The following is a 1,051,211-nucleotide window of genomic DNA, read 5'->3' as shown; positions in this document are numbered from 1 at the left end:
CTTTTTTGCAGGGCCAGAGTGAGCTGGTGGCACTGCACCTACAAGATTACCTTGTCAGTGTGCATTGCAGGTGGGCAGGGCTTCTGGTGCCCATGTTGCAGTAACTGCTGCTTAGGGACTTGCACAGGATTTTGCATTCTCCATTATGGTTAGGTATACCCTGGCACTGGGTTTGTGCTTCAGCTGCTTGCTCACCACTGCGAGTGGACATGGCACAAAGGATGATTATCTCTAGCTGGCATTCTGTAGTTATCTACTAGCTGGGATTAGCTCTACTTTGACCTGTGGAGAAGTACTTTCTGGCAGACATTTCTTTCAACACACAATGTCTGCAGGCTTGTGATGAGGGCAGAGTGAGTCTCAGGTTCCAGTTCTGGTAGAAGTTGGTCAGTGCAGCCACTGTGAACTCCCCTCAGTCTCTGTGTGGCATTGAGGGTGGGCGTGTGGTGTTGGAGAAGGCAGGAGCCATCATAACTCCATTCAGCGAGTTCAGGCACAGGGGCAAAGCCTGTCTGTAGTGCTTGTCTTGCTCCCACCAGGCTTCTGCCACAGGAGAGGTCCCGTAGTGTGCCTATCCTTTGGGGAGGGGAAGATCAGACTGCCAGGAGAGCAGCAGGAGCCCTGCAGGAGCTGTGACTCGTGCTGGCTTTCCCTGGGTGCTCTGCAGAGTTGATTGGAGACACAGGTGCTTGCCAGGCCACCTAGAAACAGCAACTTGGTGCAGGCCAGAGGTACAAAGAACTGCCTGCCAGAAGAATGGGCTAGGAAATAGATGTCTGTGACTGCGCCCCTGCTGCCAGCCTGGGGAAGAGGATTCACTCTAGCTCTTGCTCAGTAATTTCTTACTGCAGCACCAGCCAGTGCAGGATGGGCAGAGTGGCATAAGGCTAGGCAGTGAGTATTGCCTCTGTGTGTGTGTGAGGCTCTGCCCACCACTTTCCCACCATCGAGTGAGGGTCAAATACTTTCCATTGCTCCAGCCTTGAAGAGTCTTCTCCCCATTGCAGTCAGAAATAGCCCTGGGCTGGGAGTGAGCTATTTGTGGTAACTGGTTGGGAAGAAGGAATGCTCAGAGCTCCCCAGATCTCCCTTCCCGCAGCCACATGCCCTCCCCAGCTGCTGAGCTAAGGCTTAAAAAATTCAAGTAGCTATACTTGGAGAAATGAGGTTTAAACATAGCAAAGCCCAACATGGCCTTCAGTGAAAGAGCTCAAGAACAGTTCCCTCAAATCCCTCCTGCAGTCAGCCTTGCTGTAGATACACAATGGCTGCTTTTCACACCCCAAAATCAAGGCGTTAAGGGCCCAAACACTGAGTTTGGGGCTTTTAGCAATTCAGGTGTCGGCTGTTGATCATTGGCCACCACCTGCAGCCACCTAATACTGATTTTCTGTTTCGTGCTTTGGGTCCTGGGTACTGAATATCTTTCTGTGGTGGGGGCTGCATCTGGTTTACAGGGGAGGGCTGAGCACAGCAATGTGCTGTCCCCATTGGGCTGGGCACAGAGTGCATGCAGCCTTTAGCTAGGTGAGCTGGTGTCATCACTGTGCCCAGGTACTTTAACCAGGTTTGCAGCTCCCGCTGAGCATGGTGCTGCCACTGCCACCACGTGCCATGAAGAGTGGGGGAAGAGGCTGTGGTAATACCTGTGGGAAACAACCCTTGAAAGGCAAAATGTTGAAGGTAGTAGCAGGATTGTGGCATCAGCCTTCTTGCTGTGGAAAACCTCCTCCTCGGTCTCTTTGAGTCTAGGCCAAAATCTTTCTCTGTTCCCTCCCTGCCTCCCAGCTTCCCTGGGGATAACAAAAGCCTTGTGCCCCACTCCCCCATCTTCGTTTACTGCCCATCTCCTCCCCAAGAACCAGACAAGCTTGGCAATGCTTCACACAACCCCTTCCCAGAGATGCCTTCCCTCTTCTTCAGCCACCTGTCCTGCTGGGACACCACCAAGACCACTCCCGACTTTCCTCCACACAGCCCTCATCATCTCAGCGACATGCCACAAAGCACAAAGGCATTTCTTAGAAACATCATCATTTATTGACTTGAACAGCTGCCACTACAGCAGCAGTGGTTCCTGCTCAGATGTTGGTGGTGTGGTTTTGTTTTTATTTTCTCCTAAGGTACTTTAAAAATGGAAAAAAAAAGAAGATTAAACGAGTTTCTGGTACTGAAACAACAGGTGAATTCGTTACAAGAGGGCCCTTGTTGCAATCCCTTTCACAGCGAATGGCACAGGCTGGAGAAAGGGAGGCTGCACCCATGACAGGGAGGAAAACCACAGGGCACTGCTGCCCAGCTGTGTGTCAGTCCCGTGCCTTCCCCAGCCTGGCTTTCAGGCACATGGACTGCTTGCCCATCCCTGTGGAGCACCCCTGGCTCCTGCAGGGCAGCCTACGGTGTCACCTTCCTTGGCTGGGGAAGCAGCCTTGCCCCTCACAACTTGCAGTAAGACTCTGCTGCTCCGTGCCAGGCCAAAGCCAAGGGCAGCTGCCAGCCGCACTGGAATCCACTGGCTCCCACCCCAGGGCTGTCTCTGTGGCATATGCTGTTTCCTAGTTTAGGGCAGACACGAGTGGCCCGCAGCAGCCTGCACTAACAGGCCCTTTCACTCCAAATGGTGGCTGGGATACTTCAACTTCTTAAAGCTGAGCGGACAGAAAGGTCAGCAACAGGCAGCAGGAAAACAAACCAGCTTAACGTAATGCGAAAGCAGTAGCTTCAAGCTCCTGGGTTAATATTTACTGCTGAAACTACAGAAGTTGGGAACACAGTGTGCAGCTCAGCTGTCTGAGAACTGCGCTGGAAATCATGCATCACATGCTGATGATGAAAGAGCTCTGAAACACTGCGAGAAGAAACAAGAGTCTACAAGCCAAAACGTATACAGCTGCAGCTATGCAAGAGCTGCAATCCCACCACCACCTGTGATGGCTGGAGGAGTCAAACCACTCACGCAGAGAAGCTCACGCCAAGCAGAGGGTAACTGAGTGCTGGCAGTCACAGCAAAACCCTGGCTAACAGGGGGAGGGGAAGAGCTTGTAACCCAGAGGGTTCAGGGCAGCAACCCAAAGGGCAGGCTATGGATCATTTAGTCTCCTGACGTAGGCTTAGCACATCCCTTCCTCCTCCACAGAGAATGTGACAAATGGCAAAAACCGTTCACGGGACTCCATTCAAAGGAAACTCAAATGACTCACAACATGGGAAAGGCAGAAACGTGCAGCACCCCTAAACGTAACGGGAGCAGCGTGACAGCAGAGGCGGGCAGCCCGGTCTGAATGCACCACCCAGGCACAATCCATCAGCTCTTCCAACCGTCTGCAAAACTGAAAACAAGGGACCCCTCCTAATTAGTGTTAATTTGTTAAAAGTTTCCAGACACTTCCAGAATGTGCCTTTGCAAGAATCACACCCCCCCAATCCATCACCCCAAGGGCCCTAAGAAAGGAATCCGCTCCTGATCACTGCTAGAGTCATGGTTTGTCTTCAGAAACACTCTTCTTTTTCCTTCTTATTCCTCTTCCTCCTCTTCTTCTTCCTCTTCCTCTTCCTCATCATCATCTTCGTCGTGGCAATGTGTGATTTCCTGAGGTGCCTGGGGGAAGAGGTTGGGCGGTTTGATCTCACTGATGGAGCGGGTCAGTTGATGCCGCTTGTAGTCAGAATCTTTAAAATCCACTGAGGTGCGATTGCGTGTGGCCATCGGAGACTCCTTCTCGTTGATGTCAACGTGTGTGTGCTCTACTGTGGACTCGTGTGGCATCTGAACATGTAAGAGAGAGAGAAGATGGCAAGGGGTGCTGCAGCCCCAGGGTATCTCCCCAAGATAGATGGGGAACAAACCACAGAATGTGTAACCCTTTGGCCCGCGGTGCAGCAAATACCACCCGACCCTCCAAGGTAGCACTGCTGGTGCCTGTAGCTCACGGAAGTGCTAACAAGTACAACAGTGGGCACCTTTGGGACTCCTGCCCACTTTACCAGGGTATGCAACTCACCAGGACATGGGCGGCTCTGAAGAGGTAGCTGAAGGGGTAGTAGAGGAGATTGATGAAGGAGGCTGCATAGAGATCGGCATAGCGCATCACCTGGCTGGCAAAGAGGGTCTGGCGAGAGCCGCTGCGGAAGAGGCTCCCCATCATCCCATAGCACATGTCCATGTCGTGGGTCACTTTCTACAAACAAAAGGGCAGGTTAGATCCTGTGCCAGGCAGGTAGCAGTGTGGAGCCACACCACCACTGAAGCAGGGTACATGAGATCTTCAAGGATCTACAGCAAGGCTTTCTGTGCTTGCACCTCATGGCATCAGAGCACAGCCACGTCCCAGCTAACCTAGGGGAAGGCAGCAGTGGGCTCAGGGCCATCACCTGCTCCAGGATAGCACCCCAGGAATGGCTGAAGCAGAAACTACAGCCCCTCCAGGTTCGCATGCGCTTCTGCAGCAGTGAGCACTGCCAACCAGCGCTGCTGTGTCCATGAGGAAGGAGACTCTATTCCGGACCAGGCTGCCTTGCAGGAGTGCCAGTGACACCAGTGAGCTGAGAAGCTCTTCTGCTTGAATCCACAAAGACAGAACAGCTTTGTCGAGCCTGCCCTGCCTGTGCAAAGCATTTCAGGGCTGAGCAGTGGGGTGGGGTTGACAAGCCCTTTAGGATCCAAAAGGGCAAAAAGAGATTGTTATGATTGGTACCTTAATGCGTCTCTGGATGGAGCTGATGTCAGGGCGTTCATTGCTGCTGCTGTCCAGATGCCTAGGTACAGACGAGAAGGTAAATACATGATGTGAAAAGCCTGTCAGAATCAGGTGCTGTGGGATGGGGGCTCAGGGGAGGGAGGCTGGTCTGGAGGGGAAGGGTGGTCACAGGATCACAGAATGTCAGGGGCTGGAAGGGACCTCGAAAGCTCATTCAGTCCAGCCCCCCTGCCAGAGCAGGATCACCTAGGGTAGAGCACACAGGAATGCGTCCAAGCAGGTTTTGAACATCCCCAGAGGGAGACTCCACAACTTCCCTGGGCAGCCTGTTCCAGTGTTCTGTCACACTCACAGGGAAAAAAGTCCTCCTGTTTCCAGGAAACTTCCTATGCCTCAATTTCCCCCCATTGCCCCTTGTCCTTTCACTGGGCATCACCCAGCAGAGCCTGGCTCCAGCCTCCTGGCACTCACCCATTACATATTTATAAACATGAATGAGGTCAGCTTTCAGTCTCCTCCAAGCTAAAGAGCCCCAGCTCCCTCAGTCTCTCCTCAAAGAGAGATGTTCTTCATGGGTAAAGACCAGGCCTAGAGTTAAAGCTCTGCCAGAACTGCTGCTAACCCTGCCCCAACGTTTCATCAGAGCCACTCATTAGCTGTTGCTGGGCTGGGAGAGGCAACAGGAAAGTTGTCACCATTTGAACACTCACTTGTATAGCTCAGCCAGGAAAATGTCCAGACTCTGCAGCTCTTCAAAAAGTGCTGGAAAATCCAGAAAAGAAGGGGTGGGGGGGAAATGTAATTTTAAGCTGTTGAAATTAAAAGGGCTGAAAGCAAACCCAGCACCTTGCCCACTCCCTCTGCATGGCAGTGGGGGCACAGCATCAAGGAGCACAACTGTCACAGCCACTATGCAGGCAGAAGGTTCAACCATGCTCTGTGCCACTGGCAGAGCTCTGGGCTTGGTTTCTGGTTGCACCTTTTGTTTCTGAGGCTGCACCTTTGCAGTCCTCACCAAAACCTTCCATCCAGCCATAGGACAACCTGCATAATCCCCAGACCTATTTACACACCAGAGGGCAAACGTGGGAGAAAAGTAGTGTTGAAGGATGGAAAACACAGGGCACTTTGGCAGCAAAGCAGCAGAGGGAGCGGGTAGGTGGATGAAGCAGCTAGTGAGCAGGGACTCCCTGCAGATGGGAGAGCAGTCATGGCTCAGGCATTGCAGGGAGAATAAACCAGAGAAGACAAGGCTCCATACAGGCAGAGGAAGAGGAGATTTTGGGGCAGTGTGTTACGGATGAGGAACAACTCAACCCCACCCAGCTACAGCTTCTATCTCAGCTATATCAGTGCTTGGCTGATCATGCACAAGTGGCCCCGACTCTCGCCAGCAACACCCAGACCCAGGGAAAAAGAGCTGAAAGGAGAAGCAGAAAGCCAGGGTAATCTCTCCCTTGCACCCCTGTACCCTGGAGACCTCAAAGGTGCAGCACTAGGCAAGCAAGAACCAAGCCTGGCCTGAGGTTTGCCTGGCTCCTGACCGCTTTTGTCTGTCCAGACATGCAGCTCCTGTGCCAGCTCAGGGATCACCAGAAAGGTCCTCCAGCCCTGGCGCTTCTTGGATTTCAGGATGTCTCCAAAGATATGGTCTCCAATGTACAAGATATCCTTCCCTTTGGCCCCCAGCAGGTCACAGACTGTGTCTGAAGAGCCTGAGAGAAGAACAGTATGCCTCAGAACAGGGAGCCAAAAGGAATTATGTTGCTGACTTCACAGTGACAGGGAAAATGCACCTCTCAGAAACCTCCACTGCTTGGCCATGGCAGCGTGGGGCACTGCCTACTCACTCGGCAGTTCACATGGGGCATCTTTGCCCAAGCACATCCCCACATGAATGGCAGCAAGAAAGAGGCCATGCTGCCTCTCACCATGTAAGAGCCCTGGGCATCACTAACTGCCCTGTGTATCCAGCTGCTGCCTTTCCCTGTCTCAGAGGACTCTCCAAGGGTGGTCACACTGATGGGCAGCACCAGGAGTACAGCTGGGAATGTTCCATAGGGCCCACTGCAGCTCCCTCTCCACCGCAAGCCCTTCATTAACATTTCCCAGACCCTCACTGGCAAAGAAGAAAAGGACATTTGAGGAGGAATGAGTTCATTTCTTCCCTGTCTTGGGCAGCAGTGACGATGGAGAACTTCTGCTGCAGTATGTGGAGGGCACAGTACAATGTGTTTTGGGAAACACAACCTTGCCCAGAACCTGGCAAGAATCTTCTCACAGTTGGGAGTGGCTTAAGGCCAAGAAGACACATCAGAGCTACTCCATAGAACAAGAAAGGTTCCTGCCTTACCTCCCGAGTACACGATGCCATGCTGCAGCGGGCCAGTGTAGGTACCAATCTTCAGCTTCCCAGTCACCTGAGGAAGAAGACACTGTGTTAGTACAGAACGGCTGATGGTATGGATCTTTTCTGTCCTGCTGATACTTCAGTCTTTGCCTCTCACTTCCAGGCAGTCTGGAGGTGGCTTTCCACATTCTTTTCCTATTGCCACCGGTGGGACATTAGGGAAGCCATTAAAGCCTCAAGCTCTGCTGTACCCCAGATGATGGGGTTGCTTAGGAATCACTAGGAGGGGAAGAAAGCTCATTGCCTCTAGGGCAGGTCCTGTCTAAAGGCCGTGCTGCCCTTTGCCGCTAAGAAAGGTCCTTCCAGCCACAGAGGAACCCGCCACGTGCCACTCACCGTGTCCACCTGCCGCAGCACGGTGCCCTCCCCAAAGAAGAGGGGTTTTCGTGCATCCACCAGGATCAGGTCAAAGTAGGACTGCCACGGCCGATGGGCACTCCCAGGCTGCAAAGGCAAGAGCAAATGCCAGAGTGAGGCGCAAAGCGAACAGCCAGAGGGAGTTCAGCTGGAGCATCACTGTCCATAGCCACAACCTTGCGACACTGCTGGTCCATCAAAATCCCCCAGCTTGTGTCTCTTACGGTATCACAGTATTACAGTATCACCAAGCTTGGAAGAGACCTCATAGATCATCAAGTCCAACCCTTTACCACAGAGATCAAGGCTAGACCATGGCACCAAGTGCCACGTCCAATCCTGCCTTGAACAGCTCCAGGGACGGCGACTCCACCACCTCCCCGGGCAGCCCATTCCACTGTCCAATGACTCTCTCAGTGAAGAACTTTCTCCTCACCTCGAGCCTAAATTTCCCCTGGCGTAGCTTGGGGCACAGTGGGTTCCCGTGCCATCTCCTACAGCACTCCCACTGGGAGATCAAGAGAGCAGTACAAACTCAGCTCGCAAGCCTCTTTACGAAGGCTGCAGGACTGAGTTTTGGCCTCACAGGAACTAGAAAAAGCATGTTTAAAACTTCTGGAGTCACCACAACCTAGGCAAAATCACTCACAAATGTTTCTGCTGTTTTGTAAAACTCCTTCCTTTCTATCAAGGATTTTTTTTTTAAAGAACATCTGAAAACACTGTGCAAGATTTCTAAGAAACTTGGCTGCAAAATGCCACAGTTAAAATGTATTACTGCTAAAATAATGTTATCATTAGCACAGATTACTGTTTGAGGCCAGATGATGCCTCTTTTCTCTTTGTTATATCGTTATTTGCTTTGATCCCATTCAGACAGGACACAAGACAGCAAGTGTATTTTAACCAGATTAAAGCAACTAATCCCACACAGCCCATGAAACAGGATTAAAATGCTTTCCAGCTACACAGATAATTAGGCACATCAGTTTCTGTTGGAACTGCAGACCAGAGATCACATACCTTTGGTCCATGTGGAAAGTCAAACAAGTAAGTCATAATTTTCTGAAAGACAGACAGAAAGCATTGGAACATGTTTTTTAAGCACACATTTGTTTATTTTCTAAGTGCACACTTCTCTGCTTTTATCTTTTTGGGCTGCAGAACCTTGTTTTCGGTATTTACATGAAGTCAGCATAAGGTTTGGAGACAAGAAGTGACAGGAATTAAACCAGAATTTTTATAATTGAAGAACACATTTGCCTCAGAAATCTGCACACTGCTTCAGACTCATCCTGCAGTGCTTTAACATGGCACATGAATCTCTGGGCTAGCAGCGTTGCGACACCCTGACACTTTACCCAGAGTTGAGGCAATCACATTTACTCCTACAGCACAGCAACAGCCTCTTCTGGCTCTTACACCTCTCCAGAGCCATGGCTTTGGTGGCCTGTCTGTGCTGAGGCTATCTCACTTAAAAAGAAGTTCTGCATTTTAAATCATGCTGAAATATAAAATGAGTATCACTTTCTCTTTTGGCTTTTTAGTTGCTGGAGAGCTGAGCGAGGCACAAAGTGACTCAAGCCAGGCCCATGCTGGGCAAATCTCAGAACTCCAGAGATACCAAGGCAGGATCCCCTAGGGTAGTTTGCACAGGAATGCATCCAGGCAGGTTTTGAAAGTCTCCAGAGAAGGAGACTCCACCACCAATTTGGGCAGCCTGTTCCAGTGCTCTGTCACCCTCACTGTAAAGAAGTTCCTCCTCATGTTGAGGTGAAACCTTCTATGTTTCAGTGTGTAACCGTTGCTCCTTGTCTGATTGCTGCTGACCACTGAAAAGAGATTGGCCCCATCCACTTGACACCCACCCCTCAGATATTTGTACACATTGATCAGATCTCCTCTCAGTTTTCTCTTCTCCAGACTAAACAGCTCAGGTCTCTCAGTCTCTCTTCACAAGGCAGGTGCTCAAGTTCCCCAGTCATCCTCATGGCTCTCCGCTGGACTCTTCCCAGCAGGTCTCTGTCTCTCTTGAACTGAGGAGTCCAAAACTGGACACAGTATTCCAGGTGTGGTCTTACCAGGGCAGAGTAGAGGCGGAGAAGAACCTCCCTAGACCTGTTGGACACACTTTTGATGCACCCCAGGATACCATTAGCTCTCTTGGCCACAAAGGCACACTGCTGGCCCATGGAGAACTTGCTGTCCACCAGGACCCCAAGGTCTTTCTCCATATAATAGCAAACCAGGACTAGAAAAGATGGCTCAAGACCTAACGTGCATGTGCTGCTAAAACATCCTATACCTAGCACCAAGACAACAATTCAAGCAGCACTTACGTCTGTGTATTTATAGTCACTGTTGGTGACAAGAAACACCTTCCCGACTTCATTCATGCGGCTGAGCAGCAGCGGCAGCTTCCCCTGAAAGGCAAGGGACACGCAAGTCACACACACAAGTGACACAGGTTCATCATCAGCCAGACACTTTCAGCTATGATCCCACCAGATCAAATGGGGCAAATCAAACCTGCAAGCAAGTAAACTCACGTGTTTTATACTGGTCAGAGCCAGGAAAGCTGCTGGTCCATCCGTGCACAGAGCACAGCCCAGAGGAGGAAGGCAAGGGGGAAGGGCTCAGGAGGACTGTGATACCTTTGCCAACCACAGTGCCAGGCACCCTGTGCTGCTTTCACCGACCTGCTCCGTGCCAGGCACACTGGAGCAGCTCTTCCAGCTCCAAATCTGCTCCCAAAATAGGCCCAGAGGCAGGTGAAATCTGAGCTCGCATGCGCTGCAAGTTGGAGCACATTATCATTCCAACCTCAAATTAGGGAGAATTTATTCCTGGGGTTATTTTTATTGAATCATAAATCTCAGTCCATTGCCAGAGTAGATGATGATTACCTCACAGAGCTGTTGCCTAAGTATTTTGCACACATGTAACTAGAAACAAGGTTAACTGCTTTAAAGTGATACTCTGTCACAACGCTCATCTAAACTAAAAAAGTGGTCCTGGACCCTGTAAGTGGTCCAGAGGGGCCTTGTGCATTGCAGGGAGGGCAAAAGTAAGGGAGTCACTGGAGCTTGCTCAATTAGATGTGCTGAACACAGATTTTGGGGCTATCAAGAGACCTGCATATGGATGAGTCTTTCAAGATCTTTCCTTCAGTCCCTCTTGATTAAATGCATGTGACATTTTTGTTGGATGGCTAAGGAATAGTCCTGTCTAAAGAGATGCTTTTGAAGAAGAAGTCTGCTTGGGCAGAGAACAAGTTGCCAGGCAACACAGTTGCTTTCAGCATCAAAAGAAACACCACAAGTCTTTGCAGTGTATTCCCCCATATCCTCTGTCTTTTATATTTTATGTAATAAAAGGTGCGTGGAAGTACAAAATCACACGGACCACTGGTTCAGAATAAAGGCTGCCTCCAAACTCTCTCTTTTGTCTTTGGTTATTACAGTGGCAATCACAGTGCTGTCTGTCCTGTGATTAGTCAAGTTCATCAGCACATTTATTTGTTGCCTGCTTACTCAGGACAGAACGTCAAGTAGCACAAGTGAAGTAACTTCACACTCACATCTTTCACCACGTATTTCTCCAGATTCTCAAGGGTCTTCTCCTTGAGTGATCCCTGAAATAGAAACAACAGGATCCAGTGAGGTAAGGGAAACTTATGATGTAAGAGACATCAAAGTAATGCCAACTTTCACACTTTAAAATGCTGTGAAAGTACAAACCAGGGCGAATCTGAACCAGTGACTCTAGAGATGAGAGGCTTTGAGTAGCAGGGACCATCACAAACTCTGTGATCCATCGATTCCCTCACCATGGTAAATAATCCACTTCAACAGCATTTTAACCCTTTCAGAAGGGAATACAATAGAAACAAACAAAAAAAATAGATTTGCCATACCAAACAAGACAGTCAATGACCTGTCTCCAACACTGACCATAATGCTTTACTCAAAGGCCAACTCCAACATGTATCACACAACACTGCATAAGGAAAGAAAATAGATTCCTGGCTACTGCATGGCTAAAAGGACCACCACAAATACAACCATGAGCAGATTTCTCATCTGGGCTCTCCATCCCACCCCAACAGACCTCTTGAATGAGGAAAACCAAGAAAATCATGTGTTTAGCCAGATGTTAACACTCACAAAGTTACATTCTAAATTTGCACACAAGTGTGAAAAAGGTGAGCTGCATCTCCTCTCTAAATAGAGAAGAGCTGATGTATATCTCTGCTTAACGCAGGCACTTTTCAGACAACATAACATAGTACCATGGCAAAACATTTGCAGTAAAATGCTGGCTTAATAGTTAGGACAATGCATGAGTTATGGACTGTAGGTGCAAATATCCTTATGGCAACATGTTCTACGCCCCCCCCCCCCGAATTACATTACAGAATTGGAATCTAGGCACATTAGAAAGGAACAGCAAGCTAAGGCAGGTATGTTCCATTACTAGGAGGGCAGTCAAGATCTTGACTTAGATACAACTGCAGTTTATTATTTGCTCACTAGGAGGCAAAGGGTTCTCGCCCAAAAGTGGAATACACATCTTAACTCATGAGTTACAAACTAGTCCCTCCAGCTCAGCTACAACTACAGGCAGCCCAAGGAGTTCTTGCAATCACCTTATAATGAACCCAATCAACAGCATCTCTGACATCCTGGAACATGCTCCTGAAGGACATGAAGAGGTCTCCATCTTTAAACCCTGTTTCACAGCTGCGAAGTAAAAGAAGAATTGATTGTAGCAGCCAACTGCAGCAGGTAAGAAACATGTTAAGGACAGAGACAGTTCCAAATGTTGTCTGTAGCTTGTGCTTTCATCTTACCATAATGGCTTCTTATATACTACTTGACTGCAGCTCAGACTTTGAAGAAGGCTACAATCAGACTTCAACAGGATCTGCATGTTACCCAAGAACATTTGTTTAAAAATTTAGGATGTGATTTCTTAACAGCAGGCCTGTGCCTGCATAGCAGTACTACACCTTTCCATAACTGCAGATTTTATTTCTCCCCCACAGTATCACCAGAAGGAAAAATCCCTGGGACTCTGCAGTTGGCAGCATTTTACAGAAGATGAATGCTACTGAGAAAGCAAGCAGAATATTGCTCTTTCTCCCTCTTTACAAGACAAGAGACAGTGTCATGGAAATCAACCACCTGAAGGGTGGTTGTGGCCAGGGGGAGGTTGCTCTCTTCTCTCAGGTAGCCAGCTCCAGAACGAGAGGACACAGCCTCAGGCTGCGCCAGGGGAAATTTCAGCTCAAGGTGAGGAGAAAGTTCTTCACTGAGAGAGTCATTGGACACTGGAATGGGCTGCCTGGGGAGGTGGTGGAGTCGTCGTCCCTGGGGCAGTTCAAGGCAGGGTTGGATGTGGCACTTGGTGCCATGGTCTAGCCTTGGGCACTGTGGTAAAGGGTTGGACTTGATGATCTGTGAGGTCTCTTCCAACCTTGGTGATACTGTGATACTGTAATACTGCTGAGAGGAGAAACTATTTCTGCGTTGAACCGTTAGGCTTAAGATGAGAAACTTCCTCTACAAGATAGCTTTTGGAGGTATCTTTGAGACACCCATGAGAGGCTGCATCAGAAGAAATCAGGGAGAATTGAACAGAGATGTATTTATTATGACAGCAATTTCCACACCTGTCCTGAGAAAGGATACTTCACCTGATGGGTTGTCAGCAGAAACAGTTCCTCTGCTCCCAGGTAAAATCCCATTAAACCTTTGCCTTCCACTCACAGTATACAAAGATGACCCATCACATGAGTCAGAAGCACAGCAGCAATCACATTTGCCAGTTTAAACTACAGCTTGTTTTTATTCTTACACCTATTTGAAAGCACAAACAGACTTTTAAACCACACTGTGCCTGGGCATTCCACCTATAAGTGAACAAAGTCCTCAATTATGACACGAGGGACTTGTGGTAATCAGCTGAGAAAATTCAGCTCAGTTTTACCAGTTCAAACGTGGCTGTAAGGCATGTGTGTCCAAAACAAGCTGTCTGGTGCCTGCAATCACCCTCTAATAAGTGTGTGGTCCCTAATGTCAGTATAGTGACACTTCTCTCTGCAGAAAACCCTCATAACAAGTCTCTGCTGTACACACAGATCATCTTGGCACCACAAAATTCTCTTAACATCTGAAGAGTAAGAGATCCTGAATTTGCTTTCAATAAAACCACTTGAGGGACCTCCACTGACAGCAGGTCCATTGGTGCTGTATTGCTCTATATAATAACAATCCTGTTGTAGCATCCCCTGCTTCTACCTTGAAGCAGAGGAAATACACACCTAGTGTACCGGTCACAGTTAGTAAAGAAATCCACTAGGCAAGCCAACAGGTAGGTCTCTGCAAAGAAAGAAAGCAGGATTTTAAAACAGGGGTAGTGTAGTACAGCCAGCTAACTTTAGGCCTTGTGCCCACAATAAGAAAGCTGATGCAAAAAAACCCAGAAACAGGTGAAGCAGCAAAGCTTTACTGGCTGCAAAGGCACAGAAAGAGGCCTATGTGGGCTCGTGTTAGACTCACCTGGTAGATTGAACAAGGTGTTCAGAATGTAAAACCTATCTGTGTCGTCCCTCTGGATAAATTTATTTGGATATTGATCCCGTGTTTCAGGCCTGAGAACAGAGAAGATGGAAAAGAATGAAGCCACAGCAACAATGAGGATGAATCGTGCTGACCTGCAGAACGCCGCTGTCGTGGGGTTCATGCGCTAGAGTCCGCCGTGCTTTAGCCAACACCCGGCGCTCTCACATGCACTGCAGGGGCAAAAGCAAAACTGCATCCTCTGCCATTCCCTTCCCTGCGCTGGCTCCACAGAGCCCTCGTTGCTGAGTCAGCAAACTGAGCAGGGTCCTTTAGGGAAACAGTGGTTGGGAGTCCACAGTTCGACCTTAAGGCCCATGCTGCTGGCTATGAGGATACCTTAAATCATCTGCGCTTTCATTGTTTGCTTATCTTAAACTTTCCCCCACTTTCCACGCATTGCTTTACACTCCCCCAAGCAGCTTTCAGCAGGGGAGTGCAGGGCTGGGCTGCAGGAGGCCCTCTGCAATTAATCAGCAGGGTGGCAATGATTGAAGTCATTTAATTATTCTGATTTCCTTCACTTCTGGAGCTTTTGAAGATCATCTGACTCAAACTGGATCTTGAGTGCACATATAAGGGCTTTTTTCTAATTTTTTCCTTCCTGATGCAAGGACTTAGAGGCCTGCAATGACAAGACTTGTCACCCTGGGGACCCTGAGCTGGCCTTCCATCCACCCTTGGAGCAGGGATATGAAGGGATTTGTGTGCTGGTTTGAGGCTAATTGTAATATTTTAATGAGAAAAATTAGGTTATAGGCTGTGAAAAGCAAACAATTGTGATGTCTACTTCACTCATAGGTTTGCTGAGACACATAAAAACAAGGACACAAACACAGATAAGGCAGTCTGTCAGAGTCTGTTGGTGTCTGTGTTTTCTCCCTGGGCTTCTGCCATCCTGTTTGGATCTGTGTAACCCAACTAATCATTTCCTTCTAACCCTCCTTGCTGATCATTCCAACTCACCTTGCACATAAGGCAAATTCAAGAGTAAGGGGGGGGAGGAAAGAAGGTGGAAGGGTGGTTGGGAGCCCTTTCTGGGGACTCTGGTTTCTGGGAGGGGTGTTGTGTTTCTGCATTAAATTGCAGGTTTCTGTATATAGCTGTAAATATTAGTAATATATTGTAAATATCTGCTTGTATATTGTGCTAAGCTGTGAATATAAAGTTCATTCCTTAACTTCCAGCTGGCCCAGTCTAGTCTGGGTGAATTCATTGTGCGTGTGGATGGGTAACTCCCAAACCATCACAATTTGCTAGGACAAAGCAGGCATGCAGCATTGTAGTTCTCTTCTCTTCTCTGCATCTTTTCTGGGGCAAGAGAAATGCAAGCAGCCAGGGAGGGCTGTAGGAAGCAGCCTGCAATGCCTCACATCTGACACCCTCAAACATCAGGCACAGGAGAGGGTAGAACAAGCTTGTTCTTCCCCAAGTCAGCTCAGGTCCTTGAACTTTCTTAGCAACAGCTGTGGAGTTAACAGTGTCACAGGACACAGATCCTGTCTACTCCCAGCAGCCCTCACACTATAGCTTTCTCTTCACTGACATGCTGCTGGTGTTAAACTGTGTCAGGACAGACGAACAGCCCATGGATTATCCCATGAACCTCTCCCCACAGCATGCTTTCTCCTGTTTCCAGCACATTGCAGATGTGCCTGTGCCAGCACAGAGCTCTACTCTATAAACATTCAGGTCTGTTGCTGTATCTGGAACCCTCAGTGCATCCTCAGTCCATTCTGTAGCTGCAAGAACAGCAATGCAGCGTCTGCTGTTAGTGGAGACCCTACAACTCTTCATAAAAATGACAGTCAGTGACACAAAAGAGCATAGTAAGTAAAAAAGAACAGCCAAGAGTCAGCACTCACCCTCTGAGGAAATTAAAGCCATGAGCACACACTAGGAGGTTCCCATAGGCATCAACTTTCAGTAGGTTCCCATAGTGGGTATCAAACACCAGGCCTCTGTTAAGAAAGGGATTTAAGATATGCAGAAGTGAACATATTAATAGGTGACCATTTTAATTGCAGTTCTTTCTAAGTCAGCTCTAGAATAGTTTTCTCACTTGGCATGGGGCATCAGAACAAAGTTGCTCTTTGGCAAATGGGGCCTCTGCTGTCTCTTTTACCCAGCTGCAAGTAAGCAACAAGACTCTGCACTGCCAAGTGAAAGATACAGCTGATCTGCTCTCCATGGACTTGCAAATGGAACCATCTAATCCGGCAGAGGCTTAGCTATGCACGTACCAGGGAAGACAGGGGCCTGTTCCACAGGGTCATGAATGTGACACTTGTGTTTGTGGTTCCCTGACAGCCCTGCTTGGCTGCAAGAAAGACTGAACCGTGATAAAGGAGTTTCTCCCCTCTTTCACTGCTCTGCCACAGAGCCAAATGGGGGATGTAACAGTCGCACAAAATGCTTTGGACGCTGCTGGTTCCAACTCTAGCAAAACTCTGCCTTGCTTATTTTAGTAGTTTGCATCTAGAGAATGTAGCCTTCCCATAGAGACATCCCTCCTGCCCCCTCCTTGGGATGGAGGCAGGTTTGTGAAGGGCTACTGTCTTGTTACGGGCATGGGCACACCCAGCATCTGTCTCAGTGTAAAACGTGCTCACAGGAGGGAAGGAAGGAGGCTACCAGACCGAAAAGCAAAACAAGAAGCCAATGACCCTGTGGTGTGGTCTTCTGTAAAGAAGTTCCAAGGAGTCAAAAAAGCAAAACCCAGCAAAGACACAAGTGGAAACAACTTAAAGGTGCAAAGCTAGATCAGAAGCAATGCCCTTTTTACCTCTGCTACCAAAACCCAAAACGTCTTTAGTAACTTTGCACTATCAACTTTTGCTTTCAGCAGTTGATTTATCCAGACAAGTCACCTGGATCAGTCCCACTTTTACTGCTGTTTGGTGTCATCTTAACTTTAAAGGTGTCTTTTGCACCAGGACACGACTAAAATAAAGAAAAATTCTCTGAGACATTCTAGCAGTCTGATGAGCAGTAAAGGCTCTTCCTCCCCCTGACTTAACTCCCAATCCAGTTGTGATTGCTGTCTTTGCTTTGAAAGGTTAGTTTTGGATGTGTTTTCAGCAGGCCTCTTTTCTTGCTCTCTTTGCTAGCATGGATTCATGTGTGCAAAGGCCCTCAAATACTGGGGCAGTCTGCTCCCTCCCCCATTATCTGCTGTCAGTCACAAGCTTCAGAGGCACAACTGAAAACCTGGCCTTGTGTGTTGCCTATGAACTTTACAGAACAAATATTCAAGGGTTCAAACAGGCTAGGTTGATGTCTGTAAGTCATTTACCTGGTAGGGAATGCAGGATCATAGACAAAATTGAGCAGCTCATGAGGGTATCCAATGGAAACTAATCTTTCTACGGTCAGGTCAAATCCAAGAGATTCGTATTCAGGGGACTTATACACTGTGCCAAGATGAGATTTCAGTTAGAAAACTTGAAAACAGCTAGGGGGTTAAACAAGAAGGTAGTGAAAAGTAATATACCCATTTGCCCTCCTCCCTCCTCCACATCACGCATCTCCTTCTTCACTTCTGCCTTTCACTGCCTCAGGTCCCCCAGCCTGGGGACACGGTGGAAATAGCTCATGCTCCAGCACTGCAGCCGAGCAAAGCCACAGTTCAGGTTTCAGCAGCAGAGTGCCCCAGATGGAATATCCATCAGTCTATCACAGCTCTCTGCATCAGGAAAAACGTCTCGCAAACCGCAGCTCCTCTCCCTGCAGTCCCGCCAGGCACAGGCGCAAATGCCTCACTGCTCCACCTGCTCACACCAGGGCTTGGGCTGCTGAGCTTGCGCTAAACTGGTGAAGAAAGCAGGAACTGTTGGGAACTCGAGTGTTCGTGCTTAGAAAGCCTGAGATCCATTGTTGCTGTGCTACTGTTACAAGCCCAAAGCTTAGTACTGTCTCCAGCTTCCATCTCTGAGGAATTGATGCTTGTTGCAGACTAAGCTAGCTGGCAGGTAGAGCTGTCAAGGTAACATACCACTTGTTTGCTAATAACAGCATATGGTACTGTAAAGATCTGGTAGCTACTACCATTGTGCATCAAAATGCCACTCGCTTAAGTGACCCCACACTTCTTGCATGTCAGAGGAGCTCTCATCTGCCACACACACCCGAGCTGTGTGCAGTGCTGGTTAGGCCACACCTTGAGTACTGTGTCCAGTTCTGGGCCCCTCAATTTAAGAAAGATGTTGAGGTGCTGGAACGTGTCCAGAGAAGGACAATAAGGCTGGTGAGGGGGCTGGAGCACAGTCCTGTGAGGAGTGGCTGAGGGAGCTGGGGTTGTTCAGCCTGAAGAGGAGAAGGTTCAGGGGAGACCTCATTGCTGTCTATAACTATCTGAAAGGAGGTTGTAGCCAGGTGGGGGTTGGTCTCTTCTCCCAGGCACCCACTGACAGAACGAGAGGACACAGTCTCAAGCTGCACCAGGGCACGTTTAGGCTGGATGTTAGGAAGAAGTTCTTCACAGAAAAAGTGATTGCCATTGGAATGGGCTGCCTGGGAAGGTGTTGGAGTCAACATCCCTGGAGGTGTTTAAAAGGAGGCTGGATGAGGCACTTAATGCCATGGTTTAGTTAATTAGAATGATTAAGTGATAGGTTGGACTCGATGACCCTAGAGGTCTTTCCAACCTGGTTAATTCTGTGATTGTGAGCTCAGTGCAAAAGAAGTGGACCTGTTCAACCAAGGCATTCCTACCACCAGGCCTGTCTTCTTCCTGCAAACAATCCTCCCACGCCTTGGAAGTGTTACTGCTTAACCAGATTACTAAATTAACATTTAAGAGGAAATTGCTGTGCTTCTAGGTCAGACAGAAATCACTGTGTTCCTCTGAAGGTGTCCTTACAGTTGCTGCATGTTGCTGTCTAAAGTTAGTCTTAAGATGCAACAAGGTCAAATCCAACCCTTGACCGCGCTAATGGTTACCATGGGTTCAATGAGCTCAACTGCCTCAAACACTTGGAGATTTCAGATTTAGCTCAGTGAAATGTGCATGTTACACAGTAAGCATGTTAAAAGACAGACAGCTTTTCCTGAGAGAGTTGTAGCACACCTGTGGGCCTCCCAGTATGTATTAAATACACATTCTCTATACTACACAGGTAATCACTGCCATATATATATACACTGTGGAATACAGAAGCTCAATCTGAGAGGGGAAGAAGGAAAAATAAACTTCTACAAATGTGCTAGAAATGTAAGGACTAGAGAAGAAATGAGACTGTCAAAAGACTCAGATCATAGTAACTGTGACTAAAGGTTCCTGTATCTCTTAATCTAAAAAGCACCAGAATCCTGGGTCCATTTTCACCATTAAACCAAAGACATTAAAAATGTAATAAGCAAATTTGTAAAGCTCTTAAACAGACAACTAAACCCAATAAAACAGTTACAAAATATTCAAGCATTATTTCACCAATGGCAAACATCAACAATGTGATACAACATTCAACACACGTAGTCTTTTCTGTCCTTTAGGAAAGAAAGGGTTGATTGAGCTATAGGTAGTAACAAGCAATCAAAAACTACAGCTAATGCCAAAAGCAGTGACTGACAAGGCAATTCTGGGGAGTGAGCTAGAGTTGGAGGGAGCAAAAGAACAGTTAGGTGATGAACAACATTGTGACAGTGACACCAGAGCATCATCTAGGAACAGAAATTCCTGATGCACTTCCCTGGGAAAATGGCAATAAATCCACCTGCACATAATCTCAGAAGGTGAAAGCACTGCAAAACTCCCTGCTATGTGAAGCAGGCTCCAGTTCCCTGCTCTGACTATGAATCTGCTGCACTTCTCGTCATTAGCTTCCTGGGAATTTGACCATGTTATCAATTTATCCATAAAATGCCACTCCTAAACAAAGCATTTCTCCAAGAAAACCCTGCTCTTTTTGAACTCACCAACCACAGTGATACTGCCCAGACACAAAGAACCTCAAGAAGCATCATGGAATCTCCTTTGTACAAGCAGAAGTGGTTCATCAACAGCTCCAGCAGAACCCTTTCAGGGAAACTGTAGAGCTTTCTGTTCAAAAACCTGTGCATCTTGGTGACTCCACCAGAGAATGGCCATGGTGGGCGAGACATGCAGCTAGCTGCTCACAAAATGCCCTCACTCAACTTCTTCCTTTCTGTATTTGCCTCTCTGTCTTACATTTAACACTACAGGCCTCCCTCCTTCTAGCTCTTTAAGGAAACAAACTGAAGCATCAGCAGGAAAAAGGTTGAGGAAGAAGTATTATCATCAGCCTCCATCAACCCAAGTCTCTGCTGATGCAGTACTGCAACAGGATTGATCCAAATGTGTTTTTTAGGGAGCCACTATTCCTTTTGCCTCTCAACTCCTAGATTCTGCTTCCTTGACGTCCCTCTGGATAAAAGCAAAATGCCTCAGGTCCTTCCCTATTCTCTACTACTCCACGGTACCTTGGAAATGAAAGCCTTCTCCTTGATACATGAACCAAACAAAGACACAGGAAACTGAACTCCTGGAAACAGGAAAGGGACAACAAACATTGCTCCGTTACCATCACAGCCTTCGAGACACTTTCCTTTAATTAGCCACGCAGCTGGGAACAGACTGAGAACTCAGGGAGCCCACTTGGACAGCATCCTACAGAACAGCACACGCTGCTTCAACCAGTACAAGCCACAACCCACTGACACGTCTCATAAACCGTGGGGATGTCTGTTCCAGTAACAGGAGCTTCAGGGCAAACAAACAATCCACCTCCTTCAGATCAAGCACGAACATGATAACACTGCTGCAACTACAGCAGCACACTCAGGGAAGATGCCCCCGTGATATGCACCACTAGATACAAAAACATGTTTCAATGTTGTATTCAGGGCTGGTTGCTCTCTCTCATGTCTTGTTTACTGCAGGCATCCATGGGGAAAAAGGAGCAGACAAAGACAAATCACATACTTTTTTATTTTCACCAGCTATGCAATGAAAAGGTTTGAAATGTTGCCAGAACGTTGCTGTCCTTCAGACCTGGCTGCTGGGCTCACAACCAGAGGCCATTTGTGTGCCATGGCAACGTGATGAATTCCGCTATTTGCCATGCAATGTCTCCCATGCTCAGCTCTTCCACCCAGAGGAGGGTCCTGTCTTCAAGCGCCCCCAGCTCTGTGACAGGTGAAGAGGCAGAGCCACAAATCCATTTTCAGAGCATCCTTGCCCAGAGGCAGAGCCACAAATCCATTTTCAGGGCATCCTTGCCCAACACAAACATTAAGTCAGCAAAACCAAAGCACGTGCTACAACTTTTTCTGTTGAGGGTTTTTTTTTTTCTCTCTCTCTCTCTTACAATTTCATGTCCATGGCTCTGCCACCATGACAAGTCCCCAGCTTCAGAGGACCACATTATTTTAATAGTCTGTGTTCCAACACAGGCAAACGCTTCAGTGGCCCAGGGCAATTGGCACCCAGCTCGGGGATTATGCAACTGGGGTGGAAAGAAAACAACCAAAGGTTTAAAACAAAAACCAAAAAGCCAAATTTTCCTTAATATCATCACTTGGCTTAGGGTTATGCTACTGAAAGGAAGAAGCAGTACCCTAAGGAGTGGTCTGTGAGGAATGTGGGTGTCCCTGACACAGGGTGTGCTAGGAGGAAAGTCAATCTGGAACGAGTAAGGGTTGTGCAGTAAGGTATGCGATTCTCATGCACTTGTGTGGTTGTTTTTACCTTTGCTGCCAAGACACATACAGTAACAATGTTATAGCCTTCCTGAAAAGGAAAAAAGAAAAAGAAAAAAAAAACACCAAAAAAAAAAACCACCTCTATAGAGGCTCCAGCTTATGCAAAACGCTGCTGCCAGGATTTTAACTCACATGAGGCAGATGCAGATTCAGAGTGTCACTCCAGTCTTGACGGAGTTACACTGGACTCCCCTGTTAAAGAAAAAAATCAGACTGATTTTAAAACTGCAACAGCTCTGTGCCATGTGGGACTGTATCTGCTGGAGCTCTGTCCTCTGGTAAGCTCAGAAGCCAGCCTGGCAGCTATTCCAAACACACTTAAAACTGATTTACAGAGGAGGCACAGTTGGCAATTGTGCATCCTGCAGGCAAAATTCTGTCCTCATATCCACAAAACAGCCTTAGATCATCAGGTAAGTGATAATTACGAGGAAGAGGCTACAAGCACATTGCCCATGTGACACAAACCCTTTGAGTTTCTCTCAGGTGCAGAACAACTGGTTCAAGAAAGGGTCTTGTGCTCTTTTTGGGGCTTTGCCATTATTGTCCACTCCTCAGTCAGTGACAAATGACTCCTTTCAGGGCGCTCACTTTCTTTCACAGCACAAAACGCCTGCACATGTGAGCGCAGCAGACTCAGAAGAGTGAGTCAGGAGCTACTCCAGGAATCTGAGAAGAGAATTTTGCCCTGTATCTGAAGGTGCTCCCAGCAAGAGCCTCACACAGCAGGTCAGGCTGATGTAGCAGATCTAAATTCAGTTTGTATACTTTAACATGCTTATGCTTGGGCTTTGAAGTGCAAAGCACTGCAGGATAAACCAGTACCAAACCTGAACACAGTACTGCAATGTATTGCAGTGCACTGGTTTACAAGCACACACAGTAAGAAGACAAGACTGATTCTGCAACTTTCAGGTATGCACAGAGTAATCAGGAATAACTTTGAGATCCAATCTGCACTAAATACAAAGCTGAATGAATCGTTGGAATGATGTTGCAAAAAGGACCCACGGAAGTATGCAGAACTCTTGGATGGCTTCTCTGTAAATAGGGGTTCAAACCCCACTTTGTTTCAGAATTAACAGCTGGGGAAGGCTGTAGTGCATGTGATGGCTCTGTTTAAGCTGTGGGGAGAAAACCTTCAAGGGCTGCCCATTTATTTCTTTGCTCTTTCTCCTAAACACACCAAGTTTTCAAATTCAGGCAGGGCAGCTTCTTACTGAAGATATGACATGGTTTCTTCCAGACTTTGTCAATGCTTTTTACAAGCTCTTAGTCGTGGATCACAGGAGAGAAGAAGGAGCTGAAGTCAGAATAACCACCCTTTTCTGTGCAGCTTCAGCCACGTCAGTTTTGTGAGATGTATTTGCTGTCATAAACTGCACACCTGCAAACCTGTGTCCTGCCTTGCCATTTTATTTCCAACCACCGCAGATCTGGTGCTGGTAAAAGCCCTGAACTGAGAACAGTGGCAACATGCTGATTTCCCACACCACCAAGGCAGCTCTGAGGATGCAGCTCCTCATTGCCACTCCGGCTTCCCTACTAGGTGGAAGCCAAGAACAGCCCAGGGAAAGGTAATTGCAGTGTCCCCGGGAAAAAACACACACTGGCAGGGGACTTTGCAGGAGCAGCTGCTTTCTGCAGATGATGCATCACCTGCTCTGATCCTTTGGGCATATACAGGCTCAACTCCTTCACCACGAAGGTGCTGAGGACACTCTTCCACACTGTAGGCTTCACCATCCTTGGTCCTGGCCACTGAATGTCCCTTGAGAATTGAAACACCTTCGTCTATCCACATTGTTTTGGTTGGCAGATGAAACTAATTGGCTTTTGATTTTCAGGTGTTCAGATAAGATCAGCATTTCTCACACTGGAGGTGATGACCTCCTCCAAAGGGCTGCAAAAAGCTTCCACAAAGAGTCTTCAGAATTTTTCCCTGCTATCTGTGGTCTCCAGAGGTCACACGAAGACAGGTAAGGCAAAAGGTGGACAGATAATGGAAGGGGTTAACCTTTCCTCTGAAGCACAGGAAATGCAGCCCAATTACTTTGTGCTAAGTCTTGAAGAAACGAAAGTAACACAACTAGAAACAGGCTATTTCAGTTGCTGCTTATTCCCCAGTGAGCAAGACATGCAAATCAGGCAGTTAGGGGCATACAGAGCCAGGTGGGGAACTAGTATCCAGACTTATATACATCTCAGGCACAACATGCAATAACTAAGCTTGTGCAAACACAATCCTGATACTACACAAACCTGACATACAGAGCAGGATCAAAGTGCTGCTCGTTTTATGCTGCTCCATATTCTGAATGGCACCTCAAATAAGTATTGGCAGTATCTATTTGAAATACATTGATATCATTGCTGTGCTGACAATGAGTGCTTAGTTAAAGCCTTGAGGACCCCTTTTACAATGCCACCCCCTGTAAAAGTACAAGTATCCATGCATCCTGCCTCAACAATGTCTGTCAAGAAGATACCAAACTAGAGCTTCAAAGGATAGATCCATCCCCAGAGCTCCTCATCTCCTGTGTACGTAGCCTCAAAGCTGGGCATTTAGTGCCAGTTACAGAGAGGGTGTCTGTGAAAGTCACACCTCCATGACCAGCCAGACCAGACTATTTCATGTAGGCACCAAATACTCATACTCTGGCACTTGTGATCACCCCATCTGCAACTCCGGCTGAGAATCCAGAGGGAAACAGTGAGTGACAGTCCTGGAGGTGTTTGGGACACTGAGATTAATTAAAAAATAAACACCACTGAAGCAACAAAATCTACTGGGAGGTGGTGGAGACACTGTCCCTGGAGGTGTTTAAAAAGAGACTGGATGAGGCACTTATTGCCATGGTTTAGTTAATTAGAAGGTGTTAGGTGGTAGGTTGGACTCAGTGATCTCAAAGGTCTTTTCCAACCGGTTAATTCTGTGATTAAGTACACTAGTTAAGAGCTGGGCAGCCAATTCACACGACACCATAGTAGGAGGAAAGTTTGTCTCAGCTGTAAGGCCAGAGGTCTAAGGGTCTCCAGAGGTCTAAGGGTCTCCAGAAGTAACCAGGTAGTAATGAATGATATCTTACTTCAATATACTGATCCTCCTTTCAGGGTATCTATTACCTTCATAACCTGTTACAGAGCAATGCCAATTTTCATATATAATTAGAAAAGAAGAGGAATTATGTTTCAGAATACTAATGGCTTCAGCTTCTGTGCTATGGGGTCTTTTCTGGCCATGGGAGATGTTGTCAGGCACTGACAACATAACAAAAGGGAAACAGCAACATTTAAAGGCATGCTGCTCTCAATATTAAAACAATTCATTACTTAGAAATCCAAAATGTCATGTTTAAGTTTCACATCTGAGTGTTAGCTTTCCTTTGGTTTTGACAAGGGAGTCAGACTGCTCAGCCCTGACAGGAGTCCAGACTCATTCCTGGCTTGCACAGCCTGGCAGGGTGCTGCCATTTAGTACTGGAAACAAGGCAAAGGATTTTCTTTTCCGTGAGAACTGGAAACCCTGCAGGGCTACCTGTACTGCTGGAGCTTTTGCACAAATAATGCTCAGCTGGTTTGGTAATCCCAGGGGCGTGGGTAAGCACAAACCTCCACCTTTCCTTGCCTTGTATTCCACTTTCCAAAGACCTGCCAAATCTTACCTCAACTTCTGCACAGCCCCTGCAGACATTTCACTGCACAGCACCTAGCCAGACAGAAGCAGGGAAACAGACACTGCTGTTTAAAGCCCTGGTTGCACACAACGCTGGTTCTAGTTCACCTCTGCCCACATGTGCCTGCTGTGTGCCCTCCTGCATGCAGAGCAATGGAGTCCTGCACATTTGGGCTGTGCTGACCTGTAAGCTCAGTGCCTGTAAACAAACTGACAAAGTGGTAAACGTGCCTCATTGTAACTGCAAGAAATCCCAAACAAAACCCATGGGACAACTCATATGTTTTCAGTTAGGAACATGGTGAATCACTGACTTGCCATTTGTTTACAGACTCATCTGAACTGTGACCATAAAGCGTTTGTCTACAGTGAAAACAAGTTGAAAAACAGCCAGGAACAGACCCCAGTCCTGTTGACTCTTGGGTTTTTAATTTAACCACTAGACCATAAACAAAAATGCACTGTACTATGCAAAGCAGAATTGCAGTGTTTCAGCCTATATTTAAAGAGAGTTTTGACAGTACCAAACAAACAAAATGGGTAGCAATAGTGTGTTTTCTTTCTTTGAATGTACAGTTTTTCAATCTGAAATGAGAAGCAACTGCTGACATAATAATTTTCATTTATGCAAAGGAACCTTCTGAAACACAGAAGTGTTCTGTGTGCAGTAAGACAAATTAGTTAAGTTTTAAGCACACTTAATACTTAATGTACCTTTTCTTTTTTCACGAGAAACTATGTATTTGTAGCAGTCAGCAAATAAGACCTTGACAAAACCTCCAGGTGCTTCCCAAGATACTTTTGTATGCTTAACACACAAGCTGCTCTGCTGTGCATCGAGAGCCAGATCTTGCACTAAGACTCTTGCACCCACAGATGTTTTTGACAGTAAGTCTGATAACAGGAAGCAAAGTAAGAGTCACTAATCACCAAAGGCTTGAATCATTTGGATATGAGCTTCAGTGGCTCCCCAGCACTCTCTTCTGCAGAAGAGTTCTGGGCAGAAAGCAGCACACACCTATAGAGAAGCACAGAGGCTCTGCAGTCAGCTGCAGCAGTGCCCATAAAGCAGCTATGCACCCACTCTGCAGCCTAAGAGCAATGGAAAATTCCTTACCTCTAATGTTCCTGCAAACATCCCCAAGAGCACAGAACAGCTTTCAGCTGTAAAACCTCTAACCTGGAACAGTATCAGCTCCTATTCTCCCACTCCGCATACTAAAAGGGTCTGTAAAGACAGGATTTGTTGTTGCTTCAAGGACTGACACAGTGTTGTATTTTCAGCTTGGCTCTTGAATTGCTGCCTCTACGCTCCAGGTTGTTTTTAGTGCTGCATTTCTACTTGCTTAAAATCCAACGTGTTGTCAAGTATCATCAGCTTTAACTCTTCCCAAAGCAGGCTTATTAGTGCTCTCACTGGTAAATTTCAGATATTTTTAGCTTCTTGCTACTGCATTTTCTTTGCCTCCAACATAACAAAGATTTGGGCTGTTTGGAAATGCCTCAGAGGCTGGCAAAACAGAGCTTAGTGTTGGAGAGGCTTCTTCTGCTGAATAAAAATGCATGGCTTGAGGTAACAACACTGAGGTCACATTCTGCATGTCGAGAGAAGCAATTCAGACAGGCTCTGTATGTGAAGGAAACTTCAGTTTGTTTTAATAGTTGGCATAGCATTCCTTGACACTGGAATAATATTTCAAAGATGATGGTACTGTCACCTGTTCTTTTATGGAGATTCTTTACAGTTTCCCTGACACAAGGAATCTTTTCTTTTTGTGCTTCACAATTTGCCTCTCAGATACAGCCCACTGAGAGTCATAATCCCAATCCCATGTTGGATATATCCCTGTATTTTCCTGGAAACAAACTACTGTGCCAAAATAGAGGCTTAGTCCCTCAATGAAGACTTCTAAAGAGGGTAGAAGTAGTTGCCTGGGCTTTACGTTCAAACAAAATTTGCTAGTGCCTAGAAATAAAGATTATTTAAAGGTACAAGAGCTGTTTATACACTATCTAAAGCATTATTTAGGCAGGTATCAGGGTCCAAATGGATTGAGTTTCTTATTTCTCTCCATATTCACTTAAGAGAGCGAGGCTCAAAAGCTGAACATTTGTCTGACAGTGTGTACCTGGGCTTATCTGTAGCTGCACATGCTGGCTATAAGCTGCATACACGAGTTTTCTGTAGTGTACTAAAACGCAGCCTTCACAAAGCAACAGCACATCTCATCTCAGAGTTAAAGCCTCCTGTACTCTCAGCTTTGGCTTCTCCAACAGAGTAAGCTGCTCCTGTCATCACAACGCTATTTGCAACTTAATACTACTTCTGTTATGGTATTAAGATAACTTGATAAGGAGGTCTATCAGAGTAAAAAATAATTCTGTATTTCCATCCACGTGGCAACAAGAATTGACCATTGGTATACTAATAGCCTGCTGAACCAGCTTGGTGTTATTTTCATGTTTTTGAGGGCAAGAAAACAAGATAGCAGCCTTTGAAACTTTACTTACACTGTGAAGATTTATTTCTTTCAGCAGCTTCTGGCTAACACTGTGATTTTTCAAGAATCCACAGACAGCAGATTAGCAGTTTGTCAGTCAGTGATTTACTGGGACAGAGCAAGCAACACATGCTTCCTCCACTCCTCATTCCCACAGCTCCAGACCTCGGGTTTGCTCAGTGCACAGCTTTAAATGGTCAAACGTGGAAGAGCAGCAACACAAAGACAGCAGGGACAACAGCCACTTGAGCACTGCATTGGCATTCAAGAAAGCATCCAACTCAAAACATGCTAGGCACAACTGAGTGTCTCCATCTGCCTTCAGTTTTAAAACACTCAACAGCTAAGCCAGCCTCTGAAATCTGCAAAATCTGCACTTGTTAAAGTGGAAAAATGCAAATGTGAAAATGCAGACAGCAGATGTGCAACAGTGGAGACATCTCTCGCTTTTCGCTAGGACACTTTGAAGGCTATTGTCACAGCAACCAACTCCTTTTCTCTATCCATCAGACTACTTGGGTATGACACAAAGAATTGTGACTGGGAAAGAAGTAAAACTGTTCAGTATTACTCCAAAGGCCCCTCCTCAAAGCCTGTAGTCCTCACATCACGCTGAAACTAAAGACAAGCCTTTTAACCTCAGCAGGAGAGCCTTGTCAGAACATTTGTACTAGAGCCCAGTACCAATAAACAGGCAGTAACCATCTGAACAGAAGAACAAATATTTCTTTGTAGGTGCTTACATTACAAGTTCAGGAGGTTTAAGTACTCAGTTAAACCTTTCACATATAAAACTCCCCTGTTTATATTCTGTTTTTCACCTGTACAATCCAGAAATATTTTATACAAGGTACATCTCATTAGTCCCATTTCTCCACTGTGGAAAGCAAAACACAGGAAACTAATACACCTCATCTACAGTTACCACCTTTTCTCCCAGATCACACACACACAGAAGTCAATCCTACTTTCTGGTTGAGTGGATCTTTATCCAGAGCCAACAAGTAAAGAAAAGCATTTTAAAAATAAAATGTAGATGTGGAAAATCTTTCTTCTCTTCCAAACAGCAAGGATGACTTAGACACAAATGCCTACTTAAGGAAGGGGCAAAACCAGTTTATGCATATTGCACTTTGGAGTAAATTGGAAAAGACTAAAGCTGTCCTTTGTTTTTTCTCATGTGACAAGAAGAGAAATACTACAGTTGAAGTATAAGCAATTTTGCAACAAAATCCTTGCAGTGCACCAAATCTTGGTATTAATTTGGCAGTTTCCAGGATGCAAGCTGTATTCCAATCAGATTATGTTGTATTAATCATATTTGCACACAATAAAGCCAAGTAGTTTTCAAGCCTCACTTCCCCTTCTTTTTTTATTGAAACAGTTTTCAGCAGCCAACAATAATTTTATTATTGATTTCTGGAGAATGTGGAAGCAGCAGTGATTTAAGTACAGGAAAAGCATTCCAAATGAAGACATCCTGCCTACTGATACTACATCTTATTTGCCTCAGAGACAGAAGATAAAGCTTTCAACAAGGCCATAACTTCTGCAGAAGGATGGCAGTCACAGAGGAATCTTTCCAAGCACAACTGAATTTGTAATTCTTACTAATTCCCTCTCTGTCTGCCAATGACCCAATATAAAATTACAGCCGGTTTGAGAACCCCACTGCTTCAGCCCTGCTGCTTTCAAGGGACTTCACTGTGCAACCTGTCCCATTTAAGACCTGGTAATGCCATAAGCCTCCTGCCTTACTTGGATCTAAACCTAATTACAAATGTAGCCCACACTGAGAAGGAAGCAGCCAAATAAAATGCTGTGTGAAACCAATCTCTGCTGCATTTCCAACAGGTCTCACCATAGTATCAGATGCGTGTTGCAGGTGAGACTGTAGTGACATTATCTTTATCCTTCTTCCTGCAATTTGCAGTAAAGACAAAACTGAGAAGGCTGTAAATCTTTTGGACTGCATGCCACATTTTCCATTACCAAAGCACAGGCAGTTTTGACAGTACTAGTAAAACAGGAAGGCAGAGCAGAATCGTTACTGAGTACTGGTTTTCTAGCCAGCCAGGATGAATAAACAGAGATGAATCATTTGGGTAATAAAAGCAACTACTCTTTAGTGAACAAAAAAGTACTACAAAATGACCCTCAAACATCTCTAACTTCAGAATTGTAAAAGAAACTGTAAAAAACAATTCCTGTTTCTGCCTTGACAGCAAATGCAGCCCTGCATGGGTATTTGCAGACTCTGGCTTAATGTTGTTACTTTCCAAGGTGCAAGAGGACCCTGGGGAACCAGCATGGGCTGACAGGCAGCAAGGTCAGCAGCAGGGAACGAAGGGCAGCTGAGGTGACGGCTGTGTAACATCACAGAAACTTGTCTTAACCTCCACTAACAGCAAGGGCTGAAATAGCTGATGACTCTTGCTTGCGTCAAGCCCTCCAAGATTTTAAGCAGCAACTATTTATGCACAGAAACCACAGTCAAGCCTTGCTGTTCTTCCTGCTCCTTTGCCTTTCCTCCCAAGAGCACCCAGCTTAAAAGAAGCATTCTTTAATTTACTGCATGTGATTCACTAACATGAGCAAATCAAAGTGAAGAAGAAGGGATCAGTCAGGGTAATATACAACACATTTCTGAGCCTCTAATATTAGTATATCCAGAACATAAACCTGGAGAGACATAAGAGTTTCCATATATGTAGGAGATCTTATTCACCCCATGAGGATGCAACAGCAATCCTTGAGGAAAAAAAAAAGGAACCTAAACCCTATGAGAGTTATTTTAATTTGCCTTTATTTTATTTTGAGCCCCCAGCAGTTAAATTATTTCTAGCTGTAATTACAGTGGCTACAAAATCAGCATTTTAATGTCCATAATTTCTCAGAAGAGAAGGTTAAAACCTTCAGGCTTTTTTCTTCAAGACAAAAGACTGTTTGCCCAGTCCACCCATTAACAGTATTTCTTAACCTTGTGCAAGGAAAGAGACAAACACAATGAGAGAACACATTAGTTATTAACAAGAACTCAAGATTTAACCTAATTCTGACTTGAAAGCAAACCAAATCACTGTGGCAATGCTGTATGAGACAGCCTCGATTTTTTTAAATTCCAAGTGGCCCTTTGATTTAATAGGGCTAAGTAATATTGGCCTATAAAACAACACATGAAATCGTATTTTATGTGTAATGTAACATGATGAAACTAAGGCTGCTGCCAGTTAGCAAGCTGACATTCTCAGCTATGCTAGGAGCAGCACACATCACTGCAGCGTGTGTGTAGTAGCTGTTACAATACACTTCAAAAAGGAAATGCCATGTCCCTACCAAAATTAGGCTATTCTAACCAGAAAAAGAGTGCTCTTGTAGATTTATGTCCTTAAACTCACAGAGTACAACAACAAAACTGTCCTAAGCTTTTGAACTTTAAAGTCAAGCAACTCTAGTACTGGACTACCTCCCAAGCAAGACTTCTGGAGATATCAGTGGTCACTGCTTTGGCAAAACAAGAGAGAAGAGTGACAGTGTGGGATTTTTACTGACACCACAGCCCCCTCTTCATAATATAGATAATTCAAGGTGTTCCAAAATAATCCTTCTTCTGAAATGTGAAGGTGTATGACTGCCAGCTATGGGATCAATGCAATCAGTTTATTTGTGATGTGGAAGTTCATGGCAGAGGATGGTGAAATCAAGCGGCATATAGCTTTTGGCAGGGTCAAAGGCTCTGACTGCCTTCAGTCACTGCATATGAAGACTGCTTGGGATATTTTTAAACAACAGTGGCTTAGCTAGATCTGAAAGCACAAATGCAGAAAACTGGATGAGGAGCTGATGACACTGAAGATGCTTCTGTTCTTCTTCCTTGGACTATTTACATGCCTTGAATGGTCTCCAAAAGGCTTCTGCTCAGTATTCACCATCTGGTATGCAGATATCATTTCCAGATGTTAAATTACAGACAATCTGGGGTCTTATAATGTTGGGGGGTTTTAAACTTTTTTTTTGTTTTCAATCTAGAATGTAGCAAGTCCATGTGAAAGAGTACACAAGGGAAAACATAACATGCTCAGGCAGAAAACATGACAAGGTCCCATGAATGTACTACAACATGCTAATGTAATACTGCACTTGCCCCACTTCTTAATTTATTTCAAATTAATTAATTATTATAATATTCTAACTCTATCCTCTTCAAATCTTCTGCAATGAATAAGTAGTTTTTCTTATGTGCAGCAGTTATATACAATACACATGGAGAAGAAAGGATGACCTTAACACATAAGAAGACATGTATGTTAAATTACCAGACAAGTGAACAAAAGGGAAATAACACTTTTTATCTGCAAAAGGCTTTTCAACCTAATTACATTCTCACAACTCCTTGTAAAATGATCTGCAGATCCCTGTTGTACCAAAGAAAAAAGACTGCAGCTTAACCCAGTGTCGTCCAGATATCCAGTTTTCTTTTTGGACTACATTCCATTTCTCTTTCTGCACCATACTCAATTCCCCTGAATGCACCAACTTTGCCTGCTTAACTGTAGCACTTTGATCTTCCATCCTCGGAAAATCCAGATTTCCATGTCCCTAAATACTGTTCCAGGACACCTGAAAGATTCACATTTTTTCCTCTCATCAAGCCAAGCATCGTTTTGTTGATAACAACACTTTTGCTCTGTGTTTACAGGAGTATGCAACGCTTCAGTAAAATGAACAGCCAGAGAAGTGAGGATAGTGCTGAAGCTCTCCTTCTGTCAGGATGAAAGTTAGCAACATGCTTCATGATCCACACCAGTCCCACTGGGATCACCCTTGGGAAATGATGCCAGTTTGCCAAAGGCACTGAAGTATTTTTTTCCATTACAGAAGTGAAACCTTGGGAGTTTTCTCCAAGCATTTGTTATTGAACAACTGTTTTGTGCTCCTTAAAAGCACTGCTACAAGGCTGTCACAGCCAGAAAACACAAAAACTGGAAGAACTTGCCTGTAGTCAGATACAGCAGGACTTAAAAAGTGGCAGGAACTTTAAACAGATGTATAAATAAGGTGCTGAACAACCAAACCTTTTATAGAACTACTGCCTCATGGACAACTGCTTAAAAGAACAAAAGCAAGCAATCTAAATATGAACTGCAATTACCTACCACAGTCTCCAAAACTGCTCCTTGCAGCATTGTGTCAAACCACAAGCACACAGAAACCTTCCTGCCCTTTGCTTAACCACTGACCCTGGCTCCTGTGACCCTCAAACTGTCCCTAGCCACATTACTCATCTCACATTCCTTCTCAGTAGACACGGTAACTAGATGACCATAGCTGACATACTGCCTTAACCTATTATTAGGTGACCCTGACACTCTACCTCCCATTTTTTCAGTTTATATTCACAACCATTCTAAACTGAAATATTTTATCCACAGTCTTGGAAGCAGCAATGAAAAAGAAGGTAGAATTGTATGTGACATCCTCAGTTACAGACTGTGTAATCCTCAGACCTAGGAAAGTGGAGTGGGCTTTTTATCTCTTCCTTTTTTAAAATACCTAACTTCATGCAAGTCTGATTATGAAGAAAACGGTAACCCTACCCCCCCACCTTTCATCAAAAGCCTCAGAGATTTTGCCTGTCAAGTATTTGGAAGATGGAAAAGTCACTCAACAAACTGTATGAAACTGAACAGTGTTACGCAACCTCCTACAGCCTACCTGACACCAAGGATGGGCAAAGCTTTCTAAATTAACTGCTTCAGCTGACAGAAGACACTCCCCCTGCATTGCCTCTTCTGAAAATGAGTCACTGATGTGGTCAACCAAGGAATGGGAAAGAGGAAGAGTTATTTTTAAAAAATTACCCTCTCAGGACTCAGGAGAACCTGCTGGATAAAGGTGTAGCTCACCATATGCACCAAGGACAAAAGAAACCACTTCAGTATTCAAAGCCAAGCTTGCACTGAGGGCAATATCAAAATGTAATGCAATCTAAAGAAGCAGATAATCTTATCAATCTTTGGTTTTCTTGACACCCATAATGACTTACAGATTACAAATTTAAGAGAAACATCTAAAATGAAAGTGCAAGGATATTTTTGCTCAGAGAAGCAGCATGTGCTAAATGGAGTCGTCCAGCCAGTCACTGGCTTTTGCTCAATGAGACACAATATTCCAAACTAAGTCAATGACAAATAAAATTAGGCAGACACTCACCAGCAAGTGTGTAATCCATATCGAAACCAAAGCACTTTATCTTTTCCATGGCTAAACTTCTGTTTACAAAGACCCTGCAGAGAGAGAGAAGAAATCAAGCCATAGGTACAAGCATTTTCAAAACAATCATGGTTTATAATCAACCTTCTGGCAGCTGTCAGATGTCTGGCTCTCTTAGATCAAAATTAGAAAATATACCTGAAAATGGAGGCAAGTTTCAGTTTTTGCTGTGGGTTCTCCTGAAGCAAAGCCATGACTTTGCAGGGTTACTCTAATTATTAGTGTGCTGTCTAAAGACATACACGCATGCATGCACACACACACACGGCTTTGCATGTGACCTGCAAAAATTCCTAAGAATAGAAGTGCAAAATCTCCCCAAGCAGAATTCAGAGCCCAAGTGAGAGGGAACTGGAAGCAGAGGGTGGGAAGTAACACAATTTGCTTGATTAAAGCAAATAATTACAAAGTGATAGCAAGGAAAGGAAAGGAAAAGAAAGTAACATGCCTGTGAATAAACTCACGGCATTTAAGCCATCTTTGGAACCATATCTGGAAATTCAAAACAAATCTAAACAGATCTGTTTCTACCTTTACACCAACAGCATTAAAAACGTTTAATAAATGTCTGAAAAACATAAACTGAGATACATTTTCATCCACAAGCATATGCTATTTCTTTTGAGAAAACCTTTTTATTTAGAACTCAAACTCCTCAACAAAACTGCTATTTCTTAAATTTCACTTTTAATGATTACTGCAATGAGAATCTAAGACGAATACTTTCAGGCCCTTTCTGATGACAGTATTTTAATACACCATATTCAATTTAGTTTGTGTAAATAGCATGGTGAAGAAATAGGTCAGGGAATACAAGAAAAGCTTTTCTTGCTTCCTGTTCCAACTACTACAGTAATTGAGCTGCTTTAAACCATACAGCAGGATCTGTAATTCAACAGGACTTCTCTCTACCGTCTGTTTTAGCTGAACTTTAAGAACGAGAGTCAGAACTTGGCTGAGGGATGGAAGCTGAGCTTCTCAGCACCGATCTCAGACCAAAATCCCCCACACTGCTCGAGCTGCGATGCCACGACAAAATTCTCCTGTGTGAGCAATGTCCCAGCGCCTTCGTTTGCACTCAGATTTCGGTATGTGAAAATTCTCCAAACATTTAATACACGAGCTGCCCTCAGCAGAGTCATTATCCTCTGAAAAGCTGGAATCGGCAGCGCTGCTGCGTAGGAGGAGAGGCGCAGGGACAGCAGCGGAGCAATGGAGACAGCAAGTGCAAACCCAAGCACCCGCACGCTCTGAAAAGCTGAAAGAAGCCACTGGGAGCTTCTCCTCCACACACATGTTCTGGGGCAGGTGGCTGGCCGAATGTGCTCATTTGACTGCCCGTGTCAATCTGCCGCTGCTCGGTTTCGAACGGCAAACCGCTAACAGCAAACTATCACACTTCTATGCAAGTCGTCTTACCTCATCTCTCACCGATGTGCTCCTAGCTTAGTTCGCAGCAGCCTGATTCATCTACTTGTCTGAATCACATTACACAATCCCTTTAACGCTTCCCTAGTACCAGTGCAATTTGCCTTGGCTCTGGTTTGACTTCAGAAGATCGCTATGCCTGAACCCAGCCTTAAAGCACTGTATATCTTCCTGGGCAGCGCTGCAAAAAGCACATCTGTGGCTAATTTAGCCAGTCACTGGATATCGTTGTTGTTCCACACAAATCCACTTGGAATACAGTTTCTCTGGCAATAGTATACTTTCCCCCTAACCTTGCACACTCTCTCTGGGAGTCACAGTTTCCTGGCACACTGCCTGCCTTTGACAATGGGGCTTGTCACTAAGGGGCCTCAGAGGTTATAGATGATGGTCTTTTCTGATAGATTTATGTATTACCTAAATAAGACAAAGTGATGGGGGAAAAAAAACCCAACAACTGAAAACTGGTAAAGAAATGCCTTTTGGAAATATGAGATGGGACTGTAAATCACTGTGTTCCACTCCTGAAATAGCTGGCTTTTGAGGAGGTGGAGTAAATTATTAGAAATTGCAGTCTGAATCCATGTTTGTCTTTTGAACACGGAGATAGCTGTGATTTACAAGAGGCCAACATGAAATGCTATCTGTTACTAAACACAGTCTCATACTTTGTATAATGAAGATGATTGCGTTCTGCTGCTGCTAGTGCCAAGAAGCATTATTTATTAGCTAAGTGAAGCACAAACATTCTGACCTTATGTTTGTGCAGTTTCTTTCTGAAGTGGAGTATTTAGGAAGGAATAACATACCTCTGGGAGAACTTAGCAACACTTTTTGTCCAACCTGCAGAGTCCAATTTTGTGCTTGTCTTTTAGGCTTCAGCCTCAGACATAGCTTTACATCCTTCTCAACACAGCAGGAATAGGAAAGGAAATCTAAAGAATTGCAACATTAAGTTGCATTAAGTTTCTCAAATGAGGACCAAAAAGAAGTCAGCAAGATGGAGCTGAACACACTTACAAAAAGGGTAATATGACAGTGTCTGTGAAAAGCAAAAACAAGGGAGCTGTGACTGACTCAAGAGAAGTCTTCCTCAGTCCAGCCTGCCTATGTTTAGATGGTGATGACCAAAAGCCATGGAAAGATCTCTAAGGCTCTGACAATTTTTTATCACTGGCTTTCAGAGTATATACAAACTGAACCCCAAGACTGGAAAAAAAAAAAACCAACAACCCAAACCTGTACACATTATTACTGAAGATCTGGTAAGATTTACAGAAAGTAATGAAATGAACAACATCTCTTAGCATATTTTTCTTCAGAATAAATTTTATGTCTAAGATGTGAAAATGACTATACCAGGCCCTCCCTCAATAACGGCTGGTGAAGATCTCTCTCCATCAACTCGTAAATACTGCCTATGACCTAGAAACCATCCAAGGCAGGGTCTAATCATGTCCCAGCAGCGCACAGGACCTGGCAGATTTCAAGGAATCCTACTGACTGATTTGACGTGGTAATTACTTCACCCAGTGCTGGAGTGAAACAGAGCAAATATTAAAAAAAGCTAAAGAAGGCTATTACACAACATGTCCAGGACAGGAAATGAGAACACTTGAATCAATCTACACTTGAATATGCCTTGGCAGATTAAATGGCAGACTAAAATGTAGCCAAAAAAAAAAAAAAGAACCAATTTAACTTCTACTGTGTCTTGTGAAAGCCCAGAGAGAGATTGGGTTATTGCACTCGAGACCTTAACTTTAAATCCTGATAAAGGAAGAGGTCCCTATTCACAGTGGCCCACTAGACAAAAGGGGCTAGGTAGAGATACATAGAAATGTTTACTCTGATCAACTGATCAAATCAAATCAGGGGGTTTACTCAAAGCAGTAAACATCTGCAGCATGCTAGAAACCAAAGATGAATGTTGAAAATTAATTACCACAACACTTTCTGAGAAGAGCCGTGTGCTTCTCACAAGATTTGGAACAGACTTAGCCTTTCAAAGCTGTGCTTAGATCCTAATCAAAGGTATGGCCAGCCTGATTGCAAGAACAGCAGTTAAATGTGTCTGTTGGCTACAAAAATCTCCACAAAAGACATGGTATACAGAAATGATAAAAGTTGGTTTTAATTGCTATAAAGCAAAATCAACACTAAGACCTTAAGAACTCTAACCAGATCCTCTGGTTTCAAAAGGAAAGGATGAGATGATAATTTTTTTAGAGTTCATCCAGATAAACAAAATCAGAGAAACTTCCAGACTACAAATGGCTGAGATAAAGTCAGAATAAGAGGAAAATTAAAATAACCCAACATTTCTAGGCAAGTGAATTTTATTCTAGAGTAAGTTTTCCACTTGCCAGAGTCAGACAAAATCAGCTCTTCCTGATTTTGTACTTCTCCCATTCAGAATACATACCTAGGATCACTGAAGCTAAAACAAATTAAGCTGATCTAAAAATTTAACAGCACTAGGCAATAAGTCAAAGCAAACTGCAAGCATAGCATGAGAAAATACTCTCCACTCCTTGTGGAGGCAGAGGCAGGTATTACCTAAACCAAATTCTCCAGCTTCACACCTGTCTGCAGCCAGAGTATCTCCTTAAACAGGACATTGCCTATTTCTTGACTCCACCTTCCTTTTATGATGAGAAAAACAAGCTTTATATTTCTGTTTTGAGGAATATCCCTGTGAACACTCACTCCACAGTTTTGCACTGCCTGTGAAGTGTAGCTAAATTAGTCCAAGATGTTGGTGCTTGCAGAGAAGCTGGTTGAGGGACCACATCCAGCCCCAGTGGCTTCCTGAGCCATCGTATGGCACAGCTGGGAGTGGAGAGGCAGCGGTTTGGCCTTGGGATGGCTTAGCCAGGCACAGGTCCATATCTTTTGAAAAGTGGACTTGAAGAGCTGTTTATAGGAAAGCATGAAGCATATTTCTTCCCTGATGAACTCTTCCTCAAAAGTTAAACCTTGCAGCTTGGCCAGAGTAGAAGGCTCTCAACGATGACAGTATTTATTTTCTTTCAGAGCTCTATGAATTGTGCTGGATAAGAGAAAAATGTGTTGTACTGCAAGGAAGAAGGAACTGCTGAGCATGCACAAAGGGAGTCACAGAGCCCTGATATCCTCAACACCACAGTTCACAGGCCTTTATATTTTCACAAGAGAACTGATCTTGGTTTTCTTACTGTTCTTGTCAATCAGTTCCAAGGCAGGAATCTAAATCTTGACTCTTCTCAAGTAACACAAGAAAGAAGCAAACGTAGAAAGGGAGAGAAATGCTTCAACTTTATTTGTGCAAAATCTCAAAAGCACTCTGTGTCCTGAATGAAATCTGCATGCATAATATTCTTCTAATATGACTGACAAAACAAACAAAACACACAGAATTATACAACTAGGCAGGAAATTGGCACATGGCTCTCAAGTCTTCATTGCAAGAAAATGAACAACCTGAGGTGAGGTTTGTGAAACAAAGCACTTCTATAAGGATTTTCCAAATGTGCCTGGAAATACCTTGAAGCAAGAGGCATTTTTTCATCAGGAGAGTATGTCTAATTGGAAATCAGATAGATACAAAGCAACTTGCAACACTGATGAGTAGAACAACAAATACCGAGGGAGCTTGCTAAGCATGACCTACATGTGTGTTTAAAAAAGACGTGTGGGTAGCTGGGCTCAAGCCAGCCAGGGAACAGGGACTAGCAAGCCAGAAGGATCAGAATCCTGCTTCCTTACAATTTAGGCACTTTGGCTAATCTTGACTTTATGGACAACTTCCATAATAATAAGCTAAGTGAGTTAAAAAGAAGTAAGAAGGAACTAAATGGATAAGCTGCGAATAGCTTCCCGTGTCCAAGCTCCCTGTGGCATCTTTTAAATAGGCTAATGAAGGGGGGAAAATCTCACTTATGACAAGTGGATGTTCTTGGTATTACTAGCTAGCCCCCAGATGTTGTGTGCTTGTGGGACATGTCTCACTACATGACATTATAGTTCTGGTTAGAGATGACTTCCACCAACAGCAGTGAACTCCAAGGAATCCCTGACTGAGCTTAGCAATCTGGCACAAGTTGTGTGAGCAGCCATAAGAAGATACTAACATATATCAAACTGTCTTGTCTTTGTGTGCTGGATGCTTTCACATCTATCTTAGAGGAGATAATAAACTGCTTTAAACTACTAAAACCAATGTAATCATTCTTTTGCCTCTTTAACCAGGTAATGATCATTCCGTATATTACTATAAATCATATTTCTTTTTACAGTGTTAAATTTTCAGAGTTCCATATTATTCTGACAGGTCAGGATGTTTGTAATCACATTTAGAATATTGTTTTGGCTCAAGATTACTTTAGGCTGATGAAACAGTATTGAATAGGACAGGCAGAAGAAGGGCATCAAAATTTCATGGCCCCTTCCGGTAACATTCCCAGCCTAGTGCCTGGCAGTTTCACAAGACTTGCCAGCCTTGCACAATTACAGTGACATAAAACTGGAAAATGAGGTTATGACTAGAACTTAAAAGTTTGATGAAATTGTATCCAGAAATACAACTATGAGCACTTCCCTCTGAAATTAAGCAGGAATCAGATGGAAGGAGATAGCCTTGGCCATTTCTGTTTCCATTGTTTGGGTTTTCTTCCCAGGCAACAGCAAAGTGCCAAGAAGTTCACATATGGATTCCATCCCAAAATAACACTTGTCTGGGCTGTGAAACCATTAAAGCTAGGGATCATGGGACATTTTCAGTGTAATTTCTTTATTATTAATTTGGCAAGTGCTCTGCTTTCTCATAAGCTCACTCATTCTGCTGCCTTAATGCTCCCTCTCCCTTCTCCAATGAAGCACTAAGACAAAATAATTGGAGAGGCACACACTGCCCTCCACTACACGCATGCCACCAACACCAGAGTCCAAAGTGGCTGCACAAAGATAAGGACAGACCACAGTCAGCAGTGCCTACAGAGCCACCTCATTTACAGCAACATGAAAGTATCACACACCACCTATCTGAATATGTGTGATGAACAAAGCATTTTCAGACTGCTAAAGATTTCTGTCTTATTTGCCACCTCATCATTTTAAAGAGGCTTTATATATTGCTAGCCAAACAGATGAACAGTTTCAAGCCTCATAGCCTAGTTTATGTAACATTTCCACCTACTTGCAATCATGAGATGATCTAGTATCAATAAAGTGAAGAAACAAGATTAGCAGCAAGTAGCCTTGAGTTTGCAAGTTCAAGCAAACTGAAATACATCCTTAACTCTAAAAATCCAAACAACCGATTGGTAATCCTTTTGCTTTGTCACTGTTAATGTATACACTGTTTTTTAAATCCAGGATGTCAGTGTCTATTAACAGCTTACATTGCTTAACTCCTATTACCACCATAAGATGTTCTAAAAGCAAACTGAAGCACAAAACAATGAAGCAATTTATTCAGCATTTTATGAGCAATCAGCAGAAGAGCTAAGATTCGGAATAACACCACATCCCTTGTACTAGTCAGTAAACAACAGAGCAAGGAAACAAAACTAAAACAATAACAGAAATCCCATGTTCAGGATGAGCAGTCTCAAATTACTCTGATGCGCAACAGTAAAACATCCCAAAGTCTGTCTGTTTAACAAAAAGGCCATCTCAGCCTTGCTGCCCTGTTAAGCCAAATCCAGAGAATAAAAGTAAATGCAAATACCTGTTTCCTGGATCTTGGTAACTGTCAGTAACAAGAGTGGATGGAACACCAACTTTTTCCATTATTTGCTTTAACTAGATGTGGTTGCTATTTAAACCCTAAAGAGCTATGTGAGATAATCCAGAGGGTGCATAGAAGTGAACACTCCAAGTTAAAAAATAGACACTAAGGCAATTTGGTGGCTCAGAGTCAACCTAGTTCTTGCCTAATTACAATCACGTTAAATGACAGTACTCCTCCAGAACAAATGACCTAGTGATTATCCTCTACCCGGAAAAGTCAACAAGTAGTGCACGAGGGAGGTGGCCTCATAACCACACACACACTAAGGAAAAGCCACCTAACAGCTACACATCCATTTTATTTCTGAATTAAAATGTATGGTGCCAATAGCACAGCAAAGCAGTATCCTCTTACCAGTGACCTCTGCTAAAGAATGAATAACATCTAGCTTGTATATTAATTCGTCTCTAGACCTCACCTCTGACAGGCGCCAACAATGTTGTGTAACGAGGTTCAGAGCCGATAGTAACACTAGCTAACTGAAAGCCTTAGTCCAAGCCATCAGAAGCATGCCAAATACACAACCCCACCACTTCTGCCCTACAGATTTTTCTGATTCTTCATGCTGATTTTATGGCCCTTGAACTCTACAGCACAGCACAGGTGTTTATATTCCCGAGCTTTGCATACTTCAGCAATAACCTCAACGCTCTAATTCCTTAAGCGGCTATACAAACTGATCCAAACACCGAGCAGAAGTCTTGGGAGGAAAACAGCTATAAATATTTGATTTTGAGCATTCTTGCCTGTGGCATTCAGACATGATTACGATGTAGTCATCACACATTGAGTCAGTATGCATTACACCAGTTAAACCAGTCTCAACTGGGACATCTGCCAACAATATTATACTTTGAACATCCACCCATCAAGAATGATACAATAAGAAGTGTAACACCTGAAAAAAATCCCAACACATTCCCAGCACGAACGACCACAGCAAAATATTACTATCACAGTGGCATATTCAGGGATAATTTTTTTGCTAAAGTTATTTTACATTTTCACGCCCAAGAGAATGTTACAATTCAAGCATATGAAATCTGAGATGGTCCATGAGAACCAGAAAGTTAAATCTTAAGTTGTCTAAGTATCTCCACTGATTGTTTAAGTAAGCATGAAGTAAACAGGGAAGCAAGTTTTTAGAATTTCACACTTGAGAAAACCAAGCATACCTGGCAGCATTTAGGCAATCACAATGAACTACTTTGAGCCCAGCTGGGCCTCCAAAATTGGTGACAAGCTAGCCCCAGTTCCACTCATATGTAAATGGGGCCCAGCTGCCAAGCCTCTTCATCCTTCCAGATTGGGCCCATAAAATCACTGGGGCAAGTTTTAAAGTAAATAAATGAAATAGCTTTAAATTCAATGTTATTTCCCCCCTCTGTTTCTAAGCTGCTGCAGATTCATCTTACAATGGTTTATTTTTTTCTTTAGCTGCTGGAGTAAGAAGAAAAAGAGGCAGAAAAAAAAGAGACAGATTGAAAGAGAACACAAAAACAAAAGAAAAAGGAAGAGAAATAAAACAATGCTGACAATGAACAGCTTGTGTTCTGTATTTCTTTTATTCATAAAATTGACAGTGCTTCAGCAATACCCAAAAGCCAGAGCATACTTGCTGAAACAAATGTGCATCCTACAACTGATGTGAACACCACACATAATCTGCATCTGAATAATTATTAAACCACTAAAGATCGGACAAAACAACAAGGGGAAATAACTTCAGTGTTACTCTATCATGGTAAGTCTGCACTTATCTTTTGAGTAGCATTACATCTGTTAATATGATGATCACAAAAAATACCAGGAATAGAAATCTGACAGCACTGCCTCTGGAATGAGGTTGTTTCAGATTCTTACAATACTGGATTATCAAAATAACTCCCATGAAACTGGTACACCAAAGCCATTAATAGCACAGATTTATACTACAGTCTTGGCATCAGGTTCTCTCCTGTTACCTCCCTCTCGCTCATTCTTCCCCTCTTTCTTTTAAAAAAGAAGAACACAGAACTTTGCAGGATCACAGAACCTCAGAGGTTGGAAGGGACCTCCAGAGATCATCAAGTCCAACATCCCTACCAAGGCAGATAGTAATTCCAAAACAAAAACGTGCCTTCCCTCAATGTATTTCCAGTGTTGTGCTTTCCACAAAAAGCTGACATGCTAGCAACATTTCTGCTCAACATATTCTAGGCAAGGCATTTCTAAATTCTAAAAGGTGGTACATAAAACTCTAACACAGACCAATTTTGGACCACCAGATCCCAGTTCCTAGTGACAAACCTTCCTTTGTGAGTGCATTCTCATCGTCCATAAGGAAATTCTTTCTCAAAGTAAGGATTTCTTACACAATTTAAGAGTAAACATGATGAGGAGTTGAGTGTGTGAGCTCTTAAGGAAAAATACTGCTTCCCTGGAATCTTACAGAACACTTAGCAGACTCTCAGCACCTAACCATAACAAATGTAGAGGAAATATTTAGGGGAAAAAAAATAGGCCTCCCTCTGACTTAATATCCACCAGTCTAAATCAGGAGTAGCACAACTGAAGTAATAGATTAAACTATGACACAAAGTTAAATCTGTCAATGACTTCAGCAACATGAAGATTTTTTTGCCAGGGAATAATATAGAATCTCTCTCTTTTCACAGGCTATATATAGTTACATTCACTAGATGCTTCCATATCAGACAAACCAGCTGACACAGAGAGACTCCAATAATGGCACCACTTAAGATGTGTGCCCAGATACGTTTTACGGAAATTGGAAAGCTTCAAAGGCCTCACAGGATCCATTACTTAGCCTTAAACACTGCAACTTGCACAACCTGGCCTATTACATGATACAAAGGCATTTTTCTTTAATTAGACTCCATTTGGAGAATCAAAAGATATCTAACACTTCCAAAACACTTCCTCAGAAATACCACTGTATATGACTCACAAATGCAACATGGCATTTAAGCATGAGGTTGGGAAATTTGACTTCTTTTTTCTGCTTCTATATTAGACATATGTCTGCCCAACTCCTGCTGAATATACTCTGATCATCACACTGCATGACTTCTCAGATTAAACAATCTAAACTTTCTAGATACACCTCCCACAAACAGAATACTGACAATTACTCCATGCTGTTGTTTTTAACTCTGTAATGATCCAGACATTTGATAAGGATACAGATTGCATCCACCTTTTATACTCTACACCTGGAACCTTAGGAGCCGTGGGCTACATTCTTGCCTCAACCAAACCTCCAAAGCGATCTTGTGAAAACAATCTGGTGTCTGTACTTTGATCTCCCAAACTACAAAAATAAGAGTGGTAACATTTGTTTTATTTTGCATTCTATCTCATTTATTTAGATTGTAATTGTTTTACAGCAAAGACAGGTTTAGGCACACCTGCAACAGAAAATCAGGCTGAGATCTTCCCTAGTGCTTCTGCATGCTCCTGTGATGCACACAATTACTCATACTAGATACAATTCTCAAACACTTAATTTCTGACCCCATTTGATTTCCCCCTTATTTATTTCTGCATTCCATTCTCTAAGGGTAGGCTAAGTGTGAACTGTAATCATTGCTAAGACACTTTTTCCACTGAGTATTTCTTGACTTTACAGCTTTTATCCCAAAGTCTTTCAACTGCATTATGAGAGCATACCCTCACTCGCTGTAGTACATGTGCCTCCACTTTACTGTTTTCAAATTCCCACATGCCAATACTCTGTTAGATCATCTAAGACCCCATCTATTAACACTTCTACAAGGAGGTGAGAATAACCAGAGATGGGGGTTTGTGCTTAGTTTATTTCCCTCTGTCTCAGCACTTTATTTTTGTGGTTAACATGAACGACTTACCGGTGATAGGCTTCCCGACGGTACTTTTTCAGAGCGTGCCCATCCATGTTTGCAGGGAGATCTGCTGCATTCTGAAGTCGGTCACTCCATGAGGTTGTCATCTTCAAATGCTTACTTATTCCTGAAAGAGGCAGAAGAGAAACAGCTTGCTTAAGCTCAAGGTTTGTTTCACCAGAAAGTCATGTGTTTCCTGGTAAGAAGGGATGCAATGCCACTCAGGAAGTCTTGCAAAGTACCGAGTGGAATGATCTGAGTCTGCAGGTCAAGGAAGGTGCCTTTCTCTGAGGTGTTTGCTGAGATAAGGTGTTAAAACAGAGAGCTGGAAAAGCTTTTCCATGTGGCTGAAACTGTAAAGATATTCACTGTGGTGAAAATGCATTTAGAAGCAGAGACCTTGTTTTCATTGCTGAAAAGGGGTATTTTTTGACACTGGAGCTACTAATATGTGTTTGCTATAGGTGATGGAAAACCTAGCCTCTATATATGAGATAAATCAGGCAGGGCAACTCTACAAACTCTGGTGGCACTGACCTTGCCACATTTACTGCACAGTAAAAATAAAAGAGCCTTGTCCCAGGCCATTTGATCTCTAAGCAAAGATAAAGCTTCAAGCTGATGCTAAATTTGCAGAAACAATTGGAAGGAAGGTAGAAAGATGATCTTTTGTCCTCTGCAGGTCAGTCACACCGAGACAGAACAAGAACACACCGCAAACCTGTAACACCAGCTAAGCAAATATTCACAAGCAGATCTTCAAACCTGCTTGTACGCAGATCTGCAAATGAATGCAGCTTTTCACAAGTCCTGGTTGTCAAAATCAAACTATTGGACAGGCCCTCTTGTCAGAAAGGCCCTGCAGTAAGGAGACAGGGGTATCCCTCCCAGTTGTGCTATTAGCATATTTGGACAATCCTGCTTGCTCCCTCCTCCAGCAAGACGTATGCCCTGCTGTGTGCATGGCACCAGGCAGGATGACATAGCAGCAGCCCCATGCTGGGCCAGTTCAGTTTACTAGTCCAAGTCAAAACTAACAGATTGAAATCTAACAAAAACTAGGTAGTTGGCCACTGGTCAGCAGGCTGAACCCAGCGGAACCTGCCGCGAGGCTATTGTTAGAGCTGGTAAGAACAGGGTGGGAGACGCATCCCACAGTTATACCAAATTAGGTATAACACGAAACCACATTGTGGAACCCACGCAACTGCTGGGCCACAGGGCTTGGCTTGTTTGCTCTCCTTAACAGAAACAAAACCACCCACAAGCTACATGGGTAATGAGGCAGCAACCATTTCTAGACACCTTTACAATATGACTGCTCTCATTTTCCAGGGAGGGGAAGTAGGTGATTTCAGCAAAGCAGAGAGCAAAGCGAGTATCCAAGCAGTGCTGGAAGTCACAGTGCTTTCAGCAGACACACATGTACTCACTCTCCTAGTGGATATCTGTTTAATGTCTTTGTTTTAAATTTGATTAAAGAGCAACAGTTGCAATTGTCATAGTATTTGTTTATTTACCTAGTAGTTGCTGGTCATAAAAATCAAACAGACAGCAAAGAGCTTAGCCTGTTAAAAAGTATGTTCCTCCCTCCTCCAGCATTCTTTGCTTGCCTTCCAGTTACTATAACCAACATTTATTATTAATGCATCTTCTGCCACATCCTAAAGGTCACCAAATTTAGGCCCTGGCAGGCAGCCCAGGGGACCACATGCCAGAGCTGAGAGCTCTCCCCTCCGAATTCCCTGCAACACACCCAGGAGAAGAGGTCACAGCAGAGAGAGGGTGACAAGCCATTCCAGCCAGCCACAACTTCCACAACAGGGCATGCAGGGAGAAGCAGCTTCTAAAATAGCCCAGACCCCAGCTACCAAGGACTTGTAAGTAATAACTCTCTAGTTAAGCCTTGCCCAGAGGCAGATGGAAGGCAGCACAGAACTAAACAGCCCTAAGCATCATCAACCTGTTCCACTTCAAAGGTCTGCAGCAACTCTTCCTTACAAGCAGCAAGAGCTGCAGCAGTGTCTGTGCGAGAGTGATGACTCCAGGTCAGCAGCTAAGAGATATGTAGCAAAGTGAGGGACCCAGAACGACCCTAGGACTACAGATCACAGAAAGGATGGAAAAGCATCTACCCCATGGATGGTCCAGACTGTATCTCCATCTTGGTCTTACCTGAAGCTGTTTTAAAGCTACTAAACCTACAGGTTCAGATCCACGAGACATGTATTGTTAAGGCCTCTAAAAGGCACGTTAGCAGCTTCCAAAACTACTGTCACATGGCTATTCTTACGACTCGTAGGCAGCTCTGGATCTAGATCTTTCAGATTAAATCCAGATCCAAGCTTCCTGCCATTTAGAAGGGCCATGCTATTCAGCTTATCTCACCAAACACATATCAAGATTCAAAGATTTACAGCCACAGCCAAAGCCAGAGACTTTCTATTCTGCCAATCTCTTCTCACTTCATCTGCTTCCAGTCACCATTACACCACATCGGAGGTGCAGACACGGGTACTAGGACAGGACTGCTTCCAGTGGCCATCCATGCCAGACATCTAATAATTCACCAACAGTATCCTACAAAATATTCTGGAATTCAACTGGCAGAAGGCTTTTAGCAGGCTACCTTTAATAACATTCTTTCTAAAATTAGAATTGGTGAAACAGTTTGAGCTGCTGTGTGATGAAACCCTCCTCTACAGTAGGAAAAACCAGATAGCATCATTTTTTCTGTGCTGGGAGTCAAAAAAATGAGACTTGAGGAAACCACAAAAATTTGAGTTTCCATAATTAAGTAAGAAAGGCCTGAATTATTTAATGATCAAGCTGTATTTTTCTGTAGCTGAGATGAATAGAGTTCATAGACAGGACAAGGCTATGGTAGACAGAGGCAATACCTTTTATTAGACCAACAGGTATGGCTTACACAAACTCTTGGGCACACAAGCTTGTCTAAGTTTTCAAACACTGTCATTTGCTCTCATAAAAGATATTACCCTTACTTTCAGGCTTTGCCCTGATTTATTTATTAAATCTTTATCTTATTAATGTTCACAGAGTATAAAATGAAAACATGTTATGGTGAAGTTTTGTAGTATATGAACTCAAAAGCACTCACATAGCTTAGCAGGCTCCATTGGCTGTGGCAAAAGCTTACTGCTCTGAAACTAAACAGTAACAATTGACAAAAGATGTTGTGATGGATGCTCCCTGCCCAAAAGTCTCACACACACAAAAAAATCTGACAGCCATCAATAAAATTGTTCTTATGTTTCAAAGGTGTAAAAATAAGCCTATGTGCTTGGGCAAAGGACATGGGACCTGATCCCTGAATACAAATTCCTTCTTCCAAATAGAGAGAGACAAATGAGGAGGACTAAATCACTCCATATAGTTGTAAGCTATTGGAATAAACATCTAAGAGAGTAAGAGAGCAGGCAGCCAGCCAGGCAGGATTCTCAACCCCGAGCAACTGAAATATGATGCGGCTTTGCTTAGTTATGAATCTATTTTTGAAATCAATAATCTGTAAATAGCTCTGAATTAAAATAGAAATCTTTACATAGATTGAACATGTCAGAACACTTCTCCTTAATTTATTGCAAACATGTTCCTTGGTAATGCAGTCTTAATTAAGCATCTGATAGCATTTATGACACAAGGTTCATTTTGAAGTATTTAAAATCTCAGCTTCAAAGCTTTGATTCAGAGCTACTACCCAACACATATGCTTTCATCCAAAAGAACATGAGACTTTCAGTACATATTTTGAAATGAGCTTATTTGCTTCTTTTGTCAGATTTTGGCTTCTTTCACATATTACCCACAGTGTATTAATTTCTAAGTAGAATAGAATCGAATCAACCAGGTTGGAAGAGACCTCCAAGATCATCCAGTCCAACCTATCCCCCAGCCTTATCCAGTCAACTAGACCATGGCACCGAGTGCCCCATCCAGGCTTTTCTTGAAAGCCTCCAGTGATGGCAACTCCACCACCTTCCTGGGCAGCCCATTCCAATGCCAATCACTCTCTCTGTGAAGAACTTCCTCCTAACATCCAGCCTATACTTCCCCTGGCACAACTTGAGACTGTGTCCCCCTGTTCTATTGCTGGTTGCCTGGCAGAAGAGACCAACCCCCACCTGGCTACAACCTCCCTTCAGGAAGTTGTAGACAGCAATGAGGTCATCCCTGAGCTTCCTCTTTTCCAGGCTAAACAACCCCAACTCCTTCAGCCTCTCCTCACAGGGTTTGTGTTCCAGGCCTTTCACCAGCTTTGTTGTCCTTCTCTGGACACCTTCCAGCACCTCAACATCTCTCTTGAATTCAGGAGCCCAGAACTGGACACAGGACTCAAGGTGTGGCCTGACCAGTGCTGAGTACAGGGGAAGAATAACCTCCCTTGTCCTACTGGCCACACTGTTCCTGATACAGGCCAGGATGCCATTGGCTCTCTTGGCCACCTGGGCACACTGCTGGCTCATGTTCAGCTACTATCTACCAGCACCCCCAGGTCTCTTTCTTCCTGGCTGCTTTCCAGCCACTCTGTCCCCAGCCTGTAGCACTGCTTGGAATTGTTGTGGCCAAAGTGCAGAACCCTGCACTTGGCCTTGTTAAATCTCATCCCATTGACCTCTGCCCACCTATCCAGCCTGTCCAGGTTCCTCTGCAGGGCTCTCCTACCCTCCAACAGATCAACACTTGCTCCTAGCTTGGTGTCATCTGCAAACTTACTGATGCTGGACTCAATCACCTCATCCAGATCATCAATAAAGATACTGAACAGGACTGGGCCCAGCACTGATCCTTGGGGGACACCACTAGTGACTGGCTGCCAACTGCATGTGGCATCATTCACCACCACTCTCTGGGCCCAGCCTTCCAGCCAGTTCTTGACCCATCCCAGAGAGAATCTGTCCAAGCCATGAGCTGCCAGCTATGCCAGGAGCTTGTTGTGGCAGATGGTGTCACAGTCTTTGCTGAAGTCCAGGTAGACTACATCCACAGCCTTCCCCACATTCACCAAGCAGGTAACCTGATCATAACAGGAGATCAGGTTGGTCAGGCAGGACCTGCCCTTCCTAAACCCATGCTGGCTGGGCCTGATCCCTTGGCCATCCTGTAGGTGCTCAGATACTTACGGCACACAAAATAACATGTCCAGAAACATTCCCCTTCAAACTTTGCTACTATTTTTCTTAACTCTTTTGATTAACAAATAGTTAGACTAAATTTCTGCACCTGGTATTACTTGATGTGTTCAGGTAAAGTGCACTCTCTGTATTTTTTTTTCTGAGTTTAACACCTTAAGACTTTGATGATGCAGTGTCAAATCAAGGGACACAAGTGCTAAAACGCAGAGGTGAATGAAATAGCAATGACAACTCTTTTTCCAGGATGTTCTCTGAAAGCTCAGACAGCAGGAAAAAAGCATCACTAGTCAATCCCAAGACTGTAGGATACTCATACTCATCAGTCATGCACTACCTCTGCCTCTTCAAAAATCACTCAGAACTTGTCAGTACTATCCACAGATGTACGTGCACAGCAGAAGGTGAACAGAGAGAAAAATCATCACATCTAACACTAGCTACTTTAAAGTTTTATGTCTAATTGGAGGCTGTGGGTGTACAGAAAAGTCTCATGGTGCTCTTACCAAGCCTAGAGCACTTCCCAGCTTCCCACTGCAATATTGCTTCATCTCAAGGGGCTTTGTAGGGAAGGAAGGAACAAACCATGATAAATATCCTGAGAAAGTGAAAAAGCAGGGAGCAGGATTGGGGTTGGCTTCTTCAAGATCCATATTGAATTTGTGGCCAGGTCATGGCACAACATCACGAACAAGGCAGGGGAGGGGAAAAGCAGTTCATCTTTGGCTAAGAGGGTGGTCAAGAAAAGTGAGTAACTTATCTCTTAGCAGCAACCCCCTTCCTCCACTGAGGGCAGAAGCAGCTTGCACCTTGTTTAGGCCAGACACTCGGGACAGCTAGCATCAGAGGAAGATGAAATTGACTCTAGTTAGCATCATACCCTCCTGGAGCATCTGACATCCTGGGCTGGACTGTAAAAAGTGGCCAGGACTATGTCATCATGCCCTACTGTCACTATATAGTCAGGGGCTAAGCATGCTTCTGGCCTCACTCAGAAGGGCAGTTCTTACACCTGCAACCCCAAAGTACTTCACAACATCTCATAGAGACACTACATTTAGGGGACAGCAAAAGGTGCTGTCCCTATTTTGCTAGCTAAGGCTAGCAGGACACACGGAAGGTAATAACACAGAGCAAGAGGGAATCAAATGCACAAGTCCTTACTCTTCAGACCCTGTGTTAAAAAATAGTCTGAGCTCCTACTGCTGTCAGGATGAATCAGTGACACACTGCATCTTCCTTATACACTGTACTTTAATGCAAATTCAAATTTCAATACTTGGCCTCAACTGGAAGTCACTGAGAGGTCAGCTGTATTTAATACAATTTCATGCTTAACACTGCCAGCTTCATAAACATAAGCAAGCCTTGATATATGTGCCCTGCTTGAAATTGCACAGTAGGAATAATGCTTCAAATCTCTACACATTTCTAGACATGCCTGACTTCTGCTCCCTACTGAGGCTGTGTTGACCTCGGGCCCTCCCATGTTGCAGCTGCATTCCCGGCCTATTTACTAGATTGCCATGCAACTGTTTCAGTCTTCTCTTCAACACCAGCGCTAAGGCACTGTGCTTGATCCCACCTGCCATGCCCACAGCGAAGCTTTCTGTAAAGTTACTGATTTGGATTAGCATATAAACACCAACAGCTACTCCCCTTGCCCTAACATGCTGGCCCTTTCATGGCTACCTCCTTGGAACAGCCCTTTTTCTGCAGGCTTCTGTCTCAGCCAAGCAGTGACAACTGAGCTGGGGACTAGCTGGGCAGCCAGAAGCCTCACTTGCAGTATCTGCAAGGGAAGAGCTCTCAAACGCTCCATGATCCCCAGCTTTGTGAGTCACAAACTCACCCAAGGGAAGTGTTAGACAAGAGACAAAGATAAGATATCTTGGGTTGCTAGAAGGCAAGGTGATGTGCAATTCCTAGAACTAAAAATGCCAACTAATGAGAAAAAAACAAACATCTCTTAAGTGGCATTTCTGAATGGCAGGGGAACTACTATTCACATGAGCTAAACAGCAAAATCTCTGCTCATGGTCTGCCTGGGAAGAGCAATGCAGAGAAAATGAGTAGGGGACTCCTCAGTTCATATTTTAATGTTCCTGATAATTCACAACTACAGGTCCCAGACGTACAGAAGTCACTATGACCACAGAATCCTGGAGAATCATAAAAACATGTTGGAAAATGGGACAAACTTCTACTTAAGATGCTACCAGTACAGCATGAAAAAGACAAAAATGTCTTATGGTAAACCAAATTGCAAAATTGGTGGAGGTGCCACTTTTGGAGAGCTAAGTACAATAAAAAGGAGACTTTCTAAAAAGAAATGTTTGGAAGAAACCAGGGCACTAGTGGGCAGAGATGGAGAACAAGTCAGAAGGAGCAGAATTCTTCAGGAAATGTCTCTACTTTGCATTTATTAAAGACAAAAAGAAAATATGATAGTTACTTAATCTCTTGATGATAACAAAGCATATTCCATTCAATTTGCTACCAAGGAGAACATTAAACAATACAAAGACAGACACATTTATCCAGTCAGTATGATGAAGTATTCCCAGGAACCCTAAAATAATTAGCTGCATATAATTTAGGCTAGGTCAGCTTTACCTGATAGCAATCGTGGGAAAGGCACTTCAAATGACAACAGTGGATTCAGCTGAAGAAGAATCAGAAGACAAAAATATAATCAGTCTTAGTCAAGGTATCAGTTATGCTCGGTATCTAGATCATCACTAGAATTCCTGAAGACTGAGAACTACCTGCATGACAAAAGCACCAAAGCAGTAGGTTTCTGACTTGCTCCAAGCCAAGGGACAGCATGGATGCCAAACAACCCTTTGATTTCATTCTGAACCACAGCCTTGTTCTGTAGCATTATTAGTTCTAGTAGTTACTTCCCTCTCCCCCCACCACCCTGGAATGTGAATGCAAACCACTCTGTATTTTACTGCCAACACTTCTGCTTAAAAGCCAACAGTAAATTGATTCCAAAAGTTGTTTTCAATCAGTGATGCTTTTGGAAAATTAGTATGTCCATGACTTGAGATCTCTGATAACACTGGGAAGCCCAGAATTGCCAAATATAAGCAGTGAGGCTTGTAAATTATCTAATCCAGAAAACTGACATTTTTTTTCCCCTGTGCCTGAAGCTAAGTTCTTTACTTGAAGAACTTCCACTTCTGTGTGGCTGCACCTCTGAAAGCTTAAGGTTCATGATGGCAGGAAGGACAAAATACACTTTTCCTATTCAAATATTAACTACTCTCAAGTGACACTTCAAAGTGTACTCTCAGCTCACGATAATTAACACTTGAGGTTAGCTTTAAGCAGGATAATTCTGTATGCCCATTACAGAGCATTAAAGAGATAGAGATCTGCTTTTAAGAACTTAAGGTTAACCACAGACACATGTATCGAGCTTACAGAGATCACTTGTATACAAAGACCCACTGGATTACATTAAATTGATAGCACTCTTCTTGCTCCACGGATTGTACTAGGTGGGAGCCTCCAGTCTGCAACAACCTGCAATGCTGGTGTTGAGTTCTCCTGCAGGAAGAAGGGGGCAGCTCTTGGGCACCAACAGAGTTCTTATTTTAATGAAGCTGCTTTTACCAAGAGGGTACTTTTAGTGAAATGGGTAAAACATTCCCAGGCACACATTTATCCATTTCCTCAGAATCACCATTTCAGTTGTTTCTAACATAGTGCTTCTTCAACAGTTTCTTAGAGGTAATTCTCTGCTTCTCTAAGTCTAGTATGCCCCACATAGTGCCACAGCTAGAAAAAAAACAGAAAGATGTTGAGGTGCTGGAACATGTCCAGAGAAGGGCAACAAAGCTGGTGAGAAGCCTGGAGCACAAATCCTATGAGGAGAGGTTGAGGGAGCTGGGCCTGTTTAGCCTGGAGAAGAGGAGGCTCAGGAGTGATCTTATTACTGTCTACAACTACCTGAAGGGGCATTGTAGCCAGGTGGGGGGTGGCCTCTTCTCCCAGGCAACCAGCAATAGAACAAGGGGACACAGTCTCAAGTTGTGCCAGGGTAGGTATAGGCTGGATATTAGGAAGAAGTTCTTCACAGAGAAAGTGATTTCCCATTGGAATGGGCTGCCCAGGGAGGTGGTGGAGGCACCGTCCCTGGAGGTCTTCAAGAAAAGACTGGATGAGGCACTTAGTGCCATGGTCTAGTTGATTGGCTAGGGCTGGGTGCTAGGTTGGACTGGATGATCTTGGAGGTCTCTTCCAACCTGGTTGATTCTATGATTCTATGATTCCAGGAGTGCCATAAAGAAGGAATGTGAGACTGGATCCAGAAAAGCAAGAGCTATGTTTTTAGAGGAGAATCAGCAAACATGAGCTCTCAAAGAAATGCTGCAACTGCAGGTCAGCTGGATATACAAGACTACCAAGCAAAACTCCATGTCCCTGCTACAATCTGTCACTGCTATGAACATTGCTGGAAAACTGTCTTCAGTGAGCTGTCCCTATCCAGGAATGACAGTGATTATACACTAAGGAAGGAATAAGGCTGTCAGAGTAAAGCTGGAGTGGAAGGTTGCCAAAAGCGTCTCTGCAGATGATTTGAAAATAGTCTACAAGCATTTATGCACAGGAAAGCAGCATGACTGTGGAGGGCTCTCAGTATAGCATCCACAGAACAAGAGCCTAGAAATCAAATAAATCCACACAAGAAAGATTAACAGAGAGGACAGTTAATTATGAAACAAACAATTTCAGAAGTTCTCAGTGAAGGGGGTGCTGATGTTTAGATCAGCCTGTTTTCAGAATCAAGAATGAATGCAGGAAATTAGAACAGTCTGCACTACAGAGCAGTCAAACTGAGTATCGTCACTCAGGTGACTTTTCCTCACCTTGTAAAAGGATCGCTTTACAAATTAATGTATCAGTGAATATGAAGCTGAGGCACAAGCAATATTGGAGAGGAAACTCCAGAGCTGGAGAGAAGGTGAATGGACAAACAAAGGCTTTTCTGGGCCAACACTAGCTTGAACTGTGCACCCTAACAGCCCTGGGAAACTTACTTCCTTGGGAAAAAGTCTTCAGCAGTCTATAGAAACCTTTGCTGCAGAGGTTCCCAAACTGCTGTCCAACTGAACGTCTGCCAACAGCAAGCATGGACCAGGCTAAAAAGATGTTGTTCTCACTGCTTTTTGTTTCCAGCTGTTAAATTCCAGTAAGAAACATGTAAGACAATTAAAATATTTTACTCATACTGGTTTTCCCCTAAGTAATTGCTCTGGCTGCACAAGGTCATGAAAGATGGAAGGTGAATTTAATCCCTTTTCTCTGATACATCCACCCTAAAGAAAACACTTAAGAGTTTCCACATAATTGCTTTAGCTGAAAACTGGGATGTAAGCTTTGATGCAAATGCCCACCCCAACAGGAATTTGCTGTCTGATTATCTGCAAACACTAACATCACTGCTAAAAAGATGAAGCACGACAGCATGCTAGCCCAGCTGCAGGTTAACATAAACAGCATGACAGACAGAAATGTCAGCATGGAAATGAATACAGTGAATGCTGCAAATAAGCAAGGGAAGTCAAGATTAACTTTTCTATTCCACCTCTGTTGTTTTACATCAGAACAACCTGAAGCATCTTTAACAACAAAAACAAACTTATTGGCAAGAATTTGCAAATACAATCTCTGCTCAGAAGCCGGAGCACTGCTCCACCTTCTCAAAGGAGACTGATGGTTTCTTCCTTCCCCTTCAGCTTGTTACCTCTAAGCAACACTCTTAGTGTTCAAACTTTTGCAAGGATCTATTACCAACTCAGGACAGCTGAACAATTCTGTGTGAGTTGAGTTCCCAAACAGAGAGGACAAGATGAGACGTGCCATCCCCAGAGGACTGGAAAGCCATCCTTCCACCTACCGACTTCAAAACAAAGAACAACTGCCACTCTAACCTGCTATTAGGGATTATACAACAGTAGTGCTTTTGGCAGCAGATCACGGTGTTTCAAAACAATGACTCTCTTCATTAATTCCACTGTGTTTCAGGAAGCAAATACAGACTTAACGGACCTTTCCAGAAGCACAGCGGCAACCGACAAAGTATTTGAGGCGCACAACTCCAATCAGTAGTGCAGCTGTTCTGAAAGCATGCAACTGGGTCAGCTTGGATAACACAAAGAGCCAAAAGTGCTCTTTATCTTCTAAATGCTGAAGGTGAGGGAGGACACTTTAATTGGCTTTCCTTACTGACTGTGCTTACTGGTGAAATATCTTGCCTCTGAAGCTCCCTCCTTCATTAATATTTTATGGAAAAGCAGAGATACTGAAAGCTTATTCTGGCTTCTTTTCCTAATCTTTGAAAGTAAAAGGAAGAGTAAGGATTTTCAAATTTATTTTTACGGAACACTTGAATGCTCTTCCATGATGGATGGGCTCTCTCTACGTGTTTATGGGCGACACAAGCAGATGTGACAGCAGAACCAGCAGATACACCATGTCCACAGGCTGGAAACATGAGTTTGCATCTGTCTCCAGCCTTGGCGGAAAGCAGTCCCTGGTCAGCCTGGGTGTGGAGAGCCAGCTGGCTGGCTAGTCAGCATGAGTCCCAGGGCTCTGGACACAACACCTGCCAAGGGACGTGCTGCTGAGTAAAGAAGTTGGCATACTTGAGCTGGGGAACACTGGCTCCTCCTTCGTGAAAAAAGTTACTGAAAATAAACACTGAGATCAACAGCTGAAGATGATGTGGTAATTCTGAGAGCTGCTCTGTCACAGTGAGATTTTTTTTTTCCTCTGCTAAGACTCTTCTTTTCCAGCACCATTTCCTTCCCCTAACACCTTCTTTAAGAAAAAAGCTTACCAAATGCTCATCTAATAACTTGGCCTCCCTTCCTTTTGACCTCTTACCCACCAACAACAGGCAGATCTTTGACAAATAAACCCTTCTCTCCAAAAGAAGAAAGATGAGCTGAGGGTCAAGGAAATAAGCCAAGAAGGAAAGCCTGAACACCCAGCAAGGCCACACTTCACATGCAAAGCTTGTCTATTTCTCAACTTGCTGTTTGCCCACAAAACACAAACAAGATAAAATAATGATACTCCTTAGCTACAAAGGACACTGTGAAGATACAGAAATCATTTAGTAAAGAAGATCTTGATTCTCAGTTAACCTAATACACAGGGCTCCAGATGCATACCATCCTGCTACAGATTTCCTGGGCTTCCTACTTTTGTATTTTTAAATAAATTCTTCACAGCATGAGTGATTGGCATTGGAATGGGCTGCCCGGGAAGGTGGTGGAGTCACCATCTCTGGAGGTGTTTAAAAGGAGGCACTTAGTGCCATGGTTTAGTTTATTAGAAGGGTTAGGTGATAGGTTGGACTTCCTAGAGGTCTTTTCCAATTTGGTTGATTCTGTAATTGTCCTGAATAACGGTTGCCCAGCTCTCTTCCAAGAAGCCTCACCTTAGACTGATCTAGTCTCTCAGGTGGCAATGGCAAGAGTTTCCTGCATCCAGGCTCATCAAGCTCCTAAGCTGTCTCTCACACTTCCCTTAAATGCCCACAAACACCAGAAGCACAATTCCCCCCTCCTCAGTTTTCCTCCTGTATCAGTAACCATAGGTACCTCCATCTGAGGCACACAGGAATCTTCTGAATGATCTTGGAGGTCTCTTCCAACCTGGTTGATTCTATGATTCTTTCCTCCCAGACCAGAGGTTGGACCTATCACTCATCATGGAGACCAGAAAGGTGCATTCCCAAAGCCTTTCCTATATTCTTCTCTTAGCAGACAGTGCCACACAACAGCTCCACGCCAATGAGAAGTGAGCTACCACACTTAAATAGTTTGCTGAATGATTATTTATATGCAATCAACAAATAGAATGGGAAGTGACTAAGGAATCCTTCCTTACAAAAGAGCCAAACCCAGAGCAATTAATACATTTGATTTTAGCAACCTATTCTAGTGGGAGGTGTCCCTGTCTGTGGTAGGGAGTTGGAACTAGATGATCTGTGAGGTCCCTTCCAACCTAAACCATTCTATGATTCTACAAGTGAGCAAGCACAAAGGTGAAAAAATAGGGCACACAAAGGCTGTGGGTGTTCTGAAGTGCTCTAACAGTGTGAAGTTCCCCTCCACATAAAGAGTATAATCCATTCCTTTCCTGACCTGTTTTTTTAATCAGAGACAAACACAGTAATTATAGTTTCCCTGATTACAACTGAAATTACAGATCTGTCCTCAGGGTACAATAGTGTCCCTACTTAGATGTTATCAGTCCTGAATCTCATTTAATCTTGAGAGATGTGTAGTGCTGCAGCAGCAGTGCAGGAAATTCTACAAGTAAATTAATATCACAAAGACTTTCTCTGCAGTATTCCTGTGCTCTACCAAAAGACTGCTAATTCATACAGCACCTCTTAGGCAACCTATGTAACTTAATGCATCAGTAAAATAACTGAACGCTTGTGATGACTCTGGCTTTTGCTAAGTCTCTGGCTTCTCTTTGATAACCTAACTGCCTCAGCTTTATCAAGTCACACCAAAGGCCTTCATTGTGTCATTTCCCAACTGTATCAACTGCTTTTCTTCAGAAACATTTTACTGCCCTCATCCAAGCAAAACACATCCCATCGAGTTAATCTGTGGAAAACAAAGTTGTCTTTCCATGGTCCCTTCACCTCACAGCTTTTAAATATGTTAAATCAATCCTGCTGACACAGGATACCGTTCCCCAGCAAGAGATGAGGAGGACACACGTAGAGATCTTTCTCTGCATATCTCAGCACAGACAGACAGAACACAGATGAAGCAACAGACCTACTCCATCAGCTGAAACCTGAAAGAAACCTGTCAGCCTGAAGGGTGAGAGAACATTAACAAACAACTAAGGAGGCATTGTCAGCAGACCCCTATTACTCCAAAATCAGAGCCAAGAGTTCCCAATGCCGAATCTTCCCTCAACCCAGGACTTCTCTGGAGTCTCATTAGCACAGACTTGAAGACACATTCAACAGTGTGCTCTCCTGCTCCAGATGAGCGAACAGCTTAAACCCCCTGAGTTCTAAGACACTATTAAAAACATTTGTCCCAAGTAGAGGAGCAAAAAAGCCCTGATTCACTCAGGATTTCTTTTTCAGCATGTTACCTGACCTACTGCAGGCACTGATGAAAAAGCTGACCATGCACCCAGCCAGTACAAAGCCTCATGTTCAGCCACAGAAATGCCTCCTTCTAATTGCTTGCAAAACAGCAGTTGAAAAAAGTCCCAGCCTGGCCCTAAGCATCACAACACGGGAAGACAGTTCTACACATGCCCTAACCTTTCATTATTCATTCTTGAACTCATCAGCGCACATTGATTTATGAGGACTGAAAGTGCTTTTTATTACTGTCTTTCTTAATACCTACTCACTCCATCCCTGTGAACAAAAATGTGTGGTAGATGAGTAAAACATTGTTAGTTTTTCATCATCTGTTCCCTCCTGATTGCTCAAGTTTAGCAAGCAGAGTTTTTTTGTCCTTGGCTCATAAAACTGCCAGTGCAATATTGCAAGAGAAGTTAATATACATGTAAAACAAGAGGTTAAGAACCTACCTAATCTATTAGCATGTGAAAAACAAGATAAACAGGAGCAGTTAGATTACAAATGTATTTTTAACAGACTCTCAGAAAGGCTACAGAGTTTTTTCTCTGGATCAGAAGTGAAAAAGTCTCCAAATTAGTGATGGCTAAAGATCATATCACAGCAAGTAGAGCTCTTCACAATTTGTATGCAATTTGCTCATAAAATATCACACACACCTGCTGATGACTCCAGCAATGACATTTTCCAACATACTCTCCATAAAGCCATTCCACTCCAATACCACTGTACAGAGGGTAACAGAAACACCAGAACATGTTCAAGTCATCAACTGGTTAATGGTACAGGCAAGCTAATGCCTTCTAGAGGCTAAATTCTCATTCTTAACTCAAAAGGATTTAGGAGATCATCTGGTATGCTAGTCACCACTTATCAGCAACACTTCTGGGTAGAGCAAGCATTCTGATGAATAAAGAGGGGTTTTGCACCTACTTACTCAAACCACTTACAGCTTTAGGAAGCAAATGCTTATTTTTACCATATTCCCCCTAAACAGCTTTACCCAGCATTGTTAGCTGCAGCTCTGCTTTTGATTACAGGTGAAAACATCTACTGACCACTTCTTCCTTCAGAAATGCACTTCCCATTAGGTAATATTGTATTTTCCCTTTTTTAACAAAGGGAAGATGCGGAAATGGAGCATCCCAAAACACCAAAAGACTCAGAATAGGCATTGCCTTGCTGGCCTGCCCTTAAACATCACTGATGCACTGAGTGATGCTTGCAACATGAAGCGGAAAATGAAATCTGACTCCTGCCTCAGTTTCCAGACAGCAGAACTAACAGATGATTTACCAGTCTGGCTTGCTTCTGTGTCAAATTCCTCTTTCCAGCTTCACTCAGCCACTTGTATTCAACGATGGGAAAGCTACAGGAACTGAACTGGAAGAGCAGTTTCCAGGGTCAGCCTCAAGCTAACTGTTCTCAGAACACCTGCAATTTATGATCAGCTGATCAGTTTAACATTCACGCACTGAACTCATCCTGACCTAAAAGTACACACAGAGAGCAGCAGTATATAAAACTGGAATTGAGCAAGCAATGAGAAAGAAACAACTGTGCAGCTACTCAGGCTATCTGTTCTTAAAAGGTCTCAGTGAATACTGCATAGGGTATCAGAAAGGATATGATTTAACCAGGACACTTGGGACCAAATCTTGCAGCTACTTCCTGTGGCTTCAAAGACCTTTGCATAGTCTTCAAGAGGAATTACCTTGTAATAGCCAAAAGGTGACTTGAGAAGATCAGAAAGAACCATTTGAAACACCTCTACTAGCATGTTCTACTAGCATCTTCCTTTGAAAAAGGGAGGTGGAAGAGATAGGTGAGATGGAGAAAGTAAAGGAAATCAACATTTAAAAAGACTGCTTTTTAATTGCAACTAGTTTTATTTATTGACTTCCAAAATTACCTAAGCAGCCTGAAGTTTACCACCACTTACTCTTAGATGTTATTACTGGTAATTGCTGTGTTATGATTACAAAGCACTAGTATAAATCTCACTCAGCACCTCTTTGGGTTTCCAAAGGCCAAACATTCACATGCTCTTCTCTGACCCCATGTTCCTACTTACTCACTATGTATGTTTATGTGCAACTCATCACTAACTAAATCAAAAACCAGCTGAATGCAGGTGATCTAGAGATTTCTATATGCTTTATATTAAACCATTGTCTTCAATCTTTCAAATTTACCTTCCTTTCCAGGCTGTTCTAGAAGCCTGGTTATACAGCATAGCTGGATGTATTGTATTTGATGCAAATACCAACAGAAGCACAGTCCAAGCAGGGAAGTATGACTTGATCTCCATTCTCCAGAGATAACCACAGAAGCACAGAATTACAGAACCTTTAAGGTTGGAAGAGACCTCCAGAAATCATAGAGTCCAACCCCCCTACCAAAGCAGGATCCCCTACGGTAGTTTACACAGGAATGCATCCAGGCAGGTTTTGAAAGCCTCCAGAGAAGGACACTCCACAGCCTCTCTGGGTAGCCTTTTCCAGGGCTCTGTCACTCTCACTGAAAAGATGTTTCTCCTCATATTGAGGTGAAACCTTCTATGTTACAGTTTGTAGCCGTTGCTCCATGTCTTATTGCTGCTGATCAGCAAAAAGATATTGGCCCCATCCACTTGACACCCACCCCTCAGATATTTTTACACATTGATCAGATCTCCTCTGAGTCTTCTCTTCTCCAGACTAAACAGCACCAGGTTTCTCAGTCTCTTTTTATAGGGGAGATGCTCAAGTCCTCCAGTCATCTTCATGGCTCTCTAATGGGCTCTTTCCAGCAGCTCTCTGTCTCTCGAACTGAGGAGTCCAAGACTGGACACAGTATTCCAGGTGTGGTCTCACTAGGGCAGAGTAGAAGGGGAGAAGAACCTCTCTAGACCTAGTAAGGAATACTGCTTTCAGGAGCAAACACTGCCTGAACAGCTAAATGCTCCCTCCTGAGCCCAGGAGGCATAGCTGGGATGCAGATATTCCAACCCTAGCAGCGCAGGCAGCAGCTCACACAAGAGAGGGATAACCCACCCAGAAGCTCACATAATCCAGGTCTGTCCACCACAACTACCAAATCTGGACCATCTTGGTTGGAAAGCTTTCTATGGAAGTGTACTTTCTGGATGGTTCAGTGAGAATTTGTTTCCTGTAAATCTACCAAGAATGCATCTCAAAAGTTTCATGTAGTATGCCACTGTTAACAGAGAGCTACAAGACCTGGGTCAAAGCCAGCTAATCCAAAGGCCTGTTCTTAAGTAAACAGTGGAAAACCACAGTACTTCGGAGCCTCCTGCAGAAACCCATACAGGAAATCTCTGTTTTACCCTTTCCTCTGAACCAATTATGCCAAGCAAGGTTAAATGATAATCTCGTAGTAAAGATACATGCAAAACAGTAAGTCTTTGTTTAAAAATATCTGGGAGGCAGCTGGGAGCTGTGAATACACTCCAACTAAACTGAGCTCAGTTTGGGCTGCGTAATGACTTCAAGGAACCTTTATTTTTAAATAAATCACTTGCAGTGCAAAGAGTCATAATGGTAGCTTTGGAGACCGTAACTGTCATATTATTTAAAGGATGGGTACAACATAAGCAGTGCCAGAGTACATTGTTCCCACACAGCTATTTCTACTAACTTCCTTCACGTTGGAGCCACCTTCAAAGCTGAAGAATCACATCTCCACGGACCTCCCCTTCTTCTTCTTCTTCCACCCACTTGTAGAAGCTCCTTTAATTTCAGAAAAGAAACCACCAGGTTGCTCACATCCCAGCAGCATTCCTATAGGCATCTCATTACCGTGACTCCTGCTCTCCACATTTAATGGGCTCACATCTTTGCAGAATTTAAAGCTATTTTAGCTGGTACAATGCACAGGGTAAGAAGTCAGTTGTTTTCTTGCTTATCTGTTACAAGAATGTAGCACGCAGATAATGACAGCAGGGTTTCCAGCCTCTCCAGTTTAGTCAAAACGTCATCTCTAACAAAACTACACAAAAAGGCTGCTGTGCTGGCAAATCCAGCAGCAGGTATTTATGCCCAGAGGATGATAAGCTAAAGGCTGCCCCAAGGAAGAAGTTTAGTCTATACCTTTCTGCACTAGACTTGAAAAAGTGACAGTTCTGAGAGGGCTGGCACACGGCCATTCACTACTCCTACGTTTGGAGGCCCAAGTGTCCGTAAAGTAAGAGTGAAGCTGCTTTTGACCTTAGAGTAAGGTGCAAAAACTGTTCAGGTAGTACTAAAATTTGACATAGACTGCTGTGGGGTTTTTTAGGCTGAATTATTCAGGATCCCTTATTCATCTCATGCAGTCATTAAAAAAACATTTAAAAATATATACACACACATATATGTATATGTATTATTTCTCCTACTGTGGCTTCACACAGGCAGGTCTCCCAGGCACCTTTTTAACTCTGCAAACACATTCATGAGACTTAACAACTAACCTTATGTAAGTGGGTTCAGATTACCAATTGCATACAGCAACTACCTTAAATAGCCACACAGTTATTTCCAGGTGTTGCTTAAGGTCTATTTACTGTACATTAAATTCTATTTATTGTACATGCTGGATTCTCTCTGTGGTTTTGTTCAGAAAGCAGATTCGTTGTTATACAGGCTCTATGCAGAGTACACAGTCCAAGGTTTTGGGAACCATTCCAGCTAAGGAGTCATAATTATTAAAATAAAATGCAGCTCATCATGACACATAATAATAATTTCTTTAGTAGTACAAAGTACACATTTTATAACAGGAAATATTTCTATGAATGTGCACTTTAGAGATGCTCAAGGAATAAGATATGCTTCAGCACAGAACACCCAACTTTTGAAGACTCAGATCATGGCCGTTTCAATTATCCTTTCAAATGGCATTTGTGCTGCTGACACTATAAATACAATGTTAAAAAAGTAGATGCAGTACACACAATTGGTGAAGAATTCCCATGTGCTGACTAACATATCTCGTCCCAAAGAGCAAGACAAAGCTTCCACGCCCAGGCACATTCTGTTCAGCTTTCTACCCCATTATTCTCGCTGCTAAGAAAGCACAGCTGGTTTACATCAGGACACCCAGCGTTCATGAGCCACTCGAGGCATAGACACGGTGCAGAACAGGCACTGTGATCTCAGCCCAAGGTACATCACTCAGGCTGTCCTCTGATGACGTATAGCACTGTCCTCAGTTTCCCTTGGGGCACAGGTCTCCCCGTGGGGTTACAGTGGGTGGCATACTAGTATTTCTTATCTTAAGGTGATAAGTTGGAGAGGTGTTCTTTCAAGGGAGTGAAGACAAGGCACAGCTCTGCCAAACAGTAAGCCAGTTCCTATGACAACTTTCCACTGCAGCCTGGCTGGAGCCCATTAATCTATCTTTTGCCAGGCCAAGCAGCTTCTCTGTGGTAATGTTACTTTGGGTCATCATAGACCTCTGTAGGATTTTCAACAGTGGCTAAGCAACGGCAGGTTGCAAGGTACTGAGCCACCCGGATCTCATGACAAATCCGAATTTCAAATTCCTACAAAAGAACGGGTTCACTGAGTGCAACTACATGACCCTGCTTATGTCTCTTGCCCAAGACTTGCAAGGCAAAGCTGAAGTCAGCCCTTCTTCCTGCACCTCCTCCTGAGTCAGTGTCTAGAATTTCCGTAGAATTCAAAGGTTGCAGATCAGCTCCGTTTGTCCTGGAGCACTGCAAACCTGCTCGGGGGCCATCCCCAGATAACAGCTCACACTGCGAGCCAACCGCTCATCTATTGGTTTTTAACAGAAGCATTATTTTATTGAGGTGAATTGCAAATAGCAGGTATGATGTGAGCAAATAAACCTATCTGCTTTTTCAGTAAGCATCAGTTAAGCATCATATTTGAACATCTTTCTCCCCTTTTGACACAAAAAAAAATACACTTGAATATTTTTCAAGGAAATAAAACATCCTTCAGTGTTTCCCCAAAGAGTATAATACTGCAGTGTTTACCAGCAAACACTACACTGTCTGTTTTTTCAAAAACAAATATTCCCCTGGAGTTTTTTAAAAAAAAGGAAAAAGTCTAGGACCAATATTTCTAGCAATTTTAGGAAGGGTCTATTAACTTTTAATTCAAACATGACAAGGAGTAACAATTTAAAGGGAGGTTTATAATAATAATTATTATTATTTAAAATGGCCTACAAACTAGAAATGTGCCTGGGGAAATTTCAGCCTGCATCTGATCTTTGCTAGCATATATCCTAGAAACAGCATATATCACTAATGCTGCCAATGCAAATATACTAACAAGCTGTTAGTTTCAAAGCTCAGCTGAAAACATTTCTCCCATTCTTACAATTTTTCTCCCCATTTATCTCTGCAATTGTACTTAATTCAATGGAGCGTTTTCAATGTAATTCGGTGGCGCATTTTGCCATACAATTTGTCTGAATGACGCTATACAGAGTAAAGGTTGCATTGTACTATATAATGAAACTACGTCTATGCTTGAACAAACTCCAACTGCTGTTAATCAAACCAGCAAGCTCCTGAATGATCTTTTAGACTCTGGACTAATGGCCATAGATTATTTTAAATAGCGGTTCTACTCTAAAATATGTTTAGGTCGACATGGGCTGACAAAGACTGTGACAGACTTCCAGAGCTAAGTCCATGGGTTCATAAGTAAAACATCAGGGTTTTTCACAGAACTGCAGAATCACAGAACTGTCAAGGTTGGAAGTTACCTCAAGGATCATCTAGTTCCAACCCCCCTGCCACGGGCAGGGACACCTCACACTAGATCAGGTTGCTCAGAGCCACATCCAGCCTGGCCTTAAAATCTTCCAGGGTTGGGGCTTCCACCACCAACCTGGGCAACTTATTACAGTGTCTCAGCACCCTCATGGTGACGAACTTCTTCCTAACATCCAATCTGAATCTACCCACTTCTAGTTTTTCTCCATTCCCCGTAGTCCTATCACTACTCAACATCCTAAAAAGTCCCTCACCAGCTTTTCCTGACTGAGGGAACTACAAATTCAGCACATGAACCAAAGATTAAAACATAGTTTTGAATTTTATTTACGGTTTTCAATAAAACCATCCAACACCTGAAAGGTCCTGAAAACCTGCGTAATTTCAGTTTATTCACTAGTGACAAACAGATAAATGGATCAATCTATTTGAGTCGGCAAGAAGATGTTACTCTAAACTGACACAGGGGATCATTTGGATAGGTAAGAGGGAGGCATTTCTAAGTGACTACTTGGAAAGCATTTTGCAATCTTTGACATTCAAATGATAAAAATTCCAGAGCCAAAAAAAAAAAAAAACACAAAAAAAAACAACCAAACCAGAAAGTCTTTTAAAACATAAGTGAACACGAGAGGAATGTTCTCAAGACCACGTCAGAGAGGATCCTTAGTATCCAGCTTGGCAGCCTTTGGTAAAACTAGCAAGGGAATAAACTTGTGGATTTCATCATCCCAGCAGTTCCAGGAATTTTTAAAACTGCCTATGCCACAAGAAACAGAACTGCCCTATTAAGTCATCTCATCTATCAGAAACCAGCGTAGGCTTATTTCCGCCATGCATTTTTCAACATGATTTCTGGCAAAGAAGGAGATAATAAATTAAAAAAATACAAAGTGTAAGCAAAGTAGGTGGGAGGGTGTTTCAGGGATCTGACTTGGTTGGTTGGGTTTCTGGGGGTTTTGCTTGGTTTTTGGTTTGGGTTTTGGGGTTGGGGTTTTTTTTTGTGGTGGTAGGTTGGGTTATATTAAAGGATTATTTATTATTTGGCACCTCTCTCCTGTCTTTAGGTTATCAGCTCAAGTCTGATACAGTAGGATTGCCACCAGCAACTCGAACGGAACAGATAAGTGACAATGAACCCTCGCCCTGTATCAAGGCTGCCCGGTAAACGTTCTGCCCAGCGCTGCAATCAGACTTTCTATCCTCAGCGAAGAGGATCGCCTCTATCCACCTCCGCAGCCGAAGTGGCGGCTACCCCGGGGGGCTGCAGCGAGCTGTAGGGTGCCATCGGGACCCCTCTGATCCACGCAGGACGGAAGGCGGAAATGAACACAATGGATTAGGGCTCCCAGAAACACCTTCCCAAGGGTTCCTACTCCTCACGCTAACCCTCGGACTGCACTGAGAAGGGAGCTCCCCCCACGTCGGGGCGACAATAAACAGCTACCCTGTCCCAGGAAGGGAGCAGCTCCGGGGCGGCAGCAAACAGCTACCCAGCCTCAGGAAGGGAGCAGCTCCCAGGCGGCAGCAAACAGCTACCCAGCCTCAGGAAGGGAGCAGCTCCGGGGCGGCAGCAAACAGCTACCCAGCCTCAGGAAGGGGGCAGCTCCGTGGCGACAACCAACCACCCAGCCTCTGGAAGGGGGCAGCTCCAGGAAGCCAGCGGCTAGGAGGAGGCAGCTCGTGGCCCTGCGTGGGAGCGCGGTAAGGAGAGGAAGAGCTCGGGGAATCACCCTGCCAGAGACGGTACCCTGGGGGCGCCTTGCATGAAACGAGATGGGGAAGTAACACGGGCTTGTCGGGGCACAGCGGCCAGGCAGGGGCAGGGGTCAGCCGAGTCCCGAGAGAAACGGCGGAGTCGGCAGGCGCTGCCTCTGAAGAGATCCCCCTCATCGGAAGAAAGGGAAGTGCCGGCGGCGGGCACTCGGGTCCACTCACTGCCCCTCCCCTGCTCTCCTCGGCCACGGCGGACAGACCCCCTCCCGCCTCCTCCCGGGATACGCGCCTGAGGGGAGGGGGAGAGGGCGCTCCCCCCCCACCCAACGGTGCCCACCAACGGTCCCCGCCGCGCGCACGCGCGCACTGCCCCGCGCGCCCGGGCCGCTCTCACCTCCCGCCGCGCTCGGAAGAACTACCCCGCACGACTGCCGCAGCGCCCGGGCGGCTCAGTGCGCAGGCGCGGCCCGCGCCCCGCCCCTCCGGGCGGCAGGGACCGGGGAGAGTGTGCCAGCGCGGCCCTCAGCCGCAGAGCGGCGGCGGCAGGGAGCGGCAGCAATGTGCCAACCCGCGGAACAGCCGTACAAACGCCACCCCCGCCTCAAAGTCCCCTCCCGAACCCGCTCCGGCCAGTGTGCCGGCGGCTCTGCACCTCCCCTTAGCCCTGCTCGCCCGGGCTGCCTGCGACCCCGCAGCTCTGTCAGCTGATCTGAGCGTTGCTGCGGGCCGTGAAGGCTGAAATAACGCAGTTAATTACTGACCTGGGGGGAAGTGTGCCTGCAGCGCAGGATGACACGAGAGACAGGCTACTTCGAGAAAGGTGGTGAGGAGATCCTAGAAGCGGGTGCAGGTGGCACTGGGGGTGATGGCCGCGCTTGGGGGACACAAGCTGCAGTGACACAGGAATGGAGTTCTTCCTGCCCACCCTGAGCAAAGGTCCACTGCCATCAGTGAGTGTGAGCCTGTGTCTGTCACACCTGTGAGCATGGAGGTCCAGACTGAAAAGGCTCAGAGAATGGCTGTGCAGAGTGGAAAATATTTATTAGTTCATTCCCTGATGTAGCATGCTGGGCCAGCACCACCTGCACCTTCGTCCAGTCTCCCTTCCCATGTCTCAGGAGCGGCTGGAGGCTGGGTTTACTTCCCGCTGCTCTGGCTTTTCCAGCCCTTCTGCTGCTGTGCTTCAGTTATCTCCCCAAGGATGCTCACTCAGCTTTCTCTATCGCCCTCTGCTCTTCATTCTCAGCTTTCTCTATCACTCCCTACTCTGCTCTGGGTTGATAAGGTACTGCCACCACCCTCCACAGGATGAGGACACCCACTGGGCAGGATTTTGCTGACGTAAGCACGCTTGGCCTGTTGTGGCTCCCTGCATTCTGCAGGCCGTGCTCCATTGCCTTGCCAACAGCAAGCATCTGATGGCACCAGCCTTCAGCACATGCTGTTAGTTCTGGCTTGAGACCAGTTCTGGTGCTGAGCCCATGGTAGGGTGATGTTATCTACCTGGGAAGCTCAGCCCGCACCTCCCAATGCCCTGGGACATCTCACAAGCACCTGCACTGGACACTTGGAGATGCATCCACCTATATTTGGGAGCTTATTTCCATGCATCCTCATGACTTATCCTGGAGTATGTGTGTGTTCATCTGTGTCTGCAGGTCTTTACAACCCATATGCCCAGAAGATGCACTGAGTCTGACAGAGATGAGAAAAAGCAAGAAGGGAAGTTAAATAGATGGAAATCCTTCAGCCAAGGAAAGACACTGAGGTTTGTAAAGTCCTGCAAAGGAGGTGAGCCCCAGCTCTTCCACTGTGTCACACAATTCAGGGAAATTAAACTGTCTGGAAGTGACTCCAAAGCACAAAGAAAGATGATGGATTTTTCATATGGCATATTAGCAAGCTGGATTACAGAGTACGGTGGCATCCAGGACATGAACTTGCACTGATTAGATATGGACCAGCAAACACAGGAATATGACTGCTGCCCAAGGAGCCCCAGAACCAAAAGAGTTATACCAGGGAGGCATAATTTTGCCACTGTCAGAAAAAGATTCCTGAGTTAGAGGGGCCAAATACAGCCAATTTCCTGTTTTTATTAGTGTTTTTGTATGTGCATAATTCAGTGAATATGTTCATATTTGTGGGAAGCTTCCTCCCGCAGCGGAGCATGAAAGGTAAACATCAGACCCTGTGATGAGAAGTGTCCTTGGAGCCTTGAGGCTCCCAGGGGCCTGAGCCTGTGACTATGAGCAACCCACGCACAGCTGTCAGGGGGTGGAATCTGCCCACCTATGGGGTGGGCACGGCCCAGGGGGCTGACTCTGGCCACCCCCCCTGGGTGGGATCCTTAAGGTGTTTACTGTAAGTTAACCTAACTCTGCCTTACACTTAACCTGGAGCCAATCTGTACCCTCCACTTGTACCAATCTTGAACTAAGTCAGTTGTCTACGCCCCCTTTGGGGGCTATAAAGGTCGCTGCATCGCCCTAATAAATTGCACTGCTGCGCAGAAGCCACAGAGTCGACTCTCAGTGCCCCGATCTCTCGCCGCACCGGTCTCCGTCCTCCAACACATATTTATCTATGTGCTTATTACTTATATATATTTTCTCCCTGATTTTGCTACCCTTACCCACAGAGCTCTTCTGCAAGTGGTCAGACCTACCTTTGCTTTGTGAGATCTGACAGCAGACTCCCAGGAGATTCTTGAGTCTGCTTTTTTCCTATCGAGAAGCACTTCCATTTCATTTGGCTGCCATGGCAAAATCAGGCAGCAAAACATCTACCCAGAGAATTGTTTTAAAGGGCTGTGCTAGAAACTGGACAGAAGGTGTGTGTCCTATTGCCGTGAGTGTATAGCTCAGGGGGCATCTTTTTCTCTGAGTTACAAACCCTGGCAGATTGCAGCTTGGAGATAAACTGTTTAATGAGTCACATCAGCAGGCAGCTGCTGTGCAGAGAGGATCACAGAGTTTTAAGGAGTCTTCTTGCTATGTTGCAAACAGTATTTGATTTATGAAGCAACTGTGAGTTATGGAATGATCTTGGACAGCTGAATGCCTGATAGAACCCTTCATGTTTCAGTAGTGCACAATTCTTAACTATGGGACTGTTTCTTCTTCTGACTGCCTTATGAGGTTCCTTCTAATAATGTGTGCTTGTGTCCTGACAGAGATCCATATGTTACATAGACATCAAGGTATCCAGAGGCTGAACACAACCCAAACACTGTTCTGGTTTCAGTTTGTGCCCACATCAATTTTGCCACCTCATTTCAGGTCTAATGCACTAATCTCAGTTCACCTTCAAAATATAATAGATTTTTTTTCTCAAGGACTTCTTTCCAGTTTGCTGGGACATGGCTTCAGTATAGAAAGACTTTGAAACACCTCAATCTATTGGGAGGCAAAGGAATTCAACCCGGGGTCTTTATCCATGGACATCAGCAATCCCTCCCTTGTTGGAGGAAATGGTGGTACTCTTAACTCTGTATTTAGATTATATATGTATGGCAGTGTGTCCCAGGCACCCTTCTTGGTCTGGAGGGGATTGTTCCCCTTCCTGTCATCTCTACAGCCTTGTGTGTTCTCAGCAAACCTTTGCCTGTGGGAAGGCCCAGCCTGCTTGTGAGGACAGGACAAAATGCAAAGCAGCTCTTTCAGTTCCTGGTGGCAACTTGGAGACAAAATTCTCCTTTGTCTGTTCATTGTGGCATTACTGGGCCAGTGATGCATCTCTGTCCTGAGCACCCTTTCCTCCAGGTGCATCCCCACTTCTGCATCACCCCTGCAATCTAAACCGCTCAGGACATCGTCCTGCAGGCCCTCCACATTCTCGTAGGCATCCCAGTCTCCACCAGGAGAAAGGGGACCAACCCCTCGGGACAACTTCACCCCCGGGCACAGGCACACAGTGCAAGTTTCCTTGAGCACGAACAGATGGGAATACCCCAGCAGGGAAGATGTGCATATGTGAGTGTTTGTATCTGCATGTCTGTCTGCCCCTTTGTCTTTCTGTGTGTCTGCTTGCCTGTCTCTCCACCTGCCCATTTCTGCCTTCTCCCTTCGGCGGTTCTGCTTCTCCTTGCCTGTGCAGATGCATGTGCGCCTGCGTGTGTCTCTGCCCGTCTGCTTGTCCCTTTGTTTGTCTGCCTCTAAGCATGTGTTTTGTGTTCGTCTAACTGTGAATGTACTTGTCTCTTTTCGTGTGCCTGTCCGTCTGTCTGCTGGTCTGTGTGACCTTGTCCATATTCTCGCCCACGTTTGTGTGCTCTTTCTGTGTCCGTCCATCCCTATCCACGTCCATCCCTCTGTCCTTCCCCGTGCCTTGCCCGCCGACACAGTTCTTCAGCACCGAGAATCTACGGACAGCTCCCGCTGCCTCCTGCTGCGGCTGCCCCTGGGACGCTCCGAGGACCGCATGTCACGGCATCCCGTACCGCTCCGAACTCTGCACCGCTCCTCACCCCGCACCGCCCCGCAAACTGCATCGCGCACCGCGCACCGACCTGCGCCCCCTCCCCACCGGAGCGTCCCGCCCCACGCCCGTCTCGGCTCCGCGCCCCGCCCCGCCGTACATAAGCGCTGCCGCCGCCGCCGGCGGTCCTGAATCGCCGCCATGAGCTATAGCGCGGAGCCGGCGGCACTGGCCGCCCCCTATCGCCATCTATACGCGGAGGGCCTGTGGCGCCCCGAGGGGTCGACTGGCCTGCGGGCGCGCCCGGGCGCGGAGCCGGGGCTGGGATGGGAACGCAGCTGCGAGCCGCGGCAAACGCGGGCCAGCGAGAAGGAGCAGCTGCAGGGCCTGAACGAGCGCTTCGCCGGCTACATCGACCGGGTGCGGGCGCTGGAGGAACGGAATCGGGCGCTGGCGGCAGAGCTGGCGGCGCTGCGGCAGCGGTCGGCAGAGCCGCGCCGGCTGGGCCAGCTGCTGGGTGGGGAGCTGCGCGCCCTGCGCGCCCGGCTTGAGGAGGCGCACGGGGAGCGGGCGCAGGCTGCCTTGGAGCGGGCGCGCCTGGCCGAGGAGACGCAGCGGCTGCGGGCGCGCTGCGAGGAGGAGGCGCGGGGCCGAGCCGAGGCGGAGCAGGCGCTGCGCTCCCGGCAGCAAGTAGCCGAGGCGGCCGCCCGGGCACGCGCCGACCTGGAGCGGCGAGCGGCGGCTCTGCGGGAGGAGCTGGCGGCGATGCGCAGCGCCCACGCCGAGCAGCTGGCCCAGCTGGGCGCCGAGCTCCGCGCCGCCGCACCCCTGGCGCCGCCAGCCGCCGCGCGGCCCGATTTGGCGGCGGCGCTGCGGGAGCTGAGGGCCCAGTACGAGGATCTGGCGGCTCGCAACCTGCAGGCGGCCGAGGACTGGTACCGCGCCCGCTGCGCCCGTCTCCACGAGCGGGCGGCCCGCAGCCAAGAGGCTGTCCGCGCCAGTCGCCGGGAGGCCGGCGAGTGCCGCCGCCAGCTCCAGGCCCGTCTGGCGGAGATGGAGAGCCTACGCGGTGCCCACCAGTCTCTGGAGAGGCAGCTGCAGGAGCTGGAGGAGCGGCACAACGCCGAGGCCGCCAGCCTGCAGGTGAGCCGGGCGGCGTCGGGAACCGTCACTGTCCCCTTCCCGCTCAGGGTCCGCGGCACCGAGCAGCACCGGACAGCTCCGCCCCAGCGCTCGGTACCGTGCGGCACCGAGCATTCCTCCTCTCGGGTAATGTGCCCGAGTTCTCGGCCCCGCCGTCCCAGCAGCCTCCCTCGGTACCGTGTAGCACCGGGCATCTTCATCCCGTGCAACTCCCGCAGTGCCATGCAGTACCGAGCCGCCGTGCGGCACCAGCACTTCCGAGCCAGCACTCCCCCTCCCCTGTCCTGTCCAGCGCTGAGCATTTCCACTGCATGCAAAATCCTGCAGTGCAACTCCATCCTCTACAACAGCTCCTCCCGCAGCTCTGTGCAGTGCCGGATATCCCGACATATGCAGTGCCCCCCCCCCCCCTACCCTGCACCATGCCGCACCCAGCGCCCTCCGCTATCTCCTGCTTCACTGGTCTGCATGCAACATCACTCTCCCGTCATCAGCCCTATACAGCGCCAACCTTCTTGCTTATGCAGTGCCCACCCAAGCAGGGGACAGAACGGGCTCCTGCAGCCTTCCTCTCGGCCTGGCATAAGGCCTCTCTGCCCTGCATATCGGATCCTGCATCAGCAGGGCGTTGCCTACTGCCTTCAGCCTTTATCCAGAAGTAGAACCTCAGATGGCAGGTTTCAGAACAGGCCAAGACATTCCTTCCATAACCCCTTTTCACAAGGGACATCTCTGGACATGGCATTGTCCCATCTATATCCTGTCCCTCAAGGGTCAGCTCCAAATTACCCACACAGTCCCTGTTTTTGTGAGTAATTCCTCGAAGCTGTCTGCTTGGCTGCTCACCCTGGGGCCTAGCTCTTGGCACCTGCGCTGCAGAAACTGGAGCCTGGCAAACGTTAAGGCTGAATTTGCAGCCAGATCCTAGCATCTCTTATATCTCTGCAAGGACTCATATGGGGCAGACACTAAGCACTCCATATCTCTTACTCCATTACTGCAGTCTCATTACATTTTCTTGCTATGGGAAACATTCATGATTTATTATACATTAAATCCTGACATTGTGCTCTTACATAGCTATTAAATGATCCACAGCTTCTAGATTGGGCTGCTTCCTTCTAAATCCTGGGGTGGGGGTGGAAGAAAAAAAGAAAAGGGGAAAAAAAAAGGCTTACATCATGCTTGAAGGATGTTGCTATTCCACACCCAAGCAATGTCTTGTCATTTTCAAGGCCAAGTGTTGCCAGGCTCTCTAGAATTTGTGACTGCTTGCAATCTTCCTGAGTAATTGAGGTTGTTTTCAACAAATGTTGTGGAAATGGGCAGTATACAGTATTTTCTGTAGTGATGGAAGGGATTACATGCAGTAATCTTCTTAAACAGACTTGATGCCATGTAAAAGGAGGGATTCTGGGGAACAACCTATCAGTTGGGGAAAAAAATAATACATCTGGATTAAACAGCACCATAAATGAAATTGCTTTAGTGACAGCACAGCAGCATTTTCCAACATGACCCTCGGGATCTGCTTTAGGTATGGTAATACTTAGGAGTCTTTCAAGGAATGTGCATGTGTAGCTAAATAATTTCCCTGCCTGCAACCAGCGGAAAAGTCTGGAAGTCCACCATAAAAGAGAACATTCCTATTGTTCAAGCTTTTAAAATGTTCCTATAGACAGCTAAAGCAGCGGCTGTGTCTTTGTATTAGATTATCCAGTCTGAACTGGTATGTGAGAGCTTTCCATCAGGGGACAGGTTTGCAGTGCTGTAGGGAGGGGTTTTGTTCAGCTAGCTCATATAGTCAGGGAGTGGAAGAGAGATACAGATGGAGTAACATAGATAACCCATTTTTAAAGACTGTTTTGTTCATGCAGATTGCAGGCAGAAGGAAGGAGACTGAAGGCACTGAGAGGCAGAGCAGCAGGAGTGAAACTATCCCAGGGGTAGGGTCACCCAAAGTCCCTCCCTCCTGTCATGGCTTAGTGCAGCAGCAATCTGGCTACATCAGAGCAGATTTTAATCTGTACCTCAGTGGCATCCATGCATCTCCTGAAGCTTTTCAGTTGGTGCCTCAGTGGTCTCCTTGAATCCTTTCCCATTGCCCAGTCCCAGAGGCAGCCCTCTATGCATCTTGTCATATTAGAGAATATCATTGGGGCAGCACAAGTCAAGGCAGAGACCTCAGGAATGTCCTTCAAGGTGGGGTATGTCCAGCTTACTTGACTACGAGATGCCCCATGCCACATTCAGGATGAGTTGGCACTGCCTTTCGGAGTGTCTCTGCTTTGACTGGGCTTGCTGCATCAGGCTCAGTGCAACTCACTTCTCCTTCGGCAGCTCCACATCTCATGGCTGTCTCTGCACTGTGCAGAGGAAGGTTACGCAGGATATAAAGGAGGGGATAAGATGGGAATGATGACAGGATGGGGATGATGTGGCAGGATAAAGCTCCTTCAGTGGAACAGAGGAGATGGAAGCAATCGTAAAGGCCCTGCTGCAGAAAGGGGTGCAGGAGAGCAGATGTTGACAGTGGCCATTGGGGGCTTTGCAGGCAGGGCTGCGCTGACACTGGAATGAAACTGCTTACTCATTCCTGCTCCAAATCACACTCCTTGGGTGGCATGACAGGTTGTCTGGACATAGGAAACCATCTGATTGGGAAGATCCCTGTAGGAGTGGGTTTCACTGATTTCATGTTGCTGCACAGGTGCCTGAAGGTATGTGGGAGACAACCAGGCTGCTTGTTCTCTGAAGAAAAAACAGAGAAATACAAGATTAGCTCTCACTGTTAGCAGGAAATATGGCCTTGGACTCCTGTTGTGGAACGCATGCACAATGTGAGACACTGTAACTTACATGACATGGGGACCTTCTAGGGGCTTTGCCACCCTCCATGACAACTCCTCCACAGCTTGGGTAGAATTGGGTCTAGTGGCCATGGCAGGGCAAAGCTGACAAGAAGGATGCCAGGACATCATGCATCTGAGTAGCCTGGCTCTTGCAGGACAGGTCTGAGACTTTGTAATCTGCTAAATCCCTGTCTTTAGAACCCCTCAACCTGAGATATTTTCTGGGGAAGGTGTCATCTTTTCTTTCCTGGAGCAAGCTCTTTCCTTCTGCCCCAGCAGCATCACCTCTCCTTCCACAACCTGGATGCATGTCTGAACTCTTCTTAAGCTCCCAAGACACAGGCTGCAGCCCTTCTACAGCCATGAGCTGCCGCAGTGCTGGTTGCTCTCACTTGCCCCACTGAGTTACCTCTCCAGCTTTGACAGTTTAAGTCCAAAACTTCCCATACCTGCCAAGCAGCTCTTCCTATCCCTCTGTAGCAGCCTATCTCATTTCCTGCAGGACTGGAAGCTCCATCACTATGCATTTTTTGCCTCCTGCCCTGTCTCACAGAACCTGCCACAGATGGGCATCTGTATAAATCCATCAGTGCTGCCTCCCCTCACTGCACACACTCACAAGCCTTGCCCAGCACTCTGCTTGTTCCTTCATCCCTGTCAGCATGAGATTTCATGGTTCCAGGTTTCTGGTAAGATGTATCATCATGGACCAGCTGTGCGTGACAGCTTCCCTGCCTACACAACAATCCCAACAGAAAGCCCATGGGAGAAGTCACTCCTCCAAAGCATGTCTCTGAGCACTCTTGCCTTCGCAGGACACAATTGGGCAGCTGGAGGATGACCTGCGAAACACCAAAACCGAGATGGCTCGGCATTTGCGGGAGTACCAAGACCTGCTTAATGTCAAGATGGCCCTTGATATTGAGATAGCTGCTTACAGGTAAGGCTGCTCTGACCCTGCTCTGTTTGGCCACCTCCCAAACCCAATCCACTGACCCTACCAGGCTGGGGTATTTTCAAGAGCCTGAATATATCTGGCTACACACTCAAGGAGCAACACTACCATGTTACTCATCTCCCTCATCTGGGCCTACTGTGCTTTCCTGCTTGGGGAGCACCCATGGCTCCATGACATGCCTCAATATGGTAGCCATGAACCATGTCCCTCAGCTGTCCCTGAAGCAGTGTTTTCTAATGGGGACAACTGGGGTTGGAAACTTGTCTGTCTTGCAAAGTCAAAGTAGATGCTAAATGCAAAGTCCTTCTGGTTTGGGGTTTCATTTTCCTGGTGTTTCTGGAGGGAGCTGGTCTCATGTACTCTCTATTGCAAGTGCTCCAAGGAAGATTGACCACAGCACGTGATTTTGCACCAGCTTCATGGTGCAGTGTGACCTGAACCAATGTCCACCACAAGCTGGTGTGAGAACCTGGAGTGCTCAGACTTGCTTGCAGGTCACAGCATCCCCTTAGACTTTGAAGGTGTTTCACATGAGATGTGTCCACACTAACCTCTTCTCTTTTGATGTGCTTGCAGGAAGCTTCTGGAGGGAGAGGAGACCCTCTTCAACATGGGAAGCACTAGCCTGTCAGAGCCCAATCTTCTCTCCAACCCCACTTACTCTTTCCAGCCAAGAGGTTTTAGTTCCTCTACCCTGTCCTTCAAGGAGAAGAAGCAAGGAGAGGTTATTACAGTGACCTCTAAAATATCATGCAGCAGGGCTGAGGTGATTGAGGGGACCGTAAGTTCTGCCAAGAAAAGAGGGAGATTAAACATGCATGATGGAATCATTGCAAATGCAAAAATGTAACTGTCAGGATCCTGTCCATTTTGGATTTGATGAGGAACAGTCTCCACTTAGCCTTTAAATCACCCCTCCAGGCACAAAGATATACTGGGCTTGCAGGAGGCTCTTCCTTAGAAACACATAGCTCCCTAGAGACAACAACCTGGGGCAGCTTCCTCATGGGTCCCACCATGTGGAAGCTGAGCTTGGCACATTGCTCCCTTTTAAATGGGGCAGAGGCATGGACAGATAGCTTGATGCATGTTGGTCATTGTTATGGTGGCACAGTGGACTTGTAGCACTCACCACCGCTCCCTTCCCTCCTCCATCAACATGTGAGGAGCTGGCTGAGACTGCTGCTCAGCTGGCTCCTGGGGAGAGCACAGGGGAGTGAGGGAAACGTTTACTGTAACTAGTTTCAAGGATACTATACAAATCCATGTTTATCCAAACTATACCCCACTCCTCAGGCTGTAGCTGACCACTTTTAATTCCAGAAGCACAGAAATAGCCATACTGGACTGTTACCACACCTGGTGTCTGGTCTGTGAGCCACTTACATTTTAAACTGTAAGGGATGTTTGTTTTCTTTTGTCCTGGCAGTTCTCTGGTTTTTGGCAGTGATAATCTGGGCAGGCATGCAGCAGCATGTGCAGAGCAGGGCACTAGTGTATCAGAGGTGAAGACATCACCATGCCAGAAGGCACAGCACCTCACCTGGTGTCACTGGCTTCAAAATGACAGGGTCTGCAGGGCCACTCATTTGGCTGCACAGTAATTGGACAAAACCTCAGTGCTCACATTAGCATTGTGTCCCAGCTGGTGCTGTGAAGCTGCAGGACTCCAAACACCAGCACACAAAGCATTCTTGTCTCCACTCTAACTGTTCCAATGTGTGCCAAATTTGATATAGGATTTACAACCGTAGGTTTCCTTCAATGCCTTAACATTGCCACTGATTGCTTTTGCAAGAGCCAGAGATTCTCTGTGTGTGTGTTGTAGTGTGTCAATGCCCTGGCAAGGTTATCATCAGAGACCTTAATGCCCTCATGGTGGTGCCAGAGTAGTTCCTGGAACCAGCAAATTGTTTGCTCACTCTCTTTCCTCTTCTATTGTAAGGCACAAATTAACAAATAAAGAAAAAGAAATAGTTAAGTGGATCAAAAGGAATTGTTCTTTCTTTTTTGCTGCTACTTTGCTTGGGAACATATCTCAGTGTCTGTCCCACAGCTGGTTTGGTCCCCAGCAGTCTGCAAGCCCCTGCTTGGTGTCGTGTGTGCAGCTGCTAAACTGTGCTGCTGGGGCTTCAAGGCAAGGCTGATCCCAGTGCCAGTGGGGCATGGTTGGGTTCCACTCAGAAGTCTCTGTCACAGTGGCCTTGAGCTGTAGAAGAGTTCATCACTGGCTGGCCAGTGGAACAAGGTCTTCCACGGCCAAGTGCACTTTCATTTGCCCAGAGAATGGACTCTGAGGCTTTGATTTGCATCACTCCCCTGACACCTGAGTCCCAAGATACCTGCCATTTCTTTTCCACCTTGCCTGTATGCTCAGGGGTTAAAAGTAGCCTCTTTGTTTACCTTCACAAAGGAAGATAAAACAGTTTACACAATAACAGATAGAAGAAGCAAGGGTGCACCCCACCTACTGCCCAAGTAGACCTAGCAGCCAAGGATGCCCACATTGCTGGCATGACCAGTGCCGGCATATATTCAGATGATTCTCATATGCTGCCAGAGATGTGCCTGTAGAGGGGCACATGGTAGGCGGCAGGGCATGGAAATAGCACATGCAGGCTCACAGCTGGGTGGTCTTACTGACAGCACACTGTCCTATTGCCTTCCTATTCCTGGCTTCTCTCACCACCACGTCATGGCAATCTGCTCCACAGCCCCAGGGACAGAATGACAGTCACAGGCCTCTCTGCTCGTGCTGCAGGCCAAGAGCAGCACAGCCACTTCCCTTGATCCTGCCACACTGATAACCCTAGGGGCAATGCCTTGGCAAGGCCACTCACAGTGGAGTGATACAGGGTCAGAGAAGGCAGTCCTGTAAGTGAGTGAAGCAGGGGGCACCTTTTGGATACAGGGGAGGGGCTCAGGGCGTGGCTGGGGTAGCACATCCCACTAGCAGCTTCCAGCAAAACGGCACAGGTAACTGGGAGCTCCCAGGGGACTGGAACCTGCACAGTTAAGATCAAGGCACTGGAACATACAGCGAGGGCAACCAACCTCCAAATATCTCCCGGCTCAGCTGTCAGGCTGGCAATGCAAACACACACCATTCCTCCCAAGCCACAGGGGAAATAAAAGGCAGATGTGTCTGTGCAGCTAGCGTAATATATTCTAAACCTCAAATACCCTCTGGCGCTGTTTTCTTTCTGTCTCTTGAGTATAAGCAGCCTGACCTGTCCTTTATTCCCAGCACAAGCCTTTATAAAGCCTCTTGCTTGCTCAGCTGGCTGAATGCTAGCAACAAATCTGGGAATATTACATCTGCAAGGAGATGTAAACAGCATTTCTAAAGGACAGACACCAACCAGAGGTGCTGTGCAGCAAGAGAAGAGCTCCCAAGACACCAGGATGCCCCCAGCTTTGCAGCACCTGTGCCCAGCCTCTGGCAGCAATGCCAACACTGTGAGACCTCAGCAAACCACTGCTGCTTTGACACAAATATGTTGTTGTTATACTAAAATCAACCCCCAGTGAAGATGGTGATACAGTCCCAGCAACAATTTTGCAGATGCAAAGCAGCCAATCAATATTGCATTTCACCTCATAAGGGATTACCATTCAGCTCTCAAAAATAAAACCTGACCCATTCAGTGATCAAACCTGCATCTATGGCAACCTTCTGAAACCTCAGCAAATGTAAATATATGGTGATTCATTCAGCAAGGGTCCCTCTAAAGATGAGTAAAATTCAACATGATCAACTTATTGCTTGCCTGAATGTTTAGGTTCTTCAAAATATACTTGTTCTGCTGTGATAGGTTATTGTTGAGATGGAGATAATACTTTAAATGATCTATTCTCAGTATTTTACTTCCTTTTTTTTGACCTCTTTTTTCTTCTGTAACCATAGCTAGTTCAGTTTTGAAGTATCTAAACATTTTGGCTGGCATCTGGTGCATTCTAGTGAGCATGCAGCACGTTAGAAGGTCCATAAGGGTAACCTGACCATGCTCCCTTAAAAGAAATAATAAAACTCTATGTCTCTGTTAATAGGCTTGCTCTCTGCTGGAGTGAATGCCTCCCCCCACCCTCCATTAGGTTAGTCCACACTGAAGAAAAGTGAAACAGAAATTACAGTCACCAACCTTGAATGATTTTTCAATGAAACTCATTGGTTGTCTCACATCTATGGAAATAAGCATTAAGTGTTCTTCTGGCTCATGGGTGCCACAATCTGGTGGCAGTGAAGGTCAAAGCTGGGTGCAGTATGGGTGTTCTGGAACATAAAGTGGCAGTTACACATTGCTACTGCAGTGCCCCTCCATTCAGAGGGTTCAGCTGCACATTTCACAAGTCTCTTAAATCCCATCTTCTTATTTCACTAAGTCTGTATTAAACACAAAAAAACCCCAGGCAGCACTTAAGCAGCATGACTCAATGTTCATGACCTGATTGTAGTTTGGTTGTGCATTTCTAGGAACTCCTGACACTTGAGCACAAAGTCTCCTCTTGCTGGGAATTAGCAGATCTGTAAAGCAACTCAAGAGTTATGCTGCAATATAGGATCACAAGACGTTAGGGGTTGAAGTGACCTCTGGAGATCTTCAAATTGGCAAGCAACACAATACGAGCAAGCAGCGTGCCCAGGTGGCAAGGAAAGCTAATGGCATCCTGGCTTGTATTAGAAATGCTGTGTCCAGCAGAAGTAGGGAGGTGATTGTCCCCTTGTACTTGACTCTGGTGAGGCCACATCTCAAGTATTATGTTCAGTTTTGGGCACCTCATTACAAGAGGGATGTAGAGGTGCTGGAGAGAGTGCAGAAGAGGACAACAAAGTTGGTGAAGGGCTTGGAGAAAAAAATCTTATGAAGAGTGACTGAAGGAGCTGGGGTTGTTTAGTCTGAAAAAGGGGAGGCTGAGGAGAGACCTCATGGCTGTCTACAACTACCTGAAAGGACATCGTGGAGATGTTGGTGCTGGTCTCTTCTCAGAGGTAATTAGTGATAGAACAAGAGGGAATGGCCTCAAACTGTGACTGGGTAGCTTTAGACTGGACATTAGGATTTTTTTTTTCCCAGCAAGAGCAGTCAGGCAATGGACTGGGCTACCCAGGGAGGTGGTTGAGTCACCAAGCCTGGATGTGTTTAAAAGTCATTTGGAAGTGGTACTTGGGGCTATGGCTTAGGGTGCACCTTGTAGAGTAGGGTTGTTAGTTGGACTTGGTGATCCTGAAGATGTTTTCCATTCTTCAAATAAAGAAACAATAGTGTCTGTGAAATAACAGACAAATCCAAGCACACTCTCCATCAGTTCTAAATTTTGGAAGATGGCTCATCTCCCATGAGGACAAAGATACCATCCCACAGATGGCATGTTGTAACACATCTTCTATCTTCAGGACCAAAAGTGACTGGAGGAAAGCCAAGGTTAAAAGGAGACCAATAGAAATTAAACAACTGCAGGAAAGTTAAAGAAAGGTGGCCCATCTTAAAGCAAGAAGACTGATTATAGGCAGGAAATGCATATGCACACAGCCCACAGATCAGACAAAAGCCACCCCCTCTGCACGCTGATGTGTTCCAGGAGGTACTGCAGGCAGGAGAGCAGACAAAACATCACTGCCTTCAGGGTATGCTTTAAGGTGAAATACAGCAGGATGTTCAGCCAGAAAAACTAGAGTATGTTTTCTGAAGGCAGGTGAGGAAGAAATAAAGAGAAGTGGACAAATGAGAAATAAGAGGTCACTAAACATTCGTACCAAAAATATCATGGGGAATATATCTTCAATCCTCCTCAGTAAGTCACTACAGGAATGAAGTAAGAAGTCTTGCCCATCTGCATGTTAGTTGGCATGTGATTTACCCTACAGACAGCCTCTCCAAAAACATTCAGATGCCCCTTGTGTTGTTTTTTGATACCAGAAACTGACACTTAGATCAGAGTCAGTGGAAGAACTGCTGTCTTGAGGCTATGCAAGTCAGCAGTATCCTAGAGTGCCATTAATTTGAATAAACTATCAGCCTCTACACAGCTGCTAAGCTTTGCAAATAGGCCCTGCTGCAGTTCAAACCTAGAGGAGAACCTGCAGTGTAAAATATGACTATACTAACGTTTTTTGCAAGCATACAGCTATACATAGAAAATAAAATAATGAAACAGGAAGTGTCAGTGTGATACGAGCCAGAAGCCTTACATCCAGCCAGGACAATCAGAACAGCAAAGGAAGATCTGTCTCACAGGGCACTTGGTAACAACAGCCAGAAACACAGACAAAAATAATCTAGAGGTGCCTTGAAAAAACAGATGTATGTATGTATGAGAGAAAACAGGAATCCTGTAATTATACAAAATTATTTCTCCTGGATATGTTGAAAAACCATATTGAGATCTTCATTGAGCTATTTCTAATTGAAATCTTCATTAAAAGGAGAGTCCCAGAAATTCCATGTTACTCCAGATATCTATATAGCAGTTAGCTCCAGTGGAGACCATGCTATTAAACTACACTTCACTATGCAACCTTCTAATTGAAAACTCATTCTAACAACCCCAGAGCACAGGTAGCAATTTCAGTTATCAACTGCTATAATTTTGAGACTGACCTTGGGGGCATGGCATGAAAATATGACAGCTTCATTTCAAATAGGTTAAAATAAAGTTTATTTTACTGTTACAATATATAATCTCTTATCAATACAACTCACAAAGTGTTTACAAAATAGTCTCATTTTCTGCTGCATTTTAGACACTACTTTTATACAAACTTTAAAGGTAAAATAGGAATTTGTAGCTAGAAATGCTTTTGTTACAGTTTTTAAAAAACATTACAAGAATTACTTCAAAGAGGACTTTTTTCTTACGGTGTCATCTTTACAGATGTAAAGACCTGAGGAATGATTCATGAAAGCTTTCTTTAGACAATGTCAGTCCTCTTAGGTTGACAGTGAGCAAGTGCATCTGAGATAATTAGGTGTTCTGAAACACCTTACAGAGGAATCCCTTCCCTTTCTCTACACCGAATCTAAAGAGCAGGGAGGAGCAGAGCATATAACTGTAGGTTTCACAAACCCCCACACCGATGACTCAGTACGCAGCAAGATCATAACACACAAGGTTCTGGTCATTAATGCTGCACAAGAAACCATGGAAACCTCACATACAGAACCAAATTTGAAGTACTTGAAGGTGTCAAGAAACCTACTATTTTAGTATGTTAAAGTTACCTAATGCCCTCTCTGGATTTAGTAGTAAACAGGCAAGTACTCTATGACTTAACCCTGGTTTCCACTACAATGCGCTAATACATGTTAGAAAGAGTGGAAAAAGCTACCATTTTCATGGCTGCTAGAAAGAGATGTGCTAAAGTGAAAGGATTTATGCTCTTGCCAGTCAAGTCAGTTGACAGATTTTACATGTGAGCAGAATTGGGCTGACAGTTATTTCACATAAAGCGAGCAGGTAGAAACAGGTGCTACTTTTTTTTTTCCATGCATAGTTTAACCAGCTTACAGCCAGCTCATCTCCATTAAGACTAGAGATGCACAATCCACCATTTGGTATAAGCCAAACTACCACCAAATAAATTTCCAGTGCACAAAAAAAACCCCATAAAATTGTCTTTCTTCAAGAAAAACAACTAAATTTAATGCTACTCCTCAAAAAAAACCCCAAAAACCCAATGCACATGATGCATCATTTTCTTATTTTGGTCTTAATTTCTAAAGTTCCCTTCCCCAAAGACAGGTGATCACAGTCTACTTTTTTTTTTGGCAGATGACTGTCTCCTCTCCATAATAAATTATACTGCCCCCTGAAGATCATCCCTGAGAGCACTGTTCTAGCTTAGAATGCAAGCAGTATCTCACAACTTGTGAGGAAGAAAAGGCTATTCATTTCATGAGATCTTGTGGTTTTAAAAAGGTAAAAAAAAATGCAGCTACTCCAAGCATTGAAATTCCCTGAGCTGAGTGAAATCTGAAGACAGTAATTCGTAATGGGAAACGTAGTAACATCTATAGCCGTACTTACAGAAGCTGTAATATTTTACAGTGGTAAAACTGGATGTTAAATTACAAGCATGTAGCAGTTACTGGTGGTTCTTCTCACTTGCTTCCTGTCACAGGAAATGTAACGGCCGTCTTTGGTGAAAAACAGCAGTGAAGACGCTCGATGACTTCAGATTCTTTTGCCTTCTGATGTTCTAGCAGTCTTTAAGTTATAGGTAGTGGAGATACTACCAGGTTATAGTGCAGTACAAGTAAACCATCCTATAGAGAAGAGAAAGAAACTGTATCAACACACCACTTCACCATCTTTACTCTGTCCTGGTGAGACCACATCTGGAATACTGTGTCAAATTTTGGGCTTCCCAGTTCAAGAGAGATAGGGAGCTGCTGGGAAGAGTCCAGCGGAGAGCCACAAGGATGACTGAGGGACTTGAGCATCTCCCCTGTGGAGACAAACTGAGAAACTTGGGGCTGTTCACTCTCGAGAAGACTGAGAGGAGATCTGATCAATGTGTACAAATATCTGAGGGGTGGGTGTCAAGTGGATGGGGCCAATATCTTTTCGGTGGTCAGCAGCAATAAGACAAGGAGCAACGGCTACAAACTGGAACATAGAAGGTTTCACCTCAACATGAAGAGAAACTTCTTCACATTGAGGGTGATAGAGCCCTGGAGCAAGCTGCCCAGAGAGGCTGTGGAGTGTCCTTCTCTGGAGACTTTCAAAACCTGCCTGAATGCATTCCTGTGTGAATGACCTTAGGAGATCTTGCCTTGGCAGGGGGGTTGAACTCTATGATCTCTGGAGGTCCCTTCCAACCTTTAATGTTCTGTGATCTCTGAGACATTTCTGTCACCACCTGGTGTGACAGTTGCTGCATAGCAGAACCTCTTCTTAATCTCATTCACCATCTTATACCATATCCTTTCTGTATGGCAAATGCAAGTTTTGAAAAATCAAGGCAAATAATGACATATCCTCTTCTCTTTGAGATGGAGAAAGGTGTTACTAGAAGTAAAATCTAGTACTTTAAAATAAAAGTTATAATGGAATTATCACATCTGCATACAATAGGCTCTCTTTTACAGCTTGTGCTGCTTTCCACATGGTATTATGGGGCAGAAAAAACAGTAATTTGAGTATTTTTTAGAAGATGCTGCCAAAAGCTGTACTGGAAGGGCCTAAATTGCTATTACACACTTACTGAATAACAAATGCAAGGCATAAAAAAACCCAAACAAAACCTTTTAGTTTATTATTAAGCCATGTTTCTCCTCTTCTGAGATTGCTCCACACAGTAAAGTAAAAAACTCCTTTCAGCTGTAAAACAGGACACTTTTTGACTCATTAGTCTCAGCTTATCTAACTCACCATTGGTGAAAGGCCTGGCACTTAGTTTCCACCATTGATCCACTAGAATCAGACTTGTTGCACTACATCTACTAACATGGAGTCTTCAGTAAAAGCTTTCTTGTAAAGAGAGAGCTACATTCATCACAAATGACATGCTACAACTTCTAACAGATTTTGCTTCTGATGTTTTTGTCTATTAATACATGGGACATATGTTCCAGAGAAGTTACACAGTTCTGTTTGAGGGGGCATATCAGCACATTAGAAAATTATAAATCTTTAATTAAGAAAATAGTAACAAGACTGTCAGCAGTTTACAGATTCTGTATTAGTAACACAATAACAACAGAAAGTACTGTGTTAGTCTAAACACAATGTTTTGGAAGAATGTATGTGTTGGGTTTTTTAAAGTCATTTATTATCTATGTAGAAATGCTTTTGCCTGGTCAGTTGGCACAGCCTCACCTACTACTGGAAAACAAGAATATATCTCTCTGATCCATTTTGCATTGAAGAGAATTTAAGATTAAATCCTTTACAATAAGAGTAGTAAAATACTTGAACAGCTTGCCCAGGGATGTGGTTGATGCCCCATACTTGAAGATATTTCAGATCAGACTTGATGTGGTCCTCAGCAGTGAGGTGTTTCTGCTCACTGCAGGGGGGTTTGGACAAGATGACCTTTGAGGGTCCCTTCCAACCTGATGCAGTCTGGGAAATTTAAGTTCACTTGCTGTATGTAAACCTGCTTTTGCAGCAGGGTCGGACTAAATGATCTCCAGAGGTTCCTTCCAATCCCTCACATTCTGTGATTTTCTGATTAAGAAATTGATCTCAAAAAGACTCATGAGGACAGAATGTGCTTTTCCACACCTCTATTTCTTCTCTTGGGACTTCTTTTCAGACACTGGCTATCAAACCCTCTATATTCAATGTGCAAAACAACCTCCTACCAGGAAAGCAGCACGTCTTTCTGACTCTAGTGCCACAAAGATTTTTCAGTGGAAGACCTCTCTAATTGCTGCTGTGTGTAATTATTTTACTCTCGTGTACCATTAACTTCATTAACTTTGGCAGCTAAATGGTGGCACTAGAAACACATTTCTGTATATATGTTCAGCTGCTTTCTCTAGATACTGTTCTTGAAAGGAAATCCAAATAGATGACCTCTCACTACTTACTATGAATCTCAATCAGGCTAACTCAGATATACTCAAAAGGAACACTCCAGTGTTTTTTGCCATACATTTTTGAACCTGACCTAAAAGTAAACAAATAGGAATGATCCCACCTGTTGCACCCAGGTATAAACTTTAGAGCAGAAGTGAGAGACTGAAAGATCACAGTATATACATATTTGATGTTAAAATAACAGCAGCAGGAAGTGTCCTGTTTTCCAAATTCAGCGCCTTCACAACAGAAATATTTCTATAGCAGATGTGTGCTAGAGGGTCACAGTAATTAAATTAGATTGCAGCTCTCACTGCCTAGCCTAGGAAACAAAAAACCCCAAAATAATAGCACTGGGTTGCAAAAAGGCGAGAGTTACAAAGAGATCATTATAACCTGCAACACCTCTGTGCCAAGGACATAAAAGAAGCAACTCTTTTTAGCTTTTCCCAGGTGGAAGCTCATTATAGCCATCAGTGACAGAGTTCTGAGAAGGCCAGTTTCAGACAAGTGAAAATAACTAGCAGCTTGGGTCATGTGGCATTTCTGCAGCAAAGGGAAGGACGGTAATACAGGGAAGAAATTATATTCCTGCAGAGTTATTAATAAGCTTCCTTCTTCAGCCTTGTCATCAAATTCTTGTTTACAGGCAGATCTCAAAGGTCGGTAACAAAACTGAGATCCTTTACAAAATTTCTGTGCCTTTGATCCCTCCTCGCAGTAAATTCCACAAGTTTGCATTGCTTTAAAAACAGAGCAATTTGCTTGCTTTTATATAAATCTCTTTCAGCATTCTGTTTTGCCCTAAGCAGAGCCAAAAATCCTATTTCCAGCTAAGATTCAACCAACCACCTAAATGTTAAAATACCTTCAGATCTACAAGACCTATTCCTGAATTTCTTTTTTGCCTTCTACCAATTGCTCTGAAACTAACATGCTTACCCATTTACACTCAACTGCTGCAATTACTTGCCTATGTACTCTAATTAAAACCACCCAAACAGGTTACTATGGGGCCAGTATCAGGAATGTTTATTTTACCATTAGATCCCAATTCTCTTCCCACATTTCCCGGAAAGCCATATGGTTACACAGATCAGCTAAAATCCTGCTAGCTTACACCTATAAGAGACTTGAATTTATTGAGGCTCCGAGGCATTACTATACTGTGTGACTCAGCAAGAAAAAAGAAAATCAAACCAACCCCCCAAAAAACCCAGAAAACAACATCCAAAATCTTCATAAAACAAACTTGAGCGTTTAAGAACCATTTAGAGGGAGTAAAAATCCCTTAAAAAGTTATAGTGATTATGGCCCAGAAAAATAAATCACACAGAGCATATGTTAGCTGCACTGCACAAAAATTCCAGTGTAAACGCTGTCAAGGAATGCATGCTATAATTAATGCTTTTGCATTAATAAGAAAAACTTATGTGCCTTTTAAAATCACTTTTATCAGCAAAAAGAGTAACTAATGACATGAATGAAAGTGCAAGTGAAAAATGTGATTCAGAAGAGCAGCTGTTTTTCTCTTCTGTACTGTGACTGTACTCATCTAAAAAAATTCCAATGTTTATTCCTTTAAATGACTTTAAAAGGCATATTTTATTAGCATGAAGCATCTACAATGAAGCTGAGAAACTGGCAAATGACAACAGCAATTTTGAAGAGCGGCATCCTAGTGAGAGCTGTCAGGGACATTCCAAGTTCCAGTACGGGTTTGGAAAGGTTGGAATGTTATTATAGCACAAGATGCCCTTGGAGCTTAATTTAAAATCCATCAAATATTCCTCTGTAGTTGTAAGCTCACTGAGACAGGAGAATCATGTCCCTCGTTAAATTTCAGGTCTTGATTAAAAACAAAAACACCCCAACCAATACAAAATCCCAAACCCTTAACATTTTTAGACTTGACCTATCTTTCCCCCCACCCTTCCCCAGATGATTATCTAAAGACATCTTTGCAAGGTTTTTTTAATTGTAGAAACTCATCCTCTTGAATTCTGAAAAAGTATTATAATGTGAAACTATAAAACTTGAAATCATCACAATTATCTCAGTATCAAAAAAGCAGCAAACATGGTTTATTTACAACATTCCTACTGTAATTATCTGGTATCCTAAGAAGTTGTGTAATAAAATGATGACAAATTAAGGATGAACCTGACCTTTCCTATTTTCTGGCAAGAATGGCTATGAAAGAACAAGACTTCACAAAAATATTTTTACTTTTCTGTTTGTTTGCCCAATAGAGCAGGCTTGCAGGAATTCATCACTAGCATAAAGATTTGTAATGAGATGTGAAACATCACTGGAGAATGTATCCTGAGACAATTGTTCTCTTGGTGGAGTTGGTGACTGGTACGTAGCCACTAAACAACATTAATCAGGCAGACCCAATTCTGACAAGAAATGAAAGATACTAAACGTCAACTAGGCTGATCCATATCTGACAAGACATTAAACTGATGCAGTTTTCCTTAAAGCACTCCCCCAAGACCATTCTTCATTACAAAAAGGAGTATTAGGATGGAGGTTTAAAAGCAGGTACATTTGTCTGTACCTCTGGAATGAGAAATAAATCTTCCTCTTGCTAGTTAGTGAAGCGTTTAGTAGAGGGCATTTCCATCACTAGAAGTGGATTGCTGTATTTACTCACAATGAAATCACTACACTACAAGCAAGTTTGTTACCACTGCTGGCTTCCTTCTGTTATGTTTTTTTTTGGTTGTTTTAGGTTGTGTCGAGTTAGGTTATGTTTTTGATTCATACTATATAAGCAGGTAAGACTTCAAGCAGGACATTAAGCCTCACAGATGTTTAACACTAACACAGACTTTTAAAACTTGTATGAGTCATGTGTTATCTGCCCTGACTGTGGAAACCTTTAAACCAGGTACAGGCAATGCAACGTCCCAGATATCTTGAACCACCTTTCCATTTCTTGCCCCAACACAGAAGCCTTCTTATAGAATGAAAGGGCTCAGCAGGAAGTTTAAAAGACTGTGCAGGTGTATGCACAAACGAATCAAGGATACTGAATTTGCTACTATTTTAGTCCTCCTGCCTCCTGCTTAGATTCAGTTCCAAATGTAATATCACTCTAAAACCTGTTTCTTTCCAATGTATTATAACAAACTAGTCTAGTTGATTGGACAGGGCTGGGTGATAAGTTGGACTAGATGATCTTGGAGGTCTCTTCCAACCTGGTTGATTCTATGATTCCTCTGTCTTCCAAGTTTAGAGCAACATACAGTTCACCATATATCATGATTTTACATATGTGTCTTACTATGAACTGGACAGACTACTGATTGCTTTTGTTGCACTTCTAAAATGGTGTGACTCTTCCCATTATAAAGATACTTGAAAAGATTCCCAAAGAAAAAAAATCCTTTCTTGTTTGCAGAGCCAGCAGCACTTAAGACAGTAAATTAACAAGAAATAGTTTGCTATACATTCATGCTGTAACCAGGGTCACTATAATATGCATCAGGTATATTAATTGCATTCAGTACTCTGTATCTTTGAGTTGTATTTTTATGAGCAAGCTTATTCCTCTGCCAGTCCCAAGGCTAGCCTTAACTGAGATGCTTCAGTCCTTTCATTTCTTGCAGAGATACAGTTACCAGTGAGGGAAACAAAGAATGTTAATCGAAAGAAAGTCCAGCATAATTTAGCACTGTCAAGACAGCAACTTGTATTACAGAAGAATGGCCTCAAAGTTCTCATCTTCAAAACACCACCAAACTATCCAGAACACTCTTAGCACATAGTATACTGCTCAATTCTACCTACAATATCACAGTATCACAGTATCACCAAGGTTGGAAGAGACCTCATAGATCATCAAGTCCAACCTGTTACCACAGAGCTCAAGGCTAGACCATGGCACCAAGTACCACGTCCAATCCTGCCTTGGGCAAGTTAGTGCTACCTGCTGTTTTAAGAAAGAAGTATTCTCTTTTAAAATAGAAAACCTGAACAAAGTCCAACTGCCACGCATACCTGTACTGCACTCTCTCCTATGGCTTGACGAATTTCCCTCAGTGTCTGGTAGTGTTCTAGCAGATGATCACCACATATTATGTTCACCTGTGAAAAAAACGCAAACACAGTCAAGTTCAGCCTACCTTTGGACTAGCAAACCAGTATCTAAGTCCTTTAAATTTGATTACAAGATTTCAAATCTAGAATACTGGACACTAAAGCTATCTGTACCTTTGTTGTCCACATGTATTTAGCATGCGCAGCACAACTGCACCACCCTAATGCCTCCTACACCATATGTCTAACCTGAGGCTCACTTCTGGAGCTAAGAGGACAGTTTGTTTTTCCACTTCAAGTTTGGTGAGTTTGCTGGAAAAAAGCTGTTTAGTTATAACTGTGATGAACTTAATGTGACTTCAGATGGTGTACTAAAAGAACTCCACAAAAATCCAGAGTCATTTATCGGTTGCAAAAGACAGCAAGTTGTTCATGACTGCGAGCAAACAAGCCATTGCTATTCTCATTCTTACACTGAGTGAGAAAACACCTGAGTAAGTCTGTTTAATATGACTGTTTGGAAGCATTTTCACAGTATCACAGTATCATCAGGGTTGGAAGAGACCTCATAGATCACCAAGTCCAACCCTTTACCACAGAGCTCAAGGCTAGACCATGGCACCAAGTGCCATGTCCCATCTTGCCTTGAACAGCTCCAGGGATGGCGACTCCACCACCTCCCCGGGCAGCCCATTCCAGTGTCCAATGACTCTCTCAGGGAAGAACTTTCTCCTCACCTCCAGCCTAAATCTCCCTGGCGCAGCCTGAGGCTGTGTCCTCTCGTTCTGGTGCTGGCCACCTGAGAGAAGAGAGCAACCTCCTCCTGGCCACAACCACCCCTCAAGTAGTTGTAGACAGCAATAAGGTCTCCCCTGAGCCTCCTCTTCTCCAGGCTAAACAATCCCAGCTCCCTCAGCCTCTCCTCGTAGGGCTTGTGCTCAAGGCCTCTCACCAGCCTCGTCGCCCTTCTCTGGACACGCTCAAGCATCTCAATGCCCCTCCTAAACTGGGGGGCCCAGAACTGAACACAGTACTCAAGGTGTGGTCTAACCAGTGCAGAGTACAGAGGCAGAATGACCTCCCTGCTCCTGCTGACCACACCATTTTAATAGTAAAGAACTATTCACTGTGTGCAACTGTCAACTACATCACACAGTCCTCCTTCAAAATGCAATTAATACTTCTGTGATTCAAGTGAAGGGCATACTCAGCAATTCTAAGCAATGTCTTCTACTGCAGCCCAGCTACATCAATGATGGCTGCAGTTCCACAGGAGGCACTTTTATTAAGTAACTGTCCACAAGCCCAGTAAGTTGGTGGGGAAAAAAATAATGAAGTATTCTGAATTCCTTGCCTTAACAATTATGAAAGGTAAGCTTCACCATAAAGTTACTATGAATTAACTGTACATAATAAGTAAATCCAGTTTCCAACAGTCCAAATTAGAGCAGCTAACATAGCACCCACTCTGTCAACTAATGCAGCAGATAACACAGCTAACACAGCAGCTGCAGCTTGGTTACATTTTCCTTAACTTTATGAAGTCTGTTGCACATCTTTAAGCGTCACATCTATCACTACATATTCTTTTATATGGTCACTTTCCACTAAAGGGTGCACTAGGTGCATCAGTTGTTGTACTGCCCTGGATTTATGCTCTCTGGCAAGCTGACACCACCATCTCTCACTTGTTCTTCCTTAAAAGACTTAGGAAAATTTATGCTTCGTGTTGGCAGACCACATTGTTATGAGAACTGAGAACACAATTGAGCCTTAGAGGCTCAAAAAGGGCTAATTCACTTCACCATCTATATAGTATGAGAACAATATAGAATGTTCCACTAAAATTAGGTTGAATCACAAAGTGCAGAAAATACAAACCACTTAGTATTACTTCTGCTTTTAGCTTCTAGTGAGAAACTAGAAGGTAAAAAATAACCTAGGCGTAATACTAAATAATAATTAGATATTGATCAGTATATACTCATGTGTATGTATCAACATTTGATGTATTTAATACAGAACCCAAAAGAATTTTTTCTTTGAAAGCTAGTTACAGTTATTTCTGTTTATACTCTGCATTCTACCCTCTGTTGTTATTACTGCGCTAAGACAAACGTGTCCTGCTTTGCTTTCCAGTGATACAAGTTTAATTACTTTTATAAGCTTACTTTTATAATTTTTATGCCAGAAGGCACTTGAAAACTCAAACCCACTCCCATTAAAACACAGACATTTTACATATTACACAGAAATAGAAAACCTAATCTAAATGCCCAATGTAGGATGCAAACTGCTGACGATGTTGCAAAACTGATTTAGAATGGTTGCTTGAAAATGGCCCTCTGCTAATCCTACTGCTCCAGTTTCAAATCACAGTCATGAATGATTCTGTGTCTTCTAATAAATTGAATTTTTTACATTTACAGTGTTAGAGTGCTCTGAATACCAAATGCCTAATCTCCTCATTCCAGCATCAAAGCCTGAGTTCCTGTCTGCAAATTGTTATACTAGGATTCATTCTGTAAGGACAAGATAATAAAACATACAATGAAAAAATAAACCCAGTTTATCACAAAAATCAGTTGCAAAATATATCTCAGAGGGATCTTTGTGCCATTGAGGAATTAATATACTTCATCACAAAAGAGACATTGGCAACACAAGTGCCACAAAACCACTACAATTTCAGTTAAATGTTAAAATTCAAGTCAAGCAGTACTGGTAGCTGGTGAGACAGCAGAAAGGTACTTTGACCTTTTGCTGAAAAGACACATGAAGGCGTAGCTGCTGAATGCTTCTGATCAATTTTCTATTAAAATGAAGTAGCCTTTCCACTATGACATTTATTTTCTTTAGAGAGCATGTTTGCTAGAGCTATTTCTCTAAAAGCCACAGTAACACCCAATTACAAATTAATAATCACCAAGGAAGAGAGATAGAAATGGAAAGTTTGCATCTAAGGGACATGCCACTTAAGACTCATCCCAAGGGGGAATTTGGCCCAGAAAGCATTAGACCTCAATCAATAGTTTCTATGCCACCTGATCCTATCCAGAGAAGGACAATAAAAGCACAAAGTTTTAGAGATTGACAGGAATGTTTGGCATAGTTATTCAAAAAGCTGTTGAAGCTTTCTACCTCCTCTAGCTGCTATTTACTTCTCAAAGCTACCAGATATTTCTATTTCAGAGTCTAAGATTGGAATAAAGAAACTGCAGTAAAACTACACTGTGTGAGCAGAGACTTCCTTCCAACCCTTCCCATGCTGCAGTTTACACACACACACTTCCAGAATGCATGTCTGTTAATGGAGCATTTCTGTTCCATAAGCTACATTCATGCATGCAGATTGGCTGAGCTGCAAGTCTCTTAGGAGTCTCTCTCATCCTTATAGAATGGATGGGAGAAGGGATAATGATGCTGCAAGATGACCTCAAAAGGCAGTAACCCCTTAAAGAAAACTCACTGTCTCCCAGCTATTGAGCAGAACACAAACTGTACAGATGTGCATCAGATGTGTATCAAAGCCAAGTACCTAATGGATTCCAAACATCATAGCCTGTATTTAGCTCAAATGAAATGTTACCTACTTAGCTAATACTAACAATTCCAGTTGCTCAAAATTTTTCACAATCTCTACAAACCAGTTTCAGCAAGAATGTTTAATAGAGACCTCGCAATTAGAAATATAACACAAACAGAAAATTAATTGCTGCCCAAAGCACAGAGGTCAAATCAGAGCACCACAATGTAAACTACAGTCTATTAGCTCAAGTGATGGAGAAAAACAAATGGAGTCTTCACTTTCAGATAATCTGAATCATAATCCATTTGAAAACTCGAATACAGAAGCATGAAAATAATTTGAAGCCTCGGACTACAAAAAAAGAACAAAGGCAGTGGCTTCAAACCTCCTTTTCAGTCTTCTCTATACACTGTCACATGAGTCAGATGCCTTACTCAGATTTTTCATTAACCTCAGTCCAACCCACTTGCACAGGACAATGAAGAAGGGCAAATATCTGACTTAATCTCTTTATGTGGAATATTAGCAAACAGGGCCAACCAATCAAGCATAGCCAGAGGTTCAGACTGGGTAACATGCTTCCTATCATTTGAGCACTAAATCAGCTCTAATAGAAAATGAGTATAATACTCTCAAATAATACTTTTGCAGATTGTTAAACTGATGCAAGGTAGGAACTGACTGCACTGACAAAATAATCACACCCAGTGTCCCTACTAGAAGTTTCAACAATGAAATTAAGAATGCAATTAATATACAGAGAAGAAAAAGATGAAAGACTCTGCACCCTCTGTACAGTCACATCACTTTATGTCTCAGACGAGGTGTAATTAAACACTGCCACTATCTGTACATAACTATGTGGAAAAAAACTGCAAATGCAGTGAATTATAGCTTAATGGTGATGGTGTCTGAAATGTGTATTTCTGAAAGAAATTTCCTACCTTCCCAAGGGAATCCAGCACTTACTGACTCTTGTTCTAACTTGAATGCAAAAAACTCACATTTTCTATGTAAATTGACTATTTTAGGTAATGAAGAACTGGTAAGAGTTAGAAATCAAGGCTAAATAAGTTAATATTAAGAGGAAAAACCTGTTGCCCTAAGTTAATATTTATTTCTTTAATGTACTTTGGGAAAGACTATAGGAAATGAACCATCACAGTCTTCAACTCCCTTCCAAATTTCTACAAACTGCAAAAGCAGCCAAACACCCATTTACATTCTTTGCACATATGGTTTAAACTCTATGTCCCTAAATTCCTTTGCATGTGCTAATTTATCTTCAGATTCTCCCTAATTTTGTTTTAATTTCTATTTTGCTTACTTACTGTGGGAAGCTGGAGTAAGACACAACTCATTAGACTTATTAATCTTCAATGACATATCTGATATGTCATTTTCTGCACGTTTACCAACAAGCCATCAGCTTCTGCATACTGCAATGAGAAAGTGACAGCTCACTACATGCACTCCTTTAACTGCAAGTACCCATGTGACAAACAAAGGATCAGTCGAGATAGGCAAAATACTTCCTGCTTCGCTGCCTTGACGTTTTAAAAATAAGCCTGAATATCTTCCAGAAATCAGTCATTACTTGTGGCAAATCAGTTACAATGGGTAAAGAGTACTCACCAAAAAAGACCTGACTGCAGAAAAGAGCACTTCCAGTTTTGCTCCATTCACCCTGCTTCTATCACTATCCAACAGCCTAAAAAGTCTCTCACCAGCTTTCTTGTAGGCCTCCTTAAGATACTGGAAGGCTACAATAAGGTCTACTCGGAGCCTTCTCTCCAGACTGAAAGCCCCCAGATCTCTCAGTCTAGCAGAGATAAAAGTCAGACACTAGCAGAGATAAAAGTAAATGGATCACAATCAAGCAGTGTCACAAGAAGGAAGTCTATGAAATCATCAGCTTTTGAGACACAGTAACATTTGCTCACAGTGGATCACATCCTCTCTGATGAAGTCCAAGCAGAAAGTAACTAATGGGGGAAAAATTCTCAAGTTATCTCTATTAGACGATCTCAAGATTGTAAAAACTGAAAGACGTGCAACATATGGTCCTAGTTTGATTTTCAATGAAGGGTAACTACAGTTAACATTATGGATGAATATTGTTCCCAAAAATTGAGTTTTTAGTACATCAGACTTTCAAACAAGGAAGATTTCTTCCCCTCAATGAAACAACTCAACTAATAAGATAAATTTCTCTAGCCTAATTTTTGGAATACTTTCATTTGTTCAGAATATCAAGTCACCTCCACCTGAAAGCTAGACACTCTTCCTTGAGAAGAAACCAGCAAACAAAAATATGTTTCTTCCTTAGAATGATAATTTAGGTCTGATTTGCTTTGCCACCACTGAAAAGTGGCATGAATACTCACTATTGAGGCACACAGTAATGCTCTATTGTTTCAGTTACTGCTGTATGAAAACACAGCCCCAACTCCAAAGCCAGGCTTAACGTCCACTGTATGCCTATTCACATCAGTATTGGCTCAATTCACTGATAATTGACGACATTAAGAATCACTTACACATTACAGAACTCATGCTGAATGGCTACTGAAATATACTGAAACCAGGTTTCTCATGCAGTTCCTATCTAAATGGTTAAGAAAGAAATGTCAAGTTAAAATGACTTTGTATAACCCTCTGTTCCTTTGAATTCTTACGTGGAGGTGTGTGCCTACCTTTGCATTCACACTTTTCATTTCAACAGATCCATACACAGCACCAAGTCTTTCTTAGTCCTCCTGTGCTTCTTCAGAACTCAGTTAAATTTTACTGCTATTCAGCTCCTACCTGTCTGCCTTCATACCATTCCACATTCACACTTTCCAGTTTTGTCTTGGAAATTTTTTCGTTTTGAATTTCACCCTCTGAAATCCAACATGCAATTTTAGAAATTGTATACAATAAATCATAATGAAAACTTAAACATGTTGCAAATGAGTTTCAAATCTTTCATTATTTAATCCTTACTTAAGAAAAAACTCTAACGTTACATTTAGATGCTAATAAACAATGGAAATGGTCTGCCTGAGGCACAGGTATTACACTGATCACAGCAGAGTTGTAAGAGTGGCATACCTGACAAGTAGGATCCAGAACCATTTTTCTTCTGAGGAATTTCTCCACATGTCCAATTGTTGCCTCCCCTGAAACACGGACAAACTTCTTTTCCAAAGGCTAAAGAGAGCAAATGGAAGATTTTCAGACAATGTACATTTTAAGCCACCATCTCTTGTAAATGCTGAGTCAATAACAAGAGCTAAATATCAGAAGGACACAGCTTTAAGTTTCGGACCCTCCTTGGATCTACTTCTAAATCATTTCACAGGAAAAGGACTAAAGATATTTTTAGACTCCAGATTCAAACATCCTGCTGCTTAAAATGATGCTTAAAAATAACTGTCTACTGACTTAAACCTTATTATTGAAGCACTAAAGAATATTTGCTATTAATTTCACATAGAATTTAGTATTACTCATAATTTTAAGAACTTCTCCCAGAGGCATTTCCTGAAGAGAAACAAATTATTCTCTAAAATGTCCTTATTTTCCCCAAATCAAGCTTGTGTACCAAATATGATTCAGATAACCAAACCATGTCATTTTATAATGCAAGGAATTTAAGTTCATTAATATTCTACAAGTATTATGACTTTCTCTGGAATCAGCTTAGCTGTCCATGAAATTCCAGAGTCAACTGAAATAAGCTACTATGAAGAACACAAGAGTGAGACTGCTCTGAAATAACTTCTAAATACTTTTGCAGCAAGGACTGCAATGACAAAACATTTGTTATACCAGCCTCAAAAATTTTAATGGGTTTCTCTTCTGCAGATAACATTTTAAACAACTGATTGGCGATATAGACAGTTAAGCAAAGATGCACAAAGGCAGAGCAGATGACTGCATTCAGCGTGACAAATGGATTACCTATTGTGTCCATAATTTGATTTTTATGTTGACTTCTGAGCAGCTGTGACTTGCTATCCAGGTTGATCATATTTTTTCAGTTTGAAAGAAGAGTCAGAAGCTTGTGGACTACCCTTGAACCCAATAATGAATTTAAACTGTGGGTTTGGAATTATAGTTTGATTTATTCACATACAAGAGCTGGAAATGACATTCAAACCTGTACTAGGGGACCATGCTGCTGCACGCTTGGTGATACTAAATATATGCTTGCTGTGTGTATATATCACAGTTTATGGCCACAGACCTTGTAAACTGTTCTCTCTCTTCCATTCCCACTTGAAAACAAAAGGAGCTGGAAACTTATATGTATAAAATTCAACACCCAGTTCCAAAAAATAAGACAGATAAACAAGTAATTAAGGATTATTTGCATCACAGAACTATTCACTGCAAGTGATGGTGGGCTTCCATCTTCAACATGCTCAGAATACTAAATTAAGCAGGAATATTTATGGCTTAAAAGGGGTAAAACAATGTAAAAAAAACCCTAACAAAAAAAAACCCACACAACCCTCAAACCACCAACTCCCCCCTCAAACCACTTACAAAAAACCCAAAATCATCAAAATCCCCTTCCGGAATCACAAACATTCCTTAACAATGGTTGAGACAAGTATCTTTTTAAAAGGCAAAGTGTATTTCTGAACAACCTACAGAAGCTTTCTAGAGAATCTTCTTCAGAAACCAGTATTTTAGACAGTGTCTATAACTTTGTTTAGGATTCCAATAAAAAGCATGGCAGTGCATCTTGTGGAGACAAATGGAAGAATAACAAGCTAGAATCACTTAGGTAAAACTTCATTGTTATCATTCTTCCACAAAAACTTTAATTATGTATCTTCAGAAGCATTTTTTTTCCTATTCTGTGATGCCACACAAAACTAAGTTAATAAGTATGCTGCAACCCAAGGTTGGTTTTTACTATCCTGATGAAAGCTCAGGCTGCACTCAGTGTATGAAAAACAAAACCACATTAAATACATTCAAGTCATACATATTTCTGAATTAGAACATAAGAGAAAAATTAAAACATTCATACTCGTACCTTAAAATTCCCAGCGCCTTCATCAGCTCTGAAACACAAGAGAAACCAGTCAGTATTTTGGAAGTTAATAGTTAGCACCCTCAAGCTCTTTATTGCAGTAGTGTCTTACAGATTTAGTAGCCTAGCACATTGTTTATTTTTCCAAACCACACCTTTCCTTTCATTAAACTCTAACAAATGAAATATTATTAGAGTGAATGTATATATCTTCATCTCATATCCTTTATCTGGTACTCAATTTATTTTGTGAAGTTGGCTATTTATGACTTTAAGGCTCGTTGAAATGTCAAAAAAAACCCAAACATCCTAAAGCCATTTTTCAAGATGACAGTACATTTTTCTTCAGAGGAATAAGTTGTAATATCAATGCTGCTCAAATATCCACACTTCATCATCCTTGATATTTGGAACTTTTAACAGACAGTACCTAAGAAGTTGCTAATGCAACATAGCCAACCACTGCAGTGGTTTTCTAGGCCAGCTTTTGGCCTTCCAGACTATTTGTATCACAGGATGAGCGCTTATGCTGTCTAGAAACAGAGGGAAGCAGCAGGTGTTTCTCTGGAAGGTGAAAAACACACAAAGGTGGCAACTGACCATATTCCCGGCTGGCTTTCACAGAAGTTCATTGATATGCACAGTCTAACCACGTGATCACCCATACTCCACACTTCCATCTTGGAGTGCAACATACAAATTTCTCAATTAAGTCAAATTAATGACTTTTCACTACTCTTGCATTGCATTAGCAAATATGTACATATGAGAGAGGAAAAGATGTAGTATTTCATTGAACTGGAGAGGGCAAAAACCAAACACCATTATAAACTGACTAAACAAATGTATTTGAGATGTTTGCATAGATTACACATTAGCATGGCACTGCAAGTTACTGTCACTCAGTACCTCCACCTCTAAATACGAATGTGTACCAGCTGTGAGAGAGCATTAAGTAAACCTATTACCTAAATCTGCCACTGAAATTTACAGTTACTAAGAAACAAATATCGAAAAGCTTTTCCACTACAGATGTAATTTTCTTTGATACAGCTCCACAGCCACAGGCAACTTGATACTCTAAAGACACAATGTAGACAGACAGGCTTTCAAAAATAACAATTTCTGCTGGCAAATACAATCTATTCCAAGTTTTCTTTATCTAAAATGCTTTCTTAATCTCTCTATAGGTGGTACTTGCATAATATTACCCGCTTTTCCCACAACACTGGAATGGAAGCTCAAAATAAAACTACCAGCAAAACAAATACAACCACACAGATTCAAAAGTCACCTTGTTTCACAGTCTATGTATAGTAGTTTTGAGGTTTAAGCTGCCTGACATTTTCCACTTATTAAAAAAAGAAACAAAACCCAACCAAACAAACAAAAAAACAAACCCAAAACATACCTGCTGAGAATCACAGAAAGGCAGAAGTCATGAGGAGGCTTTCACAATGGAGATCTACACCAAAGTACTTTCACTAAACTGAGTTCAAACAGTATCTAATCCAGCAGTCAAGACAATCTAAGGAAGCCTTCCTGCAGTCACCAAGTCTTCCAACCTGAAAGACTTTCTTTCAGTCCTCTAATACTCTCTTCTCAATCTCTACACACAAATCTACAGATGTCGAAAGCAATAATGTTTTTCCTTCTTGTGTCCTAAAACAACTCAAGCATTTGGGTTGGATTTTCCCCACAGTCCATGGCTAAAGGTGACTGACTCCCCATAAAAAAGCTTCATCATAATTCACTAAAATCCTGGAAACTGTCAGACAAGCTTACATGCAGACTACAACACTACCCCCACCTATAATATTCAGAGAAACACTACTCTTGCTGTCCAAGTTGTGGTTGCACACTCAGGGTTACACGACCAAGTCCTAGTAGAGTCAGCGTTAATGGTACTGCCATCTACAGGGATTAAGGAAGTGCAAGATACAGATATTTTGCCATTTAGTTTACTGAGACTATGCTACTTTCTTAAAATTGAACACATGTAAGCTTTAAAACTACACTTTTAAAGAAACTATTTTCCTACACTTTTAAAGAAACTATTTTCATAGGAAAACATCTTACAGATTTAATTATCTGCATGATCTAACTATGCACAGTTGGCTGTCACTATTGCACTGGAAGTTAAACCAGTTACCCGCTGCTATTGGAGAAGGAGGAAAAGCACGTTCAGTAACAGTCCAACACATACAACCAGCACCCTCGCCACACCCACAACTCACCCAATGAACTCCAGAAGTACGGAGACGTCAAGTTCTGGTGGGATGCGGAACACAGAGCCCAGAACTTTTCGAGGTCTTCCTCTGCTCACTGGAACTGGCTGTGGGACAGCTAAAATATTCAAATAGCCAAAATGCAAACACAACTTGAAATAAAAGCAACATAAAACACTAACATGTGCCAAGCAAAACAAATGAGGTCATAAGGAAAAAAGAGCTCATGCAATTCTAATTTCTTAATTACTAAGTAATTAGTTTATACATTTCATGCTATGTATCTGAACCAGCATTTTATTAGCTTGCAGCATGGCACTTTTCCAATGAGCTGTTTATTTTATGGTAAGACAAGACATAATTAGAATAATCCCTTGTCTGTCCAGACTTTGAAATTCTTTTTTTTAAACTCCTTTTCAACATCTGTTATCCAAAACACATACTTTATATGCATTTCCTGTTTGTAGGCAAAATCTAATGTTTAAAAAACAATCTAATCATGATGCAGTTTTAAGTGCTGCCAGTTTCATATGTTTCTGCAACCTGAGAACTGTGACAAGTTACAATAATCATAACAAGTAAGAATTCCCTATCTCCAAAGGGATGTCTTCTTCAGTTACGAGCTAGTATTTCGAGGAAAGCCCTTAAGAATAAATGGTATAATAAATGTTTCCTTAACAATGTCCTCAAAGTGATTACAGCTTACCTGGTTTAGGGACTTCTAATCCTCTTTCTTTATAGAAGTCATGCATTTGTTTCTTCTCTCCTGGGGAAAAAACACAACAGAAGGGATTGGAATGTTATTTTAGATTGTGAGACTATCCATAAAATTTCCTATGGTCTAAGCAGCAAAAACCTTCCAAGTTCTTACAGCTCTTCATCATTAGTAGTCTACAGGAGAGTACAACAGTTAATACAACCAGAGTAAGAGTTTTTCAGTAAAAACTAGGGGTGAAAAAAATTCTGATAAACTGGCCATAATTCATACTAAAATAGCTGCAAAAACTTCTTCTGACTGTCATGACTCCATTGTTATACCATCTATAGTGAATATATATCCATTAGATGTGTACATTTTATACCATCTACAGTCCATATATAACCACTAGACATGTATATGTTACACAGTCTACCCATGTGGACTGTGCAGAATTGTTGGCTCCTAAAATTCAAAGCAAATAAAATGAGACAATGAACACAACTAAAATCAGAAAAATAAATATGACAGTGAAGAGAAAATAAAAACATTGAGATAAATAATCTTAACAAACTTTTTTCAACTGCACCAAGTGAACTTATTAGATGGAATGGTATTTTCTGTACTTGTACTAAGGTACGAGGCATGGCTAAGAAATGCTATCTAGGTGTTTATCTGGATACAGTGACGCCCGTGTTTCACAAGACAGGGTATATACCACTAGCCATAACAGTATTCAGCCACCAGAAAGATGCTGGTTGCTACAGCTAATTCATTAAGATCTGTTAACAAACATTACAAAACTGTTTTGGACTCCAGAATAGAAATGAGGCGCTGAATTACTCTGTTTTCTGTTGAGAGTTTTTGATCTCTATACAGTAATAAAGAAACAGACTTACTTTCCTCCAAATTGACAACTAATTTATAGACTATATCTTGCAGCTGCCGGTCCAGTCTAATAAAGAAAGAAAAAAAGAAAGTGTCTTTGGTGCAATACAGAATTGTTTTGACTAAACTCTTAAGAGACAACAAATAACACCATGTGTTATATGAGGTGTGACATGTATAGTGCAACAACTCCGTATCTACCTAAATTCATACCCTTACAGCAGAGCTCAAACAGAAGCAGCAATGTAAAGTCAAAAGCACCACTCTTTGAGATTTCATGAAGTTTGAGAAAACAAACCTCAGTATTTAGAGTTAATAAGTATACCATGCCAAAAAGCTTTGTCAAAAAGGAAATCAAAGCAAATAGTCAAGATCTTGTATCATCTGCAACATTGCAAAAATGCTTAAAAATACCCAGAAAGGAGGGTAAAAAAACGCTAGAAAGGTATACAAAGTAGATTAAAAATATACATTGAGTATTCTTATCTTCACTATTGAGATGAAACTTAGCAAAGGACACAAAGTATTTCTTGTAACTGTTCCTTCGTTTGAAATAGGAAAGCACAAGTCTGTAAAACAAAACATTTAACGGCAAGCAGCAAAGTATACCTATTAAAGTGGCATTAACTTATTACCTGATATTATAAAGGGGCTGTGTCTGATGTACAACGATATTGCATTTTGGACATCTGTTGCTATAGTAGAAGTGTCTCACTATGCAGCTTTTACAAACTGTAAAGAAATCACATAAAAGCCAAATACCCATTATACAAAAACATCTGCTTAATTAAGCAAGAGGAGCAACTATGCAAAAACTTCTCAAATGAACAACTGTCAGAGACAGTAGGAAGCAAGTCGTTTAACTTTCAAACTTTAGTAAACGGCAGCTCTCTTCCTGGTACAGGATACAACATTCCCAAACATTCAATTGGAATTACACCTGTGAATATAATTCCTACGAATAATCCTAATCCAACTGCAAAGGTAGGGTTCAATTTTGTAATTATGCTACTTAGAAAAACACTACATCTAAAAATAATGGAACATTGACTGCTGCAGACAAAGGTTTTGCTGAGAAGCACTCTACAGACATTTTCAATAGAAGAATTAAGGCAAGGATTTACAGTTCTGCTATTTGCATTATATTTTACATGTACTCAAAAAAATGGAAGGAAAGCTAATAAGTGGAAGTATCTAGAATAAATAATCTACTAACTACCGAATCAGCTCTGTATCAGCCTGCATGAACAATTTTTCCACAACATTTAGCAGGAAACTTTTAAGAAAGCACCAGAGTTACACTTGCAACATACATTGCCCTTAACAGTTTTGCCTTTTCCTAACTTACAAACTCCACTGAGTATCGCACAATACATAGCAATGAAGTAAGCAGTGCCCCCAAAAAAGTTCTTTAAAAAAAGAGGAAAAAAAGGGAGAGGGAAAGAATGAAGAAAAAAAAAAGGTTTTCCTTCTATGTATTGTTAGCAGCTAGAAAGACTAAAGGACTAGGAAGCTTGGGTTCTTGGATTCAGGCAGGAACATGGATGTGGCTAAAAGTAGCAGGTTCACAGAAAGGGGTTTATCAGCTTTAAGAGAAAACAGTTGTGTTAGCAGTGGAGAAACTGTTAACAAGACACAAAGACTGAGGCAGAAGATAACAAGATAAAGCACTAAAAGTAGCTTTTTAAAAATATCGATCAAGGATCGGGCCTGGTCCTGTTCAGTACCTTTATTAATTATCTGGACCAGGGGACTGAGTCCAGCATCAGTAAGTTTGCAGATGACACCAAGCTAGGAGCAGGTGTCTATCTGTTGGAGGGTAGGTGAGCCCTGCAGAGGAACCTTGCCAGGCTGGATGGATGGGCAGAGGCCAATGGGATGAGACTGAACAAGGCCAAGTGCAGGGTTCTACACTTTGTCCACAACAACCCCAAGCAGCACTATAGGCTGGAGACAGAGGTTATGGATTTCATTATTCACTAGTGCTTAAAATATCCACAAATGTTTTTTTCTTAAGGGACAGAATAAATACAACACAGTCACTTTAAACAAAAAATTATCTTTGTGGAGTCAGAACATCTCAACAACTTATTTCTGTCTGAATTCACACCTAAACTCTTAGAATGGCAATAATGATACTTACAGGTGTGCAGGCACTCTGTAATAGTTGTAGCATCAATAAAGTAACCTTTGCAGATGGAACACAGGATATAAGGTGTCAAGTCTGCGAGGTTTATCATACGCTACAAAGAAAGTTTTAAGAGTTTGAATACACAGAGTAACCCCAAAATTTCCTGATCATAGTTTCCAAAATACCACATTTTTAAATCATGCAAGAAATCTGCATCAATATGCTCCAGAAATGGATTTTCCCAAGATGTCAATCGTTCCTCACATACAGCTATTTCTGTAAAGATTTTCTTGTGATCTTCTCAAATGACATTTTTGTGAATGGCAATTCAATTTGCTTAATAAATCACATCTGAAAAAGCAAACTATAAACAATGATTTTGGAGGATAATTCTTCTAGATAAACCCTTTTACAGAATATTAAACGCATCAGCAAGTTTGATGTGGATACTTGTAGCGAATACACTCATTGCTTGAAAATGCTCAGCAAGCATGTTGGGGTCCCCAAGCAAGATATGTAACTAGTGCTGTTTCTTGCTTCTACAAACAAATACATACTGAAGCAAAGACTAGAATTTCATTGCTCTGAATTCTGCTTATAAAATACACTAATTAGGAATGCACACAAGTAGTTCAACATTTCTCCTGTCAGAAGTCTATCATTTAAAAAAATAACAAATTTCTTCTCTAGCAATGATCTGAGATCTATCTGGAAAAAAAAAAGTAATGCATCAAACTTCTACGTTCTGTTTCCTTTAGTCTCAAGTCAGACTAAGAGGCTTTCTTTCCCTCAGTGGCACGATTCATTTCACACGTTTCACTGATAACCAGCTACGCCAGGAGTTTGTAAGGACACAAGCTAAGTGATACAGATACAGTAAGCTTGGGTAATAATAAAATGCCTATTACCATCCAGCTCAGGTTGCCTAAACAAGATTGGCACCTGAAAGTTTTCAGAAGTGCCCGAAAGCATGGAAGCTGACATCCACTGCTTACAGCACCTGCCTGGCAACTGTGAACTTCGGCAGACGCCAGGCCTCAGCTGCAGGCAGACGCTGCCGTTCACACCCAGCGCCCTCCCCACAGCAGAGCAGGCTGCCCTCTCCACCAGATCTTGCCTTCCTCACCCTCCCGTCCTTCTCTCACGGCTACCCTGCGCGGTGCCCTGCACGGCTCCGGTGGGGGCGCCCCCCCCATTCCGGCTCCGGCCGCCCCTCCATCCCTGCCGCGGGGAGCGCGCGCCCCCACCTCGAGCTGCACGCGCCCCCCGGGCCCGCGGGGCACGCCGGGAGCGGGGCCTGGCGCGCGACGGAGCCCTTGTGCGGCCGGCGCCTCCCCGAACCCCCTGCCTCGCCCTTACCTCGCGGTCGTCTTCCGACTCAACTTCCCCGTCGTCCGTCCCGAACCGTGCCCCAGGATCTCCCTCCAGCTCCTCTTCCTCCATCTCTTCTTCTTCGTCGTCTTCGTCGTCGTCTTCATCGCCGCTGGACTCCAAGCGGCTCCGCTCGAACTGGAAGGGGAGAGAGCGCGACCCTGAACAGCTGGGAGCCCCCTCCATCTCCCGCTCCTCATCGGCCGGGCCCGCGCCTGCTCCATCCCCGCCCGGCAGCCCCGAGACCACAGAGCCAGCGTCCACTTCCATGTCCATGGCTCGGGGTGGGGGGCGGGGACCGAGGCGAACGCGGGACGGCTCGCTGGCCGCCCGCAGGGGCCGACAGGAGCGGCAGTCCGCCTCACGGCCCTGCGAGGGCGCCTGCTCCCGGCCGGCGCGGGGCTTGCTGGGAACTGTAGTGGGAGCAGGCAGAGCCATTGCACGCCCAGCGACTTTTCATAGCTTGCAGCTTGCTTTTTTCACTCTTCGTACACTCGTCGCTTCTCCAGCTAAAAAAGAAGTGACTCACTTCATCAAAGCACAGGCAAACAATTTATTACAAGAGCGCATCAATCACAGGATACCAGTTTCATTCAAAAACTATTCTATAATATCAAGGAATCACAATTTGCTGAACACAAAGACACAATATTAGAAATACCTGGCAAATCAAGTGGACTCACCATAATTAATTAATTATTTAAATGCAATTAATTAATTTAATTCAGAGCAAGGCCTTTAAGGGCAGAGAGCCCTGAGGTGATAAAATGCCAACTTTTTCCATAGGTTGGAAAAGATCATCAAGTCCACCTGTTAACCCAGCACCACCAAGTCACCATCAAACTATGTCCCTCAGCACCCTATCTACACGTCTGTTAAATGCCTCTAGGCATGCTGATTCTTCCCCTTCCCTGGGGAGCCTGATCCAGTGCTTGAGTCTTTCAGTGAATGAAAGTCCAATCTAACCCTCCACCAGCACAACTTGAAGCCTTATGTTTCATCCTATTATTTATTACTTGGGAGAAGACACCCACCTCACTTCAATGTCATTCAGGTACTTGTATGTAACAAGAAGGCTCCTCAGCTTCCTTTTCTCCAAGCTCAGCAATTCCAGTCTCTTCAGGCACTCCTCAAAAGACCAGCTCTCTAGATCCTTCACCAATTTTGTTGCCCTTCTTTGGATGTTCTTCAGTACCTTCAATATCCTACTTGTAAGTGAGGGGACCGCACCTGAACACAGTATTGAAGACACAGCCTACCAGTGCAAAGTAAAGAGGGACAATCCCTTCCCCAGTCCTGATGGCCACACCATTTCTGATATAAGCCAGGATCACAGTGTGTTAGGGGTTGGAAAGGACCCAAAGAGGTCATTGAGTCCAACACCCCTGACAGAGCAGGACCATACAAATCTATCTTAGGTCATAGAGAAACACATCCAGACAGCCCTGAAAGTCTCCAGAGAAGGAGACTCCTCAGCCTCTCTGGGGAACCTGTTCCAGGGCTCCGTGACCCTTACACTATAGAAGTTCCCCCTTGTGTTGAGGTGGAATCTCCTGTGCTGCATCTTACATCAATTGCTCTTTGTCCTATCGCAGGGAGCAAGTGAGCAGAGCCTGTCCTCACTGCTCCTGACACCCAGCCCTCAGATATGTATAAATATTTGTCAAATCCCCACTCAGCCTTCTCTTCTTCAGACTTGAAAGCCCCAGGTCCCTCAGCCTCTCCTCATGAGGCAGTGCTCCAACCCCCTAATCATCCTCGTAGCCTTCCGCTGGACCCTCTCCTGCAGACCCCTTTCCCTCTTAAACTGGGGAACCCAAAACTGAACGCAGCACTCAGGATGCTGTTGGAATTGCTCGGTCACCATTAACTCCAAAAAGGGACCGTGGTTTATTAACACGTAATCAGTTCCCGAGCGAAGTTTCTCGCATTCAGACACTGCAAGCACTGCTGAGCTCTATGATCCCTATTCGCACCGTCACTACCCCCAGTCGCTGTCAGGACTCTCAGAGCTCAGCGGTGGCCTCACAGCTGCTCCGCGAGGCTCCTGTCACCTCCGCCGCCACAAAGCGTTTCTGGCAGTGTCGCAAAGCGTAGCCGCGGGAGCCTGGATAGCGGCGCCAGGACCGACGCTTTGCCCTCACTGTCGCAAAGGCGTCCGCGCTTGGCGGCAGCCGCCCGCTGCCGGCGAATGGAGGGCGGTGCAAGATGGCGGCGCTACCTGAGGAGCCGGCAGAGGTGGTGGCGGTAAAGCCGGACCCTGAGGCAGGGACGCCTCCGCAAGCCCCTGCTGCGCCTCCCACTACTGCCGCCGCCGCTCCCGCTGCTCCTCCGGTTGTGGCGACGGAGGGGGATGCAGCAGGGAGCGGTGCGGATGCGGCGCCCCCTAAGCCTGCAGCCCCGGGCCAGGCCGCCTCCCCGACAGCGCTGGACAGACAGACACTCGTGGCCGTGCTGCAGTTCCTGCGGCGCAGTAACCTCCGCGAGTCCGAGGAGATCCTGCGACGCGAAGCCCGCCTGCTCGGCGAGGATCTCGGTGCCGCTGCCCTCAGCCCCGTCGGCGCCGGGCTTCCAGGGAGCTCGGGCGGCGATGCGGACTCCGCCGGCAGCGAGGCACTGCTCAGCCGGGTCACCGCCGCTGCCGCCATCGCGATAGGAGGCAGCGTCTCCACTGTCGCATCTTCCACCTCCGGGGTGGCGGCAGTCCCTGCCGTGCCGCCGGGGAAAGGTGGGGTCCGCGCGGGGGATGCAGGGTCGCTTCCCGGGGTAAGAGGCCGCCCCCTCCCGGCGCCAACCGTGGTCGTGCCTCTTGGAGTGCTTCTTCCTCGGGAGGGCAGCAAGAGCCAGCTCCGTCCTTCTTGGGGGACTCCTGGGTGTGTGATTCCCCGATACAACTCGAAAGGAGATCGGGATCCCCCGGGCGTGCTCCCCTCGAGCAAAGGACCAAAGACAGGGCATCCATCGTATTTGCAGGGAGCACTGTCAAAGTGCTTCCCCTTGTCTTTGTGTCTCATCTTGACTAACGGTATAGCAGGAGGCTGAGGGTTTCTTTTGTAGTTAGAGGTGATGATCCAGGATGTAGTCGCAGAGATGAGAATGAAGGCCTGATGTACAGGCCGCATTTTGAAGAGTCATAGGATGCTTGTAGAGGAGTCCGTACATTTCTGGAGTGAGTTGCTGGATACTTGAGATCTTTTGGATAATTTGATTTAAGTATTTTTTAATAAAGTTTTTTTTTGGGAGCTGTTGTACAGAATAGCATAATGAAATTTCAGTAATTGGTATGTCTGAGTTCCAGTGAATCACTAGACTATATACTATAGCATAAAGTCAGCTTGTCCCTGATATGCTTTTCATTGGTTTATCTTCTGTATAAAATATTTAAAGACTGCTGTGTGAAGCAGAACTCCAGGGGTGCTAGGAAGTTACAAAAGTCACTGCCCCGTAATGGTTGTGTAGTGGTTCCGTTGTTTAACTTAATTTGGTTGTTTATTGGAAACAAAATAATTCTAGTGGGTATATCATACAGGCTCAGAAAGGTTACACTTCTCATTTGAGAGTTTCCATTGTTAGCAATGAAAATAATCTATTTGGGTGATGTTAGTGATTTGTTCCTTCATGCATACAATCCTAGCTCGGTTAGGCACTCTGTTAAATACATTATAGGAAGGGAAAGCTCAAAAAATGCCTGAGGGTGCTGGGAGGATTTGCTGCCAAACTATAATATGCTACTGTCCTCTCACATCATTTAAGCACAAGACCTGATGTTAGGTTTTGCTACCAGTGGTGTTGTTAGCTACTGTATAAGTGTTAGTTCTTTCAAGCTATCTTACAAGCTCTTCTTATTTACAGTTGGAGGAGGTGTTGTTGTGGAAGATCAGCCAGATGTGAGTGCAGTGTTGTCTGCCTACAATCAACAGGGGGATCCAGCGCTATATGAGGAATACTACAGTGGATTAAAACACTTCATTGAGTGTTCCCTGGACTGTCACCGGGCAGAATTGTCTCAGCTGTTTTATCCTCTCTTTGTGCACATGTACTTGGAATTGGTCTACAACCAACATGAGAGTGAAGCAAAGTCTTTTTTTGAAAGGTAGTTTTCTTTTAATTTGTCTATTTGCATTATTTTATGGTAGCTACTTTGACTGCATCTCTTAAGCTATAATGGCATAGGTTTATATATATACATATTATTTTTCTTCTCTGAAGTTGAAGAGATTTGAAATCTGAAATAATGATGGATTACAGTAACTGTTCTTAAATCCTTTTCCAATTTCCTATGCTATAAAGGTTTACAAGCTACATGCTTCTGAGCTATTTCTGGACAGATTTTGAACTATCTTTATGGTGAGCAGATGAGATTAAAGGAATAAATTTATGACTAATCCGTAATTTTCTGTACTCATGCTATGTTTAATTCTTTGTCACTGAAGAAGAAGATAAAATTTAATCTGTTTTTTTTTTTTAATAAGACTAATTATTAAATATTTTACTCCAAAATAAATCTAATAGGTCAGGAAACACAGTTCTATAAGTAGGTAAAATGTTCTCTGCCACAACCGTTCCATAACATAAAATGGAAAACACTAGACACATGTTAGCTGTCAGATAATGCATATGTGGAAAATGAGAAACATCCACATTGTGAAACGTGCATGTTTTTGTAGTGAACGAGATATAAATAGATCGAAGCAGCCTTGCATAATAAAAAGCATTCTGTGCTTCATGAGGCTACTAATTAGTGTTTCATTTCTGTAATTAAGCATACTCTAACTATTTTATCTGAGGACCCTTTGGGTAAATGAAATTCTGTGAGGTTCCATTTGTGGGTTCTCTTCATTTTGTTCTTTAACTGTTGAATGCTTTTACTATGTACAGCAAGTTATTGGTGTATATTCCCCTGGATGAAATTTATTTCACCAGAAAAATAATCCCATATGTCATCAGTAGCTTCCAAAAGGTCTTCACATAGATGTTTCATGTTAAAGTAATGTAAAAAAGTGTACACTTCAGTGGTAATATGTTTGTAATTTTTTTGGGCCATATCCTCCATTATTTCAATAGATTTCATGGGGATCAGGAGTGCTACTACCAGGATGACCTGCGTGTATTATCAAGCTTAACCAAAAAAGAACATATGAAAGGTAATGAGACCATGCTGGATTTTCGAACAAGCAAGTTTGTGCTGCGCATTTCCCGTGACTCTTACCAACTCTTGAAGAGACATCTGCAGGAAAAGCAGAACAATCAGATCTGGAACATTGTTCAGGAACATCTTTACATTGATATCTTTGATGGAATGCCCCGCAGTAAACAACAGATAGATGCTATGGTTGGAAGCTTGGCTGGGGAGGCAAAACGAGAGGCTAACAAAGCAAAGGTAGGAGGCAAAGATTGTTGCATTTTCAGAAGTGAACAGTTCCCCTTTATTTTGTAGGGAGATGTGGTGATATAGACTGACAATTGTGACTTGACATCTTGAAAAACAGCAGGAACAGAACAAGGGAGGACAGCTGCACAATAGTCTGGTAGAAGAAACTATTGAGCCCCTCTGAGAGACGGTGTTGTAATCAGCCCACTGAACTAAACTTTACCTCAGAAATTACTCTGTGTTTTTTAAATGAACACCTGACTATTGGGCTTCCTCTTTTATACAACAGATGTAATTCTTTCTTACTTTCTGTTACTGCAAGGGCTGTTTGTGTAGATCTTGACAGTGTACTACCACAGTGCTATACATATGCAAGCTGTAGGGATTCTGCTTTAAAAAGTGCTAAGAAATGTTAGAACAGTGATGTATGCAGCAATTTTAAACACAACAGTTTTAAAGAAGCAGCTTTATTGCTTGGAACTGCTACATGAAAAAGATTCCATTAAATTTAATTTTCAGTAAGAATAGCAATTACTGATTTGTGTCCTATGTGTTCTGTTGGTTTGCAGGTTTTCTTTGGCTTGTTGAAAGAACCAGAGTTTGATGTGCCTTTGGATGATGAAGATGAAGAGGGAGAAAATGAGGAAGGAAAGCCAAAGAAGAAAAAACCCAAAAAAGATAGTGTAGGGTCAAAAAGTAAAAAACAAGACCCTAATGCTCCTCCCCAAAACAGGTACCAAAGAAACAATATGTAGAGAAACCTTTTAAATCCAGTCTTGTCATACCAAATCAGCATTGTTCACATGACATTTTCAAGCATTTTGGCCATTTCAGCTGCATGCAGCTTTAGTTATAGGACTTAAAAGGGATGTCATGGAAAGCTTAGCAAATCACAGAATGTTAGGTTTGGAAGATCGTCCAGTCCAACTTCCCTGCCAGGGCAGGATCATCTAGGGTAGGATACACAGGAAAGCATCCAGGTGGGTTTTGAGTGTGTCCAGAGAAGGAGGCTCCACAACCTCTCTGAGCAGCCTGTTCCAGTGTTCTGTCATTTTCACAGTGAAAAAGCTTTTCCTTATGCTTATGTGGAACCTCCAGTTCTCCAGCTTTCACTCATTGTCCCTTGTCCTATCATTGGATATCTCTGAGAAGAGCCTGGGTCTGTCCTGACACTCACGCTTCACATCTCTGTAAACATTAATGAGGTCCCCCCTCAGTCCTCTCTGAGTTACAGATCCCCAAGTCCCTCAGCTTTTCCTCATAGGTGAAGTGTTCCAATCCCTTAACAATCTTTGTGGCTCTGTGCTGGTCTCTTTCAAGCAGTTCCCCATCCTTGTACTGAGTGGCCCAGAACTGGACACAGTGTTCCAGATGTGGCCTCACTGGGGCAAAGTAGAGGGGGAGGAGAACCTCTCTTGACCTACTAACCACAGCCCTTCTAGAAGACCACAGGATGTCACCATCTCTCTTGGCCATGAGGGCACATTGCTGGCTCATGGTCATACTGTTGTACACCAGACCCCCAGGTCCTTTTTGCCAGAGCTTCTCTCCAATGAATCGTCACCCAACCTGTGCTGGTACACTGGGTTGTTCTTTCCCAGACACAAGACTACATTTGGCCTTGTTGATTTTTGTTAAATTTCTCCACACAAATTTGTCTCCAGCCTGTCATGGTCCTGCTGAATGGCAGCAGAGCCTTCAGGTGTGTCAGCCACTCCTCCCAGTTTGGTGTCATCAGCAAACTTGATGATGGTGCACTCTCTTCCCTCATCCAGGTCGTTGATGAAGATATTAAACAGTACTGGTCCCCATACTGACCCACCAGGGTCTCCACTAAGTACAGACCTCCAAAGAAACTGTCCAGTTGACCACAACTCTCTGACATCGTTCCTTCTCTGGTTTTGCCCTTCAGGCCAATCTAGATTTCTGTTGATAAATCTTACGTTCTTGCCTACTGATCTTTCAAGGTCATATTCGATATATGGGATATAAATATATCCCTCCACTTTGTGTCTGAAATTCTTAAAGCTACCACCTCTTTTTCTTACACATCAATATTTTTTCTATAGTATTTCATTTTTTACTAATTCTTGTTTCACAGTTAAATACTGAGGTATTGGTGAGAATGTTTCCCTTTCTTTGTTTCAATTAACAGTGTGGAAGGTGCTTTTACTTTGTAAAAATATGTGCTTCTTGTAGAATTCCTCTGCCTGAACTGAAAGACTCTGACAAGCTGGATAAAGTAATGAATATGAAGGAAGCTGCAAGGCGTGTGCGTCTTGGCCCAGAGTGCTTGCCCTCCATCTGTTTCTACACATTCCTTAATGCTTACCAGGTTGGTTAAAGAAGAGTTTTGATAAGACAGAATGAGGCCTTAACAGCATTGGCAAGGGTTGCTGGAGTATTTGGAATGAATATCACAAATTTTATCTTCTGAAGTGTTCAAAATTCACTTTAAAGACTCCTTAAGCTGTATAATTTCCATGTTCCTTGGTTTTGCTCTGATTTTGCCATAACTTCTTTCACTTTTCCTGTGGGGCCTTAAGTGCGTTCTACAGAATGCAGTAGAATTTGCAGAATACTGGAAACCAGTGTTGGTTTGTGATTGTTGACCATGCCTTGTTCATATAGTTTCATTTTTAGTGCTGTAAGAATTGATGTGGTTTTAAGTCTATCCTAGAATACCTCTTAGGATTTTGTAGTATTGGAAATGCATGACGAAAGATTCAAGCAATATAAATGACTATTTTGTGTTTAGGGTCTGACTGCAGTGGATATTACAGATGATTCTAGCATGATTGTAGGAGGCTTTGCTGACTCTACTGTTAGAGTGTGGTCAGTGACTCCGAAAAAGCTACGCAGTGTGAAAACAGCAGCAGGTAATTAAGACAGTAACACTTAAATGAGCTTTTGTTACTTGTGACACCTTCACTTTACATGAAAAGGGAAACCATGTTTGTCATCTCCAGCAAGTAGGTGCTTTCAGTTTGAAGAAACAAAATGCACAAATGCTTGACTGCATTTTTTTAGGCTGCCATTAGAAGTATTTTTAGGGGAATTAGAAGTCTGGTTATGTACACTGAGGTGGTCAGTGCACAAAGCTTGGAACTAGCCATAATGAGCATGAAACTAGACATCTTACTTCCTTACTGGATAGTAACTACAGGATATAGTAGACAGTTTGCTTCAGGTAATCTAGGGTAGTCTAGAGGTACCCTAGGGAAATTTATAGGAGGCAACTGTGAGAAGGGTGGAGGAGAATGTCCTGAAGCTCAGTACTTAGGAAATTCATGGAAACCAAGTTTTTTTTTAATTCTGCTGTTTATGTAACAATGTTTTATGGTTGAATCTAGATACCATGCAAATATTTCTTAATTTGATATTTCACTGAGAGGTGGTCATGATGTTCTGCAAACAGCAGCCCACAGACTAAAGATTATTTTGTTGGGTGTAGTGTGCAGATGTCAAAACCTGTCTGTAAAGTGTGTGTGCCATATTAACTTCCTGGGCCTGTGAAAAGTTGGCGTCTGTGTCAAAAAGATGTTACTGTATTTGGAGACTGAACAAATACCTGTTTGAAAAACAACACATTTGGATTAATGTATTTTAGCTCAGTGAAGGCTTAAGAATTAATTGCTACTTATGTAAAGAATTGCTTTCACCTTTTAAATGGCAAAAAATATTCTAAATGCTGTTGTATATTGCAAACTTACCAGTTCCCAGGTACTTTGTCATGTTCACATCATGCTTGCCTCTTTTTAGAGAGAATATAATTTGTTTTCCTGTTCATGACATTTATCTTTGAACTTCTAACTGTTATGATGATAAATTAACTTTGAAATATTGCAGACCTCAGTCTCATCGACAAAGAATCAGATGATGTCTTGGAGAGAATCATGGATGAGAAAACAGCAAGTGAGTTGAAGATTTTATATGGTCACAGTGGACCTGTCTATGGCACCAGCTTCAGTCCTGATAGGTAAAATAAGTTCCAAAGCAGACCAGTTTGCTTGAGTTTCAGTTGTATGCTACCGAATGCAGATGTGTTCTTGATGTAACTTGGAAAATGTTAAAGGAATTCTTGTTCACACATCTTAAAAGAAACTATATCCAAATGTAAGTGCTTGTTGTGCTCAGGGTGTAGGGCACTGTCAGCTGTTACTAAAATCAGCTGGAGGTGAGGATCACAGCACCTTTTTGAGGTTCAGGACTTAGATGGCAAAATAGATCATCTCTTTTGCAAACTGGGGTTTTAATGAAGTGTAGAGGAAAAATAATGCAGCATTGATGTACAGTATTGCAAATCATTGAACCATACTGACTAGCGTGTTGCTGCTCTTGAAGTCAAGTTTCTTATATTCTACTGAGACTTTAGTTTGAGAATGTGTGGAGTATCTTTAAAATAAGAGATTTAGAACCATTATGTAATTACAAGAGCCAAGAGTAGAAAGGGTTTAAATGACTGTAGTTTTGCTTTTGCCTGTGTCTAGTAAGGAAACAGCCATCACAGAGGAACAGCTGAGAGGTAAATGTGTGGAACGTGAATGTAGAGTCTATGAAGTGAGAATATGAATGTGATAGGAATTCTCTTTCAGGAAATCTTGACATTTCATGTGGAGTTATATTAGTATTTTTTTTTAAGTAACACAATATATTAGTTTCCAGTTACATGAAAATTTTATTAATAATTCCTGAGTAGAGACCTGCTCTGTGGGGTTGGTTTGTTTGTTTGTTTGTTTATGGTGGGTTTTTTTTGTTTTTTTTTTGAGGGAGGGCTCTTGGGATTTTGTTTGGCTTTTTTCTCCCCTCATTATTGCTGTCAGTGTCATCAGAAATTGGCATAAATATCCAGTTGTCTCTTTTTTGCACAGGGGCGTAGGACTGGATTCTGCTTGGTTATTGTTACTTGCCCTTATTTGTGACAAGCTGAACAGATGCTGTTCAGTGGCCAGTTTTTCTTACAATAGACATCTTATGTTGTTTATGCAATGGTTATACAGTCCATGTGTAAGTTTCTTGTGTAATACGCTATACTTCCTCCTGTGACAGGAACTATCTGTTGTCCTGTTCTGAGGATGGCACTGTCAGATTGTGGAGTCTCCAAACATTCACGTGTTTGGTGGGATATAAAGGACACAACTATCCAGTATGGGATACACAGTTCTCACCTTACGGTTATTACTTTGTGTCAGGGGGACACGACAGAGTGGCTCGGTAAGAAACTAGATGAGTTTTTCACTTCTTAGGGTCAATTTGTGGTGGGTTAACCTTGAAAGTGATTAGCTGATACACTCTAGCCTACCCTATTACTGAAAACAATTTTTATTTCATGTCAATTAAATGGCTGGATAAACATTTTAATGTAGGTTTTCTTGGTTGGTTTGGTTTTCTTTTTTCATTTGTCTGTCAACTTGGCAGCATATTCTTTGGTTTTTCCTTCTGAAAAGTATACTGCTCCAAAATACATCCTGCTAATTCAATAAACTGAAATCACTGCACAATTATTTCCTTTTATTCCTCATTGTTCAACAGGCACTGAATTTCATTAAGGTTCTTTTTTTATTAATAAAACTTTTTATTTCCTTTGTTTCTTTAAGCCTGTGGGCAACAGATCACTACCAGCCTTTACGGATCTTTGCTGGCCACCTTGCTGATGTGACGTGTACTCGATTTCATCCAAACTCCAACTACATTGCCACGGGCTCAGCAGACAGGACTATACGGCTCTGGGATGTTTTGAATGGGAATTGTGTAAGAATATTCACTGGGCATAAGGTAAAGGAGTATCACAGTGTGAAAGTGATGTTGATTCTCTGATGGGAGTCTGAAGAGTAGTGTTCAGAATGAGTACAGCTCCACTGACTGAATGAGAATAGACTTAACTGGCTTGATTTCTTCTCTGAACTATTTTAGGGACCAATTCATTCACTGGCATTTTCTCCTAATGGACGATTCCTGGCTACCGGAGCAACAGATGGAAGAGTTCTGCTGTGGGATATTGGACATGGCTTGATGGTTGGAGAATTGAAAGGGCACACAGACACTATCTACGCGCTCAGATTCAGTAGAGATGGGGAGATTTTAGCATCAGGTAAAACTCACTGGAAACAGTGACACTTACATTGTGTTCTGTAAGCTTGAAGAAGAATGATGTAATTGGTTCCTTAAACAGGAATACAAAGCTTAACAAAAGCAGCAACTGCTGGTTCAAGTACTTCACCTGACTGAGAAGTATGATCCCTCACTCTCCAGGAGCTGAAGGAAAGACGTTAGACAACTAGATGATTGTGAATGTTGGGATCTGTGTACAGTGTTGGGGTGGAATCTAAAGTTAGAAATAACTCTGGGCCAAACAAGAAGTGGCTGGAGTAGAAGGACAGGATACTGGAATGGGAGTGGGACATAGCAGGACTCAAGAGAGAGGAAGGCATAGGAAGGAAGAAGAGTTATCCACACCCATATTATTTCTTCACAGTATATATATTTTTTTATATAGATATATTTTAATAACAAGTCTATAAGCAGCAAAACGTGTGAGGCCTGCTTGTTCCTCCTATCTGTCCACACAGATTGTCTGGTGTCTAATACGTAAGAGCTCCCATGCCAGTTTTCCTTTTGCGGAGGCACAAAGTTCTGGGTTTAGTGAACTGATTTCTTAAAATGTAAAGGAATTTAATGACTCTTAAAACTGTTCTGTCAGATGGCTGAAACTAGCTGTTCAGAAAGTTCAAACTACTCACAGAAGAAATGATGGGCAGATGAAGTAGTTATATCATGGTAATTTCCCATGAAACCAGGCTAGGAGCATCCTGCATTTATTACTACTATGTTCCTAAACACAGTGCAGTGAGGATACTCAATGAACCACTACTGCAGGAGTGTAAGCTAACATACAGGGTATAGGTCTGATCCAATCTGCTTGGTGTATGCTTGGTGTCTGCTTCAGTTTATCTACCAGTTCTCAGCTGAGAGCACAGGCCACTGGATCTGCAAAATTTTACATCTTCCCTGTATCAAAGAAACTGTTACTCTGTGACTTAGAATCATTAACATTTGCTGAAATCGGGAATCTAACCTACAGGAGGGTCCTGCTTTTTCAGTGCTAAGTGTTAAAATACAACCCTAAGTTGTTTACGAGAGTTCTTTGTGCTCATCCCACAGGGCACTCAGGCTAGGCTATGGGAAAGCTGAAATCCTGGCAGCTTTTATGTATGCATTATGTTAGAGGCTTGTTAAAACTCTGTTTCATTGCCAAGATGAAGGTGTAAGACTACAATTCAGAGCAAACCTTTTTGAGCCTCAGTTTTTGTTCACTTGCTCCCTGGTGATGATTTTTTAAAATATAATATACCTATATATTTGATTTTGACCTTAAATTGTTGTTCTTTTTAGGTTCAATGGATAATACAGTTCGTCTGTGGGATGCTGTGAAGGCATTTGAAGACTTAGAAACTGATGACTTTACTACAGCCACTGGACATATAAACTTGCCTGAAAACTCACAGGAGTTGTTATTAGGTACATACATGACCAAATCAACCCCAGTTGTACACCTCCATTTTACACGCAGAAACTTGCTGCTGGCTGCAGGAGCCTACAGTTCGCAGTAAATTGGGAAGGTGTAAGACTGACTGTGCCAAATCACTGCAGTAGTGACCTCAGGACGTGAGACAAAGAGGAATGTGTTGTACAGATGGAATTCCTAATCTGTTGCAGGAAAAACAAAAAGGTATGTAAACTGATGCAAGCAGCATTTTTCATTTCTGCTATTCCATACTTATACACAGTTTGAAAATGCTGGAGATTGCCAGGACATCATAGCTATAAAAGAAGAAATTGTTCACGGTGCTTTTGATAACTATTTCCATGTTTGTTTTTTATGTCCTCTCATAGTATTGAGTTCTGCTGAAACTTGTAGAATGTTAACAGCCTTGGTATGTGTTCTCAAATGATTTTTTTCTAAAGCACTTAATTTATGGTTAGCAAATGTTTAATCAATCTCAAACACAAGATGAAAAGTGTTTAGTTTCAGAAAAGAATGTAGTTTAATTCACTATAGCCTGAGCTGGGCAACAGGTATGGTGAGAATATCACAACAACTAACAGGGCATTGAAAGAGTAGGCCCCACTGGCAGAGGCTTGTGGGGACCTGCTGCAAAGGTACAGGTTTTAATGCATCCATGTACTAAACCTGAAAAGATTTCAAATTCCTGTGCTCTTTTGAGGTTATCAGAAATGCAGATCTTGTTACTGTTTTCACTGCTGGCCAATGCTGTAAATGGGATAAGGAATCAGAAGTGCAATGTGAAATTTACTTACTTTTGTACTGTACTGTAGGGAAAAAAGGGGAGGCACATCTGAAGTCCCTGTTGTTACAGAAGTGGACTTAAACCCATTCACTTTGTGTTACATCTAAAAGACCTTACAAACTTATGCCCTTTCTACAATATAACAAAATGTAGAACTAGCCAAGACATTGAAATGTTACTGCAGAGTAAAAGGATTAATCAGCCTTCAGTGTATTATCAAATGTGCTTTTGAGAGGCCAGCTTGGGTGCTGGTAGCTATTTCCACCCACAAAAACATTGTACTCCAGCAAGTCCTGGACAACTAATAAAGCTCAGTGATCTTTTTCTAGGGAAAACATGCAAAACACTGCTAAGTGTAACTTCTTTCTGGGTATTTGAACAGAAACCACCACCACCAAAGGATAGGCTCATTTTGGTATGATTTTTTGATTGATTTTTGTTTTAGTTTCATCCTTTTTATTTTTTAATCTCTTAAAACTATAAGGAGAAATTTTATGTTCCTCATTACTTTACACTAAGATAATAGGATAATTGCACATTCTGCTGGCTTTCTAGTGAAAATAAAAGCAAGATTGACATTTCTAAGGTAACATAACTAGAGAACCACTTCCTTTTTTCATCTCTTGCCTAACTTGAACTCTGGGAGTAAAGTTTTATTAGAGGCATTATACATCAAAATAAAAGGTGGGAAATATATTAAGAAGCTTATCTGGAAATTCTCTTTAAATAAAAAAAAAGGTTAAAAATAAATTATTATGGATTTTTTTTTTTGTAATGGTACCACAACAAAATGGTACCACAACAAAATTCCCTACCTTTCAACAGGATCAGTTGAATTCAAGTACAATTATGGTGAACCAAATTATCCTAAACCACATGTACAGTTTTGACAGCTTCAAGGAAACACTGCCACGTTCTGCCTTTACATTTTGTACAGTTTTATACTTTTGATATAATAAATACTAAAACCACAATTTGTGTCTGCTACAAGGTATTGTCTTTCCTTTATGTCTGCAATAGAAGCAAGAGCACTGCTTGCAGCTGCAAGCACACTGATGAGAGTAGTTCAGAAAGAGTCAAGTGGATGACCATTTCAAGGGTAAGTGATGGGTTCTAGCAAACTGGAGCTATCATTTTCATCTGGAAAATTCATATACAGCAGAGGCCATGTATGCAAAATTTCACAGGAAAGGAAAAGGACTAGGTTTATTCAGAGGGTCCAGCATGTACAAATAGAATACATGAACTAGAGGGAGCATGAAGACTGGGCTCTTTTTTCTAGCACCCCTTTCTGTCCCCTGATGATCTCAGTTTGGGAAGTGCATTTGCATTCTTTAGTATCATTGTCCCAGGTTCAAACCCTATAGTGAGATCTTTTGAAAAGCACAGTGCTACATAATCACATCCACACACCGGCACTAATGTTTCATCTAAGGAAGGTACTGAGTTTTCATTGAGATACAGAAAGACACTAGAGGATGTGACACACAAGTTTTCGTGCTGGGCAGGGAGGGGGACTGTGGTAGGAATTAAGAAGCTATGTCATGGAAAAAGCAGCACTGAACTACTTAAGTCACTTTAGGAACATACAGAGTTCATAGAATCACAGAATGGTTTGGATTGAAACAGACTTTAAATATCTAGATCCACCCCCTCCACTGCCACAGGCAGGGACACCTTCCACTAGAGCTGGTTGCTCAAGGCACCATCCAACCTGGCCTTCCAGCAAGGAGCCAGTTTCAAGAGCTTAACATCAGCAAAGTAAACTTTTCTTTATGGTGGCTACCCCTGCAAGAGGCCAGAGAAACTGATAAAATTTATGGTATTTGAGCCTTTTCTGTCTGCTTTGGGAGGTTTTCCATCCAAAGCAAACAGATTACACCTGTTCATACAAACAAGCGTAATCTGTGCTACATTATTAGTACTGAAGAACAACTGGGTAACTGGCTCACATAACCATGTAAGCTGTTACCCATTCTGACATGAAAGTGTGGAGATGCTTTGCTCAGTTCTATCTGGTATCACCATGCTGAAGTCTTTCCTAGGTTACTACCAGGTACTCAGAACACTTCATGATGTGTTGTAGCAGCAGGAGTGCAATTAAGATAACTGCAACAGGAATCAGTTACTCCATCGCCTCTACAAATAACTTATTTTTGAGAGAATAAAATGAGAAATGTAACATTTATGGGTTCTTTTCCCACCATTTTGTATTTCCAATAAAACAATTATTTATTTTATTAGCCACCACTGGTCACCATCTTGCATTATGTTAACACAGACTGAAGGTTCAGACATGCCAGCAACCTGCCAAGAGAGAAGAGACCAAACATTATCAACTCTGGCACAGTAGTACTAGCAGCAGCATTCCCTTTCCCCAAGCTCAAACAATTTTAGTTATGAGCAAGCAATTTTTAGCACACCCATGAAGACATAACTGATGTCCCTGTAATAGACAATTACAATGATCAAAATAATTGTTTTCCACCCCATTTTGCAGACTGTGAGCATAGCCTTTATTTTTTTTTCAGCGGAAGTTTTGTATTTGAAAATAACTCTAGAATCTATTAAGGTGGTTGTTGCAATACAAGAACAAATCAAATAATTTCTGCACAGCCCCTGCATAATCAGGAGTGCAATACAGACCATTCTGTTGTGCAGTGCTCCTTAGGTCTGGTCAAAGAAAGATTTTAACAGACTACATTAACCTCTGCTTGGAATTCCCTAAAATAACTCAGTCCTCAAGTACTACAACATTTCAACAACCTACAAGGCAACAGTTACCCCAATTTTACAGCAGAAGGGCAGCCAAAGGCACCCAATAGCTGTAGTCAAAGGTTGGTCTGCTGTATTAGTTTTAGCTGCAACATCCTTCCACTTCTCTTTTGGTTACTCTTCCTCCCTGCATGCTGTCCCTAGTGCCATTCACTGTGCCAGAAGACCAAACAAACACTAGTATCCCATATTCTCTGTGTTTTCCTTCCACAACCTACTTCATTCATAATGTCCCCAAATAAGGTTCACTTCAGTTAATGTTTAAAATGACAAAGTTCATGTGAAGTGTTTCTCTTGTTACATTGTATTAGCGACTTGTGCTTTGTCACTCACTCTTCTTGGGCTGACACTGAAACATTTCGGTCCTGGAAGAACACCAGACACTTACCATTTACTTATCTGCCACAGCAGGAGCTTGCTTTTTAGGTCTAAACTTGAAATACAAGATGAGCATTGCAACACTTGCATATGTTGCTAATACATACTGGAAAACATAAAAATTAAGTTTAGTTTCAGTCTAAATCCCAGGAAACACCACTATAGTAGACTACAGAAGTAATACATACATTCCTCCTGCCTGTGATAGTGTAGGAATTGAAGTACTTCTGAAATCCAGTGAACTGGTGCTCAGAACCTGAGTCATGGCCAGCCATGGCTGCTTGTCCTATTAAGAAATAAAGAACAAATTTAGAGACAACTGTATTGAATCTAAAGAAAAAAGACAATCTTTGCACTGAAGTTAATGATTCTATTGTCAGCTATTAACTTTGTTTTCAGGACATCCAGCAGACAATGGATATGCGCAAGGAGCTGGCAACATTCAGAGAACTCTACATTAGGGTACAATTAGGTAACACAAGAGCAGATAAGCAATTGGGAGGAACAGTTATGATCTTCACAGTTAATTCCATCAAATATGAAAAGAAATTCCTCAAGGTCCTTGCTAATAATAGTCCTGTCTGCACAGCCATTCAACAGAGACAAATTTCTACCAGTTGTTCAGGAATCTGCAATACCCAAGATAAATCTTCACTGCTTCAGCTAAAAAACAGCTTCAGTTATATACTCCTGTTACTCTGTTAATCAAAATGCTGCTTTACAGCACTTACACCATATTAGCATGCAAGTATTGCTAGTAAGCACTGACCTGCTCTTAGCTGCACATCTCTAATGCACCTGACTTGACTACTCTAGTATCCATGAAAGAGGTAAAAATATACTTTTCCCCCTAGTTTTCAGCCAGATCAACAAGTGACTTGAGCAGCTACAAAGTCTCAAAAGGCTTTCACAGAAACAACAAAACCGCTTTAAGTACATTTCTATATTCTGTCAGTGTCTGGAACAACGTTTCGGATCTACTGTAAGAAGTTCAAGGGCGTGGCACGGCTACAGTAGCTAACCTGCAGGGTCACTGAACGGCTGGGATGTGCATTCTGGAGATCACTTATTGTTTGGCTTGTAACTCACTTCAAAAGAGGCTCACACACCATACAGTTACCAGCTACACCAGGCAGATGCTGTACCCTCCTTCTTCAGGACTCCAGAAAAAGAGGGGCACAAGAAACTGCTATATCAGATGTGATGGTCATTAACAGCTCTTATGCCAGCCCAGTACAGTAACCTATCTCTAACGTAGAATCCGGTAAGTGTGCCTGTAACCGGAACGAATATAAAATAGCTAAAAGTCACAATGAAATAACCCTTTTCAGCATCTGTACACGAACTGGAAAGCCACGGCCATCTTCTCGTATGCCCAATCGATGCGAAAGCTGGAGAAGAGCCATCGCGCCCCTTCAGGGGCGACTCGGAGGCCAGATACAAGTTTTCTTTCTAGAGGTAACCCGGTGCCCTTGTCAGGCACGGCCTGCCCCGCCGGCTGCCCTGACGCTGGCTGCCGCGCTCGCCCCAGCCCCGCACAGAACGCGGCTCCACGTCGCCGGCGGAGACAGCCGCGCTCCCGGCGCGCCCCCTCCCCAGCTCGCGTCGCGCCGGGGGAACGGACGCGGCGACACCGCAGGTGAAGGTCGCGGGCGCGCCGCGGAACAGCCGCGGTTCGGGGCCGCAGCCACTCCTCGTTCCCGCCCCGCGGGGCAGCCCCCCCCGGGGAGAATCGCGGGCGAGGGTCTGCGGCCGGGAAGGGCACTCTGCCCCGCGGCCGCCCAGCAGTACCTCCGCCGCCGCCGTCCAGCCGCCGCACTCTGCCCTCGGCCTGCTCCCTCCCACAAAATGGCGGCGCCGAGAGCCGCGCGCAGCCACCGCCGGCCACGCTGATTGGCTGCACGTCCCGGGGCGGGGCCTCTCCCCTTCCCTCTGGTTGGCTGGAGAGAGACTCGCACTTCCGTTCGCCCTTTGCGCCCTGACCCGGTGCTGCTTCCGCTGCGCTCCGCCGCTCCCCGCGTGTGCTCTGCCTGCGGCGGCTGCAGGTTGGGCTGCAGGTTGGGCTGCAGGTTCGGCTGCAGCGAGCGAGGGGCCGCGGGGGCCAGAGCGGCTGCGGCCGGAGCAGGTAAGGCCGCTGCGGGCAGAGTTTCAGCCCGTCCGGGTCGAGCCGAGGCGGGCGGGCGGGCGGCTCAGTTAGCAGCCGTGTGTGCTAGTTTGAAGCAGGGTAGAATGTTTTGGTGAGAAGAACTAGATCATAGGCTGTGAAGGGAAAACAGTGGTGATGTCTACTCCCCTCAGAGTCTCGCTGAAGAAGAAAGGAAAACATTAGATAGCACCCTCGCCATTTTGTCACACACTCTGCCTTGGGCTTCTGACTGAGCTGCAGCTCCCTAACCTCACCTTCCACTCACCTTTGCTTCTTAACCTCTTGGCTGAACCTCCATTCTTCCTTGGGACTGGGGTAAGGTTGAGAGGGGCAGGGGGAAGGTGCAGGGGTGGTTGAGAGCCCCTCCTGGGGACTCAGGTTTCTGGGAGGGGAGTTGTGTTTCTGAATTACCTTTTACCTTGTATATTTCTATATATACTGTAAATATCTGCTTGTATATTGTGTTAGCTATAAACAAATAGCTTCATTTATATTCCCAGAGCCGGCTGAGACTAGTCTGGGTAATTTATAAAGTGTGGGGGGTGGGGAACACCCAAACCGTCACACCGTGGAAGGTGTCTGCGTTGCTTAGCGAGGCCTGTGGTGGAGCGCGATTTGATGAGCTTTGTTTTGTGCTTTCACATTGAAGGGACTTTAATATTGACCACGTAATGTTTCAATGCTAATTTCTCCAGAATTTACTACAGTGATAAATAGTATAGAAGTCGTTGCCTAATAAATAACTTGCTGTTTACTGGCTGAAACTGTGAGAAATATATGTTTGATCCGATCAATTCGTGGCAAGAGGTCACAGACAGGGAGGAAGGGGGATTTTGAATGGAGCTGCACTCCTCCTTGCACCACCATTGCAAAGGTATACAGTAGGCTTAAGATAACAGCAGTAAGTTACTAGAAAGGTTGGTGGAGGAGGGAGGCATGTGGAAGAGACAGCCTTTGTGCATGAGCAAACAGAGGAATACAAAGGACACTACTAGTTTGGAGTTCATGGAAAGGACACTTGAGGAAGACCCCTTACTTCGTCACTGAAGACCACCAGAGGGACCACCGGATAAAAAGGAGGCGTGTGGAAGAGACACCTCCCATTCCTAAAACTGATAAGGAAAACCCAACCTTTTCTTAGAATTAGTAATGAATATGTAATAGAATGGGATATAAAAAGAGAAAACTGAAGGCAAAGGGTGTGCGTTAGGGTAGAGCAGAGTCTCCCCACGCACCCAGGCCTGTACAGTGCTGGATTCCTGCAACTCTATTACAAGCCTTAACTTGCATGAACGCAAGTTTATGCCTGTTATTCATGACAAATGCTAATTTCTCCAGAGTTTGCTACAGTGATAAATAGTATAGAAGTCGTTACCTAATGAATAAATTGCTGTTTACTGATTGAAACATTCTAAAGGCGAACATATCTATTAAATATACAAAGATGTATCAAATTATATTGGTATCTGGAAAGTAAAAACGCTAACTAAGGTTTCTTAGCATTTCATACACACCTTTCCCTTTGATGTCCAAAGCTGGGAAGTAGTTTTAGCTTGTTAATTGTATATACTAAAGATCTGTCCAGGAAACTTATGGTTAAAACACTTTTATGAATATCTATGTTGTGCATGTAAAAGCCTTAAAAAATATTACTTTAATCTAGCAGAATTGGGCAACGGTAAAAAAGTGAGAGGGGTGTACATCTTTATATGGACCACTGAAACTCCAGAATAGTCAAATCTATTTCAGCATGAGTTTCTGTTTTGGCACTGGCTGACTGTAAGTTAGCCATCTGAATTCTTTATTGGTTTGGAGCTAGTTCATTCTTGCACCTGGGGTGATAGGTTGGACTAGATGATCTTGGAGGTCTCTTCCAACCTGGTTGATTCTATGATGCTGTAACTACTACACATTTGATCTGTTTTATCATTTGTCCAACAGAAGTGGAAGCATGGCAGCCATGGAAGAAAACTTTCCTCGAGGGGGTGTTCAGAAAAAACCCACAGAGGGAAAGACACCCAGCCTGAAGTTAGAGCGGGACAATTTGTTTGATGTAGGTTCTTTATGTGTTCTCAATTCACTCTTTCCAGAGCTCTTCCCTTGTCAAAATATGACCTGCAATCTTTTCTGTCCCTTACTTCTGTAGAAGAGAAAAAGAGAACTGCTGGTATTCACATTTTTTCTCTTAAAGATCCTTGGTGTCAGATGCATGTTGAATCTGATGACAGAAAAAGCCTGATGAAAATCAATGATTGGGGTTTAGTTTTTTAAATTTACCACAGACAACATATCCCAAGGTGCTGGTGTAGTGAGGCTAATGTTAGTGGATGTAGACTACATCCTTCTTTTTCTTTTGGTAGAGTGTGGTGCAGACCACTTGGGCTACTTTTTTCTCTTCCTGAGGTTGAAAGTTTTGTAAGCTATCAGCTTTAGCCCTGAAGAAGTATTTTGGGAGAGTTTTATGTAGACATTGAGCAGGTAGTAAGGTTGTTCTCTTTCTTCTCCAGTTGTAATATTTTCTTCTTATTTTGTTCCTGGCAGCAGAGGTCTGCCATAGTGCAAAGTTCACCTCTATCCACTTTTATCTTTTTTATTTCTTGATCTGTGTTAGGTTCACCGTGAAGAGCAATCCCACAAAAGAAAAAGGAGCCAGAGGGATCAAGGAAACCAGAAAAAGTTCAAGACAGACAAAACAGCCACTGCTAAAGACAATGTTTTGAATGTTGAACCACTTACAGTACAGGTTTGTGGATAAATGTTTGATTTAATGTGTATGTTTCTTCTGGCCTACATAAAAGGAGCATGTTGTTCCTCACCAAACCTGTGAAATATATCCATTATTTGGGACAAAAGTGTGTTTACTACCCTGTTACTACTGATTTGCCAAGATACTCACCCTATGCTGTTCTTCCTGCTTTCCCAGGCAATCTGTGAAGGGATGCTGCTCCTGGGTTGTATAAAAGAGGTCAGTGACTATGAGCTAGTCGTCAGCTTACCCAATGGACTATCTGGATTTGTGCCAGTCACACAGATCAGTGATGCCTACAGCAAAATGCTGAGCGAGGAGGTGGCCCAAGGAGAGCTCTTGGAGGTGAGACTTTGCACTATGGCTGTGATTTGTGCATGAGAGCAAGAGAGCATTAATAATACCTCAAAACTCACCCTGAGGTCTTACTGAGAAGCATGGTTTGTGTGTCTCTCCAATGACTTACCTGCAATGCCTTAGCTTTGGCTAAATGATCTTTGTAGATAGTATGTTGAATGTGAGATTTGTGTTGCCTGTCTGCTGCTGAATCTGCATATTGATGCTTGGCTCTGGAAAATGATGTTAGAAATTAAGGAAGTGATAATAAATGATGTGAGGGTGCAAGTGTTTACTGTCTGTGGGGGAGTACCATGGTCCTTCCAGTTTAATTGTGTGTTGATGCATGCAACACGTTGCTGCATAGTGCTGCTGTAGACTGACCTTGGTTTGGTCCTGGCTGTTCCAAGCAAATGATGCAATTTCTTGACAGTGCTGATTGCTAGAAAGAAAGAGGATAAAGGAATCTGGTATCCTGTCTCTCTGGTGTCAGCTCTTCATAATTTTTCTCAAGATGGGGTCTACCTTTTGGTGGTTGTGTTTTTCTCTGCTGAAGAGGGAGATGAGGTTAAGGTTGCTGCTAGCTCTGTAGATGATTCCTCACCTGTAACGTGCTGAACTGTCCCACACAGTACTGGTTTTTAAACAAAGCCTTCTGGTCTTTCTAACATCACATACTGTCATCTCTGCCTCTGTATTGAGATCTTTGTGCTTGTGTCATTTGCTGCATTTATTGTAGGATTTTGGTTTCAAAAGCTACTTCAGTAACAAACTCTGTGTTTTTTTTATGTTACTTAATACTGTGAAATTTGTATGCTTATCTCTTGATCATCTTACTGGGCAGGACTTGAATTCGCTGTCAGACCTGTATTCTCCAGGGATGCTGGTCAGGTGCATTGTGACCAGCGTAGAGAAGAGTGCTGATGGGCGCCGGAGTATTAAATTATCAATCAACCCCAAGATGGTCAATAAGGGTCTGAACACTTCAGCACTAGCACAAGGCATGGTATGTGTCCTGGATCTGTCACAGCTTCTTTAGGCTTTGGGGATGCTTTTTGCACAGTGCATGGCGGGGTGTTTCAGTTTGTCCCTGTGTGGTATCAGAGCAGAACATGGAGCTGCTCCCACCATGGAGGACATCTGAGAGGGCAGTGTTTGGTCTTGGGTGCTGGTTGTCACTCATGAAATCCATTCACCTGATTCTGTTTCAATATGCACAAGTTATTTAATTATTTGTTTCTGAGTGGGTTTCTTTGTTATTTATGCAGAGAATAACGTTTTGCATGCCTTGCAGAGGTGCTTAGTTGTTTGGTTGTGTTTCCAGCTGTAGGGTTGTAGGTGTATGTCTGCAATTAGAGCACCTGTTGTATTTGAGCATTCCTTTTTTTCCCCCTGCTGGTGTGTGAGCTCTATACATGAGCAACTGAGTAGAGACAGCGTTGAGACGTCACTGCCAGATGAGCTGTGCAGTAAGAAATAATGTAATGTTCTTTCTGCTGCTCTAGAAAACTCGATTCTCTGTCCTTATGAAACAAGTGAGTGGGGTGTGGAATCTCTGTATCAGATGTGCAGATGACCCAGATGTTTTGTCACGTTACTGCATTGCACTGCTTCCTTCCCAACAGCTGCTCTCTGGCTTTGTGGCTAGTGTGGAAGACCATGGCTACCTCATCGATATTGGAGTCAGTGGAGCTCATGCTTTCCTGCCTCGTCAGAAAGCCCAAAACTATGTCAAAGCAGTCAAGAAAGGTAAATGCAGGAGGAGGTGCTGGGGATAAACTGGAAGTAAAGAATGACAGGGATTAAAGCTTGTCATATCTCTGGTGTTCATGCACCTCAGTGAGACTGGATCAAGGTGGAGTTTTGAGTTGCTGAAAACAGCAGTTTTGTGGCTGGTCTGCAACAAGCCACTGTTTTTCAGCCTGTTTTCTGACAGACTGTGTTCCAAGCCCATCCATCCTGCTGGCAGTAGACCACTTGAGATCGAGAGGAGTTCTCGCTTCTTAAACCAGAGTGGGCTCTGAAAAAACTTCAGTGGTAGGGAATCACAGTGTGTTCCTGTTGGAGGTTTTATGTTGTGGCTTCTCTTTGTAGGGCCTGACTTGAAAATAGGCCAGAACCTGAACTGTGTAATTGTGGAAGTAAAGAATATGGGAAGGGTGGTGCGTTTGTCCATTGATCGATCTGAGGTTGCTGCATCCCTTGCAACAGAAAGACAAAACTGGACACTCTCTAATTTATTACCAGGGCTGGTGGTGAAAGCTCGAGTGCAGAAGGTAAGCTTTGATTTATGTTCATTTTTTTATTGCTTTGGGGGTTTTTGAGCCTTGCTGAAGGCAGGGACAGGTGAAATACAGATAGAGGTTCATGCTGTGGAAAATTTTGTACTTGGGCTCAATTAATTTACAATAGCAAACACTACTATCTGCTAGGCACTTCCTCCACTTCATTCAGCTAAGAAATAATCTCTGCCTTGGTTGTGATACTGTGAATACAAAGGCATGAAGCTGGTGATAAAGCTCAAAGCAGGATGGAATCCATTTTGTGTTTGTCTGGGCTTTACTTGGGTAAAGTATTTAACCAGCTAGCAGTAGTCTTCAGAGTACACACAGCATTATCAGAAAACTAAAGGAATGCTTTGGGGAAGCAATGTAGAAAGGAGTTTTTAAGTGGTTTCCCTGTCTCTTGTGATGTGCTTGCGATTAGCACTGATGATGCCTTTTGTGAAATGTCTGAATTGCTTTCTGCCTGAGCTGCATGACAGCTGCACCTTTTCCTTCCCCTTCTTAGGTGGCCCCATGTGGGCTCAAAATGACCTTTCTGTCTTCTTTCACCGGCATTGTGGATTTCATGCACATGGATCCAGAGAAATCCATGAACTATTCTCCAGATCAAGTGGTAAGGAGTGTGAAGGGTGACTAGAGTTGGCATGTTACTTACAACATTTCTTCTCCAAAATATTTCTTTGGAATAGTCTCTAAATTCTACTGATAATACCTGTAGGTTTTGCCTTTTATTTGACTTATCATGGCTGCTGTAGAGTGAAGTCATTCCTGGGGTAATGGAAAACTTACTTGAGAAACATGAGAGAGACTTGCAAGTGATATTAAAATAACTTGTGCAGTCATGGTCCCCTCACTGCATTAGTAACAAACTATCTGTAAACAAGAATCTTGTAGCAGTTCTGGAGCCCCCAACACAAGAAGGACATCGAACTGTTGCAGCGAGTCCAGAAGAGGGCACAGAGATGATCAAAGGGCTGGAGCAGGTCTGCTATGAGGACAGGCTATGAGAGTTGGGGCTTTTCAGCCTGGAGAAGTGGCTTTGAGGAGACCTTGTAGTGGCCTTCCAGTATCTGAATGGGACCTACAAGAAGGCTGGGAAGGGACTATTGGCAAGGTCTTACAGTGACAGGACGAGGGGTAATGGGTTTAAACTGGAAGAGGGGAGATTTTAACTAGATATTAGGAAGAAGTTCTTTACAGTGAGAGTGGTGAAAGACTGGAACAGGCTGCCCAGAGAGGTTGTGGATGCTCCCTCCCTCGAGTTGTTCAAGGTCAGGTTGGATGAGGCCTTGAGTGACCTGTTCTAGTGGGAGGTGTCCCTGCCTATGGTGAGGGATTGGAACTAGATAATCTTTGAGGTCACTTCCAACTTAAACCATTCTATGCTTCTGTAAGAAAGAAGAGCATAAATCTCCCTTCTGTGAAGCTGTTAGAACTGAAGTGCTGTCTTAGTAGTAATATTTGAAAGAATCTGTACATGGACAGATAGCTGCGGTGCTAAGCTTACTATGTGAAAACCTGAGCAATGTGTCTTTCTCAGCTTCTGTTTACAAACTTGTGTTTATCAAATACTCTGTCTTCTCCCAGATGAAAGCTTGCATCATCTCTGTCCACCCCACCTCCAAGGTGGTGCACCTTACTCTACGGCAGGCCTTCCTCCACCCTGGGGGATCCCCAAACCAGCTCTCCAGGGATCGCATGGGGGCAGTGGTGGAGGAGTCAACAGTGAAAGCTTTCTACAAGCAGTTTGGTGCCATCTTTGAACTCGATGATGGTACTCTTGCATTTGCACGGGTAAGTACCAGGGTGGTGAGGCAAGTCCTCCATAGCTATCTTAGCCTTTAGGAAAAGGAGGCTAGGAGGTCTTATTTTCTACCTTTGTCTTCTACCTTTATGCTCTTTGTGAGGCAAATATGCCAAAAATAAGATGATGTGGTAGATGTTTGCCAAATAATTCCTCCCCTTTTCAGGGTTGGAATATGAAAGAGTTGTTGTGGAAAGACTGAAACTGCTTCACAGAGAGAGTATGTTAGATGAACAGTAGTGTCAGATGCTACCACTTCAACCTAAGGTCTGTATCAGTGCTTCCATTTTCTGAAAATAAGTTGCCATTTTTTGTCCCAGTTGAAGCATCTTTCAAAAACCAGAAAATCCTTTAAACCTGGAGCATTTAAACCGGGATGCAAGCATAAATGTCGGATCATCGACTACAGCCTGATGGATCAGATGTGTATTGTATCTCTGAAGTAGTAAGTTGCATGGACTCTTCCAAAAAGCTGAAGGAACAGAAGGGTGTGGTTGAGCATTCAAAATACTGTAGGGATTTGCTTTGTGGGACTGGAATTTGCCATTTGAGGGTTTTTTTGGCTTGTGTATCTTGTCTCAGGTCAGGTTGTATGGGCATCTTGCCTATCCTCCCTCACTATAGACCATCAGGACACCATCTATATAGTTGGAGAGTGGAGACACAAAAAGGCTAAATTAGTTTATTTCTGCTGAGATAATGTGGGAATACTCTGACTGAATAGGAAATTGAACTTTGATCTTGCAAGTCTCAACCCGTTTTGTTTCTCCCTCTTAGTATTTATGTCTGTGGCTTTAAGCGAAGCAGACGACAGGTGCCTCTTTCATGAAGCCATGGCCTGTGGCCATAACTGTGTGGCTGTCACCTGAAATAGAGCCTGGTGAACCTCGCAGAACTCTATGTCCAGAGAACTGTTTTATGAAATGGGTCAGTTGGAGTAAAACACAGAACTGTGGGGATGTAGAACACTAGGGTCTACGTGGGTTAATTATACTGGGGACAAGTCAAAAAGGGGACTGTTTCCTCATAGCCTGGATTTCCTTCATGTTGACTGATTGATCATCTCTTGCTGTGTCCCTAGTCAGATTATTGAAGCACGATTTCTCCAATACCAAGATATCCACACAGGGGATGTTGTGCAGGTGAGCTTCTGAAAGACATGTGCAGTGTCTGTGTGATTGTGTGGCTCTCACACGTACAACAATGGTCTGACTAGTGTGCATTTCCTCTGGCCAATAATATGTATGTTCAATTTCTCATCCAGACTAGGGAGGTGAAAATGGGGGGAGAAGTCTTGTAGGATTCAGTTAATGGAATTTGATCCTTTCTTTCTCCATTTTATTCAAGCTTTTAGAGGTATGTTGCCAAAGCTATCAGATTTTAGTCATGGTCAGCCATTTATTTATGGCTATGAATACACTTTTAGAAAAGCTTGATTGAAAGAAACTAAAACTTTCCTTTCACTTCAGGTGAAAGTTTGTGTATGGACCATCACAATGAGCTGATGGGCAGAAAATGACACAGTTATTATTATATCCAACTCATGACTGTATTTTATACATCTCTAGAAACAGTTCTAGTTTGGTAGAGTCAATAGAGGTTTTGCAGAAGTAACCTGTGCTTAAGGCAAAGAGGCTGTTAAACAACATTATGGAATGTGTGAAAGTTGATGTATCAGATTGCTGGAATGGGATGTGGATTGGGCTAAGACTGTGTTTTTTGGAGAGTGGTTAGATTTGGTGATAATAGATGATACATTGTCTTGGCTGAATTTACTGTTCCTTTATTGATGCTTTTCCCTGATTTGTGTTTAGGGCAAAGTGTTTGCTCTGAAACCTGTTGGGATGCAGGTGAAAGTGGCTGAGGGGATTAAAGGGCTCATACCATCCATGCATCTTGCTGATGTGATCCTGAAGCAGCCTGAGAAGAAGTACAGCATAGGAGATGAAGTCAAGTGTCGGGTGAGAGCTGCCAGATGAGGTCTTCAGCTGCTTTGTGTTGTTTTATTCTGAGTATTTAGCAGCTGGATTGGTCAGGCAATGGCAGACATGCTTTTTGAACCCTCTTTTTTATTACATCCTTGTAGGTCCTAGAGTGCAATCCTGCAGGAAAGAAGCTGATCCTTACTCTAAAGAAAAGTCTTGTCCAATCAAACCTTCCAGTTCTCTCCAGCTATGAAGATGCAAAACCAGGTCTGATCACGCACGGCTTTGTGGTGTGTGCAAGGGAATTTGGCTGCATTGTGAAGTTCTACAATGATGTCAAAGGGCTGGTACCCAAGCATGAGCTGAGCTCAGAAACTGCATCTTGTCCAGATAAAGTCTTTCATGAAGGCCAGGTAATTAATGTACCTACATCATGCCTCGTGTTTGAGCGCATAAGAGAAATCTGCAGTTGAGTTGATCCCAACGTGTTTTTTCCCCTGGATGAGCTAGCTACACCAAGTGGTGCTTATGTCCTTTCACTTTAAGAAATAGTTGTGCTCCATTTAAACAGATTAGTCTGTGAAAGGAACAGTTCTTTTTCTGAGTATTTCACAGACCTTTGCTTCTAGGCTCTCCCTGTATAGCATTTGATAGAGTGGCTAGACTTGGGAGAGTTACTGAGATCTTAGTAGAAGTTTGGGGTTCTAGGCTGCACTTTCTGCTAAGGAAGTTAAAATTCTTAGCTACAGGATTAGAAGAATGAGGTTTTCTGATTTTTTTTTTCTGTTTTTCTTGGTTTTTTTTCTAGTCAGGATTTCTGACTGCAAATCCAGAGATCTGAGTTCTGTTCTCAACTCTTCTACAGACCTGCTACATAGTTTTAGCAAGTAATTTAATGGTTATGTACTTCCATTTTCCATCTGTGTGATCAGGACATTTGTTTCTGGTTGAACCTGTTAAGGATAGCAGGCCAGTGACTCTTAACTTAGGTGTGAGAGGAAAGTACTGGATGCATTAACCTGTCTTTTTCTGGGTGGGGCTGGGTGAGGGTCAGATGAATTAAACTTTCTTTTATTTTTTTTCCTGCAGGTTGTTAAAGTAACAGTCTTAAAATGTGAGCCCCAGCAGGAAAGACTCTTGCTGTCCTTCAGGTTATCAGGCAAGCCTGGCTCAGAGGGAAAAAGTGAGAGTACTCCAAAGAACAAACAGGAAGTGAAATACCAAGTAGGAGAGGTATTAAATTCAATGACTGCTCCCATTTTTTTACCTTTTCCACATGATTTGGTATCACTTTGAATCAAGAAAAGTTGTTGGTAGTCAGGAACTAGCATTAAATGTGCTTTTGTTTTATTGTGTGTTTTGCCTCGTGGGTCAAAAACAGAGTTTGATGTCAGAGATCAGGATAAAAGAGTTCTGGGGGCAGCCCTTCTGGAGGTACCAGTTAATGCTTCTGTTCCTAGATGATTCTTCTGGATATTGCTAATGTTCTCAGTACAAAAGCAGTTACTTTTTCTCCCTGGAAAAAGGCACCTTCAGAGATATGCTTTGAAATGTTTACTTGCTGTCTGTGGAATGAACACAGTTTCTAACACCCTGCAAATATTGCTGATACAGGAACAAGGTAGTTCTAAACTTGTTTAAATTTCTTTTTCTTCACCCTTCAAATAAAAAATCACAACTAAGAAAATGTTTCCATCTCTTGATTTCTCTGGGTGCTTTTTATTTTACTATTGATATTGGCACACTTTTTAGGCTTGCCCTGTCAGTGTTAGATTTTCTGTTATATAGCTAGGAGGCAGTGTTAAAGACCCTGCAGCACAGGATTTGGTGCCATGTACATCAACAAGACTGAAATAAAAGACACTTGGAATTGTTTGTTCTCTTTTCAGATGGTTGATGTGAAAGTCTTGAAGAAGAAAGATAATGGGCTGGAGGTTTCTGTCTTAGAAGGCGAAGGCAATGTGGTAGCCTGGATTCCCACAACTCACCTTTCTGACTTTGTTGTTACCTGCAAGCTGCTGTGGCACTGTCTTCAGGAGGGAGATGTCCTGCCCAGAGTTATGTGTTTAAGTGACAACGGAGAGCGTATTGTATCCTTTGCCACCTCAACCAGTCAAAGCAGGGGAAAGGAGATACCTGTCAGAAGACAGGCTAATATGTTGAAGTGAAAGTGCTCCCCATCAAGCTACCAGTGCTTAAACAAATCATTATAACTTGCATGTGTTAAAAGTGAGCTTCATCCGCTGGTAGAATCCCATCAGAACTCAGACTTGGTGGTTATCTTCCCAACCAGCTCCTGAGCTGTTAATCATCTCACAAGCTTAGCCATAATTTTGCTGGCTTTATACCAGAAATCAAACCTGAAGTAGTAGAAATTTGATGTTTTCTCCAGTGTGAAACATATACATCTTTAATTCTGAGCAGCTTAAGAGACACTGGTTGCTATATTTTGATCTAGAGAGGTTAGGACAGAAATTGGAGTTGCAGGATTTGAACTTCTGCACTGTCTAACCCGCAAAAAGTGCTCTAGCCCCAGCAGTTAGTAGTAACAAGAGATTTAATTTTCACCAGGCTCCTTTCATTCATATTTTTTATTTTTCCTAACTGGTTGTTCAGATCTTGAGCAGAAAGGCTGCAGTGATTTCTGCTGTGCAGGACGAGCAAGTTGTGAGAAGTTTCTCTGAAATCGAGCCTGGGATGCTGTTGACTGGTTATGTGAGGAATGTGATGCCCTTTGGAGTGTTTGTGGAGTTCCCTTTTGGTGTGACAGGACTGGCACCCAAAGTGGTAAGCAGTGCATTCACTTCAGTAGGCAGTATGTGTGTAAGGAGGAATGCTTGAAACATGGCTTTTAGCAAAGGTACAGGGCTGAGGATCCTGCATTTGCACAACTTCCTCCAGCAGGGCAAAAGCTACTTCTAGGTTTGTGCTTTAATTCACTTCCAAAATGAAACAAATAACTTTATTCAAGTGATCTTAAGCTTCACCAATGATTTCATGTGACTTCAGCAATTCATTTTAATTGATGGTTTTCCATTTCTTAATTTTCATTTCTTAATTTCTCTTATGCATTTTCATTAACACTTATCTCAAACCCTTCTAAGCAGCACTGCAGATGGTTGATAGCAGTTGTGTTCAGTAACCTTTACTCCTTTGTTTCCTTTAAACAGAGCATGAGTGACAAGTTTGTGACAGACACCAAGGAGCACTTTGTGGTGGGACAGACTGTGATTGCAAAGGTGATGAGCATTGATGAGGAGAAGCAGCGTATGATCCTCAATCTGAAGGTGTCAGAATGCAGCTCAGGCAATGCTGCTGCAGAGAGCTTTGCCCTGCTGAATCAGTATTTCAAGGAGATGAATGAAATCAGAAACTTGCTGAGAAAAAGAGGTAAAAGATTTCACATGTTCTGCTAAAGATGGTAATACCACAAAAAAAAAAAAGCCCTGAGGAGGGAAAACCATTTTCTTTCAGGTGAAAGAAAGGGCAGTTTTAAGCAAAGACTTGGATTCCAAGAGGAGCTCATTTAGAATTAGGATGAATGTGCAGTGTCTAACATCTGACAAGAAGGCTCTTTGGAACTACAACTGGAAAAACTCAGAGAACTGCTTTTATCATTGAAGGCTGCTAGGCCTCTTACACTGATTTGGTGTTGGAGCTTATAGAGTTAATAATAAGGGCATAAGTAAATGTATGCTGAGGTCCATATACCAAAAGGGGAAGGGAGATGCAGTGGTACAGAAGGATGGGTTCCTCAAAAGGCCTGTGAAGGTGAAAATAAGAGAGGCTAGGGTGAGAATAGGCATACTGTAGGCTGAACCCTTTCTTCAGCCTTGGAGATACTGTTTTGGTGTGACTATTTGCAATTGCTTTATGAACCAATCTAAAAGTTCATCAGATAAGATATGGCAGTAGTCTACAAACCTGTTTTCACTGGTCAGGAAACAGATGTTGAACTCTGAAGAGCTCAAGGATATATAGGGGATATTAGGCCAAGCTGTGAAACCTATTTAATGCGTCAACAAGAAAGGTGGGGATATGTTTTTTTGGTAGTTTTCCTAGCTGGAAGGATGACTCAAAGTCCAGGATGAGTTTATTTCTGTGTGCACCAGTGAAACAGAACAGGCTGCCTGATGGCCAGACCTAATTGCCCCAAATGCCTGAAAAGGGACTGGCAATAAGCAATATGGAAGGCCCTCACTGGATGCAAACTCATAGTTTAGAACCATGCACTTAATACCTACCCCTGCTTATTACCTAGTTAAGGTAAAACAGCACTACTGCCTGGACACTAGGATGATAATCACACAAGAATCAGAATGGACATCAGGTCAGCTTTCTGTACTCAGAAGTGGTGGAATAGCAGAAGACAACTGAAGTGGGCCAAGTGCATCAGTCACTGTCTATGGTGTTAGGCTGGAAAAGTCAGTTGCCCAATGGTAAAGCCAAGATATTTTTTCCTGTGGTGCTTTCTGAAGAATAGTGTGTTTGTTTAAAGTGCATGATGCTTTTGGATGGTTAAAATGATAAAGTGGAAGGCTTCGATGTAATAATTTCTTTGCTTGACTCTATACACTGGAATCATCAGGCAGGCTTAGTGTGTTAAAGCAAATAGGACTAGCTTTGTCCATCAAAACAGAGAAATTGGCAGGAGTAATGATACCATAGAATCACAGAATAGTCTGGGTTAGAAGTGACCTCTGAGGGTCATCGAGTCCTACCCCCTCTGCAGACAGCAGGGGCATCCTCAACTACATCAGGTTGCCCAGAGCCTTGTTGAGCCTCTCTTTGAATATCTCCAGGGATGAGGCCTCAACTACCTCCCTGGACGACCTGTTCAAGCATTTCACCACCCTTGTAGTAAAGAATCTATTCCTAATGTCCAATCTAAATCTGCTCTTCTGTCGTTTGAAGCCATTGCCCCTTGTCCTATCACCACAGTATCTCTCTAGCCTTCTTGTAGGCACCCTTCAGGTACTAGACAGCTGCTATTAGGTCTCTCCAGAGCCTCCTCTTTTCCGGGCTGAACCAAGCCCAGCTCTCTTAGCCTGTCAAGTGCTTGTGATAACCCAAATCTAGTGCTCATATGAGAATGAGTTTATACACATAGATCTGCCTACTTGTATTATGGGCTTTACCTTTTTCCATATGCGTACCAGTGTTTCTATAGGATTGGAAAACATGCTCTGCAAAGTTACCAGATCCTTAATGCCATCAAAAGTGTTTCTACTCTGATTAACTCTTAGAATTTACTTGATATTTCTGCAGATTGATGTAACTGTTTATGAACTTTTGAGCAAACATGAAGGCTGTCTTTCTTTTAGAAACAACGTAGGTAGAACTGACTTCACACATTTTCTTGCCTTTATTTAGAGGAGCTCAGCATGGCTGGAGGCCTTTGTGATGAGTTGGTGCCTGGGAAGGAGCTGCAGCTGGTTGTGCAAGATGTGAAGGAGGATGGCTCAGCACTGTTCAGTGGCAGCTGTGTCACAGGCTTGACTGTAACAGCCACTCGCTATCACCTGGGAGGTGAGGGTCTTTGCTTGATTTGATTTTCACTGTCCTGAAATAAATTCTGATGATGAGGAGCTGACATGAGCGGAATCTGATCAGAGTGGGAATGGGCTTGAAGAGTAGTTTAGTTTCCTAATATGCTGACCCCCTTCAATTTGCATGATTCAGAATGTATAATTTAAAGCTACCTATGCCTCTGCTACCAAACCTGTAGATGGGACCTAATCCTGCCTCATCTCTTGGGCGTCTTGTAAGGTCTAGTTTGCTCTGAGGTCCTTAGCTGAAGGATACTGTAGGTAGACAAAGAATTAATACAGAGCTCCAGCTATACCATTTTTTTTTGTCATACTTTAGAAATTTATTCCTTGGAGTATGTTCTGTCTGAAATTGCTGTTAATTTTTGGTTCAAATCAACATGCCTTTAAAACAGGGCTGTGATTTTGGTAGTTTGCAATTAAAAAACTCAAGCAGACAAGTGCCATATTATGCAGAACCGAACAAGTACATGCTGAGATAATGCATCAACCATTGATACCCCAGTATAAACTGCTAACTTTGGCAGGAGTAGTATCCCAGCCTCTCTGTGTTCAGGAGAGTTTCTTTGTCTGCTGAGCAGATAGGCTGATGATGGTTTTATGCAAATGTGTTAGCATAATCTTCTTTTTATTTTCCAAATCTTGAATTTTTGGTTAGTCAGCTTGGTCTGCATTATTTTGGAGATGTATCTTCATAAAGTCAATTCAGCTCTTCCACGAAAACATTAGATGTTTTCCAAATGGAAAAAGCCTAACACTTTTCTTTTTGCTCCTTGCTATTAATATTGGAAGAATGTGTTCCTTACCTTGGTACCAAGTTGACTTTGTTACTTTATTCTTATTTGTAGAGAAAAAAATGGTTCCTGGTGAGAAAGCCAAGGCATTGATTCTTCATGTGGATGCCCTCACATCTAAGGTGTATGTTTCTCTTCGGGAGGAACTGTTAAAGCAAAGAGCCAAGCAAGTATGTCTTCAGTTTGGTTTTATGTGTTTCTGTTCATCCAGCAAACCAGATGATCACTGAATTCTGAAGGGTGTGGGAGGGTGGGTTGGCTCTTTCTGCTCTGAGAACTGTGGGAGGTAGAGTGGAGGGCATGAGAATCTCAGCAGGAGAACTCACTATCTCCATTCCTGTGTAGCGGCTCGCAGAGAACTCTCAGCACTCTGCTGTTGTGCAGCACGTAGCGGAGCAGTTTGCCCTCGTGTCATTGGAAACAGGCCACCTGGCAGCCATCCCCATAGCATCTCACTTCAATGACACCTTCCGCTTTGACTCGGAGAAGCTGAAGGTGGGACAAACAATCTCTGCAACCTTAAAAGTAAGAAAGGCGAATGACCATGGAGTCTTGTTGGCAGTACAAGGCCCAGCAAAGAAGAATGTTTTCGTAAGGGTCCGGAATGAGTCTGAGACAGCAGCAGAAGAGATAATTGCTGTCGTGAAACACTCGCTTTCCCTGGGGGATGTCGTTACTGGTACTGTTAAATCTGTCAAAGCAACCCATGTCACAGTTGCTATTGATGACAAGCTGACAGGTTCGATCCATGCATCCCGGATTCTGGATGAAGTGCCCATAGGCTCTTTTCCAACATATACTCTGAAAGCTGGGCAGAAGGTGACTGCTCGAGTCATTGGAGGCAGAGATGTGAATACTCACAGGTGGGTAAATGTGCTCATAATGCTATTTCTTGGGGAAGCTGTTACTCAGTTCAGATTATCTAGGCTGTTGCATCTGTCAACAGATGCTGCTACAGCTACCCCTTCTGGAGTAGTTAAGGCCTGAGGAAGTTTGCTATTATTTTCTATCCTGGATCCGGGTTTCAATAAATTAGTTCTCTGCCTGTGTCACTCTATTTGTAATGGAGTATACATTACAAGATTAAAAAGACTTCTAAACTCATAAGGTCTAGTGAAAGTCTTGAGTACAGGCAAGATTTGGCCACAGGGACTAAATTTGTGAGATTATTTTGGGTACTTAAATTGTCACTAAAATAGTGCTAGAAAAAAACAGAACCTGAAAAGCTGTGGTGGGTTTAGAGGGCTTAGTCCTCTTCTTTTGCCAGTGAAAAGCAATTAATGTGTGGTTATCTGGGGCATGGGGAGATTATGAGAAACTGATCCTTTTCCTGTCTTTTAGATACCTGCCCATCACCCACCCACACTTCAAACAGTCCATTCCAGAGCTCAGCATTCGACCAAGGTAAGAGCTGACCTCTGTGCTGTTTGCAGATGTTTCACAGACCTTGCATGTTCCCTCCTTTGTTTCTTCTGTTTCAAGGAGCTGGCCATGAGCAAGGACCTGCACATCTATGCAGTGTGCCAAGGCCTCTTTATCTTTCACAGCAACTTGGGGCTGGGACCTATATTAAACCTCACAGTACTCTCTTAGTATGTGATTTCTTTTGAATGTCATTTTGGCTGTACCAGTCTGGATTTTGGTATGTGTGTTCATGTCAAAAGGATTCTCTTAAGCCCAGGGAAGAATTAATCCCCTGCAGAAGAATGCAGCTGGAGAGAGAATTAACTTTGCAAAGGCATTGCCATAGTAGTATTGGCTCATCATAGTCTACTGGGTTTTTGACTCCTATCTTCGTCATTAGGATCAAAGCTGTCTTACTGATCTCCTCTTTCTTTGTTTGGAAACAGTGAAATGGCAGGGAAAGTCACAGCAATGTTGAACCTTAAAGAAGACAATACCCTCAAGAAACTTGGACTGTACAATGTTGGAGAGACAGTCACCTGTTTTGTGAAAAAGGTGAGGTCAGAATCTTCCAAAGAAATGTGCTGGATGGGGCAGCAAGTAGGGATGACCTCAAAGGGTTTAATTCAGACATAAACGCAGACACTACTGTGGTCTTCATTAACTGTGAGAGTGGCTCATATGAAGTTGAGTGTCTTACAGGGAGAATAAGGGAAGGAGATGACGTTTTCTAGACTTGACGGAGCTGAGCTGGTTCTTTGACATGCCTGTTGCCAGCAGATGCTTGTCACCCACCACTCTAGCAAAATGGCCTTGGAGAAGTTGCATATGCCAGCAGCACAAAGTTTGCTCCCTGCTGATCCCCTGCATGCACTTCCAGTGAACCACAGTAGCATTATAGTGTGAGAACCAAGGCCAGAGTAGGTTTTTTCTCTCCTGAAAAATTAGCTAATCCACCAGGGAAGGACTTTTTTTCCTGCCCAAGATCTCATGTTGTCTCTCTGGTTACTTGGTGTCTTCTCAGTATAACACCCTCAAAAATTGGCTGGAGGTAGAAGTCACCCCTGACATTCGAGCAAGAGTTCCCCATCTGCTGCTGTCTCTGAACACCAAGGTAAGAGAGCATTACAGGGAAGTTACACTTTTTTTTTCTGTGCACATGGCTGTGGATAATGACTGCAGACATTGTGAAGTCCTAATCTAGTGCTCTGCCCTTTAGACGTTGCTGTTCCTCAATGGCAACCAAGTACTATGCCTGTAGCTAGTTTGGCTTAGGGTAGCAGAGTAATTGCAGTGGTGCTGAGCTATCAGTGAAGTGTGCACATCAAAGATGTAATGTAAAGCTTCATGGGAGAAACACCAGTGAGATTTCTGCAAATCTCCTTTTCTGGTAATGAATGGAAATCCATCTTTTCTTTCAGGTCTTAAAACATCCAGAAAAGAACTTCAAAAATGGCCAGGCACTATCAGCTACAGTGACTGGAACAGATGTCACTGAAACAAACCTCTGCTTGTCACTCACAGGTATAGTGAAGCCTTAACAGCAGAAGCCTATTGTATATGAAGCTTTAAACAGAGGTGGGATTGCACTGACCCTTCAGGTGAGGTTATTGCATTCAGAGCCAAGTAGTACCCCCCTGACCTAGATGTAGCAGCAGGCAAGGCAAAGAGAGATCAGACATTGAGATTCAAGAGTCATTTTGCTACCGTCTCAGACTGAAGCCCTTCTCTGAGCCCTTGTGAACCTACTGCTTTCTAATCTCAGACATGAGGTGCTGCATTTGTCAATTATTCTGGATCCTGAACTGTGCAACTTAGGGCTCCTTATCTGGGCTACCTGGACATATATAGCTGTGAACCAAAAGAGCAGATAGACTGCACCTTACCAAAAGCTGGTGGTTTGATATCTGACAGGACCACTAAAATCAGCTTGACTCATTACCCCTGTTACTTTCATTGTGTGGGTTTTCTTAGTATTATGAAGCCTTCTCTCTCCTTTACTTTTTGCAGGAATTCAGTCACTGGAGCAGGGCACCATCACTGTAGGCATAGTAACAAAGGTGACTCCACACATCGGTTTGACCATCATGCTGCCAGGTGGGAAAACTGGCAAAGTCAGCATCTTCCACCTGGATGATACTTATAAGGAGAATCCTCTGGGTGACTTTAAAGTTGGCAAGATTGTCAGGTGAGTAATTCTCTTTTCTGTTCCCTCAAGCTGCAAGGCATAGTAATGTCCTGCATGGTAATAGGCTGTAAGATAATTGTAGGGGTGGCTCTGAAGCTAAGAAATAATGCTGACTTATGACCTCATATGCATTTGTGTGAAAGTCTTTTGTTTTCCACGTGTGAAGAAGCCCCTTCTAAGCTGAATTCTGGAACTGTTTTGAGAGTAGCTGCTCTCTTTGGGATTGAAAGAAGCCATTTATCCCACCTCTGCTGTGATTCTGTGGGCTGTCTGGCAAGCCAGTTGTCTTTACATTTGTAAAGCACGAGTAATTGCATTTCCCTGCTTCACAGACTTAGAATCATAGAATGGTTTAGGTTGGAAGGGACCTCAAAGATCACTCAGTTCCAACTCCCTGCCTTAGGCGGGGACATCTCCCGCTAGAACAGGTCACTCAAGGCCTCATCCAGCCTGACCTTGAACATCTCGAGGGAGGGAGCAGCCACAGCCTCCCTGGTCAACCTGTTCCAGTGTTTCACCGCTCTCACTGTAAAGAACTTCTTCCTAACATCTAGTTAAAATCTCCCCTCTTCCAGTTTAAACCCATTACCCCTCGTCCAGTCATTGTAAGACCTTGTCAATAGTCCCTCCCCAGCCTTCTTGTACGTCCCCTTCAGATACTGGAAGGGCACTACAGGGTCTCCTTGAAGCTCCCTTTAGATGATGTCACAAACTCGTGTGACCTGCTGGTTTGCGTTAGACAGCAAGTGCACCCTTCTAGGGATGCACAAAGTGGTTTGTGTCCTCAAGAGCTTCATTCTGCTGGTGAAAATACCTGTCTTCTACTTATAGCTTTTTTTAACAGGTAAAACAAGCTTTCTGCTTTCTCCTCTTGCTCTGTCATGCAGGTGTTACATCCTCTCCAATGAGAACAGCAAAATCCAATTATCTCTCCGTCGGTCCCGGTATGTATCATCTCTTCAGTCTATTCATCTCCTACTATTGAAGAAAAGAATATTGGAATAAAGTAACTTTTAGGTTGGGCATATCAGTGTGAAGTGTTGAAAGGACAAGGACTGGGATTTGTTTGTTTTAAAGAGATGAAAGTTGCTTGTACTTTGGAAATATTTTCCTGTATGAAAACATGGAGGTGTCTTGATCACAAAATCACAGAATGTCAGGGGCTGGAAGGGACCTTGAAAGATTATCCAGTCCAACTCCCCTGCCACAGCAGGATCACCTAGAGCAGCTCACACAGGAATGCTTCCAGGCAGGTTTTGAATATCTCCAGAGAGGGAGACTCCACGACCCCCCTGGGCAGTCTGTTTCAGTGTTCTGTCATCCTCACAGTGAAAAAAATCCTCCTCGTGTTTAAATGAAGTTTCCTGTGCCTCGGCTTTCCTTGTCCATTGCCCCTTGTCCTGTCATTGGGCATCACTGAGAAGAGCCTGGATAATGTAATGCTAATCAATTTGGTTTAGATTTAATTCCTGTTTCTAGACCTGACTGAACTTTGTTTCTTTGGGAAGAAAGGGGAAGTTCCACCATGTAATTTGCAGTGCAGTCACAATACAAACATGTTGCTCTTCAGGGTTAATTTTAGCAGACTTAATCATAAACGTTTCTTAAAACTGAACTCTAGAATCATTCTCTGGAGACTTTCAGGGCCCATCTGGATGCATTCTTCTGTGACATGAGCTAGATTGTATGGTCCTGCTCTTGCAGGGGGTTTGGACTCGATGATCTCTTTGGGTCCCTTCCAATGCCTGACATCCTATGAACCCCTTGCTTTGTTGTCTCTGCAGAACAAAAATGCATAAACTTTGTGGATTGAAGTGTCTTAGAAATAATTGAGTGAAAAAAACCCAAGCCAGCGCCATGCAGAATTTCAGACAGCATTTTGTTCACCTCACTGTCTTAGTGTCACAGGAAACCAGGCAAATCTCTTTTGTTTGGCTTTGTTTACAGCAGTGTGTCTATTCCCTTAATGCTGTGTATAGGTTGGCAGAGATGCAGATAGTCCATTAGTCCATTTGGATAAACCAAAGGGTGTTTGTCATCTGGTACACTTTCAGAAAATACTGGCTGCTGTTAATGCTGATTTACTTATTTTTTTAATATCCTGAGCAGAATGTGGATTATTCAGCTGAGTGCTTTAACTTCTGACCTCTCTTTTCTTTAAGGCTAAACCCAAAGAACAACAGCAAAGTGGAGGATACAGAAATAACATGTATTAAGGATATTAAAAAAGGCCAGCTGGTGAGAGGCTACGTCAAATCCATTGCTCCATCAGGTGTATTCTTTGCGTGAGTAGCATAAGAAAATTATTCTGGGAAATGAGGGGTTTTGGAGAACTTAACTTTAAACATACAAATTTGGACTCTTCTTTGGGGGTGGTTTCTGGTGTAATGTGATGTCACAAAATTACTTCCTTCCTGGGAATCGAGCTGTCATTGCTGCTTTCTTGAGCCTATGAAAGTGAAACAGGGAAGGTTTGTGTGATGTTATATAGAACTAGCTGTGCCACAGACATAGTCACTGCACTTTGTTTTTTTTTATTTTTCCTCCACTACTGAATACTCATTTTTTGTTTTCATCCTCTTCTCAGCTTGTCCACTTCTGTTCTGGGCCGAATCTTGTTCCAGAATGTTTCCCCTTACTTTGTACAGAATCACTCCTTATACGAAAAATACCTGCCTGAAGGGAAGCTGCTCACTGCCAAGGTGCTTGGGTAGGTCTAACATTAATTAAAAGGGGCTGTGAATTAGTAGAATGGAGATCATGGAGGAGGAGAGGATGGAAAGAGAGAGGATAAAAGCCAGGAAGTTTTGAAAGAAGTTCATGTTCTTGCAGTCACTGTAAGTGCTCTGACGTTTTGTTCTCTTCTTTCCTGCTGCTCTTGGCAATGCACCACAGTGTAAATGGAAAGCATGTTGAGCTCTCTCTCCTGCCTGAAGACACTGGGATGCCAAATGTCTTGCCTGAATCTCTGGGCCTACCACAGTATGGTGCAGAGGAAGAGAAAACAGAGACAGATGGTAAGGAGAAGACAGAAGAGCTTAAAGTGACGGCAAAACAGAGAAGAGGAAACTCTGACAGTGAGCAGGTATGGATGTGATTGCAAAGGACATGCTAAAGGTCTTGATCAGCTCAAATACTGAAGGGACTACGAAGATATACTGGAATCAGACTGAGGCATTGTACAGAATTATTGGCTTTATCTCCAATAAATTGTATTGGAGATTAGCAAAGATCAGAAATGATGCCATTTAGGTAGGAGTTATCTGAATTAGCTACCCAGTGGTGTTGTCTGTGTCATCCATCCTGTTGGTCTTCACACCATATGTAGGTGAGTATGAGATTATTCTCTCTTGTTGGTGTTATGTGAGATGATAGTGGAGGATGCTGTATGTACCAGGGCAGCGCCCCTCTCTCTGACTTCATAAACAGAATTGCCTTCAAGATTTGTCTCAGTTGTTGCCCTTCAACATCCACTTCATTTTTCGTTACTGCAGGAGGCAAAGCCAAAAAAAAGGAAGATCTGCCCAGCAGATGAAAATGACAGTGGAATTGAGGTATATTACCGAGAGGAGGATGATGATGAGGAGGAGGAAGAGGCAGCTAAAAAGAAATCCAAGGTGAGAAGTTTGTAGGAGAACTTGAATCTCAAATGACTTTCCAGCCCTATGAAGATGTGTCAGTTTTGACTTGGATGATGACAGTGTCATTGCTGCAGATTGTAGTGACACAAACTCCTCTTTGTGTTATCTGAGAGTGGTTTGAGATGTTTTAAGTTTACAGCACAGGTGAGCAGAGTTTAATGTTTTTGCTGGTGGGCTGTTAGCAAGTGTGGCAAGTCAATAGTACTGACCAGAGAGAAGCCACAGGCAAAAAGCAGTAACCTAATCTCAATGTGAAAACTTCAGATGAAAACCCAGAGCATTCCCTGTTCCCTCTAAACAGATAAGGAAACCTAGTGAAGCTCCCAGGTTGCAAGTTTCCATGGGCTTCAGCTGGGATGAGGATATAAATGCAATGGATGTACCTGTGCTGAATCAGAAGGAACAGAGTTCAGAGAGCGAGGAGGAAGAGGATCCTCAGTCAAAGGTACTGTGTACTAGAGTTGCTTGCACAGGAGACAACCACATGGTGGCTCTAACATGATGTGAGTGTCTGTCTGCCTCATAGCAAAGCCATTTAACCCAGGATCACCTCTGACAGCTAATCCAGAACTTCTGTGAGCACTGGTCTTAGGAGCAGATATCTCTGAAGCAGAGGAGAAAAAGGCTTATTTTAGCATGGCTTCATGAAAATAGGGCTTTTCATGTGATTTAGTTGGGGCAATTAATGAGGCAGGAATTATAAAATATGTAGTTACTTTTATTTCTGGAAAGCCCTGCCTACAACTATATACACATTAATTAATTTGGGGTTCTAAATCATTTGGGAAAATCTTCACAAGGATGCTTATTGCCAATTCATTCATTTAGGAGAATCAGAAAATTGGAAAAGTTTAGCCACAAAATGGCTTTGCTCCACTTACAAATAAAAGGCAGCCTGGAGCCATACAGAGTATCTGTGCTGCTCGCTGTGGAGAAGTAGAAATTTCAAGGTAGTTGCTGGCTCCTTTGCAGCAGTGTTGGAACTCCTCAGCTGTTGAGAGGCTTCTAGATCTTCCCAGGTTCTAGCAGGGTGCTGAGAAAGAGATAGATGATCTCTGGTTCTTCTTGGCACAGAGGTTTGAAGAGGTGCTGGCAGGATCTCTTGAAGATGTGCAGAGAGCATGATGTCAGTGGCACTTCTTGCCATGCTGTGAGGCACTTAATGCCTTCTCCTGGGAAACTTGAGGCACTTAAGTTTCCAGGTAGTTCAAGCCCAAAACATCAGGGCTGAGTTGGTCTGAAGCAGAAAGCAGAGCAGAACACATTGATCAAGAGCAGTGAGGCAGAGTGAGCTCTGTGATGCAGCACAACTACTTGCAACTTTTTTTTTTCTGCCACAGTGATTCACCAATCAAAATGGCATTTGCAAAGCTGACCACATTAGGTGAAACCAGGGCTTGTTTGACTTTGACTTAATCTCTTCTGTGAAAACTGTGTAGCCTTGGACACAGTGAGGTCTCATGGGGCTTTAGCTGAGCCTGTGTGTTCTCACATGACGTGCTAGTTCTTTCCCAATCCTCCTTTTTTGCACTTTCAGCTAAAGAAACAAACAAAGAAGGAGAAGGAGCTAGAGAAGCAGAAGAAGGAAAAGGAGCTCTGCAAATTGGAGGCTGCTCTAATGGACCCCAATCGACAGCCCCAGTCAGCCGACGACTTTGACCGCCTGGTGTTGAGCAGTCCCAACAGCTCTATTCTCTGGCTGCAGTACATGGCTTTCCACCTCCAGGCTACTGAGATTGAGAAGGCCAGAGCTGTGGCAGAGAGAGCACTTAAGACGATCTGCTTTAGGTAATAAGGGAGCTCTGCCTTTCTTTGTTCCGAATCATGAGGGAGTAGTTGTGGTGGGAAAACAGCATTGGTAGCATCATCAGTGTGTGGCAGAGTCTGTTTCAGTGAGCTCAAAAGGCTTAAATGGTAGCAATTGTCAGCTGGCCCTTTGAAGGTCTTACCTGAGTCACCACAGTTGGCCTGCAGCTGACTTCTTGTTGCTCATGAACACATAAACACCCTGAGGTATCACTGAGCATGCAGAGGTACTTTGAGCGAGTAGAAGGGTTTGGAAGATCATAATGCTGTCACTGATGTTGTCCTTGAAACATGAAACAAACAGTGAAGCTTTTGTGGGTTTTCATAGGGCTGTGCCTTTCTCTATTACATCATCTCTATATAATATACAGTGTGATTAAGTATATTGTGCTTTCTTGAATCATCCTTGTGGTTCTTAATTACAAACAGCAGTGTTCAGAAGTTCTAGTGTGAAACAACTGCTGTGCTTTATTGCAAAAGTGGTGTTTTGGTGAGCAGTATACTCCCTTCTTTTGTCCTGGAGGCAGGCTACAAGTCAGTAAGACTTTGTGGAGTGGTTTGCAAAAAGACTGGTAAAAGGCTAAATATTCTCATTCATATCTGCTTCAAGGGAAGAACAGGAGAAGCTGAATGTCTGGGTAGCTCTGCTGAACTTGGAGAACATGTATGGCACCGAGGAGACACTGATGAAAGTCTTTGAGAGAGCTGTTCAGTACAACGAACCTCTGAAAGTCTTCCAGCATCTGTGTGACATCTATGCCAGTTCTGAGAAGAACAAGGTAAGACAGAGCAAGCAGGTCCTAGGCACATATCCCATTCAGTGATGCCATAAACTAGCAGTTCTGGCTGTCAGATGTTAGGATTGTCCTGTTCCTAATGGGAATTAACCATTATGACTGTCAGGGGAGAAGGAGCTATTGATACTTGCTTTTCTAAGTCTTACAGGCTTAGAGATATCTGGGTCAAAAGTAAACCTTTTAAAGCTTTATTATGAATCTCTTTGAGCTAACCCAACTCTGCCCTTCCAGAAAGCAGAAGAGTTGTACCACACAATGCTGAAGCGTTTCCGTCAGGAGAAATCCGTCTGGCTGAAATATGCCTCTTTCCTCCTGAAGCAAGGCCAGACTGAGGCTACACACAGACTTTTGGAGCGTGCTCTCAAGGCTTTGCCCACCAAAGAACGTAAGCACTCTTTTCTCTATCCTTCGTGTGTTAACAGCTCTCCAGTAGATGGTTTGTGACAATATTTGCAGTAACTGAGAAGTGCAATCAGTTGGTGCTGGACTTGCTTCCCTTAAGGGGGAATTTCAGCTTGAATATCAATGCTAAATCCTGCTGTAATAGAATTTGCTGTGATGGGCAAAAGCAAAGCACCCAAAGCAAAAATAACTTTGAGTCTTAAGAGTCCTCTTACAGTCCTAAAAAAGTCAAGTTGGTCTAGTCCTAGGTTTATGGGGCTGCCATTGGATGCTGCAAGATGCATTTTAAATGTAAGAATATTCTGCCTCCTGCAATGAGCTGAAGTGGAAAGTGAACTGTGACCATTCTTTCTCCTACTCTTGATTCCACCTTGGTCCAGGACCACTTTGCAATGGAATGTTTTGTGTCTAGGGGCAGATGGTGCTGTCTCTGTGCCTGCCCCTGTTCTGTGTAATTGTCACTCATGCTTGGTTATAGGGAAGAGAACTGCTGTGATACTCTAACGTGTCATTACTTGTTCCAGATGTGGATGTCATTTCAAGGTTTGCCCAGCTGGAGTTCCGTTTTGGGGACTCAGAACACGCCAAGGCCCTGTTTGAGAGCACCCTCAGCAGCTATCCCAAGCGGACAGACATCTGGTCCATCTACATGGACATCATGATCAAACATGGCAGCCAGAAGGAAATACGGTGAGTTGCACTACAGCCTGCTGGCAAGGGGCAGAGTATTGTGCTAGGAGCACACTGAAGTGGCACCCAGAGGTACCCTGCAGCATAAGCTCATATAGGGCTTCCCAGTGCAGAGCAAAAGAGAATTTTTATCACCTAGCGAAAGAAAATTGGGGGGTGTGGAACTGTTTATCCTTGCTGGGACTAAGAACACTCTAAGGAGATTGATCATAGAATCAACCAGGTTGGAAGAGATCTCCAAGATCATCCAGTCCAACCTGTCACCCAGCCTGTCCAATCAACTAGATAGTGATCGATAGGACTAAGGGGAAATTCTTAGTAAGTAGTGGCCTGACAGAACTAGAGGACTTGCACTGAGACTCCTGTGTCCCTCTGGAAGGATTGCCTTCTGTCTGAAGGGTGAGATCCAGACCTTGTGTATCTCATAACAAAAACAGAGGAACTTTTCTTATTTTCCTTTTCTTTTTTGAGAGTTGACAAAACAAAGTCCAGCTTTGCACACTGTGGACCTAAGCCACATCTACTTTTGAATGCAGGGTCAAATACAGTGTCTGAATCTTAACTTAAGCTGACCAGCAGCCTTAATGTTCTCAAGCAAATAGAAGGCTTCTACTTTGAGATTTTGGCCAGTTGTCAAGAATCTCTTTCTTCGAGCACTTTGCAGCAGGCTGAGTGTCTTCTCCTGAATTTCTACTCTTTGCTCAAAGGCAGGATAGAGGACTTGTACTGAGTGCTGTTACCAACATAGCAGCCTGAATCACTTTGTGTTTTTGCAGGGATATCTTTGAGAGGGTCATACACCTGAGCTTGGCACCGAAGAAGATGAAATTCTTCTTTAAACGCTACCTGGATTATGAGAAGAAATTTGGTACAACAGAAAGTGTCCTGGCTGTTAAAAGAGCAGCACTTGAGTATGTGGAGACCAAGAGCTCCCTTGCGGACACCTAATTATAGCACAAGTAAATGTAGAGAGTCAGCTCTCTGTGCAGTGTGGAAACAGACGTGTGGAGTCCTGCCACAAGTGTCCATGGACAGTCAGCTTCTGGAGAGTATTGGTCTATGACCAAACCAGACTGGAAAGAACAAGCAATCAAATAAAAAGATTTGATAAACATTCGCAGCTTTGCCCAGATGTTACAAGTTATCCTAGTCTGATGGCTTTGAAGACATGTTTTAAAATAGAGACTGTTTTATAATAAATACAAACATGAGCCATACCTGTTCTACTTTCCTGGGGAAATGGTGCAGCTATGATCCATTACTGAGCACAGTCATGCCTTATGAATGGGTTTATCTCTCTGCAGAATGGCAGCTGGAAGAATTTCCCAAGTGCCTTTGTGGTCCTAGAAACTGGCAAAGCAACACAGAACTGTAGCACAGCAGGGGTCAGCTAGACTAGCTTGTTCAGGGTCACATCCAGGTTTGAGTTTGATTTCTCCAAGGACTCTATAACTTCTCTGTGCAACCTGTTCCAGTGTTTGACCACATTTACAGCAGGAAAAAAAAAAAGTCCTTTCTTGCATCTAAATGGAATTTCTTGTATTTCAGTTTGGGTCCATTTGCTCTTGTCCTGTCACTGGGCACCAGTAAGAAAAGTCTGTTTCCAGAGACTTTTCTCTGCTGAAGAAAAGTCATCCCAATCTAACTTTCTGCTTGGAGAAATCCGGTTATTTTGAGTGCTTAGGTAGTTGTTGGTGCCTTGTGCTGCAGTAAGCTGTGGATGTGGTCATCCACATGTTTTACAGATGAAGACCTGAAGGCAAGGGGAGTGATTATCCAGTGCAGACACATGAGTGGCATCTTTCCATCTTTGAAATACTACACTTGAGGCTCACTCATATGGGACTCAAACCCATAGCTCTGCAGAACCCAGCTCTTCTGAATGCCCAGTCAGTTGACAAGCCTGAATGATTCAACATTTAATTCATTCTCAAGTATATTGGATCCAGAAGCAAGTCATTTCACTTCTTGGTCCCAGGGACAGCAGGGCACTGTAACCTGATTTTGCTTAATGCTCTCCTAGAAGGAGATGGCTGCTTGCAACATCCAGTAGCAGCTGCTGATTTTTTGAGAACACAGCTGCAGTGATGGTGGCTTTTTCTCTTGGATGAATTTGTTATATAATATAACACATAGATAAGCATTGCAATAGAAACCAAAATCCCTTTGAGGTAATTTTCTTCTTGATTGGTGGGGGCATCATAGTCTTTACAGTAGTCAACAGGGAAAATGAAAGACCCATAGGTCTTTGTACTGGAGGAGCCTGGTTTGGACCCATGTTGCTGCTGGGAAGTGTGCTTTAATTGGCATAGTGTAGATTGCTCAGTGATGGGGTTGGTTTTGGCCTCTGGAGGAAAAGCAGAGTGAGCTCACAGTCTGCATGATCTGGCATGCCAGGAAGACAGGCAGCTGTTGGTGTTGCCCTCTTGGTATTTCAATGAGAAGCCTAGCCTGGTTGCTTCTGCTGTTTGTAGAGCCATATAGGTTAATGTCCATTACCTCCTCATCACTGGGGGAAAGGCTGAGTGACAGGACAGCAGGGATATTTGTGAGGGTGCTGATAAGCTACAAGGTCCAGAAGCCCAGGGCTGTCAGTGGGGACCAAGTTCAGGGTGGTAGACGAGAGGAAGCCGAAAAATAAAATCCGTACAAACCGCAAACAAGTATTTCTGAGTGCATTGGCTTGTTTCACCTCTCACTGTCAGCTGTCCACTCAAACGTGCCTCCAAAAAGAGAGAAAACAGACAAGCTGGACAAGCCTCTGTCCCACACCAGCACGTGGAAAGTATCACACAGTATCACAGTATCACCAAGGTTGGAAGAGACCTCACAGATCATCAAGTCCAACCCTTCACCACAGTGCCCAAGGCTAGTAGCTAGAGTTAATGGAGAAGTAAACAGAGCAAAAGCTGGTTTGTGCTCATGGTTTATTCTCAGGGTAAATCAATTCATTCCCAAGCCTTGCATATTTTGTCCCTTCAAAGGAGGGAAGGGGAGAACAAAGAACTTGAGATGGTTAAAAGGAACAAGTGTCAAGGAAGAGGGCAAGAGAAGTAAAGGAAGTAGGAGCTACAGTGCTTTGTTTCAGCAAGTTACCTTGCATCTTCTGACCTGCATGCGGGGGTGGCATGCGTTTCTGCAAGTTCACACTGGAGGGACAATGAGAAGAAATGCAAATGAACTGTTTTTCATCTCAACGCAATTTCACTTAACTTGCATCTGATCATTCCTGCAGATGAGTTGATGGTGAGGCTGGGAGCCAAGCCTTCCCACAAATGCAAGGCAAATCTGTAAAGAAGCTGAAAAGGGATTCCATTAAGCAGTGTTCAGCCTCTGTATGCAAGGGAATACCCTCCAGCTCTTTCTTGCAAGGGGACATGTTTGTACTATGTTGCCTATGCCTTGCTGCAATTGTGTGTCCTGGTATACAAGATTTGTACTGTTCACTGCAAGAATAGCTAAAAAGAAGTGTAACTAACTTGAAATATCTGTCAGTAACTTTAAACTTCACATTCTGGGTTTGTTTGAATAGGAGAAGATCTGAACGTTTAATAGCAAGGGGGAAAAAATCAAACTCTCCAATCCTTGAAATCAAAGAGAATGCTAAATTATGCCTTTTGTGCCCCCCCTGAAATAAAAAAATACTCAGAAGGCAATTGAAAAATAACTCTCATTTAATAATGTATTTCAGATCTCCTTGTACGTAAGCCCCTCTGAGATCTGTGGATTTGAGTCACTTAAGGCTTTTTGGTAAGTGGCACAGTGTAGGAGGAAGTTGTACCTATAAAAAGTGGTATAAGCACAGAAAACAAACTTCATTGTTCTGCCAGCTCTTGAAACAATGCTGGGTGCATGGAGCTGACCCTTGGGAGAAAAGGAACTGCAATATCAGGATTGCAGCCTTGACTCCATAGTCAATACAACATTGTGGTGAGGGTGGTAGTTTTACACCTTTTCTGGTTTTGCTTTCTCAGACTGTGGCCAGGTACATAAAAGAGACCACCTGCCACAGGGACTATTTAAGGTAGTGAGTTTAAAGGAAATGCAGTGGTAAAAGGTTAGGGAGGGGACTGTTCTCTCCATCCTGCTTTTGCTTTCCCTCCACTCCAGGGCTGCAGTGCCATTGCAGCAGAGAGATGCATATAAAGTGGGGTTTTGGCTGACAACTTTCTTTTACCCTTTCTCTCCAAGAAAGATGCTCCATTAATAGAGCTGACTACAATCATAATATATACTCTTTCTATACATATATATGCATAGATACATATATGTAAAGCTAATTCTGGTTGAAGTTTTGCTGCAACTTGCAACACAAACATGCAGAACTCTCATCCAGTGGTTGGATGAGAAGTGCAATGAGCTGCAGTCACATAGCTTACTGTGAATACTGCTTCCTTTCAGCCTCCATTGAGCTACCTTGCCCAAAAGTTCTTTTGATGATGGTACCATCTTCTGGGTTTGTAAACTCATGGTTGTGACCATTTGGGCTCATTAGAAATTGCCAGGCACTTTGGTAAGAAAAAAGGGAATTTGGTGTCCTACCCAAATTCCAGCTTGGTAATTACAGGTGTCTTTCTGGAGTACCAGGAGTATTGATGATTCTTCCTGACTTAGTCTCTCAATTATTTGGTGTGCTGCTGTACTACCTACCCATTCCTTCCTAGGTGCTGCTCTGTTTGCCCTGCCACAGGAATTTACCCACTGCTTCCCTCTATTCCCCACACTGTGAGTTCTGTAACATGCTCCGAGAGGTGCCTGCATAATGGGCACCACACAACTGCATAAGAAAATACCAATGTCAGTAAAACAAGCAGGTGTGTTGGATGATTTGGGCTAATACTACCACTGAGGAGACAGGTGGGACTGCAGGAGCCACAGTTAGAAATGTCATGCCCACCTCTTGCTCCCCAAGGCTTCTTCTGGTGCATTAGATGGCAGGATGCACTGGCACCCTGGAGGTAAGGTGTGCATTCCTTTTTTACTCCCCTTGTACCTGTGGGAGCAGCAATGAGTTGTCTGTCTCTGAGGGAGGGGTTCCCCAGGCATTCAGTGTGTTGCTTATCAGTCTCTGCCTTCAGGCTGTTGATCCCTGTTTACCTACTGAGAGAAGTAATCCTGCTGAGAGGAATATTCCCAGTGAATACCTCAACTGTGCACCAATACTGGTAGGCTACCAGGCGGTCTGGGGAACAGCTGCCAGTACCCAACTGTCCTAGGAAGCCAAAAAGAGCATTTCATGAGCTTCTGGGCTTGGCCCATTCCCTTCCACTCCTTTGGCCCATTTGTGCAGCCGGCTGTAGAGGGGGAAGCCCTTGTTCTCCCGGTAGATGTAGACACCTGTAATGGCATTCCACTGAGGGCTCGGCTGGACACCCTCCACTGGGAACTCCTGCACCAGCTCCTTCTCCTCCTTGTCTAGGGCCACAAAACCAAAGAACTGCTTCACGTTATTGGCTGCCAAGATTCTGGAGTGAACCTCAGCTGTGCGTCGGAAGAGCTTATCCTCGTTGGAGCGGTATTGGGCCCAGTAAGCCTCCTGCCGGTAGCTCAGCGGAGAGCAGCAGTGCTTCAGACACTTGGTGAGGAAAACCAGGACTGCCACAATGCCGATGATCAGCCAGCCAAAAAGCTGAGAGAGAAGAGAGAGGCTGTGTTAGGACACGGCAGGGTGTTCTTACACACTCTGTGTGTCTTTCTCCCCAGCCTGCCTACCTGGGACTCGTATCTCAGCCTACGCGTCACCTCATCCCTGAACTTAGTGAGGTTTGCTGGCACATCCTTGCAGGGGAACCTGGCCAACACTTCAGCCCCATACTCAGCTGGGAACTTGTCCAGGGAGGACGGCTTAACAAACTCACTGAGGGCGCAGATGTAAGCCTCCCCACGCAGCAGCGAGATGACCGACCAGGTGACAGGTGCCACGGCTGCCCGGCCCATTATGGAACCGAAGAGGAGGAAGGTGGCAGCAGCAGAGAAGTTCTTGATGCCACGCTTGTGGCACTCGGCCACCAGGTTCCAGGTGTGGTTGTTCCAGATGACGCCAATGAGGAAGAGGGCTAGGGCTGGGACACCAATAGCAGCCAGCCCATAGATGTAGTTGCGAGCAGGGGAGCAGGGGCAGTGGAAGGCAACGACTGAGAAGAGCTCTTCACTCCCCACTGTGCCCAGGGCCACCAAACCATTGAAGATCATTACATCTTTGCTCTTGAAGAACAAGGAGAGGAAGCGGAAGTTCTCAGCGATGAGTGCAGCCATCTCGTCTGGGTGGCAAGAGCAGGTGGTGTACTGCAGCAGGGGTCCACCTCAGGTGGTCCACCTCCAGGCACTGAGGGTCACACCAGTAGAGGGTGAAATGGCTTCGGGCTGGCTGACATGCAAGGGGGACTACTCTAGGAGCAGGACAGGTTCACACTGTTGTCCCAGCCTCTGGAGCTCATTGCTGATGGCAGGGATACTTTAAAAGGAGACAAATTTCAGTCATTTCAGTTTCCAACTAAGCTCTCCAAAAATGTGTCTACAGCCAAGATTACCAACAGGACAGCTGCTTCTGCCCCTGGTATTTGCACGTTTGTTGTCTTTCCTTCTCTTTGGTTTTAGTCACCTCCCGCAGTGGTGATTGATGTCAGCATCACTGCTGCTCGATCTCCCAAACCTACAACGAAGGAGGATGCTGCGTTACTGAGAGAACTCGACCAAAGTACTGGCACTAGGATGTGTCCTCAGGCCTGTCACTGACTCACACTAGCCTAGCCCAGGTGGCACGTGCATGCTGGTGCCACACTGTCTTGAAGGTGCTGTGTGTGAAATTTACCTCTGCATCAGACCTGATGAGTAAATACTTAGTAGTAGGTAAAGGTATGTCAGGGAGGCAGAAAGAAGTGCTGTACATAGGCCCAGCAGGCTTGAGGGCAGAGATGTGACATAGGAGGAACAGGAAGGAGCAGTCTCCACTAACAGGGAAGAGGGGATGCTCAGGGACTGTAGCTACCAGCAAAAGAAGCTACTTTCTGGGAAAGCAGTTTATTTTGATGAACCTGGATACAATCAAGTGCTGATAGAGCTGGGTCAGCAATTTAGTAGTTTTTGCTGGCACTAGGTGTGGCAGGATGAACTCCTCTCCCACAGCTGATTGACATAACTGTACTTCCTGTCCTGGCTTGCAGTCCTGGTTCAGCCTTTAACTACTGGCCTGAAATTGAGCCTTTATCTACTGATCTGCATGCTTCACTGCCCTTCTCCCAGCCCCTGCTCCCAGTACAGCACTGGTTATATTGGGATGCCCACCTCAAAGACAGAGCTGGGCTGTGTGGACTTCAGGCTCTCAAAGGAAAGTGTGTGTCCTGGACTTTCTGAAGGGCAGGGAAATAACTGGGGAGTTTATCTGTTCTCTCGGCAGTGATCTCATTCTCCCATGCCACTTGCACCCCACATTTAGTTAATTTTGTAGCTGGCTTTCTATCCACCCTCCATCCCCATGGACTTTCATATCAGGAAGCTCCAAGCTGGATCCGGGAACCCTCACCTATGTGACAAAACACACTGGCCTTAGGGAAACTGCTGTCACAGGAGTTCAATGCACACAGGAAGGACCTGAGCATGCAGCTAACCATCTGCAGCTTTCACAATGCCGGAAGCATTGCTGAGCATCCAGGGCTCTCAAGGAGCCCTAACCCACAGCAAGACTGCTCCAAAATCTGCCCTGATGCTGGCATCTCACAGCCAGTGTGCACAGTGAGGTTTCTTAGGACTAACCCCAAGAGCAAAGAAAATGCTGTGGGGACATCATACAGGGGAGACAAAGGCAGCTTAATCTTTGTGGTCTCTTGTACAAGGCTTGATAGTGTACTGTGCTGTAAATCACTGATGTGCTTCAGTTCATCTGCTGTCTTGTGAAATCCTATTTTAGCTCCCTCCTCCATGGGGCAATGGAGGGGAGCTGGGCTGGATATTTGGCCTCAGTTCCTTGCTGTTTCTGACCCATGTAAATCCTTTTAAACTCATGCTATGGTATCACTGCACTCTTACCGGATCTTCTCAGCTTTCCATATGCAAAACTCCCTCTGCGAAGGGGACAGACCAGCCGAAAAGCTGCAGCCACGTGATGGGGAGCCAGGCCTCCATCTCTGGCTGCTGTGCTTTGTAGTTCACCATGTTTGCAACCAGATGCTAGGCTGGCAAACGTGATCTACTGCATGGGGCTCAAAACCCTGTTATTAGTTACCAGTAAACAATCCTAATAAATAAGGCCCTGCAATCTTCCTCACTGTTGATAAATAAGGCCCTGCAGCCTTCCTGACTGCCCAGCAACCGACAAAGCAAAAGTAAGAGGTGCTGGCAAAGGGGAATATGTCACCTTAGAGGGGTTGCCTTGCCTCTACTTGGAGGTTACAGAGGGGAAAACTTAGTTGCAGCAGATGTTTTTTTACTATCCGCTGATCAAGTCTTTGAAGCATACATGAAAGTAAGAAAAAAATTAAATCACTTACTTGAAAAGTAGTTAAAACCAGTTCTGGAGCCTTCTTGGCTCCCTGTGTGGTTTCTGCTCAGGATCTGGCTGCGCGGGGCTGTGCAGAAGTGGGGATGCAGCTGAGGCCAGCTTGATGGCGAAGCAAACGGCACTAAGAGTTTGGCAGCTTCCTTTTTCAGTCTGCAGTTTGCTGCTGTCGGCTTTTGGGAGGAGGGACGAGGGAGGAGGTCGTACTCGGCTTCTCTGCTTTTGGGTGGGGCAGAGAGCAGGCGTGTGGCTTCTGCTGGGTGCAAGGCTGAGGTTGTGCCTTTAAAAAAAAAAGAAAAAGAGGAAAGGAAAGCCTGTGAATGAGTCACTGGAAAAAGCACATCGCCTTCTTCAGACCCTCGATGCAGCTGTGCAAAGGCTGGCTGGGACAGCCCGGGGTGTGCCTAGCGCTTGGGAGTGGCTGACAGCTAAGGGGAAATGCTGGAGCCCATCTGCCTGCGGGGTGGACACAGTCCCGTGGACCCTAGGGGATATAGTCGTGCTGATGAGACCCAGATCAACTAAGCTGCTCAGGAGACCAGGCAGGAGCAGCGTGGAGAAGCCCTTCCCCCGTAAAGGGGCAGAAATGACTGCTATTCTACGGTTCTTTTGCGCATGGGAACCGGCTGAGCGCGGAAGAGACCAGGCTGGCTGAGTTTTCGGGAGAGGCAGGAACCCACTGCCAGGAACTCCGCAGGGTTAGCCAGGCTTTGCGTCCTGCCACCCGGGATGGAGCGGCGGCGCTGTGGTGAGGGGCGGAGAGGCCTGGCCACGCGTGTCGGCTGGGCGCAGCCCACAACGTGGCGGGCGCGCTGCATTCCTGCCCAGCTCTGCTTTTCCGCTCGCTGCTTCCTCTGCCGGGCGGCAGCTGCGAGGCGGACGAGGATATCTCACTTTCTCCTTGCCTCACTCCCTCCCCTCTGCCACCTATCCCTTGACAAGTTCCCACCCAGCCTGTTGAAGAGGCCGGAGGCCCCAATCCTCTTTCCCCAGCCTCCTTGTCGCCATGTCCCAAGGATTAAACTCAGCCCTCCCCAGAGGATGTCTTCAGCACAGGCAAATCTTCAGCAACACCCACGTTCCCCTCTGCCCGGAGCAAGGCTAGGCTCAGCCCAGTGCTGGCAGTTCAGCCAGGGCTTTTGCACCAAGTGCTCCTTCGTACTCCCAGATGTGGGTTTCCTGGACGGGTTTTCGCAGCTCCCAAGCACCTGGGTGCAGTGCACCCCTTGGCACTCCCACGCCTCTGTGCCTGCCTGGGGCTGACTTCCCTCCCACCTGGCTTGGCTGGGGGCCCTGGGCGCCCTCTGTGCTTGGGGCACTCCTGCTGAGCAGCCTGCGCACCGTGACTGCAGCCCAGCTGCAATTCTTGGCGCCGCGTCCTCTTGCCTAGCAAAGCTGCTCCCTAAGGCCGTGAAACTGTGTCCCCAGAGAGGAGCCTGCCTGCGCTCTGAGGACTCTGCGCCTGCTGAAACTGAGTGGAGGGAGAGCTCTGATCCTAAAAGCCTGAATTGAAAGCCCCAAAGCTTCTCTTTGCCCGATGTATGCTATTTTTGGTGGTACCTTAAACGTCTCTGCTGCGGAGCCTGCCAGCCCTGCACGCTGCTCGCCGCCGGGAGGACTCCCAAGTGCGCCTCTCTCAAGTGAGCCATTAGCAGCACTGAACGGCGAATAAAAGGAGTGGAAACCGCCTCTATCTTTTCATCGCCTTTGCTTTGTAAATCAGGTTTTGTAGCTATTAATTTCTGGGCAGGTGCCTTAATTAAAGTTCGGGGTGTGAAGACGATGATAAATCTGTGTCACGCTCCTTTGTCCTGGGAGTCAGCCAGATGCAGCCTGCCGCTGACTGCGGGCTTGCTAAGGCACTTTCACAGCAGCCTGGAGAATTTCCTCGTCATTTCGGCCTTTTGTTCTCTCCCCGCGGCCTCTGTGGACTCACACACCGGTAATTAAGGTTTATGCAAACGACAATCACCTCAGTTACCAGTCAGCCATAATGAGTTGGTTTGAACGAGAAGGCAGCAGCAGAAATTGCAAGGGGGTGAGCATTTCAGGAGGGAGTAAAACTCGTCTCTGGGAAGGGATTTCCCTTCTGCGTCTTGGTAATGCAGTCAGGGCTGCCGGGGAACACTCTCCGGGCCTGGCCTGCGATTTCCATAGCCATCTCAAGGGCCTGCCTCCTGTCATCCTCTGTTTCTGTGGAAATGGGCAGCACCTGGGATTGCTTGGGGTCAGCTGCACCTCCCCAGCTTCTCTGAGGGCCAGAAAGCAACCGCAGAATATTGACTCATGTGGCCTCAGAACCTGGGCTTGGCCCAGCGGCCTCTGAGTCCTTTTCATTGCATTCAAATAGAGAAACACCAACAGCTTTTGTAAATAGCTTTTATAAGCCCTTGTGCCTGAGAGCTTGAAGCCTGAATTATTTATTTGACTCCTTAAACAAACACACAGATGGGTTCTTAACACGTGTCAGGGAGGAATCTAGGTAAAACTGCAAGAACAAGCTGTCCTGCAGCAAATTGGTGGCCTACAACACGAGCTGTGCTGTCCCACTCACATGTAATGCAATATGGGATGTCCCTTCGTTAGGCTGATGCTTGAGTCAAATGTACTTTAAAGCTTTTCTAGGTCTGGAAGCTGTGTATGTCTTTGAGGACGTAGTGTGTGAAGGGGTAACGGGGAGACCTTTTGGGTTCACAGCTTGGCATGAGAAAGGGGCACCCCCAGCTTGTTTCCAACCAGGAAATGTTTAATACTGCATAAACTCACTTGCTGCCCAGTGCTGATCATGTAGTAAAAGAAAGCAAATGTTGCAGGTCTGGTGGTGTCTGCCTTGGCAACTGCCACATTACAAACTTGGTGCTCGGTATGTCTGTCCAGCTCCTACATTGTGCCCTTCAGCATCCCTGGGGCTTGTCCTTCATGACCTTGAGTAGCTGTCCAACTCATCACAGATCCTGTTGCTTGAATTACCAGTCCAGTGCTACAAGATTGCACTGGCAGCAGTGAACGCTTTGGGTGCCTGGCCACCCTCTCTGCAGCCCCTCTCCCAGAAGTGCAGCTCTGCTTCTGCATAGCCCTGTGGCCCCTCATACCCGGCTGTAGTAGGCAGCCATCTCCCTTCGGGGCACAGGGGAGTGTGCAGGGGGCTGCTCTTTCCCTGCCCAGCCATTGCTGCTGGGGAGGGCAGGCTGTTGGAGGTGCAGTGGGGGCTTGCATCTGTGCCAACTCTTGAGGGCTGAGTTCATGGTGCTCTGGTCAGTGATGCCCAGCAGCTTTTCGATGGCTTCCCCAGCATCTGCAGGGGTTTTCCTGGGTGGATGGCAGCGAGCTGCCTCCAGGTCAGTGCTCATGCCCTCAAAGAACTGCTGGATGCAGACCCGGGCAAAGCTCCTGGCGTGCTCCGCGCATGTCTCATCAAACAGCTTGCGCTCAATGTCGATGTAGTGGGACCAGTACCTGCTCTTCAGGAAGACAGCTTGAGTGAAGCAGGGCCGGAGTGATCTAACCAAGAAAGCCAATGTGGTCATCAGCAGCACAAAGCACCAGCCCAGAGCCTGTAGGGATGAGGAGGGAACTGGACTCATCACAGGCAGACATAGGATGCATCTGGTATGCCCTGCACTTCCCACCAACTGCCAGGAGCCCCCCATGCTATGAACAAGCCTGGCTCCACTTTGGGCTGTTTGGTATTTGTCTGCATTTACATTGCAAACCTGGACAAGGAGATCCTGAAATCTTGTTCCGTGCATGCACTACTTCTCACCAGGTATGGCATCAACAGGCAGTGACCATAAATAACATCTGACTGAGTCCTGCACCAGCCCTTCCTTGGTCCTGCCTACCACCTGACCACACCTCTGCTCTCTGACTTGCAGCTAATGTTGTTCCAGATACTCCCCGGGTTAATACCGCTATCTAACCTTTTTCTTGGTCTGTTTGAGTTAGTAACATCTATCATGGGTGAGCAGTGTTGACTGGCTCTCCTGTTAATGAGGTCTGACAGGAAAAGTGAGATGAAAGTAAAGCCAAGACTGGTCTGTCTCAGCTCAGGCTGCTACCAGGCTGTGCAGGCAGATCTTGTGAGGGTGAACTACACTGTAAGTGCAGCTCCCTAAAAGAGCACCTGGAAGTATGGTATCTATGTGGCATCTCTTGGACTGCAGCTCCCAGTGCTTCCTAGCAGCTAGTAATTGGGGTCTACCTAGGAAAATCTGCTTTGTGTCTTTGGAAAAGTGCATGGCCCTCCATTTTTATTAAATTTTGTATAATAATTCCTGTCTGCTCTAAGGATGGCAGGGAGAGAAGCTGCTTTTAAACAGGAGTACATGAGTGACTAGAGTGGGTTGGGCCATCCTGTCTCCAATGTGGCCATTGAAAATGATTAAGCACAGGACAAGCCATTAGTGGCAATTATTCATTTGTGGTTCCCTGGGATGGTTAATAAACTCACACTGACTAATTCCACGTAAGTGACAGAGGCAAGTGGCCTAGAAGGTTATCAGCCCATCACTTGCACTTACAATAAGCAGACAGAGCAGCCACAGACAACTGGTGGGTTATGTGGGGCAACAGCCTACCAGTCACCAAATGACATCAATGTCAATCCATTTGAAACTGCTTTAACTAGATCTCCATACAGACGCTTTGCAGCTCCAGGCTGCCCAAAAGAGGGAATGTAATTATCAGGATGACTTATGGCTTCAGTCTTCACACCACACTGGAGGCATAACTCCCCAGAGCTGAGTCTGAACACCTGGTAGCCCTGAAAAATGGCCAGTCTCTCCTCTTGCAACTGGATTTCAACAAAGCAATTCCCTCAAGAAAAGAGCTAGGGCTGTCAATGCCTAACCATAGACCACCACCGAGGGCATGGCCATGATGTCTCTTACCTGTGAGATGCAGCGCAGGTACCTGACGGCCACTTCATTGGCAATGAGCTCCTGTCCATCGTAGATCTCCTTGCAAGGGATGCGGGCGAGGACTCGCTTCATCTCCCCTTGGGAGAAGCCAGGGTGGCTGGCATTGCCCAGGGTCTCAACAGGGACTGAGGTGCAGAAGGCACAAGTGATGCACTTACCATCCAGCAGTGTCACCGAGACCCAGACCACTGGAGCGATCATGGCTCGCTGTGCCATGGAGCAGAACATGTAGCGCAGGACAGCCGGGTCTTTCCCTCTGTGGCCCCGGGGCCGTCTCCACTCCTCTGCCAGCATGGAGACATTGTTGTTCAGCACAAAGCCCAGCAGGAACAAGATGAAGGGGGGCACCAGGAGGATACCCAGCCCGTAGGCCAAGTTGTAGCGTGGCAGGCAGGGGCAGTTGAAATCAAAAGCTGAGTACATCTGGGCACTGGCAAGGGCCATGATTCCACATATGCCATTCATGAAGGACTCTTGGTTGGACTGGAGGAACTGAAAGATCATCCGAAACTTGTCCATCTTGCCTTGAAGCAATTCCTTCCCCCACCAGGGTCTAAGCTGTGGCTTCAGTTTACTTCGTCCTTTCAGTCCCTCTCTTCAACAAGGGGCATCCACAAGTCTCTGTGCAGTTCATTGTTTCAAACATGCACTCTTTCAGCCTCAGTATTTAAAGCAGAAAACTAAACCTCCCCCACTGATTTTGCTGCTTACAAAAGTTCAGAGTTTGCTTCCTCCTGCTCTTTTTTGGATCCATGGGACCTGGATTGTTTCTGATTCGGTAAACCTGGGTTTGTTCTCCTCTTCCATATTTCTGCAGTCTCCCATCCACCAGTCCTCTTGAATGGAAGGTGCAGGAGTTACCATGGCTGTGCTGTTCCCAGAGCGATCTTTGCTCTGGGCAGAGAGAACCTCTGTGAACCTGTTTGCAAATGCAGGAGCTGGGTGCTCCTCCCATGACTGAATTCCCCAGAGCGATCTATAGTCTGGGCAGAGAGAACCTCTGTGAACCTGTTTGCAAATGCAGGAGCTGGGTGCTCCTCCCATGACTGAATGGGATGTCCCATCTCTGCACCAGCACACACCAAAGAGCAGGATGTGAGATCTTCCCTCCTCCTTCCACATCTACATTGCCCCAGTAGGATCTACTGCACCTTGCAGATCTTTCAGCACCTTGCAGATCTTTCAGCCTCCTCTTCTGCACGTGGTCTGTAGCTGTATTAGTCTGTGGAGGACAGCGAAGAGAAAAGGAAAGGCAGAGGAAGGAGGGGTAAAGCTCTCAGTGCTCTGTTACGTTGTATCTGTAATGCTGAGGTCTGTTAGCGTCTCCCCTGCATCCTGCAAACGTCCATGTTTCATCCAGACTTAGAAGATGACACTCATAGATCCCCGATTTTCACAGCTCTGTGCCTGCAAGGTTTGCTAAACCCAGGCTGGCATTGTCTGGCAACATTTAGAGACACACAGGGCTCTGGGGCTGGAGAAAAGTAGGCATAGAAAAGAGAGAAGGCTGCAGGGACAGGTGCATAGACGATACACTCTGCTTCACAGGAGGCTCCTGCTGAGACCATCTGAGCCCTGGGTAGTTCTGCTTTCTCAGGAGGTGCTTCCTGTTCAGCAGAGCTCTGAGATTCAGATTTCTCCCTGATGTTTCTTCTTTAACCCACTTTCATTGATCTTTTCTGAAGGGCATCGGTGCGCTTTGCTCTGAATGGCTGAATGATTTTCTTGCAGATGCCTCTTGTGAGTACAATCCCAGCTCCCTGATAAGTTTAGGATGTGCAGAAACTGGGAGTACAGGGAGGATATGTAAATTCTGCCAGTGACCTCCTTGGCCCAAGGACAGCTGCTGTCACCTGAGGGACCATGTTTCCTGACAGTACCAGATCACCTGCAGGCATGGACTGTACAGAACCCTTCCAGACCATCAGGACAGTAAATACCAGTGACTCCTGGGGCCGAGGGTGCATTGAACCTGCCACTCTTCCAAAGATCACCTGAACCCTGCCTGAAGGGCAGAGCAAGGATTGTCTGAACCAGCAATGTGCATTTGTTCAGTGGAAGAGGCTGTGGCTGGGGTTCAGCTATATGCCTTGACCTGAAACTAAGTTGTCTAAGGGCACATTTTCTATGCAACCATTGCATGGTGCAGAAAGGACCAAGCTAGCTGAGTGCTTGACTGGCTGGTCTATACAGCATGAGACTGCTGACAGTTTAGCCACCTTACTGGGATTATTAATTTACTAGCAACACCAAGTGATCTGGACCCAAGTGGACCCAAATACATGTATTAACCTCCCTGTTCTTTGTGCACCAGAAACAGCTTGGGCAGAGCCAGCTCAGGTATGTAGTGGACCTGGTACAGGGGTTGATACTGAGGTACAAAGCTCCCCAGTCACTTCATGCCTCTCCCCTTTCACAAAAGCATAGCTCAGTTCAGCTTGTTACTGTCAGCTCTGCAGACCCAGGGCTTGTGCAGAATCCTGTGTGCAGTTGCCAGCACAGATCCAACCAGACAGACTTCTTCCCAGCTTTCCAGAGCTGAGACAAATACTAATGGATTGTGATAGCTGTGGCTGCTCCAGGCTTCAGTCCTGCAGTGCAAACCTAAAAGAAGTGGACTGTGTTGGTGCTCTTTTACACCTCTTCCCAGTTCACAAAGCAGCTTTGCCATATGTCCCAGTTTGGGCCATGAGCTTCCCGATACTGGAGGACAGAAATGACTCGTACTCCTTTCCAGGAGTAAGAATGAGGATGCTGCACACTGATTGGAAGTTTAGAGAGAAATTCTATTTACAAGAGTGTATATACACAAGGCAATTGGGTAGAATAAGTATAAAACCCACTAGGCCCAAGCTGGCCCTCTAGAATCCTCCACGTCTTCCACCCTCAGTCAGACTGGGATGAGCAGGTCCATCCCCCTGGGATGGGCATCTGTCCCTTTGGTTTTGTTTAAGTGGGACCTAGGGTCCCTCAAACTACCACAACATGCTAGGTTACTCCTGCAAACTGGCCAAAAGTTTGGGCAATACTGGGACTGCAAGTGGCTGTGAAACAGAAGCACTATTGCCTACCTGCAAGATTTTCAGCCCTTCCAGTCCAGGCACCACCTCTGCTGTCAACAAGACACGTGTAACTGGGTGCCAGCACAGCTGCATTGGTGGCTGGGAGACACATCACCAAAAGAAGCTGAACACAGGTGGGTGGCATGTGGGAGATACTTTTCCCCAAGGTTTTGCAGTGCATCAGTAGGAACCCAAACCATATGCTTTGACCATTAGTCAGCACTTCAGTTTCTGGTGTCTTCCCCCACACTAGACCATGGCTCACAGTTGATAATGCCAAATTCTCCTTGAGATGCCACCACAATCAATACTGATCCCAGCCTGCTTGTGCTTTGGAAACCAGGTCCTGGGAAAGATGGTACATGGCCCAGTCCCTCCCAGCATGGGGTCTTGCACCTGGATGCCAAGACAGACACCAAGTCAGGGAGGGCCTTGCATATGCCCGTCAGTGAGAAGGGGGAAATGCAGATATAGAGGGAAGCAAAATGCGAATGTCTTCAATTCTCAACAGGAAATTTTGGGAAGAGTTTGGGCAAGTTGTCATTGCAGTCAGCCTTGCTGTTTCACAGAATTTTGGCAGGTGAGGCTCCTTGAGTATGTCAGACATATCTGTAGGTCAGGCATCACACCAGCCCTGAGAGACAAATTGCTGCTCAAGTTTGTGAATGACTTTCTTTGCTCCCACTTCCAGAGCAAGGCACAGACTCCTAGCAGGTCTGGTGGGAAGAGACATAGAGATTGTAAGATCCACACCCCCTACCTCTCCAGCCCATCTCAAAGCATGCTCAGGGACACATTTAATATGTTTGCGAATATCTCCATGGATGGAGGTACCACAATCTTTCTGGGCAGCTTGTTCCACTGCCCTCAAAATGAGTAAGTGTTTTCTTTTGTATAAGTGGAATTTTCTGCATTTTGGGTTTGTGCCTATTTTCTCTTGTCCCATCATGGGTGACAGGCACCATTTTCCACAAAGGAGAAGAGTTCTGTGGCTTCAAAGGGGAGCACAGTATGAAAACTGAGGAGGCTGGGAGGAATGAACATCCAGCTGGAACTGCTTCATTCACTGCCCACAGAGATGGAGGAGTCACCATCCCTGGAGGTGGTTAAAGGGAGACTGGATGAGGCACTTAGTGTCATAGTGTAGTTAATTAGAAAAGTTAGGTGATAGAGGTTGGACTTGATGATCTCAAAGGTCTTTTCCAACCTGGTTAATTCTGTGATTCTGTGATTCTCAGCAGTGTGTGAGCTAGCCTTTGTAGATCTGCAAAAGTCTATGATTGCTCCCTTAAATCCTCTGTTTTTCTCCCTCCTGATACAGATAACAAAGCTGTTCCTCTTCCTCTGTTTTACATTTCATATTTTGTGGCCACTTTGGGATGACTTAAAACCTGAGAACATGGAAAGCAGCATGCAAAGGGGAGCTGCAGACCTCTGCTCTGAGTTTATTAAGAAAATAGGTAATTTGACTAGCACTGGAGTGGTGAGTCCAAACTGCATCTCACCTTGAGATTTGTGATGTTTTGACTGATAGAAGTAAACCACAGATGAAATTCAAAATCCAATGCTGATTGCAAAAGAGAGCTCAAAAAGCCCTCTGGCCCCTAAGATCCCCTGGGAAGACCACTGTGTTATTCCCAACATGCACAAGTCACAGCTGGCTTTGTGCCTTCTCTAAGCATGTCCAGAGGACCTCATCAGAGATTCATCCAGAGCTGATTTTGCTATGCAAATGAGGAAAGCTCTGCAGCCCATCCCTTGGTACCTGGCCAGAGGGGTGCAGCTGCCCACGAGTGGGCTATGGAATTATTTTGCCTCCCCTTGTTTTGCTAAGTATCTCCTCCCCTCTCTCCCTGACTCTGTGCATGCAAACATCTTGGGGATTAATACGCATTTCCGATTTGCTCCCTCATTTTGGATTTAGTCACAAGGTGGTGCAAGATTTCTTTGCCCTTTTCCTATCATTTTCTTTCCTCCTGAAGGCCTTGCTTGCCCCATCCACCCATGCATGCATAAGGAGACATTTCTTCTTCACCCCTCCCTCCTCACAGCCCCTCCACCTTGCACCACTCACTCCCAGGGACAAAATGGACATCAGTGTGAACCTCAGCCTAGATGAATATATGTGTCTGTACTGGGTTTGTTTTCAGTAAAGAATTTAATGCATCAAATCAGTAAAGCTGCACAGAAATACTAGTCAAACCAGCATCATGGTTGGCACCATACACAACAGGAACTGGGAAAAAGGCAGGTAAGAAGTGAATTAACATTAGAGGCTCAGAGATAAAGTTACATACAAACAGTTTTGAAACTAAGGATGGAAATGCCCACCTGGGTGCTGTAAGGAAGATGCTCTGGATGGATCAACCTGTACTAAAATCTGCCAGGGGAGTGTTTAAAGTATTCATTCAGAATTCTCAGGCAGACTCAGTGTTTCCTTTCCATGGCCCAATGCCAGTGCTCAGAGCACTTACTTAAGAGTGCTGCTCAGAGCCCTTCCCTAAGAAGTGTCAGTAGCAGGGTCTGCATCTGGGACCTTTGGATCTTCAGAGCTGGTCTATTTTGGAGGTGTTAGTAGGCACACATTGGAGCAGAGCCTTTGAGGTTGAGGTTTTGGAGAAAGATGTGAGGACCACTGTCATCTAAGTGCTGGTCCTTGCTTTGTGCAGAGGCATGGCAGCGCTTTTTCAGTGCCCGCAGGAGAAATCTGCCCTTACACGTTGGTCTGCTGGGAGAATTTGCACTGGGTGCTTGGGCTGTCTGCCCAGGTGTCTTGCCCCAGGGGATGCCTGTGGGTCACTTGACTGACATTCAAGGGAGGTTTCTCATAGTACCACATTTTCAGAAGTTTATTCACCTCGTCCTGATTTGTGATGCCCCAGAGAAGATCTTGCTCTCTTCCACCCCACTCTTCCTCCCTTGGCAGTCTGAAGCTGTGCAGTTTGATCTCTTGCCGCATGCTTTTGAAGAAGTGGAGGATGCATTTGTGAGCAAATTGCCGGCTGTGCTCACAGCAGGTTTCCTCAAAAATCTTTTGCTCGATGTCAATGTAGTTGCTCCAGTGACGTGCCTGCAGGAGGGTGATCTGGTCGAAGCAAGGTCTGAGCCATCGAGCGAGGAAAGCTGCTACAATAAGAATCAACAGAATGCTCCAGCCGAGTGCCTGAGTGATAAGAAATAAGAGGTGGAACAGGAGCAAAACAGGCACAAGGACAGGCATGAGCTACTTGACTGTAAGGCTGAGATGGGAAATTTGTGTGGCTGGAGGTGAGAAAGGGCTTGTTTCCTTGGGCTGTCCCTGAAGTCCAGCACACCCCAAAAGCACTCAGTGGGTCCACGTAATCTCCTCCCAGTGAACATGAGACATTTATCTGTGCATCGGTAGCTCATTAGGATAACTGTTCGCAAAGACAGCCTGGAGCAGCCAGGCTCTTGCTTTGAGCACCAGAACGCTCCAGGGGAAGGGCACTTAAAGTGTTCTTCTTTGGCTCAGTTATTGTCAGTGAGATCTTCATTTGCTACCTGCACTGGCTCCAGGGCCAGGGAGTCCCTGCAGCAGGGTGAAGATGGCCCAGACTACCTGCAGCTCTCTTTGGTAAAAAGGAAAGGCTTGTTTTGTGTGCCCTCACACAGGTTCTCCTGACCTGGAACTCTATACCATGAGCAGAGGCCAAACAGTGCTCCACTCCCCATCCTGTCCTATTGCTTCTGAGCAAGCTGCTTTGGTCTGTCTCCACTTGCACTAAATTTAAAACAGTGGGTCCTACCTGCAAGGTTAGCAGTTAGAACTTCTGGTGCTGGATGGAGGCTTAGCAGACACCTATATTCCTTGCAACCCACTTTGTATTATCTGAATTTAGAAGTTATGGGTTCTTCTAGAAACAAAGTTCTGTCAATTAAACCATCCTTTATTTCCTCCCTTTTCCTCATCTGAATGACTATGGAGGTATCACTGAGGATGGCAACATTTAGGGCCATAAAGAAGCAAAGAATGGTCGTGCTCCTAGTCTGATTTTAGTGAAGCTATGACGTATCAAAGAAGAGCAGGAGCAGAAGGCACATGCCCTGGGCACTCATGCAGGAGGCTCTGCTGGCAGTGACCTACCTGGGACCAGCAGCGCAGGTACCTGGACACTGCCTTGCGGGATGTGTTATTTCTCATGAGCTCATCGTCCTTGCAGGGCACTTTGGCTAGCAGTTGCTGCACCTGCGCTGGGCTTGTGTTAGCAAAGCCCACAAACTTCTCAGGATCCACAGAGACACTGAAAGCGCAGATCAGGCACTTGCCATCCAGGAGGGTGACTATGATCCAGACGATAGGGGCAACCATGGCTCGCTGCATGATAGAGGAACACATGTACCTGGGGAGGAGAGAAAGAATGGGTAACTGCTGGGAGCTTTCTCATCCAGATCCTTGATGGATGCAGGCTGCCCTGTGCCCTCCTGGAGCCAGGGAGCTGCCTTGCAGGACTGTCACCAGCATTGCTGCAGCTAACACCTCTTCTGTTCTGGGATGGTGCTGCCTCCCAGTGAAATCTGTGCCAGTGTGGTGCGGTGCTTTATGTGCTGCCTGTGGTCAACACCGTGCACAGTCCTCTTATTAAGTGCTTGCTCTGAGTGTGTACTTATATATCCCATGGACAAACCCTTGTCGTCTTTCACTTGTCTTCTACATTCACTCTTCCTTTTCTCATCAGCTTAGTTTCTACACTTCTTAAGTAACAGATCCTACCAGTATAAGTCAGTAAAAAATCAACTGAAGAAAGGGAAACCACAAGGCTATTGATAAAGAGTGACTGTGATGGAAATGCTGCTCTTTCTACACGTTTAAGTGGAAATGCCTCATCTTTTTACATATATAAGACCCAGAAGGACCCCCTTCTTGTGCAGGACAGGGCAGGCAGCAAAGCAATGTGCCAGGGTAACAGCACAAATCCAGCTGTGGTGTCAAGGAGCTCCTGGCACTCTTTGCTGGGATGGGATGAGGCTCTGATATATTTTCTCTTGTAAATGCATTTACCACACCCCTGCCTTTCTAGGAACATAGAAAAAGGTCTCTCTAGCTGAGCTTAGAAGGAAAATAATTACTATCAGGATCAAAGTTATGGAGAGGAGACAATGAAGCAGGAGGTGAAAGGAGGGATGCCATTCCTGGTGCAAACCCCACCTGATGACAGCTAGGTCCTTCTTTCTGCTCCCCTGTGGTCGACTCCACTCCTCCAGCATCACCAAGGACTGTCTGTTGAGGATGAGGCCGCAGAAGAAGAAGGTGACAGGAGGTATGAACATGATCCCCAGTCCATATGCCATGTTGTACCGGGGCAGACAGGGGCAACTGAAGTCAAAGCAGGTGTAGATCTTCACACTAGCCAGGGCTAACAGCCCACAGATCCCATTCATGACAGACTCTGAGTTGGACTGGAAGTACTGGAAGATCATCCGGAAACGGTCCATCTTGCTCTTGTGGCCAGAGGTGCTTCTCCTGGGAAATCCCTGTGCTGCCCAGCACAGTCTGTCTCCCTTCACCCCTCTTCTGCTGCCAAAGAGCAGGGGACGCAGCCCAGCCTGCAGTTAGCTGGGGCAGAGGGATGGGGTTGAGAAAGAGCTGCTGTGGCAGGGAGAAACCCTGTGCTGGGGATTCTCCACTGGCTCACAGCTTTCTCAGATCTGTCTCTTACGCTGTGTTATCTTCTGGGGCAGTTGGTGGTTTTCTAGGTGAGCAGGTGGATGCAGCCTCTGGCACTTGCTTTTTATGCCCTGTTTTTCTGGGCTGTCCACTTGCCAAGCAGCAACAGCCACTGGTAGTGCTGGGTCCCTCCCTCCTGGAGATGCTAACTCTCAATGGAAAGCCATTGGCAGACGCCTGTGGGCTGCCTTCTCTGCTGATTGAGGACTACTGAATGGTTCACTGGTAGAGGGAAACTGGGCCAGTCAAATAAGCTCATCTGTGTTGCTGCTGCCACCTTGTTTCTTTTTGGCAAAACAGGTCCTCAGACCTGAGAGGGCAGTGGGGAGGAAGGAAGTACCTGGCTCTGAATGTGACACATCCCTGCAAGCTCAGATTTCCCTATGAAAATGGGTTGAGAGGACCAACCCTTCAGTCAGGAGGCTGTGATAGCTTTCAAAGCCAGGGCAAAGGCTGCTCTGAGTAGCACATCACATTTGTACTGTGACATTTGTACCATAACTACACCTATGCCTGAGGCCCTTGCACTGGGACTCCTTCTTGCTGCCTGTCAGAGGGCATGGTGGTTCATTTGCCCCATGGGACTGGGTTATCATCCTCTGTGGCTTTTAAATATCCCAGAAGCAATTCTTCTTTTCCTATAGAAAGTTTATTTTACAGGTAAATACAGCTCATTGCACACAAGGAAGCTCATTCTTTTTCTCACATATCCAACTTCATTTTCCTCTCGCCAGCTTTCATCTGTAAACTTTTTTTTTCCCCTCCTCAGCTCAGGTTTTGACACTCATTCAAGAAAGAAGACCAAATTAGGGTTTTAGATTTAGCTATTTTGTTAAAAAAGTGAAGAACCAGCTCCACTGAAGTACTCTTGCTGCCAGCAGTGAGGTTTGTGCCCACACCGGCTTCCGTTGCAGGGCTGGTTGCCTTGATGGGGTTGTGCCAAAAGGGAGCAGTGGTGAGGGGTACCCACAGCTGCTCACAGGCACAAAGAGTAGGTGTGTGACATGTGGAATCACAAGGCCACATTGTCATCTCACTGAATCACAGAATCAGTCAGGTTGGTAAAGACCTTTGAGATCATCAAGTCCAACCTATCACCCAACATCATCTAATCAACTAAATCATGGCACTAAATGCCACATCCAGTCTCTTTTTAAATGTTTCCAGGGATGGTGACTCCACCACCTCCCTGGGCAGCACATTCCAATGGCAAATCAGTCTTTCTGTGAAGAACTTCTTCATGACATCCAGCTTAAATCTCCTCTGGCACAGTTTGAGACTGTGTCCTCTTGTTCTGTCTCTGGTTGTGTGGGAGAAGAGACTAACCCCTACCTGGCCACAACCTCCTTTCAGGTAATTGTAGACACTGAGCCTTCTCTTCTCCAAGCTAAACAACTCCAGTTCCCTCAGTTACTCCTCATAGGGCTGCGCTTCAGACCCCTCATCAGCCTTGTTGACCTTCTCTGGACATGTTCAAGCATCTCAACATCTTAAATTGAGGGGCTCAGAATATAAACAGCAACTTGCACAATTACTTTAATGAAATGCAGTGGCACCACATGTAATATTGGTGTTCTCCTTTATCTGCAATAAAAACTCCTGGTTGATCAGTTAAGGCTTCCATTTTGCTTCCTCAGGACATCAGCATCCCTCTATTTTGCTGTTACAGGCCATCAGAACCCCTAACTGAACACTGCAGGTGATTTTTATCCAGGGTGCAGCCTGTCTTTGTTTCCAGCTGCTTTAATGCTTGTTGGCTTTCTCATTTAACAGCTTCATTTATGTGCTGACTCAGGTTCAGAAAGTGTTGTGCACTCCCTGTAAAACAATTACTTTGGAGAAATCACTTTGCCTTTCCAGCTTTCCTGGGGAAAAAATAGGAAAGGCTAAATAGATCCTCACAGCTGAGGAAAATAAGATGTAAAAAGACTGGGGACAGCACAAGCTACATGGGAGTTTTGCTTCTCCCAGATGGAACTGCCTGGCCTGTATGTTAGAGGTCTGTGAAGGATGCCTCAGGGTAATTACTGCACTCTGTTGTGATATGGAGTACTGCTACTAACTCAGAGCTGACACATGGAGCTGTAGAATCATAGAAGAAGGGAAACATTCCTTAATTTGCAGTAAAAGGCATTGGGAGCCTCCTGGAGAGAAAGGACCCTTGAGGCAAGTCAATTGCTAAGCATGGGCAGATGTTCAGAATTGTTCTCAAAACTAAGCATATCTGATTACTCAGTTCTTAGGGTGAAGCAAAGAGGAAACAAGAGATTTTATGGCCTCTCCTCCTGCAAGGAGACCTGCTTCCTGTCCTCTGCAGTGTAGTTCTGCTTCTGAGTGTGCCACAAGGCTGCCTGCAGCTCTCTCTGGGGCTGTCAGCTATGGGCCCCATCTTCAGAGGAAAGCAGCTGCTCCTTGGCAACAAATGCCTCCAGACCAGTATCTTGTTCCTCTATAGTTCAGTTGGGCCTGCTGTTGACCCTTGGAAACCCAGACAGATATATCTGTGAGCCTGATTACACCTGACCAGCAGGCTGCATCTGACCTTCATTTCCTGACAGTTTGGACAGTCTGGAGACACTTCTCCCACTGGTTTCTGAGAACAGAGGAGCAGCATCATTGTCTTATTTCTCTGCAGAGCTGACAGAGGATTTTTTTACCCCTCACTGTCTGGAAAATTTCCAACATCTTCAATTTCTCACAGTAGAAGTCACCTTCCATTTCAGCTATCCATGAAGGAGGACAAAGGCAGCATCTCCTCCCTCCAAACACTACATAAACTCCTGATGGTGATTGGCAGCAGAAACAAATGAAAGCAGTGTTGGTTCCATGGGGCTGAGACTATCTGAACCTGAGTATTTTTGCACAGTTGTAGCTAAGCAAATAATGAGTAATGACCACTACATGATTAATGAGATGCTTGCAAAAATAATAGCAGCATTGTGAAATGTAGTTTGTCTTCACGAATAAAATTCCCTGGAGATTAGATACTCCTGTGTTCTGCCTTGTAACATCATTAAAGCTTCAACATGCAGCTGACTGCCAGTGAGAAAATATATGGCTTAGTTATGTGTTGTTTTTCTTAGGAGCTCATTATAAATTGCTCTCCTGGCTATTAGCATTTAGCTTTTCAACTTCTGTGGAAGCCCTGTTTCCTGATCTCTGCTTTATCCCAGCCTTGCCCTAATTCACACCATTTCTGAGTGAGATTGCTTTTTACAAGGCCATTTATCTGTCTGCCTTGCAGCTGATGCTGTGGAGAGATCATTTAAAATGGAGTCTCCTCTCATCTTGAGAGTGAGCTAGGGAATAAGGTGGCGAATTAGGGAATCAGGCTGATCTCTTAATATCTCAGCTCACTGATTTTCAGACCTCTTCTGAGTTGCTAACACTCACATATCTCCCAGCAGAGGTGCAGACCCCAGATAGCAGACTTAAAGCTGCTGACATTTAACTAGCTTTCCCTGTTATTTTTCTCATCTTCTTAAAATTAAGCTCCAGCCCTGGGGAGTCAAGAGTTTACAGATTGAAAACCGCTGATAACAAAGTTTTCTTGAGAGATCAATTTGTCTTCAGTCTGCAGAGATGATGTTTAGGTGTTTAAAAGGAAATGGAGATTGAGTGATGAAACACATCTCAGTGCCCTGACCCTGGCCTTCTGCAGCTGCTAGGTTTGAGTGTGGCACAGTCCTTGTCCAGTGTGACTACACCAGGAAGCAGAACAAAGCCTTTGAGGGCTGGATTCATGGCTTCTCACGGCTGTTAAGCCTAAAGTTGGGTCTTCACTGTGCCGTTAATTCACCAAAGACCCTCACATAAGTCTTGGCTCAAAGCTGATTCTGCTACCTGTTTTTTGCCACCATCCAGAGATGCTCTTGCTTAGCAGGTGAATGAGGGAACCACTTGAAAGAGTCCAGTGCAGAGCCACAAAGATGATTAAGGGAGTGGAACATCTCTGTTATGAGGAAAGGCTGAGGGAGTTTGGCCTCTTTAGCTTGGGGGAAACAGAGGGGTGACCTCATGAATGTTTATGAAGACATAAAGGGTGAGTGTTGGGATGACAGAGGCAGGCTCTTCTCAGTGATGTCCAATGATAGGACAAGGGGTAATGGGTGCAAGCTGGAGTGTAGGAGGCTCCATGTAAACATAGGGGAAAACTTTTTCACTGTGAGGGTGACAGAACACTGGAGCAGGCTGCCTGGAAAGGTTATGGAATCTCAGAGACATTCAAAACATGCCTGGATTAATTCCTGTGTGACCTACTCTAGGTGATAATGCTCTGGCAGGGGGGTTGGACTAGATGATCTTTCAAGGTTCCTTGCAACCCCTAACATTCTGTGATTCTGTGACTTGCAGACATTGGCTGCCAGTGCTTACATCCCATGCACAGATTGGTTTACTGTCACTCTTCTGACTGTTATGTTAAAGCAACTGTAAGATAACAAAATTTTGTGTGACATAACCATAGGGATTGTGGCTTTCTAAAATAACCTCCTGATTATGCTTCCATAACTTGTTGTAAGTGCTTGCACATTGACAGTCAAACCCAAATGTCATATATGAAGTCAACCTTCTACTGACTCTCACCAGAAATGAAGGCAGTAATGTTTTGGGCTCCTAGGTAAGGATGCTTAGGTTTTCAAGACATAATCCATAGCACAGAATTCTCAAAACACTTCTGTGGCTATAGTGGTTGTTATAACACGAATCTGTGCCATGGTCTAGCCTTGAGCTCTGTGGTAAAGGGTTGGACTTGATGATCTATGAGGTCTCTTCCAACCTTGGTGATACTGTGGTACTGTGATACTGTGCTACCTGTACTGCTGTGATTATGGTTGAATTCTACTGCTTCTGGGATGCACAATAATGATCTATTGGCTTCCTAGAGGCAAACCAATTAATGTCACAGATATTTTGTAAGGACTGATGCAGTGTTTCTCTAATTGACATGTCCAAAATTAAAGAAGTTTGTAAAGACAGGAGAAATTTATTAGGAAATGTCACATTTTTTCCCTCCAAGAATGTAAAAAACAAAACAAAACAAAACAAAACAAAAACAAAAACAAAAAAAACAAAAACCAAACAAAAAAGTTATTTATTATCCAAAACTTTGAGCAAACCTGACTGGATGAATAATCTACTCAGTGATACTGCAGTACACTCTTGTGCAGAGTAGAGCAGTGGCTTTATGAGCAGCTAGGTTTAGGTTTATGATTTAGGTTGAACCTTGTAGAGTAGAGATCTTGGTTGGACTTGGTGACCCCGAGGGTCTTTCCCAGCCACAATGTTCCTGTCATTCTGTGTGATTCTGTGACTGTACCTAGAAGAACCAGAGATGAGAAGGGAGTAGAGCAATGCCTCTGGTGTGGGAACGCCTTTTCTTGGTGCAGCACGAAGTGGTGCACTGCTCTCGAATCCTGCATTTCAGTAGAGCAAGCCTGCGCCCTTGCGCACCGCTTGCAGAGGGACTCGTCACCACGGAGCGGCGCTGCGGCTCCTGCCTGCTCGCAGCTGCTTGTCCCCGCACTGCCGCACGCTGGGGAAGCCGTCTGTTCTTCCAGCAGGCCGGCCGGAGGGCTGTCCCAGCAGACTCGGAGATCTTTCAGGAGTGCTGATCATCCCTGGAAGTGGTGCCGAGCAGATCAACACTGCCCCACTTCCGCGGCGTTGCCCATTTGTCAGAGCCTGTGCAGCCATCGGTATAATGCTGGAGGTTGAAGCGTCGCTGTCATTCAGGATGCATCTATCTCAGCTACAAATCTTCATTAAGTTTTAAGTGACATCAAGCATTTTCTGGGCTAAAAGCGTAGTAGAGCACTGTCATTTCTTTCTTAGGCACTGCAAATAAATTGCAGGGGCTGCACTGGTAACTGAGAGTGAAGCAATCCCACAGGTAGGGCTGGGTGGTGGTAAGAGTCTGCTCCTCTCTGCTGCAAACAGTGAAGCAGACATGAAGAACAGTTTCCCAAGCACAGTGAGATGTGCATCAAGACATCATAACCACAATACTGCAGATGCTTTCTTGTCACAAGAAAACCCAGCCTCTCTCTACAGGGGTTAAGCTCCTTGTTGCCAGGTTCCCTGGTACTGCAAGGTAGGAGATTTACTTTTCCAGTGTCTTGTCAGTTATTGACTCTCATATACAATGTTGGTTAAAACGCCTTGCCTCTGTGAGAGGAGAATGTGCATGCAGTGAGGCATAATGTGTTCTTTGCAGAGGTGTAAACCATCACATACAGCAGTCTTTGATCTGACTGGGGTCTGAGTTTAGGTTGTCTCTGTGTCTTCAGCTATCCTTCAGGAACCAGGGCTGACTCCAAACTTGCCTTAGAGTGAGCCACAGACAGAAAATTCAGCTTATTACAACATTTCTCCACATAAACCAAAACAAAACAGTGGCTCCTTCTCATCAGGAGCCTTTAGTCACATCCTTTGACAGCCTCCTTTGCCAACCACCCTGGCCTTCGGCGGTGCAGTCACAGGGATGAAGCCTCAGCCTCTCCTCATCAGAGTAAACACAGCCCCGCATGGGCAGCAGCTGCAGATGCCTCAGCCACTGTCAACTGGGATGGAGTCTGCGCAGGAAGGGCTGAGTAGCTCTGACATCTTTCTAGTCCTAGCTGCTGCTGCTTTTCTAAAAGCCTTTTTGTTCCAGATAAAAATCTGTCTTGTTTTATAGTCTCCTCTGTTTCAGAGTAGCTCAGCTGGAGAACAATGATCTTTTTCAGTGGTTTGTTCGAGAGTAGTGATAAAAAGATCATTTTAAAACTCTGAAGAAGATACCTTCATCATCTAGGCAAATATCCAGAATCTCTCTCCTACCTCTTCTCCTTATATGCTGCAATGAAGGAGCTTTTCCAAATACCTGGGGATCAGGCAACAATTTAAATATTATGAGAGTCATGAGAGCTTGTTACCTAGCATATTGTATACACTCACATTGCTGTTTGGTCACCTCTGCAGAGTGATCCTAAGTAAAATCCATGTCCTGATATGAAAATACCTTTTTGTTCTCTTACTGATTCTAGGGCCACCTTAGCTAAAACATGCATTCAAATTCATGCTTCACATGCTTGAAGCATCTAAATCCACAATAGCTGCAATTCATCTTCCAGCAAAATTAGGAGTCCTGTTTGAAAAGGTTGTTTAGCTCTTGACTTTATCTGTGTGTATAATCCATTTTCTCATATCATTGATCTTCTTCTATACATATATTTATGATATTTACACGATGTTGGGTGTCTCCAGAATGCTGTGAACACAAAACCAGTTATCTGACTGTGGAAGTTCTATCTTTCTGTCAGGAAGATACCAGCCTGCCTTAAACTTCTTAGGGAATACTCTTTCTTTTACCAGTGGCAGATACTGTCTGTGATGAAAAGTGACTTGTGAGTGATCCCTGTGGCAGACTTTTGTCTATGCTTGGCTAAGATAAGTGGAAAACAAACAAATCCAAAGAATCTCAGGATGTGCAGATTCTAAGCTACAGTTTTCCTCTCTTTGTCCAACTGGTTTCTTCTCACATGTTCTGACTTTGGAGCTTGTCTCTGAGCTTAAAAGTTACAGAGCTTGAGTTCTAACACCTTACTGAAGAGAAGACAGAGGGAGAGATGGATGCAGGTTGCTGTGGATTTACTGCAGCATGCATCATGATCTTGACCATGCTCCTACTTGCTGTCCCCAGGTACATAATCACAAGGAGTAATTTATGAACAGTTTCAGAAGAAGCAATCCTGAGAAAGAAATAAACTTTATCCAAAGCATCAGGTAATCTTATGGAAACTGCATGGTAAAAACAGCCAACCACTCCAACCCACCACAAGCTCCTGAAGACTGTTAAGGAAAATAATATGCCAACATCTGAGACATAAGGTTCTTCACAAACAAATTCTGTCCTCTCAGTCCTGGTTCTCAGTGCAGAGCACAAAATACCTTTGGGAGACAAGATTAAGGACTGCAGTTTTTAACTTTACATAGCACTAACAATTATAGACTCAGCATAAATTGTCTTTCAAGGCACATTGCAATTTTCCACATTCTCTGTCCCAAGCTAAATCCTTGTGGTCCCACAAACAGTAATTACCTGCTGTTAGTTGTGTCCTGCATGAGATAATCATCTTCTCACTCTCTCCTTACTAGCATTCCATCTCTGTCCAGCCACTCACGCCTTTCTAAAGCAAATAGCCAGAACCTCATCGTGTGGGATGATAGGATCCTGTTGCATTCTAACAGCCACTGCTCTATTCTTTTAGGTTTTATCTTAAGTAACAGGACTTTGATATCAGCCTTTTCCAAGAGCTCTGAATGCCCTGAGTGCGGTAGACCTCCTGGGGAACTCAGTGTTTTGACTTTGGTGCCACATGTATCATTAAAAGTTCTGTTGTAAATGAATTCCTGTCCCTTCATCAAGACCTTCCATGGACAGACCCCTTTGTGTCCCTTCACCTCTTCCGTTCCCTTCTCTGTAATGGGAACATGTTCCTTTGAGCTATTTGCTGTCTTCAAGCTTCATTAATTTTCCTATTTTCTTTAGCTGATGGCAGTCCATCTCTGCAGAATAACAAGCTGTAGCGACTCAGAGTGGCACTACAGGAAATATTTGAGGTCTACATCATGACCAGTGATGGAGCAACAGCATAGGTGAGTGAGGAGGGCAAGGAGAACTGACCCCTCCCCATACTGGTCTAAGCCAGGGTTCTATACAATTGATGTATTTCTTGCAGCTAGTTTCCCAGCCATGAAGCAGCACCTTCAACTCAGCTCAGTGTGTGGGCACTGCTTCTAATACTCACTTTCACAGCTTTCTTCTTTACATTTGGCCTTCCCAAACTCATTATAAAGAACAACTCTTGCTTACTAGAAGTAAATCATCTCTGTGATGGAAGCCGATTTTGGGGGGACACCGAGCCAGTAAACAGTGGCCACAAACCAACCACAAAGTCGCTTTGCTGTTGCTGGTTACAAGCAGTGCCTGAAGCGGACTTCACTGGGCTGTTTGCTGGCTTCCAGCCACAGCTTCCCAACCTGAGCAGCAGAGCAGAACGATTAAGCCATATAAGTGCAAGGCAGGGATTGTATTTTGAGTTGTTTCAGATTATCGAATTTTCAATCTCTGCATCTGGCATAATCATTGTTTCATTGCCTGTGTCCTCTTCTAGCTGGAAGTGCACTCTGGCAGTAGACAGGAGCACTGCAAACCCAGCTCTTTCTATTGAATTCCTTCTCAAAATGAGGGTGAACTCTACCCTGTAGGGTTTTGACTGCTGCAAAGCTGGAGGGGGTGAAGCTAAGAACTGCAAGCAAAAAACCCTGCCTTGGCAATTGACTTAGTAAGGCTGTAACTATGGCCTTGACCTGCCCCATTTGTGGAAGAGAAGGTTGAACGATGGAACCATAACTCATAAGTATCTATTTTGCCTGTTGTATCAAACAGAAAAACATCCAACAAGCTCTACTGACATGGAGCTTGCGACTCAGCAAATTCAGACTGAGAGGGATGTGCAAGTTTTTAACAGTCATTTAAACACTGCAAAAATTACTCTAATAGTGTAGTAGCTTCTCCTTTGCTTGCAATTTTAAAATTAAAGGGGAATTTGTTTTCTAAATGTCCTAGAGACACTGAAAATCTTGTCATTAATTCATAGGCAGAGAAGCAACATTGCCTTTTGAATCCAATAGGCATAACTCATGCAGAGGCTTTTAGAAGAGGTAATAATGTCAGGAATGTGTTTGTCAGTAAATGAAAGCTGCAAATCTATATCTGTTCATGAAGTGAGTAATGGTGGATGATGCTCAGTTCCTAGGCTCTAGTGGTGCCTGCAGGATTTTAGTGACAGCATGAACAATTCCAGTAGTGCAGTTCGAACTGGAGTATTTATTCATAGGGGCAGAGAGTGTTTAGTCCTTATGTTTGCATTCATCAGAGCCCAGTGACAGTATCTAATTTCATATTGAGATCTGGTGTGCAGACTGGAAATTTTTAGAGAAGAACAGATCTGTCAGCAAGATTATTCAAATTAGCCCTGTTGGGGACTTGTGCTGTCCTCTGTTCCTCGCTGGTTATTTGTGCATTTCAGGATTACGGTTTTGAAATGCATGCTAACTGTTCCTGGCTTCAAAGCTAAAATTGCAGCTGATATTTTCCTGTGTGGCTAGTCCTCACTAGTGGGACAGGACTATACCCTTGGATAAAAAAACAGTTGGACTTGTTTTGTTGGATTCACCAGTCCCTGATATTTTCTTGGGGAGAATCAAGTGCTTCCCATCATGAATGCACTACAAATCATCTTTCAGTGGGGCTTTATGACACTAAAACTGGCAATTCTGTTTCTGGCTGGTGCCCACCACTTGACTGACAGAACAAAGAGTACTAATGGTGTCTTCAGATGCTATTGGCATATAACTAGTGGAGCACCTGGGTAAAATGACTCTTTGTTCACCAATATGGTTAGATGGTCATAATCCACTTTATTTCTGTGATACAGTGACTTATATGCATTCTAGCAAGAGGCATGCTCCACCAAGATTGGTTACAATCAGAGGGCACAGGGTTACTTGTAAGGCATGGATAGGTCAGTATACCATAACAATCGGAGGGTCAGCCTCTGGGGCTGGCTAAAGTCTGCCCACCTGCAGCTGCCACTCCACCCCCTGCAGCTGCATGTGGGGGGAAGCCACCCCGTGCCTGGTATCTAACTCCCAAGATGAACTCAAGGTCACTCCCAGCACGGGTTGCTCATGTTTATAATTTCTGTGCCCTCTGCTAGCAAGAATTTCTCCAACAAGATGCTACCATCAGACTGCACACCCAGTGCCACCAGAAGGTCTCTGTAGACTGGGAAGAGAAAATTATTGCTGCTCTTTCCAGGTAATTTTTTTGAGACTTGGCCAACTTTAGTGCAGTCTGCTTGGGACTCTTCACAGGAACCAGCAGGAAATTAATCAGCAGCTTGGTTAGCTTGTCTGGGGATCTCTGAAGGTGCTGTCCAGCTTCAGGAGCTACAGAGAGGGTGGCCAACTTGGTTGGGAGCTTGTCAGGAGAACAAGTACTGGACAGATCTTGTTACTACAACCAGTCCAATGTGACTGAATTCAGTGTGAGAGGACTGTCTTGGTTGGCTGGCTGTTTGGTACTAGTTTTGGTATTTACCACGGTGGTGTTGGGTCTGTTGCCTGGGTCTCTGCAGACTGTGGAAGACTGGGAAAAGAAATCTTCCAGATTTTTCTTATTTCTTTAAGTTTATTCAGAGCTTGTAAACCTTGGAGGCTGTGAAGCTGTCCTGGAACTAGATGGGGAAAGGTTGACAGGTCTGGATAGGAATAGGATTAAGTCAGTCTGTTGGCGTTCTTGCAGTGAGGCCAGGGGCTGTTGTCTACACTTTGTTGTGGTAGGTCTAAATAGGCTAAAATAGGCCTGAACATGTCCTGGCTTGCCCAGGCATGTATTTCTGCTAAGGGGAGAAGCAACTGTGGAAAAGAGGACAAAGAACCTAGAGCCATTGAGGCTAAGGACCCTGGCTTGCTCAGACTCGTTTTACTCTTGTAGTAAACAAGGTACACACACTTGGTTTGTGCCTGCCTCATGCAAGGCCTATGTTTTCCCAAATTTGAGTGAAGTAAGCCTATGGTTTCACCTAATATGGTCAAGCTTGGCTAACTGCCATTCTGATTGGCTATTCTCTGTCCAAAGGCCCATTAGTCTCAGGCTTCATTGATAAAAAGAGATGAGCTCTGCCCTTGTATTTGTGTTTGCTTGCCTGCTGCTGTCTGCTGCCATTGCTCTCTACCTCTGGCAGTGATTCTGCCATTGCCTTCTGTAGCATTATACTTTGCTAAGCTGTAAGTTAGCTCTGATGAACTGCCTGGAAACTGTCTGCTTTGAGTTTACTAGAACAGGCTCCAAGTACCTCCATGCGATAGGCTTGCATAGCCAGCATGACATCCGTGTTAAGACTGCACATTGCAAGACATCCTTCCTACACCTGCCAAGAAGAGGAGCCCTGGAAAGGACACACAGATCATCCAGAGAAATCAGGATAAGGTCAGAGATCATCTGCCTCCTTTTCCCTAGCATCCTGTAAAGCATAGGAAGAATCAGAAGCCTCAGCGGCTGACAAGACAGACCCCTGAAAGTGTTTGGGTGCTGTCTTAAGTTGTAGCTAGCCCTGTGAGTCAGGAGATCATTTTTGTGAGTAAATACTTAAAGCCTGTTGCAATTCACAAATTGTCTTCTGCCATAAGCAGAAAGGAGCAAAGGAGCTCCTTGTGTCCATGCGGTATATTGACCACAAGAACCTCTTCCAGTTCAATTAATGTTTACATTTTTGCTAGTTATTTCTTAAATGTCCTAGAGCCTATGCTATCATCTGTATAATTTTTCCATGACCATGTGAAGAACCAATTATTATTAAAAAATAGTGGTCAGGGTAGTGAGAGTTGTGAATCCCTGTAGGTAAAACAATATGTAGAATCAAGACATGCTTAATACCTTGACAGTTAATTTCTGACTAGTATACTAAAGCTGTAGAGTGCTTTCCCATTGATATTCTAACCCACCATTTTAGGTATTGAGGATGTCAAACACATTTAGAAGGTACAAACTAATAACCCTGAACACACTTCTCCTTTCTCTGACTGACCACATTTAAAGTTGTTTAGTCTGTTTTTTTTTCCCCCAATATTCCTTGAGGATGTTTGCTTCTCAGCATGATGTAAAGTTGGCTTGTAGTGACCCAATTAGAAATCTGGGGAGCTCCACCATTAATTTGGGCAGCACATTTAATTAAAAGCTAATATTTGATTGCAGAAATAGGATATAAGATTGGCACTGGGACCTGTCATCAGAGTCTTGATTTGTCTCTGCTTTATCAGAAAGCTATTTAGATCTTCATAGAAGGTAGGATCTTCTTTAGAAGCCAAAAATCCCTCAGACTCTTGCTGTTCTCTCACACTGGTCTGCCTGCCACCTCAGTAGAAATAACCATCACCTTGACTGAGGGTGACAGTGAGACTGAAGGGAAGGTCCATCGTCCAAGAAACAAATTTCAAGGGGTGTATTACCCAAAAGTGAAGTGAATGGGAGTAAAAATAACATACAACAGTGGCCAATCTATGGAGCTGGTGAATTTACTGCAATATGCTAAGAAGAAATCTCTGGCTTGTATTCCTGGAAGTAGGGGTTCAGGCTGGCTGACAGACAGTGAAACTCCAAAGGGAAGATCAAAGGCTTGACTATTAGCTATGCTAAATTCCTGTTAGATTTCTCTTGTAGATCAAAGGGTCCTTTAAATAGGGAGGAGCTGATTTCCCCAGAAATATTCTTTGCTCAGTATTGGCCTTTCATGTTAGCTCCAGCTTAGCAATGAGATCTGGCCCTCTGGGATAGGGCAGAAATGTGCTCCATGAAGCTTTCTGCTGTGGAAGGAAGCAGCCTTGGGCTTTCTCTAACATACTCGTGGGGCTCAGCAGCTCCTACCAAGTTACCCAGTGTGGGGAGCACAATAGTCTTGAATTAAAATGGGTTTCAACCCTCTTCACTTAAGTATTGCAATAGTATAACCGATATTCACATGCCAGTACTCAACAAATGTGACCAGTATGTGTGGGAGAAATTCATGTTGTTTAACCAGCCTATTTATTGTCCCCTGTTAATGGTTGTCTTCCTATTATTGGCTTAGAGCATAGTTCATAATGGGTACATAAGTAGTACTTTGCAAAATTGCTGCTAAAAAATGTGAAAGCTCTCCTGCTTCTGCTTGTCAGTACAGGAGCCAGACCCTTGCTATGACCTCTGTTGCAGACAGGCTGACTTTGTTCGTTAAAAGAGACCTGCCCAAAGGAACTGATTACCCCCAAGAAGTGATTCTCTTACTTTTGCTCTTTTTCTTGCTCTTTCATGTAGTGCAGTTACTGGCTTTGCATGCATTTTGTACAAGCAGCTTCAGAGGGAATGGAGCAACCTAAGTGAAAGAAATGGAGACTCAAAAGGTGGTAAGAAAAAGATATGTCTACAGCTAGATCTGGTTCTGGAAAACTTGTAAGAGGACAACCTTTGTTCATCTGTCAGGTGAAGATACTACATGATGCAAAGATTGGAAGTCTGAGTTAGCAAACTTACAGCAGGACAGTATGTACACATTGTAAATTGAGATCAGTTGTTGTTGCATTAAGTTCTCTTGAGCCTGAGATCTCTGCTACTGCATAGTGCTTTCAAGTTGGGGTGTATGTCTTCCTGAAAACACTGCTATGGATGAGTCTCAAATAGTTCCTGTGGTGGCAGCAATCATGGGTGGAATTTTGTCCCCTGATGTATCAGAGCAAGGTGTTATTGGGATGTTGGATATTATGGTCAGCAGTGGTCTCTGTGCTGCCACACTAACTGGTGATAGCTTACAGGGCACTGCAGCAGAGGAGGCTGCTAGGTTTTAAGGCAGATAAATGAAATGACTTTGCTTTCTCTTCAAGAAAATGTCTTTTAGTCAGGAAGGGCAGCATGGAACAGCTGTCCTCCATGAAACTGCTTGATGTAAAATGTAGTAAGTGGTTAACAGGAACAGAGATTGCAGCCTAACAGTTGCAGAGTGTGAGAGGACCGGAGGAATAAGAAAAGCCCATGAAGGCTCTCTGTGCCTTTCTTCCTCTTCCAAAAGTTTTCACTTTCTGGAAAATCATAGAATTATTTTGGTTGGAAAAGACCTCTAGGATCATTTAGTCCAACTGCTGACCTAACACCACCATGGCCATTAAACCATGTCCCAAAGTACCATGTGTACGTGTTTTTTGAACACGTCCAGGGATGGTGACTTCACCTGCCCCAGGCAACCCATTCCAATGCCTGACTACTCTTTTGAGTAAAGAGATTTTTTCCTAATATCCAATCTAAAACTTCTTGGTGCAGTTCGAGGCCATTTCCTCTCATTTTATCACTTGATACTAGAGAGAAAAGACCAACACCTCACTACAACCTCTTTCAGGCAGTTGTAGAGAGCAGTAAGGTCTCCCCTCAGCCTCATCTTCTTGAGACTAACCAAATTCAGTTCCCTCTGTCACTCCTCAGAAGACTTGTTCTGAAGACCAGAAATAAAATGCTGAATTTGAACAGCTGATGGGGATGAGAGACAGGCAGGGCTAGGACAGGCTTTGCCAGAGCTTGTGGGGCAAAAAAGAACATAAATTGCACAGCATAGGATGCAGGGTGGAAAATAGGCCAGAGGTTCAGAGTATATGAGTGAGGTACGATGGAGCATGTATGTGAGTATGGGCTGATTTCTACAGAAAAGGAGAGAGCACAATGACAAGTTGATGGATGCTGGCAGTCAGGGTTAACTAAAGACAGGAGTCAACCCTGCTGTGCTGCAGGACAGAGCTTGGACTCTGAGAAGCTTAGAAAAGCAAATCAAATAACCTGATGCCATCAGGAAGAGGGACAAGTTGGTCTGTACAAGCGTGAGTCTGGGAGAATGAATTTTTCAGCAGCCTCCAGAATGGATGTCTGTGTATACCTGAGGCATCAAAGTGTTGTTTAATTGCTTCTGTGGTTCTGCCTTGAAACTCAGACAACAGCTTCTGCTCTTGTGCAGATCCTGTGCTGAGGAATGGGAGAATGGCTGATGTAAAGGTCAGAAAACAAACAGAATTAATCCAAAGCATCGAGCTGGCTGTACAAAGTATGTTTTCCCAGTCTGCACACTGTAAAGCCCGGGTATCATGAAAGATGGGACACTTCTATTCCACTTACAGAAGCAGGTATCTACATTTCCTACAAAAGATGTGGCCTACTATTGAGGCTGTGAGGGAGGGAACACTGGGCTGGATGATGGCTTGTCATGATGACTTTTTGTTGACTGTTGTCTGAAACTAAACATTTTGTAACTGTTGATGCAGCTTTACATCTACAGATCTGTTTCCCCTCTCCAAGCTGGTATTTCTAGAATCCTTTGCAGACTGTCTTGGCTGCTGCTGTGAAATCCCTTGTCCTCTTAGATACAGACAACCATGCACAAGCAGTTGTTAAACTATGACTGAGAGCAGACTCTTGTCATCGTGCCTTATTTTAATTGATAAAGCTGAACTCGTTTCTGTCCCATCTGAATTTTACATTCAGCTTTACACTAGTTTCAGAGGTGACAGCAATGAGGGCAAACCTGCCTGATCTAGAAGCTGTGGGACTTTTTGGTTTAGGGTGACCGTGTCACATCAGAAGTGCCACTGGCCAACTGTCATTCAGATAATTAAAAATGTATAAATCAGGTCACTCCAACAGTTGGTGAAGTGAGTACCTCCAAAATGATTTCTTCTTGCATCATGCAGATCGTTAGGTATCATGGAGAGGTGTGGCTGTTTCTTCCACATCGGCTGAAGTTCTTATGCCAGGCATTTAATTACAGCATATTAAGCAACGGTGCATTTCTTTTGATCCTTCTTCAATACATAAGGGAAATAATTAGATTAACAGGGGTATGAAATCAGCAGGGCCCAGCGAATCAAACCTTGCTCTAGAAGGCATGTATCCCCATCCTCAGCCCTTCTGCTGCTGGTATATATGCCACATATACCAAATCAGATACTAACCTCAGTTTCTCCATCTGGAGATGGAGGAGGACAGGAAGAATGAGGAAAACATGCACTTCTTTGGATTATTGTTGAGATTAATGTTTCCAATATGCAAAAAAAAAAAAAAAAAAAAAAAATAGTCAAGCCACTGTAATGCCCAATTTGCTAGCACCACCAGTCACATGCATGCCAGTGAGCCAAAGGACCTGGGCAGCATCCACTCATTGCTCTGTTTTATTCTGTGACACTTGTTCCTTATGTGTCATGCCTCCTACTCTGAGCATCCTCTCAGGTTGTAAATTCTGACATGTGTTTGCCCAGGTCTCTGGCAGTGGTGGCACAAACTTCATGAACTCTTGTTCTTGTGATTCTTCATAATTATACCTTGTTCATGGTTGCCTGGTCACTTCCATAACCACTTGAGGGGTGGTGAGCCTATGTCCTGATTTTGCTGGGCCAGAATCTTAGGCCAGCCATGAGCTTCAGGCCATTGGCAGTTTTGAGTTAGCCAGGACAGCTGACTGGAGTTGGCTCACAGGTGTATCCCAGACCATGAAAGCCACACAATACAAAGGGGGAACTTTGTTGATGAGAAGCAAGTCTCAGTCTCTTGCCTGGACTCTTCTCCTTTTGTTCTTGAGGACTGCTTTCTTCTTCATTGTGACTGCTGGACCTTTGCTGGCTGAGTATAACTTTCTATGCTTTATATTTGCATTGGTATTGGTTTTGTTGTTTTATTAAATCATTTTTCATTTCAACCCATGGCTCCTTTTCCTGGTTCCTCTTCTCTGCCAGGGAGGGGTCATCAGGTGGTAGAGCAACTGCTATAGTATAGCTTCAGATACAGGCTAAACGTAGGCAGCCTAGAAGGCACAAATGCAGGCTTTGTGGAGGGATTATTTAACAGCATTTTCTTCATTGCTGTGTAGTGCTTCAGAATGAGATATCTTTGCAAAGTATCCTGAGTCCCTAGATGCAAATGTGCTCATCTGATCTTGCTCCCTTCACTGTGTGAAAGTATCCCTGTGTACCAAGTATAGTGGTCCTTCTGGCCATCCTTCTCCAGCGAGAAGCATATATAGATGCTACCTTCCAGCCATCTCACAAATACTCCTCCACTTCTCTCTCCTCTTTCACATATGCCTGAGCTGACCAGCTGGAACCTCCTCCTTTCACCCAGCTTTTGGGGAGAGAATTCATGGCTGGTGTTGTGACTTAAGGCAGTAGATGTTGTTCCATGAGCAGACATGACAGAATCACAGAATACATCTGGTTGGAAGATACCTCAAAGATCATCCAGTCCAACCCTCAACCCAGCACTGAAGGGTCAACACTAAACCATGTCCCTAAACAGCAAACCAGGTCCACAGGTTGCTTAAGCACCTTCAGGGATGGTAACTCTACAACTGCCCTGGACAGACTATTCCAATGCTCAGAAGCTCTTTTTGTGAAGAAATATTTCCTAACATACAGCCTGAACCTCCCCTGGTGCGGCTTGAAACCGTTTCCTCTAGTCCTATCACTTGACACCAGGAAGAAGAGGCTGGCCCCCTTCTTGCTCCAACCTTCCTTGAGGTAGTTGTAGAGAGAACTGCCTAAGACTGTGCTATGCCTTTCTCCTTGTGTTTGTTCTTAACGGTGTTAGCACCTTCCCCAAAGCTGATGCTCATTTCAGATGAAGTTTGTGGATTGACAGCAGGATCAGATTCTAAGCACAGATTAGAAATTGGTGGTCAGCTGCCTACACACAAATACAGAAGGTGAAGAGGAACTATAATTCAGTGTAAACTCATCCTGCTCTATCACACAGTGTGCCCTCTACACCACACCCTGTTGCAGAGGGGGGTTCTCAATACCTACACCTATTTGACAGAGGAGAGAAATTAATTGGGGCAAGATAATTTTATATAAAAATATAGATTTATTAAGTTCAATATTCTGAACTCTCACCACCCCCAACCACTGTATATTAATATTAAAGTTTGGTACACCGTTATGGAAACAATTTAGGATAAACTATGTACAGGAGATTGTTATTTAAGTAGCAAACATTCAAACTGTAAACAGAGAGAGGAATTTTCCCTGCTTGGGATGACACTTGGGATCTTTATGCTATTTGCCCAGCAGAGTGGGCTGAAACTCTTTCTGCTCTATGGCAGAAGCAACTTATATTTACAGAGGTATTGAAGCTTTACTCACAATTCTTATTAATTATTAATCACCCTCGGGGGCTGCGTCACAGCCTGTGTCTAATGTCCAATTCTCCAGGGTCTCTGCCTGTGGACTCTGAGGCTGGAATCCTCCTGGCTTGAGGGGAAAGGATAAATCTTCCCTGTCTGTGGGGAAATAGGTTTTCTCTAACCGTTGTTCTCCTGGTGAGGGACAGTATCTGCCTTTGGTGCTGCTGGCTTCTTCTGGAAGCTGTGTCCAGGACTTATCAGCTTGGCAGGATTTCAGGAGCAGGAGAAGAATATCGTGCTGTCTCTGGCATGGTTGTTCATGGCTAGCAGGCCGTGTGTGTGTGCAGACAATCCAGAGTCTGCTTCCTGGCCATCTCAGCGGCAGTGGCTTTTACCAGGCAATGGTAGGCAGCGGGCATGCAAAGTGTGCACGGCTGCTGGGAGTCTGAGCTCTGTACGTAAAGGCAATGCAGGATCTGGCCCTGATAGCAATAGCGTGCAGATGTGCACAGCTGGCTGGAGACTATAGGCTCCTTATATATATATATATGTGCAGGCTTAAATGAGCTCTGCAAGAAAGGTACGCAGCCAGGTGAGCTGCAAGTGAGTCAGAGCATGAGGGTCTGAGCCTCTGAGCATCGGAGCTATGCAATGGTGTCCGAGCGTGGGAGTCTGAGCGGCAGTGCTGCAATGGGGGCCAGAGCATGTGTCTGAGCTGTGCAGGTGAGTCAGAGCTGAGCTGAGCTCTGCAATGGGGTCCAAGCTGAGCACGTTGTTTACCTGTGCACTCCTATTTATTGAATGTGGGCTGAGATTAATGGCTCCTTTGGCCGCTAGAGTGACCAATCAGGTTGGCAATCAGCCAAACCTTACCATAATAGGCAGAAGGCTCTTGCCTGGACTTTCCCAAATATGGGGATCACATGGATTTGCCTCAGGGAGACATGAGCTGGGTGTGTGTGGCTTACACAACATGTTTACAACCAGGGGTCCTGGCATAAAAACATGCCCAGGCAAGGCAAGGCATAAGCAAGCCTCTTTTTGTGCCTACGGACCCTCCACGACAGACCCCCACCAGATACCAAGAAACTGAATGTCCCTAATTATCCATTTCAACTGATACCACTAATAAACAAGGAATGCCTTGACTTGCTGGTATGAAAGCTCTGCAGTTTCGGCAAACGTTTTCAGTGCTTCCTGTTGCTGCAGCACAGGAAAAAAGGCAAAACCCCAGAGTCAGTGTGATCCTGTTTTGTCTATCAAGAGCCCCTGTGATCACAGAGCATATTTCTCACCCTGCTCAACATTTTCTGCAGGAAGAACTGACATAAGTTGGCAAGGACAGCAAACAGCCCCTCCTTCTCACTCCTTCTCCAACCACTGTCAGGAGCAAATTCAAAGACTCTTTGGTAAAGCGAACCAAGTGAACCAAGATATGATCACAGCAAAACTGATGCTGTTTTGCATTCTTCCCCATGGTGTTAACTGCAGGCTGCAGAGACAGGCAAAGCAAAGCCCATCCTTTGCAGAAGCTGAACATGTTGCTAAGGCAGATCTATGCAGCTTTCTCCTCTCATTGATGTAACTATGCTTTACTTCAGTTCTCCAAAACAAAATGGAGCTGGGTAAGCACATCCGTAGTCTATCAGCCACGTGGGGTATAGTTTAATATTCACACCATGGTACCAAGATTAAATTTGTTCCCCGTGTCCAAAACTCAGAGCAGATTTGGTGGAAGCAGAAAGCACTTGATCCTTCTGGGAGTGGGTCTACCACATAGTGAGCTATAACACAAGGCATAGTTAGCAGCACGCATGATGCACGTGTGAGTGCCTGCAATTTAATGGATGACTGCACAGAAATGTTCCCCGTGCTGTTGTTAATATGGATGCTCCCCGTGCCTCCAGTCCAGAACTCAGGTACTTTTCTTTTTTTTTTCAATATCTCCTTTATATAATAGAAAAAAAAAAGTCTTTTTCCATTTTAAATTTGTCTTATGCTGCCACCTCTTTTCTGCCACATTAAACACAAAGCTTCCCAGAAAAATGACAGTCCTTACTCAAAATCTCTGAGCATTCAAGGAGAGGCACGGAAAGAGATTACAGAAAAGAAACTGAGAAATAAACCCATGGATTGTTGTTGTTGCTTGCAGACCATTTGGTTCAGCATGATGGAAGGAACTGTATGATGAAGAGCTGGAGTTGCCTGTCTAAGGGCCATTCCAGTCCTGCATTTTTCACTGGAATGACTTGGATGGAAACACAACATTCACAAAGGATATAAATAAAAGTGTGGCTGGTGGATTTATCATGAGGGCAGAGCAGGACTGAAAATTGAGAGGAGTTCAAGACCAGTACTACCATGGCAGCACTCTAACCAGGACACTCATTGCTTTCTGCTTCTGAGAGAATGAGAAAGGATGCAAAAACACGGTGTGCATCTCACTCTTCTGCCACCTAAGGCTGAGCAGGATGGTAATGATTCTTCAGCCCAGCCTTCTGTATGACGTGAACCGAAAGAAATATTTGTTCTGATTTCAGCATCAGATTTTGGTCAAGATTTTTTTTATGTTCTTTTATCAAGTCTTATTATTTAATCCTAGAAGGCTTCCACTTCTCCTCTTAAAGCTATGTATTTGAGTGTTTTCAGAGGACAGCGGAGCTTTTGGTTCTCTGGGTAGAGGCATCATGACAATAACTGTTTTCAAGCTGAAAATGTTCATGTGTGGTCCATGACCAGGAACAGGTTTTTTTTTTGACATTTACCAGGAGGATGGATAGATGGACAAAATCACCTTTTGGAAGGATGCAGAACATTACAAAATTGTACAACAGAAGGAAGGACAAAGTCATTCTGCAGCCTTGACATGGTTGTACCAAAGCTGCCCTTGGTATTCTGCATTGGCTGAAACTCCATATGAAGCTTACAAACACATTTCCAGAACCTGCAGTCTTATTTAAAGAAGATTCAGCTGTCAAATTATTTTAATGTGGTATCAGCTGAGTTCCTCCTGGTCCTGGGTTGTGTTCCTCACAGCAGAAATCACTGTATGGCCAAGATGCTGCTGGGGTGAGGACAAGGGGAACCTCAGCATGCTATATAGTCCTGGCTGTTTTCATGGAGCAACTCAACGGCCCGAGTGGCTCCAGAGTGAGCAAGGCAGAGAGGACTCCCATGTCTGGTTATGGACAAGAGTGGTATTAACAGTGGAGCTTCTCTCTCATGGCAAGAGGAAGAGCCATGTGGACATGGCTTGTGCAGGTATAAGTGAGTTTGTGTCTGCAGTACAAATGGTCATGAATATGCAGCTGTGCAGAGGTTCAACTCTGCATAGAGGGCTCCGACCACACAGGACAGTCCCAGTTCATGTGGGATGTGTTTATGTTGCAGCAGTGTTCACAAACAGGCAATGTTCCATCCTAGTGCTTCATCAGTAAGAGCTCCTGACCCTTCATAGAAGACCTGCCATAGAATTGTTTCCCTTCATCCTGTCTGCCTTACCTCCCTTTCCTGAGATTGGCTGCTTCCTGAGCTTCCCACTACGTGCCACCGTGGCAAATAAAGTGATGGGTGAGGTTATTTAATCACCTTCATGGGTAAGTTTGGGACCAGTAAGGGACCTGCTTTCCCCTCTGACTATCTGCCTTCTTGTCCACCTGCCCCAAGGCTGGAGAAGGAGCCGTTTACTCACCTGTTTTGCTTCCCTTTGCGTGTTGGTTTGACATATTTGCTGCTGTGAGAATCTTAACTAGTTTAGGACAGTTGCATTTCAGCACAGCACATCTACTTGGGTGGATGCTTCTGCACAGTGTAGCTTTTTTGAAGGGCCTGGTTTCTGGGGTCAGCCACAAATAGCCTCGCTGGGAGTGACTGCGCAGGTGGTGGGAAAGCAAGTTTAGGGCCAGCAAGTGCGAGGGAAGTCCAGCCTAGCACAGTCTTGGCAGGTGCAGGTGCAGGTCTGTGTGCCAGGCACCGATCTGGGGAGTGGGGGTGTCGGGAGAGGGTCCCGCGTGTCCTTACCTGTCGCTGCGGCGCTGGCGCATCGGGCGGGAGAGCGGCACCCCCGCCCCCGGGGCAGAACAACTGTCTCCATGGCGACGAGTCGCGGCGGGGGGGCCGCAGTGCCGCCGCTCCGCTCCGCCCCGCCGTACCGAGCCGCGGCCGAGCCCAGCGGAGCCGGCGCGGCCCCGCGGAGGGCGGCGGCACCGCGGGGCATGGGGCCCGGCGGGCGGCAGGGAGGAGCGGGGCTTTGGGCGCCGGAGTGAGCTCAGGAGCCGGCAGCAGAGCGTGCCCTCCCCGCGCCCCACCGCCCCGCCGCTGCCGCCACAGCCCCTCGGGTGAGACCTTGCGCGGTGCCTCCTGGCCGGCTCGGATGCCGTCATGGGGAGCCACTTCTCCAGCATCCCCGCGCTGCCCCGCGGAGGGCAGGGCCGCCTGCACCGCGCCCGCCACCACCACCTCAAAGGTACGGCTCGGCCGGCACCCCCGGCAGGACAGGCACCCTTGGCAGGACGATCATGCGCGGCACCCCGGGGCAACCGAAGCATCCTTTGGGCACCCTGAGGTGGGATGGGCACCTCCGGGACCCCAGACTGGGAGGATATCCCTAGGTGCTCATAGCGCCCTTGGCACCCCATGCTGCACAGGCATCCCGGGCACCTATGGACAAGCAGGGCTCTCTGGACACCCAGGGGTGGGCTGACTCCATGCCTGGCATCCCAGGCCCTCTGGCGTTGCTTCCCCGGCGGCGCCCCGTGGGCGGCTGATCCGTGCACAGGTGTCCCCGGGCTGCGGCACCCTGGGAGAGCAGGGACAACATGTCAGAGGAACTCCACCACTGGAGCGTCCCCAGGTGGTTCTCTTTTTGCTTTGGCGTCTTTTTCAGTGCTCCAGGAATGTGCCTGCGTGCATGCGATTGTCAGTCCTGTTCGGAGAAGGGCAGGGCGTATGTGGGGCTCCTTGCCCAGCTTAGGTGGTTATTCTGTTTCTCATAAGGATAAATTCCCTTTTCAGAAATCCTGGGATAGTGTCGGGACCGAATTGGATGGGGATGGCTCTGTAAGATGAGCAGGAATGACTGCCCAAGGTCTCCTCTGTCCTTGACCTTTCCCCCCCACCTTTTACTGTAAGTCCGGTGGGTGGTAGCAGAAAATAACCTCTCACTCTCGAAAGACATTTGCTAAGGCAGCAGTACACACCATAAATGTCCAACACTACCTGGGTACCTCTTCACTAGACACATTTTCACAGCCGAAGGCAGTGAGTGATGGCGTTAGAGTATGTCAGGCAGCTCTCTAGCAGGGAATGAGGGAAAGTGCTGCTCCCACAGCCATTTCAGATGATCAAAACTTGTTGCAGCTTTCCCAGTGTGTTGCAGAATTTGCGGCCACCAGTGTAGAAAATGGGGATGTCAGTGTCCACCCTCATTTTTACTGAGCCTTTGGATACTTCTGTGGCATGGTCTAGGGGAGTAGAAGTGGTTAGTGATGCACTGGGCAACTGGTTGTTACACTGAAGGATTTTCTGATACTTATCCTTCCATTGCACCTCTTTTGTACTTGGATGATTTTGAAAAGTTGCATGAAATGAAGGTGGTGATATCATGCCTTTTTTGATGTCTGTGCAATGAAATGTTACAAATGCTAACTCTGTCGTGGACAAAGTCAGTCAGAAACTCAGCCCAGACAATGACTGTGCTTAAAATTGGATTTGCAAGGAGGAGGAGGAGGATGCTGAACCCTAAATGACGAACCATCATTCTCTATCAGTGCAAAAAAATGCAGGCACATGTGATTCTGTAGTAGTTGGTATGCAATTGTAAACTGCCAGGAAGGATTTGTCTCTTAAGAATCATGCTGTCAGCTGGAAGTCTTTCTGGAGCAGCCTTAAGCAGATAAGAATTTATAAACTTGAGCCAGAAGGGACACTGCCACTTAATCCATTATCAGTGGCCTACATGAGATTTTGAAGATGCTCTGTATGAATCACCTGATTTTGGGAGGGGAGTGGGGCGTGTGTGTTAATGGCAATTTGTTTCTTTCTTATTTCCTTTGATTTCAATTTCAATTAACTTTCCACCTGTACTGAGGCAGCAAACATAAATCCTCTGAAGGCTGTAACGTAGCATAGCACTGATAAAATTTTGGTTTGGTGTAAAGAGTTAACAAGACATAGGCCTTGTAAAAACCAAGCAACTGCCAGGGACAATATGTGCCTTTTCTGTCTCTTTTTTTTTTTTTGAAACCAGACTGCTTCGGGTCCTACATTTGAATGCAGAATAAACAAGTCTGATTGCATCTGACAGGTTCCTGTAAAACAGTCTGGAGGCACAGCAGTGAAAGTATGAATGTCACACAGGTTTGTTGTGTATATGCCATTTAACATTTTGTAAAGTGTATTATAATCGAAGGTCCTCAGTTGTTCTTCCCTCAGTGTCTGGCTCTGTGTAAAGGGTACTGAACTTTGATAATTTGGCCACTACTTTGTACTTTCTGTCTGTGATGACCTCTTCCTAACCTGCTGCTAGAGGTGATTCAGGCTCATTCTGGCTAAAAAAGAAGCTGTGATTGCATTAATTTTTTCAAGGTGGTCTGCTGACTCTGAGGTCAGTATCTGAGCCATGAAAGTTCATCTCTGCGTTCAATAGCTCCAAGTGCCGGGTGCTGCACTTTGGCCACAACAACCCCATGCAGAGATACAGGCTGGGGTTGGAGTGGCTGGAGAGCAGCCAGACAGAGAGGGATCTGGGGGTACTGATTGATACCCGCCTGAACATGAGCCTGCAGTGTGCCCAGGTGGCCAAGAGAGCCAGTGGCATCCTGGCCTGCATCAGGAATGGTGTGGTCAGCAGGAGCAGGGAGGTCATTCTGCCCCTGTACTCTGCACTGGTTAGACCACACCTTGAGTACTGTGTTCAGTTCTGGGCCCCCCAGTTTAGGAGGGACACTGAGATGCTTGAGCGTGTCCAGAGAAGGGCGTCGAGGCTGGTGAGAGGCCTTGAGCACAGCCCTACGAGGAGAGGCTGAGGGAGCTGGGATTGGTTAGCCTGGAGAAGAGGAGGCTCAGGGGAGACCTTATTGCTGTCTACAACTACCTGAGGGGTGGTTGTGGCCAGGAGGAGGTTGCTCTCTTCTCTCAGGTGGCCAGCGCCAGAACGAGAGGACACAGCCTCAGGCTGTGCCAGGGGAAATTTAGGCTGGAGGTGAGGAGAAAGTTCTTCACTGAGAGAGTCATTGGACACTGGAATGGGCTGCCCGGGGAGGTGGTGGAATCGCTGTCCCTGGAGCTGTTCAAGGCAGGATTGGACGTGGCACTTGGTGCCATGGTCTGGCCTTGAGCTCTGTGGTAAAGGGTTGGACTTGATGATCTGTGAGGTTTCTTCCAACCTTGGTGATACTGTGATAAGAAATAAGACCCCCCATATATAGTAGAGCTGTTGTCCACGTTAAAATGTTGATACCTTTCTGCTCATCTGGCTAAAAAAGTCACCTTTAGTTAAGCAAGTCTTCTGAAGACTGTGTCATACTTTTGGTGGCATTGAAGGCATAGCACAGAAATATCTCTGAAGACTGGCACAGCTGGCAGAATACTTTGCTTTTGGTGTCACTACCTAAGAAGGAAAGCACCCAACTTGATCATCAGACTTCAACTGCAGTTTTAAAACTAGGTAGCTGAAATGAGCAGGTTTTTACTGAAGATGCCTGCACCAACAAACCTGGAAGCCTGGGCTGGTGACTTTAGAGGACAGCATTTTAAAACCTGGTGTTTCTAGCCCTTTGGAAGGATCTCAGATTGCTGTTCACTAGGAGCCACTAGACACAAGTACTTTGGTATTATTCGAAGCAGTATGTCATGTCTGGATCATTAATCCAGATTTTGGTGTCATAGTTGTGTCTGCAGGCTTTGACCAGTTCTCTAGGACTGCAGGTGACCAGATCACAGAATCACAGAATTGTCAGGGTTGGAAGGGACCTCAAAGATGTTCTAGTTCCAACCCCTCTGCCATGGGCAGGGACACTTCACACTAGATCACTAGATGCCATGGTCCTGATGTGACTGTTAATCTTAAAGTCATGGCCAGTGGTTGGAAGGAGGTTGTCACTTGGTGATGAGGAGATGGTTGAGGTGAGATTATTTTCAGTATTCTGGTGTGTATTCACCTTCTCATAACCCAGACATGGTTGTTCCTCTGGGGTGATGGAAAGTGATCCATTTTGTACTTTCCTAACGCTGACAAAAAGGCTCTGATTAGCTGGTAACAGTCTCCTTGATGTAGCCAGATAGACATCAGGAAAGTTTTGCTGTCCACTCCCTCTGAACTGTGGTTTGGAGTAACTGTCCAACCAGGTGGCGTGGCTGTTTGGAGTGGAACCAAGTGGGAAACTCCAACTCCAGTCATATCTAATGTTCTGGATTCTGTGATGAAAAAGATCAACCTTTGTTTCAGTGTCTCTGAGTGCTGTTTATTTACTAGTGCCAGGACAGACTGGTTTAAACTATTTCAACTGCAGAGATTTCTAATGTTTCTCAACATACATCCTCAGCTCAGTCCACCCCCCTGCTCCAGAGCACTCCCAAAATAGCCTCTTTTAGTTCTCCTTTTTAATCCTAGTGTAGCTTTGTAAGTTACCCTCTTCACCTTGTGTTGCATCTTCCAAATCTCCATGGCTGTTGCATTGCTTCCTTAGCTACTGCTCAGCTTTGCTGGATGTGTTTGACTCCTGCTGTGATGTGTGGGCTATGTATTCTGTTAGGGATGTTGTGTAGTTATCAGAGTTGCTGGTCCAGGATGCTAGAAATGGAGTTTTTGCTAGTCCTTGGGTGAGAGGCGAGGCATAGGACCTTAATGCCATCTCCAGTGCTCTGAGGGCAAGCAGCTCTTTATCCTCACTTGTCTCCAGTTTCAAGAAGGCTTAGCCATTTCTGTGGGCAGCAGATCAATATTACATTGTAAAACTTAAGAAGTATTACTGTCTCTCTTCTAAATCCTTTCCTCCAGCCTCCTCCTCAGGTTTGCTGCTCTTTCTCAAGCCCACTCTTGCTGTGGAAGGTAGATTTCCTCAGTGAGTGACAGAAAGCAGGTTTTGTCCTGTCGGTTTTCTCATGGGTTAATGCACCTATGATATCTATGAGAAAGAATGTATGTGCTATATGACAAAGGCAGCCTGAGCTGGTCAGAGATCCTCTTTTCAGCAGTGGCTGGTTACTCATTCTTTATTATTCATATGCCAGTGGCATCTGGAGGCTCCCGTTGAGATTTGAGTCATGTTGTGCTGGGTGCTTCCATCGTCCCCTTCATTTACTGCTCATTCATACTGATAGCTCTTGCTCACGTGGCTGGTAATCTCTGTAGGATAATTTGGGGTTTATATCTCCAAAATATCACATGAAACAGGCTGGAACCTCGACAGGAAAGTTCTTAGTCTCTTCTTTAGTAGGAAACCTGAAGCAGAGTCAGCAGGGGTTTGCCGAAGGGGTGTCTGCCTTTCTGGCTGCAAGCCAGAGAAAAACACAGCCTGTTGTGCAGCCCTTCACCAAGGAGGCAGGGGCTTTGCTGCTTTTCCTGGCCCGAAGGGGCGACCAGTCATCATTATACAGTTTTTTGCCTGCATTTCTGCAGTTGCTATTCCAAGCATTAAATCCCACCAATACACAAATACGTTGGATTTCCCCCCCTCTCACTGGTGTTTTGTGAGCTTCTGCACTACATGCAGAAGACAGTAATCTGGCTGGTGGAGCCATTTCAGTAATTGTGTCTTGTTGGTAGGAGACTATCCTGTTGCCAGCTCCATTTTGTGCACTCACTAGATAAAGATAATTGGGGAGTAAAAGGATATCAGCAGCTGATGATCTTGAGGATTCAAAGTTGGGGTGAAGCAGTGCACCAGGCAGGATGCCAGCAGTGATGCTATGGGATAACCTCAGCTCCCATTGCTGTCATAATTGTTTCTTCTTTGAAGTACTATTTCATTTTCTCCCAGCCTTAGAGAGTCAGAAGTTTCATCATTCAAGGCTTATGAAGAGTGCCTCCTGCATCCTACCCTTGTGCTTCCAGTCTGTCCTGGGTCATGCTTATTTCCCTCTGACCTGTCAGTGTGTCTGGGTTGTAGGTATAAAGTTTTCCCAGTCTGAGGTTCTCAGGTTTATATGCCCTTCTCCCAAGTGCTAGATTTTGTCCCATGATAGTGAACTTAGATTTATTACATTTTAACTGCCTAAAATTGCCCAGTGCTCCAAAGGCAGCAATTTATCAATCTTACTTTCTCCAGTTGTCCTTTTCATAAGGCACTGAAGCCTCTTGATGGAGCAGATAATGCTGCAGCTTGCAGAAATTACCCAGGAAATCGTGTGGTGCTTTGTCAACATGTGATGCTCTGTGTTTCTTGAGGGCAAGAATGGCTGCTTTTGAAAACCACCAGGAATCAAAACATCAGTAGAGTGACTGAGCTGAAAATGTTAGAGGCTTAGAAGGCATTTAAAAAATGCAAATGAAATACTGGAAATTATAGAGAAGGCCCAGCAGAAGAAATTAGATGCCATCACTAGATTGTTGTATACATCTGAATATTGTGTGTAGTTCTGTCTCTTTCTCTTCCACCATCTTATACAAGGTGCAGGAGAACTAGAAAAGGTTCAGAGGAGGGCAACAGGAATAGCCAAAATTTCATATAAGGAATGATTCAATAAATTAGGACTCCTACCTCTGGAAAAAAAAGACAACTGGGACAGGAACTGACTGGCTTGTAAAGTAGGGGCAGACCTTGTCTCTTCACAAGAGTTAGGAGGACATGAAATGAAGCTGATAGATTCCAGCTCCTTCTGAACAAGATGAGGTTGTAGCCATCTGCAGTGGCCAGTAGTTCTGTCAAGCTCATTAATACTGGATACTTTTGATGCCAAAATAGGCCTAGTTTTATGGGAGATTGGAGTAGGTTATGATCAGGAATCCTTTGAATTTACCTGCCCTTGTTCTTTAACCTGCCAGACATCTGCTGGGACTTTAATACTGCAGAGAAGAGGCAGTCTAGGAGGTTCCTAGAGAGTGTGGAGGACAACTTCTTATCTCAGCTGTTACATGAGCCTACCAGGGGTACAGCCCTGCTTGACCTGCTGCTCACAAATAGAGAGGGGCTGGTGGGGGATGTGGTGGTCGAAGGCTGCCTGGGGTCCTGTGACCATGAAATTAGAGAGTTTTCAATATATGCTGAAACCAGGAGAGGCATCAACAGAACCTCCACACTGGACTTCCAAAGGGTGGACTTTAGCTTATTTAAGGAACTGACTTGGAAAGTTCCTTGGGAAACAACCCTTTAGAAACAAAGGGGTCCAGGAAGGTTGGACCTACTTCAAGAAAGAACTCCTGAAGGCACAGGAGCAGCTGTGCCATTGAGCTGGAAGATGAGCCGACGAGGGAGGCAGCCAGACTGGATGGGCAGGGAGCTGCTGAAGGAACGAAAGGAAAAAAAGAGGGTGGATCTTCTTTGGAAAAAAAGGGGAGGTGTCCCAGGAAGAGTTCAAGGGTGTTGCTAGGTCTTGTAGAAAAAAAAATGAGAGGCAAAAGCCCATTTAGAAGTTAGGCTGGCCACTGCTGTGAAGGAGAATAAAAAATGTTTCTTTAAATATATTAATGGCAAAAGAAGGGGCAAGGACAACCTCCAGTCCCTATTAGATAGAGAGTGGAATGTAGTGACAAAGGATGAGGAAAAGGCAGAGGTGCTCAACACCTTCTTTCCCTCAATCTTCAACAGTGGGACAGGTTGTCTCCAGGACAACTGGACTCCTGAAGTGGCAGATGGAGTCAGGGACCAGTATAGTCCCCCTCTAATCATGAGGAAGAAGTAAGGGGCCTGCTGAGCCACTTGGATCCTCACAAGTCCATGGGACCGGATGGGATCCATCCTAGGGTGCTGAGAGATCTGGCAGCTGAGCTGGCCAAGCCACTCTCCATCATTTGTCAACACTCCTGGCTCACTGGAGAGGTCTCCAAAGACTGGAAGCTGCCAATGTGATACCCATCCACAAGAAGGGACAGAAGGAGGAACTGGAAAACTACAGACCTGTCAGCCTGACCTCAGTGCCAGGCAAGGTCATGGAACAGGTGATCTTGACCATGCCCAGCCAGCACAAGTTTAGGAAGGGCAGATCCTGTCTGACCGACCTGATCTCCTGTTATGATCAAGTTACCTGCCTGGTGAATGTAGGGAAGGCTGTGGGTGTAGTCTACCTGGACTTCAGCAAAGCCTTTGACACTGTCTGCCACAACAAGCTCCTAGCCAAGCTGGCAGCTCATGGCTTGGACAGATTCACTCTGAAATGGGTCAAGAACTGGCTGGAAGGCCAGGCCCAGAGAGTGGTGGTGAATGGTGCCACATCCAGCTGGCAGCCAGTCACTAGTGCTGTTCCCCAAGGATCATGCTGGGCCCAGTACTCTTCTACATCTTTATTGATGTACTGGATGAGGAGATTGAGTCCAGCATTTGCAGATGACATCAAGCTAGGAGCAGGTGTGGATCTGTTGGAAGGTAGGAGAGCCCTGCAGAGGGACCTAGACTGTATGGGTGGGCAGAGGCCAATAGGATGAGATTCAACAAGGACAAATGCAGCGTTGTGCACTTTGGCTACAACAACCCCAAGCAGCACTACAGACTAGGGACAGAGTGGCTGGAGAGCAGCCAGGAGAAAGGGACCTGGAGATACTGGTAGATAGTAGGCTGAAGATGAGCCAGCAGTGTGCCCAGGTGGCCAAGAAAGCCAGTGGCATCCTGGCCTGCATCAGGAACAGTGTGGCCGGTAGGACAAGGGAGGTTATTCTTCCCCTGTGCTCAGCACTGGTCAGGCCACACCTTGAGTGCTGTGTCCAGTTCTGGGCCTCTCAGTTCAAGAAAGATGTTGAGGTGCTGGAACATGTCCAGAGTAAAGCAACAAAGCTGGTGAGGGGCCTGGAACACCTCCAGGGACAGTGACTCCACCACCTCCCTGGGTAACCCATTCCAATGCCAATCACACTCTCTGGGAAGAACTTCCTCCTAACATCCAGCCTAGAGCTCCACCAGCACAACTTGAGACTGTGTCCCCTTGTTCTGTTGCTGGTTGCCTGGCAGAAGAGACCAACCCCCACCTGGCTACAACCTCCCTTCAGGTAGTTGTAGACAGCAATGAGCTCCCCCCTCAGCCTCCACTTCTCCAGGCTAAACAACCCCAGCTCCCTCAGTCTCTCCTCCCAGGGCTTGTGCTGCAGGCCTCTCACCAGCTTTGTTGCCCTTCTCTGGACACGTTCCGGTACCTCAACATCTCTCTTGAACTGAGTGGCACAGAACTGGACACAGTATTCAAGGTATGGCCTGACCGGTGCTGAACACTCATGTATCTGGGGAGGTTTCTACTACGGAGGCTTGGAAGATTTCAGATCTGGCAGCTGTTCTTACCTACTGCTGCTAGGATAATTGCAGGAAGCAGCTATTTCTGCGTCGGTGCAACCGTTGCCCGTGGCAAGTACATAAGTACACGGTGTTTTACTTACGGTGCTTGCCTTCATGGTGGCTACGCATTTCAAGCTGGGGATCCACGTGTGCTCTGATTTGACCGCCTCGAAATTTTAGGGCATCCAAGCAATCCAGTTCTGAGCTGTCCTGAGATGCTGGGTCTGCAATGCCTGTGTTTCCGTGTTGTCTTTATCCAGGAATGGCTGATCCAAGATTAACCTTAATCACAGCACCATGCAGGTGCCTATTTCTGTGCCACAAATTGACGAATCCCAAAGTAATTTGGGGGAAGAGCTGAATTTTAACTGAAGGTTAGGGTCTGGCAGCATTTAAAGTTTCTGCTGTGACTGCAATGTGTATATAAGATCCCAAGCTACCTTTTCACCTAGCTAAACTAGGTTGTTGCTAGATGTGTACCTGGAGAGCAGGGCAAACAGTTGGATACTTAAGCATACTAAGTTCCAGGTTGATACAACTATGCAGTTAAAATTGAATTGTGATAAGGTTTGATTTCTATTCATTCTTGGGGAAGTCTAGCTGATAAAAGCATGTTGTGTATAAGACTGTAGTTCATGTTTACACTACTGGTTATTTAGCATTCCAGTTACAGGATTAAAATGGGGTTGTGTTTTAAAATTATAGGGTGGAGGATGCCATGGTGGTATTATGCTTGTACAATTCTCCATTAGCCCACTCGTGCTCAGCTCTTTGCTGAAGGAGGCTTTCTCAGCTCTTACGTAATTGTCAGGTTAAACCTCAGGGCTATTTTATGCAAAACTCTGAAAAGTAAATGTTAATAGTTGTCAGCCATCCTCAGAGATAAAATACCATGCAGGTGTATTAGTTTTGTTTTTTTTTTAAAGCACTTAACATAAACTTCCCCCCCCACCCCCCAAACCAGCAATAAAATTTTAGACAGAATGAATTCTAAAGTACTGTCATCGGTTGCATAGCCTCCTTCCTATCTTATTTCCTGCCAGTGGGGTAGCTTCTGCAGAAACAAAGGACCATGGAATGCTAAGCAGAGCTGGAAGTCTGGGATCTTTTGTCCCGGTGGAATTAATTAGAGGCACTTCTGGGGTAATGTTTTTATACCTGGGGAGCTGGATGGAAACATGAAAGTCTGTACGAGCAGCCCCAGTCTGGACATCCCTCTGGCTTCACCCTGCTCGAAATCTGTAGCTCAAAGCCTTACCCAGTCAGAAGAAACATAATCATGTTATGCTTGATTCATTCCAATTTGCATTGTCTTCCCATATGTCAACATATGATTAAAAAACCCCACCGATCATCTTTTATCCTCTGTTAGGCATAAGCTCTGCTTGATTTCCCTTTCACTGCTACTTGGATGGAGACGTGACTGTGATTTGTGCTCTGCTGCTCAGCAACACCATCTTAATGTAAGGCTAAGTGTTGGAGTCTTGACTTGCTACTAGACAGGCTTTTGCCAGATAAGCTAAGCAGCCAGAGATACAGAGCTTATTTATCACCCAGATTCTAGCTCTTCATCAGAGGCTTGATTCAGATCTTCTCTCTAAGGGATACCTATTTATTGTAGCATCTATTTGTGTTGGAATAGCTCTGGATTTCTTTGATTTGAGCAACTAATGCTGCTGTGTTTTAAAATGTCTATCTGTCTTGCCAGACCAGCTTTTGTCCATGATGAATGACTGGGGTGTTTTTTTTGTACTTAACAAGTATTTAACAGGTAGGCAGGGAAGGGTTGGTTTCCCATAGAAATATTGAGTCACTGTAGAGGATGGAATACAAATAACTGGAAATGCTGCAAATGGAACCTGTGTATTATGTGAGTCACTTGAAGAGATGTGATGGAAAATAGAAAATGTGCCTCACTAATTGATTATGTTGTAGCATTTCAGCAAATACAGAAAGGAGAGTAGTTGTAACCATAGAATGGTTTAGGTTGGAGGGGACCTCAAAGATCATCCAGTTCCAACCCCCCGCCATAGATAGGGACACCTCCCACTAGAACAGGTCACTCAAGGTCTCATCCAACCTGGCCTTGAACACCTCCAGGGAGGGAGCAGTCACAGCTTCCCTGGGCAACCTGTTCCAGTCTTTCAGCACCCTCACTGTAAAGAACTTCTTCCTAACATCTAGTGTAGATCTCCCCTCTGCCAGTTTAAACCCATTGCTCCTAGCAATGTCATTAAAAGACATTGTAAACAGATCCTCCCTAGCCTTCTTGCAGTCCCCTTCAGATACTGGAAGGCCACTACAAGGTCTCCTTGAAGCATTCTCTTCTCCAGGCTGAAGAGCCCCAACCATCTACTTGTGGTGGGATAGCTCACATGATTGGTGTGCTGTAATCAATGGCTACAGACTCTTCAGGAGAGACAGGCAAGGGAGAAAGGGCGGGGGAGTGGCTCTGTACATTAGGGATGCTCTGGATGTCGTGGAGGTAGAAATCAAAGATGATCAAGTTGAGTCATTATGGGTGAGACTTAAGGCGAAGGCCAACAAGGCTGATATCCTGGTTGGAGTCTGTTACAGACCACCCAACCAGGAAGAAGAGGTTGATTTATTACTCTTTAAGCAACTGGAGGCTGCCTCAAGATCACCTGCCCTTGTTCTGGTGGGCGACTTTAACCTACCAGACATCTGCTGGGACTTAAACACTGCAGAGAAGAGGCAGTCTAGAAGGTTTCTGCAATGTGTGGAAGACAACTTCCTATCCCAGCTGTTACGTGAGCCTACCAGGGGGGCAGCCCTGCTTGACCTGCTGCTCACAAATAGAGAGGGGCTGGTAGGGGATGTGGTGGTTAGAGGCTGCCTGGGGTCCAGTGACCATGAAATTATAGAGTTTTCAGTACGTGGAGAAACCAGGAGGGGCATCAACAGAACCTCCACACTGGACTTCCGAAGGGCAGACTTCAGCCTATTTAAGGAACTAATTCAGAAAGTTCCTTGGGAAATAGCCCTTAGAAACAAAGGGGTCCAGGAAGGTTGGACCTGCTTCAAGAAAGAACTCCTGAAGGCACAGGAGCAGGCAGTGCCACTGAGCCGGAAGATGAGCCGACGAGGGAGGCAGCCAGGCTGGATGGGCAGGGAGCTGCTGAAGGAATTAAAGATTAAAAAGAGAGTGTATCACCTTTGGAAAAGAGGGGAGGTGTCCCAGGAGAAGTTCAAGGAGGTTGCTAGGTCTTGTAGAGGAAAAATTAGAGAGGCAAAAGCCCACTTGGAGCTCAGGCTGGCCACGGCTGCCAAGGAAAATAAAAAGTGTTTCTTTAAATATATGAATGGCAAGAGAAGGGCCAAGGACAACCTCCAGTCCTTACTAGATAGAGATGGGAACATAGTGACAAAGGATGAGGAAAAGGCAGAGGTGCTTAACACCTTCTTTGCCTCTATCTTCACTAGTGGGACAGGTTGTCTCCAGGACAGCTGGACTCCTGAAGTGGTGGATGGAGTCAAGGACCAGTACAGTCCCCCTCTAATCCATGAGGAAGCAGTAAGGGATCTGCTAAGTCACTTGGATCCTCACAAGTCCATGGGACCGGATGGGATCCACCCTAGGGTGCTGAGAGAGCTGGCAGCTGAGCTGGCCAAGCCACTCTCCATCATTTATCAGCAGTCCTGGCTCACTGGAGAGGTCCCTGAAGACTGGAAGCTGGCCAATGTGATTCCCATACACAAGAAGGGTCGTAAGGAGGAGCCAGAAAACTACAGACCTGTGAGCCTGACCTCAGTGCCAGGCAAGGTGATGGAACAGGTCATCTTGGGTGCCATCACAAAGCACCTACAGGATAGCCAAGGGATCAGGCCCAGCCAGCATGGGTTTAGGAAGGGCAGGTCCTGCCTCACCAACCTGATCTCCTTTTATGATCAGGTTACCCGCCTGGTGAATGTGGGGAAGGCTGTGGATGTAGTCTACTTGGACTTCAGCAAAGCCTTTGACACTGTCTGCCACAAGAAGCTCCTAGCCAAGCTGGCAGCTCATGGTTTGGACAGATTCACTCTGTGCTGGATCAAGAACTGGCTGGATGGCAGAGCTCAGAGAGTGGTGGTGAATGGTGCCACGTCCAGTTGGCAGCCAGTCACAAGTGGTGTTCCCCAAGGATCAGTGCTGGGCCCAGTCCTGTTCAATATCTTTATTGATGATCTGGACGAGGGCATTGAGTCCAGCATCAGTAAGTTTGCAGATGACACCAAGCTAGGAGCAGGTGTTGATCTGTTGGAAGGTAGGAGAGCCCTGTAGAGGGACCTGGACAGGCTGGATGGGTGGGCAGAGGCCAATGGGATGAGATTTAACAAGGCCAAGTGCAGGGTTCTGCACTTCGGCTACAATAACCCCAAGCAGCGCTATAGGCTGGGGACTGAGTGGCTGGAGAGCAGCCAGGAGGAAAGGGACCTGGGGGTACTGATAGATAGTAAGCTGAAGATGAGCCAGCAGTGTGCCCAGGTGGCCAAGAGAGCCAATGGCATCCTGGCCTGCATCAGGAACAGTGTGGCCAGTAGGACAAGGGAGGTTATTCTTCCCCTGTACTCAGCACTGGTCAGGCCACACCTTGAGTACTGTGTCCAGTTCTGGGCCCCTCAATTCAAGAAAGATGTTGAGGTGCTGGAACATGTCCAGAGAAGGGCAACAAAGCTGGTGAGGGGCCTGGAACACAAATCCTATGAGGAGAGGTTGAGGGAACTGGGCCTGTTTAGCCTGGAGAAGAGGAGGCTCAGGGGTGATCTTATTACTGTCTACAACTACCTGAAGGGGCATTGTAGCCAGGTGGGGGTTGGCCTCTTCTCCCAGGTAACCAGCAATAGAACAAGGGGACACAGTCTCAAGTTGTGCCAGGGTAGGTATAGGCTGGATGTTAGGAAGAAGTTTTTCACAGAGAGAGTGATTTCCCATTGGAATGGGCTGCCCAGGGAGGTGGTGGAGGCACCGTCCCTGGGGGTCTTCAAGAAAAGACTGGATGAGGCACTCAGTGCCATGGTCTAGTTGACTGGCTAGGGCTGGGTGATAGGTTGGACTCGATGATCTTGGAGGTCTCTTCCAACCTGGTTGATTCTATGATTCTATGATTCCTTTATTAAAAAACTGACAGTGAGCATATTATAAAGCACCTGGGCAACCTCTAATGTTAGAAGGGGATTTCTACCTTCCCACTCCCATTTAGTGCACTGTTCTGAAGATATGACCCTTCAACAGTTATGTTCCTTACCAGGGACAAAACAAAATAAGGCAGCAAAAACTTCTCCCAGTTTAAATCCATTAACACCTTTTGTTTTTCAGAGGTTTAGAGTTGAAATGCAAACAGATGAGAGTTTGCTCCTCCACTTAAAATCTGCCCTATGTTAGTTGTGGCAGAAAGTTCTTAACATCTGCTGGACACCTCATGGCCTTGGGAGATCATCTGGTGCTCAGTGCATTGCCTTTGGGCAGTTGTTCTCAGACCCTACTGACACGCACTGGAACACTTAACAGGGAGATTAAAAAGCAACTTGAGTTTTCAACCAGAGAAGTGCTGCAGGTGAGACCTGTAGCAGTGAGCTCCAAGTGCTGTTTTCCGCTCAGTGTGTGTTGAGTGGCTAAGCAGATATTGTCAGTCTCTGGTTGTTAGTCCAAAACAAAGACCAGGAGGTGAAATTATAGAGCAAGGGGTGGTACACTCCCAATTTGGGACTTGTAACACTACATCCATTATTAATAACCTTCCTGCAAAAGAAAAATATGCTTTGCTGCAAATGAAGCTGTGACACAGGCAAGTGGCAGGCACAATGAAAATTTCATACTTGCCGTGGTCTTACAACAAAGGTTTTCTGTTATACCCCCAGCAATGCTACTATAAATAGTCTTGTTATCTAATCTTCCAGCTCAGAAAACGACAGAAGGTTACAAGTAGGAAAACACCTCAGTGTAGATTTTAGCCTTTCCCCCCCACTGCTTCCCTTGCTGCTGCTGGAGCGCTACTGATATGCCCCCTGTATTTCATATGGAGACAACGTTATTCAGAAGTACAGAATGTCACTAAGAGGAGGAGAGTTCAGATAAAACCCAGAAGATTTATGACATAATTTAGATAAGGTCTTGTAGGAGCTGAGGTGAGGGAAGAACTGGTAATCCTCAGTCCAGCTTTCTTTCTTAGAGTGCAGTGAGAACTTTTTATGTCAACTCCATTGGGTCAGATATGAAGTGGGGTACGTTTTAATAAGATGCTCCACATGTTTTATTGCAGAGGGAGCTTTTTTTTGCCAATAAATAATCCAGATGCACCATACAGTATGGGTTCTGTCCACACAGGTCTAGGGCCTGATCCAAAACCAGCTGAAAAATTTCACAGAGGCATAGCTAACACAGAGAAATCCTCGTTTCCCTTTTTATCTTATTTACCCTGTAAAAGGAAGAATTGTCCTGTGATAAGCATAATACATCCACTCCTCCCCTCTTTCTGTCTTGCTGATGATGCAGATCCTTATTTCTGACCCTTCCTTGGAGCCCTTCCCAGTCCATTTGACATGGGGCACATAAAGTCGGTGAGGAGGGCTGAGTCCCGGAAAGCTCCCCTTGAGCAGGGGCAGCCAAAAAGCACCTTCTGCAGTCTTTGTCCATGGATGTGAAGGAACCTTTCCCACAGAAATCTCAAACTGCTGAACTTTTATTAAATTTTCATGTGGCAGCCACAGAAGGAGGTTTGAAGGAGTATGGCTATTGTAGATCGAAGCCTCACATGACTTGAATCATCCTCTTTTTTGCTATGTGAGAGGAGTTAGGAAGACTTTGAGTCTAACCCCAGCACTGCTCACCTGCTGCAGGGTGGCTTCCCCATCCATGTGATTTGGAAGAAGCTCTCCACCGAGCACTGTTTCAGCATAAGCTCAGATAGCTCAGCAGAGGGGTATACATGTTCTCCAACCAGATCAACTACAGAAATCCTTCTGTGCTTTTGCCACACCTTCTCATGGAAGAGCTAAAGCAAAGAGAAAACTCACTGCAGACATTGGAGGGAGGCAGGAAAAAGCTTGTGCCATCCTTATGCTAAAATAAGCTGATGTCTAGGGAGATAAAACTATTTGCTTATACTGTGTTCAGCAGGAGGAAGACTTGTTTCATCTGTTGAACACAGTAGCCCTACATCCATCAAATCCCAGAGAGTTCATGTGATCCAGATTAGAGATCCAGTTTTGCCTCCTAAGGAAATACATGGTCTTGAGGGCTTCCCCCGGTATTCCCAGTCCATAGATACAGCAGAGAAGGCATTCACCTCCATCTGCCCGTGTCATCCTCTCCCTGCTTGGCAATGCATCAGCAGTATACATTTGAGAGAAGGCAATAGCATACAGCTACCACTGGCTTGGTCGCTTCTGTCTCTTGCAGCCCTCTGAAATGTATCCTTAAAGACTGTGAAAATCACAAGGGCTGAAGGACATACCTGCCTGGCTTAGCTGCACCTGATGCTGCTAACAAATTCTTTACCAGCCCAGACTGTGGTATTTCAGCTCAAATTCTCAGGCACAGGCAATTCTAAGCCCTGGCAGGTGAAATACTTTTTTTGATAATGGGCTTTTTGGTGGTGTTCAGCAGGAAGGAGAGTTACCTTCTCAAGATTAGATTCTGCAGAAAGATCAAATTTGCTGTTGGAACAGAAATTTTATATATATACTAAAAGCACACCTGGGAGCATTTTACTAGCACTTCTTGGCTAAAGCAAGGATTTATTAATAAGAAGCACCGAAACCATATTATGCACTGAAGCTGAGCTGGAACAGGCTGCTTTTGTTCTGAATCAGGGACATTATTGAATTTGGTGACAGATGCCAAGTATTTATGTTCTTACCTGGGTTTATCTGTTATATTTGAAAGTGTTAAAAAGCAGGACCTATTTTTTTTTTTGAGTAAACATATTAAATAATGACAGAGAGCTCCAGATGGGTATTGGTAGGATGATATTTTATTGTTAGGTGTAGTTGGACAAATTGTACTGCTCAGAGCATGAGAAAAGGGAAGTTCGTCACAGAGAGAGTGATTTGCCATTGGAATGGGCTGCCCAGGGAGGTGGTGGAGGCACCGTCCCTGGGGGTCTTCAAGCAAAGACTGGATGAGGCACTTAGTGCCATGGTCTAGTTGATTGGTTAGGGCTGGGTGATAGGTTGGACTGGATGATCTTGGAGGTCTCTTCCAACCTGGTTCATTCTATGATTCTATGATTCTATGAAAAGAAAGCTGTGGAGGTAATACATTGCTCATTTGCGCTAGAACACTTGAGTTCAGAGAGCCTGATGCCTTTGCTTGTAACATTTCTTAGTATCAAGAAGAATGCAATCAAGTTATATTTATTGTGTATGTACATCTGCATATAATATATTATTACACGAGTATAGGCTGGATGTTAGGAGGAAGTTCTTCCCAGAGAGAGTGATTTGCCATTGGAATGGGCTGCCCAGGGAGGTGGTGGAGTTGCCGTCCCTGGGGGTGTCCAAGAAGAGACTGGATCAGGCACTTAGTACCATGGTCTAGATGACTGGATAGGACTGGGGGATAGGTTGGACTGGATGACCTTGGAGGTCTCTTCCAACCTGGTTGATTCCACGATTCTGTTCTATGATTGCTGTAGAGTTGCTGACAGGTGTCCATATGTCTACATTAATACAGTTTTTAGCACGTTGACCAAAGTGCAAACCCTAGAGAAGCTGTCACTTGTCTTGGAAACTGCTGCCCGTGCACTGCTTGATTCCTTTTGCTCACTCTCCCTGCTACCAGTAGTCTTTTCTGCTCCTTTGGTTATTCTGCAACTTACCTAAAATAGCTCCTGGCCTTTATTTTTGTTTACTTCTTGTTTATAGCTCTCAGCAGTTTAAAATTATTTCAATTTTATTATCACCTTCTTAATGAGTATTTTATCCAATTACTCATTAATTAGCCTTTTAATCTATCTATGGGCCATTTTTAAGCCCTTGATCAGTGACTCTTCACAGCTGAACCAGGACTCAGGATGAGGATGAGCAGCTGACCCATAAACTTCAGGCAAGTTGTCGCATTTCCAGTGCCTCTGAGCCATCTTGTGCCTCAAAAATTAATGCTACTTACAAATTGCCTTATGCCATGCTCCAGCAGATACTAAGATGCTGTAATTATTTATGACAGTTTAAATCTCCTGATGTCTTGAAATAAGAGCCAAACATGTAGGGAAAACACATTCTAGGGAGGAAGGTTATAGTATGAAAAAAAAGTGGGCTTGCTTTGTCTGCAGGTCACACAGACAGCTAGAAATACATGCAGGAGATGGAGATGTGCTAGATTTAAGGAGGAACTCCGTAGCAGATGCCACTGAACTATTTTCAGGTGTTTGAATGAGTAAATCACTCAAATATAGTTTTAGCCTGTGACTATTTCATTTTAATGGCAATGCAAATACAGTTAAGTGAAGGCTAAGAGCGCTGCATCTAATTTAGCAGTGTTGCTTTAGCAACATCATGCAGGATGCAAACAGTCTCCTTGGTAACACTTCCTAAGTGTCATTAGGTAAGCGATGGTTATAAACATGGAAGCAGATCTGAATGAGAGACATGCTCTTGTGCTGCTCCTTTTTATAGCCCCAGACATCATCATTATCGGGATGGCAAAAGGGGAGGGGGAAAGCTGTTTTGAGGATCACAATGCTTTTAGTGTTTTATTTATTACGCTTTGGAAAACAATGTCAGTGGTGATGGGGCTTTATGACTTGGTTTATGTAAGGTTTTAAATAAAGGGAGTGAGTTGTCCTTGCCCACTGATGGCACTTGTCAGAGATGTGCACTGTGTCCTCCTGCCTCTCTGGGGGATGCAGATTGCATGTCAGCCCTTCTGCTCTCTAATAGCATACTTAAGCCTTAGTAAGTTTGGAATCTAGAGGTTAGAAAGGAGTGAGTGAGGAAAGGAGATCCCAGAGCTGAGCATGTATGTGACCTAGCCTGAGGAAGATGAGGAGGTTGAGGTGATGGTGGAAGATCTACTATTGGGCTGGAATCAAGCACAGGATCTGCACTCCTTCTGTTGAGCTTCTCCTGTCCCAGAATCACTGTGAGTGATATGAATTTCTTTGTTGAATTTTGAAGGTGAGAACATGGGTTAGCACTAGACTTGGTAGAGTTAAGCAGTGGTTAGACTCGATGGTCTTTAAGGTCTTTTTGGCTGAAATGATTCTGTGATTCTAAATGGGGGTTACTTAGTGCTCATAAACAAGACAATTGTTTCTGCTGCTGGCATTGTCCTATAGAATATAGTAATGACTTGAGACAGCTTTTCTAATGCTGTTGGTAACTGATTTTTTCCCTGAAGACCTATCTGCCAGACTGAAGGAATTGCATGAGAATCCTTTCTTTTGTTTAACACCTGCCCCCCCCCTTCAGTTTTACATACTTCTCTGTCACAAATAAAAACAAGTTACAAAAACAATACAATCAATAAGACCAAAAAGCAGAAAGTATACAAAAGAACCATGAATGCTTTTGTTTTCAATCAATGCTTTATTTCAGTCCCCCTTGTTGCTGCTTGAGAATCTCGTGCAAGGAATCTGAACATGAAAAACAATGGAAGGAGCTAAGTCCACAAGAGCATCAAAATAGGCTTACTCTGGTTTGTGATGAAAGTCTGGAGAGGCGATGGTTTTATTTTATCGTGGGCTTGACCCTGCTTCCTTAGAGACAGACAGTTGGTAGACTTTCAGATGTTCTTGGGAAGTCCTCTGAATCAAAGCTAAGACAGACATTTTCAACAAAACACCTTTTGATCTGTGACCTTCAGCTCCACAGTCAAGTTCAATGACTGGAGACTGGCCAGTCCAAGGGTCCCTTTTTCATTTCAACAGTGTGCAGCACCTTGCAATTTAGTTGCATGGTGAATGCCAGACTGTATTTTTTCCTGTTCTAATGCAAAATGGAGTTTGAATGTCAGCAGTCCCTCTTCACAAACAAAACTCAGAACCATAAAAACAAACTCCAGCCATCCTCCACAGCCCCTTTTCTGCTCCCAAATCCTCTGGAATTGATCCATCTTGGTATCTCTCATATCTCGTGGCCTCTGTTGTAAATGTCAGTGCTATTTAATGAGACCTTGGCCCTCCGTATATTAAGATGAGTAACAATGCAATGTCTGTTTGTGAGATGAATGCCCTTATATTTCCCCCTCTCTGGGGCTGTTAGACTTGCACATGACAAGCTGCAAGAGGCAAAGTCCAAAACATTGATCTACTGCTCTACTAACAAAACCATGCAGATGAAACTTTCCTGAGCTGGGTGAGAGAAGTGTTGCCTTTTAGAGATTAAAATCAAAGGTCTGGAGTCTCCTTACCATTACTCTTCTTGCCCCCATCCCACTCCTATGCTGGGCTCCTGGGAGCCCACTTGAAGGCACTGATAAGTTTTCTGCTTTGTAAAGGAGACACTGGGATTAGTGGACCATGGGATGCCACTCCAGCCCCAGGACAAAATATTTCTGCTTTCCTTGTGCAGCATCATGACCTTCATGCAGTGGGTCTTGGAACTGATTTCAAGATGACGTTTGTCTCTGGATATAAATTGTCCTGCAGTAGAGGAACCAAGCAGCTGCTTCTCACCACCATGGCTTGTGGCTTAGTAGGACACAGGAATTTGAGCAAATGACTGCTGAATGGGAGCTCCACCCTCCACCTGCCCTTGCTTCAGCTGTGTGCAGAATATAGGATGCTTCCTCCCAGCACAGCCAAGGTGCTCTGGTTTTGAACTGTCAACTGGATACTGAGTTCTTAAACATTTGTTGGCATCATTTTTTAAACCCTTATGGAATAGGGAAATGATCTTTCTCCCCAGTATTTCTGCTGTAGAGACATGGGCTGCTTCTTGGGGAGAATCAAAAAGCAGGAGGGGTTAAGTGAGGTTTTTTTGCATGACCTCTCATGGCACTTTGGGGTCTCCAAGTAAAAATGTATGGGTGCAAGAACAAACCTAAATCCTTTCAATGTCATTGCTTAACACACTCGTTTCTGTGGCTCTTCAATGAACTCTGATTTTGCAAAACCAAACATGGGTCTGTCTAGAATGATTCAGATATGATTCTGACTTGGTCTAGCTGAAGAGCTCTCTGGCTTTTTGTTCCCACAAACTGTTTCTATGACAGGCAGGGCCACACCAGTTCATCCAAATGTGTGCTGTGGGTTTCTCAGGAGGGTATACTTGCCCCTCCATCTACCACCTGCTGCTGAGGTGGTAGATGCAGCTGAACTGCAGCCTTGACCTGAGCCAACTCAGGCATTTCTGCTCTTGCATCGCAGTCTCCTCCCAAACAGCACCTTTGCATGATGCCACTTCATTGCTTGCTCGCTAGAAAGAGCAATGCTTTTGTACTCACAGCATTGCTCTCTATGGCACCTGGGTTTCCCTTGGAGATTTCCCACTGGCATATGGAGCCAGTCCTGCTTCTTCGGGCTGATGAGAGCACAGGGCCTCACAGTGAGGCTGTGCCCAACCTCAGCTTGCTCACCTGAGACCAGACGGCCCTTGCTGTACAATTGCAAACCCCCTTAAACCACTGCTTCAACACGAGCAGGGCAGCTCTGTCTTTTCTGAGACCAAGTGTTGGGTTTGTGTTTTTTTTTGGTCTGTAGTGGGAATCAAGAGTTTGTGGCTTTCTAACCCTCAAGGAAATACCCTTGTCTCTCTTGATCAGTTGATTTTACAGTTTTGTAGTGCAGCTTCAGTTAGAAGGAGGAGATCAGTGTGGGATCTGATGAGGGATACTCCATCCTGTGACAGACTTCACTCTCCAACTCTTGATCTGCCCCACTTCTGTGCACTGGCTGCTCCCTATCTACCAGCCAGACTCCCTTTTTAACCCACCCAGGGACAGACACTGTCCCTCACACCCACATTTTGCTAGTCAAGGTGGTCTGTAGATGCGGACTGAGGTGAGTCCTTGCAGTAGGAGGGCATCCCAGTGCCTGGTCCAGCAAATGAGACTCTTGTTTCTAACCCCCCTGCCTTGTCTTGACTTCTAATGCTCCCTTTGCTGCCTGTTTCTGTGAGAATACTCTTTTCTGCTTTTCTTCACAGAAACCCAGAAAAGATTGCATCCCAAAAACATTTCCAGGCAGCTGGGGCAGCCACAGGGTTACTCACCCTTTGACACTGAAATTCCTCATTTAGTATTCACCTCTGACAACAGATGGCTTTTGGCTACTTTCTTCTTGCTTGGATGCAGGTGTTTTCCATTGCTGGCTGGTTGCTTTCTTTGTGGCTGGGAGATGCTTTTGCACCATACAATCTTCTGTCCTGTCTTGGTCTGGCACCTCTCTCTCTCTGTTATTTATGTGTTTTTAGTGGTCTTCCTTATGCAGTAACATAAATAATGTTTTTTATTAGCACCTTAGCAAAATATTAAGGTATGTAATTAAGACAGTATTTTGTGCATCCCCAAACTGGCTTATGTACACAGCTACTCCTCTAGAATGAAGCTCTGTTTGTTTGAAAGTTTAAACATGGTGAGAGGGGCAAATTGTTTTCCTCCAAGGAGAAAAGCTCCATTTTGGATTTCTAGCTATGTGGTAAATAGCTTTGGAAGAACTCAAGGGAATGGTTTTAATCCTATATGCAGAGACAGAGCCACAAATCTCCTTCAGTTAGTTTGTTTGGATTTCCCCCTCCCCTTCATTATTAAAGGCAGAAAGCTAGAGGATCTTTCATTCCTTGGGCTGACTCACATGCAGTTTCTCTGGTTTACCTCCCTGGTGTCGTGAAACTCAGGCATCTTTGACAGCCAGACAAAATCTGTTGGGTAAGGCACTCACTTTTCACCAGCTTCCAGTCTGGGAACCATAAAACTAGCTTTAATATCAGTCTTAACCTCTCAGTGTTACAACAACATGGAATAAAAATGCCTCCAAACAAGTCTGCAGGATTACTTCAGCTTTCTGCAAGGCAGCTGAGAAGTTATGTTCAATTTGACTGTCAATTCCTCTGCTTTAAACATTGCTGCTGTAAACTATTGGCCCTTCCTGCAAGTGTGTTTGTGTTGGAGGCTATACAGTAAATCAGGTTATGGCTGCCCTTTATTAGCTCTCCTGCACAAGATTTTGGCAGTAGCTCTTTAATTCAAAGAAAATGAATGAAGATAGTTAAAGCTAAATGTAAATAGAGCTCATTAAAAAACAAACAAACTAGTCTCTGTTTCATTATGTGACTCTTAACTGCACCACGAGATTAGAAGTAGCTCATTAAAGTCCCCAGCAGCCTAGTTCTCATCATCTGCAAACTCGCTCACGAGCTCCAAGGAGCTCTTGGGGACATGAACCCAGTCTGCACCTTGGAAAAAGGAAGAGAGAGCAAAAAGAAGAAACCTGCATGCATGTGCACACTATAAAATGAGCATAGCCCTGCCAGCACATCTGCGTTGCACTGGAGCTTCTGATTGTGTCTGTACAGAGTAGCACCACTCCCCTGCAACTGAGACCCCTCTCCTATGCTCTCAGCAGCACGCTGGCCTTGCCTGGATGGACTAAATCAGAGGAGCCCCCTGATTTCTCCCTGTTTGCCCAGAGCCTAATTTGGGGTTCTTGCTGTGGGTACTGGTACTGCTGTGGAGCCAGCGCTGCAGTTTCCTCTCTGCACACAGCTGCAGCCAACCTGGGGATCCTCCAGCCTGGGGATGGGCTGTGTGGTTGGGGTCAGAATCGCTCCCCAGCTAGAGCGAAGGCCATCCCTTCTGTACCTCCCTTCTGTGCGTCCCTGACCATCATAGCAAAGCCCAGCATTATCTGCAAAATGACAATAAGCTGCTTATTCCTGAGTGCAGTCTGTGGGAAGGCTCTGCTCTTTAATCACCACAGCCACAAGAAGAGCTCAGAGTCCGATTTACACACTCACCATTGCCGTGTAGGTGGGTTTGTACATTTCTGGTGTGGTTTGAAGTACATATGTTTTGGGGGAAGGGAGAAAGTAAAAAAGCAGTGCTGTAGTCAGAGCATGGAAAAATTCCAGCTACAGTAACAAAATTTAGTGTATAACAGCCTGTGCTGAAGAAGGAAAGGTTGCAGAATAGAGCCAAAGCCTCCAATTCACTAATGCACAATCAGCTGTTAACATTAATGAGGATTCAGCTCTTGCCTTAATGAATAGGATGCACTTAACCTCCAGGAGATCCTGAGCGTGCAAGTACAATGAATGGGAAAATGGTCCTGGAAAGGATATTGGGCAGTGTTTGAAAGGACAACCTGTAGCTCTGGAAAAGGAAGCTGCCTCTAAGCCAATAAAACTGCAATATCTCTTAAGCAAATCGATTCTCACACGAATGAGAGAGCTCAAAAGCAAATAGCGGGTTTATGCTGCTTACAATTGTGCTCCTGGAGCACTGGAGCCTGCAAGGTACCTGTATCAAGTGCACTTCTCTCATGGTTTCATCCTGTTGCAAGCAGCAGTTGAATCCCACTGTTGTCACCAGTTCAATCCTAGCTTTAGTAGCAGTGGGAATATGAGGTTACAAAGCCTTTGGCGTTTTAAAGCAACGCATCGTCTACTACTTCTCTCTGGAAGCTCAGCTGGCATGATGCCTGAGTGCCTGCCACAAGGGCTCTCAGCACTCCAACTTTATGTGGAAAACCATTCTAAAGTTTTAATTAATTTTAATTCATGGTTGCAGAGCAATTTGGTGTGCGCAGATGGAAATTGGGTTAGTTTGTCGTACTTAAGTATTTTTTAATGTACACATATGTTTTAGAAACAGAGTTGTGGCTCACTCAGAACCTGGACTGGACTGTGCCTGATTGTTTAATTAGTATTCACACAGAAGCAATTTGCAAAGTGTTAATTTCCAAAATCAAGGCACTCCAGTCCAATAAATATTTAATGCCTCCATCTGCCATTTTTAGGTTAGTCACCACTGCTGCTAGATGAAGTCTATGAAACAGTTGTCTGCTGTTGCCATAAAGAAGAGGTCTGAGATCCAGCTTACATGGGAACCTAGAAAAAATGCTGATTGCCTGGGCCCAATTGTGCTCTCTTTTCTACATTAAATATGGATAGGGAGAACTTTGCATATGGAGACAGCCTTATAGGAGGCAGACCCATGTAAAACTACATCTTTTATTTCTTAAGAGGAAGCACATCAAGTCTTCTCTTGTGAAACTATGACTGCAGACCTTTGATCTGAGTCTTGGGTGGAATCTAGCTGGAGCATGTGGCACTTTGGGGAAAACCCTAATGAAGTGAAAGGTACAGTAACCATTTCAAAGAGCAAAGAGGAGGTGGAGAAGACCCAGGCTGGGAGAGCAGCCAGGCAGAAAGGGACCTGGGGGTACTGGTAGATAGTAGGCTGAGGATGTTTGTGCCCAGGTGTGCCCAGGTGGCCAAGAGAGCCAGTGGCATCGTGGCCTGCATCAGGAACAGTGTGGCCAGTAGGACATGGGAGGTTATTCTTCCCCTGTACTCAACACTGGTCAGGCCACACCTTGAGTGCTGTGTCCAGTTCTGGGCTCCTCAATTCAAGAGAGATGTTGAGGTGCTGGAACGTGTCTGGAGAAGGAAGGCAAAGCTGGTAAGAGGCCTGGAACACAAACCCTATGAGGAGAGGCTGAGGGAGCTGGGGGTGTTTAGTCTGGAGAAGAGGAGGCTCAGGGGTGACCTCATTGCTGTCTACAACTACCTGAAGGGAGGCTGTAGCCAGGTGGGGGTTGGTCTCTTCTCCCAGGCAACCACCAACAGAACAAGGGGACACAGTCTCAAGTTCCGCCTGGGGAAGTACAGGCTGGATGTTCGTTTCCCAGAGAGAGTGATTGGCATTGGAATGGGCTGTCCTGGGAGGGTGGAGTCACCATCCCTGGAGGTGTTCAAGAAGAGTCTGGATGAGGCACTTATTAATGCCATGGTGTAGTTGACTGGATAGGGCTGGATGATCTTGGAGGTCTCTTCCAGCCTGGTTGATTCTGTGATTCTCAGACCCCTGCCCATGCAGGCCATGCAGATAGCTGGAGCTCCTGCAGGCCATGACAGGATGTCAACCTCACTTTCTGCAAACCTGGGGACAGCAAAACATACCTCCCTTGGCTGCATGGCAGACTATTTAATTACATCTATATCTATATCTATATCTATATCTATATCTATATCTATCTATCTGGAGGATTTGGAGCTGTCCAGATAGAAATGCCCTGTGCCAATGCAAATGTCACTGCTTGCAGTACAATATAGGGGCTTTGATTATTAGTTTTGTTTTCCTGTTTTTCTGATATAGTTGTGTTTAATTCATATGTTGTTTCATCAAAGTGTCTGTCACTCAGGGCTTGGCCTCGTCTTAAATAGTTGGGTATAAAATTACACTGTGTTCCTCCAGGGAGACCATGTTTCTAGAACATCATGATAGCTTTATTATGACAGGGGATTTCAGTTTAGCTGAATGGATACACTTAATTATCCTTTCAAAAAATCAAACTCTTTTGTGCAATATTCCATACAGAGTTATCCTAAATCAACGTAATAAGGATCTTGTGCAGTGGCCTTTTTGTTGCTGGGTCAGGGTGGGCCAGTAGTCATGCAGGAGGCAAACTGCAAAGCACCAAGCAAAACAGGGCTGATTTTCCAGCAGAAGATCATAGAATCATAGAATGAACCAGGTTGGAAGAGACCTCCAAGATCATCCAGTCCAACCTATCCCCCAGCCCTAGCCAGTCAACTAGACCATGGCACTAAGTGCCTCATCCAGTCTTTTCCTGAACACCTCCAGGGACAGTGCCTCCACCACCTCCCTGGGCAGCCCATTCCAATGCCAATCACTCTGTCTGGGAAGGACTTCCTCCTAACATCCAGCCTATACTTCCCCCAGCACAACTTGAGATGGAAAATTCCTTCCCAGCCTAGTGACATCTTCCTAATGAGGAGAGGCTGAGGGAGCTGAGTTTCTTTAGTTTGGAGAGGAGGAGGCTGAGGGGTGACCTCATTAGTGTTTATAAATATGTAAAGGGTGAGTGCCAGAAGGATGGAACCAGGCTCTGCTCATTGATGACAGGACAAGGGGCAATAGGTGGAAGTTGAGGCATAGAAAGTTTCACATAAACATGAGAAGGAATTTTTACACTGTGAGGGTGACAGAACACTGGAACAGGCTGCCTAGGGGGGTTGTGGTGTCTCCCTCTCTGAAGATACTCGAGACCTCCGTGGATGTGCTCCTGTGCTCTATGTGCTCCTGCTGTGGCAGGCAGGTTGGACCAGATGATCTTTTGAGTGCCCTACCAGCCCCAGACATTCTGTGATTCTTTGATTCTGTGATTTTCAGAAAGTAGTGAACTAATGGCAACCACCCTGCGTCCACATGGTGCCTAAAAGCTATAGGAACCTGGGGGCACATTGTTGCCCATGCAACCACACCATAAGCACCAAGCCCCAAACAGCCAATATGGGCTGCTGCAAGGTGGGTGGAAGCCTGTGAGGCTGTAATTTAGATAATGGTTTTAGCAATGCAGTGAAGTCACCACCCAAAGCTATTCACCGCTATCCTCATGCATGTAAAAAGACCAACTTGTCTAAGCCTAATGGGACCCTGATGAAATAATTTCCCATAGCTTTATGCTGTGCTGAGGGCTGTAATGACCTCAGGTAATGCACCAAAGACAGGCAACAGCAAAGTTTTCAGTGCACTTGATGAGCCAGCAGTGTGCACTTGCTGTGTCCTGGGCTGCATTAAGAGAAGTGTGGCCAGCAGGGCAAGGGAGCAGATTCTCCCTCTTTACTCTGCTCTTGTCAGACCCCACTTGGAGTACTGTGTGCAGTTCTGGAGCCCCCAGTGCAAGAAGGACATGGAACTGTTGGAGGGAGTCCAGAGAAGGGCCACGAAGATGATCAGAGGGCTGCAGCAGCTCTGCTATGAGCACAGGCTACGAGAGTTGGGGCTCTTCAGCCTGGAGCAGAGAAGGCTTCAAGGAGACCTTATAGTGGCCTTCCAGTATCTGAAGGGGACCTACAGGAAGTCTGGGGAGGGACTATTTACAAGGTCTTGTAATGATAGGACAAGGAGCAATGGGTTTAAACTGGCAGAGGGGAGATCTACAGTAGATGTTGGGAAGTTCTTTACAGTGAGGGTGCTGAAAGACTGGCACAGGTTGCCCAGGGAGGTTATGGCTGCTCCCTCCCTGGAGGTGTTCAAGGCCAGGCTGGCTGAGGCTTTGAGTGACCTGTTCTAGTGGGAGGTGTCCATGCCTATGGCAGGGGGTTGGAACTAGATGATCCTTGAGGTCCCTTCCAACTTAAACCATTCTCTGATTCTATGTTTCTAGGTTGCTGCTGTAGTGAATGGAGGGCTTTTGGGATGGGAACTGATGCCAAACAATCTATAATGAGACTTCTGTATTAAAAAGTGTTGCAGGTTTGTGGAGGAAGCCTTTGAATTGCTACTGGGTTGGTTTACCCTTGTGTAATCAGGTACTACAGTCTCTTTTTGGCTTTCATGTGGGTGGTGATCTGCCAGGAAGGGAGAAACAAAGGAGAAGCATGGGGAAACGTGCTGGAAGCATAATTTGCAGTATTTCTTTGGTACAAATGACTTCCCCCCCCCCCCCTTTTTTTTTTTTTAAGATGGCTTTTAAACTTTGTGAGGCAGGCACTGAATAACTGTTCTGTGACTTGATTAATCAGCATCTAACCTCAGAAAATCCTTAGTGTCTGGAAACAAATATTAAATTAAGCAGTCATTTTGGCTAATACTTGTACCTCTATGGCCAGCAAAGTGGTGCCCTGTACAGTTTTCTTTCTGCTTTTGTCTGATTTCCTGAAGGAGCCAGGACTGTTGCAGTCAGGTGAAGTGCAGGGGTGCAGGAACAGTCTCACTGTTTCTTACTTTTGGTTTGGACATGTGCATGGTGGTGGTGCAGTCCTAAAGAGTGTGAGGCACTTTCTATGCCTATCATCTCTTTTCCAGCAGTCTCTTCAGGAGAGTGGAATTTGAACACTGCAGAAATCTGCTTGTTAATGTGAGACAGCATGGTGTACTAGTCACTGCAGGGCTTAGTGGAGATAAATACCTCTACTTGATGTTCCCAGCTCTCCCACACAGACACCAAGGCACTTCACTTCTCTGTGTCTCACAATGCATACGAGTAGGGATGAAGGAAGGGGAGATGTAGAGTCACGTTGTTGTTATGGTCTAATTCTAACCAGAACTGAGTGTCAAGAAAGAGCTGGCAGTTCCTGGTTCCTGCTGTGGTCATTTAGACCCAAATTAGTGACTCAGTGTGAGTTCAGAGGAGGTTTGAGCTGATCAGTGTTGGGTCCATTGCATTTCCTCCCCTACCGCTGGTGGCCACATGAGAGAATCCAGCACCCTTTTGGACAAAGAGCAATTCCTCTTCTCCCCACCTCTTATTTCAAGTGGTTAAGTTTTCCTTAGGCCAGCTCCCCATATGGGTTTGCTGTGCCTTGTAATGTGCCCTGAGGTGAGGCATGGAATGGGATGCAATGGCCAGGGAGAGAAGTCATCTCTGTGGAAGGATTGTCTCATGGCTTTGCTGAAAATTAAACTTCACTGGAGAGCTTGTACTGAAGACTAGAAGGCATGTTTGAACTCAGGGCATGGGCTGTCATTTGACTAGCTTGTTGGCATGATTTGATGATATTTTTGGTGCAGTTTAGGGGACATTCTCTTCCTGGTGACACCTCTTCTGCTCCTTGGCAGCCCTGTGCAAGCAGTATTGTCATGGTTTCAGGCCCAGACACAGCTCAGCTTCACACAGCCCTTCACACAACTTCCTCCCCAACCTCTCCTCATTGGCTGAGATATAAAGAGTTCAGTAGAAAAATGCAAGGAAGGAATGAACAAAAGTGATAACAGCAACAAAAACAATATATAAAGAAGTAATAAAGAATTAATATATAAACCAAGTAACATTAAATGTGACACCTCGCCCAAAGCTGCTGATGCTTGCCACCTGTGCCAAAACCTGCTGTGCCAGACAATCACTGTGACTGCTCAGATCAGTGATGGGAGTGATGTTGGGTGCTATGGAATACTTCACTTAGGTGGTTCAGCAGGCTGTCCTGGGTATGGCCTTTCCCAGCTTCTGGTGAAGTGACTGAACCCTATCCTAGCCCAACCCAGGAAAAGAATCTCCCTGGAGATGACTATGTGCACTGCTTTGCAAGGCTGCCCCTCACAACCTCCTGAAGGTGATTTTCCCAAGGCTGTGTTTTGCACGTTTTTGTGAACCAGCTGTGCATCATGAATTCAACAGATGAAGCCATCAAAGCAGCCTTGTCATACTGCTTCCATCCATGTATCTCCACCACAGGAACCAATCTGTCTTGCACAGAGGCCAGGCAAGACCACTCCTTTTGTGGAAGAGCAGACCTCTTGCAAGACACAGTACTTTGGCCTCTTCATCATCTCAGCAGTGAGGCCTGATTATGCTTCTATGTTAGCTTCAATCAAGCAACTTGCTTCCAAAGACCATATTAGTATTCTGCAAAGATAACAGGAGTGCTTTTTTCATTGAGCCAGCTCAAAGGACTAGTGTGTGTCAGCTGCTGCAGGAAACAAAATGACTGCTGGAAAATAAAAGCATTTAAAAAACCCCAAACAAACATGTTCTGCACTGACTTATCCAGGTTCAAAAAATAAGTTGATGCAAAAGGATGGGGACTGGTTCTGGTGAGCAGTGCTATGTGAGCCAGCAGCACCCCAAGCATGCAGGGTGTGAGCCCCAGGTACAATGTGACTTCTGTAGTGCCCTGCAGGGCAGCCAGTACAGTAAAAGAGATATGCAAATGCAAGCTGAGGAATACTGGCACTTCCACAATATTGCATTTCCTGGGTATTAAGGTAATTCTGTGATACAGGAATCTAATAGTACAAATCTGTCTGATAACTCCCTTGGTTAATAATAGAAGAGCTATGACAGTTCAGCTCTAGCATGACTAATGTAGCGATGGTATCTATCTTGAAGAGAAAAATGCAATAGCATAGAAAGTTCCTTTCTGCCCTTTGTCAGGTGTGTGGGTGTCATTGGGGGACATTCATGCCTGTGCAAAGGACCAGCACATGCTTACACAAATCTAGGCCTCTTTTAAGCCTTCTTTAAAAACCCTAGTTCTATATTATGAACATTTATGCTCGATGCATTTCACCCATAGCATAAAAGCAGCAGCCTCCTTCCCACGTTTCATGAGAAGACTGCTTCTCTCTTATGGGCAGGAGAGACTGAGATAGCAGCCCAGGCAATCTGGTTCTCCTTTACTACATAAATAACATTTGCTAGAGTTAGGAGGCCTCTGCAGCTCTGGGCAGCAGTATGGGTGATGTGTTTTTCTTAAGAGGAGCCAGAGATAGGTGATAAACTTGGCTAAGAATCAAGTGCTGATTGAAAGGGCTTGCATCTGACCAAGTGGGAAAGGGCAGGTTCCTTGCTGTGCTTTCCTGTACTTCCCCAGGCATACATCATGGCATTAAAAGCTTAGCACTATTTTGCTTTGGGCAGAGTTAATTGCAATTAGTTGGAATAGGCTGGTGTTGTTTTTTAAAGCAAAGCTAGATTAATTAAAATGGCCACTTAGGCAAGGTAATGTTATTTCCAGCTTTCTAAGAAAATGTTGGAATGGCAAAGTGCAAACCTTTGCTAGATTTGGCAGCTTCCTTGGAAACTCAATCCCTGTGCAAGAGTGCATTAAAAATAATGCTCTCTGGCAGCTCTCTTGGAGGCTGGAAGTTAAAAGGTTGAAACCAACTCTGTATCACACACTTTGTTAAGTCAGATTTACTCCCTGAACTCATGGAGAGGAAAGCAGCAGGTCAGTATTTTAATGACATTTCAATAGTTCATTGTTCTTTCTCTTCACCCAAGTCCTGTGATGAGGTTGTGCTTTCATACAGTAACAGGAGACGAATCTCACTAAGTTTCTTTGATGGCTGTATATAAGCTTTCTTGCTGATGTTTGCTGATGCTTCTGCCTGCTGATACATTGTCTCTTCAGCTGGGACTTCATCTAAGTTTGTAAGCAGAGGCAAGGCTCAGCCTCTGTGTTTAGCTCTTGAATTTTCCTGGAATGCCAGCCAACTGAGTGTTGGGTACCAACTGTACCAACTCTGCTACCATCATGGCGTCTTGGGTGATAAAAATCAGTTTCTAACTCTAGGGTTCTAAAGAAAGTGGTATCTGTTATTCAGATTTGTCCCCCTTCTACCCAGAGTTGTTGCAAATTGAAGATGTGTGTTGCTGGAAACATCTTTAGCTTTTGTATGTCTCCTCCCTTAGCTGCATAACACTCGCCACAGTGTGAGAGTATTACTAACTATAAGCTTGTTGATATTTGGCATTCTGATGTGTGATCTGCAACTTACAAAAGGGTTGGAACAATAAAACCTCAAGTGTAACCTATGCTTGGGAAATCACAATGGTTTGTGCTAGCCTCGGGGGTGTTGGGTTTTTCACTTTGTGAGATGAGCTCCTTGAATGAGAACTGTGTCATTGTGCTGGAGCTTTGTGTCTGTTGTTGTGTGGCTCCTGGTTGTCTTTTGTGTGTTGTATGACATGAAGAATTGCTTTGCTAAGGTGGCGATTTTATAGCGGTCTTTAGCTGCAAGGTGTGTCTCTGAATGTCCTAGCTGTAAGAATGGGTGTCTTTACCTCTCTGCTGCAGGCAGGGCAATTTGTCTTATTTTTAACTCTTTGTTAGCTAACAATCACACGTGTTCAACAGAAGCATTCTGTTGGAAGGTAGGAGAGCTCTGTAGAGGGAGCTGGACGGGCTGGATGGGTGGGCACAGGCCAATGGGATGAGATTTAACAAGGCCAAGTGCAGGGCTCTGCACTTTGGCCACAACAACCCCAAGCAGCACTACAGGCTAGGGGCACAGTGGCTGGAGAGCAGCCAGGCAGAAAGGGACCTGGGGGTGCTGGTAGATAGTAGCTGAACATGAGCCAGCAGTGTGCCCAGGTGGCCAAGAGAGCCAATGGCATCCTGGCCTGCATCAGGAACAGTGTGGCCAGTAGGACGAGAGAGGTTATTCTTCCCCTGTACTCAGCACTGGTCAGGCCACACCTTGAGTACTGTGTCCAGTTCTGGGCTCCTCAATTCAAGAGAGATGTTGAGGTGCTGGAAAGTGTCCAGAGAAGGACAACAAAGCTGGTGAGGGGCCTGGAGCACAAACCCTATGAGGAGAGGCTGAGGGAGCTGGGGTTGTTTAGCCTGGAGAAGAGGAGGCTCAGGGGTGACCTCATTGCTGTCTACAACTACCTGAAGGGAGGTTGTAGCCAGGTGGGGGTTGGTCTCTTCTCCCAGGCAACCAGCAACAGAACAAGGGGACACAGTCTCAAGTTGTGCCGGGGGAATTATAGGCTGGATGTTAGGAGGAAGTTCTTGGCAGAGAGAGTGATTGGCATTGGAATGGGCTGCCCAGGGAGGTGGTGGAGTCACCATCCCTGGAGGTGTTCAAGAGAAGACTGGATGAGGCACTTATTAATGCCACGGTCTAGTTGACTGGATAGGGCTGGGTGCTAGGTTGGACTGGATGCTCTTGGAGGTCTCTTCCACCCTGGTTGATTCTATGAAACCAGTTTTCTGTTCTATTGAGGGCATGCTCAAAATAGGGATCCTTTTCCCACTTTGCACAAATGTTTGCTGTTAAGGAGAGTGGCACGTGTGACTCTGGAGGGGAGCATGAGGGCACAAAGACTGGTTTGACAAAGTTGTGCAGGCAGAGCTTTGGTGACATATCATTACCCAACAGCTGTTCCAGCTCTCTGGCTCGTGGCTCATCCTCAGCACATTCTTTATTTCTAGCACAATGATTTCATGCTTTTTGTTTTGCAACTGACCATATTAAGTCCTCTGTATCGATTTTTGGGCACCTTGTTACTGGAAAGACTAATGTGAAATTTAGGAAAAAATAAGTATATAGTTATAGTTATCAGTTGGACTGAAAAGAATGGTTTTAAGAGCAGAGATTAAAAGAGCTGGATATGCCTGGCTTTGCAGAATAAAGACTAAACAAGTCTATATGTTTTTACTGTACTTGATGGGCACAAATGTGAAGAGGATTCATTTAAAATGCTTCCTGGATACAGCAAGATGAGAGGAGAAGTTTTGTTGTGATCAGTAGGTAAATTTTGAGACATCACTGTGCCATAGAAGCCACAGGCCTTGTAACATCAGGTTCACTGATTCAGTTCTTGGGTGATAAATTCAATCCAGTAACAATCTTAAGACTGTGATAGATGAAGTTATTAGATTTGGGGATGTAAGAGTTATTTCAATGCTGATCAGATTCTGATCTGGTCCTTGCTACAGCAGGTCTTCTTCACCCCAAGTGCTCAGTGATGCTCTGCAGCCAGGGGACCAATGCTGGCCTTGCGGGGACCTGGGATTTCCTGAGTAATGGGGTGAAAAGCTCTGAGATGTGTGGCTGAAAAGCACTGTGTAATCATCCAAGGAGGTTAATGTGTGCTGCCCTACCTTCCCGTGTCCCCTGTTACTCTGTTACAAACAGCTTTCTTGGTGTGGAAGGTGGTGTGGCACCTCTTGTGATGCTCTTGTGTCTTCCCAGCCTCAACAGAGATTGTTGGGAAGACTGATACTGATGCTACTTTGATTTCAGCTTTAACCCCTTTCTTCACCCTTTTTGTGAAGGGTGAACGGTGAAATGAAAGTGCTTTGAGCAGCAGAAACCATCCCAACCTCCTGATGGGCGGCATAGTTGTCTTTTCCCTCTCTCCTCCCACACAACTGTCTGTGTGCAAGGGTGTCAGTGCCCTCTTCTCCTTCTCTCTGTCACCCAGCTGTCTGGTTGGGCTACAGTCCCTGTGAATGCATGACTCACTGCAGAGCCTCCAAACTCATAAAAAAACAACCCCAAACCCAAAGCCAACCCCAAAATCAATCTGCAAAATAATCTTTCTTTTCCAAATGTTATGTCTAGGGCTCTGGCTTTAATCACAGGTTGTGAAGTCCAGAGCCACCTTGCATGGAGCAAAGCTGTCATGTTGCTTTTGCTTCATCAGCCTCCAGTGGGGAGAGTAATAAGGTTAAAGCCGGAGCAGGAATCCACCTGCGATGTCACTCTGCTGACTTCATAAGCCAGTCAGAGGAGTGAATTAATGTCTGGAGCCTGAGATGGACTCTCTTTTAGTCTGTGTTGAAAGCAAAGTTTGAGGAGTAGAAGAAAGGCTATTTTTTCCCCCCAAGAGTTCAATGTGAGGTTTGTTTTGGCTTTTTTTCTCCCCCCCTCTTTAATTTCAAATGTGGGGGAAACAAAACTATCTGGAGGTGAATGAGTCACTTTCATGAGTCACCAATACTGGGAAAAGAGGATTTAATATTTGTGAGGCAAAAGCAGAAGTACAGTCTGTTCCCTGCTTGGTGTGTGAGAGAAAATAATGGACAATTTCAGAAAGCTGTTTTCTTCCCAGAAGAAGAGTAAGAATCAGGTTTTAGACTCTTCAGCATCTTGGAGTGAATGGCTGCCACTGCTGCTGGCACTGCTGCCCTCTGATCCCTGGGCCAGCTGCACCAAAGGCGCTTATTGCCTTCTGGGGTTTTCCAAACCTTGGGACTTCTGTCTCACACTAGTGGTGATGTTCTTGGTGTGCTCTGGCATGTCTCCTCGCCACTCGCTATCTCCTTTATAATTTAGAATCATAGAATCATAGAATCAACCAGGTTGGAAGAGACCTCCAAGATCATCCAGTCCAACCTATCCCCCAGCCCTATCCAGTCATCTAGACCATGACACCGAGTGCCTCATCCAGTCTTTTCTTGAAGACCTCCAGAGAAAGGGACTCCACCACCTCCCTGGGCAGCCCATTCCAATGCCAATCACTCTCTCTGTGAAGAACTTCCTCCTAACATCCAGCCTAGACCTACCCCGGCACAACTTGAGGCTGTGTCCCCTATGAGGCCATTGCCAGTAACTTTAAATCTATGAAGCACCAGACTTTGTGCCTTCATCAGTCTCTTTTCTTCCACCCCAGGAAGAAGGTGGTGCATAAATGCAGGTGAGCGTGGCATGCACTGGGAGGAGGCATTGAGCAAACTGCAAGGCAGTAAATTGTGGCCTAGGTATGCTGGCAACTCTTTCACAGGTGCCTGTGTAACCCAGAGCCACCCAAACTCTTGTTAGAGGAAAGGTCTACAGCCCTGGTGGTGAAAGCACCAGGTGAGAGGGCTGCCTGCACCAGCTGCGAGTGCTCAGTGCCGGGTGCTCCCTGCTCAAAGGGCACGGTGCAGGCAGTGCTCCTCCCTCCAAGGCTTGTGGGTTGTGATTCATCCTGAGCAGAAAAGGAGGAGTGGGACTTTCCCCCCATGTCCGCCAGCTGTCACTGTTGCTGCACACACCCGGGGCAAGCTGTGCATTTTTGCCTGGCTGTGACTTACAGCCCAGCTTTTCTACACTGACATCCTCCAGGCTGGACCCCTCGGGATGGTCACCACGAAATGCCCAAGGTGATGTTTGGCTCAACCTCGGTGTAAGTGAGAGTATTTTGCTTCACCTTAACCTGTTCCAGAAGCTGCAGCTTTATTAAAATGCTCTGTAAGAGCTCCAGAAATTATTTCAGAGCATGCCCATTTTCTCTCTTTTTAGAGGAATTGGTTTTGTTTGTTTGTTAGGATTTTACTGGTATATTGTAATTTTAGGCATTTTAGGTGTTACAGCACTAAAACTTCCTCCAAGTGCTTCTCTGATTCAACAATGGTTAGTAAAACCGAGGAGGGGAGAAGTAAATCAGGAGTGGTGGTCACAGCAGGATCTGGCAGGTTTTGCAGCATGCATATACACAGAGATAGCCATGTCCCTACCTCTGTGTGCATCAACCATCTTCTCCCACCTTGTCTTTTGAGTGAATTTCCCTGGCTGAATGGAATGAATGAAAACTGCTTGTGCTTGTGAAGCGGGGCTGGAGTTTTGCCTCCCCAGTAGGAAATAGCTCCAAGATGGTGGTGTTCCTATGTGTGCTTGCTGAAGGCTACTCAACAGCTACTTGTAGAAGCAGGCAACGTCTCTTCAAATGGTTGCATTTTTACAGTCTGAGCTGTCAAACACAACATGCAGTTGGTATTCATCAGCCTGAGACAAGAGTAATCTAAAATCAGCCTGACATTCACCCTGTGGTTTTGGAGACCTTATACCTACCTATATTATTATTAGGTTTTGATTGAATTCAGTTAATGTCCAGGGTTGATACTTGAGAGGACCAAATCAGTACAGTGTCACTTGAGTTAACTCTTGATGCACTTTGTGGAAATTATGCAGCAGCAAAGATTCTTACCACACCATGTTTTACATGAAATCTGCTTTTGGGTTTGGGTCCTGATACTTGCTGAACCAGATTCTGCTGTGAGATACACATGTAATCACAGAACTTCAGAGGTTGGCAGGGACCTCAAGAAATCATTGAGTCCAACCTCCCTGCCAAGGCAGGATCCCCTAGAGTAGTTCACACAGGAATGCATCCAGGCAGGTTTTGGGAGTCTCCAGAGAAGGAGACTCTACAACCTCCCTGGGCAGCCTGTTCCACTGCTCCATCACCTTCACTGTAAAGGAGTTCCTCCTCATGTTGAGGTGAAACCTTCTATGTTCCAGTTTGTAGCTGTTGCTCCTTGTCTGATTGCTGCTGACCACTGAAAATAGATTGGTCCCATCCACTTGACACCCACCCCTCAGATATTGGTATGCATTATTCAGATCCCCTCTCGGTTTTCTCCAGACTAAACAGCCCCAGGTCTCTCACAGTTTCTTTGTAGGAGAGATTGGTTGATTCTATGGTTCTATGCTCAAGTCCCCCAGTCATCCTTATGGCTCTCTTCTGGACTCTTCCCAGCAGATTTTTGTCTTTCTTGAACTGGGAAGCCCAAACTGGACACAGTATTCCAGGTGTGGTCCTGCTAAGGTAGAGTAGAGGGGCAGAAGAACCTCCCTAGACCTGCTATAAACTGGAAGTCATGCCACCCCTCAATGGTGCTGCTCTGGATTTGCAGCATCTGATCTTTAAAATTCAGTTCTGGTAGAAGCAAGCACTAATCTACAGAAAAATCTCAATTTAGAGTAGAATCTGCCTTATACAAACATAATTTAGGGGTGAGAGTGAGCTCCTGGCAGGCATAGATAATCTCATCTCCTGCCTTGTGCTCATTCACTTGCTACAGTCACCTCTCAAACATGTGTTTTCTTGTTCATTGTTTCTCTTGAAGCTAAGCATTAAGAATAGAACATTGATGTTTTCCAACAGTTTTCTCAATGCCTGACTGGATTGGAAGTGCTGACTACAAAGGGGAAGAATTTGTGGGAACATGAGGCAGTGCACAGCCAGGGCTGTATGAGGATTCTCTTGGGAAGAGCTGGGTTGAGTTAAAAATGGGTTTCTCCTTTCGCATTTGTGCTACTACATCAGTGGTATCCTTTCTGTACTAGGTGGATTGCAGCTTGGGAGGATGAGGCATCTTTCTTATCTGCTTTTCTGTCTTTAATTTGGGAGTACAGAGGCCTGGTTTGGAGCCAGGTGAGTAGCTGTGCTTGCAGCCATGCCTCTGCTGTCCACATCTCTGTGTGCTTGTACCACAGGCTTAGGAATGCAGTTATCATCAAAGCAGCATGCTCTGATCAAAAAGGCCATTTGTTTCTCTTCATGAGCTATGTACATGTGCAGTTCAATTGAACACAACCAGAAATGAGATGTCCTGGTGCCTGCTTTGAAAACACTGCTAGACATGGGGATGTGGATGGTGACTGATAAGGAGTTTGGTCCTTTTGAACTCTCTTGCTGCCTCTCCTGCCTGCAGCTGGGTGTTGTTGCTCAGTGCTCCCCCAGATTATTTATTATTCCTTTCTACTGGTGTGGTGGCTTCTCTCTGGATTTCCATGGAACCATCAGTGTCACAGGGTGGTGGTCATGCTTCCTGCAGAGAAGTAACAGTTGAGTTGGTCCTTAGCTGGGATGCTTCCTTTTTGCGTGACAGTTCCCTGCCTATTGTAGTTCCAGTGTCTCACATGTGGGGTTTGGGAAGAGCAAGGGTTCTCAATAACTTAATTATGGAGCAGTAATTTATTCATGGAATTTATGGGATATAAGTCTTGATCTATGCAAGAGAACCTGGGACAGATTTTCTCTATGAGTTGGTGAATGATGGGGATTTTTGCCCTGGGCTGACTTGTAGGACCTTCCTTTGTTTATCTTCTCTCTCTCCCTTGTGATGCAATCACAAAAGAAAAATCTATCTCTTCTCTCCCTTGCTCTTTAACCTCCAGCATTGTATTAAAATTCTATTTCTGAATAAATGTCACTTCCTGCACAGTACTTGTCTTTGTTCTCCATATTTCTTTGCCACATTGAGGCTTATCTTGTTTATCAACTTCCAGTAAACAGCCTGTGGCTATGCAGAGATGGGGAAAAGGAGAAGAGGGGTTAATCGGGTGTTATCCAGATGCTGCCAGCTGGGATGTAAGCATATGTCCGTTTGTCAGGCAGAGGCAAATTCAGTTTGCCTAGGCTGAACCTGAGTGAATAATCTTTGCTGAGAGGTAGTAATATGGGGTCAAGCTCAGTACCGCACAAGAAACGGTCACACAGCTTCCATACATCTATGGGGACAGTAGAGTAATACTGCATCTGCTCAAGAAGTGCAGCCTAAAGATATCTAATTCAAGCCTTGCTGCGCTAAATAGCAGTCCTGATAGTTAGAAAGACAACTGGCACCGTTTAAATGACAAGAGGGAAGTGAAGTGGCCTTTTCCTCTTTCCGTTCATGGCAGCAGTGAAAAGATACAGGCTATGTGGTGTAAGTTTGCTGCAAGGCAGTGGAACTTCCCCTCGTGTGACATTTGAATAGATAAGCTTAAAAATAAAAATTAACCTGACTTCTGCACTGGCAAATATAATGTGGAAATACCACAGAGGATCTGCCATGGGGTCACACTTTAAGCCTGGTCCACGTCAGGAGAAACTGGAGGGAGATGATGCAGTTGCACCAAAGTATGACTTAGGGTTCACGAGTGTTTACTCCTCACTGAATCCATCCCAAAGACTCTTAAGAGAAAGGAGATAACCTGGTGCTGGGCTTGCTGTGGTGTGGTTTCCAAAAGAGGCCACTGGCTGTAGGACTCTCCTTCATCTGCACTCTGGAAACAAACAACCGATTTTTCATTTTTAGTGGTTAATTCTGAAAATATGAAGGTCTGTTTAGTCTTCTCTCCCTAACATAAACCAGCCAGAACAAGGCAGCTTGAGGGGAGTTTGCAACAAGTTCCCTTATTTGGAATAAGAGTCCCTGTTGTAATATGACAGCCCTGGGACTCTCCCACTCCAGTCGGGCTTGAGGGGTCAGACTGGTCCTGTGGTGCATCACAGGGCCATGGTAGGGGGAACTGCAGCAGTGATGGATGTGTTTGCATGTTCAGTTTGTAGGAACAAACATGTGAATGTGTCCTAGGTAAAGGAAAAGAAAATAAATTTGTGTGGACCTAAACTTTTAATTAAACTTCCACAACTGTGCTTTTTTCTTTCCTTCTGGACAGCAAGTTCTCTGTGGGCCAGTAATATGCCCTTGTGGCCAAGAGAGCTAATGGCATCCTGGGATGCATCAAGAAAACTGTATCTAGCTGATCTAGGGAGGTTCTTCTTCCCCTCTCCTCTACCTTAGTAGGGCCACATCTGGAATACCATGTTCAGTTTTGGACTATCCAGTTCAAGACAGACAGAGACCTGATGGGAAGAGTCCAGTGGAGGACCATGAGGATGATTTGGGGACTTGAGCACCTCCCCTATGGAGAGAGACTGAGAGATCTGAGCTGTTTAGTCTGGAGAAAACTGAGAGGAGATCTGATCAATGTGTACAAATATCTGAGGGGTGGGTGTCAAGTGGATGGGGCCAATCTCTTTTCAGTGGTCAGCAGCAATCAGACAAGGAGCAACAGCTACAAACTGGAACACAGAAGGTTTCACCTCAACATGAGGAGGCACTTCTTCGCAATGAAGGTGATGGAGCAGTGGAACAGGCTGCCCAGGGAGGTTGTAGAGTCTCCTTCTCTGGAGACTTTCAAAACCTGCCTGGATCCATTCCTGTGTTTATTACTCTAGGGGATCCTGCTTTGACAGGGAGGTTGGACTTGATCTCTTGAGGTCCCTTCCAATGTGTTCCATGGTTGTATAGGCGATAATGCCATCCTACAGGTTCTTCTGGGAAGAGCTATTGTCTCTTGCAGTCAGGTCCTTGTTGGCAGGTGCTGCCTTTGCAGGACCCTTGTGTGATGGCTGTGAGCAGGCTGGTGCAGTGGCTGCACAGCTGTGGACCTGCCCAGTACTTCCCTGTTGCTGCTCACCTTTCTCCTTCTCTCTGTACCTTGCTGCCCACAGTGATTTTGATCCTGCAGGAGCGATCACAGGACGGTCCTTTCACTACTTGTGTTGTCCTTAACCTGCTCTCTCTTTCTCTACAAGCATCAGTTTCCCTATAACTTGCTAATGGTGCAGACTTGTAAGCTTTGTGAATTTATAACGTTCTGTGGTCTGAAATTACACCCTTTTATCCTTGGCTGAAGGAGGAAGGAGTTCTCTGAGCTCCTGAGGAAGGTGTGTGTGCTGGGAATTGGAGTTTGGCAACTTCACCTCCTCTCTAACTCTGGCAAGTTCTCTGTGTTTGAGCTCTGGTTACTATTTACCTTTGACAAAAGCAGGGGAAAATTAAATGTGCATTTCATTTAATTTCTACATATGGCTTTAAAGTAAATTATTATACCTCACGTCAAACTAATTATTTACACTCTTCTCTAGTACTTTCTCCCTTTGCTTGTAGTTTTAAGTGCCTACTTTTGCCCAGCTACTACTGGTGAGAGTCCTCTTCCTTTCAGGTCTTCCACTATTGAAATACCTTTATTTGTTCTCCTTGATGGAGCTGCATTGCATGCTAATATTGTATGGCAGTTGCTAAGCACACTTAAAACATGGTGATACTGTATGAGTCTGTTAAAAAATATTAGTGAAGTACTAATGACAAGTTCAGATCCCAGGCAAATTCTGTGCCATCCTAAGAGATTTTGCAGTGTCAATAAACTTGATTTCAATCTAGCAGTCTTTATTAAGTTTGCTAACAAATTTGGAAGGTAATTTTGCTTTATAGTTAGAATATTTATAGTTTCACACTCTTCTAACCAAATTCCCATAAATGGAGTTTTAGGCACTGTCTAAATTATTTCCATGCCATCTCAAATGGTTCACAGACCATTTTCACATCCTAATAATGATTCTAAGGCAATGGAAATCCATGAAGAAATGTTTCCTTTCTCACATATATATATAGATAGATAGATATTGATGTAATGACTTCTGTTCCTACTCAAGGTATCTAGTTTAGCAGTCCTCCACTGTGTCACAAAGCATCTAAGTGTGTGAATTATTCCTGCTACAAGAGAATGAGTCCAAGTTCACATGTCAGAAACAGGAGGAGACCTAGAAACAGCTAATCCCTGGTCCTTGAACTAACTAGGGGATCTCAAGGCATTACTGCAAGTGCTGCAGCTGCCTGTCTAGGGTTTCAATCACATTGCCACTCCAAGACTTCCTCTTGAATGAATTAAGATGAGTCAGAGCTCATCTGAGACACTGTCCAGAACTTGTTAAATCAGTGAGGTTTTGTCAGTATGGCTGCAATTACCTCATGTTCTGTGCTTGGAGGATGGAGCGATGCTGAGCTGTCTTGGCGCTGGGTGTGGGGCAGCAGGGTGCTTCTAGGAGCTCCCTGGTCCGGTTCAGACTGCATAGTCCCACACCATTTTGGACCAGCCAAACGCTTTACTTCTGCCTGCTTACTCAGATGGGTGGGATGAGCTTTTGTAAGTGGGCTACTTTTTTAATCTTTCCATTACTAACACTTACTCTTAACTGACAGAACCACAGGAGTTTATTCCCCTCTCCACCCACCTTTGCCCTTACTACTCCCACTTTCAGAACAAGCAATAATTAGAGATGCCCTTCAGATTGCTTTGCTGCCTCTGTAAACACAGAGCCTGACATCTGGCATATTTTGAAGTTACTTTATTGAATCTTGATTGTTCTTGTAAATAGGCTGTGCATGTGTCATACCTCCCTGGCAGTAAACAGATATATTCTTTTCCTGCACAAACTGAATGGGAGATACTCTTCTGTGAAATCCTATGGTAGCCACAGACTGGAGAGCTGATACCTCCAGGGCTGAACTTGTGAAGTAGGATCCGTTTCCACATGAGTGGGAGAGTATACACATGCTTATGACTTCACTGATGTTAGGATGCTGGTAGGAATGCATCATAAGATGGAAGAGACTGAATGTTGTCAGACTTTAGGATTGATCCAGTTTGGGGGGAAACCTTAGTTTGATAGTGCTAGATATAGAGGCACATGAAGCTCAAAACATCTTTTCCAGACTTAAAGATCTTTCTTTATTTTTTTCCCTGTCTGTAAACAGAAGTTCCTTGGTAGTGTAGTATGAAAATCCACATTTTCAGCATGAGCCAGATGTTAAAGTAGGTTTTATTTTTTTCAGATGGGGAGATTCTCTGCAGAGCTCCCCACATTGCTGAATGATTGAAAAAAGCCCAAGAGCATCTGGCATGATGGTACAGAAAGCATGAAATTCAAAGACAACCAGTGGTACAGGAACCAGGAAAACAAACCTAAGATTTATGCAAAGTTGAAGTCAACTTCTTGCTCCACATCACAATCTGCCTAATTGATGCTGTTTGGTTTAAGATAGCATTTCCTGTCTTCCTATAGCTAAATGTGGCCTTAAAAATCATTAGCAGAGGCTGTTTTCACAGCCTTTTGCTGAGGTGAAATTGTTGTTCCTAGCTTACTGGCCAGGGAAGAGGCAGTGGGAGGTGAAATGACTTGTCAGAGAACATCAGGAAGGTCACCAGGATCAGGAATTGATCCTAGGTATCTTAAAATCTTTGCTAACTTTTTTGTCTCTGTTGGGGGAAGCAAAAATTCAAAGCTTAGAATCTTAGAATCATAGAATCATAGAATCAACCAGGTTGGAAGAGACCTCCAAGATCATCCAGTCCAACCTATCACCCTGCCTTATCCAATCAACTAGACCATGGCACTAAGTGCCTCATCCAGGCTTTTCTTGAAGACCCCCAGGGACGGTGCCTCCACCACCTCCCTGGGCAGCCCATTCCAATGGGAAATCACTCTCTCTGTGAAGAACTTCTTCCTAATATCCAGCCTATACCTACCCCAGAACAACTTGAGACTGTGTCCCCTTGTTCTATTGCTGGTTGCCTGGGAGAAGAGGCCACCCCCCACCTGGCTACAATGCCCCTTCAGGTAGTTGTAGAGAGTAATAAGATGACCCCTGAGCCTCCTCTTCTCCAGGCTAAACAGGCCCAGCTCCCTCAACCTCTCCTCATAGGATTTGTGCTCCAGGCCCCTCACCAGCTTTGTTGCCCTTCTCTGGACATGTTCCAGCACCTCAACATCTTTCTTGAATTGAGGGGCCCAGAACTGGACACAGTACTCAAGGTGTGGCCTGACCAGTGCTGAGTACAGGGGAAGAATAACCTCCCTTGTCCTACTGGCCACACTGTTCCTGATGCAGGCCAGGATGCCATTGGCTCTCTTGGCCACCTGGGCACATTGCTGGCTCATCTTCAGCTTACTATCTATCAGTACCCCCAGGTACTGATAGATAGTAAGCTGAAGCTTGCTACAGTCAAAGGCAGAGGGGAAAAAATGTCTTTTTAAATCACATTTTGTGTTGTAAGCACAATTAATTTTCAATACTTTGTGCTTGCACATGTCATGTGACAAAGAAAGACTGAGCTTTGTTATGAAGTGCTGTAGTTCTTGCACATCAGAGGGGGAGGAACGAAATATTTCACTTAATCTCTATAGCGTATTCCATATTTTCCTAGCTTTGGTTACATTTTTGCAAGGCAAACTACAAATTCCCTTGCCTATTATTAATTTATTGTTACTGGAACATAATAATGCAGAATGCAGTTCGGCCAGGAAAAAATCTTCAGCAGGGAGTGAGTCATTGAATGGTAATAAACTTCCGTCCCTCTCCGTAGACCGTAGGACCATTTAGAAGAATGTTTCTTGCTGCGATTCCTGAGTTGCTTGTACAGCAGCTGGTAGAGATAAAACTGAGCAACGCTGGGCAGACACCCTGTCTCCCCTCTATTACTATAGCATGTTTCTGAATCATACACAAAACAATGTTTTTGGTACGTAAGAAAAGCAACTGTGACTCAGAAACAGCCAGCGCTGCAGAGAGGATGCCTTTTTGGAGCGTGATATGGAGTGTGATAGCTACCATGTATTTAGTGCTCAGGGAGTTAGCAACGCATCCCTGTGCAGAGTTGAGCTCTCTAGTGTTACTCCTCTATGAGCTCTGCTATCTCCTAGGACCCCTGGGGCCTTCAGGAGGTGAATCTGAAGTGGATCAGATAGTGTTTTGCAGCTGCTGGGATTAGGATGCAGCCTTACATGTTACTGTCTGGAAGCTGCATCTTGTTTGGTGTGCAAGATCTCAGCTGCAAAAGGCTGCTCTCCTGTGTGATGGAGCTGCCGTACATGTCACATCCAGGAACCCAGAAGCAAGTTACCGTGTTTGAATAAAATGTATTTGTAGCCGTGGTCTTTGGCTCTCCAGCTGATGAGACAACATGGATAGTGACTCTGCCCTGGTTAGACCTCACCTGGAATATTTGGTTCAGTTTTGGGCTCCTCAGTTCAGCAGGGACAGGGATCTGCTTGAAAGAGTCCAAGGGAGGAATATGAAGATGATTAAGGGGCTGGAGCACTGCCCTGTGAGGAGAGACTAAGGGACCCTGGGGCTTTCTGGTCTGCTGAAGAGAAGACCGAAGGGGGATCTAATCAATGTTTATAAATATCTGAGGGCTGTGTCAAGAGGGAGGGGATAAACTCTTCTCAGTTGCACTCTGTGGTAGGACAAGGGGCAATGGGTATAAACTACAGCACAGGATGTTCCACCTCAACATAAGAACTTTTCTGTAAGGGTCATGGAGCACTGGAACATGCTCCCTAGAGTGGCTGTTGAGTCTCCTTCTCTGGAGACTTTCAAGATCTATCTGGATGCATTCCTGTGCGACCTGAGCTAGATTCTATGGTCCTGCTCTGGCAGGGGGGTTGGCTTAGATGATATCTGGAGGTCCTTTCCAACCCCTAATATCCTGTGAACTTGTAAACACCTTTTGGATCTATTAAAAATCTCAGTGCATAAACATTCCTCAACCAGAGACAGTTTTCATGACATGGATCTTCACGAAAGGGTTAAATGCTTTTAATAACTTGTTCAGCCTTCTCCCAGCAATCCTTTTGAGGCTCCTGATCCTCCAAGATACTACTGTATACAGGGGAGGGTGTGTTGTGATGTTGCTTTCTAAAGTATTCTGGGAGCTGTATCACAATGAGTAGCTGAGCATATAATCTTGAGGGCCAGATTCTGTGCAGCTCACTAAGTGGTGTGTTCTGTATCTGTGCAGCAAACTGCTCCCATCATGTTAATGGACTGAGTCATGTAAACACCACGATCGAAGGTTTTGCAATCCAGCCCTAAGTGAATGGGAAGGTGTCAGGGTAGCTGTTGTGGAAACCGTAGAGCTGAGGCTGGACAGCCTCGTCTAAAGCAGCCCAGTGCAAATGGGAAGCTGCATTGTATGAACAGTAAATTAACTCAGCATTGCCTGAATACTGCTTTTATTTCTACTTTATTATATGATGACTTTAGCTGATTTTGGACTCTAGCAAGCACAATTGCTGTTAGCCTTCAGGGTATGTTTTCATGGTAAAGCTTGCAACTGAGTGATTTCTCTTGAGTGCTTTGGTGTTATCTGTAACACTGCCTACTGGAGTGCTAATGCAAGCTTTTTTCAAGCTTCCCCTCCCTCCCCTTCCTCCTCTCTCTCCCTTCGGTATTATGAACTATTAATAATTGCTAGCAGTGTTTAAGAGACTTCCGAATTTTCCTTCATTAGAAGCCTTGGCAGATGTCATATATTTGCAAAACTATTTTGCTTTGTGTTCTTCTTAACTGTAGGAGCTCTGCTGGAGTAGTGCAGAGCAGTGATGGGTAGGAGTATTCCCAGGTGAATGATGCACAGAGAAAGGCTGTGCAGGTTCCCAGGCTGTCATCATCTCTCCTGCAACAAAGCTGGAGGATCTGGCCTGTTCAAGTATCTTTGGGTTTGTATCTTCTCTGTCAAAAGAAAGGAGATTTCTTTTTTTAAAGCACTATGATACTATCCTGAGATTCTTGAAGCTGAACTGCTTCCTTCTCACCTTCAACAAATGAAGGATTTTCAGTATTATCTATAGTTGCTGGTCTGCTGTTAAGACTTTGAATATCCTGCAGATAACCATTGTACCTGGCTTCCTGTTATCTACTAGAAGACATGGTCTGTATATTGACATCTCATGCTGGTCAAGACTGCAGACAGCCTTCTTGTCTCTCTACCCAGAAGGTATCCTCCTAAATATTTGATAGTGCTCACTTGCTAGGGTTTCAGGTTCACTCCTCCCTGCAGTGCTCTTCATCCATAATCTCTGTTAGCATGTGCAGGAAAGCAATTTGCAAAGAGGTATTTGCTTTTGCACGCTGGATGTTTGTGTGCACCACTGCTTGTACTCTCAGATGCTCCCTCAGTAGTAGAAATACTTGACATGTCTCCACAAAACTTGCCATGGATGTACCCCTATCTGTTCCTCAGAGATATGCAAATTTCACCTGTAGTGCAGAGTTGGGCATCCTGGCATTTTCTTTGTGCAAACTTGTCCTGGAGTCTCTGTACCCCTAAATTCCTCTCCCTCTGTGGTTTGAATGGGAGAGGAAAGTCGGGAAAAGACCTGTTTCCCCCTCCCTGCTCTGCAGGTGTGAAAGGGGGGAGCAAGGGGCCCTTCTGGCACCAGGGGTGCCCGTGCAGTGCCCGCGCTGGGATCGGGCTGGGATTGGCTGTGCCCTTCGCGCCTAGGCAGTGGTAACTGCTCTTTGTCTAGGGAGGGTATAAATATTGGGGGACTTCTCGCCTTGGGGTTCCCTCCTGCCTTAGAGTTTGTGCCTGCCTTAGAGTTCTCCCCCACCTGGATAGATTCTGCAGCAGGAGCCCCTGGCACTCTGCTCCGAAGGAGGCTTCGCACCATTAGCACCCCTTATGCAGGCTCAATAGGCCTTAACGACCCTTGGACAGCCTCTGAAAGAGAACCCGAGGGGACAAGCAGCTGGACCACCCTTCTTTCAGCCAGCCTGGCTCACCTGTGAGTAGCTCTGGCTCAGCTTTATTATTAATAGGGAATGCTATCATTTCATAGCTCAGCCTTTTCCAACCTCTGACTTCAAAAACAGTCAAATTACCTATGGTATCCTTGTAGATCTTCTCAGCCTAACTCAATCTGCTAATTAAAACTAAATTAATTTCTGTATATAGTTTTGGGAAAATAAAATAACTCTATTTTTGTATAAAATTCCTGACTCGGCCACATTAATTCCCTGCCTCCACAACAAAACTTCAACAGCTGAAGACTTGGGAGTTTTGTGCTTTACTACTGTAAGTGACTTTTTCAATTCATTGGAGCAGAAGGGGCTGATGAGGAGGTTGCAGACAGCAGAGCAGAGCTAAAGCAGAGTGGTCCCAAAGCACCTGGCATCAGCCCAGTGCAGTGCTGCCCACTGTTAGGGAAGTGAAGTTTCTTGCTGCTGCTCACTGAAATAGGTGAGCTGCTCTGCACCTTGCTTGCATATGGCCCATCATGCTGCCTTGCTTTTTCTCTCTTGCTGTGACCTGAATCATCACTTGTGTGATGCTGTCTTGTCTAAGCCAAGCAGTAAGGCAAGTGACGTCCTCCAGGCTGTCTCTGTTTCTTGAAACCTCTTTCCTCTATCGGTGACTCTTAATGTCTGCCTAAAATGCCATTGACTTCTCTGGAGTCCTGATTTGAGTTTGCATAAACCAGACTGAAACTGCTCTGCAGAACACAGATTGTTGAGCTCACAAGTGAAATGCATTGTTCACTCTGCCTGGAAATCTTGGATGTTTTAGGTACTTAAGTTGGACAGTCAAAGGGATGACTGGAGACATGACTGTCAGGAGACATGACTGTCAGGGGCTCTGAGCTCTTGGTCCTCTGATGGAAAAGAATGGCAACTGCACAGTCACAGCATATTTAGCCATGTGTTTTAGGTGCACAAATACTGTGCTTTTGACCAGCACCCAGAGAGTATTTATTCCCTGACGAGGAGTGGCTTAATTTGTTTTATCATTAATTGTTTAATTTCTGTGCTGGGGTAGACCAGCATAGAAGAATAATCTGAGTCACTGCAATTCTATTTAAAGTGTTTGAGTTCATAAAGCAGAAGAAAAAATATTCTCTCTACTTCTGTTTTACCTATTGAGCTCATTGAGTGGCAGGAGAGGAGCACACAGTGAGATGCTCCGTGGTGGCGCCGATTGAGAGTTGTGTGGTTCTTGAGGTATTCTTCAGTGCTCATATTTCATAGAATCACAGAAGGTTAGGGGCTGGAAGTGACCTCAAAAGATTATCCAGTCCAACTCTCCTGCTGGAGCAGGATCACCTATAGCAGATTACACAGGAATGCATCCAGGTGTGTCTTGAATATCTCCGGAGAGGGAGACTCCACAGCCTCCCTGGGGCAGCCTGTTCCAGTGTTCTGTCATTTAACCATGAGATAACCATACTGATGACAAGGGAAGGAAAGGGCACGACAGAATATGCTTTTTTTTTTTTTGAGACTTGGTTAGCTGCTGCATTGGTATGCATGAAGCATTGTGCAGTGGGCACAGGGCACACAGTGTGAATTGCAAGTGCAGGGGTACCCTCTTTCCCCTTGGTACATGCTGTATCTGCAGGCAGTCTCCATGCAGAGGCTATCACAGACTCCTGACCAGCTGCAACAGGTTTTCAGGAAATTCAGTGTCTGTTTTGGATAGGCTAATGAATCTGGAAAGCTGTGTGGGGAATCTCTAAAGGAGATAGATGTGGAGTACTGCTGGAAAGGATGGCTGGATGCTGGCTGCCTGCTGTCCCCAGGTCTTGCTGGCTGCTACATGCAGCTGCCCTTGTAAGCCATCAATCATCTGTTCCTGTGAGATATTCTCCTTTCCTGAGCCCTGCTGACTACGCTTGCAGGTTTCTCTCTTTTCCCAGTCTGTGCAAGCTCTGGTGACCTCCTCTTGGTCACTCAATTTCAGCACACAACACTGCTGCCGTGGTAATAGTAAAACCTAGCAGTGCCAAATGTAACAGCTATTGCATTGCTTGAGAGATACAAAAGTCCAAGGTCCTTCTAGAAATGCAGTTCAAGGATGTGGGTGTACCAGGGAGCTTTTGCTCAAATTGTGTTGCGTTGCTCATGCTGTGTTGAAAGAGGAGTCTGTGCTCTGGCTGGGCTCCTCTGCTGCAGACCCACAGCATAGGAAGAGCCATTCCCAGTCTTGTATAAACCAGTGAAAATCTCGTCAGTGAATTCAGGCAGGACAGGGCTGTAAGGTTGCTCTTTGTAGGGAAGAAGAGATTTGCTAAGTAGACATCCCTGGTTTGTGTTTGTTTGTTTGTTATTTTTAATGAGATCAAAATATTTCATTTCTGCATTCCACTAAATTTAAGGAAAAAACAGTTCTGTCCTAATGAATTCAGGCTATGTGATGCCTGGCTTTATTTTTTTGTCACCATAATTACTTGCTATCTGGGCCATAAGCTGCACTGAACATCTTTCTTAACCAAAAAATTAGTGGGGAAGAAACTTTCTCCTTAATTTCTCATGTTGCTAATTTAAGTCCGATTGTTTCCATCCCTATCTTTGTGATACAGGAATTACTTCTGTTGATTCTTATCTAATACAGATATTTTGCAGCAATTTTCTCAGTGTCTATGAGCCTTTTATACTGATTTCCTCCTTTTATGATTATCTGCAAGCTGCAGCAGGCAGTATCTGCAGTTGGTTCCCAATCTTGTGTGTATTTTTATCCTTTTGAGCAGTTGCTGTCATTTTCACTGAAGATTAAGCATACAAGTAGCCATCATCACTTGGTCTCATTTGCTGCCTATTCTTCAGAATAATGACAGATGCTTGAGATATAGGCAGTGCTTAACACTGAACTCCATTGGGACCCAGTGAAGAATGCTCACAGCCTGTGATAGGAGTTTGTGTTCCCAACAGCTTTCCAGTGAATGTGCCTCTGGAGTTTACTCAGATGATTTCAAGATGTGTTGTAGGGTCAATATCACAGAATCACAGAAACATTCTGTTTGGAAAAGACCCCTGGGATCACCAAATCCAACCATTATCTCTACTCTACAAGCCTCACCCTTAAACCATATCCTCAAGCACCACATCCAAACAACTTTGAAACACATGCAGGGTTGTTGACTCAGCCACCTCCCTGGGCAGTCCATGCCAGTGCCTGACCACTCTTGCTGGGAAAAAAATGCTTCCTAAAGTCACATAGAATTAACCAGGTTGGAAAAGACCTTTAAGATCATTGCGTTCAACCTACCACCTAGCCCTTATAATTAACTAAACCATGGCACTAAGTGCCTCATCCAGCCTCCTCTTAAACACCTCTGGAGACAGTGATTCCACCACCTCCCCAGACAGCCCATTCCAAAGGGCAATCACTCTTTCTGTGAAGAACTTCTTCCTAACATTCAGCCTGAACCTGCCCTGGTGCAGTTTGAGACTGTGTCCTCTTGTTCTGTCACTGGATGCCTGGGAGAAGAGACCAACCCCCACCTGGCTATAACCTCATTTCAGATAGTTGTAGACAGTGATAAGGTCTCCCCTGAATCTCTTCTTTTCCAGGCTGAACAACCCCAGCACCCTCAGCCGCTCCTCATAAGCTCCCTCACCAGCTGTTGCCCTTCTCTGAACATGTTCAAGCACCTCAACATCTTTCTTAAATTGCGTGGCCCAGAATGATGACTCCACCACCTCCCTGGCCAGCCTATTCCAATGCTTGACCACCTTTCAGTAAAGGAATTCTCCCTAATGTCCAATCTAAACCTCCACTGGCACAATTTCAGGATGTTTTCTCTTGTTGCATCACCTGATGCTAGGGAGACCAACTACCACCTCACTACAACCTCCTTTCAGATAATTGTAGAGAGCAACAAGGACTCCAGACCAAATGATCCCACTTTCCTTAGCCTCTCCTCATAAGACTTATTCTCTAGACCCCTTGTCAGCTTTGTTGTCCTTCTCCGGACAGTGTCCAGCAACTGCAGCAATGGAGGATTCTAGAATGGGTGAATAGAGGGAAGTTTGTATAGATACTGTGGGAAGAGCTTCTATTGGCTATCTCAGTTTATCTGCATTCAAGATAAAGGTATTTTGAGCAGATCTGTAAATAATAGGTGTTGATTCATTAACATGTGTGCTAGTTTGAGCCTAGCTACAATGTTTTGGTGAGAAGGACTAGATTACAGGCTGTGGAAGGAAAACAAGGCTGATGCCTACCTCACTCATAGGCTTGCTGAGATGTATAAACCCAAAAATCCAAACATAGATAAGGGAGTCTCCACTTCTGCTGGGGAACTGGCTGAGCTGCATTTCTCTCCACTCCACTTTGCTTCCTAACCCCCTGGCCAAACCTCCATTCTTCTTTGGGACTGGGGTAAGGTTGAGAGGGGTAGGGTGAAGGTGAAGTGGTGGTTGAGAGCCCCTCCTGGGGACTCAGGTTTCTGGGAGGGGAGTTGTGCTTCTGTATTACCTTTTACCTGTGTATACCTGTATAACTGTGTATACCTGCTTGTATTATTGAGCTGAGCTGTAAATACAAAAGCTTCATTCAAATTTCCAGAGCCAGCTGAGTCTAGTCTGGGTGATTTCCAAAGTGTGTGTGTGTGTGGGGCAGGTAAACACCCAAACCATCACAACATGTCATGTTTGGTTGGCATTGTGTTCATGATATTTTGTTTTGAAGAGGAGGTAAAGCAAAGTTACTACCTGCCAGCAGAAAACAGGTTTCCCCCTATGGCAGGCACCTCTCTCTGAATTTTGTCTGTCAGTATTGTAGACTACACTTTGTAATCATTGCTTGCTGGTAAATATTTCACTGTTTGCATCCACTTCAAAATGTTATTAATATTTAAATCTGCACCATGAAATGTTTTCTGCATGGCAATTAGAGTGCAGTTAGAGAACTTCAGTTTAATGGCTTGTGAGTTCAGTTGTAGCAGTGCTCATTTTAACAGGTTTCTCTAATTTTCAAGAGCAGAGAGCAGTGAAAAGCTAAAATATTTATCACTTTGGAAAATGTCTGTCTTTAATCCTGGGACTGTGTAATCTGAAATACGATGTGTGACCCAACAGGACTTTATCTTGGCCGGGGGAAGGTTGTTAGTTGGATGATGCAGATGAAGCCTGCTTCAGCTGACTTCAGAAATAATTCTACTTCTTAAATATTCTTACCTATCTTCCACTTGTAATAATGGGCTGGACTAGAAATGACTGAATTGAACATGCAGTGTTTGAGATGTAATCATCATGTCTTGTACATGATGACAAAAACTGTAATAGTCTAAATTATCATATAATCACCCCAGTCCTCTGCAATGACTCAGGTTTTCACCAGGGCCTCTTTCACATCTATATAAACCTTACTTTTCATTAATGCTTGTTGATATTGTTGAAATGTTCAGGCTTCTTTTCCTCATTGCATTTATTTGTTAGGGGATGTTTTCTTCAGGAGGCATCAAGTTTGTATCCTTGGAGCCTGCTATCCCTCTGCTGTCTTCTGCCAGCTTTCCCCACACCTCTTGCTCATTTATTAATTCTTCCTAGAGATTACATTTCCAAGTTAGTGTGCTCTTGAGTTTCACTTAATGCACTGTGGCCCTCTTCCTGTGATGTGACTGGATATGCACCTGCCCATCAAGTAATCCTATGGGTACCTCAGCTCACTTCCTCCCAAATACAGAGGCACCTGTTCTGTAGTGTCATTACTGGAAAACATCCTCAGTATCCTCATGGCTGCTGGTTTCTTCCTGTTAGCTCAGCTACTTAAATCTGTTAATGGGCTTGACTGATGGAATGAATGTGCTCAATCAGCTTTTGAAACAATTCCTATTACATTATTTATATATAATTTTTTAAAAGTAGATATATAATTATTTACATATAGAAAATTATTTATGTTTATACAACATAAATGTAATAATTCTATCAAATTTCTTTCCCTCTTTCATAATTTTTGATTTTTAATTTGATTTATTTTATGAAATGGATTTTTTCCCTCAGAGCAGACTTTTTTTCCCCATAATTGTCAGTTTTCTGTCACCTGATAGAATATGTCTATCATTAGTCATATTTTTCCATTAATTCTCATTCCCAGCTAATTTTGCTTATAATTGCTTCCATTTTTGTGAGTTGGGTCTTTTATCATATGCATTATTCTGTAATTACTGTTTTGAACTTACTGTATTTCACATGCCATATGCAATCAAGTTGAGGAACTGGAGCACCTGGCTGCTACTATTTTTATTCTTCAGCTCCTCTTTCTGTGTGAAGATGAGATCTGATGTGGCATTTCTCCCCTTAATGGAGATCTCAGAAGGTGAACGTTCAAATTACAGCTTAGCTTCAATTAAACATTTGGGTCTTATGAGATGTGGATAGGAGCTCATTGCTGATGGCATTGCTGGATCAGGCACTCACTGATATGGTTCTGCATTCCCAAAGCAGCTGTTAGCCAGGCACCCATCCCCAGTGGGACCCTCCTCATTGTCCTTACTTGAACCTTGCCTGTATTTGCTCTGTCTTCTCCCCAAATGACTTCCCAAGCTGACAGCATCCAAGATCCTTGCTGCAGATTTGAGGAGATGAGCACTCAGCTTGTGCTTTCCCTGCTGCTGCACCAGGAGTGCAGAAAATACAGTGCTGCATTTAACAGCATTGGGGCAGCTCTGAAACAGCTGATAAGAAGGAATAGCCAGTAAGCTCCTTTTCTCTTTTGCCTCTTCTCTTGGAGAGTGTTAAAATACTAGTTATTTGGTGGAGTAGTCTACTTATTACCATCTCTCTATATTGATTGCCCCGAGTGGCACAAAGGATAGGCTTTTGATGCAGTGATGCTTCTGAAATTAATATTGCTAGCAAACCCTCCCTCAGGAATAGATTCTTCTTCATGATGAGGGAATCTGTAGCGTTGTACTGCACCTTTCAGCAGGCTGAGAGCTTGGACATCTCCAATTAGTGTGGCTTGCTTGCTGGGGAGTAATTAGTTAAGCAACTGGTTATGTGCCCATGTCTTTAATCCTTTAACTGGATCAGTGACTTAACCCAGCACAGCAGTTCTTATTTTCTTCATGAAACTTTCCTGAGCTCCTGGGCTCCCACCAGTCCAAGAGGCTGCTGCTTTTTCATTAGTGGTTATCTAGGAAAGCAGCTAAAAGCAGCCTTTAGAATTGGTGTCAAGAGTGATGTTAAAGGAATATTTGTTCTTGTTCGAGGTGCAATAAATCATTTTAAAAGCAATGAGTGGCCTGAGGAAAATCTCACAATCGATCAAGTGCCTGCAGCACCCCTCTGCCTATGCTATTGATCTCACCCTGGACAGCTAAGCTCTAAATCAAAAACATGAGGTATGATTGATGGAGATTTCAATGAGATCATTCTTGGAAACTGTTGTTTTTGTTTTTTTTTTAAAGTAACCTTAAAACCTGGTAATTGACTATATTTGGAAAGAAGATTACCTGAAAAATGCCTGCCTATGTGTTTTAGTGACTTAATGTGTGAGGCAGATTAAAGTTTCTGCATTTGTTTGAAAGGAGTCCTTTCATTTGAGTGTAAGTTGCAGTATCTGGTGTACCAGTGGACCAGACCCAGGAACACCTCACTTGAAGGGAGTCCTTTCATTTGAGTGTAAGTTGCAGTATCTGGTGTACCAGTGGACCAGACCCAGGAACACCTCACTTGAAGGGAGTCCTTTCATTTGAGTGTAAGTTGCAGTATTTGGTGTACCAGTGGACCAGACCCAGGAACACCTCACTTGAAGGGAGTCCTTTCATTTGAGTGTAAGTTGCAGTATCTGGTGTACCAGTGGACCAGACCCAGGAACACCTCACTTGAAGGGAGTCCTTTCATTTGAGTGTAAGTTGCAGTATCTGGTGTACCAGTGGACCAGACCCAGGAACACCTCACTTGAAGGGAATCCTTTCATTTGAGTGTAAGTTGCAGTATCTGGTGTACCAGTGGACCAGACCCAGGAACACCTCACTTGAAGGGAGTCCTTTCATTTGAGTGTAAGTTGTAGTATCTGGTGTACCAGTGGACCAGACCCAGGAACACCTCACTTGAAGGGAGTCCTTTCATTTGAGTGTAAGTTGCAGTATCTGGTGTACCAGTGGACCAGACCCAGGAACACCTCACTTGAAGGGAGTCCTTTCATTTGAGTGTAAGTTGCAGTATTTGGTGTACCAGTGGACCAGACCCAGGAACACCTCACTTGAAGGGAGTCCTTTCATTTGAGTGTAAGTTGCAGTATTTGGTGTACCAGTGGACCAGACCCAGGAACACCTCACTTGAAGGGAGTCCTTTCATTTGAGTGTAAGTTGTAGTATCTGGTGTACCAGTGGACCAGACCCAGGAACACCTCACTTGCTAGAAATTCAAAACCATCTTGATGGTTTGAGAAGTAATTTGGAATTGACAGGCATGACTCCATAGGGACAACCATACAATGCTCTTCTTGGAGAGAAGAATTCATGGGTGCAGGTAAATATTAGCGCAGTGGAGATTTGGGAGGCAAACTCAGCAACAAGTGGTATGAGTCTGCTGCACAAGAGCAAAATACTGTTCTCAGGGGAATTGGCAGCAGTCCCAGAGCTGGGATGGGGCAGTTGTTCCTCTGAGTGATGAAGGCTGAGCTGGGATAACATGTCCAGTTTTGGGCAGTATGCCTTGAAAAAGATGTGGTAACATTTAATAGAGCCCAGAGGAGATGAACAAGAGTAATGAAGCAGAGTGAGCTCTTTTCAGTGAGAAAACTAGGAAGAAGTGGATTAATTTCCTTTGAGGGTGGGAAGGGAAGTGAAGTCTTTCTTGGAGAAGGCTATGAGAAAGTGAAGAGCAATCTGTCCTTCGGCAGCAGGGAAGAGACATGTAACTTTGTTGGAGTATCACAGTATCACAGTATCACAGTATCACCAAGGTTGGAAGAGACCTCACAGATCATCAAGTCCAACCCTTTACCACAGTGCCCAAGGCTAGACCATGGCACCAAGTGCCACATCCAACCTTGCCTTGAACTGCCCCAGGGACGATGACTCCACCACCTCCCCAGGCAGCCCATTCCAGTGCCCAATGACTCTCTCAGTGAAGAACTTTCTCCTCACCTCGAGCCGAAATTTCCCCTGGTGCAGCCTGAGGCTGTGTCCCCTTGTTCTGGTGCTGGCCACCTGAGAGAAGAGAGCAACCTCCTCCTGGCCACAACCACCCTTCAGGTAGTTGTAGACAGCAATAAGGTCACCCCTGAGCCTCCTCTTCTCCAGGCTAAACAACCCCAGCTCCCTAAGCCTCTCCTCGTAGGGCTTGTGCTCGAGGTCTCTCACCAGCCTCGTCGCCCTTCTCTGGACACGCTCAAGCATTTCGATGTCCCTCCTAAACTGGGGGGCCCAGAACTGAACGCAGTACTCGAGGTGTGGTCTGACCAGTGCAGAGTACAGGGGCAGAATGACCTCCCTGCTCCTGCTGACCACACCATTCCTGATGCAGGCCAGGATGCCACTGGCCCTCTTGGCCACCTGGGCACACTGCTGGCTCATGTTCAGGCGGGTATCAATCAGCACCCCCAGATCCCTCTCTGTTTGGCTGCTCTCCAGCCACTCCGACCCCAGCCTGTATCTCTGCATGGGGTTGTTGTGGCCAAAGTGCAGCACCCTGCACTTTGAGCTATTGAACCCCATCCCATTGGCCTCTGCCCATCTGTCCAGGCGGTCAAGGTCCCGCTGCAGAGCCCTTCTGCCCTCCAGCTCAGTCACTTCTGCCCCCAGCTTAGTGTCATCTGCAAACTTGCTGATGACTGACTCGATGCCCTCATCCAGATCATCTATGAAGATGTTAAAGAGGATGGGGCCCAGCACTGATCCCTGAGGGACACCACTAGTGAGTGGCCGCCAGCTGGATGTGGCACCATTCACCACCACTCTCTGGGTCCGGCCCTCCAGCCAGTTCCTAACCCAGCACAGAGTGTTACCATCCAAGCCGCGGGCTGACAGCTTAGCCAGCAGTTTGCTGTGGGGGACAGTGTCAAAGGCCTTGCTGAAGTCCAGATAGACTACATCCACAGGCCTCCCCACATCCACCAAGCGGGTCACCTGATCATAGAAGGAGATCAGGTTAGAAAGGCAGGATCTGCCCTTCCTAAACCCATGCTGGCTGGACCTGAGATCTTTGCCATCCCTCAGGTGCGCAGTTATTGGCCCCAAGAGAACCTGCTCCATCAGTTTCCCTGGCACTGAGGTCAGGCTGACGGGTCTGTAGTTCCCAGGTTCCTCCATCCGACCCTTTTTGTGGATGGGGACCACGTTGGCCATTTTCCAGTCTCCTGGGACCTCTCCGGTGAGCCAGGACTGCTGGAAAATGATGGAGAGTGGTTTGGCCAGCTCAGCTGCCAGCTCTCTCAGCACCCTGGGATGGATCCCATCTGGTCCCATGGACTTGTGGGTGTCCAGATGGCTCAGCAGGTCCTGAACTAATTCCTCATGAATTTCCAGGGGAACACACCGCTCCCCGACCCCATCCCCCAGTTTAAGAGGCCATTTGCCTCCTCCTCCTCTCTCCTTACTGTTGAAAACTGAGGCGAAGAAGGCATTCAGGACCTCTGCCTTTGCTTCATCATCAGTTATAGTGTTCCCCTCCTGGTCCAGTAAGGAGTGGAGGCTCTTCTTGCCCTTCCTTTTAGCATTGATAAATTTATAAAAGTGTTTTTTGTTAACTTTCACGGAAGTGGCCAGCCTAAGTTCTAGCTGAGCCTTAGCCTCTCTAATTTTTCTCCTACATAGTCTGGCTACCTCCTTAAACACATCAGGAGAAGCCTTCCCCTCCTTCCAGAGGCGATACACCCTCTTTTTCTCCCCCACTTCCTTCAGGAGCTCTTTGCTCATCCAGGCTGGTCGCCTCCCCCTGCGGCTCATCTTTCGGCACGTGGGAACTGCCAGTTCCTGTGCCTTCAAGAGCTCCTGTTTAAAGTAAGTCCAACCATCCTGGACCCCTTTGTTCTCAAGAACTGCTGCCCAGGGGACATTGGAAATAAGTTCCTTGAGCAAATTGAAGTTTGCCCTCCTAAAGTCCAAGGTGTAGGTTTTGTTGAAGTGCCTCCCTACCTCCCTGTATATTGAAAACTCCACTAACTCGTGGTCGCTACACCCCAGGCAGCCTCCCACTATCACATCTCCTACCAGCCCTTCTCTGTTGGAGAGCAGCAGGTCAAGCTGAGCTTGACCCCTAGTAGGCTCGTTTAACAGTTGGGTCATGAAGCTGTCCTCCATGCACTCCAGAAATCTCCTGGACTGCCTCCTCTCTGCTGAATTAAGTTCCCAGCAGATATCTGGCAGGTTAAAGTCACCCACAAGGACAAGATCTGAAGATCTTGAGACAGCCTCCAACTGTTTGTAAAATATCTCATCTGTTCCCTCATCCTGGTTGGGTGGTCTGTAACAGACTCCAACCAGGATGTCAGATTTATTAGTCTTCCCTCTGATTTTAATCCACAAGGTCTCTACCCCTTCATCCCTCACTTCTAGCTCAATGGCATGGAGTGACTCTCTAATATACAGGGCCACCCCTCCTCCTCTTCTCCCTTGCCTATCTCTCCTGAAAAGGTTATATCCCTCCAGTATAACAGCCCAGTCATGCCTGTCGTCCCACCAAGTTTCTGAAATGGCAACTACATCGTAGTCCCCCTGGTGGACCAGGACTTCCAATTCCTCCTGTTTGTTACCCAAGCTGCATGCATTGGTGTAGATACACTTCAGCTGGGCTCTCGATTCAATTGTCCTTAGTTTCCTTCCATCTCTCTCCTTCTCAGAGAGAGTAATTTCCTCACCCACCCCCTTCAGACCTAGTTTAATGAGTAATGAGTACAAGTTGCTGTTGGGGAGATTCTGACTGGGTGCCAGAAAAAATATTTTACCATTGGAACTATTACACATTGGAATAAGCTCCCAAGGAAGGTGGTGGATTCCCCTACATTAGATCATTTCAAGGCCCACTTGGGCCATCTCATTTAAACTCTATATTCTTACTCTGAAAGGTTGGACTAGATGATCCCTTCCAACCTGGTATTGTATGAATTCTAAGAATGAGTACTTCAGTCAAATGCTTGAGAAAAAACTTCCAGAGGTAAGGGTAGATAAGCAATAGGACTAGTTTTCTGCAGGAGAAACCTGGTTCATGTGAGCTTTTTGTAACAAGTCAGATGATATCCACCAGGCCAATCTCCTCACTGTGCCGTGCTGGGGCTGTTAAGTTTGAAAAAGAGGAGGCTAAGGGGAGACTTCTTGTCTACAGCTACCTGAAAGGATGTTGCATAGAGGTTGCTGCTGGTCTCTTCTCACAGGTAATTAGTGATAGAACAAGAACGAATGGCCTCAAGCTGTGACTGAGTAGGTTTAGATTAGATACTAGGAAAAAATCTTTCCTAGCAAGAGTGGTCAGGCATTGGAATGGGCTGCCTGGGGAGGTGGTTGAGTCACCAAGCCTGTATGTATTTAAAAGTCATTTGGATGTGGTGCCTGAGGATATGTTTTAGGGTGAACGTTGTAGGGTAGGGTTATAGATTGGACTTGGTGATCCTGGGGGTCTTTTCCAACCAGAATGTTTCTGTGATTCTGTAATATATGCTGCAACTCATTTTGTCCCTGCATACTTGCATCCATCCTCACATGCGCTGTACATCCAGGCCAATCCTACCAACGATCAAAAGATGAGTCCTGGCAGAGAAAGTTAATTGCTAATCCATGCATCAGGTATACTGCAGTGAGACAAGCAAGAGTATGGTGTTTAATCCTGAACTGGTTGGGCCACCTCAGAGACGAAAGGGTGCTCAATCCTGTGGAAGAACATTATATTATGGGATTAGGATTTGTTTGCTTAGGGGTCAAATGGGAAATCCTGGATGTGTTTATCTATTTATTTTAAAATAAAGCCATAGCTTTAAATCTGAATTGCAGCTCTAAACAGCTCCACACTATTTGTAAAATCTATAAGAGCAATTTCTAGATGTATTGATGATCTTACCAGTGGAAAGGAGGAAAAACCAAGGTGGCTGGTCTGCATGTATCCTAGAGGTCAAGAAGCTAAAAATAGCAGCCAGGATTTAGGTCTTCTCCTGCTTAATTTGCTTTCCTTTACTCATACTTTTAGATGTACCAGTTTGGTACAATTTTATACCTGTATGTCTGACACAGTGATTTTTCTAGTCTATGATGTAGGAAGTGGAATATCACACAAGAGCAGAGCTTTTTAAGGCTTAACTCAAACTGCTAAATAATTGGTCAAAAATCCAGAGGTTTTGAACAAAATGCTCCCTGAAACCTCAGGAATTGGACTGCTCAGTGGTATCCAGCCTGCTGTGAACATGCAGCCTGCAAAACTTGTTTATTGCTGTGAGTACTGCTGTTTTAAAGCACTGTGTGGTGGATGGAGCTGGTTGCCAAACACTTGGAATCTGCATGACCTAGTGCTCACTGTCCACCTGTATCCAACCCACTGCTCTTTGCAAGCATCTCTATTATGTGGCAGGAGCCCATCATAGGAGAAGTTGTCAGAAGTGAGCAGAAATGAGGTTTGCGAGAGCAGATAAGAGCGACTTGCACTGGAGCAGCAGATGTGACTGTTGTTTTCTGTGAGTAAATGATTCTCTAATCCTCTTAAGAACAGCCTGGGTAAAATCCCCTTTGTGACATTAAGTGCAGCTCTGGGCCAGGTGGCCTCAGCTTCTGTCACTGGCTTCGTGAGATGCTTTGCCCTGAGGAAAGTCTCCATGCTGCTACTTAAAAGCCACTGCATACACATGCAAGCTGCCAGGGGTGCAGGAAGAGCCCTGGGTAGCAGCCAGCATCCTGGTACAGCAAGACCTTGTGCTGAGTGCAGCTGAGTGGTCCTGCGTGGTTTTAGGTCTTCAGAGTCTGTGGGTATTGAGAAATGCTGAGTGCCCTTCCTAGCCCTCCTAGTGTATGTAAGAGGGTGGTAGAATATTGAGCAAAATTAAGAAGGGTTGGCAGTGTGAGGTGAGGGATGAATTGGGCAGTGTGAGAAAAGCTTAATGGTGGGAGAAGAGCTGGCACAAGGAATATCTCACAGCTTCCTCTGCCTTTCTCCAGGGAAAACCATGCCTTTGACTGATGTGTCTGGCCTGTGCAGTCACAGAGGAAAGTTCATGTGTGTGGTTGGATTGTGAATAGTATGGTGAAGGAGAATGCTCAGGAGGTGGGATAGTGGTCTCGTAACTTCCCTGCTATGTCCTACACTTGCTATGTGACCTTGAATGAAGTATTTTGTGCTGGAAACCCAACTTTGAAACAGTCTGAAACAAGGACTTGGAAACAGGGGCATTTCTTCCATTTGTCTTATTTGATATTCCTTGTACAAGCCAGTAGTGACTCTTTAGAAAGTGTTAGTGTTCATTATTTTATGCTCAATAAAATATACCCTTACTGAAAGTCAAAATTCAAGTTCCATCCTGCTGCTTTCCTTCTTCTGTGTCCTTCAGTGCTCTTTTCCCTCCCCCCCATCTCCTTACACCCCACTCAACCACCAAAATCTGCATCTTGAACATTCCTCCCTCTTTTATTCAGTGCTACAAGGAGTGATGAAAACCCTGTGTGACTGCCATATGCCACCTTCATATTTGTAGCATAGCTTTAAAAACAAATGGCTTTGAGCTTGTTATTTTCCTTTCATTTTGGTAGGAACCACTATTTTTGTCCTCGTGTTTTAACTAGCCAAAGAATTTTGGTCAGCCAGTATTCATCTTTGAAATGACACAAAGTGCATTGTGGGAGTACATCAAGGCTGTTAAGTTCTCTGAATTTTGGTTAAGATAATTCTGGAGGGTGCAATTCTGAGGTTTTTAACTTGGGCAAATCTCCCACTGACTCATCCAAGACTGCCATGTTAAAGTCATCAAAAGGAGATTATGAAAGGGTCTGAAAGACTATGTGGTATGTTTCTGTAGTACAGTTTAGTGTGTGTCCAAAGCAGCTGGTATGAGCTTTATTCCTGTGTCTTCTGCTTTATTTTTAATTTCTTCACCACTCTTGTTCATCTGTTGTAAAAAGACCTTTCCTGACATTTCTGGCCTTGCTTCCTTTGAAAGACATGGTGATGGCAGGGTCTAGGGTTGCTGGTAGTAACAGCTTCAAGGGGGAGAAGATAAAGGTTTAGTTCAATTAAACACAGCAGCTTTTCTGTGATGACATGCACCACCCTCACTCAGCCCTTGTGACTCAAGATTCAATTGATGGAACGCTGAAAGTTGGGACCCTGGCAGCATTTCTAAGCTGGAAGATGTTGAGCATCATGGTGTAGGTCAGCTACTGACTGTCTCCTACAGATTGCAAATGAATACTGTGTAAAATGTAAGACTCAGTTCACAAAACTTTCAGATACAGATTGTGATTTGCTTGATCTTTTGTGAGTTTAAAGAAGCTTACACACTTCAAGAGCTTCATTCTGTACTAATAGCCTGCTGGAAGTACAGTGTCTGCAGTGGAAGCCTAGCTCTGTAGTTCAATCATTCAAGCAGCTACAAACTGCCTTCTGAAGGTATTTTTCTTGGTAGAACTACTCTTTACACAAAGAGATCACATGAAAGAAAGGAGTGTGGGGCCTGAGCTTTCAGATGTTGAAACAAGCAGTCACCTTAAGGTCTGGTCACAACAGGACCTGCTCCTGGCTCAGCCCTGGCCTTTGAGGAGCTGATAAAGTTCCTGGGCTTCCTGGGCTTGGACACGTTTCATGACTGGGTAAAAAGATTATTAAGAAAAGAATTAAGGCATCAGATTGGCTTTTAACAAGCTGTAAGGCATGGGGCTGCTGCAGCATTACATATTCTTTTGGCTTTGGTGGAGCTGTTCCACATTTCCACTGATGTAAAGAAGATCTGAATCTGTCTTCTTGGCTGCTGTGCTTCAGCAATTGATTCTAAATCAGCCTCGCTATCCAAACATGTAGAATTAAAGACTTGTTGCTAATTATGTAGCTGTAATTCTGGACTACTTTTCTTCCTAGTTTAGTCAAAATCTTTCTGACATTTAGCAGATTGACATTCTCTTAGCATCTCCACAACAATCTGTCCAGTTTGTTTAAGAAGGCAACAGTTTTGGAAGAAACTACAGCATCCCTGCTGGAAACTCAAGTACCTGGCAAGAGACGCTTGAGATACTTGTTGAGCTGGCCAAGTTCTTCTGCTGTGCTTAGTGATTGCAATGGGCAGTTGTTGACCTCATGTCTTCAGCTGTCTAGAATTCGCCTTTTGTTTTCTGCTGTCTAGCTTGAGAAAATGCAACGTGGCTTTACAGACCACAGCAAGTGCCCTGTTGCCCTGGATGGTTCATTCTTTGCAGTGCTGGCTGCTGTCTTTGGTGAGAGGTGATTGATGACAGCATGACACATGGTCATATTTCTAGTGTTTGCACATTTCCTCTTTCCCATGGTGGGAACAATGCCTGCTTGCTAGTCAGATGTTGCCATCAACACTCGGTGAACGTTTGACTCACCTCAGGGAAGGCATGAAGTACCAGGCAATGGTTCCTGTTCTCAGAGGTCTGGAGGAGACTGGGGTGAGGAGAAAGATTTCCATGTTGAGTATGTCATTTTATAAGTATATTTTAAGGGTCTATCTAGTTAAGAAGTAGATGTGTCCTAGGCTAAGGACACAGGACCTCTATCTCGGAAACCAAGCAAGTACTGAAAGGCAGTCATCACTCTGAAAACAAACATGGTGCTTGAACAATTTGCCCCTGACCTTGGGACTTCCAGCTCCACATGGGGAATGCATTTTTCCAACCACCCAAGCTGCTGTCTCCACTGCTGTCTAGCAATCCTTCAAGAGCCCCCTTGCACTCATGGATTCACAGATTGCATTGAGTTGGATGGGGCCCTAAAAGTTATCTTGTCCAATCCTCCTGCAGTGAGCAGGGACACCTTCAGCCAAATCGGAGTGCCCAGGTCTACATCAGGTTAGATCTTGAATGTGTCCAGGGACAGGGCCTCAACCACATCCCTGGGCTTATCCTTGTGATGCCTCAAGAGCATCATTCGCCAGGGGAAATTTAGGCTCGAGGTGAGGAGAAAGTTCTTCACTGAGAGAGTCATTGGACACTGGAATGGGCTGCCTGGGGAGGTGGTGGAGTTGCCGTCCCTGGAGCTGTTCAAGGCAAGGTTGGACATGGCACTTGGTGCCATGGTCTAGCCTTGAGCTCTGTGGTAAAGGGTTGGACTTGATGATCTGTGAGGTCTCTTCCAACCCTGATGATACTGTGATACTGTGTGATACTGTGATTCTGTGCTGGACTTCTGCAGAATCACAGAATGTCAGGGGCTGGAAGGGACTTTTGAAAGATCATATAGTCCAACGCCCTGCCAGAGTAGGATCACCTATACCAGATCACACATGAACATGTCCAGGTGGGTTTTGAATATCCCCAGAGAGGGAGGCTCCATGGCCCCACCGGGCAGCCTCTTCCAGTGTTCTGTCACCCTCATAGGGAAAAAAATCCTCCCCATGTTTACATGAAACTTCCTGTGCCTCAGTTTCCACCCATTGCCCTTTGTCCTGCCACTGGGCATCACTGAGCAGAGCCTGGCTCCAGCCTCCTGCCACTCAGCCTTTATGTATTTCTAAACATTGATGAGGTCACCTCCCAGTCTCCTCTGCTCCAATCTAAAGAGCCCCAGCTCCCTCAGTCTCTGCCTTAAGAGAGATGTTCCATTCCCTTCATCATTTTTGTGGCTCTAGCCAGCCTGATCTAGGGTAGGGTGTCCCTGCCCATGGCAGGGGGGATTGGAACTCGGTGATCCTTGTGGTGCCTTCCAACCTTGACTGATTCTATGACTCTCTTAAGCAGTTCTATGTCCCCCTTGAAATGGGGGGCTGAGAACTGTCAAGGACCCTTGAAAACTGTAAAAACATTTTGAAGTGTATAAAAATACTTGAATGAGGCATTCTCTATTGTTTTTCTGTTGTGGGCAGCAGTCTTGCACGTGTTTACACTCAATGCATTTCACGTTTCAAGATGATGCTGCTGACCTCTGCTGATGTGTGTGCAGATCAAGATGGGGATGAATACATGATGTGTGCTTAGAGTGAGGCTCAGCTCTTTTTTTGTTCGTTTGTTTGTTCTTTATCAAAACAGTTCAGTGGCTGCAGGCATCGTTCCATCTTGTTGGGCACATCAGTTATCTTGCAGGATCAGCCGTGCTCATCACGGGCAGAAGTGGATTGCATGTCTGTGTTTTTGCACAACTTACTGCACAGCAACAGTAATTTTCTGTTGTACGTGATGACAGGTACTGAACTCCAGGTTAGACACATTGACGGATGCACTGTTTTTGCTGCAGTCCTTTTTGGCCATTAGTGAAACACAGTGATGACTTTGGGTGTTACCAGCTGATTCGACAAGGGTTACTCAGAGTTCAGCCTTTTAGCAGATACTTAGCTTATCTGTACTTGTCCCTGTTGGAAGATCACTGTTTATTCTCATTTCGAGCTCCATGATTTGGATAGCTTTTTACATACTGCTCATTATAAATTATACTTAGTGTGTTTCCATTTGGCCTGGATTCCTCTCTCTATAAAAGCTTATTCCAGGATTTGTTCCCTACCTCTGTTTCATATTCGAGTGGCCTTTTTATAACCTTGGTGAGAATTTACATGTAATTTAAAGCCTTACGTCCAGTTTCAGTTTACAACCCCCTTTCATTTATGGCACAAGCACAGACTTCATTCTGCTGTAGATACAGCAGTTAAATCTGTGCTGTTGAAAAGTGGTTGTAGAGCCAACTAACTGGCAAACTGCTTGCTGACTTAATTTCAGAATCACAGCAGAGAGACACAAGGGTATTGCTAAGCCACAGAATCAGTGCTAGCGCAGTAGCTATCACTACTGATATTTACTGATGAATCCCCACTTGTCAAAACTTTGGGGTAGAAGAGGCTATGCCAGATAAAGAAGTCCTTTCTCTCAGCCAGGGGTCTGACTTTATCTAAAAGATAAGTTCTCCTTTGTTCGTGGTTGAACAGGGCATGAGACTTGTTTAGGGACTGCTTACTCTGCCTGCTGCTTTGCTGTCTAAGAGACTATTAGGTAGTATGCTGGCAGCAACTTATGCTGTTTTATATAGCACTTGTCATTTGAAGATCTCCAAATCTGTCCAAAGTGGAGGAAATTTATCATCTCTATTCTGTAAATTTAGAAACTAGAAACAGACACTCAAGGTCAGAACAACATTGCCAGCACTGGAAATAGAACCCAACTCTTTTGAGTCATGCCTTCTGATCTTGCTAAAATCTAGATCACAAGTGGGTAAAGGAGAACAGTTCTAAACCCACAATTATTAGTTTACTTCTGAACCTGTCTTCTGTTATTGTAAAGTTGCTAGGTTGTCATGGCACTTGGTGCCATGGTCTAGCCTTCAGCTCTGTGGTAAATGGTTAGACTTGATGATCTGTGAGGTCTCTTCCAACCTTGGTGGTACTGTGATACTGTGATTTACCCATGCAAAGTAACAATACAAAGCTGCTTGCAGTGTAACTCAAAACATTGTTCTGCATGCAGTGGAAGTGAACCCTCGCACAGCTTAGGAGCTCCTGTGCATGGTCTGGGCTCTTCAGCCTGGAGAAGAGAAGGCTTCGAGGAGACTTTGTAGTGGCCTTCCAGCGTCTGGAGAGGACTTACAGGAATGCTGGAGAGGGACTATTTACAAGGTCTCATAATGACAGGACAAGGCGTAGTGGGTTTAAACTGGAAGAGGGGAGATTCAAACTAGATGTTAGGAAAGGGTTCTTTACAGTGAGGGTGCTGAAAGATTGAAACAGGTTGCCCAGGGAGGTTGTGGCTGCTCCCTCCCTGGAGGTGTTCAAGGCCAGGTTGGCTGAGGCCCTGAGTAACGTGTTGTAGTGGGAGGTGTCCCTGCCTATGGCAGAGGGTTGGAACTGGATGATCCTTGAGGTCCCTTCCAACTTGAACCATTATTTGGTTGTAACTATGTACAGAGCCTGACAAAATGATGCCTTCATCCTGCCTTGATCCAAGACGTTGCTGAAATGTAAACAGTATAATAATAATAATAATAATGTATTTTTAGATGGAAAAGACAGTGAGCTTGTGCATGTGTTTCAGCAACCAGTGAACCTGCTATGTTTTCTTGCTTCCTCAAGTCATTCACACATACTGCTTCACTCATTGTTAGGAAGTAGGGAAGCACTTGAAAACCTAATTTGGAACCAAACACAAGAGAAAAAAATATTTCTTGGGGCAGAAGAGCTGCAGAGACTTTGTCTTCTGTTTGCAACTGCTTTGGAAAACATTACTACTGGTTTTAAAAATACCAGATGCTAGCATGGTGTGTAAGGCAGCATCTCCCTCAGAAAGACACTCTCCTACATTCCACCACTCCACTGTTTGAGAAAAGGAAATTAATTTTTCATCCTCATCTCTGATGGAGTCCTCTCCTTTCCATGAATCACAACTTCTATCTGATAGAGGTGGCTAGAACCTCAAAATAATGCAAACATTTCAGTTGTATCTATACTCTTAAATTGGTCCCCATGACTGTGTTCAAACATCTGTTCCCTGGGGGAAGACCATTTGCTTCAATATTTTGATTTGAAACTGTACTGAAGTAAACACACAGCAACATCAGGTTCAGCATCTTGAATGCATTTTCCAGTCTCTGCCTATCTTCAGGCTATCTATTAGTTCAAAAAAGTGAAAGTATTTCCAGTGAACTCTCTTAGATGCTAAGTCATTTGAATTCTCAGCCTTTTTAGCCATTGCTGTTACCAGACATTTGTATAATAGCACAAAGGTAGTGTTCACTGCCTCCCATCCACATTCACCACAGCTTGCAGTCAGCTGGGCTAGGGGACAGCCACTTAATGGGATCTTTTTGTTAAAATGGGCAAGTCAGCTCTGAAATGGAAGGCACCTTGATCTCTTTGGAGATGGTGGGGTTTATTTTTGTGGAAGAATACAACAAAATGCTCCTGTGTAGTGTTGACATAATGGGCAACTACCTCTTGGTTTTCCTCTGACAGCACTGGGAATATATTTTTCTAATTGTGGAATGGAAGCTGAATGAATGCTGAAGATCATTTGTGCAAGCTGCTGCTGAAATGGGATGATAAAAAATCCTGAAAGGTCTGTTGGTATTAAACAAATGGGATGTGTCTGCTGTGCTTTGCAGCAGGATGTCCCAGCAAACTGCGGTTAAAGGTAGCTTGCAGAAGCATTGCCCGTTCTGTTGTTTTGTTTTTTTCTGCTTTATGGCTCATAACCCAAAGGTCTTTCATGTTCTGTTGTTTTGTTTTTGTTCCCTCTACCTTTCAGTTTTGCCTGCTCAGGACAGGGACTGATACAGGACACAGTAGGAGCAAAAATGAAGTCTGAGTGCTCTGATGGCATAAAGGGTTCTTAAGTAGAATGCTTTGAGATGTTCTTCAACTAATACTTAAGTCTCAAATCCAACAGGCAGTTTAGGTTCTTGAACTAGGTCAAACACTTCTTGAATTCCCTTTGATTATCCCCATTATGAGCAAGCCTTGTGATTGTCTGGGTCATTCCAGCAGCAGAGTCAGCAATGGCCAGTTTTCATACTCCTTTCTTAAAACAAAGCTGGAAACCAAACCCAGCCCTTTTGTATCACCCAGACTGCTGGAAACCTGTAAGATGGCCAAGAGCCGATGCTGTCCATGGTCCCACCTTCAGTCAGTGTTTTACAGCTTATCAGTAGAATCTCTGTGAAGGTGTTTAGTGCTCTTGTCCCGCTCAGGGTCTCAGCTCACCTGCAGGTATCTTGAAGGCTTTGTAGGACTGATATAGGAAAAATCACATTCTGTTTGGGCTGGATCAGAGAGTCTCCTCTGTACTTATATCTTGTTTTAATTCTGCAGCCCTGCTTGTCTCGAGGCAGGAGCAATAGGGAACAAATTCAGAATGAAATGAGACTAAAGCTGTGCATTTGCTGCTGTAACTGTAGATTTTTGTCTTAATTACTTCCAGTTGTGGAAGCATAAATATATTTATAAGGTACTGATTACTTTGGTCTCTTAAGCTGCAAAGCATTTAACACCTGTGGGATATAACAAAACACATGGCTGTTCTCTCTGGCACATGTTCTTCTCAGTTGTAGGCAAGTGTGCAGAGTAGCTCATGGTTCAGAGGACTGTCTAGATCTAATCTAGTTGTAGGAATAGAACAGGTGTTTTTCATCAAGGCTGAATCTCTCTGTTCTGCTCTTCTAACTTCTGGCTACTCATTTCCTAAATGAAGCTTCTGGGCTAGAGGATCTGGGGCTGTCTGTGATGGAGGTACCCAATGCAGAAGTCTAGAGAGTAACATCTTGGAAATCAGCCACTACAGCCACTAAACTCAAAAGAAAAATAAAGATGCTCTTTATATTTTGTCGAGGGTTTGGGTTTTGTTGTTGGTTGGGTTGTTTTGTTGTTGGTTAGGTTGTTTTCTTCAGGCAACTTTTAAACATCTCATTTAAATGCACTGCTTGAGAGGATTTGGTACCCACAGGCTCTGATGCACAAGGAGAGGCTGGTCTCCTGGACACACAAGGGTATCAACCTACACCCTCTTCTGACACTAAGTCTTCCCATTTTCCTGTAGCTAATTAGTTGCCTCCATAAAACTGCTGCTGGCAGCATGACCACCTCTTACAGACAGCAGAAGGAAGGAAAGGTTGTGCCCTGCTTATGTGGTTTCATCTTGGAGGTCTCTTCCAACCTGGTTGATTCTATGATTCTATGATCACCTTCAGGCAGATCTGTTTATAAGTAATATTGCTGAACTCCTGTGCTGGTTTGAGGCTAATTAGAATATTTTAATGAGAGAAATTAGATCATTTGTTGTAAAAAGAAAATAGTGCTGAAGTCTGTATGATTTATTGGTTTGCTGAGAGGGATAAAAAGCCAAAAACTAAACCATTTGCCCCACTCTGGTCTGGGGTGCTGGATCTATTTGCTTCCTCCTCACTCCACTCCAATATCTCTCCATTAATTTTGGCTAACAGAAAACAACGTAAGCTTTGCTGGTTGTTTTGTTTGTCTGTCTGGGAGAGTAGAGGAAGAAAGAGAGGGTAGCTTTGAGCCCTTCTTTGTTCAGGAGGGAGTTTGGACTTTTGTATTATTTCTAGTTTGTATATAATTGTAAATACTTGTAAATATATTGTGTGTATATGCTTGTACAGTTTGCTTTGCTGTACATCTTACTTCCAAGCTGCCTGAGCTAGTCTGATAAATTTCAATAGTGGGGATGGGAGGGCTGAAGTTTCTAACCTACCGCAACTCCCTCCCCTGTTTGCAGGGAGAAAGGACCCAAGCCCAGGGTGTGCCTCTGCAAACAGACTCAGTGTCATGTGTTCCTGACTTAGTGCCATCGAGAGGCTGTTCAAAACAAGAATTACTCATTTGGGTTTATGCTACTATATGTTTAGGAAACCTGAACTAGACCATGTGAAAGATATTCAAGCTAGATAGAATATTGCTGAGCTGGTCAGTGCTGAGGGTAGGAGACATCATTCTGCTTGACTTCCTGTATCCTCCTTTTAGGCAACTGGATGTTTCCTTGTGGCTTCTGCTTGCAAATTCTCCTTTATGCTTGCCAGGCAGCCCACTGAAAGCTCACTTTTATCTTCCAAAAGTCTGAGGTGTCAGATGTCTGCAATGCTACCAGTGAAAGGAAGAGTGTTCATCATAATATCTACTCGGTCATTGTGTTTTCATACCAGAGAGTTGCACATTTTGCCTCTGCAGACCAAGAGCATTTCTTCAGCAGTTATTTACATCTCTATGTTCCTTCCATAAAGATTCCACCCTTGCATCCTGTAATTTAGGAGCTTCCTGCATCCCTGGTTTAACACATACATTATGAGCACCTCTGAACATTTCCCTTCCTATCCTTGCTCACAGCTCTGTGTATCTTATTTGCCATTTCACACAAGTCAATGGTTTGTGTGGGCTCTTTTCTCTCTCTCTATGGGAGAGGTCATGTACCTTAGGATTTTCTTATGAACTTCCTAGATATGAGATAAAAAGTTGTCTTGGATGCCACTATCTGCTAATTTCATCTGCATATAAGTACAGAAGCAGCAGCTCTAGTGTCTGCAAATGGGATGCAAAGAAATCTGTGTCACCCTGGTTTTTTTTCCTTCTTATTTTTAACTATTCCCCTAATGCTGCCCCACCAAATTGATAGCTTTCTGTCTTGTGATACCCAGACTGCCTCGTGTTTTGCAAGGGATCAGGTGGGATTTCGCAGAGTTGTTGTGCTCAAGGGCAGCAACCCAATTGCTTGTGATCTGAATAGACTAACTTGCTGGTCTCACCATTTTGAGCCAGGAAAACTTTTACTTATGTGTTGTCCTTCCCAGCATCTTCGAATGAGGGATCTGTTTTGCTGTTACATATTTATCAGGCTGCGGCAGAGTGCTGCCTGTGAGCACAGAGCGGAACATGGCTCTGAGCAGTGCAACTCACACTCGCCCTGGAGAATACAATGGTTCAGAGGTGCTCTTAGTTACCTTCTTTCTTTTTCTTTCTTTTTAATATGACTTTGCAAAAAATCCTCTGCTCCACAAATGGGGAAGGCAGACAACTCAGAAAGAAGAGGGAATGTGGAAGAAGCAGCGAGTGTTGTGGCAGTAGTTGCTGCCCTCTTCTCACTCCTCCTCATGTCTGCATGAGAAAGTGTTCCTTTCTGTGACATTTCCTGAGCTTCCATCTGTATAGAGTAGAGGTAGGGGTGACTTTGTGCAGCCCCGTCCTACCCTCAGAGACACAGAGGGATGAACAAAGCATGATTTGGGGATGGGAGGAAGCTGGCATGGTGAAGGAAGTCTGTTCCACATGGAGAGGGGAGGAATGGGTGACTGATGAGATCGTGATCTCTGTCCACAGCCTTGGTCTGAGTTTGGCAACGATCAGAACAGACTTTGTCCTGTAAGAGTCATTCTGTTCTTAATTCTCAAAGCAAAAAATGGGCATTAATCATGTTTTGCCAACAGCTGGTGGTGTAAAAAAGTGAGCTGCAGTTGAAGAAAATGCTGTGGACATGTTATCCTCTGTGGACTGGGCATGGGACAAACACTGTAACTCTTAGCATGGGTTGCAGCTGTGGCTTTTTTCACTATTTCATTGCTGTTGACAGTCAATCATCCTCCACAGTTCCTCTGTAAACAAAAGATATGTGCTGACTATACCTGCTGTGTGGGTGACCTCTGATAAAAGAGGGTTTGCTTTTGATCCAGGTCCTTTTTCACTTCACAGGTAAGAAAAGTCACCCTTGAAATTGCACAGAAGGTTACCCATAGAAGGTGGCCTGGGGATTGTGGGAAAGAGTCCCCATGGGTTACAACAGCTCCTCAGACTGAGGTCATGGTGTGCACAGAGCAGTTCGAGTTGCGCCATTTACTGTTCCTTGACTGCCCTTGGTACATTTGGGATGTTTACATGTGTGTTTATCTTTTGTCTGCTCCTGTTTGAACAACCAATTGTGAGGTGTTCAAGAAAAGAGTGGATGAGGCACTTAGTGCCATGGTCTAATTGATTGGATAGGGCTGGACTGGATGACCTTGGTTGGATAGGTTGGACTGGATGATCTTGGAGGTCTCTTCCAATCTGGTTGATTCTATGATTCTGATCTGTTAATAATGAGTTTTTTTTGTTCACTGCTTACCTCCCTGGCATATGCCAGATCTCTTTGATAGTCCCTCTGCTTGTTGGTTGGATGATTGCAGCTGTCTTTGGGATGGGAAGTATATTTTCTCCAAACACTCCTGTTAGCAGTTTTCCTTGCCTGGCCAGGTTTGTCAGTGGTGAATACAACCTATTTCCACATATGCTGGGTTTATATTTTCCATCATTATTTCAGAGCATTGCCAATGTCTAAGGTCTCATTGAGATAGAACTGGGATATCATGGCCATGTTGTAAAGCTTGGGAATTCATACTGCTTGTTTGGGTTTTTTTTGCTGATCCATCACCAGTCCATTAAAATATGTGTTTCTTGCTTGCATCTCTCGTGGGAAGAGGGACAGAGGAGTGGGCACCTCTCTAGAGCTGTGCTTCTGTTTCTGTGCATCTGGTGCTGGTTGCCCCTTCCATCTCATCTGGAGTCTGACCCAGTGCTGGTTCGGGAGCACAGGTTGAGATCTCCAAAAGACTCTGCATCTGACTCATGTGTGACATCCTTTGCTCTTGCTGGCCATGTTTATGTGTCAGCATTCATCCAGCATTACTCTTCCTCATCTGGTGTCAGAGCTCTCTGTCTCCACAATGCCTCTTCATATTACTCTTTGCTTATTTAAAACAGGAAAAGAAAGCCAGGTGGTGTCAGGCTCCATTGTGTGTGCTGCCAGTTCACCCTCTTGCAGCTCTATTCTGTAGTTTCTAACATGTGAATAAAAGGGAATCATTCCACTTACTGCTCCAATTTATGTATTTTTCCCCCAAAAAAAAGTCTAAAAAGTTTTTTTTTCAAGAGTGTGAAAAATAACTGAAGAACCTCTACATTTTCTTCTGGAGGCAAAACCTCCACATTTTATCCTTTTCATTAAAAAACATGAACCCCTGACTTGTTAGGTAAAATAACAGATGGCAGATGCTTGAGGGATGTTGTGCACACAAAACATCTGTTGTACAGATAGTATTTAGAAAATTATGATATCAGACCCTGTTGCATTCTGAGGACTGTTGTGGTGGGTTGAAATTACCCCCAAAACAAAATCACCAGGCTAGCTCAGAAGATTTGGAAGCAAAATGAAGCTATACTTACAGGCTAGCTAAAACCTAAAAGCATAAAAACACAATGTGTATGTACAAAATGTATTTACAATTCAGAAACAAGAGCAAGGACCCCTTTGAATTGTTCCTCCACCCCTCTGGATAAGAGAACAAGGGAATAGTTCTCCCCCTCAGAGAGAAATCAGGCCCCACTGCTGCTATCTGCTCAGCCATAAGAAGAATCTCAGCCAAGGTCAGCAAAGCCATGCATAGGTACTAAGCCAGCAGCAGCCAGAGCAAGGAAGAGAGAAGGAAGAAAGAACAATTTGTGCAGCACAGTATATACTAATTAAAAATCCAATGGAATGATATAGACCTATCTGTTATTTGGTTTTTTTTTTGCATCCCACCCTCTATTTTATTTGCCTTTTACTATTATTTTTCTATTCAACATTTTTGGAATTCTCCTGGTCTGTGTTTGTAATTTAGAACTGGGCTAGAAGGTTAGTTTTAAGCCACCACAACTGTAAATTATGTCTCTAACAAATACAGTTCCCAAAATGGGACCTAACACTGGATTTGACTGCCCTGAAATGCCAGACTTGGATAGAATTGTGGTGGCTTGGTAATGCTCTGCTACTTACCCAGAAGTTAATTGTTTGGGGTTCGTGGGAGATGATCTGACCAAAGAAGCTGCAGCCCTGATGACCTTGGCATGTCTGTATGTTTGGGGCACCCGTAAAGGCAGTGTGTGAGTAGCAGTATGGAGCTGTCAAACAAGAACTTGAATCATTTGGTTGGGGGCAGATTAGCAGTGTAATTATGTAACTGGGTTTTCATGGTCCATTCAATCCTGATGACTCTGTAGGGACTCTACTGTGGTGGACCTGTGGTGGCATAACTACCATACAGATTAAGGCCTTCCACTGGCACTTTAGTGGTAGCATCTGAGCTTTTGGGAGGAAAGGTAACACATCTACACTATCCAGATCTGACAATAATTGTCTTTATGGGAATCTTGGAAGATTTGTTTGTTTGTTTGTTTCAAAGGTTGTCTTCCTCCTCCTGGCTAGGGGGTCAGTTGTCCCTGCTATCATCAGAGACTGGTTGGCAGCTGCCTCCCTCCTGCAGATGCCCAGGAGAGATGCCAGAGAGCAGATCCCATGCTCCTGGCAGAGGCTGGAGCTTCATTTACTGATATTCATTACTGAAAGTGATATGCTGAATTCATACTGGGAACAGTACAATTTCTTCACTTCTCAGCAATACACTACATGGTAATATTTGGGTCAGTCTAAATGCTAAGTGCAAGTGGTGCTTGTCTGGCCTCTGGCTTCAGCTAAGCACCCTGGTAAGCAAAATTTCAGCCAAGGTAAGGCAGATAGGTTTTGAAGACGTCAACCAATGTGCACCCTTGAAATTCTCAGTTTTGAACTGCTTCTAAATCAAACTATGAATACTGAAAAATCAAGTATGTTTACTGACTAGTGCGCTGTTGAATATCTACTTTGAGTCTGTGGGCTGCTAAAATAGCTGATGGCAGGAGAGATGAGGATTTCTGCAGGTCATTAGGTGTTTCCAATGCATCTGCACAAGGGCTGCAGTTTAAGTAAGCATCTGACACTTGGTGTGTCCTGCGGCTCGATCTCTGTGTGCGCCAGTTCTTCTGCTGTCTCCCAGTATGGGTCTGCTGCCTGCGTTGCTAATCCACTGAGTATCCCTGGGTTTTGATGTGATGGTGCAAGTCATGTTTCTCTGTTCTGCCTTGTTATCTTCATTATATGTTCTGTGCCTAGAGAGATAATTAATTTCTGAATACCATGCTTTCCATAGTGACTGCTCAGTGGCTATCTCATTATAATCTTGAAGATACAAAGCCAGATGCTTTCATTTATACTGGATAAGGAGTTGGCCTCTGAGGTTTATATGATCAGTTCCCAAACATTAATAATTTACAGAAATACTTTGCCTTTTACATTCCAAGAATTTAAGTTTATGAGGTCTACTTCAACAGTAAATTATTTACAGCAAATTTTATCCAAATTCTTTTCTATTCTTGTGCATGAAGCTTAATCTCTATGTTGTATTTCTATCTTTTTTTTTTTTCCTCCTCACATGTTCTTTTGTTTGGTGTTTTCATAGATTTAGCATGACTATCCAAATAGAAAATATGTTTCTAAATATGGCTCAACGTAAGCAGCCTCCACAAGCTTCAAAACTCTCCAGATCCATGACACTCTCATGCTGTGAAAACAGAAGTTTAAAATCATCCCCTTTCTATAGTGCATTATTTATTAATCTCGTAGGCTATTAACTACAGCAATTTGTATGAGTCTAATGTAGTAAATGTCAAATGTTGTTTCCACTTTTGTTTTGCTTCACTGACAGAATTCCTATTGATTTCAGTGGTGACAGATTAAGCCCTGCATATATTTCATTTTCATGAGCCAGCAAAAGAGTCCTTCCTCTTTGTTGTGCCCATGTCCTTTAAATAATTCTCAGTGTCTTTACACAGTTCTCCCACTTAAATTTCAGCATCTTCCAGGTCTCCTTCCTCAGCTCAAGCTGTCCAAATCCTGAGAAATATTGGCTCAGACTGTGGTCTCTACCCAGATAAGTGTCCATCCCAGCTGTGTGATAGAGACACTGCTTCTGTTTGCAACAAGATGAAATAAGGTGGTGAACAAAGATGCTTTGTAGCCTGAGTTTTGGAATCATCAGGTAGTTAAATGGTGTCAGTGATATACAGCAGGTTGTGGGGAAAGAAGTACAAGCTGCTGATTGAGCTTTAGGTTTCCCTGAACAATATCCAGAGGGAATAATGAGCAAAGAAGCTCTGATCTCTGTGCATGCAGGGACAGACAGCTCCCTGCCCTCCTCAAGAAGATCACTAAATTTGTAGTGGAGTTGCTAGGGTCAGTGTATTATGGGTTTCCTATGTCTCCTACATATTCTCTTAAACCTCTGTCTTGACAAGTGATACTAGGGTTTGCCTTGACGCAAAAACTTACCTCTGGAAAGATCATGAACCCCTAAGACATGGATTTTGAATACAGTTCTGTTATAAAGACCATAAACTGCAACAACATCACATCCATGTGATGTACAGACCTGTCCTGCTAACACTGAACATGCAGAGGTATTAATCTTTTAGTGCTGATGTCTAACATTCCTATCTTAATCTAGACAAATGGAAAAAAATACTTCTATTTCCAAGCTACTCTATATTAATGAAAAGCATTGTTCTTAAACCACACTCTGAAGCTGCAGGGGAACCAGTCTCTGAAGTGGGAGTGAGACCATGGTCAGATCCGTGAAGGAGGTCTTGAAAATGCCAGTGTACACTGTATGTGAATTAGAAGTGAGTCACTGTGCAGTTTGATCGAGGTCTGGTTGGATTTGGGAAGCACTGAGCTCCCCCTGGGAAGAACAACTGTCTCGTATGTGCAAAGGCACACTGCTGCCACCAGAAGCCGGTACTGAAGCTTTGAAGCTACAAGGCAGGAGGAGATGTGTGAATATTTCCTCCTCTGTCCTGACAGGTCAGAAACATTGACAAAGGGTGTGATGCCTGATTCACTTTCAGGTAGACACATGAAAATTTGCTTTCAGCACAGCAATCTGGGTGGATACTTGGTGTAAGCCTGGTTGCAGACTGTATTGTACAGTCTCCATTGCTACAGCAGTGTTGACAAAGCTGTTGAAGATGGTCATTTTGCCTGTGTAGCTACAGCAAGCTTAAATGACAAATGTCAATGTAGTTGACATGTAGCTGCACAGGTAAATGCTTTTGTGTGGATGAAACATGCCCAGGACATAAGAGCACTGAGTTAAGATGACCTGATAGGGAGGGAGAGATAGTCTGTCTGGGTTGATGCTGTAAATGATGTCATATTGGTGATTTTTTTTACTAGCCTAGGATATGGCTCACAGGTCACCTTAAGAAAGCAAACAGCTGTGCAGAATAGCTTAGAGTTTTTTAGTCATCCTGTGGAACATACACTTTGATCCTAATAAGCAGTGTTTATACCTCATTGAAACTCAACTTCATGCTGAAAAGAGCTCAGTGGCCAATTGTGCTGGGGTTAGATTCTGCCTGTGATTAGGAATATGTGAATTTAATACAATCTCTTGTTTACATTTAAGTCAACCAATTTTGCTTTCTCAGATAGAATTGATTGAAGCTGTAGCGTTCCTGTATGAAAGACATTTTCCTGTGTTCCACCAAACCAGCATAACACTTTGGGAGACTGAAAGAAAGAAGGGTGGGAAAGCAAAGCGGGAAGAAGCAGAGATCTAAGTAAAACATATGTTGAATGGGAAAAAAATCAGTCATCCTGGGTTCTGGGCCTGTGATGATTTCCACATGCCTGGACCATATCTCTGTGCTGTGTGCCATTAATGTCATGAGATGCTTTATGCTAGAGTGGATTTTTTGCATATGCTGATGAGATTACAGGACTGGGGCCTCGATGAGTAAGCATTGCCAGTGCCATGTTGGCACCATGGGGTTCGTGCTGCATATGAAGCGCTATACCCTTCCAACTCCCCATCTTGTGCTGCATGTGTGGGTGCATGCCCAGCTAACCAGCAGTCTCTGAAGTGCTGATAAGTGCCTGGCTGGTTAACCAGCCTTCTGGCAGCAGCTTGTGCTCAGCACTTTTTAAGAAAAGCAAACAAGAAAACTGGCTAATCAAACCCCACCTTGTAAAAATGGATATTTTTAACTTGGTGCTGGGAGATGGCACAGTTAAAAATAGACTTAATGTTCCTGTTTAAAAGTGTCTGTGTGTTGGCAAGAGATGCCAGCCTTTCCTCCTCATTTTTTGTCAGGGCTGATTTGTGACACTTGGTAGCCATCACTGTTCTCTTTGGTTTCTGCTCAAAAGGAGTTTTGATTGCTCTCTCTAGATAAAAAAATAGAGAAGTGTCTTCTAGGCCAGAAAACTTTTCTCTTTTTCTTTCCTTTTTTATTTGTTTTGCTGTTGTAATTTGAGCTTGCCAGATTGGTCTGCTGTCTGCTCTCCAAGTGTGTGGGCGGCACAGAAGAGGATGCTGAGACAAAGAATGGGGGAGGGAGGAAAGAGAAGTGAAAAAGACCTTTGGATTGAGGCATGGTGTATGGGAGGAAGAGAACGCAGTGGCAGAGGCAGTGCTGTTTTGGCTTGCGATGTTTTACAGCAGACCAGCAGAAGCTGTGGTAGGTCAGAGACAGTCTAGATGCTACACTGAGGAACTTATTAGCATGGTTTAGATCCTTGGCATACAAATGTGTTTTTTCTGCTTTTGGTAATTTCAAGAATCATAGAATCAACCAGGTTGGAAGATACCTCCAAGATCATCCAGTCCAACCTAGCACCCAGCCCTATCCAGTCAACTAGACCATGGCACTAAGTGCCTCATCCAGTCTTCTCTTGAATACCTCCAAGGACAGTGACTCCACCACCTCCCTGGGCAGCCCATTCCAATGCCAATCACTCTCTCTGGAAGAACTTCCTCCTAACATCCAGCCTACACTTCCCCCAGCACAACTTCAGACTGCGGCCCCTTGTTCTGTTGCTGGTTGCCTGGGAGAAGAGACCAACCCCCACCTGGCTACAACCTCCCTTCAGGTAGTTGTAGACAGCAATGAGGTCCCCCCTGAGCCTCCTCTTCTCCAGGCTGCACACCCCCAGCTCCCTCAGCCTCTCTTCACAGGGCTGTGCTCCAGGCCCCTCACCAGCTTTGTTGCCCTTCTCTGGACACGTTCCAGCACCTCAACACCTCTCTTGAATTGAGGGGCCCAGAACTGGACACATTACTCAAGGTGTGGCCTGGCCAGTGATGAGTGCTTGAGAAGAATAACCTCCCTTGTCCTACTGGCCACTGTACTACAGATCTCTGACTCCTCCACTTGGAAATGAGGATATCAGGTGGAGGGTTGGCTGGAGAGGATTGTGACCCTTGTTCTGCCAAGTACAGTATTTGCATTTTATGTTCATCTGGTTTGTGCTTTGTTAAAGTAGGTCCAAAACGAGCGGCATTTTGTGAAGGTAAAGGTCTGATTTTTGCACTAACTACATCTGGTTCTCCTGAACTGAGGAACCAAAACTTCTTTCTCATCCCTGCTCTACCGCATCTAGCTCATGATCTTTCATGATACTTTTGTGAGACTGAGTTACATGAAAACTATGTTTTATTTTTAGTAACAGAAGAAAAGATTTAAAAGATGAAGCAAAGGAGGAAGGGTAAATTTTAGATTAAACTACCTACACAGTTAAGGATGGGGAGGTACAAAGCAGCAGTATCTGGTGAGGGACAGCAGGACACCAGAGAAGGGTGAGCAACAGGTGAGGAGTAGGAAAGAGCAACCACATATATCAGGCATTACATGATTTGTTTCTTATTTACAGCTGCAAGGCTCATCTCGCCTGGACTGGAAAATTCAGGCTTGCTATGCATTTTGTCCTTGCAGTGTTTGACCTCAGCTCCTTTAGTTCCTCGAAGCCTAACATAAAAGAGCTTGAGAAAGCAGCCTTGTAAGGGCAAGTTTTGTAAACAAATCCTATTTACTGTACCATGGCCTTTTAGCATGAGACAAGGAAGTTTCTGTGTGAGAAGTGTTGCATGGGGAGCCAGCCCTGAGAGAATACTGGGGACTTTCCTCTGTGACCCCAGGAGCCCTTCCAAGCACAAAACTTGTGTGGGTGCATGCAGTGGTGAATGTTGTCTTGTTGACATGTGATATAGCCCTGCCCAGAAGGTTTCTGCTGCCCTTCAGCACCCTCTCTGAAGGACTTTTGACAGGGTAATAAAAAGGTGTTTCTCTGCTGGGCTAATATTTACATCCCAAACATATGGTGCCTTTGCTTGGTTACAAACATCAGTGCACGCAAGTGAGAGGCTTTCCGCAGAAAGGGTGGGACAGGAGACACAGAGGCTGTTCTCTCCTGTCACTGTATTTGCTAAGGAAAACCTTTACAAATTACACCCCTGCATCAAGGGAACATTATGAGGATTACGAAGTCCAGCTCTCAAAAGCTCACACATGCTGGAGTGGGAGTTATCTATCTAACCTTCATTTGTGCCTTGGTGCCAGTGCTCTCCGATTACCTTATTTACCCCTTTGGTTTCACACAGCTCCTGCCTGTGTGCTTTCCAGAGGACACTGTCTGAAGGTTGTTAGAGGAAGTCCACCTGTTACCCTGTTACTCATAGGATGCTTGTTTAACTTGTTTTTTGTTTGGTTGGTTAGCTAAAGCTTAAAACATGATTCTGTAGCTCAGGCAGAGAGGCATTACTGCTTCACAGAGTCACAGAACTTTAGAGGCTGGAAGGGACCTCCAGAGATCATCAAGTCCAATCCCCCTGTGAAGGCAGGATCACTCAGGGTAGTTTGCACAGGAATACATCTGCCCCACACACTTGGAGAGCAGGTTTTGAAAGTCTTCAGAGGAGGAGATTCCACAACATCTCTGGGCAGCCTGTTCCAGTGCTCTGTCACCCTCACTGTAAGAAGTTTCTCTTCTTGTTGAGGTGGAACTTTCTGTGTTCCGGTTTGTAGCCGTTGCTCCTTGTCTGATTGTGCTGACCAGTGAAAAGAGATTGGCCTCATCTGCTTGACACCCACCCCTCAGATATTTGTATTTTGTATGCACTGATCAGATTTCCCCTCAGTCTTCTCTTCTCCAGATTAAACAGCCCCAAGTCTCACAGGGGAGATGCTCAAGTCCCCCAATCATCCTCATGGCTCTCTTCTGGACTCTTCCCAGAGGTCCCTGTCTCTCTTGAACTGGGGAGCCCAAAATAAGACACACTGTTCCTATGGGAATATCATGGAAACAAATATGGTGTTTCCTCAGCAGTCATGTCTTAAAGGGAAAATGCCACCAAAATGCTGATGATTCCAGCTGATAATTTCATCTTTTTGGTGCAGGGTTTGGATGCTGCCTATGATAAAATGTGAAGAAGCTATTCATACTACAGAAAATTGCACTACATGAAACTGCACTCTGTAGTTCGGTGTGGAAAAGTACTATTCTTTCATAGCTAAAGGCTGTTGTAGTGCCTTGACACATGGGGTGCTTCTGTTCAAAGTTTCCAAATGCTTAGCAGTAGCAGAGCTGAGCTTGACATAACAGATTGCTTGGTCCTGCCGTGCTGTCATTCTGCTGTACCTTCAGTTAAGGAAAAAAGATATTCACATGAGACTGTAAAAAATCTTTGCTTGAAGATAGAAACTTTAGGGTTGTGTGTCCTCCCCCCGCTCCCACCCCAGTTCTCTCTCTTGCTCTGAAAGCAAAAGTCAGCTTCATTAGGTGAGTATTATGCATCAATATTTATTTGTGGGATTTTTATTTTTTTTAGTGGTAATGTTTCTTCTGTTAATGTTTTTTAATCTCCTTGTGTTTGAAGAGTTAGTCTGAAACAGCAGTAAGAGGCTAAGCTATTAATGTTTAGTGTATAAATGAAGGAGGCATTCCATGGCATAGTCAGTATCATGTACACCATGATACTTTCCCTCAGGAACAGGCTTTTGGCAGATGTTGCCCCACAGAAGGCACAAATTTTCAGTATCATTTAAAAGCTACTTTTCAGGAACACTGGTTAGCCTAATGCAGTGCTTTATCCTTAGGCACATCTGATGCTGAATTTTGGCATTTCCAGTCACTGCTGCTTCCACAGAATCACAGAAACTTTCCAGTTGGAAAAGACCCTGAGGATTGTCAAGTCCACACGTTATCCCTACTCTACAGAGTTCACCCTTAAACCATATCCCCAAGCACTACATCCAAACAACTTCTAAACACATCCAGCCTTGGTGACTCAACCACCTCCCTGGGCAGCCCATTCCAGTGCCTGACCACTCTTGCTGTGAAAAAATGTTTCCTAATGTCCAGTCTAAACCTACCCTTTGTACTGTCCCACAGGGTTTTCTCTATATATTATCCCAAAAAGTATTCAAGAAGGAGGAGCAACACTTTGCCTTTGGGCCATTAATTTATTTCTTGACACTTCCATGCACTGAGTCACCTCTTTGAAGCATCCAGTGGGGGGCTTGTGAGCATTGATGTGCTGATGGAAAAACTGTTGTGCAACTTGGCCTGAGGTCAATTGAGTTGCTTGCCTTGGAAATCCTGGAAATCAGAATCAGGCTCCTGCTTCATTCCAGCACTGCTGTTCTGCTCTTCCAATTGTCCATCCAAGTGCTGGCAGGGTCAGAGGTAAGTCTGGGATGTCTGTGACTTTAGCTTTGTGTAGGGCTTGTACAGGGCTTGTAGTTGAGCAGTGACATCAGACTTCAGGATCTGCTATCACTGCCATGTCTCCTTCATGGAATCAATCTGCATCCTGGACATCCATTGCAACATCTCACTGATGTCTTCATTGCCCTGTCGAGAGGCAGCTTTTCCCACTGTGCCACTGCAGCTCCTGTCATCAAAGCAGACACAGGTGATGTCTCACGCTGAGTGCAAATGTGAGGTAGATCTTTAGCCTAAGATTTTCTCTGTCCTTAAGTTCCCCTTCCTGTTGTGCCTGCAGAGAATTGCACTGGGATAACTGAGCCACTCGGCTTGGCTACTGTGGTGCCACAGTTTACAGGTATGAGCAGTGGTTCTCATTTTAAGAATTTCAGCCCGAATTTTGAATTTCCTGTGACTCATTGAGAATTTGCTTTCATACAGAGCTGCAGCTTTGTTGTAATACTTAATTATGGCTTAACTCATATTCTCAAGGGGCTGGATAAATGTCAGCTATTCAGCATACCTTTTGCTAGGGCAGTGTCTGTATCTTTGAATTAGAGATAAAGATTTGAAATCAGAGACTCATCTTTCATCTAAGCTCCCTGCATTAATGGCAGTACATTAATGTTAAAAAGATGCACAGAATGGAAGATTTCCTACTTCTAGTGCATGTTTCTCATGCACTAGCACAAGATGCCTTCATGTTGAGAACATAGTTTTTCTTCTGGAGTTACAGTGGCAGAAGATTCCTGGAGGAACTCTATTTTCTGTACAGGTAAAGTTTTTCCTGTAACATCAGTCAGAGACTCATGCTGAAAAAAGACCTGAGAATACGTTCCCCTAAATTCTGACATCTTTCTAGATGATCTTCAGTTGTTTGAGAGCTACTGTATTGAGTGAAAAAGGACAATTTTTAGTCAGTCTAATTCTATAAAGTTGTGTTCACTAAAAGAATATTCACTGTCTCTGACATACCTGATTGATTTCCAGAGTTCCCTTTTCTCTCTCATGCTGGTATTTAAGGAAATTTTTGGACCATTTCTTGGCAGGATATCTTTACCTGCAGCGCTGTTGAAGTAAGCAAAAGGTTTTATTGCTTGTTTTGCCTTTCTGATGAAGAGTAAATTTTGATTCTTCACAGATTCAAATCCAGTGCCGAAAGAGTTTCAGCTGTGCGAGGCTTGGATGAACTGGGTTTTCATTTTCCTGGCCTGTGCACATGTATAATCTTGTCCTCCATCCCCACTAATTTAATTTTTAATTCCTGTCCATCTTTCTTGTCTCTTTGTACCTTTTTCTGTCTCCTTCTGTGCAAGGCAGGTCTCTGCAGAACTGACTTTTCGCACTGCAGTTCCATGCAAGGATCTCTGTTTCTTCCATTAGTCAGGGGTGGAATGGGCTGTTTGGTCATGTTGGGATCTCTTTTCCCAGACTGTGGAGAGTGTCTGGCCTTCTTGCTGACTGCTAGCCTTCTCACCAGGACACCAGGGAAGCAATGCATTTGCTCATGACCCCATATGCCCAATCTCATTGTCCAATGCTGAGGGGTTTATCCCAGGAAGGGTGGGAGAGGTGCCCTTTTGCCTGCTCAAGGCTGCTTGGAAAGATCCAAGGTGCTCATCTAGTACACAGTCTGATGACTGTGACTATGTACGGAATCTTCTGCAACCTCAGCATCCTGCTCTCGCAGTGATTAAGTATATTTAGCAAGATCAGATACTGCCTCAAAATACTCCTGCAGCAGATTCTTCCCAGCTTGGACAGCAGTGCTGATTCTTGGCAGGGATTTGCTGGATGCTGTTCATGAATGGGAATGGATTTAAGGGCTGTGGATTGCTGTTGGGTCCAACTCTAGTACCTTTGCCAGGGATTTAGAAGGGAGCACAGTGGTGATGATACTGATTTTTATAATCCATGCCAAAGTGGGAGGCCTTACCCATCTTGGCAAGAGCAAGGAAACACCCAAGGGGACCTAGAGGATGTTGGTAGAGAGAATTGTAAAATAGGAACAAGATTGTAGGTACTATTTTTTCTATGTCTAAAGAAAAATCGGAAACCTAGAAGACTGAAGAGGCTATTTGGAAAAGGGCAAGGTCTGAAATGGACTTGGAGATGATAAGAACAAACCAGGAATGAGTTCCAGTGCCACAAGGCTGTGAAGGAGAGGTTTGCCATATGGCAATTATCGTGGGACAGGGTGGACAGGCTGTCTGACTAGCATGGATGGCTCTGCTGGGGCTATGTCCTTCAGGAGGTGTTCCACAGCAGCAGGTTCAAGTTCAAGAGAGGGATGTTGGGTAAAAAAAAAAAAGGGAAAGCAGAAATTTTAAAATCAATTTGAATAGTTTATAATTATCTGCCAAGCAGGATGACTCATTCTGGCAGTCTGCCCTCTTTGCTCTCCCCCTCAGACAAACAAACAAAGCCAATAAGTTGCAAAACCCCAAATAATCTGAGAAGGTAACAATTCAGAATTTTCCTTTTGGTATATTCAAAACAAAGTGCTTGATTTTTAATTTTTTTTTCTTTTAAGATATCATTTCAGAGTTGTATTCAGTGACCATAACATGAAAAACAAACAAACAGAAAAAAAAAAAAGGAGGTAAAAATAACTCAGAAAATAAAATGCTTCATTTTGAGTTCAAGAAACATTTTGTTCAGTGCACAAAGCATTCAGGTTTGGGCCAGCTCAATTTTTATTTTAGTCTCTTGTTTGAGGCAGTGAACCAAAAAGTCAATTATTCACAGAGCTCTAGCAAAATTAAGGTGAGGATGGAAAGCAGAGCTGAAATGAGAAACTGAGGAAGGAAATTTAGGGTTGAACATCCAAGTCTATCTTCATTCCTTTGAGTGAAACATGGTAGTTGATGGCACAAGCACCTACTGTCAGCCTATGTGAATAGGTTGCCCCTCAGGAGATGAAACCAGCAATGTCCTTGTGGCATCTGCAGGAGCAAAGCTGGGTTCTGTGATGGGTTGGTGTGACTCAAAAGATGTGCTGCGCATATCAGTGTGCTAAGGCCATGCTGCAGTCCTTCTGGGGTCATGTCCTCACCCTGCACTGCTGCTGCTGTAAATGCAGCATCGCCTGGGAGGGGAAAAATATAGAAAGGGGGAATAAAAGGTCTTCTGCCAGGAAGCTGCCATAAGCTCTGCAGAGTGTGACTTTGGGCAGGGAGGAGCAGAGTGCTGCCTGTGCGCTGCTCAGCTAGGGAAGAGCTGCTGCTTGGCTGTGGGGTCTGGGCGCGCATCTTCTCGTCTGGGCAGCCACAGCTGGTGGGTGAGCTGGCAGTGGTGCTTGGTTGCTGCTGGGGGGCTCGGCAGAGGCTTCTCTCACAGTCTGGAACTGCTGGGCACAGCTTTCCTCATGCATGCAGCGTTAGTGCAAACACTCTGACAGAGCTTGTATGTGCAGCTTTTTTTTTCTTTTTTTGTGTCTTTTTTTTGTCTTTTTTTTTCTTGTTTTTGTCTTTTTTTTTTTTCCTTTTTTCTTTTTCTTCATTCCAGAAGTGCTGAGACCTCAGCAGATAGGCATCCTAAGCAATAATCCTTATAACACAGGCAAGAGAAAATCTTGTTTCCTACTTTTCCAGTGGCAGAGTCAAGGCAGTGGGATGGCAGGATTTGCCCAGCACCATGGTAAGAGTTGAGAGGCAAAGCTGCACTCATGGCTGTATAAGTTTGATTCCTGCTCCTTTGCAGAGTGAAGAGTGACTGCGGTGTAACATAAAGATGCATGAGCTAGTATTAAACGAGCCCGATGGGATATGCCATTGCTGGCCGTGGCAGCTCAGCGCGCCTGCTGTGTTAATTTATCCTTAGAGCAGCGGATAGGAGAGATGCAGGGGGACATGACTGTGGGCAGGGGCATGCGGTGCTGGAGATGGAGAGGAGCGAAGTAGCAAGCTCCTGCACAAACCACGGGATGCAGGGAGCAACTGAGGGACCAGCCCTGGCTCGGGTACCCTGCACACCTCCCTGCACCACCCTCGGTATCCCCCCGCTTTTAATAATGCTGGCCAGTATCCATCAGCAGAGGTAGTAACAGAAGAGCAGGAAGCTTCTTTGTACGTGGTCTGAGCGTGCAAGCTGTGAACAAAAGAGTTTAGAGGGGGTAATGTTTTTATTATTACAGTCTGTGGCGAACGATTCTGCGTTCCAGGCACTTCTTTGCTATTAAGTAATTAATAATTAACCAGCAGAGGCCGTTTGAAGACTCTGGTGCAGTGATGTCTGGTAATATTCATTTTCTTAATTTTGTTGTTTGTTTTGTTTTGTTTTGTTGCGTCATTCTGATTTTCGCCAGGGCTTTGTGGTAGGCACCACCACAACGGGCAGCGAAAGTTTCGAATTACCGACGCCGTTAGCTTTTATAAACGAGGTCTTACGTGTTTTCAGCGGAGCTGGCAGTGCCTCTGCTTTGTGCTTAGCGTTGCCGGGGAGCCGGGTACCGCTGTGTTTTCAGCGGCTCCCCCTCGCCCAGCGCCAACAGCGCGATGCCAGGGGACCACCGCGCGTGGATGCCTCTGCCCGCTGCGTTCTGCGGCCGTGGGACGGTGTGTGTGTGTATGCGTGCGTGGGGAGGAGGGGGCCCGCTCCGCATCGATGAAACACCGGCAGCTATTTCAGGAAGCCGCGAAGTCTCCTCCTTCTTATGTAAATAAAGATGACAGCTCGCAGGGCCGGTGCCGCGGCGGGAGGCGCGGGAGTGGGTGGAGGCTGCCGGCGTGGGGCAGCCGGCTCCCGCCTGGGCCAGGGGTTGCGGAGCGGGGCCAGCCGGGCCCCCGCCGCGCTGCGCTGCCATGGGGGGGCAGGTGACGCGGAGCCTGCTGTACGGTAAGGACCGACCCGCCGCCGCCCTCCACTGCGGGGCGGGGGGGAGAGCGGAAGGCGGCTGGGAAAGGTGAGGCGGGCGCTGCCCGGCTTGGCCTCCAGCAGCAGCATCCCGCTCCCGGAGAGGGGCTGGCCGGAGAGGGAGCCCGGGCTGGGGGATGAGGGACAAACATCCGTCTGTGCAGTGCTGACAGGCGTGCTGAGAGGTGTCAGGGGCGACAAGAAAGTAACGGTCTGTGTGCGCGGTCTGACAGCTTCCCCCGGGGAAAAAATCGGCTCGACGGTGGTAGAGGTTACCGCAAGGCACCTCAGCAGTCTCCCGTTAATAGTCACCTCGTTTTGCCTTTCCACCAGCAGTTTCTTCTTAACACAAAATCTGGTTTACTTCGTTTAAAACCGGTGCGGTTTGGAATGAAGGTCGGTCTGAGCTGCCTGGTGTCAGAGGACGCGTCCCGGCGTTGGTGCAGCGCGCTGGCTGGGTCATTACAGCGGGGCAGAGAGGGGAGCTGCCAGGGCACTGGGGCACCCCGCACAGGCCAGCGCTAAACCAGGACGTGACCCTGTAGACAGCATGTGATACCAGCCATGTCCCTGTCAGCCCGAATCTCATCCCACAAACACTTTTGTGGGAATATTGCACTCCTTTAATATTAAACTTGTCTGTTGCTCTGAAGTATTCTGTTTAACGTCAGGTGTAGTAAATGTGCAGCATGTCCAGCATGGTTATGAGTGTATTTTCAGAAGCATTTCCTTGTTACAGTAGTCAATACAGGCATAAAAGACACAGCTTGGATTATCTCATTTTCTTTCCTTGAACAGCGATGCATGAGGTGTAAGCTCTCAGGCTGCAAATATTTATGTTACAGTCCTGATTCTTGTTTTTTGTTGTTTTTGGTTTCTTTTTCAAGTCCAAACTCTATAGTTTTTAAGGAACCAATGGTCACAGTTAGGAAGTAGATGCCTTTGTCCCTAAAGATACTTAGCAAGCACTTCTCAATAGGGATTTTTATTTGTTGGTCATTTGTGTTCTGCTTTTTCCACGGATTGACCTTATTTAATCTCTGCTATTATGATATATGTGCAATTTGCAGAATAACAGTACTGTCGTGACAAGATACAAAAGGAGATCTGGCAGTTGCCTTGTGATGGTGCATGCCTTTTCTCCTTCGAAGCATTATTTGAATGAGCTTGGGAAAAAAAAAAAAAAGCTGAGAAAGAATAATAGCTATATGTGCTTCCTCTGTGTGCCAGGGACTTGGCATTCGTGCTGGGGCTGTCTCCTGCCTGCAGCCGGCAGTGCACTGCACAGCAATCCTGCAACTTTTGCCTTTCAGCGATTCTACTCCAGCCTGTGTACTCCTTTCTAATCTTTATTTTGTTGGGGGAGGAAGACTAATGAAGAGATGAGGGTAGGGTAGTTAACTCAGATATCCCTCTTCATGCAGAGGGGCTACAGGCTGAGTTACATTTGGAGGTGATGCACTGCTCTGATTAGCACAGCGATGTCTTTAAAAGAAGTCATTAAAAATGTGCATTGTATTAACAAAAATAAATTAAAAGTCATGTAGCAAACGCATTGAACAAAAATAGACTGCATCTGTGCTTGCGGTTTGTCTGTGGCTACCGTTCCTCCAGTTCCATCTTTGTGCTGTTTCTGTTTCATACGTGTTTCAGAATATCTGGGGAAAGAGAACTGAAACATCCATTGCAGTGAAGGATAATCGAAACTAAATGTAACAATACTGAAAAGAGCTATACTGACAGCCCTGGGGGCTGGCATCTTTTGGCTATAGAAAGTACAGGTAATGCATAAATTCATGTCTTCCAGGCATTTCTGGTGATGTCTCCATGTTGCAAGGGCAGGCTGCGACTTTCACAAGCACCTAATCTAATCTCACTGAAAATTAGCTGAGATGGGGAGATAGTGCACAGGCTGGCTGCTTGTGGCTCTGCTGAGCCAGCTTTGGGGCAGCAGCCAGTTTCCCTAAGATGCACTCCCAAAACGGTGTGCTGGCTTCCTGCCTCCTCCAAGCCCCACTTAGAACTGAAAAAAAGTAAACTGAAATAGAAGCTCCTGAAGTGGATCACAAGGGAGGTACCCTTTCAAAAAACATAAAATCAAGGTGGGGATGTTTAAAAGGTGTGATTGCCCCGATGTAAGGGTAGGGGTTATAGCAGTCAAGTGCATCTATACATAGACTGTCAAGATAGAACACCTGGCATTGTTTAACCTTCTTTCACCCACAGATCTGCTTTCAAACAGGAAAGTAAAGCCATGCAGCATTCCTTCCAGACAGAGCAGTCTCATCATCCTTTGCCACGAGGAAAGTCATGGGTGGGTGGCATGTCATGCCTGGGGATGTGTGTTCAGTGGAGATGGCACTGGATTTCCCTGGGCCCACACTGCTGTGGAGGTTAATTGTGTGCAGGCCTGCAAGGCAGTGCTGGGGCAATCCAGTTCAGCCACAGAATGAGGTATGTGTATGTCCACTTGGGCAAACACCTTCTTGAATGCTAATGCTGCTTTCCCATTGATACAGTGGGGGGTGTAGGAGAGACATGCTAGTCTGTCCTTATGATAGAGTTAGTAGGTGCTGAATGGGTTCTAAGTCACCTGTAGGAAAGTTTCCCACCTGATGGGACTGGGATGAAAAAGAAGTTTTGACCTAGGGTCACTGAAGCATCCATTGCCTGAGTTTCCCAGGAGAGACTCACCTCCAACTTCATTCCTTGCTAGCAAAGAAACCCAACTGGGTTTGTCCCATGAAAGACAGCACCTTTTGTTTTCTGAAAGGAGACATCTGATGCATTGACATGTTGGGACATGCTGGTCACTCTTCTTCTCTGTGAAACTGTGCAGTATTGAAACACACTCATGCAGTATCCCTCTATGTCTCTGTCCCTGGCATCCTCTTCCCCATTCCCTTTCCCACTGTCATCCACAGAAGTCCTTAGGGTGCTTTCTAGAGCCCTCTGTGCAAAGAAAAGAGAAGGTGAAATAGGAAGTACAAAGGTACCACAAAGTTGATGGTCAGGATGTTGACTTGCTGTTTAAAAAGTAGTAGCTATACATGAGCCTTTTAACAATGTTTTAAACAGGAACTGTTAATATGGTTGCTTGTGGTTCATCTGAGGCTGGTTTCTTCAAGACTAACTGTATCCTATGCTACTCCTATAACACAGGCAGTTTACTAAATATATTAAACTGTGTGCTAGCATTAGTATAATCAGAAAAAGAGGATTAGGTTTGGTGTTACCTGATATTGGCAATTTTCTCCTATGATTGAATTATATCTGTAACAGATATGTATGTCATAAAACACATGTTCTTGGTATGTGTTTGATTCAACTGTCACCTGTTGCAGGAGTTTTTAATTCCTCCTTATGGCTATAAGTGGAGTGCTATTTGGGGAAGATCCTATTCTTAATTTTAGGAGGGCAAATCCAGGAGTTTCTGTCTGAAAAAAAAAAAAAAGGGGGAGGGGGAAGTGTTTTTTTTCTCTCTTTCACTCAGAAGCAAACTAACACAAAATGATGGTTTACCCAAGGAAGCTGCTGCACTGTGGTGGGAGAGGAGCTTGGTGTATGCAGATGTGCAGAGGTTGGTGGTTAACATCTACACGTCCCTTCAGAGGGGGCTTTTGACTACACAGTGTGCATAGTGGATCAATTCATGTGCAGGGAATATGCGAGTGTTTGCCTGCACATTTGCTTAATAACCTTTCCTGCTACAAGTCACAAGTATCAATAAGCTCCTCACTGCAAGGCTGACTTTGTTTTATTTTTCTTTTAATTATATGTTACAGGCATTTATCAGTGTTCTGTAGTGGAACACTTACAAGGAGCTGGGAAGAAGGTATCTTGTGCCATACATATCCATTGTATGGCACTGGTGTCATTGCACAGAAGTCCCTGGTGAGAGCCCACTGGCTTTTTAGCCTGGGAAATGGTACTGATTGATAGACAGGATTTTCAGTTTGGACTGCTGAATCTTAAGCTGCTTGCAGATAATGCTCCGTAATTTGTGGATACAGTATAAATAATTACTTGTGTGTCTTTGTCTGATGTATGTATAGACCCATGTGAATATTGTGCATGGTCATCCTTCCCCTTAGCACCTGTGTACAGACTTGGTGAGTAGCCCTGCCGCAGCTGTGTCGTCGTGCTGATAAGAGGGAGAAGGAAGCAGGATTTACGGTGTAGCAGGATTCGATCCACACGGCATGGCAATAGACTTTTGGGTGGATTAGTTTCCCATTTCGTCTCGGTTTTACTTACCCTAGATTTTCCTGTGGCTGGCCTGACCATTTATTCCCATGCAGAAGAGGCGTGAAGCACTCTCCTTCTCCTGTGTTTTATTCTCCCAGAGAACAATTAGTGGGTCTTAGTTACACATGCTGGTAGGCAGTACAAGATATTTGGGTGCTGTGTGGAACCCCTCAGCTCTAGCAAGAGCTGCTGAGCTGCAGCTGTAGGGATCTGAGAAACAGCAGAGGTTGAAGGCCATTTCTCCAGAGTAAGATGTCTACTGTGTGCAATTTTGTTTACTCCTACATTGTACAATAGATCTCTGGTTTTAGCTTTCTCTAGATCTTTATACTGTAGTGAACGTTTTATCTGTAAGCAAGTGCTGAAATCAGCCCCATGCTTTCTCACTCATGCATTGCTGTAAGTACTACAACAACCATGCCAAACACATTTCACCCTTGCAGTTACTATCACTAAAGAACATTTTACTCCACTGCACACTGCTGTGCACACCTTTGAATTCATTAATTTCCATCTTCCTATGCCAAATTAAAACTGAAAATATCCCAGTAGGAATAAGAAACAACAGCAAAAAAAAAACCTCTGAAGGCATGACAATACCAATCATTAATGAGATTTCTTTGCATGTTACTATTACTTTGTATTATTACAGTCTCTTAACTTACTGTCTAGGTTTTGAGGTGGCTTCTCATTTGATGGAGTAACTGGTGATGGAATCAACCTCATTAGGGGGTTTAACATTACCCACGTTCTGCAGACACTGGCTTGTTGAGAACTGGTGGAAAAAGTCTCAACTCACTCTGGTTTTGGCACAGTTGGTACATAGCCCTGAAAGACAACGATTGTGTATGTGTATAGTAAAATAATCTTGATCAGGGATGGATTAACTGGCACAGAGGACCCTGGGCAGGGTGCCAAACCAGTGTTGGCATTTGCTGAAAGTGGGACTCCCAGAGATTATTTAGGTTTGTGCCTCTGACCTGTGGGTCAGATGCTGATGCCTGAAAGTGTATTGACTGCTGACGATGCTTATGAGAATGCAGTGCATAGTACCTCTGTGTAGGAACCACGTTTATCCTTCAAAACTGTTCTATTCATTGTGTAAGACAAAGGAGTTTTTCATTAGTTGTGGCAATATTTGACTGTAGGAGTCTTGCCACAAGTGGTTAAAGAGCATCCTCGTTCTCATTTTGTCCTTTTTCTTGGCATTTTCCTGCTAACTTTTCTTTGACTTGTTGCTTTATGAAGGTGGGGTCTAGGGACTGAATACTGTTTGCCACATTTTGTCTTATTTGCATCCTCTTTTACTGATCCTCTCTTTCTTTGACACGGGAGCATTCTTACCTCTGATCTTCATTTACCTTCTCCTTCTGTTTTCTTAGACATTCTGGGTGATGTGTTTAGCTATCATTCAATCAATTTAGATGTAGCTTGTGTCTCTTCAGGGAGATTTGTAAGACGTGTTCAAGGGAGTGATTTGCATGCTTGATCCAAATAACTACTTCTGCAGCTGCATTATTCATATTGTCAATAGTATAAAATAAATTTCATTTACAAATTACTGTTGTTGTTATTATTGCTGTTGCTGTTATTATTGCTGTTGTTGTTTCACTGAGATCAATTTGAAAAATAATTCATCCTAAAGTAAGAGGAATTTCCTGGAAAGTAAGAGCAAAGTAAAGAATCGATCCTGATCGATTGCCCTCGGGAATCGGCAGAGATTTCTGATGGCACAGCTGGGTGCCGAGATGGAAGTCAGGAGAGATCTTGCCTCCTAGAGGCTAAATAAGTGTGGCTGCCAGCCGCAGGCTTCATGGTGCAGGAGCCCGCGGTCAGAGCATATGCTGCAGCCCTGCCTATCTCTGTGCTTTGCTCTAGGCTTGATCCCTGTTCATGGTGTTGTCCTTTCATTTTTCTTCTGTCATTCCCTCTCTAAATCACAGAAGCACAGAATATCTTCAGCTGGAAGAGACTTTCAAGATCATCTGATGTATTTATCTGAGTGAAGCTGGTACAAAATGAGTCAGAGCCACTTATTCTGTAGATCTTGTCGAGTGAGTCTCATTGATGTTTCTGTTCCTTGGCACCGTCCTCCGTTGTTTCTTAAAGGGACACTAATTCACTGGCATTAAAAATAAGACTCAGGATGACTGCAGACGATGTGGCTGAGGAGTTGAGTCTCCTGGTTTATCTGAGATTTACTGCGGGTTCAACGACACAGCAAAGAGTGTGGGCTCAGAGAGAGCCATGGTAACTGATCGGATACGTGAGCATGTTTTCTAGTTACAAACACTGGCAGGAATTTTGTTTAAAAGGAAAAGGGAAAACAGACTGAAGCAGATACAATAAAAGCCATGTAGGTTAATGAACAATGATACAGAACGTAAACAGTGTGCTCCTGGTTGCCTCCTCACTAGCAGCCATTGGCAACAGAAGTAGGGAGTTCTTGCCCTCTCCATCAAGTTAAAACCATGTTTTTAAGAGAAGCCTTTGTGATCGACTGAGGTCCCTTGCTATGAAAACCAGTTCCTTGTTGTGGTTCAGTTTACATCCCTTTCTGCTTATACTTAGGAAATGCAGAGGGGAAGCGCGGTGGGGGGTGTGTGTCAAGCAACACTGTGTACTCATGGTCTGAATTTGCCCCATCATGTCGTACCTCATGCAGCAGTACTGCACAGGGGCTGTGTCCATGCAATGTCACTTTCCCAGACAAACTGTTCTAGCCTCCAGGACTCAAGAAGCTACTTCCAGCAGGTTTTGTGGATGAAGTCTGGAGAGCAGAAAAGGACCCAGCACTTGTCACAGGCAGGACGGATAGCAGATCCTATCGTTACCTTTGGAGATAAATCCTTATGGATTTAAACTCACCAAACCCTTAGATAAAGTGCCCACAAGTGACTTGCAGGTGGCTCGGTGTGGCTCTGAAAAATTCTGCTTTAGTCTTGCTGGAAGTAAAGTGTTTGTGTTGATGCTGTGATTTCATGAAACTTCCTCTGGCAGATACTGTTGTATCTTCTCTGTGATGGACCTTGCTGTACAGCCATGTGGCACCACATGGGTACAAGCAACATTTGAAACTTATGGCCAGTAGACTTGTCACTGAAAGCAGGAGCTGCTATGAGATACCAGAGCAGGACTGAAAGTGCATTTTTCAAGGAACTGTGAGGCTCATGGTCTGCCTTAAGCAGAGCTCAGGCACTGGGGCTGCAATGTCAAAACCAGTGCCTATTGAACTGGGAGGCAGTTTGAAGGGTAAGTCAGTGTTTGAGTTGTACCTTGTGGTTCTGAATGTTGGTGGGGTTTGTTTGTTTGTTTTCAGACTCTTGCAAGAGCCTATTCTTCTGTTCCCTGCAGTGCTTCCTAGCAACTAAGACCTTTGCTTCCTTTACAAAGTTCAAGTGACCTTCAGGTTACTGCAAGTCCTGGACTTGGGTTAGCCAGAGAGAAGCTGGATCGCCTCAAAGAGGGTGGATGGGTCTGAGGCTGGAGGAGAAGGTTTCCACCTGCAAAACAAGTATGGGGAAGGTGCTGTGCAGCGCCCTGGTGTGGCACTACCCCTGCTTGCAAGTGCAAGGGGGAAACTGATCCATAAACCATGCTGTGGCACACAAAGAAGCCATTGTCATTTCAATCTCTGATGGAAGCACCACATGGAAAAGAAAATGTGATCATTATGAAAAGAAATGTTTATGTTTCTCCGTGCAGAGACCTCCCAAATAATTAACATCACTTGACAGACTGCTGTTTAAAATGCAAGTGGTTTAAGTGCAGAAGCTCAACAGGCATTTGTCACAGCTCTGGCATAAATGTGATACGCGCCGTGGGTTGGTCACTGCTTTAAAGAATATTTCCAGTAAACATATTTTGCTTAAGGGAAAGGTCTCCATGATTTTAATTTCTCTTAGAAAAGCTAAGTATTAGAAAGTTGGACAAATGACAACTGGGTGGCAGGGATGTTTGGGATATGGTTTTGGAATTGAATGTATCTTGGATTTTCGTTTCTGTTGCACAGATCAGGATTTTGGTCAGAAGACAGAAAAAATACTTCATTTGCTTTAGCTTTTGAGAGGAGGAGAGAGAAAGGAAAGGGCTTTTGGGGGATGAGCTTTGGAAGTTACACCTCCATCTCTGTTCTATTTCTAATATTCACTGACTCAACTAAATGTACTTTAAACAAAAGTAGAGAGATACAAAAGACTGAGATAAATGAAAAAACCTGAAAAGAGAAACTTCTCTCTGAAACATACAAATATATGAGTGCCTATAAAGCACTGAAGCATCTCAGCTCAAAATTACTTCTGTCTTTGCACACCAAATAAAATCAGATTATCAAATAGAAAATAGAGCCTAAGAATCTATTTCCTTTTACAGAGGCATTACTGATGCTGTGAATGTCACACAACTTGGAAAAGGAGAATTGCTCAAATTTTGGTTAACCTAAACTACTTCAATGCCACCCTCTGATTTTTTTTTTCATCTCCAAAGGGAAGGAGAACTTCACTTGTGCTGCCTTCTTGTTTTCTGATTCTGAGTGAAACTGTTTTTAGAAGGAAGAGAACTGGAGCTGCAGCATGGTAGGAGTTGCCATCCTTCTTCTCTTAACCCCTTTGTCCATCGGTGAAGAGACACTGATCAAGCAGCACGCCTGTGACAGTGTTCCTGGAAAACCTGTCTCTTTTGTGCCCAGTCCAAGGCTTTATTGCTTGAACAAGGATGCATGATTCAGTATCTAGATATTATGTCTCTGTATCTCTGGCTACTAATTGTTAAGTGATCTCACTTACCTTGGCCGATGCCAATTCTGTGCATGGTTGCTGCCAGTCAGGCTGAGGTAGGAAAGTGGTCAAAGCTGTCTTTGGAATGCAGTAGATGATCTTGCATCATGTTTGAAATTAATTCCTGAAATTGAGATGCAGTTGTTACAGCTGCCTGTATCCTTCTTAGGCATTTAGCATGCAAAGAATAAAACATTCAGGCTACCTGATCCCATGGTGGGAAGGATAAAATGCAGAGAAATATCTTTCAAGTGCTTTACAAATAGATCTGAAAGAGTGCTAAAGTCATTCAGAGTGCTTGCAAGGGATGACTGTGGTTCTTAGAGTCCTCTTCACCAGACATCTGGTAACCTCAGCCATCCTGTTGGAAGATGTTCCTATCCTGTTATCCATGAGTGACTACCTGAGCTCTCCTTACCCACTTGTGACCCACAGAGACCTTTCTGTTCTGAATCCTCATACAGCAAAGCTGGTCACTGGGGGCTCCAGGTCATCACAGCATCACAATATCACCAAGGTTGGAAGAGACCTCACAGATCATCAAGTCCAACCCTTTACCACAGAGCTCAAGGCTAGACCATGGCACCAAGTGCCACGTCCAATCCTGCCTTGAACAGCTCCAGGGACGGCGACTCCACCACCTCCCCGGGCAGCCCATTCCAGTGTCCAATGACTCTCTCAGTGAAGAACTTTCTCCTCACCTCCAGCCTAAATTTCCCCTGGCACAGCCTGAGGCTGTGTCCTCTCGTTCTGGTGCTGGCCACCTGAGAGAAGAGAGCAACCTCCTCCTGGCTACAACCTCCCCTCAGGTAGTTGTAGACAGCAATAAGGTCTCCCCTGAGCCTCCTCTTCTCCAGGCTAACCAATCCCATGCCTCATCCCAGGCTTGATTGCAGCTGCTGATTGATGAGTGTGCAGTTAATTGCTAAAAAAGAGATTCAGAAGTTCTTTTACATGTGATGACTGGAATCATTTGAGGTTCATTGGTTATATGTACATCACAATTCACACTTTCCCATCTTCTCTTAATCCTGTGCTTTGGGAAATCTGTACTTGAATGCTGGTGGACAGACTTTATCTGTTTTGTCTTTATTGTGTAGCAAAAGCAGTAGTTTCATGACATACACGTGCCTGGTGCTGCTGGCTCAGTTGATGTAGGCTGAGGTATTTAGTATTGTGTGGGAACCTGTTATAAAATGTAAACGTGGGCAAGTTACCTAAAATAACTTCAGTACTCCAGAGAGATGATTTTGCAATGTACCCTGGGAGAAAAATAATAAAGATTGATAGGAGTTCTGGCTTTGTGCACCTTCAGCTTAATGAGAAATACATTGTGCTTTTCCATTATGTACTGCATTTGCAGCAGTAGATTCAGATTATGCATTGTGATCTGCTTTTGGGCTCAGAAAACTAATCAGGGAAATGCTTCACAGCCCAGAGGTCTGGATTTGCAGACTTCAGTTCAACAGCTGCATCTCTCTGTGCCAGCAGAAAGGAGCATCTGTCAGGGATGCAGTGTGGTCCTTATTAAATTATGATTTAGAGCTGTATCTTAGAGAAACAGGTGCAGTTGTATACTAAAAAATATTAAATTCCAGTGGTCTTTGTCATCTGAGGAAATGCTCCTTAGCTGGAGAAAGACTAAAGGATTTTGCACAGTTTTTCAAGATACAAAGAGTGAGGAATATGTATGAGTGAATTCCCTTCCACCTTTAGTTGTTTCTTGCACTTCAAAAATAGTGCTGATTTCTTTTCACCAGGAGAATAAAGCCCTATGAGCCCTTTAGGCTTGTTTCCTATTTGCACATGACCTTCAAGCCAGTCACGTTTTGAATGTGGCTACATGAGGAGCAGCGCTCTGAGTTGCATGGCATCAAATTTCTTCCTCTTTCCACTCTTATCAGTAGTCTATATGCAAAAATGCCCTTTTGCATGGATTTTAAGGCAGCATCTGCTTTCTGTTCCAAGCTGGCTTGCTTTTCTAGCACATCTCTCTTACTTCAGCTATTTAGAAACACAGCCATTTTTTCTTGTCTTGGTGATGCTCCTCCCGAGTCACCTGCTATACATAACTCACATTCTGTAAACAGTAACTGGTCATCTGAGTCACGAAAGGCCATGTGAGTAAGTCTGCAGCAGAATGAAATGACTGAAAACTGAATCATTTGGGAATTTTTCTTCTGCATAGCTTGCACACATTGATGTTAACACAATTTCCAAGCAAGTGGTGATGAAGCTTCCTCTGCACTCTCTTACAGGAAACATGGGGGTACGACTTTGAGGGATTGACTCTGTTACCCAAATAACAAGTCTCAAGTTGTGCCAGGGTAGGTCTAGGCTGGATATTAGGAAGAAGTTCTTCACAGAGAGAGTGATTTCCCATTGGAATGGGCTGCCCAGGGAGGTGGTGGAGGCACCGTCCCTGGGGGTCTTCAAGCAAAGACTGGATGAGGCACTTAGTGCCATGGTCTAGTTGATTGGTTAGGGCTGGGTGATAGGTTGGACTGGATGATCTTGGAGGTCTCTTCCAACCTGGTTGATTCTATGATTCTATGATTATGAAAGTTTACAGGAGTTCTTCGAGGGCTTATGATGAAAGGGCTGTGAGCTTTTAGTTTGAAGTGTATTTTTGCCTATGCAAATCAGAGAGGATTGGAGCTCTTTCTGGTGTGGTGTCACCTCCTGCTGTCCTCTGATGCAAGGAATTACATTGGCTATGGGTATTGAAAAACAAATGTGTTGGCATTCACTCCGATCAGCTGGAATTCAGACCAAACATACTATTGCTTACAGAGTTATTTTCCTCTTACTCCTCTTTATTTGCCGTTTCTTCTCGTACATGCAGACTGAAGACAGTTTTGGACAAGACCAGTTTCTTTGTCTTCATCTTCAGCATGAAGGGGTGGCTAGCAGGCAGGATCGTGTAAAAAGAAATAAAACATCTCTATGTGCTCTCATGCTCAGACAGTAAGGATTCATCACCCTTGGTCTTTTACAGGGTGACCTGTTGCAGCAGATGCTAAGGGAAAAAAAGTTCTGTATGGACTACTCCAGCAGCTGTTTATAGCACGATGTTCTATAAGAAGTTCATGGATCTGGCATGGGAACTGCTAGAAGGGATGATGGAGTAGTAGTCATTCTTATTTTTATGCCCTAACTGTCTGTTAAAGTTTCTTGTTTTAATTCAGTGGTCCAGATCCAGGTGCTGGTCTGCTAAAGAAGCAGTGTTAACTACTGGTAGGTGTTTAAACTGGTGCAAGCAATGTGCTTCAGAGCCAGATGAGAGTGGGAAAGTCAGTAGTTTAGATTCCACTTGTGACTGTGTTACAGAAAGCGCAGATTAATGAAGGAATGCGCGAGTAGATGGCCAAATTCTTGTGTAAAGGGAGAAATGTTGCCCTTCCTCCTGTTTTTTAACTCAACAGTACTTAAATTATTTGCCTGGAATAAAATAATATTTTAATCATGTAGTGGTTAACATTTCTAGAGCTACTTGAGACCTCTCTGGTCTGGGCAAAAGTTCTAAGTTCTATTTATGCAGCAAGAAGTTACTGGAGAGCAGAGCTGATGTCCTGCACTGGGTTGGCAGTTGTACTTCTGTGTCCTCATGCCAGCTCTGCCATGAAGGCTGCAAGTTTAACAGCTCAGTGGTAGGAGTCAGATGCAGAGCTCCCATGCTTTAATCCCAGCAGTGCCCCTGAAAAAGTGACATTTTGATGACAGACTCTGTAAACCTCACTTAGTACCCAATGCATGTTCCTGTGCAGGAATACATTACAGACTGGCTAGTAGATGCTACCAAAATAAGTCCATCTGATGATGACTTTGTGAGATTGGGTAGACTCAGTTAATCACTGGGACCTGTTGTTTCAGGAGAGGTGTGGTAGCGTTTGGGTTTGGTTGGGTTTGGCTTCTTTTTTTTTCCAAATGACAATATATGAAGCATGATCTGTCTTGAGGAGAAGAAGCCAGGACACTACAAGAGATTGAAAAACATAAAATAATGAGTAAACCTAACTGAGAGAGAAATGTTCTGGATAAGGTGAGGCCAGTGAAGAAGTGGAAGACTTGAAAGAGGGAGGTGGCTGAGAAATGTTAATACTTGTGATAAGGGAGGTGGAGGAGGAGGTGGAAGATGTTTTGCAGAGGAGGGGATGGCAAAGCAAGCAAACGGGAAGATGATGTGCTCTGTGAGTTTTCCTCAAAGGAGAAATGGGCAGAGGGAGAGATGACAGGGAGGAATGGAGGTATTCAAGGAAGTGCATGGCTCCTGCAACCTTGAAACATTTAAGAGGATGCTAAATGTGGGCAAATAGTAAAGGTGAAAAAGGTAAAGTTTTCACTGACCTGAAGTTGCTAGCTCACTCCACACTTAAAAGATTAATGTGCTGCCAAACATAGCCAGGAAACACAGGAATCAATATCTTTTGGGCCTAGTCAGTGTGTAGGAAGACTAGAATTTCAGGTGCATTTTTCTTTGTGAGCAAAGAACTTTCATATTTCATTTTGCAACAGCATAAACCCTGCAACGAGGAGACCCTCAGCAGATGTATGTTTAAAGGGCTTCCCTGTAGGATTACCTTTGGTCTTCATATCGAATGAGAATCTTTGACATTTAGATAACTGATGGGGATGGAGATAGTTTGGAGACTGAACTGACTACCAAGAATGTGAGCAGTGCAATTTTCTCATGTAAGAAGGGAAATTTTCAGTTGGTGAGAAAGAAATGAAAACAGATGGAAAAAGACAGAGGAGATGTACTGGGCAACAGTACATCTACAGCCACCAGTCTGCAGAAAGGGAAAAGCACTGACCTGAGTATGAGGATATCAACACCAGAAGGCTTTTGCAAAAGATTCACAGGCCTGCTCACACAGCTTAGAAACTCTGTCCTTAGAGGCAAGCCTAAGTGCTTGCTCAGCCAGCTCCTGGGGTAATGCAGGCTGAACCTCAGCCCTGGTTGGTGAGAGCAGTGCAGCTGTAGAATGGACTTTGTAGTTGTCTGGAAATTCTTGGTGTCTCTGTTGAGGGGTGGAAGGTGTATGTCACAGGAGCACCTGTAGCTGGACATCATCCTTTGACTGCGGTCCCCTGATTGCTCCTTGGGAAGGGGAACTCTGGCTCTTGGCTATGGAAGCAAGATGTTTTGCCTGTGCTTGCAGGCAGCTGTCAGCAAAGGAGGTATGCTTAAACCACTGAAAGGAGGGAACAAGGGCATTTGGGCAAAGCATTGCTTGGGCTCCAGAACAATAATCACTGCATCTCAGAAGTGCTTGTTAAGTTTTAAATATGGATGGTGTAAGGAACCATTTCTGGCAGGCAAGTTCTTAAGAGGCTGTGCAAGGAACAATGGCAGAGAACCTCGTGAGGAAGAGTAAGAAACAAGTATGACTTGAGCACCGTGCTTTTAAACAAGACCACCCATAAAATGACCCCACTTCACAGTTCCTTGAAGTGACTCTGAATGGATGGTTTATCACAGTATCACAGTATCATCAGGGTTGGAAGAGACCTCACAGATCATCAAGTCCAACCCTTTACCACAGAGCTCAAGGCTAGACCATGGCACCAAGTGCCACGTCCAACCTTGCCTTGAACAGCTCCAGGGACGGCGACTCCACCACCTCCCCGGGCAGCCCATTCCAGTGTCCAATGACTCTCTCAGTGAAGAACTTTCTCCTCACCTCAAGCCTAAATCTCCCCTGGCGCAGCCTGAGGCTGTGTCCTCTCGTTCTGGTGCTGGCCACCTGAGAGAAGAGAGCAACCTCCTCCTGGCTACAACCTCCCCTCAGGTAGTTGTAGACAGCAATAAGGTCACCCCTGAGCCTCCTCTTCTCCAGGCTAAACAATCCCAGCTCCCTCAGCCTCTCCTCGTAGGGCTGTGCTCAAGGCCTCTCACCAGCCTCGTCGCCCTTCTCTGGACACGCTCAAGCATCTCAATGTCCCTTCTAAACTGGGGGGCCCAGAACTGAACACAATACTCAAGGTGTGGTCTAACCAGTGCAGAGTACAGAGGCAGAATGACCTCCCTGCTCCTGCTGACCACACCATTCCTGATGCAGGCCAGGATGCCAGTGGCTCTCTTGGCCACCTGGGCACACTGCTGGCTCAAATATTTGCAACAAAGGCACACACTAAATGTCATGTATGATAGAAGAAAAACTGCTTCCTGAGATTCTCTAGAAATGGCATTATGGCATGAAACTTCATGGTGTGTGGTACTGAGTGATAAACATAACTTACAGGAGAAGAGCAAGCTCTATCCTGACCCATTCGGATACTAAATTCAAGTGAAGGCATACGTATGTAACATTCACAGTATGTTCAAGCAGAAAAACGGAGAGGAGGCAACAAAGCCACTGGAGATGTCACAACTACAGTCCAAAGTTGTCAACAGTGTTTCTGAAACAAAAGGACTATTATGTCTTAGTAACACACTCTGCTGTAAGGCAGCAGCACATCAAGGCTGTACTGGGCATACCTGTGCTGTGCACAGAGATGGGTTTTGGGGAAGGCACGAATCATGTGTGGATGCTGAATCCCCAGAGTAGCTAAGCCCATGAGCTCCTAGGGAAGGAGCTCTTTGCTGTTTGATGTAGTCTAAACACACCTAGCATGTTGGTCTTTAAACCTTTTGTGGCTGTCGGGGAATGATGGTATCTGAGAGTTAAATCATTACTATCTCAGGGATATTTCATTTAGTGTCACTTCAAAGTTTGCTCAGAGATGAATGGTGTTGTTCCTGTCTTGAAATGTTTCCAAAGCTCTTTCTAGAGGCATCCTACCAATAATCTTCATTACCTGCTCCAAAGCTACGAATATGATCCCAGCACTCACAAGAACTTCTTGCAAATGTCCCTGCTTTCTGTTCTGTGTTGGGGAGCCTGTGCCATGCCAAAGTGGCAGAGTATAAAGAGAGCATCCCAATTTAGCTCATCATATTGGAAATATGCAAATTAGCCTGCTGTGGTCTCAGCTCAGCATTTTGAGTCCAGAGGCATGTCTTTGATTTCACACAAGTACAAATCAGATAGAATTCAAAGGCTTGAGTTCAGAACCACATCTTCTCTAACTTAAGATTTTCTTTGCATAACTGTGTCAGTAGGCTATGCCTTTTTCTGCTATCTCTTGGATTCTGACTCTATAGGTCCATTTGTTTGTCTCTACCACTCTTAAATTTGCCTTTTTTCCTGCTCTTCATTGCTCCCACCTTCCTTCTTGTCTCCACAAATATCTGAAGTTTAACCTTGACAGGTTACTTCTGTTTCTGGTGAACTCTCAATATTCAGACTTCCAAGCTCTTACATTATACATGGAAAATATGCCCAGGACAGACTTTCCATTAAACTGTATTTAAATTGGAAGAGAATACTGGCACCTCTACAAGTATTCTAGAATTAGATCCCAAAATACTGAAGCTAGTTAATCTTTTGGAAGAGCAAAAACTTCTACTGATTTATATTTAGCAGAGGGAATGCATTTTAAAAACACAGTCTATATGAGGCCCCTTGAAGAAAACATCTTTTACGTTGATTTGTAGTGCATGGAAATATTACATGGCCATAAAATATTTGTACTCAGGCTCTGATTTTTTATGTAGCTACCTTTTTTTTTTGCAGTGTGAACTGTCAAAAAACCTTGGACAGTGGCTACTCTGCTGACCAGGCTGTGCAGTGAAGGAGGGCTGCCCCTAGGACAGCAGTTTAGCTGGGCATGTGATGTGGGTTAGGAACTTGCCCCCCCACCACTATTGGAATTTATCAGGCAAGCTCAGACAGTTTGGGAGTAAGATGTAGCTCTATTTACAGCAAAGCAAAATGTACAAGCATATATACACAATATATGTACAAGTATTTACAGTCATATACAAATTAGAAATAATACAGAAATCCAAATCTCTCCCAGACAAAGGAAGCTGCTCAAAAGGGCCCAAAGCTACCCTCTCTTTCTCCTTTATCTCTCTTCCCAGCCAGGCAAATAAAACCAAAAGCCAGGGAAGCTTAACATGTTATTTGTTAGTGGGGAAATATTAGAGTAGAATTAAGAGGAAGTGAATAGATCCAGTGACACAGCCCCAGGTGAGAAAGTTTGCTTACATTTTGGCTTTTTATCCCTCTCAGCAAACCAATGAATGATGCAGGCTTCATCATTATTTCCTTTTCACAACCAGTGATCTGATTTCTCTTATTAAAATATTCCAACTAGCCCCAAACCAGCACAGCATGGCAGCTGTGCCTGGTGTTGCAGAAGGAGAAGGGCAAGAGCAGCATGCACTCAGCACTTCAGTGGAAACACACAGCTTGTGAGGATGAGGCTTTGGTTCAGAACTGGTGCAAGGTTTGTACTCGTAAAGTACCTGGGGACCTGTGCAATCCAGCTGCCTGCCTTTGGCAGGAGCAAGAGGATGTGCTGCTTGGGGAGAGCACACTTGGAGCCACTGTTTGGCTTCCTAGAAGACCTTCAGGAGGCCATGCGTGAGAGTAGAAGTTGAACTTGCCTTGTCTGTGCTCTCTTATGAGCTTATCACAAGGGGCAGAGGTGTTTGCTCTAGCATCAGCGGCTTTGCTCTTAGTTTAATGCCCACAGCAACTAGTTTGGCTTAGTTCAGGTGGTTATAATTTAGGAAGAGCTCTGTAATATTAATACAGGTGCAAAATGTTCTATGCACAGTTCTTATATATACTAAGAAAATGAGTAACTGGTATTAAGAAAATGACTAACTGGAATTGTGGTAGTGAGAATGTTCACTGGCTTGTCCCAGGTGGAGGTTTTCTGGAAAATGAGCTGTGGCAAGGTACTGGTTCATTAATGCAGTGAGTCAGAGGAGCACATAAAATATGCATAATTTCATGGCCAAAATTATGTCTTCTTATCTTTGAGATGATGAGGATTATGAAAAGGAGGCAGAATGGAAAGTGTTGGTTGCCTTCCCCCCCACCCCCCTTCTGCCCCATCATCTGCAGCATGGACAGATCAGCCATCATCCCAGGCAAGTGGTTCCTCCTTCTGAAACATCAGATATTAGCAAAGGAGAAGATTCTCAAACTGCATATCATAGAATCATAGAACAATTTGAGTTGGAAGGGACCTCTAAAGGTCATCTAGTCCAACTCCCCTGCAGTCAGCAAGGGCATCCTGCACTAATTCAGTTTGCCCAGAGCTCTGGTGAGCCTGACCTTGACTATCTCCAACGATGGGGCCTCAACTATCTCCTTGGGCAACCTGTTCCAGTGCTCCACTACCTCCACAGTAAAGATCTTTCTCCTAACATCCAACCTAAATCTCTTCTCTGGTTTAAAACCACTGTCCTTCATCCTGCCACTTCAGGCCTTTGTAAACAGTCCCTCTTCAGCCTTCTTGTTGGCCACCTTTAGGTACTGGAAGGTTACTATTAGGTCTCTGTGGAGTCTTCTCTTCTCCAGGCTGAAATCAGAGCACGTTTCTGGCTTCCTGGTAGATGTCTCTACAAAACTTGCAAACTGTTGTTTGTGAAGAACTGTTACAAAATCTTACTGCTGACTTCTATTCAGTAATGACTTGTATATAATTTTGTTACGTACTTCAGCCTGATCGCCAAAAACACCAAGCAAAAATATTTCTCTTTATCCAGTCTGTAAAAAAAAATAAGCTAAGCTGACACATGTGAGAAAGACAAAGGCAAAGAAATACAAGGAAAACAGGAGTGCCCAGATTCACAGATCGCTCACTGTGCAATTTAACATTCAAGATGACTGCAAATAGACCATTCCATCTTCCTGCTCCCATCTCCATCCTTTTCCTCTCCATTTCCCTTCCTTCTCCACCATATCCACCTCTTTCTCTCCTGCACAATTCATTTCCCTCTTTTTTCCCCAAACTCATAACACCTGGGTTCTTTGGAGTCTCCTCCCATCCCAGGTGTCACCACTTTGCCCTCCCTACCCACTCCCCTTTTCAATCTGGATTCTATTTGAGTCTCCTCCCATCCCAGGTGTCACCACTTTGCCCTCCCTACCCACTCCCCTTTTCAATCTGGGTCTTGTTGGAGTCTCCTCCCACCCCAGGTGTCACCACTTAGCGCCCCCCGTACCCACTCCCCTTTATAAGTGGCCCCAGGAAAGACAAGCCCCAAGCTTGCCTGATTGGGCAGAAGGATCCTCCTCAGATTGTCACCGGTGAGTCCCCCGTGGTGCATCACTGGGTGAATGGTGGAGGGGATTCAAAGGCTGGGGGGCCTGGTGGGCCCCCCGGCTAGGTAGGGCTAGGTCTCATGATTGCTCTGACATCGCTCACAGGTGCTGGGTAGGCTTCCTTAGGCTGAGTTTCTCTGTGTTGAGTTGCTTCTTTCAGCTCACTGAAGATGATCTGGAGTACTTGGAGAGAAGGATAAACAGAACTTTTAAAACATCCCTAAATCTTAAACAGAGCTGGACTTGATCTTGCTTTCTTTTGTTAGAAGACATAAATATGCTTTTACATTTCTTGTTAGACTGCTGACACAGCTGACCTGATCACAGCAGAGCAAAACCACTCTAAATCAAGAAAGAGGTCTTGGATGCTTACAGAGAACCATTTTCTACTTTGATCTTCTCATTTTCTGCTCAAACTTGTGACACCTTAGCATTAACAACAGAGATGCAAAATCGCTAAGATGCAAAGAGAATAAGGTCAGAAGTGCCTTGCTGCTATCAAAAAAATTAGATGCCATATGAAAGTCACTGGGGATCAGAGGAGCTGCTGGAAGATAATGTGTGGAGAAGTGTGGTCTCCTCTCCATGGACCTGGCTGGACCTAAAGGATGTGGCTTCTGAGGCAATGCATCCTGCTGCTGCCCAGCATTTCTGGAGAGCTTCTCACCCCCTCTCTGTACCCAGCAGACAGGGGCATATGGCTGCTTACTTATGCTCTTGCTGTTCTTATGTGCTTAGCAGAGTTAGGTCCACAGGGGCTTGGGGGGGATTTGCATGGGGAGAGCATGAGGAGGGAAGCAAAGCATGGCAGCCCCTGTGGGAAGCAGTGCAGTGCTGGAGGTCTCATGGACATACTCTGTGGCCTGCCACCTTGGTGACTGAACTGCTGTGAAAGCCTGGGGGATGCTGAGTAAACAGTGCCTAATTATGGACCAGGAGATGGTTAATGATTACAAGGCTCCATTACTAGAGATGTGAAGTTTAAAACTCAGTTGGGAAGAGGAAGAGGTTTCTTCTTGACAGCTTTGTGTGCATATAGATATAGTTATATATTCACATATCTTTCTTCTAATATCATCTTTTCTTCACAAAAAAAAAAGGGCATGGTCAGCCACTTTCATGGTGCGTGGTATTTTCAAGTGCTTGGTCAGCCTGATTGTCCCTTCTGGAAATGGTGTGTGTGAGGGTTTGCCTTCCCAGCTCAGTCCTGCCCTGCTGTCCTCCTGCATGTCAAGCGTTGTCTTTGCCACATCTGGCAGACTCTCCTCTAGGCTGTGCCCAAGATCACCTTCCCATCCTTCTCTAGATAATTTAAGCCACAAGCATTAGTTCAGCCATATCCTTCCTACAGTCAATAAACAGATTCACCTCTCCTCTGTAGTGCTTAAATCTCCTTTGGCCAACCTGAATTTTTGCCCTACAAACAGCTCAGGCTTCTAGAGCTTTCCAAGCTCTATAAATTTTGTATTAATTATATTTTATTATATTCTATTAAAATTGTTAACTGTCCCAACTCTTACTAATATTCACAGTCTCACCGTTGTCTTCAAGCAGGCCTTCTGGAGCCTCTCATCCAAATTGTAGCCAGGGACTTGTCAGTCAGTGGGTTCTGTTGGTGTTGCTAAAAAAGCCTCACGGCCAGGTAAGTGCCTGGCACTCCTGCAGGGGTTATTGTCTCCACACGAGGAGTGGCTGTTGAACAGGACACATCTCTGCTCCTTAGCTGCAGTGCTGCATTTGATGGAGCACAAATGCACATCTCAGCTGAGCCAAGAGGCAGAGGCAGTGGCAGCCCATCCTTCTGAATTCTTTCCAGCACAATAGTGTCTGGAGTTTTGCAGATTCTGCCTGTGTCCAGCCTTGGCCCTTTCATTTCTGTAAGCCTCCAAGTCTTCTTTCTTCAGAGTCTTGTCTCACTTATATTTATTTTGAATTTCTGCTGTCATACCTCTATACCTGCCCTACTGGCACTTGTTGCATCACTTTCACTAATTTTATTTTCCTCTACGTAACTAAAAATCACCTTCTTCACTTTGAAGGCTCCTTGTTAACAAACTCTACCACCCATCAGTCAGATTTGAAAAATCAGAGGATCACAGAAACATTCAGGTTGGAAATGACCCCCAGGATCACCAAGTCCAACCTATAACCCTACTCTACGATGTTCACCCTAAGCCGTGTCCCCAAGCTCCACATCCAAACAATATCTAAACAGATCCAGGCTTGGTGACTTGCTTCCTGGGCAGCCCATTCCAATGCCTCACCACTCTTGCTGGGAATTTTTCCCCTGATATCCAGTCTAAACCTACCCAGTCACAGCTTGAGGCCATTCCGTCTTGTTCTATCCCTAATTACCTGTGAGAAGAGACTAGCACCAACCTCTCCACAGTGTCACAGTATCACAGTATTATTAGGGTTGGAAGAGACCTCACAGATCATCAAGTCCAACCCTTTACCACAGAGCTCAAGGCTAGACCATGGCACCAAGTGCCACGTCCAACCTTGCCTTGAACAGCTCCAGGGACAGCGACTCCACCGCCTCCCCAGGCAGCCCATTCATGTACCTTTAGACAGTGATATCTCCTCAGCCTCCTCTTTTTCAAACTAATCATCCCCAGCTCCTTCAGTCACTCCTCATAAGATTTATTCTCTAAGCCCTTCCCCAGCTTCGTTGCCCTGTTCTGCACTCACAGATGGATCACGGATCAATCACCTCCAGCTTTTATAGTGAGGGCTGGCTTCTCATTGACGTCTGTAAGATCATTCTTGTTGTTCAGATCTGATACTTTAAACACAGGTTTGCTTTTTTGGTTTAAAAAAAAAAAAAAGGAGTGGAAAAAAAAAATCAGGCACAAGCCCTACCCAGAGTGGTATTATCTCCTTTCATGTGCATGTGGTCTCTCTGCACCTGCCTCTTGTCTTGTAGCTTGCAATTTAAATGGAAAATCTTACACTCTGTGTGGACCTGCTCTCTTGATACATCTTGTCACTGCTAAAATAGCACAGATGAAAATAAGTTACGTTTTGGCTTTGACTTGTTTTGGAGTCTTGGATGGGAGTGCTAGATCTGACCTGCTGGCTGAGATCCGCTTTGTTGATACGTCCTAAATTCACTGAAGTTTAACTCAAGATGCTCCACAACTTCAACTGGTTTGAATTGTAATGCTGCAGCATTAACCCTTACTGGCCTTACAGTACCTGAAGGGGGCCTGCAGGAGGGCTGGGGAGGGACTATTTACAAGGTCTTGTAATGACAGGAGGAGGGGTAATGAGTTTAAACTGGAAGGGGGGAGATTTAGACTAGATGCTAGGGGGAAGTTCTTTCCAGTGAGGGTGGTGAGACACTGGAATGAATTACCCTGGGGTGGTTGTGGCTGCTTCCTCCTCAGAGGTGTTTAAGGCCAGGTTGGATGAGGGATGTCCCTGCCTATGGCAGGAGGTTGGAGCTGGATGATCCTTGAGATCCCTTCCAACCTAGACCACTCTATTCTATGATTCTATTTCTATCATTGAATGGCTCAGCACCTGCAAAGCTGTAGTCTGTCTTTGTGGAAGAGCAAAGCGTAGCTTTTGCTTTCTGCTCATCTTGTAACTCTGAGATATGCAGCTGACTGTGGTGACAGCAGCCTGACAGGGTCACTGTCATTGCAATGGGCACAGGAAGGGCTGGATGCAGACTGGAGGTGCATGGTTACTCACCCTGTCGAGAACAGCAAACATGCTTTTTAAAGGCAGCAAAGAAGCCCTTGTTTTTTAATTTGCATTAATTTATGGTTCCCTTTCTTCTGTGCACATGCCCTGGGTCAGACTGCGTGTGAGAAACCAAGCTTTGCAGCCCCTTTTCAGTTCCCACTGGTGTTAAGCTAGTATTTATTTTTAGTAAACTGGACCTTGAAGTGTGCTTTTAAGAATTAATTTGTGAAGCCTAGCACAATGAGTTCATTATGGTTTTCTCCTTTTGAACTTTACTAAGAAATGTAAGGGATCAGTGTGGCTAGTCATATTATATGTCACTGATAATCCTTGGAACTGTGGGACCACCTCAGAAAGCAATAAGGCTTATATGCATTCATCTTACAGCTGATTCCCCCCCCCATGCTGCCAGTAACCAGCTTTGGTAAAGCTGTGCAGTCTTCTTTCAGGACTAAGGCTTTTCTCTGCGCCATGCCTGTGTCCCTGGGGCAGGGCTTCCCTTATGTTTCCCACACCTGCACATGGTTTCCTTTTCTTCTTTCTCAAACTCTTTTTAGACAGTAAGGCCACCTGCCAGATAAAGCCCTGTCTGTCAACTGCTTTTGATAATGCAAAAAATTGTCCTTTTTCCTTGCACAGTGTGGTGTTTTCATAGGATCACAGGATATTAGGGCTTGGAAGGGACCTCCAGAGATAACCGAGTCCAACCCCCCCTCCCCCAGCAGGACCATAGTCTAGTGCAGGTCTCATAGGAACACATCCAGACAGGTCCCGAAAGTCTCCAGAGGAGGAGACTCCACAGCCTCTCTGGGGAGCCTGTTCCAGTGCTCTGTGACCCTTACAGTAAAGAAGTTCTTATGTTGAGATGGAATTTCCTGTGCTGTAGTTTACATCCATTGCCCCTTGTCCTATCACAGGCAGAGCTGAGCAGAGCCTGTTTCTTCCCTCTTGACCTCCAGCCCTCAAGTATTTATAAACACAGATTAGATCCTCTCTCAGTCTTCTCTTCACCAGACCAAAAAGCCCTAGGTCCCTCAGCCTCTCCTTACAGGGCAATGCTCCAGCCTCTTAACCATCTTTGTAGCCCTCTCTGGAGTAGATTCTTGTCCCTCCTGAGCTGGGGAGACCTCTCCACTCTTTTCACTGTCACAAGCCCTCCAGACATGTACCTTTGTCACCACTGCTAGACCTCCTCTCCCCAGTGGACAGAGATTTGTTGTTCCCACCTGCTGCTGTGTGTTTTAAAGTAATCTTTGCAATTCTGAATGTGAGGGTATAAATTTATCTTAAATACCTTGCGGTTACTTTTCAGTCTGACATGAGCTTTGACAGTATTCTGCTAGGTGTCTATCAAGATTTTTTCAACTGGGAAAAAAAAAAAAAGAAAAAAAAAAAGAAGAAATCCAGCAATGTCTTGCAGCATTTAAGAAATCCCAAGCCTTGAAGATTATGCCTAATGTTTGCAAAGCATGAACGCTTCTCCTGAAAACCTCTAACAGGCTTTGGGATGCAATTTGCTAAGCTGAGAATATCCAGTGCTGCCTTTTGTACAGTGTGTAGGTATTGCTCAGGCCTTGTGATCCAGGAGACCAGAGATATCTATGTATATAGAATCACAGAACTGTCAGGGCTGGAAGAGACCTCAAGGATCATCTAGCTCCGACTCCCCTGCCACAGATAGGGTCACCTAACACTAGGTCGGGTTGCTCAGAGCCACACCCAGCCTGGCCTTAAACACCTCTGGGAATGGGGCTTCCACCACCTCTCTGGGCAACCTGTTCCAGTGTCTCAACACCCTCATGGTGAAGAACTTCTTCCTAACATTCAATCTGAATCTACTTACAGGTATGCTCCGTTCCACTCAGTCCTATCACTACCTGACATCCTAAAAACTCCCTCCCAGCTTTCCTGGAGGCCCCTCTCACATACTGGAAGGTCACAATTGTGTCACCTTGGGGCCATCTCTTCTCCAGACTGAACAGCCCTAACTCTCTCAGTCTGTTTCCATAGGAGAGGTGCTCCAGCCCTCTGATCATCCTCATGGCCCTTCTCTGGACACATTCCAGCATGTCCATATATTTCCTATAACAGGAGCTTCAGAACTGAATGCAGTATTCCAGAGAGGGTCTCACCAGAGTGGAGTAGAGGGACAAGTGTGCCACCTTTGGGGTAATATTCTGCTTTCTGAAAGAGGGCTTCAGTGGGACACGGAAAGGAGAGCAGTTCAGACTCCTTCACCTTGGCTTACTAAGCTCACATGCTTGTGTCTTGGGAGGGCAGCTGGTGCATCACCACTTGTGCTGCGCTCTTAGTGGGGCTCAGGGCATTGGGAACAGGTTGTGGTCAGGGTTCAAATGCATCATTCCACTAAACAGTTCAAACAGCATCTGTTATTGGACGTGAGCTGGAAACTGATTTCTATCCAGTCTTTAAAGCAGTAGGAGTGAGCAGATGCTGTTCTTTGTGATGCCCAATGTAAAAGCTGGATAGCTGGGTGGAAGTCCGTGTCTGCCTCTGGATTTGTAGCATGTTTTTCCTCTTGTGACTTTAATCACAAGCTACTAGTTTGCCTACTCATGGTGTGTTGTTACAATGTCTGCTTGTCAGAGGGAAATTGATGTTGTGGAATGGGAAACTTGCAGTACCCTGCAACACACTCCCAGATTTCAGTCTCTTTTTTTTCAAACACTTGTTTGTAATTTTTATTTCAAGCACTTACTTCACCTTTGTTAGGTGATTGTTGAGTCAGGTTGTGGCAGAGGAGTCTGGGATAGCTTCTCAGTTGTTGGAGTCTTGCATGGTTGCTAGGAAATCAGGAGGACTTTTGCCTATTGTGGCAGCTGAAACTCCAGGTTTGAGAGTTTCACTCAATTATTTTACATAAAGAAAAAGAATTTGAAACCTACTGCAAAGGCCCCAGCTCTTTTTGCACCAGTATGGCACATCCCAAAGCCTGAGGATGCCAAAATGTGTAGTCCATGCCCAAGCCGGTAAGAACAGAAACTTTAAGGAGATGATTTAGTTTCAGCTTATCAAACAAGGACAGTAATGTATCTCACGAACTTGTGCTGCTAAAGTGTCCCTTATTTAAATCCAGTCTGAGGTGGTTTTGTTACTATCAGAAGTTGCATTTGCATGGAGACTTGGACAGGATGGAGGGTTGGGCAGCAAGAAATTCAATGAAATTCAACAAGGGCAAGTGTAGAGTCTTGCACCTGGGAAAGAACAGCCACAGGTATCAGTATAGGTTGGGGACTGACCTGTTGGAAGGCAGCAAAGGAGAAATAAAACCAAGACTGGAAAAGATCAGAAAAATAGGTTTTCATAATTTTCTATGAGTACCTTCACTTTAAATTGTCTCCTACAATTGATTGTATCCCTTCAATATATGTCTTGCTGCAGAAATAACTGACTTCATTGTTATTTTAGAGAAGATGAAAAGTTTAGGAAGGATTTTACACTAGATGCTTATTTTTAGTTAGTCCACCTATAAAAAAAAGTGATCCAGCAAAAACAGAGAGGCAACTAAGAGATGAGCAATGAGGAGATCCAATAGCCTGAAAAAAAATATGTGAAAAGAGAGGCTGGAATGGTTTGCTTTGACTATCTGCCAATGGTCTTGTCCCTACGGACCAGCATGACCCAACAGGAGGAAGGTTAAGTCAGCCACTTTTTCTGTCTCTGAATCATAACCATTTGTGATGGGGAATGGCATCATGTTTGCAGTCATAAAGGGACTACTTCATTGCAAAATACCATTAAGCCTGAGGAACCCATCAGCAAGGTGTCACTAAGGCTGAGGGCTTAACAGAGCTCCACAGGGGTGGTAGTAGAGAATATACTTGCTTTGGAAAAAAGCTGGTGGTACTGGAAGTGATTAAGCCTCCTCCTCTTTGGGGCATAAGACAGCCTCTAATAAAACAGATCCTAGAAAGTAACTCTAGAAGGTTCTCTCTGTGAGGCTAGTGCAGCTTGGCTTTTGTTCTGACCACCTATGTCTGGGCTGTGGGGAGATGCAGGATGCAGTGCCCCAGTTCAATAGTGTGTCCAAAAGCAAAAGGTGAAGCTCATGGGAACTGCTGCATCTTGACCTTCCCCATGTTGAGCTCCCCTTTCCATGCAGCCAATTTCTCTTGAGGGTTTCTCTCAGATGTGCCTGCTAATGTGAACATCTACATTTTCTTGGTACTCTGCACCTTATTCATCCTCTTCCTTGTGTGAGGAACAGGAGAAGGATGATGGCTTATATTCCCTGTGATTTTTAGCATCAAATTACCCCCAGCTGGTTCATCTCTCCCTTAAAGCATTAAATAGCAGAGTTTAAAGGTAACAGCCTCATTTGTCTGGCCTCCCTGCTCTGTTCTGAAGGGACAGAACTGTTGCTGAAAATGAGGGGGGGCGGGGGTGGAGGCAAGGAGATGAGAGGAGAAGGGCAAAGTGTCTGATGCTGTTGTTAAATTAAAACATCCTCATCAGAAACCAGGATTTTAAGTTCTATTGGTAGTTGTTCAGGCTCACCCCAAAGATGTGTCATTATGACTTCATGTAGCTACAAGCCAAAGCTACCTCAAAGGCTAGGAGGAATAGGGTCTGGGCTTTTTATTACAAAGCCAAGAGTTACATTAGTGTTGCAAGCATTATTTTGTAGCAGCTATGTAAAGACATAACTGTCAGCAATTCATTTCTGTGAAGAATGTGTATAGAATAGTAGAATCATGGAATGGTTTAGGTTGGAAAGGACCTCAAAGGTCACCCAGTTGCAACCCCCTGCCATAAGCAGGGATACCTGCCCCTAGAACAGGTTGCTGGAGGCCTCGTCCACTACATATATAATTAGTTTCTATAGTTTACACGTTTGAGGAATAGAGATTTTAGCAATACTGCTTAGCCATGCATCTTTACAGCACAAGCTGGCACACTCTTAAGGTTGCATTTGCTTTTGTTGCATCCCTGAGTCTATCACAGAATACTCCTTTATTCTGTTGATACTCTGTTTCCGAACCCATGAGTATTTCCTCCCGAACATATGTGCTTAGTGTGGTGTGTTATGTGCACACAAGGCAAAAGAAGCAGATGACTTGAGTTCAGTGTAGTGATGTTTTGTGTTTCAGCTGCTGCAGGCTCCCTGTTGAAAAGAAACTCACGCATCCATTTGTTCATGAACTAGTGTGCTGTCGTGACCGTGTTGATCGTGCATTGATTCTTGGTGTATGGCCTTGGTTAGAGGAAGGCATAATCTCCTTCCCTGCATGTGCTCTTGTGAAGGAGGAGTGAGAAAAATGGTCAGCTTGTGTGTGAGTCCTCTGGCAATGGAAAGTTGCCCCCAAATTTGACACAACTTCAATGAAACAACTTCACGTGTGTACTGCCTCAGTTTTGGAACCGACTCTTTGCCTTCTCTTCTGATGGGCTGAAGATGGGCTGTGGTTTCATTCATGAGCTGTGGTCTCCATGTCATGCTCTGTACCATCAAACTGTCCAGTTGTTGGCTGTCAGTATACTTATAGACTTTTATTGCTCAAAATTATCTAGAAACCTTTAGTGCTTTACAGTGAGGACTTGACTAGCTTTTATTTTTATCTATAGTTCCTCTCTGAAGTAACCCTGCTTTATTTATGTCTTTGGGGTTTTTTTTAACTGAAAGTTATTTTACTTACTACTCACAGCAGCTTTGAAACCTTTTTTTCCCTCATTCTGCTTTCAGATTCCATAGGTGGGTCATTTTCTGCTTCCTCCCACCGATGCCATCACAAGCAGAAGCACTGTCTCCCCATCCCACAGTGTGGAACTCTGTCCATCAGCCCTCTGCTTTTCCATCCTCACACAAAGGGATCCCAGATCATCATGGACACGACGCAGAAGGCAGTGAAGCGCCAGGCTAGTTTCTGCAATGCCATTACCTTCAGCAACAGGCCCATTGTAATTTATGAACAAGTCAGGCTTAAGGTGAGTAAATGATTCCTGCCCTGTTGTCATGGGAGTTGTTGTGCATGAATTTTGGAGTGTACCAGGCTTTGATGTTTGCATCATAGCTGTAGCCCTTCATTGAACAATATAGTAGCTAGATCTTGGGCTTAAAGATCTGTGGGGGTTATTTTTGATACTTCTGCTTTTGTCACTGTAGTTCTCAGAGCCACTGGGACAGACCACTATAGAAATTTGGAGCAAAAGAGAAATCTATGCTCCAGAAGAGTTTATCTCCATGTTAGACAAAGAACAACAGAATAAACTGAGATTGCTTGGAAAACAGCAAGAAAACATTGGTCAGACCAAAAGGCAGCAGCCTTATTGTCTGTCTAGCCAACATATTCTCTAGGCTTTGTGTGCATCCTGTAAAGTAATTTTACTGGGTGGATTGAGGGAGTGTGAGAAGTTAGTGCATGTGTTCAGTTCCACAAGGAGCATTTGCTGTAAACAAGGCAGCAATGAGGGCTGGTCTTATGGAGGTGGGAGCCAGCTTCTCTACAGCCAACTGATAAAAGGTAAAAAAAAATGGAAATGAAAGTGCTTGCTTGCATGCTTGGCAGGGAAGATAAAAGGGTTTGGATGAAAGGATTAAAGGAGCAGTCAGTTGCCATCTAAGGAGAGGCTATTTCTCATGGTCTGCTGACTGCTTTGTTAATTAGTCACCTGGTAGCATTAAGGTCAGAGGACAGAACTTTGCAGGTATCACATTTTCCTTGCTAACAGAGGCTGATTTCACTTCCATTGTGTTACGGCAACCAGAAGGATGGAGTTGGTACCCCTTGTGCTACAGCTGGCATGGGAAGTTCAGCTCCTTTAAGACAGCATGTCTCTATGTGCACTGGGAGCTGCTTCTTGATGAAGAAATTTCCAACTCCTTTTAGGAGCTGAAGCATTTTTTTAGGCCTTCAGCAACTTCAAGGAGCTTGGAGCCCTTTAAATTTTATCTACAGATATATTCCACTCTTTATGCCCTGTGGGTTGTGGGACTGCATTTTCCCTTCTTATCTGATTCCATTCCTTCCACTGGCACAAAGTAGGTCATCTTCTTTGGCAACTTTAGTTCATGGTACACATGAAAAATCTGCCTGCAAATCCTTAATTTGCACACAGTGAGCTTTTCAGGAAGTTTATCTGCATAGAGCTACTGAGTCTGAATGATCCTGCAGTTGCCCATTGATAGAGGTCTCTGAGTGCTGTGACCTACAGCAGCAAATTAGCCCTCTCTGCCTCTTCCCTTACAGGCAGCAAAGGAGCAAGAAATGAGGAAGATGCCTGCTTTTGAAAGTATGCAGATTTTGGTGGTCTCAGACTTAGGTGCATAGGTAAAAAAATCCCTCCTACAGGTGGGGGATTTCTTGTGGAGATCCTACCGCTTCCTTTCATAGAATCAACCAGGTTGGAAGAGACCTCCAAGATCATCCAGTCCAACCTAGCACCCAGCCCTATCCAGTCAACTAAACCATGGCACTAAGTGCCTCATCCAGTCTTTTCTTGAACACCTCCAGGGACGGTGCCTCCACCACCTGCCTGGGCAGCCCATTCCAATGGCAAATCACTTTCAGACTAGAAACCCAGCAGGACTAATTCATGTTGCCTAATAGGATTTTTTTCCATGTTGGCTGGCAGTTTGGAGAAGTAACTGGGGGAAAAAATGGGAGAAGATGAAAACAATGTTTGTTTTTGACAACAACATCAAAGACTGCAATGGATTCAGTGGCTTAGGCAAAGATTCTGGGCTACTTCTTCCTCGTTCTGAAACAGCGTGGCTATCTCTGGAAATTCACACTTGTGTATCACTGTGTATTTTTAGGATTTTAGCTTGCATAACATATGTGAAGAACACATGCAAATCTGCATAAGGGATTTACAAGCAGAGCTCCTGCTGAGTCCAGTGGGAGGGTCTCATGGGAGTAATCAAGAGGCTGCAATAGAACTTGCACTCCAGGGACGGATGGAAATGTGAAAATTGCTTTTCTGATAAGTCTATCCTCCAATTGACTTGTTACTCTGTGTACCTGTGGAAAATTTAGTCATAAGCTTTCTTATCTAAAGGCTGAGTGTGAACCCCGTCATTCAGGTCCCATAAAATCTAAACTCTTTGGAAAACTAGAGGTCAGGGTATCTCGTTCTGTTTGTTGGGTGCTGTGCCTCAGGTTTTATTCTGAGATTTCTTTGTGGCTTTGGGGACACTCTCAAGATTTCCTCTTTCTTTGCCTCCAAGCTTTACATCCCAATATGGTTTCTTCCATGTAATTCACGGCACTGCTAGGGAGTGGAGTGAAGTTGTCAAATGTAACACAAGACACGGGGGAGTAAAAGAGCAGGAGCCTGGATCTGTGGAAGGAGTCATGGCTTAGCAATTTGGGCGTAGACTGTATCTTTCCCTTCCTTTCTGGTACCCAGTGGACCTCCCAGGCTTTTCTGCTAGCAGTGGCTGCTGAAGAGAGAATTTGGTCCATCATTAACCATTGCCTTTTTTAGCAAAACTGTGTACCCTTTTGTCCAGCTGTGCCTAATTCTTGGCAGGCTTTATACTGGATTTCAATTTGGGTATTAGTTTGCTTGTGGTCGGACTGTATTGAGACTGTTTATAGGTGCTGATTAATACATGAAACATGTGCAGCCTTGATTACCATGTGAATATTTGCTTCACGCAGCCTGTGATTGCTGTGAAACATTGGCAAGAAACTGCAAAAGAGTAAATTGTAGAAATAACAATGAGGCCATATTTATTTCAGACCCAAAAAGCTTTTAGAGCTCACAGGAGATTTACTGTAATAAATAACTCCAGCTTCTTCTTGGAATGTTCTTCTTTTTGCCATATGTACACTCCATCTACCCCCTTTCAGCTGGGCACATGCAACGATCCCATTCCTCCTGGCCAGGCATATAAAACAGCAAATCTTCTTCATTTTTAGTTAGTGCCCACCCCAGTGTCCATCCAGCACGCAGGAGTTTGATGGGGATAATAGTGCTCAAGGGTTTTGTGTAAACGGATTAGGTCCTTGGCTGTTGATAACTGTTTTCTGAAGCTCAGAGTTATTTTCTCTGATACTCTAGTGATAAAACAGAAATCTCTAGGCTTTGAACTGTGTCTTTGTGAGATTATTGTGTCCCCAAGGGCATGAGTTCCAGATTTGCTCTGGAGAGGAACATGTGAAAGAGAAACACAATATTTACAGATGTGATTAGCAGTGAATTCAGGAGCCCAAAGAAAATACCTTGGGAGAATTCCTTGGTGAAAATACTGTGCTTTCAAGCTGGGACATAAGGGGCTGCTGCCAGGCTTTTGAGGACAAAGTCCTGGGCAGTTCACTTTCTGGCATTGCCACTCACCCGAGCCTTTAGCAACCCAGAGTGAAATAGCTCGAGGTGGCCAAGGCTTTGATGGAAGAAGGCTGTCTCAAGTGCCCTTATATTTGCTGCAGGTTCAGTGCATGAACAGAAACACCAATTATTAGTCAAGTGGTATGCAGGAGCTGTATTGGCCCCACATCAGGATTGGAACAGAACAAGGGGACAGTCTCAAATTGTGCCAGGGTAGGTATAGGCTGGACGTTAGGAGGAAGTTCTTCACAGAGAGAGTGATTGGCATTGGAATAGGCTGCCCTGGGAGGTGGTGGAGTCACCATCCCTGGAGGTGTTCAGGAAAAGCCTGGATGAGGCACTTAGTGCCATGGTCTAGTTGACTGGAGAGGGCTGGATGCTAGGTTAGACTGGATGGTCTTGGAGGTCTCTTCCAACCTGGTTGATTCTGTTCTGTTCTATGCTATTCTATTCTTTGGACTTTTGTTTTATAGTATGGTTGCTGATAGGCTGAATCCCTTTGAGAGGAGCGATTCCCAGCAGGTTCATACTCAAACAACAGTAAGAGAGAAAAAAATTCTCCAAAGTCATCATCTCCATCTGAACCACGCTATCCCTGGAAGACTCCCTGCTTCCACAGAAAGAAAGAAGCTATGTAACTGCATGATGTTTTAGGATCTGTTGCCTGCAACCTTCAACACAGGACTTAGCTCCTGTGAGAAGAGGCTGATGACTTTGGAGGCTGTGCTGGTCCTTTGTCCTGCTATCTCTTAGGTGCCGAAGGGTGGATATGGCACATACACCCTCCCAAAAAACACATCAAGTGTTCATGACCCCAGACAGGCAGAATAACTTGCTTGCTGACAGGTGGAATGTAAATGTGCACAACTTATTCTGAAAAGCACCACTCGCAGCTGAAATAAATAATTTTCCCCAGTCAGAAAACAACATCAATTATTGTCTCCTAATTGTGTGTTTAATATAATTAAATACTTTCAGTTATTCTTTCCCACGCACAAGTTCTCTGCTGCAAGGCTGTGATTGCATTCAATCTGGCAAGCTAAACAGGGCTGAGGCTGTCTTTTACTTGGCTGGCAAACCCAGACAGCCCAGTGGTGGTGACTACGATTCTGGAACCAGTGCTTTTCCCTCAGGTCATGAGAGACTCCATCATCTGAGCACCATGGGGGAAGAGCTCTGCTGCTGCAGGTGTTGAGATGAAGCTCTTACGGCTGTTTTTGATACATGTTGTGAGAGGATGATTCTTAGGCCAGAAGGAATTTCTTCACATAGATTAGATTGGTTTTGCTGGAGGTTTTAGTACATCCATTCTATCTTCAGTGTGCAGCATTGCTGCTTGCAACTTGAAAAAGCTATGGCAGTGTTTCTTCATCTGTTTCTTGTGGCTGTGGTGGCATAGAGCCTGCAGTGTCTAAGTGGATGTTCAGGTGCCAAATGCCGTTGTTGCTGCTGTTGTCTTTGCAGATCACTAAAAAGCAGTGTTGCTGGAGTGGAGCTCTTCGACTTGGGTTTACTTCCAAGGATCCATCGAGGATTAACCCTGACACTCTGCCGAAGTACGCGTGCCCTGATTTGGTTTCTCAAAGTGGTTTTTGGGCCAAGGCTCTGCCAGAAGAGTTTGCAAACGAGGGAAACATCATAGCCTTCTGGGTGGACAAGAAGGGACGGGTTTTCTATCGGGTGAACGACTCTGCTGCGATGCTCTTCTTCAGTGGGGTGAGGACGGCAGAGCCCCTCTGGGCTTTGATTGATGTCTATGGACTCACCCGCGGAGTGCAGCTCTTAGGTGAGTACTTGAGTTCAAACGTGCCAGGACAGTACTGAGTCATCCCTGGCAAAGGGGCAGCCTGCTGCTGCCTGTTTCTCCTGCTGTGCTAGGGCAGGCACAGGCAAATGGCTGCTGTTGTCTCTGGAGCATCTCATGACCACAGCTTGGATTAAGTGCACGTTTGAAACTTATCATGTAAATATAATATGAGTGGGAGGTGGGAAACAACTGCTATGGTATAGCACTAGAAGCCATCTGTAAATAACTGAATTTCTGTTCAGAGGTGTTGCTATGTCAAGACATAGTCTGGAATGTGGTATAGACCTTGTAAAACTTCCTTTTTATTTCATCCACTGTTTTCCCCGTGCCAAAACGGGGAACTGCATTTTATGTGTTATGATTACATCCTTCCTGGGTGGCACTATTATGTTTTTTCTGGCTGGTTTGATGGGCAGGTTTGAAATATAGATGTCTTCCTGTGAGAAGCCAGGATGTTGCTTTCACAGAGGAATTTGATTCATCCTCTGGAACCTGAAGGTTGAATATACAGTTGGGTTTGGAGGACAAGGAGTGCTGACAGCTTGTGTCTTCTGCCATCCACAGCTGAAATAGAGTGAGTTTGGCATGAGGACCCAGTCTAGCCCCAAATGTTCAGGCTGTAAAAAATTAGACCATTTGAGTTCTAACATCTTAGAATAACTGAAAGGAATCTCCAAAGACCCAGCTTAAGGGGCAACTATATTACTGGGGGATCAGCATTACAACCTTAGTGCTGGCTTTGTATTGTCACTGGAAAGCAAATCACAATACTTCTCTATGTAACAGTAAATTCATGAGACTTGTTTTCATCATGGAAAAGATTGGTAGCTGCTGAACCTTATGACCTGAAGTTTCTCCTGAATGTAAGACTGTCTTGCTAGCTGCCTTTTTTCCTGTGGTGCAGACTGATAATCCCTGTTCAAATGATATCTTTGTGCTATATATCCAGAACATTAACAAAGCCTCATCCTAACAATTCTTGCTTCCTTTCTGGGCTGTTTGCTGTATTAAAAAATAAGGTAGCAGAATTGCCTGTAGCAACCGTACATGGCAGGGAAGAAGGATGTGGGTTCAGAAGATGAAGAAATGAGAATGACCTCCTCATGCTGCAAAAACAACCAGCCCAAAATTGCACAAGACAGAGGAATGAAAAATTTCTCAGCAGCTTTTTGCTTTCTATTAGGAGCAGACAGATTTATCTTGTGTTGTGAATCAGCTTGAACCAGAGCCACTAGGCAAATGTTCATAGGCCAAGGTGGTGATATTTGAATTGGAATTCAGAATTTGGGCAAATGTCATGACAAGGGTTCAGTTGGGAAGAGTTTGAGAGTTACTTCAAGTCTTTTGGCTGCTCTTGTGAAATTTGGCATCTCAGGACTTCTCCACCTGATTAATGAGGACCCATAACTCTGGATGTTGTGTTTCCTTTCAAAAATACGCGAGAAATCATTTCCTATCTGCTCTGTCTTAGCATCTTCCACATCCTCTTTCACAAGGAAAGTGTGACTTTTGCCAGCCACTGACCTACCTCTAGTCGAACAGGCTCCAGACTCTGAGTATAAAGTCCCTGAATGAAGCAGGCAGCTTCTGAGTTTCCACAGTTGGCATGGAGCTGAGATATGTATTTGTAGCTTGATCCAGCAGTCTTTAAGCCTAACAACTGTGCTGAAACATCTTTGACTTGAGTCCTCTCTATCTCCATCACACAACACAAAAACTTAGAGCAGTGAAATGGTAGCAGTGTTGCCTCTGGATCCTGTAGACATATCCACTGCAATGCTCTGCCTGCCTGTTCTTGTGTAGCAGACCACACATATTGTACAGGATAACTTGCCAAAAGCTCCCAGGACTTGACAAATGAATTTCAGAGCTTAGCTACAAACATATGGTAGAATTCAGCCTGGTATGGCATGCAGGGCATCTGATGAAGGCTGAGGATGCTGGAGTGGTATGTTGAACGGAAAAGCCTAGCGTTTCAGATTCCAGTGCAGTAATTTGTTCCTCCTCCTAACCCCAAGTATATTCCTTGTTCTTGAGCCTCATTATTTTCCAAATGACTGTAGGGTTGCAGGGCCATGCCGCACCTCTGCACTGCTTCCATTTGCTTTTGTGTGCATTTCATCCAAGAATCTGACCAAAAGCTTTAACATTTCTGGTGGCTGTTTATAGGAGAATTATTCCCTGCACTCTCCTAATAATGCAATTTCACTTATAATCAGACTTGCCTGAAAGAAAAGTGTGCAGCATTAAGTCTCATGTCACTGCAAGATCCCAACTGTTCATTTATGCTCCTGAAAGCCACAACTTCCAAAATTTCACATTTTTGTCCTGCTAATTTGCACTACAACAGCAGTCCCAATCAAAATAAGGGTCCCAGTAAAGCGGAGCAATGACAAAGTCTAGTGACACTATTCCTAACCTACGGAATTAATAGAGCAACTTGAACAAAAGGCTCCCAAAGGCTGGGAGAGTTAAACCATTTGCCAGAGGTCATATAGCAGAGTCACCTGATTCAGGGATGCCATCAGCCTCGTTGCCCATCTCAGTCCTGCCTCCCTATGTATCACCACTGCAAACATTGCACAAGATTCATCACTACATTGTCCCTGTGGATGAAACAGCTAGTTTGTACCTTCATTTTTTATTCCCTTGTCCTTATGGCTTTACCCATAGCAACAGCCTTACTGATAATTACTCATGTGTCACTACTGCTGTCAGTGTTTATGTGGCTATCACAGACGTTCCAGACTCTGACTGCCCTTGCTGTATGTTCAGAAGCAGAACTTTTAAAGCAGCTTCTTTGCCTGCTTGATTTTGTTCTGACACAGGTAAAAAGGACCACTGCGCATCAGCTGAGCAGAGGGCAAGAACTGAGTTAGGACCCCATCTTTCCTGTCACTGCTGGAGTGAGTCAAAAAGAGAGACTGGCTTAAATCCTCCTTGAAGGTGGCTTCAGTAGTGAGGTTCACAGTGCCCACACACTTGGCCACAGGCGAAAAGCTCCTCCTTGCTTTCCTCATCGCCACCCATGTTACAAAGAGGAAGAGGCTTAAGTCCACCCAGGAATGTGATCTTCTCTGACCACGAGGTCTCAGCTAGTTTCCTGCCACGGTGGAAAGGCTCACTTAGAGGAGGTTGCTGCAGTTGGGTGCATATATGTTCTGTGTTTTAGGGCATGAGCCTCAGCGTAGATGCAGGCTTATGTGACCTGTAAACATGCCCTTATACAGCGACTCTCCTGCTGACATGCTCAAATTGCCGGCAGGATGGTTTACAGCTCTGCTTCCCTTTTTGGGCAGCTAGTTTTGCACAAATGCACTTTTACGTTCCAGGATAATTTAAAGTAATATTTACTAGAAATGTGGCTTAGCCTTATGTTATCACTTCAACATACACACATGCTCAGTCACACTTCAAAAAGAGTCCAAGGAAAATGGAATATAAGCAATCTGCTGCCTCACTGCTATGATAAAGCCTCAGAAAAAGAAAAGGGAAGGACTGGCTGTGGAAATCCTAGGATCCTCAGGGCCCTGGAGGAAGGATGGCAGCTCATGGCAACCTAATGGTGTTGCTTTACATTAGCCTGCTTCTTTCAAGCACTTGGTTAGTGAGCCTGGTATAGAGACAGAACCGTTGGTGTACCCATTCTGTGGACTCACTGTAGGACAGCAAAGGTGGCAGCTTTTCTCAGTGATGCATAGAGGAAAGCATCATGTGTGTTTTCAGAATTTGCCTGTACCTTTTGGTGGGCAATTCCAGATTTCCTTGCTGTTTAATGTCTGTGTGAAAATAGCTTCCTCTTTTTTTTTTGGCAGTGGTGTTGTAGCACAGAGTTTCAGAATGGTTAAGGTTAGAAAGAACCTATGAAGACCATCTTGTCCTTATGACCTGGTGTCTTTTCTTTTAAAGCATGACCTCTGTGCTCTAAATGTGTGGAAAAATAAGACTGGAAAGAAATCATGATTTCAGCATGTGCCTCCACCCACCCTGGATTTCCAGTGGGGCACCATGAGGAATGGTCTGTTCATTTTCCTTAGTCTCACTCATTCCTAGTATGGTCAGCATCCATCTGTTCATGCTCTTCTCCCATCCATATATATTTTTATTCATGCAGTATTTCAAAGTAGTCTTGGTTTTGAGCATCACAGGCTTGGATAAACAAGGATAATTTTATTTAGATTGGCACACTGAGAGGCACCTGTTGAAAGCAAAGCTTCACCACTTCTTGTAAAAAAAAATAATATGGGAAAAACTAGCAAGACCTTGCAAACTGGGAAGATTTTTAATGCATATGTGTTAAATTAGCATTAGAATCATAGAATCAACCAGGTTGGAAGAGACCTCCAAGATCATCCAGTCCAACCTATCCCCCAGCCCTAGCCAATCAACTAGACCGTGGCACTAAGTGCCTCAGCCAGGCTTTTCTTGAACACCTCCAGGGATAGCAACTCTGCCACCTCCCTGGGCAGCCCATTCCAATGCCAATCACTCTCTCTGCCAACAACTTCTTCCTAACGTCCAGCCTAGACCTCCCCTGGCACAACTTGAGACTGCATCCCCTTGTTCTGTTGCTGATTGCCTGGCAGAAGAGACGAACCCCCACCTGGCTACAGCCTCCCTTCAGGTAGTTGTAGACACCAATGAGGTCACCCCTGAGCCTCCACTTCTCCAGGCTAAACACCCCCAACTCCCTCATCCTCCCCCAACATGGCCATGCCCCAGGCCCCCCACCAGCCCTGACGCCCTTCTCTGGGCACGCTCCAGCACCTCAACAGCTCTCCTGAACTGAGTCCAGAACTGGACACAGCAAGCCTTGCTGTTCAAGACAAGATTGGACGTGGCACTTGGTGCCATGGTCTAGCCTTGAGCTCTGTGGTAAAGGGTTGGACTTGATGATCTATGAGGTCTCTTCCAACCTTGGTGATACTGTGATACTGTAAATGTTAGCTTTACCTGAAGTCGAAAAGGTGTAAATACATACTTCAGTCATAGATACCCACAACAGATTCCAGTAGAATTAACTGTCAGTGCTGTAGGTTGTATAAGATGTTTGGAAAAATCTTTTCTTTCTCCAGATCCCCTCCCTAGTTTCTTATTACTTCATGTTTGCAAAATGTCAAAAGTCAAAACTGATCATAGATGTACTAATCTGAGGCCTCCAGCTTGTGTATATCCGACAAGGAATTTGGACATTTTTAAAGGAAAGAAGAAAACAAATCTCTGAGGCACCTTTAGAAGAAACATTAAGCCTCAATTGAAGTGGATTTATGGGAAAACTTTGAGTGTGAATGGTGTGACTGATGATAGACCTAATTTATTGCATGCATCTGCAGTTTTACCATGTGGTTATTACTATTTTATTTTCCAAGTGAAAAATGTATTTTCTGTTGCCCATGGGAATTCACTTCTGTTGCTATTCTGATGCATGCAAGTAAGCAGACTGAGCTGCTGAGAGTGCTTTGCACTAAACAAAATTGGATAATCAAATATGACTGCAGTGTATTTTTATAGTGTGTTGTTGGAAGTGGAAGCTATAAACTATTTACCCTCTATGTGGAAGCCTGTGGCTATCTGATGGAAAAGAATAGTATGTGTTTAAGCAGAGCCCTACTTAATGAAGGCAAGATACACACGACCTGCAAATAGTCAGTTGTCATTGTTTTTCTGCCTCTCCTAAGGGTGGGGGGAATTTAAATTGCTCATAAAGTTTTATTGTCTGTAGCTGTTGTCTCTATGGCAGCTGCAGGAAGCTCTCTAGCAAGGCTAAAAATGTGAAAACAGTTTAATCAGTAACTCCTGTCCTGCCATCTTAATTAATCCCTGCTTTTCCGTAGCACCTCTGGAGGGTTTGGATTTTTCCAGATGCAGTGGTTAGCCCACAGCCTGAAAGCAGCTCCTTGGGTTTGAAGCTGTCTGTCCTCCAGGTCTGTCTTGCTTATGATGATACGGCTGCTGGACACAGCAGTTTCATGTAAGCTCAATCTCCTCTTGGCTGTGTGAACACAGTGGCTTTTTTTACTTCTCCTTGTACTTGATTTTAAACAGCAGAGAATCTGTGCCCATCAGCCTGAGCTGGCCAGTGGGAGAAGACAGCATTTCCCCAGTCCTGCCTGGCCCTCCCCACTGCCTGCACTGGCAGTGCTGAGGGGGTCAGGCTGTGCAGTTGAATGGCAAATACCAAGTATGTTATAACAGGCAGATAACAAGTGAAAGAGAGTCTCTGAGGGATCAAGATTTCAGCCTTCACCAGGTGTCAGTGAGGTGTTGAGTCATGACATTGCACAAAGGCTGTGTGCTGCATATATTTTTTGATCAGCCTTTCTTGTCGGCGTACTTGTTGCTTTCACCTCAACCCCCTTTGCCTTAGGACTACTCATGGAGCTGAAGCACTGCTGCTGGTGAACAGAAAGGATAGCACATAACATGCCACTGGGAACATTATAGCCACTAAATAGCCACTTCAGTGTCAGGAGATCCTGCAAGAGAACCTGAATCAGAATAAGTTTGAGAGGGCTTAGTCTGCCTAGACAGAGTAAAACGAAGACTGTAGCAAGGCAGGACGACCACTGGAAAAATAAAGTCTTGTCTTTAGAAAGTTCCTGTAGTTCTGGCAAGCTAAAATATTGTTCCTAACACAGGCTGGGACTCTATAATACTGTTTTCCATGTTACCCATAAAAGCCCAAGGAAATATGAAGACTGTGACAGTTGTGAGTGGTGTTTATGTAATGGGCATGTATACGCTGCAGTTCAGGTGCTGACAGTGCAAAGACAGACCCCTGTGTAAAAAGTGCTGTCTTCACACTATGGATCTGTTGTGATGATAAATTTGGCTGTTGCTTTAAGGAGGGTAAATATTGTGGTTTATGCAAAGAAGAAGGCTGTGCTAGGTGGTGTTATTTTTTAGCAGAAGTGTGGAACCTGTAGTCTGGCAATGGTGATTCCATTTAAAAGAGCTTTGACCTTCTTTTACTTCTACTAAAGGCATAAAGTAGTGGGATAATTGAATATATGCTGAAATTATTACACAGCTGTAGTTGCAGAAATTTATAGTGTAGACAGAGCCTTAGAGGATAATAACTCCCCACTAATGGAGCACTGTATTCTTTGGAGAAAGGTTTCAGAGAGTTCTGTATGGTAGCAAAGGTATTGCCATTCTGATTTAAACCATTAGGATACAATATCTATGCTGATTTTGGTTTCTTTTTAATGTATTATCTTAATTGCTCCTTAATACCACCTATAATTGTATCTTCCTTAGTTTGTCTAATGTGGTTCCTATTGTAATTCTGTAAGTAGTAAGTGTCTTTAAAAACAGAAGTGGGAAAAAAACCGCTGGCGCAGGAAAATAATCTTTGCAGCCTTCTTAATACCTTTCTCCAAAATATTTAGCTAAATAGTTGGAACTGTACAAACCTTGGGTTGTAGTGCTGAAAGCTAATTCCTCTTCATTCATAAAGCTGTAGCCTGACAAAAAAACCCCACGGTTTTCCTTCAGTGTTTGACAGTTGGAGCTGGAGGTAAGTTTTGGATGTGAATTGAGTAGACGATTAGGGAGAATTGCAATAATTTATTGTGCTAATCTTGCAATTCCAGCTGTTCCAGCTGTGGAGGCCCTTTCCCCTCAGCCTGTATGACAGATGACAGCTAAAGTTTGCTTATATGATAAAACCAAACACTGGCTCTCGTACAGTATGTCTCTGCTGGCACGAGATAGCGCTTTGTCATTTCAACACCTAATTGGCATCACAGCTGCTGAATATGCAATTTACCTTACAGAGGATAAGATTTTGCTACCCCTGTGGGTGTCTGGGTTGTTAAAAAAGTTTGACACCTTTAATAAAATTGAACTGGTTTCTCTAGCTATATCAGCATCAGAGCTAAAAGTGAAGATTGCTGCATACTTTCTCTCTCTTTTCTTTTTTCAACTCCAAGTTGTATAAGCAGAACTGTTGTTGTTAAGGTCAGTCTGGAAATCCTTACCTATAGCCCAGCTCTGCTCTCAGTTTTACCAGCCTAAACTTGCAGCCATCTCTGGAGTTTTCCCACTGTGAATAGAATCTAGCCCCAGATTCTTGCTTATGCATCAGTTCTCTGAGGCTGAAAGGGCCCTTCCCTTTTGCACTATGCTTTTTGTGTCCTCACTCTTCTCCTAGGTCTTGTTTCTAGTTCTGGTCTTAGCTTGGGGCACCCGCACTGTATCACTGAAGGTTCACTAAATCCAGTGTGCAATCCCTGATAAAAAAGTTCTGCAAATGCAGATGGTGTTTTCTCCTGCCTTTCATCTTTAGTCACACTGAGCTGCTAATTCTGTTCTCCAAGAAATACTAAATGCATCATATCAACTCTAGATTTTGATGCAGACGTTACATCAGCTCTACTTATGAAGCAGCTGATCCCGCAAGGTGCTGTGCTCAGTGTGATGCTGGGCTCCTCTCTCCTGCTCAGACACTTAGGAAAATCAGCATGCTGCATCCTTCTATTGCACTCCCTTAATAATGTGTCCATAATATGTTCTTCTAACAGTATTCTGCTTCCTCTCTGTTGCGACATTTGGTGGGAATAGCATCTCTTGTACTGACATGAGCTTCTCTCTGTTGTTGTGGGAATTATGGCAGGGTACTGTTGGCAGATCTGTGTGGAATTTTATGGGCTAGAATGTGTGTATAGTCTAGAAGCGTATGGCCAGTCACTTGCAAGTTCTGATTCTTATGTATAGGCATAGTCTTGATGATTAAGGCCTGTAAAGAAGTACTTTGAAGCAAATTAAAAATCCATTCTATCTGCTTCCATTAGGTTTCAGAATTGAACTTATTTGGGATTGGTGAATTTTTAATGGGTAGCTCTAGATAAAAGATTGATAAATTTGTGTGCCAACTGCTGAATCTTGTGCCATTGGCTATCGCTGGTGTGTTTAAGGAGATTAAAATATCTTGTGATGCATCTGGCTACCAGTGTGACCCTTCACAGACAATTAATTCTCTTAGGGAGAAAAAAAAATGTTTAATTGCTCTCTCTTCTTTTAAGAGGATAAAGACCACTGCAGGGGAAAAGCCTTTAGAATCCAATAATCCTATTCCTGAGCTAGTACCATGCCAATAATACTGCCTCACTTGCATAAAAAGACCTGAAGCCTCCAAAACCTTTAATGCAGAGTGTTCTCCCTTTCCCTCTGCACCTGAGTCTTGAAGGACCTCAGCACTGCCTGTTTACTTGGACTGGGAGATTGATGACAATTTGTTCAATATGTTTCCTCCTCACTCTATGTTTCCTTGGTTGATTTTCTTTGCTCTCTTTTGTGCCTATAGGCAGCAGCCATCACCCTCCTGAGCCTTTCAGAGGCATCAAGAGACAATCCCACCATGGCTTGTGTGAAAGCATCTTTTTGACAAGAACGCTGGCCCTGTTGGTGTCCCTCTTTGTTTCTAGGCCTGGGTGGTTCTAGCTGGATGTGATTCAATGACTCCATACACCAGAGTATGCTCATGTCTGAGGTGAGCTTTGGTGCTGCTCACATTTGTCAAAGTCCATGGTAGAGACCATAGATCTTGACTGTAAGTGCTGCTTGGCCAGGGGGGAGGAAATTGCCCTCATGCTGAAGGTCAGTGCTAGAAATATTTGGAAGGAAAACTGAACTGATGCAGAATTACACTAAAGAGCTGCAGGGACTGACAATTTCATTTCAGCCTAATTGACTCACTCAAGAAAAATGGGTAAATAATTTTGTCTTAGGCCATAACCATTATTGTCACTATTTGTATGCTAATTGTTAGTGCTTCAGTTTTGGATGTGAGACCAAAAAAAAAAAGATAAACTCCAAAGAGTAAATATCTCATGGTGAAGCAGACAGTGTTCTGCATTGGCAGGATAAAGGGTGGATGAAAACTGAAATCAAGTGGGAAGTAAAATATTGTTTTTTAAAGGTATGACTCTAGCAGCTGAATAGATTATCCACTCTTGGTTACTCAGCAAGGACGACTGCATAGGCTGCAGGGCCTGAATTCAACATGATAGTTAACTGCTTCCCCACCATTTATGTGTGTGTAGTTGTATATGGAGTCCCAGAAATGAGGTGTATGCTTGGGTGTGTTAATTCATGTTCCTAAAGATAGCCCTGTGCTTAAGTGCTTTGCTAGATCTTTTTTTTTGCCATCTGCTTGTTGCTGGGTTTTGAGCAGGGCTTGCCAGGTCAAAACGAGTGGTCTGTAGTTAATCAGTAATCAATGGTTATGCAGGGATTAGGCTCTGTGCTTAATGCTGTTTCTGAGAAGCAAAGGCTTTTAGGAGGAAAAGGAGGAGGAGAGAGAAGAGCATGAGCAGGGGAGGATGGAATGTACTGCTGAAGTTGGGGGGGAGGTAGAGAGGTTGCCTCCCAGCAATGCTTGCTTTTCTTGGAAAATTCTCTGTGCAGGAAGGTTAAGAAGGAGTCCAGAAACATGAAGGAAGCAGGGGGATGAAGCATGGTGAGCTGCTGTCTGAAAGCAATGGAAGTACAGGCAAAGCCCGATCTGGTTAGACTGATGGGGAAGGCAAGAACAGCCCAGTGACCAAAACAATATCCCTTTCTGTCTGGTGTCTTCACTCATGCAAGTTTCAGTTTACACTTGCAAATCCCTAGCTCATTTTGACTTTGTGTTAATTAATAACCCAGAGGCCTTTTTTCTTTTTCAATCTGGACAGCAGAGTGTTAGGTGTGCTTGACCTCTTCTGCAGGGGTCACTGTGGGTGCCTGGAATGTTCCTTGAAGATAAGTGAGCTTCTTTATCAGGTCAAGTACATACTACCAACACTCCCTCCGTCAAAAGAAGGTACAGGAGAAAAATGTCAGATGGAGAACTATCTGAATCAGATACATCCTGAACTGTAATTCACCACTCTGTTTGTGGGGTTTTGTTCTGCTCTTGGTAATATTTATTCCTTTTTCTACAGCAGCTCTTTGCATCATATAGTTAATTTATTATAGAAGTCTTCTGCTAGCAGCAAATATTGACCTATCTATCAAAGGCATGTTTTGGATGAAGGTGAGCAGGCTGTGTGAAGAGAGAGGAGATACTCTTTTGTTTGCTGGTGCTTTGCAGTGGGGATTTCACACTCTTCAGTCCGTGTCTGTGGAATTTACTGCCAGATAAAATCTTGTCTATTGAGTTGCACTTTACAACCTAATCTTCCACTTAATAGCATCTCTAGCTTGTTTGGCTGAGGAAAAAACACCAAACACCGCCTCTTTAAAATATGTTTTGAATGCAGTATTTTCCATCAGAGGGTTTCGTTTAAATAGACAACTTAGAAAATTAATGCAAATTAATTGCAAGCCTGGCTTTAAAAGGGAGTAGTTGTGCTAAACTGAATAATTTCTATTGGCAAGCATTTAGAGTTGAGATAGCCTGAATTTGGTTTAGCCAGATTCAGAATGAACTCAGCTGACAACTCTTTTACTTAAAGAGATGTGCTGGCAACTACCAAAGTGGGGGGGGGGGGGGGGGGGGAAGGGGCAAAAAAAAAAGCAGCCTATCCCCTGAGACAGGCAGAGTGGCCAGTGGAGAAATGCAGCCATCCAGCTCTTCCTGGCATTAGCAGAAAGGTGAGAAACAAAAGTGATGTTAGGAGCTTCTCAGACTGTTCTGGGTAGACCTGAAGGTAACTTCACCATCACTCCTGGAGCTGTGTCACTCTTGCTTATGCTGGCACAAATACCATCTTGGGTGTATTTGCAGCCAGCAACCCCCAGATGCTTACGACTTCTGTCCCTGCCTCAGGATGTTCCTACTGGCAGTTATTTGACCAAGGTATTATTTTATGGTACATTTAGTTCTTTCTCATCTTTCCTTGCTGTCAGTCTCTTTTCCCAATAATCATGTTTTCTTCTTTGCCACAGCCTCCATATCCTGCTGTCATTCTAAAAATGCTTTTGTGATGTTAAGTCTTTTCCAGTTATACGATGGAAATTAATTCATTCTGACACAACCATGAAAATCTGATTCAATTCCTCTTTTTTCGTATCTCAGTCACAGTTCTTGATCACAAATCAGCATGAGTCAGAATTTCCCAGGTTATTATTTCCACGGAAAGGCTGATTGCAACCCTCTCTTTGTACTTAATATCCTTTCTCTGACTATGGTGGAGCCGAGCAGTTGAGACTGCAGTGGTTTTATTAGAGACTTGTCTGTTGTTCTGGTGTTTGATACCACAGGTCAAAAAGGTGACACCAGAGAATGTCCCAGACCGGTTTTAGTGCTGCAGTTTTCCATCACCAGGTAATTTGTCCATGCTGGCTCTACAAAATAAAGATCACTACAGACATTAGCAGTATCTATTTCTCTGGACACTAAGAAATCTTGGCTCATAGGTGGGGAGGGAACACAGTGGCTTTATCAGCTTGTTCCAAGACTTTGAGTTTATTAATGACGAGTTTGAAACACCATATTGTGTTGAGATCACAAAACAAAATGTCCTGAAGTGTTTCAGATAGGTTTGGTATCCTTTCAGGCTCAGCTGCTTAAATGAGCTACTTATCTGGAGTTACCAAAAGTAGATCAGAAGGAAAAATAAGTAGAAAAATCTCTCTCTCTGAAGGCCTTATAATTTATTCTCTCCAACACAGATTTGTTTCTCAGATTTTATGTCTGGAGATCAAGACCGCATTGGCTGTCCATTGTAAGAGTGGAGTGCCTGTTCTTCAGTATTGGGCTGTGCTGGGGTCAGCAGGGGTTTGGAGACACAGGGAAGCTTCCTTGCACAGATCCTCTGGCTCTGGAAGCAAACACAGGCGTGAATCCTGCTTCCACTCACCGTTGTACCTGTCTTTATTGTGAAGGCTGTGCTGCCAGCTGAGCAGCAGCTGAAAGCGCTGCAGGAAGGAGCAGGCATTGCCTGCCTCAAGGGGTTTGTTGCTGTACAAATTCAACGTCCAGCTTGAGGACAAAGAAATAATTTCCATGTTTTCTGTTGATTGTTGCAGTTTCCTGTAGTAGTTCTCTTGGGTTTTTCAAATAGGGCAGCAGCAACTTTAATACTCACTTCGTTTTTGGTTTTTTTTTCACATGGACAAAAAAAATTGAAAGCCCAAATATAGATTGGCTCATTATGTTTATGGGGGAAGAATATCTATTAGGATTTAATTGTACAGGAAAAGCAACCAAGCGCTGGTGGCAGGGGAAAGCCCTCACAGGCTGGTGTGAATATATCAGATCAAAAACTAGTGGTTAACAGGAAGAGATGAAAAAACATCCTTAATTTTAGTGGTAAAGACTTTGACTCCTAATTCAGACTCAGCTTTCTCATCTTCTTGAGACAAATCTCACATCTACAGGATGGAGATACCACTTTTATTCCTGGCATGGGACTGAGGGTTTCAATGTGTCCAGTTCTGGGCCCCTCAATTCAAGAAGGATGTTGAGATGCTGGAACATGTCCAGAGAAGGGCAACAAAGCTGGTGAGGGGCCTGGAGCACAAATCTTATGAGGAGAGGTTGAGGGAGCTAGGCCTGTTTAGCCTGGAGAAGAGGAGGCTCAGGGGTGATCTTATTACTGTCTACAACTACCTGAAAGCACATTGTAGCCAGGTGGGGGGTGGCCTCTTCTCCCAGGCAACCAGCAATAGAACAAGGGGACACAGTCTCAAGTTGTGCCAGGGTAGGTATAGGCTGGATATTAGGAAGAAGTTCTTCACAGAGAGAGTGATTTCCCATTGGAATGGGCTGCCCAGGGAGGTGGTGGAGGCACCGTCCCTGGAGGTGTTCAAGAAAAGACTGGATGAGGCACTTAGTGCCATGGTCTAGTTGACTGGATAGGGCTGGGTGATAGGTTGGACTGGCTGATCTTGGAGGTCTCTTCCAACCTGGTTGATTCTATGATTCTGAGGTACTGGACTCTTCATGTGCTAAACTTGGTGAGCCAAGCTACTGGTCCCACAGAAGTGCCTTATCTTTGTCTCGTGTGCATGTTTCTGGCAGGCACATGAGTTACTGTTTCATTATTAGTTTTTGTCTGCTGCATATTCCGAAGGCTGTGCTGTGATGCTTCTACCCTGCTAGACACAACAATTATTAAAGCTTAGGTGAGTGAACTCAATTTCCAAACAGTTCTAAGCATTATTGCTGAGGATAATTAGGATAAGATGTTGGCACTCTGAGCAGAATGGGTGGCCTTTGTGAGGCTCATCCATTATTAATCAGCCACGTAATTTCCCTTAAGTGATAAGGTGTGGTTACTTTTTCTTTAGGCCCAATACATTTTCATGCTACCAGCCGAGATGAGACCCTCTCAGCTGCATTATTGGGAATTACCCATTTGGGAAATGAGGATGCTGCAGATTGAAGATACAGCCTGGGAGTTTGCTTGTGACAGAGAGACAAACAGATGCTGAATCAGCAAGAAAATTCATTCCTCATTTCCTTCCTGCATAAGAGATGGACTTGGTTTTGATAGAGCTTTTAGAGCTTTGCCTATGTAAAGGCTGCAGTATAGAGCCCGCGTGTCCTGTTGCACTTAACCTTTGGCATTTCAGAAAGCAGTTTATGATGGGGGGGGGGGGGGGGGGGGAATCCTTCTCCTGATGTGGTACTATCTGCTGACTGTGCCTGCAATGTGGAGGGGGTCTGGAGGAAGCTGAGTGCAAGGGTACCAGCTGTATGTTACATTGGAAAACAAACCCCTTGCAGATGAAACAAGTTTGGTTCTCTGGTTTAATACAATGTAGTGATGCTTCAAATGCTTATAATGAAGGACAAATTGGTTTAGTCTTCATTAAAACCAGAGTGATAGCATAGTAAACACAACTTTATTGAACTGAAGGCAACATAAATCACTCACAAGGCAACAAAACTTTGTCCAAAATAATTATGGTTCACTGTTGAACCCTGTCCTACACTTTGTGGACTTCTTTTTGTTTTATTTTCAAGAAGGCATTTCTCTTAATCAAAGCTGTTGCAATTAAGAGAGAGTGGTAATGATCCAGAGGACAGCTGAGTGATGTTGCCTTCTGAGGATGTCTACTGCTGCCATTTTCCTAGCATGAACAGTGGTGCTTGGTGTTGGCAGAGACGTTCCCACGGAGCAGAGCTCCAGCAATTGGAAATGTGTTTTGCAATACACCCCCATTCCTCCAAAGCTGCCATGATGTTGAATTCCATCCACTTAAAACAGAGTCTATGTTTAACAATAATTTAAATCATTATCCTGCCTGTCAGCTCAGAGTTAAAGGGCTATGCAACTGTGATTCTCTGTTTAGAAACTGCCTGGAATAATAACTTTCAGATGTCTCAAATATGCAGCACTTATCTATAACATCTAAATACAAATGTCTCCCCGCTGAGCAAGCTCAACACTGTTTACCTATTGCGTCCAAACCATTCCAGAGGCTTTACTTGGTGGGGAGCGTAAGGTCCTATATCCGCAGCTCCCACAGCACTGTCAGTGTCATATCTTTCAACTCCTCCTCACCTTTAGGTGATTGCAAGGAAAGAAATAGCCTAAGCCCAGGGGTGACAAATGAATGTTGCTGTGTGTGCGTCCCCCCTCCCGCTCTCGTAGCAAGGGTGAAAGTGCACTGTGAGCCAGCCCTGTGCTCTCACAGATGGGATGATGCTCAGGCTGTTGGGCTCCTGCCAGCCTGCCGTGAGGTGATCAAATGCTGAATCCCACGTGCCTCTGGCATGCTGGGGCTGGGCAGAATCGAGGCACTGTCACTGACTTGGGTACCCTGGGCTCTTTCTCTGCATGCAGACCTCAGTGGGACCTGTCAAGTCTCACTGAGTGGAAGTTCCACCATTGGCTTGTGCCGTGTGCTCCCTCCAGTTACTCGGCATGCCAAAGGTGTGTGCCATGCAGCTGGATGGCTCTGCTGCCATGCTGGATGTGAGGGCTCAGTGTGTGCCTTGAGGGGCTTCAGGGGTGATGGGCTGTGGTGTAAGGCTGCCTTTGCAGCTCTTCCACGAGTAATCAGAGAATGGACATATGAAGAAACCTCCTCACGATGATACAGGTGACTCTTGCAGCCTCTCCCAAAGGCATGGAGAGTCTCACACCACCCACACTTGGAAAGAGAGGAGCTCCAGCCCCATAGCTGGCATGCAAAATGCTCTGCAACTTAACAGGATATATTATGTAACCTTCAAATTTCCTCAGAAGTCCTAGAGAGCCCCACAGAGTGTTTGGGCTTTGCTTCCACTGTGCACCTGAACACCCTTGGCACTGTTCTGATGCAGCCATCAAATGTTAAATAAGGAGGAATGAGAAGCATTTAATGCATCTTTGTTTCATCTTTGGTCCATAGGTGAAGTCTAAGTCACAGCTCTTATTATGTATACAGCTCTTATTATGTATACCAAATCTATGCAAATGTTATTGACGTTCTTCCTGGGGCTCTCATCCCTTTGCTATCCGTTAACTTGTGGATTACCTGTTGTGAAGCCCTTGCAGAACTCCTGCTATCCTCATGTTACACAGCAGCAATCTGTTGGAAGCAGATGCATTCTAGGTACTGAAAATTGCTGGATTTTGTTTTACTGTGGTGTTTTGGTTTGTGTGTGTGTGTATGTGTTTGTTGTGGGTTTCTCTTTTAACAGAAAGCATGAATAGACTGTTAGCAGGAGCCACACCGAGTACCAAAGTGTTTTGCATGGCTATGGTTATGGAAACAAGACTTCCTCCTTGTCCAGTTTGGACGGTAGTTAGCACCTGTCCTTTCTACAGCCATCCAGGAGGGAGCTCTGCTGATCTGCTGCCTCTGCAGCCAGGCTGAGCCCACAATAATGTTCTTCAGAATTGCTGCAGTTAGTGAAGTGTGCATAGCGCTGGCTGAGCTCAGAACATGGCTGCTGCTTCCTTTTTATTCTTTTTAATACAGGCTTCTGCTTCTGTGTAGGGATGTGGCTTGGAGAGAAGTCATTTAGAACTTGCTCTCGGCCTCCTCAGGAAACCACATCAGTGAGGCTGAGTATCTGATGGCTTTCTTCAAGCAGCACATCTGCCTCTGTGCACATGCATACACAGACCAGTTTACTTGGCTGAAATGTCCAAATTGTGTTTCTCTTCTTCATGAAATATTCATCTTCTTGAATGTAGTAACCCAGACTTTTCTGGCTGTGGTGTTTTGGGCATATGGATGTGCAGAGACATGGCTCCAATGCCTGCTCAGTTTGGGGCTGCCTGTACACAGCCACTGGTCCAACATGGTGCTGACTGCAGGGAAGCTTTGCCCAGGAAGCCACATGGCTCTGCCATGCTTGAGAAATTATGTGCTCTGAGGCCACCTTCCCACCATTCACCCTCCCAATTTGTATGGTTGGGTGCTCCATCTTTATGGACTTCTCCTCCAGTATGCCAGTATAAGAGCAGTTGAGTATGGAAATGAGAGCAGCATACAGGACCCACAGGCTCCACCTCCCAATCTGGTTCCTCCTGCACACCAACTCTTACACCAGTTGCTTTATCAATGTCTTGTCACCTCCTCACAGCCCTTCACTTTCTTTCTCCTTATCACCCATGCCAGTGGGCCTGGAGCAAGTTAGCAGCAAAATTTCATGCATTTAATCTATTTATCCATCATTCTGATATGTATCTGCACTGTTTGTGTGTGACAGTCAACAACTACCTATATCCCTGGCACAGAATATCATATTTACCAGATGCTCTCTGGTAATGATCTGCATCTTGGCCATGTGTGCGAGAAAATACTCTGCAGGCACTGGAGTTGCCTTCATGCTGTTTGTTGCTTTCAATTTGTGCTGGATGTTTGCTGCCCAGACAGAGAGAAGGCTGTAATCCTAGATGCTGGCATCTTGGATGTTTTCAGCAAGAGATGACCAGTGATGTGTTTCTTCCCAAGTGGCATCCTGAAGTGCCATGACAGAATGACAGACAGATGGTGTTAGGTTGCACAAGAGGCACTGCTGGCCAAAAAGATATCAACAGCTAGTGTGAAACCATGTGTTCTGGTCCAGCCAGTCTTCATAAGGAGCCAGGGCTAGTTTCCTTTATTGGTATTGGGAATTGTTTGCTATAATAAACTAAAGGTTAAAAGCTGAACTAAATCTTAGCTCCTACAAAATCCCCTGCACTCTCCAATCTGGTGTTGTGATTACCTGAGCCCATTTTAAATGCTAGCTCAAGCATCAAGCCCTCACATTTCCATTTAGCTGTTCAAGGAAAACAATTTTAATAGCTACCCAGCTATTCATCAGGATTAGGCCCTGCTGGGCTGATTTGGATAACATGCAGGCTAAGAGCAGTGTGGTCTGGGCTTAACTTGGAACATCCAGAGGCACCAAGAAACATTTGCTTCAGTAACTCAAGCACGTTCCTCAGCCCCCACTCTTTATGCTGCTGGCCATGTCCGCTACCAGCAGAGGAGGGACTGGGGAAGATCCCCTTCTCCTTTTATTTCTGATCCCAAAGGAAACAGGAAGAAGCACACACTTTTGAAGTTCCCATCCCCCCAAGCTGACATGGATGTAAAGGAGAAAAGCATCTGCCTGCTTGGGTGCATGCACAGCTTAACTCCATGTCAGCAGCACCTCTGCCCACAGATCACTGTGTGCATCCTCACACGCCCTGACTTTGTGGCACAGAACACAGCAGCCTCCAAAAATCACCTCTGGGATTCCAGTGGAGCGGGCGAGGTGAATTTGGTCTGTATTTATTGTCAGTTTAGATAACTAGTGCCAAGTGTTGAGGCAAAAATTCCTTCTCCCACTGTATATGTTTCTTGGAGTGGCTTGTGCTGAACTGAAAGTCCTTGGCCAGCTAGCACTGAGCAAAGTTTCACGTTGGCGCTTAAGATGATTTTTTTCGCCGGTGGCTTCAAGACTTGGGGATGCACGTTCCTTTTCTGTCTTGTCCAGGTGTCTTCACACAGGTATCAGAAAGGGTGACTGACTTAATCTCCAGTATTGAGTATGAAGATGGTAGAAAAGGTTCTTTAAAAAACAAAACCAACCCCCAAAAAAACACACCTAACCCAACAACTCCCCAAAAAAAACACAATACAAAACCCCAATAAGTCTCCAATGGCAGTTGAATAGACTAGCTGTTTCCATACTGCTGTCTGCCTTTTACCTATCCAGACTTCACTAGAAAATGTTGGAGGACTCATGTCAAAGATGCAGGAACCCAGACAAATTTGGACATTTAATTGCTGCAGTGGTGGGGACCTGTCAAGGGTGATCCTGGCTGCCTTCCTTCTAATCGCTGAGTGGGAAGCAGGAGCTGGAAATCTCATAAAAATCTGGTTTCTTTAAGTACTTTGACCCTTTGGATTGGCTGTTAGAGGCTCCCAGGACGGCAAAATTTATATAAGGCATTTTGCAGTGTCATCTTTTTCTTCAGTTTTAGAAAATGTTGAGGCTGGATGGAGTTCAGTAGGGTGAAAGGGGCAGTTCCCTTGCATTTAATAACTGCTGCTGCTTGTTTCTGAGGCAAGTCAGTTGCTTTACAAGGAGAGAGAGGATAGTATCTGCTTTCTGTCTGATAGGACTGGCCATTTTATCCACAGTATAGTTTGAATAAAGATAAATTACTGAGTATTGTAGAAACCTTGATGGTGAGACCAAGTCCTCTTGCTAACTGAAAATAGTAATGGCTTTTGGAAGCATGTATATATAGAACAAACCAACAACTCCCAAACAAACACTGCACAAAGACTAGAAGTCCTTCAGCCATTCACCATTTTCATGAAAAGCAAGGGGAAAGTAATGCATTAAATTGTTCACACTTTTCCCAGTTGTCTAGACATTGAAATAACACAGTGTGTCTAGCTGGAAAGGGAATTCTCTCAGGACTGCAAATCTCATGCAGATAGCAAGGAGGAGTTGCTGAAAAGCTCCGAAGAGCAATGAGATCAAGCTGTCCGCTCTCTACCTGAGCATTAAGTCTCAGAGAGAAGTATGGGCCTCATCTCTGCTTCTCTGTACAAAAGAGAAGAGTGAATTTGTGGTTGCTTCTGTTGTCATGGGATTGTTCTTCTGGCCCTGTGCTTCCCTTTGTTGCACAACAAGCACAAGATGCAACTTCTCTGTAGGGCTAAGTGTAGCAATTCTGTTGAACACTTCTTCCTGTTGGACACCCAATGGTGTACTCTTGTTCTTTCCATTCTCCCCTCCTGATTCCCCAGGCAGGGAGACACCAACCCAGGAGTGCCAGGTGAGCCTGGTGCAGAGCTGGAGCCATGTGGAAGTGTTCAGGCTCTACCATCTCAGTGGCTCTTAAAAGCAGGAATGAGTGTGAAGACAAATATCTTACAGACCATCCTCTCTTCCTGCTGCTCATCTTCAGGCATAGGATGAAGTCTTTTCAGTTGAACCTATGCAATACAGGGAGTGAAAAGCAGAGCAAGACATGAGCAGGACACACTGCAGGCATCCTAGAGCTTTGTAGATCATAGGTACTCTGTTCATTTTTAATGTGGGCAGAGGATTCAACACCATAACTCTGCCTGTTCATCACGAAGTCCATCACCTATTGCAAAGTCCTCTACCAGCATAAATCCTTGTGCTGGGAAGCACATTTGTAGCATTGCAGTACAGAATGGGAGATGGCCCTCAATGAAGAAACTATGCCAAGTGTAACCTCTCTGCCAGAATCATCTTAATTGAGTAATGATGTGTTTAAGCCAGCTTTTGTGTTCCTCTTTGGACCTCTGTGTGTACCTGCAGAAAGCAGAGACTCAGGTCTGAGTGTTTGAGTCATCAGATGTGATGTCTATGATGATTTTACTTAGATACTGGATGGCAATGACAGATTTGGCCATAGTGGAAAGTTCAAAGCAGAGACCTGTCTGGGGAGGGAGAATCGATTCCAGGGTATCCTCCAAAAGCAGGGAGTCAGAATCCCCTGCAGCCCCGAGAAGGCTCACAGGTATGTAGAAAGCACTTCATGTTCAGCCACAAGAAAACTGCTGAAACAGCAAGGATGGGGCAGATTGTAAGCAGCTGTCCCTGGTTACTACACAGTCTACAACAGATTTATATCAAGTGTTACAGGGTCATGTTGGCCACATAAAACTGCTAAGATTTCCAAGAAAAGTTCAGCTGCTGGCCATTTGCTCCCCAGAGAAAGGCTTAAAAGGGCTTTCTCCTTCTTTTAGCACCTAAAACGTTTCAACCTTCAACAAAAGGAGCGTGGGATCTCTCACTGAAGGCTCCAGGACCTTGCTCCCCACAGACACCCAGGGGGATTCAGAGCATCACAAGCTGCTTTCAGAAGGAGGACTTGAGTCACAGATCATGGAGGTGAAAATATGTGATGACCTCCTGCAGACTCTGGCGGGAGAACAAGAGATAAGAATCGAAACTGAGGAGTCTGTCTTTCTGCCTCTCACTCTGAAGTGCAGTTAAAGCACAGCCTGTTCACATGGTGCAATCAGTAACTACGTATGTGGTGGGAGAGCTGTGGGAGGGAAGTTTTGGGCAGAGAATGGAGAATGGGATGAGACAGAGCAGACAGTTGTGGATATGGAGAGGAGGGAAAGCAGAGGTAATGACCAAAAGGGTCATCACAGAAAATACTCATTTTGTTCTGTTTGGAGAATCCATAAGTTATTTTAGAGCATGGACAACTCACCCAGTATTTCTAATCTGTAATCCTGTTGCCAAACGTGTTTTGAGCTGTTAACATTTTCCTATCTATCGTGTAAATGGATTCTATTTTAACATTTTGGCAAACAGCTTCCCAGGAAAAGCCAGATTCCTCCATCACTCCTCCACAGTCTCGTTGTCCAGGGTCTTGTTTTTCCTTCCTGTATCACGTAAATATGCAGAGCTTTGACAATCTCACTTTGTAGTTGTGAAATGTGAATGCCTTCCAAGGCTGGAAGATGTATCTGAGTTTTTGAGATTGACCTTTGATTCCCAGTGACAGCCAGGATGTATTTCTGCAATTTTTTGTGCTGCCTGGGGCCTGACATTGACTAATAGGATTGGATATTCAGCAGGAATGGCAGGAAACCCTTGGTGATGAGATTTATTCTTGCTGTCCGTGCATAGTTTGAGAACTGGAGAGCTAAGTTCCAGTCTACGGTAAGTGGAGCAGTGTTACAACAGGAGCGAACTCAGAGCATTGCTCCTGAAGGCAAAGAGTAGTTCTTTCTTTCAGCCTCCCCCCAGATCTGTCCAATCAACAGCAAGAAATTGGTGCTGTTTCAAGTATTGCAATGCTGACATGTAAAATAAAATAGGGTGCTTTCTTTTGTTTGTCTTTGTTAAGAAAATAGCAGATTTTGCTTAGTTTTGCTAATAGTTCCTTGCTGGCTACAAATTACTAACCCAAAAAGGACATAGCTCACACCGTGTTTGAGACAGGTTGCTACAGAGCTCCTGTTCTAGCTGAACATGAGGCAGATGACTCACAGAAACTGGGGCAAATCTGGAGAAGCTGTTTTGCATTCTGGTTAGGGCTTTACAGCAACTCCCTTCTCCCCTGGATGCCTGGCAGATACCAGAGACCATCACAACTGTGTTACAGGGACAGACTCTTTGGTCTGTGAAGAGAAGACTGAGAGGGGATCTAATCAACGTTTATAAATATCTGAGGGCTGGGGGTGAAGAGGGAGGGAACAGGCTCTGCCCAGCTCTGCCCTGTGATAGGACAAGGGGCAATGGATGTAAGCAAGAGCACAGTAAGTTCCACATCAACACGAGGAAGGACTTCTTTACTGTAAGGGTCACAGAGCAGAACAGGCTCTGCAAGGAGGTTGTGGCGTCTCCTCCGGAGACTTTCAAAACCTGTCTGGATGTGTTCCTGTGTGACCTGCACTAGATTCTGGTCCTCCTCTGGCAGGGGAGTTGGACTCGGTTATCTCTGGAGGTCCCTTCCAACCCCTAACATCCTGTGACACCCAGGGAAATTGGCTGTGCCACCAAAAAGTGTCAAGTGCCCGTGCCTTGCATGGTGGGAGACTCTGCATGATCCAGCTTCATCTTGGTGAGCTTCATCTTTCTTAGTAGAGCAGACAGGACCTGTGAGCAAGAGGGAGCTTTTTTGCTCTGCAGTTGGTCAGAGATCTCTGGAACCATTTGCAGTTGTAGATAAATGGGGTAAATAGATGGAACTTGTCCACAAAGCACCTGTGGTATTGTAGGACCTGGTTCCGTTTGGGCTCCTGTTTCAAATGTCTTTCAGATCTCTAGATGTCCCTGACTCATATGAGCAAAACAAAACTGGCTTTAATAATTGTTTCACTCTCCCATGTCTGGGGCAAGGAGAGTAAATGAAATGTTTTTTTTCTCATGTTCACTGCTTTTAGCCTTTTAGTTTCACCAGCACTAGTTAGAGTCAAACTACCCAAAAGGAGGTCATAAAGAAGTGAGTGTTGCTCTCTTCTCACAATTCACAACTGCCAGGACAGAAGGAGATGGCATCGAGTTTTCCCAGAGGAGGTTTAAGTTTGACATTAGGGAAAATTTCTGTACTGAAAGGATTCTCGGAGGCTGGAACAGGCTGCCCAGGAAAATGGTTGAATTGTGTGTGTGGATGTATTTAAAAGCCATCTAGATATGGTTCAAAGGATATGGTGTAGTTGTAGTCCTGGTAGGGACAGACAATGGTTGGACTTGATGGTCTTAGAGGTCTTTTGCAACAGTGGTGATTCTGTGAAATTAGGAGTGCTCGGGTTTTATTTTTATGCACGTGAAAATGGTCTTCATTTGCCTTTGATTTTGTGAAAGACTACCACTATTTTTTGTATAAATCACAATTTTTAGCCCAATTGTTCTGAGCTAACCACTCATTCTCTTTTGTCCTCAAGGGCAAAGAAGCTGAAAAGTACATTTCCACCAGGTTAAATACTCTCAGCACCCATTAGGGTACCCGAGATGGCCCATTGCTTGCATAGTGGCTGATGGGGTGTGTGGGATACTTATTGTCTCCTCTCCGCCTTCTGTATCACCTGGAAGGCAGTGACTGGGCTGGGGATGCTGAGCCAGGAGGGAGGATACCCTGACTATCCCTCTGCAGTGAAACCCAAAGGCAGCATTAACACAGGATGGCATTTTGCACTTTTTTGTAACGCTGCGTGGCCCCTGGGGGTCTTCAAGCAAAGACTGGATGAGGCACTTAGTGCCATGGTCTAGTTGACTGGCTAGGGCTGGGTGATAGGTTGGACTGGATGATCTTGGAGATCTCTTCCAACCTGGTTGATTCTATGATTCTATGTTTCTCATTTTTGCATGGCCTCTGGCACTGGGCATTTTCCTGGCCTGGAGAATACCTCCATCTCAGATGCCATCCCTGAGAGTCACCAGTCCTTCCCAGGAAGGTCACTACTAAAGGATCAGCATTTATTTATCTTCCTAGGTGTCTCTTTCTGCCCCTTAGATCAGAATCCGACCCTGGTTTAGGCAAAACAAGAAAGAAGCAGCTGCTTCTCCAGCACTCAAAGCAATGCAAGATTTTAAAACTGATTTGAAAATAAAGGCTTTTAGCTAACAATTCATTTGAGCATAAACAGACACTCACCAAAGAAAGATCTTTGGAGAAATTCAGCTGCTGAATGCTTGACCTCCAAAGGACCCCTAAATATAGTATTGTATGCAACATGCCTCTTTTTGTGGGTGAGATATTAAGAGCTTATTTATTTATTAGAAAGTGGTTTACAATGTAAGTAAATTAGTGAGTTCCATGGCTCTCTCCCAGCTGCCAGCTGGTGTGGGAGGATGTTTATGGCCACTGTAAATAGTTTCATAGCTTAGTACACATAAGTTTTAAGAAATCAAGGGCTGATGGCTGCATGTTTATGGTGCAGCTGAAGATTTATCAATCCTTCCAGAAGATGAGAAAGAAAACAAACAGTAGTTCAGATATTAAAAAAATTAATGTGAAAGGAAAACCCCAAAGGTGTTCTTCATCCACAGTGCTATAAATTCAAGTCTGCGTTGCTCTGGCTGAGCTCTTCCAAGTCTCATCAAGTCACTGAGATCAGAAAATGCTCAGCATCCTTCAGGACCTGGCCAATTCATTTTAAAGACTGTGAAGGCTGAGGCTTTAATGATTTAAACAGGTTTTCCCTGCACTGAATGTGTTACTGCTGCTGAATGACCTTTGCCAAGGTCATCTTTAGGTAATGAAATTCAGATCTTCCACAGTCAGAAAGGCAGCAAGTTGGAGCCGCACAAGAGATTTGCTTTCTGTAGTGGCTGAAAGGTCATAAGGACCGAGCAGCACCTGTGGGCATTGGCAGAAGGGTGGCTCCAGGGGGAAGCCTACTTCTCAGAGGAAAATAGGACATAGGAAGAAAATAGGGCTGGAAGGAATTTCCTTTTTGAGGCATGTGTGCAGCGAGGAATTAGGAATTGGTGCGATGACGTCAGAGCGTATGTGGGATGCTTGGTATGATTTTTGTGAGAAGTCTTGATGCCTTGGGGAGGGATGAGCAGAAATGAAGTATTACAGCTGCTTCATTTGAGCTTTAGATCTATTTTCAGCCTTTGTGTGGATGGCAGCAGAGGGCCTGCAAATATCAGCAGAAGCTGTGGGCTGCTTCTGCTGCGGTGCATTGTGGTGGCTGCGTGTTTGTGTGCTGCACTCTCTATAGCAGCATCTTTTCAGTGTAAAAACCACAGAACCAGCTGAGTACTTGTGAACATTAACAGTCCCACGTGCACAAGGGAGAACTGATGATGATGATGCCTCTGTGAGGCAGAAATGGTGCTTGCTTTAAAATGCAGCCTAAGCTCCAGCTTTCAGTCTGGGCCTGCAATGCAGCTTGATGATAGGAAGTACTTAGATGCATGAACTCACAAGTGCCCTGTTTTGTTGGTTTTTTTTTGAGAAAAAGTGACCTTTTTTGTAAGTACCCAAGAAGTCCACCCAGAAGAAGCTTGCTTTGGGGACAGAAGACTGTCCAAGGTTTATAGCAGGACAGAGTTAGGTGGCTTGACACAACAAGGTATGACCAAGCTAGTGATTCTATTGCTAACTACAATTAATTGAGGAAAAGAGAGCTTCTTTTGTTTTGTATAGTTTTGAGATAGCAGTGAATCCCAGTGTGCCTCTGCCATGGATCTGACAGGGTGAGATTTGGGTGCTCTCTCTGCAGCACTGTCATTTTTTCCAGCTAGTGTTGTCTGGCACCATTCTGCTCATTTTCCTGGATGGTGCTGGATTGTGCAGCCTTGAATTTAGCTGCAGGGGCTGCAAGTCCTAGCGAAGTGGAGGTGTCTATGCAGTACAGACAGGCAGGCAGGCAATGCACTGCCACCAGCATGGCACTGAGAGGACCAACCACGCTAAAAGGAAGGAGCCTGCAGGGATCAGTGGCTAATGCTGGCTGTGCCTGGCTTGCTTGTGTCTGTCCCTTGAATTGTCTGTCCCCTGCTGACAATTTCTGGGACCAGTGATATGTATGCTGGCGTTGACTTTGAGGTGGTTTGGCAAGTACCGCAGCGGCAGAGCATCCTCTGAGAGAACACATAGCTGCTGTCAAAGGAGCCAGTGCCTGTGGCTCTGCTTCCAGCTGCCTGTGGAGCAGGCAGGCTCAGCAGGATGGCAAAGGAAGAGAAACTGTGACAGCATTTGACATGCCTTTGCTGAGTGACCCAGAGTGCTGAGGACCCAGAGTGCTGACCTGGAAAATAAGCCAAGATTAAGAAATGTCACATTTCTGGGGAGAGAAGAGGGTTTCCCAGAGGGCTGAAAGGTGGAGAAAGTAGACTCTGGAGGTTACTTGGCATGGCTAATCTCAAATGGACCATGAACTCTGTTGTAGCACAAGTGCCTCTGGGGAGGGCTACCCTGACACTCTGAGCTGGATGCAGAACTGGGTGCTGGGGGCATAGGCAGCAGTCACCAGGAGGACATGAGTGTAGAGATGACTGAGTGCTCCTAGACACAGAGCTGGAGGATGATGCCTCCTAATTATCAGCCTTTGGGGAATTTCTTTCAGGGCAAATGTAGTAGTGGACAGCTTGAAGTGAGCATGTGAGCTACACTGTCTCTTCTGATTGCACCCACAGGTGCTGCAGCTGACTTCACTCCAGGTGAAGTTGTTGTGTAGCAATGAACTGGCACCTTCAGCTCTGCAGCAGCTTCAGCTGCAGTTCAAAACCCTGTGGATGTTCTGTTTATGGTAGATGTAAAAGTGAACCTAGCAGCCACCCAGTTATTTGCTTCCTTATTAAATTCTCTTTGCTTCATGTTACCCATAAATATGAATTTTGAAGGTGCTGTAAACCTCACTCAGGAAGGAATTTGCTTGAGTCTGGAAAAGCCTGAGCAAGCGTGGGTGACTATGGTGGCTTTAACAAGACCTGAGCAAAATGCTTCTGGCAGAAGGAAGAAGTGAAATGCTGTGATAGTAAATGACTCTTCCAGATTTATCCTATGGTGGCCATCTCTGTTCTTTTCTGTGCAGGTAAGACAGGTTGTTTTTCTTTACAGACAGATCTCCCACCTGAGGACAGAGGGTAAAGAGTTTCCCAATATCCAGGGCAATCTGGCCACAACCCGAGGCCATTTCCTCTCATCCTATCACTTGTTACTTGGAATTACAGACTGGCACCACACCTTGTTACAACCTCCTTTCAGGCAGCTGTAGAGAGCAGTAAGGTGTCCTCTCAGCCTCTTTTCTTCAGGTTAAACAGCTGCAGCTCCTTCAGCCGCTCCTCACTGGACTTGCGCTCTAGACCCCGCACTGTAACTCTTGCTTCTCTTTGCTGTGGCGTCCAGGACAAGTTCATGTTTATTGCAGCAGGCCTGATGAGCCTCATGGTTTCCCCATGACAGTTTAGGGGCTAAATTCTGCTTCCATTTCTCGCTAGATGCCAGCCGCTGTGAAAATGGCAAGCCTGCCATCCCGCAGCCCAATCTGGGGCAGGAGCGGGACGGTGCCAGTGGAGGGAGCGACACTTGGCCAAGAGGGGTTTCATGGGCACGGCGCCTCCTCAGAAGAGCTGCTCAGCTCCGGAGTTGAGGGTTGGGCTTTGCCTGCAGATCCCGTCCCAGATGAGGCAGCGACATCACCAAGTGGCTTTAGTGTAACAGAGCAGATAGACACTTGGAGAATATCTGGGGATGCAGAGCCCTTATAGCACTTGACGGGAAGAATGGAAGAGCTGCAGAGCAGACCCACAGCATCTCGCCATCTCGACCTGACCCTCTCTTCCCTGTGTTTATCCGACCCTCCCTCTCTTATCTCTAATTTGGGCTGTAAGCTCCCCTGGGATGGGGCTTGCCAGGCACAAGGCACACCTAAGCCACCTCATAAATAGTATTTCTGTGCAGAGGGAAACTTGACCCTGGGACATAAAGGGGTGGCTATGGCAACAGCTGCCCATGTGCTTTGTGTCTCCTATGCACACAGAACGACAGGGGCTGGTAAAACAGCTTCAGCTTCAGCTGGAGCAGAATGTGTGCAGCTTCCTGGGGCCCTTTCTGCATGCATCCACCAGCTCCCTCCTGAGGTGCTGAAACCTTGCCGTGGGGTGAGTGAGGGCAGAATTTGCCTTTGTGCTTGTTAAGAGCTAAAGCTCTGGCAAGAAGATTCAGTTCCTTAGTTCCATTAGGTCAGCGTGTCAAAATAATTCATAAAGAAATTACAAGCCTAATGGGCATCTGCCATGGCAGAGTATATGGAGGATGTATTGAAGAGGTGTACTACTAAACTACATACCTTGGCACAAGTGGGCACTGACTCTCTCTTTGATTCCCCCCTAGTTTTTTCAAGCCATGGCAGCTTCAATGACTGATTTAGGGTTACTCTTCCAGGAAATGTGGACAGATGGGCAGAGTCCAATGGGATGGGGTTCAATAGCTCCAAGTGCAGGGTGCTGCACTTTGGCCACAACAACCCCATGCAGAGATACAGGCTGGGGTCAAAGTGGCTGGAGAGCAGCCAAACGGAGAGGGATCTGGGGGTGCTGATTGATACCCGCCTGAACATGAGCCAGCAGTGTGCCCAGGTGGCCAAGAGAGCCAATGGCATCCTGGCCTGCATCAGGAATGGTGTGGTCAGCAGGAGCAGGGAGGTCATTCTGCCCCTGTACTCTGCACTGGTTAGACCACACCTTGAGTACTGTGTTCAGTTCTGGGCCCCCCAGTTTAGAAGGGACATTGAGATGCTTGAGCGTGTCCAGAGAAGGGCGACGAGGCTGGTGAGAGGCCTTGAGCACAGCCCTACGAGGAGAGGCTGAGGGAGCTGGGATTGTTTAGCCTGGAGAAGAGGAGGCTCAGAGGTGACCTTACTGTTTCTACAACTACCTGAGGGGTGGTTGTGGCCAGGAGGAGGTTGCTCTCTTCTCTCAGGTGGCCAGCACCAGAATGAGAGGACACAGCCTCAGGCTGCACCAGGGGAAATTTAGGCTTGAGATGAGGAGAAAGTTCTTCACTGAGAGAGTCATTGGACACTGGAATGGGCTGCCCGGGGAGGTGGTGGAGTCGCCGTCCCTGGAGCTGTTCAAGGCAGGATTGGACGTGGCACTTGGTGCCATGGTCTAGCCTTGAGCTCTGTGGTAAAGGGTTGGACTTGATGATCTGTGAGGTCTCTTCCAGCCCTGATGATACTGTGGTACTGTGAAATCTCCTTTGCTTGCCCACTCCACTGGCAGGGTGCAATGGGATGGGGCAGTGATGGAAAGTGGTGTTTAGCATAAGGAATTATTTTTTGTTTGTTTTTCCATGGAGTGTAGTTTTTAAGCCTTGGGCCTGCTATGCTGATATGCTCACGTGTACATCCCGTTGCCTTCAGTTGGATAGAAATGCTTGTTTAGATGAAGTGGACAAGTAAGTGTTTGTCAAGAAATGTAACAGACCTAAACACATGCTTGACCTTCTCTGAATTAGTGCAGGCTGCAATGATTGTGCTACTTGACAACAAGCAAAGTCTTAATTTACTGTTTCCATGCATAACTGGGAGAGCACACCTCGCAGACCCTGCCAGCCTTGGAATATGACTGGAGTGGATGAGGTGCAATGGCTGCACTGTCATTTTGTACATGTGAAAAATAAGTCAGACGTTTTTAGAGAGCTTCTTCATGCTTGATTCTTGGGTTGACATGCTCCAAGAAAGAGATGTTAAAACGATTTAAAACAAAGACAAATATTCTGGACAAAATGCATTTCATTTGTTCTTTCAAATGTATGGTTGTTGGATCTTTAGGTGAGGAACCAGGTGGAGGAGAGATGATCTGTAAACTTCACTAGTTCTGGCTGAAAAATTGAATCACTTCTGGTTAACTCTGGCTGTTTTCTTTCACTGTTTTCAAAATAATATATGTCAGTTTGGGGTCTTGAAATAACATTTTGATTTTTGAAATCACAGTGCTTTCCAAACAAGCCCCAGACATCAACTCAGTTCAACATTTATTTGCTGGAGTGAGATAAACTGAGCACTTTGTTTCAGGTTAGCCTGGTGGATCTTTACATTTCCCCCTCCCCACTTCAACCAGTTGACTGAAATGTATTATCATTGCCCTTCACAGGCTGTGTGTTCACTGGGAAAAGCTATGCTTTTAGCTCTGGTCAGTGAGGTCACTGTATGACAGCAAAATCCTTGTGATGTCCATGCAGTTTATCATTTAGCAGTGCCTTTGGGCAGCTGTGCTAAACCAAACAGGACTGCAGCAAGTGGCATTTCTTGGTTTCTGAAGGTAGAGGGTGAAAACACATTGGTGTCGTTTCAGTTCAATAAGCAATGGAGCTAGATAAAATGCTGGATTTTGGGGAGACCTTGGCAGAGATGAGGTGGTTGAATTCTCCCAGAGTAGCTGGCTGTGAAGTTGTCAGCAGTGGCAGGAGCCTTTCACTGTAAAAATTGGGGAGAAGTTGGAGGAATCATCACCTCCACACCTGCATGAAGGCACAGGGGTAAATGAAAGCAAGTGAAAAACAATAAGTGCAGGATATGTAAATACCATGGAAAGAAGGAAGGAAGTATTTGTTTTGAAGAAAATTACTGTCAGAAGATTCAGAATATGAAGGGATGTGTCTGATATATCTTAGGAACTGGCTGTGATCACTGCAGTCCTGTGGAAACATTCACACAGTAACATGATGAGAACTGGAAAGAGAATCATAGAATCATAGAATCAACGAGGTTGGAAGAGACCTCCAAGATCATCCAGTCCAACCTAGCACCCAGCCCTAGCCAGTCAACTAGACCATGGCACTAAGTGCCTCATCCAGTCTTTTCTTGAAGACCTCAAGGGATGGTGCCTCCACCACCTCCCTGGGCAGCCCATTCCAATGCCAATCACTCTCTCTGGGAAGAACTTCCTCCTAACATCCAGCCTATACCTACCCCAGCACAACTTGAGACTGTGTCCCCTTGTTCTATTGCTGGTTACCTGAGAGAAGAGGCCACCCCCCACCTGGCTACAATGTCCCTTCAGGTAGTTGTAGACAGCAATGAGTTGTTGGAGGTCCCATAGCAGTCTGCAACACAATACATGAAGGTAAAGTCGTGGGGTTAGTGCTGCATACAATGTCAAACCACTGTCTTAGGTAAATAGGTGAGATAAGAGCATCAAAAATTCTAGGAGGAAAGGAGGACAAAAGGGATGATAGTGCCAGCCATAAGCAATGGAGTCATACAGTATGAGAAAGGGGGCTCTACAAAGTTATCAGACAACCACGAATTGCAATTATTGCCATCATTTCCCATGAAGATGAACAAACAAAAAGAAACAACCAACTTTGCTACAGAGAAATTTCCATCTTAAAAAGCAGGAAGTATTAGATAAAGTGACATCTGACATTCTCCAGGCACAGGTTATTAAAACAAGTAATGAAATTGTTGCTAGCTATAGAAATGGTAAGAGGAAATGTAGGGAAAAATTAGAACACTCTACAGAGAGAGAGGCAGGACTGAGATTAAAATAACACCAGTATGGACCTAAAAGCAATGACTGTTCTGCTGTTGCTTACTAAGGGCACAATAATAGCTGACCGTGGTGGAGTCTAGCAGGCCTGGGGCAATTTAGGTGGAAATGATTGCATTGGGGTGGGAGTAAATTTCAGAGACTTCCTGTGCATGAGTGGGAGATAGACTAAGGAGTGAGTAATGGAGATTAGGTGGTCTCTACAAAATCCAAAGCACGTGGTTTCTGCTCAAAGCTTATTTCTTTGACTTCCATCAAACAGAACTCTCATGAAGACAATAAAAAGAATCAGACAAGAAGGTGCTGACATCCAGAAGTGACTGTGGCAAAGGTTATGCTCATCTTTAGCTTTAAGGATGTACATCAGTCTTCAGAAATGCTAGCTAATGAGAAGATGAGTTTACACCAAATGAAAAGCCTTCCTGAATGAAATCTAAAATGTGTTGTTTGTAGCACAGATGTTGCCAGTACCCTGCAGACTTTCTCTAAGCATCTGCTGTTGTGGAAAACAAATCCACAATTGTAACACACATCTAGAAGTTTGTTCTTCATAATCTGTCAAACTCCTTCAGAACATTCACATTTGCTAAGGAAAGCAGTAACTGATTTCAGTTTTATCACACAGTATCACACAGTATCACCAAGGTTGGAAGAGACCTCACAGATCATCAAGTCCAACCCTTTACCACAGTGCCCAAGGCTAGACCATGGCACCAAGTGCCACATCCAACCTTGCCTTGAACTGCCCCAGGGACGACGACTCCACCACCTCCCCAGGCAGCCCATTCCAGTGCCCAATGACTCTCTCAGTGAAGAACTTTCTCCTCACCTCGAGCCGAAATTTCCCCTGGCGCAGCCTGAGGCTGTGTCCCCTTGTTCTGGAGCTGGCCACCTGAGAGAAGAGAGCAACCTCCTCCTGGCCACAACCACCCTTCAGGTAGTTGTAGACAGCAATAAGGTCTCCCCTGAGCCTCCTCTTCTCCAGGCTAAACAACCCCAGCTCCCTCAGCCTCTCCTCGTAGGGCTTGTGCTCGAGGTCTCTCACCAGCCTCGTCGCCCTTCTCTGGACACGCTCAAGCATTTCGATGTCCCTCCTAAACTGGGGGGCCCAGAACTGAACACAGTACTCAAGGTGTGGTGTGACCAGTGCAGAGTACAGGGGCAGAATGACCTCCCTGCTCCTGCTGACCACACCATTCCTGATGCAGGCCAGGATGCCACTGGCCCTCTTGGCCACCTGGGCACACTGCTGGCTCATGTTCAGGCAGGTATCAATCAGTACCCCCAGATCCCTCTCTGTCTGGCTGCTCTCCAGCCACTCCGACCCCAGCCTGTATCTCTGCATGGGGTTGTTGTGGCCAAAGTGCAGCACCCTGCACTTTGAGCTATTGAACCCCATCCCATTGGCCTCTGCCCATCTGTCCAGGCGGTCAAGGTCCCGCTGCAGAGCCCTTCTGCCCTCCAGCTCAGTCACTTCTGCCCCCAGCTTAGTGTCATCTGCAAACTTGCTGATGACTGACTCGATGCCCTCATCCAGATCATCTATGAAGATGTTAAAGAGGATGGGGCCCAGCACTGATCCCTGAGGGACACCACTAGTGACTGGCCGCCAGCTGGATGTGGCACCATTCACCACCACTCTCTGGGTCCGGCCCTCCAGCCAGTTCCTAACCCAGCACAGAGTGTTACCATCCAAGCCGCGGGCTGACAGCTTAGCCAGCAGTTTGCTGTGGGGGACAGTGTCAAAGGCCTTGCTGAAGTCCAGATAGACCACATCCACAGGCCTCCCCACATCCACCAAGCGGGTCACCTGATCATAGAAGGAGATCAGGTTAGAAAGGCAGGATCTGCCCTTCCTAAACCCATGCTGGCTGGACCTGAGATCTTTGCCATCCCTCAGGTGCGCAGTTATTGGCCCCAAGAGAACCTGCTCCATCAGTTTCCCTGGCACTGAGGTCAGGCTGACGGGTCTGTAGTTCCCAGGCTAGTTGTACTCTTTGTTCTGCTTCACATATGCAAATCAATTTGATATGCTTACACATGTAAGAATTGCATGAATGTTATGAACCAGACTGGTTCAGTGCATTTTCCTGGAGGGCATGTGACCCTGGACTACAGTTTGTCAGTCAACACTCAACATTTACCTTCAAATACAGTCTTATTCATGTATGAGATTGTATGCTTTCATTCCTTAGATGAGGAATCATCTGTCAGAGAAGTATTCTGTTCCCTTGGACAGCTTACTCCGTTGCATAGGGTCCAATCTATAAAACAAGAGCATTACTTCTTCATGCTTCCCATTCATCATTTACATATCCTTTCTGTTTACTTGGTGAGGAGTGTTTTCTGCTGCAGAGCCCAGCACCTGAGTCCTGACCTTCAATGCCATGCACCTCAAAGCAGAATTTTACTGTCACTTAAAGAGTAGCCTGGGCATCATGCATCTGTTGCTAAGTTCAAGTGATACTCTTTGTTGCCTGTAGCTTTGCAAATATACCTGCAAGTGCAAAAAGAGAGGAGCTGGAGCAACAGGAAGCAGATATGTTTGAAATGGGATATTTATCCTGTCAATGAAACAGAGACAAACACATATGCAGGTATTGTATAAGCAGATAATTACTTAACTGTTGTCCTTGATTTGATGTGTTTTCAAGGAGAAGGAATGGTTCATCTGAGACAGTAACTCAGGCAGTTTGAATTTTTTCCAGTTGTTCATAAAGGGAAATGTACTTTGTAGAAGTGAATTCCTAAGTATCTGGCAAAGGAGATTTTTGTCCAAATCATTCCTTTGAGGGATTTTAAACATTTTCCTCCTACATGCCAAAATAATGCTCTGAAAGTGGCTTCGTTGTATGATCCACAAAGCTGCATTCTGGCGCCTGATGGTTTATGTCAAATAAGCACATTGGAGTGGTCTTGAATCATATAAATTCAAGATGTAATGGTAACAAGCAGGGAGGGGATAGGGAGCCAGCCTGCTATGCAGCATCAGAGTAGAAGCATCTGCTTGAGAGCATGGGTGTCTGCAGCCTTACACTGAGCATGGCATAGCCCAGCCTTTTCTCCAGACCTCACATGGAGACTATAATCTTGCAAGAAAACAAATGTCTTTATGAGTGTCTGCTCAGACACATCTCCAGCAGGAACTTTGAACGTGCTCTGTGAGTGGAGCTTTGCCTTGGCTTTCTTCAGTTCTCAATTTTTCTCCTGTGTTTATTTTAAGTAAGGGTAATTTTTCCCTCTCCTGTTTGCTTAGTTGCTCCTGATGCAATAAAACCATTAGGATACCCATGGAAGAGACCAAGAGACCCTAGAGCTCTCTGTGTCCCACAAAGGTGAGGACATGTCGTGAGTACAGTAGGCTGCATTAAGTTTTGCTTCCAGTTGCCTTTTAATTTGAACGGATTTGGAACTCAGGGCTGCAGAGTGGTCCTTCTCTCCCCAGACCCAGTCATAGCTGCTCTTCTTGATTCCAGTGGAGGTGGTGCTGTGGACTGGATGCCAGACACACATCAGGCAAGCTTGTGACCCAAGGGGTTTGGGAATGGATATTGCTCCTTGCCTGTAGTCCACAGTGATCTTTATCATTATTTTAGGAGAGATAAATGAGAGTATAAGTAGTTTTCAATTTTCAGTCCTTGCTCACCTTAAAGTGCATAATAAGTTAAGCTATAAACATATAGAAATGATTCTGGCTTTTCCTGTGCTGAAGCATGGCCAGTCCTGAGCAGTATACACCAACTCACTAGGACTGAGCCAGCAAGGGAGCAAAGAGTGCCACAGCACAGCACAGGTAGAGTTGGCAAGGCAGGCAGCTGAGCTGGGGTTAATACCTGTACTCCCACAGAGGGGACTACAAGGCTGTGAGAGACAGAATGTTTCCAGAAGCACGGGTTTATTTCTTGTCTTGTAACTCATTGCTTTTCCCAATTGCTTTTGAGTGCAGTGTTATTTTACAGTGTGGTACATCTGCCTCAAACTTCAAACACGACTCCCTGCAATGTCAAAGTCTTCCCAAAGTGACTGATAGCTGCGTAAGTCTCCTTGTAAACCATGGAGGAGGTAGTGCAAGGTTCCACATGTCAGGAAGCCAGCTGCTCTCCCTGCATAACTCCTTATGACAGGTAACACTGATAGTGGTAAAAGGGAAGCCTTCGTTAGGAGTGTAATGCAGTTGTGCATTACAGTGTGCATCATTTTGCAGCTGTACATTTAGATACAGTATTCCTGTAGGGGCCACTGACTTCCCTACCATTGTGTCTTTTTGGTAGCTTAGCACCTTGGTCACAAAAGTATACACTGAGCACCAGTACTCACTAGAAGTACTATGACTTAATGAAGTCAAGGATTAAGAGAAGAAAAATGCTGTTGTGAAGAAGTAAGGCAAAGACCAGAAGGAAGGATAAAACATGAGGGTTTGCACAGGCAGGGAGGGAGCACATCAGCACAGTTCAGACCTTACCAATTTTTTACTCTTTGCTTAGTAGCTGAAGACAGAAGTGTTCTCCAGATGCAGGGAATCACCAAGTTGTTCCTTGACTTCTCCAAATTCCTCTCTCCTGGGAGGGAAAATCATTATAAACCAGATAGATCCTTAGATTATTAGTCTGATTTCCCAAATTTTTGGTGATTATTTTGTAGTAGTAAACCTCACGATTGGTTTATTTATACTAGGTCTTCCACAGCTCGTTCTAGGCAGTGGTTGCAGACTTCATACTCTGAAGAATTACAGTTCATGTGAGGCCATAGGATTGCAGCAGCCTCAGAAAACTCAAGAGGAGATCTGTGTGCCTAGGGCTTGCAGTTAAATACTGGGCTCTCCAAGTTTCCAGCATGTGTGTGTATGCATGCTAAGTTTGCTTTCTCAGATCCTTCACCTCAGATTGAGGTGTGTGAATGCTGACTGCCTATGACCTTGGAAAGTCAAGCCTTCAGGCAGTAACAGCACTGAAAAAGAGGAAGGAAATAATGATTTGACAGTTGGACAGCAACCCATCCCCTTTGGGTTTGTGTGTGCCTGCTCATGGTTAGAAATGTGCCTTTGGATGTGCGCACAGCTGTATTTAAATGTGTGTGTAAGTGGTATCTGTAACAAATCTGTGTTATAGATATTACAGTTAAGGAAAAGTTCATTTAAAGACATCATTTGGCAGTGGTTCACATCAAAGAAAAATATAAAGGTGCAAATGAAATAGTTCTGATCTGGATGCCATGATTTCAGCTGCATGCAACTTCTCACCAGCTCCTTGTAAGCGCTGTTTCAAAGTGTTACTGCAGGCTCTCTGAGCCTGTGTGAGGCAGGAGGCTCTTTCCTGCCCTCTGAGCAGACAAAGGGAGAGCTTCAAGGCCTCTGGTTTGAGGAACATACTTGAATTTTTGTGTAAGGCATCAGCTGCTGAAAATATGAGTTTTACAGATAAGCCACTCTAAAGAGGAGGAGAAAACAAAAGATGGCTGAACTGCTCAAGTGCCCTTCATTACTACTTTGCTGAATTAATTCTGCTTACTTTTTTCCTTAATGCCAGCAGAAGATACAAAGGTCTTTGTGAAGTTAGGAGTCCTTCACAAAAATCCAGATTCTCCATTTGAGGAGCAGAACATTTATATTAAGCAGAAATCCTTTTTGCTTTGGCTGTGTCTGTACTACTACCGAAACTTTACATCTCTAAATTCAGCACTAATCATAACTGCACTGATGCAGAGCTCAGCAAAACCTCTCTGAAAAGTTCCCTAGGCAGCCATCCTGCATTGTGGTCATGGCCAGCTTGCTGGTGGGACCCCAAAGCTTCCTTGAATCTTGCTCTGATGACTCAGAGAGAGCTGTGGTCTTCACTCAGAAGTTCATCTGTTCTTACCCAGAGGTCTCTCACTAGTTGAGTTTTCTTGAAGAAACACTGCCAACTGCCTTGTACAGGAAACTTTATAACCTTGAATATTTAATAAGGAAGGATGACTTCTAAATTCTTCAGGCTGAAGCTGAGTGGTCTCCTCAGTAACAGGCCATTGGACCTATTTTGCATTTTACTATCTCATCACATAAAGTCATTCTGTCTTTTTGATGTGTGCTCCACAATTGTCTCTGCAAATACAAATGTGCCTGAGCACTCCTACATGGAGAGTGAGTCCCTCCCTTGTAAGTGCTAAAAGGTAGTTGTAAATGTTCTGCAGGAGTAAGACTGGGTTATGGGCCACTTGATCCATACTCAGCATGAACAGCTTGGTCAGGGTTTAAAAAGTGGCAGGTGAGTCATAAAATGGTCCAGGCTAAAAGGGACCTCCAAAGGTCATCTAGTCCAACCCCCTCTGCAGTCAGCAGGAGCATTCTCAACTATATTGGAGTGCTGTGATCAATGGCTGCAGACTTTTCAGGAGAGACAAGTAAGGGAGAAGGGGTGGAGGAGTGGCCCTATATATTAGGGGTGCTCTGGATGTTATGGGGGTTGAAATTAAGGATGACCAGATTGAGTTCCTATGGATGAGAATTAAGGGGAAGGCCAACAAAGCTGACATCCTGGTTGGAGTCTTACAGACCACCCAGCCAAAAAGAAGAGGTTGATTTATTATTCTTTAAGCAACAGGAGGCTGCCTCAATATCACCTGCCTTTGCTCTTGTGGGTGACTTTAACCTGCCAGACATCAGCTGGGACTTTAATACTGCAGAGAAGAGGCAGTCTAGGAGGCTCCTACAGAGTGTGGAGGACAACTTCTTATCTCAGCTGGTATGTGAGCCTACCAGAGATGCAGCCCTGCTTGACCTGCTGCTCACAAATAGAGAGGGGCTGGTGGGGGATGTGGTGGTCAGAGGATGCCTGGGGTCCTGTGACCATGAAATTAGAGAGTTTTCAATATATGCTGAAACCAGGAGAGGCATCAACAGAACCTCCACACTGGACTTCCAAAGAGTGGACTTTAGCTTATTTAAGGAACTGACTTGGAAGGTTCCTTGGGAAACAGCCCTTAGAAACAAAAGGGTCCAGGAAGGTTGGACCTACTTCAAGAAAGAACTCCTGAAGGCACAGGAGCAGCTGTGCCATTGAGCTGGAAGATGAGCTGACGAGGGAGGCAGCCAGGCTGGATGGGCAGGGAGCTGCTGAAGGAACGAAAGGAAAAAAAGAGGGTGGATCTCCTTTGGAAAAAAGGGGGAGGTATCCCAGGAAGAGTTCAAGGGTGTTGCTAGGTCTTGTAGGGAAAAAATCAGAGAGGCAAAAGCCCATTTAGAACTTAGGCTGGCTACTGCTGTTAAGGAGTTACTCTAAATATATTAATGGCAAAAGAAGGGGCAAGGACAACCTCCAGTCCCTATTAGATAGAGAGGGGAATATAGTAACAAAGGATGAGGTAAAGGCAGAAGTACTTAACACCTTCTTTCCCTCAATCTTCAACAGTGGGATAGGTTGTCACCAGGACAACTGGACTCTTGAAGTGGCAGATGGAGTCAGGGACCAGTATAGTCCCCCTCTAATCATGAGGAAGAAGTAAGGGGCCTGCTGAGCCACTTGGATCCTCACAAGTCCATGGGACCAGATAGGATCCATCCTAGGGTGCTGAGAGAGCTGGCAGATGAGCTGGCCAAGCCACTCTCCATCATTTATCAACACTCCTGGCTCACTGGAGAGGTCTCCAAAGACTGGAAGCTGGACAATGTGATGCCCATCCACAAGAAGGGATGGAAGGAGGAACTGGAAAACTACAGACCTGTCAGCCTGACCTCAGTGCCAGGCAAGGTGATGGAACAGGTGATCTTGAGTGCCATCACAAAGCACCTACAGGATGGCCAAGGGATCAGGCCCAGCCAGCATGGGTTTAGGAAGGGCAGATCCTGCCTGACCAACATGATCTCTTGTTATGATCAGTTTACCCACCTGGTGAATCTGGGGAAGAGACTGAGAATCCTGGGGCTGTTTAGTCTGGAGAAGACTGAGAGGAGATCTTATCAATGTGTACAAATATCTGAGGGGTGAATATCAAGAGGATGGGACCAATCTCTGGTGGTCAGCAGCAATAAGACAAGGAGCAATGGCTAGAAACTGGAACATAGAAGGTTTCACCTCAACACGAGGAGAAACTTCTTTTCAGTGAGGGTGACAGAGCACTGGAACAGGCTACTCAGAGGGATTGTGGAGTGTCTTTCTCTGGAGACTTTCAAAACCCACCTGGATGCATTCCTGTGTGAACTACTCTAGGGCATTCTGCCTTGGCAGGAGGGTTGGACTGAATGATCTCTGGAGGTCACTTCCAACCTCTAAGGTTGTGTGATACTGTGGATATCTGCAAACATTAATGAACTAAATCTCACCATAGACCCCACATGCCTCCTGTTCCTTACCTGGTTAGGCAACTGAGCTACCAATGGGTTTAAGTAAAACAATTGGATGCGTGACTTGGGTTTGCTGTCACTGCCATGTGTCTGGTCTGCAGAAGAGCTCTATCTCTCTTAACCTCTTTTCAGAGGGAAAAAGATATTTTGTCCAACAGCCAAAGGGAAATGCAAGCATCCTGGTGGAAAACAAGCTGTTTCAAAATCTGGCTGCAAGCTACCCACACATCACTGTTGTCAACCAGGCTGCACATGCATAGTTACAGGGAATAAAATGGAGAGGACCTTCTGTTTCTATTCAGAAAGGTCTCTACCCAATCACCTACACCAAAAGATCATTGTCACCTGCCAGTATTAATTTGTTCTCCCATGCAGGTTTCCAACCAAAGAATAGTGAAATAAATCTAATTCTATCCAGCAGGAGCACTTGCAATGCAAATGCTAGCCCATATATTACAAAGCATTAATTCAACCCAGTTCCAGGTTACTTGGGGTAATTTATGATTTTATTTATTCCTTCTTTTCTGTAATTAACTTCTGGGAAGAGAAGCTGAAATATCAGTATGGGGAAAATCAACTATTAGACACAAAGCCCATTTTTATTTTGAGACTGTGTTTCCCTTGTAATAGCAGTTTATTTAAAGAGGAGCCTGGAATAATCCAGTTTAAGCAAAGCAAACAGCTCTACTGAAGCCAAACTCTGTGTGGGTGTGCTCTTGTCAGGGCTCCCAGAAGAGAAGGGCAGGAAAGGCGTTAGTCAGACCACAGATATTGCAGGAGATTTAGTTGTTCCCTAGCTGGCATTTTTCCCTGTCTTACCAGTACAGAGCCACTACTCTGGCTGCATCTCATTAGGAAAATTCTCACTTAACCTGAGATCTTGCTCCTTCATTGTCATAAAAGAAAATCCCAAGGATATGTCAACCACTACATGGACCTAATGGATGGGTTAGGAACAAACCCTTTGCCCTCTTCCTGTTCTTCTTCTTTATGCTATGTCTGTGGCAGGTTACAGGCTGAGGTCTGGTGGTGTTGCTTTGTGCCACCCCTGGGAGATTGTGCTGCAAGGAGTGGGCCCACCTCAAACCTCTTGGACCTGGGCTTGAATTGACAACAATCTTCAGGCATAGCTCCTGCAGAGGAAGAGTCAGTATGGGCCACAGCTTATTACAATGTTTTCAGAGAATAGGCAATATGCTCAGATTTCTTAAAGTGATGCTGCAGGCTTCTTAAAGTCAGGTATAAGCCTAAATCTGTGCATTACCTCAATTTACTTTTCTAATCTGTTTAAATGATCATTTTTCTTGGTATATTTCTATTTAAAAGGATAATTAAGGATATGTTAAACAAAAGTAATTAAGGATATGTTAAACAAAAGTAATTTAGGCAGTAGAGGCAGGTGATTATGTTCCTTAGAAAAAGAATCAAATGAATTGATGGTTAGCGGTTGAAACAGCAGGTAAAACTGGCAAAGAGGATAAGATGCAATTCTGTTTCCACCGGTGGCTTTGAGTGTGTGAGCAGCATCTTTCTTTGTTACATATCCATGGCTTTGATTTCTAATTATTTCACTTGGAGATAAGAAATGATTCTATGTTATTTATAGAAACCAGCATATTCCCAAGTTCTGCCCTGCAAAATCCATTATCTGTCCTGCTTTGCAGCAAGTACTACAGCACTAATGGTTCATTACATGCAGGAATATTAATTGAATTTCATGTGGTGATTGGAACTGAAGGTAGCATTTGTTTTAAATGAAAAGAAATGTTTAGTTAGATGCATATTTCCTGGTTCTATGAGAATTTCAGAAGACAATAAAGAGGACAGGAAAACTTGGAGGCTGTACAGATATTGATAGATATGTTCAGGGTATATTTCAGATATTTACCCTTTGCTTACCCTCTCCAAGGAGAGCCTCTCCTGGTCAATGCTTTTCCATCGATTTTGAGTCTGCCTGGCTCAGAAGTTGAAAATGTTGATGCTGGTGGGGAAAGTGCAAGAACAGAAATCAATTGCAAATACGTTTTATGATACTCTACTTCCCTATTTTAAAGGGGATAATTTATTAATGGCAGCAGGTCTCTGATTTTGCCTTTTAAACATCAGAATCAAACCAACGGTGACGTGCAAACTCCTGGACATTTTAGTTTTCTCTGAAGTGCTCCTTTTTTGTTCTCTCTTTCCCCACAGACAGTGAGATCATTCCTCCCGACTGCCTGCGGCCCCGCTCATTCACTGCGATCCGCCGGCCCTCGCTGCGGCGTGAGACGGAGGACACACGCCTCTCCGTTAGCCTTTGCGACCTCAACCTGCAGGAGGAGACCTTCCATGTGACAGCCACCACATGTCCCATCCCACAGAACTCCCTCAACTCCCAGCACTCCCACCTCCTCTCCTCCCAGCTGGAGAGTGACCTCCGCTTCCATCACCTCCGGGGCCCCCATGTCAAAATCCTTGATGACCAAACCGTGGCCCGTCTGGAACACGCCCGGGAGGAGAGGACTTTGGTTTTCACCAGCAGACCCCTTCGGATCAACGAAACCATTTTTGTTAAAATCAACAAGTCCAACGCCGTGCGCATGGGGACGCTGTCCTACGGGGTCACGTCCTGTGACCCCAGCACCTTGCGCCCCAGCGACCTCCCCTATAACCCTGAGTCCTTGGTTGACCGAAAGGAATTCTGGGCCATCTGCCGAGTCGTGGTGCCCCTCCAGAGTGGAGACATCCTGGGATTTATGGTGAATTCGGATGGTGAGCTGCACTTGAGTCACAATGGTGCCAGCACCGGCATGCAGGTCTGCGTGGACTCTTCCCAGCCCCTCTGGATGTTCTTCGTTTTACATGGCGCGGTCATGCAGATTCGATTGTTGGGTATGTTGGACCTCCTTTTCCCAAACTTTGTGCACAAGAAAGCAAGGGGGGGAACATCATGGGGGAAAAGTGGGGGGGAATCTGGCTCACTTCCTGCTCTAGGATCAGCTACACATTTTGGTTTTACAAAAGAAAAAAAAAAGCAAAGCCAAGGCACATGTAAAGCACATGGATATGAGTTACAAGACTTAGCTTACCTCTTTGTCCTTCTCTAGCACCCTTCACTTGATAGTCTCAAAGGTCTTTTCTGATGATTATTTAAGCCTCAGAGATCTCCATTAAAGTGCAGATGATTCACAAGTGATTCACCACTGGCCTAGGAGAAGCCGAAGAGGAAAGGTGCTTTAGTCTGAGGACACAGCAGGAAAAATGAGATTTGATGCCCTTCTTTGCGTGTTAGCTATCTGTCCTGACTGATTCCCCCAAAAGATGGTCCTTTTGCTTTCCCCAGGCTCATATGTGCCAGGCAGCAAGTAGAGATGAAGAGCTGTACTTCACAATCCTGGCAGTACACACAGTGGGGCGCCGACCAGCTAAACAGGAAAGGGCCTTCCTTGTTCTCCAGCTCTGCTAAAAGCAGTGTAGCTTGTACAGGGTGATGCACCTCTGGAGTGCTGACCTCTTTTTCTTGATAGTTTTGCTCTGTTTTAAAACTCTATTAACTGAAGGACTTCATTTAAACAATGAAAGCCATGTTTTGAAGGTGTGGAGGGAAAAGTCTTTTAAAAAACAAGCCACCAGCTTTAGCTACCTGAAAAGATGTTGTGGAGAGGTTGGTGCTGGTCTCTTCTCACTGGTAATTAGGGATAGAACAAGAGGGAATGGCCTCAAGCTGCGACTGGGTAGGTTTAGATTAGCTATTAGGGTTTTTTTTTCCAGAAAGAGTGGTTAGGCATTGGAATGGGCTGCCCAGGGAGGTGGTCAAGTCACCAAGCCTGGATATATTTTAAAGTCGTTTGGATGCGGTACTTGGGGATAAGGGTTTAGGGTGAACCTTGTAGAGTAGAGTTGTCATTTTTACTTGGAGATCCTGAGGGTCTTTTCCAACCAGAATGTTTCTGTGATTGCATTTGGTCAGGGATCAACTTTACTTTTGGTCATGTGTATATTAGACACAAGTGTAGGATGTGTTTGGCCATGAATTTGGACCGTATTGCGATTCTGCTGGTGCCAGTGACAGAAAGTAAGTGATGCATTCTAAGAACGTGGTACAATTCCTGCTACTCCTCTGACTGGAGACTATTTTAAAATGCCCCTTTCTTGCTCTTGATATATTTACATTTCTTTTTGCTTCAGATCTTCAGTATTAAAATTCTCCTCTCATCCAAAAGGAAACTCAAAGGGCAATCAACACTTCTTTTTTTTATTTAGGATTTATGGATAATCTTTGAAGATTAATTGTGGTGAAAACATATATCTGTCTGCAGGGTCCAGTTCACCAGAGTCACACTATGATGTGCTTAAAGTTGACCATAGACCTGTGCTGTGAGTGTTTTGTGGCTGTTAAAGGCTGGCAGATAACAAATGTAATACTGCAGTTTATTTCCAGGAGCCCAAGACTCAATCCCTGATAATTCTTCCTGATTACATTTGTTGTGAATACTGTATATAGTCTCTGGCTAGCTCCGCTTCTCCACCAACGTGTCACTGTGATCATGGTAGGTGAAGGCAAACAGATCTCCGTAAAGAAGGGTATTAAATGTGCCTGTATGCATTAGAAAGAAAACATCCTCAGGTCATTAAGCTGCTGGTAAAACTAAGCCATTAACCAACGCTTCCTTTCATATGAGATCACTAATTCTTGACAGTTTTGTACAAAGCAAATAGCCTGCTTGTGATGGGTCCTGAAACAGGGCAGCAGGGATGCGTCTCAAGAAGAACAAATCCATGTCCTCATACAGAGCACAGACTTGAACTCAGGCTTCCCGCATCCTGGGCAGACCTCCAGCTATAGATACACTGTGTATGTCCATCCTGCCTCCCAAACAAATGCGCTCCCAGTGCACGCTTTAGATAAATCTGTGTTTGGATCTATAAAATGAAATCTGCTGAGATGCAAAACCCCTCACCACATAACAGATTTTTCTGGCCTTGATCACTGGTAGAGAAGCTGAAAATATATTTCCAGTACAACAAGGCTGCAGTAGAGTAGAGTCCAAATATCAGTCTAGTGCAACAGCCCAGAGAAGGGGACAGACACTGCCTCAACACTGCACATCTCTGCAACTGCAGTGGTTCTGCAGATGGCAAACAAAATAACAAACTCCCTTATCTAGCTTTTGCAGTGTTATTAGGGAGCCCATGTGCACTGTTTGCAGTGCAGCGGAACAGATTACAGTGCCTGCCATAATATCTGCCATCATAATATTAGAACGTGTAAGAGGAATATGAAGTGTTCATCTTTCTAATGACAGGCTCTATCTTCACAATGCAAATGAGTAATTCTGTGTGATCTGTCTTTTGTAGTTTGAGTTTTATATCACACTAGAAGACATGTTTATAGTCATCTTTTCCTCCAGTTTTAACAGAAGAAAGTGAAGTTCCATATCCTTAAAAGAAATGAGACATAAATACTGCAAGAGGCATAATTGTACCAAACCAATCTCAAAGAGCAGATGTCATACTATTTCTGGGGACACACCATTATTGGATTAATCAAAGCAATGTTATGTAGTGATAGGGGAATATCAGCAGCCAGTCTTGAAGTTGCTGGGTTTGCTTCTTCTCCAGCTTTTCTGTTTCATTTAGGAGATGGACAAGGTAGGAAGCAGCAATTCCACCCTTGCACCTAGAGAAGGTTTATTTTTGAGTCAGGAAAACAAGATGGATTGGGTTGCTAATCACTGGATACTACGTTTCATGCCTTGAGATTAGTTATTTGGTCCTGCCACAGAGCAAGACCAAGATGGGGTCTTTCCTGACTTGCAGCTTTGCCCCATAGAAGCTGACATTTACTGCCTGCAGGTATTCCACTGTGTTGGGGGTACCTTTCCTAATCTAAATATCAGGTGAGACCACTTCTACCCAGGCTGCTGACCTGACAGAGCTCTGTAAGAGAGGGCTAGGTTTGATGATAAAGAATTCTGATTTTCCATCTTACCAGTCTGGCATTCCATGCTGGCAATGTCTTTGATATAGGAGAAATAAAGATGCTGAAAATTAAGTTGGAAACACTGTTTATGTCATCTCAGCAAAGGGAAAATAAAACAAACCCCACTACAGCACAGTGGGAGGTGGTATGATGTCAATTTGCTGCAAAGAATGGCTGAAAAGACAATGTGGAGCAGATACTGGCACTAAAAAAAATGTTTAAAAAATCAAGCTGCTGGGAAATGGAGGGACACAAATTTAAATTAAACATAAGTGAGGGCAATTAGCTACAGGAACTGTCTATTGAGGGAGGCAATTGATCTTTTTGTCAAGACTGGAAGTATTTCCTTTTCTGGACCTGACCAAGGCCTTTGATACTGTCCTGCACCACATCCTGGTCTCCAAGCTGGTGAAATGTGGGTTTGATGGGTGGACCACTAGGTGGATAAAGAACTGGCTTGATGGCCGCACCCAAAGAGTGGCTGTCAATGGGTCCATGTCCAAGTGGAGACCAGTGACAAGTGGAGTCCCTCAGGGATCAATCCTGGGACTGTTCAATGGCTTTGTTGGTGACATAGTGGCACTGAGTGCACCCTCAGCAAGTTTGCTGATGACACCAAGCTGTGTGGTGCAGCAGACAGGCTGGAGGGAAGGGATGCCATCTAGAGGGACCTGGACACGCTGGAGAGGTGGGCACAAGCCAACCGCATGAGGTTCAACAAGACCAAGTGCAGGGTTCTGCATCTGGGTTGGAGCAATCCCAACCACAAATCCAGGCTGGGCTGTGACTGGCTGGAGAGCAGAGCTGAGGAGAGGGACTTGGGGGTGCTGGTGGATGAGAAGCTCAACATGAGCCAGCAGTGTGCACTTGCAGCCCGGAGGGCCAACCAGATCCTGGGCTGCATCAGAAGAAGTGTGGCCAGCAGGTCGAGGGAGGTGATTCTCCCCCCCCTACTCCACTCTGGTGCTGGAGATGGGTAGATTCAGGCTGGACGTGAGGAGAAAGTTCTTCACCATGAGAGTGGTGAGAGCCTGTATTCGTTGCTCAGGGAGGTGGTTGAGGCCCCATCCCTGGAGGTGTTTAAGGCCAGGCTGGATGAGGCTGTGGGCAGCCTGCTCTAGGGTAGGGTGTCCCTGGGCATGGCAGGGTGGTTAGAACTAGATGATCCTTGTGGTCTCTTCCAACCCTGACTGATTCTATGAAATATATGTAAACTGCAGGTGCTAATTGAGAAATTCTGTGGGTCACGCATATAAAGTCAACCAAACAAAACCCCAAATCATCAGGCATGCAGAAATGAAACAGACTTTGCATATCTTTTAGGAATTCCATTAGTTCAGGCTTGGGTTTTTGTTTTGTTTTGTCACTGTTGATATATTTTTCCAGACATCATTCCTGTGCAGTTGACAAAAGCAGCCTATTCAATTTGATGTACTGCTTTCAGCTTTTGCTGGTAAGCATTTCAGCTCACAGACAATTTTATCCACAGCTCTGAGAGGTTGAAATGAGCTGCTCTGAAAGCACTGGTCTGGGCTTGGTGGTGCAATTCATGTATGAATTTAAACTGGTTGACTCTCTAAGGTTTTAAAATGTCTGGTTCATGTCTGGAGGAGCTGTCATAGTAATGACTGTATATTTAGTACTTAGGGATCCAAATGGTTTCACTTTCTTTTGTCTCTGAATGAATTACCAACATGTAAAATATCTTCCTTCATCTCCTTTATTTTGTTGGTTTGGGTTTTTTGATTGTGGATGTGTTTTTTGGTTTGTTTGCAGTTTTTTTTTCAGTGTGCTTTCCCTTGTGAATTTAATTCTTTCCAGCAATAATGCAATTTTCTTTTGAGCAATGAAATAAGATGTTCCATCATTGGCCATGTTAATGAAGCTAAGGTGCCAGCTTATCTGTGTCCTTTCTACCCCTACACTTCAAAAACTCCAGGTCTACCAGAATAGCTGCACAGTATTGCATTCTCTGGATGTCCTCTAACACTGGCCAAGGGCCAGGATTAGGCCAAAAAAAAACCCCCAATAACCCAAAAAGCAATCCAGGAGCCAGCAGTTGGTGTGGCTTAATCCTATATTGATATCTGTACTAGATGAATTCAGAGTATGTGGGAGAAGCTCTCTCCTGCTTCCCTTACTGTGGCTACTGTGCTTTGTAGTATTTTGAGGGGTCTCAAGTTCCCTTAAGAAGACCCTAGAGACAAAGTGCTGTCCCAGGGGGGCAGCCCAGGTCATCCCAGGATATTGTAATACTCTTACTCTCTTCCGCTTTCCACTATCACAGCGTATAAGGCAGTGCCTGGCTGGCATTGCTCTCTTCTCCCCCTTTCACTTCTCTCTCCAGGAACAAAGCACATCTCTACTTATCCCATGGTCTGTGTGGGAGATGGCTTCTAGCCGGCAGGGAATTTTGGGCTACTGGCCTACACTCAGGCCTGCTGAGGGTGGAAGGGGCAGAGGATTCTAGATGGTTTTAGTCCGATAGACTTGGCTTAGCTTATGGATGTATCCATCCTGCCTGATTGCCTTTGCATACGTGCACCAGTAAATAGAATCTCCCTGTACACTTCCTATCAGTGCACAGTATCTGCATTCTCACTTTCTGAAAGGAGTAAGTGCCATTTCTGTCCTCCAGTCCTGGCTAGCTCATGGCCCTGAACTGGGCCAGCCATGTAAGCTGGAGCTCCGACAGATGGAGCTGCCCATTGCGTCGGTTCTCACGGAGGTTTCCATCCTTCTTTCAGACTCTCTCAGAGAAAGAGCTGGCCAGGCAGAACAACTGCCAGTCCTTGGTTCCTTGGGATTTCTGACAGCAGTCAGCAAAAGACCAGACAAAGCTGGTTTGGCACAGTACTGTGTGACAAAAGATGCTGCCCAAGGGCTCTTTAAGTCAACAACTGAAATTGTATCTGGACTCAGTGCCAGTGTGTAGGGCACACTGCAGTCAAAGCCATTATGGATGGGCTTACTCACAACTGTGCCCATTAGGATTCTTACTTGCCTAGCTCAGTGGCCCAGGTAGTACTGCCCATGCTGCTGTGTAGCCCTTATCCTGAGGTATGCAGTTTCATGGGTGAACAGAATAGTGTCCTAGGTGACAAAGAGCAATGGTTTAGCAGGTGAAAATGGTTTGCCTCCTTCTATGACATTGATCACACTGCCCTGTCTGATTTTTCTTTGACTTTAGCTCCATCCAGCGTGAGTATCCACAGACAACTAATGATTCACAGGCCATATCTGAGCCTTGAAGATTTCCCTTTCTTTTCTGACCAGGACTATTCCTCTGCAGCCCAGGATTCCTCACTTATCTTGCAGATAAAGTTCCTTCAGCTACCATCTCCAGATTATCTCCAATGGAAACCTCTGGTCTCTGCTGCAGCATTTGTCTGGCCTGAGCCTCCTAAGAGTCTGTAGGGCTATTTGAGAACTCATCTTGTCTGACCTCCTCTCAGGCTTTTGTCTATTCCTATGTAAACAGTTTTCTTAGGCTGCGGTTGCTGCTTGTCTGTCCCAGTACCCCAGCACCCACTCTGGGTGCAGTTACAGACTGCCTTTGCACAGCAAGCATTCGAAATCCTTATATGATAAGTGGTATGTAAGGTTATTGTACACACTGCTGTGGTGGGTGGAAAATGCCCCCAAATACATTCACCAGGCCAGCTCAGACAGCTTAGAAGCAAAGGAAGCTGAAATGTACAAGCGTATCATACAGCTCCTCTGTAGAATCATAGAATCAACCAGGTTGGAAGAGACCTCCAAGATCATCCAGTCCAACCTAGCACCTAGCCCTAGCCAGTCAACTAGACCATGGCACTAAGTGCCTCATCCAGGCTTTTCTTGAACACCTCCAGGGACAGTGCCTCCACCACCTGCCTGGGCAGCCCATTCCAATGCCAATCACTCTGTCTGGGAAGAACTTCCTCCTAACATCCAGCCTGTACTTCCCCCAGCACAACTTGAGACTGTGTCCCCTTGCTCTATTGCTGGTTGCCTGGGAGAAGAGACCAACCCTGCCTGGCTACAGCCTCTCTTCAGGTAGTTGTAGACAGCAATGAGGTCACCCCTGAGCCTACTCTTCTCCAGGCTAAACAACCCCAACTCCCTCAGACTCTCCTCATAGGGTTTGTGTTCCAGGCCTTCTCTGGACATGCTCCAGTATCTCAACGTCTCTCTTGAATTGAGGAGCCCAGAACTGGACACAGTACTCAAGGTGTGGCCTGACCAGTGTTGAGTGCAGGGGCAGAATAACCTCCCTTGTCTAACTGGCCACACTGTTCCTGATGCAGGCCAGGATGCCATTGGCTCTCTTGGCCACCTGGGCACACTGCTGGCTCATCTTCAGCCTACTATCTACCAGTACCCCCAGGTCCCTTTTTTCTTGGCTGCTCTCCAGCCACTCTGTCCCCAGCCTGTAGTGCTGCTTGGGGTAAAGACTGTAAAAAATATATTTACAATTTACACATAACAAAAGGATCCTCACAGGGATCCCCCTGAATTGTTCCTCAGGCCCTCTGAATGAAGCCCAGAATGGTCTAACAGCCACCTATACGCCTCCAGTCAGTGAGAAAGTCAAGAAGGCTGCAACTGTTATTTACTCAGCCAAGGTTAGTGCAGAAATCAGGCAGTGTGAAGGAGTTAAGGAGCAAATGAAGCAGGAAGCAGAAAGGTGAAGAAAGAACAAAAATAGCTTTTACATCAGATTATATATAAGGTAAATTTATCTTAATTTGTTCTTCTTCTGCATCCGATTCAATTCTTTATTTAAAATTTCAAATTAGATTAGAATGTGAACTCTAAAACTGCCACCACTGCCCATGGTGCAGAGAGCAGGAAAGCTTTTGTGAAAAGGCATCTTGCAGAAGCAAGGGCAATCTGAGATCCTGAATCTCCAGCTCTGAGATTACAATCCCCTGTCTGAGAGGACATAGCTCTTTGGAGTAGTAAATCACACCCCCCCATCTCTGATCTCCGAAGTGGCCAGCACGTTCATAGAATGGGTTAGTATCACAGTATTATCAGGGTTGGAAGAGACCTCACAGATCATCAAGTCCAACCCTTTACCACAGAGCTCAAGGCCAGACCATGGCACCAAGTGCCACGTCCAATCCTGCCTTGAACAGCCCCAGGGACGGCGACTCCACCACCTCCCCGGGCAGCCCATTCCAGTGTCCAATGACTCTCTCAGTGAAGAACTTTCTCCTCACCTCAAGCCTAAATTTCCCCTGGCGCAGCCTGAGGCTGTGTCCTCTCGTTCTGGTGCTGGCCACCTGAGAGAAGAGAGCAACCTCCTCCTGGCCACAACCACCCCTCAGGTAGTTGTTAGCTTAGAAAAGACCTCACAGATCATCCAGTTCCAACCCCCCACCATAGGCAGGGACACCTCCCACTAGAACAGGTCACCCAAGACCCCATACAACCTGGCCTTAAACACCTCCAGAGAGCGAGCAGCCACATCCTCCCTGGGCAACCTGTGCCAGTCTTTCAGCACCCTCACAGTAAAGAACTTCTTCCCAACATCTAGCCTAGATTTCCCCTCTGCCAGTTTAAACCTATTACACCTCATCCTGCCATTACAAGACCTTGTGAACAGTCCCTCCCCAGCCCTCCTGTAGACCCTCTTCAGGTACTGGAAAGCCACTACAAGGTCTCCTCAAAGCCTTCTCTTCTCCAGGCTGAAGGCCCCCAACTCTCATAGCCTGTCCTTGTAGGAGAGCTGTTCCAGCCCTCTGACCATCTTCACAGCCTCCTCTGGACTTGCTCCAACAGTTCAATGCCCTTCTTGTGTTGGGGTTCCAGAACTGCACACCCATTTGGGAACCTGAGCCTTCTCTGCTTTGGTTTGTTACAGTCATGTGGAAATTGCCATGTCAAGAAGTGCAAGAGAAGCCACCTAAGTGATTGACATTGCTGCACATAGATGCATGCAATGAATCTCTTTCTTCAAAATATGTTCATCTGGAAGTGCCCCAGAGTTTTATTGTATTTTGGAGTCATTTCCTGCTTGTATAGAAAATGGCCTCATGAAGCTGATTGGGATCTAGCAGGTATCTGTCCTGTGGCACTTAACTGCCTGGAGTTCCTCTGCACTGCAGGGTACAGGGTGTTTTATGATGTTGGTGAGTAGGGTTAATGTCCAGTGCCTCTTGGAGAGAAATCCACTGGCATTAATTGATGCCTCTTCATAAAGCCTCCTATCATGCATGAATTTGTCTTTCTTTGCAAGTGAAATACACATTACTGATGTTAAGTTGTAAGATCTGCATAATAGCACTGCGGTGCCTATAACCCCTGGCACTGGTTCCAGCACTGCACAGGGCTCTCCATTCGTGTCCTGTTTCATATTTCTCATTTCAAAAGAGCATTAGTTGTGTTAGAGTAGACAAGTTACTTCGTTCTTGTGTTTTGGAAGGCTGCATGGTCATGGAGAGTTGAATGCAGTCAAGTGCCTGTCCCTTGTGGTCAGTGTCACCAGTGTCAGAACTAATACATGCTCGTGGCTCCTTTGCCTCTCCCACTAAAGATCTCATCACTGGTGACAGGTAATTAACCCACGCTTGCTATGAGTAAGTCAGTCAGCACAAGCCTGTGGACTGAGGAATCAGCCAGCATCTGGGTAAAGGCTGGGTAAAGCAAGTGGACCTCCTCTAAGAGTCAGCCACAGGGCTTGCAAAGGTCTCATCCTCTCCTCAATGAGAGTGGAAATTACTGTCATCTGTAGGGTAATAAACTATCCCTGGCTGCAGTGAGATGTTTGTAGTAAGTAATGTATAGATCTCCCTCCCATATCTCACAATGCTTTTGCCTGCCTGCAGTGAATGCACAAGATATGGGATCATATACCAGCCTTCTTGAGTTGCAGCTTGTCAGGACAGATAAAATTCTGCCTATTCTTTGAACTAACACTGGCAGGAGTTAGTTATTCTGGCTACTGGGAAAGTGACATTGCAGAATAAACTCTTTTCATTCTTTGTCAGATGCTTTTTCATCCAGCAGAGCCTTCCATGGCAATTCAGAGCAGTGCTGGCCAAGAAAACTAGAAATATTTGTTTCCTGTATGGATCTGCCACCCTATTTATACATGTCCCTTTTGGAGAAGCATAGAGCTTGGAGGTGCTGATTTAGGCAGTGATTTTCCTTTTGCTCACAGAACTACTTTTGCTGTTGTCTCCCAAATACTCTGATCCAATTCTTTTTGAGATGGATTTGGAAAAGGTGCTGTTTATTAACAGAAACATTTTTGGTCAGGGTGATTAATGTCTGTGATACTTTAGGAGGCTTTTTGTTTTGTTTTTCTTAAACGAGATGAAAGCTTCCACTCTCTTTTCTTCTTTTGCCTTTTTTTCCCCACATGGTTCAGCTACTTAACCTTATCTTCTTTTCTCACCTTTTGATCTAAGCATCTGTCTGTTTTGTTGTCCTAGTAGTTCTCAGGCTGATGAGTGGAAGCTGCATTAGAGGCTCTTTCACCTCAGTTCAGCTAGATGTTCATTGTGTGGTAGCCATGCTTTCAGTGTTTTGCAGGATGATGTGCTGAATAACCACTGAACTTCCCATGCTAGGTCAGGAAAGACACCCTCTAAGTCTGCTATATGCCCTTTGCTTTCAAACAGCTCATTGGGCTTGGGCTGTGAAAGCTGCAGCATCGAAATCTGCCATAGTGTCTGGAGTTTTCCCCTGTCTCCTGCTTAGTTGGAGTGTGCATATGACTGCAGGAGGGTAATTGATATGCTGGTGTCCTGCTGTCTTTCTGGACACAGCAGACAGCAATCATAGACTCAACCAGGTTAGAAGAGACCTCCAAGATCATTCAGTACAACCTAGCACCCAGCCCTATCCAGTTAACTAGACCATGGCACTAAATGCCTCATCCAGTCTTCCCTTGAACACCTTCCAGTATCTCAATATCTCTCTTCAAATGAGGAGCCCAGAACTGGACACAGGACTCAAGGTGTGGCCTGACCAGTGCTGAGTACAGGGGAAGAATAACCTCCCTCGTCCTACTGGCCACACTGTTCCTGACTCAGGCCAGGATACCATTGGCTCTCTTGGCCACCTGGGCACACTGCTGCCTCATCTTCAGCTACTGTCTACCAGTATCCCCAGGTCCCTTTCTGCCTGGCTGCTCTCCAGCCACTTTGTCCTCAGGCTGTAGTGCTGCTTAGGGTTGTTGTGGCTAAAGTTCACAACCCTGCACTTGGCCTTGTTAAATCTCATCCCATTGGCCTCTGCCCACTCATCCAGCCTGTCCAGGTCCCTCTGCAGGGCTCTTCTACCCTCCAGTAGATCTGCCCCTGCTCCTAGCTTGGTGTCATCTGCAAACTTACTGATGCTGGACTCAATCCCCTCGTCCAGATTATCAATAAAGATATTGAACAGGACTAGACCCAGTACTGATCCTTGGGGGACACCACTAGTGACTGGCTGCCAACTGCATGTGGCACCATTCACCACCACTTTTTGGGCCCAGCCTTCCAGCCAGACTCATCTCAGTCCAAGCCACGAGCTGCCCTCTTTGCCAGGAGTTTGTTGTGGCACACAGTGTCAAAGGCTTTGCTGAAGTCCAGGTAGACTACATCCACAGCCTTCCTGGAGTCCACCAGGCAGGTAGGATCAGGTTGGCCAGGCAGGACCTGCCCTTCCTAAACCCATACTGGCTGAGCCTGATCCTTTGGCCATCCTGTAGGTGCATTGTGATGGCACAGTGCTCCAATGCAGCCATAAACTGCACTGCTTTTCTGATCCACATGTACTGTTGTTCTCTGTGTGGTCTGGATCTAACTTCTACTCCCATGAACAGTGGTTGTCTGACACCCATCTGCAAATATGTGCCTTATGGTTTTCTGTGCAAAATCTGCCAGCCTGCTTTTTGACCCACTTCTAGGCAGTTCTGTAGTATAATGCCAAATCCTGTGTGTTTTCATGGACTTTTAAAGAACAAAATGTGATATTTTTCTATTTATAATGGTTCTTAAATCCTCCATGAAATACCTGAGTGCAAATAACCCCCATGGATCATCAGCTGCTGCCAGTCACCTGAGGGGCAGAGATGAGCTGCAGCACAGAGGCTGGGCTCTGAGAATATTATTGGCCAAAAAGCTCTGAGCCCAAGGGGCAGGAAGGTTTCTGGTCAATGCAGAGCTGTTCCTATTACTGTGGGAACATAACAAGTGGCTTTGTAGAAACATGCGTTTTATAGCATTCAGAAATGATGGATATGCTTACATTCTTCCCTGACGTTATTGTTGATCATTAACTACCCTGTGCCCAGGCAGCAACAGGTGTTTTGTGCCTTTGTTTTAGTGTGATGGATTCATAAGTCCCTGTTAAGCAAGACCTGGGTGTCCCTGGGGGGACAGAATAACTCTCCTGTAGTGTTGGCTGGAGGCAAGAAAATGTAATCATGTGCAGTAAATGTACATGGCTGCTCCTTGGAGTAGAGAGCATATTACAGGGGAGGTGCTCAGTTTAGCATTGGGACAATAGAATCATAGAATCAACCAGGTTGGAAGAGACCTCCAAGATCATCCAGTCCAACCTTTCACCCAGCCCTATCCAATCAACTAGACCATGGCACTAAGTGCCTCATCCAGGCTTTTCTTGAAGACCCCCAGGGACGGTGCCTCCACCACCTCCCTGGGCAGCCCATTCCAGTGGGAAATCACTCTCTCTGTGAAGAACTTCTTCCTAACATCCAGCCTATACCTACCCTGGCACAACTTGAGACTGTGTCCCCTTGTTCTATTGCTGGTTGCCTGGGAGAAGAGGCCACCCCCCACCTGGCTACAATGCCCCTTCAGGTAGTTGTAGACAGTAATAAGATCACTCCTGAGCCTCCTCTTCTCCAGGCTAAACAACCCCAGCTCCCTCAACCTCTCCTCATAGGATTTGTGCTCCAGGCCCCTCACCAGCTTTGTTGCCCTTCTCTGGACATGTTCCAGCACCTCAACATCCCTCTTGAATTGAGGGGCCCAGAACTGGACACAGCACTCAAGGTGTGGCCTGACCAGTGCTGAGTACAGGGGAAGAATAACCTCCCTTGTCCTACTGGCCACACTGTTCCTGATCCAGGCCAGGATGCCATTGGCTCTCTTGGCCACCTGGGCACACTGCTGCCTCATCTTCAGCTACTATCTATCAGTACCCCCAGGTCCCTTTCCTCCTGACTGCTCTCCAGCCACTCTGTCCCCAGCCTATAGCGCTGCTTGGGGTTGTTGTGGCCAAAGTGCAGAACCCTGCACTTGGCCTTGTTAAATCTCATCCCATTGGCCTCTGCCCACCCATCCATCCTGTCCAGGTCCCTCTGCAGGGCTCTCCTACCTTCCAACAGCTTGGTGTCATCTGCAAACTTACTGATGCTGGACTCAATCCCCTCGTCCAGGTCATCAATAAAGATATTGAACAGGACTGGGCCCAGCACTGATCCTTGGGGAACACCACTAGTGACAGCTGCCAACTGCATGTGGCACCATTCACCACCACTCTCTGAGCTCTGCCATCCAGCCAGTTCTTGATCCAGCACAGAGTGAATCTGTCCAAATCTTGCTGAAACTGTTTGGTCTTTGGGGTGCTCACTACAACTGGTGAAACATTTGCATTAATGGAAAACTGTGACTGGAATAGTAAGTGTAGGATTCAGGTCTTGCAAAACTTGTCTTGATAAGACCCACCTTTGAGTGGGTGTGCCACTGATGGAATGTCAGGGTTGAGGTGTTAGTATGAGACCCACTTGGAGAACTTCCAAAGACAGAAACTTCATCTTTCTGGGAGAAGACAGAGGGAAAAAACCATCAGAGCTCTGTAAACTGTGTCTTGCTACTAGATTGTAAGTGTGCTGCTCCAGGCTCTCCACTGAATCTTCAGTATGGGCTTTTGCTCATGTAATAGGCAAAAAAAAACCCTGTGCAATTCCACCAGTCTGTATTCTCTAATAGCTACAAGTGTATATTTACCTTCTCCTGAAATGGGTGGAAGAAGAGCAAATGTAAAGTGAGAAAGTTCTATACAAGCTACATCTATGAGCAAGGGAAAAAGGAAAATAAAAAATAGAAGATTTTCCAGTAAAAATTATTAAGCACACCATCTTAAAAGGGAAAAAAGGAAAACCCTGGGAACTACAGGCTGGTCAGCCTCACCTCTGTGCCTGGCAAGATCCTGAAGGCTCTGCTAAGGCAAATGGAAAACAAAGCAGAGGTGACTGGTGGTAACCAGCAATGGCTTCACCAAGGGCAAACCATGCACAACAAATTTGTGGCTTTTTATGATGAAGTCACAGCAACAGTGGACAAGGGAAGGGCAACTGACATCATCTACCTGGACCTGAGTAAGGCTCAGGACTCTGTCCCATCTGACATCCTGGTCACCAAACTGGAAAAACACAGACTTGATGGGTGGAGCACTGCTGGATGAGAAATTGGCTGGATGGGCATATGCAGACAGTGGTGATCAGCTGCACAATGTCCACCTGGAGACCAGTCCCAAGTGGTGTCTTTCAGGGGTCAGTGCTGGGACCAATGATGTTTAACATCTTTGTCAGCAACGTGGACAGAGGAATCGAGTGCACCCTCAGCAAGTTTGCAGATGACAACAAGCTGTGTGGCAACCTGGAGAAGAGAAGGCTTTGAGGAGACCTTGTAGTGGCCTTCCAGTATCTGAAGGGGGCCTACAAGAAGGCTGGGGAGGGACTATTTACATGGTCTTATAATGACAGGAGGAGAAGTAATGGGCTTAAACTGGAAGAGGGGAGATTTGAACTAGATGTTAGGAAGAATTTTTTTACAGTGAGGGTAGTGAAAGGCTGAAACAGGTTGCCCAGGGAGGTTGTGGATGCTCCATCCTTGGAGGTGTTCTAGGCCAGGTTGTATGGGGCTTTGAGTGACCTGTTCTAGTGGGAGGTGTCCCTGCCTATGGTGGGGGGTTGGAACTGGATGATCTTTGAGGTCCTTTCCAACCTAAACCATTCTTTGATTCTAAACCCAAGACCCCAGTCATACCAGTCTTGCATATGGTTATTCATCAAGAGTGTTCACATTCTAGTGGTCACTATAAAGGCAAAGATCTGTAGTAGTTTAGACTAAGCAAAGCTTTGACTCTCAAGGGTTAAGTTGCTCTAGTAACATCACAGCCCACTCACACTGCAGGAGCTCAGGTCTTGTGGGACAGACTGCCTTGGGCACATGTTCATGTGAGCTCAGTAGCCACTAATGTGCCAGATTTTAAAAAGAGCCTTCACTGTCAGGTAGCAAATTCAATGGCACTGAGAGTGTTAAATGTGAGAATGGATACTGAGCAGTTTCTGACATAGTGGAATTATTTTAGAGCACAGGCTTAAAAATCTGGCTGTTAGCAAAGGGGAATTGAGAGTTTCAAAAGGCATCTAAATGATTGTGACTGTCAGATAGCCAGTGCCCAGTGGGCTGAAATGCATGGGAAGTGTGTAGCTCTCTTGAGCACCCTTAAATATGCCAACTGAAGGCTGCAGCCAGATTTCAGCAGCTGTTCTAATATTTTCTACTGTATGCTGGAAGCTCTGGGACCTGCAGATGGATAGAACAGCATTGAAAATCTGTGATTACAGTTGGTAATTACCTGATCTTTATTAGCTGCCCTATTTATGGAGCAAATATGTTATAAAAAGTGAAGAGGCTGCCAGTGTGCTCCACATGATAGTCGATACTGTGGGCGAGGCACTATGTTGCATAAGACTTAAATCTTCCTTAGAAGATGTGACAGGAGGCTTCCATATTTTGTCTTTTAGGCACAATGTTTAGTTAAGATCCTGACATAGTCCTTAAGATGGTTGTGGTTAAGAAAAGCTCATTTAAAAGGTGAAGATGATCAAATGGTGTGAACTGTGAGCTGGACAGTAGTGGGCATTTACTGACAGTGTCTTGTAAGCCAGGAAAACCAAACTTTAAGTTTGGTGGATTCAAAGGACTGTCCTTAACTGTGAACAGCAGACCAAGGGTTATGTGTTGTTTTTATAATGCTTGTGAAATAGTCCATAGGAGCCTAGACAGGTAATGCAAACAGCAGAAGGTGAGATGCCCTAGATGGTGTTTGCCAGTGCCAGCAAGAAATCTGTGGGCAGAACCCACACAATATTACACTTCTACCTGAGACCAGCAGCTATTTTCAACATGACTTCCACAAGCACAGTTCTAGTGCTCTGGTGGAAACATTGTGCTTGCAGGTCTTTAGTTTAAGATCTGGAACAGTGCAATGAGACTATATAATGTTGAATTTACTTAGGAAAGGGAAAGGGAGAAGGCAGTGAGACAAGAGATTTAGTAGAATGGATTGAGTCTTGCTTTTGTCTCCTTATGAACACAACTGTGCTTCCCCAGACTGGGACAATGTGAGGAATGCCCTGGTCAAATTCCAAGAAGTTACCTTTCAATGGATGCTTTTCATAATCTGGTGGAATTCAGCCTCTTGTCATCATTTGAGTTCTAGGAATGGCTCTGCCCCTCTATCAGCTCTCCCAGGAATAGATACCAGATTAAGAAACCTGTTATGAGCATTTTAAAGTGGCAGTTTCCCAACCTTCATTGATGCAAAGTCAACAGTAATATGGAAGCAATGGTGCCCTTTGGAATTCATCTGCTTTTCCCTCTGTCTCTGCTGTTGTTTGAGAGTATTAATATGGAAGCAACCTGCCCTTTGGAATTCACCTGCTTTTCCCTCTGTCTCTGCTGTTGTTTGAGAGTATTAATATGGAAGCAACGTGCCCTTTGGAATTCACCTGCTTTTCTCTCTGTCTCTGCTGTTGTTTGAGAGTATTAGTATGGAAGCAACGTGCCCTTTGGAATTCACCTGCTTTTCTCTCTCTGCTGTTGTTTGAGAGTATTAATATGGAAGCAACCTGCCCTTTGGAATTCACCTGCTTTTCTCTCTGTCTCTGCTGTTGTTTGAAAGTATTAGTATGGAAGCAACGTGCCCTTTGGAATTCATCTAGTTTTCTCTCTGTCTCTGCTGTTGTTTGAATCTGAGAGTATTGATATGCTGCTTGCTATAAATGGGTTGGAAATGCTGTAGAGCAGATTTGTGGCAGGTACTCCCTGCTCTAGGCCACAGAGATGCCCTGGGGATTTACTTGCATTGTAACAAATGCCCTTAAGCACATTCAGAAGGCAAATGTAGACAGCACATCTCTCTTCCCACCTGTTTTTGTTGTTGTGATTGTTCTTCAGTTCTCTCTGAAGCCTAAACAAATAATAAGCAGGTCAACATAATCACTTTATTATGAGAAATAACTGTAGAAATAGCATTTTAATAGATTAATTAAGGGGAGAGTTAATTGAATTTTTGTCATTTCTTTTTTAGGAAATACTGACTTTGTATCTGGCCTTCTTACCAACATAAATGCTTCAGCAATACAGCTTTCCTCAGACAGATGCTGTTAAGAGAGATGCTTAAAAGCTGGGACAGCCACAGGAAATCTCCCCTGAGAGAGGATTCTAATGTTCTGGGAAACCAAATAGACACAGAGAGCTAAAGGCATCTGTGATGGCCACAGCTGCTGTATTTTGGTTCTGTAAAAAAAGGCAGTCACAGATCCAGATAACTGCTCCCATACAAACATAAATGCTGGATGTAATCCCAAGAGACCCACATTCCTGCTCTTTGAGAGCTTTAATGATGGAGATACCATAGCCTCTCTAGGAAGTCTGGTTGCTTTACAGAGCCTCACTATCTACATAATGTAATGTCTAACCTGCATGCCTTAGGAGTCTGAACCCTTGATTTCTTGTCTTACCCAGAACTCTCCCAAAGACAGATTTCTGCTGCTCTCCTTTTATCAGCCTGAGGAAATGTTGCCATCTAAAAATCATAGAATCATACAACATTTTAGGTCAGAAGGGACCCCTGGGAATTATCTCATCCAACCTCCTGCTCAAAGCAAGGCTTATCTTCCAAGTTAGCACAAGACCATGCCCAACCAAGCTTTGAGTATGTCCAGGGATGGAGATAACAGTGCCCCCACTGGGACAACCTCTTCATAACAGGATGGCATTGTTGATTTATTATCACCTAGTGACCCCCAGTAATCCCCAGGCCTTTTTCTGTAGGCCAGCTGTATTTCTATTTGAAAGGACTAATTCCCTGTTGTGTTTGGGTAGTTGGTTACCTCTGCTTAAGTGCTAAATTTTGCATTCCATCATATTAAATACCATCCCATTTATTTCTGATCCTCTGTTTCCAGTTTGGCAAGACCATTTTGAATTACAAACACTTAGCACACTAGCAGCCTTTCCTGGCATGTTGTCGTCTGCACATTCCATGGCAATGCTCTCTTCTACTGAAAATAAAATGCTCTCCTTTTGTGGGTGGACATATAGGTTCATTTATTTGCACCTCTCCCAGACAGATGACAGAAGCACAGCACGTCAGTCTGCATCAGATTTTGTTAATAATTGAACTTTGCAGAGATAAAACAGCAAATGGAATTGATCCAAAACCCATTTAAAGGTGATCCTAGCGTGTTTGGCATGTTTGAGATCAATCATGGGACAAGACTGCAGAAGCAGCAATTTGTTTGGGGACTTTAGAGAGAGGAAGAATGCTTATATTGATTTATTTAGACTTTTTTTGTTTGTTTAAATCACGGTTTGCAAGCCAGCTCTTGGTGGGAGCTGTGTGCTCACAAGGAGTGTGTTTGGCCTAGAGCACATGTATCTGGTTTTACTTAAGCCAAGCTGGCCACACTCATTCCACCCTGCACATGATCTCATTCCACGCTCCTTGTCATGGTATCTGCACACCATCCAGCAATATATTAACAGCCTGAGTAACATATCTTGTGTTGATTATTCTGTCACCATGGGAGAAGCATGTCTTGTCTGGTAAGGAACTCACATTGTTTTAAACAAAGCTCTACACTTGTGCTGGAGAAACGTAGGGACCTACGCCTTGTGTCAGGAGAAAGAATTGAGGTGGTGTGTGCTGACCCTTCAGTAAGGCCAACCTGGGACTCAGAGCAGCTCAGAGAAGATTGTGGCTCCTGCACTGACAAGCTCCCCTTACGCTGTGGAAAGGCCATTTGCACTGCTGCCAGCATGTTTCATCAGTTCACGCTCTGTGACACTTGGGGCACTTTCAGCTTCTCCTTTTAGTCTGGGAAGAACAATGCTCCTAAAAGCCTTTATTTGGCACTTAATGAAATGATCAGGTTGGTGTTAGAAATGCAATGTGCTGTGTGTCAGCCGAGTGGAAGAAACATCTCCAGGCTGCGCGGAGGAGATGGAAGGCTTGAAAAAAAACTTGTTCAGCTGTTCTGTGTTCATATTTGTTCGATGTGCAGCGAACAGGCTGAAATTTGTGTCCCTGCTGGGCCTGTTTACAGTCTGTGCTACCCACAGGGCAAGTTTTCTGCTACGGTCATCTGTCAAATTGGAGGGGAAGGGCCATTGCTAGTGGCTGTCATTAGAGACTGCATCATTCTCTTTGCATATTTACTGAGCTAAGCTCCAGCTTCAGCTCCCATCTGTGTGATGAAAGACACACTACAGCATCTCCAGTGTGAGAGCCCCAAGGCCCTTTACAGAGGCTAATTCAACTTTAGATTGTGTTGGAAGCAAAGCACTCCTCATCTGAAGAGGGGTAAAACCGATGGACTGAGGCCCAAAGCTAATTGCTGCTTCTACTGAATGCAGTCCCTAGAACATATTTTGACCCAAACATGACCCTCCCTCAGTCTCTGTGCTCCGCTTAAACTGCTCAGTCTTGTTCTGCTAAAAAGAACAGGAGAATCTGGCACTGGCTGCTGCTGTGCTTTTGGGTTTTTTTTTCTTTGCACAATCCACAGTTGGCAGTCAGGAGTCTCTGCTTCCCAGGCATGGTCCTCCTTGGCTCTGTAGCCTCCTTGGAAGTAGGAACTGAAGGACCTTTCTGGTGCAGAGGGTTTTCCTGGCCTCCTCCTGCTGCTTTTTCTCTGGAGAGTAGGCTCGGACTCATTAAGGACACTGCGCATCCAAACCCTGCATGTCTCTTGACACCTTATATGGTAACATGAAGAAGTCCTAGCGTTTTAGTTCAGATCTGTAGCTACTCTGGTTGTCTTTGCTGGGGAACTAGAAACTTTAAAACCATAGGCAAACCAGATCTTACCACAAAGAACCTTGGTTCCTGCACATTTATGCTGCTGTCTCACCACTCTCTTACTGCATCATTAGCAATGAAATTCCCCCATGAAAACTTTGCAGCAACTGGAGTTTTACTCTAATTTCTTTCTCTTCTGGAAATGACTTAGTTGAAGATACTTGTTGTTATAACACAGAATGAAGAGGCTGAGACAGAGGGAGGATGCCAAGCAGGCTGTGAGGCAGAGGTGGCTTTTCTGGTAGCCAGCACACTAACACAGGAATGACAGTGGGCAGTGAGGGCAGGAAGTATGGAGCTGGGGATACCCTAGGAAGGACTTGAAGGAGCTCTGCACTCTTAATCCATTACATCCAGGCATGCAGGGGGTGGAGAAACCATTCCTGAACGGGGAGAGAAATATCTTTCTTCATCTCGGAGCCAAATGCATTTTGGTGACTTACCCCCAGTGCTGACAGAATCCACTCTACAAAACAGGCAGAGCAGGGAGCAGACCTAAGTGTCCCTGATTGCCAAACCCTCACACTTGTCTCTGGCAAGCCCTTGAGTGACTTTGCATGAATTTGTCAGAGCCTGAAGTGAGGCAGTTTTGCACAGTGTTAGCAAAGGTGAAGCGTTCCTGTCCAGCCAACTCTACTGCAGGCTGTGCCCTCTACTGGCTACAAGCCCATTGGTGGATGTAGCGATGAGGGTGTATATAACCATGAAACCATAAGCTAAATACCTGCATGTAATGACTTGAGACATCTTTAAGGGCAGAAACAAGAGATTATGATGGCTAAATGAGCTCCAGAATATTTCAGAGCCCCAGCTGCTAGCATTTCAAAATGCATACGAGGTGCTTTTCTTCCCTGTAACACTTCCCTGCGTTTCATGCTGATGAGACAGAAATCCTGACAAGCGCTGAGAGCTGCACCCCCTGCCACATCTCTCCTCAGTACCTTCCCATCCCCGAGTTTAAAAAGTAACGGTAGGGTTTTTTTCTCTCGTGGTACAGGTTCCACCATATTAGCCGAGCGGCTGGGGCTGTCCACACCGAGCTCGCCCACATCGACACCCAACTCCCCCACTGTCCTCTGCAGCGGTGTCTCTGACCCCATTTTGTCTACATGTGGCTCTGGCCCCCTCTGCAGCTCTATCAGTGGTAAGTGTGGTGGGATCCTCCACCGCCTTTCCTTTGCCTCCCCCTGCCTGCTTCCCATCACAGTCTCGCACTTGCCTTCCAGGACTTTAAAAACATAGTGATCAATAGATTCTCCTGTCGGCTGCCTTGAGGAGGAAGGGAGAGCCTCTGCAAAGGCCGTTTTCAGTCAGTTTTATGTGGAAGCTGCTTAGATGCCTAAACATCAGTATCTCCTCAGCCCTTTTTGTCGCGAGAGGTCCCAAGGGCAGAAGCAGAGCGTTGCACGCGTGGCCCTGGGACGCACAGCTCCTTCTGGACGGCTGCATGGCAGTTACACCTTGTGTGCAAGCTTAGACTGGAGCCATGGCTACTCCTACAGCTCCCCTTTCCCTCTCCACACACTTTCAGCACCCTTTCCAGAAAAAAAACCAACAAAGCAGTATTGCTATTTCTAGTACGCTGACAAACTCCAGTGAGGTTGAGGTAAAGGTAGATGCAGTAGAAAATGCCAGGTTGTTCTGCAGCAGTTTTAAAATCCCAGGTGCCTGCACAATCCCAAAGCTCTGATGGTGGAATGTGTGACTTACCAAATACTTGTCATTGTTGTCCAAACCAAGTGGTTTATTCTGAAGGTACCTACCAGCCTCCAGTATAATAACTGATGACAACAAACGTTCAGATTTTTAATGAGGAAGAAGAGCAGAAATGTTCTTTTTATCTCAGTACCTCACCTGGCTTCATGGGTGAGACCTCATTATGGGTATGCCACAAACATATGTAATTACTGCTGCCCCTCATAGCTCTCAAAGCAATGATCCACCATAAGCTAGCTGTTGTCCTTGCAGGTACCACCCCACCCTTGTCCTGGAGGAGCCACACGGGGTGATTTGTAGCTAAGCATTGTGGTTCCACATCCCTGGAGCAGCCCTAAAGCAGCAGCATTGTTTGTCTTGGGAGCTGCTGCCACCATGTGCCACCCAGCTTCTCCCTTTTCAAAGAGATGCCTTGATCTTCCCCTCCTGACTTTTCCTCCTTTGTTAGTGTTTAGGCAGTGGTTTGAAAAGCTGTGAATCTGCTCTTTGTCCCTGCTGCATGAGAACAGCTGTCTCTTGGTTTGCTTTGACATGAGCAGCAGACACTGCCTTTCTGCCAGTCTGAGCTTGGCATGTGAATTAGGACTTAGCGAGTGAGACAGCAGGTCACAGGAAGGACCTCTGATATTGGAGCATGCATTTCTGCTGGGGCATGGTTCCTTCCTCTCTAGTTAGCTTCAGGACAGAAATTGCCCTCAGATAGCAGGAAGCCTTTTAAGCAGCATGAGTGACCCTGTTCTTTGTGTTTCAGGCACAGCTCCCAACTCTCCAATCAGCTTGCCTGAGTCACCCATCTCCCCATCCATCTCAGGGCCCTGGGGAGATGAATGCACCATCTGCTATGAGAACATGGTAGACACAGTCATTTACTCCTGTGGACACATGTGTCTCTGCTATTCCTGTGGGTTGAAGCTCAAGAAGATGGCCAATGCTTGCTGCCCCATTTGCAGACGAGCCATCAAAGATATCATCAAAACATACCGCAGCACCTAGAGCAGCAGCAGGTGCTCTTAGTGGGGACTGGACAGGTGGGGAGGAGGCTGTGAAACAACACAAGTCTTGGTCTCAATCATCCACAAGATTCAAAAACTATCATCAACCGCCACTATGATCCTCCCTTACAACAGATGAGACAAGCTTAGATGCTGCTCTTCTACCCTCCAAGCAAGCCCTGGGGCTGAACTCCAGTGTGTCAGGGAAGTTGCAATGGACCACTCGCCCTTGTGGATTTTAAACTTTCTCTCAGAAGAAAATCCAGCTGGTGCAATCATCCCTTTTCTACACCTACTCAGAAGAGAGGAGTCTCCAGTGTTTAGCAGGGACAGCAGTAAAAGATTCAGTTCTACACATCTCTTTCCAGTGACACTCCGTGTGTGGATAACAGCTTAAGAGGAGACATGAGCAACGTGTTTCTGTGTACAAAAAGCCTGACCATAGGAAGCCTCTTAGAAACGACAGAGCAAGGCAAACTTTGACCCAGCAAGGGAGGTGCAATGAGCACATTCACTGTGGGAAGGCTGGGTCTAATGCAGAAAAGGACAGAAGATTTGTGAAGTAAACCCCACTCCATTTCTGCAGGCAGGACAGCTCTATGGCATCTCCTTGAGGGCTGTCCAGCCATCCTCCCTCCGTGTCTCCTGGTGGGTTTGGCAGTCAACACTGGCTTTGGCCTCGCTCCCTTCTGGTGGTGGCCAACCACCACCTGTTGCCATCCCACTGCACGATGAGCAGCTCTCAAAACCCACCGCCACTTTGTGCGCAGTCTTCGGGCCTCAGGAGGGATTCAACAGCATCTCTGCACCCATGGGACTGCAGAAGAGGTGTCTCTGCTACCTTTGCTTCCTCTCCCATCCAGACAGCATTTGTGAGAAAGAAAATAAAAGGATATATTAAAAAAAAAAGGAAAGGAACAACAACCCCAAGCCCACTAGGGAAGAATGTATAAACCCATGTGTCTGCGGGTTTCATTTACTGGTAACTTTATCACTGTGCTTTAAGACCAAACCAACCAGGTGGTACTCAGCCCTTCACAGCCAGCCTGCCAGCAGGACATGGCTGTCCTTACACCTTAGGAAGAAAGGAAAGAAGAAACCATAACATGAAGGGTTTGGTTTGCTTTGGTTTATCTAAATAAATTCTCTTCCCTCCTGCCCTCTTTGGGAACCCTGCTGTCCCCACGATGGGTGCCAGCAACGGCAGCTCCCACAGTTGCCGTGACAACCATCACTCATCATGACCACCAGCCTGGCCCCAGGCTGCTGGCCTTCAGGCCTGGGCAAGGTGTCTCCACAGCAGCAGGAGCCACTTCCACCGCACTCCTCCTGCTTTCCAGGGCCACACAGAAAGCAGAGTGTCTGCACCCTGAGGTGCACAGCAGCAGTAGCATTCACCTCACCCACCAGGCCAGGCTGGAGAAGACCATGAGGCTGCACCCTTCCTGCTGAGCCTTTTCCCACCCGCCAGCATAGAGTCACTGATAGAATGTTAGGGAACAGCATGGCATTTAATGTACACAGCTGCTCACTGCTGGGGCCATCATGTCCCACTCCCCTCCAACAAGCAGCAGGTGGGTGAAGGAGCACTCTGTGCACTCCCAAATGCACCCTGTCCTCTCAAGAAACTGAAGGAGGGTGCTAGCTGGAGAGTGCATGCTAGAGCCTTTCTATAAAGGCATCACCACCCTTGCAGACTACCATGGAGTTCTGCAGTCCCTCCCCCCCCCCCCCCCAGCCTGCCCCAGTGGGTAGTACCAACTTGAATGCTATTATTTTGGTTACAGGGATTTACTTTATTTCTTTGCATACCTCTCATGTGCACCTCTAATCCAGCCCTGCACTCCAGGCCAGCTGTCAGAAGTTCCAGAGCATCATTGCTCCCATGCCCAGACTCACTTACTGAGGGGCAGGAGGAGGGCAGGTTGGCACGAGTCTGGGGGAAGTCACAGCAGCTGTGCCAGGAGCATGGCAGGTCCACAGGCATGCAGCCAGCCTCCAGCTTGCCTGAGGACAGAGCTGGCAGCAGCAGCCACAGGAAGCCTGTTTTGCTAGTTAAACAAACTCTGGTGCAAACATTTTGGAAAGGAGCACCCCGTGAGCTAGAAAGGGGTCAGTGGAATAGTGGATGTAGGGAAACGTGCAATAAGCCACCTCCCAGGACTTAACCGCAGCCGCGGGACCAGCTCCCCTCTGTGCAGGGCAAGCCAAGGGGTATATTTCCTTTTTAAAGAAACTCCATCCCTGGGTATCAGTGCAGTGGTGTGAATTCCCTTCTCACCTTTGGCATTCAGAGTGTTCTAATATTTAATTGTGTTTGTTTTACTGTGGACCAAACTCTGGGAGTCAGCAGAAGCTGAAAGCTTCCCCAGCATCCAAACTCAAAATTGGGGTTAAGTCCTGCTCCTGGCATCACCTGGCCTCTGGTTGAGAGCAGGGAGGAGGAGAGCAAGGCTCTTTCCAGAGGGGCGGGGGGAGAAAAAGGCAGCAAAAGCAGCAACAGTAACAACAATACTAACCTTTTGTTTTGTTTGACTGGTGTAGGTTCCCACGTACCTCTGTGTTCTTGTGTCATTTGCATTTCATTGCTTTATTTTAAGATGTTTTGTGTTCTGTTTAAAGAGAATAACAACTCATTGTGAACAAAATTGGGTAAATGTGATTGTGAATAAAGTTCATTTAGGTATCCTGCAGCAGCATGGCCAACTGAGTGTTCACCACTCCCAGAAGCGTGGCAAAACACACTGGGTAGTGCACTGGCAAGAGGCTGAGGTAAGAGGAACAGTGGCATGAGAGCCTCTTTAGTGGGGAAAGTTGGGCAGAGAGAACTCAGGCTTTCCTTTAGTGTTGTGAGCTGGAATGCATATCCCCCAATGGACAAAATACACAGGTAAGGAGTAAAGGAAGCCACAACACTAAAAGCAAGGGCTAACCATGTCCCAGCAAGCTTAAGCCCCAGGCTCCTCAGTCTACTCACAGCTTCCCCAGAGAGAAGCCACAGGTGCTTCCCCCTCGCTGCCTTGCTTGCACGGTCGCTTCTGAGTCCTTGTAACCCCAAAAAAGCAGCCAAGAAAAAGTAAACGTGCTGTGGGGAAAGCCAGGCCCACAATGCTCAGCCTGGTAGGGGCCAGGTTGGGTGGGTAAAGATGAGGCAGAGCAGTAGCAAGATAGCCCAGTGTGCTCACCCCAGCTCTGCAGAGATGTGACATTCTGACACCTGACAGGATGAACTGAACGCGCTGAGCAGGCTCACTGACAAGCTGTGCTCTCACCAAGGGAGGTGCTGAGGCAAGATGAAGATGCTTCCTCAGCATATGGCATGGGATGAAGGGGCCCAAAGGGGATTTGGAGTCTTCAGTGATGTCAGTTCCCCCCCAAACCAATAAGCCCTCTGCTGGAGGGACCTCAGGAGTGTGTGGTATGTCTTCCTCATGCCTTTTAACTGTATGGAAGATGAGAGACTAGCTGGGTCACACTCTCTTGTCACAGGACATATTTGAGTTGGCATCTTCCCCTTCACTGCATGGTTGCTGTGTCTAAGGGACAGGGACATCTCGGGAGAGGTGTCCTCAGCTTCTCCAGCTGAAGCTATTCCACTCTTTAACAGCGTCTCAGCAAAGTAAAACTCTCCAGGCTGGGTAAAGTGAAACCTCATCTACAACCTTTTCCCGACACCATCCTGAGGAGCTCTTAGTTGTTAAGACAAAGCAGGTCTGCACATCACTGTGCTACACGCCACAAGCTGTGCCCATCTCCTGTGTTCCCAGGGCCAGGAGGTCCTCTGGTGGGTCTAGGAAGCCCTGTCTGGCCACAGCCCAGCCATAGGAAGCCTCACTGTCTCCTCAGGAGCAGAAGGCAGAGCTGCACTACACAGCAGCTTCAGTTTCCAGGAGCGGCCCCTGCTAAACAGGCTGAGCCCAAGCACTGCCGCACAGTAGGGCAAGTGAAGTGTTAGCGCTCAGGGCTAAGCTTAAATCCTCTCCTGGCATCAGCAAGAGGCACCAGGGTAGGTATCCCTGTGTTTCCTCGCTCTGACAGCCTCAGCCTGTTCATTCCTTCCTGTAGCTGCGATGCACAAAGATCTAGGGGTCTTTGCAGCCTCATCTGCTGATCGTTGCCACAGTCAGCCTGCCCTGTCCTACTCCTCCCGACCGTCACCATCAGCTGCCGAAATGTGCACATTCACCATCACTCCAACGCTATTCTCCAACGAGCCAAGGCTCCCCATGCTGTCACGGCAGGGCCATCCCCAGGCTTTCCTCGCCGGGCGGCCAGCTGCGGCACAGCCTGCGGGGCTCGGGGCCGCCAACCTTGCGGGGAGGAGCCGGAGGCGGGAGGGAGGGAGAGGAGGATGCTCCGAAAACGGTCCAAGAGCGGCAGAGCTGATCCGGCACCGCCACCTGCTGCTCTCTGCCCGGCACGGCACACAGACCTATTTAATTTCTCCCCCCCCCCCCCCCCCCCCCCCCCCCCCCCCCCCCCCACTCCTTTTACCTTTCTTACCATCCCCTCCCCACCTCTCCGAGGCTGGTTTCAGTCCTTTTCACAAATATATATATATATATAAAAGTAGAAGCAGCACAAAAATGTAGTCTGAGTTCTCTACAGCTCTGGCGGAAAGGAGGGAAAGAAGAGAGCAGTTTATAACAGAGAGTTATCATATACCCAGGGGATACATAGGAGGCTGGAAGATCCCTTTTGTGCCTAAGTTGTTCCCACACAGGGGGCGAAGGGAGGCTTTCTTATCTCCAGGTTTGTGCCTTAAAATGCCCAGGACTAGATCCTGTCCCAGATCTAATTCTTGGTATCCTTCAGAGAGTTGGGGTGCACAAGCAGGACTCCTCACACACCGTCCACCTGTGTGCCATCATGGAGCCACATCTCATGGGCACAGCCAGCAAACACTACACCTCCAGTGAGCACTGGCTCATCTCAGCACCTGGGTGAGACTCATTTACCCACAGGATATTTAGGCAGTGCTATAGCATGTGATGGTGGTGTAGCCCCATGCTAAAATGAGGGCTGCATACATGCAATGGCATTCTCTACTGCAGGACCAAAACATTGCAGCCCTGCTTCCCAAGGTGGCAGCCTGGCACTGTGCATGACCCATTTTACCTACAGATGTGCAAACTCAGGCAATGTCGCTCTACACAGGACACTCCCAGAGCCAGATTGGGACCTGAAGTGCTAGAAACCCACCTCATTTCTTCTCCACTTAATTACAGCTCCTATTACAAGTACTCCCCTACTGTCTCCCCTAACACACTACCTTCTGCATCCCTGAGGTATGTCTCACATAAGCAGCAAAGATTCATAAGGAGAAACTGTTCAGTTTTACCCGTCTGCTGCTTCAGACAGCATAGAACTTTTTCTGCCTAGCTGTCTGGGGCCTCCAACCTCCAAGGTGGGATGAAAGTTGTCAGCAGGGCCCAGCAGCCTTGCAGGATTGGACCATAATAACCCATGCTGAAGCACTGTCTGCATGCAGAGGTGTTAAAGGGTCATCCCAGCCTACAGAGCAACAGAACTGGAGGGCCACCCACATAACAGTGTGCTTTTCTTCTTATTTTTGGATCTGATGTCACATCCCTCTGCAAAAAAGCAAACCATAACAGAAAACAAACTAACCATCCTGACAGGGTATTTAAACCTTAAGACCTTGCTCAACACAGACAAAAGGTCTTCATGTTTGAGGGCTGAGGTCAGCAAGCCATAAAGCTTCACGGAGTAGAAAAGAGACAAACTGTAGGGTACAATAACAACTTGAGGCCAGAGGACAAGAGAAGTTCCTTTATCCATTTCAGCCTCAGCTGAAATTTGCAAGTTGTAAGTTATTCTGGAGATGCTAAATTCAGTGGTTGGACAAACATAAGCAGAATTAAAACAGTATCACAGCATCATCAGGGTTGGAAGAGACCTCACAGATCATCAAGTCCAACCCTTTACCACAGAGCTCAAGGCCAGACCATGGCACCAAGTGCCACGTCCAGTCCTGCCTTGAACTGCCCGAGGGACGGCGACTCCACCACCTCCCCGGGCAGCCCATTCCAGTGTCCAATGACTCTCTCAGTGAAGAACTTTCTCCTCACCTCCAGCCTAAATCTCCCCTGGCACAGCCTGAGGCTGTGTCCTCTCGTTCTGGTGCTGGCCACCTGAGAGAAGAGAGCAACCTCCTCCTGGCCACAACCACCCCTCAGGTAGTTGTAGACAGCAATAAGGTCACCCCTGAGCCTCCTCTTCTCCAGGCTAAACAATCCCAGCTCCCTCAGCCTCTCCTCGTAGGGCTTGTGCTCAAGGCCTCTCACCAGCCTTGTTGCCCTTCTCTGGACACGCTCAAGCATCTCAATGTCCCTCCTAAACTGGGGGGCCCAGAACTGAACACAGCACTCAAGGTGAGGTCTAACCAGTGCAGAGTACAGGGGCAGAATGACTTCCCTGCTCCTGCTGACCACACCATTCCTGATGCAGGCCAGGATGCCACTGGCTCTCTTGGCCACCTGGGCACACTGCTGGCTCATGTTCAGGCACGTATCAATCAGCACCCCCAGATCCCTCTCTGTCTGGCTGCTCTCCAGCCACTCCGACCCCAGCCTGTATCTCTGCATGGGGTGGTTGTGGCCAAAGTGCAGCACCCTGCACTTGGAGCTATTGAACCCCATCCCATTGGACTCTGCCCATCTGTCCAGGCGGTCAAGGTCCCAAATTTGACCGGGACAGCACTGACAATAAATTGAAACAAACAAACAAACAAACAAACAACAACAAACCCAACCCAACAACAACAAAAAAAACCCAAACAACCAACAAACTCTAAAAACAAACAAACAAAAACCCCCAACTGGGTCACAATTAAAAAGGTCAAAAATTTTATTTTTCTTTAGAGCATGAGGCAATGTAAACAAAATACCAACAAAACCCAACAACAACAACAAAAATCACAAGTCAATTCTTACAGTCTGCAAGCATTTGAAGCTAGAGTACCCTTTTCCCACCTCCCACCACAACACTGCAAGCCTGCTCCAATGTTACCAAGCAACGATTCTGGACTCTAAAGGTTGAGTTTTGCCATGTCCCAAGCTGGGACTGAATTTCTCATGTAATAGAGGACACTGCATCTGTTTTTATTAAACACTTTTAGAAAGTCCAACAAAATATAAATACTAGAGACAAAGATCGAATTTAGCACCACCTTTGGTCCAAGCAATCAGTTAACTGGGAGATGACAGATACAGTCTGTGTAGCAAGCCCTTTCTGCCTTAGTCTTTGGACACATCAGAGGTTCCTGTTGCAAGAACTTGTATTAACTCTGAGAAAACAGCCCTCAAGCTCTGTCAGCCCCTCACAACCTCCCTCAGGTCCTGCACACACAGAGAGGAGAGCATCATCACTCTGCAGCAGTGCACAGCACCACTTGGCAGAGCCCTGTGAGACATGGCCAAGGGTCTAATCCTGCATTGGCCTTGCAGAGCTCTGACTTCAGACGTGGCTGAAGAATAGTAAGGGCAGAGACAACGTGCATCCTGAACGTTCCTATTGACTGGCATCTGTCACCCTCTAAAATGTGGCAGAGGCTGCATCACTTGTGTGCTGCCAGGGTGTGTGCTGGCAGCTGTCTGGAAGGAGCTGATGTTGCCTAAATGCAAGTCATTTCACATATCTGAAACATGCACAGCAGAGCATTTTCATCAAACTTAATTTTACTCCAGGCCCTTTTAATGCTCATCTTTTCCAACACACACACACACACCCCAGATGCATGGCTATGTATTTTTGCAGAGAGGCATCACTAGCCAGCTGTTGTGCCCCAGCACTAGTATGGGCCCAGAGACTGTCACAAGGATCTGCTACGATCCTAGGAGAAAAATTAAGTTAATAAAGCACCTGGCAATGTTTTACATTTAGTGCATCTCCATACTCTATGAGTCCCCAGAACACAATCTGTCTTCTCCTCCAGGCATTTCTGAGAAATCCTAATTAACCATTATTAAATGCAATTCAATTCCAAGACAACACCAGTTCTAACAGATGCCTATAGAGAAATACCGAGATCTACTTTGCATTTCCTATGTCATGTTAAGAGACCCGCACAGAATTTTCACCTTTACAGACGCAGACATGATTAAAACACTCCAAACGAATGTTTGTGTTTCCCTCACTGCTTGATTGCTTTGTATCGCTTTGCAGTTCTCCGAGCAAGCAGCTGGGCGTGGCATGGAGTCACAGAGAAGAGTGCAGCACTTCCCTTGCAGCCCCTGTCCCACTCAGAGCAGCAAAACCCTGCGACCAAGGCAGCCATGCCTGTGCCATGAGCAGACACAGGCTGATGTGATGATATCCAACCCCGCATTTACTGCATTTGGCCTATGATATAACCATGAGGACCCGTTCTGGAGTGGGCACAATAGCCAAGCAAGCCCTGTAAGTCAGGTTTAGGGGGATGCTTTGCACAACTGTGCAACCCCACCACTGTCAAACCCACAACAAATGGAAACATTATTCTATGATGGTGTCATTCATTCTCCCTGGGACAGAACTGGAACCAAGCCCACAGTACCGCTGCATGCATCACCTAAATTATCACATCTTCAGCTTATCTGTGCTAAAGCTTGAGGGGTGTTTCCACTGGGTCACTTGGCAATAAGCAGAGCTGTTTTCCCCACTGATAATGCATCTTTTGTGTTGGCTCATAGAGAAGTTACTGACATTTGTTAACTGGTGCTCTAATCTACATCGAATCTATCATATTTGCTTGTAGTCTCAGGGAGCACTCACGAAAAGGTCTTGTTTTGTGCCAGTTCAGACAGACCCCTCAATTAACAATACCTTTTGCCATCAATAGCAAAATGTACTGATAAGTGGGAGTTTAAACAAAAAAATAGTAATTTTTCTGGGTTTCAATTCTACTGGGATGACTGAGAAAGGCAAAATTTCCAATCACATATACAATTTCCTTTTCTAGGAAAACATCTCAGAGACCCAAACACATCTGGACCAGAAGCTGTTCACTGTACAAACAGTTTTATCCAACAGGTCACCCACTTGAGCTCATTAAACAAAACCTGCACTTGCATTGGCATGAGGCTGTAATTACTACTTCTGTCTCTAGGTCACATTTGCTGTAGCTGTGCTAAGAAGTGATGCCAAAAATGTCAAAATATCTATCAGCTGAAAAGAATCAATACGTGGCCAAAAGCTCCAACATCTGCATGATGAACAATATTCACTCCACTACCTTCAGTGAAGCTGGCTCACAAGCCACAAGAAAAATACTGTCCAAAGCTGTTACCACAAAAAAAGGGTTTCCCCAGACCCAATTTCTTCCTCTCTTATTGCAACCCAAACCAAACTGAATGGAATCCTGCCTATAAACTCTCTTGAAAAACAGCAAAAAAACCTCTCAGTTATTCCTTCTCACATACACTGCAACAGAAACCACACCAACGTCAAGACTTTTTTCCTAAGCAAAACAGAAAAGTTCCCACGTTAACAACTGAAAAAAACAAAGCCAACCAACCAAAAGTCACCAACTTGACTACACACACTAAGACCAGCCACACATTTCTCTACCTCTGGTCACCGACATACTCTCCCAAGCTCCCACCAGGTACGTTCCCATCACCCGACTACTACAAAACAGAGCGTTACACCAACACAGAAATGACAACAGCTCCTAGCAGCCTCATCAACACCATCAACCATCCAGGAAAGCCACTGCAAAACCTCACTTTGACCAGGCCTAGACTGATTCCTGCCCCTCTCCCTCCCATTCCCCCCTTCCTGAATACAAATCTGGGACAGCAAAACTTTCCAGACACCTGCAATTGCTTTGCTAACAACTGCTCACAGCCATTTCAGCTTTTATTCAGCAATAAGTAACTGACTAGCCACCGCTTCCAGAGATCCTTTGGGCTAATTAATGGCTTCAGAAAAAGCTACAGATGTACACCAGCCAGCTGAGTAGCTTTCAGTGCCACCCACCTTGCCTTATCTGCATCCAAACTTTAGCCTAAGCAGCAATCAAATGGAGGGCAGGACTTCTCCTAGCACAAAATGTGATTGCTGAGTCTTAACTGAGGAGGATCATCCGCTTCATTCTCCTCAAACACTGCAAGCAGCACTGCTACCTGCAACTAAATCTGCAATAGAGGACCAGCACCGATGCAGTGTGACATTAGCCAGACAGCAGAAATGCACCTACTCTGCACACTGTTGCCTCCACGAATAGTCAGCACAAAAAAGTCATTGTAACGCTGCACACACTTGGACTTGCAAGGCTGGATGGTTCCAAGTCGCCACGAGTAACAACCGAGCCTTTTCAGCAAGCTTAGTCAGCATACTTACAAGGCAAAACTTGCTTGAGACTGGAAACAACTACAACTCCCTGCCTCACCAGGAAAACGCAAGGCAGGAAACAGTTAAGTCACTCACTCGCTGCAATATTTAATGTCTAAAAAAAAGCCCCACCAGGTTTATTTTTAGTTCCTTTTTTACTATTCTGGTTCACTAATTGTTACAGGCTAAGTTCCAGTGACTGCACTACTCTCTTCTGTCCTGCTTCTAGGAGACAGAAACAAACCAAATGCAGGGGAGACCTAGAGTCAGAACAACATTTGATGCCCCCTCAGTTTAACCCTCCAAAAGGTCAATTGTTAGATTTTGTGGTGACCCAGAAGTAGTTCAAGAACAAGCTCTCAAACCACAGAACTGTTTGCACAGAGAAAGCTGCCATGCTTAAATTTCAGACATCAAATACATAGCTTTGAAGGGGAGTATCTGGAGAAGCCCAACACATACATTTTAACACTTTTTAACATTAAATGTTATAGTGAAAAAAAAAAAATCTCCTACAGTGCCAAGTGATTCTTCCTCTCCTCTGTGCTCCAAGCAGGGACCAAGAAAGACAGGTACCATTGTAACCAAATAACCCTGAGCATCAGGAAAAGGTCCAAACATGTTCCCAGAAGTGCCACCAGCACAGGGCTGTTTCACAGAAGGCCAATGCAGACAGATTCGCAACGGCCACCGCCGCCTACTTCATCAGCTGAACCTCCCAGACACAAACTGCCTCAACTACAAGAAACACATAATCCACATTTGTCTTCCTGTGGTGGATCATTGGCTTCAGGATATAGATTGCCATAGTATATCGTGGAGTGAAGCCCCAACTTCCCTTAACAAAGAAAAATTCTAACACAGAGCAGTGATGTATTAAAACCATTTAAGCAGAGAAAACACCTGCAGTGTCAAAGTAATTCATAGCCTTCTTAAAACATCTTTTGTCCTTGTTTTTTTTATCCATTTCCCCCCTGCCAATGGAGTTACATCTCATTCATTTCCAAATTAACCATGTAATTCCCATTACTTTAATTGAGTAACAAACAGGAATCTCAACTCAGGACGGTAGTGGCTGATGCTGACAAGAACAGGTCTGTAAAATGCCAGTGTGAAGCTTTCAACCAAATTTATTTGGTTTTGGTCTTTTTTTTTTTTTTTAATAAACACAAAACAAAACAAAAAAAAAATTGCACTCTCCAACTAGAATTAACACTACCTTGATGCAAGAACAAATGAAGAACAGTATTGATGGGACCAGCCCAGCCCTGACATAATAAAATGGGGAAACTAACTTGTTCTGCCTCTGTTAGTCAGGTCCGCACACGGTGCGGCATGGCTTTTACTCCAAGAGTCACTGCAGAGCCCCAGCCCTGATGTGAGGGCACCCTAGGAAAAAGATCCCCTCATTCCACCCTTGGCAATACATGCACACCCCACAAACCTGACACCCCAAACTAGAGTTATGGGTGACTTTTTACAGACATCTGTGCTTTACTTCAAGTTGGGTCTAAGGAGGCGGGGAGGAGTTAAGGAGCTGGGAGAAGGAAAAGCAGCAATGGCAACCTACATCCCAACCCCAAATTAGCTGACTGTGGGGGCTTATGGATCTATCCCTACATACAGTACTTTGAGAATCACAGACACACACGACAGACATGACTACGGAGCAACACAGACAGACAGAAAGAGAAATACAAGCATTGGGCTGAGCTAGCAGATGCCATCAAATGGTTTGAGGGTGCAGCCACATCCCTCATGCATCACCACATTGCTGGTTCCTGTTTCTGTCAAGCAACTAAAGCAAATGAAGACAAAATAACTTAGACAACCATGTTCTCAGACCATCCTATTGTGCTGTTGGCAGCTATCAAACACTGCACTTCTACACAGCATGCTGGGACATGGCTAAATAGCATCTGAAGTTGCTAGGGAAGGAGCCACTGGTGATGGGAAGTCACCAGCAAATAGCAGCAAAGCTCCAGTTGAGTTTTAAAAGCTGCAAGACCTGCAGGGAAGTGGGAATAGTGGCGTGGCAGCACCGAGACACAGTGGTCCTGTGCATCCTTTAAAGGTGTAGAAACTGAGAGCATCATGCTTGCTTTTGCAGAGGAGAAAGGCCCATGCCAAGCACCCACAGCACACTTTGCTCCACTGTGGGTCTTCTGCCAGCTTAACTCTGCTGATGCTTGTAGCCTTCTTGTCAGTTTAGGCAAGAGCTTGTGAAAGAATTAAGCTGGCTCCTCAAAACCAAGATAATTTGTTAAGTATTGGAGGGTTTCCAAAATCACATAACTGACACTATTTAAGTACAGCTGCAGAATTCAGGGTTTTTTTTGTCTGATGCAGAGGTCTCTGGGTAATATCAAGGCCTGATTGACAAAATTAGGAATAGCAGGAAAATGGCATGTCAATAGCATGTCTTCCTCAGAGACATGAACTAGAGCCACAGAAGATGTACTTCCCAGAGCTCAGAGAATCAAAAGCTCTGGCTTTCACATTTCTCTTGCATCTTACAAAACAGTCCAGTTTTTAAAGGTAGTAGACATTACTGCTACCTGGAAAGTCACATTATTTTGAACAGATGGAAGGTCTCCTTCCATTTAAATGAGATTTAAGACAAAACCTTTTTCAAAGAGCAGTTTTGTCATGGAGGGTGGCAAAGCCCCTGAAAGGTCCCCATCCAACTTTATTTCAGACCCGAGACATCAGCCTTAGCAAGCTGAGAAATACCAAATGAACATCCAAATCAGCTGTGAAATTCTGCAGGTGAGAACTAATCCAGATAAAACATGGACTTTTTTTTTTTTTTTAATTAGGTTAGCAATAGGGAAAGAAAAGAAATAAGAATCTGTAAAAATAACAGCTATGAAATTCTGCAGGTGAGAACTAATCCAAATAAAACGTGGACTTTTTTTTGATTAGGTTAGCAATAAGGAAAGAAAAGAAATAAGGACCTGTAAAAATATTCCCATGGCTCTTGCAATAAATACAAGGAACAATACAGTATCAAAAGTTAGGACTGCACCAGCAGAATTATTTTCCCTCCTGAGGTTATCACCAATTCAGATGCATAACAGAGGACACAAGCAGCAAAGACATACAGAAAACAGTATTGTGCATGGACGACAACCAGAGCGTTTCAATTATAGCTCAGAAGTCCTGCATGGATAAGGATGTTAATGCACATTCTACACGTCATTCTGGCAGCATGCTGCACAATCCTTACATTTTCCATAACTGGTGATGTTGGTCTGTCTGGTTTTTTTTTAAATGCAAAAAACCCCACTCATTCCCACCCCAAACCACCCCAGCCATCAGTCCCTACCTGCCTAAGGGTCCTGTTTTCATCCAGCCACCCCCTCTCCTGCATGTCCCTTTCCCCTTCTGAGTGCACGAATAGAGAATTGCAAATGTTTCACACTGCACGTTCCACTCCAAGTCCTGGATGAGGGGCCTGTTTATTCTATGAATATTGCACTTATCCACTCACTGGATTTGTTTTTTGTGTGTTTTTTTTTTTTTTTCCCTCAAGACTGTAGAGTATTTGGGAAAAAAAAAAACAGGAAAAAAATAGCAGGATACAACACAGGAAAATATGAGTTATTAACAAGCTATCTATGAAGATCTAACATTAAATAGTACTAGCTCTATTCTGTTAATACTAGTAATATGAAAATAATGAATGCTTTATCAAATTCCCTTCTTTCCATATAAGATAAAAGCAGTAACTTTTTTTTGTTGTTGTTTGTTTGTTTGTTTCTAACTGAGGAAAGCAACGAATATAGGTTACAATACGATACGATTCGTTAAGATCTGAAAGTGATGAAAACAATTATATAATGCCTTCGTCAAACTTGATAGCGTCAAGAAAGGCTGTGGGGTGTGCATCCACCACAGCCAAATCCATTTGTTAGTTATGCCCAGGCAGAGGTGAAAAATCTGTTTTTAAGAGTCTGTGAGCCAATTTCATTCTTTCATTATTTTGTGTTTGCTACTACTGTAAAAATTCCTGTGGACATATCATTGAAGTCTCTTGCCAGGCACCCAGCGCATCTTTTCTCTTGAGAAGTCTGGCTTGCAATGGATGACTACCCCCACCTGCTGCAAGGTGCAAGAGCTAAAACAACGAATAGGAGTTGCCTCCCATAGGGAAGGGCTGCTAAGCCAGGAAGGAATTAATTACTCTTGGCGTTATGGGGAAGTGTTTTGAAAGGGGAGACAAGAGAAGCTTAGCGATTAAACTTTTCAGGCATTATATAAACCTCAATAACGAACTCAGAAGTGCTCATTATTATTAAAGTTGCAGTATACAGCAAGACACAATTTTCACATTCTTCACTTTTTTGTTCTCTGGCACTGAAGTTTGGATTTTTCTGCTGGTCCAAATTCAAGAGTTTTGGTAAAGCACGGACAGTGGGCGAGAGCACTGCGGTGCCAGCAGCCGGCTCCCCCCCCCGGAGGAGGGCCTCCTTCAGCTGCAAATGGCTTTGCCCAAGCCCTGCAGAGCTCTTCCTCTTAATCTGGTTCAAAAATAAACCAGAAAAAGATTCAATTTAAACAGTACTATTGATTTCTGCATCGAGTGTTCACTGAGGTGTACGTTACACTTAAATATTGCTCTTGATCCAGTGTCAGTTCTGACAAATTTAGTAAACAAAGCTTAAGGCGACATCAACATTTTAGAAAAGAGCTAAAACACTTCTAGCATTACACTGCCCTCTGAAGCACCCTGCCAGGCTTTGCTGCCCTGCAGTCAGCTTTTCTGCTTTAGCTTAAGGCTCTGTTTCTCTGCTAACAGTAGAAAGGACTTGCTATTTTGGGCGTCAGTGGAGCTGACCAAAACTAGCTGCTTGCTAATGGAAAACCCAATTATTTTCCTGATCTCTCGGATGAAACAATCAAAAGAGAGATTAGTGAGAGATGCTGTGACAATGGTAAAGTGGGGAGGGGTGGGGCAGAAAATCTGCACTGGGAATATTTGCTTTAAAATTGCCCTTTAAAACACAAGCAGTTAAACTAGCCACCAAATAAAGTGAAGCCCAAACTTAGGCGTTCCCAACAGGTGGCAAGTCCTATGTGCCAGGCTGTGGCCCACATACATTTCTAGCATCGAGTAGCTCATTTACACCCCCTGGTTTTTTGCTGGTGCAGTTGAGGGCAGTGGGAGGAGATAGACCATGAGCCTGTCTACAGGCTTTGACCTCTACTTGGGGGACCATGAAGCCTTTGAGACAGGCTAGAGGAGAAACTGAGCCATAGGACACTGAGCTGCTGCTTGAGAAAACCTTAGCAGTACAGCAGACATCCTCACACTGCATCATCCCCTGCACAGCAAAAAACACCTCCCTACAAAAGCCAGACTTGAAGTGAGCCAACAAGACGGCAAGGGAGCGGTGGCACAGGCTGATGGCTGTTGTTACAGAGCTGGCCTGTGTTTCACAGGCAGATCCTGAAGCCTTCACACTAACTTGAGCCTTGTGTCGAGCCTACATCTACCAGGGACCAGCCTCATGCAAGGCACACAACAGCCAGGCACCACAACTGTCTGCCAAAAAGGGCTTTGCTACCCCAAACCCTGCAAGGACTCCAGCAGTTCAGAGGTGCTCTGGGCTCGGTTTTGCTGGATGTAAGTGTGAATACTTCTAGTAGTTCAAGCTCTCCCATCTGCCTGCTGATTCCCTCTCCCTGGGTAAGGGATCACATCACACTGCACCGTACTTGGAGAATTCAGTGGCTCAATGCAGAAGATCTGGGAACTGTGCTTTTTACATCCCCCCAAAGAGATGACCTAGTGGGAATGTCTTTAAAAACAAAACTATTTTAAATAATAAGTTAATTATTAATAAATATGTGCTTCAAGAAAATGATAATTATATACTGCACCTTTAAATAATGCACTTGGTTCTCTGCATTGGCTTCCATTTTGGGTTTATTGTTAAAGTGCACTAATTCAAAATAATGAACCACTTCCGCATCATTATTGTTGAAATAAAACCATAACAACATGGATACGAGTCACTAAATCACTACTATTAGTACTGCAATCTAGCAGATAACTCTATGTATTGCTCTATTTAATACTGTCCAGCAGAAGAATATAACACTTCTATTATAATCTCACAACAGCTCCAGCAGTCTTTTATGGCTGCTACCATATTAGTACAACTAAAAATGGGGAGAAGCATGAGTGACAGGGCCACAACGCCTCCGAGGCACATCCAGCAAGATGGAGCTAACTGGATCTAAGCATATATATATGTTATATGGTAAGACATTAAGGTACAAAGGGGACCCTGCACATTGCGATAGAAGCAGTTGTGCTGATATACCTCCTTCTCCTGCCACCACAATTTAAAGGGATCCCAACCAAACAGCCTCCCTCCCCACTTGGATGCAGAGAGCTGCTTGAACCACAGAACTGTTTGTAGCTAGTTGTGGCCCCTGGATGTCGTTTCAGCTAGCAAAAGGGTATCAGTCAGGCTAGCTGTAAGCAGCTCCCTCAGTGTTACCATAGAAATCAATAAAACCCTAAATCGTAACAAACAAACCCAAATAAAACCCTCCCACGACCCCCCCCCCCCCCCATCAAACAAACAAGAAAAAAATCAAAAAGAAGAAGAAGAAGAGGAAGAAGAAGAAGACAAGACAATAACAATGTGTAAATTGTGTAATTTTCTTTTCTTGGCAGAGAAACATCCCCAGTAACACATGACATTGTTATGCTGTTTTACCCAGGATTTTAAAGCCTCCATAACCTTTACCTTGTAAGCCAAATCAGTGTGAAACTCCATTGGAAAAAAAGGCTGTGTTACCATTTTGTGTAAACCAGTAGTGAAATGGCCTGGCCCCTCCTCCTAAAATCAGATTTACAATGCTGCCTAAAACTCAAAGGAACTAGATAGAGAGTGATTAACAAGGCCATTAAAAAACCCCACGACTTCCTTGTGTACAGTAGAGATTTAGCCAATGATGTTTACAGTACAAGAGTTGGCTACCTCACCAGTAACTCCATATTCCTAGCTTTTTCCAATGGATACCTCTTCCCACCATGTGTCATACTTCCAATCATGAGTCCAGAAAGGCAAACAGAAACAGCATTAGAAGAGGCAGCTTCCAGGTTAGATGCACTCACTGTAGACCTAATTGCTTTGATAACAAATCTCTTGAGCCAGAGGCATACTTTTCCAGGACAAATGTACTTTCTGGATTCAAGTGGGAACAGAAACACATATTTGACTCCTACTTCAGTTTTAAGTGTGGGTTTGTTTGTTTTTTTTTAGTAAAACAAGTCAAGGAAAATTAAAAAAAAAAGGAGAAAGAAATAGTAGTAAACCCAGAATGCACAGAAAAGACAAAAATCAAAACACAGAAAACCAATTCCCCCAAAATATACAAATTAAGGATGTGCAGACTGAGTTTGATGGCTTCCCCCCCACGTTGTAAACAGCGATGTTGCAGAAGGTTACTGCTGTTTCTGACCAATGCCTTGGTGGGCCCTGCCAGCAGTCAGCACACTTGGATTCAGATCAGATGGCAAAACCGTATGTGACACGTTTGACAGCTTCACCCTTAGTGTCTTAAGGGACTTTTGTACATTTTGATATAATTATAACATTTTTGAGAAACCCAACCCTGGGAAGAGAATCAACCAGGTTCACCTGGCAGGAGTCAGGCACAGAACTGAACACCGAGCCTGGAAGGTAACCAATGTGCTTAAGCACGGGGTTGGTAGGTTTGTTTTCACAAGCACCAGTAGGCATCGCTGCCTTTGAACACCTGAAATTCCAACTTGAAGAACAAAACAGAAGGAAAGGAAACAAAAAGCCTCCAGCCAATACCACCTGATTGCCTTTTCTGGTGTTACCAGTAACAACAAAACACAGCTGAAGTCAGAACCCACATTTCTCCATGATGAGAAGGCTCCAACTCTTGACCAGCCAACTGTTGCAAAGAGTATAAAACCCCTGAACTTCTCCAAAGAATTAGAGTCCCTCTGCGTTTCAGAAACTTCCATTTTGCTTCTCATTGAGTTGCAGAAATGCATTCAAAACTCCTGGGTAGTCCAGGTACGGACCAGAATGACAAGAAAGGGAGTCACGACTGTAAAACAGAGTTTGGCACAAAACTCCCCAGGAAGATGCAGGTGCACTTCTCTCCCACAAAAGGCACACGTTTGGTTTCCTATCAGCGATGGGAAAGGTGGGATGTTATACCCTGTTACACATACAACATCATTAACAGCTTCACAAAAAGGCATTTGACTATGCTGCACCTTCCTCATAGTTCCTCAGCACACATCAACCCCACAAACCTCTCCAGAACACTGCAGATTTGTCCTCAGCATAGACTCCTTTGTCCCTCTGTACAAACCAGAGCACAGGGAAACGTCTTTTTGTGCAGCAATTGTTTTTTGTTGTTTGGTTGTTCTTTTTTTTCCACATGTACACAGCAGGAACAGTATAAATTAGGGAGGTTAAAGATATTGCAATATTAGTTCTTTTTCTCCAGGTAATTTGAGGGCACCCAGCCTTTGAATGGCTTCACACCACTCATGATCTGGCAGTACCACCAGCCATTCGGGTTCCTTTCGAGGACCTCCATGCAGACACCTTCCTGAAACCCTGCAGTCTCCTCATCCCCTTCATAGTCTGCAATGGAAACATAGATGTCCTTGAGATTGTTGTGGATGAACTGGGATTTCTCAATGGGCTTTGGTCTGACTGTGGACACAGGAATACCATTCCTCTGTGTAGGGAGGTTGGAGGTGGTCTCTGAGCCCTCTGTGCCTGAACGCTCAGGCTGCTTTCCCTTCACATCACCGGGCTGTGACCACGCGTTGCTGAAGGAGGAATTTCGACGGACGGTCCTCAGGTGATCTGTGGCCGTTAAAGACTCGTTTCTGCGCAAGGAGCACGACAGATTGTTGTCCTTTGGTGGTGGAGACACAAAGACTGACTGCGGACGGACGGCAAGTTGCCTCACACCGTTCCTCATTTTGACTGCCCCTGAGGGTTTTGAGAAACCGCCAGGAGGTTTGCTTGGGATGGGTGGCGTTGCACGTTTGCTCTGGTTGATGCTGTTCAAAGCTTGAACCCTCTTCTCTATCTTCTCCAAGCTGTTGGACTTATTTTCGTTTTTCCTGTTCCTGGCAAATGAGGCATCGGTCTCAGCCGATGTGGGTTCTTGCTGGCTATCAGGGACAGCCAGATAGTGGGAAGGAGCCCAGCCTTCCACGTCTCCGTATTTCAGGTACCACCACCCACTGGCTTGCTTTTCCAGCACTTCCACTTCTACTCCTGCTGGGAAGCAAATTTCAGAATCCTGTACCTTCTGGTATGAGTCAGTGGTCACATAGAAGCACCTGGAGTAATTCTCTTGCTCAGGTTTGGCTGGATGGCTAGAGCAGAAAATGCCACGGGAAGGGGCTGTAATGAGATCAGCTGAGCCCCTCCTAACAGGATCATCCTGATTCTCAGAGGCTGTGCGTGGAGGGCTCTCAGACTCTTCACTTCTTGAACCTTTAAGTCCACCTCTGAGTTGCCCAGTTGGCCTCAGCTGACGCCTTAAAGTGCTGATATCCATCTTCTCTTGGCTCTGAGAGTCTGCTTTGTTCAGAAAGGGTTTGGGCCTAACAATTGGCTTTGCTTTAATGGAAGGACTCTGCCCAGGTTCTTTCTTCATGCCTGTTCTTGGTATACTACGTAAGCCAACATCTGAAGCTGACCTTGGTTTTGTCTCCTCGCTCCTGGAATAATGACATTTTCCAAGATCTGACTGGATATTTTTCTCTGTCTTGAGCTTCACAAGTGGTGACTTGGGAGAGCTCAAACATGGAGAATTCTTTCGGATCAAAGAGAGAGAGGCACTCTTCTGAGAATCGGAGTCTCCACTGGATTCCTTGTTAGACAAAGCTTCTTCCACGTAACGCCTGAATCCCTCGTTCTCATAGATGGTCTCCTCTTCATGAGCAACATCTTCCGAAGACTCTCCTACTTTGAACTTTGCTTTCTGAAGCGATGACATGGAAGAGGGCTTGAGGGGCTGAAACAGTCGTTTTTCATGAGTGCTGTCCTCATGGTGACTTTCACTCACTTCGCACTCCGAGTCAAAGCCAAAGGCAGGCACATCATACTCAGGTTCTTCATATTTCAGCTTGTGGGGAGAGTCCTGGGTGTCTCCTGAGGAAACTGTTCCAGGAGTTGTTCCTTCTTCAGAGTCTTTTGGCTTACTGGGAGGTGCTGGGGGAGGAACTTTTGGGCGAGTTAGAGTACTGGTTCTTCTGTTTAAATTTGGCTTCTTCCTTTTGTCAATGTAAGATGCTGGGGCCCATCCTTCCTTCTCTCCAATCTGCACATACCACCAGCCCCCAGAATTCTTTTCTATAACCTAGGAGATGACAAGGAACGTGTTACTCAGACAAAAATATCAAACTATTGCTTTCCACTCCTCCTCTTTCAATCCAGTCCCCTACAACAGCCAAATATTACCATTTTTTCCAGTTGAATTGTTAAGGCTCACCTCTGCTTTTTGTCCTCCACGAAAACTTATGCCATCGGAGATGCAGGACTGGAACTCTGCAATGGTGTAGTATTCAACTTCCACAGAGGGCGGCTCTGGTGGTTTGGGCAGCTGAAAACCCTATGGCAAATAGGAAGTTTTGTTCAACCAAACCAAGAAACTGGGCTGTGCAGTGGTTTGAAAAGAAAACACATTTGCCTTTACTCACTAAAACTTTCTTCTTCCTGTGTTATTTCCTAATAACTGCCCATTTCTCCAGAGTGGAAGCTAAGGTGCTGATTTGGGCCTTTTCAGATACACACCGTTCATGTTGCTTTCACCAGCTAGTAAGAATTCTGATAATCTTTGGCTAAGCAGTAAAACGTTTGGCTGATGAGCCTTAAAGCTGCCATTCCAATCACAGTAACAAGAGCTCCTTGATTCTGAGCTTTGTCCAGAAAGAGACACTTCTGGAAGGCTTGCCACAACTGCAGGAAACTGCATCACAGTTCTGCCTACCATCAAAAACTGCCTTAAAATGTAATCTGACTTATCTGCTGGTGGATTTTTAAGCAATTTGAAATAGTCACTCATATATGCTCACATCTGTCATAGCAAGAGCAAGGATAATATCACAGACCACTCTCAAGGGCTTTGCTTAGCTAAAGTGACAGGAGAAAGGAAGGACTATCAAAAGATTACAGCTTCTTCCTGCAACGGAGACCCAGAACCTCCCCTCAGTCCCAACACAAGACACATTTAAATTCCATAGAGGCTCCACAAGAGGTAGGACACTGCTTTTTACAGTCATTCTGGCAGCACACCAAACTTCTCTAAAAGCTAAGTGCCTTTACATTAAGCTGTCACATTAGAGTTTGCTGCAATTATTTTCTGAAGTGATGAATGGGATGAGCCCTTTCAAGAATTTCAATATTGAAGGCTTTTCCCATTAGCACATTGCTCACGTACTGATGACTACACGATGGTGAAGCTTCACAGCTCATGGTGCTAACACAAGAACTACAGCACGTCAGGATCTCTTGCCACAGCCCAAACACAAAACGATCTCTAGTCATGAATGGGAGACAGGCAACTGGCACACTGTGGTTTCCTCACACGTCCCTCTATTTCTAAGACACCCTCGTTGTAACTAACAATCAATGTTTCATCGCACACGGCATGTGGCATTTCACAGCGAATGCATCACTGCACCTTAGGAACTGCATCTAACAATGTTGTAATTGGCTGTTTCTGCACTATAAATGCTGAAATACAGCCAAAGTGCAGCATAATAAAATGCCTTCACATAATGGGATGGTTTTGATTAAACAAAGATAACTGGAAACAGCAGGCACATTGTTTGACATGTATCTTCATTGTTTTTAGCATGGGATCAAGTGTAGTATTCTTGCCAAAAGAAAATCTATTTGTAAATAATGCACAGAGAAATTGGAAGAAAATACTTATGTGTTATTCATCTACTTTAAGAGGCATCTCAGCTGACAGAAAAATGACAGGTCACAAACAAGGGGTACAGCAATGATTAAACCTATGTATTCCCTAATTATAAACAAGTTATTAGTATTACTTTTGTGCAAATAGACTACTAAGTTCCTATCTGAACATGACACATCTGTGATTACCCTCAAAGCCAGAATTCTGGAAGCTCAGACCAATTTGAGATTAGGAGGTCTGGGACTTGCAGCACATATCCTTCCCTAAGATTCCAAGTCACTTTACAAATACACAAGAGTGACGCTTAGCCTCCTCGAAGAGGGTAGCAATGCAAGGAGGGGAGACTTTACCAGTTGATAAAGACAAGAGGAGGTCAAAACATGCAGCCTGAATTAAAGACATCCACAGGAATCTTAAACCTTTCAAGTCAGACGAACAGGCTTTAACGCACATGCACAGAACACAGCAGCTTCACAGTGTTTTTCTTTCAGTTCAGTACCTGTTTGGGTATTCCCTAGTTGGGGCAGCATTTTGAAAAACAGAAATTTCCAATTAACATTAGGATATCCAGAGGTCTGCTCAATATTTAAACAAAAAAAGTGAACAGGCAGACACATAAAGGACCTCCTAGATATCCACTCCACCTTGCAGAGCTGTAGAAAGTCTCACAAAGCATCCCCACACCTACCCCACTGCTAGCATATACCATAAACCAATACAAACCAGACTCGATTCTCTTCGCGGGGGCGGCCTTGTTCTTAGATTTGGAGAACCTGAGCAGGAAAGGGAAAAGGGAGAGTTTATTTAGCTTTGCAAATACTGCTAAGAACATTTTTCAGTGGCTCTCTGCTGTTCTGCACTTTGAGAACATTAGAAGTCAGTATTTGCAATATTTAAGGCATCCCTATGAAACAAGATGGGAAACTACGAGGGTATATTTGAAATACCAAGTTAGCTTAGCTATTCGTCTCAGCTAAGCCAGCAAATTTAAGAGGAAATCACTGCCAGAAAGTAGTGGATAGCATTTTCTGCTGGAACTGACCAGCTCCACTGGAGACTGGCCAGTAAAGAATTGGCCTAATACCTAATTTTCCCCCAGCAGTAAAAATAATCCACTAAATTAATAACACACTGTCCTCTATTACAGTATCTTACCGTTCCTTGCACGGATTAGCGTTAGCATCTGCATTTTGCCAGTGAAGTAGTAAAAACATTATAGAAACTTTCCCCTAGGAAAACAGCAGGATAAATGCAAGAGAAACATAGGTGGTCTCCTTGATTTTCACACACTATCACATCTTCTCCAGTACTGGAAGTGGGGGACATATTTTAATGAGTTTCAAAAGAAAATAATAGAATCTTTTCTGGGAAAAAGTAAGCATGTGCTGGCTAAGAGAAGGAAGAACCATCCAGTTCTTGTATGAAGTGAAGTGAAATTTTATCACTGTTGATGAAAAACCATGTCCTGGAATTCTTTCACATCTGCTGACAATTCAAAGACCTGCTTCAGTGGTCTCAGATATAAGGCCAGGACACACGAGACCTTTGCTGGCAGGCACTGCCAGCCATGAAAGGTAAAAAACAAAAACTCACAGGATGTTAGGGGTTGGAAGGGACCTCTGGAGATCTTCAAGTCCAACCCCTGTGCCAGAGGAGGACCACAGAATCTGGTGCAGGTTGCAGAGAAACACATCCAGACAGGGGTGGAAAGTCTCCAGAAAAGGAGACTCCGCAACCTCTCTGGGCAGCCTGTTCCAGTGCTTTGAGATCATCAAGTCCAACCCATCACCTAACACCTTTTATTTAACTAAACCATGGCACTAAGTGCCTTATCCAGTCTCCTTTTAAACACCTCCAGGGATGGCAATTCCACCACCTCACTGGGCAGCCCATTCCAATGGTCAATCACACTTTCCATGAAGAACTTCCTAACATCCAGCCTAAGCCTGCCCTGGCACAGCATGAGACCCATTTCAAGCCAGTGGAAACCCACACGACTTTACTGCCTTACTTATTTGAGCTCTTTGTGGTGCTATCCTTGCTATGGCTGGGGATCCCTGGGCCAGTTTGGAAGCCTGCTTGTCTGGGGTCATCATAGCATTGCCATTAGAGTCATTGCACAGGATGGGCAAACTGATTTCCTTCTTGGTGATATGGGTTTCTGCAGTGTCGTTTTCTGCTTGAGTCTCCTTGTCAGTTGATGATTTCTTGTTCAGCAGGTTACTGATCTCCATTATGTTTCCTATGATTTCCACTGGTCCAGTTAAGTTCTTTTTCCTGGATGGAAGATCATCTTTAGCCTTCTTCAGATATGATGCTGGGGCCCAGCCCTCTTTGCCCAGATACCTGCAGATGCAAAAGAAAACATTACCACATCAAACACAGCCTTCTCACACGTTCCAGGTATAACAGCTAAGGCAGACATGATGGATAACAACAAAATCAAAATTGCTGTTCTCATAGAAGCTTTTGGGACCTCTATTAATTTATTACCTATTGATTAGGCAGATCAAAGTCAGCAGAGTTAACAATGAACCGTGGAGTGCTGCCAAAAGCCACTTCTCATCCTAAGATGTCTCTCTGGCTAAGAAATACAACTACTCACAATGCAGGCAGCTTCACCAGTTTGTTTCATGCTGTATTTAGTACTAGGCAAACTCAGCACTTATCCACACAGCAGTGAAGCAAACCAGAGAGTAAAATATGTTAGTTTCAGTAATTCCTAGTGACATGTTAAAATGGAAAAGGGCTGAAATAAAGAGTGTACAAAGCCCAGTACAGAGCCCCTGCATCCACAGTTTATAAAGCCTGTGTGAAAGCCTTCCCTCCTTGCAATTATAATGAATGCTGCCCCTCCTCCCATAACTCTCAGCCCTGTATGATCTGCTTCTCTAATGGAGAACTAGGAGCTCAAACTACAGCAGCTTGCTCTAGCACTGCAAGGCTGAGAAGCAATTTGACTAAAGACAAATGTGCCTGATGGAGACTCTTCTTCCTGAACAAGCTAGAGGCTATTTGAAGAAATAAACTGGGAAATCTGAAGAGACACCTCAATGCAGTACACGTTCCCAGAGCACCAGCCCAGGCTGCTCAGGCTACACTTCAAACTGAAGTCATTCTTACACAACTGGGCTTTTGGGAAGATGGTTTTTCTAACTCCTGCCATTCCTAACACCTCAACAGGGATTTCAGATTACAACCAGACTCTAGGGAAGACAACGCGGATGAAATCTGCTTTCCCTAATGAAACCCAAACTGAAACCCTTCTCTCATTAATCTCTCAGGATATCCAAAGCAAGCACTTGAGCTGTAAGTGGGAAAGCAAGGCACCATTAAAATCCTGGGCACTGAGGAAACCTGCAGGAAATACAAAGGTTAAAATGGTAGGATTCTAAAGCTCCTTAGTGAAAACAGAAACTCATTAGACAGCAGAGGAAGAAGCTGGAAGAAGTTCTACATGGGAGGAGTGATTGTCCATTGGAACTGGCTTCCTGGGGAGGTGGTGGAGTCACCAACCCTGGAGGTGTTTAATAGGAAGCTGATGTGGCACTTGGTGCCATGGTTTAGTTAATTAGAAGGGTTAGGTGATAGGTTGGACTCGATGATCCTAGAGGTCTTTTCTGACCTGGTTAGTTCTGTGATTATGTGAAGCTAGAGAGCGAGGGAGGGTGTGTGTGTGATACCAACAAATCATTCCCTGGCACCTAAGACCTTTGTCATGCCAACACTTGGATTCTGAGGTTTGCAGTAAGGTTTCTACACCAAGGCACACCCTGGGCTTATTCACCACCTCTAGACACTCCAGAGTGGTACTGGGACTTTATGGGGAGAACAGTGGATCCAGAGGGGTGCCACAGAAATGATCTGAAGGCTGGAACACCTCTCCTATGAAGAAAGGATGAAAACATCATGGTTGTTCAGCCTGGAGAAAAGAAGGCTCTGGGTGCACCTTACTGCAGCTTTTTAGTACTTAAAGGGGGCCCTTAAGAAAAATGAGGACAATCTTTCTTGGCAGAGTGTGTTGTGAAGTATGAAGGATAATGGCTGTTAGGATGAGGGTGGTGAAACACTGACATAGGTTGCTCAGAGATGGGTCAGAGCCCCATCCCTGGAAACATTCAATGTCAGGTTGGATGGGGCTCTAAGCAACTACTTCAACTACTGATGTAGTTGAAGATTTCTCTGCTCATTGCAGAGAGGTTGGACCAGGTGACCTTTAAAGGTCTCTTCCAACACAAAGCATTCTATGGTTCTGTGAAATTGCAGTGTCCCTAGACTTCTTCACTGTTCTTCCAGTATGAAGGCTAATACAATTGCTGCACTAGTTAAGAATAACCACAAGGACTTTTCTGTCCAGGCTCATGCCTTTGCATCTACTTCCACGTAGGCCAGATACTGTTTATCCCTGCATACCTGCCTTCTCTCATACATGAAGGTAAAGATATGGGATCTCTCCTCCTCAGAGAGTTTAGTGACAAGTTTTTTCAAAGATTCTGGTGTCAAAGGAGAGGATTCCAACACCCTACTGCATGGACACTAACAAGAAATGGTGAAATGCTAATACCTTGATTTGACTTCAAACAGCATCCAGACACTGACACTGTGCTAAGTTACAATTTTTATCTGTTAAACCCTGACTCCCTTTTTCTGATAAGCCCTAAACCAAGCAAAAAAAAAAAAAAAACCCAAACAAACACAAACACCCAAATTACAACAACAAAAAAGAATATGCCCACAGGCCACATCCAGTATTGCGGCAGGGTATCTCTCAGTGCCATCTTCCAGCCCAGGGGACTTCTGTCTTCATCTACTTTTGCAGCTGATAGGCCTTTTGCAGAACTACTGACCAGTGCTTTCTGCTTTCTGTGCAGTGGGGAAGTGGTTTTAAAGGACATTTGTAACTTTACATGAGCTGGAAACGTAAAGGTTTTCAACTGCAAGAAAGCAACACTGGCCAAGGCATCAAGCACTCTGGTTCCAAAAATTGCTTTCCACAGAGTTTGATTGTGCAAAATCAGCAAGAAAACAGAGTTTACATCCGTCTTAGTTTGTGGGAGATTTAGCATGTTTAAGATCAGAAAGGCAGCCACAGGCAGGTTCTGTACTGACTTGTTAGTTCTCCTGCCAAGTGTACGTATGTGGGTCAGCCCATATAACCCTGCTGCTTCAGACACCTCTGGGTCTCACACAGCTTCTCCCAGTGAATAGTAGCTGCAATAGCTGGACAGTTAAAAACTCTGGGCAACATACACTCAATAGAGAGGCTATTGCTAGTTATTTCTTCCTGTGGCTTAGTAGATTCAGTCTGAAGTTAATGGTGAGAAGTTGTTGCCAGCAACTGCTGGTTTATTTGTGCAATGTCACGAAGAAAAACTACTCAGTCAAGTTACAAAGGCTTATGTTTTCATCAGAGTCCTTGAATTTGGTACTCTCAAAGCCCTTTGCAAATCCCAGCTTAGAAAACTACTTGATCTCCCTATTTTATGGGGCAAAGAACCAAAGCAACTGCTAATCAGCTTCAGAGAAGTCCTGAATGGGTAACGATCTTCATTTCACAGCTAAGAGCTGAATCACAAGAATCCTTCCATCATTTATATTCACAACCTACTGGAGACATTTCAAATCCCCATGTCACTGCAACTAACACCAATTGCACTTCATTCACATGGGCTGAACTCAGAATGAACAACAAAATGAAGATGCAGGTGAAGAACAAAAGCTTATTTAGAATATTGCTACTTAGCCTACGTTCCACTTGGTTGACATGAGACTAACTGATACAAAGAAAGGTCTAAATAATGGATACTAAATGCCAGGAAGAACACAGATCTGCTGAACTCAGCACAACAGTAAGAAGGATCTCAGGTCAGAGCCTTTGTTTCACCCTTCCAGAGTCCCACTCATTTATTCCCCCCTCTTCAAATTCACAATGCACACTGGACAAAAGGGAAGACACCAATACTGCCTCCAGCTTCTGCAGCACTTAATGAGAAGGACACAGAATTAAGTGCAGAGATTTGGTTCCTCAGTGATTCCAAAACCCTCCCTGTTTATATTACATGAAGGAAAAAACGGATTCAAACCATAGGAATGTTAAAAAAAAAAGTCAGAAGTGCCTCTGTGAGTCTGAGAGTAACATCTGCTTTCCAGCTCCAGAGCACTGGAATTACTCCAGAGGGAAGCAAACTAAGGAAAGGGGAAAAAAAAGAAAAAGAAAAGAAAAAGAAGGACAGGAAATGAGGATCAGCACATGGCCAGGAATGTGAAGAAATTACATATTTAAGGTGGAACAAGCTAAGGTCTTTAAGGTGGATTTCATTTGTAAGCTGCTGGATTTGTTTTTGTTTTTTACACATTGAAGTGTGTGTTCAGCCCAGCAGATGAGAAGACAGCAGGGCTCAACAGCAGTTGCTCCCTGCTGCCTTCTCCACTCACACTCAGTGCAGGCGAAGGAGTTGCTCTTTTAAGACACTCAATACTCAGAAAAGCACATTTCTGCAGAACAGGAATCCTTTTCTGAGTGGCACCCAACAGCACTTAGAGCAGTTTAAATTTAATAAACAGCATCAGAGGTTGGAGATCAGCTAGCTACTCAGGCTGCAAAGGACCAGCCTGCAGGGATGGATCATCACATCAGTATTTCCAAAAGTGTTGCCCATGGAAAAAAAGCAGTTCATTATTCCAGCAAGGCTGTAGCACCAGTCTAGAGCTGATCCAGAGCAGCAGAGAAGATGATGGCTGACATCCAACACACATTGCACACACATAGGGAGCACCTAATCCACCTTTCAACAAGAGAGGTTGCTCAACTCAAAATATCTCTTACAATAAAGCAGCCAAGGACAAGCTTGGAGTTCTGGAGCTCCCAAGACAAGAAGGACATCGAACTGCTGGAGCAAGTCCAGAGGAGGGCCACAAAGATGATCATTAGAGGGCTGGAGCACCTCTCCTATGAGGACAGGCTAGGAAAGTTGGGGCTCTTCAGCATGCAGAATAGAAGGCTTCAAGGAGACCTTATAGTGGCCTTCCAGTATCTGAAGGAGACGTACAGGAAGGCTGGGGAGGGACTACTTACAAGGTCTTGTAAAGACAGGATGAGAAGTAATGGGTCCAAATTGGAAGAGGGTAGATTTAGATTAGATGCTTGGAAGAAGTTCTTTACAGTGAGGGAGGTGAAACATTGAAAGAGATTGCCCAAGGAGGTTGTGGATGCTCCATTCCTGGTGGTGTTTAAGGCCAGGTTGGATGAGGTCTTGAGTGACCTGTTCTAGTGGGAGGTGTCCATGCCTCTGGTGGGGAGGTGGCACTGGATGATCTTTGAGGTCCATTCCAATCTAAACCATTCTATGATTCTATGCTGCATTCTGCAACTACCACTGAGTGGCTGAAGCATCCACAGCTCACCAGTGTAGCAGTCACTTCAACTGCTACAGCATATTTTATTGTCACTTCTCCAGAATGCACATCTGCTGTATGGAAACATCTTTGGTTTTGGATTAGCCCAAAGGACTGTGTGTGGAAATGGGGGGGAAAATTCCTGCTTATTGTAAAACCATTAATACAGTAACAATAAGTGTGGGTTAGATGAGTGGACAGTGAGGTGGATTGAAGACTGGCTGAAGAACAAGACTTCAGAGAACAGCGATCGGCAGCACTGAGTCTGTAGTGCCCTCCAGTGGTCAGGAATGGGTACAGTCTTGTCCAACATATTAATAACCTAGAAGAATGGATAGACTGCACCCTCATCAAGTTTGCAGATGATACAAAACTGGGAGGAATGGCTGACACCAGAAGACTGTGCTGCCATTCAGTGAGACCCAGGCAGGCTGTAGAGTTGAGTAGAGGGAAATCTAATGAGGTTCCACAAGGGCAAGTGTAGGGTCCTGCACATGGGGATGAACAACCTTGTGTACCAGGAACAGCTGAGGGGTTGACCTTTCAGAAAGTAGCTCTGCAGAGGACCTGGGATCCCTGGCAGACAGCTCTTATGGCCAAGGCTGTCAATGGTATCCTAGGGTGTATTAAGAATAGCGTGAGCAGCAGGTTGAGAGAGGCTGTCGTAGAGAGGCTGCATCTGGAGTATCTGGCTCAGTTCAGGGCTTCGAGTTCATAAAAGAGAGGGAAATACTGGAGAGAATCCAACAGAGGGCTATGAAGAGGAGCAGGGGCTTGGATTATCTTGCAAGGAAAGGCTGAGAGACTCAGGGGTCTTTAGCCTGGAGAAGACCGAGCAGAGATCTTCCCAATGTTTATCAACACCTAAAGGGCAAGCATCAAGAAAACGGCGTCAGTCTCTTCAGCGGTGCCCAGCAACAGGACAAGGGCAGATGGTCACAAACTAGAACATGCAAAGTTCCACCTAAACATAAGGAAAAACTTCAGATTTGAGGGTGATGAAGCATTGAGACAGACTGCCCAGAGAGGTTGTGGGGTCTCATTCTCTGGAGACTTTCAAAACCTGCCTGGACATGTTGATGACCTAGGTGGAACCTACCCTAGCAGGGCATTTGGACTGGATGTTCTCCAGAGGTCTCTCCCAGCCTCTCCTGCTCAATGATTTCGTGATAAGGCTGCATTTCAGAAAGAATACCAAAATAAATTAAAGATGTCTTGCAATGTTTCATTCCTCAGAAAACCTCTGTGCTCTTCATTCCTCTATTTGCAACTTTGGATTCCACTTCTGTGAATGATTAAAGGAGCAAAAAATGTGACCTGACCAAACTCAGGCATTTTTTAGTTCCTCCTATCTAGAGTGCCTTCCTGGCTCCACTGCTATCTTTATTTGCCTATTCCCTCTATGGGAGCATTAGATAGAAAAATAAATTTAAAGAAAAATCTGTTTTCTAAGTAAAGGACTTCAAGAAAACCAACAACATTGCTTCAGTTAGCATTTCAATAGTCATCATTCATAGCTGATATATCAAGCAGAGTTCAAACAAAAGCAAGTTATGGCCTGGAGAGGGAAAAGGGAAAAAATAATTACTATAATTACAGGCTGAATGGAAAAAAGATGACTAGATGTTTACAGGGGGCAGAAATCATGAAAGCATAAAGTGCCACACAATGAGAGCTTATCCAGCTATATTCAAGTACTCCTCCTGGCACCTTGTATCACTGACACATCTAACTTACATTATCCCCATAAGCATTTAAAAAGAGCATTAAGTCTCCTCTATGACTGCTGCTTGAAATACACCAAGTTTGCTACACAATGGTAACTTCACCTGCCCCTTGGAACCCAGTCCCTCTAGATGAGGAATATGTAATGTGCTCAGGCAGAAAATCAGGCAGTTTAGTAAAAACCATCAATAATTTTGGGAAAAGCCTATGGCAAACAAACTGACTCCTCATATATCTGAAATAACACTACCTGCCTACCCCAAACAGCTCAAGAGATCACAATCAGCCTTTGAGCACTGCTATAAACAGATTTAAACATGCTGCAGAGTAACTCTTATCCTGGAAACACATTGAAATTACACATAACAGAAAGCCTTGTTAAGTCTCAGATCTAAACTCAGATACAGGCTTTTAACTTGAAGACAGAAAAAAAATACAATGAAAAAGCCTCTGAGTTCAGGAATTTCCCCACTGAATGGTCCACAGCTTCTGCAGACACTGTAGCATTACCTCAATCACCACTGTATTGTTTTAGGCTTCCCTTTACATTTCTTCAGTAGTCATTATGAACAATTTGGGCTTTCTTGCTGAGCTACAGAATTATTCCAATGCTAACAGTCAGTGAGTGACCAGAAACATTCACTGTCACAGGCTCTGGAGCAGTCCATCTGCACGGCTTCTTTACCTTATGTACCACCATCCTTCCAGGTTCTTCTGGATGACCTCCACGGTGACCCCTTTTTCAAAGCCAATCTCATCCTTCCCTTGGCTGGCGTACGGCTGGATAGTGACATACTTCTCTTCTGGTGAAGGGAGAAAAGGCAACATGGGTTAGGGTCAGAACGAGCCCAGCTGTTTTTCTGCTCTGCTTGCTTTTAAACTGTTGTGCAGCGATTACGTGGAGCCATTGCAAAAGGCGGAGCCCTGCTCAGGGGCCCACTGATTATTTATGCTGACGACATGATAGATAACCAGCCCCTTGCCACTACCCTGCTGCTGATAATCACTAAGTGTTCCTAAGCCAATAATGACACAAAGTCCCCCGAGAGCTGCCCCGCTCCTTCCTGCCCCCCCACTAAAGCTCCTCGAATGGGTAAGGGAGAGGATTTGAAACCGGACTTAACTCCTATACTGTAACTTGACAGAATCAACCTGGCTGCCAAATCAGCCAAGCGTCACTGGGGGAGCTCTGGCCAGTTGGCTCTTGGAACATGCACACGGCTGCACAAAGCATCGTGTTGCTGAAATCCGAGCTTTGCGTCCCGAGAGGGACAGATCCTTCTCAATTCAGAGGGGCTGGCCCATCAGGCTGCTCTCCTTGCACCTCCCAGACAGCGCAGGTCTGCAGCAATGAGCTTCAAACAGCATTAAAATAAAGTGACAAAAGAATAAGCAGATTTTGTTTCTTTTGACAGGAGACCATACAGCATTTGGATTCATGGCTCGTGGAGTGCTGTGCAAGCCTATTTCTGCTAGACCTTGCTTCAGAGAAATACATGTGTGGCAGTAGTAAGGGAGAACTAGAATTAAGACACACAGTTCAAAAGCACAGGATAGATTTCAAATATGGAGTCTGAGCCAAAACCTGAGCATTCTTACTCATCTCTAGTATCTATTCTCTCCCCAGCCAGGCAGAGGTGAGCAGACTCGCTGAAAGCAAGCCAATGAGCACCACAGAACAGTTTTCCAGCATCATCCTCTACCCACCAGGAGTCATTTGCTGCAGAATTTCCATCACACTTCAAGGCCAACCTTATGCTCCATTAATTTAAAAAGTGACAACTGACATTGAAAACATGAACTACCATAGAATCATGGAATGGTTTGGGTTGGAATGGACCTCCAAGAGTCATCTAGTCCAACCTCCCTGCAGGGAGAAGGGACATTGTCTGTTAGATCAGGTTGCCCAGAGCCCTGGTGAGCCTGACTTTGAATATCTCCAAGGATGGGGCCTCAACTATCTCCCTGAGCAATCTGTAGCAACTCTGCCCTGCAGCAGGAGACATGGAAAGTGTTATCAAACCTTTTTCCTGAACTGAAGCTACAGTGCATGTAATAACATGGATTTCTGCAGTGGGATCAAAGGCAGCATAAGCAAGCAATAAGCACACCCCAGCCAGCCTTTCTAGCACTTTTTACTGGCAGTCACAACAAGGAATGGCCAGAAACAAATAGAAAGTTGTCAGGGCACAGGAAGAAGCAGGAAATTAACTGAATCCAGAGCTTCTGATCACTGCAGAAAAAAGGGGGGTATGAAAAGGTTGCAGCAGTTTGAGGCAAATGCTCTTTTGGACAGAACGAAGCAGACCAAACTGATCCGTTTGGTTTTGTAGCTCAACTGCATTTTGGTTTTAGGTGAAGCATGGAAACTTTGGGAAAAAAAAGCAAAACCAAACTCCCAACACTTTACTGGGACAAAGTAAGAAATAATACCTCTGAAAGAGAAAAGAAAAGGTTCACAGAGCATCTGATAGCCAAAAAAACCCAAAAACCCCCAGCAAAGCTACATCTCTGAAGTCAGCTGCTTCCCTCAATGGGTCATATTTGGATCCTTCTAATCTGGTTGGGATAAAACCTGTCAAAATCTTTGCCTCAAGGGAAAAATACTCTTTTCTGCTCTCCTCTAAGAGGGCTGCTTCAACTGCTTTATTACTGATAAGAAATTCCAGCAAGTCTGTAATTTGCCTAATCGAGATACGACATCTTCCTTAACACTCTACTACAAGGTGAGGCCTGATGAATGAAACCCAGCTCCAAAATCACAGGATGGTTTTCATGGCTGGTTTCTGCTCTGTGCTATAAAGACAGACTTATTTTCCTCTCTTTCAAGTGACTGCTGCTAAAGGTGTTGCATGCCCAGTTTCCACTGCATGCAAATCTCTGAGCACTGAACTGAATTGCAGAAGATTCCTGAGCTCCTAGATTGCATTCTTCAGAAGAGAGGGCCAAGGGAAAGCTCAGGTGTACAGAGCTGCACTGCCCAGATACAGATCACTTCAGATTTTTCTAGGATGTTTCTAGGACAGTAATAAAGAGCTAAGCCATGTGTTTTCTGGGCATTGGAAGAATGCCTTGCTTTGTCTCTCCACAAGATCAAAGATGCTTTATAACCCAGGCTGTCAGACTTCAACCTTGCCACTGCAGCTACAACACAAGTTTCTCTTTAAACTTTATTTTTCCTCCACACAGTCCTCACTCTGTTTGCTGGGCAGGGGCAGAGTGGTCTCACTGTCCAGGGATGTCACCTCCCCTTTGCAGAAGACAGGGTGGGAAGCTATGCTGTTGAGCTGGAACATTGAAAAAGTGGCTGCCAGATACATGAGGAAGTTACATCCCCAGCTAGGAGAGCTGCTTAAGTTTACTAAGAAGAGATTCTGCCACCAGTACTGAGATTGCCCCTTTGCCTGTTGCAGTCTTGCACCCACTGTACCTGTCACTGCCTCTGAACAACCAGAGCCATTGGCTCACTCTAGAAACTGAAACATCAGCTTGCTAAGGAGGATGAAACCCCATCCAAGTACCACAACCCTGGGATGCATGGATAAGGCTTTTCTGAACTGCCACTGTCTCGTTCTGTCCATGAGCATCTCCACTACTAACACCTTCACTCCCGTGGCTTTCAACTTGGGACTACTCTTTGAAAGGGCAATCCTTCAGAAGACCCCTCCACATACAGAGAAAGGGGGAAAAAGAAACTGACTGAAAGTAGGAGGGAGAGAGAAAAACGTTTCCCATGAAGCAAGACAATCAAAAGTGTTAAAAATAATCACTCAGAAAAGATGGTCCTGCAATGGTTTTGGTCAGCACTTCTATTTTTATACCTATGTATCAAAACTGGGAATCCACAATTACCCCTTGCAAAGTGCTTTCACAGCAAAAATGACAGTCACTTCCAAGATTACATGTTTGGTTTCTTCCAGTGGAGCGGGGGATACCACAAACATACATGGAGTTTGTAACTCAGTATTCTGGAGATGTGGGTCCCCTTGCAAGCAAAGAGCAAATCTGTTTGTCTCTCAAAGGCTATCTCTGGTCAGTGTATGTTTTGTGCAAACCAAGATTTGCTGAAGGGAGCAGTGGAGCTTTAAGTGGATGTGTCCCTTAAGAGGACTGATGTAGTATACAGCATATTGGATTACTATTCCAAACTCTTCAAGAGAAGATATTTGACATTTCATGACTGATACAAAGATTGATTCAGATCCTAGGGCAGGCAATAATATAAAACAAGCCAGTGAAATATCTCAGACATCACAGTTGTATGCCCAGGACTAGAGAGAATAAAACAATGTTTAATTTAGTTTCATTAAGTTTTGCCCTAGCAATTATCAAAAGGAAAAAAATGCTAACAAAAGGATAATTTGTATTCCCCAGCTGCAGCTTCTGTTACATCAACTTTACCGTTGAGGTCAAGCAAGCAGAATAAACTTTACTACATGTTAAAAGCACAGGTGGCAGCTAAAAAGCTGCACTTTGGAAATAATGGGATGAGAGTCCTACTCTGCCTCAGGATGCAGATGGCACAAAGGCCACCTCTGCGTGATGCACAGATCTGTTAATAGCTAGGTTTGCCAACTTGACTTCTGTCTCTTTACCTCTCATTTGCAGGTCAAAAACATTTTCCCCAGCCCAGGTGAAGGAGGCACCTCTGCTGGAAATTCAGCTGCACTAGTAGTGCCTTGCATCGGAACAAGGCATGCAAATAGGTGCAAAGCCTCTTTGGCAAAGGTCTATGATACAATTCTGTCCCGTCATGCATTATCCAACTGTAACCCACTTAGGTTGGAAGGAAGGATTAGTAGGTCTCACTCAGACATGGAAACCATTTAAAACTTGTACAACCTTAATTTCTGCACTGTCTCCTCCCCAGACATAGACACTATTTAAAACATGTACAACACTGATTTCTGCACTGTTCAGTCTACCCAACTCATACCACCCACTTGAAGCTGTGCTCTGCCCAGCTCTCCCCAACCCCAACACCCTGGCAATGTTGTGCCCAAGTCCACTAATTATTCTAAAGACTTACTTCCCTATCAAATATTTATTCTCTTTCCTTTTTTCCTCCTCAAAGAATGTCAGGCTTCTATTTCACTCTGGTTCTCACTGAAGACTCTCAAAGGAAAACAGAGACAGTAAAGGCTTGGGGCTGAAATATAGAGATAGATCCTGGTGGATCCCAGGGAAAACATTGTTGTCAGCATAGGGCAGTTCCTTTGTCCTTGTAACAGCCTGTAGTACTACAAAGAGGGCTTGTTCTAGAAACAGAGATCTCCCCTCACCAGGTGTAGCACTGGTTGCTGCACCCCAGCTGGGGGTTGTGCAGGGCAAATCCTTTGAGCTGTACAATGCATTTGTATAGTATGTGGTTTGTGCAGGTGTATGCAACCATGCTGCTTTCAACAGACCTGGCAGGAGGCCAGTGGCACTTGAGGGTTAATGGGTCACTCCTTCAGAAGCCATAGACATCTAATGCCTGCCCTCCCGTGACTGGTCAGAAGACTCAAGCCAACTTGACAATGCTCTTCAAGTAGTAAAAACTCACCTTTGTGGCCATATTGTAGTAAGGACAGAAATATTTCTTCTGCCTTGCTGTAGTGGTTTGAAACCATAAGACTAAAATTAAAGCTATAACACTTGCTCAACCTGTCCAAAGGCTATGACACAACATTCTGGCTGCAGAAAAAGCAGGGATGCTACATTCCACTTTTTAAATTTGAGGAAGATTTCATGTTGATATTTATTTTTGGATAATGGCAGGCCATGACAACAATGCTTTGTGCTTTGTTTCCTTTGGTGTCAGATTGCAGCTTGTAATTAAAGAGCCAGCAGACTTACTCATTCCTGTCACATTCCCTTTAAACAGCATATACCCAAATAGGTTTTCTTTTCTTTCACCTGCTGTATTTATGTCTACTAGTAAAACAGGAATCTCAAAAATATTTAGGCTGTGGACATGGCATTTTTCACACCAGGTGACCTCTTAAAGACATCTCTCCCACAGGGAAAACCTCAGAAAAGCTAAGTTGAAGCTCCATCCTTTCCTGAAGAAACTATACCTAATTGTCTGACAGCACAAGACACAGAACTTGACAGCCTGTGAGTGAGGCTCCCTCAATCCCACCCATCAAACCTGAATTTCAGCTTTCACACATGTGCTTATGCACATATACTCCACAAATTCAAGTTATGAGGTGTGTTGAGAAAGCAACTTGATTCCTCCTCTGGCTGTCTGGATTTATACTTACTGTCAGGTCAAGGAAAGCAGATCTACAGTTTTATTGCTTGAGTTGTAACACACAGCTTCAGTAGCACTTTCCAAATATTCCCTATTCAATCTTCCTGATTCCCTTAGCACTGGTCTTTTCAGATTCCTCCAAGTCTATCACCAAGGTAACAGCTCCTTTCCCCAACATCTTCAAAATACTCTGTCACTGCTGCTCCTCACAGCTAGAGCCCTTTGCAATTTCTTTGGTACAGCCACTACACCCTTGACGCAGTAGCACTCTGGTACTTCAGCCAAACTCCTATCAAGCGTACACCCAATTCTGTCATCCCATCTCGAATTTTCAAGCCTGTGTGCTGTGCCTTCCTTTAATACCCTACTACACCTCGAGTGTTTTGCTCCCTTTGGATTTCCCATTCTTCCAAACCCTTTCATCTTCTCCCACTAAGCCCCATGCCTTTCTTATGATACATCTTCAACCTGAGTTACATTCCCTCCTCTGCGGTATCAAATAACCTGAAACTCTCAAATGCTTCCTAAAGTAAGCCTTGCCTACCCTGACTTCCTGCTTTGCCAAACAAGCTTAGGTTTAGTTCTTCTCTAAAAGCTTTTACAAAATACCAGATAAATATCACTTTCCACCGTGAAAAATGGTTTTGGTCGTAACGAGATGCATGTCAAATTGCCACTTTCCCTGGTTTCTTTGAAGCTGAGATCTGCTTCTCTTTGTTTAGGCTGCAAACTCTGTAGGACAGGAACCTTACCTTAAAGCAGCTAAAATGCCACGCACATTTCCAACCCTGTAAAATCAGTCTCATCTCTCCTAGGCAAATGGCCAATGCTCAGAACATTTCTGCTTCCGAGTTCCAAGTGCTCTGTTTCACATACCTCTACTTCACCTATATTTTTTTAAGTTTGCCCTTTTCTGCCTCCCTAAATAAGTGTGGAGGTTATCTGCACCACTTCATGAGCCAGCCAAGTAAGGGAGTGATTTCCCTTTGCTCAGCTGGTCCTTGTACATGCCCCCACCTTTCTGTGACCCCAATCCTTGTTTGACTGTAGGGGTGAGGATAGGGAGGAACTGGGCTAGAAATTAGCCAATTAATGATTTCTCAGCAAAAAGCAACAGCCTCAAACCTACATCTTCCAAACCACAGAAGAATTTTCTTTCAAAATACTTTCCCCTCAGTCAGCAGTCTGCACTTGCCCTCCCCCACTCCTCCACTCTACCCCCTCCTTTGTCAGACCTGCTTTGGAAAAAGTCTTGCTGTTCCAGAGAGCAATGCATTAATTCAACATGGACTTTGTTTTACTTGTCTAAATACTCGGCAGAGACAATAAGCATTCTCACTTATCAAACGTGTTCATCTGCAGACAGAAGCTCTCCAGCCTTTGTCCCTCTCCACCTCCCTTCTTTTTTTTTTTTTTAAGTAATAGTAAGCCTCATACTAACAGATAGAAAAGAAAATTAACAATGTTTCTTCTGACATTTCTGTACTGCACATACTCTTTCTTCAACCTGCAAAGGGCAATAAACATTTACTACTTTCCTTGGAGCACAGAAGAGGGGAAAAAGAGAGAAGAACGAACAAGCTAAGTCTGAAGCTGTTGATTTAGCACAGCAAAGCAGCCTTGCCTTGTGAGTGACAAGCATCTCACCAGCATCACGAACAGACAGAGAAAAAGAGTGAAAACAAAATGAGAAGTGGGTAATGAGTGAGCTGCTTAGTGGGGCAAAATTGCTCCAGTGGGATGCAGGAAAGGCTAAGAGTGCACAAGCACATCAGGCAAGCTGCATTACCATTACTGATCGAGGGTTCTCTCCCCAGCTACAAAACCGTCTGGAGAATGACCTACCTAGGCTAGAAGATGGGTTAAAGTATCAAGGCCACTGGGTTACATAGCTGCCTTCTCTCTATACCCCATCCATCTCTCCCCATCAAGCCCTCTCTCTCTGTAAGTTAAGCAAGCAGCAGGAAGACCTCAAGCTTCCAAGTTCTAACTTTAACTCTTTCATTGACTAGCTTCCTTCTCATGCTAGCAACTACCCATAAATAACAGGCTCATCTGGCAGAAAATCAGCCCTATACCACTATATTGTTGAAATGAATAACTTTAAAATACTTTCCTGCATCGTAACAGCTCCAGTTGGAAGTGCAGGGCACAATACCAGAGCAGCAGTATCTTACATCAGATATTTGGTATATAAAACAGGCATGTAAACCCCTGTGTTTTCCCAAACTGTACAGAACAAGTGTCTTCTCATTAAAGTACCCCAAAAACTGCCCTAAGTCCTCTTCCAGGAGAAGCTCCAAATGAATGGCTGTGTAGAACTAGCATTTCAACTGGTGTAAGAGAATGTGAATTCTGCAGCTTGTAGGTCTAACAAGTGGCATGGAGGACAGATTTAGGCTTCTCCTCGCAGTCCATGCTTGTATCACTGGAGTTTGAAACATATAGAGAAACATTCAGAAAGCATTACCACATTTAAAAATGTTTAACATTTCTTGAACAAGCAGCTCTGCAGCTACATAAAAAACACAAACCAACATAATCTCTTAGATCTGGGCACACCACAGACCATTTTAAAGAGAAGTTCAGCAACAAATGTCATCTGTTTCTCTTTGTAAAAACAGGCTACAGCTGTTCTTCTTGCAGAGGTTTCTTCAGCTTTTAGGGACCAAAAAAAGGGAGCATTTACCATGATATTAAATAATTTGTCTTTCATGTTTCTTTTCCACAGACCCATTAACATTGCTCCCAAATATCTGAAGTTCAGGGGTGCTTAACCTCTCCAAATGGCTTTGGAAGGGGTAGAAATAAGCAAGCCATGTGTTACCCCTGATAGTACTCCACCACTGGGCTGTCTCTAAGAGAGAAGCAAACACTCTTCCCTTCTACACTCAGGTTTTCTCTCTGGTTTTAATATCCAAGTCACTTAGAAAACCCTGACCCTCAAAAAACAATGTTTAATTCCTTCAGTTCTGTCTTTTAAGTGACTATCACAGCCTTGATTGGCAAAAATGCTTATTAGTGGTACCCAGGCATAAATAAAGAGGGAAGCATCATTTCCAGCTTGCTTTTAAACTCCAATGAACTCTCAGAGCTAACCCTTCCAACATCAGAGACTATCTCAAACAGAATATCGCTGGGTGGGAAGAATTTCAGCCAAAATCTTTAATTGAATTCATTTCCAAGAAAGAGGCCAAGTGGGGGAGGGGAAGCTGTTTTGCCTGTGTTGAACAATTCTGGCAACCTCCTGTTTGAACAGCTCTGCTTGTTCTGTGCTTTGGAGGAGGGATTTGAAGGTTGGCAGAGGGTGCGTGTGTACACTTCATGGAGTCTGTTGTGTCAGTGCAAATCCACCCAAATTTGGCCTTGTTAGAAGTCTTTTGGGCTAGAATGGGAGGGAAAGAAAGTAGAAAGAATCTCTCCTGACCTCACATAAACCGTGATCTGCTAGAGAACAGCAGGCTGGACACCCAAGAGCATCACATACTTTCAAGGACTGCAGTTTGGAAGATGCATATGTCTACACAGGCTACAGCTATGCCAGATGAAGCCAGTGTCTCCAACCTGTCCCTGAGTATTCAAATCACTTTCTTAACTTTCAATGAGCCTGCTCTTGTAAGAGCTCTGTAACCTATTCTTTCAGATGACACTAACTTATTTTTAGCCAGCCTGGATAGCTGTGGCTGAAACATTAAAGACAGCTTATAGAAGCAGCTCAGCCATGGAGAGTGCCCCAAACCTTGAGATGCTGCTGTTTGTGCCAAGTTCAAGTGCCAAGATTTTATCTGAGATAAAGCATGTGTTCTCTGACACAACCCAAACCCCCAGCACTGCTTGGGCCTGATACGGAAGAAATTGTTATTAATCAAGAGAGCCTGCAATAGAGAAGACACTGTGACAGTAGTGAAAAGACAGGTCTGGAGAAGATGTGCACAGATAGTAGTACAAGAGGAAAAACATGGGAAGAGAATTTAGGTCTTGAGCCTTACCAGTCAACTATTGTAGAGTCAAAGAATCAACCAGGTTGGAAGAGACCTCCACGATCATCCAGTCCAACCTAGCACCCAGCCCTATCCAGTCAACTAGACCATGGCACTAAGTGCCTCATCCAGGCTTTTCTTGAACACCTCCAAGGAGTGTGACTCCACCACCTCCCTGGGCAGCCCATTCCAATAGGAAATCACTCTCTCCGAAGAACTTCCTCCTAACATCCAGCCTATATCTCCCCAGCACAACTGTCCCCTTGTTCTGTTGCAGGTTGCCTGGGAGAAGAGACTGAATCCCACCTAGCTACAGCCTCCCTTCAGGTAGTTGTACACAGCAATGAGGTCACCCCTGAGCCTCCTCTTCTCCAGGCTGAACAATCCCAGCTCACTCAGCCTCTCTTCACAGGGCTTGTGCTCCAGGTCCTTCACCAGCTTTGTTGCACTTCTCTATACACATTCCAGTACCTCAACATCTCTCTTGAATTGAGGAGCCCAAAACTGGACACAGTACTCAAGGTGTGGCCTGACCAGTGTTGAGTACAGGGGAAGAATAACCTCCCTTGTCCTGCTGGCCACACTATTCCTTAACTATGATCATGCAGGCAATATTTTATGGAAGTTTGTTTGCAATACTGTATGAATAACAAAGGATATATTTACACTAGTAAACACATTGTTTAGAAAACTGATTCCCAGAAATTCTCCCACTTAAACTGCCAGGAAGTATCTGGCAGAGTTTGACAACGCAAAGTAAGTAGCTCTCAAACACTTGGGGTACAGAAATAAGCATAAGTTCTTTTTCATGAGCCAGCATGTGTGCTCATGAGGAGTACTGGCCAAGCTGCAGGAGGAAAACCAGTTCCTTTTGTTATTTTGATTTCCTCAAGAATACTTGGAGGCAAAGGTAAAAGGTCACTGAAAAGTTGTATGTGCTTCACACACACACACATGTACACAGACCTGCCACAAAAGTATAGAAATAAATTTGCTATTTATGTTAAAGGTACATTCTCTTTTTTTCCTCAACTGGGAAGATTCTGCTTTGCTTATATTTGGTTATACCTCAGTAAAGGTTGCCCAAAATGTACATAGAGGTGCAAATGGTGCTTCTCTCCACCTCCCTTGTCTTTACTGGACAGTCTTGCAAGAAAAGGGAAAAGGAATAGAAAGGGATACATTTGCTCTAGGAAAGGGGATTCATACACACTGGAGAAGCACTTGTTTTGGAAGATTTTACCCTCAGACTTCATCCAAACAGCTTCAGAGCACAAGGTGTTCCCCTCACCCCTTCCATGCTCCCCGTCAGACTATAAAGCCAACCAACAAACCCCCAAATCCTACTAAAAGTGGCATTTTAAACACCTAGGACTGACATTAAAAGCTCCCAGAAGTTCTGAAGAAGGCTGTCTTTGGTACCAAGACTACAAAGAAGAGAGATGACTGAAACTGGACTGAGTCTCATCTTTCCACACCAAGTACTTATCCAGCATGTACATCTCTGACCATACCTTTTGGGCATTCTTCACATTTTGATAGCCCTGAAAGTTTCACTTGTCCTTGTTGAGATAGGAAAGAGAGTACAAATATGCCCTAAGAAAAACTACAATAAATGTTAGCTTCTCCAGGCAGCACAAGGAGTCAGACTTTGGTTATTAGCCTCCAGCTCTTGGTGTGCCTAATCCTGTCTCCAAGACACCCTCTAGCTGTCATACACAAAATCCACATCTGAACTACGGAGCTTCAGCCTCTCTTACCAGAGTGTCAAAGTTGCAGACCCTGGTGCACAACAGCTGAAGCTGCAGCTTTGCTTTTGATGCCCCCTTAGGAGCTAGTGCCATAGGAAGCTATTAATTCACCTCGACTCTGCTGCCTGTTGACTATCCCGCCCAGTGTCCATCGCCGGTCCAGGCGTCTCAGGTGAGCCTTGCGTCTCTTAGAAACTAGTTTGGAACATGGATGGAAACAAACAAAAAGAAAAAAAAATGATGGCAGGGTGAGGAGTAAAAATAAAACATGGTATTTACAAGCACTGACCTTGTTAGCAGGAATGAGTTAGGTGAGATGTAGATGTTTTGGTTTAGTTTATACAGTACAATAGAACAAGTTAGGTTCTTGAGCCTGAGCAGCATGAACCATCTGGAACTGTCACAAATTGCCAACATTGACCTTCCTTAAAAAACAAAACAAAAACCACAAAACGAAAGCATACACACACCACAAAAAAACTACACAACTAAAGACAACTTGTCCAAGGAGGTTGTGGTGGCAGGACAGATCAACATCACTATTGTTGCATCTCCTAGTTAGGCTTCACGGTCTTCAAAGAGTTCAAGTCTACTGCACATGACATCAAATCAAAGAGGGCTCTAATCTACTCTAAGCAAGCTGCCACACTATAAACAAAATCCAGGAAAAAAGAAACAAATAAATAACTTAATGAATCAAAAAAAAAAGAAGGCAGCTTCTCTTATGTGAGTTCACTTGTAGCAAGAGCATTCAGGAACAGAACCCAAGCTCAAAGTGCCTGATGCGTCTCCTTGCTTGCAAGATGTGACTCTCAATCACTGCCACAGCTAATTGTCATGATCCAAACTTTGAAAGTGCCAATTACAAACACAAGGGAAAAATCTAACTTCACAATTATTAAGCAGGCTCAAGAAGCTAACAGGCTCAGCTGAGAATTGGTTACACACTGAAACAATAATTTATGCTTAAAATATAAGCAAAAGGAAGACATCAGGGAAATGGCATCGTGAGAGCAGCTGTGCACAGAGGACACCACTTGTTTTACAGATCCCATTGGTAGATCTGTACTCAATTCCTTTTGCTGGAGAAGGTGTGAATGACACATGAAGCATTTGACTGTCTCAGAAAAACAAACATTTCCCTTTTTCCATTCAAGTGCTTCCATGTCAGTTTGGCAGCTACTGTGAGGGTGCTTGGTGCTGCCACAAAACAATGCAAAACATATTTCTTTAGCTATCATTAGGGGGCAAACAGAACTGTTTTGCTGGTGATGCAGGGAAGCTGTTCACAAACACTATCACCACAAATAATCAGTTCTGCTTATGAGCACTCACTTGGGGAACATACCTTATGAGAGCAAACACCATTGTTTTTTCACAACTGCCTTCTGTAGCTAATCAGGCATAGCAAAGTTGTCCGATTGGGGAATGATTAGCTGAACAAAATAATAGCTTCTTCCAACAGTAGCTTTTGTCTTCTCACCCTCTGTATCTGCCAGGGTCTTAGATAAGATTTCTGCACCCAACTCACTCTCCTCAGTTTCTCCTTAGCTTACTTCCCTTGTCACCCTAGTGCAGGTGTGGCAAGTGGTGTTGAACAGACTTGTGAACTAGACACATCTAGTTTCTGGTATTCTGTATTTCCCTTTGATCTTACCTGGGTCAAAGAGCCATGACAAATTTTCAGAGGAACTGGATTTCAAGTTTATAGATTGCTGTGGTTTTGGCTGACAGAAGTCAGTGATCCTCTTGGAAGCCCATGGTAGCAAGAAAAATGAGATGTCTTTACTTCTAAGGTAGTGTTTTTTCCTAGCATTTGGGTTAACCTGGTGGCTTCCTCCAAATCAACAGGACATTAGGCTGCCAGTTGCACACACACTACAGAAGAGGCAACTTGGGACACCTCCACTAGACAAACAGATCATAGCAGAGAGAGAAGATAAGTTCACAGTAAGGTTCCTTGCACTAGGATGTTTCTATACAAGAAGAGAGAAAATTAGTTTTTGAAGACTTGCAGGAAGAAGGGGTAGAAATCTGCTACAGGTGTCAATGCAGAACAGTCACCCACAGCTTTGTGATCTCTCCAGGAGTTGGAGGACTTAGCATCCAGAAGAAACTCATGAACACAGTGGGTCCCTCGCAAGACCCCACCTGGAGTATTGTGTACAGTTCTGGAACCCTCAACACATGAAGGACATCAAATTGTTGGAGCAAGTCCAGAGGAGGGCCACAAAGATGATCAGAGGGCTGGAGCACCTCTCCTATGCGGACAGGATATGAGAATTGGTGCTCTTCAATCTAGAGAAGAGAAGGCTTTGAGGAGACCTTGTAGTAGCCTTCCAGTATCTATAGGGGAGGAACTATTTAGAAGGTCTTGTAATGGCAGGACAAGGGGTAAGGGGTTTAAACTGGCAGAGAGGAGATTTAAACCAGATGTTAGGAAGAAGTTCTTTACAGTGAGGGTGGTGAAACATTGGAACAGGTTGCTCAGGAAGGCAGTGGGTGCTCCCTACCTGGAGGTGTTCAAGGCCAGGTTGGATGAGGCTTTGAGTGATTCTCTGATTCTATATATCCACTACACTGCATCTGCAACAGCCCTTTTATATCACAGTGATGGTTTTGTCTGTGTCAGGTGTTTTTTCAAAACCACTGAATTTACCATTTGATCTCAGAGTTGGACTTGGTTGGCCATACCACAGTCACCAGAAAAGTTATTATCTAAACATTTCCAGAGACCATTTAAAAAGATGTTTACTTTAACAGCTCCTGGGGCTGCAAATGTTTCTTTAGATTGCTTTCTGAATGTTTGCCAAGCCTTGTAGGACGGCTTTGGTCTAAACACAGGCCCAGGTAGCAGTCAACTGCCTACTCTCATCCTGACAAATGATGCTGTGCAGGCTCATATGCAGAGAGGAAACTTTGTCTTTCTCAGGGACCAGACTCCTTAAACAGAGACACATGGAAATATTACTGCTATATAGAGGCAGCATTGTAAATAAGTTGCATTAGACACCTCCTTATCTTTACAAGGACCTGCCACAGCACAGCAGACATCTACATCTGTCTGGCTTGTAGACTTCCAGAGCCCCTGCAAACAAAGAGGGCCAAAAGGCTGACACAAAGATGCCCACTGCAGCATTCCCACCCCTTCAGGCAGGGTATCGACTGCAGAGATGTGGGAAGTCAGTATCTCCAGGGGTCACTCAAAGTTGTAGGAACTCTAGAGACTAAGGTACCTAATCCACATAAACTGCCTTCCTCTGCAGTCATATTGGAGCCCATTTTTCCTATCTAATGAGAAAGAATTTGCAAGTTGTGTGTAAGCATGTTTTTTTACTTTCACTTTTCTTCAAGAGTGGATTCTGAGTTTTCTTTCTTATAGAACAACTATTAGGAGAAAAATAGCCCAAGTAAAGAATAACTGGTTGGTGGGGGGTGGAACGATAAACAAAAGAAGTCTCTGCTTTTGCAGTAGTAACACAAACCAAAGTTACTCGGATACAAGCAAAAGCTGGGGCACATCAAAGCAGCTGTGGAGGTAATGCAATTATATTTGTCCCTAAGATGGAGCTGAACAGAAAGAACAGGTTTCATTGTGTCTGGTTTTGGGGTAAGGCAGGGAGCACCACTGCTGAGCACAGACAGACAAGAAGAGCAGTGTAATGGATTCAGTGGGACTGAGGAAAAAGATGAGAAGTATTTGATGGATTTTCCATCACCCAGGAAAGACTGCTGTGTGGCAACAGCCCTGTGCAGATACACACCAGAGGGTGACATGAAAGGCAGACAAGACCTGAAAATGCAAGCAGTCTAAGCAATAAGTCTGTCAAACATGACCATATTTAAGACTCAGGAAAAGGGAGAAAGCTACAGCCCAACAGACAAGGCATTCTTCAACTCTTTTCTGAAAGAGCAGTACATTTTTGTTCTTTACTAACAGAGAAACATTACTAACTGCTTCTACGCTTGCTAAGATGTTGCATCATACCAGACTGGTTACCAGTCTACAGCCAGTCTGTCTCTAAACCCTAAGTGACCCAGGATATGGGTAGCTTTGAGCAGGGAAAAATGAGTTACAGAGCCAAAGATTTCAATAAGCCACAGATGTCGCCCTTGGGGCTCTGCACAAAGTTATGTTTTGCCTGTGTGCTATCTCAGTGGGCAGATGGTCACCCCAACACATCTCTAAGACTCCTGCCTGAGCTAAGGAAAGGTATGTTGAAACTCAGCTGACATTTTAGATAACTGTCATGTCAAGAGCACCTAGAAATTTAGCAAGAGATTCATTAGAATGAAGCAAAACATAATAAAAACGTCCTTTGTACACAGCTGCTACATGAGAAGTCCATTAAGATGTGGTTAGTCTTTCATAATGGAACAGAGGAAAATGTGAGGTTGTACTATTCAATTTCTGGAACCTGAATTAATCATCTTCAGCCAAAAAAACAGCACAGCTAAATACATGTACATGACAAATGGCATCTAAGCTTTAATAAAACGAGACCACACCAAATAAAAATACTTTTGTTTCACACAATCACAGACCACAGAAAACAGCAGTGAAACTAGTTTCAAGGATTAATTAAAGAAAAAAAATGTAATGAGGAGCAACCATTAAATCTCACTGCTCTTAATGGCTTGTGGCTCTAACAAGCAAATAAAATAAAAGCTCTCACTTGTAGAATTTCTGCAAATGAGACATGCGAGTTCTCTCCTTCCACAGACATGAGAGTACAAGACCTCTGCTAGATCATGCTGCTTGGACTTGTACATAAGCTGTCTGTATGATTTAAAGAGCATTAAAATCAGCACTCTTTCAGGTTTTGAACCTTTTGTCACACTGACAGAAGGTCACAAAGGAATTGCAGGCATAGCACTCCAATTTCTTCTGCAACAATTTACTGACACGAGAAAGGAGAAAAAGGTTACTGTACTGGACTAATAGCCACAAAGTTGTCAAAGATTTCCTGTGGGGGAGAAAAGCATAAAGCAAGTGAAAGAGTTTCCCTTTGATAACACAAAGCTTTCCATACCTTCCCCAAGTTTGGATGTATTGAGGTCAGAGTCATCTCTGGTTCCATTTTGTGATTCCAGGTACGTAGCAGGGACCCAGCCCTGCTCCTCTGCTGTGCTCACAAACCACCAGCCTACAAAAGGAAGTAAAGAAAGTTGTTGGTCAATGTTAAGAGGAACAAGAATGTCAAGGCACTATTGACAAGGTGGTACCATGTCAGTAGCTTCGTTGTAGGTTTGGGTTATGCCTCCCAAAAAGAGAGAGGGTTTAGTTCTTTTATACCGTTTCCATCACGTACTCTAAAAGAGTGAAACGAATGTGCAGGCAAGGCTCATGTTAAAAAGGCTGTAAGGGAGCAAACAACAGTTTGGGAAACCTGGAATGTGTCCATGACAACTCTCGATTTGAGTTCTTCCAATTTCTCAAAGCAAGTCTTGCAACATGTCCGTCTACTGCATCAAAACATGCACATCTCTGGGTATGCCAGTGTGAAATAGCACAAACCCTAACATGAGGTAACACAGGAATTGAAAGGTGGAGATAGGGCTGACTTCATTAAAAGGGCCTCGATTTGGGAACAGGATATAAAATACTAAGTGCTTCTAGAACATTTGTCACCAGAGCTGGTGTTTTAACAAACGTGACCTGAATTCAGTGCCCTGGGAAGCTGGAAAGTGCTGCACAGAACAGAAAGAAGAGAGAAAAGCTAACTGAAATAAGACTGCAGACCATAAGCACCAGTTACTTGCCTTCCTACTCAAACATCCACATTTTTAACACTGCCTACAAAAAGGTTAAATATTCACCAACAATATGAATATAACCTTTGAGTCACATCCATGGATGGATGATTAAAGAAATTATAGGTAAGCCATGTTGAAGTTAAATGCATCCCAGTCATAATTACCCTTGCCTCTTTTCTTGCTTGGCTATACTGATTCATTGAACCCTTCCCTGGTTTTGATGTAAACTCGCTCACCCGAGAGCTTGCTGATCCTAGTCTCCCAGTCTCCACCCAAAAATGCAAGTTGCTTTGTCAGGACTATTGTTCAACATCTGTCTTTCAGCCTCCTTAAAGGGAGCTGAGAAAACAGCTATTTCTCCACATGCACCTCAGAAGAGTTTACAGGCTTTAATGGCCATCATAAACCTGAACAGAAACCTGACAAAACTCACATGACTGTCAAGCCTGCCTGATGAGCAAAGGCAAGGAGAAGCTAATGTGGCTTCTCCCAGGCAACCACCAATAGAACAAGGGGACACAGTCTCAAGCTGTGCCAGAGGAGCTCTAGGCTGGATGTTAGGAGGAAGTTCTTCCCAGAGAGAGTGATTGGCATTGGAATGGGCTGCCCAGGGAGGTGGTGGAGGCACTGTCCCTGGAGGTCTTCAAGAAAAGACTCGATGGGGCACTTAGTGCCATGGTCTAGTTGACTGGCTAGGGCTGGGTGCTAGGTTGGACTGAATGATCTTGGAGGTCTCTTCCAACCTGGTTGATTCTATGATTCTAAAGACATGGGGCACAAAAAATAGTTAATTTGTGGTGGGGCAAAGTTTTGTGATGGTGATGCAGCCACCTCCTGGACTTGGCATGGGGAAGGAAAGCTTTGCAGGGCTCTGCTGCTATGTAACATGCAATTTTCTTTTAATAAAACAAATCAACAAAGAACATCCCCTCCCAACCCCCAGAAAATACCACACACGATACACCCCCCCTTCCTCTGCCAACCCAACCAACCCCCCAAAACCAATGCTGAACTGTTCATGCTAAAAGTCACTCAAGTTCTTTCCAAAGTCATAGAGGACTTAACCAGAGGATGTTAGTTTCAAACTTTCATATTCCTCCCCAAGGCCTGTGACTGGGAGACAATGTGCTCCAAGCAACAAACCCCTGACTTGTCACCACACAGCTGCTAGGTAGCTCTATTTATTTACTCTAAAAACTCAGACATAGCTTTCCATTTTCTGGCCCAGCAGAGGTTTGGAAACTTTGCTTCACAAAGCTCATGGTTGGAAAGTTTAAATTTAGTTATCCTCCTCTCAGCAGGAGGTGGATTCTCCTGCCATGGAGCCCACAGCAGCGAACACACAGGATCTGCCAGACCGTTTCAAAAACACATCTTCAGGGTTGTTCTTTGTTTTACTAGTAATGCATTGACAGAAGTAGCAAACACAGTTTAATGCACACTTCTAATTAGACACAAAATGTCAGAAGCTGGCTTTCGGCTGATACCAATTAGACTGGAATAGTTTATGTAAACTCTTCCTCAGAAACTAAACACCATTGCACAAAAGAGACTTGCCTACACTTAAAAATGTGTGCTTGGGGCAAATTCAAACCATGGTAAAGATGTCTTTGGAGGGCTGGATTACACAGCCTTGACGTCAACCCAGTGCTAGCCTATTTCGCAATACAGCTCCTCTGGTTTGGCTCACTGAGCTTCACCACGGCCTTGGAGCCGTGTTTAAGGTCTTGTGTTTGGAGTCATAGAGAAGCTGAGCCAACATCCATCTAAACAGGGCTCCCTGCTAAAAGGCAATCCCTAACCACCATGCCTGGACATAGATACATGCGTGTCCTCCATAGGACCGGGACACAGATACATGCGTGTACTCCACGGCACCAGGACACAGATACGCACCTCCTCCACGGCACCGGGATACAGATATACATGCCTCCTCCACGGCACCTGGGCACAGACACGCGCGCCTCCTCCACGGCACCTGGACACAGACACGCGCGCCTCCTCCACGGCACCTGGGCACAGACACGCGCGCCTCCTCCACGGCACCTGGGCACAGACAGGCGCGCCTCCTCCACGGCACCTGGGCACAGACACGCGCGCCTCCTCCACGGCACCTGGGCACAGACACGCGCGCCTCCTCCACGGCACCTGGGCACAGACACGCGCGCCTCCTCCACGGCACCTGGGCACAGACACGCGCGCCTCCTCCACGGCACCTCGGCACAGACAGGCGCGCCTCCTCCACGGCACCTGGGCACAGACACGCGCGCCTCCTCCACGGCACCTGGGCACAGACACGCGCGCCTCCTCCACGGCACCTGGGCACAGACAGGCGCGCCTCCTCCACGGCACCTGGACACAGACAGGCGCGCCTCCTCCACGGCACCTGGGCACAGACACGCGCGCCTCCTCCACGGCACCTGGGCACAGACACGCGCGCCTCCTCCACGGCACCTGGACACAGATACACACGCCTCCTCCACGGCACAGGGACACAGATATGCGTGCCTGCATGGCACCTGGACACAAACACGCGTGCCTCCTCCACGGCACCTGGACACAGACAAGCACGCCTCCTCCACGGCACCTGGACATAGATACACATGCCTCTTCCATGACACCTGGACATAGATACACACGCCTCCTCCATGGCACCTGGACACAGATACACACGCCTCCTCCATGGCACCTGGACACAGATACACGCGCCTCCTCCATGGCACCTGGACATAGATACATGCACCTCCTCCATGGCACCTGGACACAGATACACGCACCTCCTCCATGGCACCTGGACACAGATACACGCGCCTCCTCCATGGCACCTGGACATAGATACACGCACCTCCTCCATGGCACCTGGACACAGATACACGCACCTCCTCCACGGCACCTGGACATAGGTACATGTGCCTTCTCCATGGCACCTTGTCTCCCTACTGCCATTCCTTGCTCCTGAAAAGCCTCAGCGGGAAATCCTCATGACTCCACAGATTTTATTAACAGGCTTCCACATACTAGCTGGGGGTCAAGTCATATAAACCTACTCTTTTGGTTTAAAAGCATTGCCCTGGGTCCTGTCACAACAGGCAGTGCTGAAAAAAAACACAAAAACTATCCTCATCTTTCTTATAGGTCCCCTTTAAGTCCTGGACACCACAATAAGGTCTCTCCTCCAGGCCTTTCTTTCTCCAGCCTCAAACCCCCACCACTCTCAGCCTTTCCTCATGGGAGAGATGACCAACTCTCAGATCATTTTTGCAGTGCTACTGTGAACCTGCTCCAGCAGATTTGTGAACTCCTTGTGCTGAGTACTATAGATCTGGACACACTAGTCCAGGTGAGATGTCATCACAGCAGAGCAGAGCAGCCTGCTGGCCATGCTTCTTTTGATGTGACCCATGGTACCACTAGCACACATTGCCAGCTACTGAGAAATCAGCAGCATCTCTTCAGGTTCAGAGAAAATCAGCCCCTGCTCTGAAATTCCTTATCTCGCATGTCAAGCTTGCCGCTCAGAAGGACAAAATAAAAGGCTTTAATGCAGCCTATTGGAGTAGCATGTCCACAGGAAAAAGAAAAAAGTGTGTTTTAAACATCATGAACAACTGAGAAACCTGAGAAAATTCCAGCATCAGAGAAGTCAAAATGGGGTGCTCACAAGCAAGATGTGCAAGGTCTTTTGAATGACCAAGCAAACACTGCAGAGGCAGCTCAGACCTTATAAAGTAAAAATTTATGATGAATTACGATAGCACTTTCAAGCCGAGCCCTCCAGAAAAGGAATTACAGCACAGTGCAGGAACTGACAAGCTCCTATCAGCAAATGGCTGAAGTGCACACAAGTTCCACAATGCAGTCCATGCACAACAGCCATGGCCTGCAGAATTCAGCTGATCATGAAGCAGTTGCCCTGCATCACCCCCTCATGAGAAGCACTCATGAGGGCAGCTGCCATTTGGTCCTGCCATCTTTTCCCCACCACCAGGTTCATAAGGTGCAGATAAATTACTTGTCTTTGCCTTTTTCTTCTTTTTTTCCCAGCCACTCACAGCTCTAAGGGTCCAAACTATCTCTGCCATCTTTCTCAACCTAGAACATCACAGAAACATTATTAGAAAACTTGCTTATGAAGCAGAACAAAACACTGCATTTATTTTGCGCTCTCCCTCCATGGTGGAGTCGAGCTTGGCTTCACAATTCATTATTAAAACCATTCTGCAGCAACATCTGCAGGGAATTACGTAAAGTTATCTCTGTGCACTGCCAAGCCAGCCTGAGGTTCACTCTTGCACTCACCATCTGTAAAAATTAGGCAGTGCTTTACAGCTTGAGTTAACCCTTACAGATGCCCTCCTCTCTCAGGCTTCAAAACACAACTCTAAAGCTGACGTGGCATCGATGTCTAGACTGAGTCATCAACCTTCATCCCTAATGAGTTTGAACCTCACACAAAGCACACAATGCTGTAGCCACTGTACCCAGATCAACTTCAGCCTGAGCGTTTCTCCAATACTCTAAATCCTTCCTTAATAGCTAACTGAAGAATATGCATTCCTACCTTAAAAATTCAGTTTTCTCCCCACTTACATTGACCCTTTGGATGGCATCCACCAGCATCCCTAGCTGCAACAGCCCAGATGTCTCAACACTCACAGAGTCCATCTGGGCTTTGGTAACTCCAAGACATTTTTAGCATGGAGTTAAAATAGTTACTAAGAGATGAAAAGTTCAGCTCGCCACATACCTGCACACAGCAAGATGACTGCAAAAGTAGATTGGTCACACTGGGGAGTGAATAAACGACAAAGGTACTTTGATTCTAAAAATCATGTTCTTATTTTTAACTGTATTCCCAGTCCTCTCCTCAAGAGACTTGAGAAAAAGGAAAAAAAAAGGCAAGTGTTATCCACAACCCACGCCACAGGAAACTGCTGGAACACAGTTAAAGGACTTTCTTATGCAAGTTTTGCTTATGTTTATGTGAATCTTCACCTATCCATGCTTCAATGTTGTACCTTTCTCCACCCCAAAAGGAGAATTAGCTGTTCTTGTTGAAGTTTGCCCAATCAAAATGCTACAAATTGTCTTTAAAAAAAACCCAACACACTAAAATTGTAGGATCATGCTGAACATTGAGTGTCTAATTCCCCCTCCAGGCATTAATTTCTCTATAGACTTTGTCAATTTATGAACTTAACTAAAGTAAACAAGAAGGACAGCAATGCTATAAAAGGGAATGAGAATCTCTCCTGCACGAGTGGACCACACATTCTTCTAAACAAATACTTAAATAACACTCCACCTCTCAAGAGTCTTGGAAAAATCCCACTCAAGCAGCAGTCTGGTACATTTGTTCTCTCTCAAGTTCTTTTGTCTTGAGGTGGGGTTTTTTTTGTGGTTGGGTTTTTTCCCCCCTCCCATCTCTCTTTTTTAATCTGACAGATTCAATTGTCATGCAAAACAGTTCTAAATGCAATAAGGTCACTTCCAGACCTGGTACACAGAGCTTTTTGTGCCAACAGCCGATGACATTCCTTCAGAGACGTGACTGACTTCATTAAAATAGCCAAAGTAACAGCATTCTGCATGGATAAAGGTGCTTGCTTTTTCTGCCCCTATAGAGCCCTTCCCACCCAGTACATGTATATTTGATACACATAGGGAAGTCAGCTGTAATTGCCTCGGACAGACCTCCAAAGGATATGCAGAAGCAGAACAGAAGTAGCATTTTGCAAGAGGGATTTTCTGCAGTAAGCATATTCTCACACTTCCTAAATATTCTCACACTTCCTAAAAATTCACTACAGTGTCTGTATGCTGTTAAACACTATCACTGTACATGCTGGCTCTGCCCTCCCAAAAAGGTCCCTTCAGTCCCACACACTTGGCTGTCTCTGGGTTGAATGCACTGAACTGGTATGAAGGCTGGTGTCCAGCTTCCAAGCAGTTTGTCCTTACAGTTCACAAAAGACACATCTTTCTTTTAAATACAGAGATATACACAAGAGGTTTTCCTAGCATGAAGCTGACTTCAGTTTGGGGTAAAGAAGTATGTGCATGAGTCACTGCACAGTTGACTAAGGCTGTCATCTCAGGATGAATTATTAAAGTTGGTGTAACATTAAAGGCAGCTTTCATCTTGTTTTCCAGCCTGCATGCACTGCAGACTTTCCTGCAGCCACCACTCAACCACGAAGCAATGTTTGTCTTCTTTTAAAGAAGGAAGTGGAGCTCAAAGACATATTCAAGAAAAAAAATATGTGCTTGTGGCAGATATCCTACTTGAAAACAATTAATATCCACAGCACAGGTTCACCACCCTTTATGTACCATATCCAAAGCAAACTGGACTACACATTAGGACTCCAGCTGAACTACATGTCATGACTCTTCCCAGCCAGTACACACCCTACAGCTACACACTAGGAAGCATGCTTTGCATAGGCAACTCCATTTGCCACAGAAAACTTGTATGGCAAGGTGTTGCAAACCCAAGTGTCTGGGTCTGACTGCTCTCGTGTATCTGATAGGATATATATTAGAAGACATACATCTGACTGCTGTTCAACAGCAGTCACACAGCTACAGGCTACATTTTGCCCAGCAAGCTATTCTCAATATTCAAACCACTGTAACAGTTTTTGTACTTAATGAAGAGAAAACACAAAAAGAGAAGGAAGAGAGTTTTTGCACTCCTGTGCCTTGCCTGAGTATTCAATTCAGATTTAGAGGAGTCCTTACAAAAACATAGTAAGAACCCAACCTTCAAAGCATCACTTGGGAACTCTGATCACCCAAAGCACAAATGGAGTGCCCCTGGAGACACATGTCTTTCTCTCCTTAGAGACAGTCTGAAAGCTGAGTTGTGTTCTCCAGAGTACAGGCTGTAGCAATTCTTACTTCATTTGGTGACAGAAACAACACTTGAGATGAAGGCTTCCAGAGATGAAGTACCAGGTCATGCACTTGAGTCACAACAACCCCAGGCCATACTACATGCTTGTGGAAGAGTGGCTGGAAAGCTGTTTGACGGAAAAGGACCTCAGGGTGAACATGAGCCAGCTGAATATAAGCTAGCAGTTTACTCTTGTGTCCAAGAAGACCAACAGCATCCTGCTCTGTACAGTGTCATCAGCAGGAGTAGGGAAGTGATTACACCTCTGTACTTGGCCCTTATGAGGCTGCACCTTGAATACTGTGTTCAGTTTTGGGCCCCTCACAGGAAGGACTCTGAGGTCCTGGAGTGGGTCCAGAGAAGGGCAATGAAACTGTTGAAGAATCTGGAGAACAAGTCCTGTAAGAAACAGCTGAGGGAAGTCAGACTGTTTAGCCTGGAAGAGACTGAGGGGAGACCTTACTGCTCTTTACAACTACCTGAAAGGAGGAGGGTGTTGGTCTTTTCTCTCTAGCATCAAGTGATTGAGAGGAAATGGCCACAAGTTGTGGCAGGAGAGGTTTAGACCAGATATTAGGAAAAATTTCTTCACTGGAAAAGTGGTCAGGTATTGGAACAGGCTAACCATGAAGACATCGGAGTCACCATCCCTGGAGTGTTTAAAAAACAGGTAGACATGGCTTTTTGGGACACAGCTTAATGGCCATGGTGGTGTTAGGTAGACTGTTGTATTCAATATCTTAGAGGTCTTTTCCAACCAAAACAATTCTATGATTCTATGTTTCTAGAGGAGCAAAAGTTGGGGACTTCTGGAAGGCTAAACTCTCTCGATATTTTTTGGCCATTAACAAAACAGCACTTCACTTTACATACCTAAAGGTTGGAATGAAATGCCAAAAGATGAGACCACAGTTTGCTGTTCTTCACCAATACCTGACAGTAACTGCAAATGACTACAGATCAGCAGCAGCACAGAGAACTGCATTCCATGAGCTGCTTTGCATGTTACTGAGTTCAAGGAATATGGAAACTTGGGTGCTGCAACACGTGAGAGAGAGAACAGAGATTTTTCCTACAATCATTGGCTATTATGGTAAGTAGTTGTTTCAAGCCTATGTGGTTGTAGATTTGCTATCCTAATCCCTTCAATCTGTTGCCTTCTTTCACTTCTACTACTAATCTTGTAGCGTTGGTAGGTGGAGACTTCTCAGCTGTCCCGTTAGCATACCCCCTTGGTGCTGGACTCCAGTTCCTCTGATTGCAATTGTGGCTGGCACAGAGGGCTCACTACACGTGAACAAATATCCTAGTTATTGCTGCCACACAGGACTTACCTGGACGAAAAGCAGCTGACTAGGTGTGTACATAAGCACTAGCCAAAGAATCCTAAAGCACGTCTCAGATTCTGGCTTAAACATCTGGTTTGCTTGGATAGGTTTCACATCACATTATATGCATAAACACACATGTGTATACATGGAAATTCACACCCTGACCTCTGCATTCAAATACATATTACTCTTGTCTTCTGCTGGGATTGGAATCATGTGTCCTCATACTTCTGGAGAAAAATAAATGTTCAGAACATGAGAAATGTTCATGGGAAAAAGAGAAAACTGGATAATATACAACTCAGCTCTAATACTTCATGGGTTACGTCACTGGTAGAGACAATGGATATTCAGAGTCTTAGGCAACTAGAAAATAAAACATTACTGTATTTGTTCAAATCCTATAAGCTAGTAGGTGACCAGCTTTCCAGAGGTGCATATTTGGGAAAACACTAATATATTTATCTCTCAAAACAGTTGTGACTTCTTTTGTATGTGTGCAGAGGTATGCAAAGCACACAGTTTATCTTTGGGTTCTGATAACATAAACTGATATATAAACCCCAAGTGTATTTGCAGCTATTTGCTGTGGTTTAAACTGTTACCCCAGGGCTTCTCCTCCCTATTTAAAAAAGCTGAACAGAAAAAAAACCCAACAACAAACCCCAAACCCCTCAGATTCGTGTATTGACACAGCTGGAATGAAGGAAATCTGCCAAAGCTGTTTTCAGGAACTGGCAGGCACATCCACAAAGCCATCATGTAATCCAGCAGAAATGACACCAGTTGCATCCCTAAAGCAAGGAAGTAAATGCACTACCTATTAACATTAACAGCTATAGAAGAGTCTTGGCTATTACCTGTGGGGACCTGAGCAACCTGATCCTGTTGGAAGTGCCCCTACTCACTGCAAGGGGGGTTGGACAAGATGATCTTCAAGGGTCTCTTCCAGCCCACTACATTCTATGATATCTCAGATCAATTCCCATTATGTTCTAGGTCACTCCAGCTTCTCCTGAACTGTCCTAAACTCGGCTACTCAAGACAGAAGCAGAGGAAAGCATCACTTGCTAAGCTAATTCCAAAACTCACAGAGCCAACACATCCAAGGTACTGCCCAGCATCCCTAGTGAAATTAGGGGATCAACAAGGCATTGAAGTCAGCTGGTTCTAAAGGTCAATCAGCACCCAAGAAGTTGTTTAAAAAAAAAAAAAAGGTTTGCCAAGGCTCAAAATCCTAATACCTTCTAAAAATCATGTTAAGGTTATCTTCCCCATCTTGTTTCACCTGAAAACAAGAACATGTAGAGGTGAAAGTGTTTGTACAATGTGAGCTGCATTCCAATAGCCCAATGAGTTTGCAGTTCAGAGTCTTTGTTCAATATAGGAACAGAACAGCCACTTAAGTGAGGGAGAGCTTTACTGGGAGCAAATCTCATCAGTCACGACAAGGAACAAAGCTATTTTTCAGGTGGTAGTACAGTACTGTGCAAGCAGCCCAGACACAGCTGCTACCCTGTGAATGTTGAGTACTACACAGTAACCAGAGTAAAACAAGGCCCACCAATGGACCAGTGGCTTTCGAGAGGTTACTGACTTGCACTACTGCACTGACCAACATGGTCCTGCCATCCAACCCACAGTACCAACTCAGTTGTTACAGAAAATATCTGTCTTCTGCTAGCTGATTTTCCTTTTTCCTTCTGATCTTGCTTGGAAACAGGATTTCCTGTCTGAACTCATGTTCTGGTCACACCACATTCCAATTTTCACCTTTCCTTGCAATTTCTTTTCCTTATGGGAAGTGACAGATTTACATGCACCCTTCAAAGATGAGATCTTGTTGATTTTAGTAATTACAAGGCAAGGCAACATTGCTAAAGGGCACACAGACAGTGTAAAAAGTTGTGCACTAAGTTTCTACAAGCAACAAGTGGTACTGGGCAGCGCCTTCCTTTCTGCTCTCCCTTCCTCTTGAATTTTAACTTGGTAGGTCCCAGAAGTTGACAGGTGAGGACAGCAATTGCTGCTAATGCCTTCTAGTACAGCTTCCCTGATCATGTCAGTTCCTGGGGCACTTTCCTTCCTCCATGTTTGATTAGAGCCCCCAGAGGAGTTCTGTTTCTCCTCTATTGTTTCTACCACTAAGATGATGTAACTCTGGTAGGAAAGTTAAGTTCTAAATCTATTTCCCACCACCCTTAAAGCCTGTTCCTCCTCTTCAGCAACCCATCTTTTAGAGGTTGAAAACTACAGAGCCGAGGTTTTAATGGACCTGCCTAAATGATACTTGTAGGCAGCACGTTTACATAAATCAGTAATTCACAAGAGCTTCCAACCACAAGAGGGTTTGGCCAGGACATGAACAAGGTAGGACTCCAGCAGAGAGTGCAAAATTGTGACAGAATACACAGAAATCAGGAGGGCAAACCCAGTCCATAGCAGCAGACAAGTAACCTACTGCCTTCAGAAGGGCTATGCCAGCACAGCCAGTTCTTGCAGTGTATTCTCCAGAGCCACTTTTCCCAGTAAAGGCATGCAAACAGGTGGCTTTCCACTCCATGGGGCATAGGGACCTCAGCCCTAGGAGCCAACAGAGACTCACTATTAGTCATTACCAGTTGTGGGGTTGTGTTTTCTGTGGTCAGCCAACAGGGTGCAACAGTCAAACTCAAAAGTAATTTCCTTTACATTCACAGGATTTAATCTTAAAGCAAACACACTTTGTGTCCAAGCTTTCTTTAGGAAAACATGAATAAGCTTTCAAACAGGCCTCATAGTAATCTGGTCCAAAGATTACAAATTACTTCCTAGCAGTTTAAGAAAAAAATTACAGACCCCCAGTCCCAGCTGATAGGAAATGGCCTTCACAGGCAGCAGAGAATAGCCAATACTTATTTCCTGCACAGATTGACAAAAGTTGCTTTCATTTTAATTTCTCATTCTGAAGTCTGCAGAGAGCACAGTGTCATTTGCTTACTGAGAAACCCTCAAAAATCACAAGGAATCAGGAAAGACAGGCATTTTAGGAACAATCTTATCAGAGTACCAAGAGGCACTCCAGGTGCAAAAGTCTGGTACACAGGAATCCCATATTTCAGTCAAAAATGCACCTGCCACCTCTGAAGCTGACTTTGGTTATCTCAGATGAGACAGGACACAACAGAAAAACACTGGACAAGAGCCTGAAGCAAGGAACAAAGGATATATACTATATCTGGCAGAAATCAGAGCAACCCAGCAGTGATACCAGCTTCGCCTGAAGCACAGCTGACTCACCGGATTAAAAGAGTTGCCTTTTACAAACTGCTCTTAATGGGATCCTTCTGAACCACAATCCTGCTAAAGAAGAGGAGACACCTTGGTTTCCTGGTGCTCAGCAAAGCTTACAGAGCAGCACTGCTCTGCAGGGCTCAGATAACCATCTCACAAATTGCCATTTCCACATCCTGGCTGCTCCTTGAAGCTCTGCCGGCCAAATACATCTTCTGTCCAGCTCTATTTATTAGCTAGATCTGGCAAGATCGTAGCCCAGATGGTATGTTATCACAAATACTGATGTAAGCCAAACCGAAGGCTCTGCTCTCCTTTCAATGCTTTTCTCCTGAGCTCCATTCAAGCCGTGTTTCTACAGTGACCCCGGGAGCTGAGCCTCAAAGAGATGCCTGCACAAGGCTGCAGGAAATGACAGTTTCGGAAATGAGTACCAGAGTGATGAATAGCAGGCTACAAGAGCAGCCAGTGCCTTAGTGAGCTGCCAATTAATGAACTACATTGTACTGAACAAGGAGATACTTGGGCAAGTAGCTTTACTGACACTCCCCAGAAGAGATTACAAACCTAATTTGGTATTTTCTGAAGGCTTTTTTTTTCCCCAGGCTTCTTTAAAATTTAGAAGCTTCCAGACTTGTTACTCTCTGATTTGTTCAACGGGAAGGTGAGCCTGTCTCATTTTGAGCAGATTATGGAAAATGGAAAGAAAAAAAGAGAGGGAAAATATTTGCCTTTTGCCTTTATCCACTGTGAAGACTCAGACAATGAGAACACCATGTACAGGTGGAAAGAGAAAGGCACATTCACCTTCAGGAAGGTGAAACTGAGCTCATCCACAAAGACTTTTTAAAAAGCAAGCAAATCTTACTGGGGTATCTGGCTCCATCAGTTGTAACAAAGAGATGCATCAGCAGCAGAAGTAGAGAAGGTCAATATTGGAAAGTTACTATGGCAAAAACCTCTGGAAAGAATGCCTATTCCTTCCCCCACCCCAAGCAAAAAAGTACTTCTCTTACATTGCAGAACATACTCCACAGGCAGCCAGGTAATTAAGCACCTGCTTCTGCTTATTCTGGCTTAGCCTCTGGATAAGAAGGCTACACACTTGGCTCAAGCACCTTTGCAGCCTCTTTGCAACACGGTAGTAAGCATATGATTTCCCTGCCACTTGCTTGATTCTCTCACCTGGGACACTGACTTTAAAGACTGATATTTAGTCTTTGGTGCTCCTTACGGACAGGAAATGCAGCCTAGACTCAGAGCAGAGAACTGCTCTGTCTCAAGAGACTAGGAAAAACTCACTGAGTAAGTCTTGCACTACAGGAACACCAAGGTTCCTATTAACAACTTCTTCATACAGAGAAAAGCTGTATGAGGCCAGAAGCCTCAGGAAGGCACTCTTAAGTGTGCAAGAAGTCCAAGCCTCAGTATTTAAACGTTTTCATTTTCTGACTCTCCTTTCTGCCTCTTCAAGCTTAATCAAATAAAGCCAGAGCAGACACAGCACATATTTTCTGGCAATAATCTGTGAGGCTTGATTTTCTGACGGCAAATAAAGGCCAGCAAGGCAAATTAATGACGTGAGATACAGGAGAGCTGTCAATCTCCATACATTTCATGGATCTGAGAAAAGATTAATATATCATTGTGAGGCTTATTCCTTTCCATTAGGAATAAATCAACCATGAAACAAGGGCAAGAATAATGCTGTCCCTTGGGCAAAGCCCCTGAGATTTGTGGGCCCTCCATTACAAACACACAGATGTCATACAATACAGCACCATGTAAAATAAATAAGCACCGCAGTAAGGGATTACGTAAACCTGTTAGACAGATGATATAGAGGCACAGTGTTTATCTTTTCAACAGGGAGTCACTTCAGCTTACCCTGTGAGAGCATGCAAGGCTAAACCCTTCCCTCTCTCCTATACAAAACTATCAAAAGAGGACATGCTGGATCGACTGTAACCACCCTAGCCCAGACTCCACTGCAAGTACCATACTTTGCTAAGAAAGAAGATCTATGCACAGGCAACTGCTAGTCCGCAGTCACAGTGGCATCAGAAAACCCTCAGCACTGCTTTCAAGCACTTTGCAGGATCTCACTCTTGGCATGCTAATGGCCTTTTCTTTTTCTTTTTTTTTTTTACTTCTCCTCTTTCCTTCACCCAAAATGCATAAATTTCCCCTTCTTATTTTGGGAAAGGTCTGTGATGGAGCACTGGACCTGCACGTTCACTGCAAGCTGGAAAAGTAAATGGCTCTGCTGCTAGGGAGCTGACCTAACTTTGAGAAGGTCTCTGTAAGAGAACTGAGAACCAGACCAATTCTTTTCGTGGGAGGAGTTTTTCCTTCCCAATTTCCAAGTCTTAGTTACTTCCCTTACCCTCCCCCACCACCCAAATGTGAACAGTGTTTCCTTTGTCTGTCCCTCATGTAGACTTGCATTCTCTGGAGACAACGCCTAAATGTCTAGCACAACAGGACCCTGATCAATGGGGCCTTAGGCACTGCCATAAAAGCCAAATAGAGATCACAGAAGCATGAGTCTTGCGATGTAAAACAGCCTGTATAGTAAATAAGCCTTTGGGTAGTTCTGCTAGCTGACACACTAATTACAGTGTTTGAATGCCATGGTTTAACAAAAGCTTATATGGCCTGAAACTTTATTCCAAAACATCCTCTTTGGCGACTATGTGTGCACATGTGAAGTATACACAGCAGAGCACAACTGTGGCCAGAACAACTGGCCCCCTAGTACATTTTAGGATAACTAATGAATTGAATTTTCCTCACCATGCTTCCTTCCCTGGGGCTGTGGGTAAGGATTACGCAGTGGAAAGAACCTATCCTGGGTAGGAAGAAAAAGTACATATTCCTGTGCCTGCCAGATCCCTGCCGGCAAGGAGATTTCCCATCGCATTTCAGAGAGATCTGCCCCCACCTTCGTCTGCATGGTCTTTTCAAGACACGCACCAAATTCTCAGCACCACACAAAGCAGCCTGCAGAAGACAACCAAAATCAAACATTAGTTCCAAAGACCCTTCAGACACCCCCAACACTAATTGCGAGGGAGCTGCCTGCAAGGCACACAGCAGTCCCTCAGTGAATTTCTTGGTCAGTCTTCTGGATAGTAACTGCAGATTCTGGATATTGACATGACACTTCAAAACTACCCCCTGATGTTCTTCAGTCCCATGATAAGACGCAGTGCAACTCTTTTGTGCTTGCAAGATGTTTTCCTGGAGATCACCATTTCTTCATCTGACCTCTTTGTCACCATTTGCTAACGATCACCATTTCTTCATCTGACCTCTTTGTCACCATTTGCTAGTACAAGTCAGTATCACAGTATCATTAGGGTTGGAAGAGACCTCACAGATCATCAAGTCCAACCCTTTACCACAGAGCTCAAGGCTAGACCATGGCACCAAGTGCCACGTCCAATCCTGCCTTGAACAGCCCCAGGGACAGCGACTCCACCACCTCCCCAGGCAGCCCATTCCAGTGTCCAATGACTCTCTCAGTGAAGAAGTTTCTCCTCACCTTGAGCCTAAATCTCCCCTGGCATAGCTTGAGGCTGTGTCCTCTCGTTCTAGTGCTGGCCACCTGAGAGAAGACAGCAACCTCCTCCTGGCCACAACCTCCCCTCAGGTAGTTGTAGACAGCAATAAGGTCACCCCTGAGCCTCCTCTTCTCCAGGCCTTGCACCACCACACACGGTATCACTTGAGACCACAATCCAAGCTTTTTGATGTGCTTATTCTGGGAACAGTCACAGGCAGTGTACTTGCAGTAGTACATGTTACTTATTCATGTTAAGTTCAGCACTGTTAGCTTGTTAATTTTCTTTCTACCAAATGTCTTTCCAATTTACCCTGACAATGAAAAAGTCTGTCAAGGGACCAAACAATAATAGGAACTAGCTTAATAAAACTTGAAAGTCAGGTTTACATGGTGCTAAAAGTGAGGGCTTAGCTCTCTGCCTGAGAAAAGGTTAGCTCTACTGGGTATTCTGCCAGCATGTACTATCTCAACATTAAGGTATGCTCCTACTTACCAGTCCACACTTGTAGCTGAAGGAAAACGAAGATTCAAAGGAGATTCAACATCTGGTCTGCACTCTTGCATCCCACAAGCCATCAATGCCCCATTACCTGGCTCATCCATGCTATACCTAATAGCTTTTACCAGACCACTCATCTGGAGGATCATGATTTTTGTCACAGCTTAAGTTACAATATGAAAGCTATTCCAGAAAGCAGCACCAGCAACTAATATCCGAGAAGTTTTTGACCAGACACCTAACCTACTTTCCAAGGTACTTGAAGATTTCGATGAAAAGGTAGAAAGACTCAACTTTGCAATGCTTGTTTAGTTGGATTTTGATGTATTTAACTTGTTTTTTTCCCCCCTTGCTAGTTCAGCTTCTGCAGTTACCTAGGCAACACCTTCCAGAGTCTCAAAAAAACTCAAGGATGGTCTAGACAAAACCTCAGATATTTCTGTCAGCCATATCAGCAAGTGAGGTCAGAATGACCAAGACAAAGCCCTGAGCACTGCAACAGTTTCAGAGTATGGTTTGACTTCTTGGCTGGTCTTCCAGCTTAAGCAAAATGCAAATCTGTATTTTCATATTCTTCTGAAGCCTGAGAATATCTAACTTTGTAAGAGGACATGACCTGCTTCCACTTAGATCCAATGCAACAAGATCAGATGCAATGTGACAGAGGGAGGTGATGTCAAAAGCAGCTTCCCACTACAAGGAGGAATTAAGCAGTTTTGCTCATGTTTGTTTCCTGATCTCTAAGGAGAAGATAGTTCTCGTTACAGTAACTTCAGAGCTCAGAATGACATTTGATGTATTTGCTGATATGACTTACAGATGTCAGCATGAGCTGCCTGTCCTGCTGCTCCTTCTTTCAGGAGCCACATCCCTTATCCTCCTGGTATTCCTTTGACATGGAAAATAGGATGAGCAAAACCACTAACCAGCTGACTTTGTTTTCTTACCACTCTTTTCTCTCCACCAGCAGGACAATCTCCCACAACAAGGGAGTCAGAGGAAGCAGAGTCTACCTTTGAGCAGAGGCTTTCTCAATTTCTGGCCTATCTTCTGTCCAGAGGTATCTCTGATGCTCACCAGCACTGCTTCCCCACCACCACAAAGGAGTGGAGTTACTCATCTTCCATGCCATTTCCATTTCTATTTTTACAGTTGTGAAAAAGTTCACTTATTTATAAACCCAGAAAACTTCTTTTGACCTGGACTATCAGAGTAGGCTGCAGTCTCCTGTTACCTAAAAGTAATTAGCAGAAAAATGGCAAAATGCCCCCAAAACTGCATGTTCTAGTCAAATGTAGGCTTAAGCACTTTGCTCAGCTGAGGAGCAGAGCCAAGGAGTGAGTAAGATTTTTAAGAGACAAACCTCTCCATCTGAGAGAAGCCACTTGTTCCTTTGCTGGAGATGATGCCTGTACTGCAGTGCCATTAGGCCTTTAACTCATCACAACTTTGTGCTGTCAATTCCAGCCTTCTTCGCTTTTCCTTCCAACTGTATCACAAGCCTTTGGATAAGTCTATGCTTATTTATTCACAGCTCAATTTTCAAATCCTGAGCCAGACACAGCAAGCAGCTTCTCCAGATGAGGTCCTAGAAAATAGCTAGAAAAGTTTGAACACAGCAAAGTACGAAAATCACACTTGCTTCCTTTCCCAACTAAGGCAGCCACATAGGTATCACACAGCAAGTAAGAAAAGTCAGATGAAGCCTTCATGACTGGGGAAAAAGCCACCAACCCTACTACCAGCCCAAATATATAAAGAAGCTTACAACATAGGCTACCTACCCCAAGCATTGGGCTAAGTTCATCTTCAGGTTGGCACTTAAGGAAATTTCTCACACGCTGCTCCAAGCCACCGTTCCTTTAATGAAGTACTTGTAATCCTAACCAGTTTCCAAGTTAGCAAGCAGCAACACAAGTAAAGAAGACACTCCTGCCTTCAAGCACTGCCAGTATATCTCAGGGTTCAGGTCTCATAGAATCATAGAATCAACCAGGTTGGAAGAGACCTCCAAGATCATCCAGTCCAACCTAGCACCCAGCCCTATCCAATCAACTAGACCATGGCACTAAGTGCCCCATCCAGGCTTTTCTTGAAGACCCCCAGGGATGGTGCCTCCACCACCTCCCTGGGCAGCCCATTCCAATGGGAAATCACTCTCTCTGGGAAGAACTTCTTCCTAACATCCAGCCTATACCTACCCTGGCACAACTTGAGACCGTGTCCCCTTGTTCTATTGCTGGTTTCCTGGGAGAAGAGGCCACCCCCCACCTGGCTACAATGTCCCTTCAGGTAGTTGTAGACAGTAATAAGATCACCCCTGAGCCTCCTCTTCTCCAGGCTAAACAGGCCCAGCTCCCTCAGCCTCTCCTCATAGGGTTTGTGCTCCAGGCCCCTCACCAGCTTTGTTGCCCTTCTCTGGACATGTTCCAGCACCTCAACATCTTTCTTGAATTGAGGGGCCCAGAACTGGACACAGTACTCAAGGTGTGGCCTGACCACTGCTGAGTACAGGGGAAGAATAACCTCCCTTGTCCTACTGGCCACACTGTTCCTGATGCAGGCCAGGATGCCATTGGCTCTCTTGGCCACCTGGGCACACTGCTGGCTCATCTTCAGCTTACTATCTATCAGTACCCCCAGGTCCCTTTCCTCCTGGCTGCTCTCCAGCCACTCAGTCCCCAGCCTGTAGCGCTGCTTGGGGTTGTTGTGGCCAAAGTGCAGAACCCTGCACTTGGCCTTGTTAAATCTCATCCCATGGCCAGTTAAATGCTGCACTGGGTCTTTAGCTTCTGAGAAGCAATGCTAAGGCAGCCTACTTCAGCAGTTCTGTTTTTTATAACAGAAAGAACTACATAGAAGAATGAGCAAAGAGGGACCCCAAATCATGGTTCCTGTGCCTGTAGACATGCCATTTTAAACAAGGACAACAGAAAGCCTTACTCCCAGTTCGCAAGCAAGATGCCTATCTTTAACCAGAGTCAGAAGTCTAAGGAGCAAGACATTTCATTCAGAAATAGTGACAGACTTCTTACAACAGAGATGAGGGATTAATTAAAAACCAATTAAAATCCATTAAAGCACACCATAAAGAAAAACAGCTGACACACCCCCTGCCCGCCCAGGCAAGCTGTAAGCCTGAAGAAAAAGAACAAAATGAACTTTGGTTTGACTCCTCTGTGCTCGGAATTACTTTGCAACAATGATTCCCTGCTGCCAAGACACACTCCAGCTCCGAGAGTGGGGATGACAGCGTCCAAGCCAAACACACGCGTGGCTGGAGAGACTCGCAGCAGATTAGACAGCTCTTCTTTGTACCGATACATGAAATACATCTGGGGCACTCTGGCTATATTAAGGGCACATTCCTTGGCTCAGCCCATGCTTGTTGAGCGCCGCCGCAGGCACCAGTGACGCTCGTTTCTAGAGCACTGATACAGCACTTCCAGCAGCTCTCCAAGCTGGCAGATGGATATCCCTGGGAATTAGACTTGTGAAACACCCCTGAAGGGTTGATTTTCTCACTCAGATTATCTAAGTCTGAACATGGAAAAGCTGCCAAAACTATCCTTACTCTAAATCACAACGAAATGCTCAGTAAGAGGTTGGATTTGCAGAAAGCCAGCTGCAAGCAAAGGCAGTCATTGGTCATCAGTGTCACAAGCATCTTGAGGAGTCTACTCAGCCTTACAAACACAAATGTATGTCCAAGCCAAGCTCCAATCTCAAAGTCCAATACTTGATTCCAAATGCACAATATGAATCAAGCTGCTGTCACTCCAGACAGAGTGGCCCTCCAGAGTCTATATCCTCCAGAGACACAGGGCTGCAAGTGGCTCCATTTCTTAAGGTGGTTTGTTTTGGTGGTTTTCAAATTCTTTCTAAAATTAAACCAAGTGCAGCAGGCTCTTTTGAGTTTAGATGTCATGGGCTTTTTAATGCATTTAGCAATAAGACTTTCAACATGAATGTCCAAGTTAACATTAGGAAGTACTTGCAACAGCGTTGTTCATGTAAATCAAAGGGCACCAGAAGATTAGGAAGTGAACATCTCTATCAGCAGTAAGCTCTTGGCTGTGCAGCCCAGCCTGTGCCAACAAGAATTCCAGCACCTTCCAGTCGTCCTTGTGGTAGTCTTGCCACAATGTCCACACTGTGCAGTGGTTTCAGGTTTCCAAACCAAAAGCTTTGCTGGATTTCCAATTTCTGGATATCCACACACCAGTGAAAAACAACAACAAAATACATTCTGTGAAATTTGGATTTTCCTAGGCTACATACCAGGCTTAATTCCTTATTCTTTGTTACTATTGTCTATGAATTCACTTGATAATTTTCAGCTCCTCAGATTTACAATCATTCCTAGCAAAGTATTTTATCCAAAAATAAACTCAACCATCCTTTTTCTGAAGGCAAGGGGAAAATATATAGAAAGCACACAGATGTTTGGCAAGCACATCAAAGCTAGGCTAGCCAGTACAGAAACCCTCCCCCCAAGCCCCTGATGTTCTCAATGCTTTAACAATACAATCAAATTTTAAGTATGTGCAGAGGGGGGGATTCCAAATAGGTACATAACATCTACAACAATAAATTAATTGGAAGTGCACAGAAACCTGGAGTCCAGAAGGCTGTATTAAAAAACTTCATCTGCCACTTCATTCTGTGAGGCCAGTCACACTGAGCTAAGCAAATCTTTGTTTTCACACTGAGGCTGGGCAGTGATATCAACTCTTGACCAGCAGGTATCAACTTACTGTCTTTAGTGAAGGCAGACTCATGTCCCCCATGCAGTTGGAGGAATATGGCATTTGGCTCTCCAAACCCTGGGATTTGCTGATGACTCGTGCACATTCACTTAGATGCTCTTGGACCTTTGGAAAGCAGAGAGCACTTTCCCTCCTGGCAATATGTCCTAACTTCAGTACACAGCACCTTTTCCAAAGGAGGACAGATGTTCAGGAGCACTTTCAGCTTTCCAAGAAGTTTCCGTTAGGATCTTTTTTTTTTTTCTGGCTGTGTAGTTCATCAGCATAACCATGGCCCCTGCAAGGCTGGAGGCAGGAGGTTGCTGCTTGAGCAATATATGCTGCAAGCAGATCATCCAGCTGAGGCGCTGCTCCTTCATTCCCCAGGTTCAGAGGTGCTGCTGTGAGAAGCCCTGCCAGCACACAGCTACTCGCCCCTTTTTGGGGAGTTCTGAAAAGGGCATCACAGAATAGATTGAGCTTGGCTTATCTTGCAAATACAATTTCAGTCAGAAGCCATTATGTCAAACACACAGGTCTGAGAGGCAGAGGGGTATCACGGTAAGGCTGGAGGGGAATAACTGTGTTTTGTTTTCAGAACACTGTATGTCCTAGTTACAGGAAAGAAGCCAGCAATAATGCCTATCCCACTCACAGCCCAGTTCTATTTTTCAGTTTTGTAGGCTTTGAAGAAGAGAGCAAGGAAAAGGAAAATCCTGAGCTCCAAGAATTTCACTCTTGGCATGCCAAAGGCATCGGCAGAAATGCCTGGATTTTCCACGATGGCTTGGATACACGCCACAGTAAAAGAAGCCACTTCATAGTAAAGCTCCTGTCCATGAGGAGAGACTTCAGATCACTCTCTGAAGCTGAGAAGGAACTACCTCCCTTCACTACAGGGAGAACTGATCTGTATGTGAACCGTTCCTAAACAGCAGTCAGGCTGTTCAGTTGGCTAGGGGGACTAAGGGACAAGCAAGTTTGCTATACTCCACATAAAAGCAAATCCATGGTGTTGAAGGCAGAGTGCTATGGGCTAAAGAAGTAGAAACCCTGTGAAAAGCAGAAGGGAAAATGAATTGATAGGAAATATGACTGTATCCCTAAAACTCCAAGGGAAAGTCAGGTTTCCAGTAGGGATTTGGAGGTTGGAAGCAGACAGTCACAAGTTAACCTTTTGATATCTGCATGCACCTTAGGAAATATTCATTGCTCCTGCACACTCCTGTTACAACTCACTAGGTTTTGCTTATTCTCCCTCTTTTTTTGCCAGGAAACCCTGATGCTGCTGTCACACGATTAACAAGTTACTCATTAATTCAGCAGAAACTACATGCTCCAGTGTCTTTGGCTGCAGCCACTGTACAAAGAGCATTTGGGATCCTGTGGTATCTAACAGCTTTCCTCCAAAACTGACATTAAACAAAAGCCTCCTATCCAAAACAAAACACTAGACCAAACACAACCCACATTCCTCCTATTCTGGGAAAGTGTGGACTGGAATCCTAGTTTCTCATCTTGAATCCATGTGTTCAAGCGTAGTTCAGGAGCTAGATAATATTTACAGCTTATTCTTGTGAGTGCCATAGAAAACTAATGAGTGAGAATCATCAACAAAATGTAGTACAAAATGCAACACAGAATAACTGCAGCAAACACCAATTGTATTGATACCACTGCTGTTCACTGAGAACCTTTTGCTGCACAGGATAAGTGGTGTTGGGAAAGCACAATTTAGCAACAAGTTGGGAGCTTGAAAACTCCAGTTTTGTGAAGGGAGGTTGGGCACTCAGCTCCCACTTCACCCCAAGCCTGCTCCTCATTCTCGTAAGAAACTGCACTTAGATTTTCCAGACTCTCTGCCATCTATTCAGAAACCAGTCATGAGCAGAAATGGCAGGTTTGCACTACTGCCAGTTCTTCAGCCCCTGCTTGGTCACATCACAAAGTCCTCTGCCTCTTGATTCTCTTCTGCCAACCTTCAAATGGTAATTTCTGAACGCTTTTGGGCAGAATTCCACCTACAAGATACTACTGGCTTTGAAATAGGACAGAAAGATCCAAATACAAATTGAAAGCACTTGCTCAAAAAACTCCACTAGCATCTCAATATTTCTTGATCAATCAACACCTTATATTTTTGTTTTTAAAAAATGTACTTCTACCACAGTTCTTGGACTCCTTAAGTCAACATCATCAAATTCCACTATGGATTTAGACTTCACAACATGACTTCAGTTCTCCAAGCACAGAGTAAGAGTCTTGTGAGAAGATTTTCCTTCTGCCAGCATCCACTTCCAAATCCTCCAGACCTGAAACAAAACAGGATAGCTGCGTAACAGCAGTCAGCCTCCTACGCACTCGGGAGCTTCCTGGCTACCACCGCATTATGAATTTCATGAGCTGTAGAACAAAGTCATGGCTAACTGTATGCCCACTGGTTTTGAACTGCGTGGCACAGGGCTCATATGCCATGCCTGGGGACTGTCCTGTCATGAGCATGTGATAGGAGGCACAGCTCCGTCATGTCAGGGAGCATTATGGATCTGTACACATCCAGTAAAATCAAAACCTGATAAGGCTTGTACTGAGAGATAAAAAGGTGCACACGAATATCAAGCCCAGGTGGACACAGTTATAGGAACTAGGATTATCAGAAACTGTTTGCTGATTTGAACAAAAGATGTTAAATCACCAGCAAGACTGTACAAGTCCAGTAAATCACTGCCTCAGTGCTGGCATCTTTGAATATAAAGCAGCAAAAGAGCTGAGAAAGATGGATGGAGTTTAGCTCAGGTATCAGCGAGCACAGCAGGCAAAAATCAAGTTATAGAGAAAGGTGTGCATAACAGAGAGAACTGAGCAGCAGACATCAAAAAGAGAAACCAATTTTAATGGTTCTTTGCCTTTCAGGCCACAAGGCACTCCCTGTAACTAATGCACCTGGAGCATTTTCAAGGGTGCTGGTCACACAGGGCTGACAAACTGCATGGAATTAACAGTACAGCCTGTGGGACAAATCACTCTAGGTTTTCCTGTTATCCCACATTAAAATATCACAAGGAATAAAGCAGCAGCTTCTCACTCCCTGCTCTTCAGAAACAGGCAAAGGACTTTTTACAGTTTGGATATTACTGAAGCTACAGACACATTCCAGGAGCATGCACTACCAAAATAAAAGCGCCTGAGTTACTTCATATCCTTAGCTGTACTGTTCTCTACAGTTCATATGATGGTTATTTGTTATCATAGAATCATAGAATCAACCAGGTTGGAAGAGACCTCCAAGATCATCCAGTCCAACCTATATCGCTGATGGAAGTGGTCTCAAGTGTGAGTTGGCCATAGGTAGGTATTCAGTGGACCTTTGTTATCTCCAGCCTTGTAAACTAGCCTTTACAAGTCCACTTCCTCCCAGAACGAGTTACTGCCCAGCCTCGGAAGTGAAAAGGTAAGCAGTTCTGACCTCTGTTGTGGCTCCAGTTGAAAAGGGGCAGAGCTTGCTTAAGTGACAATTGCTTTTACCAATCTAGGTCAGGCTCAGCTACAGAAATTGAGGCTCTTTCCTGCCAACTCATGTGCAAGAAAAAACACTTAGGTACCACTAAATGTTCTGATACCAGAGTTCTACTTTACAGGTGCAGCTCTAGACCATCCACCTAGGCTTGATGACGGCACAGCTCTGAGCCAGCTACAGAAAAATGCCTCAGCATGACATCCTCAAGGCCGAGGCAAAGCTTCAGTCCCAGAGAAGCACAGGATTTTGATTTCCTTAAACTAAGGAACATGCTGTGTCACATTTACTTAGATTAGAATGCGCTCCTGGCAGAGGAAATAAGCAGAAGATTCAGCAATCATGAAAGATCAAGAAATCACTTATCACATAGGACTCCTCATAGCAGGTATTGCTGTTCAGCAGAAAGGAATAAGAAAGAACAAATGATTCCCAGAAAGGAAGTCACTAATCTTCACCTGCACTCCGTTACCCTTGTTTCAGGCCTCCCCTTCTGCATGCACTTAAGTTTCTACCAAATTTACTCGGGGCCAGTCAGATGGTGCACTCAGGAATATGCTTAAGAGGCAAAGAAGATACAGAGGAAGGATCGCAATGATTTGGCAATATGGAGAAGAGTTACTAGTTTAGGCAAGTTTCGACTGAAGCAGATGGTGTTACTGATGTAGCAAGGACCCGGTCCTCTTCTTTTATACAAGGCAGAGCAGCTCAGTTGCCAGCCTGCAGCTATTGCCAAGGTATGGATGAGTTTGGCTCAGTCACTTTTTCTATTCCTTTTGCTGCACTGCCCCTAACATACACTTGTCAAGGGCAAGTGCAAGCACAGTCAGTCACTCAGCTTTTGCTGTGTCTGCACACAACTGGTGGAAAAAAGGTCTTTGTGCAACTCAAGCACATCGTGCAAGGAAGCCTCAACACCAGTATCTGCCACAGCATTGCAAAGTGTGGCTAGATCTCAACTGTAATTGAAGCTTCCCTGAAACCACCATTTCCCCCCCAAATGCCACTACACAACAACTCCTGGTAGCCTGAGCCAAATCTGAACTAGTGGCAGCAAACCATCCCCAGAATCATTCAGGCTCTGAGTTCACATCTGTACATTCTACATCCTTCTCAGAGAATGTTGGTTTCTGTTCAGGATTGTTCACAAGAGACTCAGGGGTGGCACAAGGAAAGCAACACCCTTTCATATGGCTGGCTTTTAAACCTGGATACTTCTGCAAAAAGAGACTTCCAGATCTCAGTCGAGTGGAAGTGTTCACACACCACCGCCCAGAGCTTGCTTTGTATTTTTAAACCAAGAGTCTAACAGCCCAGAAAGTGTCAGCTCCAAAAACACACCAAAGACATCTGGGATGACCCAGTGTCTAATTTAACTTGTAGTTGGTACAGGAACCAGCTCTGCTTGCTGTGCTCAGGAGAATCAAAAGGAACATTTTCTATAGGGTTCAGTTATCCTGTTTACCTGGCAATGGACATCCCATTTCTGGTCATTCTACTTCTATTCAGGGGTGCTTCAGTCACAAAAGGTCTACCTGAAGCAAGGGAATAATTTGCAAGCTCATCCTCAGCATAGAGACATGCAGTAATTTTGGTTCTTCATACTCTGCAGAGTTTCCTTCTGGATAATAGTAAAGAATTTTAGTCAGGTTAAGAACAAAACATCCAAGAAACCATCTCTCAGATTCCTTATGCTGTTTTCTGGCAAACAAACAAGCTTCACCTTCTCTCCGTAAGTCAGGGTATGCTCTTTTCTCTCTCTACACCCAGAAACAGATTTCATACTTGAGCAGGAACTGTGCTCAGGGCTTTAACTGCATTTCAGTTTCAGCACATTGAAGTTTGTTGTTGCAATTGTCAGGTTCTGTATGCAGTCACCTGAACTCCCTAAAGGAGTCCTTTAAGGAGGATACATTTCACCTGCACATATGGTGACCATTTCAAAGTCAGCACAGTGTCTCAAGACCTGGACATCAAATCACGAAGGTGCTGTCTGACACTTGTCAGACAGTGCAGACGTGTGCTTGCCAGTGTTAGTCTCAGAAAAGAGCAACGTGCTTTCTCTTTTATCCAAGTATCAAACCAACCCGGGATTCTTAATCAAACATATGGCAGCTGTATTAACACAGGAGTAAAGTCAAGTTACATCTGCAGCATGAGTACACCCAGTATTGCCCTTACCTTCCAACCACGGGGAGATATGCTTGCATTAGCACCCTTCCCACCAGCACACTACCAGAAAAGGTGTGCATGCATAATGGAAGACAGAAAAAGATCAGCAGGAGGCAGTTCTGTCAATGGAAATAAAACAGCTTTTCAAAGCAACACACTGGGGCTTTCCAGGACACATTCACATTGTGGGGAGAAATAGGAGATACAGGCTCAAGTGAGGTCTGGGAAATACTTGACTTTAGCATGAAGTTGAAGCTTGACTACATTGCCAATGTAAGTGCAGTCCAGTTTTATCTGAAGTGATGTCCCATTGCATGTGAAACTTTCAGATGAAGTCACACAGTATCAAGATACAGAAAAAAAATAATGATGAACTGGCCAATAAAAATAGTTGAGAAGCCAGACAGTAAAACAGAGATCCAAGAGAGCCCATCCTGTCCCCTGCTTCAGTTAATCCAGCCATGAGCCAACATCTTTCTACCACAAAGTAATTAAAGTCTCCATCAAGAATGTTGGAAAGTCTGGTGTCCCAGCCTGAGGGGTGGGCAGGAAGAGCTGACAGACATCCCTTTGTCAAGCCACCCCCTAAGTCTGATTTTATTATGGAACTCCCAAGCTAGACAATAACTTCTATAGGTTTTGTTTAATCTGAAGATGGAGAAGAAATCGGTTTGTGGGGAAACTGAGCTCTTTAACACAAAAACCAAAAGCAAGGAGTTATGCTGCTGGTTGTAACTGCAGTGCGTCTGCTAATGATTACAGCTTCCATTTTACTGCCAAAGTATTATTAGAACTGCTTATTTGCTGTGCAGCTTTGGGGAAAGAAAAAAGCCAACAACAAAACAAAAACCACCAACACCCAACCAAAAACAAACTTCTTCCATCCTTTATTAATCTTGTCCTCATCTGACACAACAAAAATGCACCAACAGCCTTTTGCTTACTTTGAAAAACAGGCCTGAAAGTCACCACAAGAGCTAAGGCTTTCTTGATTAACTAGACCAAAGGGCAGAACGTGTCAGTCACTATGCATTAAGTTTATTATTTTCAGGGTTTATTCAGTGACTTGCTTCCTTAAAGGGAAAAAATGGTACAACAAAAACCTATAAAAGAAATGCTCTTTAGCTTTTATTTTCAAGGTAGTCACATCCCAAGGAACACAGCCTGCAAGTACCTATGGGGCTCAAGGGAAGGGCTTGCTTAATAATCCGTGTATCTTCTTGGCCTCAGGTAGTTTCTCGCAGCAGTGTTGAGCTGGTGACCTATTTGGCTGATATAGGAAACCAAATCATTAGAAAGTTTATGTATTCTAACATGAAAAGCAGATTTTCCTGGGAAACATTTTCTTGGGGCAGGCTTCAGGGTCCTGCAACTGGCAGTGACTGCATAAACAGAGAAAGTAATGAGTAAAGACTCCAACCAGGGATGCTGTGTAAATTTTTTCCCTTTTCAGCCTGCCATCCCAGGCTCCAAACAGGGTATGCAGTGGAAACAGAATTTAACTGTCTGCCTGAGTATCAAGTCTTAGCACAGCAGGATTAGATGAGAAGGGAAAGAGTGAGGAACTTGCAGGCAGCTGGAAATTTCAGTATTGAAGTTTTCAGGGGCCTGATAGAGAGTCCACTCTTCAGCAGTACATGACTGTGGTGGCAAACTCAGAAGTAGCACTGCTTGCTGTCCTGGCTTCTCCATGCTTTCTAATGCATGCTGTTCCTCCAAATCTAAGTTACCTTCATAGAGACAAATAAGTCTTCAAGTTTGTGGTTTCAGCAGTCACATCTCAGTGTCTCCCCAGCAATGACACTAACAGGCCGGTTTCAGAAGTCTTGAAAGAGATTTCATGCCCACTGCTATGAAACATGAACTACAGACAGGCTTGTTCCCTCTCCTGTTCCTAGAGGGGGTCTTAAGGGTCTCAGGCCCTTGGATATGGGGAAGACAAAAGAGTTGCAGAAAAGAAATAATCTTTAAGGGCTGACACTGACTTTTCTCCCCTTTGAACACTTCTTGTGGTTTGGAGACGAGAAGAGTCTCCATGCATGATGATCTGACAGCCTTGTAAGGCCTCTTTCAATCCTGTCTGTGTGAAGATTTTGCCTCTGCCCCTCTGGCAGATCTTGAAGGCATGGGAATTCCACTCTCTGGGCTCCCATTCCCATCTGAGATATTAGAGAGCTGTAGAACTAAAAAAATGTAGTATTTTGTTCCTTATCAAGCCAGGTGGAGGGAAGTTTAGAAGGGAACTTGTTTACTTCAGTGGGATGTTTAAAAGACAGTAGATGTGAAAAACAGTCCTGGAGATACTAAGTTTATCTGGAGATTTCCTATTTGCAGCAATAAATCATAGAATCATAGAATCAACCAGGTTGGAAGAGACCTCCAAGATCATCCAGTCCAACCTAGTACCCAGCCCTAGCCAATCAACTAGACCATGGCACTAAGTGCCTCAGCCAGGCTTTTCTTGAAGACCCCCAGGGACAGTGCCTCCACCACCTCCCTGGGCAGCCCATTCCAATGGGAAATCACTCTCTCTGGGAAGAACTTCTTCCTAATATCCAGCCTATACCTACCCTGGCACAACTTGAGACTGTGTCCCCTTGTTCTATTGCTGGTTACCTGGGAGAAGAGTCCACCCCCCACCTGGCTACAATGCCCCTTCAGGTAGTTGTAGGCAGCAATAAATCTTCCCCTTAAGGAAATTTTGGAGGTGGGGGAGAGCTGTCCCAGAAACACTACCATCTAAAGGAGAGACAAATGAATACAGAAGACAAAGTGGCTGGACTTCAGATGTCTCCATAAAAAAGCAAACAAACAAACAGCTCACCACGTAACTGAAGTAGCTTCGTCGAGATTAAAACAAGCAATGTGAATAGGACTAAAAGGTTAATACAAACCACACACTGTAACCCAAAGCATTTGAGAAAATATGCTCTGGAAGAATGATTTAAAATTGGAAGTTCAGTTTTATTGTGTCTATCTGGAGAGATGTTTATTTAAAACAGTTTAAAAGCAAACACTACATAGCAGAGATCTGTTAGATACTCCTAAAGAGGAGAATGCTTCAGAGGAATGACACCATGACATCTCTTGTGTCCCTATTACTTGTTAATCATTCTACTCCCTCTATAGAAGAATGAAATGAAGCAGCATTGCTTTGAAAATAGTAGTTCATTTCATACTACACCAAAAAACTTCCATGAAGGAACAATGCTCCTACTCAAAGCCTTGCTAAAGTTATGAATGTGCTGACGGTCACTTCACTATGACATTTGGCTGTTACCAACTCAGGTGAGACCTGAATAAAACAAGTCACCAATCAACTTCTGCATCCCAACAAGCAAAACATCCCTACTAGAGTTCCAGAGCAGTTTGGAGATGTCCCAGGAAAGCTTCAACAGAATTAGGCATTGCAAAGGGCACAGTGTGACCAGGCAGACATATTTCAAGTGTTCCTAATGAGCCTGTCATTAGGTCAGAGCAAGTACACACTGCAGTCCAATGCTAAGCAAAGGAAAGCCAAGCATGAAATGCAGAAGGGCTTTCCAGAAGATGGAAATGCAACAGCACAATTGAAAAGACAATCTCTCTCTTCTCTTGTCAAAAGGCTGGAACAAGTATTCTCAGAAGAGAAGTGGGAGCCCAGCTCTATCCTTTTGCACAGTTCAAAAAAACCCAGGTATTTCAGAGGTGGCAATGGAAAAATATCTAATTTTCCATGATAGGGAGCAACTATAAGCAATTATAAGCACCTATAAGCAATTATAAGCAACTACAAGCAGATTATTAACTGTGTTCAGTTTCGGACTCCCCAGTTTAAGAGGGACAGGGATCTGCTGGAAAGGGTCCAGCGGAGGGCTACAAGGATGATTAGGGGACAGGAGGGCATGGCTTGTGAGGAGAGGCTGAGGGACCTGGGGCTTTTCAGTCTGGAGAAGAGAAGGGGGATTTGATTAATGTTTATAAGTATCTGAAGGCTGGCCAGGAGGGTGGAACAGGCTCTGCTCACTTGTTCCCTGTGATAGGACAAAGAGCAACAGGTGTAAGTTGCAGCAAAAGAGGTTCTGCCTCAACACAAGGGTTCTTTACTGTAAGGGTCCCAGAGCACTGGAACAGGCTCCCCAGGGAGGTCGTGGAGTCTCCTTCTCTGGAGACTTTCAAGGCCTGTCTGGATGTGTTGCTCAGTGATCTGTGTTAGATAGTATTGTCCTGCTCCTGCAGGGGGCTTGGACTCGATGATCTCTGGGTCCCTTCCAATCCATAACATCCTATGATCCTATAAACCCTGCTTTGATTACTGTGCAGAGAACTACCTTCCAAGATCGTAAACAAGGGAACAAACATCACTTGTCATGTAAATTACTAAGTGAGGAAAGTCATTTACACATCACAAGGTAGCAGCATGAATATTACCACACTTTCAGAATGCAAGTATTTCGTTTTATGTAGGAACCTCCAAACCTCTGCTGAGATGTTGGTGTGGTGGTGCTCAAGGAATAAGCAGGTCTAGAAACATCAGACCGAAATTGTTTATAATTAGAACCTGTGTACAAGGCAGCGTTAAAGAGCAGCTCTGAGGTATCTGCTTCAGAAATGTTGTGATGTGTTTCCTTTAGGACACAGTAGTAAATCTAAGTTAAATTCTTGAAACTTAGATGAGGGCTTCAGCCATACCAATATCCTTCTCCTCCTAAAAGTTTAACAGTAAGAAAAAGAAAGGAGCCACTCTCTCCTTATCCTTGCAGAGGCACACATTCTAAAATCCAATCAGATTAGAAAAAAAGAATGAAAAACCCCCAGGTGGTCAGAAAATGCATCACCAGAGAGGTCAGCATAGGTAGTCAAGGACTGCTTCCAGCTTAACAGATCTACTGAAGTCATTAGATAGTGTCACCCCACCCTTGGGCTCTCAGGGGCAAGAGGTGAGGAAGGAGGGCTCCTTCTCATCTCCTGCTGACCTGGCTGTTTCTGGTGTGAGTGGAAATTCTCTTTCTCCATTCAACATTCTGCTAACAGGCTACTGGAAGAGGGAGTACCTGTTTGCAGGGTTGGTCACCCAAAAAAGGTCTATCTCCAGTTGAAACTTGGCTACATCCAGTTTTATCACTCTCCTATAAGCTTGTCTCAGGCTTCCCCTGGAGGCAGCACAGAGCCTGGACTAGTCTAAATGTTTCTATCCACTCCACTTACCCCATTTCCACTGACATTGCCAAACATAGCACCCAGACTGTCCCACCACAGACATCAACTTCTGTACAACTAAAGCTTCAACTAAACCCCATCCTTTGCAACCAGACACACCAACAGGATGCTTTGCTTACACCACTGCAAAACAAAGCCATAGAGCAACCAACCTTAATCAGGCTTTTTGGAGGTAGTGAAGATACAGGTGCAGTAAGACAATCAAGTGCCATTGAGCATCCTTACCCTCTCAACAGATGTCTCTGAAAATGTGCCTGAACAGAGAAGCCCTCCTCCAGCCCCTGAGCTGCCAGTATCTGAAAGAGAAAAGCATCTCTGCTTTGCTGTCTTTGTCCTTATTCAGAGGAGAAACTTCCACAAACACTGTTTTAGGACATTAAAAAACTCCTAGCCAGAAATCCCTAATCACTCACCCTGCCTTCTCTGATGACCAATATTTGTCTGTCTTAGTACTTACACTGGGCAGAAAACTCTGGTAGGACAAGAACTGATCCATAAGCAGATCATGTATCCTGTACTGGTGATAGACTCAAAAAGGCAAGCTGCATGGCATGGCAGCACTGTCCAGAGTAGGGCACTGCAGTCCACAGGCCTTCATTTTTAGAGAAGGGGTTTAGGGTGATCTTTCCTTAGACTCTGCTTGTTGAAGAGTTAGGAACACTAGTCTATACAGAAATAGTTATGCAAGTATTAAGTGGTGGTCACTCAATCAAACCTGTGCTAGAGGAAAAGTCTTCCAACATACATAAGTGTTTGTTTCTTCTCCTCAAGTTCCAGGCACAGCTCAAGGACTGATGAGGAGAAGGCAGCTGCTGTATGAGGGCACATTTACTTTTTATATCATGACCACAGTCTCTTACAAGGTTTATAATTCAAATACAGTGTCATGCTGGGAAGAAATGGATGGAAATGCAGAACTGAAGTAGCATTCTTAGAGCAAACAGCAGGGCATGGCTGGATGTACAAACAGAAATCAAGTCCTGTCTCATGTCTGATAGATCACATTCTCCTGAAATGCTTTGTCAATAAAGCAAAAGAGCTATCCAGGGAAAGCCACCATGCACAATTACACCTGAAATAAAGCATGATGGTGGCAGTGAGGTGTATGGTCTCTGGCAACACATCTGACCAGTGGATGCAAACACTCATAAGCAAACATAGTAACTGCATTTGCAATTTGGTGTAGAGCTACATCCACATATGAAGACTGGAAATTGCTGGTGCCTCACTTATCTGTTAGAATAAACAGAAATGTACTGGGGGCAGCTTTCACAAGGTAATGCTAATGCTCACAGACATTTGCTAGCAGGACACACAAAGCCATGTTCCTTCTATGTACAAAGGGAGGACTATGAAGACTACATCCTTGAGGAAAGAATTGAGCAGAAAGCAGATACAAGACACAAACTTAAACCAAACCACTCATCGGCACTAAAGAACGGGAACCAAACAAATCAGTGCTACTTGGAAAAACATACATGGCAGAGGAGATATAGAGGTGAGTTGCAAACAAACCCAGTCACAAACAAACAACAAAAAGCCCAAGCAACCAAAAAAACCAACCACAACCCAAAACAACCCCAACCCCATGCCATGTTTCTCTGCTTCTACATGGAACACTTCAAGAGTGCACCTTTAGCCAAAATGTAGTAGTTAACTATGAAAATTTGGCCCAGTGTGGTACCAAGGGAAACCCTGGAAAACAACATCTTCAAATAAAGGGTGCTGTGTCAATCTAAGAAGGAGTTTGCAATAGGGAAGCCAGTGCACACCCAAAAGTCAATCTAAAGAGAGCTGTGGCCACTCTGCGTTCACCTCCTAGATTGTGACTGCTGCAAGTCAGCAGCATAAATGAATCCCTGTGGTGTAGCAGAGCACACTGCCAGGCACACATTAGTCTCCTGATGTTGTGCAGATAGCCGACAAGTCCCAGGACCCATAACCCAGGGCACCCTGATGAATAGAAATGCTCCTTATGATGATACTTCAGTGTCACATTTCACATCTCAGCTAAGAGAGTAGCCTCTCTTTCCAGAGATCCCTTTGGGTCTTGGTGAAGCTTCACTAACCATAATAGCTTTGTCTTTTGTATTGCATGTAACATAGTATTGGAAATTGGCCTGCAGTTATGTAATTACAAAGGAAATTGCTATGGTTCTGCTCAATGCAGCTGAAAATGCCATCCCAGGATGCCTCCACCACAGTTAAGGCTGCTGAGGGTTACAAGGGAAAAGTACCCATCCTGCCTATAAGCAGAGCAGCAGTGCAGGCAGAGGTGCTCGTGAGTATGTTTAAACTTCACTGTCTGTCAGGTTTTCCATTGCAAACACTACTGCCATGGTTTACAGCTTGCCTATTTCAAGCCATGTCCACACAAAACTTGGCAGTGAGGGAGCTGCTCTGGCCCAGTCCCTCCTTCTCCTACCTTAAAGAAATCCATGTTGGATTTCTGCTTTGAAGTTACATTTCTTTTCTGCAGTAGGAATACATTTAAATCATTCCACAAGGCTTTTTTTGGTTAAGGTTTAAAAGAAGCCTAAGTACTTGACAGAAGACTTGAGTCAACTAACTATTCATATTGTTATTTTGAAAGAGCTCAGAAATGTTTAGATAGTGCTGGACAGTGCGGGTTGGTTACACAATGCCTTCAAACAAATCACAGTCACTTCTAGCAGGCAACACAAGCCCTGTTCCTAGACACCATCTGTAGAGCCTGCAGACCTTCATTTTTTTGCTGATGCATGTGACCATTGCTACCACAGTTTCCTTCTCAACTAATGAAAAAAAGGAAGGAGATATGCATCACACACATCAGGCATATTGTGGGTTTTCTGCTCATGTCACCATAATTAAGGCCTGAAGAATAATTTTTATTGAGCCAAGTGCCAATGTCTATTACTAAATAATTTGTTCTGAAGTACAGAAATCCTACAGGTTTCTTTCAGTCTAGCAAGGTTTCTTCTGTGGCAATTGCAGCAACAGTCAGGTTACTGTGACCATTGGGCTTCATAGCCAAGATGAAGGTTTCAGAAATCATGCACTCTATATCACACAGTATCATCAGGGTTGGAAGAGACCTCACAGATCATCAAGTCCAACCCTTATGCTACACTGACCTTGCTTTTAAGTCATAACACTGAACAGAACTTTTCAAATTACGTCCAAGTGAGAACTTCAGTTGGCACAATGATTAAGACAACCTATTCCAACTCTCTTAAAGAGAAAACTGAGTATGAGACAAGGCCCTGCCATGCAGGCTTGCACACATCTGCCTGTTGAATGCCTTAAATACCATCTCTCGTAGAAGGGAAAACACTGGATAGTACTAGAGTAAGAACAAGACACTTACTTAAGAGAAATTTAATGTGGCTAGATTACAACCGAGCAAAACTACAGTAAATCTGATTCTCCCCCCTCCTGCCTTCTACCTCTGCCCTATGCACTGGCCTTTGACACTAACTCACTTTCAGGGGGGTTCATAATTTGGAGGCAAACGTCAGAAGAGATGGTAACTCTAACTCAGGACAGGTCCTAGAATTGTTCAGAAGAAAAAATCCAGCAGGACAGGAAACAGGCATCATTGTCCAGAAACTAGCTTTTATCCTCCTTGTGTGAAAGCCAGGGCCATTTGACAAGTAAAGAGAAGGTGTTCTTCCCTATAGAGCTACACAATAACCAAAAATTAAGGGGTTCTCCCACTCCAGGAAACAAAAAAACTGCATAAGTGTCCTAGGCATTAGCAAGCAACCCTATTCAGGCAAGGTTTTAAACATCCATCAATCACCTGTGCCTTTTCATACCTAGCTAGACCCCCAAATCAGATATATGATGTGCTATACGTATGTATACACCGAAGGAAGTTCGCGACACTGGCTGAGCAGCACACCCAGCGCTCACTGTTGTCTGACGGAACTTTCCAGCTACACAGCTAACAAGCTACCCGGAATTCTGCAACAAAAGCAGTAACTGTCCCTGCTGCAGCTAACATCCATAAACACCTTACATGACCTGCATCTGTCTGGATCAGGAGAGCAAGTTTAATTTACACAATCACAGCTACAGTTTCAGAACACTTATCAAGCCAGCACAACCACAGAGTCAGATGAATTACTACACATGCACGTTGTCCAATAATTTTATTTTCCTGAAAAGGATATCCCCATGTTCTTAGAAGTCATAACCACATCTTCTAGGTTTGCTTGCCTCCACTCAAAGATAACCAAATTCAAATAACTCAAGAGTTTCAAGAGTTGACAGCTGAGAAATTTTTGCCAGTTTCATTCCATGCCATTCATAGCTTCAACTATAGCTGAAGAAGCCACAGTATTAAAGTGATTCCTGTGGTATCTCTAACACAGGAGAGTGAGAGCGTATGTTTGGAGTCCTGTTTGTGGAATAAATAAAACAGTTTCCTTGCCAGAACAGTTTTAAAGAAGCCCTCTCCATTGGCAATCCATGACTTCTATTGGTTCAAAAAATTCTGTATCTGTATCTTTATTTTATACATATTATATATATAAATGGAAAGAGCATAGCATGGAGTTCAGAGCTTCACATTTCCTTCCTTGTTTACATGAAGAAAGTCAGCTGCTAAGCATCAGAATATGGTCTTAACTGTAATCCAAATTCAAGGATGTTTCCTTAGAAAAGTCACATTCCTGGACCCACTAATTAGACTCAAACTCTGACACTCTCCATTTTTATCTCCACATGCCTTGTATGCTCGATACAGTATGATGTAAACTGTGGGAGACAGAAAGGCCACATTAGAAAGAAGGCCACAAAAAGAAACTGTAATTTGGAATTCAGACGCTTCTTGCATTATTTAACAGCCCAGTTCCCTTGGCTCCATAAGCCATTATGCAAGGCAAGAGTATCATGGATAAGAATGTAAGTTGCAACAATAACCAAGATTGCTTTGACAGCAACAACGCCCACTATTGTCAATGAGGAACCCTCAGGCTTGAATGGGAGGATGCTTGTCCACTAGCCCAGACACAGCTTCAGAAGAGATTCCCATCATTGTCCCCCTATGCCCCCCTTTCGGTCATAATGCTTGCTTTAAGTGGGGCAGATGAGCGTTTTGGCCTCTCTAGTTTGCAAGTCAGTACCCGGGAGACAGGCACTTCTGTTCAGACTATCCTGTGCATTTCCACACTCGATCCATTTGGACACCGCGCTAAATCACCAGCCAGCAGCTGATTGCATCACTTCGAGCCTTAGGCTTTCATATAGCAGAGAAATTACCACTCCATTATAAGGAGAAAATCAAAACAAAACAAATGCACGGTCATCGCTCTGGATAACCTGACTCAAAGCTCTGGAAGATAGATTCGAGTCCCAGATCAGGGGTGCTCTGGTTTCCCTAAGCTCTGGTGTGTCCAGAACTCTCCAGAGCCAGCTAGCCACGAGAACTCTGAGAGTAGAACTACCAATGATGTGAGCTTTTGCTCGAATGGCTCCAAACGCCAGCAGCTCCTCTGGACGAGGACACACAAGTCACAAGTGGGCTGGAAAACAGTCCTGGGCAACAGCTCCGGGTTAATACGCAAGGATCACTGAAGGGGAGGAGGGGAGCTGCTGAAGACAGGCAGTTATTCAAACCATCTGCTAAGCCACTCCAGCCACTCATATACAGCCTCCTACATTTGTACAGCCTGACTCAAAGCACCCAGGCATACAAGAGTTAAAGCATACAAAAGACATCTATGCAAACACTTGCCAAAATCTCATTTTCCAAGTGGAAGCTGGTTGTTCCACAGACGGCAGAAGAAGGGATTTCATCTTGCTTTCAGATGGCAGCCTCTGCCTCCTTCCCTCAAAATCCGCCAATTAACAACTCTGCAAGCAGGTTTGAAACTGTGCATAGCCACGTATTTATCTGCGCACATTCTCTCCCCTCCCTCCTGAGGTCTGGGCCATGGGCTAAGCTGTCAAGCCAAATTTCATCCCAAGCAATTTTTAAACACTCATGTTATAAATCCGCCAAAAAGGGAATTAGTAATGGAAATGCTGACAGAGATTTGAGACAGGGCAGCTCTATCAGCCTACTATACATCACTTTCATTAGCTGCAGATCTTTCTCTGCTTCACCTTCATTTTCCATTAACGTACTTTGGCTAATTAATGCACAAAACCTATGAAACATTCTTACAGTAGAAGGCAATATTTGGCCCCCAGCCCAAATCAACACTGAGAAATTTCAACATCCTCAGCCAGACATAGTAACTGTACCAGATGGAGCTAACGTACGGTCAGAAGCAGTGACGAGGAAACCAAAAGAGGAGGAACACATGCAAAAATCAGACCAGTGGATGAGAGAAAAAACAGCAAACATGTCTTACCACTTTCGTTTTTCTCGATGACATCCACGACCTCTCCAGCCTGGAGGCTGATCTCAGAGTTCTCCTGCTTCTCATAGTTGGACACCACCACATATTGCTCCAGGATCATGGGTTCAGAGCTAGCATCAGCACCTGGAGAAGGGAAAAAGCAAGCTGTAAGCCAGCTTCCAGCCATGGCTCCTTGAAAGCGACCTCCGTCCATCTGATTCACAACAGGCCAACTTGTCACTAAAGCCAAGCGAATCAGCAAACAACCTTGGCTCACAGCATATCTCCAAATGGCTGGCCATATAGAAACAGCCTCCTCTGGCCCACAGCTCAGCAGCACAGAGGGACATTGGAGAGAAGAAAAATTAAAAAGGGGAGGAAAAAAAAATATGAAGAGGAGCCGAAAACAGCGAATTAGTTGCAAAGTTTCATGATGGATGCTGGAAATAAATCTCTTCCCAACATGATTTCCACAATCCTTGCTCCCATTCAGAGAGAGGAGTCCTCAGCAGAAGCAGCATAGATCCACAACTGAGCCATCCCCCCAGTTAGCCCAAAGAAAAAACAAAACAAAACAAAACCCACACACACATTAAAAAAAAACCCTAAAACAAACAAACAAAAAACCCAGCTCTCCCCTTGGCGGCTCAGCTCTTTCTCCACTCTAAAAGCTTGAGCTGAAAGTCAAGAGGGGGCTGTAGATGCCAATCATATTCGTCTGCACTGCAGCCCTTAAATAGAAACACATGAGCGGGACTGAAAGAGAGGGAGGTGGGGTGGAGGGAGAGAAGGGAGGGCGGGGAAGAGTGTTTACTTGAAACAGAAGAAGAAAAAAAGTATAGCGCCAGATCCCTGCTTAAACACAGCCACCCCCTGCGTGCCCCCCGCCAGCTCCACAGTTCCGCATTCCCTGCGGCACAGCAGCCCCGAACGGGACAGGGGCACAGCGCACTGCAGCTTCTCCATCTCCATCGCCTTTCAGCGCCTTTTTGGAGCCCTTGGAGCCAATCTCTCCAGCCGTTCGGTTTCTTTTCGTATCAAGGGCTTTCAACTGTCAGCGTAATTTATGAATGAGAGCAGCCTCTCACACAAATGGGTGAAAAAAGGTGCAAAATAACCGTTCGCCTCCCTTCCCCCTCACTTCTGGAGCTTATTCCTTTGCTTTATTTGATTTCTGACTTTTCCACCCCCAAACCAAAATCATTCATTTTGGGGCGGAGCTGTGAGACGGGCATGCTGCAGGGCCAGATGTGGAGGGAGCCCTCCTTGCACTGCTGCTTGTCGTAGGAGACACATCCCTGCTCTCTTGTGCAACATAAACAGTGCAAATGGAGCCTCTGCTCTTCCAAGCCCAGGTACGGACTGGTGGTGCTCTGCCTGGAAAACCTACAAAATCTTTTAGAATATCAGTGTTTCTTAATTTGCCCTCATTTACACACTTTCCAAAGTGCCAGACCAGCACGAAAAGCGCACACAACTTCTAAGAGCCCGCATGCCTTAAGGCAAAATTACACCACCGATTTTCTGAATCACAGCAATGTGTATTAGGGCAGCACAGTTCGGGCCAACAGCATTATTATACATTTTACATACTAAGAGGCAGTTCTCATCTCTCTAGATTAAGATAAAGATAGAAAGGGGAGACAGAAGCAGATGTATGACTTGCTGAAAGTCCCATTTCACTTGACACTTTGGGAGTAGACTCCAGGTCTCCTGAATCTCTGATGACAAATTGGCTACAAGAGATGGGAAGGAAGCAGCAGGATTTGAAACTGTCCACCAGACAAGTCAGGGGACTGACAGCCAAGCACAGGATGCTCAGTGTATATTCAAATGCAGCATGCTCATATGCATTTGGCCTGAGTGATTCTGCAGACAAATAATTAGCATCCCTGCCAAGAAAGATGTAAAGAATGCATCAGCCATCGAAACAGCATCCTGTGAAATGAAAATTCTAGAACAAGAAGCAATTAATTCACCCATTTCCTGAAAGGAAATGCTATCACAATGTCTCCCCTTGGACCAGAGTTAAGAAACTCAGAATATCAGAAGACTTCCTTGCTCCCTGAGCATGCCTCTGACTCTCCTCAGGTTACAGAGGTGATTTTTTTTAAAAGAGGAGTCACCTCCTCTAAAAATTTCTGTAGTTAGTTGAACCACAGCCAGTAACAGGAATGGGGGAGAAGACCATGAACTGACATTGCTGAAGTGTGTAGTAATTTTCACCATAGCTGTTCATTCCAAATAAGTATCTTGTTTCTGTTCATGGTGAATCAGCTTGACTTGTGTGTTCTGATTTAAACCATTGCTACTTGGGTTATCTAGAGTGTGATGAGATGGTTTTCCTTGCTTCACACCAATACCCACACAGTCCAGGGAGGAGCAGAATGATCATCTTTCTTCAACCTATTTATACAAGTAACACCTATATGCTCCAATTCATTTTAGTATTCCTAAGATAAATATAATTTCTCTAATGAGAAACAAAAGCCATTATGCTCTTATGTTCATGAATGTGCATCAGCAGAGAATTCAGTGTGTGGAAAGGCAAAAGGAAGGACTAAATCGTGACAAAGGGAGCAGGGGACGTGCAGGAAGCCACCAGCTAAATAGATACCCTAAATAACTTCTTTCCTGTAATCTCCTAAACAGTTTTCATAGGAGTAGAGTAAGCAAAAAAAACCACAAAAGACAGGTTTGGCTTGGTGGCAGGAGTGGTATTCACGTGAAGTGTATATCACTCCTGGGACCAAGGACAGGACCTGGCTGGAGTGCAGGCTGGCAAACACATCACTGTCAGCCACTGAGGCCAAGCCATAGATTATGTGCCAAGGGAGTGCCCTCGCCAGGAATCCTGGAGATGCAGCACTTCAAATCCACCTCCACAACTCCAGCTCCAACACATAAAATAGTTTACAGTCTGACAAGATAGGCTATATCTGTACTCCTACTCAGTGGGACTTTATGGTGCTGTTTTCTGTACAATGCTCCCTCCTGCCTTGGGTAAGGTACTGACTGCAGGAGGATTGCTTTGTCACTACAGAGGCTGGTGCAACATACACAGTTAAGAGATTGTCCTGACAGAAGCTTGTATAAGCATTACAGGGTTCCTGTTAAGGCCAGAAAAGCAGAATTCATTGGTCTAGGAAGTCACCAGCGTCAAATAAACTTGTTCATCTACAGCTACAGCACCCTTTGGAGATGGGTGGGGTTCCCGTGACTCCCAAAGCAACACTTACTCAGGGTTTGGCACTGCACAGTGGGAAAGACTTGGGTAACAACAAAGGAAGAAAGAAAACAGGAGAGAGGAAAGAATCCAAATGATGAAAAGACTTAAAGATTGTCTGGGCAGCCTGATTTAGGTGGTTACTCTACTTCCTTCAGGTACAGCAGAAGCATACTCAGGATCACAGAATCAAGCAGGTTGGAAGAGACCTCCAAGATTATCCAGTCCAACCTAGCACCCAGCCCTAGCCAGTCAACTAGACCATGGCACTAAGTGCCTCATCCAGTCTTTTCTTGAACACCTCCAGGGACGGTGACTCCACCACCTCCTTGGGCAGCCCATTCCAATGGTAAATCACTCTCTGTAAAGAACTTCCTCCTAGTATCAAGCCTATACCTACCCTTGTTCTGTTGCTGGTTGCCTGGGAGAAGAGACAGACCCCACCTAGCTACAACCTCCCTTCAGGTAGAGAGCAATGAGGTCACTCCCGAGCCTCCTCCAGGCTCAACAACCCCAGCTCCCTCGGCCTCTCCTCATAGGGCTCGTCCTCCACTATATTACTGGTATGTTATGTCACTCTGCAGGTTTTCCACCACAAAAGGCAAGACCGAGAGCACAGCATCAGTTACAGCCACTGTTGTGGGTGTTTCTCCAACCCTGCCAGTTAGTTTAGGTCAAGTCTGTAACACAGGACACAGCATGGCATTCAAGAACAAAAGCCTGCTCAGTGTGAAGCATGGCAGAGAAGAGTGGTGCCCAGCGATACAAGTTCCCCAGCAAGCTCATATGCACACTGCAATGCAGCCCGACACTGCAGCCCCATTTTTAAAACCTCTTCATCCCAGGAGAGCAGAGGATAGGATAAAGCTGATATGCCAAGTTCCCCACTCCTCTCTCCCCCCAAAAAAGCGAAATTAGTATTGTGGTTTAGCTCGAACTTGCAAGCCCACCCCAAAGCAGAGCACACGACAGATGACTGGCTGAAGAGTTTGCTTGCCTCTCCATTTCTTTTTGCCTCGAGTCCGTTTCCTGGTTAACGTCTTGAGGATACCCCTCCTCCTCTCCATAGGGTTCCACTTTACAATCCTCCAGCTCCTCACCTCAGCGATTCCCTTCGTGGGGCTGGGCAGAAATGTCATCGGAGCTTGTCTGTGCCCCTTACAGCTGGGCACTATTAAGTGACACAGTTGCACCCTATCCCCCTCACCAGGCAGCAGGGAGGGAACATCATTCCTCCCGCTGTACTCAGAAACCAGAAACTACTGTAAAAGCCTCCTAAAGAGGAGTGTAGAGCAACGTCGTCTTCCTCCTCCTCCTCCTGTGTTGCAACATCTAAGACCTATGATGGTGTTGCAATAGCCAAATATCAAAACCACCAAGTGGACTCCAAAAATAAAATAATCTGGATATGGAAATCCAAAACTCATGATCTTTGCCAGAGTACTCTGTTGTTATCAGACTATAAACATGTCTACTCTTTTAATCCACGCAGCACACAGGCTTTTATATTGCCCTGTTGTGATTATCAATCAAGTGTTTACAGATTCAGACTAAATGAATTAGTACTGGGCTGGTCAGTGGAAGTTATGCAGAAGCAGCCAAAACCACAGAAACGGTCAGTGAACACCACAAAGATGATTCACAGCTGAGTAACCAACTGCCAGGTAGCTGAGCTCTTCCAACCTGGGCACAACTGCTGAGGACATGCATCATCTGTGTGAGACACACCTACCAGAAAGCATCCCCAAGTGCCACGGTTTCCCATAGGACAAAGTCAGAGCTTTGTGCTTCTCTGAGCATAGGGAGGAGTAACTGTGGTAGCTTGGATCTAGAGCTGTGGTTTCTTTTTAAAGCCAGTTTCAACAGCAAGTAGCAGCAAGACTACTTAAAATCCTCAGATCTGTCTGTTCCCTCATAACAATCATCTGCCTAGCTCCAAATACAAGGTGTTCTCCCCCTATGAACTTTACCTCTTTCTTATCAGAAGGACCACATCACTAGGATAAATAAACCACATTAAAACTGCATGTTTCCTTTGAGCCTTCCACCAGTGACCTATCCCCAAGTATTTTAAGACAGAGAGCTTAGGTTTACCTTAGAATTGGGCTATGTGTCTATTTCACACAAGCTAAAAAGCAGGCTTTACCATGCAAAGCACATGAGATCACACAAGAGCTCACAACCTCACAGGGGTCTCAGAAAAGCAGTTCCTAAAATAACCTAGAGCAAGTACCTAGAGCAAGCAGTGGGATGAGACTGATGAAGCCTCCCAGAAATCTCCTTGGGGAAAATAAGAGTTCAGATCAAAACCCATCTTTCTAAGCCTAGGACCACTCTTCTGTCCAGGGGGTTTTATTTGTTTTGGATTAATTTCTTTGGGTTTTTTTTTGGTTGTGTTCTTAATATGACCAAAACAAACCATCAGGGCTTTTGGCTCATCTCCTGGGTACTCCTGCTCTTTTCAGCCCCCTACCCACTTACCAAAATTCAGGCTATATTTGCACATCAATTATTTTTAGAGGTAAAAGTTCACTCAGAGCTTGAGGCAACAGAAAAAAAGATTCATACCCATCCCTTCTGACACAGGAATACCTTCAGTCTTAGCAATGTTTAACTTGAGAGATCAGAAACTCTGAGGACAGCAATCCTGAGCCACAAAGCTTTAGAGACAGAGACAGAAGTTCAGCACCACTTATGGTAACTAAAGGAATTCAGTACAAGTCCAGTTCAGTCTCTATACCTTCACAGTAAAACAGTATTGGTGAAAATCCCTTTTCTTCATTATAGATGAAAGTAAGTATCTGTGTAAATCCATTAGTTGGGTTATTAACACACTATCATTTCCTCAGCTCTTTCCTGAGCCGAGTTCTTTTACAAAGAACAAATGGATTCTGTTTTGTTTTCAGAAAAGAGTTTCAGAAGGAGGAGATACTGGTTATTAGGCAGAGAGGACTGGAAGCAAAAAGGGAAGGGGCTGGATCCTATTGCTTAAGTCATTCAGAAGACCCAAAGCCAGAGAAGTTTGGCCTAAAATCTGGTCCAAATCCCAAAGAATGCTCATGAATAAAACCAGGTTGAACACCATGCACCCAGTGACGACAACCAGGTCAGCATGTAAACTCTCTCACCCCAGGTTAGCAACCAGAATTAACATACCAGAAGTTTTTCCAAAAGTGAACATCCATCCATATACCTTCCTCAACTCCTCAGTGCTTAGAGCAGCTAGAACTCTATTCTTTCTTGTCCTTCTGGTTAGATATACAGAAATCTGGTATTGATGGTAACTCCATGAGCTGCATAGAATCAACCAGGTTGGAAGAGACCTCCAAGATCATCCAGTCCAACCTAGCACCCAGCCCTAGCCAGTCAACTAGACCATGGCACTAAGTGCCTCATCCAGTCTTTTCTTGAACACCTCCAGGGACAGTGACTCTGCCACCTCCCTGGGCAGCCCATTCCAATGCCAATCACTCTCCCTGCCAACAACTTCCTCCTAACATCCAGCCTAGACCTCTCCTGGCACAACTTGAGACTGTGTCCCCTTGTTCTTTTGCTGGTTGCCTGGGAGAAGAGACCAACCCCCACCTGGCTACAGCCTCTCTTCAGGTAGTTGTAGACAGCAATGAGGTTCCCTCTGAGCCTCCACTTCTCCAGGCTAAACAACCCCAGCTTCCTCAGCCTCTCCTCATAGGGTTTGTGTTCCAGGCCTTTCACCAGCTTTGCTGCCCTTCTCTGGACATGTTCCAGCACCTCAACTTCTCTCTTGAATTGAGTGGCCCAGAACTGGACACAGTACTCAAGGTGGGGTCTGACCAGTGTTGAGTACATGGGAAGAATAACCTCTCTCGTTCTGCTGGCCACAAACTCCCTCTTGGGCTGCTGCTACATACAGTTACAGGGAGCCCAAGCTAGCAGCATGTATTACCACCAAGAAGGGAACATGACCAGTAATCAGAGCACCAGAATATTAACCTGACAACTTGATTCATTCCCCAGCATAAGGTGTGTTTTCCAGTGCTTCTGAGAACCAAAATCTGAGCTTCAAGCCCCTGGGACAAGGTACAGCTTTAAGGTAGCATGTACCTTCCAGCACCGAAATGTCTGTCTGACACACAGCTAAATACAGCAGCAAAACACAGTCCCCACAGAGAGTTTGTTGGGAACAGGTTTGGCCCATAGTACATGGCAGGCTCTCTCAAGTGAGCATTTCAGTTCAGTTCTTCCTTCTTTATGGTCCTCACCAGCACTTCCAACAAAATCCTGATGCATGGAGAAATTCAGTGCAGGCCTTTGCCAAGCAGAGCTTGTTAGTCTTGGGATTTTTATTTTTGGTCTGCTAGGTTTTAAAGATAGAGCCAAGAAAAATTAGAGACAGGAGAGTGAAAGGGGAAAAAAAAAAAATATCGAGTCCTCTTTCCACTCCTCCTCAGAAACTTGGCTCTCTGAACAGCAACTCCAACCAACTAGGTTACAGGTAACAACAGTTAGGAATACTTAAGTATGTTGCACACAAATCTGTTAAACTGCTTGGAGATTTTCACACAGCTGCTAGTCAAGGCCTTCCACCAGGCTGAAGTCACCTATGTGCTCTGGCATTTACCCTAGTCCCGCTCAGCAGCGTAACACATTCACATTACTCCACGTGGTGAGAAGCACACTAGCCAAGGAATTAACAGCAACTAGGGTAATTCAAATTCATGCCCCACACAGCACCTGCATGGCACCTGGTTTTTTTCCAGAGTAGGAAATTAAACCACTTGCGATCCTTGGTTAGTGTTCCCATGGCATGGAGCAGGTTCATGCCTTCAGCTAGAGCTTAGGCAGTATGAACCTGGTTTCCTGCCTAGTTTCCAAACCCCAGCCTAGGACACAGCTGTGCTATGTGGGGAAAGATCATATTCAAATCCAGGCCTGCTCCATCAGTCTGCCACATTAGGCTACAGGCCATGGCAGGTCAAGAGTACTTCTACTGAAGAATCACTGTGTTTGAAACTTGGGGTCCATTTGGATAAGAAGTAAAACTGAAAGGCTTTGAGGTGGAAAATAGAGGTCCCAGAGGACTTCTGAGCAGGACTACATATCAACATTAGCCCTATCATCATGCATAGATTTTTTCCCCCTAAGCTGAACTAGCAACATTTGTTTAACAGATATTATTTTCTTCCTTTCTGCTGACTCCTAGTTAAAGACTTCACTTCCTTGCCCTTCAAGAAGGATGAAAACCTTGGCAGTCAACTTGTCATTTTACATATAGCAACACAAAACAGCCCCTACAGATGCAGGGAGTCAGAGAAACCCAACCTCACCCCCTAGCCAGGTAATCTGAGGACTTCTTGTCATTCTTCCCAAGATACATTACTACTTCTGTCTCCTCTTCAACATGTTTCACTCCTGTTTACTCTCATTTAATTTCTCTGTCTGAACTCTCTGATGGATTATCAACTGCTAGGCTCCTGTGACTGAATGCTTCAGATATTTCTGCATTTTTATATGCAACTACCACCCTGAAATTAGACCTACTCTGCTAAGATTAGGCAGAACACCCGCAGGGGTATATCCAACTTCTGTCAAGGACAGCATTGCTGAAATCACAGCAATCTTGCTCACAAAAGAATCTCAGACAAGCAAGCACTCATCCATTGAGGATGGTGGGAATTTGTTCACATACTTTAAACAGAGCATGAACTTGTGTATTTATCAGCTCAACGATGGAAAACAGCAGGAGTATTTCCATCTTTCCTTGCCTTGAGACCTATGTGTGACCTTAATCATCTGGGTGACTTTGTCATCACATACAGGGTGACATCCTGTACAGACCCAGTCTGCAGCTCATGATCCTTCTTCCTAAGCCCGAAGGAAGTAAAAAACCTCTTCTCTGGTATTTCTTGTTTGCAGAAGAGATCTACTGGGTACTCAGAAATCCCAATTCCTTATACTACCGTTTTCACCTTGTATTAGACTTTCTCCTCAGACCCTGACACCTCACCTAGAAGTTGTTTCTCCACTCCCTCCTTCTTCCCAAGTCCTTGTGATAAGAAGTCTGACGCTCCTGTGAAAAATCTTCATCTTCCTCAGAATCCCATGTTTTTCATATAAAACTCTACTTACTGTAGAAAAGCAAAAGAACAAGGCACATGTAGTCACGTTTCCTTTATCTCAACACACAAGATTTGCCATTCCTGCTCCTCCTCTCTCCTCCATTCCACATGGAATAGCAAGAAAGCAGCTATGCAAGTACATAGCTGTGGCCAGGGGTCAATCCACCGCAAGAAGGAAAGATGCTTTGGAACGTGGCTTTGAGTTGGACAATACAGACACAAGACAGCAACTACTATCTACTGCTAGCAGCAACACCAAGGTGAGGTGGTCAGAAAAGCAAAGTTGTTCCTTATCAGAAATTTTACATTGTGAAAAACCAATATCCAAGTAGGTAACAGATTCCATATATCCACTGCCAGAGGGTTACACTCAAGACAACTCCAAAACCACACATACTTTGAACCACAAACTCTTTTAGTGGCATGCAGAACACCAAGTCACAGGAATTTACCTTGAGCAACACTCTTTTTTGGAGTCTCAGACAAACTGGACATCCAAACTTGAAATCCAAGAAGAGGGCAGCGTGGAAAGAGAAAGTAATTAGATAAACAAGAAAAGAGTCAAATCAGAAAGATGAAAGTTAGTCAATACAGCTTTGAAAGAAACACTTCAGTTTTTCAGAAGAGTGGTGTTGGCATGATGGGGACTCAGTTAAAATCATAAGAACTATCCAGTTAATGTTTATGCTTTAGGAGACTTGCAGAACTTATGAAACTGATCTGTAGTGATCCAATTTTAAGACCTCAGAATAAGATATGCTCTGAGCTTATCCCAATACAACAGGGAGTGCATACCAAGAGTCAGTTTGACTTATTGAGCCTCAGACCTGCAAAAGTATTTAGCTTTGCAGCTGTTAATGATCCCCAGAAGACCAACAGGCAACTCACAGAGATTGAGCTTAGCAAACACATGCAAGTTGCTACAAGCATTTTATTTTTGTTACCCTGGAATAGCATTAAGGAAAACAACAATAGGCAAAAAATACTCCATAGGAAAAGAGTACAGGGCTCAAATAAAGGTACATCTAAAGTATAACTAGAGGTAACATTTTTTAGCAAATGAATATGAGGCAGAAGCCTAAGGAGAAGCTTATCAAGTTTCAACCAATAAGGTAAAAGTATTTCCCTCCCCCTTCCATGAAATGAGGTGCAAACACTTGGTTTGGGATTCTGGAAATAATCTTCAAGGGTTAACTGGTGGGTTTTTTTTTACTGTTTTGGGGTTTTTGTTTCAATACACTGGAAGCATGTTAGGAGCTACTACAGTTGTCCCCATTTCAAAATAAGAACCAGTAAACATTTCCTTTTTATTGGGACAAGGGAGGTGAGGACAGCTCTTACTCTCACATTGTCCAGAAGAAGAGGTGTTTATGCGACAGGCTAAGAAGTTCCTAAATTCTGACAAACAACTCCAAAAATGCAGTTCAAAAGACTAATTTACAATGGGGAACTCAGTTCTGGACCCATCAGTTTAACAGTATGGGGGGGGGGGGGGCAAGCTATACTGGTGGCCTTGTCCATTTGACTTGTCACTGTCTTTTGACTTGCAGAATGTCATCAAGACAGCCAAAAAGCAGCAACAGATTCCTGGTACATGTGTAACTGAGAAATTGCTAGCATGATAAAAAGGGGGAGGGGAAAGCCAAGGTTGGGGGAAAGACTGTGTGAGATCTCAAGGAGCCCAACTTGCCATAAAAATCCCCAAACCCTAATTATTTCAGCTACCAGCTCTTCATTTATTTTTTTCTTACATAAAGTATTTTTCCCCTTGTCAAAACCATTGGTCTAAGACAGAATAAAAGGGTAATCTAAGTATTGACTGGAAAACAATCCCACAAGTCCCCAGAGTGGGCTCCCAGGCTCAAGAAGCAGCATAAAAGCAGCAGCACTCCTCAGCTGCCCCAGCCTGACAGCAGCTAGATGTGGATGAGGTTGCTTCTGAAGCAGAAGACAGCTAGCATATTTCAGCTGCTCCTGCACATCTGCTTAGCATTAAACTTCCTTCTTGGGGATTTTTTTTTTTCAAGATATATTCCAAGACGCTTAAGCTCAAATTGCTACCAGCTTCTAAGAGGTTCCCCCTACAAATAATAAAAATATCAGACATTAGTGATGGATTCCACTTCACAAAAAGCTCAAAGAGCTGTGGAGGGAGCCACGGTATGGGAAGGAGGTCAAAGGCCCCAGAAGCACACTGTGCCCAAGCCAGCAAAACTCAAGCTGGTTTCGCCTTTAGGACAGTTTTACTGGAATCCTGCATGGGGTTTGGAGTGGTTTTCCAACCAGATTGGCAATGGTAAATGAACAAACCCTTGCTTCCTGCCTCTCCTCTCCCCTGCCACTGCACAGCTTATCATTGGCTGATCTCAGATAATTCTGAGGTGGTAGGGGGGTGGTGGAAATCTCAATATTTGGAAGAGAAATTAAAGTTGCCTGCTTAAAGCAAGTCACTCTTAAGGCAATGGCATCCTGATTCTGCTCCTAACACCAATTCCCCAGCCCTTGCGGCCAGCTTCAGCTGGAGTCAGAACAAACCCCTCTGACCAGAATTATTTTTAAAGGTTTGAAAAAAATATGGGTCTGCAAGTTACAGCTAAGTCATGAGGCCAAGTCAGTTGTGAAGAATACAGAGGAGGTTCACTGCCGGAGCCACACTGCACAGAAATAGCGGCAGAACAGGCGTGGCACTGGAAGTGGCTGCTGAACTCCATCCCATCCACCAGAATGGAGATGGGCATTCCCCAGATGGGTCTACTGGACTTCTCACGTGAGGAAGGAAAAGAAGGAATTGAGTAGGGGAGGGAAGTAGAAGAAATGCTTTAAAGATATAATGAAGCTGCTGTTGTCATAAATGAAACACATGAAATAGATGCTCTTTAGATTTTGCCAGAAGCTCTTCTGCTGCCAGTGAGACTCATTTGTTTGCTGCTCCTCCCACTGCTGGCAAAAGAACAGGTGCCAGACTGCTGGAGACCAACTTTAGGCTTGTGACACAACCCCACTCATCTCATTTTAGCAGCATCCCATTTATCTTGTGTTCAGCTAGAGCAGAATGAGCTTCAAAGAACACCCACAAAAGCTAGTCTAAAGTTGACTTCACAAACCCAATGCTACTGGAGTCCAGGGGATGCCACATTCATGATTTGCACCAGTACTGCATATACCACTGGATCCTGATCCAGCAAGTTTGGAGAAACTGGAACAGACTGCTCAGGGGGCTTGTGAAGTCTTCCTCTCTGGAGATATTCAAAACATGTTCCCATGTGATCTGGTATAGGAGATCCTGCTCTGGCAGGGGGGTTGGACTGGATGATCTTTCAAGGTCCTTTCCAGCCACTGATGTTCTGTGATTCTGTAGAACTCCTCCCCTACTGGCATTTCAGCAATAGCTACAGATGCAGGTTTCTTTTTGTCACTAACAATGCTTAAAATGTTCAGTTCAATGTTGAGTCTGGCATCCATTATTTAATACAGCTGAAAAGGCCAGAAGGAACATCCTCCTAAGGAGTCACATGTTCTGCACTGTCAGGGGTATCAGGGACCTTAATAACAAACTTTGTTTTGCCCAAGCTAGTGTCTGTATAGCTGGCTAACCAGTTAAGCTACATATTGCACAACAATATTCCTGCAGGAGTTCTGGGGAATTGAATCACACTGGTTATAGTTATTACCATATGTGCTTATAGTTCTGCCCATGCAGTCTTTGCCCAGAATGCTTTCTGCACATAGCTGAGAAGTTAGCACGGGCAGAAGACAGGTGCCAACAAGTAATACTGATGTGGCTACCTTTCTTTGGAAGGGCAAAAAGTGTTTGCTATACAGGCATGACTTGATCTACAGAAGCTGCCTTCCATAAAGGAGAATGGTCTTAGGTCCACTTGATAAAACTTCTGTTCTCATGAAACCCTACCTTAAAAATCACATGGGTATGCTGAAATTTGCCTGCAGGTGCTAAGGTGCACATTAAAATACTGGCAAAAGGATTGTAAGAACAAGTGGCCATGTTGAAAAGATGCCAGAATCTGAAAAACTGCCCCTTTCCAACAGTGGTCAATTTTGAAGGTCATCAGTCCTTTCCATGATGGGGCACTGCGGGCTCAGTTATTCAAGGACCACAGCAGCGAGTGCAGCTGAGCATTTTGCAGATTCATTTCCCAGATATACACCCTTCCTGTCTTAACAGGGAGGGTGGAAAGAGACTAAGCAGTACAATCCTAAAGTAAACTGAAACTATACTGGCTTCCTGGAAGTCAACAATCAGTGCTCTCCTCCAGAGAACTTCACTGGTGGTCCAGTAATTGGCAGTGATTCTTCAGGCTGGAGCTAGGGAGAGTAAATGCTGCTTCTATTCATCACTACTGAAATGAAAGCCATTAGGGGGAAGAATGGGAGAGCTGTCATTTGAACAGTGGTATTTGATGAGTCAGCAAGAAGGGGGCAGAGCAGTGTGTACCTTAGGTGCAGCCTAGAGCCTTGTTCACTGCAACATAGGGCAGAAAGCAGAAACGAAGCTTTATTTTGGTCTCAGTTCTGCAGACCAAGCCTGCCAAGGAATTTCAATGAAATGCTGTGTTGCAGCCCCAGGTGCTCAGGTGGTACACATTACTGCTCAGGGCAGGTAGGGAATCCCAGAGGGCCAGCCTCATTCTACTCGACCCCTCCTCCAGAGCTTCTCGCTGGGATTTTGTCTGTTGCTTCTCCCATCACTTCCTTTCAGACAAGAGGAGGAACAACATCCTTGACTAACAAGGCAAGGTTGGCCATCCACATAACCAAGAGCAGGAATCTCAATGAGGACCCTCAAAATTGTGAAGATTGTTTCTGCTGCCATCTGCAGACCAAGCACCATACTCAGTGTTCCCCCATATTCCTGTGAGCCATCTCCAAAGCCCTTCACCTACTACACCCATTGACCAGCATTTGCCTGCCTGTTTCCACTCTTCTTTCAGCTGGGGCTTGATGCTTTGGTTAAATGGGAAGGCAACAAGATGCAACAGCCTAGAGGACAGACAGAGGCATGCTTGGTGTTGCTTATCTCCTCCAGGAACAGAAGTACTTCTGTCAGAGAATTACTGCTTGAGTCTACACATAGGCATATTGTAATATGGCTGTAAAACAGCTTGGAAAGGAAAAATGCAGATGAGTCTTAATCTAAATTGGAACCATTTTCACACATTGCTGGCTCACACAATTAGCTCATTCAATTAGGCAGAGTGCAACAGATAGCTAAAGAAATTGGAGGCTGGCACAGAAAGGTTGCAAGTGTTTTGATCTATTTCAAGCATGACTGTTCAAGGCACCCTTGTTAACTGTGCCATTGATGTTACTCCCTCCAGGCTCCACAGGGGCCTAAACAAAGACAACATTTGTGTCCAGTGCCTGACCCAGAGTGGGCCTAGTCAGCCATTATGCTTCCTAGGTACCACAACGACAGATTTATTTGCCACTGTAATTGCTGGGCAAACAGCAGCCACCTCTGTCCATCACCAGAATAGCTTAAATAAGCTTTCCTTGCTCTTATGTCTGTGGGATGCAGATACATCAAATTTAAAGCAAGCATTTTAAGGCAGTACTTGAAGGAATCCAGAGACATATTGTTTTTTTTTCCCACTGGGAGACTGTTTTAAAGCAAACCTCCCATCCCTGCAGAGATACCTCTTTTTCTGCACTCTTGAAGCAGAACATCACCTTCATTCCCCATGCCATCTATTGAAAAGCAGTATCTTAAGGAGGTACATCTTGAAAAAGTATTTGACTAGTAGATTATCAAACATACAAACCCAGCTAAATACACGAGTCAGATAGCTGGCAGCAGGCATTAGACAAGGCCATTAATTTTAGTCCTATTCATTGAGCTCATCCCCATGATGAACAGCCTTTGCAAGGCTTGTACTCAGGAAGAGCTGCTGCATTTGTGCAGGAATGGGGGTGAGGAGCAGATATGCTGAGTTGCAGTGACAGAGCCCATCCCAAAGGAAGCAACTGTTCCAGGAGCTCCCTAAAGGCTCCTTCCATCCCCAGCACCACGCTGCAGAGACCAATCTCAGACCACTTCCACTTGCCACGTAAGCAGAGCTGCCTGGCTTATGCTAGACCCACACACACTGCTTGGAAAATGTTCACATCTGGCTTTCACGTGACTTGAGCATGCCTCAAAAATTCATCATCTGGATAACTCACTCCTTCAGGGGAGAAATCCACAACCAGAGAGTCCTTTCCTGAGTTGGAACACAGCAGTGGGGAGAGAGGATCATGTGGTTGACAAACTGCACAGCAACACACTCACCAGCTGCATTTCCATAGCCTCATACAGATCTTTGTCCTTTCTAAAAGTACAAACCTGAAGAAAACCAAGTCCTGATTTTCTACTCTGCCTATTTCTGCAAATGTCCATCCTAATGCCATTCACAGACCCAGAAGTGTCCAGGATTGTTTAGTTTCTGTTCTGGCAGTCATATATGGTATTAACTCTTTCCACGTGGCAAGCAAGGACTGCTTCCCACATGCTCACTGTTGTACAGCTTCTGCACACACACTTTTGCAGCAGTTCCCAGCTTTGCTGTGAAGTGCTGAGAATATCTGAATGCTAATTGACATCTACAGCTGTACAAACTGAGAGCACTGACCCTCTGAGGAGAAAACTAGCCTCCAGCACTGCTGAAGGCAGCAGCAGAGAAATTCCAGCCACTGGGAAGGTCAGAATTACATACACAGACTAGGATTCAAGCATGGTTCAACTGAAAAACAACAACAACAACTTACTAGGAAAAAGAGTCAAATCCCAACTGCAAAGAAGCCACACTGCTGCCGAGCACAGAGGATGTACTGCAGCACTGGCATGTCCAGGCAGCTTGTTTTAGCTGGCAGCAGTCTGAGCTGGCCAGTTGTTGCATCCACCATCCAGGGCAGACTCGTGAGGATTTTGCCTGTCACACAGCCTGGATGTGGGCCAGCCAGAACGTGATAGATATAAAACCACGCACAAAGCTGGAGGCACTTAGGGAGCACTGTTTTAAGGGTGAGTGCTCTTAATGGTCTGAGAACACACACACTGCCATCCAGGTTTTCTTCCCACAAGGCAGATGCAGGTTTCAGGTGTTCAACAGACTGAGACTAAGTTATCTGAAGCACAGACAATCTGTGCCCTGTGTGGATTCCTGCAAAGGCTGAGGATCATCACCCTCTACTCCAGCTCCCAAGTGCATTTCTCACCTGCCTTATCTAACAGGCCAAATCAAAATCTGATACCACACAGTTCTCTCTGTGCCAGAAAGAAAAAACCCACGCAGGCAGTATTAATACCATCTGCCACCAAGAGGCTAAGGAAGGCAGAAGAGGAGCAGATGGAGAAGAGAGAACTCCTTGCAACCACAAGAAATGCCATTACGTCTCCTAAGGTACTTTGTCGGCGCTCAGCTGAGAGCTCTCTGAAGCTTTCACAAGGGTGCATGCTGTTCTGCCATGGCTGTGCTCAAGCCACACCTCATACTTGCAGTCCTTCCCTGCCTGCCCAGCCTCCCTACCCTTTTTTCTCCCTGACACAGGCCTTTGTGCAGCATGGACGCTGAACTGGGAACGGCAAAGAGCACAAACACATTCCTTTCCCTAATCCTGCACCCTGTCCCCACACTTCAGTTTCAAAGCCAAGGAGCAAAATAAAAAACCCACACAGCACACAAACAACTCTCCTCTCTTATCCTGCCTTCCTCCCACCCCAGCATATGGGCCACCCAGAAGATGACAGTGATCCTATACATCTAACTGGCCACATGTCATGTCAGCAGAAAGCTAAAGCAGTGCAAATAAAGTCTCCTATCTGCTCTTCTCCTCTGTAGCTGCAGGCAGAAATCCAAAGCATTTCAGTTTAAACAGTGACATTTCAATTTAAACAGTGGGTGTATAAGGAGAAGTGTCAGATCACTTTCCTCCTGCCAGAATACCACAGGCTGGATTTGGAGTGTGGGATTGGAGTGGACAGATTCACATCTTGACTGAAGATGAAGAAATGGGTTACACACACACAGATGCTGCGAGGAGATGAAGACCGCCTGACTTAGCTGAAGTTCAAATGTTGCTCTGCATCATCACACTTAAGCATAGAGCAATAGCAAATAAAACAGAGTATCACTCCTTCAATGACAGGAAGAACTTGCCTACCCTATCCTTTCATTATCCTCCTATTAAAAAGGGGAAGAAAAAAGGCTGCACTATGTGAGAACCAAAATGTTCTGCCAGAATCTGCTGTTTTTTAAATTCCATGCAGTAATTAGTAGATACAGCCAAGAAGGTTAATCACATGATGGGGGAACAGATCCCAATTTCTGATCAAGAGCAATCTTGTTAGTACATGCTTGTGAAATCACAAAATAACAGCTGGCAAACCACCTCACCCAGCCATCCTCATCAGCAGGCCAAACGGCAGCAAGGAGCCAGTTTCTGCGCTAATTGTAGAAAGCAATGCAAGGAAGACAGCAGGCACATGTGACTCATCAGGGCACAAACAAGGGCCCATGCCTCACTATGCAGGGATCATGTCATACCAAAGATCTCTGACAAGGATTAAAGACATCAGGCCCAAGCTATATGCTTTAAGATGTTCATGGGAGCTTGCCATGGGCTTGGACAAATTTACATTCCCGTTAACCATCTTGAAAATGTTCTTCAAATTAACCTTGCAAACTGAAGCTTTCCTTTTGCATGGAGCACAGGGAGGCAGACTTCAGAAGACACATGAAAGCAGAATGACTGGAACTAAGATTTGAGTTAAAAAGCACATTCTAGCTTTGTTGCTATCACCTGGACTCTCAGCCATTAAGTAAATCCAACTGCCTGCACTTAACACAGGTAGCCCTAAGACATCTATTGCAATCACACCCTGACAGAAGATGTGTTGTCTGTCTCATGCTGGGATTCACCATGTTAGTTAACTGGATTTTTCCACATCTTTAGCAACACAATGCCCCTCTGAGAACCCATCTAAAAGTTCAGGCTTCCTCTTGCTGAGGGAGAAGAACTGAGATGGGTTTAGCAGTCAGCTGAGTAAGTTTAAGGTGTGTCCATGACACACCTGCAATTGCATTCATAGGTCCTCTAATGTTAAAATGCATCTGTCTCTCCAGGTGACACCCCCTTAATATTGCCACAACCTCAAGGCAAATGAAAGGCACCACTATGCCTGTCCTGGAGAGGTCCTTTCTTCTCCCTCCACTGGAGTCACCTCCCACAAACATAAAAAATATCTGCCAGAGCAGAAGGCTCTATGTTCCTTCCTCTCCCTAAGTAGCTACCATGTATAGCTAAATGCCTGTTGTAGTACTATGAAACATAGAATCAACCAGCTTGGAAGAGACCTCCAAGATCATCCACTCCAACCTATCCCCCAGCCCTGTCCAATCAACTAGACCATGGCACTAAGTGCCTCATCCAGGCTTTTCTTGAAGACTTCCAAGAATGGCAACTCCACCACCTCCCTGGGCAGCCCATTCCAATGCCAATCACTCTCCCTGCCAACAACTTCCTCCTAGCATCCAGCCTGTACTTCCCTCAGCACAACTTGAGACTGTGTCCCCTTGTTCTATTGCTGGTTGCCTGGGAGAAGAGACCAACCCCACCTGGCTACAATGTCCCTTCAGGTAGTTGTAGACAGCAATGAGGTCACCCCTGAGCCTCCTCTTCTCCAGGCTAAACACCCCCAGCTCCCTCAACCTCTCCTCATAGGGTTTGTGTTCCAGGCCTTTAACCAGTTTTGTTGCCCTTCTCTGGACACATTCCAGCACCTCTATGAAGCTGGCTGACAGATCCACCTTCAGTTGTACCAACAGAACTTTGTCTCTGGGTCAGCACCTCAGTTCTGCAACAGCTAGAGATAGCCCCAGCCATGCAGCCTTGCTGGTCCAGTTAATGGCTCACACATTTGTGACCCTGTTCAGTGATTAAGTGAAGTAGGGCTAGTACACACCATTAATTTCCCTCATATTGCCTCAAAGGAGGCAGTTCAAACTGAAGTTAAGAAAATAAAGCTCATTTATAAAAATAATGTGAGACATGCCATGGAACTGTAAGTGCAGGCTAAACACGTGCAGTGTGACAGAACTATAAAGGTTAAGCTCCGAAGTAATGAGCACAGCTCAGCTGTAAAGATAGGCAAAGCCAAAAGTTAAGCTATTGCCCTTCAGCAATTACAAAGGAAGCATGAAAATATAACTGATAACTCAAAGAAACAGCAATTAAAGCAGCTCCCTGAAGCTGACAGCACATATCCCCAGTGTGCAGAAGGGCTTCCCTAGTAGTAAAGGATTAGGCAAAAATCCGGCTCCTGTTGTCAACTCCACCCACAAGCCCAAGGCAGAAATCCTACAGAGTGATCAGCCACGAGGACCCTTGGTATTATTACAGTGATGTGCTCATTTCTCACTTGGAGCCTCACTTCCATCATTGTCAAAGCTCTCTCTACTCAATTTCCCCATTGAGGGAAAAGAGCACTACAGATGTTTCTGCAGAACGTTTGAGGAGTAGCTTCCAAAGGACTCTACAGTTTTCATTTACTTGCCAACAGATACATCCTACCTAGTTTTAGATTACAGGAGGGAAACGAAGCAGAGATTCTGCTTCCCAAGTGCTGCCATAATCTGCTACTCCAGTAACTGGACATGAGAAACAACCTGAAGGACAGTTCTGTCTGCTGAGGAAGCCAAGCCTCATCAGCACCTTCACCGAGGCAACACTTGCTTGGACCAAGCGTTAGGTTAATACTCTTAAGTGCTCAATTACAGGGGCTATTTAAACAGACTTCAGCTGGCAGACTCTGCAAAAGTACAGCCAGCTTGGTGCAGGCAGTAGCTGACCAACTAGAAAAAAGGCCTTGCAATACCCATGGAGACAAACTTTTTTTTTTTAAAAAGGTCTATTCATCCTCAGAGGAACATCCTACTGCATAGGAAGAAGGTGCCAGAGAAAGCCACTGGGCTGAAGCCAGCTGTGGTCCCAGCAGCAAGCAGGGCAGTCAGAATAGTGAGCAAGCAGCGAGGGTTTCAGACGGAGATGGCCAGCACTGCTCCTCCTAGTGCATACTGAAAGCAGTAAGCACAAGAGCATAGCTACCGACAAGGGAGGTGGCAGAGATTCATCTCTTAGTGGGGTCTGACTCCATCACAGAAAGGAGAACCTTCTCAGTAATTGGGGAACAGTGAGACTTAGTGTGAAAAAGCTGTAGAGCCCATACCAGCTCCCTGCTGCAACCAAACACCAGGCTCCATCTGCTTGCTTCATCTTCATAACTGTGAAAGTGACAATAATTTTGGCATGAAACTGCCCAAGAAATATTCTCAGTACGGGAAAAGGGCAAAATCATCTTACTCCAGGAGTATGAAACTTTATCTAGACAGCAAGGATAGGGAGGGGGATGGAGGAGGAGTATGTGGGACATCTCTGGGATGAAATATACTCCAACTGGTTTTACAAGTCACATCAGGATTAGCAGATGTCTCAAGGGTTAATTAGTTCACCATGCACAGATGGTAGCTGGTAGGGTTTGCATAGTGGATTAACCTAATTTGTGGTTTGTAATGTACCATGCAAATATCCATTAGTAGACTTGTAGCACTTAGGCCCTTGTTTTGATGTGAGGAGAGGAGAGCACACAGTGGATGCTTGCGTAGAAGTAATGCTTGTTTTGAGTGACAAAGGAGTTACTGTTCATTTGGTTAATGCAATTGACAGATTGGAGTTTGAAAAGTGATTCCTTCTCTTCTTGCTACAGAAGGTCTTTAGGAAGACCTAGATGAGACCATTTTGTTGCAAGTGTAGGGAATATGCCCACAGTAACCACTCCTCACAGCTGTGCTGAGGTCTTTTCAGCACTGACAGATGGTTATAGAGCACAATTCAATTGCTTGGAAATGCAAAGGCAGCTTTCTGATGCAGCTCTGTAGCATGTCAAATAAAGTCCCACAAATCCAAGGTAACAGCAAAGGTAGCAGTTCAGGCCACATCAAACACTATGCCTACTCAAAGCATCAGTTGCTTTAGTGAAGCTCTGAGCTGACTGCAGGTTAAAGTATTCACAATCATATATCCAAGTAAAGGGCTGTGTGTTTATATAGCACTTCACACAAGAGGAAGACCAGCTCAGGGCTGGCATGCAGAGATGTCCCAGGTCAATGCAATCCTCCCTTCTGTTTAGCTAAGGACATGCCACAGTATTGCATTTGGTTCAGAAGGTCTCAAATGTTTACAGCCAGCATCAGCTGCAGTGATAAACATTTCCATAACACCTATTAAACTCTGAACTTATCCAATTTCTCCCTGCTCTAAGGGGCGAGCGCAGGACTAGCTAGACTTGCACTCTGGCAAGGCAGAGGTCAGGGTAGAGGTGATGCTGGCTGTCAGGGGCATTCTCCAAATGTTTCTGCAATCAGCCATGCCCATGTTGTGCTTCCACATGCCCGAGCCACAGCAGCTGTGAGATTCCAGCTGGACAGCACGGGACAGCTTTGCTCATGCCCAAAAGCCTCCTCCCAGCATATCTTTGGTCAAGATAGAAGATGCATTCACAGTCTGATTTTTTTAACCTTCTACTGTCTTTAAACAAAAGAAAAACACTGACTTTTATCTGCACCTACAGAGAAAGCTACCTCTCAAATCTATGTGCCATCTTGAACTCACAGCACACAACTACCAACTCCCCATGCACATTCCTTTGTTGTGTGCATCTCACAATACCCAGCTCCAAACAGTAGGAAGCATTCCTCTGCTGCTCTAAAAATTAGGCAGGAAGATGGCTGAGAAAAGAGTCCCTTTATGAAACTCACTTTGGCCAGAGAGATGCTTCACATTCCTCTTTGTACACAGTAAGCAGAGAAAGAGCCTCCCTGAACTCCAGTTTCCCTGCCCTAGCTGTACTAGGAGCCAAGCAACAAGAAGCAAAGAAGAGAAAATAATCTCAAAAGGAAACTCCATTCCACGTGGAGGTAGGACAGCCAAAGGAGAGCAAAGAATGAGCAGTCATCCCTTGCAGGGATGAATGAACTCGTCACTTGCGATGCTCAGGGCATGAGGCCAACAGAGTCCAGCAAGGCAGCATCCACAAATGGCATCTCAGCTACACTGACTCAACTTAATCCCTCTTCCTCCAATGTCATGGCAGATCAGCTCCAACTTCCCCCCCAAAGCCACAGGGACAGAGAAGCAGCAGTTTTCTCACTCCCAAAGCAATTACTCACATCTCTTGCAGAAGTATTGCAGCTCCTGTGTATATCAACTGGCACATTGAGCCCAAAGCTCGATTTTTCTAATGCTGTTCTAGGTCAGTGCTAAATTAGTCTGCCCTGGAGACTGCTGTAATGTTTTTCAAATGTCTTTACGTGGCTCAAAAGCCCTCAGGTGCTCAGGATGTGGCACTGAACCAGGAGCTCCCACCTTCTACTGAGTCACCTGGACCCTTACAGTCGGCCACTCCAGAGGAAGCACTGCTGCCAATGTAACTCATGGGCCATTGTGACATTTAGGAGGTCCTAGAAGTGCAATCCAGAGAGAAGTTCTGTAGATTAGGAAGATGAAGTGTGCTCTAGTTTCTGTCAGGACAGCACCTTGTACCACACTGGCCTCTTCATTACCACAACCCAGCTCAGAGAAGTTCAGGGCAAGGTTACCAAAAGCACTGCCCTGCAAAGGCAATGGCCATCTGATGCACAGGACTTCAGGGTCAAGCAGCACCTTTGCTTGAGTGAATCATTTAGCTTATTATAGGACTGCAGCTTAAAAGCTCTCATAATTAACCAGCAAATCAAACCAGGCAGTTATTCATAGGAGTCCAGTACATTGCATTCATCTTCCCTTCCTTCCCAAAGGCAAAGCCATTGCAGTATTTCTTCACCACATTAAAAAGGCAAGAACAAAAAAAATTCCTCTTTTCCCCTGCACACAGGTTGCAGTTTTCCAGGAGTTGCTGCTATTGGTTTGGAAGGCCTCTTTGGATGCCCTGTATGCAATTTGGCGCACCCAAAACTCCAAACAGAGTCAATGAGAGTTGCAGGTGCTCAATGCTTGCTTGGGAAAAAAGAGAAAAGAAAATAAAAAAGGAAAAAAAAGAAGAAGGAAAAAAAAAAAAAAAGAGAAGGCCCTGACACATCCAGCTCAGAGCAGCCAAACCTAGAGGTCTGTAATTACATGTCCCTACTGAAAACACATCTGTAAAAATCACTAAGAGCTACAGGGGAGGGGAAAAATTGGATTTATATAGTTTCAAATCAGGGTTTTACAGGACATCTGAATCCAAGATCTTAAAAACAAAAGGCTAAGCTAGAGCCCTTGAGCCAGACACAGGCACTGAGAACATTTTGCATCAGAAGCCTCAACAGGGTCTTTTGAAAAAAAGGGGGAAATAGAGAGAGAAAAAGATTCAGAGCAGAAAAGCATTCCATTTTCTCACAGAAAAGGACTCCAGCTCTTGAGCTGCATTTTGACTCTTCGCTCATGTAATCATTAACTTCAGTGAAAAAAATAAAACCCAATGAAAGAGAGAGATTTAGTACAATTACCCTCTCAGAATAGAAAAGGAGCTTCATAAATACAGTCAGAAGAGAGCAGTCATTTTAACTGCATGCAATGCAAGGTGGGTTTCTTCTCCGCTTTAGGAGGAAAGAAACTGCTGCCCCTGTCTCTAGCAGGCTTCAGCAATAAAAAGTTAAAGTGATACAGAATTTCATGCACACACGTTTTCATGCAACACATGATAAAAGGAAGATTTAAAAGGGTGTGGGGGAGAAGGATCTCTCTATAGTCATGCAGTGCATAGAAAGCCTGGTAGCTTACCTGATTTTCTCTTTGAAGAACCATAGTCCCTGAAAAAAAGACAACAACAAATAGACATGGTTAGAGCTGGAAATGGTGGTGAGGGAATGGGTGACTTCCAAATTTCCACCCATATGCTCAAGGGCTCATCCTGCACACTCCCTCCTTTAAAGAGGAGGTGAGAACTGTAAGGCATTGACAGGCAGGGGCAGGGACGGATCCTGAGTAGCACCGGCTCATCAGCAGCAGCAGCTGGGCTTTCTGCAGCACCAGGGGCTCCGGGAGCATGTGATCAACGAGACAGAGCAAACCATCCACAACCAGCAAGGCAGGGGAGAAGGGTGTCATTTTTTCCCCTTTAAATTGAGCTATTAAATGCAGCTACTGAATTAACCCCTAACGCTCCCCTGGAGAGGAAAGGGAATGTTAACTGTTTGCTGCAGGGGTGCGGCTGCTACAGGCTTATCTGGTATTGCTTGAGGTCCTCTTCTTTCAGAGGTTAATTAAATTGTGATTAACCTCCAGACCTTTCCTAGTTATCTCTGGCAAGCACTTGTCTGCCACGAGGTGAAAAAAACCCACAACAAACCTCTAAACTTCATCCTTTCTTCCGGGATGGGGAATACACCCTCAGTTTTCTGCAGCGATCTAAAGGGTGCTGGTGGCAGAACAGCTGAAAGCTCTGACAGCTGCTACAGCAGTGGGAAGAAATCACAGAAGGGAGCTGCAAGAACTGATTTGGGATAAGGAAAACAGAGGACAGAAGTATTTCTCTATGGCTGTGCTTCCTCCTGGTGCTCTCCAGAGCCTCCCAAACCCAGCTCTGAAATGGTCTGCACAAACAGGAGAGCCCAGGCAATGACAGATGGAGACAGCATCACTGCGTGGGCACAGTGCTCTTGGCATGGTCACACACCGCACTCGGCTGTGCTAATGTTGGGAAAATCACCTGATGAACCCAGTGCAGAAGCAGGCTGTGCTTGCAGGAACCCCATTGCAGCCTCTAATTCATTTGGGGAGGGACAGGCTGTCAGGAGCAGGGTTGTATCCTTTGCAGCACAACATATACTCCACAGGAATGAGAAGGATTATCTCAAACTATTTGATTTCAACAGAATTTGGGGATCACCTAAAGAAATGACACATCTTGTGGGCAAAGGTATTTATTTGTACCCATAGATTCTGTTCCTGCCAGCACTTTGTGTGCATTCTATGCCATACATCTGTAGGATTTGCTTGCAGCAATTATTAACTATTTGGGATTTTTTTTGAACCCTCACTGACTTTTCCATTGTCATTTCTACTTCAGTTAAATGGCTGTGTTCTTGGCCACGTCTGCAGCTGCATTTGATACAAAGATGTCCCTGCTCATGGCAAGGCTGCTTCTACAGAAGTGATATCATCTGCAAATAGACAATCATAGAATCACAGACTGGTTTGGGTTAGAAGGGACCTACAAAGGTCGTCTAGTCCAACCCCCTTTGCATTAAGGAGGGGCATCCTCAACTAGATCAGGTTGCTCAGAGAGAGCCCTGTGAGCCTCACCTTGAATATCTTCAGGGATGGGACCTCAACCACCTCCCTGGGCAACTTGTTCCAGCATTCCACTACCTTCACGATAAAGAACTTGTTCCAAAAATATAATGCCTGCTATATGGTGTTCAACACAGAGATGCCTCAGAAGGGAAGGCAGAAGGGAATCTCCAAAATGAACCACCTCTGCTCCCATGCTAGCCTGGACCTTTGTGGTTGCTGTCAATACAACTCTTTTGGCGTGTGGAAGTCTGTGTTTGGTTCTGCCTTGAACTGCCTCTCTTCTGACAGTGCCAAATGCCAATAAAGTGCAATCCTGCCAAAGTTCACATATGTACTTTGCTCTGGCCTAGTATCTCTACTGTGCACATGCTTGATGATCACTTTAAGTACTTTCTCAGTACTACATCTTGGAGGTGGGTTCAGCTAAGATTTCCCCTTGCAGCATGTTGCATCTTCCCTTTGTCACCTCTATCTCGTGCAAAAAAAGGCTGTACTCAGCTTTTGCAAATGTTAACAGCCATGAGGACCCTGGAAATATGGTGTAGCTATCCACCATCCTTATGACAGAAAACCAACCATCTTTCCAGTCTTTGCTAGAACACCTTCAGCACACATTTCCAGAGCAATCTCAAGCCAGCCAACCATGCTGGGGATACCCCATAAGCATCCTAAGAGAGGTCACAGGTGAACAGAGCAGGCACAAAAGGGTGGAGGTAAGTGCCATTAGGCAGAGGTGAAAGAGCTTTCAGCTTAATTAAAGTTGCAAAAGAAAACCCAACTCCTTTTACTCATTAGAGGAAAAAATCACCAACTTACACAATTAGAAGTGGGTTATGGATGGATTGGTGTGATTAATAAGCAACCAAATCCAGATAAAAGTGTTGCTGAATGTCTTTGTCCACACCAAAAGAGGCCAAAGTTGGTACCTGAGTTTGGAAAGTACAGTAGAAGATGTTCTCTTGTTTTGCAACAGTGGCAAATGTCACGAACAGCTCAGAATTCAAACCTTCATTCTGGGAGCTCTCCCACAACTTCCAGCCCAGACTCTTGCTGGTTTTAAGGCTTGTGTGAGTGACTGCAGTAAAATGAGGCTTGTTCTCTTAATTCTAAGCCATGACTGGTCCACATAGGTGGAGATTACTAAGAAGCAAACTTTTCAAACTGTTTTTTTCTCTCTACAGGCAGATCATGGCATGGCCAGCAGCACCTCCTGCTCCTTTCTTTTCTCCTTCCATGACAAGAGATATTACTCTACAAAGATCTTTTTCAAGTTTCAAACATTTCCTCCACAGCAAAGGCACATCCTTTATGGAAGTGTTTCCTCAGACAAGTTCTGCAGTAGGCAGATATGTTCCATACCACACCCCTAGCTCAAGCACAGAGTCCTCCTTATAATAAGGAGATATTTCTGGTCAACGGCCAACATGATGCCAACAGAGGCAGTAAGCATTCCTGTAGGCCAGGAACTCTGATGTAGCAAACAGAATCATCACTTGGCACATGATGAAAACAAACCTTCAGGTTTGTTTGAAGAGGGAAAAAGCCCCTTACTGTCACTGCACAGTGCAGAGCTGAGCATTTAGGGTCAAGCACAAGAGGATGAAGCACCAAGAAACTATTAATGATGTCCCTTTGAGATCAGGAGAGTAACTACCATCGTCAGAGTATCCAGTATGCATTCCAAATCTTGAAGGCACCTGAACATATAACTTGTGGTCCTAGTTTCCTGTCTTAAGCACAAGATCATCAAGAACCAATTAAATATTTAATTACAAAACACTAATCATCACCACCACCTCTCAACTCCTGAGGCTCACTCAGAAAACATTAAAACAACCAGCAACCTATTGGGCAAATATTCATATTTTATTTTATTCTTTATTTCTTAAAGTTTTAAAGTCCAGTTTTATTAGGTTCTGATTTTGGAGTTCCTGAAGTTCGTGCATCCCATGTCTCCCTGTTTTGTCACGTTTTTTGAACTCCTGCATTTCACTCACAAAATCAGGGCAAAGCAGAACCAAACAAAATGGGGCTTGGTATAAAATCCTCTTCTCCTCAGTAAAACTCCAAAACTAAACTTGTTCCCTAGGATGGGAAAAAAACCCAACAATCACTACTCAAATAGAAAGCAGAGAAGGTATAGCAAATAATCTCTCCAGATCTGTGAAGAGTTCTTTGTATACAATACCCTTCTCTTTTCTGCTAATGAAGAAAGCCTGTGATGATGCTTTGCAAATGCAGCAAAGAGTTCTCCCTGACTCCATGTTTATTTTTTATGTCCTATTATTCTGCATGTGATGCTTTGATCCCTTCTCCCTCTCCCAAGTTACAGCCTATAAGGTGAATACCTCTCAGCCTTACTATTTCCAGATGAGCATTAGTGTTAGGCTGAACAATATTGTTCTGTCTACAGAGCAATAAAGGAAATGATTTAATATTTTTCTCTTAACTAAAACAACTTTCAAGTAGAAACTCTGATCTTCTTCTGCAAAACAGACTGCAACTGAAAAGACTGCTAGCTCCTAAATCAGACAAGAAACCTGCTCTTGCAGAAGAAAAACTTTTCTAAGGAAAGGTACCATGGGTGTACCTATACTATATGTGCAGCTACATAGGTATGCTCACTTTCTCTTCATCTCTTGCTCTTTTCATCTTATTTTTATACACACACATATTTCCATTCTTATTCCATGTTTGTGTATGAACAGACACTGCTAACTTAATTTCCCTTCCAGCTATATAAGACCGGGAGTGAAACCAAAGGGTGGGACTGAAAGTAGCTCTGGCAGGTCCCTGCTTCATTAGCTAGGATGACTCCATACTGAACAAATGCCTTTCACCAGAATGGTGTGTTTCTAGCCTCATTTCTTATGAGTACATAGCAATATTGTCTAAAGTCTTCCTGTGGGGCACTTTAGCTGACACTGAACCTCATTACTGGCAAGGGAAATATTTCCTGCTGCTAATGATATTAAAATACCACTGGTGCCAAGCACGCCACACAAGCTGGACATGCTCATCTCTAATGACAAAGGAGAGGGAGGTTAGATCTCCTTTCTCGTCAGCATTACACCAGGATACTATTACTCACTTGAAATCTAGCAGTGAAAGTGAAAGGAAGACCATGAGCACTGCTATAGAGGTGATTGCTTTGTTATTACGTTAAGCTATCCACAGTCAGGAAATTTGTGAAAGATAAAAATACTCTGTCATGGAGTTTCTGCATCACTTGCAATCTAATTCAGCTATTAAGGTTATATGAACAGTGTTATGGAAAAGTTTTACGACACATTCCTTCCATGCATCACTTGGAATCTAATTTAATTGTTAAGGTTATATTAACGGTGTCATGGAAAAGTTTTATGGTGCATTCCTTCTTTAGGAATCGACTTTGCTGCTGTATTCAGTGAGAGTATTTAATAAACATTGATGTGTGCATGCATGTGTTCTCATCTAGCTAAAGACATACAGATACACACAAAGAAGCAGTGGCACTATGGGAAAAAATTGTAACAAATGAAGGATATCCTGACATTCCTTCAAGAAAAAAAGCCTAAGAAATGGAGGAAAGAACTGGAAGGAGGTGACTAGGTGCATCTGCAATGGACTGCCTGGCTCTTTAGCTGTACTTCTAACACAGTTTTGATTTGTACCTGCTCCAGATGGTTTCCCCTGCATCTGCCACGGAGATCCACCAAGTCAGTAGAAGCTTTTGGCAGGAACCAGGAGGATTTGCAGAGCAATACTACATTAGCAATGGGGTTACAAGACTGCAACTTGGCTCCTGTACAAATTCTGATCAGAGGTGATGTATTCAGTCAGGGGACCTTGTTCCTGTGGTACCCACAATGCCACAGGACAGCAGACCCAGCAAACTCATTCTGTGGCATTCCTCCCTTCTCACATGCATCATAGAATCATAGAACCATAGAATCAACCAGGTTGGAAGAGACCTCCAAGATCATCCAGTCCAACCTAGCACCCAGCCCTATTCAATCAACTAGACCATGGCACTAAATGCCTCATCCAGTCTTTTCTTGCACACCTCCAGGGACAGTGACTCCACCACCTGACTGTCAATAAAGCAATGCCTAGCTTCAACTCTCTTAGGAAAGATTTTAGACATCTTTGAGTTTCAAAAATGCAGAAAACAGTGCCTGTAAAGCATGAGCAGCTTTCAGAACCACAGAATTAAACAGGTAGGAAAAGATCTTCAAGATCATTGAGTCCGACTTATCACCTAACACCTTATAATTAACTAAACTATGGCGCTAAGTGCCTCATTCAGTCTCCTTTTAAACACCTCCAGGGATGGTGACTTCACCACCTCTGCAGGCAGCCCATTCCGATGGCAAATCACTCTTTCTGTGAAGAACTTCTTCTTAACATCCAGCCTAAACCTGCCCCGGTGCAGAGAGGAGAACAGCCAGGGAAGCTGCACAACAGACACCTCATCAGACAACACAGAAGCTAAAGGCAAAGTAAATCATCTTTGCCACTGTTCCTCAGCGTTTGCTGTCCAAAGGAGATGAGACAGTGACCAGCTCTTGAGTAATGGAGTTTAATATATATCCTCTAGAGTATTTTAATACATACATTGAAATAGTTCTGTATTTGTTAGCTTTTGCTAATTCATGTGCAAGTACATTGTAGGCGTTTCTGTTCCCATGCTCCTGAATTCCTGTAAGGCACCAGTGGTGTGGGCAGGCTGCGGTGGGGTTGCATGACATTTCAAACAAACTGCTTGGATTATTATTTAATCACCAATGATTTGCCAGGCAGATTGAAAAGCACAGAAATGTTTTAACAAGAAAGTCCACTCTCTCCTTCTCAACACTCATATGGTTTGCAGTCAGTAAACGAAGACTGCTTTTCCAAGAAGTGTTTTCTTAGTGTTGCTATCAGATTCTGTGACTGTTTTTAAAGTAAATCAGTACAAAATTACTTTACTACTGCTCTTTACATGCACAGAAACATGACCCCTGAGAATATATTTGCATCTTGAAACTCTCCTAACTGATTTTCCTCACCAGCAAGACTTGTATTTTGTATTTGAGACAAGGCTCAAAATCAAGAGTTATTGAGAACTGTCGCTCAGTGCCTGTCTGTCACCAAGGCCTTAAACAGAGGAGCCTGTAATTGCCTTTACACTGTATAAACACACAGCAGCTATGTGGAGAGTGCAGGGTTAAAATTCTCAAAGTGCAAAAGTTTAACTATGTGCATGAAGATATCTTGATTCCCATTGAGCTCTGAGACCCATGCGACACATACGTAAGCAAAACATAGGTTATGCAGTAGGAACACAAACTCCAACCCATGGCTACATACAGCTATAGATCCTCTGAAATCCTAAGAGCATAGCTGATCTCCTCCTCAAGCCAAATAAACAGATGCAGGCTTTATTCTCTTCTCTTTTTTTTTTTTTTCCAGAAAACATTCTGCTCATTTCCTGATATAAATCGTTGCATTGTGGAACCCTCTTGACCATGAATCTGTCCTTTCTGAGTAGAGGTCGAGCTTTTGAGTCCTGTCAAAAAGGACTCCATTGTGGCAGCCCCAAGACTCCAGAATTCCTTGCCGCAAGCAAAAGGGACTTAAGGAGCAAGAAGAATATCTGGTGGCATGACTTCAAACCCAAACATTTCTTGCTGGCTGGAAGCAGTCTCTACTTGCACTGTTGTGCTTCTTAAGAGAACAGAGACAACACATGAGTTTTGCCTTTGTGCCACCTTTCTGTTGTCTCCACAGCATGGCTGTAGTGCTGCCACAGAACAGCCAGCACAGCTTTATGTACTTCTGGTTAGGCTGCAGTGATTTCCTCTGTATCATGTAACAACAGTGGCTCAGATCTCCAGGACCCAGCTGGAGATCCTGTTTTAGTGCTGACTTCTGACAGCTCTCTTGAACTCAACAATGACAGACCAATTTCTCCCAGAGAAACTCCAAGTACAGTATGGAAACTCATCTCTAAATGCAGAAGAGATCTTGCACAGAAAGAAGGATGGAAAGATATGACATTGCCTCCTCTCCAACAATGCTCCCTTCACCTGAATCCATGGATTTTTATCATGAGGGGCAGGTGCAGGACAAGGAAAACCAGTGTACTTTGCTCAGCGCTCAGAAAATCCTGGAGTTTAGCCCTGCACAGCAAAACTTGAGCTCTGCCACCAAGTCCAAGAGGATGCAGACAGCTCCAAGATAAATGACATCCCCATGGACCATCTCAGCTCTATGCCAACTCAGAGTGTTTTGGGGCAGCTGTCAGAATGCCTTTGTGTATAAAGGATGTAGAAGGACAAGAGAAGAGTTCAAGGTAGCCTACTTCTTTCCTAAATGGCTGCGGAGTGTCACAGATTTCTGTCCCAAGATTCCTCAGCAGTGAAGTTGATCACTTGGCTCTAGAACGCAACTTCAGCATTTGGCTCAGGATGAAGAAATGCAGAATTAGTCTCTCGCCTTTTCCACAGTTGTCCTTTTTTACGATGAAATTATCCTCCTGGAGGAAGACAGGGCTTTGGAAGCACACATTCAGCATTTCACGAGGCTGTGAGACACAGGGCAGGGTGGTCTGACAGCAAAGCCTGACCTCGCCAGCACCAGGGAGAGACGGCTTAGCACAACCTGGAAGCTGCAGGACGCTGGGGCAATGAGCTAACACCATGTGACCATCCACTGCAAGGCTCCAGCAGCCTTGAAAAAGACAACAGAAATGTTTAAAACAAGCTTTTTCCTGGACAGAAGTATAAACACAAGATCTTGCCCAAGAGGGACATCTTCATCTGTTCTTATTTTACCTTATTTATTTCTTCTGATGGCAAAGTTCTCCATCAGAAAGACAAATGTATTTACCTTAGCAAGAGTTCTGGGTGGAGGTGCTCCTCACCTCCTCTAAAGTGACCTTGCTTGTCCCTTGTGGGGAGACCAAATTTATCTCTGCCTTACAATGACCAAGCATGTGTCACTTTATTATGACCTGTATTGCATAAATGCTGAGTGATAAAAACAAGGTAATAAAAACTAATCAGTCTCATGTGCAGCTATCCCAATTGTGTTCTTCACTTTGGGATTTCATTACATGCATCTACATGCAAAAACAATATATGTTTGAAAGATGCATCTAATCATAGTTACAAATTAAGTACTGAATATCAGAATCATAAATCCAAATGGATCTTATAAACCACTCAGGCTAATGAGCTGCATATACACCATATGAATCTGATTAAGACCTTAAGAAGGCAGCAGAGGCTTATTAGATCTTTTTCTTTTCTTTTCTTTTCTTTTCTTTTCTTTTTTTGGTGGGTGGGCCCCTTAAATTCTGGTTTTCATAGGAGATTTGGGTCCAGCCTCTGGCTAGCAGCCATATGGTCCATCTGGGTTTCTCAGTTGCAGCCCAAATGGTTGAAAAGGCAAAGACTCCTTTTGCTCTCCCTCCCCAGGAACATCTTCCTTCTGCTACTTCAGACTAAATTTGCTTGGAGCTACATGTATGGTGGACAGCCACTGTCTCCTTCATCTCATGGTGGCACTGTTCCCTACAGATAATCTCCCTAGCACACATTGCCCACTGCCTGACAAGTTGTGCCTGCTCACAGGAGGCAGAATACCATCACTTCACCAGAGACTAAAAATGCTATCCTCCAAACTCTTGTGCTAGGGAGTCCTGGAGAGAGAGAAAAGAAGAAAGAGGAGAAAATTTGGCAGATACAGATTTTCAAGCCTCAACCCCATGCCCAGGATTAGCTTGTCCAAAAAGTGTTTTGCCACTGAACTTTTGCACTAGAAAGAATAGCTGGAACACAGCAGTTTAAATTAAAGTAAGAGAAGAGCTTCTGCATGCAATACAGTTGAATCATGGTACTCACTGGTGTTAGACTTTGCAATCACCCAAACTAGGCATGGGTTCAAAAAGCAATGAGATAAATTCATGAAGGAGGGATAAATGGTGCCTTTTGTACTCCATGCTCTGGATTCTTTGACCCAGAAAGTCCCATAATTACTGAATGCCAGAAGCAGAGAAGATACACAAGGGAAGCTCGCTCTGTATTTGCTTTGTTTCTTGTTTTGGCTGTAAGCCACTGTTGGAGACAGGAGGCCAGATGGGGCACTGGTCTCACCTAATTGTGGCCTTATAATATATTCTCCTGTAAAAGATCAGACTGGATTAGGATAAATTATATCCAAATCACATTGCATTACTCAGCACATTAAACTGTCCTTAATCACATACTTCAATGGTCTATATCCCTGTTTAAATTTACCTCCTGTGCATGTTTCTGAGCCTATTCTATTGACCACACAACTGAATTTCAACTGTACATAACCAGGCTCTAATGAAAAGCCAATAAGGCTCTTTGATCAAGCTTTAATAGGACTCATCATGGGGACATAGTCTGCTGTTGTAAAATGGTTTCCTCATCCTGTCTCTTTCAGAAATGTTCTGTGAGCCTTTGAAAGCAATTCAGCTCTGATTTATGTTAGCTAAGCAACTTCTGTTGCAAATGTGAGTTACAAGAGAATGGCTCTCATCTCAATTTGCTATCCTGCTCTGGAAACCAGTTATAAATGCTGTAGTGTCCTCAGTGTCTCTGACTTCACAGTATCACAGTATCACAGTATCATCAGGGTTGGAAGAGACCTCACAGATCATCAAGTCCAACCCTTTACCACAGAGCTCAAGGCTAGACCATGGCACCAAGTGCCACGTCCAACCTTGCCTTGAAGTGCCCCAGGGACGGCGACTCCACCACCTCCCCGGGCAGCCCATTCCAGTGTCCAATGACTCTCTCAGTGAAGAACTTTCTCCTCACCTCAAGCCTAAATCTCCCCTGGCGCAGCCTGAGGCTGTGTCCTATCTGAGTAAATACTGCATCCTTCCCAGTTCTCCCATCCAGCCCATCATCTACTTGACAAGAGACAATATATAGCACAGGTTGTGATGGTTTGGGTGTTCCCCCACACACTTTAGAAATCACCCAGACTAGACTCATCCAGCTCTGGAAATATGAATGAAGCTTATATTTACAGCTAGCACAATATACAAGCAGATATTTACAGTATATACAGTTATATATAGAAATACACAAGGTAAAAAGCTAATACAGAAACACAACTCCCCTCTCAGAAACCTGAATCCCCAGGAGGGGCTCTCAACCACCCCTTCACCTTCCCCTTACCCCTCTCAACCTTACTCCAGTCCCAAAGAAGAATAGAGGTTCTGCCAGAGGTTTAGGAAGCAAGGTGGGTTAGCCCAAAATGGAGGGTGAGGTTAGAGAGCTGCAGCTCAGCCAGCAGCCCCAGCAAGAGTGAATGTCGAGTAAGAGTGGTTATCTAATGTTTTTGTTTCTCATTTCTATACTTCTCAGCAAGCCTGTGAGCGAAGTAGGCATCACCACTCTTTTCTTTTTACAGCCTGCAATCTAGTTCTTCTCACCAAAACATTCTAGCCTGCTTCAAACTAGCACACAGGGTTTTTCTCATAAAAGGTACTGAGTTTTCTCTGTCTCCCCTGTTTAAGCTGTCTCCAGACAATATTCAAGGAAAGAAACATGAAATTCTTTAGTAGAGAGCATATGAAACGTGTTGATGACAATCTAATAAAATCGAGCACGCATTCAACTGGAGTGAGTCATTTCATCACAAGTTTAGAGTTGAGGGACACAGAAATGGTGACTAAGCAAGCTCACGCAGTAAGTCAGCGGCGCAGCAGCAACCCAGAAATTTTGATGGCCTGACCTGCCAGTGGCATCCAAACAGCCCTGGGCATAGGTTACAGCAGGTCTCTTCACACCAGGGAATAGATGCTAGTAAGATGGGAGGCATTGTAAAGCACCTCTAGCCAGGAGATGTATTGCCAGTGGTGCTAAATGCTACTGTCTGTGCTGCTTTGCTTATATTCTCCAAGAAAGTACTGGTGGTGCAAATGGCAATGGTCTGGGCTTCCTTTCTCCTGCTTGTGGGAAAGCCCCTGGCATGAGCAATCCCTCTTGACCCACATAACCTCATCAGCCACATCCCACCTGTAAGCACAGTTCCTTACGACAAATCTGCAGGGGCTGGTGACACCAAGCCCTGGGGACCTCCAGAGGAACAAGACCCTGGAAGGAGGGCCTGAACACTCTCTTTTGCCCTGTATCAGCCTCAAAACCACTCCACAGTAGATGCTGGGTGTCAGTGTCACTCCCTGGGATTCCCCACAGTCTGTCCCAGTGTGTGTTGCAAGAGCTGGCATCAGCCCATGCACTGGAGGCTCACACGTGGAATTCCCAGGCTGCCACTGACACTTTTGACATTTTAAAGGCTCTAAATTAGAAAAGTAAGACACTAATTACAGGCATTTCCAGACATGGTCCAGGCCCTACTAGGTCTCTGAGTTTCCAGTGTAAAAGAAAAGGTGACAGATGCTTGGTATTAAATAATTCACTCCTTTTTTGGTGCTGTTCTTATGGTGTCTAGCCCTTCTGCATACTCATCTGGCTTGTTAGCAACATGCTGCTTAGACCTCTCTGTATAGCTGTTCCTGCTGTATGTCCAAGGGTAGCAGGACCTGAAAGATTAAGACCACAGTGTGCATAGACAGCAGATGGCTATTGCATCTGTACTTGCTAAATACCCTATTGCCCTAGCTAGTTTTACATCCCCTTTTAGTGGTAGATCCCTCTCCCGACTTCTTAATATCATCTGCTGTACATATGGCCCTAAGAACGGTAAACACTTTTTCCAGGAGAGGCAAAACCTTAAAAAAGCACATGGGAAGACAAGATTAAGCCCACAGTATGAACTCCAACTTGTTCATGTGGAGACTGTAGTCCTTCCTTTCCTCATTTCATGTCCTTCAGTTAGAACAAGGAGATTAAAACATGGCCAATTCCTAAATTTGCCTCAGCAGCATGCCCTCAATGAACTGTCTGGCAACATCAAATGTTTTTCCAGCATACTAAAAAGTAATGTGGTTCTCTATAAGATACCAGTTTTATATACTTAGGAATTGTTTTCTGCCTATTCCTACAAAGCAGCACATGGAAAGCTCTTTCAAGTCATCAGGTTCTTTAATTTACTAGTCAGAGACATAAATCACAGCATGTAAGATCTATTGTGAGTTCATGAACTCTAGGAAATTTTTCTGATCACTGCCTTTTGAACTCAGCTTTCTCAGAAACTATAAAACTCCAAAACATATTTAGTAAATGCAACCAGTAAATTCTGCTGGATTGGCAACTACTAAAAGCAGTCTTGTCTTTCCTCAGTACCAACCAGCAGTAGGCAGTCTTAAAACATCCTCTGTGATTCTAACACTGAAATAGAAAGAGAGAAGTATTGAACTTGTCTTGCCCAATATAACTGCTGGGATTCATGAAAAGATTCCAAATTACCATTGGCAGGCACCAATTAAGCCAGAAAATGGAGGACAGCTTCCCAAAGGTAAAACCTTTCAAATACTAGGGTTACTTTTCATGGTAATGATTTCAAATGTCCAACACTGATAAGAGGTCACATTCTTGTCTGCTCCCTAAAAGGTTAAAGAGCTAAATTATGTGGCATTTGCAAAGCATCACAAAGTTTCCCAAGTACTCCACCCTTGGAATTATCAGATTTGCTGAAGAAGGATTTATTAAGAACCCCAGGAGTGAGTGCTGATGCTATTTTTCATACTGTGGGCATGAAATAATAACAGAAAAATGCCCTGTACTTAAGATGGAGTAAGATTGTTTGGGTCTCACTGCTTATTACATTTTGGGAAAGAAACAAAGAAAACAGCACAGATGTTTCAGCCTGGGTCAGTGTAAGATTCTTGAGACTAGGGATGGACAGATACAGCCTAAGATTTATATACTCATACTCAAAATGATCCAAACTTTTAGTACATTACGTTTGGCTGGTAATTGATCACACAGAGATTATAACACTGAACTCAAAACTCACTTTGCAGAGGTAGAAGATGTTTTTGCTGGTAGGTGAAGGGATCCATATTAATACCTCCTATTGAGCCTTACTCAGGCTAAGGGCAAAATGTTGACTTTCTAATGACGTTCAAATGACTTTCTAAGGTGATCATAATTAAATATTAATAACTCTGAAAAGCATATAAAAGAAAACAATTGGTTTGTGTGCATTTAAAGCATGTGCAGACTGTAGACTTCATGGCACAGAATGCCATCAAACACCACAAAACAGGGCCATGTTTGAGCAGACCAAATATTCTGCAGTCCAGTTAAGATACGGACTTGGATGTTTTCAACTCTGCTCCTGCAGAAAACAGTAAAACTCTCCTTGTTCCTTTTATGTAGCTCCTGTCCAATTCTCAATCCAGGCATTAACCTTTGACTCACCTCCTACATCTCCAAAGGGTGTGTCTGTGCGTGGTATTTCAGTATCTTTTTCCATGTTCTGTGTTCACAAAAGTGAAGAGGCGTAAGGAATGAATTCCATTATTTCTATCCATTCAGATGGTTATAGATGAAGTTTTAATTCAGCTAAAAGAGAAATTACTCATTCCTGCAAAATTAACACTGGTAGGGAGAGTATTTTTGACCTGCTACACATGAAAGGATCTCTGTTGTCAGAGCTAAATGGCCATTTGCAGCTTACTCCTGCTTTAACTGTTCAAGTTAACTGATACAGATACCACATGTGGGCGAAGGGAAAATGCCAGGGCTAGTCAGGAATTACACTCCCCTTTTAGTCTGTTGATCTCATTCACGCAGTAATTGACAAGCTCACAATATCAACAAGGTTCTGTAAACGCTGTGCCCTGCAATCAGCTTTTGTTCGCTGTTTTCTCCCTTTGTTACCGAAATGCCAAAAGCTGGATGACAAGAAGCCACCCTCTCAGCAGGAACATCAGAGGCGTGCCATGCTATGCCTGGTGGTGAGCTCCTCCCCGTGGAGCTGCATCTACCTCAGCATGACAAGAGCATCCCTGAGGTTCTGGGGAGGTTTGTGTATCCCGAAGTCCACACTGTGGTGTCCAACCAAGCATATACACTGGATGTCCTGTTATACCACCATTGTGCTGCATAAAGCGGGCTGTAAATGTGGAAGGTCAGCACTGCTTTTAGCTCCGATTACTGAGTCTGAATTCAGGGCTGTTTTGGTTCGTCTCTCATGGCTGTAAAATGCTGCAAGATTCAGAACTGGGATTTGGGCACATAAGCCATGAAGGGATTATGAATCAGAGCACAAAGCAGAGAGTCCTGCTGCCAATAATCGATCTATTAACCACTTTTAACCCAGCCATCCTCTGGGACTGAAGCTAATTCCAGGAACCTTATGTTTTGCCTCTGCTGCCGCTCTGGCACCAGCTACCTACCCATCCTCTCCTCACTGCTTCTGGCTTCATGCCTTCCTCTTCTCCTTATAACAGACACCTCATCATAATGCAAAATTTCTCTGATCACTACATAAATATCTCAGGCCCTGCATAAAACCTAACTCAGACCTACCTAGCAACCATGTGTGCAAGACTATAAACTCAGCTCTCTGTCTTACCAGCTAGAATAAAAAAAACTTGAAGCTCTGCTCTGCATCCTATCCATTAGTGGTGTCTGGGGAGTGGTGCAGAGATGTATTTCATGATTAGATAAAAGCTTTCCCTTCTAAATCACTGTCTAGAAGAAACCAAGGGTCTGGAAGAGTGGACTCCAAGCACATTAGAGGCTGAGCACATTCCCTATGCTGGTTATTTATGTGGTTTTGTTTCAGGCTGAAGAATGCAAGCTTTTATGGTAAGGGATAAGTTGCATCATTTATTTACCATGGCAATGATGCCAAGACCCTTTTCTCTGTAAAGTAACACAAAAAAGGGTAAGTGCTCCAGTTTAACCTGAGGAGAAAGAGCTTTTTGAACAATATTGTGAAAATCTTTGAGCCTTATACATACCAAAATGAATCTGTGATTATGAGCAGAAGGAAGGTCAGAGGTCCTTTGCCAACTCTCTGCCCCTACTCCCCCGGAGTCTGCAGGTCACTCTATGTCCAACAGGTTCCAGAAGTGCTTTAACCAGTTCAAAAAGCCAACATTATACCCTGTCCCTGATTCCTCTTTCACCTGCCTTGAGGGCCTTCCAAGGAAGCTGAGAAAGCAGATGACCTCTCAAGAACACAGTGCATAATGCCATGCATAGAGGTGGGCTATACCAAGTGCACATTCTGGGGCTCATCACCAGTTTCAAAAGAAGTCCATCTCCCAAAGAGGACAAATAATGATGCCCAGAGAGCTGCAGTGTGTCTCCAGGTGCAGTTTTGCTCAATGCTTAAAGTCAGGAACATCTCAGGAGGAAAAGTGCAGCTTAGGCTGGGAACAGACCTCAAAGACTTCAAGAGTACCTGGTTATTAAAGCAACCACAGCCATGTTATCTCCCCAGCTGAGCAGCCAGAACCTTGTGTGGATTTCTCTCCTCAGAACTAGGGACAATATGCCAGAAGAAAGCTGAACAAAGAGCTCCAGGTCCAAAGTCACAAAGAAAGAATGGAGACTGGGGTTTAATTTCCCTTAAAGACTCTGATGGGACACCCTTTAGCTCACGCCACAGTGCAAGTTTAAAAATACATCACTCCTCTTACAAATCTGTTGCAGCACTTAAAGGCAAGAAAATCAGGTTGTGGGTGGGAGTAAATGCACAGTGTATATATATATACATGTATATATATAGAGAGACACATATATATGTCTATATATATGTATTTTTATCTTTATTCTGACTAGCAAGTTGTTTAAATTCCACTTTATGAAACACATGTTTTTAGCACTTCAGAAGTCAAACAGTTATTATCAAAGGCTGGAAGCAGAAGTGTTTTACAAGGGTAGAGGTCACTTTCTATTCATTTTCTTAGGAAATACTTTTTTTTTACGTTCTGTTTTTAAAAAAAATAATTATTTTATGCTCAGTCACAGCTTTTCACTGCTAATGTCATGCCCAATTTAGAAGATATGAAGGCTAAGTGATCTGGCACAGGGATATACTCAAACAAAGGAAAAGGAACCACACACAACTTCTGATACGCTTCGACAGCTGTGATTTAAAAATGCCAGTGTTTCATTCCAGTAAATGTTACAATAACAAGCACAAGACTAATGACCTGATGCCTTGTCAGAGATCTTCACAGGTCAGATAAAACCACCACAATTACACCTGCAGGATCCAGACTTTCAAAGACAGCCCTGTTTGAGCTTCTCCTGGGCTTTGATCCCCACATGCCGCATGTCAGCGCTATCCTCCCGAAAGCTGGCCTCACGCTGAGGGTTTTTCTGCTGACACACTTTCAAACCTCTGAAATACATCCGGGCTGTCCTACCTCCCATCCGTGGCCATCTGAACCACTTGAGCAGTTTCCTGCATTATGAGGAAGGAGTGAGAGAAGAAAACATTCAGCCCACATCAGGTTTTGCCAAACAGCTGGCGAAGAATAACCTTAGAAAAACTGATACTTAAGCAACTGTGGAGGTTTGTCGATTTAAAAGGAACAGGGTGAGATCATCTGTTGCCTTCTGTTGTCTTTCGGTTGAAAGCAGCCAACGGACAGCTGGATGGCCCCTGATCCCACACTTAAACACAGATGCAGAAATATTGGCATTTCATCATCAAGTTGCATTTTTCTTTTCTTCTCACAGACCTTCCCTCAGCTTGCTCCAGGGTTTCCAAGCCTGTATCACGTCCCTTCACACCTGCTGGGATCTGTTCACATTTAACACTGAGCAGATTCGCAGAGGAGTAACAAATACTCTTCTCAACATCTTTAGTATCTCCTTCATTCATTAAGGTTTGCAACTTTTTTCCGAGTTCTCCATTACTTAAAATCCTTAGTTACATAATCTGGGGCTGGTCCAGAGGTAGGATGCTCTGAGGATATGACTGCAGGAGCTCAGAGGTAGAGAGCTGTACTAACACGCTGCAGCATGGATTTGGGCTGGTGATGCAGGCAGCATTTCAGCAGCACCTGCACTTGTCAGTCACTTCATTGGGTACAGAAAAGGCTTAATTTCCCGGGGAATCCTGCGGCACTTGGACTCCCCCATGGTGACAGCATGTGCTACCCATAAAGAAGCTGCACAAGGTCCACACAGGGAGTCCCATGTGATGTGAAGACAATTACTGTGATTACTTAAAATAATCTGACAGAAAAGTGAGGTTTTGCTGGGACTCTTCCATCTATCTTTGCATGAGCATGGTTGGAATTCCTCCTTGGGTGCTGCAGAGTGGCAGCAGCACTTGTTCCAGCCCTTTGGGGTGAACTGAAATCATGTCTTCAGCTTAGGCAAATTGAGTTTCACCCTTCACGTCTACCACGTGTCCTTCCAAAAGAGAGAGACACACGTACAGGATGCATTCACATGTCAGTATTACACTGATACGTTGGGTATCAGCACATGTGATCATTCCAAATCCTCCATTCTTGTAAGAACAACCTCTGATATTCATAGAATTGTAAAAACATAGATTCTGCAGAGATCTGCACCCTCTCCCTGGACCCACTGTGCAGAGAGCCTGTCAAGAGACAAATGTCTTCCCTTCCTTCTGTGAGAAGCTAAAGAGCAGCTGATCCCTTAAGAAAAGCAGGTGGCTTAGGCTGCCTTTACACCCAACCTTCACCAATGGGGCTATTACTAGGAACTTTTGCAAGAAAATTCAGCACTTCATTTCATTATGGTCCATCTGCTCCTTGTGGCTCATTTCCTCTTTTTTGCTCAACACTACAGCATGACTTGGAAATGATTGCAAAACCAAGGACAGTCAGGTGAAACCCGTGCAACCCTCAAAATGGGACAGTAATCCTACTTTCCTACAAGTGTCTCTTGGAGCAAGGCACTCGAGGAGAGACACAGAGTTGGGGTGCAAGGTGGGCTCTGAGTTCCCCAAGGAGCCATGGCTGAGCACAGTGCCTGACATGCTGCTGCCTGACAAGGCTGAGGCATGATCACCATTTCTGTCTGAGCACCAGGGCTGCTGACAAACACACGTCCCCTCTTCTGGCAGATTTTCCCTGCTGTGATACACAGGCTTTTTAACCATGCCTGGCCAGCTTCTGCTATGACCAGCTTGCTGTGATGGGTAGGTTGTAAATGCACTTTATCCCTGTTCCTGGCCATAGCCTCTGAGTCTCTGTTGTGTGTGGAGGGTATTGACCTTCGCTCTCTGCCCACTGAGTCCCACTAGGGCTCATCTGGTGCTGGTTTCTGCTCGACTTCAGGTTTTTTGGTTTGACATGCTTCTCCACACTTCCTTGTCTCTCCATGTGTTAACTGCTTTGGGTGAGCAGATCCACAGCAGAGTGAGGGGCAATGTTAACTCCAGTGAGTGCTCTTAGCATGGCTATCCTTGGCTTTCAGATCAGGTACCACTTTTTGGGAGGTTATGGCTCACAACAAAATCCTGGCAGCACCCAGCTGTCACGGGACAGGCACTCAGACACATCATCATCTTCTGCATCTTTTCCCTCTCCAACTGGAGCCAGCCACAATATGCACAGCCCCAAGCCAGCTGTATGAGGACACCAAGCTTGGGTTCAAGCCCAGACACAGAGGCTCTGCTTTATCTCTGCCTCAGAATAGAGCACAGTAAAAATCAACTCTTGGGACACTGCAGTGACCCATTAAAATTAATGGGGTTAAACCATCCTGGTGTGAGCTACCAACTTCAAAAGAATTACACAAGGGATGAATCTGGATCCATTATTTTTCTTCTTTGTGCCTTTCAGAAAGATAATCTACTTTCCAGGCTGCTGTACTCAGTCCTTCTGACTAAAAAACCAATCATCCTCTTATCAGTCTCTTACTCCATGCTACAGTCCAAGCAATTCCAAGAATTGCTCACCTGCTCTGGTTTTCCCCATGTGAAACAGCCCCTGTACACTTTTACCTGGCCTAACTGATTTCCTCTTTCAGAGCCAAATAAAAGCAACAACAAAAACAAAAAAAAAAAAAAAAAAAAAAAACCTAAAAAGCTAAGTTTCATTACAAAAAAAGAGGAGAGTTATATACTCATATGGCACACTTCTTCTTTACCCTAACTTGCAGCAACAGGCAAAGGAGCAGGTACAAGTTTGACACTTAAAAGTACAGTGCAAAAATGTGAGCATGACTGATGTATGTCGTGTCTTTTCCTCTAATTTGAAGCACTTGTGTGAGCCAAAGATATGCAGGAGACCAACAAGACAGGCAGAGAAATGTGACATGTGAAAGACACAAGCTCCCAGCTACTCTGTCATCTGGAAGCCAGTCTTGCTTCTGAAGTGACTCATTCAGGAACAGTATGAGTGGAGATGCTCTTCAACTCTTTCACAGAACCACAGAACCTTAGAAGTTGGAAAGGACCTCCAGAGATCATCGAATCCAACCCCCCTGCCAAGGAGGCAGGATCCCCTAGGGTACTTAAGACAGGAATGCCTCCAGGCAGGTTTTGAAAGTCTCCAGAGAAGGAGACTCCACAACCTCTCTGGGCAGCTTGTTCCAGGGCTCTCTCATCCTCACTGTAAAGAAGTTTTCACTTGACACCTACCCCTCAGATATTTGTATACATTGATGAGATCTTCTCTCAGCCTTCTCCAGACTAAACAGCCCCAGGTTTCTCAGTCTCTCTTTGTAAGGAAGATGCTCAAGTCCCCCAGTCATCCTCATGGCTCTCCACTGGACTCTTTTCAGCAGGTCTCTGTCTCTCCTGAACCGGGGAGCTCAAAATTTGACACAGTATTCCAGGTATGGTCTCACTAGGGCAGAGTAGAGGGGCAGAAGCACCTCACTAGACCTGCTGGCCACACAGCACCCTAGGATGCCATTGGTTCTCTTGGCCACAAGGGCACATTGCTGGCCCATGCAGAACTTGCTGTCCAACAAGACTCCAAGGTCTTTATCCATGGAGCTGCTTTCCAGCAGGGCAGCCCCCAACCTATACTGGTGCCCGTTGTTATTCCTCCCCAGTTCTTTCAGGAAAGAAGTCAGTAACTTTAAAGCATGAATCAGAACTGTCAAAACCAGCAGATGATTTGACAGGAAGAAATTGCCTTCTGGGGACTGCCTTTTGTTTGCCTAGTTCACTCAGATGTGAATCCACATATGGATTTCTAACCTATCCAGGTTTCAGCGGTGATTACAGAAGCAATTGTGGTATGAACCATGCTAGACACATTATTTTGGGAGAGCTGAAGCATTAAAGGTAGAGGGTGAAAAGCTCACAGTGTATTTTGTCTGGGAGTTAACCCACCTCCATAGTTCCCAGGTACTGAGCTTTCGGGGTTTTGGCACAGGAAAAGACTTGAAATTCAGCTCCTTGAATTGGTTTCAACCTTTGCTGACAGTCCGGAGGTGTCTGTATCTGGGATTTTGACTAGTAGCTCCCAAAAGAGGCTGCTAATTTCTCAGGGTGAGGCAGCAGAGGATGGGAGGAACTAGTGTTATTTCGCTTTGCTCTAAAAGCAACACAACCATCTGTGCAGCTGCTAAACCACAAGGCCTTGAAGGAACTACAAAATAGTGTTACTGTAAAGGCAGTCGCTGAGATACAGTCTCATCCGGGCTGACATGGCCTGCTGGTCCTCCTCAAACCCTTGGAAGAAATGCTGCCTGACAGCTGCTTTCTATCTCCCATGCTTTGGCTCCATCGTGTCCCCACCAGCATCTTTTACAACCCTGGTAAGACATATACCAACAATGTATCAAGATGAATAGCGGACCAAAGGCAAAACTACGGAGCCATCAGGAGCTGCACAAAGCTGCTTGTAAATCTTCCACAAGTGGCATGTTTCCATAATAAACAATCTGTTATCGCACTGCTCTGTTCCCACTTAGCAGTCTGCAGAGAGAAGGGAAGAGAGAGGCCTGCTTGCAGGGTGCTGCATTTAACAGATAAGCAGGCAGCCTGCAACGGTCCACACTCCCTCTGCCGGCTGCAGCCTTTGTGGGCTCTCAGAGTTGACGCTTCTTGCTCTGATGGAGGTCAGGCATGACTAATTCTTACTGGCACTGCGGCAACATCTGTGCAGGCACCTTCAGTGAAGTGAGGTGCCTGCTTGGATTTGCGCAGCTAAAGCAGATCCACTCTGCTTGGATTTACACAGATAAAGAGTAGAAGCAGCAGTGTGAAAGATGCTGAGCTCTGGCTGGCACAGGGCTGTGGAGAAAAAGCCTCCAGCTGGGATCCAGAAGGCTGTGCTGTTGTCTCCATAACAGGGGATCCATCACCAGGCTCAAAACATGCACAAGGCATCTTGGGTTCCTGGGTGGCAAGCACTCTGGGAACCAAAAGGTTTACAATTCTGTCACAGGCAATACTTTCATTTCCCTTGCCCTGACATCCTTTGCCAACATCCCCAGACAAGCAGGGCTCCTTAACTGCAAAATTCATCTGCCTGCCAAAATGTCTGTTGGCAAAATGTGTTCGGCAATGCCTGAAAGTACAAAGGTATAGGGATACATGCAGCTGCCAGACTCAGGGATGAAGCATGTGTGTATGTCCTTGTATTTCAAGTTCATGAAATATGTATTTTCACAGCACAAAATTGATGATGTTAACTTGTCATCAGCAGGATTTTGGAAAGTCTGAATCAGAGAGCGCAGAATTGTTGTGTTACCCATCAGCTACAGGCATCCTCTACTGGGAGCTGGCCTGAGAGCTAAAACAAAGACTGCACAATGCACAGGGAGATGAAGCAGCCCCTCTAAAGCAAATCTGCAGCAGAGAGAAAATCTGAATCCATGACTTCTTAACCTTTTTCTCTCACTCATCCCACATGTCCTGCTGCAGTTCCACCCAAAAAGGCTCCCTCTGTGCTGGCTATCAAGAGCCCGTGCCCATGCAATAGCCACAAACACAGCACCTCCATCAAACAGCCTGCTCCCTGCTCATTACATCTTGTAGGCTAATTCCAGACTTATTTTTCCTATGCCACTTTTGATATAATGGGGGCAAAACAGCTCACATCTTAGTTTTTAAGTTATTAATTTCTTGCTTCTGAGCAGACATAACACTTCTGATGTCCTGCTCCATGTTTTAAAGGGATGTGGCAATCATGGTAGTTTATCAATGTGCATGCAATTGTAAATGCCAATACAATTAACAGTGAAAGTGTCATACTTGGATCACAAACCCAGTTCTCTGCTGACTCAAGCCCTCCTTGTAGGCTTGCAAGTAAGTGGGTCAGGTAGCAGTACAAAAGTCCAGATAAAGAAAACTAATGCTTATATGGAAAAAAAGAGCAATGAAATTCTTCAAAAAGCCCTGACTAGGCACTGTCAGATTAAAGATGAGAGCAGCTCCCTAGCTATTAGATGGTTGGGTCAAATTTCATGTAGGACAGCCCTGCCTTGAGTTACCCTGGGGATGTGAAGGACTTGGATCAGCAGTGAACTAGGAGTGGATTTTACCCCTGTGCTGAGTGCAGCTTCAGGATTAGTGCCTGTACCCCCTGCAAGGTGCGCACTCAGACATGCACACAGAGCAAATGATGAAAAATGCATATCAAGTTCACTGCAAAACTCCCACCAAGGATCAAAGCTGCTGCCCCTAGCAATACTCACTGGCCTCAGCCAGCTTCTCATGCTGCCTTTCTGAATTTACTAACATGGGAAAATACATCAAAAGCCTTGAAAGGCAAAAAGCATAACACCAGGGAATGGCACCTTAAGCAGGCAGGCAGCATTGCAAGCAAGGGGATTTTGTCAGCACTCTGCAAATACCACAAGCATAAAACCAGACAGTTTGCCAGAAGAGAAAGAAAATTCTGCATGGCCCAATCCAGAAACAATTTACCCAAGCACATCCCCTTTGAGGTTGTCACTGCAGTAAAGGGAGCCCCAGGCACAGCAGGGAGTGCTCGGCACTTCTGAGAACAAACTAGTTAGTATAAATTTAAATGACTTGAGTAGCTGGACTGAGACTGGTGCCTCTTCTCAAAAGCCTGAGGAAATTTCTCCTCCCAGGCACAGGGCATTGCCCACAGGCAGCTGGCTCAAATCAGAGCCTGGTTAAACCACAGGTCCACAGGCTGGGTCATAATCTCCATCACTTGGGGCTGTTTCCAGCTTTTCTGCCCTTCCCAGGTCACTGACCCACCTGCATAGGGTAAGGATGCACCCTGACTAGGAACTGAAGCCTCAACTCCTCTCCTGCTCAGAGGAATCTTATGGCCAAGGCATCAGCTGCCCTAAGAGGCTCAACTGGGAACTGCTCTAGGCACTGCTGACTGGTGGGAGGCTATTGAGAACAGCAGAGACCCTAAGTCTCCTAACAGCAGCTGGTCAGGGCTTTAAAACCTTGAGAGCTGTTGCTCAGGTTTTCCATAATTGCAAATGTATTTTCCTCTTAAACCCATTCCACTAACAGTTCATAACTCTGTGGCTTGCAAATTGCCTAACTCTGGGTCAGACAGTAGCTTGCAATTGTAAAACATCGTAAGTTGCTTGATTAAATCAGGCTAAAGAGGTCCCAGGCCCCTTGCCCTTCCCCCAGGAGCAGTCATTCTGTGCTTTTCTTGATCACTTAAATCTTTTTCTTCACCAGCCCTGCCTTTACACCCATTTCACCTGCAAATGAAGAACAATTTTCCTTCAGAGCAGCATTTGGAGGGCTTTAACAAAAAATCTGTCTTTGTTCCATCATTTTTCAAAAGCTTTGTAGTTTGAGCCTCCTTCACAATCCAGGTTAAAAGGAGCACTGTAAGGCAGGAGCAGGGCCTGGCAGGGAATAGCTCAGCCTAGTTAAGAGGTTATCAGCTGCTTCCTGCCAGATTCCCGTAAGGACTGTATGTGGTCTGCAGACACCACTGTGCTGGAGAGGGAGGGAAGGATGAAAGGTCAAATGGGAAGCACACAGGACGAGCAGGAGCAGTCCCTGACACCCAGCGAAGAGCTGTGCCTGGGAAGCTGTGAAGGGAAAGAGCTTCTCTGAGCTTGGTTAAGGAGCATCGGTGTGGTTAAGCAGCAGCCCAAGGGAGAATCAGCAGATATGGGGTAGGGTTTAATCTTTCCTGGGCCAAACAGGCAAGCCAAAACCTGGATTAATGCAGTGTGTCAAGCTGCACATGCAATGCACTGGCAGAATTATATGGAGAACAGCAAACACCCAGATTAGTTGCTGACAACTCCCTAACTAGATCATGCAAAATCTGGCCATTAAGAACTGTCACTCTGACTTTCACAGCCAAAAATGTGAGCAAGCCAGTGACAACTTCCACAGTGAAATTCCACTGAGTGCCCTTGCACAGCCAAAGCTGGGGATGAGAAAGGCTTCCCTTTCCAAGTTGGCTTTCTACCCTAGTGGAGCAGTAGCAAGGAGAACCTGGTGACCAGCACAGCTTCCCAGCCCTGGAGAGATGATTCAGTCCAGTATTACAGTGACCATTAGATAATTTTCTGTCTCTTCTATATGCTTACAAATATCTGTACCAGGTGTGGCTCTAGAGTTATTACTATTAATTTCCAAGATTGCAAATCTGCTTCTTTACCATTCCCTCATCAGATGCAATACAATTAAATACAAAAAAACCAACCATCATATGACCAATGGAAAAAGATAGAGCTGTAACACCTAGAGAGAACCCAGGTCCAAAACCTATTATATCTGTTCACAGCAACATCACAGCTTTCCCACTGTCCTAGAGGAATTCCTGCTCCCTGAGATGTGAGAACCAAGAGAAAGTCAGATTCACCAGATGAACATGGCAAGGGGGTGAGGCAGGGCACATTTCTGGAGAGAGCAGAACAGATATCCAAGATCCACACAAACAAAAGGCATTTTTTAATGGTTCAGCCTGTGCCTTTTGCGGCCCCGTAAATGCATGCAAAGCATCATCTCCCCACGATGTGGCAGTAGCTGCTTGCAAAGCTCCTAAGAGGGCCTTGCCATGCCTGGACCTGTGTCGCAAAGTGGAGCTATTTACAAAGGCTGCAACTAGCTGTGCAACAAATAAAGCTTTGGAAAAGGATGGGAGAGTTCTGCAAAAACATCAAGTGCAAGCCTTAAAAGTGTTAATCTCGCACATCTCATTGAGAAGTGCTGTCAGCCAGGCTGATCTGCAGGTTGCTTGTGAAGTGTGAGCACTGCCAGCCTTAAACAGAAAGTCAGACACAGGGGCGCTGAGCTACGGCTGTGGTAGAAGGACTCCACACATCTACAGGTCTAAACGCATACAAAAGACTGTTCCCTGCATCAAACAGCTTTTGATGTATAATGGACTTTTGGATGTTTTGTATGAAAACCAGCCAGAAAGGGCTGCCCTCTGGGGCAATGCTGAGCACAGAGCATTTTGTGCATGGGGAGTGGACACGCCTGTTAACATCCCTACTTGCCCTCCAACGTGATGAAGTGTGCTGAGAAGTCCCTCTTCTCACTTTCTGGGAAGGGAAAGACACTGGGCAGGTGAAGACCTGTCTACTACCCTGGGAGCTCACTTTGCTGCACCTGCCATTGCTAGTGAAGGACAGGGTGTCAGAGTGAAATAGCCTGCCCATGGGAAACTCTTTGTAAAACAGACACTGGAGGCAAGGAGACGCTAGACACCAGCTCAGCTTCACAGCAGACTCAATGTAGTCTGCAAGTAAAAGAACAGGATACACTGAAAGCTTGTGCAAGGATGAGAAAGGAAGCTGTCTACTCCCTAGTGATACATCCTTCTTCTGGCATAGAAGTCCAATTAATTCCCTGGCACCTGGTCTCCAAGAACACAGCTTTCATGCTCTTGATATTCAGGCTGCTCTCTTTGTGAGTCCTCCCTGCAGCAGCACTCACATGACATCAGCCCTCTCCTGACACTGCTGCTGGATGACATTTTAGCCCATCTGCACCTCGTGCTGATGATCAGTGCCCATGGGTGGTCCTAGACAGGATCCGCTGGGAGACCAAATGAGTTGTGCCACCATTGACAAAAATAAGTGTTGGAATGAGAGAACAACAACAACAAAAATAACCAATAGAAGAGCCAAGGTGCTCATCAAGGGGGACAGCAGCAAGTCACATTAGATATTAGTGCAGTACACATTACAGATGCGTGATTCAAGAGCCATCTTCAGTCAGCAAGATTCAGGAGAGGACCTATGGACAATCCAATATTCCTCAGGCTTGGGAAGCAGAGATGTGCAGTCAGCATCACCACCACCTTGCCCAGGTGTTGCCACTCTCACACTGAGCATGCTGTGAAATGCTCCATCTGCATCATCATGTTCCACTTTTAGAGCTTTTGGGGCTCCACTCTTAGACCAGCAACATGTAGCTGTGCAACACAAGGACTGCTCTGCCTTCAGCTGCACCTTCCAGCCCAGTACAATTCACTTCCCAGCTCCCATGTAACCTGCCCCTCAGGCAAGGAGTAGAAAGGGACACATGCTCCTGTCTTCTTCCACTTCACACAGAAAATATGAATAAGGACTGAAGAGTGTTGAGACAAAATTTGGGTAGGGTTAGTCCTGTGCATTGGCCTCTGACTTTTAGAGGAGAATGGGGTCTTGCCCAAGAAGCTGCTGTTCACAGCAGGCAGAGCCCAGACAGGAAGCAAAGCTGTTCACCATAACTCACACAGTCCGATGAGTTCCCTGGCAGCACAGCTCAGCTTTCCCAGCACAGTACCTGCAGCAGCAGGAGCCACTCCGTGGGCAGCCAGGTGCTAACTTGCCTCTCCTTGTCATGTGGATGGCATTTCCCTCAGCGCTGCCAAGCCAGGAGGCCCTGTCTATCTGGGATGCATGGTAATCTGCAACCAAGGCTGGCAGAGCCACATGCTGGAGTCAGCCAGGCTCCTGTGCCACTGGCAAGCTGTGGAGTGAGCAGGACAGGGGCCTCAGGAAAGCAAGACAGGCTCCTCTCCAGCTGCCCTCATCAAGGCTGTTCTCTTGTGAAAAGAACCGACCTTCACACTTGGGTCTGCTGCAGGAAGTTTGTTCTTGTCACCCCATTTCCCACCTCCCTCCTCTCTGCCTAAAGGCTGGAAGGTCACAGTGCTGGGACACACAGAGGAAGAAGGCATATGGGAGCAGGCTGCTTTTGCTACCCTCTCCCTAGCCAGCCCCTGGTGTCTGTGGTGGGAGCCACCAGCAAAGCACATACAAGGAGGAAAGCCTAATGGCAGCTCTAGTGCTTTGGTTCACCTTTTGAGTACAAGCCTGCAGCAGGCTGATTGTGAACAAACTAACCATTCCTGTCATAAATCCTTTGTTTGTCCCCTTTCCTCACCCTTTTGCCAGAGAGTTTGGCCCCTGGGCTGCGTGGGGGTACACAAACGGCAGATTCCACATCCAACAGCAGATTCCACATCCAGAGTGAGAGGGGAAGAAGTGGGAGTCCTGGAGCCACACAAAACTGCCGGCAAAAAAAGCTTCTCTCTCCGGCAGAATCATAGAATCAACCAGGTTGGAAGAGACCTCCAAGGTCATCCAGTCCAACTTATCCCCCAGCCCTATCTAGTAAACTAGACCAACTAGGCAGCTCCTCTCTCAGCATATCTCCCTGCAAAGCAGATACTCTGCATTCCCAGGTGGTCTTTCCTGTCCTCTCTTTGCTGCCAAGCAGCAAATTAACATTTCCATTACATCTCATATGGCCACTGAGAAGGAAGAAGAGGGCAGAAACAAGTGGTGAGGATGATCCTCCTCAAATGATAATGAAAGAATTCATAGCTATGAGCAACCCAAAAGCACTTTCAAACAGCTTAAGGGGACACACTTCATGCTTACATTCAGACCTTCTACTCTCACTCCTGCCCTCACACATGACTGATGGGAACCAGCATCGCTCAAACAGTAGCACGTCCCTCCTGGCTTCAGATTTTAGCATCACACACTGAGGACGTTTGACAGAGCAGCAGACAAGGGAAGCTGGTGGGTCATTCCAGCAAAAAGTCCTCTCTGTGACACTTCTCCACTCTCAGGCACACTCAAGACACAAGTCATCAGTACCAGTGACCGGCACGGATGGATATTGCAAGTGAAAGGAAGCTACCAACAAACCCTATGACAACAAATGGCACTTCCCACACATTTGGCACTTCCCCTGCTAGAACCACCAAGCTCTGAGGGAGTCAAGTAGCCAAGTGGGCTCCCAGTAAAGCCCATTATTTTCAGAAAAGTTGGATGAGTTTAGCCTATTCTCTTGATTTTACAGGTAAGCAAATCCCAGATAGTAAAACCACTAAATTTGTTTAAGGTGTGCCCTATTTTTGTGTGCCCTCACACACGCCAGTCTCTGTTCAGGCCATATATCCTAAAGCAAAGAAATCTGGGGTAGCATTTCCTATTGGTAACACACTTTTAAACACCTTCAGATAGTAGTTGATCAAGTGGCTGCAACACTCCAGGACTCTGGAACTTGCTCTACATTTTCAAAACTCCTCATCTTCCAAACCTGGGAACAACCAATCCAATAAATGGATCTCACTAGTACCTGTTTTCAAATATCAGCTCCAGTAGCAAAATCTGCTGCTGATCCCATGTCCCAACTCAGATTCAGATGATGTTCACCTCAGTCTGCTTGCTCATGGTCACCATTCTTTTCCCCTTCCAGTAAAAGCAGGTTTTGTGAAGCAGCTGTACATGAAGGTGGAATTAGCATGACAGCTTTTTGTGGGAACAGGACTTCTCCTCCTGAGGAATCACCAGGCTGAGCAAGGGGAACAAGAAGGTTTCTGTGCTGCTGAAGCCAGCACTTTACAATGCCTCTGTTTTTATGAGCTTTGCACAGGCTGGTTCAAACCTTCCCTGCAGGTGAAGGCAGCACCAACAACAACAGAAGTGCAGTGGTGGAAAGTGGGATGCACATCACAGCGTGCTGCAGAGCTGAGTAATAAACTGCCCCACCTCATACCTCCAAATAAAACTAAGGACTGATGTATCCCCAGGGTAAGTCAGCTGACATCAACAGTGTTACCACACATGGTGTCTGCCCTGTAACATTATACAACCCATAAGAGGTTGCTCAATGTGCAAAACACCACATAGCCATCCCACCATCCCATCAGCAAATTTCAGGATCATCCCTGAGTGCAGGATTTTGCTGGCACCCTGTGAGGAGGTGGTTCACAGCCTCTCCCACAGCCTGAAGGAAGTCCTCACAGCATAGTACAAGAAGAACTTCAGGTGTAAGCTGCATTTGGCAGGTCATTTTCATGATGGAATTTTTATTTTCCTGTTATTTCCTATTTCTCCAGTTCACCTAGTCAAGGAGAAGTGAAGGGCATCATGCAAGTTGTAGCCCATCACGACCAGCATTAGTGCTACTGTTCCTATGTCTCTGTTTGACCAGAGAAGTTATCAGCCTCAAGGCCAAAGAAAGGAGAGCGCAAGAGAAGAGATTTCTTCCATAAACAGCCCAGCTCCAAATGCATTCATGTTTTAGAGGTCACATAAATAATCTCTATCCAGAGAAAGAGGTTTAAAAGGTTCTGTCACACCCAACAGATACTTTCATTCCTTCTCCTGCTTCTTCTAGGTGTCAAAATGCTCCAATGTCCACTCAGAGTCCCCATGCTCCTGAGGACCAGGGTCTAAACCATGAACACTTCCACATCCAAGAGGGTTGTGGTATGCGCTTCACTCATTCTCCTTGCACACAGCATCCAGCATCAGGTACCTACCAAAAGGGATTCTCTAAATATAGTTGCAGAAGCTACCTGAGGTTTGCTTCTATCTCAGCACAGCCAGTAGTAAGCCACATTTTAATCCTCAGCCTGAAGCAAGAGGAAAGAAAGAGAAAGCCATTCATTTTTACAGCCCAGAGCACTCTAGCTCTGGCTGCCCATTTTCTCCACTTCTTTATTTTTCATCTGTTTTTCCACTAGTGCCAACATTTGAGCCAACACAGAGAGGATAACTGAATTTTAGTTTCAATAAGAAACAAACTAAGAAATAAAAAGCAATCAGAACAGATTCACATTCAGCTCTCTTGAGGCAAAGGAACGCCTAGCACTTCTGGCCCTTCCCCCATTCCTTGCAGTCCCAATTCTATCTGCTCTCTCATGCCTCTGTGAAACCTTCACTACTTCAGCATGTCCCCCAGCAGAGAGCAATTATCGATGGTATCTGTTACATCAGCCCTAGCGGCAAATCCAAATAGGAGTCTGTATGTCTGCTGCAGAAACACAAACCTGCTTGTTTCTGCCCCAAAACTTGCATTCTAAACATTCAGAGAGGGCAGGGGCAAGGGAGCAGAAAGCCCAAGCTGAAGGAAGACAGTGTTGGTAGCAAGCTCAGCTGCAAGCCCATGTTTTTCTGGGGCCAGTATGGTTAGCAGTAGAAAGGAAGCTAGAAGGAGAGCTTGGAGCAGAAGGCCAGCTGGCCCAGTGAAGGAAAGCCCACAGCTGATCTGCATGATGTTCTCTGAAGGTACCAGGTCTTGGCCTGGCTGCTTTGACAGCTGCTAGGACTGGCTAGAGTATGGCTGGTTTTCCTCTGCAGTTTCTCTCCTCAATCCAGTTGGGCCAGAAGACAGCAAGAATGCAAAGCAGCAGGTTCATGGCACTGTTTCAAGCAGCATGCATGTTCCTGACATGCTGCTAAGGCTATGACACAGAGGGGAGAGGTGGCCTGGTCCAAGTACCACTTCCACACCACTATCCCTCAAACGCAAGTTTCTGTACGTGCCTGTTTCTGTTCCTACTTCCAAGAGATGGAGCCTGTCTGGCTAAGTCTGTCTGACTTGTGTTTGATCTCCAGGATCAAAGAGGAGCTGTAGGCTCAGAGGAGCAGGGAGTATCCTCTTTGCCATCTGTCTGAAGGAGCAACGAAACCCTGGCTCTTAGACGGAGTCTGTAGGTGTTTCCTCACTTACAGCTGCAAGGATGACTTTTGCCCTGCTATGTGTCCACTGATTCCTTAAAGGTTTCTCCTGAAACCCACTGGCATCAGACCTTGCCACAGGAGCAGCACAGAGGAAACAGAGCAAATGCATGCAAAATCCAGGCCTTTTTATTAGGTTCAGAAAGGAGAGATTTGCTGCAAGAATGCTGGACTGAATCCAAGTACTTGCAACTCTCATTTCCATCCCTGCAACCTCAGATGAAGAGGCATTTAGAACTCAAGACAACAGTGCTGAAGCCACCTAACCCTGGAAAGCTCAAGCAAGAAACTCATCTCCAAATGCCAGCAATGGCTGCCCCAGCTCTAATGATCCCCTTGGAGGCTCTTCTGCATCTGAGCTAAGCACACTAATACTGTAATACATTTATTCAGACCATATGTAATATGCACAAGAGCCCATAAAAGCTTAAACAGCACAATAAACATTTGGAAAAGCACAGTGACCAGATTTACAGGCTTTGGACACCTGCCAGCATGACCCACCAGAATCTGATCCTTAAGTTTTTCTCTAAGCCCAAGACACACACACAACACAAACATGAATGTCCTGTTATCCTTGGAAAAAAAAGATACACAGCCCCCAAAGCCCATCCCCAGCACTACAACCTGACAGCCTTCCGCTGCATCTCATTGGACTTAGTTTAAATCTGGGCCATAAAGAAGGTCTTGGCCAGAAGAAATAAATGCAGCATAACAAAAGTTCACCTCAGAACACGCAGTAAAATTGAGAAGGAGGAAAAGACAAAAAGATTTAGACACACAGTTTCCATCAAAGGGAGATGAGCCCTGCTGCAGAAAGAGAATTGTGCTTTGCTATATTCCAAGATACTCTTGTGCTAATGTTCCTCCCCAGGGATAATGTGGTATCTCCTGTGCCACCTACCAGGCTGGAGGAGGGGGTGATGGATCAATAGAAGAGAAGAGGTATGAAATGATGATGGATCTGAGGGACTGCAAAACATTTTATCCCAAGAATCTGCAATAAACCCTTGAGCTTTCATTTGTCCAAAGCACTTTGGGATAGTAGGAGAACTGGTGAAATGTGAAAGTTTCTCTCTTTCCCAAGGTGAAGAATAGTTGGAACAGTTTCAGTTTCCTGAATTCTTGGGCATTTTGTGACTTGTTTTTTTTTCAACCCTGCTCTGTATTTTATAGCATTTATGACTAAACACAATATTTCTCATACATACACCCCCCCTTCCAGTTCACCAAGATACTGCACAACCAGGATTCAGTACAGTTGTGAGCATCTACTGCTCAAGACAGAAGCCAGGAGTCTTGGCAGGCCTAAACCCAGGGCAGAACCTCATCTTCAGACTTAAAGCAAAAGGAAAGAGATAAAAGAGCAGCACAAGCTATTGCTTTCGAGAAACCTGCCTCATTTGTGATGATGAAGGAGAGTATTAGGGGTTAGCTGGCAATACATGCAAGGAGATGCCCATCTCTCCCACAACATTTCCCTGAAAATTTTGTTACAAGTTTAAGATGAGCTGCTACAGAAAAGAAAGACTGAAGCGTGAAAACAGATTTACTTACATGAGGCTCAGGATGCAAAGATGCCCTTGCTGTTAAAAAGAAGGTCAGAAGCCCTGCTCTGCTCTGCCTAGCAAACTGCAGAATAAAGCTGTTTGTGTTTATCTGCTGCTCCAGGAGGTGGGCTGTGCACTGAGAACAAAAGCTACATGCAAGGGCACATTCTCTCACCCACTGGCACGGGCACGCTCAGGGTTGGCTTTGTGTAGGACAAGGTCTATCTTCAGCAGCAGTGGCTACAGAGGAGGACAAAGCAGGGGGTCTCCACTCAGATTGCTGCACAGCATGAATTGCTGAAGGACCACACATTTGGTGACTGCAAAATCTAATGGGGAGGCACAGAGTAGTAAAGGGTCCTGTGGGAGAAAAAGATGTGTAGAAGGAAGGGTTAGGATGGCGTGGGTAACAGAGCACACACTAAAGGGAAGACTTAGTAGCTCCTGAGGGGGAGGTCAGGCAGTTAAAGGTCTAGCCAAGGCAATTGTGCTTGTGTTAGATCACAAATCAGTAGGCATAAGAGCTAGGGATGGGAAACACAGCACTGGAATGGCAGGGAGAGAACAAAGCCAGCAGGAAGGGCAATGCACTTTTGACACATGCCTCTTCCATCTGCTTGGGAAGGTAACTTGGACTACGGAAGCCCTGCTCAAGCTCAAAGCTACAGAGCTGCCTGAATGCTTGAACAGTCCCAGCCAAACCTCCTTGTGCAAATGGCTCAGTGGGGCTGCAGGCTTCTCCAACACAAGCTACCATCAGCAAACTCTGCAGTAAGGGACACAAGACAAATGGTGGAGGAAGCAGCCAAAGAGCAGAGGACATTAAAAGACATCCAAGGCTGACTCTAGACAAAGACCTGCAGATGGAATAATCTGGCTAGCTGTCACAGAAACTGAAGTGACAGGAGGTGAAAGAGTGTGCAGGCTGCTGAGAAATCTATTCTTTTACAGCAGACTGTGCTTCCAGTATTTGCATAGGTTGAGAGAGAAGAGGAAGACCCAGGAAACCATCCACCCCCTCCCTTCCTTCATGATCACACTGTCCCTTTCCAGAACTGCCATGGGGCAGAGTCTGTGCACAAAACCAGCTGCTTTGTCCACATTACAGCTACATCCCATCCTGCTCTATGGATGCTGGCCTGGCATATGAAGAAATAGGGATTATTTTTTGTGTCTCTTCTGCACTGGCATTGCTGTTCATCTCAGGAGGGCAGCTTTAGATGAGATAATTCACTGCAGTTTAGGGTAGGACGACAAGTGAGGTTGATCTAGGGGATCTTTAGATCTCCCTGCACACACTTCCAGGCAAGGCACAAGTGTGTGTTCATTTGAAATACTGGGGGGCAGTGGTTGAAGAGTATCTTGAATCCTAGTCCAGCTGTAGTCCAGGGCAAATTATTTTAATGTTTCTTTGCTACATTTACCTCAATTATAGCATTTAAAAAAAACCACACCTGATATAGAAGTCAACTCATTCCTTCAAAGCCAGGGAGCTGTGTATCAGCAAGCCAAACTGTGTTAACAGCGTTCACAAAGGCAAATAGTGGAAAGTATGCTGAGCGCCACAACATGAAGCTGAAATTCAGACTTTCTGGCTCCTATTCCAGACTTGGTGACCTTTCAAAACCAGTTCTGTGTGTTTGCTTCCCTAGTTCAAAAATAAAACCTGTAACTCACGGTCAAGCTGAGAGAGTGAGTTCATGTTTGGGATACACCTTGAGACATATGGTGAGGTAGCTCTATAGAAGGGCAGTGTAGTACTGCCATTACTACTACTGTGCAATTCACATGATGCTTTCTTTTCAGTATTATTCTTAGGAACAATCTCTGGGAAGATTTTGGATTTTCTAAAAAAAGAAAAAAAAAAAGATGGATTGTAGGCTGCTAGGGACCAAAATAAACCCATTCCCATGTGCCCTGTACTGTTTAAAGGGACATGACACCTATTTTTTATAGCTCAGTGTCAAAAGACAAATGATTGGCACCTGTCAGCACAAAAAAAGTTACAAAATATACACATAATATAATTTTCCAAAAGGTTTAGGTGTACCTGAGGTGACCCAGAGTATGACAGTAGAGGGTGAAGCATGCCCTGTGTGACAGACCCCAGGCAGCTCTCCAACAGAGCACAAGCAGGGAGTAGTTTTTCCATTCAGTTTTTAGAGGAAGATCTTGGTTTCAAGCCAGAAGGTTGAAGCGTGAACACAGCAGCACAGGACTGGGCAAGCAGAGAGAGTATTTTTTCCCATGTTCACACATTTCTGTTGAGTGTCCTGGCTATGGTCAGGTGGGCAAAACCACAATGCCATGTATTCAGCATGAACTGCAATTCCATACAATGGGATGGGTTCTCCTGTGATGAAGTATCCAGTAGTTGGAAAGGAGCCACTGAGTTAACAACATCTGTGTCTTGCAACAAACAACAGTTGGAGGCACCAAGGAACTAGCAGATGGTGGGAATTTTCCCCAGACAGCACCAGACAGAGCAGAAAAGTCTTATTCCTCCTGCATTCCCACTGCATCCTCCACAGCTGTCTGCTGGGGAAAGCCATCCACTAGGATCCAGAGCTGCAAGGATGGGCTGAAGTAAGTGCTGAGATAGAAGATGTGAGCAGATAGAGCAGAGACTGCAGGAGGAGCACAGGGACAAAGCTAGGGGTCCTGGGATTTCAAAACAGCTGAACCAGGGCAGGATCACCGTTGGTTCTGGCACACTCTGCCCCTCGTGCTGCTGTGAAGCATTAACCTTGTCCTGAACAACATCTTGGAGGTAAATTAGACTTGTCTGCAACGTGAGAAATCCCAAGCTACAGTCTCTAGAGTTAGTTAAGGTGCATTTAGATCAGTGCATTTAGATCAATGTAATTTGCTCTGGGACCATCTCAAACTCCAGCAAAAACATTGGATAAAGAAGCAGCCAAGAGAAGGACAACATTCAACTTGTGCTGGTGCTGCCCATGTGTTTTACTATCACTAATAACCGGTGGGAAATCAATGAGGGATACTTCAGACACAGCTTCTTCAGAGGGAGATGCTCAGCACATCATCCACTGCTGTCTCATTTATTCTGAAGACTTAAAAGATTTGGAGCAAGAGCAAATAGAACTAGGCTGAACACAGAATGGTAAATTAGGTTTTGTTTGTCTACAATATTAATAGGAGCATTATGCAATTTTCTTGGCTTACTGATGCAGCAATTCTGGTTACAAGATGGGATGGGATTTCCTTGAGGTCATTCCCCCAAACTGTGTGAGTTGTTATTTTCCTGGCTCACCCACAAACAGAGCGGTTTGCTCTTCTGAAACACTAATGTCCGACTGTTGAAAGGTCTTGCCAATCAAAACATTGTGGTCTTACCCCATTTTAATAATCCAAGGCATCAATCTCCCCCCTAGTATTTGTTTGATGTGTTCTGCACCCTGCTGAAAAATCCCCTCCAGACCTCCCTGAGTTCAGGCTCTGAAGAGAAGCACCATGCATCAGGCCTGCAGCTTTCTCTCTGAAACATTTAGCCGGGGACGGTGGTAAAACGTATTCATTTTCATGTATTGAGGAAAGGCCATATATTCCAGCCTCTTTTTTTTTTCCTGCCCTTTACTTTTTTCCCCCCATCACTCAGGGATGGGCCTGAGGCCAAAACGGTGCTGCTAAGCTTGTTTTCTATTTTAAACCTTCATTTTTTATTAATAACCCTTTACAGCCTACACACCAGCACCGCGGGAGTTGCATTTCCGTGTTATGTCATCGTGAACTGTTATGTATTTAATTCCTGTACCCACAAACCCATATGGACATCATTAAACATGCACTGTACAGTATTAAAACTCTGTTCCATAAAGTGTGATTTAAAAATAAAGACCGACGAAGTGTGGACTTTTTGGGTTTTTTTTTCCTAAGGTCATGGGAGAATGAAGAAGTAGGGGAGAAAGAAAAGGTTCAGCAGTGCTGCAGGTTAGCTTACAGCTCTCCTTGCCTGCAGACCAAAAACCTAGCTTGCCTTATCCACCACAGAAGATTAATTGCCCAGTAACTTCAGGCCAGAGATGACAGATTGCTGTTTGGCAGATCATAGAGACGACTTGTGTAAAAATTACAGGTTACAAACCAGTTCAAGACCTTGATGATTTTACTTCTGCCAAATTAGGTTTCCATCACTTCTCCTGAAAGAAGTTGCCTTTAGGGGGGCAAAAGAGCAGGTTTCCTTCTATTGCTGAGCATTAGTTACCAGGGCTGCTAATGCAGGTGAGGGCAGAGCCTTACCCCAAGCACAACACAGGATTGAATCCCACTTTCTGTTATGGCCCCTGAATGGCTTGTCCTGGCTGTAGCATATGACAGCAGCAAATCAATCACACAGTATCACAGTATCACCAAGGTTGGAAGAGACCTCACAGATCATCAAGTCCAACCCTTTACCACAGAGCTCAAGGCTAGACCATAGCACCAAGTGCCACGTCCAATCTTGCCTTGAACAGCCCCAAGGACGGCGACTCCACCACCTCCCCGGGCAGCCCATTCCAGTGTCCAATGACTCTCTCAGTGAAGAACTTTCTCCTCACCTCCAGCCTAAATCTCCCCTGGCACAGCCTGAGGCTGTGTCCTCTCGTTCTGGTGCTGGCCACCTGAGAGAAGAGAGCAACCTCCTCCTGGCTACAACCTCCCCTCAGGTAGTTGTAGAAAGCAATAAGGTCACCCCTGAGCCTCCTCTTTTCCAGGCTAAACAATCCCAGCTAGGGATCGATTAGGTAACTTCTGCAAGGCAGTGAAGGCACTCTTATCCTCAGGATCTGGCCTGTGCCCTGGATACTCCTGTCATCCCTCTGTTATCACTTAGGTGGGATTTGAGATTAAAAGATATGAGAAAGAGAGAAAGTGATGGAAGAAACACATCAGAAGGCAAATAAATTAAACATACAGACTACCAGTGGGACAAATAGAAATGAGTGTAGCAATGATGGGGGAAGCAGGGTAGGAGGAAGAAAACAATATCCAAGAGATGTAAGGAAAATGGGAAAATAGCTCCAGAGATACTTAGAAACAACACAAGAATAGATGTGTTAATATGAGGCAAGGAAGCTGATGCAGTCAGGGGTGGTAAGAAAGCAAAAAGAAAGCAAGAGATAGGAACAAAGTACAGTTCTTAAATGTCCAGTTAAATATTTATGTAAATGTGTAAAATAGGAGGCAGTAAGACAATTGCCTACAAAGCACACTAGACAATTTGCAAAGACCTAGTCCTTTACACTGGAGTGTGACCTGCCAGACCCCATTTGATAGCTGAATTCCCTCTGATTCTGGAGCAAGCACTAGCTAAATTGAACCAACCGCAATGAAAATGGTATGTGACAGGATGCTGCAGCCAGCACAGCCACAGAAAGGCATTCTGCATAGCCTTGTGCTTTAGTGCTTGGTCTCAAAGGGACTGCATGCTCTGTACAAGTGCTCCATCAATTTACAGCTACACAATTAAAAAGCCCCTCAAAGATACAGTGGAAGCTACAGACCTAATTGCTCACAAGCCCTTTTTTGTTTTCTTTATGGAACATTAGTAAGAAATAAATGCATAAAGAGAGCATTCAGGACACACAGAAATTATCTGCTGTATAAAATGTCTAAACACTCAGGCCAGTTTCTGGTTTGGATGTGTTCTGGAGTCTCTTGGAACAGATGTTACCTACTCTCATCCCTTGAAAGCTGGTGACTTAAGTCAGATGAAATTTGCTGTGTTGGCCCCAAAGGCTGTGTGCAAGTACTCCATACATACCCATCTCCAGGCAAATGACAAGAGTTAACATGATTTGCAGAGGGCATTACTAATGAATAAACATCCTTTATATCCCAGTCCTCTCCAGAACTTTTCACTCTCATCAAAGAAGCACACACATGAATAGACACACAAATGACTTCGAATGCATGTGTGCTGCCGTTGAATTCAATACAGTTAATCACTGTGTAGAGAACTACCCGTGTGCATGTTTGGAGGAGGAGGGCCACTCACAGGATTAGGCTGACGGCAAGTTTAATGTTATCTAGCTACAGTACTCTGAAGGTGAAACGTTTTTGACATGTGTCTCTGTAGGGCACTGTCCCACTTCATTCAAAATCAGGAATCTGCTTTGAAGTTTTGAAAATAAAACAGAAGCAGCAGACATGACTGGCAAAACTTCTGCAGGAAACTTGCAGAGGGCTATTAGAGCCCTGAGCTCTTGAATGGTCTACTTTGGGTCAGTGCTTTCTTAAACCAATAGTCACATTTTCTACTTATATAGGTCCTTGGCATGGGAGTTATCTGAACTGAGCATATTTGAAATGGAGATAAGATTGGACATTTCCTGAGCACATAGTAGGACAGACAAAATCATGGCAGAAAGCAGCATTTTTTTTGTTGTTGTTAAAGCCAAAAACTCTCCATTTGCTGACATTAATTCAATCCTCTCCCACAAACATTAGTTACCCTGCCAGGGACTGGGACTAACTGGGGAGTAAACCAGGGCTCAGCAGTTTATATGCCTGTCAACAAAAAAATTAAGTATGAAACACTTGTCATAAATCTGCACTGACAAAACTTCCTGATTTATGAGGATGCTGAATGATTGAGGCAAGAGTGAATTTTTTAAACAGCCTTAAGAGAAAGCAAATAATAGAGAAGGGGGAAAGGCAGTAATTATATAATGCACTGGAGAGTGGCCTCTCATAAGAACAGGGCAAAGAGACTCCTCTTATGATGCCTATTTCATCCCTTGCCCAATAACCCAAAAACACCTAACTTTTCAGTATACTGTGTTTTTTTCATAGGCTGGAAGCACCACAAAGCATCCTTCACCAGCCAGATTTTTGGCAGTTTTCCTTCTTCAAATGCAAATGCTACATCTGGAAAAGGCTGGAATCCTCTCTCCTGCCTGAAAGCCTCTTTTTATCTCTGCTCTCTGCAGAGCTTCTACTTCTTGCAGCTACTCACTCCAGCATACTGCTTTATTGAAGGGATTCAAGGCTTTCTCCTCTGCTGAGTGTTTGCCTCTTCTTAAAGTCCCAGCTCACCTTTGGAGCCTGCTCCTTAGCTATGTGGCTCACTCTGCCATCCCTCAACCAAGCATTGTAAAACAATCCCCACCCAACACACAGATGGGCATGAAAATGATAACAATGAAGATTAACAGAAGCTTATTTGTCAGTCCTAGCCAACAAAAAAAAAGCATCTCATTAGCTGGTATAGCCTGTGCAATTGCTCTGGGTTCCTCCTTCCCCCAGGGGATGACACTGATGCATCATGAACACGAATATCATTGTTAGTGTGTGTGTCCAACAGAGCCCTGCTTTGTGCCTTCAGATGACCCAGCAGACAATAAGATACTTTTTTTCACTGACCTCTTGCTGGAGGACTTTAAAAGCTGTTTGCAGGGACGTGGACAACTCTTGCAGTTTCTTCCTGACCCTTAGCTTCATTACAAAGGTATGTATGGAGGTGAAGGAACTAATTCAGTCCTAGCAAGACGCTTCAGCAACCAGGCTACTGGCTGCAGGAACTGCAGAGGTTATGTGCACACTGAAGAACATTATTTGGACCACACAAAGGAAAGTGTTCAGTTTTGCTACCATACATTTCTCCAAATTTGGGAGCTGTATTGCAAAAAGGTCCCATCCTGTAGGGAGAGATGTAGAACATCAGCAACATGCCCTAATCCCCACTATAAAGTAAAGGCTACCCCAGTTACTCAATCTGTACACCTTGTATGCCTTTGCCTGTATCTTCAGGGGTTAGATGACAGCCTTACATCTCACCTTCTGGTCCTAAGTTCAGAACAGCTGAAATGACTCTCTTCACTTGGGGTGAAAATTCACTGTGTCACTGTCACAGTGCTGTGGCTGAGGATTTTCACAGAGAAACTGTTCCTGACTCTCTTTTACTGAGCCCCAAACAAGCATTGTACTAGGGCTTGCCCTTCAATGTGTTCATCAGCCTTTGCTTCGCTTGCCAGATGCTGGTAGGGTAGAAAGGGATCAGGCATGAGATTGATGCCGTCACAGAGTTGCTGACTGGCAGAGTGAGGCTTAATTAGGCAGGACCAGACATACTACAGCACTGTGAACAGCAGATCAAGTCCCAGCCATGCGGCACCCAGAGACATGAAGGTGTCACCTGCAAAGCCAGCTGCCAGATGTTTCTGTACCTATCTGCTTACTCTACAGTCATCCTGCTGCTGAGAAGGGATGATAAAAACCATCCAAACTCTTTGTTTTGAGACTACATTGCAAGAGGACTCAAGAAGTTAATTTCAGGTAAAGCATTTCTATGAAGCTCCTCTTTTAGCCAGATCTAGAGATAAGCAATACCTTCACAAATACTGCACTTTGAGGGAAATAATATTATCTTAACATCTTCAAAAACTTTACAGCTTTGCTAGCAAGAGAGGACAACACTGGTGAGGTTCCAGTCATAGAATCATAGAATCATTTCAGCTGAAAAAGATCTTTGCGATTGTCAAGTCCACCTAACTACCAAGTCTGCTGCTAAACCATGTCCCCTGAGCATCACATCTCTGTATCTTTTGAACATCTCCAAGGATGGGGATTTAAACATCTCTCTGGGCAGTCTATGCCAGTATTTGGGAACACTTTCAGTGAAAGGGTCTACTATCTAATGAAAACCTCCCCTGGTGCAACTTGGGGCCAATTCCTCTTGTCCTATCACTATTACTAGGGAGAAAAGACTGAAACTCATCTCACTACAATCTCCTTTCAGGTAGTTGCAAGGAATGAGAAGGTCTCCCCTCAGCCTCCTTTCCTCCAGACCAGACTAAACAATGCCAATTTCCTCAGTCATTCCTCAAAAGACCTGTTCTCCAGACCTTTCATCAGCTTCATAGTCCTCTGGAATCACTCTAGGAACTCAATGTCTTTCTAGAAGTGAAAGCCCCAAAACTAAACACAGTACTGAAGCTGAGGCCTCATCAGCGCTGTAACAATCACTACCACGGTCCTGTTTGTCACACTACTCACACAATACAAGCCAGGATGCTGTTGACCTTCTTGGCCACCTGGGCACACTGCTGGTTAATACTCAGCTGGCTGTTGACCAGCATCCCCAAGTCATTTTGTGCCAGGAAGCTTTCCAGCCACTCTGCCCCAAGCCTGTAGAATCGCCTGGGGTTGTTGTGACCAAAGCATAGGACCTGGCATTTGGCCTTACTGAACCTCAGGCAATTGGCCTCAGCCCATCAGTCCAGTCTTTCCAGGTCTCTCTGTAGAGCTTCCCTACACTCATGCAGAGCAACACTTTCTTCCAGCTTAGATCCAGCTAGGATGCTCTCAACAACCTTACTCAAATCAGTAACAAAGAGACAAAGAAGCAGCCCCAGTTCTGAGCCCTGGGGAACACCACTTGAGAGTTGCCACCAACTGGATTTAATTCTGTTCCCCACCACTCTTTGGGTCCAGCCATCCAGCTTGGCTTTTTACCCAGCTGAAGTATCCATCCATCCATCCAAGCCATAAGCAGACAGTTTCTCCAGGAGGATGCTGTGGTAGGCAGTGTCAAATGCTTTACTAAGCTCAAGAGTAAACAACATCTGCAGCCTTTCCTTGCAGGTCACCTCATTGTAAAAGGAGATCAGGTTCACCAAGCAATCATCAGAAAAAAGACTGAGACCTACCCAACAGGGAGCAGCAAAGATGGCAACATTGCTAATTCACTAGTGAACCAGGACAGCTTCAAGTTTCTGATGAGTCCTGTCTCTGGTACGAGTCATTCACACCTCATTCCCAACACACTTTGATGGGAAAGGAAAAGGTTTATCTGTTAGATACTGCACCCCTGTCATTGTAACTCTATAGCTGTTGCAACGGATCTCTTCTTATAAAGCAAACCAGACATTTTTTGGCCCTAAACTTTCAACATTTTCTTCTTTTTAACATATTTTCAAGCACTAGGTATCTCAGGTTACGAGTGAGTTTTTTTTTTGCACTGGTTCCCAAATGTGCCTGAAGTGCTCTGATTTTTCAAACCCACAAGACTGTAATTGAAAGAAAATGTAATGAGACATATACAATGTTCTGAGGTTCACCACAGTGCACTGCAGTCAGCATTACTGGAGGGGCTATTAAAACTCCTTGGAGCTGAGGCATTAATACAGCTTGCAAGAATCCAGCAAATAGCCATCATTCATTAGATTAGACTGAAGTATTGCAAAGCCACAGTCAACCCTCTATTCAGAATATATCTGAGGTCTGTTTAAATGACCATCTTTCCTGAGCTTAGGCCACTTGTTTCAAGAAATGTTAATGGAAACAAGAAATGAGTTCTGCTTTTAACACAAAAAAATCTGCAGTCCTTACATCAATGCAAATTTCAAATAGTTCATTACTGCCAGCAGGGTTGCTCCACTCGAACTCTGGCATAACTGGAAAAAAAGAAAGCATCCTAAAGACAAAGGGCATCTCTGAACCCAGACACACAGCTCTAAGTAGAGATAAGCAGTAGCAAGCCCCCTTCCATAAACCTCCCAAACAAAATGCAAGCATTAAAAGGGGGAGGGGGGTTGTGCTTAATTGAATTCCCACTGGCACTTGAGTCTGCACTTAAAAGCAGGCCTAGGGTTATCTGTGAAATTTCAATTAAATCAAAAGCTTTGATAACATGATAAGTCACTCCAGAGTTTGGAGTCAAAACATGTTGTTATTTGATCCTCTGCTTGTGTTTCTGGGAACAGCATGTACGAAAGACACTCAGCTGCAGGCCAGTCAAGAAGATTGAAAGGGTGGAAATGAATCTACCAGTACGTCGCTATGTCACCTACAGCCAGAGCCACTTGAGGTCTGGTATTTTATACACACTAAGTCCTTAAGAAGGCACTCTATTCCTCAGGAGACAGAAGGACAGAGCAAAACGGACCAGCTCGGATGTGAGCAGCACTCCAGGAGACCGTTCCCTACTGCCACAATGTTTGCTCTTTCCAGTCTTGCTACAAGCAGGATTTTGAATGGCAACAGCACTGGCACCTGAACGCAAACCTGTGTGGACACGAAACATCAAGCCCTGCTGAAGTAGTGAAATGGATTATCAGCTCAAATCCTTTGGCAGCACGGGGTGAACAGGTGAAGCAGGGCACACTAAACAACAATTCTCTAATATGCTGTTATTAAACAATAATTCTCTAATCTGCTGTTATGATACAGCCAAGCCAGAAAGCAAGCCCAGGTCTCCTAATTCAGAGCAGGAAGCAGTGGCTGTCCAGAGAGACCTGACTTGCTTTACCTGTTGTTTAGCACTCTGATTACTAACGCGTTCTCCCCTCTCTCCAGTGGCACCTGCCAGATGCAGAGGGCACTACTAAAGACTCTCAGAGTTCAAAGTCCTGTTTACCAAAGAGCATCACCTCTTCTTCCTGATGTTTAGACAGAAATGCTCCACCTCAAAAAAAAGCATGATTTTCACCTCCACCTGGCCTGTAGTCCACAGTGTTAAACCGCATGTGGAGTAATGCCTCCCCTTGTGACATAAAGTGCAGCTTGATAAAACCCTATCAAATGGAATAGGCTGCCTTACATTGTCCCCACCCACTCCAGAATCACATAGAGGGCTGCACTAGGCTCATGTACATGAAAAATCCACTCTTTTTATAACCAGCGAGGCTACTGATCCTTAACAGTATTAAAAAGACCTCTCAGATAAGCAATGTCAAAATTCCATAGTGAACAGCAACAAAGAAACACAGAGTGCTGAAGAGTCCCATCTGGCCTCAGGCACCACTGGGGGATAATTTGTCACCCTGGCAGCAAACATGCCATTGACTGTGTCTGTTCATTGCACACTCTTCTGCAGAGTGGAAAAGGATCTTCATTAAACAATAGTGTGACCACATTAAATATAGACACAGCAGTGACAAGCTTGACTCTTCTCCATGATATAATTATATTTCTAACATAGGCTGCCTATTCTTGTTCTTCAGAGACGTGACACACAGGGGATAAGAGAGGCTATATTAAACTCTGTCTTGTTAGCGAAAAGAAAACTCCACCCCATCTTCTCCTGCCTGGCAGGCCATGAGTCGTCTGTGACAGACACCTCAGTGTGTGCAATTAACTTGCTAGCAGGGGCTTAGGAGAAATCCAGATAAGAAGAGGAAGTCCTCATTCCTCTTTGTCTCCTCAGTTCCAAGCTTACCCACAAAGTACAGCTGAACGGGACACCTCCCTTCTGTGTGGATCTAAATATCTCATTGTGCTTATCAGCATAGGCAATTCAACTCTGTGGGCTGCCCTTATTCTAGGGTGCCAAACCAAGCACCCACAGACTTTAAACAGAGACTTCCAGAAGAGCCTGTGGCACTGAGCCAAGCATTTCTAGAAGTAAGGGCCCAAGGATGAAGGGTGCCCCAAATACTTCACAAGCTTGATAAGCTCTGAATCCAGTTATTTTGGTTTTGCTCCAATTCTGCCTCATTAGCCCAAGTTTCCCCCAGTGCCAGATGAATAAATTTGTTCTTTTGGCTCCCTAATTGGATTTGCATATAGAAGCACCAGTAGAACAGGCTTTCCCCACAGGTTTTGGAAGCAATGTTTCTTTTGGCACTAACTGATGATTTTAAAAACAAATTATCTTTTTAACTGGTCATTTCTAGACCTTTTTTATGGGAGGGACCTTAGCAAATCTCCAAAACTGTACCTCTGTAATCATACTGCAGATACAGCCAGGAGATGTGAGAAGCCTTTCCAACACCATGAAATAAATCAACCAGACAGTAAGGAAGAGATTTCCCAATCCCCTGCATTAACCACTAAACTTCTTTTCTGCAGAAGGAATGAAATTTTACAGGTTAAGTTAAACATTAAGCAAACTGTTACTTTCTAATCTACAAAATAGGCACCCGCAAAATATTGGCAGTGATTGTTCCTCGGGGATATGAATTAAAATTACTGGACAATAAAAGGCCCTTGAGCCAACAAGCCCAGCATATATTTTTTTTTTTCTAAAGCAAACATCTCCACATTTCAAAACACCCCTTCAGTCCCAACCCCCTACAGGGAAAGAGAAAAAAAAATATTGATTTTATGGTCATAAACAGTAAACTTTTACTAGCACTAACACTACCGCTGCATTTGGCCCCAGCAAGGCAGCATCCACTGCAACTGCTAAAGCAGCACCATGTCAGCCAGGCTCTGCTCTTGGTCATATTCTGAAGGCTTTCAGATAAGTTTGGTTATTCTTAATCCATCTTGTGCCCAGGACAGCATGCTGCTTTTAAACCCTGCAGCATGCTCATAACCAATCCAGGCAAAAGCTATTTCTGTACACTCAGCTACCAGTGTCAAGTGTCAGTGCATTAAACTATCTGTCCCTCGCAGCCCCACATCCTTTCACAGTCAGACCTACAAAGCACAAGCAAATCTAAATGTGGTATTCAAGGCAAGGAATAAAAGCTCTTGCTGGACAGTAAGAGCAGTAATGTATGCTGTTCCAACTGCCGTCCTCACACATCTTGTTTTGTGTAGCTGATGAAACGATTTCATTTGATGTGCTTTCTGTTTTCCCCAAGGTTTATTGTTTGATACTTATCTACATATAATTTATTTTTTCATTTTCTGGATGAGCAGCAAAATGGTGTGAACCTTCTCTCAGGATGGCAGAGTTATTTGCTGGTATCACTGATGCTGTAGGCAGTAGCAAATTTCACTATCATCCATTTGATACTCCATCCCGAATAATTTGTGTCGCAAACAAAAGGGAAAGTCCCATGTGAAACATAAAAAGAGGACAAGTAAGTGCATCTGTTATTTTTTTTCCTATTTCCAGAGGCTGCCCTGTCCCTGCATTGGCTTAGTTTATTAAGATAATAATCTCCAAACAAGACCATCCCAAAGATGATGATGACAGGCACTGATCAAAGGCAGCGTAAACTGCTGGGGTATTCTAGAGCCCCACCTGACAACAGCTAAGTCCCAGAGACTGAGCTCCTGCTCTCTGGGTCAGAAGGGGCACAACTGGGAATCAGCCACACTTCACTGTTTGTGGGACACAAGGCTGCCTGACCTCTCAGACACACCATGAGCACACTACTGTAAAACGATTCTATGATTCTGGAGCCAATAAAACACTTTCATGATAAATTTAGATTTGGGGAGCAAACTTTCTCAAGTAAATACAGTCCCAGAACAGGCACATTTGAGAAAAACAAAACAAAAAAACCCACCCTACCCCACCTCACCCAAACAAAACCATCAAAAAAAGCCACAGATGCTCTACTACACTCAGATACATAAAGAGCTGTGGTCCCTAATTCCCACCGAAATCAATGAGAGCTGTATGACTAAAGAGGAGCAGTTAAGCAAGGCTTTTGGCAAAATCAGCATTAACAGGATAATACATCCTTAGCTACCTAATTCTCAGTGAAAATGAATAAATATTTATTTGAAAATACTTCTTCTTCCCTTCAGAACAGTGAGTCTTAACTGCCTTATCCTGCTGTCTCTATTCCAAATTCTTCCTGTTCTGTATTTTACAATTTACTTCTCAGTTGATAAATCACATCCAAGTAAAAGTTCCATCTTTTTCTGACTTTGCAGTTGTTAAGGAATTAATTTCCATTCTGCATCTCTCAAGTGGAATGAATTTCCCTAATGAAATGCATGCATGGAGCAGTCACAGTATCACTGCCAAGTGCAGACTGTAGCAGTGGTTGTCATAAAATGGTGCTGACCACATTCCTAAACAATGTGAAAATTCTACTGTAAGTCCTGTAAGAAGCAGCAACCACAAGAGAAGAATGACAGCTTTCCTCATAGCGCATCTGCTCAGAGACTCAACTATCAAATGTGTTGAGAAAACACAACTCCAGCAGGATGAGAGAGAAATATAAAGCAAGAAATATGAGAGATGAAATCTAAGAGAAAATATTTGCGTAATATCAAACAAATCAGCATAAATACAGCTATTTTACAGACAAAAAATTTTCCTCTGCCTTCCTCCTGCCAACAGATAAGTGAATTGTTATTATAGGGCAGATCAGACTACATTTGGGAAACAGTCATATGGAAACACACTCATGCTTATGGAGAGGAAAAAATGTATTAGGGAGCTGTGCTTTAGCACTGCTAGATTCATACATGAAAGCACGCTTCCTTAACATGGGCACTGCATTACCCTGGTAACTTCTTCACAGTTTCCTTATCAAGAGTTTGTAGCATGTGAAAATAAAGGCAGAATCTAGGTTCTATTCTACTGTGACTGCCTGGCATCTGAGTATCTGAGTGTTACACCACTTACATGGTAGAGATACAATCAGTAAAGCTCAGAGCAACTGATCACAATAAAGTATTCCTATTCTTCAGTAAGGGCACCTACAGCACTAAGTCCATTTTCTGAGTTACTCCTCTTACCTAACAGGTTACCTAACAGGTTCCCTAATTTTCCTGGATTTGTATGTTGATTGTAAATCACTTTATGATTCTTATAGGAATAATATTCTCAGATACTGAAAGCTGCTTTAAATTCAGTTGTAAATACTAGTAGTGGTGGTTTAAAATAAATCTCATTTGAGCTTTCACGCATTTCTGCAGGAGGAGTATTGGAGAATGAATCCTTGGCTCTTGATCTGCTTATTAGACTAGATCCAGACCCAGGAAGAAAAAACAAACTGTCATGAGTGGTCTGGCTGGGATATTTCAAACCCAACTGCAAAAAAAAGCCTATAAGTAGTGAACCATATGCAATGTCTAATTGATTAATCCTACTCCTTGGGCATTTCTGTTATTTCTAGTAAAAAATAATCACTAAAAAAATGGTGTCTGAGATTTTGTTTGTTGACTATGAGCCCTGGCCTGACCTCAGCCTTGAATTTAAATCCCCAATAGAAGTCTGAAATGAATCCATCTCTGGCTTAGTTATCAGTAATTATAATTATTAACAGAAGTATCCAGTAAATGAATGGTTTTCAGTGACATGAAGTTTTAACTTAAAATAATGGATAAATAAAAATGTACTTCCTTCTTACCTTAAAGTATCTTTTCCCATAACAATGCAGGATCAGGTCCTTACATGGGTATGATGATAGACACAAGCCTGGCCTTTTGCCTACATACATGTGCATTTGCTCAAACATTGAAATTCCACATATTACAATCCTAAGTAGTTGGAAACTGCTTCTCCTGTACCAGGGTGGATGGTCTGAAGCTTGCTTTCTCTGCATCTCATCAGTAAGGCAGAGAGCGAATAGCAAAAGCCACTGTCCTGGGAACACTGGCACTACAGCTCCACATTGCCTGACATCATTGCTCCCAATGCATGCCAGCTCCTTGATTCCACCATGTGAAACAGTTCAAGAAAGCTCCCAGATTATCCTTTGCAGAGATTTAGTGTTCTCCTATGGTTCCTTCCATGCAGCATACAGGAAACTTGCTGTTGGAACCTATCTGACCTGGAGCTAGCTCCGCTGGCAGGGGCAGGCTCAAAGGAGAATGTCAGTCAGTTCAAACGCTGTGATTTCTCAAGACATCTCTCCAGCTATCTGTTTGTAAGATGCTGTACCCAGAGGTGGTTTAATGGGTCTGAAAGTAATACCTCTTGTCTATTGCCACAAGACTCAAAAGCCTGGACAATCACCAAAACAGAAAACAGAAAACCTAAGCTGTGAATCCAACTGAACAAATTGGCCGGATTATGACACTGCTGGGAAAGCCCAGCTTTTATTAGAGCTGGACTGCTGCTGCTCAGCACTGCAGGCATCCAGAGCACAGCAGCAGTAGGAAATGGCCCTGTAGGGAACAGCCTGCACACCAAACACACCATAAAGGACAGCCCACAGAAGCAGGGGGAAGGCAAGGGTAGGGCACATGAAGAGTTGTAAGGAAGAAGACAGAAAAACATTTGCGTAAGTGCCTAAGGGACCACAGGGAAATGTCGGTGTCTTTTCAGACAATAGAAACAGAAGCGAAGGGCACAGCTTCACAGCTGAATTACTGCAGCAATACATAAAGTACTGCATGTGCATCACCACAAGTTCAGCAATTAAGGGTATGGATACCTCTGTCGGTGTCTTTTCGGACAATAGAAACAGAAGCAAAGGGCACAGCTTCACAGCTGAATTACTGCAGCAATACATAAAGTACTGCATGTGCACCACCACAAGTTCAGCAGTTAAGGGTATGGATACCTCTCTGCACATCCCAGCTGAGTGGTAAACGACACTTTTTTAGTGCCTTCTTCCTTGAAGCTTAGGTTTCCGTGTTTTTTCTGGCTGGGAGCATATGCTCGGTCACTGTTCAGTGGACTCTCTGGGCTCAACAACAAATGCCCATGGGATTGAAGGCTACACTCCTGAAAACTGGTTTAACTCTAGGTCAGGCTTCGTCTTATGAGGCTGAGCTGCCACAGAAAAACAGAGTAGGCAATTGTGAAACTAAAGACCACCTCATTGTGCACAGAGAGAAGACATGAAGGTGGCACAAGCAACTCTGTTCTGCTGTTCCTTGGTGGCTGAATCTCCCACTTGGCAATATTTATTCTCCTTTAGCCCAGATGGTTGAAAACCATGTTTGTGCTGATATAATCATGTATGAACCACCTCTGCACTAAAGGCAAAAAGATGCAGATGAAGAAATAGATAAAATAATTAGGGCAGTTCCCATGCTATGTCCCTACCACCCCCAGTGAGACGAAAGATGGACCATGAGGTTCAGGGGAGATTCAATGCATAGGGCACCACTGGATCACTGTTTCTGGAGGGGCTTGGCAGAGTAGTAAAACGAGGGGATGAAGAGTTGATTTCTCTGGCTGATTGCACTCCCTCCTGCAGTGACTGTTGAGGATGAGAATTGCCCTGGAGGTGTCTTTCCCCTGGACCCTACACAGCGGTCCAGTGAGCCTCAGATCTCCCTCCCCCCCCAGTTCACAGAAGAAAAACACTAAGATGTTTCCATTGGCTTTTACATAGTCTTTTTGTAGAGACTAATCTTCAGTTTCAACAATACATCTTTTGTGAAGTGTTCCCAGCAGAAACCTTAGACACCTTCCCTAAGATCTGTTTGCTTACAGAAGATGAGGTAGGATTTGTTTAAACCCAGCTAGATTAATGTCTTGCAGACATTAGTGAAGTGAGATTTAATCAGGTTATTGCTCTACATTTTCCAGGGAAATAAATCACACTTATTACTAGGTTGGAATAAGATGCAAGGCTGGGGCTGAGAACATTTAGTCGTTTTTGTTTTCCTGGCAGGGAGCAAATAGCTAACTTGAAAATTGCCGCAAGGCTATCAAACAGGGAGCTCAGCAAAAAGCCCTCAAGAACTTGTAAGAAGAAAAAGAGAAAGCCATAATTGCTAGTGCCAGCCTGGGGGTGGGCCATGGTCCTTGTGCCCCACCTTCTGGAGCTCTGTTTCCTGACTATTTCACTCAAGCCTAATGCTGCTGGGTCTGCATCAGTGCAGAAAGCAGAGAAGAGTGCTAAACAACATCTAAAGCAGACTCCTGAGGTCCATTTGAGATCCTCCAGGTAAAACTTCCCATTACTTCTCTTCTAGGTGTCTGTTTCTGCCTGGCACATGGGGGGTGTTGTGGGATGAAGCAACACTTGCAAGTCGTCTTACAGACCCTAAATGGAAACTGTGATGTTCAGCAGGTCTCAAGAGCATAGGCATATCTTGCTGCAGTGGTTTCTAAGGTTACAATACGTGTTTAACAATGAGCATGCATCTGTATTTATTCACCCTAGGCATTTTTCTAAAACAAGGCTGGCTAAGAAAAAAAAACACAACAAAAAAAGGCAGCTCCTTTTCCAGATCTTTGATTTCAAAACTGCCTTTTTCTCTGTCATTCAGAAAGCAAAAAAGACTTTACTCTCAGCTATGCTACTAGTGTTTTCTTTAGTATTAATGTTAACATATCCCCTTGTATAAAACCACGTATGTACAAGAGACAAAGTTTGAGATATCAGGCTGCAGAGACCCCCTTCCTCTGTACCAGTGTGGGTACAGACAGCTGAAGTCAATACGAATCTTTTCACTAACTGTATGTTTGTGTGCACTCAAGTGCCAAAATGCAAATGCTTAACATCCATTTCCCCTTACCCAATGGGCTGTGCAAATGCTGAAGAAAGCAAATTATAGTAACACGGCCTGAAATCAGGTTTCTAATTGTGTAACAAAGTAGCACAAAACACAACGGGACCAAGGCAAATTCTTATTGCAGAGCACAACAAAATATATCCTGTTTGGTACTGAAGGAGAAAAAGAAATAGGAGGAGAGGCAGCATAGATGCTTGTAAATACCCTCCTGCCAACACTTTCCCTGGGCGAATTAGTCTGAACCCTGATTACATCAGCATGAATCAGCCTGTCTGCTCCAAGGTAAAGGCTACAATTCCCTTTCGTGTTCAGTGGGAACTTTGCTTAACTTTTCCTTGGCTTCCTGCTTAGAAAGAATAGACTCTCCAGAGACAACTTTGGATCTGGACCACAATCTTGTGCCTTTCAGATAACTAAGTATCTCTGGGCAGGAGTACATTTAAAAAGGCAGCTGGGTATTATGAGCCAAGTGCTTACTGGCAGGATTTCCCCCTGCTGCTGAGCCAATGCTTTGGGGAAATAAACGACTCTTTGGTGATAATTATCAGGTAAAAACCGCAAGCTAGGGAAGGTTCCCTCATTAGAACCATCAGGAAGAAACAATGCAAAGGCGGGTGGAGGATGGCTGAAAATTGTCTCTAAGGGTTGCCTGAGTGTCCTCCACAGACCCAACATGATTGTACATAATTGCTGGGTATTTTCTAGGTAGGACTTGAAAGCTACAAAATCAGTTCCCCCATGTACAGTAGTAATAAAAACAAATGACCTTTTCCTTCCAGCTAATCAAAATGAACTGAGCAGCACTGGAAATCCATCACACCACTTACTCTTTTGGAGGGTTAAGGTCTTCTGGACGAGCCTCAAAGAACCTGAAGACTTCATCGCACTGTGAAATGTGAGGAGGAAGTCGAACCAGCGCCTGGGGGAGAGAAAAATAGAGAGGGAAAAGCACTTAGAAAAGTCAGGCTCAAATCACGGCCTCACACATTTAATCTGCCAAGTGAGAGTACACAAAACACTGGCAGGGGGAAGCAAATATAAAAGCAAAATATCACGCCTGGCTACTAACTTGAGAAGAAAGGGAAATAGCGTATCTGCACTGCAAATAACATGTAGGATGCAATGAATTCAGACAGCTCTTGCAGTCAGCCAATGTAATTTTTTTGCATATGTACAAGAGCAGAATTTGGTCCACACGTGCAAAGCCATACAATGAGTGTGGCTGGGACAGTCTCCGTGACATGTGCTTGCACAGCACATCAAACAATCCGATTAGGATTTACATGCTTTCTGTCAGTGCACACAAATTCAAGTAGTGAAAAACTACAGACCCAACACCAACTAATACAACAGATTAATGTGCTTCATAACATTTTCCATTAAGCACAGTCAATAAGAGTTGGCTAAAAAAAAAACCAACAACCAAAACGAAAAAACAAACCAATCCAAACCCCTAAATTAACAGGAAAGGGAGTTTGATTAAGTGACTGAAAAAAAAAGAAAGCAGAAAGGTTATTTTTGCATGAAGAAGGCTTCACAGCACATCCTGGCTAACAATGTCTGTGCATGCTGCAAGGCACAGGTAGGCAGCACTTGTCATATTCAGCAACAAGAAGAAACAGCCACATTATGTTTAAATGCACTGGAAAGTGAGACTTCGGATCAGTGAGACAAGCACATAAGGCAGAAATGTGCTATGAATTCGCTGTTCAGAATCTGGAGCTTGATGGTGCCAAAAGAGGCCAAAAAGCTGTCCCTAATGCACAGAAATAGGAAAGCAGCTCTAAGTGACGTGACAGTGATTGCCTCCAGAAACGATCAGCAGTAGAGCAAAAGAGGCTGGAGTTCACCTCCTCCTGTGCTAAGTTACGTCGAAAACATGCCACAGGTGAAATATCAAGCAAGCTTCTTAGAGTGCTGTAAACCTGTTTGACAAAATAAGACTGTCTGGCTCTTCTGCTAGTTGAAAGTAGGAGAAATGATCTTGAAAGATGGTGAAAAACTGCACCAGAGATAAATGAAAGTCTGTTAGGGTAAACTGGTTATACTAACCCATGAGACATCTGATTGATCTTGGTCAGACACAACAGAAGTCCTAGTCAAAGCATGAAGACAGGACTAGGCAGTTGGTTACCCTCACAGGCTTTAAAGTGGCCAGATTTGTTTCCCAGACCACTCCTGCTTGGGGATGTGAAGGGAAAGAACTGAAGAAATAAAAAAACCCTTCTCTGAAGCTGTAGGTGACCAGCATTAGATGATGGGAGTCTTGTTTTGAGGTGGCCTAAAATTCAAAGCCACCTACAGCAATACCTACCCTAGTGGATGAATGTTACAAAAACACAAGGAAAATCCATTTGATACCAGTAGGCTTGTGAAGAGTGAGGCTCTGGCCTATAGTCTGTACTATAGAGCAGAAAAAGATACCTCACAATAAGGAAGATGTGTCAGATGCAGAAGCCAGATAACAGCCTGGTGGATCCAACTACTGTGGCATGTGTACAGGGTACTGCTGGTTCATCCTGGATGAAACATAGCAGGTGGAAAACTCAAGTGCTTGAATCTGAAGGAAGGATGCACTGGCCTCACTGCTATCCACTCTATCTTGCCTAAAAGTGTTAACAAAGATGTGAGCTCTCTACCCTTATTCCCAGTGTTTAAAAACATGCATCCAGCTGGCAAATAAAGGCAAGTCAGGAACTGTCTGGGAAAAGTAACAATCACTCCATGTTAAAAAAGAGAAAAAGGAGAAAGAGCTAAATACTTTGCCAGCACAGACTAACAAGAACATAAGACAACATTACAACATGTTTTATTCATCTGAATCTCAACCAGGAGACAGATATACACAGAGAAGCAGTACTGCCTAACCAGCAATGGACAGGCTGAGATTTAGTGATAGCTCTGTTACTAATGCCCTTCTCAGTTCAGGCAGGTTGTTTAACCTTTTCCCATCAAATTCAGCAGGGATATATCTTCAATTACCCATTTGCAATGCAGAGCAATAACACTTAGCTAATCCATGGAAAGGTTATGAGGCTCAGATATTTAATATCTACAGTGTGCTTTGAAATCTCAAAGGGCTTGATCTTGTGCAGTCAATGGGGCAAGAGTAAGCACTGCAAATGATACGTACCATTACCAGAGAAACACAAATATCCAAGTTACACCTATCGCAGGGGGGCTTGGACATCAGAAGCCTTCTCAGAGTCACCACTTCCCTCAAGTCACAGGTGTTCATCCCTCCCAGAAAAACAAGCTACAGATGTCAATACTTAGCTGGAGCATGGAGCAGGTTTTCAGTGATGGAGAAGCACAAATTCTACCAAGCTGCCGTGGACATTTGTGCTTCTAAATGTTTAGGAGTTTTAGAAAATCTGACTCCCTTGAACCAGTAGTCTCCTGCCTGGAAATCTCCATGAGCACTGTGGCCCTGCCGGGATGAAGGGCTGTAATTGAAAAGCACCTCCATGAGCCCAGGGTTTCACAGGCAGCGGATAAAAATCAGCCTAATCCATTTCCACACCCAGCTATCCACCTTCCCGCCCCACGGACATGGCAGCCTTGGGGCAGGGCAGGTTCTCCTGCTTCTGAATCACCATGAATCAAAGTGCTGCAATTTTCAGTCCGGTGCACAGAGGTGAAGTGAAACCCACCCAGCAGTAACGTGCCATTGCATGTTTCTCAGAGAACTCAGGTATAAGTCTGCAGCCAGCCAATTATTTCTTGTTAAGGAACAAAATCTTAAGAAGAGGCAAAAAATACTAATAAAGGGTAAGAAAGTGCAAGCAAGGGTGTAAAATAAGGCAGAGTTGGTCTTACTGATTTTGGACAGTGGCAGGGAACAGTAACACTTTCATGAGAAACAAGTGTCTCCTCAGCAAGCACCCAACATCCACCCAGGAGCAAGCCAAGCCCAGTGTGATTCCAGGGAGTGAACAAAAAGTGCATTGAGGAGATGAGGGACACCACTGTTGCACTGCAAGAGGAAAATGCAAGTTTCTGGCATTTCCAGCAAGACAGTTTTAGGGCAGATCTGTAACAGTCTAAAGGAAAGGCTACAAGGGTCAAGGAAAGAAAGGCAGAGAAAAAGAGGAAAGTAGATAGTGAAAAGATGGGGAAATGACAGTCTTCCTAGGATGTGGAAAGAAGATATAAATGAACACAGCTACAAAGAGCAAGCATGCAGAAAAACAAGGAATTTGCACAGGAAAAGTGAGAGATAAAACGTGCCAGGGAGCAGACCTCAGCCTTGCACAACCATCAAGCACTATCAGTAACAGCACGTTTCCTTGCTTGGCCAGCAAAGGCAGATGCGGACTGGTCAGACCTCACACGCTCCTCAGGAGATGTTTCCATGTGCTATTTCAGTCTGCAACTGTGTCTCTCTCTCTCTCTGCATTACAGGTTTCAGACAGTCTCACACAGGAGATGAGCTATTAGAAAAGCTGCAATGTCAGGCAGGGCATGAGCAAGCAGCCCCTGGCACTGGGAACAGCTGGCTACTCACAAAGCACCAACCCAACTGTGGGCAGGCTGCTGCATGCCGAACACAGCACTCAAAGCAGAGCAACAGGTACAGGGGTTCATTGCTTAAGGTTACATGAACTGCAGACAGCTCTGTGGGACTACATTACTGTTGCAGCCGCTGTTCTGCAAGCAGCTACTGGACGCATGCAGAGCACACGGCTCCTTAGCTGACCAACTGCATGCATGTGTGCCAAGAACAACATCCTTACATGTTGGCACCCTTTGATTGGAACACGTTGCAGAGCCAGCCCTCCTGCCATGCTGGTGCCTTTCATTGAGAACATACGTTAGTTTATATGTGTGGTGGCATTTTACTGGTCAGGTGTATGATAAGAAAGCATATAAAAATAAAGTAATTCGGGCAATAGATACTTCTGCCTCTTCTACTTCTTCAGTTAGGGATTTCAGCTAGGGCTTCAGTGTAAGGATGCTGCTTGGGACTTCCACTGCTGCTGTTAGCTACTTCACCTGTTGAGGGCTTCTGGGACATCTTCTGCAAGGGGACTCTAAGACTGTTAAATTGCCTTGTCTGTAAGTGGGACTCCAGGACTCTGTAATGCTGGGGATTCGTCAATGCAGTAATAAAGGACCACTGAGAAGACTTCTGAGATGCTCTGCCCTCTGCATTTCTGGAATTCCATTACGCAATGGAACTGCTACATTTGTCGCCCAAATGGATCTCCGTTCTAGGGGGATTGCTATGGCTACATCAGTCCCCCAAAACAGGGAACAGGGAGGGGGCTAAGATACGTTACAGCTCAAAGGCTTCACAACATACAGGCACATTGGATATAAAACCATGCAGGTACTTGCGAAGATGCACTTGAGTGCTGTCTGCTACATTTCTGCAGGCAAGTTCACAAAAAGCAGGCACACAGACATGTGCATGCAGAGATATATATGCACGTGTAGGCATCTGTGTCTACATGCACAGAAAGACACACATTTCACTGAGCTTTTCATCTCTGAAATGGGAGACTGGTCATGCTTGTCTATCGACTTGTCAAACTGAATGAGATAGACCAGCACTTTTAAAAGCTACTCTCTCTTCCCCACCAGGAACATCTGGCTCTGAGTGGGGTAATCAGGCTTGGAAGCAACGTCAAAGATCATCCAGTTCCAACCCCCCAGTTATGGGCAGGAACACCTCATCACTGACTGTCTGTCCCTGCAGCCCACTGAAGGAGTTCAGTTACATCGCTCTTGGATCTCTAATGTATGGTGGGGTTAATCCCAGCTCTGCACATCAATACACAGAGACAGCTGACAGCACTGCATTGTTATGACTCCCTTATGTTTCATATTAAGTATCCTATTCTCAGTGGTTCACCATTTTAATTAACATTCATCACTAGGGCCAGAGATTTGGGAATGGCAGTGAGTCCAGCAAGAGGGAAGGTGCAATTAAAACAGTTTGCTTTTCAGAACAGGGAGGTAAATTGTTTCACCTACATGAAAAGAATTCCCATTTCTGTTTTGTGGAGAGCCTCAAGTAAGACCAAGTTTGAACTCAGAGCACTGAAGTGTAGAGGTTGGACAGCAAACTTTTGAGTGTCAGACAAAGACGTAGATGAGACTACATGGTAGTGACTCAGACTGAAGAAGTGAAAAGAGGCAGGAATACAAAAACAGAGGGAAGGGGGAAAATAGGGTGCAGAGTTTGGGAAGTAACTGGGACACAGTTCTGGGCCTCTGGCATGGAAGGATTGTAAGGCAATGGAAAGCATGGTTCTACTCCAGACGCTATGGGGCACTGCACATAATTATCTCTTATTACTGCAATTGGTCTAAATGCATCAGGATTCTGAAATGCAGATTTTAAAAAATGACAATTTAAAAGTTTTTCACTTTCAACTCTTTCATTCTTGACCAGGACTATTAGTCCATCCTCAATCAACACTAGTAGTACAATGGATTGAGACAGAAACGTCTATGCATCTGTCTTGACAGGTTCAAGGATAAATCCTGAAAGAGAGGCAGAATTGAGAGATCAAGAGGGAGGCAATTTTGCTTTCGAAGTGTGGTCTCTCACATTGTGAATGTTAATAAAAGAATGACCAATATTTCCTGATACTGGTGTGACTTGCTCATTTAGTTTTTATTTAGGTGGCAAGCACTTGGATTCTCAAGCCTCACAACAGAAAAGTCTGTAAGCCTCTACTTAAATCCACCTCCAGTCGGGACTGCATGAAGGCATGTGAGAAATTGAGGTGAGTGTTCATGACAATGGGACTTCACATCTTAATAGCTTCTCTGCATAAACATGCTTTCCTCAGGACCAACATGCACACATCTGCAAGTCTGCAAATGGTGACCTCAGCCGTCCCAGAAGGCTGTGTAAGGAGAGAGTCATGGTTTTGTGAACCACTGACTTGAAAGGTCCCTCTTGAACAGGATGGTACATACTGGACAGGCACACACCAGAGGTGTGCTCACGAAATCAAAAGTTTAATAAATAAATGCCCTTGGCAAGGTAAGGCAAGGCAAGGCTATGAAGTTGCTCTTTCTTTCATATTGGCAAAACCTCCTAAACAAATTAAGAAAATCAAGCCAAATGAGCCCAGAAGACCTTAAACCACACTAAAATAATTCCAGTTAACAGGGAAATCATCCAGAGATATCAATGCCAGCGAGCAGCACACATTTACTGGCAAAATGCAGTTTGTTTGGTAACTTACTCTGTCTACCAGTAAGAACACACAGACCTTGCACTTTCATGTTTATAGATGAGAAATCTTTCCATGTGTGCTCCAGTTATTTGTTTTTCTTGCAGCCTTAGCAAAAACACTGGCCTAATTACCTCTGTGATGACATTTCTCTAAGCTGGTACAATGCAATGAAGAATCATCCAGGGGTGAGGCATTTTGAGACCCATGCTGTAGGGTCCAGAGTGCTCAAGTATCTGATACAGAACATCCTAAGGCCTCCCCCTACTGCCAAGTATCCCCATAAAGTCTCAGGCAACCTCTGCCTGTCACTTTTTCTGTGCCTGGTGCAGGAACTACAATATATCCAAACATCTGAAGTCAGGCCTGCTTCTCAGCCATGCAAATCACCAGTCTGCAACAACAAAACAACAAATGGTCAAACATTTGCACCACTAATTTTTCAGGGCCCATCTGTGCTTTGTCTTTCCAGGGTAGGTGAAATGGATGGAGAACCTTCATTTGCCACAAAAAAAGTAGCACATACTTTGTACTTGAATCTGCTTCACTCCTCTGCTTCCTCATAGAATCCAGTGGACAAAGATGTATTGTTTCATTTATTATTTTTATTACCCATCTCAGAATTTGTCCATCAACTTCACCCACATCATTCCAGCATAACTGTCTAGGCTTTTCAAAATTAACCCTGTTGGCTGCCCACCCATTTTAGGACTTGCATGGGTCACAAGCTTTGCATTCTTCATTTACAGCAGGACTGAACTTGTTGAAGTGATACTTTTGCTCTACAGTTCTATCCAACTCTTCAAAGAATCAAAACATCCACTGGACAGGGGAAGAAATGCAGAGAACAGTTAACACTTCCTAAGAGCTGGACACGATCCCACTCTCAATTCACACACATGCACTAGTAGCTGCTAAGGAGCAGGAAACAGTAGTAAGTAATATTATCTTAGTAGCAAAATAAGCCCACAGCATTTTCCCTTCTTGGACACCAAGAGGTGATTTCATTGCACTTCAGCTTTCTAGAAGCTGGCACTGGAGCTAAGTGAAGAACTCAGGTTCCCTCTGTAGTTACAGCTGAATGGAGAGAGTCCCTGTGACTAGTTTAGGCTGGTGAAGTGAGGCCACTGTGGTTCAGATTCACCATCTAATTTTCTTTTCCAAATGCACAGCTTTCTCTCATTCCTGGTTAACTTCATATTGGGATGGAAAGATTACAGAAAGTTTATAAAGATCATATTCCCAGCAACCTTTTGAATGGCGATTTTTGATGAAGGTAGCAAGTACAGGTTGAGAGGTCATGTACTAGAAATCAGCCCTGTGAAGAAAGGCCTGGGAGTCCTGGTGGACAACAAGCTATTAATGGGACAGCAATATGCCCTGGTGGTCAAGAAGGCCAATGGGATCCTGGGCTGCGTTAAGAAGAGTGTGGCCAGCAGATCGCAGGAGGTTCTCCTCCCCCTCTACTCTGCTCTGGTGAGACCTCACCTGGAATACTGCATTCAGTTTTGAGCTCTTGAGTTCAAGAGGGACAGGGATCTACTTGAGAGAGTCCATGGGAGAGCTACAAAGATGATGAAGGGGATGGAGCTCTGCCCTATGAGGAGAGGCTGAGGGACCTGGGGCTTTCTGGTCTGGTGAAGAGAAGACTTAGAGGGGATCTAACCAATGTTTATAAATATCTGAGGGCTGGGGGTCAATAGCAAGGGGACAAACCCTTCTTGGTTGTGCCCTGTGATAGGACAAGGGGCAATGGGTATAAACTGTAGCACAGGAAGTTCCACCTCAACATGAGGAAGAACTTCTTTACTGTAAGGGTCAGGGAGCACTGGAACAGTCTCCTAAGAGAGGCTGTGGAGTTTCCTTCTCTCCAAAGACTTTTAAGCCCTGTCTGGATGTGTTCCTGTGTGACCTGAGCTAGATTCTATGATCCTACTCTGGCAGGGGGCTTGGACTTGATGATCTATGAAGGTCCCTTCCAAACCCTAACATCCTGTGATCCTGTGAAAGCATTTCTGAATTTTAAGCCTCTGCTAAGCCTCAGAGATGAAATTCTGTCCCTGCTGACAGTCAGTAACAAAACTACCACTGACTTTAGTGTACCATGAAGCTCTCCTCCTACAAGCTATTTCCTTAAATCCTTTATACCTTTGAAGTTCAGTGCTTGATTTTCACCACTATTTTTAGTCTTGGGGACTTTCATATTCTGGGCCAGGTTCAGAACATGGGACAATAATTCTTTGAATGAATGCAAATTGGATGAGCCATAAATGTCAAAAAGAAAAACTTATTCTCATAAAGCGTGCAGAATTAGAAAGGTTGGGAGAGGAAGTCTCTAGTTGCTCTGTTTATCTACACAGGTTGCCAACTGTTTGCTGTGGGATTCAGGAATGACTGGGACAGGCCATGCTGTCATCCTTTGCTCTCCATAATTAGAAGGAGGCTGAGGCAGAATGCATAACTGGATATGACAACAGGCATAACATCATAGATACTTCTATACTGGTTTTGGCAGGTGGGTGCAAGATTGTCTACCATCCACACTGGATATAAATTAATATCCAGGCATGGATTTTAAGTCAGATGAAGAGAATGGAGGAAAAAACCCTCAGTATTGCTTTACTTCCTAGCACCAGCAGAAGCATTCACCTATCTTCAGCCGATATTGGACACAACTCTGATCATACACACTCCACTAAGATATATCCCAGGGGGATGGATGAGCTAGCTAGGGTCTTCTTTCCTTAAAGACCTGACATCCCATGCAGAAAGGCACTAAGAAGGATGTAGCACTCACATAGACATGAGATGCAATGCCTGCTTAAGCTTTTCAGTGACTGTGAGCTTTGCTCTCTGATGTCACCTGGATTTAAACATCTGGTATGGTGAAGGAGAGACACAAATTAAATACAATTTACAGTAAATGAAAATAAAATAAAAAGACAGCATATCAGGCACAGAAGAGCCAAGGATCACTGGAAGCTAGGGTAATATTCTGGGGAAGTCACTACAGGTATGTCATGGGCATTGCTGAGCATTGCTGTGGCTGCTGCTGGCAACAAGAAACACTGGGCTGGGGCACACTGGGCTATCCCAACACAGCTGGGGCTATGCTTATAAAAGCAGCACCTATTAATAAATAAGTTAACAGCTTGGCTTTGGGGAAGCATCCAGCTATGTCTCGGAGATGGGCAGTAGGAGCTGATCTGCTCCCTATCAACCAAACCGAACTGAAACCTCTCTATGAGTGGAGCCAGACTTCTCCAGGAGAGAAGAAAGGAAGCGAGGAGGAGGGCGGCAGTCCCAGGGCTGCCGTGTCAAGGAGCGTGCCAGCAGCCAGTGCCATGGCACAGCCCTGGGCTGTGACCGGCGGGGCGCCGGCGAGCCTAGCTGGGTCAGGTCGGGTCTGTCTGGGGCGCAGACAAAAGGGTCCCAGAGAAGCAGCTGCCCCCTCCAGTGCAACTCACTGCTTTCTCCACCATGCATCTGCTGGGTGAACCCTGACATCAGCCCTCACAGCTCGCCTTGCAGGCAGTTCCTGTCTGGAGAAGCGTGGCTGGGACTGCAGCAAGACCCGACACACTTTCAAGAGGGCCGTTTGGCCGCAGGCAGGAAGACAGCGCATTAATTGTCGCACAAGAAAGCCTGATCTCATGAGATAAGACTTTCATAGCAGCTTCCTCGCCCAGGGGGTGCAGATGGCATGGGTCTCACCACCCCCCACTTCCCCAGCACGCCTCAGGCACTTTGGCAATCTGCTCCCAATTTTGGATGAGTGAATGTCTGACTGGAGAAGTTCTTGGGAATGTATTTTTCCCCTTCCACCTGCTCCTCTGGCTTTCCAAAAACAGAAAGAACACCCCACAGGAAATAAGAGAGGAAGCCTGGGATTTAAAGCATGTGCTGACCGACGCAGGCGGTATCTCTAACAAGAAGACCTGGGTATCTGCCCTGCTAGAAATGACTTCTAATCTATAGTCAGAGTATTCATTATCATCAAATCATAAACTCTAAGATTAGGTGGCTTAACCTTCTTCTCAACACAGTCATACTGTCCTACAATAAATTTCCAGGCTTTCTCTCATCAGGAGAAGAGCTCCTGGAAGCCACTGGTCCATCACCAGTGCTGCATCAGGCAACACCATCCCTCATGTGGCACTGGGGGACAGAGATGCAGGGAACACAAGAAAATGCCATCTTACTTGTGCCTCTTTGCCTGCTTAGCTCCAGCATTCATTGAGTCTGCTGTAGAAATAAAATCCATGTTTAGAGTAGATGGGCTTAAAGACTTTACTGAGTAAATAAGGCACCAATTTGGTGCATAAAGTCTGCAGTGAAAACACTGCAAGGATCCTGGGAGCAAAGAGAGGCCTATTTTCATCTGCTCTGTTAGTCTTGCAGTGTTTTGCAAGGACCGTCTTTCCTTATGATGATCTCATCACAGATGAAGATCATCACAGTATTTGGATGGGAAAGTCCCACATTGGTGGTGGTTGTGAGCACCCACACAGCAGGGCTGCCAGATGCTGCCCTGGAGCTCTTACCCTGCAGTATTCGTCGATGGGCTTCAGTCTCTTCACGGCTACGTCTCGGACATGGCTCCTCCGGAACAGGATCTTGCCTGAGGAGAAAACAGATGGAAGGGAAGGGTTAGGGGCATCACCTGCCATGTGGGATAGTGCAACATGTCAGCAGATAGGACTTCAACCCTGGCTCAAACTATAGCCCTCAGCGGTGCCAGTGGCTGAGCTCTGCAACCCTGTTATGCCTGCAATGGAGTAACCTGTCCTGGAGTCCTGTACCCCTAAATTCCTCTCCTGCCCGGACTTCGGGGGGAAGGGGGAAAGCCGCCTGGTTTCCCTCCCCCCTCGCCTGCCCTGCAGCCACGAAGGGGGGGAGGACTGCCCCGTTAAGGGGGGGAGGGCTGCCCCGTGAGTTCCCGCGCTGGAGCCAGGCCGGGACTGGCTGTGCGCTTTCGCGCCTAAGGTGTGGTAACTCTGCCCTTTGTCTAGCGAAGGTTATAAATATTGGGGGTCTTCCCGCCTTTGGGGGTTCCCGCTTTGAATCATAGAATCATAGAATCAACCAAGTTGGAAGAGACCTCCAAGATCATCCAGTCCAACCTATCACCCAGCCCTAACCAATCAACTAGACCATGGCACTAAGTGCCTCATCCAGGCTTTTCTTGAAGACCCCCAGGGACGGTGCCTGTGCCTGGACGTGTCTGCCTGAGCTCCCACACTCTCCTGGCCTTGACTGCAGAGAGACTTTCAAAAGATTTGCTTTCCCTATTGACACCTTTGTGAGCCTAACGACCCTTAACGACTTTTAACGATCCCCCTGCAGCCGCTGAGAGGTAGAGAAAGACAGACCTCGAGCAAGTCAGCCTAATCGTGAGTTATTTGGCTCAGCTTAATAGCAAGAAACCCGCTATTAATTAATAGCTAAAGCCTTTTCCAACTTCTGACTTCCAAAATAGTCAGATTATTGACAGTATCCTTGTAGGTTAATTCTCATGCGACCGAATCTGCTAATTAAACTAAATTAATCTTTGTATATATAGTTTTGGGGGCGGGTTTTTGGGAAAATAAATTAACTGTTTTTGTATAAATTCCCGACTCGGCCACATATTAATTCCTGCCTCCGCAACATAACCGCAGTACCGGAGGGGCTTACACAGCAGCAGCAGCAGCTTTGTGTGACAGCAGGCCCCCACTGCTACCACACAAACAGCATGGCACAGCTGGAGCAGGTGTGAGCAGCAGATCTGCTCCTGCCCTCAGAGCAAACTGCACAGAAGTGCACTGCAGGGCAGGCAGCAGAGGGACACAGAGCAACAGCTATCAGGGAAGTGTGCATGGCACCTTTCACAGCTGGACACTGCTGCTCTGAAGTTTCCATGGGAGATGCAGCATATAGTCACAGGCACAGCAGCTCCATGAAACCTTGGCAACTGTCTATGAGGTCCTGCTTGTGTTAGCCACTAAATGGAGCCGAGGGAGTTTTTCTGATTTCATCCTGTACATTACACAAAAAGTTTTGGTTCCCTTTCAGAGATGGCTTTATCCTGGAAGGGAATAGTGCAATGTTATGAGACTCTTCTACTTCGGGGCTCCTTTGGCATGTCCATGCTGACAGCACAGGGAGCATCACTGAGGTGGGATGTGGGCTCCATCAACACCCTACGCCTGTCTCTTCAGCTGCCTCCCACTGTGGATGCTCCTGCCCTTCCAAGAAGGCAGCACACATAGTCAGTCCACAAGCAAACACAAGGATGTTGGTGACAGCACCCTTATAAATCTACAGAGGGAAACCAGATAATAGAAGAAAAACAAACAAACCCTTTTTCTGAAGGTAAAAAGGAAATAATAACCTCGGTGTCCTTACAAGATGACATTTTTGCCAGTAGTTAAGATGAAGTAAACGACTGGATTTTGTGTGAAACTGATTGTAACAAAGTTTATCCAAATAACTGAGGAGCTGAGTTACCCCACACACAAGGATGTCATGGAGTTGGTATTCTTTTGGCTAGAAGGGATTATATCTTCATATCCTTTTTTGGTGTTTTTCTTCCCTTTTCCTTTTGTGCTGTATTTCTTTTAATGCAATGAGACAAAAAATAAATTATATGTTCTCCTTGTGGTGGGAGAAAACAGCATCTGACAGCATTATTTAGGCCACGAAATGTCTATCTAAAAAAACAACCCACTGACATATATACCACCCTCTGCTCCAAACTTCTTTTGCCAACAGGCAAGTAAGTTACTCATCTGTATATCATGGGATAAGAAAATGGACTAGGAAATTAAATCAGATTCAAAATCTAAATATGTGGCTTTTATGTTGTCAGATTATACAAGCTGAGAGGCAAAAATCTGAATTGACTCATATCCAGCTGGTGGTCAGTCATAAGTGGTGTTGCCCAGGGCTCAGAAGTGGGGCTAGTTCTCTTTAATGTCTTTATCACTGATCTGGATGAGGGAACCATCAGTAAGTTTGCAGATGACACTGAGCTGAGAGGGAGTGTTGATCCGCTTGAGGGTAGGAAGGCTCTGCAGAAGGACCTGGACAAGATGGATCAATGGGGTGAGGTCAGTTGTACAAGATTCAACAGGCCCAGGCAGCACTACAAGCTTGGGGCAGAGTGGCTGGAATGCTGCCTGATGGAGAAATTCTGGATGTGTTGGCCAACAGCTGGCTGAGCAAAAGCCAGCAGTGTGCTCAGGTGGCCATGAAAGCCAACAGCATCCTGGCCTGTGCCAGGAATAGTGTAACAAGCAGGACCAGAGAAGCAATCATCCTCCTGTACTCAGCACTGTCAGCAGTGCGTGGTTTGAGGACATTGGAGCTGTGCTTTGTTTTGGGCCCCTCACTACAAGAAAGACATTGGAGTCCTGGAGTAGGTCCAAAGAAGGGTGAAGAAGCTGCTGAAGGGTATGGAGAACACATCTCATGAGGAACAGCTGAGGGAGCTGAGATTGTTTAGTCTGGAGAAAAGGAGGCTGAGGGAATACCTCACTCTCTACAACTGCCTGAAAGGAGCTTGTAGTGAGGTAAGTGTCAGTCTCTTCTCTCTAGTAACAAGTGGTAAGACAAGAAGAAATGGCCTCAAGTTGTGCCAGAGGAAGTTTAGATTGGATAGCTGACAGGACAGGGCTGGGAGATAGGTTGGACTGGATGATCTTGGAGGTCTCTTCCAACCTGGTTGATTCTATGATATTAGAAGAAAAATCTTTACAAAAGGGTTATCAAACACTGGAACAGGCTGCCCAGGGAGATGGCTGAATCCCCATTCCTGGAAGTGTTTAAAACATGCAGAGATGTCGTGCTCAGGGTGATGGTTTAGGACCAGACTTGGTGGAGTTAGATAATCATCAGACTTGATGATTTTGAAGGTCTGTTTCAAGCAAAATGATTCTATGACCCTATGTTAATGCAATGGCAGCCCTTAACAATACAGTTGTGGGGCCTACAAATCCTCTCAGACTCTGCCCCTCTTGGTTGCCTTTTCACAGAGTCACAGAATGTTAGAGGTTCGAAGGGACCTCCAGAGATCATTGTGAAAGCAGCAGCACCTAGGGCAGACTGCACAGGAACACATCCAGGGCAAGTTTGAAAGTGTCCAGAGAGGCAGACTGCATAGCCTCTCTGGGCAGCCTGTTCCAGTGCTCTGCCACCCTCACCATAACTGCTAACCTGGGAAGTGTTAGAGCCTTTTGTTCCATGAAGGAGAAGGCAGTTTATGCCTGTCCCAAATTCTGGCAGCAAAACAGCTTGTCCTGTGAGGTAAAGCCAGTTCCTAGTGCCTTAAATTTCTTTTTCTGGGTTCCTTGTAGTTACCTCATTACAAAGCTGGTGCTGAGTCATCTCTTTAGGGTGCGATGGCACAGAGTCACAGAGCACAGAGTAAATCTTCAGTAGGTGTCTGAGATGTTCATCTGAGCTTGAGTGATTTAGCCAAAGACTGCTGAAGAAGGAAGGTGGCAGTTCTGTCTCTCTTTATCAACTGACTTTGGACACACAACAACCTTGCAGCTTTCCTGCTTCTCTGTCTGGTAGATGGAGAGAGCTACCTGCATTTCCAAAACATTTCTTACTACTGCTGTCAGCCTACAGGATTACACTGTACTTGTACTGCAAATGAAGTAAACTGGTTTTTAGGAGGGGTAGTGGTAGTAATAAAGACTAATTCCTTTCTCAGTGCTCCAGAAATGCTGATCTGGGAGATCTTCCTATTCTTTTGCAGCTCATATAAGTATACTGCAAAGAGAAAGTAACATTTTGGAAACATTCTCATTTTCTGGCTTTCCTGTTTTCAGTTCAAGCCATGAGTTGAAAGTCAAACCAGTGACCATATAAAAACAGAAAGGAGCCAAAGGCTTAAACACATGAAAGATCTCCTGTAAATGCAATTCAGCTTTCCTAAAAAGACAGTTTACAGAGAGGCCCAGTCTTCAAAGTAACATAGTAAATGAAAGCCTCAAACATAAGAAACAAGATAAATATAATAAAGAACTTTATATTAAACACAGAGTACAAAAAAGACCCCAGGATATGAGTCGCCTTAATTCAGTCCTTAAATGGAGATGGAAAATATCACGATGACTGTGGTGTTAGGATGAAGAAAAGCCCAGAAAGTGCTTCCATTTTTATCCCTTTAGAAACAGGAAGATTTTCCCTGTGCTACTGGATGCTGGAAAAGGCTCAGTGGGGGATGCTGGGAAAGATCTGTAGCTGCCTGATCCAGTATGGCATTCAAAACTGAGGTGTGGAGAAACATGAGCAGTTTAGGGCAGCCAACAAAGGAAAAATCAAAAACAAAGACACTTTGCAATCACATCCAGTTCTGGTGGGCAGAAGGAGGAACCCACTCACAAATCCTGGTGGTCCTTAGGCAGAGAAGTTTCATTGTCAGAGGTATTGAAGCACACCTAAGGAGGGACAACTTCCCAAATGCCCAGCTTTTCCCTTTTTCTGGGAAGACAAACTGTGCTGACAGGAGCTTTACCATAGCCATCACAACTGACTGGTAGAACACTGCAGATCCAGTACAAATTACTATGTCAGTTTCCCCATTTCAGAGAAGGGCAACAAAGCTTGCAAAGGGCCTGGAACACAAACCCTATGAGGAGAGGCTGAGGGAGCTGGGGTTGTTTAGCCTGGAGAAGAGGAGGCTCAGGGGTGACCTCATTGCTGTCTACAACTACCTGAAGGGAGGCTGTAGCCAGGTGGTGGTTGGTCTCTTCTGCCAGGCAACCAGCAACAGAACAAGGGGACACAGTCTCAAGTTGTGCCGGGGTAGGCATAGGCTGGATATTAGGAAGAAGTTCTTCCCAGAGAGAGTGATTGGCATTGGAATGGGCTGCCTAGGGAGGTGGTGGAGTCACCATCCCTGGAGGTCTTCAAGAAAAGCCTGGATGAGGCACTTAGTGCCATGGCCTAGTTGAGTGGATAGGGCTGGGTGCTAGGTTGGCCTGGATGATCTTGGAGGTCTCTTCCAACCTGGTTGATTCTATGATTCCTTGAAAGGCAGAAGAGGTCTCATGTGACACGAAAAGGAGGGTAACTCAAGAGACCCATGCTGTACACTCTTTTGGTTTTCCAAGTGGGTGCACTGGACACAAACCCCACTAATGAAGAGCTTTGCCTAATGAGGTAGTCAGAGTCTTCATAAATAAATTGAGCAGGCAGACAGCTGAGCAGTGGATACACACAAGACCCATCGAGGAGCTCTCAGGATGACAATGGCAAGGAGAATTTCATACAGAACTAACATGAAGAAAGGAAGTCCCACAGTGGCCGGTAAATGCAGAACAACCCAGGCAATTTCCTTGTGAGGGTGGAGTAGTGGTTTATGTGCCACCTGACCTTTCCTTTGGGTAGTCTCCACATCTCTAAGGAGGAGATCTACTTCTATGCAAGTACATCCAGTGCTGCTTCCTCTCTCCCAGATATTACTGCAGCTCTTTGAAGCTCCCCTCAGGCACTATAGCCTTATTTTACAGAAGGATGAGCAGCTTTTTAACCATGCTACTGCCCAGCTAGGAAGTGAATGGGAAGTCTGCCTCAGATTCAGGGGGGAAGCTACAGGCTATATGGGATGGTGCTGCCTTGTGCAAGTATTTCATTCAACGATGTGCCAGGCTTGGGCTGGCCCAAGGAAAGTCTGGCACACATTAAGAAAGACTCCAAGGATTGCAGCACTGCAGAAGAGAGACATGGGGAAGACACAAGACTCCAGCCCTGCTGCTAAGGCAGAATAACAATATTTATTTTTATCCGTTTTTCTTTAAAGAAAATATTATTCCTAGGAAATTAATGTGGATAAGAGGCAAAGTATCAGGTTTAGCATTGTAAAGGCATCTTAAGTCATCCCTTCATCTCTGTGTGTGTGTTTATATGTGTGTGTGTGTATGTATATATATATAGTCTTTAATTCTGCGACCACACACCTCTTCTCCCACCAGATCTCTCCTGTATACAGAGTGAGTGCATAAAGTGAGAAGAATAAAGCTATACAGGAGTCTTTCTTTCTGGAAGTTGCTGATTCTGCAATCTTACAGATATCTTCTGAATATCACCTTACTCCTGAATAACTTCTTACTTAGAGAAGCACAGATTTTCATAAGTGCCATGGACCACAGGAACAAAGAGGCTTAAAAGCATCCCAACATTCCGGTCCTGCCATTAGCCAAGAGGTTTACACTGAACACACCAGAAGGGTCCATAGCAGTGCTTTGTAATAGTCAAGCGGGTGGTTCATGCAGGGAAGCAGCCCATCTTTTGGTGAGCCTGGTGACACTGTGGAGCACAGCCTGGAGGCAGAATAGCACTGGGCATCACTAGGCAACAAAGCATGAGAACTCTTAGGATGCCTAGCAGCAGAATCCAGTCTTTCCAGTATCAAGGAGCCAGCTGTCACAGCAGCTACTACCCTGGACTGGTGATTTGTAAGCTCTAAGACAGCCTCTAAAACAAATCTTCTCATCACACTTTTTTTTTTCTTCTTTTTTTTTTTACTGTCAGGGAGAGGTGCTGCATGTCTAGGCCTTGAGACCTTCTAGAGGTGGTTTCATGACCCTCCCACTACTGTGCCATTGGCTCAGAATACAACTGCCAACTTTGCTGATCTTTAGAGTCGAGCGGTGAGTAGGGAGCAACAGGAAGGCAGGGAAATTTCTGGTTAGCTCCTTTCCAAATCTAGCTGAGAACAGTTCCATCTCTTGCTCTTACCCTCTAATTGCTGAGCTTTAATTTCTTTTCAAGGCATGTCCAAGTGACAGATTGGTCTGAGGTCACCAATTGTTTCATGCAAGGAGTATGTGTCAGAGGTTAGGAAAAGCCCAAATCCACTGTTAAAGGGACAATGGACAAATACATAGTTACACTTAATCGTCTGCTTTAAGTACTGCCACCATGCTTCAGAGGGTAGTACATGAAAGAAATCATATGATAAATATTCAACAGAAGACAGCCTGAAGACTAATGGGTGTGTTAAAAATGCTATAATGTCTTGTCTGATTTATGTTTAAAACAAGCATATGTTGCCTCTGACTACAGAAGCTCCAGCTGTGGATGCTTTGTCAGTCATCTGTTTCCTAAAAACAAAGAGCCCTGGTTCCTGACTCTTCATATTGTTCTTGTTACTGTGTTGTTGGTTCTCTCCTCTTTCTGAGAACCTGGGAGGTACCAGGTTCCATATATACATTGTCAAGCAATGTGTTAACCTAGGATCAACTTCTCAGAAACGGAATCTGCTTACAAGATGAGGCCAGACTCTTTTTGTAGTTACACTGGGGTTTCATTGGTAAACCAGAGTAAAGAATTTAGCCCTCATGCAATTACAGACTCTCTGTGTGGGCAAAGCAACTTCCTCTAGTTCAACTGAAATAGTTTTACTGCTTAGATATTTTTCTGAAGGTTTCTACTTCTTAGATACAGGTATTACTATTATTCATATACACTGAAGAAGTACAGTTGTGCAATTGGCTATGGCACAAATTCCCCCACAATGTAAAGCAGATCATTCAACAGCACAACATTATGGGCTAGAAGAATAATGCTGTGTTTCTCATGGAAGTATATGTGATTGTCAACCAGATAACAATCTGACAGTCACCGAAAAAGAGGTGTGTTCCTACAAAATAATGTCCTTCTCTTACTTGGAGATCCCAGTTTCCATGGATTGTTTCACTCATGACTTCCTGAACTCAGAAAGCCAGTGCCAGAGTCCTAACATTGGTGGCATTTGCTCCTGACAAAGAAAGGGGAGGGAAATGATTCATAGTGTTTTCAACAGTGGGAGGGGGAAGGACTTTTTGACTAAGTAGAAGCTCCTGACAGAATTGCCAAAGGGCCTCAGCTGATAAAGGCCTTTGCTAATCAGCAAGAATTACTATGGAAGGTGACAAGAGGTGATGGAGATAGATGGGGCAATGAGGAAAGACAACACAAGCAGTAACAATACTGAGATATGGGGGACGGTGGGGAGGATGTCCTTCTGCACTTGGATCCTGGTTTTAATGAGCATGTTAAAGAAAATCACCAAGAAGCAATCAAACATGGGAAATAACATGGCTTGTACAGAAGCATAGTACCAGGAAGATAAATCTTCCTCCATTAGAAGGGATAAGCAGAAAATGCCCTTATGTGAATAATTACAAGAGGAAACGAAAGACTAGCAAGAGGAGACGCTGCACTCCCCATCGACAAAGAGCTCCTACCTCTGAACCTGGCTGCTTTCCAGTGTCTGTAAGGACAGTAATGCCAGCTCTAGAACAGCTTTGCTAGTATAGACTTTAGGAATTCAAGCACCAGGCACAGCTGTTCTAGAAGTACAAAAGCCCTGATCACCAATGCCAAAATACAGGAGTGACAGATGGGGGCCACAGAGTGAAAATCTCATGCTAACAGCTCTGTTACTGTTTGTGCAATGTTTTTTATAAGCCAAGAGCTACTTAATGTTGCTCTATGTCCTGCTGCTATCACCCAAACAACCCATTACTCCTGTAATCACTTCAGCTGCCCCAGCTGCAAATCCCTCATCTCTTAAAAGCTAGGCAGGAATCACAGCACAGGTAAATTATGCAGTATTTGCTAGGAAAAGGGCAGGGGAAGTGCTGTAAAATTAGCCTTTCAATTTTCTTACTGTGGGACACCTCTCTGTGCATTGGTTTGTATGCAGCAGCAAACCAGAAGAGATCCATCATCTTCCTTAATCCAAATTTACCACCAGAGTACAGCGAAGTAAAGCATCTCTCCCACAGAAGAGCATCTCAGTGTGAGCACAAGTCCCCAGACCCCTTAAATTTGAACTTTCCAGCCTGTGAGTCGTTGTGAAATGTTGGAGGGTTAATTCAGTGAGTAAAGTCTTCAATTCCTACAGAGAAGTTGGTGCCTCCTTGAACTACACAGCTTAGTTTCCTCATGGTAGAATGTGAACTCATTCATAACACTGGTTGCAAGTGCTACATTAGCTTGCAAACAGCCAACAGCTTTTAATTGCAGAAAGCAGTCAGTGTGTCTGAGAGGAAAGGGAGAATGGTATTTATACCTACGAGCCAGCAACACAGGCAGCTGGCACACCCTCGCCTGGAGGAGCTGACCTGATGATAATGCTGAGTCCCACAGAGACAAGGAGCCAAAAGAGGGTCATGCTTTCAAAACATCCGAGAAACACTGCCTTAGGAAACAGCACGGCTCCCTCATACAAAGGATGTGGGACTGTCCCTCTCTTTGCATACAGTCCTTACTATGCTGGGAGCAAAAGGCACAGAAAAACTGGGAATCCCATGCAGATCCAAAGCATCACCCTTGCTAGTGCATACTTCTCCCTAAGGTAAGAATCTGCACACTACACTGTGCCCTGCATTTTGCTAAACATCCTCCAAAAACATCCATTTCCAAATGTCCAGGACAAAGTCATCTAATATGTGGCAACATCAGGGCTTAAATAACATCAAAGTATCCTGGCTCCACACCAAAGTTAGCCCTGAAACGTCAGCTGCTACACCTCATTGCTGAAACACTTGGTTTTCTTCTCATACCAGCGGACGCCGAGTGTCCTGCCCACAGATAGTCTGCAAAGCTATGTTCAAGAGCAACTTTCACTCCTTGGCCAGTGTGGGAATGATGAGGATCATTACACATTGGTCCAACAAGTTTGGGAACCAACAACCCCTGTTTGTACTACATACTTGCTGATGAACATGCTTGCATTATCCAAGCTACTCCAGCTCCTGACCCCAGAGCAGAGAAAGGCAAGAGCCTCTCAAATGCCTTTGTGCCACCTTAAGCATGAAAAATGTTCTTACTGAAAAGCAAGACTGTGCCTCTGTAGCTACACAAACTATAGTCTTCCTCTCCTTCCAAGTATCACCTAGCACACTAGCATCTGTTGAAGTCAACAGGAGTCTTGGTGGTATAGCCCTTCAGGGAAGGACCATATGGTCCCACCATAATCTTTTAAAGGAGAAGCCTTAATGCATTTACCCTATTAAAACATTTGCACTGTCTTATAAGCTCTTATGAGACTTGTCATTAATGCATGCACTGTTGTGACATTAAGCTTCACAGACACTGAGCCAACACCAGGCTCACCGACAGGGAGCCTCTGAACTACATCCGCTGGGGTCAAAGACCTTTCAGCAAGGTCACTGAAGGGAGATGGATTTGTACCACACCTTTGCACACTGGAAAAGCAGAGTAAGGTCCTAGCCACATCCTTTGGCATGACTGGCAATAACACTGCTTAGGAGACTCCACCCTTAAGCTGGTTGAAAACTGGAGCTATGAATAAAATAATATTTGCACTCACACCACCACAGATGAAAGTTATTATTACTGGGTGGTAGGTCATGCAACAACATGGTGCTATGGCTTGTACTCATACAGGAACACTGCAGGTGACAATTGAGGGTTAGAGATGCAAAAGTGGCTTCACAAGGTCACAAAATGAACACACTAATGACAACAATAAAGTAAGTTCCTAGATCCTCCTGGAGATGTAGAGTGAAAATGCATCTGTCATGGTGTCTGGGGCCAGAAAATCTTTCTCTTCAAACACTTATTCTAATAAAATCTTCAATTTCTGACAGGAGGCAAAACTCTCTCCTGTGGAAGACCCTGATTAAGTCAGCTGCCAGGTATATATGTCCCACAGGAAGCAAAATGCAGCAGGTGGATTGGCAGGGACAGGGCTCCTCACAGCAGTTGTGGTATTTTGAAGGCATCAATTAACACCAAAATTAAACAAGCAAACAACCTGGGCGCAAACATACCTAGATGTCTGTGCTTGTCAGAGGCTGGAACTTGCCAGCTAGGGTTTCAGAGAGCACTATTCAGAAACAGAATCCCCTGTGCTTTGCAAAACAGAGCACTGTTTTCCGTTTCCAAATGGAAGTGCTCTCCTGGAGTCCTCCAAGAGAAACCTCTGACTAGTTTTAAGGTGAATTTTCAGTAGACAACAGCAGGCACAGAAACAATTTCTTGAACAACATCCAGTCTAAAGGTGGCTGGCCTCTGAGTCAGGAAGCTCATCAGCAGACCAGGACACCATCTCAGGATGGTTGCCAAATGTCAGAATGGTATGGTCAGGGCATTGGTGGAGTCACCATCCCTGGGGGTGTTCAAGCAGCCTGTGGACATGGTGCTTAGGGACATGGTTTAGTGTTGATCCTTCAGTGCTGGGTTGAGGATTGGACTGGATGATTTTTGAGGTCTCTTCCAACCAGATATATTTTGTGATTTCTATATGTTACAGGAGAAGAGAGATGGGCAATTCTATTTCCAGCACATGCTAGAGTCTCACTGGTGCAATCACATTTGTACCTACCTGTGCTGACTCCGAAACCAGACCTGCACCCCTTCCCCTGCCTTCTCTAAGCCTGCATTGGAATAACCCATCTAGGACATGCAATCTGACCACACTGTCTGATGAAATAGCCTTTGGGTCAGATTTGTGGCTGGGACACCAGTGGCACTTCCTCTTTAACTCTTGACCATGAAGCCACCCCTGCTGGCCCTTTCCAATTGATGGATGAACAGCTAACCCATTCCTTTGGTAGACAGTGGATGCTGTGATTCACATGGGTATGTGTAGCCAGCATCCAGTCACTCAGCCTCCCAGGGACACCAAAGCTCACTCAGATTGCTCCACCTTGACTGCACAACTAAGAGCACCCACATCAGTGATTACCACAGCTCAGCCGATGCACAGGAACAGGGACATGATAATTACTTATGAGACAACCTGCCTCCTTCACACCTGGCTCCTCCATGTGTGAGCACTTCAGCCATGTCCAGCTCAGGCCACTTAAGCCAAGCTATGAGCATGTGTGGCTTGGCACCAGCAGTGCCTGCTGATGCTGGAAGACAACCGAGGATAATCTCCTGAAGAATTCCTCTCAGCTTCTTCACATGCAAGTAAACACAGAAGTAAGGGTGTGAGAGCATCTCCAAGGACAGAGCTGCTGTCCTGCAGGGTGCTAGGCATACCCAACTTTACAAGGCCACCTTCACCCAGGTCTGATCAAAGGAGGAAGCAGCACTGTCAGATGTCAGCAGCTTTGCCTACTGCAGAATAAAAAGCCTCTTTCAGGGATTACTGCTCTAAGCAATTACTTGCCCTATGAAAGGAAAAGTGCTTTCAGCCAAGGTGACAGCAGGGCTCTAGGACTATGCACACTTTCGTTTCCCTTTCACAGTTTATTTGGCCTTTTCATTTTCCAGGGAGAAAGAAAAAAAAAAAGGTGGACTGGAAACCAGTGTTTTGTTTGGGTTTTTTTCCCCTATTTTTAATAAGGATTGCTGGGGCAGTATCATAAAAACACGAAAACAACCCCAACTTTATTGCTAAATTAAAGAAAAAACAGTCATGTGAATAGGCACAGAAATCTGAATTAGGAATGTGAGCTGATAATTACCCTTTTGGGCCCTGATTAATTGCATCTGAAGCCAGGGAGACACTGAGAAGCCAAACGGGACTGACAGCCAACAAAATCCACACCACCAAACAAACTGGTCTTTCTCCACTCGTGCCACCACACAGCCATGGCAGCTCCCCAAATGCTGTTTGCCGTTGTGTCCTGGTGTGCAGTGCAGCACAGAGCTGGCCAGAGGCACAAAGTCTCACTATTGGGTACCTCAGATAACCCCTCTGAGGTGGTCCAGCCTGCAGACTTGTGGTCTCCAAATAGAAGGTCAAGAACAGATACATGCCATCTCCTCTGCTTCTAGATGCAGGATCATCACCTCTGCATTTAGCTGCTACAGTTCAAGGACGCAGCTTCACTGGTAGTTACAATACAATACAAAGCAGGCAAAAGAGTTTGTCTGCTTTGTTGCAGCAATATAAAAGCATTTAATGTGGTCGGGTCAAAGGTCTCTGTAGTCCATCTCCTGGTTTAGGGCAGTGAAATGATGAAAAGATAAGAAAGAAACTCAAGAACAGGATATGTGTAATAGGATCCTTCTCCTCATGCACACTCCTCATTCCTGCACATTGGTGATTAGACTTCTTCAGAATCTGAAAATAATGTTTAGCTCCCTCCTACAGAAACTGCTCTAGTACATTTTTGAACCCATGGATATTGTGTTCTCTAGAGAGTCCTCTAGAGATGAACTTCATAAATTAATCACATGGCACATGGCTACGTTCTGCTTTTTGTTCACTTTACACTTGCTTTCCACATTTCACAGGCTACACCTGGTTTTTCTGTCTGAGAAATTAAAATAATCCTGTCCTCTTCACTCTTGAAAATTCTTCATGAGTTCACCAACTTCCACTGTCCCAGCCATCACCTTTGTCCCAGACTGAAGACTATTTATGTCCCTCATACAGAAGCCAATTCAACTGTGTCATCACCTCTGTCATTCTTCTCAGCATCTTATTTTGTATACACCCTTGCTGAGAGGCAACTACCAGATCTCCACACAGTACTCACAACGTTTGCAGCTGAAGCTCTGGGATTTGTTCTCCATTCTTTGCCTGATTCTTTCTAATGCTGCCTTTGGCTTTCTGACTGCTGCTGACTGTTGAGCTGCAGTTCTTATGGAAACATCCTAAGATCTACTGAACTCTCCTTTCTAGATGGTAACAGTCCTAGTGCCAAAACACTGCTTAATGCTTAACAATGATGAACTGCCTTTTTACCACCAATATCATGAGATCCTACTCCAACTTTTTGCAGTCAGATCACAATCTGAGCATCCTAAGTAGATTTCCTGACCAACTGAGTTAGTTATATCACTACCACCCTCTTTTGCAGCTGCTAGGTTGAACAGCACACATTCCAGAAGAGATCCATCAAGAAATCTTCCTAGTAAAAGCATATTTCTTTTTTAATATGAAGTTTTAAAATCATCATTCCCAGATCATGCATTGTTTTAAATAGTGGGCTCATTTGCACCTACTGTCTTCAATTCCCTAATTCAAAAACTTTCCTCTAATATTTTTAATTTCAAAGGCTAGAAACCTAGGATTACTATTAATAGCCACAAATGTCAAAGAATCCAACCTTAAGTGAAAGCTCCAATCTGGCAGAAAACAAGCTTACAGCCTATGTCAGTCATACACCAAACAACAAGAAAAGCTGTTAATATAATTATCTTCTTATTGCTATTCTGGGAAGCACAGTAGGATACGATGAAGCTTGGAGTAATAGGATCCCTTATGCCACAATTTATGAGCATGTCTGTCTTGAACAATTTTCCACATGGGAAATTAATCACATTCTGACTAATGGGAGGAAAAATATCCCTTTGCAGTTTGAATTGGATTTGCCATGGTCAATTGGACGTGGAATTCTTCTTTATCCGTATTCATAATCTGAGGTGTAGCATTGCCTTCCAAAATCCACTGTGTTAGACTCCACAGATAGAGACATTTCACCAACTGGTGACACTTTCATGTAGTGTCCACAGTGAAATAAGTCAAATACACTAGCATGGCACAGCCACAACATCAGATTGTGCATGTCAGTTATTGCCAGGCTCTAGGCAGCCTGGTCTTGCTGAGAATGCCCCTGCGTAATGCAGAGGGGTTCAACTAGATGAGCTTTGGAGGTCCCTTCCAACCCAGACCATTTTATGATTCAGTGACTGCAGATAATTATTGCAAAAAAATATCTGTCAGTAAATTTTAACTCCCTAATGTTCTGTGATTCTGTAAATTAACACCTCAGCTGCCACCAGAGATAAAGAAGATGTTTCCAGATAACAGGAAAGGCAGCAAAAAAGATCCACATCTCTGGGATCCTTTGACTTTGCTACTAAGAAGCAGAACACAAAGTTACCCAGTGTTTCTTTAAGACTGAAAGACCAAAGGGAAACAGGATGGCTTCAAGTAAAAAGGAGTAATCGTATGACTGGAAACTATGAGTGCCCCTAGCCAAGCACCCAAAGGAACTGAGTAATGTTCATTAATCAGTGACTTTATTGGTACTTGGGACTTTCAACTGCTGAGCAAGATTTAGACCAAAAAGATATTCTGAGGCATGCCACTCTATTTATGTTTGGATGGAATTCAGCCTCACCTCGCATAATATTTTTCCATGCTGATTTGAGTAGAACAAGCCCTCACTTTTTCCCTGAGCAGGGTAAGAGTGGGTCCCTTCTAGGGACTAGCACAGTGAAAATGTCACTTCCCAACCAGCACTATGAGTGCAGAAAGCCACCCACCCCAGACACTGCACAAACACAAGACAGTGCCTGAGATTAATCAGTTCACAATCAAAACGCAGCATTCCACTGTGGCTTCTGAACAAGTTAATCCAGAGCAGAGAGGTGCCAAGCACCTGAATTAACACTGGGCACCTGTGCAAAACAAAATCCAAGTCATACCTCAAAATTATGCAACTGCAAGAGACATGCAGCATTAAAGGCCACCTGTTCAGCAGTTGGTGATGCTGCACTTGCACAGCAATGCTGAGTAAGGTTCAACCACTGGTAAGGTCCTGCATACTGAGGGATGGGGATGGAAAGAGAATAGAAGCAGGACCAATCAGTAGAGCCCAGCAGAGAAATTCCGCAGGTGCCCAACTGCTCACACCATGAAGCAAATCCTCCCACTCTGCTCATCTGTAAGACGTCCAAGAGAGTATTAGCTTCTGTGTTACACAAAACTACATTGTTGCAATGGATTTGAAAGATGGGGCATTTTGTTTATAAGGCAGAGAAGAAACAGGAAGTGAAAAGTACTTCTTTCAACTGCTACAACGATTGCTTTGTGACACAAAACCTGCTGAATGCAATATTCATGTATGTACACTTCAAAGAGTACATTTAAATGAGAGGCTGGTGTTGTGGTGACAAAAACTATACTGGTGCCACTTACAAATCGGAGAGGTGTTGTCCAGAAATCACAGGTCTTGGATTTTCTGCCCCTGTACTCACTCCTGGTTAGGCCACGCCTTGAGTACTGTGTCCAGTTCTGGGCACCTCAATTAGGAAGGATGCTGAGGTGCTTGAACGTGTCCAGAGAAGTGCAGCAAGGCTGGTGAGGGGGTTGGAGCACAGCTCTAAGAGGAGAGGCTGAGAGAGCTGGGGTTGTTCAGCCTGGAGAAGAGAAGGTTCAGGGGAGAGCTCATGGCTCTCTACAACTACCTGAAAGGAGGTTGTAGCCAGGTGGGGGTTGGTCTCTTCTCCCAGGCACCCAGTGACAGAACAAGAGGACATAGTCTCAAGCTGTGCCAGGGAAGGTTTAGGCTGGAGGTCAGGAAGAAGTTCTTCACAGAGAGAGTGATTTGCCATTGGAATGGGCTGCCCAGGGAGGTGGTGGAGTCACCATCCCTGGAAGCGTTTCAGAGGAGACTGGATGAGGCACTTATTGCCATGGTTTAGTTAATTAGAAAGGTTACGTGGTAGGTTGGACTCAATGATCCCAGAGGTCTTTTCCAACCTGGTTAATTCTGTAATTAAAAATCTCGAGTAGTTTAGGAAAACATCAGATCTTGAGAGGTTCCTGCTGCTGGGTAGACTAATTTTTTTGTCTTTTTGAGGCTCAGAACTTACAACCACAAACTACTGACCCTTCGTGGCCAGTTGTTACACACTCTGAATTAATCTTCATCAAGATCTTTTCACAGTATGGCTCAGAGTAACCAAATCATAGAAATAAGCACTGGAAGGGAGCTCAGACCATCAAATTCCTTACCCTCATTCAGGGCACAACTCCAGCTATAGCACTGCTGAAGAAGTCTATTTAACCTATACTTACAAGCCTCCAAAGATGGAGACTCCTCACCTCCTTGGAAAGTTCAAATCAAAAACCATCTCTCCAACACACTACAGTAAGTAAAGAGGATGCACATTCAGTACATTTGGGACGTAAAGAAAAGTTTAGGTCTGAACACACTGCTGTGCTTTTCCTATTCATCAGGTCTAAGGACATGGTTTCAGTAAGTCTACCTTAGCAAACGCTCAAGTAATGGCAGTTCCAGTAAGTCTGTTCTCCAAGATGAAGTTGACACAATGAAGAAGGAGCACAATGAGAAGACCAGTTGTGGGCAGTGGACTGTGTAGCGAGTCTGATCACTCATTAAAGGCCTTATTCAGAGTGTAGGAGAATTAAAAGGGCTTTTTTTCCATTCATTCACTGATGCTGTGTTTAGCCTTAGCTTACACAGACATCTTGAGCATTCCAGATTTATGCACATTCTGGTCTTTTTATTTTCTTTCCCTAAAAGGAGCGCTCTCTGAATCCCAAAGCAGATCCTTAAATCATGAGTCAATATACTAAACTTGTTTCAAGCACTCTGTTTTTCAGGAAAAGTACCAGATGAGTCTTTTTCACAGGAATGTCTTTTGTAGTTCAGCAGGTGAGGCGTTTTTAATCTCTTTGTTCCTTTTTATAACACTGTTATCCACATCCTTTATTTTAATTCACATTTTATTAATGCTGATTCGTGTGCCAGTAGGGTTAAAACAGGTACATTTCAGATACTGCATTGCAGTTTAACTAAATAACTATTAGTTGAAAAAGAGAGCACTGAAATACCTTTTTTAAACAATCATAAAACAAATAATATAACTTATTATTGATAGCTTTGAAGGCATGCAGAACATGTTGGTTTTAACAACAAGCAGATCAGCCTTCTGCAGTCAAGTCTTCAGATAGTTAACTGCCTGAGAACGCTTTGAGAGGGTCAGTTCTGAGTCAGCTCAATCAACTTAGGGTGAACTTTGTAGAGTAGGATCAATGCTTGGGCTTGATGATACCAGGGGTCTTTTCCAACCTGAATGATTCCATGATTCTATGCTTAAGATGATTTTACAACTCCCAGGAAACCTGCATTAGTAACAAATGACAGAAACAGCCCCTGAGGAGCCCCAAGCATTGCAAATAGTGGAATGAAAAATTATTTCTTGGCCTTTTCTACGCACTGCAATAGGAAATCGCACATTTCCGAATTAAAAAGCCATGAATGAGAGCATGAGTCTGGTCCTGGGACTAGCATGGATCAGAACCAAACCAAGTGACATCACAGCCAACATATCAACCCAGCCCAACTATGTCACAGGATTAGAAACATGCCACATCAGTCAGCCTCTGAGGGACAGTATACCATTTCAGGCAAGATGAGAGAAGAAAAAATAGAGGAGCACAGCAGAGGACAGTCCCTTCATCACGTGCTGGCATTAAGATTGATTCAAAGGGCTTCAGAAAGAGACACAAACACCCATGCCAGCTACTCTGTAGCACCACGGGGCCAAGGAAGCCAAAAGAACTGGCATCTTTGTATTGGAGAGCAGCAATGTGCATGAAGGACAGAAGCAGGAGACAGCAATTAATGAAACTGAGAAGGATTATCCCTCCCTCCCCAAGGACTTACAAGTAAATGCAGGTTTTCCTGCAAGCACACTGATGCTCTTGACGCTCAGGGTAATTAGCTTTCCTACCATTGTATTAAAGTAGCTAAGCAATTTGAAACAGAAGTCAAATTTCCAAACACACACACACACCAGGAACAGAAGGACACTTTAGAAAACAGGAGCTGAGGTCAGATGACACTTAGGCTTTTCTGAAAATTTCCTGCCAGAGTCTTTCAGGCTGTAAAACTATCCTGAAATAATTCAAACACTCCAGGCAGAAAAGCCAGCTGCTTCCCTAAGTCAGCCTGACACTTTCTTTTCAGATCCTTTGCTTGCTCACCCCAAATCATCATATTCTTGGGAAAAGGGCTTTTGCTGCCTTCCCAGATTCAGAAAAAGCCCAGTTTATGATCCCCATATGCCAATGGGAGGTTCTTACACCCTGTCTGCACCAGTCTCTGTTTTATGAGCCCAAGAACACTACTTGAAAGGTGACAAAGTGGGAATGAAAGACTCTCCGTTGCCTAGGAAGAGCAGTACTCAACTCTCTGATGCTCTCACCCATGCTCCTTCAGTGTGGTACCAATGTAAGAGAAATTGTGCCTTGGGCAGCCTCTTATAAACACCCAAACTCTTGTTGGAGTCAGCTGGGCAGTGCCAGGAACAGTGACCAGCTTCCCATCACCTCCTCTCCTTCATGCCACACTGCAAAAGCCACAGATCACTCTTTCTTTTGATGCCCAAATTCATACTCCCTCCTTGAACCTGCCACCTTGCTGTCCTCTGAGGATGCAGGGGTGAATCGAATTGTCCCCTCTTAGTGATACTATTGCACACAGCAGCAGCCAGAAAACAGTTTTTCCTTTGCAAAGAAACCACTTCACCATAATGTAGTAATTTTACTCCCTTATCATTAAAAGAAATTAAGCTCCATCTCACACTTTAAAGTAGATGATCTTGGAGGTCTCTTCCAGCCTGGTTGATTCTATGATTCTATTTTCTCAGAATGGAGAGAAAAGAACAAAAACATTCATAGCCATCACCAGAACCACCCCTGTAACAAGCTAATTCCCTATACTGTTTTAATTAAAAGTGAATGAATAGTGGTTTCCCACCCTAGATATCTTGAAGAGAAATAAAGTCAACCTACCAGCTTACAAAAGTAAAACAGGAGGACAGAAACAAACACAAAAATCCTGCCAGTTTGAGGGTTCAAGGGAGGATCATAACATCTGGACTCTCTTTTCAAGGGGAGGTGAACCAGGGAATGGATGTCATGGAGAGTACACAAGCACGTCTTGAAGTGAGTATTGCACAGAGAGAACTGGCAACGAAAGAAGAGGAGCAGAAGCTGCAGAGAGAGGCAATATGTGTGCCTGTGTCTTTTTGTCTTTGCAGCTGTGTGGAGCAACACTCTTATGTGCTGACACTGTAGAAGGAAGGACCTGGTTTCATTGAAAAAAAAAAGGAAAGAAGGGGCCCAGGGCAGAAAATTCTAACACATGAGTATAGCTGACCTTCAGTGCAACAGAGAATGACTTTGTGAGGATAATCTAATCCATAAGAGCAAAGTATTTTTCATCGCTGTTGCAGCAAGAGACCACCCTGCTCCAGAGGACATCTGCAAACACATGCAAGCTCGGAGACTCTAAGCCCAGCAATAAAGGCATCAGTTGGGCAGAGGTAATTACAGAAGGACTTCAGTGCTGCAGTGTTTGAGTGCTACACAATATTCTGTGGATTTACACTTCTAACACCACAAGGAGATATGGCAATTCTGTTTTTAAGCCAATATACAAAGTGCAGAGACTCTAGGGGTTGATTTGGATGCTCTGTGTCCTACCTGAGTCCTCAGTTCTTCTGTTTCTTATTTGTAAAGAACACCTGGAAAACCAGGGATGACATTTGGGCAGAAATAATGACAAAGAATGAGCTTAATTGATGACTCCCAAGATCACACTCTGTGGTTGGGGGACAGAGAGAAACTAAAGTAGAGGCTAACAAGTGGACTCCAGCCCCCTTACCTGCTCATATGTGCCCAAGATAAGCCCATATGTGGTAGTGAGTGCAGGCTGTCATCTTCACAGGAACAGTACTGACACACGTCCAGCATACATGCATGGAATGAACCGAACTTGCTTGTTTTTCGACTTGGGCCAGAGAAAATGAAAGCCTTGTGAGAGTTGCTTTGTCTTAAAAAGAAAGCAAATCTACTTTGCTTAGCTTTATTGCACCTTAGCCTCCTCATCACTTTGCTTTAATTCTTGAGTAACTATAAGCCCTAGCATTGTATAATTTGGCAGCTACAGTGATGGGCTTTACACAGAGAAACACAGGAAAAGGCTTTTCAAAAGCACTGGGACTCACAGAAACTGCTCCTGCTGAAGCCAACAGTAAATCCAATGACACCACTGGGAGCAGGGGTCAAGGCTGAGTAGGCTTGACACTGCAGAAATGCATGGGTGGGATTTTCAATCTTTAAAAAAATTGTCATTCATAACAAAGGATATAAAAAATAAAGAGTTGTGTTGTGAGCCTGAAAATATTTACATATGTGCCTAGCTCACAGCGTGTAAGTAATTATGAGAGGCTTGATTTCTCTCACTCACAGAATCACAGAAGGTTAGAGGCTGGAAGGGACCTCAAAAGATCATCCAGTCCAACCCTCCTGCCAGAGCAGGATAACCTATACCAGATCACACAGGAACACATCCAGGTAGATCTTGAATATTTCCAGAGAAGGAGACTCCACAACCCACCTGGGCAGCCTGTTCCAGTGTTCTGTCACACTCACGGTGAAAACCACTACCTTAAAGGCACGAAATAAGGGTCCAGATGCATGTAGAAAACCTCAGCTGAGAGAGAGGGTCAGCTACAGTGACTTTGGTAGATCTATCCATACTCTGTAGAGCTTTCAAGCACAGGCATGCACGCAAGTAAGAAATAACCGGGATCTTCCTAAACCCATGGCCACATTGATGTGTAAACACACCTAACGTGAGAAAGGACTTTTATGGCTGTGATGGTACTGGATATCTGTAGAAAGAACATTAAAATCCACTCACTTCCAATCAACCATAGTACAACTTGGGTCAGAAAATGCAGGCTAGTTTAAAAGAAAGAAAAGTGCTTTATGATTTGCTTGGATCTGACACTGTGACATGAATTAACCTAACTTCAAAGGATGAAACATCATCGTTACAAAGCATTGCACTGACTATAACCATTACCAGGCTATTATGCAAACCCAACTGAAATAATATTATGGGTGCAGGATTATTTCAGCTTCCTATTAATCTCAAGAGGAAGAGAGGTGTGATTTATTTTCTCAGCCTGACAAATCATCCCAAGATGCTGCTGAATCAGACATGCTTGCAGCTTAAAAGGAAATAAGTAGAAATGCTCAGCTTTTATTACCGAGTTTGAGGATTCATTTACAAGACTGTAGAACTAAACCTCATTAAATTCCCTTATTGTTCGTGATATAAATCCTTAGATTGTGTAGCTACTCTGGAATGGAGAAAGAAAAGAGCTAGAGAAGGTCACCTCCCTGGCTATTCATTTCCATGCAGTTTCACTCTGAGGTTCAGGCACAATACAGCAGTCTTCACTGCAAATGTTTCAGGGGAAATGCTTTACTTGCATAAAGGCTACAACTGTTCCCGGTGCACCAAAGCCATAAAACTATCGCAACTGAACCAAAACTTGATAACAGCTTAATGGCATAAAGCAATATTTGGACTAAATTGAACCTGATCATATCACTCTAAACTTCTCTTCCAAGTTAAAAGCTTTTTATTTATAGTCTCTACTTAAACCCAAGAGACTTTGACATATTTTTACTAACCTGCCTTCCTTGTCTTCTTAACCTTGGTTCCTTTCCAAGAAAAGAGATGTCATCTGACCACATATGGGATTTGATTTCCAGCAGCAGAATAAACCCACAACACAAATACCTTGTGTTTATTCATTGAGTGATGGTGCTTGTCCTGGGGAGGGAGCTTAGCCAGTATTTCCTTGACGAAAGGGGTGGAGGTGAACAGGTTGGAGCTACCTCTGTTATCACCTCAACCACTCACATGAATTATATCTCTGAATCCCACCTACTCCAACTCTTCTGGTTTCACAGACACCATCAGGAGAGCAAAATGTGCTAAGACTCATCAGTGGATCGATGTCACTATTAGTGGGACTCACTGAATTTCCTCACAGGCAGGTTATTGCCTTGTGCTGACCCATCACAGACTGCCACACTACAGCAACATGACACGGATGGTGTATTCTTGGCTACAAATGCAGACTAATTGAACTCAGGCAAAGCACACCATAGCCTTCTCTCCACTCGCTGAGTACACACAGGAGGGACACTGCAGCTGCCCCAGTGCTCAGATACTGTGTCAAATATACACAGCATCTGCACGCCACTGCTCCAGCCACTCTGGCCAGGGAGGGTTAATGAAAGGACGACTATGAACAGCATTTATAGACCAGAGAGCACCAATCACTTTCCCTTTGACAGGGATGGAAAAAAATTGGTTTTATCTAGGGCCAGGAAAAGAAATTGAAAGTCAGGATTATATTATATTATATTGAACAATTCCATCACCGAAAGAAAATATTTTCCGCATCTCTTGAGGGTCTTTTTCAGTCAGGTCTAGCAACTGCTTCTTCTGCACACAGCATAGCTCATGTCTGCTCCAAGCCTGACCAGTGGCAGGCATGTGACATGGTGGTGGCATCATACAAGATGCTGCAGTCCTCAGATCCTGGACACCTCATCTGCTTGCTTTGTACCTTCATTTCCCCAACTTCTTCCCAAGAACGCTCTTTGAGAAGGAGCCAGGATATGCCTCACTATAAGAAGGGGTATGTCAGTAGCTTGGCTCTGTTAGAGTAAAACAAAGACCTGGGAAGAGTGGTCTAGGAAGGTGAGTCAAGCAAGCTCTTGGTGGTCCAGCAGCACATCCCTGACTGTGTGAAGTAGCAGAGAATGGAGTGAGGGTCAAGTAGGGCAGCATCACACTCCAGCAGAGCAGCTTCTGCTTGGAGGACAGTGTGCTCCTTCCAGCTGTGGGCTCTGGTAGCTCTCCCATCTCCTGTCACCATGTACCAGAGCCAGCAGCAAGCAACCTCTTCTCCCAGCCCTTGGGATAAGGGAGTAGATGAGACATTGTGCAAAAGTAAATATTTACACAGCCAGGGCCTTCCTTCCCCTACTCTGCATTTTCTCCCCCCTCTTAAAATGTCACATATCAGCTGTTTTCATAATTGTGCAGGAAATGAGTTCCCTGCTGGCTGGCAGCTTAACACCCACATGTGCTGAGTCTACTGCGGCTGCACCGTTCGTCTCTGCTGCCGGCTTCTGTGTCCATCCAGGATTTTCAGATGGTGGATTTGGCTGGAGGGGAGATGGGACACTAAGGAACGCAAGCACATTGCTGCATGACTATGGCAGTCCTTCCTGTAGCTACAGCTTAGAGGAACCACACTCCCCTGGTTCACAGGTCAGACCAGGATCCCGGGAGATCCGACACTCTGTTTATGCTGCTTCAGAGCAAACATCCAAACCAGACTAGCACAGCTTCCTGCCTGCACACAGCAGCGAGCACACTCAGGAAATTCAGGCGTATTTCAAGCTGGCAACTTTTGCTTTGTTCTTTGGACAAAGCCTCGTTCACTGGAGATGTTGCTAAAAGGATTATTATCTGTAGGAGATTTCTTTTCCCAAGAGGAAATTTGGTAAACACACGAATCTGCATTTGCTTTGTTTTGCAGGAGCCAGCATTAAGACAGGAATATTTTCCTTTCTGCTCTAAGCATCCAATGATTTAAATAGACCAGCAGTGACAACACTGCCTGGTGGGAATAGGCACAGATGCCTTTACCCTGTCCTCTGGTCTGATGATGTTATGGCTGAGAGTGTACCAAGCTACCCTATGTTTGGTAGGGAGAGTTGGAAAGAACAGTTGGGAGACACTTGTTAAGAATCACATCCAGCAGTGTGCTCAGTCAAAAAGTGAAGTCTGCCCACCAGCCTGAACACCTCCAGTAAAACCCCATCAAGGGCCGAACCAGATTGCAAATATTTTGCCTACTCGAGGGCAGCCTTGTGCTGTTCAGAGTCCTGAATGTGAGAAAGAACCTGCAGGACTGAACTTGCCAATATTTAGGATGTAAGAGAAGGAATGTAATTTTCTCCTCTTTATTCAGAGGTGGCAAAACTCTGATAGAAAATGACATGGTGAAAGTGCTTAACTTCAGACCCAAGGAAACTTGAGAGCAAACATTAATTACCTCCATCCTGAGTACAAGCCTGGGGCCTGTATTAGCACCTCCCTGAATGGGAGAAGCTCAAGAGGATTGAATTTCTCACTACTAGGATTTACTTACTCTTCCTCATCTACCTACCCTTGGTTTCCTCTTTCCAATTACCACATTATTTCCCTCTCTCCACCTTAGCTTTCCCATTAAACAGGACTACAGCTCTAAAAAAAAAAAAAATCACAAGAGGTTGGATACTGCCATGGGTTATTTCGTTATAATGAAAATAGATTCACTTTGACAAATCCTGCCCACAGTATCCCCTCACTCTGCTCCTAAGTATAAAGACCCCCTTATGTGCAAGGACAAACACGTTCACAAGAGCCTGAAAACAGTTGCATTGTGAAGCAGGGAGGTCTGCAAGTATACCATGCTTAAGAACATCAGCACCCAAAAAGCTTAATAGAGAAAATAACATAGGAGAAATCACTGGTGATCAAGCAGCGAATTCCCATGTTCATTGTTTCCAATCCACAGGAAAAAATAATCACGACCTATTTTAAGCATGTGAATATACAAATAAATCATTTGGCTCAGCCAAAAGGCAAACTGAGCTGAAAACAGATTCAAACAGAGGCCTAGACTATTCTTAGTTTTGACTATCAGCTAGGCTCTGCCTCTTCTTTGTTGCCCAGGCACCTTAAAGCTGAATACAACAGAGACAAGATTGGGCAGAGAAGTAACATCCAGAGGGAATACCTAGAGCCTGTGGTGCTGCAAAGTCATCTGAGTCCCTGGCAAGCTTGATTTCTGTGTTAAAAAGCACTTTCATTATATGGACCATCTGTTGATGGATTGTGGGAAAAAGGCAGATTTCAACTCAGAGATGAAGACAAGCAAACCCTTATATAAAGCCACCCTCTCCCCAGCCCGTGGGTTGAATGCAGAATGCTCTCAGACTTGCTACATACCACCCACTTTAGATTACAGACTTGCAGAGTTATTTTTAAAAAGTAATTACAGTAGTAGAGGGCACACTCATCTGGAATGGCTGCCTGAGGAAACGACAAGCCCTCTGCAGCTCCAACTGCTTTTCAAGTCTATAAATGTGTTTGTTTATTGCCTTTAAAAACAAGAATCAAAATCGAACTAATTTCTGGGTAAAAATGTTTGTGTATTTCCCCAGGGAATCCAAGCTGCTATGTTACACTGAAAACCTTCCCTAGCCTTTTCAGTCTACCATCCAGTGTTGAAAAAACCCAGCAGAATAATTCTCATTAGCTCTGGCTTTAAGCAAACTCAAACCAAAACCGCCCTTCCATTCTTTGTTTTCCCTTGATACTGTGGTTTGATCACTACAAAACTCCCATCAGGAGACTCAAATCATCTAATGAAAGGCACATCACGCTCTGCATATGCTGATTTCTGCCCAGAGGTGGTTTCTGGTTGAGCAAAATACCAGCTCTTTATCTGTCTGACAGGAGCAAGTACAAGCCCTAGAAAATTATTCTCTAGGTTTTTTCCTACTCCAGCACCTTGTCCCAGCTGCCAGCCACGGGATTTGGGATCTGTACACTGAGAAAGGACTCAAAAGAGACTGAAAGCAAGGGAAGAGAACCAGGTACTTGGGTAGATGCCATCATCCGTGGGTTTTTCCCTTTTTTGCCCTTTCATAATGAAATCAGGCTTTTGGCTCATGCCCTCCTAAGGCCCAAAGACCTCTAGAAAGCCTGACAAGACCTGTGAAACAGGCTCAGCTTGCAAAGCCAAAAGCCCCCCCTTCCCGCCCCGCACTCCATTATGTGGGGCTCATTACAGCCCCTTCCTCAGCGAGCAGCTCTGAAAGCTGGCACTCGCTGGTGGCTGCCTTTTCCATAACTTCTTCAATAGGAAGCAGCCTCAGGGTATCCTATGATCTCACACTTGACTACTTTGTCTTTCAAACAGAAAAGACTTGAAGGCTAAAAATACCCCCCTAAAGCCCAAAGTAAATAATAAGCCTTTCTAGTCCCCTTGAAATCATCCATCCTCCCGCCGCCTGGCCGATCCAACAGCCACTTCCTCCCGGCAGCCCCTGCTTTCCCTTCAAGCTTGGAGCTGACAGGAAATCCATTCTCCTCTTGTGAGAGACAGGAGATGAATTTTCCGCAATAGCTCTCCTAGCGAGGCAGAAAATAGAAAGAAACAATAGAAACCACTTTTGCAAACAATAGGAGCTGCTGAAGAGCAGCTCACCAGAAGCTCAGCATCACCCAAGTCCTAAACAAGCTGAAGTGGAAAGAAGCCAAGGACCTGTTAGCCATCTTGCCAAGGCACTGCCCTCTCCCCTTTCAGAGGACAGGCAAGACAAGTGGAAAGATGCATTTTAAAAGGACATTATTTCGTGTTACGGAACGGGCCGCCAAAAGCTCTCTGCAGCTCTTCAAGCCCCCAGCATCCTACACCACGGTGCCATGGGTCACCTCTCCACTCCCTGGCAGTTCCTCTGAGGTGGGGACAGGAGATTGCAATGCTGATGTACTGCAGGTGGGTAAAAGGAAGTGCAGAGCAGAGCCCCTCTTTCTCAATCTGAGAAAGTCTGCTGCCTCATACTGTGTGTGTGTGTGTCTTACGGGAATGCTATTTAGGGTAATTTAATTCATGTTTAATTTGCAAAGTAAGATCTGACTGGATCTAAGATTAAAAGAATTTTTATCTCATTACTTGGTTTTTTTTTTTTTTTTAATCTTCAAACTACATTCTAACTACTTTTTGACTGCCCTGAACTGCTGCAACACTGTTCATTTCCATTCAGGTCAGGAATACAAAATGACTCCAAAGAAAAGTTACAATCATTTAATAGCACTTCGTTACCCAGGCTCAGAACACTACAGGAGAGGATAAGAAAAAATGGAAATTAAAAATATTTTTGCACATAAAATCCACCTAAAGATTAGGACAGGAAATGCATTTCCTTTCGAGTGCCCACCTCTCCAAAAGGAGAAAATAGCCTACAGTAAGAGTATCCCTGAGATTTCTATGGGTCCTCTTTGGCCAGCATGCACCTTGCAGTCACCGTGCCACTGTCTCTTAAGATGGGCAAAACAAATGCTGAAAACACCACTGCTGAAATCACAGAATCATAGAATCAACCAGGCTGGAAGAGACCTCCAAGATCATCCAGTCCAACCTAGCACCCAGCCCTATCCACTCAACTAGACCATGGCACTAAGTGCCTCATCCAGGCTTTTCTTGAACACCTCCAGTGATGGCAACTCCACCACCTCCCTGGGCAGCCCATTCCAATGCCAATCACTCTCTCTGTGAAGAACTTCCTCCTAACATCCAGCCTGTACTTCCCTCGGCACAACTTGAGACTGTGTTCCCTTGTTCTGTGGCTGCTTGCCTGGGAGAAGAGACCAACCCCCACCTGGCTACAACCTCCCTTCAGGGAGCTGCAGACAGCAATGAGGTCCCTTCTGAGCCTCCTCCAGGCTAAACAACCCCAGCTCCCTCAGCCTCTCCTCACAGGGTTTGTGTTCCAGGCCTTTCACCAGCTTCGTTGTCCTTCTCTGGACACGTTCCAGCACCTCAACACCTCTCTTGAATTGAGGGGCCCAGACACACACAGCCACATCCTCCTTCTGCTGATCTTAGTCTCAATTTACAGAAACACGAAATGCTGGATCTGAAGGTCACTGCAACGCTGGTAGTTAGGAGGAGGCCAACATCTCTACTTCAGTGTAAGAACAACCACCCTGAACAAAATGCTGCTTCTCTTCCAGGCCAGAGAAAAACAAAAAGAGCAAAGCTGGAGCATAAATAAACAAGAGGAGTAAAAAAAGCTGCCCTGATCACCACGAACCAAAGCCTGCTGTTGCAAACCTGCTCGAGCCTTTCTCCTCAGCTTCCTTTTGCCCTAAGACAACACTGGAAAGGGGAGAGGGGTGGGAGGAAAACCGAACACACCAAACCAAACCCAAAAAGCAGACATATCCACCTGGGATGCAGTTCATTAGCAGATCTCCTTGTCCGCTGCAGCCTGCGAGCAGCAGAAAGCAAGTCGAGGAAGGTCCCAGCTGGCTTTGGTGAGAGGTTATTCCCCATCCTCCTGCATTGTGCAAAATGGGGAGGCTCCCAGCTGCTGCCAGCGCTCCCTGCCTGCCGGCACCCTGCACCAGCCCCAGGTATCTGGGCGGCGCTGGGATGGCCTCCTGCGCCCTCTGCAACCACACCTCTCCCTTCCCTCCTGACTCACACATGGAACTAGGCTTGGCTGGAGCTTGCGCCCTGGCTCCCCTTCGCTGGGGAGCAGCCCCTAGCAAACCTCAGGCTGCGGGAGGAGGAGAGGCTGGAACTTCCCTGAGAAACCAGGAGCCCCCTTAGCTCACCCTGCTCCCCACCCACCGACACTGGCATGAGGCATGCACTGCAGCTCAGAAGCAAGCAACGGCAGCAAACCTGTGCTACCTGTGGGGGGATCCCACCACCCTCTATTTATTGTCCCTGAAACATCTCAGCTGGCACACCACCTGCTGCCTTGGGCCCAAGGATGGAGAAAGCTCAAGAGATCTCTTTGAGAGGGTGTAGGGGTATTTATTTTCTTGGGGCAGGGAGTAAAGCAGGTCACTGGGGCACACTGTGGCCAGGCAACATCTGGTGACAGCTCATCTACCATGCTGGCATGCCTTCCAGTGCCCTGGAACGCTGCTATGTGCTTCAAAAAGGATGATTTCCTTGCCCTCTCCCTAAACAAGGGATGAGGTAAATCCAAGGGAAAAAGAAAGGAGGAGAGAAGGTGCCTCTCTGGCAGAGTATCCCAAATGCTGGAGGCAGGGACTGGAGTCAGGCTGGATGCTACTTCTGCAGCTGCTTGAGCAAGATGGTAGGGCAGCCTGCACCAAACATGCACCAAACCCGCACCAAACCCTACTGGTCCCCTGGGATATGACTCAGCTTCCCAAGGGTAAGGAAATGAGACACATAGAACAGTCTCCTGGAGCGAGATGTCTCCCTCTCCAGGCAGCACGAAAGCTGCAGAGTAGGCACCCTGAGAGAATTTTCCCTTCCAGCACAGCCAAAATCCTCCTGGGTTTTTTGTTAGTTGGTTTTTTTTTCCAGCAGGGCTCAAAACTGGTTTTAAGTCCAGGCAGGGACCAAGCAGGAATTTGGGTAGATGGAGCTACCATCATCAGTACCCAGACCTCAGTGTCATGGAAAGCCCAAGCCTCCCTCCACAGCAGGGATCTGCAGCCCAGCCATGACAGGATGATTTCATGTTCTGCAGTGTTTTCCTCAAAGCTGCACTTTGGAAGACACAGTGGAGCAAGAAGAGTTTGCATCCCTTCAGCTTTGTCTCCAGCTGGATCTTCCATTTAGTACCAAGACAAACAAAAAACAATGCAAGCCTTGGAGTCTTGGGTCAACCCCTGTAGACACTGTCAACCCTAGTAACAGGTGTCAGTTCCAGTAGCCCTATCTGCCACCCAAATGATCACAAGTAGACCAAGATAGTGTCCCAGAGGCCATTCACCTCTTTGTTTAGGGAGCTCTCCTCCAGCATCCTGGATCCTCCAACCCCTGCTGCAACAGCTAAACAGTGTGTAGAAAGGGAGAGACTGTGCTCCTCTGCTGGGACTCACAACAGGTCACCACCAGAGCTGGGAGGCTGTTTAACCCAGACTGTCATGCCCATCCCTCATTTCTTCCTTTCCAGCCTTTCTCCACAGCAGGAGATTCAGGAACCACCATCTCAGGAACCACCACAGACTCCTTGCCCATAGAGCAGTGACTACACAGGCTGTTGCTGCAGCTCTACCGCATTACAGGGTGACCTGCCAGCCAGTCCTGTATGCATCCTCTGCCATGGCAAAATTGACCTACAAAGCTGTCTCCTCAGTTTTCAGGTTCGGATCACACTTTTATCCCAGGACAGCACCATAGCTTTGGTGAGTTGTGAGCTGGCTTATGTCAGCTTCCTAAGCCAGACCTGATGGTGGGAAGTCACCCAAACCTGCAAGTGGCACAGGCAAACCCTGGGCACTCAGAATCCAGTACACAAGTGTCACTCCCTCATGGCTGAATCAGGCCCATAATAAGCAAGCAAGATCATAACATCTTCATTGAAGTAGGATTTAAACACAAACATCTGCCCTGCTGTTTTTTAATTAAGAGAGTTTATAGGTAGGTATTTGTTTCAGCAAGGCAGGTCTCCAGCTGCAGAAATGCCATGTGTATTCTAATTACAGCAGCTAGTTTATTTAACAGAGTTTGACATTGTTTGACATTTAGCTGAGTCACCTTGTTCTTGGGTAAAGCAATGAGGGCTTTTCAGCAGTCTGACCAGAAAGAGGCAGCGATTCGATATCAAAAGCAGAATGTGCATCACAGGAGTTTTAAATTAAAGGCAGCTGAGATTGATTCTGTTCTGGCAGCTTCTCTCTTTGGGACACTAAGTCAACTCAAATGTTTTTCAGATATCAGTCTTCTCCTCAAGGACATGTGGCAGTGTCATCTCCCTCATGTTCTTAGAGGGTAGGAAGTGTTGTAATTGGCATATGGGACGTATCTCATCCTTTGCATCTATCACCCACCCATGTATCAGGACATCTGTCACTAAGAACTGTACACAGGCTGAGCATCAGTCACCTGCTCTCTGCCAGCATTTTTCTAGGACAAAGTAAAAGAAGTGGGCCATTGACAGTAAAGACAGAAGGAGCAGCTGCTCCTGCAGATAGAGATTTTCCTACAGCACCTCACTTGGAGCCATGTGCACTCCTCTGCAGTGCTTTCCAAGGATCATAAAGTGCTTTCCAGCAAGAAAGGCAGGCCAGTAGTATCCATCTCTCACTGTACAAAGGTTTCACAAATAAGTTGTCTGTGAGTTTGTTGGTGGCCTAGTTGGAAAGACAGCTCATGCTTGGACTCCTTTTCTCATATCAGGTTAGAAACAGAGGGCAACACCAGCTCCTTCTGGCTACTGAAACTGGATGTAGCACACAGCACTACAGAGAGCAAACCCCAGTCCTGGAGGTGCCTTCCAGAAGTTCTGCAGAGGCTGTCAGGCTGTTGTGCTGCTCTACTGCAACTCCAATGCTTGTGTCACATATTTATGCTGCTGGCTTCCAAGACCTTGATTCCCCACTAGCCCTGAAGCTGTGCTCACTACACATTTGAAGCAGCTGCTCTGCCTGCAGTGTCAGAGACTGCATCACACTCCTGGAGAGCACTAAGTTCTACCATCCCCATTTCTCTTTACAGACCTTTGGGAAAGAGCTGGGATCTCCTTTTTACAGTTGAAGACAGAAATGGACCTTTTAACAAGCTGAAAATACTCTGCTTATTCTGGCAGGCAGTGCAGCAAGCCAAACCTTAAACCAACAGCCAGAACTGAGCAGACAATGGAAAGCTGTCCCAAGTGTGCATTTCCAAAAGCATACTGCGGTGTGGCTCATCTCCCCCATGCTGTCCCTGCAGCTGCTCCTGGAAGAAGCTGTGTGAAAATGTGTGCCATTATCCTCAGGAGAAGATATCCATTGTCTCCTGGCCTTCACTGAAGGCTGTCAGAGGGACAGTGGCTCTAGCCAAAGACATATTCGCTCATCTTTTTGGCCAGCATTGCCAAAATTCCTCTTTGCATTCAACCTTCTTTCAGTTGCTTTTATATCCCAGTGGCAAATCTAATTATTCATTTCTTACTGTACAGTATCAGTGCCTGCAGAGCCACAATATCCAGAAACAACTTTGATTGTATCACTGGTTTCCAACTGGTGGCCCAAGTTCAGACTGTCTGGTTGCACCTCACAGGCACAGCTCCTCAGAAGTCACTGAACCCATTTGTGTGGCAGGGCACAAGACAACCTGAACTGGTGCCGATTCCCCCAGGAGCCCTAAGCACCTTGCCAGTTATTTTAGCAGGAACTCCAGGTCTGGTATCACAAGGCTGCATATACAAGCTTCCAGGGAAAAGGAGTTTGTACTGGAGACAGCCGCTGAGAAATTGCAGTCCCCAGTTGTTCTCACTCATCTTATTTAGGGCTTTCCCCACAGCATTACCTGGTAGAAAAGGGATGATTCTTTGCTTGGGGTCTTTCTGACCTCCTTCAATAGGGAACTTGTCCAGAAGCTGCATCTGCAAAGGAAACAGAACAAATGTTTTAGAGGGAAAACATGGACTGGCCGCCTAGGGACCAGGCAATTTCTTGGTCTGTGTGTGGTTTAAAAGAGGATTAGCAAAGCAAAGCAACTGCTGGAATTCCTCTGCCTCATTGCAGGGGAGTCTATATATAAAAAGGTACAATATAGTTCACTCCAAGAAAGGCAGGGCAAGTCTCTGGCAGCACACAGGAGCTGGGACAGGGCCCAGGCAGATGTCTGAGCCTGGCCTTGCTGCTATTCTAAAATTAGGCTCTCAGCCTTTGTTACAAAACACACCTCTTGTTTCTAATCCACAGCCTGCCCACGTTGGTGGTGACAGTTTTCACCTGCCTGATAGACCACCCCCTGGCTAAAAATGCTGTTCAAGCAGCCAGATGAAAACCTCTTTAACAAAACACCCACTCTGCCTTCTTGCACACAAGGCACTGCCCACTGCTTTGGTCATGTAAGAGCACTCAAGCTTTTCCAAGGAGATGGGGGGGTGAGGGAAATATCCCATACTGGAGTCCCTACATGGAGGATAGTACCAGGGAAAGTGCAGCAGAGAGGGAGGTCTCAGAGAGCAGAGCATCCCATTGAACACCACCGTGACAAATGGCCAGTAAGCACAATTTAAGGTGGGTATACTCTCAACTCACAACAAGCATTCTTTAGCATATGGTTATGGACCATCTGAGCCAGAGTTTTGGCCATTATCAATTAAGGTCTTGCCCCACCAGCTCCAACATCATGCCTGTCACAACTACCTGTTTCTAGTTCACCTCAAAACGCCAATCAGGCTCAGAATCCTGCTGCACTGCAGAGCTGCAACCTGAAGAGCTCAAACGGCTATTGATAGCTATGGAAAATTTGCACAGTGGAGCAGACTGCTGACCACCAATGACTTTCTAGGGAAGCAAGCTAGGAAAACAGTATGATGCCCTGCAGTTCCTAGATGAGCCCTGCAGCTTCTCTTTGGTTGATGAGCCTGGATGCATTAGTGGCACTGAGGATGAACAGCAGCCAAAAGGCCATGTACAATGTCAGTCAGAAAAGGAAAGAAGCACTTGCTTCAGTGGCACCTTCATGGACCTGCCCCAGATCATTCCCAGCTGCCAGAGCCTATTACTCTTCCTATTTACCTCCTGCACTCTTTCAGTGTCAGCCTGTGGTGCTACCAGGATAAATACTCAAATCTTCATATTCTGTTTTATTTTCTACCCTGTTTCAGGTGTATAATGCAATGCTCTGTGTCACTGTTGAACCTACACAGAAACCCTGGCTCCTTTGCACTGGAAGAACACCAAAGCTCCTGCCAGCCCAATAACTTATTTCTAAGAGACCAGGAGAGATGTCTTTCAAACCAGTCCACAGTTCCTGCAGTCTCTGAGTAAGCTAAGGAAGAGAAGCAAGCAAGCCTTTTAGTTGACCTTGCAAGACCCTTATCTCCACACATGAACTGGATCTACAGTTCAGTACAAATACACGAGGGAGCAGCAAAAGCTGCACATGGGGGACTTGTCAGTCAGCACATAAGCTCATCAATGCTACGTGTCCAGCAGTGAGGGTGTGTAAGTTAACAGCAGTGTTGCTAGTTCAAGAGATTTCCTTTTAAAAATATTTTCTTGCTATCAGGGGGGAAAAACAGATTTTTTTTTGTACTTTTTTTTGTTTTAGGCACACAAAAACCTTCTCCTCCTCCAGTGCACGCATCTCCAGCATTTTCACCAGATGGTACAGCAAACTGAAGATCAAGAGGAAACTTGGGAGTGGAAGAAACATCTGTGCAGGAGAAAAAAGTTAAAAGATCCCACATGTTTCCCCATCAGGGAGTCAGCCTGATAAATAAATAAACCATAGTTTTGCAGATTGGTAGCTAACTCACTTTTCTTCTTACAGAGACACATCTCTAATTGAAAATGGGAAATGTTGTTTTCTCATAGGTAGAGCTCCAGGTATCTGAAGTCAAGCATGTGCAGGAGTTTTGTTCAAAGGTTTTTTGCTGTTTTGGTTTGGTTTTTTTTTAAAGGAAGGAAAATAAAAACAAGGAGGAGGGAATCCCCATCGATTCACTTGAAGTCTCACTGTTGCTACATTTTAAGCCAGGAAGGCAATTCTCACTTTACTACATGGTGACTGATTCAAGTTGGAACCGATACAATCAAATTCCCATGGTTATTCTTGGACTTAGCTTTGCTTGGCTAATAGGAGCCTTTTTAACCACATCAAGAGAGTCCCAACGTGTCTAACTTAGCACTATTTATCTAAAGGGTGGATATCAGTGAAAGAGATACAATAAACTGCAGCTGGAAGAGTTTGGCTAAACTTTCCTCGACAACAGTTTCCGCCTTGGCTCTTGCCTCTTCTGGGAGGGTTTGGGTGGCAAAGAGCTGAGGAGAAGGTCACTGATGCAATTCATGGGGACACGGCCTGTCCCAGTGCAAAGTCTCCGAGAAGCATGGAAGATTTCTCATCTTCTTTCATGCATGAGACAATATCCCAATGGGAAACATGCACACATTTGGGCAAAACTGAAGACAAGGAGTGAAGTTACTGCTCCTCTGGAAGGCCATACAATGTTGAGCACCCACAGAGGAGCACAACAGTCCCTCTCCAAGCCTTTGACCCCAGAAGACTCTTGTGGCTGGCTTGTGCATATTCCCTAGACCAAAGAGTTTTGTCTGGCATTTGTGCTGCCCCAGCAGTAGAGACAGGCTGGTGTTGGGAAGCTGGGTAGGAGGTTCAGGAGGAAACTACTGGCTGAATCTCAGGCAGGACGCAGGATCTGAGCAGAGACATAACTGCAGTCCAGCAATTATGCTCCTGCATTTATGCCCTGCGGTTCTGATTAACACCTAAAAAAGCACTCCCAGCATGACAATGTCTGTATGGATGAGTACTAAGGACACAGAGAATCTGCAACAGTGACTGGCAAGTAATGACTGCCCTTCAGTTCTGCAGTGCAGAAGACTCTTCAGGATGTTAAAGCCAAACAAAGAGTAGCAGAAGCATGGAGCCTTCCTCAGCACCTTCTTTCATCCAGTGCTGCCATTTAAAACTAGCATATCTAAAATCCTAGAAAATCAGGATTCTGTATACTCCCCCTCATGGAGAAGGATGCAAAGCAAAAGACAAAGAAGAGATGGATGCAGGGGGAAAACCACAAGCAATGGACCTGAATGAAACATACCAAATCTCCCAGAGATTATGTGATAACTTAAACCAAAGTGTAACAGCCCCACTCAGCCCAGCTCTGATAAAAGGAGACACTAATCAGGAAGGCAAATTGAGCAGCCAGGAGTGGAGGGAGCAAAGGGCTGAACCACGAAACTCCTCCTGGTAGTCACAGCATTTTCCTCATATGGCTGATCAACAGCCAAAGACCACTAAGCAGATGCTCAGTTCACTTAATTAGATGTCTGTAGAGCATCTTAAAATTTAAAACTCTTTAGTCTGTGACAATTTTTTCTCCCATTATTGTTATTATTGCAAATATACATATGATTGATGAAAAAAAATCCTTTACTTAATGGCCCACATAATTCTGCTCAGATGTGGGCAGTCTCCACAAGTTATTGCTCATAGCTTCATTTTATTACATTTAACTTAGAAACAAGATTTTCTGAATCAGAAAGTCACCCCATCATCTAGAGCACAACTATCCCACTACGAAGGGAAAGAAGGGAAACCCAGATGTGGAGTCTTGAAGGATGGAGTTAGGGTTGTAGCTGGTTTTGGCTAAGCAAGAAAACACAAACATGCAATTCATTTTGGCAAACCTGGGAGAGCTCATACCCAGTTCACCTGATGCAAGCTTTTGTATGTGAATCCCACCATGGGGGAGCCTTCAATTACACAGCTGGTGTGATGACCAGAAAGCAATCTGTTGCCACCTCAGTGTCCCATAGGGTGCGGTATCTGTTTGGAAACAGGGAGGGTATATGGAAACTGGGAAGTGAGTTTCTCTCCCACCCATTCAGGCAGCATGGCTGGAGTCAGGCTGAACAAACACATCCCACTCCTGCTTCTGGCACAACAGATGCACATCCACAAATAACTCACCACCAGAATCACCTTCCCAAGCCTTGTCTCTCCAAATCTCTCTGAGTTTGCCAACAGCTTTCCTACATAAGTGCTGCACAGAGTCCTGCCTTAGGTCACCTTTACCTAAGAATGCAAATATGCCACTAAGAAAGAGATGCTCCTGCACAACAGACTGGGGCCAGCAACCAAAATGATGTATCTGCAGTGACTTCACATAAGTTATGCTGTGATAACAAGATTTGGTCCCTATCTGCCTTACACCGGTACCACCTGATTCAAAATTGTCATAAAGAAAAAAAGCACCCCTTAAGATGCTTCAGGCAGTATCTCTGAGGGTGAGAAACCAAGCATCTTCCTGATAATTAGCTACTACATTTTTTGTATCTTGGTTAGATGTTCATAGAACAACATTTCTTTCTGGTTTAGTTACAAAGACTTACAGCACTTGAGACTAAGGAGTGGCTTCTCTCTTGAAAGGGCTTTATCCTGCTGTAAGCCAACCAACACAGGGAACATGAACTGTTCACTGGCTTGATCCTGCGGCATTTGTCAGGGGGAACTTTGCTCCTAATTTGGTCTTGAAGTTTTGGAATTTTGTGACCAAATCTAACCCTCTGAAATTAATCCACTGAAAGAGTTATCTGACCTCCACCTATGCTTTATACCTTGGACTTTAGCTGGAGCTTCCTGCTGAGTTGTTATTTCCTCTTCCTTGCAGCAGTTCTAACTGTCTCCCCAGTCAGAAGAGTGAAGTTCTCTACACCTCTTAAAGTGAGCAAATTAGGACACCCACATAACCTCCTATCAACATGCATATCTTGCTGGTTCCTTTTCAAGTGGATGTAGGTCTGCCATGTGCATAGATAAAATCAAAGCCCCACAGGAGGCCAGGGAAGCAATCATGGAGATTTATTTTAGCACACAAAGACCCTAAAGACGATTTTTATCTGAACCCCTTACTTTGGCAAGAGAAACAACATCTACTGCTGTAAATGAATGCAAGACTTCAACATTCTGCAGAGAGAAGAGGCCTCATCCTCTTCCTACAGTGTCTGTGCTAGGATCTGTGCTATTGAGTATTTTCAGTTTTTTTATCAATGACATAGACAGTGGGATCAAGGGCACCATCAGTGAGTTTGTGGATGACACCAAACTGAGTGGTGGTGCTGACACACCAGAGGGATGGGACAAACAGCTGATGAAAACCAAATCATGACAATGACACTGAAAGCAGCAAGTTAACTGCCTCACTCTCAGTCACTCAAGCACTTCCAAGGCTACAACACTGAATTTCAAGAGATATTTTAGCTTCCCATTTTTCCAAGGGCTCATTAGAAAATGTATTTTTCATGAAAAATGAGCAAGCTGACAGCAATCTCAGTTTAGTCACTATTGGACTTGGAAGGTAAAACACATGAGGACAGTCAGCCACCAGGCAAACAGTGATCCTGGCTCTCAGCAATTCCTTTTCATGAGGCTGATTTGAGCACAGAGTCCCAAAGAAGAAAGAAAGGCTAGAGCCAACTGGGAGATGGGCAGAGGAGAGGAGGCACCTGTGCATGTATGGGATTATGTGCACAGTTCTAAGAGAGGGTTATCAAAGAAACTGGAAGAGCAAAGGTGCTGCAAGGGATCTGAAACTATTGATGATGGGACTCACATCTTCAGCAGGAGGGGTTCAGAGGTTCTGCAAATCAGAAAAGATTGAAAGTTCCTGATGTAGATAAAAAAAGCTCAGATGAAAAGGGAAGGTAAGATACCAGAATAGAAGGAGGCTTATTAATTAAAACCCTGAGGAGCAGCAGCAATTTCCTTTCATTTTGAAGTCGAAAACCAGCTGTGCTGCTCACTCACATGAGTGATGGTTATAGCATCAATAGCTACATTTTGGATTATAAACAGTGTGCTTTGCAGGAAAACAAAGGGCCAGAATCAAGTTGAATTCTCTTGTCTGCTGGCATTTTACCATGGATAAGCTACTCTGCTCCTGACTCTTCTTCTGTATCCGCAAAACACAAGACAGATGTCAGGAAAGTGGCACAAGATCTAATCAAGAGCCACCAAACACTTTGGTCCTTGTGCTGCAGAGCAGGAACCAGAGACTGAATTCAGGGGAACTGTACACATTTAACATCAGCAGGACAGAAGCAAATGGAAGGATTACTGTTGGTGGTCTTCATATATGCTTATTCTGCCACGTGTGGGCTTGTCCATCTCTAGCACAGTCCAAATCCTGGTCACCCAAAGCAACAAAGGAGGTCTAAGGGAATCACAGGATCACAGAAACCTTCCAGTTGGAAAAGATCCTTAGGATCATCAAGTCCAACTGTTATCCCTACTCTACAAAGTTCACCCTTGCACCATATCCTAAAGCACCACATCCAAACAACTTTTAAATACATCCAGGGTTGTTGACTCAACCACCTCCCTGGGCAGCCCATTTCAATGCTTGACCACCCTCGCTGTGAAAAAGTGTTTCCTAATGTCCAGTCTAAACCTACCCAGTTGCAGCTTGAGGCCATTCCCTCTTGTTCTATCACTATTTACCTGTGAGAAAGACCAGCAGGAGATGGTTATCCACCACTTCCAGCCAATGGACCTCATACTACTAGGTAACTTTCCAGCACTTAAATATCAATAAGTAAAAACAAGCAACAGAATTGAGAACATGAAAGCCCATCTCCACAGATTCATCTTCTACATGACCATCTGGAGAAGATCACTTCTTCAATGGTTTTATTTCAGGACAGGTTTCCTGCTAAGGTTAATCAGAGAAGCATCCATGACACAAGTGGAAAGGCCTGATTTACTCCAGCCCAGAACCATACCTACTTGGACCAATGACAGAAAGACATGGGTGATGGGGAGCAAACCCACTGCCCTCAGGGCAGATACCTCTGCAGGATACAGCTGTTGGAGAATTTTCTTTTGATGTGGGTCCCATTGAGCTTCTTTTTTTTTCTCCTCTTGTTCACCCTCTCACAAGAGCAACAAAACAGTTCACTCTTACAGACAGGAGACAGTAGGAGGTCTGCCTAATACAATCCTTCAAAACTAGTCAGAACAGAGCTGTTGCTAAGTGTAGAATCAATTGGCAAATTTTGCAGAAGAATTAAAGGCTTCTGGGTGCGGGCATGAAACTGAGTAAGCACAGCCCCTCTGTTAGCCACTCTCACATGTTTAACTGATACCTCATGCAGCAGAAGGAGGTGAAACTCCATCGCCTCCTAAAGCAGCAGCATGTTCCACAATGCAGCAGGAATAATATCCTGAAGAGAGTGACAGTGGCTCTCTCACAGTGTTACATGATGCCACAGCATGCAGGGGAAGTGCACGAACTCAATCCTTGAGAAGCAGCAGCAACTGGCTTTCCTTCTATTTCAAAATTAAGAATAAATAAATAAAACAAAATCTGTCCAGATAAGCAGCTAACATGCCTGACAAGTATAGCACTATAGGCTATGCTCTGAATTAAATATAGTGTAACCCATGAGAAAGTCAAACAAAAGCTGGAAAATGCATATAAAATGAAGAGATCAAGCATTGATAGCATGGTGCAACCCCCAGCAGGAAAATGCCTTTCTCAGGTCTGAAAATTTCCACCAGAAATCTTGGAAATTTTACAAATCTCTCAGTATCCAACCAAAACAGCCAGGGGAGGAGAAGGGGGGAGGGGGGAATGGAAGAGAGACTGGGGATCTTTCCCCAGCACAATCCACCAAAACAGGGAATGCTGTTTCCCATCTGAGAAATGCAGCTCTGCAGAATGAGCCCAGCATTTGTGGCTAACAGAGACTGGCAAACCACTTGGAGTTGCTAGTTTGGGATGACAGAGGCACTTGGTGCATCTGTGAACTTCTCAGAAAGCCCACACTGTCCCTTCACAGAGCAGCTATTGATGTTCCTGCCTGAACCATTTTCGTTCCCCACCGCTAAATTAGACTGGCCTCATACGACTTAACCACACTGGAAGATGCTTGGACAAAGCCTACTTCATACTTTTCCATCTCTCTGTGATGATTATACATCCCTTGTTATTTGAGTATCTACACTGGATTTGTCCCAACAGCATCCCTGGAACATAAGGCCATTCCATAATGCCTGTAGAGAGGCACAGGGAGATGAATGCTGCAGTTATGTGGCACAGCAGCGCCGTGCAGAGATGTCAGAGCCATGCTGATGCCATGCCCACTGAGGTCAATTAGCTTTTGAGGAAGGATCATCATTTTATGGCGGGGTGCAAGTATTTTGCTTTTTTTTCCAGAGCTGGCACATCCAAAGCCAAATCAAATGCTCAGGCTGCATTATTTGGCCATGTCCTAAAAGGCTCTCTGCTGGTCACAGTGAAAATCCAGTCAGGGGTGAAGAGCTGACCTCAAGAGAAGAGCATCTTTCCTTACCTTCTGCAACTTTTTACCTTCACAAAACTCACAAGTGTTCCTTCAGACTGCACTAAGCAGCAAGAGACCAATGTGCTCCAGTGACAGACACTGCAGTAATAGTGACAACTGCCCTTGAGCAATAAGGGGACCAGGACCAAGCTGGCCTCCAGACAGCAATAGAACTACATCTGACAGCATTGTCTGAGCAAGGTCCTATCTTTAAACACAATGCAATTTTGAAAGCCTCACTGAAAGGGAGCAGAAGAGCACCAAGGTCAGTTCCACTAATCGCTTCCTACAGCTTCTGGAATTACCTTCCATCCTTCTTCAACTCTTTCAAGCCAGTGTCTGAGACACAGCATAGCCCCACTCAAATTTTGGGGTTTACCAGTGCATTAACCTTACAGACCCACTCCCAAGGCTACACAATACAAAAACACTAAGTGCTTAAATCCTGCCTGAAAGACTGTTTGTGCAGGCAGGAGCAGCTCAGCCTGGTGCAAAGGCTGGATGGGTTATTGAGCTTCAAACCCTCCAGTCTTTAGGAAAGTCCTGGTTGATACTGCCAGTGGTGAACACTTCATTGCAGCTGCAAGCAAGGGATGGAGGATGCATCCTGCAAGCAGCCCAAAGTCATTAGCAAAGTGCTGATATTAATTAACATATTTATTGTTAGCAAAATCAGGCACCAAATACTAAGGTCGGCATGATCTCCAGATTGGTTTTGTTTTGCTCTTGTCTGTTTTGCCCAGTGATGTCAGATTATCAAGAGAACAGGACTGCTGAATTGCTCCACAACGTCACAGATTTAGGATGGCATCTTGAAGGGGGTTCTTCATGTAATGGTCACCTTGCGTGCCAGAGTGATTCCTCCTGGGTCCAGTTGAGCCTCACAAAGCAACAGGAATTTCAAGGGCTGTAGAATCACATCTGTCCTGTAATGCCCTCTTCTACCATTTGTTACTCCTCTCTCAAAACTGTAACTGCTGGTTTCATGAGCGTTTTAGGCAGGGACTAGCTTGCCAGCCAGACACCACCTTTGCAAACTGATCTTCTTTAAACTGGTGCAAAGCCTAGCGCAGGAACACCCTGAAACCTGATTTATAGATCTGAGGGTAAAATCACCTTGCACTCACAGAATTCATTCTTAGGGACCTCTACAGTGGTGACCACGATTTTAACTAAACCAGCTTAATAACACATGCTCAGTCAAATTGCAGTTTTGTGAGCCTGCAAGGCTACTCCCCTGCTTACACTGTTATGACAGATGAGATTTTAGCTCCAAAAGTACGAAACTTAATCTTTCTGTTTTCATAATCTACATATTCTCTACAGCCTGTTAGCTCTGCTTGATATATTGTCCCCTGGAAGCCACAAGTAACTTCAATATTAAAACCAGAAACAATAGCTCTGAACACAATGCCACATTTCACTTCAGAAACTCCATTTGAAATGGTATCTACTCATCTCTGTAGGACACTGCTTGTAGCTCTGTAGAGATGGAGTAAAGAGACCGCCCAGCTCAGTACAATGAAGAAATCATGCCAAGTACAACATAACCACAGGTTTTAACTCCATGCTGGGAAGAGACTCTTTTGTCTTCTCCCTCTCTCCCAACCTCCAAACCCTGAGATGCTTTGCCTGTCTATCTGCTTCCAAACACATGTCCCCTGTCTTTGGGGGGATTTAGAAAGGAGTAGAGAAAACAAATCCCACCACCCGAGCAGGCAGACGAAGCTGCGTGTGTAAAAGATACATTGCTCCAGGTCTCGAGGGAGGCAATCAAGTATCCAGCAGGATGGGTAGCTTCCAACAGTTCAGAGCCAGCTGCCAGCCTCCATGGTCCCAGTCCTGGTCCCAGCCCCCATGCAGGCAATTCAGCTCAGGCACTACCAGGCCTCAGGTGCTGGCATCTCCCCAGGATGCTCATCTGGCATCTAGAGAGAGCGAAGGTGTTCAGCACGCAGGAAAGACAGACTCCAAGCCATGACCTACCCATTGGACTTGCAGTGCAGAGGGGGAGAGATTTAGGGGCTAGAATATAAGAACTAACCCAGGCTTGTAACAATGTCTTTACCAGTGCCTATTGGAATAGCATCTCATGTACTAGTTTCTCTTGGTAGATTAAGTTCTGGGCAGGGGAGATGAAGTCCACAGATATCAGAAAAGTTGTTTTAAAGAGACTCTCTGTCGCTAGCATAACTACACAACACAGGCATCTTAGCTGGACTCTCAAACTCAGGCCAGCTCCTTCAGTTGCTGCCCCAAGGTGCAGCATGGGCACTCTTCTCTCTTTTAACAAGGGAGATTTGAGTAACATCCAAGTCCTTAAATCCTATGCCCTGAAGAAGGACGTCACAGGGCCTGCACAGACATCTCAAAAGACCTTGCAGATGGACCACACCATAATGCAAGACTGCACTGAAGGGAGGGACAACACATCTTGCCCAATAAACCCAGTCCTGCCACCTTAAAAGGGAGGCTGGGACGGAAACCTTATTTTTGTAAGTAGTGCCTGAGGAACTTTGTTAATTTAATTGAGAATGAAAGCAAACCCTGGGAAAGTAGATGGGTTTGGACAGCAGCCACAGTGGCTGTGCGTGTGCTGCTCGGAGCAGGGTGGGCACACTGAGTGTTTATGAGGCCTCCACGTTCTGCTCTGCATGCTTACGCGTAACTCCAGCATTCTCATTCAGATAATCATCACCCACCCTTGGACTCACTGCTTGTGAACCAGATAGCATTCTGTGTATTATACCAACTAATCACACACTGTTTGGCAGGGTATTAAAAGCACCAGTGGAGGTCTCTCACTAGACTGGGGGGCCTTTTTTTAATCTCAGTAGCTTTCAAGTGGCACAGACATATTGTCAAGAAATACTGTCAGGGCTGTGACTTTTCTGAACTTGCACATGACAAAACTGCTACAAGTTGTGAGGGACAAACACGACATGGAGACAAGACTTCTGAATCCAGAAGGAGATTCATAGGATCAAAGAATCACAGAATGGTTTAGGTTGGAAGGGACCTCAAAGATCATCCAGTTCCAATGCCCTGCCATAGGCAGGGATACCTCCCACTAGAAAGCTCCTTCAAGCTCCACCCTCCAGCCTGCACCCCCACTGTGTGCCATTTAGGAGCCCTGATGGTGGAACTGTGGTCAGCAGGACCAGATTCAGGAGGTACCCAGTACACTGCCACCTGCCACACGAAGTGCAGCATTGCTTTGAACGCCAGAGTTGTTGCCCCCACGCACGAAACGCCGCTCCCATCCCTGTCAGAGAAGTGGTTTCCTGAGCTTTAAGTTGAGAGTGACTGCAGATCCACGTGGGCTGCACAGCAGCACCCCTTGCTTCACAAACAGCTGGCTACATGCCTGCCTTGACAGTGAGCATCCATGCCTCCTCACCTCTAGCAGATGTCCTTCCAATGACACAAGGAGAGTCACATTACCAGGGGCCATTTCTACATAACTGGGTACATACTCTGTCATGAAGACACTAGTTTGCTCCAGCATGCCTGGCCAGGTGAAGGATACTCACTGATTCGTGTGTGTTTTGGTGATGCAAGGAAAGGGTCCTGAGAAGAGCCAGAGGCAGGAAGCAGGCATCCACAATTCATCCCATCCAGCAGCTCCTTCCCAAACATTTTTGAGGGGTTTTCTGAGGAAGCAGATGACCTACAAGCTGTTTTGGTGGCCAGGCTGTTGATGTCCATCCACAAGAAGATCAGTGAGAATGCAGATTTCTATGCTTTTCCACATCTATGATTCTATGATCTTGTGACCAGCTTTAGAAGCTGAGTCAGGCAGACAGGCAGGCTAAGCAAGCATGAAAGTCATCACGCATCAAGCCTGCTGGGCACTGTGCAGGCATCCAGGGCTATTTCTCATCACCCTTCTGGGTTCCCTCTCATATATTCTATTCTCGCCATCATCATGCAAAGTCATAAAAAGGGACATTAGAAGGATTCCCCGAGTGTGGAAATATCCTGGCAGGTGTCTTGTAAAGTCCAAGTCTAACCAGCAATCTGCATTACAGAGCTCTGTTCTGCCCCAGCCCCTGACTAGAGCAGGGAATTAACATTTCACAGACATGTCAACCCCACTTCCACTCCCAACTCCTGAAATTACTTGATGTTTTGTAATAAAAAGTGTCCAGAAACACAATAATTTGCATTAAAGATATTCAGGCCACAGCCAGGCCCTGTAATTCACTTACAAGAAGCAAGGAAGTTGTTTGATGTCACTGAACTATCTAGACCTGGCTGACGATTTTGTAAGCCCAAATGATCCTTGTGTGCTCCATAAGGTTATTCACTTGATTAGCCTCTAGTGCCTCAGCATTATGGCTGAAAGGGATAAGAAAGAAAGAAATGGGGAGGAGGTAGGAGAAGGAACAACACTTCAATTGCTTTCTACCTACCAGGATACAAGCAATTTCAAATCACATTTCATGTATATACCCTGCTGAGGGCAAGATAGACTATTTCAGAGCACAGAAAGGTCTGGTTTCCATTAGAAAGCATCATGGAAGTACAGCTACTGCTAATCAGGTATTCATTATCAGAGGTAGGAAAGGGTATGAGAGGGCAGCAATGACACACCTGTGGCCATCACATACAGGCAAGCTCAGTGTGCTGCTCTTAGCCAGCAACCCAGATGCAAAGTTATCTCACATAATTAGGGCTTCCTTTGGGGTGAAACCTTGGCTCAAGTAACTAAACAAATAAATTACACTACCAGACACACACAAGTAACTAAGCAAATAAATTACACTACCAGCTACACATGCATACACACAAATAACCTATTTTGCTCAGCCAGGTGCAGGCAATTATTTCTAGCCCTTCATCTGAGGCTGGCGTACGTCTGTCCGTGAGGTCAGACATAGGAGAACGCCACATTGGTTAAGGAATGGAGGAGGAGGTTGCTCTCTTCTCTCAGGTGGCCAGCACCAGAACGAGAGGACACAGCCTCAAGCTACGCCAGGGGAGATTTCGGCTCGAGGTGAGGAGAAAGTTCTTCACTGAGAGAGTCATTGGACACTGGAATGGGCTGCCCGGGGAGGTGGTGGAGTCGTCGTCCCTGGGGCAGTTCAAGGCAAGGTTGGATGTGGCACTTGGTGCCACGGTCTAGCCTTGAGCTCTGTGGTAAAGGGTTGGACTTGATCATCTGTGAAGTCTCTTCCAACCTTGGTGATACTGTGAAAACCTGAGAGTGGCTTAAGAAAAACAGAAACAAAACTCAGAAGCCATTTTCCCTGCTCTAACAGGTGCAGAGACACGATAATTCATGCTTCACCACATGGGCTTTCAACACAGCCTGAGCGTCACACCGCAGATCTAACATGCTTAAGGAGGCTTTGAAATCTCACCCCTGCTTTGAACCTCACAGATTAGAATCAATGTGGAGAAGGATTTGAAGCTGGAGGAAGATGCTCATATTTCGAAAGCAAGCACCAGCAGGTGAAGGGGCAAGCAAAGGGGCTGCTCTCCATTACAGGCAGTAAGAGCTGCTTGGGCAGGCAATCTCCTCACCTGGATGTGGGTCTGAGCAGCATTAAATAGTGCATTAAACAGTGTCAATACAACAGAGGCCTGGAAAAAAAAATCGCTTCTTAGATGCAACTGCCAGATAGCTTCACTTGCCTTTCTATTAAAACCAATCAGAAGAATATGATTCAAACATCAATGCTTCCAATGACAGATGGGCTGGCACTGTAATAGTATCTCATCTACTTAAAAGCACCTCTCAAATGTCAAAGGTGGAAAAAGAACTCCAAACTTTATATCTTGACTCTGAATGTGTCCCTTGAGGTATTACTTCCAGATTTGATCCACAGAGAAAGAACCTATATCTAACAGCAGACAGAAATGCTGAGAAAGGAGGAAAAACTAAGAACAAGAAGCACTGCTGAGGAGTTATGGGGCTGATTCTCAGCACAACACTGACTTGTAGGAGTCTGCCAGGGCCAGGAGATGTACAGGTGCCCTGTGTGCCTGCAAGCAGATGAAAAAAAACATAGTAACGAAACTACTCATAAAAGCAAGAGGAAGGGTGGTTTCTGCTAAATCAGTGATTCCTAGGCTGCAAAAGGGCTGTTCTTCCATGCTTGGGCACTTTGTGCAAAGGTCATTCTTTTTCTACAATGCCACTGGATTTAGAGGCACAACCAAGTTCCCTTCCCAGCAAAACTTTTCTTGTATTTGCCTTCTCAACTGGGTAGTCTCTCTCCAGGCACAACTATTGTGCCACTAACCAGTGGTGGTGAGAACACAAGGACCATGTGGGCAATGAGTAATCACAAACTGGCTTATATTCTGTACTGAGAGGGTGGCCAAACACTATAATAGGATTTCTAAAGATGGGTGATGCCCCAAGCCTGTCAGTTTTTAAGAGGCATTTAATAACACAATTTAACTTTTGGTCAGCCCTGAAGTGGTCAGGCAGTTGGACTAGATGATAATTGGAGGTGCCTTCCAACTGAAACACTCTGTTCTAATACTGAAATCTGTAGGGTGAACATATAGCAAGGATGTCCATATTTCTGATGTTCAAGATCGTGACAAGCTCTTAAGATAAGAATTTTCTGTGACCTTTTAGTCTCTTTGGGCCAGAATCCAGTATTAAGGTCTGAAATTAAAACTCCACACGAGAACAAAACGATCTCTCTTGAGTTTTCATCATGACCCCAGTCACCACTGCATCTGGACACCTGATGGCCACAAATGCATTTATCCTCTCAAGATCCATGGGAGATGAAAGCTCTTGCAGAACAGAGAATCAAAACCCCACATCTCTAAAACACAGCTTTTCTGCTTTAGCCAGGGTGGAAAGGAGGGGAATGAACACATGAAAAAATAAATTGTTCTTCCTTGCAGCCCTTGTGGTATTTTAACCACTCTTAGAAAATAAGACAGAAGGTCAATAAACCATATGTGTCTTCAGACTATGAATTACAGTTTGCACCAGATGCAGAAGTACAAGATATCACTGTTAAACTTGCCATCCCCATGAAGAAAACCTCTCACAGTGCTGGCGGGCTGAAGCACACAGGAACTGTGACTGTAACCTTCCCTGCACAATGCTCTGGCTTCTGATCTCCCAAAGGCAGGGTAACAAGCAACGTCTAGCACAAGTGGCTTCATTGTGAAGTCTCATCCCAGTTGATCCCATCTCCTTCTCCTGCACCAGTAAAATGATGCTAGCAGTGTAATCCTTTTAACTCAACAGAGAGCTCCCAAGCTTAACTCATCACGGTGAACAAAAGAGATCGTTTCTTTCAACTTATATTCATCAGGGCTTGCAGCTTCTCACTCATTTCTCACCCCTGACACCAGAGAAACCTACCACTGCTCAGAACTGGTACGTGCAACTGAAATGCAAGTAAATTAGCAGGTCACCATGAGGGAGGGTGAGTGTTAGTTTTCCATTCTGAAGACTGACATCCTTGAGGCCCTGGCGTATCTGAAATCGATTTCTAAAAACATATTGAAAGGGCTCTCTTTTATAGAGGGACTTTGTTGTGACATGGAAAATTCACAGCTCTGAACATCAAGCCATGGGTGGAGGGAGTCTGGAGCATGAATTAAAAATAATGTGGTTGTTTGCAGAAATTAGCGTCACAGATTTAAACCCACACACCCCTCTGCCTCCTCAAATAATCACCCTGTGAACAGAGGTGGTTTATAGAGACCTCTGGAAAATGTTCCTCATGGCCTCCATTCCAAACCCAAAATAAAATATATCACATCGCAGCAAATACTTCGCCAGGGTGCTGCTCTCTCTTCCCCCAACCTATGCCTCCCATTTGTTGCTAATTAAATGAAGTAGCAGGTGCTTAAACCACATACGCAGTAGGGCTGCAGTGAGCACAGTGATTAATCCCCCTGGAATGTCTTCTTGGAGAGCTACATCTTTCCAGGGATGGGACTCGAAGAGGAAAGATGAGATTACAGGCGAAGGCTGGGTTGATGGTTGAGAGTTCCATGGAGAGAGGGGGCTTTCAAAGGACATCTCAATAGAAACATCAACTTTCTGGGGCATGATGCCAGATCCTCTCTGTTTTGCCAAGCCACCTTCTCAGCATCCTTGATACTGGGTGCTCTGCTTCTGGGCTGGAGACATCTCCTTTCTCAACCAGTTGAGACCCATCATCTCAACACAGAGCAGCCTCCCACACACAAAGGCATGTGTGGGCAACTCAAATCTTCAGGCAACGATTAGCAACACAGTCTTCGAGGCAGGATGACATACCAGCCTAATCCTAGGCGAGGCCAGGGTGCAGATACACAATGAAGCAGGGTGTCAGAGCTAGTCAGGAAAGTTAGAGGTTGTGTTTGAATACATGACACATCAGGCTACACTAATAAGATGTTCCTATTTGCCACCCAGAGCAAATGGGTCCAAGCCTAGAGAACAATTTTTAAACAGCAGCACACTGTTTGGGACATATCCTCACATCATGACTTCTGGCACGCCCATTCACCTGCTTGTCTCTGTTGCAACCCCACCCACAAATACTTTGGAACACAGCATGGACTGAGCCTGCCTCATTTCCTTCATATGAAAGAAAATGACCCTTGCCACCACCAACAGCATCACCCAGTTTAACCTGCACCACCAGAAAGCAAATCAAAAGGCAAAGGCTATTTTATTTTCAACAGGACAGGCAATGCAGTAGGAAATGAATAGGCTTAGAGCAAAGGACACAGAGGCAGCTGGAACCGAGTGCCCAATCAAACCTGCACCCTATTCTGAGGCCCCCTTGCTTCACCCCAGATAAATCTTTTCCCTGTTTGCAATGCACCTCATTGACTACCACAGCTCCCTCCCATTCCAGCATGCAAGCCTCACTATGATGACTTCCCATCAAGGCAAGTTGGGATGACAGTAGTCATCCAAAGGGCAACAGTGATTACAAATGCAAGGGGACACTACAGCAGCTACCAACTGCGATAACATGGTATAAGCCTGGAAATAAATTCCTCATCTCTTTCACAAGTTCTTCTCCTGGCAGCAAAAGTGCACAGGATCAGGAAATCATCTCAAGAAAGAAAAGCACTTTTTGTATTTCTGCTGAGCAGTTCACTTCTCTTTGGTCACTCTGATGTCTGACTTCTTCACCAAACCCTGTTAGAAATGGCTGGGGGCTAAGGAGAGGGAACATGGTCATTGAGGTCTGGCTTAGCTACTGTAATGCAACTAACATTTGGCTCTGTTAAAAAGATTTCCAGCCGAAGACTTCAAAGCATTTTACAAACATTAATGAATAAACTTTCTCCAGGAGGGCTGATTATAGACCCTATTTTATGGGTGGATATTTCCAGATAACCTTCCTGCCACACCAGCAGTTTCCCATTCCTTGTTCCACACCACAGACTCCCCAGCTCCTAATTACACAAAAACCATCCCACATAAAGTTAATTAACTGTATTTTGACCTAAGAGTGGAACAAGAGTTTACATTAGATTTCTTAACAGTAACAGGAGGAACATCTAGCCCTAGAGCTCCTGCAGCCCACAGCACACCCTTGCTCAGCTCTATTATTCAGGACTCCCTCACATCTACAACTAACCTGAAGCTTTGCAGGGCTTTTCACCATTTTGGAAACATTTATGCAAAGGGAGATGTTTGAAATGATGGCCAGAGACCACCTTTGTGGAGCACATCACCTTTTACTGCTCCACCTTACTCCCAGATCCTAGTGACTAACTCTTGTCACCTCCCAAAACACCAAACACTAAATCCTACCCTTATGTGCAGAGATACATTTAACCCTCAGCACAGGAACACAGCAAGCACTGCAAGACAGCTACAGAGGTTTTTGCAAAGCTGCACTAAAGCCACCAAGTCACCAAAAACTCTGAGACAAACTGGACTTTTTACACGGATGCACAGATTTGCCATGTGCCACCCCACAACCTCTTTTCTTCACCAGAAGTCACACAAGTCAGTTTTGCTCAAGCAGCAGTAGCACATAACTGTAGTGATCAGAACATCCAGATGACCTGGACGAGGGGATTGAGTCCAGCATCAGTAAGTTTGCAGATGACACGAAGCTGGGAGCAGGTGTTGATCTGTTGGAAGGTAGGAGAGCCCTGCAGAGGGACCTGGACAGGCTGGATGGGTGGGCAGAGGCCAATGGGATGAGATTTAACAAGGCCAAGTGCAGGGTTCTGCACTTTGGCCACAACAACCCCAAGCAGCGCTATAGGCTGGGGACTGAGTGGCTGGAGAGCAGCCAGGAGGAAAGGGACCTGGCGGTACTGATAGATAGTAAGCTGAAGATGAGCCAGCAGTGTGCCCAGGTGGCCAAGAGAGCCAATGGCATCCTGGCCTGTATCAGGAACAGTGTGGCCAGTAGGACAAGGGAGGTTATTCTTCCCCTGTACTCAGCACTGGTCAGGCCACACCTTGAGTACTGCGTCCAGTTCTGGGCCCCTCAATTCAAGAGAGATGTTGAGGTGCTGGAATGTGTCCAGAGAAGGGCAACAAAGCTGGTGAGGGGCCTGGAGCACAAATCCTATGAGGAGAGGTTGAGGGAGCTGGGCCTGTTTAGCCTGGAGAAGAGGAGGCTCAGGGGTGATCTTATTACTGTCTACAACTACCTGAAGGGGCACTGTAGCCAGGTGGGGGGTGGCCTCTTCTCCCAGGTAACCAGCAATAGAACAAGGGGACACAGTCTCAAGTTGTGCCAGGGTAGGTATAGGCTGGATGTTAGGAAGAAGTTCTTCACAGAGAGAGTGATTTCCCATTGGAATGGGCTGCCCAGGGAGGTGGTGGAGGCACCGTCCCTGAGGGTCTTCAAGAAAAGCCTGGATGAGGCACTTAGTGCCATGGTCTAGTTGATTGGATAGGGCTGGGTGCTAGGTTGGACTGGATGATCTTGGAAGTCTCTTCCAACCTGGTTGATTCTATGATTCTATAATTCTAAGCCTGGACTTGGCTTTCAAAGCTCCCTACATTGCAGAGAGGCCAAAACATCTCAGCTCACTGGGCTACCTCAAAAGCCAGACATTAGCCAGATAAAAAGAAATGCCTGTGAAATAATTTTTGCTCCAGAGGGATAAGTTGTACTTCCTGTAAGGCAAAACCTCAATCATTAAACTCACCTTAGTTTTTCCAAATAATTTTTCCCCTGTTATCATTTTACTTAGTCCCTTCCTGGTTTGCTTTTCATTCCCTCCCATTCAGCATTTTTCTCTCTCACAATGTTTTCATGGTTTGTCCTTCATCTCTCTCAAAACACCTGGCTGAAAATAGCAGCTCAGCAAGTCCCACTGGTTTTCTTAACACACCCTTAAAAAAAAACCCAAATATACCAAGACCCAGGCACATGGCACCAATATTAACTCAGTTTACAAAAATGCTACTAAATAGATTAGGATCTGCCCTTGACTGCACCTGGTGAATCAGAGGCATCTCTGCATCAACACTGATGTGTCATGAATGGCTTCACCAGAGAGCCCTGCTTGCACTATATCCTCATAGAAATTATCTTAAACACAGAGATGTTTTCAGAGTCTCTGCTTAGTCCTTTGCAAGCCTGCTCACAGCATGTGACAATCAAGAATTTCTCCATGACTCACTTTGCCCCAAAGCATAAGCCACTTCAGTAGGAAGACTGGGCAAGGACTGTCTAGAAGGGCTAGTGGCAACAGTTCAAGGGGTAATGGTGTTAAACTGGAGCAGGGTAAATTTAGGTCAGACATAAGGAGGAAGCTCTTTACAATGAGAGTGGTGAAATACTGGAACAGGTTGCCCAGGGATGTGGCTGAGACCCCATCCCTGGAGACATTCAAGGTCAAGTTTGATGGGGCCCTGAGCAACCTGATCTAGTTGGAGATGTCCCTGCTCACCGCAGTGGGGGTGAACAAGTTGACCTTTGAGAGTGCTTTTCCACCCAACGAATTCTGTGATTCTGTGATTCACTGGACTGCAATCCCTCTCTCTGCTGGCTTTGCACTTTCACAGAGTCCCAGCTGCACCTGAATGAGTCCAACATCCAAGGACGCATTAGCACCACTGGAGCAGTTGCAGCTCACACCAGTCCTGCTGCAGCTGCAGGACTGAACAGTGTCAACTGCTGCTATGTACCTGCAGTTCCCACCCAAAATGAAGGGATTTGACCTGGAAACATGGCAGGTCAGAAACAGGCTTGTGGCATGCTTCCAGAACACTCTCCTCTTGCATACATACCAAGATTCCATCAACTCTGCTATGCTACTCCTGGGCATGGGCAGGGAAGAGCAAATGCCATTTAATGCAGTTAAATGGGATGGCTTCAAAAAAATATGGTTACCAATGCTTGTATAGGTAAATGCTTGATGAAGGGTGTGGAGTCAGTGGATTACCAGCTGGGGCAGTGCCAAAGGATCTGGCATGCTGTAAGAGTTCAAGTCCTCCCTTTTCTGCATGTATCCTATAGAGCAGATCCCTCCTTTTAAATTAAAGGCAAAAGGCAGAGAGCAAAATCCCCAGCTTGGCCAGGTGGAATGAGGGTGCACAAAGCTGTGCTTTCCCCAGAACATCAGTATTCTCCTTCTTCCTGCATGACTTCACCACTCTTCTGCTCAGGAGCATGGCTCATCTGTCAGTTTTGCTGCCCTGATCACTCCACTGGAGACCCATCGATGCTTCCCCTAAAGGAGGCAAAGAGGAAATTGCAAAAGACAGCTCTACAGTGGGAATACTTGAGTTTGCATGAGACATGAAACCACTCTGGTTGCAGAAAAGGAGAAGCATGGTGTGACTTTAGGCAATCAGGATGGAAATAAAATAGAAAACAAACATCCAACTTCATGCTCCCTGGGATGCTTCTGCAGAAAAAGTCAGTTTTCATGTGGTACAGGGGAAAAGCAAACAGCACCCAGTGCTCATAAATCAGGCTGAGGTGAGCCTAATCAGGAGCCTTTCCTATGGCAGGCAGGTCTACACACAGTCCACAGTGGAGGGGGTGCCAACTGATGCTTTTGTTTGTCCTTGAAGCAAACCCCGGTGTAACATGACCAAGAGCAATGGCTCCTTCCAGACACAGCCTTCTCACATTGGAGCCTGTAAGAGCAGAAAGCCAGGAGGGGTGAGGTGGCAGAGAAAAGAGCCCTGACAGAGCCCTGCATAACCTTTCCATTATGGCTGGGCAATTTTCTATTTGCACTTAAATGCAATAATGTAAATAAACTCCCCATAACCCTTGCAGGGCTGTTTAGGACGTTTGTGAAAACAACCAGCTCCTCTCATCACGAGCCAAGGGATGCGAACACAACAGGCACTTCTCATCTTGGGTCTCCACACACTTAATGAAAGTGAAGGATTGTATTCCCTGCACAAAAGCAGAATTGTGTTTCAGGGCTGGGGGTGTGAACTCTGTGCGACTTTCCGACAGTATAAATAATTGAAAGCTGAGTATGATTAGGGGAGAGCAGCAAAGTGTCGGGGGGTGCGTGGAATTGTCGTGCCTGAACTTCTTGGGCTTGGGTGTTTTGGGGAACAAAGGCCATGGAAAAAATCCTGAGGAGGAATTTAATTTTCACATAGAGATTTCAGAACAAAAATTAAAAGGCTGCTCTTGGTCCATGGTAAAGGAGGAAATATGTTAATAAAGTGGCACTTGGAGAATTCACTGCTTGTGCAAGAGCAGCCCTGGAATTGTAGCTTTGGCTGGGGCCAGTCCTGCAGCTGAGCTGCTATCCTGCATTTTATTGTTCCAGCAAACAAAACCTGGAACAAGGTTAACAAACAAGTGGTCTCCTCCCAAGGCTGAGTTTTAAATCCTGCTGTGGAGACTTAATGGGCTATGACAAGACCTTCCAACCCCAAAATAATGGAGATGAGGGTGGGATAACATGGAAGTTATACCTTGAGCCTTGACATGCTCTGCTGAAGAAAGACTTTCAGCCCAGATTTACTACAATTTTATATAATTCTTCATACAACACATTGTCCAAGGACAAAAACAGGAGGCACATACACAGTATCACAATCTTCCATCATGGTTCCAAGTTTTTGGCAGTTTCAATCATCCTTTCTAAACGTGTGCTTTCCATTAGCACCACAACCTCACAGGGACTCATGCATCCTGATGCATTTTTAACAGGAAATGCAATAAACAGCCATGAAATAGGTCTGAATCCTGCTCAGCTGATTTAAGTCAGCTTAGTTCATTTGGTAGAACTTTACTGCTTTCCCTCCCTGTGGCTGTATTCAGGAAAGCTTGTTCTACAACACAGGTCCTCACCATCCTCACAGCCTCTGGGTCAGTGATAGGTGTGGGATACAGGTACTAAGAAGAAAAAAACTTACTCATATCAAACCTTAAGAAAACAAGGAAGTAATTCCCATCAAATATCACTTTTGACTGATTTCACTGATTTCTGTGTAAAAAGCAGGTAAACCAATTTGTTTATAGATTCCAAACAATATCCATAGACTTAGTCAGTCTTTGTCTCACTCTAAAAATACTCTCCCTATGAATATGTGAGCATCTAGTAATGCAGCATGGCTTTATGGCCACCAGATCCAAAGTAGAGAGAAGTTGAACCAGGAACTAACACCACAGATGAACTTCCACAGATCTGTTCCAAAGCTCACACAGCTTTAGGCCAAGAGTTTTCAGCTCAGGCTTCTCTCTCTTACTCAGATGTCCACACATCCTCTAAAATACCCACCCTGCTAGGATCTCAATAAGCAGTGAGTTTATCATTGAGTTGCTAAGATTCCCCTACTGCATGTGTAACTATGCAGCTGGGGAAGCTCTTTCCTAGCTGCTCAGGCTCAGACTGCTTACTGGGGTCTCCTAACCAGCACACTTCCCACAGCTGCTCTTTCAGAGATGGGGTCACCCTGGCGAACTTTGCTTTATGAGGAGTTGTAATCAGGTGGGAGTTGGTCTCTTCTCCCAGGCCAGCAGTGACAGAACAAGGGGACACAACCTTAAGCTGCACCAGCGGAGGTTCAGGCTGGATGTTAAGAAGTTCTTCACAGGAGTGATTTGCATTGGAATGGGCTGCCCAGGAAGGTGGTGGAGTCATTGTGTCTGGGAGTTTTTAAGAAGAGACTGGATGTGTCACTTGGTGCCCGGGTTTAGTTGATTAGACGGTGTCTGGTGATAGATTGGACTTGATGATCTCAAAGGTCTTTTCCAACCTGATTAATTCTGCGATTCTGTGATGAGCTCTCACTCAATTGAAATGGGAGACACTTAGCTACTTCACACTCCCCTCTGACCTCCTCCAAGCCTTCCTCCATGAAGGGGAGCTGGCAGTCATTACCTTTCCATCAAGATCACAGCCTGGGAAGTGGATTTCAAACTCTGTAGCTTAGTTAAACTCTATTTTACTTCTAGGCTCAGAAGCCTGCCTAGACTGGATGATCTTGGAGGTCTCTTCCAACCTGGTTGATTCTGTGATTCTATGATTCTAAATTGAACACTACTAAGGCTAGAGAAGGCAGTGTATTAGCAGACAGTGTATTTCTTTCAGCAATTACAGCAGATCACTAACTGTGCAGCAACTCAAGAGTGGCTCAGATTGTTCCAGCAGACTACATGAGGAGATTGAAAGAATGGAGGGAAAACTTCATCATCAGAGCAGCCTGCCACTTGATGTCATGCCCCTACAAGATCTTAGTAGTGAATTAGCATTTAAACTGGGTCAGCTAATATGAAAACTTCTTGAAGGTGTGGTGAAATATTTCCATGCTACTGGTTCCACACACACAGAACATGAACACCAGGGAAATAAGGACTCATCAATATCCACAGGGAATAATGCCCACATGGTGCAATGACCCCCAGTATCCACTATGATCACTGATGTTATGGTGGAATCCAAGACGTGGTACTATGCACCAGAGGAATGGAGTAGGATACAAGCATCAGAGATTTAGCTTCCAGAGCTTCTTGTCCTACAGTGGGGTCAGGACAGTCACAGAGCCACAGCTCCAGCAGCTCCCTACCACTTTGTCCAGAAGGTTTAACACTCCTGTGAGTGTTTCTGATATTGCAATTCCTTTTGTGCACAGTGAGAGATTAAGATGGTGCCATGGAGCACCAGCAGGAGACTCACCTCTGACTCACAGCAGCTGCCAGGGAAAATAAATCCCTTAATCCTTTGATAGCAAATCAGTTCACTACCTCTACAGAATCCTCAGACCATCAAGATAAGGTAGAATGGATATCAGCTCTGCTCTCACCTTGATGTCCACACACCCTGAGGAGCTGGCCATCACACAACGCTTTCTAAGCTCACCCTGCATCCTGGCCCACATAGGGCAGGCTGAAGAGCATATTAAAATTGCCACTGAGCAGCAAATATCACCCTGTAGCCACCACGCAGAAGAATTCCCACACAGTAATGGATGGGCAACATTAAAGTGTCAGTTTTATGGCTTGACAGCATCCAAGTTCAGAAGTACAAAAGGGAGGGTTCCTGGAAGCTGTATCCCTTTCTCAGCTGCAGTTATTTGCCATGTTCATTGAATGTGGCCTCTGCTTTAGCAGGCAGTTTGCCATTTCCCCATCATGGCCCTCCATCTTTGACGTGTAAAGTCCCTCTAGAAACAAATACTGGAAGCTGAATGGATTGTTTTGCCAAGCAAACTTTTAAATAATAATGGAAATAAGAACTATAAACAATTCCATTTATTCATTGAAGACAAAGATATTGCCCAAAGCCAGCTGTTATCCTAAGGCACTGAGTGCTAGAAGGAAATATGGTATTTACATAGCCTTTAAATTAGCTGAGACTACTCTTTTTTTTTAATTCAAAGTCATCTCAGTTCCCCCACCAAGCCCTGTTACTGGCTGCTGGGCTATATTCCCAAGGGCAGGCACTGGGGGGGGTTTGCCACTATAAGCCAAGTATTGCAAGCGTGGCTTTCCTGGGACTTCCAGCACAGCTGCCAAAATGCAGAAGGCACAGACAGCCCTCACAGCTGGCAGCTCAATGCTCCTTCTGGAAATTTGTTTTTCTGCATCACCTGCAACAAGCCTTGGTGCTGCTGGCCTCTGTGCATGCAGTCTGGGACAGCAGCAGCAGACAACTGGCCCTGTTTACTCGGAAGAAAGGACATGCCACCTCTCCCCAAGGGGCCGGCGCTGACCTATGGGAACAGACATGTTGACAGAGCCACGGTCAGATTTCCTCTGAATTTTCCCAGGCTTCTTTCAGTTTCAGTCCTGCTCTTAAGGAAGCTGTTTTCAAACCAAACTCTACATCTCAACTGCTGGAGTGACATCCATCCCCACAGTCCTGTGACTAACAGGAACAGCCTTGAAGCCAAGCCCTGGGACTGAACCTCATGGGTCAGGTATGGAACCAGGTCTCAGATCTAGAAGATGATTTCACAGCAGCTCTCAACATCTACAGTAGGGCTAGGATGCTGAGGCCCAGCGTCCTATACAGAGCCAACTGAAGCAGGAAAAACTTGATCTGTGCAATCCAGACCATTTTGCGGCCAAAAGAACCCAGAACAGAGGGAGGCACATGCTTTGACTTTAAGCTGTTGTCAAAGCCCAGTGCAAGACACACCAGTAAGTAAAACCTCCCTTTTCTCTTCCTTTGCTTTGTTTCATTGTGCACTCACACCACAGCTTGCTGCTGCAACCCTCTGCCATACCGTTCCTTCCCACTTCCTTTCCTGCCCTATTCACTCCACCTTCTCCTGCAGTTTTCCTGCCTGTTTCCATATGCACCATCAGATGTACACACATAGCCCAGCAGAACACTCCCTGGGCTTGTCAGAGGCTGGGAATCTTTTCAGCACAAACCTCCCACGCCACAAGAGGGACAAGCTGCATCACGCGCAGAGCCACACCAGGAGCACACCAACAGCCCTCCTTCCCTTCTATTCACTTCCCACAGTGCCAGCAGCTATGTGAGGGGTAGCTCCTATAGAAGAGCTACCCCTCATTGCAGTGACCCTGATTCTGTGGATCATGAGGAGAGCAATCAGCGACTGCTCGTCCTGCTAAAAAAGGCCTGGTGGGTTGAGGGTTAGTAGTTGGGATTAGCAACAGGAGGAGCATGCTTGCTCCATTGCATTCTTACCTATACTCCTCACCACTGATAAACCTTGTGCATGCTTGAGCTTGTCCATTCATCACTCCTGCAGAGCTAAAACCACGATGAACATTACAATATGTATTATTGTAGGTTCTACAAAACCAGTCATTATCAAGTTAAACTACACTGGACCATTAGATTTGGAGCTGGGTTGCTCAGTCTAAAGAGGAGGCTGAGGGGAGACTTCATCGCTCTCTACAGCTACTTAAAGGGAGGTCGGAGTGAGGAGGGGCCCAGCCTCCACCTTGATGACAAAGAACAGGACTAGAGCAAATGGTTACAAGCAGTGCCAGAGGAGATTTAGGCTGGATATTAGGAAATATTTATTCATAGAGAGGGTTATCAAACTTTGCCCAGGGCAGTGGTAGAGTCACCATCCCTAGGGGTGTGCAGGCAGCCTGTGGACCTGGCACTCAGGGACATGGTTTAGAATCATAGAATCATAGAATCAACCAGGTTGGAAGAGACCTCCAAGATCATCCAGTCCAACCTAGCACCCAGCCCTATCCACTCAACTAGACCATGGCACTAAGTGCCTCATCCAGTCTTTTCTTGAACACCTCCAGGGACGGTGCCTCCACCACCTCCCTGGGCAGCCCATTCCAATGCCAATCACTCTCTCTGGCAAGAACTTCCTCCTAACATCCAGCCTATGCCACCCCCAGCACAACTTGAGACTGTGTCCCCTTGTTCTATTGCTGGTTGCCTGGGAGAAGAGACCAACCCCCACCTGGCTACAATGTCCCTTCAGGGAGCTGCAGACAGCAACGAGGTCACCCCTGAGCCTCCTCTTCTCTAGGCTAAACAACAAATGTTTAATGTCAACCTTTCAGTGCTGGGCTGAGAGTCGAACTGGATGACCTTTGAGATCTCTTCCAATTGGATGTATTCTGTGATTTAGGACTGTAGATCACCATGCAGGCAATCAACCCAAATTAACTAACAGAGTGAATATGCACAATTCCATCAAAATCACATCAGGCCTCTAACCCACAAGCAATTTGCACCAGTTCCCCCTTTGCATCAGAAAGCCAGCACCCCAGAGCCACTAGGTCCCAATTCAAATTACAGTGACTTGTTGAAACACAGGGTGCTCAGGCATGTGGCAGAGCTACAACCACCTAGTGGGCACTACAATGTTTGGTAAAGCTCGGGGTAACAGAGCAAGAGATGTCTGTACAGGAGAGCACGTAACGGAAGAATGATCAATAGCAGCAGCATTCAGCCTGAGTAAGAAAAGCAGAGATACAGACTTCAATTACTGGGTTTTATAGTACTGTTTCTGTTTAATGTCCTCTTCAATGCTCAGTTACTCCATTATGGCACTATAAACAATCAGGATGACCCTAGCAATAACAAATGAAGCTCTTGATGTTTTATCATCAGCCTGGAAACAACTTGCATCTCCTTCCGCTGGCTAACAAAATTCCTGATAGTCTTTATTTTTTTAGTGCTCTAATTGGCTGCTAGTGAGTTCCTCTTTCTGCACCACTTTGAAGAAAACTTGCTTAGATCAGCAGACCACATCAGGCTGATAATTTTTTGCTAACTGATACACAAAGTAAACGCTTGAACAGAGCCTTGTTTATTTGCCTTTTTGAAATTGTGACATTTCAGAGGTCTCCTTGCAGCCAAAATGTCTGTGTGGGCCACTGTGCAGAAAGACAACTATCTGCCCACCTAACATTCCTGTCACAGCTCCAGCAAGGACGTCGCTTGCCTCTCACATGGCCAGACACACAGCACGGGATTACAGCATGCCACTCAAGCCAGCTGCTGTGCTTTGCCTTGGAGAAAGCTGTATTTTGCTATTGAGAGGAAGGTTCTGTTACATATGGAGACCCAGCTGTCCTCGTGGAAGCAATGGAGAGGCCAGTATCAGAATGGAGGGGCTGGTCCCTCTGCAGAGAGTTCATACTCTCGACGCCATGCACCCAGTAACACAGGCATGAAATCAGACCAGAGCATTTGGAAGCACTGAATAGAAATCAGAAATGAACTGCTAGTGATTCAAGATAAGCTACCAGAGCCAGCATGGCCACTAGGAGGGTGAGCCGTCAGCATCCTCAAACCTCTCCACCTTAGCTAGTTACGTATGGACATGCTCGGCCACAAATCCCCATCCTGCTAATACCCTCCAAAAGCACTTTCCAGCAAGACAACTGCCAGCCTTAACATCTGTTGATGTCTTTTACTGCACAGCAGCAAAGCCAGGAGTTACCTCTGCTATCCCAATAAAACTGTGATCTTCCTCTGCTCCTCTGGGAACATCAAGAGCATTGCTGAACTACCAGATGAGGATATGATTCTGTTACCACCAGCAGGAAATCCGCTAGTGATGATGGGAGACCTCAAATGGCATTCAGGCAATCTGCCTCTGAGCCACCAGCCTGTCATAAGGGTCAGCACTATCTCCAAGTGATGGTCACACTTCTGTCAGTGATGGGCACCTTACACTCCACTGCATCATGGACAAGCACACAAGAAAGCAACACTTCAAATATTACATTAGGAGGTGGTGCTCAGGTGCAAATGCCTCCCCAGGGTGAAAGACAATGGATAATTGGACTTGACAAGCAATTTATCATAGTGCTTTCATCTATGCAGAGTTAATTCAATGCTTTCAATCCTATTTACTAAAGTATTGGCACCCACATGTACTCTGCTGCCATCACTTGACCCACGCTCAGCAGCAGACATGACATGGTTGCATGGTTAAATGACTGATTAACACTCTGGTTTAATTTAAGACCATATTTTTCTAGAATCATAGAATCTTAGAATCAACCAGGTTGGAAGAGACCTCCAAGATCATCCAGTCCAACCTAGCACCCAGCCCTATCCAATCAACTAGATCATGGCACCAAGTGCCTCATCGAGTCTTCTCTTGAACACCTCCAGAGACAGTGACTCCACCACCTCCCTGGGCAGCCCATTCCAATGCCAATCACTCTCTCTGGCAAGAACTTCCTCCTAACATCCAGCCTATACTTTCCCCCAGCACAACTTGAGACTGTGTCCCCTTGTTCTATTGCTGGTTGCCTGGGAGAAGAGACAAACCCCCACCTGGCTACAACCTCCCTTCAGATAGTTGTAGACAGCAATGAGGTCACCCCGAGCCTCCTCTTTTTCAGGCTAAACAACCCCAGCCTCTCCTCATAGGGTTTGTGCTTCCAGGCTTTTCACCAGCTTTGTCGCCCTTCTCTGGACATGTTCTAGTCCTCACTGAAGCAGCCCAGGGCTGACACTTGACTTGTTGCTTTGGGTCCTGTTTGCTGTACTTCTCACACCTTCATGGGGCAAACTCCAGCTTCCAAATCCCATGGCATGTTCAGCTTCACTGCCCTACTACTCATCTGGAAAATGACCTGACACCCCCTTCAAGCATAGGCACTGCTGCAATAGCATAACCACACATGTTGGGGATTTGAATTCTTGGGACAGAGCAGCCTCTTAATGTCTGCAGTGCCTCAGATTTGTTAGGCAACATTGCAAAAAATCCAGTGTCTCGTACTGCAAGGGCTCTCAAAAACACTGAGCCACTTCCCACAGAGCCAGTCTTTCAGGGAAGGGTGAGTTCTTCTTCAGAGAAACATGAAATTGCAGTGGTGTTATTACCTGTACTCCTCTTCCCTTGCCCTCAGGCAGGCCCTTGGGTTTCCCCATGGGTGCTATCCAGTGTCACTGTCAACACCAGGCATTGCAGCATTGATGAAGTCATTACAAGTCAGCCTTTGTTCCTCTGCTTCCAGCCAAGATCAAATGAGACACATGCACATGCAAGAAGGCCTGAAGTGCAGCTCTGTTGTGGACACAGTGGGACAAGTGCAGCTGGCAGAGACCTGGAAATTCCAGCTGTTTTGGACATGGGTGGTACCCATGAATCAGTTGAGCATTACTCACTGAACATTTACTTGATATCCTGCTGGAAGGGCCACATGGGTGACAAGCAGAGACATCACCAAAGTAATAATGGTAAGGCCATTTGATGGATTATGCTAAGGAGACATTTCCATGCATGGTGTCAAGTTGTAAACCCCAGGACAGCCCAGTGCTATGTTAGAAGTTCAAGCTTCCACCAAAAATCTGGAATGCACAGGTCATCCCTTTATATGGATCAAAATTGCTGTTGAGCAAGAATCAAGCCACAGGTTTCCCAAAATGAATTAAACTTTCATCTGCTTTTCCAGTTCCCTTGGGAGACTTCATAAGAGTTGTAAATGCAAGTTGCAATTCAGTACCGACTGGACGTTTCCTTGCTTTACCTAGTAGATACTCAGGCAGCATTAAAAGCCAAAAGAAATACAATAGAGAAGAAACACCTATCACTTCTAGGAGTCTAAAAGAACCTTATGGCAACTTGATCACACAGGGCCTTGTTTCCACCTTGCAGCTTGGAAACTGAGGCACAGACATAGTGGCATGTTTACAGACATGACAAGAAATGCCAGATGATGCCCTTGGTTTCAGTAGCTATGTGCCTTACACTGCAAGAGCTAAACAGCTGTTGTAGAAGGCTGTCACTGCTCATGCAGTGGTGGCCCTGACAGGGATCTCTGCGAGGGAAAAGGGTTAAGGAAGGGAATTTTGTTACTTTCGTGTCATATTTTCTCATGGGGGGAGAAGTGTTGTGCTTCTGGGAGAGTTTTCCACTGGCGCTAGGCCCCATTGCACTTATCAATGGGACCTTTCAGGACTCACTCCCTGATTGAGACATCATTTCCTGTTCAACACACTAACCCCATTGATAACTTCATGCTTGATGGGAACTTTTCAAACCTTCCAGGAAAGGCCAGGAGACCCAAAAGAACATATATTTGAAAAGAGAACTGGGGCAAAAAGGAAAAGAAGAGAGAGATAGAAAGTTTTGGCCACAATCTGCATGCTGACAACGAATGTTTGTGATTATGGAGCTGAGCATCTTTAGCAGGTACATCAAACACAGAGAAGCCACTGTCATACCCTTCACAGACGGGTGACTGGCAGGTTTGCCACTGCAGTCCTGTAAGAACATCCCTCTTTTGTCTCCATCCACACAGCAAACACAGAAATCAGGACTGGCCATAGAAATGGTCTTGTTTTCCACCAGAAAAGCCAAGAGGCCATAACCAACACAGCTTGCAAAACAGGCTAGAGACTTCAAATGTTCATGCACCAGAAATGATACATAAAGGGGAGCAACGATTACAGTAGGACTCTTCCAGGTATCTCAGATCAGGTATGTAAGGGAGGAACTCTTTCTTTCCTAATTTATTATGGTAAAAAGGTTCGATCTAGCTTCTCAGAACATAACCCAGTCAACTGTGGAAATCCTTAATACCTCCTGTGAGGACTCACTTGATATTTTAACTACATCTCATCTCCAAACACAAGCTTTATCTGAAAACTCTCATTTTCCCTAAAGTTCACGAGTCTGTCAAGCCACAGCTTTTGTTTTCAACTCAGGCAGTTACAGCTCTGCTGCCTACAAAGGTACAATAATGCAAAAGCACCAACGGATCTGGATTACTGCTAAACAGAGGCAGAAAGCTCTCCCTAGCCATGCAGACACCTTGCAGCAACTGCCAACACGAAGCAGATGATGCCCACACTAAAACTTTGCAATTTGGACTTTTCCCATTTCCTGGCTTCAGAGTTCAGTCAGCAGCTATCCAGCAAGAAAGCTTTTGATGACATCTAAACATACGGGCACAAAATACAGCACAAAGAAGCAAGAGCCAGGACACTAGCTGGCTGGGTAGGTGGTTAGGAGGAAGGTCTGGAAGGTTTCCACACACTGTTTTCAACAGTCTGGGTAAGCAATTTCTTGGGAACCAGAATGCAGCTGTTCTTCTGTTTAAGTTCTTCTGAAATATTTAAAATGAAATCCCTCATCAATAGGAACAATTCATGAAAATGTCAACTTGTAGTGTCTTTGTGGTGTGAGTTATGCACTGTGAACATGCCACCCACTTACACCCTACAAGGACAGAGTCTAAAATGTCTCAAGATCATGGCGCATAACAGACAAAGCAAGCACAAAGCCTTATTTAAAGGGGCACTATTACCCACCTGGAAACATGACTAGAAGTGTCAGCAGAAATAATAATCCATGTTAGATAAGACAGACTTACCTGCAGGTCGAAGAACTTGCTGTATCTGCGGTAGATGATCTGGGAAGTCAAATCAGACCATGTTACATTGATGATATAGACCTGTTTAGGAAAAACAAAACCCAGGTCAATGTAGGCCATGAAGTATGGGATACATCCAAAGGCTGAAAAGTCAGCATAGGTTAATTTCAAATCTCACTGGCTTCCGCTGCTCACAATGAAGAATATAGACCCAGGTGCAAAACTGGCCTAAATTAAAAGCATTGCCCTGTTGAAGGCACTAGCAGAGGTCACAGAAGAGCACATCAGTGTTCTCCCACCTGTCCCCATCAACAACTCTCACTGATTTTGTCCTCCCTGGGATTACAGCTTTGAGTGATGGCACATTTTCTGGTCCATGGTAGCACACCCTGCCCTCCACCTCTGCCTGTCTGGAGAGTCCCATGGCCCACTGCAGATATGACTGGGAGAGCTGTTCCACCCATGAAGGAACATCCTGTCATGGGCTACTCATCTCCACACCCATGCTCCAGGGTTTCCTTGTAGAAGGAGATGTGACTGTGGCCCTTCCCAGGCAAGACATGGCTCCAGTTCAACATGTAAATTCAAAGTGAGCTCACTTTCTGGGCAGTTGAAGGATTCCAGCTGTGCAACACAGCCACTTGTGCACACCCATGCAAGAGAAACAACAGCTCAATTCCACAACATGCAGCTCTTGCTAGGTCACATCATATCACTCAGCACCTCCGACACCTATCAGACTGAACTGCAGGTGATGCAAAGCAGGTCAGTGAGAGTGACATTGTTTTCTTACATCGGTGGAAACAGCAACACAAGCCCAGAACAAGTCCAGGATTTCCCGTGTCCAGCCCTAGCACACCATCCAAAACAACCACCTTGCAGAAACCCAGTTTTGCCAGAAGCTGTGATTAAAGTAATCCACTCATGTATGCACACATACATGAATGGATGCAACACCAATGTTTCATTTTGATCCTAGTACCTCCAAAACTTCTTTTTTTAAAAGCAAAAATGAGCTAGATTCTGCTCTCTCGTGTGCTTGCCTTCAGGCCAAATGCTAACCCTGCTACTTTGCTGACAGATACATAAAAAAGACTTTAGTGAACACAGGATAGAGCCATCAAGCCTGACCACAAAGGCTGACTGCAACACCTGTGTAACGGAAATCACAGCCATGCCAGCTCCTGGGTCTTTAAAGCAATTTCCATGTTTCACCTATGAAGTCAGATAAAGATCTGACAGAGGAAACAGGAAAGCATCTCTCCTCCTTCAGCCCCAGCACTGCAGCAGGAGCTCTCCCTTTTACCACAGACTCAGAAGTGAAGCTCTTGGTCTCCAGCAAAGGGGGATGGATAAGCGTCTCTGTTCCCCATCCCCTGTTAATCATAACAACCATTGTACGAAAACCCCTGGAGGGATGTTGAAAAGCAGGCTTAACAGTACTTTCCCAAGGACCACTAAGAGATTTTTCCCTTTTTCTTTTGGGGTAGGAGACAGGTGTCATGTGATGTCATGGAGGTCCTACAGACTCACTTTCCTCTCCACTTCTTATGACTTCTAAGAAAGTTTGTTCCCATTTGAGAATCAGCCATGCTGAGCACAGGCTGTTAAGGAGATAGGTGGCCTTTCAGAGAGCACTGAGGGTTAAGGACTAAGAGCCTGAATTTGACCCAGGTACTGTATCAAACTTGTCTGCTTCTGCCACCAGAGCAGAGACCAGGCTACCACAGGAAAGACTGCCCAAGGGTAAGAGCACAATTCTCCACAAAATCAGGTTATTCCTCTGCTGCATCTTATATTTCTCCTAGAAACCCAAGCCATGCAACCTCCCTCCTGCAGTACCCCATATAAACGGCTGACACCAGCACTGTCCTGCTTCATGGGAGGGAGATAAAACCACCTAAGATGAAGACTTCAGGTCCTCCTTAAAGATCTTACCCACGCAAATAAGCTAGAGGAGTCAGAGCCTGGGAAGGAAGCTGCTGTTGCCAATTTTCAGGCCAGCCACACTAGTCTGAAGAATATTTTTCCATGTGTTTGTTAAAAAAAAAAAAGAAGTTTGTAGCTCCACTCTGAGCTAATTCACAACACAAACATTTCTACTCATTCTCTATCCAACAGCTACTTTCAGATGGAAAACCCATTCAATTAAAAACAGATCATGACAGATGGGAGCTGACTATGATCCAAAAGCAACTTCAGATACTAGAATTCTGGCCTCAAGTTCTCACAAAAGAGACAAGACACATAGGACAAACACTTTGTACATGCAAATAAAGATTCTATTTTTTTCTTTAATCATGCATCTTTTCTCCAGAAGCTAGAAACAGAACACATATGCCACTGATATCCTGTCTCTTTTAATTTCATGGCATTTCAGTCCATGCTATGCTTCAGAACTCAAAAACTCCATGTCCCTGAAATTTAGAACAGCCTGCAAGTCTGCTTGGTTGAGATCTAGTCTGAACAGAAGTTAACCTTACTTTAATAGTCTAGCATCAGTCAGTGGTACAGTGAGTGGCACTGAGTGCAAAGGGATATTCTGGGCAAGAAGTTGGATATGTTTGGTGCAGGGAGTGGGCACAGGAGCAGGACCCCATGCACAGTGAAGACACAGCTACAGCTCTGAAATCCAGGATCTGCAGGAGCGAAGCTGCCACTGACTTCAGTCAAGCCAGGATTTTGCTACACAGTCAAAACAGGAATTAAATGTTTTTGAGCCTTAGATCTCTTCAAGCTCACTAAGGCAGGCAGAGTGACGAAGGAGGCAGCATGCAGATGCACTGAATTCTATTTCTTGCTCCTGCTATGATCTCCCAATGAAAAGCCTTTAATCATAACATGGAGATCTGTGAAGCAAAAAACAAATGGGCTTAAAGTCTTGGAAGGACACCGGTGCAAAATCCGAAATGACTATTGATGTTCTTGGCTTATTTGCATGGCTCTAATTGTCTCTCAAAAGCCATCATTTAATAACTGTTTGAAAAACATCTGTAAAATGCCAGATTTTAAAACCAAGGTCTAAGAGGACATTGAGGTATTGGAGTGGACCAAATGAAAAGCATTGAAACTGGTGAGGGGATCTGGAGTCCACAAGCTGACTGAGGAGCTACAGAAGGAACTGGTGTTGCTTAGTCTGGAGGAAAGAAAGCTGAGGAGAGACCTTAGCACTTTCTACAACTCCCAGGCAAGCAGTGACAGAACAAGAAGACACAGCCTCAAGCTGTGCCAGGGCAGATTCAGGCTGGATGTTAGGAAGAAGTTCTTCACAGCACGAGTGATTGGCATTGGAATGGGCTGCCCAGGGAGGTGGTGGAGTCACCATCCCTGGAGGTGTTTAAAAGGAGGCTGGATGAGGCACCTGGTGCCATGGTTTAGTTAATTAGAAGGTGTTAGGCGATAGGTTGGACTCGATGATCTCAGAAGTCTTTTCCAACCTGGTTAGTTCTGTGATTCTGTGAAAAGCAGGCTCTGCCTTAGTCAGACCCATAACATTTTCATGAGCAGCAAACATTGCATCAGCTTATCCTTTTTTTTTTTCCCCCTTAAATTCTGAAAGAGGTCACTGTGAAAGCAATCGACAATATCCCAGGGGAGAATAAGAAAAGCAGTCCTGGGGGAGCCCAAGGTCATGCAAATGCAATGGGATAAGGAGGCAGCAGGAAATATCAGATAAATAGGGAGAGCTGTCCCACGCTCAAACACCCAGCAGGCCCAGCATCGCCCTTGTGAGCTGCCTGCAGAGCCAGAGCAAGGCTTGACGTAGCATCCAACTACCATGCAAGCTACTGCTCCAGCACAGAGCTGGTCTTGACCACAGGAGAGGTCCAGGTCCTTAGCACACTGCTTCTTGCTAAAAGTGAATGAAAATAAAAGCATCTTCCATGTCTTGGAGCAAACTCTTCCATCTGAGTACTGTGTTTTCCTACAGTCCACACATGCAAAAACCTAAACTTTAATTGTAATTGCAAGTTATAATTCACTACAATAATTAATTACTTAAGGAAAAACATCTGCCATATTTATGACCTTAAAGGAGTTTCTATTCAAATGCTTCACCTTAAAAATCCTTAACAACAACAACAACAACAAAATAGTCCTTAACAATACATAATAACAGAAATACAACTTACAAACAACTCACTGCACGTTCAGTGGCTGCTCCAGCCACTGAGAATGTTCAATTTTCACTTTCACAAAATCAGTCTTCTTTTAGCCTACCATGTATTTTTAAAATAAATCCTTCTTCAAAGAAACAAGAAGCAAGCCTGTACCAACTGGAGAATATTAATCAGGAACAGAGCTTGATAAGCAGTTCTTAATATTCATGCTGCATGAAAGAAGGTACAGGATGTCAGGAGGGATTTTATCAGCTGCTAATTATTGTTTAATTCTAGCTCTGGAAAGCTTCCATTTTACCCAGCCCAGTGCAGAAAAATTACTGCAAACTGAAGTTATTGCTCTCTCTTCACTGTCTACATCAAGCCATTAGGAGAGATTACTTCCTAATACAAAAAGCATTCACCCAAATGCCATTGGGCATGACTTTATCACTGAATGTCTTATTTTCAATGGAAAATATCCAGTTCCAGCTGGCACAAACCCCAGAGGTAGAGAATTCAGGTTATTCTCAAGTGACTGATTTTTCAATTGGCTTTTTTAGACGCTAGTGTTTTGTTTTCTACAGCCAGATGAGCTGGAGTGGAAGACAAATGCCTGAATTTAAAAGTTTGATGAGACATGGATAAGAACATCCACAAATATATGAGCTATTGGCAAGGACAAGATTGAAAAACAGAGACTAGCAATATCCCTGCACACATAAAAGAGGGTGTTGTTAACCTTTAATAAATAATTACAGTAAATAACAGCTATTAAAGAGGTTTTATGATGTAAAAAACAATCCTATGGTGTAATTTGTATGCAGATACCATCATGATAGTCCCTTTTATCCTGAAGAATGGCAGCTTCTTCAAAGTCTAATATTAAAGTGTTGGATGTTTGTCCTCCATCAAATTGTCACTGAGTTGGAAAAGATTGAACCATCTCAGAGATCTCTTCCAATCTGGCTGATTCTATGATTCTAAGACATTCCTTTTCCCCCATACTCAGTTACTATCGTGTCTGTGAGCTGGAAACTTTCAGACAGCACAGTTCAACATATGAATGCTCCCTGGTCCACTTCCATGCAGTCAGCCCAACTCCTGCAAGATGTGCAGCAACCTCGGCAGCTTCTTTTGGCTGGTGGAGTTCACATTAAATAGCTCAAAGCTGCATCAGCCCTCTACAATGTGAACACACATCTGTGCCCTGAGTTATCAGAGTATGGGCTCTGGACTGACTTACTGTTTGCATAGCCATTTTAATGTCACAGATATTCTGACAAGCACAGATCAGTGCTGGCCCAGAATCAGGTTTGAAGTGGTAACACACTAGAAACAGCACTTTTAGTAGGCACAAGGCCAAAGCAGCAAAGCTGAGTGTATTCCAGAAGCAAAGTGGTTGACTTCAGGTACCTTCTACTGCTCCACAAGACACTGGCACAAGTACCCAGGGCTTCCCCAGGGCGAGGGCCTCCAGTGTCCTCGAATTCCTGCCCTATACAGGAGCCAGCACAGTAGCAGAGAGAGTAAAATGTCACAGGAATAAGCATATCCCTCTTGCTGCACACATCACCTGTGCCTTCACTTGGCTTGGATCACACTTGTCTCCGGAACCAGTGAGTGCAGCATGGGCTCCTTGCCCAGTTCATCAGCATCCAAAAGGCCCTGAAAAGCACTGCAACATCTGGGAAACTCCTGCAGAGATAAGTCAGATCCTCAGCCCTAAGCCTATGGCAAGTCCACCAGCAGTGCCATGCAATGATGTCACCTTTCAACACGACAGTCTCCGAGGAACTGCAACTTGGCCGAAACAGGGCCAAAGAAGAGCTATTTTCCACCCCAGTCCAGAGCTGTTCTCGCTCCAGAAATTTCAAGCCTGAGCTGAAAAGCAGAGATGAGGCTCAAAAGAAACACGAAACTCAAGCATCTCCAAACAGGAAAAGCTTCTCATAGGGTGGTTGCTGCCATGGCAGGGTGCCTTGGAGCAGTCTCAAGCATGGGGGCCAAGGCAGGCTGTATGCAGGTGCAGGGCATCTGGCATTTTCATGAAGCAGATGTGGTTTCACAGACATCCCTCGACTTGTCTCACATTTCCATTACCAACAGGGGAAACGTAACTGAGAAAAGGCCAAAACAAGCCAGGAGTCTCATGGACAAACGTTCACGTACCAACGTTTTACAGCCAAATCAGAGTTACAGAATGCTGGGAGGGAACAAATTGGACACCTCCAGTGTCCATTAGTTCTTGTCTGAGAACAGCCACCATACAGGCAACTTTAGCAGGACACAGCAATTCCAGCTCACACCATAATTTGCAAGCTAATTTACAGTCTAATTAAACAAAGAGAGGGGAAAAAAATAACAAAAATCACCACCACAAGAAAACAACAACAAAAACACCCCAACACAAGCAAACAAAAACACAGAAGGCTTAGAAGAGTTTTCCCTCCTCCATAGTTTGTTTTTTTTTTTCTTTTGTGGATCTTGTGGATCTCTGAAGAACAATGCAAAGGGGTTAATGGTGCTTCTCTTTTTAGCCATATTGCATCAAATCTGTTCTGTGCACAAGAAAAGTAAACTAATTTCTAGCTCTGGATCCAGCCATGCTCTGAGACTCCTTTCTAGTCTAGGAAACATCACCACTACTGCATCCTATTTGGGCACAGACTTTCCTGGTGGAGAGTTGAGCAGGAAAAAATCCATTTCTCATTGCCAATCCCAGTCCTTAAACACAAATGAGAATAGCAAACAACTATCTCGAGCCATATCACATCAAATCTGTCCTGTGCACAATAAAAATACACTAATTTCTATCTCTGGATCCAGCCACGCTCTAAGACTCCTTTCTAGTTTAGGAAACACCACTACTACTGCATCCTACTTGGGCACAGACTTTCCTGGTGGAGACTTAACCAGAGTGAAATCCATTTCTCTTTGCCAAATCCTGGTCCTTAAACACAAGTAAGAATAGCAAACAACTGCCTCAGGCCAGCAAGCAGAAGTCCCTGGGAACACAGGAAGAGGAGCTCATTTGAGTATGGAGGCACCTGGCTAGATATTTTTGCTTGTTTCCTAGCTGCAGGGGTATGGATCAGACAAGTAGCAGAGCTGTGACTAAATGGTGAATCCAGCTCATTGTGTTTACATAGGCAGAGTCTTCCATATTTTTCTCATTGATGAGGTTTCAAAGTCTCTGGTACAGATTTCTATTTAATCTCATATCCACCCTTCAGGTTTTTGGCATTTTCCACCTCAGGGTTTTAAGCACTGACTTCAGGCCTTCCCTGCACCTTCCTGCTAAGAAGACACTACAAAGTTCCATGTAGTCAGAGCAATAAGCCAAAACAGGAAAACCCTGCTGCATCTTTCTTTGGTCATTGCCAGGGCCATGACAGGCATAAAGAGTTAAAAAAAGGAATTTGAACCCATCATTTGTGACAATAACTTGACCACAGAGCTACAGAACTGGAATGGCTGGGAGCACTGCAGCTTGGACACAAACCATCTTCCAGCCTCTTGCCAGGCTTGTTTGATTACTTCATTTTAATTTCATTCTCAGGGGTGTGTGAGCAGAATGTGATGTGTTTAATTTTTACAGACATGCATTACCAAGGCTTTGATTTTTTAACTGACATCTTAGATCATGACAAAGACCTTTCAAGGCTCCTATCTTATCTACAACATATCCAGTAACTGGAACATACAGAAAGGAAACAAGAAAACAAGGACAAGACTAGCCACTTCCTTGCTACCACCTCCCAGCTTTGGGAAGCAGAAATGAAGCATCCCTGCAAGGAAAGAGCAGCCAAGGGAAGTGGATAACATCCACTATATACATGCACAAGCGAAGCAAAGCATCTGTGCAGAGCAAAACATGAACTTGTGTTTCTGTTTCAAATCTGTTTCTATCCACCTGCATTTACTTTCCACATGTGATGAAGCTATTTGTGAAGCAGGATAACCACAGAGCTGAGCTTCTGCCATTTAAGAGTTGACAGATGATTAGAAAATACAACATCCAATCCTAAAGAGCATTATAACGTGACAAATGTAAAATGGAAACAAGAACATACAAGCTCTCTGTGAAACCTGGCTCCCTTGTGGCCTCCTCAAATACACTACCTGGGTTTGAAAGGGGCTGTCTATGGCAAGCAAATGAAAACAATCCAGCTGCACTTGAAGGTAAAAGTTTTTCATCTCATTGCCTCTTAAGTCTGCACACCAGGTGAATTACAAACTGGTTTAGCTCAGTGCTTGTGTCTTTCTCCCTGACGGGTGGTTGGTGTTTCATGAAGACCCCAAAATATGAGAATGGCCTCATGGAAGAAGAAAAACTCCATTAAAAATAATAATAGAAATAATTGGCAGCAGCAATGATCAACAGACAAAATAGACCCTTGAATTTCAAGTCCTTCAGGTAAGCTTCACTGAAAGACTTTTTTGTACAAAAATTGCATCAACTTCACTAAACTGATTTTAGAAACTGATTTGTGGTTGAAGTTATCCTGAAAAGAAACATATCACCTCTGAATACTATGGTTCAATGTAGTAGTCATAGAATCATAGAATGGTCTGAGTTCAAAGGGACCTCCAGAGGTCATCTAGTCTAACCCCCACTGCAGTAAGCAGGGACATCCTTCACTAGAAAAGGTTGCCCTGTAGAGACTGACTTTGAATATCTCCAGGGATGGGGCCCCAACCACCTCCCTGGGTAGCATGTTCCAGTGTTCTGCCACCATCATAGTAAAGAACTTGTTCCTAACATCCGATCTAAATCTGCTCTTCTCTAGTCTGAAGCCATTGTCCCTCCTCCTGTCAGTACAGGCCTTCATAAACAGTCTCTCTCCATCCTTCTTGTAAGCCCCACTTGGCTTCTGGAAGGCTGCTATTAGATCTCCCCAGAGCCTCCTTTCCAGGCTGAACAACCCCAGCTCCCTCAGCCTGTCTTTGTAGCAGAGGTGCTCCAACCTCCAGGCATTTTCATGGCCCTCCTCTGGACTTGCTCCATCAGGTCCAGAGGCAGATGTGGAAGTGAGGTGGAGGTGCCTCTAGGCAGTCACTTCTCAGATCTCTTAGAGCCACTGTGTGGGTTATAAAGGACAGATACAGAGGCAAAACAGCACTTTAAAAAATATTTTCAAAATGGAGATAATTTTATTCTTTTCCCCTTATTCTTTACAGAAGAACAGATCTTTATAAATGACTAAAAAGTGGCTTCATCCTGTTTCTACTGGAATTAATTTTTATAGGAAATGAGCCATGAGCTCCTTTAAATTCTGTTCTTAGTTCATAACAATCTTTGGAGCTTCAGCTGTAACAGATTACTCTGCTGTCCAGTCAGTGCTGCCACCATTCAGATGAGGGCAATGTTTGCAAATTAAATCCAGCCCCAGCCTAAATGGGTGCAACATGCATCTGGTTTTGACTGCCATTATGGAGACATCAGACCCATAGAAGCCAATAGGAAGAGTTTCATTCACGGCGCTGAATCAAATTTCACATGAAAGTAGAACTAGTAAAATATTAGAAAGATGGTGCTAAATCAGAGAGGCTTAAGAGGGGGGTAGCTGAACTGATTCTGGCACAAAAGGAACTGACTTGAGGGATGTTCAGACTTTGATGAGTAGAGCGTTGCTCATAGTTGAGGCAAAGGGATTTCTGTCAATGAGTGGTTTGGGGCCAAGGATACAGAAATAACTCGGTCAAATGAGAACAAGAACCTGATTGCTACTGTGTTAAATATATCAAGACAGAGAGGGGAAATATGATTGGGAAATCTCTGTTTTCTAGTTACCACTAAATCTCACATGTCTTTGCACAGTGCTGTGGGAGATCTCTCCACGTACCTTACTTTCTGCTCTGAGAACAAGGGCCCATCTATGTTGCATCAGCAGGGTTGCACTGGTGCATTTTCCCAGCTGTGGAGCTCATATACAGTGCTACAGTACACACAGCTTGTGGCCACATGAAGACAGAGCACACCATGATATTGCCAAACCTGTTTCATGTGCAGGCATAGAACAGATTTTTGCACACTGTTTATGTATCCTTACTTATGCAAATGACAAAATCCCCATGTCAGTCTTAGAGTTGCAAAGAAACATTATTAAAACCCAACCTCCCTTTCAGCTTGGTCTGCACTAACACTTGTATGTAGTTTATATTAGCATGCAAATCTTCTGGCTTTGATTTGTAACCTTACATATGACCCCCAGATGCAGTGTTGGAAAAGCAAAGGAAGGGCCTGGGAAAGAGAGTAGAACTCCTTCAGGCCCTTCCAGAACAATGACAAAGCTCTGGGACATTCTTAGTCCAAATAATGGAAATTCTCCTGGGATTTTGCCATAAAATAGTGGGATGACTTTTTTTTTCCTTCTCATTTTGAGTAGAGGGAAACAAAAAGTTCATGTAAGCCAAGAGACCCTCAGATTCACAGAGACAGACCTGAAGGTATAGCACTTTAAAGGTGATCTGCAATACCTGACAAAAAACAGTAGTGACAAATTCCTTCAATTACTATACAGTTTGTGTAACTGCATTTTTCATGCACAGCTGAAGGACGAAACTCAGAGTGAAGTAAACAAGATCAAACAGCAAAGCACCACAGAACTGCCAGCATAAGGTAGTCAGACGAGTATTAGCATTTTAACTGCAAAATGCTAGAGTGTGCCTGAAGAATTAACCTATCCTCAAATGCACACAGCATTCAACAAACATGAAATGCATGCAGGTGTCTGACTAGAATGCATGACCATATAGAGTTAAGACTGAATGTATTTTTCTCCACAGTATAATCCTGACAATATGAAACCAATGCTTGTGAAAAAAAGGAACAACTATCCACAACCCCAGAAAGATGCAGTGCTGAACTCACTGGAAAAAAGTCTCTCACAGCAGTGACCTTTGGTTTCGAGCTTTGGAGAAACCCATGCTTCTGGGGAGATGAGTGAAAGAAGAAAATAATTTTGTGCTCTAGTCTCACAGTGAACACTTGAATTGTACTGTGAAATGCCAAAGACGAAGCAAATGAGGAGCACCCTCCTTACTCCCTCCCAGTGCTTCTGGCCAAGGCAGGAAAACTGATGCAAGAGTCCTGCACAGAACTCCCTTCGTCAGAGTGCAGCATTTAATTAAACACAAAATTACCTTCTTCCTGTGAAACTTCAGGGTTTTCAGGAAGACACTTTGCCAAATCCTTGCATTCTCAATCACTGCCTATTTGCTAAGATGAACTATTGTCTCTGACCTTTACTTACCTCCTACTCTTCTCACAATGATCCTCGTTTTCCCTCCTTTTCCCACGCTTGGCTTCCTGCCTTCCCACTCGCAGACTTGCAGTACTATCACGGACAACATAAACCCATCCCTCTCCAACTCTGCAGTTTGCAGTCCAGGCCACACACAGGCAGACACCCACAGCCATACTCACCAGTTTCCATATCACATTTATTCTGCACACTGGGCTGCAGGATCATGGATGGGAGAGCATTGCTCTGCCCTGATGGAATATAGGGATACAGAAGAGATGCATTTTCAGTCTGGAGAAATACTGTGCTTTGGGCATCTCTGCTCAAAATGTCAATCCCCACTTAAAAGCTGCAAATATAAGTATCTTATTGTGGAAAATCAGATTTACTGCTGGGCAAAGGGATAGCTGCTGGACAGGACTGCCACACTTTCTAACTATATCCCCAGCTGACAAGTTGAGAAATGGGTCTCCAGAATATTGCAGCTGGAGAAAAGTCCAAGTTGTGCTGTTGACCTGTGCTGACCATCAAACCAGCCTGCTTCTCTCTTACTGAGCACGTGGTACAAAGGAGATAGGTCACTAAAAGGATGTAAAATTTGGAGATGCAGTTGCGACCATACTGCCAAAGGACACAGTCAACAGATTAGCCCTCAAATTTGGCTCACACTGGCACATGTTCTCACCTTAGCAACCTGCCTTTCCATGTCAGGGAGAACTACATCCCCAGGGATTTTCAGTCATCCTGAGCTGGGTTTTGTCACTCACACAGCTTTCCCTGTAACAAACTGCACATCTCCTCTAGAGAGAGGCACTGCTGCTTAGTAATGCGCTTTCTGTCAGAGCTGCCAAGGGTGGCTGTGATGGTGACCATGCTAATTCCTTCTCATTTATCTATCATAAGCCAGCCAAAAGCCACACATACCCCAGGAGTTATTCATTTTTGGAAGGAGAGTGTGTGGCTGCAAGTCAGCATGTGTCACCTAAGAAAAAAGCCTTTTAGGGCCATGCCTATATTATGTGTTCTATCGAAACCGGTAATAAAATATGAATCAGCAAAATGACTATGTGCATCTACATTTCTGTCAGATTCAGGGTTTACAGTGTCTTGGAACAATAAACAAACCTCTTCCTTTCAGTCTCCAAGCCTGAATATTCACCCATTCTTAAACAGTTCAAGTGAATTACTAATGTTCCACAGGAAGAAACTCTATTACATCTGCTTACGTGACCACCCGCAGTCCAGAAAAACCTCTGTCTGTAACAGCAGCCAAACAGGAACTAATACAACTGCACTCATCACATACAGTACCTGGAGACAGTAAGAATTTGCTAGGCAGGATTTGGGGGAATGCATCCCAAAGTCATGATCTCAAACCAGTCAAAGTTACTCATCTCAGATCCTTCTCTAGGTATGTGGCTACAGTTGACATCCATCTCTTAAGGTGCCTCTTCCTTTGCCTGCAGGAGGACCCTGTATTAGACATCTAACGTTTATGAGGCTGAAATTAAGACAGAGCTACAGTAAGATAAGGTCAATATAGTGCAGAGATGTCTGAATGGGTGGTGACCTGTGTCTCCTCCATGATGCAGCACTATCAGTCCATGGCAGTCCACAAAGCGTGGCTGAATCAGCCCCACTCACAACACAGTCCCATGTATCTGCATGTTAGCTAAGGCACAGCATCACTTGGATGCAGCTGCTCTGCTTGGTGGGACTTCTGAACACCACTGGGTGCAACCACCAGCAGTGTAACACTTCGAAGAGCCAGATGCTTTTGAAAAAATGAGGATTTGACTTCCATCCTCATTCAGCAGATTCAAAGTTTGCAGCCTGAGTCCCCAGAGGTTTGTTTTTTTTTAATTCCAGTTTTATGGGGTGTAACACAGGAAGGAGCTGGAAGCACCACTTCAATTTACCATGCAGCAGATATGCAAAGATAACATGAAACAGAACCCTGACAGCAGGCCAGGCCTGACTGCCAGCACACCAATGGCCCACTCAGGCACAGCAAGGATCATAGAATCATAGAATCAACCAGGTTGGAAGAGACCTCCAAGATCATCCAGTCCAACCTAGCGCCCAGCCCTATCCAATCAACTAGACCATGGCACTAAGTGCCCCATCCAGTCTTTTCTTGAAGACCTCCAGGGAACTGACCTTGGACAGGCAGTAACTTGTGCTTATGGAGTTTAGGATGAGGACAGGCAGTTTAAGAGACACTTTATTTTTGACTTGGCTCAGCTGCCTGCTTTGGAGCAGAAATCTCAATATGCAGCTGCATTACCAACACAATTGTTGGTTGGATAGCCAGTTTGGTTGAAGACACAGAAATGATCTGCTACCCCGCAGGTGTCCAGAGAGAAAGAAAAGGAAGCAACAACTTTTGTCCCACCCAAGGGCAGCAAATGGGTTACTGTATCTCTGAAGTTAGCTGCTGGATGAATGCATCTCCTGCCAAGCTTTTCATTAACAGTTATGACTTGATTTGATAATCCATTCCTTAAGTGTTCACTCTTGCAGAGATGTTTTAAAGTAGAAGGCTGAGATGAAGACAGATGTGCTCAAGAAATTCTTGACCACTTTCAGCTTCAAACCTTGCTTGCCACTGCCAGGCACCAACCCTTACTGCCCTAAGTGTTTCAAGCAGGCAATAGGAGCAGTGCACATACAACATGCTGCTTCCACAGCACCTAACATGTCCTTGGGTTTTGCTAGGATGAGGACTCTACTTAGAACAAAATTGTCTTGGATTAGGAAGTTGCAAAGCCTGCCCTGAGCAGTTAGAATTTTGGTTGTCAAAGATGAAATGAAAAGCAGCAAGAGAGCCAAGCCCAGCGATCTCTGCTGGAGCACTGAGCTGGCCAGGGGGCAAGTCAAGCCTAAATCATTCATACTGCGTGTGCAGGACATGAAGCAGTGGGCTGAATGCCATGAGACATGAGGTGTGAATTACAGCATCATAACTCACGCCCTGAAGTGTCTTACTGCAAAATGGCTCAGGGCAGAGGTAGGATTTTTTTTCAGTGTTGTAATTCCCATGCTTCCTTTCTCTCCCCCTCAACAGCCCTTTGAGTAGAGATAGATCCAAAGAGGATCAAATCCCACCCTCCTCAGCCCTGTGAAATGTGAGCAAAACTATCAGGGCTTGGCCCACTATATCCTTTCTTAAGGATTCAATAACATTAAATTAATACTTTTCAAATATAAACCACTCATTGCCTTGGATCATGAAGATCGATGTAAAATCATTCACAGCATCCCATGCTCTAGCAGAGTGCCTCCCTTTTCGTCCACCTCCATGCACAGCTCTGTAACCAAGAACAGATGGGCTGCCATACAAGTTAAGGTGAGGTGCAAAGGAAAGTCTCTGGGTTCAAGTCTCACAATCTCCATGGGTCCAACTCTATTTGCAGTCCACTGATGTGAACTGTCTCTTCCTGCTCACACACCAGCAGATGCAGAACGTTAAATGAAAAGGGTTGCCCACAGCAATGCCACTGGGCCACTTGCTCCAGAATTTGCTTTGGTTTGCCTCAGGCAGAAGGAATGGACTTCCTGAACTTCTCCTGGGTGCACTGACAGGATGCTTTGCCGCTCTCTGGAGGCCAGTGGAATAGCTTCCAAAGTAAAGGGGAAAAAAAGAAAAGAAAATAAAAACGTGGTGCAAGGATCTATTCCCAGGTCAACCAAATCCCATTGGAAACAGCAAGCACGGAGGAAGTCTTCCATAAGACACACCAGACCCCCAGGAGGAGGTTGCTCTCTTCTCTCAGGTGGCCAGCACCAGAACGAGAGGACACAGCCTCAAGCTACACCAGGGGAAATTTAGGCTGGAGGTGAGGAGAAAGTTCTTCACTGAGAGAGTCATTGGACACTGGAATGGGCTGCCCGGGGAGGTGGTGGAGTCACCGTCCCTGGGGCACTTCAAGGCAAGGTTGGACGTGGCACTTGGTGCCATGGTCTAGCCTTGAGCTCTGTGGTAAAGGGTTGGACTTGATGATCTGTGAGGTCTCTTCCAACCTTGGTGATACTGTGATACTGTGACCCTGTCTGAGACTGCTACCATGGCTACTGTCATTTGAAGCAAGGGGCAAAATCAGACAAAACTAATGTAGTTTTTCCAGATGAGAAAGCCACAGGTTTGGATGCCAGAGACACATCATTAGGCTCCCACAGTCTCTCTTCTCTGTTAACCATCCAAATTGCTCTTGAGGGTAAATGAAGGAGGCCAGCTGGAAAACTGACCACCAGTAGTTTTAGTGGAGGAAAACCACCATCCCTGAGACACAGCTGACCACAGGGAAAAACCACTGCTCCCACCAGAGCTCTCCAGGAGTGCCTTAGCAAGCTTAGGACAGCCCTGGATGGGATAGGCAAGAGTAAAACCAGAGTCTGCATGCTTGAGACCCATGCTCTCTGTGCTATATGGAAGGCAATTTCTGCTTTCCCAAGCTGCCTCTAAGCCTTCTCCATCAGCAACTCAAAGACAGTCAAAAGGTTCCTTATGGCTTGTAAACACAGAGGCAAGCTCCATTTGAATATGAGTTGGTGGCCTGATGGCTTCAGTTCTTTGTAATCATAAAAAAGATGCCCCCAGTAATCATCCCTTTTCTAAACAGAATCACAGAACCCTGTGATTATTCATGTTGTGCTTTAGTCCTGTGGAAAAATGTCATCTACTTCACAGAGGAAATCTTCCTGGAAGGCCTAGGCCAAGGACTGAATGGTCTGCAGAGATCACAACAGTGATCCCTTGGAGGACCAGCCTGCTAAGGCACTGAACTTCAAAAAAAGGCATAAATTACAGAGATTTCAATGGGATTTAAGCCTACACTTAACTCTGTTACTGACTTGCAACGTGTGACTGTCAAGGACTTCTTCCTCTTTGTCACTTTGTCCAAAGGAGGAACAAATTACAGGCCCTGGACTTGTGCAACTTGATTTGCAGGCATTGTTGAAAATCTGAGTTCTTGGTGACTATCATCCTTCCATCACAACGCTGAGCTTTTGCAAAAACAGGTCTATGCAGTCAGTCTCCAACCCTGGCTGAGTACGGTGATGCTCTTCCCAGCCCTGCACAGATGAGTAGGAATGCTCTAGGTGCAACACCTCCCCAGGTCCAGCACACGTGAATTGCTCCCATACCCTCAATTCACATCAGTTGCATCCTGCCAACTTTCAGCTGGAGGTAACTGAATCCTCTCCAGCTTGGGCCACTTCTTGTCACAGCTGCAGCAGTCCACACACACCTTCAATTGTTGTTAAAATGCGCTAGCTGTGGACACCACAATGCCAGAAATGCAGTCTGGGTGGGGCTCCAAAGCAGGCCCTCCACAGTGGCAAGAATGCTAGATCACTCAATAGCCAAAACTCTTTGGCAAGGCTGCCACACGGGTCTGGTCTGTCAACTGCACTGACTCTTGCAACTACAAAGAGCCATAGTCAGTGGGCATGTCACCAACTCTCCAAGTCAGTAAATTATTATCACAGCAAGAAATGCATGCAAAAAGACAGAAAATAGACAACTGTCACATCATCTAGCTCCATTTCTGTCCCATGGATCTAAGGAGCAGGACAACCAAAAGAGGCTGAAGTTTTTTTCCAGGAATTGAGAGAAAACCCATCTATGGGAGATGGGTAGCAATTCACATCTGCAGGCCTGGCCTCAGCAGGTCAGCCAGCCCACCTGTAAACACTTGCCAAGACAACTGAAGGTGCAACTGCTTTCTCACTGAGATAGGAGTCCTCCTGCACTCAGAAATTTACTCCAAAACACCAATGAACTGCAAATCTCTTTGGCAGAGTAAACGATCGAAGCATGATTTAAAAGTGAGCTCTGAGGCTAGGGAGCTCAGCCAACTACTGCATCTGGTCACAATATTGAGAGTCAATTTCTCAGTTAATAACCTCAGACTCCATCGAGGTGTGACATTAAAAAACAATCCAAATAATATTCCAGCCATGTCACTTTATTCTTTTTCCCCTTGAAAGGACATCTGGCATGCAAGACTTGGGGTTTCTCTCGTCCCAGGGAAACCAGCAGCAACATTTTCCAAAGGCCTCTGTTCACTAACCAGAGATTAGAAGGGATACAGTCAGCTCATGCAGGGCTCCAACACTTTTTGAAACAGCTGGACTCCCATTCTCTCCTTTTCTCCCCTCTCCAGTAGAGAAATACAGTTGCCACAATCAGCCTGCAACTGGGGAGGGGAAGGAAACAACGTTCCTGGTGACTGCCACTCTAAAATCAGCAGCTGATAGTAGCAGACTGTAATGAACCTACAACCTCCTTTGGGAAGGTGAAAGCATCTCTCCTATTTCACAAAGATAAACTCTTCAGGAAGTGTCTCAATCCAGACACATCCACTGTTGAAGCATTCTGTAGATCAGTTTCTAAACCCAGCCCAAGAGGTGCTTGTCTGTGAAGAGAGCTCTTGCAGGCACCTTCACAACCCCTTTAGAAATGTAATTTCTAGACCACTCCAGTAAATCACTCCCTGTTCTCAGATTGACAGAACCTGAAATTCTCTCCAAATGCCAGTACACACAGATAGGACAGGCAAACTTCGTAGTGTTAGGCACAAGAGAGGGAAAAAAAAAGTTTTGGAAGCAATTTTTAATTTTTTTTTAATATCAGGTTTATTTTGAGCCTTGGCCTCTCCTACTGACTGCCAAGCTGGCTACTGTGTTCACTTTCACTCTGCAATACTTGATTGATAAGATTATATTTTTTTTAGTGCTAAAAGCCTCCTGGAACATAAGCCAAATAAACTTTCTAACTAATCATTGCATTTGGCTAATTATTAACAGCACTTGGAACAAAATAGATAACCACAAGCAGAATCCACGACAGCTTAGTGCCTACCCTCTAGGTTTTTACACATTGCCCTCTCTGAAGGACCAGGATTGAGGTTTCCAGCTCAACTCCTCATATTAGGCAGCAGAGGAAATAGAAGGCTACCAGGAGTCTGCTGGAGAGCTGCCTACCACAGGGCATGAGCATATCCAAAGCTGATAATATCCAGCTCAACTTTTATGTCTTACCCTGGTCTAGAAAAGATGTTCTCTCTCTTGGGGTACTTGCATTCAAGTCCTGTTTATCCACTTTCACATAGGCAAGTGCAGTGCTCCTCTGCAATGAAGAAGTTGTCCTTTGACAGGAATGAGGGAGAGCAGAGATCAAAATTCAGCAACTGGATGATGGTTATTCACATAAGTAAGGGCAAACAGCCTTGTGAAGCAAGTATCAAGGACACATTCATTTTTAAAATGGGTAAATTCAGACCAGATATTAGGAAGAAGTTCTTCAGCATGAAGGTGGTGAGACCCTGGAATGAGTTGTCCAGGGAGGTAGTGGAAGCCCCATCCCTGGAGGTATTTAAGGTCAGGATGGATGAGGCTGTAGACAGCCTGGTTTAGCATGAGGTGTCCCTGCCCATGGCAAGGAGGTTGGAACTTGATGATCTTTGTGGTCCCTTCCAACCCTGACCGATTCCATGATTCCATGAAAATAATAACTTTCAGTTAACACTGAAATAAAACTAATACAGGCCAGCACTAAGAGCATGTTGCTGAAATGCAGCAGCAGAGCAGCAAACCCCACTCAGCCAAAGATGCCCTTCTGGGCAGCAGAATAAACTTGCCACTCTCTGTGGTACATTCAAATCCTATGGGATATAAAAAGCCTGCTGACTCTCCTGGCATGGGAAGACAGCAGCTCAGTCACGCACAGGGATTTTCTCTTAAAACACTTTGTGTCTCCTTCTGTGTGCATACAGTCTCCCAGGCCAGCAGGAATGGGATACCCCAGTACTAAATGTTTCAGAGAAGTTCTAACACCAGTCACATCTGATGGAGAGAGCAATACAGGCTTCAGGATCACAGGGGACAGAGGGCCTCCTAGAGAACAATCCATCTCCTAATTCATCTCCTTTCCTGTGGAACCTGCAGCAGTATTTCCACTACAGTCATGTGTTTCCACATGTCCAAGTTTGAGGCCCAGGGCAAACATAAGCTTGAGATGAACCTGCTCTGCAAACCATGCTAAGGACAAGAGAGATGTCCCCAGAACAGGGAGCATGATCATCAAAATAATCTGGAGCAGGGGGAGAAGGACAACATCCTGAAGCTTAAAACCACTGCAAGCACATTCAGTTTGCAGTTGCTAGAATAAAGCCAAGCACTGGAGCTCTGCCAGTCAAGTCAGTATTTTTATGACCATATCAAAGCAGATGATAAAAACAAAGAGTTTAAGGGTCAAACTTGGTACTGGAATTAGTAACCAGGCTGAAGTGAATAGCATGATACCAAGTTCCTAAAATTATAGATTGGTTTAGGTTGGAAGGGACCTCAAAGATCATCTAGTTCCAACCCCCACCATAGGCAGGGTCACCTCTCACTAGAACAGGTCATCCAACTTGGCCTTGAACACTTCCAGGGAGGGAGCATCCACAATCTCTCTGAGCAACCTGTTCTAGTGTTTCACCACCCTCACTGTAAAGAACTTCTTCCTAAATTTGGAACAGGATCCTCTGCTCACAGGCACTTAAAACACCACTTGTTTTTTAATGCAGACAAAAGTCATGCCCAAAACCCATGTGCTTGATTGCTCCTTCAGACCATTCAGGTGAGGAGGGCTTTATGCAAAATCTCTACACTTCTTCACCAGCAAGCACCAATAGAGTCTGCAGCTGTCTCAAGTAATATATGAGTCAGAGGAGCACACCTTCCCTTGTTGCTATTTCAGGCCTGATCTCCACAGCAGCAGAGTATTTCCTTGCATTAGGCACTACTCAGGGTACAACATGAAGAGCAGAAAGGTTCCCTTCTGGGTAAACTTCAGGTTCTTATCATGAGAGCTAAAGACAGATATGTTTCATTTATGCAGCATAAGGAACTAGCCAACTTGTGCTAAGGAGTTAAACAGAAGAAGTTACATCAGAGATTAGTAATGACCAAGGGGTCCTTTCATGCTTTATCAGAAACTGTTGAGAAAGGGCACAACAGGAGATCTCAATGCCTGCACCACACATGGAAACTGTCTCCAAGACCATTGGCAGTAGAGACAACCAAAGCGAGCCCTGATCCAGCTGTGGCTGGTTGCCCAAAAGCCAACACAGTCACTGCATGGTTACAAGACCTCTATATGGCTGGGATGCTACTTGCTGTCAGTTCTACACCTCTTACTACAAAGGGTTTGCAGTAGCTCCAAGCTGAAATGTCTGGAATTAGAAACCATCAGAGACACCATTTCACCCTGCAGGTATCAGCAGTCTGTCACCATCATCCTGATAAGGCAGGGAGAAAGCACTGACTGGCACATAAGCCAGGATTAGGGATGTGGGCACTGGCAGACATTTCCCCTGCTGCTTGGCAGGAGCTGAACAGATCCAGTAGGACACAGAGCCACCTTCTGCCATTGCAGCCCCCTTCTGCATAGCCATGGAGTCAGGGCACCCGATGCAGAACTTGTAGCTACATTTCTCCTTTATCCAAAGAAACAGGAGGCTTCCCTATCAAAGAGTCTCCAAGAGTGAATTTTAATAGAAGAGATCAGAGAGAAGCTTAAAGCTAGAGTTGTTTGTTTTAAACACTGGATGTTCTCTTGCCTTGGTTATTTTGGCTGTTGGTTAAGCTCCCTTTTATGCTACACATAGAGATAATTTCTCCTTTTCTATGGCAAGGCTGATTAAAACTGGGAGTGATTTCCTTCCAAATTATTTTTAACTGAATAAATGACTTATTTGTCACCCTCAGTATTTTTTAGCAGTGTGTTTAGTTTCTGCACAAGATGCAGCATTTTACTCTAGAGGATGTAAATTCAAATAAAAGCTTTCCCACCTGTTTTTCAACAAGGAAAACACCCTTCCTTAAGGTATTAGTGTTGCCTGAACATGAACTACAATTGCAATTCTTCAATCTGTGTTATTTTCACTAAAAACAAAAGATTAAAATGCACATTTTTAGCCACAGTGGTTTTAACTGCTGACAAGAGCTCTCTCACAACAGGAATTGGGAGACTATGTTACGCACAGTGGAGGTTTTTGATAAGTGCATGTCACTGTGACCAATTTGCCCCTAATGACAAAATTACAACTGGAAAAAAAGCACTGTGGGAGGGAATGCTTGTATTCTATTCACAGGGAGAAGGCTGCTCCTCTTGTTCAAGCTGTCTACCACTCATTACTTGTGTCCCAAAGCTTTGACTTTATTTCACACAAGCTGCCAAAAAGCTCTCATCCTGCAAAGTACCGAGCGGTGCTCTACTCCCACACACCTCTGTGCAGTACCAAGGCTTGCTGGATTTAGGGCTGCAGCTCTGCCCCCAAAACACAGCAAGATGGTACCAAATATCACTTCTAGACTCTGCCCAGGGCAAGCTAAAATTCTGATTAAAGAAACAGATTTTCCAGCTTCCCCAAGTAGCCTCAGCTCACACTCAAATGTTTGGTTTTTTGTTTTTTGTTTGTTTGTTTGTTTTTAAATCCATCTGCATCCCTTAATCATTTTTTTCAACAGCTTAATGGTGTCATCTTCTCTCCTTCCTGACATCATCTGACTCATAAGACTGGGCTGGGGCTAGAGCTGAAGCACATTAACATATTCTTCCACCTCTAAAGCAATGTGTCTCTGTGAGAGATGACGGGGTTACACTGTGTCTTTGGACAAAAGCAGACAGCAATTTGGGGGAAGAAAAGAGGAAGGGAAACCATCCAGGAATAAATTAACAACCTGCCACAGACAGATCTTCTCTATTTCCAGCTATAGCTAGTCCGATGGAGCAATTTTTACAAAGTAGTTTTTGCAGAGTGGTTTAAAACTTCCTCCTTATCCAAAACTTGGGCTGATAGCAGTGGGAAAAAGCACAGATTTGGCCACGCATCAAAAAGGCTGATCTCTTAACATGTGGCTCCAGAAACCCACTGATACATACTCAGGGATAACTGGGCAGTGGTCAAATCTAAACCTTGAAGTACTGTCTCCTTGTGATCACACAACATTGCTTGCACAACCCTGCGAAGGAATTATCTCCAAATGCCAACTAAAAGCATCTGGCAAGTATGGAAGAACACCATCATATGCCCTAGAACTGAATCAGGGAAAAGACAAAGAAAGGCAGTGATGTGTGTGGAGCTAATACAGCGTCCACCTTGGCTTCCATTATGACAATTTAGTAATTAATTTTAAAATAAAGGGGGAAAACAGGGGAAAAAAAAAAAGAGAAAAAAGGAAGGAAAAAAAAATCAGAGACCACAAGTGATTTGCCAACAGTCACACAGCAGTTTGTGGCAAGGGTGAGGACACAAGCCATACCTCCTGACAGTCAAGCTGCTACGACTGATGTTTCACCATAGCTCTTCTGCCGTCAAAAACTGCTCTGATTGAAGACCCAGTTCAAATGTTATTTACTTCAATTGACTGAAAAGAAGAGTCTTCCATGCAAACTCATCCTCAGGTTGAGGGAGCTAGGGTTGTTCAGCCTGGAAAAGAGGAGGCTCAGAGGTGACCTCATTGCTGTCTACAACTACCTGAAGGGAGGTTGTAGCCAGGTGGGAGTTGGTCTCTTCTCCCAGGCAACCAGCAATAGAACAAGGGGACACAGTCTCAAGTTGTGCTGGGGGCAGTATAGGCTGGATGTTAGGAGGAAGTTCTTCCCAGAGAGAGTGATTGGCATTGGAATGGGCTGCCCAGGGAGGTGGTGGAGTCATCGTCCCTGGAAGTGCTCAAGAGAAGACTCAATGAGGCACTCGGTGCCATGGTCTAGTTGACTGGCTAGGGCTGGGTGCTAGGTTGGACTGGATGACCTTGGAGGTCTCTTCCAACCTGGTTGATTCTATGATTCTCAGGTTGTTCTTCTTGCTGCCTGGAGCAGATGCTGCTGCTTCTCTCTTAAAGGGGGACACTGACAAAATAAAGTGATTGTTTCTGAGCCAGTTTCATGTGTCCACAGCTGACCAAGCACAGGAAAAGGAAAATCCAGTGTATTTTGGGGCTGCCTGTCCAACTGCAGCCTCTCAGCATAAAATTTTGGTTCTGTGGGCCAGGCTGTGAATCCTAGAGGCAGGGAGGGCATAACACCTTAATGATATAGCATGGAGACAAACATACCCAATACAGCTCAAAGGCAGGCCCAAGCTGGCCTTGAAGAGGCAGAGTAGATACTGCAATGCAATCTGCCACATCCAGGTGAGAAATTCAGTACACCAAGCTCGCTGCTGTCCCAGCTGCACGAACCCAGGGCAACAGCCACAAAGCGCTGTCACAGCCAACACCCACTTTCTTCACCAAAGACAAAAATAAAAGCATTCAGTCTTTCCTCATCTTTTCTGTGATGATTTTTTAATGCTCAGCATTCATGAAGTCAATATGCGAGAATCCAAAGAGGTACTTCAGGTCACTCCAGATGCACACCAAGGCAGGGACCCCAAATTTTCAGCAATGTATGAAATTATTGTATGTACAGGGCTTGCATTTACTTTCTTATTTTGCCTCTTGGACCATGACTATGGAGTATGTAGCAGGGTGCAACTCAGAAAATGCCAGTTTATAAAGCAGTGGCTCCCAGACAGACAACTTTGCACTGTGGCTGTGTGAGTATCACCACGGAATGGGCCAGAGCTGCTGACTGCTTCCACCCTTCCTAACCAGGGAGTTTTGTAAGGACGCCATCATAACACATCTAATCATATTTTTTTGCACTAGAAGACCATCTCACACCACTCAGTGAGACAAACTTGAATGCACACCTTAGCCAAGTCAGATTGATCAAAGGAACCCATCAAAACTTTGCCTTCTCCCATCTGAAACAGCAGAGAAAATAGTACTGACCATTTAAATCCTTCTGAGGACTAATGAGCCATGTTACAGTGCAGTGCTACAGCTGACTGTTGCTTCTTGCTAAGGCTTACTCTGATTGTAAAATTAAACAGCTCATTTTAAAAGCAGTAAAATGACACCCACTTCACAACACAGCTCTCAGGGGGAAAAAGAAAGTTTGGAATTTCAGCAGGGCAATGCATAAGATCGTCTCTTAATTTCCAAAGGAAAGACAGCTGGTTCAGTTCCTGCTATCTTAATAATTTCCCTCTCTTTGATGTCTTGATCACATCTTTGAACAACACACTTGAAGCACAGCACTGCAGAGAACCCTTATTTTCATAATGAAAGGGAAATATTTTGCTCCATGAATAATATTTAGTAATCCTGATAGGCTGCATTGATAGGGCTTCATAATATTGTTTTCAAGCTAACACTGAGTTTAAAAGAGGCCTGCAGGCTAGTGCAAGGCTTCTATCTAAATGATAAACATGTAATCGGTGCACATATCTAGCATCCTTTAAAGTGGTATCTAATGGTTTCTAAGAAGAAAGATACAGGCAGCCAACACTTTCTCGTCCTAAAGGCATAAAAAGGAAGTTCACTTGGTTCCCATTTTAGAATTAAAAGTTGCCATTTCTAGGCCATATGAAAACGACATTAAACCTTTGTGCAGTGTGACAACATATCTGCTGCTGTACCATACACGCAATCAAAAATCCAAACGCTTCCCACAGGCACCAGACGCAGCCAAAAACCTGGAGCAAGCACTGTTTTGGAAGCTGCCAACAAAAAGGGGGTTTGAGAGAGCAGCAGCAATCTATAAAGATATATTTGTATGCTCTTCTGCATTGCCCTACTGTAACAGCAAAAGTTGGAGGATGATCCAGCAACGTGTATGTGGCACTAAGTTCCTCAAGAGGCAGCTGGCCATGCACATTGGGAAGGCTGCCTGCACTTAGGAGCTCTTGTCTTGATAAATAGGTCCCATTCAAGATGATCTGTGAAGTAATTTATCCTTGTATTGTAAATCATAACCTGAAGTCTATGGGCATATCCCTATCAGGCTGCACATCAGACTAAGGGGTAGAGAACTGTGGAGAACTTGCAAAAAGGATGTCCAGATTCAGGAACAACATTTCCAAAAAGTCTGTGACCTGGGCAGAAAGTTCAGAGATATGACAGACCCAGCCCTTGCTCCAACTGTCCACGTACAAGCAGAGTCTTGATGTTACAGGTTACATTCAACCTCTTTAAACAAAACCTTGCTGTGGAGAAGTGAGTTCAGGATGCAGACTTTATTTTAACTAAAACACCCATTTCCTCACTCTTTTCTCTTTAAACCAGATGTTATTATATTTGAGTGTGTGACATTTACACTTAACAATCTGGTCAGATTTGCAGAAACAAGGAACAAAATCATGATTAAACTACTTCCTATACGAAAAGGCTCTTTGAACATCGTGTGTGTCACAGAGACTGGTGAGTCGGAGGCACAACCGCTGCCTGGCTGAGGTCAGACATGCTTGAGCTACAGCTGAGCAGACGTAGGAGGCAGTTGGCTACCACTCACCAGTCTGTCGCTGCCCCTTCTTTCCACTGCTTACCACCACCTCACATCTGCCAGAAGGACCAGGTGTGATGTCCCTTGAAAATCCAGATGAGAAAAATCCTACTAGGAAATGGGCTCCAGTCAATCCCTGCTGGTTTGAGAGAAGGGAGAGTGCTGGGGATTGAATCTGTTGGAGGATGTGACCTCTGCCCAGGAGTAGCTGGAAATGGTGACGCTTCACCCCAGCACAAGATAGCATCCCTGAGCACAGATCCAGGCTCCCACTGACCAACAGAAAAGCTTCTTTTCCAAATAAGGAAATAATATGGGACCTTTTTTGCTCCCTCAATTGGTTAACCACAGTCTCAGAGAGGTGCCAAGACAGAAGGTTCAGGGAAGAGGCTCAGGACTACTTTCATTGGCAGCTAGCCCTAGCTCAGCAGCATTGTCACCCTCCATAGCAGGAGCCTGATAGGCTCTGGGACTCAGACTCATTTAGCACTCTGACAAGAGCTCTGCGGGTGTTAGAATAGGAACATATACCATACTCCTAGATAGGCAGCTATCTGAAGTCACTCATAACAACTACATGTGAGAAAGGACAGAGACATACATTGTCCCAAGCACCCTTGCTCTTAACAAATGCAAACTTAATTGAAATGGAAGTCAAATAACAAAAATAAGGGGTTAAAATGCATCAGCAGCACAGTTGCTGGAATTACTACCCTTGGATTAATACTTGCCATGTCAGAAACATGTCTGTTACAAGCCAGGGAGGAGTGGAACAAAGGAAAGAGCATGCAACACCCAATGAATGGAGAGTTGGTCCTTAATAGCCATTGGTTTGGTGCTGCAATGCAAGGGGCCCTTGCTCAGTGCATTATTGCCCTATAGAGGGACAGGGATGTCACAGCTTTGAGGCTTAAAGGTTCTCTCCCCTGCCCTCTGTTCACCAGCCCACCTATTAGCAACCAGTGAGCTCTGGACATGCCTAGAGACAGCTAAGACTATACCTGTCTCTAGCCCACCTAGCATAAATTTCTACCTACATTATTTCTGCATCTTCTTCCTTGATGATGAATTTGCCTCACTGCAAACCAGCTTTCAAAATTCGCTATCATCTTCAAAAAAAGAAAAAGCAACTTTATACTTTATATCCCATTTAGGGATGCTGCAGAGACAGACTCAGATGGACAGTAGCCCAAAAGCCAGGCTAGGTTCCTGCCCCAAAGAGTGGGGAAAGGCCAGGATCAATATTAACACATGCCAGTTGAGGCAGTGGAAGGCAGGGGAAGATACTGCCTGTGTGTGAGCATCACTCATTCCACCCTTAGAGAAATGGGGGGAGGGGGAAGACAAAGCAAATACCCTCCACAGTCTTCCTTGCAAGGAGAAAGGAAGAGACACACATGCTCCTCAGACATAGTTCCTTTCTCTAATTTAGCACTGCATGGAGCAGAACTATATCCACTCAGTCTCCAAAAATAAAAATAGATAGAATTATGTTGCTAGGACAGTCCCCTACACTTAAAGAGCAAGCAAGGGACTTGGACTCCGTGCTGTCCCCTGACAGCTGAGCTGCCAAGAAGTCAAGATGTACTGAAGAAGCCATCACAGCTGAAGGGCCAGGTTGGACCCCAGGAAAAAATGAGCTAATGCATCCTGCAAAAAATCTGTGGAACAGTTGCTCCAGTGACTTTAGTTTCATGTCCCTTACATACAAATCTCTCCCCCAGCACCAAACGGCCCACATCATTTTTATTAGCACTAGTTTGTGCTGCCTGGGGAATGCCAAGCCTGCAGTTGATTCCTGATTTAAAATCTTCTGTTTGTTAGAAAATTACATTTCTAGTGAGCTAGCAACAAATTTAGTTAGAGGAATTTTGGGTCATCCTTTGGAATATTACCATATCCCTAAATAAGACTGAAAGAGACACTTGGTGTGCTGGAAAGTTGGCCACTTTTCAGTAACAGTAACAATAATAGTATTTATATCCTGTTCTTCCTCCTTTCAGTATGAAGGAAAGTTCTTACAGGCTAAGATGACAGCAAGAAACACAGGATAATAAAATCACAGATTGCTGAAATACAATCATGATCAAAATAAATCAGATTAGGAGCTGCAATTTGAGAGAGGGAGGCATCTCAACTTGTGACCACAGATTCTTCTTTTGGCAAATGCAAAGCACTCCAAGGCCAGAATCATCAGTAGTGTGTTTCTTCACAAAGATCAATCAAGCAGGGCAGAAATTAAGAGACCTTCACAGGAAAACACCACAAAACAGTGGCAATTGCAAGAGACCTTTGATTCACCCTCAGTTCACCAGATGAATCATTTCACATTGAACAAACACCAAACCACACTGAAGAGATGCAAGCAAAAGCTTCCAGTCCCTGAAACCATTTCAGATGGCTCGCTACATGATGCAGCAGATTGATCATATACATTACCAAAGAGCTATGATGTACCTTATTACATGCATTGGTTAATTCATTGCAATGGGCTGTAAACTTTGACCTGCACTGCAAGACAATTTGACCAAATTTAACTGCAAAGAAAGCAACTTTGTTCTACCATGTATTGAGCAGACTGTGAGTTTGCAGGCAGTGAGCACCCCAGCACTCGTGCACTGTTCCTTATTAAGTTGAGTAAATTGCCCATGCGATCTAAACTGAGATCAAAGGGAGAGCAAATCCTGCCCCTGTAACTTTGGCATAGCATCTCTTTGCAAGATTGTTGAGTGTGTGGAGTCAAAATCACCATTACAGTTCACTGCTCAAGCGTGAGGAATCTCAGTGGTCACATCAGGAATCCAGACAAGGTTGAGTTAATTGGCAGGAGTCATTTGGGCTTTACCCTCAACTGTGCACTTCCAGTCCAAGAGAACTAACCAATTACTGAAAAATCACCTAGGAGAAAAGACTGCAGTTATGCAATTCTTAATTCTAACCCCCTCTGTACAGAATCACAGAAACATTCATGTTGGAAAGGACACTCAGAATCATCAAGTCCAACTGACATTCCTACTCTACAAGGTTCACCCTTAACCATATCCCCAAGCACCACATGCAAATGACTTTTAAACACAACCAGTGTTGGTGACTCAACCACCTCCCTGGGCAGTCCATTTCAATGCCTGACCACTCTTGCTGGGAATTTTTTTCCTTCATATCCAGTCTAAACCTACCCAGTCACAGAGGCCATTCCCTCTTGTTCTATCACTATTTACCTCTGAGAAAAGACCAGCACCAACCTTTCCATAACATCCTTTCAGGTATCTGTAGACAGCGATGACGTCTCTCCTCAGCCTCCTCTTCTTCACACTAACCATCCCCAGCTCCTTCAGTCACTCTTCGTAAGACTTATTCATTCACCAGGTCCTTCCCCAGCTTTGTTGCCCTCCTCTGCACTCACTCCAGCACCACAACATCCCTCTTGTAGTGAGGTGCCCAAAAATGAACACAATACCTGAGGTGTGACCTCACCAGAGCCACACCATCTTCAAACATTGCAGTAACAAGAAGCCTAGTAAGTATGTTTCAGTCAGAGTAACACTGCTGAATGTTAACTCCCCCCCTCTTTCCCTAAAATAAGCGATAGCTGTTGGCAAACTCCCCAATCCAACTCCTGCTAATCCTCATCTGCCAACTCAGGAAATGGCCCCATCATTAATGCTGTCCTAACCCACCACTTTACACTTTGTTTCCATGCCTTCACTGGCACAAATCTCTGAGGTGGCTGGAAACGCAGCCAGGCATTAGCTGTTAGACTAAGGTGGTTGTAATGGCATTTGGCACAATGGTTCATTTTACACTGAAAAGGTCCCAGCTGTGCCACCAGCCAGGAGATGACTTTTCTTGTCTCCTAACTGATCAGTTGGGAGTGCTAGCCCCAAGCCAGCAGCTAAAATGATGTGCTCCTTAATTTTCATCAATGGCATTGATGAGGGGACAGAGTCTGCTCAGCAAGTTTGCCGATGACATCAAACTGGGAGGCTTGGATGACACAGCTGAAGGCTGTGCGGCCATCCAGTGAGACCTGGACAGAGTGGAGAGCTGGGCACAAAGGAACCAAATGAGGTTCAACAAGGACAAGTGCAGTGCAGAGTCCTGCACCTGGGAAGGAATAATAAACTGCACCAGTACAGGTTGGGAGGTGATCTGCTGGAGAGCAGCCCTGTGCAGAGGGACCTGGGGGTCCTGGTGGATAACAAGTTAACTACGGGACAGCAATGTGCCCTTGTGGCCAAGAAGGCAAATGGGATCTTGGGGTATATTAAGAAGAATGTGTCCATCAGATCAAGGGAGGTTCTCCTTCCCCCCTACTCTGCCCTGCTGAGACCTCATCTTGAACACTATGTTCAGTTTTGGGCTTCTCAGTTTAAGAGGGACAGGGATCTGCTGGAGAGGGTCCAGCTGAGGGCTACAAGGATGATTAGAGGACTGGAGGGCATAGCTTGTGAGGAGAGGCTGAGGGACCTGGGGCTTCTCAGTCTGGAGAAGACTTAGAGGGGATTTAATAAATGTTTATGAACATCTGAGGGCTGGTCAAGAGGGGAGAGAACAGCTCTGCTCACTTGCTCCCTGTGATAGGACAAGGAGCAATGGGTGTAAGTTGCAGCACAGGAGGTTCCACCTCAACACAAGGGGCAACTTCTTTACTGTAAGGGTCACAGAGCACTGGAACAGGCTCCCCAGAGAGGTTGTGGAGTCTCCTTCTCTGGAGACTTCCAGGGCCTGTCTGGATGTGTTCCTCTGTGATCTGTACTAGATTGTGTGGTCCTGCGCTGGCAGGAGGGTTAGACTCGATGATCTCCTTGGGTGCCTTCCAACCCCTAATATCCTCTGATCCTGTGTTCAGCCATAACCTGAGAGACTACCGAAGACAACCCTTGTCCTCACTCTGAAACATATTCAGTTAGAGCAGGGGTGGAAAACCAGAGTCACATCTCATACTGTCCAAGACTAGCAGAAGGGATGTTAGTGTGGGCAGCTCAAAAACTCCCAGGAATAGTCCAGTTTCCAACACACAAATACCCATCAGCTCCTGAGAAAAAAATCACAGACAGGCATCCCAAAACCCCAAACAAACCCCAAATCTACTCTCTCAAGGCCACCCTCTCCTAACTTCACCACTGATCTGACAAGCAAAATCAGGCAAGTCACCCCAGTCCAAAAAAATCCCAATCCTCTTAAGACAGATCTGCAGCCTTTACTTTGTAGGTATTATGGTTTGAGGCTGAGTGTCTTTAAGAACCACAAAAGTGAGGGCCTCCAGAGGCTCGACAGATCCAGGAGTGGACACCAAAAAATGTAAATTTTTGTTATTTCATCCCGTGATGTCTGCATCCCTACAAAAACGGCCACAGAGTCTGTTTCTGCCCCCTTTTTTCCATCCCTCTCTGCTGCTGGGTGGATGCGTGGAGCCGTACCTTGGGTTGGTGCAGGGCAGCGAGGCCTGGTTGCCAGTTTGGGCGTCCAGGGTGAGCCAAATTGGTAGCTGCATCACTCAAGTACAAGGGGGTGCAAGAGGCACATATGGGGCCCAAATGGGGGGCATTCAGGCCTGGGATTTTGGCCTGTCTGAAGATGGGGAGGAATTTTTTCTCGTAGAGGGTGTTGTGGAGGCAGGGAATTAATGTGGCTGAGTCAGGAATTTTATACAAAAATAGAGCTGTTCTATTTTCCCAAAAGCCTGCCCCCAAAACTATATACAGAAATTAATTTCGTTTTTATTACCAGATTCAGTTCCTTTGAGAAGATCTACAGGATGCCATCGATAATCTGACTGTTTTGGAAGTCAGAAGTTGGAAAAGGCTTTAGCTACTAATGAACAGCGTTTCCCACTTCATAATAAAGCTGAGCAGAAATAACTCACGGTCAGGCTGACTTGGTCCCCTGGCCTGTGCTCTCGCTCTCTTCTGATGCCCTAGAAGAGTCGTTAAGGTCTGCACAAAGGACGTTAATGGGTGAAGCAGTCCTTTGGAGCGTTGGGCTCTTTCTGTATCCAGGCCAGGCGAGAGAGGGGAGGAAGAAGTCTCATAGAATCATAGAATCAACCAGGTTGGAAGAGACCTCCAAGATCATCCAGTCCAACCTATCCCCCAGCCCTAGCCAATCAACTAGACCATGGCACTAAGTGCCTCATCCAGTCTTCTCTTGAAAGACCCCCAGGGACGGTGCCTCCACCACCTCCCTGGGCAGCCCATTCCAATGGCAAATCACTCTCTCTGTGAAGAACTTCTTCCTAACATCCAGCCTATACCTACCCTGGCACAACTTGAGACTGTGTCCCCTTGTTCTATTGCTGGTTACCTGGGAGAAGAGGCCACTCCCCACCTGGCTACAATGTCCCTTCAGGTAGTTGTAGACAGTAATAAGATCACCCCTGAGCCTCCTCTTCTCCAGGCTAAACAGGCCCAGCTCCCTCAGCCTCTCCTCATAGGATTTGTGCTCCAGGCCCCTCACCAGCTTTGTTGCCCTTCTCTGGGCACCTTTCAGCACCTCAACATCCTTCTTGAATTGAGGGGCCCAGAACTGGACACAGTACTCAAGGTGTGGTCTGACCAGTGCTGAGTACAGAGGAAGAATAACCTCCCTTGTCCTACTGGCCACACTGTTCCTGATGCAGGCCAGGATGCCATTGGCTCTCTTGGCCACCTGGGCACACTGCTGGCTCATCTTCAGCTTACTATCTATCAGTACCCCCAGGTCCCTTTCCTCCTGGCTGCTCTCCAGCCGCTCTATCCCCAGCCTATAGTGCTGCTTGGGGTTCTTGTGGCCAAAGTGCAGAACCCTGCACTTGGCCTTGTTAAATCTCATCCCATTGGCCTCTGCCCACCCATCCAGCCTATCCAGGTCCCTCTGCAGGGCTCTCCTACCTTCCAACAGATCAACACCTGCTCCCAGCTTCGTGTCATCTGCAAACTTACTGATGCTGGACTCAATCCCCTCGTCCAGGTCATCAATAAAGATATTGAACAGGACTGGGCCCAGCACTGATCCTTGGGGAACACCACTAGTGACAGCTGCCAACTGCATGTGGCACCATTCACCACCACTCTCTGAGCTCTGCCATCCAGCCAGTTCTTGATCCAGCACAGAGTGAATCTGTCCAAACCATGAGCGGCCAGCTTGGCTAGGAGTTAGGCAGGCACTAACGCTAAGGCAGGAATGAATCCAAGGCGGGATCCCCAAGGCAGGAAGTCTCCCAATATTTATACCCTCCCTAGACAAAGAGCAGAGTTACCACTTCTAGGCGCGAAGGGCACAGCCAATCCCAGCCCGATCCCAGCGTGGGCACTGCACGGGCACCCCTCGTGCTGGAAGGACCCTTTGCTCTCCCCCTTCACACCTGCAGGGCAAGGCAGGGGGGGGAAACAGGCAGCTTTTCCTCTCCCATTGAAGCCACAGAGGGAGAGGAATTTAGGGGTATACAGGACTCCAGGACAGAGGGTGACAGAACAGTGGAACAGGCTGCCCAGTGGCGATGTGAAGTCTCCCTCACTGGAGGTATTCAAAACCTGCCTGTGTGACCTGCTATAGGTGATCCTGCTTTGGCAGAGGGGTTGGACTGGATGAGCTTTCGAGGTCCCTTCCAGCTCCTGACAGGCTGTGATTCTGTGAAGGGAGGTTTGTGGAAGCTTTGCCCTAAGGAGGTTTTGAAGAACCGTGGCCTATGGATTTCTTTGTATTTTATATGCTTTGTACTGTTTCATGCAGTTATGAATAGCATTTCCCTTTAAACTTTCTAATTCTATCCAATCCTGCTGTGGAGTGAGGTTTTTTAACTACTTTGAGAAGGGTTAAAGAGCTTGTCTCACTCCTTGAACTGAGACAGCTCTCATCAGCTGTGCATGAGGTTTTCACAGGTCTCAGAGAAGCAGTTAAGTGGAAGTGCAAAGCATCACTGCTCTTGCACTGGATCACCACTGGCTTCTCCCCACCATATACTTTTTAGCTTCTCTCTGGTGGGTTGAGAAAATCACACACACTACTGAAATTTACCAGACTAGCTCAGATGGCTTGGAAGTAAGATAAAGCTCTATTTACAGCACAGCTAAATTTCCAAGCATATATACACAATATATTTTAAAGTATTTACAATCACATACAAATTAGAAACAATACAGAAACCCAAATTCTCTCACAGACAAAGAAATTGCCCAGGAAGGACTCAAAGCCACCCTCTCTCTCTCCCCCTCTTTCCCAGAGAGACAAACAATCAGCAAAGCTTACTTGTTATTTGCCAGTGGAAGATGTTAGAGTGTGGCAAAGGAGAAGTGAAAAGAGCAAGGGTTCTGAGGCAGAAGTGACAGAATTGCCTACATTTTGGCTTGTTATCTCTTTCAGCAAATGAATGACATAGACTTCATTATTATTTTCTTTTCATAATAAATGATCAAATTTCTCTCATTACAATACTCCAGTTAGTCTCAAACCAACACACTCTCCACACATGAACCTTTTACAGAGAAGCTTATCAAAAATGCTCTACCAGCACAAAGGTCTTGTTCCATTCAGACAGAAGGCCTGCAACCTTTTGGGCTGACTTTCTGCAAATTGCATTGAAGATTTGTAAGGTTTTCCCTCAGGACTGCCCATGCTGTCGCTGAAACCTCCACAGGAAGCACAAGCTCCAAGGTGCTTCTGTTGTTTCACTGAAGCTCATGCAGAGTTGCAAAGATACCAAAGACAATTCTAACAAGTGCTCTCTGCACAGCTGGGTTTTCATCCATGAAAGAGTCAACTTAAGCCTGAAAATGGCAAACCCACTGACAGTTGTTACTTCTACCAGTGGAGTCTTCTTCTCTGGAGATATTCAAAACCTGTCTGGATGCATTCCTGTGTGATCCTGTGGATGCACTCCAGGTGATCATTCTCTGGCAGGAGGATTGCTCTAGATGATCTTTTGAAGCCCCTTCTAACTCCTAACATTCTGTGATTCTGTGGTTCTGACACAGGCCACAACTCTCAATGTGAAAACTACTGCCTGACACCCTTAAACATCTAAAGGACAAATGAGTTTCAGATTGCTTTGATGAATAGCTGCAGTCATCCCAAAGCCTTAAGTCCACTGAAACAAACTAGTCCTAAAAGATGTGGGTTCTGGGAATGTTCCCCAGTAAAGGAGGATGAGGAGACGTGAGCCAGGAGGACAGCTGGACAAACAGCTTTGGATGAAGAACTTTGGAGCAGAGTCAGTACCCAGCTACGTAAAGCAGACAACTTCAAACAATGCTGATTTTAATGGCAGCAAATCTATAACTGCACAACTTGGACTCATGGGAATTGAACTCCCAGAGGCTGCTATGGCCTCTTCCTCACCCCAAAGACAAATGCCAAAAACACTTAAAAAAGAGATGATATGGAAGCTGAAAAGAGAGACTGTTTGTCTGAAACATCCCAGCATCAGTTTCAGATCATCAGCATCACAAACCAACCCACAAAGAAGCTTGCTGATAATCACCCCAGATATCTTCACTAACACACGTGTGATGTGGCACATCATTTCTGTGCCTGCCAACATTACAAGCTCCAAATGCAACTCTGGCTCTCTTCCCCCAGCACTGAGATACTCTTGTTATCTTTGGCTCCCCCTTTGTCCTCCCTTCACAAAAACAGCATGCTTCCACAACATCGGTCTGGGATTATTTACTGTTGTTGAAGCTCAGACAGAAACCACAGGCCACCTCTACTCTCACCCAAGCAGGACACACAGAGGTTGCCCAGATGAGAGGGCTTCATCCAAGTGCTCTAGCAGCCCTGCCAAGCATCTCACTGGGGAAGTCTCTGCTCATTGAAACAGTGCCCTTCATCTCACCTGCTCCATTCCCAACATCTGCTGAAAACCAGTTTATCTGTGCCTTCAGAACATTAAATAGACAGCATCTGCTTAAAATTACCCTCATTAAAGCTAATGTGGGAACATGATCAGCCACGTTTTCTCTTCTCTGCTTTGCAAGTGGAGTGTCATGTGCAAGGCTTTGGGACTAGCTCTGAGACTCCCTGAAGGGAAGAAAATGAAACCATGAAAGAACCACCAGTTACTCTCTAGCAAGCATTCTCTCTCATGCTGACAGGACACACAGTTCAAGGACAGGACAGATTCAGGAGCTCTTTTCCTTTAAGTCATACCTGACTACATCTGGTAAATCACCCCACTGAAGTCAAGCTTGATCCAAGATGGTTGCATGTGGCCCCTGCCAACATGGGCAAGACTGTACCCAGCCGTGCTCATTATCCCACTACATGCTTGGAGTTGCCCAGATTGAATGGTTGTCAGTGTCTGGGCTAAACAACTTGTATTCAGCCTGCAATGAATGCAAGCAGTGGGGAGCAGGGAAATCTGTTTGCTATGCATGTTTGGGGGTTGCCTTTTCTACAGGAGCAAGCTAGAGCAGTTCAGCAGAATGAAGGCTGAAACAGGACATGATCACTCTCTGCAAAATAGTGAAGAGTGAGATAAGAGGTCAAACCAAACTGAGAGTGAAGAGATCTGTTTATGCAAAAGGTCAATACTGCTGTGAGAACAAACAGGATGCTTCAGAATTAACAAAAAATCTACACTGGGTGTTATTAACCACCAGAATAAGTTTGAAGATTCCTTTCATGCCAACCCAAAGGCCTTGAAGGTTCGTATGTAGAATGCAATATACTTACACAACATTAATGTTCTAGGTCTGTTTCAGGCCTATGTTCTACAGTCCTATGGTTTACCCACACTACTTTCAGCCAAAAAAAGAACAAGCTTTTTCTGTTAGCCACTAGTCTCATGGCAGATTTGAGAAGGCATTTCTGCCAGGAGGTATACTGCTACAAAAACAATGCTCTCCCTGTCTGATCTGCTTACCTTGCTGATGCAGTGTTGGGGGATGCTTGGATGAGAGGCATTATATAAGTACAAAGCCTAAATACATAGTAGTAGTAATACTGGGCATGCTATCTCTACAAAAATAAACTGCCACTTGACCCAAGGCTAGGAAGCAGAAAGTGATCTACCGAGGCCCAGATGTGTGACACTAGCCCATAAATGCACGGTGAAATTAAAAAAAACAATAACATTTGGAGCAGAGGAGGGAGCTGAAAGTGCTAACAGGGAGCTCACTTCCTAGCAGCATGCACTGTGCTTTCCTAATTTCATCGGGTGAAGACTCAACAGCTATCAATAACATATAGCAAGCCTCAGGAGCCTAAGCTAGTGCCATACGGTTAAGGGGCAACTGGGGAAGCATCAGAAGACCCAGGCTGGGACCAAAGAAGTTGTGTCTGAGCTCAGCACTGCGGTGTTAATGAAACCAGATGGTAATTGCATAATAGCAACAGAGAGAAGACATTGTGCTTTCTGACCCAACCAGATACTTTGATAGCAGTCAATCTTGTCCTCAGAAATCTGTCAGCTCTTTCTTTGAGCCATTTGCACATTCAGCCTTCCTATCACTTTCTAGCAAGGTGCTGCAGTGCTTAATTACATAGTGAGGAAAATACATTTAATTTTATTTTATCTCATACCCAAGAACATTGTAATTCCTGCACAATTACCAAGAAACTAAACCTGTTCCCTCACCATCTGTCTATGCTTGTATCAGAAGAATTCAATGCTCTGCATTCAAACAAAGATCTCTCTCTGCTTTTTCTAGGCTACATCAGCTGATCTGGGATATCGTTTCAGACAGGTTTAGTATGAGAAGGATTGGACTGTAGCCAGCCCCTGGAAGACCAACTACAGCTTGGGATAGTAGGCTTGTCTTAAGAAGATTAGATCCCAACCACTGAAAGTAACTTCACAAATGTTTACTTTCATATCCTTCACAGAGGCAGCTGGAAGTCTAGAAAAAAACACAAGGAACAATAGTTACAAAAATGTTACAAATGGCTTTATTTGTGTAATTGTTGCTTCTGAAAGCTAAGGAAGTTAATTCAGAATGTTACTGATTTGATCACCAGTCTTTTTAATAGCAACTCAGCTACTGTATTTTGAAAAAAAGCAGCTAACATGGCAGGGGTATTGCCCCTGGCCATCACTTGGCTACTATTCTATCAATTAGGAGCAAGGCTGGGCTGCAATCCCTTCACCTTGTTGTGCATGTGGGAACTCATGAATCCAAGAGCTTGTCTGGGCTAAAGTCACAAAAAGATGAAGCTTCACAAATCAAGGTACCTTTGCTAAACATGCACAGGAGCCTCATCTAAGACAAATAGGTCAGAAAGCATTAGCCACAACTGCAAGACACTGCACATTCCCAATAAAGGATCCATAAGCTTTTGATGGACACAGATCAGGACAAAGGCAACAGTGGGAAGAAAGAGCCTGGGAACTCAGATAGAGCCCCAAAGTGAATGGATGTTTGCTGACGACAGCATTGCAAAGTTAGCTTCAGTGCTTGGCTCCTGGTGAAGCAATGACATAATGCTGTGTTTACTAGCAGGGAAATCTGAGGGTTAGAAATGCGTCTGTAAAAAAACCACTAACACTTTTTTTGACAAGCCAACAGATTAACATCTATTGTCACTGGGGCAAGGCCAAACTCAAGCTGGAGAAGGTCCAGTAGTTTGATGTCACCAAGAGGCTCACAAGGACGTCAGCTAAAGAGTGTTCCCATGTCATGTCAGCATTCACTGCAGTGTTTCTGCCTAAACCAAGTCATTAGCCATGTTTAACCCCTTCTGTCACAACATGCAGTAGAGACAACATGTTGGCCTTTTGGCAGGAAGGATTTGACCTAGATTTGCTTCAGCTCATGTTAACCAGATGCAGAAGACATGGTAAAGCACGACAGTATGCTGGCAGATAAAATACATAATCAATCAGGTTTGGACTGCCAGCCCTCTGCTAGCACTAAAGTCTCTAAATTTTTAGAGACAAAACCAGTGTGCATCATTTTTTCATTTGACTTCTTAGGATGTTTTCAAGTCCCCTATGATCCAAAACATGTGCTCAGTTGCACCCTCATCCTGGTCCGAGACAAAGATTTTATCACACCCAGACAACACCTCTCATACACAGCAAGACAATGGCCAAGAAGTTTCAGCTCCTCTCAACCAAGGCCCAACACAAGGACAGCTGAACTCCCATTAAGGCCAGTGTCTGGTAGAGCATGACCTCACTCTGTTCATCAGATGAGTTAAAGCCCTGATGGCTTAGCATCACAGCACAATAACAAATCCCTCAGCACACAGGGAAAGCTTTGTGTCACCACTCCTCAGGTGTAAAGGCTGAAATAAATGCAACAGTACTATACTCTCAGTCCTTCTACAGACCTTCAAAACACAGCAGAAGGTCATGGTGATACCCACAAGATGATGGGTAATCATCTACTACATCTGTAAAGCCATATAAAACATCAGAATTAAGACAATCGAAATAACCCCATGCTGTGGGCAAGATTAGAAGTTTTCACAAGAGAAAAAAATCATAAAAGAGTATTTTTTGGATCTGGTCATGATTGTGGCATCAGCTCCAAGGAGACTCAAAAATCCTTTGCAAACTTCTGTTCTCCACCCCATTTCTTTGCCCATACCCTCATCTTGCTTAGATAGAAGTAAAGCACACATGTGCACATACAGACAAAAACACGCATCGAACCCCAAAGTTCTACCAAACAGCTGCATATTCTCCAACAAAAGAGAAGAATTACCCAAACCAGAAATCCCAGTGTTCATCCTGGCACACAGATACAGAGAGTTACAGCTGAAATGACTGGAAGAAACCCCAACACTGCTAGAGCCAAGCAACTGGGACAACATCTTCAGCAATGAGGCTAAGGGTGCAAGCAGTAATGCCTTGCTCCTATGCCCAGGCTGTACACCCTCAGATCCTGCTCACTTGGGCCAGAGCCTCAGTTCCTTCAAAAAAGGAGATTCTCTCCACAGTGGTGTTGCCTCTCATACACTGTGTCTATAGCAAATTGCCATTGCTATACAAAAAGCCAATAGTCCCTGTGGATAAAGGACTGAGGGAGATTTAATGACAGACTGATGGACTCTCCTGCCCAGATCATGACTACTGAAATCTTTGAAGGTCATTATCCATGACAAATCCACTTAAATTATTTTTAAACTGAACTATTTAGACTTATCTTTACAAATCAAGGATGTCTGTATAAAAGGATGAGATGCAAGCTACAGCTCTATAGCTCCAAAACAGGCAGAAAGCTGTTGCCCCAAAACAGTCCAGAGTTTTGATGTACACTGTTACAGTCACAAAGACAGCAGCAAAACATTAAACAGAAAATCTCTTTCTGAACAGTAACAGCCAGAAGACTCTTCCATATGCCTCAAGTGAGAATATTTCAGAGGCTAACTACTGTGCTAGATTCTCCCTTAGTAAAGCATCCTCTGTTGAAGCATTAGAGGAAAACTTACCTGGACTCAGGGAAAGAACAAACTTGATAAGGCTGTCCAAGGCTTGTAAAATGAAGATACAGTATTGCTACCCCTTGTCACACACAAAACCAGCATGGATGTTCTTCTTGGATCAGTCACTTCTCTACTTCAGCCAACAGCTCTGATCTTTTGTTATTAACAGTAAATAAGCAGCCTTTTGATACTAAAAAGAGGTGCTCTCATCAATGCTGGTTTAGGAGTTCTGACAGTTTCACCTCCTACAGATACATTCATAAAACACACACACAGAGCTTCCCTCCCACTTCTGGCTTTCCTCTGTCCTGTCCCAGAAGCCAGCCCCAGAACCTGTTTCAAATCTTACTTAGGAAAAAGCTGAACTCCAGACTTTCTTCCCGTGACATGTTTGGGAGATGGGAGGAGGGAGATGCACTTAATCTGCTCTGTGGCTTTCTTCCAGGAAAATACTTCACATATCCTTATTTGTTTGTTTTTAAATTCTAAGTAACTTTAATGCTGGTGAAAGTTGCTGGAGTGACAGCCCTGGGAAACTGCAGGCCTCCCACTTATGCACTACCAGGGGCTGTGCCAGCTGCCCTGCTGAAGACTGGGAGCTCAGCTGCCTCTTGTAGCATCTGTCCCATGAATAACCGTCCCTCAGCTCAGGCTGCTTGTGATGTGGCAGGTGTCAGAGAGTGAGCAACGCTCAGGCAAAAGAAGAGTACTGAGCTCAGAGTACATGCTCCATCTCAAATAGCTCCACGGACCCTGGAGCTCCAAAATGGGAAGGAATGCCCCAGAGGAACAGGCTCACAGCTGACAAGCATGACTGGTATCCTAAATGTACATTTCCGCAGAGGGTGATGTAGCTTTTAAATCATCCTATTCATTACTGTGTCTGCTGAATGCTATTAGGGTGGCAATGGTCTAACTCCCATTTCCAGATGACAACGTGACTGTGCTGCTCTGTAACTGCCGCTCCCAGGGGTGGACCTGCTGGTAGAGGAATATGACCCAAACTCAGGGTTCCAAAGACTATGCTAGCAGTAAGCACTGAGCTAACACACTCATCTTCACACTTTATAAAAGGTGGGTAAATCCTGCTGGCTTTGCAGCAGAGCACACTGAGATCCAGTGAGGTTAAACAAATAATCCAAGGCTACAACACAAGTAAAGGGGACGCACGAGCTCTTCTACAACACTATGTGGTGTCTTGTGTGTATCACACAGGACACTATTCCAGCTCTTTAATGTATAAAGTTCATAAATCATCCCTAAAGTTTGCACCTACAGGCATGTCCCAGACAGTGGAGAACCACACTGCCAGAATTTCAGGGACAGCTATGGAACACAGAATGGCAGTGTGGAGCTCCTGTCTAAACACAGCCAGGCTTAGGAGAGGTTTGGCATGTTTCTTCCTACAAGCATTGACAGGAGTGTTTTCCTTGCAAACAAATTTACATCAAGCCTATAAAATCACGCTGCTGACTGCTGAGAGCATAGGAGCCCAGTACATCACTGCATTCAGCTAGTGTGGCTTACAGGAAAAATAAAACACACCCCATTGGTCCGAGAAAGTGCCAGCAACATATCAAAGCATAACTACTGCTAGTTAGGTTTCAAACACAGTAGGTATGGGACCACACACATAGTTGCAGACACTTAAGAACCTATGCATCTATGAATATATTATTCCATCCAAGTCAATCATCACAACCCACAAAAGTTGCATTATAATAATGAATGTTATGACACAACATCATGGCCTTATGGTAAAGCATACACCCAGATCCTGTGTTAGAATAGTCAGTCACAATTAAGACCACTTAAGTATACACTGCAGCATACTATGCAGTATCTGAAGTTCTGATCAAGACTCAAAAAGAGAATGCTCCCCATTCAAAGACTTGCTTAGTTACCCACATAGAATCACCTGGGTTGGAAAGAACCTCTCAAGGTTATCTAGTCCAAACCCCTGCAGTAAGCAGGGACGTCCTCAACTAGACCACCTTGAATAACTCCAGGGATGGGGCCTCAACCACCTCTCTGGGCAATTTGTTCCCGTGCTCAACCATCTTTATTGTAAAGAACCTTTTCCCAACATCCAGCCTAAATCTACTCTTCTCTAATTTAAACCATTGCCCCTCATCCTATCACTGAAGGGCTTCATAAACAGTCTCTCTCCAGACTTCTTGCAAGCCCCCTTATTAAGCTCCTCTTCCAAAAGCTGGAATAAGTAGTAGCTTTGCCAAAATCAGTAGGTCAGAAAGATCACCCTAAGTATGAGAAGACCAGTTATAACCAACACTTTCAAGCACTTACAGCTACTAAAACAAATAGCAGATCTCTCTGCTGTACCTTCACCCCAGGGCAACTTAAAATGTTATTGCACTTTATCCTCCTTTAAGCCTGTTCTTTGTAACGATGCCTAAATGACCACCAGACAGTAGCTTGGGTTACCTATATGTTGAGATGATTACCTGCTCAGCTAGTGGATGTTGTAGTCTCACTGTTCCCACCTGCCTGTATCTGTTTCTCATCTCTTGCTTTAGCATCTCAGCATGGAGATGACCTTTTGGGTCTGTCTGGACTTGTAGTGAGAAAGTATCCTTGCTTTGTACAAAGAGGCTCTTCACACACTCCAAAAATCTCCTTATTTACAAATACATTCAATTAGTACATTGCATTACTGATATTTAGTGATTGTGAGTTTGAAAGACTGACTAGATGATGATGATGACGATTATTATTATATATTCACCCAGAAGCTGACGTAAAGAGTGAGTGAGATAAAGAGGGAAGGTTCTAACTAGGATGCAAGATGTTCCATTTCAAAAACCTTTCAGGTGAAGAAATCCATCTGGTTTCCTTCTGCCTTCCACCCCTCCCCAAACGTGATGAGGTCTCTGCCTAGCAGAGGGTAACAGAGATCCTGGAGACTATATTTTTGTTTTTAAGAGTAAAGACAAAGGAAGAGGCACTACATTAACAAACATACTAATGACAAACTTCTCGGTAAAATTTGCAATAAAGAGGTGTAAGCCAAGGACCAAGGAAGTTACTAGGAGTTTTTTTTGACTGTATTTGGGTTTGACACTATCTGATTAAGCAGCAGACATCACCAATCCCAAACAGCATGCTACTGTGTAGCTCTCTGCCTTCTTCATGCAATATTTATATAGCATGCTCCAGACGAGAAGGTGTCAGCTGTAGCTACAAGAGAGCTTTTAGCTTCACAATGCCAAACAACAAACGGTGCTGTCAGCCCCCCTCTAATGATCCTGCTCTGCTCTATGGTTGCTGGTTACTGAGCAGTTCCCTTTGCACGAGCAGACATGGATTGAGGATATGGCATGTAGAAGGAAGGCTAAAAAAAATAAAACAACCTGAAAATCATCTCGCATTAGAAGGCCCAGCTGTTTCCTCCCAAATGACTAAATTAAGAGAGCTTGTACGTCACCTCCTGCCTCAGGTAGAGTTACATTGAATCCCTCTTCCTGTTTAATCCATACGAAAGGGGAAATGAGTTTTGAGGAAGACAATAACAGAATAAGAGAGTAGTATTTTTTCAGGCTGTGTACTTTTATCAGACAATTTGCAAGACTGCTTTGAAAGCCAAAGAAAGAATCGAAAATGCTGCCACACACTTCATAGAATCACAGGATTATAGACTGCTAACTGCTGGAAGGGACCTCCAGAGATCATCAAGTTCAATCCGCCTGCAAAGCAGGACCACTTAGGCAGGTCACACAGGAATGTGTCCAGATGGGTGGCCTTGGGCCAACTACTTCAGCTTTGTTAGCTTCAGTGAGGTTACCAGCATGTACTCTACCTTGCTGGGATGGGAGGGGAGCATGGGATCTTTGTGCTGCCCATCTCTCTAGGGGCTGAGTGCATGGGAATTAACAGATGGGCTGCTTTGGGACACAGGAAGTCTGGGCACCATTTCCTGTATCATCACTTGTTTCCTTGGGATGTCTGTTCATCTGTTGTGTTATCAATAAATTTGCAGATGACACCAAGCTGGGTGTCAGTGTTGATCTGCAGGAGGGTAGGGAGGATGTCCAGAGGGACTTGGATAGGTTGGATGGATGGGCCAAGATCAGCGGCATGATGCTCAATAAGGCCAAATGCCAGGTCCTTCACTTGGACCACAACAACCTGAAGCAATGCTACAGGCATGGAGAAGTGTGTCTGGAAAGCTGTCTGGCAGAAAGGGATGTGGTGATTGTAATAGATGACTTGGTATGAGCAAGCAGTGTGCCCAGGTAGCAAAGAAAGCCAATGGCATCCTGGCTTGAGTTAGAAATGCTGTCTCCAGCAGGAGTAGGGAGGTGATTGTCCCCTTGTACTCAGCTATGGTGAGGCCACCCCTTGAGTATCATGTTCAGTTTTGAGCACCTCACTACAGGAGAGATGTGGAGGTGCTGGAGCGAGAGCAGAGGAGGACAATGAAGCTGGGGAAGGGCCTGGAGAAAAAAAATCTTATGAATAGTGACTGAGGGAGCTGGGGATGGTTAGTCTGAAAAAGAGGAGGCTAAGGAGTGACTTTGTCACTGTCTACAGCTACCTGAAAGGACATTGTGGAAAGGTTGCTGCTGGTCTCTTCTCACAGGTAAATAGTGATAGAACAAGAGGGAATGGCCTCAAGCTGTGACTGGACAGGTTTACACTGGACATTAGGAAACATTTTTTCACAGCAAGAGTGGTCAGGCCTTGGAATGGGCTACCCAGGGAGGTGGTTGAGTTACCAACCCTGGATGTGTTTAAAAGTCATTTGAATGTAGTGCTTGAGGATATGGTTTAAGGGTGAGCTTTGTAGAGTAGGAATATCAGTTGGACTTGATGATCCTGGAGGTCTTTTCCAACCAGAATGTTTCTGTGATTCTGTGATATCTCTCTCCAGTCACCCCTTATGGGAAAAAGGCATGATTTGGTCTCTCCATCCCTCTACCTTTTAGCTCAAAGCAGTGAGACTGCATAATTTTGACCACAATCCATTAAGCAGTATTGCACAAATGGGCCCCCAGCACTCACACACACATACACATACCCAATGAGGGCTCTTAAGAAGCCAGAGATTACCTGTAGTTTGCAGCAGCTGAAAGCACTTGTGCTACTTCTTAGGGCAGCATCTCCCTGGTAAGCAAGTCCCAGTAAAAGTTAGCAGTGGCTTCTTCATGTTGCTTTTCAAAATGGAACTTGGAGGCTTTTGGAACTGTTGCCCCCCAGTTCATGGGCTTGCTAATAGCTTTTCTCTATGCTTGCTTTTCGCTGCCCCCCACCAATGCAGGCAGCCTGCTGCAACATAAAGCCTCCTGCATTATTTCATTCTGCCCTGACCACAACAAATCAGGACAACCACCTTGTCTAGTGGTTTTTAATCTATTCCTACAGCCAGGGACAGCCATTTACTTTGCAGACTGTTGGATTTAGACAGTCCTGTCTCTTGGCTGAATGCTACAAATTCACAACTAGAAGAAAGGACTGTGAGCACTCCTTAATCTGCTGGGCTGCCTGTTGAAGAAGCCCAGAGTTACAGAGAAAATAACTGGAAGACAGTGCAAAAAGCAGGCAGATGTCCAAAACATCTAAGCTAATTTGAAAGGCTCAAAAGGACTATGCCTCTCCTGAGCACTTCCCAAGGAGGGCTAAAAGGATGCTGAGGAAGGGAAAAAAGTGAGTCTCTCAAGGCAGTGAATAGGAGAAACCTGTACATTACATTGGCCTCATAAAACACTACTGCTCAAAATGCTAAAAAAAAATAATCAAACCAACAGGACACAGAAACTAAAACCTTTGCTGTGAGGGTGGAATTTCACTTCAACAAGCTACATTTCCGTTAAGAACTGTTTGTAGTAATAAAGAAGAGAGAAATCCTCTGAGCACTAGTGGGTGAAGTCAGCTTTAGACTAGCAAGGTTTGGTCATCTCCCTCCTGCTATTCAGGCTCCTCTGGCCATCTGGGAGCAGAGAGCTGATGCAATCTGCAGAGAACCATCTAGATATTTAAAAAATATTGACTTCTTTTCTTCCTGACATGTTGCATCAGACATTCAAAACCAAGGAAAATTTTGTGGTCTGCAAGATTTGCATCTAAAACAGGCAGAGTGATGGAAATTGTCCTACTCCAGCAAGGGTGGGGCTCTACATACAGAGAAAGCCACTGCAAGGGAGAGGGAATGTTTTATCCCAATCTGCTTTCTGTTGAGCTCTTCTTTGCACACAGGAGATCACAGCCACCTTTGACATAATCTTTGCCAATGCACAGAAGTTAAGAAGGAACAACAAAGTCACAGAGCAGCCTGCTAATTTTCTGGTTCTTTCCCAGAGCTCCAGGCAAAGATAGCAGGAGTAATATTAATTCAGTCTTGAATAAAGCTGGATCATTGTCCCTGGAAGGAAAGTCACACTGAGTGTCCTGACTGGAGAAAGGCAAAAGTCTTACATAGGCATTCCATCTACTCATCTTCTGCCATCTACTGCCTTCTGATTCACATCAAGTCCCTCACTGTGCTCTACCCACAGGCCACCAGCCATGTGAGCTCCATGCGTGTCATATCCTGGTCGCTCTGGAAGAAATCTAGGTCACTGTCCCCAGGCTCTGGTAATTAAAAGCATGAAAACAACCCAGGCTAAGGTTTTCTTACTCATAATCTACTGGTAGCCCTAGCATAAATGGTGCACGGAGCTCCTCAACTCAGACTTGCAGTCAATGCTACACTGGACCCATGTGATGGCACAACTACAGGGAATCCAGCTCCTTCTCTCATGGCAGCAATGAAAGACCAACACAGGAACAAAGACCCTTGCCACTAAACCCATGACACATCCAGATCGTCCTCATCAGTGCTGGTCTTTGTATAACCAGCAGCTTGCAACGAAGACAAATAAAGCCAGGAATTGCACCTAAGTCATTCTGGAGCCCAAGCAGTTAAGCAGGAGCAGCTAAGACTCAAGGAACAGAGCTTGATCCTAGCAGTACAAGTTTCTTCTTCGATGTACAGTGACCTGTACAGCAGGTCACTTGTGACAAGCACACTCACATTCTCCTGGGAGCAATGCTGCAATGCAACTCAGCAGGCTCAATTCCTTACAGTTCAGCAGTGCTGGTGCCCTGAGGAGGTTAACAACCATATCCATGCAGCAGAGAGATTGCTACCAGACCAATCTCAAGACATTCAGAGATGGCTTTGGGAAACAATTACCCTGGGGAGGAACTGGGACAGTATGCAGGCATCTCAGATGACTAAAACCAGCGATGCCCCTCATTCTAACTGGAAAGATACAGAATAGCCTCTTGTAAAGCAAAAGCATTTTACATTCCCTCCATGCTGTACAAAGCTGAAAACCACACACAGCCTAACTAGAAAGGCAGAGTAGAGCTGGAAGAAGAAATCTGTACTAATGTATCCATCTCTGCACACTTAAGGGACCTCAGAAATTACCTCAAGCATATAAACATCTAGTGAGATAATGCACATCAGTAACTGCTTGGTTCTCTGTGAAAGAGCAAGTGATCAGGAAGGGAGGTGGGAGATACTACTCATTTGGCTTCTAATAAACATTTGTCATCACCCAGGTCCTGTGAAACTGTGAACAGGTGAAGGTGCTAACCCACTCTCACCTCCCTGAGAAGCAGATCAAACACATCTGGTAGGCAAACACTTCCTGCAGGGTTTCTAAAGGAGTCAGACACTTGGGTAAAGGGTAAAAGCTATCTGCCTAAAGATAACCTGAAAACAGAAAGAGACGAGACGAGGATTAAAAAGCTCCTTGATGGATGGTTAAAGGAGGAAAGCATCAACAGCAAGTCCTTTCAAGAAGAGAAAGCATTTCTGCTCTGGGATCATTTCATGTTTAATTCAGACAATCATAATTTCAGACTAAAAGCCATAGAAGCTACCCTATAAACAGATCAAACTTCAATAACTGAAAGAAAAGACTTTCAGACTGTTTAAAACTTAGCAGGGGCCAGAAAAGGGATTTGGATTTTGTTACCAGCTTTTTCTCTTCAAAATGATTAACTGGCACCTTTAACCATTAACTGCCACTTCCTAATCCACCCAGCTTCACCACAGCACTGCTCAGCCAGTGTATGACCCCTGTTGCATCAAGGGTCTTTCCAACAAACCCAGACCTGACCTTCCTGACTTTGTTCTTGCTAAAAGGGAAGGGGGAAGGTAAGGAGATTTAACATTTTTGAAGTTCTATCAAGTGCAAATCAATTTTTAAAAAGACCACTGGTAGGGAGAAAGAACAATAAATTCATTTGGAAAGTCAAAACTGTAAGAGCAGCAGCAGCTTACATTAAGGCACATAGTTATTGATCCAACCTTCTGTTTACCCTTTCACATCAAGGGTAAACCCCTTCCTCCAGTCTGCTGGGGAGTGTTGTGAAAGGGAAGCAGAGGGAGGCATTCCAGATTCCTTCCACAGCAGCAATTTCCAAGGAGAGAAAAGAGCTGGCCGGGTTCCTATCAAATAGTGCTGGATCCAAGATTTTAATCACTTCCCATTTACAGAGTCTTACAAATCTTCCAGTTAGGTATTCATCTCTTCAGAAGTTTCACACACAAGGGATCATAGCAGAAGATATGCAAAGCTGCCTTCTTTCTTTTACTTTCTTGAATCAAGGCCACAAAAGCTATGCTCATATCGTGAAAGACCTGTGAGGGGCCTGGAACACAAGCCCTATGAGAAGAAGCTGAGGGAACTGGGGCTGTTTAGCCTGGAGAAGAGGAGGCTCAGGGCTGACCTCATTGCTGTCTACAATTACCTGAAGGGAGGCTGAAGCCAGGTGGGGACAGGTCTCTTCTCCCAGACAACCAGCAACAGAACAAGGGGACACAGTCTCAAGCTGTGCTGGGGGGAGGTAGGCTGGATGTTAGGAGGAAGTTCTTCACAGAGAGAGTGATTTGCCATTGGAATGGGCTGTTCAGGGAGGTGGTGGAGTCACTATCCCTGAAGGTGTTCAAGAAAAGAGTGGATGAGGCACTTAGTGCCATGGTCTAGTTGATTGGCTAGGGCTGGGTGCTAGGTTGGACTGGATGATCTTGGAGGTCTCTTCCAACCTGGTTTATTCTATTCTATCTAGGCCAAACAGTGCAGAGTGGCCCTATACACATGCCCACAAGGCCTAAGACTTGCCTTCATCTCTGTAAGCTCCTCTGTGGCCTTGAAAGATCACAATTCAAAGGAAAGGGAGCTACATTAAAATGCCTGTAATAGCTATGTCACCATTCACCAGAGAAACAGATCATTAATTTGATGCCAAGGTACATGTTGTGTGGCCTTAAGGCATGGCATGAAGGTGTTTATGGATGTTTGAGGTAGAAAGGCTATTTGATATTACATAAGGCAGAGAGCACCAAGCTTTGCACTCTCTGAACTATCTGCAGGCAATAGAAAGCACTAAACCCCAAGTTACATTTACACTAATTTCAGGGGAAAAAATAATAGTTGTTTCATGTTACAAAAAGAGCAGAGAATTAAACTAACAGTAATGAATGGATCAGACCCAGGGAATGAAATTATTTGACAGTGTGGGTTCATCCTGAATTACTCCAGGCAGGTGAAAGGCTGCAGCACATGCATCTGCAGCAAACTGCAATCTAGAAAGTGAAAAAAAGTGCAAGATTTTAGACCTGGGGGTTAATTCACCCAGGACATGGATAACGATTACTTTTAACTGAATTACTCCAATGCTCGTTTGGGAACCAAGACTCTACTGTGCCAAGTAGTGTACAGCCAGAGATCAAGGATTACACAGGACAAGAGGAAGACACAACACTACCCACCAAACAAACCAACTAGTTTTTTTTTTTGTTTTGTTGTGGTTTGGTTTTTTTTCTGGACACACAGGGACATGGAACTGTGGTGCAGAAAACAGTATTAGAAAATACGTATGGAGAAAGGGGTGAAGGGCAAGAAACAGGTTTGCCACTGGAAGCACTGAAGAGAGCTCCTTGGAACAGCTTAGGTTACTGTTACTAAAATCATCAAGGAAATACAGATGTGTTTCTGCAGAAAAATATGGAAATATTTTCTTTCAAAGCTGTGAATATAGGATTTAAATCCTTACTTTCTGGTAATTTTCCAACAAATGAGAAACTAATGTCAATTTCTCTTGGCAATCAGGAAGACTGTGTCACCAGTTCTTTTGTATATCTTTGTGCTTGGCAGATGTACTTCTCAGATGCTGAACTGCTGCCACCTTTCAGGTGACATAATAGCCTGCAGTGGTGTCAGACACAATTCACAGCAGCAGCTTGCAACAGCTAAGGCCTTTCCTGTCTGGAAGTGGTGAATGAACAACAGACTGTATGCACAGGTCCATAGGACACAAACCCTAAAACTTGCACCCCTATGCAAGATGGGCACAAGATGCTTAATTCGATGGTGAGAGCTTCTGCTTTACATCCACAAACCAGTGTCTCCCAGCAACATAGTGCCCTCTAGCCTTAAGCTGAGTTATGGTTTAAATCTTAGAAGAAAACCATAAAATACTAATCACAAAGCTTCATAGCCAATCTTTCAGGCAACCCACTCAAACACTGACCAGCTCTGAAAAAAAGACAGTGATTTCTCACCTGGGACAACATCCCATTGGGCTTTTCCTTACCGAAACTGAACGATTTACTTTCTCCATACAAAAAATCCAGCCTTCTGTGTGTTAAAATACAGGTTGTATTTTGATGAAAGAGTTAAAGGACTTGGCGCAATTAAACGCCAGAAAGAGGCAGAAAGGGCAGAAAAGATGCTTCTCTACTTATGCGGATGGGCAAAAACTACTCTGCTGCATGCTGTAAACTCCTGCTGGCAAACACTAAAGTCTAGAAAGGTTGTTAAAAATCCTCCTCTGATGCTGTGCTATTGGCAGTAAGGTGTGAAAGGAGGAAGGCGTAAGAGAGCTGAAAGAGATCTCAAACACTGAATCTGCCGGCTCTCCCCTCAAAAAAAGGTCTGAACGTAACTCATGGCAGAGAACAAATGAAGATGCATTCAGCACCTCCGGCGCACTGACCCTGTAAGCAGCAAAGGCTTCCCACCGGGCGCTCTCTATTCCCGTGGCCAGGATGGAAATAACCCGGGGAGCCGAGAGACCTGTCCCATCCTGTGATGAATCTTGCTGAAGAAGAAAGGAAGATCCACCTTCAGAAGGGAAGGAAACTTCGAAATGATAACATTAAGAGTCAACAGCCAAAAGGGATGAAAAAGGACGAGGAAGATGAGCTGTGTTTCCTTTCCGTGCGGGACCACGCTGCTCCCGGCCGCCCGGAGCCCCACTGGCACCTCACCTGCGCCCTTGCCGGGGCAAAGGAGGCGGCACAGCAGCAGCCAAGGCTGCTCAGGAGCAGGGGTGCCTTGCCACGATCAGCGAGAGACGGCTCTCAGGGACAGTACCTCGGGCGCGCTCTGGGCACTGCACGGCTCACGGCTCCCGGCCCCGTCCCGCCGCCCGCACACGTGCGCCACCCCCCGCGGGCAGGCAGCCCGCCCGGCGGTGCACCGAGGGCTCGGCCGGGCCCTCCTGCCACTCACGTAGTGCTTCGACGGGTTCCTCCGCTTCTCCACGTCCACCACATTGGCGTCCAACACGCTGTAGGACAGCATCCTCGCGCAGCCCGCGGCGGGGCTCCGCCACTCCCTCCGGCGCTAGCAGCACCCTCCGCCGCGCTGCCCGCCGCGGCGATGCCGGCCGGCGCGGCGGGCGGGCTGCAGAGAGCGAAGATGTCCCGGTGCCGGCTCCGCCCCGTGCCGCTGCAGCAGCTCCCCCTTCTCGGCGACGGCCGTCTCCGCGCCCTGCCTGCTACCTCAGGCTGCGCGGCCAGCGCGGTGGCAGCGGCAGCGGGAGGGGCAAGGCCCGGCCGCCGGCCCCGCCCCCAGACGGCCCCGGGGGGCGCCGGAGGGACGGGACGGGACGGGAGGGGGACGGGAGGGGGCCGGGAGCCACCGCCCCCCTGTGGCAGGGGGCGCGGCTTGCCCTGAGATGGCGGCGGCCTCCGGCTACCCTCCCGGTGCCCCCTTATCCCCCGCGGGACAGTGGCGAAGGTCGGGGAGACCTCTCCCTCCCAGCGCTGCCCCCAAAAGCTAGCCAGAACCCCTGCGCTCTGCCTGAGACTCCTGAGACCCCTGGGCCCGGCCTCAAGGAGCGCCTGGGGAAGGGGAGCACCTGGGGCGGAGGAAGGGTGAGATGGCTCAAAGCCAACCTTCGCTGCAGTTAGTGTCAAAAATACTCTCTGCGAGCAGCTGGCCAAGGTCACGCTGGAAACTCGGGAGAGAGTGGGTCAAACCCACAGCCCACCAGGCTCCAGCTGGGAGCTCAAGGCCCGTAAGAGCCTGGGGAGGTCCACGTTGCCTTGGTCTGCGGGACTGCAGAAGGAACAAAGCTGGACGAAGGTCATACAGACTCTCTATCATGGGGAGCTTTCAGCACAAGAAACCCGTTTGGCTCTTTGTACATATGTAGATGAATAAGCATCATCTTCCCCCATCACACTTCAAGAAGGCTTTGCCCTAGAAAGTTGAGGTTCTTTTTTTTTTGTTTCGATAATGCATCATCACTTTGCATATGACTACTTGAAAGTTACAACAGAAATGGGAACCTACCCGTTCCAGCCCTCAGCTCGCTTCATGGCAGTCATTAGCTATTCACTAAATTAACTGAAGTCACTAAGATCTTTCGTTTCTCTGAAGTCTCTTCAACACCCTCTCATGCAGATTTTCCAGTAACCTTCCGGAGTGCTGCTGACAGCTCCAGCACTGCAAGCCTAAGAGTACAGAAAGCACCCAGCTCCTGGCCAAAGCAGCCCCGTGTTTGTGGTGAGAATGGTCATCCTCATACATACTATAGGCACACCTCCGAAGTCTCAATGTTTACAAGCATTACTATCCCCGTAGCAGCAGCCACGAGACAGACACCAGGGTCACAAAGCCTTAGACACTTGAGCCTAAAGTCTGACGTTTGAAAGGGGCTGTTTTCACACCAGGACTGGTTTCCACAAGCAGCTTAACAAAACAAGGAAAGCCTGGAGCAGCACCATGAGCACAAAGCTACCAGATGCTGCCAGGCTGGAACCAGGTACCTGCTGCATAATGCCAGGGAAAGATACTGTGAACCAGCCTGCTCCTCCCTCCTCAGATGCTACACAGTTGATCAAAATGAAGTAACTAACAAAATGCTAGAAACACAGTATCCTGCCACGGGGTGTGCAAAAAACAACTTTTGTAACGGGGAGGCTGACAGAGGGGAGCGGCTGATGTGCCCAACTCTGTTGTCACTTTTTGGACTTGTCTTTTCTCCTCTAGGGCACCCTCTTCCCTCTTCTGAGAGACTTCGCACCTCTAATCCTCCTGAACAAGACAAGAGAGCAGAGTGGTTACTTACGTTAGCAACCTTTACTGTTCAGACTGGCCAAGAAGTCCTTGGTGTGCAAAGAAAAATCTTCCTTGGAAACGTAAATATTCAAATAACCCATTGATAAAAATACAGCTGGTGTGGCTGTCTTTTGGGTCTTTGATGCCTCTTCCCTGTGAGCCTTTATCAATAAACATCAGGCATTCCATCTCCTTCTCCTATCACTCTCCTAAAAGAAAAAAAAAAAGGTCTCCTCTATCGTTCAAAACACTCAGTTTGTTTTAAATCAGCTTTCAAAACATGTCATTGTGAAGGAAAGAGACAAAATACATCATTCTCCAAACACTCTGCCCCATCCTTCCTGACATTCTTGCTAACTGGCATCTTTTTACTGGTAGTCTTATCTGCTCCACTAAAGAAGGAACTGCTATTTACGATTAACCCCGAGACCAGTGCTCCCTTCATGTCTACCCTGTACATTCACAGTATCTAGTCCACCACTCACCTTCCTTCTACTCAAGACAGTCTCTTTTCCAGCTGCAAAGCCTGCCCAGACTTTGTACACGTCTGCCTCCCCTCCTCCATCATCTGACAGTTCTGTGCTCACCACCACCTTCTGCTCTCCTTGTGTGTTTGCTGCATCCATCCATCTACACAGGAAAAACCTTGTGTTGCTAGGGGCATGGATTGTTCTTTTAAAATATGTACAACACCCTGTCTAGTGGGAGCCCATTCCTAGACTGTTGCAAGACTGGCAGAAAGATAACTGAAACTATTATGCTGCAGGCTTGGGAAAATGTGCTACTCTCTTCAGCAGCAGCTGGGAAAATGAAGCTGATGGCGCTTCCAACCTTGTGCTGGTGAGGGGGGCTCCAGCAGCTGGGACTGAGTGAATGGAAGACAGTGTGCAGCAAAGAGCACAGCAATCTTGGTGGATGACTGACCCTGTGTGCAGAAAAGCATGTCCCTGAATAGGGCCACAGCCCAGGCACCATCAATTTGTAGGAAAATAACTAACTTTAAGAATTTAAATCCTAACTATCTCAGTAATTATGTGTTTGGTTTTTTTCCTTAAAGTCCTTATTACTGAATTCTTCTCATTATACAGGAATATCTCAGCCACTATTAATATTTTAAATACCTATTAATATTTACAGCTGATTTAATAGATCAGCTTTTATGCAGTCATGTTTACAATAAAATTCACCTGAGGAACACCCTAGGAAATTCAGACTTCTGAGGACTCAGATAAGCTGGATATTTTAAAAGCTTTCTTCTCCCACTTGCTAGGTGAGTAATTGGCCAAAGAGTTGGTTTAAGGTTTTTTTTCCTCCTATTTTTTGATGGAACAGGTAATGACATTAGCTTCACAGATCTAACACAGCCATGGCCTGGCAACCTAGGCCCTGCTTCAATTACAGCAAAAGGTGATGCGTGACAGAACGTGTGTGTGATGGTCTCAGAGCTGGAGCACGAATTGAGTTTTCATTTTTCAACAGGACTTTGTTAAGCTTGCAACTCTTTTTTTTTTTTTTTTTTTTTTTTTTTTTTTTTTTTTTTTTTTTTGTAAGCAAGCATTTGACTTGTAAATTGAAAACACTTGGATCATGAAATCAGTGAGGAAAGAAACAAGGGACGGATTTTCTCTGCTCCATTAGGGCCGTTTCTGATGCCTCTTATTAATTCATGGAATATTACTGTAGATAATAAATAACCCTCCCCGAATATTAACCATACTATGGCCTAGCAACACTCTCTGTAGTGGCCTGAATTGCTGTCAAAGACGAGTTTCCTTTCTTGTTTTTGCTTTTCTGTTTACCAGGGCTGGGCAACCAGGTCGAACGCAGTGTTGTCCTATCCCACTAAGCAGGAGAGGCTCTAACTGTGCTCAGCACCCTGGGGGAAAGCAAAGTGCCCCATGAGCTCAGGCCCTGGAGGGAAGGGTAGCATTTCAGTGCCGTGCATGACAGATTAGCCACACAACTCATTCCTGGCAACTGGAGTTGCATGCATAATCTGCTAGACGTGGTACTAGAGATGTGCCCCTTAGGGTTTCTTTGGCTCTGATGTGCAACAGCACAACACAGAGCCTTTGTTACACTCCCATCTCAGCTTCTGTACTTACAAAACCTCAGCTTCTTAAAAGGGCTGCCTTCCACGCAGTCCTTCCACATCAGGTTTTCAATATGCACGTCTTTTGATAGGAATAAGAAGAATAGTAGAGCCTGTCTGGCATTCAAATCTCTAACCCTGAAACACAAAGAACGATGCAATCTTTTTTCCCCTCTTTTTTTAGAAGCCAATTGCATTTCATCTTAGGAGATTACTGCTCTTCAAATGAAATTCACTCTGGAGATAAATAGCCCAGCTAACGTAGTAGAAGAGAGATGAAAAAAACAGCTGCAGCCCTGGCAAGGCAGCTCCCCCTCCCCAAGCACAGTAGCATATCCCCCTCCCCTCCCAGCCTCCTCACCAGAAAGTGCTGCTCTATCAGCCCGTGCGCAATCCAGTATAATGGAAAAACCAAAACAATCATCCCCCCTGCTAGCAGGGTGCTTCCCTAACGGCACAACAGCTTTTACTTACATTATGGAAGAGCTGCTTCACTCTCTTGACTTAAATTATAGATTATCCTTTTCTTTAAGCAGCTATCTTACAATTTAACTCATTCACATCTACTGTAATTATTCAGTCTTCCTACGAGCTGTGGATGAAGGGATTTGCGACAGCAGGGTATGCACTCCACACTGTTTGGGGTAGTTGCAGACTGGTTTTCATCCATATACACCTTGTACTTTTCCATTGTTGCTGAGGCTTTGTAGGTATCTGCTGTTACAGTTAGAAAATAAAAATAAAGCAAGCCCAGACCAATCTTTTCTATATGCATTATATATGTCAGGCTTACACTTCAGACAGCTGAAGTTTATCAAACATCAGTTTGGACTAGGATTCCCCAGAATTTCTTCCTGAATGCTAGTCCTGACTTCAGTTGCTCTTGCTGGTCACAAAATAGCACATTTTGAGACTGGCTTCTTCATAATTTTCTGCAAAAACACTTGGCAATCCATTACTGGAAATGCAGGTTTTATACAAATGAAGTCCTATTAGGAAGAAGGCTTTCTTCACATTTTCTTCCCGTGTTACCTCTATGTATATATATGGACACTCAATTCCTCTGCAGTAACAGATTTTCATTTTCCACCAGTCCTTTTAAAACTTCAGTGTCTTTGTTTGCTACTTTCACTTGCTCAACACCTTCTGAAACCTAAGAGTAAGTTCATTTGGCTGTACATCCCTTAGAGAAAGTGGAAGAGTTTATCTGCTAGAAAATATTTGACTGATGGACTGAGAGCTATAAAAATGGATCAACAAAACCATATGAAGTCAGTCAAGGAACTGAAGTCAGACCACCAATGACAAAAGAACAAGCCTGACATTGTAAGAAGAAATCTGTAGTATGCAACCTCTATCACTCAGCAGTGGAGCGCATCGATTTTATTTTGTGGTTTTGTTCTGGTTTTTATTATCTTCATGCAAAAGCAAAGTAATTTTCCATCAGAGAGACTTTATTAGGAAGAGCACTTTTGGACCTTTTCAGCAGCAACAGCATCCCATTGGTAGACGTGAATAGTATTTTTTCTTCAGTAATTCCCGGGTTAGACCTTGTGTGCAGGTGAAGTGCTTCAGTCTTTTGTACTATGACCAGTTGTTTTTGGGGTGCCCAGCCCCCTGGGCTGGAAGATGAGGATGAGGAGTGGAAATCCCCCCAATCCAAGGGTTAGTGACCTGCTGCACCACTTAGATACACACACATCTGTGGGACCAGATGGGATTTACCCAAGAAGGCTACTGAGGAATCTGGTGGAAGTGTTGATGAAGTCACTTTCAGTCATTTACCCACAGCCCTAGCTAACCAGGGAGATCCCAAATGACTGGTAGCTAGCCAGTCTGACACCTATGAGAAAGGTTGGAAAAAGAGGATCTGAGAAACTACAAGCCTGTCAGACTGACCTTGGTGCCAGGGAAGATTATGAAGCAGATACCATGTGCCCCATACAGGACAACCAGATGATCAAGTCCAGTTAGCATGAGTTTATGGTCCTACTTGCCCAACATGATCTCCTTCTATGACAAAGCAACCCACTTAATGGATGAGGGGAAGGTGATGGATATTTTCTACCTAGATTTTAATAGAGCATTTGACACTACTTCCCATAGCACCCTTCTGGTGAACCTATCTGCTTAAGGTTTGGATGGGCATACCTGTTACTCAGCAAAAACCTGTCTGATGTTGTGATGAACAGAGTTAAGTACAGCTGGTGGCTGATCACAAGCAGCAATCCCTAGGGCTTGCTTTTGGGGCCTGTTCTCTTCAATGTCATTATCAATGGTCTGGGTGAAGGGAATTGAGTGCACCTTTGGTAAAATTGCACACAACACCAAGTTGGTGGGAGTGTTGATCTATTTGAGGGTAGGAAGGTTTAGGATGGAGGCAAGCTGAGCCCCATTGTATGAGGTATAACAAGGAAGTGCCAGATCCTGCACTTGGGTCACAAAACCCTCATGAACGCTATGGGCTTGAGGAAGTGTAGCTGGAAAGCTGTCTGGAAGAAAAGGACCTGGGAACATTGATCAATGGCTGGCTGAACATAAGCCAGATGAAAATGAAAATCAGATGCCCTAAAGGATGATTTTGCTCCTTTTTACAAGCAATAATCATCCCGAAAGAGAAAATGTCTGGTGGAAAGTGGAGCAATAGTTTATCTAGCAGGGACTGGTGTAGGTGTGCACTAAACTGTGACCATGAAGCACCAGAGATGCAACCCTAAAGACCATTTCAACAGTGGGAGTCTTTCTCAGCCACTAGTGCAGTGATTGAGACATACAGGGACCCTCTATAAGACAAGGGCTGCTTCTTCATCTGGACCCTTTCCATCAGTAACAGAACCCAGGTAAGCAACAATTACATTGTCTTGAACATTTTGATCCTCAAGGACATTTTGGTGGCCAGCAATTACTTCAGCATCTAACTTTGAGCAGTTGAGGTGCTGATCTTTTAGAAAGGACAAAACACCCTTCAGAACAGAGGAACTGTTAAAGGATAGCATAAGGCAGGCAGAAGATGAACATATAAATATTACTGTGCTTTATATAAATTTGTCCAGCTGTTTTATGATAAATGTTCTCTTACTCAATTCTTTCCTGTTCTTATTTCCTCCCCTGCTTTCTAATAGCAGAAAATAAAATAGTGCAAGTCCTTGCTTTCATTACATGCAACACCTGCTGCTTCGCCTGAAGCAGATGTCTAAAGCATCATTAGGCAATTATTGCTTTAGCCTTTTTCAGTGGGACTAATTTCAAACATCCTTGTGCTAAATCTTCCTCCTTCGGTTTTCTCTGTATTTCTCATCCTTTCCTACAACCAGAATTCCAACAAAAAACTCCTTTCTGTATCAGTTTGCTTCTGTTTTGTTTCCCTGGATGGCTGCACTCACAGAATGACAAACTATAACTACTTTGAACCCAGAATTAAGGTCAAGATATTTTATTGGAGGAAAAAAAAAGACAAGGTGGGGAAGAAAGAGAGAGTATTAGTCAGAAGTGCAGGCAGCAGTTTCACACCACCAGCTGGGCTTGTTACAGCTCTAGGCTTTTTGTGGACATTGCAACAAAGAAGAGTTTTACATGCATGGAAGGACAACTCCTATGTTCTCAATGTGAATGGCTCAAATTTTGGCAACTGGAAGAGAAACCAAACTCCAAGTACCTTTCTAATTTTCCTACCACCTTTTACCTGGACAAGAAAATCCAATCAGGTAGGCTTGCAGGGCATACACAACTCTATTGTTGGGGAGGATTTGAGATAATTGATTCCTCCCTCCTCTTTACAATTATAAGTGTAGTATTTGGACAGTATCCACCCTGGGAGAGAGCATGGACTTCCCAGGTCAGTAAGGGACTTGGCATATGCTCCATGTAATCACATTAGCTGTTCAGCAGTGATATACTTGCAATTTGTCTTACCTTGTTCATAGCAGAGGTAGGATGAGTCCCCTGTCACTTCACTTTTAACTTGGGGAAATTAAAAAGAAAAACAGAGATCTTGTCTGAAGCCTAAATTTCTATGGAAGCTGTGGCTTTGCTGCAGCTACTCCTCCAGCTTTCAAGCAAGACAAGGAGATGCTTTGGCCTTCACATGTTTGTAGATTCTCATCTTGTTCATCACAGGCTAAGGTGGCAGAGTTCCAGTTCTAGCTGGTAGAAAAGCAGTATTCATTTTTCCAATCAATAAAAAAAGCCCAAACCAAACAAGCCAAAACAAGAGCTGTAGGACCTGTTGTGCCAGGTTAATTGGCACCACACTGTTTAGTGGCTCACACTTACCGAAAATACTTCCTTTAGGTTATTTCTTTCACTAGTAAATTCCTGCTTGTGTTATGCTCAGTCAATGTTGTTAATCTGGGCTGGTTTCAACTTGTAAATTACTGTTGATTAGATTAGTATAGCCTCCATTGTGCATTTAAAATATACTGGTGGGAATGGGCTGGTGGCATCCCAAACAATGTTACTCAACTTTGTTGATTCAACTGATGTCGACGCCGTAACTTTACTAGATATCAACATTTTGATTTGTGGTTTCCTATCACACATGGTTTGGGGTGATCTCTATAAGCCAACTTCAGGAAAAGACATCCAGTCATTTTGTAAAAGAGCACTGCAGAACAAGTACTTCTTGTGGCAGATGAAGTTACTGCAATGATAAACCCAAGTTCCTGGGGACTGTCTTGTGTGATATCTCTCCCATTATATGACTGCATTTCTTCCTTCCCCTTAATGGAGGCACTAATTTGGGCTTTCTTATATCAGTGCATTCATTTTCTAAAAATGTGTGATACCCTAACAGCTCAGGGTCCTTAAACCCTCTTAACCAGCCAACAGATGACAAAGTTACTTGGGGTGGTGGGACAAAAGTTGACAAACACCCAGACACACAGTATAATCAGAGTATAATCACACAGTTTCAGAAAAAAAGCAAACCAAGTCAAACTAAAAAAAAAACAAACAAAAAAGCTCAAAGGAGATACACTAACTAGCAGACACACAAGCTGCAATGAAATGTGCAAAGACATAGAAGTAGCAGGAAGAGGCAGACAGCTTCTGTCAGGGGCTCGTGATGTGTTTGTTCATATCTGGGAAAAACAAGAGTTTTATTTTTTACATTTATTTTATACTTGGATATCCACAAGAAAACCACCACTAGAATCTCTGAGGGAGCTACAGGGTCTAGGGGGAGGGTTGAGTAGAAAAACAACAACAACAAAAAAAAAAGGTGTTGTCCTGAAATTGAAGGTTTTTTCTGCTGCAAATCACAGGGAAGCTGAAAAGTAAAGTGGACAATATCTGCCTGATCTGATGCCTAGACAAGGAGTGAAGCACAGCCTGTTGGAATAGGAAGGGGCTATGAACAGTGCTAGGTCAGTTAGACAATGGGATTATACTGAAACTTTCAATTACCAGGTGCTGACAAGGATATCTGTTTGGAAAGAAAAAGAGAACAAAGTAGAGAGAACAGAGGTTTGACCAGGTGGGGCTGAGATGAACCATAAGACTGTGTATGAAATGAAGGTCCTGAGAAATTACAGATGAAGGAGAGCAGAAATAGTTCCAAGAAATTAGGGGTAGGTCTCTGTGTCTGAAAGGGCATATTGCTGAGAATGAAACACAAGATCCCTGGCTCAGCATTTTCCTGCTGCCAACAAACATCCACAAAAAATGATTCTGTAATCCTGGGGCTCCAGGAGGGCAGCAGCCAATTATAACTTCTCTTTTATCTTTGCAGCTGAGCTTTTGTTTACTCACCAGCCTGTAAGGCTTGGGGCTGGAGACTGCTGAAGGACAGCAATAAAGAATGTAGCACCACACCAACAGGAAGTTTCAAAATTCAGGTTGCCCATGGGACCTGAACTTGCTCCCTTCCCATTTTAAAGGTAAGTATAAAGATACAAGTCTCTACTAGGTACATCTTTTCCCCACAGACTTGGCTTAATCCCAAAGGAAACCAAACTGCATTTCTTTGACAAGCAGATTTTCAGTACTTTGCCTCTTAATTCTCTGTGTGGCTCCATGCCTCACTGGCTGCTTGTTGATGAATTCTCTTTCTGAATAATGAATTAGCAACTCCTCCTGCTTATGGTGTTCATCACTAGAATACGCAAGTATGGAGAGAGACACAAAAGTAACAGCTCTCAGTCACGTAGCTAGTCTTTAAGGCTTTCAGTTGTGCCTGTAAAAGAAAACCTTCATTTCCCAGGTAGCTTGTACAAAATGCCTATCATGGGTATAAATTTACAATCCAACGATTTGAGAACAAGAACACTTGGAACTCATTTATCTGGATTTTTATTTTAAGAAGTGATCTAAGAAATCGTGAGAGAGAACAGGATGGAAGCAAAAAAAATTGCTACAAATGAAAACAGAGACTTTGTAGGACCTGGAGATCAAAGAGACAAGACAGGCAAAGCAATACGCTTGGAAAGGGAGGCAAAGGAAAAGCTACTTGCAGAAGTGGGGCTTGGGTTAGAACTGTGTCCCACTCCAGCACCTATCCATTCACCCTATCCCACATAGCCACAAAGTTCTTCTCCAACAGCTCCCATTGACAGATCTCAAGAGCTTTTAATGACTAACATGGAGAAAAACTGAGCGTTATACCCCTACGCATGAAGCCGTTTTACTCCCAGTTTACAAAAGAGAAAACCGAGGTATGAAGGAACCTCCTCTCTTATCTCACCTAAGCAGATGGCAGGCTTGTTTCCTCACCAGAGCAGTGATCACCTTGTATTTTGCTAGAATGTAAGATTCTTTGGTTATTTTTGCTGTCAGGTGCTGCATTTCTGTAGAAATACACCTTTTAATGGTAACAGAAAGATGCTGACTGCTTTTAAAAACTCAGTTTTACTTACCTGCTTTTCACAGCCATAACTGTTTCTATGGAAACTGGAATTGGCCTTGAAGCAGTCCTACAACATGAATTCTTACTTGTCAGTTTTACATTGAAGTGCTACCTTCTAAGTCCTTTAATAAACCTGTAATAATTGTATTGCCTAACAAGTTTTCACATTGTAAAGTGTGCTTTCGCCAAATATTCTGCACAATATTCTGTAGGTGTGGTCTAAGTCTCAGAATTTTAACAGTATGCATGATATGACTCTCCTGGTTGAGGATATGATCTTTAAACAGAGACAGATTATTAGCAGTAAAAGCCCTAGTGTATGTAGTTAAACTTACATAAAGGTGACTTATACCAATATGGGTATGTCTAGACTGCTGTCACAGAAGCATACTGTAGAGATACTAAATAAATGGGTAAAATGACCTAGTAAGCTCTGTGCTCCCACAGCTACCTGGGGTACTTCTGTGCAGGAATATGCATATGGTATTCCCTGTAGGTACAAGAGAGGGAATGCACTCAAGCAGAGTAAGGCTTAGTCTGTGTTGGGCAGCTAATGAGTTAAAAACAAAGCACAGAAACTTAAGGCACAACTACTAGGTACAATTATTCAGAATTAGAATTTGTGTAACTTAAATCTAGGCTCCTCTGTTAATATTAGCATAATCTTTCCCTTTTGTAAAAACTGTAGGCTCCCCTGTGTTCACTCATTAATTCCTCTAAATTAACTTAAGTGAGAAAAAGAATGTTTCTGTTCTGGGGGAGCAATCTCCAACCAAATACACCCTCCAGCACAAGAGTCCAGCCCTGTAAGCGAATACCAACTCAAAAACTTCAAGGATAGGTTCTTGCCAGGGTGACTTATCTGTCTTCCCTGAGACACTTCCTCCCACTTCAGCTCTATGGCTTCACAGTTGGTCAGTGCTTTCGAATTGCAGCAGGGGCAGGACAGGAAAGGCACATAGAAATAGATGGCATGGGGTTTTAGGCAGACTTTATACATAGAAACACAGCTAAACCACTGAAAGTGGAGTATCAAAGTTGGAGTCAGCCTCTTAGAAGATGCATATATCACTATATATGCTGCAGAGGACAAAGTTATAATCCCATGTTGATATGAACTTCAAAGAAACCCTAAAGAGAAATGAGATCTCCAGACTACTTTTTCCTCCACTGTTCAGCTCCTCCAAAAATTCATTCAGCCCACAGACACTTGTCAGATACCTGCAGAAAAAACAGGGTCTTCATTTCTTCTAACCCAAGAGAGATCATCTTTCCCACTAATCTAGTTGTGTTTTTAACCCTTTTCCAGCAAAATAATTTTCTGCTATTACAGAGCATTTGAAGAAAATGGCCAAGCTGGTGTCTGAAATGAGATGCCATGCTCTTCTATATGGTTCAAGACCCCACTTGCTTTCCTTTATAATAGTCTCAAACTCAATACCAAGTAGGCAACCTGTCCAGAATCAAACAGTAACCTGCAGTTAACCTCTGAAGGAAGTCTGTGTTTAGGAATCAACATTCCAAAATATTTCTTACATAGGTAATCTTTGGTTTTAGACATCACTTCAAGCGGATCAGCCATTGGAACAGGACTCTGAAAACAAATTTACCCTGTGGCCAAGGAGACCTTTTTGTCGAAAGCTGCAGTTCCCCTCAGTACCACTTCACTTAGAATCTGGACTTCTCTACCTGATTTTTAGAGATGATATGAGGGGTGGGGGTGGAAGGGATGGGGAGGCTTCTACAATTCTTTCTTAATCCTCTTTTATTTTCTTCTGCACAGGTACATCTTTTCAACACCTATTCAGGCCCATGATAAGATCTGACTTAGAAGGTATCAACTGAAAACAGAAGAGCAATTCTCAGAAGCAGGGAAGCCTGCAGGGAAATCAACTATTGAGCCCTGCAGCAAGCAGAGACTTTACAGCAAAAGAATGATTCATACATAGTTTTCCACTATGGATAAACGTATCACCTCTTCAAGGCCAGAGTTTTCCACAGGCCTCTGAATGTAAATGCCAAATATTTTGTCATGCCTTTCTCTTAGCCTATATCTCACTGCAGTCAGAGCTTGGAATGAGGCATACACTGTAACAACAAACCAGAGACCTGGCACATGGGGCTACTCCCTGGCTTTCCTCATGCATGTGGTTTATTTTTCCCTGCTATATCAATCCTTATAGGGCTTTACCACTGCATCTGCCTCTTAGCAGTCTGATGTTTCAATTGTTACAGAAAAAGTGCAGAGGGAAGAGGACAGATACATTCAATCCTTTCTACTCTATTCAAGCTAAAGGTCTCACCTCCACACCATTAGAAAGATTAAACAGACAAGTCCCTGTAGCAGCAAGTCCTTTCCAAGGACAAGTACTGAATAAGTCTGGGCTTTGAACTGTGGCACATAATATTTCAGATCAAATGTCTTACATGGTAACCATCTTCAGACCAATGCTGTTTGGACAACTTCTCTACAGATGGACAAAAGCAGCATTTGAGGATCAGAATGCTCTTCTCACCTCACCCTGTCCCCCACTAGTTAGTTCATACCAGGTGATACCAGCTTTTCAGGGTCACTCAACACATCCTTCCCTTCTCTATCCTGAATGCACCAGAATGCCTCTTTAAAATGCAATATAATATCCTTCCATACTGCTGACAATATCACTGTTACTCTCAAGCAGTTTCACTACACGATGTATCACTGCTTCAGTCAGAGAGGGGTTGTAGTTTTGCCTAACACAAGTGAGGACATGAAGAAAGTGACAGCCTTTTTCAGCATCTGCAGGGGAAAAAAAGGAAAACAAAAAATTAGAGCCACATCCAGGAACGAAGGAAAGACTTCAGTCTAGCTGCCTCTTTTTAATGACTGTAATTCAGATAAGCCACAAATAAACCTCTAAGCTGTCTTGGAGAAAGAATACCCCAGGTACTAAAGCAGAGGTGAAGTTAATAACTTAAGGGTAGCTTCACTGTCCACCTATGCAAGCCATCTGTTTTCTGCAACTGCAGAAGCAGCCAAGTGAAAATAGTTTTGCTCATATCCAACTTCTAAACGGTCTAGAACAGAAGGAAAGTCTGTGACCAGGGCCTATAACTGCTTGCCCAATGCTGTCATCTCGTGGAAAACCTACTGTAGTGCAACTTTCATTAACCTAGCAAAGCAACCCTACACCTGCACATCAGACTACTCAATTACACAGCAGAAAGGCAAAGAACTTCTTTATTCAGTTTTACCTCCTCAGAGGAGTGAACCCTGAAAATGTACAAGAAAATGTAAGTGCAAAACCGATCTCTTTTCCTAGAGGCCAAGCTAGCAACAAAGGCCCTTAATGGCTTCAATATTGCACAAAGCTCAGCTGCCCCAGCCAACATTTCCTCCAGCAAACTTTGTAAACCCATTAATCATCAGAGCTGCAGGTTCCCTGAACTCCACAACATATTTCTTTCTCCTCTCTAGCTAATAATTGTAAACTACCATAAATAAGACATACCAGCACAAATGACTGCCCTTCTCCTCAATTCTCAGTTCATATCATGCAAAATAAGTTTGGTAAGGGTACTGAGAAATTGCCATGGGCCAGGGAGGTTCCTGGGTTTTGGTTTTGCTGCCTTTATTTTTATTTTTGATAATCTCTATTCTAGAATCATCTGAGCCTCAGATTTGCCTTAAAAGCTGTGAGAAAAGTCACTGGTAGAGGAGGCAATGCAGAGTACTGTTTTTTTTATATATATATATATATATATATATATATGTCAGTTCACTCTAATTCCTGCTAGGCTGTGAATTAGGCAAAGATATTTCTTTAGAATCAGTGATTCAGAGTGATAAAAGACTTCTGTGGCTGGTAGCAGAAAAAAATGCATCCACCACCCCAGGACAGATAAGTGCAGAGAAGGGAACACCACCTCTAACCTGGTCATAGTGACTGTTGATGCAAACAAATGGGTAGCTGCATTTTGTATTAGTCATGGGTTTATCATAAGAAGGCTAAAGTGCCCATCCCTGATCTACAATAACTTAGCTTAAGTCTGGATGAATTAGTGACTCAAGTGTTACCCAACAGTACATTACATATTTTCCTCCTAGATGCTGGTAGAAAACAGCATTTTGGGGTAGCTGCAGGTGTGTACAGTCACTCGGTAACCCAGAAATACTTAGTCTACAGCCCAGATTTGAGGGAATATACTCCTTGCAGTGGGTTGATTCTGTCTCTCCTTCACTGACATACAAGGCTCAAGCTAGTCCACCAGCTGAGGTAGGTCAGGGTGCAACTAACTGTTTTGCCTCATTGCTAATATCAGAGAGAAGAGAGATTTAGAACAACTACTATTTGCCCACTACGGACACATCACATAGGGTTCATTCTGACATATTAAACTTCAAGTTTTTTGGTTGTTTTTTTTCCCCTCTCTACTATTAACCTCATCTAAGCTTAAAAGCAGAGTAAATTTGTCAAAAAAACCCACAAACCACCACCAAAACCAAGAAGAAACAAACAAATCTGGCCTACATCTACTATTTTGTGATTGAGAATGTAGACAAAATGTACTGTTATTCTTTCCTGGCTATCTTAGGCCTCTAGATAGTGCCACAGTATCCTCACATGAGGGTATTTAAGATCAGGCTGTTTGGAATTTCAAAGCCAAGAACAGGGATTGTCACGTAGCAATACTACAAATCAAGGTTTGTGGAACTCTGACTAGGCACGCTGAGGATTTTTTATTTGTATAATAGTTTCAGGCAGCTGGGTTGGGCCTGAGAATGTGTCACAACTAAAGCAGCAGGGTGAGGCATTACCTTGAAAACTGGCAGAGAAGTAACTCATGTAAGAGAAGAGTTTTGTTTATCATGAATCAGTCCTTCTGCCATGGAAGATTAATATTATTTTGGAAAGAAAAGGGTAGGAATTGCTGGTAGCAAAGAATCAGAAGCCCTTCAAGTACTATCGCGCTTGTATTTTCCCACTACAAGCCTGCTCATCAAAGCCAAGCAGGTGGCTAAGAGCCTTCCCACCAGCAGAGGGGGTCCTATAGTTACATTGAGCTCTTTGCTCTTGCATCATTCAGCGACAATACCCGCAGTACTCTGTCGGCTTTGATTGAAGCTTCTCAGCTTTCCTTGTCAAAGTCTTCTGCAGCCAAGACATTGAAACTAGCGAGGAGACACTGACCTGGAAATTGCTGCCTTTACAACAGGATACTAAGTAGGTAGAAAGCTTCAAGGAGAACAAGAGGTTCTGTAAAACAGTTGCTACTTTTAACCTGCTCAGTATGGAAAATGTGGCTTTGAGGACTGAGGATCCTTCAGCATCTTTTCCATGACTGATCTCTACAAGTTTCTCTCTACTGTCGACTCCTCTTGAGCAGGAGAAAGAACTTCAAAACCACTCTGGAAGCTCTAAGAGTACTTTACCAATGCGATAATGCACAAGAGGCGAGGTAAACACTAGGAAGTCACTCAGTGCTCTGTGTCAGCTACATACAGGTTCCAGCTTTTATAGTGGCACAACTATAGAAGAATAACTCAAGTTCTCAGGAGAACGAGATGGTGTCTAAAATGGGCAGAGGAGTGATTTTACTCATACAGAGATGTTGTCTGTATTCATGTTAATTGAATAAAAGACAATAAAACAAAGTGATATGGAAACTTGCTACACTGAAGCCATTTCAGGCAAATGAGCCCATCTTTACCTGCATTCTCAGTAACATCTACTTTCTCTATTCCCCCAGACAGAACTTTTACTCCATCTACAAACCTTATCTACAATTACACCATTGCTTAAAGGTATCCAGTTGAAAACTCAAAAATAATACCACTCAAGTCAGCCTTTTTGCACTGCAGGATAATAATCACATACCAGATCCACATGCACTATTACAGTTAAAATAGTGTAAGGACATGAGCAATTTAAGATTGCATGCCTTATGTTCTAGTCAGTCATTCATTCTGTACTGAAGTGCATTCTACCCCATAAATAGCTGCAGTCCAGCAGCAAGCAATCCCTGCTGACATGCTCAATTCAGTTAATTGAAAGAAACTCTGTAGCAATGTACCTGTATAATTAACAGACATTCAAGTCAAGCACAGGCTATCACTATGGCAGTAAGACACAATAGGCTTAAGAGTCAGAGATAACGCAGAAGCCACAAAGGTATATTATCTAAAGAAGATTTAGTTAAACTAAAATCCCTACCTGCAAAGAACAGCCATCTCAGCTCTACTTGAGCTTAGAATCATAGAATCAACCAGGCTGAAAGAGACCTACAAGATCATCTGGTCCAACCTATCACCCAGCCTTATCCAATCAACTAGACCATGGCACTAAGTGCCTCATCCACTCTTTTCTTGAACACCTCCAGGGACGGTGAATCCACCACCTCCCTGGGCAGCCCCTTCCAAAGGTAAAACACTCTTTCTGTGAAGAACCTCTTCTTAACATCCAGCCTATACCTCCCTTGGCACAACTTGAGACTGTGTCCCCTTGTTCTGTTGCTCGTTGCCTGGGAGACCAACCACCACCTGGCTACAGCCTCCCTTCAGGTAGTTGTAGAGAGCAATGAGATCACCCCTGAGCCTCCTCTTCTCCAGGCTAAACAACCCCAGCTCCCTCAGCCTCTCCTCATAGGGTTTGTGCTGCAGGCCCCTCAACAGCTTTGTCACCCTTCTCTGGACACATTCTAGTATCTCAACATCTCTTTTGAACTGAGGAGCCCAGAACTGGACACAGCACTCAAGGTGTGGCCTGACCAATGTTGAGTACAGAGGAAGAATAACCTCCCTTGTCCTGCTGGCCACACTATTCCTGATACAGGACAGGATGCCATTGGCTCTCTTGGCTACCTGGGCACACTGCTGGCTTGTGTTCAGCTACTATCTACCAGTAGCCCCAAGTCCCTTTCTGCCTGGCTGCTCTCCAGTTACTCTGTACCCAGCCTGTAGCACTGCTTGAGGTTGTTGCAGCCAAAGTGCAGAACCCTGCATTTGTCCTTGTTAAGTCGCACCCCATTGGTCTCTGTCCACTCATCCAGCAGGGCTCTCCTACCCTCCAACACATTGACACCTGCTCCTAGCTTGGTGTCATCTGCAGACTTACTGATGATGGACACAATCCCCTTGTCCAGATCATCAATAAAGATATTGAACAGGACTGTGCCCAGCATTGATCCTTGGGGCACACCACTAGTGACTGGCTGCCAACTGCATGTGGCACCATTCACCACCACTCTCTGGGCCTAGGCTTCCAGCCAGTTCTTGACCCATATCAGACCCAGCTTTGCCAGGAGCTTGTTGTGGCAGACTGTGTCAGAGGCTTTGCTGAAGTTTTAAATTCTACCAAGAATATCCTACTGCCTTAAGTAAGTTCTGTTGCCAACTTAATGGAGGTGGAGTTTTCACCTTTCTGTACAGTCACGTTTGTGTCAGCTCCCCTGTGGAAACTGAACCGGCAAGATCTGCTGTTTATCCAGAGTGCAAAGCAACAGCTGCTAGGTGCTGACCTAACTTCACTACATTTGGTTCCTCCCAAAATCTAAGTATTCTCAAAGACAAAGATCTGAGATAATGTCTGTTTATTTCAGACCTTAGACGTTTGCTTCCTGCTGGCACACCTGCTCCTCTCTCCATGCTCATGTGAAACTGCTCTTGTGATCTCACTTGTAGCTATACTGATTAGCTACACCAGCAACTCAAGAGTTCAAGGGTAAGGACCAGAAGCATATCTAATCAAGCAACAGGAGTAGATATCGTCATCAATATATCAGTGCCAGCTTATCAGAGCCCTGATCACACTGCTACTTACGCCTGGGTTTTCGACAGTCTTCTTTAATCACATCAAGAGTCACTTTAAGCAGCTCCTTATCATGGTCAGTCACCTGGAGAAAACAGAACAAACTAGCAACTGATAATGGTCTATTCCACCATAGGTGGCATAGCCTTTGAAAAGCAATCCAAGACCATGATATAGTCTAAATTAACACTGTCATAACTACAGTCTGCTATGTACTGCCTCAGAGACTAATAACAAACATTAAATTATCAGTTATTTTTAGTACCATTAGGAGCATCTATGAGTTAGGAGAAGAACATGATTTACTAGAATTCAACATAAAGGAAGGTGCCTGACTCAGCAGAACACCACGTTTCAACCCACTTCAATAAAAAGCATGTCTTAGGTCCCAGGTCTTCAAGTGTGCTTGGGCAACCCAGTGAACACAGACTGCACTTGGAACAGCAGCAGTGCTTGTTTGGGGCTGAGTTACAGAAAGAACAACTCAGTGGGTGATGCAGATGTAAAAGCATAGTGAAGTAAGCACTGGACAGGACTTTTCAGTAAACATTTGGATGCCCAGCTTCTCTTTCTGCAGTGTTTCTACTATTTCTGAAATACTTCTGCTGTTTCTACTAACTATGAAGGTCATATACCTTAACCTGTTTGCAACCATAGCCCAGTTTCTTACATGGTATAAGTCCTTGGAGCTACTAGGTTTCTGAAAAACCACTCCTTTTTCTTGTAGCACTCTTATTGCTTCCTTAAAAGCGCTGTGAATCACTTTGGAAGAGGAGTTACTTTCTGACTTCACCTGGATGGAAAGAAAGAAATGAAGTAGATGCTAGAGTTACCAGCAAAAGCTCCAGATGCTTTCAAGAGCAAAAGGACTCCAGGGAATTTCGTTACACATTTCTCTTCATTAAGTAATTCATAAATCATATCTGTTACATATGCATTAACCAACATCCCTCAGCTTTAAAAGACAGACAAACGTACACCAGAAACTTGTGCTCTTTTAAGGAATTACAGTCTCCAACTGTCTTCTCTGTGTTTAGCAGCTGTTTAAGTACTGAGAAGTTTCTTTTGAAGTAGGTTTGTGATGCTCACAGAGCATTTGACTAATTAGATTTTGCTCTATTTGGAGTTCTCCTGATAATGCAGGCAGGAAAATAGGGAGATCAGTGCTTTGTAAGGTGATATGCGTGGGGAAACCAAGTGTTGCGGGGTGGATTTTCATCTCCTCATTTGAAACTGAGGAAGTATCCAAGGAAAAGGATGAAACTGGCAACAACAGTATTTATTTTTTCTTTCCTTCATTTCTAAATATCTCATACACATTCCAGTTTCTCTGCATCTTCATGAAACGAAATGATGAAGAGCATGCAAGAATTAAGCCAAGTATGAGATACAGAACAAAGGATTCAGTTTCAAAAAGCAGGTGAAAGGAGAACAGTGTGCCTGGAATGTGCCATAACTGAGAAGGTTGTTTAGCTCCATGTTTGGGGCACATCTAATGGAGTAAGAAAGGGGGCAGGAGGGTTGGAAATTCAAGGAAAAAAAAATCAGTATTTTGTTTGGAAACAGAGCAGAGCTAAGACAATGGAATGACAGTTTGGGAATTGGAAGGAAATAAAGACTCAGCTGTGGAGAGAAAAAAGAATGTGTATAAAAGAGGAACAGGACTTACTCTTCTTCATATCTATCCTAGTATGTCCTTCAGTCTCCCTTTTAAGTATTTGAGCTGCTCCAATTCCCCAGCTGTTGTTTCTTCATTTGTAGGGAGCACTCGGTGCTCCCTATGATCTTGAGAAGACAGTTAACTGCTTCCCATAAACCAAAGTGTGAGACTAACAACCACATCAGAGCAACCAAATCTAGATTTGCCAAGCTTCAACTACCACCATAAATGCGTCTACCCTGATCTGAACACATATCCTGCTTCACCCATCATAAGCACTCACAGAAGCCACTACACACTAGAACAGGAATATATGCACATATATATTCACAGGAATATATGAAACTAACACCACATTAGCAATGGAAGAATATCTATTCACAAAGCATTCATTTGATCCACTTCACAAGCCTCAAGTGAAATTCCAACTGCTTTTAAGCCTGGAAGCTGATGTGCCTAACTAGGAATAGCTCAAAGATCCAATAGGGATATTAGCTACCCCATGCATCACAATTTCCTCCAGTCCCTTCCTCCAGTTAATCCTCAATATTTCAAACAGACATTATCACACTTCTCTCTGTGTCCTGCAATAGCTATCAGTCAAAAAGAACTGCCTAACAGTCAAAGATAATAAACACAGAACAATAACCTCTATTCTCACTTCAGTTTTCTCCTCCTGCTCTAGACCAAAGGATTTCAGTGCCCAAATATACATCTGTCCCTCTGTCCACCACAGCTTTATCAGTTTGAGTAAAACCAGACACTGCTTCTAGTTACAAACTTGACCATACATCTAGATACCATTCCAGTCACAGCACTAACACTATCCTATTTGTATTCATAGTGTCTTTTCTGATGAACCAAAGAAACAAACATAAAATGTAGCAGAAAGGGTTAAGTGAAAAGTAAATATTTTCTCACGAAAAAGCACATTCCCATAGCCATATGTAAAATGAAGAGACTTTGCCTCTCACTCAAATGCAGCAATAAATACTCAAGAATCTAAGAAACTGATAGCAAAGCAACTACCTCAAGACTCTGATCAATTTTTAATGTGAAAGCAAACATTTGGGGAGAAAAAGATAAAAATATCTCCAAAGAAGCATGGTAATTATTCAGTTTGGCTTAACACTGAGATCTCGTCAGAAAAGAGAGATAATTAAAAACAGACTCTGCTTGAACTGACACACAGCTCAGCCTGGATGGATACTGAAACAGAATCACTAAGAATGCAAGTCAAGGCACTGACAGTGTGAAGGCAGAAAGGCAAGCTTGAGAGTGAGAAAATAAGTAAGCAGCTGCTACATATCAGCACCCTCTCATACGTGCTGCAGTCTAAGGGAAGGCACCCTGTCACAAAGGGCTGCTCCTGAAAAACAAATAAGGGCTCGTGCCCTCTTTAGGGGCTTTAATACTATCCTGAAATGAGAAGAAAGGTCGAGAGCCTTTTTCACTTGTGTGTCCTTAAAAAAATGCTTCCTCCTCTCCATTCCTCCCAGTAAAGCAACAATTGAGGAGTTCTGTTGTGAACACAATCTAAAATGGCTTAATCTGTTCTTTCAGTTCACCCAATACCATATCACTCTCTTTCATCAAACCACAACTTCATTTTCCCTGGACTTCGCTCAGAGCCAATGTGCACCTACGCTTGTGATTTAGTCTACTGAGGGGAAATCTATGGGAGATTGAACATGAGGCTACATACAGAGAGAAGAAATCTAAGACAATGAAATGCTGGGCAATTTTATATCCCTGCTTTTGCTTCAGGAGAATGACAAATGCTTGCATTTCAGTAGTTCTAAAGATGTATTGTAGCTGTTAACAGAGCCCCTTTTGAGTCACAGCTATTAGCCATCACTTTTACACAGCTTTTCATCTGATAAATACAGATATTAAGGAATTTAACTGCTGATCCAAAGCACCAGCAAGATTTGAGTATAGATTTTGAATTTACATATCACAAAGTACAGAGCAGATTTTGCAAAGCACCAACCTTTGACATGCCTTGCTTCAGAGTGCACAATTTGATGTCCCCTTAAGTGCTGAGGGCAAGGGTTTCCCCTCACCCAAATCAAGTCAATTTGAAATAAATGAAGCTGTACATGCAAACACAGGGGGATTGAAAAATCACAGAATCAACCAGGTTGGAATAGACCTCCAAGATCATCCAGTCCAACCTATCACCAAGCCCTATCCAGTCAACTAGACCATGGCACTAAGTGCTTCATCCAGTCTTCTCTTGAACACCTCCAAGGACAGCAACTCCACCACCTTTTAGGGCAGCCCATTCAAATGGCCAATCACTCTCTGTGAAGAACTTCCTCCTAACATCCAGCCTAGACCTCCCTTGGCACAACTTGAGACTGTGTCCTCTTGTTCTGTTGCTGGTTGCCTGGGAGAAGAGACCAACCACCACCTCCCTTCAGGTAGCTGTAGAGAGCAATGAGGTCACCCCTGAGCCTCCTCTTCTCCAGGATAAACAACTCCAGTTCCCTCAGACTCTCCTCATAGACCTTGTGTTTCAGGCCTCTCACCAGCTTTGTTGCCCTTCTCTGGACATGTTCCAGTATCTCAACATCGCTCTTGAATTAAGGAGCCCAGAACTGGACACAGTACTCAAGGTGTGGCCTGACCAGTGCCAAGTACAGGGGACAAATAACCTCCCTTGTCCTGTTGGCCACACTGTTCTTGATGAGAGGAGGCTCAGGGGTGACATCATTGCTCTCTACAACTACCTGAAAGGAGGCTATAGCCAGGTGGGAGTCAGTATCTTCTCCCAGACAACCAGCAACAGAACAAGGGGACACAGTCTCAAGTTGTGCCAAGGGAGATATAGGCTGGATGTTAGGAGGAAGTTCCTCACAGAGTGAGTGATTTGCCATTGGAATGGGCTGCCCAGGGAGGTGGTGGAGTCACTATCCCTGGAGCTGTTCAAGAAGAGACTGGATGAGGCACTTAGTGTCATGGTCTAGTTGATTGGATAGGGAATGGTTGATAGGTTGGACTGGATGATCTTGGAAGTCTCTTCCAACCTAGCTGATTCTATGATTCTACGCCATTGGGTCTCCTGACCACCTAGGCACACTGCTGGCTAATCTTCAATCTACTATCTACCAGTACCCCCAGGTCCCTTTCTGCCTGGCTGCTCTCCAGCCACTCTGTATCCAGCCTGTAGCACTGCTTGGGGTTGTTGTGGCCAAAGTGCAGAACCCTGCGCTTGGCCTTATTAAATCATAGAATCATAGAATCTCACCCCATTGGCCTCTGCCTACTCATCCAGCCTGTCTAGGTCCCACTGCAGGGCTCTCCTACCCTCCAACAGATCGACACCGGCTCCTAGCTTGGCGTCTTCTGCGAACTTACTAATGATGGACTGAATCCCCTCATCCAGATCATCAATGAAGATACTGAATCATTCACTGCTTCAGTAAGACACATTTCCCCTCCTCACAGAAAAAGCAGCTATTAAACAGCATTTTTACCAGCACTAACCTCCCTCCGAAGCCCAGCCAAGCACTCTGTAGCAAACAAGTAGAAGATGATGTTCAGAATTAAGTTGATATTTTAATCAATATATTATATTCTGTCTGATGGGTCTCATGCAGCTTAGCGAGCTAGTGCTGTGCAACTAATTATACTCAGATCTTTAAAAACAAGACAAATTCCCTGTAAAACCAATAATAGGTCAAAGAATGAAGTGGTACAGGAATTAGTCTGCTGAAAACTCTGAAAGTATGTAACCTTTGGCTCATTATGAATCACAACACACTCAGATGGTGTTAAAAGTTTCCTGGTATAACCACGCACGTGATTCGACTCATGGAATTGCACTTTGCAATTTCTCTTGCTGTGTTTAATCCTTAGCTCAGACAGGTGACAATTTCAGTAATAGTATTTCTGGAAATGTCAGTCCTGAAGTCCTATAATAACCTTTGCAATATGCATATTTGAAGTAGCAATGCAGCTTGCTGAAGAGGCAGATAGCAAACACTGTGTTATACCTACAGTACAATGTAAGGGGTATACACTCTAAGTGTGAACAACATTGTTAAACTCCCTGCTTTAACTCCTTGTCACTGCTGACCTTGAGATAATATTCAAATCAAGAGAAGTACAAACAGCAAAGTATGGAAAGCACAACACAACTTAATGTGTCCTAGATACTGACATACACAAACTGGAATAGCTATACCAAAATAGCACACGCTAGAGCTTATACATCGTAGAAGTGCATAAAAATGGTTAATCAAAATTGGCTGGTTGCAAGTCATACTTAATCCAGTTGAGAAACTGGATGGATCAAGTTCACATGCAATTTTCTTTAAAAAAAAAGGAACTAAAGGCTTTGCCAAACATAATTGCCTAAGTCCACTAAGTACACTCTTTAGGTCCTCTAAGTACAAACTTTTCTGGTTTTGCTTGTAGTCTTCCATGTGAATACCCGTCCTTCCAGTCTCAAGTCATTTATTTTAAGGGACAGGGAAAGCCTACAGTTTAGGGATAGAGAGGGCACTGGTTATGGGAAATAAAAACCCACTGTTCTTTTAAATCATAAACAGGTGTTTTTAAAAACAACAAGCTTTCCAATTCTCTTACCCTTTTTTCTGTAGCTTATAAATGTTTTCTAGTATTTGACCGAGCGAAGGACATAATCTGGGTTCTGCCACATGCATCTGCTAGAGGGAAGTTTATTCTGGAGAACCAAAAGACTGCACTGTTGAGGAGCCATTAGGACCGGGACCAGGCATTGGAGGATATGTACAGCACATGGAGAGCAACTATGCTCTAGAACACTGGAAACAGGGTTTAAAGAAAAAGTGAAAAATAGAGTTATGTATCTAAATAACTCATCCTTTCACTCCCAAGAAAAGCGCAGTAAGTACGTATAAAGTAACATGATCTAATTAGTCTGGTCTGCTCATCTAGTTCTTACCTCACCAAACATGCATGAAATATCATCATGCCACATTAGCAGCACCTTTATTCTTCTGCTTTAAGGGCAATGCAAAGCAGAAGACTAATCAAGGGAAATAGAAAAGAAGAGGGACAGAAGTAAGATCTATTACCTTGAGTATTGTGTCCAGTTCTGGGCTCCTCAATTCAAGAGAGATGTTGAGGTACTGGAACATGTTCAGAGAAGGGCAATAAAGCATTTGAGGGGACTGGAGCCCTATAAGGAGAGGCTGAGGGAGCTGGGGTTGTTTAGCCTGGAGAAAAGAAGGCTCAGGGGGTGACCTCATTGCTGTCTACAACTACCTGAAAGGAGGCTGTAGCCAGGTGGGGGTTGGTCTCTTCTCCCAGGCAACCAGCAACAGAACAAGGAGACACGGTCTCAAGTTGTGCTGGGGGAGGAAATTCTTCACAGAGAGAGTGATCACCATTGGAATGGGCCACCCGGGGAGGTGGTGGAGTTGCCATCCTTGGAGGTGTTCAAGAAAAGAGTGGATGAGGCACTTAGTGCCATGGTCTAGTTGACTGGATAGGGCTGGGTGATAGGTTGGACTGCATGATCTTGTAGGTCTCTTCCAACCTGTTTGATTCTATGATTTTGCAGGTTAAACTGTGTACTTTACTCTCTACCAAATATAAGGAGTGACATCCTCAAGAGAGAGCAAAGGAACAATAAAACACATTTCCAGAGCATTGCTAGGTGCTCCTCTCAAGGCACTCAGGTCACTTGACAATTGCAGATTCTTCCCTATGCAAAGATATATAAGTCTCTTTCCAAGGAATTATTACCAAAGGGCAATAGAGAGAGCTGCAGTTTCTAAATAAGCATGTCTGTCCAAATTCCTGGGACATACACTCACAGCTTGACATCAAGGTCAGGAGCATCTATTCATTATTATGATAGCACCTCATGACTGTCAGCAACACTGATGCTACATTGTTTTTGTTAGTTTGTGCTTTTTGGGCTGGAATTTTTTTTCCTGTATGCCTTTCTATGTTTGCTCTGCATCAGTTTCTATTCTAAATGACTTTTGTAGAGAGATAAAATTGAAATTCAGAAAGTGGAAGTTTCCAGTACCAGTTACAATGACCACTACTTCCCTTAATGTAAAGTGTTTAGAAAAATACATAGCCTGTCCCCTGCCGGATATTCTACTATCAAAGTTTTGTGTCAAAAATGAGAGCAGCTCCTGTTATTGCCTATACCCATGCTTGCTTTAAAGCAAACAACAAAAATGTTGTTAATGAAAACAAAAGAAACCACTCTCAAGAAGCAGCTATCAGAAGCAATCCAATTATGAGCTATTTTTCATCATTATTTGACCTTGTCTACAAGGGATTGCATTTTGTGGCTGGTTTGGTTTTGGTTGCAGGTTTTTTATTTTAAGAATTAAAAAAACCTTAGATGTTTAACTTTACAGGGCACATTAGAATCAGGCAGTGAAAACGACAGCCAGAGATTTATTTCTCTACAAAAAGCCAAAAGTAAACAAGTGAGTCACAGCCCTCTAGATCAAGTTTCAGTTGCCATTGGTAACATGGTAAAAGCCATAACACTGTAACTTTTGCAGAAATTTACCACTTCACGCCAGCTGAGAATCTAGTTTGTAATTCATCCAAACAACAAAGTAATAAAAAGCTATTTTACAAAGGCTTTTTTGTTCTGTTTCCCATTCTGTGGCTGACTAAGAGTGTGCTACCTCACTGGAACGGTTCTTAACTGTTTAGTTACACACAACTGCATACAAACTGATTTCCATGAAATCCTACCTTCTGATCCTTTCAGTCATGGCCTTCCACAACTAGGGCTTTCTAACAAGAGAAACAAGTTGCAGGGATCCATGTTCTCTGCTCAATCTCCTTCTGAAAGCTACATGTCTATTAATATATTGAACTTCAAATGAGAAACAAGACAGGCTCTGTGCTCCCTTCTGATCACATTCAAGACCTCAAACATCTGTCCTGAGCAGCTCAAGTGCCTAAAATGAGATCTCCTTTTCTGATGCTGCCACTATTTACAGATCTAGACAAGTTGGTGCCTGTTGCTGACTAAGATTACTCAGCCTTAATGCAAGATAACATTTAAAACCAGAATTTTCCCATAGGGCTTTTTTCGGTATAGTTTCTATGTCTCAAGGGACAAGGTTTAGAATCGTAGAATCAGTCAGGGTTAGAAGAGATCACAAGGATGATTTAGTTCCAACCCCCTTGCCATGGGCAGGGACAGCCTACCCTAGATCAGGCTGGCCAGAGCCTCATTCAGCCTGGCCTTAAACACCTCCAGGGACAGGGCCTCAGCCACCTCCCTGGGCAACCCATTCCAGGGTTTCCTCAAGCTTTGTACAAAAAATCATGCACAAGTCCAAAACACTCCTGTCTGAATCCTCTGAAGGCAGCAGCTTCTTACCCAGTTGTTTATGTGTATAAAACCCCAAACAAGTGCATAGTATTATTTCTCCTCCCACTACACACTTGAAAGTATTACATTCTATGATTCACTCACCTCTGCACAGCTGGAACTGGGGGGATGCACACCAGCCAGTGACACCAGCATATCAACTGTTTCCAGCTCCTGCTGGTAAAAGGTCTGAATTTTGTTCTCTAATAGAAAGCCTTCCATTTTCTGAAGCAGCACATTGATTGAGAAATTCTGACCCTTCAGACCACTACAAGGACACACAGAGCATGTCAAAAGGCAAGAAAGATATAATTTTTAGAACAATTGCCTAAAGCTAGTCTGCTAGGGCAAAATTTAAACCATTATTTAGACCCTTTTTATAAGCAATAAACATTTAACTCTTCACCTTCAATCACTTCTTGCAATTTTAAGACCTTCAGTCCCTGAAACCACATCAATGCCACCAATGAGCACACAGCTACTCTTCAACTGGATACAGGAAGGGGTGTTTGACACTTTTTATTGAGATTATGTATTTGTGATTTGATTATGACAATGACAGCAGAAGTTAAGAGCAGTTTCATGGAATAGCTCTTTATCTTTACACACAAAGACCAATGCCTCCATCTAATCTGTTGATTACACCCCCAAATCTTGCTTAAAGCTCCAGCTGTTTTTAACTGGATACAAGAAGTCTGTACACAGTACTATACTTCCTTCCTGACATTTACCTAGCTTAGCATCAGTTTAGTTCAGCATTAGGTATTCTTTCCACAGATTACAGACAGGTATCTCAACTGTATGTATCACCAGCTACCTGAGAGAAAAGCAGGCTGCTACTGTATGCTTGTGCAAAGTCTAAAGCACAGGTGGGGGCCTCTTCCTCCAAAGTTATTACAATTAAAAAAATAATTAATAAATCCCATACTTTGCCCCAGTCTGGGTAACATATTTACCTCTGTCCCTCCTCTGAGCCTTGGAAAGGTTTATCATAAACTTCTCTGTAGAGACAGGGGAGTTCCAGCATTCTTGAAATCTGAACATCACAGTAAGGATCATCCACCTTATCTGGAGGAGCAAAAAGAACACATACTTGGCCAAGACTGCCATATCAATCTTTTAAGCAGGCATACCTGAGGCTTCACATGCCAGTATTAAATTGGCAAATTTAGGTCACTGTTATTTTCATAGAAACAAAACCACAAAAGCCACTCCTACTTTTATGCTTCATGAGGAGGTAAATGACCCGTTCTGGTGCACTGCAAACTATACTTCAGTCTAGCAACTTGTTCAGCCATAAATTGTGATCACTATTTTACATTTCAGCATTAGATTAAGTTAACACATAGTAAGGAACTTTATTCAGACCAAAACTAGAGCAATTTAGAGGCGAATTGCACAGATCTCCTTTAATGAAACAAGGGTATTCTCTTCCAGCCTGGTTGATTCTATGATTACTAGCCCTTAAATGAGTTGTGTATTCACAAATCTTCTGCTAGGAAAGGAGAGTTGAACTCCCTCTCAGATTTTAGCTAGAGTTGACAGACCTAATCTGAGCTACACAGGGCTTTTATAAAGTTGGAGGGGAAGCCTGAGGACTCCTTTCAGCATTGTTTTTGAAAGATTTCACTGCACAAAACCAAGTCTTACACAATAGCGCACATATGGCAGAAAGAAGAAGGTTTGTGATTGAACGCTCCTGAGGTGTAAAACAGTGGACTGCAGAACTGCCCAAAATGCTGTCAGATACAGGGGCTGCACCTGCATGCAGATCAGTGCCTAAGTGCCTGAAGAGAAGGAACACTTCTCAGAGATTCTGCAAAGACTGAGTTTAGCAGAATCTGTGCTTCTGTGATACAATGTACCCAAACGTCCCTCAGGACACAACAAACTGAACTCGTTTCTCCAAAGCAGCTAATGCTCTTGATGAAGCATGACATAAAAAGTCACCAACTGCCTTCCCATGGTCTTTAGCTGTTCAATAAAAAGAAAACTGAAGACTAAGTCACTCTCACAGATACCCAACCACTGTATCTGCATAGTATTCTTGTATGCACTTTATATGGATTTTACAAGAATGCCTCATTTACAGGCAAGCTAATCCCACACATTAAGTGGTGTCTTCTAATCTTACACTGCTAAAACAGAAACAAAGACATACAGATGAAAATCACATTAGAAAAATGAGATGCCAGAAAGCAAAGTGGGAACTATCCAATGAATTACATACAACTTTGATCTTCTCATAAATTCAAGACAACCAAGTTACATGTCACAGATCCGTAACACTCACAAAAACATGAAGCCTGAACTTCTCTTTGTTGCCTGTAGGTTCGGATGTAACCTCTGACTCTGATGAGATCCCCAAGTCCCAGCTTGGTTTTCTGGCTCACCATTTTCTGCAGTTTCTTCATCTGTTCGAGTACAGTAAGACCGCTTGCTGTGTCTGGATGACCTGTAAGAAGTAGTAAGGCAAAGTAGAGCAGGCATAAGGCCAGGATCACTGTCCCTTTGCATTCATGCAAACCCCTAAGCACATAATAGGAGTCATATTAGCAAAAAAGGTCCCAGGAACCACATGTCTTGGGTAGCAAAACTTCTGTGTGACAGCATTAGTTTATGGTATTATACTTACTTAAATAGTTCAGCTGGGGAAAGTGTAAAAGGGAGAAGAAACTCGTTTACCAAGGAAAATGTCATAGACTGGTTGCAAAACTGAAACATTAATTTGACACCAATTTTGTCCTACTAGGATAAAAGGTGAAAAGAAAGGCCAGTTGAACTTTTCACATAAAAGACTGAGTCATCTGAGGTGAGGTAAAAAAAATTCACGTGGTACAATTTGACTTCTACACTGAGGTGAATGCAGCTTGACAGAAGTTTGATGCCTCTGTGGGAGAGTAAATTGTTCATAACTTAAAACTTGATTAATAATTCAAGTATCCCTGAACACAATTACAAAGGGCTGAAAGAAAATTTACTGTGCCACATAGGAGCTGCTTTCTTTGGCAGTGTCCATTTAAACACTACTGATGTACATGTAAAATAAGAACATGAGGCTGAAACAAACATTCTGGGACCGTGTTCTACTTCAAGCATTATCTCATGCAGTTCCTTTAACGAATTTAAGTTGCTCATAAAAAAAAACAAACATTTGACTGTGGGTCCCTGTGAATGTTTTTGAAAGCTGTGCCACAATATCACCTTTCTAGAGGTGACAGCTCTAGATTCCAACTGGGATCGTTCATACCACCTGTCATATCATTGTTAAAAGTAAGTATGAATTATCTGTCTGCATAAATGTTTTTTTTTCCACAGGCATCAGACTTTTACATCCTGATTTCCTTTCTCCACTCTGTGCTTATGTAGCCATAAAGCGGGCAGATGATGCTTGTAACATTTATTTCAATAGGATTCAATCAGCTCCACACTGGGACTGTCAACTACATGAACTTTCAAGAAGGTCCAAAACAAAATGTACTCCATATTTTGATAGATGAGAAATGGTGGATGAAAAAGCCAAAAGAGAAAGCCATATAGTACTGATTTTTTCTGTTTGAAATGCAGTAATTACCGCACTTAACACAGAATTTCAGCACATGTAGAACTTTCCAAATCATAAAAGACTGCCGGCATCCTCCCACTGTGTTTTCATCTACTTTGAAGTTCATCACTGACAGCACATGAATGAGCAGGAGAAGAATATGAATGCAAACAAAGAAGAGAAGATGAAGCCGGAAACTACTATATCACAAGAAGCAGTGGAACGTTTATCACGTTGCTGGTAAGTGGGTTGACTTCTGTGGTATGTGGCAGATACAGAGCCTAGTTCCTCACTAGACAAAAATCACAAAAATAACTGTAAGAAGATTCTCCTATGTCACAGCATAGAATTGAAATATCATATTACTCAGCTAAAGATGTGAAAGGTCATAACAGAGTGGTTTTATTGGCATCATTGCTGCACACCACACAAAGAATAATATGAAACTACCCAAATGGCCCAAGCTGTAGGATGTTGTTCCAGTTTGAGGCCAGAAGCTACCCAAGACTGGAGAACAGAAATGACACTCACTCCTTTTGGAGAGTAAGCTGTGATACCAGAAAGCAGAATAGAATAACATTAATACAACGTCCTGGGATGATCAGGTCTGTCCCAAGATGGGTCTTGGTCTCTGTAGTTTTCTTAAGGGAACCTGGGACTCAAACTACCACAGATGTGATGCTTTAAAATTATAAAGAGTTACATTTGCTCCTCTGCAAGTTTGATCATTTATTAAATTATGTAAGACAGACATCAGCAAAAACATACAGTGAAAAGAGAAATCATTTGATAAATTACCTGCTAAAGCTGTTTCTGCTACCATGGGATTTTTCCAGCAGATGCAATTTATAACTCCAGTACTGTCATCCACTGTGAAATAGAAAAACAAAACAAAACACAAAACCAGTCAAAACCTTAATAAATAAATAAATTAAGAATGACAGGCTAAGAAAGCAAGCAGTGAAGAAATGATGATACATAGATATGTAAGAGAGATGATTGCCAAGGATATCTCATTTCAACCAGTCTGAAAGGGAAAGTGGGTGCTCAACCCCTACTTGTACTTCTGAAATAATGACAGTCATTTCAATGGAATGGAATGAGTGCCAGATACCATGCTTATGTGCATGATCTTAAAGTAGCAGGTATATTTGAAAATAAATAAAGCAAGCACAAATTCAAATTATGAGTCTTCAATACACATAGAATCAACCAAGTTGGAAGAGACCTCTAAGATCATCCAGTCCATCCTATCACCCAGCTCTATCCAGTCAACTAGACCACACCACATTTTGAAGAATTATTGTTTTAAAACATTGATCTTCAACCTGTAATTGTATTTATCTAGGTGTTATGCCCTGTTGACTCATACTCTAGAAAAATATTAAGGGCATCTAGGGATACACAAGAGGATGGTAGCAAATTGCCTGTAGTTTAAATAGTAATTCCTAAAAAGTCCTGATTATCAGCATCAGTGACTTGTAGATTGGTAGGTATGGGAAGGGACTGCTGGAGATAATCTAGTCTGGCCCTCCTGTGAATGCAGATAAGCCTACATCAGGTTGCACAGGGACACATCCAGGCAGGCTTTGAAAGTCTCCAGGGAGGGAAACTCCACAACTTCTCTGCCTAACCTCTGTTCCAATTATTTGTCACTTTCAATGCAAAGAACTTTCAGGTTGGGTTCAAGTGAAACCTCCTATATTCTAGTTTGTACCCACTGTCCTTTGTCCTGTCCCTGGCCACTACTGAGAAGACCCCAGCTCCATCCTCATGACTTCCACCTCTAAGATACTTTTACTCATTTATAAGATCCCCTGTCAATCTCCTTTCCACGAAAAAGGGCACATATTGGATACTTAAAGGGATTTAAAACATATTGACAAGATCAGAAGAAAAAACAGTATTGAAAACTGAGGCCAGGCAAATTAAAACAAGAAACCAGGCACAAACCACAGAAACATTGCTGTAACAGTGAAGAAACAGCACTTGAACACTGGGCAGTACAGTCACATGAGTAGACTTGGAGTGCTGCTACCTCCAGCTGCAGTGGTTTCCATGCTAATATTGTGCACAGTCTGATGGTCTTTGTCTATACAAGACATTCCCGAGTGCAGAAAGGCAGCTCCTCTAGCCAGGGAGGACACAAGACAGCACATACCTGTGGTTCTGCTCTAGGTCAGGAATTCCCAACTTAAAGTATACCTGCTGGTGGCATGCAAGCCACTTCCGTGCCAAAAAAGGCTGAGCAGCTTCTCCTAAGCATAGCATCTAGTTAGCTTTTCCTGGTTTGTTAGCAGTCAATCAGATGTTTTGCAGTTTTTGCCCCAGGAACTGCACCATAAAGGACAACAGAAAAATACAAAACTCAAAGAAAACTACAAAACTATCATAAGAATCAATACATGTCAGGAGACTGCATATAGGTGGTGTATCTAACAGTCTCTAAATTAAAAGGCACTAAATGCCTGTCAAAACACAAGAAGGATCCCACTTCATGTCCAGCTAATATTCCAAGCATCTATCTCCTTAAATGTAACCATATCCAAGATTGAGCTTCTGCTTTTCTTCTGCTCCTTAAAGGAGATCCATGATTATAAAAGCAACTGCAATGTTTACCATGACAGTGCTGATTGATACCTGCAGTTGTTTCCTCTGGGAACCGCAAAATCAAAGCAAAATGCCTTTGCATTGTCTCACGTGTTTTGAAACAATCTCCCTATTTGAGGAGTCCAACTTGAAATCATTGTCTTGCCTTCCTGTTTTCCAATACCTTAGCTGCACATTCCTAACAAACAAACATCATCTGTAAGACACGGGCAGTTCCAAATTCCATCACAAAAGTATGTGAGTCTCATTGCTGTCTCCCTTCTGAGCTGCTGCGTCTGCCACAGCAGCATTTATTTTGTACCAGAGCATGATCTAGCTAGTAAGGTTTCCTCTACTTAATATACACAAACCCCAACTATTTTAGTAGGAGTTAGAGCCCCCATATACCAAGCCAAGGCATTCACGAAAGTCAGGAACGGCAACAAAAAACACAGCAGATGACATTTCACTGTTACATTACTGCAGCTTCTAGATGTTGCAGCTTGTGACTGAGTGTTGCACCAACTGTAACAGATACGCTTCCTAAAAAGGGCTTAGAAACAAAACAAACAAGACTGAAGGATTAGGAGGCCAGGTTCCTCCTCATTAATGTAACAACTGAAAATGGAGTCCTGGAGAGACTGACCTATTCTTGACCACACAAATAATCTATAGCAGAGCAAGACTCTGAAATAAAGTTTTAATAGTTCACAAATAAAAGCTTTGATCAAGAAGACAAATAACTCCTGAACGAGAACTCTTAAAATTGTATTATAATTAGATAGGAGAATGCACTCAGGGGGTCTACAAGCTTTGAGAACATCCTGTGCTTCCCTTCTTATCTCCTTGGGCTTAAGCTTTTGCTTGTTTTCATTTTGGTTTGTTTTTTTGAGGGGAGGTGTTTTCTGGTTTGTTGGTTTGGGTTTTTTTAATTCTTTTTTAAAATTATTATTTGTTTACTCTTACATTAACTATTTGAGGAGTTCCCTGGGAAGTTAGATAACTCTGTTCGGTTTTATTTCCTTATTGAAAAAAAGAAAAAAGGTTCTTGCAGGGCCTGCATGAACCTTCTGATATCCTGATGAGCTGTATTTATTATTTTATGTATTTGTTTTTAAGGCAAGTGCCTTTCAGACTTCCAAAACAGTTCTAGACTATAAAGAAAACAGTATGTGATCTTCTATCTTTCACCTAATTAATCATAACACTTGCAAATGAACAGCCAAATAAAAGAGCCAAAAATCAGATTGTACAATTATTTTAAGCCAGGAAAAAGTCAGTTCAGTCACTTTTGCAACTGGAATTTTGTCATCAGTTCTGGCTGTATGCTTTTCAGCATAGAAAGGACCTAAGATTCTCTTAAAATGAGCAGTGTATATTCTGAAGTAGATAGGAAATGGGGGGGGGGGAGGTAGTAGCAGTGACACAAAGACATTTCAGTTCTCTATCAAAGAAAAAGTACAAAGGAGGAATTGCTTTGTAAGTCACTTCTAAGCAAACAGAAAGTGAGCAAGTCCGGAGCAGTGAGCAGCACTTCAACTGATGCAACGTCTGCTCTGTGACTCACCAACCAGAGTCTGCTGAACTGAGAGATGCAAGAAGTTACAAGCAGGAAACTGTCTAAGAAGTTAACAATTTTACACTGGTGGAGTCGGCCTGCCTGAAAGGGAGGGCAGGCTGGGGAGGCACCCTGGCAGGTAGCCTGAAAGCTAAAACCAGGAACTGTTGGAACAAAGAGTAGAGTTGGATGTGAAAGGACAGCAGGAAGCCCAGCTCACTGAGAGCTGTACTTAAAAGATCAGCTGGTCTAACACTAAGGCCTTAATTACACTGCTGTGCACTTTCTTTTCACTTCAATTCCTCCATTTTTTGCCCCAATCAAACATTTCCAACAAATTTATATTCAAACTAATGCCGAGAGCAGTATGGGAAACCCTTGCTCATAGAATTGGTTTTGCCTCGGCCACTTGGATTCTGCATTCCTCTGTTCTTATGAAGCAATAACTGCACTGCATACTAGTGCAATAAGATAATAATAGCTGATGTTCAGTTTAAGTTTCAACACTTCATTACATCATTAGTAATGTCTCTGCCTCTTAACTCAGGTGCTTGTTTAGCCTGTGCTACTTCAAGTGCCAGCAAAACTTGTGCTTCAAAATATTTACTATCAACTAGCTATACAGTATAATAGCAGGGTAATAACAAACTCCCAAAAAATAGTCTTTAAAAAAATAAACTAGAAAATACTCACTCTAAGAAACTTGCAAGGACACTTCTATAGAGCACAGGGTCAACTCTAAGCAGCCACACCCAGTATGGGGTATGCTATAACAGCACTGCAGCAGTGTGATGCAACTGCAGCCGTTGTGGAAGTTGGGACCTGGTTAAGTTGCCAGTTGTATCTTCACAATACTCCTGAGTCAGGGAATTATGGATGACTCAATTTTAGAAGGCAAGGAACTGGGTAAGAAGAGGTGCTCCATGACTTACCTCAATCAGGTGGAGACTTGTGCCAAAGACCCTGGACGTAAGTCCTTTGAGCACTGCAATAGGATCTATGCATTTGTCTCTGCCTTCTGTCAGATGACCTCTATGCCCCCCTGCCCCCACAAACACACACTTTTGAAACTGGACACATCATCACTACTCCACTCTGCTGGTACTCCATGTGAAAAAGACAGGTGAACAGAACAATCAAGTGTTTCCATGTTAATAAACCAATCTCAACATTGGGAAAAGCAATATGGAAGAAACAACACAGTTGTTTTGGGCAAGAACTGGTACTGTGATGCTTGAGTTCCATTTGCTAAGTCTCTTAGACTCGGCTCCAAGATATGACAAAACATATAAAAAGTCAGAAGAAATTTCTAAGGAAGAAGTTACTTCCCATTTGTAGTCACTCTTAAATCCATTTATATCTCATCAAAGAAACTGCATATATGTGAGGAAGACAGTGGAGCCCTGCAGCAAAGGAATAGCCTAAATTAAGACTTGCTAGAAGCCCCCAAATGAAGCGGTGATTTAACTACATTTCTCTGCTTTTGACATGGAGATAAACAGTAGCTTCCCTAAGTTTGCTAAGTAATCTGAGCTGCAGACATACATTATAGCAGGATAACAGCACAGTTGTTTTGAAAACAATGATTAAGGCAACTTTTAAGTTCTAACAGTAACTGAGATTAGAAGCCTAAAGTACCAAGAAGAAACTTTCCTTACCTCCATAGTTATAAAAGGCATCTCTCTCTTTCAGTAGAACCACTGTCCCCACAATATCCACTTGTCTCACTGGATGTCCATTATAAAAGAATATACCTAGATACAGAAAAATCTTGGTAAATGTAATTATTTCAGCACTCTACCTTGTCACATTTGTCAGTAAAAGGCATACTTTCTTCCATTTTTTAAACGAGTTTTAAATGATACAATGCCTAGTCATGTGAAAAGCCCCCTCAATCAGTAAGGACTGTGAACACTAGAAGGAAAAAGCATCAGCTCTGTTTAGGATATGAAAAGTTTGCTTTAATAGAATATCAGAACCTTATTAACCTTTTGTTTTCTTGCATATTCAGATCTGGAAAATAGTTTCTTTGCTGCAGGCACTAGGATTTTATTTTTAGGGTTGGTTGGTTTTGTTCTTCAGTTGGTTTGGGTTTTTTTGTTGTTGTTAGCCATTTGTTTTGGGTTTGTTCTGGTTGAGATTTTGTTTGGTTGTCTTTTGTTTGTTGTTTTTTTCCCTTCTCAACTTCTTCAGGCTTCAGAGTAAACAGAACACAATAGAAGCAGTTTGAAATTCTCACAATGCAGCTGTTCCTGATTAAGGCAGAGCTTCCAAAACGAAAAGGAACATAATTCTGTCTTACATTTCTAAAAGAACAGGACCCATGGAGGGTGAGGGAACAAAAATAACCCTCTTCATTTGTAGAGTACACTATGAGGTCACTGCAGATAGCATCCTGAACATCAACTTCTGAAGTAATGTGTTCTAAAAACATCCCTTCAGAGATATTTTTGGACATCCATAAAAGTAACTGGAATACCACATAAAAACGTGGCCAGGAAACAGTGAGGAATCAGAGCCTAGTGGTCTTAGTACTGACTTTGCCACATGCTATGATCCCTTTCAAGGGAGTGACAAATGTTAACAAACTCTAAAGTAAGCATTATATACCAAAGCCTCACAGTTCACTAGCAGGAAGATAATAGGGTAATAAGCTCCAGATACATCCTGAGCAGGCTAATTTTCAGTCAGTGTATTTTCTTCAGTTTTCAAATACCACTGCTTTACTACAGGATGCCATCTGGGATGATCAATAACCGTCTTCTGCAAACCACGACAGCTAGATAGCTCAAGGGACTCAGAGGGAACATTTGGCTCCATATATTGTGGTATGTCTTATTCTTACAAAGGGAAAGAGAAACACTGCGCCAAGGGAGCCAGAAAATGTTCTGTATTTAAAAGAAAAAAAAAAATGAAACCCAAAACCTAAAAATAACTTGTCCTACATAGCCAGCAGCCTTAAATGAACCTGAAATTAACTTTCTTTACATGAGAAGGGCAAAAATCCCCAAAGTTTCAGAAGAACCCATAGGTGACTAGCCAAACAACTAATAAATAGAAGTTTGGGTCAGTTTCAGGGTAAGTTTGTGGAACAGAGAATCCAAGCTCTTGACTGAACAAGTAACATTGTTATTATGTTCATTTCTCAGTAAGCTGAGTTTTGGCAAATGACAGACACCAGATAAAAGTGGTTTTCTCCATGCCCATAAAGTCAGATACAAGTCCACCCTCACTGTGTGAGAAACTACCCGAACTCATTTGAAAGATGAATATGTTTATACTATTAAAAGTTGAAGTTGATGACTTCAAGGTGTAAACTGTTTATCTTGCCAGGTAATTTGTTCAAATTATGTTCATACTTAGCAATAAAAACATACTAAACATTTGAAGTTGTGTAAACACATCTACTTAAGCTCCTAGTAACCCGGTAAAATAACACCTACTAATAAGCTGTTACCACAACAAGAAGTTGCAGAAGCAGTATAGGGGTCTGTAGGTAGCTCTCTACCTCAAGTTCTGGTCATGTCCTCATCAACATTACTGAGCACTGACCTGTTAGCTATTGCTTTAATTACTATGTCCTTTTATGCTATTTGTAGCTTTCCTTGCTTGTTGGCAAGCTGTCACAATGCAGTGGTGCATGATAACTCTGAGAAAAGCTCACTTCCACAACATGATTGTGTGTTACAACAGCATTTGACACCCATTTCAAGGCCTCTGAGACAGCACAATTGCCGGTTTCCATCTAGGAGGAGTACCAGCTTTCTTGTCATCATTTATAGCAGGGGAGTAATTGACCAGTTTTACTGCTTTCCTGTGTTGGGTTTGGTTTGTTGGGGTTTTCTGGGCAGTTGTTTTTTGGTTCATTGGTTTTGAGGGGCTTTTGTTTGCTTCTGGTTTGGTTTATTAGGGTTTTTTTCAGTTGCTTGGTTGGTTTTGCTGGTTTTCTTTGTGGAGGGACTGGGGCGGGTTTGGGGCTTTAAGGGATTAGTCATTGTGGCATCAAATCCTAATGCTTAAAAATGGAAAGAATAATCTTATTAGGTCATTATGTCCATTTCCTTAGTGCCAGTGTGAGACAGTTTCATACAGTAAATTCCTGGCAATCTATACAGTCAGGATATAAACAATTCCAGTGAACACTATCCCACCTTTTTCCTGAGAAGGCTGCTCCCAGATGTCATTCTAAGGATGTTTTTCCTGACATTCATTCTGTGTTTCTTTCCAGCCTTCATAGCTACAGCTCTTTGTTTTGCACTTACTCATCTTTAATTACCATTACTTAATGACTGATTTACAGCCAATCCTATACTTAGCTTCAGCTGGTCTTTAATAGGTTTGTTAAAGGCAGGAGACACTGACAGCAAACATCTATCATCCTTCTTCCCCAAAAGGTGTTTGTTTTTTGTTTTTTTTTTCCCAGTGTTTCTATTATGCAATCATTTGTTGCCAATAAATAAGCTGAAAGATGTCTGGCTTGGTTTGTGCACAGCACCAGGCAAATGAACAAAATTCAGGATGTTTATTCTACAAAATTTAATTTCATTCTTTAAAGTTTTATGTAGAAGATGATACATGATTAGTTGTGCAAAATGTTAGATGTGTAGGAAGCAGAGAAAGCTCACATGCACCAATTTTAAGAGGTAGTAACTTGACATGACAGATAACACTCCCTTAAGAACATCTTAGGAAAACACAGCAGCAACAAAGTCCAAAACTGAACAAAACCCCAACCCCCAAAAGAAAAATAGACAAAAACCCCATCAAACAAAAAACTTTTTAAAAAAACAAAGTCAAACAAACAATAAGAAAAAACCACCACTGAAACAGATCATAAAGAAAATGACAACTCACTTAAAAGAACAGGAAGGGAAGTGAGAAGGGAAATTCAGCTGATTTAGAAATGACAAAACAAGAGCAGGATTGTACTTCCTAGGACTGTTCCTACTCCTGCAAACTGTTTGGTGATGACTAATTTCTTCTGAAGTGGAAGTTACATTTCTTCTGAATATTATTTTTTGCAAGCCCAAACTCCAATCTTATTCTTCTGACAATGAATTGGTTTATATTTTGTCTGTAAACAATTAAAATGGCTCTTATTAAAGCTGAAAGTTTTTAACCAGATGCATTTGCTACACAAGTATTACTAAGACTGCACACTATAAATGTCTCCAAGTACTGCTCACTCTAGTAAAAACATCAGACTGTAGTCTAATTCCTGCAATGGATTTAAGAGAAGTTTCCCATCACATTAAATTACAAATGTGTATATATATATATCTAAGATAGGCTTTGCAATTTGTCAAGTCCCTAGGTACACAAAAATGGTTATGACCGGTAAAAACACACTATTTCTACAAGAACAGCACTGTTGCTATCATTGCTGTTAAGCAAGAATCATAAAATCTACACTGAGTAGCATATTCAGAGGACTAAACAGATGTAATTTATCTCTGTGGAATCAAAACAAGCAAACTACAAGAAAACAACAAACAACAAAATAAAACCACCAAACCAAACACACACACCACTTAGGGTTTATTGCTTCTCCTCATTAATTCTAAGTTCCTTGGATTCCTCCCTGGTGATCTTGCAACTTGTCAAGTTTCAGTTTGGAATAATGAACTTTTCTGAAGTAGAAAACATACTGTAGTCTATTTAAAGTCTTCACAATGTAAAAAGAAAATCAAGGTCAGGCTCATCTTGGTTTAGGCAATGTACACATGTGGGTGATGTTGGCTGAAGACCAGCAGGAAACAGACTGCAAAGCACACAACTTCCAACAACAGTTAGGCAATAAAAGGTGTGGTATGAGAGTCAGCAGAGATGCCAAAATTTAAAATAAGGTAGTTGAAGTGTACAAAGAATGCTGCATATCTACCATATCTAGGAGCTCAGCACTACTTCAAAATCTCTGTGTTTAGTAATACCCACAGGAAAAGCAGAACACATACACCCAGCAACGTCACCATTGACTGTTGAAATTTTGCAACAAAGGGGTGTAAACCTGTTATCAAATGTTGTAGGCATAACACACGTCTAGAAAGGATCAGAGAAGACTGAGGGGAGAGCCAATCAACGTACACAAATATCTGAGAGGTGGGTGTCAAATGGACAAGGCCAATCACTTTTTGGTTAGCAGCAATAATACAAAGAGGAATGGATACAAACTGGAACATAGAAGGTTTCATCTCAACACGAGGAAAAACTTCTTTACAGTGAGGGTGACAGGGCACTGGAACAGGCTGCCCAGAGAGATTGTGAAGTCTCCTTCTCTGGTGACTTTCAAAACCCACCTGTATGCATTCCAGTGCAAACTACCCCAAGGCATCTTGCTTTGGCAGGGAGTTTGGACTTGATCTCTAGAGATCCCTTCCAACCTCTAAAGTTCTGTGATACTGTAATGTCACTTAGCTTAGGGCCATGGAATGCTACTGGTGTTTGCCAAGCATCCTGCAAGCCCTTGACAAGAGCACAACCTTGTAAATATAATTCTATATGCATCATAATCGTTATGTGCAAGTACATACCAGGCACTTGTTTAGATTCTTTCATTTCGTGTATATCTTTAATATAGAGTCTTGCAAATGCAGAAAACACAGGATCCAACCCCCAGTGTAGAGCAGGTGTCTCTTCTTCATGCTTCTTGGATTCAGACTGCATTCAAAACCTGTGAACACAAGAGCTTTTCAATAATTTTCACAGTATCACAGTATTATCAGGATTGGAAGAGACCTCACAGATCATCAAGTCCAACCCTTTACCACAGAGCTCAAGGCTAGACCATGGCACCAAGTGCCACGTCCAATCCTGCGTTGAACAGCTCCAGGGACAGGGACTCCACCACCTCCCCGGGCAGCCCATTCCAGTGTCCAATGACTCTCTCAGTGAAGAACTTTCTCCTCACCTCCAGCCTAAATCTCCCCTGGCGTAGCTTGAGGCTGTGTCCTCTCGTTCTGGTGCTGGCCACCTGAGAGAAGAGAGCAACCTCCCCCTGGCCACAACCACCCTTCAGGTAGTTGTAGACAGCAATAAGGTCACCCCTGAGCCTCCTCTTCTCCAAGCTAAACAATCCCAGCTCCCTCAGCCTCTCCTCGTAGGGCTGTGCTCAAGGCCTCTCACCAGCCTCATCGCCCTTCTCTGGACACGCTCAAGCATCTCGATGTCCCTCTTAAACTGGGGGGCCCAGAACTGAACCCAGTACTCAAGGTGTGGTCTAACCAGTGCAGAGTACAGGGGCAGAATGACCTCCCTGCTCCTGCTGACCACACCATTCCTGATGCAGGCCAGGATGCCACTGGCTCTCTTGGCCACCTGGGCACACTGCTGGCTCATGTTCAGGCGGGTATCAATCAGCACCCCCAGATCCCTCTCTGTCTGGCTGCTCTCCAGCCACTCCGACCCCAGCTTGTATCTCTGCATGGGGTTGTTGTGGCCAAAGTGCAGCACCCTACACTTCGAGCTATTGAACACCATCCTATTGGGATTCTACACAGATAAAGAGCTGTTCACATACGTTCCAAGAGAATGAAAAATTAGCCTGTGATTTTACACACAGTAACATAACTAATGGAGACATAGGAACTTTACCTAATATGTCACCTTTCTGTCACCAAATGAAATATTCCAAATCACAACACTGATGTTTTTCTTGAATTACTGACACGAAAAACTAACACTACTTTGCCCAGCTCCTTTAAATAAAATAGAATTCCAAAGATTTCTCCTTCAAGGACTCACAAACAGATAATCAAATACAACACATTTAAAAGATCAGGATTGTGGGATGATAATTGCTTACTTCCTGTATACTTGATTTTTTCCCCCTCTATAGTTCTTTCTCTTCCATGAGATATTGTCATCCTTTGCTTTGTGATGGTGGCTTACTTTACATCAAAAAAAGCAGCAAGCCCTTCTATATTTCGAGCTTACGGGCTTCAATAAATTTGCAATTGTTACTTTCCCCTTTGACCTCTTCAACATCTGTTATCTTCTGCTATTACCAGAATCAATTCTCTGCTTGTTACAGCATTTATGTCTGTAATAGTTTGGGAGTTATCCCCACACACACAAAGTGAAATCACCTAGACCAGACTCAGCCAGCTGGAAGTTAAGGAATGGAGCTATATTTACAGCTTAGCACAATTTACAAGCACATATATACACCATATACACAAATATTTACAGTTATATACAAGTTGAAAGTAATATAGAAACTCAAAATCCCTCCCAAATCATTCAGATTGCCAGGAGGCTCCCAATCCAAACCTCCTCCCCACTCTTTTCCTCCCTTCAGAAATAACCAGATGAATTCCCTACATCTCACATGATAAATCTGGAGAGACCTGAGGTGCAATGTCAAAAAGACAACAAGGAGGTTAGAGGAAAAAGGGTTAGGCAGAATTAAAGAGTTAAGGCAGATGCAACCACACAGACTGCCAGAGAGAATGAACAGAAGCGAGAACTGAGAAGTGAGTGTCTTATCTCTGTTTTTTCCTTCTTCTCACAGCCAAGGATTTAATTTTTCTCTGTAAAAATATTCCAATTAGCCTCAAACCAGCACCAGGCCAAAAAAGCAGCACTCAATTCAGGAAGGATCCTTCTAAAGACCTGGAAGCTGAATATACGTTTGATAAGCTGCTCCTGTATGGACAGCCGAATTGTTCCCATAAAGCTTTCCAGGTCATCCTCAAACGGGTGTCAGCCACTTATACCTGTAGGGCAAATGTGCAAGTGGACTGATTATGAATAGCATGCAATAGAGCTAAGATTTGGCAGCTACAGTTTCCTGAAAGGGAGTAGCAGCCTGCTACAGGTTGCCAGTGATCTCTGTAGTCTGCAAGAGACGCTTCTAGCTACTGATTTAGAGGTAATATGTCATGAATATCATACCACCATCTTTTTTCTTTGAGCAACAAAGCTCCCATTTGGTAATACTTTTGTTTCCACATTCAAACTTTAATTGGATCAGAAAAACAGTGTAGCACAAGAGGCTAAAGCACTGCTGACATCTACACTGCAATTAGAATTGCAGATGACTATTTCAATTTTTTTTTTCAGTTTTTATTTTCTTAAAGAACAAAAGACCAGCGATACTTTAACCTTTCTTAGGCTGTTCATTTGTTTTGTTAGACGCTGCAAGCATGATTTAGTCAGTTTCACCAGACACTTCACCTTCCAGTAATAAACTACACTTTTACCCTTGGCACCTTTTGCATAGAATCAAAGAATCAACCAGGCTGAAAGAGACCTCCAAGATCATCCAGGCCAACCTAGCACCCAGCCCTATCCAGTCAACTAGACCACGGCACTAAATGCCTCATCCAGTCTTCTCTTGAACACCTCCAGGGACGGTGACTCCACCACATCCCTGGGCAGCCCATTCCAATGGCAAATCACTGTCTCTGGCAAGAACTTCCTCCTAACATCCAGCCTATACCTACCCCGGCACAATTTGAGACTGTGTCCCCTTGTTCTATTGCTGGTTGCCTGGGAGAAGAGGCCACCCCCCACCTGGCTACAATGCCCCTTCAGGTAGTTGTAGACAGCAGTGAGGTCACCCCTGAGCCTCCTCTTCTCCAGGATAAACAACCCCAGCTCCCACAGCCTCTCCTCATAAGGTTTGTGTTTCATGCCCTTCACCAGCTTCGTTGCCCTTCTCTGGACACTTTCCAGCACCTCAACATCCTTCTTGAATTGAGGGGCCCAGAACTGGACACAGTACTCAAGGTGTGGCCTGACCAGTGCTGAGTACAGGGGAAGAATAACCTCCCTTGTCCTACTGGCCACACTGTTCCTGATACAGGCCAGGATGCCATTGGCTCTCTTGGCCACCTGGGCACACTGCTGGCTCATCTTCAGCTATTATCTACCAGTACTCCCAGGTCCCTTTCCTCCTGGCTGCTTTCCAGCCACTCAGTCCCCAGCCTGTAGTGCTGCTTGGGGTTGTTGCGGCCAAAGTGCAGAACCCTGCACTTGGCCTTGTTAAATCTCATCCCATTGGCCTCTGCCCACCCATCTAGCCTGTCAAGGTCCCTCTGTAGGGCTCTCCTACCTTCCAACAGATCAACACCTGCTCCTAGCTTGGAGTCATATGTAATGCCTACTTAAAAACATCTTGCCATCCTATTCTCCATCAAGCCTTCAAATGAAGCATATTTTTCTCCGCTGCTGAATTGCAGACACTGCCTGAGTAGAAATTTATAAACTAAGCTGTTAACTGTATGACCTTAATAATGCAAAGCTGTTATTCCTCCATATGGCAGTTCTATGGTTGCTTGCTATATACCAAATTTAGACCATAAACTTTTCTGAGCAAATCACATGGCTTGAACGTGTATTTAGTGTACTAACTTTCATAACAAAATTAATCTTCCCCATCCCTCTTTGTGCTTTAGCACAAAGCTGCCTGCATTGTCCTTATGCTACTGTGTTTTTATAGCTTCTATAAAAAACAGTAGGGAAGAATAAACGGTTTTAGTCCAACAAGTTTTCGTGGAGAATTAGAAGAGTTCACACATCAGATGATAACCTTCGTTGACTATAGTGTGTGTTTAACATGAGTTGTAATAAAGAGAAGCAGTAGTGGTGACCTTAGTCCCGATTCCCACCTGCAAACAGGGACTTTTAATGTAATTTTGTCCTTAACAGTGTTACAGTTCCACCAGCTACTCACTTCTAGTGGTACTTCTTCAGAACAAGAAACCTGAGGGATGGCCAAGGGCTCAGGTCCAGCCAACATGGGTCTAGGAAGGGCAGATCCTGCCTCTCCAACCTGATCTCCTTCTATGATCAGGTGACCCGCTTGGTGGATGTGGGGAGGCCTGTGGATGTGGTCTATCTGGACTTCAGCAAGGCCTTTGACACTGTCCCCCACAGCAAACTGCTGGCTAAGCTGTCAGCCTGCAGCTTGGATGGCAACACTCTGTGCTGGGTTAGGAACTGGCTGGAGGGCCGGACCCAGAGAGTGGTGGTGAATGGTGCCACATCCAGCTGGTGGCCAGTCACTAGTGGTGTCCCTCAGGGATCTGTGCTGGGCTCCATCCTCTTTAACATCTTCACAGATGATCTGGATGAGGGCATGGAGTCAGTCATCAGCAAGTTTGCAGATGACACCAAGCTGGGGGCAGATGTGGCTGGGTTGGAGGGCAGAAGGGCTCTGCAGCGGGACCTTGACCGCCTGGACAGATGGGCAGAGGCCAATGGGATGGGGTTCAATAGCTCCAAGTGCAGGGTGCTGCACTTTGGCCACAACAACCCCATGCAGAGATACAGGCTGGGGTCGGAGTGGCTGGAGAGCAGCCAGAGAGGGATCTGGGGGTGTTGATTGATACCCGCCTGAACATGAGCCAGCAGTGTGCCCAGGTGGCCAAGAGAGCCAGTGGCATCCTGGCCTGCATCAGGAATGGTGTGGTCAGCAGGAGCAGGGAGGTCATTCTGCCCCTGTACTCTGCACTGGTTAGACCACACCTTGAGTACTGTATTCAGTTCTGGGTTGGACTTGATGATCTATGAGGTCTCTTCCAACCTTGGTGATACTGTGAAACATGGATCCAGTATTGTTCTCTATCATCTTTTACACAATGTAACATTCCTTTCTATACCATGCCCCACACCCTACTCTGAATGGTCAGAATGTCATATCTCAGCACTCCCTTTTTCTTCCTAAAAAAAGGACACACTTTGCAGAGAAGCTAAGAAGTGAAAATTGGGTTACAAGTCAATGTATTTTGTTTGAACAGCTACTCACTGAAGCAGTAAGCACATGTGTACACTGAAGGGAAAAAAATAAAATCAATGAAACAGCACCACTGGAGGTATCTGTCTTTTGGTATTTCATCAAATATGTCAAGTTTGAAATGCCAAAACATTAACAAATCAGTAGACAGAAGTGGAAAAACAACAACAAAGCACTTCTAGTTCAAATGAAGCATCTCCACGGCTATTTCACTGCTTCCCCGTCCTGGAGGGAGAGGGATTTCCGCAGCAAAAGCTCCTTCTCAATCTCAGAAACTACTGGGAGTTAAATCCCAAGAGCTTCCTTCTATCTCCCAGGCCTTGCTACAGCTCATCATTGGAGAAATTGATACCTATCATATCTATTTTCAAATACAGAACCACTAGGCTTGGTTCAAGTCCACTACAGACACACCAAGTTTAATCTTACAGTCCAAGTAAAAATTCCCTGATAAAAAGTAAAACATGCCCTCAGCACTATGAAGGCACTACAAGATTTCTTCAAGTCCACAGGACAAATCTACTGAACTAATGAGTTAAAAGCTTCACCCACACCAGGCTGAGACAGTAAAACTACACTTCAGTCACTCACTTGCTTTCAGTGATATCTGACAGGCACATGAAGAGCGTTCTGCAGGCCAGTCTCCCCTTACCTGTTCAGTGTCCCAACAGCTCACCCAACTGCTGCCACCACCACAGAAAACTGAACACATTTCTTTATTCCCTCTCAAGAGGCTACTTGGCAGCTACATTCAAACAGTTCAATGTTTGAAGCCCAAAGTTTGTGGCCTGCTGGGAGGAAAAGATATTTATTGCCTCCTGTACTACTTGCCTCTACATGCTCCTGTTACAAGCCCAATCTTCTCATGGTATTAACAGCAGTTGACTGTTTGCTGCTATAGCAAAGGAAGATGTTAAAATCAGAGAAGCAACCCTTTCTAAAGTATCTGTTTTTCAGTATTCCCCAGCTTGTTTCAGACAGACTAGAAAACATAATTCTCACAAGGCAGATAAAATTATCTCAATTTCTCTTTGCTAAATAGAGTACTTTGCATCTGCTCACAACTTTTTATTCAGTTGTCACAGGAAGCCTCTCAATCCGAGGCAGGACATCCCAGGGGTTAATTAACTACCGAGTCATTTCAGTGAAAGTGGAATATTTCAGTATGCTGGAAGTGTTTTCAGCTCTTAACTGGTATCATTGATGATATGCTATCAGCAAGGAAGATAACAGCTCCCCTCCACAATGAAGGTCCAAGGGGCAAATAGCAGGCATTGCATGGCAGTACAATCAATGAGAACACAGACAGCGAACAAAAGACGCTCTGAGCTGACACTATATGGACAAATGTTTAAGGATTAAACTGGATGTTGCTGAAAGACAGTGATAAGGCTTAGCAATACAAACAACGAAGTCCTAGCAAAAGGTCATCCTTTTCTACATTCTTTTAAAATGCAGTGTAATGACTTTATATTTGCTGTAGTTCAAGGAATTCAATCCTGCTACAGGAGGAAAAAAAAACGCAAGAGAAGCATCTGGTCCACAAGCTTATTAGATATAAGATATCTGCATTCTATTTTTACCTCTCTATAAAACAACTCCAAAGAAGGGCTATAAAGGCACAATCAAAACCAAACCCAGAATTAAATTCTGCTATTTGGACCACTTCTTGGGAAAATGATTCTATTTCAAGGGCAAAAAGTTTACACAGTAGTTATCTAAATACAAACAAAAAGCCTCTGTTTAAGATTACTCTACGTACTACTAACCTATTAAAACAAGGCTATCTCTTTCCCTACTGCTATCAATGTTAGCTTTCCCAACCAGTGAGAATTAAAATGAAGTGCATGATCCTCAGTTACCCTCTAAGCTCAACAGAGTATTACCCTAAAAAAAAGGAAGAGAAACCAAGGAAAACTGCCAGCTTTCTCAACAATCCCACCATTCAGAACCAAGCCTATTTTCATTTTCCCTTCCCAAACATCCTACCTGGTAGCCTTGTTAGAGTAGCTCCCTATTTAAAAGCTGAATGATTTGCTCAATGTAATCAGCCCTAGCCAACAAACTGGCTCCTATTCCTGTGTTCACCTAGTACCTTTTTCAAAAATAAAATTATTAAGAACTGTTTTTCTTCTAATCCCAGTGAAATGGAAATTCCAAAGAGGAATATCTTTTTTAATGCTTCTTGCTATCTTTTCTCCAGATATGCTTAACCACAGCTCTTGGAGAAAATGGCCTCAGTTTGAGACACAATTTTTATAGGGCTCCAAAAGATTTCTTGCCAGTAGCTGTTTGCAACTGCTGGCAGATCACTGTTCAAGACAGTTGTGAATCACCATAATATTTATCCGTCAATACAGGCAGTTGCAAACACCCTACCAGGCACTCACTCTTCTCCAAAGACTGCCACCACTATACTAACACTGATGATTAACACAGGAAGCAGCTCCAAAGCTATCAGAGCTGCCAATCCAGTTAATTAAAGTCACCATTGGTTGACTTGAATAAACCAAGCTACAAACGGTGGTCATTACAGAATTGCTTCATGGGTAAGATATCCCTGTCACAGAGAAAACAATTTGTGGAATGAGGAGCAGAGACAACAGCTGGGTTTTGGAACAACTCTGTCATCTGAATTGAATTCATTTGTGTTTGAGTCAACACTCTATGTGACAAGTGAGTATTACTCAATTCTTGATGATCAGCAGAGGCAATTCCAGCACAAGACTGTTAAAACCACCATGTTTCAATACTTTTTTTGATTATCCAAGACCACATACAACATTTAAAATGAAACCCAAACAAATCCAGTATCATACTATACAAGTAGCTCTTAGCTAGAAAGTAAAGCCTTTGGCTACAGATAATGAAAAATGTTACTTTTAGAATCTTTATTCCCTAATGTACTTTTCAAAAGGTCATAGAGAAGAAAGATTTCCACACTAGCTCTAAGACAAAGACCAAAATACAACACTGAAAGACAAAGAAGTCCCTGAAAAGTGTGTACTGACACCACCACTACACCTGTAAGGGAGTTAACAAGATGCAGTCAGTTTGGATCCACTTCCTACCTGGGGATTCTACTGAAAATCAAAGTAGGGTAAGCACTTTCAGTCTTTCCTAATAAACTACCTTCTGCTGCTGCTCACGTGAAGACCTTTAAGTTTAGATGCTCCATGCTGCAACAAATATCAATAAGGGCACTATATGTTCTGTACATCTTACATACAAAACAAGTACAATTCCAATTAGGAGAAAAAAAGTGTTTTTAAAATTGAGAGCTAGAACTGCTCTGAGCTTAAAGAATTTTTATCAATTCTGTAAATCTTAAACATCATATGTCTTTTAATTATATTACAATGCCCTTCTCTGGCAAGGCAAGAAGTTGCAAAACAAAAGACATCCCCCTACACACCTCCCCACCCCAATGGTTAGCCAGTAGGGAGCATATCATCAATACAGAAAGGTATTCTATGTAATGCTTATAATAATCAGGATATAGACAGGAACAAAAAGTCTAGTTTTGTCAAATAACTCTGTAGAAGTTTTTCAGTGGAGTTAATGCCTCCATGTCCTAACCTCTAATGCATTTCTCTGTTTTCTTTTCCACACCACTGCCTAGAATTCCTTCCAAATAGGAGTACATGGCTACAGGAAACCAGACAGACTGCACCCTCCAAACACCAACAGTCTTGGAAGAAAGTGGGAGAAAGCTTGCAGCTCTAGATTGGTAGTTTTGGCACTGAAATTTTGTTCACATGCAAATTAAATCTTGTTACATGGTTTTAGCATCCAATTTTCCAAAAGCACAATTCTAGAAAACTATCAAGAATGCAATAAACAGAAGTAGCTTCTCCAGATCCTTGTCCTACACATTAGTCATTTTGCTACATATAAAGAAATCACCAAGCCCTTCAACAGATGAGTAAACTAGCTCTATAATTTGCCATTCACAGCTGTAAGCTGTCATAAAACAAGGAAGTAGTAGTCATAACTGATAGTCAGAAAGCTTCACTTGCTCTTTGTATTTTAAAGCTATTAAATAATCACACTGAAGCACCTTCTTCAACTAATTCTGCAGCCTGTCTTGAGTGAGGGCAGGAGGAAGTCTATGAGGATGATTAATTCTCTCAGAAAGCTCTTAATTACCCACAGAGCTGCAAGAATGAGCTGAGCTGCTGAAAAGACATTCTTTCAGTGGGAGAGAAGTTTCTCAGTTATTAGCCTTTAATAAAAACAAACAAAACTAAAAATAAATTACTTCTTGTAAACAGTTACCTTTGCTGCTCAGAAAAATAGCACTATGGGAGCTTTAATAGCAAGAGGATTCCAAACAGACTCTTGGTAATGGTTGTTTGCTTGTTTGGATTTTAGTGGGTTTTTTGTTGTTTGGTTTTGGGGGTATTTTTTGACAGGTAATTTACTGATCCAACAAAAAAAGAGAGTATTAACTCATTCAAGTTAACAGAATAGAACCTAATCCACTCCATCTTCAGGCAACACAGTTAGCTTTGCTTCTTTGGTAAAGCAGAGCAAAACAGATTTAGCGCTACTTCCTTAATGAACATTTTCAAATTTCAGAAATTTGGGTAGAAATGGCAAGCATTAGTTAATAGCTTTCTGAATGTTGTTGGGCTTGTGAACTCCATGATGAGGTCGACTCAATTTATCAAGGCAAGTTTGACCACCTATTTCCTTCCCTCTCCTTTGAATTAGTGTATCCGCATCTGGTGTAAATTAAAACAACCTCTGGAATAAGATCCAAATGTATATGAACATTCATAGCACAAGAGAGCACTCCATTACAAACAGATACTGCAAAAAAATAACCCACCATTTGGTCTAGGTGCACAGTTGTGAAAAAGTTCTCAAAATATTCCCAGCACACACCAAAAATTAGATTATGACAGACCTGCTTGAAGTTCTGCAGTCAACTATGGGAGTTTTTACTATACAAATGAACCTTTCAACCATATCAGAGCACTCTGAGACTGAGCTTGGAATATGGTGTCCAAACAACACTGTTGTTGGTATATACAAAACACTACAAATCAGAGCATTTTTGATGTCTCATGTCCAGGTAGAAACATAAACCAGTTTATGATCATAACAATAGATTAAGACAACTCATAGAATCAACCAGGTTGGAAGAAACCTCCAAGATCATCCAGTCCCACCTAGCACCCAGCCCTATCCAATCAACTAGACCATGGCACCAAGTGCCCCCTTGAGTCTTTTCTTGAAGACCTCCAGGGACGGTGCCTCCACCACCTCCCTGGGCAACCCATTCCAATGGGAAATCACTCTCTCTGCAAAGAATTCATTTGGAGCTCTTTTGGAAGACAGAGATAACTGCTACTCTTAGAAAGATTAATACAGGTAAATTGATGCTAGTCTCTGTTCCTAGCCCAGCTGCTTTTGTTCATTCCCCCCTTACAGAGCAAGGAAGGCTGGACTTCTTTGCTAGTGGAGATATTAACATTAAGGAAAGAAAATGTATCTCCAGTGGTTGTGGCTGTAACTTCTTACATTCCCTGAGTGAATTACTGTCAACAGCTAATATGATGAAGTCACTACTACGTTAAAAAAAAAAAACCTTAAAAAAAAAATCAAGCTTTTATAAAAAGATCTTAGAGTCTCCCTACTTGCATTTGAACAGATGTTACTCTCCATCGCGTGGTTCCAAAAGTCACTCCTGTGCACTGAACCCAGAACTATACATTATAGCTCAATCAGAAGCCACAGGAATTATTTTCCTGCAAGCAGTTTTAGTTTCTGCTATGGAAAAATCTATCTTAATGTAATGGGCTTTATCTGAGTACATAAATATCACATGGTGTGCTAAAAAACACAATTTTGTGAATTAGATATTAAAGGTCTCTTCTGCTAAAAAAAAAAATTCCAGGGCACTTGAGACAAAAAGTGCATCACATCCTGGCACTGTCTTCTCATAAGCATATACTAGTATTGAGCAGAAAATAGCTTCTGTTTAACACTTGACACATTATTACAGCTCCACATATTGCTGCTGTACCAAAGAAGAGATCCTACCTAAAATCAAATGCTATTTTACAACATGTTGTAGAATTTGTGCCTCAAAAATGAGAATTACACAATAGCTTACATAACACTAGGTAAAAAGAACATCATACATTCAGAAATTATGTAATATAACATTTTTCAGTGGAAAATTACACTGTTTTAACAGTAATACCAGCTTATAAAGTCTAGCTTTGCATTAATATACAGTCGAAAACTCGCATTCTAAATGGTATTTCTCTCTGCTAGTAGACACCTCTCCAACAGTATTCCACTGCAATGTCTCTCCTTGGGATATTGGTAAGGAATACTTTTCAGTGCTTCCTTGCTGTCAGATTGTCCTTCTATGTGTAATGTTCCCTGCTTCTCTGTATATTTTTAATAATAGTTGTAGAAGCATAAGAAACTTCCTGCCTATGCTTACCACATAACCAGGATTAGATTTGTCAGCTAACAGATTTTAAAATAATTGATTTCCATACTACAAAACAAGGTACTCAGACCCAAAATTCCAGAGCTGATCAGGATCACAAGAGAACACAAAGTCCATTCTGGAAAAAGAAAAAGGTTCCTAGGAAACAGGAAGAAACTGAGGATTCACACAAAGAAAATAGCAATACACGTAGGGGTTTTGCTTAGGCGTTTTCTTATGCTAGTATTGACTGAGAGCAATACTGAGATGCAAACCTATCTTTATCCCTTAATAAATTTCTAATCCCAGCTGCTATGTGAGCTAAGGCAAAATTTGAGAGCCACAAACAAAAAGAGCAAATCGGCTCATGACTACTATGCAAGAGGGAAAAAGTCTAATTACCATCTGGAGGAAAGACAAACATGGTGAAGCATTTGTAATATATGCTTTCATGTGACTTCACTAAAGCTTCTAATATTCAGATGGAGGAGGCTCTGCAAATTTTAAATACTTTCCCTTTATGTTCATGTACAGTTTTAGTCAAATAGCTTGTTTTAAATTAAATATATTCTCAAATTATTGAAGTCATAGAATCAACCAGGTTGGAAGAGACCTCCAAGATCATCCAGTCCAACCTAGCACCCAGCCCTATCCAGTCAACTAAACCATGGCACTAAGTGCCTCAGCCAGGCTTTTCTTGAACACTTCCAGGGACAGTGACTCCACCACCTCCCTGGGCAGCCCATTCCAATGCCAATCACTCTCTCTGAGAAGAACTTCCTCCTAACATCCAGCCTGTACTTCCCCTGGCACAGCTTAAGACTGTGTCCCCTTGTTCTATTGGTGGTTGCCTGGGAGAAGAGACCAACCCCCACCTGGCTACAATGTCCCTTCAGGTAGTTGTAAGACAGCAATGAGGTCACCCCTGTACCTCCTCTTCTTTCTGGTTAGAAAGAACACAATACTTTAGCTAAAAATAATATTTTAACTGTAAACTACTATTTAAATCAATATTCATGTGTGACATGGAGGGAAATAATGTTTAATAGACTACTGTATTTAAAAATATACAGCCACCCACTAATGCAGCACAGTATTCTAATATTGCCTGAAAATTCCTATAAAAGCAGCTTTTCAGTTAAATACAAACCAAAACATGTCCAGCCTTCTTGATAAACTTTATTATAGAAGAAGACATGAAATTTTGAATTGCATTAGTCAGTTAACAAAAGGAAGCAGCTATGCAAGTTTCAAGTTGTTGACACTTTCCATCAAACCTGAAGTCTGCTTCTTAGCCTAAGTGAAAAAGCACAACCTCCAATTATACTGTTGTTTCCAAATATCAGTCTTGATGGTGATTTTCCTGCAGACCAACTACAATAATAGAAACATATTTATTTTTTGCAGTAACTTCAATGGAATTAACATATTAAAGCTTGAATGACTTCGACCTGATGTGTTTTCAAGAAACGTTCTCTTTGCAACTCCTGTTCAAGATTTCCATATTTACACTGCTTTTCTTCTGACATTTGGCATCAAATAAAGACTGTTCAACAAAACATCACCAGTTTACTTGGAAACATCCAGGTAATTTGGCAACTTTTATATTAGCTCTATCAGATGTTGCCTGCTACCAAGAGAACTGCACTTCAACCAGTGCAGCGGTATCTCTACAGGTAGGAATAAGAACCCCTATTATGCATTTCCAGGACAATTCCCTCAAAGCTAAATAATGTGTGATCAATACTTAAAATGGGAAAGGGTGGATTGTCCTCTGAAGGTACCTTTCCCCAACCACAGAAAGAACTATGCCAATTTAGACTAAACACAAGACTTTTCTGAAACCAAAACTAGATCAGTCCTATTCCTGAACATTTTAACACCTCTTTTTTACCACATGCAGCAAGTAATATCATCATATGCTAAAACTTCCCAATGATACAAGTTTCTAGGGCAATTCTTAGATTAACTAGACCTACAACAGTAATGCATGCCATGTAACGTCTAGTTTGAGTTATTGATAGGAATCTGAGCAGTGATTTGGCTAATGAGCTATGGGCAAGCTCTAACTTCTGACATTAGTTTTCTTTCCTGTTAGTATGATAAATGACTGAAAGAAAGGCTCGCAAAGTACTGAGACAAAACCAGGTGTCATTTTGTTCCTCTGCAAAGGCAACTTGTGTTTCTGTTCTGCATTTGAAATTTATAGTCCCTAAGCTACCTATCTATTGACAGTAGATTTGATAGGGGGGCTTTAAGAGTGCTATCTCTATACAATCCCATCTCCTGTCTCAAAGATTCCAATATATGGGACATTCCTTGCAGGAAAACACACAGCCTTTTAGACCATCCTTTTACTTCATAAAGAAATTAAAACTGACTTTTTTTAGCCCTCATTTATATTTCCTCCTTCTTGTCAAAACATGAGTTATTCATTAATAATATTACTATCTCCTCTCTATTTGCCACCATTAATCAAAGCACTAGAACACGAGTCAGGTACAGTGTAAGAAGTGTAAAGCGGTCTCAGGAAAAGGACAAAAAGTAAAAAACTTGGCATGCACACAAGGAAGATGAAAATATCATAGAGGAAATGAAAGGAGTACCTTCAAGGTCAATGCACTATACTGAAAGAGACTGAAAACACTGGTATTTAAAACCAACTAAGCTGATGTGCTCCCATGAGAAAGCAATACATTCAGAGGAACAGGAAAAGAAAAATGAGAAACTGGAGAAGGGGCAAAAAGGTCAGGAATGAGAGAGTCACCAAAACTTTTTTTTCCAAATCCTTAAATACTGTGGAAAGTTAGTAAAGCTGTGGTGGTACAAGGCAAAATATCAGAACTTAATTCCATAAAACCCTAAACACCAAGGAAAAATGAGTCAGATTCAGAGGGAAGGCAGTGTGTGCCCAGATGCTGTATCTGAAATTATTTCCAAAAGCAATAGATGAAAATTTTGGTGACTCTCCCATATGTTACCTGGAAAAAGGAGAAGGTTAAAAAGGAAGGTAGTGGGTTAACTACAAGATGCAGTGGGTTAATCTAGAAGAATCTGTAAATTACAGTGGTGCTTAGAACTGAAATGAGTCTAACATAGCAAAAAACATTAACTTCATGAACAGAAATGATGGATTATGGGAAAACAGTACCATATAATTGGGAGGCATCCATGAAAACACCCCATACATCAAGTAAAGAACACACAGGAGGCATTGTTGAGTGCCAAAGGTGACAGACAGATTAAGATAGATGAAAAAAGAATTATGCCCCAGATTTAACCACAAACAAGCTACCTGTGACCTTATAGCAGTTCAACGAACTCCGACACCAGAAGGAAGATTGGAAGAGATCAGTGAAAGGGTGGGTGGACAGAAATCCAAGACAATATAGAAATATATTTTAAAGAACTGAAGACAGGTTGTAGGATTGCAGTGAAAAGCCAATATATGCTGTGAAAAACACATTAATTTTCTGAAGCAAATGTTTACTTTCAATGAAGAGAAACTGAATTAAAACAGTTTAAATAAAACAGGTAAATTCTAAAGAAGAGTAGAATTTAATGAAGAGTAGCAAGTGTAAGTGGTGAAGTTGGTGGGAAGACATGGTGATATTAAACAGCAGAAAGTATAAACAAGACTTTAAATATCAAAAATATTAGAGATTGCAGTAATTACAGCTATTTTAAAGCCAGCATACTTGATACACAACTAAGACAACTCTCTAACATCTTTGCTCTGATATTTTAAGGAAGTGTTTAATCTTCAAAAGATACTACAATAAAATCCTAAAGGAAAAAAATAATATGACTCACTTTTACCTTTTTATCCTTACCATCTGCAAACATTTACAGTAGCTAAAAACTGCTATCAGGACAAAAAGCAAAAAGCCAAAACCCAACAAAAAAATGAGGCAAACCAACTGCAACCACACAAAAAAACCCTTACACACACAAAACCAGGCTTGATACAACCTCCTCCATACCAGGAAGTCAATACAAATTGGGAAGGATTTGCTATTAACCTTCACCTTACAGAGTTTATTTTTAGGTTTGAGTGGTAAGCTGTAAATCTAGAATGGAAGGATAAAGGGGAAATTGAGACCGAGACAAAGGTTTCCTTTTCAGATTTTTTTTTTAATCTTGAATTACTTGTTAGAGAGTAAGAAAATGAACAAGTTAAAAGCAAAACTTTATCAGTAGATTATTTGCTCCTTTCTTGTGTTAGCTTTTCACTTATATTTTCAACATCATGTAAATTAAAAGCTTTCCAGAACAAGAAAGTCTAAAGCAATATCTACTAATAGGTAGTCACTGGTAGAATGACTCTACTGTTGCTTTTCTACTCTGAGTGAATAATGAGTCTTATCATGCATGTTCAAACCAAACTGATACAATACAGAGATGCTCCACATGACCTACTTACAATCAAAAGTTCATTGAACAATAGAGGTGAGAAGGAACCAAGCCCTAATATCCCAGTTTAATTACTGTGAGCCTAAGGCAGCAGGCTCAACTACATTTTTTCACATACAGCTCAAGGTTTTAGTTTTGCTCTTACTAACAGCAATCGTTAACTTTGACATACACCTACACATGCACACTGCCCTATGACATTAACTCCAAGACTGAAGAAAAGTTAATCCTGACTAGACACAAAGATTTCATTCTGTGGCTTTGGATTCCTTTCTCTCCATCCTCTATCAATAATCAATTCCAATAAACATGTGGAAATCAGTTCCAAAGCCTAAAAATTAAGATATTTCATTTTAAAGTGAAATGAAAACTATTACTAAACTCCTTTTTGTACCCTAGCATCCAAATCCAAATTATCATCCCAGCAGGAGGAACATTAAAAAAAAAAGTATCATAGAAAAGAAAAAGAAACTGAATTCTAAAATTAAAACCTCATAAGCTAAACTCCTGCTAGTAGCATTGGAAAAACTTAAAATAGGGTAACAAAGGAAGTGATTGATAATCAAGTTATTTCCATGGAAGCTCCAAATTAAGTTAATGGGTGCAGCCAGCTAGATAAGAGAGGGGAAAACAACTCACGTGGATTGCAGCTTTTTCTTTGCCTTACCCTTGCATACAAACAGTCTTGGTTTTAACGCCCTCCTCAACAGTTTAGCATTTTGTGGCCAAGCTGTCAGTATAAAGGAACCACAAAGCCCAACATAATTTCTGAACAACAGATGCTGATTATTACAAGTCAGAACTACTCCCAAGTTAGCAAGAGGACTTAACAGGTTCTCTAGAGGATTCATAGAATAGTACTGCCCTTGAAACTTATTTTGTATAGACTAACGAAATGAAATGATGACATAACACTGCTTTTTAATTCATAAATCATTTGTGGCAGGAGCTGTTTCCTTGGTTTTGGCAGGACAGTGATTAGCACAGTGTATATTTGTATGGCATGAACACCATTAGTACCATGATTTAATCAATGTATAACCCAAACATATTCTTAAAAGGCTTCTTCCCCAGGATGCTACAGCTAAGAAGTTACCACATGATGTAAAGTTCAGTTCCAGGCTAATTCTATGTCCTCACTTCCTTCTGAACCACATTTCTAATCTTTGTTATTACAAGTACCAGTACTGTTACATAACTCGTTAGCTCAAATCCCTTTCTTGACTCAGGCCAGCACTTTCCCTTCCTTAAGACCATCCTCCCTCCAACCAGATTGTAGTGGTTGCCATATGATTCCTCCAAAGTGCATCTCAGTGTTTCACTATCATTACCAAGTTTACACAATAGACAAATATCCTCAGACAGCAAACTACTGTCATGCTAATAAAATGAAGACTGATACACACCAGAAGCTTATTCATTACAAATGCAGTTTAAATTAATGCTAACTACAAGCACTCAGGTTCATGAAGATAAGGCATCACACGATTTTCATTGGTTATTTGCTTCACTGTCAGATCATTCTTAGGCCTCATATCATTGCCTTAAAAGCTTTATCCAGTCAATTAGAATGCCTCCAGCTTTCACGTGAAGAAACGTCACACATTTGGTGGCATATTACCAACAGAACTATTAAAACACAATCAAACTTCAGACTGATTTAGGAGTCACTTGGGGGAAGAGGTCGGGAGCTAAAGCAACTCAAGCTTATCCCACTGATGAAGGCCCACAAGATACCAACCGCATGCAGCACTGTAACGCCACACTCTGCTCCGCCTGAACGCTGTGACAGATCAGTCGTAGGTCTAGGAACAGTACTGGCTCACCAACAAGAGTCCAGTATTGCCTCTTTCTACAGACACCTTCTTCAACACTTACTCTTGAGGTCAAATCCTCCAGAAAGTACAATCTGTCATTACATTGCTCCCGGCAGACAAAGGGGCCTCACGCTGCCCTCAGCTCGCACAATCCGACCTGGGAGCAATGTGGGGAGAGACGGAAGTCTCCTTTTGCTGAAGAGAACTAAGTGCCCAGCCATCTCTGACAGGAAGCTGTTCTACCTAGGAAGCATCACCCACCACCACAGGACTGGAAGTGTCTTTCCTATACAGGATAGGTGGAAAGGGAATAAGTAAACAGCAAGTCGTCCTTCAGCCTAAGCGACTCAACAGAGACTAAAGAATACGTCAGCCCTCCCATTGCGGCTATTAAGGGACGAAAGGAAAAAGTCACCTCCTTGTCCCGTCAATGACGGGAACACCGTCTGCCCCGACAGACAAAAAAGTATCAGCCCAGAGCGCGCCTATGCCAGACACCACCGGAGGCAGCAGGAAGTGAAGCGATCTCCATCTTGCGCCACCCCCCAACTTACCCGCCGGCAGCCGCGGCGCGCTCCTATTGGCCCCTGCTCTGTGTCACGTGGGGACGAAAGCCCCGCCCGTTCCCTCAGCCTGCCGGCCAGGGCGCGCGGGCGGAACGCGTCTGCGCTTGCGCCGGGACAGGCGGTGGCGCGCGTGCGCTGCCGCCGCGGCGGCCAGGGGCGCGAGGCGGTTCCGGGAGCGCGGGAAGAGGGGCGGGGTCAGGGGGCGCGCGCACGCGCCGGCGGAGGGCGGAGGAGGAGCTGCCGTCCCGCCCCGCCCCGCAGGAAACGGTGCCGCCCGGGCCCCGCTCTGCGAGAGGGCGGGGGAGGGATCGCGAGGGGAGCGTCGTTTTCCTCCGTTCTGGCACCCTGGGACGCCGTCGGGCCTCGCCGCATGAGGGCACCGGCCGGGAGTTAGGAGCGGGACAATCCTCCTCCGTACATCCGCCCCGTCCATCCGAGGCGAGAGAGCTTTCAGCGGACAGTGGGGTAATCGCTTCCCCTTGCCCGGCGCGCAGCCGCTGTCCCCTTTCAGCGGGAGCTGGGATCCCTTCACCGTCTCTCTTGAGGCTGTGCCCTCTGCCCTGCCCGCTGCCGCCAAGCCGTCTGTCCCGAGGAGGGAGCCTGACACTTGTTGCTGTCGCGATGGTCACCGGTCCGGCCGCGTAGACAGGGACCGCCAAACCCACCGCGGGAGAAGATCGCTGCGGCTGGTGTCGAGGGCCTGACCCCCCTGGGGGCTCCCGGGTGATCTCGGAGTGTTGGTTCCTCTCAGCGCCCGGCGGTGACGGCGTGAGGACTTCCCTCAGCCCTCGAGGGGATCGCGCCCACAGGACCGCCCGCCCCGGATGGTTACGGCGGGCTGAGAGAGCATCGTCGGACGCCGCCCGTCCCATCCCTCCTCCTGGTCGCCTGTAGGCTGGTATCCCTCGGCATAAAGAAAAATGTCCTTCTTCAACTTTCGTAAGATCTTCAAGCTGGGTGGTGAGAAGAAGAAGAAACAATACGAGCACGTCAAGAGGGATTTGAACCCTGAGGAGTTCTGGGAAATTATAGGAGAGCTGGGAGATGGTGCTTTCGGTAAAGTGTTCAAGGTAAGGGCATGCGGGCGACTCAAATCACATGTATTGCTCGTAGTTTAAAACAAAGTGACTTGTACTGTTTCCGAGTTAAGCTCTGTCTAAAGCTCGCCTCTCTGTAAGCCGTGCCACCTTGGGATAGCTGTGGCAAGCATCAGGTCTCCATAGAACTTCGTGAGGCAGGTAAGCCATGCACCCACCTGCTGCCCTGCGAGAACGGACGTGTCCGAGTTCCCGTGGTGTGTCTGTTGGAGAGCAGAGCGTGTGATCTAGACGCCTCTCGTCCACAGAGGCTGTTGAAACTAAAGATAGAAAAGACCTATTAGGTCATTGTCCCGCCTTCTGCTCCACCCTGCCCGTTGCTGAATCGCTGGCTTCTGTATTTTGATATTTTGGGCTCGTGTACAGTATGGCTTCTAACCTTACAAAGACTCTATTTTCTTAGGTGTGGAAGTCACACTTTTTTTGGGTGAAGTTTCTGTGTAGAAGGAAGCCCATGAAGAGGAAAATTGACTTGTGTGCCTCGTGTGTAGCTGCTAGGGCCAAGCACACGTCGGATTTAATGGCCATTCTACTTTCTTTGATGTGGAGTTGAATTAAACAGTCGCGTTATCTTGGCTTTCTTTATGTGGCAGGTTTGCTGTGATGGATCTCCTAACTTCTCTCAGTTGTTTAATCCTTAAATCTTAAGTGTACTGGTATAAGTAGTGTTTTTAAGGATGCTTATCTATAATTAACAAAGTCGAGTACAGTGGCATAGATAGAGCAGTGCTAGTGCTTGACAGGACTGTAGCTTTCAGAGAAATCTTTAGCTGGTTTTCCACTGTATAAATGAAGGGCATTAACGCTCCTCGTTTGGTTTAGAGATAGTGTGAAAAAAACATGGAGGATGAGCATGAGAGAATTGGGGAACTGACAAGAACTGAGACTCTGAAGCAGGTTCTTGAGACTACAAAAAAAGTATGAAAAAGAACAGTATTTACAGTCTTTCTTAGAGATATTTCAGTCAAGAAACATTCATATTTAGAATACTGTGTTTGAGAGCTTATGAAATCTGGGTGCACATGTAACTGGTCATATTTTTGGTATAAATAATTTCAGATTTTATTGTACCGTGGTGTTACGTGTTTGTAAACTTGAGCAGAAGTGCCACAGTTAGCTCAGAATGCTGGCTATGGTTTTCTCACCCAAGGAATTTGTGTCAATATTCTATTTTAAGATCATCTAGTTTATTTTTATGTTGGCGTGATCTGTAGTGTAGATGGTGTTTCTCATCTCTGTGTGGAAGGTTAAAAAAATCTCTAATTATTAAAATAACTGGGAAATAAGTCTGAAGTTGCTGTATTGTAAATCTTTGTGACAACCCTAACGTTGTCTCCAATGACATTTGCAGAGTATTAAAGTTTTTCTTTAAACTTCAGAGTGGGGTTTTGTTTCTCTGTCTGTAAATATAATGTTCTGTCCTGTATAGATGACTCGAGAAGCTGCAGAGATAAAATACTAAATGCATTCTCCTCCTCTCCTATGAGCATTTCCCCTCCCATCACCAAATCTTTTCTCACTTCGTGTTTATCTACAGGCATGTCTGTATTGGTTATAGTCTGTACAGGAAGGTGTCTGAACAAGAGAACTGGCAAATTTTTGCATTTGAATGTACTCTGTGTACAATAGCAGGTTAATTTTCCAGTTGACTGTGATTTTTCACTTCCAGATTTATTTCTGTACTTGAAGTGACAGTGTTAACTGTTGAAACTGAATTTTTCAAAATCCCATTTTCTAAACTATACTAGTTAGAATTACACGTGGAATTACAATGGTAAACTTGTTGAATGTACACATGTGAAGATTTAACATGTGGCACACATGAAGTAAAAGTATGCCTGGGGGGAAAAAAACCCTGTTCTGTGTATTCAGCTATTTATTTTGTTAGAAGGAGGATTTCACATAGATACTAACAGTGCTTGAGTTCCTGCGTTGGAGCATGTTTGGCAGAGCTGTTTGGAGGCAAGGGTGTGTTAGGTTGTTCTTCTTGGATATACACCTCACATGAGAAGACCATACCAATAGACATTCAGTACTTCCTCAAATTTTACAGTCAAAACTATAAACTAGAACAAAACTGTCAATGTTCAAAGACTTTGTCTTTAAGTAATATAAGCGTGGGTGGTTTTTTGGGGTTTGAATTTTGCTTGTGTATTGTTTTTTTCTAGTTTTGTGGGTTTGTTTCTTAGCGAACACCCTACTGTCAGTTACATTTACCAAAACTACATTTCCCTTTGTTAAAGATTCTAGGACTCCGTGTGTGACAGGGCTTTGGCATATGTTATCTGGCAATTCCATTTTGTCACATAAGTCTTAATATGCTTTTGATTTCTAATAGAAAATAGGTTAGATTGGTTATTTGCTGCGATTTTCTGTAGAGTTGTATTTGGCTTAGTTGTTATATTAATCTTCTGGACAAAATGTCAAGTTACTTAAATACAAACTCAAGAGTGACTCTCGAATGATTCTGAGGGTACTATAAAGCCTGGATAATTAAATGAGTTATATAAAAAAAATGCTATACCAGTGATATCTAGTTAAGGGTACTGAAAACTTGTGATTCATTCCTCCTCTTCTCTATAAAGTCCAGGGGTCTTGCTTATTTTTTTTTAGTAACTTAAGCAAATTACTGTAAGAGCTTATTTCCTTTGAAGCTGTTCTAGTTCTCTAAAGCATTCTTAGCTCTGACAATTTATACATTTGTGCTTGCTGAATAATGCTTTGAAATGCTTTGTTTCTAAGCATTTCAACTGCTCTTTTGAATCTCTTCTGATCAGAGGAGCGATGTAACTGCAGATTACTGATGGCAAAGGTTTATGGCTGTATAGGACTTTTCATTATATCCCTTTTCAGCCTCTTTTAAGACACCGCATTTAGACTGTTTTCTTTTTTGCTCTTGGCTAATGAGTAATGGTGTCGTTTTCCATCCTTTTTCAATTTAAAGACCTTTGCAGTACTTCAGTATCAGGTGATGGCCCTTATAAAGAGAATTTCAAGGATGCTGAAGATGGAATTTTTTTTTCCAGTCTCTTTTAATTGCTTTTCATGAGTTGTTTAGAGTAAGTGAATGGACTTCCTGGGTTCTGACAGTTACTGAAGAGGCATAGTAATTATTAGTATTGGAAGCGGATTTCAACTCTGAAATTTGGCAACTAGATTGCATACTACACTTTCTTGGTTTTTTGTTTGTTTCTGTGGCTTGGGGGTTTGTTTTTAAACAAAGCAGAACAAAAAAACCAAGCAAAACAAAACCGCTGAAGTAATAGAAAACAAAAGAGAGTTTGAAATGGCTCTTGATTTGATCATGTTAAGTTCTCTGAAGAATCAGAGGACTCTGTGTCACAACTGTAATCAGTTTGCTTAGAAATCAGTTACATTATTACACCATGTTACTTTATTGTGTGTCCTATCGCCCTATTGTGTCAGGTATCAGTTCAGTGCAAATAGCAGACATTGCTTTAAGCTAAGTGAGTATAAGGAAGTGTTGAAGACTTGCATCAGCTTTAAGCTACCTTCTGAATTCCCTGAAGTTAATGTTCACATGAGGTGAAAACACACCTTTAAAATGCCTAATGTGTTCTGTGGTTTTTTTCCTGCTAAAGTTCCCAATAAAGAAGTTTTCTAGTGGAGATGCATGTAACTTTAAAGTACAGTTGTCTTCCTAATTTCACCTTTTGAACGAGATAAAGTACTGGGACTATATTTCAGTAAGATTTGCCAGCCTTTTTTGGTAGTAAGAACAAGAGCACTTAGAATGCAGAAGAGTATTTTTCTAGTGTTTAGTTGGTGTCATCCCTGCATCTTTCACCAGAGGGTAGTCCTCCATGGAACTCAAGAGTATTTTGGCAGTCATGGTAATTATGTGTATCATCTGTCTGAATACCCTAATTTTAAGCCTTCTATGGGAACAGATTTTATAAGCATAGAATATATGTGGCAGTATACTATGTAAGATACATTCTGCCTATTTATACTATGCCATTTGTTACCCTGAATCTAAGCTGCTGGAAGCATTGGATATACGAGATTCTCATAGGAATTTGGAAAATCAGTTGTTTGCATTTGCCTTAAAGTTACTAAGAAAAGTTTTCCAACTCTCAGCAATTAACTGGTGCTTGGTTAAAAAGCCTATTTAGCTTTCTCTATAGGTTCAGAGAAGAAATATACTCATTACTCACATCTCAAAATTACAACTACAAGTATTGAAATGGACTTGTATTTGCAGTAGTAGCCAATACAAACTCATCTTGGACTAATGATAGTGGATTTTTAATAATAGTGTTCATTCAGTGATGCTGCTCCTAACATTTAGGTTAAGCTTTTGTTTCAGCATTTAAAATAATCCTTACCTGTAACATACCTATATGACTTAAAGGAGAGCCTGGCTTTGCCTTAGTGCCTTCTACCGCAGATGGAAGCAAATAGAATTTTTAAATAGTGTTTTAACAAGACTAGAACAATTAAATAATTTCATGATAGTGCAATCTTAAATCCTTTTGATGGTTAAATATGAACTGACAGTTGGTGAATGCTTATGAGTACTTTTTGTGTACCACTAACATTGTAACTTATTTTCTAATCCTACGAAATGCCTTAATTACTCTGACCTGAAAATTGGGACAGAGCAAGAAGTTGTATTTCCTAGCTTCCATGGTCTCACAGCACATTGCTCCAAATCCTTGTTACTGTTGGATATTACAATTCAAATTTATTTTAATGATACTAATGTATCATGATACTTGCTAGAGTAGGTACCTACCTTTTATATCTGTATCTTCACATTCATAGGAATAGATTCTGACTACTTAGTATGTGTGCTTCAACACAGAGAGGCTGTTTTTGGTCTGCTCTTTTAACTTTCCTGGTGTGTCTAGCTTTTCTTTAGAAGAATTTGATTGAATTTGCATCAGAACTCAAACATTCCTGTGGAAGGATGTTGTTTGAGTTTGAAATCTAAATGGAAGATGAATTCACATTTGAAAGTTTCCAGTCAAATACTGTGTTTCGCAAGCCTGAAGTTTTGTGTATGACTCTGCTCTAAGTCTAGACCTGGAAAAAAAAAAAGCAGGGGAAAATGTCAAATTGAATTTTAATGCAAAATAATCAACCATTGCAGAACTTTCATCAATTTTGATTTTAAATGATATACTAAATAAATTTTGTTCTAATCTGTTTGTCTATATGAGCTGACTTCTATTTTACTGGTCCATTTTAATTAGTAGTAGTCTTCAGGAGATTTGAATTAATAATATTTGCTTGCTTTGTTTAGCCATGGAAGCCTTAATGGATGGAGGAGAGGCAAGCTTATTCAATCTCAAGAGACTCATGAATAATATGGCAATGTTCAATTTTAAATATTTAGTCAAAGTAAAATAGAACTTAAACTTTACCTAAATCTTGCTAAAACCAGTAATTTATCTAAAACTAGGTGTACTCTCTTGCTCTAGATGAAAAAAGATGTGTGATCATTCATAGAAGATGTGAATGATTTTAGTCTTGCTGATCAACTTGCTGAGTTGCTCCCTAAGGTTATCTTTATTTTCACACCATTAGAGTTTTATGATGTTGAAAACACCAGATAAGGAAAAGACAGTATCACTGTCTTAAATCCTGGGAAAGATATCATGGGGAAAGCTTTACTGAGCAATTTACACCTATTGTTAGTCTAGCTTAGTTTTCTCAGGAAGTTGGTAGTTGCAAGAAAATAATTTGTGAGATAATTTTCTTGTTTTCAATGCCAGTTTGCAGAAGGTAATACCTTCTTTCCAACTTGTCTGTAGCAAGGAAATATTGTGAAGATGTAAAAAATATAGCACATATTCCATGTCTCATTTGTTTGACATCTTTAAGTCACTTGGCTTAAAGCCAGCATCACAAAACTTATGAGTAATGTATTGTCTGTTGCATTCAGAATTAAAACTGCAGGCATGTTTGTGGATAATAAATGCTCGTGATCAGTCCTTGGTAAGGCTTTTCCAAGGTGTGAGCAGAGTTGTATAAACTGTTTAAAACTCCGAGTAAATAGGAAATCATTATTTGATTTTTATTTAGCTATGTTTATGAATGTTCCTATTTTTCCTCCTGTCACTTGATATTTCATATTTCTTAGCTAACTATATATGTGCTTGGTCTGTTGGTTTCTTTTCTGGAGAGTAAAACTGGATTTCCAGCATAAGCTAAATGCAACTGTTTAATGTTGTCAAATAGACTGCAAAACAAAGCTTTATTAAATGTTCTAGCTTAGTGAAATAAATTCTTCATTTTGAAGTCAAATGCAGTCTGTTAAATAATTCTAATATAGGAGCTAAACCAGTGTTGTGATACTGTTTGTTGGGGTATTTTTTAACAGTTTTTGTAAACAAGTTGATTAAATCTGTTGTACTTAATTTTTTGGCAGGGAAGTAGTCCTCCAGTAATACAATCCTCCAAGCAGTAACACATATTACTGTTGCAGAGCAGTAGTTTTATTTGTGGTGGCTCAAATTCTAGTTGTGACCAGTCTACAAACAATACTGAAGAAATAATTTGTTTGGTTTGGATTTGAAAATCCCACAATCACCAGTTTGGGATTGTTTTTAATTGAATGCAATTACAAATAAGCCTTACATATTTTATGGGCCCTGACCCACATTTTGAGAATCTGGTAACATTATAAACATCATTTTCCTTCAATGGCAGTTGTGACTGTGTAAAAGACACAGCATGTAATTAAAGACTCTGGTCTGAGATCTTAAATGCATTCTTTGAGACCCTGGTGCAAAAAAATGTCTTTTATGAATACTTTTATTTGTCTTTGCTTCTTTGTGCTTCCTCAGTAACCTTTAATTAGATTCAGATTATGCACAGAATTGACAAAATCAGTCTCACCCCTTTTGCCTGTTATCTTACAGTAGCTGCCAAATTACTCAAATGCAGTGCTTGTGCTATCTTTTAATTCTGTACTGATTGGATTGTTACAGTTTTCAATGTTCAGTGATGGAATAACTATGAAATTTACAGTTAGAAAACAAATCAGATGCATTAATAGCAGTGTTCAAAAAAAAAGAATGTTGTTTTATAACTTTTCTCCAAACTCATGTAAAATACATATTGTAACTCCCTCTAATTAATTTTAGTGGCTTTACAACGTGATTATAGTCTGGAATACTTGCAAGAAATTTTTAGCTGTCAAATATGTCAGAAATATGTCCTGTGGAAAACCATTTTTTTTCCAGTTAGATATCAGAAATAATCTTTTTTAGAGGGAAAGAGGACATAATTCTTGCAGAATATGTTTGAGGGATGACAGCCAATAAAAATTGACAAAATAATATTCATAGAATCAGTCATACTTGTAAGGGACCACAAGGATCATCTAGTTCCAACCCCCCTGTCATGGGCAGGGACACCCTACCCTAGATCAGGCTGGCCAAAGCCCCATCCAGCCTGGCCTTAAACACCTCCATGGACAGGGCCTCAACCACTTCCATGGGCAACCCATTCCAGGCTCTCACCACTCTCATGCTGAACAACTTCCTCCTCACATGCAGCCTGAACCTACCCATCTCCAGCTTCGCTCCATTCCCCCTAGTCCTGTCACTCCCTGATATCCTGAAAAGTCCCTCCCCAACGTTTTTGTAGGCCCCCTTCAGATACTGAAAGGCCACAGTAAGGTCACCTCGCAGCTTCCTCTTCTCCAGACTGAACAGACTGAACTCCTAACTCTTTCAGTCTGTCCTCATAGGATAGGTGCTGCAGCCCTCTGATCATCCCAGTGGCCCTTCTCTGGACAGGCTCCAGCATGTCCACATCCTTTTTATAATGGGGGCTCCAGAACTGGATGCAGTACTCCAGGTGAGGTCTCACCAGAGCAGAGGGGGACAATCACCTTCCTCGACCTGCTGGCTACACTTCTTGTGATGCAGCCCAGGACCTGGTTGGCTCTCTGGGCTGCAAGTGCACACTGCTGGCTCATGTTGTGCTTCTCCTCCAGCAGCACCCCTAAGTCCCTCTCCACAGGGCTGCTCTCCAGCCACTCACTGCCCAGCCTGGATTTGTGGTTGGGATTGCCTCGACCCAGATACAGGACCCTGCACTTGGTCTTGATGAAGCTCCTGAGGTTGGCTTGTGCCTACCTCTACAGCCTGTCCAGGTCCCTCTGCATGGCATCCGTTCCCTCCAGTGTGTCTGCTGTGCCACACAGCTTGGTGTCCTCAGCAAACTTGCTGAGGGTGCACTCAATGCCACTGTCCATGTCACTGACAAAGATGTTGAACAAGACTGGTCCCAGGACTGATCCCTGAGGGACTTCGCTTGTCCCTGGCCTCCACTTAGCCATGGAGCCATTGACAGCCACTCTTTGGGTGCAGCCATCAAGCCAGTTCTTTATCCACCTAGTGGTCCACCCTTCAAACCCATGTGTCACCAGCTTGGAGACCAGGATGTGGTGCGGGGCAGTAGCAAAGGCCTTGCTCAGGTCCAGGTAAATGACATCAGTTACTCTCCCCTCATCTATTAATGTTGTGACCTGTTCATAGAAGGCCACCAGGTTTGTCAGGCAGGATTTACCTTTGGTGAAGCCATGCTGATTGTAGCCTATCACCTTTTCACTATTCTTCTGTCTCATTTGTGCCTCCAGGAGGATCTGCTCCATAATCTTACTGGTCACAGAGGTGAGACTGACTGGCCTGTAGCTCCCTGGCTCCTCCTTCCTACCCTTTTTGAAAATGGGAGTTATGTTTCCAAAAAGCCATATTTCCATAAAAGCTGGTAGGCTGCCTCAAACCACTCTGCAGCAGTACTCATATGTCAACAAAAAATCCAAGACTTTTCAACTGGCATTTCAGTTTTCTTTTGAATGTGTCCTACATTCATGATGCAAATCCACTAAAGGACAGGCAGAAAATAATTCACTATATGGGAGGTTCTTCACATATTTAATGGACTCACTTGAACTATTGTATTCTTACTTAGGAGGATATATTGTTTCTTTAAGCAGTTGTAAATGCTTGTAGAAGCCAGTTATAATGGTTTAGTTACAAATTTTTCTTGTTTATATTTACTCTCTGGGTTGAGACTGGTTTGCAATATTCTGTGGGATTGCATTTGTTTATATAGAGAGGTTTATATAGAAATGAGCTTGACTGCTGATATGAAAGGAAAGAGAAATACATAAACTTTTTACTCTTTATGTAGCCATGTTTGCATTTTGGAGACATTTTCTAGTTAGTTAATTACCTGTAGCCTAGAGCAAGAAATTACTCAAGCATAGATTCATGCCTGAGTCAAGTTCCACAGAAAATCTGGCTTTAAGAAGATAACCAATTATCTGAAGCATGCTCTTCTGTGATATTATTTTTGGCAAGGAATATGAAGAAGTGAAAAAAGCAGGATCATACTACAATAGACAAACCAATTTATTGATCAGTATTTAAAATTTGACAAAGCTATCTTTACTGCAAAGGACCAAGCAACTATAAGCTTAAAGTGTCAGTCTTAAAAATTAATGCTAGCTGTTGTTTCAGAAAACTGAAGGAGTCCATGACAAATGAAAGGATTTTTATTACTTACAGAAAGGGTTTTTCAGAAGTTTCATTAATAAAGTTATTCAAAATGAGTGGCTAAAAGGGCAACTTGTGGAGTCTAATGAAGCTCGGGGGGGGGGGGGAACCATCACCCTAGGATTTAAGTTGTGCCTACATCACAATTGTTTTAGCTAAGTATGAAAGCAATGGTGAATCCCCATGTTAGGGCAGAATTGGTTTTGAATCCATTTATTTTGGTAATCAGTTGGAGAAGGCTGACCCTTTGCTTTCTCTGTATGTTACTGAATGAGACTTTCTCATTTAAGGAAGACTTTAAAGGAGACCGGAGTCTGTCTCTAGAAATGTTTAGTTATAACCATGATTCAGAAAACAGTGTTCCAAGGGAAGTTACTGTAACTTTGTTAATGATAAAGTAGTAACTTGGCAAGACTTTTTGCACTGGAGTTTATTCTTTCTTTATCTTGTTGATAAAGGTTGTCCTGACATAGATTATATGGTAAAACCAAAGCTTTTCTCTAGCACATATCTGGATTTCACAGTGTAGAAGATGACTTTTCATTTGTATTTCCAAGCAGTTCTTTACCAGGAAAAGAGTTAATACTTTATAATCTGAAGGCAGTAAAACCTTAATGGAAAAATGTCAGTTGAGGGTTTAGCAACATGCTAATTCTTGCAGAAGCATTCATCTCCTTCACAATCCTTGTCTGAATCAGGATTTTCTCAATTCATGTGCTGCCTTTTTTTCTGTTTTGTGAAGTTCAGTCATGTTCCTGCCCCACCTTCAGCTTTTCCTGTTTGAATGGAAGAGGCTCAGCCATTTTAGTCTGTTTTTTATAAGACAACTGCTTGACCCTTTAATTATTTTGTCTCTCTTTCATTGTTTTACTTGCTCGACTTCTGCAGATGCCACAAGTCTTTTAGTTAATCATTCAGGCAAGCTATTCTCTTTTTTCAGTGCTGGAACCATAGGTCTGTGTGAGCAAATTACAGTGTGAAAACTCCAATCTGTCATCATAGCTGGGAAATACAGTCAGAAGAATGTGAACAGAAATTATCTCCAAAACTACCTCAAGTCATTCCAGTAATGTGAAGAAATGGGTACTCTTAGAGTTAAGCCAATGTGCTAGTTGGAAGCTTTTTACTTTTTCACCCATTATAGTTACTTTTTACTACTAGTGGAGATGCACTCACTAACTTTTTAAGTAACCTGAAAGGAGGAGGTACTGTCAGCTATTTTCTTCCCTCTGGGATAGGAAGTATGAGAGCTTAGGGATCACCATAGAAGCAAGAATAAATACAGTCCAGTATTTCCTTATTGACAAGCAGAGATAGCTGGAGTACTTGAAAATTCCTCTTTGCTTTTGTCTGTAGCAAGAAAGTGAAACTGTCTTTTAGCAGCAAACTTTGATACTGTGGTCAGCTTAATAACCCTAGAAGTTTTTAATTCAGCATTTTGCTCCCTTCTAACCCAAACCATTCTGTGATTCTAAGTTACACTTAAACCCCCAAAAATTCACACCTCCCCTAGCATATAAAATTGAAATATGAAAATGAGCTACTCTACAGACTTGTTTACTGCCTTATTTGTGATGCTGGTTTCAGTGTCCTTGTCACCTCTTCACCTTTACTGGCCCAGCATGGGACCTTGCCAGTGCAACATGAAGAAGATTCTTTTGAAGCTCTGAAAAGCACAAAGCCATTATGGACCTGTGCTACTAAGTGAAGTAGTCAATAACACATCTTCTCAAAGTGGTGCATTTCAAATAGTATTAGTAACTACAGAAGCCATTTTTGAATGAGTGAGTGAGTCTTTACCAGGAGTCTTTCCCACAACATGCAGCCAGGGTTTGGCGGTGTATTCCCATTCTCACCTCATTCCTTGTGACCCTCTGGTGCTTGCCAACCTCATGATGATCGGCTTCAAGAACTAAGCCACCCAAAAGCTGATTGTACATGTAATCTTCTTGGCTCACAGACCAGCTTATGGGAGAACCAGGCAAGTGACAATGCTGATACAAGAGAAAAATGACACAACAGTTTCTGCATTGGCTAGAAGAGCTATAAAAGGGAAACGTCAAGAGGGCATATTGATATTCTGAGGTTGATAAAGTGAATGCATTTTGTCAGGACAAAAATAAAATAGAAATTCTGTTGCACAAACAATCTTTTATTAGCAACAGTACTTTGGTAAATGCTGCTGTTGATATTGTTATCCACTAGTAGTTCTGTCCCTTTGCATCACTAACATCCATGCTAGAAGAATTATATTGTGTAGACATACATTTAACTGGAAATTTAGTAAAAGCCTGTTTTCAGTTTAGTTTCAAGTGATGATTCTTTTTCTCCAATTTAGGTATGTTACATAACTGCTAGAAAGGAATGAAAATGTTATAGGGCTTCATATTCGAAACTAAATTTACCTGTATGAGATAAGTACAGAAACCTAATTGAATTTCAGAGTGAGCAGAGTGTTTTGAAGCAAGAAGTGGCTTAGACATTTTTTCCAAAAGAAACATCATTTTGCATTCTCCCTCACTGTACAAAGACACAACAAAAGGTAGCCCTCTGCTTCAGAAAGCCTTCAGTCTAATGAAAGAATTAAAAAATAAATATGAGAGAAAAAAAAGTGGGAGGAGAGGGGAAGCCTTGTCAAAGAGAAAACTACTTCATCTGTAACAGCCATGATGGTACATCCTCATTAATGCCACTTCTTGGGGACATGGGCAAAATAAAGCTTTTGTAATTTCTTTAACAGTAGTATTGCCACACTATTAAGAGACTAGAATAGCACTTCCTTCTGAGCATCTTGTGTGCTTAACTGTTTGCAGTGTTTTAACGTTACCATCTTACTCGGCAGTTCTGTCAGAGGAGGAACATTGTTCCTGTGTTGCTTGAAAATCTTACTGACAGAAGCTCTCAAGTTCACTCGTTGCAAAAGTCTGAGTAAATCGCCTGTTTTCCCTTTGCATATTTAGTCCATCAAACTCTGCAAAGTGTTGAAGATTATATTTAATTTTGATTTGTTTATCTGGAATTGTTTATAATAATTCTGTCAAGTGATGCATTTATTCCTGTGGCCATTTGAATTTACCACCAGTGTTGTGGTGGTAAATGAATTACACTGATCAGTAAAACAGCTAATAGCCAGTGCAAAAAAAAGAAGACTATGAAAAAGATATTGTAATAATCAGCATGCTCCTAAATTCAAATTTAAAATTGAGTGATAAATAATGATATAATTTTCAGAATACTTGTTTTTCTTAATTGTATAGTCATTTGAATTCACCAATTAAAAAAAAAATCCACCAAACCAAAGAGCTAATCTGAAGCAGCAGCATGTTTCACTACTGTGCTGAATATGAATGAAGTTGACTTACAGAACACAGGATGCTATTTTTGTGACTCTCGAATAGCTGATATTCAAGGAACGCCAAATGTTTATTCCAGTGGCTCTTCCTCATCTATCAAGATGTCATGCTTGCAGCACAAAGACAGCCAGGTCGTTTTAATCAGTATGTGCAACAAACTTTTAACTTGCATGTCAGAAGATTTCACTTTGTTTTCATGAGATGTGGTTTGTAACCTTAGGGTCATTACTTCTGACTCAAGGAAACAAAAATCAGACCCTGCAAGCATTAAACAGCATGCATCATCATAAAGAATTTTGTAATTAATAAAGTTCATTGTAGAACTGACTTGAAAATAATTTGTTTACATTATAGAGAGCTGAAAGATACTGGCTTAGCTGTATTGTTTTTTCTTCTTCTTGTTCCTGCTTTTGCAGTTGGTTTCTGTTAGCGTGTTTTAAAGATATGTACATATGGAAGCAATAACTTTCCTCTAGAAAGCTAAATTGCCTATTCTTTTAAAAGATATGAATACCACAAGGAGAATATGAATTGACTTCTGTAACAATTTTATGTAAAAAGCAGGGTTGAGGTTGTGCAGAGTTGTGGTTTGTTGTTTTTTAATGAGAACTATCAAAAATTACTTCCTTTTTTGTTACTTCAGAAATAGGGGAAGTTCCATCTAAACAGACACGAACATGCATGAAGCAACAGCATATATGCTTTGATAGTTGTTGCCAGTTTTAATGTGGTATTGATGTAGTCGTGTTTCATTTCCCACTCTTAAAACTGCATCATTTTGTGAAATACTGAATTTTAAACTGTCTATATAGTTTACATTTTCCCCTTGAAATATATGGAGTACTTGCTGTTCATTTTAGCAGGACAAAGAGTGAAATAGGGTGATAATGCTTCATCTTGTTTCATTTAATCTTTCCCCCTGGCTATTTAGCTGTGCTCATTGCAAGTCCTGAATATGGTTCACATTGCAGTGTCAAATTACAGAGAACCTTTTCCTAAACTGCCCATGGTTTCGATCTAGGAAGGTATATGCTCTTTAAATGACAGTCAAGTTACATCTGTTATGTCCCATCATTTTCTACAAAAATACATAAAATAAGCTGTCTTAGTACCGGTCTTTAAATGTCTTCTTTCGGCTAGAGGAAATGTAGAGCTTTTAATAATATTCTCTACTTTTTTGACAGCACAGGTTTTATTACATTTAATTTTGCCACATTTAATTTCTGCCACTGTGGTTTCCCTAGTAACAAGTCAGAAGACCTTTGTTGAAGAGTTCTTAATGTGCAAAGAAGTTGTCTTTTTCCCATATTTGTTACTTTGCTGACTTGTTCATTTACAGTTTGGCAAGGCAGCTTTCTATGCTCAAGTCAGATGACTTTCTTTTGTTGTTGTTTGTTAAACATGAATAACACTACTGGGTCAGCAAGCAGCTGTAGCGTTCTTACATCTGATCTGGCTAAAGGCTCTGAGCAGAGGAGAGCCCAGGTTTGGTTTGTAAGCTAACTCCTGGGAACAGGCTGAGGAGGAACTCTGGGTAGAGCCAGCCACTCTAAAACCAAAAAAAAACCCAAAGACATAAACCAAACAAACAAAATAAAACATCCAAAACAAAAGCAAGCGACCACCAACCAATAAACAAATAAACAAGAGTGTTCTAGGTTGATACATAAACTCCTGTGAATGTACGCTATGTAGTCTGCAAAGTGCCAATAGACAAAATGACTTAGTGCTGCGTGAAGCCACAACTCTGTGGTGTATCTGTTTGCAGAAAGTTACAGTTAGGCCTTCTGCCTGGGAAAAGATACTAGCAGAACTGGGTCTCTGAGCTCAGGTGAACTTAAGCATTGTTACAGATGTTAAATGACTACCAGGTAAAGAGAATCAGAGGTTTCTTAAGTCATATGCTCAAACAAATAATGAAATTATCAAGAGCAAATAATAGAATTCTCAACTCTCAACCAGACAACATGATCATTTTCTGAAAAATCAACTGTCTGGAGACAGCTTCAGCTCTGACTTCTTGGTTATCTCAGAAGTCATTCCAGTGAACAGCTGGAATTATTACTTGTTGTTTGATTAAAGATTATTACTTGGAATCATGATTATGTCATGTAAAGCAGAACAAAGGCATGTTTGTTGCTGGAATAAAGATTCAAAGGTAATGACTGAAATAAACTTGCATATCAATAAGCACTAACCACTCTGTGTTTGGTTGGTTGTTTTTTTCCCTAATGACACAGGACTAAGTAGCTGAAATATCTGTAATCCAAGAGGCAGATATACCGGGCTGCTATTTTTCCTGGGAAGCTGTAAGTCACTTCGGGTCTGACTTTATCTCCATAAAATGGAGAAAACCTCTGCCAGCAACTGTTGGTGTCCTCTGCAGATGAAAGATACTGGCAAAGCAGCTTAGCACTGCAAAGATAAATCTTAATTTGTCACACCTCCCCTGTCTTAAATCTAAGATTTTATTCTAATGCAGAATAGTGTTTTTTAATGCTGCTTTTGCAAGTAGCATATGCAAGTGTTATAACTGAATTTGCAAACAAAATGCCAGTCCTTGGCACCTACACCTCTGACACCACTTAATGCTTCAATTCTGAATGTTTCCCTAATCTTGTCAGCTGGTGTTCCCTGTTGGTTTTATGTGAGCCATCACACAAGAAGAGAAAGGAAAATAAGTATGTGTTGTTACAAAACCAGCGCAGCATATTTTGAGATCTTCTTGCCAATGTTTAGCAGGCTTTTGCTTTTATTGTTTTTATTCTGTTTTTTTAAACCCATTTGATTAAGTAAGAAGAATGGTACTGAAATATCATATAATCTACTCTGTTTGGTTTCCTGTAAAGATTTGTTTCAGTTATATTTCCAGTTCAGCCCTGGTAGTTTTCAAATATGCATACAAATGTTCCTTTTGATTTCAGTGACACAGTGCATGAATCAGGATGGGAACTCTGCCTAGCTAGTGTACAAAATACCACAGAATTAATGCAAATGGGTGAAGGGAATTGTGAGATTAAACATGAAAAATACATTCCATACCACTCCCAGAAATAACTTGTGGTATCCTCAGAAAAAAAAAAACTCTGGAGGAAGCAGAAGGACCACCATGAGTATGAAGTACAAGGATAATGTTAAAAGAGTGAAGTTGCCATGGAAACCACCCCAAAACCAGTATAGCTACAAAAGCAACACCAGACCACAGTATCATGAGCTTCAGTACTCTGGCTTGAACCCTGGGCTCCACTTTCTTAGTAATAGTGTTTGCTTGTAGGAAAAACACTTTACCTACATTTCTATTTCAGTATTTTTTACCCTGCCATTAAACACCTTTTAAGTGGAATAAACTGCACAGTAGGTTGTATGAAGCATTATGGAGGCAGGGATAATTTGGGGCTGATAGCTGTAGCTTAAGGACATATTGTTTTCATTGGTGGATGCTATCCTTTCCTTGTCTTCTGAACAGGTCATAACAGTCATTTCAATGAGTTTTAGCAGATAGAACTGAAGTTAGTGGGGTTTATTTCCTTGGAGCAACTGTACTTATAATTAAACACAAAAATGAAATTCTCTATAGGCTTTTAAAAATTATTATTACTACATTTTCAAACCCTGTGCAGTGAAGACTGGTGCAAAATTACATAGCTTGACTGGCTTATCATAATTTCCAGAGATTGCAGAGGTTGGCAGCCCCTTCATTGCCTTAACTTGTGATTTGTTGTAAAAACTGTGGTTTAATATTGCAGAGATAGCTGTTTTCTCTTGAAATCAGACTGATACTTTTTATTGCATTTATCAACATTTCATGTTAGAATTAATGCTTCTTTTTATTTGATTAAAAGAGATTATTTCTCTTCCTAAAATTCACTAATGAAGAACACTTTTCCATGTTTTGAAAATAAGTTTGTACAGTTGACACTGATCAATTATTCAGTTGTGGATGGTTTGTGGGTTTTTTCAGTTTCAAAATACACAGGACAATGCTAACTATGATATAGTAGGATTGTGAAAGGCAAAGTCCAGTGTAGTTTTTCTAGTAGGCCACATAGCTTCTTGCGGATTTATTTGATCAGGCTGTCAAAATCTGAAATTATTGCTATTTCTCTTGTGGTTTATTTAAGTAAGCCTGAGATTCACGGCTTTCCAATAGCTCTGAGAAACTGCTTTTGCCTTTGTGTTGTACAGAACAACTGCGCTTGCCTTTGTGTTGTGTTGTTTCAGAACTGGTTACTTGGGCACCATCAGGAGGCATTTATGAAGCTAGATGTGACAATATGAGATGTACACAAAAGTGTAAAGAACAAACAAACACAAGGCCAGCAGAAAACAAAAATGTGCAGAACCATCTGTTGCCAATGCACGTCTTTTTCACATGTTGGCAACCTTTATGATCTATCATTATGACTACTTCTGTTTGGAAGAGAATGAGTCAGTAAGGAAATCTTCTTAATTGATTTCTTTTTCTGCCTGCAGAACACGTGCTGTGGTTATATAACATTTCAAAAGAGATCAGGCGTCAGGAAGAAAGGTGCTGAACACTTTTCCATCTTGTATCTCATCTCATTTCCGGTTGAACAGTAGATGAAGGACGTATTTAACTTTTTTTCAGTTGCAAATAGTGTTTGGGTTTTAGATATATCTACATGCTGCATTGCAGGAGAGCTGTACAGCTGTGAAGGAAACATTTGCTGGTGACAGGAAACTGAAAGAGCTCCTCTCAACCAAGGCTGAAACTTCATATTGGTCACCTAAAGATGAAAGACTAGGAGTTATCTCTGAGCTGTAATCCTATTACTCAGGAGCAGTGGCTCTGCCCTCCCTGCTGTCCATAGCTGGGAATATGCAACAACTTGGCCAAATGCCCAGACAGTGAGCCTGCCTTTTAATATTCTGCTATCAATCTCTTTGCAAAACTTCTGGCTTTGGAACTTAAATTTGGTTACATGTTACTGCAAAAAAAAATCCACAAATGATAGGGAGGAGTCACTAATTTCACATGCTTGCAGATCCTAGCTTTGTGTAGAAAGGTTATTCCTCTTTCTTGTGCTGTTTATGACATTTTTGTGCATTGGATGTCATTGCCATTTAGTGTGAGGGATTTAGGTTCAGAGATAGAAGTAATTTGCAAAAGGTTTATTCTGTGCAAAACCTTAATCCATCTTTCTAAAAGCATTTTATTTTAGAATCAGGAGAATAAGAGTAGTTTTCTATGTGTTTTCTGTTAGCGAGGCTGTTCCATCCATTGCAAGAACTGCACTGTAACACAGTGTGCTAGTCTCTTGTGCGTGCTCTCTAAGTTCATGTTTGCTGCAGTAACTTTAAATGTATAATCCAAATAGAAAAATGGATGTTTTGGTGAAGGACTGCAATTTTTGTATATTGTTACATGTAATAAATAATATCTATAGCATGTTGCATTAGGTCTTGGAAGAACGAGTTATTGCAAATCAGTTTTCAGTTATTGTGGATGAGTCTTTGGAGAAGATCAAATTTTGTGAATGCAGAGAAAGAAAATCTCCCTCTTTCTTCCTTGTCTCCACATAAGGAAGGATTAAAGAATAACCATTGAAGATGCCAGTTTGGATTTCATAGGATAGAAGTGAAGCTTAAATCACCTGTCACAGAAGCAGAATAAAGTGCATTTAAGAACGTAAACAAAAATAACCTGAATTTCTGGTTGAGAGCTGAAATATAGGAAGAAACTGCTGGACTGCTGGTAGAGGACATATTTTGAAAGGGCTGAACCTCTGAGTAACATGAATGGTTATTTGACTTTAAATGTTCATGTGCCCAAATGCAAAATGAGTCTATGCAAATCGAGACTGCATCTACAGAAACACTCTTTTTTACCCTGCTGTGACCTTTGGAGAGTGCTGTGTGACAGAAGAAAGACTTCAGCCAAAGTCTAGAAAAAACAAACATGCCCTCACAAAGCCATAAGTGCTTTTTGTGCCTCTTAATCAAGAGGCTGTTTTTTGTCCCATACAATACAGTGCTACATAAATCTTATGCATGAACAGTAAAATCCTTTCCTACATAGTTCAGAGGAGCTTGTTTATTAGGTCGATACTTCTCACAGCAAGTCACGTAGACGGGTATTTATTATAGTTAACATTCTGAGGTGGAAATTAATAGTGTCTTATTCAAAAGGAACCTTTTAAAATAATGTTTAAAATAGATTTTTTTCAGGTGTAACTTGCTTTATATGTAGGATTATCAAACACTGAAATAGGCTCCCCAGAGAGGTGGTTGAATCCCCATCCCTGGAAGTGTTTAAAAGAGGCATAGATGTGGTGCTAAGGGACATGGCTTAGCACCAGACTTTGGAGAGTTAGTTAGTGGTTGGACTTCATCTTAAAGATCTTTTTCCAGCCAAAACAATTCTATGATTCTGTATTTTAAGTGTTCTATCAGTCCTCATATAAGTGCCCAGTGGATACACGCTAATTCTAAAGCTTTTTTTCTCTTAAGTAGTGGGGCAGAAGTCTGGATCTAGACCAACAAAATTTTACTATCCCCAGTTATGACAAAGGCAAGCATTTGTTTTGTTTATAATTTTTAAGATGCTCATAAAGATAATTGTACTGTCTTCTGTTTTTTAATGAGGTCTTTTCATAGAGCTACCGTAAGGAAGAAATAAAAGAAAATTATTCAAAGCAGATTTCTATTTACTTCAAGCAAAAGGATCTAGAAAAAAAATCAAAATGCAAAGTACTCTGTCAGTAAGAAAAAGCAATAGTGTATATACATGCTGGAAAATCCCTAGCATGTCATCATGCATGCTAATCTGCCAGTGTCTCTCTCTCCTCTCTCAAAGGTGAAACTTAACCAGAAAAGAGTAGCACCTACTACTGTTAACTGATGCAGAAGTTTTAGGTGATGTATTTAAACAAAATATTATTTCCATTCTGTAGTTTACAGGCCAATTTCTGTAACAATTAATTTCAGATTTTAAAATTATTTTTCTCCAAGTATCCTTCTTGTAAGGTACTGTGGAAAGTGTGTGGCCACATGTGTTTCAAAAAAGTAAACTTAGAGTTAATAAGTTAATACTTGAATTCTCTAGAAAGAGACTTTAACATCCATTTTTCTGCAGATGCAAAGCTGCCAAGTCTAATTCTATTGTGGATTCAGGCATCTGTTTCACTTTCCATGTTAAATTTCCAGTGTAGCTCTAGAATGAGAAGGTTGGTCTTTCATTCTGACTATGAAGCATGAAACCGAAACAAATGATGTTTGCATTATTTAGATCTTTTTTCTTATTAGCATGTGTGTGGAAGCCTTCTTGGTGTTCTGTTTTTTCATAATGTTATACAGATCTCTTATCCTTGTTGTTAAAAATGAGAAGGCAGATACTGAGGTAGGAAAGATTAGTTGGTTTTCGTTTTGGAAAGAATATTGAGATAAAAATAAGTGTTAAAGAAAACCTTGTACCCACAGCACACGATGAATCAGCTTATGAGTATGTTTTGCTGTTGCTGCTGTTTTAATGAATGCTGTCTTAAATGTTAGCCTTTAAATATTTTATTTTCTCTTGCCACGTTGAGAGAATTATTTATGGCTGTGAAAATGACAATATGTAGGCTTTGGAAATAAGTCTTAGAAATTCTTGCTGTCTTGATACCAGATTTTTTTTTCAATAGGAGTGTAATGTGATTAGGTGACGAAGACCTGGTTTGGAGATTATTGCTGTTATCCTGTCTTCATTTTATCTCTGCTAGGTCTGGGGCCAAAACACCCTATGTGATAGCCACACCAGCAGAGTCAGGGTGAACCAACTATACCTTGTGATGCTTCACATCAGGTCTTAGAATTGCCCCTGCAGGTTCTTGTCTTTTCCTGCTTTGGGGAGAGACTATGTACCCACTTCTCATTTAATTTCATTCTAATGTCAGGGGTTAAGTGGAGTAAACCTAGGCCTTTTCTTCATGATTTGTACATATAACTGGGGAAGTAAGCTTCATTTCTACAACTTTATTTATCCAGAGGCAAGAAATAATAATTGGAAACACCCTGACAAACTAGTGTCTTATGCTCTGGAGACATTCAAAACCTGCCTGGATGCATCCCTGAGTGACGTACTCTAGGTGATCCTGCTCTGGCAGGAGAGTTGAACTTTCAAGGTCCCTAGCAACCCTTAACATTGTGTGCTTCTGTGATAGCTTCTTGTTTAAAGTTTACTAAATTCCAGATTATAGAATTCCTTCAAATAGAACTTACAAGTGAATTATTAGAAAGTGTATACAACTGTGTGTTTAATAGTTGTCTGTACATATTCCTCCACATACTAAACAATAAAAATCTCACCTTTGGTCTGCAGCACTAAGTTAGAAGAGTTTACAAGCAGTCATTGTTTGTAACGTGCTGTGTTTTAAAGAAGGCAAAGAATATTTAAATGCATAGCAGAAATGTCTGGGCATTGGGTGGGTTTTTTTTTGTTGATGTTGGTAGGTTGTTGGGGTTTGGTTGGTTGGTTGGTTGGTTTTGGTTTTGTTTGGATGGTTTGTTTGTATTTTTTCCCCATAGGTATCCAAGGTCTTGTTTTGCCTTTCAAATAATAATCTTGGTTGTTCTCCAGTTGATGTTATCGCTACTGCAGTACTATCTCCCTCCTCTTTAGGTGTGCAGTAATAAAGGAGAGGTTGGTAAAGTTTTCAGCATGACCAACTTCAATGAGTAGCCATCTGTGTAAATCTTCCTAGACTTTTGAAGCAGAGAGAGTAAAATGCCCACACAAATTACCAAAGGCTTGGCAGATTTTACATGAGAGCTTGCATACAGACCCTAGCTGAAAAAGATCATAACCTACTGATTACTGGTAGAAAGTCTGGTTTTCTGTGTGGCTTTACGACAGCTGTGCTGCCACAATGGGTTGAGTGTCAGAAGGGCGAGATGGTGGAGGCTACATCATATTCCAAGTGTTAATAGATATTTTTGAGCTGTACAGAATAGAAGCAAGTCTAAGCTATTGACTGTATGAAGATTTAGAGACTGTGATGAGAAGTAGTTTTATATTTCTGTCTCTCATTCATTCTTGACCTTGAGAAAAATTATTAATCCCTTTTTCTGCTAGATCTTTAGAATGCAAGTGTTCTCTTTTTGTAGAGAAGTAAACTAAAGGCAGGAAAATAGTGCAGAACTGCCAAGAGGAGGGGTTTTGTTGTTTTAGTGTTGTGTCTTTTTTTCTGGAGACAGTTGTCTGGTGAAACTTGCATTTATATGTTTGCTATGACTTTTATAGGCTCAGAACAAAGAAACAAAAGTACTGGCTGCTGCAAAGGTGATTGATACTAAATCAGAAGAAGAACTTGAGGATTACATGGTTGAGATTGATATTTTAGCATCCTGTGATCATCCTAATATCGTTAAACTACTAGATGCCTTCTACTATGAAAATAATCTGTGGGTAGGTAATCTTCCTTCTCTAAATACGTTTATTTGTTTCCAAAGGTTACTGAAATAACATTTTTTTCCCTTGACTTTTGTAAAATAGCATTTATCAATCACGTTTCTTCTGTGTTGTTACTTTTGGGGTAACCGTTCAGTTTCAAAACTAATTTGTAATTCTCAAGTATGACTTCTAAGAAATCATCACTGCAAAGTACAGCTACACTGGGTCTTTTGGTCAGAGTTTGAATCTAAAATTCGGACATTCACAATACATTTTGGTGGATGGAGGCAGTTCTTAGTGCAGTAGAGCTCTGATTGTTTTTTAAATAACTCTGAAGGGAAAAAAAATAAGATACTGTTTTCCAGAATATTGACTGTTGGATTTCTGACAGGAAACACTCTTTAGTTGTCAGACTGAAAAATGTAATTCAGTGTTTAAAGTTGAAATTAAAGAACAAAAAACACATAAGGAAGAGTGGGGCATCAGTCTTAATGACCTTTTGTCTTCTTTGCTCTCCTCATTCACTTTGCCCACCCTCATTCTCCTTTGTGTATCTTCTTTCTGTCCTACATGTTAGCGTAGTTTGTGCCTCAAAGTAGTGGAACCTTTTTTCAGTTCAGATGGAAACTGAGAACAGTAGATGGAGTTGTTCTTGTATTAATAAATTCTGAGTTAAAAGTCTTCATGTATCGTAGGCTTCAATGAAAATGGTCCAAAATTAATGAAGGCATCTGAATTTAGTAATTTTCTGTAACTTTTAAGAGTATACTTCCATATTTTCATCTCATCTGAAACAACATAGAAGATAACAGCTATTACTGGAAAATCATGTAGCTCTTACGCTTGAGCTTTTCAGTCAGAGAGATTAAATATGGAAATGCAGCTTAATAATCAAGAAGTGAGTTTGCAGGGATTGTGTAAGTCAACAGTACAATGAGTCAGGTTCAAGCTGACTTTTTAAAGAAATTTTACTGAGCAGTCTTATATCTGGATAAAAACCTTTGAGGATTTCTAAGCAATTTTCAAACAGTTTTCTTGACAGTACCAGTATTTTGCAGAGGATAGTGTAATAATTTGTTAAGGCCCAGGAATTTGAACCTTTGGTCTCACAGTAATAGTCCTTTTAATCGATGGTTCAATTCGTCAGAACTATTTAACTTGGAATTTGTGTATTCTTTTGTTTACATACAGATCCTGATTGAATTCTGTGCAGGTGGAGCAGTAGATGCAGTAATGCTGGGTAAGTTGTTTCAAATAATAAATTTAATAACATCTTAAAATGATATATCATAGGACTTATTTCAGATGTGTATTGTTTTGAAATGCAAATATTTGTGTCATTTGTGTGCTGTACTTGCTGAATGTCAGAGGCTTAGACTAGTATTTACAGCTCTATGGACATTATAATTTCTCAAGTTAGATTAATTTTCTCCTATTCTTCAAGGGTTTATTTACTTTTCAAAACACATTTTTATCTTGATTCTTTAAGTGAATGTGATGAGCTCGTATACATATGGAGCTCTCTGTGTTTATAATCTCTATGAGCCCTTTTCAGATATCGTTCTTCCCCTCCCCCTTCCATCTTCCAAATTACAATTTGGAATTATAACCTTAATGTTAGGGTTTTTTTCAGTGCTTATTCCTCAAATTAACTAAATGCTAATGGCAGTCAATAAAGGATGTCTTTAATATTTCTGTGTGCCACACAGAAAAACCAATCTCTAAACTATATAGCTTTTCCACAGTGCAGATAGATAGGTATACACAGTGATAAAGAGGAGGGGATTTAGGTAGAGGGGATGAAATTTTTACTGAAAAGAATATTTTAAGAAAGAAATTTTTCTGACATGGTATATTGAGAATCCGACAGGGTAATGAATTTTCACATATACTTCTGTGCTGATTGCTATGAGCAAAAAAGTGTTGTGTTTACTTCTGTCTCTTTTCTCTCGTAGAGCTTGAAAGGCCATTAACAGAGCCACAGATCAAAGTGGTGTGCAGGCAGACACTGGAAGCATTGAACTACTTGCATGAAAATAAGATCATTCACAGAGATCTAAAAGCTGGCAATATTCTTTTCACGTTAGATGGAGACATTAAACTAGGTAAGCATGCTGCATATAAAGGTCTTACCCAGCACTTTGCATAATCTTGTAATTGTATTTTCCTTAGGCTGTAGTTTGGCAGGGTTCAGTATTTACTCATTTAAATGTGAATTTAACAATGAGAGTTTTTTTCAGATGCAAGTGGTTTCCTACCATGAAGAAAGGAAAAACAAACAAAAGCTTGAGTAAACATCCTGAGGGTACTTGGCACATCTTTCAGACTCCAGAGGCAGCAGGCATGGGAGTCATATCAATATCTGTACCAATTGCACGAAGTCAGACACTGCTCCTACTCTTTCTTAGTATAAACTTCTTATTTATATTTGTCTTTGCTGTGGTACCATCACAACTTCTCTTTGTAGTTGTTGGTGTAGAAAATGAACATCTCTCATTACCACCAAAACCAAGTACCTAGTAGTGCTGTTTCTTCCATTATTGAGAGTGAGAAGTAATAATCTTAATTACTCAACTTAGTTTTTCCATTCTTTTTATCACACTGGCATAAAGACAAAACAGTCTAAAAGAAAATTAGCACAAGCTTGCTGTTGTTGGTTCCAGATTTTAGGGGTTTTATCTGAATTTAAGCAGTCATCCACATTTTTCCTCTGATGTGATAGGGAATACATGAAGATTCCTCCATGAAGTACTGATGCCAGACTGCTGTATGTAAATAGCTTCCTTTCATTCAACCAGGAAAAGATAGGAATAGTCTGGAGGATCTGCTTTGACCAGTGCTTCATCAGGGGCAAATGTGTATTAAGCTGTCAGCCTTTTCGATGGCTTTGCCAATGTCAAAGTTCCATGACACTGCAGCTTGTATTCAGAGTTCTCTCTCTCTACAAATTATGGGTGATGGGTTGTATTTCTTCGGATGCAAATTACACAGAAGATAAAGGTAAGGAGAATCAGAAGATGACCACAGTGACAAGGGCTCTAAATTTCCAGCCTTGCTACTGATTTTCTTTTTAAATGTAAAGAAGACAAATTCAGAAATATATCCTCTGCCTAACTCGCGTTGATCACAGTGTCTCTGTGAGGCATAGTGCCTCTTTTCTGATAAGAAGCTGAGAGAATTTAAGAATCTGCTTTGCTACATTGATCAAGTAAGTTTATCTTTGCCTTCTGTATGGATTCTCTTGCACAAGATTCTTCCTTGTATGAGTAATACTTGCACATGTCTTTCTCTTAGATGTGTGAAGTATGAGTTAACTTCACTGTTCGGCTTTTTTCGGAAGCCTGAAGATACAATGATGGACTCAGTTTCATAAGCCTCAGTTATAAATGTGATAGAACCACTCTATCAGTTTCTTAGTACTACTGTGAAAGAAGTTATTGCAAGAGGCTAGTGGTCATAGAGAGAATCGTTTGTTTCTATTCACTTTATTTGTCTCACATGAGCTGGCTCCTCCTCATACGGACTGGAACTATTTTGTGATGTTGTCTAGCTTAGCTGATATACAGATCTGTGCAGGCTGCCAAGTTCAGAGAGAGTTCAGACAACAGGGAGATCTCTTACACACATATATTTTTTGATGCATTCAGTTTGCTAATTAAACCTTCTTTAAAAAGGTTTACTGTACTTTGGGAAAGTGTACAGCATCCCATGAAAGAGCATTTGACTCCTTTTAAACTGTTTGTATTTTGATTCTGTCACACACAAAACCAGATGATTCCTTGTTTACAAATAGGCAAAGAGCAAATAAATTTCCTTCATTGACACATTTTTTTTTTCCTTCTGCAAAGGATTTGAGTTTTATTTCAATATCTCTAGTCCCTCGATTGTTTATATGTTGCATTTGAACAAGGAGCTCTCATAGTCTTCTTATAACATAGATCAAATTTAGGCTTCTCAAGCATTGCTCCTATCAATTAATTTTGTACAGATTAAACACGGCAGCATAAGGCAGTTTTGTCCCTTTAATCTCTAGGTCTTGATTAAGGAAGTTACATCTTTAACAAATGTACAACACTTATTTAAATATTTTGGTTTGTTTTTCTAAGTGAGGTAATATTAACTGCAAAGATGAAGTGGTGTTTTGGTTGAGTGTTACATTGGAGGTGCATATGCAAGCTTTCAGACATATAATGTAAGGCGAAAAGTCATATGGAAAGAAACTTGTAAGATAAAAGGAAAATGTAGCTTTATGAGAATATGAATCCTGAAACTAGAAATCGAATGAATTCTTGAATTAATGAGAGAGCTAATACCATGTCTGAGGAATACAGCCTTCAATAATTCATTTCTAATATAAATAACTTAACCCAGTTACTCCTCCAGCAAATATATGCATTGCTCATGTCCAATTGTGTGATGTTTTAGCAATGGAGCATAACATTTAGTCAGCATCCGTTATTAAAAATGCTAGAGAACCTTGGCACTCAGTTGTCAAAACACAAATATTTCAACATAGAAGTTTTCATGCTGTAGAATGTTTACTCTCCAACATTTAACCTTTTATAAGACAGTTGTAAAATTGAGTGTTTCCCACCCCCCTGTTAATAGCATTTTACCATTTGCTTTAAGCGGATTTTGGAGTATCAGCCAAAAACACGAGAACAATACAAAGAAGAGATTCTTTTATTGGTACACCATACTGGTAAGTGCACAGTTTTGCTAACCTTTTTAGTATGAATTAATGTGTTAATTTTACCTTTGCTTTTAATATTACAGGGCTTGTTACCATGTTGTGCAAATGTATTAAGTGAGAGTTAAATGTGCTTAAAATTCAGTAAATTTATCTATTTAGAATGTTTTTCAGAAGAGGTAAGAGTGCATTTTCTAATCTGTTACTTTGTTGTTCTCTTTGCAGGATGGCTCCAGAAGTAGTAATGTGTGAGACCTCTAAAGACAGGCCTTACGATTACAAGGCAGATATTTGGTCACTTGGCATTACTTTAATAGAAATGGCTCAAATAGAGCCACCTCATCATGAGTTAAATCCAATGCGAGTGCTTCTGAAAATAGCAAAATCTGATCCACCTACATTAGCACAGCCTTCAAAGTGGTTAGTATTTTATTTGCAACTTTTCCAGCCCACTTGTTGTGTATAATGCATGCCAAGTTATATATATTTGCTAAACTGACTTCGTGGACATAGACATACAAAATTTTATGGGCCTAACTATAAAGCCAAGTATGTGTTCTGTAGGTATTTGTTTCTCTGTGTATACAATGCACATGCCCATCTCTTGATGGAATTGGGACTGTGTATGGTCATCTTGTCACAGTTCTGTATACTTCTGTACTGAAATATTTTGCAGATCTTGCTTCAAAGTGTATGCAAAATAGCTTTTTTTCAAAGGCAGTAAAAGATCTGAAAGTCACCTAAAAAAGAAAACTGGGTGAAAGGAGACTGAAGTATTTTTATACTAAGAAAATGTTTTTTAGAAGCCATTTTCTGCTTGGTCATTTTAGTACCTTTATGCGGTTCAGTTAGTGATAAAGCAGATGTGGTGTGCTATAAATCCAGAGCCAAAAGTAAACTCTTCTATTAATGGACAAATATTTAGAGATTGTATTTGCTCCACGTGGGTCATTCCTGTTCTATCTTGGTGGTTTGCTAAATCAATGGAAGGGCTTAGACTTGCTGTGTAGACACATGTGAAAGCAAAGGAATGTTTTAGTATATGCTGGTCTGATGTGAAGACAAAAGAAAGAACCACTACCTGCTTGCTTTTGGTGTAGGTCAGCAGATTTTAAAGATTTTCTGAAGAGATGTTTGGAAAAAAATGTGGATGCAAGGTGGAGTGCAACTCAGCTTCTACAGGTAGGAGGATTCAGTTGTACAGATCTGTTGTTGAAAGGCAAGCATTGTATTTTTTAAAGCAGTATTAGAGCAGCTATTTAAATATTTTCAAGTTGTGTTCACAATCTCTTCTCGCCACTGTTGCATTGATCTCTGGTAAAATCTCTTTAAATGGTGCCAAGTGCAGAGCAAATTCTTTGTTTGCATATGTTGATGTAATAAAATAACTAATTACTTTGCATAAGTATTTATACTTTTTGATACTTAGAGTGGATGAAGGAGATATATACGTAAGTAGTCAATTGCTGACAGGTGTTTTAAAAGCTTTAGTGCTCAGCCTTCCTCTGTAATGCTGTCACTGCAGAATGGCTAAAGAGGAGTGGATGTGACTAGGTGCATTTGATTCTGTTTCACGTCAGCACGCATTTACCTTATCCAGAACACATCCGGCGTAAGTTGAATAGATTTAAGCAGCAGGGCCAAGCAGAGAAAGAAGATTCAGACAGCAGGAAAAGAGCAAGTAGCTGTTTCCTCTTAAAGAAAAATGTAGAATTCTGTGTTCTTGTTAGAAAAAATCATTCTAAAGGCAAAGGAGATGGTTTTTTTTCCCTAGAAAAAATATATCTAGATAAATTATTTTCTGCTAAGAGATTTAAGTGTAGAACTGCAAAGAAATGAGACTTGTTTCCAGGAAAAAGAACATTAAAAAAAATCTTTCTACTTCTTTTCTCTGGCTTGTGAAGCAGGTCAGTAAAAATGAATTGTCTGCAGTTTTAGCAAGTTTGTTAAAATTACCTACACAGTATATTGGAGTACAAAAGTTTGGATCTTAACACTTCTGCAGAAAGAAACAGTACATTAGGGCAGTAATGATTAATGTGAACTGTGAATCTTTTAAGTTTGAGAGAACCTTTCTCTGCAGTTATATTTCTTTCAAGTTATGATTTTCCCACTGTCTATAATGAAGTTAGTGCCTTATATTGTACTTATTCTTTATTTTCACAAGCATCCATTTGTTACTGTTACTTCAAATAAACCGATAAGAGAACTGATTGCAGAAGCTAAGGCTGAAGTTACAGAAGAAGTTGAAGATGGTAAAGATGAGGATGAAGAAGAGGAAACAGATAACTCCCTGGTCAGTTTAAAATTTATTTATTTTAAAGTATGCAGCTGGTTTCAGTCACTGGTTTCCTATGAAGAACTCAGTTTCTGATGTATTACTCCACTTTATTCCATCAAGTTTTTATGGAAAAACAACATAAACACACTTGAGCCTCATTACAAATGAAGCAGCAGTACCAAATTTAGCGTGTTCTTAAACTCCTTGAGAATTTATAGTAAAGAATATTACCTAATATTCCAAAGAAGATTATGTAATAAAGAATATTACATATTTTTACTTGTATGTGTAGTATAAAATTTTAAATATCAGAAACTGCTTTTACAAAAGTTATTGTAAGCCAAAATTACTCAGTGAATGAAGAAATGTGTATTTGTGTTCCATAAAACATAAAGGAACATATGTGGTCATCATGCTACAAACTAAGTTTGTGTTTTTGTAGAATGGCTATCAAAGTAAAGAAGCTAAAGCAAAAACCCTCTGGTTTTACCAAGCCAGGATTGTGTTTATGTATGTATTTCTAAAGGATGCTTAAGAATCTTACAGTGCAAATTCAGTTCCTCAAAAGGCACAGCAATGAAGATCAATCTGGTGTTTAGGTTGCAGAGTATACAGATAGTGTGCTTGCTGACTTAAACTGGCTTGAGCACTATAAACAGAGACAGTGACCAGTATCACCAATAGCTGCCATTACCAGAAAGAGTAAAGAAACACGTGCACAAGAAGCCCACTTCCATTTCCTCGCTGCCTTCATACCCAGCAGATTTGCAAACGAACTTTCCCATCAACTTCCTCCAGGACATATTCTTTGTCTCCTAAGGCATTGCCAACCACCTCCAGCTGATTAGCTGCTAAGCTGTCAGTCCTCCGGACAGCTGGAGTCTGCCCCCTAACTTAATTATCTTGACACAAGCAGTAGTTGAGGAAACTGTGAGGTAGATGCTTTTACATTCTTTATTTGTGCTAGTTTGAAGAACCACTTGGAGCTTCTAGGACAACTGTGTGAAGAAATACTTTAAATGCACTTCTGATTTAAGAGTATTTGTTTTCTGTAGGCTTGTGAAAACCTTTAGGTAGGAGATGCATGATCATACCCATGCTTGTTACAATAGCTAACCCAGTGCATTCCCAGTGGCAAATCAGGAGCCTGATCTGCAAATTACAGACTTCTAACAGTAAATATAGACAGAGAGATTGAGATCACATTTGCTTTGAAGAGGGAAAGGGCAATTATGGTTAAAGTGATACTTTATTACTGTATTCTTTCATATGTCTCTGTGTAATCTGATAATATTCATCCGTATGCCAGGAGCAGCAATTTCTACAGTTATGTAACTCTTTCTATTCTAGTTCCATATTGCCACTTGGTCAGACCTCCTGGAGATTTTCACCATTTTGGTGGAGTTTCACAACGATTAAAACACAAACCAGTATGTTTGGGGTAATTTTTAACAAGGAACAAATATGTTCTTTTTGACAAAACAAAAGGTGTTAATATTGCATTTTATCAGTGCTGCACTTACCAAAGTTACACATATTCTTCCTGAGCCAAACTGGTGAAAAGATGTGTATTTTAAGACCAACTGTAGCTGAGAATACTGGGGAACTGAACTAGTGAAAACTAAAAGCAACGTGATTGGAAAAAGACTCTTGAAGATTCTGTTGTCAAGTAGAGGCTGACCATGATCCCTTCCCTTCAATCATGTTATATATTATTAAATTGTGGAGATGGAAGAAGGTTATTGTGAAGCCCTTCTGTACAGAGCCTGTCTGCAGTTCATGCACTTGGTCTGTGGTAATACCAAGTGAAGTACTCTGAGATTATCCCATTCCTCTAACTGCCTATAAATAGAATAACCACCTCTATTCAAATGTTCTCCATCAGAACTCTGCTGTAATTAAGCTAAGAAAACATTAAATCTTTTTCTTCCTTTAAATTTTTTAGCAGCTACCTGCTGAGAAGCGTGCATCTTCTGACCTTAGTATTGCCAGCTCTGAAGAGGACAAACTTTCACAGAATGCCTCTGTTCTGGAATCTCTCTCTGAGAAAACAGAAAGTAATGCAATTGAGGACAAAGCCAGCACTGTATTTCCAGATGACAAAACAACTGGAGATGAATCCGAGGACGTTAAATTTAAGAAACCAGCTGATGCCATATGTGATAGTGCTGTTGGTGGTATAAAAGTGCAGAATGGTTCTGTGCCAACTGGTGAAAATGAGCGTGGCAAAAACGTTCCAGCTGAAAAGGATACAGAAAGCACGGAAGAACAGCATGAAGATACAGAACCCCAGAAAGAAGGGAAGGAAACCCTGGTAGCAAAACCAGAAATACAGGATGAACCCAAGCTAAATATAGCAAAAGAAAATGACATGAGAAATGAAGAGGCAGAAGATAATAAACTGAAAATAGTACCTACAACTGAAAATAGTGTAGCAACTGAAACAATTTCTAAGGAAACTGGTGAAAAAGAAGAGAACAGAATAGAGCTCTCAGAAAACAAGGAAGAAAAGGCCCCTGCAGAAAATACTACAGAGCAAAAGGAAGATAAAGGTGAAGCTCAGGAAGAGCTGATAGCAGACACAACTACAGAAAATCTACCTAATGCTGCAGATAAAATGGCTGATGAAGAAAAGGAACTAATAAAACATGGAATTGACAACATTAAGGAGATAGGTGATGTTGCTGAAACACGGATCAGTGATGGGGATAAAATACCTGAGACTGTGGATAAGCCAGTGGAAAGTCAGGTTAAGCAGGTCCATGAGATAATCAGCTCTGAAGAAACTCTGTCGGAAAGCCTTGATAAAGCAAGCAAGGCAGACGAGAAATGGGCAGAAAGTGAAAATGAGGATATTAGTAATATAAGCAGAATGGAGGAAAAAGAGATGAAAGACTCCTGCAAAGATGAGGTAGACCAGGAGGCAACACAGAGGAAGCCTGAGGATATTTCTAATGACGTGGTGGATAAACTGGCTGATACGCACCAAGGTTCAGAAGAGCACGGACCTGAGAATATCCAGGAGAACAACATTCAGCTGGGCAAGGAACATTTGGAAATTACTTCTGATGACATTACAAAACATAAGCTGCAAGACACTGTCAATGAACAAGCTGATGACTCTGACGTCACACCAGTCCCCAGTATTAGCATTAACGCTGAAGAAACTCAGGAGAAGGTCAAAACAGAGAATCGAGACAACACCGAAGCTTTACAGCAGCTAGAATCAGAAAGTGTAAAGGAAAACGATGCCGATTCAGGCACTGGTTCTACAGCTGATAACAGCAGCATTGATTTGAACTTGTCAATTTCCAGTTTCCTTAGTAAAAACAAAGAGACAGGATCAATATCTTTACAGGTGAGTGATAACATTATGTTTTTATTAAAATCCAGTGGTTAGTGTGACCGCAAAATTGTGTCCCAAGTTTCAGTGTTTCAACAAACAAAATGACTGGGTGAGAACCTAGTATGACAGTGTGGAGTATAAGGCTTTGCAGAAACCAAACTGTTGTAAATTGTTGTGCATTCTGGCAATGTCTGGATTTTGTGCAGTTATGCAGCAAAAGTAGAAGCTACAGAGCTGCCAATCGTTTTCTTCTTTTATTGTATCATCATACTTTAAAAATGTGGACTAGCATGTGAGAGCAACTATGACAGTGTTAAAGATTCATGAGTGGTTGCAGTTCACATTTTCAGGAAGACTAATTCAGTGCCTTACTGTGCACAGAATAACAGGACAAATCTGTTATCATGCCTGATCTTAGGCTGGATTCCTGTCACTCCCATCTTCTGCCTCTGCTTAAATTTAGAAGGCAGGCAGTCTCCAGGCTGCTTGCTCCTGAACACTGTGCTCCTAGATTGTACTGTGTCGATGTAGTTATGCCAGTATGAATAAGTTTATTCAGAGGAAGCACAGTCAAGATTATGGACTTTATTTATATCTTTGTGCTGATACAATTATAGCCCCACTGGGGTAGCAACTGTGTGACCATGAGTTTGAAGAAAAAAAAATAACCCACAAAACCCAAACCAAATCTAAGATGCAAACAGTGTAAGGATAACTTAGCACAGCTGTCCCCAGCGTGAATTCAGCCTGTGTGCTGTAGCCATAACAGAGTGGTGGAGATACAGTTTCTTCTCTTGCAATGAAACAAGAGCAGCTCTGAGAAGCTGAGAATTCTCCAGTTCTATCAGCAAGACTGCCACTTGATTTTTTTACTTAATAAGTAAAACAATTAATAAACTTTCTCATTGAATTAGTTTCCAAAGCAGAAGTAAGTGGATGAGTAATTTGCTATCCTGCTTCAGTACTGTTTTTCAGAATAAAATATATCTTTTTTGGTGACTGGGAAAATTATGGTCAAAAAACAAGCTGTAATTGCAGCTGTCTTCAGCTCTTGTGAAGAAAACTGCATCAATTCTGTTTAGGGTTTATCTAGATACTGTTTTTCTGCCTGGCAGTTTAGATGATGAATGTTTAAAGCTTCCCTTTGCTGACTAGAGAAAGTTTCATGACATTAGAATTCTTCAAGTTCTCACTTGATTGGTGAGACACCAGATAAGCAAGAAGAATTCCTGTAAGTGTAGATATACTGGAAGTAATTTCATTTTAAGGGAAAAAAAGGGATAAAACTTAAATAAGTACAGAATAACTTAGCAGTGCTTTATTCAGGAAACAAGAAGACAGAAGAAAACTTTAAAGAAGACTCGGAAGTTTGTTGTTGATGGAGTAGAAGTGAGTGTAACCACATCAAAAATAGTGACTGAGAATGACTCCAAAAGCGAAGAAATGCGGTTCCTACGGTAAGTGCTTTTAAAAATAACATTTACAAGGGGTTAGCAGCTATTTTTTTCTTCTCTCTGAATAAATAAGAGGTCTAATAATCTTATTTTTGTAATATGTGGGATGTAATTTCAATTATTTCATTAGTAGAGAGGAATTTAAAGCGTTTCTTAATAAGGAAATTGAAAACTAGTTTTACTGGATGTAGATGCCTTTTTCTTCTTCTATAATTTTCCCCTCCTTTTATGTTCCCATCAGTATGAAATGTTCTTTTTCATTATTAGACGTCAAGAGCTAAGAGAGCTGAGACTTCTTCAGAAGGAAGAGCAGAGAGCCCAACAGCAACTCAGTAATAAGCTATTACAACAGCGAGAGCAGATATACAGACGTTTTGAACAGGAAATGACAGTGAGTCTCTGGATTTTGGTGCCCTTAAATCATTACCATATGGAGTAGGGGGAATCAGGTGTTTCCTTTTATGATAGCTGTTATCTTCATTTTCATTCCTACTAGTAAATAGCTGTATTTTCCATCACAGGGTGCCTGGCCTTTATGCTAGCGGTTGCCTGCCCAAACAGTTCATTGTGGCCACCCTCTGTTGTGGTACAGCAGTGCACTGCACAGCATTTCATTTCCCAAAACCAGATGCTGAACTGTTTGGATTTTTTTTAACAGAGTAAAAAACGGCAGTATGATCAAGAAATAGAAAATCTGGAAAAGCAGCAGAAGCAGACAATAGAGCGCTTGGAACAGGAACACACAAACCGGTTACGAGACGAAGCAAAACGCATCAAAGCAGAACAGGAGAAGGAGTTGTCCAAATTCCAGAACATGCTGAAGAACAAGAAAAAAGAGGTAAGAGATAGTGATGGTAATATACCAAATAATGACTATGGGCATAGCAAACAGTTGAGGTTAGATCTACCAGGAGCTTTGTCAACCTCATGAGCTGTGGAAGGGTTGCTGGCAGTCAGGGTTATTTGTTTTGTTTTCCTACCTAAAGTGAAGTGCAAGCAGCTAACAGGAAGAGGTAGGTAGTGCCTTAATCTAGAAAGCATCAACTTGTTAGAAGGAAGACTTTGTTTTTCACAGAAACTATGACAAAATATTTTGTGTTATATCTTTTTTATTCATTATTTTCAGAAAAGGTATTTCCATAAAGATTGTGAAAAATATCTGTGAGATTTCTACTTCAAACAAAACCTGCTGTAGCTACTTAGTAAATACTTACCAAATGGGAATTTCAGAGAAAGGAATATGGTCTTGATTTCTGCTAAGAACTACTTAAATTCCAGAGATTCTAACTTTTGGATTAATTTGTTAGAGTTTTTGTTCAATGTGTGCTGTTGTGGTTTGGGATTCCTTTATATAAAGCGACAGCTGTTGCATGGATTTAGTTTGTTTAACTCAAAACCGAAAGGAAAGCCAGGAGAGAGCAAAGCCTGGGTAACCTAAAATCTTTTACAGTCAATTTTATCTGTGTCATAGAATTAAGGCAAAATGAATGACATTTGACCCTTACACCTTAAGCCATGACTCTGCTCGCATTCGAGTGAGACAAGGTGATGCGTTTCCACGTAGATTTTGCATCTTTAAAGTTGTTTTATTTCATTTTCAGATCGGTTGTGTAGTGCTCATTTGTATATCAACAGCTCTAGAGTTTGCTCTAATAGTTTCTAGCTGTCGTTAGAAATCTCTGCTGTCCACGCTTTTGCATAGAGTGGTGCTGTAGTAGAGGGGTGCATTAAAACAATATCTAAGTTGTATTCCATTTGAACCGTGTGCTCATGTGCAAATAACCAATTTTTCTTCTTTTATGGTACCTCTTGCATTTTTGAGTCTCTCTCTATTTACTGGTGGTTGGGTCCTACATGGGGAAGCGGGAAGAGTTTTACATACTGCTCTGAGCTAAAAGCAGTTCTTTCATGGGAACAGGAATAGCATGTGGTGATCTGGACTCTGTTTTCTGATGATGCTTCCACTATTAAACAAGCAGGCATTTGTTTCTCGGTGCATCGTTTTGTACTTAAAGCTCAAGAAGGCGATTTACAGTGTGCAGGAAAGTGCAGCTGGTGCTCTAAAACTACCCCATGCTGTATTGGAGTGTGCAGTGTTATGTTTTTGGAATTCTTAAAAATGAGTAAAACACATCAGCAAATTAACAGATTAATAGTCAGATGATTCAGCCAGGTTATATTTAGAGTCTTTCTGCTAATCTAGTCTAATTCACTTTGGACTGAAACACGTTCCATTCTAGCATATGTGCCATGCAAAGTTACTTGCAAGCATACCTAGCTGTTGGTGGGTTTTGCTTTTAAATCCTTCACAACCAAACCCTTACAACCAAGTAATGTTTTATTTGCTTACATGACTATTTCAAAAACACTTCCTGTGTAGATGTCTTTTGTTGTTGGAGACAGTAAAAATGGCATCCTAAAAATTCACGTTTGAGACAGGTTTTCAGTGGAAGTTGTATTAAGCTTCCAGCTGTTTTTCACAGCTTTACCATGAGGTAAACATAAGCTGTGGCCCTTTTTGCTGTAGTGCTTCAAGAAAATACCACTTTTGCAGGTGGTGGTTTTCTTAACAGTTGACTCTTCCAGCTGCTGCATGAAAATGCAGGGGAGAGGCTGCACTGGGCAGTGTTTGCATGCAAAAAAGGCTAGCATGTACCTCCTTTCTGCGCTGTGCTGGCATGCATAAAGCACATATTGTTCCTTTTCTTTTCATTAAGCTCTTTTCACTAAGCTGACATCCCTGCCACTGAAGTAATAACGCATGCTTCCCAGTACTTCTAGTGCTTGACTTGCATGTCCTATGTTCACAGTAATGCTTGCTGTGGAGAAAAAGTGTTCTTTTCGCCACCTTCTGCATGCTTATATACACTGTAGGTTTTATGTGAAGTGGAGAAAGCACCAAAAGAGCTGAGAAAAGAGCTCATGAAACGCAAGAAAGAGGAGCTTGCACAAAGCCAGCATGCTCAGGTAACAACAGCAGCTTCAAGCTACTAAAATACAAAAGGCCAGCAGTATTCACACGGCTTGATGATTTCACTTTTTGTTGTTGAGTGAATACGGAACTTAACTTGAACTAACCCTACATACTGCTCTCTTCCTTCAAGTACTCCCATCTCGTACCCGTAGAGTGTATTCTATAGACGTGTGGGAGCAGTCATTTCCAGGTCTCTGCTGTTCCCTGCATCATTTTGTGTGCTCTATCAAAATGGAGCAGCATTTTTCAATGGCAAGTTTATTTACTGTGATTTTATCAGTGGTAAGTACCCCACAGGTCCATCAGAGTATAAGGGTTACAGTTGGAAGTGAGTTTTGAACAACATGAGTGCAGGGGAGGAAAATGTACATAACGTAAGCATAAGGCACCTTGTTCATAGAAGCAGAATGGATTGGGTAAAATGGGAGTTATTTAAATGTCAAAGTGGAGGTGGGTGGAAACTTTACAAGAAATAATCTGTAATTTCACACCATCAGACTCATTGCTTTTATAGGATCCAGCTAGAAAGGGGGCTGGTGTTTTAGAAAAATGGTGTCTTTGTGGTGGCCACAGCTTGTACAGAGTGAGCTTGCACCACAACAGCATAGGTTTTGATGAGTAATGTAGAGATGAAACATTTATATGAGTGACATAGTGGAACGTTATACCAGCTTTATGTGATTAACGTCTTTAATTCAAGAGGGAATTGCCCAGGATAGAATGTGATTGAGTTGCAGCACTCTCCCTATGCCAAGGGTATCTATCTCTGAACTTTTTGAGGAAGCCTAGAAAAAAGTCCTGTATTTTCATATTGGTTGTAGTGATTTAGTCTGTTTTCTTCACTAGCTTCAATTTGTTGAAATAAGAGAGGTGAAAGGGACCATTTTAAAGGTGAAGTATTTTTACGTGGAATAATAAGTGCTAGACAAGCTGCAGAGGTTTAGTTTTAGAATACTTAGAACTTCTGGCAGTGACTACTTTGGTTTGATGAGGCCTGACATTTTAAATGCATATTACTAACCTACAACAGATCTCATTTCTTCTGTTTCTTTTTTTTAAGAACATGAATATATTTCATTATATTCTGACATAGGAAGTACATTGTGTCCCACAGGGCGTTGCTCAGGTTATGATTCAGTCTTTTCAGTTGTCTTCATGTACACTTTTCAACGCACAAATGCAGGATGTAAGTCTTAAAATGCCAAACAACAAAAGTTCTATTTCCCTAATTTTCCAGATATGTGTTTTCTCTTCTGCTCATATGTGCTGATCAATGTCACCTCTGTTTCCAAACCACTCAGCACAAATTCATGCAATTATGCACTATTCGTAGCAAAAAGATCCAAATTTCAGTAGTTAGCTCTGGGCAAGACACTAAAGCTGCACACAAATGCAGTGCAATACTGTTCTTGGGTGTTTATTACTTGTTCAGCACATGTGAGAGGCAAAGTGTGACTTCTGTGCTGTGTGTGCAGTGAAATCCTGTAGCTAAAGATATCTGAGTTTATTTTAAGGAACTTATTGGACAAAAGCAAGTTGTCATTTTATAAAGCTGGACTGCCTTGAGCTGTACTATCTTTTAACCTTTTAACCATCCATTGTGGCCTTTACTAAAGTCCATGACCTTTATTCTGTGTGAGACTTGAGTAGCTATGGGAAGTGGAAAGGCTGGAGTGTTTTCTGAGATTGCCTGGTTTATCTTACAGTGCTAGCAGTTAAAAAACTTCTTGAGATTTACCATGGAGAGAGTGCAGCAGTGATCTTTGAATGATTGAGTAAAGCTCAAGCACAGTTGCCTTTTGACTGTGACTATATGCGATCAGCTTTCTCCCCCACCCCCCCCAAACAAAGCATTCCATGCAAATCAAGCACCGTAATTTATGTGGCCCCACCTTCAGAATGATAAACTTGTCGTTTTCTTCTCCTTTGTATCTAGAAAGGGAAACAGAAAGGCCTTCCAGGTGGTTTTTGTACCCTTAGTTCTGTCACTATTAGCTTACTCCACCTCTGGTTTCCTGTCACTAACTACTGTCCACTGGGAAAGATGAAAGCCTCATATGTTTCATAGCTTTCTGTGAAGATGAAAACCAGGATTCTCCTGGTCATAATAAAAAGCACTTTTAAGGAGCAATTCTTACAGCTTCAGTAAACTCTTATAGGTTCAGTAAACAAAGAAAACGAAGTTGCTTAGGAGACCCTGCCACTGGTCATCTGCAGCCCAGTACCGTTTTCCTGCCTCGTCCCATCTCCCTTCCAATAGACAGTCTTTATCATTGCTTTGTTATATATAACAGCAAATACTCCAGCTGCCCACCTTGGCTCTGGCAGGACACTGCCATCATCCTGTCTTTTGGCATTTAGGTAATGAGAGAAACATCTGCTTTAATTTCTTGTTGTTAAAGAGTATGTGTGTGTGCATGCTTGCATGCTTGCAGATGCCTGTTTTTGACGGTTGCAAAGAGAAAGGCAACAGTATGGTCTTGGGGCGTGGGAGGGGGATTCCTGCTACTCCCTACTTAAATGATGCAGCAGAGCGACACTCCTTGGGTAATGGGAAGATGCAGGTGATCTGGGGACTGCATCAGGCAGATGGCAAATCGCTTTGCGAGGAGCCAGCTCAGCTCTGGTGTGACTAGCCTGTAAGTCCTGCAGAACATGCAGTTCCTGCAGAACCCAGTGAGTGTCTTCATAGCAGTCTTGGAGAACTCCCAGTCTCAGTATCTTTGGTTTCATGACAAGATAAACCACTTTGTTCGAGATTGAGACACAAATCCGAAACCCAACTGTGTAAATAGTAAGGCTTCAAGTAATCATCCAAGGCAAATTAACAATACATATGTTCATTTTCTTACATCCATGAATAATTAACCCTCAATAAATGAGAGTGACTTCATACTGAGTGTGTATTTTTGCTAGCTTTGAACCTGCAAGCTTGTTCTGAGGAGAGACAAGAGAAGGAATGAATTGCAGATTGCTGGCTAGTTTTGTTGCCTTTGGTCTTACTTCTGAAGGTATTATTTAAACGTTCAATATGCTCCAACCTACTATGTAGAGAATTCAAGAGAAGTGTAGTTTTATAGCTGAGGCACATTGGCTCAAATTTTCATAGATGTCTTTGTTTTCATATATAGCTAATGCTGAGAGAACTGGGAGTTTCACTAAAATGTAGTGTGGTTAGAGGAGCACAGCTTAATTTGCTTCTGTTGGCTTTCACCAGGAGCAGGAATTTGTGCAGAAGCAGCAGCAAGAACTGGATGCATCTCTGAAGAAGATTATTCAGCAGCAGAAGACAGAACTAGCCACTATCGAGCGAGATTGCCTCAACAACAAACAGCAGCTCATGAGAGGTATCCAGCATCAGGCTCTTTCCTCAAAGCCAGACATTTGTCTTGTGTTGCAATAAAACAACAGCCTGTCTTAAAGTTAAGAAATCAAAGACCCTGGAACTGCAATAAAAGCATTTACTATGGAAAGCACTGTTCTCAAACTGCACCTGTAGGCCCCTCCTACCACACAGTGGCAGTTAGATTAGGAAGTGTTGCACTTTCTGAACCAGACTTCCTCTTTTTTCCAGCTCGTGAAGCTGCGATCTGGGAGCTGGAAGAGCGACACCTGCAAGAGAAGCACCAGCTCCTCAAGCAGCAGCTCAAAGATCAGTACTTCATGCAGAGACATCAGCTGCTTAAGAGGCATGAAAAAGTTAGTGGTGACTTGGAGGCTTTCTTTTGTGTATTATAATGTCCTAGTCTTACGGTCTTTACTTAGTAGCTGTTTGTTTGCACAGGCAAGACCCAGACAGATGTTTTGAGGCTGTCTATGTTCTGTCTTAATCATCTTATTTTAATGACTTAGGAGTAAGTTGAATTATAAGTGGTCATATTTTTGCTTTTTGATTCTTAAAGAAAAAAAATCACAAATAACCCAGCCACAACAAACATCAGCCTTTCTCTGCTAAAAATACCATATTCTACTTACACACCCAAAAAAAGTTTCAACTGCTATTGAAAGGAATCTACTCATTAGCCAAATCGTCCTGGAATTAAATGAGCAGAATGAACTGGATTAGCTTCTGAGCAAGTGGCTGACAACTGTCTCTCTATAGCTAAGTCCCATAAAAGCCCAGAAAACAACACTGACTGTCCACAAGTTTTTCAGTGGGATACAATCAAGAGACTAGTTCAGTTCTTGAAAGTGTAAACCCAGCAGAGAGATACTACAGGATCTGCATGGTGATTACACCTCCACTGAAGGTTTCCGTGGGGTCTTGTTTACCCCCATATGATGTTGGCTTTTGCAACAAACTGACCCTTCCCAACCGCAGTAGCAGAAGTTCAGTTCCACAGAAGTTTCTCCCCCTGGATAACATAAGGGTTTTAAAATGCAAGTCAGCAATTGAACAGCCCCTGGTAAATGAGATGTGTGTTTGTGTTCATTAGAGAATTTCATCTGGGGTGGGCATGATCCAGAGCCCTCCCCACTTCTCCCCATAGATACCACCAGGGCTGGGACTGGTTTCTGTTGAAAGAAGCTGGCCCATGCAGCCTCTTGCTGATGAAAGGCATGCAGACCTTCTAACAGTTCCTCTGTACCATTTCCATATGGTTCACCGTTTAGGAGACAGAACAGATGCAGAGATACAATCAGCGCCTTATCGAGGAGCTGAAGAACAAGCACACGCAGGAAAGAGCCAGGCTGCCCAAGATCCAGCGCAGCGAGGCCAAGACTCGGATGGCTATGTTCAAGAAGAGTTTAAGAATCAATTCCTTAGCCTCTCCAGATCAGGACCGTGAGAAAATCAAGCAGGTAACTCATAAAAACACTTTGGGTAGTGTAAATCCTTAATGTCACATCAGTGTGAGGGAGGGAGAGAGCTCACAAGATGGCGTGCAGCTGGTTTGATGCACTGGTTGAGGTCACAGGAAGATCTTCCCTTCTGCTCTGGTGAGACTTACTTGAAGTGCTGCAGGTCTAGTCCTGGGTTTCCCAGTACAAGAAAGATAAGGATTTATTGGAGCCAGTCCCACAAAGGGCCTTGAAGATGACTGAGGGACTGGTGGGTCCTGTTACAGGAGGGAATGCTTAAGAAACCTGAGATGCTTCAGCCTGGAGGTGAACAGGCTCAGGAGGATCTTATCCAGGTGTGTATGAAACCAGCAGGAGGGACTAAAGAAGGTGAAGCCAGACTCTTCTGACTGGTGCCTAGTGACAGGATAGGAGGCTTTAGGCACAACTGAAATACAGAAAATCTAATCCAAACAGGAAAGTTCTTTTTTTAGTATGAGGATGGTCAGATAATGGAGTAGGTTGCCCAGGGAGATATTCAGAACCCAAGCAGAGGCATTTCTGCACAACCTGCTCCAGCTGACCGTGGTTTGAGCAGGTTGTTGATCTTCACAGATCCCTTCCAATTCAACCATATTTGACTTTTGTGAGTTTCTCAACTAAAACTGCAGGTATTCACTCAATCTTTAAAAGGGAATGTTGTGAAGGTGTTTAGAGATTTGCTTCCCACTGATGCATAAAAGTCCCAAGTCACCGTTTCACATGGTGAGTGCTGGAAGGAAGGAAGGAACATCTGGAAAACAGAATCCCCCACAGCTGTGTGACACCAACCTTAACTATCACTTGTAACAACACTGCTTTGTCACATAACTTCAGAGGGAGATAATTCCTGGAGCTGGCAAGTGAAATGTGCTGTGTTTTAAGGAGCAACTGGAGTGCAGGCAGAGAAATGGAATGATAGACAAAAACTGTGAGGGCATTCATTTTGTAAGAGTTTTTACAGAGAAAGAATAAAGGAAAAACTTCTATTGTTCGAATCCTTTAAACTCTTTCCTTTTTGTTACCTATAGGTGTGAACTGCTGTATCTAGAGGCACATATTAACTGGTTTCTTATTTTTCATTTTAGTTTGCTATTCAAGAAGAAAAGAGGCAGAAAAACGAGAGACTGGCTCAGCATCAGAAACACGAAAACCAAATGCGAGACCTCCAGCTGCAGTGTGAAGCAAACATCAGAGAACTACATCAGCTACAGGTTAAAAATAGATGATACTAAATGCACATTCAGTGGGAAGATTGAAGTTGCTGACAGATGCAGGCAAAGCAGAAACACCTTTTCCTTCCAGCCCCTGATATTCTATGATTCCAGGATTCCTTCACTTTTCCTGATTAGCAGAGGGTTTGTTGTATGTGGCTTTCAAAGGCCTGCAGCTTACTGCTCAGCCAGATTTGTAAACTTACATCAATTAATGAGAAGTCATTCTGAGTGCAAGAAGCACATGAACCAGAAGCAGAGGAACATCCCTAGACTATCAGTCAAGTTCCCACTGCTATTTTCTGTAGGCAGCGTTTCCTTTTAACCTGATGTTGCTGCAATGTCATCAATCAGAACAGAGGAAGACGTTTGTGGCAGTGAGGTGTTTTTCACAAAGTGCAGGCTGCTATTTGTACTGAACTTCTGGTGGGTGCTTAGAAGGAATGCTCTGCCCTGCAGTAGGGAGCTCTTGGTAGACATTTGTCTCTTGTGGTATGCATATTGCAAAAGTCGCTGCCATAGACCAGAGCTCCTTCTCTGTTAAATCAGCTTTTCCACGTTTCAGGGACACAAGGCATTTTTAAAGCATTACATGATTACCTGCAGATAACCTTTGTGTGGAGAAATCCTCCAGAGACCACTGAGGCCAGTGCAACCCTATTCACTTTCTTGCGTCCTGCAAAAACAGTTCCTGGCTGTGCCTCTAATACGCCTCAGTAAATCCCCAAGTACCGTGGGAGTCTTGTGAGAGTTTCAGCCCAAGTAAAATAGAGCAGATTAGGGCTACTCTGAGCTTCACTGAGAAAAAGTTGCCCTTAGCTGCACTCAGGTCTAGCTAAATACTTGCCAGTTCTGTGCTCTTCATCAGGCCCAGTTGGGGACTAGAACTCTGGAAACAAATAACATGGGGTTTAGAGACTGCCATAGACAACTGCTCTTAAAAATCAAGGATCTGATGTAGCCAAATACCTCTTTTTCTTTCTTACCATGCCTCAGAAGTCAGCTGGCAGATATATATGCACTTTTCTGAGAGGAATGTGAAGCTGGTGTGTGGTTTGATTACACTTTTCCTTTTTATGGGGCAATACTGAGACAGCTTCTACAAGTCCATTTCTCTCCTCTTTTAAGCCTTGTTTGTTAGTCTCAGCTCCTTGTTGTCAAGAGTTGAAATATTCTTGTGGACAAACTGGTTGCTGATGGCTTGGACAAGCACAGCTCTGCTGGATAAATCATTGCTGGATGAAAGGGCCCAAAGGAGGATACTCAATGGAGTTAAATCCAGCTGGCAGCCAGTCACAAGTGGTGTCCCCCAGGGCTCAGTGTTAGGATCACTTCTGTTTAACATGTTTATTGATGACCTTGATGAAGACAGAGTGTGTCATCAGTAAGTTTGCAGATGACACCAAGTTGGGTGTCAGATCAACAGATCTGCAGGAGGGTAGAGAGGATCTACAGAGGGACTTGGATAGGTTGGATGGATGGGCCAATGTCAGTGGCATGAGCTTCAATAAGGCCAAATGCCAGGTTCTTCACTTGGACCAAGAAATGCTACAGGCTTGGGGAAGTGTGGCTGGAAAGCTGTCTGGCACAAAGGGACCTGGGGGTTGTAATAGACAAACAACTCACTATGAGCAAGCAGTGTGCCCAGGTGGCAAGGAAAGCCAATGGCATCCTGGCTTGTGTTAGAAATGCTGTCTCCAGCAGGAGTAGGGAGGTGATTGTTTGGTCTGGTGAGGCCACACCTCGAGTACTGTGTTCAGTTTGGGGCACCTCACTACAAGAGAGATGTGGAGGTGCTAGAGCGAGAGCAGAGGAGGGGCAACGAAGCTGGGGAAGGGCCTGGAGGAAAAAATCTTGTCAGGAGTGACTGAGGGAGCTGGGGATGGTTAGTTTGAAAAAGAGGAGGCTGAGGAGAGACCTCATTGCTGTCTACAGCTACCTGAAAGGACATTGTGGAGTGGCTGCTGCTGGTCTCTTCTCACAGGTAAACAGTGATAGAACAAGAGGGAATGGCCTCAAGCTGTGACTGGGTAGGTTTAGACTGGACATTAGGAAACATTTTTTCCCAGCAAGAGTGGTCAGGCATTGGAATGGGCTGCCCAGGGAGGTGTTTGAGTCACCGACCCTGGATGTGTTTAAAAGTCATTTAGATGTGGTGCTTGAGGATATGGTTTAAGGGTGAGCTTTGCAGAGTAGGAATATCAGTTGGACTTGATGATCCTGAGGGTCTTTTCCAACTGAAATGTTTCTCTGTGATTCTGTGATTTCCAGTAAAGCTCCCTTCCTTTTAATGTAATTGATCTTAATAAATTATGCAAACTCTCTTCAGAAAGCAGAGCAGAAATGCTGCATGACCTTGAGAAGCACTATTAGGCAGTGAAACAGTTTTGAGTAACACTGTCAGCTGCTGCTTTAATGAGACTCAAAGGTATACTTGTAAATCCAAGTGTTTCTTATCTCAATTGGTGCTGATGGAAAGAGCAGCTTTTGATAATGCAGCCTCCTAACGTACTTTTATCTTGTAATTTTCACGGCACTATTTACAGGGAATAAGCTAATTAAAAAGAATTAGGACAACATATGTCACTGCACAAATGTTGAGTTGCCTAATCTGAATTAGATTTACATGAGGATTATCTTTATCTCTTTTTAAGAATGAAAAATGCCATCTACTGGTTGAGCACGAGACTCAGAAGCTAAAAGAGCTGGATGAAGAGCACAGCCAAGAACTGAAGGAATGGAGAGAGAAACTGAGACCAAGAAAAAAGGTAAATCAGGCTAGCTTCTTATGAGTCAGAAAATAAGTGAGAGTTGGGTCTGTCAAATACAGACAATACAAAAAGGATGGCAAAGGAGGAGAATGAAGCTGCTGTGCAAAACTGCTGTAGGTCACTGAGTGATGTGCAAAAGCTGAGCAAGGGCCCATGCAGAAAAAGAGACCTGTGTGCTGCTGGCCCTTCACGCACATGCTGCCAGCCCCTTGCTTCTTGTGTGCTATCAGCCTCTTACTGTGCTCCCCCTTGCAGTACCTGTCTGCTTATTTGCATACAAAAGTTGTTAGCTGGAGGTGGGTCTGGTTTTAGGAAGGCATTTCAGAAGCCAGTCAGTCACTGCAGGAATGGATTAAGGGTGGTGGAGGTTGATTTGGTGGGGTTATGTTTTGGTTTTAACTGGCAGGTGTTGGATTTGCAGTGTTCAGAGAGCGTCCCACAGGCAGATGATGTTCTTAGCTTGCTGCGTCTCAGTCCTCTTGCGATGCTCAAATTGGTAGGGGAGTTGTGGGGTTTTCTTGATGATGGTGTGTGAAGTTAGGATGTTCAATCAGACAGTATGCCTCCAGCTCTCTTCCTTGTAACCCTGTAACAATCTGATTTCGGTTTTAGACGCTGGAGGAAGAATTTGCCAGGAAATTGCAGGAGCAAGAGGTTTTCTTTAAAATGACTGGAGAATCCGAATGCCTTAACCCTTCCACACAGAGCCGGATTTCCAAATTCTATCCCATCCCCAGCCTTCACTCCACTGGCTCATAACTCTGGGAACTGCTGTAGGTTTGGTTTGGTTTATTTTTCATAACAGAATTCTCCATCCTCACTGTCTAATCTGACTTGATCTGTGGTGTGCATCAAAGGACCTGGCGCTTTCTGTTTTCAGTGGAGACAATCAGTGTCACGGTCAGTTTCTTCACTTCTCCGAGCGGGAGAAGAAGTTGTTGCTGTACAATGGTAACGTTACCTCCTTCAGATGCTTCAAGAATAAGTGGGGGGTTTATCTCAGTCTCACAAAGTATCTTATCTATGGGTTTGACTTTAAGCCTCAAATATTAATTATACTCTTTCTGGTCACACAGAAAAAGAAAGAAAGGAGTTTCTGGTGTGAACATTTAAATGGTGTAACATAAGTTCTGCTGCTGTAGTTTTAAGCGTCCACATTTCTCCAGGAGAAAATTCCACAACTGAACCTGCTGTGAGAGGTTTAAACGTTGGTATTGTTGAACAGCATTTCGATAGCCAGGACCGAAACTAATTACCTGGGAATACACCAATAATCAGGAAAGTAACCCCTCGCGTTTGAACGTGGTCAGTGAAAGCTATAAAGCCTTTGCAACCTCCTCTGAAAAGAAACCTCTGGCATAAATGAAGCTGAGCTGATCTCCATGACGTGTTTTGTCCTTTAGTTCCATAACAAAGTGGGGTGCTAGTTTGATTAATACAGTGCCTGAAACGCTTAGATAGGCTAATCCTGGCAACAGAGTAGCGTTCGAAAGGAACAAAACTCCCTTAGCCTTGTCGTTACTGTACAAAACAGAAGATTTCTTGCTGCTACTGCCATTTGTTGTTGTTGTAAAATCCTCACCCTAAAATATTTTGCACTAAAATATGTAAAGGTGAAAGAAATGCTAACTTTAAAATGCACAGTTTGTTATTTTTCCTTAGCTATTACAGGTGGGTCAGTCCTGCAAATGGAGAAGCTGTAGAATGTATTTTGTTAGGAAGCAGTCTGCAAATGCATAGGGGTTTCTCTAACCATACCTGGAGTGGGTAGAGCCATTTTTCTGTTCCTACCAAAGCCTGTTCATCTGAACTGTGGAGTGGAGGTGGGTGGGGTGGTCATATTCACAAAAAAAACATGGCTGATGTCTGATTTGATTAGAAGGGGGAGATTGGGGTTTTTTTAATCTATTTTACTCATTTTGTAGAAAGGTTTCAGTTAAATATATAGGAAAACTGCTTTATGAAGCTGGGTTTTTGTGCTGCCATGTCCTAACATAGGTGGGGTTTATTTCTCAAGTTCATAGATGTACGATAAGTTATTTACCTGACTGACCTGCAGTGGGCAAAAAAAGCCTGAACTCTTTCTCCTGTAGCTGGAAGGGAAAGGCAGCTGGATCAGGTCACACTCACTGCACTCCTTTTGCTGGTTGAGTTTGAGGCATATCAAGGCAGTATTACAGGCTGGACTTGGGTATGCTGGAGTTCAATTTGTACAAAGCTCTTTGCTTTCTGCCATTCGAGGCCTGGCTTTGTAGTCTCTTTGGTTATCAACTGTAAAGGCTTTGTTTCGCTAGCTTGCGTTGAGCGCGTGGCTGGTGCCCAGTACACCACGTCCATGTTACGGGAACGGTGTTCATGCATGGGAACAAACTCCTTAACTAACACAGGACTTCACTCGGATGTGGTTGAAATCTTGGGATGCTGAAATCCTTGGACCTTGAACTGGTATCTTCTCAATGAAGACTCTCCATTTACAGCACAGAAAAACCCCCAAACTTGGGAAGATGCATGTTTTAATTTAAATTTTGTAACTTTTTGATAGGATAATGAATAGCTAGCCTTAATTTTTTTGGCATTTTATTATCTAACTGTGTATTGTGTACTGTTGTAAATTCACTTACCATATCTCTAGAATGTTACCTGTTGCTGAATGCAAAGTTTACTCCGTGGGGTGAAAAATATCTTTGAAGGCCTTTCACTTTTCAAGCTCCACCATCATAAATTGACTGTTAGGAAAATAACATTTAAATAATCTTTAATCTCCGTGTTAAACAGAATTTGTTTTGCAGTTCCACATGGATTATTGGAAAAGGAGTCAGGGCAGGCAGATTTCCTCTAACCTTTGTCCACATGAAGTCCTCAGAGGAAAATATTCATTCTCCTTCTATTTTTTTGGCAGTTTGAGTGGCAACTTGCTGATACACAGGAGCTTGCTCTTTACCTCTGTCTAGATCTTTCATCTGAAGATCCTTTCCCCCCCAGCTCCTGCAGCCTGATCTCACTGTAAATTGTACAAACAAGTGATTGAGTTCTGTTGTGGAAAGACGGATCAAATGTAGGGGTGGAAGCCTCTGTGGGTGTTTGGTTAGGTCGCCAGGTGTGGAGGGAGCATTGTTAAGTAGTCGCAGCTTTGTGAACTGTGCTGAGATTTGGTGTCAAGCATGAAAATAGGTTTGTCTGGGGGGTGGCAGGAACTGGCCTAGGTATCTACATGTTTAGACCAAAAAAAATCGTCTTTAAGTATTTCTTCCTCTTTTACTACATCATAAATACTGTCCTCAGGTAAATGAGAAAGGAGAATTGGGCACATGAATTGCAGAGCAAGTGGTTGTCCTCCTCTATTTGCAACTGATTCTCATAAGCATCCTGCCTGCAGGCCCACAGCCTCTAAGATTCCCACCTCACAACTTGCTCTTCCTGAGCTCTGGAAGTAGATTTTTGGCATCTGCTAAGTGAGCTTTCTTGGGTTAGGACCTTCTAAGTGGAGGAGCCAGCAGCTCTACTTGCATCCCAGCAGGTACTAGAACTCAGCTCGTTGCAGGATTTTATAGCCCTCTGCTGATGGAACACTGCCAGCAGCCCAGGCAGATCTGTGGCTAACTGAACCTCAGGTGGTCTTGTGCCCTTGGTTCTTATGAGGTTCTGCATCCTGAATAAATTCTGCATCTCACCTGGGTGGGGCTGTCTGGGGAGGGGTTACCAGCCACGGAGAACATGGCCTGTGTCTCAGCCCAACCTGCATGCCCAAGGGGCACTCTGCTCTTTACTTTGGTGAAGGGCAGATGCTGCAGCATTTGTTCCTTTCTGATTCCCATGCACAAAATGTAGTTCCGTTTTTTTAGGCACTCTGCTGTATACTTGAGAATTGTACATGGCATGAGAAGATAGAATACTGAAGTTGTTATGACTGATTAGGTAGATCCTGATTTACTGACATCTTCAAAAGGAAAACTTTGAATCGATGCCTGAACTCAAATTCAGTACTGTGCTGTCCTGATGAATGGTGCTCACTCAAAGTGGTTTGTTTGGGTTTTTTTCCCACAGCCTTCCAAAGCTGCATCCTTTAATTTTCTTGGTGTGGTTTTGGTTTGTTCTGAATTATTTAAGCTAATATCCTTTAAAAGTTAAATCAATGGGTATTCAATATCAACTTAATCACATGGTTAAGAAATGGTGTCCTCCTATCCCAGAGAACTTTCTCTGTGAGAACTCCAGGCTATGTCAGTTTTTCCTTAAAAAATGTGAAGATGAGCAGCTTAACCAAGAGAGAGACAAAAAATGCATTAATGTGATTGCTTTCATCACACCACAGGGTCTTTCATGACTGCGGCACCACAAAGGAGGTTTAGAATGATTCTCCACCTCAAAAAGTATCTGTCTTGCAAATATTTCAGGGATGGCTTTGGTACAGGAAAGATTTGAATACAAGTTTTTGCAGTTCAAGCACTTAAATCTGCTTTTAAGTAGCCTGATTTTCAGAGCTGCTGCATAGCCACAGTTCCTAGAACCTGAGAAATGTTTGTCTTCGCTCAAAACCAGGGAACAGACTTCAGTGTGCAAATAAATTCAGCATTAATAGCTGCCCCTGAACTGCTTCTTTTTGTTTGATCTGCCGTGGGGAAGTAGGCCAAGCTTTTGAGGCCACTGCAGGAAAAGGCGGTGAGGAGGATGGTCACTGTGTAGGCAGCTGCAGTTGTAGTTGAATGCTGACACTGACAATCTGGTCACTTTACTGCAAATTCTGTACTTTGGATCTCCAGAAATTCTTTGTGTTGATGTGTCCACACATACTGCCTGTTCCCAAACTACTCCTGCCATGGGTGTGGCAGATACAACACAAGGTCAGGGAATTAACCTTCCTCATTCACAGGCAAGCCAAGGCTTGGGTGCCCTGTAGCTTCTCAGTCTTACAAGATGAGAACAGATGGAAGGGAAGAAGACAAAAGAAACTTTGCATTATTTCTCCATATTGCTTACAGAGCTTTTAGTTGTTCTCCATCCCCTTTCTCTCACCTCAATCCTGATACTTCCATTCCTGTAGCTACTTCTGCACTTCTGGGCAGTCAGTGGTGCCAGAGAAAGAAGACAGCCTCTTAGATAAGAACATGTGCAAAACCAGCAGAAAGGAGCATGGTTGAGCCCAAAGATACTCAAAGTTTTCAGTATCTCTTCCACCCTTAGCAAGTTAGGTGGTGAAGCCTCTTTCTTACCAATTATCAAACCTAAAATAATGCAAATTACAGAAACTAGAAAGGGACATTGAGAAATGTTGAACTGTCATACCCCAGTTCTCTGTGAGAAAGCCAAGCAGAGTGCTCTTCCCTGCTGAAGCACACCCAGGAGGCACCTCCAGTCTCCTCTTGTCCCAGCAGTTGTTTGAATGGTTTATGTTAAATCCAAACCAAGTTATTTTTTGCCTTACAGAAAGCAACTGAAAGTCATGAGATGGATGAATAAGTGGGCTAAGGGTCTCTGTATGTACAGCTCATGGAAGTGAACTTGCAGCAGTAGCAGCCACACAACAGGGTTGGGGTCCTTTTTTTGGTCTTGTTTTTGAAAGCAATTTGATTTCATGGCTTTCTGTAGAATACTGTAATAATGCTGCTGTAAATACAATAAAATCACAGTTTGCTGAGGTGGCCTCTGGTTTCTTGGTGGAAAATGGACATGAACTACCAAACACAACTATTTAGAACTTTTAAAATGCCTGACTGTAAAATGTCTTTAACAGGGTCCAGTGCCCCTGACTGGAAGAGCCCCAGGGCAGAAATGCACATTTAGCACAACCCTCAAAGGAGGCTGTTTTCAATGACTGCCCAGGGCTGGCAGTGGGAATTCAGCTTGGGGTTGCAGGAGCTCCAGTTCTTTCTCCACTCTATTTGTCCCACTTTGTGACAGCCACTCTTAACACTCAGAATCATAGAATGGGCCAAGTTGGAAGTGACCTCAAAGATATCTACTCCAACCTCCCCAGCATGGGCAGGGATGCCTCTCAAAGCCTCATCCAGGCTGGCCTTAAACACCTCCAGAGAGGGGACATCCACAGCCTCCCCCAGCAGCCTATTCCAGAGTCCCAGCACCCTCCTACTGAAGAACTTCTTCCTAAGAAGTCTAAACCCATGCTCCCTCAGCTTAAAATCATTCCCTCTTGTCTTGTTGCCATAATAATGACTGGAACACAGAGATGTAGCATTGATTAGTCTTGGAAATACTTATAACTAATCTGGACCCATTGAACCAAAGTTCAGAAGTTTCTGGAGACATTTTGATAGTTTTCTTACCTGTAGGAGCACAAAATAACAATTTCTTCTTCCTTAACTAATCCAGCATAAGAGGCTGTACTGGCTTGAGACCGGGCATCTACATGCCCAGTATCATCCACAGGCAAAGGTGGGAGGTGCCACTGTAAGGCAGTGCCCCTCCCTCCCCATCGAGCAATGGTCCAAACACAGCAGGTTGGATGACAGAGCAAATGTGAGGCTGTGGAGCTCCACCACTTTGCAGTGTCCTAATCTTGCCCTGTCACACAACCTCCCAACAGCACAGTGGTCCTAAGTAGCTAGGGGGTGACTTCAGACATGGAAACATAGATGCTGTGTTCCAACATGGCAACATCAGCATGTGGTTGTTCCTTTAAATAGAGAATTAAAAGGCAAAGTTTCATCTCAGCAGGGCCAGGTGGGGAGGATAAATCACCCAGCAGGACACAGGCTTGGTTGGCAAACACTGCAAGGTGCTGTGCTCCAAAAGTGCCCTGGTGCACTCAGGCCTTTGCTCTAAAGTCGCCTAAGGAACAATGTGGGAAGAACATCAAAAGTTGACATTACTAACACTAAATACAGACAGGAGGTGCTTAAGCCTGGACTGAGAACAGCCAATTCCAGCAGGGCTTTTAATTTTTTTGCTATAAAAAGGAGCCACTCACCTGCTCTGGTCAAGACCTGGAACAAAAACAGCACTTGGTGGAGGGGGGGGGAAGCAGGAAGGAGGCAGGCAGAGGAAGGAATGGATGGTGTGCATGGCCCCAAGGACACCATAAAGCTGATGTGGTGACCAGGCACTGCCAGCTGCCTTGGCTGCACTCCTGCTCTTAAAACACTGGCCTCTGCCAGGTGCTACCTTGCAGCTCGGCCATCACCCAGCCACCCACCTGCCCCAAACACATCCAAACTCTCTGAGCACTGCCTCACTGCAAGGAAGATGATGATGACTGTGGCACACTGAGACAATGGGCAGATGCTCCTATTAACATACTGGAAACTGGTAGCACCTGAGCATGCAGCTCAGCATCTGCTCAGGTCATACAGCAGTGATGAGAAACCAACCAGCCACCAAAACCACACAGTGTGTGCCCAGGGTCACAGTGCAATAGTGATCAGGCAAGCCTGGGGTGAAAAACCACACTTTTAATTGGGCTGTCTGCATTACAAAATATTTTTCCCCAGTGTTTAAAAACGAGAAAAATTAACAAAAATATTTCTTAAAAGATGAATAAATGACAAAGTGCTTCAGTTTGGCCCTTGTGCATGCCATGCATCACTGTGCCACTGCCAAGCATGTGCCAAGCCAGGCTCCCTGCCAAGCCCTTCCACGTGCTGTCCCCACTGCTGTCTGAGCCCTGCTAGTACCAGTTTGTTCGAGGAGCTGGGCTTGGGAGCAGGGCTGATGGTGCCCAGGAGCACTGCAAAACTGCTGAGCTGGGAGGACATTGCTTTCCAAAGCAAGTCAGGGTGAAGGGTGCTGACCTCAGGCGTCTGAAAGCTCTGTGTTGGGGGCTGTCAGCAGCACCAGGCAGCTGGATGGGTTAGGCCCAACCCAGCTCATCCTCCCTGTGTCATCTGCTGTGTTGCAGCAGCTGGGCATTGGCAGGGATGGGCTCAGGGTCTCATGCAGGTCACTGCTGGAATACCTCAATGCAGAGACCCTAGAGCCACAGCCTGACTTGGTACCACCAGTATCTGCTTCACCAGGTCCTCCTGCTTCGGGCTGGCACAGTGGAGTTTGTGGAGAGGAAATCCCAGCTTAGTCCCAGGGTTTCTTACAGGCCCTTTTGTCCTGTGGGCTGAATCTGATCTCTGGCAAACCTTGTGTTCGTTTAGGGGGGGAGGGATGGGTTTATTTTTTCCCCTTTTTGCTGGAGAGCTGGCTGGTTTGTAAGAAACAGGGTTGTACAGAGCTCGGGGTAACACAAGAAGCCTGGACTGGGTAAGACAGGAAGCCCTTGTCAGCCCAAAGACGGAGAAGCCTGGGAGTACTAAGCCAAACATCAGCAACAAGAGCAAACACCTACATTAAGGCCCTGCTGGACAAGTGAAAGAGCCACTCCCACCTCAGCAGTGACACTGAACTATCAAGTCTAAGTGGTTAACTGACTGACAAGGCAGTGGAGATTCAGGCTGGTTCTCTCTAGGCTGCTGGCAATGCTGCCCGGCACAGAACGGAGCTGCCTCTTCTTAAACCCCAACACTTCTTCTTTTTCTTCTGCCAACATACACTTGTTCACCTGGGGAGGAAATGAAAAGGAGGGTTACCTGAAAAGAAACACAAAAGACCCAAAACAACTACAATAAAAGGGACTCTCTGGATTTTCCAGCAGTTCCCAGAGACAGGCTTGGTGCCTGGGGAATCCTCTACTCCCTGAAGGCAAGCTCTGCTCCCCTGGGAGTGGCAGCTGTCCATACCTTTCTCCCCTTTCTCTCCTTTTGGTCCCCTGTGCCCATGGCGTCCCGGTGGGCCCATCGGTCCAGGGTCACCTGAAGAAATTAGCAGACCAAGTTTGCCCTTGAGCATGACTGGCCTACAGACAGGCCAGTGTAAGGAAGAGAGGTCAGGACAATGCTCTGAAGGTGCCACCCCCACTGTGCAGAGGCTGTGACCTTGTGCAGCCAACTATCTCTGGACACAGCACTGCTTCCTGGGGACCACAGGGCTCAAGGGGGCAAGGATGGCAAGGCTTACCTTTGGGCCCAGGATAACCTCGCTCCCCTTTCTCGCCAGGGGGCCCCTGGATGGCACCGTGTTCTGCAGAGGAAATAAGGATGAACGAGTGGGACAAACCACTTGGCTCTGTGCTCATTCGGAGAAGCAGCGAGTCCCACTGGAAGGGCACTCCTCTAGGTGAGATGGGAACAGACTGACTGACAGCAAGGGACTTTTCCAAACGTGGTGGCCTGCAGGCTTTGGGCTGAATGTCCTGCACGCGGTGGGAAACCCTGGCAGCCTTCCTAGTGGAGCGAGGAAGGGTATGGAGAAACTATCTGCCTCCAGCTTTGTGTCTCCACTGCATTTTTGCAGCACACCAAGGTGAAAAGAAGGGTGTCAAGCAGGAAGGGACAGCCTCTTCTTGCTTGTGCCCTGTGATAGGACAAGTAGCAACGGATGTAAACTTGAGGAAGAACTTGTTTGCTGTAAGGGTCACAGAGCACGGGAACAAGTTCCCCAGAGAAGTTATGGAGTCTCCTTCTCCAGAGACTTTCCAGTCCCATCTGGATGCATCCCTGTGCAACCTGCACTAGATTCTATGGTCCTGCTCTGGCAGGGCTCTTGGACTCGATCTCCAGAGGTCACTTCCTACCCCTAACATCCTGTGATCCTGTGAAAAGATTACTAGGTCTGTGCAAGGTTGGAGAGCCCTCACAGGCATAAGCCAGAAACACCAAGTCAATATGTCACTTACTTCTAAAGAAGTCCATGAGGTCCTCAGTGACATTGCCATAGGCTGCAAAGACCCTGCTGATACCGGGGGGACCAGGAGGGCCTGGGGGACCTGCAGGTCCTTGTGCAGTGTAAGACATCAAGTCCTGGAGAATACCTTGACCTGAGGAATTAAAGATGTCATTTGAAAGGAGATCTGGAAAAAGTGTGTCTGGATGCTGAGGCAGGAAGGTGTGAGGGAAGCAGGAAGTCACCGGTGAGGGCAGCGACCAGCATGACACCCGGGCACAGCAGAGCAGGAGGTGTGGGCTGGGACAGGGAGGGTCAAGCTCTCCACTCACTCTGCAGGCTCTCTGACACACGGAGTGCCAGCTCATCCAGGGAGCCAGTGAAGGAGCTGCTGTAGGATCTGCTTGAGTCTGCTGCTCTCCTGTGTGACTCCTCCTCTGTCAGCAGCCCATCGAAAGCACCATCGCTGCCCATGGAGGCATCATAAAAGCCATTGCTGCCCATGGAGGCACTGTAGGATGCCATGCTGCTCATGGAGCTGCCATAGGAGCTGCCTGTGCCCAGTGATCCCCCGTGGGATCCCTCAGCACCAAGGGATCCTCCATGTGACCGCTCAGAAGTGTGTAGTCCTTGGTATGATGAAGACATAGACCCAGCCACCAAGCCACTATCTCCTTTGGGTCCTGGTGGGCCCCGTGGCCCTGGAGGCCCAGGTGGCCCTGAGATGTAGCTTCGAACTTCATCACCTGCAAAATACAAGAGGGGGTTCCTCAGGGACATTGGGGTACCTGCACCCCCCAAGCTTGGAAGAGGTCCTGAGCTACCACCCGAATGAAGATTGGAGTGTGAAATTCTGTCCCACCAATCATCACAGTAGCCCTCACCCAGTGCCATTCTCGGGCAGCAGGCACCTATGTCAACCTTGACCTCTACAGATGGCATGAGCCTCTTCCTTTTCATCTCTCCCACAATTTTGGGTGCCCTGTCTTGGAAGCATGCCAAATCATTTTGCAGAAGAATGTTCCTCTCAGACCAATTTCAGCACCTCTGCCCAAACAGCCATTCTGTGACCAGCCTCCCCAGAGTGAGGAGATCCCCATGTTTTTGAGAGACTGCCTGGGGAGGTTTGCCAGCTTGGGAGCTCAAACCATTGCTGCTTCACAGATGGCTCAGTGCTGACCTCCAACCCCTACATCATCCATTCCTTTGTATGCAGATGTTTGCAAGGAAAATACCTTCCTCACAGCCAAACTCTGCAGGTGACCTTACCAGGGACTTTACAGGCCAGTTGTACCTGCCCAGCACCTGCTCCTTTTTAGCTCACAACAGAGACATTTGCCTTGCTGCTGGACTGAGAGGACATAAGCTTATGGGCTGCAATGCTGTCCTGGCTACCTGGCTGTCGAGATAAGATATTGCAGCAGCTTCAGCTAGGGAAGGCTCCCACAGGACTGTCTCAGCTGTGGCAGAGCCAGCAGCCTCCACGAGGCAAAGCATGGGTCAGAGACTGTACAGAGAGGATGGATGGTGTCCACTTACTCTTCAGGTACTGGATTAGCTCACTCCTGAACTCATCGCTGTGGGTGATGTCAGCATAGGACAGAAGGCCAGTTCCTGAGAAGCCAGGTGGTCCTGGAGGGCCAGGAGGGCCAGGTGGACCCTGGATGCCAGAGAGGGAAGAGTATCCCACACCTTGAAAGAAAGGAAGAATTATTTTCCAACAGTGAGAGGACAAAGCAATCACACATATCTGGAGATCTTCCAAGTTTAAAGGCCCCAAGCTCAAATTCCATCCCTTCCCAGCTGATGTTGATGAGGTTTTTTAGATCATGACTTCATTCTCAGTGGGCAGTCATGCCCCTGCTCAGCTAAATCTCAGCCTCAGTCCCTCCCAGCACCTACAAACGGCAACTCCCTGCCAGCTGTGAGAAACACAAGTGCTTTACTTTGCAGGTAAGCAGAGACATCCTCCAGAGAGGTGCCAGGGATCCCTGGAGGTCCTTGGGGTCCTGGAGGACCAGGGGGCCCAACAAGACCACTGAATTCAGAGTCTGTAAGACACAAGGGAAAAAACAAAGTAGTCAGGCAAACCACTGCAGCTAATGCCAGCTGCAGCTTTTTTCTCCTCAGCACCTTGTGCAGCCTTCCTGGTGCACCTCACTTCCCTGTGAGTGGGAATTTGAGATCCCAAAGAAGGTGCAAGTCCCTGCTTTCTAAATGCAGATTTTTTAAATGGCATAACAATTTCCTTTATGCTGCAGAAGACAAAGAGCTTCTCCACTCCCATCCCCGAGAGAGCATCTCACAGCTACTGCTCTCCATAGGAGCACCGTGAACTGTCCACAGCTCCTCATGGTCTGTACAGGTCCTGGCAGAGCCCTGGGGGAGTGGGGGCAGCAGTGCTGCTAACTAAAGCAGAGGGACCATCAGAGTCTTGTAATGGGTTGTTTGTTCTGATGAGTAAGAGGGAGAAATCTGTGCCTGAGCCTGTAAAATGGTCTTGGGGAGTGTAGGGACCACGGGAGAGGACTGAAGAAGTTGGCTTACTTCTCAGGTAGGCTGTCAGGTCACTGTAAGATATACCAGGTGTCCCTGGAGGCCCAGGTGGTCCAGGGAGCCCAATGCTCATTCCAGAACCTGCAAAATTAAATAGATTCAAGGGCAGCACAGAACCAAGACAGGCTGCTATGGTGTGAGCAGATAGGCTGCAGGGGCTGGGTCACAGGCAATGCAGGTGGGACTCCTTGAGAGTGAAGTGGTTCCATCAGCAGATTGTGCTGGGAACTACGGCTCAAACTTTGCTCTGGCCTTGGAGTTAGAGCTTGCCCTGTTAATCTCAGCACCAGAACACCTGCAGGCATCAGGCCTCTATTCTTGGAAAAAGCTCTGCACAGCCCAGGGCAGGCAACTCAGCTGTACCCCGCTGGCTGCTGAATGTGCTGCCTTCCCTGTGTCTGCCTCTGCAAGCAGCTCTGGTGCACCTTGCACCTTTGTGACTTGCTTGAATGTCCTTGCTGATAAACTGCAGCTATCCTGCCTGAGCTGTTGGGGTGCTGCTGTTGTTTGCTTTTAGGCTCTGGAAGCAGCAATTTCCACCATCCTTGTAGTGGCCCATTGGGGATATCTGGTCTCCAAGGGCACCTCAGAGAGACAGAGCAGGGACCAGGCTGTGCTTTTAAGCACACAGTTGTAGCTATCAGCATCAGGCATTTCAGCACTGCTGTTGGGGATGCTCCAGAGTCCTCTCTGACAGTTCTTACATGCCCTATCACCCTTTTACAGATGGGAAGGTGAAGCAGAGGTGGAATTTGTTTCAATTAATTTTAAACTTCTAAAACTTTGTTGCCTGAGCTGCCTGGACACAAAGTAGGCATAGATCAACTCTTTCACAGAGAGATATATCCTGGCCATAGAGCCAGTGAGAAAAGGGTTACAAAGGCACTGGAAGGCACTGATGGGAGTTCTAAGATGAAATTATGTTGCTAAGATCACTTTTCAGCAAAGCAAGAACTCATTACCAGAGCCTGTGGACAGTGTCTTAGCTACAGGGTATCTTTGTTCTCTTCCAGGTCTTGGATAATCCCTGTGAAGAGGTCTCTGTACATAGGGATTCACACGGTTGACACTGGAGGAGTTTTCCCTGGCAGCATGCTCAGCTCCCAAAGGAAAGGGGGGAAAGCACACTAAAGACCATTACTTGTCAAGTAGCTGATAAAGCGTCTGGTCAGCTCCTCATAATCCAGTGACTGAGACAGGCCACTTCCCCCTGGCCCAGGAGGTCCCGGTGGGCCCTGAGGTCCAACTAGATACTGACGAATTTCTTCTCCTGGAAAGGCAAAATACTTCTTTTAAGGCTGTTCAAGCTGCTGTAAAGAGACCAAGTGTGAGGAGTTCCCAGCCTATGAGCTGAGCCCCCAGTACCAGGGAGACTATCCAAACTTACTGATGCAAAGATCTTTCCCCCTCCCCCCTCTTCCTTTTCTGAGCGTGAACTGCCCTGTGTGCGGTGTCAGAGATATTTGTGACAGGGTTGGGAGCCTCCCACAGCTCAAAGTTTGAGGAGGATGAAAATTTGGATTGCTAAAGGGACTTCCTTGTGCTCTGTTTCTTCAACACACCCTGGAAGACATCTTGGTCAAAAGGGGAAAAAAACATGGCTGAGCTGGCAAAGATCCTGCTGAGCTCTGTGGCATTTCGGAAGCCATTTGTCTGTTTAGAAGGTGGAATCTGCTTGACTCCTCCCTGGATCACACAGGAGAAGCACAGTGTTGGCCATCAATAACGTTTAGGCACAGAAAAATGACATCCTGGTGAATGGTCTACCAGTTCACAATAACTGTGTATAGAAAGTAACACAGAGCTGGGTATTCCCCTCACCTAAACACGAGTAAGGCTTTGGGGTGGGTAGAAGGAGTGGGGGAGATCCCAGGAGAGTCAGGCAGCTGCAAAGTAGAAGCCCGAGGTTTAGTGAGAGACTGGGGGGAATTCCTGAAAAGGAGGGACACAGGCAGCTGCCACCTAGAGAGCCACTGAGAAGGGAGAGGAAGGAGTGAGAAACTGCAGAACTCCAACAGTGGGTAAGAAAATCAAACAGGTAAGAAAAAAGAGCTTCTGGAAGGTGAAGGTGCTCAGCAGCACCTCTGGTAGGCCTTTGCCCTCTGAAGCAGCTGCTGGTAACTTTGGTTGGAGGTAGAAGACTGGAAGGGAAGGATACATCTCCAGGATGCTGAGATGCTTTACCCACAACTTCCATGTTTCCCTTGAGGGTCACTTACTCTGTAGCATGTCCAGAAGTTCTTGATACAAGACAGATGTAGTTGATACTGAACTGGCAAATGCCTGATAACGATCTGAAGAGCCTGTGGGAATTGAAAGGTTTTACCATCAGGCAGGATGAGACACAAGGTGAAGAGGGGTCTCGGGCAGCTTAACTAATCCAGTTTGTCTGGTGGAATAGGCTTCCCATGCCCCCAACTATGAATTGGTTCTGTCTCACACACCCTGGTCATGTCCACAGCTGTATGGTCTGTGCTCTTCTGAATGAAATTCCAGGCTACTTCTGAAAGTTCTGGGAATTTCGTCTAATTTAGGAGGGCTCCAAGCGTACAAGACAGCCTCAGAATACTTCAGACCACATATACCAAACAGAGCCACCTCTGTTTGGCTCTTGGATGTGCTTACAGCTAATGTTTAATGTGAGACTTTTTAAACAGCAGCAAGTAAGTTATAATCTGACCATTAAAATGAGACAAGGGTTAGAATGGCCTTGGCTGTATGAAGTCCTGTGACAGACTGCAGCAGATAACTCCTCTGGGGTGCTGCTATTTAAAGACTGTTTTTTATCCTCTGGTTTTCACCTGCTAGGTGTTGTGCAAGATCAGCCAAGTGCATGACCCAGCACAGATTTTACCAAGGTGGTGCTTACTTGTCATGTAGCTCATAACCCGGGTAGCCAGCTCTGCATAATCAAAGGTCGTCCCATCTGCTGTGGTGATGACTCCAGGTGGGCCTGGAGGGCCTGGTGGGCCTTGGGCACCAGACAAATAATGCCTTACACTGTCACCTAGGTAGGGAGCACAAGGTATGCTCACATTAATAAAGGAAAGACAATGGCCATATGCACGACTGGACACCCTCCCCCTTGCAAAAAGCAGGCCAACAGGACAGTTCTGCAGAGGTCAACAGCACTTCACAGCACTCAGCAGAGATAAAGGCAGAGCAGTAGTGCTGTGGAGAGTGACAAGGGGCTCAGGGGGCAAAAGAGAGAAGCAGATGCCTGCAGACCCAGGGCAAAAATCTCATTATACTCACTCTTCAAATAGTCAGTGACATACTGCTGAATCTCTTGAGGTGAACTTCCACCTGGGCCAGGAGGACCAGGTGGCCCAGGAGGTCCTGGAGGTCCCTGAATTTGTCTGGATCCACCTACAGAAAACATTGTAAGGAGGAGTGATTTTGGCATGATTGCATTAGAGCAGGTGATACTAAAGCATGCTTGCATTGAGCCCTTCTCACAGATTTGCCACTGGAATGGGCTGCCCAGGGAGGTGGTGGAGTCACCGTCCCTAGAGGTGTTCAAGAAAAGCCTGGATGAGGCACTTAGTGCCATGGTCTAGTTGATTGGATAGGGCTGGGTGCTAGGTTGGACTGGATGATCTCGGAAGTCTCTTCCATCCTGGTTGATTCTATGATCTGGAAAAAGCTTTGGGGGTGGACCATGGAGGGGATATACCTCCATCTGTAACACACCCTGAAGATAGGATTATTAGGCAGTATATAATAGCTTCAAGTAGTTTGGCATCCTGTGTAATTCAGCCTAGGCAGCTCTGCAAGGCTGAGTTCAGAGATCTCCCTGGCTTCATACTGTCAGACCTGTTCAGTATGTGCACCAAAGTGCAATGCAGTGCAGAAATATGGATGGAGACCCACAAAGCACTCAAGCTCATTGGTTTGACCTTACAGACCTGCTGCTCCCAGTTGCAGCCAGACTAGGCACCACCAGCTCAAGAACCTCTTTACTCATCTCCATTGCAAGACACAGGTGAGCCCTGTGTGACTCCTGTCACCATGACATCGAGTGACAGCTCATGTCCTTGAGGGGCCTGTCTTCCCTCTACCCAGAGGCAGTATTCCTATGACATGATGTGGAGAAACAGGGGGCTCATCCATATGGGGACACACTTAAGCTCATCCATACACACTTTTGGTGAAGGTGCATTAGTAGCCTGCATACAGAGGTGTCTTACACAGGATGACAGCAGCCTAATTCACAGGAATCACCTGAGGGTAAGCAAAACTGAACAAAGGTCATTCTTGTTCTGATCAGAAGGTTTCCCACTAGAGGTTTCAATGCAGTTCCCTAATCCCTTGTGGAACATGGCTAGCCAACCTGGTATCTCTTTCTTTTATGTTCCATGAGGACAAACTCTGTCTCAAAGGATTCCCAGTAGGCTGGAAACAGAAAACTTGTAATTCTTAAATTGCCTGATTTAAAGCAGGCTGTGCAAAAAGGAGTTTTGAATGCAAATCCCATCAGCTTTAGGTTGGCACCCACACTTGTAAAGCCCAGAGGAGATTTCTCCAAGCCTCCACCAAACTGTCAGCATTTCTTGATAGTATCAGAGAAATGATGGTCTGGCTCTTACCTCGAGATGCTCCTGGGATGCCAGGAGCACCTGGAACACCTGCATCACCTAGAAATCAGAGTGAGGGAGAGAGACAATTGTAATGGGTGTCACTCTATGTTGCAGTGGTGTAAAACATGTCAGAGAAACAACTACCCAACCCTAGTAATGACTGCCTTGAATTAGCAGCTCAAAATTGCTCAGAGCAATTCTATTGCCCTAGTCCTGCTCTGCAGGTGTGGTTCCCACACAGTTCCCCGTGCAGTTCCCAAAGGATCAGGTTGCTGCATCCTTTAGTCTCAACCACTCTTGGCTGTGTGAGGCCACCAGCAAAGAAAGAAAGATTTTTAACTTCACCTTTAGGTCCAGGTGGTCCTGGTGGTCCTGGAGGTCCCTGTATGGTAACTCTTTCACCTGCCAATTGCAGAAGGAGAGTCAGAGATTCACAGGAATAAAGTATGTGGACAAGATCCTGGCTCCACCTTAGTACTCGCTAAGCTAGAATCAACAGAGCAGGATTTTGCCCCCTGGTTTCAGCCTGGGGACAGTGAATTGAAGGGAGGAAAGGTGGCACAAACTGACCGTGGGAGGAGAAGGCTGAAAGGCCAGGCTCACCCGGTTCTCCTGCAGGGGACACAGAAATGGAGGAGTGGTCACATACACAGGAAAGCTACCCTGCATCCCACTGATGTCTGCTGGAAGCCCACTCACCTGTAAGTCCTCGTGGCCCTCGTTCACCTGCAAACAAGGGGGCAGAGGACGAGTGTTAGCATCTGCTTTGTTCTGATCTGCAATATCCCAGTGACACTGCAGCGTAGGCAGAAATGGGTAAGGGGAGTAGCTCTCATGTTTTCCTGCCAGATGAGAGCTCACATACACTTTGCAGGGCCACCTCCTTGCACTGACTTAGCCAATTCCTTATTGCATTTTGCAAAAAGGTTGCTCCCCTTTATTGGCAAACTAGAAGCTCTGAATGCTCCTCAAGGCTCTGCTGGAAAGAGTCCAGCATAGAGCCAGGAGGATGATTTGGGGGACTCCAGCACCATCCCTATGGAGAGAGACTGAGAAACCTGGGGCTGTTTAGTCCCAGAAGAAGAGAAGGCTGAGAGGAGATCTTATCAATGAGTACAAATATCTGAGGGGTGGGCCTCAAGTGGATGGAGCCAATCTCTTTTCAGTGGTCAGCAGCAATAAGACAAGGAGCAATGGCTACAAATTGGAACACAGAAAGTTCCACATCAACACGAAGAGAAACTTCTTTACAGTGAGGGTGACAGAGCACTGGAGCAGGCTGCCCAGAGAGGTTGTGGAGTCTCCTTCTCTGGAGACTTTCAAAATCCTCCTGGATGCATTCCTGTGTGAATTGCCCTAGGGGATCCTGCCTTGGCAGGTAGATTGGACTCGACCTCTGGAAGTCCCTTCCAGCCTCCAAAGTTCTGTGATTCTGTGAATCCAAAGCTGGGATGAATGCAGCAATCACCTTGACACCACTACTGGAAGGTAACAGAAATTTATCTGACTTGTTTTATGGCATCAGACAGGAGTCCTAGTGAGCACTTTGCAAGCTTTCTTACAGCCACAGAAAGGCAGGACACTTTCTGTTTCCAAAAGAAGCCTTCCTTTCTTTTCAGTCTGAGGTACTGAGATCCATCTAATATCTTGGTGAGCTAGAAGGATATACCTACCTTGGTCTCCCTTTGGGCCTGGTGGACCTGGTGGCCCTGGTGGGCCTGTGATGAATGTTTCTGTAATTAAAATAGGAAGTTTTTTTCATGACATCCAGCAGGATGTGACACAGGCTTCTTCTGGCTCCACCTGGTCCTCTCCAAGGATGTGCCCTCTGGAACCACATCAGCCAGGACATTCCCAGGGCACGGCAAGGGAATGAATGGCAGCAACCTACCTGAGGTGGACATGGAAGATCCTGGTCTTCCTGGTGGGCCTGGAGGCCCTGGCAGTCCTTCTCCTAGACGAAAAGGATTCAGGAAAGATGAGCCTCATCAGTGTAAGTAAATGCATGCCAGAGCTGCTACATCTCCAGCTGTTGTCACAGCTCAAATATTTCCACACATAGGCCAGTATTACTGTTTTCTCCACACATGTCTACCCCAGTAGGAAGTTAAGGCTGGATAAGTTAGAAGTAAAGATAGAACTGATTGAGGTTACTTCCTCTGGGGACCTCAGAGTGTCAAATGCCTTCCCCAGAAGTATGGCCTTTATTAATTACTACTCTGTCTAGCAAACCTCTACCAACACAAACCTCCACTCTTAGGTAGCATCTTGCTGCTGTGAAACGCAGCAAAGATGTTAGTAGGAACCCACTATGTGAAATTCTGCTTCCATTAAAGTCAACCCTACTAACTTCACTAGGTCCAAGATTGCATCTGGGACACCTGAAGGCACACAGGACAGAGGCAGTGGAAAGATCTCCCACATTGCAGGTTTATTTCAGAGAAGCAAGCTTTTACCTGGGGGACCACGTGGTCCAGGGGGGCCCTGCACAGATTCACCTGATGACAAAAGAAACAGAGGTGTTACAGAATATTTACTTAGGAAGTGGGCTGTGTGTGTAAGCATCCCCTGCTTACGTACTGAACTCTGCTATATCACATACCTGGTGGCCCAGGAGGACCTGGAGGTCCTGCTCTCCCTTGGAAATCTGCCAGCACTGTGCAGATGAAACACACACAAAAGGACAAATTATTGCTATAGAGCTGCTGCTGCTGCTGCTATGGAAACACTGTCATTACATGGCTGTTAGAAGCCCTTATAATAAAAAATGGACTAAGGCAGGGCCTGGGTGACCTAAAGCCAAAGTTGAGGTAGACAGGGGAGAGGAGAGATGTGTTTTGTTGCCAGCTTGCAGGTTAAGGCATGAAGCAAAATACACTGCTGAGTAGGCTGGTAGCATATTGGAAACTGGAAAGATATCCCTCTGGAGAGTAATGGTGGCTGAGGGAAAAAGTGAGGGACTCAAAGGCTAGAGAAGGAGGAAAGAACTTCCAAGGAGAGGAAAGATTCTTTCAAAGACAGCTTGTATTTGGAGGAGAACGTTACATGGCCCTTATTTAAGAAGTAGCTGCACTGTGTTATCTATCCTCATCTCCAAGCTAGGCCACAAGCTCAAGGGTCACTGATGCTGAGATCCAAGACTTCTGACTGGGGATTGTGACAGTTCTGAAGCATAGTCTGTATCGATATGAACTCATGCAGATGGTGATCAGGGAAGGATCGTTTCTGACCTTACACCTTCCTGTACCTTACCTCTCCTGCACTCTTGCAGAGGTCTCAGAGCCTAAGAATGCCAACTGTAGGTGCATCACACATCTAGGATTGCATGGAGCAAGCAGACACTTTTCTTGGGTTGCTGCTAAACCATTCTGTTCCGATCCACCTCTTTTATCTTAAAATAGCATTTGCTGCCTGTGAATTTATCCTCTAATGTGCAGAGGTATTTTGATTTCTATTGCTTATAATCCAAGCAGTGCTTTTCAGGCTGCTTCTCCTCCTACACATGGCTCCATGTTCCTATTACACAGTGAATCAGGCTGTGTAAACATACTGGCTTAAAGGCCAGGCTGAAATCTTACAGCTCTGTGACCACCTCTGCTGCTAGGGACTGCTCACTAGATACCATTCCTTAGCCTTTCTCTGTGATATGGGCCTACCACAATCTACCTCCTTTTGAAAGCATTTTGGGATGGGAAGGAAGGCAGAAGAGGTAGCTGGTATTGCAGTCCCACCACCAAACACACATAGACACATTTGTCCTATGCCATGTTGAAGAAAAAAAGGTAGAGGCATCTCCAGTTAGCTGTGAGCAGGCCTGGAGGCATGGCACCCATCCAAGTAGGAGAGTGGAAATGTAGTACCACTCACTTTGAGATGCTAATGATGAGACTTCTGTTTTGATAGTTTCCATCACAACTTCACCTGAGGATCCCTTCTCACCCCGTGGACCTTTTTCAAGAAGAAAAAAAAAAACAACCAGAAGTGAACTGAGGGAGGGTGACACTTTGCACACATTCCTAACCTCCCTGACAACAGCTTCAGTCTTTGCCTATGTGAACTGGGAGCATGAACTGAGTCCTGGCTCTGAGGGACACTGTATTCAAAAGTCAAAATTGCTGCACAATTTGCTGTAACAGGATAACGTAAAACCAGCTAAGAAAGTTTCTTAGGTCCCTGTTCAGACCCTCCTAGACAGATGTCTGTTCAATTGGCAGCAGCTTCACAGTGACATTATGCCCAACTTGCCTCTAGTTTGTTCTCCCACCTTTCAAACTGGCAGGAGGTATCCAGCTGGGCTATGCCCCCTTGCCTCAGAAAGGCAACTGCACTTGAGAAATGACTTAGAAAAAACAGCCTCCAGAAAAAATAGCATGAGAAAAAAAATGTACATTTGTAGCATCCACACCACACTGGCTATTACCATCCCCCTTCTTCCCCTGGGGAAGAAAAGAAGAATAGAAATTCTTTACAAGATTAATTCAGTCAAACAATACAGCAAAATTAACTGAAATGAAGAAATCTGCAAACAAAAAAGGTAGGGGTTGTGCCAAGCGCTGAGAGAATTAGTAACAAAGGAAAACTAATTAATTCAGCTCTCTTAAGAAGCAGAATTAAAGCTGTGGGAGATTGGTACCTTGCTGTCCAGGGAGACCAGCAGGGCCAACAGGACCTGGTTTCAACAGGAATAAAAAAGCAGGTTACATGAGATGTTCTTGGTTGTAATTTACAGTAGTAGCAAAATGGAGACTATCAAATAATGTATTTGCCTGCACAAGTAAATGGAGTTGCTATGGGGTATGAATGAATCATCAATGTCCCAAGCATTACTTGAAATTCTGGAGAAGGTATTTGTTTCCCATCATGTGGCAATCAAAGTGCATGGTGTCTCTTAGACTGCAGAAGCAACCAGGAGGTCACTCACCTCAACAGAAATGCCTAACCCTCCTCTTGCATTCCCTGCTGCAAACTGAGGTTAGCTCTACCAAACTAGCTCTAGCAATAGCTTTAGCTGTACAGTTGGAAGTGGCACAGAAGTGCCATGAGTACCAGAGCTCAGGAACTCTGCTGGCTGACACCAGCGTGCTGGAGGGCAGTGTCTGATCCGAGTCAGAGGAGTCTGAGGATTAAGCTCATGCATAGCCAGAGTCTGTGTGTGTGTGTTTGTGTGAAAGTTTTACAGATGCTCATGTGGGATTTCTGCTGTCTTCAGTTCAAAGCTAAGACTGGAAAACAAGCACTTCCTGATTTCAGTAACAGTGCTGGGAGAGGGATTAGACACAAGTCTGCTTTCCCAAGAGGCAAAAGAGCCTGATTCTACTTGTTGGATTTGACCTATCACTACTTTGTATTCATCAGATCAAAGGACCAAAACAGTGTTCCCAGTTTCTTCATCTTCTCAGCCATTCCTTCCATCCTTCCTCCCTAAGATCATATGCCATTTCTCCCCCTGAGGCTGCTATCTTCCTAACTCAGCCTGAGATACTGCTTTTACTGCAGGGAAGGGTGAGGACCATGAGTCCTGCCTGAGCAATCTTGCCTCCCAGACAGGGTGGCCTGGCAGAGACAATAAACATCACACATTACATTAAGAACTGGATGCACAGCAATGTAAGATGTCTGAAAAGAGCACAGCAGAGGAGCAGCTTCCTCACCTGGAACACCTGGGGGTCCAGTGGGGCCAGGTGGGCCTGGGGGACCTGGTGGGCCTGGCAAAGCGATAGTTGACGAACCCTCTGAAACACAAACACATCCTCTTGCACATATACACATAAACACACACCTACAGTGACTGTGTAGCAAAGCTGCCATTAAGAAACCACACATCTACAGCACACTCCAGCACAGGGGGTCCCAGTACAGGTCTGACACACAGCTGAGATGAATGTAGGAGGCATAACAAAACCCAGAGAAATTCTTCCAAAAGCAGAGGTGTTGGACTACATACCAGCACTGAGGACTCTGCCTGGAGCTCCAGGTTCTCCTAACAAAACAAAAGAGACTAAAGGTTAAATTCTTTTTTTTTTTTTTTTTTTTTAGGGAAGATCTGTCACTAGCTCAGTGACATTGTCTTACTAAACTAAACATGTCTCTTGTCTGACAAATCACAGCACTAGAAGGCCATGGAGGCAGCAAGAGAGCTCATCCAGAGATACCTCCTGATCAGCTTGCCAAGCACTACATCTGCCAGTATAGCTAACAGAAGGGGGCATACAACTGCCCTTGCAATCACCAGGCACCACACTCATATGCTCAGAGCAGAATCAGGTTTGCTAAGGTTTTCCTCAGCAGAGAACTGTCATGCTGAGTGTCTCAGCAGATGTCCTGCTTTTAGTGCATACTCTGGGAGACCTTGGCCACTGTTTCTCAAACCTTTCTTTCTTAAAGCCACTAGATGCCACTGTTGATTCAGGGACTGGGCAGCACAACAAATAATGCTCCCTAAAATGAAGTGCTTAGAGAGAAATAAAAGTATTAGGATAGAAACAACACTCACCTTTAGCCCCTGGTCGGCCAGGGTTGCCTGGAAGTCCTGATACCAGGTAGATAAACAATTTTAAAAGGTTAATGCAAGTATCATTTGCTCTGTTTTTTTCCAGGTACCTTAGCTGATTTTCACTTGAGGGTTTACAGAGGAAGCTCCCTGCTCAAGATTCTGGCTGTCAGAATTTATAAGCAGATTCCTGGCAGCTAACAGAGGAATTCACAGTGGACTGTAGACTGAGCTGGTAGTGTCCCTGTGCATAGTTATGGGCTTCCCTTCTCCTACTGCTCCCTAGATGGTGGCACAGCTCCCTAGATTTAACTGTAGCTTCTTCCAAGTACTGCTCTCTGTTCTGAGATTTCTGGATAAATTCCCTGGGGACTTGCCCCACAAACCACCTCAGCTTGCAAACATCACATCCTGTGTTTCCACCTCTGTTGCTACATCCTCTCTCTGTTTCAGCTGCTCCTTAGGACTTTTCAGTGATACACAGGGAACTGAAACTATGTCTGGGGGAGAGGCAAGTTTTTAAGACTCCAAAGCCCTGCATTCCTCAAAGATTGTAAAACAAACACAAAATATGGCCCTAAAGCCAAAAGAGATACACAAACCTTAGGATACCACTTTGGAAGCCTTGAGCATCACAGAGGGAAAATTACAAGGGGATTTGGAGCCCTTATCAATGTCTGTCACTGAACTGGTGGAAAAGCCTACCTGGTGGTCCTTGGGGTCCTGTGAGACCTGGTAAAAAAGGGCAAAAATTCCAAGATTTAAAAACTAGTTTCAAATGAGGAATGGGAGAAATAGATGACATTTACTTGAAATAGCACACAGTTTACAAGTGGTGTAAATTGGCCTAGCACCTGCCATGTAAACTGAATGCTGACTCATAGCTGATCTTGCTTGCAGTGTGTGCAGCCTTGAGATCAGAGTCTAGATTCCCTGTGTGGTTTCCTTTCATCACTATTTTACAGTACAGAGATCATCTGGCAGGCTTAACTTCAAATTAAGAGTGGCAATTGCTAACAAAGGCTGTTAAAACAAGGTGGGTTTGTTCTCTCTGTATGTTTACCTGGCTGTCCTGCATCTCCAGAGGGTCCTGGAGGACCTCGGGCTCCTGGCATCCCCATAAGACCTGGTTCACCTAGGGATACAATCGTCGTTAACAAGATTAGAATCTACCAACCTATTCAAGCTTGATCAGCAGCCCTCCTACAGCACTTTCTACCTGTTGTATCTTCTCAGACAAGTGGTCATTTTCAGCATCAGTGTCTGGGAGGTGAACATCCATAACAGAAGAGCTCTTTGGTGAGAACAGCTCTGGCACAAGTTTACAGCCAGCTCCATTATACCTCTCAGTTCAGTGCTTCTAGGGTTGACTCTACAGTTCTTCTGAGACAGCCAGATCCCAGAACATGAATCTGTCACCTCCTCCCACCCCTTTTAAAAATCAACATCCTGACAAATCAGAAAGCACCTGCACTTCTACCTCAAAAGAGTGCCTTACCTCTTTCACCTGGCTGTCCATCACGGCCAGGTTGTCCTGCCCAAAGGGAAAAAGATAGTTAGTGTTTGCTAAAATAGTATCACAGCTCCCCCATTGTTCTGCTAAGCAGAGCAGAACCCTGAACATGAGTCAGTAGCTTTTCATCATCTGGAACAAACCTCAGCTGTAGCTATGGAAAATTCAGAGAACATTCACTTGAAACTACCTGCAGGACATCTTTTCTGAACACACAAACTAAAGCTACCTAGAGAAAAGACCCAGGATCACAGTATGATTCCACTTCCCTGTTGTTTCCTTGTCTGTGCCCATGGAAGCACACTCTGGGTGGAAATGGCATTGCCCCAAACAAAAACACAGCTGTTTGCTGTTGCTCACCTGCAGGTCCTTTAGCCCCTGGCTCTCCTGGAGGACCAGGCATTCCTCTTGAGCCTTGTTCACCTATAGTGAAATGGCATGAAAATGGATGTTAAAAAGTGCTAGTGAAGATACAGTTTATGATATCAGCAATCTTTGCTGCTTGCAATTGAGAACCAGCATTGACAGGACATTCAGGTCTCATGACTTGTAACAGCCTCTGGCCATTAGAAAAGCTCAAGCTGGGAAAAGAGGGCATGTGAGGAAGATTTTCTCTAAAGCTGAATCCAAAGATTGCTACCAAGATAACTGAAATCAAGAATGGGATCTATTTGTTTAAAACATAGGTGCAAAAATAAAACTCCTATAACAAAATAACTTCATGTGTTTTTTTTTCCAGAAAGCAAACTGGGATTAGCTGGTCTAGACTGTTATTTGAAAACTGAAATAATGCTTGTGTAGACAGAGCAAGAGGGAATGGCCTCAAGCTGTGACTGGGTAGGTTTAGACTAAATATTAGGGACTTTTTTTTTCCAGAGCAAGAGTGGTCAGGCATTGGAATGGGCTGCCCAGGGAGGTGGTTAAGTCACAACCTTGGACGTGTTTAGAAGTCATTTGGATGTGGTGCTAGGGTATATGGTTTAGGGTGCACCTTGTAGGTAGGGACATCAGTTGGGCTTGGTGATCCTGAGGGTCTTTTCCAACCAGAATGTTTCTGTGATTCTGTATGTTAGATAGGCTGTTACCCCAGGAAAACAATCCACTGACCTGTCATTCCACGGGAACCCTTCTCACCCTGATCACCTGTGGTACGCAAAAAGGAAGGAATCTGTTAGACTGTTTCATTGTAAAAGGTTTCCCTCAGTTTACTTTCTGACAAAAGCGCAGGAAGAACTGTCGGAGCAAGTCCAGAGGAGGCCATGAAGATGATCAGAGGGCTGGAACACCTCTCCTATGAGGAAAGGCTATGAGACTCATGGCTCTTCAGCCTGGAGAAGAGAAGGCTTCAAGGAGACCTTGTAGTGGCCTTCCAGTATCTGAAAGAAGCCTACAGGAAGGCTGGGCAGGGACTATTTACAAGGTCTTGTAATGACCAGACAAGAAGTAATGGGTTTAAACTGGAAGTGGGGAGATTCAGACTAGATGCTAGGAAGAAGCTCTTTACAGTGAGGGTAGTGAAAGACTGGAACAGGCTGCCCAGGGAGGTTGTGGATGCTCTCTCCCTGGAGGTGTTCAAGGCTAGGTTGGCTGAGGCCTTGAGCGACCTGTTCTAGTGGGAGGTGTCCCTGCCTATGATAGGGGTTTGGAACTGCATGAGCTTTGAGGTCCCTTCCAACCTAAACCATTCTATGATAAGAAAAAGCCAAAGAAGGATAAAGTGGATTAATACCTATGGAGACTATCCATATCTAAAGGAATGTAAAGAAAATATCCACAAAAGATATCTAATTGATCAACACACCTTTGGGTCCAGGGGCTCCAATGGCTCCTTTCTCACCTGAAAGATATATGGATTACTGAAGAACAGCAGTAATAAGTCAAAGGGGAAAGGAATTTCATACATCAGGAAAAACCATAGGGGAAATATAGATTCTATGATATCAGACAAACTTGAACTGGAGACTCCCTTCCTTCAATGCACACAACTGTATTTCCTCATCTAGACTGCTTTATTACCTCTGTATCCCTTGCATTTCTCAATATTTGCTTGCTACCAGCACCAAAGCTTAGTTCCTCTTCAGCTATCCCACTCCTACACTTTCCTTTGCCCCACCATCAAAATGCTACATGCTCAGAGCCAGTCTGCTACTCAGAGCAGCACTAGAGAAGCACATCAGCTAGTGCTGCTGGAATTGCTGAGGCAGAAAGAAGCTTACCCTTAGCACCTGGGAGACCTGCTTCTCCTCTGAATCCTTGTAGGCCAGGAGGACCTGCAGAAAAATAAGATGGGAGGTTTGCATTATTCCACTCACCATTAAGCATTCCTGGCTTTGCTCTTCTCTAGTCTCCAGCTGCCATAGCAAAGGAATGCAGCACTCACCTGGAGGACCTTGTGGGCCTGGAGAACCCATTAGACCTGAAAATAGACATGGATCTCTTTTCAGTGTCACCAAGATTAGAAAATGGACAAACTTTATTTGGTTTGTCCATCAGGATCCACAAATCAATAGGTGTTTAGCAGATTTTCAGTCCCACAGCCACTGGAAGAATTTGTGTCACTATGCAACATAGTTCTTGTGAGATAGAGAAAGTGGTTTTCCCTAAAGTAACATAAAGAGACTCAGGCTTTCCATCTTGCCTGAGACACTGGGATCTGTGCTTCAGGTGGGCCCCATTTTTCCAGTCTGACTTCTATCATTGTTACGTGGACTGTAGAGCTGTAGCTCTGTTAGAAGCCTGTTAGGGATGAGGAGTTTGCCTGATTATTTCTGAAAGCAGAACAAAACCAGCTGGAACATCACACATCTTAAAAACTGGTGTTTGAAAAAACCTCCCTGCCCATCTCTATTCTCACAAAAAATCTCCAAGAATCTATTGCTATAAAGGCTCTGTGTAGCTACCAGAGTACAATTCAGCCAAAATTAGTTCACTTTTCTGATTACTGCAGTGCAACACAAATCAAACAGGAAGGTTGAAGTGCTCATTTGCACCTAACCAGCCTGCTAGGCTCTATCTTCATATTTACCTTTAAGGCCAGCAGAACCTGGGGGACCAGGTGGTCCTGGAGGGCCTGGTTCACCAACACCACCTGCAGAATAAAAGCATGAATAGATACTGTAGGATACAATTCTGACCCTATTTTTCTTGTTATTCTTACTCTGGCAAGTGTGACAAATAATCTGCTGGACAGTTCAAAACACCCAAATAAGCACGAATTGTCCATGAAAAAAACCTCCAACAACTCACTGGGCTTTAGAATGAGCAAGACAAATCCCTTAGTTTCGGTGACTCTGATAAGAGCGAAGAAGATGACCTTGATACCAAGGTGCTTTCGGTTCTGCCAAACTCAACTCTGACTGTGAGACCTGACAAACTCTTGCTCACTCATTTTAAATTTGCCCAAAAAAGGCCCTTGTGCCAGATTTGTGCTGGGCAATGTCTGAAATGAAATCTGCATTTGAACAAACAAAACAAATTTATAAACTGGGACCAAACTCCAGCTTGTGTCCATCTCCTCTTTATCCAAGAATGAGACACCTAGTTCCCACCTCTGTCTCCTTTTTCTCCAAATCCAGGTGGCCCAGGCTCCCCTCGAGGCCCTGGAAGTCCTTCTCGACCTCTTTGTCCCATGGGACCTTCGATACCAGGATCACCTACAGGAAACAAATGCCTTGTAAAGGCCACCTCCACGAGGGAAGTCAATGATCACATCAATCCAGTGTCTGTATTCTCATGCCATGTGTGAATCAGTTGTGAAAGACTCATAGCAGTGACAAAATTGCTTACCCATGCTGCCCTTCTGTCCTTTTGGTCCTTCTGGTCCTTGGTGACCAATTGGACCAGGAATGCCTGGAAAGAAAAGCATAACAAATATTCAGTCTTTGTCTGTGTACTATGAAAGAATAACATCCAAATTAGAGGAACCCGTGTTCTGGAGAGATCCATCAGCCAAGGTAAAGAATGCTCTGGTAAAGTTGCTCTGGGCAGCATGACCTAGTTGAGGATGTCCCTGCTTACCACAGAGGGGGTTGGACTAGATGACCTCTGGAGGTCACTTCCAACCCAAACCATTCTGTGATTCTATATTACGTGGAAGTTGAGTACTTTGACTTGGATGTCTTTACAAGAGCATAATACATATAAGAACACAAAGAAGTTGGGCCAAATACTCATGCAGCTCTGGGACTCTTTCAAAGATAGGTTGAGATCTTCACAACCCCAAATTAGGTGTGCTCAATTAAGTGGAAGTCAAGCTGGGGCACTGATTGTGACCCTGAGCTGTTCTGTAGCTTCGACTATGGTAGTAATCAACTGATCTAGTCTATATTAAATATTGACTCTAGAGAACCACCTTAACCTAACTTTGCAGTGTAGAATTTATTCTTGCCTACTGTAATGTGACTAAATGTCCTTCTTCAAGGGGAATTGTACTACTGCCCACCTGGAACACCAGGAAGTCCTCGCTCTCCTGTGGAGAGAAAGAAATAGACAGTCAGTGAGCAACAGGTCTTGCCTGTTTGTCACTTCAGCCAACCCTCATGCCTTATAAAAACAAATTTATATTCCTGCCATGTTCCAAAATTCTACTGTCTCCAGCCATGCCACATTGTGTTCATGCAATTGATTGAATAAAATATACCATGCAAAGCACTCTGTGATTAAACCAAGTAGAGCTTGGCTTCAGGCATGACTTTCACTCAGGTGAAAGAAGTTTCTAGATTCAAAGTGAGATCTGTTATTTCTTCTGCTGTGAACTTTAAAACTGTCTTTGTCAAGAAGAAAAGCAAAACCATTCAACTGCACAACCACGTGTGAACTGCAAAATGCATCAGCTTCTTTACCTAACTTCTGGAAGAACAATAATACATTTGCTACCTAGGCTTTGTGGCAGGTTGCCAATCTACCTGAGAAAGTAGGTAACTCCAGACTCACCTCTGGGACCTTGAATTCCCATGTCACCTGAGGAGAGAGAAAAAAATTAAAATCAGGATTGATTCTGAAGATATTTCCAGTGATTACTCATACATCTTACTCTTCTAATTGCTTTCTCATCTTCAATGAAACATGAAAGAGTTTTAGGTGAACAGAGACACTTCACATTTGAATAGCACATTATCAGAGCCATCCCAATAGTGATACCAGGAACAGGCCTTTCACACTGCACAGTGCAAAGCTGGGCCTCCTGTAATCGTTCTGCCTGGGATCAGGTCCTCTACAGTTTACATAGCCAACTAGTTTTACACTCCAATAGAACTAGGGAAGTGACTTGCCCTCTATACTTGGCACTGGTGAGACTGCACCTTGAGTATTGGGTTCAGTTTTGAGACACTGACTACATGAAGAACATTGAGGTGCTGCAGCATGCCTGAAGAAGAGAAATTAAGCTGGTGAAGCACCTAGAGCACAAGTCTTATGAGGAATGGCTGAGGGAACTGAGATTGTTCAGTTTGGAGAAAAGGAGGCTCAGGGGAGACCTTATTTTCTACAGCTACTTGAAAGGAGGTTGTAGCAAGGTGGGTGTCAGCCTCTTCTCTGAAGTAACAAGCAATAGGATGAGAGGAAATGGCCTCAGGTTGTGCCAGTGGGGGTTTAGACTGGACATTAGGAAAAAAGTCTTCACTGAAAGGAAGCATTGGAATAGGCTGTCCAGGAAAGTGGTTGAGTGAACATCCCTGGAGGTATTTAAGACACATATATGTGGTGCTTAGGGACATAGTTTAGTGTCGAACTTAGCAGTGCTAACTTTACAGTTAAACTCCATGATCTTAAAAGTATTTTCCAACATAAATGATTCAATGATTCTTTTTGTTTAAAACAGCTTCATCTTTATCACTGTCGATTGCCCCTTGTAGGCAACATCCACTCCAAATCTGTGAACTGCCAGAGACAAGAAATAGGACAGGAGAAGAGAAAGACTGTATGGTTTTACCTTTCTGACCAGCTTCTCCTTTCTCCCCTCGGAAGTAGCCTGTAACAGGAAGTGAAGAGGCTGTTAGAGTACATTACACAACATAGTAACTATTGGCTTCACATACAAGGATCCTTCCACTTGGAATCTGAGGCTGCAAGCAGCACAGAGTATCAAGCACACCATGGCTTTCTAAGTGCACTTTCCTCAGCAAATTCACTTTCAGAAACATATGAAACTTCCACAGGTGGGAGAATGTAGGCTCTTCTATTCTTAACCTGTTTCCATCATCTGCTAAACAGAAGTAAAATATTCTCTTGCTAATGTAAGTGGCACAAGAAATAAAGTGTGGGTTCATTTTTCCATGTGCTTCTTTCGGAATGGAAAACCCACTTGTTACAGCAAACATGGTAGATCCTGGCACAGGATGACATGTGCACAGCTTCCTTTCTTCTCCCTTTTCTGCTGGCTTTAAGGGATGCAGTACCAGTGCTAGTGGGAGCATTCTGAGCACAAGTCTAACCTGTCTGTGAGGGCAGTTGAGAGCACCTCTTTCAACAGACTTCAATGCACTCTAGAAGTCCTGGTCCTTAGGCCACTGGGCAAGCAAATCTTCCCACTCCCCTTTAAACAATCTGGTCTCACACAGCATCACAGACACTGACTGTGTTCAGTTCTGGGCCCCCCAGTTTAAGAGGGACATTGAGATGCTTGAGCGTGTCCAAAGAAGGGCGACGAGGCTGGTGAGAGGCCTTGAGCACAGCCCTACGAGGAGAGGCTGAGGGAGCTGGGATTGTTTAGCCTGGAGAAGAGGAGGCTCAGGGGAGACCTTATTGCTGTCTACAACTACCTGAGGGGTGGTTGTGGCCAGGGGGAGGTTGCTCTCTTCTCTCAGGTGGCCAGCACCAGAATGAGAGGACACAGCCTCAGGCTGTGCCAGGGGAAATTTAGGCTGGAGGTGAGGAGAAAGTTCTTCACTGAGAGAGTCATTGGACACTGGAATGGGCTGCCCAGGGAGGTGGTGGAGTCGCCATCCCTGGGGCTGTTCAAGGCAAGATTGGACGTGGCACTTGGTGCCATGGTCTAGCCTTGAGCTCTGTGGTAAAGGGTTGGACTTGATGATCTATGAGGTCTCTTCCAACCCTAGTGATACTGTGACTGTGACTACTGTGACTGTGACTTCACTCACCTCGTTCTACTTCCTTGTTCAGTCTGCTCTTCACCATCAACCAGACTGACTCTTCATTTTCATAAGGGAAGGTCGAGGAGGGTGAAATACCATGAAGAAAGTCTACCCTTGAAGCATCCTTTTCTATCTTGTAATTCTCTTGGTTATGTGCCAGGAGGCCACCATTGATTTTTTCCAGGTTTTCAACTCGAGCTTTCAGCTTTCTCACTTCTTCCGCTGGAAGGTTAAAGTGACATGCTGAAGAACATGCTGCCACTGATGCATTCCTGAAACACCTATTTCTAACAGCAGGGACAAGACAACACTGCCTTAGACAGCTATGGCCACTGTTCTTTGCATCTTTTATTCTAGTAGATATAACTGGAGTTTAAATGACCAATCTGGAATCTGCTAGTCTCTGAGAAGACCTCAGATCCAAAGTCTTCCTATGCTACTCATTTTAAGATTATACGAGCCCTTATCAAGGGTTTATATTACCTTTCCATTCTATGTGTAGTATCTTAATGACAGTTACCATCAAGCTGAAAGTGCTCCTTCGCAGCTCTTGGCTCAGTATCTCTGGTACTTGGCCTCTTTGTCACCTTGCATCCCATTTGTTTTTCTATCCCATTCAACATGTTTTGCTTCTCGGTTATTTCTTACCCAGAGCAATGAGTCCAAAAAGCAATCCAAGCAGAAGCAACCAGGCCAAAAGCAAACCTAGGAGCCATTTCCACCAGCTACAGCAGGAACCACAGGGACACCAGGATGGTGTTGATCCAACTGCACCTCCCACATCACCATTTCGTATTTCTGGAAGAGGGAAGAAGCAGTCACCCAGTTAAGGAAGAGCTACTTGACCTCAGATTCAAGAATCTCTTAAAATAAGGACACCACAGTCTGATCCATTATACAAAGAGGTGTGGAGAAAAATCTTTACACCCCACTCTGCACACAGTGGGTGTAATTGTAGTCCTTGTGAAAGCTGGGGAGAGCATTCCCAGTAGGAATTCCAGCATGTGACAACACTCAGTACACTTTAAAGCAACATCTAGAAAACATGCTCATTTTTTGTACAGTTTTGAGCCACCAATGACAGCAATAGCCAGTATGGTCTGTTGGAACCCTCTCTTCCACATAAATCTGTCCTGGTAGCAGGATTTTCTCCATCAATACCAAAAAATACCCCAAATGCCTACTCATCCAAACTCAAATCACTGGTACCAATTTCTCTGGCACATGCCCTATTCATTACAGACCGAGCAGCCTCCTCAACATCCCCTCCCTCTAATGTCACTGCTCAGAGGTCACTTACATCACTCAAGAACCATTGCTTTCTTTCATATCTTGTGCTTTGGTGCATCTTCCAATGATACTCTCAACTGCATCACTTACCTGCATAAGCTGCTTTGTCCCTTGCAGGCATGGATTTCAGTCCTCCTGGAAAAGAGATTTTACCAGTCTTTCTGTGCATGATTAAACTTAGAGCATGAGCTTGAAAAGGCAATGTAGTAATGGAGGCAGAAGGGAAAAGTTCTGTAGCATTCACACGAGGACAAGCTCTTACCATTTGCATCTGATTTTAAACCAGCGTCTGCAGCGTAAGAGGAGGAAAATCCTTGCTTCTCTTTTTTCAAGGTGTCTTCTACAAAGGATCCGAACAGAAACAGGATATAATTCACACCGTCACAACACAAGTTCAGTCAGGCACTGGCATTTTGCATTGACCAAATGCACATTTTCTAATCAAGAAACCACAATAGCTCTAACTGTTTCAACTAGATCTGTTTTTTTGCTTTCAAAGCTCCTAAGCTTTGTGAAGTATTCCAAGGCATGCTCTGAAGCTTCAAGTACAAAAGCTAGAACTATATTGCAGCCAGCATGGCTACAGGCTAACTACCCACCAGAGCTTTTTATTTGGCTTGCAGTGTTTTGAGTCAGGTGTAATGTTCTGAAATCTGAACTCCCTCTAAGATCAATCTCCATTTCTCTGCCCTCAGCATACCCACACGACCCAAAGAAGAGAAGCTACCTCCATTAAGCCCAGTAGCAGAGGCATTAAAGACTTTGCCACTGTCCTTTGACATGATCAAGAGCTCCATCTCCTTCTTTGCTGGGACATTCTCCTTCTCCAGCAGCAGAAACTTGCAGTCTTTGTGCAGTACATCATCTCCCTGGGAGCTCAGAATGGTTCCCCCTGGTATATTGGTAAATGATGGGAAAGAGGAGGATATGAGTGTGTGCCACAGCACTTTCTGTTCATTAAAATATGTAATCCTGTTGTGATTGGAGTTGCCACTACTATAGACACCCACTAAGAAACACAGTCACTACTAAAGCTAAGAGGAGCGATGTGCATGCCATTAGAGACATGCATTTCACTAGCAGGGGAGCAACTGTTAGCAGACATTCTAAATCTATCACACTTTGCTTCTCACACTCTTACTACAGAACCACAGAAATTCAGTCTGAAAGAGACATTCAAGGGTCATCACAGCCTGCATAGCCCAACATGAAGAGCACCTTTATCAGACCTAATCTGTCAAGCACAAAGCAGTCCACATCCTTGTGAGCCAGGCATGGTTATGAAGCTGTAACTTCATAACTACAGTTATGAATCTGTAGTTTAAAAGGTTTGGCATAGGCCAAACAAGATTCAAAAACAGTGGTGCAGTCACCCTTCTGCCATTACACAGTGTCACACATGCCTGTACAAACCTGAATTTGCACACAAGTTCAGACAACTAGAACAGTATTACTCCATTACTCTAGCACCAACCTGGAGTAAACCTGTGTTAGGAATGTTATCATAACTTCTGTAGTATTTACAGCTGCTTTTTTAGCCTCATTTTTGGGAGTCATTGGTTACAAAAAGAAACCTGGTTTCTCTTACACAAAAAGTAAGACTGATTTATGGCTCTCATAGCTCTCAAAGCTACAGAAAAAAAAGTTGGAGAAGATGAATACCAATCATGCACAGATAACACACCAGTAAAAAGACCACAACTTCTCCCATTAAAAAATTGTCTGACCATGTGTAAGATAATTCCTTGATTTTTAAGGCTGAGCCTGGTACTACAGCAAAACTATGTTTAAAAGCAACCTTGCAAATATTTTGGCTTCAGATGAAGCACAATTTCACACATCTGATCTTCTATGTAGTCAACTGCCAGCTGAGTAGAAGTAGCCGCAATTAAATCATCCAAGTCACAAAAGAGCGGGAGAGATCTGAATCAGACCAGCTCATTTGCTCATTCATAGCTTCTGACTCATTTGCTTTCCTTTCAGAAAGGTAGTGGTAGGAGACTTGTCCAGTGACAAATTGTGCTCCCAAGGAGCTAGGTGTTAGTGTCACTTAGTTGTCTGAATCTCTAACTTGTTTGTACCATGATATGCTCGTCCAAGGCCATGCCTAAACAACTGTGAATGGTACACTCACCTGCTGTAGCAGACACACCAGTACTTGCCACGGTGTTACTCTGAGAAGTGTTCTTCATCCCATATGCTGTAATGAAGCAAATAGAGAATGAAGGAGATGAAGGGTAATAAGGTACCTACACACACGCTGACCTTGGGCTGTGCACCATTTCAAAGATATTTTATCATTCAGCTACTCAGGCAACTCAAACAAGCAAGGTTGTCCTCAGCAAGCAAGTCTTTAATGCTTAAACAGGCACTGGGAGCTGTTTCTGCATATGTAAAGCAGAGGAAATATTCCTCAGTGGCCCTTCGTCCCACATTGCTTCACACAATAAGAGGGCAACGAAGGAACCTCTGTCCATATGAACTTTCTAGCCACTATAGAAGAAGTGGGAGAAGGCAGCACACACTGACAGATGAATGTCACAGTTTAGGCTTGAAATGTTGCTGACCTGCAGAGGCCGCAGTAGCATTCTGGGTCAGGGTTGAAGAGCTTGGAGCCAGGTTATTTTGAACGCCAAACACTGCAAAGGAAAACATTGTAATGAGGATTACAGGAGTCCTGCAGTGCAGGTGGTATTCTGGCTAAAACCAAAACAAAGCCCATTATAACAATGACGACCTCTCCCAAGAAATGTTGACAGCTAGGTGTAGGCATCATAGACCTAAACATTGTGTTCTAACACCTTCCTTACGAAATATTAGGCTTTTTTCCTCAGAGAATTGTGCTGGCCCAGGACAGTAATGGTGACAAAAAACATTAGGTTAGGAGAACACTCTCATGGTTGCATACAGGTGGAATACTTCTGAAAAAGGTAAATTCAGAGAACTATCTTGGACTGACCAAGGGAAGTTTTAAAGCTCTAACAGCACACAGTATGTCCAGAGAGAAGTAAATGGTTTGGAAGGTGGCATCTTTAATGCCAGAACCAGTGTGGCAATATTAATGCAGTGTGCAGACTACTCTCATATACCCTGTGCCCTTCGCAAGCCCAGTCAGAAACCCTATACGATGACATTGTGCTGTGTAGACATAGTGTGTGTGACTGAAAGGAAGAGAAGTGGTTTAGTCATGTTGAAGGGAGTTTTATGAAGTCTGTATGGAGTGAAGATGAGAAAAATCTGACCTGTAGAGGAGGTGCTCAGGCCTGTGTTCAGAGTGTGACTGCTGGGAGATAGGTTATTTGGAACACCAAAAACTGCAAAAAGAGGAAGTGAAATGTTATGACTTCTTTGGAATCAGAAACCCCGCACATGAAGCCCAGTGGCCCAGTCACAAAAATTAAGAGCCAGAGTCACTTAGAAGTGAAATGAAAATGCACAATAGTTGCACAGAGGAAAAATCTTGAAAAATTTGAGATCAAACTATTCCTTTGCTGAACTGACAAAGGAGAGATAATCCTGCCATCAGACAAGTTGCAATCATTAGACTATGTGAGAAAGCAAAGCTTTCAGTAGCATACTGTAATAAGGCTTCCTGTGGCTCCTCTCTGTAGCTGGGAAATACAGCATCCCTGGCAATTAGAAGTGAGCACACTCAACATTTACTGATTACATCTTTAGTGTAGGCAGATAGAAGCATTAAGCTCAGTTGTTCCTACAATGGACCGTGGCAATCCAATGTTAACTAGTCTCAAACTAGTTTTGACAGCCAATGTGAGCCTGACCTTCCTGGTAAAGCTAACATCAAAATGTAGTGACAGGTCAGGCAGTGAGGACAATAGATCCTCCCAAAGAAGGATTTTCAAATACAGTCAGTGCAGAAGCAGAGAGCACCAGGTTACAGAAAAACAGAGAAAGGTCAAGTATATTCCCTGCCATCACAGTTCTTTCATTTTAGGTCTTGCTGTACTAAACAAAGCACTGATGTTGACACAGCTTCAGTATGGAGTTGCATCCTTCAAGCCTGGGCAGTTCAGGGAGCATACCTGATCCTGTAGAGTGAGACATAGCATTGATCAAGGAAGAGCTGTTGTGGTATCCACCGAGGGAAGACCCAGCAGGCAAAGTGGAGGACCACATGTATGAAGGGAGGGCAGTATTCACTACGGTTGTATCGTATGTCCCTGACACTGTAAAAACAAAACCAAACAGAAGCGGTCATCAGCGAGACCAGGCTTATGGCTTAGCATGCATTACAAGTTTATAGGGCAAACAACTTCAGCTGCCTTAAATTTCAATTGCCCTTGTGAAGTCAATACAATGACTCCGGGTTAACATGGTATAACTCATCTCCAGTGCCAGCTGATTTTAACCAATGGAAGATCGGCCTGATAGTATGATCCTTCACAAAACACCTTGAAGAGATTTTGTTGCTTGTAGATGCTAATATGCCAGAATAGAATCACAGAATCAACCAGGTTGGAAGAGACCTCCAAGATCATCCAGTCCAACCTAGCATCCAGCCCTATCTAATCAACTAGACCATGGCACTACGTGCCTCATCCAGTCTTTTCTGTCACTGAGTTAATAAATCACTCTGGGCAACTGGACATATGACTTTTGCTTCCTATGTGTGGCTCTAATTGGTTCATTAGTGTATGGGACTAAAAATTCCAGTTTAAACAGGGTTTGAGCCATGCACAAGAAAGAAGATTTTGCTTGTTTTTAGATACCAGTGGAGGACAGTGAAATGAATGTGAATACTACTGTCTCGAGCTTTGTGGGTGAGGCTTGTAAATAGTAAAAGCTGGTTACAGTACTTTAAGCACCACTTCTATCATTACCAAGTTCTAGTGATCTCTGAACCATGTGATGTGACCCAAATGTTGCCTTCAGCGCTATCTCCACCTTGCTCAGAGATAAGAGATCAAATTGTTATAAGGCATATTGCTTAGAGCTCTTGTCTCTGCTAGAATCACCTCTGAATTAAAGCCGCTGGCACCAGGAGCTGGCTGAATTTTATGGAAATTAGACAAGTCACTAAAAAGCTACCCAAGATGGCTCTTGTTAGAGCAACATCTGGACAGCTCTCCAGCATTCTGACTCTTTTTCTGTATTGTCACAGCTTCTGGGACAGAGACCATGTGTTCTTATTGAGATGTTCTCAGCAATTAGGTACTTTTATGGCAAATAGTGTTTGGAGAGGTTCCAGCATTGCTAACCATCCTCTGCCAAGTACCTGACTGAGAGCTCTCAGTAACCACCTTTGTCTCCACCACAGCCTTTTTGGGTATCGGGAGCGTATTTGACGGTGTTCGAGTAGGACTGCAGCTGGCAGATCGACTTCCCTTCAGCAAACGCTTCACATCATCCAGCTCTGTCCCTGGAAGAAGAAGCAAGTGTCCAGACTCACTCCAAAGCATTAATTAATCTGTCATCTTGCCCTGGTTAAGCCATTCATTGGAGTTTACCTGACTCTGTTGTGCTTTCTGAGGCTGACTACTGGGGGTGCCACATAACAACAAAGCTTTAGCGTCTCATTTTTGGAACTAAGTACAACTACATCCTTGCAAGATCACCATCTAACCCACCGCATGCTTCCTTGTTCAGAAAGGGGAGACAAATTAACGTTCCTAACAGAAAACAATAATAATGACTTGCTGCCTTCTGTCAACATGAAGATTGGGGTCCCAGAAATGCTGCAGAAATACCCAGAGCAGCAACACCCTCTGTCTAACACCCAGTCCCCTTGGAACGAAAGCCTGCCAGAGGCACTTACACCTGCCAGAGGGAGATGCGCTCTGCAGCCGGACTCGTATTTCACTCTCTGAAAAGAGAAAATGCAGCTTATGAATATGGAGTGAGATGCATTTGTGCCCTGGGCTGGGAATGAATCTTTAGGCTGAAATGAATTCATTCCTTCTTGCTATGCTCCATCTTGCTGTCTTCCTGCATGATCTGAGCAGAAATGGCCCCTGTGAACTGGTTGTAAATTGGTTTGGGTGACTTTGTTCTGGGGTCACATACTGCTACTTCTAATCCCAGCGAGCTGTTTTTTTCTCAATGAAGACCTCTGTTGATGTCAATACATTGTTATTGCCAGACATACAGAAGGTCTAACTATGCAGTCCTCAATCACACTGCTACTCCTATTAACAACAGTTATTATTGTCCTTCTTGCCAAAAGCCTAAAGAGCCAAAAGAAGTTTACCAAATACAAAAACTCTCTGCTACTTTTTGGGTAAAATTCACACTGTCTTCTCTACAATGAGCTATATGATTTAGTCTCTTACAACCTGATGACTTCTCTTTAGGCTCACTGAATGTAATCAGGCCAGTTTAAACCCAACACTTTCACTAGGTACTTGATTTATTACTGGCTTGTACTGCCCAGCACAAGACACTACAGAGTTAATGTGATCTGGTTGGGGCAAGCCTCTAAGCTTGCTACCTACAAGCAAACTGGCCAGCCAGGACATGGGATACATGCTCCTCAACATGAAATCTGACAGCACACGCACTATAAAAGAAATAGTGGCTTTGGCATTTACTTGGAGAAGATGACAGATTGGAATTATTTTCCAAAGTAATATGAGAAGCTGGAGCTGATTCTCTGGTGTATGTTTTATTATGTATGGCCTAGTTCTGCTGGGAGCTCAGCAATATAGCATGCTAGATCTGAGGTAGAATAATTGGTAAGTGTGACACTCTCCAGGAGGAGCATGCAAAAGCACACTTTGATTTATATCCACTGCTAAAATGAACTTGGATAAAGTGACATTATAGTTTCCTCTTCAAGCAACTGGGAACAGATATTGCTCTCTTACAGAGCAATATAATCCTGCTTTCCCCAGTGCTGTTAATAAATTATTAGAAGAGCTGAATGATTTAAACAAGGCAGAGCTTTAGGGTGAGCTGGCTAAACAGACCACAGCAAGCCCTTAATTTCCTTCCCATCTCCTTACTACCAGCATGAGATCATTTCTAGGTATGGCATTATGGTTTGTAAGATAGATCGCAGTGGGTGAACGATGAATACAATTACTGTAAATATGTCAGAGGCAAGTCATAGAGCATGGATCAACTGAGTTTATGGTAGTGAACAGGCAAGATGGAAGACTATATCCTACATCCCTAGGTGTCCAGGTTCCAAGTAGTTCTTCCCTTCTGACACAGTCTAAACCATGACTTTTGCTAGGGCCAGGTTTCACACTGAGCTCTGACTGCTCTACATGTAAACTGTTTGATTTCAGATACAAAATAGGTCCATTTAATACAGCATGGAACAGACTGAAGAAAACAAATGAGGCTTCTAAAAGAACAGCATCACCCACCTCGACTTTGGCTTCTCCCTCTTGTAGAAGTAGATGCTGTGAACAGCAATGAGAGAAAAGCAGTATTAGGCTTTGCACACTCTTGCTTGAAGCGCTCAGATTCAGAAAGTAACCTTCATTTGGGGCACTGATAGGGAATTGAAACCTTAGCAATTTTACCAGGCCCTTTTTAGACCTTAGAGTATCTTAAAGAATAAGTAGCATGTTTAGCACCTCTAGACCAAATGCTGTTCACAGATGGTGGTCTCCCATTCCAACAGCCAAAAGGAAGCTAATAGGTCTGTTTACCCCTTTGACCAAGGTTGGACACCACAAAACTTTGCATCCTCTCTAAGCCACAATGATGGCATGATTATATTATCTCACTACCTACACTGTGTAAAACCAGCAGCTCAAGAGTTTGGACAGGGCAAACTCCCATCCGCTGACATTGTTCAGCATTAATATACCACTTGATAGCCATCTCAATTTTCCATATAAACAGGTTGAAGTCTAGAAAGAGCTACTGGAAAATCACACCCAGCAATGGCTCCAAATCCTAAGAATCTGTGCTTTTTTGGTTGGAGGTCCCAGCTAGGAATGCAGGGGGAGAGGGCAGGAAATGTTAGGAAGCATCCCACGTCTATGTTCTCCTCTCCCTTTGCTATGCTATACAGGGAACCTCACAAAGGAAGATGAAGGTATACAGTATGCACCTGTTTGAATATGTATCAGCTAAAGACCCTGCTATCAGCTGTTACTATCTTCTCTGAAGTCATGGAGCTGCACTGATTGCCCAATTCAAAGGCAGCAAAGGTAGAGCAAGACACAGTAATGTGCAAAATGCCACTGTGGTCACCAGCTCACACGACCTTGCCATAATGTTAGGAGGAAAGCTCTAAAACATACCAAACTCTTTTCTGGGAATCTCAGGAGAAGAGTTGGCACTGGAGCTCCCTGCAGAAAAAAAGAAAGGTCTTCATCAATACTTTACACAAGATCATTGAAAGCTTTCAAAACTTGTCTTGCCGGTAGTTGCCTAATCCCAGTGGGTAAGAAACATTTCCATTGAAAACCAGCGCTATTCAGGATTATACAGAAGAGTTGCTAATGTCTGTCTACAAAAATATGCCACAACTTCTTTTAGGAATGAGTGTTACTATATATAGGACTTAATCATTAAAATGTGTCCCTGATGGCTTACTTCCTAGCAAAATCACAATAGGATTCTTCTGCTCTCTGGGACAATGCTGCATTAATGCGACCTCAGAGGATGCTACATGTTTCCTCCTGTTCTGTGATACCTTCGTATGCTGCATGGCGATTGGTATATGTTTTTCTTTCAAATGTTGAGCCAGGTGATCTGGTGAGAGTAGAGCTGGGAGACTGGGTTTGTCTGTAGCCACAGGATGATGATGATGAATTCAATCTACCACTTCCACCTATAGGTAAAAAAAACACCAGTACTCTCAGCAAATTGTAGATAAGTGTTCTGGATGTACATCCTGGATGCTTTATGTTACTGTCTTCTGAGCTAGGCAAATTTGAGTTGGTATTTCACAACTAGAGACAGACAAGGACCACATCTGGATCTAACTTCGACTCACCTCAACACTTTGAGCAGTGAGGAGTACTGGCTCTCTTTTTGGTTTCAAAACAAATCTTGCCAATGGTATATATGATGACAGCAGGTTTTGGCCTGGGGGGATGGATAAGCCATCTCCTGCGCCAGAATAAATCTGCCTCTGGTTGGTGCTGGCCTTTGGTTTGGATATTGATCCACCCATAAACTTAAGTGCTATATGACACAGGCCACAAAAAACAGGAGATTGTTGGTTCAAACTCAAAGTGCTGAAAGATGCAGTTCATGAGATAAGAGAAAGCAGAGATCAGCCCAGTTCCCCTCCAAAGCAGATGTCCACACTCTCAGTCATGCCTTAGTCAGTTCATTTTCTGCAGAAATGATTGAGGTGTGGATCAGGCCCAAGGCAGCATGGAGTTTGTTAGTGGCTATTGTGATTTAGACAAATGAAAGAATTTCTCTAATTCACATCAGTACTGTGGAGAAGGAACTGAGTAGTTGTAACTAATGTGTTCCTACTGTTGTATGAAATCCAGTGCTGGTATATGATCAGAGTGCAGCACAAAAGGAGCCCTCTGTAACATATAAAGTGTGACATATCCATGCATATCAGCAGGATCAGACTGAATATTTTTTACCCATCCCTGAAAAAAAAGCATGCCCTTGTGATATCAACAGAATGTTTTCTGGCCAACTTTTCTCTCTATAAGGATTTGTTTTATTCTGCAGCTTTTCTACTTAATACAGCAGAAAGAACTGCTATGACAAGCAGACTGCTGTTAGAGGCATTCTGCAAGCAGAGTGGGAAAGCAGAGATTGGAAAATGCCCTGTAAAACTTCAAGAAGTCATTATCTCTAAAGTGCAGGTTCTTTTCTCTTCCTCCACACACTGAAAAGAAATAACGAGGGAGATGGAAATCCTTCACAGTCAGCTGAGTTTGCAGAGCTGGGCTCAGTTCTCAAACCAGTGCCAGTCCAGACAATTAGACTGACTTCTTCACTGGAGTTACTTCACATCTACCCCGGGGAAAAGTGATTCGCACTGTGGCCTTTAATTGGTATAGAGGTGTCTGTCAGATCTATTGGCTATGGCTAATTCTCCTGTTGAGCTTCCAAACTGCACTTCATTCCCATTGGTTTGTCAGCTCTTTTGGAGCATGGAAAATGTTTTCTACAAGGATAGTTGCATAGTTTGTCCCACTGGGGACAGAGAGATACGTGTGCCAGAAACCTGCCTAGGAAGCTTATTCTTCAGAAACCTTTGCCACAGCAATCTAACAGGGTAAAGAATGCTGTTAGAGAAGAACCTTGTTTTGATAAAGTAGACAGCACATACTGATTTAGCACATTAAGAAAATACTGTCAACTGCTCAAAGTGCTAAACACACATACAAGAAAGTATTTTCTAGGAAATTCTTTTGTAATAGTCTATCCACAGCAAGATCAACAAAATGACTAACGAAAACTATGTTCTGAATAGAAACAGTCAGAAGATTAGATTTGGAAATATTAAAAGAAAGTAAATTTCATTTGCAAATGACTTCTTAACAAGACTGAGAATGGCATTTTTGGTTGTTGCTCTCCTGAAAACACATTTTTCCTGCTGAAAATGTGGATTTTGCCATTTACTCACCCATCCTCACATCCAGCTTAGGTAATTAATACATTTTCTTTGAGTATACACCACTTCTACTTTCATAAACACTATTTTCCTTACCTCTGGCTCATCCTACTTCCTTGCCCTAAATCTCTCCTCAGATCATTTCTGCTGCCTTTGCTCTGTTTCCTCACTTTATAATGTCATCATTCCTTACTTGATGTCACATAGCTGCTGCTATGAGTGTAAGACCTCTTTTCAACTCCAGTCCCTCCAGTGTGGGATGATGTTTTGAGTCCAGTGCTGCTTCCTCCTTCTGGAAGAGATGAGAACAAAGTGAGCCATTCTCTCAGGGTAAAAGATGAGAAGAGCAAGGATGCTCAGTGAGAAATAATAGCTTCATGTCTGGCAAGATTATCACAACTGCAGAGAGGTGTCTTGGCAGAACAGAGATTTTACTGCATTTACACTGCAGACCCAGCAGGTCTGTAGTCAAGTTTTGCTCCTTACATGGACTGAACAACAGTCTTGTAAATCCTCACCATAAGTAAGACAGCACAATTTCTTTCTGACCCAACTGCATCAAGTTCATCACAAACATGGTATAAAGACCATGGGGGATTCTTCAATACTCAGTACTTGTACTTCCCCACAGAGGTAGAAATCACTCCTGATATCTGATATTACCAAAAAAATATTCACTTGCTGTTGTCAGCTGGATAAAATGATGGGAATATACTGCAGCCTCAGCAGTGGAGGCTGCTGACCCACCATTTTTGACCCTTGTCCCCAAGAGACAATCACCACTGGAGATGCTATATCAGGGATTAAGCCCTTGGAGAGTCTGGTCTACCAGATTTAGTGGACTATGCAGCTTTGTTTCTGACCAAGAGTGCTCCCCACACAGTGCTCATTCTCTGCACCAACAAGTATATGGGGAGAGGTATCTCAACACAGCTTCTCTTTGGGTGCAAGTCTTTCTGCACTGAGACTGGTTGCACCCAGGGAATTATGGAAACAACACAGTTAAACAGCATAGAGTGGCACAGAACACTGAGCAGAAGTAATGGCTGACACTTACTGGGTGGTAAGGACGTCAGTCTTGTTGTTACAGTTTCTGTAATAACTGAGGAAAGAAAAGAATGCAGAAGTAATGGCATGTTAAATAGGCAAACAAGATACATATCCTATTTCATTTCCATGGAAGACTGACTCATTTAAAGAAAAGTCCCTTAAGACCACCCTACCTGGGGGCTGCGGTCTCACTAGCACACAATGCTGTGTGTTTGCTTAACAGGCCTTTCTAACTCTACAGTAACTAAGCACATTACAGCCATGAAAGACACTTTTTTTCACTGTAAAATATGAAAGTAGCATTTCTGGGCACTTCTGAACTACAGCTATTGCCATAAAATCACAGCCCATGGGCAGACCCCTTACTAGCTTCCTCTTAGCTAATTCCCATAATGTGGACTTCTGCATAATACACAGCCAAAAAAAAAAATCCAAAGAACATTCTCTAGGCTGTGCAGGGAACTGATATCAGAGGCAGGAGAACCCAAATGTCTGCACTACTGGCTAGAAACGTTATCACAGGGAAATCACCTGAGCTAAATAATCACGTCATGCCATGTGTCTCTAAATGTCTAATCTTGACCTGGTTTGTTTCTTACTCTGACTTCAACAGAGAGGTCTGGTCAGCATACAAGCCCTTGCAAAACTGGGCATTTGCTTCTGGGATATTTGGTGCTTTGCACACACACACACACACACACACACAAAAGATCCTCCTTACGTCTTTCGGTAACTTCTGATCCATCTTGCCTCGTTTTCTTTGTTACAGAATCCATACCATTGCCACCTGCAGGGGAAGCAGAAAGACTGCACTTAGAGGTCCATGAATAGCAGATGACAGCAGCTCCCCACGAGTACCAGCATTTTTCTCCCTTCAATTAGGGATCGGTCTGCCTGGAAGACATCTATGTCAGGGAGTTTGTAGAGCCATTCCAGAGCCATGTGAAGATTGTTAACAGACCACCAACACTTGCCTACAAAACTGGATGCTGCACTGTGCAGCAGAGGTGAAACAGCAGAAGGGGTTGCGAAGCCAACAGGTTAGATAGGGGCAACTAAAGCAAATCCATTCAGTGATGGAGAAGTTCATACCTAGATTTCAATCTAGACTTTGTGACATAACACTACACTCTCTAGCTGTGCCCCTATAAAGGCTTGGTCAAAACCACAGGATTGAAATGCAACTTCCACACATCTGCTCTGGGAAGGATTTAACAGTGCAGAACTGGAAAGGCAGGCACTTGCAGGAGCACCCTATCTGCACCTTGCTGGCACTGCCAGAAAAGCCCAAGCAGAGACACTATTGCTCTGTTGACAGCAACATTGTGCATTCACAGGGTACACAGATGCTGAAGCTGCAGCACCAACTATAGAGAAGTTGAAACAGTACCTTTAAATTAATATTTTCTGTAGCAAGGAGCTTGAGGAAAGAAGTGTTTCACTTTGCATTACAGGAAGAGTACAGAGGGTTTGGAGGCCCCTTCTGTGGATTTGGAATCTGATGTAATTTAATGCCAGCTCAGGTCAGTATTGGAGTGACTGCTGCACATGCTGTGTGTACTCTTCTTCATGACTTGGATCCCTCTTTAGTGAAAATTAGCCTCTTGCAGAGGTATGACTGTCTGCCAAGGCAGAAATGCCACTAAGAAATGTGAATGTGGAAAAGAAGCATTAGCTAGAAGGGAAACCACTTCTCTCTGAAGGAAATACACTGTTACACACTCCTACCCTCTCTAACATTTCCTCCTGAGCAGCTGCAAACAATGAGAAGGAAGAGATTTGAATTCACACTCAAGGTGACAATAGGCCAAACCTCACTACTGCGTTTGAAGACTCCTCCTCAAGGACCCAGCTGTACCAAAAATTGTACACTTAACGAGCTGAGCCTAAAAATGCTTTGGGCAAAATTCCTTACAAGTTTTAGAGTTTAGCTCAAGGCAAAACCCAAGACAGTGTTCTCCAATTCAGCTACCACTTGAGCCCGATCTTCATGATTTCACTTACCCTTCTAGAAAGTATCTACCAAGTAGCCTGCTTGATGTTATGATTGTATTGCCTATGCCCGAGTAGTAACACAAGGCAAAATGAAGTGGAGGATCTGCAGGAATATCTGAAGCTCAGATCTAGATCTTTGATTGTCTCCTGCTATTCTCAGAGCTGGACAGGAACAGCTGGAGTGCAGAAGACACTAGTCAAACCACTTCAGCCTCCTATCACAAACCCAGGTGAGCCTTGCAGAAAACACCCACTCACTCTCACTCTCTGCACTTCAGACCATAATCTTGGCTCTGCAAAAGGGGCTTCTGATGCTACACCCTAGTCCTTATGCAACCATGATGGCAAGATTTTACTCAGCCCTTACATTGCTTGCTAACACTCGGGATTTCCAAAAGATTATCCAGAGTGCTGATTCCAAGGTACATGCAAGATTGGGACTATATAGGAGAGTTCCTCCTCCAGCAGGCTAACAGTCCCTGGTCATTTACTCCATTTCTGCCACTCTTCCTCACTGCACCAACAGTGGAAGCATCTTTTAAGCTCTTTCTGTAAAAACAGATGGTGAAAGCTCTTGTCTAGGTGTCAGATCTTCTGGTTTGGCAGTGCATTTTGGCAGGGAACACAGCTTTCCTACTGCTTTGTAGTTCCAGAACTCCACTTCCTTTTCCTTTCTGCTATTGGGAAGTGATGACGGGATGCTTATGAATGTTGGGAGAGGTTAGCATCACCATGGAGTGAATCACTCTTCTGCATCTTTACCTCCTTTGAGAAAGGGGAGCATCTTTCGCTAATATCAACTCCTGAAAAAAACTTCCAAAAAGAGGGCCTAACAAGAGGTTGACCCATAACTTTGGAGCCACACAAGCCACAGCCCCACATGGTGCATTTTGATCTGTATTGCATGTGTGTTTGCCCCATGAATGCAAAAGCCAGCCCAGGTTCCAGCAGGCTGACTGAGCTGGATTTCCAATTTCCAGGACCAACTCATTTCACAGTGTCACAGCATCACCAAGGTTGGAAGAGACCTCATAGATCATCAAGTCCAACCCTTTACCACAGAGCTCAAGGCTAGACCATGGCACCAAGTGCCACGTCCAATCCTGCCTTGAACAGCCTCAGGGATGGCGACTCCACCACCTCCCCGGGCAGCCCATTCCAGTGTCCAATGACTCTCTCAGTGAAGAACTTTCTCCTCACCGCAAGCCTAAATTTCACCAACTCCTATCTGGATTCACGAAGACATAGCTGTGGGCTATGTCTGTGGCAAAGTAGCAGCACTGCTGAATCAGAGAAGCCACTTGCAACCATCTCTAAGCAACAAGCAGGAACTTGTGAAGTGGGATCACTCTTGAACAGTGCAGGCAGCATAAGACACAGCAACCCACTCACCACCTGAACAACAGCTCAGGGGGCTATAGTGCACTTGTGGCACTCACAAAACCGGCAAACTTGCAGACCTGAATGGCTCTGGAAACCAGAAAGGTCCAGCACTGCTTCACATATACACACTGCCTCCTCTCTTTATAGCACTGAAAAGCAGAATAGTAACAGCTGCCCAACTTTGCAAGGCATGCTTAGATCTCTACTTTCCATATAAGCCTGACCCTGCAGGGTGCCTTCTGCACACACCGTTCCATCTGTCTGCACACTGGCAAGGGTGCTAAGCCGGTTTGAGATGAGACATTTGAACCCTTCTTACTATTTTAGAATGTAGTTATTGTATGCAATGAAAATAAAGTTTATTACAGACATTTCTGAAGGGGAGGAGAACAGCCACAATGATGTATTTTAATGGAAAATGAAAGCTGGCATGTTTCAGATGCTTTATTCCTTCACAACGTCCTTCCAGTTTTCATCTCTGAATGCTTTTACACTCTCAGAGCACATCCTTTCAGCTCTCTCCTCCCTCCATTAATAAGGCTCCTGCTGTGAGATATTCCATTAGGAGAAAGAGGCACCAGAAGGTTCTGAGATTAATAATATCTAATGTCAGTGGAACCTTTTGATCGTGAATACTCTTGAGACTCAGTAGATTCTTCTACACCATGTGACTGACATAGCAAACACTATGTCTTACCATCACATGAAATGTCTCTTGGACCCCCTCCTCTTAATCAAGCCTTTCAGGTGCCATCATCCTGGGACTAATAGAACTGGTTAAAAATGACTCCTGATCTCTCTTTTACTCCACAGTATAGGAATTGGACCTCATTCTGTTTTAAAAGCTCACTTTTTTTTCACTGAAATGATGCTAATGCCAGGGAAACAGGTTAGATGCCCAACCACATCTTGAACAAAATTCTGCTCTGCCCATGGTTAGCCCGGCTTCTTTCGACACCAAAATGTGCTCATTTACCAGAGCACAAGCAAGAGAATTGCCCACACTTTACTCTGCACTGCCAGGTGCCTTCCTTTCAACAACATGTCCTCACCATCCCTACTTAGTTGTGCTACCCAAAGAGAAACATGCCAAAGTACGGCCATTCTGATCTGCATACAGTTCTCACCTCTGGCACAGAAAGGGAGACAAATAATCTGGTATCACACAAAAAATGTTTGCAGAGCAGTCAAGTACTGCCGTCACCATTTCACAGGTGAAGAAATTAGTTACAGAAGGACAAGTAACTTCCCCAGAGTAACTCTACATGTCAGTCCAAAGGCAGGAAAAGAATACAAGTCCTCTACCTTAAGCCAGCATATTCAAATTTTGAGACCTGCAGCAGAAAGGTTTCAAACTGGTTCAGGCTTTTCTGACAAAGCTTCAAAACACTGTACAGTGCCTCCTAATCCTTCAAGACAAAAAATGCAGCCCAAAGTCCATAATCAATGAGTCACTGCTGATAAATAAACCCACCTGTCTGAGATAAAGAGAAGCTTGTCCATAGCAACACAAACTTTCACTCAGAAGCAATTTTTGCATTCTCTGGGCTAGTGATCAATTGCTTAGTATTGCACCCTGCACCCTCCATCTGAAGCTCCAATTTACAATCATTATTCCTCCAGCATGTTTCAGATTCACTCAGTTTTAAAAACAGCCAACAGAGGACCTACATCTCACCGTGCTAGTGGCCCTCACAGAGCAGAGAACATTCAGCTAAACTTTATCTATTTGCACAGCAGTTTCAAAAAATGCATTAAAAATGTACCCAGAGCCTGGCTTCACACTTCTGATCTCTCAGCAGGTATTCTCACTTTAAAAGAGCTATATTCACTGACAGACACAAAACCAAAATGACCCAGCTCTCATACAACCTTATTTTTACATTGCATTCCTCATAGGAAAATGTAAAACCTCCTCTATTTTGCCTAATAATACCCAGAGCCTTCTTAAGAACTTCAAGGAATCCAGAAGAAAGAAAACAAAGGATACTTGTTTTCTTTTAGTAATAGAACTTACCTGGAGGTACTTTGGTTATTGAACTGAAAATCTGTTTTTCTCCTCAACTGTTTCCTTTCTACCAAAATTTGTCACCTACACTTTATATCACGTCCTCCCAAAGGTGTGTGGAAGCTGAGTGATCATCCAAAAATGTTCACCTCTTCTTTATTTAACCTGTTTTATTCTCACCCTTCTTCTGCTTTTCTATTCCCGTGCTCTTAAACAAGTCCCAACAAAGGCGTGTCTTGGTTTCCTGCCTCACCCTACCCTTCCAATTATCTGACACTCACTGGAGGGAAAAAAAAATCTGCCTCCAGGAATCAAACTTTACTGAAAAAAAATAAAAATGCTCCTACCTATTTGCTCAGGTAGATTAACTGTTTACAACCCAGACAGACAAAGATGTGACAGCTTAGCTCAGGGAAAATGAACTGTTACGGTAGCATTTTCTGATACAGGATCTGAGATTGGTTCTGGCATTCTCTTACAGGAAGTCACACAGCACCTGCTGTTGTCTCTGCAAACCTGGCTGCAAGCTAAGCATATTCTGCTGCTTGCCACACAAGGGGCTAAGCTCCTAGGTAGCAAAAACTGGCTGAAAACCACTCAAGCCAGTGGTCTGAACTGCCTTGACAACCCCACAGATTATTGTGCTCAATTGAGAAGGCAGTACTATTAATAAACACAGACACCAAACTGAGCAAGGAGCACTTTTTTTCAGTCTCACTGGACAAGAACTGGAGCAGAAGAGCAGCCATGGTGGGTCAAAGCAAATCCCCATGTAGCTCACTGTCCTGTCTTTCACCTTGCCCCATTTTAATAGCTCTGGGAAGATGACTGCATGAAGAGTAGTCAAAAGGTGGAGCACTGCAATCATTCCCTGATGAGTATTTCCCATTACTTTGTCCAATTCATTTTTTAATCTGTACAGTGTCCCACAGCAAAGATTTTTGCAGCTTATCTGTTTAAGGTGTAAAGATTTCCCCTCCTACCAAACATGACAGTGCCATTTGGTGCCCTGTGCTTCTTTATAAGAGCCAGAATTCACCTCGGCTTCTCCCTACGCTGATTCTGACAGAATCATCCCAGAGCATGGAAAAGAACTTGATGCTTCATGTGCACTTTTGCGTAGACCTTTCAAGGGGTTGTAGCTGTGTGCTGTCAGGATCACACTCTGTTCTTCCCAGTTCTGTACTGGAAATTTCCAAAGGTGTGTAGGGAAATAGCTGCTGTACTGCACTAAGCTGCCATTCCAAAGATTATGTCCCATGTTTGCTAATGGAGACTTCAGAATTCATCAGTGCATCTCCTAAACCCCAGAACTTGTACCTGTATTTTAGTCAGACTGATATTTATGAAGCATGGTTTTCTCCCTGCTTTCTGAACACTAACCACAGAATCATGGAATGGTAGGGCCTGGAAGGGACCTCAAAAGATCATCCAGTCCAACTTCCCTGCCAGAACAGGATCACGTGGAGTAGGTGACACAGGAATGTATCCAAGCAGGTTTTGAATGTCTCCAGAGAGGGAGACTCCACAACCTCTCTAGGCAACCTGTTCCAGTGTTCTGTCACCCACCCAGTGAAAAAGTTTTGCCTTATGGAAAGCTCCAGCTTGTACCCATTGCCCCTTGTCCTGTCATTGGACATTTCTGAGAAGAGTCTGGCTCCATCCTCCAGACACTTGCCCTTCACATCTTTATAAACACTAATGAGGTTCCCCCTCACTCTTGCCCCAGCTCCCTCAGCCTTTCCTCATGAGGGAGGTGTTGCACTCCATTAATCATCTTTGTGGCTCCATGTTAGACTCTTTCAAGCAGTTCCCTGAGGTCCTTCTTGAACCGGAATGCCCAAAACTGGACTCAATATTCCAGATGCAGCCTCACCAGTGCAGAGTAGAGAGGGAGGAGAATCTCTTGACCTACTAACCACAGCCCTTGTAACACACCCTAGGATGCCATTGGCGTACATAGCCACAACAGCACATTGCTGGTCATCTTGCTGTCCACCAGTATCCTCAGGTCCTTTTGCCTGCAGCTGCTCTCCAACAGGTCAGTCCCCAGCTAATGCTGGTGCATGGGGTTGTTCTCTCCCAGATGCAAAACTCAACACCTGTCCTTGTATTTCATTAAATTTCTCCCTACTCATCTCTCCAGCCTGTCCACGTCCTGCTGAATAGAAGCAGAGCCTTTAGGTGTGTCAGCCACTCCCTCCAGTTTGGTGTCATCAGAAAACTTGCTGACATTACACTTTCTTCCCTCATCCAGGTCATTGATGAATATATATTGAATAGCACTGGTCCCAGCACCGACCCCCAAGGGACTCCATTAGACACAAGCCTCCAACTAGTCTCTGTAATCAAAGGACATTTAGTTGTCTAAACAAGTTGCATGTGGTAACTAAGTTATTAAAAGGTGTATAACTAAGTTATTAAAAGGTGTAAGGCTTAGCCTGGGTCCTGGCCAAATTGCACTTGACTCAAGCCTTGACCTAAAGGAATAAAAGTCACTTTAGCTTTTTGAAGTTCCTACTCTTTAAACATTATAGATTACTTTCCCTCTTATTATCAGTTGCCCTTTAAACTTGCCCTTTGGTCATCTCATTTTATATCTTCCAGTACCATCCACAGCTGTGTGCTTCAGATATAACAGAAGGAAGTTGTTCAAGAAAAGACAGAACTGAACTCACTGAACTATTCTAGCTCTGTAAGATGCACCAGTATGAGGGAACCTCACTGGAATGGCACATAGGCTTCACTGGGCAAAGAGATGGGGCCTCACATTTTCATACTATGCTCTTGGGGCTGAAGGAATCTTCTCCCTCCTTTACCTTTGTCTAACAATTTTCTTTATACATGCATAAACAACAGGTAGCCATCAGAATTTTGATAAAATAAGAAAATTGCAGTATTTTAATCCCTGCAGTGTCATCAGTCACAAAGATATTGGGTTAATGTTTCCTGCAAACAAAGTGTTCATGAAGCACCTTTTGATGAGTCATTTCTTATTGGAAACAAAAAGAAGGGGTGGGGGGAGTATGACATAGAGGTGCCTTAAAAGGAAACTGAAAATAAATCACATCTTGGGAACCACTGAATTCTGAATGGAAAAGTGGAAATTTAGAAGAAGGTGAAGTTGAGGGTGCTGCCTGATGAAACACACTGATTAGTTCACTCAGATTCCTAATGGGCAAGTGTCAACATCAAGGACATAATTTAGAGAGGTCCAGAGCTGCTTCACCTTTTACTGAAGTCAGTGACTGCCTCAGGTATTTAAAATGACTGAAAGTCAGGTCTAGGTGGCACAGTACAATGAACTGCAGCAGACCTAGCTTCAGGTCATCACCTGTCACTTCTGCAGTAACAGTGGTGGCATGTAGACTGATGGTTAGAGCAGAGGAGGAACCTTAGGCTCCTCTTGGAGATAACAATCACCATCCTCCCATTCCCTCATGTGTCCTGCTCTATTTTGCTTGTGGAAGGTGAAATCTGTACAGATGGAGTCACACTGCTGCTGGGAGTACCTAAGAATGTTCTATCAAATGCAATTTGTTGCTTTCCATGTTCCCGACACAAGAAGCTCTACAAACTTTGAGCTTTCAAAAGATGCCTCAGACTGGCAGCTAGAGATCAGGTCACAGTTGAAGACAGCACCATTTTCTTTGGTGAAAGATGCTCCAAAAAACTACAGCAGCTGATGCTGGCACTGGAAAAGTTGAGAATATGAGGCAGAACCCTACACTACACATTCACTGCACCTGGAAGGGTGCTGTGCTACAGCACATCCAAATCATTTCTCACTCCACAAGGGGAACCCAAAGGGAAGCCTCAAAGATGAAGTAGTTGTTTTCTGTCATAGCCATCTTCTAGCAGCCTAAGGTGTGTTCATGGTTTAGAAAACGCAAGTGATGATAACTTCTTATCTTCAACTTCAAAAAGCACCATGGAGCACAGGATAAGGTATACAGTGGTCTGACAATCCTGTCTCCACATATCACATGGCTAGAGAAATCAGCCAAGAAGCTGACTGGAATAGTGCAGGTCCATACAGAGATGGCTGGCACAGGGAAGAAGAAACCACACCTATTTCTGGGTAGCAACTGCAGATCCCTCTGTGCCTTGGTTTTACGCAATGGAGCTGGGCAGCTACTGAACCAACCAGAGCCTCCTGAGTCATTCCCTTGACTCAATGCCCTGAGTCGATGGTTTGCACACTGCTTGAGAAACTCACTGTGAGTAACCTGGGGCAAGCAAAAAGCCTTATGGGGAGCTGATCATCAGTCGTGGGGTTCCAAGAGGTGAGTAATGCCAAGATGGAGAAAAACATTGCTAACTCCATCTCACAGGTCTCAAGACTACTTCAGTGATCAAGAGAAGATGTTCTGCCTGTTTGCACTCATTAATATAAAAGATGTACAGCTAAGGACTGCCTTCCCTCTCTCCTTTAGATAGCATTCCACACAATGGGAGGCTTGTCCCAGCTTCTAAGGTTTATCACAGTGTAAATAATAAACTCAGTAAATACAAAATAGCTACATATGCATTTGAACCATTATAAAGCACTAACTGAACTGTACTGGTCTAGACAGGAAGGCCTTGGATGTTCTGGTGGAGAGCAAAGACTAAGAGGAGGTGGTTGAAAATGTGAGCCTGCTGCCCTTACCACTATCATGCATACAGGAGGAGCAGACTCTCCAGCAGCTGTAGACAGTGCCTACCTATGCTCAGAGTCAAGCCTGTAAAGGCACTAGGGTCCAAATGTTGTCTTGGTGCTCTGAACTACAACTAATAGTTACTAGCAAGCATCCCAGTCCAAATACTGGTGATGAATATGAGCATTTTGTTATGTGTTCAGGACTGCTTTGGACAGATCCAAGCAAAGTACTATGACCACTTAATCTCCCTCTGTCCTCCATGCAATTTTTTATCACATTTATGCTTGGGCACCACATTAACATCTCAGTGCAGGTCAGGCTGTACAGCAGGAGTTGGCTGGCAGAACCAGGAATTATCAGCCACATCAGACTCACCTCTAATGGCATCAAGGCTGGGATGTTAACAGACCTCTTTGCAAAGGTGACCCACTGTCATCTCTGCCTTGCTATTCCTCTCCCCCTCTTCCTCTCTTTCCTCATCCATGGTTAATTAGGAAGCTACTCCATCTGTCCAGAAAATCACAGTATCTGCCAGGGAGTGCAGCTGTAAAACAGATGGTCCTGATCACTGCATTCTGAGAGGTATTGCTGAGAGTTTAAACTAAGTAACTTTCATCCATAAGACTCCTCTGCTTCCTGGCGTGATGAATAATCCCTTTCATGTTGTGCTCTAGGTAAGAGTTTCTTGCAACATGTGCTGCATACAGCAGCAGAGTTATGCGCCGGACCGAGTCCCTTGTTTGATGCTGCTAGTTACAATTAGCCCATGTCCAATCTGCTTGATCAAAGACAAATGAAACCAGCCCTTGAGTATTTTATTTAAGAGAATGCAAAGTTTTACTTCCTATTGTTTAGCTCATCTGTGAGTTTGCAAGCTCATCTGTGAATCCTTAAAACAGTTTAAGCACCAGCATCTTTTAGATAAGATATGTGCACTAGAAAATGTTCTATTTGCTAACCTCATGCATCAAATGTTTCAGTCAGCAAGGCAGCAAAGGGACATAGCCAGTGCCAGATGACCTGGCTGTGGTGCTGCCAATATAAATAATGGAGAAATGTCAAAGCAAACTGTTTAAAAAGAACTGGCAGCAGTAAAAAAATGAAAAGAAAAAACCGAAACAAACCAAAACTACTCCAACTTTTCTGGCAGCCCCAAAGAAAACAAAATCTGTGAATTGCTCACCAGGTATTCCCATGGTCAAAATTCCAAGCAATTAGTTTTTCAAACAAACAATTCAAGCAGTTCTACCTGCTGCCAGTCTAAAGCCTGCAACTTTATGCACCATTACAAAAAGCACCACAAGGAGAACTGTAGTGCAACAGTGCATGCAGGACAAAAGCTGCAGACAACACTTATCTTGGAGATCTGCCTCAGAAAATGATGTGTGCTGGCAAATAAACCTGATTTATGTCTGCCACCTTGACAGAAAATTCAAAAAACACATTGGCAAAAGAATTCTGCCAGACTCCAGTACAGCTTGCACCAACTCAACTCCTATAGAGAGGAATTCTCATTAGCAAGATGGGAAATGCATGGGAGAGTGACTGAACAGTCTCCAAGAGCAGTTTTATTCTGCCCTACACCCTTCTCCATCTCTATACATGCCTGTCTTGCAAGTCCTTTTCCCTGCGAGGTCTCAATAGGTCATTTTTGGATCAAGCCTATAACTCCTACCCAGACCAAGTAGCCTGGCCAAGCACTGGGGATCACTGCAGGGGCAGGAAGAAAAGAAAGCACCAGAACTGTTGCTGCAGGGACAGCTGAACTCCAATCAAGTCTATGCAGTTTGTGGTACACCTGTATCCCATTCCCAAGCTCCTAGCCCTACCTGTATTGTCAAGATCTAATTTTGCTTCCATAACAGATTTCCTCATTACCCACATTGTTTACACACAAGCTTGTGCTAGATAAAGCAGCTTGGGGGCAGGCCCAGAGGACAAGCAGTGGCCAGCACTCCTTTGCTCACACGGTCCAGATAAGCAGGTGTTGTCAGTTTTCACCTATCCCAAAAGGCCTAGTAGCTGTCCTTATAAAGTTTTCTGACTGATACAGAAGGGATTTAGCAATGTACCTTCTCCAGAACATGGCTTGTCCTAAATACTGTATTGACAGAATAAACTCAAACTACTGGTTTCCTAGATCAAGACAAAACCAAGTTTGTAAGAATTAAAGTGAATTACCTAATTGATGTGGCAGCTTTATACTTACTCTTGAGGTGATGTTTGCAGTGTTCTTAGAAGACTCTCTATGGCCCTGACAGGTACAAGAGAAAAAGGGATCGTCCTGAGAAGCATCTCAATAAAGTGTGGAGGGCTCTCTGCACAGCTTCTCTGACAGGAGAGCTGCTGGTTTTGGGTAGGGGATCCTCAGCAGAAGAAGCAAGCACAATGAGCACACCCTCTAAAGCACTTATCAGTGATACAGCTTTGCAAGTCACCAAGAGAATGTTCTTCAGTTATCAAGGATTCTGATTTACATACAAGCAAATGATCACCAAGGGAAAGAAATGAGCTTTTAAATGTGTATTCAACACACTGGCTTTTTTGGTTTGCAGCCTGACAATCTGGGGCCCATAGAGGATGAAGAATGTTTCACCCACTATCTTCAATCAGAGATTTTCAGAGGTACCTGTAACAAGTAAAAGAAGCATCTTGCCAAATTATTTAAATCTGCAATAGAGGGATGCTTCCCTCCTGTTAAAAGTCTTTTAAAATCTTCAAAGTATTCAAGTTGGAAAAGGCTGGAAATTATATTGTATCAGATCAGAGAAAACATGTTAAAAGCACTGGACACATAGCACATATTGATCTCTTCTGTGGAGATGCTACTACATTGAAAGTACTTAGCAATTTTGGGTTCAGGGTAGAAAGCAAGTGATTAGAACTTAGTATATTTATTAACACAGGCATGTCAGTCTGCCATTTCAGGAAGTGAAGCACTTTAAAAACAGCCAAATCAAGCCTTTGAGCTCTTCAGATGTTATGTTTGCTTTGAAATACTACAATATTTGGAGGAATTGTCAAGCTGAAGTAGAAATGTTTGAGCAGGAAAAGGGAAAAGCTTTGCACAAACATGTTAGAACAGCTGTGCTCTGTGTACTCTAAGAAGTTCTGACTATCACCTGGACCCACGCATGATGAAGACTGAGGCTGCTTAGAAGGTTTCCTAAGTCAGACTTCAATTGAAAGACTAGAGATTTCTGTTCCAGAGATGGTCCCTGTCAACATGATCCTTCTTCTTCACTAGGAAGGTACTTCCTGTGATTAGGCTCTCAAGCATTTCAGGGTGGTGCCCACTTTTCGCTGCCAAAGTAAACAAGCCCTGCTGGGCTACTAAGGCGTTCCCTCTAAGGGAACATGCTCTGTTGTGAGCCCTGTTTATGGCCACTGCTCACCAGAGATTTAGCCCAGACTGGCATTTATCACGTTAAAGACTGGTGTTACATTAATCAGGGATGGAAATTTCTGTCTGCATCAGCCTTGTGTTCTCCTAGGTGCTCCACAACTATAAATCCATTTCCAAATATATGCTCCTCTGAGTATTATAAAAGAGTTTAAAACTTGGAGACTGGCTTCTACTAGCGTAAAGTTGGATTTTGCTTGCTTCTGTTGCATTTGCATAGCTCTGGATTAGCATCACACACTACAAAGGAGCAGGCTTTTTTGGTTCTGAAGGTGACATCATACCACTTGCTGACTGCTTGTGACAAGAAGGCATATGAAACTGTTTATATTCCTGTTTCTCCTTCTATTTATTTGTTGAACTCATTCTCAGAAGGGCTCAAAACCTTCTTCTTGGCTGTTGCCATGCTGCACCTGCTTTTCCTGGGGCACACAGCCTCACCTGCCATGTGCAGGCTTGCAGAGCTCCAATTTAAATGGCACTCCTTTATTAGAGGATACATTCCAGAGGCATAAAATATTATTATCCAATACACATAGCTAGAAGACTGCTGATCTGCTGCAGGACTGCAAGCACAAGATGGGACATGAGACTCCTGGTAAAACCACCTTCCAGAATGCACTTCACATGGCAGCCTGAAGCTTTGTACACGTTTCCAGTACTGAGGCTGGAGACCATCTTGGAGACCCTTCTCTCTCACGCTGCAAAAATTATTGAGTAACAAATCATTTTATCTCATTGAGAGAATCATAGAATCATAGAATCAACCAGGTTGGAAGAGACCTCCAAGATCATCCAGTCCAACCTATCCCCCAGCCCTATCCAATCAACTAGACCATGGCACTAAGTGCCTCATCCAGGCTTTTCTTGAACACCTCCAGGGACGGTGACTCCACCACCTCCCTGGGCAGCCCATTCCAATGCCAATCACTCTCTCTGTGAAGAACTTCCTCTTAACATCCAGCCTAGACCTCCCCCGGCACAACTTGAGACTGTGTCCCCTTGTTCTATTGGTGGTTACCTGGCAGAAGAGGCCACCACCCACCTGGCTACAATGTCCCTTCAGGTAGTTGTAGACAGTAATAAGATCACCCCTGAGCCTCCTCTTCTCCAGGCTAAACAACTCCAGCTCCCTCAGCCTCTCCTCATAGGGTTTGTGTTCCAGGCCCTTCACCAGCTTTGTTGCCCTTCTCTGGACATGTTCCAGCACCTCAACATCTCTCTTGAATTGAGGGGCCCAGAACTGGACACAGTACTCAAGGTGTGGTCTGACCAGTGCTGAGTACAGGGGAAAAATAACCTCTCTTGTCCTACTGGCCACACTGCTCCTGATGCAGGCCAGGATGCCACTGGCTCTCTTGGCCACCTGGGCACACTGCTGGCTCATCTTCAGCTTACTATCTATCAGTACCCCCAGGTCCCTTTCCTCCTGGCTGCTCTCCAGCCACTCAGTCCCCAGCCTGTAGCGCTGCTTGGGGTTCTTGTGGCCAAAGTGCAGAACCCTGCACTTGGCCTTGTTAAATCTCATCCCATTGGCCTCTGCCCACCCATCCAGCCTGTCCAGGTCCCTCTGCAGGGCTCTCCTACCTTCCAACAGATTAACATCTGCTCCCAGCTTCGTGTCATCTGCAAACTTACTGATGCTGGACTCAATCCCCTCGTCCAGGTCATCAATAAAGATATTGAACAGGACTGGGCCCAGCACTGATCCATGGGGAACACCACTAGTGACTGGCTGGTAGTTTCAAAGTTGTCTCTGCAAACATTCTCCTACATTACTGAAATTATGCTTCTGTCATTCTTTCTCTCTTCCCTTCTTCAAGAACTGCTAAGTATCCTCTTCAAGACAGAAATCTTACTTGTCCTCATTCGACTCCCCTCACAATTTTTTATCACCCTCTCCATTTAGCAAGGATCTGTGAAAATGTATTAATTCCTAAGGTTCCGGGTCGTAAGGAAGGCATTATTTCAACTCACCTGACTGGCAGCAGAGTTGTGTGAGCTGTTGCACTGGCATTTTTTCAATTTAGTATCTTTTCCTAACCTATTCACTTCACCTATGTGTTGAACTACTCTTCATTTAAAACACTGAACTGCTCATTTAACTTACAATGCATTGTTTCCACTCCTTGCTTTAACACCTGAAGCTTTAATTTACAGGTGCTAAGATATTTAGAAAGAATAAAAACACTACCACCCTTACTGAGTTCTGCTGGAAGGACATTCACTCCCTGGAGGTAACCAAATGCACCATCAGCTCCATAGTGTGTAAGTTGTACATAACACCTGCTTTGATAGACACTTATTCATCACACAAGTAATAGTCTTTCCTCCAGAAATATCAGCTATTGCATTGCTTACAGTATCAATTTAAATATGTTTTGCTTTTCTAGCTCCCCTCCTTTGCACCTTGAAATCTCTTCATTGCAGTAAATACTGACAAAACGAGGAATTGAATTACTGCAAATAAGAAATATGTAATTTATAGCACCAATAAAAAGCTGAATCCAGAATAAAAGACTGATACAACTGTTCTATAGTCTTTATTCTGTTAAATGCTGGTTTTGGTAAGCAAAGAGGCTATAAAGTCTAAAGCTACATTCTGTATTATACACAGTGCCTATGGCAAAGACGCTGGAAGAATATATGAGAAAGTAAGAAAAATCCTTAGTTTTTATCGCACTTAGAATAAAAAGACAACTCTGACTGAAGTTACATAAAGCCATACAACCCAGCAGCTCATATCCCAGTTTCAATACTACATTCACAGAATCTTTGATCTACAGATCTTGAAAGCAGGACAAAATCTTTTGTCCTCGCCACAGGGATGGAAGACATCAAATTAGGCTGCAATGGATTTGGTCACAGGTTCTAAATCACTGGCATACCAGTACAGTATCTTTCTCCTCCTAATTATGTATTTTTACTCCATATGATAAAAATCTTAAGTCATTTCAAATTCATCAATCAATTCCTTAGGAAAAGGAATTAGGTGGATAGAGTGAATGACTACATGCCAGACTTTAAATCCTTCAACGAGGTTAATGATAGACTCACTGTATAGAACAACCAAAGTCAACAAGTTTTAAACTACCTGCCATGAGTAATAAGAGCTACAAATGCCATAGCAGGCTATGATAAGCAACCCTTGACTCCACAACACACTAAAACCAGGCATTAAAGGAGTCATACTGTTCAGATGCAAAGCTGAGTCAGAATCTGCTAAGATCTCTTTCAATAGAGAAAGTCTGCCTTTGTCTAGAACATTCTTTCATCTTAACTGAGTATCAACCAGCTGAACTGGTTGTTTACAGAAAGACACCTTTATATCAGGTTTGCAGAAATCATAGTGGTCTTTCTTTGTTCAACTTGGTCGTTGAAAAGATTTAGAGATACTAAACTGTCTACAGTGTGTTGCCTGCTTCATGATGGTTACTGTGGAGGGAATACAGCTCATCCCTCTGTTCATGAGGAAACTGGCACAGACTGAAATCAAGATCCAACTTTGTTCCACACTGGGATTTTCTTAAGATCTTGGCTGAAAGGTACAAGGCCTATCTTTTCCAAAATCTGATGTTTCATATAGATTTTTACACATATTATTAATCTCTTTCACAGTGCCTTTCATATGAATCTTGCTGCATTGACTTTAATACATCTGACACCCTGTTACAGACTTCCTCAGCACACAAACGTTCCCACAGAGCCAAAACGGCAGGTCAGACCCACAGGGACCAGTCACCACATAGACACAACACTTTTCTTCAGAAACCATTCAGAAATAAATGGGCACAAGGGTTAAAATAAGCTGGAAAATGTGCCTGGACTTACAGAGTAGTTAGAGACACACCAGTTATCAACAATTAAGAGCAGAGTAAGTATTTCAACAATATTATAGAAGTCAAAAGTCATAGCTGGCAGCTCAAAATCCAACACAGACTTACCAAAGGAAGATCTTGCTTGACTAACTTGACAGCCTTCTATGATACCATGACCAAATGCATAAATGAAGGAAGAGCTGTGGACATCACAGACCTTGACTTCAACAAGGCTTTTGACACTGTCTCCCACAACAAACAAACTGGAACATAGAAGGTTTAAAGTCAAGATGAGGAGAAACTTCTTTAAAGTGAAGATGATGGAGCACTGGAAGGCTGCCCAGAGAGGTTGTGGAGTCTCCTTCTCTGGAGACTTTCAAAATCCACCCAGATGCATTCCTGTGCAAATAACCCTAAGAGATCCTGCTTTGGCAGAGAGGTTGGACTTGATGATCTCTGAAGTTCTATTACAACCTCTGAAGTTCTGTGATTCTGTGGTTAACATTTTTTCCCTACTGTTTTATGATCTTTCACCGTTCCTTAATCTACAATACCTTTTAGTTTGCAGCTTTCTTCTCATGTGGCATTCAGCATCATTCATGCTTATTTTCTAAATGCTCCTATTCCTTCACACTTCTCCATGTTTCTCACTTTTCATTAGAGATTATGCTTCTGTAAGCAAATCTTTAGCCAGACACATCTTTGCCATACTAAACCACAAGTGACATGCTAATTTCAAACAAAAAGTGTTTGTTGAAGGATAAAAAAAGAGAAGATTTGTGGCCCATGAGAATAGTCAAGCCATGCCTTGAGTACTGTGTCCAGTTCTGGGCCCCTCAATTCAAGAGAGATGTTGAGATACTGGAACGTGTCCAGAGAAGGGAGATGAAGCTGGTGAGAGGCCTGGAACACAACCTTGTGAGGAGAGGTTGAGGGAGCTGGGGTTGTTTAGCCTGGAGAAGAGGAGGCTCAGAGCTGACCTCATTGCTGTCTACAACTACCTGAAGAGAGGTTGTAGCCATATGGGGGTTGGTCTCTTCTCCCAGGCAACCACCAATAGAACAAGGGGATACAGTCTCAAGTTGTGTTAGGGGAGGTATAGGCTGAATGTTAGGAGGAAGTTCTTCACAGAGAGAGTGATTTGCCATTGGAATGGGCTGCCCAGGGAGGTGGTGGAGTCACCGTCCCTGGAGGTGTTCAAGAAAAGACTGGATGAGGCACTCAGTGCCATGGTCTAGTTGATTGGCTAGGGCTGGGTGCTAGGTTGGACTGGATGATCTTGGAGGTCTCTTCCAACCTGGTAGATTCTATGATTCTATGTCTATGCCCCTTTGACATTATTTATTTCTGCTCCATAAGAGAATAGATGTACAGTGATGAACACAAAGATGCAGTCTCTGGAATACCTACCTGTGTTTGTTGTTGGTGTGGTAGTAAAAGTAGTACTAACAAGTTCTATAGACATCTTGCAACTCTTTAATGCATTGCAGTCTTACAGTTTGTTCATGCACAGTTAGAACCTAGATGTTGCTAAGTTCCTGCACCTATAACAATTCACCTAAAGACACTGTTACAACTAAATGGCCACATTAGGGTGACAATGTAGGGCCAGCTCTCCAGTATGTCAGAGCTGATTGGGAAGTTTCTATTTTCAGCTGGGCAGAAGCACTTCCCCATTTTAACTACTTCTTTCACACATTTCTCCTGATGGTTACAAGAAAAATATGATCCTAATCCATCTGGGGTCACACTGCCTTGCACAATGGGGCTTCTGGAATAGCTCACCACATTTGCAAAAGGTGTTTTACTCTCTGCTCTCTCCAGTAATGGAGAGGAGTGATCCTATTACTCCTTCACATAATGTCACCTGTAAGGGGATCTCATTTTACAAGCAGGCTTTTTTCCAGTGCCAAGATGGTATTTAAAATCGAAAGTAAAGCAAAAGGAGAAATGGTGGTGTGGTAGCAAACACACTGTGCTCCAGCTGCTCAGTTGCTAGAGCAGAACCCTGGGGGAAAAGGAAGCTTCTATTTTCACTGCCTTGCTTATACCAGGGCTCAAACAGTGACTTCAGACTAGCAGATTATCTTTCAAACAGTTCAAAATACTTCAAAACTTCGATCCAAGCTATTTAAGTTGCTCCCACTTCCAGTTTCTGGCAGATTTTCTGACTTGGCTCTGAGACTTCTGACTGTGCCCATGTCTATTTTCGTGTCTCTGCTTGAAAATCCCATTTCTTATCAAAAACACAAAAGTATTGCCTTCCCTAAAAGCCAGCTCTGTTGTGTGTCACTTCTCAGCAAGCTAATTGGCTGGAAGCTTAGTTGTTATTCAAACTTTTCATTTCACAGCAATTCAGGTGCTCATTAATTTACTCCTATCAGAAGTTCAGCTTGTGAGACCTGTGATAACACACAGCCTTCTCTTATTAAAATCAAGGCACCCTGGGCTCATCCTCATGCCATATGTTATGCACTTTCGATGTTCCTGCTGGTATGGACCTTTCTGGGTATATTTATTGTTATCACAAGGTTGCCAGATGTGTGTTATGGTGGTTGCCTTTCTTACTCAGGGCCTGCAAAGGAGCTGCTCTTTGGATTTAATAATATCCATGATTAAAGTTGTCAGCTAAAGCCTTTGTAAGCACAACACCTAAAGATGTTTTCAGTTTCCATCATGAATTGGAGAGTTTAGAACATAGTATTTACCACTGCATCCCACACACTCCCCAGATATTACAAATCTGTACTAAGAAAATTGTGGTGGTGGTGATCTGAAGAAAAGAACCCTCACTAGAGAATGTGTACATTTTTTTGAAGGTTGGTACATTTTGTTCACTGAAACCATGTATTTGGGAAGATGAGGCGCCAACAGGGAGCCCAATAAGGAATCTGATTTGCTGCTCCTGCTTCTGACAGAACAACATTTGCCTAAGTCTATAAATCTGTGAGATTTTTTACACAGTTATTTTCATGTACACATGTACTTTTAAGCACATGACATTAAGGAACAGTAGAAAACAAGGCTGGGAAGGCCTTCAATTAGGTGGTATCTTGTCCATATTTCTGACTTGAGACTCAGCTCCATTTTAATTATTCTTAATAGATTTTCCTTTAAAAGAGTTTAAAATATTTTCATGAGGTTTCAGAGACTCCTGAGGTGATCTGGTCTGCATTTCATCATACCTGTTAAAAATTTCTTTTAAGTTTCAAATTTCTTTAAGTTTCGAAACAAGTCTCTTCTTCTTTAGCTGATGGTCACTTCCTCTCTTCTGGTCTTGGTGTAATCTACCTCCTTTCTTGCCACCACCCTTCATGTGTTTGAATACTGCTGTCATATATGTCATTAGAGTTTTCAACAGCAGACAAAGCAATTCCTGTTCCTGCAGCCTTCATCCAGGTGGGGGTTGGCCTCTTCTCCCAGCAACCAGCAACAGAACAAGGGGACACAGTCTCAAGTTGTGCCAGGGAAAGTATAGGCTGGATGTTAGGAGGAAGTTCTTCACAGAGAGAGTGATTGGCATTGGAATGGGCTGCTCGGGGAGGTGGTGGAGTCACCGTCCCTGGAGGTGTTCAAGAAAAGCCTGGATGAGGCACTTAGTGCCATGGTCTAGTTGACTGGATAGGGCTGGGTGCTAGGTTGGACTGGATGATCTTGGAGGTCTCTTCCAACCTGGTTGATTCTATGATTCTACTGAGTTTCCTAGTCCACTGAGCTCTACTGCTAGCCTTCATGAGGACTACTCACATGCTTAAAGCTAGAAACATATTTAGGTACTGTGCTGAACTCAGGACTTCACTCCTAGTGCTGCCCAAAGCTGTCAGACACATGCTGCTCTAGTTTAATTGCATGACACTTCAGTTAATTACTGTTTTGATAATAACAATCTGGCAGTTTTGCAAACATCTTTAAACTTGTAACTGCAAGTTAAAAGTACTGTATTTTGCTGGTGAAGGACAACCAGTGCCAAACTGTTGTGAGCTTCACTGACCTGAAGAGCAAGCAGTATTTAACTTACAGTTTCATATTTCCTTAGTATGCAGGCCTGAACAGTGTGCATTTGAAAGTAGTGTTTTTGACATGTCTAGAAGCAACATTTTTTGCCAATACACAGCCAAGTCCATCATCTAATGCTTACTGAGACACTGATACACACATCCCCATCCTCATCCATAAAGAGATGCAGTCCTCTCTATTTGATTACACAAAATGTGGCAGACACAACAGCATCTGTGGTAACTAATGCACATCAAGCATGTGCAATCAAGCAAAGCACAAAGAAATCAACAAGCCAGTGCATGCATGTAAAAGGTATAATGAAAACTTAGGAAGACACAGACTAAGTGGGAAGAAGGTGAAATGGAAATGAGACTAAGCAATTGCCATAGTCAAGAGCAATCAGCTCACAGAGGAAGGACAATGAATTATGGTTGGCTTGGTGTTAAAGGACCTACTAGAGTTACATGCACCTACTTCTGTTTACTGTAGCTCTTTGCAGTGTCAATGGAATCCTTCAGCACAGACAGTGTCTGCACAACTAAACAATAACAAGCTAGTGAAAAATTACCAGCATCTAGAAGCAATACAAACAAATGTACAATAAAACAAATTGGGATGTGCAGCTCCTAACATGGAAACAAATTACCAATAAAGAAGCAATACAATCAAATACAAGAGAATTGTTTGTTGTGTACTTGGGTGCATATTAAACATTTACAGACTATTTCTGTGTGGAGTATTCAGGAGCTGTTGGGGACAATCACAAATAGCATTTTAAACAACTAGAAACAATTCAAATTGTTTCATCAATGCATTTTTTGATAATTAACTTAGGATCTGCATTTTTTAAACAGCAGTGGGAAAATCAACATTCACTTGCAGGAAATTTTTAAAAGATGCTCTGATTTGAACACATCTCCTCACGAGAGATCATCCTGACTCAGTGACCACCTCTTGAGATTCCTCTGTCTGAGATGATGTATATTAAGTCACAGATTAACCACTTCCAGCATCAGTTCAAACATGGCTGCACCTGTGAGGCATAAATGTAAAGGGAATCTCAGCTCGCAGTTGCACTCATTCTAATAATGCCTGTAATATGCCAAAACACTGAAGAAAGCTGTTTCTTCCACTTAAGAAAGCACTTGAGCAGCATTTAATCTCATTCTACTTTTCCCACCTGAATTATGCAGATGCAAAACCTTCTTACAAACCAATGAAATGCAATTAAGTGTTGATATAAAATCATCAATGCCACTGAAATCAGCCAGGCTAAAGATGAAATTGGACCACGTACTTTTGCTGTTTCAAAAATAAGTGCATCACTAATAATAGTTGCAACAGAGTTTATCACAGTGACTTCAGGCTGTGAGGTTTGATTCTCCACATTTTGGATGGTGCCACTCACGGAACCACAGAATCATTTCAGTTGGAAAAGACCTCTAAGATCATCAAGTTCAAATGACAACCTACCACCAGGATGCCCTTTAAACAATGTCCCAAAGTGCCATGTCTACATGGTTTTTGAACTTCAAGGACAGTTAATCCACTACCTCCCTGGGCAGCCCATTGCAGTGCCTGATCTTTCTGTATAGATTTTTTTTCCTAATATCCAATCTAAACCTCCCCTGGTACAATTTGAGGCCACTTCCTCTCATTCTATCAGTTGATACTAGGGAAAGGAGCACACCAACACCCACCTCACTACCACCTCCTTTCAGGTAGTTGTAGAGAGCAACGAGGACTCTCCTCAGCCTCCTCTTCTCCAGACTAAATCCCACTTCCCTCAGCCATTCCTCAGAAGACCTGTCCTCCAGACTCTTCACCAGCTTTGTTGTCCTTCTCTGGATATACTCCAGCAACTCAATGTCTTTCTTGGAGTGAGGGCCCAAAACTGAACCCAGTATGCAGGGTGCAGCCTCACCAGTGTCAAGTACAGGGCCACGATCACATCCCTGCTCCTGTGCAGTGACTCTGATGTTGCAGACCAGCATCAATTTTCAGCACCTCACCAACGGGAGACTACATTAAGTAGAATGCACTGCTAATTCTAGAAAAATTAACCCTAAGTAGGACTTCCTATCCAGTTTTAAGGTTAGTCATGCCTGATTTCATAGACTGAAGAAGAGGGAGGGTACCTGCTAGCTAAAATTCCAGGGTGATCTATCTGCTGATCTAACTTCTGTGGAGTTCTTCAAGAGAAAACTTGTCAATGCATACCCATGTGTTGAGTTACCACTAAGCATTTAACAATGATGAAATAACTTATTCTGGCACGTTACCCATAAAAAGCTTCCAATTAACTCAAGCGTAAAATGTACATCAAAACCCAAATAACTCTTTCAGCTGTGAAAGCACTGGGGCATCTCCAGTTACAGAAGTTACTTGAAATAGTCTGGTAAAGGTGTGGTTGTCATCAGTGAGGTTGATGACAATGACAACTTGTTCAGTAACTATCAATATGTGTGATAGATGTCACTGACGCCAGAATACAATCTCAGAGCTATGTGGGCTATCAATGTGAAAATGTCTCCAGTTAAACTTGGTAGTGCTTGCGAGCCTGGTTCAATAAAGAATTTTCTTTCTTCACTCAGCATGAGGTCTGCATTCCTGGACTCCTTTTAAGACAAATCTTCATCACCCAAAATACAGTTTCCTTAATGTGTTGAGAGGGAGACTGGTTGCCTTCTCACACATTAAACACAGTGTGAAGCACTTGTGCTAATGGGAGTCAGCTGCAATTCCACCATCTCAGCACCACATGAAATCATACCATTAGCTTGCTCCATATGCCACATTTCTACTAACATCCACCAGGACAGCATAGTTCTGCTTTCCTTCAGTTCAGCAGGAACTTTCTCAATTACTTCAAATGTCACAATGGCTAGGCAGCCTTACTCCAAGGAGGCAACATGACAATGGTAAAAATAATGTGTGAATAATCACTTCACTCCATTGAGACTGAAGAAAATATCACAAACTCATCAGTAAGCCTTTTTCTTATGCCTGTGTAGAAAAACAGTCTCAAAACCCAGACATTGTAGCCAGGTGGGGGGTGGCCTCTTCTCCCAGGCAACCACCAACAGAACAAGGGGACACAGTCTCAAATTGTGCCGGGGGAGGCCTAGGCTGGATGTTAGGAGGAAGTTCTTCACAGAGAGAGTGATTTCCCATTGGAATGGGCTGCCCAGGGAGGTGGTGGAGGCACTGTCCCTGGAGGTATTCAAGAAAAGACTGGATGAGGCACTTAGTGCCATGGTCTATTTGACTGGCTAGGGCTGGGGGATAGGTTGGCCTGGATGATCTTAGAGGTCTCTTCCAACCTGGTTGATTCTATGATTCTATACTCATATTGCAGATATGAACATGAACAGAATATTTGCACTGAAATTACTCTGGAAATAATTGGAACAAAAGCAATACAGCTCACAAGCACTGAAATACCCATTCTGAAATGAGCTGTAATTGGCATAAGCAGCACATTTTACTCAACAAACAAGGGCAAGGCAGAAGGTTTCACTGCACATTTCACTTGTTAAAGGAAATGGCACAGAAGACATTTTGAAAGGAGGGAGGATAACCAAGTATTTATTGAGTTCCCATTCTTTGGTAGGATCTTAAGTCTTTTCATTTTTGAAGAATTTGCTTTAACTTTTATATTAAGAAGTGAAAGTGTCATATCTATTCACAAGTCTTGGTGAACTGCCTGCCCCACAATCCTGAGGCAGCTATCCTTAGATACAATTTTGTTAGCATGAATAATAGACAGGCATATCTCTCATATCACAAAATCACAGAACTTTAGAGGTTGGAAAGGACATCCAGAGATCATCGAGTCCAACCTCCCTGCCAAGGCATCACACAGGAATGCATCCAGGCGAGTTTTGACAGTCGCCAGAAAAGGACACTTCACAACCACTCTGGGCAGCCTGTTAACAGTGCTCTGTCACCCTCACTATAAAGAAGTTTCTCCTCATGTTGAGGTAAAACCTTCTATGTTCCAATTTGTAGCTGTTGCTCTCATCCTATCGCTTCTGACCAGCAAGAAGAGACTGGCCCCATGCACTTGACACCCACCCCTCAGATACTTATGTACATGGATAAGATCTCCTCCGAGTCTCCTCTCCTCCAGACTAAACAGCCCCAGGGCTTCATACAAGAGATGCTCAAGTCCCCCAGTCATTCTTGTGGCTCTCTGTCGGACTCTCTCCAGCATGTCCCTGTCTCTCTTGAACTGGGGAGCCCAAAACTGGACACAGTATTGCAGGTGTGGCCTCAGCAGGGCAGAGTAGAGGGAGAGAAGAACCCCCCTAGACCTGCTGGCCACACTTTTCCTGATGCACCCCAGGCTAGCATTGCCTCTCTTGGCCACAGGGGCACACTGCTGTCCCATGCACAACTTGCTGTCCATCAGGGCTCCAAAGACTTTCTCCACAGAGCTATTTTTCAGCAGGGCAGCCCCCAAACAGTACTGGTGTCTGTTGTTATTCTTCCCCAGGTGGAGGACCCTGCACTTGTCCTTATTGAGCTTCATAAGGTTTTCCTTCACCCAGCCCTCCAGCCTGTCCAGATCTCATTGGATAGCAGCACAGCCTGATAGGCTGTTGGCCACCCCCATCCAGTTTGGTATCATCAGCAAACTTGCTGCAGGTACACTCAATGACCTCATCCAGATTGTTGATAATGATATTGAACAAACTGGACCCGACAATTAAGCACACTTAAACTGTTATGTCAGTTACTAAGTGTATGACCAAGAAAACAGGAGAGAGCATTAAGCCAGCTCTCACACGAGTGTATTAACCAAGTTTGCAACCTAAGTTCAGTACCTGACTATATTGCTACATTGAAACCTCAGCCTTCTAGATCTGATTTTACTTTCAGCTGTATCCAGAGATGGAAAACGTCCATGAGAACCACATTTGCATGTCATCCTTACAAAAAGACCTCTCAATTTTTACTTTGTAAGTCTTTGTCTAGCCTCAGGTAAATGACCTAATTTGTTTCTTAATAACAGAGAGGAAGTGTATTTTTAAATCTTACCTACCAATGCTGGAGTTTGGTAGGGAAGGAGTACACGTTCTAAAACAAAATTATAACCAGTGATGCTGCTGAAGTGAATCTGGACACTACTCACTCATGTCAATGCTCAGAGCAACTGTAACAGGAGACTAGGAAGAAGGGAAGGTGTGCATTTCAATCTCTGTTTACTTGCTTACTGGATGACTTGTTTAGCACCCAGCTTAATCCACTGAGTCCACACGAGGCCTCCAGCCTGTGGGTGACTGCCCTCAAACTAACTTGTCTGCACTTGCAAAACAACAACATACACTTTTTCAGCTTTATCAATTTCAGCAGCACAGATAAATACAAGCAACTTAAGAGCTGCATATTTTCACGCATAACAAGAAACAAAATTTTGTATTAAGTATGTGAGAAAATGAAATGACTCTCCCAACAACACTGCAAACTAAAATTATGCTCAGACTAACACAGAAGAAAAAGCTGTACCAGGGACTAGTTTGGGCAAGGACTTACATTTGAAAGGCTTGAATTTTCTTGAAATAATGATCAATTAGTCCTCCAGTAAAGAAAAGACACTGAAGGTCTGTTTATTGTTTCTTCTGTCTGCTACAGTCTCATAAAGACTTCAATTTGTAATTTTTGGCATGGCCACGGCAGAGAAAATCCCACAAGCATACACAACAATGAGACAGGTTTATATCCTTTCATTAGCACTGTGTTTCATCCACTCAGTTATTCACACATGCAGCAGGAAAAACTAGGAAGCCCATCTCTGCTGATTCTTACATTATCTCTTGTAATGGCAAATTGCAATGGCCCTCAGCTACAATAAATTATGTCAGTTTTTCCTTTCAAAACAGCTACCTTGAAAACTCAAAAGTAAGGAATAGTCTAAGCAAGCCCTGAATGTAAAACAGAAGAGGTAACAAAACTTTAGCTTTAGCTTGGTGCTGATTGGCCTTCTAGTGACTCTACTGCAATCACTGGACATTCACACCATTATGAGAACAGAATCTATCTCCCAAGGACAGGTTTTGTGGTAGTAAACTGGTTTCACTCCAAGAATCTGGTCTTTAAAGCCCTTCCCTTGATATATTTATATGGCTATAAGCAAGTCAGAACATTTGTTCCGAACAGTGAATTGCAGCCAGCAAAAACACAGCCCTAGGCCCATGCTGAAGTGGGTAGGATTTGAAAAAATTCTGCAGCAGTTAGTGGTTAGGCACATAAAAACACTCCACCCTCTCGCCTCGGGCAGGAGTGAATATGCAGACAGTGCAGTGTGCTTCATGCGTCAGGATATATCCTCTTTCTTCAAACAAGATCAACAGATTTCACAAAACTGAGAGAAGAGAGTAACATGTACATGCCTTAAGACACATGTTACTTAACATTTCAGTTACTCATTGACAGTGGTTGGGAGGAAAAAGCCCAACTGTTGTGCATAGCAAACTGCTAAAAGGAAGTTCTGTGAAGGTTCTGGCATTCTGGAAGAGAATGACAGAAATATAGAATGGTAGGAGTTGGAAGGGACCTCTGGAGATGAACTAGTCCAACCCCTCTGCTAACACAGGTACACCTAGATCAGGCTGCACAGGAACATGTCCAGGCTGGGTTTGAAAGTCTCCAGAGAAACAGACTCCACAACCTCTCTGGGCAGCCTGTTCCAGTACTCCTGCACCCTTAAAGAAAAGAAGTTCTCTTTAAGTTCAAATGAAATCTCTTGTGTTCTAGTTTGTACTTGTCCCTTGTCCCATCACTTGCCACAACTGAAAAGAGCTCAGCCTCATCCTCGTGACCTCCACCTTTCAGAAAACATAAAGATAAAACTTGAGTCTTCACTCAAAGTCAATATCCTTTACTCTCCACTCTCCACTGTGGTTTTGCTACTACAAATGATGCCCACAGGGGAAGATAACATGTTCTTGTCCTGCCAGTGCTAATGTGTGAGTCCTAGTTCTCTCCTGGTAATATAAAATTAATTAAAGAGATGATACATAAAGAATATCTTTTGAGTGTGCAGACAAAATAAAGCTGGTTAGGCCACACCTTGAGTACTGTGTCCAGTTCTGGGCTCCTCAATTCAAGAGAGATGTTGAAGTGCTGGAATGTGTCCAGAGAAAGGCGACAAAGCTGGTGAGGGTCCTGAAACACAAACCCTATGAGGAGAGGCTGAGGGAGCTGGGGTTGTTTAGACTGGAGAAGAGGAGGCTCGGGGGGACCTCATTGCTGCCTACAACTACCTGAAGGGACATTGTAGCCAGGTGGGGGGTGGCCTCTTCTCCCAGGCAACCACCAATAGAACAAGGGGACACAGTCTCAGGTTGTGCTGGAGGAGGTCTAGGCTGGATGTTAGGAGGAAGTTCTTCGCAGAGAGAGTGATTTCCCATTGGAATGGGCTGCCCAGGGAGGTGGTGGAGGTGTTCAAGAAAAGACTGGTTGAGGCACTTAATGCCATGGTCTAGTTGACTGGCTAGGGCTGGGGGATAGGTTGGACTGGATGATCTTGGAGGTCTCTTCCAACCTGGTTGATTCTATGATTCTAAGTGCCCTTCTCTGGACACATACAAAGGGGTGTAAACTGGAGGGGGAGGGGAATTCCAATCACTAAAATGTCATCACAGAAACACACAAAAAAACCCTACAAACAACCCAAAACCCTCAAAAAAAAAAAAAAAAAAAAAAACACAAAACCAAACAAACCAGGAAACATATTTTCCTTTTGGTTCCCTGGGGAAACAAGTTTCTCAGAAGGGAAGCAATATGTTCAGCAGACAGACCTCAATAATTTTATTACACTGTGCACAATTTCCTATGCATCCTTTTATTTTATTTTGCTTACCCTGAACTATTCCAATCACAAAAGGAATAAACCAAAAATCAAACAATAGTATTGTGGTGCTTAATAAAGACTGCATTGCAATGAGCTTCCTAACTGTGTGCACATACCGGTGAGCTTAAATGAACAGTATGAAAAACACTCTAGACAGTACCATAAACATGCCAGTAGCAATAACACATGGATAATCTCTGTTTCTCAAGGGAAACAGATGTGCACTTTTGCAGAGGAAGATCTTACTCTGACTCCTGTTTGCTGTTATTAGCTTACAGATAACAATATCTGCTGCTATTGGGTTTCTGCAATTAAAGTACTGGATAGTGACTGGTGGCACTCTAGTTCTCAACTCTATCACAGCCCTCCTGCAAGACTGTGGACAAGTTGGGGTTTTGCAGAACTATGCATAAATACCATGCAAATCCACAGATAAATGTGGTAAACACAGCCAAACACTCAAATCACAGAACTTTAGAGGTTGGAAAGGACATCCAGAAATCATCGAGGTTGTGCCAAGGCAGCATGCCCTATGATAGTTCACACAGGAATGCATCCAGGCGAGTTTTGACAGTCGCCAGAAAAGGACACTCCACAACCACTCTGGGCAGCCTGTTAACAGTGCTCTGTCACCCTCACTATAAAGAAGTTTCTCCTCATGTTGAGGTAAAACCTTCTATGTTCCAGTTTGTAGCTGTTGCTCTCGTCCTATCGCTTCTGACCAGCAAGAAGAGACTGGCCCCATCCACTTGACACCCACCCCTCAGAAACTTGTGTACCTGGATAAGATCTCCTCCGAGTCTCCTCTCCTCCAGACTAAACAGGCCCAGGGCTCTCAGACTCTTCACAGATGAGATGCTCAAGTCCCCCAGTCATTCTTGTGGCTCTCTGTCAGACTCTCTCCAGCATGTCCCTGTCTCTTGAACTGGGGAGCCCAAAACTGGACACAGTATAGCAGGTGTGGTCTTAGCAGGGCAGAGTAGAGGGAGAGAAGAACCTCCCTAGACCTGCTGGCCACACTTTTCCTGATGCACTCCAGGATGCCATTTGCCCTCCTTGCCAAAAGGACACGTTGCCAATGTAAAACAGGTTCTCTTCTCTAGAGTGTGTACCCATCAGTGAACACTGATGATATTATTTCATTTGATCTACATGTAGTACATTAAACTCATAAACACAATATGTGGAACTGTCTTTCTATGTTGACAGTCTCAAACGGACTATAATCCTCACCTGGGGTGGGGCATGTGGGTGTTGCTCAACTAAAGCAACAACGATAATGCACAGGATGACTTTTTCATGTGTTACACTCCTGCAAAATCTTACTGCAATCTCACCTGGCAAACGATCTAAAATCTCAAACTTTCTGTTGCCCTTGTGCAACTTCACTCCAAACATGTCTGTACAACAGAGCATGAGTAATTTAAAGCATGCAGCATCCCTGAGATAGAAGAAAATATGTTTTGAGCATGGAGACAAGCCATCTCAAAACTCCTGCGTACTTGAGATCCAATCTACTTGATAAAATTTGCAGCAGAAGTTCTCTTAGCACTTTTACTGTTCCATGCAGGAGTCCAGTTTTTAACACATTAATAACACAGCATACTTATCACAGTATCATCAGGGTTGGAAGAGACCTCACAGATCATCAAGTCCAACCCTTTACCACAGAGCTCAAGGCTCGACCATGGCACCAAGTGCCACGTCCAATCCTGCCTTGAACAGCTCCAGGGACGGCGACTCCACCACCTCCCCGGGCAGTCCATTCCAGTGTCCAATGACTCTCTCAGTGAAGAACTTTCTCCTCACCTCAAGCCTAAATTTCCCCTGGCGCAGCCTGAGGCTGTGTCCTCTTGTTCTGGTGCTGGCCACCTGAGAGAAGAGAGCAACCTCCTCCTGGCCACAACCACCCCTCAGGTAGTTGTAGACAGCAATAAGGTCACCCCTGAGCCTCCTCTTCTCCAGGCTAAACAATCCCAGCTCCCTCAGCCTCTCCTCATAGGGCTTGTGCTCAAGGCCTCTCACCAGCCTCGTCGCCCTTCTCTGGACACTGAATTGGCTGCAACAGGTAAAAAACAGCACTAAAAAAAGGGGGAGGCTTAAACAATGCCTCCAAACTGCTGTGACATTGGAGCTACTGTGAGTTTTTTCCACTACAAGTGGTTGTGAAACTCTGTACAACTTAATAGCATAATCTAACTTCCCATATTTGTTATTATAACTAAATCAATTTAATCCACAGATAGTCAACTCCTATACAAGGAGGAATCTAAAGGATCTAAGTTCTCAGATTTCCCAAACTAATTTGTTCTTGATGGGCTTTAGATGTTTGTTTTTTTTTTTCCCTGTGGGAGAGAAAAGTTTGCCATCACCTCTGTGAAATTGTTTGAAGTGATTAAATCTTTGTGTACTTATGGTCAACAGCACAGTGACTTTCTAACATATCACACCTACACCCTATGCTTATTCACCTCTTAGTCCAAGAGGTGCCCAAATACAGATGGGAGTTACATAAGGTAAAGAAAGAATCGAGCACCCTTACCTGTGACTGTGAAGAGGAACTAGGCAGGAAATAAATGCCTTTCTCCTGCACAAATTAAAGGCATGGTCTAGCAAAAGCATGTGGGTACCTAAGTCTCAGGGTCAGCACTCAGCACGGCTGCGTGAGGCCCTGAAGCACGGCATGGCGGTACGGCGGTGGGCAGTGCTAGAGCAGCCACCGAGGTACGCCATCCCTACGGGCCGGGGACTCTTGCCGTTGTGGCTTCCACAGCCCATTTTGTCAGTACTGATCAACGCACTACAAAAACACTTTGTGAAAAACAGCATGGAAGTTTGCTCATAAAGGCATGAGAATCATGCTCGCTTCGGCTGCGCCTCTGAGCACCAGGGCCCTCGCTCATCCTGCCCCGAACTGCACGGCTACGGCCACAGCTGAGGGCTGCGCTGGGCTGCCTTGGCGGGAAGCGCACTGCCCCAATCTTCCCGCCCTCACACACCGCACTGACGCTGAGGCTTAGAAAAGGCGCCGGCCACAGGGTGGCAGGCCCAGCTTACACACCCAGCTGCAACAGGCGTGCCTAAAGTTTCCCTGGGCTATCCCCCACTGGAAGCTCCGGAGGCGCTATTACATCCGGCGCCACCAGAACCCAGCCCCGCATTTAGCGCCCTCCCCTGCGCGCAGGCGCAGAGCGGTCCGCGCCGGCTGGAGGCGCCGCCGCTCCGCCCCTATGTCCGGCAGCGGGAGATTGGAGCGCTGGCGCTGGTGAGGGCCTGTGGGTTGGCGGCTTTTTCTTTGCTGGGTTTCGTTTCCTGCAATTAAGGGGAGTCCGTTCTGTTCCCTAAAGCTTAGTGATGCTGGAGTAGAAAAAGGAGGGGAGAGGAACCCTCAGGACTGTCTCCTTCCGGACAGGACACGAGACAATGGGTGGAAATGGAGGCATAGGAGGTTCCATGTGAACCGGAGGAGTTTTTTCACTGTGAGGGTGACGGAGCACTGGAACGGACTGCCCAGGGAGGTTGTGGAGTCTCTCTCTCTGGAGATTTTCAAGAGCCGTCTGGATGCGTTCCAGTGTGATCTGCCGTAGGTGACCCCGCTCTGGCAGGGGGCCCGGACCAGATGAGCTTTCGAGGTCCTCTGCAAACCCTAACATTCTGTGATTCGCACACACTCGTCCCCGGGCCGTGGCCGGTCGGTTTTCTGCCTTTCTCTACGATTGAAAAGTAACTAGAGGAAAACGGTGAAATAGAGCCTTTAGCTGGTGAGAGAAGAACGTAAAAGGATTCAGGGCTTTTACAGAAGGTAGTGGTAAGCAGGCAAGCTGAGGCACGTAGTGTCAGGCCTCACCCAAAAGTGCAAAACCAAGTAAGTACTGAAGTCTAAACTTGCCTTTCCCCCTCTTGACCCACGTTTCCTTTGTATGTGGGGAAGAATTATTTTTCTCTGATAAATAGTATCTGCTTGCAAACGCAAAGAGTTTTTAGGCTGAGGTCTCGGGGAAGGATTTTCAGAGTGCAGGAGATGTACAGGAATCTGCTGCCCAACAGTGAGTGATGCACTTGTCACGGTAATTAGAAGGCAAATATTAGGCATTAGAATGTGGAGGCAGAGAGTGAGGGGTTTGTTTTTTCTAAGTTGAACTGGTATCTTGAAGCTTGAAATAAATTTGCAGCTTAGTAAGATTTACTCCGTGTTTATGATATATGGTATACATAAGGCACAATTAGCCTTATCTACACTCTTGCTTATGTTAAAACAGAATACTGATAACTTGCTTTATGTTATCGGTGCTGTGGGCTTCCTGTTTAATTGATAGATTGCTAAAATACCCAATTAAGTAGACTACTGAAGCCTGGTGGGTTTTTAATAGAATCTCTTATGTTGAATTTCAAACAACTGGGAGAAACGTTGACTTGTAAGATAAACGAGAACCTGTGCCCTTTGGTACAGAGCCAGGAAGATGAGGATTGCCTTCATCAAGCATACAGAAGCTTTGCTGTTTGTCATCTCTGAAGGGGAAGCCCCTTGTGTCGATTTTATGTTGCTTTGTGTCTTGTTGCAGGACTTTATTTTAAAGTGGCTTCTTTTTTGAAACTCCTAATTGCAATTTGCAGATAAACAGGGGTGTAGCTGAAGGTTTTCCAGCTGCATTGTGGTCATTAGCAGGTGGTTCACAAGTGCTAAACTAAGTTAAACATTGCCAAATCGTTTTGAAGTTGGCACATGCTGGGAGGCATGACTTATTATTTTCATTAAGGTGCTTTTCTGAGCAAACCGAGGATGCTTGCTTTTAATCTAAAACTCCACTTGTGTGAGTAATTACTTTTTTCAGCAGCATCCCCAGAAGGATTAAATGAGATAGTGGATTATTTTTACTGACCCAGGTACTCAATTATTTTCTGTTATAGAAAAGATTAATTGTTTATGTGTGTCGACAATAAAAGTCTTGTGGCTTGCAAGAATCCTTTTATCACTGCTTGGGATGCAGTTAAATGAAGGACTGGTTCTTCATAACCTGTGTTAGTAACGATTATTGCCTTCAGTTAGACAAGCTGTAAGGGTCATTTAAGTTACACAAATACAGTTAAACAAGATGGAGATTTTTTGAGGAGATTAAGGTTTGAAGACCTGACCTTGGATTTATTGGCATGCTGTAATGGACACAATTGCTTTAAAAGTTGTCTTGCTCATTTTTGACACTTGAAAGAGGATATTTGGGGGGGGGGGGGGGGGGGGAAGAGAGAATACCTGTAAGTTTTTTTTACCATGTTTTTAATCTTTAAAGATCCATAGAGATTTATGAGTGAGGGGGAAATTATATACAAAATTCATACTTATATACTTTGTATCAGTTAGTGGTCTCCTTGATCCTCTTGAACAAAAGCCACTCACAAACCAAGATGCTGCCTAGCACATGTAACAGTTATGTAACTTATACAAGTGTCTTTTTATTTATTTTTAAGACTTAGAAAATAAGCCTTAGTTATTTCTTATTAGAGCTTTTTACCGTTCTGCACCCACGTGGCTCATTATAATCAGGTGAGAAGTGCACTCTAATTAATTCTTTTAACAGAAACTATTTATCTTGAGATGGAAGAAGCAGAGCTTGATAAATTGCCATCTTCGTGCCATACTCCAAAGGATTCTGGGACAGTGCCTCTGAAGAGGACTAGTTCAGGGAAACAGGTGTGAAAACTCACTTCTTTGTTTAATAGTGTGAGTCTTATAGTAACAAATGCTAGTGAAATCATCAAGTAGTTGGAAGTCACTGAGATACTGTTTGCTGGAAGGCTAAAAATAGATAGTTTATACCCAAAGCTACAAGCTAGCTAGGGTTTATGGTGGGTTTTGTTGGGGTTCGTTTCTTTGCTTGTTTGTAATCTGTCATCACTTTTCTCTAATCCCAGTTTTCTGGGTTGCTCATATGCAGAATGACTTTGTGACATGTGCTTGCGCTTGAACAAAGTCCACTGCTTTCAGTTTGCATTTTCTCTGTAACACTGAGCTCTACTTCAAGTGTTCATCCTAGCATGCATTATGGTGATGCTGCCATGCTCAGCATCTGAATTTACTGCAGGGTAGGGCTAGTTTACAAGTGTCCTCTAACTAAGCCCTCTCCCATATTTTAGTATATTTTCACAGGTAAAAAGGTTACACTTGGATGTAACAAATGTTAACTTTGAGGGGAAAAAAAATCACTTGTTGGTGTTTATTGGTGAAGGTTCTCAAAGCATGATAAAGTCAAAATTATACAAATAATTTCTGGTGTTTTCAAGTGGACTGCATGTAAATAATAACCAGGGTAAACAGCTCTTTGTAATTTGATTGAAAATTGGTTGTTATTATCTTTCTGAGTTTGGTTTTTGAGTTTGGGGGTTTTTTTTGCTTTTGTTTTTCTGTTTTAGCCAATGAGTGCAGCTCTGAGGGAGCGCTTAAGGAAAAGCAGGCGTTCATTTAATGCTAATTTTGTGGTCCCAAAGCGACTCAAAATAGATGCTGAAGAAAAAGACTCTGCTGATATTGACAAAGGGTGCCTGCAAAAGGCAAGTATAGATTGTTCCACATTACAGGACAGTTCTGAAAAGCTGGAAAGAAAAGGCACTGAACACATACATTTCAAAAGTCCTTTACAGGAGAGCAGTCTCTGTGGATCAGTAGAGAAATCAGATGTGCAACAGGCTGATCTTAGCCAGCAACAGTCTCTGGAAGAAAAAATAAGGCTGGAGAAACAAGTGCAAGAGAAGGAAGAGTTACTTCGAAGGCTCAAACTGGTTAAGATGTACCGATCCAAGGTGAGGCACACAGAATCTCTGAGAAAGCAATTGTAAGTGCAATTCATGGTGCAATCCTCATTCATGAATTTAAGCAACAATACTGACTTGCTTTTTCTTGAGCATGGTGTTTGTTTTCTCAGTCTTAAGGCATGTTATAAAAATAGATCTGCATTAAAAGACCCCACATTTCAGGAAATTACATTTTTTGTGTGTGTGTCCTTGTTTCAGAACAACCTGTCTGAACTGCAGGCTTTGATAGCGAAATGGAGAAGTGGTACCCAGCTGATGCTGTATGAGCTGCAGTCAGCCTTTTCAGCAGATGGCAAGAAAGTGAGTCTCACACAGCTGATAGATACTTTTGGATTAGAAGACCAGTTATTGCACTACAGCAGAACAGAAGAAGATTTTGTAGATGTGTAATCTGCAAGTTGAAAGCTTTTAACTACCCACAAAAGCAAAAAAGACTGAATGCTGATCATTTAAGATCTGTTGATCAGACAATGGACTTTATGCTTTGAGGTTAGGCGGTTTTCTCAGGAGATCCTTGTAAAGCTCAGTGCTTGGATACAATAGGCACTGTAATAGGTGTTACCTAATGGAAAAGATTGAGTTGACATTGTTTGGAAAACTTGACTGTAATTGATTAGAAAATTGCTATTTAATGTGAATTAAAATGAAATTAAGTCATACTTTAACAGGTAGAAGCCAGTCTGTTCTTTGAGTGTTTGTGTGGTTACTTGTCTTGAAATAATGAACTCTAATTGTTGTTTCTGTTGATGTTCAGATGGGGCAGAGTTCAGTGCTTTGTTCTTAGTACATCCTCATTTTACAAATGTCTTCCTGCAGTTAATGGCAGGATTTTGGCAAGTTAAGTAAAGATAACTAATTTTGGTGTTGTTAATATTCTGAAGCTGCAATAGCTTTAATTATTACTGAGGGAAATGTGCTATAATGCAAACATTTTAAGATACTGGTCCAGACAGATGTCTTTAGGGTAGATGTCTCTCAAGCATTCTGTCACAGCCTGAGCTAATAGAAGGGAAGGCAAGAAAATAGCAGCCAGTATCTGTGTACTCCATGTTGAGAGTCAAGGTCTTCAAATAAATAAGTGTTTCAAATAAATAAGAAAAACAAGGCCTTGTCTAATGGGAATCCTTCAAATTCATCATCATAAAGCTCAGTAAAACTTCAACATTTCATTTATCCTCCAATAAACATCTCTTTAAAATGCTGTTTTCATCTTTACTTGAAATTGCCTATTTTCTCATTATGGCTTGTGCATATAGTATGGTGACTTTTACCTGCTTTTATTCTCTTTAAAATCACTGCTTATCAAGTGTATCAGTATATAAATCTTAACTAGTCTGCAACTCTCCCTGCTATGAATAGTGGTTTTTATGCAATCACAGTCCTTACTGGTTGTACCTTAACTGTTTTGTTTATAGGTGGCATTTCCCATTTCCTTGATAAGGGAATAATTTTGTTTTACATATCTCAAGGAAAAGAAAATCAAAGATCATACAAATTCTTTTAGCACTGCCAGGGCTTATTAGGCTTAAGTCTGCAGTTTGCTTTTAAGAATATTGTTTGTTGCTGTCCATAGAGTTTTAATGAAGAAAAACTTCTATTGCTAATAATTTTAATATAACATCCTGTCTCTTCATGTTAGTAAAAAAAAGATGATGGTTCCTGGTGGAGAGTGTAGTTCTCTTCCCTGAGAGATGTGGCAAATTTGGTACTATGCTGTTTCTAGGGAAGTTTCAGCAGGAAGAAAGAAGTCTCACAAGAAAAATGGAGATGTAATTAGAGTTCTTACAGACCTCAGTTAGAGATGGTGAAGTAAAAAATGGAGGTGGTCACAAGAAACGTAGTTTTCCTTACACATGTAGAATTTTGTTAAATGGAAGTATCAAAGCTGTTAATGGTCTCACAATGGAAGGAATTTAGATTTTATGTGATTTAGATTTTATGTGATTTAGATTTTATGTGATTTAGATTTTATGTGATTTAGATTTTATGTGATTTAGATTTTATGTGATTTAGATTTTATGTGATTTAGATTTTATGTGATTTAGATTTTATGTGATTTAGATTTTATGTGATTTAGATTTTATGTGATTTAGATTTTATGTGATTTAGATTTTATGTGATTTAGATTTTATGTGATTTAGATTTTATGTGATTTAGATTTTATGTGATTTAGATTTTATGTGATTTAGATTTTATGTGATTTAGATTTTATGTGATTTAGATTTTATGTGATTTAGATTTTATGTGATTTAGATTTTATGTGATTTAGATTTTATGTGATTTAGATTTTATGTGATTTAGATTTTATGTGATTTAGATTTTATGTGATTTAGATTTTATGTGATTTAGATTTTATGTGATTTAGATTTTATGTGATTTAGATTTTATGTGATTTAGATTTTATGTGATTTAGATTTTATGTGAATGTTTGAAAGCAGAAGAGTTAACACCCACCATGGATGAGGGAAATAAAAATCTGTGAGAATGCCTGGGTAGGTAGATCAGTTTCCAACAGTAGTTAATTTTAGTAACTGTTGATAAAATGTTGTCATTCTTGGCTATCTTGAAGGAGACTAGACCGTGAATTGATGTGAAGGGGTGTGAGATAGCAGCAACTATTTCAAGAGGCCAGATGCTTCCAAACCTAGTTTTCTTGTGATTCTGCCAGTGGCAGCAGTCAGAGCTGCTGATGGCTGTGGGTAATTAAGCTATCATAAGCTGCAGGAGCTTTAGGGACTGGGCCAAGTAGTAGGCATGGTCATGCTGAGACGTACCTTCATCTTCTTAGTGACCTACACTTGTGCCATCACAGATGTATATTTTTAAAAGCAAAATGAAGTCAGAGAAATAGACATGAATTTTAGCAGATGCAATCTCATGGATTTTTTGCAGTACTTCACTTCCACAATGTTCTACAGTTGCATAGCACAGACTAAGGATATCAAAACAGACCTGTTCTATCACTCTACAATTTTGGTACCCTTTGTTTTCTGTAATGGGCTTTATAGCTTATATAATTAAAATGACAGAAATATAGTGGAGATAAGGTATAAGATGTACAAAATCAGACAAGCAGGCATCTTTGAAGTTATCTTTGAAGAAATCATTTATGGAAAGAAAAGTTCAAGGAGAAAAAGCAGGCAGATGTCCAAGCTCTTTTCTTAGTCAAAACCATGGTACTATATACCAGGACTCTGACTTTTAAAGAATAGGGAATGTTCTTGATCTCAGTCTTTGAACTTCTGCCTGAAGAATTTCAAGCTGTTCTTCCTGTTCCTTTACAAGCCCCCGTAGGTGTTTCTGCTTTAAAATCTCTCGGTAACGCTGCTTTGCAATCTCAGAAACACGCTTTGTGTCTGCATAAAACAAAATACAAGGGTTAGCCTGTGCTTGTAGGGGATGCATGGTTGGTATTTACACTGGACCTGCCCTGTGGCTATTCTGTATAAAATAGGAAAGCATTTTTATAAAGGCTTACAGCTGGGCTTTGGAGACTTTATAGTACTGAATAAAGAAACAAAAATCCAAAAGGCACTGGGAATCCTTCCTTCAGTTTCTAGCAAGTATCTGCCATTTAAAAACTCTGTAACTGTCTTCCACTAGTGGAAATATCTTGGCAGTTTTCCTGTCAGGGAAAACCCTTCTCAGCTTCACCTTATTGCCTCTCTTCATTTGAATGGGAGGGAACAAGTAGGTTGAACAGTTCTGAGGATGAATGAAAGCATGTTGTCTACTTAGTGTATTAATGACTGTAATATTTTGACTCTAGTTTCAGCAATTTAGTCAATTGACTTTGGTTACAAGAGCAACACTAGGTATGCTCATAAGTAAACAATGTGAAATTATTGTAAAAAGGGCAGTGCTAATTGTGCATGTACAGTAATAAATAGGTGCTCCTTGCCCCTTAGCTGATGCTGATGTAGAACAGGACTGTCCAGCCTCGAAGATGTTTTCTGAAAGTTCTTTGCTTGTGACTTAAGGTGCATGACTGTGACTCACCGGCTGCCTCAGAGGTATGTCTCCTTTCTGAAACAGAGACAAGCGTTTCTTTCAGCTCCAGGCTGAGCTCATAGTTTTCTTGTTTTTTCAGACTGATGCACTTCTCCAACTCTTTAATTTTTCTCTGACGTTTCTTCACATTCTTCTTGTGCAGCTGTCCATTTCCAAATAAAGTAAATATATGAAATACAAAAGCTGTTCAGACAAACTTATCATGGAAACCTATCAGCTTATTAAGCAGGACATTGTAGCTCAAGAAATATTAATGTACTTTAATTTGAGTAGTAGCACATTCGAGGTTTACTTCCTATATTGTCTTTCACACACACTGGGTTTCAGTATGCTTTATGGGGTTCTAATATAAGTAGCAGATGAGGAGCAAAGAGGTATTCAGTCAGGGAGGGAGATACATTAAAACATAAAGCCTGAAAAGGAAATGAAGTCAATGGAATCAAACATTCTTGGCTGCTAGACGTTGTTGGGAAGGAGTTGTTGTGCTGATGGGTTGTAAAGGCAGAAGATAAATGCTGATGAGGAGAAGAGGAGGCTGATGCCAGCTAGAGCAACCCAGAGAAAATCCAGTGGAATCACTTAAAAACAAAGGTAATAATAACTTGAATGTTGGTGAGGGAGCCAGCAAATCAGATTGTGTGTCTGTTACTTTGAGCATAGTGGGGTGGTGGTATGAACAGGCTGGTGCTCCTGGGGAGAAACATTAAGCAGTGGAGACTGGAGGAAAGCTTCATTAGAAATGGAAGAGTGACTTTTATAGGTAGTGCTGTGTAAGAAGTAATAAGCAGATCTGCAATGAGATGTTCAGGAGGGAAAGCATTTCATTCCTGTCACAAAGCAAGTAGATTTCTCTCCACAGAGTTAATCTGTGCCACAATCCATGCATGATGACTGCTTCCAAAGACCTCAGAGAACTGCTGCTGTAGACAGTTCAGCACAAGTTGAAGAAACTACTGAGATCCAGATGAATAAATATATGGATATTTATATATTTTATATATATATCTATTATATGTATTCATCTGTGTTGCTATGGCTATATTCCAACAGTCCTTGATTTATCACGCCTATATCAGTTGCACTTAGTCCTTACTAACACCTCTTGCTAATGAAGGAGAGGAGTTGTGTTTAAATAAGTACATGTCTCTCAGATGTGATGGTTCACTTAGAATTTACCTCATCCATGATGCCAAGACCCTGCTCCATCACTGAAATCTGGTGAGCAATGCGTCTGTTGTAGTTCGGCTCAGTTAGTAACTGAAGAATTAAAAGCAGAAAGCAAGCAGATCATTAAGCCTGTTTGTTCTCAACACTTCCCCGCTTCCCTAAAGACAATTATACTACGTGAAACTCAAAACTCTCGATTTTTTTTTGCAGTGAAAAGTCTTACAAGGGATCACAAATGAGCATTGTAAAGATACTCTGGGATGCTGTGTGATGTAGTAGACCGCACAGACATTAAGGAGAGGGTTAATAGAAACAATTACCAAGCAAATTTGTTGTGAGGTTGTCAAAAAAAACCCACAAGCAATACTTTTGCTTATAAGGTAGTCCAAGCTAATGTAGCTGGAGGCCAAAGTGCTCTAGCTATACAGTCTATCACAGTATCACACAGTATCACAGTATCATCATTAGGTCAGAGAAGAAAGTTACTATTTTCTGCCAATGGTCTTTCTCTTAATTCTTTCTTCTTTTACTCTTCATGTATCTGCATAGTAATTCCAGTTGCAGATTATTTATTAAAGATATTTTCTTGGGTACACTGCTTCTAAAATACCATTTTATCAAGTGACAGGCAGTAAAACAGGCTCTATGACCTACAATGGGCTGCAGACAGGTTTCTGTAGATGCAGATTCATTATTCCAGAGTACTGTCCCACCAAGGTGACAGACAAAATTTTTTTTGACAACTCTAGTTAGAATAGGACAAACAGGAATGACCCTACAGGATCCTTGTCCCTAGCACCAAAGTGCTTTCACTTACTGCTTCATTAATAGCCTTTTTCTAGGTGTTGTCAGGTCTTTGCACACGTTAAGCCACTTTCCCCTCTCTGTTCCTATTTTTTGGAATCTTGCCTTTTCTTTCCCACTAACCCAACATTTCTACTCAAAAAGTGAAGTAATGCCAAACCCCTCAGAGCATTCAAATTCTGATTAAACTGGTATGTGCCCTTGCTACGGGCAAATCTAACTCTCTGTAAAGGCAATAACCCTGCTCATCAGTTTAAATGAAATGTGAGCTAATGGTAAAACTGGTGATAAATTTGCTACAAGAACTGTTCAGTGTGTTGTCACATCACTTCTCTGTAAAGCTGTTTGTTGGTGTTATTTGTAGGAGTCCCTTGGCCATGATTCAGAAGTAAACAAGCAGTTTGGAGAGCAGCAAAACAAATGAAGCCTGAGGAAAACATTTATTTGGGTTTCTCTTTTAATTGTTTGATTGAATTGCAATATCAGTCTGCCTGTTTTTTTTTTTCCTGTGCTTTATAGCTCTCCCCACTGCAGTACCTCCAGCCTACCCATTCTCCAGTATCCCTTGCTCCAAGCCTTTGTGCCCTCCACCTTACCACCACAAAACCATTAGCTCTTCCTGCAGCCCTCTACCTCCCATATTGCTATACCCTTGGGCTTCGCCTACAACCTTTCTTCTTTCTTGACTCTTCTCCCCTGGTATTCTTGCCTCACTCCCACAATTTTTACCTAAGTTGTCTGGCCTGCCAGCAGAGCTTGTTCAAAGCTTTGTGGGTGCTGACTTGCTGGCCAGCTGCTGCTTCCTGCCTGCCAGGTATAGCAAACACTTCTTGTTCTGCTAATAGGCCAACAAATTGAAGCGAGTGGGGCTCAGTCAAATTTCTGTAAGGATGTGCAGTTTTGTGTATCGAGCCAGAGTTACTGTGAGATACCAGATGGGGGCACCTCATACCTTCCACTTAAAAGTTACAGTGCTTGATTTAAAAGCTCTCTTCCCTGGGGCTCCAAAATCCTGATTATTTAGTGCCAATTTTTAAGAGTTTAGTGCTAATTTTGCCTTCATTTACAACTGAACGTCCCAAAGAACTTAATCACTGATCAATTTCAAGAGTAAAACTTCCCTTTGAAAGGTGAATGTTTACCTATTAGGCATCATCGGGTTTCTCCACAATAGTAAAGAACTTAGGAGGTATAAACTGTCTTAAAGGTACAGGCAGCAAAATTTTCTGCCATCACAATATAAATCAGAGAAACTCACTAGCCGGCAATCTCTTGAAATACGTAGTGTTACAATATCTCGAGCCTTCTGTTTCAGATCTTCTGTCTGCATTCTCATCTTCTTGTGTTCCCATTCTAGCTGAAATATCCCTTTAGAGAAGTCTTTGCATTCCACCATGCTAGCAACCTTTTTTTCTCCTTCAGCCTGAAGAAAAAAAGGATGAATCTTAATTAATACACTGTACAACTTACGGAATAATTATTTGCAACAAGTTGGGCAAGCTTCTGAAGTTATATTTTTAGTAAAGAAAATGTGCTATATGGCAGTCTCTTTCCAGACTTTACTCCAAAATAGTTATCTTTTGCAGAATTTTGTTCCCTTTTATGCTCTGTGCCACAACCTTGGATCACAGAAGGAGATGAAGAAAATTACAACTAAATTCTGTCTCCATCTTCCTACCTTTTGTAAGAAGAGGAAGTAATTTTAGCTCTACAAAACACAGCCTTGCTCTGTACAAGTTACTTGGCAGGCATTCCTGAAGGTTTTGTGCAGTAGCAGTAAGAAGCTAGAATGCCCAGAAAAACAACTTTTAATCAGAATATGAACTAAAAAAAATTGATCACCAGTTTCACTTTATGTGGAAAAGTGTGTTGATTTTTTTCATCTTAACGTAAGCTAGCATTCAAATACTACTTAACATGACTGTAAGTTTGCCTGGGGGGAATTTTTGTACTGGTGCCCAGGTTGTTAGCATTTTGTTTGCAGCATGTAAATGATGGTGCGTCTAAAAACTGGTGCCATTTCATTGATCTGAATTGTATTGATCATCAAAAAAGCAGTCTGTATTGCAATCTTTATATCATGATAAGAGACATTACAGGATTTTTAATATCTTCTAGGTTACAACTGAGCCTACTGATGTGTAGATGTCAAGATGGAGAAAAAGCAGAGCCCTTAAGGGCTGTTTAAAAAGCTTACATTTCCTTTGGGTAATGTAAATTACCATGATAGCGCTATTAAGCTCTTCAATAACTCTTTTATTAATGAGAATGGCATCACTGTAGTCTGGGATCTCAGTAATTTCCAATTCCACCTGTCCTTGTTTCAGCAGAAATTGGATAGTCAAATTCAGCTGAAGTTTCATCTTCTCCTTTTCGACCCTAAAATGGCAGAAAACAAGAACAATTATTATATAAATCCTCCCTGCCATGCTTCTGAACAAGTTTCACATCAGGGTGACAGCCTGCTTTCTCTTTGCTCCCAAACACTACAGACTTGGCAGCTTATTTCCATACTACTGGACTCAGTTTAACAACCTTTAGCAGATGTTCTGAGAGAGTGTGTGCTGAACAGAAATCTGAACTGGAACTGAAGGGGAAATTAAGGAAACTACCAGCTAGCCCCCATTTTCTTGTATAATTTATCATGAACTTTGTTCCTGAATGACAACAAATGTGAAAATTATGTCATGTACATGAGAAAGTGAAATACAGCAAGTCCAAGAGCACAGTTAAATCAGGTGTCATGTGGCGTATTGTGATTAGGAGCAATCACTGCACGACCAAAGTTTCACTGAGCTAGCTAGCACATATATAGCCTTGAAGGCTTTGGGGGTTTCACAGTATAATGTAGCTTTTGAGGCAGTCAGTTTGCATTGAAGTCCAGTACTGCCATCCTTACTGATATCATTGCTAAAGATGGTAGATTAAGATTGGTTTGACCTGCTCACATGTGTTAACCATCGCACCTCATTTCAGAAACATTATAAATCTTTTAGAAGAATCCTAGCTAAAAGAGTGTTGGAGAACACAGCTGTGTAATTCTATATGTCACTTCTGGTTCCATGTTGGTAGAGTACTGGAATGTAGCTGAACATAGAAAAAGAAACAACAAAATTACCAAGTCAGTTCTTGGAAAATGCCTTCTAATTCCAATGTAATCTTCTCATTTTCATCCATTCTTCTCTGGAGAAAGGCCTGCATTTCTGACAGTGTTTGGGTCTTCTGCTTCACCTAAGCAAGCAACATGCTGAATTTTATCAACTTTGTTACAATGTCAGGGTGAGATTCTCCAAAAGCAGAGAAGACAAGTTCTTAAGAAGACAGATAGATGTATAAATATGCAGCTTGGTATTTTGAGAATCCCAGTAGAGCACAAGACCAATCCTTACACTTGGCTCAGAAAAATATTCATTTATGCATGGTTTATTCACCTGAAGGGAAATCAAATTTCCTTCTCTTTTGGTCAAAGGTTATGTATCTCAGTCTTATGACAATTTGGATTTACACCTTCATGCTTTTAAACTGACCAAGTAGCTTGCTAGGACTTTCCAGCAGCACACTTGGTTAAGAATTGTTCCGCATGCTCTAGAAGAATATGGGAATGCATTGCTGCAAACATAGAATGGTCACGGGAGAGAATGACTCCAATAGATGATGGAAATTAAGCACCTTAACATTTTTTTTTGTATGGATAGAGACAAGGAAGATTATGTTTTAATTAAACCATATCAGAGTCACAATAATTCTGATCACATTTATCCACATTAATATGCCATTTTTTCCTTTGAAGACATAGAACTGTTTTCCAGTGATGCTCTGGCAGGGGGGTTGGACTAGATGATCTTTTGAGGTCCCCTCCCGCTCCTGACATTCTGTGGTTCTATGACATTCCTATTACTCTCAACAGAATGTGGCCAAAAGCAACTTTCAAACTCAAATACTGTTTATGTACACTGCATTGTCATTACACCACGAGCTTGACCTTACACTTGAATTCCACAGCAGTTTAAAACCTGAAAACATAAGAAGTTAACTGGTGAAATAAAGATTTTTACATACCAGCTCCTCACTCCTGATTTTATTTCGTCTAGCCAGACAAAAATGTTCCCATACAGATGGGTCTAAGCCATTAGGCATGTGCTCAGGACTATCTAGTTCATCCATGGCTTTCATTAAAAGGGTAAGTGCCTCTGTGTAATCTTCATCTGAAACTGAACAACCTCCATATGGGTTAGCTGCATCAAGAAGCGGTTCTGTCTTTGGGGTCCTAGTGCACATACACAGTACACACAGTATTGACGTTTTTCTTGCCTAAAAGAAGCTCATGAACAACTAAGAACATTTCATACTCTAAATCTGGCAAACAGCAGACAGGGAACATTGCATCTTACACTAAATAAAAATATATGTCTTTGAGACCTGATGAGTATTGCATTTAAGATAGATGGTGTGGGATGAATAAGCAAATAGAAGTACTCAAAACAGCAATCTTTAATATGGTTGGAAGTTGACCACTGTTAATTATTCAATAAAAACAGGTGGTCTGCTGATTATCAAAATAATTTAGATGACTGAAATAGATAGCATTCATTCTTGACTCACAGGAATTATAAATAAACAGATGGAATCAGGGGGGATCTTACTTGGGTCGATGCTTGTAAAGTTGGGAAAGTTCATCAAAGAGGTCGTCAGGTACATTGGCAAACTCCCTTATAAAATCACTGTCCAGCTCCTAAAAGGGAAACAGAAAGCTGTCCTGTTACCACCATGTTACTTTTAAAGCCTGACAATACCTTACAAATAGAGAATATGGTGCTTTTCCAAGTGCTCCCAAGCATCACAGATAGATTCTGCTATGCACATACTCTCCTTTAATGCTTCATTTCAGTGACCAGGAAGTTCACTAGAACTCATCCCATGATTTGAGTGGTGGGTTCTTCTCATTGTCAAGACACAGCACTAACTGTTTCATTTCTGTGTTGCTCAGAGTCTCACCTTCTCTTCTGCTATTATATTTTCACAGACATCTGCATAGGCCTCAATTTTACACTCTGTCGTCTGGATTGCGCTTGCAGCCTTGACCTATAGCAAACCCAAAAGATTTCAGGAGTGAAACTCAGCAGGCAGAGGCACTGAGCGCCCATTCAAGTACACTGTTGAAGCTGACACTGTTATTTCTAAAGAGAGGCTTGTGAGCTATTTTTACTAACAATCTAATGCCTTCTTCAGGGGTTTTACCTGTATGCTTGCAAATCTTCTTTTTAAACTTTGATGGTAAGGATCTATGTTGATATTTCTTTTCATTCACATGGATCACTTTTTCCTTTCATGTTATCTCAGATCAAAAATTCTCAAATTCTGTTCAGTGGAGCATTCCTCATTTTAGAATGCAGTTTCCCTGGCCTCATGATATAGTTCTGCTATGTGCCAGGATACTAACTCATCTGTTTTATTTAGGCTATTAAACGCTAATAGTCTGTTGGGGAGACCATTCTGTTCTATTTGACAGTTTGCATGGACCAAAAGATATATGAATGGGGACACTAAGAATTTTTAAAAGAAAAAAGTGGGGAAAAGTATTTTGGAAAAGATAACCTGGTGTAGACTTGACCTCAGGTAATTTTAAAGTTAGTTAAGCCTATTCAGTCATAGGGGCTAGATGCCTACTTTGGAACCTCTGTCTGTAGCTCACATACAGATACTTGTTTGCAGGTGCACACACAGAGGTCTGTACAAGTCAAGAAGGAAATCTAACATGAAGAGGCATTAGTACATCAGCTGTGGACTAAGGAACAGCTCCACAAAGACAAAGTGGGTAAATAAGAAAATACTGTCTCAAGAATCAGCACCAGCCTGCAGATGACCACCACTTACAACACCTAAGTCACACAAGTATTGGCAGGATACAGGAATCAGACCTGTCACTCAAAACAATTACTACAGGCAGTGAGCATGTGCATGGAAATCCAGATCTGCAACTTATCCTCCTCAGGCTTTTGTTAACTTGTGCCTGGCTTGACAGGGATGTGTAAACTCTTTACAACAATAAAACTGTAGTAAGACTATAAACACTTTAGTCTGTGGTATCTTCCATGGTCAGATACTCACATACTACTTCTGTCTATGCTTTGAACTGGCAAGCACAAGTCACTGTGGCCCTGGCACACACTGGACACCTCAGTGCAAAATGTGATGGCACTATACATTCTTTTGTGCATCATTGTCTCATAAAAGCATCATCACTGGTGCCACCAGCTTGGTACCAGACAGCAAAAATATTACCTATAGCAAATTAATAGCATGCCCTTTTGAATGTATGGAGCTGTACCAAAGAACTCTAGATGAACCAAGATGAGAATCTAATCAAAACCATATGTATTTATAATTCATGTCACCTATACAGTTGAAAAAAAATCTAAGTGACCTTGTAAATTGTCAGAAAATAATTTATGGCATTTTTTTAATTGGGAAAGAGCAGTCTTCACAAGCAGCTGTACTGTAAATACGACAGTTTTCCTAAGAAGAGCATTCCAAATGATTACTTACTTTTTCTTTCTCCTTTTTCAAAAGGAAATTATTAAGTCCTGCTTTTCTACTGTCCAACTCTTCATCCAACAGTAAAGAATAAAGGAGATTTACTATTTTGAGTTCTTCCTGTGAAATTATTGTAGTAAAAAAATGTTAACAGTGCTGCTTGCACAGAGGAAGAGATGAAAAATTAAAGTTCTCTGCAGTACCTGATAGATGACCATCTCGAATTTCACCTTCCTTTCAGAGAGTTTGCATACAGTCTTATCAAAATTTTGTGTTGTTTCCTGGATAGAAGCTTCAAGTTTCTTCAATTCATTTTTCAGTGCCTGGGGAAGAGAAGGACAAGAGCAGCTCTATTACATCTGGAGGAAGAGAAAAACTCTGATGCAGTGTATCAGATGCTGCAGAATGCACATTATGAAACTGTATCCTTCACAGAATCACAGAATGTCAGGGGCTGGAAGGGACCTTGAAAGATCATCTAGTCCAACCCCCAAGCAGAGCAGGATCTCCTATACCAGATCACACAGGAATGCATTTAGGAGGGTTCTGAATATCCCCAGAGAGGGAGGCTCCACAACCTCCCTGGGCAGCCTGTTCCAGTGTTCTGTCACCTTTGCAGTGAAAAAAATCCTCCGCATGTTTACGTGAAACTTCCTATGCATCAACTTCCACCCATTGCTCCTTGTCCTGTCATTAGGCATCACCGAGCAGAGCCTGGCTCCATCCTCCTGGCATTCACCCTTTACATATTTATAAACATTGATGGGGTCACCTCTCAGTCTCCTCTTCTCCAAGCTGAAGAGCCCCAGCTCCTTCAGTCTCTGCTTGTAAGAGAGATGTTCCATTCCCTTAATCATCTTTGTGGCCAAGATGTCTCAGAAGTGACATGTCTGGAAGGACAGTGCTGCCAGGCTACCAAGTTATGTTGTTCAAATACCACTTTGAAGGATAAATATAACTGTATTATTTGTGCATGGAATCAGTAACTCTGTGAATGGAACCTGAAAAAATATTTCAGGAACACTGGTACCTTTGTGTAGGACAGTTACCTTTTGTCAGACATCACAAGGTTTGGCACAGATTGATATAAATAAAGATTGCCTTATTTTACTGTCTAAGCTAGAGCTTACTTAATATGCCACAGGATCTTTGTTCTTAATCTATTCTATTTATTAGTATTAATTTTTAGAAGTAACTCCTAAGACCAGAAGCTTTGGTCATGAACACTGTGAACAGTTTTTAAGGCCAGACTGCATGTGGCTCTAGGTAACCTGATCTAGTGGAAGGTGTCCCTGCCCCTGGCACGGGAGTCAGAACTAAATGACCCTTGAGGTCCCTTCCAACCCTGACAATTCTGTGAAAACCACTCCTTTTCTCATTTTACTTCACCATTCTATACTTCTCTTTTTCTTCATTCAGCTCCTTGACTTTTTCCTCATATTCTCTGAATATTTTATTTTCTTCATTATTCCAAAGATGCTCAGGCTTGGACATAAAAGGAGGAGGAGGAATATCCTGGAAGCATTGAAGAGAAATATCTTTCAACGGCAATATTAAGTCTCCATTAACACACTAACAAGCAATAGTACACATCAAATTTAATAAAGACATTTCTTAGTGGTAAGTAAGGCTCAAGCCTTAAGTCTAAATAATTTATATAATCTGTTTCTCTGGTCTGCTACTTGCACAGAAGTTTTGGTGCTCTTCTCTCTCACTTGCTTACAGAAGACACCTGTAAAATGCAAGTATTTTAGACACAATCATACTACTATTGATACACCACATTTTCCATTTCAGGACCCCAAATTTAACTCCAAGCTAATGTATACTTCTAAATGGAGTCCTAATTTCAGGCAGCTTGCTCTGTTTTTCCCTATTCTGTGTCTGTGACACTCCTTCCTTTATTTTCTTTACTTCCTTGTTCTTTCCTTTACTACTGTGCTGTCTCTGTTTGCTGAGTTAAATGGGGCACTGTTTTTCTGTAAGATCACTGCCATAATAGACTCTTCCTCCAGGAATACAGTCGTTATAATGGCAATACTCAAATATGTTCCTAGACTATTCCAGTGTGATAAGGACAGGTATTGATAGATAAATCATATGCAGGCACTAGAATCCTGTGGTCTCTTTTGAGCCCAGTGTTTGTTATCTCATGGAGTCCATCTAGGCATAATATAGTTCTACAATTCTCTTTCTTCTTTTACTTAGGCTGGAAATTATTGCTAGTTGAATTTCACATTTCCTTAAAGCTCAGAAGATAGCTAAGTGATATGGCAGAAATGTCACTCACTATTTTTAAGATGTCTTCTTTTTTGACTTCCAGCACTCCACCCATCATGTCATTAAGAGCACGCAGTCTCTCGTTGTCCTGGGAATTGGCATAAAAATATATTTCAGGGTACAAAAGCAAGTATAGTACTTGGAAGTTGGGGAAACAGTAATAGGGTAGTTGTGCTCTAGATCATGCATATGATTGTACTCTGTGTCACTGGTAGATTCATGCTCTTTGGTGATGTATGTGAAACACGCTTAGAAGTCTCAGATTTTTTTCTGGTGGAGAGATGTTCATATATCAAAGAACTTACAACTGCCTTGCTGGCACTTTTGGAAAGGATACATAGCCCAGTTGACAGGCTAGGATGAAAGAAGTAGCAATGTCACTGTCTCATTATACATTTCTTTTGGGGCCAGAACCATCTTTGGCTTTTCATGGACAGATTTGAAAGCCAGAGGAAAGTACTACAATCTTCTAGTCGGACCCCTGAAGGACAGAGGTCACTCAAGTCAATAAACACGTATTGAGCACAAAGCTCTTGACTGAGCATTAGCATGCAGTTAGAAACATATCTAAGTCTCCAGTCACCTGACACAGTATTTTTAATTGCTGCTAAGCACTTTTTTTTTAAATTGTGAGCCTAACACTAGATCTTTTCTTCCCACATTTGGTCTACGTAATTCTGATTATAAATGCTAATAAGGAGAAAAAGGCACACATCATTGTTACCTACCATTTTACATTTATGGTCCTACACTGGAGTATTCCAGAGCAGCAACAATTAAAGACACCTACCCAGAGACAAAGGTTGATTCAGTAAAAAGGATACTACTCTAAGTACCATATCAGCAAGTCGTCTTTCCATTTCAAGCTTAGCCAGCATTTCTGCTTTCTCTCTCTCTTGTTGAGTCAAGTATTTTTCAACTTTAATCTGAAGGAAGGAAATGAGGTTCATATCAGAGTTCTTTCCTTCAAACATGATCACATGTGAACTAGAGTACACTTTGAAAGACAGTGTAATATCAGTGTTTCAGAAAATTGTTCTTCTGAACAGTTTCAAAAGCTATATTTAAACAGGCTAAAATACAAACTATCATCATTCTTGTTTATACTGTTCATGTTTTGTGCATAACTTTTCTGAGAGAGTAACACAAACTGATGGGGGAACAGAATGAAGCAGAGAAAGACTGACCAAAAGAGCAGATTATATCAATGGGATATATTGTCTAAGAAATATTATGGTGTGTCTTTATATCATTTATCATTTGAATTTTTAAGTACAGTACTACATATTCTTTAGTACTACATATTCTTTAGTACCTGGATACTTAGTTTGAAACTACTTAGTTTCAAAATGGTACTCAGAGAACCCCCTGTCTATGGTAGTAACCTCCCCTGGTTTGAAACCTATAGTCAGGAAGAGGGGAAATTTCCACCTAATTTATGGGTAATTAAAAGCTTTCAACAGCAATACATTTCGATTGTATGTATTTTATTCATTTCAGAGTGACTTATTAAGAGCTTTTTCCCTGGGAAGGGAAGCAAAATAGTTAAAAAGATGATTTTAAGTACACATAAACACATACATGTGCCTATAAACACATCTATTTTTGACATAATGTCTGAAAATGAGAAGAATTAGAGAACTGTATCTGAGTGGGTGAAAGAGAAATATTAGAGAACTGTATCTGAGTGGTTGAAAGAGAAATATTTCTTTTTCAGACACCTCTGAATCCTGAACAGTGAGTGCTCGCTCTGGTATTTCATCATCTGTAAGAACTGGTTCCCACACTTCCACCTGGAGATCAAGTTGTGCCAAGATTTCTCGGATCCTCAGGTTTCTTTCTTTCACCCGTGCGATCTCCTGCTTCTTTTGTTGTGCAACTCTGTCAAATTCCTTATTAAAAGCAGTTTTCACTTTGTAAATGACATCCTGAAATAAAACAGAATATGGCAATATTACAAAGGTCACATCCATTCATGATCCTATATCCCTCCTCAAGCCATCAGTCACAAATGTGTGTACTTTTATGTGTGACAGGGAGATAAACTGGTGAAGCCCTTTGGTGAAAATCATTAAGTTCAGAGTTCAAGCTTTGTTAAATTAAGCTGGGCAAATTATCAGTTTCTGTTGTTTTGTTTGCTTTTTTCCTTCATGGAAATTTGTATTCCATTTCTTCTAGATATTTCACATTTGACAAAGATTCTGACAGAGATATAATGCTGCCAAAACTACATAAAAATTAGGCTGCCTTCCATTTGCTGAGTTTTGCACTCTTTGGCCGAGAGAAGGGGCTTCAATGAAAAAAAAAAACATGTGACCTTTAAATCTGCAGGCAGGCAGAGTTAGGAACATAATTCCCTGATTTCAGTTTGCCTTCATGGGATTTTCTATCTGATGTAAGTAAAATATGCCCATTAATTAAGCAAACATTGGAAACTAGGAAATTATATTTATTTAAAGACATGAGACTTTATAATGGTTTAAAAAATCATGTGTTCTTAGTGGATAAATTCTTCTTTAGACTAAATAATTGATCTCAAAAAAGAGAAAGAACATGTCTCTCTCATACTTTGTCACTCTACTAAAACAAACCACAAAAAATATTTCAGTTCTAGTATTAGATTTTATATTTGGAGATGCGTAACCTTTTGCAATTTGTATTACAAGAAATATTGTGTTCATGATTGTTTCATTGATTTCTACTATAGTAGTAAGTTAGGATGTAGCAAGGCACAATGCTGCTAGGAGAAAACATTCTGTGCTCAATGTCTAATCAGAGAGTTAGCTTTCAGCACACTCACTGCATTGACCAAGAACATTAAAGATATATCTACACTTAGATATATAATGCGTGTCTTGAAAGCCATACAGTAGAGACACTTGTTACATCCAAGCTTACATCTAGACAATGATCTTCTCCATCTACCTTACACACTAGAGTATCTACTAAATGTTACATTTTACAATGCATGATCATTGAACTCTACCATTTACAGCCTTAAAGAGCTCTGAGGCAATGCTTTAACAGAGGTTTAACCACCTCTGCCCTCCTAGATCACCTTCATAAGATGTCTATTTTGTAGTAAGTTTACTACTTAGTAAACTGGCCAGAGTAAGAGGAGCAAGAGAGTCTGATATTAATGAATAATAAATAACAGAAACATTGAATACTCCAAATGAAATGATAAGTAAAACTAGAGAGGAAGTTAATGGTGTCATGATCCAGATGATCTTTCCTTCAGCAGCAAATAACAGGGAAAGAGGACATGTTTTTAAAGGGCATGCTGAGATGTGCAAGCTAGCTCTGGCTATATAAACTCTTAACCAGACAAATACAGATACCCTCAAATTGGGTAACCAATTTTATAAAGATGCTTTTCTTTCCAGCCTTAGCTGGTAAATCCACATGGTGCTCTACTCCACAGAGGAATGTATCAACTTTCACCACAGAAACTCAGAGACCTGTGCAACTTTCCACTGCATATTGTCAGAGTGCCCAAAATCTAGCAGTGGCTGTGACTGCTATGAGAACCAACAGATATACAATCATAGAATCACAGAATCATAGAATTATTTAGGTTGGAAGCAATCTCAAAGTTCCAACCCCCCTGCCATAGGCAAGGACACCTTCCACTAGAACAGGTTGTTCAAGGCCTCATCCAACCTAGCCTTGAACACCTCCAGGGAGGAAGCATCCACAACCTCCACAGAGGTTATGCAACAATAGAAATTTAAGAAGACATCACCTTCAATAATACTATCTGATTGATTTTCTGCTCCCTGGTGTGTAAGTCCCATTGGTGGTATAGGATAGATGTGTCTCCACCATACTGAGAGCTCAGACTTCCAATCAGGCAGTACAACGAACTATCATCAGTCATTACTTCTTCTGCCTTCTCTCCTTCTTTATTAGATAATACAGTCTCAGACTTAGCCTCAGGATCCTTCTTCCGGACCTGAATATCATAAACATGACAACTGTTAAGGGTTAAAAGGCAAAGTTAGAACATGCTGATCTGAAATTCCTTTATGCAGTACAAAGAGACTGTACGTTAAGATCAGCTGTCTCAAGCTTCTTCAACTGGAGAACTTTCTCCAACGTTTTCAGCTCTTCTTCACTACGCTCCTTCAGTGGATAGTTCTTTACTTCACAAACAATATGGAAGCACTGTTGAAATTTGAATAGAAGACAAAGAAGCAAAAGAGTAAAAAGTTTTTAAGACAATATTTATCAAGTAATTTGTTCAATACCTGAATGCTAAACAGTTACAAAGACATCTTAAAATCGGGAAGAAAATTTAAAATCAATTAATAGAGAAAATGTAGTAAAAATACAGAGGTAAGACCAAAACTACTTGTCTTTTTGGTAGTGAAAATGGGTCATTGTTTGGTTTTTTTTGGGGGGAGTGGGCTTTTTTTTTTCCCCCTGAAATAATCTATGGGTATGGCTTCTTTATCCACAGAATTCAACCAGACTTGGATTTTTTTTGTTAAATGACTTGGTCTCTCACCACTTTTGAGATAATCTCCCCCTTTAAAGCAGGCAAAATCAGGTTAAATTTCACTTTTATGTTCCATGTAGCAGAAGCCACACTGACTGCACACAGCAAAAACCAGTATTTACCTCTCCTTATAGCAACAATGCAAAAAGCTAGTCTCTGAGATCAAGGAATTAGACAGTGGGTTGAGTGTTTATCAACACACTTACACACTGTAGAAGGTATAATCAGTTAGGCTCAGACAAAATGAACAGAACAAAATCTTTACATGAGCTCTGGGAAGAAGTAAGTTTTTTCCCCATACTTTATATAAGCAAATCAGAATATGTTATACTTTTTTATTTTGTATTTGTTGATTCCTCAAGGAACAAACTACTGCAGAAGATGATTTAGAAAAGAAAGGTTACCTTAACTACACGTCCTTTTACACACATAGCATCCCAACACTCATGTTTGATGACATCCTGCAAATAGCGGTTGGCTAAAGTCTCCATCTCAATCTCTTTCCTCACCTTTCAAGACACAGGAAAGAAAATAACAAGGTAAGGTGCAAAATAACAAGGTACGGGCAACTTGCATAGAGTTACTGAAAGAAACCTCCCAGATTAAATAAATTACCAGTATTTCATCACCTTTGACTGTTGCAGTTATCCTTTCCAATACTACTGAAAGGCATTATTCTCTATGTGGAGAAAAGCACTGCAGAACTTAAGCACGGTTACAGTGTCAGATTCATAGCTTTTGGCACAGACCATACACCAATTGTCAATGTTTGTGTCAGCAGTTTCACCTGCTTCAAAAAGTGACTTTAAACACTTTTAAGTTTTCAGTAGTGAACAACAACTCTGAGATCATCCTCTTTCTTCCATCATTCTTTCTCACTGTTAGTGTTAAAATGTTCTCCCCAGTTCTATCATACCCTGGCCACTTCTTGATCAGCCTCTGCTTGCAGTCTTTCCTGTTCTTCCACATCCAGGTTGAACTCGTGCTGCTCCAGTTTCTCAATGTCTGGCACCTGCTCATTTTCATGCATCATTTTCTGAATCTGTTTGTATTTAAAAATAAGTATAAGGAATAAAATGTAATTTGAATGTGGATTGAGGATCTTAATATCAGAGAAAATTATTTTAATTGCCTCATCTTTTAACTGCTTCATGGTAATTGGTAGAATGTGCTGCCTGTAGCTAGTGACAGAGTACTATGTAAATATATCTCATCCTAAAGCTGATTTGGATGTTGTATGTGAAGTTCTATATTCTTTCTAAGAACTCGTAGTGCACAATTTTAAATTCTCTGGCTCTGAATCTTTATTAAGGTATCACAGAATCACAGAACATTAGAGGTTGGAAAGGACCTCCAGAGATCATCGAGTTCAACCCCTCTGCCAAAGTAAAGTGAACTGCAGTTCTCCAAGGAGAACTGCAAACTCCTGCACCTAGTTCTGAGCACTTTATTAAATGATCCCTTTATGAAGCTGGTTTCTATCTCTGATAGTTCAACAATGAGAATTGCAAAATCCTGCACATGGGTAGGAACAGCCCTGTGCACCAGGACATGCTGGGTACTGAGAAACTGGAAAACAACCTTGCAGAAAAAACAGCTGGGGGCTCTTGTGCACATTCAGTTGAACATAAGTCAGCAACGTGCTCTTGCACCAAAGAAGGCTAACAGTATCCTACTGAGAATGTTGCCAGCATGCTGAAGGAGGTGATATACGTGGCATACTGGAAAGAGTCCAATGAAGGTCATTATGGGATTGTAGCATCTCTCATATGAGGAAAGTCTGAGAAAACTAGAACTGTTCACCCTAACAAAGAGATGGCTTGGGGGGAGTCTCATCAATGCACATAAATACTGAAGGGAGGGCGATAAGAGGGCAGAGCCCTCTTTTTTTCAGTGGTTCCTGGCGACAGGACCAGAGACAATGGACACTGCTCAGAGTGGTCGTGGAGTCTCCATTCTTGGAGATAATCAAAATCTGCCTGGGCATAGTCCTGGGCAGACTGTTCTTGGTGACCGCCTGCCTTATCCTCTTGCAGATAGCAGTTTTTATGAAACAGAAGGAAGATGACGGGACACTAGTTTCTACAATGAAAGGTTGTTAGGTAGAAACTAGCTTGCTGAGAGGACAGATTGCTCAAGGTGCAAGGGTGGTACAACATATTCATTTGGAGCAAAGGAAATAGAGAACCTGACAGCAGTTCCTGGCAGTTTCAGCATAGAGTCCCTGAAGAAGCACATCTTTTTATTACCTGTCTGCCCAGAGTTTGTGACAAAAATGTAAATGAACACTAGAGCTGATAGCTATAAAGGAAGTGTACTTGTAAATAAAAATGGCAAGGTGAGGCATTACCCATGTAAGAAACTCACAGTTTCACACAGCTTTTTAATTCCCATTTGCAGCTCTTTCTTCTGGTTACCAAACCTCTGAGTCTCTTCTATAATGACCTGATATACAACAATTAAGTTGTTGCAAGACAAAAACAGACAAGAAAAGATTGAGACAATCTAAAATAATGTTACCTGTACAGAAAACAAAACAAAAGATTTAATAACTGAAACAGATATAACCCTAATTCAATAGGATGATTCTTAGAACTGCTCAAGAGAAAAAAGATTTTACAACTTTGTAAACTTGTTATACAGCAGTAGAGCTTAGAAGAAAGAAAATACTAAAGAAAGAAGTAATTACAAGTGCAATGATTACAGAGACATTGAACTGTGTAAAGCCTACTGCCAGAATTTAAGTGGTTTGTATTCTTTAGATTTTTCATTAAGCATTTCCCATGGGATATATAAAGACATAAACAGACTAACATCTGCTACTCATTCTGAAGCTGTTAGATTTTCTTTGCCCCTACAGTCTTGCCAAATAATCTCTTAAGGGAAACATTTTCAATTAGTCCATATCTCTGGAATTTGCTTTCTAAAGCAAGTCTACCACTTTAGGTAGAATGCTGGCTATTGATTGAAAAGAAGGAGTGTATCATTCTGACACTGGACTCCTTCCTGTGCAAGTCAGGTGCAAGTCTCTTAGGACATTGATAAGCAGCTTAAAACAACCTAGGACCACACTGCTAACCTTCAACCTCTGCCCCTCATCACCTGTTCTTAGTTGACACTACCAGTCATTTGGCACTTGTGTGCATGCACACACATGCATTTTCCCCAAAAATCCCAGGAGAGACATCAATGCATGAGTGCCAGCATCAAACCAGAAACAGGAAGATATGTCTTGAAGAGTGATGGAGAAGATGCCATTTTCAGTGGCAGTGTGTCTTAAACTGACTTAGGCCACTTGCAAATCTGCCTCATCATATGGAAAGTCACTCCTGAGATCACACAGAAAGCAAAAGTATTTTCCTTTGTCCTATTCTGTCTGCCCTCAGAGGACAGACAGAATACATAGCTCTGGCTCACCTCAGCATTCATAAATACCTACTTCTGGGAGGAAAACCCCTATACTAACACTAACATAGCAGTTTCCAGGCATACAGAGCACTACATCCCCTCTCTGTAGACTGTTAGATCTTTGAGGCACTTTTACTTATCAAAATCTCTGGTTACCTAACAAAATCTCCTCAAATTTAACCTGAAAAACCTCAAGGCATTTGTAATTAATGCCATATTGTTGCATATTAATTTATCAGTGCCATAGAATTTGTAATTCTGGTCTTGGGAAGAAGACAGCACTTGCTTCATTTCTAGTAATAACCTTCTGTGCATCTTTTTACATACAAGAAAAGAATCTTTCTATTTTTCTAAAGGAAGCCAATTAAATTCACTGGAATTTGGTTTTAGTTTACTTCTTGTGTAGAAGTGGTCTTTTCATCTTAGAGCTGCTATTATGCTAGGTACTTTCTCTGATGTGTTTATAACCTTGACTTAGGACATCTAAAAGTTGAGATGACAACGCCTTAAAGATAGGTACAAATGGCAAAAAAAAAAAAAGCTTTAGAAACTAGAATCTTTTACAGCATAGGATCTGGCAGCCTAAATCACTACTGACTTTTGAATACTTTGTCTTTAACACTTGTTCCATGAAAATACCTTTTTTATTTTCTGACCTATCCATGTCATGTCACTGCTACTGGCTGAATACAGACTGGTAACATTTTGATCTTCTTCTGTCACCTCTACATTGCAAGATTTAAGTGGTGGCTCCTGAAATTAAGGGTAAAAACATTGATCTCAGATACTTAAAGAAAACAAAAGAGAGACAAAAATGAAATTAAAAAGGGACTTATATTAAAAGCAAAACTACCACCATCAAATTCCAGTGTTACATGTTTATTCCCTAAGCAGTCCCAAGATTTGATCCTGCAAACTCTTGCTATTATGCAAAGTCTTTTGACTCAATCAGGCTGCCTGTACTAATCCTCACAGGAGGAGACACTGACTTTTACAGTTTCCTGTGCTTGAAGAAACCAGGTGAAATTGAAGATGTGAACATTAGCTTCCCATAATCATTCAATGTCTTTGATGATAATATTCTACTAATTAATAATTAAATACATCCAGCCTATCCTCAAAGGTAATTCTACTTTTACAAATGCATCAAGAGTTTGTTTTGAGGACAGCTTTTATCAAGTGTAATTTTAGGATAATGATAACAATTCAGTTCCCTGTAAAAACAAAGCAAGCACCTTAAATTTCTCTTCTGGAGGTGATTCTGGTGTGAATTCTGGGTCAAACTGCCATTTTGCCATAGATTTTAGAACAACATTTTCATTCGAAGCAGAATTGTTCAATATAGCAAGAAGAGATTGCCAGTGAAAAGCTGCTTTCTCAACTTCAGTTTTCTTTATCTTCCTAGTAAACAGAAAGGGCACTGATGTATGTTTTGTATATTATTATTGAAAAGGATGAAGTATTAAATATTTTTATCACACAATTATTAAGTTGTTTTAACACTCCTATTCAATATTTGTATGCATGGTTAAATATTGTTTGAGTTCTAGAATTGCATAAGTGAGATTTCCACAGAATTAGAAATTCTAAAAATGGTTTAGAGGTATCTCTCTGGTGGAGTCATCTTTAATCTGTGCATCTACCTGAACATTTTTTATATCTCAGAAAAGCTGTAGTTTCAGGTTTCTCTTACTGCTAATATCTGATAAGACCCACAGTTGAGTTCCCATTGAAGCTGTAATATCTCCTAACAGCTGAGTCAAAATAGTATCTTGTGAAATTATATCACTTAAATGCCCAGAGAGACCCTTCCAGATGGTTTATTTGAAAGTGATAAGAAGTTTGCTATGGGTAATGCTTATCAGAAGACACTCCTATATCTTGTAGTGCAACCATAACCCAAAGTACAAGTTTTTCGTGAGCTAGGGAGATCACCCCTAAAGATGAGAAGAGTGATTTTATTTCTATCCAGTTCTTCTCCTTACTTTGAAACTAACAAAAAAGAAGTATAGAATCAGAAGTAGATACAAAATTAGTCCGTGAAGGAACAAAAATTTACACCACAAATACTGGTCTCCAACATTATACATACTTCCACTTCAGACACACCAGGGCACCATCATTTTTGCCATTAACAAGGATAAAGTTGCCATCCAGTGAAAATACCATGGACCTGATTCCACCTCCTTGATATGAGTGACAATGCTTTTGAGCAAGAATACCCTAAAAAAGTCACAGAAGCAATATCAGCAAATACATTTTTATAATGGAAAATATCTGTAAATTATGCTTTCTTATTTTTAGATCAAAGTCTATCCAAAATGTCAATACATAAGCAAATAAGATTTGTAAGTTTATTTACTGCAAATGGGGTAAATGTGTTGTATATCAATTGTACATGACATAAGAAGTAGTGAAATAATCTATCCTAAGATTTACCAGAGAATAAAATAAGTAGTTTGTATAATCATATAGATGTTCATGATAAAAACAGTTGTACTGCATCATGTCAGCTCACATTCAACGCACAGGTTGAACATAAGGTTTTCCTGGAACACCTTACACTCATCTGATGAAAAGCTTGCAGTGAAAGTAAGTAGTGTTCACACCTCTTTCTCATGTAAACCGAACAAAGCCTGTTTCTGGATGCCTACTTACCATAGTAAAGGTGTGATAGATGATCAAAACACCATCCGCTGCTGCTGCTGCCAGCCACTGGCCATTGGGTGATAAGCAGAGGAAACCTGATCCAAACTGATTGCTAGGAATCCTCTTTTCTGATAAATATACTGATGGTTCTTCCAACATATTCTGCCAAACAAACAAAACGTTGGCAGGAGTTCAGATGATAGAAGCATCTATGTAATTTTGGGAAGACTAATAAGAACTTTGTGGGTTATCACATCCCTTACAATTTAAAATGCTGCTGGATTACAGTTTGAGAAGCAGTACACCATTGCTGTGCTGCTGATTTACTTCTCATCTCTTCAGAACAGTCTGTATTCAGTATGTTTGGGCCTGGGGTTTCTTGGCTGAGAAAGTACGGGACTTGCCAAGTAGAAATGCCCACCTTTGGAATTCACCTTCTTGCTTGACAAGACCCTTAAACTGAGGGAGACCTATGAGCTTCAGAGTAGTTTCTCCAAGAGATAGATATTCAGATTACTCAGCAGACTGTACAAAAGCATAGCTCCAATACAGAAGCTATATGAGAAGTGCCTGCAAGCCATAAGAGTTTTAAGAATTAGTATGTGACTTTCTCTGTAATAGAACAAGATTGCTTTTGCCAGGTTTCTGAGCAGGTGGTATGATACTGACAGTTCATGTTTATGGATGGAGAAGGTATTTTTAATGTAGAGAAGCTTTCTTTAAAATATTATCCTTCTATATTCACTTCACCTTCAGCCTTTGTTCAGCCTTGTTTAACTGCCACCCAAAATAAAGAGAATTACCTCTTCAGAAAGATGGTATTTACAGATGAAAGGCGCACAGGCACAGTAGCCATACACAATGTTATCCTTCAATCTGACTGCTGAGCTCAAAGGGTAATCCAGATCATATTGCTCCCTTTTAATGGCACTAGCATCAAGCATTCCCTGTTCAGTAATGTATTTATCATTGTCTAAAAGATAGAAAAAGGAAACAAAGAGGAAGAGGCATCACTACCACTAATGCAGATGCTTCACCTACCAGGTAATGAAAACCAACCTTAGCAAGGAGTCAGCACGATGTGAGTTTTCAAAGAGGAGACAGGAATAAAGACACCTATCTTAAAGCTTACTCTGTGGGTTGTGCCTCTTTGTGGCTCACATTGTAGTCATAGTAACAACCAGTAGTAGTAGTAGTTAAGTGGTGACTTTGCAATTCTGCAAGTGAATGATTTCTTTCCTTCCTTCCTTAGCTTTTCTTCAAATTATCATAGTCTTTCTGCAGTAATGCTCAAGCTGACTATGTCTACAGACTGCTGTATGAGAAATAGTCTCCTCAGAGAACATACAGCTGAGATGAAGAAAGGAATGAAAATTGTTAGGTTGGTTTTTTTTTTTTTTTGTGTTAGATGGTGTCAATAATATGGTTTTGCCTTAGAAAAGTATCACATAACATATATTTCAATGCTTACCTGTTGTGAGAGCTGAAGATAGAAAAAAAATGTCCAGTCTTGCTCTCTGGACCTCTGCTACGTTATGAAGCACCATTACTTCAACTAAGTCACTCCTCAAGTCAGAAACTACAGAAAGATCCAGCACTTCCTCTTCCAACACTGAAGCAGGTAGGGAACACCAATGCAAATCATTTCTGAATCATGGTAACATTGTTTTCACTAACGTATCATGTGAAACAAACAAGATCCCTGTCCAGAACACATCTCAGCTCAACCATACAGTTTTGAACTTGCATTAAAACATCAGACATGCCACTACCTGATTTCATAAGTACTGCATCCAAACAGCTTCAGCTGGAGGCACTGGAATGCTGCTATTACTATTATTTGCCATCTGAGTTTATATCCAGCTTGGGATATAAATTTTGGGGTACAGATTTTGAGGTGGTTTGTTGATAAATGCTAGATAAGCCTTTCTCTAAGAAGATGGCTAGGGGGGACATTTGTAATAGGAGACTGCTATCATGATCTATTTTTTTTTAGTCTCAATTCTCATATGTGGAATCACAAAGGTCTAAAATTCTTTGCCAGCAAAGAACTGGAGTTGTAATCAGATGGTCAGATAGTCTGTTCTCTTCCCTGTGACTTACATGTGCCTGGAAGAAATGTAGTATTGGTGCATTTGCTAGCTAAAATTACAGAGAGAAAAAAACAACAAACAAAAAAGAATCAGACTGGCCAGGACAAAATAGGTGGGAGGAATATGTATAGCCATCAAGAAGAAAAAGTAGAACAAAGGTGAGTGGCTTAGTCTGACAAGCAAGTATACTTAAAATACAGCAAATAGTGAAAATACAGTGCAATTAATGTTGTTACATATATTACCTATATATCCAAGGACTTGGAATAGTTTTGAAGGTCGGGCATCCAGAATAAAGATATGTCCTTCTGTAGCTCTAGCAATGAGGTACTGGCCACTCTGATCATAACTAGGTAAAATATAAATACAAGTAGAAGACAGCTCAATATAGTCAATAACCCATAACCAATGACTTCACTGAGGGCATAAACAAAATCAAAATTCACCTTGTGATGGTTTGGGCTGTAATCCGCCCCCCCACACTTTTGAATTTGCCCCAGCTAACTCAGATGTACTCTGGGAATATAAATGAAGCTATTTATTTACAGCTAGCAGAATATACAAGCAGCTATTTACAATATATACAGTTATATACAGAAATATACAAAGGATAAATAATACAGAAGCACAACTCCCCTCCCAGAAACCTGAGTCCCCAGGAGGGGCTCTCAAACCACCCTAACACCTCCCCCTACCCCTCTCAACCTTACCCCAATCCTGAGAAAAGAATAGAGGTGCAGCCAAGAGGTTAAGAAGGAAGGTTAGTGGCAGTGGGGTTAAGGAGATGTGGCTAGGTCTGAAGGCAAAAGCAAAAGTGAGAAAATGGCGAAAGTTATCTAATGTTTACTTCTTGTTCCCAGACTTCTCAGCGGGACTGTGAGAGAAGAGACACAACCATGTTTTCCTTTCATAGCCAATTATCTAGTTCTTTTCATCAAAACATTCTAGCTTGCTTCAAACTAGCACACACCTTCTAGGTTTATGGGGTTAGGACTTGACAAAAAGCCCAGTGCTAGAAGTGAAAGTTGTAACTGAGTCAAGCTAATGATACTCCATAACTACATAAACAACACTACTAAACCTTTCTTTGAAGTTCACTTTTTAAAACTGAAAACTACTGTGCAGAATTTAATACTAGTTTGAATAGACATGTCTGTGTTTGCATTGATTTGACTTTAAGTTGCTTTCTGTACTTATTTTTAACGCTTTATGGCTGCATCTGGAATACTTCGTCCAGTTCTAGGCCCCTCAGTTCAAGAAGGACAGGGAAGCTTGAGAGTACAGCGCAGAGCAACAAAAATGATTAAGGGAGTGGAACATCTCCCTTATGAGGAGAGACTGAGGGAGCTGGGGCACTTTAGCTTGGAGAGGAGGAGACTCATTGCTGGCCTCATTGCTGACCTCATTCATGTTTATAAATACGTAAAGAGTGAGTGCCAAGAGCATGCAGTCAGGCTCTTTTCAGTGATGCCCAAAGGCAGGACAAGGGGCAATGGGTGGAAGCTGAGGCATAGGAAGTTCCACAGAAAGGTGAGAAATATTTTTTTCACTGTGAGAGTGACCAAACACTGGAACAAGCTGCTCACGAGGGTTGTGGAGTCTCCCTCTCTGGAGACATCCAAGACTTGTCCGGATGTGTTCCTGTGTGATTTGGTATAGGTGATCCTGCTCTGGCAGGGGGAACTGGATGATCTTTCAAGGTCCCTCCCAGCCCCTAACATTCTGGGATAATGTGATTTTAGGTAACTAAAAAGATACTACATCTGAGGCTCCACAAGCCAGGCAGGTTTGTATTAAAGTTTAACATTTCAAAGCCTGCTGTGTTTTTATTATTATTATTATTTAAGTAAAATATTCTCAGAGTTTCCAATAATTGAAGAAAACCAAAGAAACAAACAAAGAAACAAGCCTTTTAGATCACTAGAGCTAATTACAAGAGGACTGGTATATCCCAGAACTGTAAGCAAATGAATAATTAACAATGGCAATAAAAATCCACTATGGAAGAAGGTGTGACCAAAAGGCTTAAACCTAACTACACTAAACCTTGAATTTATATTCAGTGAGAAACAACTCTTTACATTCAGATACATGGAATTGTGTGTGACCTGCCCTAAGTGGTCCTGCTTAGCAGAGAGGTTAGATGTAATGATCTCTGGAGGTCCTTTCTAATTCCTAGCATTCTATGATTCTATGATAATAGAATATGGTGACCTGTGAGGAAGGATCTTAGACATCAGTTACTTCAGTGCTTGCTTAAACTTTAATATACAAGCTTGCTATGACTCCTTTTGTAAGCAATTCAGAATATGTGAGGAAAAGCTGAAGCTGTTACTGTTATGTTTAGAATTAAAATGTCACATTTTTGGTTAAACTAACAGCCTTACTTGAGCAAGAAATTGGCAATGTTCCTGCCTTTGTTATTACATACTTACTGCAAAGACAGCACCGCAAATGTGGAAAGAAAAATTCTGTGAACGACTCGTGGAGCTTCAACTTGGGTAACGTCAAGGAAATAGATTTGACCTTTGTTGGTTCCTACAGCAACACTGTTGGAGGAGGGACAGCAAGCCATAGCAGTTGCCTAGTCAAGAAGTAAAAGATACTTAACAGATCCATATATTTTTCTATATTATGCTATATATTAGCATGCAAAGCTTTTCTGTTATTTACAAATGCTTAAAACTTGGAGAAGAAACACCAAGTGGATTATCTAGGGTTTTTTTTTTCTTTTTAAACAAAGCACTTATTTTAGAGACATCATGGGAATTTTATCTGTGCTCTGTATGTACATATCAAAAGCTAATTCTGCACTCTTTGAAAAAAAAATAAAACAACATTTATATCTGTGTAACAGATTTTAATTGAAAGAGATGTTGAGGTGCTGTTGAGGTGTCCAGAGAAGGGCAACAAAGCTGGTGAAAAGCCTGGAACACAAACCCTATGAGGAGAGGCTGAGGGAGCTGGGGTTGTTTAGCCTGGAGAGGAGGAGGCTCAGGGGGGACCTCATTGCTGTCTACAACTACCTGAAGGGAGGTTGTAAACAGGTGGGGGTTGGTCTCTTCTCCCAGACAACCACTAATAGAACAAGGGGACACAGTCTCAAGTTGTGCCAAGGGAAGTACAGGCTGGATGTTAGGAGGAAGTTCTTGCAGAGAGAGTGATTGCCATTGGAATGGGCTGCCCAGGGAGATGGTTGAGTCGCCATCCCTGGAGGTGTTCAAGAAAAGCCTGGATGAGGCACTTAGTGCCATGGTCTAGTTGACTGGATAGGACTGGGTGCTAGGTTGGACTAGATGATATCAGAGGTCTCTTCCAACCTGGTTGATTCCATGATTCTATGACTGCACTGTTACCTACACTACTACTATAGAAAGGGATTTTTTTTCCTATATCAGACTTCAGGACAAATCAGTTTGAAATACTTTTATCAACTCAGTTCTTAAAAAACATTTTTCATACCAGTCAAGGCATTTCAGTTTTATACACTTGAAACTTTTCTTTCAGTTCTGACACATTTAACCAAAAGTTTAATAAAGCAGTATCATAAAAAATTGTTATTTACTAATATGTGCTTAAAGACACATCACTAGGATACCAAGTTGAAATGGTTCCTCTGCTTTATTGTCAAGTTAAATACATGACCAAGTCAAGGAAACATTCTTCAAGACAGTATTTTTTCAAATCTCTTTTATGCCTTGTTCAAAGATATTACTGAGCTTTCCCCAGCACTGGGTGATCCAAATCTATGGAATGTTATTCTCTGAATTGAAAAACATTACAGAAAATTTTAACTGAGAGTCATTATGTAAGCTCCTGATCACACATACCTCAATATCAAGATTTAGCTTGCTGAGGCAAGTTCCATCTTCCAGGAACCAAACTTGTACTTCACCTGAAATTGTTATGGACTGTTGAACAGAGGAAAACATAGTCAAAAGAGAGTGGAATACTCAAATAGTCTGGAAGTGACTAGTGATCTCCAATAGACTATAAATTCAACTAATGTCTGATCACAGCAGATCAAGAGTTGCTAGATCAAGAGTTTTGCACAGAACTATCCTGTTTTAACTTTAATTTGGGTTGCTGCCAGGTACACCTGCCTTAGGAAGTCATTTAATACTTTCTGTGAATTGCTGTAACTCCAGGAATAGTCTTTAAGCAAAATGAGACAACCAAGGGCAAAATATGTAAGCCTGATCAATGTTGGCAGTCCCAACATTCAGCCAGCAATAGAAAAAATGCTTAAATTTTTCTTTGCATAGGAAATTGCTTAAGGACAGATCTTGCTTTTGCACATGAAAAATGATGCCCATCATAATGATGACTGAGTTCTTGTTATATCCAGGCAGTTTGGCAACTCCACAGTAAGTATGGCTGGAGATGAATCAATTCTCACATTACTCACTCATAGTCAAGTAAAATGTATCATTCTCATGATAATGACAACCATATTCAGCAAACTTAACTGATAAAGACCCCAGTGTTCCTAGGCTGGCTACTTGAAGAATTCATGGCCTGGAGATTAAAGATATTTGATGGCTAAAATATATGTCTTGCCAGAGTCAAAGACATAGGAGGAAAGCAAGGCATTTCTCACAATGATCCATGAGTAAGACCTCCTTAGTCCCTGGACCCAGGACAGAGGCATCTCTCAGGCTGTTCCAATTTGTGCTGAAGGTTGAAAAGATAAGCAGGAATTTCTTGTTTGAACGCCCATTCTCTGAGCTGAATCCACTTCTTTTTTAAACATCTGCTCTCTGAATTGAATCCACCTTTTGCACAGCCATGTTCCTGAACAATAGTGAGCCACACAAATCAAGGGCAGAACCAGCATGACTTTATAGCAATCTCTGAATTATCTGCCCTGCATTCTAAGGCAAGTTCTGATCCTTTTATAGGCCATACCTGAATTAATGCCATTTACTTGCTTAATGAGACATTACACATCTGTAACAAATAACATAACAGTCCCAATCTCTGCAAGGCTTTTGATTTCATTCCTTAGCAACATTACCTGGTTACCTTGAAAGTGCCACTATTACACATACAAAAGAATATAATTTCTTACTACGCAGTATTTGTTCCCTGGTGTAAGAAAATCAGCCGCCAGAAAACAACTGCTGCATGTGTCCAAGAGTTTGACAGCTTCTCCACCATGTGCAGGTTTGTAAGTGTAGACTGTCCCCTGACAAATAAAGACAAATAATCCATCCCTGGGATATAAAACTTTTCATTAAAAGCTTTTGATGACTTTGACAGAAAACACCATTTTTTCTGAACTTCACTATCTTTAAACTTTAATATTTGACTCTAAACTGAAGTAAAACCTATCCAGTAGAATTCAGCTGAATTTAGTGGATTATATTACTTTATAGATTATCAGGTCAGTTCAAAATTACCATTGCACTGCTGTCCTGAACACAGAACCTTCTAACTGATACACATGCAACCTCATGTCTGTTTAAATGATTGAAGGTCTAAAACCCAAAGGAATTTGAAGATTTGGATCCTTGTGTAAGATCAGACTGGTCAGAAAAGATCTTGGACTGGGTTGTCACATAAATTCATATACAGACTCTACTGCACAGCTGCATTAGGTCTGCTGCCACACTTTACTAACTGTGTAGACACACATGGTCATGCTCAGCAGGTCCTATGTGACCTGGGCACACAGAAGACCCTGATTATTCTTCTTCACTGTACACATGGAATCACAGAATCAACCAGGTTGGAACAGCCCTCTAGGATCATCAAGTCCAAGCTATCACCTAACCCTTCTAATTAAGTAAACCATGGCAGTAGGTGTCTCATCCAGCCTCCTTTTAAACACCTCCAGGGATGGTGACTCCACTACCTCCCCAGGCAGCCCATTCCAATGGGCAATCACTCTTTCTGTGAAGAATTTCTTCTTAATGTCCAGCCTAAACCTGCCCTGGCACAGTTTGAGACTCTGTCCTCTTGTTCTGTCACTAGGTGCCTGGGAGAAGAGACCAACCCTTGCCTGGCTACAACCTTTTTTCAGGTAGCTGAACACAGAAAGGAGGTCTCCCCTGAGCCTTCTCTTCCCCAGGCTGAACAACTCCAGCTGCCCCTTGTAGGGCTGTGCTCCAGCCCTTCACCAACCTTGATGCCCTTCTCTAGACATGTTCAAGCACCTCAACATCTTTCTTAAATTGAGTGGTTGAGAACTGGACACAGTGCTCAAGGTGTGGCCTAAGCAGTGACAAGTACAGGGGCAGAATGACTTCTCTGGTCCTCATAGCCACATCATTCCTGATACAGACCAGAATGCCATTGGCCTTTTGGCCACCTGGGCACACTGCTGGCTCATGTTGTTGGCTGTCAACCAGTACCCCCCAGGTCCCTCTTTGCCTGGCTGCTCTCCAACCACTCTGTCCCCAGCCTGTAGTGCTGCTTGGGGTTGTTGTGGCCAAAGTGCAGAACCTTGCACTTGGCCTTGTTCAAACTCATATAGCATTAGACTGTGCCCATTTATCCAGCTTGTCCAGGTCCCTCTGCAGAGCCCTCCTGCCTTCTAACAGACTGACACCTGCTCCCAACGTGGTCTCATCTGCAAACTTACTTAATCTCCTCATCCAGATCATCAATGAAGACATTAAACAGGACTGGGCCCAGCACTGATCCCTGAGGCACACTACTTATGACTGGCCACCAACTGGATGTGGCACTATTCACCACCACTTTCTGGGCCTGGCCCTCCAGCCAGTTCTTGACCCAGCACATAGTGCCCCTGTCCAAGCCAAGGGCTGCCAGCTTGGCCAGGAGTTTGCTATGGCAGTGTCAAAAGCCTTGCTGAAATCCAGGTAGACTACATCCACAGCCTTCCCCACATCAACCAGGCAGGTCACCTGGTCATAAAAAGAGATCAAGTTGGTCAAGCAGGACCTGCCCCTCCTAAATCTGTGCTGCCTGGGTCCAATCCCCTGGCCACCTTGTAGGTGCTCTGAGCAACCTAATCTAGTGTGAGGTGTCCCTGCCCATGGCAGGGTCCCTTCCAGCCCTGACAGTTCTATGATTCTATAATTTGCTGACTGTTCTCAAAGGCCTGCAGTGACAGGAGAAGGGGCAAAGGATTCAAACTAGAGAAGAAAAGATTTAAGTTGGATGTTAGGAACAAGTTCTTTACAATGAGGGTGGCTGAGCACTGGAACAGGTTGCCCAGAGAGGTTGCTGCAGGAAGGTTGAACTACATGACCTTCAGAGGTCCCTTCCAACCTGGGTGATTCTATGAACATACACAGGTTCACAGGAACACATCCTTAAGTAATACTATTCTTTCAAGTACTATACCTGGTGAGTGACAAGCAGAAGTACAGTATAATCAGGAGAGAACATGAGGCTGGATATAGGTTGTAAGATATCAGCACAGACTTTCATCTTATACTGCAAACCTTCAATGTGGCAACATAATAATGTGCCCTCCTGTGCAGAAAAGTACAAACCCACATGAGGTCTAGGTCATTTGTCTCAGCCCAGTCTAGCAAACTGAACTACAAGAACTTCTGAAACTCTCTAAAGTAACAGTGTTTAATTGTACTCCATTACTAAAGGTCTTATTTGCCTTTCGCATATTTACACCAAGGTGACTCTTACCCTGGATAAAAAAATCAGTTGAAAAATGCTTTTTTCTAATTTCTAATTTCTTTTTTAGTAACAATCCATGTTTGATAACAGCAAACTTCCTTATCAGTTAATGCTTAACATTTCATACTGCCATTTTTTAAGACAGTATAAGCAGTAATGTACAATGGCATTGATGGTATGGGCTAAATATTGAGTTAGACTTTGCACAAAACAATTTCACATTTCTTTTGACCCTTTTCTCTCCCTTCCTATTCTTTGTCCATCTTCCTTTTATGTACCTTTAGAATACTTTTTGTCTTTTGTTTAAAATAGGATTGTCATCTTTTGTTGCTTCTTTGACTGCAAAAATCTCTTCTCACCATGCTCCCTTCTCATTTCTTGTCTTAAGTCTTAAACAAAGAATATATATGCAACACCAGAGAGGACCTATACAGTTCTGCAACCCTCCACTTTTTTTTTCCTGACTCCTGTCTTTGCAATGAGCTCTGCAAATGTACTCCATTTGAATGTCCTTTGATTTTCACACAGTAAGAGTAAGTTAATAGCATAAAGAATGCCTTACACTTCCAGCTGCGTATAGTCCTTCATTACAAAATGCCATGGCAAATAAAGCAGGTTTTTGCAGATCCTTTGTTTTGCCACCTGAGAGCACAAAACCAACATAAAATATCAAATTTAGTTTATTACAACAATGAGGCTCAACTTCAAGTCTGAGATGATTTACGGTTTGTGAGTAAACAGGCTCCAGGGGCTGTTTCTTGGACTTTTTTCCCTGTGATAATGAAAGAGAAGGTTGGTATACATAATTTGAAGTGAGAGTACTACTGTGGTCTGATGGTCTAGGAATTAATTTGAGAGAACATTTGATTTTGTAAAGGCTGTTAATAGCCATATTAAATACTGTCAGTAACAGAATCATAGAGTCATTTAGGTTGGAAGAAACGGTAGAAGTCCTCTGATCCAACCTACCACAAAGCAGAAAGCCAACATCAAACTCAGAACCAGTTTCTAAGTGAGATCATGTTTTCCAGAGTCATACTCAACTGAGGTCTGAATATACTCAAGAATAGAAAATCCATAGCCTTTCTGGGCTGTTGGCCCAATATCTGACCACCTTCACTGTGAGAATAGTCTTTTCCCCCCCAACATCTACCCAAAAATTTTGGATGCAAACTGTGTCATTTGCCTGTCTGATTCCATCTTCTCTGTAACCTTTCATTAGATTGATGAAGTAATAGTAACATCTCCCATTTCCTTTACCTCACACTGAATAAAACAGTCCTCTTTGCCTATCTTTGTATGTGATACACCCGGACTCTACAGTAATCTTTGTGTCCCTGTGCTGAACTTCATCCATTATGTGACCACCTTTTTTGTACTGTAGAGCCCCAAAGAAAGTATTTGAAACAAACTCCTAAATTCTCACTCAACTAAATTACAAATGATTGCAGCTCAAAAAAAGTTACTAAAGCTAAGCAGTAGGGAACCTATTCTAGCATCAGTTATTCAAATTTAAATTAGAATGAACAGAAATTATTTCACTGCCACTGCTTCTCCTGAGGCTATTCATTTGGCTGTTAGCACAAAGCAATTTGTCATATAAACATATAAAAGATTGCTATCAGTGTGTCTTACAGAGGCCAGTAAGAGCTGAGCTTTTCTAACTGGTGGCTTCCAGCTGTACTCACATATTATTACTCCCAGATGTTATTGATGCTGCCTGGAAATATCTTTCTGTTTCTGTTCTTCTCTATGAACACAAGACACCATGTCTGATACTTTACACATGTATTATGCACAAAGGAAACCTATAACATCAACTTTGTTTATTTATATGTCAATAGTGCAATAAAAGTCAGTTGCATGCCAGCCTACTGAACAAAAGACCAAATTTAGTATGCTGAACCAAAAATGGCAATTCTTCCCCAATTTTGACCACTGTTTCTGCCATTTATGCAACTGAGCAGGCAGAACCTTTCTGAGATTCAGCTTACAGCTATAAAAGGCAGATAGCAATACCAGGCCTGGGAAGCAGTAGAGATGCAGATTTATTGATCTTCTAGTGCTAAGTGCTGGTATTGCTGTTTCTAACCATGATGCTTCTTTTATTTAATGTACTTACAAAGGAAACCAGCCAGGCTGAAAAAAATGCCCATGTGAAATGTTGTAGATGCTTATGAGTCTGCTTGTGACACTGTAACAGGAATTTAGCACATGCTTAAAGTTAGATGTGCACTGAAGCATTCCGTTAAACAGACACACACTGCAGTATGCTTTAAATTCTGAAGCTTCAGTGCAATATTAATGCAGGCAGTTTTGTTGCATAGTTTTAGGCTAAGGCTCAAGGAAAAGTCTACAGGCTGAGGAAAAGGCCAAATGGTAAATATTCTTGTTGCCTTCTAAGGAACCGGCAACAAAATTTCTGGTCACACCTCACACTTCTATTTGTTGATGATTTCCGGCTCTTGACTTGGTAAACTTAAAAGTGATAATTTCAAAACTAGTGAAATAATGATGGCTTGTTTGTTTGTTTGACTGTTTGCTTCGAAGAGCAGCTTTCCATTTCTTTGTTCATTATCAAAAATAAACAGAGGACTTTGGAAAAATCATGGATATTTACTGCAGCTTAAACATATTTTATTACATGGCAAAGGAAGAGAACAAGATTAATCATCAGCCTGTCTATTAACACTGATTCAGTGTTCATTAGAGGAACAGTTCTGTGCTGGCCTACGACAGGTAATCAGCCCTTCCTAGTGCTACAGAGAAGCATACTGCAGTACTCTTCTTTGACTTCAACTAGTGAACTTCATGTGCACAATAGGACTGATGTCTTCCATCCCCATCCAAAGGACAACAGGGTACAGGTTGCCAATGCCAGGACATTTTTTGCTGCATATGTCTCACTGTACTCCGTCTTAGGAGCCCTCTTCATGAACACAGAAAGATAGCATGTAGCAGAGGAGAGACCTCTGAATTCACAGTAAATGGGAGGGGCTGCTGTTGCCAGAAAACTTTAGTCAGTCACTAGCCTACCAAAGGTCCCAATGGAAAAAAAGTTAGGTGGGAATATATATAGGACAGATAATTCACCCTGAAGTTATTCCATTCTAGAATAAATTAAAATCACATTTTTTGTTTGAAATCAGAAACATCTGTTCACTCTCTGTCCTTTATACTTTCTGCAGTAAAGCCTTTACAACTTAGTAGTTTATGTAAGACTTTAAGTTATTCTATTAAGCAATATGATATTAGATTCAGTTTTGCTGACTCATCATGAATATTCAAAGATCTGTAATAACATTATCTAACATTAAATGGCAACAATCTAATACATCATGCAAAATCAAACAAATTACTGGCACTTAACTCACAGTAAAAAGACTGTGTACAGCGGTGTATATTAATAGCTAGTTAATCTAGCAGGGCTAATTAATAGGATCTGGGGTTCTGGAACTATTGTTCATTTTATCAGTTTTGATGCATGCCCTGGTTTTGGCTGGGAGAGAGTTAATTTTCTTCCCAGTAGCCGGTACAGTGCTGTACTTCAGATTTAGTGCAAGAACAATGTGGATAACACAGCGATGTTGCAGTTGTTGCTAAGCAGCACTTATCCTAATTAAGGATTTTTCCATTACCATGCTCTGCTAGCGAGCAGGTGCACAAGAAGGTGAGAGGGAGCATGGCCAGGAAGCCTGACCCAAACTAGCTAAAGGGATATCCCATACCATAGAAAGCCATGCTTAGAATATAAACTGGGGGGAGGTGGCCAGGAGCGGTTAACTGCAACTCAGACATCAGTCAGCAGGGGGTGAGCAGTTGCAGTGAGACTCATTAGTTTTTTCTTAGTATATATTTATCTTTCCGTTGTAGTCCTTCTCATTACAATTATTTTTATATTTTGTCATAATACTTTATTTTGTCTAATAAACTGTTCTCATCTCAACCCATGAGTTTTACCTTTTTATTGATTCTCCTCACCACTCCGGAGGGAGGGAGGAGTGAGCAAGTAGCTGTGTGGTGTTCGGTTTGCTGGGTTAAACCACGGCAATGTATTTTAGAGCCTTTTCTCTCTTTTGTTGCCAAAAAAAAATGAAATCCAATTATTGGGTGCTTAAAGAAAGCCACTGAGAAATTAAAAAGACATTCTTGAACGCTGAACATACTAATAAAAGAAATAGGGTTCTACAACATAGCTTTACAATTTTTATAAGGTACATAATAGCATCACAGAATAAATAAAGATAAAAAAAGCAACTTTTACTTATCCACTTTCTTCTCTACTTGAATAAAACACACAATGCAGTATTTCTTACCAGGCAGAAGGTTTTGCTGAAGAACAGAAACACTGCATGTCTCAGCATCAATTGCCAAAACATATCCCTCTTCACAGCCCAGGTAAATTTCTGACGTTGCAGTCCAGCAGTGGGCAGTAGGATGTACCGAAGGCTTCACATAATTTCTAGGCTTCAACACAAAAATACACAAGTTCAATCAACAACTGACAAATACTTGCAAAAGCAGTAACATATCATTTAATACAAAAAAGGAGAGAGATCATTATCTCACAGAGGCTGACCATTTGTATAATAACATCAGCCTCAGTTTATTCAGTCATCACTGAGGCTACTAACTTGAGAAACATTTTCCAGAGAAGTCTGTATCTGGAGCTGGTGGTAGAGAACTCTCCTCTCTCCCTATAAGATTGCTTAACAGATTAATAATAATTTAATACTAAATAAATAAATAAATAAATACTTTAAAAATGTGTTTTTCTAGGTTTATACTCTAGCACTTGTTTCCCTAAGATACTGACTCACCATAACCAGGTCATCTCCCCATGTTTTAATGATAAAATTCTGATAAAATTCAACACATTGAGCCCTTAGAATTTATTTTAAACATCAGATTAGTACTGGAAGTCCGACAAATCCTTTTAACATTGTTTTTTAGAATAGTCTACTTTGTAGACATAACCTATGCATGTGGTCATGCATACTTGGCAGTACTGAAACACATTTTGAATAGTTTATCTTATCATATGGTCTCAAATGCTCTACAAAACAGCTCTGTCAACCTTTGTGTCATCTGCAAATTAGCTCTAGAAATATCCTTGCCACAGACTTTCCACGTGCCTTGAATTTCATCTCACTAAAATGCATCTCATAAATCTGTCATCTATAGAATAGAAAGAACAGAATTTCTCCAACAAAAATTGTTATAGTGACCTATTCAAATACAACAGCGACAGGAACTGGAAGATATAAATACCACAAGAGAAAGAAACAGATTGAAGAGGACTTGAGGAAGGTGAGAGTGGAACAAAACAAAAGAAAACCTTGAAAGAACATTTAAAAGAGAAGATTCAAGGAACCATGCATGTAAGCAGAAGTGATAAGGAACACTAGACAACACAATAGATGAAAACAAAAAAGTCTAGATTCTACAAAACATCTGCTCTCTCATTAAAGGGTCTACAAAAAGAGGAACTATGAAGGGACTTGTGATGAAAACAAACATAGGGTAGAGATTCATAAACACCTAGATTTCGTTAGTAAAATATGTCAAGGACTTGCTATATGATTCTAGGTCTCTCTCTTTATGCTTGAAAAGTATTTTTAATTTCTCAGGGAGAAAATGTTACAGAAATAAAGTATATTAATAGTTACTTTATAAATCAAATAGGACTAACAATAGTAAAGCTATTTTAATTTTTTTAATGGGTCTTTAAATCACCCAGAGAAACATTTAATACAGGCATTTTCGCTGATTTTATGAGGCTTGAACATTATAAATCTTTAGGAAACTTGCAACTGAACTGCTGTGAATCAGAAGCTTTGCATGTAAAGACAACTTCTGCAATGTTCCTTTGTACCTGCTGTCTTGACTGTCTTTACATATAAACTAGACAAAATATGCTAATCCTAGGATGAGGTTATCTAAATCCCCAAACCAAGTTGCTTTTTAAATTGTGCATTGCTACAATGGTGCATCATAAGAATAATAATACAGGACATAATCTTTTTTTTTGTGTGACTTCTCTCCCTTTTGAGTAGTACCTGTTTAAGGAAAAAAAAAAAATTCAGATGGATCCTTGCCATGAAAAGCTTTATAAAAAGACAGTGGAATAAAAATGCTATGGGGGATGAAGCGGATACAAGCGGGCTTGTCATGATAAAGAACATTCAGAAAAGTCAGGTCCCAGCTGTAAGAAATACCGAAACAAAACTAAACCCAAGCAAAAAGATTGAAAACTGTAGGATACTGCAATTCCTTTCACACTGCTGCCCCGTTGTGGTTACACTTTGGTACATACTCAATCTCGGAATCTTGTTCTAGAGCAAGGAACCCTAACACATTTCAAAGAAACAAAGATGTGCACTAGCAATGGGCTGACTTTTCTTATTTGCCTCTCACACATTCCTTCAGAGTGCACTACAGCCTCCAAGGAGAATGGATTGCAAGCTGAGGACAGCTCTTCTAAATAATAGTCGAAATAGATGGTTCTCCACTTTGGATGCTTACATCACTATGAGAAACACGGATCTCAGCTGACTCGGATTTAATGATAAAGAAGAAAAGTCCTCCTGCTGAATTCTGCAGAGATGGGGAGAATTTCCTCAGGCCATGATACTACTCCCACTGTAGTCAACTGAAAGTACATCATTCACTACCATAGGAGAAGGTAGCTGTTTCTTACTAATTAAAAAAACCACTGTTCCTCTCAACAGAGTTGAGAAGAGGTTCTCAAGGTTTCAGCAGGTTATATTAGCTTAGGCATGGTTAAATGCTGACATGCTTATACTGCTGGGATACAGATTAGTACCTCCTCTGCACATATATATTAATAAGATAAGACCTGTGTCAGAGCTCTCTACACTGTACTGCCTTGTGTGTAGCAGCATGTCTTCTGAGTCTCTTGTCAAACTGAATTTCCAAAATGTTGTTCAGACAACAGATCTACTTATTGGGTTGTACCTGTTTATTAGCACCTATTTGCATAAGAAATATAATGACTTGGAGTAGTAAAAAAAAACAACGAAACAAAACATCAGTAACTACCATGAATGTTTGTGCATCATCTCCTACCAGTCCACCAATGGCTGAAACAGGCAAATCAGGACCATAGTAAGGATCTTCAGTATGAGAAACTGGGAAAAACAAATCCTTATGAGGACTCACAGACCCTTGTCCATCAGGGAGTTCCACAAGGCTGTGAAAAAGCGAGAGACCATGTCTGAGGAAAAGCCATGCTATGAATAGTAAATGCTGATACAGAACCAAGAAGCATGTTGGCAAAACTCTTGAGATGCCATCTCAGATAGCAGGCTTTACCTCCACAAGAGTAATGGAGGATTGTTGCAGATAATCATTCTACATGTCACATACCATTTTGCTGAACAGGAATAACAGCCCACTACAAAAGAGGAATGTTTCTAACTGGCAGAAATGGATTGCCATGTTGTATCTCTGTGTCTTTTCTTGTTGCCTTGTATAAACAAGTATTCTGTTACTGTTATTGACCAGAATTAATAAAATCACACACTTAACTTGCATATGCTGTAAGGATTCATGCCTAATTTTTATTCAGAGAGATTTTAATGATGATGATAAAATAGTAGTAGTATTGGCCTGTTAACTATGTTGATTTTTGATTTTGAAAAAAATGTATGTCAAATAAACAGTTCTCAGTGGAGCTTTAACTTCCTCTGAATGGAATGAAAAGTGAGAAAAAAAAGGAGTGTATATGTATTTTTTCAGCGTACTCTATAATGACAAAAGGCAAAAAAGCCTTCAGTGTTCTTTTCAGATTGCAATCCAAGGCCTTGCCTGTACTGTCACTGGTATAACTGGGTCAGTGACAATATGTTGGTTACATTCACAGATAATGAGATCAACACACTTGGGAATTGTGGAGTAGCTGCCACTGACACAGCACAGGTATTATACTTCAAGGACTCCAACTAGAATGATAAATACTACTTTTATAAATACTTCCTTACAAAACATTTCAGCATAAATGAAGTCAAGGTTTGCTGTGCTCAATGATGCCAATCAACAGAGCCACAGCCTCTGGACCTGTAAATTGGCAATGCAAGCTGAAAACTGATACTGCTTTTGGTACAATTTGTGATTACAACAACATATTGTTTAATTATGCTTACCAAGGAAGCAACCTGATCCAGGTTTGGTGGTTTCATTACAACAAAAGCAATGTCCCACAGAGCCACTTGCAGGAAAGCAGCTCAGACACTACTTTAATTCAGTTTTGCAGCTTTTGATAGAGGTTACCAAAGCAGCTGACTAGTATTAGCTTCATGATGTGCATAATTTGGACATGTGAGTGCTAAGAAATGAAATCACGAATTCACATGATTTAGCAATTGCCAATTGCAATTGCTCAGTGATCTACATTACATTAAATTCTTTGCAGACAGAGGTAGATTGATAGTCTTAGTTATTAAAATATACTTCTAGATTTTTCTCTTAACCCGAGGAGTGTTCCACTTACTTATGCTTAAGGTGATGCTCATCATTACTCCTTTCAATACGCCAGACAGTAACGGAGCTCTCATTAACAGAACACAGCTGTTGCCAACTCATAGGGTTAAAACTTAAAGAGGACACTGTTACTCCTGGCTGAGACTCACTGCACAGGAGAATATTTTCTTGCCAGTTCCTTCAATAAGAAGAGTAAAAGAAAATCCATTGAATAAGTAAAAACATTCAAGCCAAAGATCTGGTTGTGACTATGACTAACATTCAAGATCAAGATCGGAAAACACAGACTTTGCCACTGACAGAATATTTCTGCTATCAAAAAGCTTAGGTCCTCTTAAGAATGAAAAGGAGTTGGCTAATTAGCCACACACAACATCATTACCACTACAAAATGATTGAATAGTAAAATAATTCTGAAAACTGACATTTTAGAACCATTATGACGCACTTCCTTTTGTGAAAAGACCAACCAAGTCAAGACATGTGACCTTTTTCCCACTGCTTCCACAAGTGATTATTTGAATAGACCCAGATCTCAGGCTTGCTGTTCCAGTCCATGAAATAATGATTACAATGCTTGCAAGCTTGCAGTTGGACAGTATTACAATTAGGAAATAAAAAGCAGACAACCTGCAATTATCTATGGATGAGTTACTCTAGTAATACGGTAATTGTGTTGTGAATGCAGACACAGAAACTATGGCTGCATTAACAAAGTTGAGCACAAAATGGGGAAGAATTTGTGGGGGACTGTTTATGTATAGCTGACAGAAGCTTGGGAATCTGCTTTCCACTGACTTTTCTTTTGTCCAGCACAGCCTGATTTATATTCTCGCCATTTACTTTGTGTATTTCTCCATTATCCAGATTAATTCTTGACTGTATTTTCATTTCTTGGTGCTGTCTAAGGACTGGTCAACATAATTTGAAGAAAATCATTTAAAAATGGTCTTAATTTCTTGGACAGTATCTCTGACTGTTAATCTAAATAACATTTAGAGCTTTAGTTTTTGTCACTACTGCTAAGAAGAAAAAAAACCCCGAAATGCATACACTGTTGTAAATGGATTTATTATAATCCTGTTGTTCTCTCCTCTAACAGATTCACCCCCAGAAGCAGATCAGGATGCAAGACAATGATTATTATTGATGGCCCATACACAAAGTGACAACTATTCACACATGCACAGTAACTCTCATTAAAATTACAGAAAGCTGTAAGCTGCTGTTCTGACTTTAAAAGATATCAGTGTAGTAGCATTCTTTCAAGATCTGTCAGCATGTTCTTTTCTCATACTTCACATATAGTGCCAACACACTTTTATAGTAGATTATTTATTAAGATTTGAAACTACATGGTACATGTATCTGAAAAAGAATCTGGCATTAAGCCTCTCCTTTGAACAGAAAAGAATAAAAGATCTAGGGATAAAATGCCTCAGATGAAAGGCAGCTTTTTGTTATCCACAAGCTTTCTATATTTTGAGGCTGACATAACTTTCAAAACATCTCTTATACCTCTGATTCCAGCACAGAAACTGTGCAATCATTATATTGTAATGACACATTAAGAATGCTAAACATTGAGGTTTCTTTCATTCGTACACATATGTTTTTACAACAAATGCACAACATAATCATATTGCAAAAATGAAGGTTCTGATTTCACAGTAAATTCCCACACTTCTGTTTGAGTTATTATAATTTCTAAGTTTAAAATTGTAAGGTAATTCTATTTTGTTCCAAAATTGTTTCTGACTGGTATCCAGGATGGTTTTTTAAAATGATAACTAGCTGCTGATAGTCATATCACAGTATCACAGTATCACAGTATCATCAGGGTTGGAAGAGACCTCACAGATCATCAAGTCCAACCCTTTACCACAGAGCTCAAGGCTAGACCATGGCACCAAGTGCCACGTCCAACCTTGCCTTGAACTGCCCCAGGGACGGTGACTCCACCACCTCCCCAGCCAGCCCATTCCAGTGCCCAATGACTCTCTCAGTGAAGAACTTTCTCCTCACCTCGAGCCTAAATTTCCCCTGGCACAGCCTGAGGCTGTGTCCTCTTGTTCTGGTGCTGGCCACCTGAGAGAAGAGAGCAACCTCCTCCTGTCCACAACCACCCCTCAGGTAGTTGTAGACACTAATCATTGTACAAAAAAAAGTCATAATTAAATTGGGAGTATAGAGACTATTCCTTACATGTCTTGGCTTGCCTTCCTCCTACTCCACCCTCCCCATTTGTTTTGAAGCTTGCTGGCAATGGAGGCAAGAGGGATTATATTTTTACATAATAATTAAAAAAAATATTCTTCCCTGTATCTGCACTATGTTACATACTATTTATTTTCATGATAATGAGCAGAAAATAATGATTTAAGAGAGTTACTCATGGTTGTGTAGTCACTGAGGAAACTAGAAGATCAAGTACCAATGACTAAAAGGAACAGAGAAGAGTCCAGATAAAAAAGCAGAATTCAGCGTTAGAACACTTTTCCTCTCTTTGGCAGGCATCTTTCCTTTCACAAACAAGTTCTTCACAGAGAGAGTGATTTGCTATTGGAATGGGCTGCCCAGGGAGGTGGTGGAGGCACCGTCCCTGGAGGTGTTCAAGAAAAGATTGGATGAGGCACTTAGTGCCATGGTCTACTTGACTGGATAGGGCTGGGTGATAGGTTGGACTGGATGATCTTGGAGGTCTCTTCCAACCTGGTTGATTCTGTGATTCTATACTCAACTTCCAAGGGTGAACAAATCATTAGATGATGAAGACATCAGAAATATTACAAAACAAAAAAAAAAAAATCAGAGAAAGTAGAAGATAGCTGTAGCAGAGTAGCAGTCATTCTGACTAGTGGCTATTAATGCTAGAAACGAAACAAAAGTTTGGTCCAGAAAATTTGCAGACAATGATCAACTAGACCAAAAAACAGGAGATGAAGGTAACCAGTGTGTCTTCCATATTTGTTAATTTATGTTAAAACAGCACACACACAAACATATGAACTAAATGTAAATGGAATTAGAGATTATTTTTATACTCTTACCATACTGAAAGAGTGAATTCTGGGATTGAAGAGTAACTGGCTAGATATGGGCCTGTGAAACTAAATGCAAGTAAGGTGTAGTCCAGCTGAGCGTTACCTGAAATGTAAAAATAAATAACAGTCTTTAATTGCCCTAGACTTTATTGTATACTACCACAGATAGGAGACTCTTCTTAATTTCTTTACATTCAATTTAACTTTTCAAAGACACTCCTCAGATCTGTGATTTACCCAGAAACTGGGTAAGTATTGTTTTAATGAAATGGTGACAAGGAGCATTACCACATCATTACCTTTTAATTCAGTCAGTTTACTCAGTTCTGGAAAAGTGTAGATATATATGACAGGGTTGAGCTTCCGGTCTGAAAAGGCCAGCACTTGACAATTCCCATTGGCTGCAAAGGCTCCCACCTGGCCAGTCTGACACTGCAGCACTGTAGTTTTCTTTGTTTCAATGTCCAGAAAGAGGATGTAATTGCCACAGGGGTAGCAGGCAGTTTGATTGTTGATAAAGCTGAAGTTCTTGTTTGAGAATCCCTGAACCCAACTTAAGAAAGAACAACTGAATGTTAAAACATTAACCAAAGACATATTTCTCAAAATACTATGAAACAGGAAAGGTTGTAGCCTAAAATACACTGAAGTGATGGTTGGGATATTAGACATCTTCAAATCAATGTTGCAAACTCACAGTAGCATCAAGATCTAGCATTATGAATCATTCATTCAGTGTTTCCAAATACATAGGGGCCATCTTACCCTGACAAAAGACTGCCACAAAAACATGAAGAAATGTTTAAATTTCTTTCATCTGTTGCTAATGATTTGTTTAGCCAGTTCACAGACTCTGTTTTTGTACTCACAGAATCATAGAATCAACCAGGTTGGAAGAGACCTCCAAGATCATCCAGTCCAACTTATCCCTCAGCCCTATCCAGTCAACTAGACCATGGCACCAAGTGCCTCATTCAGTCTTTTCTTGAACAGCTCCAGGGACGGTGCCTCCACCACCTCCCTGGGCAGCCCATTCCAATGCCAATCACTCTCTGTGAAGAACTTCCTCCTAACATCCAGCCTATACTTTCCCTGGCACAACTTGAGACTGTGTCCCCTTGTTCTATTGGTGGTTGCCTGGCAGAAGAGGCCAACCCCCACCTGCCTACAATGTCCCTTCAGGTAGCTGTAGACAGCAATGAGGTCACCCCTGAGCCTCCTCTTCTCCAGGCTAAGCAACCCCAGCTCCATCAGCCTCTCCTCTTAGGGTTTGTACTCATAGTAAAGAGTATAGCTTTATTCTGAACGGGTTACACAAGTGCAATCCATACTGGGGACCCAACTGTATTTGCTTAACTGTTGTACACTTTCATAGTTCATCTCATCATCATAAAATAAAAAATACAAAGGCATGGCTTGTGTTTATATGAACCTAACCAGGACTGTTCTGCTTTAAAGATATCAGTACTCGACACGTTAAAACTTTGGAATGTAAACAGGATGCGTTACGCAAGGACTGAAGCAAATTACTCAAGAGGAGTCAGCTTATAAATGTACAATGCTTCAACAAAGTCATGACTGCCTGCAGATTTTTCTTCTTTTCAGAAAGTGTGTGAATAAATATCAGGGATGTTTAAAAGGGAGCTGCATTTACCAGTAGTTGAGTACGTCTGACTGAGACACAGTTTAACGTGTTGGCACTATGGCAGAGGTTTGAGCAGGGTTAACAGATATCCTCTACGTTACCAGTAGGTGAATATGTCTGACCAAGCCAGAGTTTAACCTGTTGGCACTGCAGCATTAGTTTCAGTAGTGTAACAGATATCCTTTGTGTACAACACTGCCGTTAGCATCTCCTCTCCTAATTTCTATTCAGAAAGTTTAGAGCTCTTTCCAACATGAGCACTTGACTAGAAGTGACCTTTGTCCTTTGCAATTGCAAGCAGCTTTTTTACACTCTTTTCATGAACATGAGTCAGTCATAAGATCAGCTCAGCTGCTGATCCTCTCTACTCTTACTCTTTGCTAGACAGGAGGGGAGTAAGAGTGGCCAGGGGGGAGTGAAAGTACACTGACCATGTGTTCCTGCAGGCAAACTGAAAACCATGGCAACATAAGACACATTTCAGCTGATGAAGATTTTTCTGGACTTTTTACACACAGGACCAGCTCTATGCTTTTTCTCCAAGAAAAAGAGTGTTCTGATCTGAATTTAGGCTTATATTTTAACTTGTGTTCAAGAGTTAAAATAAAATCTAGAAAACATATATGCAAGGATAAATTAATTGGATGCAGCACACTTTATCACCCTTACACAACCAGTAAATGCTTAAGGGGTCAAGAATTCAGGCCATTATCAGGTTTGATTGGTGCAATACACAGTGAGTCAGGCAATTAGCCATGATTCCCATGCTCTGTCTCCAGGTCTGTATTGTCAGAAGTATTTCAGTCTGAAACTTTGCCAGCTGGTGAAATGTAGATGGGAAAAAGCAACTAGAGTAGCTTGGAAGATTCCTTACAGAGCATTTTGCCACCGAAAAATGCTAGATCATACAAAAGAAGTTGTATGAAACCATGAGCTTTGTCAAAATTCTGTAGTTTCTGCAGACACAAGCATTCTGATTTCCTACTGCATGATTGGTTTTGTCACTTTCTTCTAAACCTGATATACTACTACTGCTAACATTAAAAGAAAGGTCAACTTTAATTTTTTTTAAAAGGAAATGGGCTTTGCTTCACATTCAAAAGGTCTTACTTCATTAATTATTTATTTAATTAGCATTATGGTTTCATTTCATAGCTGTGCTTTCACAAAGCAGAAAACCCGAGAGACAACTTTTCCAAGCAATACCCGTTTGTGCAAGGGACCTCCTCTAAATAGCAATGACATAGAATCGTAGAATCATAGAATCAACCAGGTTGGAAGAGACCTCCAAGATCATCCAGTCCAACCTACCATCCAGCCCTATCACCTGGCCTTGTTAAATCTCAGCCCATTGGCCTCTGCCCACCCATCCAGCCTGTCAAGGTCCCTCTGCAGAGCTCTCCTACCCTCCAACAGATCCACACCTGCTCCTAGCTTGGTGTAGCTTGGTGTCATCTGCAGACTTACTTATGCTGGACTCAATCCCCTGGTCCAGATCATCAATAAAGATATTGAACAGGACTGGGCCCAGCACTGGGGCACACCACTAGTGACAGCTGCCACCATTCACCACCACTCTCTGGGCCCGGCCCTCCAGCCAGTTCTTAACCCATATCAGAGTGTATCTGTCCAAGCCAGGAGCTGCCAGCTGTGCCAGGAGCTTGCTGTGGCAAACTGTGCCAAAGGCCTTGCTGAAGTCCTGACAGACTACAGCAACAGCCTGCCCCACATTCACCAGGCAGGTAACCTGATCATAAAAGGAAAGAATTTGCAGGGAAAGAGCTACGTAAAGGAATTTCCCATGTAACTGTAGAAAGAAAATGTCCATTCAAGGAAATGCTTTAGAAATGTACACATCTAAATTATAACATCTGCCTGTGACAATAACCTTTTGCTCTTGCATGTGAGCTGACGTGTATTAACACACGGTCAATTTTAACAGAGTCAATGAGTTTCAGAGTGATCATGCTTCAGACAGCATTATTTCTTAGCCTAAAAGTATCAGGATGCTTAAGGATGATGGCTGTTTCTCCTACTACTAAAAAAATTAAACAAACCAAGTAATATTCTGCTAAAAAGTGTTGCACCCATACTTATAGTCCTCTGTGTCCCACAGTAGCCATAAATGTTGATGAAACAGCTGAAACACAACAGGCAAGGAAGTTTAACCATCTGTTCCATTAATAGAAAAGATGTTTAAACAGCCTAGATTACTGTGAAAGTCTCAAGAAACATGGGGCAGGAAGAGTTTAATTAATTTACAGCCTCTCTTTGTTCAGAACCAAAAAGCAAGTTGTTGGATCACCAAGAGCTCTGGAAGACATAATTTTTTTTCAATGTAGCGTGGGTTACGTTTGTCAGAAATGCAAATCTCAAAGTTTCTGACATGCAGGCTGAGACGCTGAGAAATAAAAGGCAGGGAAATGAAAGGTCACGGCAGAAGATAGCAGCAGTGGGGTTTAGGGGATACAGAACATTCTGGGAAGTTCTAGAGGTTGAAGTAATCCAGGCAAAATGAAAGAGAAATGTGACCATGAACAGAACTGAACTGTATGGGTTCCACTAGCCAGGTACCGAGACGAAAGGCATGCTCTTCAGAGTCCAGCACAGGAAAGTAACTCACGCTACGTTTCTTAGCAACTAGTTGAACGCCATCTTAAAACCAGTCGGAGTTGCTTACTCTCTTTAAAAGCCTCCCTGTACTAAACACAGAGAACCCAAGGTTCTTCTAAACCACCGAACGCTCAGTCCCCAGCATATGCCGTGGCACCAGTGCTCCTTTCCCTCTCCCTCCGCCCCTGCTGTCCTAACACAGACCCACGGCACACCAGCCTCCCTTCCCTTCCGTTAGACCCGCTCCGCTCTCTGGCGGCTGCGTGAGGGGACCCGGGGTGACAGGAGCTAGGTCCTGGGAGCACAGAAAAGGGCACCGGGCACCCAGCTGGGGCCGAGTAGCTCTGGAGTGTGTGGCGTGTGTGGAGGCCCGAAGGGCGCGGGTTGTCCCCGCCGGCCCCCACCTCACTTCCAGCGCAGCCTCGGCCAGAGGCTCCATCTGCCCCACAGCAGCGGCCTGTGTACACCCGGCCCTGGAAACAGTAACGACTTCTCCCGTTAACGGACACAACACCGCCCGCCGGCATCCAAACGGAGCACTGATTGGCCGGCTCCGACCTGCCAACCAACCAATGAGCGCGGGAAGGGCTTTAAAGGGCCAGCAGAAGGGACAGAGCCGAGGTGTTCAGTGCAGTGTTTAGGTATTACTCATGCATGCACTGATTCCTGCCTAATGGGGTAATTGTACTGCTGAGCTGCTGATTTCTGTGGCCTTTAACATTGGTAATTCCTGCTTCTGTATCTAGGAAGCAGATGGCTTTATCAAGTGTAGAAGTGAGTCAGCCTTGAGGTAGCCACTGTGGGTTCCTTGCCAGGGCCACCCTGCAGGTCTTGGCTGTATGCTTGCTGTATGCTGTATGCTCTAATGAGGCACTACAGTTCTTCTTGGGATGTGTAAGACAAGTGCTCCTGAAGCTTTGAAGCAAACTGATACTAGAAAGTGGGAGAAAGTACAGCTACAGCCCTTCTCTATGCCTTTAGCGCGGTAAGACAGTAGGAGCCTCCAAGCATTTTAAAAGCAGAATTAGCAATAACACCTCCTTTTCCAGCGGGAACATGCATAGTCTTGTTGGATTAGTTACTGCTTTGCTGTACTGTGGCAGTATGTAGGTTTTACAGTGCTGCTACGTGCAGCGCTAGGGAGCAACGATGGGGAGTAGCACTCCCATCCAGAGGCAGCAGGACAAACCTGAACCTTCCCTCTAGTCTCCACGGGTGCTCCGCGTGGCATGCAAGCCCAAGGGAGATAAGGAAATGCATTTGTTTTTCTGTGGCGCCTTTAAGGCACGCGTGATGCTGCTTTGAGTTCCTAGGTGCCTGTCTCTGGCTTATGACTCAGCAAATTCTCTGTGTCCTTAGTTGCTAAAAGAAAGCTTTAAATGACTTTCCTCTTTTTTTCAGAGCCCAGAATTTTGGTGAATCTTTCCTAAGAGCAGGCGCTCAGAGGGGTGGCAAATAAAGAATCATGGAATTTGGTTGAAAAAGACTTTTAAGATCATTGAGTCCAACTGTTATCTAACACTACCAAGTCTGGTATGAAACAATGTCCCATAGCACCACTGTTGTGCTCTAACACAGGGGTTTTAAGTGGCAAAGGACATCTTAGAATCACAGAACCAACCAGAGACCTCCAAGATCATCCAGTCCAACATATCACCCAGCCCTATCCAGTCAACTAGACCATGGCACTAAGTGCCTCATCCAGTCTTATTTGCAGCTTCTGTTTGCCTAAGGCATGGTAGGCTTGTACAGTGAAGTTACTACTCCTTTTCACTGCTGAGCTGCATCATCAAACAGCAGTGACTTCACAAAGATCACGTTTTATTCAAACAGATAACGGTGTCAGGTTCATGGTTAAGTTTTCTAGTGGCCATCTGCATTTTCTTGCAGTATAGGTCACCACCGAAAATACTGGTCTTTGTGATGTGAGGCCCAACTCTAGTGGCAAAACCAAACTGAACGTCACCCAGAGACAAAATCTGCAAACAAAACATCAACCCAAAACAAAACCGGCACATGAGATGTTTTGTCCTAAGTTTGCTGTTGCAGTAAGAATGCCAGCTGAGGTGGCTTATATCAAGAAGAGATTGCCTCATGGAGGCACCTCCGGGATACCCGACGCTCCTCGCCCTGAAACCCAAGCTTGCCCCCTCACTGGGGCGCCGTAAGGCTCCAGGGATGGAAAGCAGCGCTACACGCAACCCCTCACGCCCGCTTGCCTGCCCGCGGCCCGCTGAGGAGCGCTGAGTCCCGCCCTTCCCACGGCCGCCCACGGCGGGCGGGGCCGTCGGCTCCCGGGCAAAAGCGGTGGCGGCTGCGGCACAAACGGCAGATCGCGATGGCGGGCGATCACTCTCGCAGCCTGGGCAAGGGTAAGCGCCGGCCTCGTCGGCAGGCCGCCATGTCGCGCCAGCCGGGGCTGGGCGGCCTGTGAAGGGGACGAGACTGCTGTAATTGTGTTCTCTCTCCTCAGGCAGCGCGGCCCCGGGGCCTGTGCCCGAGGGGCTGATCCGGCTCTACAGTATGCGGTTCTGCCCCTTTGCCCAGCGGACGCGCCTCGTCCTCCGCGCCAAGGGCATCAGGTGAGGCTGTCCGGGCGGGCTGGTGTGGCGCCGTGCGCGGCTGCCCGCCGGCCGCCCGGCTCCCTGCTCCGCCGTCCCCTTCCCCGCCACGCCCCGCGTTGCCGCGGAGGGCGCGCACGAATCGGGGCGGTTCGAGCGTCCCCGCTTACGTGGGTTCCTTAGGTGGTTCTTGATTAAACGTTTCTGAAAGAAACTGAAGAAGAAGGGTTTCTGTGAGTGGTTTTCCTGCAAAACTCGAACTTCTTCAGACTTTTTGTGTCGGAGTCGTTTTCGCCTGAGTGGGGAGTATGTGTATGAAGTCAGTGATGTGAAAACCCAAAGTAAATGCCTAGGGAAAACTCTTGAGTTATTTTTGTTCTTTCTTTTTTCCCCCTCTCTGTTACTTTGCATGTTTGCAGTAACAGCATTTGAGCTTGTTCTGGGTATATGTGACTACGGCAGCCTCTAGAGCTAACTCCTCGGTACTCATGGGTGACTTCAGTGAGTTTGGTATTTGCTGGGAAGCTCACACAGCCAGGCACAGCCAGTCCAGGAGGCTCCTGCAGTGTATCGATGCAGGTAGTGGAGGAGCCAGCAAGGAGAGGTACACTGCTGGACCTCTAATAAAGAGAGACTGGTTGAGGACATTAAGGTCGGGAACAGCTTTAGGGACAGTGACCATGACATGGTGGAGTTTAGTATTCTACAGGGTAGGATCAGAGCAACAAGTAGAATTACGACCCTGGGCTTCTGCAGAGCTAACTTTGTGCTCTTCAGAGACATGCTTGCAGAAATCCCCTGGGCTAAGGCTCTAGAGAGTAAAGGAGCCCAAGAAAGTTGGCTAATTTTTAAAGACCACTTCCTGCAAGCCCAAGCTAGGTGGGTTCCACTGAGTAAAAAGATCAGGTAGACATCACTGTGTCACTCTGATCTTCAAAAGGGCAAGAAAGAGGTTCCAGGGAACTATAGACCCGTAAATGATGGAGTAGCTCCTTCTGGAGGGCATCTCCAGACACTTGGAAGAGAAGAAGGTTATCAGGAGTAGTCAGCATGGGTTTGCCAAGGGGAAGCCATGCTTGACTAACCTGATAGCATTCTATGATGACATAACTGAAAGGGTAGTATGTGGGAAGGAATAATAAACTCCACCAATAGAGGTTGGGAGGTGATCTGCTGGAGAGCAGCTCTGTGGAGAGGGGCCTGGGCGTTCTGGTGGATAAGAAGTTAACCATGGCACAGCAATGTGCCCTTGTGGCCAAGAAGGCCAGTGGGATTCTGGGGTGTATTAGGAAGTGTGTATCTAGCAGATCAAGGGAGATTCTCCTTCCCCTCTGCTCTGCCCTGGTGAGAACTCATCTTGAATACTGTGTTCAGTTTTGGCTCCCCAATTTAAGAGGGACAGAGATCTGCTGGAGAGGGTCCAGCAGAGGGCTGCAAGGATAATTAGGTGACTGGAGGGCATGCCTTGTGAGGAGAGGCTGAGGGACCTGGGACTTCCTAGTCTGGAGAAGACTGAGAGAGGATTTAGTGAATGTTTATAAACATCTGAGGGCTGGTCAGGAAGGGGGGGGACAGGCTCTTATGACTTGCTCCCTGTGATAGGGCAAGGAGCAATGGATATAAACTGAAGCACAAGAGGTTCCACCTCAACACAAGGGGGAACTTCTTTAAGGGTCACAGAGCACTGGAACAGGCTCCCCAGAGAGGTTGTGGATTCTCCTTCTCTGGAGACTTTCAAGGCTTGTCTGGATGTGTTGCTCAGTGATCTGTGCTAGATTGTGTGGTCCTGTGCTGGCAGGGGGGTTGGACTCGATGATCTTGGTCCCTTCCAACCCCTAACATCCTGTGATCCTGTGAATACAGCCTTAATGTATGATGTTTGGGTTCGAGGTAAGCTGCAGTGAAAACTGTGGGAGAGTGTTGTGTGACTGCCTAGCAAAACGAAATAGTGAGTGGCCTTTTTAGAAGAGGGTACATACTGTGTTCCTACAATGCCTCCTCATTCCTCTGCTGTAGCAAGGCAATGGAATTCTGTACTGGTGTTTTTCAAGATAGCCATGCCATTTCAGTGGCTCTAAATAAAGACTAATGCTTCCTTCAGTTTACATCTTCAGAATAACAGGTTTTGCCACCTTTTTCTGGTTCCCACCAAATCCTGGGCCTGCCAATGCTTTGATGACCAGCACAGTGCTGGGAGTACGTTAGCACAGTGAATGTTTACCATTCAGTTCTCCTGATGGCAAGATGAGAGTTGGGTGGCTTTGTTTTTCTCTTGGGTCTTTTTTTAAAAGAGTAGGTGTGTTAAAACTCCCCTTTAAATTCTGTCTTTATTTAGTGTCTTAGTAGCTGGGAGGCTTTTTGCAGTTTAGTCACTTTGGAGGAGTTTTATGGCTACCTAAATGTGATAGTCTCCTTCTGGCAACTTTTCAGTTGTTTTAGAGGTTCAGCTGTGTTTGGCAGACCTCTGGGATTACTAGGAATTTTCTGAAGTCACACATATAACACAGTATATAACTTAACTATGCACTAATATAATATATTTCCAACATATCTTTCCCTTTGGTCAGTATCTGTTTGCCCTTGCTCTAAATGGCTGTTCTGTCTGAGGCTGTAGGCTGGGAAGATAGATAGGATGCCCTCCTGATTTTTCTTTAGTGTAAGGTCAGTGTAAATTTCAGCTGCATTTCTTAATTGGAATGTAGCTTATTTGCAATCAAGTCCTTCCTTCTTGCCTTTGAATGTGGCAGTAATAACTGTGCATCATTCTGAGCCTAACCTTTGTTTTTAGCATGATTGTAAGGGCTGCCTCTGTTGTGTGTTTGCAGTCTGTTGGTGTGTCTTTTATTAGTTTAACAAAAAAAATCATTGGAAGTCAGTGCTGGTTTTGTACAGCAATGGGAAGAGCTCCCTGGCAGTGTTTCCATGTTTAAAATGTGTAGTAGGGGACTGAGGATCCAGCCTCTTAGTAGTGGAGGTGTAATGACTGCATTTCACCTTGGTATGGACTTGAGCAGACTGTAGAACTGAGCCTGTTTGAGTCTTGTTTCTTTTGCTCTTTTTAGTCATGAAATAATCAACATCAATTTGAAGAACAAGCCAGACTGGTACTTTGAGAAGAACCCCTTTGGGCTGGTTCCTGTTCTGGAGACCAGTAAGGGCCAGCTGATCTGTGAGTCCTCTATCACTTGTGAATATTTGGATGAAGCATTTCCGGGGAAGAAGTTGATGCCATCGGACCCCTATGAGCGAGCCTGTCAGAGGATGCTGTTGGAACAGTTCTCAAAGGTACTGCATGATCAGGGTGGGTTTGTATTTCTTATTTTAGCATAGTACCAAAACCTGCAGCTCTGTTGCCAGTGCTCCTTTGATCCTTCAGAGCAGGTCTTACTGTCTGGGAAAGGCATTTAAGTAACTGGAGGGCTTATATGGGGGTCTCTTACTATGAACACCTGAAAATCACTGCATACCTGGATTGCTTCCAGCATTTATGTCTGGGGATGGATACAGGGAGACAGCCAAGCATGTGAAAGTGTAAATGACTGAGGCAGGATTTTGAACATCTTTCAGTGGAGCAAGGGTTAGTAGACCAAACCAGACAGATGCTTTGAGATCTGGGCAGTGACAGCTGCTGTATTTTACCTTGAGTCTTGCTGTAGAAAGTACTGTATGGATGAGAAGAGGGCCTGAGAGAACCTGCAGCCATGGATGAGAGATGGCAGGTGGCTGTAGACGTGGGACATGCATAAGGAGACTGGGTGTGTCTCTCAGGAGGGATTGAACATGGTACACTACAGCTGACAGGAAGTAATCTCTGTACAAGCATATGCTTTAAATGGAACTGATAGAGTTAAGGTTGGGTATGAAGGAGCAACAGAAGATGCAAAGAGATGTGGACAAAGAAGTGGGATAGAAAGGCAAATATATTTGCTAGCCTTTCTGAATGGGGAAGAGAGTTACAGGGAAGCCTGTGGCAAGAAACGAAATATACATTGAATATTGGTTGGATAACAAAATGTTAATCTTTGAACTTTCAAGATTAAAATTTAGTTAAACTTGGCCAGTGGGTAACTTTTATGGTAGTGTATGCTTATTTCTTTGGCAATTAACAGGTTACGAAATGCACAGTTTTGTACAAGTCTACATATCCTGGACTACATAACTCTTTCTGAAAGTCCCTTACATGTTGATAACTAAATTGCACTTGGATTTCAGAAATATGTAACTGGGAAAGTGCCACTCTGTACCTTGCCACTTTTATTGCTATTTTTTGCTAGTGTGTACAAATGGCAAACATGTTCCTCTTGTCATTGTTCTTCTCTTAGTACAAGACTAAAGTTCACTAGTATTTGAATTGTTCTTCCTTTAAGCCTTTGCTTACCTTTTCTGAGGCGTAAGAGATTTCTTATTGGACTGTATTTAACTCCTTAAAGTCAAAGCTTTAAGATGTAACTTGCATCTAGTATCTTAACATCCTAAGCTCCAAGTGACTTATAAGAACATTAAGAACTTTATCCTTTTCTTTGTATAGCTAACACCCATAGTTTTCAAGCATTACATGGCAGTCAATGGTGGACAGGATGCCACAGCACTGAAAGCAGAGGTTGCTGAAAAGCTTGGCAAACTTGAAGAGGTAAGAGTATGTCATGATGACAAGCAAGTGACCAGATCCCTTTTCTCTTTAGTACTTTGTCCTTTGCAGCTAGATCACTTCTTGTTCTGATGATAGTTATAGCAATGAATAGTCTTTGAATTTACTCCCCTCACACCTTACAATGCAGAGCAGCACCATTAGAATGAATTCCAAGTAGCTTAAACTAAACCTTATCTATATGATAAAGGCTGTGTGAACTTAAGTAGGATTATGGGATTTAAAAAAAAAAAAAGTTATCTGACTGCTGTTGTCTTAGGTTTGTTGTGCTTTAAATGTAAGGAACCCTTAGAATCACAGAATCAACCAGGTTGGAAGAGACCTCCAAGATCATCCAGGCCAACCTATCCCCCAGCCCTATCCAGTCAACTAGACCATGGCACTAAGTGCCTCATCCAGTCCTTTCTTGAAGACCCCCAGGGACGGTGCCTCCACCACCTCCCTGGGCAGCCCATTCCAATGCCAATGACTCTCTCTGGGAAGAACTTCCTCCTAACATCCAGCCTATACTTCCCTCGGCACAACTTGAGGCTGTGTCCCCTTGTTCTATTGGTGGTTGCCTGGGAGAAGAGGCCACCCCCCACCTGGCTACAATGTGCTTTCAGGTAGTTGTAGACAGTAATAAGATCACCCCTGAGCCTTCTCTTCTCCAGGCTAAACAACCCCAGCTCCCTCAGCCTCTCCTCATAGGGTTTGTGCTTGTTCTCAGAGCAAGGACTGAGGAGTCTTAGCTGCTGAAAAGCGTCTGTGCTGTAGCTCTGCTGAAATCAGTGCAGATACACTGGTGATGAAGGAAAACCTGTTTTGTTCAAGAGCTTCTCTTTGGAGGGAGTGAGAGGAAGCAGAGTGTAATCTGTTCCTTGCTGATATCTTAGCTCTGGACCATGTTCTGCTACAGTGGTGTAATGTGATTTCAGTAGAGCTCCGTGAAGTGTCAGATGGCTTGGATGCTGTACTAGCAAATTCACAGTCCTGATGTAGTGTCAGTAGTAGTTCATGGCTAGCCTGAACAGCAGCCAGACTTACCTTTATCACTTGCCCATTCATTTTTTGTTTTTATCAGCCACGACTAGTGCTTGTCTGGTTTGATCAAGAACCATACCTCCAGAGCATTTGTTCTAGTGTAAAGCTACAAATAACTTTATAGTACTTTCCTAAATCCCATGACAACCCTATGCATTCTGCTTCCCCACCCCCCTGAGCTGTCAAAGTAAAATTGTTTTCAGGGTGGCTGTGTCTGTCTGATGAGGCCAATGCTGGAGTAGTGCAGATGACAAAAGAGTTCTTGGGGGAAGCCATGTGTGTTTCACTTCCCTGAAATACAGATCTATTAAAAATTAACCTTCTTCCTCCTTTGTTAATGCTGTGATATACTTCCTACTCCTTCAGTATCTCTCTTTTACTATACCCTGAAGCATTTTGTAGCAGCAGCTGAAGGTCAGCTGAGGATGGGAGAAAGAAGCAGAACCATGCAAACTTCACTCAGCCTATTGCAAGAGATACTTAGGAGGGTTTCTAAACACTTGTGTACTTAGTGTGCTGCTACCCGACAGAGGGAGCTGCGTTCCTGTCTCTGCAACTGCTGGCTTTATACTCTGTCAGACACCTGGTAATTCAAGCAGCTTGATGCTTCCTGGAGGACTGCTTTAAAATTTCTACTAGACCATGGGGGTTAGGGGAGTAAATGCCACAGCAGCATAGTGTTGTGTGTCCAAAAAGATGAAGATTCGCAAGGTCTCTTGAGTTCCACTGTTAAAATACCGCAGTGTCTGAGGACAGAGGGACTTGGACAACCATGGCACTGGAAAGGTATTAGAAACTTAAAGGTAACAGGAGAACTTGCTGCGTTCTTTGTCACCCTGCTTTCTCTGCTGAGTTGTCAGGATCCCTTTCTGGCTTACATGCATATTACATTTGCTTTCTGTTCCCTTTGCACCTGGAATCAAGTCCAGGTCTAGAAGTAATGTTAGAAACACTTTCCTGACACCACTTAGCCTGAAGTGCTGTGAGAAAAGAGTCCCTGCTAAGAAGTGCATGTACATTGTTGTTTGATTAGTGTGTGCCATTAAAGCTTTTTCACAAGTAAAGAAGACATGAACTGACATTGAGAGATAAATTTCTTTTTTGTTTTTGCACAAGCTGCAGCTTGCTTGTGACAGTTTTTGATCCTCTGGAGAAGAGCTGGACTGACAGTGTATGAAATAGTTCAGCTTGGTACTACAGCTGCTTTACTGACTAGCTCTGACTCCCCAGGTGATGTGTGCACAGGAGAAACGTGCTCTATTTCCATCCTATGCTGATGATCCCTTCTGTATGCCCACATTGAACTATGACATGGGCTTTTTGTTACTGTAGTGTTCTGATGTGGTAGTTTTGCTTCTGTCTGCAGTTGTCATTTCTCACCCCTCACAGGTTCTGTGCAAACGCAACACTGTGTTTTATGGTGGGGACTCGATCTCCATGATTGACTACATGATCTGGCCATGGTTTGAACGTCTGGAACCATTCCACCTGAAAGAGTGAGTACTTTGCCTAGCTCCTAGGGTGTACTGAAGTGCCTCAGCATAGATATTCTTCACATACACTCTGCAGCAGTGGGCTGCTGAAGAAAGATTGTATAGCATTAAACTTTAGGGAAAGAATCTTATCAAGAGAGATGGGATCCTCTGTAAACAAGCTTGCATTTAGCAGGTCTGTTTTCTTGCCAGATAATGTTGGCAGATCTGGAAGAAGTGGTAAAAATACAGGACTTTGTCTCCATCCCTAACATTATAGATGAAAATGTATTTTGTTTAAAGGGGATGGAGTTACGGAGGCCTAGGTTCAAATTCCCTGCCCCTAAACTTGAGACTTGAAATGCAGTCTTCTATACCACTTTGGAAATCTTGGGTTGGCAAAGGAGAGTGATTTTGTTTCAAGATGAGTAAACTGTCATACCTTGCTGTAGGTAAAAGATCTGTCCCTGTTGTACTAGTGTTTTTTTAATATGTAAATAAATGTTTGGTTTATCCTTAAACCAGCTCCAGTTGGCATGGTATTGCGTTAATATGGAGGGAAATTATATCAAAGGAAGACTCTCTTTATAGCTGAGTTAAAATAGGTCTAGAAAGTCAACCTGTACAAGGAAATGTATAGAAGAGTGACTGAACCATTCTTGAAAAACAAGACAGACTCAGAGAATCCTGAGCATTGAAACTTCAGGCACTGTAAAATGAGGGCTTTACTAATGGGTTGCTGACCTACTTTATCTTCAGCGTGGTCCTTGAAAATAGGAAGGGGAAATATTAAAAGCAATATAGGAGTATAGATCTAAAGTCATTAAAGTACTTGAATGACTGAGATGTGAACCATTGTATGTTAAGAAAGGATGCTTGCTGGGCAGGAGTTAAAAGTGTTACCTAGAGAAGTTACACATTAACTAAACTTGAGAGCTGGAAATAGTAATTCAAAGTACTGTCACAAGAGAATGAAAGTAGCCATTTACACTAAGCTTTGGATTTGCCACATTGCATTGTGTGTTTTTCATATGTGTCTGAGGGGGTTTGTCAGTTTAGTCTATTAGTCAAGTCCTCAGTTTCCATCTCCATTTTCAGTCACCATATTTCAGGGTAGTACAAACTGCACAGCTTATCTTGGTATGCAAGAGAGAAGATAGAAGAGGTTTATAGGTTGTAGAGAAGGACTCGGCCACTGCAAACAGCATTTACTTCAAGAGTCACTGTTAACAAAGCATTCCAGAGGAAGGCAGTGGTGCACAAGCCTCTGCCCTCACCCCAGAGCAGATGATAAAAAAGGGCAGTGTCTTTTGCAGCAGGGATAATGTAAGCAAAACCATGATGGTACCTTGCACAATAAGTGCTCATTTGTGGGTTTGCTCAGCTCTGCAGAGTGCACAGCCTCTGCAAGAGCTCTTCTCACTTTCCAAAAGCTAGTTGTTTTCTATAATGTGATATATATTTATATCATCTGATCTGAGATAAATATTATACTGAGGGGGAGAAAGCAACAGAAGCAGTAAAGTAAAGCCACTCAAGCTGTTTTGCTTCCTTGAGGCCCTCCAAGCTTCTCATTTGCATTACTCAGTCTTTTTCCTTTTCCTGTAGCTCTGTGAGTCATACCCCAAAGATCCAACGCTGGATGGAGGCCATGAAGAAAGACCCTTCAGTCAAGGCTACAATGACTGACCCACAGATATTCAAAGATTACTTACAGCTTTATGTGAAGAACAGCCCTGAAGCATGTGATTATGGGCTCTGAGGTGCCAGCAGGCACATGTTTGCTCAAGTGCTTCTTTCCAGTGTGAGCTATGGGGTTCTAGTGTAATTTGGTGTGGGCTCTTCTGTGGTGGTGTTTCATAATGGGGAATAAATCTATGCTGAAAAGGCTGAGAAAACTTCTGGGAGCTCCACTCATTCCTGTCAGCAGGAGGATGTGCTGGCTGCAGGCAGGTCACGGAAAGTCGTTGCTGGCCACGTGTGTGACGTGAAGGAAAATGCTGGCTTTACTCAGAGGTGATATTCTGCTTTCTCTGACCTCTTTGCAGGCATTGCTGGTGAGCAGTCCCTTAACTCACCTTGTTGCTTGATTTAAAAATTGTAATACTGATGTCTTAAAAGTAAATAAAAAGCAACTGATCTTTAAACACAGTTTTCCCTTCCTCTTTCCAAGCAGCTGTTAGTCACTGATTGTACAGAGAGAAGTGAGGCACTTTAAAGGCTTAAACAGACAATGTGGTCTCTGAAATGAAGATTCAGTTATCTGGTACAAACTGTCTTGCTCTTCGGGCAGCACAACTGCCAAACCACTGAACTTGCAATGTTACCAACTTATTTCTGCTGAAGTGACATTTGCTGGGACCACCTAGAAAATGCTTCCAGCTTGGGCTACATGCTCCAGGGGAGTGTGTGGTTATAAGCCTGCTGTGTCCTGAAAGGTCATGTTTATTAAGAGTTCTAGCTTCAATTATCCTAGAGGCTGGAGCAGGGAATAAAGCTAACAGAAACCATAGGAGAAGGACTTGGATTTTCTGTTCTGCTTAAGAACTCAAAGTGTTGCTATACACATAAGTGAAGTTGGAGAATTGCTTCCTAGTTAAGGTCTTGCTGCTAGGTGACAGAATCAGAGCTTTGTGGTTAGATATGTTTTGAAGCTAATGCTCATGCAGCAGAGTGGGGACAAGCTTGCTTGAATCAGAAGCAGACACAGGCAACATTTCTCTGGTGGTGTTTTTTCCTTTTCTCTCCTACTTAGAGGAGAGACCTCAGTCAGACCACTAACAACCCAAACTAGCCATAATTCCAGGGAAGAGGCATGCAGAACTCGGGCAAAGCACTATGTTCAAGGAGGACAGGACTGTGGTTCCCGTTGTGCTGATGCAGTTGACAGGAGATATGAAAGACTCTTCCCATCTGTCTCCCATTGCAATGAGGCAAGGTAGCATAGCAGAAGTGTGGTGTGGTTTTCCTAGTAACCGAGGCACTGAGTGTCTCAGAGCTTTTGTAGAGGAAAAGTGGACTAACTTTTTTTTACCTTTTAGTATGTTTTACCCCAGCACATAAACTCTGAGGAGATGCATGCTTGTATAACTGATTGGGACAGCAGATAAGACATTTGATGAGGAAAAGGCATTTTGAGCAGGAGCTTGGTCTGTTAGTGATTTGAGGGAATTGTTTAAGCTCTTAGCAGCTTTGATTCACACTGCAGCTTTCCCCCTTTGTGGCTTTTAAAGACATCTAGCACTACTTAGAGCAATACAGAGCAATCAGTATTTTTCCAACTGATACTAATTGCTCTAACCTCTCAGAATGTTTAGATTCTTTAAAAAAATTTTCTAGTCTAGCTCTGATGCTGCCCATGTTTCACAGATTGTCATTAGAAAACCCAGAGGATGCATAAAGCTATGAGGTGTGTTATCAGAATGTGGATCTATGTCATTTTATTAGATGAAAGCAGGATTTGAGTTCGGTCAAGTTACAGTCCTGAAATGGTGTTGGTAGGATCTCTGGCAAACTTCCAAGGATTAACTGCAGAACATTCTGGTTTTATTGGCTGCTCTGCTTTGTGTGGGACTTGTTAAAACTGTTAGTATAGTAGGCTCTAAGTTGGCTTCAATAAACATGCTGGAAACGTTGGAGTTTGCTCCAGTGTATTATTGCATGTGAGTGAGAGTTGTGGCATTAGGGAGATTCAATAATGGGTTAAGAGCAGAGACCAGCATCAAAAAAACTGAACTGGCTGGGGCCAGACTAGAGACTGTGTTTTCTAAGCAGGATGATGTGCACTCTCTCCATCTTTAGTGGCTACAGAGTATATCATTATAAGTATGCCACTTCAGCAAAAAAAGTAAAATGAAATCTTCTCCTTTATAATTTACTATTAAATATTGGTGTTCCAACTCCCCAGGCAGACAGCTGGGGTCCTGAACTCATTACAGCACACCAAGAAACGCAGGCCTCAGGCAAAGTGTTTTTAATGTGGTAATGAATATGCAACATTTGTCCCAGTCTTTGAAAGTCAGGAAAAGTTATGTGGAGTGGACTGGCTCTCTCCTTTCACATTGGATGGCTGCAAAGGGTATATTGTATTAAAACGGTCAAGAAAACACATCTCTTCAGTTTTGGGCAACAGAGACAAAAACTGTTGAAGTCAACAATGAAAGGATTGAGCAGGTGAGCAGCTCTGAGAGCTTTAAGAGCTTCTGTGGATCAAACTGTACAGCAAGTACTGTATTTACTCACCATCAACTCCATATTGTGGCGGTGGGGGTGCTTTGAAATATTTTGGCTTGGCTTTGGTTGGGTTGGTGGTTTTCTTTGGGTTGGGACCAAATATAACTGCTCTCAGTAGAGTTTAAAAAATAAAAAGGAGGGAACAAAAAAAAATTGAGATAAGCAAGACACTGGCCTTGTTCTGTCCTGTATGTGTAGCATGTCCCTATATTTTGACTGATGTCTTTGAGATGATTGTTGGTACCCTAATGGAAGAGGTAGTTCACCCTCTTTTTTATCATTTTATTATCACTTACATTGAAGGTAAGAGCAAGGTAGCAGGGAGCCAAGATGGGGGGAGCAATGGGGATCCCAGGCTATTGGAGTTGGGAATTTTCTGTGATTTGGGTCAGTTGAGTGGGAACTTGGGTAAATGGAACTGGGGTTATGACAGAAGGTACTTGCTTGGGTAAGTTTTTGAGAAGTATCTGTTCAGGGAAGTGTTAGAAACATCTCTGATTCTTGTGCTGAAATGGGTAGTAGCTGGAGATACTGGTTTGAAAAGTGATGGAAGAAACACTTGTGGCTTATAGATGCTTGTGGCTTTCTTGCTTTTCTTTTTTTCATCAACTGAAAAAGAAGAGAAAAGAAAATCTCAGCTTCTTGCTGTATTTCACTTAATCTTAGCTTCCTGCCATACTTCATTTAACATCTGTCTGTCTTCATCAGAACTGTCTGGCTGTGTGTGCACACATGCTAGGCACATGTTGTTGGCACAGTGTTACATCTGGGCCTGCTCACCCCAGGTATTCACTGTTGTGGCATCTGTCATGCTCCCCTTCATTCTCAAGGTTTGAGAACTGGCTGTTTCTTATCTTGCCTTTCTCTGCTAGTAGCTCCATTTTCACCACTCTGTTCCTTGGACATTGATTTCACTTGAGAATGGCCAATAAAACTGGAGTCTCTTTACAGTGAGGAGATCAGATACAAGTCTATTAAACCATCCCCAATTTCTTTAAGATGGAAGCAATCTTTTCTACTGCTGGTTGAAAGCTAAGAGGGCTGGCAGTTAACTGGTTTATCCGAGTAAATTAGTAATGCCACATATGTTGTTTGGCTTTTTCCCACCTAAAACTCTTCTAAATCTTGTCAGGGAGATGCAGCTGTGTCTGGGGTGGAGTGTGACAGCTGCTTAGCAGTGTGTACTAACATTATATTTGAGCCCACCAGGAGTTAGAATGCAGCTTGTATTCAGAGACCAATGTACTGAGCCTGTTCAGAAGACGGCTGTGAAAGGCACAGCTGTGAGGAGGCAGCCTGTGAGAACCACAGCATGTCTGCAAAGGTAAGGGGAAAGAAAAAAAACATCTCCAGGGAAAACGGAGCCAATAAAGGGGCACCGAACAGCCACAAGCTGAGTGGGGAGCAGACAGGGTTTCCTGTAAGCCACAAACCATTTGCATGAGTCACCTATGTGGCTGCAAAGCAGAGGCGTAGGGAGGGCTTGGGGAAAAGCTGTCCACTTCAGTCCACCTGGAGAATCAATGAGGACCATCAAGGCTTAATGCTGTTCTTTCTGCACCTCTCTGCATACATTTCCATCTCCCTGAAGCATGCTCTTGTGCCTTTCCTCCTGTCACTCAAGCCACCCTCACAAGGGAGCTCTGAAAGGCAACATTCTGAGCCAGTCTGCAAGCGTGAGTGTGGCTGTTTCCCCCCTCTACATTCACCACACAATTCCTTTTCCATGCGTGTTTAGGCTTGGAAGCAGAAGTCTGTCTCTTGCTCATCACAGCTAAGGCACAATGATTAATCAGCTGTCTCTCCTTGTGAGAAGGCAGCTCTGAGGTAACCCATGCCTTCAAACCTACAGGCTTGCTGCCTCTGAATTCCTTTTCACATGCTTTGTGTGTTGTGCTGGTCTTGCCTCCGCTGTGGATCAAACTTTTCACCTCCAAAGCTACGCCAGGTATGGCTCTGCCTGGAGGAAGTCAGTGGAGCCATTTGTATGTGAACTAGCCTTGCTCTACGTGGTGTTGCATGCAGGAGCCTCCTTGCACTGCCACGGTGTGATACCCTGAGGTGAGCTGGCAGGAACACCAGGGCGCTGACGGCGATGTCCCGTGGGAACTCCTGGGTGACAGCGGCTGGGCAGCGCCGCCCTGCATCGCTGCCGCATACAGGCACAAGACCGTCCAGGGTTGCCCTGCCTGTTGCAAGCTGGCAGGACTGAAACCTGGAACATGTTAGAATGCGAAGTACTATCTATTTCCCTGTGGATTTGGGCAATACCTCTGCACTGTTTGATTCCCAGCAGAGGGCTAGAGAGCGAGACAAGGTTAAGAGCAATATAATGAATTTCTCCCTTGCTGCACCTGGGAAGGTGAACTGAAGGATGACTCAGGCTGTGAACAGTGTGGTTTACAGTATCAGTATCACAGTATCATCAGGGTTGGAAGAGACCTCACAGATCATCAAGTCCAACCCTTTACCACAGAGCTCAAGGCTAGACCATGGCACCAAGTGCCACGTCCAATCCTGCCTTGAACAGCTCCAGGGACGGTGACTCCACCACCTTCCCGGGCAGCCCATTCCAGTGTCCAATGACTCTCTCAGTGAAGAACTTTCTCCTCACCTCGAGCCTAAATTTCCCCTGGCACAGCCTGAGGCTGTGTCCTCTCGTTCTGGCCCTGGCCACCTGAGAGAAGAGAGCAACCTCCTCCTGGCCACAACCACCCTTCAGGTAGTTGTAGACAGCAATAAGGTCACCCCTGAGCCTCCTCTTCTCCAGGCTAAACAATCCCAGCTCCCTCAGCCTCTCCTCGTAGGGCTTGTGCTGCACTGCCTTGGATCCTGAGTGCTAGACTGCCTGCAGAAGTGGGATTTCCAGAGACATTTTATGTGTCCTGGCATTTCTGAAAGCAGCACAATACAAACAAATTTACCTTTGACTCCTTACACATAATTAAGTTGTGAAGTTGAGATTCTTCATGATTGGGTCTGTTGGTGGAGTTGAAGATCGTTTCACACCTAAACTAGGCTTCCCGCGGAGCACCTAAGATACTTTTAAGAACGTCACTCACTTGCCATTCTTGTGCAGAGTTTTTAAAACAATGCCACGGTCACACATTTTACAAGTATTCAAAAGCTTAAAGGGTGAGGGCTTTTCTTTAAATCTTTCACCTCAGCACCTCCTGCACTTCCATCTCAGAACAGATCAATAAAGCTGAGATTCAACTTCAAGACAGAAAATACTGATCTTTATTTTTCCCCCCTCTAAAAGTTTTGGATAAGCTCTGGCTTTAGCTAGACAGGTTAAGAATAGGTTTAAAACTCCATGCTGTTATTCAAAGGCAGCATCTCTACAAACAGTGACTGAAAAACTTTGCAGAGCTCCTCAAACCTCTGCAGCCAAAGGTTTTGCTTCTAGCATCTGAAGAGTCCAAGATGACACTGCTAAGTTTTACAGAGCTAGAAAGTGAAATTTCTTTTGGAGAACACTGTAACAGAGTTAATGTTCCCCCAGTTAGATGGACTTGTTCAGGTGGAATATCTATTTGCCTCCTTCTTTTGTAAAGGCTCTGCTAGTAAGTTGTGCAGATTGTTTTGAGAGCAGCAGAAGTATCACAGTATCACAGTATCATCAGGGTTGGGAGAGACCTCACAGATCATCAAGTCCAACCCTTTACCACAGAGCTCAAGGCTAGACCATGGCACCAAGTGCCATGTCCAACCTTGCCTTGAAGTGACACAGCCCTGCTTCCTCATAGTATTATTTCTCCAGCTCTAGAAAGACAAGAGTACATACCAACTGTCTTCTGCTTCACAAGAGATAGCAAGATATCTTGTGCGTGATTTCTCAGCATTAGGAGAGTTGCTCTCCTCTATCCATCTGCCTACTTGCTTCTAATTTTTGGAGCAGAGTACTTCTGAGCTCTCTACAGCTCTGCCAAATTTTGTTAAAGTTGTTTGATAGGTTCAAAAGTTACCTGGCAGAAGATGAAGAGCCAGATCCTCTTCCTCCCCCCTCATGCAGGCACACAGTGACTGCATAGGAAGCTGGTTAAAAATAACCTGGGTTTACTGCCACAAAGAAATTACCCATTTTGGAAAGAGAGGCAAGGCTGCCTGGAATTTTACTTGGAAGAGGTACAACGTGTTCCATGCTTGCTTGGAGCCACTGAATACTTTGAGAAATCCCCTTTCTTAACAAATAGAACCTGGATAACAAGAAGACACTTCTGATACTGTGCCAGTGACAGCTGGGGACGGGGCTGAGTTAAGTTTCAGACCTGCAAGCAAAGAACTGTAATAACACAGCATTGAGCAGAGAAGACGAAACCTGCTCAAATAGGCAGATCTGGAGCAGTAGCCCATATTGAGGTCAGTGTTCCCAGCCTGTGGTACCTGACCAAATTCATGTTAGCATGCCTGTAGGTCACCATATTGTTTGAAATTACTCTTAGTTTTTTTTATTGCACAGACATTTCTGCTTATTTGAAACAAAGGAGATTCTGACCTTGCTTGTGGAATATTCCATGAGTAGTGAAAGTCATTAGATAAATTAATAGCTGTGAATTATTGTCCTGGCTTTACTGTCCTGCCTGCCTCCCTGGATGGCTTAACGCTTAAAAAGTGCTAATTTGTATCAACTCAATCATCACCCTGATACGACAGCAACAAAACATATGCAGAGAAACTGGGAAGTAGAAATGCATTCCCGTGTGGAATAAACATTTTTTTCTAAGGCCTGCACATCTTTAGTATCAGAATTGTGCATCTGATTACCAGGAAGGATGTGAGATAGAGATGACTCATGTCAAATCCTGAAGAATTGCCCAATATAAGTTACATATCCAGGCAGTGCAGAGAAGGAGAACTTTCCCTTGCTCTTATAGAAAAGGCTTCTAACTGCATTAGCAAGTGTTACCCATCCTGTGAAGTCTGCCATTGTGCTGGGGGACCAGGAATGCAGTCTGGACCTGCATTCATCAGCTACCTTTGTGAGTTTTCTCAAGTCCTACACAGGTGTAACTTGATTTAAATTTAAATATCATGGGGGAACTCATGCAGAGAAGAGGAGGAAGACCAGACTGTAGCAGGTACAGCAACTTATCACATGGAAGAGATGTGCTATGAGCATCTATTGTGGTACATTTGTCTAAATGCTGATTTGACTCAGCTTGGGCATTTTGGCAGGACAACTGCTTCAGAGAGCTCCTAATAGACATCAAGCAGCTGAAACAACTGAAGGCTAAAGGAACTAATCTGAGAGAGATGACTACCCCTTAGAGGCCTTGGAGAGGGTTATTAATGATGGACTTTGGCAAACTCAGATGGTTCAGGAATTGTGGGAAACTGAAAGAGCTCCGAACTGCGTTTCATTAAAATGAAAACTTTCCCAGTTAACCTCACTTGCCATTCTTGTGTTCTTTTATTTGCCTCCAGCATTTAAAATGTTGATGTTTTCCAGTGAAGGGACAGTCAATGCTCAGTATCACAGCAACATTACAGGGCCAGATTGCAGGCCCTAACACAGAAAAACAGACAGCTACTGTGCCTTCTGAGAGAAGCCACAAGCTTAGAGACACAAGTGAAAACCAGAAAGGTCTTCATATTAAATCTTATGAGACCTTACTTGAAGGTTTTAATGGCCAAAAGAGGAATTTTATTGAACAATTAGGGAGGAGGAGTTAAATCTAACTTTTATTCTTTCTCTAAGAGAAATTGTAAAAATCTAGGACCTCTCCCCAGATTCTGCCATCTAAAGCATTTAACATTGAAACAGGCAAAGATGCTCAGGTCTTTAGGGTCTGATCATCCACTAAACAAGGGCAGTGAAGATATTTGTTTAGTTGTTTTAATCTTGTACTCCTCCCACACAGGCCTGACAGCATCAGAAGCCAGGAGCTACTGGAGGTTTTTCTGACAGTCTTGATCTTCTGCATGTGACTTCCTCATGTTCAGCTCTTCACTCTCAGCATGCTGAAAAAGTGCCACAAATACACCAGCACAAATTTATTTATCTTCTCAGAGATTATTTTGAAGTGGTAATAAAAACTGAGATTAGAGGTGCCTCTAGCTGGTATAGAGAGTGCTGATTTCTAAATCCAAGTGAAAAACAAAAAGCAGCCTTTTCTTGTGAATTTGCTTCTCAGAATGTTGATTATAGAAGAAATTGAATGTTGAATGGGAGAGAGACCTGGAACATGCAGCAGCTGGAGGGTATGGCTGGTATGTGACCGTTTCCAGGTCCACAACACAGAGCTTTCAGTGCACAAACCCTATTTTTGCTGATGGGGTGCAGCTATTAATAAAAAGTGAAAGACAGTTGCATATTGAAGGGACTGAGAGGACAAGACTGAGAGGTTTACTCAATACAAATTATGTGCTCATCAGCCAGGCTTGGGACAATTTGTCCCTTTGCTCAGAGAGGGAATGACTTCCCAGGCCTGTAACTTCAAAAACAATCTAGCATAAATAGAGCTATGCCTAAGTGTGCTAGCCAGATATCCAGCCATAAAGCACACCTTTAAGGCTTGAGCTGCAGGGTGGTTGTAACCTCAACTTTTGTCCATCTCTATCAATACTGTCTCCAGAAATGGGAAGCACATTTCTGGACTGCAATGTAAACGTAATTGTATGGCAGAACTCAAGTCTGCTACATTTCTGATGGAGCCAGGGCTTTAAGAAAGTCTGGAAATAAGGGGATAACAGTAATTTGAATCTCTGAAGAAAAAATCCAGTTCAAAGACTGGAGGAAATCCGGTTTACCATTAGATGAGCAGGCTGAAAGCAACCTCTAGTGGTTGGGATTGACCTCTCTCTCTCTCTGTGCATCTGATGCCTACTACCTGGCCATAGCATGGGCCTATAAAAAAGGATTTTATACTGATGTTAAACCTTCTTTTTTTTTTCAAACAGCAAAGCTACACTGAAACAACCAGGACTGCTGATGATCCTGGGCTAACAGAACTCACTGCAGCATATGGTTGACCCTGGGAAATTATAACCCTGGGCTAGGTACACTGGTGCTGTAACTCATAAGCCAGCTGCTCCTCAGACCTGTTCAATGGTGATTCAGTCCCAGTGATTGCTGGAAGGCAGAGGTATTTATTAAAGGTGTGCAGAGCATTCTGTGGGGCTGGAAGACATGTTGCCAAGGAAACAGTGATGGGTTTATTATTTGAATTAATACCTAGCTTTACATTTCCTTTCAGAGCACATTACCAGGGTGGTGCCATTCCCTCAAACTAGGAAAAGGGGTTAGGCAGGAGGTTAAGTGGTGGTGGTGGGTGGTTGCTGGAACTTGTCTTTGGATAGTTGTAGAACAAGCAAGTAAAGAGGATTCCTCTAGCCAAACTGGAAATTCAGGGAATTTCTAGCTCAGCCAGTAAGGGCAACATCTACTAGCAACATTTAGGGCTTGCCACAAAAGGGTGGTTTTTGAGTAGGGAGATCCAGAGTAATTATCCTAAATTCCTGTGGATTCATATTCCTGGCAAGTCTGACATCCCTGGCATTATTCTGTAGTAGCTACTCCACTTTATGTTCACACTGCATTTTATCTGAGGCCATTTCCAGAGGCAGTCAGAAATCACAACAACTCTTGCTACTGGGTTCACTGTGCTAGGGTGGCCCTGAGTGTATGTCCACTCCATTCTTCTCTCTCAGAAACATTTCTGGGGGAACTAGAAACAAACCAGACTTCACATTTTAGATTTTGTACAAGACTTCCTTTATTATAAATAAAGCTGCATGAGAAGATCTCTACAAATTCAACAGTGTCCTGCTCTGAAAGCAGCAGTTGGAGTACAGCATTGTCCATCAAGGAAGACCTTCATTTGAAGTTTTGGTGTTATTACCCATCTCGGCTGCATTGCCAAGATTGATCTTCACACTACAGATTTGCTTCTGAGCTAACATATTACACACAAACACACATACAACCCTAAAGAAAACAAAAACAACCCCCAAAAGAGACAAGTAATAAATAAAGCTGTTTACTGCCTAGGATTCTGTGAGAGCTAACCCCTCAACCACCAGCAGCTAAGCTGCTACAGGTGGGTAAAATCTTGTTATTCACCAGAGAGAAAAACGTTGCAAAGGCTTTGCATTAAAAACATCTGGTGGACAAGCAGCAAATCCTGGTGCTTGAATACTAGATACAATTTTGGATCCTTTTGTTAAAAGATGTCTTTATACCCCTATAAAAATTGTATAGAGAGCAACTCAGAGAGAGAGAAGCCAGGCTGCCACATACTAAAGACTGAATTCCCAACAGTTCCCCTTAGAAGACATTCAGCTCCTGAACAGCACTAATAACCTTAGACCCAGAGATTTCCTAAAGGCAAATAGCTCCTGAGGCTATGCTGTAGATCAGTGCCTGCTATCAAGCCATCACTAATCCCATTGCTTCGACAGAGCCTATAATACAATATTAAAACCACAGGTGGAGGGCGGAGGGAGTGCTTGCAAATTGGCAGAAGGCAATAGGAGGTCATCAGCAAATAGCAAGAGCAGCACTGAGACAAAAGAAAGTAGTTCAGGCCAGGCATTTACCTTCCCTTGAAAGCTCTTACGGAGATGCAGGCATCCCCAAAGAGAAGTTGTGTGGCTGTTACAGATGTGCCACATGCTGTCTGGCTTCAAAAGAAGACTGTTTGCTTTAATCCATGAGCTCCTACTTCCACCCTTTCAAGCTGCTTCCTAAGGAATGGCTAGCCAGATTTCACTCAAGGCAAAACCCAAACATGGGTAACACTAAAACATCTTAAGACATGTTTAGTGGCTGGCAGCTAATGGACCTGAAACTGTCTTATGAACCTTTTTTATGAAATGTGAGTGCAGCCTTTTCCTGACAGAGCAAAGATTTAATACAGGAAGGACAAGGAATGATGTGCCCTCCCTGCACCACTGCAGAGGACTGACTCAGGGCCATGCTGTGCACCCACGCTCTAATGGGACAGATAGATACCTCTGGTATATATCCTGCTATATGGCTTGCAAAGAAGATCTCTGCCCTGAAGCTCACCGGAGCACAGCTCATCACAGAGCACTTCACCTGGACAGGTATGAGTAGGTTCCCTCATAGCCTAAATACACAGAACAGACGTCTTAAAAGGTGCTCAGGGCAAAATCAGCACATTGGAAGGAAAATTAAGCCAAGCAATTTGCCTTCAGGGGAATGAAATACATAAATTCCTTGGTTCAGCTCCAGCTTGGGTTCAGATAAACCCCATGGGAACGCTTCAGGGTCAGTTTGGGTTTAAGGGAGAACAGGCACAGTAACAAAAGATTCAATTCATTTATCAGTTTAGGTTCCCTTTGAATCTGAACAGCAGTGCTTGGAGCTGTGTAAAGACGGGTTCAGGCATGCTTACAAGCCCGTAGGACTGGTGTTACAAACCTTTGTTCTGATATTTCAATAGGGGAGTTACCTTATTCTGTTCAGCAGCCTTTTCTTCTCATCCTCTCCCTGCTCAACCTTACATAAAAGCTATTTTTCAACCCTGAATGTCATTTCCTGAGAGACCTGGGTCACAAATTTGTTTCTGTTCTTTGGACAGTCTAAATTTAGACTCCTGACAGGAAACAGCAGAGAATTTTTTATTTCTCTCTGGCTGGGCTGGGAACACATTTAGAAGCAGCTCCAACCACAACTGCTTAGCGTGACCTGCCTGCCAGCAGCACATGCAAAGCTGGATCTGCTACAGGGACTGTGCAGTAAACCTGGGCATGTTAAAATGGCAAATTGCTTGGGTTTGCAAACAACTTACACGGCTTCCAATGTAGCCTCCAGGCTCTCATATTCACTTACTCTCCCTGTACCTCTACTTGTCACTACCTGCTTGCTACGTCCCCTGAGATTATGCCTGCCCTCTTTCCTGCTAGGGAAGGTTTGCTTGGTTGTGCTAATGAAAGCCAGGCACTTACAGCACTCCGTGGCGTTAGCAATTAGTCCTGTCCTGTTGCTCTGCCAGCACTGGCAGTCTCCCAGGCACTCACTGTCAGTGCTTCAGCACAGATGATCCAAGATTCTCTCCTACTGCAGGGCATTACCCACCAGCCTCTTCTCTCCCATTTTGCTTCCTATCCCATACTTTCTGCTCAGAAATATTCCCTAACCACCCCATAGCTGTGATGATAAAAGCTACGCAGTCCAAGCAGAGCTGCCTGTCCCCACCTGCTTGCTTTGAAACCAGGTATGGGAGTTACAACCTTCTCTTTGTGCATGAAATGTCCTGCACTGGTGGAGAGGGCAGACGAGAGCAGACATCAAGGAGATGGTGAAATGGTTTTTACCAGGAGGTGGGAGGATAGGAGATATCTGTGGAGAGTTTGCTTACCAATAGGCTCGATAATAAGCCCCATGCTGAATGCCGTCCCTAGAAGTGATACAGGATTAAATCTTCTCTCTGCTGCATGTGATAGAGAGGATTGATATAAAGGGACCTGTCACAATAATGTCATCTGTGATGGGTCTCACCACCCAGAACAACTACCTTCTTGTAAGCAGAATTCAGAGAAGCTCTAGTGTAAAACACTGCAGGAAATTCCAGTGTATGAATACAGCAGGAAAGGGCCCTAAGCACTGGAGGCCAGGCCTCCAGGACCAGCACAAAGCAGATCTGAATCGAGGCCCTAGCTTGGATCCTGTATGAAGTACATGAAAGATGGTGGGGAGCTGCTGAACCCTCTCCTCCAACAAAGCCACCCCTCACCAGGGCTGAGCAGCCCTGTAGGTGTGGCACTGACATCCAGCTTCCTGAGGGACTTCAAGAATCATTTCTGCATCAGGTTTTTTAGCATGTTGCCTTGAGATTCTCCTGTGGCTTGAAAGAAGCTGTCACTTCCCCATCACACCCTTAGCTTAGCAAATTACTGTCTGCTAGTAGCATCTCCTCTGAGCCTCATTCAGAGCAGCAGTCCTCAAAAGGACTGATGAGACATTACATGGAGGCAAACAGGTAGCTTTTGCTTGGCTATTTGGGAGCAGAAGGGATGTATCATAGAACACAAGGCAGTTGCAGCATTGCCAAGCCCTGCTACATGTGCATCTTTAACCACGTGCACCACCTAGCAAGATGGCTCTAGCTCAGAACCACTCTGCAGGCCTTGGCCTCATCAAAACCATGCTGGGAGAGTCACACTCTCATCTGGAGAGTGACTGTTCCCTCCTGCCACCAGGCTGCTGAGATTGGCTTCATTACAAGCCAATTTTGGACAACTGCTTCTTTAGGAAATCAAAGCCCGTAGTAGTCTTTTCTTTCTTGGCTGCTCTCAGCCTTGCTGCCCGGAGGTAAGGAAAACAAACAAACAAAAATGCCAGAAGTCAGTAACGGTGCTTCTCTGATTTATCTATGGCAAAGAGGTTCCTGTCCATTTATCCATGGAAAGTGGCCAGGAATACAACCCAGCAGTCATGTTACCAGCAAGAAAACTGAAAACTAGAATTAAATGGTCTGAAGACACAGACACTGCTGCCTGCTCTGCTACAGCATCCTCAGGGAGAAGAGATGTGCAGTTTGCAGAGGTATTTCTGCAGGACAGGACATTTAAATTATTGCTACAAATCCTATCAAGAAGACTTTTTAAAAATAACGAGTTCCCTTTTGATTAAAGAGCTGTGGTTGACTTAAAAATCTCCCTCCACTTCAGATCTTGTGCATGACCCTCCTGTTCCACATACCAGCACTGTGTCTTATGTTGTGCTTTGCATAGGTCACAGAGCTTCTACTGTCTGCAAGCAGACAGGCTCCTGCAATCCTTAAGTCCTGTTTCTGTTTCCTCTACCCTTTTCTCATCTCCCCTTTCCAAAGGGAATTAAGTATACTGCTGCCAGCACCACTTGGATTGCAGGCATTTAAATAAATTAGTCATATTTGTTGTTCACCACCACCACAGTAGTGTGACTGAGGCACAATAGAAAAATATATTCTTAGCTGCATATACCCCAGCCAGCACACCAGTGGAGCAGAAACTTACTTTTATACTACACCTTCCAGGTTCTCACTATCCTTCTCCCATCCCCTCTTCCCTACTGAAGAAACCACAGCCCAGGACCAGTTCAGCTACAGACAAGAAGTTGTACTGGCAAAGTCAGTTGTCTCCAGGAAGCTTCAAAAAGCTGCCTTGAGGACTTGTGCATAGAAGAGCAGGTGTTCTTCTGCCAGCTTTGGTTAAAAGGATTCCTTATGGATCCCATTGGTGTGTGCATGAGGAATGTGCACTGTATACTCATTTATCAGTGCAGACATGTTCCTGAGCATCTCTTGGAATGTGTCCACTGTTTTCCTGTAAACATCCCTGTGCAGCACGAAGGGACGGAAAAGGTTGAGAGGCTCAGCCCTCTGGAATACGATGGGGAAGCCCAGCTCCTCCGGTACCTTCCCATTGCCAATGAAGAAGTGGTAGAGCTTCTTTTCATGCAAACATTTCTCCAGAAATTTCAGCATGTCCTGTAGACGAGCCTCCAACTTTGCTGGGGCCCAGTCCTGACTGGGGCGTGCCTGCAGGAGATGCAGCATCACTGTCTTCAGATGGTAGTTGGTGAGCCCGCTCGGACCTGTGAGGCTGCACTGCTTCCCATGGAGGAAGGAGAGGATTTGAAGGCAGCTGATGTGGCAGGCATTGGCAGGTAGAGTTTTGGAGATCAGTTGGATGAACCTCCTCTCATACACTGCGAAGGTGAGAAACCAGTGAGTGCTGGAGGGAAGGTCTGCTGCCAGACCACTGCGAGGGAAATGAGAGATGAAGTAAACATCAGAGTTCTCATACTGCACCACAGGGGTAAGGTTGAAGGCAATTGATTTTCCCGATCTAAATTTTATCTTCAGGGCTCCTGGCAAGTCCAGGAGGCTGAAGGAGAGGTCAAATTCATACTTGTGGGAGATTCTGTTCCATGCCTTGGTAACTGCAATCTGGAACCACTTCATGACTTGGTCAGAATCTAGATATTGAGTATTTTTGAAGCACAGGAGGTCTTCCATCTCACTGCTGGGTCTGGTAGTATTGGCTTGGCTATGAAGGAGGCACAGCATATCTTCCCCTAGTTTAGTCTTGTCGCATATGCAACCTGCCACATCCTTATCTGCCCTGCACACCTTGATAGTGCCATAACCTTGTTCATCTGGAGGGAAAGAGTTGCCAGAGCACCAAATCTGCGACCGAAAACAATATGGCTCTGGAGGCGCAAAAGGCACTATCAGATCACAGACAAAAGGTTTGCGCACTCGCCAGTTCTCATACATGCTCCCCACACCCATGCAGTCCTCCACTTCCATGTCAGCATCCCGGTTACAAACACTCCTTAAGGCCTCCAGCAGGTCATCTGCAAAGCCTTCCACCATCTCCCGCATCCTGGCCATATCTCCAGTGGTACCCAGGATGCGCTTCTCGTAGAAGCTGGCCAAGACAGCCTTGTCAGGGAAGGACACTCCTTTAAATGCTTTCCCCAGGACAGCCATGTCATCTTCTTCTCCTCCTGTGTCCTGCCAATTTCCTTCCTGGAAGTCCTGCCTCCAGAGCTCAATCAGCAGGAAGATAACCATGGAAAGGGCAGTCCACATATCCCATCGGACCTTTTCCTCTGGGCCTTCCTCCACCACCTGTGAAGCCTTTTCCACGGTCTTCTGTCTGGCTTCTTGGTCTGCGATTTCCTGCTCCAGGCGCAACTGCTCCAGCCGAAGGCTCTGCTCCCGCTCCTTCATCTTCTGGATGATTTCCTCCGTGTTCTCAGGAACGGTGCCATTCTCTTTGGGGAAGAGGAGCGGGTGGTTGACAATAGCTGTAATCACCACTAGGCACACCCGGAAGATTCCCACAGGCATGGCAGTTCCTTCCCTGGAAGAAAGGCAGAATGACCCACAATTCAAAGTATATTCCCTCAAAAAGAAGGAAGAAATCAACTCCCCACTTAAACAAAGACTAGGGCACCCTTTCTAGTCCTGAAAACAGTCTAGCAACTCCGAAGTGCATGCCTGCTTCTCCACGTTATCAACTAAGCTTTCCAAAAAGCCTTTGTCAGCAGATGGTGAGGCTGAAAGCATCCTCTTACAAATGAACTTTGAAAACCTTCACGTGCTACCATCAACCCTCTGTGATGCTGCTGGTGTGCTGTGAGAGTGCACGTCCTTCCCCCTTCCTTTAAAGCATTCCAGAACAGAAAGGGAAAAAGCAGACAGGACCTCCTCAGGTATAAAATAGCAGGACTTGAGATGGGCACTGCTTTCCCTCCACGTAAGGCTAACGCTGCAGACACGGCAATGGCACAGACAGTGCTCTCCTGACGCTCTCCCACACTACGCACATCTGCGTACGCACATATGCAGCTTAGGTCAGGGCAGTCTTCACTGCCAGTGCTGGTGTGTGCACCTGGGTGGGCACAAGCCTGCAGCGTTTTGTGCTTCTATGCAGGCACTACAGGCAAGGCTCTTCCTGCCTTTTGACACTACCAGGATCAGGATGTGGCAAATCCTCCCAGCCCCCAAGGAGGCCTGATGACAGCGATCTCCAGAAAAAGGCAGAGAGAGAAAGCTCTCTACACTAGAAAGGGTTTCCTTTAGCCCCGTGGTTTGAAAATCATCAGGGTGTTTATTTTTGGAACTTATGTCACTACGAATCTATGGAAGACATTAGTAAGCATCATGGGCTTGATTTAATCCATCTCCCTGAAGCACCTCCTTAAACAGTGTGTTTGCAGCCAGCTTGCTCCTATTTGAAATGTGGCTCCTCAATGTGGCTGAGACATACCCCAGAACTTGGTGTCTCAGTGCTTGCTGTAGACAGCCATGGGCCAGTGGCAGTCCCACATCTCACCTCCTGCACAGCTCCCTGGCATGAGCAAGACTACTGTAATGTTTTGGTGCTGCTTGGTGTGGTTATTGTCTCTGCTGCTTACAAAGTTTTCTATGGCATGAGAACCACAATGAAAGAATTTATTGGCCAGCTCTCTGGAGCACAGTCCCATTGCTGGGGTGTGCTCCCAGAGGTCTGGATCAGAGAGTGCTCAGCTAAAGTCTGCCATCTGGCAGGTGGCATTTCTGTTTCTGGAGGGCTGGCATCACTACCAAGATCCCAAGTGCCTGCTCAGGGCAAGACAACCTGAGTTGGTCACCCACTGCTGAGACACAGCAAACTCACCAGTCCCTCTTTCTAGCGATGTCTCCCCTCAGTCCCAGCACAGGGAGACCAGAAGGACAAGATGGACAAGCAGGGGTATTTCTTCTTCCATCTGGGACATCTTAATGTAGCTGCTTTAATGTCTCAAAGGTGTGTTTGAGAGAGGAGGTTCTGCCTCAGAAATAAAGTCTATCACTAAAATAACTAATCAATCAGATCAAACCCAGTCATCTCATTCCTAACAAACCAACTCATCCTGCTGTGGGAATGAGGCTTTTCACAGAAAACAAAGAGATGCTGAGGAACTGTATGTGTACAAGGAGCTTAGGGCTGTAATTTTCTCCCCTGCAATAACTCCTTCCTGGCCTCACCTCAGCATGCTTAGGTACCACAGTGTTCCTGCTGTCCCAGCATCTGGGCAAGAAGGAGCACATCTCTGGCAATGCCATCAGTGCCTCCACAGGGCATGCAATACAGATCCATCTCAGTGGGCCTTATATCATTAATGAACAACAAACTGCTGGCTTTCGACTGCAGGAACCTAGATTTCCTCAATGTGAGCACTTCCTGCACATGGACTGTGCCCTTCAGCATGCAGTTCTCTTTCCTTAACAAGAGGGCTGGGGCTGGAATAACAAGAGAAGGGAACAGGACTGGGACGCATTGTCCAGGCAGCAAGAAAATTCACACGGTGCTCAGGATAATGCTATGTGCCCCTCCCTGTGTAACATTTACTAACTGTTCTGGTTTTAGATCCCATGCACATGCAGAGGTGAATGCCTTCATGCAGATGCTGCTCTGGAGACAGTTTGCAGGCCTTTCTTTCCTTTTTACATTTACATTAACTCTTTAATTCAGCAGGCAATGAATTAAAGCTGAATTGATGCCCAAAGCTGGCTGCCCCAGTTATTCTGTGAGCTCCTGGCCTGGGCACATTTTAAAAAGAAACTGGGTTTGCCCTGCATTGCAAAGGGCTCCATAAGTTTGCTGGGGCAGGGCAGGAACTGCTGGTGAGTTCCTGTCCTTTGTGCCATGCTCTTGCAGACCATGACTGCTTTCCAGGCTTAAAATTAACATGACCAGAGGCCAGGTGCCTCCTTTTGCAGTCTTGACCAGGATGACATTGACCTCTGTCCTTGCAGATGAAATGTTTTACTGTTACCAGATGACTTCTTAGCTGTGTATGGCTGAAAGAAGCCAGCTTCCTTAGGATCACAGAATCATATCATATCATATCATATCGTATCATATCATATCATATCATACAATCAACCAGGTTGGAAGAGATCTCCAAGATCATCCAGTCCAACCTATCACCCAGTCCTATCCAGTCAACTAGACCATGGCACCAAGTGCCTCATCCAGTCTTTTCTTGAACACCTCCAGGGATGGTGCCTCCACCACCTCCCTGGGCAGCCCATTCCAATGCCAATCACTCTCTCTGGGAAGAACTTCCTCCTAACATCCAGCCTATACCTACCCCGGCACAACTTGAGACTGTGTCCCCTTGTTCTATTGCTGGTTGCCTGGGAGAAGAGGCCACCCCCCACCTGGCTACAATATCCCTTCAGGTAGTTGTAGACAGCAATGAGGTCACCCCTGAGCCTCCTCTTCTCCAGGCTGAACAACCCCAGCTCCCTCAGCCTCTCCTCATAGAATTGTCAGGGCTGGAAGGATCATCATCAGGGCTTCAAGGATCATACAGCTCCACCCCTCCTGCCATGGGCAGGGACACTTCACACTAGATCAGGTTGCTCAGAGCCACATCCAGCCTGGCCTTCAAAACTTCCAAGGATGGAGCTTCCACCACCTCTCTGAGCAATCTGTTCCAGTGTCTCACCAGCTCTTCCTAACATCCAGTCTGAATCTACCCACTTCTAGTTTTGCTCCACTCCCTCTAGTCCTATCACCACCTGACATCCTAAAAAGTCAATCCCTATTTTTGTTGTAGGCCCCCTTAAGATACTGGAAGGCCACAATAAGGTCTCCTCAGAGTCCTTCTCCTCTCCAGATCTTGAACCCTTGAAGAATGTCTCATGCCCAGCCGCCCATGCCAAAGGTTACCTGCCCCAAAACTCTGCTAGCACAAGGGGTTAGGCCAGACATCTCCAAGTCCACGACTGGCTGGATCAGCTAGAATTCATTCTGGATCACACTGACTGTCTGGGCTACACCAGGTAGTTATGCACAAATAGCTCAGAGAGCACACACATAACCTCTTCCCTCAGCAAACTCTGCAGTATCAACCTCTGGAAGAGTCAGGATGAAAGCTGGAAGTGACAACACCTTCAAGTTGCATGAATTTGCATCTCTACTTTCAGCCTGCACAGAGGAAGTTCTCCTGATTAAAACTGTCCTTTTGCTACTGTAGCTGTTCACACTATCAAATGAAGCTAAGCATTAACCTCAATTAAGGCTCACGGTTAATGATGCTTAGTGACCAAGCCTGGTGGAGCCTGGCCTTGACAGCACCAAGGGTGATACGGGCAGAGCATTCCCACACCTCATCAGACTAAATCATACAGGTGAAACCAGTAGCACTGCCTGCTAGGGCAGTCCAGCCTTCCCATAACAAAGGCTGCTCTTCTCCCTTTGCTTTTAACTTCAGCTCAAGCAATTTAAGCCTGATAAAAATATTTATGCCTGCTCTGTCTGAGACAGTCTTTGTGTGGGGAAGAGGGAGAGAATCCAAACGGCTTCAAGGTGGAGACTAACAAAAGCAGAAACACTGCTGTTTCATCTATGCATCACATTTAGCAACATTTCAAATATGGAGGGGGGGAGGAAGGTGCAGCACGACTAAGGAAAGCTGCACAGGGAAGAGAAAAAGGCTGGAGGCCAAGTGTGTGGAGCCCCAACATCTTGATGCAAAGCTCACTGCCCAGCATGTGATACTGCTTGCTTAAACCTGCCCCTGGCATCAGAATTGGTTTCCTTCTATGCTCTTCTATGACACTCACTGCTTCAGTGACTGACTGCTTCATTGATTTTCAGGTTATCAGTGACTCTGAACTACCCTGGGAAGTGAGGGGGCAGACTGGGGAGTGAGGGCTCAGAGAGATAAGAACAGCTGGTGGCTCGGCTGCTCAATTAGAAACCGAGATCAACTGCATCTTGCAGCACTTGGCATGTTCAAAGGCTTTACCAGGAGCACCTGCAGCCCTCTACCCTCAGTTCCCAGACAAGTTAGGCCTCATCCTATCAAGCCTCAAGCAGCCTCTCTGGCTGGAGGATCCCAGCCAGATAAACAGCAAGTCTTAGATGCCATAAGGAGCCCCAGGAGGGGATGGGGGAAAATGACAGTGCTGTCATGCAGTTCAGGTTGGTGCTATGAAACCCTATTCAGAAGAGGCCAACTCTCACACTAGCTGGTGTAGAAGCCCTTTGCTGCACAATTCAGTAGTGTTTGGTTCACTCACTCATCTGGAACACAGTTAAGGGTTGTGTGTTGCACGGAAAGGGAAGCAGCATATGAAGCTTTGCAGAGCCAGGAGGCAGCTTGTCTAAGATCAAGTGATTGCTGGAGAGCATCCTCTGCATGAGGCTTTTGAGACCTGACTGAAATCCTCTTGCATAAATTTAATAAATGCCAAAGGATGAACAGCACAGAGAGGCTTATTCCAAAACTGCCTCTGGAAAAGACTTCTCCTTTGCCACATTTGGAGAGCATCAGCTATGCCAAAGGCTGGAGAAGAAAAACTGCTGCTGAGCTCTGGAAACCAGTACTTGCTGTGTCTGCATCTCTTCAGTAACTGTTCCTACATCAGTGGTGCTACCCAGGTCCCTGCACAGTGGCCTTGAAGGAAAAACATCTGCAAAGACTAGGGCAAGACAATATAAAGCTGGTCACTGCACTGGTTCCTGACTTCAGTCATCCCTGAAGAAGAAGAGTGCTTGCAGTGCATGCTAGAGCAAATGGATTTGCTTAGTGATGTTTTATGTGGCATGGGGACAGAGCTCAGCTTCTGCTTTTAAGAGCTCCTCCTCACCTGTGAGCATTACAGAGCTCATCTAGTGTTGGTGTGGGCTGACTTGGGGCAGCCACTGTGTGCTCTACTCCTTCCCAACAGCCACTCTGCCACAGGGAAATAATTTTTCTGTATAAACAGCAAAGTCCTTTGTAGAGATGATGATGATCAAAGCCACAACAAAGTCATAGAATCATAGAATCAACCAGGATGGAAGAGATCTCCAAGATCATCCACTCCAACCTATCACCCAGCCCTGTCGAATCAACTATACCATGGCACTAAGTGTCTCATCCAGTCTTTTCTTGAAGACCTCCAGGGACAGTGCCTCCACCACCTCCCTGGGCAGCCCATTCCAATGCCAATCACTCTCTCTGGGAAGAACTTCCTCCTAACATCCAGCCTATACCTCCCCTGACACAACTTGAGACTGTGTCCCCTTGTTCTGTTGCTGGTTACCTGGGAGAAGAGACCAACCCCCACCTGGCTACAGCCTCCCTGCAGGTAGTTGTAGTCCTGTCTCTTTCAGCTAAAATGTGTTCAACTTGTGATGTATCCAAGCCTTCCTCATACCTTTTTCCACAGCAGCTTCAGACCCTTTTGTCTCCTGCTCAGTCTGGAAAAGGCAAAGATATCTATATAGCAGCTTGCACCTTGCTTCTGCAGGCTGCTTGTGTGCTCTAAGCCCAGATAACTCTCCATGTTCCCTGAAGACATGGGAGAATATTTCCCTTCCATTAACAGGCCCTTTCTTTCCTCAAAGAGTTCCCCATACAGCTGTATTTTTTCTATCTTTTTAATCCCTTAAATTTTAATTAATAGGAAGTAAAACACACACTCTGGCTGTTGTTCAGCAATAAACCTGATTGGAGTAAGCTGAAGCTTTGATTCTTAAATTAGAAAACCCAAGTCAAGCACTGAAGGTGAGTCAGTAATGTATTGGAATATGCCAGATCATTTACTACACACTTGATTGCTTCCTGCAATTGGGCTGGGACAAAAGGCAGTGGCTGCCTGTTTTACTTTGGTAGGCTGCAAGAAGAGGCAATTCCAGAAGATGATAGAAACTCCAGCTGGAGTTCATTGAAAGCTGACAAGGTTTTGAAATCATAACTTTCATGGGAACAAATATGATTTCTGAGACAACTTTTGGGAAGGTTCTTGTCCAGTTCTGGGCCCTCCAGTTCCAGAGGGACAACAGAGTCCAGCACAGAGCCACAAAGATGATTAAGGGAGTGGAACATCTCTTTTATGAGGAGAGACTGAGGGAGCTGGGCCTCTTTGCCTCACAGAAGAGGAGACTGAGAGGTGACCTCATCAGTGTTTATAAACATGTAAAGGGTGAGTGCCAGGAGGATGGAGCCAGGCTCTGCTGGGTGATGCCCGATGACAGGACAAGGGGCAATGGGTGGAAGCTGAGGCAAAGGAAGTTTCATGTAAACATGAGGAGGATTTTTTTTTCACTGTGAAGATGACAGAACACTGGAACAGGCTGTCCAGGGAGGTTGTGGAGTCTCCCTCTCTGGAGTTATTCAAAGCTTGCCTGGACATGTTCCTATGTGATCTGGTATAGGAGATCCTGCTCTGGCAGGGGGTTGGACTGGATGATCTTTCAAGGTCCTTCTGACCCTGACATTCTGTGTGATTCTGTGTGTGATACATGTGTCTGCAAAGGACTCTGCTGCATGTTTTCACTGAAGAGATTAACAGCCCAAACCAGCCACTAACCTGAACTTGAGACTTTCTTACTGGGAAGATGTGAATTCAGGACCAGCCCAGCCACACTCCCTCATGGCTGAGCTTCTGAGAGCTTCATGATTCCTCTCCTTGCTGTAACGAAAAGCAAACTGCCAAAACCTTGTGGCCTTTGAACATATAGTTTGAAAACACTTCTGCTGCATTTATGAAGACCTAGCCAAGACAGACAGTTTGCTGCAAGCTCTCCATAACACACTATGTCCTCCTCCAAACTGCAAACACTGTTGCCACCTCTGCAGGTATTCAGACACCTGGCTGCAGCAGAAAGGACATTTCCTCTTACTGGGCATTGAAAGCTCTAAATTGGAAGAAATACTCACAACAGAAGAGAAACCAGAATTGCAGAGGTGGATGCCAGTATGATTATTTCTGCCAAAAACTCAGAAAGATACATTTTATTTAGTCAACACCACAGCACACAGCACCATGCTTTCCCTTCCCACAGACCTTTACAGAGCACTCACAAGGCCTTTACTGGCCCAGGAGAGATAGAAAGGGCAGTTTCCCTTCCAACTGCTACATGTAAAGCCTCAGGAACAGACACAGGCTGTATGGATGCCCACAGAAACAAATGAAGGTACCACAGAAGATGGAGCAATAACCTGATGAAGATATCAGACTGGTCTATGCCATTAGTTGATGGGAAATTGTTGTTCAAATTTTGACTCTTTTCCACTGAGAAGGATGAGAAAATTTTGATTTATGCACATATTTAAACACCAGAGCTCACACCTATCCCCTTGTAGTCTGATCACTTACTTGGGATGACAGAAATTTCCCTTGAAGGCTCTCCTCCAAGTTCAGGAGGGACTAACAGTAATCTAAGCTTTGGTCTCCTCCTTCCTGGCTCCTCAGGTTGCTGCCCTCATCACTTAGCTGCTTTAAGTTCAATGTTCTGCTCTCCAGGCTTGACACAGGCTTTCATAGGGCTTGAAGGATTAGTTTTGGCAGGACTTCACTCACACCTGCCTTGTTCTTGAGACCATTTTTACTGAAAGAGAACTTTCTGGGGTGGGCAGGGGAGGAGCCCCATTTTGCTGAAGAATTTCAGACCACAGGTGATCAATGTTTCCTCTCAGGTCAGATCCATGTCTGTTGGAGCCTTCGGGTTATCCAGCACCTCAGTGTGATGGATGCTGCCAGCTAAGCCAGCTCCTAAGAGACGTCATGCCTATGCACTGCATCTCAAAATGTGAGTTTCCATGTTTATCTGAGTCAGTAAGGTGGGGCTGTAGCATCAGGTGGAGCTGCCAAGGTGCTGGACCTTTGTAGGGGTTAGAGGGCTCTTATAGATGAGGTATCTGAACTCACATACTGAAACACACCCCAGGGTGACTAGGGGTTTATTGCATCAGTCTACCCTTCCCAACCCGCTGCACATCCACCAGCACATGTGAACTTGTCTAGCTATCACCTGGCACAGGCAGCAAGAACTCAAGCATTCAGATGAGGATCCTCAGATGATTTCTGCACTCCAGGATGAAGACCCCACTGCTACAATGAGAACACATCTCCAGATCCATAAAGAATCATGAAGAACCTTCACTTCCCACTCCATCAATCAGCTGTGACAGCATCCTGCACAGCCCACCCAAGGATCACGCAACACAGGGCAGCCAGGAGAGGCTCCTGCTCTCCCATGTCTTGAGCACACAGTCAGCTGCAGTACATACAGCCCAGCCAGGAAAATTAAGAGCCACAAAAATGCCACAGAGAGCCTGAGCAGCAGTAACTTCTGCTGTTCTTTCACTCCCTATGAATTAAGCTTGTGTACAGGATGACAGTGTGATGAGATGCTGACTGGGATACAACAGTGCCAGCCATGGCAGCTACAAATCATGCTCTGACTTGTCTTTTAAAGCATTAAACAGTTCTACAAAGTACCAAATTCCAGTTGCCAGCACAATCAGAGTTGGTTCAGCACAGACTGGCGGGATTGGGCTCTGTCTTTGGCTTACTACCAAAGTCACCAGTGGAAAGGACCAAATGCACCAATGCAAGAGATGCAGAGGGCTGGATGCTGAGACTGGTTTCACAAATATTTACTATCAGAATAAGCCTGGGACAACAAAAGATAGGTAAGGCAGAGCAACTGCCTTCCAAAACATGCCTGGAAGCCCCATCCCAGATGAGCTGCTGGCTACAGGACAGCAATTGGATAAAGTCACTTGCCTGACAACTATTGTTTTACCATTTTATTGACAACATGTTAGCCTTTTGTAACATCCGTGGACATCCTGTCCTGGGCCAGCTGCAATGCCAACAAGGTCAGTTGCACAGCCTGAGTGGGACATCCTGCCCAACGGATCTGCTGTGGACTTTTGGAAGCAATATTTTCCTGCTGGGGTCACCAGATCAGGTATTTCCACGGAAATGCTGATGCTCATCCTGTGTACAGGACTAGGTAGCCCTCCCTTTCCCAAGAGCAGGCAGATCCAGGGTGCATAAGCACACGAGTGGCACTGATACTGTTCTGGGGGCAAATGCCCCCATACAGACCCAGGTTCTAATGAGGACTGATTTTGCCAGCATCACTCCAAGTAGAAGAGTAATTGACTTGTCCTGGGAAGTAGGGGGAGTCTCTCTCACGTCTTCCAGACATTTACTACCTTTGTCACTGGGTAGCTTTTTATTATGCCTCATTAACTCCTCCTTTGCTGCAACGTGAAACCCTAATTTTCCAATTACCACTGTGGGTAAAAGTAGGACAGATGATTTTTTTTTTTTCCTGCAGTAGCACTCAGGACACTCAAAAGGTTCTCCCCTTCTGCCTTAGCTTTTGCTGCACATAGATGCATTTGTAAGTTGTTGCCATAAAATCCCATGCCCTCTCTTCCCCCCAAGGCCTCGATAGTACAATGTTTTCTTTCTGACTCAAAAGAAGTTATTTGCCTTTTAGGGCTCTTTTCCCAAACCCAAAGGTTTTCACTTTCATCAGCAAGTGGGGGTTTTATCTAGGTATTTCTAGGTCACCATTTTTCAGTGCACAGAGGTATCATGCCACTAACCTGAATGGGATTCTGGCCACCTCTTCTTGTCTCCAGAGGCTGGCAGCCACTGTCAAAGGCAGCTGTAATAACTGCTAAATAAATGTAGAGCTACATCATGCTCCTGAAGCACTCACTGTTTACTCGCTTTGAGGCTGGACCCAAGAGAGGGTTGCCCATGGAGACCAGAAGACAAAGCTAACAGCACGAGGAGTGTGTTACTCAGCACCCTGCCCATTGCCTGAGCATGGGTTTCTTTTGCTTTTTGACTGTGCAAGCCAGCAAGTGGCACGTGGACAGTCTGTGCAGAGCCTCAGGTTCCCACCACTACAACTGAGAAGGGGTTTTACCAATCAGAACATAGTGCTGGCAGTGAGGGAGGCAGGAGGGAAAGGTAGGAAGAGTGCATGTGGCTTCCACCCATGTACTGAACTGTTGTGGTAGGACCCCAGCCAGAAGCAGTTCAGCTTTTTAAGCCAAATACATTTTGCCTATTAATTTTATGGAAAACAATTGGAGTAGACTGAACTTTTGTTAGTATTTTTCCCCCTGGTGTTTTGTGTTTGTATTTTTTTGCTTTGTTTGTTTTTTCAAAGGAGAAAAGACACACACTAAGAAAAGAAGAAGAAAAAAAAGCCTTACCAATCTTGCCAGCTCCCTCTTCCTCAAACTCACCTCATTCTCTTGCACAATCTTTCATCAGCACAGATGGACACAAACGCCCTGCTGCTTTACCAAAAGCCTGATAGTGGCAACCACAAAGTAGGGGAACAATGTCACCACACAGAGGCTCTCTGGCCTCCACCTGGTACTCAAGCTGGGACCCACTCTGGCTGTCACTCTCTCAGCCACATGGTTTAAACTGGAAGAGGGGAGATTTAAACTAGATGTTAGGAAGAAATTCGTTACAGTGAGGGTGGTGAAACACTAGAACAGGTTGTCCAGGGAGGTTGTGGATGCTCCCTCCCTGGAAGTGTTCAAAGCCAAGTTGGATAAGGCCTTGAGCAACCTGTTCTAATGGGAGGTGTTCCTGCCTATGATGGGGGCTTGGAACAGGATGTTCTTTGAGGTCCCTTCCAACCTAAACCATTCTATGAGTCTATGATTTCCCCTTGCATGTACATACAATTCATCAATCTGACCTGGCAGCCACCTCAGGTAAAGGGTAGCTCTTCTCACTTGCTCCCTGTTATAGGACAAGGAGCAATGGATATAAGGTGCAGCACAGGAGGCTCCACCTCAACACAAGGGGGAACTTTTTTACTTTACGGGTCACAGAGCACTGGAATGGGTTGTGGAGTCTCCTTCTCTGGAGGCTTTCAAGGCCTGGCTGGAAGCATTCCTGTGCGACCTGAGATAGATTGTATAGTCCCGCTCCAGCAGTGGGGGTTGGACTCGATCTCTCTGGGTCCCTTCCAATCCCTAACTTCCTGTGATCCTTTGATCCTGTGAACACATAAGGGGTTCAATTGGCAAGATGATGGTTTAAATCTGTTCTCTTCTTCCTCACTTCTCAACAAGCTGGAGAAATTCAGGTAGTGATTACTCTGACCTTCTTCATTCTATCTTAAGTGTATGCCCTCCATTGCTACACGTCCAACTCAACTAAAATATGTATCCATTGAAATCAATGCTTTGGTATTAAAAGAGTTGGTGGTAACATTAGAAAGTTGATTTCCCAGTAGGGAAATCTAAGAAGAGCACATGTGGATATTGGCACAGTTCAGTCATGACCTGCAACATGATTGTGTTTTGCATGTGTCAATATGAAGTCCCCCTTTAGTCATGTAACAATACGGACTTATATATTACAGACAGCAGAAAGCACAGTACAGAATCACAACATCATTTAGGTTGGAAAAGAGCTTGAAGATCAAGTCCAACTGTCAGCCCAGCATCACCATACTCACTAATCCGTGTCCTGAAGTTGCCAGACACTTCCACACTAAGATGCTAAACAAAAACACAGCACAAAGATAGTGCTATTGCAGACTGCGGATTTGGTTGATCTGAGCTCTTACACTTCATCACAGTCTTGATTCAGTGACAAAGTCACTACTCATATCAGTAGACCTGCAGGCCCAAATTATCTGCTTACACAGGAATCAAAAACACTAGATAGGATTGGAAGATTGTGTGGTATTGGACTATTGTGTTGCTAACTACTTACAGCTGGTTGTTTTCTAACAGTTTGGGAAGAACAGTATTTAAAAGCTGGCTGTTGTAGACAAAACATCACCACAGATATTAAAAGCAATTCTTTATTCCAGTGCCTGAAATACCAGCTTATTTATAAAGCAAAACACAATTCCTTAAGTAAAAAAAAAATAACAACCAGCAAACCAGACTGTGGAAATTGTGCAGAAATGGGTAGAGGGTGTGGAAGGAAAAGAGAACAAGAACGCACACTTTTACTGCAATACCTTGTTTCCTGGATTCTCACTAAGATGATTCTAGACTAGGGTCTCAGCAGAGGCACTCAACATTACACACCAGTGTCTGCAGGAAGAATTAGGCCCTCTTATTTCTTTACCTTGTGACTCTCAAAGCAAACAGGAGAAACAGCACAAATGCTTTGGGAAGAAGTTAAGCTCAGTCTTGGCTCACTAGACACAAACCTGAGAAATGCCAAGAGACACGCATGCACACAAATATGTTGGCAGCAGAGTACTCCTGGCTAGCTCTGCCTTTCTAAATGAGTTTGGATAAATAAAAATCAGCAAAAGAAAGCAAAGCCATAAAACAAAACAAACTGCCCCGCTTCCATACAGTACTTTCACGAGGCTCATCCTTTCAGCACCCGTGGCCACCAACTTGGAGCCATTTTCACCCAAGGAAGTGACTCACAGACCAGCCTATTGCCACATGCACCCTTATTAAAAAGTTTCATGTGCTCTTTGCTCAATCCCTCTACTTACCAACAAAATAAAATATATCTAAGCTCTTTTTTTCCCCCAAGGGGAGCCTGTGAACTAAATCCTGGGACGAAAAGCTCTTAAAAAAAAAAATCAGTGGGATAAGAGCAATGTAAGATGCACTTCTGCTGCAGCAGAAGTACCAAACACACATGGTAAGACTGAAGCCACGTGGCTTTCATTTGAGATGTGTGGGGTGAACTCATATACTTGTTTCTTTTGTAACACAAGCACAACAAAGGAAGGCTTTGTTTGAAAGCCAAGGGATAGCCTCTCTGCACACTTAAAGGCTAAGTTAAACGGAATGGGAACTGTGAGTCATAGCTATGGGGCCCCTGCCCATAGACACAAAATTCCCCTGCTGCAGCAGGCAAGAAGCTTAGTTTAACAAGGAGCAAAGAAACAAAGCTCCACATGGGAGACTGAATGTGTCTAGGGCTAGCAGCAAATATAAAGCTGAGCTGAAAACACGTGTTGTGGAGGACTTGTGATGCAAACATGTCCCTTTCAGTAGATATTTCTTCCTACAACTCCTTCAGAGCTTGAGATCATAATCCTGTACTCATTCCAAGAGCATGAAGCAGTCTTATGACTCAACAGGGAGGTGGGATGTGCATCAGCCAAACACCTTCAGACTGTCTTTTGATTTTCACTGTCAAAGACCATGGCCATGATACTTACAGCACAGCCAGTTTGGTAGGTAGGACCCCTCTAGAGTCCTGTGGCCTTAAGCCACTCAGTGTGCCAGATAACTTGTGTTACAGTAGGGGAAGGTCAGGTGATGACTTCAAGTTACCTAAACTATAGACACTCATCTCATCCTTGACCCTATTAGCCTGGGAGAAAACTGTAAGGGTCTTCTTCAGTTACCATCAATAGGATGCAATCTGCAGTGCCTACATGGATGTGCTACAGAAATCCAAGTGTTTTCTCTCACATTTCCAACAGCCCTGGGATATTTAGTTACTGTAATTCCAGAGGCCTTTAGATGTCAAACTGATCTGAAATCAGTGGTACCTGAACATCCAGGATAAAACAGCTTACGATCTAAGCCCCTCTCGGAAGCACTGTACTGTAAACACCAAGTGTCACAGTTTAAGCTTGAGAACATCTCCTTAGCTACACCTCTGGTATATATTAACATTCTACCAGAGCTTAAGAAGGCAGGGAAAAAAGACAGCTGAAAAAGCAGCTGGGTCCTTGTAGTGGCCTTCCAGTATCTGAAAGGGGCCTACAGAAAGGCTGGGGAGGGACTATTCACAAGGTCTTGTAATGACAGGAGGAGGAGTAATGGGTTTAAACTGGAAGAGAGAAGATTTAAACTAGATGTTAGGAAGAAGTTCCTTACAGTGAGAGTGGTGAAACACTGGAACAGACTGCCCAGGCAGGGTGTGGATGCTCCCTCCCTGGAGGTGCTCAAGGCCAGGCTGGATGAGGCCTTGAGCCACCTGTTCTAATAGGAGGTGTCCCTGTCTATGGCAGGAGGTTGGAACTTGATGATCTTTGAGGTCCCTTCCAACCTCAACCACTCTATGATTCTCTCTGCCTACATGCATGGCCTACACTGCGCCTAGGTGGCTGCTGGCCAAGTTTTGTGTCTACTTTGTTTTGAAAAGCTTCCAGTAAACCTCTGTTTCTGCCTCCCAAGGCAGGCTACACTATTGCTTAACTACCTCTACCTGTAGGAAAAGTCTCTTTAATACTGCATGTGCTTTCTCCAAAACAAGCTATAAGCCCTGCTGGGATTCTGGCACACACAGGGAGTATCATGCCTTGGGGATCTACTTCCCTCCCCATGGGCAGCATAGGAACCATTTGCTCCCACACCTCATCAGTTGCCCTGCAGACATCACCAAACACTCTGCAATTTGGAAGAACTGAAAACAGGGCACCCTGAAACTGATTTCCCTTGTTTTCATTTGAGTTCATCCACAAACTCTGTCTTTTCAATTGACAGCACCCACCATCCCTTGAGCCAAACCAGAGCAAGGTGCAGCTGGCTGCACAGGTGGCTCAGCTGACACCTTAGCTGATGCTGCTCTTCTGCTCAGGTTCAGGAAATCTCTACGTGCTGTTCCCCCTGGTTTAAAAAGCAAAGGAACAGTATGTTTTCCTTTGCCAGGCAACTGAAATAACCATAGCATTGGGAGGCTATGCCTAACAGGCCTAATTTCTCTAACAGTTGGCCTCAGCAGCACTCACCCTTGCCAACACCATGCTTGGTTTTTCCAAGCCACATGGATGGCAGAGGGGTGCATCAGATGCTTTTCTCTATAAATGCTGAAAAAGCATCTCTGCCTTGAGGCAAATATCAGTGATATAAATAATGTGCTGGACCAGCCAGAAAAACCTGCCTCTGGAAGAAGGATAATAACGAAAGACAGTGTGTGTAGGGGGAAAGCTTCATTTACACACAGGAGAATGGCTATGGGCCAGCTCTCACAGCTTTGATCGGGGCTGGCTGGAGGAGCACTCCAGGGCATGCTGTGAGCTGGGCTTTGCGAGAGCAGACGTTTGAACTGTCTGGGATGGGAAGAAGGGGACAGACACCACCCATCACAGACACAGATCCAGAATAAATAAGGAAAAAATCATGTGGAGCACATGAAGTAACAGGTACTCAGAGCTGTAGCAGAACACTGAAGCAGCCAGGACTGCTACTCTGGTGGCTCCTGCTGCCACCAGCTCCAGTCTTCCCTTCCCATGGCAACTACCTGCAAAGCCTCCTGCCACATGCTCACAGCACAATGACACCAGCAGTGGCAGTTCTGCTTTCAGTGGGTTTTTCAGGTGTTTTCATACAAACAGGAGAACTCTACACATTGCTGGCTCACAAACACCAGTATTTCCCTTCAATCTGTCTGCCTCTGCTGTCATTCCCTGATCATCAGCAGGCTGCCAGGCACCCTGGGCCTTTGGTCTCTCTCTTATACCCAGAAGAGAGAGAATCTAGTGCTTTCCCTGTCTCAGTAAGTAAGGCACCTCTGGCAAGAACTCCTGCACAGCAACAAATGCAGCAGTAGCTGCTGTCAGAATCTAGTGCTTTCCCTGTCTCAGTAAGTAAGGCACCTCTGGCAAGAACTCCTGCACAGCAACAAATGCAGCAGTAGCTGCTGTCAGCAAAGCTTGGACCTATTTGTTCCCTTCTGCCACCACTTTCTGACCAGACCCCAATTATACCAAGCAATCAGATAAGAACAATTTTATACTGAATGCCAAAAGAGAGAGGCTTTTAACAGTGATCATCTAAACTGAAGCCATTTCCAAATTTAATCTTCATGATATTGCTGCTTTTGCTTTGCAAGTGCTGACTGACCCTCTCTGCTGGGAACATTTACTAAAACGTGAGCCAGATCACCTTCCTTCAAGCATTTCTGCTGCAAGGCTCAAGATCCCCTAGTGACAGCCCATCAAGAAGCTTTTTTTAAAAATCACATCAGTTCTGGAAGGAAGAATGAGCCCTGAAGCACCTACCTGCTACACACTTTTGCAGGTGCTCATTAAACTTCACATTACTGCTACGACGGTGATGCAGAGAGGACTACATTTGGGTGCCCACCACTGAAGCACAGCCAGGAAGTCTGCAAGACATAAAGAGAACAAATGAGGAAGTTCAGGCAGAACGTGGGTATGTAATGCAGTTATCTAAATTAGAGATTGATTAGAAGAGAGATTAACTCACCCTTTTACCTAATAAAATGACTTGAAAAGCTCTAGAGACTAGAAATAATCAGCTTTGAAGTGATCAGAGTCAAAATGCTGCTTCTCCCATGGGAAAGGGTGTAAATCCCACTGCTGGTCTGCCAGCGTTACAGACACCAGTAAGGGAGGTCCTCCTCTGACTCCATCCTCACCCATCAGCCCTCTCCTTTTAAAACGGATTAGGGTCAAATTAGCAGCTGTGTAAGTGCAAGGGCTGGGACCGTTTTGTCTGGGATTGGGTTGTCTGAAAAAAAGCAGCTTGCAAGGTAGAAATACTTGCTTGGGGAGCTGAGTTTAGAGAGCTAATGTGAGAAACAGAAAAGGCAGGAAATAATTGTCTAAGAGCAGACAGGAAGATGTGAAACATAGAACCGCAGAAGAAAGATAAACTGCCATATTTTAGGAGAGAGGAGTTAAGAAATTTTGGGTTGAACAGGAAACAAAGAAGCCCTTCCAGCAGAAGCAGGAGTGGGTAGGCCTGACAAGCTGGTTTCAGGCAGATAAAGGAGTTGGTACCCAGTTGTGCACAAGCAGGAATCCACTACCCTTGTTACCAGCCACGATCACCACTTCAAATCCTGCCCTGATCCAAAGGTTGATAAAGTCATCAACAGCTCTCTGATGGGCTGAGCTGGGCTTCAGATCTGGGCCCTTTACAGGCTCAGTATTAGGCTGACATGTCCTTGCTCTCTTGAACCCCTTCACTTCTGCAGCCAGGAAGGGATGGCTTGGCCTTCCCTCCTCCCACGTACCTGCTCTAACCAGACTTTATACAGTTTCACTTCTGCTTCTGTTTTCAACAGTGAGGCCAAATTGGGCAAACAGGCTCTTCTCTGATCACTCAGCCTGTGGGGCTGCTTGTGTCTCTGTGCAACCAGCATCACCACACTACTAGCAGCAGCATAGATTGCTGAGCACTGGAACAAGACGTCTCAATCCCAGGAGGAAAGAGATACAAAGTACCATGCAGAAACTGCTGCTATGGGATGTACATGCCCTCACTTACTGAAACAATTACTAAATCTCAAAAGTGAGAATTCAATTTGGGGTCTCCCTCTACTATATGTGTATAGATATTGGAGAGATCTTTACTGAACCTTAGAGGATGGTCTCAGACTAGGAGAAGGTACCTCTCAGCTGTGGATGTGTCTGCACTGCATCACAGAATCACAGAATTGTTTAGGTTGGAAAAGACCTTTAAGATCATGCATTCAACCATAAAACTAGCACTGCAAAGTCCACAACTAAACCATGCCACTAAGTACCACATCTACACGTTTCTTAAATACTTCCAGTGAGAATGACTCCACCATCGCCCTGGGAGCCCTATTGCAACGTTTAACAACTTCACACGCTAGCACAAATCACCTCTCACTCCTTGGAGGCAGCCTAAGCAACACAGCAATATTCACTGTCACTCAGTCCTACGCAAGAGCCTCCTCTCCATGCCAGGAATCAAGCCTGTCCCTGCTCCAGTGGAGCTCAGCAGTTAGTCTGACCTTTAGGTGATGGCAGTAAAACCTGTTTGTTTCGCTGAACTGCTGGTCAAGGTTGGCTCACCCAACTTTGCATGGCCCACGTGTGTGTGGAAAGCAAACCAAGGTAAAAAACAAACAAACAAACAAACAAAAAACTTCATTGCACCCCCCAGGGCAGCTCCCTGTCCCTCAAGCTGCTTGATGTAGCACATGGTGATGCCACCCAGCACACATCCTGGCCACGCTCCCTCCCTTGAGCCTGAAAACCAAAGTCTCTACCTCTTTCCACCATTCAGCAATTACATGTGCTGATGGAAAGTATGCTGCTTGGCAACAAACTTGCTTTTTCCCCCATTATAAATGGATTATAATAACACTTGGGAGTTAAAAAGCTGACCCATCCAAAAGTCCATTTTAAGGGGGATCTGAGGAAAAAAGCCATTAGCTTTTTTCCATCTCTTCTCTCCATTGCACCATTGGTATGGATTGCAATTGCAATTCTGTGGAGAAGAGTGTGCAGGACAGGACAGCAAAGGACAGCAGGGAGACTTGTGCAGGCTCTTCATGGAGTTCATGTACTTTTTCACTGCTCCCCAGAACAACTGCTTCTTAATGTTCTTGTTGACAGTCTGAATTTAGCTCAAATTTTGCCACAGCAGTTGTTTTAGAGGGAATGCAGATGTGTCAGAAGAAAACAATACAAATGGAAGAATAAATCACCCTTGTTGCTGTTTACTCCTTGAACTCATTAAAACTATGAGAGGGGGGAAAAAGAGTACACCATAATACAACCCACTAGGAATGGTTACTAATATCACACTATCTGCCTTCACTTATTTGTAGGCAAGTTTCAAGATACTGAAATAAAAGTCAGCAGGTAAACAGCTGCAAAAGCCAGCCTAATTTTGTCCATTTGAAAACTGTAGTGGGTTTGCTTAAAAACACATTCAGTAATCAGATCAGCTTGTAGAACACCACTGTTAGGTTTCTGTGGGTCAGATTCCCTCCTCATGTTACTCATTGCCATGAAGCAGGATCACAAGTATTGGCATCTTTCTGAGACCACCCCACAGCAGAGGCATATGGGAGCCTGCACTGCAATGGAACCAATGAAAAACAAAAGGAAGTAAGTCATGCAGCTTTGGTGGCCCTCATCATCAGATGGCCCAAAACAATCACACAGGAAAACCACATACCCCAGTTCCCAACCAGGGCCATTTATTCTGACTTTTGGGAGGGAAAAAGTAAAAAAGAAAGTAATACTTCAAGCAACAAAAGAAGACAGCAGTTAGGTGGGGAGGAGTCACTGCCCGAGCTCCTGATAAACAGGTACAACATCATTGCTGTGCACAGGTAACATCTTCCTTGCAGATGCCACTGGTGCAAAGACAAGTAACTTAGTTCTGCAAAACTAAGTAATGCGAGAAAAGAAGTGTCACCTACCAGCTGGCAGTGAAGCAGCCCTCAAGGGTGATCACAGTACTGACACTGGCTCTCTGACCTTTGTCAAATCAATTCACCTCTCTCTACATCTCTGGTAACCACACTTACTATGTCATTTCCCACGTGGAACTAGTGTGAAACATCTACAGCACTGGAGACAAGGTTGAAGAAAAGGCTTTTTAAGTTTCCATGCCTAATTTCCATGCTCTGCTTTTTCTTCAGGACTGAAAGAGCTCCTTCCACATATAGTGTGAAAAAAAATGGGTTTAAAAGCAGATGCTTATGAAGGTAGACAGAATCATTTTAGTCAGCACTGCAGAAGAGCATTATCATAATCACTGAACTGACTTCAGAACTTACAAGACAGGCCATTCTATGCTACAGCTGCTTTCCTGTCCAGGTGCTGTCAGCATAGGTCCTTGCCTAGCAGCTCCTGCCAAACTCTCATGTCTGAAAGAGATGTGCTTGATAAGGTTTAGACTGACAGCACTCAGGACAAACATGCCAATAGCAACAGTCGCTTAGAGACATTGCTGGTGCACATAACGAGACACCAGCAACATGTTCTGCTTTCCTGAGGGATGTTAATATGGCAGTTCCCAAGAGAACTGTTTCAGGGGGAGACTACCAAACTGAAGATGCGAAGGCCAGTAAGTCCCTGGTTCTGCATATGTTTTAGGCCCATGACTTCCAGAAGCCCAGCCCTGACTAACTCAAATTTGAGCTACAAATATCTATTGGCCGTCTTCAAAGAGACACCCATACAAATGAACAGCCACTCCACTAAGAACAGCTTCTTTTCTGTGTACTCACTAGAGACATGCTGTATTTCAAAAGAAAGGCAACAAAGTTTTGTAACAAGCTAAGTCTGAGCAACATAATACTGAACAGGCAGCAAAGTTGACTGATGCATTTGGCGTAGACTGGACGTGCCCGACATCACTACAGGCGTAAGGACCCCACATGCTGTCGCCACCAGCCGAAGTCTAGAGCTCAGCACGACTCGATCCAGGAGAGGTTCCCCAAGTGCCGCACCCGGGATGCTGCTGCCCGTCCTGCAGTTTAGGGGACCCCGAAGGCAGCTGCCTTCTGCTCCCTGCGTTTGGCTCCTGCCTGGGCTGCTAGGAGGGGAAAGCACAAAAATCTGCAGAAACTCTGGTGGGCACAGTAATCTGCCTCGGGCCCCTGATTCGGCACGGGCCCCGAATGCCCACCGAGTCGAGCCACTCAGTGAGGAGACTGCACGAAACGCAGAACTTACGCCGCGAAGATCCACAAGAGCAAGTCCCACCACAGCAACCTGTTGCAGGCAGACGCAGGACCCGCAGCGCCTCGTCCCGCCACTCTGCTCGCCAGAGCGCCGCGGCGAGCACTGCTACAGCCCCGTCCCACGGCGCAGCGCGGGGACGCGGGACAGTGCCCCCCCGACGCTCTCCCACCGTGTGCTCACATCTCCGCAGCACCCCGACGGGACTTACCAGGCCGGGCCGCGGCTCGCTGGGGCCGCCGCTACCCGCGGATGGTATCTGGGCGGCGGCCGCTCCCCGGGGCGGCCCGCAGCGGCGGCTCCGCTCGACGAGGTGCAGGAGAGTCCGCCCAGCCCGGCCGCAGCGCGTTTCCTTTTCTCTTTGTCTCTCTCCTCCTTCAAACCAGCCCTGCCAGCCCTCGGAGCCGAGCCATCCCCCGGCAAGCTGCAGACGGCTCTCTCAGTTCCCTCCCGGCTCCCCCATTAGCTTCCCATATGGTTTCGCACTGAGGGCACAGGGAGCGGAGAGGAAATGCTCTCATTTTGCTTCTCGGATGTATTTTGATCTCCTGGTGGTCGTGCCTGAGAGTCAGGGAAGCAGCCTAGAGACGTAATCTCGCTTGCAGATCTTACCAAAACAGAGGAGCAGATCACAGGGGCGCTGAACTATTTTTCTGCTCAGAGCTGGCACGAGTAGAAACTTGTGGCTCCGGCCAGGACCTTGTCGGGGCAGGGAAGTGACACTAGTTTCCTTGTAAGGGTGAGTAGGCTGGGGCACAGCAAGGTTAGTTTAACCAATGGAAAAGGCCACTGTGAAAGATGTAAAAAAGCAATTTCCAACACTGCCCTCGTTCTGCAATTAAACGGCATCTTCTTACAGATCTAACAAATAAATTTACGACTGTCACTTCCAAAGACGCTTAAGGGCACCAGGTTTGAGCACCGGCACAGTAACACATGCCCAATTTAAGGGAACTATACATCCCTTTATCGAACCCTTCCTCTTTCCCCAGCAGTGCAACAACTGTATCGTATTTCCACTGATGAGGCATGTTGTGTATTCTCCACCACTGCTGCTTCTTTTTTTTTCCAAGCTCAGGTGGTGGGCATGTGTTGTGGTGGGAGCTACAGACTCTGCGCTACCAAGAACGTATGCGACATGCAGCAGTGCAGCTCAGCACTGAAGCTGTCTGGCTTGTGATTGTTAAATGGGACTGTTAAGTCAGCTTGTTCTTTGATTTTCTTGACATGCTTACTGAATTAGCAACAGCCTCCATGCTATTCAAAAGGTTTGTATTCTTAAATGTGTGTGTATGGGTACTATTCCCATACTGAATTGAGTTTATTCAGGCTTGTGTAGGTATTATTCCCATACTGAATTGAGTTTATTCAGGTTTGTTGGCAACCTAGGTGTTGGTAGCACATTTCTTCCTCATTGTATCATAATCTATGAAAATCATCTCTAGCAAGAGCAGCACTGGAGTCTCCTCACTTTTGTGCTGCAGGACTCAGCCTGTCTTGGTGCATTATTTATTTCCCCATGGAATTTTATGGCAGCAGCAGGACTAAAACCAACAACTCTTTCTCTGCTATTCATCAGCTAAGCCAAAAGAAATTGTCTATTAAATATCACCTGTATAAAGCCTGACAAGGAAGTAATTGCTGATTCTGCCTATATATATGTATACATATTGGACAGTACAGATCAGTATATGTTACAGTGACTATAATTTACATTCATGTGCAAATTTTCCCTGGGATACAGAGAAAAGGTCTGAACATTTTTCGAAGGAAGGCTCACAGCCCAACAGATTATATTACATATCCACCATCCTATTCAGGATCTTTCTATGCCACCCAAGATGGTATAAAATTATGATAACAATATGATACATATAAATGGAAAAGTCAAACCAAGACACATTTATTTGATTTGTATTCATTTTTTTGATGCAGTTCAGCAGGTTGAAAGAGGAGGGAAAGGTAAAAGCATATATCCTGACAACTCCAGCACATGATTCATTGTTTGAGTATTGCTGCACTGCAGAAGCCTTAAGATCATTATCTTGCTGAAAGTAGTAATTTATCTGATAATGAGCAAAGCTCTGCTAACCTTACTGCAATGTTGGGCAGGACCTGAAGCTGTGAACAGTGGAGTAAGAGTACCACAGTTCCTTGCACAGTGGGACACAGCCTGTGGCACTGTCACATGGCTGCTTCTGCAGCAGAAATTATATATATATATATTCTAAAATGGACTCTAAGTTCCCATCAGCAGGAGAAGGACAAGAGCAAGATTTAGGCTGAAAGTTAAATCCTAGATGTTTTTCTCATCTGCCTTCAGACATCATGGGAGAGTGAGGAATTATTTTATTCTTGCCACTATTTCTCATCTATTATAAAACTAGCAATATTCCCTTAAACTATTACAAGCAGTAAATACAAACCATAGTTTTACAAGACCTACAAAGAGAGAATATAGATGCAATAGAGAGGCCATGGGTAGGCAGCAGTGAAACATGTTTTAGCAGTCACCTTCACAGGAGAGGGCTATTAACCTGTAGTACACAGAGGGATCACATTAACACAATACAGAGAAGGCAGGAATTGTAATATTCCTCGAGTCAGGCCTTGCTGGCCCCCTATTTGCAAGCATTTGTAAGCCTAAAGGAGACTGCATCAGGACAGGATTTTAATAGGCATTGTTTACTGTGACCCAGCAGAGCAGGAACATGAGCTGGCCAAAGGGAAAAGGGAGTGGGAGACTCCCTTCCACCCATGAATATTTCACACCTCCTAGGTACCATGCAAGGAAATGTCCAGGGAGATAGAGTCATCTCCTCACAGCTCACCATATGGTGTCCTCATCTACACTCTTACACCTGACCTTACAAACATCTTAAATCTCTAAGATTTCTATAGCCATCCCTGGGAATTACAGATTTTTTAATAGCTTCTTCCTCCCAGAGGACTCAGACAGATTTTCAGCTGGGGAAAGATTCTGTGCTTGAAAATTAAGCTGAAGAATAAAACAGGAACAAAGCCCAGAGATTAGGGTGTGGAATCTGCTGGCTGCTGGAACTGTTACTGGAAAGCAAGGCAGGAAGCTGTTTCTGCTAATGAACACATGACAACTCTAGACATATTTCAAACTCTTTTAAAAATACACCCAAATGTTGGGAAGACAGCTATGGGTCAGAATGGGTAAGCAGATAACAGAAACCATCCACTGAAGAAAGCTGAGCGCTATGCAGGGCCAAGTGCATCTCTGTTATCTTGTAGGCTTTCTTTCCTAGCCTCTCTAGGGATTAATGATGCTGGGCAGCTGGGATAGGGAGGATCACTTCTACCAGACCGTTCCTCCAAAATATATAGAAGAGTGCTTGCCCTGTCACTCTCCAAACCTGTAAGTCAGTGGGCAGTGATGGTGATGGGGATTTGTGAAGCATTGCTTTTCTCTCAGACTTGGAGAATTCCTCGGTTTGGCTCAAGGAAAAGAGAGGAATTTTCTAAAAAGTATGGCAGCCCACTGGAATCCTAGTTGCAAAACTGGGAGGAAAAACTGGGATGGAAAACTGTTCTGTAGTTTCAAGCCATGCTGGGGGATAGAAGCTTAGTTGCAGGATTATTCACTTAATTTTAGTTGCTTTCCATAACTGTCATCTATTTTATTTTTTATGTAGAGCATGTAATCGTACGTTACACCCAGACCACTTGTCAGCTTTAGCTTCTGTCTCAGAACTATCTGAGCTCTTTATTTGGGTGTTTCTATTAATCAAAACATTCCTGGGATTTAACTTTTTATGAAAATGGTTTCTTCCTCATAAGAACACTGGCTCGACTATAATGCCAAACATGATCAAAGGTTACTGCTATCTGAGATATATTGTGTAATCTTTATGAATAAAGCAGAAAGCCTCAATGCAGTTTAAACTGAAAAACTCTTCGCATTATAAATCTATCATTTAGTCTGAAAATAACAACAGGAGAAGACATTCAGAAAGAATATAGTAAAAGTATGTTAGGTGATTAAGTAATGAAAGACCACATAGTGTTTCCTTGTCACTGGAGAAAAGCAAGTATTTTTAGCAAGCTCTTGTACCTTTTAATACTGTGAAACTGATGTGAGTCTGAGAAAGCAAACTGGCTTCCAGGGCATGTCTCAGCCCACTGGCAATGTCTGTAATGTCACTGGTGTGTGAGGCCATAAGGTAATGATAGATCTCTGTATCACCAGGGAAAGGACAAGGCTTAGATAAGTAATATCTATGTAACATGTCTGTAGTACATATAAAATAATATTTTAGTATTAGTAAATTGTTAGATAAATTCTGCTTTGCATAGTGATAACCTTCCATTGATATTATCTAAGTAAACCGAGTAAATGTGTATGCAAATACAGGACCTCCTCTATGAACACGTTCCCCCAACCATTATGTCTCCATGCATTGATTAATACTTGTAACACGTTTCTCAGGCAGAAAAGCTTGTAGGGACTGAAAAAGGGTATCGGGAGGGCGGGCAGGGGTAGTTTGTCAAACCACTGTGGTGGTGGAGTGCCACCTAGTGATGATCTTACCAGAATATGGTGTGAAAGAAAACCCCTTCCAGGCCCACCACTCCCAGGCTTCCCTTTATCACGTCTTCTTGTTACCTTCCAGTGTCCACAAGATGCATTTTATGCTTTGCAGAAGACATGTACTGTCATGGTACGTACCCTAAATTGCTTATACTCTCCTGGGTGACGTTATGATTGGATTTAACTCTATTTATTTATATCTCTGCAGTAGCCCATAAATCTTCATACTCAGCACTGGCTTATTTTCATGCCGCTACTGTTTAAAGCATGCATTAAATTAACTGCCTGAGGGTTGTGACCTCAAATAAATCAGTAAGCAAATAATTCTTCTCTAGCAACCCTTTCTGCACACACACAAACACACCCCACTGATGTGAACCTCTCTTTTATGCAGCTAGGGAAAGAGGTGATTCTGCCTATTTACCATGAATATGGGTGTCTCTTGAACAAAGCCAGCCATTCAGGGAAAAAGCAAACAATCTTTATAGTGAGCTGAAGCTTTCTGGGCATTTCTCTGCTATTCATGGAGGTTTACTTACTTTTCTTTAAGGCAATTTATTAATTTTTTCCTGCTGCGACTGTGGGAATTTTTTGCTAGCTGAAAGGTTCTTCCCAAAACTAGGAACACAGGTTCAGCTTAAATGGGATTGTTAAAAAATGATCCCACTTCAAGAGCTTTGCCTTCTCTAGAGGGTCAACCTATGACAAGAGTGCATCATTTACAGCCATGACAGTTACAACACTATTGTGGGATGGCAGATGTGGTCTTTTCCACTTTATTGATGAATGTATAAAGCACTGGGAATTTTAAGTATCTGTTCTCAAGCCACAGAAAGTTCTTAAGGTCAAAAACCCAGATGGCCTCTTGATTGTTAGTCTAGCTCCTTGGTCATTAGTCTGTTGAGGCATTCTCTGTAGCTTTGGTGCAGAATTAATTAAAAGTAAGCATTTGAGCCTTAACACAGATTTGTGTCCTGACTACACTTAAAACTACCTGCAGTGAGTTGTGCTTATGTTAAAGCATGATGACTGGCTTATCAAAAATAGGCTTTAGCATGAGTTATCATGGACTTCTAACAAAATCACCTGGTGTCTGCAACTACAGTTAGAGGTGTAGCTATCATGATGGCAAGCTTGTCAAATTTGAATGAATTTAGCTCAAATGGCACTTGTCTGGGAGACCAGCCTGGACAGTCACCCTCACAGGGTCTCACAGGACACAAATCACCATGTATTTGAAAAACACAAAACAGAACCATAGAACCATGTGGGCTGGAAAGGTCCTTTTAATGTTATCTGTTGTAACCCCTGAATAAGCAGGGGCATCTTCAGCTACCTCAGGAAGCTCATGAGAATGCCATAGTAAATGGGTATCATTTTGGGACACATTTATGCTGTTAGCCACAAGTGCAAACATTAACCCAAAGCACAAACACAATTACCCTCCCTTCCTAAATGTCCACTTCTATTTTGTTGTCAAAGTCGTAAGAAGGAGTATAATAAATAACCTGCTTACATATTGAAGATGGAAATTTGAAGGGATGCCTTTTTATCATATTATTATTTATTTCTGAGCATATTCCCTTCCTTTTTGCTAGAAAATATCATAGAATCATAGAATCATAGAATCAACCAGGTTGGAAGAGACCTCCAAGATCATCCAGTCCAACCTATCCCCCAGCCCTATCCAATCAACTAGACCATGGCACTAAGTGCCTCATCCAGTCTTTTCTTGAAGACCCCCAGGGACGGTGCCTCCACCACCTCCCTGGGCAGCCCATTCCAATGCCAATCACTCTCTCTGGGAAGAACTTCTTCCTAATATCCAGCCTATACTTTCCCTGGCACAACTTGAGACTGTGTCCCCTTGTTCTATTGCTGATTGCCTGGGAGAAGAGGCCACCCCCCACCTGGCTACAATGCCCCTTCAGGTAGTTGTAGACAGTAGTAAGATCACCCCTGAGCCTCCTCTTCTCCAAGCTAAACAGGCCCAGCTCCCTCAACCTCTCCTCATAGGATTTGTGTTCCAGACCCCTCACCAGCTTTGTTGCCCTTCTCTGGACATGTTCCAGTACCTCAACATCTTTCTTGAATTGAGGGCCCCAGAACTGGACACAGTACTCAAGGTGTGGACTGACCAGTGCTGAGTACAGGGGAAGTATAACCTCCCTTGTCCTACTGGCCACACTGTTCCTGATGCAGGCCAGGATGCCATTGGCTCTCTTGGCCACCTGGGCACACTGCTGGCTCATCTTCAGCTTACTATCTATCAGTACCCCCAGGTCCCTTTCCTCCTGGCTGCTCTCCAGCCACTCAGTCCAATCATACCTTTTGATATTTACTTACACATAGAGTAATTTTGGTCTAGAAGTTTAAGTTTGGCCCATTAGAGAATCTGAAATCCTAGGATCGAGGAATTTATCATCTTCCTAGTAATTTTATTACATAGGAAACGTAAGTGCAAAAGAAATGAGGAAAAAGAAGAGTGCAAAACTCAGAAAAGGGACTTTATTGACACTTTTATTGCAAGTGTACTTTGGGGTAACTGAAAGGATGTTCCAGTGTGTAGGGTATTTTTTAAATTGTCAACCATACAGAGAATACATTATAAAATGCACATTATTCTCCAGTTCTAGTGGTAAAATCTGGCTACTTGAAATTGCCTATTTTGCCATGTAATCAGTAAACTGAAGGGCTGCAATTCAGGCATCATTAAACCAAGAAGACAAAAAGTTTTCCATTGCTATTGCTTTAAGGTCACGGCTAACACTCATTCTGCAAGGGAGCGTTATGTATGGTAAATGCATTCCCTGCCCTTAAAAGCTACCAAACGAAACAATTTCACAGTATCACAGTATCACAGTATCATCAGGGTTGGAAGAGACCTCACAGATCATCAAGTCCAACCCTTTACCACAGAGCTCAAGGCTAGACCATGGCACCAAGTGCCACATCCAACCTTGCCTTGAACAGCCCCAGGGACGGCGACTCCACCACCTCCCCAGGCAGCCCATTCCAGTGTCCAATGACTCTCTCAGTGAAGAACTTTCTCCTCACCTCAAGCCTAAATCTCCCCTGGCGCAGCCTGAGGCTGTGTCCTCTTGTTCTGGTGCTGGCCACCTGAGAGAAGACAGCAACCTCCTCCTGGCCACAACCACCCTTCAGGTAGTTGTAGACAGCAATAAGGTCACCCCTGAGCCTCCTCTTCTCCAGGCTAAACAATCCCAGCTCCCTCAGCCTCTCCTCATAGGGCTTGTGCTCGAGGCCTCTCACCAGCCTTGTCGCCCTTCTCTGGACACGCTCAAGCATCTCAATGTTCCCTTTTAAACTGGGGGGCCCAGAACTGAACACAGTACTCAAGGTGTGGTCTAACCAGTGCAGAGTACAGGGGCAAAATGACCTCCCTGCTCCTGCTGACCACACCATTCCTGATGCAGGCCAGGATGCCACTGGTTCTCTTGGCCACCTGGGCACACTGCTGGCTCATGTTCAGGCGGGTATCAATCAGTACCCCCAGATCCCTCTCTGTCTGGCTGCTCTCCAGCCACTCCGACCCCAGCCTGTATCTCTGCATGGGGTTGTTGTAGCCAAAGTGCAGCACCCTGCACTTGGAGCTATTGAACCCCATCCCATTGGACTCTGCCCATCTGTCCAGGCGAATTCTGGCCCCACAGAGATAAAGACAAGTGTTTCAAGGGTTGACTGGGAGTGAACAGTAGCTGCTGGTACTTGAGCCTAGCTCTCGAAGTCTACAGCCACCAGCTTGCCTTCCCCTGTCCTACAGCAGGTACAAAATCAATCCCGTATCGAGGCGAGCTAGTGCAAATAATGAGGTGCAGTGAAATGACAGAAGCCAGGCTCCAAATGTCATTTGTGGCCCAAACTTGCACATACCTGCTTTTATCACTTCCCACAGGAGCCTGCCTCCCTCCGTGCCTGGAGGAGACACTTTGGCCCTTCCTGCTGAGCTGCTGCACCTCGCTGACCGCGCTGCGCTGCTCCAGGAGCAGCTCCTGGCCTGACATGGAAGCGTGAGAGGGGTGATACTCCTCGGTGTCGTTGGGTAAAATCCCTGAAGGCACAATTTCCACAGCAGGATGGGCGGCTTCGGAAAAAATCCGAAGCCGAAGGGACAGGGGGTGAGCAGGGTCACCAACGGCATTGCGACGGACCTCTCCAAGTAGCCTTTTGGCTCCGGGCCCACAAAACGCTGCGGGGCCCGCCTAATCCCGAGAGGGGCAAACTCAGCTGCCCAGCGCCATAGGCCGCCACAACGGCCCAGAGAGCCCCGCTGCTATGCAGCCCCGCCCGCCGCCGTTGCTACGATACACCGCGGCGGCCTCAGTGGCGCCGCGACCTCGGGCCTCCGCCGCACCGGCGCCGATCCGCGGCCCCCAGCCCGCCGGCAGCATGGCTGAGGTGAGCCACCCCCCCTGTTTCCTTGCCTGTTTCTTGGATAGAAGTAGCACTGTACCACACAACAAGCCGAACAGCATCATCTGTGTATCATCGCCATGAGTATGCCATTTATGTGTCGAGTTACTTCTGGGAGCAATTACAGTACTTGCGCACAGGCAGTAATAACACTTAGATTTTAGGAACACCTGCCACTTGCAAGGCTGGGGCTCCTACCTCCCCTCCCACCCCCACCACGCTGCTACTGCTCTTCCTTCAGCTTTATGATCACAAATGTAAAGGAGAGGCAAGAGGGAGGTTTGATGTTGGGGAGGAGGATGAAATAGCAATAAAACCGAGTTTGTGATTGCGAGTGCAGGAACAGCTTTGAAGGTATTGCGGATCCAGCTTCATCCATGCCATGCAGGCCTACCCGCTGAGGACTTCACTATTCCAGTTGCTTTCCCTATTTTTTCTTTATGACAGACAAAAAGAAAACCCCTCCATTCAGAGAAAATCTCTCAAATCAGAGCGTTGACAAGAGGGGGGATTTGGAGCTGCTGCCTCCGTCTCGATGTATTGTGTAGCATGGCCTTTCTATCACAGTATCACAGTATTATCAGGGTTGGAAGAGACCTCACAGATCATCAAGTCCAACCCTTTACCACAGAGCTCAAGGCTAGACCATGGCACCAAGTGCCACGTCCAATCTTGCCTTGAACAGCCCCAGGGACGGCAACTCCACCACCTCCCCGGGCAGCCCATTCCAGTGTCCAATGACTCTCTCAGTGAAGAACTTTCTCCTCACCTCGAGCCTAAATTTCCCCTGGCACAGCCTGAGGCTGTGTCCTCTTGTTCTGGTGCTGGCCACCTGAGAGAAGAGAGCAACCTCCCCCTGGCCACAACCACCCCTCAGGTAGTTGTAGAGAGCAATGAGGTCACCTCTGAGCCTCCTCTTCTCCAGGCTAAACAACCCCAGCTCCCTAAGCCTCTCCTCGTAGGGCTTGTGCTCGAGGCCTCTCACCAGCCTCGTCGCCCTTCTCTGGACACGCTCAAGCATCTCAGTGTCCCTCCTAAACTGGGGGGCCCAGAACTGAACACAGTACTCAAGGTGTGGTCTAACCAGTGCAGAGTACAGGGGCAGAATGACCTCCCTGCTCCTGCTGACCACACAATTCCTGATGCAGGCCAGGATGCCACTGGCTCTCTTGGCCACCTGGGCACACTGCTGGCTCATGTTCAGGCGGGTATTAATCAGCACCCCCATATCCCTCTCTGTCTGGCTGCTCTCCAGCCACTCCAACCCCAGCTTGTATCAAGTCATTAGGGTCTGGTTTTGCTCTTTTAATTTCAGGTTTACCAGCCAGTGTAAACTTACCTACTCCCCTTCCACCTCCTCAAACAATGAAACAGAAGAAATACAATTTTGCCCTCAGAATTTGGTTTTGTTAAATATGTTTTTGCTAGAGGTCTCACCTTTAAACTGTTCATGCTCAAGTGGTGAGTGGGGCTCTGAACCAGTTTGGAAACAGCAATGCATTGGCTGTGGGAGGGATGGACAGATACAGGGACAGATTTTTAAGGCTGTACAAGCTGTGCAATCGCATTGCCTTTCACTTGTGAGGGAGCTCACTGTACATACATGACTAGTGCTAGTAGGAGAGATGTTTACCTCTCCAAGTGAGTCCACCTCTGACATGATCATAAGGATATACAGAGACTTCAGACTGCAGCATAGTTTCCAATCAGTTTTGTGCAAGCTTGAGTAATGACAGCAATGTATCTGTGACAGCACAAAGCAACCTGTGGGCTGATTTGTCTTGCTCCTTAGATCGAGCTGACTCTGAAGAAGTGACCATGCTGCTTCATCTTGGTACAGTTGTGTTACACTGAAGGCTACAATGGATGTTTATTTAAAGCTGTTGTGAAGAATACTGGTGGAGTTAAGTGTTCAGCAGCCAAACTGACACCATGTCATGTCAGAACTCAGTTAGGTCAAAAATGTCTCCTGTGAAAGGTTTAACAGTAGCATTTCCTGCAGATGAAGGATTAGCTTGCATTGGCTGTACTGGAGATTTCAGATGTGCTTATCTGCTGGCACTATCTGCATAGAATGCATAAGCTAATCAGGCTTTAGAGTGCAGAGAAATGCTGGCCTTCATGAACAGCTGATGTATTGTTTAAACGCTCTCACAACAATGATATTTTAAAGCAGTTATGGTACTCAATTCCAGGAACTTGGTTAAAGCACAGGTTCTTCCAGTAAAATTGGGGAGATGTGTTTGATAAACCAGCCAGAGACCTGTTACTTCAGAAAATGTTGTCATGGTTTCTTAGCAGTTGTTCCACACTCACCATATTGTATTTTATCTTGGGGGTGTGGTGGGTTAGGAACTTCCCCTCCTCCCCCAAATTAGAATTTACCAGACCAGCTCAGATGGCTTGGAAGTAAGATAAAGCTCTATATTACAGCAAAGCTAAATTAACCTGCATATATACACAAAATATTTACATGTATTTGCAATGATGTACAATTTAAAAATAATACAGAAATCCAAACTTTGCCCCCCGACAAAGAAAGCCCAGAAGGGGCCAATGCCATCCTCTCTCTCTCTCTCCAGATAGAAAACCAGAAAAGCTCATGTGATTTCTGATCAGTCAAGGTTATTGGAAGAGATAAGAGAGAAAATTGAAGAGATCTAGCGTCTGAGAGCCAAGAAGAGCAGGATTGTTTGTACATTGGCTTTTTATACCTCTTAGCAAACCAATGAATTATACAGACTTTATTATTCTTTTACAACCAATGATCTAATTTAGGTAGATTCTGCACTGAACTTTCAGTAAAGTTCCAGTTCCTCTTATCAAAACATTCCAATAAGATGTTACACTCCTCTCATTTGTTGTGTTTCTCATTTCACTCAGGAAAAGTCTGACAAACCATATCTGGAGGAAAGTGCATTTGAAGCACTGGAAAAAGATTTCCAAGGAGTCATCAGTGTACTTAAGGGAGATAAAACTCTGGAAAAATTCTGTATAGAATATGAGAAGCTCCATGCTGTGATGAAGAAGTCTCATGAGAATGAAAAGCGTCTCATGGAGAAATGCAGGGCGCTGAATGCCCAACTTGTGGCGAATTCATCTAAAGTGGCTGCACTCACAGAGCTCTCTAAAGATGATCAGGAAACAATATCATCAATGAAGGAGGTAAAGTTTTGAATGCAATTAAGCACTTTATGTAGAGAACTAGCCCGAGAACTAAGTATAGAGCTGACATCTAGAATTATTTAACCTCTGCTCTGCTATCTATTGCTTTGCATCCTCAGCCTGGTGATTTTACAGGTTTCAGTAAAATTCTGTGTTTAATTGCACTAAACCAACTCCCTCTGCTTTCAAGTACTCACTAATAGTCTTTGTTTATGTATTCCTTCTGTAAAGTAGCACGTTTTCAACATGGTGTACAAGTTTTGATTCATTAATATTTTTGAAGGGCTGCTTCCATTTTAACTATTGGCAGAACAGAAGGAAAAAAATCCTATTTACTTGCTGAAATATGGATTGTAGACCAGAGGAGTGTCATCAACACGTATAAATAAATGTTTCATGGTGTTGTTGAAAAGGAATCCTATATAGCATTTCAATGTGATTTTACCAATTTACTCTGATGTGTTTCTCGTTCTTATTGATTTGAACTCTGTCAAATCAAAGTACCTGACTTGCTAAAAACAGTCAGTGTTTTCAGCATTACGTAGAGGTTTGACTACCAGAAACCTAAAGCTGCCAAATGATCAGAAGACTGTATTTTGAACTTTTCTTCCTTTTCATGAAACCAGAAGAACTTAGGCTGTGGTACCTAGACAGGCTTTAATTGAGAAACTTCCAGTGTTTTGTTTCAGTACAGTAAATTCAGCGTAACAATCCAAAATGATCTGTGAGCAGTGTAGAAAGAGAGGCCTTTGAAATGAGGTTTTTTGTCTTTAGAACTATGAAGAAAAATAAACTCAGAGTTAAATAGCAGTGCTGTTCATCCTATAGCTGCAGCTTTCAAGCCCATGGGACTGCTCAAAGGATCCTCAAAGAGGAGCACAACTGTAGAAAGTCTTGTTGCTTTTCATTACTGCTAATCAAAACCTGCTAGGTGAGTGCCAGGAGCTGCAATCACAGAATCACAGAAACATTCTGATTGGAAAAGACCCTCAGGATCATCAAGTTCAACCATTATCCCTACTCTACAACATTCACCCTTAAACCATATCCTCAAGCACCACATCCAAATGACTTTTAAACATGAGCCTGCCTCCCTGGGCATCCCATTCCAATGCCTGACCACTCTTGCTGTTAAAAAATGTTTCATAATGTCCAGTCTAAACTTACTCAGCTGCAGCTTGAGGCCATTCCCTCTTGTTCTATCTCTATTTACCTGTGAGGAAAGACCAGCAGCAGCCACTCCACCGCGTCCTTTCAGGTAGTTGTAGACAGCAATGAGGTCTCCCCTCAGCCTCCTCTTTTTCAAACTAAACAGCCCCAGCTCCCTCAGTCACCCCTCATAAAACTTGTTTTCCAGGCCCTAATGATCCTTACAATTTTCTTTCTGCCATTACATGGCAGTACTCTGAGTGTGAATAGGAGCAGAGGCAAGCTGAGGATACATTGTCTTAGTAATAAGATTGTCATAAAACTGAGGAACAGAAGAGGAGGGAAAATAAGAGCCTTTCCACTTTCAGCAGCTAATTTGAAGCTCAAACACGGTCTGGCTTGACAATGCTACACACTATTGAATCAGGTAAGGGATCTCATAGTGAAAAAGATACTTGACAGTATGATCCTATTAGAAATTGCATGCAATGCACACCATGTGACATTTCAGTTCTAGTGGTGTGCTGTGGGGGGAATGAACAGCACTGATAACTTTTTCAGTTAGGTTATGAGAAATAGTCCTTCCCTTAAGTGTTTAGGAATGATTTTGGTAGTGTTTAAAATGTTCATTTCACATTTTGGAGTTTTGTTTGGTGTATGCTTCATATTGTATGTTATTCTTCTTTCCAAATGAAAGTTTCCTTACAGCTGTAGTACTTCACTGTAATTTTACTAACATTTGAAAAATGTATTTATCGAGAGCCCAAGGCAAGCGTTGAGGAAAGTTCAAGTGCTAAACCAGCAAAGGTGGTGTTCTTCAGTGCTAAATTAAACAAGCTCTTCCCTCTTGCATTATTTGTAAAAGATAGGAAAATCCTGGTGAGACTGTTCCTGTAAAAATGGTGTGGGTCCTTCAAATTAAGCCCCTAAATCTTGGTGACTTGATGGGTAATCAGGGAGCAAGTGTACAGCCTTGCTCTTCTAGGTCATTCTTTTATGTACATATAAAAGTTGCAGGAGCAAAATTTTTTACCGTGTGGAGCCTGTTTGTAATCAGTAGGATTTCTTTAGGGGCAGGAGTTAACTACACGGATCAGTGGCTGGTAGGGTCCAGGTCAGTGATAATCAATAGCTATTAAGTGTCTCGTGGTTGTTCATTGCTCTGTTTTGTAGTTTTAATAAGCTGGATATAGCAGTCTGCTCTTTAGTCATATCAAAGGAGAAAGGGCCAAGCTAAATGCAAAGAGAATATAATTCTCTTTATCACTGATAGAGATACTGATCCAAAAGGCTGCACTGGAAGAGTGCTGGAAGGAGAATTTATAGGATCTGGTACTGCTCTACTTGGAACTGCCAAGTTTTCAGTTTCCAGGGGTATCAATCCAATATAGTAAGAAAGCATTTCAGTAATTCTTGGTTTTTGAGCAGTGAAACTGATGCAATCTATTGGGATATTTAATGGACATAAAGTAGGGTAGTCACAGTTTATGAATTCTGCTTCACAATTTCCAGAGCTCCAGTACTTCTCAAAAAATTCAATTGCAAATATCCAGAGTACTTCTGTCTTTAATTATAGAACAGATTTCAATACATTACCTACCTAAACAAGTTTACCTACCTAAACAAGTACTGCTATTACCCAGTGATGCTGACACTTTGTATTCTTCCAGTTTCCTCTCCACTTAGCAATCATTCAAATATTTGTTTATTGGAGGCTTCTGCCATCAAATATTTCTTTTCTTTACGTCTGAAGTTAAAGGACACAACCTACTACTCAAAGACACAACCAAGAAGCAGCTATAATGAAGCCCAGTTTTCCTGGTGCTGAAATGTGTGGCAAATGAATTTTTAGATTTTTGCTTATTAGTGAGGCCATCATCTGTGGCAGTTAGCTTTTTTGATAAAACCTGCTTTTATTAACACAAATTCAACACAATTACACATCAAAAGAAAGATAAAGTTAAAAAACCCCTGAGCTTAGATTGAGCTGAAAACATTGCTTATCTGAATGGCTTCCTTGAATTGAGGGGATCAGTTCTGCAAACACCAGAACAAAATGCTCACTAAAGCCAGTAAGGTACCTTAGAGGTCAGATTGATTTAATTATAGAATCATAGAATGGTTTAGGTTGGAAGGGACTTCAAAGATCATCTGGTTTCAACCCCTCGCCATAGGCAGGGACATCTCCCGCTAGAACAGGTCGCTCAAGGACTCATCCCACCTGGCCTTGAACACCTCTAGGGAGGGAGCATCCACATCCTCCCTGGGCAATCTGTTCCAGTGTCTCACCACCCTCACTGTAAAGAACCTTTTCCTAACATCTAGTTTGAATCTCCTCTCTTCCAGCTTAAACCCATTACTCCTTGTCCTGTCGTTTCAAGACCTTGCAAATAGTCCCTCCCCAGCCTTCCTGTAGGCCCCATTCAGATACTGGAAGGTTTTCTCGAAGCCTTTTCTTTTCCAGTCTGAAGAGCCCCAACTCTTGTAGCCTGTGCTCATAGCAGAGCTGCTCCAGTCTTCTGATCATCTTCAAGGTCCTCCTCCGGACTTGCTCCAACAGTTTGATGTCCTTCTTGTGTTGGGGGCTCCAGAACTGCACACAGTACTCCAGGTGGGTTCTGACGAGAGCAGAGTAAAGGGGGAGAATCCTCTCCTTGCCCTGCTGGCCACACTTCTCTTGATGCAGCCCAGGACACAATTGCTGTCTGGGCTGCACATGCACACTGCCAGCTCACGTTAAGCTTTTCATCAATCCAGACCCTTTTCCTCAGGGCTGCTCTCCAGCCATTCGCCACCCAGACTGGATTTGTGCTTGGGATTGCGCTGACCCAGGTGCAGGACCTTACACTTGACCTTGCTGAATTTCGTGAGGTTGGCCTGGGCCCACCTCTCCAGCCTATGCAGGTCCCTCTGGGTGGATCCCTGCCCTCTAGTAAGTCAACTGTGCCACACAGCTTGGTGTCATCTGCAGACTTGCTGAGGGTGCACTCTACTCCTCTGTCCATGTTGCTGATAAAGGCGTTAAACAGCACTGGTCCCAGCACTGGCCCCTGAGAGATGCCATTTTATCCACCAGTTCTATCCTCCAAAACTCCAATCATAATAATTTAATTCAACAATTTTAATCACAGCCTAATCAGCTGGCAAGAAGCTTTGATTTAAGTAATCAGCTTTAATCTCACTTTCCATTTGCATTTTTCTAGAGGTTGCTTGCTTCTTATAGGTAGCAAAATGTGAAATGTATCTATTTGCAGCTATGTTCTATGGTTTTCTAACAGTTAAGATGATACATGCTGGCTTTATGCCATTATTCAGCCTACCTTACATTTGTTTAAATTTTATAATTGAACATTTTAATGGAAGATAATAATGAATGAAATATTCATTACTTACTAGATGACAGTTAACACTTTATGTGTAATCATAGCTACATTTGAATGAAACTCAGAACTTGAAAGGTATAAACCACAAAAGTTTCATATTTAAAGCTGTGTAAATATGCTTGATATAAGTGAAAAGCTCCTTTTCAAACTAAATGATGAACTAAGTGATTGATTAAGTAATGAAAATGCTCTTTGTAGGTAGTGAATTTAATTGACTGTAATCTCCTTCAGAATTTCTGAACAACTAAAGGCCAGTGTTTAGCTCTTATTAATAGTAGGGGGCAGCAAATGTTCCTGATCTCTGAGTTTCAGATTGATTTCTCAGATTTGGATATGTTGAACTAATTGAATAAATAAATCTGTATTCCCTTTCCATTTTAAATAGACTACAGCTGTTATATTTTTGTTATTTTTACATCAAACTCTGGTAGACCCTTACTTCTGCTAGTTTGATATCTTGAATTTTGAATTTAGGCACTAAACAGCTAAGTATTAAATTTATTTGATTTAAAAGAAGTCAATAAATGTATTAGCAATATATCAAAATGTAGGTGTCACCCTAATGAATTTAATGTTAAGCAGGTTTTTTTTTTTTCAGAACCAGGTATATGAATTCCAAGAAAGAATTTGGTATTCTTCATTGTGGTGGTGTGGTTTTTTTTTTCCCTCCTGCCACATTTTCATATGATGCAGGTTGGAGTTGAAAGGGATATTATGGCTTGTTATAATGATGCTTCTATCTGGCTGTGCTTGAGGATACCATACAGGTGTACAGCCACATTTGGAGTCTAAATCTGTGCAAGTCCATCAGCTCCAGAACTACACTAGGAGCAAGCTGAGAAAAGAGCATGAGAAAGGACAGACATCATGCACAGACTTGCAGCTCAGGGACTTGTAGTGTCAAAAGTGATGTCTTCACTGTTTTCTAAGTCTTCAGGTGCTTTTTTCCCAGATCAGTAATTTTCTGAGTTTATGCATTTTTTTTGAGCACAAGATTTCAGAACTGGTAGGACCTTGGCTTGAGTTTGACAAGGAATAAGCCTGCTGTGTTGCTCTTAAGGATCTGATTTAAGGGAGAGAATTGAAGAGAAAGTTTGGAAAAATAAAATGAACCCTCCTCCCCTATCCCATTTGTGGTTATTATAATCCTGAGCATGTGAGAGGTGCATGAATCTGTCATTCAAGTAATTCCGTATGCTGAAATCTGTCATGAGAATTGTGGCTTGTTAAATATGTAGCTAAACCCAAAATACACTAGGTCTGTACAGATAAGAATCATAGAATCATAGAATAGTTTAGGTTGGAAAGGACCTCAAAGGTCATCTGGTTTCAGACCCTTGCCATAGGCAGGGACATCTCCCACTAGAACAGGTTGCTCAAGGACTCATCCCACCTGGCCTTGAACACCTCTAGGGAGGGAGCATCCACAACCTCCCTGGGCCACCTGGTCCAGTGTTTCACCACCCTCACTGTAGAGAACCTTTTCCTAACATCTAGTCTGAATCTCCCCTCTTCCAGCTTAAACCCATCACCCCTTGTCCTGTCATTACAGGACCTTGCAAATAGTCCCTCCCCAGCCTCCCTGTAGGCCCCTTTCAGACACTGGAAGGCTACTATAAGGTCTCCTTGAAGCCTTCTATTCTCTAGGCTGAAGAGCCCCAACTCTTGTAGCCTCTCCTCATAGCAGAGCTGCTCCAGCCCTCTGACCATCTTCGTGGGCCTCCTTCATAAAAATGAACGAAGTGGAAGAAAGGCCCAGAGTAAGATGTTTTTTTGTCCAAATAAATTGGATGTTCACTGACCTAACAACTAAGAAGCTTTTCACAGACTTAAGGAAGCTGTTTTAGCAGGTGGTACTGCTGTGGGAATGGAATTTTCTGTAATTTTTTGGGTAGTGTTGGGACTGGTGCAACTGAGCACTCTCATAGAACAAGACTTGATATCATTCAGGTCTCTGTGTTAAAGAGAATGGGTTGGAGCTTTTGGTGTGTAAATTGACATAGTCTGAATGACTCAAAATATTTGCTAGTGCCCTCGTTGAAAAGAAAACTGGTGAGGAAAATTGTTATGAAGCCAAGCATGCAAAGGCATGACAATCTCTTTTTTTAATTAACCAAAATACAAGGCAATTAATTTTTATTTGATTGTTCATTTTCAACCCAATTTATGTAATTGTTTTCTGTTTGGTTCCTAGGAACTTGAAAAGGCCTGGAAAATGGTGGACACAGCCTATGAAAAGGAACAGAAAGCAAAAGAAACAATTAAATCATTGCAAAAGAAAATTGCTCACCTAACTAATTTAGTGGAGCAAGGATCTGGACCATCCCTGGGACAAGAGAACAAGTAAGATTTCCTGAGGGAGGGACAAGACTGATCTGATTTTCTGTCACCCTGCACTTTGTTTAGCCATGTAGACACCACAAAGACACTGGGAAAAAGAAAGAGGTCTTTCCTGTCCTTCACTTTTCTGATGAATTCACATTTATTGCTTTATGGGCTTATATAGTAAGCAAGTATGGAATCAGGCTATAATGGACTTGGATTAAGCTGAGAGAGCAAATGAAAATCAATATTATGCATTTTCTCAGTATCTGCTGTATTGCTTTATCTGAATAGCATTTCAACATACTCTGTCTTTGAGAATGGGATCCTGTCAACATTTTTACATGTAATGTCAGTGGTGTGAACTAGTTCAGTCAAGGAAGCAGAAGGCTTCCATTCTCAGCTTTTTATAAGGTAATATCAATGTTTGTGTTCTTGATTGTACTTTATATTTATGCATTTTTAAGCCTGTGGGGTATTTTACTAAACACATTGTGTAGAGGGACCTAGTCTTAAGTGAAGCCATGAGCTGCTACAGTGTTGTAGTAATGATGATTCTGAGGACCCACTTAAAAGCCCTCCAAAAGCTGGTGTTTGTACTGTCAGGTTCTTAGACTGTGCTTATGCTGTAAGATTAAGTGTAAACTCAAAGATGTTAACTATAGTGACCCTACTGACCTCTGCTCTTTCCATTGAGATTGCTGAAATTTTCACTCTGCTTTTATAGTATGCATTCAGGATATGTATGGGTCACGTTTCTCACTCCTGTGTATCCAGCCTGCATAAACAAGACTAGCCTGTGAACAAAGCCTTTGTTGTGCTCAATCACCATCCCTCCAATGAATGTGGCTGCACATAAACCACCTGAATGCAGGAGAAACCCGCTCTTTTAGCTGTTGTCCCTATAATGTTCTGCACCTGTGTAACAGATTTCCTTCAATCTAAAAGCTTAGTCACGAAGGTCTTTCCTAATACAGCTCTCCCTAAGGGCAGCTCTCTGTGGCTGCTTTTTGCATTTTCCTGCAAGAGCCACAAGCCACTGCTTTGACAGCTCACTCCTTTGTTTCCAGCTGCTGCCCAGGCTACTGAGATCTTCCTACTTACACATTTGTTTTAAAGCTCCTTCTAAATTACCCTCCTGTTCCATGCTTTCCTACTCTGTCTGCCCAATGTCAAGGTCCTGGGACTAGACAACTCCTTTGCAGCCCCTACAGTCTTTTATAAATACAAGGCTGATTTTTAAGGTTGAGCTTAAACCCACACTGCTGGGAATTTCCTGTTGATTGTAAATGTTTTCAAACAGGGAGTCTGATTTATTACATTGGGTGACTGCAAGACATAACCTAGTTAGTTGCTCAGTAGAGTAAGCAGCGGAGAATCTGATTACAACAAAGTAAAAGTTTTGGTCCCTGAGTAGTTTTGCAGTAAGCAGAGAAGAATGAATTTTTTTCTTTTTTACTTTTCTGGGAAACAGAAGGTTTCTTCAGGCCCATGATGGGGGTGATATAACCAGAAAGAGTGATTTTTTTAGACTAGGACAACTTTTAAAGTTGCTTGTGTTGACAGTGATTAGGATCACAGCAGATAGAGCATACAATTTGATTGACCAGCAGAGCCTTAATCCAAAAGGAGTTTAAAATCAAGCAAATTACTTTTAAACTCCTATTTCTCACAAAAGATCTTGCTCTGGCATAGGAGGAAGAACAGAAACGGCCTGTGACTCTGCCTGTCTGTTGTTTTCTTGTTTCCAGTATCCAGGATTTGCTAAAACACAAAGACGAAATAACAAAGGAGCGAAATCAACTGTTGTCAGAGGTTGTGAAGCTACGTGAAAGTCTAACTCAAGCTACAGATCAGCAGCAGAATGCAGAAAGGGCAAAAAATGAGGCAGATCAGTCCGTTATGCAGGTCTGTATAGATCACTAGCTAGTGATTTTAGACTTTGTTCAGAACCATTCTCCACTCTTACAATTGCCATCCATAACTAGAATGTTGCTACTTCTTTCGCATCTCAAACGTTTTCAAGAGTGCTCTTGTGAACTACTTTTTAAAATATATTTTTCTACTTCTGGGCTATGTCCTTTGACATGTACCAGCTCCTTCCACAGCTTCCAAGTACCCTGAATGAGGCCAAAAATTCCTAAATTGTAGTTATCTTTCATACTGGAGATGTGGTGGTCTTTTTTAGGATTATAAATCCTTAACCCTGCAAAGGAGCACTTAGAACACAAACCTGGTTAGAGACCTCCTGCTGTCTTCTTCACACTGATTCCTACCTACAGTTTTTCAGTTGAAGTTATTTTTCACCTCACAGGTGTCTGTAGAGAGCAGTAATATTCCATCTCAGCTTTATGGTTTTGTTTCCTCTTCATTTTAGAGTCTCTGTTTTTCTGGGTAGAGACCATCTGAGCAGAGAGTGCTTTTTTACTGATCAATATGTATAGCTTCCTTTTAATGTATATAGCAGCTAGAGATGCAGACGCAAGCCTGAGGATCAATAGGATCTTCAGAGAGAAAGCAGAAAAGGATGGAAGGTGGGACACAGAATTATGCTACATCAAAATATAAAAAACATAACAATGAGGAAGAAAATAATTTAAACCAGAATATAAATAGGGGCTGAAGCAAGTCAACAAGAAAAAGGAAAAGCAGAAAATAACAGAGGAGATAGAGGCAGCATATTGCTTCCAGTTGTTTATTAATCACAAATAGGAAAGCAAAGATCAGTGTAGGTTTCATGCACAGACCTCATTTATGTTTCTAAAGCAGATGGATGGGAATGTATTACAAAAGAGTAGAAATCTTTGCTTTTCTAACAGCATTGTCAGCTTAGGATAAAAGAGAGAGGATTGAAACTCCCATCAAAACTTATTGAATCTTGTTGGCCTTCATCTTCTGATAATCATTTCATCAGCCCTAAAATTTATGGGATTGTTACAGCATTTGTAACCACCTCCCATTCTCCCAGTATGAAATTATTCTCCACTTCAGACTGCTTAAATGACAATACCTTTTTCAAAGTCCTGTTGAAGACTCTGTCAGCTCTGGTAACTTTTCATCTAAGGGCTCAGAGCAAGAGGAATCTTTAAGTGAAGAACATCTTTAAATTGCTAGTCTCTGGCTGAACTGAATATTTCCATGTGGATCAACCCCCTGTGTCTCCTCTCTGCTGATTCTGCTCCATGACATTTTTGGGAAGGCAGAGAGCAGCAGTCACAAGACAGTCTATTAAAGATGAGAGAAAGCTCATCTTTCTAAGTTCCTGCAGAGGAACTTTGAGATGAGGAAGACTGAGAACAGTTGTGAAAATGAAGACTGGTCTCTCTTTCATTTAGTATCAGTGTAATAAGTGTTTCTGCGGGTGAGACAGGAAAATCAAAATTCCTTTTGATACGACATAAGTCCAAATTGTTTTTAATACTGCATTTGGTAAGTACCATTTTACAGGTACGTCATGACTAAAGATATATTTGTGCCCCTGCATCTCCAGAGGAATGCTATTATGCCTATAATGTATCAGACCCTTCCATGAAGGGTGAACTGACTGATGCTTAACAAATTCTTATCATCAGTAAACAGGTTCCCTTATGCAGGATTTTCTGTTCAATTACTAGAGAACATATTTACTTATGAGAAGATCTGGCATGTTCCACAGTGTAGGGGTACAGCAGTGTATAAGCTGTTGTTTTCATAATCAAGCTTAGCAGGAGAGCCTTGTTTTGTTGAATAAAAGGCCACAGAACTTATTTTTTTTTGTCTTATCTATGGTGATTATTATAGCTTCAACAGGAAATACAGCTGCGACAGAATGAGGCAACTCAAGAGGCCCGAAAGAAGGTAAAAATAGAGAAGGAGCTGAAAAATCTTCAGGCTGAAATGGATAACAAGCAAGCTGAGATCAAGAAATTACAGCAACATATAGAGAGAACCAAAGAGGAACAACTGAAAATGGAACAACATCTGAAAGAACAGAAGGTAGGGTAGATAGCACACTGTATTTGTCAGGTCTAAGACGAGGGTGAGATGTCAGAATGAGAGGGAAAGAGATTTTTCTTGAAGGGAGAAAGAAGTAGGTTATTTTAAGTTAATAAAGTTTAAGCATTATTTATTTTAGTGTAAATATTACTTTGCTAATGAACACACATGTAAATCTTGTTGACAGATTTCAGATAGATTTCCTCACATAAATCAGTAGCGCAATGATATTGTTAGAAAGCATCTTGAAAAGATCACAGAAAATGGGAAAGTCTGTGAAGAGCATGGATAATAGTAACAGGAGGCTGCCAGGTTGAACTTCTGATGTATGGTGCCAGTTTTGCCACTGATTGACTGCAGTGGCATTGGTAAAGTTATTTTACCTCCAGCTTCTTTCTTCTCAGTCGCAATAATTTTTATCTACCTCTCAAGCCTGTGAAAGAGCAGAGAACTGTCTCCACGAACCTTTTTGATTTATTTTACCCATTCTGTTTCTAAAAACTTTTATCTGGAAATGTCCTAACATTGTGTTCTGCAAGTGTTTGGATTTTCAGGTTTTCAGTCCATTTCCCCCGACTTTGGGAAACTCACAGAGAAGCAATTTCAGTAAATGGCAGGGGAGATCTCATCACTGTGAAGCAGTCCTACCTTAAGGAAAATGTCTTTGGGAGTTGTGTGTTTCTTGTAAATTTATGGCTTTTATGGCTATTTCTTCCTTTCAGGTGCCTGAATTTGTGAAGGTAGAGGCATATGACAATTTTTTGTCAACATAAGAGAAGAGACATAGTAAAATAGTTCACAATAACAGATACACTGATAACACTGGTTTGATGCATCTTTTGAGGGCAGCTCTGTGATCTAATGCTTGACCAATCTGATAGCCTTCTATGAAGATATGACTAGCTGGATAGATCAAGGAAGAGCAGTAGTTGTTGTCTGCCTTGATTTCAGTGAGACTTTTGGCTCTGTCTGCCTTAACATCCTTGTAGTTAAGCTTAGGAAGTATGACTGAGACGGGTGGTCAGTGAGGTGGGTTGAGAACTGTCCGAAGGACATTGCTCAGAGGGTTGTGATCAGCAGTGCGGGGTCCAGTTGATCTGTAGCTAGACCTCCCAGTCTCGTTAAGTATCTTCAGCAATGACCTGGAAGAAGGAACAAAGTGTATTCTCATCAAGCTTGCTGATGATACAAAACTGGGAAGAGTGTCTGACACACCAGGAAGGCTGTGCTGCCATTCACTGAGACCTGGATAACCTGGGCACACAGGAACCTTGTGAGGTTCAACAAGGGCAAGTGTAGGGTCCTGCACCCAGAGAGCAATAACCCTATTAACCAGTACAGGTTAGGGATTGACCTGCTGCAGCTCCATGGACATGAGAGTCCTGGTGGACAAGATGTTCACCGTAAGCCATCAGTGTGCCCTTGTGGCCAAGAGGGCCAATGGTGTTCTGGGATGCATTAAGAAGAGTGTGTCCAACAGGTGAAGGGGTTCTCCTCTCCCTTTTCTGTGACTTAGTGAGGCCACATTTGGAGTGTTGTATCCAGTTCTACAGTCTCCAGTTCAAAAGAGATGGGGAAATACTAGAGAGAGTCCAACAGAGGGCCACAAAAGAGGACTAGGGTACCAAACCACCTCTTTTGCAAGGAGAGGCTAGAGTTGGGGAAGACATCACCAAGAGAAGGTGACCTAGCTCTTACAATGTCATTGGATTGTTGTTTCTCAGTGGAATTGTAGTTGGCTGTGATGCCTGCTCTTATTCCTCTAAAATTTCTAGTAAAATACCCTCGCTTGCTTGACAGTGAAAATAGTTTGATATAGCCACTGTAGGTTTCATCTCAGCCATCTCCAAGTCTCAATAATACAGTGTTATCCTGACATCAGCAACACAAGAAACAGTATTCTTGCTTCTTACATTGCCTTTTCTTCTGCATGCATTCAAAAGAGGGAGATGTAACTTCTCCTTTAATGTTTAAGGGCATGGTACATACTGACTTCATCAAGCTTATCATACAGTCATGCTTGAAGTGAACAATATGATAGTTGTTCTTTCCTCTCTTATGGAGTAGCATCTGTTAGGGGAAGTCCCATCCTGCAGAAGAAACAACTAGCAGCTCCAGGATTGAAGTGTATGTTCTTTGTAGAAACCATGGAACTGCTATTTTGGGGCAAAGTAAAATGATTGTGTCTTGGTCTCAGCAAACCAAATAGCCAGGAAAATGTTATCAGCATCTTAACATAGGATTTGCTTGCTAAGAAACAGAGCTCCCCTGCCCTCTGCTGATTGAGGTAATTTGAATCTCATACTCATTTTCAGTAATTGTATGTAGCAAGTTGCGTTACTGATGCTTGCCAAATGCCTAACAAGAAGTAAAATATTTATCTACCACCTGCAAGAGAGACCTGCTAAGCTCCCAGAAAGAAAAAAAAAGTGATGCTGGCTGTATTATTCATGAGAAATTATCATTTCCTCTAGTCAGTTTGGAAATGTATCATACTTCACATTAGTGATTTCATCAGCAGTGAAGTGTGTGTTTTAAGCAGACAACAATTTGTAGCAGCTTTTATCTCCTGGGGAGATGGAAGATTTGGCTTTCATATATATGTAGATCTTGTAATGAGATTAACAAGAGTTAATAGAGTTGTTCCTTAACAGATCTTGAATGAAAAAGTTGATAAGGAACTTGAACAACTTCAGACAAAAAATAGTAAGCTCATGCAAGAGAGAGAGCAGCACAATGTGATGCTTGCAGAGATGATGCAGGACATCCAGCAGAAGACAGCAGAACTGAAAGTAAGTACAAGAAGGTGCATGCATACTATCAGCCATATCACTCTGACAGCAGTCTTACCACTTGGGGCAGAGATGACCTCAGCTCATGTACTGGCACTTCTCTATGGCTAGTTTTGAAGGAAATATGAGGATCTGGCTGTCACTGGTTGCCATTCTTTCTGTGGCACTACCACACCCGTCCCTGCCACTTCAGAGAGTATCACCTGTCCTGCAGGAGGAGCTGTGTTTCATAAAACATAAACCAAAATGCTCAGCACAATGTTAATAAAGAATGACACTTTTGACAGGCATAAGATCCTTCTTCAGTTGTGAGATCTTCACACAAGACTGATGACTTTATTTCTTACAGTGGTTAACATAACCTAAACTTTGCCAAACCCCACTGAAAAATATTAATAAATGTTAATGACAGTGTCCTGGATAGCTCCCACTGAAGGGAGTTGTTTCCAACACTGGAATTTTTTCCCCCATGATATGGGTTGGGAAAGTAAAATATAAGTAACGGAGCTGGTGTTTATTTTTTGATCTAAATGGTTTTCTTGCCTGATTTTACACCATTTAAGAGTTGTTTTGTGCTACTCAGAAGCAGGTGAGTTTCAGCTGGGGAAGGATTACATGATTCCTGCATGGGATTTTTTATTTTTTAGGGTACTTAAAGAGCAATTGTGCTAAAGGGTAAGCAGTTAGATGTTATTACTCTTGTCTACCATATCTTATATTTTGTATCATCACTGGGGTTAAAATACTAAACATCAGAAAATCTGTGTAGAAAATCATTATCTTATCAAAGTTTAGCATGCATTTAAATCAAAAAAGGTTGTTTGCCAATAGAGAGTTGTTAGTCTGAATGATAAAAATCAACCACTGACAGATTAAAAGCTCAGTTTGTAACCAGTCACACAGATCATTCTGATGTGGGTCCTTAATGGACTATATGGTAGGAGATTGTTTTGTGTTGTACTTTTTCAGGCTGACTGGAAGATATTTTTCTTCCTTCTGTGAAGTACAAAGTGCTGTCTTTTCCAGGTTAGCTGCTTTTATCATTACTTCTGCCATTATTGTTTAAAACTTTACAAACAGTTGTTCAAATTACTCACATTTGGTGTTCTAGAGCATCAAAAAGTGGATTTGATTCTATAATCTTATCCTAACTTCAAGCTAAGTTGAGAATCTTGCACATGGACTTCTGGGAACAAAAGAAATAGAAGATACTGCCCAGTTACTGATTAAGCCAGTTGCCAAAGCTTCTGAAAGCCTTGATCTGAGATCACAGAATCATAGAATCGACCAGGTTGGAAGAGACCTCCAAGATCATCCAGTCCAACCTAGCACCCAGGCCTATCCAATCAACTAGACCATGGCACTAAGTGCCTCATCCAGTCTTCTCTTGAACACCTCCAGGGACAGCAACTCCTTTTTGTAGGCACTGTGCTTGCAGTTTCATCCTGCAGGGTCCTGAATGCCTCCACTATGGTGTAGGCCAACCTAAACTGTGGCAGTACACATAAATCTCTTTGAAGATCACTGTCAGTAAGAATTTAGGAGATTCACATCCTCCCAGAGGAATTTACCATTAACAGAACCAGTATCTGAGGCTGTAAGAGGAACACTGTAGTCTGTGAATGGTTGTAAAACCTAGCAGTGACACTGAATTATATGAGGAAAGTTATATTTACTTCCTAAAATGAAAGAGACTACTTTCTGTTTTGATTATTGATTGTGTTTCCTGGTTACCAGCTATGTGGTGTTTTGATGCATTATTTTCTCCCCTGATTGTATAGCAAATGAAATAAACTGCACATTTTGCCTTTTAGTTTTAAATCCACAGGCTATAAAAGAGATGAGGATAACAGATACCTGCTATTAGGGACATGCAATCAGACCATACTAGAGCTATTTTTCTCATCACAGTCACTGTCCCCAATACTTCAAAGAGAGTTAGAGCTGCCCATGTTTAATCTGCAGGACTAATTGGGTAGTGCACTTTGAGGCCTGCAGCTGGGGATTTTTTATTGATCATTTTCTAAAGCATAAGATTTGATTATAATTTTCCATGCCCTAGCTGGCTTTGTTTAAATTATTTTTTATATTTTTTCAGTTAGCTAATTATCATCTCTGAGGTTACCCACGGCAGTTATACCTTTGCTTCCTGAATTTAATGGAATAAATATATTCCAGGTCCAGGGGCATTTTCTTTCTGTTGTTCTTTTTTCTCTCCTTTCCTTCTTGCTATGACACCAAGCTAGGAGCAGGAAGGTAGGAGAGCCCTGCAGAGGGACCTGGACAGGCTGGATGGGTGGGCAGAGGCCAATGGGATGAGATTTAACAAGGCCAAGTGCAGGGTTCTGCACTTTGGCCACAATAACCCCAAGCAGCGCTACAGGCTGGGGACTGAGTGGCTGGAGAGCAGCCAGGAGGAAAGGGACCTGGGGGTACTGATAGTAGGCTGAAGATGAGCCAGCAGTGTGCCCAGGTGGCCAAGAGAGCCAATGGCAACCTGGCCTGCATCAGGAACAGTGTGGCCAGTAGGACAAGGGAGGTTATTCTTCCCCTGTACTCAGCACTGCTCAGGCCACACCTTGAGTGCTGTGTCCAGTTCTGAGCCCCGCAATTCAAGAGAGATGTTGAGGTGCTGGAACATGTCCAGAGAAGGGTGACAAAGCTGGTGAGGGGCTTGGAACACAAACCCTATGAGGAGAGGCTGAGGGAGCTGGGGTTGTTTAGCCTGGAGAAGAGGAGGCTCAGGGGTGACGTCAGGGGTGACCTCACTGCTGTCTACAACTACCTGAAGGGAGGCTGTAGCCAGGTGGGGGTTGGCCTCTTCTCCCAGGCAACCACCAATCGAACAAGAGGACACAGTCTCGAGTTGTGCCAGAGAAAGTACAGGCTGGATGTTAGGAGGAAGTTCTTGCCAGAGAGAGTGATTTCCCATTGGAATGGGCTACGCGGGGAGGTGGTGGAGGCACCGTCACTGGAGGTCTTCAAGAAAAGACTGGATGAGGCACTTTGTGCCATGGTCTAGTTGACTGGATAGGGCTGGGGGATAGGTTGGACTGGATGATCTTGGATGTCTCTTCCAACCTGGTTGATTCTATGATTCTGTGATTCTATGATTCTATTTTGTAGGCCAGAGATGAAGAGGTGGCTCAGCTGCACACTGAATTTTCAAAGCTGAACAAAGTCAGAGATGTTCTCCAGAATAAGCTGCGTGTTGCTGAGGAGCAAAGAGTTGATGCAGAACATGAGAGAAACACCCTAAAAAATCAGATATCTGGACTGGAGAGAGGTAAGTGCTTAACTGATGAGCGGATCTGTTTTCTTGATTCATAATTTACAGGAATATCCTCCTGTTAGGAGGCTGAGGGAGCTGAGGTTGTTTAGGCTGTAGGAGGCTCAGAGGTGACCTCATTGCTGTCTACAAGTACCTGAAGGGAGGCTGTAGCCAGGTGGAGGTTGGTCTCTTCTCCCAGGTAATCAGCAATAGAACAAGGGGACACAGTCCCAAGCTGTGCCTGGGGAGGTATAGGCTGGATGTTAGGAGGAAGTTCTTCACAGAGAGAGTGATTTGCTATTGGAATGGGCTGCCCAGGGAGGTGGTGGAGTCTCCATCCCTGAAGGTGTTCAAAAAAAGACTGGATGAGGCACTTAGTGCCGTGGTCTAGTTGATTGGACAGGGCTGGGGGATAGGTTGGACTGGATGATCTTGGAGGTCTCTTCCAACCTGGTCTATTCTACGATTCTGCTTTAGTGCATGGTATGAAACTATAAATTAATCTATAGTAGCGTTTTAAAATCATTGTGGGCTTACAGAATTGTCTTAATGTAGCATATGTAGGCAAAAACACAACAGACATCATTGAACTTTGTGGAGTTGTGGTTGTTTGGCCCAGGTCTCCTTAAGAAAGCCATAGGAGGACCAGGAAATTGTAATTTTGTTATTCAATCCCATAATCCTGCTATCACTTTGTAAGTGGGCAGCAAAGCCAAATCTTTCTCTTTTCTCTCCCTTCTTTCAGCTCTCTGGAGGGAGTCTTACCTGATAACTAATGGGGCACAGTGGATTTCTTGCTGTGCAGTCAGGGCCTAATGGGAGACAATGGGTGGGAGAGAAAACAAGCACTGGGATTTGGTGGTTTAGCTTGCTTGGGTGGAAAGTTTTGGGGAAATTCTCATGTATCCTTGTCTGTATTAGGTGATAAGGATTCATGTATTCTGTATTTTTTTTCCTGTGCATCTTTAAATACACTTCTCTGTATTCCTCTCCAGTTCAGCAAGAACATTTTTATTTTACTTCCTTTGAGAGTAAAATAAATTATTTCTGTCTGCTCTCTAAGCCATAACTGGTGTGTCAGTTTGTGCCATGCCACTTAGAGACTTGCCTGCAGTGTAACTTCACTGCTCCTGCACTAACCTGTGAAAGAGAAATACTTTGAGAACTAACTGAAGTCAGACATTGTTAAGACACACTGTTTTTCCTGCTTTGATTCTGCTGAGTAGTTAGTAGCCTGGAAATGAGTATTTGCAAGTGAGCTAATAAACTCTCATATGTTTATGACTTCAGCTGGTCAGTGTGGCTGCTAAAGCTGTCCAAATACTGGCCTTGACTTGCTAGCAGATCTGAAAACACATCTAAGAAACAACTTTCAGCATTTTTCCCATAAGAAAGTTTTGAATTAAAATGTCTTGGGTCAAACAAAGTATTTTATTTAACTTTACCAAACAACTTTTTCTGGTGTTTTTCTTAGCATTTAAAACCACTTCTCTTTTTTTAACATTAAAATGCAAATAAATTTCAAAATGAAATATGCTTTGAAATTAAAAATAGACTCGTTTTCAAAGTGATTTTCAGGAGGAAAACAGCTTGATGATTTTTTTCCCCTCAATATTGTGAAGTCACAAAGTATTTGAGTTGATGAGACCACTTTTTAGGCGACAAAACCTCCCTTTGCTGTAAAGTTCACCTAGTTCAAGTTGACAGATGCTGGTGTAAATCATAGAATCACAGAAACATTCAGATTGGAAAAGACCCTCAGGATCACCAAGTTCAATTGTATCTCTACTCTACAAGGTTCACCCTAAACTGTATCCACAAGTGTCATGGAAGGTACATGGAAGGTACATGGAAGGTCATTCCACACACACAAGCACCACATCCAAACGATTTTTAAATACATCCAGGGTTGGTAACTCAATCATCTCCCTGAGCAGCCCATAAAGCATAAATTCTTCTCTTTGCTCTTGTGTCTAGTTTGTGTCCTGAAGAGGCAGCCTGTATGAGATATGAATCATTCCATATAACTGTATTTGTAGAAAGTCATGTCTGTGTTTCATTCATGTGTTTATTTCGTACATCTCTGTGAGGGTGAAAGAGTTTTCCCACAAGTGTTTTCCTGAAGAAATTAAAATCTGTACTTGAATGCCTGGGAGTGGCTACTGTTAACTTATCTTTTTGCAGTGCACAGGATCATAGGATGTTAAGGGTTGGAAAGGACCTCCAAAGATTATTGAGTCCAGAGCAGGACTGTATAATCTAGTGCAGGTGACCCAGGAATGCATCCAGACAGTTCTTGGAAGTTTCCAGAGACGGAGACTCCACAACCTCTCTGGGAAGCCTGTTCCAGTGCTATGTGACTCTTACAGTAAAGCAGTACCTCCTCATGTTGAGATGAAACTTCCTGTGCTGTAGTTTATATCCATTGCCCCTTGTCCTACCACAGGGTGCATCTGAAAAGAGTTTGTCCCCTTCCTCTTAACACCCAGCCCTCAGATACTTATAAACATTGATTAGATCCCCTCTGAGTCTTCTCTTCACCAGACCAGTAGTTAACACATCTTAGCAGTCCAATGTCCTGCATTGCCTGAGCTGCAGTGTTAGTGTACCTGGTTTTAATTATTTTAAAAATGCAATGAAATCATGTCTCTACTTCTACATATCTTCTGAACAGTACATGTCCAGTGTTAAGCTTGACTTACACCATGTCGTTTTAACTCCATTAAAGCCAGTAGAATCTCAGTGTTTCCAGGGGAACTGCATGTCATATAGAAGGATTAGAATAATTCTGAAAGTCCCTGATTTTGAAAGTGCTTCAGGTTTTGGATGCTGATATTGACGTTTCTTAAAAGGCTGCTGTTTTCAATGTGCTCCATGATTTCTGAAAATGTGACTTCTTTGAGGAATCTTTGTTTAAAACTCAAATATGAATATCTAAGTCCTCACACGGTTACAGAATCACAGAATGTTAGAGGCTGGAAGGGACCTTGAAAGATCATCTAGTCCAATGTCCCTGTCTGAGCAGGATCACCCGTAGCAGATCACACAGGAGTGCATCCAGGCGGGTTTTGAATATCTCCAGAGAGAGACAAGCTCCCTGGGCAGCTTGTCCAACTTTCTGGCACCCTCACAATGAAAAATGTTTTCCTCATGTTTACATGGAATTTTCTATTCCTCAGCTTCCACCCATTGCTCCTTGTCCTGTGATTGGGCATCACCGAGCAGAGCCTGGCTCCATGCTTTTGGCACTCACCCTTTGTATATTTTAGAAACGTTAATAAGGTCACACCTCAGTCTTCTCCTCTCCAAACTAAAGAGCCCCAGCTCCCTCAGTCTCTCCCCATAAGGAAGATGATCCACTCCTTTAATCATCTTTGTGCCTGAGTTATTCTAAGTTCTTCTAAATATGCAGATAAGTATTTAACATAATACTGAGGTTGCAAAACCTGATCACAGCTAATTGAATTGTTCATGTAACATTAAGGTTTTTTAAAAAGGCCACTAAGTTCTTTTTGTAGTTTTAACACCTGTGCAGTTTGAACCCAGGATTTTGTTCTCTTTCCTCCTTTTCTCTAGAGTTGGAGGCTGCCAAAAAGCAGGCAGATATTGACAAGAAAGCTGTGGATGAGCTCGTGCGGGAAAAGGATATATTAAACAAGGTGAGAGCTTGTGACGGTAATCCTGCTAAACAAATCTCACAGCTTGAGAAGGAAATGTCCATGCTTTAAAGTCAGCAACACAGAAATGCTGTAGAATAAATAACAGTAAGCAAAGTGTTCAGAATTCCTTAAGCAGGTGCTGACACTGTTTCTTTTCTGTGCATTGAAGTAGTGTTATACCCATAAACATACACAAGATTTATAGCATATGAACCATCAGAGAGCTTAAAAAATGCTACCTGTGTCCACCTTTATTGCAGGCACATCATTTCATAATCAAAGAGTTTGTTACACCTGTGCTTTTACATTACATAGAATCAACCAGGTTGGAAGAGGCCTCCAAGATCATCCAGTCCAACCTATCACCCAGCCCTATACAATCAACTAGACCATGACATGTGAATCAATACCATGTGAAGATAAATATTAATCTAGGCAAATGAGGTCTTCACTAGTAAAAGAGCAACCCAAAATGTTGATGCATCCATCACGTAGTGTTTTGACAGATTGCATAATACTAATCCTTGCTTTCAGGTTCATTTCTCATACTGCTTATTTTCCATCAGCCCAAGGTTCTTGTACTGCAAGACAGCATCTCATGTTTATGGGCATTCCTGAAGTGTAATGTAGCAAATTCAATGCTGAAATGTGATTTCTGAGGTGCTTTATTTGGTGGAGATTCACTGTCCTGTGTCTTAGCTCTAGCAAAAGCTCAGACTTTGCAGATAACAAATACCTGGTTTGTATAAAGAAAGAAATTTCAGAGTGGTAACAGAAGGCTGATTTTTAAAAGGTGATATCATGGTGTTTTGTCTTTAGTCCTTATGTGTAATTTTAAACCAAGTTTGGTTAATTTCCAGTTTAGACTTGCTATTTAGGATGTGAGAAGGAAGGGTATTTGTCTTGCATTATTTATTTTTCTGCTTCAGTCATTAGTTATATCCACTTGTAAACAACCCTATCCATTTTTGTAGTGCAGAGTAGTGCTTTAACTTCTGATCAGAAGCACTATTTAGCAGCTCTGTTAGAGGTTTTTCTTTAACTTGAATTTCAGTTCATCAAATTAGATAGGGGGTACTAGTATTGAGAAGTCCATAATCCACTTACACAACAGCATGTTTTGTCATAGTGGTCTCAAGTGTTGCCTTTTTATCTCAAGAGCCATTATTTTGTGTTCCACGTAGAACTTGGTCAAGGCTACCACTGCCACTCAGAAGCAGATAAATTTGGTGAAGCTACATGAACAGTCAAAGAAAATCTTGGAAGGAGAAATCCAAAATTATAAGAAGGAAGCTCAGAAACAAAGGAAGATTATTTACCAATTGGAGAAGGAAAGAGACTGTTTCATCAATGAAATCAGTGAGCTCAAACAGAAGGTAGGAACTGCTTTTTGTGCAAGTGTTTCTTCCCTGTCTTACAGTCAAATGTGGTATTTCCTGATGTGCCAGTGGGAGGAAGCTTAGATCAGTGGTCTTCATGTAATTTACAAAGGTTTCTTCTGGATGGTTTGTATTGCCTGCTGTTGTTTCAGGTCTCTCTCAGGGAATTTCATCAGTAGGTGTGTATTCTATGAGAATACGTGGAGTACAGCCACGTATTTCTCTTTTTTAGCTCTTGTTCAGGTAATTAAATTAAGGCTAGAGTTCAAACTAAGGCCTCTGACCTGAGTTTTGCAGTTGAAACTCATGTTTGCAGTTGGAAATGACACTTTGATTGTTCTGCAAAGGACTTTATCTTGCATACTGTTGATGTCCTCAGATTGAGGCCAGTGAGAGCTGACAATGCTCAACATGTTTTGTATAAGAGACTTAGCATTTTGAGGGGTTATTCCCAGTATATGAAAACATCTAAATGTGTTAAAGCTAGTCTGCAGAAGAGAGGTTCTCTGGCAACAGAGACAGAGTGGTATTGTATAAAATATGTGTTTCCTGCTGCCAGTTATTATGTACAACTTTATACTTTATTCCTGACAGTGTACACAGGAACATAGTTGTAACATGTTCCATTAATTGCTGATGTTCACACTGAAGGACCTTCCAAGAAGCTCATTGCTTTACTGGGACTGGCTTTCAGACCGTTTCAACTCCCCAGTTGTTTGCTGTGTTTTCATTTCAGGATTATCCTCTCCAATTTCATGCGGCCAAAGGCTTTTAAATAATTTTTTAATGGTAGATATTCCCTCACCTGGAGTACTTTTTGTCTTTTCCTTGGAATAAAATTCCAACAAAATGTGATTTGTCTTTTTTGCAAAGTCATATTTTGCATCTTTCCCTCATAGATCATTTCTAGCAGTATAGATATAAGAACACTGTAAAACTAGGGCAAGGGAGTAATTCATAACACTCAGAACTACAAGGCTTTTGCTTTCCATTCTGATTAAGGTTGCTCACAATATTTTGAGGGTGAAAATGACAAATGTTTGCTTGTTTACTTTTTCCTTTTTTTTTCTTCCTCTGCCACACTGGGTGCAAATTTTCTGTCACTCCTTGTAAGACAGAGCCTCAGTAAATGGGTTGTAACACTTGAACTGTTTGTATAATGATGCTTGCTTTGTGACTGCAAATTTCTGAAGGACTTGCATGCTTTTGTGATTCACTAAAGGGACAATTCCTGACTCAGCTTGCAGGAGGACAGCTGCAGGAATGCTTCTGAGCAGAGGAGTATGTGAGACAATAGTTTTATGTTTCCCACATTAAATTACTCATCGTTTGTTAGGATAAAACACGGCAAAATGCAGGACAGGAGGACATATGATCAGGATTATTATGTCCACTAGATACTATTAAATTCACTGTTTGACCTATGTGACAAAACTACAGGTGCCATTTCACAAATAGTGGGGAATGAGCTGTTGATGGTCAGTAATCATACATCCAGTCGATTCTCTTCTCTCACCTTTTATCATCAAGTTGGCTCTGAAGGAGCTCTTGTGTAAGAGCTGGTAAAGAGCCAAGCCCGTGTAAGACCAAAGACATCTTGGAAGTCCTGCAAGGCAGACAGAGCCATGCTGTCTCTGAGAGCTGTCTGGTTATTTTCAGTGGGACAGAGTCTATAGAGCTGCAGAATTCCTTTTTTCAAAGTCATTGCTTACTACTAAGTAACTGATGGGCAGAGCCCACAAAATTATATCCATGACAGTGAAAGATTTTAGTGGTGAGAATTCATACTGCACTTGCAAATTATTGGCCTGCCTGGCTGCTCATTTGTATTTTAAGCAGGTGTCACTTGTTGAATAATCTTAATTCTAGATTAGACAGTACAAATTAGAGAAAAATCTCTTTCCTCTTTGTTACTGTGTTACTGAGCTACAAATGTTAGTAGAATATTTTTTGTTTGAATTGAAATTCTAAGATTATGAAGTCTTATTTTCCCTGTGGAGGGATTAGCTGCTGAGAAGGAAGTGAAGTATACCTTTCAGTCTCATCTGAATTGTTCTCTCACTGAGTGTCTACTTGTTGCTTTTGAAAAAAATGCCATTTAGAAAGTTAAATTTGCAGTTTAGCAACACCTCCAGGAAAACCAGAAACATAATTCCTATTTTAAACTTATATAAACTTTCAAAACCTAATGCTTGACAGGAATATCAGTAACGCTATGGCAGCACTTCTTGGAGTGGTTAAATAAAGATAAGCGTAGTAGGATGCCGCTGTCACTGAGATCTTGAGTAGGTTCACTGCCCAAGTAACCAACACTAGATGAAATTTAAGTATACAGATAAAAACCTGTGAGTGTACAGAAGAAAACTATGAATGCCTAGTGCTTTCTGCTTAGCTTTGGCTCCTCATTGCCAGATCTGAGAGGCGTAGTGTGCTGTCAACTGCATCAGGATTGAGGATGCTCAGCCACCCACAGGGCTCTGTTGGGGAAACATTGGATGTATGTTTTCCACATTTATAAGGGAGAATTATTTGGGTTTAATCATTCCTGAAAAAGTAGAGTCAGCATGCAGCCTGTGAGAACAACTCAGAAAACAGTCCACAAGCTTATTGCACTTACATTGCATCAAAATCAAGTGGAAGACTTACAAATGCAGTGACCTACTTCTAAATCTTGCTCCAGCCTATGATCACCATCGTGAAGACAGAAAACATGCCTATTGATTTCTTCTCCCTGCCATTACTATTGACAGGCTGTTTTAGCAGAAAAGGAAAAGGCAGAAGTAGATTATAAACTGGGACTGTGTTTCTGTATTGCTCTGTAAGCAGTTACTGGCATCCTCTGCAGTTGGCTACAAATGTGCAGGGATTGTATTCCTGCTGCTGTAATAAAATTTTCTCTATATAACTACCTGCTATCTTCAAAGCTGAATGGGAGATAACTGGTAGAATGATCAATTAATTAAGCTCCTGATCCATAGTTAATACTCCAAGGGCTTTTCTGCTAAGCTAGGGGCAGCAGTGTTGACCACAGACTTTGCCATTACTGGCTATTTCATGTGAACTTTTTTAATCTTCTGCTTTGACATATGAGCATGAACTTTAGCTCAAACTGTATCTTCAAAAACAGAGGCAAGAGAACAGGGTGTGAAATACAGTTGGTAACAAACTTCTCTCTTGGGTTTTGTTCATGTGATTGCTCAGCTTTTTCTCTGCTGCTTGGTTGTTGTCCTAGCTTTGCTTTCTTCCCTGAGCAGTGAACCTGAGAAATTATGTGCATTATCCTTATATTTCTTTTTATTTCTATTTATTTTAATCTTATTTCTCTGAAATAGTGGATTCTGTTTGAATATTGCTTGTTTATGCTCATTGATTTTCAGCTTTGTACAGCAGGATGAAGGCTGTTAACACTTAAAAAAGTAGTTGGGAAGCACATCATAATGATTAGTAACTCTCTGCATTTTTGATCCTTTCATGTAGTAATTCTTTTGTGTTGGTTATGGGGGTAACTATCTCATAAAATGTCTATAAATGTTTGTATCTTTGTTTATTGATACATGTGATCATTGTCTTCCTGCAGCCAACAGAACTCCATTTTCTTTAGGTAATCCTCATGTAATTATTGCTTCACAGAAGCAACTGTTAAGCTTGGACTGAGGTGAGCTTTAGCAATAGCTAAAACTTCTTATCACAGGGATTTGAACTTGTCATCTCAGAATAAAACCACAAACTCTTCCCCCATCCTTACAGTTTTGTGTTCACATCCTTTATTCTACTCCAGGTCCTCCAGCACCTGAAAGAGAAAGAAATGTGTGAAATACAGATCTGTGACTATGAGAAGAAAATAAAAGAGTCTGAAATTAAATTAAAACAGCAAGAAACTGACTGTGAAACTGTGAGAACAGAGAGGAACCTGTACAGTCAAAACCTGATTGAAGCTAAGGTAGAAGGCTATGTTTTTCTTTGTGCTTGTTTTGCTGTTTTCTTTTTCTGATCTGATTTTGATTTGTTGAAAGGAAAGCACACTGGTTAAGTGACAGAGGTGGTTTCTGTATTCCTATGTCTTCTGGGAAAAGGAATGTTTTAGGTCTCTGGTCTCTTTTCTGGTCAGTTTGTCAATATCTGTACTTCAAGCTATGCACAAAATTATGATACAATGGAGCTATGGCATCACAAGACTCTATCAGAGAAGAAATGTTTTCCTTTCCATCCTGTCTCCATTTTCTTTTATTCCTTTAGGAGTTATCTGCATGTATGGGAAGCAGGGTATAAGGAGAATAAAACTTCCTCCTTGGCCCAGAATGTGTGTGCGCATTACTGTGAGTCATGATTTAGAAGGCAGAGGGAACACTTTCCCAGCTGAAGTGGAATTTTCTGACAGCACTTAATGCTTTCACCTTGCTTCATCCTTTCAGGGAGTGTCATTTTCCTCAGATAATGATGTTTTCCATTCATCTCTTCCTTGGGGATCTTGCTAAAAATACTAAAGGAAGAGAGCAGATCACTTAAGGATACATTCTATTATTCTGCTGTAAAGATCTAAAGTACAACACAAATATTACTGCACTTGACAGAGATTGAGACTTTGGATAGCTGTGATTTACAGCCTTGGGTTATTTCAGAATAAGATTTATAACATAAACATACATAGTAGATAATAAATTTATACTCTAGTTTGATTATGGAAGTGTTTCTCTTCAGAAGCAGATGGGAATGAACTGTTCAAGTTCCAGTCAAACTGTGTGCTGGATTTGATTAGCAGTGAACCGTTTTGCTGTGGGACTCTCTGCTTGACCTCTCTCTGCCTTTCATCAGTGGATGTGGTGTTGGGATTTTTGCTGCTTCCGAACAATCTCTCAGGCAAAATAAGGGTGAAAAATTGCAACACTGATGATTTATTTTTCTTTTACATACACAACATAAGTTTGCTTACTTCTGAAGAACTGGCATCTGTGTGGTGAGCTACAAAAGAGAGTCATTGGACACTGGAATGGGCTGCCTGGGGAGGTGGTGGAGTCGCCGTCCCTGGAGCTGTTCAAGGCAGGATTGGACGTGGCACTTGGTGCCATGGTCTAGCCTTGAGCTCTGTGGTAAAGGGTTGGACTTGATGATCTGTGAGGTCTCTTCCAACCTTGGTGATACTGTGATACTGTGAAAATGACCCAATGAACTTAGTTCATTTCAAGTTTTGTGAGTTATATAGTGCTATACACAGTGCTGGTCAGGGGTACAGCTGTCAGAGGCTGGTGTTTAGACTTTAATACCTTGTTTGGCTGAGCAAGTCCTGTGTGGGAAGATAGGTGATCCTAAAATATTTTGTGGCCAACACAGTACGATGTGTAGCTGTGAAAAATAGCCATTCATAATGCAGGAACAGGTTAGCCAGCTAGGAACCAAAAAGAAAAGAAAAAAATTTTTGTGTTAAAAAATATGGTCAGTTCTTTTGCCCTTTGGGAAGTAAACAAACCAGTTCTTTTTCCTTTTCGGAAGTAAAACAAATCTAGCTTGTTTAGATAAAGCTAGATCTAAGTATTTTTGGATTGCTTAATGTGGAATGATCCCTTGTTGCCCATCTTGCTATTGCTCTCTAGAGTATCATAATGTTCAGCTCAGTAAAATCTCTTGGAAAAGACATGCTAGAAGGCTGTTAATATGAGATAAAGATCTGGTGCTTTCATCCTTGGGGTTTCTTTTGGTGTTAGGAGCTTATTTGTTTAAGCAAGTTGATTAGGAGCCCTGTTAGCAATATTTATGTTTTTATTGTTCTTCATTAAATACAGAATTAGGAATGGTTTGGGGCATATGTCTAAGCATTTTATTTTAAACCTCACTCATCTTTTACAATAGAGAGATTTAAAGGCTCTAGCAAAGACAGCTTTTAATAAGACTTTCTCATTCACAGACTGACTGAACGGGAAGGTAGGGAGGGCTGTTGAGAAGGGCATGTAGCAAAATGGTGAGGGCCAATAGCTTTAAACTGAAACAAGGTAGATTTAAGTTGGACATAAGGAAGAAGTTCTTTACAATGAGAGTGGTGAAATCCTGAGCGGGTTGCCCAAGGGTGTGGTTGAAAACCTGTCCCTGGAGACATTCAGGACCAGACTTGCTGTGGCCCTGGGCAGCCTGGCCCAGAGCCTGATCTAGTTGCTTACTTGGACAAGATGACCTTTGAGGATTCCTTTCAACCCAATGAAATTTGTGAATCAGTGAATATGCAAGCAGGTGAGCCTGATGGCATATTGCTACATTTATTCTCTGTTCATTTAATTTGCCAAATAGGTGTGGAATCCACAGATTATATTTTGAGGGCTATCAGACTACTAATGAGCACTTTCCTCGTACTGTTTGTGAAGACTGCCACCACTCGAGACCTTGCTTGCCTGTGTTAAGCATGCCATGCAAGAAAACATCACTCACACCTAGTAGTGGTAGACAGTATTGGAAGAGCTCTAAGCTACCCTGTTTGGTAGTGAATCAGAATGTATTCACATGATAGGTTACGATGTCTGTGAGGTGGCAGTGTCTGGCAGAAGAGTAATGACTTCCAAGGCTGCTTTGATTAGATGCAGAAGAGCAGGTCTGTCTAAGCAGTGAGGGTATTGGCCTCCATTTCATGTCACAACATACACTGCCACTGCAGTGGGCACAGTTTCTTCATTTTGTAGTGGCTGGCACCTCTGTGCTGTGAGTGTGTGAAGTATTTTGAGTATCCTGATCTCTCTGCTGTGCTACCAGGATTTTTGATCTGTGTTTTGAGATTAAAATATATCTAAATATTCTCATAGCAAAGACTTCTCTATCTCTTCTCCCCCTTGCAGCTGTGTGCAAGCTAGGCAAAATAGAAGCTTATCAGCTTTTCCTGTACGCCCTTACAGGCATATAGGTATCTTACTTATGGACATACAAGGTAACAAACAGATGGATAGGATCAGAATCCTATGAATTTGTGTTAACTGCTAGTTCTTTGCAAGTGTCCAGCACATTAAATTAAGTGGTTTATTATGCTCATAATTGATAGTCTTTTTTTTTCAATGTATTCTTTATTTTTACTGCAGTGTCATGCTGACATAAATAGAAAATTGTCATTTAATAAAACTGTTCCTGTCCTGTACATGTCTTGTGGCATGTACAACAGATCTCTACTTGAGCACTGTGGCTACATTCTCCAATGCAGCCTGAACTCCCAGTCACAAAATTACTCTTTTCTGATGCCTCTCCTGTCCTGTTAGGAGGAACTAGCAGAAGTGACGAACAAACTGAAAACTGTGACACTTCAGGTGGAACAGCTAAAAGAGGAGATTGCAAACAAGGAAGCAGCCCTTGTGAAAGCACAAGAAGATCATCAGCAAATAGAGAAGGAGAAGGAATCAATGAAAGTAAGAGCCTGTACACATTCTTACAAAGGATGGTTTTCATGATTTCACAGACTGCGTCGTCTTGCTGATCTCTGGTAGCTGTTTTGTTCTGTTTTAATAAACTGTTCTGTAATTGAAGCACAAGATCTCAGTAACCTTCAGAGGCTATGTTAGATAAATTTTACATCTACCTGACAAATCTAATCTCAACCTATGATTATAATCAAGAACCTGGATTGCCTGTTGAAAGCTTTAAATTTCTTGGTGACTGAAGATTTTATTTTAAAATTCCATTTTGCTTGCAGAAATGTGCACTTCTGGGATAGCTTGATTTAGCAATCTTTTTAGTACAGACCCTTGTAAATAACTTTTTCTGTCCTTCTGCTGGTTTTAAGTGCAAACCCTACTATATTACATTTACAATCTCATGTCTCTGTGTGACTAGCAAGCATTAGACTTCTGGTCATTATGCAGTGCCTTTTAGTGGGTCCCTAGTGGTTTCCTGGGCTGCATCAGAAGTGTGGCCAGCCAGTCGAGGGAGGTGATTCTCCCCCTCTACTCCGCTCTGGTGAGACCTCACCTGGAGTACTGTATCCAGTTCTGGAGTCCCCATTACAAGAAGGATGTGGATGTGCTGGAGCGTGTCCAGAGAAGGGCCACTGGGATGATCAGAGGGCTGCAGCACCTCTCCTGTGAGGACAGACTGAGGGAGTTGGGGCTGTTCAGTCTGGAGAAGAGGAGGCTGTGAGGTGATCTTATTGTGGCCTTTCAGTATCTGAAGGGGGCCTACAGAAAAGCTGGGGAGGGACTTTTCAGGATATCAGGAAGTGACAGGATTAGGGGGAATGGAGGGAAGCTGGAGATGGGTTGGTTCAGGCTGGACATGAGGAGAAAGTTCTTCAGCATGAGAGTGGTGAGAGCCTGGAATGGGTTGCCCAGATAGGTGCTTGAAGCTCCGTCCTGGAGGTGTTTAAGACCAGGCTGGATGGGGCTCTGGCCAGCCTGATCTAGGGTAGGGTGTCCCTGCCCATGGCAGGGGGTTGGAACTAGATGATCCTTGCAGTCCCTTCCAACCCTGACTGATTCTATGATTCTATGCACAGAAAGTTATTTTAATATTGTGGTATAAAGCAGCAAGAATCTGATTTAAATGAAAGGAAAACAAAGCTTTGGCTCTTTTCAGCACTGGTTGCAGCCCGTCCTTAAATAACTCATTGGATTTGTGGTGGTATCTCAAAACAGTCTGCTGTGCTCTGAAAAGATTTAAGGAATTACTGGTCACAGCAGCTTACTTTTCTCTTCACTAAGCACTAGGAGAAAAAGCCAAAACCAGGAAACAAGCACTGGCCCAATAGAAGTCCCCTGCCACTTTCCACAATGTTTTCTTTTGTCAGTTTATTGCTGTGCTGCAATGACTCCTTGAGTTTTCAGCCCCTCTCAGCACATTACAGTTATGACAAGATGTCAATAGAGCTTTGTAAAAAGGTGATGAATTTGTGTTCCTGTACCTGATCTGTCTCAAGAGTTGTTCTATCAGTGATGGAGAAGTCAAACAGCATCTCATTTCTTGTGTGCAGCTTTCTGCCTTAACTAGTCCCCAGTTCTGTCTCATCACCTCAGAACTGTCTGCAGCCTGTTTGACAAACACATGATTGCTACATGGTTTACCTACTCAGTTATTCACTACGAAGTATGTCCATACACTGACATCACATTACTGACTAGCTTCGGGGCATCATGGTCTTCTACCTGAATGTCTCTGCTGAATACTAAAGCAGAAGAGAATTCAGAGGAGGAGATGATTGACACAAACACAAAAGAACCCAATTATTTCTGTAGCAACCTGGCTTCAATTTTTTGTGTTTGTACTGATGTGAAGGAAGCAAGAGAGACGGTCCTGAGAAATTAAAGAACATGTTAAATCATGGAGAACTGGGGTTTCATAGGAATGAGATTATACAGACATTATACTTATGCTTGCCTCAGCTGACATAAAGGTCTGTAAAAGGTGTAATCATGGTAAATGAAACAAAGGATGCCTGATCAAAGACACTACAAATATATATCCTCTAACTCGTTATGTCAGCATTCTGTGTCCAGACTCAGTTGTACCTTTTATAAAGAGTATTTTCCTCTTACCTCTAGAACAAAAAAACCCCAAACCTCTCTTAATGTATGCTAATATGTCTGAAACTAAACAATAATATGGTCCAACATAAATTATTATTTCATGCTGACTGTTCCTCAGTTCTTAACAACTCTGAACCAGCTTCAAATGAGCTGTGGTGATTTACAGCAGTTTCAGACCTGATCAATTTTCTGCTTGCACAGCAACTGTGTTTATTCATTTCCTTTTCTCTTGCCTAATGTACCCAGTCCTTCATACTGTAAATTTTAGCATAATTATTCTAATTGGAAGTCCTATTAGCTTGTGAGGCCTCTGTGTGTCTTAAAGTATTTATGTTCTTTACCGTACAAGGCGGTTTAGATTTATTTTAACTTAGTGCATTTCAGTGAGATTTGTTTGTATGAATGTAAGCTGCCAACATCTAATGCCGCTTTTTGTTTGCAACTCATATTTTTTCTGACATGAGGAGAACATAGAATTTTGATATATTAAAAAAATATTATCCAGCAATGGCAAACACAAGCAGTTTTACATTTGTAGACAGCTTTTACACACTGTTGACCGCATTTCAATATGAAGTGGCTTGCACTTTTATTCAGCTGATGGATTCTGATGACCATCTAACACTGAGTAAGAGAGGTATGAGTATGGCACATATGGAAAAATGAAGATCTTATTAAAGCAAGTCAGAATGGAAGAAGTTATATCATTATTACAATGGGACTGTTTGTGTCTTAAATCAATGCTTTTGCAGGTGCAGCCTTCATCACAGTCACATTCTTTCTGTGTTGGATGATGCTCTTTCCCACAAGGCAGCTTGAACATCGTTCTTGATAAGGGTCAGATCTGTGGCAAAGACTTTCAGTCAAGGCTTGGAAGTTTTCGTATCTGTGAAAATGGACTGCAGTCAGCTAGTTGCATCTTGACTCTAATTGCCTAGCAATGACAGAAATTTCTAATAATCCAGGAGGACTGTATGAGTTTTTATTGACATAGATGCCTGGTGTTAGAGTTCATGACAGGGGTTGTTTAGCCTGGAGAAGAGGAGGCTCAGGGGTGACCTCCTTGCTGTCTACAACTACCTGAAGGGAGGCTGTAGCCAGCTGGGGGGTGGCCTCTTCTCCCAGGCAACCAGCAATAGAACAAGGGGACACAGTCTCAAGTTGTGCCGGGGGAAGTATAGGCTGGATGTTAGAAGGAAGTTCTTCACAGAGAGAGTGATTTGCCATTGGAATGGGTTGCCCAGGGAGGTGGTGGAGTCCCTGTCTCTGGAGGTCTTCAAGAAAAGCCTGGATGAGGCACTTAGTACCATGGTCTAGTTGACTGGCTAGGGCTGAGTGCTAGGTTGGACTGGATGATCTTGGAGGTCTCTTCCAACCTTGTTGATTCTATGATTCTATATGATTCTATGACAGAATCCAGTGTCAGTTTCTCTTACTGGTATGCAATCACTGTAACACTGCATTGCTTCTGATGTTTAGGGACAGACCTTCTTTTCCCAGTCTTCTTCATCTACACATCCACTAAAAAAAGAGAAGTGCTACAGCTCTTTAATGTTGTTCTCCCATGCCTAGTTGCCATCTTCTCCACCAATTCTGTTATTCCAGTCTGAAACCTGTCCCAGGTTGGTGCTCCTTGGCTTTGCAAAGCATGGATGGTTGCCCTTTCCAACTGTCCTTTCTCACATTCTAAACTGTTTTTACTGTGTTGTTACTTAGACATCATTGAAAAGTTTTCCAAGTCTGACCTATTTGAATGAAATGTCCCTGAGTTACATGAAACATTCTCATAGATAAAAATCCATTGTAATGTTTATTGTGTGCAACACAACAATAGTAAAATACTGTTTACAGCATTTCAATAAGGATCTTCTTTTTTCCTTGCCTTAGTATTTTTTCTCAAAAATGGATAAAATGTGTATCTGTCAGGAAAGGAGAAAAATACATGAAATGTTACTAAAATCCTAACTTTTCATCTCAGATTTAGGTAATAGGAAGTTGTTACTGTATGATTTGCTATATTCCTTGACTCCATCAGGATGAACTGCTTAAAATGAAAAATAAGGCTCTGGAAACCAAACGTTTCTTAGATGATCAGGAGGCAGAAGAGAGAAGACTCCTAAAAATCATTGCTGAAGCTGATGCTGAGAGGTTGAGGCAGAAGAAGGAAATTGACCGGGTGAGAACCTCTAATTTGGCTTTTCAAACAGACTCTATTCTATTCCCTCATTTGTCCAGTGTATACTTAATGTATTGATCCCTAGCTACTGTAAATGTGGTACTACTGAAGCTGTACAGTGCTGTTGAAACAAAAATATTAAGAAGTGAGGGGAATATGTAGTTTGTACATTCAGGTGGAAATGCCATGTCCAGCAGGAGGAGGGAGGTGGTTGCTCCCTTGTGCTTGGCTCTGGTGAGCACGCATGTCAAATATTGTGTTCAGTTTTTGACAGAGATGTCAAGGTGCTGGAGCCAGTGCAGAGGAGGGCAATGAAGCTGGTGAAGAGTCTGGAGAATAAATCTTATATGGAGTAACTGAAGGAGCTGGGACTGTTTATTTTGAAAAAGAGGACTCTGGGAAGAGACTTCATCACTCTCTACAGCTACCTGAAAGGATGTTGTGGAGGGATTGGTGCTGGTCTCTTCTCATAGGTAATTAGCGATAGAACAAGAGGGAATGGCCTCAGGCTGCGACTGGGTAGGTTTAGACTGGACATTAGGATTTTTTTTTTTCCCAGCAAGAGTGGTCAGGCACTGGAATGGGCTTCCCAGGGAGGTGGTTGAGTCACCAGCCCTGGATGTGTTTAAAGGCTGTTTAGATGTGATGCTTGAGAATATGGTTCAGGGGTGAACGTTACAAGGTGGGGTTATGAACTGGGCTTGATGATCCTGGGGTTCTTTTCCAACCTAAATATTTTTTCAATTCTGTGGCTGAACCTTTTTAGAGGAACTTTTAGGGCCTTGCCATATTTCTTTCAGTAATAATAATGAAACGCCTTAAGGCACATGATTTTGATTGGTGCAGTTATTGTCATGATACTTCGGGGTTGTACTGAGGGAACTGTGACTGAGTTATTGCTTTGATCTGCATCCTTAGGTTATCAATGAGAGAGATATCCTGGGATCTCAGCTAGTTCAGCGCCACGAAGAAGCAGTTCTGCTCTATGAAAAGATAAAAATCCAGCAGTCCATCTTAAACAAGGGTGAAGCTCAGTACCGACAGAGGATGGAGGACATCCGGCTTCTCAAGCTGGAGATCAAAAAACTTCATCGTGAGAAGGGGATACTTGACAAGAACGTAGCTGACGTGGAGGAGCTCAGGTAGAAAAGCTGATTGAATATATTTCCATAGGACTGCATCTGTATTTGAGACAGAAAATAAGTTTCATGCATGGTGAAGATTGGTATCAACATTGTACCTTGAAGAAGGGTTGTTTGGTTTGACCTCAAATGCTCACTAGATTAAATTCACAGAACAATGAAAATGTAAGAAGGAAGAAGGGAGAGAAAAAGACATCTTGGCCAAAGTTGAAATAGTTTCTCTATTTCCCCTTGTACTGTGGATTACTGCCTCTGGGATAAACTGGACAGACAGCAACAGAAACAGTATTCCTAGTTCAGTAAGCTACTTAGTGGCATACAAGGCCCAAAGTAGTGGAACTACTTTTTAGTAGGTAATCTGCAGAGGACAGGAAATACTTGATATAACAAACCCCTGCATATTTTCAGAGCTCTGTCCTTCCAGATTTATATGCTGATTTGCTCTCCAAGAGAGAATTAGTTACATTTTCATTGAAAGATGTGTTTCTTTAAAACAGACATTTAATAGCTGCATCCTTTTTCTCTGGTTTAATGTTTCCCTTCTGTTTCCTAACCCTCTCTATTTGAGGTGTATTCTTTGCTGATGGGAGACTTGTCATTTTCTATAGAAGCAGCACTGGTTTGTAAGGAGAGGCAGCTATGTTTTTAAAATACAACCACCATATTCTCTAATGCTGCCACAGTTTTGGGGGAGATCTTTGGCTCAACTGTATCAATATAATTCCATGGCTTTCTCTGGAGCAAATTAACTTCAGTCTGTGATCAGTCCCATTGACTGCAGCGGAATTATGCCAGTTTGATTTGATGTAACAGAAAGGACAACTGGGCACAAAACATTAGCAATTACAGTTTTCATCGACTGGCTGCAGATAGGAATAGGATTTGAACTTGCTGCCCACATGCATTCAGCTGAAAGTCTGTTACTGTATCGAAACCCAGCGATGGTAGTGAAGTGTAGTGCAAGGCATGCCATGATGGGTGGATCAATTCTTGCTAACTGCATCAGCAATCACATACTTTAATGAAGTCCAAGACCATCATGAGAACTGCCTGTCGAAGGACTCTATTTATCACTTGTGCTGCTAATTAGCTTTCTTGATGTGCCAATTGGAGATAGTTGCTTTTTTACCTCTTCCGTAACCTTGCTCAACCTCATAGTTAAGAAAAGGTCTTTTTCCCTCTACTGAGCAAAATGCAACTCTGAGCTTGGTGGAAAATGGTTCAGTGGTGGAGTAGGCACATGGTGATCCTGCACACCCTTTCCTCTTACAGCACTTATCTGCTCACAGAAGTGCTAAGGGTTGGACCATTGCAAGCTGTGTCTTCTTTTCCTCCCCTCAGTCCTGTATGCCCACCTTAAAATTGATTTTAAATACGGCAACAAATCACCTCTGAAATTCCTTGAGAGGTAATAAGAGTAAAAGAGATAAATCCTGGGTTCTCTGAAGAACAGTGTATATCATACTTATGTCCTAGAGTGTGTTTTATTTACACATGCAGATGGCTCACAAAAACACAGACTGTTAGATTTAATACAGGGGTAACCGGATGTGATTCTATAACTGATTCATAGGCTACTCTGGATGAATTAAGTATCTTTCTGTCCTTATGTGCTAGTTTGAAGCAAGCTAGAGTGTTTTGGTGAAAAGAACTAGATAATGGGCAGTGAAAAGGTAAACATGGTTGTGTCTCTTCTCTCACAGTCTCACTGAGAGTTCTGGGAAGAAGAAGTAAACAATAGATAACATTCTCCATTTTGTCTCTCTCTCTGCCTTTGTCTTCAGACCTAGCCACATCTCCTTAACCCCACTGCCACTAACCTTACTTCTTAACCTCTTGGCTACACCTCTATTCTTTTCTCAGGATTGGGGTAAGGTTGAAAGGGGCAAGGGGAGGTGTTGGGGTGGTTTGAGAGCCCCTTCTGGGGACTCAGGTTTCTGGGAGGGGAGTTGTGCTTCTGTATTACTTTTTTTGTGTATATTTCTGTATATAACTATATATATTGTAAATAGCTGCTTGTATATTGTGCTGCTGTAAAATGAATAGCTTCATTTGTATTCCTGGAGGCCTTCTGTGATGGTTTGGGCTCTTACCCGCCCCCCCACACTTTGTATTTGCCCCAGCTAACTCAGACGGACCCTGGGAATATAGATGAAGCAATTTATTTACAGCTAGCAGAATTTACAAGCAGCTATTTACAATATATACAGTTATATACAATTATATACAGAAATATACAAAGGATAAACAATACAAAAGCACAACTCCCCTCCCAGAAACCAAGGTCCCCAGGAGGGGCTTTCGAACCACCCCACCACCTCCCCTTGCCCTCTCAACCTTACCCCAGTCCTCAGGAAGAAGAGAGGTGCAGCCAAGAGGTTAGGGAGCAAGGTTAGTAGGAGCAAGGTTAATAAGATGTGACTAGGTCTGAAGGCAAAGGCAGAAGGATAAGACAAAATGGAGAATGTTTACTTCTTCTTCCCAGAGCTCTCAGCGAGACTGTGAGACAAGTTGACATCAATTGTTTTTCATTTCACTGCCTGTTATCTAGTTCTTTTACCAAAACATTCTAGCTTGCTTCAAACTAGCACACCTTCTGAGTTAGCTGGGGCAATTCAAAAGTGTGGGGGGGCGGATAAGATCCAAACCATCACACCTTAATGTACGTGGGAAGATGTAGGCAGCGAGATCCCATAGGTTGTGGAGTAGATTCTTCAGGAACTGAAGAAAAGTCCATTTTAGGAACCATTCTTACTAAATTGATTGAAGATGTCTAACTGTGTTACCTTATGGTTTCAGCTGTTCAGTGCTATCAGTGTCAGCTATTAATCACAAGATCCACTTGGCCAGTGCTGTAGTGAATGGGACAATTATTTGTTAATGTCCATGTTAGTGGCTTGGTTACATTGATGTGATTTCAGTGTGATATTTTTTCTTGTTGTTTTATGCTGATCTTAAGAAAGGAAGTTCATCGCATGCAGAAGGAACTATCAAGGGAACAGACTCGGTGCAAAGTTTTGAAAGAAGAACTGGAGAATCCCTTGAATGTTCACAGGTGGAGAAAACTAGAGGTGATATATCAGCATTTCAAGTTCCCAAATCCCGTATTACCAAATCAGTAACACAGCATAAAGCCTATTTCATTTACTGTAATGCAAATTATCAGGATGGGGCAGGCAGCCTGAAAATTTCCATAGTACCAGTGGAATGGTTAACTGCTGAATGGTTTCCTTGCACAATGCAATCAGTGTTATTTTTGTGTCATTTTCTCAATGAAAAATTGCAGAGGAATTTATAAAGAGCCAGTCAAATGCTAAAGGGGATAAGAATGCATGAGGTGAATTTAGAAGGGGGAGATTCCTTAACATGGATAACAAGAAAGAGTGTGATAGGGGAAAGATACAATCCTATTCTTACCAGTCTGGGAGATGGGTATGGGAAGAAAGGCAGAATGAAAAAGGGTCACAGAACAGGTAGATAGAGGAATGGACAGACATTAAGTCAGAAGGTAAATTACATCTGTGAGAAGAGGCCTGCACATAAACAGTGGTGGACTTAGAGAGGTAGCCACTGCAGGTACTGTGAGTTCAGCTGTTATGTATGCAGCAAGTCTAAATTTTCACACTATTTGAACCTGCCAAATGAAGAGTAAAAAACCCACAAACATCTCTAATGCACAGACCCAATATATGAACTTCAACTGGCATCACTGGGTACTTTTTAAGCAAGTCAGAGCCAGATGAGGTTTCTCTGCTGCATGAGTCTCTGATTTGATGACAGCCTGGGTTGCTCAGCTGCTCTAATAATGAGTGGTAACCTGCTACTGCTTACAGAAGTGGACCTGAATATGTTGGCTATGCTTACTAGCATGACAGTTAATTTCTGGTCTCTCCATGGTGAGCTTAAAGCTGAATGGTGTGCTTAGCTTTTCTCTTGGAAGGGAGATAGAGGATGCTGAGTCAGGGTCAAGACATTTAGGTACAATTTCCAAAAACCACCCGATAACAAGGGAAAATCAAGCCAGTCAAAATACCCAAATATCCAGGATAATGAATGTTTAAAGAGACATATAATAGGAAATTATTTCTTTCCATTCTAAGTCATTGATTTGTACTTGGAATACAGAAAGGCCAGCAGATGGCAAGATCCTTATGAAGTAATCCTGATGGGGTTTTGGTTCTATTCCTAACGAATAAACACTCTCAAATCACTACAGTTGTTACACACAACTTGAAGTGATGTTTGGGAAGGGCTATAAAAAAATAAAGGACTGAGTGGGTCATGGGGACTGAGCTGTTTTTTAGCCTGGTTTCTCAGGATTAAGTGTTGTGAGCACTTAATCCATATCTGAGTTAGTGTCCCAGTTACACCTCAATTTTTAGTCAATTTAGACAAAATCAGACAAAAGATTAAGAGCTACAAGATAGCATTTTCTTTTAAACTCAAGTAAATACACAGAGAGCAGGACTTCTTTGGAACCTCTGCTGCTCTGAATTTTATCCCTATGAGACACTACATGAGAAGAGAGAAACCATGAGAGGTGTTTTGAGTCCCTGAGTGGGGAAAAGCTTCAGAGTTTTCTCTTCATTAAAGGATGCAACAAGAGGATACAAAGTAAACTTTGTAGGCTGCTCTTTACAAAATTACTTGTTTGCTCCTTAGAGCTGCCTCGAGGTGGAATCTGTGACAAAAGAAGGAAAAGGAAAGGAGGAGAGACAGATGTTAACTCCTGGTCTTTACAGGCTCTGTAGATAGAGGGCAATGGTATAGTGCCTACACTGTAATCTTTTTAAGCACTTAATTCCATTGAAGAATGAGGATCCACACATATGAATGTTTTAAAGCCTCATAATAATTCATCAGTGTACCCTCATAATTTATTCCTCTTCTCCATTTGTTTCAAGACTATGTTGCAGTTACTCTTGTTCAAGAGAAAAAACTTTCCTTAAAACTCAATTGACATTGTCTGAAGTTCTTAAAGCAGAGTGAGGTACTTGCCCTGCTCTTCATTTGTCAGTGGGCAGTTTCAGTTTCTGCTGAAATTTATGTATTCACTTCCTTTGTCTTCCTTTCCATGTAGTTCTACCAATCTTTGTTGGTTGGGGTTTAAGCTCTGAAGGACTCCTATTTATATTAGTTGTTTTAAAAAGGATTCATGGGGGTAATATTGTTAAACATGAGCATGCTCCAACTGGTCTTCAAGAGGCAGAGATTCAACTCAGGACTGCTTGTATACATGTAATTAAAAAAAAAACCCCAACACTCCCCCTTAATTTTCTATTTGTCACCTTTGAACATGCAGATATTACTGTTTTCATTTGCAAGCAAGCAGCACTAACTTGTTCTAATTGTTGAGACTGCTTTGCTCTTCTCTAGGCCAGCGACCCAAGTACTTACGAGCTGATTCAGAAAATACAGAGACTCCAGAAGCAGCTTATCAGCAAGACAGGTGAAGTGATAGAGAAGGAATTGCTCCTTCAGGTACTGCAGCATCATTATTTTGTTGTATCTTATTAGCACATATGACTTACCCCACGTTCTCTACGCAGGTGTTCTTCCTGAATGTTCTCTAGATGCATGACTGTGAATTTCTTTTCAATGCCCCTTGGATGCTTTAGATGGCAGCACTGACTCACTAAACAGAACAAATAGCATCTGATTAGTTGATTTTTGTATTCTGGTTTCTGATACCTGGGCAACTCTGGAAAGTAAAATTAAAGGTTTGCTTCAGTTTATTCATGCCATAATTTAGTGTTCAAGTCAGTGTTAGACTTTTGTAAAGGGCTTTTTGTCCTTCTAAACACACCTAGTATGACCTGGACATGAAGGAAAATCCCTTTTTGATTCTGTTTCTGCTTAGCTTGTCTTTTGGCAGAAGGAATCCTACAGAGTTTCTGTGATTTAGATTTGTTGCTGTCTGGGCTATGTTTGACTTCAAGGTCTTGGTGCTGAGCTTTGCCAGAAACTAATTTTTGTGATATCTTATCTTTTTTTAACTGTCAGATGTCCCTTAACCTCAGTAATACCAATAAGATTTATGGTGTAGAATCAAAGAGGGACTATATTCCCATATTGCAAACATTGCTATCAAATACATATATTTAAAAGAAAAAAAGGACTGTCCCTGGGCTTCAATCATAGTTGTCAAACGTGGAAGTTTATCTCCTTTTCTCTGGTGACTGCAGAGATAGCTGCAGTTTGCCAAATCAAGGTATGATTTTAACATCTTGGTTTTAAATACCCTAATAATCTTGATGTCTAAATTGAGTATTACTCAATGGAGAGTGGAATGAGACCTGAATCTCCTTCTATCTTGAGGAGTAGCTCAGCAGATGCTGTCAAGGTGGGGTTTGTCTCTTTTTTTTCTTGTAGGAAAAAATAGCTCTGCAATTTTATTTGAAGGTAATGTATGAAGTATGATGCCTTTGCTTGGAAAAAGGTAATCGTTGTTGCATAGCACTGAAATGCTGTCAGTGAAATAGTTTGTTAGCTTAAACAAAATGTGACCAAAATAGCTTCCAAATTACTGTGCTTCACCCATGCACAAACCCAATTCTGTTAGATTTTTATATAGTATCTATTGCATATCTTACCTCTTCTTGAGTCTGCTCCCATTTAGCCATTATCATTATTTTGAAGTGAGGAACTGATATAGAGAGGCATTAAATTGCCTGCCCAAGAAGATCTTTGTAATAATAGGTATTTAAGACTATGGCACTGTGCTAGCTGTTGCCACAATTGTTCTGTCTATACAGCACTTCTTCTGTGGCAACTCTGTGGGATTTTTTGTTATTTTGCCAAATTTAATCAGGAATTGACTATATAAAATTCATTTATTGTATCCTAGATTGGCTGCCTGACCAACCTAGTGGCCTTCAGTGATAGAGTGATTGTATCAATGGATAAAGGGAGAGCTATGGATGTTGACTATCTGGACTGTGAGGCCTTTGAAAAGGTCTCCAAGAACATCCCTGTCTTTAAATAGGAGACATATGGATTTGATGGGTGAACTGTTGGGTGCATAAGGAATTGACTGGATGGTTGCATCCAGGGGTAGTGGTTAACAGCTTGATGTTCAGATGGAGACCGGTGACAAATGGTGTCCCATAGTGGCTTTTACTGGGTCCAGACAATGTAACAAGTGCAGGTTCAGCAAACAACGTGAAGATGTGTGGTGTCCTTGACACACTGGATTGATGGGATGTCATCCAGAGGTACATGGACAAGCTGGAGAAGTGGACCTGTGCGAACCTTATGAGGTTCAACAAGGCCAGGTATGGGGTCCTGCATGTCAGTTGGGGCAACCACTGGTATCAGCACAGTCCAGAGGATGAAAGGATTGAAAGTAGCCCTACAGAGATGGGCTTTGGAATACTGGTGGATGAAAATCTGGACATGAGCTGATAATGTGTGCTCGCAGCCCAGAAGGACAACCATGTACTGGATTGCATTAAAAGAAGTGTGGCTAGCAGGATGAGAGAGGTAACTCTGCCCCTCTGCTTCATTCTGGTGACACCCCTCCTGGAACACTGTGTCTGGCTCAGGACTTCTTAGCACAGGAAAGACATGGACCTGTCGGAGCAGGTCCAGAGGAGCGGCACAAAAATGATCAGAGAGCTGGAACATCTCTCCCATGAAAAAAAGGCTGAGAGTGTTGGGATTGTTGAGCCTGGAGAAGGCTCCAGGGAGACCTTCTAGTGGCCTTATAAGAAAGACAAACATATTGGCAGGGCCTGTTGTGACAGGACAAGGTGTAATGATTTTATTCTAAAAGCAGGTAGATTTAGACTAGATATAAGGAAGAAATTTTTGAGAATGAGAGTGGTGAAACACAGGCATAGGTTTCTCAGAGAGGCAGTAGATGCACTATCCCTGGAAACATTGAAGGTCAAGTTGGATAGGGCTCTGAATAATATGATCTAGTTGAAGTTGTTCCTGCTCATTGCAGGGCATGTTGGCCTATATGACCTTTAAAGGTCTCTTCCAACCCAAACAGTTTTGTGATTCTATGATTAAGTCAGGTACCAATTTCCTGTGCAACAATGCTGAAATGAATGTCTCCCTCTGAGACTCTGATGGTAAAGAGACAACCAAAAATACCATGCTCCACATTCTTTTCAGGGCTTTACCATCAACTCTTCTGAGCTTTTCTGGTTTGCCACAATGCTTTTAAGCCTTCCACAATGACTGAAATAGTGCTTTTTCATAGCAGAATGTAAGAAAGTGTAGCCAGAGATTGAGGACATGCCCCAGCTCATTTCCTCAAAGGGCTGTATGTCCCACTGAATAGGTCATTGATGTAGGGCTTGCAAGTTAAGTATAGTAGATGAGCTGCTTCTGCTAACTGGCTGGATAACCTCATACAAGTAATTTTATTCTTCTTTATACTACTTTTCTTTGTTATGATGATAAAATCTGTTTTGTGAAGTGATACTCTGATACTCACTAAAGCAAAGTGCTCTCTAGTAATTTATGAAAGTTATGCTGTCATGTTCCAGACTCCTCTGGTGCAAGAGTGAGCCAGAGTAACAGCTCCAGCAGAAGGAAGTTAATAGAGTGCAATAATGCTAACTTTCCAAAGGAAACTGAGCTGTGGGCACCAAGAATGTTGCTTCACCAGAAACTCCTTATGGGCAGTTTTTCCTTATTCAATAGAGTGTAGGTTTGGATTCTGACTGAAACATAGACTTATGGAAAACAGCAGCAATTTAGCTGCTTCTTCTTCTTCCTCTCTTTTAAAATCCTGGTAAATCCCCTCATCCTCAAAGCCATTCAACATCTATTCTTTTCTGGAAGTCAGCTCAGTTCAGTCTCTGCTCATTTGCAGGATTGGGGGAATTACTGCTAACTAGGGCTGTGATTAGCTGAAGTAATGTCTCCTGTGTTCAGAATCAGATCTTGCAGAAGCTGAGGGATACAAAGAGGTCTGAGAACTACTGCTTTCCCCATGCTGTGCTTGCTTGCAAAAGTCACACCTCCTTACATCCAGCCATCTACATCCTCACCTTGCCCTGTAATGAGGGCATAGCCATTGTGTGTATCTGCTTTCAAACAATCTTCATCTCTTGCTTGATGCACAGAACCATTTTTCTGTCTGTGTACTCATTGTGCTGGCAAATGAGATGTTTGCTGAAGGTGAAGCTTGAGAGTGTTTGTGTGTCTATGATGTCTGTATGTGCATATTATGCAACTTAAATTTCCTCATATCAAGGAACTGTACTAAAACAGAGTAAAAAAAAATTATGTGGATTGGTAACTAAGTGTTAAGAACAGCTTTGGAAAAAAAAACCAACAAAAAACCTTTTCACACCTGGAAATGGTTGAGCCCAGTGTCAGCAACTTACAGTTTGATTTGTAGGATATTCACCTTCCTACGGTGTCATACAGAGCCCTAATATTTCTATAAGGACAAAGAATTGCATTTGTATTTCATGCACTGTAGTTCTGCTTTCTAACTGTTATTTTTTTCCTTGGTAAATAGTATTTTAAATAAAAGTTGGTTTATTCAGGGAGAAACATTTCCAGAATGAGATGGATATATAAATGGAAATTTTTGTGAAGTAAGGATTACAGTGTTCATGCAGAAAAACTTCTGCTTACTTTACCAGCTCTTGCTGTCTATGTGATCATATTCTTTTTTCTTACTTTTTCACTACTTCTCACCTTTGGAAAAGATGCAGCAGTAAAAGCATGCTACAGTCTGTGCTGTGTGGTTAAAAGAATGGTTCATTATGTTTCACTCAGAATATTTTGATTGCTGATAGTATCAGAAGAACTTGGCTTGACTCTAAAATCCCATACAAAGATATCTCTTAACCTGTCAGCAGGGCAAATTTTTTGTATCAGACATTTACTGAGAGATGTTGAATATGCAGTGTGATGATGCTGGGTTTTTTTTATAGAATTACCTTTCAGAGGTGAACACTGTAATAAAGTTGTAGAAAGTTGTCTCATGTTATAGAAAATACTAAACTCTTTTCTCGTTTCTGATTTATCTGTGCCCTATAGCCGCAGTGTCTTGTGTTATAACCTACCAGCTCTCATAAACCAAGTAAGTGTGGACATCCTGAGACTTTGAAAAGTAGCTGCAAAGCAGGAGGTCATACTTTCTCCTTTAACTCAGACATTCTCACAGTTATGAGCTGCTGTACTGATGAAAAATGTCATCTTAAAAATAGTATCTGAAATCAAGATCTTGAATACTTAACGGTCAATAAAAAGCCAATGGCAATTTTGCCAAGCATAGGAAATGCTATTTCAGGGTTAGCCAACTTCCATGTTCGAGCCATTACCTTCCTTCTGACTTTCTGCAATTAGAAGGTGGAAGCATATTTCTAGTTCTGCTTGAGTGACACTGCAGAACTTTGTGGAGGAATACATTGTATGTTAGCCAAAGGATACTCATGGTGGGTGATGGACTTTGTGAACACATGGTATGAATAAAATGTCTTGTGTGGCCATAATTATATGTGTAATTCTTAACAAATGGAAGTGTTCTGCTGGACAAAACCTGACCGCAAAAGAAATAGTTGCTCACTTTGCACATGAGGCAAATCCTGATTGTGATTGAAGGTCTCCTGCTCTGCTGTGTACTGAGCAGTGATGTGGCACACTCACAATGGTTTACCTTGTTAGGATTAGGATTGGTGTAGTTTTAGGAATTTACCCCATTACAAGTGAATTATGCACTGCTTTATTTGTTTCAAATTTAGTTCTATCTCTTCAGAGCAAAGTCTTCTAATATGATTTTATGTCTGACTGAGTCTAATCTTATTCAGCTGCACATCTTGGAATGGATAACAGCTGGAAGATTCACATTATGTGTTAGTTACCTCTGTTGTCAGTCACCTCAGAAGATTGTTTGTAAATGTAAAAGAGAGATGTGCAACTAAGATAATTTGTGGAGTGAGGCAAGGGTAGATGTGTCTCATTTAAACCTGTCATGTAGTAGTAAAAGTATTGGTTTTCTGTGCATATATATTTTATTCACTATTGATTCAAGTTCTTGATCACTACTGTTTCAACTTGTCAACAATCAAAAGGCTTAACTGGGCAGTCAGGATGTGATGCTTCCAAACTGCTAGCATCTTGAGCTCATAGTTTCAGAGTGCAAGGGCAAAAGGTATGATTAGCTCATATATCTGACTCAGAAATTACAGCCAGATAACACCCACATGTCCCTGTACTGAGCCAAGTTTTGAGCAAAGTTTCAATCCCCCCCAAAGAACTGATGGTCTTACTGACAGAGAGTGGGAGGAGGAGAGGGGATGATGCTGCCATTTCCAGTATAAGTCAACAGTTTCATTTCAGGTATTGCAAGATATAGGGAGGACAGAGAGTAAGAGACTTTCTCTGTGACCTTGGGCATCTTACTTAGCTTTTGCATGTCTTGCATCAAAGAAAAAGAGAATAAAATAATCTTATAGTGGTGTGTGAATGAATATATTATGAACATGACTCAATTTAGCAGTAATGATAGCTAGATAAACACTCAAAATAGGCAGATGTTTTATTTCATTTGTGCTGACTTCACAGTAGAGCTGTTCTACCCTGTCTGAGGTGCTTGTTGCTATAGCGTCATAGAATGATTTAGGTTGGAAGAGACCTCAAAGATCATACAGTTCCAACTCCTCTGCCATAGGCAGGGACACCTCCCTCTAGAACAGGTCACTCAAGGACTCATCCAGCCTGGCCTTGAACACCTCCAGGGAGGGAGCATTCACAACATCCCTGGGCAACCTGTTCCAGTGTCTCACCACCCTCACTGGAAAGAAACCTTTCCTAACGTCTAGTTTGAATCTCCTCTCTTCCAGCTTAAATCCATTACCCCTTGTCCTGTCATTGCAAGACCTTGTAAATATCCCTCCCCAGCCTCCCTGTGGGCCTCTTTCAGACACTGGAAGGCTACTGTAAGCTCTCCTTGAAGCCTTCTCTTCTCCAGGCTGAAGAGCCCCAACTCTTGTAGCCTCTCCTCATAGCAGAGCTGCTGCAGCCCTCTGATTGTCTTCATGGCCCTCCTCTGGACTTGCTCCAACATATAACTATCTTTATTTCTCAGAGTCAGTACTATGGTTTCATAAAGAAATCAGCTTGAGAGCAGTCTGCTACCATGTGGGTTCATGCAGACTGGCAGTTACTGAATCAAAATTTTCTCCCAGATAGTAATATATGCTACCATGTATAGATTCATTGTACAAAAATCTTCTGTCCCTTTATTATTATTATAATCTAAACCACTACTTTTCCAATCTTGTGTATTTTTTTTCCAGTCCAGTTCATGAGAGCCTAGTCCTTTCCTTAGCTTGGCAGTTTCATGAAGCATGCTTCTGCTAGGTTCTTCGTTTCTCTCCCAATGCTCATGTTGCTTCCACTACACAGCACATAACACAGAAAAAATATGCTCAAATGCCCACAGAATGACAAAACAGTAGGGGTTGGAAGGGACCTTTGCAGATTGTTTAGTTCAACCCCCACGCTACAGCAGGATTTCCTAGACTAAATGATCCAGAAACATATTCAGGTGGGTTTTGAATGTCTCCAGAGATGGAGAATTGCACAACCTCTCTAGGCAGCCTGTTTCAGTGCTCTGTTAGAGATTTTCTCTTTGGGCAGCCTGCTAAGGAAAAGAGGAGAATATTTTTCTGTTCCCTGCCTTTATATAGATTTTCCTAAGGCCCAATTCAGACATATCTAGGTATTCTCTGTACATCTTTACCTTCCCAGATTTGGCATTTATGTATTTTTGGTGCTGAATATCGATTTGACTGGGATTTGAGAGTTTGAATTACTTACATGTTATGTGCAGGGCAGGTAGTCTGAGTTGGAGACTTTTTTTTTTGGCAGAATTATCTATTTTCATAAAAATACCTGCAATTCACTTCAGGAAACTAATGACTGTAGAATCTCTAAGAGTCTCTTTTGACCTACCCATTACTGGTTCTCTGTCATCTTGTCTTTAGAGAGATTTTAGCAGAGGTGGTTTGAGAGAGTGCTTTATAAGCACTGACACGTACAGGTGAGCTACAAAACCCACTGCCAAAACACAGTCCTTTATTTCCTGCTCATTTATAATGTATCTCTAAAGTCAGCCTTTTGAAGAGATTTTTTCCATCTGAAAATGAAAAGGGAAATTTTCTTTTTGGCATTTCTTTTTTAATTTTATTTTTCTGGGACTTGGCTCTTTTCTGTCTCCCTTTCCTGAAGGATTTGACTTCCTCTGGAACACTGGATTAATGTTCTGTCTTGCAGCTGAAGCTAGCAGTTCTTTCAGCCTTCAATTAAAGCAGTGAGCATATTGAGCTTTAGGCCTTTTCTAAACTTCAAGCTATCATTCCTACTGGCAAATGCCCCACTTTTCTGGTTTAGCTTACACCAGTTCTTGAATGGCACAACACTTTCATGCCACTGCAGTTGCATCTAATTGCGTAGCCAGTAGCTGGTGTGGCTATGCCAGCACAAAGAAATTGCAGCAGTGACTGGGAAGGCCAAACTTGCAAAACTTCAAACCACTGGAGAAAGAAAAAGAAAAAAAACCAAAGCAGAAAAAAAAAAGATTTCCTGTCCTTCTCAAATCTAAGAGTTGTTATGTGTCTTAGGAAAGAGGGAGAAAACAGTACAAGGTCGAGTGTGGATTTTGAGTTTATGACTCCAGTTCTGAGTTAGTGGCCTGAATTTCAAGGGATTTATGCTGGAATGTAGAAATGAGAAATACAGTAAGGACTCAGGTCTAACATTTACTTTTTGGCTTTCAGCTGAGTGTGAATCATAAGGAAAAAGTTTAGTTCCCCTGTGTCATGCGGAATTAGGCATTGGTGTGCCAAAGACACTGTAAAAATTGCCTTAATTTAGAATTGGGCTTTGAAGAGAATTTATGTTCTTTTTTCAAATGAAAAACCCATGTATTCCCATGAACTCTGGCTGTAACCCAGTTCTAGCTGATGGTGAACAAGAATTATCTAATTATCAGCACGGTATTTTGGTGCATGACAGTCTACTGACTAACTACCATCAAATCAATTTCAGTCCAATGCCTTAGATCTGATTTGAACAGGAGCCTCCCATGCAGTGGGAAGTGACATAGGAGAGTATTCAATGCATCGACTCATCCTCTGGCACTAGTTTTTCAGGTTCTTTTCTTCTTGTGCTGTTTTGAATTCCCATTTTGTTGTGCTTGAAATGCTTGTTGATTAACTAGGGCCTCAATTGGGAATTTGACTGCAGGTGGAAATGTTTTGTGTTTTAGTATTGATGATAAGCTGAAGGATCAGTGTCTTTTAGTGAGTCTGTGCCTGGCATGATGATTTCTCCTTACAATTAGAATATCTCTGCCTGTTTTTCCAATTACTTTAATTTTTTTCTCCCCCTTAAACTGATTGTGTATACAGAAGAGTTCTTTGAGGGTAGAACCACTCACATTTGAGCAAATCATAGCATCATTGTGTTAATTCTCAGTATGAGTCACCTGGGTTTGTATCACAGAATGTCAGGGGCTGGAAGGGGCCTTGAAAGCTCATCCAGTCCAACTAGCAGGATCACCTAGAGCAGATCACACAAGAACGTGGCCAGGTGAGTTTTGAGTATCTCCAGAGAGGGAGACTCCACAACCTCCCTGGGCAGCCTGTCCAAGTGTTCTATCATCCGCACAGGGAAAACAAATTCCTCCTCATGTTTACATGAAACTTCTCATGCCTCAACTTCCACCCATTGCCCCTTGTCCTGTCATTGGGCAGCACTGAGCAGAGCCTGGCTCCATCCTCCTGCCACTCACCCTTCACATATTTATAAACATCAATGAGGTCACCTCTCAGTCTCCTTCAAGCTAAATAGCCCCAGCTCCCTCTGTCTCTCCTCATAAGAGAGACTCTCCATTCCCTTAATCATCTTTGTGGCTCTGTGCTGGACTCTCTCAAGCAGTATCCAGTTCTGTGATGGTGTAAAAAGTAATCATGTCTCCCTGACAGGAAAGATAAGAGTCACTGAATGAAGGTCTAGTGGAGGTCTACAGATCTACCTGGAAGTTTTGTGTAAGCTTTAAGAATTCAATAGTGATTTGAGGGATGTTCAGTTCTTGTCCCAGCTCTCCTCAGAAACAAGTTGATTTCTGCATATTTTGAATACACTTCTTGGCACATTAGTTTATTTTAGCTCTTCTAATCTTGGTCCATCTAGAATTAGAAGATGTTCTATGCTGTAGAAATTTAAAGCCTGATAAACTGCTCTTTAAAGCACACTGACATTTACGTTCTCTCCCTCCTCCCACGTATGTTGCGATTCAAATGGGAGAGAATAAAGTCTTCTCAGGAAATTCAAAAGAACAGGTAGGGAAGGTGCTGATCACTTTAATTTCACCACTGAAAATAATCATCTGCCCTTTAGAGTAAGAAAATAATTTTCCAGTAAAAATAATGCAAATATTTCTGGCATTTGGAAATGGGAAGCCAAGCAGATTACTTAGCAGGTAATAACCAAAGCAAGCATTTTTGCTGAAGACTTTTCTTTGTGGAAGAGTTTGGTTTTTACTCAATCTTTGTGGAACTACATTGACTTCATAAACAAAACAGATTTCCAATGATAAATGGTTTTGAACAGAAGCAAGGGGTAAATTTATTTGAGAAATTAGAAGGAAACAGATGAAGGGTAATTTGGAGAATTCTGCACCATTTTTAGGTGTGTAATGGTGTTTTAGTAAGAAATACTCAGACGGCATTTACAAAGATAGGGAAGTTGGAAGTGGAGTAAAAATCTCTTAGGGTTTATAGGTGATGAATGTACCTGGATACATAATCTGGTTTGGGTTTTTTTTATAGGAGAATTGATGTATTGACTTGAGTTTGAGCTTGAAGGGGAATTCTAGAGGTTGTCAAATGCAAGATTGCATCATGCAAGACTGATTTAATTACACAAATAACATCCTTGATGGATGAATGTCAGGTATAGATTTATTTGCTGCATTCTAATACACATAACCCCAGTCCATGAATTTTAGCATGAAGAGAATGCCAGCTTGAAGTCTACTGTGATTTCTGGTTGTGACTTTTCTCCAATGCTTCTAACCCATGTTGCTGGGGTCCAGCCTTGGTGTTTGTGAAAAGCAAGGAGCTTTTGTATTGGCTTACTCAGCATAAAGGGAGCTTAGGAGACTAATTTTCATTTCTGTGTATCTCTGAGAAGTTTCAGTGAACTTTGACAATTCATGTAGCAACTCTTTCTGTGGAGACCTCTTGTAGAGGATCACTGCCCTGTCTGGAAGCAGTGATTCAGCCTCAGTACATAAACAGCCTTTAAACACTGGGGATAGGAGGTCATGTAAATACTCAAGGTACATCACTGCCATCTGTAATCTGCATCAGAAAAGCTGAAACTGTGATCACAAAGATATTTTATTCACAGAATCACAGAACATTAGAGGTTGGAAGGGACCTCCAAAGTTCATCAGGTCCAACCCCCCTGCCGAAGATCACCTAGGGTATTTCACACAGGAATGCATCCAGGCAGGGTTTGAAAGTCTCCAGAGAAGGAGACTCCGCAGCCTCTCTGGGCAGCCTGTTCCAGTGCTCTGTCACCCTCACTGTAAGGGAATTTCTTGTCATGTTGAGGTGAAACCTATGTACGTTTGTAGCTGTTGCTCCTTGTCTTATTGCTACTGACCACCAAAAAGAGATTGACCCCATCCACTTGACACTCACCCCTCAGATAGTTATACACATTGATGAGATCTCCTCTCAGTCTTCTCTTCTCCAGACTAAACAACCCCAGGGCTCTTAGTCTCTCTGTAGAGTAGATGCTCCAGTCCCTTGGACCAAGATATCCTGAGCATGGATACCTTGTGTCATTAGGCTTAAATGATTTTGTAAAAAAGACCCTTTTCTATCATTGTTACTCAGTCAGAATTGCCATTAGCTTCAACAATAGTTTGCTAGAATAAAGCCTGAGTAAAAAGTTCAGGAGTTGTTCTAGTAAATAACGAATATCTGAAAACAAATGTGTTTACTCCTTATTCCTGGATTCAGCATGTATCTGGGAAGGAAATAAATCTGCTGTGCACCCCAGGGTAAAGTATATTAATCAACCAGTTATCTTGTTAAGGGAAAGTAAATGACTTGCTGTGCTGACTGAATACATTCAATGCACAAACTTTGCAGTGCTGTTAGCAATCCAATGCTGACTGTCAACCATCCAGAAGCTGCTAGAGGAGTTAAAAGACTGGAGGACTGCAACAGCAGAGTAGCAATACATTCATAAGCCCATATTATATAGGGTGGCCCAGAGCCAGCTGCCAATCTTTACTACTCAGGTGTTTCTCCACTGAGGCAAGGGTGATGGGTTAGCATTTTGCATGACAGTTCCAGCAACAACAAGAAAACTCAACAAATAAAAGACATTCCACGGGGACAGACTAAATTTAATCTATTTTAGATCACTTGTTTTTATTCTTACAGGATTGTGAATGGTACTGTGGTTGAGAAAACACAGAACAATGCAGCAGCACTAACTCTGTTTTGGAGCAGCTAGAGGCAGGCAGTTACAGTCTCTGTGTTGTTATCTTTGTAAAAATGGTGCCTTAACATTAGACACATGAGGGCACAAAAAGGTGTAGGTATAACCTTGTTCCTCCCTTCTTCACTTGGAGACATCCAGACGTGAGCTGCTGAGCGCATGCGAGTCATGAACCACTTGCAGGGAGACTCTCTGCCAAGTAAGGTACGTGAATCAGCCAATTGCTTCACCTTTAGGCTCAGAGATGAAGTCTCCCTGTGCCTGCCTTAGTAGATATAGCTGGAATCTTAAACAAGGGATGGCATGTTTGGGCACAGCAATTGTCTTTACATGAGTATTAAGATTTGCTGTCTTTCCTCTTCCTTTAATCTTGCTTCTGTTTCTTTGAATTTTAAGAAGCAGGCAAGGGAAGCTGAAACAGAACTCCTTGAAGGATAGAAAAGGGTCAGCTCTAATTAGAGTGAGTCTGAAAAAAAGCCATATATTAAAACATTAATGATTTCTGAATTGCCATGTGTTTCTTAGATATACCATTATTTCTTAATAGGTTTCAAAGTGTAACAGGAGACCACTCTTTTCTCCCTGAGGTACTTGGCACATGCAGGGAAACTGCTAGCCTGTCAGAAAGATGTATATAGGCTTTACTGCCTTCTTAGACAGGTATTTGTAGGTTTAAGTGGTGGCTTGACTTTGAGACAGCTGTTCAGAGGTAGCAGTGCCAGAACACCAAGGGACTTGAAGCTAAGTGGTCTCATCTTTCAGGGAATGCTAAAGGTCTCAGTCAAGCAGGTGATTGAAGAGATCTAGGTGCCTAACTTACAGATAGGTATTAGTACAAGCAGCTCCGCAGTTTCACTGACCCTTTGAGGTCATCTGTCAGCTCAGGGTCTGCTGAGAATTCCCATCCCACGTCTCCACCTGCAGGAACAGCTACTGATTAACAGAGAGCTGTGATAATTCCCCTTTGATTAGTTTGATATTTAAAACATCTAAATGGCTATTGAATAGCTGAAACCCATGGTGTTATACTGATGTTAAAATACAGAGGGTTTAAGTCAAATAGTCTACATTTGAAGAGGAGACTTTTTGGGTTTTTTTGGCTTGAAAACCTTTTGGTTGTAATTATTAGCCAGTAAAAGGTTCCCACTGTTTCCTTTGTAGACTTATTAACTTAGAATATTTGCATGCCTTTTGGTAAGATTTGTATCTGAATCTCCTCCAGGATACTTTTAAGACAACCTGCTACTATAATGTGAAACAAAGCTTTGTTTAGAGCTCTCTTCAGCCCAACTGTCAAGCTGCAGGCACTGTGGAAATAGCTGGAATATTTCCATAAATCCATGCCATGTCAAGGGTAATTCTCACCTTCAAGTAACAGCTCATTTTTTCTTTTGTGTGTGTATATATGTGCCTGTGTATTCCTGTTCACATATAGAAGAGGGGATAATTCAGTGGTCATCTTCTGCAATATGTACATACTGATTAAGTGAGCTACTCTGATTAATGACTTTACAAATTCTTGTGTAATGTCAAAAGTAAAAAGGGAATTGTGACTATTTCAGCAGGAGGCATCCATGCTATTTTCTTCTGATACTGTTATCCTGGTGTCATAGAGTTCAGAAGTGGAAAGGAGAGGAAGATATGTAACCTATTTGTTTGTCTTTTGGGAAATAAACACCCTGTTTTCTCATGCATCCTAAGAAAGATACAATAGTACCAGTGCCTAGCATTAATAACAAAAATGATAAGTTCCAATTGCACTTTAGGTGGAAATGTTTGTACTTTGTTGTTCCTGGAAGATAGTAATAATGCAGCATCAGCTCTTACTGTTACAAACAAACGAAAAAGAAAAAGCCAAGGGTGAAGGGTGAAGACCTTAGAAGATGCTCCAAGGTGTTTTTGCCTCTCTTATTAAGCTGTTTTGAAAATGCCAGTCAATTTGATGCAGTCTGCTCTGTGCCAAAGGAAACAAATTTGCTCTGGAGAATCACTGTTCTCATAGTCATAGGACAGGTTTAATTTAACTCCTTCTAAAGCAGTACAAATTTCACCAAGGATGGGGTGATTATCCCAGCCTCTCCTTCAAGTCAGTAGCAGCAATTTAGCAAGAAAACCCAAAGTGTCTCATGCAGTGTTATTGTTGCCACATTGTGAAAGAGCTTCAATGTCTTCTTTCAAACCTGAATTAATTAACCCAGTAAAAAAGCTCAGATTGGACAGCTAAAGGAGGGTCTAGATGGTGATGAAAACACAAGTTGTTCTTGGGAACTGCGTACTTGCAAAGGGGTTTGCTGATGGATGTGGAATAGACAAGAAAGAGCAGGAGCTTTTGAAAAGTGTTTATTGAAAAGGATTATGCTGTGCATTGCTGACGGTGCTGGAGGCAACTTTCTCTGTTATAAAATTTGTGAAGGTTACCATATGCTGCTATCTTTTTCTACATCTCATCAAACTTTTAATTACAGATGTCCTGACCCAACAGCTACTGTATTAGGCTTATATACACACAAATACACATGCAGCTTAGACACCTAAAATGATTAGGATTAGATGTGTATGACTATATACGTGTTTAAAACAAGTTTCAGTGTCCTGTGGAACACTTCTGAAGAGGAATGACACCACTTAAGGATGCTGTGCTGCTGCATGGCATCACATTGTAAACAAAATGACTCTGGAGCTCAGTATAGTGCTGAAGTTTTGGTTATCATGCCAGTAAACAAGAAAACTTCCCTGTGATTTGCCATTGGAATCGGCTGCCCAGGGAGGTGGTGGAGTCACCATCCCTGGAGGTGTTCAAGAAAAGCCTGGATGAGGCACTTGGTGCCATGGTCTAGTTGACTGGACAGGGCTGGGGGATAGGTTGGCCTGGATGATCTTGGATGTCTCTTCCAACCTGGTTGATTCTATGATTCTATGATTCTATGACTGACTTGTTTTCCTCACCAAAGTCATGATGGACTAACTGTATGTGGTGTGCTTACAGACTTACCATGTTGCTTTCTCCACCTTGCTAATTGCAATAAGGATTTTTGCTAGATTAAGCATTTTTAGGTTTGCCACCTTGCACACTTTTGCTCTACATCTTGGGTTTTTTCTTAAGTTCAGTTGCTGGAGACAGATACTTACAAAAATGAAATATATGCTGAATTGAAGACTTTGGGATTTTCTGTGTGCTTGGTGTTTTCAGTTTTGGTTGGTTTGTGGTTGATTTTTTTTTTTTTTGGGTTGGGTTGGGTTTTTTTTGTAAAATAATTTTCATGCTAGAAAGCTTTTGTTGCACAGTAGGGTTTTTGAATTTCCAGTGGAGAAGGCTGTTGATGTTGCTGCTATGCCAGGTGAATTTGTTAAATCATCTACTTGAGAAGGCAAGCTGATAAAAATGAGGGAGCTGGGACTTCATAACATGTTTCTGCTGTGAATACATCCAAATTAAATATGAGCATGGATCATTTCAGGAGTTTCCTGGTGTGGTGATGAGGGAGAAGGTGGAATAAATTGGAGTCACATCTTTAGAGCTAATAGTAGGTGCAGTGGACTATCCCAATGCAGCAGCTGCCTCCTGTTCCTTGACAAAGCAGTGAAATGCATTGGTGTTGCTTTGGAAATAGAATCATAGAATCAACCAGGTTGGAAGAGACCTCCATGATCATCCAGTCCAACCTATCACCCAGCCCTATCCAGTCAACTAGACCATGGCACTAAGTGCCTCATCCAGGCTTTTCTTGAACACCTCCAGGGATGGTGACTCCACCACCTTCCTGGGCAGCCCATCCCAATGGCCTCTCAGCATTAGGGGAAGGGAAATGTTGCTTTGTCCCCCTGGCAAGCAAAACTGAGCAAGCTAGGCTGTGCTGGTCAGCAGCAAGACTTCTTTTGAAATAGGATTGTCATGGCAAAAGTCATTCTAGCTTTAGGCTGAGCCAGCTGGGTCCTGAAGGATAAATTGAAATTTACCATAGACCAGTTCACTGCAGAAGTTCGCTGTGGAACAAGCAGGCCAAGAGAATTCCAGATTCTAGCTGAGACAGCAGCTAGTTAAATTTGGAGGAAAGCACCACTCACCTTCTTGCCTCCCCCCCCCCATCTGAATTAATGGGTGAGAGACTTAGGGATGCAGAAACTTACTGCTGTGGCCAAGCCTAAAGGTAGATCTGTGGGCTCCTCTGAGCTCCCCTGGAACACAAATCTAAGACAGTGAGAGCTTTTCTAAAAATAACAGGAAGGTTTATTTACCCAATTTTTACTGCAGGTATTCACAGAGGTGCTGAAATTCTCTTTGGAATGCCTGAAATTTGACTGTAGCCCTTAATCTGAGTCTCCCAGTATGCTCTGCCTACACAAAATGAATGTGCCCTCATCTCCCCACGTTGGCTTGGCTTTGTTTCTTTTTTAAACCAGTGTAGCTGGTTGACATTATGGGCTCAGTCCTACAGTCAAACACCTGCTGAAATCCATAGGATTTTTTCTGTAGTAAGGATCACATAAAAAGCTTTGGTACTGGTCTAGACCTGAAGATTCAGGGCAACCTGGTCTAGTTGAGAATGCCCCTCCTGACTGCAAGGCAGATTGGACTAGATGACCGTAGGAGATCCCTTCCAACCCAGACCATCCTATGACTCTATGACATTACTCTTACCTATGAAGGCTTAATAACATGGAGCTGCAGAGAGATCCAATGGATCTTCCTTCACCTTCTCATGAAGAAGAGTAGTATCTCACAGCATGGTTGTAACTTGTAAGGTCCTTTCATTTCAAGAACATTTTACTCTGGCAAGATGTATGTTGTGGTGATTACCACCTGGCACACGGAAGGAGGGCAGCGTGAAGGGATGCAGTTTGGGAGAAGCCAAAGAAATGCATCTTGCATGTTCTATAATGGATTGACTTATTCCTACCCATTGGGTGTAGGATTTTAGGTAGCTTCTTCTCCATCATCATCTGCACAACCACAAACAGAAATAAATCAATGTTTATGGACTTCCACTTTGGAGAAAATAGTGTTAACTGACTTCCAGTAGGCACCAAACAGATCAGCTTAGCCTCTTGTTTTTGCCTGACTGCTATACTGCTGTTCATCATTGCTGATGATTTTCTTATCATTGTCAGAAAACCTCATCTCCATCTAGCCTCATTGGATTCTTAGCCATTTTAAGCAATGTGTGTGCATTTTACTTGTTTCTGAAACCAAATAGCCACATAGATCTGTCTCCTGTTGGTGTTAATTTATCCACTACAACTGAATAAAAGCTACTTTGGATGCAGCGCACACATATCAGACAGCCCTACAGGTCTTTCTGTGTGTTCTATACTGTATCTAATAGCTGGCTATTTGTAAGATAGCTGTATGTGCACAGCTTGTTTGTCCTTTGAATGTAGCTAGAGTTGTAGAAGGGTGGTTGTAGCCGGGAGGAGGTTGCTTTCTTCTCTCAGGTGGCCAGCACCAGAACAAGAGGACACAGCCTCAAGCTATGCTGGGGGAAATTTAGGCTTGAGGTGAGGAGAAAGTTCTTCACTGAGAGAGTCATTGGACACTGGAATGGGCTGCCCGGGGAGGTGGTGGAGTCGCTGTCCCTGGAGCTGTTCAAGGCAGGATTGGACGTGGCACTTGGTGTCATGGTCTAGCCTTGAGCTCTGTGGTAACAGGTTGGACTTGATGATCTGTGAGGTCTCTTCCAACCTTGGTGATACTGTGATACTGTAGAAGCCAAAATGTTTCTTAATAGATTTTTTGCTCCCCCTTTTTTTCCCTGACCATTACTGATTTCCTATGCATAGAGATAAAAGCACCAAATACTTGGAGTGCATTTTCAATGGTAGCATCACATGTACCTTGTGACTGACTTAGATTTGCTCTGGTGGGTGCTGTTTTAAAATCAATTGAAATGAATTGATTGCTTTAAAAAATGTTTTATTGAATGATTTTATTTTTTTGCATCCTGGGGTGAACTGCCAAAAATGATGTAAATGCCAACCTGTGAATGCAGACCTCTGCTGCTGAGGAAAGAAGTGCACAGGTTTTTTCTTCTAACGTTTTGCTGGCATATGGTGCTTCTAACCTAGTGACAAATTAATTGACGAGATGTAAAAGAGATGGACAGCACTTAGCAAGGAAGGACAGGATATGCATTATAAGACAGCTGGTTCTGCCTCAGTTGTGTTATGGAGGCAATATACATTGGACAGCTAACGAGTCTCTGTTGCATAAGATAGATTCTCCTTATAAGAGAATTGCATGCTTTGTCTCTAAATGGGGTTATTATACACACCATTGCACAATGTTTGAAGAGCCTGGTAGGCCCTTCTAGAGGGGTAGAAGAGGAATAAATTGGAAAACAATTGCACATAAGACCTTCAATCCATCAGCTGCTCTGTATTTATCCAAATTACCATTACACTCCTCTGCAATACAAATCTGTGATACATTCAGGGGTGAAATGTTAATACTGACCAGCCAGATTTTGACAAGGCAGATTTTTCTTTTGCTGTTGTTTGTAACTTGCAGTTAAGGCTTGCTTCCTCGGAAAGAAGAGTGAAACATAGTGGAAACCACTTGCAGTGAAATAGCATCTATGTGTAGAATGAATTGAATTTAATATTTGCCATTATGCAACTTTAGCCTGAGTCTCAGAGCGTTTTGATTTTTCCAGAGATAAACTGCGAACAGCTTCATTTATGAGGGACTCTTTGTCAGTAATCCTCACAGTTTAATGCTTTCAAAAGTAACTTATGATTTGAAGTGCATCCATTGTTTGGATGCCAGCTTGTGAACGTTATAGTGCATGGTTTTCAGAAAATGCTGCTGTCTAAAAACCTTTGCAGATAGACACCCAAAATTTTACAAGCAACTCTGGAAAATCCTACCTCAACCTCTGCAGAAGGCCAAATGTAGCAGTTCTAGGTGATGCAGTGGCACTGTTTCTCACATGACAGAGGAGCTTTGTGGCAAGAGTTGTAGACAGAGTTTATAAAAGCAGACAGGAAAAAGGAGTTTTGTCAAAGCCAGTGTAAATAATCACCTCTCCTACTCCCTGATTGGCATTTTTGTCTTATTCAGTTAGATTTTTCCAGTCAAGTAACACTCCTTTTTAATTCTACCTCTCTTGATACCTTAAAAAGGATGGGATCTTGGTAAATAATTAATAATAATAGTCTGACAGGGTAGATGCTGAAAATGCTATTATATGTGCAAAGCTACAAAGGTGGCTTTGTTCAGAGCTTTATTCCTTGGACTGAAAACCAGCCCATCTGAAAACACAGCTGCAACTAGCATTTCAGTACAGAGAGCTGCAAATGGGTCCTGGTGAGACTCTGTTTGGACGTGAATATATTCAGTTCCCACAAGTATACTGTTCCAGTTTGAAGGAAGAGGAGACATGTGACAAAGATTACTTGGTAGTAATTGTGTTAGTCATAGTTGTTGCTGTTTATAGTTTCCTTTTCCCAGGGCCCTTGCTGTTAAACTGAAAGGTTATGTATGTGTATATCAGTATATATACTTTGCAGGATTTTATTTGGAAGAAGAGAAAGTTCTTCTCTGACATTTCCATAGCCTGCTTGCATCCTGTTGGGTGAAGCTGTGATCCTTAATGTAAAGCAGTGTGGCTTAGAAGAAGGAAGACCGCAATAAGTACAGTTACTAGTAATTAATTTCCCACTCTTGGGTAGTCTTTCAGTGACTGTTTCACATTCTCTGTGGCAGAGCACGTTCACAGAAAACAGTGTATGAGTATTTAATTTGTGGTTCAGAGTAGCTGGCTGTTTCTCTTAATGAGCTCTCCCACTGCTATCACAACAACTTTAAATACCTTATGGCCAGTAAGGAGAGACTGACACGCGGGCAGATTTGTTTCTGCAAATATCTTCCTGGTTGAGTGAGATTGATTTCATCACAGGTTGTAGTCATTTTTATAAGAGCTCTTCCTCTTGTTTGTTTCTTAGGAAAAGGAGAAGCTGTATGTGGAATTGAAGCACATCCTGGCCCGGCAGCCTGGGCCCGAAGCTGTAGAGCAGTTGCAGCTGTACCGGCGCACTCTACGAGAGAAAACTAAGCAGTTGAAAGTAAGAGATGTCCTCTGCCTCTGGCTGAGGAGTTCCCAGGCTTGCAGAATGACACCGTTAGTGATCCTGGGGAGCCAAGGCTTCAGGAAAAATTTCAGTGTCCAGTAGCATGCCTTAGTATATCAGATCAGGAAAACAGAGTTAATACCACATCTCCCCAAAGGAGAACCAACAGCAATAGAAGAACTTTTTTCATGTTATTCTAGTTTGTTTCTTTAAATTAGAGGGAAAACCTTGGTATATGAACATGCAGCACAATGCAGTAAATGTTTTTTTGTGCACAGCCCATCTGGGCCACTATCAGTTTTCCAGTAAGCTTTATTCTCCTTCCCTTTTCTTCAGTCGTTAAGATCTTTAAGAAGCAAATTGAAGCCATTTAGTTTTCTTTTTAACAAATTAGCAGGAATATATTGAGAATCCAGTCTTAGAGTGTAATTTCCTCTGCAACTTAGACATGTGTGTTAAACTTGCAACTTGCGTAGGGATGACAGTAGAAACCCATCCCAAGCCCTTCTCACCAGAAGGGTGGACTTCCAGGTTCTGGATGAACTTTGTGAGAAACTCAGAAAGCATGATATTAAAAAGGGATTGTTTGATAGAATAAGCTGGCTTTCCTGTGTTCTTGCCTGCATGAAGTATCAGTCTCCCTAGGAGTTCATCTACTTCTATGGCTTCTCTCTCTGTTGAAGTCATCATCTCCTGTTCACTGCATCATAATCACGTCTACACTAACCATGAGGAAAAATATATGCAGAAGCAGATGGGCCCTTAGGAAACAAAGAGGCAGTTATGCAAATCTTAGCTTTCCATGGAGAAGAAAAACAATGCAGAAAATGTAAAATAGAAGTGAAAGTTTAGCTAAAGTGAATGTGATTTGAAGTTTTCCATACAGTTCCCCTTTGTCCTTAGTGCAATCAATTGCTGCTGTGTATTTCAGGCACAGTGTGCTGTGGGGTACTGGTGTGCCTGTCGTTTTGTGGTGCCAGGTCAAGCTATTCTCCTTCTTAAGGAAGGGAAACACGCTACACATGTTCTTACTTTCTTTAAAGCTTACTGATTCACCTGAAAGCAGCCTTGTATGAATATTTACACTGGCTGGCAATACTTTGCCTGTGTGATTTTGGATTGTTCCACAGAACAAAGTGGATCTTTTTGAACAAGCCCCATAATTATGAAATAAATATTTGCTTTATTATTTTTAAGACCTTCATGTTGAGTTTTCACCCAGATTTGTGTCTCAGAACATTAAGAGCTAATGTATTTATTAATACCATTCCCATTCTATTCTATAATGCTTGAAGCATATTTTACATGCTTTATTGTGATTAAATGGCATTGTCTTAATTTAGTAAATTATCCTTAGGTGAGCAGAGGTAATCAGATGAAATACTGTGATAGAAAATTAGATGTGATGGAAAATAGCGGTCTTATATCGTCACAGGAAAAAGCGCTTGTAGAAGTACTAACTTATGTGTAATGAAACTAATATCTCCTGTTTCTGATTTTTGCCTTTTATTTGTTAGGTTTTGTCCTCAGAACTGAATATGTATGAATCACAGAGCCGAGAATACAAACATGAAATTGAAAGACTTGCCAACGAGCTTCAGAACGTGAAGAAGAAATATCTGTCTCAGAAACGCAAGGAACAGCAGGCCAAGTAATGGAAAATAACAGTTCTGGCTACAGAAATTTCAGCATCAACTCGATGTTGCTTTATGCTTTTGATCAGAAGATGGCCAAATTTGGCTAGGGTGACATAATGTTTTTGCCTTATTTTCCTGATATTGTCCTTCATATTATTTCAGTTTAGTTGAGATTTACTGTGGTCTATGGCCAGGACAGGAATATCCAGCAGAGACTTTGCTGACATGTTCTGCAGGCCAGTTAAATTATTCATGCCAGTGAGATAGTGCCCAGAGGACATAGATTAAAGTCTGGTCTCACATTGAATCATAGAATAGATTGTGTTGGAAGAGAGCTTTAAAGGTCATTTAGTCCAACATCCCCTTCAATGAGCAGGAACGTCTTCAACTAGATCATATTACTCAGAGCCCCATCCAGCCTGAATGTTTCCAGGAATGGGAATTGTCGGGGTACGGAGGCTGGCGAGAGGCGAGATCGGGGTACTGACGACTCGAGACAGCAGCTTCTAGGCATCTGTGCATCAGTACATCAGTACAACTTTATTAGGGTAGTGCAGCGTCTTATATAGTGTCTCCAGAGGAGGCGTCCACAACCAGCCTGGGGCTGGCAGAAGTGGACAGTACAGATTGGCCCCAGGTTATGTGTAAGGCAGAGATAGGTTACCTGTGGTAAACAACCTGTGAGTACCACCCAGGGGGGATGGCCAGGGTCAGCCCCCTTGGGGCTGTGTCCGCCCCGGGGGCCAGCAGATTCCACCCCCTGACAGCTGTGCGTGAGTTGCTCATGGTTCCCAGCTTCGGCCCCTGGGAGCCTCAAGGCTCCAAGGACACTTCTCATCACAGGGCCTGATGTTTACATTCCATACCTCGTTGCAGGAGAAAGATTCCCACAGGGAATTCTACTACCTCTTGAGAAACCTGTGCCAGCATTTCACTACCCTTACTGTCAAAAAGTTTTTCCTTATATCTAGTCTAAATCTACCTGCTTTCAGGTTAAACCAGTACACCTCATCCTGTTGCAACAGACCCTGCCCATGTGTTTGTCTTTCTTATAAGCCCCCTTTAAGTACAGAAAGGCCACTAGAAGGTCACCCTGGAGCATTGTCCAGGCTCAACAATCCCAACACTCTTAGCCTTTTTTTAATCGGAGAGGTGTTCCAGCCTCTGGTGGCCCTCCTCTGCTCCAATAGGTCCATATCTTTCCTGTGTTAAGGACTCCAGAGCAGGACACAGTATTCCAGGGGAGGTGTCACCAGAATGAAGCAGAGGGGCAGAGTCACCTCTCTTGACCTGCTGGTCACACTTCTTTTGATGCAATCCAGTTTGTGGTTGTCCTTCTGGGCATGGACAAGACCATTCTGATAATGAATCTTCAATTTGGGACACCAAAGCTGTTAATCACTTCTGAAAATGTAGTTATTGGACTTTAAAGAGAAGTTTCTTGGATTTCTGCAGTCAGCATTTCTGTGAATGCCTTTTGTCTTTCCACCCCTTTCTATCCTCAGCCTGTTGCTTTCTTGCACACCCAAGCCAACAACTCTACGTTGCTGAATATAATTCAAAGCTGCCTGCATCTATTTCTTCTTTAATCATATTTCATCCAGAAAACAGTTTTGATGACTAAATTAGCAAAATAGTCAGTGATAAACAGCGATTTTTGTCCATCTGCAAATTGCATAATGTTACTTTCATGTTTGGAATTAGCAACGATTGTGCAGTGCTAATGGCCTTCCTGGAGCTCTAGGATCAATATGTGAGGTTGCCATAATGCCTGATAATCCATTTCCAGCAGCTGAGTATTCTCTTCACAATAGTTTTAATGTTTCCATTTTGGACCCCGACACCATGTTTGTTTCTGTTCATCAGATGAGAAGAAATTTGCCCGTGGTTTGTTGTTACATCATACCTAGCATTAATTACTGCTATAACTGTTGAAAAAAACCCACTTGTTAGGTGCGTAACTGCTTTATAGTAAACCAAAAATATACGAGGTGCTGGTGGCTATTAATGATACACAGTGAATAGAAGTTTAAGTTGCAGGTCAATTAGTGCTGAATTCGTTACACCATTTATAGGTTCAGGATTGATATCTGCCATTATTGCAGCTTGGCAGGTTGTTGTCATGGACAGGTGTGGCTGTATCTGATGAGCATGGTGTCTTTGTGACATCTGTGTTTTGGAAGCACATTCAGCTGCTGTTAGTGGTCCTTCTGCAGAATGATAGTGCCTTATTGCTCCCACTTCAGGCTCAGAATCTCCTAACACTGTGCTGTCATCAGCCCTGACTTGCACTTCTCTTGTCTTTGTGGCAGCTGAGAAGTGGCCAGGTGCTGGCCTTTGCACTCCTTTCTCCCTCATTGTTTTGTTCAAGCCTGTTGGGAGTACATTGAAGTACATTCTGCTTTGAAGGATATGTGCACCCCAAGGTGTATGGGTCCTGGATAGCTGCAGCGTCTGAAATCCCTGTGCTTTGTTTGCTCAGCAGCAGTGCGAAGGAAACAGCCTTGCTGTGCTGCCCTCCTCCAAACTGCCAGTTGTGTGTGACATGTCTTCTCCTTCCTGCAATAGGGAGAATCTCTTGTGCAGCCAGGTTCTTCCCCAAGGAGTCTTTCACACTGGCATACACACTGGTCCTGCCTCAGACTGAGCTGGACATGTACTGCATGGTGTATAGGTGCTACCCAGAGAGCTACAGCCGTTTGACTTGTACAACCTCAGGTTGATCTAAATCCCAGCTGACACAAACCTTGATCTCTATCATGCTGGGTAATGTTAACATCATGTCTAAAATAAATGTGGCTGGTTTTGCTAATAAAAAGAGGATCCTGTCAGGACAATAGCATTAATAGCATTATTGACTACCCTTGTATGAAAGAGAGTTAATACTCTCAGATAACCTCACACAAAGGTATCATCTAAAGCTTTTATTGATTTGCTCCAGACAGTTCTGGTTTGTGATTTAAAGCCTTGATACTGAACTAATGCAGCTTTCCATGGGATGCTGGAGGAATATAATGAGTGACAACAGGAATTTAGCTTTGTTTTGTGTTCAAGCTGAAAGTCCAATGTTTAAGATTTGGTTGTGAATTTGAAGTCCTCTGTTTGTGCTCTCTAATTCTGAGTGTTATCTTTCCCAGATATTTTGGGTTTTCTTTTAGTTACCCATCTTATTCTCTTCTGCTGCTTCTTTCACCTTTTCTGCTTCACTGCCTTTCCTAATTGCTTCTAACACTAGGGTTCCAATTTGATCTTGGTCAGTATCAATGACAATATATGAAGCTTAAGTCCACACCAGAGACCCAATCCTGCAGTCCTATGTAAATAACTGCAGTGTGGGATGTCAGTAGTAACTTGGGAGCTTTCGCACGTGGCTGCTTGCACATTAATTCTGCATAATATATTACAGTATTCAGTTGCATAGAATTTTCCATACTGATGAGCACATCTGTTGACTGTCTCTGTGGGAGCATGAAGAGAGAGTGAGCATGGATTCTGCATCCTTTTCTCTCCTCAAAGTTGGAAGCCCAGTAGTGAGATAGAATGAGCCATCTCAATACAGAATGTTAGTTTATAGTGAGCTGGCACTCCCAGTAGTGCTACATTAGTACAACTAAAAGCAGTTCTAAATAGTTTTCATTGTTAAGTTAATTTGTGCCATCATTTGCCTATTTTCCCATGTCCATATGGGTAAAATTTGGAAAAGAAAGCATAACTAGTGAGCCTATAGAGTTTCTCTGAGCTTTCTTTTCTTCTGAGACAGTTATTTGGGGACAAAAGGAAAAATATTAATTCCAGGAAGTGTTTTCCCTAACTGGGGGCTAAGAAAGGGGTATTATGAGACAAGACTAGATCTTGAAAACGTGTGGTTGCACTCATGTTTGTTTCCAGTAAAATGGAAGTAATAGTACTGGCTGTCTTTGTAAAGCCTTGAGACCTCTGCTGTTACGGTATGCTGGTACTTCACAAAGCTCCACATGATTAATTCAAAATATCTGAGGATCTTTCTCTGAAACCTCCAGTTACATCACAGTGAGTTTGAAATACTGCCCTTTGTATTTGTTCTGCTGTGCTTACCTCCCCAACCTCATAAGAATGGAACCAGCTAATCCTTCTTCCCTCCTCTTAAGGTCATCAAATTCAAGTCCTCCTGGATCCTCAGATGGAGCAGCTCACAGGGGTTATCAGTGCACCCATGGCACACTGTTAGTTTTCTGCAAAATACAGAGGCAGTGCAATTATCACTAGAATGTTGTTAAAGTGTGAAGACAGATAACACTATTTTTCATTAAAATTCAACAAAGAAAAAAAATCTCCCTTTGATGAATGTAGCTGCTTGTTGAAAATAGGCATATGCTTGCTAGAACAGGGTGGTGATTAGAAATGTGAAGTCATGTAGCTCATACACAAGCTTGCTCTAATGAGATGTTCTGACCATTTTGGGGAGCAGCACGAAGCAAGCTCATTTATTTCTAATTTTTAATAATTCCAAAAGCCATCAGTAGGCTTGTAATTAGATCCAAACAGACACCTAGTCCTGGCACTTTAAACCTAACAGGCTTTAATCAACAATTTTTTAATGATGTCTCAATACATGGTTGCATCAAAGAAACTTTGGGGGACACCTACTCCCTTAGTTTGTAAGCATCACTGGGCTGCAGAATGAATTGTGTGTTTTCTTTCTTTCTATTTAAAGGGTGAAGAACCAGTTCATGACCGACATGAAGCCTCAGATTCCACACCACAGGTCTGATGTTCCTTACTTCATCAGAGGGGGCTTTGCTCTCAGGAGACCTCTGCCTAAAGTTGCAGCCTAGGAATGGATTATTCTCTTCTTTCCTGTTCCCAGTTTCTTGATAAAATGTGTTTGTGCTGGATTGTTTGAGTAAACATAACTTTAAAAGGAATTCAGAATCATCTTTCCCTCTAAAGTAATTATTGCCTTCACAAAAAGTCATTTTAGAGTAAAATTAATGAAGGTTTTAGTTTACAAACTCTGGACCAATCTGCTGATATGAGACCAGCAGGAGCTTGCACAGTAACTGAGTAGTTACTGCAGATATTTCTTCTTCAATACTGTATCTCTATTTAGCACCGCAAGATGCCTTAATATTCATTTATTTCCCCTTTATCTGCTTCTGTTGTAAGCATTCACTCTTTACAGTGAGTGTGACAGAGCACTGGAACAGGCTGCCCAGAAAGGTTATGGAGTCTCCTTCTCTGGAGACTTTCAAAACCTGCCTGGATGCATTCCTGTGCTGTCTACCCTAGGGGATCCTGCCTTGGCAGGGAGGTTGGATTTGATGGTCTCTGTAGGTCCCTTCCCGTCTCTAAAGTTCCATGATTCTGTGATTTTTCTTCTGACTCAAAACACCTGAAAGAAATGAGATGACAGAAGAAAAATTAATAAGCTGTTGTCTCAAGCCCTACTGAGCAAATGCAAAATTAACAAGTCTTTATTTAGATGTACACATGTAGCACTTCTTTGTGCAGGTAATATATAAGAGGGTTTATGCAGTGTTTCCTACAGCTGTTAGTAAGATCAAGGAAGTTTGTGGCCACAACATGCATTATTAAGAATGTGATTCTGTTTACTCTGATAGACACAAAGTGACATAATTATGTCTGTTTAACTGGAGAAACTGTACACACTGACTGGGACATGCTGTTCTCCCACATAAATCTTTGCAAGCAATTCAGACTTGGACTCAAAACATGGCAAACTTTACTCTTTAATTTCTAGACGCTTGGGCATTTTTGTAACTTTCAGAAATTGTTTTTGTAATACAGCAGGAGCCCTCCAACCTTTTCAGCCAAAAGAGATTTAATTACCATTCATTAACAAGTGAAATAACAAAGTCACGGCATGAGGTGCTGAAGTATAGAAAACTTTCAAGCTTTAAAATAAAATGTTTTGAAACTGATTTGTACATGGAAGCTTTCTCCCAGCCTGGGGGATAAAAATACTTGTCCAAAGAGATATGCTGATAAATATTTCACATGCACAAAAAACCCTTTGCAAAGATTTTGTTCTTTCTTTTGGTGGAATACATAATTAAATATTAAAGCTACTGTGGGAAACTTTTAATGGAAGTATTTAATTCAAAGGAATCAAGTTAAATACGACAGGGATCTACTTTGCTTTTACACTGGGGACCAGAACACTTAGTCATCAGATCCATTGTATTTGTCTTTTGTTCCCAAAATAACTATTACTGCTTTTTCACTGTCAACTGAAAAAAAAATATGCATTATGATAAAGTTATAATTCTAGGGCAGTCGTTCTGTCTAAACTCTGTCTTTTGTGTACCTGACATGTCCTTATAGTTAGAATAATTGGCAGTAAATGACATGGGCACTTGAATTTGATGGGATCCCAAGTATGTTTTACTCAAGCTTTTGAAAGCTGGTATTTGCTAAGGTCCTGAATATCCACCCTGGAGCTGAACTTTGCTGTGCTTACTGATTCTGAGAAGTAATTTGTTCTGAAATAAATCATCAAAGTCACATTTATTAATTCACATGAATGAGAGAGGCACAATTAGACTCCTACAACACCATCTTTTTTCAGAGAGGCAATTTATTTGTTACACTGTGTGCTGTGCAGTGTACTTCTAACTTAAACCCAGGGGTAGTCCATGAGCATCTTGCTTTCTCTCTGGTATCAGGATTTAGGAGACAAAGTGTTAGGGCAGTCAAAGGAAAGCAAGGGGACCCAAGCAGATGAGATCTGTTCCCTAACTGCATATATTTTTTATGAATACACTAAACAGATTTCCTCTCCCCATCTTTACATTTCCTTAATAATATCTTTTGTTGCAGAGATTGGGTAAAAAAATCCATTCTAATGATTCTTGACCTGAGATTCTTTTCCAGTCTCCAAAATGGGTGAAAGACCATTTGTCTGATGACTTCCAAAGGTGAATTCACTTAAGTATAAAAAGTGATGAATCTTCTAGATTAAAAAACCCAAAACAAGACCCCAAAACAAAAACAGAGCAGGGCAAGATGGTTTTCTCATACAATATGTTCTTCCAGTCTGAACGCTTGGGAGTTGAATACAGTAAGTCCCACTTACAAAGCACAGGAGTTTTTGCTGTGTTTGGCCACCATTTCAAGTATTGAGATGTGAACTTGTTGGCTACTATCTCCAGTTTTATTGCATTATTTACTTACTACCAGGGAAGCTAAATTCACAGGTTAATTTGGAAAAGAAGGAAAAAACAAGGGCAAGAAAATACAGTCATCAAATTATTGCCAGTAACTTTCAGCCTAATCAGGAATAGAACAACTGCAGCCAGCTTAATTTATAGTGCTAGAAAGTGAAAACCATTTCTGAGTTCATATAATAGAATGGATTAAAGCACACCAAATCCCTTCCCCCTTGGTCTATAAAAGTCAAGGAGCTTGAAAAATTGCTCTGGATGTCTGTGAACCCAGCTGATGCTGAGGTGCTTTTAGTGTTCAAGGATTTGGCTTGCACAGCAGGGAAAGGCAGAGCGTTAATGAGAGTATCATTTGTTCAGTCGCTTCTGCATTGTGAGCAGCAGATCTGAAGTGCTTCTCCAAGTTTTGTTGCAGAAAAATGTTAATTGAATTCCAGTCTGTGCAAGATATAAGCCTAGAAGTAGCAACCATATCTTTAACTTCTTGTTCCTGTAAAGATATGTGAAAAGATGGAGGCGAAGGGCTATGATCCATGGCACTTAAGTTAGAGGAAATCTTTCTTCACTTTAATTGGCTTGGATTGGAGCTCTAGTAGCTTGCACAGTACATCTCTCCTAGAGTCTTTGTCAGTGAGCAAAGTATGTAGTATTGTTCATTTTCAGATGGTCTTACAATATGAAGATATTTTAAGCAACTTCACATCAGACTTAAGCTCTGATCTTGTTTGGCAGGTCTGTATTCAGGGTGTTTTGTAAGCAGGACACAAACAAGATGCTGTATGCTGCATGATCAAGTTCAAAGGCAGGAGCACGACCCTTCTGGGGTCACCTGCCAGCTACCAAAGAACTGGCGCAAGAATTCTGTCCTTAATTTACACTTGCTGTGTGAATTCAGAGCAGCAGGAGCACACACTGCACACCTAGTAACAAACCCTGCTCTTGTAAATCTGGGAACCCTCTGAATCTACGGCAGTGAAAAACAGGTCACAGCTCAGGCTTGGTTGTGTTCAAAGTTACCAACTCCAGGGCTGGCTGGGAAGAGCAAGCGGAAAACTTAGCACCCGCGGACTTCTACCAGCATCACAGTGTAAGTTGAGCAGCAGATGCAAAGCCCTGAGACACCAGTGGATCTAAGGACTCTGATCAGCTCCACCTAGGCGCGGGGGAACAATGTAACAAGCTTAGCCCGGAAGGTGAGTCTGTTGTGGTTTCCCTGCCCTTAGGGATGTGGTGAATAGTCCTAAAGGGCATAAAATGGGCTTAAGCATGTCCTGTCTTATTTACCTGCCTGTCTGCATTGCAGCCAGAGGCGGGAAAACAGGACAAAAGAAAACCTGGGAAGTTCACAGTATCACAGTATCATCAGGGTTGGAAGAGACCTCACAGATCATCAAGTCCAACCCTTTACCACAGAGCTCAAGGCTAGACCATGGCACCAAGTGCCACGTCCAACCTTGCCTTGAACAGCTCCAGGGACGGTGACTCCACCACCTCCCCGGGCAGCCCATTCCAGTGTCCAATGACTCTCTCATTGAAGAACTTTCTCCTCACCTCAAGCCTAAATCTCCCCTGGCATAGCTTGAGGCCACACGAGAGAAGAGAGCAACCTCCTCCTGTCCACAACCACCCCTCAGGTAGTTGTAGACAGCAATAAGGTCACCCCTGAGCCTCCTCTTCTCCAGGCTGAACAATCCCACCTCCCTCAGCCTCTCTTCTTAGGGTTTGTGCTCGAGGCCTCTCACCAGCCTCGTTGCCTTTCTCTGGACACGCTCAAGCATCTCAATGTCCCTCCTAAACTGGGGGGCCCAGAACTGAACACAGTACTCAAGGTGTGGTCTAACCAGTGCAGAGTACAACTTAGTTTCTTTGCCTGAGAGGGGTTTCATGGGGACCGCGCCCCTGTCCCTTGGTAGGTGTATGCGCCCCCATTCTATGGAAGACAACAGCCTGTGGGTTCTTCCACTTCTGTGTCTACTTGGGTGATTGCCAGAGGTGATGGGGTGATTGTGTGGTCAATGAGACCATTGGCCTCGGCCATTACCCTATAAATGGGGGTGAACAGGGGAAAAGGTGCTGGCCTGCTCGTTCATCCCTCACTGACCTGCCTCTCTCCCGCCCGTCGCCTCAGTCGCCTCAAGCCGCCTCAGCCAGCAGCTGATTTCACTTTGCAGCCCACGTGGAGTTTGCCACAGGACTTCTGTTGGATATTTTCCTGCCTATGTTTTTGGGCCATGGACATTAGGACTAGTGAGCGTTCTCCATTCTTTGTTCAAGTTGCCAAAGGATTTGAATCAGCCTCGCAAGCGGCAAATGAAGCCGCCAGACTCTCCGTTAAAGACATGTTCTGAAACCTTTCAAAATTCCATTGTGCACAGACATTCTGTGACACAGTTCTGCTAACCGCATCCAACAGCTTGTGCGGAGAGTTGTAAACAAGTTTGGGGCAATTATTTTGTGTATATTAATAAATATTTCATAACTTTTAAATCTGCCTCATTGCATTTTACCCCAAACTCAGATTTCAACTAGCCCCATTTACAACAAGGGAGCAGCTGGTTCTTGGTGCATCCTGACAGCAGGACAGAAGAGGAACCTTATCTTTATTGATGACCTGGACGAGGGGATTGAGTCCAGCATCAGTAAGTTTGCAGATGACACCAAGCTGGGAGCAGGTGTTGATCTGTTGGAAGGTAGGAGAGCCCTGCAGAGGGACCTGGACAGGATGGATGGGTGGGCAGAGGCCAATGGGATGAAATTTAACAAGGCCAAGTGCAGGGTTCTGCACTTTGGCCACAATAACCCCAAGCAGCGCTATAGGCTGGGGACTGAGTGGCTGGAGAGCAGCCAGGAAGAAAGGGACCTGGGGGTACTGATAGATAGTAAGCTGAAGATGAGGCAGCAGTGTGCCCAGGTGGCCAAGAGAGCCAATGGCATCCTGGCCTGCATCAGGAACAGTGTGGCCAGTAGGACAAGGGAGGTTATTCTTCCCCTGTACTCAGCACTGGTCAGACCACACCTTGAGTACTGTGTCCAGTTCTGGGCTCCTCAATTCAAGAGGGATGTTGAGGTGCTGGAACATGTCCAGAGAAGGGCAACAAAGCTGGTGAGGGGCCTGGAGCACAAATCCTATGAGGAGAGGCTGAGGGAGCTGGGCCTGTTTAGCCTGGAGAAGAGGAGGCTCAGGGGTGATCTTATTACTGTCTACAACTACCTGAAAGGGCATTGTAGCCAGGTGGGGGGTGGCCTCTTCTCCCAGGCAACCAGCAATAGAACAAGGGGACACAGTCTCAAGTTGTGCCAGGGTAGGTATAGGCTGGATATTAGGAAGAAGTTCTTCACAGAGAGAGTGATTGGCATTGGAATGGGCTGCCCAGGGAGGTGGTGGAGGCACCGTCCCTGGGGGTCTTCAAGAGAAGCCTGGATGAGGCACTTAGTGCCATGGTCTGGTTGATTGGATAGGGCTGGGGGATAGGTTGGACTGGATGATCTTGGA

General features: G+C 43.8%; 19 protein-coding genes and 1 long non-coding RNA gene across 35 annotated transcripts; 9 read left to right on the top strand and 11 right to left on the bottom strand.

The window, feature by feature from the left end:
* Positions 1–2,017: 2,017 nt before the first annotated feature.
* On the bottom strand, positions 2,018–68,554 carry NT5C2 (5'-nucleotidase, cytosolic II). 5 transcript variants are annotated; one of them, XM_064144460.1, is made up of 19 exons: positions 68,468–68,497; positions 53,093–53,141; positions 45,330–45,450; positions 34,200–34,273; positions 17,383–17,500; positions 15,953–16,048; positions 14,028–14,119; positions 13,790–13,847; positions 12,113–12,206; positions 11,045–11,098; positions 9,804–9,887; positions 8,488–8,529; positions 7,444–7,551; positions 7,051–7,117; positions 6,242–6,412; positions 5,408–5,459; positions 4,695–4,755; positions 4,002–4,178; positions 2,018–3,766 (listed from the first exon to the last, which is right to left on the bottom strand). In XM_064144460.1, the coding sequence occupies exons 3-19, from the start codon at positions 45,428–45,430 to the stop codon at positions 3,515–3,517; spliced, it is 1,701 nt and encodes a 566-aa protein (XP_064000530.1). In that variant the 5' UTR covers positions 45,431–45,450; positions 53,093–53,141; positions 68,468–68,497; the 3' UTR covers positions 2,018–3,514. The 5 variants fall into 5 exon arrangements, with proteins under 5 accessions (XP_064000530.1, XP_064000531.1, XP_064000532.1 ...); XM_064144461.1 differs by lacking the exon at positions 53,093–53,141 and having other exon boundaries at positions 68,468–68,554; XM_064144462.1 differs by lacking the exon at positions 8,488–8,529.
* Positions 68,555–72,635: 4,081 nt separating this feature from the next.
* On the top strand, positions 72,636–79,437 carry INA (internexin neuronal intermediate filament protein alpha). Its single transcript, XM_064144459.1, has 3 exons — positions 72,636–73,635; positions 77,303–77,427; positions 78,022–79,437. Exons 1-3 carry the CDS (start codon positions 72,694–72,696, stop codon positions 78,293–78,295), a joined length of 1,341 nt encoding a protein of 446 aa, XP_064000529.1. The 5' UTR covers positions 72,636–72,693; the 3' UTR covers positions 78,296–79,437.
* A 4,648-nt stretch (positions 79,438–84,085) lies between these two features.
* PCGF6 (polycomb group ring finger 6) lies at positions 84,086–109,061 on the bottom strand. 3 transcript variants are annotated; one of them, XM_064144454.1, is made up of 11 exons: positions 108,927–109,055; positions 107,881–108,401; positions 106,534–106,633; positions 105,026–105,122; positions 104,402–104,457; positions 103,512–103,571; positions 102,815–102,923; positions 100,581–100,608; positions 98,642–98,740; positions 91,978–92,064; positions 84,086–85,709 (listed from the first exon to the last, which is right to left on the bottom strand). In XM_064144454.1, the coding sequence occupies exons 2-11, from the start codon at positions 108,328–108,330 to the stop codon at positions 85,653–85,655; spliced, it is 1,143 nt and encodes a 380-aa protein (XP_064000524.1). In that variant the 5' UTR covers positions 108,331–108,401; positions 108,927–109,055; the 3' UTR covers positions 84,086–85,652. The 3 variants fall into 3 exon arrangements, with proteins under 3 accessions (XP_064000524.1, XP_064000525.1, XP_064000526.1); XM_064144455.1 differs by lacking the exon at positions 84,086–85,709 and adding an exon at positions 90,180–90,371 and having other exon boundaries at positions 108,927–109,058; XM_064144456.1 differs by lacking the exon at positions 84,086–85,709 and adding an exon at positions 96,877–96,984 and having other exon boundaries at positions 91,984–92,064; positions 108,927–109,061.
* Positions 109,062–110,084: 1,023 nt separating this feature from the next.
* On the top strand, positions 110,085–122,546 carry TAF5 (TATA-box binding protein associated factor 5). Its single transcript, XM_064144453.1, has 11 exons — positions 110,085–110,620; positions 111,745–111,985; positions 112,957–113,272; positions 113,833–113,996; positions 115,463–115,598; positions 116,022–116,142; positions 117,113–117,242; positions 118,313–118,477; positions 118,861–119,038; positions 119,177–119,354; positions 120,656–122,546. The coding sequence occupies exons 1-11, from the start codon at positions 110,101–110,103 to the stop codon at positions 120,871–120,873; spliced, it is 2,367 nt and encodes a 788-aa protein (XP_064000523.1). The 5' UTR covers positions 110,085–110,100; the 3' UTR covers positions 120,874–122,546.
* A 1,218-nt stretch (positions 122,547–123,764) lies between these two features.
* ATP5MK (ATP synthase membrane subunit k) lies at positions 123,765–126,609 on the bottom strand. Its single transcript, XM_064144458.1, has 4 exons — positions 126,517–126,609; positions 124,914–125,011; positions 124,736–124,831; positions 123,765–123,879 (listed from the first exon to the last, which is right to left on the bottom strand). The coding sequence occupies exons 2-3, from the start codon at positions 124,998–125,000 to the stop codon at positions 124,739–124,741; spliced, it is 180 nt and encodes a 59-aa protein (XP_064000528.1). The 5' UTR covers positions 125,001–125,011; positions 126,517–126,609; the 3' UTR covers positions 123,765–123,879; positions 124,736–124,738.
* A 171-nt stretch (positions 126,610–126,780) lies between these two features.
* On the top strand, positions 126,781–154,455 carry PDCD11 (programmed cell death 11). Its single transcript, XM_064144451.1, has 36 exons — positions 126,781–126,850; positions 128,813–128,924; positions 129,483–129,614; positions 129,795–129,962; positions 130,798–130,959; positions 131,579–131,702; positions 132,048–132,229; positions 132,744–132,851; positions 133,826–134,032; positions 134,363–134,487; positions 135,124–135,184; positions 135,857–136,003; positions 136,129–136,380; positions 137,057–137,200; positions 137,857–138,057; positions 138,584–138,754; positions 139,138–139,357; positions 141,341–141,496; positions 142,365–142,480; positions 142,656–143,173; positions 143,652–143,714; positions 144,161–144,269; positions 144,739–144,828; positions 145,136–145,238; positions 145,725–145,902; positions 146,790–146,846; positions 148,065–148,187; positions 148,490–148,612; positions 148,798–148,987; positions 149,397–149,519; positions 149,845–149,988; positions 151,081–151,331; positions 151,960–152,128; positions 152,378–152,531; positions 153,073–153,238; positions 154,015–154,455. Exons 2-36 carry the CDS (start codon positions 128,823–128,825, stop codon positions 154,184–154,186), a joined length of 5,511 nt encoding a protein of 1,836 aa, XP_064000521.1. The 5' UTR covers positions 126,781–126,850; positions 128,813–128,822; the 3' UTR covers positions 154,187–154,455.
* A 1,702-nt stretch (positions 154,456–156,157) lies between these two features.
* Positions 156,158–159,493, bottom strand: CALHM2 (calcium homeostasis modulator family member 2). The gene is made up of 2 exons (XM_064144452.1): positions 158,951–159,493; positions 156,158–158,867 (listed from the first exon to the last, which is right to left on the bottom strand). The coding sequence occupies exons 1-2, from the start codon at positions 159,491–159,493 to the stop codon at positions 158,451–158,453; spliced, it is 960 nt and encodes a 319-aa protein (XP_064000522.1). The 3' UTR covers positions 156,158–158,450.
* Positions 159,494–164,818: 5,325 nt separating this feature from the next.
* CALHM1 (calcium homeostasis modulator 1) lies at positions 164,819–167,170 on the bottom strand. Its single transcript, XM_064145602.1, has 2 exons — positions 166,622–167,170; positions 164,819–165,286 (listed from the first exon to the last, which is right to left on the bottom strand). Exons 1-2 carry the CDS (start codon positions 167,168–167,170, stop codon positions 164,819–164,821), a joined length of 1,017 nt encoding a protein of 338 aa, XP_064001672.1.
* Positions 167,171–172,426: 5,256 nt separating this feature from the next.
* CALHM3 (calcium homeostasis modulator 3) lies at positions 172,427–175,167 on the bottom strand. Its single transcript, XM_064144084.1, has 3 exons — positions 174,881–175,167; positions 173,819–174,074; positions 172,427–172,876 (listed from the first exon to the last, which is right to left on the bottom strand). Exons 1-3 carry the CDS (start codon positions 175,165–175,167, stop codon positions 172,427–172,429), a joined length of 993 nt encoding a protein of 330 aa, XP_064000154.1.
* A 23,133-nt stretch (positions 175,168–198,300) lies between these two features.
* Positions 198,301–390,151, top strand: NEURL1 (neuralized E3 ubiquitin protein ligase 1). 2 transcript variants are annotated; one of them, XM_064144449.1, is made up of 6 exons: positions 198,301–198,592; positions 316,171–316,412; positions 321,225–321,546; positions 363,879–364,559; positions 385,748–385,894; positions 387,218–390,151. In XM_064144449.1, exons 1-6 carry the CDS (start codon positions 198,508–198,510, stop codon positions 387,457–387,459), a joined length of 1,719 nt encoding a protein of 572 aa, XP_064000519.1. In that variant the 5' UTR covers positions 198,301–198,507; the 3' UTR covers positions 387,460–390,151. The 2 variants fall into 2 exon arrangements, with proteins under 2 accessions (XP_064000519.1, XP_064000520.1); XM_064144450.1 differs by lacking the exon at positions 198,301–198,592 and adding an exon at positions 287,404–287,563.
* A 4,159-nt stretch (positions 390,152–394,310) lies between these two features.
* Positions 394,311–679,391, bottom strand: SH3PXD2A (SH3 and PX domains 2A). 6 transcript variants are annotated; one of them, XM_064144446.1, is made up of 15 exons: positions 679,226–679,391; positions 627,619–627,699; positions 594,933–595,008; positions 561,872–561,948; positions 550,962–551,053; positions 498,264–498,292; positions 483,905–483,952; positions 474,141–474,272; positions 435,871–435,984; positions 430,949–431,032; positions 419,554–419,671; positions 411,760–412,094; positions 410,472–410,521; positions 408,315–408,434; positions 394,311–408,182 (listed from the first exon to the last, which is right to left on the bottom strand). In XM_064144446.1, the coding sequence occupies exons 1-15, from the start codon at positions 679,295–679,297 to the stop codon at positions 406,287–406,289; spliced, it is 3,324 nt and encodes a 1,107-aa protein (XP_064000516.1). In that variant the 5' UTR covers positions 679,298–679,391; the 3' UTR covers positions 394,311–406,286. The 6 variants fall into 6 exon arrangements, with proteins under 6 accessions (XP_064000516.1, XP_064000517.1, XP_064000512.1 ...); XM_064144447.1 differs by lacking the exon at positions 430,949–431,032 and adding an exon at positions 479,403–479,409 and having other exon boundaries at positions 483,915–483,952; XM_064144442.1 differs by lacking the exons at positions 550,962–551,053; positions 561,872–561,948; positions 594,933–595,008; positions 627,619–627,699; positions 679,226–679,391 and adding an exon at positions 410,248–410,262 and having other exon boundaries at positions 498,264–498,570.
* Positions 679,392–691,741: 12,350 nt separating this feature from the next.
* Positions 691,742–739,457, bottom strand: STN1 (STN1 subunit of CST complex). The gene is made up of 10 exons (XM_064144448.1): positions 739,314–739,457; positions 721,011–721,150; positions 716,139–716,234; positions 711,132–711,203; positions 709,083–709,244; positions 707,746–707,857; positions 706,895–707,057; positions 698,452–698,574; positions 697,794–697,866; positions 691,742–692,773 (listed from the first exon to the last, which is right to left on the bottom strand). Exons 2-10 carry the CDS (start codon positions 721,141–721,143, stop codon positions 692,616–692,618), a joined length of 1,092 nt encoding a protein of 363 aa, XP_064000518.1. The 5' UTR covers positions 721,144–721,150; positions 739,314–739,457; the 3' UTR covers positions 691,742–692,615.
* A 289-nt stretch (positions 739,458–739,746) lies between these two features.
* SLK (STE20 like kinase) lies at positions 739,747–792,030 on the top strand. 3 transcript variants are annotated; one of them, XM_064144441.1, is made up of 19 exons: positions 739,747–740,534; positions 762,695–762,859; positions 764,036–764,084; positions 764,800–764,949; positions 767,474–767,546; positions 767,760–767,954; positions 768,635–768,716; positions 769,702–769,830; positions 771,761–773,173; positions 774,488–774,618; positions 774,883–775,006; positions 775,274–775,453; positions 777,490–777,582; positions 780,807–780,936; positions 781,164–781,288; positions 782,204–782,392; positions 783,499–783,624; positions 786,279–786,392; positions 787,008–792,030. In XM_064144441.1, exons 1-19 carry the CDS (start codon positions 740,385–740,387, stop codon positions 787,152–787,154), a joined length of 3,765 nt encoding a protein of 1,254 aa, XP_064000511.1. In that variant the 5' UTR covers positions 739,747–740,384; the 3' UTR covers positions 787,155–792,030. The 3 variants fall into 3 exon arrangements, with proteins under 3 accessions (XP_064000511.1, XP_064000510.1, XP_064000509.1); XM_064144440.1 differs by lacking the exon at positions 777,490–777,582 and having other exon boundaries at positions 739,748–740,534; positions 771,764–773,173; XM_064144439.1 differs by lacking the exon at positions 777,490–777,582 and having other exon boundaries at positions 739,748–740,534.
* A 2,734-nt stretch (positions 792,031–794,764) lies between these two features.
* On the bottom strand, positions 794,765–836,638 carry COL17A1 (collagen type XVII alpha 1 chain). The gene is made up of 57 exons (XM_064144438.1): positions 836,537–836,638; positions 831,863–831,928; positions 831,149–831,193; positions 830,285–830,383; positions 828,193–828,330; positions 827,798–827,845; positions 826,910–826,945; positions 825,355–825,402; positions 824,815–824,958; positions 823,622–823,765; positions 822,821–822,892; positions 822,146–822,217; positions 821,713–821,778; positions 820,306–820,470; positions 819,841–819,918; positions 819,669–819,713; positions 818,937–819,086; positions 818,295–818,510; positions 817,127–817,165; positions 816,130–816,156; positions 815,639–815,665; positions 814,984–815,046; positions 814,746–814,850; positions 814,223–814,285; positions 813,578–813,613; positions 813,414–813,467; positions 812,999–813,034; positions 812,305–812,340; positions 811,558–811,620; positions 811,183–811,218; positions 810,748–810,819; positions 810,390–810,416; positions 809,688–809,723; positions 809,139–809,174; positions 808,846–808,926; positions 807,828–807,863; positions 807,062–807,142; positions 805,797–805,850; positions 805,651–805,692; positions 805,086–805,148; positions 804,868–804,927; positions 803,894–803,920; positions 803,765–803,806; positions 803,540–803,596; positions 803,204–803,251; positions 801,870–801,983; positions 801,484–801,621; positions 800,834–800,917; positions 799,756–799,884; positions 798,606–798,695; positions 798,005–798,109; positions 797,598–797,750; positions 796,391–796,804; positions 796,072–796,212; positions 795,354–795,416; positions 795,077–795,148; positions 794,765–794,898 (listed from the first exon to the last, which is right to left on the bottom strand). The coding sequence occupies exons 2-57, from the start codon at positions 831,915–831,917 to the stop codon at positions 794,849–794,851; spliced, it is 4,521 nt and encodes a 1,506-aa protein (XP_064000508.1). The 5' UTR covers positions 831,918–831,928; positions 836,537–836,638; the 3' UTR covers positions 794,765–794,848.
* Positions 836,639–863,335: 26,697 nt separating this feature from the next.
* On the top strand, positions 863,336–868,250 carry SFR1 (SWI5 dependent homologous recombination repair protein 1). Its single transcript, XM_064144437.1, has 4 exons — positions 863,336–863,513; positions 865,822–865,934; positions 866,654–867,040; positions 867,251–868,250. The coding sequence occupies exons 2-4, from the start codon at positions 865,839–865,841 to the stop codon at positions 867,440–867,442; spliced, it is 675 nt and encodes a 224-aa protein (XP_064000507.1). The 5' UTR covers positions 863,336–863,513; positions 865,822–865,838; the 3' UTR covers positions 867,443–868,250.
* A 1,883-nt stretch (positions 868,251–870,133) lies between these two features.
* CFAP43 (cilia and flagella associated protein 43) lies at positions 870,134–918,395 on the bottom strand. Its single transcript, XM_064144436.1, has 39 exons — positions 918,316–918,395; positions 913,953–914,206; positions 913,660–913,756; positions 910,620–910,787; positions 909,170–909,320; positions 906,424–906,574; positions 903,837–903,900; positions 902,670–902,748; positions 901,814–901,945; positions 899,571–899,687; positions 898,330–898,410; positions 896,935–897,083; positions 894,745–894,848; positions 893,878–894,018; positions 893,210–893,379; positions 892,416–892,568; positions 891,850–891,980; positions 890,993–891,158; positions 890,397–890,510; positions 888,717–888,794; positions 887,266–887,391; positions 886,754–886,858; positions 885,899–886,015; positions 885,594–885,803; positions 883,570–883,776; positions 882,685–882,774; positions 881,859–881,936; positions 880,958–881,083; positions 879,772–879,891; positions 879,581–879,688; positions 878,030–878,116; positions 877,678–877,766; positions 877,094–877,301; positions 876,153–876,265; positions 875,257–875,413; positions 874,293–874,457; positions 872,240–872,320; positions 871,052–871,205; positions 870,134–870,408 (listed from the first exon to the last, which is right to left on the bottom strand). Exons 1-39 carry the CDS (start codon positions 918,348–918,350, stop codon positions 870,254–870,256), a joined length of 5,031 nt encoding a protein of 1,676 aa, XP_064000506.1. The 5' UTR covers positions 918,351–918,395; the 3' UTR covers positions 870,134–870,253.
* Positions 918,396–918,528: 133 nt separating this feature from the next.
* Positions 918,529–919,382, top strand: LOC135176459 (uncharacterized). The gene is made up of 2 exons (XR_010302665.1): positions 918,529–918,634; positions 919,313–919,382. It is a non-coding gene; the product is annotated as an uncharacterized LOC135176459 (long non-coding RNA).
* Positions 919,383–920,173: 791 nt separating this feature from the next.
* On the top strand, positions 920,174–929,762 carry GSTO1 (glutathione S-transferase omega 1). Its single transcript, XM_064144435.1, has 6 exons — positions 920,174–920,283; positions 920,385–920,493; positions 923,535–923,757; positions 925,001–925,102; positions 927,533–927,639; positions 929,224–929,762. Exons 1-6 carry the CDS (start codon positions 920,250–920,252, stop codon positions 929,375–929,377), a joined length of 729 nt encoding a protein of 242 aa, XP_064000505.1. The 5' UTR covers positions 920,174–920,249; the 3' UTR covers positions 929,378–929,762.
* A 1,811-nt stretch (positions 929,763–931,573) lies between these two features.
* Positions 931,574–967,367, bottom strand: ITPRIP (inositol 1,4,5-trisphosphate receptor interacting protein). 2 transcript variants are annotated; one of them, XR_010302524.1, is made up of 3 exons: positions 966,680–967,367; positions 962,053–962,159; positions 931,574–932,457 (listed from the first exon to the last, which is right to left on the bottom strand). XR_010302524.1 is itself a non-coding variant. In XM_064144434.1 (3 exons), exon 3 carries the CDS (start codon positions 945,657–945,659, stop codon positions 944,010–944,012), a length of 1,650 nt encoding a protein of 549 aa, XP_064000504.1. In that variant the 5' UTR covers positions 945,660–945,672; positions 962,053–962,159; positions 966,680–967,367; the 3' UTR covers positions 941,854–944,009. The 2 variants fall into 2 exon arrangements, 1 of the variants encoding a protein (XP_064000504.1); XM_064144434.1 differs by lacking the exon at positions 931,574–932,457 and adding an exon at positions 941,854–945,672.
* A 7,955-nt stretch (positions 967,368–975,322) lies between these two features.
* On the top strand, positions 975,323–1,046,916 carry CFAP58 (cilia and flagella associated protein 58). Its single transcript, XM_064144083.1, has 18 exons — positions 975,323–975,445; positions 978,344–978,625; positions 985,352–985,500; positions 987,231–987,387; positions 989,260–989,454; positions 992,109–992,246; positions 995,373–995,532; positions 999,094–999,176; positions 1,000,361–1,000,552; positions 1,004,334–1,004,495; positions 1,007,782–1,007,928; positions 1,012,073–1,012,213; positions 1,013,132–1,013,355; positions 1,016,315–1,016,426; positions 1,018,732–1,018,836; positions 1,038,793–1,038,912; positions 1,040,436–1,040,569; positions 1,045,249–1,046,916. Exons 1-18 carry the CDS (start codon positions 975,323–975,325, stop codon positions 1,045,367–1,045,369), a joined length of 2,745 nt encoding a protein of 914 aa, XP_064000153.1. The 3' UTR covers positions 1,045,370–1,046,916.
* The last annotated feature ends 4,295 nt before the right edge of the window (positions 1,046,917–1,051,211 follow it).

This window comes from Pogoniulus pusillus, chromosome 6, assembly GCF_015220805.1.
Source record: "Pogoniulus pusillus isolate bPogPus1 chromosome 6, bPogPus1.pri, whole genome shotgun sequence".
Classification (NCBI taxonomy): Eukaryota; Metazoa; Chordata; class Aves; order Piciformes; family Lybiidae; genus Pogoniulus; species Pogoniulus pusillus.
This window is presented reverse-complemented; position numbering and strand designations above follow the sequence as displayed.

Excerpts from the sequence above, each read along its gene's own strand:
- NT5C2 (XM_064144461.1), bottom strand. The coding sequence starts at position 45,430 with ATGACAACCTCATGGAGTGACCGACTTCAGAATGCAGCAGATCTCCCT. Across the intron at positions 12,207-13,789 it reads AACTGTGACCGGTACACTAG|CTGTGAAACAGGGTTTAAAG; the intron begins GTGTGTATTTCC and ends TTTACTTCGCAG. Across the intron at positions 9,888-11,044 it reads AGAAATACGTGGTGAAAGAT|GGGAAGCTGCCGCTGCTGCT; the intron begins GTGAGTGTGAAG and ends CTTGCCTTTCAG.
- INA (XM_064144459.1), top strand. The coding sequence starts at position 72,694 with ATGAGCTATAGCGCGGAGCCGGCGGCACTGGCCGCCCCCTATCGCCAT. Across the intron at positions 73,636-77,302 it reads CCGAGGCCGCCAGCCTGCAG|GACACAATTGGGCAGCTGGA; the intron begins GTGAGCCGGGCG and ends TTGCCTTCGCAG. Across the intron at positions 77,428-78,021 it reads ATTGAGATAGCTGCTTACAG|GAAGCTTCTGGAGGGAGAGG; the intron begins GTAAGGCTGCTC and ends ATGTGCTTGCAG.
- PCGF6 (XM_064144454.1), bottom strand. The coding sequence starts at position 108,330 with ATGGCTCTGCCTGCTCCCACTACAGTTCCCAGCAAGCCCCGCGCCGGC. Across the intron at positions 104,458-105,025 it reads CAGCCCCTTTATAATATCAG|ACTGGACCGGCAGCTGCAAG; the intron begins GTAATAAGTTAA and ends TTTCTTTATTAG. Across the intron at positions 98,741-100,580 it reads AAGGCGCTGGGAATTTTAAG|CCTTTGGAAAAGAAGTTTGT; the intron begins GTACGAGTATGA and ends TGCTCTCTTTAG.
- TAF5 (XM_064144453.1), top strand. The coding sequence starts at position 110,101 with ATGGCGGCGCTACCTGAGGAGCCGGCAGAGGTGGTGGCGGTAAAGCCG. Across the intron at positions 111,986-112,956 it reads GCAAAGTCTTTTTTTGAAAG|ATTTCATGGGGATCAGGAGT; the intron begins GTAGTTTTCTTT and ends TTATTTCAATAG. Across the intron at positions 118,478-118,860 it reads GGACACGACAGAGTGGCTCG|CCTGTGGGCAACAGATCACT; the intron begins GTAAGAAACTAG and ends TGTTTCTTTAAG.
- ATP5MK (XM_064144458.1), bottom strand. The coding sequence starts at position 125,000 with ATGGCTGGCCATGACTCAGGTTCTGAGCACCAGTTCACTGGATTTCAG. Across the intron at positions 124,832-124,913 it reads CTATCACAGGCAGGAGGAAT|TATGTATTAGCAACATATGC; the intron begins GTATGTATTACT and ends TATGTTTTCCAG.
- PDCD11 (XM_064144451.1), top strand. The coding sequence starts at position 128,823 with ATGGCAGCCATGGAAGAAAACTTTCCTCGAGGGGGTGTTCAGAAAAAA. Across the intron at positions 129,615-129,794 it reads TTGAACCACTTACAGTACAG|GCAATCTGTGAAGGGATGCT; the intron begins GTTTGTGGATAA and ends CTGCTTTCCCAG. Across the intron at positions 143,174-143,651 it reads AGAGATGTGAATACTCACAG|ATACCTGCCCATCACCCACC; the intron begins GTGGGTAAATGT and ends CCTGTCTTTTAG.
- CALHM2 (XM_064144452.1), bottom strand. The coding sequence starts at position 159,493 with ATGGCTGCACTCATCGCTGAGAACTTCCGCTTCCTCTCCTTGTTCTTC. Across the intron at positions 158,868-158,950 it reads GGCTGAGATACGAGTCCCAG|CTTTTTGGCTGGCTGATCAT; the intron begins GTAGGCAGGCTG and ends CTTCTCTCTCAG.
- CALHM1 (XM_064145602.1), bottom strand. The coding sequence starts at position 167,170 with ATGGACAAGTTTCGGATGATCTTTCAGTTCCTCCAGTCCAACCAAGAG. Across the intron at positions 165,287-166,621 it reads ACCTGCGCTGCATCTCACAG|GCTCTGGGCTGGTGCTTTGT; the intron begins GTAAGAGACATC and ends TCATCCCTACAG.
- CALHM3 (XM_064144084.1), bottom strand. The coding sequence starts at position 175,167 with ATGGACCGTTTCCGGATGATCTTCCAGTACTTCCAGTCCAACTCAGAG. Across the intron at positions 174,075-174,880 it reads AAGGACCTAGCTGTCATCAG|GTACATGTGTTCCTCTATCA; the intron begins GTGGGGTTTGCA and ends TCTCCTCCCCAG. Across the intron at positions 172,877-173,818 it reads ACCTGCGCTGCTGGTCCCAG|GCACTCGGCTGGAGCATTCT; the intron begins GTAGGTCACTGC and ends CTTATCACTCAG.
- NEURL1 (XM_064144449.1), top strand. The coding sequence starts at position 198,508 with ATGGGGAGCCACTTCTCCAGCATCCCCGCGCTGCCCCGCGGAGGGCAG. Across the intron at positions 198,593-316,170 it reads CCGCCACCACCACCTCAAAG|ATTCCATAGGTGGGTCATTT; the intron begins GTACGGCTCGGC and ends TTCTGCTTTCAG. Across the intron at positions 321,547-363,878 it reads CCGCGGAGTGCAGCTCTTAG|ACAGTGAGATCATTCCTCCC; the intron begins GTGAGTACTTGA and ends CTTTCCCCACAG.
- SH3PXD2A (XM_064144446.1), bottom strand. The coding sequence starts at position 679,297 with ATGCTGTCCTACAGCGTGTTGGACGCCAATGTGGTGGACGTGGAGAAG. Across the intron at positions 410,522-411,759 it reads ACCACAAAGAGCTCAAATAA|GTTCTCCAAATCTAAGAACA; the intron begins GTAAGGCAGTAA and ends TTTCCTGCTCAG. Across the intron at positions 408,435-410,471 it reads CGCGAAGAGAATCGAGTCTG|GGTTTTCAGCTGCCCAAACC; the intron begins GTTTGTATTGGT and ends TATTTGCCATAG.
- STN1 (XM_064144448.1), bottom strand. The coding sequence starts at position 721,143 with ATGCAGTCTGAATCCAAGAAGCATGAAGAAGAGACACCTGCTCTACAC. Across the intron at positions 716,235-721,010 it reads AGAATCTAAACAAGTGCCTG|GTATATTCTTTTATAATGGA; the intron begins GTATGTACTTGC and ends TTCTGTATCTAG. Across the intron at positions 707,058-707,745 it reads GGCTCAGAGGAGGGACAGAG|TGGTCTGAAGGGTCAGAATT; the intron begins GTAAATATGTTA and ends GTGTCCTTGTAG.
- SLK (XM_064144441.1), top strand. The coding sequence starts at position 740,385 with ATGTCCTTCTTCAACTTTCGTAAGATCTTCAAGCTGGGTGGTGAGAAG. Across the intron at positions 764,085-764,799 it reads AGTAGATGCAGTAATGCTGG|AGCTTGAAAGGCCATTAACA; the intron begins GTAAGTTGTTTC and ends TTTCTCTCGTAG. Across the intron at positions 782,393-783,498 it reads ACCGTGAGAAAATCAAGCAG|TTTGCTATTCAAGAAGAAAA; the intron begins GTAACTCATAAA and ends TTTTCATTTTAG.
- COL17A1 (XM_064144438.1), bottom strand. The coding sequence starts at position 831,917 with ATGGATTCTGTAACAAAGAAAACGAGGCAAGATGGATCAGAAGTTACC. Across the intron at positions 810,820-811,182 it reads TGGACAGCCAGGTGAAAGAG|GTGAACCAGGTCTTATGGGG; the intron begins GTAAGGCACTCT and ends TTGTATCCCTAG. Across the intron at positions 798,696-799,755 it reads CTTTATCAGCTACTTGACAA|GTTCTGGAATGAGCATTGGG; the intron begins GTAATGGTCTTT and ends TTAATTTTGCAG.
- SFR1 (XM_064144437.1), top strand. The coding sequence starts at position 865,839 with ATGGAAGAAGCAGAGCTTGATAAATTGCCATCTTCGTGCCATACTCCA. Across the intron at positions 865,935-866,653 it reads GGACTAGTTCAGGGAAACAG|CCAATGAGTGCAGCTCTGAG; the intron begins GTGTGAAAACTC and ends TTTCTGTTTTAG. Across the intron at positions 867,041-867,250 it reads TTAAGATGTACCGATCCAAG|AACAACCTGTCTGAACTGCA; the intron begins GTGAGGCACACA and ends TCCTTGTTTCAG.
- CFAP43 (XM_064144436.1), bottom strand. The coding sequence starts at position 918,350 with ATGGAGCCTCTGGCCGAGGCTGCGCTGGAAGTGAG. Across the intron at positions 914,207-918,315 it reads GAGGCTGCGCTGGAAGTGAG|TTGGGTTCAGGGATTCTCAA; the intron begins GTGGGGGCCGGC and ends TTCTTTCTTAAG. Across the intron at positions 898,411-899,570 it reads CAGGGAACAAATACTGCGTA|TCCATAACAATTTCAGGTGA; the intron begins GTAAGAAATTAT and ends TCTGTTCAACAG.
- GSTO1 (XM_064144435.1), top strand. The coding sequence starts at position 920,250 with ATGGCGGGCGATCACTCTCGCAGCCTGGGCAAGG. Across the intron at positions 920,284-920,384 it reads CTCTCGCAGCCTGGGCAAGG|GCAGCGCGGCCCCGGGGCCT; the intron begins GTAAGCGCCGGC and ends CTCTCTCCTCAG. Across the intron at positions 920,494-923,534 it reads CTCCGCGCCAAGGGCATCAG|TCATGAAATAATCAACATCA; the intron begins GTGAGGCTGTCC and ends TGCTCTTTTTAG.
- ITPRIP (XM_064144434.1), bottom strand. The coding sequence starts at position 945,659 with ATGCCTGTGGGAATCTTCCGGGTGTGCCTAGTGGTGATTACAGCTATT.
- CFAP58 (XM_064144083.1), top strand. The coding sequence starts at position 975,323 with ATGCAGCCCCGCCCGCCGCCGTTGCTACGATACACCGCGGCGGCCTCA. Across the intron at positions 975,446-978,343 it reads CCGCCGGCAGCATGGCTGAG|GAAAAGTCTGACAAACCATA; the intron begins GTGAGCCACCCC and ends CATTTCACTCAG. Across the intron at positions 1,016,427-1,018,731 it reads ACAGGTGGAGAAAACTAGAG|GCCAGCGACCCAAGTACTTA; the intron begins GTGATATATCAG and ends GCTCTTCTCTAG.